The sequence below is a fragment of the Phascolarctos cinereus genome, unplaced genomic scaffold, assembly GCF_003287225.1.
Source record: "Phascolarctos cinereus isolate Bilbo 61053 unplaced genomic scaffold, phaCin_HiC Scaffold_9;HRSCAF=440, whole genome shotgun sequence".
Lineage (NCBI taxonomy): Eukaryota > Metazoa > Chordata > Mammalia > Diprotodontia > Phascolarctidae > Phascolarctos > Phascolarctos cinereus.
Genome location: NW_027556402.1, coordinates 34,746,624 through 35,900,056, shown reverse-complemented (window position 1 = coordinate 35,900,056; position 1,153,433 = coordinate 34,746,624). Strand labels below are relative to the sequence as shown.

The window sequence follows — 1,153,433 nt, the reverse complement described above, 5'->3', positions numbered from 1 at the left end:
CTCATTTTTGCTTCCTGGCTTCCTTCAAATCTCAGTGAAAACCCTATCTTCAATAAGAAGCTTTTTTTTCCCCTTCAGTCCCCCTGCATGCTAGTGCCCCCACCCCTTGCACCAAGATTACCTCTAATTGATCCTGTGTATATATGGGTTGGTACATTGGTATGTGCACGTTACATCCCCCATTAAACTGTGAGCTCCTTGACAGCAAGGAGTGTTTTGTGTAGCCTTTTTCTGTGTATCCCCAGCACTTAGCACATTACTAAGCATAGGCTTATAGCAGGTATTTAATAAATGCTTGTCACTTTGACTTCTCTGTGCAAGCCTTGCTCCCATTTCTCCTAATATAAGTAAGCTTGGTCATTGGCCTAATAGTTCTTGACAATGATGTCATGGTTCCTTACAAATTTCTGCTGGGAGTTTCCAAATTCCAGAAAAGTCTTCAGCTTTCCAAAATACTGTGGGTATAGCTAGATGGCAAACACTTCTATATTCTTAATATTGGTACACATTTCCTCCTGAGACACTTTGTAACTCATACACTTGGCATAGGCTTTGCAGAACTTAACTGACAGCTTCAGACCAGCCTCTTCCACTCTATGTAACACTTTCATAGATGTTTCCCATGTTCCTCCTCTTCCCCAAGGCAATGAAAGGATTCACAGATTTAGTTGTTTCAATTGTGTCTGACTCTTTATGACCCCATTTGTGGTTTTCTTGGCAAACATACTGGCATGGTTTGCCATTTCCTTCCGGATCATTTTACAGATGAGGCACTGAAGAAACAGAATTAAGTGACCTGCCCAGGATCATACAGCTAGTAAGTGTCTGAGGTGAAATTTGAACACAGGAAGATGAGTCTTCCTGACTCCAGGGCCAGCACTCTGTGTACTGCACCACAGTCACCCAAAAGATTTCTTGGGGGCAGATGTTTAACATGTCGTACTGGGGAGATGAGTCTCAAGCTTCAGATATGGAACTGGAATGAAGTTACAAACTGGTACACCATCTCATAGTTAACAAAAGGAGGTTTACTTATTAATTTAGTTGGGCACTTCTCTGACTCATTGTTGAACTGTTGCTCAGAAGGCTTAGGATGTAGCTGCTAGTGCAATGGCTTTTGTATTTAGGCCCCCAGGAAGCTTTGTAAATTGTTTGAGCCTTGGCTCTCTTGATGAATTCAGTCAAGAATGGTTTCAACAACTTTAAAGGAAAAACTTTACAGGAAAAAAAAAACCAGCCTACTCTTAGTATATTGATCCTACTACATGTCTGACTTCACAGGTCAATTACAGAGAACCAGCATCTACCTAGTTCAGGGTATTTTGAAATTATGTCACTGGATACTGATCTACTTTAGTTCTCTTGTTTCAAATACAATAGTCAATGTTTATTTAATAATCAGTCATGAAGGACATTGTTCCTATTCATCAAACTAAAAAAATTAAAATTTAATTTTAATTAACTGAACTAAATAATAATAATAATAAACGTTTATGTACTAATTAAAGGTTTGCAATATGAATATTACCTCATTTTATTCTCATAGCAACCCTGGGAGATAGTTACCTTTATTATCCCCATTTTAGAGATCAAGAAACTGAGGCAGACTGAAGTTAAGTGACTTGCCCAAAGTCATGTCACTAGTATTTGAACCTAGGTCTTACTGATTTCAGGACCTGCCTCGAGTTCTCCATCAACTGTGCCACCCAGCTGTCTAAAAATGCAATCATCAAAAATAAGAACTATCACTTTTCAGACATCAGAGAATACCTGGACCTCCTCAGCTAACCCTTTACCAATATTGATGATCATACTGTAATTGAATCGTTTGCTGCATCCAAGTTTCTTTTACCTCTTCTGGTCCAAGCAGGTACCTGTGTAGTTGCACGTGCTCATTAGCTATTAGGCTAGCACTTACTTGGATTCCTATAACAATTCTTGGTTTTGTTTTTGTTTTTTAATGTCACTGCTCTCTTGACTAGAAACCTGAATCATTTCTTTAACCTCAGTGGGAAATCAGAGGGACCTTACCCTTGGTGTTGGTAGGCTGTTGGCTGACACATTGAATAGAATACTGGATTGGAACCAGGAAAATCTGCATTCAAATCTTCCCTCAGGCGTTTATTACCTATGTGATCCTTAGGAAACCAATGAATCTCTCTCAGACTCAGTTTCTTCATCTGCAAAATGTAGATAATAATAGCATCTACTCACAGTGTTCCTATGAGGATCAAATGAATTAATATATGCAAACTCTCAACTGATATATAAACATTAGTAATTTTTTATAAGCTAAGTGAAAGTTCTCTATAGTGTCAAATTATTTCCTTTGCCTCTACATGATGCAAATACTGTGGTTTAAGGGTCTTCAGGTTTCAAACCACACACTGAATCAATAGCTAGTCCCTTGAAACTTCACAAATCTGCCCTGTTTCTCTGCTCCAGACATCTGCCACTCCTGTAATGGTGGCATGTCCTATATGGGACTTGAATTTTTCTTTTTCTCTTGGATGTGGAAGGTTTTTTTTGTTTGTTTGTTTGTTTTAAGAAGAGTAGTAACTTGCTATAGTGAATGCCATGTTTTGCTTTATACCCACATTTATCTGTCTCCAGGTATCAGGTTTGGTTTTGAGAGAAATGATTATTAATAATCAATGATTTGGGGATATCTGGAGTTCCCCTTTTTTCTATAGTTCCCATTTCAAAGTTCAGTCTCCTGAAGGACATTACCGATAATAAGGTTGAATTAACTCTCCTCAATCTTGGTCAGACCCCATTCAACCTTATAAGAAATTTAATCTAAGATGAATCTCCCAAGCCACTGTCTTCTGCTCAGGCTTGGGTGAGGGATATAGATTCTTTGTCTAGATATCCCAGAGGCTGGAAGTAATTTAGAAGTAAATGACATAATCAAAGTTAATAGGTCCACCTTTATTGCAATATTTATTCTTTCATTAATTGTTAACCAATCAGAGTTGATTGCCACCCTCAGGAACTCCCACTATTCCAAGGGAATATAAACTGTAAGCCTACTGCCATGAGGGGTCTTAAGCATTTGAGAGTGTCACTGACCTCTTTTATTAATGAAAAAATGCTAGCATTATTAATAAAATGACAAATTACACAGAAACTATGTCTCTCAAACTTTTTTAAATGTCACAGTTTTTCAGTTTAGATTTGTTTTGTTTTATTTTGTTTTTCTCATACATATATTACGTGGTGTCTTCAAACAATCCTCCCTTTTATAGGAGAGTCTTGAGTTTTATTTTTATCTCTTCTTCTTTGGTGATCTGATCTCTCTGGGGACACTAGAATATTGCAGGTAATTTACAGACTACCTACAGGGCTCTGTCTGTCTCCCTGTAACATTTAATGTGTACTTCACATCCCCCCAAATCATTCATTGCTTCATGCAAGGTTTCCTCAATAGCTTTGTCTTAGTACTATTAGGCATGCCTGCTATCAGAAATACTTCATGGGGATTCAATTCAAATGTTTCACTTCAGAACTCAGAAGATAAAAGTCCTGCTGCTCATGTTAGCTTAAATAATCCTCACACTACATACAGGACTGCAGCAGATAACAAAAGTCTATAGCAAATGATCATACTCCCCAAGGTGTTTGTCACCCCCTCATGGCTAAGCACGTGCATAGTTTCCTTAGACCTTTCCCACTTACTGGGATGGATACTTGATCTCACTGGTGGGTGACCTCCCTCTTTTCCCTTGACTTTTTCACACTTCTTTTTTTATCCAGTGTGATTATTGCCCATGTATTTCTAATAAATCCTCCAGGGATGCTCCACCTAACATACTGAAGGTCATTCTTTTAACACGTAATGCATTTCTAGTGAAACACTTGGGCTGTCTTATGATACCAATTATAGGTGTCACCAAATGTATGAGGGTGAATGATTTCTCACATACAAAACCATAGCTGTTAGAATGTTGCAGCCTATTCACACCCATCACTTGTCTCTCCATTGCTTTCTGTGGCACAGCAGAGGGAGGGATAGGCTTGGAGACGGGAAAATGGAGTTCAAATCCTGCTTTAGATACTTCCTGACTATGTTACCCTGGTCAAGTCACTTAGTCCCTTTTTAACATAAGCTTTCTCATATGCAAAATGAAGATGATAACAGCACCTAGCTCAGAGGTTTTTGGAGAGGATCACATATGATAACATATGCATAATGCATTGCAAACTTTAATGTGTTTAGAAATGACAACCAACACCATTCCCATCATAATCATCACCATTTTGATTCTTTTTAGATCATGCTTTACCCCTGTACTTACAAATATAACTTATACCCAAGAAAAACTGAAATACAGTAGCTCAAAATCCTAAGGATAGATACAGATTCAGAAATATGAATATTAGAAGCCAAGAGGAATTAATGCTCCAATTATTATAGTTAATCAATTGTGGATTTACTTAGGATGATACTTTTTTGTTTTGATGGGCCTCATCACGCATTCCATATGAAAATACAACTATCACCTAGAAATAAAACACACCTCATAAAGATTAGATATACTCAAATTGTTTATATTTTGCTTTGTTGATGCAGCTTCTCTCAGAGATAATGGGAACAGAACCATGAAAGAAAGCTTTGCAAACTGCTGGAAAATCAGCTTTCTTAACACTTGCAGATGTGGCATCATCACAGGGCCTAGTAGACAAAGCTATACTATCTGTAGCCAAAGGCAAACTACTACCAGCTTTGGCTGCAAACAGTTTCCTACAGCTCCCCTGCCACTAAGTCTGTTTATCTATAATTCACATTTGCACAATTTGGAAGAATTTAGCTTTGCTGACTTCTCTGAGCATTGGATTTGACTTTGAATAACTGCCAGTGAATATGTAGGCATTCATTGGTGGATGCTGGCACTTCAAAGCAAAGAGGAAGTATCTTTCTACACAGGGCTCCTCATCTTGCTTACTTACACATAGAGCCTTGGCAGAAATTTATCCCAAGCTAACTGGGGCTTGCAAAAAGCATTAACCAGATATAAACTCACTACCACAAAGATGTAAAAGTCTCTATAGAGACTTCAGGGGAAATCCATTCAATACTTGGTGAAATCATTTTATCTTTTACTTAAATCCTATAATAAAAAACTGAGAAGAAATCTTTCCAAGCTGATAGAAAAATCTCTCTGAGTTGAACTATATTGTTTACTCTAAAAAATGAAACACCAGTTTCATTTTACCAACACAACCAAATCTACACACACACACACACACACACACACACACACACACACACACACACACACTTTTACTCCAATGTCTCAGTATGCAGTGACCCTGAATTCTTTAAAATTTGGTATTAGAGTATAGACTTTGGCAGCTCCTACAAGCCAAAAAAGTCTTTGAGTATGGGTATAGACTAGTGGTGGACTATGTATTTCCAAACCTATCCTGCCTAAGTTCTGAGAATTTCACCCCCAGCTTGACTGCAAAGTGTTTAACTCATTTGTTTGTTCATTCAGGTATTCTGTCTTTTGTCCATTTATTTATTTGTTTTTGCTTGTTTGTTTGGTTTTTTGCCATATCATCACTTCTTTTTCTTTTCTTTTTTTTTTTGAAGGAAATCAGGGGTAAGTGACTTGCCTAGGGTTACACAGCTAGTAAGTGTCTGAGGCCAAATTTGAACTCAGGTCCTCCTGTCTCCAGGACTGGTGCTCTATCCACTGTGCCACCTAGCTCCCCTATAGCATCAACTCTTTTTTTGAGTAGTATTTTATTTTTTCCTTAGTTAAACATGTCAAGAAAAATTTTAGCATTCATTTTTACAAGATTTTGAGTTCCAAATTTTTCTCCCTACCTCTCTCCCTTCCCCTTTTCTGAAAATGGTAGGCAGTTTGATATAGTTTATACCTGTACTATGATGTAAAAATATTTCCGTATCAGTCACAGTTGTGAAAGAAGAAACATATCAAAAGGGAAAAACATGAAGAAGAATAAGGTAAGTGAAAAAAAGTATGCTTCAGTCCTCATTCAGAGGCCATTAGTTCTGCATCTGGATGTGGCTAGCATTTTCATTTGTGAGTCCTTTGTATTCATCTTGGATCATTACGTTGCTGGGAAAAGCTAAGTCATTCATAGTTGATCATAACACGATGTTGCTGATACTGTGTAACATGTTTTCCTGGTTCTGCTCATTTTACTTTGCATCAGTTCATACAAGTGTTTCCAGGGTTTTTTTCTGAAATCTGCCTGTTCATCATTTCTTTTTTTTTCTTTTTTCTTTTTAGGCAATTGGGGTTAAGTGACTTGCCCAGGGTCACACAGCTAGCAAGTGTCAAGTGTTTGGTCTGGGGCCGGATTTGAACTCAGGTCCTCCTGACTTCAGGGCCGGTGATCTATCCACTGCGCCACCTAGCTGCCCCAATCATTTCTTATTATACAATAGTATCACATTACATTTTTATACCACAGCTTATTCAGCCATTCCTCAACTGATGGATATCCCCTCTATTTCCAACATTTTGCTACCACAAAAAGGGCTGCTATAAATATTTCTGAATATGTGGGTTATTTTTTTTATGATCACTTTGGGAAACAGACATAGTAGTGGTATTGCTGGATCAAAGGGTATGCATAATTTGGTTGCCCTTTGGGCATAGTTCCAAATTGCTCTCCAGAAAGGTTGCATCAGTTCACAACTCCACCGACAGTGCATAGTGTCCCAATTTCCCCACATCCCCACATTTATCATTTTCCTTTTCTGTCATATTAGCCAATCTGAGAGTTGTGAGGTAGTATCTCAGAGCTGTTTTAATTTGCATTTTTCTAATCAAAAGTGATTTAGACTATTTTTTCATATGACTATAGATAGTTTTGATTTCTTCATCTGAAAACTGTCTGTTCATATCCTTTCACCATTTGTCAATTGGGGAGTGAAAACATCTTGGAAGGAGGTATAGTCAGTGAAAATGCCCTAGAGAGATCTATGAAGAAGATTAAGAATACCAGTGTCATTTGTATTCTTGTAAGTTTGACTCAGTTCTCTATATGTTTCAGAAATGAGGCCTTTATCCGAGAGACTTACTATAAATATTGTTTCCCATCTTTCTGTTTTCCTTCTTATCTTGGTTACATTGGTTTTGTTTGTGCAAAAGTTTTTTTTTTAATTTAATGTAATCAAATTATCTATTTTATATTTTGTAATGCTCCTATCTCTTGTTTGGTCATGATTTTTTCCCCTCCCCATAGATCTGACAGGTAGACTATACCTTGCTCTTCCAATTTGCTTATTATGTCACCCTTAATGTCTAAATCATGCCAAAGGTCTGTCATATCTAACTTTTCTAATATTCTATTTACCTCCTTAGTTTCTTTCTTGTTTATATTTTGTTTGGATGTATCTAGTTCCGAGAGGGGAAAGTTGAGGTCCTCTACTAGTATAGTTTTGCTGTCTATTTCTTCCTATAACTCACTTAACTTCTCCTTTAAGAATTTGGATGCTATCCCATTTGGTGAATATTATGTTTAGTATTGATATTGCTTCACTGTCTATGGTACCTTTTAGCAAGATGTAGTTTCCTTCCTTATCTCTTTTAATTAGGTCTATTTTTGCTTTTACTTTGTCTGAGATCAGGATTACTACTCCTGCATTTTTTCACTTCAGCTGAAGTATAATAGATTCTACTCCAGCCCCATACCTTTACTCTGTGTGTGCCTGCTTCAAGTGTACTTCTTGTAGGATTCTGTTTTTTGATCCACTTTGCTATTTGCTTCTGTTTTATGGGAGAGTTTATCCCATTCACATTCACAGTTATGATTACTAGCTGTGTATTTCCCTCCATACTATTCTTTCTCCTGTCTATCCTCTCTCTTCTTTCACTCTTTCCTTCCTCATCAGTGTTTTGCTTCTGTCTACCACCTCCCCTGATCTGCCCTCCCTTCTGTCAAAAAACCTGCATTTACCTGATCTCATCCCCTCCTAATTCCCTGTTTGGTAAGATAGATATTTATATTCAACTGATTGTGTCCCTCTTTGAGACAATACCGATGAGAGTAAAGTTCAAGTGATGTTCATTGCCCACCCTCCCATCTTCCCTTCCACTGCAATGGGTCTTCTGCACCTCTTCATGTGAAATCATTTACCCCACTCTTACTCTCCTTTCCTTCTTCATCCATCATACTTCTTTTTTCTCATCCCTTAATTTTTTTTGTCATTCCTTTAAATGTATATTATATTTATACCCTCTGTCTATGCATATTCCTCCTAGCTGTACTATTAGTGATATAATTTTTAAGAATTCCAAGTACCATCTTCCCATGTAGAGATGTAAATAGATCACCTTTATTGAATCTCTTATGTTTTCTTTTCCCTTTTTACCTGTTTATGCTTGTCTTGGGCCTTGATATTAGAGGTCAACTTTTTGGTTTAGTTCTGGTCTTCTCCTTACCAAAGTTTGAAATCCTTCTATTTCATTGAATGACCATTTTTTCTCTTGATGTATTATGCTTAATTATGGTGAGTAAGCGATTCTTGGTTGTAGTCCTAGCTTCTTTGTCTTCTGGAATATCATATTCCATGACCTCTGATTCTTTAATATCATGGTTGCCAAATCCTGTGTAATTCTGACTGTGGCTCCCCAGTATTAGAATTGTTTCTTTCTGGCCAGTTTTAGTGTTGTTTTTTTTCTTTGACCTGATAGTTCTGAAATTTGGCTATAATGTTCCTTGGAGTTTTTATTTTGAGATCCCTTTTTGTAGGTGATCAGTGGATTCTTTCAGTGTCTATTTTTGCCTTCAGTTTCTCATACATCAGGGCAGTTTTCCTTGATAATTTCTTGGAAAATGCTGTCCAGGTCCTCTTTTTGATTATGGCTTTCTGGTAGTCCAATGATTGTGCTGTTGTCTCTACTGGATCTATTTTCCAGGTCAGTTGTTTTTCTCGTGAGATATTTTACATTTTCTTCCATTTTTTCCATTTTTTGAATGTATATGATTGATTCTTGATGTTTCATAGAGTCATTAGCTTCCACTTGCCCCATTCTAGCTTTTAAGGTGTTTTTTTCCTCAGTTAGCTTCATACTTTCTTTTCCGTTTGGTTAATTGTAGTTTTTAGAAGTTATTTTCTTCAGTGAATTTTTATTTCTTCTTTTCCATTTGGCCAATTCTACTTTTTAAGCAGTTTTCCAAGCTATTTTAAATTTAAGCTCTGCCCCTGGGATGGAAGGGGCTCTTTCTCAGGCTTCTTGTGCCAGCGGCTACAGGCTCTGCTTGTTTACCTGGTGCTGTGCTGAGGGAGTGGGGTGGGATGGCTGGTGCTGCTGGAGGCTGTAGAGGTCTGGTAGTTTACCTGGTGCTGAGCTGGGATCCAGCATGTCTGGCATGTACTGAAGTCCAGTGACGTGTTTCTGCACTTCCTCAGGGCTACACTAAAGCACATGGAGGTCTGGCCACTGGAGGATTCCTTTTTGACTAGGGCTGTGCTGAAGAAAGTGGTGGAGGTCTGACCTACTTTCTTGTTATGCTGGAGAATGCCTGTTTGCCCAAGGCTATGTTGAAGCATGTGATGGTTCTCAAAACTGGAGTCTGCCAGTTCCCCTGGCTATGCTAAGGCGTGTGTGTGTGTGTGTGTGTGTGTGTGTGTGTGTGTGTGCGCTAAAAGATTGTTTCACCTCATCTTTTTGCTGGTTCTTCTGTTTCCAAATTTGTTTTGGGGTGCTATTATCTGGTTGTTATTTACTGCTTACTCCACTATCTTAACTCCTGAAAGTAGAATCCCCCATCAATTGTTAAAGACCATCTAACAAGTCATAGAAGGGTTATGATCTGTTTCATTTGAAAGAAAAAAATAAGTATACTAATGAAAACATGAAACCTCAGAGTATTAAACTATGAAACTTAAAAAATCAAAAACTCTGTCCAAAAGCTAGTACACAAGCTGGTCTTATAGCCAAATCAATTTTTTAAAAATTGCTGTGTTCTTCTTGGACATCCCTGACTATTAACTCCCCGCCTGTGCCCATGTTAAACTCCTTCTGTTCTTAAGTCCCAAGATGAGGTGTCGTCTCCTACATGAAATCTGTCTTTAATTGAAAATGGTTTTACATCCATATGTTATCTTAGAGCTTTTTTGTCTGTATTTGTCCTTCAGCCTGATCATATTCAACCCTGTAGCATATCTATTTTGTTCTCAAGTTTTGTTAGAATAGATTGCTAAATTTCTCAAGAGCAGAGAGTGGTTCCTTTTGGTTCTTTATATCTCCAATGTCTCGCACATAGTGAAAGCATGTTTGTTGTTGAAATTGTATTCTAGAGATAAGGTTCCTAACCTTTTTGTGTGTCATGGAACCCCTTGTGACCCTTGACTATCATCTGGTTAAACCTCTGAACTCCTAAGATTAAAAAAAAAATTGGAGGAAATGCTAAATTTTAATTGGTGATTGATGAAAGTGAAGTTGTATTTTTGCAATCTAAATTCACATAGTCCCTGAAATCTATCCATAAAGGACTCATTGTGGGCTTGTGGAACAAAGGTTAAGAGCTTCTTGTTATAGCAAATTTCACTAAATCAAGAAGAAAGTGCCACAAATAGTGCCAGAAGTAAATAAAATTATGAAGCAACTGAAGTTCATTTGAGTGAAAAAGGAAAGCCTTTTCCCTCTGTAAACAGGGGTCCAGGATCCCCCAACTTGTAGATTCACATAAACTGACCTTATCTCTATGGGATATCCCAAAAGATCATAATCTCATTGACTCATTACACCCTCACACAGAGTAACCTCTAGAAAATCTCTGAATACAGCTTGTGTAAGTTTCCATAGATGTGCATAACAGGGTCAGTCCCTAATTCCTGCACAAGTATTCAAGCTAAGAAATACATTTATTAGGTACAGAATAGTGTTTATTTCACTCCACAGATGTAGTCTAAGTATGGGGATTCCTTTTCTCTCAGTCCATGGGGAACTAAATGTTTCATAAACTGCAACACGATTTTACTCACAGAAATAATTTTCACAGAAAGACTAGAATACAGTTCACCATCATTTCTTGTTGGGGTCCTACAAGTCCAGATGGGATGCACTCATAAGCAACTCATGATGTGGTAAGCCTATCTACTTTGGAGAACTAGAGTGACCTCTGTTTCTGGCTCACTTGATCCTAATATCCCTGCTAGCTAACGTGTGTTTTTCTCTTTCCTGCCTTTCATTGTTAACCTCCTTGAGAAAGCTGCCTACAATTACTACCTTCATTTTCTTTCTTCTCACTCTCAACTCTCAGCAATCTGGCTTTGGACCTCATCATTCAACTGAATCTGTCCTATCCAATGTGGCTAATGATCTCTTGATTGCCAAATCCAATGGCCTTTTCTCAGTCCTCATTCTTGTTGATTTCTCTGTATCTTTTGACGCCACTGATTACCTTCTACTGCTTGATAATCTCTTCTAAGTTTCCATGTCTCTACTCCCTCTGGCCTTCCTCTTACCTGCCTGACCACTAATGTTCAGTATCCTTTGCTGGATCTTCATCCAGATGATATCTGTTAACTCAGAGCATCCTCCAAGGCTCCATCCTGCACCATCTTCTCCCTCTGTTATTTTGTTTGGTAACAAATCTATACAAGCTTTTCAGCTACTGTAGGTTTAATTGTTTCCCATATGGCTGCTTTCCTGGACTCCAATATCTCTAGAAACTCATCATTCTGCAAGATGAAATCAATTCTGAAACTCTCACCTCTGCCCCGGGGTTCCTCCCTTCCTCCCTCTGGTTGTACCACTGACCCCTTTCTCTCTTTACAGTTTAAGTGACACTGGTATCCTTGACTTTCTTCATAGATCTCTCTAAGGCATTTTCACTGACTATACCTTCTTCTGAAATGTTTTCTCTCCTCATCTCCTTTCCTGGTTTCCCTGGATTCTTTTAAGCCGCTTCTTAAATTCTCAAAGTGTTTGCTCAATTTCCCTTGGTGCTAATGCCTTCCCACTGAGATTACTTCAATTTTCCCTGGATATACCTTGTATATACATAATTGTTTTCATATTGTCTGCCCCATTAGAGTGTGAGCCCCTTGAGGTCTGAGACTGGTTTTGCCTTTCTTTGTACAACCAACACTTACCACATAGGGAATGTTTAATTAATTGGTCCCATGTCCTTATATCCTTTCAGGAGTAGTGACTCTGCCCCTTGCGCAATCCCCGGGAAAATTTGAAATGGAGTCTGAGTAATATTGGAAAATATTTCACTTGGTCTCAGTGGTCCACATCTGGGAAGATATCTCACTGAGGACCCTGAGAAATTGTTTTTGGTTCTGAAGCGTATTTTCCCTTCTCTTTTTGCCAGATTGATTGCACCACTTCAGAGTAAGGAGAAAGCAATAGGTGTTGTCCCTTTCTCTTATACAGTCAAAGCTGCATCAACAGTAAGACAACTCATATATTCTCCTGGAGAATTTGAGCTGATCTGCCATGGATCATGTGTACTGTAGACACTGCACCCTTGATCATAATCTCTGTAACAATTTTTTTTTTTCTGATCTTAACAGAGAGTCTTGCTAGCAGGGGTTAAGAACAGTATATAGTCATCATCAGTAATTTCTTTATGACAAACTATCTAATACTCTCAGGCATTCAAATACTGTGGTCACAGAGAACTGCATTTTTAATGTAAGTACATATAATACACAGATCCCCTGAGGTTCTCCAACAATCATACATACATTTATTCACCACATTTCTGCGCCATCTTTGTATCAAACCATTGTTTTGTTCTAGCCTGAACTCAAAAGGATTTTGAGGGGGAAAGCAATACAGAAATACAGTTTGTACAGAAGTACAAACATTTCACCCCCAAAAATCCTGGGGTCACACTCTTCCTCATACCACCTCAGTCCCTGGGGAGAGTGTGCTTAGACATAACACAGTTTCTACATATCATCTGACTCACCAAGTTCACTTTCAAATGCAGCAGAGCATTGGTTGAATAAATCAGTATTTGGTCTGCTGAGTATTAACTCAGAAAAGAGCTGTGGTTTTTCATATTAAATTCCCTGCATTACCCCCACTGTCAGTAAGAGACACAGGCTCAGTATCATGCCCAAGGAAATGTGGAAACATATCACCATTTAGATAGATGAAACCTTTATTAAGCAATTACTGTGTTCCAGCCACTGTGCCAAGTGCCTGAGACCCAAATATAAGCAAACGAGCCCTTGAGGAGCGTACATTCTAATGGGGGGAAGAGAAAAATTGTGGAAGGGGATACGTTCAGTGGAAGTGAATGAGCCTGTTGTGGTATGAGCCCCAGAAAGATAAAGCAAAAAACCAAAGCTTGCCTTTCACATCTGAAGGACTCAGAAGCAGAGTACAGGGTACTAGTGGCGAGGATTTAGAGCTGACGATGTGGTACTAGCTGAGGAGACATGGAAAGAGTGGGTCAGAAAGCGATCTGTCCTCTCTTTTATAGGTCATCAGAAAGAGGTTTCTTTTATAAGATTCCAGCCTCTAAAGAGTCACACAAGCAATTCATCTTTGGCACAGCCTCCATTAATGAAATCCATCCTCTAGACAAAATTTTCCTAGTTGTGGGCAGGACTGTGCATGGAGGGGGAGAGTGAGACCCTATCATTTGGCATGTTGCAATGACTGGCTGATTGTATAGATTTTATACAACCTCTGCAAAACAGCTAATTTTGTCAATGAAAATAAATTTATGCATATGTAGAGTCTATATTAAATTACATACCCTCTTGGGGTGGGGGGAAGGGAAGAATGGGGAGAAAATTTGGAACTCAAAATTTTATGAAAGTGAATATTGAAAACTAAAAATAAATTAAAAATAAAAAAAACAGTAGGAAAGAACTAATCTCAAAAAAAAGAAGAGAAATTTTAAATCAAAGTCAATAAGTGAGAAAAAGATAGTGAATTCACTCAAGTTGACAGCGAGTGCAGCACAGCAATTATCCTATATGGTGTGCCCAAACTGGGCAAAATTTAAGCTAAATGTCACCATAACTCACCACTCTCACTTTCAGTCAGCATAAACTGAGTCAAATAGGTTGTGTCATCTTTCTGCTTGCTGTATTTGAACACAAATCATGTAAATTCAAAGCTAAACAATCTCTGTGAACAAGTTAAAAGTACCATATTATGTTCTATTGAGAAATAGATAATAAATTGGTTTCTCCCCAATAGACAATAAAAAGTTGAAATAACTTAAGAATCATAGATAGTCACTTAGAATTGTCAATAATTAAATGTAAATTTAACTCTCTTAATTTGTTTCATTTTAATGAAATAATATCCTATAATAATTGATTTGAAGAGAAAAAATGTTAAAAATCAGTTGAAAATACTACAAATATAATAGAAACAATTTACTTGGGAGGAACTATATAATATAAAACAAAAGGCTTAAGTCTAGAAAAGTTGATCTACTTTATTTGTCATTGAGATCAAAAGTTCTTTTGGGATGGAGAGAAAAGACCACAATGTTTGCTTTGTATGAAGGCTTTAGCTCCAGATAACAGAATACCTCATAGATTAAAATATCTTAAAATCACAATATGTTGGCATGATAAAAAAAATTTTAAGCAAAACAAGCAGAACCAAGACAATATTGTATACAATAACAGCAGTATTGTTTTAAGAATGACTTTGAGCGAATGAGTTATTTTGACTCTTATAAATGCCCAAATTAATTATAAAGGACATATGAAGAAAGACACTATCTGCATCTAATAAACGGATATATGTATAGAATAATTTTACATATGTATACCTATTTGTGTCTAACGGTAGCTATCTCTATGGTGGGGGGGAGGAAAAAAAAGAAATTTATGTGATAATTTTGTTGTATATTTGAAAGGAATAGCAAGTTGTGCATGGTAGATTTGTAGTTTCATATGAAATCATCTTTTTATGATACTATGTTGTGAAAATGCTTATTTTTTCCATAAATTAAAATAAAATTTAAAAAGAGAAAAATAAATTATTTTAATAAACAAAAAATAAATCTTTACAAAATCTATATCTGTAGCATGAAATTATTTGTTTACATCACATGAGGTCGATTGTGTATTTATCAGCTATGGGAATCTTTATTCCATAAGGGAAAAAAAGGTACTACATCTGACCACTGATGCAGTAAAAATGATGCTTAGTGAATTATGTGCAAAGCAGCCTAAATCGTTTTACTTGCAGATAATATGTTGGAAAAGCTAAGTGACCATATGTTTGTGGATCTGTGCCATCAAATAATTGAGAAACAAAAATTTTCGTGTTTTGCATTATAAATAGATGAAGTAACAGCTGTAGTTAAACATGATCATTTAGTTGTATATGTATGCTATGTTGATGAAATTAATGTTAATTGAGATGTGTTTCTTTGCCAACCTATTGATAATGAGAATTTTTTCCACATAATTGACAGATTTTTAAATTAAAATGACATGTGAAACAGCGTCAGTAAAGCAGCATGATATACAGTAAACTTTCCAAAATCAACTATAATACAGCAATAACAAAACCTAGGAGGAATTAATAGAAAAGGATGTTTCATTCAAAATAATTACAAAATACAAAAAAAAAAATCCAGAAGTAGTGAGGCAGCATAGCATAGCAGATAGAGAGCCAGCCTCCAAGCATGAAAGAGCCAAGTTCAAGATTGATCTCCAATGTATATTCATTATGTGAGCCTAGGTAGGTCACTTAACTTCTTAGTGCTCTAGACAATTCTCTAAATCTATAAATTGAAGTGAAGGTGCCAATTTATATTAGCAGATAGTTTCCTCATTCAAGAATAACTTATACCAATGAAAAATTATAAATCTAATTGTAATCCCTAAGCCTATTCCTATTGTTATCTAGAAGCCAATCTACCAAAGCATACTGAAGACCAGATACTTACAAATACAATGCAAAATACACTAAATACACAAAATTCACTAGAAAAACTGTTATCGGTGTATGAGAATTCTACTAAACTCTAGTGATGGAGCTCTACTAATATAAAAATACAATGGGGGTCTATAATCACTTAAAATTATGGTGTCTCTGGGTATGGTAATCCCACAGTACATATATGTAATCTTTACTATTGAGGAGACTGATGGAGTATTCAGAGTTGCCGAAGGGCTATAGATGATTAAGTGTTTACATTAAGTCTAGCACCAATATGGCAAGCCCCTGGAAGAAGGGGCCCCCAAGCGGCCTAAGGATAGGCAAGTTACCAACTGAAGAAAAGAGCAGGTCAAAGTTAAATTGCTGGAGAACAGTGGGACTAGACCCACAGATGGTGGCTAAATGTCCTGCCTGAGCAAGATAGAGACCCAGTCACCAGAGATAGACAGATAGACAGACAGATAGACAGATAAATAGATGACATATAAAAAGTCTGAGACATAGTTTCTGAGTAACTAGTCATTTTATTAATAATGCTAGCATATTAATAAAAGGATGGTCATTTCGCTATCTCTCTTAGACCTAAGACCCCTCATGGAAGCTGTTCAACGCTTACATGCCTTTGGGAGAGCGGGTGTTCCCGAGGGTGAAAATCAACTTTGATTGGTTAACAAGAAATGTGAAGAATGAGTATCATAATTAGAGGTGGACTTATTCTAATGAGGGGCTGGGGGACATGACTGGGATCACTCAGTTTTGGTCAAATAGCATTATCTGTACCCATACTGACTCTCAGACAAAAGGGAGAATCTACATTTATCCAGGCCTGAGTAAAACACAATGGGCCAGAATCCATCAATGTACCTAACTTTTTTTTTTTTTAACAGATGTGAGTAACCTGCATAGCCTTATTTCTGAATGCATAAGTAGAAAAGGGGAAAAACCTTGGTCCTAATTAAATAACTAGTTATTAAACACAAGAGATAAATAATCATTTCACTCAGATAGAATATAACTGATAACTAGAAAGATTAAAATAAACAACCATTAAAATATGGTCTTATACAACTTGGATACATTATTTGCTTCCCAGTCACTTGTACTGAGAAATCTGAATGAGGCACTATATACAGTTTTTCAAGTTATTACAAAAATAATGAAACTTATAGGATGTAGTTAATTTAGTTTCAAAGCTACATCTTTGGGGGGGGGGAATGTGTGACCATTTGAAGAGAGAGACTAGGGTATTGCTGTTCATTCCTTATATAGGATCACCTCTTTAGACTGATGTCAAAATTCTGCTGATCAACCTTCCTGACATATCCTTTCATGATTCTTGCCCTGAACTAACTAAATCCTCTGATTTTAAATCCTCTGAATTTCAATTTCTCAAATAGCTTTTAGCAAAGTCACTTCAGTTAATAAACAAGCATGCATTAAGCACCAGCTTATATACCAGCATTGTACCCAGAGGTGAGGAGGCAAATACTAAAGTGAAACATTTCTTGCCCTCAAGGATCTAATGTTTTACTAAGGGGATGAAATACGTGCATAGATAAGGAAAAATTTGACATATGCAAAATATATCCAGTAATTGGGTGTTGAGGAGAATCTAACAAGAGTAGAAATAAGAGTTGTTAAAGGAATTAAGACTTGGACTGAACCTTGAGGGAAGTTAGGGATTTCAAGAGGTTCTAGTAAAGAGGGAGGTAACACAGGCAAATAAAAAGTCAGATCCCTAAAGCTGTGCCTCTCATTTGGTATCTTACTTCCCCACCATCCAACATATTATTCTTGTAGACACAATATGAAGACCAACTTAGAAATGTCAGCCCAAAAGATTGACTTCCTGCTTTTTATGTCTTGGCTACAGGAAAGTGTATTCCTTTATAAGGGTTATTGCTAGAAGATATAGCATTCCTGAACCCACAGACCAAATTTATAAAGTGATTATTTGCCAATGGTAGAATTCCATAACTGCTAAATGTTCTTATAGTAAGACATTCTTAATCCAAGGGTGTACTGGGGCCAGCTCACGCTGAGAAAGAGAGCCATCGTTAAATTTTCAGCATGAGCACTTACATCTCAGAAATGGGCAAACACTACAAATCTTGGCATGATCTGTTGTTCTTTATTGTCTAGATTTAATAGAGTGTCAACAATGCAGATTGTGTGCTTAAAAGTTATGCTGTATATACACATACATACACATATATACATATATACATGCATAGTACATATATATTTTTTTTCTGTAATAATTGTTAAACGTTTACCAGCAAATCTTTGTCTTTATGTTATTGGAATATTCACAGGCTTTGCTCCATGATTGCGAAGCTCTCCCTTCTCACCGCACCCTCTCAAAAACGCTAGTTCCCTACAAGGCCGAAGTCTCTTTTGCTACAAACTGAAGGATCTTTTTCTCTTATTTAAACTTTTCTATCCATTCATTCTTATTCTTGTTCTACTATTTCCAGTTCTACCTACCTTGGATGCATCTCAGACCTAAAGAAAAGTTTCTGGAGCTATTTGTAAAAAGGAACATGTAATGGAATATGTTTTCACAAAAATGTAATAATTTTAAACTAATATCATTGACTGAAAAAAGCTGAAGTCCTGGGACTTTGGCTGGCCACTTCTTAGAATCATTACTTCCATTTTTAAAAATAACCTCAAAAGTGTGATTGATTGCTGAGAAAGAAGTAGATTGGCAGGAAATGAAAGCATTATTTCTTTCATTATAGCCTGTTGGTTATACCTTCATTTTATACCATGCAATAAGAGTTTAGATTAGAACTTAATCAGTCAAAAAACTGATTTTAAAAGTCAATGCAATCTTTTCTAATCTGTAAGAGTTGACTTTTAGTTAGATCTTTCATCACCTGAATCAATTAGTTTTATTGTAATACATTAGCCAACTCTACATTCAAATGACTTGTGACCAAATATATTTTTGGTCAACAGAATATAGATAGAAATCAATCAAAAGCATATACTAATAAAAGTCAATTAAAACCACGAATCAACCAAGAAAAAATAAGGAAGGAAGGAAAGAAGAAAGGAAGCGAAGCAAAATGAAAACAATGATGTGATTAGTGATACTGAAGAAGAGACAGGCAAATTGGTAGGAAGGGTTACTTGGGAACCCAAATTTTAATGATATAAAACTATGCTTATTGTGGCAAATGTGAATTTTAATCATTCCTTTCAATAACTTTCAGAAAGTTTTAGAAATATGTATTAGCAGTCTAAATTATTAATTTTAATGAGACTAGTATTTTTTGATATTTGCCTCTGGAAAGAAGAGAAAATGATTTTTTTTTTTAATATTACCAGTCAACCAACAAGTGTTTATGAAATTTTTATTATATACATGCATTGTGCTAGATTCTGGGGATACAACTGAAGAGATCAAACAACTGAAGAGATCAAACAGCTTGCATTCTATTGCAGGGAGGAATGAATATATAAATAATTATATGGAAATAAGAAAAAATATTTTTTGGGAAAGGGCAATATGAAAGGTTTAGTGCAGAAGTTATCACATGAGTAGAGTTTCAGTGAATTCTCAGAGACAGAGGTAAGATGGAAGAGCATTTCAGATATGAAGGACAGCCAACGTAATGGGGAGAAAATAAGAGATTAAGGAAGAGCTAGGTTAGCCTGGCTAAATTGTAGAATGTAGAAGTAATGTATAATATGTTGGTTAAAAAAATAAAGAAGGGAAGGGAAGGAAAGAAATGGAATAATCATTAGATAGCATCTATTATGTGCAGACACTTTACAAATATTATCTCGCTGGGGGAGGGGAAGAGGAGTTTATATTTAAATATTATACAATTGGAGTCATTGCACAGTTTTTTTTTTTTTATACATTGATTTTGCAAGCATACCTTGATAGTCACAAATGTAACATTGCTATTTACCAGCCCAGCCCAATTCCACAAATGTCAGGGATTCAGGTGCCTGGCATCTGAATTCATGGATATGTTGACGTCATAAGTGGGTTTCCATGGTGATATGACTACCAGACTCAGATGGACAGTGGAAGCTCCTGTCTCTTTCTCTTGAGGAAACACTGAGTGATACAACATATCTCACATCTAATCCTCTACCTCATAATAGCCAAATCCCCAATAGAGAGGTACAGAAACACATATAAAGATTGGGGGAAACTTGAACTTTCCCCAAAACCTAGGCTACTTCCAAGTATCAGAAGGGATCTCTCTTCTCTGTCTTGATTATACTCAATTCGTTAAAATCTATACTCAGCTACAGCTGAATGGCAGAGGGCTGGTTGGCATCCCACACCGTCTTCTGCTGCCAAGAGCTCTGTTGTACACCCTGCTTAAAAAAATTCATCCATCTTGGGTAGAATTACCTTCCGGGCACTTCCAGCTATCAAATTCTTCATACTAATACCCCCATCCCCTCTGTTGCCCTGACCAGTCAACCCATTTCCCCAATTGCAAGGCTGCTAACAAAACAGCTATAGCAGGGGAATTGCTGATACTTCAGCAAAAATGACTCCCATGTTTTTTTTTTTACTTCTTGTCTGCAAAATGACTTTGAAAACAATAATAAATATTGTGTATGTCTATTAGAGTGTAACAAGAAAGCTAGAATTATCTGCCATTTCAATTTCAAAAAAGGAAGATTTTTATTTTATTAGCAGGTAAATCCTGGTAATGGAATATATTCAGTCATCTAAACACGCCGGCATATTTAGTTCCATTTACAGAGTGCAATAAGAGTTAATGAGAAAACATAATTATCTGACTACAAGTTTTATCCCTTCCTTTTGCTTTCATTTTTAGCTCCTCTCTTTTTGATTATCCAGAATTGTGAATTATTTGGCCTAACTGTTCTATTTTATTATAGCCCAACTATGCCATAAATAACATGATGGGCAAGCAGGATAGCTGTTAATTCTCTTCTTGGACTCGCTCAGTTTGCCACAGTGACAGACTAGAGTCAAACTAAATGGGTGTTCGCAAAAAGCATGAATTCATCAGACAAAACACATGCTAAAGCTTGGTCTTAATAATAAAATGGAACTGTATTACCACTTTGGTCATTAAACCTGCTTAATTAAATTTAATTGAGTTTCTACCACATTATAGCAATTGCATACCAACCATATCATCTTCCTCCTTTCCCTGTAACTGATACGAAAACCCTATTCCAATCTAGTCAAAGGCTTAAACAATCCTTTGACCTAGAGATGAATGAGATCCTATCTCAATACTGAATATAGAAATAGGCAAAGTAATATTTTGTTTTAATAATGCTAGCCAAATGGTTAGTGGCAAGTTTCAGGGATTCTAGTAATCCAGTACAAAATGTTTACAAAACATGTAAACACTGTTGAGCTTTGAACTATCCTTTCATAGAGTGATAGGGGCCTCAGACACATTATCTGGGGTCCAACTGGAAGAAACATAGTTTCAGTTATAGGACATACAAAATCCTAGGAAGACAAACATTAGGTCAAATATTCAAAGGGAGAGGATATGGCTGGGTGGGGCTCCCTAACTTGCTTTCATTTACTATAATAATACTCTGACCCTGATGTCTGGGAGATTGGGCACTGATTACATGAGGTATGGTCAATAATCAAAAGAGATGTTTACAGTGAAAGTCTTTGTCCTAGGGTCACAGATTTACAGCTAGTTCAGGCCCTGGAGGTCATCTTTCATGTAGAGCCATTAGGGACCGTGAGGGCCATAACTCATTTTATATCCAGCTTAATGGCTTACCAGGCATTGTTTGACTGAGCTTACAAGGTCTGGTAATCTATAGCCATCACTGTCTTTTCCTGCTGTCTTGGTTTGTCCAGGTTTATCTCAGGAAGCTTGACATCTTCTCTGAAGACTGGTCTCCCCATATTCTCAGATCAGGCCCCAATCTTGGCTACTCCAGGGAAATTTTCTATTTGTAGAGTTAATATTCATAGAAATGGATTACAGATTCAAAGTCTAAAGGATCTTTCACCACCTCAACTCCACTCTCGAAAGGGAATTAAAGGAAGCACCCAACATATAACATAAATGAATTATGTCAAAGGCTGGCTCATTCTCAGACAGAAAAAGTCATGTCAAAAAACAAAGATTTTTAGAATGATTAGATTACAATAACTTTTCACTACTAGTACAAATCAGTTGAGAGGCTAATATTTTAGCCTCAGGATATTTGCAAACAGATTGTATTTTATTTAGCCATTTTAATAATAATGATAATAGCAATTATATAGCATTTTTAGGTTCACGAAGAACTTTACAGATATCTTATTTTGCCCCCCGAACAACTCTGGGAGTTGGTGCTATTATTACCTCAGTTTACAGAAACTGAGACTGATTATTATTGCCAATTTACAGATAAAGGAATTGACATTGACCTTCTGAGGGTCACATAGCTAGTGAGTCTCCAAGGCCAAATTTGAACTCAGAACTTCTGGACTCCAAGACTATCAACGTACCACCTAACTACACGTAGAAATAAAGGATAAAGGGGAATGAATGCATTAGGTATCCTCAGATACATATGGGGTTTTCACACTAGAGAATGGTTTGCTTTTCTTTTTTAACTTGTCCCTAAAGAGTAGAACTAGGAACCATTTATGGAAGTTACATGGGAGATGATTTGGGCTTCAGAGGAATGTAAGCTCCTTGAGGACAAGAGCTGTTTGTGGCTTTTGGCTTTCATTTTGTTTTCATTTTTTGCATTCTTAATGTGTAGACAATTTTCCTTATAATTGGCATTTAATTGCTTATTGATTTGCATCAGTTGGAAGGAAAAGAACCCTAACAATTAGAACTGCACAAAAAAATTGAATAGACTTCATTGTAGAGAGTGGTATGATTTTCTTATCTTTGGAGGTGATCTGTGAGGGAAGAAGTGATAACTTGTTAATGGTATTTTATAGGGGGGGATTGCTACTCAGGTGTGGTTGGAATACATGACCTCTGGTTCTCTTTCAATGCTGAGATTCTGTGAGTTGAAATGTAGGGATGTAGCTAGGTCAAAGGACAGAGTGAACTAACAAGTTGAACAGTACAGAAATCTCATCTACATCTGATTCAGACAAGAATTTAGTATAGCAATCTACATTAAAGTATTACTTCTAAGGGGAAAGATGCATACTTTCAATCTTGGCATTTAAAGTCCTTTCCATCCTAGCTCTAATACTCCCCTTCAGATAATCTTCATTCTAGCCAAACAGCCTATTCTCTGAAATAGTCATTCCATTTCCTGCTTTGCACAATCTTCCCCTACATTCCCTTCTCACTTACCTCTTAGAATCCTTACCGTTTTTTTTTTTAGCTAATCTCAGGTGATTTATTTAGGACCCCTTTTCAATCCCTGTAGTTGTTAGCACCATTTCCTTTTTCAAATTATATTGTATTTCATTACCTGTTCACCCAGGGTTCTCCTAGTAGAATTCGAGCTTCCTGAGGGCAAGGATTATTATGGTGTTTTATTGTAGATGTTATTGTTGTTGTTTTGTCTTTTCTTTTCTTTTCCTTTACCTAGCACATAAGTAGATGTAGTAGACCAGGTCTGACTCAGATGGGTCTCATAGTTCAGGTTGGATACTCGAAAAAAATCAGACACAAAGATTTTTTCTAACAGCTAACAAAATGTTAACTTAGCCACAGCAGTGTAAGGATATTAAGCAAGGATACAGGAATAATTTGGGTAGCCAAGGTCCACTTTGTCTCTATTTAGAAACACATTTGGTCAGTAAGGTATGGGTAACTGATGTAAAGATTCCCACATCAGTGGAACATTCACCAAGCCCAAGGGTTTCTGGGCCAATTTCTTTTAAGCCCAAAGGTACCTAGAAGGCCTCCTAAACACATCAAGCCTTACTCCCTAGATCAGGGGTGGGGAACCTGAAGCCTTGAGGCCACATGTGGCCTTCTAGGTCCTTGGGTGCAGCCTTTTGACTGAGTCCAACATTTACAGAACAAATCCTTTTATTAAGAGGATTTGTTCTGTGAAGTTTGGATTCAGTCAAAGGGCTGCACTTGAGGACCTAGAGGGCCACGAATGGCCTCAAGGCCACAGGTTTCCTAACCCCTGCTCTAGACCAATTAAATCTCCAGGACAATTTCAATATTTTAAGAAGGAAATGGCAACAACAAAACCTAATTCAGCCTGAGTAGGGTAAGGCCCCAGGAAAGTCTAACCCCGCCCGTATGCCAGGACCCTAGGAAATTGTGCTCCTAACACAGTAGGTGATAAGTAAATATTTGTAGAATTGAATTCAATTCTAGAACCGAGAAGAGCCTGACAGTGATTCCTGCTGTAAAGACTCCCAGTTGTCCAGGCTGAGGAAGCACAAGACTTATATGACATTAGTGCTTGGGAATTCTGACATAGCCAGGGCTGTATTTATAGGCAGCACCTTGCAATGTGACAAGACATTTAGCCCTTGGCCTCGAAGACAATGAGCTTGAGGTACTGCCTTCTCTGTGAAAATTACTGCCACCGCATTTATATAGGAGGTTCAAATACCACAATAGCTTCCTTTTTAAAGTACTGATTAATTAATAGGTTAGTGCAGAAAATAGGTCAAAAGCTACACGAATGTTGGGACTTTCTTTTCTATTTTTACTGTATTCCATATATTGACAATGTATCAGTTTGTATGAAAAACAATACATCTTTGTCAACCATGTGGATTATGCACAACACACATTTGTTGATAACAGGTCCTTTTATAAAAAAAAGTAATTTTGGTTTTGTTTTGTTTTGTTTTTTAAATTTCAGTGTCTCAAACAACTTACTTTAAAGAAATTGATTTAAATATGAAAAGTTACAGATATTCCCAATTAGGAATTCAGGACCTGGTGTTATTATATGTCACCCATTTCATTTCGAGATGGAGTTAGTCATAATTGACATCTAGCCTGAGGAGGAATAAAACTTCCCAAATATTGTGAGATTCAATTTAGTGGTTCATATATTACAATAGTGAAAATAATAAATGGAAATTATTCTATTCCATTTGGGTGCTTTATTATGCTCCTCCAATTTAATTATAAAATATGAAATTGATATACTCTATTAGTCCTCATTAAAAGTGTTTTAAGCAGGTTGTTTAATAACATTTTGCTTCCAGGAGTATTTAGAGATAGAGGTATTGTGCAGAGACCCTTCATTTATGAATGACTGGCCTACGAGCCTTAAGACATCGTGTGTTCTGAATTGTTTTGTTTTTTTATTTTAGTAGTGGTCCCAATAGAAATTTTATCTCATGTCAGTCTAAGAACTAGGAATTAAGATCACGGATTTATGGTCAGAAAATGATGGAATCCCAAAGTTAGAAGAGTCCTTAGTCCAGCCCATCGTTGAATAGGTATGTGATCTACAACATTTCCAACAAGACATCTGCCAACTAGGATACCTGTAATGAAGAGGAACAACCTTCCAAACCAATCCTTTCATTTTGAGATAGCTCTTAATATTAGGAAGTTTTCCCTTCATTCAAAATGAAGATGTAACCCCATGATTTCCAGCAGTTGCTCCTACTCAGCTCAATCGGACAAGTCTAGCCCTCTCCCATACGAAAGATCTTCAAATCCTTGAAAGCCATTATCTTGTCCTAAATCTTTCCTTTTCCTAAACTTAAGCAGTCCCCAGTGCCTTCAACCAGTCTTCACTTGGCATAACCTCTAATCCCTTCACTATGCTAATCATTTTCCTCTAGGTACCCTCTGGTTTGTCCAAATCCTTTTTAAGACATGATGTCTAGTGGCTAAACAAACTGTAACACAATGATACAGTGGAGTATTACTATGCCATAAGAAATAAGAATACCAAGAAAAGGAATGCAAGGAAGGACATATGAACTGATGCCAAGTGAAGTAAGTAGAAGCAAGAAAATAATGATTACAGCAACAATAACTGAAAGTTACTGACTGTAGAAGGATAAAAGTTAATATTATTTCTTATTTCTATTGTATTGATTTTTTACAATATAATTATTTTTGTTTGCTTTTTTTAAAACAATTGTTAGCATCTGCCTGAACTCACCTTGGTCAAAATTCAGTCTTTCCTGGTTCCAATTGGTTTAAAGGAGTGGTAGAAAGGGAATGTTGTTATCACTCATGCAACTAGACCCTGGGATAGCTGAATGCTGCTGTAAGCCTCAACCAGCTTAACCTTGCATATCTCTTTGTTGTATTTGAAAATTCCAACTAGTTTACCCTTATGCCAACCACACCCCTTACCCCAAAAGATAATTCTTCTGTCCTTGTCTCTTCTTATGCAGTTGGGGAATGTGCACTTTTTCCTTGGTGGAAATCAAACTAGTAGGTCCTGGTCTCCTAGCCAATATTACCAGAGTCAAATAACTCCCATAAAGTAATTAACATTCTTTAATTGTCAGAAAGGGATATGATCAGCCACACCTGAATGACAACCCACTTTCCTCAGTTGGAGCCAATTATAAGGTTCCCAAATTACCCAGATGCTCTCCTTCTGTGTGGCAATAAAAAGGTTTTTCCCATATTAATGGGGGTGACTGGCCTTACTGAGGTGGACAGTTTGACCTGCTTTGATGTCAGGTATATGCATCACTGTTAATAAACTGATTTTGGTTGCAGAATGTACTTCAGTTTACCTTTATTGCATTTTACTCACCACATGAAAAAAAAAAGCAAAATAAACTGAACTCTACAGTTATAATGACCAATCTTGACCCTCAAAATGAGTTGAAAAAAATACACATCTCGCTCCCTTAATTGAAAAAATGAAGAGTCGACTATGGGTATTGAATATTCCATATCCAGTCAGACACAGATGATACGTTAGTTGGTTCTAATAAATTACCTTTTTCACTCTTTCTTTTCTACTGTTTTGACAAGGAATGTCTCAATGGAAAGTAAAAGGCTAAAACATTCACAAATTAAGATGATAAAAACAAAAGACAGCAATAAACAGAAGATATAAACAGGTAACTGAAACTGAATGCAATAATCCAGCTTAGTCTGAACAGGATACGTATAGTAGACTAATCACGTCCCTCCTTCTAAACCTTATGTGTCTCCCAAAGCAGGTTAAGATTGCGTTTACTTTCTTGGGTAACCTGCCACTCAGTTCTCTAATATCCTTCTTAAACAGTTTTAGGGGCAGCTGGATAGAGCACTAGCCCTAGAGTCAAGAGGACCTGAGTTCAAATCTGGGCTCAAACACTTGACACTTACTACCTGTGTGACCCTGGGCAAGTCACTTAACTCCATTACCTAGCCAAAAAATATATATATTTTATCTAGCCATGTCTCCTTATCCTTTATTTATGTACCCTAGGTCAGTACTTTACATTTATCCCTCTTTCCTTTAATTTTGTTAGATTTCTCCCAAATTTCTAACACATTGAAATACTTTTGGCTGATTTTGAAATCACCTTGGTGTCTAATGTTAATTATCTCTCCCTATCAGCTTTGTGTTATCTATAAATTAGATTAGATTATTCAAAGTGTGGTTAAAGGGACACAATGAACAAGTTGTGATTGAACATGTATCACACATTAAGCAGATGTTTAACACTGTGAGGCAGCCTTTTCCATATGGACATATTTCACATAGTTTCTTTTTGTTAGCAGTGTCTCATCTACCCACAAGGCTTTACAGTGATGCTGATCTCTCTAGAAACCCATACACACACAAAAACACACCTGGGTCCTGATTCCATAGGCACAAATACGGGGCTCACCAGGAGACCCATAGTAATCCAGTTTGCCACTAGTATATGTTGTGGGAGATAAGTCTAGATAGGTTGGTTGGGGTCAACTTATAATCTAGACTTTATTTCAAAAGCAATGGGTATGTTTTATAACAACATTAGAGATATTAGTTTTCTGTGTTACAAAATACATATTTCTGCATTTCTCAAGAGGAAGTCAGATCCCCCTCCTACTAGATCTTCAAACATAGACTGAACAGCTAAGTGTCAAATGTGATGTATGGTAAGGATTCATTTCATATAAGAATTGGACTCACTGTCTATTTTTTTGGACAGTGTCACTTGGACAGCCCCAAGTACTAGAATGGCCCTTCCAGCTATCATATTCTCTGATTCTTATTTATAAAACCAGAAAAAAAGTCAGTATCTGAAAGATCTGAAAATGTTTGTATCCTTCTACCCAAAATCATCTATAAACTGAAAAATCAGAAATTTTGTTATTCTCTAGCTTCCTTTCTCATTTAAACTCTCAGGCAAAGAAGTTCTCAGGGAAGTTGATTATAACAGAAAACTGCTATAGTATGCACACACATACATATGTATGTATGCATGTATGTGTATGTGTGTCTGTGTGTCTGTGTGATGTATGTGTATATATATGTGTGTGTGTTTGTATGCATATGTGTACATATGTTGTTGGACAGGTAAACACACTGACTACACCATTTGTTGGGCAGAAGAGCACAGGAGGGCTTCTAGCACCTCTCTCACTAGCAGGTTCACTTTTAATCTGGTCAGACAGGAAGACAGGAATGAAATCATAATAAGCTTGCCATATTTTAGTCTAGTCTTCTCAAAGGAGGTGATGATAATGGGAGCAACAACTCCTACATCACTCCCTAACAACCCTTCCCACAGGGGCCGGCATTAAGCGGGAGGAGGGGAAGGGGGCAATAACCCCTCCTCGATGGGGTCAATCAAGACAAGTACAACTTGTGCACTCTCCTATATCCCCTCAACCCCAATGGGGGCCAATTGAGGCTAACACACAGATTCCCGCTCTCAAGCCTTGATGGGAGCTGATCAAGGCACACACAGCATTCCAGCTGGTGCACTCACCCCTAGAGGGGTCCCTACTCACTGACCAGTGCCCACCTCCTTTATAGGGCAACAGACAAAGAGGCAGCTTGCCAATAATAGCCTCACTATTTTACATTACCTCATGTTACATCTCACTGCAGTCACAGTGGATATGTACAATTTAAGCACAGATGTTTATATTATTTATCATTATATAACACTGCACAAGTATGGTAGAGATGTTGGGAACCATGATCATAAGAACTCATATCTAATACTTTGGGACTAGAGATTGTTATAGCTATGGATCCTAGGAGAAACCTTAAGAAAGAATAACAAAAATCCACCTTACACACACTAAAATTAACCTTACTTACATACATATATACAAATATATATATATATATATATGTGTGTGTGTGTGTGTGTATGTATATATATACAATATAGCTATATACATACATATATATGCAAACACATTATATATTATATATACATATATATTATATATATATATATAGAGAGAGAAAGTGTGTGTGTGTGTGGGCGCGTGTGTGTGCATGGTGTATGTGTGTGTGTGTGTGTGTGTGTGTGTGTGTGTGTGTGTGTGTAAAACTCCTGCATGGATTTGCAGTTTGGAAAAATCAACAAATTATTTTTGCAAATGAATTATATATTCCATTCCATTACAGACTAATTAAAGATGTCCAGCTTAGTCTATAATCCATTAAGATTTTAAATGGTATAATGTCCAGATTACCTATGACTCACTCTGGTTTTTAATGCAGAGGGTATGGCTTTGGGCAAAATGCCAGGTAGTGGAAGTCAAGGGCTAGGGACTGGATCTGTGATTTCACTGAATGAGGAAAACTCCACTTTACAATGCAAGCTGGCACCTTCTCAGTAATGTATAATCTTAGAGAACTGTCTCAAACACTGAGGGGTAAAGTGATTTTCCCAAGGTCACACAGCAAGTGGGTGATGGAAAGAAGACCTGAAGCCATGTCTTCTTGGATTTGAAGCCAATTCTCCTTCCACTATGCAACACGGCTTCTCAGAGAACAAGATAGGATCTGATACCATTGAGAGTACCGTAAATATGAAGATCTCCTCTACTACCATGAATAGGGAACATGACAGTTCTGGGAAAGGTTGGAGTCAGGGTGGAGCAGTGCAAAGGGTTCAAATCTCAATTGTACTTGTGTGACCCTAGGCAAGTCTCAATGTCTCTGGGTTTCTAGTTCCTCATCTGTAAAATGAAGTGATTAGACCGTAGGAGTCTGAGGTCTCTTCCAGCTCTATATTTATGATCCTATAAAAATGGATTTCAGGATCATGAATGATAGTGATGGTAGTGGGGACTGAAGGGCAATCATTTCGGCATGGAGGTTTGTTTGTTTTGACTGCTTGCTAGAGATGAGCATTACTGCAAATGGTAGCTAGTGGTATGGTTATTATGGGGCAACGTGGTGGTGTTGTGGGTAAAGTGCAAGGCCTGCAGTCAGCAAGACCTTGGTTCAAATCCAGCCTCAGACACTTACTAGCTCTGTGACCCTGAGCAACTCACTTAACCCTGTTTACCTCAGTTTCCTCATCTGTAAAATGACCTGGAAAAGGAATGGCCAACCGCTGTAGTATCTTTGCCAAGAAAACCCCAAATGGAGTTACAAACAGTCAGACACAACCGAAAAAAAGGACTAAATAATAATCATGGTCATTAAAAATGTCAGTCTGGTAGAAGCCTGCTAAAGAACTCAGACACAGACTGTTTAATGAAAAAGAAGATGAATGCACACTTATGAAGTACAAATCCTTAAAGTTTAATGGATCATAACTTTAGAGCAAGAAGGAATGTTAGAGGTTTCCTAGTTATTTACACTTGAAACTGAGGTCCAGATCAGTTAAGTGAATTGCGAAGGTTCAAGTCACACAGCATGGATTTCAAACCTGGGTTATCTAACTTCAAACCCAGTGTCCTTTCCACTACAAAATCCTGGACAACATGGGAAGTTTTGTCAGGGAGACACATCATACCATGGCTATGATTAGGATTCTCGTGCTTTAGGATAAAGTCCCAAATCTCAATGCTATGCAGGCCAAAATTTCATCGTGATGAGACAGTGGATTTAGGCTTGTAGATCTCACCATAAGAGAGGGGGCATGGTCGAATGGATAGAGGACAGGACTCAGGGAGATCTAGGGTCAAGATCATACAGGCTATGTGACCCTGGGCAAGTCACTTAACTTCTTCGTGTCCCAAACAACTCTATAAGCCTATCAATTGTAGAGAAGTTGCTCATCTGAGTTGGTGGAAGGAGTTTCCTCTCTGGAAGCGCCCTGTATCAATGGAATGCAGCTAAGTGGCACGATGGAGAAAGGTAATGGGCCTGGAGTTGGGAAAGGATGTGAGCTTGAGTCTTGCCTTAGAGACTTGCTAGAAATGTGACCCAGGGCAAGTCACTTCTGTTTTCCTCAGTTTTCTCATCCACCATAAGGGGTGCTGTTATCATCACCTACCTCCCAGACTTGCTGTGGGATAACAAGATATTTGTAACATGTTTGCAAATCCTAAAGTACTATTTAAATGCTAGTAATACTGATAATTATTATTATTATATTATGTATTTGGCAAAAAGACATTAAAATCTAACTTTACAGTTACCAGGTAAATACTATGTTTTACACACAAATATTAAGAAATATTTGGGGCCCTGAATTTAATCACATCATGTTACCAATGTGAATAGCAGGTAAAATGGTATTGGTTCTGGAAACTAACCAACATATAATATGTTATTCCTAAAAGTGTTCTTATCACATGTTGCCAACTCACCTCCCAAATTATCCTTGAACTCCTATAGAAAATATTTCTCTCTCTTTTTTTGTCTTTTAAAAAATATTCATTTTAAGTTTTAATACAAAAAGACCAAAAGAAAAAAAGGAACATTTCTATGAATACAGCACAACACAGAGGATTCAATATAAAAGCATGAATTTCCATTAAACATTGTTTGTTTCTTTTAAACTATGTATTAAATACTACACATTGTTTTCAAAGCCACTCTGCTTTTCTGTGTTTCCTTCTAAATTTTCTTTTGTTCTCTGCCGGGTGCTTTTTTTTTTCTCCCTTCTTCCCCACCTCACCCTAAAGAAGCCTAAATTGTGTGTGTATGTGTGTGTGTGTGTGTGTAAAACCATATTATACATACTTCTATTTATCATTTCTTTCTCCAGAGGTAGAAAGTACATTTCTCATACATTCATCAGACAAGAGGGAATTTCTACTAGTCTTCCTTTCTTGTCCTTGAATATGCCTTGCCACTTAAGAAGGTATAATTGGCAAAGTTGAACTATCCAAAAGTTAAAGACTGATACAAAATAAAGCGATATGTGTGTGTACGAATGTGTATATGCATATACACACATACACCCATGTACAAATGTGTATATATATATATATACACACATCTATATGTGTATATACACATATTCACATGCCTATATACACATATGTGTATATATATTATGAATGCAGGTGAACATCTCTACATACATGCACATTTACATAGGTTTATTCATATATGTATGTGTGTACATATACATATGTGTGCATGCATGTCTGTATATATATATACATACATACATACATACACATATATATATATATATATATATATTCACTTCAGCATCTCCAGTTTCTATAAAACTTTGAAGATTAGTAATAGAATTGCAATGTTCAAAAGCAATTAGCCATTAGGACAATTTTAAAGTGGAAGAAAATCACTGTTAGAGCATACTATTTCTCTGTAAAAAGGTTCCTTGGTTGGAAGGGGGAGGGGGAGAGGAGGGAATTATTTATTGGTCAGTAAGAAACATTATAAGAAACATGATACAACTTGCAAATAGAAAATATACCTACATAATGAAAATAGTGTGACTGAAAGCTTTACTGCCCTTTTTTCCTGAGTGGGATGATGATGTTTAATGTAGTAAATCAGATTTAGAGTAAAATTGGAATGCAGGTTTTGTCTCAAAGCTACACTGGTTCTTTTAACTCTTCTGATGGGTTTTGACCTGGGGTGGAGGGAGGGGGAAACTAAGTCAACATTTGAGATATTGGTGGAAAGATGTAGTTTCCACTTTTTGTGTTATAAATATCTTCTAAATATCCAGATGCAACGACACCATTTATAGGAGCCACGTACTTGACTGAAATCAATTTCATTCTTCCTAGCTCAACACTAAATGGTGAACCATTTCAGGCCACTAACCACACACTCACTTGGAGTAGTCCACTTGCTATTCAGAGCAGCCTTTCAAACTCTTTCAAAGCTGCAATAGCAGAAGACCCTGTCTCCCCATTTGCCAGTAAGTCTCCCCACCCCCATTTAAAAAATACACGTTACAATAGAAAGTAAATGGAGCAGCATCTTGGAATCTGAGCTTGGGATCAATTTATATTGTGAACCAAATGTCTGCTCTATAAATATTTATAGGAGAGGATTTCAGGTTATATGTTCAGCATTGAATGGGACATATTATTCTTATTAATGTTTCATAAACATTTGTACCAAAAACAATATGCTTTACTTTGCTTCTAAGTATTAAGTAGAATTATTGCAGCATCTGCTTCCACTGGTTGAGTGCACAAGCAATCGAGGCCTTGTCATAAATTCTGTGATGCATTAAGATGTCATTAAATGTACCTTCTGTGGTTGTCTCCTAATTTACATACCTTGTAAATCATCAGGTAAAGCCAAGGGAACTGAGGAGACATCTTCTCTACTCTTCCCTTATGCTACAAACCCAAGTACCATCCATGGCTCTCTCTATTACAGAGCCATGTCACTTATGCACCCCCCCAAGAAGGCTAAATGTCAAATCAGTTGAAAATATGGTCAATGGATCTAATGATTTATGGTGGGGTTTTTTATGGTGCAATTTTATTATCGAATTATTTTTTGAAAATTATCTGAAAATTATTGATCAGGTTAAATTGGCCTGGTTGAATGGAAATTTTGAAGGTACAATTGTTTGTTCAGGGTGCTGAGAGGTACAGAGAAATGGGAAGACAACAATACAAGCGGTGTGTTCCTTACCTAACCTATTTCTAGTGCCATAGGATCTTCTGTTCACCTTTCCATGGATTTCCATTTACAACTTTCCTGCTCTGTCATTATTCCCCTTCACACACTCTGTAATCTGGTCAAACTGGCTTTCAATGAGTCTTTTTCCAGGTCTCTCTCTATATATAATCTGATGACCTTGCTCTTCATACACCATCTTCCATTTTCCATCATTAGGCTGTGCATAGAATATGCTACCCTACTCAGCCATCCCCACCTAAAATGTACTCCCTCCTCTTCTCTGCCTCTTAGAATTTCTAGCTTTCTTCAAAGCTCAGCTCAAGAACCCCCTCCCACATAAGACTTTTCCCTCTCTCCTTATCTGCCAGAACCTCCAATCCCTGAAATTACCTTATGTTATTTTTTGTGTATACTTACATGTGTACACATCATTATCCCGATAGAACATAAGCTCTTTGAGGGCAGGGGCTGTTTTGTTTTTGTCTTTGTACTCTCTGCCCTGATCTATGTCTGGCCACTGGACCCAGATGGCTCTGGAGGAGAAAGTGAGGCTGGTGATTCTGCACAGCTCTCTCTCCCTCAAATCCAGTTCAATCGTAAGTCATGTCATCATCTTCCTCATGTCATGGTCCTCTTTGAGGACAACGGGTAAATCACAGCCACAATAACCACAACCTCATGCAGTGCCTAGCCTGTAGTAAGCACATCACAAATATTTATTGATTGATTATTGAATCGCAGACTGAGAGATTGGAAGGTCATCCAGAGAGAATCTAGTCTGACTTTTTTCACCAAATAAGGAAGCGTTCAACAATATTCCTCACCCTTCAGGTGATGATCTAGGACTACTTTGTGAGACGTCTAGCTCCATTCTTTTTATGGGTTTCTTTGTTCCCATGCTTCAGAAGCAAGCAAAAGCTTAATTGACTTTGATATACCATGCATTGCCTGACGCCTACTCCCTAAACAACTCTTCCTCCGTGCTCAGGTTCAGACATTAGACTTGTCATGGATTTCCCTGTCAATTCTGCTTCTTGTTTTCACTGATTAGCCAGAGCGCTTTGTGAAGAGTACATTATAATGGTGAATCAGAGAGGCCATGTAGCGAGACTATCGAACTAGGCTTGCCAGTCTCCAGAGTTTAGCAACATAAGCCTACACCTTGGTAACAAAGCTGGACTAGCATCAAACTGGCTGGGTGATTAACTCTTTAAGGAGAGACAGAATAGAGCCAAGGAACAAGAGAAACATAACTAGAATATTCGTTTTATCTGTTGCTGCCTGAGAAGGTAACCCGTTATGTGGCTTTCTTTTTAGAACTTTGCCCTTTGAATGTAATCGGATAAGATTCACAACTCAAGGAATCTTAGCATAATAGATTTGTTCTGTGGAGTGTACTTGAAAGTAGAAAAGTTCAAGTAAGTTTCATGATTGAGATTCAGGGAGAATGGAGGACGAAAAGCAGAAAAGTAATAAATAAAATTGTACCTAACATGAGTCACAAAGGTGCCAGATGAAGTTACCTGTTTATTTCATTCTGAATTTGTCTAAGGAGGAGGGAAAAGGAGAGGAGGAAGAGGAAACAAAGGAGGGACAAGAGGAGGGAAGCGGAGGGAGGGAGCAAAGTGGAAGGGAGAAGAAAAGAGAAGAAGAAACTATTCGACAGAATAACCTTTCATTTCAGGGTCATATTTGCCACTGTGGTTTATGACTTTCATGTTGTGACAATGCAAACTTTTCTAAGCTAGAGAGAAAGAACTAAGAAATCAGCCTCATGTTTTCTTCCATTAAAAGAGGGAAAAATACCAAATAATAAGAAGTTTCTAAAATATTGTGATTTTTTTTACAAGAAATCTTAGTTTTTAAATATTATTTTCATTTTTGCTCCAAATACTTAAATCAACCTCGGTAACGGTAGGTCCTTAAAATACTCTTGAAAGGGGAACAGTGAGAAATAGGAATTTCCTACAGTATCTAAGTTTTATTAACACCGATATGTATTTCCTTCCTTTACTGCCCTGGGGAAATAACCCCAGTATTTTGGGAGTGGGATGGGGGAGGAAAAGTTAGGGGTGAAAATCAGGGAAAGTTGTTTCCATTTTTAATTGTATTAAAATGTAAAATATTATTATATATCACCTTGCCATTGTCACTTTTTTTCTGTCTCTGGATGCTATGCCAAGAAGCTGCTTGCAATAGAAAAGTGAAGGTATCAGATTTCAATTCATGTGTTATAGATTGTTTCTGTCCATATATGTTAGTGGTAATCTCAGAAACTGAATTGCCATTACTGTCTGTATGGTTTTGATGAGCATATGAGAACTTGGAAACTAATTTAAAATGTCAAGCTCATCAAAAACACAATCATGTTTTCAATCAAATAAAAAAGCCTATCCAATCTCAATAATAAGACATATACAAGATGAAACCTGCATTAAGATAGCTGTTTAGATAACATTGGGAATCTGATATCTTAGATAACAATAATATCCTTCCACATGTTATGACCCATGAACTGAATTTCATTTTTCCTTGAATACTTGAAAACTATTTGACACTTCCTAAAATATATCTACGTAGAAAACTTGATACTAGAAAGTTAATGCAAAGAAATTTAAAATGGTTGTTGACATTTTATAGAAGTTTAAGATTTACAAGGCATTTTACAACCTGATTTCATTTGAGCCTCAAAGTAAACCTATGGACAGATATTCTTACCACCATTTTGTAGATGAGTAAATTAAGCCTTCAAGAGGACAAGTGATTTCCTCATGGTCACCCTTAAAATTAAGGTCACATACATTGGATGTATGAATCTCTGATTGTTTTAAGCTCTCTTAAGGCATAGATGGTTTTAAGTCTTGCCTTTCACATAAACTGACTATGTGACCCTGGGCAAGTCATTAGCCTCTCAGTCCAAACCTGCGAAGAGGAAGGAGGAAGGGAAAGAGAGATAGGGAAACAGACAGAGACAAAGAGAGAGAGAGAGAGAAAGAGACAGATAAGGAGAGAGAAACTGATTCAGAGAAACAGAGTATAAGTTGGAGAATTGTTGTTGATCTGCTTTAGTAAGGACAAGTTCACCGTTAGTAACTCCTTATACTGATGAAATCACCAGTCTGGAAATTCATGTGTGTGTACATTATACATGCACACATATTTAGGTACATTGCCATGTATGTGGTCAAAAATAAAATAGCTTCTAGTCAGAAAGATAAGTAGTGTAGGGAAATGGGGCTAGCCCTGCCCTCTTCCTTTCCCAAGCAGCATTCTCCTGATTTCATATTGAATCTATGGTTTCTATCCCACTATAGACACGCAAGCACACACACACACACAAACACACACACAAGCAGACATACAAGAGTGAAGTATTTGAGAGCCTTTCCTAAATGGAACCTTATCTCCCAACATCTGAAATATTTTTCTCAAAATCCTTCACCACTCTTGCTCAGATGAGTTTGTCTTTAACATTGTGATGTTAAGGCACGTGTATGCTTGTCCCAGGCGTCAGAATCACCAGCTGTTGCTCTGCTCCCAGTCCAGTGCTTTCCCCACTGTTTTGCAATGGATCTTGCTCTGGGGGAATTAACAGCTTTGGAACCATTCCATCCTGGAGCTGAATTGCCCTGATTGGTGAGTGATTTCTTGGTTGGGTGTTGTCCTTCGGTCTTGAAGAGGACGAAAATGATGTCACTATGATAGAGTCAAGTTTCAGTGTGTCTCCCTGTGGCTGATCAGACCACTATGAGCTTGGGATGTTCTATCACAGGTTCGGCACAGATAGTCCATATGAACAGTTGGGGTGGATTCTCTAAATCTGTGCATTTTGCATTTCTTTTGAGCTACTTCAATTCTGCTTTCCTCATAGAGCACAAAACCTCCTCTGATGAGGGCACACCATGCGGGATGGTCCTATGCCATGTAACACGATGAATTCCAGAGTTCTTAAGAGAGACCTTGAGAGTGTCCTTGTATTGCTTTTTCTGACCACTATATATATGAGTGCTTGCCAAACAAATCTCACATGCCAAACTTGTAATTTAGTTACTAGACTTTATTGATTAAACCTCTCTCTCTCTCTTATTCTAGCTTTCTGTCTCTGTCCGTCTTTTTCCCTCCCTCCCCCTCTCCATCTCTCCTCTCACTCTCTCTCATTCTACCTGTCTGTCTCTGTCACTATCTCTGTCATTGATTGTCTCTCTGTCTCTGTCTCTCTCCCTCTCTCTTCTGTCTATGCTTCACTTCCCTTCTCATACCTGACTTCTTCCAGAAAGCCTCCTCTAAAATCTCCAGCCTATGAAGACTTTTGCCTTCCCTGAATTATTACCGTCAAAATCAGTATCACATACTTTAGGATGTAACCATGCTCTGATTGTTTGCCTCTTGCATGAGGCAAGCCTTCTCAACCATGTTCCTTCAGGGCTGGTGGTACCTTGCCTTGCATTACTTTTATATCCCCCATAGCACCTAGCACACACTGTGTTGCTTAATTGAAATGCCTATGATTACCCTGGATAGAAGAACAAAGCACATCTAAAGCTAACCCCACCCCTTCAAATACTTCTTCCCCCCACCCCACGCCAATGGAAACTTCCCTTAGGATTACTCAGACTCCACTGCTACTAAGTCTCACTTACCAAAGTAAGCTGAATGGATTTTTCTATCTTCTTTCTCTACAATCCTGCCTTTATACTTACTGGCAATATAACCCTGGGCAAGTCATTTACCCTCTCTATCCAACACTACATTTGCAGAAAACCTTTCACCCTATACAAAAATTCTGGTTTATAATTACAAGATGGCGGAGACAAGGTTAAACAGCAATAGCACTGAAAAAGATCCTAGGGTTTAGTGGATTGTTACCTCAGTACAAGTTAAAATTGTGATGAACACCAAAAAAAAAAACACAATGTGATCTTGGGTTTAATAAAGGAAGGAACATGAAGGTTAGAGTCCCACTGCTCCCCCATCCTCTGCCCTTGTCAAACCATATAATGGAGAACATCGATAAGAGAGTTTCCAGAAGATGCTAAAGGGTCTTGAGTACATACCATCATCTATGGATCAGTTGAAGACATCGTGCATGTTCAGCCTCAAGAAGAGAGAAGTTAAAGATGGCTAACATTTCTCTTCAAGTATTTGGAGAGCTCTTAAAGAGGAAAGGACTTTTTCTATTGGGCCCCAGGGATCAGAACCGAAAACAACAGGTGGAAATGCAAAAAAAGGTAAATTTAGGGCAAACTACCTAACAATTAGAGCTACTCCAAAGTACAATGGTTTCTACTTTTGATGGTTTGCTTAGAGATGTGCCAAACTCCCCCTCTTTTGAAGTCTTCAAACAGAGGCTGAATAACCATTTGTGGTATATGGAAAAGTGTTGATTATTTTACATATGAATTGGAAAATATGAGGTTCCTTCTAGCTCTCCCATTGTTTTTCTGTGGTTTTCTTAACCAAAACCTATTCTGAATCTGTACCTACATGTATGAATAGAATGGACTGAATTCACTAAAATATAAAGGTTTTCTGGGGAATCTGACATGAAACAACCATTCTGCCTACATTTCTCACTTCATAACCAGTTGGTCTAGTATTAAGTAGGTGATGGAATACTGTGTACTTGTCCACTGTAACATGTTGCATAGGATAGTCAAAGCTGGCTTGAGAAGAGGGGGAAAATCTATCACAAACTATGTTTTCTCAATTATAAAACTCGAATATAATCAATTTTAACAAAATTGTTTGACAAAATAAGCTAATAAATTAATAGGCTTTTAAAAATAACTTGTAGCAATGGAGCTGGACTTTGAAAGTCTACTTCATCCACGTTGATTTGGTCAGAAAGCAAATTTGCCCCTGAGCCATTTAGTGTTAGAGAATAATTCAAATGTGTCAGGTTCCAGGGAGATTAATGACATAATTTTTGAGCTCTGAAGAGCTTTTCATGAGTCATGAAGAAAATAATTAGGTCTGGTTCAGTGGTTGCCATTACCAAGTTGACATTGGATTATGGTCAATCATTCAATGATATCTCATGAAAGAAAAGTTAATGTTGTTTGCTACAATAAATTAAATGCTTTTTACAAGATACTAACATGTTGACTTCTTGATAGAAAATGACAGCTATTAAATGGCAAATTCTTTTCATGAATGAAATCCAAAGTTGCAAGGTTGAAGGTTTCTACCGTAAATGTTAAATCATAGCCAAGAGCCATGCATTTGTGACTGATTGATAAACCATGTGGAACCATTTTCTACTGACTTATCTGTTGCCACATTAAAAACTGGGAAGCAATACTAATGGAATTTTTTTTTCATCCCTCTGTCCCTTAGGGTTCATCCTGTCATTGGACACTGTTCATCAGGATAAGCAGTTGGGTAACTGGTTGACTATATTTTTTGATTTTTTTTTAAAAATCTGCATTCATTTGTCACCATCTAGACACAGGCCATAGTGACACTTCACCCTAACCTTGAAAAGCTGTTATCTCCTTAAAAGACATTTAAAAACTTCCCACTTCTGTCTTTGATATGAAATGTTATTAAAGCTTCAACATCTCATATTTGTGCAGTTGAGTGTTTTTAACCAAGTAAAATGCTGCATTTATTTTTGAGGGCAGAGACTTCCCCCTGCCCCCTTTTATCTCCTGCACTTAGCAAGCATAGCACCTAGAAGATAGCAGGTATTTAACAAATGTTGGTTGGTTGATACTAGACCCCATCTCCACCATCCCCAATTTAAAAGAAACATAGAGGGTAAATCAACTCTCATACTCTCTAAAATTCAAATTCATTTTGGAGTCAATAATACCATCGAGGCCATCAGTTGCCTCCAAGATGTCATCACAAATGCCTTATCCACGCAGACAGGGTAGTTTGTTACTGTTGTGGTTGTTGCTATTGTATTATTTGGATCAGCTCTCTACACTGATCAACTTAGCAGAATTATGAGTCATTCTTTTCTTCTAATGAACGGAGCAAGAAGCATGCTATGACTAAAGTTAGAAGACCCCCTAAGTTTAAATCCTACCTTAGATACTTATTGTCTCTGTGATCCTGATAAGTCATTTAACATCTCAGAGTTCCATTTTTACTCAAATGTAAAATAAAGATAATACCATTTTTCATACATTGAAGTGATATATAAACATAAGTTATTATTATACCTACTTACTAAATCAATACAGCTTAAGGGCTAAGAATTTCTCCATACCAATAGGTCTGGGGAATATTTAAATATAAATGTCGATCTAGACTAAAGAATCTGCCCTCAGCATGACTGTGATAAAGGTAAAGTTCATCTTGAGTGATTTCTACTTTGCTCTTAGATGTTAGGTGAAAAGTATTTGATTAAACAAAGGCATAATAAGGTGTTAAGAAATAGGAGAATGTTGTGCTATGCCTTTGAGAATTTAATTTTTTTAACTGGAGTTTATAAACTTATAGAAATTCATCTTTTTTAATGGATGGTGGGAGAAAAGTTCCTAGTTGTCTTCAAATGACAGAATGAAGGAAAGTGCCTTTGAGGCAACCCAAACATACCTACTAAGATGCTCTAGATTTGGCCCTAAATTATTTTTTTTGTTACCTGACATTGCCTCAGTATCCAAATTTTAACACAGATTTAGTCTTAAATATGACTCAGAGACAGTGTTAATTTGACAAAAAGCATTCTCATGTGGAAAAATGACTATCCCAGGTATTTCTCTTTCAGACCAAATACAAATCACAACTCAAGTTTCATTGGGATTTGCTCTTCACGTATTTGAAATGCTTCACTGTAGAACATTGTTTTGTTGCAAACATAGTGTTCTGCCTTGCCTCCAGATATGCTGAAAATGCCTTTCAAGTAAGATGCACAAGAATACAAAGAAGAGACTTCTAATAAAGTTCTACCCTCATGCTTCATTGTGACATGATACTCTCGGTTTAAATCATGTCATTCTCACCTGATCAAGGATGTTCAATAGCTCTCTTTTGCTTCTTGATTAAAATACATACTCTTCACCCTGGCATTTGAACACCTTCACAACCTGGATGCAGGCTGTCTTTGCAGATTTTTTTGTACATTACTTCCTTCTTTTCACTCTATCTTCAAGTCAAACTGAACCCTGGAATTATAGTCCCATCTATTACCTCCACATCTTGATAAAGTTTCTCTCCCATGGCTGTAACCTCTCCTTCTCACATCTGTGTCTTAGCATCTCTAGCTTCCCTCAAGGAACAGCACACAACATCCCCTATGGGAAGCTTTTCCTGATTCCCATAGTTACTCATGTTCTCTCTCCTCCTGTAGTTATCATGCTATATACTCATATTTTTACATTTTATCATCCTTTCCCCCTGCCATTCAATAAGTTTTGAAGATTAGGATATACTTTCCCTTTGGTTGTTTTATCCCAATCCCTAACCTAGGGCCTTGCACATAAGAGATAATAAGTATTTATAGGATTGGATTAGATTGCATTGATTTAGGCTGGATTGGAGAAGCACCAGCTCTTTCAGGAAGTACGAGACCAAAAAGTGTTTAAATACAAACCCGGAAAGCACTATATATCTGTCATTCAAGAATTAACCTAGATAAGAAATTCAACAAAAGAGGGCAGGAAACCAGGTAACAAATTTTTGGCCAGAGTAACTCCTAGAAATGTCAAGTAAGGCAAAGAAAGGTAGTGATTTCCATCACTGGGGGGGTGAAAGTAGGAAGCGCCCACATCAATAAAATCAAAGACACTTAACATTTCTTGCCCTTTCACATGTCACATTCCAATCTTTACTTTGATTTCTTATATCCAGCATATAACAACATGTTAGGTTACTTCTGTTTGAAATTTCTGGAGGTTTTGTTTGTTTTTGCTACTTGTAAAATTTGCCCTGTGATGTCATTTGAAAATTTAACTAAGATGAATGTTAATGAATCAAACTTTTCTTTGATGTCCTGTGGATACACTGGTACTTTGTCACCTGCTGGGCAATAATATTTCTGGGCAACTTTTCAGTATGATCACTAAAGGAAGTTAAAGTCTGAGTAATTAAGGGGGAAAAAAGCCTGATGAGACTAAAGGATGGATAATGGAACATATTTCCCATCCTCATTACAGAGAGAGACTACAAGGCTTCAATATTTGTGCACATTGTCAGATGCAATCACTGCATAAGCTGTTATTACTCAATTAAAGTGCTGAGTTCAGACTGGTGAGTTGAAGTAACTGATATTAAGTGCAAGTAACTGATATTAAGAAAAAACACATTAACATTTGTATCTACAAGTATACATCTCTCTCATACATGCTATATAAATATAGCATGTAACATGTATATATAAATACATATGTACATATATGTAGTCATTCTATTTGTAAATCATTTAACATCAAATGGCATAGAGCTATTGTTGGGCTAGCCACCAAATTGGGCACATAAAAAGAACCTTCAGTACCAGGGTTTTGTGGCTAACATGTATTTCTCTATGTTATCTATGGAAAAAATCTTTTTTTAAATTTTTTTTAAATGGGAGAAAAGAAGTATTTGAGAAATATTTCAACTATCTTTGTCACCTAAATCTTTTCTTTTGCCAATACCATTTTCACATTGTTAGATTTCCCTTTCAAATATTTGTGTGCTATCTGCTAGACATAGGTATAATAGATCTTCAATAAGTAAACCAGTTATATATATAATTAAAAATGCATGTGTGCATGTGTACTCCACTGCTTCCTAATTACTTATTACTCTTGTCTTAATTATTGATATTCCAGGGTATGACTCTGTTGTTCTTGAGATTTTCAAATCAGTACTGACTGTCTTTATACAGCCTGTCAATATTTATACAGGAACTTGTTTTCCCATTCACATAAGATATGAAATCCATTTTCCTCCTTTCCTTCAGCACAGCATTTTAGACTGGCAAGATCATCCGAAGTTCTTCTTCTTAGCCAATGTGTTTGCTCTCTTTCCCAACTTTATGTCATTATCACATTTGATAAGTATGGCATCTAGTCTTATATCAAGGTCATTAATAAAAATATTAAATAGTACAAATCTCTGGGGCACTCCGGTAGAGACCTCCTTTGAAGCTGACATCAAAACTTATCTTTTTTTTTTTAAATATAAGACCTGTGATTTTATCAGTGTAGGGACCATCCTTGAAAGAAATTGCTTTATTAGTACCTATCAGCATTGACTGCATTTATAGTTACCTGGGGTACAGAGAGGTTAAGTGACTTGCCCAGAATCACACAGTCAGTATATGTCAGAGATGGGACATTAAGCCAGGTTATCCTGAATCTGAGGCCAGCCCCTCCTGGCATTCATCCATTACTGACACCTCTTTGAGTCCAGCTGTTCAGCCAGCTCTCATTCCACTTACACTAACAGATGGTAAGATGTGGGCTGGACATCTCGCCATCTGTTGTACAAGAACAGCTTGCAGTCTTTATCAAATGCTGTGCTATATATTATTTAAAACCTTACCCAAAATGGAAATAAGGTTAATTTAGAATGACTACTGTAATTCTTGATGAAGCTATGTTATCTCATTCTGAACACCATTTTTTTAGTTGCTCACTAACCATCCATTTAATAATAGTTTCTAGAATTTTGACAAGAATGAGCTAAGCTCACTGGCTTATACTTTCATCATTTTTCACCTTTGTGGGAAAAAATTCATGAGAACATTTACCTTTTCCCAATCATTTGGCATCTCTCCTACTCTCCATAGTCTTTCAAAAATCACTCACCAATAACAAATATCTTTTGTTATTGCTATTGTTATTATTGTTTTATTTGTGTATGTGTGTTTTTAGAATCTGTGAATGTTGGATTCTAATTTTTAATCCATTCTGCTATCCATTTGACCCAGAAATACCATTCTTTCCAAAGATGATTAGAGAAAAAGGAAAAGGACCTATATGTACTAAAATACACTACTTTGTAGTGGCAAAGAATAGGAAATTGCAGGGATACTCATCAATTGGGGAATGGCTGAACAAGTTGTGGTATATGATTGTGATGGCATACTATTGTGCTATAAGAAATGACGAGCTAGATGACGTTAGAAAAACATGGATAGAATTGCAAGAAATAATGAAGAGCCAAATAAGCAGAACCAAGAGAACATTGTATACGGTAACAGCAATAATGTCTTTATGTGACTAAGTCATTTTGACTATTATGAATACTCAAATTAACTACAAAGGAGCTATGAAGGAAGACACTGTATCCATAGAAAGAACTGCATGTGTATGTGTGTGTGCGTGTGTGTGTGTGTGTGTGTGTGATTAATGGTGGAATGGTAGCCATCACTATAGCCGGGGAAGAAAAAATAAGGGAAAAAAATTTACCTGACAACTTTATTATATATTTAAAAGAAATAGCAAGTTGTACATAATAAATTTGCAGTTCCATACGTATTTATCTTTTTTATTATACTATGCTGTGGAAATGCTTGTTTTATTTCCTAAATTAAAATAAAAAAAAAAAAAGAGAACCTGAGAATGTACCCCATCTGCGTCTGGTGACTTGAACTCTATAATAGGCAGCTACTTGCTCTGTTACCATATCCTTTCTTTTCTTGTCTATCAACTCCCTGTTATCCATTTTGTTCTATCTATAGATCATTCAGTATGCAGATCATTGAGAACACCTAGGAAACAACATTTATCCTGGAGTCAAGAATAAGTAAGTCCAAATCCAACCTAGCAATGTAATCCTGGCCAAGTCACTTAATCTCTATTTGCCACAGTTTCCTCATCTGTAGAATGGGGATCATAATAGCACCTATGTCCCAGAGTTCTTGTGAGGATCAAATGAAATAATATTTGTAAAGTACTTAGCACATTTTAAGCACTATATACGTGCTATTGCTTTTGTTATCATCATCATCATCATCATTCTCTCTGGCAGATAGAACAAAAGCAATGTAAAATCCAGCAGTGCTGTCTTATTCAAGTGATCAGTTGCCATCACCCTTTCCTCCCCAAGTGGCTTTTCTTTACCTAAACTCTATGGCCCAATAGGGCTTCAAAAAGAAATACCTACATTTTAATTATCCTTAGCATTCCTTACCAGCTTCATCTTACTCTGAACTTCAGCAACACTGACATTATAAAAAATAAAAGTCTCTCCTCCTTCCTCCTCTTTTTCAAGGAAAAGGCATCTAAGTCTATACCACCAGAGGAATACACACTAGGACTTAAATTGAGGATTAATTTTTTTTTCCCCTTCTACTCCCTGTTCAAGTGAAAGAGTATCAACTAAGGCCAATCACTGGAGAAGAGAACTTTGGTGTCCATGGGGAAGGGAAAGATACAAATCTAAACCCCTAACATGAGGAATGGAAAAGTCTGGCCTAAAGAAAGACCTCCTGGGCAAAGGAAAGGTCCTTCCGTTGGTTTGATCCCCAGAGTAGGGAGAGACCTGGAATTCAACTCATGGGGCCTCAGCAACAAAAAATGAATAAGTACACAAACAAACAAAAAGCAAAAACATAAAAGGGACCTTTTTTTACACCAAGGATGACCAAGATACAAATCCTGTACTACAATAACTCAAAAACAACTAGAAGCAAATCTTCGGGGGGGGGGAGGAGCTTACCCACAAGAACAATCGAAATTCTTCCCAAAAAAAAGTGTGCAAGAGTATAAAAATACCACAAAAGAAATGTCTGAAAGAGAAACTTGGGTAAAAGATTAACAGCTTAACAGATGGCACGTATAAAATGTTACTGTAGTAACTCCCTAAAAATTAGAGCAGAAAAAATAGAAATTAATGACATTAGTTGTTAATATAAGAACAAGAATTCTTAAAACAAATTTAAAAGGATGAGAAAACAGAAGAAAATATGATCTCTCATATCAAAAAAAAAAACTGACCCAAAACATAGATCTAAGAAAATAAGAATCATAAGATATCCTGAAATCAATGACCTAAACAGGACCCAGATATAATATATTTTTTTAAATCACAAAAGTATGCTGCTCAGACATAGTAAATCATATATCAAAGGGCTTTGTGGAAATAGAAATAATCTACCTCTCATCTCTTGAAAGAAACCCCTAGATGAATGCTTCCAGGAATGTCATTGCCAAAATCCAAAGATTCCAGAAAGAAAATGATAAAATGTTGGAAGTAATCAAAAAGAAAGAATTCAAATATGGAGGAACTATGCTTGAGATGGCAGATTATTTAATTGTTTCCTTTTGTATTTATTAGCTTTTACTTGCTCCCTTACTTCTATCTTCCATCTTTGAAATCTTAGTTGGTTAGTGAGTTCCCTATATTTGCAAATTTGTTTCCTTAGCCAAGTTCATTTCTCTTTTTCCTCATTGGAATTCCTTTTCTCTCTACCTTCAGCATATCATTCGTGAGAGTTTCCCATCCATTCCTAAATTAAGTTGGCTTGTAGGAATGTAATCTCTGTGGTCTTCCCCCTCTTTTTTCTGAACCCCTTTATTTCTCTCCATGCCCTTTGATCGCTATCAAGTGCTCTTTCCTCTGTACCCATATCTAGATTTGTTTGAATCAAAAGATTGAAGAAAAATCTAGTGAACTTAAGGCCAAGGGGGAAAAAAAAACAGTAAATAATTATTCCTGCAAACTTTTCCCTCAACCACAGATTTCTTCACTATAATCACATTATTTTGAGAGCTATCTAATAGTATACGCTCATAGTTATTGAAAACCAAAAGTAGCTAGAGATTTGAACCAATCCTCTTTCCAAAATAAGAAACAAACCTAAACAGATCTTACAACCAAACAATTGTCTGCTCATATACATAAGAACCCTAAGGCCATCAAAACATACACAAAGACTTTTGGATGCAGAAACTGATTTAACTAATCAGGCATTTGGGGATATGAAAAATTAAATCAGCTGACTGTTTGAAAATGAAACTGTATATCTAGCAGAGACTGTAGAGATTTTCTACTCTATTCTGACCTTTTCATTTTACAAATGAAAACACCGTAGCATAGAGGGGCTCAGTCATTTGACCACAATTACCCAACTAATTAGTAGAAGAACATGAATAAGAACAAGAAGTTTAATCAACCAAGCTTCTGGTTGTTGGTAATATTAATGATTATTTCAATGTAATTGATTTGCTTTCCACTGAGTTTGTGTGTTTAGACATGACTAAAATTTTTGGTAATAGATGCTAAAGAATTTGAATCTATAAAATAAACTAGATTTGAGATAACTGAAGAACTCCATATTTAGGCCATGGCCAATATACTATAACCATATAAACTTTGGTTCTGGCAGTCAATCTACCCCAATGGTCTTAACAATTTACATAGTTATTTTTCTTACCATAATCTCTGAAATGTTAATACAATTCAGTGATAGAAGTGCTTATCCAAAAGTATATCTTTCAAAACGGAGAGGTTTTTAATGAGTGGTTTTTATCTATTTAAATTAGTTAGTGCACCCTACTAGGAAATCCATGCTAATGGGTTCAATGCAGGTGCAAAAACATAATCATTTTTCTAGTCTGTGGACAGTGCTTGCACTTGAAAATTCAACCAACCATCATTCAAAAGCATGCTGCTTATCACAGTGGGAATGATGCAACAAAGTATACATGGATTAGTTTAAATCTAGCAACTCAAAAAGAGTGTTTTGCTAAAAGACATTCAGCAACAAACCAATTAGCAGACTAATACTTCAAGAAATCCCTGATTTCAACAATATCACCGACAGAGGAAAAACCACATGCATTTTCGATCTATCAATAAACAATTATTAAGCTTCTATTCTGTTCCAGATACACACAAGTTAGACAACCCTGGACAAGTCATTCAGACTCTGTCTGCCTCAGTTTCCTCATCTGCATAATGTATAATAACAACGCCTTCCTTCCAGTGTGGTTGTAAGGATAAAATGAGATATTTGTAAAGCATCGTGCAAACTTTGTTGTTCTTCATCCTTCATTTTCAGAGAGGACCAGGGACATCATGATGTGAAAGATGTTGCCTTAATTTGCTTAAGAATTGGATTTAAGTGAGGCAGAATTGCACAGCCATCAGCCTCACTCACTCTTCCAGAGCCATCGAAGTCAAAGTCAAGATGATTGCTGATGGCCCATGGTGGCAGTGAATGACCTTGTCATTTTCAATGTCTGACCAAGCTCTAAGGGCTCCACAGTGCCTGCTTCAACTGCCATCATAGCCTTTGGAACAAATTGTTCTCATCTGTCCATTCCATTGGTGGAAATCTTTATATGCTTAGGGCAGACATACCCCTAACTTACTGACTGTAAAGACAATTTTATCTTTAAGATTGTGTTGTCTTTTTATACCTTAAAGCAATATATAATATCTAGCTATTATTAGCAAAATTTGTTATTGTTATTGTTCAATCATTTAGTCATGTCCAACTCTTCATGACCCTGTAGATCATAACATGCCAATATTGCCCCTGTGGTTTTCTTGGCAACAGTTCTGCAGTGATTTGCCATTCCCTTCTCCAGTGGCTTAAGGAAAACAGAGTTTAAGTGATTTGACCAGGGTGGCACAGCTAGTGAGTATCTGAGGCCAGATTTGAACTTACTAGCTCCAGGCCCAGGGGTCTAACCAGAGAGCCACAAAGGCCCATTTCCCCATGTTTTTTTTGGGGGGATACTATCTTTTCAAAAACGAATTCAATTACAGTGATGGTTTGAGTTGACTTTGGCTGAGGTCTTTCTAAAAGTTAAGGAGTAGGAAATAATTACTTTTCTTCATCATTGTTGATTTTATTGTTAATAATTATATATTTAGTAACTTTATTGTTTATAAAATTCTATGAGATTGGGGGGGTTGGTATATACAGAGGAATGAGTAATTATAAGAACCAAGGTTTTTCTGGTTTATTAAAAACATAATATTTAAGCTTAGTTAATTGAGAGATAAATTGAGAGATAATAATTAAAGAGCAAATATGCCCCTGGATTATCTTAGGACTTGGGATGTTGCCATTAAATATGGGAATGAGCCAAAAAGCAGACTGTGGGTGAGTCTGTGTAACAGTTGCCTATTTCAGGTATTGTTCCCTGCTACAGAAATAATCTTAGGTCATCTCTAAACTGAGGCATCAAAACATCCAAATAAAATATGGGAAATTCTTTCCATCTTTTTTTCCTACTTTTTGGAGATTTAGGTTGAAACTTCAGTATGCTGGAAATACGTAATTTGAAATAGGCTATTTAGTATCAAGTAGAAAAAATCTGCATAATGGATTGGTTTTTATTCACTGCTTATTTGAGTATTCTGATGTCAGGTAAACAAAGCCCTATTCTACGTACAGTACAGGTAATAACCTTCCTTGGGATTGTTACTGAATTGCAACCTCTGTCTCTCTTCCCATTACAGAAGTAATTATCCTTCCTTTCATTTCTTTGAATTTTCAGAACATTTGGCATCAATTCTATAAACATTTATTGTATAACACACACTTAAAACATTAAATGTAGCCAACTCCTGTATCAGAATCATTGTTTAGCTGAGTGCATTTTCAGAGTGTATATTTATTTCCATTCAAAGGATCCTACTGACAACTATGTTTCTTTTCAATTTAGCTCCCCTTGACTCTCTCCAAAACTCAAAACAACTTGGTAGAATGAAAAACAAAATAAAACAAAAAACCCAATGAGTTGAAGAACATAAAAGTTCTAACAATGACAGTTCAAATTACTTTCAAAAATAAGCTCAGTGTGCTATTTTAATGGCACATGATGGACAGTTTATGTCTCTCATTCCACATCTCTCTCAAATGCAGTTTAATATTTGCCACTTGTGCAAATCAGCTGAATATATTAAACTCATCTTGCTCATCTTATTGGAAAGATATAGCTTGACCTAAATCAGTGGAAGTAAGTCGGACGCATGATTTAGAGGCACTAATGTAATAGTTAATGGCTCTGCTGGCGTGGTCCATTTTATATCCCCAACGGACATTTCCTGTTTCCCTTTAATTGGCCATCTTTTTTTAGGGAAGGTCCTTTCCATCCAACTTGACTGTCACTTGCTAGTTAATTACTGTTCACGGCCACTGAAGAGGTTCATTGACAAAGATGATGGAAGGAATCTATAAAGTCATTTGGTTCTTCTCTAAGAAAACAAGACTATCGCTCCCTAAAGGATATTTGTAGCATTTTATCTATTCCAGTTTTAAATGTCTCCAGAGATGTGACTTCTACCACTTGTCCTAAAGATTATTGAACCCATTATTGGTCTAATGGACATTATAAATAATTTCTTTTTCTTTTTTATACACAAAACTTAGATTGCATTTTCTTAATTTCATCCCATTTTCTCTAGCTATGTCATTTAACTGCATTAAAAATCTCTCTCCTTTTTCTATCATAAAAAGCAGTATTGTAATAGCATTCTAATGTAATCAATTCAACCTTATCACATATTGTAGACATGACATAAAAGACTAATCTTATTTAAGTGGATTATATGATTTAAGCTGTCGTTTTTGTGAAATTACAAATACCCAGTGCTTTACTTTGAGAAAACACTTTTCTGTAGATTTAACATAGCATACTTTCAGAAAAATTTAGGAGTATACTCTTAAGTTGAAATTCTTCCAAATTTTACACCATCCCCATGCCTGTCCTTGGGGTAGTTAGGTTGTGCTATGCTAGTGCTAGTGCTGTATCACTAGCCCTAGAGTCAAGAAGACTGGAGTTGAAATCTGGCCTCAGATACTTCCTAGCTGTGTGACTCTGGGCAAGTCACTTAACTCTCTTTGCCTCAGTTTCCTCATCTGTAAAATGATCTAGAGAAGGAAATGTCAAACCACTCCAGTATCTTCGCCAAGAAAACCTAAAAAGAGGGCTCATGAAGAGTCAGACACAACCGAAATGACTCAACAACATCACATTTGTCCCAGTGTGTCTATATTGCCTGTGTATTGGGCCAGGTTTACCGGCATCAATAAACTCACTAAAGTAGTGGTTTTTCACAATAATGCATTATTTAAACTTGACTTCATGTGAACTAGTTGTGGAAGTCAAATAATCTATAGATATATTTACAAAGGAATCTTCATATCAGGGCAGTTCCTATCATCACACTCTAGACACAGACTCAAACTATTTGGTCATTCAGGCCAGGAGCCAATTTTCATAGGGCCTCTCCAGTTACAGGCCTTTCCTGATTGGTCACTGCAATTTTTTAGTTTGTTTGTTTAGAGTCAACTCAATTTCCATCTAAGATGCTAAAAGTATAGATTCTAGCACCAAGCCACAGAATTTCCACACAGTTTATGTTATCTGATTAGCGGGCACATCCTTTCCCCTCCTCTACCCCTTCTAGATCTGGGAGACTTGAGCATACATAGCACAAAAAAAATAGGCTCAGAGCAAAAGAGTAATGAAAAAAATAAAAGAGCAGTGATGAAGAGACATGTATTTAAACTGGAAGCAGCAAGGGGCCAGTGTAACGTGGCAAAAAGAACTGGCATCATAGGACCTCAGTCTGATGTTCAACTCTACCATCTTTGTGACTTTGGACAACTCCCTTGACCTCTTCAAATCTCAGTTTCCTTATCTGTAAAATCAGGAGGTTGGACTAGATAACTATAATATCCTATAATACCAAATATAAATAATTTTCACAGTAAATATAAGAAAATGTTCTGTTGAAGCTTTTCATCATGTCTTTTTTTTTTCTTTCAAGGAGATCTCATTTTAGGAGTGTGGCCTCAGATGATAGGGATAGAGACTGAACTCCTGATTTCACTGGATTAGGGAACCTATTGAATAAGGAAACTCCTTCCATCCATACAAGTCAGCACCTTGTCTGCCACCTGTACTCTTACAGTTACCTAGAACACTAGGAGGTTAAGTTAAGCCCAGATAGTCTGGGCCCAGAGGACAGCTATCTACCCACTATAACTGTATTCAAAGCCTCTCTGGGAACTAGAATTCTTTCTTTCTAAGGGGGTGGTATGAAATATTGAATAGAGGGGCTGCTTCATGATGCTGGGCAACTCAGGTACTATAAGACTAGAATTTAAAAAGAAGTTGTCACCCTGACTTTGTAGGGGATTTTTCTGCTTAAGGTGTTCTCATCTTTGATGAAAATGCAGTTCTATTCCCCCAAAAGTTACTTTTCTATACTAGTCTACATCTACTGATTTGCTACAAACACCAACCATCTTCATAATTTTAATGAAATCCACTAATTTAAAGTTGTTATACATTTTCAATGAGACAGTTTTAAATTATCCTGTATTTTTACCCCATAAATGGCTAAGTATTGATATCTTCATGCTTTCCTTAGGATAGCATATAATAATGATGATAATGATAATAACAGGGACAGAAAATTTTAAGGTTTGCAAAATATTTTAAGTTATTATTTCATATTATCCATTAACTCACCATTCCTAACCCAAAATGGACTCTGTACATGGCACACACTTGGACTGTGCTGAGTCTTTATAATTGCCTCTTATCAGGCACTATATACCTCACTTGAAGCTTCTCCAACTTCAACAACAATAAATCACCCTTTATAGTACCCTAATTTGGCCAAAGGACTTTCCTCACAATAATCTTACAAGTAGTGCAAATATATTTATTGATATTTCACAGAAGAAACTATCCATCAGTGATTTTCCTCAAAGTCAGATGCAGGATCTGCACTCAAGTCTTCTAAGTCTAAGACCAGTTTTACTAACACGTATGTCTTGCCACTGATCAACCCCTTCTGTCAAGTAGGATTTCCCTCTTCAACCTAGCTCTCACTCATTTTAGCAAGTCCTGTAGCCCTGAAACCAAGAATTTGACTTTCAGCTAACTGGCCTCGCCCATTAACATAGATTCATTTTGGCCAAAAGTGGACCTTTCATTAGCTCAAAAAGATGCTGAGCTGAAGGGTCCAGTTTATTTCTACTATAAATCAGAAGTTTGACCATGCAATTATTGTGAGCCATTAACAAGTCCAGTTGGAGAGGGAACAGATCTGTACATATAAAGTAAGGTGAGTAGATTGAATTAGAACTGTCTGGTTGCCCATGAATATATATTATATATATATATATATATATATATATATATAATATATATAATATATATATATATATATATCTTGAAAAGAGAACTGAGAGGGGAAGAGAGAGAGAGAGTATCTTGTGCTCATACTCAGGGGCCAGATCTGACACTCAGGAAGAAAGAGTTTGCTCCGAAATGGAATAAAACACAGTTTTAATATGTATATTCAATGATAAGCAGATGATCCAACAGAATACTCTAAATGATTTTCTCACCTTTCTTTAATTCTCATTTTAAGGTATGTATCACACGGGTTAAATTGACTTATAAATCATTTTGTGCTTCCCAGTGAATATTCATCCACATATTGCAAAATCTGTCATTTGCTTCACTCCATTCCAGACTTATCTAAGTTTTAACCAGTTACCTCACACTAGAATGGGCCACAAAAATTGATCACTTTAAGCTCCGAATGGCTTTATGGATAAAACGTAATTAACTAATAACAATAAAGATCAATGCTTAATTAATGAAAAGTTTTGCAATCTGGTTGTTATAAATTTTTATTGAGGGATTCTATTTCCCTTCCAAAAGACCTTACTCATGAAAATATATAGAGGAGGACACTTTGGTTTGGCTACAACCATAAAGAATTCACTGTATTTGCAATGTGAGGATCTGGTCTTAAACCCTAATTCTGCTACATGTTACCTGGTAAATAACAGCTAGTAACAGATAAGACAAGTCCCTTAAACTGTTTGGACCTTAGTATTCCCATCTTCAAAATGAAGGGATTGGACTAGATGAGCATATGTTTAACTATTTTTGGTTTTGTGTCAGGACCAGGGGCTTAGGTGGCAGGAGGAACAGACAAATTCACCAAGCTGGGGCGGACAACTGGGAAAGTGAACAGGAGAAAGTGCTCAGAAGTGGATGGAGTGTGATAAGTGACCGGCAGCAGGAAACATATGATGGATGACACTAAGAAGAACAGAACTAAGAGGAATTTATAAGATAACTTGATTATATATTTAAAAGGAATATCGAGTTGCACATAATATATTTGCAGTTTCTTGTGCAATCACCTTTTTTATTATATTATGTTATGGAAATGCTTGTTTTATTCCATAAATTAAAAATAAAATAAACATGAAGAAAAAAAAGAGTAACAGCTTCAGGGAGATCTCATAGAAAGCTGGAGGTTTTGTATCAGGGGACTTTAGGGGTAGAAGATAAGTAGTGATCCAAGCAGAGAATCTCTCTCTGTAAGTAGGGTACTTGGGTAGCAGGGAAAAGATATAAAACCTTATCATTGTCAGAGGCATGATTCTTCTGTCTTTGGGTGGTTGTAGTTCATATTTTACAGGCATGTAAGGGTACTGGTAGAATAGTAACATTAAATACATGGGCTTTTGTCCCTGTAGAACTTGAGGGTCATTAAAAGACTTCTGTAATTTCCTGAAGACAGCTTAGTCGTACTCTCCCTCTCCTGTTGAATTCTGAATTCAAGTGGGTGTCTATTCACAGTTTTTGTCACAAAAATCTATACTGATGGACAAACTTCAGAAGCTATCCATCTTACTGTATGTAATTATCTGGGCAATAGACATTGTGCATCCATTTCATTTTTCCTGTGTGGAAGTTTAGGCAAATGTTGTGTCATTATTTGAGTCATTCCTGGAGGTGCTGCAGTGTTTTAGGGCTTGATACCACTAGCATGATGTCACCTATACAGAGAAACATCTAAAAGACATCACCATTCACCAAAAAAAAAAAAATCTTTCTTCAATAAAGATTCTCTGCTGGATCCTTGAACAAAATGACCACTGTGGTATCTCCCAAAGAATCTTGAATAACTATCGTACGATAATATGCATTACATAACCTAATTCTGAAGAGAGAAGTGGCAGAATGGAGGAACAGAACTATAATTGCTTTCATTAATCATATTTCAAGTATTCTTACTGAGCTGCAAAGAAGAGGAATACAAGCAAAGTTATCATAAACACTTTATCCCCTAAAGGACATTTGTAGCTACTTCAAACATAACTACATATTTATGCTTCTCTAAATTTCTGAACCTTTATTAAAGAAAGAGCTGTGTTTTCCTTCTTTGGGGTGTGGGAAACATAGATTTCATTTAATCACAGAAGAAAGGATACATATTAATCACCAACCACAACAAACATTTATTTAGCCCACTCTATATGTTTCGTATTGAGTTTGAAAACGGAGCCCCAGAATGGACATTAAGGAAACCAGACCTGCATAAACTCGTTCTCTAAAAGATCCTGCTATTTTTCCATTTAGAATCATGCTTGCTCTCTGAGTCAGAAACCTCTGACCCCTGAACTCTTTAATAAGCTCAGTGATCTCCCAGAAACACTTGCCAGAAAGCAAACCAGAAGATGTTAGGTTTCCAAGTGATTCAAAAACAGCTTTTTACTACAAAGTGCCTTTTCAATTAGGATGCTGGATCTCAGATGGTACTGGGATGTAAGGTAATGAGGGCAGTTGTGATATACTGGCAGCCTAGGGCTCCTTGGGATTTTCTTTCAGTGTTTGATTCAGATCCTTGAAGAGAGCTGGGGTGCCTTGGATACTGAATACTTGCATTTCTCTGCCACATCTGAGGTTTCAGTGGCTTTGTGTATTTTGTCATTCCTTCAAGTCTATTGTGAAGTGCCTACTAATTTGGCCAGGCTTCTGTTTCTGAGAACTAAGCATTTTCCTTTCCAACAACAGGAAAATAGAAGCACTAAATGGTACAAGCCTAAGCCTGTTTCTAATCATGGGCAGATTAAATGAGGGTATCATTTGACAGTCTTTGTATGTTGGAAACATCAACTAATGACCTTTATTACTAATGACCTAGGCCCTCAGGCAATGAACCTAGACAACACTGATTAAGAGAGAAGCCCGCTGGTTTTTTACAATCATATAAAATAAAAGAAGTCTTCGTGTTAATTGAGAATGGGTAGGGCAAAGAAAGGAATGTAAAAGGGAACCAGCTATAAAAAGAAATAATTTCCCCCTCTGTACTAGATATTAGAAAATTAATTTGCCAATATGAAAGCTCAAAAGTAATTCTGGGGGAAAAAAAGTGTATCTAAATCCCAAGAGGAGACAAGACAGAGCTTGAAAGAGCAAGAATTTTCATCAAATCTTGGGTCACTTGTCAACCCAGTCGCTTTGCCCTCTCCAAGGGATATCACTGCCAACACACTACATCACCAGTCAAAAAGTTGGCTTTTTCTGGCCCAACACAATGCCTTAAGGGCAGTCCTAACTCTTTCCATGAGTATAATGAGAGTTCCTCTAGGGTTTTCTGTTGCTGGTAGGGTATTTTTTTTTAAGAGTATTCTGCAAGATTGCCACCTTGTGCTGGAAAAGCCTCCTTTAAGCTCTCTGTTGATCCATTTTTAACTACTGATAGTCCATGGCCTGTCATCCTATAGGCTAAATTGGACCCAGCAGTCTCTCTTTTGGTTCTAGAAATATTTTGAAGTATCCAATTCAAGTTGATCTCTGCCTAGCCCAGTTTAGTCTTTTTTTATTGATATCTTTTAACTTTGTAATACCAAAACTTCTAAGAAGAAAGGACAGTATGTAGAATGACAGAAAATGAATAAAGGGAAAGAAGAAAGGAAGGAAGAAAAGGAAGGAAGGAAAGAAAGAAGGAAGGAAGGGAGGAAAGGCAGGAGAGAGAAAGGAAGAAAGGGAGAGAGGGAGTAAAGAAGGGAAGAAGGAAGAAAGGGAGGGAAGGAGGAAAGGAGGAAGGAAAGAAGGAAGGATTTACTACACACCTACTATGTGTCAAGGACTGCAGTAAGTGCTTTACAAATATTATCTCATTGGATCCTCAGAACAATCCTGGGAGATAGATGCTATTATTCTCCTCATTTTATAGCTGTGGAAACTGATGCAGACAGAGATTAAATGACTTGCCTAGGGTCACGCAACAAAGAAGTATCTGAGGCTAGATTTGAACTCAGGTCTTCCTGACTCCAACCTCACTGTGCAGCACTTAGCTGTCTCCTAGGGATCTGGGAGGGTATTTAATCTAACCCCCTAATTTTAAAGTGATTACATAGATAGATAGATAGATAGATAGATAGATAGATAGATAGATAGATAGATAGACAGACAGATGTGTGTTAGATATATTATTATATTAATGTTATTATATTATTAGAATGTAGTAATATATATTCTATTTAAACTGACCAAAAGTTCTTATTTGCCTAAGATAAACATAAACAGTGAGTAGCAAAAGTAGGATTTGAACCCAAGTCCTCGACTACAATTTTATCCCATACCTACTGTAATACCTAATACAAGGTCTCATTACAATAATTTCTTTACTGGTCTTTTCATAATTGCTCACTCCCTTCTCCAATATAACCTGCTGCCATATTAAGTGTTCCTTATGTTTGGATCTCATTATCAGGCTTCTCTACTCAAATATTTTCTGTGGTTCCCTACTGTCTACTCAATAAATTTCAATTTTATTTGCCTGGAATGTCAGATCCTGTGCAATCTGAATTCATTGTACTTTTTCAGCTTTATCTTACATCATTTCCATGCATATATTTTATGTTATAACCATTCTGGACTACTCTCCATCTCCTGGACTTCTTGAGCTTTTCTTTCTCAATGCCTTTGCTCATTCCATTCCCTATGTCTTTTTTAAAATTTATTTATTTTTGTTTTTCAACATTCGCTTTTATAAAATTTTGAGTTCTAAATTTCTCCCCTCCCAAGATGGCATTCAGTATGATGTAGGCTATACATGTATAATCATATTAAACATATTTCACATTGGTCATTCTGTGAAAGAAAAATTAGAACAAAAGGGAAAAACCATGAGAAAGAAAAAAAACATGAAAATAGCATGCTTCAATTTGTATTGAGACTCCATAGCTCTTTCTCTGCATGTGGATTGCATTTTTTATGAGACTTTTGGAATTGTCTTGGATCACTGCATTGCTCAGAAGAGCTAAGTTTATCAAAGTTGACCATTACACAATGTTGTTGCTACTAGGCACAATGTTTTGCCCACTTCACTCAGCATCAGTTCGTGTAAGTCTTTGTAAGTCATTCACTATATCCTGATGCATTCATTTCAAACAACTGTTGAACTTCTACCTAACATTTTTTTTATTTTTTATTTTTTCAATTAACAAGCATTTCTTTTCCCCTCCTCTCCATTTGAAAAACACAATCTAAATCTTTATAACAAATCAGCAAAATCATTGTACATGTCCAGAAATGTGTGCTTCATTCTACATGTTAAGTCTGTCACTTCTCTGTTAGGAGATAGGTAGAACCAGAACTCTGGAGTCACGGTTGGTCATTGCATTGAACATAGTTCTTGAATCATTCCAATGTGTTTACAATGTAGCTGTTATTTCATAAATTGCTGTCCTGGTTCTACTCACTTTACTTTGCATCAGTTCATACAAATCTCCCTGGGTTTCTCTGAAACCACCCCTTTTGCCATTTTTTTAATGGCACAACAGTCAAGTCACAAAGCATTTGACAAGTGATTACTATATTATAAGATAAGAATACAAAGGAAGGCAAAAAAAATAGTGCTTGATTTTTGAGTCTAATGGAGGAAAGAATATGCAAGCTACTCTGTTTGAACAAGTTTTAGACAGAATAACTTAGAGGTAATCTTAGATGGAAGGCATTAATGGGAATCCGAAAAGGATTTTTGTAGATTATGTGGCTTTAGCTGAGGAAGTCAGGGAAGCCAGGAGACATAGATGAGGAGGAGAACATTCTGTACTTAGGGGACAGCCAGAGAAAAAAGAAGAGAGTTAGGAGATGGTGTTCTACATTGTTATATTAATACCACATACCATAATTTGTTCACTCATTCTCCAATAAATAGGAGCTCTATTAGTTTCTATTTCTTTTTTACCACAAAAAGGTGCCATAATTTTTTTGTTTTTGTTGCTCATGTGGGTACACGCATCTTTTAAAACCAACTCAAATACCACCACTTCTAGGAACCCTTACCTGAGTCTTCCCAATTGGTAATGAATGAACTTTCACCAGACCAGATCTCATAAAATATCTTTTCTTGTATTTCTCATCTATGGGTATTACTTTGTATGACTGCATTTTATTTTTTTTCTATTTTTGTGAAAAGTAGACTATCCCTTCATTTTTCTAGTTTAAATCAAATAGAGTAATAACAACATTCTCTATTTCATTAAGTTAAATTTTTATCAATATCTTTGTTTTAAAATAACCCATATTTCTTCATCATAGGCAGCTTGGTTGCACAGTGGATAGACCCCAGGGCCTTTAGTCAGGAAGATCTGAGTTCCAATCCAGCCTCAGACACTTTCTTGCTGAATGACCCTGGGTAAGTCACGTAATCGCTGACTGCCTCAGTTTCCTCAACTGTAAAATGGGTACATTAATAGCACCTGCTCCCCCCGGGTTGTTGTGAGGATCAAATGAAATAATAAATATAAAACCCTCAGCATAGTATCTGTTATGTACTGAGTGCTCAGTAAATGTTTCTTTCCTTCCTTCCCTGTGTCCCTGTCTCTGTCTATACCAAGAGAGTCACACCATAAAAGAAGGTATAAGAAGCGCTTTTTCTACTATACAAACATTGCACCCTTTATATTGTGGGCTAAATATTTCAAGACTAAAAGTGCTAGTGGTAAGTGATTCACAATGAGTTGTTTTCCCTACCTGGACAAACCTTGGAAAAACATTGATGGGCTCCCACCATTATTTCGTATCTAGAGAAGTCTACATTTTGCATTCATTTTTAAAATTCTGTTTCTCAAGGGAGAAGTGGAGAACAGGAAAACAGAGAGAGAAAGAGGGGGGCCTGAGGAGGGAGAGAGAAAAATAGGAAAGAGATAGACACAGAAGTATTCCAGAGCTTGGTTAGTACTGATTACGTGCTGTGTCATTACAGAAATCTATTCATTTCCAGCTTCACAAAGGATAGCACACTAAGGGATTCTTAAACTAGAGTCCATGGCTTTGTTGTTATTGCTGTTTTTTTTAAAAATTTTGATAACTTTATGTCAGTATCATTTTTTTCTTTGTAATTGCATAGATTTTTATTTCTGCATTTCCAGACTGCCAGAGGGCCCATGACATAAAGCAGGACCTTTGCACGGTAATATGCAAAACTGCACCAGAATAAGTGTTTTCTGCATTCATATATTTGACAGCATTTTCATTTAAAAATAGGCAATTACATTAAGATACCATAATACAAAGTAGAATATGACATGGGCAAATTCTCAGGCTGAAGTCATAAAATTACCAAGCACATTGATCCCTTTATTAAAGGCATTTATTATTATTAGCCTGTGGGGAAAAGAGGGAGAATAATGGGTTTAGAAATCTTGTCACCAGTTTTCTACAAAATAATCACTGATAAGGGAAATTGCCAAGTTTGGCAGCTAATAGGCCTGGCTGTGGAATAAAAGGTGTGACCAATCATATGAGCAGTATAGGATCTACTCTGCTACTTATAACCTTAAATATTGCCTAGGGGCATTGAGGGGTGGTGAATTACCCAGAGTCTCACAACTATTATATGTCAGCGGTGAGATCTGAACCTAGGTCTTTCATAAAGAGGCTAGTTTTCTTGCCAATCTGTCAATCTGTTTCTCTTTAATATAGAACATTTAAGATATATACAGTGCACCATTTATAATAATAGGTACTACCAGATTTCAATGATATACTCTAATCATTTCATATGAGAAGCCTTTATATCATTAGAAGGAATACAATTAGAAAGGGCAAAAATGTTAGATTTATCAACATTAACAAGGCGTACAGTTATATTTTCAGTATTTTCATGTATATTTAAGTGACACTTCTCCATCTCTGTGCAGAAATTACTTTCCCTCTCATCTCCCGCCTCCACCACGCCATCTGAGATAGGACACTAACCTTACATTTTATAAATCACTGTTTCCTTCTATTCCTAACTCACTTTTTATTCCAATTTGATTTAGTCGGAGGTTGTGATATGTCTAATGTTCACAAAACTACCACTGGGAAAAGGACTCACATATAAAAAAAGTGTTTATAGCAGCTCTTTTTGTGGTGGCAAAGAATTGGAAATTAAGGCGATGTCCATCAATTGGTATACGAATGTAACAGAATGATATTGTTCCATAAGAAATGATGAAAAAAAATACAAAAAATAAAAATTACAAAAAAAAAAAAGAAATGATGAACAGAAAGATTTCAGAAAAACCTAGAAAGACTTACATGAACTGATGCTGAGTGAAGTGAGCAGAACCAGGAGAACATTGTACACAGTAACAGCCACATTGTACGATGACCAACTTTGGTACACTTAGCTCTTCTCAGTAATGCAATGATGTAAGAGAATTCCAACAGACTTATGACAAAAAAAAAATGCTATCCACATACAGAGAAAGAACTATGGAGTCTGAATGCAGATTGAAGCATTTTCTCTATCTTTTTTCTTTCTTGTGGTTTTTCCCTTGTGTTCTGATTCTTCTTTCTCGACACAACTAACGTGAAAATATGTTTAATTTGATTGTACATGTATGGCTTATATCTGATTGCATGCCATTTTAGGGAGTGGGGAGGGGAAGTGGGGGAAAATCTAGAACACAAAATCTTATAAAAGTGAATGTTGAAAACTATAAATAAACAAACTAATAGTGTTTTAAAAAAGAAAGAAAGAAACCATCCCTTAAACTCTTTTATGTTATGGATGTTTCTTTGTTTTGTTTTGTTTTGTTTGCCTTTCCTCTGCTTTCTTGGTCAATCTTTCACTCCATTGACTGAATCAAAGTAGCCCTAGACATCACACTGAAAAGGTTTCAACCTACTGATTTCGCCATACCTACTTAACAGACATGATCAGAAAAACTCTATGAATTGCTGGATTGGGGCACATCCCCTTAAGCTGGGCATGAACTTTGGTCTCTTTCTGTTAGACATATTCTGACCCCTTGCTGAAGGATACACATCTTATCGAGATGTCACATTCACTCTAAATTAGTGACTATTGCTCACCCCCTACAACCTGATTCCTTATTCCCATCCCCCTCAATCCTCCCACCCCAAAGATTCATCTCAACTCCAGTCACAGGATTACACAAGAGATGGCTGGTGACTGGGTCAAGAGGAGTTGCCATAAGAAGAGGAGAAAAAACAGTTTTAGTCCTTTTTTGAGGTGCCTTCACTCTAAGGCCTGTTGTAATGCTTCATCCTCTCTTAAGGAGAGAGGGGGTTTTCTCTCTCTCTTGCATGGGATCATTTTTGAGTCAGATACTGGCTGCCTACCAGGAGGCAACTGCTGTGATAGTATTGCTTCTTGCAAGAGAAACATTTCTTCCAAGGGGGGAACATTATATCCAGGAGTAAGAAAATTCATACCATACCCTGCCTGGTTAGGAGCTCTGTATCTTGTGAGCTGCTAAGATAGTAAGGGTCTAAAATGAAAGTGAAAGATTTATTTCAGCACTCCTACATTTTTCTTTCACCTTCTGAGAGAGTAAATTGTGTATGACGGGTTGTCTCATTTTTTTCTATATCCATTAAAGTCTGTATTATTAGTCTTTTATGTTTTGTGTATTTTCAAAGATGGAGCAAATTGATACTCTTGTTATGCACCCAGTACCTTTCTTAAGAGAGACTCTATTACTCACTTGTGAGAAATAGTCTAGATATTAACTACACTTAAACTTTGTTTTAGAGACATTCTTGGAGTTATTCCAGGATAGGACAATGAACCAGAGACACAGAAGGAGAAGGCTGATCCCTTTCTTTTAGAGTGTTGCCCTTCCTCAGGATGATCAGGATGATCATCTTGGAAGATCAATGCCAGAATCACAAGTGGCCCATAGGGTTCCCCTACCACAATATCTTTTGTGACAACAAAAAGCTTTTTTTTTTTGTCCTCCTCCTAATTGTCTAACTGTTACTGCTTATTCTCTACCATTACATCACCAACCTTCTCTCACCCACTATGTACACATCCTCCAAGCTGCATCACTGGTCATTATTCTCTCAAACATCAATTATTTGAAATGAGGACTAAGATAATATAATTAAACTCCATTTTACAAATGAAGAAACTGAGACCTAGAGAGGTTGTGATTTCCTCAAGGTCATGTAGATAATAAATAACAGAGCCAGCATTTAAATCTAAATTTAAATCTCTAATGCCAGACATGGAGCTCTTATGATTTATGGTGGTTATCTCTCTCAGACAGAAAAAAAGCCTACTTAGCAAGGATGGACTTAATTCATTGACCTCTGGGTTATAGACCCAACATGTGTCCTGGATACCACTTTGCTAAAATTTGTATCACGGAGCCAGTTACGTGATGAAAAGGGGAAAATAATGTCCTGATGTCCTGATTCTCAGCCCAAGGCTCTTGCTATGAAAGCTTTGGCTCTCCACATTAGTGCTATCAGAGATTCATATGATTTCACATTTGGAAAGGAAGTTTCCATTGATCTAGTACAACTTATACCTGAAAATTAATCCCTACATGGTCATATTTGATGAATTTTGAGTTAGCCTCTGCCTAAGGACCCCCAATGAAACAAGAACTACTGCTCCCTAAGGCCACCCAATCCACTTTGTGATAGCTATAAGTTGTGGGGAAATTGTCTTTTTCCCTTTGGCTGTTTTTACTTAGTTTCATTTTTATTGTATTAGTTTATTTTATTTTTATTGGTTTATATTTGCTTCTGTTGTTGTTGTATGCCTGAATTTGTCTCTTTGCAACTTGTAACTCTACTCTCTGGAACCAAACAAAAGAAATTTAATCCTTCTTCCATATCATGGCCTTTCAGGCATTTAAAGAGAGACAAAATGTACTGTCTGAACCTTCTCTTCTCCAAACTCAATATCCTACATTCCTTCAATTTATGACATGGACTTCAGGTGATTCACCATTGTGGTTGCTCTCCTGTAGATGATCTCTAGCTTAACAGTGTCCTTTCTTTACATAGCACCTGCAATGGTGCTCCAGAGGGAATCTAATAGGGGGAGAGTGAGAGATAAAAATCATTCTTAATTACTGGAAGCTATGCCTCTCTTAAGATTGACTAACACCGAATTTTATCTTAGGGGGCTATCAAATAGTACATATATACTTACGGATATATTCATGTGCATGTATGTATACATGAGTGTATGCTTTGAACATTATTAGTTTGCACAGTTTATACACGTATACATGGAAATACATATACATCTATATATATGTATATCTTACTCTATATACATACATATATATGTAGATATAGATACAGATATAGTGAGAGAGAGAGAGAGAGAGAGAGAGAGAGAGAGAGAGAGAGAGAGAGAGAGAGAGAGATAACATAGATGATAGGTGGCTGGATGGATAGATGGATGAGAGAGAGCAAAAGAGGATATCCCAAAAGTCTTAGTGTAGTTTTAAACTATTAAAACTTAAGCTATTACAATTTAAAACTATGCAAAGACTTTGAGGATAATACATACTATATATACATACACACATACACACATTTATCCATATACGTATATATACAAGTGCATATAGTGCATGACATATATACATATTTATATACATACATATATACATGTATATACATACAATATTTATATTGTTTTATTTTGTTTTGTTTTTTCAGAACAACTACTCTCTAACTATGCCTCCACTCCCTTTTATAATTGGTAAGTTAATTTCTTGAACTCAGCATAAGACTTTACATTTGTCCCTTCCAGCATGACTGCTAGGGGCCAAGCTGGGCATCTTCCACCTCTGTAGGGAGATTATTACTTACTGCTGCTGCCTCCTCAGCCGAGAAGACTTCAGAGCATGTCTGTGATTGAGCTTATGTCCTGAGCCTTCCATCTCCTACTGGGTGCAGCGTCTTCTCAGAGGAAAGTCTCCTTGTGGCCAGGCTGGACATTCTTGATCTGCCCCAAAGCAGCCACTTTTATATGTACCAGCACAAGGCATCTGCCACCTCCTGCTTTCACCCAATTTCCCAAATGGGATATGGAGAACCTCTAGTGCAAAGAAGAGCAATAGTCCCTTCAACTTCAGGCCTCTCATCTCCTACGGCACTTGTCCTTTGAGGAGTGATGCTATCCACTCAATAATGAACATTCTCACTCTTGGTCACACTTGTCACATCCCAGTGAACTCCTGTAGATCTTCACTCTAACCCCATCTCTCATCCCTAACACCTGATTCCTCATTCCCATCCCTCTCAATCCTCTGACCGCAAAGTTCCATTGTAACTCTATCCAACCCTTCAACTGTGCCTCCTGGAATGTTGATTCCATGAGCAACAACCTCCCCTTCATCTTAAATCTATTCCCCTTCCACTCCTTCCATCTATCGGCTTTTATTGAAAACTGGCTTTGCTGTGATGACACAACCTCTCTGGACACTCTTTTCATTACTGGCTGCACCTTTCTTTACTCAGTCTCCTCAGCTCACTAGCTGAGGCAGGCGATTTGGAATACTTCTTGTTCCAGATTGCAAGTTCTGGGTTTTCTCCTTCCTCCATCACTTAGTAACTTCTCTTCCTTTGAGGTTCATGTTATTCATATCTACCATCCAATCAAAATCTTGGTAGCTATTATCTACAAACCCCCAGGTCATTCTTCTTCCTTCTTCAATGAGTTTGATACTTGGCTTATAATTTGTTTCTCTTCCCCAACTCTTGCCTTCAGGAGACTTCAACATACATTTGATTCTCCCTCTAATACCCAAACCCTTCAGTTCTTCAACCTACTCACCTTCCATGAGCTACTCCTTTGCCCCACCTCAGTAACATATAAAAATAGGAACACCCTTGATTTTGTCACCACCCACAAATGTACTACCTCCATGTTCAAGAATTCTGAAATCCCCTTACACAATCATAATCTATTGACTTTTCATTTCTCTCTCCATCTTCTCTTACAAACCCTGCTCTTCATTCACACCATGATTTCCAATCCTCTGACCCATCAATTCTTTCCTAGATCATGTCCCCTGCACTAGTCACTCTCTCCTCTTCTCCTCATTTTAATTCCTTAGTGAACCAAGTCAACTCAATATTATCTTCCTCTCTTGAATCCCTAGCTCCCTTATCATATTGCCAATCATTTCTAGCCAAGACTCAGCCTTGGATCACTCTCACTATCCATTGCCTTTACTCTTACATTCTGCTAAATGAAAGTGAAGAAAATCACGCAACTGTTCTGACTGTACCCACTACATTTACATGTTACATAACTTCAACTGGGCCCTCACTTCTGCTAGACAATCCTACTTTACCTCCTTATCAACTCTCCACTCTTCACAATGGTCCTTCTAAACCATTTCATCTCTCCTCAAACTCCTCATGGCTCCTCCTATTTCTCTCTTCTATGCTGAGAGTCTTGCTTCATATTTTACAGAAAAGATTGAGGCTATTCATCATGTACTCACTTTTCTCCCTTCTTACTTGTCTCTTATTACTCTCTGTCACTCTCTCCTTTTTCACTTTTGATGAAGTGATAGTGATGTCTTTATGAAGCCTTAGCCTTACCAAAACTAAACCTCTACTTGTTCAAGTTATCCCATTCTATCCCATCTCCTCCAAAATATTGCTCCGTCACCCCCATTTTTTCACTTCATTTCCTATTGCTTACAAACATGCCAGTGTCTCCCCTATCCATAAAAGACCCTCACTTGACCTTTTTGTCTCAACTATCATTCTATATCTCTTCTGCCCATGAAGATAAATATCTCTACTTTTTCTCCTCTTATTGTTTTCTTAAACCCTTACAATCTACATCCAACCTTATTTCCCTAATGGAATCTCTAACTCCATTAGGAATCTCTTAGTTGCCAAATCCAATGGTCTTTTTTCAGTCCTCATTTTCTTTGACCTCTCTGTAGCCTTTGACACTGTTGATCATTCTCCTCGATTCTCTCTTATCTCTAGGTTTTTGGGACACCACTCTCTCTGGTTTTTCTCCTACCTATTTCACCTATCGTTTTCTATCTCCTTTTTCTGGATCCTCCTCTACTTCATACCCTCTAACTATGGGTGTCCCTCAGGGTTCTGTCCTGGGCCCTCTTTTTTTTCTCCCTATATACTACTTCACTTAGTAATCTAATTAGCCACTATGGATTTAATTATCATCTCTTCCATGATGATTCTCAAATCTCTTTCCTTCCCCAGTCTCTCTGCTGATCTCTAATCCAGCATCTCCAACAGCCTTTCAAATGTCCACTAGACATCTAAAACTCAATATGACCAAAACTGAACTTATTTTTCTTCTTAAGCTCTCCCTCTAACTTCTTTATTACTGAAGAAGGCAATACTATCCTCCCAGTCCCTCAAGCTCACAACCTAAGAGTCATCGAGGAGTCCTTACTAATTTTCACCCCTCCAGTACCCAAGCTGTTGCCAAGGCCTTTTGATTTCACTTTTGTAACATCTCTCAAATACTCCCTCTTCTCTCCTCTGATGCCGCCACCAATCTAGTGCAGGCCCTCATGACCTCATGCCTTGATTATTGCAACAATCTGCTGGTGGGCCTGCCTGTCTCCAGTCTCTTCCCACTCCAAACCATCTTCCATTCTGTCACTAAAGTGATTTTCCTAGAATGCAGGTCCAATCATATAATCCCCCTACTCAGCAAACTCTAGTGGCTTCCTATTGCCTCTAGAAGCAAATACAAAATGTTGGTTGACCCTCAAACCCTCCATAGCCTACCCCCATTCTACTTTTCCATTCTTCTTATCCCTTACTCCCTGACACATACTATTTGATCCAGTGATATTGGCCTTCTAGCTGTTCTACAAATAAGACACTCCCTCTCTCAGCTCTGGGTATTCTCTCTGGCTGTCCCCTGTGCCTGGAATGTTGAACCTCCTCTTTTCTGACCTCCCTAGCTTCTTTTAAGTCCTAACTCAAAAGCCACCTTTTACAGGCAGCCTTCCTTCACTCCTCTTTATTCTAGTGCCTTCCCTCTATTAAATTTCCTATTTATTCTATATACAACTTGTTTTGTATATGTTTGTTCACATGTTGTCTCCCCCATTAGATTGTCAGTTTCTTGCCTCTTTTTGCATCTCCAGTACTTAGCACAGTGTCTGGCAAATAGTAGGCACTTAATAGATGTTTATTAATTGATTCACCAATTGTCCCATTGATTCATCTTCTTAGAGTCAGGCCAATGTTGTAGCCTTTCAAAGTCTTATTGTTTCTGATTCTATTCTCCAGTGTGTTAGGCGTTCCTCAGTGCTTTGGGCATCTGCAAACTTGATGATTGTGCTATTTGTGCCTTTACCCAAGTAACTGATATAAAAATATTAAAAAGAAGAAGATTAAACAGATCCCATGGCCTACTCCAACAGAAACTAAATTCCATGGTGACATAGAAATAACACTTTGAGTCTAGATCTAGGACTATTGTTGAATTCTTATATTTGTAATGTCATCTATCCTTAATTGTTACATCTTTTATGTAAGAAAAGCATGACACCTCACTCAATACTCTCTCCCTTGGTGGCGTCATCAGCCCAAATTGGCTTAATTTTAATTTTTCCATAGATGACTCCCAAGTCTACAGATCCAGCCCAATTCTCTCACCTACATTCCATTTGAATTCTATTAACTTACTGCTGAGAATATCTTGTTGGATGTTTTGTAGACACCTCAAATTTAACACGTCCAAAGTAGAACTCGTTTTATTTTCCTCCTCTAAACGTCACCATTTCTCCTTTTCCTTACTTCACAACTACTCTATGATTAATCAATCGGTTAACAGTAGCTATGTGCCAAGAACTAAATTGAGAATTGGGGATACAAAGAAGAGATGCAAAATCGTCCCTTTCCTTGAGGAACTTACATTCTAACAGGGAAGACAACATACGTAAATCAGAATAAGGAAGATAAGTACAAATAGAGGAGTGATAACTTTAGAGCGGATGATATTAACAGTTTGGGGAAACAGGAATGGCCTCCTGGAGAAGCTGGCATTTGAGTTTCATCTTAAAGGAAGCCAAATATTCTGAGTAAAAGTTTAGGAGGGAAAGCATTCCAAGCATAGGATATCGATAGCATATGCAAAGAAAGGCCCAGAGACGGGTGAAGGAGATGACATGTGGAGGAACAGCCAGGAAGCCAGTGTGGCTGGGTGATAAAGTGCAAGGAAGATCATATAAGACTGAAAGGGTGGACCATCCATCACTTTCACTGCAACTTCCAGTTATAGAGAGTTACTTAGAGCACTAACAGGTAAGGTGACTTACCTTGTGTTATACAGCCAATGTGCCAAAGATGGGCCTTAGACCTAGGTCTTCTGGGTTCCAAAGCCAAATACCTATCCTCTATGCCATGCTTCCATGTTGCCCTACACATTTAAGTCCTTAATAAATTTCTGTGGAATTGGACTGAAATAAAACTCAGCAAGATGCTTTTTCAAGATATTAAATCAAGATTGAGTTTTTATTCTATTATAAAAGGTTATACACATATAATCAAAAACACATTTTGGGAAGAAATTAACCAATGTCTATGCCTAAGGGTGTTATTAATGAGAGAATAACTTAAATAAAAGTGAATGAATCAATGAATTGATGCAATTGAATTTCTTTGAGGACAAGAAGGTTTCAAGTAAGGTCCTATACCTCCTTAAGGCTTCTATAAATATTTGTTACAGGAACAGGGAACCTTTAGCCTGGAGAAGAGACTGTCCTCCTCTGGGAGGATATTACAGCTGTATTCAGGGACTTGAAAGGCTTTCATAGCAGTGAATTTATTCCTCTTGGCCCAAAAGAAAAGCATTAGGAATTCTTGGTGCATGATGTAAAGTGACAAACTTATATGTGATGTCAGGCAAAATTTCCTGCAGTCAGAGCTGTCGCATTAATTTAATTAAGTTGATAACATAATACATATTAACAATACAGGCAGAATGGACTGATTCAGGGGCAGTCATCTTTAGGGTGTTGGGTTTGTATCAGTTATGTTGTAGAAGTGGACGTGTTTTCAGGTGTAGGTGGAATACTTGGCTCCTAAAGTTCCTTCTGATTCTGAAAGAATATTATTAGTTTGTTGAGAGTTATGTATCACATTGGAAAATGCATTACTAGATCCTTCATAAAATGTGCTACTTTAAACCTACTTGAGAGATGAGATGTTTTTCATTTGTTTTGTTTCATTTCCTGTGAGTCTGGGTTATGAACTCTTAGAGACTGCCATACTCTCAGGTAAGCTACTGTATTCTTCACCAGCTGTACCCTCTGCATGGCTTTCTGCTCTAGTTCCAGAAAAACACATTGAAAAAGATACATGTGAACATGATAAATGGCTAGATCACTGGAGCACAGTCTTTGCTCGGTAGGAAAAGAGGCTGGCATCCGATTGGATGAAGAATTTAATAAGCCATTCTGGCCATCCAGGCAATCTGAAATCCATCAAAAGTGATAAATCTAGTAATACTCCCAGGTCATGTCCCAGCTTCACAGTTTGAACATAACCAAGGTTCAATTTGTGATCAGATTTTTTTCTTTTACGAGACACTGTCCAAGTACTACGTCTCCATTTGACATTACTTCATTCTTACTGAAGTTTCACCAACCCCTGCTGATACTAAACTTCAAATTTCAGCAATTCTTCTATGATTTATTCCAAGGAAAGTTATTTGCCCCTCCATTATGTAAAGTACAAATATTCACTATTACCTTGCAGTATACATATTTAATGTTTATCATTAAGTTGTCTTCATGAATCAAACAAAAAACATTTATGAAGGATCTACCAAGTACCACTGTTCTAGGTAGACATACAAAGTTAAAAAAGGAAGCAATCCCTGCCCTCAGTAACTTAGCATTCATTTATAGAAAGGCGCTAGCTTCTGAGGAGACTGGGGAAGGCTTCATGCAGAAGGCAGTGCATGAGTGAACATTAAGGGAAACTAAGTATTCTAGGAGGCAGAGGTGAGGAATAAATGAAATGCTATGTCTAAAAGATTTTTAACGTCAGTAAAAAAAATTGTTGGGTGGAACTGTATGCTTTTTGTGTGACAGTGGCAGCAGAGAGAACAGTATAATTACAAACGCAATCATGCTTAGACAGTTGGTCTATGGATTGCAGAGAAAAATAGGCCTAGAAAAGGGATGTCATGGTGATGGCCCCCTGGGTGTGGTAGCTTCCTCACAGTGGTAGATGCCACGACAAAGGGGCTCCAAAGTGAGATAAAGCGACAGTGGTCACACCAGAAAAGAATTATTTCCCCTCCATCCCAGATGTCCAAATACAATTTGGTCTGTATTAGAGCTCTGCATATAGATTACACTATAATCCAATGATCTTTCTTTGTGGCCCTATACAGACTTGGAGGAGAAAGGGTGGCAGGTTTATGCATTGGCTTTCCGTGGCCAAGGAAGTGAGGGCAAGTCAGGATGCATATAGGATAACTCTCCAGGCTGTGGTGGTTGGTACTCTCCAGAAAGGAAAGAACTAGGGGGGTTTGTTTGTTTGTTTTTGTTTTCCATGTAACATTTTTTATATCTAGGACAAGGGGTGGTTGGTAAATGACCTTACACTGATTATAAAGATGTGCTGTGGCAATCATCCTGAGTTAGTTTTGAAGTCACATCAAAAACACATCTAGACAGAAGTTCAGTAGGGAAATGGTCAAATAAGCCCTGATACATGTTGGCTTTGTACCAACAACAGGTCTTCTGTGCCAAGATCAATTGTTAGATTCTGGAGAAAGTAAAAAGTTCGTTTGGTTATTAACAGTAGCATTTCAGTAGTGCAAATATATCAAAAGAAGGCACACTTTCAATGGAATGACAAATGAGTTATCTTACAAAACCTTCATAATTGTGATTAATTTAGACCCAGCCTTAGGATAGAATACCTCCTGCAAGCTCCAATTTCACTAATATTTTGTAGGTACTTGCTGGTAATTATCAAAGTGGGCTGCATCTGGGTTTGGTTTTCTTCTCAAGAGAGGAAATGCCAAAGGCTTAAGGAATATAAACTGATTTAACCTTCACAAGCTCAAAACAGTCTCAGTTCCATAAAAGTAAATATATTTTTTAATATCCCCTCTTTTAGTAGACCCCTCAAAGGGGTCTCAGAGGCTGAAAGAGGAACACCTTTTCTCTACATGAGATCTTGTACAGACTATTGGTGCATAGCTAAGACCAATTAAGCTTTGCAGTAGCCAGAGGTAACTTGTTTAAAGTGGACACACTGGAACTAGCGAGGCACCAGAGGTAAGCACGTACTGGAGCCATAACAGCTGCCCCCATGCTCTGGGCCAGAGGCAACTGCAATTACCCCTTAACTCCCACACCAACAATCAGGGATATTGGGAGCTAAGACACTGTGAAACCGAATGTGAAAGTTTGAGTTAATTTTGCCCCCCAAGTAGATTGGCCTGAAACCCCAGTTGTGGGGCCTTTGGCCAAGAGTATATAAGAATTACTCTGTGTGTTGAATGGAAACTTCTGAGTGCACTCCCCTTACACCAAGGGGGGAAACCATGCCCTGCTAGGTGACTCAGTGGATGAGTGCTGGGCCTGGCGCTAGGAAAACTTGGATTCTAATCCAGCCTCAGATACTAGCTGTGTGACCCTGGACAAGTCACCTAACCTCTGCCTCAGTTTGTTCATCTATAAAATGGGGATAATAATAGCACCTACCTCACAGGTTGTTGTCAGGATAAAATGAGATATTTGTAAAGTGCCTAACAAATAGTAGGTGCTTAATAAATCCTTATTCCCTCACTTGGGCTGCTTTTACCAGAGAGTCACTGGAAATGTTTTTAAGTAATTGTTTCTCTGAGCCCTCAGGCTTCAAATGGCCCATTGTATCATATATGGAAACTTCTCCTAGGACATCATATACAATCAGAAAATCAGAGTCAAAGAATACCTCAATATATGCTCACATTCATGTCTCACATGGAATGAATGACTGAATGAGCAACTTTGTAGAGGTAGTTCTGCCTACAGATCAAGTCTCCAAGTACTGATTGCATTAATCTCTGAAATTTGTAATCCATTGTCTCAAAGATGCATCACGGTTCCTCTGAATGGTAGAGAGAAGGAACTATCCAACTTCTTCAATGACTAGAGGGGATTTTGTTACCCCAGCTAAGGGGTAGATTGCTGAGAAGTGGCTCAGAGCATCAGCTTTTCTGCCCTGACCACCATCATTTCCAGAAGTCCAGGAGGTTGTAAAATTTGACTCAGCAATGAAGGAATGAATAAATGAACATTTGTTAATGCCTACTATGTGTCTAATACTCTGCTAGGCTGTGAAAATACAAATGCAAAAGCAAGACAATATCTACTCTTAAGGACCTTAAGCGGACACAGTACAAACGGGGAGAGGAATGACATTGTAAAACATTGTGAGTGAAGTCATAAGACAATCAGCTTACACCCCGTTCAGCAATAATGCTAGAAATGGTTTGAGGATATGGAAAAAGATACATATAGTTAGATAGACAGATAGATAGATAGATAGATAGATAGATAGATAGATAGATAGATAGATAGATAGATGGACGGATGGACAGACAGATAGATGTAGATGTAGATGTAGATAGATATAGATATAGATATAGATATAGATATAGATATAGATATAGATATAGATATAGATATAGATATAGATATAGATATAGATATAGATATAGGTATAGGTATAGGTATAGGTATAGGTATAGGTATAGGTATAGGTATAGGTATAGAGATAGAGATAGGTATAGAGATAGAGATAGAGATAGAGATAGAGATAGAGATAGAGATAGAGATAGAGATATAGATTTGTGCGTGTATGCACAATTATGTAAGTTTTTACTCACTCATTCAATAACAGATCAGGATACCTCAGTACCAGGACAGAGCACCAATCTGAGAGGACCACTTAGTGAGGAGAAGTTAAAGATAGGTGTGGTCTCTGGAGGTCCTGGTATGGAAGGTCACTGTTTCTGGTAGGGAGAAAGAAAGACATATGGCAAGATGCTTACTGTTGGTGTGCTGGTGGATGGCTGAGTAGGATGTGTAAAGAACCATGTGAGGCATGGGAAAGAAAGGGAAGTCATCTTCCAGAACCTTATCAAAACAAAATAAAATGTTTTTAAATAGTGTTATAAGACTTAGGGGTTGTTGATGAGTATAGGGCCCCTACACAAGCCCCCACTCATAGGTTAAGTTTTAAATAGTTCACCAGAGTACACAATTAGTTCAAAACAAAGGCATTTAACAAAATAGCACTGTAAGATAAGCAACAAAAAAAATGTTTTCCATATAATCTATCATCATTCTTCCACAAATAAAAACAGTATCAATGGGAAGAATGAACACACAGTAGAAAACAGAAGTGTAGAGTGACACACATAGGTATTATGTTTAGTCAGGCTACACATATAGGGACACGTGTGACCAGGGCACATATGTGAGAGGAGGGTATATGTGGGAAACACATGTGGATGGGCAACTCAGGCTGCCAAAGCTTCAGGTCCACTGGTGTCTTTTAGTGATGTCATCCCTCTGCTCCTGTTGACACTAGTCTCATAGTCTTTGCCATATTCAGCACTTCTGGTGTTCAGATGCTGCTCTGCTAGATGCTCCTAGATGCTGCTCTGCTGGACCACTGTCAGCCAGTGCTCTGTCTGACATAGATTATCTCTGGGTATTTCTTGGCATTCCAACACTTCCAGCTTTTGACTTAGTTGAAATCCTTAGTTAAGGGGCTACCATACTGTTTTTTTTCAGCCACCTCTTTTATACAAGTCTTTTGCCCTAGGACTAGCAGAAAGCTCCCTGTGTTTTATTGAATCAGAATCTCTGTGCTGGTACCTCTTCTCTTCCTAATAAGACATTCTCAGAGCTAGGCATGAAGCTTTTTAGAACAAAGAGCAGTGCTATGCCAGCGAGGCAGTGCCCGTACTCTTAGGTTGTTTTCACTTTGCTTCCTCAATGCTAAGTTCCTTATATCAGAGACTTCAACCTAATTCATCATGAATCTTCGATCAATTTCCTAAATATTAATATCTGAAAGCCGTAAACGAGGGAATGAATATTTGCCTAACAATTGCTAAACAGCTTAAGAGGTTTCAGGTTTCCTGATTTTTAAATCATAAGTCTTTTATGTTAGCCAATGGAGATGAGTAGAAATAAATGTATAGATATATGCCATAACCAAATACTAAGGTGTCGCCTACCTGATGAACCACAATCGTGATATATGTGCATATGGCATATCTACATCTGAAAAGGACTTTGCTCCACACCCTTATATAAGTAGAATCATAGTTTATAGTTTATGGAAAATGTGGCTAAACCTTTCCTATTCTCATTGTGTATTTGCATATATATGTAAGTGAGCAAGGTAGCAATCTGTCATTTTCCATTCTTCCTCATTTCTAAGGAAGTTCTTTGGGTGACTCACTATGTATGAAAATAATAACATTTCAGTGTCTTTTTGCAGCTTGATAGCTTTGCTGGCTTTTGTAGAGTAAAGAAACCAAGTGGGAATGCATAGAGTGGTATGAGGGAGTAAATAATAAGAAATTAATACAGTACAGTAACTGGAGGCAGGGAGAGCTTAGAAACTCAGGCACTGAGGTTACCATCAGAAAGATGAAGAGTATTATTTGGCTAGTGGTAGGGAAAGATGATTCTAGGGAAGGGAGGTGGACTTAAAGGAACAGCCAGAACATTGTGGGAATGAGGACCAATTGGAATTCCCAAGAGATCCATCATGAAATGTACATTTCTCTAAGGGAATGGGAGTAATTCAGAGGATTTTTTTCCTTTCTCTCTACCACTCATTCTCTGTAGTATTGAATAGGATGGAGGCTTTGACCAAAGATAAGGAGGTAACATCATAGCTAAAGTTCCATCACTAGGGCGTTCAGTGCTTGAATTCTCCTTCCAGGCCCATTTCCAGGAATCAGGCAACTAACACAGCCACAACAATGTTGGCATTCCATACCAGTGTTTTGTGTAAGGTGGGGAAACTAAAATGGCCCAAATATAGTTAACATTAATCAGCCTCTGCAATGGCGCATCTATCCCTCCTCTCCATTTTCTGTTCCCTTCCCTTTCTCTTCTCTTTCTTTTCCCTTCCCTTCCTTTCCCTTTCTGAAGGGAAGAGCAATGCTTCCATGCCAGCAGGCTTAGCCATCATCTGGGGAAGCAACCCTTTGTGGATGCAGACTGGTAAATGCTCCTACAGATATAAGAGCCACAGCTGCTAAAGACTCTGGAAAGAAAGTCCTTGTCACTAAAATCCTTGGCACTGTCACATGGTTTAGTATCAGAAATTGGTATGCCTTCATCGTGGAAATGACATTTAAAAAAGGTATTATTATCTGCTTTGGAGCTGCACCATGAGAACTTTCATCTAACTTGGAGATGAAACCTCCTACATGTGTTGTCTCGCCCATCAGAATGGGAGCCCCTTGAGAGAAGTGATTGTTGTACATTTCTATTTACACCCTCAGCTCTTAGTGCAGTGACTTGCACATAATAAGAACTTAATAAAAGTGCCTTTTTCATTTGTCAGTTCACTCATCTATACATCTATTGATTCATTCATTCCTGAACTTTTGACTTGGTATGTTTGCAAATGCTACTGGTTTGCTCCTTTCTGAATATTTCTCAACCAAGCTCTTTTAACCCATCATGATTTCCTAGCACATACTTGGACTGAGAATGCTGCACCACCCACTAACTTAAAGAGAAACACATACTTCAAACCATTTAAATAGCAGGCCAGCTGTGGCATAGTTCAATAATATTGGACATACATCTTCCATTGCCCAACAGTTTTGTGTCAGCAGCCTACCCGATAAAAGCCATGATGGTAGGGAACTGAACATTAAGTGAAATATCATATTGGGCCTATAAACATTATAATATCACCTCTTCTCTATGAATTAAAGATTTCATAGTTATACTTAAAAAAACTTCATCAAATTCCACAGTTTGTGCTGGGTACCATTCAAAACCTTCAATGACACAAATCATTATATAACCCATTCCTAGAGTTGTAGGACTCAGCTCCATATAGTAGATTTAGAGTTGAAAAGGATGTCCAATCCAACCCCTTTATTTTACGGAGAGGTTCAGAATGTTTAAGTGACTACCTGTTCTGATAGATGGTCAGAACCAGGATTCAAAAACGAATCTCTGACCACAAATCCAGCATGTTTTCCACTGTACCAGCCTGACCCTAAAATGGAACAAATAAAGTGATTTGCCCAAGAACATAGAGATAGTAAGTTACAGCAGGGATTTGAACCCAGACAGTCTGAATCCCCATCTCCTACTATACCGTACGAACACTCCAATTTAGTGAAACTCAAAAACTGAAAGGAAAAGTTTTGTTTGTTTTTTGTTTTTGTTGTTTTTTTTACTTTCAATTCCATTTGATAAATATTTTGTTAAATATCTACTACATATTAAATACTCTGCTAGACACTGAAGACCCTAGATGCAAAAACTGAAATTGCTCCTCCCCTTGAGAAGCTTACAATCTATTCAACAATATCTGACATCTTTCTGGAAGTTCTGTTTTGTCTTCTTTGAGTTTTTGTGACACTGCTCTCTCGTGAGACTACCATTTTGTGCACTTTTCCTCGTTCTTCTTTGAAGGATCTAATGATCCTTCAAATGAACCTTTGACTGTGGGATCCCCCAAAGCTCTCCTAGGCCTTCTATTTATTTTCTCTTTTGATTATCTCACCAGCTCCCATAACTTTAATTATCATCTCTATGCATAATACCTCTAAATCTGCAGTACAATTCTTACCCTGGCTCTCTCCTGAGCTCAGTTGGGTATCTCTAACTGCCTAGTGGACATTTCCCATTAGATGGGAAGGCATCTCAAAGGTATCTCTTATTCACCTTGTCTTTCCTACCTCTGGGTACAACACTTCTTCCACAATGCCATGATGCTTTTCTTAAATGCATCTTTCTAATCTTCTAGCAGAAACAAGAGCTGGGAAAGAACAATGACAAAAAGTCACTTGAAGAGTGAACTAGGTTTTCAAGCATATTGTGAAACATTTTTTCAAATGAACTTTATGAGGAATTACAGAGAAAAATTGTAACTTTCAAAATCAACTATATATTCAGAACCACAGACTCACAAAACCCATAATCCTACTCCAATAACCCTATGTGTTTTCCCATGCAATAAACCATCCCTGTTCTTTCAGATTAAAATAAATCCAAAAGGATTGATTGCTTTCCACAGTGTTTTCAATGGGATGCTACTCCTCTCACTTGTAAATGTTTGCTCTCCCCCCTATAATTGATTATTTCTGTTATCATCAGGTTCCAATCATTCCTATTTGGTAATATAATCAAAGGACCTGGTACTTCTCAATCCAAGGTGCAGCCTAAAGACACTGCACCATCTCCTCAGTTCCCCTGGGTGATTCTCCCCTAATCATTACACCAAGGCAGCATAAGAGCGTGAATCACTAACCTGCTGAAAAATAATGAGGAATGGTAAGGGAACATAATAGCTATTTCATGCTACAGATTTAACAAAAATATGTCATAATGCATGGCATTAACAGCAGTGTTACAGTTAAAAGTTCACATTCTGCAGTCTCCTGGAAATTTCTTCCATTTGACTTTCATGTAATTTTCACAAGTCTTGCATATAGCACAGCACTGCCATACATTAAACATTAAAATGTTAATTCTGTGTTTTAAAAAACATTACTCTTCTGAGGGAAACGTTAAGCTAGAGACGAGAATGAAATCCATTGCCTGCAAAGAAAGAGTGAAATGCTCTAAAATGGATGGAAAAGACCACCTGTGCTCTGTTCTACATCAACAAATCAACAATGATATATTAAGCACCTACTATGTGCCAGGCATTGTGCTAGTCACTGGGAATATAAATATAAAAATGAAATAGTCTTTACTACATACGATAAGAACCTTTATACGTGTTTATATAATTAGTTACTCTTAAGTCTCAGAGTACAAGACATGGAGACAAGAAGACTTGAGTTCAAATCATGCCTAAGACACTTATTAGCTGTGTGGCTCCCAAAAAGTCACTTGACCTTTGTCTGCCTCAGTTTCCTCAACTATAAAATGAGGATAATAATAGTACCTTTTTCCCAAGATTGTTGTGAATATTAAAAGACATAATATTTGTAGTGAGCTTTTGAAACCTTAAAGTGCTATATAAATGCACCTTTAAGTTTCTCTACTGTCCAGCAAAAGATCATGTATAAACCAGGAAAACTATATCCATTTATTACAAACAGTGTCAATGTAAAGAACAAAAATTTTAAAAATCAACAAAAACTGAACACAAAATAATTACAGTGATCAAGCTTAGTCCTGAAGAAGAGATATAAGAATCTACCATTCCGGGGATGAAACACTGCATTTTTTTTTTGTTTTGGGTCAATATATTGGTTAGTTTTGTTGAAATGCCTTAAAATCTCTCTTTTATAGTGGTATGAAGGATGGCATACAAGGGAAGGAACATATTTGGAAATTAAGGTGATATAAAAACAAATAATAAAATAATTTTTTTATAAGAAAGATGAGATATACTTAGCAAAGCAAAAAGAAGTGTGGGAGTATGTTGAAGTAGAGGCAACATGTCACAGTTGGCTAAGAGAAGACGAAACTACAGATAATGTCCTATATCTCCCATTGATTAGATGTGCAACTTTAGGCAAATTACTTAATCTATTGGGTCCATCTTTAAAATGAAGAGGTTGCACTAGGTAACTTTTTTCTCTCCCTTAAATATTCGCAAGTCATGTGGGTATGCAATTTTTGTTCACTCTCTTGGTAAAAGTCTACATATACTTTTCAATTGCCACCTTTTACATAAGTTCTACAATATAGGTAAATAAAACAATGGAAGTGATCTTAAGACTAGAATTTGTGTGAAGGCTAAAATGTCCTTGTGTCTCTACAATCTATACAGAAAAGTCTAACCTCATCATGACTGACCGTCAAACTTTAGCTAATGTGCTGCTTTAACTACTGCAACACAAATTTTCCTTATTAGTTTGGTCATATAAGAACAAACGATCCATTTATCATTTTCTAACACCTTTCCTCCAACTGCTTAAACATTCCAATGGAAATATGTTTCTGGCTCAGAGGCTCCCACCATTAGAATGAATAATTTAAATCCTCAGAAAGTTCAGAAGTTTGGTTTCCATATTTTTTCTAAATGTGAACTTTTGCAAATAACAACTATGTTATAAATAATACAAAAATGGCAGACAAGTATCAGACAAATAAGCCATGAGTATATTTCTAGCAAATTAAGATTCCACAAAATCCCTTAAAGTCATTGGTCTCCAAACGTTTCTCTTTGGTGATTAAGATGAATTTTATAGCAATTGAAGCCAAAGGAGGCATTCATATGTGTGTGTTCACCAAGTTCTATGGAAATCTGAAATTGATATAGTTTCTCACTGAATTTTGTTTCCATTATGAAATGCCCCAAGCACTGTAGAAATTTTCCCTCTGGGCTGAATAAATTGGCTTATGTAAGTTCTAATTATTGTTGCTGAGCTTTGCTTCAGTATTTTCTCTTGGGATATTCTAATAAGGTAGGCACTGGTATGTCTCGATATCCACTGTCCAAGCATGTAAGAATCCAGTGTGCCAAATCCCAGTATTTTTATGCATCATTTTATTCCACTGACTTTAAATAAGAAAAACACAAAATGGTAACTTCAGTCTGTCCCAACCTGGGCAAATAATTGCTTCAGGGGAGAAAGAATAAACTATCATATGTGGGTGGAGACTGGCTTGTCAAAGGTGAAGTTGGCCCATGATCCAGAAAAGCAGTTGGTCTGAACAACTGTAATTCATTCTTTATAATATAATAAATCCATGTCAGCAGCAGCATGGCCCTGGCTGCAGAAGAAACAGAAGGAACTGGCCACAGAGTTGGGAAGATTTGGGTCCAAGTCTGGTGCCAGGGACTAATTGTGTCAAGACATTTAACCTCTAAAAACCCCAGGCAATGATCTGATCTTAATTGTGAAGTATGTCTAAGATCTGCATTGATAGAGACTTTCTCACTAAAATGTATTTATCTAGAAGGCAGAGAGAAGCCAGTAAGTTGTCTGAACCCCACCAGTTTCCCTCAGAAACAAAGTTAAATCAGGCCTCTAAAGGGATTCTGGAGTGACAGAACCTACAAAAACTCTGAGTGAAACAATTTTCCAGCTTAAGATAACTTGGAAGGACTTGAGGAAAGGTCTGTCTCACTTAGGTTTAGGAGAGTGCAGCCCAGTGCAGACAGCACCCAGGCAAACCAGCAGGAGGCTTTTAACTACAGCACAGATCAACAACCAAAGCCCCTTAGTCCTGGCTCAGCAGCCCATTGGCACAGCAGGCTACCTGTGACCCCCTTGGCCCCCAGTGCAAGAAACTTGAGATGGTGCCCTCTGCACCCAAGGAGAAGAGCTCGATGTTAAAAATCATTAAATAGGGGAAAAAATAGTTTAAAAAACAAAACAAAACAGAAAAGAGCCTTGACCGTACAAAGCTACAATGGTGACAGGGAAGATCAAAATGCAAACTCAGAAGAGGACAGCAATGTTATAATGTCTACATGCAAAACCTCAAAAAGGAATATGAATTCATCTCAAGTCCAAAAAGCTTTCTTGGAAGAGCTCAAAAAGGATTTTAAAAATCAAATAAGAGAGACAGAAGAAAAATTGGGAAAAGAAACAAGACTTATACAACAGTTTTGAAAAAGTACAAAAATTGACTGAAGAAAATAATTCTTTAAAAAATACAATTGGCGGGGGGCAGCTAGGTGGCGCAGTGGATAGAGCACCGGCCCTGAAGTCCGCAGGACCTGAGTTCAAATCCAGCCTCTGACCCAACACTTGACACTTACTAGCTGTGTGACCTTGGGCAAGTTACTTAACCCCAATTCCCTAAAAGAAAAAAACAATACAATTGGCTAAATGAAAAAAAAAATGTACTGAAGAAGACAACTCCTTTAAAAGTAGAATTGGCCAAATGGAAAAGAAAGTATAAAAGCCAACTGAAGAAAATAATTGCTTCAAAATTAGAATTGGGCAAGTGAAAGCTAATGACTCTATGAGATATCAAGAATCAGTCCAACAAAACCAAAAGAATAAAAAAGTAGAAGAAAATGTAAAATAACTCATTGGAAAAACAACTGACTGGAAAATGAATCCAGGAGAGATAATTTAAGAATTATTGGACTACCTAAAATCCATGACAAAAAAAAAAAATCCTGGACATTTGAAGCAGAGAGATATACACAGAGTGAAGGTAAAAAGCTGGAGCAGAATATATTATGCTTCAGTTGAAGTAAAAAAAAAAAACAGGGACAGCAATCCTGATCTCAGACAAAGCAAAAGCAAACACAGTTCTAATTAAGAGAGACAATGAAGGAAACTACATTTTGCTAAAAAGGTACCATAGACAACGAGGTAATATCATTACTAAACATATATGCACCAAGTGGCACAGCATCCAAATTCTTAGAGGAAAAATTAAGTAAATTATAGGAAGAAATAGACAGTAAAACTATACTACTGGGGGACCTCAAACTCTCCCTCTCAGAACTAGATAAGTCTAACCACAAAATAAATGAGAAAGATGTTAAGGAGGTGAATAGAATTTTAGAAAAGTTAGATATGATAGACCTTTGGAGAAAACTGAATGAGGATAGAAAGGAATACATCTTTTTTCCTGTGGTACATACCACCTACACGAAGATTGACCAGGTATGAAGGCATAAAAACATAATCAAATGCAGAAAGACAGAAATACTAAATGCATCCTTTTCATATCATGAAGAAATAAAAATTTTGTGTAATAAAGGGTCATATAAGGAGGGACTAATAATTAATTAGAAACTAAATACTCTAATCCTAAAGAATGAATGAGTCAAACAACAAATCACAGAAACAATCAATAATTTCATAAAAGAAAATGACAATGATGAGACAACATACCAAAATTTATATGATTCAGCCAAAACAGTTCTTAGGGAAATTTTATATTTTTAAATGCTTATATGAATAAAATAGAGAAAGTGCAGGTCAATGCATTGGACATGTAAGTAAAAAAAATCTAAAAAATGAACAAATCAAATACCCAATTAAATACCAAATTAGAAATTCTGAAAATCAAACAAGAGATTAATAAAGCTGAAAGTAAGAAAACTATTGAACTAACAAATAAAACTAAGAGGTAGTTTCATGAGGGAAAAAAACCAAACAATTAAATAGATAAATATTTGGTTAATTTAATTTTTTAAAAAAGAAGAAAACCAAATTACCAGCATCAAAAATGAAAAGGGAGAACTCACCACCAGTAAAGAGGAAATTAAAGCAATCATTAGGTGCTATTTTGCACAAATACATGCCAATAAATCTGACAATCTAAGTGAAATGGATGAATATTTATGAAAATATAAATTGCCCAAATTAACAGAAGAGGAAATAAAATATTTAATAACCCCATTTCAGAAAAGGAAATTAAATAAGGCATCAATGAACACCCTAAGAAAAAAATATCCAGGACTAGATGGATTTATAAGTGAATTCTACCAAACATTTAAAGAATAATTAATTCAAATACTATAAATGCTATTTGGAAAAATAGGTGAAGAAATCCTACCAAATTCCTTTTATGACACAAATATGGCACTGATACCTACACTAGGAAGAGCCAAAACAGAAAAGAAAATTAGAGAACAATTTCCATAATAAATATTGATGCAGAAATTTTAAATAAAATATTAGCAAAGAGATTACAGCAATTTATCAATAGGACAATATACTATGACCTGGTGGGATTTATATCCGAAATGCAGGGCTGCTTCAATATTAGGAAAACTTTCAGCATAAATGAACATATTAATAACAAAACTAACAGAAATCATATGTTTATTTCAGTAGATGCAGAAAAAGGCTTTTGACAAAATACAGCACCCATTCCCATTAAAAACACTAGAAAGCATAGGAATAAGTGGAGTTTTCCTTAAAATTATATGTCGTATCTATCTAAAACCATCAGCAAGCATTTTATGTAATGGAGATAAGCTAGAAGCTTTCCCAATAAGAACAGGGGTGAAACAAAGATTCCTATTTAAACGTATTATTCATTATTGTACTTGAAATGTTAGCCTTATCAAGAAGAGAAGAAAAAGAAATTGAAGGAACTAGACTAGAAAACAAAGAAATAAATCTATTACTCTTTACAGATGATATGATGGTATACTTAGAGAATCCTAGAGAATCAACTAAAAAACTTGAAACAATGAACAACTTTAGCAAAGTTGCAGGGTATAAAATATAGTTTGAGTTTTTTTGTCCCCCACTATTTGCTCATTTTTGCAGCCAATTACTTGACATTTTAACTTTTTGTTCAGGTGAGCTCTGCTTCCAGTGTAGAGGACATACTATCCCAAGCTTCAGGGCTTTGTGCAGCTGTTTTCAGAGATACTTCTAGGGATCTATAAGTTTTCAGTTCTTCCAAGGTGCTATGATTGGAGGAGAGGTGTTTGCTATTCTCTTGGCCTGTGCTTTAGTCTGTGAGTGACCACAAACACTCTTTTCTGCCCTGGAACTGCTGCCACAACCTCTGCTATGCCAGTGCTCCTCCTTGCCCCAGGACTACGACCCAGATCCAAGTGTGGGCAAAGCAACAGAATCCTACCTCAGTGCTAGCAAAGAGATCCCTCTAATCTCCTTACCATCTACGGCTGAGAACTCTGGAGACAGTCACCACTGACTCCTCCCCAGGGTTATGCTGGGGCCAGGCTGAACCGTACTCCTCTCTCACCCAGGTCCAACAATCTTTCCCACTGACCTAAGGTTTCTTTAGTGTTAGGGTTGATAAGTCCAAAAACCACCACAGCTACCACTTATTCAGTCCCCTCAGGCCTGCTCTGGGTTTGGTAGGGCCCGTCTGTGCAGGAGCCACCTGTGTGAGAATGTGCTCCTCTCCCAGCCCACACAACCAGCCTTTCCCGTTGACCATCCAGATTTTCTCAGATGGACATTTGTTTTACTTTATCTTTTTGTGGGTTCTTCTGCTCAAGAATTTGTTTAGAATCATTTTACAGATGTTTGGAGGGGTTTGGGGGAGAGCTTAATTGAATTCCTGCTTTTACTCTGCCATCTTCTGCAGGATATAAAATAAACCCACATAAATCATCAGCATTGTTGGTGGGATGGCTAGAGTGTTCAACCTGGAATCAAGAAGGCCTCAGCTCAAAGTTCCTACTTCTTGGGTGTCGGACTCTGAGCTAGTTGCTTAACTTCTCCCAGCCTCAGTTTCCATATCTGTAAGACGGGGTTGATAATAGCATCTGCCTCACAGTTTGATTTTAAGAATCAAGAGATAGAATATAAGTGCTTTTCAAACCTTAAAGCACTAACTCAATGATAAAATGTTATTGAGAAATACCACTTGCCAAGTATGATAGAGAAAGGATTTTTTATTCATTAGAGGTTGGGCCACTAAGTATTTCTTCCAACTCTCAGCTTCTGATTCTATGAATTACGACTATAGTCCTATGAGGTAACTGCAACTTGTGATGTGAACATATATCTATGGACTAGAAGTTTGGAGAGAACTGATTATCAATCTATAACAATTATATCACTTTTCATTTAAGGAAACTGGGGTCCAAGGAGGTTAAGTGACTGCCAAAGGTCACAAAGGTCATAGGTAGGATTTGAGTGAAAATCCTGTCACCCTAGAATATTATTCCAAGGCACTGCTTCCACTTTTGGGAAGTTCCAACAATTCTCCCACACTACAAGTCAATTTTTACCTTTTTTTTTTTAGTTAATAAGCCTTTATTTTCTCTCCCTTTTAGCAGACATGATTAGTGAAGCAAAACAAAGTAACCTGGGAAGAACTGTATGAACTGATGCAGAAGTGAGCACCATAGCAATTTATACTATAACAAAAAGACTGGTAAATCAAACAACTTAAGAACTCTAATTAATGAAATGACCAAACATGATGGGAGGTGGGATTGGGGAGAAGGAACAAGCATTTATTAAGTGGCTATTATGCGCAAGGTACTATGCCAAACACTTTAAAAATATTAGCTCCTTTGTCCCTCACAACAAGTCTGAGTGGTAGGTGCTTTTATTATCCCCATTTTGTACATAAGGAAACTGAGGCAGACAGAGGTGAAATAACTTGCCCAGTCAGACAATTAATAAGTGTCTAAAGCTGGATTTGAACTGAAGTCTTCCTAACTCCAAGTCCAGTGCTACATCGTATACTACAAACCAATGATGAAGAATGTTGTCACCACTCTCTCAGAGATAGACTAAATATGTAGAATGAGACTCACATTTTCAGGCATTGTCAACTCTACTTCTTAGGAAAAACTCAATTTGCCTATTTGCAACTTTCAGACTCTGAGGCCAAACAGAACAAGTCTAAACCCTCTTCTAAATGATTGTTCTAGCAAGGTGGTGCAGTGGATAGAGTACCAGCACCATCGGGAGGACCTGAGTTCACATCCAGCCTCAGACACTTACTAGCTATGTGACCCTGGAAAACTCACTTAACCCCATTGCCTCTCAGAACAAACTAACTAAATGATGGATTTACAAATACTTGAAGATATATATCTTCCCTCCTTTCCCCTCTCCCACAACCTTTTGTCTATTCTAAGCATTTCTTGTTCCTGGAATTGGTCTTAATTTATCTTCATTTGGCAAGTGGAATAGTGAGTTGAGTGCTATATGTAGAGTAGGAAGACCAGCATTCAAATCCTACCACTAACACAATCTCCATATCTTCCTGCACAAGCCCTCTAGCAGCCTCAGTTTCTTCATATGTAAAATGGAGGTGATAATAGTACCTACCTCAGATTTATTGCAAGGGTCAAATAGAAAGCTTTAGTGAGTTCTCTGTCTATAAAGCCCCTCCACAAATCTTGAAGTACTATTTAAATGCCAATTACTATCATGGCCATCCATGGCTTCTTCCCCAGATGTCCTTTAGCTTATCAATGTCTTTCCTAAATTAGAATATCCAGATCTAACCACAACACTAAAATGAGGCATGAACAGGACAGATCAATTATCACCTCTTTATTCCTGAAAGCTACATCTTTTTTTTCTTTTTTTTCTCTTTTGGTTAGGGATGGGGTTAAGTGACCTGCCCAGCTTCACACAACTGGTTAAGTGTTATGTGTCTGAGGCCAGATTTGAACTCAGGTCCTCTTGAATTCAGGGCTGATGCTCTGTCCATTGCACCACCTAGCTGCCCTCAAGCTGCATCTTTTTTAATGAAGTAAAAGATCTCCTTAGTATTTTCTGACTACCCTTTCACACCAAAAATTCATACTGATTTTTAAGTTTCCTAATAGTCCCAACTCTTTTTCAGACAAATGATTGCTGAGTATCCATGGATACATGCATATTGTCTTTTTGAAATTAGTTACTGAAATCAAGTGTAAGATAATTTATTTATCCTTATTCTGTGTCATTTTAATAGATCCAGTTCAGCATTCAAGCCTATCCAAGACACTTTTATTTCAGCTTTGTCATATTACTTAGCTACCTCTTCCAGCTTTCTGTCTCCTGTACATCTGACAAAAATTCCGTCTATGTCTGTAGCCAAGCCATGGCTACAAATATTCAAGAGTGAAAGAGTGGCAGAGCCAAGATGGCAGAGTGAAAGCGGTAACTTGCTTGAACTCTCCATGAAACCCCTCCAAATATATGTAAAAAATGGCTCTAAACAAGTTCTAGAGCAGCAGAACCCACAAAAAAGACAGAGTGAAATAAATTTCCAGGCCAAGACAACCTAGATAGTTGATTGGAAAGGTCTGTTGCACCAAGCTGGGAGAGGAGAGGAGTTTAGCATAGGCTACACAAACAAAGACTAGGCCTCAGTGAACCTGGAACTGGCCTCTGGGAATGAATCCAGGAGAACTGCAGTGGTTTCCAGACTTCTCAACCCACAAATGCCAAAGATATCTTAGAAAGTCAATAGGAAAGGTCTATCAGACCATGGTTAGAGAGGAGCTTGGTCTGGCCCCAGTCCTGGCACAGCCCCAGGCCAGTGACTACTTCTGAAGCTCTCAGCCCACAGACAGAGGGGAGATCGAGCAGCTGATTAGAGGGGAATTGCAGGGATCTATTTGATGGTGCTGAGACAAGATTCTCTTGCTTTGCCTGTGCTTGGATCTGGGTCACAGTGCTAGGTGGCAGTCCTGGGGTGAGGAAGAGCACTGGTTTAGTGGAGCTTGTAGGGTCTGTGGAAAGAGAATCCTCCTCACAGTTCCAAGGGAGAAAAGAGTGCTTGTGATCACCCATAGGCCAGAGCATAGGCCAGGAAAGGAGTAACACCTCGCCTTTGATCATACTACCTTGGAAGAACTGAAAATTTATAGGTCCCTAGAAGTATCTCTGAAAACAACTGTACAAAACCCCCAAAGCTTGGGACAGTACATTCTCCACACTGGAAGCAGACCCCTACCTTAACAAAGACTTTAAAACTCAAGTAATTGGCTGGGAACATGAGCAAGCTGCACAAAAAAATACCTCAGACCATAGAATCTTTCTTTGGTGACAAAGAAGATCAAAACATACAACCAGAAGACAACAAAGTCAAAGCTCCTACATCCAAAGCCTCTAAGAAAAATATGAATTGGCCCCAGGCCATAGAAGAGCTCAAAAAGGATTTTGAGAAGCAAGTAAGAGAAGTAGAGGAAAAACTGGGAAGAGAAATGAGAGTGATGCAAGAAAATCATGAAAAACAAGTCAACAGCTTGCTAAAGGAGACCCAAACAGGTACTGAAGAAAATAACACATGAAAAATAGACTAACCCAAATGGCAAAAGAGGTCCAAAAAGCCAATGAGGAGAATAAAGCCTTAAGAAGTAGAATTGGCCAAATGGAAAAGGTAGTCCACAAGCTCACTGAAGAAAATAAGTCCTTATCCAAAAAAAAAAAAGTCCTTAAAAATTAGAATAGAGTAAATGGAAGCTAATGACTTTATGAGGAATCAGGACATTATAAAACAAAACCAAAAGAATGAAAAAATAGAAGAGAATGTGAAATATTTCATTGGAAAAACAACTGACCTGGAAAATAAATCCAGGAGACATAACTTAAAATTACTGGACTACCCGAAAGCCATGATCAAAAAAAGAGCCTAGACGTCATCTTTCAAAAAATTATCAAGGAAAACTGCCCTATGTTAGAACCAGAGGGTAAAATAGAAATGGAAAGAATCCACTGATCACCTCCTGAAAGAGATCCCAAAAGGAAAACTCCTAGGAATATTATAGCCAAATTCCAGAGTTCCCAGGAGAAAATATTGCAAGCAGCCAGAAAGAAACAATTCAAGTATTGTGGAACCACAATCAGGATAACACAAGATTTAGCAGCTTCTACATTAAGGGATTGGAGGGCTTGGAATATGACATTCCCGAAGTCAAAGGAACTAAGATTACAAATAAGAATCACCTACCTAGCAAAACTGAGTGTAATTCTTCTGTGGGGAAAATGGACATTCATTGAAATAGAAGACTTTCAAGCATTCTTAATGAAAAGACCAGAGCTGAATAGAAATTTTGATTTTCAAATATAAAACTCAAGAGAAGTATGAAAAGGTAAACAGGAAAGAGAAATCATAAGGGACTTACTAAAGTTGAACTCTTTACGTTCCTATGTGGAAAGATGATATTTGTAACTCATGAGACCTTTCTCAGTATGAGGGTAGTACGAGGGAATACATACATACATACATACATACATATGTATGTGTGTGTGTGTGTGTGTGTGTGTGTGTGTGTGTGTATACAGAGGGCACAGGGTGAGTTGGATATAAAGGGATGATATCTAAAAACAAAATTAAGGGGTGAGGGAGGATTGTACAGAGAAAGGGAAAGGTAGAATAGGGTAAATTATCTCACATAAAAGAAGCAAGAAGGAGCTTTTCATGGCGGGGGTGGCGGGGGAAGGTGAGAGGGAATGAATGAATCTTACTCTCATTGGATTTGGCTGAAGGAGGGAATAACATACACACTCAATTTCCCTACAGGAAAATAGGAGGGAAGGGGATGATAGAAGGGAGGGCAGATTGGGGGAAGGAGTAATCAGGAGTAAACACTTTTGAGAAGGGACAGGGTCAAAGGAGAGAATAGAATAAATGGGGGGGTGGGATAGGATGAAGGGAAATATAATTAGTTTTTCACAACATGACTATTATGGAAGTATTTTGCATGACTACACATGTATAACCTGTATCAAGTTGCTTGCTTTCTCAATGAGGGTGTGTGGGCAGGAGTAAGGGAGAAAATTTTTAATCCAAAGTTTTAAAAACAAATGTTAAAAATTGTTTTTACATGCAACTGGGAAATAAGATATACAGGCAATGGGGTATAGAAATTGATCCTTCCCTACAGAAAATAGAAGGGGGAGGGGATAAGAGAAGGCAGGGAGGGGATAGAAGGCAGGGCAGATTAAGGGAAGGGGTATTCAGAATGCACTCCATCTTAGGGTGGGGGAAGAAGAAAGATGGGGAGAAAATTTGGAACTCAAGATCTTATGGAAGTGAATGTTGAAAACTAAAAATAAATAAATATTTTAAAAGGGGAAAAAATTTAAAAAATAAATATTCAAATGCAAAGGGCCAAGCATTGTTCCCTGGGGCACTGCACTGGAATCATCCAGCAGAATTGACATTGCAACATTAAGGATCACTTTTTAAACTGGCAAGTTCTGAAACCATCTACTTTTCCTACAGCTGCTAATTATAATGACCTCCCATTGATACTATGCCTGCATTTGTAGTAACTGCTACAAGGTAAACAGTGATGCCTACCCATGGATGCATGCAACAGTCAATTAGCTTTTCTCCAGGTATAGAGAGCTGATTCTAGGAAATAAAATACATAATTTTGCTTTGTATAATAAAATATAAATTTATTAAAAATAACCACTATAATTATATACCAATTAGTAATTTTGAATATTTGTGTACCTCTACTGAAAAATGCATGTAAAAGTGGCCACAACAAATATCATCCTCTGCTAATAATGGATAATTCCTCCATGGCTTTGAGATGACATATCTGAAAAAAAATGAGTCCTCTATTTTTTTTTCTCTTCAGCAAGACTGTTCTGAGTAATAGTCAAACTGAGAATATTTAACCATTGAAAAATTTCTTCTTCTTTATATTGTACGAAATATGTCATTGATAGTTGAAACCATTTTCTCCTTCTAAAACTCTTACAAAGCAGACCATAATTGCATAATTTTCAGGCTATTATATTTTTTTGATTTTTTTCTATTTTGTGTTAAATAATGGAATTGAATTTTTTTGGTCTGGTAAAGGGACAGTTTTGACTTAAAATTTTACATTGCATATTTGGATTGGGTAGAATTAGGAAGGAGGGAAAGAAGGAAAGAAGGAAGGAAGGAAGGAAGGAAGGAAGGAAGGAAGGAAGGAAGGAAGGAAGGAAGGAAGGAAGGAAGGAAGGAAGGAAGGAAGGAAGGAAGGAAGGAAGGAAGGAAGGAAGGAAGGAAGGAAAAAGAAGCAAAGATGCAAAAATGCAAACACACACATGCCAAAGTTTAGGCAACAAATGAGGAACTAGAGACGAAAATTTTCACACAAGAAGGTCTTATTTGCTCTCATCGTTCTTACTGAAATTTGTTGGTTTGAAATCTTTGTCTGGAATAGGGTTTTGGATAGGTTTAACTTATTCAAAACAAATAGGATAGGCAAGGGGTGGGAGGCATTTTTTTTTATTAATTTATTTTGATTTATCAGCAATCACTTCCATAAGCTTTTGAGTTTTAAATTTTTCTCCCCCACCCCAAGACAGCACGCAATCTGATATAGGCTATACGTACACATTCCTATTAAACATATTTTCACATTAGTCATGTTGTAAGGAAGAATTAGAACCAATAGAAGGAAACATCAGAAAGAGAAAACAAACCAAAACAGGAAAGGAGAGCAAATAATATGCTTCGATCTGCATTCAAACTCAATTGTTCTTTATTTGGATGTGGATAGCATTTTCCATCTTGACACTTTTGGAAATGTCTTAGATCCTTGCATTTCTGAGGTCTAAGTTTATCAAAGTTAGTCATCTCCCAACATAGCTGTTACTGTCTACAATGTTCTCTTGATTCTGCTCACTTCACTCAGCATCAGTTCATACAAGTCTTCCCAGGTTTTTCTAAAGTCTGTCTGCTCATCATTTCTTATAGCACAATAGTATGCCATTACATTCATATACCACAACTTGTTTAGCCATTCCCCAGTTCATGGGCATCCCCTCAATTTCCAATTCTTTGGGGAGGCATTTTATTTTAAGAAGGTATACTATATTGAAAATCTATGAACCAGAGAAGGGAATCATCATGAAAAGTATTTAGGTCAAGGTCAATGAAGGAAACTATAAAACTCATTTTGTCATTGGAATCTACTACCAATCACCTAGACCAGCACTTCTTAAACTGTGGGTTGCGACCTCATATAGGGTCGCAAAAAGTTGGCAACAGTAAATGATTTCTGAACAGGCAACAACCAAAAATTAATTTTAAAATGTGTAATGAATCCAAGGTGTTTCTGGCAGTGCTCACCTGTGTTGCATCCTGTAACTTCACTGCAACCTTGGTTCTGAACACAAAGCATGCTCACTTTGCATTGCACATGCCCTCAGGCCACACAAAGCCAATGAACACTGCTGAAATGTGAAAAGGGGTTTGGGAGTGGAAAAAAGTTTAAGAAGCCCTGAGAGAAGGAAGGAAATAGGAATTTGGAAAACAAACCTAGCTCAAAGGCATGCTACAAAAGAGATGGGGAATTTCCATTAAGAAGGCATGTGTTGATGAAAATCACTATGCAAAAAAAAAAAGCCACTAAAAACTTTTAGCATAATGGCAATTTCATCCTTCAAAAGATGGAGAAAATAATAAGGGGAAATTCTATTCTGGAGCTAATTCTCACTAATAAGAGGAACTAAATTACTGACATAGAAATTATAGGAAACCTCAGAGGAAGTGACTTCCTAATATTTGAAAGAGATGAAGAAGAAATGTGGGCATGTTTAGATGGGAACATAGATTTTGTGAAAACAGATCAAAGGGGTGAGATTCCACGAATAAAAAGTCTACAGTGAAAATCAACCCATGAGGAATAAACGATGTTTAAAATGAAATTCTGAAAATTCAAAAGAAAACAATTTCAATGAAGAGGAAAATGTAGGATTCATCTGAAGAGACAAATCTGGATTCACGTGGACCTTACTAGCCAACTTAGATTATTTAAAAGAACTGTACAAAAGATGAAATAGAAGAAAGATAATAATGGATAAACATAAGAACAGATTAAAATAGCACCAGAATTGTTATTATGAGAGAAGACAAGAACCAAAAAAGAATAATTTCTCCCCCCTATATGGATAAGGAAGGATAAAAGAAGGAACAGGGGTGAGACTCTTCCAATGCTAAAGTTCTATGACTTTATGATTTAAGGTTTTGGGGTGTTTGTCTCTTCAGCTTTGTCACTCTTCAAACTAGATGGATAGATAGATAGATAGATAGATAGATAGATAGATAGATAGATAGATGCATACATACACGTATATGTATGTACATGTGTATATATACATATATACACATATATACATACATATATACATATAGATATGGGTGTATACATATATTTTTCCCCTGACATCTCATGATTTTAAAGCAATCATATAGATGCTTATTTGCATTTCTAAGTATTTCATTATCCTATGGCATTTTATGTGACTTTTACCTTATGTGATGTTTCTGTTTCCTTACCCTATGGATATGGCTATGTGGCAAATTGGAATTGGTAGCCATGTTGGATTTGAAGTCAGAGAACCCTGGTTTATATATCCCACTTAATACCAGTATGATCTTGGGCAACCTCCTGATTCCTTAAACGTAATGGGAGGAGTTTATACTAAATGACCTTGAAGGTTCATTTTAACTATAATAATATTCTACGATCTTTGATTTATTCAGAGATTTTTTAAAGTTATTACATTTGAGGAATATGTGGACCACTACTCTTCCATTTTGTTCATCATATGGCTCCCCACCTCTACCCCTTCTCCCAAATATGTTGTATACTTGTGGTCCAGCACAGACTTATTTATCTTGAGTAGTTTACTAGATTCCAGTAAAGCAAAATGGGTAGGGAATGAGAGGCATTGGGAAGAGACTTAAGTGGTACTAGGGGTGGAACTGAGTTAGGGCTTATACATTTAGAAATAGACACATTGAAAATTGCACACAGGTTTAGCATTTGCCATCTAAATTTTGAATTAGATCAAAACTAAGGAGCAAAAGCCACTTGTAAAAACAGATTTAATAATGCAAGCAGAGGCAATATAATAGCGTGAGTACCATCATTATAATGTGCCCTCCTTTCTTATTCCTATTTAGGAAAATGTCAAATTGCTTTCTGACTTCCAAAGGATAATGGGGGAATCAGGTGGCCACAGGACATGGCATTCATTACTGGATTTGAACACATTATGATAAAATTGCATGCAGCTTAATAGCTCCCAAAGTAACCTATGTTATAATATTTTAAATGAAACATTAGTTGTAAAGCATTGTTCTGCCAAAATCTTTTGTAGTTAAAATGGGTTTTTTAAATTTTTAACTATCCAGTATTTAAAGAAATATTAGGAGGAAGGCTGTGGGAGCTTTTTTTCAGGTACCTACTTTCAAGACTCACAGAATAATTATTTTCTGAGAACCAGAGTACCTTTGGACAAATGAGAGCTGACTACAGTCATTGAGTGCTATACAGCAAAGAGATTTTGGAACATACAAACTCGGTGTTACCTGAGCATAAGCCAGCTATGCAGTCTTCCAGCCATGGGCAGAGATGATAGCTGTAATTCATGTCATTTTATGACATTTCATGGAACATTTGGTCATTATGACATTTATGATGCAATGAAATGGGCCATAAAGTGTTGTAAATTGTTGGGAACAAAAGACATATTCATATTTGTGATGGGCACTTTAGTTTCAATCAAGATGCTGATATGTTAAATCAAAACTCCATTCATAGCTTAAAGTTTTAGGGGCATTGAGGAAATTTTCTCCTCTTTTGCACAAATGAATTGGAGCTAAAAGAGAGAATACAAGCTAAAATTGGGTATTAGTGGATTTATTCTTTCTTTAGTACTTCCAAATAATGCCCTAATTATTATGCTTAGCAAACCTAGAACTAAGAAAAAAGAATGTTGATCTGATAGCTCAGACATGTTTATGTTGTTGGTATTCACTTGTTTTTCAGTCAAGTTTGACTCTGTGACCCTGTTTGGGGTTCTCTTGACAAAGAAACTGGAGTGGTTTGTCATTTCCTTCTCTAGCTCATTTGATAAGTAAGGAAACTGAAGCAAACAGGGCTAAGTGACTTTCTCAGGGTCACCCAGCCAGTAAGTATCTGAGGTCAGATTTGAACTCAAGAAGAAGAGTCTTACTGACTCCAGACTCAGCACTGCATCCTCTCCACCACCTAGCTGCCCCTAAACATGTCATAAGTCTGGTCAAATACAAGTTTTCCAGATTATTCCAGGGGCAAATGATTTCTTTGGCCATTTCCCAGATGATTCTTTAGGGCCCATCCTCTATCAAAGAATCAGGTATACAAAGGCGATATTTTTCTCTAGATTTTTAAAAACTCTACTCACTCACAGATTCAAGAAGCAAACAACAACCACAAGAGAGACAGAGTATCATAGTGGATAGAAAACTGGCCTCTACGCCTGGAAGATCTGGGTTCAAATTCTACCTTTGACAAATATGGGCTTTGTGATCCTAGCCAAGTCCTTTAGAACTTTGCACTGCTCTCGATAATTCTCTAAAACGGTAAGGAATAGAAATGGTGTTGACCTGCATCATTAAAGGGACTTTCTTCCTTCAAGAGTTCCCTATACTAATTCAATGAAACACCCTCTATTTACCCTTAAAAACAATGATTTATGTTTGATGCTATGAACTTCACATGTATGACCCTGGTCTTCACAACAAGCTTGAGAGATGGTGAGGGGGGAAGCTGTGTTTGCTCTGTGCAAAGCATTGTGCTAAGTACTTTACAATTATCATCTCATCTGATCCCCACAACCATCCTGCAAGGTAGATGCTGTTATTATCCCCATTTTAGAGTTGAGTAAGTTGAGGCAAATAGAGGTTAAGTGACTTACCAGCATCTTTCAGCTAGTAAGTATCTGAGGCTGAATTTGAGCTCAGGTCTTCCTCACTCCAGGCCTATTCACTGCACTATGTAGAAGGACTTTCCTCAACTAGGAGTTCCCTATACCAATTTTACAAATTCAATTAAAAAATTACAATTCCCTTAAAAACAACATTTGAAGTTTCTGTATTTTACATTTCCTTTATGTTCATAATCTCATTTATTCCTCACAATAAGATTGGGAAGTAGCATGAATATACACATAGCTTGGTCATTGCCTGTGATGGAACTGGTATACTGAGGAAATGCTCTCTGCCAATGGAGAAAGCCAAGTAGATATATTTGAATACCATTGTCCCAGTTTTTTCAGATGAAGAAACAAAGATGTAAGTTTAGTGATTTATTTCTCCATGGTAAGAAAGCTAGTGAATGATGGAATCAGAATTTGAACTCAGCTCATCTAACTTCTTGTCAAATGTTCATTCCAGGATGCCCCAAAACAGTGTTAGAAAGCTTTAGCAGATGTCCAGCACACTGCACAGGGACTTATTTCTGGGAGAATCTCTCTCTCTCTCTCTCTCTCACACACACACACACACACACACACACATGCATGTACGCATGTATAGATGCATATAAACATATATGTACATTATATTCATTCATATTTTCTCTTAATGGTCAGCTAGGTGGTACAGTGGATTGAGTGCTGGGCTTGGAGTCAGGAAGACCTGAGCTCAAATCTGGCTCATACACCTATTAGCTGTGTGGCCCTGAGCAAGTCACTTAATCTTGTTTTCAAAATGATCTGGAGAAGGAAATAAACTAATCCAGTACCTTTGTCAAGAAAACCCCAAATGGGGCCAAGAAGAGTCGAGCATGACTGCATGACTGAACAAGAACAAATGTATGTATGTGTGCATGTATGCACATACATACATGTATGCTATATTCATTCATCCTTCCTTGTAGAGTATTACATTTTAATAGGATTTAATGACTTGAATAAGTTAAATTTTGTATAATTTTATATAAAATTATGTATAGAATGTAAGTGGAGGGAAGGGGGCAGATGAGAGAGACATTGAGGAGGCAGCACTGACAAGATTTGCAACTGATGATATATTGAGGAAGGAGAAGAGGGAAGAATTTAAAACATTTCCTTCATTGTGAACCAGGATTAAGAGTCATGCTATGGGGCTCTTCACTAGAGGGGAGAGGAGGCAGGGAAGGAAGTTAGGAAGTAGGATCACTTTAGGCAGAAAGTTTATGAGCTTTGTTTTGACAACATTGAATATGAGATGTTGAACTAGAGTTCAGAAGACATTTGAGAACTGGTTGTGTAGATCTGGAAATACTCTTATGGAGACACGATATACAATCTTAGTCTCCAAGGGGAAGAATACATGAGAGGTAACGAAATGACCAACAGAGACTATTAAAAAAGAGGGTGGGGGGAGACCGTAGATAAAGCCCTGGGATATATATAATTTAATATGTGTTTATGAGTATGTATATATTCAAAATACATATATGATTATAACATACTAAATTGAGTATTATTTAATCACAAAACCAAACCTTTTCAGAAGAATGCCAAGGAGGAAAAGCTATTTAATATATTGTGTTGCAAGTTTATCAGCCAGGTCCATGAGGGTGATGTTTATGATAATAGTGACATCACCTCCCCTGATGGCCAGGCCTGATCCAGCATGTCTATGGCCTGGGACCCTGACCAACTTTCTTAAAGGTTCTGAAGATTCTGAATTGAAATAAACTGGAATTGGTGAGTTAGATCCTAATGGTGACTATGTGCTCTGAGATGACCAAGGTGTTCTTCAGATATATTAGTTTCTTCAAGATATGCTTGGACTCCTCTAATGACAGAAAATAACTCTGGCTCTTTTAATCCCTCAAGGAGAAAAAACAAACATGAGATGCCTTGTACTGGGGTCTCAAAGTCTCCTTTTTTGAGGTTTGGATTTTTCTTCCAATGCTCAGTTCTTCATGAGATACTACGGAGCAGAGATACAAGACCTTATTTTTCTCCTGTAAGTGGCAGAGAGTTATTTTGGACATGTGGAGAGATAATGACTAGAACAATATCAATGCGTTCAACCTAGATCTCGGCCCCTGGTTCCATGACTAGAATTTCCCCTGACCAAGAAGAAGTGTAACCCTGAAGTCTTCAGGATAAAAGAATCATTAGTCACCTTCCACTCCTCCTGGCACCTGCTTGAGCTGGGAACAGAGAAAGATTCTTAGGTCCTGGCAAGGCTTCTCCCACAGTTCCCTTTCTGGCAGTCTCTGCTGCTTTTATAAATTTGGCTTCAAAACACTGGAAACTTCAAGAAGTATATGATTAGATAACTGTTACCTAAAGGGAAACCCAAGATTCAGCTTTTATCCTACTTTGGGAAATTTGATAGATAGATAGATAGATAGATAGATAGATAGATAGATAGAACAAATTATATATGTATATATATGTATATATATATATTATATGTTACATATGCATATATGTACATTATATAATATGTATGTGTTTTGTGTATATTATGTTATTATATAATATATTATATATAGTATACAAAATATAGATATATCAGAGTTTATTATACATAAAGATATTATATATTTATATTATATATGTATATATTTTATATATTATATGTGTATATATATACATATGTTTGTATATATATATATGTATACATATGTATATATATATATATGTTTATACATATATATATATACATATGTTTGTATATATATATATATATATATATATGTTTATACATATCAACAGGTCAATAAGATTCTCTCTTATACAGCTCAGGAGTCCCTTACTGAAATAAAATCTCAATAATTCACATAAAGAGTCCATGCTTTCCACCTCTTTTTATTTTCATTTGTACACATTGCTGTCACTGTCTCTCTTCCATGGCATTTTATTTACAAATAAATGAAGTACACAAACCAGAGAAGTCAAATAAGTAAACAAAACAAAATTCAGAAACGTACCTTTAGAGAAGAGGAGAACATATAGACTATACACACACACACACACACACACACACACACACACACACATATATATATATATAAAATATACATATACACACACACACATACATATAGACATATAGAACATATAGAGAAAAGGTTTAACAAATGTTCTCCTGGACAGTGGGGGTCAGAAAGGGGACCCATATATTTCCATTTCTGGTACCTATTACCCTGAATAGAATATCAGCAGCAACTAGCAACTGGTAGTTCAGACACCCTATTCTTGGTACCTCAAACTGTTCTACATGACCAGTAAAAGTAGAGGAGGCTGGAGTGCACTGACCTCTGGTATCCAGGTCACAATATCCTTGTAAGCTTGACTGCTCCCAGTCTCTAGCCTCCCTTCAAATTTCACTTTCTACAGGTTGAGTAAAAAATGAATGAATAACTTTTCACTTTTAAACTTATATAGTCCATCTCAATATTCCCCTCCAAACAACTTTAAGATAATGTGTCTAATAGAATTCTGGAGCAACAAATACAACAAAAGATCAGGTTGAAACATTGTTTTCCATCACAAGACAAGTTAGGAGGATGGCAGGAGAGGTCTGTGACAGTGGGGTGGGAAATCACCTGGGGCACACACAGAGGTAGCATCAGGGATAGGCCTTGGAGGTGACTGCAACAGAAGTAGTAGCAACTTCTGAAGCTCTCAGCCCAGAGACAGTAAAGGGATTGGGCAAGAGATCAGAAAGAGATTACAAAGGATTCTGAGATGATACTGGGTGCAAGAACCACTTGCACTGAATATTTGCAGTCTCAGGTCACAGTTCCAGAGCAGAGAGGAGCACTAGAGCTTGGAACTGCAGGGGATCATGGGGTCTGGTCACAGTTTCAGGGTTGAGAAGAATGCTAGCATTTACAGCTGTAGAGGACCAGGGGCCCTTCCAGGGTAAAATCCAGAGTACACACCAGGAGAGAAGTGACTACACTTCTGCTTGGATTGTACTAATTTGGAAACAGTGAAAAAAAAAAATTAGACTCCCATAACTAATTCTGAAAACAGCAACTGAAAAGAAAATGCTCTACTCCAGGAATGGAGCCAACCTTTGCCATCAAGTTAAAAGTCAAGAAATAGATTGGGAAAATGAGCATTCAGCAAAAAAAAAAAAGGGCCTGATCATAGAAATTTACTATGGTGACAGGAAAGATTAAGAAACAAACTTAAAAGAAGATTATAATATAAAACCAACTACAAGCAAAGCCTCAAAGGAAAAAAAAATGCAAATTGGACACAAGTCCAATAAGAATTCCTAGAAAAGGTAATGAAAGAGATTAGAGTGGTAGAGGAAAATTGGAAAAAGAAATGAGAGTGATGCAAGAAAATTGTGAAAAGAGAATTAAGATCCTGGTAAAAGAGGGACACAAACACACTGAAGAAAATAACACTTTAAAAAACAGCATTGGCCAAATAGCAAAAAAGGCACAAAAATTCACTGAAGAAAAGAACTCCTTAAAAAGCTGACTAGGCCAAATGGAAAAAATAAAGAGACACAAAAGCTCACTGAAGAAAATACTTCTTTAAAAATTAAAATTTGTCAAGTGGAAGATAATGCCATCATGAGACATCAAGAAACAATGAAATAACATCAAAAGAATTTAAAAAATAGAAATAAATGTGAACCATCCCATGGGAATAAAAAACAACTGCCTTAGGAAATATATCAAGAACAGATCATTTAAGAATTGTTAGACTACCTGAAAGCCGTAAGGAAAATAAAGCATAGCCTAACCAGTAGGTAAAATAGAATTTGTTTGTTTGTTTGTTTGTTTTTAGGCAACTGGGGTTAAGCGACTTGCCCAGGGTCACACAGCAAGTAAGTATCAAGTGTTTGGTCTGAGGCCAAATTTGAACTCAGGTCCTCCTGACTTCAGGGCCTGTGCTCTATCCACTGTGCCACCTAGATGCCCCAGTAAAATAGAATTTGAAAGAATCCACCAGTCAATCCTGAAAGAGATTCTAAAATGAGTATTCCAGGTCAAGAAGAAAATACTGCAAGCAGCCAAAAAGGAATCATAAAGATACAGTAGTGCAACAGTCAGGATCATGCAAGATTTAGCAGCTTCCAATTCAAAGGAGCAGAGGGCTTGGAATATGATATTCTGAAAAGCAAAGGAACTAAGATTACAACCAAGAATAATCTACCCAGCAAAACTGAGGATAATTCTTTGGAGGAAAAAATGACTATTTAATGAAGTAGAGGACTTTCAAATATTCCTGATAAAAAGACCAGAGCTGAAAAGAAAATTTGACATTCAAATATACAACTCAAAAAAGTCATGGAAAGGTAAACATGAAAGGAAATCATAAGCAACTTAATGAAATTACATTGTTTACATTCCTATATGGGAAGATGATACATTTAACTCCAAAAAACTTTATCATGATTAGGGCAGTTAGAGGAGGACACAGGTATGATTCAATTATTTTGAGATGATCTAAAAAATTGATGGAGTAGGAAAGAGGTATGCACCGAGAGAAGGGAGAAGGGAGACAAAGAATGAGGATAATTACCTTACATAAAAGAGTTGTGAAAATAAAAGCTTTTAAAGTGGAGGGGAAAATAAGAGGGAGATGGCAGGCAACGCTTGAACCCTACTCTCATCAGAATTGATTCAAAGAGGGAAGAATATTCATATATACATTCACATGGATATAGAAATCTGTCTTGCCCAACAGAGAAATAGATGTGGAAGGGGAGATGAGAAGGAGGAGAGAGATCATAAAAGGGAGAGTAGATTAAGGGAGGCAGTGGTCAGAAGGAAAATAGACTTTTCAGGAGGCAGGGTAAAAAGAAAGAAGGATAAATAGAAAAAAAAATAATAAGATGGAGGGAAATACACAGTTAGTAATCATTCATTACTGTGAATGTAAATGGGTTAAACTCACACATAAAATGGAAGTAGTTAGAAGAATGGATGAGAAACCAGAATTGAACAATATATTCTTCACAAGAAACATCCTTGAAACAGAAACACAGAGTTAATATAAGGTGCTGTGGCAAAGTCTATTATGCTTTCGCTGAGGTTAAAAAAAAAACAGTGGTAACAATAATGATCTCAGACAAGACAAAGACAAAAATATACCTAATTAAAAGAGATAATCAAGGAAACTACATTATGCTAAAATGTATCATAGACAATAAAGTAATATCAGTACAAAAATTATGTGCACCCAGTGTCATAGCATCCAAATTCTTGAAATAAATGTTAAATCAATTACAGGAGGAAATAGACAGTAAAACTATATTAATAGGGTACCTCAACTTTCCCCTTTAAGAACTAGATGAATCTAACCATAAAAAAAAATAAGAAAGAAATTAAGATCATAGAATCTTAGAAAAGTTGGATATGCTAGACCTCTGGATAAAAATTGAATGGGAATAGAAAGGTAGCTATACATGGCACCTTCAAAAAAAAATCTGAACTTCTATTAGGACATAAAAACCCCATAAACTAATGAAGAAAAGCAAAAATACTAAACTGACCCTTTTCAGACCATTTCACAATAAAAATTACATTCAATACAGAGCCTTAGAAGCATAGGTTAAAATTAATTGGAAACTAAATTATCTAATCCTAAAGAATGAGTCAGTCAAAAACAAATTAGAGAAAGAATAATTTCCTCAAAGAGAATTACAACAATGAGATAACATACCAAAATTGAGGGGATGCAGTCAATGTAGTACTTAGGAGAAATTTTATATCTCTAAATGCTTATATCAATAATAAAGAAAAAGAGCAGATCAATGAATTGGGCATACAATTTAAAAAAAAAACTAGAAAAAGAACAACTGAAAAATCCTCAATTAAAGACCATATTAGAAATCTTAAAAATAAAAGAAAGATTTAGAAAGTTTAAAAAAAAAGAGCTGATAAATACAACTAGGAGATGGCTTTATAAAGCAACCTATAAAATAGATAAACAAATGGTTAATTTGATTTTTAAAGGAAAGATGAAAATCAAATTAACACCATCAAAATGAAAGAGGGGAAGACACCACCAATGAAGAGGAAATTAAATCAGTTATTTGAAGCTATTTTGCCCAATTATATACCAATAAATCTGACAATCTAAGTGAAAGGGATGAATATTTACCAAAAAAAAAAAATTGCCAAGATTAGCAGAAGATGAAATAGAATACTTAAATAACTCTTTCTTAGAAAAAGAAATTAAACAAGCTATAAATGAGCTCCCTAAGAAAAAAAAATCCCCAGGATCAGATGGATTTACAGGAGAATCCCATCACACATTTAAAGAACAATTAATTTCAATACTATATAAAGTATTTGGAAAAGTAGGCAAAGCAGGAGTACTGCCAAATTCCTTTAATGACACAAATATGATTCTGATGCCTACAATGGCAATACTGCTACTAGGTCTGTACCCCCAAAGAGATCAAAGGAAAGGGAAAACGACTCACATGTATGAAAATATTTATAATAGCTCTTTTTGTGGTGGCAAAGAATTGCAAATTGAGGAGATGCCCACCAATGGAGAAAGGGCTGAAAAGGCTATACTGCACAATTGTAATGGAATACTATCAAGTTATAAGGAATAATGAGAAGGTAGTTTCAGAAAACCTTCAAAGGCTTATATGAATTGATACAAAGTGAAGTGAGTGGAACCAAAAGTACATGGTACACAGTAATGACAATATTATAATGATGCTCAATGGTGAAGGATTTAACTACTCTGATCAAGACAGTGATCCAAGACAACTGACAAGGACTCACGATGAAAAATTCTATCCACCTCGAGAGAGAACTGATGAAGTCTGAAAGCAGATTGGAGCATATTTTTTCACTTTATTTTTCTTGCTTTTCTTTTTGCAACATGACTAATGCTTCTCAAAGGGTCAGGTTGGGGTGAGAGGCAGGTAGAGATTTTGGAACTAATTTTTTTAAATGAATGTTAAAAAATAAATAAGAATTTAAAAAAAAAATATTGGCCTAGATAAATCTGCCCACGTGCACTCAGTTTCTGTTGCTCATATTTCATGGTCATTTATTCAAAACACAAAAATATTAGAGGGGATATCGATTCAAACACAAGAAACAAATTGGTTTCTTTAACTTATCAAATTTTTGCCTGTTCAGTGAAATTCAAGTCAGAAGATGAAAGGATCACACACAATTTGTACTATGACTTAGAGGTCACTTGGCTCAGTCTTTGGCCATCACAGAGAAAAAGAGAATTGTAGAGATAAGAGCTCTTCTCAGGAAATATTCTCTCTTTCCTCTAAATTTTGAAACTCATGCCTGTAAGTGTTTTATGACATGTTATGCTTATAAATGAAGCTCTATACTTGAAATTGCATTTTTAAGTGAGGAAGCTGCCAGGGCTCACTCTGGGGACCAGGCATGCAGGGCTCTGAATAACTTACATTCTCAAGTGGACTTACTGTTCTTTGTCATCTTCAACTTAAGGCTTCTCTGGAGGCAAGTTACAGCAAATCACCTCAAAAGTCTCAAAGGCATCATGTCACTGTGGCAGAGCTGGCCAAGAAGGAGGCATGTGTTCAAACAGAGCCAGATGACATCTGTCAGCATGTTGGAGTTGTACTATTCCAGCTCCTGCCCCAGCAGCAAATGAGGAAGATACAGAGACGAAAAGCAGTGGCTGAATAACCAATATTCTCTTCTCTACTCGTTGTCACCACCTTAACAGACATATAACTATTTTTGCCAAGATGAAGGAGTAAGTCTGGCTACTGTTTACACTAGAGCCCTAGTTACCATTTCAAATCATGAGGTCATATATTTGGAGATGAAAGGTTATATAGAGGCATCTAGCTAAATATTCTCAAAAACTGAGCCTAAGAGAAGTTACATTTTTTTAAAAGTTAAGGTCAAATAAAGAAGAAGGGCCACGGCCAATATTCAAACTCAGATCTTCTGACTCCAATGTCAGTGCTGTTTCAAATAGATAGCACTACCCACCCAGCTGAGGGCCACATACCTACATAGAGTAACAAGGTTAAGTAGAATAATAAGTAGAAGGTTTAGCAAGGAGAAAGTGACTGACTTGGTTAGGTGCAGAGAGGGCTTAAACAACAGATGCGTTAAAGCATATAGTGAGAGCATGCACAGTCCACAAAGTCTGAAAGAAATGGTTGTGTAGATGGCCACCCCCTCAAGTTGCAGAAATGGGCCACAAATACATGACCACAAATGTGGAAACCTAGATTATCCATATAAGAACCATGGAGTCTTATTCTCAGTTGCATTTCTATTGCTTTCACATTAAACCTCAATTATCTTCAATTCTACCAAGTTTCATTATTATAAAATGGAATTGATCTCAATGACTTTAACACTGACATTATGTCATATGAACATTATAGGAATTCACAGAAACTTATTTTGCAGATAATCCCACTTTACAGATGAAGAAACTGCATGGCAAAGAAGTTAAGCAAATTGCCCATGGTCATTCAGCTAGCAAATATTAAAGGTGAGATTCCAACCCAGGTCTTGCCTGACTGCCAGTTGTAAGCTTCACACAGCCTACCTATGGTTTTCCATAAATAGCCTACATTAGTTGCAACAGTTTTTTTTTCTTTAATACCACCTTTATCTTTCCTTTTACTGGATAAATCGAAGTGGATATCAATGTCATTTTGTTTTTTAGTCATTTTTCTTTTGTGTCTAACTCTTCATAACCTCATTTGGGGTTTTCTTGGCAAGGGTACTGAAGTGGTTTGCCATTTTCTTCTACAGCTCATTTTACAGATGAGGAAACTGAAGCAAACAAGGTTAAGGGACTTACCCCAGGTCACATAGCAAGTAAGTAAGATTTGAATTTGGGAAAATGAGTCTTCCTGGTTTCAGACCAAGCACTCTATCCACTGTTCCACCTAGCTGCCCTTATCAAGTAGCATGGAAATGACCAAGAATGAAAATACAGAATATGTACAGGGTAGGCAATATGGTGTCATGGAGAGAACTTTGGATTAGGAAGCAGGAGACCCTACTTTCTATCCTGGCTGTGCCACTTAGGAGCCACATTAATGAAGTCACATCTCTTAGACTCCCTTCATTTGTCCACATGTTAAATAGGAACAAAATGCTTGTGTGACCTATAGTATCTCAGAGGGTTGTTGTGAAGAAAGCATTTTGTAAACTGAAAAGTGCTATGAGTTAATATTATTATTTTATAAAAATAAATAATTACTACAGTGACTATGCAGCCCCCAGTAAGTCACGTGATTTCTTAGTGTTCCAGGTAACTCTCTAGAGCTCTAAGCTGTAGCAAATGTGGTCATCTGTTTTGTAGAAGGTATGTGCCATGCCAATAAAAACAAAGGACACATCCCTATCTCTATCCTAACAAAGAAATATCCATTCTCTGTCAGAGCAAGCTCATAGTAGCATAGTGACAAAACATTAAGAAATAAGGTGAAGGTTGGGGGGAGAAAGGAGGGGAGGTGTGAAACAGCTAACCCACCAAACTACAAATAGACACCACTGATAGGCAACTAAATGTCTCAGGAGACAGAGAAATGGGCAAGGAGTCAGAAAGACCTGAGGTCAAATCTTGCCCCAAACATTTACTAGCTATATGACTTTACAGAAGTCATTTTATCTATGCCTCAGTTTTCCCAGCTTTAAAATGAGGGTAATAGTAGCAACTACCTCCCAGGATCATGGGAAGGATCAAACGAAATAGTATTTATAAAGCACTTAGCACAATACCTGGCATATGATAAATGCTTGTTTCTTTCCTTTCCTTCTGAGTAATGGCAAGCTCTCCAAATTCTCACTAGCCATCTTGATTTTTCTGAGCCTCTATCTTTGTTTGGGCCACAGTTTGGATATCATTTCTGGAACTTTATTTCTGCCTTCATTTTTTTTCTCATTGCTGTTAGCTTTCCTTAGGATAGAAACTCTACTAACTTTTCTAAATTTCTAAATCGTAGATGACATCTGTCAGCAGTAGTACAAATATAAGATCCCAACTCTAAACTCTAAATCCTGGAATCTCAGAGCTCAGAGTTCTTAATGAATATCTAGGATATCAACTCAGCCTCAGAACAGGAATCCCCCTGTTAGTACAATGGACAAAGGTCCCATGGTTTCATTTTACAGCACTGTTGGTGCCAGCTGGTGTTTATTAGCCCTGAATGAGCAAGGTGGCTTTGAAAAGATGGTGACTTTCAGTTATCCTTGAACAAACAGGTATCTTCTGGACTGCTCCTGGACTACAAAATTCTCTTCCACTTTATTGTATCCCACAGTACTTACAACATAATTTACCTCGTCAATGAATTGATACCCCTTTTGAAATTATCTTAGCAAACTATATCTGTTTTTCCTGTCTAGCACTCTCAAGACCACAAATTCTTAACCTGGGGTTCATGAATCCCCAAGGGGTCCAAAACACAGGAGTCCATGACGCAAAAAATTTAAGAACCCCTGGTCTAGGCTGAAGACCAGTAAAAGTTTCTGACTTAGCCTTGATAATTCCCTTGTTCTGTTTCTTTCTTGGTACTTTTCAACTTGTGATTTTTCCATCCTATCACCACTACAGGGTGAAGTTCTTGACCAAAAAATGGCTAATACTCAAGAATCCCCATAACACCTCCAATCCATGGCACTGGACAGACTGGGAGACAGCCAAGGACAAGGAGGGTCTCGATTTTTATTTTTAAGTAGCTGTTACAAAATCAGATGACAGCATACAAAAATTTATGGGATGTATCTGAAATACTACTCAAAATGAAACCTCTGAATGCATTATTTGGTAGATTGAGTGGAGTTCCTACACCTATAATTTCATCAGTGTTAGGTACTATCAGTATGAAAACTGTTTTCACTCACATAGAATTAGAGAGTCGCCTAGAGCGATAAAAAATTTTAAAAATGATGTATTGATGGTAGCACAACTACTGTGTTCAGAAGGCAGGACTTTCTGACTTTGAGACTGAGTTTCTATACATTAGACTAGAGATGTCAAATATACTGCCTGAGGGCCACAATATACCCATTGTGGTCTGACCAAGATTAAAATGTAATAGGGAAATATTTAACAAAATAAATTAAAATATGATAGAACAAAGATAATGTTAATAGATGGTTTTTTAAGTCAGTATGCTGCCCCAAGGGATCCATACATATGGTTTAGTGGCCTATATCTATTTGAGTTTGAGACCTCTTCTCTACACCAGGAATCTCTAGAAAAATATGCATCAATGACATAGAAAAATAGAAGAACCTGAGAACCACTTTTAAAGATCCTGCCCCCAAAAAATAATCAATAAGTAAACAAAGAAGCAAAAACAAAATCTTTACAAATCAGAGAAATGCATAAATGTGAAAAATATTTAAATAAAAAGATATTAGATGGCTAACTTTTTTCAATCAGAAAAATCAATAAGCCATTAACTAATGACAAAAGCAGACTAATGAGAAAGGAAAATTAATTGGGGAAATGAAAACATGTACAAAGTGAACTCATAATGAATAGAAAATAAATAAAAGATTATCAGAAACTATTATATAAAATTATCACAATTTAGAGGGAGTACATGGTGATTTATAAAAATGTCAAATATACAAAACAAGCAGTAGAGATCTTGTATGATCCAGTCTCAAAGACAAATTGAAAAGGCCATAGGCAAACTTTAAGGAGAAAATAACTGGTCCATGTGAATATATGTATTAATTCAAAAAAGATTTCAAAAGCAATTGATATCTATGCTACAAAAATTGTTCTCAATACTACTGAAAAAGCTATTACCAAACTCCTTTTATGAGGCAAACAGTCTCCTGATACCCAAAAAACAAATAGACAAAGCAGAGAAAGATAACTATGACCAACATCACTAATGAATATGTAAAGGTGATTTTGTCAGCACAAGAAACTCCTGGAACAGAAATGATCCCACAGCACAAATTATAGTATGTCTATAACCTAGTCTATAAATTTGAAAAATCACAAAATTGAAATTTAAAAGACATATTAGTAAATTACTGGCCATGTAGCCCTACATGTCTGAAAGGAATGCCCACAGATTCTAACATACTGGACAGATGGTCATCTAGACTCTGTTGGAAGATCTACTTTAGGGGGAACCTACCCTTTGAAATGGTGTCCATTACTTTTTTTGAACAGCTTTAGTTGGTATGAAATTTTTCTGGACATAAAATTTAAATTTGTTTTTTTTTCACTTCCCAGCAGTCACTAGGAAACCTGATGATGGTTTCTGGAGACAACCCAAACGTAATCTCATCCCTTTTCTGCATGACAGTCCTTCTAATACTTGAACACAGCTATCATATAATCCCTGATTCTTTACTTCTCTAGAGTAAGTATTCCCAGTTACTTTCACCAGTTCTCATAGTCCTCACTCATGCTCTCCTCTGGATGCCCTTCAGATTATCAATCAATCCATCATTCAACAAGCATTTCTTAATCTCTTTCTCTGTGCCAGCCACTGTACTAAGGGATGGGGGCTACAAAAAAAATAAAACTCTCTAAGAACTTACATTCTTTTGAGGAGATATGTGTGAGTGTGTGTGTGTGTGTGTGTGTGCGTATTTATACACACATCTATATATATATGCATACAAACATTTATATACATATACACACACATATATATTCATATATATATACATATATATATATATATATATATATATACACACACACACACACACATTCATGCATATATACATATGTACCAAGAAAAATGAATACAAAATAGTTATGAGAAGGAATATAACAGCTACTAGGGCTACTGGGGGAAAGTCTTTATGTAGAAAGATTTATTTTTTAGCTGAGTCTTGAAGGAAGGTAGGCATTCCACGCACAGGCAAGGATAAAGTACATTCTAGACACGAGGAATAGCCAGTGGAAAGTTACAGAGAAAGACGTGTCATGTTGTGGAATAGCAAGTAAGTCAATGTGGCTGGATCTCAGAGTGTTTGTGGAAAATAATGTGTAAGAATACTGGAAAAGTAGGAAGAATCCTAGGTTGGGTTAGGTTGAAGATGCTATTTTAAACATACAGGTAATAGGAAGCCATTGGAAGTTATTGAGTAGAGGAGAGGTGATATGATCAGAACTACACTTTAGTAAAATGGCCTGGTAGCTATATGGTGAATAGGTTGGTGTGGGGAGAAGCTTGAAGCCAAAAGACCAAATATAAGGCTATTGCAATAATAGTCCAAGAGTGATGTGATGTATGTCTGAATTAGTTGTATGAGTGAAGATAAGGGGATGCATGCAAGACATAATGTAGAGATAAAAATGAAAAGATTGGCCAAATGACGGAATATTTGGGACTGAATAAGAGTGAGGAGTCAAAGATGATAATAACATTATTATGAGTTGTGAGACAGAAAATGGTACTCTCAGTAGGAAGGGTATCTGTAAAGAAAAACAATTCTTTTTGGATATGTTGAGTCTGAGATGCCTAGAGGTCATTCAGATTAAAATATCTGACAGGCAGCTCAAGAGAGAAACTAGGGTTAAATATATAGATCTATAAGTCATCTGCATAGAGAATCCATAGGAACTGATGATGGAATCAAGGGATAATGTAGAGAGAAAAAGAAAAAAGGGCCCAAGAGAGAGTCGATTTCCTGGCTTCCAAGATCATGGCGCCCACAACTGAACACAACACTCCAGATGTGGTCTGACTAGGGATGAGTACAGAGAGACTATTTCTATATCCTTTGATCATTTAACCCAAAATCACATTAGTCTTTTAAGGCGCATTGTCACACTGCTGACATATTGAGATTAGCTCAACTAAAGACACCAGATTCTGTTTTTAGGCAAACTGTCATCTGACTATGCCTCCTCCACTCAAAACTTGGGAAGTTGAGTTTTTTTAAACCAAGTATAAGATTTTACATTTATTCCTATTGCTTTTCATCTTATTAGATTCAAACCAAAGCTCAAGCCTGGAAAACTATTCCTGGATGCTAATTCCAATATTACATGTAGTAGCTATTCCTCTCAATTTGGCATTATCTGCACATTTCATGAATATGTCATCTATGCTTTTATCCAAGCCATTGCTAAAAATGTTAAGCAACATAGGACGAAACATGGACCCTGAAAGCAATCAACTGGAAACGTCTTGCCAAGTTAATATTGAACCACTAATGACCACTTCTTCAGTCTGTCCATTCAAATGATTCCAAATCAATCTAATCACATTATCCACATCTTTCCATTTTTTCCCAAAAGAAGTGGGTGAGATAGTTTATCATTTTTTAATCTAAGCAAATTATCTCTATAATGTACTATCTCTATAATTCATCATCTATTAATTTGGTAACCCTGTCAAATAAAATTAGCCAGGTTTCCCCCTGACTTTATAAAGCCATGTTGGCTCTTTGTAAGCAAGGTTTCCATGTGTGTGTGGGTGTGGGTGTGGGGGGGGTGTGGGGGGGTGTAGGCTTGTGGGGTTAAGTGACTCGCTCAGGCTCACACAGCTAATAAGTGTCTGAGGATGGATTTGAATTCAAGTCCTCCTGACTCCAGGGCCAGTGCTCTCTATCCACTGTACCACCTAGCAGTCTTCCCCCCTTTTTGGGGGGCATTGTTTCCTTTTCTATATGTTCAATAATGACTTATTTAATGATCTCCTCTGGAATTTCCCCAGGAATCAAAGTAAAGTTCATTGCCCTATAATTACCAGATTCGATTTTCTTTCCTCTTTTGAAAATTAGACATCATTTGCCCATCTCCAGTCCTGTAATATTTTCCCATCACTCAGCAACAACCCTAGCCTTGAGGAGAATCCTCATTTGTTTCCTAGGTTCAAGTGTTAAGTCCTTTTTTCTCTTCCTAGCCTGTGTGACTTTCTTCCACCTTGCAACTTTCTACCACAGGTCCAGAATTTTTTCTTCTTTATCTCATTATTGGATTATTTTTCTTCTGCTTTAAAAGCAAAAAAGAAAAGGCAAATGTACTTTATGATATGCAGAAAGTTGAGACATACAGACTCTACCTTCTCTTCTAAGAGGAAAACCTCTATCTCCTCTAAGCATAGAAAGAAATCACTTGGGTATGGTAAAAATGCAAACATTGCATAGTGAGATCCTTAGTGCTTATATTTCTTGCTAGACATATTATTCCCCAGGAGAATTTTTGTTTTTATTCTCCTCACTACATTGACTGCTTATTAACACTGATTATTACATCTAATTCTTTTCATTTCTTTTATTGCCCTCATATTCTTTTACTCACTTTTCTTACTGACATTGTCTTACCTTCACAGTTTTTTTTATCTTTTCTTCTTCTTCTTCCTTCTCAACTAGAATTGCTTTCTTCTCTTCCTTCCAAATAGCTTCCTTCCTTCCATTGAGCCCAGAAGTAAACCATAAGGGCATAGGAAATAGAGATGGAAAAAACCTTGAAAATTCCTTCCAGAATATGGAGGGAAAGATACATGGAAATTTTCTGATGAAATCATCAGCTTTTGCAACAATTAAGAGAAATCGTGGCATCTAAAACAACACACAAACAAAAAAAAATGTGGGATTATCTGTTTCATTTTGTTACTTCATTCCACTTGACCTATCAATGCTGAGACTCAACTGGACTTTGTTGCAACAATATTTCCCAGCACTTAATATTAATTGCACAGAAAGATAAAACCCTCCTGGTATTTTCTTTCCCCAAGCAGTCGTAGATCAAGAAAAGAAGAATGAATAAATATAAAATCTGGAATATTACAAACATCATTTTGTCGTTGTCAGTAGGTGAAATAGGTTGGGTTTTGCTGTCTCCAAATTAATAAAGAAAACATGTTTTGAGAGATGAAGTTTTTAGGTTAGTCTTACTCATCTTCTATTTATAATTTTAAATATGATTATAATCAAGCCCTGACATGGAGTTTAAGACAATACCTTACTATATTTTATACCACATAAAAGAGTTCTCATTCTGTCAAGACAGCCCTTTATGAAGATTCTTTAATCCTATTGCTGTTGGAATTCAGCCTCAGGAACTCCTTAAATTTACTGCGCTTCAATTCTAAATACAAAAGCAGAGGTATAATTCACAGCAAAGACTTCTGTCCACATACCTGAGTAGAGCTCCTCTTTCTGCCCAATTCTACTTCATCACCTCAAACAGGAAGAATTATCCCCTACCACAAAAGTAAAAGAACAAAATCAAACAACAAAGATGGGAAAGGAAAGAATTCATCATCACAAAGACAACTTGATAGATAAAACATCAGAGAAACTGGAAAATTCAATATAGCTTAACAAGTCCTCAATAAAATGAATAAATATTATGGAGTAAGATAAGACAATGACATGAGAACAGAAAATAGGGATGACACTGTAATAATATATAACTAGATTTCCATAAAGAATAATGAAACAACTATAGACTATAGAGAATCACTTAGAAGCTCATGAAGGGGGAACAGGATTGAGGCCAGAGTTTAAAAGGAATGTGGAATGAGAAGTAAGTAAGAGTGTGGTAAGGTGGGATGGGATTTATGAAATAACCTGCTTAATTCACCATTTTGAAGATGCTTCCAATTGAATCCTATCGAGTTACTTGCTAGCACCACCACCTGGTAGTTAAAGGAAACCACAGAATGTGTTCTTATTCTACGTGATGTGAATCATTACAATATGATATCCAAAAAAATAGATTGTTTATAATGCTTATTGAAGACATTTTATGCTGAGAAAGATGAGGGATACAAAAGTATTATATGATAAATTCAAATAATTCAGTTTTAGCTGAAGAGACAAGGCATATTTACATGACATGATATAGTGTAAGCCATATAAGTGTTCGAAGCCTTGTCTCTGACACATACTATAACTATGTGACCACGGACAAATTATTTAGCATCTCTGAGCCCTGGGCAACTTTCTAAGACAATAAGTTATACTTAAATTGTTGGTCTGAATTTATAGAGGGAGTTTCCACAACAGAATATATCCTGTACACATTCAATCATAGTTTTTAAGGAAAAAAGAAAAATCTATTTTGGGGCAGCTAGGTGGTGCAGTGGATAGAGTACCAGCTCTGAAGTCAGGAAGACCTGAGTTCAAATACAGCCTCAGACCAAACACTTGATACTTACTAGCTGTGTGACCCTGGGCAAGTCACTTAACCCCAATTGCCTAAAAACAAACAAATAAATAAATAAATCTATTTTTAACATTTTGTTCTTGTTATTCAGTTGTTTTTCAGTCATGTGCAAATATTCATGACTCCATTTGGAGTTTTCTTGGCAGAGATTCTAGACTGGTTTGCCATTTCCTTCTCCAGCTCATTTTACAGATGAGGAAACTAGAGCAAACAAAGTCAAGGGACTCGCTCATCCTACATATAGCCAAATGCCAACAATTAGTTGCCTATTGGTTTAGGCTACATAATCTTTGCTTTTCCTTCTTTTCCTTTTCACCCCGAGCCAGAAGGAATAGATAGATAGATAGATAAATAGATAGATAGATAGATAGATAGATAGATAGATAGATAGACAGATAAATATAGATATAGATATAGATAGATATAGATATAGATATAGATATAGATATAGATATAGATATAGATATAGATATAGATATAGATATAGATATAGATATAGATATAGATATAGATATAGATATAGATATAGATATAGATATAGATATATACAGACATATATAGATATATGTACATAGACACAGACATATATGTGTGTATATACATATGCACACCCATATATATATATATACATAAACTACAACTGCAAGTGCACATTTATTTTGCTACTGCAATTACCCACATGAGAGATATTGTAGAGCCAGCTTCTGGGATAGACATGATGACTTTTTAAATAGTCTAATTCACCTGCTTCCTTCAATGGATCTCTCTCTAGCCACAAATACTCTGCCTTGACTCATTCCTCTTTGATTTGCTTATTCCTCATCCAAGTAATTCTGAAATCTATTCCTCTTCTACCCTTCCACCTGATATCAAGATACAAAATCCATTCCCCATATATCAATACTTGCATTCTTATACCATTCTTCATATTGCCCTAAGGAGTCACAATTCAAATTTAATGTGTTAAAACGAAATCTTTTTCTTAGGTTCTTAGAATGAAAAAGTATAAAATTTCAATTGTGTGAAGTAGATATTGTCCTTCTTCAATATCCAATGATCAATCAACAAATATTTATTAAGCATCTATTATAGTTCACCATTGTGATGGGCACTGGAGATATAAAGACAAAAATTAAATGGGCCCTTCCCTCCATAAAGTTACACTCTATTGTGGGGAGAAAAATATGTACATAAGTACACATGTATAAATATATATATATATATATATGTATATATATATATATATAAAATAAATGCAAGATAAACTTAAGCAATAACAGCTTAATGATCATTTATTGAGCACCTACTATATTTTTAATAATATAAAGCCCTATGATAGACACTGGGAGGGAAATGAAGGATAATTACCTTACCTCTGATCTCATTGAGATTACAATGTAGTATTAAGGCTAAGGGAAGAAGGATTATGAGGATATTCCCAAATTTTAGAGATGAAATTTTCAGGAAAGCTTTATTAATGAAAAGATTTCCAAAACACAAGCTGTGGTACAGATATTAAAACTAGGCTTAATGTAAATATAGTTTTACAAACTGAATAATTAAACTAAAAAATGATTATTTCCAACGGGTGGCCGTATCCATCCTTTTTTTTTTCAGTGAATGTATTTAATTATTGACTTAAACCCCTATTTAATGTAAAATTCCTTCTTTGTGGAAGGACCTTGAATCATTAAGCATTATCTATTTTATTAAGAGATCTCTAAGGTCCCTTCAAGATGTAAAAGTACAAGAGTATATGAGAAGTCGGGAGATTAAATTTTGAACATTTGTTTGAAAATGGTAATATCTGTAGTAGGTTGTTTTAATTGGCTGAGAGGCAGAAGATGAGGCTAAAATGCCTTGTCTTTCAGAATACCAAGAAACATCTTACCTAATGCCAAAAAATTATGGTTCCTCAATGCTTAGAAGAGGCCATAATAACTTCATAAATGTGTCCCTTAGGACTGTTGTTTCATCTTCTTTCAGGTACAGAGAAATCAAACAGATGTTGACAATGAATACCCACTCCTGAGTGGAAATCCCCCATAATTCTCCTTTTTGACATTGAGAGAGTTTGTCCTGAGCCTGGACTGTCACATTTGACTAACAAGCTAGCCACTCCAAAACTAAGTAGTACATGGGGGCAGGTGGCTTCTGAGAGCATAGCAGCCAGACCAAGGGCTGGTTCAGGGCAAACTCTGAGGACAAAAGAAAGGAATACAACAAAACCTTCCATTAGGTTTTCATCTCTAGCATCCTGTTATACTCACAAATAAACAAGCAAATTAACAAATGAATTAAGTATAAATAAATAAATAATAAATAGGTTAGTTTCTAATGTCACAACTACTGTTTCTAAAACTGCTGCTCTAAGACAGGACACTGAAATATGATTTTTTTGTTGTTTTTATAGTAGATAACTTGAGCATAAAGCCATATATATGGATGTTAGCTCTTTAGAAACAGAATTTTTTGTAGTAGACTAAATTAAAGACTAAGTGAAATGCAAAAAGGACTATGTAGTAAGCTAATGATTGTAAGATACTTTATATTTCCCTTTAATAACTTGACAAATATATCAAAAGGATAAGCAAGAAAGCATAGACTTAAAGACAATGTTGGAAATTAGTTTTTATAGACCTAAGAAGACAAATTTAATGGGCATCTTTGAGACTATACTTATTTTTCAGGCTAATATAGGATTATTTTTTATAAATTGTGCTAGCTCACAAAGTTCTTAGTAAATGTAGAAAGGGAGAAATCTTAAACACATTCTTACAAATGATAATAAAATTACAACAAATGAAGAAAATATGAACAAAAGATACAGGACTAAATTGTCGCTAAATCACTATTACAACAAAAAGGCTGATAAGTGAGACAGCTTGGCAATATTTATGAAACAAAACAGAAGTCGTCCAGAGAGGAAAATTTATATCCTTGAACACTTGTTGATCAGTTTTGTCTATAGATATCAATATGGCTCGTATGCAAAGACACTTCATAGTCATTGAACTTCTATATATAGTAACATTCCTAATCCCAAGTCTATATGATCTAAAAGGGGCAGGGGCACTCTCAAGGAAATACTTGTGAATGAAGTCAATTCAAGTCAACAAGCATTTTTAAGCATTTGCTCTATGCCTGACTTTATGCTAGGCAATTTGATATTATATGAATAAAAGTGGAAATTTCATGCAGAAGCTAAGACAGAATATATGTTATGGAAAACCTGCCCCTAAATTTTCAGACCTTCTTTGGAAAATGGCTATTGGCAGTATGCAAGTCCTGAAGAGAAGAAACAGATGGAACTGATTGCCAGCTCAGTGTGAAGCAAGAAATATATTTGCAGACATTCGAGCCTGGTATGGAGCAGTCATCATAGCTGCAACAACAGCCTGCACTTATCAGGACGGGAGAAAGACTAGTGAACAAAAGGCAAAAAGTTCAAGCAAAAGAAACCGAAATCAGCCTAGCAATTATTTGATTACAGAAAAGAAAATATTGCTCATGGGAGTGGGGGGAGTGCTGTTTTCAGTGAACTGAAAAAGAGAGACATACTGGACTCAGTAGGATTCAATTAAAATGTTGTAAGATTTGCTTTGCTGCACTGAGAGATAGATGCCCAGTGGAAATAAGTTGGGAAGCTCCACTATAGCTAGGAGCTCTTCATCTAATTCATGTTCTGATATTTCAAGACCCCCTAAGTCTCCCAAGAAAAATATACCAATTTAATGGCAAATTAGTATCAAATATCCATTCTGTCCATGGTAGGAAAAGGATCCTTTTAAGTATTTCCTAATGCCTCAGAAATGCTCTTTAGGAATGCACTCTGGTTTATGGATGAGATCAATCCAAGAACAAGTTATACTTTATTAAAATGGTGGATAGCTGGAAGCTAATCAACATCTAAGAATGGAGTGGAGACTAACCTGCTAGAACAGATATATAAGAAATGCCTACTCATGAGTCTAAATAGTTAGGAAAGTGGGTGGTATGCATGTTATTATGAATGGGATAAACAAACAAAACTATAGTTTGGGTTGAAAATGTCCAATGTGACGTTCCATGAAAAAGACAGGAAGAAGTAGACAAGGTGTTCCTACAAGCCACTGTTGTTATTCTATTTTTATTCAGCAAATTGGGTCACGTTGTATTACAAGAAGATAATCTGTCCTATAATATGCCTGATATTGCAGTGCTCATTTCTAAAACATGCTATTCCTTTTGCACCTGGCATGCAATCTCAGCATAATGCCATGCTGGAGCTAGTCAGCAGACCCTTTCTTGCAATGAGCCGAAATTTGCCACAAGGCACTTTTGTGTACATTCAGCTGTACTCTTTGGAAACAAAAAACATCTGCAAAGAGTGTGGAATGCTATAGGAAATAACCTAATGATGTTTGATAAGTAACAGTGCTTATATTTCTCCTAGAGATCTTGGCATTGCATATCACCTAAGGGTGTGATCTTACTAGAGCTCATTAGATGAGAGAGACAGCACCTGGTAGCAACTGGAAATGTTAATGGTGACTCAGCAGGCAACATTCTTTGGGGAATTAGACAGATTCCAAGTTATCACATCTTCTACACTATGTACTCTGAAAGTGCACAAAATTACCATTTATCATTGCCATTGTTATTATTGCTTCCCAGATCAAATATAAAGTCCCTTATTTGGCATTTAAAACTCTTCACAACTTGGATCCTTCTTCCCTTTCCAATCATCTTCTATTCTGGTCTCCTTCCCCCATTTTAACATCCAGCCATAGTGACCCATTTGGTGTTCTTTATGCAGAACACTTTATCTTCCATCTCTGTACCTTTCCACTGGCTGGTCCCCAAGACTAGAATGTTGTCCCTCCCATTCTCTAACTCTTAGAACCCCTAGCTTTCTTTATGATTCAGCTCAAACACCAATCCCTCGCAGGGGCCTTTTTGGGTCACGTGCAGCAGGTGCCAAATCTTTGAAGGTTACTTTCTATCTAATGACTCTAACTTGTGTTCTGAATTATGCGTATAAAAACATGGATCCACTCTGTCCCCATTCTCTGAGAGCTAAGTGTTCCATTTCTACTCCTCCCAGAGTTTTCCATTCTTGTGAGTGGGTTGGGTAGTTGTGAGGAGGTCTCTCATCTCTGACATTGGCTGGAACCATTATCAATTATGTTTCTCCAACTTGGGGTTCCACGCACCCCAGTTCCCTTTAACTACTTTAATCAAGTTAGTTTTACAAAGGGATATTTGCTTCAAACACGTGACATGAATGAATATGAAAATCTTTCCCCAAATACGTGGAGGACATTAACTCCTACTTTGTGAAAACTCCATCTCTGGGGAGGGAGATTAGTCTCAAGGCACAACTCCATCCTAGATGGCCTTAATCTCATTAAATGCCAGTCCAAAATCCCTTTTGGGCTCGTGTCCAAGAACTTTTGTTTCTTAGCATTTAATAAGCTGACTGATCTACCCTGGGATCGTAGATTCCAAGATCCCTATGGCTCAAGCTCCCAATCTACTCATTGCATTCATGTTCAGTTATTCAGTTGTGTCCAACTCTTCATGACCCCATGCACAGACCATAGCATTCCAGGCCCTTCTATCCTCCGCTATCTCTCAAAGTCTGTCTGAGTCCATGTTTATTATTTCCATGATTCTATTTATCCATCCTATCCTCTACCATCTCCTTTTCCTTTTGCATTCAATCTTTCCTATTATCAGGGTCTTTGTCAATGAATCCTGTCCTTTCATTGTGTGGAAAAAGTATTTAAGCTTCAGTTTCACTATTCAACCTAATCTAGTGAATAGCTTGAAGTAATTTCTTTAAATATTGACTGATTTGACCTCTTTGCTGTTCAAGGGATTCTCAAAAGTCTACTCTAGCACCACAATTCGAAAGCATTAATTATACACCACTCAGCTTTCCTTATATTCCAACTCTCAGAGCCATATATTGCTCCTGGAAAAACTATAGTTTGACTACACACATCTTTTTTTTCAGCAAGATAATGTCTCTGCTTTTTGATATACTGCACAGATTTGCCATAGCTTTCCTTCCAAAGAGAAAGCATCTTTCAATTTCATGGTAGCAGTTACCATCTGCACTATCTTTGGATCCAAAAACATAAAATCTAACACTGTTTCCATTTCTTCTCCCTCTATGTGTCAGGAAGTTGTCAAGATCTTATTTTTTATGTTAATCTTCAAATCAGCTTTTACACTCTCCTTTTTAACCCTCATTAAGAGACATCTTAATTCCTTTTTACTCTCTTCCATAAGAGTAGTATAATTTGCATATCTGAGATTGTTTATATTTCTCCCAGAAACCTTAATTTTGGCTTTTGATTCATTCAGCCTGGCATTTTGCATGATGTATATAAGTTAAATAAATAAGGGGACTTATACAGCCTTGTCATACTCCTTTTCCAGTCTTAAACCAATCAGTTATTCCATGCTTGGTTCTTGGTCCGCATACAGGTTCCTCAGGAGACAAATCAGATGATCTGGTACTTCATCTCCCTGAGGACTTTCCACATTTTGTTGTGATCCACACAGTCAAAGCCTTTAGAGTAGTCAATGAAGCAGAAATAGATTTTTTTTTCCTGGAACTCCCTTGCTTTCTCCCAAATTCAACAAATGTTGGCAATTTGGTCTCTGGTTCTTCTTCCTCTTCAAAATGAGCCTGCTCTTCTGGTAATTTTTGGTTAACATATTGCTGAAGCCTAGCTGGCAGAATCTTAATCATAACCTTGCTGGTGTGTGAAATGAGTACAATTGTTGAGTAATTTGAACATTCTCTGGCTTTGCAATTCTGTAGGATTGGAACAAAAACTGATCTTTTTCAATCCAGTGGGCACTGCTGCGTTTTCCAAATTTGCTAGCATATTGAACACTTTAACAGCATCATCTTTTAGGGTTTTAAATAGCTCAGCCAGAATTTCATCACCTCCATTAGCTTTATTGTTAGCAATTTTTCCTAAGACCCACTTGATTTCATTCTCCAGGTTGTCAGACAGATCAGTAATTACACCATCATGGTTATCATTGATGTTAAGAACTTTCTTGTATAGTTCTTTTACATATTCTTGCCACCTCTTCTTAATCTCTTTAGCTTGTGTTAAATCCCTAACATTTTTATCATTTGGCATGCCCATTTTTGCATGAAATTTTCCATAGACATCTCTAATTTACTTGAAGAGATCTCATCTTTTTCATTTAATGTTTTCTTCTATTTCTTCACATTGCTCATTTAAGAAACCTTATCTCTCTTTGTTATTCTTTGGAATTTTGCTTTCAGTTATGTATGACTTTCCTTTTCTCCTTTCCCTTGCCTTCTTTCCTCAGCTATTTATAAAGCTTCATCAGACAGCATTTTGCCTTCTTGCTCTTCTTTCTCTTTGGAATGTTTTTTTTTTTTTCGTTACCACCTCCTATACAATATTTTAAATCTCTGTTCATAGTTCTTCAGGCACTCTATTTACCATATCTAATCCCTTAACTCTATTCATCACCTCTATTTAATATTCATAAGAATGTTATTTAGGTCATACCCATATGGTCTGATGGTTTTCCCTACTTTGTTCAATTCAGATCTTGTTTTAGCTGACTTCATAGAACTTCTCCACCTCTGGCTGCAAACTATATAATCAATCTGATTTCGATGTTGACCATTTCGTGCTGTCTATGTGAAGAGTTGCCTTTTGGATTGTTGAAAAAGAGTATTGTTATGAACAGTGAGTTATCTTGACAAAACTCTATTAGTCTTTGCCTGCTTCATTTTGTACTCCAAGGCCAAACTTGCCTGTCATTCCAATTATCTTTTGTTTTCCTACTTTAGAATTCCAATCCTCTATGATGAATATGACATCTTTTTTTGTATTATTTCTAGATGATATTGTAGGTCTTCATAGAATTGATCAACTTTGGCCTCTTTAGCATCAGTGATTGGGGCATAGACTTGAATTACTGTGATGTCAAATGGTTTGCTTTGTAGTCAAACAGATATCATTCGGTCATTTTTGAGATTATACCCCAGTGCTGCTTTTCTTATCTTTTTATTGATTGTGGCAGCTACTCCATTTCTTCTAAGGAATTCTTGCCCACAATAGTATATGTAGTTATTATCTGAATTAATTCCCCATTCCCATCCATTTAAGTTTACTGACACCCAAGATGTCAACGTTCAATCTTTCCATCCCCTGTTTAATCACATCCAGCTTACCTGAGTTCACAGATCTTACATTCTAAGCTCCTAGGCAATACAGATCTTTACAGCATTAGACTTCCCTTTCATCACCACATACATCTGAAGCTGAGTTTCCTTTTGGCTTTAGCCCAGCTGCTTCATTAGTGCTGGAGCTACTTGTAGTTGTCCTCCTCTCTTCCCCAGAAGCATATTGGACACCTTTGGACCTGAGGGGTCTCATCTTCTGGTGTCATCTCTTTTATAATTTTAGTATTGTCCATGGGGTTTTTTGGCAAAGATACTGGAGTGGCTTACCATTTCCTTCTCCAGCAGATCATCTTTTGTCAGAAATCTCTACTATGACCTGTCCATCTTAGGTAACCCTGCATGGCATAGCTCATCATTTCATTGAGCTATGCAAGCCCCTTTGCCACGATAAGGAAGTGATCCAGAGGGCCCACCTCTGCACTAGAATTAAAAAGGGCACACAAGTCATGTCATGTCAGTTTAAAGACTCAGACAATCTTTTCCATGCAGCAGATAGAAAGAGGCTACTCCCAATCATGCGTTGAGACAAAGCAGAATGCCCACACTTTAGCCAATCCTCCTGTCTCCCACAAGCAGGTCCCTAGTGTCTCCCATGTGAATGTCCCCATCTTAGGTGATCTGGACATGTACCAATAACTGTATTACATAGGTAACAAGTCCCTTGGGTGGTACCCCCAAAACATACAGCATGTAGTACAATGTTGTCTTTTGTTGGCACTGCCCAAAGTGGAGACACTGAGAGTAAGTTCTTTGAGGTCAAAGAATATTTTTACTCTTTCTTTGTATCCCCAGCACTTAGCAGAGATGCCGGCATAAAATAAGCACTTCCTACATGCATGTTCAGTGATTGATCATATGGGCAGGATAATGACTACTTAAATTTCAGGGTATTTTGGTCCTACTCATACTCTACTATATCTACTATATTACTCTACTATAATATCCCCTCTTCCTTTCAGCCTTAAAAATGTTAATATCTGACCACATGTCTCTGAAAGTACAGTTCTGAGTATGTCACCCCACTACTTAGCAAACTCGTGACTCCCTATCACCTGCAAGATAAAATATAAAATCCTTGGCATTGAAAGCCCTTCACAACCTCACACCCTTATACCTTTCCAGTCTTCTTATGCCTTACTCTTGGTGACACTGGTCTCCTGGCTTTTTTTTTTTTAAAACAAAACACTCTACCTATCCAATCTGGGCATTTTCTCTGGTTGTCCCTCATACCTGGGATGTTTTGTTTCCTCAATTATACCCATTGACTTTCTTGGCTTCCTTTAAGTGCCAACTAAAATCCCATTTTCTACAGGAAGACTTTCCCAGCCAGTCCCAATTGTAGTGCTTTTGTTAATTATTTCCTATTTATCTTGTATATAGCTTATGTGTATATATTTCTTTGCTGTTTCCACTGTTAGATTATAATCTCCTCAAGGTTAGGGATTGTCTTTTGCCTCTTTTTGTATCCTCGGGCTTAGCACAGTTCCTGGCACACAGCAGGCTATTAATATATGTTTATTGATTGATTGATGAATACATCTGATTCCTAGGAAATATTTCCCTCTAAAGAAAGTTGGAAAGGAAACCTGAAATGGAAGCTCAAAGACTCTCACCCTTTTTTCCTTGTTCTGGACATTGTTGTAATAGTTGGTACAAAAATAATTGAGGGGTGAACCACAGCCAAGGGAAAGAATAGAAATAATTTAGATTGAAAAGATGCTGCAGAGCAAAAAATCAGCAAAGTGGGCTGCAGATTGAAGATTTATAGTGACAAATGTCCAGGGGATCCATGGCAAGACAAAGATCATTTTAAATATTTACTAATGTCTTAAAAGATCTCAACAGAACTCTTCCCCTGGTTTACTTGGTATTTGGGGAAAATAAAGAAACTAGGGGAAAATACATGTGTGCATGTATGTGCATACATACATACATACATACACACCTAAATAATCTATACGCGTATCTACACACATGTGCATATGTGAGTACACATATGCATGTATGTGCATGTGTATCAGATCTTGGTGAATAAATTTATTGTTCTGGCCATTCTAGACAACGGCTAAGAATGAGTAGAAAGAAGGAAGAGACAAAAAATATTTTCAAGGCAGGATCAGGAAGACTGATGTTGGATTAGATTTGATAGATCACATCTTAATAATGAGGGACAGCCACTCTATAGGGGATAGAAAATCAATCCCAGAGTCAGTCAGTAAGACCTAAGGCTGGCTGTGTGACCACAGGGAAGTCACTTAACCGTGCAGTGCTATCTAGCACTTCTCAAACACTATAATTTGCAGACCAGCAATGGTAGAAGTGGTTTCTTCACTGGGAGCTCTTTTTACCAACAAATGACATATGCAGCACAAGCATCTTGATAGCACTTGAAGGCTGACGATAGACTCATTCTACTACAACCCTGTGAGGAAGGTGACATAGTTCTTGTGATTAAAGAGACAGCATAGAACAGTGTAGAGAGGAAAGAGCTTGGTATCAGAAGAAATCTGGGGTCAAAGTCTGCCTCTGACACCAGCTGTGTGAACCTGGGAAAGTCACTTGAACTATGTGCCCCTTGGTTTCCTCATTTGATGAAGATTGTAGGGGGTATCTAATAGCATTGTCATAAGTATGAAACAAGGTAATGTATTTAAAGTGTTTTTAAAATTTAAATAATCAACTAAATATCCCCATTTTACAGATGGGAAAACTGAGGCCAGAAAGTTAAGTGACGTGACCAAAGAGTCACAGGGACTAAGTAAAACAGTAAAATTTAGTCTTTCAGAAAAGCCATGAATAAGAAGATGAAGTCACATATTTCTGTGAGTGTTCATAAATTACATTTATTGCATTATTTTGAATTAATCTATGTGAGTTTCCCCCCCAGTCCAATCAATTCCAATTGAAATATTTTGGGGGGCATGAAGATATAGTTCCTACACTTTATTTACTATTTTTCTGAGTGTCTCAAGACCAGTAGAAAATTGAAGACATTATCTTCTTATTATTTGCTTTTTTATCACTGATGCCCATTTCATCCAAATGATTATTAATTTATATTAGTTCTTATAATGCCAATTTTCTCTCAAACTTTAGTTTTAGCATCCTGTCCATGCTACGTCTGTTCCATTCTATAAGCAGTGTGGGCATGATGACACAGTGAGCTTAGCTGTGGACTTCTCTGACTGTCTCAGTCTCATAAAATGTGTCTCTACTTGTCACTACCACCTGCTCATAAGCCAGATTTTTTAATGCAATGCAAGATTTCCCCGTAAATAACTGGCTAACTTGATGTTCATGTCTAAGACGTAGCAGCATATCCAAAAGCCTTCATAAAGTGTAAATGAGCGATTTCGTTGTTTTATCATCAGCTCCCAGCCTAAGGAATTTAATTGGCTTCGTTAAGCCTTACACTTTTCTTCCCCTTATCAATCCAGAGTGACTTCTTTTGACTGCTCTATATCTGCAAAAAAATATTTTCATATTTTATCCATAATTTATTGCTCTAATGAATGGCAGAATTATGTAGAAGAGAGAGCATTAACTTTGTAGGCAGGAAAACTTGGCTACCCTTGGTAAGCCACTTAACCTGTAAAATGAAAGGAATAAATAGTAGTCAGTCACATTGGTGGCAAACATTCCCAATCCAGAAGTTCTTGACACTGATGAAATCACAGGTGTTCTCTCTCTCTCTCTCTCTCTCTCTCTCTCTCTCTCTCTCTCTCTCTCTCTCTCTGTGTCACTGTTGCTGTCTCTTCATTTCTCTGTCTCTGTCTTTCTTTGTCTCTCTGTCTCTGTCTGTATCTCTCTGTCTCTTTTCTTCTATCTCTGATGTTGTCTGTCTTTGTCTCTGTCTTTTCCTCTCTTTGTTTCTCTCTCACTCTGTCCCTTCATCTCTTCATTTCTCTCTCCCTCTCTTCTCTTTCTCTCTCTTTCCCTCGCTCCTTCTCTCTTTCTCTCTCAGTTGCTGAGGTGACTCCTCTGGGTCAACTGCTAGATAAAACTGCCACCAGACTGGACCAGGCACATTGCTCTGTCATAGAGCTGCTGCTATTGCACTTGGCCAGGCCGATCATTCAACTACTGAGCTCTTCACAGGACTTGGTTTCTCATTGAGTGTGTCAATCCAATGGATTCCCAGGTTCACTTTCTGATGGGCAGCTGAAGTTTTCAACTCATAGCCTATAGCTTGGCTGGGTGTTAACAGTGCTCTTTTCAGCTAACGTGTTATAGTTTCTTATCACTAAGGGCAATGATTCTTGGCCTAGGATTGGCAGACCCCTATCCTCTTTGAGTCCCTGTCTCTGAGGTTTGTCACCTCTAGGCAGGTAGTAGAAGAAACTTCTCCTTTTAGTGGTTTCTACCTTTACTTAGGGTACTCAGTGACATTCCCTTCTCATATACTCAACTCCTTTTGGTTCTTACGAAGATTGGTGGCTAAGGACAAAAGCATCGAAGTGGTCATATCTCAGGTCAAGGTATAGAATGTTTCCTTTGCATTTTAAATATATTCTCATTTCTGTTTAAATGCCTGTTTTTGTCCCTTCCAAAATTTAGCTCTGATTAGTCTTAACAAGCAGACTATTACTATATGTGCTCATGCAATATATACATGTACCCACGTGTATGAATACATATGTGTGTGCATATACACACATACATGTATACCTTGATCTGGTAATATATTCAACCAATCAGATATTACTAAGCACTTGCTCTTTGCTAGGCACTGTGTTAGGCACTGAGGATACAATCTCAAAAAATGAAACAAGCCTTACTCACAATTTTATATTTTAAAGGACAAAAAAATATAAAGTAAACCTATATAAATATATGTAGATATTTGCATATACACAAATATATTACAGAATGTGGTTAAATAAAATATAGTTTGGGTGGGAATTATTCTCAGTTTGGAGGGAATCAAGAAAAGCTTTGTGAGGAAGATGGTGCCTGATCTGTACCTTAAAGAGAGAAGGAGGAAAGGAGGCAGTGTATTCCAGCCATGGGGAAATGCAAGGAACAGAGAGAATGCCACTTTGGTTGGATCACAGAGTACAGGAAGGGGAGCACTGTTGAAAAAGGCTAGAAATCTTTGTCTGGGTAGGGCTTTAAAATCCAAATAGAAAAGTTTATATTTTATCCTAGAGGTTATAAAATTCCACTGAAATTGGTTGAATAAGGAGTTATATGATTTTAGAGGTATGCAAGATGGACCAGAGTGATAAGAAACTTGATCAAAAGAGAATAAATAAGGGGCTGGTATCATAATGGGGCAAGAAGAAATGAGGACATGAACTAAGACAGTAGCTCTGTAAGTAGAGAGAAGAGTGCAAATGAAAGATATGTTGCAAAAGTAAAAGATGGCAAGATTTGGCAAATGCCTAAATATGTGAGGTGAAGAGTCTAAGGTAATGCAAATGTTAGATACTAGAAGACAAAATAGGAAACATATAGGAAAATAGGAAATTAGGAAATTGGGGGAAAGATAGAGTTCAGTTTTAGACCTGTTAATTTTGAGATTTTGGTATATCCATTTTGAAATATCTAACAGATAATGTGAGACTGAACCTCAGGGGAGAGATGATGGTTGGATATATAGATCTGGGAGTCATCTGCTTAGAGGTGATAATTAAACCTATAGGATCTGATTAAGTTAAGAACAGTAAAGAGCCTCAGACAGAAGCTCAGGAAATACCCACATGTGATGTGGATACTAAACCAGCAAAAGGATCAGACAGGAGGAGACTGAGGAGTGAGAAAAATTATTATTAATAACCAATGATTTGGGAAGACCCAGAGTTGCCCTCTTTTCTATAGTCCTTATTTCAAAGTTCAGTTTCTTGAAAGACATTCCTGATAAGGAGATTGAATTAACTCTCTTCAACCTTGGCCATATCTCACCCAACCTGACAAAAAACTTAATCTCAGGTGGGGAAGCCCTTCAGATTTGGGTGGAGATAAATTCTTTGATTAGATTGCCCAAAGTTGGTGATAGTCTCTTTGTCTAAGAGTGACATGATGTCACTCTCTCAACCCCTCATTGGAAGAGCTCACTTCTCATTTCAATATTTGTTCTTTCACTAATTTTTAACCAATCAGAATTGATTTCCATCCTCTGGAATACCAACTTTTCCAAGGGCACAAGCCCTAAGTCCACCACCGTGATAGTCTTTGGTATTTGAGAGTGCCACTGACCTTTTGTATTAAAATGCTAGCATTATTAATAAAATGGCTGGTTACTAAGAAATCATGTGTCTCAATGTGATTCAAATTTTTAAACGTCATAGGAGAAGAAGACAGAGGGAGAGAAAGAGGGAAAGGGAGACAGGGAGGGAGAGGGAGGAGAGGGAGAGAGAGAGAGAGAGAGAGAGAGAGAGAGAGAGAGAGAGAGAGAGAGAGAGAGAGAGAGAGAGAGAATATGAATCCAGGAGACAGTGGTCAACAGTTATCAAATGCCACCAATAGGGTAAGAATGATTAGGACTGACAAAAGAAATAGTCTTTAAACTAGTTTTAAACATACTTTCTCCTTTCTTGGTTTTGCATCTCCATTACCATTACTCAAAAAAACGATGTCAGACACCCATCAATATTTTTAATAACCATGATAGCCGATGATAACCTTGCTCAGTCTTCATCATAATGATTACAAATCTCAAATGGATAGGATCTAAATGAATAAGACTTTATGACAAATAGTATACATGAAATTATTTCCTGGCACTCCTTTTATCCAATTTCTCCCATTGCTCAGGCAACAAGGGAAGTCTGAGATTCTATTCACTCCATGTTAGTGCCCACCAGCAAGAGGAAGCTTGATTTGATGTGTAGATTCCACTTGAACTGAAACCTCATTTCAACAGCTGCTATTTGGAGAAAATATACCAAAAGAACCAATTTAAGAGAAAAGGGGGAGGGGAGTAACTTCCAGGAATATATTAACGTAGTTACTTTAAACACTAAAATTAAAGTTTCTAAGCACTATAATTTTTATAAGATTTTCAATTTAACTCAGTGGATAGGCCTGGCAAACTAAATAGAATATAACATTAATCCCAGATCCATGACATTATGATGTGATCAAATGTTGAAATACTGTATTAAGCTTTCTATCTGGTGTGAATTATATCTGTAAAATGATATCTTGGTAGTTTAGTGCTATCAAGTTGTTCCAAATAGGATATGGTAAGTAGGGAAAGGCTTTTGCAATGGGCAATTTTGAATGAGAAGACATAAATTCATAATACATTACCTCTTTCTTGATTGTCAGGAAATCAGTGAAGAACAGAGCTGTCACTTACTCAGGAGTGCATTGTAATATTATTAATGCCTAGCTGGAATAGTAAATGTTCCTTTTTTGCTTCATTAGTCATGAATGGGCAGTCAACACAGACTGAATTCCTGCCACATGTAGATCAGGTCAGGTGGGGTTTTTTTGTTCTTATTTTTGTTTGTTCTCTTTTAGCATTGTGCTAATACCATTTTCTAAATGTGAGTGACAATGTGGTACACTGGAAAGCTGTTAACTAAAGTTGAACTCTATGGTAGAAACAATATCCTAACTCCTTCTCCCATGCAAGTTAGGCTTGCTTTTCCTTAAAAGGTATTCAAACTAGATGTAGCTAGGATAGAGTCCTGGGCCTGAAGTCAGGAAAAAATGATCAAATCTTGCTTAGTTGTGTGACCCATGGTGAGGCACTTCACCTCTATCTGCCTCAGTTTCCTCAACTATAACATGGGGATACTAACAGCACTTACCAGTAGCATTGTTGTGAGAATCAAATAAGATAGTTTGTACTTGTTTTTTTTTTTAAGGTGCTTGGAATGGTATATAAAACATAGCAGATGCTATGTAAATACTTATTCCCTCCTTTTCCTGTGATGTTTGAGAATTAGTTGGCTTAGGAGACTAAAGGCTCGAACAGTTGACCTCACTTCATAGTCACCCTAGGAGCTCCAGAAGCTCTCTTGGCTGGTAGAAAATGATGGGAAACTCAGCCTTCGTTCCTTATTTAACATCTTTTTCCTGCTATGACTAAGTAAAATCTCTTTCTGTTAACTGATGAATAATCTACAGGTATCTTATTATTTTCCAATATTTACCCTGGACTACCAGGGGGCTTGCCTGAGTCTGGCTTAGTCCAGAACAATTGGCAGTGTCATACAGGTTTGGAACATCACAGTCTTGTTAAAATGGAGAATGGGCAGTGCAAAGGTAAGCATGGATTGGCCTTTGTGGTACTTTTGGTCATGTTCCTAGAGATGATGATTGGTTATTGAGAGTTTCCTCCCACCTACGTGAGATTAGAGACAGCAAGAAAAGAAGGAAATCCAGCAATTCATCAATCAGTGGGTATTAAAGAACTGAACTATACCTTGAGGATTATGTTGATAAAGTGTAAAGTGTCTCTTAGTTCCATCAGCTATGTTGTCTCTGATAATTTGAGCTTCTTCCAAGATAGAATAGGATATCTGCTCAGAACTCAGTTCATCTTTAAAACACTTGAAGGGATTGAAGGAAATTCATTCCCTCCTTCCTCTCCAATCTTCCTACAATGCGCTTCAAAAGGTCAGATGGCCAAAAACTGACTTGTGCTTTGCCCTACTGTACCCCATTGCATTGCTAATGGTCTTCGTCACCCAATTGCCTTGGGGAAAGGCTACAAAAAGAAGGCCCCACCCAGTTTTATAAGACTCATATTCATATGTTAGTGGATAATGCACTGCTTGAGTTGGAGTGGATTTTGAGGAAATGACCACGCAGCAGAACAAGGAGTGCTCAGTTCTCTCTGATTGTGTATGAGATAGCTAAGTGGTTGAGCTGCTGTATGAAGAACTCTATCAAGAAAGAATATTCTCTTGACTCTACTTGTTTCCTTCTACATTATGTTGTTCATTTATGTATTTTTCATGCTTTTTTTCTGATTTCTTTGTGTATATCGTTTCCTACAGTAAAATAATATTCCATTACATTTATGTACCATAATATTTTTTCCAGCAATTCATCAATCAGTGGGCAACCACATTATCTCTACTTTTGTTTTACCACTATAAAAAACACATTATAAATATTTCTAGGTGTTTAAAACCTAGGGTTACTCTTGGGTGGTGATCCATGAATTCTAATATTTTCACTCCTCCTAATTTTTTTTTATTAACTTTGACTTCATTAGGCATGTGCCTAGTAATTTAATATGACCAGTAGACTGACATTTCTCACATAATTCAAATTATTTTCTAGAATGATTTGACCAAATCACAGTTCTACCAGAACATTTTAGTGTATCTGTCTCTCCATATCCCACCAATGTTTACTAATTTTGCTATTTCTTATCCTTTCTAGCTTATTGAACAGTGAAACTTCAGAATTATTTTATTTTCCAGTTTTCCTATTAATAGTAATTCAGAGTAATTTTTCATGTGATTATTGATGATTTGCATTTTTTTTGCAATCTACATATACATACACATAAATACATATAGTGACATATATACATTACTTATATATGTACATACTTACATTTATATAAACATCAATACACAGATACACATTTATGTATTGGGGAATAATTTTTATTTTAAATTATTTAGTTAATTTCCTGTATATTACAGATTTCAAACTTCTATGAGAAATATTTGGTAAAGTGATTTTCCCAATTGACATTCTTTTCTTATCCTTGCGGTGATCATTTTCTTCGTGCAAAATCATATCAATTTTATGTGTCCAATTTTTTTTTACTTTCCATGACCTCTCTTATACTATGTTTTGTTAAGTATTCTTCACATCCCATGATATAATAATTTTGTTTTTTTTTTTTTTTGTTCTTTTTATTTTGCTGTAATATTTCCCCTTGTTTTAACAAATTTTTTAATTTTCTTTTCTGTGCTATCTGCTAAATACATAAATCCCTTTTCTAAGCTGATTACCCTCATTTTCTATTTTTCATAAAGAGCTCTAATTCCATTCCTTAATCATTCTCAAGGTACTTTTGACCACTGAAGTCTCTTTTCTTATATTTTATCTGTAATTAATATGGAATTATTCTTTTATTCTAGAGTTCTATACTTGAATTCCCTTAACCATGGTATTCCTTCATTGAATTGAGAGTTGAGAGTTTTTACTTCTTGCATATTTCCTCAGTGCCTTTCTTATTTTTTTTTCCCTTCCTGAGGCATTCTCAGTTTGATACTTTCCTACTTTGAGGATTAAAGGATTGTAGTTGAATAACTGGTAAATGACTATTCTACTAGGAAAAACCAGCAAAAGTCCATCCCCCTAGCTATTACTTTCAAATTTCTCTTGGTTATGTAACTTTTAGAGATGTTGTTGAATGGAACCATCATCATAGAGTCCTCAGTGGAGGTGGCAAGGTAGGACACATTTCCAAACTGATAAGGTTTTGAATATCTGATGCTTTTAGTGGGTAGAAAACAACAATTAAAAGCAGTTAGTTAGTTATGGCCATGTTTAAGACGACAACTTCTAAAATATATATAAAGATGAATATTTCAAATATTCCTTAATATCTCTAAGGAGATATTTTAAATCATTTCAACTATTTTTTTTCATTTATATTGCTTGTTTAGTCATTTTTAAGTCATGTCTGACTCTTTATGACCTCATTTGGGGTTTTCTAGGCAAAGATACTAGAGTGTTTTGCCATTTCCTTCTTCAGAAGTTCATTTTATAGATGAGAAAACTGTGGAAAACAGGATTAAGCAACTGATCCAGGGTTACATAGCTAGTAAGTGTCTGAGGCCAGATTTGAACTCAGGAAGATGAGTCTTCCTGACTCCAGACACAGCACTCTTTCCATTATGGTGCCCTGTTTCCATTTATGCAGCTTATCTACTCTTGGTAAATAGCTGAAGGCATTTTTTTCTGCTCTTGTTGCTTTTCCATATATCACAGGTCTTTTTTTTTTTCTAAGTCAGTTTCCAATCCATTATCATGGTTTTTAACACAATGAGTGGGGATAGCAGCTGTTGCCACACAGTTATGAACTTTATCCCAGGATTGAGGGGCTGGGACAATGAGCAGAGAGCTGAAATCCAGCACATGGAATCCTAGCCAATTGTATGTTGGAAAAAGCTCAAACCAGTTGCAAAGAGCCAATTATTAAATTTTCAGAGCGAGCATTTGCACCTCAGAAATTAGTAAAGCTGTAAATCAGGACTGATTCAGTATTTTGTTGATTGTCTAAACTTATGAAAGAGATGGAAAATGATAATAAAGCAGATTAAACTTAAAAGTGTACTTCAAAAAAAAAAAGATGTTTGCTAAACATTGTCTAGCACAACCTGGTCCGAGGACTCATCCAGAAGCCCTTAGCCCTCAGCTTGTAGCTTAAAGTGGGAGGGTAGAAGAGGGAGAAGATAGTAAGCTTTCAGAGCCTCCAATCCTTAGCACAGAGTCCTCAGCATGTAGCAGGTACCCTTAAATGCTGAGCTTTCAGGTTTCATTATGAGACCTATGTGAAGGACATGATCATAGAAGTGAGAGCAGTCACTTGGAAACCTCAGGCACAGATTTGGGACCTAGAGAGAAGGCAGGAGCTGGAGTCATCTGTCAACACATAATACCGCCCTTTGGTATTTTGTTTTGTTTTCTTTTTTCCTTTCTTAGAGTTACCTTTAGGGATTTCTTCTCATTCTCATTCAATTGATTTTGTGTGTTTGTTGATACGTTTATTTATTTTTTTTTGAGGTGCTGATAGAGCAATCTGGATCTGACTGGAAACATTCATTTTACAATCTTATCACAAATCCCTGACAGCTTTTTGTACTTTTCTTTGTTACAAGGGAGGATTCAGTTGGGGAGGAGGGAGGAGTATATAATGGCTTAGTTGATGCCTCCAAATCAAAAACTTATCAGTATAACTTTTGAAAGAGAAAATGAACAGACGCAGTTAAGGGAAAGAGAAAATAAAAACAGTGATCTCACTGCAGAGGAGAAGGGGGAAGAAGGGAGATAGAGATGCTTCGTTGTCCAATAGTCTCAGCAATGGAACACTAATAATAATATTTATAGAATGCTTACTGTGTGCTAAGCACTATGTTAAGTGGATTTTAATGATTATCTCATTTGGTCCTCACAGTAACCCTGGGAGCCTGGAAGATGGGTGTTTTTATCAACCCCATTTTACAAATGAGGAAATTGAGGCAAAGAGAGACATTAAGTGACTTGCTCAGAATCACACAGCTAGTAAGTGTATAAGGCTAGATTTGAACTCAGGTCTTCTTGACTCCAGGCCCAGCACTCTATCCACTGAGGCACCTGAATCAGAGAGTACCTGAGAAAATAGAAAAACTCTCGGACAAAACCTCCTAGAGAGTGAAGGAGAAATTTCTAAAACAGCTTTTCTAAACAGAGAGTGGAAGTTCCTGGACAACACTATGGAGAAGGTCCAGGACCAAGCAGGAGCTAGAGCTGAGAAACTACATGAGGAAGAATCACAACATGGAAGAAACCAACCTAGACCTGGTCATTCATTAGTACTGTGAGTTATGCAAACCAAACAGCTCCAAGGCAAAGAGGTCAACTTTCTCATGACATCATATGCTTTTCCATTGAAGGGCTTCAGGTCCCTGCGGAAGGCTGGGCTTATGAGGAATGAAGGAGAATCTTCGGAGAATCTTCGTGATTGCTAATGGGTTCCCATTTAAGTCTTTTGTATTTTGAATTTACTATTACATTTATTCTGTTTTCTACATTTTCTAATATATCTATTAATTTTCTATTTTGATTATTATTAATGCCTTATCTTCATCTTACATATTGTTAATCTGAATTCTTAATGAGACAATGTATCTTTTATTTTTATGATAGAGTCCTACATACAAGCTAGCTTCAGTATTTCCATGAGAGACCCTCGTGGATAGGCATTAAATAAGCCAAATTTTTATGTTTCCAGGGAAATCCTTGCTATAAAATGACTTGTGTGGTGTCCTATGATCAGAGCCAAGCTGTGTAAATGCATAGCTGGGGTTCTAAGTCATGCATAACAATTTGTACTTAATTATAATATAGGATCTTAGGATAATTAGAATGGGTGAAAATACTTAAAGGGAGAAGAAAATAAGTCTTGTTAGATCTTCAGTCCTCCTCAGGAGACAGCCAACAAAGACAACAGAGTATGATTCTATTCTAGGGCCTCCCATTTTGAGACGGGAAAATGTTCCTCCTCAGCTGGTAGAAAGTGGAAGAGGAGGTAGTAGTGCTGGGAAGAGTGTGAGAGCCTTCAAATTTGAATTCTTACACTCTTCCCAGTACTAGTAGGACATGATTCTTTCTATTACGCACCACTAGAACTTGTGATCAAGAACTTTTGTGGTTTCTAGTAAATTTTACTTGGGAATTCTTGGTAGGGAAAGAACTGAACAGAGATTGGAGAAGTTTAAGGATGATCTGAATATCAGTAATAATGTAAGAAGAGATGGGAAGAGAATTATTTTTTTTTCCCTAGGCAGTTGGTAGATTTAAATTATTGAGATTAGAGGAGTAGAAGGTAGAAATTCTTCTTGATGTAGACAAAGACAGTACCAACTAGGAGGAGCTACTAGGATAAATATGACCCAAGGTTCTATTTGGAATGGTGAGGGTGATGGAATATCCCCTAGATGGAGTCAAATCAGAATATGGCTGAAATTTACAGTAGCCAGGCAGCCCTTGGGGGTCAAACATAAGGGAGAACTTCATGTTCTTTCTTTCTAACAATTAAAGCTTCCAAACAATGGAAAAGTGTGCTTTTAGATAATGGGCTCCTCACCACTGAAGATTGTTAGCAGTCATTAAGTAAACTTTTGTCATGAATACTCTAGATGAATTGGGTAAGAGATTTGATTAGATGATAACTGAATTTTGCTTTTTGTTATCTTAAAATTCTAAAGTGGTTTGCAATTGTAGTGACATGTGGATTTGTGAAGCATTCCATATTTTCCTTTTTTTAAATTTTATATTTTTCCTCAATTATATATAAAAAACAATTTTTGACATTTGGTTTTTTTTCTAATTTTGAGTTCCACATTCTCTACCTCCTTCCCACTAGCCACCCTCCCTGAGCAAGTAAGCAATTTGATATAGATTATCCACATGCAGTTACACAAAACATTTCTATATGAGCCATGTTGCAAAAGAAAACTTAGATCAAAAAAATTAAAGTGAAAAGAAAGTATGCTTTAATCTTCATTCATACTCCATCAGATCTTTCTCTGAAAGTGGATAACATGTTTCATCATAAGTCCTTTGGAAGTATCTTGGATCATTGTGTTTCTGAGAACAGCTAAATCATTCACAGTTGATCACTATACAATATTATGGTATATACAATTTTGTAGTCTTTTGGGCATAGTTCCAAATTGTCCTTCAAAATGGTTGGATCAATTCACAACACCCAACAGTGAATTAATGTCACAATTTTCCAAAATCCCCTCCAACATTTGTCATTTCCTTTCCTGTCATATTAGCCAATCTGGTGTAAGGTGCTACCGCAGAGTTGTTTTAATTTGCATTTCTCTAATCAATAGCAATTTAGAGCATCTTTTCACATGAAATTTAAAGCATCTTTTCATATTACTATAGATAGCTTTGTTTTCTTCTTCTGAAAACTTTCTGTTCCTATTCTTTGACCACGTATCAACTGGGGAATGACTTGTATCCTTATAAATTTGATTCAGTTCTCTATACATTTGAGAAACAAGGCCTTTACCAGAGAAAGTTGTTATAAAAATTTTCTCCCAATTTCTGGCTTTCTTGGCTGCATTGATTTTGTTTGTGCAAAAACTTTTTAATTTGATTTATTCAAAATTATCTATTTTATATCCCATAATGCTGTCTCATTTGCTCACAATTTCTTCCCTTATCCATAAATCTGACTAGTAAAATATTGCATACTCTTCTAATTTGCTTATCATATTACTCTTTTTGTGTAAACCATATACCCATTTTGACCTTATCTTAATGTAAAGTATGAGATGTTGGTCTATCCCTAGTTTCTGCCAAATTACTTTCCAGTTTTCCCAGCAATTTTTGTCAAACAGTGTTTTCTTGTCCCAAAATCTTGGATCTTTGGGTTTATCAAACCCTAAATTACTGTAGTTGCTTACTACTATGTATTGTATTCTTAAACTATTCCACTGATCTATCACTCTATTTCCTAGCCAATACTAGATTGTTTTGAGGATTACTGCTTTGTCACAATTTGAGATCTGGTACTGCTAAGCCATCTTCTTTCACAATTTTTATTCCAGTAATTCTCTTGATATTCTTGATCTTTTGTTCTTCCAGATGAATTTTGTTATTTTTTCTACCTCTGCAAAAGGTTTTTTTTTTTTGGCACTTTAACTGATATGGCAGTGAATAAGTAAATTTTCATTTTTATTATATTGGCTCAGCCTGCACATGAACAATTAATATTTCTCCAACATTCTATATTTTTACCATCCTCTCAGCCCTCAAGGTTCTCAACTTAGGCATCATACTCAACTCATTTTTCTTTCTCACCCCTTATTTCTAAACAGTTGTCAAATCTTGTCATTTCTACCTTTCTAAATAATGTCTCAAATATTTGCCCTTTTTCTCTCCTCTGATATTGCCACCAACCTGGTGTGAGTCCATATCACCTTCTGCCTAAACTAGATTTCTACTTGATCTTCCTGCCTCAAGCCTTTTGCCAGTCTATCCTCCACTCAGATGTAAAAGTGATCTTCCTAAAGTGCAGGTCTGATCATTTCCACTTCCTGCCCTCCCCATTCAGTCAATTCTATTGGCTCCCTATCACCCCTAAGATCATAGATAAAATTGTATATTTGGCTTTTAAACTCTTTTATAACTTGTCCCCCTCCTACTTTTCTGCTCTTTTGATACCTCCCCTCCATTCCACCTACATACCATCTATGCTGTTCTTTGCACAAGACAGTCCATCTCATGCCCATGTGGACATCCATTTCCACTTGCACTTACTCCCTCCTCATCTCTATCTCCAGGCTTCCCTAACTTCTTTCAAGGCTCAACTAAAGGCCTTCCTTCTACAAGAAGGCTTTCTCAATTCCCTTTAGTCCTAGTGACTCCCTTTTGTTAATTATCTCCAATTTATCACATTTATATGTAGTTGTTTGCATGATGTCTTTCATCAGATTGTAAACTCTTGAGAGCTGGTATTTTTTTTTGTCTTTCTTTATCTGCCCACAACTTAACACAGTGCCAGGTATATAGTAGGTGCTTAATAAATGCTTGTTGACTGACTAAATAGTTAACTGGTGAAATGCAAAGAATGATGATTTTGTATTCAAAGTATCTCAATTCAAATCCTGCATTGAACACTTACTTCTTCCGTGACCTTGGGCAAATCTCATAACCCTTCTGAACCTCATTTTTCTCAACTGTAAAAACAAGGTGTTTCAACTAGATAATCTTAAAAGCCTTTCCCACTTCTTAATTTATGACCTTATCACAAAATAGGTTGCTTACTAATTCTTTTTTTCTTTTTAATCTAAAATGATAAAAATTGTTTAGAGTCGAAAGCATTTTGTCCTTAGAGCTGGGATTCTTAAATTGGGATTCATGCATCTCCAAAAATAATTAGTAAGTTTAGCATCATAAACTTATTTCAAATACTTCTCCCAAACATCACTGGAAATGGCATAGATGGTTTTCTACAGTATTTAAAGAGTAGTTCATTGTACTTCAGCCTACTTGTACAATCTTAACTAGAAGATCCATTAGATCAGCCATTTTTAACAGTCTGTCCATAAATATGCATTTCATGTCATATTCATAAATCAGTGTTTTACTATCTTGTGAATAATATTTTAACATGAAAATACAACACCATAATCAGGGTAGCATTTCTAGAATTTTAGAAAACTTAGGCTGAAATAGACAAGAATTGAGCACAATGATCATGTGTTTGTGAACTGCATTGACCGGAGTCAATGAGATCACAGATTCAGTAAGAATATGAGGCCTCCACAAGAATAGGAACAATAAAGCTTAGTACCTAGAAAGCAAGAGCAGTTCATTGAAATAGGAAGCTACCAGATAGAATGAGTTCCTACTCTAACCCCACTGGTCTCCCTAACCATCTCTCCTTCACAAGAAAATGCCTCAGTCCCTACTTCTGCTAAAACACTTCATGCTTCTTCAACTAGAACCTAGTTTATGATACTTGCCCCAGGGCACAGAATTCCTAGTTATAGATCTATACAAATACTTGATTCATTGGCTCTGTCAATCAGTCTACAATCAACAAGCATGCCTTAAGTATTTGCTATGTGCTCTGACACAATGGTAGGCCCTGGGAATAAAAAAAGGGGGGGTAACCTTCTACAGTCCCTGCTTTCAAGGACTGTATGTCAAAAGTTTCCTATAGAAGGTGGGATTTGAGCCGAGTCCTGAGGGAAGCCAGGAAAATTCAAAAGAGGAAATTATGGGGGTTAAAGCATTCTAGTCATGGATTACAGCCAGTGTAAAAACAGAGACAAAAATAGGGAGGGGAATATAAAGGAAAGAGAATAGGAAAGAAGGGAAGGAAGGGAGGGAGGAAAGAAAAAATGAAGGAAGGGAAGGAAGGAGGAAAGAAGGAAGAAAGGGAAGAAGGAGGAAGGGGAAATGGAAGAGAGGGAGGGGAGAGGCCCATTCATTCTTAATAATCATATATATATATATATATATATATATATATATATATATATATATATATATGTATATATACACACACAGACATATATGCATGTATGTATATATGTGCATGCATATGTGTGTATATGGATACACATATGTATATATGTATATACATATGTATATATGTATATGTGTGCACACCTATATGTCTATATGTATATACATGTGTGTATACACATGTAGACATATAGGTGTGTACATATATACATATAGGTATGTACACACACAGCCTAGATCCCTCTTGTTGTGATTTTTTCTTATTATAACCTAAATGGGAGATGAAGGACTGGTCATCAATCTTTGTATGATAGCCATTAATGTCCTTGAAGGCAATTATTAAGTTGTCCTCAGTCACCCAGTCAGCCATCTTTCTCTTCTGGAGGCTAAATTACTTCTCTTCCTACTTGTCTATCAATCCAGAATTTACCAAGAAAAGGAAAGCAAAAGCCCCTGAGAATAGCTTAAGCCCAGTACTTTTTTTTTCTGTAATATAGTAGTAACGACAAAATTATGCTGGGGGTGGGGAGGTAAGCATGTACAAGTAATAGAAAATTTAACAGAAAATGATGAAAACAGTTTAAGAATTTAAAATTTTTAATTTTCTATATCACAGAGCACAAAATGTGATCAATGTGAGAAGAGGAAAAAGATGTTTTCTCCTTAGTTTCAGGGTTCTATGTCTCCACTGGAATTACTCTCCACATTTCCTCAGAAGGCTGAAATCAGCTTCTCTTCACATTCTAACTTGGTTCTTTTTGTCAAGTGTCAAATGCCTGGAGTCTTCTCAGTACTTGTAGCTTCTTCTTAGGAAGAACTGAGAAAAGAAAAATGGCTCATAAATTCCTAATGACCTCAGAGCAAAAAAAAAAAAATCTCTTGAATTCCATTCAGGAATGTTAACTACAAAGATTTTAGGTTATTTATCATTTCAGGACTTATGTTACAAAGAGAGAGTTTTTTGCTCTGAAAAAAAAAGTTGATTCTAAAATTGTATCCAGCTTCCAAGACCCTTATAAATTAACCAAAAAAGTCAAGTGGCCATTTTAGAATTATGATGTTCTAGCTTTGAGAGGGGATATAATTTGCTTGTATGCAGGGGAAGATTGAATGTAAACTGTTGTTTATTGAGAACTGATCTTGAACTGAGATGGGCATGTTGGACAGATGTGACTTATAAAGAATATAGATTTTGAGCTAGAAAGTTTCAGTGACTTGCCCAGCATCATACAGATAGTACATGGCAAAACCAAGCTTTGAACCTTCAAAGTCAGCATTATCACTACTTCACCATGGTCTCTGCTTTGCTGTCCTCACACTAAAGCTTGCCTTATTTTTATGATGTATTGGCATTGATACATTAGAAGAATGATACGCAATTTTCATAATAGTAAAAAGCCATCATTCCATGAAGGAATCCACTGGCTTCCTGAAGGTACTCAGGGATTTATTTGTGTGTATGGGACAAAGTGCATGCACACATGGGTATTTAGTTTTCTCCAGACAGCTAGATTATACAATTGCAGAAAATTAAGGTCAGATAACAGAGCTGGACATATTAATGTGTTAGTAAAGTCCAAAGCCATTCTTTCATGAAGTGTGAAGGAGTTCTCTAAATTGAAAGAACAGCTAACCATTGGCTAGAAAAAGGCTGATCACTCCCCTGAAATGCTTTAAAATACTAAGACATCCAAGTTCTCAACAAATTTGAGGATCCGAGGCTTTCAAATTTGAGAGTAGCTTTCTGAAATGTGTCCCCTGCACCAGGAGACAGTGTGGGAGGGAATATGGGAAAGGATTTGCTCTCTCCCTTTCCCCTCACCTAGCCCATGGGTCATACCATCTTGTCTTAGATCTATTCACACAGTAAGGGACACTGTATCCAGCAGGGAGAAGTTATGAGAATCAAACATTCCAAGGCAAGGCGACACACAATCTCCAGACAAATGCATAAAAAGCCAGGCAGCTTTCTAAGCACCTCCAAGAAAAAAATAAATAAAAAACTAGTGACAGGCATTTCAAGATAGGAGTTTGGATGGCTTAAAGCCAAGCTGGGGAGAAGATCAAGTCCAGGGAATCCAGCTAAAGAAACTGCCCAACAGGACTCTGTACCCCAGCACATGAGAAAACACAGAACACTAGGACTATATGGTGACAGAAGCATAAGTTGTCTTAGCTATATCTGTTACCTAAATATGTGCCTCAGAATTATTGTGTTCTAAGTCTGTGCCCATTCTTCCCAAAGGCACTGTATATATTTGATATACTTGTGGAAGAGTACTTTAGGTTAATGATGGGAAGGCTTTGCAGCTACTCTTCTTCTTATGCCATCTTCATAAATACCTTCCATTAGAGCTAATTATGTCAACTACCTGATTGTCAGGAGCAAACTCACCAGTGGGGGCTCAAGAGCAATAGTTTAGGAGTAAGTATTCATAGGAAGGTACCTTATATGTGTGAGCTTTGAATTCTAGAGATAGTCACTCCTCTGAGGACCAGACTTATAAATATGTGGAGTTGGAGAATTAGCCCAGAGGAGGAGATAAAAAGACTTTCATTTAAAAAAAAATTATTTTATTTAGTCTAAAAAGACTTTTATTCAAATCAATGGGAAAGGCACAGGAGTTCAGGCATTCATCTAGAGCTGTAAGGCACCTTAGATGCCACCTATTTGAGTACTCTCATTTTCCAAAGGAGGATATTGAGGTCCACCCAGGAAGTAGTAAGCACCAGAAAGGAGATTTGAATTTTGGTTCTCTACCTCTGGAACCAAAGCCCTCCCAAGTGCATAGAAGATGGGTGTTTTATAAATCGGGATGCCCATTCAGGAGGCATTAAGCAAAATTTTGAACGTAGGAAAGAACACTGGATTTGCAGTCAGATTTAGATTTGAGTATACTCTGTTAACAACTTACTATCTTCTTGATAATGTCACTTAATCATTTGGGGCCTTAATTTCCTCACCTGTAAAATGAGAGATCTGATTAGATGTCCTTTGAGGTTGCGTCCAGTTTTAAAATACATGTTTTCATACAAGGAAAATAATTCTCTAGATCAGACAGCCATACATTATTCCATGTACCCCAAACTTGTGTTTCTGTCTTAGAGTTTTAATTGAATGCCTTAATTAAGTGCTGCAGTAAAGATTCAGGCTTATATAGGGGTTAAAGGAAAGGTGTTCAAATTTTGCAAAGCTATTACTGGCAAGAGATGGAATTGGTAAATGATATTCTACAAAACATGTTTTCCCCAGGGAATGTGCTCACTCAGGTTATCAACTGGCAAACAAGACACCCAGGGTTATCTCTTTACCACCCTATTGCCCCATCAATAATGTACATGCCATCATTAAGGAGTCGTTTCTCCCTTCTGGGCTAAATTTTGAGAGGTGCATCATGAGGAGAAAAAATAGGAGTTATGATGAGGAGACTGTGGGTCACACTGTAATCTCAGTTACACGCTGTGCTCGACCACAGACCGTACATCACAACAGTTCCAGGCATGCGCTTCTGCTTCCTATAATATATAGACCAAGAGCAGCAGAATCATTCCATTAGGGTCTTTCAAGGTTAACATTATAATCATGCTTCAGGGCATAAACCAGCTGGGCTCAGGAAGATGTTTTCCTTCTGCAGGATGATTTTTCACAGTGGGTCATGAGCATTACAAGTACTTTTTACCTTTAGCAAATATTTTGTTGGCCAATAACAAAATGTCTTCCCAGTTATTCTCCTGGAAGCTTGCAAATGGGAGCCTCCCCAAGCCAGGGAATGCTGATTTTAATCAATTTCATTTGGAGATTTTCCTTTTTGGCTTCTGAAATTTCAAAGAAATATTCTGTTTTTAGAGTTGTTACTGAGCAATCAGATTACATAATGGTGTTCTTGGACAGAAAGCATTGTTATTCCCATCGGATTTGCCCAGAGACACCAGAATTCAATTGTTAACAAGACTAAAGAACTTAGGGTTCAGTTCCTTTCTCAGACCCTTGACCCTGGGAGTCAAACTTGTTGATTCTTCAGGTTTTTTTTTTCCTACATGCCAATTTGTCAGGCCAAAAGTCATGGAGGAAATGTGGGCCAACAGAAAAAACACAGGGTTTGGAGTTGGAGATCCTGGGTTCAAACTTCAGCTCTGTCACTTCCTAACTTTGTGACCTAGGATAAGATATTTAACCTCTAAGGGCCTCAGTTTCCTTCTCTGTAAAATGAGTTGGACTAGAGGGACTCTAAGGTCCTTTTGAGTTCTAGATCTATGAGCCCATGAACCTGCTGGGTCCCATTTGCTGTCATCATGAGAGAAAACACACACACACACACACACACACACACACACACACACACACACACACCCCAAAATTCTTTCTGGAAAGTATACTCCAATCTCAGTGATTGGCTTTCAGATAAAGATTCTGTTTATGAACTTTGTTTAATACTTTGTGACACTGGGGAAGTGTAAGCATATTTTTCCTGTGTGGAAAACTTAGTTTACTAAAAGCTGTGTGATCTGTATGATCTTGTTTTCCCTTGGCTTCAATTTCCCCATCTATAAAATGAGAGGTTTAGACCAGAAGGATTCTGAGGTCCCTTCTAAACTCTCAAACTACAGTATAATCCCATGGTTTCTATGGACAATGGTGATGGAATATAGATAGGGGAGATAGGAGATGAATGAAGCTGGTTAGGGTTCAATCTTTAATCACCAATCATTTGACCATCTAAGGACATCACCTAATTTCTTCCTACTACTCACAGACAAAAAGGGACAAATAGGTCCCCTTAAAGGAGCTCACACTCCCAAGAAACACAGCTCTTAGGGCCCTGCATTTGAAAATAATAATCTGCTGACCATTTAATCCCCAAAGCATTTATTAGGGACCTGAAAAGTTGTGTGTGTAGGTCTGTCCATAGGTATGTGTATTGAGGCAGCTGTGGGGGGGGGAGGGTGGGGTCTAGATGAGAGAGCCTAAGATGTAGACTAAAGAAGGCTTAAGTTTGAATCCTGTCTCAGGTGCTCTGAGACAAACATGGGCAAAGTCACTTGTGATGTATTGTCACAGGAGTCACAGAAGCTGTCGAAATGCTGACTTTGCCACTTTACTTCATGTGTGACCTTGGGAAAGCCACATGCCCTCTCTAGGCCTTAGTTTCCTCATTTGGATCACTTTCTTATAGGGTTGCAAGGATATTAGACAACAGAGGCAAGTGCTTTCCAAATCTTAAAATGCTATACAAATGCTTTTGTTGTTCAATTGCTTCAGTCATGTCCAACTATCTGTGACCCCATTTGGAGTTTTCTTGGCAAAGATAGTGGAATTATTTATGATATTCCTCTCCAGATCATTTTACAGATGAGGAAACTGAGGCAAATAGGGTTAAAGTGACTTGCCCAGTGTCTGAGGTTAGATTTGAACTCAGGAAGATGAGAATTTCTGACTTCAGGCCTGACACTCTCTCTACCACACTATCCAGCTTCCCCATACAAATGCTGTCTATTATTAAGATTATTATTTATTTTTATCACTTGACTCCTCATTCCACAATGAAGTAAGAAAAAGTAGGAACAGATATTCCCAGAAAGCATAATATGGAAGGGGGAAGGGTGGGAAGAATAATGCATCTTCCTTCAACAAGATTTTTCCATGCACCTCCTACTTTGTCCTTCACATATCTATAGAAGACAGCTGCCAAACCCAACTACATCACCTCTTAATCAACCCTCTGTGGCAAAGCAGCAGCTTAGTAACCCTGCCTAATGCCTGTAAGCTGTGGCTTCTGAGCCAGGGGGATGAAGCCAATCAAAATCAACATTCTTCTTTTTCTTCTTCCTCAGCTCCCCACCTTCTGCACTACCCTACCCCACCCTTAGACAATTGCACATCCTTGTGTTATTGGCCGGTTTGCAAACTATGATCCATTAATCCCCAGTGCTCTAGAATTTGAAGTTACCACATTTACCTTGGAAAGGAAAAGAGCTGTCCAAATATGTCATCCCCAGCACATGCTTTCTTAAACATACATCTAGGGGAGATGTTGACTTGTGCCAATGTCATTTTGCTAGAGGCCTCACATATAGGAGAGAAATGGTATGATTGACTGGCAGCCACCAGGCTCAGCACTGTCACTATCCAATCTAGAATGGCAGGTTCTTACTTCAGATCCCGAGGAAGTGCCCTATTTACCTAACCTAGCTACTTCAATGGTAAGGTGGCAAGAGTCTTTGCTCCATGTCTGTTCACCACGTGGCTTAACAAACTGGCTCTCCCTTAGCAATTACTATTTGTCTTTTCTTGTGTAAATGAGAGATCATAATAATTGCTCCTTTCTTAGCTTATATTATTCTTTTGAGAAACAAATCCTCTTTATAAAGTACTTTATTACTCTGCCACATCTGCTGTATTCAATATATGACACATTTTTTTTATTTTTTCATGGTCATGGGAATCTTAAATCATAAATTTTACTCTGGAAGGTCTTGGGATGAAGGGGCAGAATTTGAAAGTCCTCTGACATTGAATCCATTGCTCTTTCCATGATGTAGATTTTATCTACACTTATCTACATCATTTTTAAAATCTGTTGTAGATTTCAGGAGTGCTAATCAGGGACCCCAAAGAGAGGTTTGCTTATGGTTATGATACAGCAAGAGGAGATTGGGATTCAGTCTTCTAAAATTTCCACACAAAGGAATTTGGATCATTGTCAATTGCTTATCTCTAGCATGACTTCAGAATTGTTGCCAACACACCATACTCTTTTTTCGTAACTTGGGCTTCCTTATAAATGATGGGTATATATGTGCTTCACTACCATGCAGAAGTATTGTTTTTTGCAAAAATTGGATAAAATTTTATAAGGACAGGACAAAGTGATGAGGATAAGGACATGTTTCTTTTGGTTTGTTTGTTTGTTTTTTATACAAATGTGTAAGAATTTCTCCTGCTGGGCCCAGACCAAGCACAGAACTTACTGTGGTCCAGAATGTGTTTAAAGTTCTACTGGTTTTTATAATGATGGGAGGGTGTCAGTTCCATCATGTTGTAACTACTAGTGTGGAAACTGACATCTGCCAACTAGTAATGGTGGTCATACCTCACTGCTACCCCAACTGCTCACAGTCCGGTTCAGCCTGCCACCCTGAGCTGCAACCAGCTGTCAGCACTGTCACAGCTGCCATCTTATTTACTGCCATAAGCCTCCTTGGCATTGTGGTCCAGCATACTGCTGAGACAAAGCCTGTCATTGGCTGCAAAAGGCACCAGGAAGGAAGAGACTTAGGAACCCTGGGAAGATGCAACATGTTCAAACCACCTGACAATGGAATCGCTCTGTGCTCAGGTCTCTGAGATTGCTCTCTTTTGACTGATAAGATTGGACAAGGCACAGTAGGCTCTCCAGAACTCCTATTCAGAATTGTTTTAATTGAATGTGTCACTGAAAAGGGATGGTGATTTGGACCACAGCATCTACTCCAAATGAAACAATTGTTTTAAAGTAATTGGTCTGACAAGAAGGCTGTCAGCCATTGAGAACAAGCTAAAGAGGAGAAAAACACACACACACACACACACACACACACACACACACACACACACACACACGTCCCGTAATTGCCAAGGCTAAGCTTTTAAACTTTCTCTATCACTTCTCATATGGAACAAGCCCTTTTCAAAGCTCTTATTTGAATAAACACCGAACGATTCTGGGGGTACAACTGCAGTCTCACTCTTTTGCTTCTCATACAAAAGGCTGTCTTTCACAGCTTGTTTAAATTATCCAGTCACAACAATTTGCCGGGAATTTAATAGAGGAGAAGTGAAGAGGGTTAGCTTGTCTCTGAACTCCTTGGCAGATTTGACTGCTTAGCAAATCCGGATACAAGGCCTGCAATTATGCCACGTAAGACAGCAGGTCAATTGCATCTGTGTGTTAGCACTTATTGAGCTGGGGTGTGTGTGTGTGTGTGTGTGTGTGTGTGTGTGTGTGTGTGTGTGTCCTCTGAATAAGTGGCTCCTTGGGAGTAGACTTTGGGAGGGTCTAGCTACAAGAGACAAATACATCTGAACACATAAGAGCCCTATCACCTATGCACAAAATACAAGACAACTGAGCAAAACAGAGTGCTAGTCTCCCTTTCTGAATGTCTCCATAACACGTACCTAGTTCATTCTCACTCTGGTATACCATGACTTTCCTTATTTATATTTGACTTTATTTTCCCCCAGGATTTTCTTAGATTAACATTTTTTCCTGACCCCAAAGCTACTTACAGATGTTGCTACTGCAGTTTTTTAGAAACAAGATCTAACAAAAATGAAAACTATGAAAGCATGATAAAAATTCAAATTTCTGTGGTTCTCCCTATGTAGTAATTATGTAAGGCTGATTGATGAATAGTAGATTCCATAGAGGCAAGACATGCTGATTTAATGACTCCTTTTCCAAGGAGTGTTGTCCATTCTCCTGTAAACTGCAATTATATTCCGGTAGCCCCTTGACAATATACAGTTGTGAATCAGGCAAGATGAGTACATCTGGAACATTGTATTAAAAGTAACTATGGAAATACCACTGGGTTTTTGGTTTTGTTTTTGCTTGCCTTCTTCTGTTGCTATGCATGGACACTTTGCTCCCTAAACAACTTTATTTCTCACTTCTACCCAACATCAGTCCACTGCTCCTTGCTATACTCTGAGGATATCAAGTCACTTCCTGTCTCTGTATCTTTGTTCATTCTGTTCTTCCTTCTGGATTGAACTGAACCTGCATTTTGAGGCTTACTTTGCATTAGTCCCTTTTACTTACTCTGTGGTCCTTTCATATTACCTTCCTTACTCTTCCTCATGTTTGACATTCCATCTCCTTACACGAGCTTTCCTCCGTTCCCAGAATGTGGTCTTTCTTCTCCTCTGCTTTTTACAAGCCCTGATTCACTGAGCTCAAGAGCTACTGCCTTCATGAGGGCTTCCTTGATGCTCCTAGTTGCTTGGACCTTCCTCTCCTAAAATTATTCTGTAACTGGACCTATTATATATAAACACACATACACATATGCATGTATATATGAGTGTGTGTGTATATCCATGTATATGTGCATATAAGTACACATGTGAATATATGTATTTGCATGTATAAATATTATGCATAATATTTTTCTTATTGTTATTCAATTCATTTGTGTCCAACCCCATTTGAGGTTTTCTTGATAAAGATACTGGAGTGGATTTACATATAATATGTAACATTACACATGTGCATATATACATATACATGTGTGTATGTGTGTGTGTGTGTGTGTGTGTGTGTGTGTGTGTGTGTGTGTGTGTAGCTGGGTCACACAGTGGATAGAGCATCAGGTTTGGGGTCAGAAAGACTAATCCAGAGTAGTCTTCTACTGGAAGTTTAAATGAACTTCCAGTTGAGTTCAAATCTGGTCTCAGACACTTATTAGCTGTGTGACCCTGGGCAGGTCACTTAACTCTGTTTGCCTTAGTTTCCTCATCTGTAAAATGATCTGGAGAAGGAAATGGCAAGCCACTCCAGGATCTTAGCCAAGAAAACTACCATGGGGTCATGACACAATTGAAATGACTGAACAACAACACTGAACAACTGTTTTCTCCCCTATAGAATGCAAGGGGAGGGCAAGGACTTTTTCAGTTTTGTCTTTATATCCCAAGCATTTAGAATACCTTCTGGCACATAGTAGATAACACTTCCTACTCCCCTCTGCAGTCCAAATATTATCCACCTACTCATTTACCTTTTTTGAAACTACCCTCCCCCAGCTTCAATACCTCAGCCAAAAGAGACTCTTCTTTCTCTTAACTTTTATGGCACTTATTGTCCACACAATTAATTTCCACAATCAGTTATGTGTTCTTAAATTATTAATTATCTAACTAATTCATGTGCCTCCTTTTTCCAACTCAATTATAAGTGTCTCTGGGGAGAATGGCTATATTATTCATTTTATCTTGATCTTCCAAAGGACCATTTATGATGTTCAAAAACACTGAATTGAAGAGAATAACTTATTAGAACCACAAGTCAAAGGCATGATTACAAACAAAAATGCCTTAAATTGTCAGATATAAGATATTTTTTGGATGCCAAGAGAAATAGCAAACGACAACTTCCCCTCTCTGACTATACCCAGAAAAAAAAAAAAAAAAAATATTAAGTAACTGGCAAAAACAGTTGACCTGGAGTCAGAAAGTTCAAATGTGCCTCATTTTCCTCAACTGTAAAATGAGGCAGTTGGCCTTACCTCACTTAACCTCTTCCTTTTTGTGGGAAAGGGGAAAAACATCATTCCTTCTGGAGCCTGTCTCCTCAGCTGGCCTCTTCCTGCCTGCAAGGTCAGGGGAGAAACACCGTTCCTCAATTGATCCATTTGCCTGAGTTGTATAATGCCACAGAAGGACCCTACCATGAGACCAGATCCTTAGGGATGTTGATAAACTACTTGAACTCATTCCTAAGGGACCGGCAAATCCCTAATCCATCGTGCCCTTCCCATCCCAATGATTCTTAACCCCTAGCTGTCATTATTCATGCTTCATTCACTATTGTCCAGTATCTCACTGAAGCCACCAAGACCTTCCACTATCCTCTCTGGAACACCAGCTCAGTAAACAACACGCTAGCCTTCATCTTAAATATTTTCCTTTCTCACTACTCTGTCTTCTGGTTCTCATTGAGACCTGGCTTTCAGTCCTGATGACAGAGTTTCCCTGGCCACCATCTCTGGTACTACGTGTACTTTCACTATCTCCCCACTTCCCACTCACTAGTCAAGGTGGAGGAGTTGGAATACTTTATTTCCCATTGCTGGCTCCAAGCTATCCTTCTATATCACTTATATACAAACTTCTTCTCTGAGGTTCAGTCAATCCATATCTACCATTCAACTTGAATTCTCATAGCTGTTGTCTACTGACTTCCAGAACGATCTCATTATTTTATAAAGGAGATCATTGCCTCGCTCATGGTCTTTACCTTCTCAATTCTTATTCTCATGTTGGAGAACTTCAAAACACATATTGATATTCCCTCAAACACACTGTCTCCCATGACCTATTCTACCCCATCTCAGACGTCACAATGTGATTGTCATACTCTTGATATTGCAACAGATATCACACTTCCACATTCAAGAATTCGAAATTCACTTATCTGATGACAATCTGTTGTCATTCCACCTTTGCCTCTGCCTTGTAACCCCAAACGCTGTTTTTCATTCTCACCCTGACCTCCAATTCCTCTACTCCTTAGTTATTTCCCAGACCATATCCCCTACACTGGCTACACTTTTCTCCCTTCCCCATATTTCCCGTTGGTGAACCACTTCAACTCTACACTGTCCTCTTCCATCAAGTCTGTTTCCTCTTTAGTGAATCATTGATCTTGCCCTGCCAAGACTCAGTCTTAGCTTGCTCGCCAAATCTGGTGCCCCTGCTTTTACATACATACTACCGAGCAAAGCTATTGTGTTCTTTTTCATTCATGTCCAACTCTTTGTGATGCCATTTGGGGTTTTCCTGGTAGAGACACTGGAGTAGTTTGCCATTTCCTTCTCCATCTCATTTTATAGATGAGGAACTGAGGCAAACAGTGTTAAGTGACTTCCCCAGGCTCACACAGCTAGTAGGTGTCTAATCGTGAAGATGAGTCTTCCTGACTCCGGGGCTAGCACTCTATCCACTGTGCCACCTAGCTGTCTGAACAAAGCTGTAGAATATTACAAAACTTGATACACTACAAATTAAGTTGCATAATGTCAACTGTGGCAAGACAATTCTTCTCTGTGTCCCTAATTGACCCCCTATACCACTCACTACAGTGGCTTTTCCAAACCTTCATTCTTCCTCGATCTTCCTCAGTCTACCCTCTCTTCACTCTCTCAGCTAAGAACCCCACAGTCCACCAAACAACAACAACAACAACAACAATATGAGTCTATTTTCTTTTCCCCTCTTCCTCAGCTTACATCTCTCAGACGCCATCTTTCACTCTCTCTTCCTTCACCTGTGACTCTTATGAAGAGTCGGCTCTTCTTTCCAAGGCAAACCCTTCTACATGCATAACTTATCCTATTTTCTGTAGCTGTCACCCAGACTTGGGTTAATTAACACAGAGAAATGCCATCTTTCTGTCAGCTCGGGAAAAGGAAAAATAACCCATGAACAAAGATCCCCAAGTGATGTTCTGAGCCACTTGTGTACATATGCTCCTCATAGAGTTACACTGAAGGTAAAATGAAATAACGTACAAAAGTATCTTGTAAACTTTAACATGCTCTATAGAACTGTCAGCTATTAGGATTCCTAATTGCCTAGTGAAGGAAAGAATTATTTTTAAAATTTTTTTAACTTTAATAATTTATTTTAAATTATCAACAATCACTTCCATAAGCTTTTCAGTTTTAAATTTTCCTCTCCCTCCCTCCCCACTTTCCTCTTCAAGATGGTGCACAATCTGATATAAGATATACATATACATTCATACACATTGGTGATGTTGTAAGAAAACCAATAGGAGGATCCACCAGAAAGAGGAAACAAAACACAACAGAAGAAAAAATAGCAAATAGTATGCTTCAATCTGCATTCAAACTCCATAGTTCTTTCTTTGGATGTAGATAGCATTTTCCATCATGAGGCCTTTGGAGATGTCTTGGATCCTTGCATTGCTGAGAAGGGCTGTTACTGTGTACAACATTCTCCTGGATCTGCTCACTTCCCTCAGCATCAGACCATACAAGTCTTTTCAGGTTTTTCTGGAAAGTCTGCCTGCTCATCATTTCTTACAGCACGATAGTATTCCATTACACTCACATACCACAACTTATTCAGCCATTCCCCAACTTATGGGCACCTTTCAATTTCCAATTCTTGGCCACCACAGAAAGAGCTGCTATGAATATTTTTGTACATGTGGGTCCTTTTCTCATTTCTATGATCTCTTTGGGATATAGCCCTGGAAGTGCTATAGCTGGGTCAAAGGGTATGCACATGTTTTGGGCATAGTAAGGAAATAATTTTTTTTTAAAAAGTTCTCACTTTTTTCTCAGTAAACTTCACAAGGATCAAATAAAAGGTTCAGGTTACTAAATGCACCTAATTTTCAGAATATCAGGAAGGGAGATGCTAAGCAGTCCATGATGTCACTCAGTTATTATGCTTAGTCTTTAGTCTATGCTGTCTCTTTGGTAAGAATTACTTTCATATACCTGCCAAGATGGGAGAAAAAGAAGCACGGTGACCCAGCTCTCCTTCCATCCAACACTCCACCTGCTTCTACAGCAAAGATCTAGGGAGAACAACAGACTGAATATTGATGGGAAACTCAATGAGAAAACACACGGAGGCATTTTTCTAAATCAGGGAGTAGGAACAAGGGCCAAACACTAACTGGATCATTCTGACCACAGAGGTGGGTTATGGATCCAGCTTGGACTAAGGGGGAGAGCTACAGGGAGACTCTTGGTTGGCAAGCCACTAGGTTCAAAAAAAATAGTGAATCGATTACTTTCCAGGTAAAGGAAACTTAATAAGATTCCTTACATGCCCCTAACAGAAGAAGAAGAAGAAGAAGAAGAAGAAGAAGAAGAAGAAGAAGAAGAAGAAGAAGAAGAAGAAGAAGAAGAAGAAGAAGAAGAAGAAGAAGAAGAAGAAGAAGAAGAAGAAGAAGAAGAAGAAGAAGAAGGAGGAGGAGGAGGAGGAGGAAATAGAGAGAAACACCAAGGAAAATGAAAACAGTTAAAAGCCACACAAAATTGAAACTTTAAAATGAGCAAAGGATAAAGTAATAATTTTTAAAGGCACTAGAGAGCAATTGATGCAACTAACCTTTTTTTGTTGTTTTTCAGTCATTAAAAGCATGTGACTCTTCATGACCCCATTTGGGATTTTCTTGGCAAAGATACCAGAGTGTTTTGCCATTTCCTTCTCCAGCTCATTTTACAAATGAGGAACTGAGACAAAGAAAATTAAGTGACTTGCCCAAGGTCACCCAGCTATAGGTGTCTGAGGCTGACTTTGGACTCAGGAAGATGAGTCTTCCTAACTCCAGGGCCAAGACTTTATCATCTGCATCACCTAGCTGCCTGCAACTAACCTACGAGAAGCAGCAGACATGCATTAATTAGAAACTGTGCAAGACATCACAAAAGATATCTTCAAATGGTTAAATGATACATTAAACAACAAAACCTGGAGTGAACATTAGTAACAAAATCACAAAGCTATATCAAAAAAGACCTTAAAGAAATAGTAAATTGATGGAAGAAAATTAAGCTAGAATTAAAAGACACTAAAATATATTTAGTAAATAATGAAGAAAGTAACCAATATTGAGGCTACCAGAGAAAATTTAGGAAACAATGAAAACTCACTACAGTGTACAACAGAATTAGTCGACACATAGTAGAGAAAATATAGGTGCATAAAATCATTGGATCATTTAAAGATTTGGAAAACATGCTAAATCAAATAGCGGACATGGAAGAAAGATCACAATGTAGCTATCTTAGCATTGCTAACAACCCAGAAGCTCACAATTTGAGCATGACATCCTAGGAAACTGGGGGCATAAAGAGAGGAGAACTTTCCCACGACTGGTGGAAACCATCTATGATATACATTTAGAAGAGTATTTAACAACATACCAATATAATAAAGGTAAGAAAATACTTCAAGTTTTCAAGAAGTATCTACAAACCTACATCAATCAAAATCATCACATACTTCATTTGAAGGAGAGCAAGGGACAATCAGAAAAGCTGGCATTAAATGTATCTAAAATTAAGAAAATTGGCCATAAGCACCAAATTAACTATGCACAAAATTCAGTTTTCAGTTTCTTTCAATCCAATCCAAGAAGAATTTGTTGAGGACCTTAATGTGTGTGTGGGGGGGGGGGAACTGTACTAGCAAGTCAGGGATATTTGAAAAGCAATCAAACTTTGAAAGTTTCAGAAAAATATATTGACTGCAAAGAATTATTTGAACAGCTATGCCTCCCAGTTCAAAAGATAAGTAATTAAAACAACTTGCGTTTCTCATTTCAGTTACAGAAGTACTTTAAAACCAGCATAAATTAGGGGCAAGTAATGTGAAAATAATCAAAGTATCACATTGGCCACATCATTCAATATTTTAGAAGGATGTTTTAGATGTATGGCAGGGAGAAAAGAAGAAGGTGCAAGAATGTGAGGAAGAAGGAAAAGGAAAAAGAAAATGTCATGGATTAAAATGATCCCACAGTATAGCTCCTTTCTATGACTAACTGAAAGTTGAAGTTAAAGGTTCCTTTATTGATATTACATAGTTATTAATATAAGATAGAAGAATTTAATGAGAACAGTTTTCCTAGATGTGAGGCAATGAAGAATAACAAGAATCAGACAATCTGCATTCCCTTCAAATAGAATAAGAAAGAAAATACAAACCTAATAATTATTTTTAAAATGAAAATGGGATAAATTATTTAAAAAACAAATAAAAACATTTTTTCTGAACCATGAAAAGAAGACTGTCATCAATCAGGTAAATATTTCTAAATACTCAAATGGCTTCATGATTATATCAATGTGATCTCCAAGGCTCCCTCAGTCCTTCAATGATCATTTATTAAGCACCTACTGTGTGCCAGACACAGTGCTCAGCACTAGGGATACGCAAAAGGGCAAATGACAGACTCTGCATTATTTAATCTATAAAGAACTGAAACATATCTGTAGGGCTATCCATGCTTCCCACTAAGCATTATTCAAACAATCTGAATAGACAATTTATGAGGGAACTCATTTTTGTTAATAAAGTAATAATTTATTTGTTAATAAAGTAATAATTTTTAAAGGCACTAGAGAGCAATTGATGCAACTAATCTTTTTTTGTTGTTTTTCAGTCATTAATAGCGTGTGACTCTTCATGACCCCATTTGGGATTTTCTTGGCAAAGATACCAGAGTGTTTTACCATTTCCTTCTCCAGCTCATTTTACTTATTAGTATTATTATTATTTACTCATTATTAAAATTATTAACAAATAAAAGAGCCACCTGCTCTTTTGTTAATAGATCTGCGATTTCATTGACATGGATACTCACTTCAGTGATGTAGACTGAAACCCAGCCATGCCTTTTCAAACAGAAAAGTGCGGAATAACAGAATCTGAGAGGTGGAAGAAACCTAGCAGCCATCTAGTCAAACCCATAAATGAAACCATATAGTTCTCACTTTAACAAATCCTTCACTTGCAAGAAGGGTGAAATTATCATTTCTGAAGTACCATAGCAATCCACTAAAACAAATATCAAAAAAAAAAAAAGCAACAACTGCCATCTATGCAAGTCTACCCTCATCTTTTATTTGTGAAGTCTGTTTTTCAGACCCCAGTGAAAGAATCACATGTACCCTTACTGAATTTCATCTTCTTGAATTCAGCCCACTTCTCTACACTATCAAGACCTTTTTTTTCCCCCATTCGACTCATCTAATGTATTATCTTTCCCTCACAGCTTTGTGCCATCTGAAAATTTGCTTAGCAGGCCATCTATGACTTTAACCAAGTCACTGAGAAAAAAAAAAACGTGAAACAACAGCACAGAACCATGCACAGATTTCAAGGGTAGTCTGCAGGTGACCTCCTGACACACTGGCATCGCCCATTGACAGTGGCTATTTGAGTTTATCTATCCAATCCATTCTGAATCCATCTAATAATATTAACATCTAGGTCACAGCTCTCTGTCATCTCCAGTAGCAGAATGTCACATATATTATCAAATGCTTTTGTAAAATGTGGGGAAACTGTATCAAGAGAATTCCCCATATCTACCACTTTAGTGAGTCTATTTTTTCTTCTTTTTTTTGTCTTTACATTACTTTAATTTCCAAATATTTTTCATACATATGGCCATTCTTTCCTCACTTCCTTCTTTTTTATTTTTTTAATTTCGAATTCAAATTCTCTTTGTCCCTCCTTTCTCTCACCCTCCTTGAGAAGGCAAGCGAGTTGCTATAGATTATACATTTGCAGTAGTGCAAAACATTTCCATGTTAGCTATGTTGCAATAGAAAATGCAGACAAAAATATAGAAAGTACATGTGTGTGTGTGCGTGCTTTAATTTGCACAGTTTTTCTCTGAGGGTGGATAGCATTTTTCATCATAAAAGTCCTTCAGAATTTTCTTGGATCATTGTACTTTTGAGAATAGTTTAGCAAACTTTACTCACAGTCTATCATCTTACAATATTTCTGTTATAGTACACAATGTTTCTCCTGGTTCTGCTCATTTCACTTTGCATCAGTTCATATAATTCTTCTCAGATTTTTCTGAAAGCATTGTGCTCATCATTTCTTGTAACACAATATTATTCTATCACATGGAATGTGGCTCAGTGGATAAAGTGCTGGGCCTGGAGTCAGGAAGACTGTCTTCATGACTTTAAATCTGGCCTCAGTCACTTACTAGATGTGTGATATATTGGCAAATAACTCTGGTCTCTACTCAAATGGAGTGTCTCAAGCTTCAGGCCTTGTTTGCTGCTGTTTTCAGAGCCAGCTCTGGGAATCTGTAGGTTTGTGGTGCTTCCAGGGTGGGATGATCTAAGTGTAGGTGTGGTCACTGTCTCTTGGTCTTTGCTCTGGTCTTTTCTCCGGAAGGAGAAAAGCCACCTGCACTAGCACTTTTCCTGGCCCTGGGACAGTGACCAGGTCCCCTGATCTCCTGCAGCCACAATTGCTAATGGTCCCCCCATTTTAGAATTGAGACCAGGGTTCCTACTCTCCCATGAGTGACCACAAGCACTCCTCTCCACCATGGAACCATGACCAGGGACCCCACTCCCCTACTTCCACAAGTGCTATTTCTCCTTTTGGCCTTGGGACTGCTAACTGAGACTATGTATGGACAATTCAACAATTCGGAACCCAGCATGAGCAAAGGGTCCCCTGCAAACTGCTGACCAGTTGCCCAATCCCACCACAGTCTATGGGCTGAGAGCTCCTGAAGTTGCTGCTTCAGTGTAACCATAATAAAGAACCATAATAACCATATTATTTAAAAAAAAAAAAAGCAATGCCAATGCAGCCACCTCCAAGGCTTGCTGTTACACCTGTGCTGATGTCTGTGCTTCATCCCTGACCATTACCCATGTGAGAAAACCTTTCCTGCCAACCTCCTAAACTGTCTTGGGCTAGAAAATTGTTTCACCTGACCTTTTGTTGGTTCTGCCTCTCCAGAATTTCATTTGAGGTGTTATTTTAAAGTTGTTTGGAGGGAAAATTGGGTGAGCTTAGCTGCCTGCTTCTCTACCTCGAGAAGTAGAAGGCCTCTTCGCTCCACCTCTCTGATGAACCTGTTTTAAAAAAGGAAATGAAAGTTACTGACATGACTTCTTGATCAAAGTATACTGGGTCTCTAATGTGGCTTCCCTTTCTAAATGTTCACCAGCCATCTTTTTAATATGGCTATAACATTAAATTCTAGAATTTTCTGAGCAATGTGATGGTAGCCAGTGATAGAACATGCTTTTAAGGCAAAAGCCTCAGGACTCTCGCGAATGAGACCATATGGGCTCAAGAAACATTTATTCTTTTCCATTCTAGATACCAGGAATGGACTCTTTGACCTTGAGTTTCAAAGGTTAGGGAATAAGCCCTAGGAATCCAGGATGTATTATCCCCAGGCTGAGTATCACAACCAGCTCAGCATCGAGGCCTCAAAGATCAGAGAGTGAGCATCAAGAGTGGTCTTCAGGAATACAGCCTAGAAGAAGCTAGCATACTTTGGGAAGTGAATTTGGTTAAGACTCATGCTATTGTAAACCAAAAACAATATCACAAGTCCACAAGACACGGACTTGCAACTGGATTTATTACAAAGAAAGGTACATACGTGTGGGAACTCCTTATACCAACGATCCAGTGGAGCAGGGAAGGACTTGGTATTTAATTTATAGAGAAAAGCGGAAGTCATAGAGGAGAGGAAAAAGACTAATTCCTTCCCTGAGGGGAGGAGAAATTATGAATAAATAAACTGGAAAAAGCAGCATTCTTTTCCCTCGGGAACTGCTAGACTAGGAAGACATGATGGTCTGCTTATCTCCAAGGGTCCCAGCTGCAGAACCAGTTTCTCAGTCTGGCACTTGACTTGATTCCCCAGGACACACAAGGAGTTGGATGTGGGATGCAAACAGCAAATTATATCAGTTATTTTTTTTTGGGGGGGGCCTCATCCATGACACATTCAAGGTCTCCTGCATGCTCCAGGTCCAGTGTTTCTGGAAAATATCACAACTCAAAAAGGCAAGTTCAGGAGACCCTTTAACACTACAAAGGAATTGAATTAAACTGTGAACCTAATCTTTTCCTTACCCTGCCCCAGGAGGCACCAAGCTAGTCTAGGGGAATGATACTCCCAAAGTGTTTGAGAAAATGTTTGCATGTTTATTCTTAGAACTTCTCTGAAGTAAATGTCTCTTTGTAAAAGTAACCCAGTGTTAAGTGGTTAAATGGAACTGGAGTATTGGTTATTGTCTCCCGAAATAGGAAGAACACAACTTGTGAGGATTTGGGTCAATGAAAGTAGAGAAAAAGATACTCCCATCCCCCCAGGATACCTGAGAAGGATAAGTAGCCACTGGCCTGTGAGGGTAGGGGCAGAGCCAGGGCCCCTTCCATGTTATACAAGGAATCAAATTCAAGTTTACTGGCCTATAGTTAGCAGACTGCTTGCTTCCTTGTTTTGAAAACTGAGAAAGTTTTCTTTCTCTAATATTGTTCTACCTCTCCCATTTTCTGTGAACTTTCAGATATTTCTGACAAAGTCTCTGTGATCACAGCTACCAGTTCTTTCAATTACCTACATTTGTAGCGCATATGATACAAGTGACTTGAATTCATCAATGGCAACTAGGTGCTCTCTTACTATCTCTTTACCCATCTGGAGTATCCACTTCTAGTCAGACATTTTTGCTGTGTCATTTCCTTTCCAGAAAAGAGAAGCATAAAAGCAATTAGTAGTTTGACCTTCTCTCTATCGTCAGTTATGACTATTCTTTCCACCTGTAAGTAGATGTCTTGCATCTACTTTGATCCTTTTTTGTTTCTCCAATGGAGTTAAAATTACAACTGCAAAAGCCTTTGCATTATCTTTAGTTTCCCTTACTACTCAGCTTATTTTGAGCCTTCATATTTCTGATACTTTTTAAAAGCCCGTGATACATTCATTCCCTGCTTCCTGCCCTGGTATATACTTTTTAAAAAATCTAAGTTTGTTGGTAAGATCACGTTGTATAGGTATTGGTCTCTTCAGGCCAAACTCACTTTTTCTTTCTCACTGGCATCATGTCCTTTTGTGTTCACATAATTTCTTCTTTAGCACCTCCCATCCAACCTGAGATAACTTCTCCTTTAGAATTCAGTGGGCCATTTAAACATTTTTTTTCCGTTTAGACATAAACACTCTAATGGAGATCTCCCAGATCTCTTTACATTGCAAGGATATTAATGGAGCATATAAATTATTAATCTTGTATTAGAATATATGATTATTAGTAGTATTACTAGTTCAAAAGACATGAACTGTTGTGTATGAATATTACCATGGAATTCAAAATTTGCTTCCAGACTGTTTGGAACAATCAACAGATCCATTAACAGTTATTCTTAGCATTGTAAAATCTCTTAGTCATAGAATCTTAGCCATCTATGGTTTCTATATAACACAGTTAATATACCAGTCAAGATTCAAGTCAGAACTTCTTGACTTTGAGGCCACTTTGCTATCCACTACGTCAGGTTGCCTCTAAAAATCTTATCATATAGGACATATATAGAGTATATAAGATAAATATATGAGATAGTAAGGTATCTTTTCTCATATGTCGTATAAAATCTTTAAAGATATAACAATAGAGGTAAACCATAGCTATCTACCTATCTCTATCTCTACATTCCAAGCCAAGTGGTTACCCCACTGGTGATGTGATTATTCTGTGATTAATTAGGCCTTTTCTCAGAAAACAGACTCAGGACATCCTCAAAGCCTTTCTGTCACAGCAGAATCTGCCAGGGCTTCTGCTCCACTGGAAGAACCCTCTAGGGACCCAGGGTCCCTTCCTTGGCACAATAAAGCAGAGAAGATCATGTGGTGAGTGTTCCAGTGTTACCTTCATGTTAATGGTAGAAGGTACAGAAGTTCTCCAACAGGTTTAGTGGATCCTGTATGTGAAATGTAGGGACGTTATGGTTGAAAATCATACATTCAAGATGTGTAAGTATTGATGGGTTGCAATTTGGTTCATCAGAGAGAATTCTCAAGTTGATGTGATCATGAGTCCATTTGAAAATCAAAGGATCATAGATACAGAGTCAGAGTTCATCTCTTTTAGCTTCTTCATTTTACACATGAAGAAACTATGCCCTAGATGGGCTAAATGACCTGCTTCAGATCAAAAAGATAGCAAGTAGCGCAGCCTGAATTTGAACTTAGGTCTTCTGATCCCAAACCGAGCATTCTTCTCACTATACCAAGATGTCGCCTTCTCAATACATTCAACGCTTCCTGTTCAAATCTGCATCCATGAAAGATCTTGTCATCCATCTTTGTGAGCCCAAATATATCCTAATAAACAGATTCTATGGTAGAGGTCAACATTTAGCAGAAATCTCTTTCCTAGTTAGACTCTGACTTGGACAGCATTCATAACACTGGTATCCACCTTTTGTGAGCTCACATCTGTCTGTTGAATCTTTATCTGATTACTAGTCAGAGGGTAGTAGAACAAAGTTACCTCTGCTGTTATTTCTTTAAAGGTTTCATATGTTCTATGATCTTGACATATGCACAGATGTCACTTTACTATTGTTTATGTGTCTTATATACATTATATATACCCTATAAGATAAGACTTTGAGAAGCAACATGACAAAGTGGATAGCAAACTAGACCTGCTTCAACTCCTGATTGACATATTACCTAAGTGAACCTGGGTGAGTCTTTTAAAGTCTCTGTGTGTCCTGGGAAAGTCTTTAAGACCAACTTACAGAAGAGGTGTTGACATATTACCTAAGTGAACCTGGATGAGTCTTTTAAAGTCTCTGTGTGTCCTGGGAAAGTCTTTAAGACCGACTTACAGAGGAGGTGTTGACATATTACCTAGGTGAACCTGGGTGAGTCTTTTAAAATCTCTGTGTGTCCTAGGAAGTCTTTAAGACTGACTTACAGAGGAGGTGTTGACATACTAGTAGAGGAAGTTTTCTTTTGTCTGGGCATTCTCTATACCAATGAAATCATAGGTCAAGTCCTTATTTCTATGATAGAGCTTTAGACTGGTATTTTTTTCTTCCCAAAGCGAAAGCTTTATCATAATCAACAAACAAGTAGGACTTTTTTTCTATGCCTCAATTAAAGATGTGATCTACTATAGAATATTATTTCCAAAAGCTGCTTGTTCCCTTTCTATACTTTCATCAAGAATGTCTTCTACATACATGTAAAATATTTTCATAATTATGTTTATAAAGATGGAATTGTAGACACAATGGTTAGTCATTGCTATTTCTTTCCTACTTTTTGGGAAATAAAAATAAGAAAATAAGATGACCAGTTTACTACTAATAAGAAAAATGCAAATCAAGAAAACCTTGAGTCTCATCACAAACAAGAAAACAACAATGAAATGTAGCATTTCTATGGCTGCAAAGACTGGGGCATTCTGCTTTATTGTTGGTAGAATAGTATATTGATGTGAACAATTTGGAAAATAACTTGGTAATAATAATAATAAATTATAGAATATAGTATATAAAATATAGAATAGTACTGATAAAAATAATAAGAATCCTAAAACCAATCATGACTTTTGACCAAATGATTCCTGTACAAGGACTTTAATCCCAAAAACACAATAAAATATGGAAAAGGGACCTAAGGGACAAAACTGCTTATAGTCACACAATCTTTTTATTCTCTGTTTTTGTTTGTTATTACCAGAAATAACCTATTATAAATCATGGTATATTATGGTAAATCTATAATATCATTTTTAATGAGAAATATTAATAAAGGAAAATATGGAAAGGCCTATGGGAATTTAAGCACAGTGAGATTAGCAGAATGAGAATTGCATATTCATTGACTGCAATATTCATTAAAAAAGAAATCAAAGTCAAAGGTAATTGAGTCTCAAGTCAACTTAGAAGAAAGGAATGTAGAAGCAGAATATTTCTTGTTTGTTTTCTGTTATGAAAGGGAAGAGGGTAGGCTCATTCTATGTTGTTAAATGATTTTTTTAAGGAAAGATTCTCTTACTATATATTTATCTAAGTTCATTGCTATTTAGTTTATAATAATGAAAACATTTAGCAAAAGACTGACTGTAAGAATGTAATTATTGCACAAAAACTAGTGAGTTTTTCCTCTAGTCACGTGATATCCCAGCCCTTCTGCAGGTTCCTCATTAGAACAGTATAAGGACCCATCCTCTATGTCCTCTCTGCTGAAGAATTTTTTTAATGAGTTCCTGGGACAAAGGGCATTTTAAACAAATTAAACTGCTCCTAGTGACCTTAGAAGATGTATAATAATCCTTACTCTTTCTCTTCATATTATTTTTCCCAGGATTATTATTGACAACTGGTCAGCCTGTTATGACAGAGTCCAATTAAAATTATATATCATTGCAAGTTTTCCTTTCTCTGATGTCAATATTCCCTCTGGATGAGAGATACGTCAAATAGCTTTTTTATATCCACCCCTGGGTGTTTTAATTTCCTGACAAATCTATCATGTGCAATTTGCCATCAGGAGCAATACATCTCACAGCAATGATAAAAAGGCACAGAGCCTGGTTCTTTCCCTTGCTTTAAAATAGGAAATGCACACCAATGTCATTGTGTTTAGAAGCACTTTTAGCCTAAACTATCTCTGTAGCCCTGGATTGCTAGAATAAAATCTAGCAATATAGTTAATGATGATGATCAAGTAAATTGTAATTGAAGAACCATTTTGTTTGTTTTCTGTAATTGTTTTTTGGACCAATGATTCCTGAGCATTGGTTTAACAACTTCTCAAAGTATTTCTAGGAGGTATAGTGAAATTTCAAATTCTCACATTGTGAAAATTTTCACAATAAAATTTTAATTCATTTTTATTGTAAAAATGCTTGTGCCATAGAATATTTTTAGGAAAGACGGGAAGTTTGGAAATTAAAAATCCACCATGGTGTCACAAATGCATTGTCAAATCAAATGAGATAATGTATGTAAAGCACTTTGTAAAACTTAAAGCTTTATATAAATGCCAGTTATAATAGGTATCATCATCATTGCTTCTTTTGTATAAATGTGTTACCTTCAGTTCAACAAAATCTATTAAGTGTTTAATATGTGCAGGCACTGTTCTAATTCTTCAGGTTACAAAGAAAGGCAAAAAAAAAAATTCCTGTCCTCAAGGAGCTCACATTCGAATGGATATCAAAGGTACAGAAATGGGAGATATGTTGGGAGATACATAGGAATTAGAGGAAAAGTTGGCATTGTTATACTCCAATTTTTAAATTGCTGTTGTACAAAACAAATCAGGTGGAGATGTCAACTAAACAGGAAATGTAATTACTATAGACAACTATGAGAGTCAGCATGTTATACTGGGTGCATTGGTTGTAGAGTCAGGAAGACATTGATTCCATCAGTACGTACAAAATACATGTAGAGTAGCTGGAGGGTAGTCTGAGAGGGGCTGGGATTAGCAGCTGGATGAAACTGGAAAAGCTTCCTAGCAACCCTATATCTACCAGTTCATTCTCCTCCTTGTGTCCCTTTCCCATTTGTCAACTGTTCATATAGTTGTTGTTCATCCTTCATTCTCAGAAAGGACCAATTATATCAAGAGAGTGATGTCTTGACTTGCAAGTGAACCGGACTTAAGTCAGCCTCACTATCTCTCATCTGAGTCCAGTGGAAACACAAGGGTCAAGATAACTGGCAATGGCCCTGGTGCAGTAGGAGACCTTAGCCTTTTTAAGCTAAGTTCTTTCCTAGGTCTCAGTTTTTCTGCAGTAACACCCTTTCATTAATTAAAGGCTGGGTAAGAATGGAAGCAAAAGATGGTTGAGTTTGCCTTCAAAAACAAATCAATCTGGGAGGGGAAGATGCTCAGAATTTCTGGCCAGAATAGAAACAATTGCTATTTACACTGACTCTGAGACATTGAAAAATGAAACAATGAGTAAGTGAGGCTTTGCAGAGGCCTATTATTGGCCAGTCAGTAAGAGCTAGAGTGATTTGGGTTTAAAGGCATAGTTAAGTAGTAGCATTTGAATCCCAATGGGCTTTATCAAAGCTTGGTTTTCCAGAGCTGTATTTCAGGAAATCGTAAATGAAAACTACATGAAACAAAAGAGTTAATTGTCACAAGTTTGTTTGTTTGTTTTTGAATGAGATGAGAGAATAAATAAGTAGGGAAGAAACCCCCAGATATCTTGCAAAGCGTAGGCTATCAAAATGTATATTCCTTTGGACAGAGAGCCCACATGTAAGGGTATGACTTCTTATGTGGATATAGGGAGAAGAGGAGGAGGAAGAATAAGAGGAGGAAGAAGAGCATTCTTCATATACTTCTCCTGCACCTACCTTGTCCAATTAACACATCATCCCACCCTACAGTTTTGTTCAACAAAGTATATTCATTCTCTTTGGGGAGTCATGTGGAGTTTACATCATAGGACTTCAATTCCATAACTTTCACGTTTACTTCCTTTCATTTTTAAAAATTCTACTTTCATGCTTATCCCCATGTTTATTTTTTATCGCTTGATATTGACTTGTTTTTTAATCATACAAACTGCTGTTTTTCTTTCTTTTAAAAAATAAAAACCTCCATGGGGCAGCTAGGTGGCACAGTGGATAGAGCACCAGGCCCTGGAGTCAGGAGGACCTGAGTTCAAATGCGGCATCATACACGTATACATACACACACTAGCTGTGTGACTCTGGGCAAGTCACTTAACCCCAATTGCCTCACCAAAAAAAAAACAAAAACAAAAAACCTCCAGAAATGCTGTCATTTCTTTTTTATTCATTCTTGCATTAGAAGTTACACGTATTTTTTTTATTTCTTATATCTGAGGTGTTTACAAGTCAAATGTCTTTCTCCTAGCCATTTGTTGCTTGTCACTGGATTTGTTCAATTTAAATACTGTATGTCTCAAATTCTGAGTACATAAGAGGGAAATTAACAAAGAATCCTTATGGAGACTTAGAGAGAATGAATGAAACGTTGAGATGACATTTTACGAATTAATTTTATTTACTAAAATAAAAATAGTTGCAAAGCAGGATCAATTGCTACTCAATATTATCTGCAACACATACTTAAAGTATTTGAATTTAGAGCAAAATTCTCCCTTGACAACGTTCCAACAATCTATAATTAAGAAACAAATTGACCCATATTGACAAAGCATTTGGCAACAGTTATATTTATACAATGTAAACAAGCCAATTTAAAAGAAGTTCAATAACTGTTAAACTGTTATTTAAAATAGTATTTATTCAATTTGGAATAAAATAATAATAAATAATTTAATAGTACAAGGGCCAGAAACATTCACAGGTGAATTAAAATAATGTAATCCTTCTACTATGAAAACAGTTTTAAAAAATAGAGAACTATAACTATCCTCCTTATTTTTTTCCTATGAAACATACATGTTTCTAATCTCCAAATCTAGGAAAAACTAGTCAGAAAAAGAAAAGTATAGGCCAATATAACTAATAAATATTACCATTTATAGCAGAATGAAGCAATAGCCTTAAAATCATGAAGAAATAAGATTATACCATAACTGTAAAAATGTTTCAATATTTGGACAATATTCAGCATAATAAATCACATTAAAAGAGCAGTATTGTTAATTATATTAATTCTATTATGATTATATTAATAGATGCAAAGAAGTTATTTGATGAAATAAAAATTTAAGTATTTATGCCTAAAATGACTAATGATAATTATTTATAGCTAAGAGCTACATTAATGTAATGGAGAAATATTAGACACTTTCCCACTAACAACAGGGGCAAAGTAAGTCTTTTCACTCTTGGCATTATTATTTCAAATAGTTGAAGAAATACCAAGTACGCTAATAAAAGAAGAGGAAAAAAAAACAAACAAAAGGTGCAAAAATCTGTTTCTGATAGTCTAATGCAACCCAAAAAGGGACTTTTATACCCAAAGCACAGGAATTTAAAAGGGGTAAATTATAGTTAGTCCCTGGTGTCAAGGACTTAACATTATACTAAGGGAACACAACATGTAAATATAAACAGCTAAGCATATAGCGGTGGGGGGGGGGATCAGGAAGATTTTTCTGTAGAAGGTGGAGTTTGAGCTAACCATCGAATCAATCTAAGGATCATAAGATTGAGGAAGAATAAATTTTAGGCATGTAACAACGAAAGAGGTAGAAGATTAAATGCCAAGCATGAGGAGCATTAAGCTTTCAAGTTTGACTGGAAGTTAGAATACATTGAGGAGAGCAATACAAAATATATCTGGAAAGATAGACTGCAGTCAGATATAGAAATGCCGTAGATGCCAGTTGAGGATTTTGTCATTCAATCAAGAGGGAGTTAGTAAAGGATACTGAATAGGACAGAGACATGATTCTGTTTTCAAAATATTATTTGAGGAGTTGTGGCAGATAGATTGGAGGGAAGAGATAAGAACTCAGGAATCCAATTAGGAAGATGTTGCAATAAGCTAAATGGGAGGTGAAGAGCACCCGAATTATGTTAGTAACCACGTACATATAGTGAAGGGAATAGAAATGGAAGATATTGCGGAGATAGAATCAACATGACTTAGCCACTTAGGAGTAATCAACAGGGAATTATCAAGGATGACTCCAAAGTTGTGAACCTAAACTACACGAAGGGTAGTGGAGTCCCATCATAAATAGGGACATTTGGAAGAAAGGGTATTTAAAAGTCTTGTGGTGTTGAGGGGGAGGGGAGAAGAGTAGATAGATGGTAAGCTTCATTTTGGATGGGTTGAGTTTGATATGTAAGACTCTCATTTGGACGTGTCCAGCAGGCAATTGGAGATTGGAGCTCAGACGACAAAGAAGTGATTATACACACACACACACACACACACATGCCTATACACACAATTACATATATGTATACACACATATATATATACACATATGTATATATATATATACAAAAAGGTGTTAAAGAGGTTATCTGCATAAAGATGATACTTGAATTCATGTGAGCTGTTGAGATCACAAAATGTGAAGATAAATAATGAGAAAAGAAGCCCACAAGAGATTTTTAGGGTACATACGCTTAGGGGATAGGGCATAGATGATAATCCATAAATAGAGATTGAGAAATCAATCAATTAGCATTTATTAAGTACTTATTACCTGCCAGGCACTATGCAAAGTGCTGGTACCACAAAGAAAGGCAAAAATATCATTCATTTTCTCAAGAATCACATTATAATAAGAAGGTTTAGTTTTTAAAAATAGAATCAGAAGGTTATATTTATAAATAGTGACATTTGTATTATTAAATACTATTATATATTTAGAAAGCCCAAAAGAATTAACAACAAATTTAAAAATCAAGACAAATAAATAGTTTCAATAAAATAGGAGCATGCAGTCCCCCATGAGGAAGAGGCATGAAAGGCATGATGACTTTTAATAAAAATTCTATTCTCTGATTTGGAGCATGCATAGATATTGTATAACTGGTTCTGATTGGTTAGCTATATAACAAGGAAATTGGCTATTTATTGGCTGCTGATCCAGAACTGGGATGTGTTTGAAAAGAACTCTTGGTCTAAGCGTTTTCTGTTTGAGTGAATTTTAATGACAGAAACAATACTGTAAGCCTCAGATCTTCCTCATCCTAAATTGACTTCTGATACATTAATACAGACCTCTATACCCTGAACCATTAAAAATGTTTATTCCTGTTTTAGGTGAATAAGAGGGAAGTAGCTATGATCTTGTGATCCTTGAAAGGTCAAGAGAGCAGCCATCCAAAGTCTGAGAACTAAAGTCCATGCTAGGATTTGCCAGAGCTAGACAGTGAGGAACAAAGTCCCCAGTGACCTGCCTGACCCAGTCCAACAGTATCAGAGATGCATGCTCACCCATCCATCAGCTATGACATATTTGGAATTGAATCTGGTGGTGCGAAGCTATGTAGAACCTGTTATGTTAGGGACCATTCTGCCCAGAGACTGAGATGGTAATACACTAAGCAAAGTGTATATATTTGTAACTTCTGTTCTTTCTATATCTTCACATTAATATTATTATAAAATTAATTGATGCTAATTGCTTCAATGAAACCAAGGTCCTAACTATTGGCACTTAGTAATGGGGGAAATGCAAAAGAATGGGGGCTTAAGTTGATAGTATTTGAGATAAATCACTCCACCTTTCAGGAATGACCCCTGAAAGATGAGGTAGCTGGCCTTGCTCTGGGAGAGCGAGTCCACCATATTGCCACATTTCCTTAAAAGTTGTGCCTTGGACAGACTGTGAACTAATTTCTGCCAAAAATAAACAAAAAACATAATACCTTCTTAAGGTCCCAATTCAGCAGCAGTTACTGATTTTTTGTAGTTTATTATTTTGGAAGTTATATTGATTAAAATGACCATCAAATAAGGGTCACAATTCCAAGATATATCTGCAACTCAATCAAATTTATAAAAATAATTATCCAATTATGAAATGACAAAAAGTATGTGAGCAGATACTTTTCTAAAGAAATCCAACTCTAAATCACTTTAGAGGACCACTTTAAAGCAGCTCTGAACTTCCCTCCCAAACCTAACAGATTGGCAAAGTTGGCCAAAAAATATGAAAATGTTGGAGAGGATGTTGGAAAATAAGTACATTAAATGCACCAATATTGGTAGAGCTTTGAAATGGTACAGCCATTTTGGAAAGCAATTCAGAAATATGCCTTTATAAAGGGGTGACCAAGTGATATCACTACTAGGCCTCTACTCCAAAAAAGATCAAAGGAAAAAGAAAAGGACTGGTATATGGACAAAAATATTAATAGCAGCTCTTTTCTATGGTGGTGGAGGCCAGAAAGTACCTTCACAAAATGGGAGCCATTTTCCTCCCCTAGAAAGCAGCACACAGAGGGCTTAAAATGAAAGCCATGCCACAAAACAAAAGTTGTCATTGAAGCCTACATATCTCACCCCCCACCACCTCAGCCATGCCAATAGTGGGAAGGAATTTCCCTTACCTATCCAGACAGTCACCTGGCTCAACAGTAATTGGTAGCTCAATCTACCTTTCTCAGCAGCATCAATGACAGCATTATTAATACCAATATCAATACCTGTTCATATATTTATGTACATATATATGCATATATACAAATTATATATAAACATTGAAAGTCTAATATTTTAGTGTGGCTAGAAAACAGGAGTCAGGAGGGACCTAAGTTTTACTCATATGTTCTGAAACACTGACTACAGATACAGTTAATTGTGTGAGCTCCATCCTCTTAAAACTCTACTTCTCAGTTTACCAAGCTTTAAAAAAATGTAACAGAATTATAGGTATATGCAATGATAATGACTTGAATCTGTAGGGAGAAAGAACTTTTACCTAAGTATTATTATAAATTGTTAATATCTTATAGCCAGTAAAGACAAATTCTATTTGGAATATTTCTGGTGTCTGAGAAAATGAAAACATTTCAATTAAAAAATTAGTAAAAGGAAAAGACCACAAGTTAATACAAAATATTTGAAAGAAATATGATGGATACTTCACAAATAAGTCTGTCTACTGACTAGGAAAGTAAGCCCATTACTAAATGAATATCTTAGCTTTCCTCTTCCCAACATTTTCCTTCTCCACTCAGCTCTAATCCCCAGAATGTATAAATTTTCCCATAAGAAGAATCACCATTTGCTCATATTATAATTGATTGGTTTTTTGATTAGCTGGAATTTAAAAACACACACACACACACACACACACACACACAACTTTTTAAGGTTCTCATAATCCATAACCAGCTGGGCCTGTAATTCTCTTGTCACCTCTGGACACCAAAGGGGTACTCTAGCTAGCTCAGTAGTACAGCATGCTAATACTTCCTGCTTTTCTGCTTTGCTGTTCCTGAAGAGCGCTCTCTTTCTCATTTTGCCCTCTTCCCTCCAGCAAAGAGAATGGCACCCCCTACAGAGTTCATGCTGTGCTTTAGGATCCTAATGTTTTCCAAACCTAATGCTGCTGTGGTCATTCTTGGAAATGCTAGAATTGAGACACAAAGAGCAGCTATTGTAACTGAGGTCCCCCAGCTGCTGCTGACTTAAGGAACAAGCTTAGTTAAGGCAGGAAACATATGGAAGCTTATGGTTTGCACCCAGTTCATCTACTCACAGCAGGCTACCCTTGTGCAGATAAGACCTCTGATGAGAAGCACTGGAGTGAAGGGGGACTTGAAGGGAGGGAAGAAAGTTGGGGGAAAATTGTATGGAAATGGAAATGAAGGGAAGATAATGACTACTATTTCTAAGCTCTGTTGCTTTCAAAAGCATGAGCGCTTTCAAGAAGATGAATTTCCAGGACAAGAGAAATACAGCATAGATACAAGCCAATCGACAGGGCTGTGATGTGCAACTGATTCTATTACTTTCAATTGGCCAAATCAGTGAATCCATTCAAACATAGTCATACTTTAAAGGATGAATAATAATAACAATAATAAAGAAGACATATAGAGAGCTAAAACTTCACAGCCTTTCCAGCTTTCTTCTGTCTCTTCCTTTCCCTTTCTCCTTTTTTCTTTCTTTTACTCTCTCTTCCTTTCATTTCCCTCTTCCATTCCTCTTCCATCTCTTTTCCTCTCTCTTCCTCTATTCTCCTTCCTCAGCCTTCAGTTTTTCTCACTATCTCTGCTGCTCCCTCCTCTCCATGTGTCTGTTTCTGTGTGTCTGTATCTGTGTCTGTGCTCTCTCTCTCTCTCTCTCTCTCTCTCTCTCTCTCTCTCTCTCTCTCTCTCTCTCTCTCTCTCTCTCTCTCTCTCTCTCTCACACACACACACACACACACACACACACACACACACACCTAGGCAGCTGAAACTTTAGAATGGTCATAATTTAAAGCTGATAAAGTATTAGCCATGCCAAGCTAACTCTCATAATTAACTTCTCCAGCTGTAAGAGATAAACTAGGGAATCCAAGTTTTCTTAATACTATAATCACCTCACAGAGAAAGTACAGCATTTTCCAGATGAACTAGACATTTCATATAAGTCAGTTGCTGTCAAATAGTCAGAAGTCAGAATACAGTGTACCCTCCCTTCTTATACCTATAAGAGTGAAAATCCTCTCAATCTGTATCACGTGAGATTACCCTTAGTGTTACCACAGCAATTTATACATGTGGGTTTTTTCTTGAACCGTTCACCAAAGCAAAAAGAGATATTTCCTTTCAGTATAAAACCAACCTACAAAGTTTAACATGTTTCTCAGTTTCAAGTCAGAATGAGAACCATGGACAAGTAGATTTTTCAGAAGATAACGTTATTAAAACTACAAATGTCCTTTTTGTTTCTTTTTACATATACAGAAAGAAGTGTAGTGGAGATTTAAATTTCATTCAATCCACAAGGATTTATTCAGCATCTACTATATAACAGGCAATTTATTTAGTGCTGAGGATATAAATTAACCAATTCTTGCTCTCACTTTTGACTCCTATCACTACAAAAGAGCAGCCATTTAGACTGTCTGTGCTACAGTTCCAGTATCTAAAATGGAGAGATATAACTAGACCTACCAAGTTTGCTGGGAGATTGTGAAATTCTTTGAGATTCTTGCCAACAGTATGTCTTTGTGAAACAAATCGCAAGTTACAAGCTATCTCCAAGTTACAATTAGTCAAATAGCACAGGGCTTCATACAGATACAGTCATTTGAAATATGAGAACAATAGTACTGCTCACTAACTTTTTATGTCATGAACTTTGGTTTCTTGTGCATCCATATGTGGTGTTTAGCTCAAAGGAAGGGACCACATTTCCCTTCAGACGCTATATTCAATGTTTGACATCGACAATTTCATCATAACAGTGACATTGAGCCAGAATTGATTCATGTAAAGATCTAGACTAGTAGAAATTGGAGGATATTATTTTTACAGGATTTATTATAAGAATTCAAGAGTGCTAGTCACACTCTCTTAAATCCTTTTTTTTTTCTGTAGTGAAAACAGAGTTTATCCTGCTAACTCAAATCTAAATCTTTTATTTCTAAGTGAGGGGCCTCACATCAAGAGGCTAGGGTACGTGTTTCCAGAAAGGCATGGTGATGAGTAATGGAAGTGCCATTGTCCCCAATTTTGAGGATGCACTGACATTATATAACTGGTCCTTGTCAGCCAACCATGAGATAAAGAGATGAGCAATTTATTGATTTTTGAGCAAGAACTGGGGTGCATTTAAAAGACATGAGTCCTCTAATTAAGGATCTCTATCGTTCTTTCCCTCCCTGGTGGCACTTGAGGAGAGAAGCCTGCTATAAGCCTCTTGATTGGAAGAAGACTCAGGCACTCCTCATCTGAGGGCAACATGTGCTTCATGAATACAGCTTCTGTTCTCTCTCTCTTTTTGCTGACGTTCTTTCCTGTTGCAGATAAAGGGGACTGGGGATGGCTTGTGACTTTTGAAAGATTTAGGAAAGTGAGCCAGCAAAAGTCTAGGAGAAGAATTCACATGGGGTTTGCCAGAAGGCAAAAGATGAGAAGTGAACTCCCAAGTCACCTGTTTGAACCAGGCTGGTTTTAAGAGAGATGTGCTCTCATCTATCCATCAACCGTGATGCATTTGGAAGTGAATTTGGCAAGGGATATGTACAAATTGTGTTCTTTCAGTCCCTTTTCCATAAGGACTAAGGTGTTGTGGAGAGATGTTTAAATCTTCAATTCTTACTGTATATTTCCAGTAGACATTCCTTTAAAAATTAATGTTAATTGGTTATATAGACCTGGGGGGAGGGGACTAATTATCAGTGATTAACATTGGGGAAAGCATCAAAATAGAAATCTGAACCAACAGCCTTAGAGAAAAGATGTCTGACCTTTCAGAGACACTACAAAACCCTGATCAGGCTATGTAGCTGGCTTTTCTCTGACAGGGTGAATCTAAAGGCATCACTACACATGCAAAACTTTCTGTGGTAGAGGAAAATAATTGTCCTACATTGTGTGGGAAGTAGTTCCTTTTTGCTACCTGTGTAGTTAGTAATAAGTCTAGAATTTGTAATCATGTTGATGTTACTTGAATTACTATGGCAGAATACTAAAATATTAACATAAGGGAAATAAAAGGCTTTTTATTTGCCTCCTTCCATCATTTGCCCCTATAGGATATATCCAAAGGCTTGCTATATTAGATAGGGTATTTGATTAGATAGATGATTTAAAATCAGTGGCTAAAATCCTGGCCCTGTATGACCCTGGACAAATTATTTCCCCTTTCTAAGCCTCAGTTCTATCATCTGCAAAATGAAGGAGTTGGACTAAATGATATTTAAACTTCCTTCCAGCACTAAATTCTATGAACCTAAAAAGAAAGACCTAAGTGAACATTTTACATTTTATCAAGTAATTGAAAAGATGTTTGGTGCTTAAATGAAGTACCTAAATAAGCAGTTATTACAATGCTTACCATATAAAACACTATAGACATATTGTTAAAAAAAAAAAGGAAAAAAGAAAACATCTAATTCTGAATATTTAAATGCTTTTCATTTTCATCCATTTCTATGCTTTCATAATCATCTGTTCTTTTTCACTGAGCACATACTTTGGGAGAAAACATATTTTAACACCTCACTGTCTCTTCAGTAAAAGTAGGCTTATTGAAATAATAAAGCAACTTCTAACCTGTTGGGCACTTTTAGATGATATTCAATGGCGATGTGAAGAAAGGGAATCAAGAGTTGCTTAACATTGACAAATTTGAAGCAATAAATAATTATACACTCCTCCCATATATATGTTATAGGCAGATAGATAAGAGAAATTGGGCTATAGTCCATTATGAGTAAGAATACAATAATGCCAGGCTATTATTCTCTTTGTATTCCATTATTAATCTGTTCTAAGCCATCACATTTAGCAGAGAGAATGTAGGTGAATGAAGTGAGGTTAGGAACAATAAGCAGGAGTAAAGTAATGGTCCAAAATCGCTTACAGCCCCCTGGGGAGCTGTCCACCAACAAGAAGTGCTTATCACTGGCATGAGAGAGAAGCAAAATAAAATCCCTCTATTTATGCAAGTATCCTTCATCTGGAAAGGAAAGCAAAAAGGGAAAATGGGAGGAGGGGATAAAAAAAAAGCATCAGAATAACAAATAACCACAGACAGTCACTTTGGACCTATTCGGAAACAACAGAATACACTTTAAAAAGCCGTAAAAACAATAAAAATCCAGTCATGGTGAAAAAGGAGAGTCTTCCCCGCAATAAAGCCAGTCAATAAAGAGGCTCTCTCATTTAAACATCAAATGCACATTGTTTTGCAACACCTGTTATTCAGCCATAATAGCTTTCTTAACCTGTCAAAGTGTTTAAGCTGAGGAAAAGAAATGGGCCTCCAGCTGTGCGGTTCTGTGGAGAAAGCCTGTGAGAAGCGATATTAGTTTAATGAAATGTGTACAGATTGTAATTGTGGTAATAAGAGGGCAATTCCCGGAGGCGCGCTAGGAAGGCGGGGGAGGGTAGCCAAGCGGAAAGGCGGGGCTAGCGGATTGAAGGGGGCGACTGAGCAAAGGCACACTCCAGAGAAGGAGGGACGGAGTAGGGAGCAGCAGGGAGGAAGATGAACCACCCTGCTAATGTGCTCTCCTCGGCAGATTCGCACACAGTCACAAAAGCAGCAGGCAGACTCCAAAGCTTCTTCTCCCACAACTGCGACCCTTAGCAAAATGGAAGCCTTCAAGTGTCGAGCAGGCTCACTGCTTCGGCTAGCTTTTCCTATCACTAAATAACAGCAACAGAAATCTAGCTTTGGTTTGGGAAAATCTAGACAGACAGACAGACAGACAGACACACGCACACACCTTTATATGTAAGGTAAAAAAAAAACACTGATTAATTAAAATGAAGTAAGGGAGAGAGCCAGGGCCAGGGGAAATCAAAATCAACTGGAGTCTGAAACAGGCTTTGGGTGGGTTATCTGATTTCATCAGAAAAATTCATATCAGACTTATTCATAGGATCAGAGATGTAGAGTGGAAAGGGACCTTAGAGGCTCACCTACTCCAATCTTCTCATTTTACAGGTGAAGAAACTTAACCCCCTCCTTTTATAGGTAAGGAAACCGAGGTCCAGAAAAGTTAAGTGATTTGCCCAATCAAATAAGAAATGGCTGGTGATAAATGGTCAAGCAGAGTTGAGCACAGACCCTCTGATTCCCAATCTTGTCATCTTTCCAAAATACCTGTCCTCTGAGAAAATGGGCTAGGTAACTACTTACAGAGTAAAGAGCATTGCAGATTTCTATTATAACTTTGGGAAGCTATAAGGAATCAGGGAGGAAGATGTATACTAAATAGTTCAAAATCTGAGAATTCCTTTTTGGGGGATCTTTTTTGTTTAATAAGTATTTGTGGGGAACTAATTAAGCTTATCACATGGCAGGAACTGTGAAAACACTGTTACAGGACAGCCTAAACTCTGCATCACCTGTTTAGCTTTATTTCAATCTCTTCAACTAAGGCTTCTTTTATATGATGTCATTAAGTCGACAAGGCATGCCACTTGCTTTTTATTTGCGGTTTTAAAGGCCCTGCACCAGCACCTGTACTGCAGGAAGTCAAATATCTAACTACTCAGTCTATACCCCTCCAGCTGAGTTATGGCATTTTCGCAATTTGAAAAAACATACTGAATCTGACCAATGATGGATTCAGCCAAGGATTCCTTCTAATAGAAGCATCACACTATACTTGTTGGGAAACCATTAAAAAAAAAAAAGTCAGGGAAATACTCTGAACGTTTCTAATGTCTTATGAATAAAATGCAATGGGCCTATCATAAGTGAATTTCAGTAAGACCTTCCCAAACCTATATAGTTAGTTGTTTAAGGAAGGGGGCTCTGTAGCAAGATCTTTGTTAATAGCTGAGAACATCTAGGTATTTGAACCCATTCAGTGGCACCAAATTTGGTTGAACTTTTCGGGGGGATCAAGATGTCTTTGATATGATTTGCCTGTATCCTATATCTGAAGCATCTAAAGACATTACAAGTGCTGGCCTCCAGTTGTGCCATGAAATGAGCACTTGAAACAGTTTTGTAATTCTTGTTACTTTTATTCATTTATTCATTTGTCTGTTCATTAATTCTTTCATTTCTTTTTCTTTCTCTCTCTCTTTATTTTGGCATCTAGGTAGTAGTGTGACTAGAACACCGGACTCAGAGTCAGGATACATCTGAATTCAAATATTCCTCAGATGCTTACTAGCTATGTGACCTGGACAAGTCACTTAACTTTTCTCAGCCTCAGTTTCCTCATCTGTAAAATTGGAAAAATAATAGAACCTATCTCAAAGGATTATTGTGAGAATAAAATGAGATAGCATGTGAAGCACTTTGCATACCTTAAAAAGCATTATCTAAGGGTTATTATTCTTTCTTTCCTTTCTCCTTTCCTTCCTCCTTTCTTTCCTACTTTCCTTTCTTCTTTGACTTTCTTTCTATGACTGCATAGGTATAAAGAGTTCAACAACAAACTCTTTATGGCAAGTCAAATGGGCAGACATTTTGCAACTTAATCAAGCATTTCATGGAGGCAGTGAGAGGCTCAGTGACTTATCCAAAGTCACACAGCCAGTATTTGTGAGAGGCAGAATTCAAACCCAGATATTCTTTACTCTGAGGCATAGTTCTGTAGCCACTATAATATAGGAAGTAATTGAGAAAGATTCTGTTAACTGGGAAGGGGGATTACCTATTATAATGTCTTACATATGGATAAACTTAGTGGTTTCCTGCTTTGGTTAATTCTTGACACCTAGGTACTAACCTTAGTTGTTTCTACACTGAGGAAGGAGTAACTGTTTCAAATTCTTACCCCTGCTCTAATTGCCTCTCTGCTTTAAGGCCAGTCAGGGTGAAGACAGGCCTGGGAAGGTCACAGCTGGACTAGTCTCCGATATAGGGAATCAGCTGAAGCATCTCTCCTAGCAGTTGGAAACTGCTTCTGGGACTCTTTTTGGCTTAAATGCCCCAACTACTATCTTTGCGCAATTCTTAGTTGACAAAGGCCTTCCTATATCTAGTTAACTTTAGAAAAATCTCAGCATGACAGAGACATAAAGCACCATCCAGAAAGCTATTTACTGGCCCCAAATCCCTGAAGTGTGCAGTGAAGAGTACTAGAATAGGAGCCATTTGATTGGGGCTGTTTTCCTGGCTCTGACACTGATGTGATCTTGGCTGTCTTAACTAATAGCTTTACCTCTTAACTTCTCCAAGCTTCCATTTCTTAATTTCCTGCAAGAATCAAATGTGATAATGACTCTGAAAGCACATTGAAAAGGATAAATCATTAAGCAAATGTAAGGTGTTATTATTGTTGCTGCTGTTGTTAAAATTGGGTTGGCATAGTGGGAAAAGAACCAGCTTCAGTGTTAAGAAGACCTGGGTTCAAGCCTGCCCATCTATGTATATATATAGTCTGTGTGACCATAACTTAACCCCTCCCTGTTCTGGGTTTTTTAAGAATGTGGGGGATCATCTCCAGTCATGACCCATATCTTGCCACTGATGACTAAGGAGAAAAAAGTGAGGCGGGGACTTTGCACAGCCCTGCCTCACTTAAATCCAATTCAATTGCAAGTCATGGCATCACCTCCCTGATGTCATAGTCCTCTTCAAGAAAGAAGGACAAAGAACAAGAAGACTAATTTGCAGAGTAATTGACAACCTGCAATGTTAGTAGGAGTTTTTTCACTGGGCGTTCCTTTTGCCAATGAAATCATTGCTATATCCTTGACTTTCCACTCTCCTTACCCTACATATCTAATCATTTCCCAAATCTCGTACTTTCTACTTCCACAATATCCCTTGAATTCAGCCCCTTGCCTCTACTGAAATAGACAGCACCTAAGTTTAGGTCCTCATTAACTTTTACCTCACCACACTAATACATCCCCTACATACCTACCTACCAAAGCAATTCACCTACAGTGCTACACTTAATATGCCACTTCTCTACTAAGTAAACTCTATTGTCTCTCTATTACCCCTAGAATAAATTATAAACCCCTCTACTTGGCATTTAAAGTCTTCAACAACATGATCCCTTCTTTCCCACCTTTCCAGTTTTCTTACACTTTCTTCCCCTCCCCATATTCTATGGTCCAACTATATTAATCTTCTTTGTTTCTCACACATAGTACTTCATCTCGTATCTCTAGTCCTTGACCACTAGCCATCCCTCGTCCCTGAATACCCTCTCTTGTAACCTCAACTTCAAAATTCAGTTCAAGTGTTACTGTCTACATGAAGTCTTCTTGATTTTATTTTTCTCCCATTTATTTCTATATTTAATATATATGAATATATATTATAATCTATTTTCTATATTTTCCATATGTGCCTATTATATAGACATATATACAAATGTATATATGCACATACAGATAAACATATATGTACATATGTACATGTGTGCATATATGTGTGTGCAAGTGTGAGTATGTTAGTCCTACTCAATAGACTATGTGTTCCTTGAGAACAGGGATTGCTTCATATATTTTTAATACCCAGAATCTAGAAGAATGTCTGACCCATGCTAGTGCTTCAAAAATGCTATTTAATTCACTGAAATCACAAGCCCAGTACAAAAGTATCATTGTGATTTATTATAATAACTGTGGTTATTTTTATCATCCCATTTTTAATCATGTTTTTATCAACTTAAGGGGTATCTAGGTTTGATGTGTTTTGCTTTGGTTTTCTGAACGTGCATTTCTGATTATGAAGCCAGTGACACAAAATGATCACCTGTAATTAATCCAGACAGTTCAGAGAACATAGGTGACACATTTCTAACATTGAAACTACAAGCACAATCAGTAGAGAACAGTATCTGCCCCCAAATAACCATCGTTGTCTGGCCCCGACTGTAGTTTTTGGTTCATTTACATGCTCTCTGAACTTTGTGGAGGAGAAGTCTCGACTAAATTTAATTTGAGGAGCATAGCTCCCAGGCCTTTTCATCTCCAATCTGTGTCCTTTTTAATGATGGTTTGAGTGTGGTTTCTGATGCTACCCAGCTGAGGCCTCATATTGTGAGATGATACCGTTGACTTTCATCATCTACATCCTGCTCTGATCCATGATGTCATGGAGGGCAACATGACTGATAGAGTCTGACATGTCATGTCCCAGTGCTAGATGCACCAGCTGGGAGACCAGCTAAACGACAAGCTTGAGCAAAGAGCAGAGCTGAGGCCAAAAAGTATTTATTTTCTTAACATTCAATTTTCAGAAAAAAATATTCATAGGCACATATACAATGCCACTCCCAGGTCTACCCCAACATTAGATGGTATTTTTATTGAGAATTAAATCAATGGACCCCTTTGAGAAGTCCAAGATAATTAGCTCCCCTTTCTTTAAAATTATCCTTCAATATCTACAATATAAAATAATAGTCATCATAACAATAATTTCACCATTTATACTAGTTCCTTGAAATCAAAGTTTAGAAAAGCAATATGTAAATTGGGCTTTCTCTTGGGGAGGTGAGTTGAAATGCATGCATAGCTATCACTATTTTGAAACTGAATTTGAAGAAATTGACCCCATTAAATTGGAGATAATATGGAACAGAAGAAAGAACATTGGCCTTATATCTTCTTATATGTATAAATAATAATATTGTCAACAACAACAACAACAATAATAATGACTAAGAGGGGTAGCTAGGTGGCGCAGTGGATAGAGCACCGGCCCTGAAGTCTGGAGGACCTGAGTTCAAATCTGACCTCAGATCAAACACTTGACACTTACTAGCTGTGTGACCCTGGGGAAGTCACTTAACCCCAATTGCCTAAAAAGGAAAAAAATAATAATAATGACTAAGGTATATATAGCACTTCAAAGTTTGCAAACTCCTTTTGCATGTATTAGCTCATCTGATTATCAAAGCAATTCTTTGAGGCAGATAATATTATTATCCCCATTTTACACATAAGAAAATTGAGCTTCAGGGCAGCAAGGTGGTACAGTGAATGGAGCACCAGCCCTGGAGTCAGGTGGACCTGAGTTCAAATCCAGCCTCAGACACATAACACTTACTAGCTGTGTGACCCTGGGCAAGTCACTTAATCCCATTGCCCAGACCAAAATAAAACCCCAAAACAAAACAAAACAAAACTGAGGCTGAAAATGTGCTTGAGTAGGGTCACACATCTAAAGAATCTGAGGCAGTATTTGAACACAGATCTTCCTGATTCCGAGTCTAGCTCTCTGGACATGCCACCAAATTGCACGTACATATGCATCTCGATAGAATATAATATCTTCGAGACCAAGGGCGATTTAATTTTTCTCTAAGCAACATTTGCCAGATAGAATGGACTTAATAAACTCCAGGGAGTTTAAAGAGAGCTGGGCTCCAATGCAAAATTATTTTGTGACTTTAGGCAAATCATTTAACCTCTTCTACCAGCCTGAGTTTCCAAATCTTTCAAGAGTGAGTAATATTTGTTCTTTCTACCTCATAGAGCTGCGCTAACCAATGCACTTTGAACACTTTAAAGTCCTGTATAAAGGTGGGCTATTGATATTAAACTCCTTAAGTGCTACATAAATATGAATTATTATTGTTGTTAATGTAAATAAATACAGACCATTAGCAGTAGCACTTAGCTAGGTGATTCTAATATAGGTTCAATGAATACAGAAGGGAAATAGGTGTTTGCCTAGTGAACCATTAAGTAACTGAAAGTGTTCTTAGGTCCTGTAGAGGTCATCCAATTTCAAATATGGAGACTGCTATGTTGATGTCATCCTTATTAGAATTTGAATTCAACCCTCTGTCTCTAAGGGCAAACCTCAATGGGATAGCATTGAATTAGGGGGAAAAAATAGTAGAACTAGGCTTGATTTTTAAATTCTTCCACTACCTTATTTAGTCTATAAGGAGGCCATAAGTAGCTGCATAAGATCTCAAGTGTAAATATCAGCACCTTCTTGATTTTGCTGATTTAAAATAAATGGAATGAATTTTCCTACGTGGGTCATCTCCTCCCTATATGTTTTAAAGTTTAACTTCCAATTTCCAGAAAGGGATTTATCAATTTTTAAAGTAACCTAAGATATCATTGAAGAAGTGGAAGGAATGAATGGAGGGAGGGAAGGCTGAGTATCTCTAACCGACCCCTCTTTGAGAGTCCCTCATGGAGAGTTAAATAGCGAGGGCTCTATGCATCAATCACAAAATGCGCGCACGCGCGCACACACACACACACACATTTCTATGCTGTAGTTATGGGTTGTTGTTGTTGTTGTTTTTAAGGCCTAATTTGGTCTACTTTGCCAGAGAACTTTGTGAAATACATCCCTTTGACTTTTCTAAATTTTTTGAAAGTTAAAAGGTTCAGAATGTACATTCCTGTTCAGTCTCAGCAGACATATTAAGTCAGAATGTAAGGCTTCTGTCTGAAGTATATTAAACTCAAAATACCTTTAAAAATAGGGTCTTTGCCTTCCCTTTTGTAACTCCTGGAGGACTCAAAGGACAGGAGAAGTCTGATATGAGTAGCCAGAGACTAAGCTGTGAAACTGATGTAGTCACAGCTTTAAAGAGAAAGATCAGTCTGCATCAGACGTCTGTCTAATTTCTAGCCATTCTTCCCTCCCACCTTCCCAGAAATAAAGTCAGAACAGATTTTTGAAAATTTGTTTTTCCTTCTCCTGGGGCAGTTGGATCTACTGTTTTTTCCCCCATCACTTTACGGCCAGTTTCAAGGTTGAAAACCATAGGATCACAACTGTGCTTTTGACCTCTCTGATGGATAGATTTCTCTCAGACACTGAGCCTACCACAGGGATTTTATCTGCAGTGCTGGTCACAGCCTCACTGATGAATTTGAAGCTGGTTTGGTTGTTGCTGCCCCCTATTGAGTGAGGGGTCCATCAGTACCCCGGATATATGATCATGTCAGTACGCTACCGGACCACTGTACGTCAGCTCCCTTCGAGCACAGTCCACACAGCCAAGCAGAATAGCAGCTTCATCCAAGCAGATTATAAGCATGTACATGAAAAAATAAAAAATGGGAGATAAAAGGGTAAAATCTCTCAGACGCAGGGAAGCTTTCATTCTGACTCTACCTTAGGCTGTCTTCAGCACAAGGAAGGACATGGGCTGATTTATTACTGCACCTACTGGTGGATCCATTTTACAAGCTTGTTAGTTGGACTATTTTTTTTTTTGCATTAGTGCTAATGTCAGACTGCCTACCATTTTCCCTGATCCTTCCCTAGAGAGGAGAGCATATGAACAGAAAGAAATGTATACCCCTGGTAGGTCTGTATAGTTCTGAACAAGAAAGAGAACGTTCTTAAATTTTATTTTTGAAAATTTTCATAGAATTATAGATTCAGAGCTGGAAAGGACTTTAAAGGTCATTGAGTTGAGTCCCCATATTGTGTGTGTGTGTGTGTGTGTGTGTGTGTGTGTGTGTGTGTGTGTGTGTCAATCAGGGTTAAGTGACTTGCCTGGATCTAGTAAGCTAGTAAGTATCTGAGGTTGGATTTGAATTCAGGTCCTTCTGACTCCAGGGCCAGTGTTCTATCCACTGAACCACCTAGTTACTCCACTGTACATATTTTAAAGAAGAAGAAATTGTAGCCCAGAGATTAAGTGACTTCCCACAAACATGCGCGTACACACACATACATACATATACATACATACACACACACACACACACACCGCGCACACACACACACACACACACACACACACACACACACACACACACGCAGAGCTGGGAGGCATCTGAAGCAGGTTTCAAACACAGGCTGTCTTTCCTGCCTCCCAGTCCAGTGTTCTATCTACTATGCCACTTTTGCTCATCCAATAAATTTTGGTAAATACAAAATAACCTGAGGAAGGTCAGAGTGCAAGTTCACTCCTATTTGAATTGCCTTCTCTTTGTTTAATTGTATATGTATCATGTTCCTCAGTAGAATGTAAGGTCAGGAACTGATTTTTTTTTCTTTTCATACCCAGCAAGTGACTGCTTAATAAGTGTTTGTTGAATTGAATGGGGAAAAAACCAAACAATACATTCTTAACTCCTATCAAGAGTATGAAGAATTAAATTTCCTATGTCAACAGAGTCAGAGAATTATTGTGAGCTCCTTAAGAGCAGATACTATTTTTTTTCTGCCTTTCTTACAATGGCAAGAGAAAATCCCACCCAGCTTGCTGGGTGGACCTCTTCTGACAAACTTATAGGAGGATATGAAAAAGGTAAAAACCGTACCTGTGGATGTAAAATATAGAGCCAAAGATTTAAAAAAGCTAACACTGAATGAGTGGGAGGAAAAAGAGAGGCTACTTGAAGCATTCTTTTCCTGAAATTAAATGTAATGACATTTAGAATGAGAGACCAAAAAAAAAAAAACCCCAGCAACATTAACAAAAAATAACCCGCAAACCAATTGAGACTGAATGTTGCAAAATTATAAAGATTATATAAATTATATAAAGAACGAATTTGGCCCTAAAGAAGAGGTGTGAGACAACACTAACTCCCACTCATTTGCAGAGTCTGGGATCCATGGGTGTGGAACATTGCATATAATCAAATTTATTTGATGTATTCACCAGTTTTGCCAACTTTTTTCTCTTCTTCCCAGCCCTGACCTTTCCCTCCTCCTTTTAAAAGCCTGTTAAAAGAGGTGGCTTTCTGAATTGGTGAAGGGGAGAGGTAAAGCAGGAAACAATGGCAAAGGAGAAACATATCAATAAAAACCTTTTATTTTAAAAGAATGTGAGTTACAGTAAGAAGACAAACTTAACTAGATGAGTGAAAAGGAGAGAGAGAGAGAGATAGTCTATTTGTCTCACCATGGTAGTCTCACTGTGGTAGACCTTAGCTTTAGTCATACTTTTTTTCCTTCTGGATGGTTCAATCATTGATACCTAGGCTTACAGATACTGGCTGCATAATGTTCCTATGAAAGTGAGGTGTGCCAAACTAGGGGAATTCACAATCTTAATTCAGTTCACTTACCACATAGAGACATATCCCAGAACTGGTTGATGGCAAGGTCTGTGAAGTTCTCTAATTGATGAACTGTATTCACTACATTATACTGATTCATTCACTTATTTATTTTTGACAGCCTAATTAATTACAACAGTCCCATTGGCTGTTCTTCACTTTGAGGTCATTTGCTAAGGAGCAAAAATAAATATGACCCCAGGGGGATGAGTGTTTGCCAAAATACCTCTGCCTTCTTTACATTCCCCATCAGCGAGGCATTCACACCTCTCCTTTTCCATTCTGTCGTGTTGTGGTTCTACTTCCCCTTTTCCTTTTGGAAACAGTTTTCTGTGATTCTCATTTTCCTCTGTTCTCCCCACCTCCATACTTTCTTCTTTTCCCCTCTTCTCTCCCACCAGCAAAACCGACATAGCAGGCAGACTCATTCATCTCTAGGACCTTATCTGGTGGAACACATGCTTTTTTCTTTGAGATCAGATTAACCATTCCTCACACAGAGCACAGAGGAGAAATACATGCTGGCAGCAAGTTGTGCTACACTTAGCCATCACTTAGGCCCACTATTTTAAGCCAATTTAACATGTTTAAACATGCCTTTTGTCATCAACAACAAAAGCAGAAAGCCAGCTGAACTCGAGTTAATTAAATCATTTTCTGGAGGCAGAATCTGCTTGAGAACCATAATGCCAAGGCCTTAACGTAGCTCTCTTTCCATGGACTGAGCAGACACAAACAAATAGAAAGGGCTTATTTCTCCCCATGGCTTATAATTAAAAAGTCTAATTAAAACAGGAAGAATTTTAAAAGGACATCACCTGTTCATGTGAAATGCATGAGTTTAGAAAGAGCCTTAAGAGTCGACTTAATGACACCACATACCACCATTCCGTGGAATGTAAAGTAGCTGGGCTGTGCAGTGGAAAGAGTAATGGGCCTGAAGTCAAGAAACTGGATCCAAATCTGGCCTCAGATATTTACTAGCTGCGTGACCCTGGGCAAGTCACTTAACCTCTATTTGCCTCAGTTTCTTCATCTTAAAAGTGGGGATGACAACAGCACCTACCTCTCTCAGGGTCGTTACGAGGATAAAATGAGATAGTATAGCACAATATATATACACAGTTAATGTAGCAGGTGTCATAAAATGTTAGTTATTGTTATCATTGTTAATAATGACAAACATTTAATATCTAAACAATTAGGTTAATTTAATATTAATAATAATAAACAAAAAAATTAAAATAAAGGAAAAAATTACAGGGACTTTTTAGGCCAAAGGTCTAGCATTCTAGAAGATGGCTATTCATATACCCTCCTCCTACCAAAAATTAAACACTCCGTGTTTGAATTCTCATTTTTAAAAATCTGCTCATAATAAATGATCAGATCTACAACTAAAAACACAACCATAGCTGAGTGAAGTTCAAATTAAAAAGGTAACAAAAAATAGAGATAAACTTCCATTTCTTGATGACTTCTCTCGACATTATCCAACTGAACAAATCCATGTAAATAATCACAAAAGGTATGCCCATTACCAAAGTGGAAACAAGAGGTTCACACTACTTATTCTCAAAATATTTCATGTATTTTTTATTTTTAAAATATTTTATTCTGAGCTTCTTAATCATTAACAAACATGAACAGAGCAAAAGAAAAAGAGGATTGTATATGAAACCAAGAATCTATTTCCTGCAGGTTAATCTTTTTAAAACATATATTAAACTTAACAAGGTAGTTCCAACACTACCTTGACTGTGTGTGTACCCTTCTGAACTTCTTTCTGAGTATTAATGTGTATTCTTGAAATGTTTCATTTATGTTACTTCCTCTTCTTCTTTATTTTTGTGTCACTATCACTACATTTCTCTTTTTAATGATTTGGAGAATATTTTCATATAGTTGTTGATAGCTAAATTTTCATCTTTTGCCAACTGTGTAATCAAATCCTTTGGCCATTTTTTTTAATTGAGGAAAATGCTGCTCATATATTTGTATCTGTTTCACACACATATACATATATGCATATCTACATGTAGCAGAGAAATTTCCTGCAAAAAAAAGTGTTTCTCAGTTAATTATTTTCCTTCTAACTCTAACTATTGATTTTTCCTTCAGAAATGATATAATTTTATAATGCTCAAAATTGTCCATTTTTGCTACTGTGATTCTCTGAGGTCCTAATTTGGCCAAGAACTCCTCCTCTAGCCATAGTTGTTAGAAGTATCTATTTCCCTGCTCCTCTAATCTTATTTTGATATGACCTTTTTATATTTAGGTCATGCATCCCTTTGGAGGTTGTGGTATGTAGTGTGAAGTACTAGACTCAACTTTATTTTTGCCAGATTACGTTCTAGCTTTCGCATCAATTTCTTTCTCTTAATCATGTGTCCTGTTGGAATCTTATGGATCATAAAATATTATGACATGGTGTCTGATTTTTTTCTGAGTCTTGTGTACCTGCTGGACTGGTTAACAGATTTTTTTTATTTAATATTTAATTTTTTCCCAGTTACATGCAATAATAATTTTCAACATTCATTTTTAAAGTTGAATTCCAAATTTCCTCCCTCCCTCCTTTCCCCTGTCATTGAAAAGGAAAGCAATTTGATATAGGTTATACATGTGTAATCAGGCAAAATATATTTCCATATTAGTCATGTTGTAAAGGAAAACACAGACTAAAATAAAAACCCAATAAAAATAAAGTCAAAAAAATATGCTTAAATCTGTAGTCAGACTCTACCAGTTGTTTCCCTAGGGATGGGTAGCATTTTTTTTTTCATGATAAGTTCTTCAGAGTTGTCTTGGATCATTGTATTGCTGAAAATAGCTAAGTCATTCACAGTTGACTATCTAACAATATTGCTGTTACTGCATACAATGTTCTCCTGGTCCCACTAATTTCATTTGCATCAGTTCATGTAAGTCTCTCCAAGGATTTTTTTTTCTGAGAGCATCTAGCTCATCATTTCTTATATTAGTATACCATCACAATCATATACCACAAATTGATCACCCATTCCCCAATTCCCTCAATTTCCAATTCTTTGCCACCAGAAAAGAGCTACTATAAATATTTGGGCATAGTTCCAAATTGCTCTACATAATGGTTGAATCATTTCACAACTCCACCAACAGTGCATTACTCTCTCAATTTTCCTACATCTCCTCCAACACTTACATTCTCCTTTTCTGTCCTACTAGCCAATCTAATAGGTGTGAGGTAGTACCTCACCATTGTTTTAATTTGCACTTCTCCACCTAATAGTGATTTAGAGGACTTTTTCATATGGCTATAGGTAGTTTTGATCACTTCATCATAAAACTAACCATTCACATTTTCGATCACTTGTCAATTGGGGAATGGACCTTATTTTTATAAATTTGACTCATTTCTCTATATATTTGAGGGATGTAGCCTTTATCAGAGAAACTTGCTTCAAAAAGTTTGTCACAGTTATGATTTCTAACTGTATTCCCCTCCATCCTATTCCCCCCATTTATTCTATTCTCTCTCTCCTTTCACTCTGTCCTTCCTCAAACGTATTTTGCTTCTGACTATGGCCTCCTCCAATCCACCCTCCCTTCAACGAACACCCACCTTCTCTTATTCCCTTCCCTTCCTACTTTCCCATAGGATAAGATAGATTTCTATACCCAATTGAGTGCGTATGTTATTCCCTCTTTCTGCTAATTATGATGAGAGTAAGGTTCAAGCATTAGCTACCATCATCCTCATCTTCCCCTCCATTGTAATAGCTCCTTCTTTCCTGTTTTAGGTGAGATAATTTACATTATTCTCTCTCCCTTTCTCTTTCTTCCAGTGCATTCCTCTTTCTCACCCCTTAATTTTATTTTTAAAGATATTATCCCATCATATTCAACTCAAACCTGTGACCTCTGTCTATATATACTCCTTCTAACTCCCCTAATAAAGAGAAAGCTCCTGTGCATTATAAGTATCATCTTCCCATGTGGAAATGTAAATAGTTTAACCTTATCAAATCCCTTATGATTTTTTTTCCTGTTTACCTTTTATGCTTCTCATAAGTCTTGCATATGGAAGTCACCATTTCTCTATTCAGCTCTCCTCTTTTTGTCAGGAGCTCTTGAAAGTCTTCTGTTTTGAAAAGGATTCTGGGAAGATGACTCAGTAGGTCAGAAAATTCCAAGCTCTCAAGATTTTCCTCCACAAAAGAGATAAAATGGCACCGTAGGGCAAACAAAATACAGGGAAAAATAAATAAGAATAGGGGCACAATAGGGGTCCTCCTGGACAAACTGAAATCAGAAGAAAAACCCAGGTTTGGTCCCAGTGAAGAGTAAAAACCTCCAGGCGAGGGTCCCCTTTAACAAGCGGTAAACTCTGGGATTAGCTGGTTTAGCAGGCTGCCCCAGCCCCAACCACAGGGACTTTTAGCCCTGGGACAATGAGGGGAGTTGGGCTCTGAACCCGGGAGGATCAAGGGAACCTCTACTGACAAGGAACGCCAGACCCAGCCGGGCTGCAGAGAGCAGTGTGGGCGAGAAGAAACCAGCACATGCTCAGTGAGTACAGAAGCAGTGGAGGGAATGCCCCTGGCTGTAGGCAATTATAAGAGGCTGGAGGTTTGGCTTTGGTTCCAGCATACAAGGGAGAACTGAAGATTCGGGCAACAGGCACCATCCCCCATGCCCCAGGGCTACAGGTGATTACAAAAATTAAGCTATTAATACCAAAAAAAAAAATGCACAAGCAAAGGAGAAAGAATACAACCACAGAAAGTTATTACGGTAATAAAGAAGACTGGGTTTCATCTTCAGAGAGGATACTGAAGCAAAGAAACCCTCTTCTACCTCAAAGAGTAATGTCAAATGGTCACCTGCCCAAAAAGAATTCATAGAAGAACTTAAAAATAGACTTTGCAAATCAAATGAGAGAGGAGGAAAAACCAATAAATAAATAAATAAATAAACAATCCAAGAAAAACAAGAAGATTATGAAAAGAAAGTCAACCAATTAGCAAAGAAGATCCAGAACCATAAGGAAGAAAATGACACCTTGAAAATTAGAATTGGGCAAGGCAAAGCCAGCAAATTTATAAGAGATCAGGAAATAATTTAACAAAATGTGAAGAATGAAAAAAATAGAAGAGAAAGTGAAACATAAGAAAACAACTGATTGGAGAACAAATCAAGAAGAGAAAACATAAGAATAACTGAAGTACCTGAAAGCTATGATCAAAAAAAAAATCTTGATGTAATAATTCAAGAAATAATTAAAGAAAATTGTCCTGAAGCATTAAAACAAGGGGGGAAAGTAGAAATAGAAAAAAAAAAAACCATCGATCACAACTTGAAAGAGATCCTAAGAGGAAAATTCATAGGAATATTATGGTCAAATTCTAAAACTCAAGAATAAAATATTAAAAGCAACAAGAAAAAAAAACAATTTAAATATGATGGTGTCATAATTAGAATCACACAAGACCTAGCAGTGGAGACACTAAAGGACTGCTGGTCTTGGAACACTATATATTGAAGAACAAAAGAACTGGGGCTCCTGCTGAAAATATCATACCCAGAAGAGTTAAGCGTAATGCTGAATGGAAAAAAAAATGGATATTTGATCAACTGTCAGACTTCCAAGACTTTGTTAAAAAAAAAACTGAATTCAATAGAAGATTGACATACAAGAGCCAAGAAAAACATAAGGTACATACCAAAGACTGATTACAAGGGAGATATATGTATGTATGTATGTGTGTGTATACACATATATGTATGTATGTATATGTGTATGTATATATGTATATGTATATATAATATGTATATATGTATATATACACATATATCTATGTATGTATAAAACTCTTCTAAATTCAGCAGAAATAAAATGGTAAGGGGATAGGGAGGGAATCACTAAAGGGGAGGGAGAGGGTATAGGTTAAAAGGGTGTATAGAAGGGTATTTACATCAATGGGAATGGGAGGATAAGAGAGGGATCTCTACAAGGAAGGGTGAGGGTGCTGTAAAAGGATGTTTAGATTTATGGAAATGGGAAGATAGGTGAGGGATTGTTGCAGGAGAGTAGGCTAAGTAATAGGCGGGCAAGGTAGTGGGTAGAAGTAAAGTAGAGGAGTCAGGAGGGATAGGAAACACGAGATATGCATGAACATAAAAACAAAGATCATGAGTAGAATTTGTTAAGGAAAGTATATATCTATACATGTGTATATATATATATATGTATATGTGTATGTATATATCTAAATCTATCTACCTATAGATATATCTCTATATATAAATATATCTGCAGTTAATTCTAGCCTTGGGGGTGGGGGGTGGGGGTGGAAGGGCAAAGAAAGAACAAAGTAAAAAGTGCACAGCAGAGAACAAAAGAAAACTTACAAAGAAGCAAAGAAAAAATGGATACAACATGTAGTATTTATCATACAGGCTTTCTTGAAATGAAAATTTATCATTACATATTTTGAATCCTCTCTTATGTTTTGCTATGCACATGACATGCTTTTTCCCCCTTTTCTTACTTTGTATTTCAGTTCCAATAATAAGTTATGTTATATATATATATATATATATATATATATTATATATGTATGTATATTTCTTTTCTCTATTATGTATTTGTGTTTTGGTGTTTGAGTTTAAAATAAAATTTAAAAAAGAAAAAAAAGTCTTCTATTTCAGTGAATATTCATTTTTTCCTCTGAAAGATTATACTCAGCTTTCTTGGGTAGGTGATTCTTGGTTATAATCCTAGCTACTTTGCTTTCCTGAATATCATATCTAAAGTCCTACAATTTTTTTAAATATAGAAGCTGCTAAATCATGTGTTAGCCTGACTGTGGTTCCATGATACTTGTATTGTTTCTGTCTGGCTGCTTGCAATATTTTCTCCTTAATCTGGGAGTTCTGGAATTTGGCTATAATATTCCTGAGAGTTTTAATTTGGGGATCTCTTTCAGGAGGTGATTGGTGGATTCTTTCAATTTCTATTTTATCCTCTTGTTCTAGAATATCAGGGCAGGGCAGTTTTCCTTGATAATTTCTTAAAAGATGATGTCTAGGTTCTTTTTTTTTTTATCATGGCTTTCAGGAAGTCCAATATTGTTTTTAAATTTTCTCTCCTACATCTATTTTCCAGGCCAGTTGTGTTTCTAATAAGGTATTTCACATTGTCTTCTATTTCTTTCATTCTTTTGGGTTTAGTTGTTTCTTAATGTCTCATAGAGTCATTAGCTTCCACTTGCTCAACTCTAATTTTCGAGGAATTATTCTCTTCAGTGAGGTTTCGTACTTCCTTTTCCATTTGGCCAATTCTATTTTTTTTTTAATGAGTTCTTTTCTTAAGTGAATTTTTGTGCCTCTTTTTTCCATTTGGACAATTCTGCTTTTCAAGATATTCTTCTCTTCATTAGATTTTGGACCTTTTTCTACCATTTGGCCTAGTCTTTTTAAAGGTATTTATTTTCTTCAGTATTTTTTGTGCCTCCTTTACCAAGCTGTTGACTCTTTTTTTGTGTGTGTGATTTTCTTGCATTACTCTCATTTCTCTTCCCAATTTTTCCTTTATGTCTCGCACGTGATTTTTAAAATTCTTTTTGAGCTCTTCCAAATCATATATTTCTTGGAGGCTCTGGATGCAGAAATTTTGACTTTGCTGTCTTCTTTGTGTGTTTTGATCTTCCTTGTAACCGTAGTAACTTTCTATGGTCATAATTTTTTTCTATTCTTTGCTCACTTTCCCAGCCTATTTCTTGACTTTTAACTCTTTGCTAAAGTGGGGCTCTGCTTCCAGGGTGGAGGGCACACTATCCCAAGCTTCAGAGGTTTTGTGCAGCTATTTTCAGAGATACTTCTAGGGATCTATATGTTTTCAGTTCTTCCAAGATGGTGTGATCTAAGGAGAGGTATATTTACTACTCTCCTGGACTATATCTGGTCTAAGTGACCACAAGAACTCTTTTTTTGCACCTGAACTCTGACAAGAGTCCCTGCTCCACTGCTGCTGAAAGCTCTGATGTGTTAGTGCTCCTCCTCACCATGCCAACCACCTCCTGCCACAGAAGACACTTTTGGACATAGCCAGTGTGGGAATTTGTATTGCTAGACCTTGGTATATGTTATAAGGTTGTTATTTTTTGATTGTTCAATTGGGTGGGGCATTGAGAGGGAGAGACAATAAATGTTCACATAAATAATTTTTTTAAAAGAATCCTTTTTCGTGTTCTGCTCTATGTATGGAAATGCTCTTTTTCTTTGGTGTTTAAGTTCAGAATATCTTTTAAGAGTCAGTGTGACACATAGATGTTTACTGGTGCAGTTTACCATACTGAGGATTGGCTTTGGAAGAACTGTATTTGAAGCCTGCTTCTACTACCAAACGTCCATGTGACTTTGAGGAAGTCATTTACTTTCTTTCAGTCCTAGCTTCCTCATTTGCATAATTAGGAAAATCACACCTGCACTAATCTCCTCAAGGATCGTTATGAGAGAAAGTACTTTGTAAAACATGATAAATATGTGAATTATTGCTGTTATGGAGAAATAGAAGTATGAAGTAACTTTTTTCAGTATCACACTGTAATCCAGTAAGGGAACAAGACATCATCATCTGTTTTATTCCGTGTCATTTTTCAAACCCTTATAATACAAGGTGTCTTCAAACAGGGAAACCATTTTAAAGACTAGACACAAAGAAACTATTCTTAAGACTGGCTTGGTCTCCTTAATTTTTTTTTGCTGTGATAGTCATTACAATCTTAAAACTAGGATGAAAAAATTATGACTATGGCTTACTTGGATCTATTAATAATGATACCTAAGCTGAAACATATATTATGTTTTCATTCTTTCCATTATTTGCCCAAATCATACATAGGTAAAATATTTGAAATATTTCTTGATGGAATTTTCAGAAATAAGAAAGAAATGGTGAAAACCAAATACACAAGGTTTCCTTCTTTACTTCCTCTGGGAACACAAGTAAGCACTGATTTTTTTAAGGGCAAAGTCATTTCATAAACAGCCAACACCACGCTATTTCATTAATGTATCTCTTCTCATCCTTCTAATTGTTTCATTTGCTTTATCAGGAAGGAGGATATAGAGTCCGGCTTTCTGAGTATCATCTTACTGTCCCTCTGGAGAATGCACCATTATTACAGCAGAGTGCTGTGGGAGGAGTTACTTTTGACAGACAGTTGTTTTTTCTGGCTTCCCGGGATAGGGCAAAACAGCAGTTCAGAACTAACACAGACTACTTAGGGATGATGAATTCAGAAATCTTCCCTCTTTCTAAAGCAAGTTTCTCACTATTGTTTTGGAAGCAAGTGACAAGAAGACTCTTATTTGTGGAGGTCTATGTGTGAGTGGGAGAGTATACCTGCAAAGCATTTATTGCTCACAATTAGTGGCATGATATCTATAGACCATTAAATATTTCATAATTATGCATCATGCAACATAAGGCTAACCAGAGTGTCTGCCCAACTCTGCCCAGATATGATCCCCAGCTGTTTTCACCCCCGCACTGCTCCAACACTGTACTGAGTTCCATTCTGACCAAGGCAAATCTGTCATCTTGATGGCCCATTCACAAAATTTACAAAGAAATTCATTCAACTAGATTCAAACAGAGAGCACTGATGGGCAAAGTGGGACTTCACTGGATATTAAGCACAGCTTAGGTCTTCTTTAAAAAAATGTTTCAGTCCTCATGGATAGATACACAGAGGAAACACACTGAGCAAAAACGGAAGTCTTGTGGCAACAGTAATCCATAGCTCATTAAGTTCTGGCCTGTGGAGTTCAGAGGGATCATGCCACTATCATTATCCAATAAAAAATGATAATCGCCATTTCATCCTCAGGTCCCCTGCTTCATATGCTATTTCAGACATAGCCATATGTGGTAGAGCACAATGACATCACATGGGGAAGCAAACAGCTATGAAAGACCTTTTAAAGCAGTGAAGAACTAGATGACCCCTTACCTGCTTTGGGGCCATGTGTGTTGCATGTATGTATGCGGGTGTATATGCAGGGTGTTCCACAAGTGTGTGTTTGTATACATAAATACGTGTAACATATAAATTGATCACAAATGCATATAATATATAACATATGAACATATGCATAGATTCATGGTAGATCAATCAACGTGGGCAAAATGGAAGTATGAATAAAACACATACAGATAATTTATTGATGACTTTCTGCCTTTACATGACAGTCCTTTCTGGGCAGAGCCACTCTCTCCTCTCCATATTGAATACTACCTTGGCACAAGGAGGAAAAAAAGCAAAAAAGACACTCAACAGTGACCATCCTTGACAATATATGCAACAGTCTGCCCTTGGAGCCCTCCGCCATTCTGCCTGTAAATGGAAGGTCTGCATCATTATTTGTTTTTCAGGAACAATGTATGTTTGTTTTGTTTTATTTTTATTAAACTTTTTATTGATACATATTATTGTTACCTTATAGTCTTTTCACACATAACCCAAATCCAGGGCTAACCTTCTCTTATGAAAACACAAAACAAATTTTAAAAAAACCCTCTAAGTTATTGCATATACAAAGTACTATCTCCTCCTTCAGTTCCCAGGGCATCACTGGGGCGGAGATTAGGCGAAGGCGCATTGTTTCATTAAGTTCTTTGGAATCTTAGTTAGTTTTTCAGTTATTTAGAGATCAAGTTATTTTAAGTGATCTTTTTTTTTTCTTACAATGATCTAGTCATCATGCATATTGTTCTCTTTTTTGTTGTTCAGTCGTTTTTCAGTCATGTCCAACTCTGCAATGTCATTTGAAGTTTTCTTTTTTTCTTTCTTTCTTTATTTATTGCCTCTTTGGTGAAGCATTCCAGGTTAAGTGACTTGCCCAGAGTCACACTGCTAGTAAGTGTCATGTGTGTGAGGCCAAATTTGAACTCAGATCTTCTTGACTCCAAGGCCAGAGCTTATCCACTGTGCCACCTAGCTGCCCCACATTTGGAGTTTTCTTGGCAAAGACACTGAAGTCATTTGCCATCTTCTTCTCTAGCTCATTTTACAGATAAGGAACTAAGGCAAATAAGGTTAGGTGACTTACCTGGGGCCACACAGATAGTAAATGTCTGAGGCCAGATTTGAACACAGGAAAAGAAATGGACTCTATCTACTGTGCCACCTAGCTGCCCATAGTTTTTTTTTTCAAATCCTTTCAAAGAAATGAGAATATTGACATTTCTCTATTGGTAAAGTCTCTATTAAACTTTAAAAATGTTAATAGTGTTTTATATTACCTGTATTTTCTTCACTGCTCCTCCCAAAGAGCTATGTCATATAAAGAAGTTTTTTAAAGAGAAAAAAAAAAGTTCAGTGAAATGAAACACTTTAAACAAGTCTAATATATGTAGTGTTCTATACCCATAGTTCCCTGTCTCTTAAAAAAAAAGGAAAAGGAGATATTTCCTCATATCTTTTCTTTGAGGCCAAGCTTAGTTATTATAATTTCACATCATTTAGTTTCGATTACTTGTTGCTCTTTCTATTCATATTGTTTTAAGATCTCTTTGTATCTCTCTGTCTCTGTCTCCCTCTGTCATATTAACACAGTGTCTGACACATAATAGGTGCCTAATAAATGCTTGTTGAGTTGATTTTCCAGTTCTTTGCTACCAAAAAGTGTGTGCTATGAATATAACGGGATATATCAAAACTTTGGAATATATCAAACCTTTTCATTTGACATCATTGGTGTTTATGGCCAATAATGGGATCAATGGGTCAAAGGTAGTTCAGCATGTTTTTCTTACAAATTTCCTAGTTGTTATGAAGAATAGTTATACCAATTCACAGCTCCACAAACAGTATATCAGTGTGCCTATTTCCCCACAGCATCTCCAAAATTATCATTTTGGGGGTCATCAAAGTTGTTTTAATTTGTATTTCTCTTACTATAAATGATGTGGAGCACATTTTTGAAATGTTGTCATCTTGTCATTTATAGGTTGCATCTCTTGAAAAATATCTGTGGATCTGCTTTGACCTTTTATATACATGGGAGTGGATTTTATATATCTGTAGCAATTGTTTTCAATAGCGGTGTCAAAAAAATGGCCCACAGGCTTCATGAGGTCAACAATATTCCCAAGTGTGGTCTAAATCAGATTAAAATGTAATTGGGAAATATTTAACAAAATAAATAAAAGTAAAACAGAGATGACAATGTATATTAAAACAGAGTCAATATGTGGCTTTGTGTAAGATTCCACATGTTTCTATTTGATTTTGATACCACTCATCTTGAGCATCAGATTTTTATTGACACTATTTCTTGCAAAGAAGTTTCCCATTTGCCCCATTTAATTTATTTTGTATTAATTTGTGTTAATTCTTCAAAATGATTTCACATTTTAAATAATCAGAATTTTCTATTATTTTTTACAACTCCTATCTCTTTTTTGGATAAAAACTCTAAGTATTTCCTCCCATTTTCTTCTTTATTTTTATGATGAGACTTCTTATATTAAGATCATTTGTCCCTTTGGAACTTATAGTGGCAGATGGCATATAATATTATTTCTGCCTAAGTGGTTTCCATTTGCCTCATTTTCTTTTTTTTTAAACTGACATCAAATAGTTTTGATGATAACTAGATTATATTTCTGAGTTCATGTAGTGCCATTACCCATGAATTCACATATTTATCATTATTTACCTTAATATTCTAGACCATTTTTCTCTAAATCAATTTTATTGTTGTGGTTTTTTTCCAGTTTTATATGCTATGCCCTTGGCTATATGGTTGGTTAAGCACTAAATCTGTAAATTAATTTAAATATTAGCAGAATTTTTATAGTGGCATGGCCCAGCCATGAGCACTGAATAGCTCTTCAATCATTCATCTTTTGTTTCCATAAAGTCTTTTATTGTTGTATTTATATCAGCTTTGCATGTTTTTGGTAGGCAAACTCCCAGATATTTTATCCATTTTTTAGTCATTTTGAATTTAATTTGTCTTTATGTTTTTATTAGTGTTGTATCAAAATTCTAATGATTTTTGTGGATTTATTTCATATCCTTTCTCGTGAAACTATTCAGCATGTTTATTGATTCTTGGGATTTTCTAAGTACACTATCATGTTATCTATAAGTAGAGATAGGTGTATATTCTCTTGGCCAGTGCTTATGCCTTTAATTTTGTTCTCTTGTCACATTCTTATAGCTAACGTTTCCAAAACTATGTCAAATAATATTGAAGAAAGGCTTTTTCCACTCCCTAGAGGAAATTATTACAGAAACCCAAGACCCTGTCTCAGAGAAGCTAATCTCCTGAAGTATCTAAACCCTTCCAGCAGAGTTAATTAATTGACTTCTTTCTCCTTTTTTCCTCCTGATTTATCCTCCATTCATAGCCGTGTCTATCGCTAACTGGAGAAACATTTCATTTATTTGTCTTGCATATATAGCCCCTGGTTCACCAGTCTGAGACTGTTGCCAGGGAGATTCAGGTCTCCCGAAGTATCTATAGCAACCAAGCTGACTTTTACCCAAAGTTCACAAGGACTCATGATGTTTGAATGTAGAATTTGGAGAGTACTCTGGGGAAAGGTGCAGGGACGATTAATCTTGGTTAGCCTTGAAGAGAGAGTGATGTTGAGGGACAGACTATATTCAGTGTTGTTCCTGATGTTCTGGGTTTTCTGTCCATCTTCTCCCCACTCAAGCTGTGCAAGTTGATACTGGGGATGATGGTAGGTAGAGAATGACAATTAAAAGGATGATCCAGAGGATTCTGAAGGCTGAAAGAAGAAACTGGAAAAGATTTGGACTGTGTTGAGCTACCTGAACTATGCATCTTCTCTTTGTCAATTCAAAGCCTTTATCTTCATCTGAACTAATTCTTATTTTCCTTCTGTCAAAGGGCCTTCCCTTAGTACTTGGTACTTACTAATGAGAGGAACAGAAAGAAACCATTTAACCCTCCCATAGTTACAGTGTAAGCTAATACTATCCACTCTTTGTTACTTCAGTAACAAACCCCTTTGGATTCTGAAACCTTTTCATTTGTTTGAAATATAAGTGGTGGCATCAAACTCCATAAGAGTCAATGTGCTTGAATTTCTGGCTCGTGGTAATATTAGGAGAGAGAAGATGTTTTAACCCTTAAAGAGATGGGAAACAATCTTTCAATTTAGCAGGAAATGAAGAGGGATGGAGAACAGAAGAGAGGAAAAGAGTGCCATCAAGTACGACATGAAATTTTCCAAAGAAAAAACTAAACCAAAATTAGAAATCCAAATGAAGTGAGGGTTAGGAACTTGACATTGAATCTCCTGAGGCTTTCTATTGCTAATTTCAAATTTGCTCATGACCCTGGAAAAATTTCTGGAACCAAATACCCAGCACCCCATGAGACTTTGCAAGGGAGGATCTACATATGTATCTTATATTACATGTAGAGATATATGTAGAGAATGAATTTGCACTATTATAATTATTATTATTATAGCTGAGACCATTAATATTACACATGAGCAAAAACCTATGGGAAACCCTTAACATGTGGGAGTTCAATTCTATATATCTATTTAGGTAGTACTACCCCTATATCTACTTTATTCATGGTAACCCTACATATTCTACATATGGAAGCACAATATTAAAGCTTCCATATTAAATAATAAAATATCCACATTTACATATGGATACTCATTGATATATTACATATTGTTTTCTAAAATCATTTAATTTCCTATTATTTGGTCAGTTTGCCTGCTAGATGGATTCACCTCTGAACTTTCTTGAACAAAGAACACAAATACCTCTCTCCCTTCCTGAACATCAACAAACAGCCTCATAAGATGTTATTCTGGAGGGTGCTAACCAATCCTTTGCTATTCAGAAAGCCATAATCCAATTTTTCCTTCGAGTTCTTGTAAGTGAGCAATAATGCTTTCTTGGCTTAGTCTCACAGGAATAATAGTCTTCTTTCTTACCCCTTAGCAAGATACTGAGTTCTAAAAACAGTACCCCAAACTGTGGCTTCTCTAGGCTGGAAGAGCCACGGGATATAAATTGTTGTGCAGTGGGTTGGAGAGCATTTGGGGTGATACGTTGGTGAGCTATTCTTCATTTTTTTCTCTAAGAATTATTTTGTGGCCAATTCTTCCAATTTTCCTCTTCCTGTCATTGCTGGATTTGCTTCATTTCTACCACTGCTCTTATTTATTTGTGGTAGTCAGGAGGGAGAATGAAATAAGGAGAGGACATGCCCTGGGTTACTTCTTATTCCACCATTTTCCCAGGATTCTTCTCTTACCTGTGTTACTATGACAAAAATAAAAAATAAAATAAAATAAAATAAAATAAAATAAAATAAAATAAAATAAAATGAAATAAATAAAATAAAATAAAATAAAATATGATAAAATAAAAATCAGTCATACTTCAGAACCTAGTAGAGCATGATTAATGATTCCCTAGATACCAATAATTAGACATAAATATCCCTAGATGGATATATTTTCATCCCAAAATGAATTCTGGAGAAGGAAAAAAGAATAGCCCCCAAGTGAGTAACCTGAATAAACTTTCAGCATGAACATTCAAAATGAACTGGCTTCTCACAGTTTTTTGGCTTAAAGTCTGAATTTCAGCATCAACAATTAATCACCATTACTGATCATGGTCAATTGGCTTCCCACCCCAAAGGCCCTGATAAGGGCAGTATGTTTCCTTATAGCCAGTATGCCAGTTTCACTGTGGAGCAGATGGCAAGCCAATTGGGTTTAGGCGGGTAGTCTAGATAATGCCATACCAAGTGCCACCTTCCTGCAGGAAGTCAATTTTCTGTGACTTTGATGCCACCTTGACATACCATACGTCTATTACTTCCCATGAAACCTGTTTCCATAGACATTGGAAAGGAGAATATTAAGTGGTATGCTCCTGCAAACTTATGACATCCCCCCCTCTCAAGAACACAGTTGCCAGGTGGAGTTCTGCCCTTCAGGACCTTCCTAGACAAGGAAGCTTGGATTATAATCCCTATCCTGAAAGAATCTGTTATTTAAAAATCATCCTATAAACAATATCCTATCTTGTCCAAAAACATATAATAATATTCTGTTATATTTACCCACATCAATATGACATATTATAATAATTAAGGACCAGTCTTTTCCTGGTAAATGGAGAATTATTTTTCTACACTGCTTGCTAGCTAAGTACATTTTACCCAATCCGTCAAGTGCAAATAATAGCAGAATTGACATATTGTAAGACTCCACCATCTTTAAACCCTGCCTGAAATCAGCATACATCTACAAAGTTGCACCATTTTTTGTAGCAGGAGTGACATCTCTAGAGCCTTACTAGTGCTGTGACTTTTCTTGGGCGTTAGTGACATTCTTCCATCTTCAGAGCAGAACGTTAATCCCTCTTGGCACACTATTTCTATAAATTGAATTAAGGTTTCCAACAGCTGGCAAACGCCTTTACCTGTCTCACAGCTTGCACATTCATTGCAGAGTCAACATCTCTGCCAGTGTTCTCTAAACACTTTCCCTGTAATGGTTTGCTACTGTGTCCGTGTGTACAGAGATGAATCTTTATGTGTGTAAGTTATACAGCAGCAAGAGATTAAGTCACAATGATCACTAAGATTTGGGGATCTGGTGTATTTGGAGAGATAAATACATGTAGGTGATTTATTTTTTGAATCTTTTTTTTTTAGCCAGATTATGCTCAGTGTTTAAAGTACTTACATAAACTTGGGAGAAACAGAATGATGATTCCTTTCTGTAATCTTTATAATTATTGCAAATCCATTTTTGGTTTATCAATTTTGAAGGATCTTGGCAAGAATATTTTTTGCTTACTCTGCTTAATTTGAAGTGCCATCATTTATTTTTTTAAACAGTTATGCCCTTTCCTCTCGGCACAACAGTAACTGGACACATAGCATACATCACTAACATTTTCAAGGGAAAAGGGACCAAGCACTTGCCTAAGGCAATTTGTCTTTGATTTAGTTTAAAATCTATCTTGCATATATCTTCCTGCTTTTCTGCTGAGGGAAGCAGCCAATGTACTTTGTTCAACATCTAATCCAAAGAATGTAGTCTAGTGGCTAGAGATGGAAACCAGAAGTGAAAGGGTAAGATTTCTCTGGATTAATATGTGATCTTGGGTAAAACATCTATCCTTGTGGTTTGGTAACTTTCAAACCAGCTTTTTCCTTTGCACTCCCAATCACACGGCAATGAAGGCAGAAAGGAGGGGAAATGCCTCACCTATTTTCTCTGATTCTCTGTTCAAGTGAGGTTGCTTATTTCTTAAGACATGTTTGAGTGGAATTGCTCATGTGTTAGTTAATGGCCTCCAAAGCTGCTAATACCATCATTCTCTAAGAAATCTTAAAATCTGCTGAGGATTTGTTTTCCTTAACAGTATACCCACAGCAGCATCAACAACAGAAAATGAATACTGGTGAACTTTCTGTTGTGGGAAGGGTATCATGCATTACCATACTTACCTACATCCTCCCTTATTGTGTTGTTGTTCAGTCATTTTTCAGTTGTATCCAACCCTTTGTGACCCCATTTGGGGTTTTCTTGGCAGAGATATTAGAGTGGTTTTCCATTTCCTTCTTATTTTACAGATGAGGAAACTGAGGAAAGCAGGGTTAAGTGACTTGCCCAGGGTCACATAGCTAGCAAGTGTCTGATGCCAGATTTGAACTCAGGAAGATAAGTCTTCCTGACTCCAGGCCTGGCACTCTATCTACTGCACCTGCCCTATACTCTCTTATAGAAGTACACAAAAAGGCCCTAAGGAAACAAATAGGATAAGCCTTTCATTCTCAACTAGTATCACCTCATACTTCTGGTGAATCAGCACAACAGTGCATCGGGACAAGCATCTTCTCCAGTGGCCTGGGACCATCAGAAGTCTTTCCTCCAGAAGTTTCATAGGGTGGGGCTTGCTAATCTCTTACTCACCAAGCAGGGAAAATAAAGTTTGCTATTTCTTAGCTTAGTAATTGTTATTTCCAAGTGATGTGATAACACCTGTCTGTTGGTAAAATCTCTGTAAGGTCAAGAAGATGAAAATTGATGGACTAAATTCACCCTTCAAAAGATACCTGACAAGAAATTCCATTTCCATATTGAGAAACTGTGACCTCATGTTAGCATGAAAAGGTCACTTACCAATTGGAACAGATCTTTGATGCATTCCATCTTCCAGCTTGTAGATCCTTGGAAGCTATTTCCTTCTTTTGATCTTTGCCACATGTACAAAAGAAGGGAAGAGAAGCATTTATATAGCACTTACTATATTCTATGCACTGTGCTAAGCACTTTCCAAATATTATCCCATTTGATCCTCACAACGACCTCGGAGGTAGGTGCTATTATTATCTCCATTTTGCAGTTGAGGAAATTAAGGCAGGCAAAGGTTAAATGACTTGGCCAAGGTCACATACAGCCATTAAGTGTCTGAAGCCAGATTTGAACTCAGGCTGCCCCCCAATCATCTTCATTTAGAACAACATGCTTAGAAAAAGAATAAAAAAGAAAAACTTCCATAAAATGCTCTTTTGCCAACAGATCAAGCAAAGAAGCATCACAGGGATATAAATCACCAACACCAAATACTCTATATTTCTCTTTTTAATTTCAAGAAAGGCCACAAACCTTAAAAAATGTTTTCCACATTCTTTGCCTAAATGGGGTCAGACCCTTACAAATCTGATCCCAGATGCACTGGTCCCACACAATTTTTAGGTTCATACCAACATGCACATTTAGAGACAGCTCCCCTCCTCCCAGCCCAGGGAAGTGATTCCTATAGTAAATAATCAATTATATGCTTGCTAACTGGCTGAATATTGACTGACTGAAATTTTAAATATTGTACAACTATATACCCTTCGTCCTGGATCTAAAACCAGTGATGATGATGATGATGATGATGATGATGGTGGTGATGACGATGATGATGATGATGATATGATGGTGGTGGTGGTGGTAGTGGTGGTAGAAGGTGATCAAATCACATGAGCTTCTTTATTTCAAATGAATATTCCAGTATATTTCTCCTCCCTTCCTTCTAATGCCTTCCTTCAACCTTAAATCTTCATTACACCTCACAACCAAGTTAATAACACTGCATGTTTTTGCAATCTTATACTCTTGACTTAAATAGTCCAGGGATATATATATATATATATATATCTCAATTTCAAAGTGAAAGGATATAGTGAAGTACTCATTTATGCAAAAATAGTGTAGCATCCACAGTCATTCCTAATAACCAAAATGGTTTGGGTGTCAACTTTATTTCTCCATGCACAGAAAACTACAGAATTCAGATCATCAGGCTGATCATCTCCACCACTCCCTTCTTTGGAGGAACGTATTGCAGAGTCAACTTGACAATTTAGGACATTTACACTCTTCCTGGGGGCTGATAGATTTTCTAAGCTCTTATGAAGAATATCTTAGGCATACATTTTGCAAATAATATTTTATAGCTTGTGAATGCATTATGACTGGTAATAAAGCCCAAGATGTGCTTCAACAAGCAAGTGCTTATTATTCCATACAAAGAAGTGAAAAAAAAACTGCTATAAAAATATCCCTAGAGGAATAGGTTACATCAGAGGTCACAGAGGTGATGGGTTAAAGAATGGGAAAAGGCTACAGTCGTATGCATTCACCAACCAGTGTAAGAGAATAGGGGTGACAAAATGAAGGAAGAAGTATCTAGCAGATGTAAAAACTGGTTATACAAGTATATCTTCTTAGAAAGCATGACTTACCCCAAATATAAAGACTAGCAAAGAGTACAGTTTTGAGGATTTGGGCCTTGAAATCTGTCAGACAGTCAGGACAGATATTTTACTGGAAAAATACTCAAAGTTAGAGCTATAGAAAAGCATTCTGACCCTTGAACCATTTACAAACTGCTCCCATCAACTCTTTCCCAGATCCTATATCCTTATTCTCCCTTTCGGCAGTAAGAAAAATTATATAAGAAGTAAATTGAGAAGGTACTAAAAGTGGAAATGAATTTAACATGTAAAATAGTCAAGAAGACTTGAAATGACTTAAGATAGCATTGAAATCTCTCAGGAACAGGAAAGATCATAAAGTGATTTTTTTGTAGAGCAATTGGCATCATCACTTTTGTAAAGACCTACAAAGAATGCTCTTGGTGCTGTTTCAATGGATACGGTAAAAAACCCTCCTTAATTTTGATTCCACTAATCAGAATTTATCATCCAGTAATTTAAGTGCAGTGGTTCAAATGTATGAGAGAATTGTTTGCAAGTATTTTAAAATGGCAATTTGCATACAAATGCCTGATAAGCTAATTTTCAAACATTTTATTAATATTGTAAATAAATAAATCAGTAAGTAAATTCAGTTTTCCAAGCCAAATTGCTTTAGCTCAATTTGTTACTATATGTCCTTGAAAACAATAAACCATTTCTTTTTAAAAATAATTTGCAATTCAGATTTTTAAAAACAATGAAGACTGACTTATTCCCACTTATTGCAGATCATCATCATTTTTATAACTCATTCAAAATTATCAATTATTTATTTGATTCAATAAATACATTTATTCAGTACCAACTGGGTGTCAAACACTACACTACATTCTGGGAGAGGGAAGGAAAGAGAGAGAGGGAGAGAAAAAGACAAAGAGAGAGAGAGAAAGAGAGAGAGCGAGAGCATTGTCCTACTGGGGAAAACAACATGCGTGTAGGAAATTAGATGCAAAACACAAAGTAATTTCAGGGAAATGCTGTTAGCAACTAGATATCAGGACTGACTTCCTGGAGGAGTCGGCATTTGTAGGAACTTTCTACTGTGTGGAAGGCATTATGCTGGAACCTAGATGTGCTAAGACAAAAGGGCATGACCTCATGGAGCATAATATGGGTTAGAAGAATTCTGGACTTGAATTGGGAAGTCTTGATTTCATACCTTATGTTTAACACCTCATGGTTGTGTGACCTTGGAATCATTCAACCTTTCTGAATCTCAACTTCTTCAGATAAAAAGGGGCATAACAGTAGCTGTAGTACCTCTACACATGGTTATTGCAATGCTGAAATAAGATCATGCATACAAAATGCTTTTTAAACTTTAGCACCATGTTAATGGCAGTTATTATTACTGAAGGGATACAGCCGATGCAAAATCATAGATGCATGTCGAGTTTCAGAGTCAATTAGTAAACTCTTTTGGCTGGAATGTAGACTATATGTATAGTGTTAGAAGGCTAGGCAGCACAGTTGATGGATAGAGCACTTGACATGAAGTCAAGAAGACCAGAACTCACATATGACTTCAGATATTTCTATACGATGCCAGCCAAGAAGTCAGTCACATAACCTCTGTCTACCTCATTTTCCTCTCCTGCAAAATGGCAAGACTCTTGACTCCTAAGCCTGTTTTAATGATACAATGAGTTAATGTGTAAAACACTTTGCAAATCTTAGAATGCTATATAAATGTTAGTTATTACTATATTTATTGTTATTGATGATATGAAATGTCTGGAAAGATAAGCAAAAACCAGACTGTATGGGAAAGAAAGATCAGCTGAGATGTTTGTACTTCATGCTCCAGGAAAAAGACTGCTGAGCAAGGGAGTACCATGATTGACCTGTGTGTTAGTTGGTAACTTTGCTTATATTTGAAAAGTAAGGGATGGTTTACAAAGTGCTTTCCACAGGCTACCTCATTTGACCCTCCCAACAACCTCATGAGATAGTAGCAATAAACTACAAAAAAAGAAAACTGCTTCAGACACTGAAAAGGAGAGAGAAATCAATCTAGCAAACTTCTTTCATTACAAAAACATGATCTTAATACTTATTGTGGAGAATAATCCAGAGGAATGGAATGATAGACCAATATCTATCCCATATGTGCTGCCTGATTCAGCTCCACAAGACAAGATGTCCCCAAAAGATTAAGCTCATCACCTCTTTTCTCATCACCATGCTGCTAACTGGAGTCTTGACTGCTACCACCTCCTCATCCTCCTCTCTGCTTTGATTGGTGGTCTGAAGGGTAGAGTACCAAATTCCTAGTAATGCCTTCCTCTTTGGAGGAAGACCAGAAAAATTGTCTTTTCAACTCTCTCCATCCTGCATCTGCTGCTCTGCCTGGTTCCAACTCCCCAGTACAGGATGCCCCAAACGGGATATGCCTTGGTCTCCCTCCACACCCTTTGTTGCCTTTTGTGTGTGCTGTCTCCTCCCATTTGATTGTAAGCTCTGTGAGGGCAAGAACTATCTTGCTTATTAATTATATTCCTAGTACTTAGCACAGTGGCTGGCACACAGCAGGTGCTTAATAAATGTTCATTGGATTGGATTGGATATCCCTTATGAAAGCTGTTTGAGCATCTGCAGACCCCATCATCTTGCTCAGATGGCATTTCTCCCACTCTCCACCTTTTTCTCTCCAAAGAATTTTCTCAAATCTCATTCTCCCTATACCAGAAGTTCTGTGCTCCAGGGCTGAATCTTTTCTTTTTAGCTTGGAGGAAAAATAACTCCCAGGGTCGTTAGTGATGTAGACATCCTCAGAGCAATAAGAAAGAAATTCTGGCCTTTCTTTTGGAGATGTGGGATATTCTTGCCATGCAATATTTTATATGCTATCAGATAGGGTCGGTATGCTGGTTGGTTTTGCATATTTTTTCCTTTGTTACAAAGTCAAGCACACTATTAGGTGATAGAGGTAAGAATGCTTTCAGAAATGACCATGATTTCTAAAAACAAGTGACATCCATGAAATTTTGAATTTTTTTTAAAAAAGAACAGTAAGAAGGAATTCAAAAAAAAGAGTAGTTTCTCCATGGAGATTTTTTTTAAAGGAAAACAGACAAAAACCTTCTACGATCATAGAATTTAGAGTTGGGATGGACCTTAGTGAGTGCAATTCTTTAATTTTGTAGATGAAGAAACTAATGCCCAGAGAATCTAAAGCAATAAATAGTAAAGTTGTATTGGAAACCAGAAGCTTTTACTCTGGATGTCTTTGCACTACACCAAGTGGAGAAGACATGATGGGACTTTGATCTGCATCACTGAAAGGAACTCTCACATTAATTCAATAAACATTCATCAAAGCAAGCATTCTTTCACCCTCAGGACAGTTCTTTCTACTAAACACTTAATAAATGGTTTATTGAATTGAATTACAATTACAAATTTGCCAAAGTCACACCTGTGGACATTCTTGAGCAAGCCTTATTACTTTATACCAAAGCAAAACTATCTTCTAAACAAATTTGGAAAATTTTACTGAATAATTTCCTCAAATATTTCTTAACCTAGAAGACAGATAAAGCTGGGGAGGTACACGTCTACCATTTAATTCTTGCAGAATCCACTGGAAAATGCTGTGCAAAATGGGGTGGGGGGAAGATGACAAAAAGTGACATAAGGGCTAATTGTTTATTATTTATTACCAGAAGAAGGTTTAGAATTGAAGAGATTCTAGCTCTACATCAGTGAGTATTTTTGTCTCTCTCCCTAAAGAACTGCTAACATTTATAAAGCTAAGCTTTAGGAATAACCTTTAAAATCCTGCTTACAAAGATGTCACCAGGGATACACTGAAGACAAGCAGGCAAAAAAGTTTTCATTTTCTAACAGCAGGAGCAAGAGAGACGCAAGGACTAAAGAAACCAAGAGGGAGAAGAGGGAAGGAGGGGGAGGAGGAGGAGAGGACAAGAGAGGGATTTTAACAGGGCCTCCTGGAGATAATGTAGTTGCCTAACAGTGAGAATTTCAGGGAATGCAGCAGTTTGGGAGAGATGTTTTCCAGGATAAGTGGCTCTTTCAGTGTCCTTCAATTAATATCACTAAGAAAGCTAGCTACCCTGCAGAGGTAGAGGGTCTGCCCTACCAGATTTAATCCTCAGAAATAATCCTTAGATTATGTTAAGCAGCAATGTCTTGCAATAGATTTAACTTCTTTCTTGAGAAATTCTCCTCTAAAGGGTGCTTTGAGAACTCGATGAGCAAATAACATCACCTTGATTATTGAACTACCATGGTGAGTTTTGACTTATCAATAGTGCTTATTTGTGATCCTTTTCCAATCTAATTCTTTCTGATCTAATTCTTTTTTTAAAAAAATAATTTATTTTTAGTTTTCAACATTCACTTCCATAAGCTTTTGAGTTTTAAATTTTGTCCCCCTCTTTCTCCATCTCCCTCCCCAAGATGGCATGCAATTCAATATAAGCTATATATATACATTCCTATCAAACATATTTTCACATTAGTCACATTGTAAAGAAGAATTATAACCAATAGGAGGAACCATAAAAAAGAAGAAACAAAAGAGAAGAGAAAAAAGAGCAAATAGTATGCTTCGATCTGCATTTCAACACCATAGTTCTTTCTCTGGATGTGGATAGCATTTTCATTATGAGACTTTTAGAGATGTCTTAGATTCATGCATTGCTGAGAAGAGCTAGGTCTATCAAAGTTAGCCACCTCACAACGTGGCTGTTACTGTGTACAACATTCTCCTGGTTCTGCTCACTTCACTCGGCATCAGTCCATACAAGTCTTTCCAGTTTTTTTGGAAGTCCCCTTGTTCATCATTTCTTATAGCACAATAGTATTCCATTACATTCACATACTACAACTTGTTCAGCCATTCCCCAGTTGATGGGCATCCCCTCAATTTCCAATTCTTTGCCACCACAGAAAGAGCTGCTATAAATATTTTTGTTCATGTGGGTCATTTTCCCATTTTTATGATCTCTTTGGGATACAGCCCTATAAGTGCTGTTGCTGGGTCAGAGGGTATGCGTAGTTTTATAGTCCTTTGGGCATAGTTTCAAATTGCTCTCCAAAATGGTTAAATCAGTTCACAACTTCACCAACAATGCATTAATGTTCCAATTTTCCCACATCTTCTCCAACTTTCATCATTTTCCTGCTTGGTCATGTTAGTCAATCTGATAGGTGTGATGTAGCCTCAGAGTTGTTTTGATTTGCCTGATCCAATTCTTATAAAGGATCAGAAAATTAAGCATTTCCCAAGTCAGATGGTCCTCTTTTCTGTGATGTGGAATATGCTTGTACTAAAATCAATTTAGTTTTCTTCTTATTACCTACATGTCCCAACCATTCTCTTCATACTCCCATATTCCACTTCCTATTCTTCTACCACCACATCCCCAAAAACAGTTGAAGGATTTGCTTTTAGAGTTAACATTGTGGTAAAAAGGCAAATTATGGTGAAGCTGGATCAATTATCACAACTATACTTCTGACCAAAAGACTAAGAAGGAGACAGGATGGGAACATGCCACTTGTAATCCCAGTTAGTTACCCACTAACTGTAGATGACAGATTAGTTCCTGGGTTGTAATTATATATTGAATTGATTCAGACAAGTTCTGGCGTTTCCAAAGATGGACTATGGCTACTCTTGTGTACACGGAGGGCTTGGCTATTTCTTTAGCTTCCTGTCATGGCAAAGTGAACCTTAGCACACAAGCTTCAAGTCAGATTGCATTCAATCAGAAACACCTAGACTCTTTTCTGTGATTCTTTTCATCTGCCTCAAATTGGAAAACAAAATGCAACCTGAATTGAGAACTCAGAGTGAGTCAAACTAAAGCAAAATTCGGGACAAAGGGCACCGATTTACTGAACACCCAAACAAGCACACATTCAGCTAAAACAAGCTAAAGGTTCTAATACCTCCGCCCCACCCAAAATCCTGCTGAACTGGCTGGAAACAAACTCCCACCTCATTTTTAAATATTTTATTTAATAGGTATTATCACAATTTTTTCACAAACTCACTCAACATTTGGGGGGGGTTTGCCACCACTAAAAGATCTGCTATAAATATAAAAATATATACACACAATACACATAAAAGACCTCTTCCTCTTTCTTGATCAAAGAAAAAAATTAGTTGTTTCTTTTGTAATATACTTAACAAGATTTGTTTATTGACAAACCTCTTTAATTTTATGTAATAAAATTTATCCATTTTATCTTTTGTGATCCTCTCCATTGCTTGATCATGAACTTTCTCATATTCATAGATCTGATAGATAATTTTTCCATGTTTCTCTAATTTCTTTATGAAGTGACTTTTTATATCTTGGTCACATACTCATATCTAGATCACATAGTTGTTTTGGGGGGATTTTGGGGAGTACAGAAATGGTATAACTGGGTCAAAAGCCAAGTAGCCTTTTATAACATCTGACTCCAAATTGTTTTCTACAATGCTTGTATCCATTCGGAGGTCCATCGACAATGCATCAATCTATTTTCCCACAGCTCTTCCACCATGTATCATCTTTTTTTTTTGGTCATTTTTGCCATTCTGATGTATATGAGGTGGAATCTCAGAAATGCTTTAATTCACATTTCTCTAATTAGAAGTGATTTGGAGCATTTTTTTTTCATATGACCTGGGTTTCTTCCCTTGAAATCTTTTTATTCATATCCTTAGACCATTTATCAATCAGGGAATGGCTATTTTTTTCTTATAAATTTTAATCAGTACCTTATATATTTTGGAAATGAGACATCAGAAAACAGAAAAAAAAAAATTGCTGCAAAGATTTTTCCCCAGTTAATTGTTTCCCCCTTAATATTAGTTTTGTTAAATTTTTGTTCAAGAATTTTTAAATTTTATGTAATAAAACTATTCATTTTACCTTATATGATCCTCTCTATTCCTTGTTTGGTCAATAATTTTTCTCTTATCCATAGATCTAATAGGAAATTTATTGCATGTTTCTCAAATTTATTTATATTGCAACCTTTTATATTTAGCTCACAAACTCATTTGGAGCTTATCTTTGTATAAAGTATGAGATGCTGGTCTAAATTGAATTTCTCCCACATTGTTGCCCAAATTTTTCTGCAGTTTTTTGTCAAAGAGAAAGTCTTTTATCCTAGGAACTGGAGTCTTCATATTTATTGAATACTAGGATATTATATACATTTGCTTCTGTATGTCGTGTACTCGATCTGTTCTACTGATCAATCTCTATTTTTTTTTTACCAATATCAAATGGTGATGACTATTGCTTTGTAGAATAGTTTGAGATCTGACACTACAGGCCCCCTTCATTCCTATTTCTTTTCTTTATATTTAGACATTTTTGACTCTATTCTCCTTAAGGGATGGTCATTAATTGAGGAATGACTAAAGTGCGGATTATGAATGTAATGGTATACTAGTGTGATGAAAGAAATAAAGAAATCGATGATTTCAAAAACATAGGGAAAGACATGAACTGAGAAAGAGTAAAGTGAGAAGAGACAGAAGAACATTCATACTATAGAGTAACTATTATAAAAATGAACATTTTGATGACTTTTATATACTTAGGAGGAATGAAACAAGAACTAGTAGAACAATTTATATAATAACAACTTTGTAAAACAAACAACTTTGAAACCTATAAGACCTATGGTAAATGCAATTACCACTTATGATAGTAGAGGACTAATAATAAAACATGCTATCCATTTCTGAGGGCATGGAATTTATATACATATACATATATATATATATATATATACATATACATAAATATGCATGCTACATATGTGTGTATATGTATATATGTATGTGTGTGTGTGTGTGTGTGTGTGTGTGTGTGTGTGTGTATTATACAAAGATTGAGGGGATTTGCTTTTCTTGGTTAAACATGTGTGTTACTTAAAAAAAGTTTTTCTTCCCCCTGCCCCCAGTGAAGTAGAGGGTGAGAAGGAAAGAAAATAGATCTCTATTAATTTAAAAAAATGAGTGGAGCGTGCCACAGATGAGAAATATCAGAGGCACTTTCAGATGAGGTCATTATATTGTCACTTTTACTTAATTGTTTTACCCATTTACAAGAGAGCTCTCATGAAGAGGGAGTAACCTATAAATTTTGCAATGTAAAAACAAAACATATCAATAAAACTTTAAACAAAACAACCTACATTGTCAATAGTTCATTAAGTTTGATTTCATGATGCGTTATTCTATAAATAGTAGTCTGGGAAAAAGCACATTGGAAATATTATGACTGAACCCAGTATTTACTTCCCATTGGTCTATAAGATTCAATTATTCTATACACAGTCTGAGACAGAGCATTCCCCCCCATATTTATAGTAAGCATTGTATTACAGGTTACACATGGCTTGTAAAAGCCTTAGGCAGAAGCAAATCACCTTATCAGGTTTTCAGTAGTCAGAGACTACTCTAGTAGCTAGACTGTATTCAGTACCAGATACTTTTCAAATTACTCTCCATTTATGCACCTCATATGCTCTCATTTATTTCTCATCTAGCCACATTACAGACTTACAAAGGAGAAAAGAGAGGAAGGAAGGAGGGAAGGAAGGAAGGAAGGAAGGAAGGAAGGAAGGAAGGAAGGAGGAAAGGGAGGAAGGATGGAAGGAGGGAAGGGAGGGAGGATGGAAGGAGGGAAGGGAGGGAGGAAGGAAAGAAAAGAGAGAGAGAGAGAGGGGAGGAGGGAGGATGAAAGGAAGGAAGAGAAGAAGGAAGGGAGGAAAGAAGGAAAAGAGGAAAGAAGAGAGAAAGGAAGAAAGGGAGGGAGGGAGGAAAAAAGAAGCACCCCTGAAGACCTCCAGGTTTATGTTTAACTCTAATTCAGGTCATCCTGCATGTAGAACAGGAACTCCTAATGCCATATTTTCTTCACTGTTCTATTGCTCTCTGTAATGGGCTTTCAGGAAAGGGGCATGCAAATCCCAGTGATTGATTGGCCTCTTTTACTATGCTCTTTCATGTGTGCTCATCTTGAATGGATCTATTTCACAGCTTTTTGAAGCCCACACACAGAAAATTCATGCATGATCTGAAGCCAGCTTGAGAGTATCAGGCTAACAGCACAGATGTCCTTGTCCTAGACATGGGGAGCAGCAGCTAGAAAGCAGGATGTTTGTGTTGCTTGAATGGCCCAACGGGCAGCATTCCAATTTCAAAGCTCTTCTAAAGCAGGTTGGTTCAAAGAGAAGCAATACTTTCCAAATGAACATTCTGGAGAAGGTCTGTTGCAGTCAGACCCTATATTTGAGGATTAGGCGATAATTAAATGTCAGCATTTTTAAGATACTCATCTGTAAACAGCACCTAGACAGAACAGCAGATACAGAGACTGAGCAAGGGCAGAGTCAAGTTAAATTTAGCAATGGGGATGAATATAAAAGCATTCTTTCAGCAATTTGGGGAATAAATCTGTCTAGAGGTCAAAAATCCACCCACTAAGGGGTTTTTTGTTTTATTTTTCTAATGCAGGTGTACCAAATGGATACCTGTCACTTAGGTTGTGTAGAGAAAAGTCAAGGTGCAAACCTAGCAGAATCTCAGGGGAGTACAATAGTTTTGATTTTTTTTAAGTTTAAGCACTTGTCTTATTTAATAGTAAACCTAGAGAGAAGGAGGCAGCTTGCATGAGTCACCCTAAGAACTAGAGACATAATTAAGTGGACTTCAGGATTCTGCTTCAGTTCTGACACCTTACCCTAGCACTGTAGAGCTGACCAAAAAAAAAAAAAAGATACTAAAGCCATCAAGCACATTTTCCCCCTTAACTGAGAAGAAGCATTCAATTGTAAACTCTTTAAAGACCAAGGCTATTATTTTTAATCTTCATATCCAGTGACTAAGACAAGCAGAGAGGAGGTGCCTGGCAAATGTTGATTTGTGGCTGAACTGAAAGTAAGCAGTTTAGGTGCATGGATTTAGAGGAACAGTGCCATCGTTCTGTACAATTTAAATTTCATGGTTTTTCATTTGTTCGTGTACCATACAGACTACCTACCAAGGAATTACTTGGTAAAAATACAGATATTACAACAGTACTATAATTTTCACATGTATGAGGTATGACATTCATGCATTTTTTGACCTGGACTTTGATTTATTTGGTTTAGTTTATTAGAAACTTCCAGATGAGGAAAACCCTCTACAGATGCAGATCAACACTGAGAGCTTCCTGGGACATTGAGAAGTTAAGTGACCTGCCTAAGGTCACAAAAACAGTATGTCTCATAACAGGGATTTGATCCCCAAGCCCTCCTCACTTTCCATCCACTACTGTGGTACATCAATACTACTGCTGCTGGTGATGGTGGTGATGGTGAAGGTGGTGCTGCTGCAGCTGTTGCTGCTCAGGAAGATCTGAGTTCAAATCCTGTCTCAGACACTTACTAGCTATGTGATCCTGAGCAAGGCTTCTAATTTTCCCTTTACTTTCTTTAGTTTTCTCATCTGTAAAATCTGCAAAACCTACCTTCTAGGGTAGTTGTGAGGATCAAATGAGATAATGTATGTAAAGTGCTTTGCAAACCTTCGAACGCTGTTTAAGTTCTATTATAAATTATTATATAATAATATATCATGTATTATAATAAGTGACATTTGTTTGGCATGTTTGATTTATAACGCATTAGATCATAAGCGCCTTGAAGGCAGGGACTGTCTTTCTGTATCTCCGGCTGTTAGCACAGTGCCTGACATACAGTAAGTAAACGGATTTTACTTCATAAATTATCATCGTTGATATTGTTTTGCAAAGCTCTTTACAAATATAATTTTATTTTATCTCCATAAGAACCCTTAGTCTTAAAGTGCTACAGCTATTATTATTAATCTCTGACACTACAGCAACGGGGACAGAGCACGTTAAGTGACTTGCTCAGGGTCACATAACTAATAAATGAATGTCTAAGTTTGAAATTCAGATCCAGGTCATACTAAAACTATATGTAGCATTCTATATGTTTTCTTTCTTCTTTTTTTTTGGGGGAGTTGGTTAGGCAATGGGGTTAAGTGACTTGACCAGGGTCACACAGCTAGTAAGTGTTATGCATCTGAGGCCAGATTTGAACTCAGGTCCTCCTGAATCCAGGGCCAGTGCTCTATCTACTGTGCCACCTAGCTGCCCCTGTATATGTTTTATTCAATAAAGTTATCCCAAGTGGGAATTGCCTACTGGTTCCATCAAGGTTAGACATTCGGACGATGACCTGATAACCCAATATAACATACCCTTATTTTTCCAGCATGAATAAATTCCGGCTACCCAGAATTCCTTCCCCTGTCTTTCCCTACCTAGAGTTTTGTCCCACAGGACAACAACCGCTATCACTTTATCCCTAGAAGCACCACCTAGTGATCTGATATCATGAAAATTTCTCCTGCCTGTTGGGCTTAGACATTCCACACCCTCTTTGTTTGATCCTGCCCAGGCTAGGAGTACAGAGGCTACTCACAGGCCAACCCCAATACTGACCTCTATGAAAGCTAGAACATTCTCCAGGTTACAAGCTGGTCTGATTTTCCTTCCTTAGACATGTGGCCCTCTACTCCAGGGAGCTCCCATACTGCTGCCATATTTAGTGTACACACCCTATCTCCTTTCATCTTACTGTAGCTCAGAACTCTCAAACTCAAGGGATTCAACAGCTTACATCCCACAGGAAGCAGAGACCACAGGTGTTTATTGCCTTTTGAATGCCCTACTCACTCCATTATTGTTTTCAGCAAATGATACCTGTTTAAGCAATGGCAAAGGTATTTACAAAAAATTAAATAATGAGCACATACACATGACTAGCCTTAACAAAGACCTAGAAAAGATGTAGCATCTACTTAGAATCACATCTCAATTATAAATTCAGAAATCTAGAGCTGGAAGAGTCTAATGCAATCATCTCATTTTACAACTGAAGAAACTGAAGCCTAGAGAACTTCAATGTCTTGCTCAAGGTCATGCTGGTTAAAAGAAGCAGTAGTAGTAGTTGAACCCTCAACTTCTCACTCCAGGGCCAGTGTTCTTTCCCCTGTACAACACTCCTTGCTGTCTTAGACATTACAATGAAATATTTTAGAAAAAGATATTGTTTCAGATGTGCATTCTATGTTTGCAATTTTTGCTGAATTAAATATAGAACTACACAGCATATATTTTTAAGTATATCTAATTGAAGTTTCTTGACTGCAGCCTTATGTGATTACAGCTAAATATTAATATGGCCTTCCAACATGAACAGTTTCCATACCCCTGGTCTAGATGAAGCAAAGGTCAGGAGCTTCATGTCTATCAGAAAGGCCACAGAATCATGATCCCTCATCTCCTGAGCCCTTCCCATTTCCCATTCTCCACCAGTTGAAGCTGGGCAGGTATGAAATCAGTCACAATAACAGGAGATGAGTGAGTGCTTGGCCCTTTTATTTCTCTCCTTTCTCAATGGCTCATTGGAAGCCAGGAATGTGGTTTTCAAACCTAAAGGGACTTTATTGAAGTCAAAATGCAAGAAAACTTGACCTCTGTGATGACTTAAGCCACTAGGTTCACACCTGACAGCCCAGTAAGAAAACAGGCTGCCATAACTAATTCTTCAAGTGTCAGGAGGAAAACCCCAGCACATAATCATGGCGACACATGATATGGCTGGACAGGAATAGGAAGGAGAACATGAACATCAGAAAAGCATTTCAACATCCGCTAACCTTGTTAATGTCATTACTTCCTTTGAAACAATCGCTTGAGAAAGCAGAGCTGGGCTTTGAATCTGTTCAGGAGACTGTCAATGTCTTGGCCTAATAATCACTTCAGATATTGGAAAGGGCAGTCACAAAAACAGAGCTTTATACTAATACAGGTCAGGTCACACCGCCAGGATTGCTTCCTACACACAACTCCAGTCAGGACTTGGGGTTGTCTTACTCGTACTAACAAGACCGTCAGATGAGGCTACCAGTTTTAGAGTGTTTCATGCAGCTTCATCCTTACGTTTTATCCATCACAACTACTACTTGCTTAATGAATTTTAATTACTGTCATATTTTATTAGACTTGAGCCCTGAGGCTGGTTAAGCAAAGGGTACTACTTTAGAAATTCAGTAAATCACCAGGGAAGTCTCCTGCAAAGGCATCTGGGATATAGAATATAAGAAGTTAACATAAAAATACGGATATCACCAAAACTAATCACTCAGATATAAGTCCTCTATAAGGATTCTCTGCTCCAGCCAGACTGGTTTATACCTTCATCACATAAATATAGATATGGATATAGATACAAACATAGATCATCCCTCCTGCTACTTACTTATCAAAATACTATCTATTCTTCAACTTTAAACAAGCTACTTTCCCTGTTTGGGTCTCAGTTTCCCCATCAGTAAAACAAGAGGTTTGGATTAAATTACCTTCTAGGCATCTTTCACCTCTAAAATCTTATAAAGTGCTGGAACTGGTATTAGGAAAATCTGGGTTCAAATCCCCACTCTGATTCTTACTAGCTGTGTGACTATAAGCAAATCACCAAATCCCTCTAAGGCTCAGTTTCTTCTAGTCCATCTCCATTCAGGCCATTATCTTTCCCACTGGATAAGCAGACACTCCCCCTGAATCACCCTGGGCTTTGAGAGACAAGTTCTAGTCTTATCTTGTCTTGATCCAGGCAGCCTAAGCTCCTTTCTATGGGTTGTCTTCTCCCATTAGAATGTAGGCTCCTCCTCAGAATGTCATCCTAGCATTTGTATCTCCAGTGTTTAGCACAGAGTCTGGAACATTGTAAGCATTTATTAAATGATCTATCTATCTATCTATCTATCTATCTATCTATCTATCTATCTATCATCTATTTGCCTATCTATTTACCTACCTATCAATCTAGCTAGCTAGCTAGCTATCCATCCAGCTATTTACCTATCTACCTACCTATCTATTTACTTCTACCTATCTATATATTAATTTATCTATATTTATTATTTGCCTCATAGGATTGTTAAAAAAAACTCAAACTATATATGATTTTATATAAGGCACTGTACAGATCTTAAAATCGCATATATTTTTTAAAAAACAGACCCGTAATTTCATGTGAAGGACTGCCTCTAATAATATATCCAGCTAAGCACCTGATCTGCAGTTTGTACTTTTAGAATGGCAGCATGGTGCAGTAGATAGACAGCCAGCCTTTGGAATTTACAAGACCTGGGTTCAAGTCCTGCCAACAATACATATTATTCATGTGGTCCTGAGCAAATAACTTAACATTTGAATGCCTCCAATTATCTAAGACTCTTGGTCACAGAGAAGGTGTAGGTCTTCTTTCGTAGGGGAAGTTCCTCAATGGGAGATCTCTTCTACATCAATGAAATGGAAGTAGGTTTGTTTGGTTTTATAAGGATGTAAATATCAATGCTTAACAATTACAGCTCCTACCTCATCATCTCTGATCAGTCCAGCCCAAAGTTATCTGAAATTATACAATCTGAATTGGAAGAGATTAACAGAAATCACCTAGCCTGACTTACCCAAAGGATGAACTCACCATTGACCACTAGTTTGTATGTAAGTGTTAGTAAGGCAAAGATGATCTGTCAACATCCAGGACAGGGAGAGCCAGGTGTTTGACTATAAAATCAAAGGCTCTCTATGGCACCTGCAACAAAACATGCTTAGTAATCACACAGCCTAATATTTAGAGCTGGAAGGGACCTCAGAGCCTATCTAATCCATATCCCACATTTTACATGAGGAAATGCATGAATAAGGAAAGTGAACCTCACAGACTCTAAGTGACTTGCCCAAGCTTGCTCAAAGCCAATATTCCTCTCTTTTCATAGTACTTTCCCCTCTATACCATTCATCCTCTCCTTGTGATCAACCAATAAATAATCAATCAGTCAGACAATTAAACATTTATAAAGCACCTACTATGTGCCAGGCACCATACTAAACACTAGAGATACAAGTAAAGAGAATGGAACAATTCCTCCTCACAAAAAGCTTACATTTCAATGGGGGACATATCTAAATATATATAATATAAATACAGTGAATAAATACAAACACATGCAAAGCAGTGAAGTGCCAGGTAGTTTGGGATGAAGGACATTAGCCTTGGGAAGGATTAGGAAAATCTTCATACCCAAGATCTGCATCTTAAAAGACGAGAGGGAATCCAAAGTAGAGGTTAAAAAAGTAAGCATTCCAGGAATGAGAGATGGCCAGAAGGAAGGCACGTAGATAAGAGATAAAATGTGGTATGTAAGGAAGGCAGACTGGAGGAGATAGAGAATGCGTCCAAAAGTATAAATTGAGGTTGGGCTGTTTAGGAATTTAAAGCTAAATAAAGGGCTTTACATTTTATCCTAAAGACAGTAAGAAGCCAAGAGAGTTGATTGAGTGAGGGAGTCACACAGTCAGATTTGTACTTCAGGAAAATTACTTTGTGTAGAGAGGATGGACTGGACCAGGGAGAGTCTGAGGCAGGGAGATCAATTAAGAGGATGTTGCAACTATCTAACTGAGTGGTGCTGAGAGTCTGAACTCAGGTGGTAGCTATGTGAGTAGACAGTAAGGGAGGATGTAAGAAATGTTGGACAGCAGAAACAGCAAAATTTGGTGACTGGTTAAATATAAGGGGTGAAGAATAGTGACGAATCCAAGACAATTCCAAAGTTATAAACATGGAAGACCAGAAATATGGTGGTATTCAATAAGTTCCATTTTGGATATCTTGAGTTGCAGATTCTCCTTGAATAAATATCTAATAAAAATTACATGATATAAAAAAATGGTAATATAGGACTGAAACTCAAGAGACAGATTAGGGCTGGATAGATAGAGTCATCTACATGGAAATAATACATCTAATACAAAGACAAAATTCTCAACATAGGATCTCATCAGCATAAGGAATTCCTGGTGAGGAAACACCCTCCAACAACGTAGATGAGCACCTGCTCTAAGACCAAAAGTTTAACTGACTTTCCCAGGGTCACATAACCATTATGTAAGAGGAGAAATTTGAACCTAGATCTTACTGATTTTAATCTGACTTTATTGACCATATCTACTCATTATACCATGGCTGCCTCCCATAACTAATTATCATTAATTATTATTATCATTATTAGCAAGAAAGTGATGGGAAAGGAATAAGATGCTTTTAAAAATGCTGTTAGAGTAAGTTCGAGCAGTACGCATAGCTTTCTTTGCATAAGTTCTTTCCAGATTTATTGTCACTGGAGTTAGGAAGATGAGTGGTGAGGACCTCCAGGTCTCAACTTGGAACTGGCATGAAGCTGACAGCACATGACCCTAATGTTGCTTCTTTTTTCTGTTGTGTACATTCTTTCCTAGTTCTCTGTGAAGCATTTTGGGTATGGTTATGATCAACCTTGTAACCTCCAGAAAGATGAGAGATTGATCAACCAGGAGGTTAAGCCCAGGCTGGAGTTTACAGCCAGCCAGTCAATGATCAAAGTCCTAAGGAATGATCTGGATCACAACCTAGATGTGAACTCAGTAATACCAATGCTATGTAGAAGTGGAATTAAGTCTTAGCCCACTCTCCCCAGGACCGAAATAATATAGAGGAGAGCATGCCCCACTCAAGGTATTGTTCTTGCTATCTTTGGAGGAAGTATCTTTTTACAAAGTTAAAAGCAAAAGAAGAAGAAGAAGAAGAAGAAGAAGAAGAAGAAGAAGAAGAAGAAGAAGAAGAAGAAGAGAAGAAGAAGAGGAAGAAGAAGAGGAAGAAGAAGAAGAAGAAGAAGAAGAAGAAGAAGAAGAAGAAGAAGAAGAAGAAGAAGAAGAAGAAGAAGAAGAAGAAGAAGAAGAAGAAATAGGTGCAGTAGACATATAGTTTTTAAAGCTGGTGGTGGGGAACCTGGGAAATGGTTCACATTTTGAAATACAAAAAAAAAAAATCTGATCTACTCCCACAGTGATACCACCTCCCCAAGGATCTCAATTAGCAATGGGTAAACTAATAACTCCATCAAGGACAACCAAGCATATGATCCATATGGGCCCTCATTGCTGGTGACACACAGCTAGGCTACATGGCACCAAACAAATTTGTCTAGCTCCCTTGGAGGGAAGTCACAGCCACTTGTAAGCAACTGTTATCAATAATCCGCTTTAACTCTTTGCAAGTATGAATTGGATGAAGGGGAGAAGGGAGCGAACAATTTATTTACCTCTCCTCATGCCCTGATTGTCCCATCTCTCACCCTCTTTGTCAACCTCTTTGATTCCTCTGTAATATTGGGAGTTGTTATTGTTGTTTGAGTCCTGTTTAACTCTTCATGACCCCCATCTAGGGTTTTCTTGGCAAAGATACTATAGAGGTTTGCCATTTCCTTCCCTAGCTCATTTTCCAGATGAGGAAACTGATGTAAACAGGGGTAAGTGACTTACTTAGGATCATATAGCTAAGTGTCTGAGGCCCCATTTGAACTCAGGTCTTCTTGACTCCAGGCTAGGCACACTATCCCCAGTGCTACCTAACTGCCCTAATGTCAGAGGAGTCACATTAAAAGCATATAGGGTAGTTTAGGTGCCAAACTGCTTTAGTTAGCTGGTGGGATGCTTTACTTAATTCCCTGCTGTTATTTGGTGGCTAAATTGAATATTTGTAATACAGTATTTAGGACAGCACAAAACCATGGATTATAATTCTTGGAACAGGAAAGCATCATCATTTGAAATTCAGGGAAAAAGAGAGCCATCATAATCCCCCAACCAGAAAAATGGGCACTGGTGTTCTACCACTGACAGGTCTGTCATTACCCACTAAGCCATTCTCAGGTCTAATTTTGATTTTTCAACAAGGAAAATTTTCACATTTAAAAATATGTTTTATAACTCATATCTGGCCACTGGTAACCTTGGGTTTGGTCTCATCAGGTTCCAGATTCTTCAGTTACCAAAGTTTCATTAGACAACAGAGCATTGTTGTTGTTGCAAAATCGATTAATGAGTAAGACTTGGAAGGGCACAGGAAGATCTGAAAATTGGTTAAACATTAAGTTCCCAAGGCTGGACTGCTTCCTTTTGTTTTGATTGGACAACACTGCTAGGCTCCCTGGAGAGGTTATACCTTGGGCATTATCTTGATCAGGTCACAATGTATTAAAGTAAATTGCTATCAGATGCAGTGACGCAGTGGCATTGCCAGCTCAAATATCACCCAACGACAAAATGGTTCTGGGCAGCCCCCATCTCTCACCAGGGGCCTTCCATAACATTAATGACATCTGGATTTCTTTCAAACCAGTGGATTTTGGATAGCACTGAAGGTTTTTTCCTTGAACAGTTCATAGCTCCAATTAGGAACAAAATTAGCCACTATCACGGGATGTGATTCTTTTCACAGAAGGCTTCTTCTGAATCCATTTGCATTGCAAATGTCAAAACCCCTAAAGAAATAAAAGGGAAAAAATAAAGAGTGTATTTCTACCCAAGCAGCAATAATTCATTATCCAGCAATTATCTTGATAATAAACTTCCATTTCTCTATTTGGGAGGTTTTCTTCAATATTGGAAATATCACAAAGGTTAGAGGCAAAGTACAATACTCAAATGCTAGCCCTCAACAGTTTGTCTTTAAGGACAGACAAGAGAGTCTAATTAGTTAGTATTTCAGAGAAAGTCTCAGTATTTGCAAGACAATTCTCATTTGTTTGTCTTTACAGCCCAACACTGGGCTACCAAAGAAAAAAATAGGATTTTGGGTTCCAGGTAATTCACTTCCATACCATTTCTTTCTTAGTCTCTAATAAAAGACTCTTGAAGTCTTCATTACCAAGGGAAATTTGTCAAGACGAAGAAAAAATATTCAGAAGACAGTCAAAAGTCCTTCCCCCAGCATTCTCCTTTTTCCATTCCACAGTAACAACTTTGAAATAACAAATGATTGACCAATGTGTGCAAAGGGTTAGAAAGGCTTATTGAAACAAAGCAAGACAGCCACCAGACAGAGCAAGGTCAGAGGAAGAAAGAAAAGTAATATAGCAATAAAGAACACTGCAGAGGGATTCTCTGAAATCCACAATCTTTCAGCAAAAAGGGCATCTTTTTAAGGAGAAAGGATAAAAAATGGAAAGTGAAGATGAGCCAAAAAAAATAGAATGTGTTCTAAAATACATCATCAAAGAATTGCTAATTAACTGGGCTTCATCATCTGCTTCATACAGAAGGCAAAGGAGGCTCAGGCATCAAACCACTGTGTTTGCATTCATCTCTGAGATGATTAAATATTAGTCCCCTGCCCATTTCTACCACTGCATTTGGCTCAGCAGAGAGGCTTGCATATTTAATATCTATTCCAAGAGATCTCAAACAGTAATTCCAGCATGGTATTTCATAGGCCCTTGATAAATCTCTTAACAGTATGCCATTAAGTGTCTAAGATTTCTCTGAGTCCTTTGCACCATTAAGACACTAACAGACTGGGATTATTGATTTTCCTTTGTTAAGTCTCATCTGTCCAGGGTGTACAGTTTCTCTCCAGTGTCCTCCTAGATCCACTTAAGAGCTGAGGATCATCTTTCTAATAGGGCCACATTTTTAGGTTCTGGCTTAGCAACTTTTTGGCCTACCCACTTGTAACAATTTTCAGATTGCTTAGAAAAGCCCCTGAAAAGGAGCAGCTTGCTGTATGGTCTGAAGAATAAAAGAAGAAAATACAAGAGAATAGAAAATATTTTAAAAGTAGCTATTTCAGAGAAGTTACGAAGTTATTACTCCCTTACTAATTTGGATCCTGAGTCATAGAATTGGGGGGGGGGAGACTAACAATGATCTACCCACCCCACCCCAATCCCCGACTTCTACAGTTAAGGAAAAAAAATCCCAGAAAAGTTGACTGCACAGGTGGCATTTATATTCACTGACTGAAAATTTATTACTCCAAGGTCAGAACTTTCTCCACTGCACTACCCTACCCTACTCCAGATTGTACTCCTTTCATTGATGTAGAATCCAATGGGTAGGAGATAAGGAGTTTGGGCTACCACTTTTTAGTGATACTGGCTTTATGGTGCCCTCAGTCACCCTGGAAAATTGAAAAAAAAAAAGATAAAATAAAATACAGAAGTATTGGCCTTTTGTTTCTAGTAAGTTTGCTCTCCAGAGACAATTGAATCTCCTGATCATATGAGCATTTTCTTTTCTAATGAAAGCAGTCCAGGCTTTCTGGAGCAAATGCCTTTTGGTTTATAAGGACCATAAGTTTTGGAGCATGCTTAACAATAAAACTCTCAGGCTGGTACTCTATCTCCCCCCAAGCTTTTCCTATTGAACATCAGAATTGGCGTTGTGTCTAGTTCTTAAAAACAGAAACAAAAGGTCCTTAAATTCCTCTGTGAAGACTCAAGCTAAGAAATGTAGATTTGAGGAAAGAGTTTATTTCACCCAACCAACCAAAATCAAAGAAGTCAGATTTGAGCCCATAGTCATGGCAATTTTCATTACATTTCCCTGAGCCCTTCAAACCTAACTGAGCTATTTTGATTGATGTACACCCCCCCCCAATAAGAGAGGCTACGAATCTATACGGAATGGAGCCCTCTCCCTCCAAGGCAATCAATGCATCTTCAAATGAATTTGAAGACTTCAAGTCCTGGTCTAGCTACAGCCTCCCAGAAAGGGAAAAGAACTTGAGATTGGTCGAGACACCAAGACATCCAACAGACTCAAGATGACAAAAAAGGACAAAGTCCACGTTTACTGCTTCACATCACTGTCCCTTCCTTCTCCTGGATCTGGATCTGCCTGGTCCAGGGACTCAGAAAGTTCCAGGAATGGAGAGTGGCAGTTAGTAAGTCACCTTGATAAAGCCCTACTCATAGTCAGAAAGAACTTAGTTCAAATCTCACCTCACATACTTCATAGCTGGGGGTCTCTCAGCAAGTCATTTACCCTCTGTGGCTCAGTTTCTCCATCTATAAAATTTGAGGATTTGAATCAATGGTCTTTAAGGCCTTCTAACCTTTCATGGGATGATATTATGCTCCCGATAGGTGAGCTTCTGCTTTACGTTGTAGGAGCTTCCACGTTACTTCCCTCCCTGATTCTACATTGCTACAATCTCCACCTCCTTCCAACTCCTCTTTATTTGCTTTCTTTTCCAACCGAGATGTAAGCTCCTTTGAGGTGAGAGACCACCTTCCTTGTACTTGCACCCCCAGAGCTTAGCACAATACCTGGCATGCTGGTGTAAACATTCTCTCTGTCTCTGTCTGTCCATCTGTCTGTCTTTCTGTCTCCGTCTCTGTCTCTCTGTCTCTCTGTCCATCTGTCTCTGTCTCTGTCTTTCTCTCTCTCTCTCTCCTAGGGCCCCTTGCCACTGACATACTGAGGCTACTATCTCTGGGGCTTGAGGTTCCCTGGAGGATTTCATGGATGTTCAGGGTTCAGTTCTCAAGGCCTTGACTTTCTCCTCTGTGCTCTCTGCATCAGATCTTCTGACTTTGGGTCCTCTGTCTTTTTTTGTTGTTTTGTCTTGTTTTGTTTTGTTTTTGTGAGGGTTAAGTGACTTGCCCAGAGTCACACAGCTAGTGAGTATTATATGTCAGAAGCTAAATTTGAACCCAGGTCCTCCTGACTCCAGGGCTGGTGCTCTATCCACTGTGCCACCTAGCTGCCCCCCTCCCTCTTATTTGAAGGACCATTCTAAGGGTATAGATTAGGTGTTAATTTAACAGACAATGTCATATGAACTGGGCGTTAATTACCTATGACCTTCTTCATCTGTAACAGATGGAGTTAACCCAATACTACTTAGAAAATGAAAAGTTCACACTCTTGAAGAATTAAGCTCAAAGAAATTTCTTAGTTTATTCAAAAGAACGACATCAAATCCAGGACAGAGGCCATTTTTATGTTAATCTAGTTTTTTTTTTTTAAAGTTACCTTTGTCAAGAGAATCTCAAAGGAATACCAATTCAAATGCACTCTATTTTTTCAGTCTTTGACTGAAAGGTTGACTATCAATATCAAACACTGTTGGCCACCCTCTCCTTTAGGATATCTTTTCCCCTGAGCTTCAGAGCTAATACTCTTTGTTGGTTCTCTTGCTTTGGTCTTGTTTCCTGAACTAATTCTTAATTAAATTAAAACCCCATAAAGTAGATGGCATACTTGTCCCTCTTTTCCTCTCTTATATATATATATATCTTATCAATCTCATTCATTTTCCATGACTTCCACCTACCTCGTTTACATAGATAACTCTCAAATCTACATTTTCATCTCTGACCTGTCTTCCAAGTTTCTAAACCAAATATCCACTTGCCTAAAGAACATCTCCCCCCATGTCCTCCCAACACGCCAAACATTGTATCCAAAACCAAGCTTATCAACCAGGGCAAACTGGACTACCCCCTAGTCTCATTTCCCTAGATATGAGCCAATTCAGTCTTTTGCTTCTATCTTTAGATGCCCCAACCTCCTTCTCTATCTTATTTCACTGTACCTCACAGTGGAATGGTCACTCACTCAGTCACCCATCTTAGAAGCTTTGGTGTGGTCTTTGTCTGTTTCCTCTCCTCTACCAGCCTTCTGTCAGGTGCCAAGTTCTATTGTTTCCACCTTTCATATCCATTTCTTCCTTTTTATTTTCATGACCATCTTCTCCCAATAAGAGCTCTCTTTGTTAACTCCTTAGATTATCATTGCATTAACCTTCTGTCTCCTACAATTCCTACTCCCAACAAGCCATCCTTCTGTCAAAATTACCTTGCTCATGCACAGACTTTGCCAAGCTATTTGTCCTTTCAAAATCCTGCATTGGCACCTAATGTACCATTGAGCAAAATTCAGTTCCTTAAGCCAGCATTGCAGCTGCTCCAGAATTTTGTGTTATACTGCTTTTCTAGCCTTATTTCACAGTGGGATGCTGAATGAGTGTGTAATGTAGTATCTTTGGATCATAGCTACAAAGGGACTTTAAAGATTATTTAGTCCAAACTCCTCATTTGTAGATAAGGAAACCGAGACCCAGAGAGGCTAGTGACTAACCTAAGGTCATACAGTTAGTAAATAACAAGCTGGGATTCAATTTCAGGTCTTGAAATACCAAATTCAGTCATACACGTTCAGCACCCTTTCCAATACACCAAACTCCCCCTAGGTGTGTTTTTCATTTCATTTTTATTAAACCTGAAATTCATGCCTTCCCTAATTTCAATTATTTGCCCATCTTTATACAAATGAAAGGGATTTTTAGAGACATTCAGACTTGCTGTGGGAAAAAATTTTGAACTACAATTGAAATCTTTAGGTGAGAAAATGGGATCTATCTCACAGCATCACCTTCTACATTATATGAATTTACTAGCTTAAATCTAACCAAAGGTTGTGTTATAAACTGAGAGCAAGCACCCACCTTTTTGAAGAATCTTACTAAAACCCTAAAAACAAAACCCCTGAGATCTGAGATCACATAGATAGGAAAACCTGACCCATTTTTAGGAAGTTAAAGTAATACACCAGCACCATCTATCAGGAGAATAGTGATTTTTTTCCAGATGGAAGATAGAATTTTAGGAGAGGACTGGTGTGCCTTGAAATATTTAGAAGACTGCTTAAATTAGATCATTACTTCTTTTTAAAGAACTGGAATGTACCACTGCTAATCAGATCTCTGTTCTGAATATATCCTAGCTACACAGCCAAATCATTATGGATTACCATTCAGATAAAGCCCAGAAATAAGAAAGTAATCATGAAGACCCAGCTGCTACTAAATAACTAAATCAAGACATATTTGATGGGAAACGCTGATGATCTGGCAATCTTGTCATAGGGTTTTAGCTCTAAGGACAGCCTTCATTTCCTTCCTATTAATGGAATGGTGCTCCTGCTTAACAAAGAGCAGAACTTCACAGCAATATACCACAAGGATCTCCTAGCACAGATAAATGGATGAGTCAACTATTTCACTCCCAGTAATGGAATGCCAAGATTGTGTCGGTCTGCTCCTCCTTCCAGGGGCAAGGGATTTCATGCAGACCTCAGGTCCATGGCAATGTTGGCAATGTGGTAAGTGTGAGAACCCTGAAATGAAACTAATGCTATCCAATACCACTGCTATGTCTTCCTATAACTTCCCAATAGAATGAAGTTCCTTGAGGAGAGGAATTATATTGGTTCTGTCTTCATATCCAGAACACAGAATTGTGACTTACACTTAGTAAGCACTTGTCAAATACTTATTCAAGTTAACTGAACTGAGCTCTGTTGGATCTTATGCCTTCAATATAAGATGATATATATCATGCATCATATTATATGGTTAATATTAAAGCTAACAAAACTACATGTCACAACTACTAAGGGATCTGCCTTATTAACTTTATCTGATTTGTCTTTTCCTTGTGGGTCCAGGTCCAAAGACTGAAGTATTTTATTTGGCAATTTTCTACAGAGCTGTCACATAGCAAGACTTGTATGATTGGAAGGTGATGGACAGATGAGTGTTTGAACTGTTTGGCTGATAAGACAAAAGAGTTATGGAATGAAACAGCTGATAAAAACCAACTTGAAAGAAAAATGGCCAATGTCGACAGAGTTAGGAGAACAACAGGAAGCAGTTTTCCTTCCCTTTCCTGTCATGGGAGTGCTCTTTGCCTTGCATTTGGAAACCGTAGGCTCAACATCTGCAATTCATCTGAAATCACAAAGTCAAGAGCACCCACAGCAATTGCAAATGTTCTAGTAGATTCAGCCTTCAGCTGTTTCGGGGTTTTACATTCTCAGACATGGTTAACAAAAAGAGAGACTCAGCAAAATTAGCAAAAACTAAGAAATAAAAGCCATTTCTAAAACTTAGGGTCAGGTAAACCCAGAGTTTATATTTAGAAATAAAATTCAGCAGGACTTGACCTATACAAAATAACAGCCAAGACTCCACCTGTTTTACACAAGCCCTTCTGGCCTACCACAGTCTCCTTCTAATGCCTTACTCTAATTTTCCATTTATAGCTACTTTTCCATGATATTATTAGAGAGTTTGGCAGAAACTAGGAGTGTCTAGAACAGAAATTCTAAATTTATTATGAATTATCATTGGCCTTCACCGCACCAACATGTCAAGTATCTATGATTTCACTCCACTGGCAAAAATGTCAATAGCTCCAAATGTCATGGCCATGAAGATGTATCACCTGGTGATCAATTATTAAAAATAATAATAACTAAAAAGACCTTTCTCTGTACCATTTTTACATAAAATATTTGTTTCTCCTTACCAAAACCCTGTGAGGTAAACATTATTTTATCTACAATGGGTGTCTATAGGTATCTCAAACTCAACACGTTCGAAATGGAATTCATCATATCTCTTCCATCCATCCTGCTTCTACTCCAAATTTTCTTATCTCTGTTTAATTTACTACTTACCTCCCAGACACCTATGACCATTATAAAGAGTAATGGAGACAATGGCTATTAATGGTTGGCAAGCACCTAATTAAATCCCTTCTTTACTTCATGGCAGATATTAATGCATGTTTGTATTCTCCTACCATCTGAGATAAAAGAGTGACATGTACTACAAAGTCAGAGATATTTGTCAATGAGTATATAAGGAGGGTCTCTATTCATAGGGCACTTGTAACACAAACATTAATGGAAAAACATGGTTCGGTCTCAGCACATCTTATGGAACATTTACTCAAAAGAACTTTAGTAGGGCTTAGAAGCAGGTAATCAACAACGTTCCTTCAGTGATGCATGCAATATATCACTAGGCATAAAGAAAAAGGATTCCATAACCAGACCTATGGTCTACTTTTAGAGAATCTTCTATATGAGGGTCTTTCCTCCTAATATGTCTTCGACTTTTATTTTCCTATTTGTAAATATTAGCAATGAGTGAGTAATGTGTTTAATCATCATCTGTGAAATAAGCTAAATTCTAATGGTGTTTGATTATATCTAGTCACAAAAATGCCAAGTGCATTATCATTTAGAGTGCTTTGCTTAAACAGCCATGCAAATGGAACACCCGGAAATCAGCATACATCAGGAGGTACCCGAGTTTCTTTATGGCACAGTCTTATTTTATTCCACTCTCTTACTCTTTAAAATAATGCATTTTCCAGAACATCATTTCCCTAAATGATGATGATCCATCACCACTGGAGACTGACTCATGAGGCCCATTAATAAAGGTGAATATTCTCAGCAGATTTGCTCTTTGGGAAGGTACATTGGTCATGAATATATTATTCTTTGGCTTTTGCCAAGAAGCCACCCCATATGCTTTTGCAAACTCTATTTTCCCTACTTAGGCACTTCTCCAGATAATAAATAACATCCACCCCTTCTTGATTAAATAACTATTCATTTTACAGTGTATCAAAGTGAAGTGGGGGAGGGGAAGATATTTTTTTTCTCTCTTCTGAGCACCTGGAACTTAACGACTATAATAGAGACTACCCTGGACAATCAATTCTAGATTCAGAACATGATAGTTTTCAAGCAAGAAGGAATATTTGAGGCCTAGTCTAATTCTTTCCTTTTATAGATAAGGGAACCAAACCCCAGAGATTTATTCAAGGCCATAAAGGTCATTATTGACAGAGGTGCTATTTGAACCCAGGTTCTTTTACTCCATATCTATTGCTTTTTCTGCCATACTGGACTGTCTGTAAGTACAACTGTACTGACAGGCTTCAAATTAGCTATCACCAATTTCAAAAATCTAATAACTAGATGAATTTCAAATTCATACTAAAAAGCTTTCTAATCTAAGCAACTATGGATCACTTAGAATCTTTAAACCTGCATTTATTCAGCAATATTTTTTTAAATTTAACATTGACTACACGTAAGGCACTATTCTAGAAATGAAGGAAAACACAAAGATAAATAGAGCGTGTCCCTGACTACAATGAGCGTATAGACAAAGGTTTTTAATCTGAGGTTCATGAGGAGGTTTTTTGGGGAAGAGGGACAATGGAATATTTTCTTAACTATTTTATAATATTTCAATGTAATTGGTTTTTATTCATAATCCTACATATTTTATTTTCTGCATTTAAACACATTCTGAGCGTCTATAAGCTTCATCAGATTGCCAAGTGGGTCCATGAGAGAAAAAAATCTTTAAAATTACTGTTCTTAATAAAGTAATAGTGGAATTTATGATCCATAACATCAACATGAAAGAATGGTTTTTGTTATGAGACCTTGGATCATTTCAGTTAGCTGGTCACATACTTCATCACATGCTCCATCAATCTCACTAACTCACCGCTTCTCTATTTTCAAATCTTAGAAGTTAGTTCAACTATGATAGCTTAGCTCTTCTATGTGATATAGCACTGATTCTGGGTTCTTAAATTCTACATCATGGGAACCTCAAGGTCTAGAAGATAACGTGATGACGCAGAAATGTGGACATTAGAAAACTAGGGTGATGGACTCCATATCTGCTATTCAAGTGGAGAGGCTGATCACAGAAAGGTTGGCCATCTGACTTATTCATCCACAGAAATTCAGGACTATCATATACTACAGTGTGGCGGGATTGTGACCTGCACCAATGGAACCACTCATTCATGCTGGTGAAATCATGTATTAATGATGGAACAATTTACTCTCCAAATGCCATTCAAATATTTTAGAAGCAGTTGTCTCTTGCTGGAGAGTTTTTCACCTTGACCCAGAAGCAATATCCAATGGAATCATCATAACTTCCTTGAACTTCCAGATTTTCAAAACAAAAAGCTTTCCCATCTTCCCCTGCTTCTTCTCCCAAACCATTTCTCTTTGATGCTCTTTTAAATGTAGTTTGGACTTCTTTTGGATCTGAAATAGCATTTAATTTAAATATTAAGTGAACACTAAGCCTAATCCTTAATCTGAACACAGAATTTGAAATGACTCTGAGGATGAATTCTTTGGGCAGAGCTTTTAGCTTCAGGAAAACACAAAAGAAACAATACCCCCTACAATTTGACTAGACTGAAAATTTTCTTAGTGTAAGTAAGTTCCTCCTTGAATATATATCAGCATGGCTTGACAAATTATGGTCTTAGCTGTCTGTTGTACAGAGATGATGTGACTTGCTCTGGGTCACACAGCAATATGTGCCAGCAGTGGAATTTGAACCCCACCCCTTATGCACTACCTAATACAAACTGTCTTTAAAGATTCATCTTTTCTTCAGAATAGTTACTTCCTCCACTGAAAAAGATCACAAATCCTCTACCACAGGCAATCTTCATATTCATCTTGAAGGCTAACCCTCTGGGAGTTGTTAAGTCCTTGTCTTGGACCTTGGGCAAGAGACAGGCAGTCCATTGGCACAGCTTTCCAAATTGATGTGGTCTCGTAGAGGCAGCTAGTGTTATGTTGGTTAGGGCATTGAACCTGGAATCAGGAAGATCTGAATTTAAATCCAGCCTCAGACATTCACTACTCATATGACCCTGGTCAAGTCACTTAACCTCTGTCTGCCTCAGTTTCCTTAGCTGTAAAATGGGAATAATAATAATAGCACCTACTTTCAAGGGTAGAAGTGAGGATAAAATGAAATACTATTTGTTAACAGCTTTGCAAGCTTTAAAGTACTATATAAATGGTAGGTATTATCATCATGTTTTTTTTTGTTTTGGGGGGGTTTTTTAGGCAATTGGGGTTAAGTGACTTGCCTAGGGTCACACAGCTAGTAAGTGTCAAGTGTTTGGTCTGAGGCCAGATTTGAACTCAGGTCCTCTGGGACTTCAGGATAAGTGCTCTACCCACTGTGCCACCTAGCTGCCCCAATCATTAGTTTTTGTTTTAACCAAGGGTTTCTGAACCTTTTTTTTTAATTAATATTTTGATAGCTGTATTTCAATATAGTTGTAATTCCATGTATTTTATCCTATGTACTTTTTCCTACACACACACACACACACACACACACACACACACAAAGCTAAGAACCCACTTCTTAAATTTTGTGATACTCTGGTATAGCTTTCCATAAAAAAGTCATAAGGATGGTGAAAGTCAAAATGTATTAAATTTTTAAAGAGAAAGACATGGGGAACTTCAAAAGCCCACCCAGGCCAGCTGGGATCACATTTTAAATGTTCTAGCTGTTATACAGGGGTTGGGAACCTGTGGCCTGGAGGCCACATGTGGTCCTCTTGGTCCTCCAGTGCAGCCCTTTGACTGAACCCAAACTTGGCAGAACAAATCCCTCAAGACCACAGGTTTTCCAGCCCTGAGGGCATTCAATCAATGAAAAGTGATGGCAAATATTTCTGATTAATCAGATTAAGTTATTTTGACTGGTAATACAGGTGTTAGCAACCTCTTTGGCCTTGAATTACTTGAACTATGTTTTATAAAATTTGGCATTTATAAGAGCCATGTTGCAAAAGCAACTGGTATAATAAAGGTGTCACAGCTCACCAAATAAGAATTTAAAATATAAGAAAATACAATGTGAGATGGGAAGGGGAAAGGGCAGACTGAATTTAGAGATGAATCCTTTCTGGAAGATTTAAAATGAAACACCCTTATAGGAACACCAGCTTAGAGAATGAAATACTAAATTTAAATCAGTTGATAAAGACAATGCAAATATTCAAAAAAAATGGTATCCCCAAAAGGAAAAAAAATAAAGAAAGAAGAAAGATAGAGAAAAGATTGGGTAATAGTACAAAACAGATCAAATGAATTTGCTTGCTGATTTTGGTCTAAGTATTGCCTATTAAAAGATTAATGCTAAGATCGTTAGAGAGAAAAAAAGAAAAAGAAGACAGACAGAGCTCTGCTATGAGTTACAAAGTTGTTCCCGAGGGTAGGAGTTCAAACTGATAATAATAATTTTTAAAGTTTAAAAAAGGCCAATCAATTAAATGAAATCTCTTGAGGCCTACAAGCTGCCTTAGTCTAGCAAACCTACAGGTTACACCGGGACTGGGAGATAATTAGTTAGCTCATTGGATAGGCCTACCTACAAGAGCACAAGGAAGTGATTAAGGGTTCAGACAGGACATAGAGCTGTTCTTTCATGGTTCATTCTCTTTTATAATGAACTACAATATTGTAAGCTGATAGTAAGGGATACTGGATCCCCTTTGACATTCATATGTCTTCTAACCTTTCTGTAATACTCCTACCTATTACCTGCTCACCACATCTTTCCATCTCCTCCTGCCAGCTAATTAGTTGCAGGGTTTTTCACAGCTCCAAGTTAATACACAAGCTGCAGTTGGGAGGGAAGACAGCATGCCAAAATGGAAGGAGTATTGGTCAAGCTGTGAATTTGTAAAGCCTTTCTGGAAAGCCATCTGGAACTATGCTCCAAAAGTCACCAAGCTTTGGCTCAACAACTATACCACTAATAGCCCAGTAGAAAGAAATCAAAGGAAAAAGGAAAAGATATATATGTACGAAATTATTTATACCCACACTTTCCATGGCAGCCAAAAATTAGAAACTAAGGGACTGTCTTCATATTAGGGAATGATTAAACAAATTATGGTATATGAATGTAATGTAACATTGTTGAGCTATAAGAAATGATGAAATAGTTTCAGAGGAAACTGAGAAGACCTTTATGAACTGATGCAAAGTGAAGTGAGAATAATTTATACAATGAAAACAATATTCTAGAGAAAAAAATAACTTTGTAAGCCTGATTAGAGCAGTGATAAATCATGTTTTCTCAAAGCTAAAAATGAAACACACCACTTATCTCCTGGCAGAGGAGATGGGATTAAAATGTAGAGGGACACATACCTTTTGGGGTATGACCAATGTGGGAATTTGTTTTTATTGGACTGTGCCTGTTTGTTATGAGAGATTTCTGTTTCTTTCCTTTCTTTTCCTTTCTTTTTGTTTAATAGGGATTGGGGAACAGTAGTATGGAACAGATTACAAATGCAAGTATATGTTAATTAATTTTTTTTAAAGTAGAAAGAATGCTATGTTGGTAGTTAGAGGTCCTTAGTTCAAATGTTCCCTGTACACTTACTACTCATGGAATCTTGGAGACTCAGTTCCCTCATTAGTAAAATGACAGATTTGAACCACTAACTTCTAAGATCCCTTTCAGCTCTAAATCTATGGTCCACATTTAGTATTCTAATGAATCACAAATGCTAATACTATTAGAGAGAAAGCGGAGACAGAAAAACAGAGGCAGAGAGAGACCCATGTCAGAAATGGAACAAGTCAAAGCCTTCCATGATGATAGGTAGTGGGATCAGGACTGAGAATGGCTGGGCTTCTGGTCTGGGTGAAGGAGTGAAGGGGGTATGAAAACAGAGAAATAGAGGAGTAAGAAAAGGAGGAGGAGAAGGAGAAGGAGGAAGAGGAGTGATGATGAAGAAGAAGAGAGGAGAAGGAGGAGGAGGAAAAGAGGAAGGGGGAAGAGGAAGAGGGAGGAACAAGAGGAAGGAGAGAAGGAAGGAGAGGAGGAGGGAAAGGAAAAGAGGAGAAGGGGAAGGAAAAGAGGAGCAGGGGAGGAAGAAGAAAAGGGAAGGAGGAGGAGCGACAAGAGAAAGGGGAGAGGAAGAGAGGGAGGAAGGGGAAGAGAAGGTGAAGAAGAAATTACCTTTAACCTCTTCATAATGAAGCGACACTTCTGCACACACCCTTTTTCTTCCTAGGCAATTGTCAGAAATAGTATCTAAGGTTCTGAATAAGCAGATAAAGAACACTGCTAGTCAGAAGTTCAAAGAGAAGAAACTGAGACAGGGAAATTAAGCGACTTTCCTAATGTATTAATAGCATTTGGATTAAATTAATACCACCAAAGTTTTATCCTTATGACTTTTTATGGAAAGCTATGCCAGAGTATCACAAAATCTATTATTTAGATTGAGCAGATTCCTAGAGAGATGCCTCTTGTTTTAGAATACAGTGGTCACAATAACACATCCAAAAGTAATGTACTGGTCATAACTATATGGAACATCATGGTGATTCAGGAAGAAAGCCAAAAACATCATCCAAGTGGTGAAAAGAGATGTCATAAGGCCTAAGCACCAACACTCATGTACTTTACTCTTAAGAGAGCAGCTCAAGAGCATGTTCAGAGCCAATTTCTTCTTATTTCAAAGACAATTTTAACAAATTTAGCTACCTGATTTTCTGATACAGAGTAGATTAGAAGGTCATCCAGACGGTCAAGCAGGGCATACTAAAAACAGAATGCAATGACTATCAACAGCATGACAGTAAAGGAAGAGATGGGGAAAAAACTGTGCGTATGTATACATATATATGTATGTGTGTTTGTATCTACGTATGTATATGAGAAGAAATCACTCAAAAAGTGCCATGGTCTCAAAGAACTTAATGGAAAAGCAAACTCTTCCAAACCATCATGGACCCTGAGAGTATCATTGTAGTAAAATAAAGTAGAACAATAAATATTCACAATAATGCCTATGAGCCATGAAGGGGAGAAAATTTTAAATGGAGTTCAGAGCACTCTGTTTAAGGAGGAGACAGAGACTCTAATACACTTTTTGGAAAGATTCCAATCGTAAATCATTGATTTAAGAGCTGGAAAGGATTGCAGAGGCTACCCAGTCCAACCCATTCATTTTAATAATGATAAAATTGAGGCTTAGAGAGTTTAGTTAAGGTCACATAAGTAGTGAGGATCAGAGCTGGGTTCAAACCAAGGTCCTCTGAATCTAAATCTAATTCTAAATTCAGTATTATTTCCATTATACCACTCCATCTAAAAGCTTTGGTACTTGGTTGATCAAGCTTTGGTTTTGTGGAAAATTCACTTACATAGAATACCATAGTCTTATATACCAGATAAGTGCTATTAAATTTGGTTACATGGCAAAGTCTTTTCCCCAGTGAGAAGAGTTTTGTGATCTGAGGTAGATTAGCTTTGTGCAATGTGTAATCCAATCCCCATCATCTCACCAGAGGCAGTTGTTAACCAGTTCATGCTAAAGGCTTCTTCTTCCATGGGTCATTTCCTCTCCTAATTTCCATATGAGGAAGCATCCACTCTAGCCTTGACCACATCAAACCCAAACTAGCCACGACTTTCCCCGCCTTTCATCGTCCTCTTTTCAGTTCCCTTTTCTGTGTTGTCTTCCTCAACTAGAATGTAAGCTCCTTGAGGTCAAAGACTATTTTACTCACTTGGACTTACTTCCCAGAGTTTAGCACTTTTCCTGGCATGTAGTAAGTACTTGATAAACGCTCTATCTATCTATCTATCTATCTATCTATCTATCTATCTATCTTCTCTTTCTCTATCATTTATTTTCTTACCTATCTTACATATTTTATTTTACAAATTTAAAAACATCATTCTGAGGAGTCCATAGGCTTCACCAACCTACCAGAGGAACCCATGAAATAAAAACATTTAAGAACCCTTGCTCTAGTGTGTTTTCTGTTCTCATGTCCTTTTATGCATCGGACTCATTTAATTTTGTTGAAAATTTTGGTTGTGATTATACATTTATAATTCCTAAATCTTATACAAAGAAGGAGTTATTCCCTCCACTAGTGCAGCTCTCAAATCTTCAATGTCTCGTAGATGAACTTTATAGCTTGCAATGACCAACATAAATAAATAAACAAACAAATAAATAAATAAACCATCGCTGGATGGCCATTCTTCTGGTGAGAAACCTATCCAAGCTTAATCATGCTGGTTCTCATCTGGCTTCCCATGGACCTGAAGATCTTCCAGTTTGAGAGCACCTGACCAAGTTTGTATTCTGCTTACAGAGGTAGAGTAGTATGTACAGCTGGGTCCCTATGTCCTCTCAGAAAGTGTTACACCATGTGATCCAACAGGTACAGAGATCCCAACTGGTCAAACAAACAGTCTAAAACATACAATTCAGAGATATTTCCCTCTTATGCCAAACTGAATAACAACACCCACCCTCAGAACACTCCATTTCCCTTCTCCCCCAGTTATTGATTGGATCTCCCTGTTACCTATTGCCGTTGCTCCTCCTAACCCTAGTTCCAGATTCCATTTAGCTGGGTTTCCTCTATTCCTACAATGTCTTTATTTACTTAGCTATTCCTCCCAGAAAACTCTGTATGAGGGTATTTATGCCAAGTTTTCATCTCCTAGGTGTCCAGATCAAGACAAAAAGATGAGAGATGGATAGTTGGATGGATGAATGGATGGATGGATGGAGAGATACACAGATAAACAGAAAAACAGGTAGGTAGGTAGATAGAAGTTACTAATAAGTGCCAGGCACTGTGCTAAGCAAAATGTGACTAGTGATAGGGCAAAGAAGCTTCAAATTCAATGGTAGAGAATAGATTTCCATTTGAACTGGTAAACCAGAAGATCAAGGCTATGAAGAAAAGAGAGTAAAACCAGAACAGGGTTTATGAACTGAGGGAAAAGACATGGGTAGATGTATTAGAGATCACAGGGAGGTGGAGGCAGGAGTATCTTTCTTCCCAGAATGATGGGATCATGGTCAGTGAGAGAAATTTCAGAGTCAAGATCATACAAATAGTAGAGGTATAGGTGATGAAGATATATCTATCATTATGCATGGCTGAGGTAGAGAGAAAATGTAGGTCATGAGAATCAAAGAGTTGATGATCTTGGAGATTCTTTATTTGGAAATCATAAAATCACAGATCTATAGCTGGGAAGGACATTAGAGCTCATCTAGTCCAAACCTCTCACTTTATGGATGATGAAACTGAGAGTTTACACGACTTAACCAAAGTCACACAGCATATATGCTAGGTGCTGTTGAAATCCAGATACTCTGTTTTCAAATCAGCACTTTCAACTTATACTGCTTCCCAATATATTCACATATGAACTGAATGGCAAGTATGAGGGCAGAGGGTGGACTGGGAGGAAGACTCTAAGCTACATACTGAATTCTTTTTTTAATAATGTAGGTAAATAGGCCTAAAGACCAAGAGATAACTATGACAAGGATCTGGATTGAGCAATAGAGCTAAAGAGAGTGAATCTCACAGAAAAGATTCTTGAGCTTCAGTACTGGGTCAGAAGCAAGAAGGATCAAAGTTTCTGAGTGCCTCCTCTTCCTTCTGGCTGAGCATTTTTAGGGGGTGGAGGAGCATTAGAGGAGAACCAAGAATTAGGATGGCCATGGATTCAATGTCTTCACTAGATAGTTAGGTTTCCATTACTGCAAAGTGGTTAGGGAGATATTTTTGCCACTCTCCAAATCTCATCATTTATGTGTCTCATCATTTACTCCCCTGGATTTGATCTGCCTTTGAGAGTGAAATCAAATATTTTTGTAGTTGACAACTTGGAGTTAGTCTCTTAAACTTCTCTAAGTTTGACATCCTTGACTGTGGGATGTGAAGAATATACTAGCTGGCCTGAATTGTCTATTTCAAGCAAGAAAAATCTATATAGTTATTTATTAAGTACCTACCATATGTTTGGTATCATACTAAGCCCTGTTAGGAATACAAAAGGGGTAAAAAACATTTTCAGCCTTTGAGGACCTAAAAATGTTTTTATAAATGTGTTAAAATCTTTTGCTAAAAACAGAACCTGGAGTAGCATTTGTTCAATGATGTGAATTTGCTATATTCCCTAAATTCCTCTGTCCTCAATAGTTGAACAAATGAAAACAATCCATCATTTTCAGTTACCTTACACCAAAAAGACAAAGACCCCACAGCATCAGGTACTACATAGTAATATTAATGATAATAGCTTATATTTATATAGTACTTTATGATTCACAAAGCTCTTTCTCCTATAGGGCAAATGTTACTATCACTATTATTTTGTGGATGAAGAAAGAGGCTCAGAAAGGTTAGATGATGGGGCAGCTAGGTGGCACAGTGGATAGAGCACCGGCCCTGAAGTCAGGAGGACCTGAGTTCAAATCCGGCCTCAGACCAAACACTTGACACTAGCTGTGTGACCCTGGGCAAGTCACTGAATCCCAATTGCCTAAAAACAACAACAAAAACAAACAAACAAACAAAAAAACAAAAAAGAAAGGTTAGGTGATTTGCCCAAGGTGACACAGGCAGTTAGTGTCAGAGTCTGCCACTCAAATGAAAGTCTTCTGATATCAAGCTCAATGCTCTCTCTACAACATCATGCCATCAATTCTATCAATTTTCATTAAACTGTTCAGGGGATGATAGGTATGCAACCACTTCCTCACTCTTAAGAAAAGGATGTTGTCTCTGTATGTGCATGGAAAAGACACAACACAAGGAAACTGCAATCACTGGACCCAAGCCTATTACTATTTCTGCTGAGCAAGAAAGGCTTTTGGAAAAGATACTGTATACTCAGTGTTGTGGGGCTTGCCCTCATTCCATGAGCCAACTAAAAATGAGCACAGATAATGAGAACATTTGATAACAGAAGTTGTGGATAACATATGCTTGGTTTCACAATTCTCTAAGATCAGCCTAAGGAATTTTTCTGGGACCATGTTTCATGAAACTCGTCTGCTTGTATGCAGTTAGCTCAAGCAAATACAAATGCGACCTTTTACTTCTAAGGCCCAGGCGACAATGATTCAGATTTGCCATATTCCAAATATAACTCACAGATAATTATGTTCCCTATTTGTAAGGAACCAAGTACATAAATCCTTAAATGGAGCCGTTTAACCAACTTTAAAAGAATGAGCAGCTGGATGGAATTGTAATGATATAATATAGAAGCATAAAAATTGAAGCAGTAGTCACCTAGTAAATTTTCTCAATTTCATATTTATGTTCTCTCCTCTATTTATTATGTCATATATCAAAATGAAACGATTCTGCTTCCTTAAAACTCCAGTGGTATTTGCCGTTAGGAGTAAGCACCATGGACAGAGATACAGTACCTTTGGCTTTGAAACTTACAAATGCATGGACCCCTGTATATTCAGAATGGCCTTGTCTTTTTTTCCCCTAACAGTTATCAAAAATGTTTTATGATGACATTTAAAAGTGAACCCCACATTTCACGGTCTTGTGATACGTCATTGTTAGATGTTCAAGTTTATATCAGAAACAACTATTCTTGGATTCTCAGATAACTCTTGGCAGTTATCTTGGGAGAAAGGAATACAATACAGTAAAAGAGGAAAAAAGCAGTGCGTACACACACACACATACACACACACACAAAAAAAAACTGTAGGAAATTCCTAGTTAGGTAACTCCCTCTATACATGAAGATTGCAAACTTCACTGCAACTTTAGAGTTTTAGTTACCTGGACAGCAAACTGTTAGGTCATCTATGGAGGTTCACACTAACAGTATGTGCTAAGGTATAGGAGTGTTCAGGGAAGATTAGTACTATTGCAATGAGGCCTGCCAAGCCCTTTTCAGAGATGATTTCCACCTTTGATGCACCCAACTCAATCTGTGGCTTCAAGAAGCTGTATGTAGCATGTGCAGCAGCCATACCTCAGTAAACTGTTTTGGCAGATAGGCTAAACTAGGTTGAAGGTAACTGAGGAATCTTAAAGCCATTAGTGAATTAGGGGGATGTCTACACCAAATATATGAAGACTTTCCCCGGTGGAATGAGTGGATGAGAACAATTTGTTCAAACAACCATAAAGGCAGCTGACACAGTCACTGTGAAGCACTTAGAGCTTCGTTGGGCACCAAAGACACCAAAGTCATCCACTGAATCCTGAGCCATCACCAGTAATCTTGACTTTTGTCTTGCCACTGGACTTTAATGACTCTGGAAGAGAGAGTGAGGCTGACAACTTCACAAAACTCTTCCTCACTTCAATCTACACAAGATTCAAAAGACATCATTTGTACCATTTTACCACTTTTACAGTGCAGATACACTGGAAGCTGTAGTCACAACCCTAAATATAGGTGGCCCAGACCATAAGGTCATCTTCTCTGGATGCAGCAGTGGGATTCAGCAGACCCCAGGCGTCTGAGCAGCCTTTTCAAAGGACTGCACTGCTCACCCTCTGACATGAAGAAGCAGATGGAAAAATTGCCCTAAAAGTTATCTGCTTCATGCAGCCCTGGCCTGCAGTCACACACACACACACACACACACACACACACACACACTCATAAATGTACAAAAACTTTTGCGAAGATGATTTCACTCGCAGTACATGGAATGTGTGCAGGCTTATGGACAACAGGAAAACCAGTAGACCTAAAAGACGTACAGCACTTGTTGTGAGAGAACTGAGAAGATATTGAATCCAAATAGAAGTCCTGAGTGAAACAAGACTGGAAAATGAAGGCCAGATTACAGAAGCTGGAACTGGATACATGTTTTTCTGGAGTGGCCACAGTGATGGGGAGTGCCAGGAAACTGGCATAGGTTTTGCAAATCAAAATTAATCTATTCAACAAGCTTGTATACCTCCCAAAAGGAGTTAACAACAGGCTTATGATAATGCAATTGCCACTTGCAGGAAAGCATCATGTCACCATCATCAATGTGTATGTGCCTTGCTTGATAAACCCTGATAATATCAAAGAAAAAGTTTATGAAGACCTGGAGACCCTCATAATCAATGTGTTGAAAGAGGACAAGCTTATAATTCTGGGTGACTTTAATGCCAGAACAAGCATAGATTATCAACATGGCAGGATGTCCTTGGGAGCAATGGAGTCAGAAACAGCAACATTTAAAGGGAGAGAGGGTAGAGTTCAGCAAAACTAACCGACATAGTGGAAAGAACGAAAGAAAGGAAGGAAGGAAGAAATTATCATTATATGCAGTGCTCCAGCCTACAGTTTCCAACCTCTGCAAAGAAGCAAGGTCAGAACCTTCTCATATCTCTTATTTGAGGCTAGGCTTGATCATTATAATTTCAAATATTCTGTTTCAAATGTTTTGTATTATTTTTCCAGTTACATTGCTGTCATCCTTGGGTATACTTCAGATTACTTCACTTTGCATCAGTTCATATTATTCTTCCCATGCTTCTCTGCATTCGTCATAGCCATTGTTTCTTATAGCACACACACATTCCATTAATGTTCCACAATTTGTTTACCCATTTCCCAATTGATGAGAAACTACTTTATTTCCAGGTCTTTGCAACTACAGAAAAAAATGCTTCTGTAAAAATTTTGGTGTCAATTAATCAATGAGCATTTATTAAGTGCTTACCATATGTCAGGCACTGTGATAAGTTTTTGTGGGGTCTTTATTTTTGTCATTGACATCCTTGGGCATTATACCTAGAAACTAAATGCTAGCATTCAAAGGACACCCAAAATTTAGTCACTCTATTCATATGATTTCAGACTTTTTCAGAATGGTTGGATATATTTACATTCTAGAAACAAAGAGTTAGAGCAGACAGCCCAGCCCCTCAGATATACCCTACAAACATGAATGGGGAAGATATTACCAGCCAGGACAAGGAGGAATTGAGATAAAGACTCCCAGGATCTTTATAAAGTCTGCATATATAAAATGGATTGTAAATTTTGAAATCCTAAATAATTATGGACTATTATTATTATTATTATTATTGTTACTGTTAACCTTTAAAAATGGATTTCTATTTAAGAAGGTGAGGAAAGAGAAGAGAATTGCATTTCAATTTATTTGAATATTGAAGCATTTCAAACATTTCCCAAATTTGAGAATTTTAGGATATACTATAGATTTATAATATATATACATATAGTATATATATACATATACACACACTATAGACATATATATATATACATATATATACACACATACACACACACATAGGATATACTATAGATTTATAGATCAGATTGGTCTATGCTATGACCATAATTTTTAAAATGCACATCACTAAGGTTAAAATCTCACAAACTGAACAAAAAAAGCCAACAGTATTTCTCTTTGATGCATTTTTATTCTGGAAGAAGTAAGGAACAGTCTCCTCAGTCATTGTCATTCAGTGTTGAATATGAAATGTTTGAGGTGGGATTTGAGGAAGCATCAAGGAAAAAATAACAACAGTGTTTTATTTTCCCTTGTTGCTCTGGGATTTCTTGGGTGCCCTTTAAGAAATATCTAAATGTCTCCAGGGATGTCAAGAAGAAGATCTGAGCCACTTTGGTTCTATGTGGGTTAATTTCAGAGGCAGAAGATCTACAGAGTATGTGAAGGGATGAATCAATTGACCTCTTCCTTAAAAGGAAATAGCTGTGAATAAAAATGAAAGTTTTCCTTTGATTGTTGCTATATTGTGGTTTGGGGTTAGACAAGGAATGCAGGACATACTGGAAAACATTGCTGCTGTCTTGATTTACTATTGTTTTGTTCAACTAAATTGTAAAACTTAAACTGGGGACAAGAGTGTGCTACAAACATCTTAAAAAGGAGAGTATTAGTGCCTCCAAGGAGTTCTCTAGGGTGTAATTGTGTGATCTTTGTATAGGCTTGATCTAGTGGTCCAGAGGGGGCTCCATGTAACTCTTACTTAATTGAGAAACTAAAGATTTCAAAGCAAAATAGCATTAAGCCTCTCTCTCTCTCTCTCTCTCTCTCTCTCTCTCTCTCTCTCTCTCTCTCTCTCACACACACACACACACACACACACACACACACACATATTTTCTCTCCCTTTTCTTCTTTCTCTCTGTCTGTCTCTGTGTCTCTGTTTCTCTCTGTGTCTATGTCTCCGCCTGTGTCTCTGTGTCTGTCCATCTGTTTGTCCCACTCGAGAAACACTGAGAATTGAGATGTCCTCAGTTAAATTTTAATATTCTTTTAGTCTCTACTAAAATCCAGACTATTTCCTTCCTTGAAATATAGCACAATCCACCTCTGACTCTCATAAAAGTTAACTTTTGCCTTCCCTTATCTTTTTTTACTATCAATAATAATTAATGGATTGTTTTTTTCATTCTTATCCCTTCATTTTTTTAACATCCTTGCCTTCCTGGATTGTTTCTTAGAATCAAAATAGCTACCTATGCCTATCAGTACTAACTGGAAGGTTTTTTTGTTTGTTTTTTGCAGAACTACCTGTTTTGCTTTCATTTATTCTTTAAAAAAACAAAACAAAACATATGCATTTTTATTTTTTTTATTTTTTCTTCTTAAATTCTGAGCTCCAAATTATCTTTCTCCCCCCAACTCCCTCCAGCACCTACTGAGAAAGAAAGCAACATAAAATCATACAAATCACATTTCCATATTAGACATATTGCAAAAACAATAGTAAAGCAAGAAAACTACACATCACTTTGCTCACAGAGCTCATTAGTTCTCTCTCTGAAAATAGAATTTTTTTTTTTGTGAGTCCTTTGGAATTGTCTTGAATCGTCGTATTGATCAGAGTAGCAGAGTCTTTCACAATGGTTCATCATTATAACATTTCTGTTACTGTGCATAATGATCTTCTAGTTCTTCCCATTTCACTCTGCATCAGTTCATGAAGGTCTTACCATTTTTTTACAGGGATCATCCCCCTCATAATTTCTTACAGTACAATAGTACTCCATCAAAATCACATGCCAGAATTTGTTCAGCCATTCCCCAACTGATGAGCAACCCTTCAATTTCCAATTCTTCAACACCACAAAAAAAGAGCTGCTATAAACATTTCTGTATATATAGGTTTTTCTCCTTCTCATTTGATCTCTTTGGGAAACAGACCCAATAATAGCCCATAGTTAACCTGCTCTGGCATCCACAAGCACTAGCTCTCCTCTCTGCCTTAGAACCAGGAAAAGCACCCCTGCTCCCTTGTGACTGACCACAAACACTCCTCTCCACCCTGTAACTGCCACCACAAACTGCTTATGGGTACCAATCAGCACTAGCTGTACCCAGTGCCAGCAAAGGATGCTCTGCAATCTCTTTCCGACCTGTTGTCCAATCCCCTTAGCATCTCTGGGCTGAGAGTCCCCGAAGCTACCGCTGCTGATGCTACTGCCTGTATCACAGTTGCCTCCAAGGCCCACCCACCAGTACTGGTCACATGCACTTTGAGCTGGCTCCCACCCTGCTATCACAGACCTCTCCTATAGACCTCCTAAATTGTCTTAGGCTGAAAAAATGTCTCACTCTGACCTTTTGTTGTCTCTGCTGCTCCAAAATTTGATTTGAGGAGTTATTTTTAAATTGTTTGGAGGGTAATGTTGGGAGAGCTCAGCCAGGTTGCTGCCTCTAATTCACCATCTTGTCTCCATCCCTGCTTTCATTTATTCTTAAGATCTGAGGGCTTCAGACCAAGTATAAAGAAGAATAAAACACTGCTAGTTGCTTTTTAGTGACAATTTGGCCTGACACAGGCAAATTCTTGCCAAGTTCAGTCCTTTTGCAAATGGAGATCTATAAAAAGTAATAGTTCATGTTTATTCAGCATGTTGGGGTTTAAAAAGTACATTCCTGGGGCAATCTTGTGGGACTGAAAGAAGTGAGAAGTAACCTAGAGAAAGCAAACCTAAAACCCTACCCCCATCTCAAAGAAATGAGCAAAGAGTCATTAAACACAACAAAATCAATGACGACAGGAAAGAGAAACTGAAGAATTGGTCACAAAGTAATTCTTACAGAACTGATGAGCAACATCTAGGTCCCCACAACCTCCATCTGCCTAGGGTGGGCCTGTATCCCTCCTAACTGATGCAGTTTTAGACACTGAATTTTGAAGTTAATCCCTCGACAGTACCCAGGGGAGAACTCCTTTCTCAGGGCAGTCTAAGGTTGATGAATCAGACCAGCCAAAGGCATGAGAGGAAGCAAAGAGGTGAATTATGGAAGAATGGGGGAAGAGACAGAGAGAGAGAGAGAGAGAGAGAGAGAGAGAGAGAAGATTAGGTAGGAGTGAGGGAATCAGCAGTGGAGAACTAAATTATCTCGACTTATGATTTAATTATTATCAGGAACTAGCAGTGAGGAGGCTCTATGGGGGCAGACCCAAAATTTTATGTAGTTTGTAGCCTTATAGCCTTAGAATGCTGGGCCTACAGGTCAGAACTTAAACCCAGGTCTTCCTGTCTTTGAAGCTAGCTCTTTAGCCACTGACACTCACAAAGGTGGTTAAAGCTGTTTAATGCAGAGCCAAAGGAAATAGTCAGTAAAAGGAGGGCTAGAAAGGTAGAGAACAGGCCGAGCTGTGTGTAGAGGGCAGACACAGTTTAGGGGGTGCTGACACAGTTTAGGGATGCTGGGAAACCTAAAAGGTCAGGGTACAGGGTGACGTTGCCTAGAATGAATTCATACACTCAAAGAGTCCTCCAGTCATGTGGCAAAGTTTATTCTGATGCCAATAGAAGCGGGGAAGGGAACGCGCAAGCTGATAGGAGTGATATTAGAGCTTATATGGAAAAGAGACAGTGAAAGGATGCCAAGCATGCTAATTAAGTAATTTGGGGTGGGACTAGGAAGTGGTCAGCACTTGCAAGTAGTCTGTGTGCTGGGCTGCTGGATTGTATGGGAAAACTCAGGAAGTCAACAGAGATAACTGTCGAGGGGACAAGATAGGCTGCCAGAGCCTGGTCTTTGGGCAGGCACCAGAGAAAGAGTCCTTGGGGCAGGCAACCCTGAGGTAGCTTTTACCTGAGGAAGTACAGGGTTAACTCTGTGTTTGTAACAAGCAGATAATTTTCTCATAGGGTGGGGGGGGTGGCTTTCTGGGATTCTGGGTTGCTTCCAGAGGCCTGGCCTTTGCCTTTTGGGGTCCAGGTCCCACCACCCCATCAGCTGGAGAGTTCTTCTCTACTGTCATTGGCTTGAGCTTTATTTTGGTAATGTTCTCCTCAGTGTTAGCCACCTATGGCTATTGCCTCAGTTCCATTTAATCACTTAAGATTAATTAGCATTTATAAAGGCATATTTAATTCAAAAAGCAGTAAAAACAGAAGTAGAAACATTTCTCCCTAAAACTTTGATATATTTTCACCTATTCTACCTTGGGTTTCAGGAGAGAGAAGGCTCTCAGACTTAGCACAATTTCTACACAGTACTGGATCTATCAAGTTGACATCCAAATGGGCCATCACGGCTAAATGAGCCCTTGTCTCAGGTTCCACTGGGCTAGGTCCTGAAGGGCTAAGGTCAGTCCTTGATCCTCAGGGTAGAGATGCTGGACTGGCTACAAAAGCTATAATGGACTCAACGAACTCCACATCACTCTCTTAAGCTTTTGACATTCAGGAGATCATAACCTCCAACGTCCCTCCCTTAAAATAAAATAACATGGATTGAGAGAGACAAAGAACCAAAACTCATGTCCATGGAGCTGCGTGTTGGCCAGGGATGTGAAGAAAATCTAAGGTCTCTTTTCTTATGGAATTGTGTCTCCTGTACACTGTCAACCAAGAAGACATCAGCTGTGAGAGAGAGAAGAAAAAGAAGAAGAAGAAGAAAGGGAAGGAGAAGGAGGAGGACAAAGAGGAGGACAAGGAGGAGGAGGGAGTGAGAGAGAGAAAGAGAGAGAGGAGAGAGCGAGCAATGCCTTGTGAAGGCTTTGCTAGTTCTGGTTCTAAAACTGTAGCCATTTAGCATGTGATTAGTAGTCTGCAGTAAATTACAGAATGTTTATGTATGCTCCAAAATCTCTCCAAGGCATCTGTTATATATCATCACAAGACTGCAGGAAGTAGGCTTCCCAATCTCATCCATGAAAGAAATTGCTTCAGCCACATTCTGCACATCCTTATAGAAATGGCATTCACTGTCCAGTCCCCTAATTACATACAAATCTAGGTAGGAATGGAGATGAAGACACAGACATCTACTCTGTTTCATTATATTAGACTGACTCAATGTGGCTTTCCTAAATTCCTCTGAGAAAACACAGATATCAAGTAATCTAAAGCATTCTACTCAAATAAGTCTACTCAAAACACCTACTCAAATAAGAAAAATTGCTATATAGATAAGATGGTGAAATAGAAAAAGCATTGGACTCAGAGTCAAAAAACTTGGGGTGGTGGGGGTGATGGAGGAGTGTTAAGTCCCACTTCCACCACTAAATAGCTCAGGCTCTCAAGCTGCTTTGAGTTTTACCACTACCATCCTAGTAAAGGCCCTCATCTCCTTACAACTGGACTATTACAGTAGCCTGCTGGTTGAGTGGCCTGCCACAAGTATCTCTCCACTCCAATCAACCCTCCACTCACTGTTAAAGTGAGCTTCCTAATACAAGTCTGATCACTCAATAAACTCTAGTGGCTCTCTATTACCTGCAGGATCAAATATAAAAACCTGCTTGGCATTCCAAGCCTTCCTAATGTCTCCCCTACCACCACCTTCCAAAACTTACCAGGCTTCATTCTTCTCAAAGTAATCAATAATCTAGTGATGTTGGCCTCCTTGTTCCTCAGAGGAGACACTACCATCTCTGGGCATGTTCTTTGGCTATCTCTCTTGCCTGGTTTCCTTGGCTTTCTTCAAGTCCCATCTAAAAATGCATCTTCTAAAAAATAAATATACAAAAAAAATTTTTAAATAAAAATGCATCTTCTCTATAGGAAGCCTTTCCTGATCACCCTTAAATCTAGTGCCTTCTCTCTTTTGTGTATTTCCAATTTAATCTCTCTATATATTGCTTGTGCCTAGCCATTTGCATGTTGTTTGCCCTAGACTATGAACTTCTTGAGAGGAGGGACTGTATTTGACCTTTCTCTATACTCCTAGCATGTAGCACAGTGCCTGGCACATAGTAGGGTCTTAATCCATCTTTAAAGTGACAGCATTAAACTGAACGACCTCTAAGGGCAATCAATCAACACGCATTTGTAAGTGCCTGCTGTGAAGACGCAGTGTGGAACAGTGTACATGGTTTTGAAACTAGAGTCAGGACATTCTGGATCTCAGTCATTGACTGCTGGGCTAATCACTTAATTCCTCTGGGCCTCCTTTACAAAATGAAAGGGTTGGATGCAGTAGCCACTAGAGTCCCTTCCAGTTCCTAAAGCTATGATCTTTTTTGTCCCTTTTGACTATGAAATTCTATAACTTTAGTCTCAAAGGAAAGCCAAGCCCAGAAGAGTAGGCAAGTGCCCAAGTGATGAATTTTGAAAAGCGACAGGACCATCTCCCCATTGTTGAAATTTCACAATTGGAAATGCAAATGTTGGGGAATTAAAGCACAGATTTAAGGAGGGGTACCCATTAACAATGCAAAGGCCTGTTTGGGACCACGTGTAACTTGTGACCCATTTTATCAATCATCTCCAGGAACAATGACATGAGATTAAGGAACTAAAGGAAGTGGGAATCTTGGTGACATAAGAACAGTGGCAGTAAGACCTAGGCGAAGGTCGACTCAGGGAAGGGCACTCAGTTGCACAATAACAGTTGGAGTGAAATGCTTGGCAAGGAAAGCAAAGTGTTAGACAGGAAGTGGGAGGCCACCCAAAACAACTTTACCTACTTGACAATGTTGCTCAGTCCTAGCAAAGTAGTCTGTATTAGAGCACAGCTTCCTGCAATTTCTTTTGAAATAATCCTCCACCTAAAGGACCTTTGTTAACTGATCAAATATTCATAGCACTAATAACCCGCCTTATTACTTATTGAATGAAAAATAATTGGGTGGAAATTATGAAGGGGACAATTGAGGCTTGATGTGAGGGTAAAACTTCCTAACAATTGGAGTTGATTAGAAGTGAAATGAGTTGCCTTCAAAAGTTCTTCCACATCAGAGATCTTCCAGCAGAGTCTGAGTGACCAGGTATAGGGTATGCTGTATTAGAGAACTGGGGAAGAATGGAACTTGTTGACCTCTGTGGTACCTTCAGCTAGGGAACTGAGTGATTTCATGATTCTGTGAATGTCTTCTGGGGTCAACTAGGGTGCTAACTACCATGGCCATTCAAAAGCAATGCAACATGGACCCTATCTTACATTCTGAATGAAAAAGCAAAACAAGACCGGGTGAAAAGCAAAGGGGACAATCCTCTCAGCCACTTTTGGTTTTGATAATTTTTTATTCATTTTAAACTTAAATACAAGGTGAGAAAAGAAAAGAAAAGAACATTGCCATGTACACAGTAGAATATAGGAGAGGATTCAATTCTCCATTTCAAGAAAATGTATATAATAAATACTACACATTGTTTTCAAAGCTGCCTGGCTTTTCTTTGCTTCCTTCTAGGTTTTCTTTTGTTTTCTGCTGGCATGGTTTACTTTATTTTTTTTCCCCTCTCTCCACTCCCCCCAAAAAGGCTACAATTAAACATGGAGATATAGATAGATAGATAGATAGATAGATAGATAGATAGATAGATAGATATAGATATATGTATATATGTATGTATGTATATACACACATATTATATATCTATATTTATAAATATGTATATATGTGTGTGTGCATATATATACATAGATATACATACACATATATATATATGTGTACATATACACATATACACTCATATGCATATATGTAAAGCTATACTATGCATATTTCCACATCTTATCTCCTTCTCTGGAGGCAGACAGTATCTTCATATGTCCAAGTCTTTCCACGTTTTCCTAAATCAACCAGCTCATCATTTCCTAAACACAGCAGTATTCCAACATAATTACATCCTGTCTGAGAGATTGTCTATGAAAGTTTCTTCCCAATTTTCTATATTCCTTCAATTCTTGATTACATTGGTTTTATTTATACAGGAAATTTTTAATTTAAAATAACTGAAATTATCCATTTTACACTTCAACAATACTCTCAGCTTACAATGAAGTTTAAGGTCTGATACTGCTGAATCTCCTTCCATCAGCCACTTTTTAAGAATTTAAGTTACAGACAAGTTGCCAATCAATATTGGTAATGTGAGTTTCTTCACCAAGAGTTCCCTGCACTGATGACATCCAAAAGGTCGAGACTTCTGTATTATCTAGCGATCTACCTGTCTATTTATCTATCTCCTATTTATCATCTACCTCCATTTTTCTATTTATTTCTGAATAAGTGAATGAGTGAAAAATAACAAACACATTTGATTTTTCAAGCACTGGATATAAATTTTAAGCAGTTTATATTCTGAAAAGAGGAGACAACCCTTATGGGGTAGTTGTGATCAAGGATTTGGTAAGTCACAAGAATGGTGGCTGGAGCTGCATGGAGAATTGACATACATACTGGCACGCCTTTTCCAGTAGCAATGGCAGAGCACTAATTAGATTACAATTCCAGAACTAGAAAGTAGGGTGGTCACAGAGGGTGACGGTGAAAGCAAGACTAGATGGCAATTTCCTGTGATGTAAAGTGTATAGCAGTAGGCAGGGCATATAGGAAGAATCAGTATGTTTGATATAGACTTCTACTGTACTGTGTGTTATACACGACAGGAACGGTGTGAGGTCTGGGCAGGAAGAAGGAAGCTCATTATCTTTATTAACATGGCATGCCAAGCAGTGAGTGTGACATGAGGTAGTCATGTGATGTAAGTTTGACCACTTGAATGGGAAGTAAAGTCCACCACTTTTGGAAGCTGGAGGTCTTTCTGTGACATCAGACTGGTTCAACAACCCACAGAAGAAGTATTTTTATATTATGATTACTTTTGGAGGTGGTAGTTTTATCTTACAGATTTTTAATGAATGACTGAGAATCAAAAGAAGAGCAAAGGAAAGATCCTTTCCTAGGGTCTATATGGCCTCATAATGTCAAACCCAGGTTTCAGGAAATAATTTTGTGAAAGTACTCGGTTTGCTCAGCTGAGCAGAATAAATGATCAGATAAGAGGGCCAAAGGATATTCATAACCTTATTGAAGTAAAATAGTGCCAGATATTTGGAATGGAGTACACATTCATAGTGATGCATATCACATAAAAAGAAAATATGATTTATTATGGCATTTAAAATATGGAACACAGTATATCAAGCAATAGAATAATGCATTCTTATAATGAGACTGCCTACTCTTTTCATCCTTTTACTGAAATAAAAACTAGTACCATCAGTTCAGCACAACATAAATTATATGACAAATAGGACAAGACATTCTTAAATAAGTATAAACATGTATATGTATATGTATACACACACACATATATATAAGCAAAGTATCTACTATGTGCTAGATATTGTGCTAAATGCTTGGGATACGAAAAGAGGCAAAAGACAGCCCATGTCCTTAAGAAGCTTACAATCTAATAGGGGAGAATAGATTGCAAACTGTTCTATACAAAGCACCTGTATTCAGAACGACTAGGAAATAATTAATAGAGGGAAGGCACTGGAATTAAGAGGGCTTGGGGAAGGTTTCCTGTAAAAGGTAGGATTTTAGTTGAGATTAAAGGAAGCCAGGGAGATCAGTAGTTGGAGCAGAGGAAGGAGAGTATTCCAGGAGCGGGAGACAGCCAAACAAAATGCCCAGAGCTGGAAGACAGAGAATCTTGTTCATGGAACAGTCAGGAGGCCACTGTCACTTGATGAAGAGTACACGTCAAGGGGTAAGGCTTAAAAAGACTGGAAAGATAGAAGGGGAATAAGTTATGAAGAGTTTTGAATGCCAAACAGCATTTTATATTTGCTCCTGGAAGCAATAGGAAACCTCCATATTGAATAGGGATGTGGCACGATCAGACTTGTGCGTTAGGAAAATCACTTTAGTGGCTGAATGGAGGCTGGACTGGAGTGGGGACAGACTTGAGGCAGGCAGACCCACCGAAATACTATAGCAACAATCCAGACATGAAGTGATGAGAGCCTGCATTACAGTGGTATCGATGTCAGAGGAAAAAAAGGGGACATATTTGAAAAATGTTGCAAAGGTAAAATTGACAGCAGCTTGGTTACGGTAGGTGAGAGATAGTGCAGAATCCAGGGTGACTCCTAGGTTGAGAACCTGAGGGACTGTGAAGATGGTAATAGCCTCTGCAGTAATAGGGAAGGTAGAAGGTGAGGGAGGGGAAAGATAATGAGTTCTGTTTGGGGAATACTGAATTTAATACGTCCATTGTCCATCCAATTCAAGATGTCTGAAAGGCAGTTAGAGATGTGAGATTGGAAGTCAGTAGAGGGATTGGAGCAGGATAGGTACATTTGGGAATCATCAGCACAGAGAGAGTAATTAAATATACTGGTGCTTCATCAAGTGAAGTAGTATGGAGAGGAGAGTAGAGGGCCTAGGATAGAACCCCGAGTGACACTACTATGTACGTAGGTATGTATGCTCCCCAATTGAATCCAAAGCTCCTCTTATTTTCTCAGAGGAGTGATTTGGAGTTATCTAGTGAATGGGAACTGGAGTTAAAGAACTAGGTTTACCATTCCATTTCAAGAATTCAACAACTTTTGACAAGTCAACTTAATTTCTTCATCTTTAAAAGAGGAGTAACACCTGCCCTGACTGCTGCATAAGAATCATGTGAAACAATTTATGTGAAAGCATTTTATAAACTGTAAAACAATAAGGAAATGTGTGGTTTCATAGAATGAGCACTGAAGAGGGAGCTTAATTCTTGTCCTTGACTTTGCCACTGATTGACTATGCTAGCCAACTCAATGAGGAGAAAGCTTTGGGCAAGTATATGCAAACCCCCATGTCCTTCTTCCACAGTGACTGTTAGGACTACTCTTGACACCAGCAGCCTATTAGTTCAGATTTTATGATGGGAAGAAGTTAGGTACATCAGTAGGCCAATGAAACATTAATAATAAGTGTCTTACTCCTAACATAAGAGGGATATGCAACAAGGATATAGTAGCACATAGCTTCTATAGATATGCCATTGTACCCACATGGAAAAGCATCTGGTCAGCAAGGCCTGGGGTAGAGACTGGCTTGGTCTTTAAACAACCACTGATTTGGAAGAGCCCTGACTCCCATGTGGGTGTGACCTTTATGGCCCTCCGTCAATGTGGTCTGAGGCCACCAAGATGCTGTAAGAGATACTGATAGGAACTTTCCCCACTCCTGGGAGAATAAAGTCCTGGCTTTATTGTCTTTCCTTAATCCATATTAAGGAACCCTAATAGATATTCCAATTATTTTATATTTATCTTCTTGCATATTATTTTCTTCTTGTAGAAGGTTTTTCTCTCTTCCCCTTTCCCAAAAGCATAATGTCTGGAACATAAGATCTTAAAAATTCACTGAATTGTATTGAATCCTGAAAGCATTTAGAGATCAAAATAGAAGGGCAACAAATAGATATGAAGTAGAGCAGTTTTGCCAACATATCTATAACAATCTGCCTCCATAATCAAAGACAAGGTGACTCCCACATTGGAATGTTATCATCTCAGTATCTAATGTGTCAAGTGAGAAGAGGCAATGGAAAACGCTCTTAAAAAGATCGAGTTTGGAAGATTTGGCAAAATATATATGCTTGCCTGGCTAGACTTTAAACAAATTCATACAGGAACGAGCTGTGCTGTAGGTAACAATTTAAAACCACTTGTGGGGTTGATTTCCTCACTATCTCAAAAGAGAAAGATTAACAAAAATTGGGAGAAAAAATCATGGACAACATTTCTTAAAAGGTGCAACAAAGAAGACTTGAGCTGACACCTACCTTCTCAACTATAACAAATCTCATGAGAATAGCCTATGCATATGTCTAGAGGTATCCAGCATAAAAATATAAGAAAATACAAAGATAATCTTCCATAGCAGACCCCATCTTCTCAGTAACATGGTTGAACAAGAAGTGTCGTTTGCATACAAAGCCCTGTTATATTTACTAATAAGCTTATTTCAAAATAGAACTTGAAGGGGCAGCGAGGTGGTGCAGTGGATAGAGCACCGGCCCTGAATTCAGGAGGACCTGAGTTCAAATCCAGCCTCAGACACATAACACTTACTAGCTGTGTGACCCTGGGCAAGTCACTTAACCCCATTGCCTAGCCCCCCCAAAAAAAAAAAAGAACTTGATTTGGAATAGTAGCAAAGGCTCTCCTTTAATGTCTACATAGATCATGTTCTGGTAGATAATGGAGTCAAGTCATTAAACAATTATTAAGTGCCTAAAGATCTAAGTGTTGACGGCAAAAAGAAAGACAAAAAACAAACACAAATGAGTCCCTTTTCTCGAGGAGCCCATGGTCTAATATGGAAAAATTTGTTCAGTGATCTTCCACATAAATGGGGCATAAAATAGAAGAAATAGATGGCCACTAAATACATTTGCCAGCATAAGTAATCACATCCTGCATAAAGACCACATTTTTTATGTCAGTAGTCTATTGGGAAATGCCTTAAGATTATGAAGCAGCATCAAAATTGCAGGAAACCCAAGGGGAAATGGAAACACTAAAAGTGATGGGATCACAGGAGGACAGGCTGTGTCCTGGACTATCCTCCTTTTTCTATATATATCACGCAGGTACACAGTGCAGGTGGTATAGCTTTAGTCCTAGAGTTAGGAAGATCTGAAGTCAAATCTTGACTCAGATATTTATAAACTATGGGACTCTGGGCACATCACTTATGAAATGACTCTCTCTGCCTCAATTTTGTCCTCTGAAAATTGGAAATAATAACAATTCCTGTCTCCCAGGGCTGTTGTGAGGATAAAACAAGATGACTTTATAAAGTACTTTACTTCAGTCTTACAACTTCTTTGCATTGTGTATCCCTTTGATAGCCTGGTGAAGACTATGGACGCTTCAGAACAATGTCTTAAATGCATAAAATATGTCGTGGTTGAGGTTTATCCTTTGTTCTCAAAGACGACCATGACATTAGGGAGATGATGACATGACTTGCAATTGACTTTGATTTAAGTGAGGCAGGGCTGTGCAAAGTCACCAGCCTCACTTTCTCCTCCAGAGCCATCTGGGTCCAGTGGCCAGATACGCATCAGGACGAATGGAGGTGGCCCCATAAAATATGTAGTATTACCAAGTAAACCAATCATATTGAAGTATAGTTATCAAATTAAAAAAAAAACAGACTCCAGGTTAAGAACTCCTGTTATCTATATACACACTATGTGGCGATCTCATCAGCTCCCATGTGACCAATTATAATTTCTCTGCAGATGGTCCCCAGATCTATCTATCCAGCCTTAGTCTCTCTTTTGAGGTTTCATTCTCTATTACCACTTGCATTTTGGACAGCTTGTTTTCATGTTCTCTAGACATCTAAAACTCTGCATGTCCAAAACAGAACTCACTATTCCTGTATCTCTTTTTCTAAACTTTTATATTAACTTTATTTCTATTTTTCTATTTTATCATTATATTTTATTTAACTTTGTTTTAGCATTAACTTTCATATTTTTGCATCAAGAACAACATTATCCTCCCAGTCACTAATGTTAGCCACTTCACCTCCTCATTCATTCCACATATGTAATTTGTCATTTCTACTTTCAAGGCATCTCTCAGATAAGTCTCCTTCCCTTTACTGCCACTCAACAATGTGCCCTCATCACCTTTTGCCTGAACCATTACAACAGCCTTCTCATTTGTCATACTGCTTCAAGTCCCTTCTCTTCATAACCAGGTCCCTTCTTACCCTTCCAGTCTTATATGTGCTTCCCCTCTACACCCTCTTGGATTCTTGCTGTTCTTCACACACAACACTCCATCTCCGGATTCTTTAAATTTGCATTGTCTGTCTGTCCCTCATTCCTGGAATACGCTCCCTGTCTTTGCTCCCTTCAGGACTTGGTTCGGATCCCACCTTCTGCAGAAGGCTTTTCTCTGGTCCCATACCTCACAACCCCTGCTGATTGCCTTTCTTCTATGATTCCCTTCTACCTACCCTGTACATATCTAGAATGTATGTAGTTATTGACATGTCTTCCCCATGGCGTATGAGCTCCTTCTGGGCTCCTGTGGTGAGGATGTGTTTGCCTTCCTTTGTATCCCAAGTGCTTAGCATAAGACCTGGCTCATATTAAACCCTTACCAAGTGCTTTTTGACTGAATGAATGCCAGAGTTGGAAGAAATCCCGGTGGCCATCTAGCACAGCTCATACCTAAACAAATATTTCCTCTACAATACATCTAACAAGAAGCCATCCAGCCTTTACCTGAAGACATCCAGTAAAGGAGCTTCTATCCTCTCCCCACTCCATGAGTGGCTAGCTCTAATTGTTAAAGAAATGTTTCCTTACGTAGCAAACAACAGATCTACGGAGGTTAGAGGTTAGAGTACTTTCTACCAATAAGATGGGGCCCCATCTTGTGGTTTCTGAATCTTTATGCCCTTCACTCAACCTCTCCCTTCTTTACACAAACACAGAGACCAGGATTAGAGCTTAGATTTGGCTCATGTCTCCAAATAAGGCAGTAACATGCTTTATTTTTTGAGAAAGAAGCCCAGTATACAAAGTAGATCAGGTACAAGACAGCTATTATTTTCCTGTAACACATTCAAAAAGACAAAAAATTCATAAGTGCACACTGACAATGAGCTAAAACATGAAATAGCAACCCATAACTCCTATTGTACCATCCCAGGAAGTAACTAGTAGATAGAATACTGGATCTTGAGACGAAATCCTGCCTTGGACATTTCCAAACTGTGTGACCCTGGGCAAGTCACTTAACCTCTATCTGCCTCAGTTTCCTCATCTGTAAAATGGATATTATAATAGCACCTGCCTGGGCAAGTTCACTTAATTTCCTCAATGTTATTTGTTTGACTATATATACAACGAACCTAAAACATAAAAGATTAAGTGAGAATATATTTTAAAGCACTTGCAAACTTTGAGGTGATAATGCATACTAAATTATACTTAAACCATGAAACATTTTGTGGGGCTGCCAAAGAGACATTTTGCCTTCACCTCTGTCTAATCAATTTCCTCTACATCCATATCTTCTGGCAAGCCAGAGTGTGGCTTGTGTTCAACCTTATGTTCTTGTTCTCTTTAATGAAACATTGTAGTGCATTCAGAAGTCATGCAGCAAGAATGAAAGATGAATACTTCCAAATTCCACCAAGGTATCCATGAAATCTTAAGAATCTTAAAAGAAGAATACCAGCATATTTTGTAGATCCTCTATGCATAAAGTATGGAGAGAAAGCAAGTTGAACTGATGATCCTAATGAGACATTTTTCTTTGTAAGTGAGAATGATAGGGGGCGACTATGACCCATGATGTGGGTCTGGAAATTTATAACATTTAAAGAATCAGGGTAGGTAAATGATGGAGGGAAGTATCATTGTATCTTAAGAAGATATTTGAAGAAAATTGAAGCAGGCTGCCTCCAGCAGTTAGTGGGCAGCCTGATGTTAGATACCTGCCAAGTAAGTCATAGTCACATTCCTTTTAAGGATATGGCTTATGCAAGATGATCCCTAAAGTTCCAAATCTGAAATTCCATGACTCTGTGATTCCTTTTCTTCACCATCTCTCTGTGTTGAATCCAAGATTTAATTCAATTTTAAATATGTTATTGAGCATCTGGTATGTGCAAGGCATCATGCATATGAAGCAGTACAAGTTTCCCTGTGGTTTAAAGGAATATCAGAATATGAAATTCACACAAATTGAATAACAATGTATTTGTATGTGAGCACATTATGTGAAAATGAGCAAGGGGTTAACATGAAAAATATGTCTATGACAAAGATAGTTGTCATCAGAACACACACACACACACACACATAAAATCCTGATTCCCCCAATAGGTGTGTAAGTACTGATTATGATGGAATTTAGATGAGCCGGTCAAGTATTTTACACTTTTCTGCAAAGCTGAGCTAAGCAAAAGGCTGTAAAAGCTACAAATGTCATCTAGCACATGTGTATTAAGTTACCTACATAGATAGGAGAGATTCTACTTTCAAGAAGATTGTAATCAAGTAACCCGAATAGGTGCACACACAGAATGGATACTCCAGGCTTAGTATGAGAAGTGCAATGAAGAAATCCTGGCAAGGTGCTATGGGGAATGAGGTCATGATGATGATTCTTGTACTCAGGGGAGCACAGGAAGCCTATATGGAGAAAGTGGTACCTCAGGTGGTACCCTATTACAGAGCAGAGGGATAAAAAGAGGCAGATGAGTACCCAGCAAAGATGCATTATATTTTAGTGATGAGACTAGTTTTTCTGACATCTGCTGAAGCTGTTTCTGCCAAAAGTAAATCACCCAGTAAATCCTTGACTTGCCCGTGGGACAGCAACAGCCTTTGTGCTCTCTCCCTTCCCCACAAGCACAGACTTCCTTTCACTTTCTCCTTTCAGCCTCTCACTATCTCCTCCTATTGTCCCTGTGCTGCCAATTTCTAATTCTTTCTGACTCAGCTCATCAAATCCTAGGCAAGGCAGGGATGGTGTCTCCCACTGCCGCTCCTGCCCAGCTCTTTAAGTCCACCACCCCTTCCTCCAAATTTGTGTGTCATCGAGTGTGTGTGTGTGTGTGTGTGTCCCTCTAGAAAACTCCAGGTGTGATCCCAGGCTGCCTTCTGGCTCAGACATTGGTGCTAGTCCCAAATTACATCGGAGCAGAGCTGGAATATTCACCCCTTTGGATAATAATACCCAGGATTCTAGTCACTTCTCAAACATCAATTACAATATTAATTAAGTTGTTTAGGAATATTTAGAAAAGGAAGCAGTCACCTTGGAGAACCAGCATGACTTCACCAATATTGAAGTAACTTGAAGTAATTGAAGGTCATAGTGAAGTAACCTCATTTCTTTTCTGACAAGTCTATTAGACTATAAGATTATTGGACTGCTGTACATACAGCTTCCCTGGATTTGAACAAAGCATTTGACAAAAGTTTTCACACTGTTTTTGTGGAAAAGAGAGAGATGTTGGCTAGATATAGTACAGTTAGGTGTAATTAAAACTGGTTGAATGGTAGAACTCAAAGAATATTCATTAATATTGTTCATTGTCAACCTAAAAGTAAGTCTTCAGTGGAGTGTCCCAGGGATCTGTGTTTGGCCCTCTGCTACCTAACATACACATACATACATACATACACAGAATGTGTGTGTGTGTGTGTGTGTATGTATGTATGTATATATACAAAATCAATTGCTTACAGAAAACCATAGGTTTATTATTAAAATCAACAATGTAGGTAACACATTTTAGGAATAATATAGATAAGTTAGAGAATGTAACGTAGCCTGGATGGTGAGGAAACTCACGATAATTTGAAAAATAGATAATTCTTTGATTGACAGACTCTGGATCTCAACAGACTAGATCATTGAGCTGAATATAATACAATGAAATTTAATAAGGATAACTTAATAGTCTTATACTTTTGTTTCCCTTCCCCACCAGAATGAAAAACTCAAATCAACATTTGAACTAAGTAGGGCCAGAGATTCACTGTGGCCTATTAGACAGAGTCCTAGATTTGGCATCATTGAGACATAGGTTCAAATCTCAGCTCAGACATTATAGCTACTTTTGAGACCCAGGGCAAGTCACTTAATTTCTCTCAGCCTAAATTTCCTTATTTGTAAAACAGAAATTATAAGATCATTAATAATTCATTAAAATACTTTGTAAATTTTGAAGCTATAATAATGAGTTATTATTATCATTATTATACTTAAAATGATCATCATTACTTTTGCTTAGTGGAACAGGGTGTGACAAAGTGCTCTCTCATGGTGAAGAAATTTTCTTCTCCTTCTTTCTCAATGAATCCCTGTAATCCAGAGCCTTCTCCCCTACACCCAACTATAATAAAAAATATCCATTTTCCTATTATATTGTTACAAGTTTGGGGTTTTCGCATTGTTTTTGCTTTGGATTGCTCCTGAATCTATGTCCTAGTTCATTCATATCAGCATTTTTTTTCATTTTCAGGCCCGATTATTATGTGGCTGAACTATTGTGTATCACACAGTGGAACTGGCACTTTTTTGTGTTTAAACGAATGCAATAAAAATGGAATCTGCCACAAAGCATGCGTGGTCTCCCATAGGCCTTCATTAACATTTAGGGAAGTGCTACCCGTAACAATAAAATTGTTCAAGAAGTTACAATGAACACAGGACCCATCTAATTAAAACTCTCCCTAGGTGGCGATGTCAGATTAAAGCATTTAGCTAGGCTCCAGGTAGTATCTAGTCCATCCTTTCTCTAGTTCCATATATCTTCCTTTGGGCAAAGAAAGAAATGGGATGTTTATTTGTGAAAGCTTTGAAGAAAAATTTGAAAAAAGTCCCCTGGGGAAATGAGATACAGGCTCCAGTATTTTGCAAAGAAATGTGCATGGCCTGAACAACATCTGTAGCAGGTTCTCAAATTCTTTAAGAACAAGGCTGAAAAGAAGCAAAATCTTACTTGTAGATTATTTCTACTATCAAGACAGACCTCAGGGAAAACACGCAATTGGAAAAAGCACCAAAGAAGAGCCTTTAGAAACACTGGTGAAATAGTGACATACGTCTGCTACACAGGGGAATACCTGTAAATGACTGACCGTATCATGCCATATATGATCGTGGTAGAATACTACTGTGCTACAAGAAATGATGAGCCCATTGATTTCAGAATAAACATGGATAGAGTTGCATGAAATAATGAAGAGTAAAATAAGTAGAACCAAGAGAACATTATACATATTAAAGTACTGTTTTGTATTTTAAGAACAACTTTGAATGACTGAGTCATTTTAAGTATTATAAATACCCAGGACATATGAAAGAAGATGCTGTGTGCATCCAGAGAAAGAGCTGATAAATGGAAGTATGTATAGAATGATTTTACATATATACATACATATATATATACACATATACACACAGATATCCATACATATATGTATATATACACATTATGTGTGTATACATATATACATATATACACATACATACATATACATACATACATATATATGTATATGTGTATGTGTGTGTGATATATATATATATATATATATATATATATATATTTGCGTCTAATGGTAGCCATCTCTAGGGTGGGCCAGGGAGGGAAAAAAGAAAAAAAAAGAAATTTACATGATAACTTTATTATATATTTAAAAGGAATAGAGAGTTGTACACAATAGACTTACAGTTTCATGCACAATCATCTTTTTTATTCCATTATGTCATAGAAATGCTTGCTTCATTTCATAAATTAAAAGTAAAATAAATAAAAATGCAAAAAGATATAACTAATATGTGATATTCTTTATTTTGCTAGATATAATAAATATAGAAAGGTATAATAACTATATAAATATAATAAAATCCATATAATATATAATATTCATAATAAATTTAGATATAATAATTATGTAGTGGTATAGTAGACATAGAAGACATAATCATTTACAAAGATATAATCAATGAATAATTAATATCTATTAAGATCCATGCCCCAAAGCCCTGTGGTTATAAGATGTCAGAGTAGGATTTTTCTCAGCCTTAGCCTCTAGGACACAGTGCAAAGACTACCAAATTTGAAGAACCTGGGTTTGAATCTTGATTCTGTCATTTACTACCCCTGTATGAACTTGGGTAAGTTATTTATCCTCCTCTCTGGGCTGTGGTTTCTTCATCTGTAGAACAGAGGGGCTGTGTAGCCCAAGCTCCAAAGTTCCTTCTAGCCCCTAATCTAACATCCCATAATCTTCTCTCCCAACAACCTCAAAACAAGAACAAATCTATCCAGACCACAGTAATTCACTCTGCATCAATAAGAGATGAGAAACTTCCAAGAAAACCCAATTACCCAGTACCTCCAATCTCTCTGACCTTCCCTAGTGCCACCAATAAAAACAATCTGACAGGCTTGGGCTGCCAACATTGCTTGTAGCAAGCAATCCCTCCCAGATCCCCTCATACAAGTGACTCAGTTATGAGAGGGAAAATACTAACCTATCACAGTCATGCAGAAAGACGTTACAACTTTTGAGATGGTGGGAGGGAAGGCAGCAATGAGAACCTGAATATAGAGGAAGTAGCACCTGTGCCAAAGGGTTAAGAGTCTGGAAATCCAGCAGGGATCACTTCAGCCTTGGTGGATTTCAAAAACATCTAATGACGGGCTGAGTCCTCACATCCCCTAAGGGAATGCTTTAGGGACTGTGCATTGCAATTGTCTTCCCTCTGAGATTACTACTCATTTACTTCGTAATTTTTATTGTGAAATAATATTCTATTACACTTGTAATGGTTGTTCAATGCATGGCTGAATAACCTAAGATGGCTTCATCCACATGGATGATGCTGGGGACCTTCTAAGAGATTGGAGGACAGGAACACGCAGTCTTTCTCCAGTGACTGCAATAGCTAGAAATCAGTTTCAGCCTGTCTTTGCACCTGTGATGGCTTTTGCTGCAATCAGATTGGAAGGTGAAGGGCTCTGTGGTTACTCAACTTCGTAGAGAGGGAGGTCCCGAGGGCTGCCACAGCCATCCACCCACCCCCTTTGGCCTAATGCCCTCAAAATAAGTATGAGTCTTCATTCTTTTCCTTTCTAGGTTCGGGAAGAGAAGTCTCAGATCAAGCCATGAAGATCTGGGATCTTGGAATCCAGGAGTGGCCCATATTACAGCCAGATCCTGAAGAGAAAGGGTCCAGGGACCTAGCAGCCTAGCAGGACTTTGGACTTCAATTTGGTGAGACTAATGCTATATAGGAATTGAGCTAAGCTGTAAGACTAATCTGCCCCACCCCGCTCCCTAGAGACAAGATGGCATAAAGGGGGTCACCCCCACAAGAGTTATTGGGGGAAATGTCTGAATGCTGTTCTTGCTATAAACTGGGTAAATGAAATGGGTACGAATCACTGGGCAACATACTCAGTGGGGGCTTGAGCAAATGGCAGAAAATTAAACTCGTCCAGGTCCTCAGGGTACCAGAGTACACTGGGGTCCATAGTGGTGGAGCTGGAAAATTTAAGAATGAGGCCAGAAGCAAACCATGTTACACATTCATAGACTGCAGTGTCCTTTCTCAGCACTAAGGCTTCATGCTATTATCCCAATGATACTGTGCTAAATGTTTTACAATTATTATCTGATCTGGTCCTTACAACAACCCTGGGAGGTAGATCTATTATTATCCCAATTTTACAGATGAGGAAAACAAAGGTGAAGTAATTTGCTCACATAACTAGTGAGTGTCTGAAGCTGGATTTGAACTCAGTTCTTCTTGACTTCTGGCCCCACTCTATCCACTGCTCCACCTAGCTGCCCCATAAAGTAAAACATAATGTAAGAAGATTGATTTTCTTCTTGGGCTCCTGAACTAGCTTTAAAGCAGTTCTAAAAGAGGAGTTCCCAAAATAACTGGAACAATAGAGGAATGCACCCAGCACCCAGCACCAGGAGAGGTCACGTTAGAACAAGAACGCTCATTAAGATACACAGAAGATACATTTGTTTCCAACCCTGCCCGGGTAATTTATGCTTGGACTTCCTACCTAAAAATGCAAAACGAATGGAAACCACATCCAAGTGCATTCATAAATGTGCACATTCAATTTGTTCACAGGTTAATTTCAGGCAATAAACTGCTTTTTGTGTGATCACACACCTATTTTGGTTGCATTCAGATTTTGGAAGATCCCACTTAGGGAGCTTATCCCAGAGTAGCATATGTTCTTTGAAATACTCCACAAAGACTCTCACGCTAGATTCTGAAGCAGTTCTGTACTCTGTGAGAAAGGGAAAAAAAATCAGACTGAAGGGCGGAGCAGATGCTGAGTATGTCAATGTCGTAGGCATCACTCATCAAGGGGTCTTCTGTAAGTTGTAGCTAATGCTTGTGAAAACACATACTTACATATAGACGTGCACATACATGTATATACATATAGATAGATATAGATAGATATAGATGTGCATATAGATACATGTGCATACACATATATGTATATGTGCATATGCATACACATATATACATATACATACATGCATACATCAATACATACATACATACACATGACTTAGTCAAACCTTCGCATCTGTCTCCTTTAAGTCAGCAAAGCAGGGTAGGTCTCCTGGAAAGTTTCAAAGCAATCATGAGGCAAGAGGTGCCATCTATAGGCACTCTCAGGATCTTGCTACTGAACAAATGAAGTCATCAGCTGTGTATAGATAATGCCGACCTCCATTTTTCTTTCAGTGTTCTTTCCCGACAGCACCCAAAGCACAAGAAGCACAAACTTTTCTCCCACAAATAGACCCGAATTTCAGCTTTCAGGTACCAAGAAAGAAAAGGTGACCCAGATTGGATTTGACTACACAATTCTCAGTATGGCACAGGTTGGCATGTCCAGAGCTCTAGCCACTTTGGGGGCAAAGAGAATCAGGCAAAAGGACAGGTGGCATTCATGTAATCCTGTAAGCTCCATCAGGTAGAAAAATATAGATGGCCTCAGAAAATGAAAATAAAAATGCAGATATATATCTATATATAAAATACTTGCCTACAGAAGGCCCTGGAAGGAACTATAGATTTATGATAATTTCTACACATTCAGGAAGAATGTTGGCATGCCACAGAAGACAGGATTCAAACGTGGGCTTCAATTAAGTATATCAAATAGCAATGAGGGAACAAGTATACAGAACTGGGAAGGTAATTAAAACTTGCTCTTAACATTCCTTAATTGCCGGGCCTTTATCGGTACCAGATGGTACTTGAGCAGGAATTATTTGGGAATGACCACCTTTCTGACATTATCTCTAATTAAGAAACCTTTCTCGGCTATCAGGCATAACTCTGGAATTATTTCATCTTTCCCAGGCCAATATTAAGTCACAGGGTGGAATCAAGTCTGTTCCCCTTCTGTCTGTCATTTGCTGGAGCTCCCTCCATCTGTTGTAATGTGAAGAGATCAATGTTGTGGTGATCTTAGCTCAGGGTCACTGTTCGAGGCTCCTCTCTGAGACCTCCAGGGGCTTATCTGTGTTTCCTTCTACTTCATAAGGTGAGAGCTGTCTCACAGGTGCCAAATGTGGACAACAATCCAGGTTTCAGGCACATGTCATACTGTTAGACTGCCCCATGCCATTCTAATAGAACTGGTTTTATACCAATACAGCCCCATTTTTCAGCTGCACTCAGCAACTCAGGCTTTAATAGGGATCAATTCAACCAAAGCACTGATTGTGCACCACGATGTATAGAGCACTGTGCTTTGTCTCAGAGGAGAGCTTTAGATAAAACTTTAGATAAAACATAGTGCCTGCCCTCAGGGAGTTTACAGTTTGGTAGAGTGATATGCCATAAAAGATAACAACAGCAGTATATATTAACAATCATTAACAAAATATTAACAATAGTATACATAATAACAACAAGAGTAATATATAAATAAGTATAATAATGTGATATACAGTCTAAAAGGGGGTAAAGTAGCTAATAACTGAGTAAATCAGGGAAGACTTCATGGAGGAGGTGGCATTCAAATTGGGCATTAAAAGATGCACAGGCATTCAACAAATGAAAAGGGCAGGAGGACATAAGACATGGAGGCAGGGAGATGTAGTGTATTCAAAGAACTGGCTAGACTATAAACTGCCTACAACTTTAGCAAACGGAAAATGAGCTTAGCACTTAGCAAGAAGTGTTAAATTGGACTTCCAGGTCACATAAGCAACAAGATGGAAGAATAGATATTTTCTCCAACCGCTACAATTTTTCAAACCTTTCCAAAATAGAGAAGTAACTTCAGTTAACTCCATGGCCTAGGACGTTTAGAATCCAAAAGAAGGCTTAAAAAAAAAAAAAGGAACCCAAGAATTGACACTCACTGAACCTGAGCTCACTCAGCACCCCTCCTCCACCTCCCACACTAATGGCAGTGAGGCTGCATTAGCAGAACCAAGGACCCCATAAAAGCATGCAAAAAAGCACCCCTATACATCATGGGGTCCCACCTCTCTCTTTCTTGTGCAGTGAAGACCTGGCTCCAGGTAGTGGAAGTTTACTTGGGCCTCAACAGTCAGCATAAGTGTAGCCCTTCAAGAGTAAAAGTCTGCAGAGGACTACAACCTCGTACATCAATCCTACAAAATTTTAAACTGCCAATACCAAGGAAAATGATGCTGCAAAGCTCTGAACCAGTAATTCTGGAGGGAATAACCCTGTAGCACCAGTGCTGAATTTATCTGAGCAACCAGAGCTAAGAGAACTGAGGAGCAAAAGAAGAAGAAGTCACAAGAATAAGACCCCATGTATATGTGAGAGGATGGGGAGGATTTTTGGGGGGGAGGGTACAGCACTCCACTAAGCCTGAAAGAGCTTATCATTCAGCTGGGGCCAGTTCTGACCATCCAAAAGTCATCTGGGACAAAGATCTAGGCTGGTTAATCAGGAATTGCCCAGCATGGGAGGTGACTGAGATGCTTTGGGATCCAGCCTCCAGGGAAACCACCATCAGAGGGGAAAAGTAAGAAAGTTGTACATAAAAGAATGCTCTAAATCACTAATAATAAGAGAAGTGGAAATCAAAATAACCCTGAGGTTTGACCTTATATGCTGAAAATTGGCAAAAAAAAAATGTCAATAGTCCATGTTGGAAGAGTTATAGAAAGAGAGGCACACTAATACATTATTGGTGGAGTTGTGAACTGCTACAACCAATTTGGAAAGCAATTTGGAATTATGCAAATAAAGTGAATAAAATGCCTATACCCTTTGAACTAGAGACTTCATTACTGGGCTTTTACCCCAAGAAAGCCATTGATAAGAAGAAAGCCCTCATAAACTATAAAAAGTTGATATAGCAGCACTTTTTATAATAGCTAAGAACTGGAAATAAAAGTAAATGTCCTTCACTTGGGGAATGGCTAAATAAATTGTGGTACATTAATTTAATTGGAATACTACTACTAAGCTGTAAGAAATGATATGTGTGAAAAATACATAGAATCATGGAAAGATCTACATGAGCAAATTCAGACTGAAGTAAGCAGACTGAAGAAAACAATATACACAGTGACTATGACAACGAAAGTAGAACTACACACAGAAAATCAAAAGTAAATGTAACAAAATTATAAAGATCTAGTAGCACTCAAATGAAGAGATATAAGAGGACAACCCCAATCTCCCCCCCCCCTTGTGGATATGGGAGTTCTAAAGGGATTAAACATTGTAGGTCCTTTTCTATGTTTGACACCATCCTGGGGTCTCCATCTCCTCCTCTTCCACTGACAAGGATCCTAGGGTCTGTCTTTGGGGTTTTGTATCTGAGGTCTCTCCCCAGCCCATTAGACAATGTGACAGAATTTGTCTTAGAAAGCTAATTTAAAGGAATATTTCTTGCTACTATACTTGTACCAGATGGTCAGAATCATAACTAGAATCACCAGGCAAATTCAGGGGAACAGTGAGAAAGGAGACATTTAAGTTTTGACCACTCCAGGGCATAGCAATATTGAGTACAAAGGTCATAACACTTTAGAGAGTCAAGTAACCTGGGGGCCAGGGTATTTGAAATGGGGACAGATGAGGGCAAACGCAAAGACTGGAAGCCAGGCACTGAACTTATTAGAGAGAAGTCAGTATGTCATGGAAATCCATAAATGAAAACAACAAGGATTTGGACAGGATACGATGAACTCTGAAGGAGAAGAGGTAACAGCTGAATGATGGTGACAGAGAAAGGCTCTGAAAGTGACAGTCAGTGGGTACAAGGGTTACACCAGCTTTTTCTCCTGGTCTTGGTTGTCAGGGCATGGGAGGGAAGGAACTGCTGGGTTTGTAGAGGCAGCCAAGAGAAAGTCAGGTTTCAGAGAGGAACAGAAATAAGGATGGAAAGAACTTGAAAGGAAAAGAATTTGGGGACAGTTACAATGGGAGCAATAGACAGGGAGAAGAGAGAAGAAGGACTGGGGAAGATTAGAGCTGGAGGAGGAGAAGGTGGCTTAAGAGATAGGGCAGAGCTACAGGACCTCTGATCTCGTTAGTTATTTCTGCAGATCTGTGTAATGATCCTTACAGTTCTTTATATATGGGGTGCCTGGGTCAGGTTGCTTATCCAGTGCAGAGTCCCAGGCAGTCCCTGGGTCAAGTGCAGATTTTTCTGGTATGAAGCCATGGCTCAGTAAAGCGATGTGATGGTCACAGGACCCTGGAGATGGCAGCTGATGGACCAGACGAGGGAACATGCTCTTTGAATTCCTGGATGGAGGAATCTTTTGCTGGCCATCATGTGCTGGGTATGACTCTGACTCTTCAATGCATTTAAAATTGTGCCGCCTCTATCATAGATATCCTTTGTGTATATTTGGTCTAATCTAGTTGTTCTTCCCAATTTCATTATTCTAAATCCACTTCTACTTCTTATGGCATAATGAGGACTGAAATGTTAGGTTCCCAATATAGCAGTGTCTCCTTTTATCACAGATATTGAAATAGGTCATCATAAAAACATTGATATTTTTCCCATTGCCATCCTGCCATTTTCATTTATGATAACATGTGTCAGACAGATAGACCTATTTTCACTTTCACTGCTTTTCTCTGTTTCGTGAGGCAATAAGATGCTTAATCTTCCCTAATGCTTCTCTATAGTGTTTTGCAAATCAATTTATATGTTGGTTCCCTTGGCTGTCATATTCCTTTACTTAGAAAGAAGATCAAATGTCCACTGCCTGAAGCAGTTTTTAAATTATTTTGCCTCTTTCTTGTGGCAAATCATACATACGCACATATGTGTATGTGTATATGTATATTATATATTACATATTATCATCATTATTCTGTAGAAAATAGTACTAATCGATGTTACTATTGATTCCTTTTCTATATTTCCCTATTTTTGAAGTGATAACTTTTTAAAAACAGATTCACTGGAAGAAACTGCAATATTTTTTTTTCATTTTTCTAATTTGATGTTGATTTCTGAGCTTTGCCTTAGATCAGGGGTCCTGAACTTTTTTTTTTTTAAGCCATAGGTCCCTTTGGCAGCCTGGGAAAATCTTCTCAGATAAAAGCTTTTACATGTATAAAACAAGATACATAGGATTATAAAACAAACCTCTTATTTTATAATAGATTGGTTTTTTTGTTTGTTTATTTTAAGTTCACAGACTCCTAGGTTAAGAATCCCTGCCTAACTAACTTGGTCTGACTGCATACAGACAGCTGACTCTAATAACCTTCCCATATTCAGAAACCTTTCATTCTCTGAAGTTGAGTCAATTTCTGTTTGTGTGTTTGAGTGTATTTGTGTGATATCATTTAGTTGTTTGCCATATCCAGACCCCTCAATTTTCCTCTAGAAATTATTCTGTGATATGTAGGTGTGAGATTTCTGAGCCACCTACAAAGCCTTTGTCTCTCTTTCATTTTTGAAACCTCAGATGTATTTTCCGACTTTTACACACCCTCCCTTATGTCCACCTTCACTATCTCTTCTGTTTATGATGCTGTCTCTGATGACCCCCAAAATGGCAATCAATTATTGTTAGTCTTTTTGCTTATGCTAATTATTAGCTCTTCAAAATCAAATGATCGGTTGTTCTATGGAAAGTTCTTTGTGCTTTCAGGTGCCCATACACACACACACCACACACACACACATACACACACACACACACACACACTAACTCCAACTCCTCAAGCTCTTTTCCTTAGATGCAAATGCCCTTTGTCATCCTGCTTAATTTAAAAAAAAAACAACAATATTGATGTTAATTTAGTTTTTCCAGTAGTTTTTAAAATTCCTGGTCATTATATAAAGATTTAATATTCAGAGACTCTATGGTTCAGTTAATATTTACAGGTGATCTAAAAGCCTATGCCATTTTTATCCTTCTCTGAGTACTTTTCTTGCATTTCAACACCACAGCAGAAGAAAGCCATTCAGGACTGAGAGCCATTTTGTATTTTTCTTTATATTACAATATAAGCTCCATATAAGCACCCCCATTAGAATGTAAACTCTGTGAGAGTCAAAGACTTTTTGGTTTGGTTTGGTTTGGTTTGCTTGGGGGAGGGAGACAGCTTGCATTTTCTTTATATCCAGACCTTAGCACAGTGTCTGACTTACAGTAAGCACTTCATAAATGTTTCTTGATTGGTGGATGGATTGTCATATTACTTAATGCCAAGATAATGCTGGTGTGTCTTCATACTTATTGACATTGGTCTATATCTGGTACCATATTTTAAACATTTTCAGGCTGAACCTGTCAGATTTCATACTGTGCCAACAAACCTATCTAGAGTGCAATTCAAGTAAATTCAATAAGCCTTTATTAAGTGCCTACAAAGTACATTTGCTAGGTGATGAGAATATAAAAACAAAAACTAGTCCCTGGCCTCGAGGAGCTTACATTCTACTAGGGAGACAACATGTACATGATCAAGTAAATATAATATGTGCAGAAAGTAAATTGAAAGGGTTTTTTTTCAGTTCTGGAAAGAGTATAAAAAATGGGACATCAGGAAAATCGAGTCAAGAATCAGTTAGAAAGCATCTATTGTGTCATAGGCATGGAGCTAAGCATCATGGACACAAAGAAAGGTAAAAGATAGTCCTTCCTTGCCAGGAGCTCATAGTCTAATGGGGTAGTTGGTGGAATTGTGAAAGGATCCAACCATTTTGGAGAGCAATTTGGAATTATGCCCAAAGGCCTATAAAATTGTGCATACCCTTTGACCTGGCAATGGCACTTCTAGGGCTGAATCCCAAAGAGATCATAAAAATAGGAAAAGACCCACTTGTACCAAAATATTTATAGCAGCTTTTTTTTTGTGGTGGCAAAGAATTGGAAATTGAGGGGATGCCCATCAATTGGGGAATGGCTGAACAAGTTGTGGTACATGAATGTAATGGAATACTGTTGTTCCACAAGAAATGATGGCAGACAGTCTTCAGAAAAACCTGGAAAGACTCACATGAGCCGATGCTGAGTAAAGTGAGCAGAGCCAGGAGAACATTGCACACAGTACCAGTGACATTGCGCAATGATTAACTTTGATAGACTTAGCTCTTCTCGGTAATGCAAGGATCTAAGACAACTCCAAAAGACTCATTATGGAAAATGCTATACATCCAGAGAAAGAACTGTGGAGTCTGAATGCAGATTGAAGCATACTCTTTGCTTTCTTTTTTTTTGTTTGTTTGTTTCTTCTTTTTTGTAGTTCCTCCCATTGCTTTTAAACCTTCTTTACAACATAACTAATGTGAAAATATGTTTAATATGATGGTAAAAGTATAGCCTATATCAGATTGCATGCTATTCTAGGGAGGGGGTAGGGCAAAGGGGGGGGGAAATTTGGAACTCAAAATCTTATATAAGTGAGTACAGAAAACTAAAAAGAAAGAAAAATATTTTTTACAAAAGAAAAAAAATGGACCTTATAAAAGTAAAGCAGGAAACTGTAAACCAGGCTTTAGTTTCCAGTTCTGCAAATTGTAAATTCTTGTAAAAAAAAAACAACTAAAAAGTTCTATTTCTAAAAAAGAAATGCCCAAAGTTTAGAAATGGAGTTGTATTGCTTTCTTGTGTGAGGAACAGCAAGGAGGTCAGTGGCACTAAATTTGTGGGGGGGGGGATGAGGGATGGGCAGGAAGACGTGAGGTGTAAGGCAATTGGAAAGGTATGAGGGGACCAAGCTGTAAAGAGTTTTGAACACCAAACATCAGCCTAGAGGTGAGAGAAAGCCAATGACCTTGATTGAATAGGGGAAGGAGGTAATATGTGGTCAGACTTGAATTTTAGGAAGATCAATTTGACAGTTCAATGGAGGATGGACTGGAGTGCAGAGAAATTTGAAGCAAGGAGACCAACCAGCTGTTATTATAATAATCTAAGCAGGAGGTGATAGGGCCTGCACCAGGTTGGGGGCAGTGTCAGCGGAAAGAAGAGGGTGTATTTGAGGGATGGTATGAAGGCAGAAATCTCCAGACTTGGCAACTAAGTGGATGTGGAAGTGAGAAGTCCAAGATGACTTTAGGTGACTGACCATTGGCAGTAATAGGGAAGTTAAAAAGAGAGAAGGGTTTGGGGAGAAAAATAATGAGTTCAGTTTTGGATATGTTGAGTTCAAGATGTCTTTATCAGTTAGATATGTCTCGAAGGCAACTGCAGATGGAAGATGGGAGATAGGGAGAGAGGTTAGGGCTGGACAAGCAGATCTGAGAGTCATCTACATAGCCACAAAAACTGAAGATGTGAACACAGTACCAATAACTCAATAAACATGTATTAATTGTCTGTCATCATATTATCCTTGATGACAGTAATATAAAGGCAAAAATCAAATAGTCCTTGCCCGCTGACAGTTTACATGCTATTGGAACTTGGTGCTCAATCATTCATTTATTCATTGCCCACTATGCATCAGATGTGTCAGATATTGTACTAGGCATGTGTAATACAAAACCAAAACAGCCCCTGCCCCTAGAAGAGCGTAAGTCCAGAGAAGATGACCATGAACCAAAGTGATGGAGTCAAGGAGGCAGGAATTCAGGCTCTATCTTATATCTCCATTTGCACCTCAGTACTCTGTGGTCTGACAGCAGGTCCTGATTGAAAACCTCTTTTCTCTCCCCCAGCAACCCATTTCCCATCCTTATTACCCCTTGTGATCCTTGTCACCTGTTAGTTTGTATAAATCAATTCATCATGGCCTGACCAAGGGCACACTAAATGACCAGCCAACCAACCACCAAACATTTTCCACCCTGAAACGCCAAGAAGAGACGGTGGAGTAGAAGTGGGATTTCCACAGCCTGCTATTCTCCAGGCTGGGAGTACTGTTCGACTTTTTATAAATCCTTTTGCTTCCTGAAGCACAGGATTTGGAAAAATCATGCAAAGACCTTTGCCATGTGATGCCACTGTGAAACAATGGAATGGAGCCTGGTTGTGGAACATAACAACAGCTTTAATGAAGATTTATTCACTGGTGACATTTGATCAGATCTTTGGGGTGTATTCTTAGATTTCATTAGTTAAGGACATAAAGGAGTCTGTCTGATTAAAGAGAGAAAAAACAGTGGGGAGCTCTCATAAATTACTACAGCTCAATTAGGGACAGACAGTTTAGTGGGTGCTTATTACCAGTGGAAAAAAAAGGTTTCCAATTAGATTAAAAGGTTTTGAAAACCACAGTTATAGACGCAGTGATTTAGAAGACAGCATTGTGAGATGCAGCATTGATTAAAAGTAAACTGATCGGTGATTTGCAGGGCTCGGTTGTTTATCAATGGGAGCCTTGCTACCTAGGCGCAGTACACCTCACAAGATAGATGGAGGGATCTGGCTAATTTTTTTTCTTGCACCCGAGATCTATAAGAATATAAAGGGCAACTAAATAACAGATGAAAATACCAGCATGATTTATTCAGGGTAATCGTCAAGGAAAAAAGTGGGGTGAGGGCAGGGGGGTGGCATCAATCATCAGGGATGTCTCTCTGCCCCTAGGAGCTTCTGTCAGTGTCACAACTGGGCAAAAGAGGAGTCAGAAACAGCATAAAAATAGAATTGTGTGTTCAAGAGAGACTTTGATCAAGTTGAGGTATGTCAAGTTTCAGAAGCATCTTTGACTTTTCTCAAAATTGCCAATCAGAATTTCTGCCCAAGAATGAAGAGATTGTACTCCTAGTCTAAACTCTGAAATCCAAGATCCAGACTCTTGTCTTACTCCCCCACCCCCACCCTGCTCTCCTTTTCAGGGCTCAACTGGACTTCAAGGAGTATGAGTGAACTAGGATTGAGAATGTCTTGGTGTTGCAGCACTGACAGATGTACTCCTTGCATAGGCTACCATTTGCTATATGTGTTTTTCTAATTTAGGCTTCCCTCTTTATAATTATTAAATGCTGTCAGGCACAGTTTCCCAATACTTATGGGGTCCAAGGATGCAAAGGGGTCCAAGCTTATCCCCATAGGCCATTTTATATTTATTTTCCTCAAGGGTAGTTTTCAGCAATTATAATTTTGTTTCAGTCTTTTAAATACAATTTCTCCTTGCATTGCCAGAAATATAGATTCTCATACCGGCCAAAGCTTTTACTTTGTTATTGCTGCCTGTAGTTGGTTGCTATTTGTCTAGTGGTCAACACTTAACATTTTTTGTTAATTACTGGCCTTCAAATGACTCCTACTATTATACTAAGTGCATTTAATTATGATTTATTGGTGCAGAGCACACAAACATACATTTTTGCTTCATTAAACTCATTATGACTGCACTTCACTACACATAAGAACAAAACCCAACCAGAACAGAGAAGTTACTTCTACGGCATTAAAAGTGGAGTTTATGAACAAGATGGAATGGGGATCCAACCTTTTTTTCCTTCCTTAATTTGTCTTTCTTTCTTAACTTCCCGTCTCTCTCTTTTGCTCCCTCTTTTTGCATGTCACTCTAACTCCCTCCATCTCTTCCTCTTCCTCTTCTTCTTCCTCTTCCTCCCAGGAATCACTTGTTTGGCCATCACTGATTTTTCCACCTTTAAGGACATCCTTGACTTTTCATTCTTACTCATTACTCTCCATATGACTCTACTGCTCAGTCTTGTGGATTCCACCTTCTCAACATCTCTCACCTGGAATAGCGCAACAGTTTCCTAATTAGGTCTTTCCACTTGCAGTTGCTTTCCCCTTCAATCCATCCCCCATACAGGTGACAGAAGAGCAGACCTGACTCCCTCAGCTCAACAAGCCTCAGTTATCCATCATTACCTCTAAGATCAAATAGAAACTCTTCAATTTGATATTTCAAGTCCTTAACAATCTGATTCCAGATTGGCTTTACAGGCTGATTATTCCTTCACTCAGACATGGTGATGTAGCTCCTTCTCTGGAGCCCTGGACTTCTCATTGTTGAGGACTGACCATATGTAGCCCATCCCCAAACCCCCACTACACACACAAACATACACACATGTATTTATAGCTCTATGAAGAATAAATTCGAACACTGCTTTCATTGTCTTCCTCCCCTGCTTTTATTGCTAGCCTTCAAAAGTTTCCCCCCATTGCATGTAGAATAAAACTCAGACACACTAGCCTGACATTGAAGGTCTCAGACTTATTTTCTACCTGCTTCTGAAAGATTCTCAACTAAAAACAACTGGTGAGCACAGATTATATGCAAGGCAGTATGCAGGCTACAAAGATATACAAAGCAGTCTTTGACTTCAATCAACGTTCGACCTCCTTAGAGGGACCAAAGGTTGACATAAGAAAAATGAACAATATAAGGCATTCAAGAAACACCAAATATGACAATGATGTTGACAGTAATACTAAGCATGTATGGAGAGATGCAGAGTCGCACCTACGTTATTTCATTTGCAGAGCAGAGTGGTGTAGGGATCTAGAGTTTAGAGTTGTCAGAGACCTTATAGATCATCTAGTCCACCCTCTCTCTGCAATAATGAACAAACAGCCCCAGAAATGTAAAGTGACTTTTTCATGGTCACATTAGGTTGACATAGGAGGCTTGTTCCCAAATAAGAGTGACGGAGCAAAAAAAATATTCTCTATACTCACACCCCAACAATTTCATAGCATAATGGAATGAACAGGAATTAAGTTATTCCTCGTCTACTATTTTTAGGTCAGCCTCCATGAAATGGGGGAATAGGAGATGAGTTAAATTCTCTCAATACTAAATAAATCTTTGGATGGCTTCACTATCTGGCTGCATGCCATGTCAGTCTTCAATCTATAGTAACAATTTGGGGATGTTATTGAAGCCTGTGATAAAACTTTCCCAAGACGCCCATCATGTGAATGCAACTGGAAAGCATTCCTGCATTTCATGATCCAACTAGCTCACTTTGTCAAGAGAAGCAAATATCACTGACCTGACTTTCAAAATAGCTTAAATCTCTTACTGTTCTCTGCTCAACACAGAAGAGTTGTCCAAAAGTGTTATCTATAATCTCATCTCCCACAGCAGACACTGAGGTAACAGTGAGACCATCAACAAAGCAGTGGATTCATTTGTGGACTCTCCACTACCCTTTTGCCATTCCTAGTTGGCATTATCAATGAATTTCACTGTAATCTATGTGCATGAAAAAAAAAATTATTCACATGCAATTCCATGCTTATATTCCCCGATTTGTCAGTCCATGACATAGCAATAAAAACATATACTCTTTTCCTATCCATCTGTTACTGATAATCAGTTTTAAATTCCAGATAGTAAAAAGATCCAGTTAGAATTATAACAAAGTCCACTTTCCTTTCCCTTAGTATTTACAATCCCATACATCTTAATTTAGTCAAAATATAATGATTTTTATTAATAAAATTTAGTACAAAATTTAGGAAACATTTAAATTTAGGAAAAAAATAGGAAAATATTACCCCCACCTTCAATGTAGGATTTAGATATCCTTTTGTTCAATTTATGAGAAGAAATTTTTGACTTTGACAAATTCATCCTAATCCATAAGTTTATCAAGTTCATCCGGCACTGTACCACAATTAAGTTAGGAGCTGAAACTTTTCCTACCCTAGCTAGGCATAAGAATCCATATGGTATGGTGGATCAATGAAATAGATTAGGTATACAATAAATTGTAGCAAATGACCACAGTAGTTTAGTTTTTCATAAACCCAAAGATCCAAACTTTGGGGACAAAAACTTATTATTTCACAAAAAACTTCTTGGAAAACTAGAAAACAATATGGCAGAACCTAAGTAAAGAACAAATCTCATACAATATGCCAAGATAAGGTCAAAATGGGTATTGAATTAGACATAAAGGGTGATACTATAAGCAAATTGGGAAAGCAATGAATAGTTTACCTGTCAGATTTATGGTTAAGGGAGGAATTTAGGATCAAACAAGATATAGAGAGCATTGTGAAATGTAAAATGGATAAGTTTTATTATATCAAATTAAAACCAATGCAACAAGAATTAGAAGGGAAGCAGAAAACTGGAGTGGGAGGGAATTCACAGCAAGTTATCTCTGATAAAAGCTTCATTTCCTAAATATATAGAGAACTGAGTCAATTTTTTTAAGACTACAAATCATTCCCTGATTGATAAATGGTCAAAGAATATTAATAAGCAGTTTACAGACAAAGAAATCAAAGTTATCTATAGTCATGTGAAAAAATGCTCTGAACAATTGATTAGAGAAATACAAATGAAAATAACTCTGAGGCAATACTTCACACCCATCAGATTGACTAATATGACAAAGAAGGAAAATGTTAAATGTTTGAGATGTGGGAAAACTGAGACACAAATGCACTATTGAAGGAGTTGTTAACTGATCCAACCATTCTGAAGAGCAATTTGGAAGTATGCCCAAAGGGCATTAAAACTGAGTATACCCTTTGATCCAGAAATGCCACTACTAAGTCTATATCCCAAAGAGATCAAATAAAAGAGAAAATAACCTTTGTGCTCAAAAATATTCATAGCAGTCTTTTTGTGGTGGTTAAGAACTGGTAATTGATGAGATACCCACTGATTGGGGAACAACTGAACACTATGTGGTATATCATTGTAATGGAATGTTACTGTGCTATAAGAAATGCTGAGCAAGATGATTTCAGAAAAACCTGGAAAGAGTTATGTGAACTAATGTAGAGTGAAGGGAGCAGAACCAGAAAAACACTGTACACAGGAACAGCAATATTATCTGATGAACAACTGTGAATGACTTAGCTATTCTCAATAATACGATTCATTACATTCCCAAAGAACTTATAATGAAAAATGCTATCTGCCTTTAGAGTACAAACTAAAGCATACTATTTTTCATTTTCTTTCTTTTTTTTATTTTATTCTTCAACCAAATGACTAATATGGATTTTTTTAAAATATTTTAATATGTATAACCTATATCAAATTGCTTACCATTTCAGGAATGGGAGAGGGGAAGAAAGGAGGAATAGAATTTGGAACTCTAAAATGTTTTTAAATGAATATTTAAAATTGGTTTTATTTGCATTGGGAAAAAAAAAAAATATCATTTAAAAAAAGAATCCAAAAGGTGTCACCTAAATTATCAAATTCAGGGGACCAATGAATTCAAAATTAAAGTTTAACATTGTTATTTAACTGGTCAAATAATCATTTCTTTTTTTCCACTATAGTCCTGTTGGAATTTCATAAAGCCTTCATCCCTATCCCTCCACACACACGCGCACACACACACACACACACACACACACACACACACATACACACACACACACAGTGTCACTGTCGTCATCATCACCATCATCATCATCAACATCATCTTATTCATTCATATTCACACAAAGACCTGATATGATCTCCAGATCCCACTTTTAAATTGTTAGAGAAAGATATAATATCAAATTAATCCTTGGCACATAAGGTACACATATTTAAAAATAAAAGAACAATAACCTCCCCTACTCTGTCATCATGGAAGACCAGATTTCATTATCTGTCTTCTGGGATCTTCACTGTTTTGTTTTGTTTGGTTTTATTACTGAGAGTTTGACTTTATATTAGCAATATTTTCATTCATTTAGTTATAGTCATGAGAACTTTTATCTTGATTTTGCTCATTTCCCTCTGTTTCATTCAGTTCATACAAATCTTCCTAGATTTTTCTGAACTACTCTTATGTGTAATTTCTTAATATACAGTATTATACTATATTTGTGTATCATAGGTTTTTTTTTTCAGCCATTCCGCAATCAATGGGTACTCACCTTGTTTCCTAATCTCTGTTATTACAAAGTACTGCTATAAATGTTTTGGCATTTTTGGACTTATGTCTATATTTGACTTGTTTGGGATATATTCTTAGTATTAGGATCATTGATCAAAAAAAGTACTGACAGTTACTCTTCTTGTGTTATTCCAAATTAAATTTCAGGGTGGCCTAGCCACTATACAGCTCCAACGTTAGTATATCAGTATGTTTGCCTTCTCATAATCCCTACAATATGAATGACTGAATGATTGAATGAATTAAAATATTGATTTCTATTATGCCAAGCACTATGCCAAGTGTTAGGAATACAAATAGAAAAGTAAAAGCAGCCTTAATTAAGGGGCCAACATTCTTACTGGGAAGATATTTTACAAGATGGAGTAATGACCAAGGAAGAGCACTTTGGCCCAAAAGGTTATGGGGATGGTAAGTGGGACAGATTATAGGGATGGTCAGTGTGTTGAGGATGGGATCCGGACCCCAAAAAAGGAAAAACCCTGGACTTTCCCACATGGCCAAATCTCTGGCATTCCCTGAGGCTATAATCCTATCAACTGCTCTTTCATTATCACCTACACCCAATCTACCTCCAGAAGGCCTTGCCCACTTCCCACCCTTAATCCTATCTAGACTCCATTCTCCCTTGGCCATGTGGTCCAGGTCCCAGGTGTTCTGTTCACCCCAGCTTACTGGCCACTCCCATCCAGATCTTCCTTAGACCCCTCCTCCAGTTACCCCAAACTACTTGGCCACTCCTAGATCCCTCCCACAGTTTTTCTGTATATAAAGTCCATCTTGTCTCCATTAAGGGGCTCAGATTCTTAAAATCTGCCCTGCTTGCATTAGCAATACAAATGCTTAGATTCCTTAAGACTGTGCCCAATATGACAGATGTTCTAATAAACCTTGTCTTTGGCTGAAAGAAGGCTTGAATCAAATTCATTCGGCCAGGACCTGCTTGTTGTGATTTTGGGGTCCAAGAGCCCCTAAACCCCTAAACTCCAACAAATGGACCATAAGGGAATAAATTGACACATCCCAATTAGAAATAATGGTATAGATGAGGCTAAGGCTATGACTTTCCCCATCATTTGTCTCCTTAAATAACATTGTCATCAATTTATTCAGGCTCGGAGCTAAAACATCAGAGTTGTTTTACTTCATAGTTCTCTTATTATTAGTGATTCGAACCATTTTCATGAGTTCATTTATACATTGAAGTTTTTTTTTTTAATATTATATAGCTTTAATTTATTTAGATACTGGTTAAGGACCCATTAGAAAGCTTTTTAGGAGAGGGTTTTTTGTTTGTTTTTGAAGAAAAGAATTCTTTGTTGTGTTGTCTTTTTTGGAAGGTATAAATAAGTTCATCTAGTCATTGTAAACAAATCCTCAACAGAATAACTAGTAAAATTCAGAAGCAAAAAAACCCAACAACAACAAAAACTGATCTCATTCAAAGTCCTTTGTGCTCCCTGTATTAATCTGAACAACTTGTTCCATCTTTGGGGCTGGGTACCAACCCAGAAAACAGTAAAGTTTGATCATATACTTTGAAAACACTACTAGAGAGCCCTCCCCCAACCAGCTTCCCATCTCACCAAGTAGTAGCATGAATTCACCTGAAGGAGCTATTCAATTGTTTCCTCACTTATCTGGGCTGGAGTGGATCACCAAAGCACACTGTTTAGTAATTCCATTTTAGGAGTGTTTGATAACTTGTGTCTTTAGGTATCCAAGAGAAGTATTATTCCTAGAGGTTTCCTTATTTCTGACTTCCTGGATTAGCCCAGCATTTCCTCCTTGCTCAGCTAGCCTTACAGAAATACTGTCCACAACATGAGTTATTATCCATTCCATCTTTGATACTAACTTATGATAAAGATGAACTACCCTTGATGCATTACGGATTAGCATTAACATAGCGCTTAAGAAAAAGTATGTGAAGTACCTAACATATGTTATCTCATTGGAGCTTCACAAAAACTCCATGAAGTAGGTAGTGCTCACATTATTAGCCACATTTTACAGGTAAGTAAACGGAGATCCAGAGAAATTAAGTGGCTGGTCCATAATCATATAGATAGTGTCAGAGGGTCAGATTTGAATCGAGTTTTTCCTAACTTCTCTAACCAGGACTCTGATATGTTTCATAGAATTAAATCCTCTCCAGTTCTCTGGACTTTCTCTACCATGAAACCTCCAGTAATGTCCTCATCCTGGAAACTCCCTCTCATATCTCACTTTGAAAGTCACATACTAGTATATTCTACCCCTGTAGTCTCTACCTTTGACTTCTCCTAGAACTACCATTTAAGAACAATGCCTAGGCTAGCCAGGTTTCATTATTTTATAGGTTTCTCTGTCACTGTCTGTCTGTCTCTCTGTCTGTCTGTCTGTCTTTCTCACACACACACACACATACACACACAAAATAATGGAATACCACTGTGCAAAATAAGAAATGATGAGCAGGCATATTTCAGAAAAAACCTGGAAAGACTTGTACAAACTGATGCAAAGTTAAACAAGCAGAACCAGGAAAATATTGTACAAAGTATCAGCAACATTGTGTGATGATCAGCTATGAATGACTTAGCTCCTCTCAGCAACACAATGATCCAAGACAAGTACAAAGGACTCATGACTGAAAATGCCATCCACATCCAGATAAGAACTGATGGGCTCTTGAACGAAGACCAAAGCTTTTTTCACTTTATTTTTTTAGTGGTCTTTCCTTTTGATCTATTTCTTCTTTCACAAGTGTGACTAACATTGAAATATATTTTACGTAATTGCACATATATGGCCTATATCAAATTACCTACCATTTTAGGAAGAGGGGAGGGAAGGGAGGGAGAAAATTTAGAACTCAAAATCTTGTAAAAATGAATGCCAAAAATTGTCTTGACATATAATTGGGAAAAAATAAAAATACTATTAAAAAAAGAAATAAGCTCCTTGAGGATTTATCTATCTTTCTGCTTGCATTTGTATTCCCACCAATTAGCACAGCCTTTGGCACACAGAAGATACTTCATGAATGTTTGACTGATGGACAGCATTCACTTTGTTGAGTGTTTACTAGCACTTATAATCTTGTAATATCTGTTCTCAATTGAGTAAACTTTTGCTCTTTTTCCCTTTGCTCTTCTTCCTTGTCTGCATTCTTTACCACCTTGCTTTAAAATTGTATTTCCTTGCTTGAGGTGACACACTGCTCTCTGTGAACTACACATCTCTTCACTCCATTCTCCTTTTCTATTCAGAACCATTCATTCCCCTCTCTCAATTTTCTACAAATATGGAAGAATTCCATATTATGTTTTAAAGTCAATGCATAAAGTGAAAAATCTCCTTTGGTCAAATGTATCTTTAAAGTGCCTTAATTTGCCCATAAATTACAGTATAGTTCTTACCATATCATAAGAAGCAGTTGCAGCTAGAAAAGGGCTCCAGTCCCTGTAGGGGGCCCATATCAGAGAACAGTTAGATCTGATATAGTTGCTGTGGAAAAATTGGGTGAGTTCTTTGACATACGAACATTTTTGCATATTCAAGCTATCTACTGGCATTCATTTTTACTTTTGTAAATAATTAAAACATCATGATTAAAAAGCAATTAAGATTGATTCTATGTTTACCTAGAGAAAGATAGCTTTAAAGTGCTATTGAAAACAGCAAATGAACAGCTTAAAAGAGGCAGATAATTTAGAGTTTAAACATCTTTCACAAGGAAGGAGAAGGGAAAAAAGTCATTTTGTCAAGTCATTAAAATTCTCAAGGAAGTATATTTCTGAGGGATTCTGAGTTCTGTCATGTTGTCTCTTAACAGGATTCTTCCAATGAGCACAGGAACAAGAGAAGGCTTCAGCCTCTCAAGATAGTAAAACATAAATAACATTACAGATTACATATACAGAATACAGCTTAGTGGACTCTTGTTTCTATTTGGATTTGACACGACTGATCTTGGCAACTAGGTGGCGCCATAGTGCACAGAGTGCTGGGCTGAAGTCAGTGGCCTCAGACACTAGCTGTGTGAACTCAAGCAAGTCACTTAAACCTGTAGCTTCTGATCTGTAAAATGACCTGGAGAAGGAAATGGCCAACCACTCTAGTATCTTTGAGTTCATGAAGAACTGGAAAGAACTCAACAACAACAAAACCACTGCTCTAAGAGACAGACTGGAGTCAGTCAAGCTATTTCATTGACCAACAAGAACCATATGAATAATGAGAAAAGATATCATTAGAATGGGCCCCTTTTTAATAGTGTTGACTCCTATACTTGGTACCTACCATCCTGCTGGCAAAGATTATTTGGAAAGCTTTTAAGGTTCAGTGATAAATCTTTGGGTGTATGTTTCTAGACACCAGTATGATTCTATAGTTAAAAAGCATGTACACCAGTATGTCAAGGGTTAATTTAGTTGGGGAGAAACGGGGTCTCTCTCTTTAGCAGTGCAATGAATTTGAGATTTAGAAACCAGGTCAACCCCTGACCACGTGTATGAAGAAAAAGCTGACGCTTTCAATAAATAGGAAAAAAAAATTCTTTCTGAAACTGCAGCAAAGATGGACTGAGAAAAGAAATTACTGTATTTTTGAATTGGAAACTTTGTTGCCTTTAGTGATCAGGAAATTAGTTTTTGGATTATAAAGTTTCAGCTGACTCATATTATTATGCCCATACTGTATACGATGATAAGCTTTAGCCTCTAGAATTGTGCAGGTATACAAGAATTTGGTAAATTTGTGCTCAAGCTTATAAGTTCCTCTTCATGAATAATTTCACTTTAAAAAAGAAAACTAAAGGATAGCTGAGTATCCTTTTCAGAACTCAGAAAAGAATACCTTATAAAGATTTTTTTTAATTTGTTTTACATTTGGGGGTTTATGCATTTTAATTATTAGCAGGTATAATTTGGTAGATTCCAAATTATAATGGGATGTTTAGGCTTTTATTTAATTCTAGCTATATTTGATCAGTTAGGCATTAAGCTGATTGTTAGTGGCACAGTGAATGAATATTACTGATGAGGAAATGGGGTAGCCTCTGGACGAGGGAGGTACACATCAAATTTGATTCTAAGAGAGACACGTAGATCTCTCAATGTCATTCTTTTGTCCTGTATCTTGAAGTGGATTTCAATCACTCTGGCCCAATATAAGGCAAGACAACAGGTTTCCAAGATTTCCTTCATATCTGAAGAATTCCTCTCTTCCCCCAACATTTAGTCTTCTCAGATTGTGCAGCTCATAATACAAAGTTGTCCTAATCTATGGAACAATCACACTCCTCCTACAAAGTTCTTATTTATTTTCCTGTTTTACCTGCTGCTAAAATTTTTCATTCTCTTCTGAAATCACCATGAGTCCCAAAACTTATTGATATGTGAGCACAAGCAATTGCCCTCTCATAACCTCATACTAATGTTTATGCCCTCAGAGAGCCAAGATGCATCAGCCAAAAAAAAACCAGTTTTCCCACCATGATCTGTAAATGACTCTTTTCCTCTTATCTCTGGAATTACTTTTGGGAAATTCAGACCAACACTGCCCATTCTCTGAGATCTTCCAATACAGATTCTGGCCCTTAAAGGCATCTTCAATCTAAAGATATTTTCCCATTAAACTTCCCAGATATTGGCATGTATCAAACACTGTGGGGTGATGAAGTCCACTTTTCAATACTATAGCCTTTGGTGAAGCTCTAATCTCATGACCCAGAGATCACCTAATTTGCATAAATATTTCATTGTTATTCAGTCATGTCCAACTTTTTGTTGGACCCATCTGGGGTTTTCTTGGCAAAGATACTGAAGTGGTTTGCCATTTCCTCCTCCAGCTCATTTTACAGATGAGGAAACTGAGGCAAACAAGGTTGGTCACACAACTAGTGTCTGAGGTCACATTTGAACTTGGGGGTTTCTGACTACAGGCCTGGCACTCTATCAGCTATGCCACCTACTTGCCTGGATGAATACTCACAAAAATATAAATTATGAAGTTTAACAGAACAATAAATAGAACACTTAAGCCAACTGCAGAAAAAAATAAATTGAACAAGGAATTAATGAAACCAATACCCAAAGATCTAGTATTAAGAAGCAAATAATGTGTGGTCCAAGTTTGTTATTGGGATAAAGTAGAGAGAAAATTTGAGACCAATCTTCCTCATGAATATTGTACCAAAATATTGAATAAAATATTAGGGAACATGTTATGGCAACATATTAAAAAAGATTATTCACTCTGTCCAAGTTGAATTTACATGAAGACTATAATATAGGTTGAGCTTTAGAAAATTATAAATGTGGTAGACCATTTCAATAACAAAAACGGTATAAAAATTACATGATCTATCAACTGGCATAGAAAAAGGTTTTGAAAAAATATAATATTTATTTCTGTTAAATACTAAAAAGCTTAGGAATAAATGAACTAGTTTTTAATATGGAAAACGTTGGTAAATAAAATGAAGGGCTAGAATCATCTGTAAGGGAAAAACACTAAAGGAGTTTCCAATAAACTGATGGCTAAATCTGTGTTACTAATTCTCACTTGTTAGAAATAATAAAAATAGAAATAACATCCTAAAAATACTCCAACTAAGCAACAAACTAGAAATTCTAAAAAATAAAAAAATGAAAATCAAAAGATCACTGAATTAATAAATGAAACCATGAATTTTTTTTCTTAACATAAATTGATAAAAGCTCATTTGTTTTATGAAAAAGAAAGCCAAATTGTATCAAAAACAAAAACAATTGAAGGGGAAATAAAGGCAATGATCAAAACCTATTTTACCCCATTATACCAATTCTGTCATTTATGTTTTAAATAAATTTACTTTGCCTCCTTACTTACAGTTCCTGAAAAGCATTTTCATTAGGATGTAGAACAGATGATCATGTGGGGCAGCAGCAATAATATCTTGAAAATATCTTGCTTGGGGTCTAGAAGCAGTTTCTTTCACTCTTTGACTTCCCTAAGGTCAGCAGCTGTGATGGAGCTCTAATTGGCTGGGGAAATCTTTCATTGTGAGCATTTACACCTCAGCAATGATACAGATCAGGACTTGATTTATTGTTCTGTTAAATATCTAGACCAGGGGTGGGGAAATCTTCACCTCTAAGCCACCCATGGCCTTCTAGGTCCTTGGGTGTGGCCTTTTGACTGAGTTGAAGTTTTACATAACAAATCTTTTTGTTAAGGGGATTTGTTCTGTGAAGTGCAGATTCAGTCAAAGGGCTTCACTTGAGGAACGAGAGGGCCACAGGTGGTCTCCAGGACAAAGGTTCCCCACCCCTGGTCTAGACTTAAGAAAGTGTTAATAATACAGATTAAGCTTAAAAGTCTGTATGCATATAACTTTTTTTTTCTGGATAACTCAGGTCTTAATCCTTTCCCAGCAAACCCCTGTATGGCTTTATAAGCAGGAGTGAAGGCTTGGGGAATGAAGTCTTCACCAGCCTGGAGACAATAATGAATAATAATGATAATAACAGCAATAATAATAATGATGATGATAGTGGTGGTGGTAGTGATGATGATATCTGACATTTATACAGCGTTTTAATGTCTGCAAACTGCTTTAAATGTATGACCCTCGCACCACCCCTGGGCATATGCCTAACAGTGTTATCCCTTTGTTAAAGAAGTGTGTGTGTGTGTGTGTGTGTGTGTGTGTGTGTGTACATATGCATGTATGTTTATGTGTGCATGTGTATGTATATGAGTGTGTGTATTCATTTTAGTTACCAGGATTGAGAATATGTTAACCCTTCAGCATTAGAGACATATGCAAACCATGCAGAACTAATTACAGATTTAAATCCACACACTTCCCAATACAAATGTGTGGATTGAAGGTAGGCACTCTTTTCTTTTGTGGCACTCTCCTAGGCCACCGTGGACAATCGCATCATACATGAAGGCATTTTATAAAACATTTAAGTGAAACACAGAGAACACGTATCCCATTATGATAATGGGATTTCTTCACATAACTCCTATACCTTATAGTCATTAGAAAATCCACTTCTACCTCCTTTTCCTGTTAATCATGAGGTTAAATGGTGGCTTGACAGTTATTCTAATGAGCCCACTTTACATGTCATCCCAGCTTGCTTGCTCAGCAACGGCCTTTGCTCTCTGGGGACCCCAGATAAGTTCGTGGGGATTACCTTTAAGCTAATCAGGAGACTTGGTGGGGGGAAGATGAATTGGGGCAGTAGGGACGGGTGAGAGAAGCATGCATAAGAAGCTATAATCCTCAGTCTTGTGATCTGGTCAAATTTTCAAAACGGAAGGCTAAGAAAGAGCCCTTTGGGGAGGTGGGCCGTGGGCAGGATTCAGCATTACTAAGAATCTCGTAAGTCTGACTTCAAGGTTAAGCTGGCTGCATTTTCAGATTCCAAGTTGAGTATCAGATGGCCATATGCTTGTACCAAGCTAAGGCTCAGGGATGTATCAGCTGCCAGAGCTGATGCAGTTCGATGTAATTTAAGATTTGCTTGTGTTTTATAAAACCCTAAGAGCTCTTTGTCGGCTGCCAGTACTACATGCTGTGACATCTTAAAGTTTCATTGATTTTGAATGGCAATGATTACAGCAGTTGCTCAGAGACCACTTGGGCATTCCCAAGGTGAGCTTCGTACTAACGGCAACTCTGCTGGGTGGACTGGACCAGGTGTGACCAGAATGAAACAGCACAAGACTCGTACAGATCTATCCACTTTAAATGGTGCTCTTCATCTTGGCTTCTCGGGACTGTTTCAACTACAGATGGGCACCACAAAGTGGGGTTTTGCTTTCCTGCAAAAGCAAGAAAGGCAATGTGGCATGATATGGAGAGGGCACAATGAATTTAGAGTCAAAGGATTTAGGTTCAAATCTTGCCTCTACTGCTTCCTGCCTGTTTGACCTTGGACAAGTCACAAGTTCTTTGAGCGTCAGGCTCTTCATTTAAGAAATGAAGGAGTTGGATCAGATTAACAATTCTTATCCTAGGACTCCATCTAGCTTCTAAGCCTAGTGGATGTTATCATATTTTTGATGACACTGAGACTCAAAATATTTAATTTTAGTTAATCTTTTAAAATTAAACTTGAATTTGGAAAATATATAGCTGGAATATTTTTCTCTAATGAAACTGTAGAAGTCTTGCCAGCTTGGAGAAGGCAGGGACTGTTTAATTTTCATCTTTATGTCACCAGTGCTAACAGCACCTAGCACACAGTAGGCATATAACACATTTAAAGATTGATTACTTTTGTTCCAGTCAGTACCAAGTTACCTCTTCCTAGTAAAGTTAGCCAAAGACTAATTTCTTGCTAGCATCATGTAGGTTAGTTACTACTATGTGATCTTTCAGTGCCAGAAAGGATACAATGTAATAGAGATATTTAAGTTTTAAAATGAACTATTGTTATATCTTATAGTTAATTTTCATCACATTTTATGTGATAGCAATAAGTCTTCTCGAAATAAATGGAAAGTTGGCATCATTCCCTAAGGTCTATAGAATAATTATTATTCCCTTACTGGAATTTTAAGAAAATCCTATCTCCCTCAAAATACTAGGAATCCCCATGACAATGCAGCAGACAAGATGTTGTCCAGCTTCTGCATAAAGACTTCTCATGAGGTTTTCCTGTCCTAGGCAACCCATTCTACTTTCAGGGAGCATATGTATTAGTGTAGCACATGTACATATGTACGTATGATACCTCTTTCTTATCTCTCTGGGCTGAAGTGGGCTCATCCACCCAAGATCTACTCATACTGGCTAACTGAGGTTCTCAGAGGGGCAACCACAACAGCACACATCACTCTAAGGGCCCTGCACGCAACCGCGGTGGATGAAATACACTCCTGCCATTCATAACTGTAGCTTCCAAGCTCCCACCAGCGTACTTTCCTTCTAACAAATTAGCTAAGATAACAGCATTAAGTTTTTCAAAACACAATTTATTGATATCTTTTAATTTTATACCACCTAAATTTTCTCCCTTCACCTCCTTGAGAGCTATATGCCATACCATATGTCCTTTTTAAACAAAAAAAAAGATGAAAATTATAAAAAATAATCAATACTTTGAAAAAAATCTGAAAAGACATTCAGTGTTTCACACCTATGGGACTTACTCCCTCTGCAAAGGAATAGGGTGAGGATATCTTCTCATAGCTCTTGTTTAGGGTCATATTTATTCTTTTTTGTTACCTTTCAAGTTCTGAACTGTATCCCTCCCCCCTCTGGACCCCACACTAGAGAAGGCCACCATTTGACACAGATGTTAGATATTTGTGTACATACATAGATTTATCTACATATGTATATATGTGCATGCATACATATATACACAAACGTGTGCATACATGTATATGCGTGTCTATATATGCATATATGAAAACCATACAATGCATACTCCTATTTTATCTTTTCTTTCTCTGGAGGTGGATAGCATCTTCTTTCACAGGGCCTTTGTAGTTGATCCGAGTATTTCTAGTACTCAGAATAACTTAGTCGCTCACAGTTATTCTTCAAACAATGCTTATTTTTTATTTATTGTTTTCTTAGCTCCACTTACTTCACTCTGTTTCAGCTCAGGTATGTTTTTCCAAGCTTCTCTGCATTGATCATGGTCTTTATTATTTACAACTCAGTGATATGCCATTACATGAACTTAGCTGAATTTGTTTATTCATTTCCCAGTTTGCAGGCATCTGCTTTGTTTCTAGTTTTTTGGGGGTTTGGGGTTTTTTTTGCTACCACAAGAGTGAATTAACTCTTAATAAGATATCTACTAAACGGAAGGCAAAGCAAGAATAACTAAAACATAGTATTCCACCCACAAATTTGGGACACACCCTCCAACCAACATACACACTGACCATGGGGAAGTCGTCAAATTAGATTGTAGGAAGAAAAGAACGCCTTGACCATCTTTACTCTGAAATCAGTCAGTCAATTAAATTTATCAAGCACTTCATGTTCTAGGTGCTATGCTAAGTGCTGGGGATAAAAAGAAAGGTAAAACATAGTCCCTGGCCTTGAGGATCCTACAATCTAATAGACAAAAGATCAGCTTTTCTTTGATGAGCCAATTTCTCAGTGTTCTCTTCACATAATTATCTTTGTTCCTGCCTCTTTCAATCAATAAAAGTGTCTCAATCAGAAAGAGAGACAACCTTACATCGGGTAACTTCTCATTATATTCAACTTACATTGGTTTCATTAAAACTTCTGTTAATTGTTTGCACTTGGGGGCCAAAACAGAAAAATTCTAATTTCCTTTCTACATCACAGGATTTGACACACTTGAACACACCTATCCTGTAACCCTGGGGTCTTCTTCAGATTAAATATCCCTAGTTTCTTTAAATAATACTGATATATATGGCTTGGATTCAAAACTCTTCACCATCCTAGCTGACTTCTCCTGGATACCTTCCAGCTTATTAATGTCCTTCCTAGGCTGTGGCAGCCAGAAATGAGCAGACTATGCCAGCTGAGATCTACTGAGGTCAGCTGAGGACAGGGACCAGTGTCACCTCCTTGTTCTTGGTAGCTGCGCCTTCATTTAGCACGAGATCTCATTAGCTTTTTGGGCTGCCAAAATCAAACTGTTGACTCATATTGTTTTCACTCCAGCAAAACGTTCAAATATTTTTCCAAAATTGTTTTTCAGACTGTTTCATTTTTTACTTTACATCTCTAATATCTAGTTCAGGGATAAGTGCTTACTAAATGCTTATGGTTGGTTGAATAACAAATATCTATTTAACCATATCTGTTCACTCTGTATTTGTGAAACAGATTTATTGAACCCAAAGATAAGACTTTACATTTAACCCCACTGAATTTCAGCTTGAGTCAGCTTAATATCTATCAGGTGTGGGAAGCCTGCAGCCTCGAGGCCACATATGGCCTTCCTTCTAGGTCCTTGGGTACGGCCTTTTGACTGAATCCAAATTTTACAGAACTAATCCTTTTATTAAGGGGATTTGTTCTGTGAAGTGTGGACTCAGTCAAAGAGCTGCACTTGAGGACCTAGAGGGCCGCACGTGGCCTTGAGGCTGCAGGTTCCCTACCCCTGTCCTAGACTGTCCAGATCTTTTTGAATTTTGTCATCTATTGTGTTAGCTATCCCTCCTATTGTTGCATATTTTGTAAATTTTATAAATATTAAATCTATGCCTTTCATCAGGTCAATGATAAAACTGTTAAACAGGACAAGGCTCAGCATAGATCCCTGGGGCAACTTCAATGGAGCTGTCCTTGTTGTTCGTTATTGTTCAAATATTGAACACATTGTTCAAAGAGGACCAATGGCATCAGGAAGGTGATGTCTTGACTTGCAAGTGAAGTGGATAAGTGAGGCAGGGCTGTGCAAAGTCACCAGCCTCACTCTCCCCTCTAGAGTCACCTGAGTCCAATGGCAAGACATAAGCCAAGACAACTGGCGATGGTCCAGCACGCATCCTTCTAAGTTGACACCAAACACTTGAGGACTACTCTCTGACTTCAGACATTCAACCATTTCTAATTTTACTATCATCATCTAGCCCACATTTCTCCATCTTTTTCACAAGCCAGAGATGCTTTAGCAAATGCTTTGCTACAATCTAGCCAAACTATATATACAAAATCCCCCTGATCTAACATTAAGCAAAAAGGGAATAATTTATCCCAAATACTTTCCTTTATCTTATCCCTCCTTTATATTAGTTCAATAATGCAAATCACTGGTAAAATGTGGTAGTCTACTTACGTCTATGTATTTTTCATTAGTATTTTTTTTTGTTATTTGAGTTACAATTATTTTTTCTTCTTAGATCATGATATTCATTTAGATATTATGGTGTAGAAAATGAAATTTCAAAATAAAATACTAGTTTTAGAGGGACATGTGTGAGTTACTATAAATTCCTTACACTTCAAAGAACTGAATATAACTAGGAAAGAAACTTTTCTAGCATTCAACATACCCAATAGCTCACATTTATAAATGTGTCTTGCATCCCCCTGTAATGGATACTGAAATTCTGTAAATTTTTACTATTAATTTCATTGAGAATCACTCTGTAACGAAATGGATCTAATAGCTTTTACTTCCTTTATTAGTCTATGATTTAAAAATATATATATCAATGATTAAAATAAGTTTAAGGCCTTTTATTTTCAAATAAAAAGTGATATATTACAGACTGTTTTTTAATTGGTAGTCAGTTTGCACCATTTTGCTAAGACCAGCAGTTTACATTTATTTGACACCCATGAAAAATTAGTCGTGATTATTAATTTCATGGCTTGCATGAGAACAACTGCTTTAAGCAGGGGACTAGGAACATGAGTCTGACAATTTCCACTGAAAACCACAAGCAATGCCTGACCTGTCTTATATAAAACAATGGAATGGATAATAGAGTACAGTATTGGCTTTCCTGATTTATACACAGAAGTACTATGCACTTTAGGGAGATTTCCCCAAGTCTATAAGAAGATATGCTCCAAAACACATATATAATCTCGATAATCTCTATAGTTGACACAAAAATCCAATGTACTTAAGGGAGGAAGTCACAAGATTAAGAATTATAGCCATCTAAAGATAAATTCTGATCGCTTTTATAGACGGTCTTTCTTTTTCTACAAGCCCCTTTGCTTCAGCATACCAAACTTTAAGCTTATGCAACAAAAGCTGATGATATTTTTTTTTAAACAGATGACTCTCTTCACTATAGACATATTCCTATTATGATATGACTGGGAAAGATGCAATATTTACCTTAAATAAATTCTTTACATTTTCCTTTTTTGACAAAGAGCTGTCCAGAAAATTCTCTCAGATGGGTACATGCATATAATCCAAACTATTATTTACTATAGCACAATTATTTACTTTATTTATTAAACTGCTTATTTGTCATTTAGTTGTTTCAGTAAAATAAACATTTGTTAGTCGATAAACATTTGTTAAGTGCTTACCATGTGCCAGGCATTGTGCTATGTGCCATTACTTATTTACTTTATTTAAATACTACAATTACTTGTTTACTACAATAAAACTTTGAGTCATTCCAGAGAGGTTTTCCAGTTTGCTGGACATTACTCCTTTAAAATACTACTCCTTTATTATTTTATGGTGAAACTTTTTAAAGGAATATTCAAATGGCACTCTGGTCTCAGAAACCTAGATGTCCCTTCCAGTGATGCAGTTCCAAGACTGTCTATCCATACTTGTTGTCCATCCTATATGACTTGTGCTTTTACTTTCCCATAAGTTCATCACAGTTGGTCCACTGCAGGCCTTCCTCTCTTCGTAAAATTTATTGCATTCATTCCTGTCTTACAGAGTATATAGAACACAATTTCACCTTTGCTCAATGATTGAGGGTCACCATTTTGAACACCAGTTTCTGTGATACATTGTGTCATTCTGCAGGCATAGATGTAGTCACATATAGATGGATTCTACTGCACTCTCCTTATGCTTGCAATTTTTTATCCCCTTCACCACTATTAACTGCCGCCATTACCTTAGCTGTAGCTACTGATTTCCGTCACTCTCAGTGTGCTGCAATTGATTGTTCTTTACCAGTGAGGAAAGGAAAGCTCTTCCTGATGATGATGTCTATAATAAGCCAGTGCTTCATTTGAAGGCAGAAAAGCACATATAAAACAATAGAATCTGTAGACCATCAGAGCTGAAATGACCTTAGAGATAATTTAGTCCTTTTTACAGAAGAAACTAAGGCCTAGGGAGATGCAACAGCTTATTTGGTCAAGGTTATAAAGGTAATGACTGGAGTCAGAGCTTCCTGATTCCCAGTCCAAAAATCTCTCCACTACAAAGAAAAGGAAAAGGAAAAATTGGAGAAGATGAAGGAAGAGAGTGGCACTTAATGATCTAGCAGAATGCAAACTCCTTGAGAGCTGCTATTTCTCCTTTTATCCAGTGCCTTTTACCTAGTGGACATCTGGTAAATGTTTATAGATGCATTGAACTATTGAATCACTATAGTCTTTTCCATAGGGTCCTATGATACTTTTTCTCCCATGATTCTTGGCATTCAAAAAAATCTTCCAATCAAGCTACTTTTTTTCCAATCAATTCTCAGTCTAGAGGAAATGCATAAGAGGTCATCAGGACTGGTTCATCACGAGGAAGACTCCTCTTTGTGAGTTCAAATCTGGACTCAGGCAATTACTAGCCATGTGACCCTGGGCAAGTCACTTCAACCAGTTTGCCTCAGTTCTTCATTTATAAAATGAGCTGAGAAGTGGAAAATCACTCCAGTACCTTTGCCAAGAAGACCCCAAATGGGGTCAGAAAGAGTTGTATACAACTGAAAGGAATTAATGAGCAACAAAAACAAAAAAGTGAGACCTATTCCCATACCTCCTACCTCTAGACAGACACATATAATTTCACAGGGCATAGAAGAGTCAGTTGCAAATGTCATTATGACTATGGTTTATAGTCAAGTTGACCAGTTTCCTGCAGATGCTATGTTTCTTTGTCAGTTTAATTCAATAAAATATGAACTGATGGATCATTTACTATATGCTGGGAAGTGTTTTGTCATTATTGCCAGCTTATATCAAATTTCCCCACTGTTCTACATGAAGCCCTTCCTGATAGCAACTGCCAGTACCCTTCTCCTCAATCTGCAACTTATTTAACTACCTTTAATGTATTTTTTATATTTATTCTGTATAATAAATATTAAATAAATATATTACATTCTCATTCTACCGGTTTTGTTCTAAATTCTCCTATAATTGTTAGGCTTTACTGCCCCCCCCAACTCTTATAATCATGGCAACATGGGCATTTTGTGTAAACATTTGCTACAGCTGTATTGACATTGAGAGAGTAGGTCAGCCTACGCTCCAAACACCAAACCCAATTTTAGTTCATATTTGCAAGAACCTGTGACATTGAACAAAACCAGTAAGTGCATAAAGTGTGTTTAGTTATCTCTATGTTGAAGACTACGTTTCAAGTCCCAGTCTCTTCCTTGACCTTCAGCTCCAAATTATCAATTACCTATTGGACATTGCAAACCAGTTGCCCCAGAGATATCACCAACTCAACACAACCAAAAGAGAATTTACTACTTCTTCCCCATCAAACCCACCTCTCTTCCAAATGTCCCTATTTCTGTTGAAGACATCACCATTCTTCTAGTCTCGCATGTTTGTAAACTTGATGTTATCCTTGACCTCTCTCTTCTTCACCCTTCACACCCAATCACTTGTCAAATCCAGCCACTTCCTCCTCTCTAGGATATGACTCTGATATTCTATTCACATAGAAACCAACTTCGTTAAAGCCCTCATCAATCATCCCACTATGGCTATTCCAAAGACCTCCTAACTTGGTCTCCTCTCACTTCAATCTGCTCTCTATACTGCTACCAAATTGATTTTCCTTAAGTGTAGATTGGACCATGACACTTTTCCACTGATCAATTCCAATTATTCTTGGATAAAACAGTTCTTCTGCTCAACTTTTAAAATCCTCCCTAAATTTTCCCCATCCTACCTTTTGAGCTGCCTTACCCATTCTTCTGTGCTCCACTATCCAGCTAAACTCACCTTCTCTTTGTTCTTCAAACAGGACTCTTCATTTCCCATCTCTGCACCTTTACTGGTTGCCCCTCATACTTGACATATAGTCTTTCCTTACCACTGCCTCAGAGAATCCCTCTCTCCCTTTAAGATGCAACTCCAAGCACCATGTTCTACATGAAGCCCTTCTTGATACCAGCTGCTAGTACTCTCCTCAAACTGCCTTTTATTTAACTACTTTGAATGTATTTTTATACTTATGTACATATAGATATATTACATAAATAGGTACACATGTATATGTACATATGTACATATTTATTGCATATTTGTCATCTCTTCTGAATTTATTTTATTTCAATGTTGTGTGTATATACATATATTGCATAACTTTGTATACATATAGGTACATGTATGTGTACATACATTCATGTATCTGTATACACTTGCTGCCATCTCTCCTGTTAGAGTATAAACTCCTTGAGAGTGGAGATCGTTTCATTCATTATATGTCTAACCCTAGCACCGAGCACAGTGCCCGGAACATAGGAGGTACTTGGTAAATGTGTGTTGATTCACACACTTTCATCTCCATCATTTCTTATCATCATTCCTATCCCTTTCGGTCTTTTTCAGCACTGGCCAGAACCAGTTCTCTGCACTGGTGTCATGAGGGATGCAGTCTCTTAGCTAACTGGGGCATACTCATTATCTATGTTATGCTGCAGAATTCTGAGTAGCCTGAATACATTTGTATTCATAGCAGCCTAGGACAACAGGAAGAGTAGTAGCTTTGGAGTCAGAGAGCTAGGTTCAAATCCTGACTTTGATGTTTACTACCTGTGTGAGCTGTACCTAACCTTTCTGTACCTCAGTTTCCTCATCCATAAAACAAGAAAGATGCCTTCTATGGTCTCCTCCAGATCTGAATCTGTTGTCCTAAATTAATTTTTATCTACTGCCTTTATTTAACATACTTTTAACTGACAATCTCACCCCACTCCCATTTCTCAGAATTTACAATCCTAACACTCATCTTAATAATAAAACCCTCTATAGGCCTAATGTGTACTTTTTTTTTTTTAACTAAAATTCATGTCTACTTGCTATGGGAGCTCCTTGAAAGAATACAGTCCTCACTCCCCCACATTCCCCACCCTCAAAAAGCAGTCCAAAGGTCCTTAATTTATTTAGACTTCACCATGCTTGAAGCCACATTGGGGAGAATATTGCCCATTTAAAAATCACCATCCTTCCCAAGTCACATTTTTACTGAATTCTTTATATAAATATGCTTACATATGTTTATTTTACTTCTATTGTCCGCTTTTATTTTTCTGAGAAATGAAAAGGAAAAGAATGAATCAAAATGGCAACAAAGACAGAAGGTAACATGATTTAGTGAGTTTACCTAGCTCCTGGCATATGAGAGTTAATTGTATTCTGTGATTAATATGATGAAACACTAGGGGAAAAAACTTTCCATCAAATATTTTTATTCAGTGTTAAATGTGAGAAGGAAGCATCAATGATATATGTTAAAACAGACAGAAATAGATATCTATGCTACTTCTCTAATAGGAAAAATTTAGAGAAAGGAAAGAATTAGATCTTTTGAAAGAACAGGTTTTCTATATCAAGGTTAGAAGAGCAATTATGTTTCTTTGAGCAGCTGATAGAGAACATCAAAATTAAAAGACTTCTTTGTAAAAAGAAAAGAACTTTCAAGTTGCTTCTAGTAATAGATGGGACAAGCTTGGAACATGTCTGTGGAAAGAATAAAAGAAAACCAAGTGAGTATGGGGTCAACTGTATTCCAGAATATGTGCAGAAACTTTTCACCAGCTTATACATTTATTTTCTGTTTTTACAAAATACTCTAAATTCTATGAAATTAATATTTCAACATTAAAGAGTTTGCCTTAATAACTGAAGATCCTAGTCATTTGTGCTTTTGGTATATTGTCCTAATTCTGCATCTTTTAACTGGAGGCTCTGAAAGTCAGTAAAATACATAGTCTTGCAATCATTATTTAAATGAACAACTATCTTGGATTTAGGGACAGAAGGGACCTTGAAGATAACCTAGACTAACCCTCTCATGTTACAGAGGAGAAAATGATGGGCCAGAGAAGGTGGCTTGCTCAAGGCCACAAGGACACAGTGGCATATCCAGGATTCACACTCAGGTCCTCTGACTTCAAATCCATCATTCTTTCTACTACACAATGAGGGGTTGCATTGCTCAAGTAAAAATTCCTGCTAGGGAAAAAAAATGAAAAACAAACAAAAAACATGGGCATGAACTGGGCTGATCTCTGACCCCATATTATTAGGGAGAGGTTCCAATATTGGGAAGTCCTGAAGGAAGGCAGGCAGGCTCCCTAAGAAATACTTAGAGAAGCACTGATTTAAATCTGCACATTAGTGGCCCCCAGTAAGAAAACCCTTGATTTGCTGTTGTGTTAGTCTCTCTCTTTCTCTCTCTGTCTCTCGGTTTCTCTCTTCTCTCTTCTCTTCTCTTCTCTTCTCTTCTCTTCTCTTCTCTTCTCTTCTCTTCTCTTCTCTTCTCTTCTCTTCTCTTCTCTTCTCTTCTCTTCTCTTCTCTTCTCTTCTCTTCTCTTCTCTTCTCTTCTCGTCTCTTCTCTTTTCTCTCTCTCACTCTCCCTCTGTCCATCTCTCTCTCTCTGTTTCTCTGTCCATCTGTCTTTCTCTGCTCTCTCTCTCTCTCGCTCTCTCTCTCTCTCTCTCTCTCTCTCTCTCTCTCTCTCTCTCTCACACACACACACACACACACACACACACACACACACACACACACACACACACGCCTACTACAGGTAGCCTCAGATTTTTTTTTATGGGGGATTCTTCTTTCCACCTGGAATCACAGGAACATACTCAAGGCTTCCAGTTATTCATGGCATTCCGGTTGTTCATGACATTCCTCTTGTGCAGTCCCCCAAAGTGCAATGAAAATTGAATTAACTAACACTTTGCATACATGATCACACCTTCTGTGCCCCAAAAGCCTGAGAATTAGCTGGTATCATAGTCCCACTTGAGGGACAAAGGTGGGAGGTTACTTGCCCATGGTCTCACCATGGCAGAGAAAGTTCAGTTGTCTTTCCAGGATGTCCTACTGAATTAAGTCAGAGGCTTGCCCATCTGCATTTATCAATAATATTTCCCTTCAGTATGGATTTGTCATAACCAATAAATTAAATTTCCTACATGTATCATAGGGAATCTTTTCTAGAGTGAATTCTCTAGTACCTTGTGGTCCAGAAGAAAGATTCCCCACATTTATTGTATTGATAGGATTTCTTTCCTATATGAATGAACTGACATTCACTAGGCAATGTGTTATGCCTAAAGCTTTCCTAAATGTTTCTTTCCTTCTTTTTATTATTTTGACACAACAAATATTCTCAATGTCCCTCACTCTAAACACAGGCATAACTGCACACCACATTTTCCTAAAACAATTAAGTGAAACAATATAATAATATAATCTTGAGCATACATTATTGAGGTGGGGCAGAGCCAAGATAGCAGAGGAAAGGCAGTAACTCACCTAAGCATTCCCAAATTCCCCTCCAAACAACTTTAAAATAATACTTCAAAACAAATTTTGGAGTAGCAGAAAAAGATAAAAAGACAGGGAAAAACAATTTCCAGCCTAAGACAACTTAGAAGGTTGTTAGGAATGTTCTGTCTTGTTGGGGTGAGCATGGAGTGCAGTTCAGTGCAGGCTGCACCCTGCAAATCCAGCATAGACCTCAGGGGTGCCTGAATTAGCTTCTAGAGCTTTCAGCCCACAGATGGTAAAGGGGTAGGGCAGCTGAACAGGAGATTACATACAGGAGACTCTTTGGTGGCTGTGGATGCCGACTCTGTTGCATTGCCCATGCTCCGTTCTGGGTCATAGTCCCAGAATGAGGAGAAGAACAAGCACCCAAGAGTGGGCAGCTGGGACCCTGGTCCCAGTTCCAGGGAAGAAAGGTTGCCTGTGGTTGCTTACAGACCAGAGCCCAGGCCAGGACAGCAATGACCATACCTCTTCTTAGAACATATCATCTTAAAAAAAACTGAAAACATACAGACCCCCCTCCCCGAACTAGCTCTAAAAACAGCAGAATGAAAAACTTAAAGCTTGGGACACTGTCCTTTCCACAACAGGAATAGAGACCAATTGTAACATAAAGTTAAAAGTTAAAAAAAAACAGGCTGATAAATAAGTAAACAACAACAAAAAGAACCCGACCAGAGAAAGTTATTATGATGACAAGGGAAAAATAATCAGAGGAAGATACCAAAGACATAAAGAAAATTGTGAATTGGTCTTAGGCCCAAAAATAATTCCTGGAAGAGCTCAAAAAAGCATTTTAAAGATCAAGTAAAAGAGGTAGAGGAAAAATTGGGAAAAGAAATGAGAGTGATGAAAGAAAATTATGAAAAAAGAGTCAACAGCTTGGTAAATTAGGCACAAAAAATACTGAAGAAAATAACAACCTTAAAAAAACAGAATAAGACCACTGGTAAAAAACAAAAAAGCACATAAATCCACTGAAGAGAAGAACTATTTAAGACACAGAACTGGCCAAATAGAAAAGGAGGTAATCAATGAAGAAAATAATTTCTTAAAAACTGGAATAGGCAAATGGAAGCTAATGGTTCCATTAGACAAAGGTAAAAGAATGAAAAAATGGAAGAAAATGTGAATTATCTCAAAAAACAAATGACCCAGAAAATACATTGAGAAGAGATAATTTAAGAATTATTGGACTACCTGGAAGCCATGATAAAAAAAAAAAAGAATCTAGACTTCATCTGTCAAGAAATTATAAAGAAAAACTACCATATCCTAGAATACCTAGAGGGTAAAATAGAAATAGAAAGAATCCACTGACCACCTCCTGAAAGAGATCCCCAAATGAAAACTCCCAGGAATATTACAGCCAAATTCCAGAGCTCCCAGGTCAAGAAGAAAATATTGCCAGAAGCCTGAGAGAAACAATCCAAATATTGTGGATCTATAGTCAGGATAACACAATATTTAGCAGCTTCTACATTAAAGGATCAGAAGACTTGGAATAAGATATTCTAGGGGGGCAAGAGCAGCTAGAATTATAACTAAGAATCACCTACTCAGGAAAATAAAAGACCAGAGGTGAATAGAAAATTTGACTATCAAACATAAAAATCAAGAGAATCATAAAAAGGTAAACAGTAAAGAGAAATCATAAGGGATTCAATAAGGTTAAACTGTTTATATTCCTTCATGAGAAGATTATGCTTGTAACTCCTATGAACTTTACCATTATTAGGGCAGCTGAAGCATACACAGAGAGCATAGACACAGGAAGTTGAATATGATGGTATGATATCTAAAATACTGAAATTAAGGGGTGAAAAAGAGGGATGTACTGGGAGAAAAGGGAAAGGAGAGGTAGATATGGGGTATATTACCTCATATAAAAGAGGCATGAAAAAACCTTTACAGTAGAGGGGAATATTAGAGGCATGGCAAACAACACTTGAACCTTATTCTCATCAAAATTGGTTAAAAGAGGGAATAGTAGACACAATCAGTTGGCTTTAGAAATCTATCTTACCCTACCAGGGAAGTAGGAGGGAAAGAGGATAGAAAAGGGTGGGGGGCTGATAGAAGAGAGGACATATTGGTGGTCAGAAGCAAAGCACTTTTGAGAAGGACCAGGGACAAATGAGAGAGATAAACGGGGGACAATAGGATAGCAGGAAATGCAAAGTAATCATAACTGTGAAAATTTTTTACAAGTTTTTCTGGTAAAGACCTCATTTCTCAAATATATAGAGAACTGAGTCAAACTTTTAAGAATACAAGTAATTCCACAATTGATAAATGGTCAAAGGATATGAACATGCAGTTTTCAGATGAAGAAATTAAAGCTATTTATAGTCATATATAAAAATGGTCTAAATCACTATTGATTAGAGAAATGCAAATTAAAACAACTCTGAGGTACCATGTTACACCTATCAGATTGGCTAACATGACAAAACAGGAAAATAATAAATGTTGGAGAAGATGTGGAAAAAACTGGAACATTAATGCATTGTTGGTGGAGTTGTGAACTGATCCAACCATTCTAGAGAGCAATTTGGAACTATGTCCAAAGGGCTACAAAACCATGCATACCTTTTGACACAGCAATACCCCTGCTAGGTCTATATCCCAAAGAGATTAAAAAAAAAAACATGGAAAAGGATCTATATGTAGAAAAATATTTATAGCAGCTCCTTTCGTAGCGGCAAAGAATTGGAAACTGATGGGATGTCCATTAATTAGGGAATGGTTAAATAAGTTGTGGTATATGATTGTGACAGAATACTATTGTGCTATATGAAATGATGAGCAGAATGCTTTCAGAAAAACTTAGACTTACCTGAACAGATGCAAAGTGAAGTGAGCAGAACCAGGAGAATATTGTACCTAGTAACAGCAATACTGTATCATCATCAAATGTGAATGACTTTGCTATTCTCAGCAATACAATAATCCAAGACAATTCCAAAGGACTTATGATTAAAAAAAATCTATCCATCACCAGTGGAAAAAACCGATAGAAGTTGAAGGCAGGTCAAAGCATACATTTTGTAAAAACTTTCTTTTTCTTTTTTTTTTGTCTTTAACAACATGATTAATATGGAAATACATTTTCTACCAAATTGCTTGCCTTCTCAATGAGGGGAGAGAAACGGGAAGCAGGGAAAGAATTTCGAATTCAATTTTTAAAAAAAAAATGAAGGTTAAAATTGCTTTTATTTGTAATTAAAAAATTAAAAAAATTTAAAAGTATACACATACACAACATTTTCCACTTTTAAGTTTACTGATTGTGAAAAGAAAGGAAAGCATATGCCTATGGTTTGGTACCAATATAAACCTTGTATTTATTCTGAACTGTGTTGACCTTAAGTACTATATTTATTTATAAATTGCTTTATCTTGTGATTCTTCTCCTTGTATCACTGCATGCAAATTTCATGTTTCTCTGAATTCTTGATGTGTAGTAATATTCAATAATGAATTGAATGAATTGAAATATATAGTCATTTCCCAGACATTAGGTACATTTGTTTTATTTTATCACTAATAATGCTTCTTTTAATATTCTTGTGCATTCATGTTTTCTATGTAAATATTGGTTATTGAATTTAATTTCCTCTTCTTGTTAATTATGTCTCTTTGAATTACAAACCCAGCAGTGAGAGGTCGTGGTCAAAATTCATGAATAATTTTAAATTTTTTTTCTCATTATTCCAAATTATTTTGTGGAAAATTTACACTAAATCATAGCTCTACCAGTACTGAATGATCTTTCCATAGGCCAGTTTTTCTTCTACTTGTCTTACTTGCTTCTCAAAATCCTTTTTGAACTCTTCCATGGCCTGGAACTCATTCATATTTTTCTTGGAGGCCTTTGGATGTAGGAGCTTTCACTTTGTTGTCTTCTTCTGGTTGTATGTTTTGATCTTCTTTGTCACCAAAGTAAGATTCTATGGTCTGACTTTTTATTGTGCTGTTTGCTCATGTTCCCAGTCAATTACTTGACTTACACTCTTTGTTAAGGTAGGGGTCTGCTTCCAGTGTGGAGAATGTACTGTCCCAAGCTTTGAGGGTTTTGTGCTGATGTTTTCAGAGATACTTCTAGAGAACTGTAAATTTTCAGTTCTTCCAAGGTGGTACCATCAAGGGTGAGGTGTTCACTCCTTTCCTGGCCTGTGCTCTGGTCTATGAGTGACCACAAGCACCCTTTTCTGCCTTGGAACTGTGAGGAGGATTCTCTCTTCATCCCCACCACAAGCTCTACCACACCAGTGCTCCTCCTCGCCCCAGGACCACCACCCAGAACTGTGACCCAAATTCAAGCATGGGCAAAGCAAGAGAATTGTACCTCAGCACCAGCAAGGAGATTCTGGCAATCCCCCTCTGATCAGCCACTCAATTCCCCCTCCATCTGTGGGCCAAGAGCTCTGAAGGCAGCTGTTTCCCCAGGGCTACACAGCCACTGGGGCCAGACTGAGTTCCTTTCTTACTGTGGTCCAACAAACTTTTACTACTGACCTTCTAAGCTGTCTTTGGTGTTTGTGGGTTGAGAAGTCTTAAAACCACCACATCTCCCCTTGATTCAGTCCCCCGAGGACTGCTCCAGGGTTGGTGGTCTTTGCCTGCGGATCCTACACTGAACTACGCTCATCCCCAAGCCCAGAGCAATAGACCTTTCCAATCAACCATCCAGGTTGTCTTGGGCTGGAAATTTATTTCACTCTGTCTTTTTGTGGGTTCTGCTGCTCTAGAATTTGTTTAGAGCCATTTTTACAGGTATTTGGAGGGGTTTGGGGGAGAGCTCAAGCAGGTCACTGCTTTTACTCCACCATCTTGGCTCTGCCCCCAGGAACAATTTTTAAAAGCCTAGAAACATAGATGGAAGCCATCTTGTAAAGGGATTTAAATACCTCTTGGAGGATTTTACATTTTATTCCATAGGAAATAAGTAGTCACTGAAGATGTTTTAGTCATGGAGTGATATGGTCAGCTATGTGTTTTGAGAACATCAATTTGGCTAAGTGAAGCCAAAACCACAATTAGCAGGTTATTTCAATAGTCAACACAAAATGGTGATGAGGGCCTGCACTAGGGCAGAGGCTGTAGGAGGTGAGTGGAGATGCGGCACATGAGGGAAGTTGTAGAGGTGGAATTGACAAGACATGGCAACTGATGGGGCAGGGGGCCCTCGGGAACACAAGAAGTCAAGACTGACACCAAACTTACTAAACTAGGTTAGGGTGATATTGCCCTTATCAAAAGGAGAGAAGTTGAGAGGAGGGATTTTTTTTGGCGGGGTGTATCATTATTTTTCTTTTATATATGTTTAGAACTATTTAGCAGGACTGGGGTTCAGGAGATATGATATGATATGATATGATATGATATGATATGATATGATATGATATGATATGATAAGACATGACATGACATGACATGAGATGTGTGTGTATATATATATATATATACATATATATGGAGAGAGAGAGAGAATGAATATGAGAGATATAGATACAAGAGTTACATGCATTAGAAAAGAGACTTGAACTCAGGAAAGCTGATGAGATCACTGAGAGAAGTCAGTAAGTAGACAGAGGAGAGGGCCCAGGACAGTGCATTGAAGGATACCTGCATTTCATATGGTGATTCAGTGGAACAATCAGAAAGGAATGAAAGAATTAACTGTTACAGAGCTAATGTCTGTGAAGAGTAAATGGTCAACAGTGACAAAGCTGCACAGTGTCAAGATGAATGAGGGTAGCATTATTGAATTTAGAAGATAAAATGTGTTTGCTTTTCTTGGCTAAACCTATATGTTATAAGACAGATAGTTACATGTCTACAGAAGATTAGAGTTGATGGGTAGTGATAGTGATACCAAGAGAAAGTAATATCAATGAAATATTAAAAAATAACACGAAAAAAGCAGAGGATTATCACAGGGGACAAAGACGAGCAGAACAGTTTTTGTTAACTGCCATATTAAGTGTAATACATTCTTAAAATTATATTAACAAGTTCACAGTTTCATGTACAACACTTTTCTGTTCTTTGGATATTGAAATGTTTCTGTTTATTGAGTCCCTAATTAAAAAAAAATGCTTCCCAATTGAAAAAAAAAAAAAGAGCTGATAAGAAACCCTTAGTCAATTTAGATACAGCTGCAATTTAGCAGTGGAGTAGGAAGGAAAAGATGAAGGAAAAAAAAAGATCAATTTAGGTCTAGATTCTGACCTTCTTGAGAAAGGGAAAAAGAAGGTCCAAGAGGTTAAACAGTCACTGTGATAAGATTTAGAGCTTGCTAGATGTTAGTGGAATGAACCTCAATGAATTTGCTAAGTGACAGTGAGAAAGGGAAAGACTGGGAATAAGAGTACTTCTCCTAGTTTATAATGTGCATTTGGCATCTGAGAAGGAGTGCCTTTGAGACAGAGGCCAGAGATTTGGTGTTTTCTGGTTTGAATCAGGTTTCCATTGGCCAAAGAGTATAAAGAGATTGAAGACAAAGGCCAGTTGTTTAACAGAAGTGTAGGGTCATAGGATGACTAAATATGAAGTGAATACAGGCTCTGACTGCTTCTGAATCCCAGGGCTTCAGGATTTCTTATAGTTCTAAGACCCTGGTAATCAAACAGGAATAAAGTGATGATTAGGTCCTTGGAGGCTGGGTTATATTTATATATAACATCTGCATAGACCTTTATGGTGGTGATGTGGGAGAGGAGGGGATGGATGAGGTACACCCAGGACATGTCTGCATATGGCATAGGAACTCAGCTCCTAATATCTAAGTTGCTAAAAATAAAGTTCTCTTTGATACCTCTGGTGTGCTTGGGATCTCTGATAACTTGGAGTCTCTACTGAAACAAGACCTGAGCACCTACTGCTCCCAGGACCCAGAGGCTGAGACTTGAGACAGAATGAGATTCCACTTGAGAGATGCCCATCTAGGAGTCTGGGGGCTCAGGCCTGCAGTGAATGTAAGATCCCTCTATCTGGCTCCTGCTTACCTGTATAAGCTTATTTCACATTAATTCATTTCACACTCTATTTCTAAGAAACTGACCTTCTTGAAGTTTCCTAGACTCCACACTCATTCCATCTCCCCCTGACATGCTTATGAAGTTTCTTCCTGATTCCATTAGTTGATAGTACCCTCTCTTTTCTTAAATTACCATTATAAGTGTGTATGTGTGTGTGTGTGTGTGTGTGTGTGTATAGCTAGCTAACTAGCTATCAGTGTATGTATCTGTTTATATGTGGTTTCTTCATAGTAGAACATAAGCTTCTGAATAAAGGGTTTGTTTTTGTTATATTTTTGAATTCCCAAAGGACACAAAAGAGGCAGCTAGGCTGTACAATGGGCAGGGAATCAGGAAAAGTGGAGTTCAAATCAGCCTAGCTATCCTGCACAGGTCACTAAATTTTAATCTTTGTTTGCCTCCATTTCCTTAATTATAAAATGGGGATAATAATAGAATCAAATACCCAGGGTTGTTGTGAAGATGGAATGAGACATTCATAATGCACAGTGCCTGGCACAAAATAGGTACTCAGTAAATGTTTGTTTCTTCCTTTCCTAGAAGACTAAATACAGAAGGTGCTTAATAGATGCTTAGTGGGTTGAATTAGATTAGAAGCTACCCAATGACAAGAAGGGAGAGCTATTTCTCCTCCAAGTGCTGGTGACCCAGAGTTTCTGTCTGCCTCCACCCAACCCCTAACAAAAGGTAACTTTCGTCATTGAAAAAAAAAATTCATAGCATAACTCTGGATATGAAACAATTTTCAAAAGAAGGAATATAAATGATCAATAATCATATGGGGAAATGTTCCAAATCACTAATAATAAAGTAAATTCAAATACTTCCTACTCAACAAATTGGCAGAGGTGATATAAAATGGAACACTGGAGAAGATACGGAAAGAGAGGCTCACATACACTGCTTCAGAAGAGACGATTTGGTCTAACCATCCTGGTCAACAATTCAGAATGGTGAGAGAAAAGTGAGATCAAGTTCATACCCTGTGACTTGCGTCAGCAAAGTCAAAAATAACAAGACGGGGTTAGTAGAATCCACATCGATAAAAGTATAAAGTTTCTCAATTATAACTTAGTAGCTTTGGAGAGAGGTCCTTCGATTGAACGATGTGGCCTAAAGCCATTTACAAAAGGTAGAGAAGTGAGCATAAGGAGAAGTGAAGGTGCAGGGCACATGTGTTCAGATTTTCCCAAGGTGAGGTGCTAGCGCCTTATGACAATAGCACATAGTATTCCTGCATAACACAGTCAGAAAATGAACAGAGTTCACGGGTCCTCTGGTATGATCCTGCTGGGGGGTGGGAGTGAAAGGGCAGCCACTACTGGGGCCAGGCTGTGTTGCCTCCATTCTTCCCCATTCCTCTTGCATCCAGGTACCTAGCTCTTCTCTACCATCCTAGGCCAGGTACTTAGGAGGTACCCAGAGGATCAATGACATTCAAGGGGCCTGAGTGAAAAGTGATGAAGGGAATATGAGTGGGAGTGGACATGACTTTCTTAGCCCAGATGGGGCCTGGAAAGGATGCAGTCCTACCCCTCTCCCCTCATGTTACTTCTTGAGTTTGAAGGCAGTGGCTTCTCCAACAACTCCAGGGTAAATCGAGCACCCTCTACTTTGGGTCCCTTCTGGGGAAGAGCCCTACACACCCGGCCCTATGATGCTTCTGGGTCTATTTGTCCACTTATTCTGCCTCACTTTAGAAGGCAACTTTCATCTTCTTTCAAGAATGACCAGTTTCCAAAGTACCTAAAGTCATTAGGCAACATCTTCTAAAAATGAATCAAGCAAGGGCTGTTTTAATGCTAAACCAGTAGGGGAAAAATGTTTTATTCCACCCACATATAAGTGAAAAGTATTTTTTTTAAAGAAATATTTTTAAAATTTAATACTTCATTTCATTTTAGGGAGATAGGTGGAAAGAAGAAAGGGAGTCAGAGAAAAAACAAAGAAAGAGGGAGAAATAGGAAAGGAGGAAAAGAAAGAGACAGTGAGAGAAAAAGAGATGAAGATGATGGGAGAGATGGAGCTAAAGCAGAAATACAGAAACTGTACAGAGGCAAGATGAGGGAAGAAAAAGAAAAGACGAAGCTTAGCATCAATCAGTAGGACTCTCTGGATTCCTGAGAGGCCTTCCCCAGGGCAGAACATTCTTTTAGGTGTTGAGAAGTTGCTAAGTGATTTCACTTTTATATTTAAATATATATATTTAAAATAAAGGTTTGATTTTCCTATGTGATTATGATAAAGGAATAATTTAAAGCTTTAAAAATTTACTCTAGAACATCAGAGGTATTGATTAGCTATATATACCTAGTAAAACTACATTCAAAACTTTTCTGATTATCTTTGTTCTTTTATATGAAGCAGCTTCAGTTAAGATTGTTGTGTTCAATTAAAGTAAATTGAACAATAAACATTTATGAAGTGCCTAGTATGTGCAAGGCATACAGGACATAAAGATAGAATGGAAAAATATTTATTACCTAGAAGAAAAGAAAGAAGGAAGGAAAGAAGAAAGGAAGGAAGAAGGAAGGAAGGAAGGAAGGAAGGAAGGAAGGAAGGAAGAAGGAAGGAAGGAAGGAAGGAAGGAAGGAAGGAAGGAAGGAAGGAAGGAAGGGAAGGAGGTGGGAAATCAATATTTATTGTCTATTATGTTCCAGATGTTATGCCGGGGTGGGAACCTGCAGACTCAAGGTCGCATGTGGCCCTGAATTCAATCAAAGGGCCGCACTTGAGGACCTAGAGGGCCACATATGGCCTTGAGGCCACAGTTCCCCACTCCTGTACTATGCTGAGTGCTTTATAAATACTATCTTATTTAATCTTCACAACAGTCTGAGAAGTAGGGGCTATTACCATCCCTACTTTATAGCTGAGGAAATAGACAGTCAAGTTAAGTGACCCAGCTAGTAAGCAGATCTGACCTCAGGTCTTCCTGCCTCCAGGCCTGATGTTTTACCCTCTCTGGCACCAGCTGTCTTATATTACATAGAACCTAGTGGACACATTTGGTGCTAGCTTCCATTTCACTGTGTTCTACTATTTCCTTCCATTGAGTAAATCAGTCTTTTCCCTAGTCCTTCTACAATCAAATCCATTTGAGATCTATTTAGAAACTTGGGGTGTAGAGTAAGAGTTAGGGGAAAGGGAAATCTTGTTTATTCTTGCTTCAATGGACTGCAAATATGAACATCTGTTTCTATTTCAAGTCTGGGGGATTGTGGTTGAAGAAAGTGATTAGTTAGCAAGAGAAAATGTATTTCATTTGAAAACCACAAGTATATGCTGACGAATACTATGACAATTAAAAGATGATGAAGAATTCTGGCAATGTTAGTTGGGAGCTTCTATCCCACTTACTAACATAAACCGAAAAGAACACTTGTCAAAGTAAGACTAACACAGAGACATTCTTCCATAGACAATGTGTCCACGGAACTCCAGGGTTCCAGACAAGCAATGAAGCTAAGACTTTCACAATAGAAAAATGTGAAGGTGCTTCTTGGAATTTCCTTTGTAGTTTCACTAAGTAGGTCAACCATTTACATGGGCTATTGATCTTTGCTTTTATTACCCAAAGGAAAAAAAAAAGGGGTAAATAAATTTCTCTTCAGAACTCTGGTGCCTTTTAATTGATGCAAACTCAGTTAGTGCCCTAACCATAAAGGCATTTAATGAGGTGAGTACTGAATGGAAGAGGAATTTCTCCCTGGGATACCACAGGCCAGAGCACATTCCTGTCCTGATGAAACCCCAGGCCTCGACCACTGTCTCAGACGTTGCATGGATGCTGGTGCTCTGGCTCTCTCCTCTTTTCCATCAGACAAGGGCATTTCTTTCTGACTTAATGACAATCCTTTCGAAATACAATCTCACTTTTTGTATAATTATTTCCAAAAAGACTAGGATGTTGCAAGGCCAAGGGCTTCCGTGGGAACTGACTAAAACAAAGCAGCAGGGAGAGGATGGATGTCTTTGTATTGGGCAAGAAGGGCTAGCCAAAAGAAAGTCTGCCAAAACCATTTTATTAAAGATGGTTTCCAAGTGACTGATACTATGAATCATGCAATTTATGGACTACGGAAAATGAAACAAACGGATCTGAGGCTGCTAATGCAGCTACGGAGGAAGTCAGCAAGACTCACCATTTTAACATCACACGTTTACTTCCCAGACAGGACTGTGTTTCGGTTTCTGAGCCATAGAGACATTTTCCACCTCATACAATAAAGGATTCCGTAGGGTAGCATTAAAGGTTCCTTTCAGCACAGTGTCTCTGAAAATTGGACTTAGCTGTTGAGAATCAAACAAAAGAATAGCTTATGTTAAACATATGTTGCTCAGATTTTGGCAGCTGATGTATAACGTACAGGAAAATACAGCAGAGTAATTATTTTAAAGTTTCATTGATGCCCTTTGTCATTATATCACATTAATTTGGGGGATCCTTCTCGTTCTCCAGATTGAATCTTTTCTTGTAAGAAGTAGATCTGGAAAACTATCTTTACATGTAATTAAAAAAAAATAAAATACTGTTACATGGGGGAAAAACAAATAACAACAAAAAATCCAAGTATATCTGGCCATGTGTATAATATTCCTCCCTAGTTGTCCTCTATGTCACTTCTCTGAGAAGGCTGGAACACTTCATTATCTACTTTCCTGGAACATCACTGAGCTGTCCAATACTCATAGATCAAATTATTTTAGTGATGTTTTATTTTACATTGTTGCAGTCATATAAAATTTGGTTCTGTTCATTTGATGCGATATCAATTCTTACAAATCTTCCCACATTTCTCTGAATTTATCATGTTTCATTTCTTATTGTATAATAATGTCCTATTACATTGACATCCCACATCTTTTCCAGTCATTCTCCAACTGATTGACACCTGCTTTGTTTATAATTACTTGGTACCACAGAGAGTGTTGCAATGAAGGTTTTAGGTTATGTTGGACCTTTGTTATTGGTTTTAATATTTTTGAGATTTTCTTATCTAGAATACCTTTTGGTTTTAGGCACATTAGGTTTTGTCAGAGTACGAAGAGTTTGGTTACGTTACTGTTGTTTCTAAGCCTATTTTCTGTCAAACTGTTTTCTAGTGTTCTCAGCAATCCTTGTATAAAATGAATTCTTTCCCCAATTAATTTACATTTTTGGGATCATCAAACACTGAGCTATTGTTATTCCTTTTTACTTCAAAGTTCTGCTTATCTAGTCAAGTCAACTAATTTTTTGATGTTTGTTCTGTTTTTTTTTTTCAAATCAGACTAAATAATTGGTGATTCTTGTTTAATAATATAGTTGAAATCTGGCAATGCTATAGCCATTCACTTATACTTTTACTGTTTTTTTTTCTCTTTAGATTCTAGGCCACTTCCACCAAATGATGTTGTTGTTTTTTGTCTAGTTCAATAAAATATCCCCTTATTCACTGAATTTGTATTGCACTAAATCTATAAATTGATTAGGTAATATTGTCCTTTGGGTTATATTGGAATGATCCAATCATAGGAAACACCATTTTTCTGGTTATTTAAATCATTATTTCTGTAAGCAGTATTTTATAGTTGTATTTAAGTGTATTGGTAAGCTAACTCCCAGATATAGCTAAGCACATTAGAGAATTACAAATCAATATATTGTTTAATACAAAGATCAAGGTCCTTGACAGTTAGGCAGAATGGGAAAGGCTTTGAGGAGGATGTGATATATTTTGTGGAACTTTAAATAATGGATTATAATTCAGCAAGTAAAGAGGAAGAGGAATGGCATCATTTCAGGCATAGAGAACAGCACGAGGAAAGTCCAGGATGTGTGAGAATACAGGCTGTATCCAGGGTACAAAGCATGACCAGTTTGACTGGGGTATGGATAAAACAATATGAGATGAGTATATAAAGGGAGGATGGTACCAAATTAAGGAGGGTCTTAAATCTAGGCAAGGAACTTTGAATTGTATTCAGAATGCTGTATGGAGTCATAAAAACTTTTTGACCAGAGTAGTGACATGACCAGTTAGCAGTATGAAGGATGGTTTTCGGGTGAAGAGAGTGTGAGAAAGGAACACTTCAATGGAAAACACTGCAATATTCTAGGCAAGTAACAATAAGGACCTGTACTCAGGCAAGTGACAGTGAGAAAAGAGAAACATAGAGAAACGTAAAAGATGTAGGCAGTGGCAAAATTACCACTGGCTATAAGGAATGAAGGAGAAAAAGGTCAAAGATAACTATAAGGTTTCAATTGTGCGTGAATGGGATCAAAGGTGGTGCCAAAAATTAAAATAATTCAAAAAGAAGCACAGATTTGGGGTAGGAGGAGATAATAAGCTTTGTTTTACACATGTTGTATTTGGCTTCCAGGAGCCAAGACGGTGGAGTAAAAAGTAAGTCACTCTCACCTCCCTGATTGGCCTCTGAAAGCCTACAAAATATTGCCCAGGAAAAACTCTGAAACAGCTGAAGCAGCAGAAAGATAGGATGCAGTAGTCTTGTAGCCCAGGAAACTTGGGGGATTAACAGGAAAGGCCCCTCTCACTCTGGGGGAGGAGGAGAAGTACAGAATGAGAGGCATCCCAGCAAGCTAGGGGAAAGCCCCACATTAGCATACCAGGAGAAGACCTGAACCCCAGGGTGATGGAGCAGGCAGGTACTAACACCAGGACACACGAGTGCCTCAATAGAGGCAGGGGAACCAGTGGAAACCAGCTCAGAAAACCACCACATGACATGGTGTTCTCCAGCAGCCATGTCTCCCAGTGCTTCAGCAAAATTCTGGGAAGTATAACTCCAAGAGGTAAAGCTGCAGGCTGAGAGATATCCTGTAGCAGCAAAAAAAAAAATCCCTGTGCAAGGCCCAGGTGAGCAGGAACCAAAGAAAGAAGTATAAGGCCTGGGTGAGGAGGAGGCATCCTCCAGGGGCCAGACTCCCCACCCCTACCCCTAGAGTTCCAGTATTGCTGATTCCAGCCCAACACCAGGAAAACTGCCAAAAGCCTACAGCCTCCAACTGCCAGCACCTGAGGCCCCAGAGCACAAAGCCCGTAACCAGGCCCTGGGCTCCCAGCACAAGAAACTTGGGTCAGTGCCCCCTGCTCTCCAGTAGATGAGCTCAACTTTTTTTTAAAGTCGGGAAATAAGCAAATACCATGAACAAAAAGAAATGTGTGATGCCCATAGATTCTTATTAAGGGGACAGGGAAGATCAAGGCAGAAATCCAGAAGAGGACAACATTGTCAATACACTAACATCCAAAACCTCGAAAGGGACTATACACTGGTCTGAAGCCCAAAAAGCCTTCTTGAAAGAGCTCAAGAAGGATTTTAAAAGTCAAATAAGAGAGGTAGAAGAAAAATTGGGAAAAGAAATGAGAGGTATGCAAGAGAGAGTCAATGGCTTGGAAAAGGAAGGACAAAAATTAACAAGAAGTTATCATCCACTTCCTATATATGGGACAATGGGTTAGGGGCCAGGAATATACAGACAAAAGCATGCGCCTTCAAGGAACTTACATTCAACTGGACAGAGAGAACATTTAAGTAAATAAGTAATTGGAGGGAGAGTGGACAAATAATTCAGAAAATATGGGAAATGGCACCTGGGTTGAGCCTTGAAGGAAGCTAATGAACGTAAAGGGCAAGAGTGAAGAGGGAGTACATCACAGATATGTAGAAGAACCTGCTCAGCAGCATGGACGTAGGGGATGGAGCATCACCTATGAAAAAGAGCAACGGGTCAGATTTAGCTGGAATGTGGTATGTGACCACAACTTATGCCATTTTATGGGAAATGCAGACTGGAGTTAGACCATAAAGGGTTTTTACACGCCAAACAGAAGAAATTGCTTTTTATCGTACACAATGGGAAGAAAATAGAGATACCTTGTAGGCAGCTAAAGATGTGGGGTGGAGCTCAGGAGAAAAGCCAGGATTGGAGATAAAGATTTCAGATTCATCTGTAAAGGAGGTGTAGCTGAAGCTATGGGAATGAATGATATTGCCAAGAAGAAGACAGCCAGGAACTCTATAAGATAGGTGCTATTACCATCCCTGTTTATAGATGGGGAAACTGAGACTAAGAGAAAGTAAATGACTTGCCCAGAATCACACTAATAAATGTTTGAGGCCAAATGGAACTCAGGTCTTCCTGATGACAAATCTATCCACTTGCCTATCTAAACCATTGTGCCTCCTAGCTGCTGTTTCATATTTCAAGTATTTTTGAGTGTACGCCCATAAGTCTTTTGTATTTTAAGCATTTCTTTTGCAGTGCAAGAATTACTTGTCCTATATCTGGTACATCATACCTTTTCCAGAAGTGAACCCTTTAGGGGAGATTCTAGAAATGAAACATATCTAAGCTTTTTTTTAAGAGATTTTTCCAGGGCAGGAGCAGGTTGCAGAAAGTTTAGGAAAACCCTGATTCCCCTACTTCAGAGTCAGGCTCTCCCAAGACCATACTGAAGTCCACTTAGGCCCAAAGCTGGAGCTCTTTATGGAGGGGGCACCCTGTGATCTATGATATAACTTTAATTCAAAGTCATTGAAGAGATAGGTAGAAGAAGTACATTTTACTAGCTGTCTGACCCCTCTGCTAAAAGGTACTTTTGTCTCACCTTTTATTTTCACTGAACAAACTGAAACATTCTTAAAATAGAACCATACCAAACCAAAAGAAAGCATGGCTACCAGATAAAAGTATTCTCTCTTCCATTCAAATCCAATCCAGCAACCATTTATTAAAGTATCAGAGGATATGTATGAGGAATTGTGTAGATAAGTTTAATTAGAGCAGAGAGTATGCATGATGGTACAGTGAGAAATATATGGATTCATTCCTTAAAAAATTCACTAATAAACATATATTATGCTATATGTGGATATCAATGGCTAAATGGACCAATGGATAAATCAATGGCTAAATGACCTAAGGCCAGGTTATGGAGGGGCCTCAAAAACTATTCAAAGAAGTTTAGATTTATTATGGGATTAAAGAATGCAAAGCATCATGAGATCACAGGATTTGGATCTTATCTTTAAGACTACCCAATGCAGCAGTCCTCTTTTACAGAGGAAGAAACTAAGACCTAAAAAGGGTGACTTGCCCAAGAACACAAAAATTATAATTATCAGGACTGGCATTCAATCTTAGACTCTTTACTTCAAATCATGTATCTTTACCAATACAATGCCAAAAAAGTCCTTGAACAAGAGAATGAGATAATGAAAGTAATATTTTAGTAATATGTACCAGGGTATACATTATCATCATCATCATCATCATCATCATCATCATCATGTATTGAGGAGCTATCCTCCACTTACAGCATGGGGTATCATTGTATGGCTCAAAGAGAAGCAGAATAGACATCTCCAGACTCTTCTCCTCTCCCACCTTCTCCAAAGGAAATTTTATTTCCTCCCAGGAAGGGAAGCAAGAAGTTGGGACCAGAAGCTTGGCTGCTCTGTTCTACTGAGAGAAAGGGAATACCTAGTTTAGAATTATATTTATCTGCTCCCTTAAATATTATTAGTCTAGGGGATGTGATTTTTAGCTTCACACTAGCTTCTGATCACTATTTAATTAACAGTAAAATCAGGACTCCACCCTTTATATCCAAGATTTGACCCCTTTCCCACAAAAGATGTTACACGATGAACACAAATAATAAGTAACTAAGAAACACATGTATCCAAGTCCATAGTAAACAGCAAACAGAGAAAATATATATAGTAGAATATAAACCAAACAATGCAGAGTGAAGAGGCTAATCTCATTGCGAGCAATGTAACTCAGCTCATCTGAGAGAGAGAGACAGAGACAGAGAAGGAGGAAGAGAGAGACAGAGAGGAAGGGAGGGAGAGACACAGAGAGAGAGACTCTTAGCTCTCACTCAAGGGACAGTTCTCCAAAGTCTCTAGCATAGCAAACTGGGGATAGGGACATGATGGAGACTGGCAGCTCCTTCCATTTCTTCCCATAGTCCTTCCCTTAAGTAACCTGAAGCAAGGTTAGCATTGTCCATCTTCACTCTCAAAACTGAAAGCCAGAAGAGTCCTGAAGAGACTCTCAGGCTGAGAAAAACTGAAGAAATTCCCTTCTGTCCCATTCTTACTAACTCTGCCTCATCTCTCATGAGGGCACAGCACACTGATCTCCACAAAGGAGAGAGTACCATACTAATTGGCTTTAGGACTAGAGTTATAATAATAAGAAATACTAAAAACAAAAATAATAATTAGCATCAACATAACACTTTAAGGTTTGCAATGCTCTTTACAAATTTCATCCCATTTTATCCTCATGACAACATGGGGAGGTAGGTGCTAATTATGTATTGATCCCATCTTACAGTTGAGAATACAGAGAGAGTTGTTAAGTAACACTAATTGATAACAAGTCTTTCTTTGGCGTGTGTATTTGTGTCTCTAGCTGCTTAGTCTAGTACTTGGCACAAACTAAGAACTCAATAAACGTTTGTTGGGGCAGCTAGGTGGCGCAGTAGATAGAGCACTAGCCCTGGATTCAGGAGAAACTGAGTTCAAATCCAGCCTTAGACACGTAACGCTTACTAGCTGTGTGACCCTCAGCAAGTCACTTAACCCCACTGCCTAGCCAAAAATAAATAAATAAATAAAAAGTGTTTGTTGACTGACACTAAATGGCCTGAGGTCAGTGCTAGTTCGATCAAAACCAATATTGGAACCAAAAACTCAGACACGCTGGCTAGATTGCTAAGGTGGCCAAGTGGGACAGTAGGCTAGTGTTAATTAACCAATGTTTCCCCAATCCGTGTCTCCCGCAATGGTATAAACCTAAAAGTAAAGCAAAGTACATTTTACACACGGCACTAAAGGGCCTTATGTATAAATAAGACTCTCTCTCTCACATGTGTTTGTGTACATATGTATGTATATCTACATACAATTATGTGTTATGCATACTTAAGTATGCATAACATAAAATGTTAAAATATAAAGATATTTAAATATATGTACATATATAATGTAATATATATTCAGAAAATATAGTATATATTAAAAAAGAGAATTTATATAATTTATACAGCCCACTACGTGCTGAGCACTAAGCTAAATAGTAGATAAGATGCTGTTGTTGAAAAGATGCCATTTTAGGGGGCAGCTAGGTAGCTCAGTGGATGGAGCTCTGGCCTTGGAGTCAGAAGGACCTGAGTTCAAATCCAGCCTCAGACACTTAACACTTACTGGCTGTGTGACCCTGGGCAAGTCACTTAACCCCATCGCCTCACCAAAAACAAACAAACAAAAAAAAAAAAAGATGTCATTTTTCAGTCATATCCAACTTTTTGTGACCCCATTTGGGGTTTTATTGGCAAAGGTACTGGAGTGGTTTGCCATTTACTTCTCCAGATCATTTTAGGATGAGGAAACTGAGGCAAATAGGGGTAAGTGACTTGTCCAGGGTCACACAGCTAGTAAGTGTCTGAGGCCAAATTTGATGGTTTCTTCCTGACTCCAAGACTCACGCTCTATCCACTATGCCAGCTAACTGCCCTTGCAGCTAGAGAAGACACAAGATAAATAATCATGGTGCTTGTCTTCACAAACATTACATAAATATAATCTAGATGATAATGTATATGGCAATGTGACCAGATGGGTAGCCTTCTAATAAGGAAGGCAGATTGAAGCCCTTCCCCTGGCATAGATGAGGCATACAATCACACACAAACCACTTCACCTCTCAGCTTTAAGCAATTCTCCAACACACTGCTCTAGATGAAAGGAGGGAAGGCATTCTAGGTGCAGGATGACCCTGCCCAGAGTGATGAGAAGAACAAAGCAGCACATAGTAGCTGTAGACAGTTTCATGGGAGCACAGAGAAGAGGGACATAGAGGAGTGTGCAATGTGTATAAAGGAAGAGGAGGTTGGCAGTGGGCTATGGAGAGCCTTGAATGCCCGTCTAAGGAGTATGGACTCTCTCTAGAAGGCATCGGGGATCCGCCACGGGAATTCTGAGCAGAAGAGGGATATGATCTGCTCTGTATATGATGCAGCCCCATTGTCAGCAGTGCTAAAGGTGTGTGAGGGGCAGCAGAATACCAGCTGGGCAGCTAGGTAAAAATTATCTGGATAGTGATGGTGAGGCATTGTCCTAAGGCTGAGGCAGCAGGAAGAGGAAATGGGAGAAGAGTGTGAGATTGAGGGAAAAGGGTCAGGAGGGATTCAGAGGGAAGTGTAAAAGAGAACAGAAACTTGAGCCATGGATATGTTAATGAAGACGTGATTACATGTCTGATACTACCAAGAATTCTCTTAGAAGATCCCCATTCTGTGACAAGTCCAACATCAATGAATCATAGTTTTCAGGGAATTCAAATAATATCAATCATTTTGGGGACTGATCAGGAGTCCTCTCTCCTGATACAGATGAGCAGCTTCTCTGTAACTGAGTCTGAGAGAGTGGTCTGTGTCCCTAGAAGGCAAGAGACTTGCTCAGGGTCACATATCAATGTGCGTCAGCAGAGGGACTTGAACCCAAATCCTCTTCACTCTAATGCCAGCTTTGTAGTTACTGTCATAGGCTGCCTCTTAATATAAGTATGATCCACGAAAAAGCAAGAAGAAAGAGCTATTTAAAATGAACATAAGTCATTATTCTATAATAAGAAATTACTTTTTTCTCTTTCTTTTGAAACAAAGAGACTAGAGATTATTTTATGCTTTATATCCAGGCCACATGTGGAAGAACACAGTAAGAATGAAAGTTTTTTTAATGGCATTTGAAATAGACTTTACAGCACCCAAACTGGTACAGCTATTCCATGAAACACAAAAATGGTTAACATTTTAGTGACATTTTTTAAAAGTTCACAGCATTCGAAAGAAATACTAGGCCTAAAGAATTGAAAATGAATAACTCAATAGCTATTCATTGCTTACGTTCCTTTTTCCTCCAGATTATCAAACTTAAGTTAGCCCAGACTTTGAGAAAAAATTTTGGAATCTATAATGTATTGACAATAGTGGAGACAACATATCATAGACAAGTACAATTCACATTGCATGCTACATTTATGTTTTTGCCACAGTATTTTAATCTGTCATGGGATCTGCCATAGGGGCTATTCCTTGGACCATGTGTAGATAGGTATTCCTGGCCTGCTTCCAGTGGGCTGTGTAGACAATTTGGAGGAGCCTGCCTCTACTCCGGTGGCTCATGCTGAAAAGACTTGATGATTTCATATGACATGAGAGACCGTGAGTGGACCATTGGTCTGCTGGCTTGTATCTGTTAAAGAAAGAGGTCATTTCTAGCTGGCACTCTATGGACTGTGACTCTTCAGGTGGCACGATGTGTTTCTGGGAAGGAGTGGCAAAGAATAGTACTTCTTTACCTTGATTTTGTGGGATCCATTGTTACTGCCCATGCAGAGCTTGGATGTTCCAAGGCGGGCTGCTCCAGGGGACCTGTGGCTACTTTGATCCTTTTATGTTTAGTCTTTCCTGATGTTCAGTGAAAATACCCCCAAGAAGGACACATCCTGAGGAGTCTGTCATCTTGGGAGGTCTGGAGTCCTGTCTTTACTTGGAGCTGAACGGTGGTAGTTAATGCGATAGTAAGCCCAGAGCCACAGTGGTTGATGACAAGGAGAGGCTTCTGCATTTAAGAAAGAGGCAACAAGAAAGAGAACTGGCCAGGCTGGCCTTTTCAACAGTAAATGGGTATCAGGACTTAGCTAAGCCAAAGTAAAATTTAAAATGGTTAATCAAGTCAAGTCAACAAGCATTTAAGTCACTAAGTATTTATTAACCACCAGGCACTGTGATAAGTATTGGGGATGCAGAGAAAAGCAAACATAGTCCCTCCCAGGAGCTCACAATTACCAGCCTTTCAAATATAATTTTTTATGGGCCTAACTAGCAGTTTTAACGATGTGAAGAGAATGAGAAAAGCGACCCTAATCCCTCTAATTTGAAGTCAGGCTCTCCTAGCAATGTACCCATCAATGATTCTCCTAGCAATGGTCCACAAACACATGGTTCAACATATGTTAAAGCAAGTATCCCAGCCCCTGTGTTCCTAGCAATGTTTCCTTTAAGTTAGATATTCTTAACATTTTCTTTTTCATTTTGCCCCATCACAAGAATTTTTTTCACTTAAGAACATGAGTAGCATTTTTAATAGCTGTCACTATACCAAATACTCATAACCTCCAGGTTGTTGGAATGAAAATCTTTCCAAATAGAGAGATTTAGCAGAGATGATAAAGATTACAAGGGGACAGGATGAGGTATAAGGATGATATCCATATTGTCCTGTTTGCCAAAGATGCTTTTAGCAAGCCTACAGGAGGGTGAGCTTACATACCAATACTTTTATTCTGCTTCAAAAAGCAGTAATTTCAACTCTGTGTCCATAGAATATTAAATAAGGAGAAAAAAAGCAAAACAAAACACAGAAAAGTGACTTGTCCCAAGACCATTTCTAACTGAATCCAGTTGAAAGAAATGAGAATGAGATGACCAAAATAATAGCTAGCATTTAAGTAGCACTTTAGAATTGGCAAAGCACTTTACAGACATTGTCTGATTTGATCTTCAAAGTAGTCCTGTGAGGCTAATTCAAGTTATTTAGATAAAAGGATGATAAAAAGGCACAGAGCCAAGAAATACTATCTAAGATTTTTGGTGCTACATACACTTACATCTAATCACTTTGCCTTATTCAGTTGGAAAGTGCCCCATGTAACTGGAGGAGAATGGCTAAGAAGTAGGAAAAGGATGCTTCTTTCGCAGTTTTATTTGCTTGAAGAGCAGGTAATCTGGGGGAGAAGGTTCCCTTTTCAGAAGAAGTTGCTGAGGTCCTTTCTGATATTTATATGGTCTTTTTTCTAGGTACATCCCCAAATGTATTCACAGTGTAATTGATTTGGAAAAGCTATTAAAAATGAGACCAAAGTATTAACAGATTACACTAAAAATAGAAGCAGATAGAAGAAATGAGAAAATACAACCAGGTTAAAAAAAAGTTGAGGCTGGTTAGGTGACTGGGTCAGGAGATAAATGTAAGTTCAGAGGAGACAAATGCAAAATAATTAGATTGGGAGCCAGAAACCCTGCTAGGGAACCTATGCTAAATGAAAACCATCAAACATTTTGAAGGGGAAAAAAAGACTGTGAGCTTTGGCTTGCAAAGTTATAAAAACCATTATTTCAGATTTGGTTTGGTTTTAAAAGTAATAATAGCAAGTTATATAGGCTAGGAGCCTGCATATGTAAAACACTGATATTTTACTGGAACAACGTGCAGAAGATGTGTATAGTATCAGCTCTGAAACGAACAAACAAAAAAGACAAAATATAAGAGAAGATAAGAATACAGGAAGGACTTACTACCTCTTATTAGCTCTGCAACCCCATGACTATTCAACTTGAGCCCACTTTTCTATTCTGTAAAATTAGAATGCATTTAGGGTTCCTAGAGCAGCTAAGTAGTGCAGTGGATACAGTGCTGAGCCTGGAGTCAGGAAGACTCATCTTCCTGAGTTCAAATCCGGCCTCAAACATTCTAGCTGTGTGACCCTAAGCAAGTCACTCAACCCTGTTTGTCTCAGTTTCCTCATCTATAAAATGAGCTGGAGAAGGAAATGGCAAACCATTCCTGTATCTTTACCAAGAAAACCCCAACTGAAGTCACAAAGAATCAGATGTAACTGAAAATGACTAAACAGGAGTTTCTTACAACTCCGATAGGCTGGCCACATTGTTTTGTTACCAGACACATGCCTGCCTAAAAGACTGTTTTATGCAAAACTCACACAAGGCAAATGCTCACATGGTAGTCAGAAAAAAAGCAACATAGGTCTCTTTCAAGAACTTCAGAATCAATTGTGTGACGTGGGAAAGAATGGCACAGGACCACCTAACATGGTGTGCCCTCATCAGAGGAGGTGCTGTGCTCTATGAGCAAAGCAGAGTTGAAGTACCTCAAAAGAAATGCAAGATGAACAAATTTAGAGAATCCACCTCAAATGTTCACATGGGCCATTTGTGCCTGACCTGGGGTAGAGCATTCCAAGCTCGTATTGGTCTGATCAGCCCCAATCAGACATACTGTAATTTGACTCTAACATAGTGGCGTCATTTTGGTCCTCTTTGAGAATGGATAACCACAACAACAAACCTATCATCCTATGAAATCCTATGATCCTTCTAACACAAAGAAGAATGTGTTCCATCTAGGTAAAACTAGATAAATTTTCTGAAGTCATTAGGATTCTTATCTTTCTACATTATCGCAACTGAAAAGTTCTACAGAAAGTCAAGGGTGGCAAACGTATTGAAGGTAATTTATTGTTCAAAGAGATACTGAGCAGGTCCTGCACAAAGACTGACAGACAGATGTCCAGGCTTAACTTCTAGGGCTCCATGTGACCCATAACGACCAACTAAGGGTCTGAAAATCAAGTGGACTGAATCAATGTTTTCATCGTTTGCACCAAAGGAAGGCAACACTGAGACAGAGCTTACTGAATCCAGTGTTTGGCCTGTGTATCCTGGTGTGTCATCCTAAAATATGTACAAAAATGAATGAAAAATTATTGAAATTTGGCAGGTATGTAATGTGTTCTTTTCAAAATGTTTTATGGTATATTTATTTTAATAATTTGATTGGAACAACTTTTGTATTTTTATTGATTTTTAGGTCTAAATTTAGGTGAAGTGCTCTAATTTTCAATCATTTATTTTAAACCACTGAGGGACTGAGTCACTAAGGATCTGAAGGAGGGGAAGATACCAATGACTTTTTTAATACCAAATGAAGGTGAGCAAGGAGAACATTGACAATTCCCAGTCTCTATGTGAACTTCCTCATTTACATAAAAATGTCATCAGGATGAAATACACATTTCAAGGCCAGCTTGGCCTTGAATACACAGGAACAGGCCAGCTTTCACAAATGACTGTCAGTTGTAGACCACATCTTTACCAATGTATAATTGACTGGAAAATGTAGAAAATATAAGATCCCACTGTACATATTGTTTACAATATGTTAAGCACATTGGTACAAGCTAAAAATGCGTATTATTTATTGACTATAAAAAAGTACATAATCTGGTAATGCCTGGCACATAGTAGGTGCCTTATATGTAATAAATTCTTATTGACTGACTAAACAAGTTGTTTCCAATACATACATGAAAATTACGTACAATTCTTTGGAAGATAGAATAAAAGTGACGACCTTATCAAGAAGCCTCTGATGCTAAAGAATTGAAAATGAATAACTCAATAGCTATTCATTGCTTATGTCCCTTTTTCCTCCAGATTATCAAACTCAAGTTAGTCCAGACTTTGAGAAAAAATTTTGGAATCTATAATGTATTGACAATAGTGGAGACAACATATCATAGACAAGTACAATTCATATTGTATGATAAACAAAGGTGTTTGTCCCTGTCAGGGAGAAGATCCAGAGCAGAGTCCAAGTTGAAGAGGAAATAATATAGATGGTGAAACCCTGTTTGTGGTTGTATTGAATTCCAGAACATAAGACAGCCTCCTGGAGGAGATCCACCAGCACTCAAAGACTGGTGAAGAGATGGCCTACCCAAACACATGGGGAAAAAATGAAGTGAATGAAGAATTCCAATTGCTCAGATTATGACATGCAGTTAAAAGGGCCGTCAGGGCACATCCTTCAGTACATATTAAACATACTTGCAGACATACAACAAGGCAGCTAGAATACTGGTATTTCAAAAATCAGTTTGGAGGGTTTTTTTAAAGGACCTCTACAATTTCTTTTTGTTGTTATTGCTGTTTATTTTGTTCTTTTTGTGTAAATAATATTTCATTTTTTCTAATTACATGGAAGATAGTTTTCAACATTCATTTTTATAAGGTTTTGAGTTCTGAATTTTTCTCCCTCTCTCCCTTCCTTTTTCCCTCCCCAAGACAGCAAGCAATCTGATATAGGTTATACACGTGCAATCATGGAAACATATTTCTACATTAGTCATATTGTGAAAGGAGAAACAGAACAAAAAAGAAAAAGACACAAAATCAAATTAAAAAAAAAAGCAAAAATAGTATGCTTCGATCTGCATTCAGACTCCATAGTTCTTTCTCTGCATATAGATGGCATTTTCCATCACGAGTCTTTTGGAATTGCCTTGGGTCATTATGTTGCTGAGAAGGACTAAGTCAATCACAGTTGATCATCACACAGTATTAGTGATACTGTGTACAATGTTCTCCTGGTTCTTCTCACTTCACTCAGCATCAATTCACATAAGTATTTTCAGGTTTTTCTGAAATCCATCTGGAGCACTGCAATTTCAAAAAGGCACATTCTCTTGCTCTCTCCCTTATTCTTCCTTCTTCCTTCCCTCCCTCCCACTCCCTGTCTCTCTGTCTCTCTCTTTCTCTCTCATATATATATAAAACCTAATATATTCATATACATATATATATATATACATATGCATATATATAAACATATGTATGCAGAGAGAGAAAGAGAGATAATTCCAATTGCCCAGATTTTGACATGCAGTTAGATGGACTACCTAGAGATTTCATTCTTCACTATTCCCTATACATAACTGCAGCCATACAATAAGACAGCTAAAATGAAAAAGACAGGCAAGGTATACCCCAGAGTCTTGGTGGAGTCTTAATCCAACTGGGAGAGACAACATAAAAATGAAAGTTTCACTACGGGGCTAATGATAAGGTCCAGGGATGATTAGGTGGCATCAGTAGGTCCGATGAGAGGGGCTAGGGATGTAAAAGGTATAAAGGCCAACCATGATAGCTTCCTCTCTCAGATATGACATTAGCTGTATTTTTTTTAACTTTTTTGAAACTCAGTTTTCTTATTTTTAAAATGGGGGAATAATGCTTGTGTTAACTTGAGTTGTTTTAAAGATCAAAGGTCAGTGATTTATAAAACTATTATTGTCATCATAATGGCATTCTTATATACACATATAATGCTCTGTCAGATATACTTGAGATAAGAAGAGTTAAAGTTTGTATCAGCTTTGTCTGTATGTTCCTTTGTCCACTGACTAAATATCCCTCCCAGAAAGTAGGGAATTTTACCCTTCTGGAGAGCCTAGCTAACCACTTAAAATTTTTTTCTTTCGAATCAGAGGATAATATGTGGCATGAGACACTTCCACATGGCTTATTCACAACCTTTTTTGTGATTATTCCCACACTGTTTGGGGTACAGTTTAAAGAAATTGAATTTGGTGTCAGAAGACCCAAGTTAGAATCCTGATGCATGCTGGGCAAGTTAGTTAACTTCTCTACACCTTAGTTTTGTCATCTATAAAATTAGATCACCATCTCTGAGGATTCAAATTTGTGGATCACTGCAAGGGCAGTGGAGCAAATAGGCCACGGCATACTCACAATGATGGATTGCATGTAAAATAATAGCATAAAACATGTCATCAGAGATACGCATGACTCAAAAAGGAGGCAGGAGGGATGGATGGCTAGAGTGATGTATTGGTACCCATTTATCACTTAGAGGAAGGCTTCCAGGATGGTGAGTGGATGCTAGTCACAGTCAGACATGGATAATGGCTGCACAGGATGAAAAGAGATGGATGGGCTGTAATCTGTACCACTGGAGGGAGCACCCCTCTCTGTGAGGTCATAGCTCCACTTAACTATGAAAGTATAAGTGATATGAGAGTACCGGTGCTTGATAGGTAATTCTGTCTCCTACTAATTGAGCCTATATCTTTGCTTTTACTGTGAATTTACTCTCATACATACCATTCATTCTGTATAACCTTCCCTGGGAAGGTCACTCCCAGACAGAATCTTCACCACTTTCTTTTTTGGAGGCTGTTCCTAAGTGTTTTGCCGTTAATGTTGTAATAACTTTTATACAAGTACTGCACGCACATATGTGAAATGTTCAATAAAGATGTAACTTGTTGCCCACCATCTGCGTCTTTGGGCTCCTTCAAATCTACTGGGCTTCCCCATAAATCACACCTTTTGCCTCTGCAGCTTATAGTTTAAACATGGCTTATATCTACATCTACAATGATGTGAATAAAATGATCTTCAGCTTCGATTCAAGCAATCAAGGTCACTATATATATGTACATATATATGTATATATATGTATGTATATATATGTATATATGTATGTATATATATGCACACACACATGTGTGTATATGTATGTATACTTACCTCAATTGCTTGAATCAAAACATATACATATATGTATATGTATATATATACATATATATACATATACATATATGATATATCAGCATAAAGGACATTCTTTAATTCACTCCCACAGAAAATGCAGAAAACAGATAAAAGACATGCAGTTCAAGCAGTCTAATTCTTCTCCATCTTTCCCTGCAATATCTTAAACCAGAGGTGGGGAATCCATGGCTTCAGACCACATATGGCCCTCTAGGTCCTCAAGTGTGGTCCTTTGACTGAATCCAAAAAAAAAAATTGTTCTGTGAAGTTTGGATTCAGTCAAAGGGACTCATTGAGGATCTAGAGGGCCACATAGGTTTCCCCACCCCTTCTTTACATAGTCCTTAAGACTTACAGCACTACTCAGGTTTGGCCTCCTCTCAGAAAAGAACTGAACTTAGGTTTCTAGAGAGGTAGCCCCCAGTGCCTTTTACCTGATGACCTCTAGGTTTATGGTTTTACCCTAATGCCTTGGATGCCCCCTCAAAAGTACTCTATTCGCAACATTTGAGTGGTGTCACTCAAATAGAAATGCAAGCTACTAAACCATTTACAAGGATTCTTGTGAGTTGCACACTGACGTAGAAAACCAAAAATTAATATTATCTATATTTTATTGTAGAGGCAGCTAGGTGGCTCAGTGGGTAGAGCACTAAGCTTGGAATCGGGAAGACTTCTCTTTATGAGTTCAAATCTGGCCTCAGACACTTACTAGCTGTGACCCTGGGAAAGTCACCTAACCCTATTTGCCTCAATTTCTCACTTAACCCTACTTGCCTCAGTTTCTTCACACGTAAAATGAGCTGGAGAAGGAAATGGCAAACCACACTAGTATATTTGACAAGAAAATCTCAAATGGGGTCATGAAGAGTCAGACATGACTGAACCACAAAAAAATAGAAAGAAATGCTTTATTGTATTTTATTTATTTTGTTAAATATTTCCTAATTACATTTTAATCTGGTTCAGGACTGCACTGGGTGGTGTTGCCAGCAAATAGGGTAGTTAGATCTGGTATTTGACACCTCAGGACTATATCATGCTATTTCCCTTAATTCAATAAATACTGTCAAACTGATATTAAACAGATCCTCAATGACATAAATGTGTGGTGCAGTTAGTAGTTTTGAAAATTTACCTTTCTGTCAGGTAAATATAGGGTTTTCCTGTTCCAGTAACAGTTCTATAATTTCCACTGAATAATTTTAAAACAATGTTCACACTTCTTTATTCCAACAATTGAAGGCATTAAGATCTTCTTAATTACCTTTGTATCTGCCCCAGTACCTGGTAAAATGCTCTGAACATAAAGGATAATTAGAAAATGGTTGCTACGTGAAAATAAAGAATAATTTCACTGGAAAGAATAAGGATCTGGAATCACTGTGGCCATTTTAACTTCCTTTAGAATGAATTAAACTCAATTCCAAAATAAATAATATTAGGAATGAATAGAGTCCTTGAACCAAAATAGTAAAATTGGCAATATATGTTGGGATAGATAAGAAAAATGTAAATGTTTGGATTGGGGGTTGGGTGGGAAGCTGTGGGTTTAGTTTGGGTCTGGGTTTTTTTTTCTTTTTACTCACTTAGGAGGAAACTCTGAAATTGTGTGAACTGGATAAGAACATAAATTAAATATGATTTGATGGTACAAACAAATCTATAGGTGCATATTAGAATGTTTCAATAACAAATAAATTACTTCTACTCCTAAAAGTTAAGGAAGTATTTAGAATCTTTATTTTAGGACTGAATTAATTTCATCCCAAGAAGAAATGATCAAAGCAATCCTAGATTCTAAGGCTTTCAACTGAAATTACTTTTTCATCCAGCTATCATTCAATTAACGTTTGGGTTCTAGATAAATATCGTGAAGTATTTTAACATAAAGCATTTTGTTGTTGTTCAGTGGTTATATCTGACTCTTGATGACCCCATTTGGGGTTTTCTTGGCAAAGATACTGGAGTGGTTTTGCCATTTTCTTCCCTAGCTCATTTTACAGATGAGGAAATTGAGGCAAACCGGGTTAAGTGGTTTGCCCAGGGTCACACAGCTTGTAAGTATTTGAGGCCAGGTTTGAACTCATGAAGAAGAGTGTTCCTGACTTCAGTCCTGGCACTCTACCCATTCTCTTCCTAGTTGCCCTCTTTTGCCTATTACCTTCATTTTAATTTTCAGGCTCATTTTGTATGAACCAATACTGAATGCTGAAATTACACAAAGGGGATTAACTTCTCCTCTGAGCCAGGAAAGCATTTCAAAGTGCATGCCCACATCCTGAGCAATCTTTTCAAATCTTCCCTAAAACCTATTTTGAAAGTGATAGGATCACAGTTTCAGGTGAAAAAGAATGAGCTCATTAAATAAAACTATCCAAGAGCTTAAAAATATTATAAGCTTGATTTGTAAAATTACAATTGGGTGTCTGGAAACCTCTGAAATATGCAGAATTTCACTAATAAGAAAAAAGAAACATGACAGAACTGATGAAACTTGAGACACTACATATTGCCAAGTAAAATTTCCACAGATAATCATGAGTTATCTTCCTCTAACCTAAATACAATTCCCATTTCTCCCTCAATGCCAAGGAAAAATACATATATGCATATAAACATATATATATATATATATAGTTTTACGTATGTATTTGTACACATATATAGTTTTACATATGTATTTGTACATATATATAGTTTTACATATGTATTTGTACATATAAATATATAGTTTTACATATGTGTTTGTGTTTATATACATAGCTGTATCTATATCTACACATATAGATACAGCCATACATAATTATATTATACTTAATAATCAAGATAAACTGTTAGAGCTTCAAAGGACCTTAGAGAATATTCAGTGTAAACCTCTCACTTTACAAACAAGGACCAAGAGGTATAAGTATAACTAGCAATTTTTGCGTTTCAGGCCAAGCATCACAAAGTAGCCCCCAGGGGAGACACTAAGTGTCAATGGGAAGTGGTGGTTGTTTGCCCTTCCTTCTAGAAGAGGTGGGTGTGGGGGTAATGGTCAGGCACAATCTGGGCCAGGCTGAAGAGTTCACCTAGGCTGTAGCTGCCAAAGAAGGAAGCACAAGGGAATGAGTGGCCATCTGGTAGCTTCCTCCTTCAACTAATTACTTTCCCTTCCTAGGTGCTAAGCTGTGTTTTGTTTTGTTGTTGTTGTTTTTTTCTCTAAGCTGCAGGAGGGCTGCACATGTAGTCTTTGAGTTCAGTAAGTCAGTTCAGACCTGGTCATTCTGCCCTGGTTTTGACTCTATATTCTCTCTGGACTAGGTACGACTTAAAGCCAGTCCCTTGGTATTTTAGGTTCAATATCAGAACAAAATGAGATACTTGAAGGTAATTCAACACTTAACAAAAAGAACTTTAGTTAGCCATAGTTGGAGGATATTAAACAAGGATAGGCCCCCTAAATTCCTTGAGTTCATGGAACTGAGCCAGCCTCCCTCATCTGTCTGGATGAGAACCTGGCTTTCCTGGGTGATCAGTAAGTGACTTCAACAATCTGAACTTCTGGTCTCCAGGCCAACCAAATCCCTAGGAATGTCACAATACCTTCTATGGGAAACAACAGGAACCAACTAGACTAACTTGAATGGCAGGGTAGGAATTATGATACTGCTTCCACCATACTTTAACAAGAGGGGAAAGGAATAAAGGACCATTTACCTTTCCACATTAGTTCCGTATATAACCCATGGCTCAAAATTCATCTCCACAAGACTTTCCTCATTGGTGGAGACTGATTACTCAGTTCTCCCAGTTTGGAGGAGGAAGGAAATTGGTGAAAACTTGAAAATAGAGCCTTCTGTTTTCCAGCTTTGGGACAGAAGACCCACAGGTCCTTGAAGGGAGAGAAAGACGCTAAGAGTCTTTGTAGTTAGAAAGCTGGGAAGAAGTCAGCGTGTAGAAGAGCTGGTACCTTGATCATGTCTCTACCCCCAGCTTCAGAGAATTCCTCCTTGTGGATTATCTGAAACTCTCTGATTTCTGTTTTGGTATAAATGAGTGTATTTGATATGTAGTATGTGTGTTCATTGTAAAACCGGCATTTGGTGGGAAGCGAATCAAGCTTTGGGGCACCTCTTCCTTGTTAAGGAATTGAGACCTCAGCTTGAACTTAAAAATTATTTTCCCTACATTAGCAATGTTTAAGAGAGCAAAATTAAAAGACAGAGTGGCCAGTCTCTGGCCCTAACCTCCAGCCTTCCCTCCTGGCAGGAAACTAAGCCTGCCTTGGAGAATGTTGAAAAAGGAGATTCTAAAAACATCTATGCTTACCTCCCTATAAGCCACATCTAGACAGACCCAACGACACACATGTGACCTACATGCGCAAAAAATACAGCACACACAACTTACATAGACATTCTGCTAAAGGCTCTTTAAAAGAATACAGATTATTAAAGTCATTCATCTTACAACAAGATCACACAGCTAGTTAGTGAGACGTTGGATTAAGACAAAGGTTTCCTAACATATCACACAAGTTAGACTTTAATATTATTATTAGTAGATGCTACATAATATTAGCTATTGTTACTATTAAAATATTAAGGTATAATTAGCATTATCAAATGTTTAATATATATCAGCATATTAACATACGGCAAAGCTCCCTAGTGAATGACCAGAGGTTCTGACAAACAATAACTACTAAATGGCTGCTACGTGTAAAATCTTTTGCAAGAAGGAACAGGAGATGTCAAGAAACATAAGCACAGTGCCTGGGACATAGTAGGTACTTATTGGTTGAATGATAGAAAGAAAACATTTGACTGAAAAATATCCTCAGTGCTCATGGTAACGAAACATTGGTCAATTTATGAATCACTGCCAATTATAATAAAGCATTTCTGTGTACACTCATGTTTGTTAAATGTCTTAGCAGACTATTTTCATTTTGCGAGAGACAGAAACGCAGTCAAACTCAAGACAAGCACTCCGCATCAGAAAAGTGTGCCTGTTCTCAGAGGAGCTGCCATCGCGGGATGAGTGAGGAGCAGGGGATAATGGAGAGGATGCGATTAAGGCAGAATGACTGATGGATCCTTTTACTGAATCCAGGGTGGTTTTGTGCATCGCCAGCAGGTTCTGCTCCGGGACAAATGGATTTTTCTTCGTTTTCGACTGCGCCATTCAATTCAATTTAGTTAGATTCAACAGGCACTTATTTATGAGCACCTACTGTGTGCCACGTTAGGCATTGGGGATACAACACAAAGGTGAAACAGTCCCTTTCCTTAAGAAGATTACATTCAACTGGTAGAACTAACACTTTCACACGAAGAATCAGAACAAAGGATGAGGCAGAGCAGTGACATGGATAGGGACTCCTTAGCCTTGGAGTTATGAAACCCTGGCTCACACGGATATACTTGATGACCCTGAGTAACCAACCAACCAATCAACAGGCATTTATTAGGCACCTACTGTGTGCCAAGGGCAGCGAGGTGGCTCCAAGGGTCAGAGAGCTGGGCCTAGGGTCAGGAAGACCTGAGTTCAAATCTGACCTCAGAAACTTTACTAGCTGTGTAACCCTGGGCAAGTCACTTAATCCCGTTTGCCTCAGTTTCTTCATCTGTAAAATGAGCTGGAGAAAAAAAAATGGCAAACCGCTCCATTATTTTTTACCAAATAAGGTCACCAAGAGTCAGACATGACTGAAAAACGACTAAACAATGACATCTTCTCTAGTACTTAGCACAGTGCTCAGCTCATTGCTGGAGGGAGCTTTCTCATTCAGAATTCACAACAATGAAATCTGGTCCTCCAAAATGCAAAGGAATTGGGGCGGGGCAGATGGCCACCAACAATGGGGCAATCAGGAAAGGCCTCTTGGAGGAGGCAGACTAGATCTGAGCCTTAAAGGGAGCTAGGGGCTCTAAGTGACAGGAATGGGAAGGTAGAACAATCAAAGCATTGGGCTCCTTCAGCCTGTACAAGGGCATAGAAAAGGGTGTTGGAAGCTCACATGCAGAGAGGAGCAAGTAGGCTCTCTGGGTTATAACATGGAGGCTAAGAAGGAAAGTAATGAATAATTAGCCTGGAAAAATCAGGTGGTATCGGATTGCAAAGGGCTTTAAATCCAAACGGGTCAGGATTCATTCTATTCTAGAGGCAATAAGAAAGTAATCTGAAGCAACTTTAAAAAACAATAGAATTTTTAATGATTTAATTTTGTTTTTATATCACCTAGCTTTCTTCTGTATCCCTATTCCTCCCTACCCAGAGAGCCATCACTTATAGTACAGAATTTTTTAAAAAGGAAAAAGAAAAACATCAGAGAAAAAAATTTAGCAAAATCAATAAATACTTTAAAACATCTGATCTCCCATCGCTTAACACCTGCGATGATCTTCTTCCCCATCCCAAACTTCTGTGAAGGAGCAGGGGGAGGTGTCTTCTCATGACTCTGTTACAGGCAGTTTATTCTTAATAGTTTTTAATATTCATTTTCAATTATTTTGTGGCTATTGTTCTTTCCGTTTACATTGTGGTAGTCATTATGTATATCGTTTGCCGGACTCTGTTTACTTTACATCAATGCATGTAAATCTTTCCATGCTTTTTTGAATCTGTGCTTGTAATTTCTCATAGCACAATAATATTACATTACATTCATGTAACATAATTGGTTTAGCCTTTTCCCAATCTATGGTGACGCTCCCCCACCCCTCCCCTTTACTCAATAAACTCCAGTTTCCTATGACCTCAGGGATGAAATCTAAAACCCTCTCTTTAGCATCACAAACTGGCCCCCTTGTACCTTTCCAGTGTTCTCATACCTTACTCTACCGAGCACACTTGGATCCAGGGATACTGGACAAGACCTTGCATCTCCAGAGTCTGAGAAACCCTGTTGTTTTTTGGAAGGATTTTTTGGTGTTGTGGGTTTTTTTTTTTTGCCTTTGGTTGTCCTGCATTCCTGGAATTTTCCCCAGCCCTCATCTCTACAACCTGGCGTCCCTGGCTTGCTTCAAGTACCAGCTAAAAGCCTGTTCTCTAAGAGAAGCCTTTCCTTATCCCTCTTAATGGTAGTACCTTCCCTCTACTGATCATCTCCAATTTCTCATGTGTATAATGTGTTTATACATACTTGTTTGCATTTTGTTTCCCCCATTAGACTTGAGCTCCTTGAGTGCAAGGTCTATATTCACCTTTCTTTTTATCCCCAGGACTTAATACAATGCCTGGCAAATAGCAGGCACTTAGTAAATGCTTATTAATTGACTTAGGTTTTACTTCTTGGCTAATGCAGAAAGTGGCACCATAAATACTGTGGCATGCACGGAACTTTTTTTGGTTGTTTTTTGTTTTGTTTTATTTTGTCAGTGGACGTCTTGAGGTGTGTATGCCTAGCAATAGAATATGAAGGTCAAAGAGTGTGGACATTCTAGGCACTTTATTTGCATAATTCCAAATTCCTTTCCAGAACGACAGTACTTCATTTTGCACAGCTTCACTAACAAAGCATTCATGTGCTCGTCTCTCTATAATCCAGCACCATCTCCATTTTTTTTGGTCATTTTTACGAATTTGATAGTGAAACCTCAGAGTTGTTCTGCATTGTTCTCAGCGTCAGTGATTTTTTTCCATACGGTTGTTAATAGTTTGCAATTCATTTTTAAGAACTGTTTGCTCATATCTTTTGAAAGCAACTATTGCAAAACGACTTTTGATCTTGCATAATTCTTCCTAGTTGTCTATATGTATTGATCCTTATCTGAGATATTTGATCCATTTGAGGGTTTCCCTTCTTGTGCTAGATATACTAATATTGCTTGTACAATAGCCCTTTGTTTTAAATAATCAAAATTATCTATTTTACCCTTTGTGACTGCCTCTATGTCTTAGATGGTTAAGAATTTATTGCCTACTCATAGTTCTAAAAGGGACACAATCTGTTTCTCTTCCATTTTTCATGGTATAATCTTTAATATTGTATCCATTTTGTATTTATTATGGAAATGATAAATTAAATATTAATCTAGGCCCAACTTCTGCCAAACTACTTTCTAATTTTCCCACTCGTTATCAAATAGGGAGTTCTTTCCTAAGTCATTTCTACTTTGGCATTTATTGAACATTGGGTTATTGAGTTCCATGATTTGTGATTTTCCTTATTCCTTTCTATTCCATTGATCTACTTCTGTCTCTTTAAACCAACACCAGATGGCTTTGACGACTGTCGCTTTATCACTCATACAGAGAAGAGGAAGCAAGCCAATTTGGTTGTAATGGAGAGTGTGAGAGGCAAGGAATGAACAATTAGCCAAGAAAGATAGGTTGGAACCAGATCATGAAGAGCTTCAAATATAAACAAAATAGTCTGAATTTTATGTTAGAGGAAATAGAGTGGGGAAATGACATGGTTTTTCAGACTATCAGTTTAGCAGCTGTATGGAGGATACATTGGGAAGGGGAGGGGCTGCTTGCAGGGATGCCAATTAAGAGGCTGTTGCAAAAGTCCAGGTAAAAGTAGGGTGGTGGTCATGTGAGTGAAGAGAAGGGGATGAAGGATTTTAGAAATGACTGTATATCACGGGGTGAGAATGGATTCAAGGATTATTCCTAGATTGTGAATATGGGTAACTGAAAAAACGGTGCTGCTCTTGATAGAAATGAGAAGATTAGGGGGGGAAACAGAAGGATTCTATTATAGATACATGTGCTCTATGGGATATCCAGAAGGAATTGCCCAGTAGATAGTTAAAAGATGCGGGGCTCCAGAGAGAAATGAGGCTGGATATGTAGACTTCAGATTTTATAAGTGTTGAACCAATAGAAAGCCGATCAAGAAAAATAACATAAAGAAGGAAGAGAGAAGGATCCAGGATGGAGCCCTGGAATAAATGGGGGACATAACATGGATTCCTCAAAAGAATATCAATCAGACAGGCAGGAAAAGGATCAGGGAAAAGCAATGTCTCATTAAAAATTTCAATAAACATTCTTTAATATTTACAATATGAAAAATTAGCAATTTAATTATTTTGTGAGACAGCAAGTATTTTAGTAGGTTGATACCTACGACCTGAAAATATAGCATGCTATGCTTTTTCTTTAACATATCATACTATATTTTCAGTGCGATATCAAATGCACACATTCTAAAAGCCTTGTATTGTAGCATAAAACTACCCCCTTTATGGAATTGTTATACTCCATCATATTGCAAAAACTAGCAATACATAATTTAAGGGTTTGGTCTACTTTACCAGAGTAAATGACACCTATCCACAATTACTTGTTTAGAACAATAGCTACAGAGTATTAAAATATTATATTATTTTAGTTATTTTGATATCATATGCAACTGTTTTTCCAAATGTTCTATAGAATAACGTAATTTTTTGAAATCATTCATTCTCAGTGCATACGGCACACATTTTGACCACAGTAAAATGTTAAGAGGAAACTTTTTGCCCTTAAGAATTTTTCTCACCTAGGAAGAAAGTATGAATATATCTTAATTATTACTATAATATTTGAAAAATATGTTAAATTTTGAAGTTTGTCAGAGTAATGTTAAGACACTTCTAACACAAAACTGAACTCTCTATAAGTCAGTTTTATTAGTTATTCAGAGTTTTAGTGATGCCTTTTTCATGAAACAATAATTTTCTTATACAGCATGGCCCAAAATTCTTAGCACAGTTTTAAACTATTAAAGTTTAGACTAAGATTTTTAGAACTCCCTATATAGTTCCTAGCTAAATAATCCATGCCCTCAGACTTAAATCTAACTTAGAAATCTACTTCCTGATCATTGGGCTTGGTTCTTTCCACAGAGGGCTGAGTCTAGATTACTATTCCCTATATATCCCTATTTGTGTTCAATGGCTAAACTACATTTAGGCATCACCCAAGCAAAGACTATTCTCACAACAAACGTGGAAGGACTTTGGGGTCTGGGGTCCCTTACTTTCTCAAGTCTAAACTCCTGCTAGAATCCCTCTGCTTTCACTGCAAATGAGTGAGTGGGAACTAAAATAGAAATTAAAAGGCTAAGGCCCTTTAATACCTAATACAGAGGTTCTTCACCTTCGTTATGTCGTGATCCACTTTGGCAACTGGATGAAAACTATAGACCCCCATCTCAGATTTATGTTCGTTGCTTGCATTCGTAATTGAAGGAAATGCTAAATTTCAGTTAAATGTTAATGAAAATAAAGACGTATTCTTTTTTCTATTCAAGTTCACAGACCCCCTGAAATCGATTCAGAGACTGTGTGTATGCATATATGTGTTTACAACATATATGTCTGCAATATGTACATATATAATATATATAAATAATATACATAAATATGTATATTTGTGTATACACATGTGTGTGTTAAATGTAGGGAATCCAGAAGTGTTGGGGTAGTTTTAAACTTTTTTGGGGGGAACCTCTGAATGAATAGACATGACTTCACTGGAATAGTGCAATGTTGATGAGAAACTCCCTCTACCTGTAAAAACTGGCACCTCCTCTGCCACATGCAACCTCACAGCATTGCCTGGGACGCTGAGAGATGACTTGACTTACCTAGAATCACAATAAGCGGTGTGTGTGTGTGTGTGTGTGTGTGTGTGTGTGTGTGTGTGTCTGTGTGTGTGTCTGTGTCTGTGTGTGTGTGCATGCACATGTGTATGTAAAAAGTGGGATAAACCAACATCTTCCTCGTTCTGAGGCTAGCTTTCTGCCTCTTTAGCCATGCCACTTCTCTAAAGTCAGGGTTGGCTCGGCTAGGGAACTGCCTCAAGTGTATGGGATCACTCAGTTGAAGGCTGGGAAGATGGAACACATTCTGCCCTTCCTCTAAAGGCCAAGCATGAGGCTTGTCTCCAACACAAGGACAATCACACTTATCCTTCGCCCATCATCTCTGAAAATTGCTTTTCTCTGCCCGTGTCTGCAAGAGCTCCTAACAGACACCCTTCTCTACTAGGTGTTGGTCCTGAGAGTAATTACAATCTCATCATCACCTAGGCAGCCACAGCAGCAGCTTTGTAGGTGCCATTGGGAAAATTCCCCCTTCCTTTCCAGGACACTAGTTCTTTGCCCTCTCCATTAAGTTCACCTCTTTAGGGGCAGCAGACACCTCTGAGAAGGTGAGCTTTTTGCTCCAGGGCAGTGACTCCCACCCCCTTACACATCCCTTTTTTGTGTGAGGCAATTTGGGTTAAGCGACTTGTCCAGGGTCACATAGCTAATGAGTGTTATGTGTCTGAGGCTGGATTTGAACTCAGGTCCTCCTGACTTCAGGGCCGGTGCTCTACCTACTGCGCCACCTAGCTACTCCTACACATCCCTTTTTGTATGGTATTTTATATTGAATGGGACAAAGTGAGCTGAACAGAATGAGCAGGCACATATAGATTGCAATATGTTTTGTAAATTTCATTACCTTATCTTTCTCTCCAACTTTACTCCTTGTCTGGACTTCTTTATTTCTGTTGAAGGAACCACCATACTTGTATCCACTCACCACCTAACTCCTCACTCTGACTCTTAATATATATGCTAGTCATTGCCAATCTATTACTACTGTGTCTCTCACATAATCTCCTCCTCTCTTATTCATGTAGCCACCATCCTCTTTCAGCCATGTACTCTTGTTGTGGCCTCCTAATTAGTCTTCCAACCTCAACTACCTCTCTGCTACACTCTATCTTCCACACACCTGCCAAACTGGTTTTCCAAAAAGCAGTTAGAAGGAACATGTCACACTCTCCCCTGCCACTCCCACTATTCAAGGAATGTCAGTGGCACCTTATTGGCTTTAGGACAAAATTAAGAAAAAAAAAACCACTCCTTGTGATATTACAATCTTCACAGTCTGGCCTTAAACACTTCTCATTCATACCCTCATCTTGCACTCTCTGATTCTGCTTCTTGCTCTTTCTATGCTCATTCAAAAAGCCAATTAAAATATTCAAATGTGAATGGGAAATTAAGATATGATACCATGCATTAAACAGAACTACATAATGAAAACTTTCTGCTGAAATGAAATCACAGATACATACATCACTTTTTTTTTTGCATGGTATATGGTGAATTTCTACACACAGAAATATTACTCGTGCTGCAAAGCTATTATATTCACTATTATGGACTATCATTTGATTGTTGCATGCTCTTCAATAAAAAGTATCTAAAAATGAAATAAATCTGCATTTGTTTGGCTAGACATATAGATAAAAATTAACTGAATATTTAATTGCTAACAAAAATATTAATTACGACTCTGACCTATTCCACCAGGGCATGTATAAGTATTTCTTTTAAAGTAATGATGCACAATGCATAATCTTATGAAATTAATAAGTTGACATGAGGAACTCCCAATGAGAAAACTCCTCCCAATGCAAACTGGCGTTTCCTCTGCAGATTGTAATCTCAGAGAGCTGCCAGAAAGTTTAATAAATAAAATCAAGATTCAGCTTAATAAATAAAAATTAAAACATCATCATCTCTGTTATCCCTTTTAATTTCTTTGTGTTGATGTTTTATATTTTAATATGCTAATGCAATAGTACATATATGTGTGCGTGTGTATATAGATATAGATATAGATATAAAATTTATAAATTAGTAAATTTGGTGAGGGTATAGGCTACCTCCTTTTCTTCTTTTTCTTGCCTACAAGAGCATATGCTGAAAAAAGTTTAGTGTCTCTCACTCTCTATACACAAACACATGTACACATACTCATGTGGCCTGCCAACCTATGAGCCTCCCTTGTGTATGATTTGTTTTCTTTTTCCTATGGTCTTAAAACCAAATCAAATCAGCAGAAAGTAGATGTCAGTTATGTAATTTTATAATATATAAATATCGTATTTGGCATCTTTATATATGACTTGACTATACAGTACTTTCAAATTAATTCTACAAAGTATATGAAGAGTAAGCAAACTTAACTTCACAAACAGTATTCTTAGGAATCATAGATGACCACAGATGTGGAGGTGGAAGGGACTTGAGAGCCATCGAGACCGATCTCCTGTTTTTACAGGTGAGGAAATTGAGGCCCATAAAAGTTAAATGACTTGGTCAAGGTGATACAGGCAGTAAGTAGCAGCAGTAGGATTTCAATATATCTCTTCTAATTCCTAATCAATATTTTCCCCATTGGCTAAAATTCTCTATTTTTTTGAAAATTAAGTATCGTGAGAAACCTGCAAAACAACTATGTTTAGAAACTGTTGTGTTCTGTTATGCTCAAACCAGGTGAAGAAGCAAAGGAGGACTTCTCATGGAGATTGTGGAGTAAATAATTCTGGTCAAATCCAGCTCTGTCTGACTATACATCAACAACAGTAAGAAATGTACCGAACGAAGCATAACATTGACAACCTAAAAAGGAAAAATGAAGAAACTCCCACAATGTAAATTCCATGAGAAAAAGAAAGACTCAAAAATAGCAGATGATAACACCATCACTTCTCTTCTCTCACTGGCTGCTGCTCCTGCCATATCTCCCTTTTTTAAAGATCAAAGGACTCTTGGCTTATGGCTGAGCTCTGATGACTAGCAGCTCTACAAAGGTCCAGATGCTACAAGGAGAAGCTCTCCCCACTTCTACATTCTCCTCCTCAGACGACTGCCCCCCGGATGTTGTTCCCATCTCCACTTCCCAGGAAGATTCCTTCCCTTCTGGTCACAGAGAGGGGAGAGTGCACTACATACAGGCTGGACCCATTCTCCAAGGAGGACTCTATCAGAAGGGTTAGTTATTTGGGATGATTAGCTGTTGGTTTAGTTGCTTAGAACTCGTGGAACAAGTACAACCGGAACAAAGTGAACTCAATGTCAGGCAGCTACCTTTAAAATCCTTGTTGGTGATCACAATGAAGACCAAGTAAAAGCTTATGAACAACGAATCCCAAAGTCTGTCCTAGCTCTAAGATGTTGGACACAAAGCCATCAGTACTCAAAAAACAACATAAAGCATATTTCTTAATGAGAATGAGCTGGCTGTACCTTCTTCATCCACAAACGATAGCACATGAAGTCACATTCCTAAATAGAAAAACACTATTAGTAATCATTATGGTTGTTATTTTACACCTACCAAATACAGGAATTTCAAATGCATGCTTTCTACCACAACTATAATTCATCTCAAAGCATAATTGCAGTATTTAGCATTTCTTCTACTGATATCATTTTATTGCTTTAATATAAAGCACTCAGCACATACTGAATGCAGCAAAATAAACTACTGTGAGTTTTTAAAGTTCCATAAATTAACAAACATAACATCTCAACCACAATGTTTCATTAGCATAGCTTTTTGTTTAATTTCCTTGGGGACTATTTGAAAGGAAGAGAGAAAACACATAAGTGGTAAAGAAAAGTATAGTATTAATGAGTATAACTAAATCATGAAAGCTTGAGGACAGAAGGCACCTTGAACAGCTATTTAGACCATCTTCTCATTTTCACATTAAAATTCTCTTAGAAGAATAAGAATAGACTTTTTTTACAGACTTCCAAAAAGGTGGATTCTGAAATTTTCTTGACAGCCTATTTCACTGTTTAACAATAATATTATTTTAGGACTCTCCTATGTTTATTACAGTTTTGGAAAGGATTATGGGTCAGCAAATTTCCAAAACTCATGCAATCACAAGCTGTCAAAGCCATCGCTGAAGGTTACCCAAAAAGCAAAGGAGAGACACATGGTGGGCATAATTAGGTTGTAGCATATCATCGTTGATGACATGCATGAAAAAATGCATACAAAATATCTAGGAAGTACGTGATCAGGAAAGGTATATAGCCCAAATGTAATAGAAAAAAAAGGGACAGATGAACCAAGCACTGTGCTGACACAGGTTAAATAGTAAAAATCCTAATAAAAGACCTCCAGAATGTTGAAGGAATAATCTATGGAGGATGCATTGAAAGGCCTTGGAAAGAATCACAAAGGAATAGAAGGCATGGATGGTTTGAGATTGAAACTGTCGAAGAGAGTACCCACATCAGTGATGTAATTGAAGTGTTTAACTGGATAACTTTAGTCATTTTGATGTCTCTACTACTATTTCATGTTTATAAAAGAATTTTATGGTAAAGTCTTTCTGCTAATTTTTTAAAAAATCATAATCTATGCCCAGATTGCAAGGTATATTTAAGACATTCTTATGAATTAAAACATGATGCTTATTCTCTCAATTTAGGGATAGGGATTGGATTTACTTGAGATTTCATTGATACAAGGAACTCCCAGTTAAGGAAACTCCCTCCACCAATGCAGGGCAATTCTGTGAACTTAAGAGACATTCCTAGTGCACTGAGTGATCAAATAGGTTGCCCGGGGTTAAGCAGCCAGTACATATAAGAGGTAATCAATCAGTGAGAAAAGAATTTATTAAATGAGTACTATATGAAGCCCTGGGAATGAAAATACAAGCAGATAGACAGTGTCTGACTCAAGAAGCTTCCAGGGAAGCTGAAAGGAGACAGGGTGAGATGAAAATTCTCACTGCTGGGGCACGGTAAACTGTGGAGCAGGAACAAAGAATGAGCAAAGTCTGGAGAAGAATGACACATGGCTGGCCTCGGTGCCATCCCTAAATGGAAATTCTGGTAAGAGCCATCCAATCACCAGAAGGGGCCAAAGAAATGGAGTGTATTTTCAATGAGTACATTCCAGGACTCTAGAGGAAGCTTCAACATGTGGAGGTTTCAGGAGCATGGTATAGAAAAGTCCAGAGTGGGGTGGAATGAGAGGCAGGATTTGAACCCAGATCTTTATGGCTCCAAGGCCACACTACCTTATCCTCTCTAATTATAACTCAAAATATTAAAATGTGGTTTTTGTTTGTTTGTTTTTATCTTAAAGGTAGTGTTATTCAAGAATTATAGGGGATACTTCACTAAAGTAGCAGAAATTATACCTCCACATCCCAACGGTAAAATAAGTGAATACATATTCCATAGGAATATTCTGGCTTTTTTCTTTCTTTCTTTTTCTCTCTTCCAAATATCAAAGCTTTTAATTAGGATACAATAGCATAGTAAAGAAAAAGATGCCATCCCTCTCCCCAACTTGGTACTTAGGTTGGGGTGAGTAAATTTCTTTCAATTCCCATTAGGCCTAAGGCAGTTGGTGCTAGGGCCAAGCAAACTATTCTCTTTAAGGAGATCATCAGAACAGGAATCATCATCCTCTTTTCTTATAGTTATACCTAGGCTGTTGTCCTTATGTAATTTCTAGTCTCTTTATCCATACCAGTTCTCCTAATCCACACTTTTTTTAAAATATAAATTTATTTATATTTAGTTTTCAACATTTACTTCCACAAGATTTTGAGTTCCAAATTTTCACCCCATCTCGTCCCTCCCCCCACCCCAAGATGGCATGCATTCTGAATATGACTTCCCCTAGTTTGGCCTCTCTTCTATCTCTCCCCCCTTCTCTTATCCCCTTACCCTTCTATTTTCCTGTAGGGCAGGATAGACTTCTGTACCCCATTTCCTGTATTTCTTCTTTCCCAGCAGCATGTGAAAACATTTTTTTAGATATATGTTTTTAAAACTTTAGGTTTCAAATTTTTTCCCTTCCTCCCTCCCCACCTACCCTCATCGAAAAGGCAAGCAACTCAATATAGGTTGTACATGTGCAGTTATGCAAAACACTTCCATAGTAGACATGTTGTGAAAAACTAACTCTATTTCCCTTAATCCTATCCTGCCCTCCCATTTATTCTATTCTTTCTTTTGACCCTGTCCCTCCTCAGAAGTATTTGCTTCTGATTACCCCTTTCCCAATCTGCCCTCCTCTCTATCATCCCCCTGCTCTCTTGTCCCCTTCTCCCCCATTTTCCTGTAGGGTAAGACAGATTTCCATACCCAATTGAATGTGTATGTTATTCCCTCCTTAAGCCAAATCCTATGAGAATAAGATTCACTCATTCCCTCTCACCTTCCCCTTTCCCCTCCACTGTAAGAGACTTTTCTGTTTTTTGTGAGATAATTTACCCCATTCTACCTCTCCCTTTCTTCTTCTCAGTATAATCCTCTCTCATCCCTTAATTTTATTCTCCAGATATGACCCCTTAATCTTCAACTCACCCTGTGCCCTATCTATCTATCTATCTATCTATCTATCTATCTACTATCTATATACATATAATTTTTTCCTCCAACTACCCTAATACTGACAAAGGTCTCATGAGTTATAAATATCATCTTTCCATGCAGGAATGTAAACAGTTCAACTTAATAAGTCTCTTATGATTTCTCTTTCCTGTTTACCTCTTCATGTTCCACTTGAGTCTATTTGAAAGTCAAATTTTCTATTCAGCTCTGGTCTTTTCATCAAGAATGCTTGAAAGTCCTCTATTTCACTGAATGACCATTTTTTCCCCTGAAGGATTATACTCAGTTTTGCTGGGTAGGTGATTCTTGGTTGTAATCCTATCTCCTTTGCCCTCTGGAATATTATATTCCATGCCCTGCGTCCTTTAATGTAGAAGCTGCTAAATCTTGTGTTATCCTGATTGTGTTTCCACAGTACTTGAATTGTTTCTTCTGGCAGCTTGTAATATTTTCTCCTTGACCTGGGAACTCTGGAATTTGGCTATAATATTCCTAGGAGTTTTCCTTTGGGGATCTCTTTCAGGAGGAGATTGTGGATTCTTTCAATTTCTATTTTGCCCTTCTAATATATCAGGGCAGTTTTCCTTGATAATTTCTTGAAAGATGATGTCTAGGCTCTTTTTTTGATCATGGCTTTCAGATAGTCCAATAATTTTTAAATTCTCTCTCCTGGATCTATTTTCCAGGTCAGTTGTTTTTCCAATGAGATATTTCACATTGTTTTCTAATTTTTCATTCTTTTGGATTTGTTTTCCAGTGTCTTGATTTCTCATAAAGTCACTAGCTTCCAATTGCTCTATTCTAATTTTTAAGGAAGTATTTTCTTCAGTAATCTTTTGGACTTCCTTTTCCATTTGGCCAATTTTTCTTTTTAGGGCATTTTTCTCCTCATTGGCTTTTTGGACCTCTTTTGCCATTTGGGTTAGGCTATTTTTTAAGGTGTTATTTTCTTCAGTATTTTTTTGGGTCCCCTTTAGCAAGCTGTTGACTTGTTTTTCATGATTTTCTTGCATCACTCTCATTTCTCTTCCCAGTTTTTCCTCCTTCTCTTACTTGCTTCTCAAAATCCCTTTTGAGCTCTTCCAAGGCCTGGGACTGATTCATATTTTTCTTGGAGGCTTTGGATGTAGGAGCTTTGACTTTGTTGTCTTCTTCTGGTTGTATATTTTGATCTTCTTTGTCACCAAAATAAGATAATATAGTCTGACTCTTTTTATGCTGCTTGCTCATGATCTCAGCCAATTACTTGAGTTTTAAACTCTTTGTTAAGGTAAGAGTCTGCTTCCAATGTGGAGAATGTACTGTCCCACACTTCAGGTAGTTTGTACAGCTGTTTTCAGAGATACTTGTAGAGACCTGTAAATTTTCGGTTCTTCCAAGGTGGTATATGATAAGGGGTGAGGTGTTTATTCCTTTCTTGGCCTGTGCTCTGGTCTATGAGTGACCACAAGCACTCCTTTCTGTCCTGGAACTGTGAGGAAGGTTTCCTGCCACAGCCACTATAAGCTGCACCACGCCAGTACTCCTTCTTGCCCCAGGACCCCTGCCTAGAGCTGTGACCCAGATCCAAGCATGGGCAAAGCAAGAGATTCCTGCCTCAGCACTGGCAAAGAGATCCCTGAAATCCCTCTCTGATCAGCCACTCGATTCCACCTCAGTCTGTGGGCTGGAAACTCAGGAGGCAGCTGCCACCCCTGGGAACTGGAGCTGAGACCCTGAGCTCCACTCTCAGCATTGCAGAAACAGACATTTCCCACTGACCTTCTCAGTTGTCTTTGGCATTTGTGGGTTGAGCGGTCTGGAAACCGCCACTGCTGCCTGAGATTCAATCCTCTGAGGCCTGGCTCCAGGTTCGCTGTGGCCTGTGCGCCTATGCCGCACTGTGCTCTGCTCCCAGCCCGGTGTGATATACATTTCTGATCAATCATCCAGGTTATATTGGACTAGAAATTTGCTTCACTCTGTCTTTTTATAGGTTCTGCTGCTTTAGAATTTGTTTAGAGACATTTTTTACAGGTATTTGGAGGGGTTTGGGGGAGAGCTCAAGAAAGTCACTGCTTTCACTCTGCCATTTGCTTAGAATTTTTTAGATCACAATACTATTCCAACACAATTATATGTTACAACTTGTTCAGCCATTCCCCAATTGCTGAGCATCTCTGTGATTTCTCCTTCTGTGCTGCCACAAAAAGAGCTGCTATAGATATTTTTTGTACAAATAAGTCCTTTTCCTTTTCCTTTGATCTTTGGGATACAGAACTAGGAATTCAAGGGTATGTTCAGTTTTATAGCTCTTTAGGCATAGTTACAAATTGTTCTCCAGAATGGTTGGACTAGTTCATAACTCCACCAATAGTACATTAGTGTCCCAACTAATGTACAACTGAGTGACTAAGATGTCCATACCATTTGACCTAGATATTCCACTATTAGACTTATACTCCACAGAGGTCAATGATAAAAAGAAAGTCTCATTCTGGAAAGAAATTTGGACTTATGTGGCCAGAGTTATTTAAATGTGCATACCCTTTACCCAGTGACACAACTGTGGGGACTATAGTCCAACGAGTTCAAAGAAGGAGGAAAAGGACTCACACGTACATATTTATAATCATTTATAATCATTCTTATTGTAGTAGTTGTAGTAGTAAAGAATAGTAGTAAAGAACTGAAAACTTGGAGTGGGAGATACTCATCAATTGAGAATGACCGAAAAATTGTAGTGTATAAATGTAATGAATTATTAGGGTGGTATAGAAAAATGTGGCATAAGAATTTTTTTTTAAAAAAGGATGGCCTCAGAGAAACCAGGAAAAAAAAACCCACATGAACTAATGCAGAGTGAAATTCTCTGGGAGAATTTCTACAATAACAACACTGTAAAAACAACTTTGAAGGAATTTGGAACAAAGACCAATCAGGATTCCAGTGGACTACTGATGAAGCATTCTAGCACCTCCTGACAGAAAACTGATGATCTCAAAATGAAGAATGATACATACACATTTGGCACATGGTCAAGGGGAGGATTTGTTTTGCTTGATTGTACCTATTTGTAGCAAGGTTTTGACTTTTGTGGTGTATGTTTGTGTGTGTATATGTGTTTTTACATGGAGGTGGTAGGAAAGAAAATAAATGCCTTTCAACTGAAAAAATACAATAAAAAAACAAACAAAAAGAAAGGCTCCATGTCATAAAATATGGATAGCAGTACATTTAGTTATAGCAAAGAAATAGAAATAAAGTGAATACTCAACATTTGGTAATGGCTAAGCAATGTGGTTCATGAATGTAATGGAATGTTTTTGTGCTATAAGAAATGAACATGATTACAAAGAAACATCGAAAAACTTTCACATGACATGATGCAGAGTGAAGTAATCATGGTCAAGAAAACAAAACACACAATGATTACAACAATGAAAAGTAAAAGAACAACAACCTGCAAAAGAATAAAAAAATGAATATTGAAAAATTATAAAGAATAAGCTTGCTCAGACACATAACACTTACTAGCTGTGTGACCCTGGGCAAGTGACTTAACCCCATTGCCTAGCCAAAAAAAAAAAAAAGAATAATCTTGGTCTTACTTGAGAGAAAAGAGAATACCTTTTCATGCTTTTTGACAGAAGTAGGTATTCCACAGGTATGGAACACTGCATATGTAATGCTAAATTTTTTTAAATATATATTGAATATATTCTCAAATTTTTTCTCTCCTCTTTTGCTTTGAAAACAATTATTTGTTGTAAATGGATGACTCTAGAAATAGAAGTGGAAGAGATGTGAGGGCAATCTTGATGAAGTAAAAATAAAAGACATCAATAAAAATCTATTTTTGAAAAAAAAATCATGTCATTTTTTTTCCATGTCTGAGAACGTCTTTGGATTCACAGTGTCCAGAAAGCTCCACTGAATCACTATCAGTCTTTCTTCCTTAATCTATTAAGATTAAAATAAAATAAGTACCACCTCAAAGAAATTTCTGGCTTACTTAATTTCTTATTTGTTTTTAATTTACAAGCTTTCTGAGCTTCACTATTCTCCTCACTCAGATTATATTTTTTACAAATGCTTTCATTCTCATAAGAACTGCACCAAAGTGTCTGTACCAAAGAGCCACAGAGGGGATCTTTTCAAGCATCTAGTATTTTGCTATTCAGCATTTTATTCCTGAGTTCCTACAACATAGAAACGATGAGGAATCTGTGATCTCGTCAATTTGGATATACCCTACAAAGCTTCAGATCACACAACTTCTCATCAGTGGAGATTCCTGCACCTGCCAGTGTAGGCGAGGAGGCTCCAGGTATCCTTACCTCTGCTATGTTAACTATTACATCATGCTCCATCTGATAATTCCACCTCCACCAACTGCCTCTCTTGAGCCTGTCCCCATTCAAGTGCTTTCCTCTTCCCTTACTTTCCAGCTACAGATCCTTGCCTGAAACCGCAGAAAGACTTCACCCAGAGGTTAAACCCCTAGGAATGATGCTAATATGTCAGAATTCATTCCTCAATTATTAACTCTCATCTCATCATACCCTCCCCATCACAGTGATTATGAATCTCTAGCTATCGCTGGTCAAACCCCATTTTCTGTCCTCACTGCTGTATCCTTTATCTCTATCCCCTTCAGTACACCCTCCCCATCCAATACCTGTTTCTAAAGCTAACTACATCTTCCAATGTGCTCTTTGGAACACCTTTTCCATAGCAAACTTGTTTTAATCTGTCCAATGAACTCCAGAAAACTGATGAGAAATTGTTACCCACTTCCTAGAAGAGAAGTAATGGACCCAAGGAGCAGAGAGAAACATTTATTTTCAGATATGGCTAATGTGTGGGTTTGTCCTGCTTAACTACACATATTCAATGTGAAAGTTTGTTTTTGTTTTTGCTTTTTTCAATAGGGAATGAACAGGGAAAATGGGGGAGTGGGATAGTATTAATTTTCTCAAAATAAAATAAAAAGAAAACAGGGTCATTAAAACATTTAACAAAAAATGCACAGAAAAAAACAGAAGAAAGTTCAGAAGAAAAATCAGGTAAGCCATACAGCTTTGAAAGTATCAGATTGAACTCATTATATGCTTTTGCATATATAATAGAGATATTCAGTTTCAAATACAATATTCTCTTTCTGTTCTACTTTATATGTGAAAATGCTCATGGGAAAGGGGGTCCGTTAAGTGCAGAATAATGCAATAATTTGGGTGTGTGTGTATGGGTAATGTTAGCATATTCACTATGTCCTGACTCTCTTCTTAGAGAAAATATTTTAGAAAATAGGAATGATGCTTCTAAACAGTCTGCAAGCATCATGCCTCTACCATTCATTACTCTTGATCTGTGTTTTGCATTATATTTTTCACCTTCTTCCCCTTTGCTCAACTTTGAACTGAAGTAATTGAGTATTAAAGTATGTATTGATTTAATCGGAAGGATCTTATTGAAGTCTTTATAGAATTTCTCTCCCTTCTCAACATCTAGTTTTAATTTTTCCTCTAATGACTTCATTTTCAGCATTCTCTTTATTAAAATTGAATATTAATGTGACAGATTTCTTAGGTTTCCCTTTAGTTTTGAGGATATTAAACTTGATGATTCTATGATTGATATTACTTAGTGGCTTACCTCAGTAACTTCCAGGGCTATGTGAACTCTATTTCCCTATCTTTTATATTCTAAGAAATATTTCTTAAGTTGATCTAAAAACTTCAATTCTTCATTTTTTTCTATTAAAAAACTGAGAAAGTAAAATCCTTTATCTTGCCTGATTATGTATCTTCCTCAATACTATTTAACATTTCTATCTCAATTTTATCATCCTGGTCAAGTGATTTCTAGTAAATTCCTTTTCTTCCTTTTTAATAATGTAAGTATGGAATATATACCCAAAGAATTTCTACCGCATATATTATTTGTTGTTATTTTAATTCTATTTCTATTTATGGACTGTATCATAAAATGAAAATTTCATCCACTCAGTATCTTTCCTGCCATTTTTGTGGCCTGTGATCAATATATCTTATTCTATCTTCCTACCACCAAACCTCTGGGATGCTAGTCAGGGACTTCACTACAGCTAAGTATTCAAATTTATTCATTTTGTTGTTTAGGCTTTTAGTTCTGCTATTAAACATTTGTATTATCTGACTTCACATTTTTATCCCTTTTCATACAGATTTCTGGTTTGGTGGATCAATTTCTTAAAGACAAAGATATTTTTTTATTTCCTTTCTCATTCTTTATAGACCGAGTATCATACTGCCGTGAAGAATCACACTTTGAAGTTAGGAGGGCACTTGAGATAACATTGAAGCCAACTTTCACATTTTACAAATGCAGAAACTAAAACTCAGCACTGAGAACAGTGTTTGGCACACAGGAGATGTTTAGTAAGTGAACTGCTCAATAGAATTACAAATTTAGAGCTGGATGGGACACGTAAAGCTATCTAGTTCAAATGCTTAATTTTTATATGAGAAAAATGAGGACCAGAGATGTTCAGTTCCTTGTCTGAGGTCACACAAGTAGTAAGTAATAGATGTGGGATTTGAATCCATATCCTCTGACTCAAAATCCAGTGTTGTTGTTCCCCACCCAACCCCCACACCATGCTATCTCCAATAAGTGTTCTTGATCAATTAAAGCCAAAAAAGAGGGCCAGATTGGGAGTTAGGAAGATGTGGAGTTAAGTCCCTTTTTTCTGATACATATCGTTGTTCAGGGATAAGCTTTCTTACTCCAACAGCTATTTCCAGTGCAAGCCTGAAATTTGAGAATTGTAAATGGAGACTAGAAGAATACAGCAAAACTGTGCTTGGCATTTTGAATTCTTTATATTCTTGCACCAATCTACCCTTCCAGCCCTCTTCACACTCTATGATCCAGCCAAATCAGCCTTCACAACGTTACTTTATGATATCACTACATCTCCTATACCCATGCCTTTGCATAGGCTACTGCTAGTTTCCCTGTCTCTGTCAAGAAAACAACTGTCCTTGAAGTCAACCTAGGTCTTGACCTCCCACTCCCATCCAATCAACTGTCAAGTTCTATTGGTGCTAAGTCCACAGACCAATCATTGCCTATCAATGCCTCTATCTGGCATTTGAACTTGTTCACAATCTGGCTCCAATATATATTTCCAGATTAAATGCTTATTGCTCCCCCAGACACACTTTTGAGTTCTGGCCACACTGGCCCAATTGATGTTTCCCATGCACAGCATTCCATCTTTTACCTCTGGACCTTCTCACAGGCTTGGCCCCCATGCCTAGATTATTTTTTCCTCTCTCTCTGTCTCTCTATCTCTGTTTTTCTCTGTCTTTCTGTCTCTCTTTCCCCTCCTTGACTTTGCCTCACAACTTCTCTCAAAGTACAGTCTAACTCACACTTCCTATCAAAGGCCATTCAGATTTCCCCTTATTATTTATCCCTCAGTAGAATGTAAACTTCTTGAGAACTGGGGGTATTTCTCAAATGTCTGATATAAAAACAGGTTAGATCTAATGAATATTTTCAAACATATATGGCAGTTCATCACTGCAGGCTTTTTGTTTTCAATGCTATTTTTCTGCTGATCTTTAATACTTCTCTTTTTACACAATTTGGGGTTTGTTAATTTGTCGACTTTTCTAAGTTATTATCATATGGTTAACTTACTAATTCCATTTTTCTATTTTGCTCATAAATATTTTCATAGTTAGCATTTTTCCTCTGGGAAGTGCAATAATTTAGTGTCTCGTTTTCATTCTGTTTTTAATTGTTGCTATCATTTGGTCTTTCACCCATTTAGGGAATTGTTACTTCAGCTAAAATTAGGTCAAAAATATTTCCTGTGTTCTCTGTGCTGTTTACTAGTTTTGTTTTACTATGCTTTATAAAAGGTATATTTATTGTTTCTGCCTTTTCTTATTTTGTATGATTAATTTCTGCCCTGACTCTATGACTTGTGTTTTGATTATCTTTTTGTTAGATCCACTTAACTGTGAAAGAGGATATCAAAATCTCACACAATTGTTGTATTGCTACCTATGTCCTTTTTACAATTTAGTCAGTATTTCTTTTATGAATGCAGACATCTGGTACATAGATATTTAATAATGATGCTGCTTCATTGTCTATAGCGTCTATAATGTACTTTTCTTTTTAATGTCGTCAATTATTATTGTTTCCTTGCGTGAGGTCATCATAAAATTCTGCCTTTTTAAAATTTTATTATGCCACCTTAAATTGGCTCGCTACGGGTTGTAGGAGCGCAGGCTGGATCTAGAGCTAAAAGGCCATCTAATCTAATGCCTTCATTTTATAGAGTAGGAAATTGATACCTAGGGACGCTAAGTAACTTGCTGATGGTAACACAGGTATGAAGCCAGAGGTGGAATTTGAGTCCAGGTCCTCTGACTCAAGAGTCAATGCTTTTTTGACTATACCAGACCATTGCCATAGATGACATCCAGTGTAGAGACTAACTTGAAGAGGTAGCACAGACAATGGACAATGAGTTTCTCTGGCTTGTGGGAGAACTGTGATCATTGTATTGAGCCCCGGGGTACTACAGGGACATCTAAATAAAATTCACAACCACTCAAGAATCCACACAGGAACAATCAAGCGGACCAAGAATGCCTGTGTTCAGTCACTGCATGCTGCTGAATGGACAACCCATCACGTTGGTTCATCAGGACCAATACCTTGGGCAACTGGATAACAGAAGCATAGCCTAGAATAAAAATTGGATGTAAGGGAAATAACAAATCGTATTGCCCTGGGGGGGTGGTTATAAAGTACTTTCGATGACTCTATGTTATTCTCTGAAAACAAGTTGTCTCCAGAGAGACAACTTGGCATAATGGATAGGGACCCTAAGTTGGCACCAGGAAGACATGGATTCAAGTCTCACCGCTCACACATACTGGCTGTGAGAACCTGAGTAATTCACTACAAGCTGCAGCCAGCTCTCTAAGACTACATGTTGATGACTTACTTTGGTAGAAGGAGACTGCTCATCCTGGAAAGTTCTAATGATCATTTTGTTACATTTTGTTTGTTTTTCTTTTTTAAGTGTTCCCCTTTTATTTATATCTTTACTTGCTATTTCCTTTCTTTTTTTCACTTTAATGGTATATTTTGTTGCATTTTCCTTCCTAATTTATTTCACATTACTCTATATTTTTAAAAAATCATGCTTTTCCTGAGTTAAGGGAAAAACAAATAGCCAAAATCCCAACCCCTTTCATTTCACCTAAATAAAAGTTTAAAAAAAAAGCTCTTAGATCTAACATACTAATTTATTTTTGACAATAAAAAAAATGAAAACTTTGCAATCAGCATATATTGTCAGGAGAACAACAAAAATGATTTGCATTTTTCATTTGATTTTCACAATTATAAGTTCCAGGGTATATCAGAACTGTGTTTTAACAGTTGAACAGAATATCTTTTGTATCTCTAGGCAGACAAAATAGAGCTGCCTCAGGAAAAGAATTTATTAAACATTCCCCCCTAGACACACACTGCACTCAGAACCACACAGCACATCCAGGCTCAAAAAGATCGTGATTTGCCTCTCAGTCATATACATCCTGCTGTTAGGGAAAAAAAAAATTGAAGTTTTGTTTCATGAAACTCTTGAACCTGAGAATTATAGTACTGCCACAGTTACAAGGCCAGATATACAACGTACTCAGGGGGAGGCAAAAAGAAACATTTGGATTAGAAGAAAAATTACTCTTGTATTGGAATTTTATAAACATGACCTCTGCATTTATGTAGGTATCTATAAAGCTAAAATATAATCTCTCAGAAGCATGCTAACTCTGAATTAACTTACCCATGGTGCAGTAGATGTGGTCCAGAAGACTGTGAAATATTATTCTTTTCTAATAAAGTATATTTTATACAAATAAGCTTTTGATTGTCCTTTGACTTTTTCTAAAAAGGTGAAACTCACCATGGGGCATTCATTTGCCTGACAAATAAATGTTCCTGATGAAATATTCATGAGGAAATTACTTTTCTACTTTCATACTTTAAAGCAACACTTTAAAAGAAAAGATAATGTATTTATATATTAAACTAATGAGAAATGCCATTGCATAAATTCCTTAGAGTTTAGTTTTGCAAAGAAAAAACAAAACAAAAAACCCTTCTAAACAAGATGCTTCCTATACAGTATTACTAATCATCAGAAATACATAGGTTAGCTTGTAATTTTATTTTATTTAACTCTTCTTCAAAACTCAAATAGGAACATAAAAAAAAAGAGCAAAGCGTATGTTCAGTTAGTTTCATAAGCGATGTCTGCTAATAAATAGGTTCTTAGAAGCCAAGACAACTCCAATTATTAGCCAGCAGGTCCTGTAGATCTAACATATGAGTCAAGGTCAATTATCTAGTAGTATTTCCCACATAACTCATTCATTGAATAATGTTAATTCAACATAATTGCATCAAACGATGATCTTGGGATTCCATAACGTGCCTTGCAAGAAGTTAAATATTTCATTTCCTTATTGTTCTTTGTCTAGAAGGTGCATGTTTTCTTGCAGACCATCTGCCCAAGTGTAGGTCTTTCAGGCAATAGAAAAGAAGTAGATATTCTCTTTTCTTCCTCAGTAAAAAGGTGTCTACCATCCCATCCAATTCTGACAGTTTCCTTCAATTAACTTAAACTTATTTTACTTAATTATAAAAAAATCCATATTATAAATCTCTTACTCTGTATAGATGACAGCTTTACAATAAAATCTCAACATACAACATCATAAAGTTATGGCCACCTCAAACTACAGTTTCAAAATTTTTTATCCACATTACCATTATGAACGTAAGACTAAGAATCTTGCTTACAGGAAGTATGTAGAGCACAGACAATTTTGCAGTGATCTGGACAAAGTATGTGATGTTGGTCTTATAGGTATGGCCAATTAATTATTATCTATGCCCAAAATACAGTCTTGTCTACTTCCTGTTAGAGAAGATAAAGGGATTCTAGCAATACCTCCCCATTCTCCAGGTAATCAGAGAAGATACAATGCGTGTGTGTGTGTGTGTGTGTGTGTGTGTGTGTTTAAGGAAGTCTACAATATGAAATTGAAGGTGGAAATATAAGTGAAGTAAAAACAATGATATCGACAGACAACTGTTTTTAAAAGTGTTTGGGCAAGAGACTAAAAACCATAGGACTTCACTAACTACTGCTAATGAAAGGGTAAGGGATTCAGAGGAGAAAGGATGGTTTGGGAAGGAAATGATGGTTAATAGCTATGGAAACTTTGGAGCCCTGGATTTCAGGCTGAGTATTGCTGCAGCCCAGCAGGGAAGCGCTGAGAAGCCAGAGTCCTGGGATACAAAGCGGAGGGAGTATTCCATGTAGGAACTGAGTTAAACCATGAATCTAATATTCCTCTCCAGAAACTAGGGTGGCATAGGGTGGATTATACTCACAAGGTGTAGGGGAGAACGTTCATATTTTGCTTTTGTTATACATTTGTAAAGACAAATCTATTAAATGGTTAAATAGATCTGAGCCGCCCGGACTCCTACTGGGAGAAGATAATCAGTAGGGGCTTGAACCATAGGCAGAAATGAGAGACTGCCAGCCTCCTAACGGTATAGGTGACCCCAGGGGGTAGAATAAAATGTAACATACCTGGTCCTCAGGCAGCAGGGGTTTGGAGGAGGAGGCTAGAGTAGTCACAGTTACATTTGGTTAAGGTTTTTATTGTTTTTTTTTTTTTAAAGAAGGGTATGAGAGATGGAATTGGGAAGGGGAGGTTAGTGATATCAATTCAAAATTGAAAAGAAAAGAAAAGCATTAATGAATCATCTTTTTAATTCACACAACAGAACAGAAAGATGTTCAGAGGGAAACAGAAGCCTCCCTCTGAACAGGACATCTTTAGAACTAATATTCTGAATTTAGTATATGCTTTAAAAAATGCACATATAAATTCACCTTTCTGCGGTAGAGCTCAATGTTACCTGTTCCTCCTGTCCTAAGAGGGGCCTGTTTCTTATAATCCTTAAACTACACTTCCTATCAGTACTCACTGCCAATATTGGGCTATGTTCTTATACAGAAATATTTATGAATTAATTTTTACACATTGTCAAATTCAGAACAATCAAAAATGAATATTATTTTTTCAATGTAACTAGAAATTTGTTTAGTTGAAAAGGGAAATTCTAGTAGCAGGGTAACTTTGACAGTCTAAACCTCTTTTTATGTAGAAATTCTTGTGTAATAAGATAGAATTTGGCTTTTAAAAAAAAGGAAAAATCAAATCAATGGTTTTCCCAGCTCCTGAAGTATTGAAAATTCCATCAAAGCATTTCAAGCTGAAAAGGAAGGGAGAGGGGTAAAAGTGTCTATATATTCACAAAGCTATATACCGCAGAGAGGAGCTAAAAGAAAATAGAATAACAGTACCAGAAACTGATAAAAAGACAAAGTCATGGAAAGGATCCAGCAATAAAACCAGTGTCTTCAGATGTCTATACACAAATACTAAGAGTATGAGTAGCAAGCAATCCGGAATAGAGATCTTAGTGAAAGGAGGCAAATTTGACCTCATATCTATTCAAATTCTTTTGAATGGGCATGGATATATAAGTGATGAGAGTGATATGGAAGTATTATATAGTAGCATATCCTTATGTGTAGAAATTCAAGTCATAGAAGGGACTAAGCATTGTGTAAAACATTTTGGTAAAGATCAACACATGCAGAAACAAAAAGCAATATGGTTATTGGTGAATATTATAGACCTGCAGTTCTCAAGGTGTGGTCCTCAGACTGCAGGTGGTCAAAAAACCCTTTCAAGGTGTCAGAAAGTTCAGAACTATTTTCATAATAATGCAAAGACACTACTTGCAGAAAATACTCCTTTCTCTTCCAACTATATACGTATGTGAGGTCAGACTTTCTTCACATACTTTAGTTGAAACAACATATTACAACAGACAACAAAGGATATATGAAAATAAAGTTTTCTTCTACTGTGCCAGATAGTAAAGAGAAATTTGCAAAAAATGTAAAACAATGACTCTCTTCCCCATAAGTTTATTTGTTGTGAAAAAAGTTATTTTTCATAAAAATATATTAACATGCAATAGGTAATTTTAAAATGAATTAAATACATATTTTTTAATTTTGGCAATTTTAATGTCTAATATAGCGTATAGAGATAGATACACAAAAGCAATTTGGGATCCTCAATAATTTTTAAGAATATAGAGGCATACAAAGGCAAAAAAGTTTGAGAACCACTCCTACAGACCACCTTGACAGAAAGAAGAAATGAATGAAGAGTTTGGGGGAACAATCCCAAGGACATTATTCTGGTTCTTGGTAACAAGGAAAGTAATGCAGACATACAATCTTCCAGTCCAAACATAGAATCTATTAATAGTACACTAACCATGGATGGCACACCACTCACAAAAAAAATCAAAGGAAGCATCTCTGTTACTTCATTTCCCGTCCTGGATCAAAGTCCAGTTTTGGTCCTCGGATATTAAATTGCATATGGAACTGAAACTACGAAAAGCCACTCTGTTCAGAGCAATCTAGGCTAAGCCAGCCTGCCCCACGGTGGTTAGGGCCAAAGGTGGGCAAGCTCCCACAACTCTCTGCCATGGTCAGAATGTCAACTGTATGGTTGCTTCATTCTGGAGGCCACATTTTAGAAAGAATGTTGAAAAGCCAAAGAACCTCCAGAGAGTGGTGAGCAGTGCCTCCAATCAGTCTACCCAAGGATTGACTGAAGGAACTGGAGGTGGCTTAGTATCAAAAAGAGAATAGCTGCTTTCAGGTATGTATGGGGCTATCTGTAAAGGATAGGGGGAGGAGACAGTTTGGACCTGTCCCCAGAGGGAAGAAAAAAGAAATGAGTACAAGTTATAGAGATGTAAAACTGTGATGTAATTTCATATCTAGAGCTAACCCAAAGTGGCATGACACCTTACCTCATAAGGTAGTTGATTTCCTTTCCACTGAAGGTCTTTAAAACACAATAGCTAGATGACCATTTTAGGTCACATGTAGTTACAGATTTACACACACACATACACATACACACATATTATCATTTAACTTTTGCTTTTTTGTCTCTAATGTCTACTAGCAGTGTCTGGCAAATATTAGGTACCTAATAAATGTTTATTGATAGAGTGATCTAACATCTCAGCTATGATGTCCTAAGGCAGCACATAATTAATTGTCAAATATGGTCAGTACAGAAATAATAATTAATAGAATAGTTCATTATAGGGAAAATCATTTCAGATTAAGGTAGAGAAAGCCTAATAAAAGAAATAATATATGAGCTGAGTATTTAAGAATGTATAAAATCTAGAGGGTTGGGAAAAAGCAGACAGCATTTTAAGCAGGTAGAAGAGTACAAATAGAAGCAGAGATACTTGAAAGTATACAGTGTTTTCAGAAGAGAAAATAAAGGGATGTGTATGGAGTGGAAGGTTGCTTAGGGGCAGATATTTGCAAATGCAAGCAGTGATAAAGATTAACTGCATTATGATTTCAAAAAATGATTTTCTTTTTGCAGTAAGATACCTCACTCCTTCTAATCTGCTTACCTGTCAATTAAAATGATTTCTGTAGGCTGTATTGCAAAGAATGTCTTTTATGCATTTTTTGTAAATTTATGAACAAAACAATTGCAAATTTAATGCAGAATGAAACATATCTATAATAAATTTAGCAGGAGGGTTGCATTAATTTATTCCTCTAGGAAATCTGCCATTTATGATATAATTTTTTTCCAAATGACTGAAACTTTACCTACTAACATAGTATTAAAAATCTCCTTTCTCTCTTGACAGTTCTCACCAATTTTGCTGGTGTTCTGTGCGAAGTTATCATTGTTCTTTTCATGTTCAATCCATTTTACTCCCTTTCCTTCATTTATAGGGATTTTCAAGCGGCAGATACTGAATGTGGGTATGGCCAAACAGTGAAGCATATGAAATCTAATGGAAAGATTAGAACTCTATTTCCAATGCATTTTAGGATACAATTACATTTCAAATAAATTTCTCTTCTTTTACAACCTCATCATGTTATCTGAGAAGAATAAAATCCTAAAATGATTTCATACCTAAACACCCCATGTCTATTGACAAAAGGACACATTTACCTTATCTGCTCTTACAGCAAGTATCTCTGATAAAGACCCCATTTCCCAAATATAAAGAAAACTGAGTCAAATTTATAAGAATACACATCATTCCCCAATTGATAAATGGCCAAAGGGTATGAATAGGCAGTTTTTAGACAAAGAAAACAAAACTATCTATAGTCACAGGAATAAAATGCTCTAAATCACTACTGATTAGAGAAATGCAAATTAAAACAACTCTAAGGTACCACCTCACACCTATCAGATTGGCTAATACGACATAAAAGGAAAATAACAAATGTGGGGGGGGGTGGAAAAATTGGGACACTACTGTACTGTTGTTAGAACCCTGAACTGATCCCACCATTCTGGAAGCCAATTTGGAACTATACCCAAAAGTCTATCAAACTGTGTATACCCTTTGATCCAGCAATACCTCTCCTAGATCTATATCCCAAACAGATTTTTGAAAGTGGGGAAATGATCTACTTGTACAAAAATTATTTATGGCAGCTTTTTTATTGTGACAAAAGATTAGAAATTGAGGGGATAGCCCATTAATTGTGGAATGGTTGAACAACTTGTGATATATGATTTTGAGGCAACACTATGTGCATACAAACAAAGGATAAGCAGGATGCTCTCAGGAAAAAATCCTGAAAGACTTACCTGAATTGATACAAAGTGAAGTGAGCAGGACCAGGAGAACATTGTAGACAGTAGCAGCAACACAGCACGATGATCACCTGTGAATGACTTAGCTATTCTTAGCCATTGATCCAAGACAATTTCAAAGGACTCATGATGAATTCTTTCCACAACCAGAGAAAGAATTGATGCAGTCTGAATGAAGATCAAAGAACACTATTTTTCACTTACTGGATTTTTGTGTGTGTTCCTTTTTTCCTTTCGGTCTCTGTCTTCCTTCACAACATAACTAATACAGTAATATGTTTTTCATGATTGAACATGTGTAACCTATCAAACTGTATACGGTCTCAGGGAGTGGGGAGGCGAGGGAGAGAGAAAATTTGGATCTCAAAAATTTTATAAAATGAACGTTAAAATTGTCTTTACATGTAACTGGGGAAAATAAAATGTTATTTTAAAAAGAAAAAAGTATATGCTCCAATTATTAGCAAAATTGAAAATTTGTTATTTTAGATGAAGATCTATAGACAGATACATGCTATCTAAATTAATCAATTGTTTTTCTCACCAAGATAACAAAACCATTATGTATGGCATTGAGGTAAAATGGCATAATTTTTATTCTTTAATTTTTAGGGTATACTGCAGTGATTTCTAGGAAAAGATTTGTCCTAAGTAGTTTCTTTTAGAATTAAAATAAAACATATTGATATAGGAGGCCTATTCATCTCTAACCTGCTTTACACATACCAACACAAGGGAAAAATATTAAGACAAATCAAACACTAAGCAGGGGCAAGAAGATGGCACTAGAATTGAACAGGAGGAAGAAAGAAAGTTGGATTGTTTTAGGGACTTAAATGATGCCAAGCTTCTACCCGAAAAGAAGACTCACCATTTAAATAGCATTATATTGGTAATGTTATATGGATATGAGTTATAGAATACCACTGTTTCTGAGAAATAAAGATACCCAAATGGAAGAAGAGAGATGTACGATGGGTTTGAGTGGCCTTAACACATCGCCAATCAGAAATGGCACAAGATAGGTGACATAAAGGATGTCATTAGAGGGATATATGATTGGAAAAGAAATCACAAAATCACAAAAGCAAGTGATAATGGATGAATACTCCATGGTATCTATTGGTATCCACATAAATATAACAAGGGATACAGGGGACGGCTGCCAAAATGTGGCAGATTTATGAGAAGAGTCACAGAATAAAAGAATATGAAGAAGTGATCTGTATCATTAGAGGAAATACCCATATCTATGAAATCACAGCTCCACTGAAGTAATAACGTATTAATTACTGATATTGGTTTATAAATATGTACATAAATACATATATACATACCTGTATACACAAATATATATACGTATATTTCTTCTGCTTCATCTTTCATTGGTTTGAGTATCAGGGTTATATTTATTTCATGAAAGGAGTTTCATAAGGCATTCTTTCTTTTTTATTTATGTGTAAGTAATTTATGAAACGGGAACTCTTTTTAAACATTTGATAACATTTACTTGTTAATCCATGTGCATGCATAACTCCCATGTCTACTTAGACCCACTGTATAAGTAGAAATAATTGTAACTCGGAGGGAGGTGGTATTCTATCTAAGGTATTCTATCTTAGAATACATGATAGAGATAAGAAGATTAAATGTAATCTATGTACCCTAGACTGGGACGGGGGGGGGGGATGCAATTCAGAGAAATAATAGGTAGGATCTCATAACCTAAAATTTTACAAGAGACATCAGCCAAGGAAGGATGGGAAGCACTGAAATAAAGAAATCCTGAAGAAACAAAGAGGACTTATTTTGAAAAGAAAAAAATGGTCTAGATAAACTAATATGGATGCACAGAGAATCAACTGAAAATCATAGACTAAATAAAAGACATGGAGAGAAAACGAAAGTAAGTGTAGGTAATGGAGGAAAAAATTGTATCTAAGAATAAGCTGAGGCTTGTAATGACTGCTTAGGTGAACAAAAAAGAGCTTTTTCATCTTCGTTGGTACTACAGAACCAGTGCAGGGTAGGCTAGTTTATAATAGCTAATAATATCAGCTAACATTTATAGTGTTTTGTAAACATTATCTCCTTTTACCCTCACAAAAACCCTGGTGTTGCCATGGGTTTTTGTTTCTTTGTTTGTTTTGTTTTCCTGAAACTACCTTCCTTGTCATTTCTTATAGCACCATAGCATTCCATCACAATCATATTCCACAACTTGTTCAGCCATTCTATAATTGTTTAGCATCCTCTTGATTTCCAATTCTTTGCCAGCACAAAATAAAGTTACATATGTATATGGTTTTTTGTGTATATCGGTCCTTTTCCTTTGCTCTCTCATCTTTTGGGGGTAACAGACCTAGTGGTAGTATTGCTAAGTCAAAAAGGCCCGCACAATTTTATAGCCCTTTAGGCATAGTTCCAAATTGTCCTGCAGAATGATGGGAGGATTTCACAACTCCACCAACATTTATTGATCTACCTATTTTCCCTCATCTACTCCAGCTTTGGCATTTCTGATAGGTGTGAGGTGGTACTTCTCAGTTGTTTTAATTTGCATTTCTTTAATCTACTGATTTAGAACATTTTATATAACTGTAGATAACTTTGATTTCTTCTTCTAAAAACTGCCTGTTCATATTTTTAACCATTTATCAATTGGGAAATAGTTTTATTTTTTATAAATTTAGCTCACTTCCACATATACTTGAGAAATTAGACCTCTTTCAGAGAAATTTGCCCTTAAAAATTTAAACATTACTTCATTGTCTAGGGCACATTTTAGGAAAATGTGCTTTCCTTGTCTTTTAATTAGGTCTTTTTTTGCTTTTGCTTTTTCTGAGATAATGATTGCTACTCCTGCCTTTTTTATTTCAGTTGAAGCAAAATAGATTCTGCTCTAGCCCTTTAACTTTGTGTGTGTGTTTCTGTTTCAAATGTGTCTCTTGTAAAACAAATAAACAAAAACACGTTGTTGGATTCTAATCCATTGTTCCATCTACTTCCGTCTACTTAGACCCACTGTATAAGTAGAAATAATTGTAACTTGGAGGGAGGTGGTATTCTATCTAAGGTATTCTATCTTAGAATACATGATAGAGATAAGAAGGGAGAGGTGTGGTCACTGCTCTCCTGGCCTGTTCTCTGGTCTATGAGTTCATCCCATTCACATTCAGTTATGGTTACTGTGCATTTCTCTGCATACTATTTTCTTCTGTTTTTAGCCTGTCTTTCTCGCTTTCCGTTCTGTCTCTCATCAAAAGTTTGTTTTGCCCCTTATCCCCTTCTCCTACTCATCTGTTGGGTAAGATACATCACTGTATCCAACTGAGTGTGTGTATTGTTCCCTCTGAGCCAATTCTGATGAGAGTGAGGTTCAAGTGTTGCCCAACAACCCCCAGGCCCCATCTTCCCCTCCACTGTAAAAGCTCTTCCTTGAACACATCTTTAATGTAAGATAAGTTTCACCATTCTTCCTCTTCTTTCTGTTTCTCTCAAGTCATCCCTCCTCATCCCTTAATTTTCTTTTTCTGAGATCATCCCAGCACAGTCAACTCCCATGTTCACTATCAGTGCTCCTTCTAACTGCCCCAGTAATGACAAAGTTCTTGAGGATTACAAGTATCATCTTCCCATATAGCAATGTAAATAATTCAACCTTACTGAATCTCTTATAATTTCTCTTTCTTGTTTACCTTTTTAAAACTCCAGTTTTGTATCTGAAAGTCAGATTTTCTATTCAGCTCTAGTCTTTTCATCAGGAATGCTCGAAAGTCCTCTATTTAATTAGATATCCATTTCCCCACCTAAGAATTATACTCGGTTTTGCTGGGCAGGTGATTCTTGGTTGTAATCATACTTTCTTTGCCTTCCAAAATATCATATTCCAAACCCTCTACTCCTTTAATGTGTAAGCTGCTAAATCCTGTATGATCCTGACTGCAGCTCCACAACATTTGAATTTTTCTTTCTGGCTGCTTGAAGTATTTTTTTTTAACCTAGGAGCTCTAGAAGTTTTTTTATAATTTTCCTGGAAGCTTTCATTTTGGGATCTCTTTCAGGAGGTGATTGATGGATTTTTTTCAATTTTGATTTTACTCTCTGTATCTAAAATACTGGGGCAGATTTCCTTGATAGTTTCTTGAAAGATGATGTCTAGGCTCTTTCTTTAATGATGACTTTCAGGTAGTCTAATGATTCTTAAATTATCTGTCCTGTATCTATTTTCCAGATCAGGTGTTTTTCCAACAGGATATTTCACATTTTCTTCTATTTTTTTCATTCTTTTGACTTTGTTTTGTTGTTTCTTGATATCTCATGGTCATTAGCTTTTATTTGCCAATTCTAATTTTTAAGGAATTATTTTCTTCAGTGAGCTTTTGTACATCTTTTTCTATTTAGCCAACTCTGTTTTTCAAAGACTTCTTTGTTTTGACAAATTTTTGTGCCTCTATTAGGCCAATTCTGTTTTTCAAGGTATTATTTTCTTTAGTATTTTTGTAACTGTTCATAATCTATTAATTCTCTTTTCATAATTTTCTTGCATCACTCTCATTTCTTTTCCTAATTTTCCCTCTATTACTCACCTCCTTCTTTAATTCTTCTAGGAATTAGTTTTGGGCTTGGGTTCAATTAATATTTTTCTTTGAGGCTTTTCTTGTAGCTATTTTCACATTGACTTCTTCTTAGTTTATGTCTTAGTCTTCCCTGCCACTGTAGTAGCTTTCTATGGTAAAGTTCTTTTTTTTATCATTTGCTCATTTTTCCAGCCTATTTATTGACCATGAATGTTATATTGAAGTTGGCACTGTTCCAAGCTACAAGCTTTTTTTGTGCTGCTACTTTTAGAACTAGTTCTAGGGAATCTGCATATTTTTGGTGCTTCCAAGGTGGTGTGATTCAGGGAGAGGCGTGGTCACTGCTCTCCTGGCCTGTTCTCTGGTCTTTATCCTGCTCTCCTGCATCCATGAGTGTTAGCACTCCTCTTGGCACTGGAACTGTGACCAGGTCCCCTGCTCCCTTGTGACCAACTACTAGCACTCCTCTCCACCCCAGAACCGCGACCCAGAACCGCTTGTGGGCAATAGAGCTGATGATTGTTAGCTCTAGTTGCACACGGTGCCCAGCAAAGAGCTCCCTGTAATCTGTTTCTGACCAGTCATCTGACCCCCTTACTATCTCTGGCCTGAGAGCTCCCACAGCTGCTGCTGTGGCCACCACTGTCACAGCAGCCTCGAAGGCACCTGGTTGGTGTTGCTGCCACGATCTGGGCTGACTCCCAGTCGGTGTGACAGACCTCTCCTATGGACCTCCTAAACTGTCTTTGGCTGGAATAATAGCTCACTCTGGCCTTTTGTTGGTTCTGCTGGTCCAAAGTTTGATTGGAGAAAACATTTTAAACTTGTTTGAAGAGGAATGTTGGGAGAGTTCACCATCTTGGCTCCCCCACCCCATTCCCATATTGCTTTCTAATAAATAGGGAGAGGTAAAGCTGTCTAACAAGTCTCTCGTAGAATAGGGAAGTTCCTCAGCAAAATTGTCTTCAATGGGCAAAGATTTGGTGCCTTCTCCCTGGCCCACACTGCTCCCAGGGGAGGGAAGGTTCTGGCTAGCAGGCTGGGGAACACTTAGTGGCCGATTGGTACAAGGGAATTCTACACATCAACCCTAGTGCTGGGAAAGGTCAGAATCTGCTGGTTTGTATAGGAGCTGATATTATATATCTATGTCTATATATCTGATATAACATACTATTTTCATATATATGTATGTATATATACATATATATATATATATACATACATACATATATATAGATAGATAGATAGATGTAGATGTAGATGTAGATAGCCATAGTTCTAAATGTGTGTGTGTGTGTGTGTGTGTGTGTGTGTGTGTGTGTGTGTGTGTGTGTGTGTAGAATGGAAACGGAAATAAAATCACCTGTCCAAAGTTCAGTCATGTCTTTTTGGAAACTGTCAGAATAGAATCTTTAGTAGTCACCAAATAATTCTCCCTTTTGAGGACTGAAAGTATTAAAGATGTCTCTATCAAATGACACATTAGAAAGTCCTAGAAAATCCAGGATTTATAGTTGCTTTATTCATATCACTACAAGAAAACCACTATCAAGAAAATATACTAACAAGTCTCTGCAAAAAGAATATCCCTTGTTAGACCATCTGTCCCTATTTTAGGTTCAGAAATTCTGATCACCATAATCCGTGTGTGTGTGTGTGTGTGTGTGTGTGTGTGCGTGTGTGTGTGTGTGTGTGTGTATGGATATCATGATTTATTATCATGAATATGAAATTTTGAAAAGTAGCTACTATAGAAAACTCCAATAGGAATGTTACCAAATTTAAAATGGTCTAAACAAAGAAATAAAAATACAAAAGGAGGCAGGATTTTCTCATTTCTCTTTTTCTATTTCTAGTTGTCCTTCTAAACAAAAATGAATATAATAAATTATGACCAAAAACAAAAAATGTAAAATATAAAACTAATAACCATTACCCAGTGTTTAGTCTGATCAACACAGTATAGAGAAGACAGCACAAGGATTGAGTTTGAAGTTGTGGGTTCAAGTCTGAACTCTTGGCCTCTCCAGCTCTGCATCTCTGAATAACTCCCTACAACCCTCTACTTCAGTGTCTTCATTTCTAACACAGGCTTTGGTACTACCATCACTCCAGGGCTGTTGCAAAGTTCAAATCAGCAAACGTTAAACACCTCCTATGTGGCGGGATACAAGCAGAATCTGACTTCCGTGTCCCCTGCCATCTTAACCTGCATGTGGGCACCTCCTTGGCCCCAGTGAGAAGTGGCTTCCAGCTTTCCTGAACTAGACCCAACCTTTCTGTCAATAGCCTCTGTCTCTTTTCCTCTACAGGCTGGACACTGAACCCCTATTCATGCCTCCCTCCCTTTTTACCTGTAAGCATCATCTTTTGAGACTGTAAATTACTCAATTAATCAAGAAGCATTTACCAAACAGTTATTACATGCCAGCTCTGTGTGATCTGGGGCATACAAATGTGGAAGAAATGTGGTCACAGCTATCAGAGAACTTATAGGATTGAAATGCCTTAAAATTCCTTCCAGCAGGAATTATAGTACCAAGAGTATTTGGGCTTGAAACTGTATTTGGAGTCGGGGAGGAGCAGTCTGTAGTACCTGTGACTTCATCAGTCTAGGGAGATCCTGTGGATTAAAATGATTCTACAATTTATAGTCTTAGAGGGTCGCCTATCATGACTAAGTGCAGGTGTGTTAGCACGCTGAACCTTCCATCTCCGGCTGGGGCCAGCGTGTCCCCTGAGGCAAGGAGCCAGGCTGGGCATTTTCCATCTGTCCCCAAGCAACGACTTCCATCTGTATCAGCACAAGGCATCTTCCACCTCCTGCTGCCAGCCCAGTCTCCCAACTGGGATGTGGAGAATGACATGCAAAGAACGACCCTCCCTTCAACTTCAGGCCTACAAGAGGGAAACCCTCCATTCAATGAACGTTCTCATACCTGGTCACACTTATCCCATCCAATGCCTCTAAACTCCTATAGATCATCACCCAAACCTGATTTCTCTCTTCCTACCACCCAATTCCTAATTCCCATGCCCCTCAACCCTTCCACCCCACTCCACTCATTCTGTCTCACTCTTTCCATCCATTAGCTCTTACTGAAACCTAGATTCCCCATGATGACAAAGCCTCCCTAACCACCCTTTTTCATAATGGCTGGACATTCACTCATTCCCTTCAGCTCACTGGTTGAGGCAGGGGAGTTGGAATTCTCCTTCCTCCACATCACTACTTTCAGGTTTTCCCTATACTTCCAACCCTCAGTAAACTCTCCTCCTTTGAGGTTCTTGCTATTCATAACACCCACCCAATCAAAATGCTAGTAGCTATTGTCTACAGACCCCCAGGTCACTTCTCCCCTTCCTTCCTCAATGATTTTGGTACCTGGCTTATATTTTTTTCTCTCCTTCCCAATTCCTGCCTCACACTTCCACATGCATATTGATTCTCTCTCAAATAGCCTAAGCATTCAATTCTTCAACCTACTCACCTCCCATGAGCTCCTCCTCCACCACCACTCGCCTCCAGACACAAAGATGGTCATACCCTTGATCTTGTCGTCACCCACAAATGTACCACCTGCGTGTTCAGGCATTCTGAATTCCCTGATCCAGCCATCGCCTATTGACTTTTCATCTCTCTCTCTCTCTCTCTCTCTCTCTCTCTCTCTCTCTCTCTCTCTCTCTCTCTCTCTCTCTCTCTCTCTCTCTCTCTCTGTCTCTCTCTCTCTGCCTTCCTTTACAAAAACCTGCTCCTTATCCACACCATGACCTCCAAACACTTGACCTCCCAGGCCATCTCCCCTGCACTAGCCAGTCTCTCCTCTTCTCCAGATTTTGACTCCTTGGTGAGCCAATTCAACTCCCCCCTCTCCTCCTCTCTTGAATCCCTAGCCCTCTTACCAAACCACCAATCTCACCATGCCATTCCTCAGTCTTGGACCACTCCCACCATTCATCACTATCATGCCTACATATGTGCTGCTGAACAAAGATGGAAAAAAATCATGCTACTTTTCTGACTGGGTCCACTACAATTTTATGTTGCACAACCTCACCTAGGCCCTCACTGCTGCTAGGCAATTCTACTATGCCTCCCTTATCAATTCACTCTCCCATTCTCCACAATGACTTTTCCAAACCTTTTCATCCCTCCTCAAACTTCCCATAGCTCCTTTCTCCCCTCTCTCAGCTGAGAACCTTATTTCATATTTTACAGGAAAAAAAAATTGAGGCTATTGGCCATGAACTCTCTCTTCTCCCTTCTTCCTTGTCACCTAACACTCAGGTGCCACCTGCCACTTTCTCTTCCTTTGCCCCTATCTCATGAGGAAGTGGCCTTACTCCTTACCAAGCCTAACCCTGTACGAGTGATCCCATTCCATTCTGTCTCCTCCAACATATTGTCCCCTTTGTCACCCCAACTCTCACTTATTTTCAATCTCTCTCTCTCTACTATCTCATTAACTACTACCTACAAAAATGTTCATGTCTCCCCTATCCTAAAAAAACCCTCACTTGAGCATTCCATCCCTGGTCAGTATCATCTTGTATCTCTTCTTTCCTTGAAGAGGCTATCTACAATAGAGGCCTCAACTCTCTCCTCTCACTCTCTTCTTGACACCTTACAGTCTGACTCTTGACCTTACATTCCATTGAAATTGTTCTCTCCAAAGCAACTAATGATCTTTGGCCTTTTCTCAGTCCTCATTCTCCTTGACACTCTCTTCTCTCCTCGTTTTCCTCTTATCGGTCTCACCACTCCTTCTCTGTCTCCTTTGTTGGATTCTCCTCCAAATCATGCTCTCTAACTATGGGTGTTCCTCAGGGTTCTGTCCTAGGCCCTCTTCTCCTCTCTACTACCTCTATATATCACTTCAGGTGATGATCTTATTGGCTCCCATGGACTTACTTACCATTTCTAAGCTGCAGATTCCCAAATCTACCTTTCCAGCCCTAATCTCTCTGCTGACCACCAGTCTCACCTTTCCAACTGCCTTTCAGACATCTTGAACTGGATATCCAGTAGACATCTTAAACTCAAGATGTCCAAAACAGAACTCATTATCTTTCCTCCAACCCCTCCCCCACTCCTACCTTCACATTGCTGTAGAGGACAACATCAGCCCCCCAGTCCCTCAGGCTTGCAAACTAGGAGTCATACTGGATTCCTCACTATCTCTCATCCTTCATATTCAATCTACTGCCAAGGCCTGTTGACTTCACCTTTGCAACATCTCTTGAATTCCTCCCCTTCTCTTCTCTGACACTGCCACCACTCTAGCGCAGGCCCTAATCCCCTCACCTCTTGACTACTGTAATAGCCAAGTCTCTCCTCATTCCAATCCATTCTCCATTTAGCCATGAAAGTGATTTCACTAAAATACAGGTCTAATACTCTCACACACACACATACCCACTCAGTAAACTGACTCCAGTGTTGCCTCCAGGAGCAAATACAAAATGCTCTGTTTAGTATTCAAAACTCTTCCTAACCTACCTTTCCAGTTTTCTTATGCCTTACTACCCTAAATACACTCAGATCCAGTGACAACAACCTCCTGGCTGTTCCATAACAAGACATTCCATCTCTCAATTCTGGGTATCTCTCTGGCTGTCCCCCCTGCCTGGAACATTCTCCTTCCTCTGCTCCCACCACTGACCTCTCTGGCTTCCTTTAAGTCCTTACTAAAATTCTACCTGATACAGGAAGCCTTCCCCAATTCCTCTTAATTCCAGTGCCTTCTTTCTGTTAATTGTTTCTATTTATCCTCTACATTGCTTTCTTTGTATATATGTGTTTGCACACAGGCTCTCCCATTAGATTGTAAGCTCCTTCAGTTCAGGACTGTCTTCTGCCTTTTTTTTTTTTGTATCTCCAGTGTTTAGCATAATGCTTGGCACAGAGCAGGCATTTAATAAATGTTTACTGATTGATTGTGGAATGTGATGGAATATAGTGCACTATATGGACCATATGGAATATGGTTCCTCAAACCAGTATAAAAGACACTTTCAGAAATCATATGCTTGAAATACTTTGGCTAAAATGTAAACTATTATGCCAATGTTAATTATGCTATTGCTTTATCTACATGCAAGAAGAAAACAATTTATGATACTGTTTGAAGAAGTAAAAATTTATTAGATTTCCTCACTTGCTACGGAATTGATTTCCAATTTATTTAAAGTGAGGTGCTATTTTTAACAAAATTTTGCTTACCTGAAAATATAAAATGCGTGTGGGGAGAAGGAAGCATGCAGGTAAGCATCAGGAGTTATATCAGGATTAACTTTAAAAGCCAGTTGCTATAGAAATTGTACAGAATATGTTTCCATTTATTTTTAACATTTAGCTCTGCTATATTCATCAATACTTTTTTTAAAACTTCCCAAAGTATTACAAAGTTTGAGATTTAGATTGATAAAATTCCCTTCTGCAAGAAAAAGAGATAAAATCCTGTCAAGGTTTATTTTGATAATAGGAAATAAGCAGTTAAAAAATAACCGCTGGATATTCTCTTGCAAAACAGAATTACTCAAAGAAGCTTCAGATGCAAATTTATACCAAAGTAGTAAGTTTCAAAATCTGTATTTTTGCCTCATAAAAAGTTCATTCTTCTTCAAAAGCTTTTGACATGCAAACCATTAAAATGACTAGGATTGAAGTACTCATTTTAATTGGGTTGTGAAAAATCTTGAAAGACGCTGTAATACTGTCTTTGCTTAAAATAAACAGTGAACTAAAGAGAAATTTCATTAGCACGCTGTTCAAGGAATCACAGTTTCCAAAAGGGAAAGAAAAGTGTGATAATAAAAGCATCTTAATGAGGTTTTGTGTGAAAAAAGATTCTAATACAAAAGGTGATTTATTTGATATTACAAACCATGTAACTCACAGCGTTGTGATTCTAAATCAGGGTGGGGAACCTGCAGCCTCAAGGCCACATGTGGCCTCTGGGTCCTCAAGTGGGGCCCTTTGACAGAATCCAAACTTCACAGAACAAACCCCCTTAATAAAAGGATTTGTTTTGTAAAACTTGGACTCAGACAAAAGGCCACATCCAAGGACCTAGAAGGACACAAGTGGCCTCAAGGCCACAGGCTCCCCACTCATGTTCTAAATCAAGACAAACCCCAATTTTTTGCACTAAGTTACAGAAGGGCAGTTTGACCACACCAGTGACTCCATCCTTTTTCTTACTTTTGTCAGATTTTATTAGAAAAAAATGGGGGGAGGGGGGAAAAGGGAGAGGAGTTAAATAATTAAATAACTGGCTTTGTTGTAAAGATTCTCCAAATTGTTATTGACCCATCAGAGATATGGCAATTCAGCTTCCAGCTGGGTACAACGCACTTTTGTAGTGACAGAGGAGGGGACCCCTATATTTTCCTTTTTTTCTTGAATATAACTCCCTTTCAGGATGTCTTCATTTTGGGGGTAACAGGGTAGCCACATCTAATACCTAGGGTTTGCCTTTCTTTACCCCAGTTCTTATGCAAGGCCAACCATGATTAAATATTTCCTTTCTTGCCCTCTGAAACCAATAACCGACTAGAAGATTAGGATGTAATGGACCACTTTTGTGAAATACAACAAACTTCCTTCAAGGCCTGTGGTTGCATGGTAGTGAATCCAGCATCATTACATTTTTGTATATTATAAGGCCCTGTGGAGAGTGGCTTCTACTCAAGGCTCATTTGTCCCCTTGGAGATATTCCTCTTTGAGTGCCAACTGAATTCTTCTCCTTACTTTGGTTTATAACAACATACAGAAAAAAAGCCTTTCACTGACTTGTATTCTAAATTGTAATAAAGTGGATTTTATTTCCAGTACACCTTTTAGGGGTCAAAATATTATTTAAATCTTGTGTTCATTCTTAACAATAAGGTTTTAAAAAAACTTTAAATCATAACAAGTTATACATCTATTATATTCACAGAATTGTGCTAGGTAGTATAAGGCGATCCAAGGAAATCTACGACATGGTCTCCGTCTTCAGAAACTTTAAAATATTGTTGGGAATAGAAAACATATTCATTTATACAACAACATAAGAGTGAAATAAAAATTCATGACAACAACATGTGAGCTGTCAAAGTGTAACATATGACCATGTTTCAAGTAATGTTAAGCTGCAGAGTGCAATTACCATGAGTTCAGAGGAAGAGAAAGATCATTCTTAGAAGACTTTAGTTTTCTTCTCTGTAAAATGGGAATGACAGCACATGGATATTGTGGAGACATCACAGAAGCCCAGAATACTGCAGAACCTTCTTAAAAGATTTCACAATCCTCTAAGACAGTAGTTCAGACATCACTCTAAGGAACAGGTGCATACAGAATGTGCATGGCCCCCAGACTGGAAATCAGGTGAGTTAACCCATCTGAAAATAACTATCTTGAACAGGTACTAGAGCTGAGCAATGATCTTAGCCCAGAATTGAATAAGAGATTAAGAATTCATAAGAATAAATTGAATAAGAGAAGAAGAATGGGCTGGCTTATATTTGGAAAGCTTTTTCAGTGATCCCAGACTATATATCTATATCCATATCTATATCTATATCTATATCTATATCTATATCTATATCTATATCTATATCTATATCTATATCTATATCTATACACAGACATATACACACATATACATACACACACACACACACACACACATATATATATATAGTCACTACTAGCGATATGCTAGTGATCCTACATGGCTGTGAGTCATGAAACATCACAAGTCAAGAAGCATTTATTAAGCAGCTACTATGCATAGGCACTGTACTAAATGATAGGAATGTAAAGAAAGACCGAAATGATCCCTCTCCTCAAGGAATTCATAGCTAATGGGGGAAAGAGAGGGGGAAGGAGGGGTGACATCATGCCAAAAACTACATATATGTGTGTGTATATGTATGTATATATGTATATAAACATATATGAGATAAATTAGAGATAATCTCAGAGGGAAGGCACTAGCATAAAGGTGGATCAGGAAAGACTTCTTACAGAAGAACACACAATCTTAGAATCCAAATTGCAGGTGACCAAAAGGAGAATGGAAAGATACATGACTGGTATAAGAAGGAGGCAACAGATTACAAACAACGATGGGCATATAAGATAGAGATAGGGACAAGTCCTTTTTTTGGTGTTTAATGGGTATCAAGAACTCCCCTGTGAGGAAATATCCTCTACCAATGCAGATTGAGTCCTCTGAAACTGAAGTCTTAAGACTGAAGACTCAATACTAGGCAAGTTTAAGTTGCCTAGAGCACTGAGAGGTTTGATGTCACTGCCCAGGATCACATGGCCATTTTTGTCAGAGAGGACTTGAATCTGGCTCTTCCTGGCTTTAAAGCCAGTTCTTTATCCACTGCACCATAAAGAACAAATATGAGCAGAAGAGGGGCTAAATTGGTGGCATAGTGAGACTGATGGAAAATAGATTCACAGCCTCAATTTTGCACTGGTTTCCACAAATTGCTGGATGCACTGGAGAAAGGTGTCTCTCTAGCACACTGGGTAGATGTTTTTTGAGGATTAATGACAACACAGGTGAGAGGAATGACAAAACTGCACAGAATGAGAAGGCATGGATGAGTCATGATGAATTACTCACTGTAATGAGATCATAGATCCACTGAAGAAAAGAACTACGCAGAATTATTGTGAGCATCACATAAGAAAATAAGTGGTCCATAAACGTAAGCTCATCATCATCATCATTGTGGGCTGATGTAGCCAGGAAAGAGTTCCAGGAAATGGTGGAATTAGAATTAAGCCTGGAGGTTTAAGTAGATTGAGAGAAAGAGATGGGGTGTCTCTGGCAAGCTGAAGGTAAGCAAAGACACAGGGGAATGAACAATGAGTAGCTCATCCTTCCTGAGAGGGAAGAGTCAAGGCATTGGTCTACAATAGTTATGTAATGATCTAATTCTAATGAACATCCAATCTAACTCTTCTGTTTTATAGATGAAAAACTGAGGCTCCAGAGTTCAAGGTTTTATCTATAGCTCATTACAGTCAGGGCTTGGGAATGGAACACAGATCCTCTGGCTTCTGAGCTAGAATCACGTGCGCACACACACATACACACACAGAGACTGTTAAGGGGGTCAAATTATTGATAGTTAAGGAAGTTACTAGCAAGCCATTCTCTGTTTCAGTTTTTCAGATTTAAGTTTCTACCTTTATAAATATATCTCTAGCTAGGATGCAGATTTCTAGAAAATTAGTAGGAAGTAAAATTTTAGAATTATTTAAATCAGGCCTGCTTTAATAACCTGTGGCCCACCAAAGGATTTTGGGCGGGTGCCCGCGGGCCATTTACAGCTCACAAGCCACAGGTTGTGCAGGCCTGATTTAAATACAGCTTGACTGTAAAAATTATATATCAAAGAAATGTAAAAAAATTATGTATGGGTGGAAAGAGAGGAAGAAAAAAGTAAATAAGGATCATCTGAAAGATATTCACACACACACACACACACACACACACACACACATGCGCACGCACACACACACGCACACACACACACACACACACCCCTGAAGTTCAAGGACCAGTTTAAAGAAGAAAAATGTGTTAGAATGTGTAAAGTTAAAGGATTTTTAAAGAAAATTTTTAAAAGTAACATTTTAGGTTCAGATTTATTTTCACACCCACCCCTAAGTAAAGGAAGAAAAAAAATGGGGAATGCAAAAATGAGCATTTAATTTAAAAATCCAAGCTTTTGTTTTCTATGTTTTAGAAATTTATTCTGATTTTATGTACACCTAAATCTAGCCTTACTGCTATATGTGCACTGTGATATATTATATTAGCATCTATAATATTTTTTGCCCTAGCTAAGTAAAAGGTTATGTTTAAGATCTAAAAGCATCATTATTATGAGTGTATTGCACACACCTAAGTGAGATGTGCGTAATGCTGTTGGGGTGTCTATAACTCTTTTTCTGTGGGTCCCACCATGTGTCATTTGCCACATTACATTGTGGGGGCTCATGTAAATGGAAAACCCATTGAATGCTTGATGAGATCTCACATTTTGTGATGCTACATAGGCAAGCCGGATCATGTGTCTGTCCAGTATAGGAGAGGAAGGCTCATTTACTTTTATCTGAACAGCTATTTGGAACACTCATGGCACTGATTACATACTGACCCTTTTATAGGGCAGATTTTAATGCATACATACTCACTCTCCTACTTGTGAATTTTTTTATAATGAGAATGTTATCTTTTTAAACATCACATTCATCACTATATTTTGTTTGAACACTAGCTATTTTCCCAAGGAGCACCCAGATAAATCCCTTCCCAAGTACACTCCCTGAGCAAACATATTCATGGCCAGTCATTAACAGAAAGAAAGAATGTGACCCTAACTCTGCCCATATAGTACTAATGTTGTATTTGACCAGTGTTTCTCTGCCTTTCCATGTTAGTATTATTTACATTATTTTACTCATTGTGGAGAGTGTTCCTTTCATTCTGTTGTCCTTGCTCTGTGTCACTTCGTATAAATGTTCCCATATTTCTATAATTATTTTTGTATTCATCATTCCTAACAGTACAGTAACATTCCTATGGTTCAGGTATACTGCATCCATAAACCAAGCTGTGTTCAGCCCTTTCCCATTTGTTGGCTATAAACAAATCTTTCTATTTTGTCTCATTATAAATAACATTGCTAAACACATTTGTGCTTTTTTTTAACCTTCCTATCCATAACTTCTTCCCACCTTGGGATATCATCCCAATAGTGGGATCCCTAAGTTAAATGGTAAAAACATCTTATAATTTTAAAATGTCCTCCAGAATGGACAGAGCAATTCATAACTCCCCCCTGCTGGGAACCAACATGTCAATACTATAGGAAACTCATCTAATTCATCTTTAATAAAATTGTACAGTATTATTGTCATAAGAATGCCTTATATTTCTCTGTACAAAGCTTAAGATGAAAGCACTTTTCAAACCATAAAGCACTATATAAATGTAAGTAATTTTATTATAATCTCTTGGAGTGCCTCTTGCATACCTGACATGTAATAAGAGCTCAATTAATATCTGTTGGATGAATAATGAATCAATATGGCCATGAAAAATAAATCTACCAACATTTGAGAGGAAGCTTGTACCATTTAATTTTAACCTTTAAAGGCATGTTGAACCTTAAAACCTAACGACATCTTGATTCCTTATTTTATCTTCATTTTTAATCTCCATTTTCATTTTTCTTTTATTCTTAACCAATGTCTTTTATGTAGTATATCCATCACATCATCTTTTACCTTTAATTTCTAGTTAACTCCTTTTTGTGAGGCAATTGGAATTAAGTGACTTGCTCAGAGTCACACACCTAGTGTTATATGTCTTAGACCGGATTAGAATTTAGGGCCTCCTGACTCCAGGGCTAGTGGTCTATCCACTGGGTCACCTCGCTGACCCTTAGTTAATTCACTTTCAAACTAGATATCATTTTTTCAAACAATATTACCTTGGCTTTATCTTATACATATTCAGTTTTCCCAGATTGAATGAATGCATGAGTTAAAAGGCATTTATTAAATAATTACAATGTGCCAGGAACTGTGCCAAGCTCTCCAGATACAAATTCAAAAAGCAATATATTCTGTATCCTCAAGGAGCTCTTATTCTAATAATGGAAGATACCTAAAGACAAGAAGGATGGTTTCAGAAAAACCTGGGAAGACTTGTGTGAACTGATGCAAAGTGAAGTGAGCAGAACCAGAACATTGTACACAATAAGAGCAATATTGTAAGGAAGAACAACTGAAAGAGAGTGCAGATTGAAGCACACTTTTAAACTTTATTTTTCTTGCTTTCTGTGCATGTGTATGTGTTTTCTTTTGCAACATAGCTAATAATGAAATAATTTTTTTCATGGAATAAAAAGAAGATACGTAGAGGGGAGTGGTAGCCAGGGAGGAGTGTTTTTTTTTTCTTCTGCAAAGTAACAGGGATGGTGGTGGAACCAAAAAGCAATTGATTGACATGTCCTTTCTAGACTTTGTAGCATTGATTTCAATACTATTTCTAGAATTAGAAATATCAGGTGGGGGAAGAAAGGGCATCACTTGGTTTGGCATGGCATGAAGATGGCCAGAAAAACAAATGGCCAGGGGCAGCAAGGTGGTGCAGTGGATAAAGCACTGGCCCTGAAGTCAGGAGGACCTGTGTTCAAACCTCAAGTTTGACCTCAGACCAAACACTTGACACGTACTACCTGTGTGACCTTGGACAAGTCACTTAACCCCGATTGCCTCACCAAAAAAAAACAACCAACCAAAATAAAAAACCAAATGGTAGCTCTGGATCATACTAGGGATGGAGAACTCTCTTTAGGAAGGAGCCTATGGCCCCTGGGATGGATTGGTATGAGAGGGTACAGGACTAGGGCGAGGATGCATGGCAGATATGTAAGCTCCTTGAGGGTACATACTGTTTTATTTTGGACTTCCTAACCTCAGCACCTAGCACAGTGCTGAGCCTATAATAGATGTTCTGGAAACGCTACTTTGATTGACTGAACATCATACTCTCTTCCTCCTCAATACTTCTTAGCCTTAAAGGACATTTATATGGTGACCCTTGTTGTCTTATGTATGCCTATAAACCACAAAGTAGTAACTGCATGAGCTGTAAGTCCTGGGTAAAGTGTCATTTTCAGACAGCTACTCAATTGACGTGTTTTCACTCTTCTGTCACCTCCCTAACTTCCCTCTCTGTTACTTCTATCCTGTTCCCTCTATGGCTGCTCCCAAGGATACAGCAGTAGCCCTGCTGTCTTTATATATCCACATACTTATTCAAATCACTATTACTCATCTCCTAAAAATAAGGTGAATAATAGAATGAGGCTTTGTGAAGCCATACATCAAGAAGAAGGTTTTATAGTTTTAGTGTTGCTTACAAATCAATTCCTTTGAGTTGGTCTGCCATTAGCAGCTTTTAAGACTGCCTCAAGCTATGTCATTCACGGCTGTTTTGACACATTAATGCACTAATGGCATGTACCAGCTGACATAACTTCTCTTAAGCACGATTACAATAATTATTAAGCCTCTTGGACGAGACATACAAAGTTACAAAAGGTGACAAAGGTATGTAAATACTCAAATATTCCTCAAGTACCCACTTAAAATTGTCAGTGAATAATTAAGACACTACAAAAATACTGGGATGAGAATTGTCTGCTGAGAACCCCCAAGAAAACACTCTGAGTTGAGAGAGACAGGAGCTCAGGGCTGATAGCAGAGGCACTCAAGTACTCAATTTCTTGTTATAAAACAAGGTTAAAAGTCGCAAGGCGATGAAACATCATCCATCGAGTCTGCGGGTTACTGGCAGCTTTAAATTAAAATGAGCACACATTTGAGAGAAGCATAATGGAATGGCTTGTTTTTTAAATCATTCACCTTTTTTGTGGGGGTGAGGGGAATAGACATGTGAAGTTTCTTTTTATATGACAAAGACACATTAAGGCAAATGTGTTGACGTGATCTGACCTTGGTAAGACCAAGTGATTTTAATTTCCCCAAATTAATGTACTGTAACAGGTTCCTAGCTAATCTCCCTGCCACTGCCTCTCCCCTGATCACACAAACACCTGAAAGACTGATTGTCCTCAAACATCATTTTCATCATGTCCCTACACTTTGAAAGCATAAAATGGCTTTTTTTTTTGCCTTAGACATGAAATCCAAGCTTCTCTGACTGGCTTTGAATATTATCTGCCAACCTCTGCTAGGACCCCTTCAGCCAATGAATATCAACAATTCCATACCTCTCACCTACTTGGTGGTAGCTACATTTCCCCACATTGCCTCTACTGGCTTCATTACTTCCAACTGAAATGAAGCTACTTCGTAAGCTCATTCCATCATAGATTTAGATCTGGAAGTCAACAAATCCAACCCTTTTCATTTTACAGAGGAGGAAACTGAAGACCTGAGAGGTTAGGTGACTTGACTTAGAGGCAGTTAGGTGCTGCAGTGGCTACCAGCCACTGAAGATCTGAAGTTAGGAAGATCTGAGTTCAAATCCAACCTCAGACACTTAGTAGCTATATGACCCTGAGTAAGTCATTTAACTTCTTTTTGTCTCCATTTCTTTAACTATAAAATGATTAAGAATAGTATTTACCTCCCAGGGTTGTTGTAAGGATTAAATGAAATATGATTTATAAAGTGGTTAGTATCGTACCTGGCACATAATTTGTATTAATAAATGTTGCAGGTTCCTCCCCTTTCCCCCTCCCTTCCGCCTAGGATCACACACCTAGTAAGTGTCTGAAGCAGGGTTTGAATTCTTGATCAAGTGTCCTCTAACACTTGATGAAGGGCATTTCTCAATCAACTTGAGCTTGGAGAGTAGTGAGACATTAGTACTTTGATGGCCCCTATAAACAGGTCCCTTTGTTCCTCATAGAAGATGGGTGGATCATATTGATTTGCGATGAATAGTTTGGCTTGGTTTGTTGTGGGGGAAATAAACCTCTCCTTTTTTTCTCAACCTATAAAAGTAATGGATTAATTGCAAACTAAAACTTCCCTCTCCCCTCATCCCATTTCAGGGGGCAGCAGAGCTAAGACCCAATTTGGGTCATAGTTTTCCACCTAATCTGGACACATATATTTTGAAAGTTTCTATGTTATTTAATATAATAAGTTGCAATCTAATATCCATCTTTTCATTGCCCTTTGGGTCACCTGCAGCTTTCCAAAAGTGATATAGGTGATAAGTAACAAATTTAGTATTTGAACCCAGGTCCTCTGCCTCTAGATTCAAGGCTCTTTGCATTCCATCACACAGTTTCCCATTGGCTTTAGAGTTACCCATTAGTAAAGTAGCTGATAAAGTCATTTATCTTGACAAAAAATTTCATTCTTTCCACTTTGGACCTGGTTCTGACCAATAAAGAAGAACTAGGTGCTGAACTAGAAGGGATGGGAATATGGGGAATAAGCAGCTATTACTCAATCTTACTGTTCCCACCAGAGAAGGAAAAGAAAGACAGGCATGGGGTCTGATGACTCTGGAAGAATATCTTTCAAAGACGGCAAAATGAAAGGTTCCAGCTCAGTTCAATTCCCTCCAGAACCATAGAAAATAGCACCAAGTTAACAGTGGAATGACAAATAGAACAGATAAATCAAGGGAAGCATCAGTCAGATAACCCCCATACCATTCCCAAAATAAAATTGTAAAGACATAACAGGAAAGGGAAATGTACTTTAAGCTTCATATCTGAGACAGTGCCAAGATCCAGATTCCCTTCTCATCTTTTCATGTCTCATCAAAGAGATCTTTATCCTTGGCTTCTCTAATGAACATAAGCCTTTGGGAGTAGTTAGGGCCAACTTCGGCCATACCATGGGGAGCAGAGAAAGACTCATTTGGGACTTGGGCGGTAGGCAAAACCCTGAGACTACCAGGGCCCCAGCTCAGTCAAATCACTCAAGATTATAAGAGGGAGCAAGCAATAGGGAGTGGGATCCTTACCTCAGTATTCACAAGCAGTTGTATGGGGCAGGACTTCAACCTGGATAGGCATCCTAGTTCAACACTCTGGCAAAGAAAACCATGATCCCAACTTATCTACCACACCCAGTACTGCAGGAAGGTGCACAGCAGAGACTGGGATTCCAAGCCCATCCGCTCTGTCCAGGACAAGAATCACCATTTTGGTGTCCCACACCAAGACTGAGAGAGCAGGAAGGACTAAGAAGCTACAATCCACAAAGTTGGTTGGCTGCCCAACTCCCAACAAGGATTCAGATCTCACTGTGGCTACTGGAAACCTTCAACCCTATCCTGGACCCTACCAGTAGACTGAGCTGACAATAATTCCAAGAAATCTTAAGTCAACAAAAATTAAAAATGAGGGCGTCCTTTGCCAACCATTCCTAGTGGAGAGACTAAATAAATAGGGTGACAAAAGAAAATCCCAAATGCAATGAAGTATCAGAGGTTAAGGAAGCTGATGGTAAAATTCTAATATATAGAGAACTCACTGAACAATCTGGACTTTAAAAGGATAAAATATGAAGGAGAAACACATGGCCAATGTATGAATTTGCTTTCTTTGACTACTATGTATGTTACAAAGGTTTTATTTTTCTTTCTTTTAGTGGGTGACAGAGTTGAGTAAATGGGAGGGAGAGAAAATAAATGACTGTTTATTGAAATATATATATAATAAAATAAATAAAACACAGGTACAGATGCTGGAAGCAATTGGAAGGTCAATGTCATTAATGGATCAATATTGAGGGAAGTCTCTGGTGGAATGTTCCAGAGGCTGTCCTTGATACTCTTCTATTAATCATATTTATCAATAATTTGGACAAAGGTATAAACAACTAACATTCTATATATAGATTACACAAGATTGGAAAGAAATGCTTACACATGAATGATATAGTCAGTGTTCAAAAAGATTTTTTTTTTTTGCTTTTTGGTGAGGCAATCGGGGTTAAGTGACTTGCCCAGGGTCACATAGCTAGTAAGTACCAAGTGTCTGAGGCCACATTTGAGCTCAGGTCCTCCTGACTCTAAGGCTGGAGCTCTATCCAATGAGTCACGTAGCTGCCCCTCAAAAAGATTTTAATAGAGAATGGCCCCAAACTAATAGCATAAAACTTGAGGCTGTGTGAAAGGTCTGGTGAAGCTCCAATATCAATAACGTTAATAGCAACAAGGAAAACCAAGCAATTGTGGGCCTCATAAATCAGAAGCAAGGTTTCTAGAACGAGGAAGAAAATCATCCTTATGTGACTGCCTTGGTCAGACCACACCTAGCTATTCAAGACCCAGTTTGACCAGCAAGGGAAGAAACCTGCAGCTCATGCCACATACTACGTGGTTGAAGATCCCGGAGATGTTTAGACGACCCTAGAGAAAAGACTTGCAAGGGACATGAAAACTGTCTCCAAAGGCGTTGAGGTCTCCAAGGGCTGCCATAAGGAAGTTTCAATTTGTGCTCAGCCCAAACGGGCAGAGCTAGGGGCAACTGGCGAAAGCTTCAGAGTGGCAGATTTGGCTTTGGAGTCTGGAGTCAGGAAGATACGAGTACAAATCTAACCTCAGACATTTACTAGCCGGGTGATCCCAGTCAGGTTATTTAACCTCTATCTGCTTTAATCCGCTGTCTCCCAAACGGTAAACCACTCCAGTATCTTTGCCAAGAAAACTCCATGGGCAGCATGGTCCACGGGGTCATGAAGAATTGGACAAGTCTGAGAACAACAAAAACATACGGTCTCATTTGATCCTCACAACAACCCTGTAAGGTAAGTGTTATTATCCCTATTTTAAATTTGGGGAAACTGAGGCTGGGAAAGATTAAGTGACCTGACCTTGGTTCCAGAGCTAGTTAAATGACTGAGGCAGAATTCAAATTCAGATCTTTCTGACTTCAAGTTTAGTCCTCTATTAGCCGATTGTTGTGTTGCTGCTTCCCGAAAGACATTCATTCATTCATTTATTGAAACAGTTACTAAGCATCATGAAGAGCACTGTTCTAGGCACTGAGGAACACCATAACTTTAGACAGCACTGAGTCCTGACAGTGTCAAGGAGTAACACGCCAGAAGATCCCAGGTAACTAGAACACCCAGTGTTAAGTGCTCTCACACATTAGAGAGTTGATGGGTAATTCCATGGACAAACAGGAGGACGGATAACGTTCAGGGCAGCCCAGTTCTAGTGAGCGTGGATACAGAGGACCTGTAGGCGTTAGGGTCTGTGTTCCAATTTCAGCTATGCCACTTACTCCCTTGTGAAATGCGTACAAGCCATTTATCCACTCTAGGCATTATTTTCCTAATTTATAAAATAAGTGGGGGCCATACTAGATGTTTTCCAAACCCCTTCCAGGTTGAAATTCTATGACCCTATGTTAAGAAGAGGTCCCTGCTCTTATAGGGGGGAGAGAATATATCCATATTCAATCAATGAATGTACATTTATTAAATACCTACTATGTGAAAGGCATTATGCCAAGCACCATGATAAATCATAAACAGTGAAGTCAGAATAGACTAACCGCTAAATGAATGGTACAGATTGCAAATATTCAGGAAAAGTGACTACTGAGAGCTGGCACAGACAATGAAGGTGAGGACTTAGACAAACTGGGAGAAATGACAGAAGACATTCCAGGAAAGGGGAGTATAAAACCAAACTAAACCAAGATTTTTCAAGATATAGACCAAAAGTAGGCTTGTTTGGACAGAACAAGGATGCAGACAACAGAAGTGAGAGAAACCTGGAGAGGGACAAGAAGGGGCCAGAATGAGGAAAGCCTTAAATTCCAGGATAAGGACTTTTTGCTACAGGGATTATTACTGTTTTAAAGGCATAATATCTAGCACGTAGCAAACACTCAGCTAAAATTTGTTGGATGAATGAAAATGTGGGCAACAAAGAACCATTGGTGATTTAGCCTAGGAGGTATATGGGGCAGATTCGAGGCAGGGGAGGAGAGAAGCCAGCTAGAAGATTTTGATAATTTTCTAGGCATGAAAAGACAGATCCTTATGGCCTCGTTTTCTTTCCGTAAAGCAAAGGCTAAGGAGTCATAGCCTCCAGTGAAGGCAGTAAGAATGGAAAAAGCATACCCAAGTTGTACGTAAGGAAAAAATAAAATCTTGGTAATTTGATATCAGAGGACACTGCGATTATTACCGTGATGACAGAAAAGAATGAGAGTCTCTCATGCTTCTTTTAGAAGGATCAATAGCCTTCAGTGACAAGTTACAAAGCACAGCTTGTTCTTCACCAAGTAGAAATCACATACATTGTTATTCCTTCTTTAGACCTTTCCTTCTTAACTTCAGATGTTCATGAAAGACAGAAAGCTAAAATCCTAACCACCTGTGGAACTTTTACAAGAATAACAGAAGGTATTGAGGTATTACCCTCAGAATTCATCTTATGTAATTAAGTCAGGCTCTTGTAAATTTCCCCTGTGTATCACTGGTTACAGAATTTTTCTCCACTTACTGGCCTAGAATAATATAAAAAGCTATTGGGCTCCACTAGATAGTTTTAGCTTCACACTCTAGAGAGGACAGTATTTCAGCAAAGTGATTACAGTGTTTCTGCCTCACAGATCTATTATGAAATTTAATTAATCTTTAGTGGCACAATGATATCTGTAGGTGAAAACTGTTATAAAAACAAAGATTTCCTATCCTGGGAACTCTCCTACACAGACATTAGGTAGCTAACAGTAAATCCATTGCACTTAATGTTGTTTTTAAAAAAAGTAATGGGAGGCATGCAATCAATCTTCTTTGGGACCTAGGCCAGTTTTGATCAAGAGAAAATGAAAAGCAGTTAAGAGTACTTTCTGAATATCCAGGACAAATAGCAAGAGCATTCAAATAATAAACCACAATAGCCAATTAACAATATTAATAACAGTAACAACAACAATTAATAACTAACAGCTAACAACCAGGACTTTTAAGATTTACAAAGTGCTTTCTACATAAAGATCCTACTAGGCAGGTACAAGTATCATTTACCCCCATTTTACAGATGGAAGAGCTAAGGCTTCAAAGGATGCAGTAACCTGCCAAGGTCACAGAGCCCCTCAAAGTAGGAGCTATCCTAAGAGCAGCAACACTTGTTGTGACAGTGCTTTGTCTGGTTAAATACAGGCGAGGCAGGACAAGAGCTGTGATTTAATAAAGAAACTAAAAAATGAGAGTAAATCTACATGGGCAATCTTTCAATAAAACCTGGCATTATATAATGCTTTAAGATTTGCAAAAACATTTAATAAATCTAATCACATTTGATTCTCACAACCCCAGTGTTAGGTGGTATTTTCATCCCCATTTCACAGATGAAAAAAAAATAAGGCTAACTTACCCAGGATCACAGAGTGTCTAAGGTAAGATTTGGACTCAGGTTTTCCTGACTCACAGTCCAAAACTTCTGCCCACTGGGTCACAAAGGTGCCTCTTTGCAACACTGATCTTCCCCTATTGGTAAAATTGCATGGGGCTTGGGGACACCAGAACCAAATTCACCTTGTGTATATAGTATCTTGTTAACCAGATGCATGGCTATGGATTCTTGAATTTGCATTAGTCCAGCTACTCTCTGACTTTCAGTCTTACACCCACTAGCAGCATCTTCTCATTTCCAAATAACTCTCTACACGTGCTATGGTTTTCTCTCTCTCTCTCTCTCTCTCTCTCTCTCTCTCTCTCTCTCTCTCTCTCTCTCTCTCTCTCTCCATGAAGTGAAGCAGTCACCAGCGTTACCTTTCAGTGTTCCTTCAATGGTCTTCATGCTGCTCTCTCAACCTCAACATACCAAGTAGGAGCCCTAGGGCCACCTTCTGACATTTTTAAATAGGTCAGGAGAAGGCAGGCAGGTGCACTCTTAGGCAAACAGATGCTTTACTATAACCATTACATCCTAGCTATCTTCAACATGTGCCTATGTAAACGCTGGAATGGATTTGGGCCAGACCTGAATGGAAATAACTTGTAAACTAAAACAATTTCTGCAAGTTTTCTCTAGTCCTAATAGGTTTTCATCTTTAAGTTAAATTCATCTTTGTGTATTTTTCACCAGGATGTTAACTAACATAAAAAATATAACTGTGCAGGGAGTTCTCACTTTCACCTCAATTTCTAGAAACTATAATGTAAGAATAGTAAAAGTATAGGAAATACAGGAAAAGTATAATGATGAAAAAATGAATTTTTTCTATTCATTGTTCAACAGGTGACTCATCTACAATTAGTCATTCCATGGAGCTCCTGCATTGGCAATGAGGAATGCTAACTGAATACAGTGGGGCATATGAAACTAAGAATTAGCATTATCATTATTACTCTGTCCAAGAAGACAGTCAACATGCACTGGGAACATCACAAAAATAAATTGCACTCACTGGGGTATCCACAACTGATTGCTTCCTGTAATACAGAGAGAGAGAGACAGAGAGAGAGAGAGAGACAGAGAGAGAGAGAGACAGAGAGAGAGAGAGACAGAGAGAGAGAGAGAGAGAGAGAGAGAGAGAGAGAGAGAGAGAGAGAGAGAGAGAGAGAGAGACAGAGAGAGAGAGAGGGAAAAGAGAGGGGAAGGGAGGGGAGGGGAGGAGAGAAGAGAAGAGGAGAGGAGACAGAGAAGACAAGAGAAGAGAAGAGAAGAAATGGAATATGTCTTACAACATAGGAAAAAATCAGCTGTGGATACAGCAGTCAATAAATACACAAACAGCTAATTCTGAAGCCAGATTGTGAACTATTTAGAGAAAAGGTCAAAGTTTAGACCAAAAGGGAATAGAGGAAGATAAGAAGCCACTGCTTATCATCACTGTAGCTCCAACCACAATTTTTAAAAATAAGTTGTCAACTCCAAAAACATAGGGAACAGTCAAAAGTTAAAATAACTGACTTTCATTGACTATCTATGAAAAAACACATTTATTTGATTAAAAAAAAAAAACTACCAACACAGCAAGGAGTGTGAAAGAGATGAGAAACTGCTTTGTCCAGCTGACACATAACCCCTTTTCACATGAAGACATTATGGGGCAGTTAGTGGGTAGAGCATGGAGTCATGAAGCGTTAAGTTCAAATCCAGCTGCAGATACTTGCTAGCTGTGTGACCATGGGCAACTTCTGTTTGCCTCAGTTTCCTCAACTGTAAAATCTGAATATAATTGTACCTACCTCCCAGGGTTGTTTTCAGCATCAAATGAAATAGTAATTGCAAAGTGCCTGGCACATCGTAAGTGTTACATAATTGTTAGTTATTATTATGAAGAGCAATACTGGTTCAGTTAGAAGGGAGGAAGATGAAAGATGGCGAACATTATCTCAGAAAATATTTTAAAAACCAAATGAGGAGAAAGCAAACATCAGGCCCTCTGCATGAGGTCAAACTAGACTAGTTCATCCCAAGAATATTCATAGAAAAAATTAGGAGATAACACAAAGCGCAAAAAGCTCTCATTAGTGTCAAAAGTGAAATAGCCACACGAGGATGAGAGCACATCAATACCTGCTGTTCTGTCGGAGGAATCGGGGAGGACATTTAAGGAGAAGGTTTCTGGACTTGACTGAATGTACATGCTAGAGGAGATATGATTTCAAATTCTGAAGATAAATGGCATTTTTATCCTCCCTCCCCAAAAGTTACCTGATAAAATAACCAATCAAGAAGGATATATGAAGTTCTTACAACATGCCAAGGATACAATAAAACAGTTTTGTTCATGAATTAATGAAAACAATTAGAAGTCACATTTAAGTCCACAAAACCAATGGTACCAACCAGAACAGTCCTCCCTCAGAGATGTGTCCTATTTCAGTGAGTAACAATGCTGTGCCTAAGATAGAGTAAACACTTAATAAATATAATGTCATCATATATGCATACATATAATATCATTTTATATAAACAATAAATATAAAATCATTCCCCTTGGGGACAGGGTAGCATATCCTCTAGTTCCTAGTTCATCTTACTGGGGACAACAAACCAGAAGAGGGAGAACTCTCCGAAGTGTACCTGGCCTGTCATGTTAGTGGGGAGCCTCTGATATGTTGTTAGTGTGAAATGATGCTCCCTTAAAGTGTTGGATAATAGAGTTGGATGTGGCTTCAGAGTTCCCTTGGTCTGAATCACATATAAAGAATAATCACTTTTGGGATATTCCCACAGGGAGTCCTCTCACCCCTTCCTGAAAACTTCTAATAATGGGAAACTTAATAATCCCAAGACAGTCCCTTCCATTTTTATAGCACCAAAATAGAAAGTGTTTTTTCTTCATATCGAGGAGAAATCTACTCCTCTGTATACCTCGCTCTTCATTTTGCCCTCTGGGCCCAAACAACAACTCTAATTCACAATCTGTATAATAATCCTTCAAATACTTAAAGGCAGCCATCAGATCTCTCCACCACGCATTCTTTGCTTTGGGCTATAAACATTCTCAATTTCTTCAATTCATCCTCATATGATATTTCATCTTCTCCCTTTCCTGATCCCCATCCTATGGCTGTACTCCAGTTTACAAGTATTATTCCTAAAACATAGCCCCAGAACTGAACAGAATACTCTAGATGTAGCTTGATTAAGGCAGAGAACAATGGTTGAGTATAGTTCTACTTATGACAAGATTTGAATAATTCAATGGAACCACGCTCTCCTCTTGGGAATAAGAGCATTGATTCTGGGGTCAAAAGAACCTGGGTTAAAATCCCTCCTGTGATGTTTAAGCAAGTCTGTTTACCTTGGGTAAGTCACAACCTCCCTGGCCCTTCATTTCCTCATCATAATGTAGAGTTTTGCAGGAGATGACCTCAAAGGTCCCTTCTAATTCTAGATCACTGATTCTCTAATGCTGTATGTTCATAGGCCATCCACTTCATCCACTCTTGTTTGACTCTGGTTTACCCTCTCCTATATATATATGCTCCACAAAAATTCCATTGATATCATAAGATAGTTTACCTTCATGTACAAAATGGGGCAGCTAGGTGGCACAGTGGATAGAATACTGGGCCTCGAGGTAAGAAGACATCTTTCTGAGTTCAAATCTCACTTCTGACACTTAGGAGTTGTGTGACCCTGAGGAAGTTACTTAACCCTGTTTGCTTCAGTTTCCTCATCTGTAAAATGAGCTAGAGAAGTAAATGGCAAATCACTCCAGTATCTTTGTCAAGAAAACCACAAATGGGGTCACAAAGAGGTGGACATGACTAAAAATCAATTGAACCACAATAAAACAAAATCAAAATGACTAACAGTAAGCTAAAAAACATCAGTATCAGAAAGTTGGCATTTTTCCTTTGTGCATATGCTTTTAAAAGTCTTGCTGAATATTGTTTATTTCATTATATCAAATAGCCAAATTTTTTTCCATCAGAGCTCATTTCTACTGTTGCTTCTATTGATTCCTGTTATAGTCAATGAAAAAAAATTTCACTTTACAGGACTGCATTTTCCGTTAAATAAGAGAAAACTAAAATGATCCCAAGTTGTTCCCCATTGTTCAACACAAATGTCCTCCCAGTGATGCTCTGTAGCTGGGAACCTTACAACATCACAATCCCTGAGAAATCAAAGTTATGGATGACACAAAGGTCAATGGAGAGGTGAATACAAGCAGCAGGAGGATATTTTCATCGATGATCTACAATCAAGCAGAAGTGTAAGAGGCATCTCCCAGGAAATGTATGATTGGAAAGGGAGATATGAGTGAGAAAGAGCCAGTGAACAGCTTGGATACTCCTCCAAAACACTAGTTACATAAAAAGACTGAGGGAAATCTTTCGGCAAGGTGGGTGGATTGTCCTCACCTGAGGATAATCTGTGCAAAAGTATGGACCAGAATCACTGAGAATGAGAAAACTTGCATGTGTTTTGTGATCTGAACCAATGGAAAGAACATTTATATCATTGAGATCAAAGATACACTGAATTTTTAAAATAACAAATTATTGAAATAGTCATTCTTTCCTGCCAGCTTTTCCCCACCTGCTGCCAAAGTATAAATTTAGATATAATTTTATAAAAACAAATAAATAAAAACAAAAAATACTTATATTCAGTCTTTATTCATAGAAATAACAAATAGGTATTTCCCAATGATAGCATTTATATAGTATTTTAAAGTTTGAAAAAACACTTCAAAATAATATCTCATTTTTATTCTCACAACAACCCTGAGTGTTTTTATCTCCAATCTACAGATCAGGAAACTGAGGCAAACAGAGGTCAAGTGACTTGCCCAGGATTACAGAGCTAGTACACATCTGAGCTAGATTTGAACATAGGTCTTCCTGATTCCAGACCCAGAGCTCTATCCACTATCCACTGTCCACTATATAGAGATCTCAGTTGTAAGCTGCCATTGTTGTCAGTCAACATATATATATATATATTATCGTCCTCAGCTAGTTTTAAGAGGTTTTTTTTTTAATGTTAAAAATATTTAAAACTAGTTAAGGATCAAAACAGGTATAGCAAAGTGAAAAAAGAATTAGCTTCAAAGTCAAGAAAACCTGGGTGAAAGTCCCATCTCTGATACAGTAGTCGTGTGACACTGACTATGTCATCTAACTTCTCACTGCTTTGGCCAGTCCTCTGTGAACGTAATGTAGCTAGCTGGCAAGAGCGGATAGAGTGCGAGCCCTGGAATATGGAAGTTCTGACTTCAAATTTTGACTTAGATGCGTATTAGCTGTGTAACCGCAGACAAGTCACTTAACTGCCTTCATTTCTTCATCTATAAACTGGGGTTAACAATAGTGATATAGTTAATAATAGGATAAAATAACAAGTTAAGGAGTTTTGCAAACCTTCAAGCACTCTGTAAATGCTTTTATCACCATCAACATTATTATTACCAGTGGATGGAGTTTCCTCTGGGAGTTCCCTACACTAAAAAACTGGTCTAATTATTTCTTTTTCTTTTAAGTCGGTTGTAGAATTAAAACTGGAAGGGACCTCAGAGGTTATCTGATCCAAACTCTAATGTACAGATAAGAGAAGATTGGATTTACCCTGGTTCACTCAGGTAGGAATCATCAGAAAGTAAATTTAATCACATCTTCTAACAGCACTCTGTGGTGCTACACTGATGGTGCAAACATAGGTGAAATGTGCTTCATTCGACTAATTTTCTTACATAATTTTCATAGCTTACCTAAGAAAAGACTAAGAAATGACTCACCATTTTAAGTGACTGGGGCATTTTTGTCAGGATGCTAGTGCATATTGCATATACTTGCATAGCACATAGATGGGTTACAAAGCTTAAATTAAAACAGGACAGACTTTGTTTGGATATAAGATGAAACATTAGTGACCAGAACAATATGATGCCACATTGGCTGGCAAAGGGAACTTCTAGGCCTATTTCTGGTAATCTTCAAGAAGGCAATAGACAACCCTCTCTTAGATGGCTTAGGTCAGTAGGGTCAAACTCATACAGAAATGGGAGCCATCAAACTATACATAAGGATCCCTGTAGGCCACTTATAAAACCAATATACTAACATTATCTTTATTTTATTATATGCTTATTTAGTTAGTTAAATATTCCTTTCTGTATATATTTTAATTGTTGTTCAAGCAGCATGTTTGACACCTCTGGTTTCCAGAGTGACTCTCCCTAAGACAAGGTATGGACCAAATGATCTCTAGAGATGGCTCACGGTTCTATGAATCTGTGATTGCACAATACCTTTTAACATTTTCTGCTCTTGCCACTGTTTGTCCCATTCAAAATGAAGAATAAAACCTCTCCCCTACTGCTTGTGGAAGTATCAGCCAACCAACCACTTTGAAATTCCATGATGCTTTAATTAAAATATACCGTTTTAATGTACTGAGAAGCACTCGAGCTCCTGTTTAAAACCCACATAAATACATTTTTCCCCACAGTTTCATGGCTTAGACGCTTATAGCTTGGTCAGGTCTGTGCCTGCGCAGAAAGCCAGCATGGGAGTCTTGAGAGGCAGTGATGGCACCAACATTCCAGTAGCCAATCTGGCTCCATGGGCTTCCCCTGGCTTTGGAGTCAATGTCCTGAGGAAGAAAAGGTTCCACAGACCCTGGTCCTACGTGAAGACATATACTAGTTCCTGTACTTGGAAAATTATGCCGTAGATGTTAGAGGAGGGTTATGCCATTGGGAAAAGAAGCCGGTACATTTGACTTAGAAGCCCTGTTTGAATAAACCCAAAGAACGGCTGTAGAAAGAAGGTGAAAAGTTTTGAAAGCTGGAGAGAAAGAGGAAGAATTAAGAGGGCAACATGAAGATAATGGATCAAGTCCTTTGGGCTCAAGTTTGACCAAACATCCTGCTATATCAGCCTCCAGTGACACAGTGGAAATGAAGATAGTTCTGGTGAAGAATTAATTGGGCCTCCTTTGGCATAATGAATCACCCAAATACAATGTGAAGGTGCAGATGAACTCATAGGTTCACTCTCACATGGATACCTGGATAGTGATGACAATATTGTTGAAATACAAGATGAAATTAATCCTGTCAAAAACTTCCTGATTCTCATGAAATCATTCTGTAACATGGCACTAAAACAGTTTCTGCCTTGGGTCTGGACCCTTCAGATCCTGATTTGGCCACAGGAGGATTTAATTATGACGTTAAATTTTATGATTTTGCAGGGATGGATGCTTCCCTTCAAGCTTTCTGATTTCTTCAACCCTGTGATTGTCATCAAATTAAATCACTACAGTACAGCAGCACAGGAGACATGATTCTTGTGGTGTCTGGAACTCTCAGGCCAAAGTGCTTGACAGAGATGACTTCCCAGTGATGGAATGTGTGAAAGGATACTAGTATATTGCCAGACATGACCAACACCAAGGGTCATACAGCAATGCTTAATACTGGCTGCTGACATTCCAAAACGAAGGAAGAATTTTTGACTTGTTCAAATGATGTGACTGTGCAGACCTAGGAAGTGGACAGTGATAAGAAGCACAAAAGTGTTTAAACCAAAAACAGTTCAGGGGAAAAAAAAGTAATTCCAACCACTCGTACACACAGTAAAGACAGAAAGCTCATTGCAGCTGGCTGCCAGGATGGAAACATACAGATCTGGGACAGAAATATGAGTGTAAGTGAAGGGCATTTAAACTTCCTTTAAAAAAAAAAAAGACTACATCTTTAATAAGACAAACATCATTTATGACGGTGAATTTTCTGAGTTTAGTTTAAATTTAACTGTGTTAACTTGATTGAACATTGTACCTTTTGTAGCAAACAGCATTTCAGCAAACTTTCCAACCCACTATCTATAAACAATAAGCATGTGGATTTTTGATCTAGATATAAAAAGTCCCAAATAAGTTAGAAGAGTAAGGAAGAAATTACCTTTTGGATCTATTAGAGAAAAACAGTTCGTGACCAAACAATAACACAGAAGATCACAGAAGATAAAGTGTAAAGCTTAAATTTAAAGTGTTTTTGCCCAAAGAAAACCAACGCAACTGAGAAAACAGTAATATGGGAGAAAAGAATCTTTGTAGCCGATTACTCTGATAAGTGTCTTATTTCTAAGATTTATAAAGAACAGATTAAAATGTATAGAAATAAAAGTTATTTCTCAATTGATAAATGGTCAAAGGACATGAACAGGCAGTTCTCAAGGGAAAAAAGTCCAAGCTATTTAAAACCATGTGAAAAGATAACCCCAAAGCACTAATAATTATTGAAATGCAAATTAAAGCAACTCTGAGATTCTTTCTCACACACACCAGACTGGCAAAGTTAACAACAAAAGAAAATGACAAATTTTGGAGGGACTATGGGAAAACAGGCTCATTGAGACACTGTTGGTGGAGTTGTGAATTGGTCTGACCATTCTGTAAAACAATTTGAAATTCTGCCCCAAAGTTTGCTAAACTACATATAACCTTTGGCAGAGTGATACCACTAGGACTCCTATAACCCCAAAAAGATCGAAGAAAGAAAAGAGCCTATATGTAGAAAGATGTTCATAGCAGTTCTTTTTTTTTTCTTTTTTTGTGGTGGTAAAGAACAAAAAATACTAAGGGGTTCTTATCAATTGGTGACTGGTTAAACAAATTATGGGGGGTGTGTGTGTGTGTGTGTGTGTGTGTGTGTGTGTGTGTGTGTGTGTAATGGAATACTTCTGTTTATGAAATGGTGAAAGGGATGATTTCAGAGAAATCTGCAGAGAGTTGAATGAACTGATGCAGAGTGAAGTGAGCACAGCAAAAACAATTTCTACTCTAACAACATTGTGAAAATATTGAAATACCCCCAAACAGTGATGAATCTAATGACCATTCATGATTCCAAAGGACCGATGGTTAATGCCCAATTAATTAATTAATTAATGCCCAATACCCAATGGAGAAGTGATGAACAAATTATGCAAATGAAATATTTTTACATATGGAAAATGCATTAATTTGTTTTGTTTGACTATGCATATTTGTTTCAAGGATTTTGTTCTTGTTTTTTATGGTTTTCAGTGTGTATGGTAAGGTGAGAAAAAGAAAAGAAATGCTTGTTCATTAAAAAAAATCTAACTTTAAAAGAATGTCAATATCAGAAGTCTATACATTATACATTAAGCAATAGAGGGCTGAAGGCTTCTGAGTAGGAGAGTGGAACCATCCTGATGGAATATTAGAGCAATGACTCAGTAGTATGGATGATGAAATGGAGAAGAGAGAATACAGGCCAGAAAATGAATTAGGTGAGATAAGGGCCTACACTAGAAAAAAATGTCATTATAGTAGAAAGGGTGGTTAGGTGGGAGTGATATTCCAGAAGCAGAAATAGTAATTGATATTTATATATACATATATAATATTTAATATATTAAATTATATTATATAATATATACATATATTTATATCACATATAAGTATAATATATAAAATATATAGCATAATATATAAAATAATGTGATATAATAACAATAATATATTATATTATATAGTATATACATATAGTAAGTTATCAGCAACTGATAAGATACGTTGGATAAGGTATGCTGCTGTTCATTCCTTTCAGTCACATCCAACTCTTTCTGACCCCATTTGGGGTTTTCTTGGCAAAGATACTGGAGTGGTTTGCCATTTCCTTCTCCAGGTCACTTTACAGGTGAGGAAACTGAGCAAATAAGATTAAGTGACTTACCACAGAGTTACATAGCTAATAAGTGTTTAAGGCCAGTTTTGAACTCAGGAAGAACAGGAAAACAAACCTTAGTCCAGAGACCTGGTGTTCTACCCATTGTGCTACCTCATTGGATGGGGTACAAGGAAGAGTCAAAGATGACTCCAAGGTTGAAAGCCTTAATTATGAGTAGGGTTGTAGTACAGAAATAGAGGATTTGGGTAGGTTGAGATTTAAGAGTAAAGAATTGTCAAATGTTAACATGTTTATGTTGATAAGCCCTAAAGATAACTAGGTAGAGATATCCAACAGGCAGCTGGAACTATAGGACTATAGTTATGGGGACATTTAATGATGGAGGGCATGAAAGTAAATATAGATTTGGGGGCAATTTGCATAGAGGTAAGTGGAAATTACAGAGGCAAATGGAAGCCACAGGAATCAAAGAAATCATCAAGTAAAAGAGTACTGAGAGAACATGAGAGCCTAGAACAGACATGTGGACTACAGCTGTGTTTAGAATGTGGGGAGGAGGATGAGGAGCCAGAAAAAGGAACAAAGAAGAACTCAAACATGGCATATAAATAATAAGAAAATTCAGTGTCGTGTAAGGCAACAAAAGAGAGGATATTGAGAAGAAGGGAATGATATATAATGCCTCAAGGAGGAGGAAGATGGGGGAAAAGTCATTGGGTTTCAAAATAATGAGGTCATTGGTAAGGAATTCTTTTAACAGAGTGATGGGAATGGAAGCAAGATCACAAGCTGGAGAATGAATGGAAAATGAAAAATGGTGTAGAAAGTTTCTCTAAGCCCTGGTTATAGTACTACTTTTAACAAATAAATAAAATAATTTCAGAGAGACATTTCATTCAGTAGGGAAATTCAGTACCACATCCCAAGGAAACACAACTTTTAATTTAAGAATATGAATAAAATATACTCATCGCATACTAGAAAATGCTCTCATTAAGCTGGATCTTTCCAAATAATTCCTGAATTTCAGTAGTCCAATGCCCCATTGTCTCTACCAAACCTAAAATTACCTGTTTTAGTAGTATAGGTAGACACATTCCACAGAACCTGACCTCATTAAGACACATTTTAGTGAAACAAACAATCTTCACAAACCTTTTAATGTACACTCCATTTTCCTCCTGAGCTGTAATGAGTATAATTAATCTGTATTAGATTTCAGCATGTCTTTCAAGAAGCACTCTACTTCATTTCATTTTCTTGATTTGAAGAAAAGCACACTTGCTCTTCTGGGTGTGGTGACAGAAAAGTCAATTTTATTTTCTTTTGTAAGCTGGTTTCTGTCATCCAGAGGCTGAACTTCATATCTGCTTTTTTCCTCATGGAATGTGAGCATGGTATAAAAAGAGCCAAGGTAAAGCAATCAGCCAAAAATAAGGATGAGGACAACACCGATCTTGTGGATAAGATACTGAGTCACATGAAATTCTTTACTTTGAATTTCTTTATATTTTACTTTCCATGAATTAAAAAGAATGGAAACATACATGCCACAAACTTAATGGATTAGAATGTGCTTGAAAATAGACTAAACTCACTATAGGCATTATATATATAATTCTAAAAGTTATGATAACTCTCCTCTGGTCACTGGATTAAAAAAACCTTTGAAAAACCCTATTCATCTATAACAGAACTTCTATGCAAAGGAGAATTAAAAATAGTCAATCTGAACTTAGTTATTCAATTTTTGTAATAATTTATAAAACCTTAATTTTTTATTGTTTGAAGTAAACTATTTGTTACACTCAGGAGAAAAGGAATAGCATTTACTTTTATAAATTAAATTTCTCCAGAATCATATTCTTTACATAAAGATCAAGTTCATATTAGTATGCAATACGTATAAAAGCAACTAACTCCCTAACTCCCTTTGGTGACGAGCATACAAAGTCAGAGAAACAGGTAGAGGAAGGTTTTTGGTTTTGGTTTTTTTTTGGGGGGGTTGAATAGGACTGGTTCCTCATGAGTCTTATTAGAGGAAAAAGCAGGTGTTTATGAACATGGTGTCAAGTGTACTCTACCTATGACATTTACTGCAACTTTGGAAGTGCTAAACAAACTCCACACTTTGGAGTTAGAGCTTCTGGTTCATCCACCTCATTTTAGAAATGAGGAAACTGAGGCCCAGAGAAGTTGTATTGTCCTCACCCTAGCTTACAGGCACCTTATCCCTGTCTGCTTTCCAAGTCCATCACTCTTGCTTTGACCTGACTCACCCACGTTAGGGTATCAACCCTTCCGCTAAACAATTCACTTGTACACAAGCTTCTATCACGAGTCCTTCACTCACTTGTTTTATTGCTGCTCATGTCTTGCCAAACCCCAACCCTGATTTACCCTCTCCATCTGCTTTTTCTCCTCCTACTCAAAGCTATAGAACGCAAAGGAAAGAAATCATAGAACCATGCAGATCCGATCCATCAACATTTAGACAAAATAATAGACGTAAATCGCAGATCAACTTCATCACTCTCCTGCTTACAAACATTTAATGGTTTTTTTAGTGCTCCTCGGATAAAATACAAATGGCTAAGAGGACATCTTTAATTAGTTCCAGTCATTAAAGATGTGCATATACACCTTCGAGTATTGAAAGAACTGGTGGGTACAACTACTGAGTTACTGTTATTGATCTTTGAAATATCAGATTGGGAGAAACGCTATAAGATTATATAATAATACCTAGCATTTTATGTAACACTTTAAAATCTTGAAAAAAACCTTTACATATATTAACTCATTTGATCCTCACAACAACCCTGTGAGATAGTTGCTATGATTATCCCCATTTACAGATGAGTAAACTGAGATCGAGAAGCAAAATAATTTGCTTAGGGTCAAGCTTTAGTAAGGAACAATTTGAATTCAGGTCTTCATGATGCCAAATCCTGCACCTCTTAGCTGCCTCCTTAGAAAAGGACAACCATTGACAAGTATATTACTCTGGTCGATCAGAGGACCAAGAGAAGTATAACATTTACCTAGATTTCAGCAAAGCATTGGCCATTATCGTGTACAAGATGGAGAGATATGGGCTAGATGATAATAGCTAATTGGATTCTTAATTAATTGGATTCATAGTTGCACAATTGACCCAAAGATCAGTAATTAATGGGATTGATGTCAACCTGAAAGGAGGTTTCTAGTGAAAGTACCCTGGACTCTGCACCTGGCCCTGTGCTGATTAACATTTTCATAAATATTTTCATCAATATGCTCCCAAGTGACTTGCTTATCAAATTTTCAGATGACACAAAGCTCCAAGGGCTAGCCAGTGCATCAGGTAACAGAATCAGGATCCAACAGAATCTTGATTGGGCAGAACATTGAGCCAAAACTGTAAGATGACATTTCACAGGGATAAAAAATAAAGTCCTACCCTCAGCTTTAACATATGAACTTTACAAGTATAATACAGAGAAAGCATTCATCTGAAAACGCTCTCAGAGGTTGCAGTGGGCTACAAGGTAAATATGAGCTACTTGGGTGAGATGGCGCCAAAATGCTCATGCCATTTAAGCTTCCATATGAGACAATTCCAAGTAAGCCTTGGAGTTGGCTGGATGGCTAGGGAAAGGTGTTGAATGTTTATGCCCACGTTTATATAGTAGAAGGTCAGGGGAAGCAACAGTTCAGTGCTTTATGTCCCTTCTAAAAACAAAAGTTTTCTCTTCTAAGACAGATATTCTTCCCAAACAAAGAGTGACTGAGAATTTCCAGAGTAGTCACTGCCATTTCCATTAACTTTTACTTCCTTATCAATACTGTAAAGAAGGAATAAAAGGCCTAAGAATCCCTAAGATGACAAATCAGATCAAATCCTACATTTCCTTGGGCAAAGGAAATTGTATAGAGTACCAGTGCAATGATTCTTTGGTCTTCACAAATCTTAACGAGAATTTTTGTTCTTTTAATTGGAATCCTAAGCCAAGAAAGTTTTATTAGGTCTCTAGTTTCTGCTCTGATAGAAAATATAACATTCTCAGATGGCTCAAAATATCTATTTTTAGAGGATATAAACAGAAATTTCAAGTACTTGTATAAAAATTCATTTCCCTTTAAAATGAACAGGTAAAAATTGAGTTTTCCCACTAAAGGCTAAAAAAGTAACTAGTTAGCGCCCTTCTCTAGAGAAACTTGATACAAAGCTAAAGATGTTCTATTATATTTGACTTTGAGAGCATTTTGATGCCAACACAGCAGGTCTATGGGTTTTTTAAAATAATATGTATAAGGTTCCTTTGGTGAAGAAAAAAATTAAACTATGGTTTCAAATGGTCTCTTGCAATTTAGAATTGAAAGTTTATACTTTTTTCCCAACAGGCTACTCCAACTTTATTAGGAATTAGAGGTTTATTTTTATTAGTTATTTCAGAATCATTTCAAACAATGAATTTCATTGTGGAAACATGATTAGTTGCTTATGATCAGAGTAAAGCAAATAATAATGCAGCTATTTTGTACAACAAGAAATAGGATGCTGGGAGCCTCTTTTGCTCTCCCCCCCCACTCTCTTTCCTCTCTCCTCTCTCCTTCCTTCTCTCTCTCCTTCTCCTCTCTCTTGTTTGGCTGTAGAGGCACATGATATGGAGAGAGGAACACCAAGGTAGATGGGACAGCTGTGGCCAGAATGTGGGAAGTATTTGATCATTAGTGAATTTTGCCCTGGTCAAGCATCTCAACGTCCAAACAAGCCACTTCCCCCCTTTTCTCTTCCCTTTCTGTCCAAGAGTCCAGATTCTTCTTGGATAGCAGAATGCAGAGCTTTCTGTTTTTAGAGTTATTTACTGTTTTAATTAGGACTTTTAAAAGGCAACTCCTTATAGATTGAATGTGACCTATGTAAACTGCTTCTGATTGCTCAATGTCTTTAATGGTAATTAAGAACTACATGTAAGAGAACCATTTTTTTTTTTTGGTTTTAGAATTCCGAAATACAGAGTAAACTTTGTAAGAAAATGACTGGCCTCAGGTGGATGTCCAGTCACATTTCCTGATTCTCTGGCAGTCTAATCTCTAAGCATGTTGTAGCGGCAGTCTGCAGTGCGACCATTCAAATGCAGCAAATGGGATTCAGTGGTCATTGCCTCTCCTCAATGGAACCAGGCACACAACCTAATGCTGCTGGTTGTAACTAAACTTTGAAGAACTCACGAAAAGCTGAAAAAATTTCCACTCCACCATCACTCCAGACTTATTTTATGCAGCAGGTACTTTTTATATGATTTTTTCTTGCTATTTTTAAGATATGTGTATTCTTTGATTTTTATTTCACATAAAAACTCCCAGGGATCAATCATAACTGTTTTATGCTGCATGGATATATGGTAATTCCATGCTAGGAAGGACAAAATGAAGCATACTGGTGACTAACTAGAAATACAAAGAATTGTTCAAAACCTTAGAGTTTTCTCCCCTTAACTCTGTGAGCTACATGTGTGTGAGGATTTATAGTAATGACTTTTATTAATAACTTTCATTTCTAAGATCTTAGAAATAGCAGAGAGCCATGCAGATTGGGATCGATTTATCTGGGAGGCACGAGAGTTAAACACTGCATTGAAGCCAAAAGCCTTAGACTACGGGTGCATCAGCAAATCCCCCATCTCCAAAAGAAGGCCAGGGTAGAAGTGAGACCAAAAGAAAGTTATACTCCTAGGACACCCACTGGGAAGGAAAGTGAAGAACCAGCTTCTTACTTTTTTCCTTGGCGGGAGAGTCAAAAAGAAGCACCCTACCAAATCTTGCTCCACAGCAACACTAGCTGATTACAACATATATTTCAAAGATCAGAGTTGGAAAGGATTCAAGAGATCATTTTGTCCAAATACCCAGCAAGATCAAATTCAAATTCATATGGCTAATCACAGGTAGAACCAGGTTTAAAATCTAGACCTCCCAACTACAGGACTAGCACCTTTTATAGTATGAATATTTTTTGTACGTTTATTTCCATAAAGGTAGGTTAGCAAATGAAAAAAAAATACATAGAAAAGATTTAAGGTTTTTTCCCCCTTTTAAAAATACCATATGCCACTATTTTTACAGATGAGAAAATTTAAGTAAGGCAGTTAACATAAAATGTATTTAGTTTATCAGGTTGAATCAATTTAGAGCAATGGGTTGTTGTTTTTTTTTCATTTTTCATGTTTCCTGAAATATGGATTAGGGGCATAGCTCAAAGAAATCTTCCTGGCTTCCTCAGATGATGATCTTCTTAGGAGATGAACTGTAGCGAGGCCGTGTGGTGCAATGGAAAATGGGCCAGCTCTGCAGTCAGATGACCTTGTTTAAATTCTGTTTCAGCCACTTATTATCGGGAAATTACCTAAACTCTTGAGACCTCAGTTTCCTCAGTAATAAAATGAGGCCCTTAGCCTAGATGCCTTCTAAGAACCATCCATAATATCCTTATTCTCAAAGATTTTCAAGCTAGAAATCTATACTTTTCTTAGAATATATGTCTGATATTTTGAATGTACCTTTTTTGGCTTTAAAATACCCTATTCAAGGTTTTCCATGAATACTTAGATATTACAGAAGATCACTATACCTTTTGTCTATTAAACCTCTTCATCTTTTAATTTAAATGGGTAATGTACTGTTTCCATTACTAGGAAACAGCCTTTAGGATCAGGTAAATTAGAATACCCAATTGGCCTTTTTGTTATTAGCCATTATTTTATATTCTGCTATTCTGTTATTAATTTTCTTCTTTCTCAACTAAATGCCCATTCACCCTTTTCTTGTAGAGAAAATTCCTCGTTATTGTAAATACAATGGTTATCCTCTTCATTTTTCTGATGCAGCCTTTTTAAAAAATTTTTTGTAGCTTTTTAAATACAGGATAATTAAAATGACTACTATAGTTAAGAGAAGACTACATTGTTGAATTATGAATTGAAATTTAATAATACTTTCTTAACTAAGTATGTACTTTTTAATATGGTCAAATACTTTATTCCTTTCTTAAATTACCTAAGCGTTTTAAGAAAATATACCCAATGAACAAGACAAAAGGGATACATGCTATATTCTTGAGAAAATCATACCTAATTCGTAACTAATTAGATGCATGTAAGTAATCTGAATTTATTTTTCAATGGAATATTTGCTTTGTTGTGTATTTAAAATAAATTTTGTGATCCTTGGGGTTTTTTTAAATTAACTAATACTATTAGGTGCTTTTGGCACTTTCCCATTGTCTCTAAGTTAAACAAAATCAAAATTATTTTCTGTCAGCAAATTTACTATTCAACACCTTTTCCAGATCATTAACAGAAATACTGGAGACTAGTCATAATTCTGATTCATAGAATAACCCTATCAATTAACCTTTTTCTTTCTTAAGAAATGGAAGCATATTCCATTCAATTTCTCCTTATTGACCTATTTGTAATCTTAGGGGTCTGTTCAGGGACATTCCTAATGAGGGGCTTTGGGGTTGCAGGGAGGGATAAGAAGAGCCAAGAGCAATTCCTCTAGTATGGGGTTGTCATACCATAACTGTTTTCCTTCATGGGAAAAAAAAAATGTATCAGTTCTCACTCTACTATGAAATGTAACAATCCTGATTAAATGGATAAATAGGACTGACAGAAGAAAATACTGTTATAAAGTCTTGATTAAATTACCATCAAGGGTGAAATCAAAGAGGCAGGTAAACAGAGATGTGATAAAGGTGACTTACAGCCAAAAGGATATATATGGGACAGCCAGGAGGTCATTGGTCCCAATATTAATCCTACAATATATGAATAAAAAAAACAGTAGTTTATTAGAGACACAGGTTGATAAACATCTAAATACAGAAATCAAGGGATCTGTATCATTTAACATATTTATGAATGACTTGGATAAAAGCATTTGCGGCATATTTATTATTTCTGCAGGTGACGCAAAGCTATGAGAGATAGTTAACACACAAGAAGACAGAGTCAGGGTCCAAAAAGATCCTGAAAAGCTTGAACACTGGACTAAATATTCAATGAAATGGAACAGGAATTCATGTAATATATTGAGCATGTTGTAGTGAGGATTCCCTTCTGTGTATGGCCAGAAAAGATGGTCACTGAGGTAATTTCTAACTATGAGGTTCTGCAATGGCTTTTGTTCTCTCTGCCACCTGTGCATCGCTAACCTATAGTAGTCATTTGGGCCCCAGAGTAGTACCCCTAAACTGAAGATACTGGAAATTACTCCCATTTTCCCAATTCTAGAGGTGGTCCAGATTGGATTTTTCTCCTATGTTATGTTTATTAAGTTCCCTTAATGTAGTAGAATAGATTAAGCAGTACGTTGGAAATGGCCTTGCCCGGAGTTCAAGTTCTGCCTGTGACACACACTATCTGTGTGATCACCAATGAGTCAAAACCTCTCAGTAACCCCAGGCAACTCCCACAAACTGCTTCTTAAACCTCACCCAGGCATTTGTCTTAACTGCTTTTGGCCACATGAAACAATGAGTGAGTGTGTGCTGAGATGAATACTAATCCATTACCACTACTGGTTGCGACCCTTTCATGGTTTTCACATCAATCATTCAAGATATAAATACATACACATACCTATGTCTAGTGTACATGTGTGTACATATGCATATACATGTGCAGATATATGCATTTATCTACATAGTGTACACGTGTGTACATGTGCATATATTTGTGTAAATACATACACATGTTTATATTTGTTGTTGTTTAGTCATGTTTCAGTCATGTCCAACTCTCCATGATCCCATTTGGGGTTTTCTTGGCAAAGGTAATGGAATGAGTTGATATTTCCTTCTCCAGTCCATTTTATAGATGAGGAAAATAAGGCAAACAGGGTTAAGTGACTGGCCCAGGGTCACACAGGTAGTAAGTGTCTGAGGCCAGATTTGAACTCAGGTCTTTCTGACTCCAGCCCTAGCACTCTATCCACTGTACCACCCAGCTACCCTATCTATCTATCTATCTATCTATCTATCTATCTATCTATCTATCTGCATTTATATATGTATATATTTGTGTATGTATATGTTAAATATAGACGGCTCATTTATTCAAAGAAACACAAAGTATAATTCCTGGCTTTGAGGAGTATTTTTGTAGATCTTTGATTTACAAAACAGTAACTTCAAAACAACCCTATCTATCCTGGGGCTCCCTTCAGTAGTCTACTTCTCTCAGGCATATGTAAGTCCACGGTACCGAATTGTCAGTTACCTATTCACATTCAGAACTCTGAGACCCTACAGACGTACTTCTAGACCAAACCAAGCCAGATGACACATGATTGCCACTTAGAATCTCCAATTTCTTATTTTCAGCTTCTGGGAGCCAAGATAGCAGAGTAAGAAGTAAGTTGTTCTCACTGTCCCTTATTAACCTCTGAAAGCCCAGAAAATACCACCCCAGAAAAAACCCTGTAACATCTGAACCAGCAGAAAGATGGGGTGCAGCACTCCTATAGCCAAGGATGCTTGAGGAATTAATGTGAAAGGCCCTTCTTGTCCTGAGAGAGGGGGAGCAGTACAGAACAGGAGCCATCCCAGCAAGCTAGTGGAAAGCCCCACCTCAGCATACCAGGAGGAGATCCTGAAACCCAGATGGTGGAGTAGGCAAGCACTAACACCAGGACCTCTGAGTACCTCAGTTCAGGCAAGACAATCAGTGGAAACCAGCTTGGAAAACCACCACATGCCCTGGCATTCTCTGGCAGCCAAATCTCCCAGTGCCTCAGCCAAACTCTGGGAAGTACAGCTCCAAGGGAGAAAGCCCTGGGCAGAGAGACATCATGCAACAGTGAAACACCCATCTTCAAGGAGCAGAAAAAAGTGAAAGGCTCAGGTGAGGAGGCAACCTCCAGTGGCCAGACTACCCACTGCTACCCCTAGAGCTCCAGTGTTGCTGATTCCAATCCAACACCAGGTAAGCTGCCAGAACCCTACAGCCTGCAACTGCCAGCATCTGAGGCCCCAACACACAAAGTCAGTGACCAGGCCCCGGGCTCCCAGCACAAGAAGCTTGGGTCAGTGCCCCCTGCTCTCCAGTAGGAGAGCTCAATCTCTTTAAAGGCCAGGAACAAGAAAGATTTTAAAAGTCAAATAAGAGAGGTAGAAAAAAAAATTGGGAAAAGAAATGAGAGGTATGCAAGAGAGAGTCAATAGCTTGGAAAAGGAAGGACAAAAATTAACTGTGGAAAACGAATCTTTAGAATCTCCAATTCCTTTCAGGGCTTAGCTCAGGCCCTCTCCCCCTTCATTGTTAATGCTTGTTCCATCCTCAAAATGCTTCTATTATGTTGTCTGCGTGTTTATTGCATATGAGAATGTACACTTCTTGAGGTCAGTAGTTATTTCCTTTCTGTCTTTGTGTGTCCAGCATCTTTGTTTCTTGTACACAGGAGACACTGAAATGTTTGCTGAATGGAACAGAGAATGATACTCGGCTCTCTCTTTATCAATCTCGTTCAGTCTCATGGCTGCATCCATTATCAATACATAAATTATAGACTGCATCTCTCAACCCAACTGTTTTTGTGAACTCCAGACCAGCATTTCCTATTGACTCCCTTTAACGGGATGTGACATTGGCATGTCAAACATAAAACTCCGCAACACCTTTTCATAATAATCTGTTCTTCCTCTAGACTTTTCTATTTCTGTGCTTTAATCACTTTCCTCTCAGCCCCCCTAGGCTAGAAATCAAATAGACATCTTCAACAAAGGAAGGATTTACAGAAGCAGCAATAGGAGAAAAACCAAGAGAAGGCATTGCCATGGTAGCCAAAGTAGGAGAGAGTTTCAAGAATAGAGAGTAATTAAAAGTTAAAATCTAGTTTTTAGCATTATTCATGGAATAGTTCGACCATTTCCCAGTTCAGGAGTCAAGCATGTAAACTAGTATAGAGTGGCAAAGAATAATAAACACTAAGAAAAAAGCATTAGATTTGTTGAACAGAGGAAGGAAGAAAGCAAATATTTATTAAGCTCTCACTCTGTACCAGACAACATGCTAGGCATTGGTGATATAAACACAAGCAAAAAGAAAGACAGTCTTTAACTTCAAGGACACCACATACTAATGGGAGAAGTCAATACACAAAAAAGAGCTAAAAAGTGTGTAGGGGAGCACAGAATTAGGGTACACAACTCTGGAAATCAGGAATAGGGTGAAGGGAAGAATGAAGGCTGGCTTGTGTACCTCCACAAAACAGAGACCCCAAGAGAAACTCATCAGTGGCAGAAATGGTCAAGACATATAGGATATTCCAAGTTGAGAAAGTCAAATGAATACTTGGATGTTCCATGGCAATGAAGGAAGTCCCAGGATGAAACAGCATCAGAAGGCTGTTTTTGAAGCCCAGAAGTCAGGAAGGGGTCTAGGAGAGGAATGAAAGTTGGCATAGGCCCTCCCACAAAATGGGAGCCTCAGGAGAGGCTCAGCAATGGAAGAAGTGGGTGGGTCTTGTGGAGACAGCAATTTCAGTAAATTCAAGACAACAATTTCTGTAAAATGGTAGAGATAGATCTAGAAAGATGGATTGCCAAAGGACAATACATAAATGGCAATTAAAGAGAATGGGATAGCAGCTTAAGGGCAGAAAATGGTCTAAAAAACTTTTATCAATAATAATTCAGTGAAAGCATTTTTATTCCTTATTTTACTGATGTATGGAAGTGGGGAATGGTCAAGCTATTCTATGAATAATGCTAAAAAATGAAATAGACTTTTAACGTTTAATGGCTCTCTATTAGTATAATAGCTTGTGATAACAAGATTTTTGCCTATGGAGCTCTTTCCTGTATAATCTGGGTCCATTAGAGAAGTGGTTGGCAATGATATGCAGGTGTGTGCTCTTCTTTATAATATAATTTCTAAACTCCTCCATTATATAAATAGGTAATGACTCAAATGTGTTCCTAGAACATCTTGTTAACAGTTATAGTCTATGCGTTTCATTGTGAAAAGAGTATCCTTTGCTGGAAAAATTTTAATTCTGTCTGAAAACATTTTTTTCTGTTATCAGTTGTCTTATTGTTCAATCACAGCCACTCAATTTGGGTTACCAAATGGTATGGTGATAAAATGCTACAGCGAAGAGGATTGCTTTAGACTACTAAGGCACAGCTAAGAAACTCTAGGCCTGAAGTTAGAAAGACTCATCTTCATGAGTTTAAATCTGGCCTCAGACACTTACTAGCTGAGTGACCCTGGGCAAGTCACTTAACTCTGTTTGCCTCAGTTTCTTCCTCTGTAAAATTAACTGGAAAAGGAATACTCCAGTATCTTCTCCAAGAAAACCCTTAACAGAGTCCCAAAGAGTCAGACGACTGAAATGACCAAACAGAAACAACTAAGGGCATTATTCCATCAATAGGAATTTCATCACCACCATAAGAAAGCATTAGCAAGGGGTTATATTCACCTTAAATCCAATCTAATCCAATAAACACTTATAAAGTGCTTACTATGTGCCAGGGACAGGACATAAGACGTGACCTGGTGTGGGGCCTCTTATTCTGTGCAGTTGAAGCCAGACAAGGCAGCAGATGCAAAAAGGAGTGATCTGAAAGTCCAGTTTCTGCCTTTTCTAAAGGACGACATTGGGAGCTCCTCCCAGATCCTCCATTATTTCAGGATGGTGGCCAGGGAATTCTCTTCATCATGTCCTAATCATCTCCAAAAACTCATCATTCTACAAAATGAAATCAACTTGGAATCTAATTTCCCACCCCATCTCCATGACTTCAGCAGGTCCCCATGCCACCAGATAACCCCTCCCTTCCCCATCAGCTTCTTTTTTATGTTTTGTATCTCCCATTAGATCGTTAGGTCCTTGCGGGCAAGGGCTATCTTATGCCTTTCTTTGTATACCCGTCAATTAGCACATAGTAGGTACTTAATAAATATTTATTTGACTGTGATTCTGACTCTAATGGATTCAAGATCTAAAATGAGTCATATATTTGGGGGGTACAGCCAATATGGGAATTTATTTTGCTTAATTATGCATATTTGTTACATGGAAGATTATAGGAAAATTTGGATTGCCCGAAGAAGTTCACCAGAATTGCACAACAGTTCCATGACAGCATGCTTGCATGGATTCTAAATAAAGGATGATGTTCTCCTGCTTTCCCAATGAACTGAAGCACAGCATGATGTTTTCAGCAATGTTTTCAGAAGCCTTCAATGAGGACAAAAATATCATCAAAGTCAGCTACCACACTGACAGTAAATTATTTAACTTGAAAAGGCTAAAAGCCAAGATTAAGTAGAGGGAGAACTGGTACATGACTTTTTTTGTTTGCAGATGATTGTGCATTCAATGCAACCTCTGAGGCTGAGATGTAACAGAGTATGGATGGATTCTCTGCCGCTTGTGCTAATTTTGGCCTGGTGATTAACACAGGTTCTCCACCAGACAGCACTGCACATGTGGAGCCATAGGTTATAGCAAATAGAGAAATTTTTAATGCTGTGGATAAGTTCATGTAACTTGGCAGTATACTTTGGAGGGATGTCCATACAGTTGATGGGGTTAATGCACACATTGCCAGAAGTAGCTCAGTGTTTGGGATTTTCTGAAGGAAAGCATGGGAGAGAAGAGGTATTAGGTTGCCTACCAAACTGAAGGTCTACAGAACCATTGTGCTGATCTCACTGTTGTATACCTGTGAAATTTAATGGGAGATACAACCCATAAAAAAGAAGCTGATGGGGAAGGGAGGGGTTATCTGGTGGCATGGGGACCTGCTGAAGTCATGGAGATGGGGTGGGAAATGAGATTCCAAGTCGATTTCATTTTGTAGAATGATGAGTTTTTGGAGATGATTAGGACAAATCTTGGGGCTAGTGACCCTTCTTCTACAGGATCATAGGTTCATGATGATTCCATATAACAAATAAATGTAGTGCAGAAAGAACAAACATACAATTTTGTAGCATAATTAATAAAAATATTTCAGCACTAGAGTTCAGAAGGATATAAAATTGTATGTGAAGTTAGAGGGAAAAAAGATTAGTTCCAACTAGATCAATCAAAAAAATTTCTTGGAAAAAAGTGACTTTGAGATGAGATTCGAAGAACAGATAAGACCTTTGAGAGTGAGTATGGAAAAGAAGGGCCTTCCAAGTACAAGAAATATTGTATTTTAAAGTGTAGAAGCAGGAAAGTTTCAAAAATAAACAATGGTCAGGGAGCAGTCCAGTTTAGCTGGAAGTGAATGAATGTAGAGGGGAGCAGTGTGAAATAAGATGGAAATGTAGAGAGACAGTGCCAGGTTAGAAGAGCCTGTAACAATGGCTAAGGAGTTTGGATTTATTCAGTAAGCAATGGTGAGCCATTGAAACGTTTGAGAAAATGAATGACATGGTCCTGTGAGTGAATAGGAAAGGTTAATCTGGCCTGGGTATGAAAGATGGATTGTAGTGAAGAGAAAATGGATACAGAAAGACCAGGCTTTTGCAAAAGTGCAGGAGCTAAGCTGGTAGCAGTGGCAGTAGGAAGTTGACTTGAAAAATAGAGCGTACAGAGGGCAAAAGCAACATCAACAAGCATTTATTAAGTGCCTGCTATGGGCAAATCACTGTGCTGGTTATCAGGTGCCCTTGCCCTCACTGAGCTAACAATTTAGTAGAGGGTCAAAATACATACACAAATGGATATAATCCAAAATGAGACACCGTAAGTGCATGTGATAGGCACACACACCTCTGGCTATGAGGGCCAGAATGAGAAAGGAAGGAATGTTACTGACCTGGGGGAATCAGAGATGGCAACACTATTAAGTGAAAAGATGACATTTTAGTTATATGTAATGTATAACAGTTATACATCACAGGAATTTCAGACAGATTTGGTAACTGACTGGATGCAAACGTGACCATGATGGAAAATCTAAGGAAACAGGGGTTCATTCAATGGCTCAAACACACAAGGAGTAACAGATACAAAATGTGAACCCAAATCCTTTGATTCTGAATACAGTAAGTGATAATATCAAGGTTTCCAGCATAGATAAATGACAGTGCTAGAGACTGAGGATTCTAGGAAAAAGAGGATAGTTCTGAGAGCCTAAAAGGACATCTGCTCCTCAGGGCTAGTGATGGGCATTTATGGTTAGAAACTGCCTAAATGTAGTGAAGGACGAAGTGCGGCTGGAGCTTAGATGTCAGAGTGACTAAGTCAGTGTGTAGAGAAGTCAGTAGTAAGAGTCAAATGAAAGGGGCCCAATAAATGCATAATGCTGAGCAACAAGGCCATGGCTAGGACAGTCTGGGAAGTGTTCCTGGCACCTAGTAAATGCTTGATAAAATGCTCATTGATTGATTGAATGATGAGAGGCTTAGGGAATATGTGAGAATAGAGTGGCTATATAGAGAAGGAAGGTGCGTATGGACATGGCGTGTAAGGAGAACTACAGAGACGGCCAGTTGAGGCTGTGCTTTGAAATCTAGACTGGACAAATCTTGGGGCTAGTGACCCTTCTTCTACAGGATCATAGGTTCATGAATTTAGACTTTAAGGGACATTAAAGTTTCTAAATACCTCATTTTACAGATGAGGAAACTGAGGGCTAAGGAACTTAAGAGACTTGTCCAAGTTCACATAGGTAAAACCTAGTTAGGGCTCAGGTCTTCTGTCTCCAAATAAAGTAAGTGATAAAACCAAGGTTTCAAGCATAGATAAATGATACTGCTAGAGACTGAGGATTCTAGGAAAGAAAGGATAGCTCCCTCCACTAAATCGTGATCAATGGATCCATGGTACATCAATATGGGGACTGTCTCCATCAAAGGGAGTTGTCCATCAATGGGAATGCCTTCCCATTCTCTGCTGCTCTTGTCCATGTCCTGCCATAATACTCCACAGGCCGCATCCACTGAATAACATAATACATTTGTCTTTATCATGACCAAATAAAGCTCAAAACTATTATTTTAATGGGGTCTTTGTCTCACTTTTTGTTATGGTTTCATTTTTCAAAACCACTAAGTGAATTGGAATTGCTATTATGATTCTGAGAAAACAGACATTCGAGCAATAAAAAAAAAAAGCACTACCATTTTTGGATGATGTCAGTAATAACCCATAAATCCTCTTCCAGGGGGTAGAAATGATGTGCATGGTGGTTATTACATGGCTATTAAACAGATGAAGAATCCTTCATCTATTAATAGATAAGTAAGAAAGTGGCTATTAGAGCAAATGGAGAAGTTACTTCAGTGTATATCGGTAATGCATGGAATTAACCATATTTAATGCTACTGGAGAAGAATAACCCAGCTCTCTAATCATTATCTTCTCCATCCAATTCTATTCCTCAGATACTCTAATTCACCTAGCTTACAAAGAAATGTGTTAAACAAGGGCACTTCACAATATTAGTGCAATTTACATCAAATGCACTAGAGAAAAATTACCTAATACAATTTTCTAAACCATTTAGTATCATGAACTTGGCACTAAAAGGAGAAAATTGCATTTTATGATTTGTAGGCAGTTGAAACCATCTTACACCTGAACTCACACAATCTGTACATTATCATGCTGGTTCCTTAAAATTCTTAAGGCTTTAAGAAGCCAGGCAGAATCTTGGAGGGTTTGTTTTGTTTTGTTTTTAACTGTAATCTATTGAAATAGGAAGATGACATTTTTAGCCTCATTGTTGGAGAAAGGACCTACAACTAAGTCAATGCTACCACTTCTCCCCAGTTTTTGGAATGAAAGCTCTCAGGTATTGCTTTGTCTTTATCATATCTTTTTTTTCAAGATTAACAGAGAGCGAGAGGAATTACAACTGAAATAGGGAATTTGAAAGGGGGTTGTTTATTTTATTCATTTTAATCACCTTTAGAATAAATGGTTACTGGATTAAAAGACTTAAGAGAGTGAAATACAATATACAAAATAAAAATTGCTAATTTTACTCATACCAAAATCATCTCATTTAATTAATAGTGCCTAGTGGTACAAAAGACATACTGAACTGCATTTGAAAGTATCCCCAGATGGTGGATGTAGCAATTGGATTGAGTCAGAAAACCTGGGTCTAAGTTTTAGTTGTGTGACTGGCTAAGCATGTTCTGAGTTTCAATTTTCCCATCTTCTATTGTACTGCCTAGCTAAGTATAAGGCAGGCGTTCTCATGTCTAAGCTCTCAGACCTACCTGGGAGGGACTGTGGCAGGCAATTTGGGAGGTAGGGGGTGGAGAAGGGAAGAATATTTTAGATAAATCATTTAGTAACTAATATGTCTATTGTAAACACATAAGAAATAAGGGGACACTCGCAAACAACTAAAAATTAAATAATGAGGTCTCTAATATTGGACACCAGTTCACCTATGCTAAGTGGAAAGGAAGAAGCTGACCTCCAGGAAAGGCAATAAGGCCTTGTTTAATGTACCCTTGTACCAGGCTCAATAGTCTTTGTGCACTAAGGCTTCTAGCTGTCATCTTTTGGTACTCCATGTAGGCTAGGAAATCAAGAAAAAGAAATTTCACCATCAGTCAATATATGAGAGCTAACTAATATTTAGTCATATCCTACAATAAACAGTTCCTAATCATAAAAAGTACTGTAGGTTAAAAAAAAAAACAACTGCCTAGCTCTTCTGTCTCTTCCAGGCAGGAATGGGGAGTGACAACAGATTTCACACTTTCCCCATAGCTATCTACTCTTTGCACCTAGGGGGAAAACAATGCTAAAATTAGCAAACACTAAATAAAGAGTTTCTGCCCTAAGGTAAAGCTTCCTTTGCCTTTCTGCTATCATTGCTTTCAGTAATTTGAAGTTTCAGACTCCTAACACACTCTCTGATTCCTGTTCTGCTAAATGATTCTCCAGTGTCTTTGGCTTTTGCTGCCCACATAGGGAAAGTGTAGGAGAGGCAGTGTGACTCAGTGAATAGAAAGGCCTGAGTTCAAGTCCCATCTCTGACTCATACTGGCTGTGTGGACCAATTCACTTACCCTTCAAAGAGCTGCAGAGCAGTTGCTGATTTGTACCCATAAAAGCGGTTTCCTCACCCAGGAGCTTCTCAGAACAATGAAATCACAGGTCCAGAGTCCCCATGTCTGTCTTGACAGGGAAATACAGCCTCCTGACCTTGATGCTGAATCCTTGGTTTCTAGGCTCCTAACTGATAACAGAAACCTTAATCCTCAATTTGATTGCTGCTCTATGCTACAATAATGCTGCCACTTTCATCCAGGAATGATAGATTGCGTTAAATAGGTGATTAGAGAAACCCAGACACTACCTGAGTGAGGGGCAGGAGGGGAGGAGGAGGGAGTCTATGGCCAGATCAACACGCTACCAAAGCAAAAAGAGAACAGGCTGGATCCCTGCAACTATGCCGCTTCCAAGCCATGCCTGTACTTTCTCTCCCCAGTTCTTCCATTAAACGCACAGTATCATTGTCAGTGTCCTTACAGTGGGGGTGGGGAGGTGCTCTTTGCTTTACATTGGCATTAAGAGATTTGCTACAAGATATGATCAATGGTGAGTGTGTGTTCCAGGGAGGTAAGCCACATGATGGCACTACAGCCCTGGACCGACAGCTCATGAAACTACAAACCTTGGTTCTATCAGGGCCTGGGAGCAAGCAGGACTTAGGGCCATGAAAATTCCAAGTCCCTGGGCATCCATACTTTTGGGAGCTGCCAGGCTTTCCTTTGAGTGCCTTAGACTAGATTTCTGTCTAGGGAGAATCATCATCATCACCAATGGTTCACAGTCTATAAGGTCTGTAACAACATAATATACTAAATGATATTATATTATAAATTTTAGTATTATAATATTATGATACATGTTTATAATGTTTTATAGAGCAATTCAAAGTTTGCTAAGTACTTTAAATATCTTATCATTTGATCATTGCAACAATTCTGTGATGTTGGTGTTATTACTGTCCTTTTTCAGATAAAGGATTGAGACATATAGAAGTTAACTGACTTGGCCAAGGTCACACCCTGAGAACAGAAACCTTAATCCTCAATTTGCTAGCTGCTTTACGCTACAGCAATGCTGCCACTTTCATCCAGGGATGATAGATTGCACTAAATAGATGATTAGAGAAACACAGATACCACCTGAGTGAGGGGCAGGAGGGGGAGGAGGAGGAGGGAGTCTATGGCCAGATTAACATGCTACCAGAACAAAAAGAGGACAGTGAGATTTAAACTAAGGCTACCTCGGGATAATCAACGTTATGCATAATTATAAAAACTCCTCAATCTGTCAAGGCTCAGTCCCCATCCAGCTGGAAATTCTAGTCTTTTCCAATTTTTTGGGACCCCCAAATTCCAGAGATGGTCTCCAATGTAAACCTGGAAATTTCCTCTCAGCAGCCATCTGAAACCAGCCAAGATATGCTGAGGATAGTGTAGGTGTGGTGGTGTTGCCGTGGGTAATGAGGTCTCGTGCCTTCACCAATATGAGAAACTCTTGATTCCAATCCCAGTTCAGCTCCTCACCAGCTAAGGACACGTGGGCAAGTTACTTGACCCTTCGAGTTCTCAGTTTCCTCATCTATTAAATGAACAAGCAGAACAAGATGGCCTTTCTTTTGTCTCCCAGAGCTCATATTAAGCACTGTCCACTCACAGTTAAATCCTGAGAGGGCAAAGGGCAAAATGAATTAATTTTCAATTAAGTCTATTTTTTTTTGTAACTTACATCTGTTATTCATCACCTAAACCCCAAAATGCCAGATGACTGACTATTTTACTATTTTGCTTCCTGAGGATAATTGTCAGGAAGTTCTACTTAAATGTCAGGGGTTTTGTTTTGTTTCATTTTTTAATTATTTTTATTCTGCTGAGGGAAAAAAGTAAAATAGGAACGTGAAATTTGTCCTATCCTAGATAAAATAATACCAGAAAAGATTTATAAGGATTATATGAAAACATAGAAACTATAGATAATATAGATTTGTCTAGGCTTGGAAACTATTGCCTAACTGAACTCTTTGGCATAAACACATTTTTCTGTTTGCCTAATATTTTGGATCAGGTAAATTGATAAAAATACAAATGTACAGACATATTTATGTCATAGAGATACAAATCTGCCTGATTACTGATGACCACAACTCTGATTTGAGCTAAACAAAATAAGCAAACTCCTTTTCAAGAGTCTTTCATAGTCATGCCTCCCAAATACCTTCAGTAATCTACCTTCAGTCATGGCGGCTGGAAACCACAGTATGGTCCTTAACTCCTCATTCTCACTCACCTTGCATGTCCAGTCCAGCACCATCTCTTGCCTTTTCTCCTTTCACAATGTCTCTGGTATGTCTCCTTTTCTCCACTCCCCCCTACACACACACCACTAGTTTAGACCCTCATCTCCTCTTACATCGAGAACCACGATAGCTTCTAAATGGTATTTCTGTCTTAGTTTCTCCTCACTCCATCCTCTATTCAGCTGCCAAGATAATTTTTCCAAAGTGTAAGTCTAACCACATGACGCCTCTCCCTCTGATCCTTTAATGGATCAAATAAACTCCTCTTTCTGTCAGTAAAAACTCTTCATAACCTGGCTGCTCCCCACCTTCTCAGCCTCTTGACTCCTTTGTACCTGCTAAGTGCTCTATGATTCAGATGCACTGGCCTACTTGCAGCTCCCCCAAAGTGACACTCCATCACCTGTCTCCTAAGCCTCTGCACTGGCTGTCCCTCCATGTCCGGAACAATCTGCCCCTTCATTTCTGCCTCTTAGTTTCCCCAGATTCCTTCAAAGCTCAGCTCATACCCACCATCTACAGCCTTCTCTGGTCCTCCTAGATACTAACGCCTTCCCTTTTCTTAACGATTTCACCTACTCAGTATATATCTTATAGTTATTTACTTGTATCCTCAATTAGAATTCCTGGAGGGCAGAAACTACTCTGTTGTTGTTGTTGTTTTGGGGGTTTTTTGTTCTGTTTTTGTTTTACCTTTCTTTTTTCTCTTTGTACCTAATAGCATAGTAAGCAATTAATAAATGCATACTGACCAAATGGTTGCTCTTCAGCATCAATTAGGATTTATATTATAATCAGTCCTTTTCCAAATTATGCTTCCATTTAGGTTGGTTTTGAATAAGCCTAAAGGATCCTCTAAAATTCTGTACATGCCTGGACTTGGAGTCAGAAGACATGGGTTCTAAAGTGCTGAGGCTGCTGTTTTTCAGTTGTTTCCATCACGCCCAACTCTTCCTGGCCCTATTTGGGGTTTTCTTGACAAAGATACTCGAGTGGTTTGCCATTTCTTTCTCCCATATTTTAAAGTAATAAACATCAAGACTATTTTTTGCAAAAATAGAAGAATAATAACTGAAACAGACATGAGAAACAAGATAAAGCAAATGAACTAAGGAGCCAAGCCTCTGTTTGTCTCTCTGAAGTTTGGAGGGAGAGTGTTTATCCTCAGATAATCACACCACACCTGGGATTAAAATACTGTCTAGGGCAAAGGTTTTTAAATTTTTTATGTGTGTCATAGACTCCTTTAGTAGTCTGGTAAAACCTGTAGATACTGTCTCAGAAAAAAAAGTATTTAGATGGCTAAAATAAAATATACGGAATTACAAACAAAATTAATTAAATTGAAATGCATTTTAAAAACATTTTTAAATATCTCAATACTCCTTGTTAAGAATTCCTGGTCTAGGGCAAAAAGAAAGCCAGACTCAATTTTAAGGTCTTATGCCTGTTGTGAGATTAATTAGGTTATTGTTGGATTGAGATAGTGATAGGGAGTAAATTTTTAATGGCATCTTCTGCACCCCCCCCACTCCCAGGCAGTTTCTAATCCCCCATCTTGATTTTGAGGGTACCAGCTATTTTTGTCCTATGAGCAAAACAAAAGCACACCGACTTCTTTTAAGATGCATTTATTAAGTACCTACTATGTGCCAAGCACTGTGGTAAGAGTTGGGGATGCAAAGAAAATCAAAAGACAGTGCCTCCTGTTAAGAAGCTCCCAGTCTGATGATGGAGACAGCATGAAGCAACTTTGTACACACGAGATCTAGGGAGGATCAATTAGAGACAAACTCAAGGGAAAGACAGCCCTGGGAAAAGCTTCTTGAAGAAAGTGGGACTTTATCTGAGACCTGAAGGAAGCCAGGGATGCCAGGCAGCAGAGATGAGGAGGGAGAGGGTTCCAGGAGTGGAGGACAGAGAGTGAAAATCCATACGGCTGGGAAAGAGAGGACAGTAAGGAGGTCAGTGTCACTAGGCTGTGGAATGAGATGGGGAGGAAGGAGAATAAGGTGTATGAAACCTGGAATAGAGGCAGTCTCCAGAAATCAAAGGATAACAAACCTTTTATCTAAAGGATTTAGGTTTTAAAAAAAAAAACATCAGGACAGTGAAAGTTCAAGATAAAGGGATCAGGAAGTTTGTGGGCTAAATCTCCTTTTGAAAGGATGGAGAGGTATGGTGATAAAAAGAAGAAAGTAGAACCAGGATGGGGCTTGAGCTACACCCACCAACTGGTCTTTGCATCTGGGGAACTCTATTCTTCAGTCCTTTGGCTGGTATCTCAGTCTGGTTATGTTGTATGTTCTGTGTTTGCCTTTATAAAGGCAAATATTGTTGTTGTTATTGTACAAATAGTTCTCCTGTTTTGCTCACTTCAATCTATATCAGTTCATACAAATCTTCCTAGGGTTAACTGAAACCATCCCCCTCATCACTTTTTAGAACACAGTAGTATTTTATCATAGTAATAAACCGTGACTTTTTTCGGTCATTCCCCAAAAGGTGCGACTCCTTTAGTTTCTTACTTTGAAAAGAACTGCTATAAATATGTTTGTTATGTCTAGGTCTTTTTCCTCTTTTTTAAATCCCTTTGTCACCCTTACTTCTTAATATGAATCATCAGGTTAAAAAGATACGGTGATCTTAGGATGCACTAATAAATACATAGTGTTCTGAATGAATTAGATCTACTATACTCTGCCCTGGGCAGGCTGCACTCACAGAATGTGATTAGCTCTGGGAATCCCATTTTAAGAGGCACAGTGTATTTACAAACTGGCACATGACCAGAGCAGGGTGAAACTTGAAATTATGCCATATGGGCAGCAGTGGAAAGAATTGGAAATGCTTAGTCTACAAAAGAAAAGACCCACAGGAGCGTGGTAATAACCTAGTAGTTATCACATAATAATTCATATCATGGCAAAATATATCTGTCTTATATAACAACACAAATACACACGTATTCTATAGCAAATTAAAATGGCTATGGTCTCTTCTCAGCCATTGTTTTATTTTCATAGCCACTCTGTGGAGTTAAGTTTAGTAATTTGTGTAAGATCACACAGCAAGCCAGTCAAGCAGTATGACAGACAGAGTGCTGAACTTGTAGTCAAGAAAGTCTAAGCACAGCATCACCAAAATTTGGATTATGGGAACATCCCTTAGGCTCATGTGAGGACATCTGTTTACCATCCATTTGACACTTTGTAAAGCACTTTTCATTTCTCAACTGTTTGTGAAGCAGATATAGACAAGTAAGTTCCTAGCTTGATGAAAGCCCAATGATGATGAGAATGACGATGAGACAAACTAGTCCTAAGATATTCATGAAGAGTACTGGAAACCCAAATAATGTACTCATGTTAAAAAAAAAAATCATAGTTCATCCACACAAATGATACAGCATTCACCTCACAAGAAAGACATAGTGAAGGTTGAAAAGATCCTGAATAGATACAGATGAAAATGGTAAACTCTTCAGTCTGGTATAAAAATCAGGCCCCTAGAAACTCCAGAAGAATGAGGTTTTACATTAAATGAACAGCCGTGTGATTCTTTACATGGTGAATCACAGTAGCACCACATTTGGGGAAGGCTATTGATAAGCTGAGAGCACCGAGCTTCACCAGGATGGTGAAGAATAACAAGATCATTGCTTGTGATTCTTAGTCTAAAGAGGGTAAGATCTAACTCTAAGTATTTGAAGGCAGTTGTCCTGTGGAGGGGACAGATAACAGGGGGGTGAGGTCGAGTTGGGGGAGATATTTGCCTGTTCTGGGGAAAACTAGAGCAAGGGATGAAAGTTGTGAAAAAGTCCAATTTTTGCTTGCTATAAGGGAAACCCTCCTAATGTTTATAATTGTTTTAAAAATGGGATTGACTATATCAGAAGATAGTGAATTTTCCCTTACTAGGTGTAGGTTTAGAAGCAAAGGCTGAATGGGGGAACTTGACAGGAGAGCTTTGTTCAAGAACAGTTTAGGAGGAATGGCTTTGTAGGGCACTTTAGCTATGAAATTTTGTGAATGATAAATGTGTCAGGTAAGACAGAGTAAAAACATAAGTAGGTTATCAAAAGTGCTTAATGTTGAATGGTCTATTTTGAAGGAAACAGGTATATTTGAGGTACTTTCCTAACCTCATGCATTTTTTCTCAAAGCACCTACCATAGTTTCATAAGATATGACCCCTGGTGTCAATGTCAGGGACAGGATGCTTGACTGGATGAAAGACTCTGAGATCCAGTGAAACTGACCTTCTCTCTGTTCTTTATTCACGACATCCCATCTCACAACTTTCAATTTCCCATCCCCCAGTCTTTGTACTGGCCATCTCCCATCCCTGTAATGCCCTCTTTCTTTCCATCTTCCTCAGGGAGTCTATCTTATTCTTTAAGATGTATATCAAGAAGGATCTTATGCATGAAGCCTTTCCTGATCCCCCCTGAAGTACTCCCTTCCAAACTACCTCGTATTTAATGACTTTATACATATTAAATTTCTATTTATGCTATATACATTTTCATGTGCTTTTGTCCTCCTATAGAGATTGTTTCTTTCTTGTATCTTGTACTCTAGTTGGAGAAAACAACATGCAAAAGGAAATGATAGTCACGAGGAGTGATTTGTTCAGCGAGGTCCCAGGAAAGATGGGTGGAATCTTAGCTGAGCTGATTGCTACGTCCTTTCAGAAATGGTATTCTTGATTTGATTACTGTTTCCAGAAATAGAGGCGGAAAAGGGTGGGAGGTGGGGTTGGTTTTGGTGGCAGTGCCTCAGCATAGTAGGTACTTAATAAATACCAGTTGATTGATTGATGAAAGTTTACAAGGCTGACCCAAAAGAATAGTCAGCAGCTTCATAGAGCTTGCAAGATCAACATCAGGATGGGAAGGGAGATCTTACATCCCAGTTTCACAGGATGTTGTTTGCTCTACCTGTCCAGGATAAGGTGGAAAATGAGTACATTTTCCTGAACGTGCTCCTGAATATCACAATCTACGGAGGGAAACAGAATTGCTCACCAATGAACAACAATGCCTTTATCCAGCCAAGATGGGTACTCTAAAAGCAGAGGCTATTCTTTCCCTTCATTTCTTCCTTTGTCTCTTCTTAGCCTCTCTATACACATCTTCATACCACACTCCTGGCACTTTAGCCTTCATCTCCTATCAGTCACTTCACCTCTTGCCCTGCAGCCCTGGATTTCTGATTGGTGAAAGTTCCCCACGTTTAGCTCTACCCAGATGCGCCACAATGCTCTTAGGACATCTTAATGCCATGTCGCCAAATCCACATCCTCTTCCCACCCCTTTCCACCTGTATTTCTGGAAATAATGATCAAATCAATAATACCATTCTTGAAATGACAACAATCAACTCAGCTTTGACTCCACTCATCCCCTCTGTTACCTCCCTCACCAAATCACTCTTCCCTGGCCAGAATTCCCTTTTATATGTTGTTTTCTTCAACTAGAATGCAAGTTCTTTGAAGTCAGGGACTGTGTATTTTTCATATTTCTTTCCTCAGAACTTAGCACAAAACCTGGCACATTACAAGTACTTAAGAAATGTGGCTTTTTTCATTCCTTCCCTCATTTACATATCATTCAGTCTCTCATCTCTTTCCTTCTCTAGCTGCTTACTTCTGAATCTTACCCACACATCTTGAACCTTTACTGCTTTTATATCTTCTTTATATGTTTTCCCAAGGGCAGAATTAGGACTAATGGCTGGAAACTGCGGGAAGGGAAATTACTTCTCAGATAAGGAGAAGGGGGCCACTTGAACTCTCAAAAACATAAACTGGGTTACTCAAGAGGTTCCCGGTCCCTGGAAGTCCTCAAGTAGAATTTGGATGGTCACCCATTGGAGATGTTGCAAAGGAGGATCACTATATCATATGTGAGGTCTTTTCTAACTCTAAGAGTCTATGGCTTTATAACATCAAGCACAATTATAGTTTACCAAGAAACTAAGGTAGTAAAAATATTCTGTTTTACTGTTTTACTAAGGGTAAAAAAGGAATTGCAAAATATCCAAACTCTCTACACAATTCATTATTTGAAGTATGAATTTTTAAAATACAGCTTCCAAAATAAAACCAGAAACCTCAAAAACACATTCTCTGAAGCTAAACCAAATTACAATATTAAATTCCCAATGCTGCCTATATATGTTAGAAGTGACAATCATATTCAGGGGGTGGGGGAAGGAAGAAAAAAATCAAGGATAGAAAACTTGTTTGAGATGTATGTTAACCACCAAGAAAAGAGTTATAATTGGCAAAACACTTATCCCTCACACCTCTAAAAGTCTTTTCATTTTTTATTCCCATGGTTGAAATACCCTCTCTGGAGCTTAAAAAAATACTTTAATATCATTGTCAACTTTTTTTTGATAGGTTTTGTTGTTACTAAATTTATGGCTTCACTTTGCAAAACATATTTGCAATTCATCTGTCTACTCCAAGCAAAAAGAAACCACGAATTTAGAGTCAAAGAACCTGGGTTCAAATCATAACTCTGCCAAATACTTCCTAGGTGGCATTGGGTAAGTCATTTAAACTCTCCTGGGCCTCAGTTCTGTCACCTGTAAAAAGAGGGGCTGGGACTGGATGACCCCTTCCGGCTCCACGTCTGTAAACTTAGGATCCAAAAGAAGCTGTAAATTCAAGAGGAAATAATAATGCAGAGCTGCTTGCGCTGTGATAACTTTATGAGCCTTTTTTTCTTCCTAAGTCAATTTGAGACTTAACTGATTCCACCCTTTTGGAAAGGAGGAAACTTTGGATTTATTCTGATTAATTTACCTTTACAAATCATTATTCATTTATGCTGTCAAGTGCATCATACCAAAGAGATCTATAAGCATTAAACTCTTGCCTTATTCTTGGATAATGAAGTCTCGATTCTCTCTCATTTAGGCAGACTTGGGTTGTTTTGCAAACTAATTGGTAAACAAACTAATTAGAAAACCAATTATTTCTTATTACTGGCTATATTCTTTCAGTGAAAAAGCTACTGTCCATAAGTTATTTGGTACATGTCCCACGGGCTCCACAAAATCCGCCTGGCCCAATGGAAAGCACGTCACACCCAGAGTCAGGAGGACCTGATTCTAAGTCCTACTTGGGGCACTCCCTAGCCAGATTCTCATGGGACTCTCAGTATGTAAAGTGGAAACAATAATACCTCAAATCCTGAGGTTGTGATCAAAAGAGATGCTGTATATAAAATGATCTTTGCAAAATAAAGGGCTATATGAAATGCAGATAATAATAATGATGATGATAACAGCAGCATTTGATAAGACTTAAACTTTGCAAAGCAATTTACAAATAATATCCCATTTTATTCTCACAACTACCCTGGGAAGCAAATGTTATTATCCTCTCCACTTTGCAGATGAGTAAACTGGGCAGAGAGAGTTTATATGACTTGCTCAGGGTCATACAGCTTGTAAGTGTCTAAGGCAAGACTGGAACAGAGGAACTGGCAAAATAATATGTGTTAAGACCAATTTTGCAGGAGATTTTTTTTAACAGCAAAGAGGATCTCTTCAAGTGACCTGAGTCTAAGAAGACAGTTAGCTGGAAACTGCTCTGAGACCATATCCAGACCAGAGAGCTGTATCAGATGGTGTCATGAGAATCAGACAGCTGTATGATATGAGACTTCTGAGCCTCAAACAGACAATTGTTTTTTACCGTTTACTTTTTTCCCTTTGCACCTTTTATTTATAAAGTCTACTTACTAAAGAGGACTGCCCCCTTTGGTTTTGTTAACACATCAGTCAATTTTTCCCCTTTTTTTCCCTCACATTGTTACCCATCATAAGCCTCATAACTAAGAACCCTTGATGAAATGTTTGTAATATCAGTTAGTGATTCATTAAGGAGACTTCATCTCTCAATTAGAATCAAATGGGGGAATATGAGAAATGAATATTTCTTTCCTATATTTAATAACTAATTATTGCATTAGGAGCGAGGCTTTTCCCCTTTTCTACTTCTTCATCCAGAAATCAACCAGTGTGGGAAATCTCTCTTGGAGATTTATCCAGGCCAACACTTAATCAGACAGTAAAAGAAATTCTAAGTTTAGGCTAATGGGTGTATTCCTGCTTATTGTGTTTACTCAGACAGGTCTGGGGAAGTGTTGATTCTCCCTATTATCAAGATAGGTGATATGAAAATTGATGTCTCTTTGACTAAGATTGGAGTGATGTCCTATGTCACGTACGCATGTACTCCAACATAGCCCACCTCTCATTTAATTAACCAATCAGAGTTGAGTAGGAACCCCTGGTGACCCCACCACTATTAGGGGTCTTTGGTCTAAGAGAGATGGCCAAATGACCATTGTTATTAATAAAATGATTAAATTACCCAGGAAAAAAAAAAAGATTGGAACTTAGGTCCTCCAGACTCCATATCTTGCATTCTATCTACTGGATCATCTAGATACCTCACCAGAGACTATCCACAGACAAATTATACCTTCAGGGATTGTTTTTATACTGTGCTTCTAGGGAATTGTGACTGAGAGTGTAGCACAGAGATATCATCAAGTCAACTGTTTTCTAGTAATAATGTCTTTTTCTTTGTATCAAGACAGTTTTTGACATCAGATTGGTCACAGAGTATGTAGTATACAGATTTAGTAAAACACACACAGAATACACACTCTCACACACATATATTAGATTAATTATATATTCATGGATTTTTAAAATTCTTTCAGAGTATTGCTTAATATGCTAAAATGTCATATACTGCTAATTTACAGTGATGAGTGTTAACTGGTTTTCTCAGGACCCTTCCTATGGAGCCATGGAAAGACCAAAGGAGTTGTGATCTGAGGACCTGATTTCAAATCCTGCTCCATCACAATGATGTAGGAAAACCTTCCAAGCCACATGCCTTCCTTTGAGTAAATAATGAAATTTAAAATCTATAATGATAAACTGTTTTAAGTGGAAACTATACAACAATCCTTGAATGAAATTTAAAACCCATCTCTTCTTATTTATACTTTGTGTTTCAAAGCAGATCAATGGCAAATGGCAACTTATCATCTAAATAATTAGAGGCTACCCTCAGACATTGGGGTAGCTAGGTAGCTCAGTGGATAGCATGCCAGGCCTGAAGTCAAGAAGACTCATCTTCACGAATTCAAATCTGGCTTCAGGCACTTGTTATGTGACCCTGGGCAAGTCATTTACCTGTTTGCCTCAGTTCCTCATTTGTAAAATGAGCAGGAGAAACAAATGAGAAACTAAAATAGTATCTTTACCAAGAAAACCCTAAATGAGGTCATGAAGAGGCAGACACAACTGAAATGCCTTCACAACAATAATCCTCAAAGCTTACTACATGACATAGTAAAAGCCAATAGATTTGGGGTCTGACAACCCCACTGGAGAAGGAAATGGCAAAACACTCCAGTATCTTTGCCGAGAAAACACCATGGACAGTATTGGCATGCTATGGTCTGTGGGGTAATGAAGCTGGACACAATTGAACACCAATGCCAACATGACCTAGTGGATAGGAAACTGGACTTGGAGTCAAGAAGATGTGGGTTTAAATCTAGCCTCAGACAATTAATTATTATTCTACCCTGGATAAGTTACTTAGCTACTCTGTACATCAGTGTCTATAACTAGTAAATGAGGAGACTGGATTTGATGACCCCTTAAGTCCTTTTTAGCTCTAAATTTCTGACACTACGAAGTTTCAGCCCGCCCCTTATGTCAGGAGACAGTCTGGTACAATGTAAGTATGCTGGATTGGGACTCAGGACTTAGGCTCAAATAATAGTATGTATGAGCTTAGCTAAAGGCATTAAACATTTATGGGTCTGGAGAATGAGTAGTTGTTGTACAAGATGATGTCTAAGATCCCTTCCAGTCCTGTATGTAAGTGCTTAGAGATGGGGCAAAATTGGACAGTTTGGTATTTATCTTTACACAGAAATAAAGATCTATTAATATTAAAATTCAAAAATTTACTTAAAATTACCACCTCTACAAATTTTCTACCTTTCTATATTTCATACCTCAGGTACTTTGATACTGCAATGGATTCATGATTTCATCAATGTAAATACTTCCTATACTGAGACTTAAATTAAAACTCATTTATGCATGCCACCTTATCCTGACTTTTAGGCATGTTCCCACATGAATCCTAAATGTAACACTCTTTTGGGGTTACTTCTCCCAATTTGTACTTGTATTCATATTCACAAGCTGGGGTCACCAGATAGTGGCTATTAATTCTCTCAAGGTTCTAGAGGCAATCCTGAAAGAATGTGTTTCTAATACTGTTGCTTCTAACCACCACCACCCCACAGTGTGTTCTCCATTAACAATAAGATAGCCACCAATTAGCTTTTAGAAAAGGTATTTGTTGGGGCAGCTAGGTGGCACAGTGGATAGAGCCCCCTCCCTGGAGTCAGGAGGACCTGAGTTCAAATCTGGCCTCGGACCAGACACTTGACACTTACTAGCTGTGTGACCCTGGGTGTGTTACTTAATCCCAACTGCCTAAAAAAAAAAGTATTTGTTAATTAGGTAAAATAAGAACAGTTGGTGCAACACCCCAACCCTTCTCTGCCCCAACAATAACAAACTGGGTCAAAATCTCCCACAAATGCATACAATTTCATAATGAAAAATGAGTGAAAAGTACAAGTGTGGCATAATAGGACATGTGCGGTCAAGCAGAAACTAACAAGGAGTAAACTCCTCCACTAGAAGTCCTTTTCTCCATTCATGGAATCCTCATTAAGTTTTCATTAAGAATAGTTCTCTTGCTCCCAGGATCCATGCCTTTCTTAAGTCACCTTCTCTGAATAGTGATCCACCATCACTAAAAGGAGTTCAGACTCAGTATTCATATAAGACAAACAAAGTGGCAGAAGAATGGTTGAGTGGGATCTAAAATACACATTGGGATAGAAAATCCACACAACTTAATATGTAAATGAATATAATTTGTACAAATACAGATACTGTGTATGAATAATGGACCAGGACTAGAATTGATTATAAAGAGAGATGGTAGTCTTGCTTTCAAGAATACAGACCACTTTCAGCCTTGGATTTTTGTATGGAGGTGATCTGTGAATTCACTCAATTGATATTTCATCTTCTATTTTTAGAAGTTCTAGGAAGTTCTATTATTCCCTTCATCATGGTGTTCAGGTTTTTTTGTCCTGTCATGGTATGTCAGAATTATTTTAATTTGCATTTCTCTAATTAATAGTGATCTAGAGCATTTTATATGACTATATGTAGCTTTGATTTATTTGTCTAAAAACTGCCTATTCATATCTTTTGACTATGTATCAATTAAGGAATGACTTGTATTCTTATAAATTTGACTTAGTTCTCTATACATTTGAGAAATGAGGTCCTTATCAGGGAAACTTACTGTAAAAATGTTTTCAGTTATGATTACTTTGTATTTCCATCAATCCTATTTTCTCCTTCTCTCTCTCTCTCTCTCTCTCTCTCTCTCTCTCTCTCTCTCTCTCTCTCTCTCTCTCTCTCTCTCTTCCTCTTTCTCTCTCTCCTTCCACCTTGTTTCTCCTTGAAACTGTTTTGCTTCTGACAACTGCTTCCCCCAATGTGTCCTCCCTTCTATCAGTCCCATCTCCCTTTTTTATCCCCTTCTACTTCTCCTTGCCTATAGGGTAAGACAGATTTTATACCAAAATGAGCGTGTATGTTATTCCCTTCTTGAGCCAATTCTGATGAGTAAGGTTCAAGAGTTGTCTGTCACCCTCCCTCCATCTCTGCCTCCACTGTAAAAGCTCTTTTCCACATCTCTTTCATATGAGATAATTTATCCCATTCTAGCTGTTACTTCCTGCTTCTTCTAGTGCATCACTCTTTCCTTTTAATTTTATTTTTTTTCAGATATTATTCCATCACAATCAACTCATATCTGAGCCCTTTGTCTGTGTATATTCCTTCTAACTGCTCTAAAAATGATAAGGTTCTTAGGACTTACCAGTATCATCTTCCCATGCAAACATTTTAACCTCTTTGAATCTCCTATGATTTCTCTTTCCTGTTTACCTTTGTGTGCTTCCCTGGAATCTTGTGTTTGAGAGTCATTCTATTCAGCTCTAGTCTTTTCATCATAAATACTTGAAAGTTCTCTATTTCACTGAATGTTCAATCTCCCCCTCGCTCCAAAGGATTATACTCAATTTTGGGTAGGTGATTCTTGGTTGTAATCTAAGTTCCTTTGCCCTCTAGAATATCATATTCCAAGCCTGCCTTTAACATAGAAGCTGCTAAATCTTGTGTTATCCTGTCTGTAGCTACATGATATTTGAATTGTTTCTTTCTGACTACTTGCGATATTTTCTCCTTGACAAGGTAGCTCTGGAGTTCGGCTATAATATTCCTGAGTTTCATTTTGGGACCTCTTTCAGGAAGTAATCAGCAGATTCTTTCAATTTCTATTTTACCCTCTGGTTCTAGAATACCAGGGCAATTATCTTTGATAATTTCTTAAAAAGATGTTATTTTTTATTGATCACAGCTTTCTGGTAGTCAAATAATTCTTAAATGATCTCTCTTCAATCTGTTTTACGGGTTAGTTATTGTTTTTTCAAAGAGATATTTCACATTTTCTTCTATTTTTTCATTCTTTTGATTTTGTTTTATTTTGTCTTGATGTCTCATGGAGTCATTAGCTTCCAGTTGCCCGATTATTCTTTTTAAGGAATTTCTCTCTTCAGTGGAATTTTGTGCCCTGATGTTAGGAAAGACTGAAGACAAAAGGAGAAGGGGATGGCTGAGGATGAGATAGTGTCATGGAAGCAATATGCATGAGACTGAACTCTGAGAGACAGTGGAGGGTAGAAGAGCCTGGCGTGCTATGATCTATCGGCTCACCACGAGTCAGACATGACCAAACGACAGAACAGCAACAACAACAACAACAACAATGACAACAATTGGATGGTTGAACTGATTCTTATGACTATTTGCCTCTCTGGAACTTGCTGTCCTTTCTGCTAGACCTGCATAACCCATCCTTATTGCACAAATCTACTCTCAGATGGCCCACAACTTGGCTGCAATGTTAGGCATGAAGAAAGTACCTGTAGACTAGAAAAAAAGGCCAAAATAGGAAGCACTTGGAAGCAGTTTAATGCATCAAACTTTTGTCAAGCCAACTGTACAATCACAATCCCTTTCCAAATTTTATAAACCTGTCCAGTCCCTCACTGTGCAGCTTGCAAATAAAGAGAGTAATCAGCTCTGATGACTCCCGTCTAAAAAGATTCCATTCCATGACTGAACATTTATGTTTTCAAGACTTTGACATTTTGTTTCAGCTGGTGATAAGTAGTCATGGAAAGCTAAGACTCGGTGCCAATTGAAATAAAATGTCATGTTAAAACGATTCCAAAATGACTTACTTGTATTAGAAATTAACTCATATCTCTTTTTGACCTAACAGCAACCCATCCAGTTACCCATCACCTCCCCCACTCTTATGTTATAAAGAGTGTAGGAGAGAAATCTGAGCCAGACAAGGGAATTAAGGCTCAAAAATGGATATGAGATGGTATGTGTAAGCAAAGTTGTGGTACAAGATGGGAAACACCAAACACAGATTTGTAACTTCAATCCCATTTAAGAAGGTAAATTGCAATACCATCTAAAACATCACTTTCATATGCAAAAAGATAATCCATTTGCATATTTAATTGAATATACATTCATTCAGGTGAGGAAAAAAAGCAACCTACAGATTCAATCTTTCTCTGCCAATGAAAGCACAGAAAACTTTATCAGTGTAAGAAGTAAACACACTCTGAAATGCAGTGGTTGTTACTCAAAGACTGATCACCACACAAAGACAACTTGCCACCAACATTCCCCAGGGAGATATATGATGGGAAAACCCTCCTCACAGTCAGAAACAGAATAGAAATAGCACCGGTGGCACTTTTCACATGTGATTATTTATTGGCCTTTGATGGAAATCCAGACATGAAAAGTCCTAGAAATAGTCTTCAGCCTGGCGCAGTGAAGAGTCCTAGTGTAGAAGTCAGCAGAGATTTGGATTTGAATCCTACCCTCCACTGTCTCTCAGAGTTCAATCTCATGCTTATTGCTTCCATGACACTATCTCATCCTCAGCCAGCCCCTTCTCCTTTTGTCTTCAGTCTTTCCTAACATCAGGGCACAAAATTCCACTGAAGAGAGAAATTCCTTAAAAAGAATAATCGGGCAACTGGAAGCTAATGACTCCATGAGACATTTACTGGCTTGTGTAATCCTGGACATGATACTAATTCTCTATGATCTTCAATTTATTTAACTACAAAATGAGAATAATAATATTTCCACTGCCTATCTAGAAGAGCTATTTTGAAAGAGGTACTTGTGTTCAAGAGATAAGATGATTAATTTTCAGTTAAAAAGTAGGCATGACAATATTTAAAAGCAAAAAAAGAAAGCTTCAGTTTAAAATTCAAGGGTGGCAAGTACAAGATGCTCTGGTGAACTGCCAGGCACCCAGTGGTTTCCAGAAGTTGAAGCTATCTTTAAGTGTACTATACTGAAATGTATGCAATCCTCCCTGAGGGACTAGAAACCAATTGTGCAATCCAAGACCTTCTACTATGGGACCATGTGGTTGGTTGGTGGTTGCTGTCCTTTGTTCCTGAAGAGAACCATGATGATATCATTATGCTAGAGTCAAGTTTCAGTGTGTCCAACTGTGGCTGACCGAATCAATACAAGCTCGGAATGTTCTATCACAGGTCGGGCACAAACAGTCTTGGTGAACATTTGGGGTGGCTACTTTAAATTTGTGCATCTTGCATTTCTTTTGAGCTATTTCAATTCTGCTTTGCTCATAGAGCGCAGCACCTCCTCTGAGGGCACACCACGCTGGGAGGTCCTGTGCTAGGTCCTATGTCACACGATCAATTCCAAAGTTCTTAAGAGAGACCTTGAGAGTGTCCTTGTATGGCTTCTTCTGACCACCATGTGAATGCTTGCCCTGTGTAAGTTCTCCATAAAATAGTCTTTTTGACAAGTGTATGCATTTGAACAATGTGGCTAGCTCAGAGTTGTGCTCTCTGAAGTAGAGTTTGAATGCTTGGCAGTTTAGTTCAAGAAAGGACCTCAGTGTCTGGTACCTTATCCTGTCAGGTGATCTTCAGAATCTTCCTAAGACAACTCAAATGGAAGTGATTAAATTTCTTGGCATGGTGCTGGTATATCGCCCAGGTTTCTCAAGCATACAGCAATGAAGTCAGCACGATGGCTCTGTAGACCTTCAGTTTGGTAGTTAATCTAATACCTCTTATCTCCCATACTTTCCTTCAGAGCCTTCCAAACACTGAGCTAGCTCTGGCAGTGCATGCATCAGCCTCATTATCAATGTGAACATCCTGGCAAGTACACTATCAAGGTAAGTAAACATGATCCACAGTATTAAAAACTCCATTTGCTGTAACCAATGGTTCCACATACAGATGGTGTGGTGGTGGCTGATAGAGTTCCTGTGTTTTCTTGGTGTTGTTAGGCCAAAATTGGCACAAGCATACTTTGTTGCATTTCAGCTTCAAAGGCTGCACTGAGTGCACGATTATCTGCAAACATAAAATCATGAACCAAAACTTCCTCCACTTTGGTCTTGGCTTGTAGCCTTTTCAAGTTAAAGAATTTACCATCAGTGTGGTAGCTGATCCTCATTGAAAGCCTTTGACCACATGGCTGAAAACATCATGCTAAAAGCATGGCAGCAAGCACACAGCCTTGTTTCGCTCCATTGGTGATTGGGAAAGCAGGAGAGCACTGTCCATTATTCAGAACCCAGGCAAGCATGCTGTCATGAAATTGACATACAATGTTGATGAACTTCTACAGGCAACCAAATTTTGATATAATTTTCTTTTTGTTTTAGAATAATTATTGTACACATTTAATAGATAAGGAAAGTGAGGGTGAGTTGGGGGTTAGATATCTTTTTTTCATTATTTATTTTTTAAAATTAATTTATTTTTAGTTTCCAACAATCACTTCCATAAACTTTTGAATTTTAAATTTTCTCCCTCTCCCTCCCCATGATGGCATACAATCTGATATACGCTCTACATATACAACCCTATTAAACATCTTTTCACATTAGTCATTTTGTAAAGAAGTAGAACCAACAGAAGGAACCACAAGAATGAAGAAACAAAACAAAACAGAAGAAATAAAAGAGCAAATAATATGCTTCCATCTGCATTCAAACTCCATAGTTCTTTCTCTGGATGTGGATAGCATTTTCCATCATGAGACTTTTGGAGATGTCTTAGATCCTTGCATTACTGAGAAGAGCTAAGCCTATCAAAGTTAGACATCATATAACGTTGACTGTTACTATGTACAACGTTCTCCTGGTTCTGTTCACTTCACTCAGCATCAGTCCATACAAGTCTTTCCAGGTTTTTCTGAAGTCTGCCTGCTCATCATTTCTTATAGCACAATAGTATTCCTTTACATTCATATACTACAACTTGTTCAGTCATTCCCCAATTTATATGGGCATTGGCCACCATAGAAAGAGCTGCTATAAATATTTTTGTACATGTTATGTGTATGTGTCTATCTGTATGATCTCTTTGGGATACAGCTCTAGAAGTGTTATTGTTGAGTCAAAGGGTATGTACATTTTTATAGCCTTTTGGGCATAGTTCCAAATTGCTTTCCAAAATGGTTGGATCATTTCACAACTTTACCAACAATGCACTTGTGTTTCAATTTTCCCCCATTTTCTCCAACATTTGTCATTTTCCTGTTTTGTCACATTAGCCAGTCTGATAGGTGTGATGTGGTACCTCAGAGTCATTTTGATTTGCATTTCTCTAATCAACAGTGATTTAGAGCATTTTTTTCATATGATTATAGATAGCTTTAATTTCTTCATCTGAAAACTTCCTGTTCATATCATTTGACCATTTATCAATTGGGTAATAATATAATTTTCCATAAGCCCTCATGACTGATAGTATCAAAGGCCTTGGTCAGATCTACAAACATTGTGTACAGACCTCTGTTCTGCTCCTGGCATTTCTCCTAGAGTTGCCAGGCAGCAAATACCATATTGACCACTCTTCATCCCTTTCTGAAGCCATACTGGCTCTCTGGTAGATGACCATCTTCCAGGTGAAGGATCAGCCTTTTAAGGAGCAGTCTGGCATGTGACCACATAAGCACTAGATGATGACTTTGGTCACGAGAGCTAAGGAATGACTTTGGAGCTCGCACCAAACAAAACAAAAAACAAAATCACCTACTACTATTGGCCCAAGATGGTAAAAGCTGTCTATCAGAAGAATGAGACTTGTGCTCATTGACCCCTAAGATACCTTCAAGATACCACCTACTAGATATGTGTGTGTGAAAGCCCACTGTTCAAGCCTATCCAATACAATGCAATTTGTTTAAGTGCATGTTTGATGGCACAGCCTTCAAAAATCCCAGATTACATCTACAGAAAATTAGTAAGAGGGAAACTGGTGCAAGCATGAACTTTATTGCTATATGATATACCAAGCACACAGACAAAACATACACATACACATACACACGCACTATGTGGCAAGACTGACAGCGATTCAGCTACGTAGGGTCAGTCACTCACATGAGGGAGATGTACACAGTGGTAAACCCAATAGGAGTTCACACTCAGAGTGAGATCTAAGTATGGAAGTTTTATACCTTAAAGACTGGCTTGTTTGAGAACAGTAATTAATGCCAAATATGGAAGGGAGTATTCCTAAACAGACTCAGATGTGGCCTAAGCAGGAGCAGAAATTGCATGAGGGTCTGAATCTATAAATGGGGATCCCAGAAATGGTTACTGGTGTACAGTCAGCTGAAGCCTTGTCCAAACAGCAGCCACAATCATTTATAATTGACACTGGGACCAAATGAATCAGGACAGTAGAAAAGGACAGGCTGTCTGTCATTTCTTATATGTTTATGGGTATTAGGACCACTTGGCCTAAGTGACTCTATTAGACTGCTATCACTTGTACTACAACATCAAACAGCAAATCTCCAAAAATCACAGTTATCACAGACCATTACTTCTCTAGACCCAGATATCATTCCTTTCTTACTGTAATCAAAGATGACATGAATTTGTGACTACTCTGTGTGGTCTCATGTTACAGTCCACCAAGACTCCCAGATCATCTGCAGATGAATTGTTGCCTGGTCATACCTCACCCATGTTACACTTCAGTACTTGATTTTTTTGAACCCAATCAATGAACAAGAACAAGAACAAAATGCATACTCTGTGTCAGGCAACTTATGAGGTGTTCCTTACACAAAGAAAAGGATCAAAACAGTCTCTGTCTTCAAGGAGTCTGCATACTAAGGGAATAACATGTTGTTGGTCAGTCATTCGCTCATGTCTGGCTCTCGATGACCCTATGGACCACAGCATGTCAGGCCCTTCCATCCACCACCATGTCCCAAAGTCTGTCCAAGCTCTTGTTCATTGCTTCCATGACACTATCTGTCCATCTCATCCTCTACCATCTCCTTTTTCCTTTTGCCTTCAGTCTTTCCCAACATCAAGGTCTTTTCTGGTGAATCCTGTCTTCTCACTGTGTGGCCAAAGTATTTAAGTTTCAGCTGCAGTATTGGACCTTCCAATGAACAGCCTGAATTGATTTCTTTAAGTATGGACTGCTCTGACCTCCTTGCTGTCCAGTGGACTCTCAAAAGTTTTCTGCAGCACCACAACTTAAAAACATCAATTCTGCAGCACTCAGTTTTCCTTCTAGTATGCACACATATAGATATTTGTATAGGTATATGCAAAACACATTTGAAATAGTTAAAGAGTAACCTTGATAAGGAAATCACTAGCAACTGATGAGTAGCCCGGAAAAGACCTCATGCAGAAGGTTTTGTCTGATTCTGAAGGAAACCAGCATTTCCAAGAGGTGAAAGTGGGGGATGGAGCACACTATTGGCATGGAGGGGTAGCCAGCACAAAAGCATAGAGATGACAGAAAAAGTATCATGTATGAGAAGCAGTAAGAAGACCGATGTAGGAGAACTGCAGAGTGTGTGATGGGGAGTAGCATGTGTTAAGGACAGACAAGTTGGAAGGAGCTTGGTTATAAGAAGCTTTAAATGTCAAAATGGGAAATTTATATTTGATGCATATTTGAGCCAGTTTTAGTGGGCTACAAGCTCAACGAGTAAGCAGTTTTATGCAGTAGTCAAAATAGATAATACAGTTTTAGGCCAAAGTAAGAGAGGTATCACTCCCAGAAACAGAGAGGTGACTGTCCCATTGTAAAATTCTGGGCACAAAAATTCAAGAATAAGCTGGAGAGTTACCAAAGGAGAGCAAGGAGGGTGGTTTCAGGTCTTAAGTCTGTTATATGAGAATCAGCTGGGAACACGTAGCCTGGAAAAGAGAACACCCAAATGGTACATATGATAACTGTGTTCAGTATTTGAAAGACTGTCCATGGAGAAGAAACTCTGCTTGTTCTGTCTAGTTCTAGAGATCAAAACCAGGAGTAACAGGTGGGAGTTGCAAAGAGGTGGATTTAAGTTTTATGTCAGGAAAAACGTCACAATTAGGGCAGGGAAAAAGAAACTAATAAGAATGGATGAATTCCTTTTCCTTGGAGGTCTTCAGGAAGAGTCTGGATTGACCACTTGTTGGGTATGTTACAGTAGGGATCCATTTCATGTACAGGTAAGACTACATGGCTGCTTAGGCCCCCTTCCAACCCTCAAAATCTGAGGTTGTTAGCCTAAAGAAAAGAGGGAACCCCTGGAACTTACTATGTTATGGGTGTGGGACGGCCAACCATGTGTTTTACGAAAATCATTTTGCCAGCCACATGGAAAATGGATTAGAGTCAGGGAGAGACTTGAGGCAGGGAAATCAAACAGGATTTTATTGCAACAGTCCAGAAAAAATATGTGATGAAGGCTTGAGCTAGGGTTATGGCTGTGTGAGTAAAGAGAAGAGAATAGACACAAAACACATCGAGAAGGTCAAAATGACAAGATTTGACAACTGATTAGATATATTAGGCAAATGAAAGTGAGGAGTGAAGGACAACAAAGAGGTTGCAAGATTGAATGACATGGAATGATGTTGGTAGCATCAACGAAAATAGGAAAATTTGGAAGAGGAGTGAACTAAGGGCAAAAGTGAAGACCGAAGTGAAAGATTTTACACTTATCCCTATTAAATTTAATCTTGTTAAATTCAGCCCAATGTTCGAGTCTCTTTCAAGATCTTGAAATTCTCTACTAAGGTACTAATTTGACACCTCATCATGACACAATGGTGTGTTGGTGAAATCATAGATGTTTTAGACAGCTAAAATAAGTATATACATACCCATAGACATGCACAATGATAAAGAATCCACATTACACCACCTAAGATATTTTTCTAGGTTCCAGCATGAAATTTTTCAGATCATTAAGTAATATGAAGTCCCCACTTAAAGCCAGAACCCAAAAAAATATCTTAGCTGGTATAATATAATAAATGCCAGTGTTATCCCTGATTACCCACTTTCATGTGCCCAATATACCTAACCAGTTGTCAAATCTTGTTATTTCTACCTTCTGAACACCTCTTGTACATATTCCCTTCTTTTACTCACACAGCCACAAGCCTTTGTCATATATTTTCTGGACTGTTGCAATAGTATCCTATTTAATCTCCTTGCTTACACATTAAGAACAAGATTGAAAAAAAGAGACCTGATAGAGCTTTGAAAAATTTAGGGAAAATACTGAAAAACAAATTAAATTCTCTTCAAATTTATACCAAAATATAGAAGCAAAATAGGCTGCTGCTATTTTGGGATAAGTACAAGGACATCACTTCTCAAAGTAAAATTCATCACTGTACAATTATATTGAGTTTGCACCTGGAATAGCTGATTTATGTACCTCAATATCAGAAAAATACCAAAATCTGTCAGTTGTTCCTACAATAACAACAACAAATGATTCACAAAAATAAACTTTCACTTTTTGAGGTGAGAAATATTCATCTAAGAAACAACATTATCTCAATTTGCAAATATCTGAAGGGTATAGGGCTAAAGAAGAAATAATTATTTATCAGGAAATAAAAGTATTACTGAATTAAAAGTAGACAGCATTTTAGGTGGAATTTTTTGGATTAACTTCCAATCTTATTTCTTGGGAATTCAAATTAGACCACTCAAGATACTATAATGCATAATGCAAGGGATGGAAGCAAAGAATATATCAGCCCAAAATATGTTTTACTCTAATTTCTATAACATTAATTGGTTCATACTATGATAAATACTTACTGGTGCATAGATTTTTGTATATTCTGACTGCCTGAGTTTTTCTAAAGAGAATTATCATATATAATGAGCAGATAGTAGTAAAAATTCAAAAAATACAAATGTAGTCCACAATTTTGACAGCTTAAATCTTCCACAGATCATCACACTTGAAGATGAGAAAGTGATGCACAGTGATGATAAGAGGGATAAAAATTTGAACAATATGGTTATCATTTCTTTCAAGTACATGTTGTACCCTAGTCTGACATGGTCCAATGCAATCAAATTGGTTTTCTCATCCAGCATAAATGTCCAAAGACTGATATTGGTAGAAGGGATGGACTAACTTTCCCATCATTTCTGTGAATGTCAATGGTCAGGATGTCAGTAGCCAACCCTTTTTTGCCTTTCACAAGATGTACTTTGGGCATTTTTAAGAATCTCTCACAAGTTATCACACAAATACCATGAAAACATTTGTCACTCTAGTAGATCATATTTGTTCTTTTTGATTATTCTCTAAGTTATGACTGTCTTGATGCAAAGAACATTGAACCAATCAATCAACCAAAAACTATTAAGTGCCTACTACATGCCAAGCAATATTGTAGATGCTGGAGATAAAAGGACAAAAACACATGAAACAATTTCTACTCCCAAAGATAATATGTCATATTGTGAGAGCAACATGTATATGTATGTGTGTGTATGGCAATAACAGATTAAAGTACATGTAAAATAAAACCAAAATAAATACAACATAATAAAGGGGTTACTAGTCTTGGGGGGAGGGCAGTTCAGAAGAGACAGAACACAGAATATGTTACTTGGGCTGCATTTTGAAGGAAGAGGTAAATTCTGTGAGGCATAGTGAAGAGGGAGGGAGCACATTTCAAGCATGGTGGATGGCCAATGCAAAGGCATGAGGATGGGAGGGAAGAGTGTTTTGTGTGATAAACAAAGAGAAGACCAATGTGGCTGGACTGTAGCATGTGGGAAAGGGAGGAGTATATCAACAAAACATAAAAATAGGTGGAGGCCAAGTTGTGAAAAGCTTTAAAAGCCAAATAGAAGCTTATACACAATCTTTGGGAGTCATTGGCATTTACTGAGTCAAACAGTGGCATATGTTGAGATCTGCATTCAAGGAAAACCACTTTGGCAATCATGTGGATAGACTGGAATGAGAAAAGACTCGAGTAGGGGGGAATAAATCAGGGAGATATTATGACATTTTAGGTAAGAGGTTAGGATGGGCATATATAGTGGTTGTGTGAAGAAAGAGATGGGGTCAGATGTAAAAGACATTGTGGAGACAAATGGCAAGATTTGGTGAATAATCAGATATGCAGAGTGAGGGAATGTGATGAATCAAGGATAACCCAAGTTTATGAAAGTGGGACTCTAGAAGAATGATGCTGTCCTCAATAGAAACTGAAAGTCTGGTAGAAAAGGCGGGGGTGGGGGAGAGGAAGAGGTTGGAAATAATAAGTTTTGTTTTGGACAATTCTGAATTGCCTCTAGGACATCTAATTTGAAGCATGTAATAGAGAGCTGTTGGTTTCAGCCTGGAGCTTCTGGGAGGTATCTGAGCTAAATATCTGTGAGCCCAATTGCATGGAGGTGATAATTAAACTCTGAGCATTGAAGAGCTCACTAAGAGAGAGAATGTGAATATAAAGAGACAAGGGGCTTTGGTGTGTATCCAAAGAGTACATAAGAGTAGTTGGAAAGGTAGAAGAATCAAGAGAGAAGTGTCACAGAAACCTGGAGAAGAGGGATTAGAAGCAGAAATTAGTCAATGGTGTCAAATGCAGTACATGGGTCAAGAAGGATGAAAAAAATCATCATTTGGCAATTAAGAGATTACTGGTAACTTTAGAGAGAACAATTTTAGCTTAGAGATGAGATTGGAAGTCAGATTGCAAAAAGTTTAGGAGTAGATGAGAGAAGATGGAATAATAGCTGTGAATGCAATCAGTCAACCTGTTCAAGGAGTGTAGCTGAGAAAGGGAAGAGAAGTATAGATATATTGCTTAAGGCGATGCTAGGGTCTAGTAAAAGTTTTTGTTTTTGTTTTGTTTTAGAATGACAGAGAGTTTAGCATATTTAAAGACAGCGTGGAAGGAACTGGCAATTAAGAAATTGAAGATTAGAGAGAAAGTGGAGATGATGAATTCAATCTGTTGAAGAAGGAGGGGGATGTGATCGAGCATTGGCTTTGGCGAAGAGAAGCACCACCTCATCAGACTTTGGAAGAATCGGGGAGGGACTCAGGAAATGGCCTCACTGTTCTTAATTAAGCAAGAGAGGAAGTTCTCACTTGAGAGGGTGGGGGAGGGGAGATGTAGGAGGCTTGAGGAGAAAGGAGGTTTAGAACAACTCCAGTAGGAGCTATAATAGGGTAGGGAGTCAGCAAGGAAGGAGGAAAAGGATTGCCTTGCTGCACAAAGGGGAGCAATGGAGATGAGATGATATTAATTTGTAGCCTGGCAAGTGATGAACAGTGACATAACAAGGAAGGAAACATTGCACAAAGTATTTTTGTGATAAAATGCAACATTGGAATGTCAAGATAAAGTCACATGCACAGAGCACCACTGATGCACCTTTCTTCATGGAGAAGGTGGTGAGCCTACTTCCAAGACAGTTGTGCAGACATATAATGGATGTGTTTTGGCAAGACTTTGGAGCACGTGTAGACACTGTGTTACTGGTTCTGGTCAGATAACCATGTGGAGAATAGGGGGCTCTTTGACAGGCTGTGAAGGCACTCAAGAGGACTTCTAATCCTCTCTTTCTTTGTGGACCTCTATCTTCTCTTGGTTTGACTCTTTGGATGATGGCATCCAGTGAGAGACAATACTGTAAGGCAAGAGGCCTCAGGTCCTCTCTATCTATAGATGATATGTTCCCTGCCTCAGCATTGTTTTTTTCTTTGTTTTGTTTTGTTTTAGGTGGACAAATTAGAGAATCTTATCTTGTAAATTGTAAAACATCAGGAAAGTAAAACATCTAGGCAGGTATTCAAGTGTCTGGGGGTTAAGGCCATGCCATGCTTTGAAGCCAGCCCAGCACAAGTGCCCCAAGGCATGACGGTCTCATGGACTTGATTTTGGTGGACCAATGTTATATAGAGACTGTGCTAAGTCTGGGTCCACTCTCAACAGAATGTATGGTGGTATATGCCTCTGAATATGCCCATGAAGTGTTGTGGGAAGACAGAATGAAATGTTTGCACTTTTGTTTTTGCTATATGTTCTAAGTAAAATCCCTCTGGAAAAATTGATTGATGTTAATTCATTAAATGGAAGTGAGCTGTTAGTCACTAGCGTCTACCACAGGAAGAACACAACTGCTAAGTGTTTGAACTGATGGCATTAGAGAAAAGACATCCCAAAACCTTAGGAGCACCCCTAGAATACTGAGGAAGAAATGGAACTTCCTGGCTATGGGACAGTGGGCCAGTTTGTGCTTGCCACATACATGCATGTACACACCAAGAATTTTAGAAGTTAATATGGTCGAGGTGGAGCCAAGATAGTGGAGTAAAGGCAGGGACTCGCCTGAGCTCTGCCCCAAACCCCTCAAAATACCTTTAAATGATGACTCTAAACAAATCCTAGAGTAGCAGAATCCACAAAAAGATGGAGTAAAACAATTTTTGAACATAGGACAACCTGGAAGATCAACAGGAAAGGTCTGCTGCACGAGGGTGAGAGAGGAGCGAAGTCCGTTTGGGCCAGCTAGAGCAGACTGGGCCCCAGCAAATTAGGAGCAGGTCTCAGGGAGACTGAATCAGTAGCAGCAGTGATGGTTCCAGACCTCTCAGCCCACAAATGGTAAGGGGGTCAAAAACTGGTGAAAAGGTCCAGAAGGACCAGGATTACAGGGATCTCTTTGCTAGTACTGGGGGCAGGACTCTAGTGCTTTGCCCATACTCAGATCTGGGTTGCAGTCCTGGGTGGCAGCCCAAGGTGAAGAGGGGCATGAGCACACCAGAGCTGCAGCTACAGAGGAGGTGGGGGACCCTCATCACAGTTCCAAGGCAGAAAAGAGTGCTTGTGGTCACTCAGAACAGAGCACAGGCCAGAAGAGTAGTAAGCACACCTCTCCTTAGGTCATACCACCTTGGAAGAACTGAAAATGTATAGGTCACTGGAAGTATATCTAAAAATAGCTGCACAAAACCCCCAAAGCTTGAGACAGTGTACCCTCCACCCTGGAAGCAGAGCCCTACTTTAACAAAGAGTTAAAAATCAAGTAATAGGCTGGGGAAATTAGCAAACAACAGAAAAAAATCTCTGACTATAGAAAGTTACTATGGTGACAAGGAAGCTCAAAACACATACTCAGAAGAAAATAACAACGTCAAAGCCCCTACGTCCAAACCCTCCAAGAAAAATATGATTTGGTCTCAGACCATGGAAGAGTTCAAAAAGGATTTTGAAAATCAAGTAAGAGAAGTAGAGGAAAAATTGGGAAGAGAATTATGAGAGTGAGGCAAAAATATCATGAAAAACAAGTTAACAGCTTGGTAAAGGAGACGCAAAAAATACTGCAGAAAATAACACCTTAAAAAACAGACTCAGTCAAATGGTAAAAGAGGTCCAGAAAGCCAATGAGAAGAACAATGCCTTAAAAAGTAAAACAAGCCAAATGGAAAAAGAGGCACAAAAATTCACTGAAGAAAAAAATTCCTTAAAGAGTAGAATTGGCCAAATGAAAAAGGAGGTACAAAAACTCACTCAAGAAAATAATTTCTGAAAAATTAGAATGGAGCAAATGGAAGCTAATGACTTCATGAGAAATTAAGAAACAATAAAACAAAACCAAAAGAATTTTAAAAAATAGAAAACAACATGAAATATCTCATTGGAAAAACAACTAACCTGGAAAATAAATCCAGGAGAGATAATTGGAAAATTATTGGACTATCCGAAAACCACAATCAAACAAACAAGAAAAAAACCCCAAGAACCTAGATATCTTTCAAGAAATTATCAAGGAAAACTACCCTGGTATTCTAGAACCAGGTTGTAAAATAGAAATTGAAAGAATCCACTTATTACCCCCTGAAAGAGATCCCAAAATGAAAACTCCCAGGAAAATTATAGCCAAATTCCAGAGCTCTCAGGTCAAGAAGAAAATATTGCAAGCAGCCAGAAAGAAACAATTCAAATATCATGAAGTCACAGTCAAGATAACACAAGATTAGCAGCTTCTATCTTAAAGGATCTGAGGGCTTGGAATGTGATTTTCAGGAGGTCAAAGGAGTTAGAATTACAACCAAGAATCATCTACCAAGCAAAACTGAGTACAATCCTTCAGGGGAAAAACATGGGCATTCCTCATTCTTGACGAAAGCTCCAAGCATTCTTGACAAAAAGACCAGAGTTGAATAGAAAATTTGACTTACAAATACAAGACTCAAGAGAAGCATAAAAAGGTAAAGAGAAAAGAGAAATCACAAGGGACTTAATAAGGCTAAACTGCTTACATTCCTACATGGGAAAATGATACTTATAACTCATAAAAACTTTCTCATTATTAGGGCACTTAGAAGGAGCATACATAGAGGGCACAGGTGTGAGTTGAATAGGAGGAAATGCTTTCTAAAAAATAAAATTAAGGGGGTAAGAGAGGACTGTGCTGGGAGAAGGAGAAAGGGAGAGGTAGAATGGAGTAAATTATCTCACATAAAAGAGCCAACAAAAAGCTTTTAGAGTTGACAGGAAGAGGGGGAAGGTAAGGGGAAATGAGTGAACCTGCTCTCATCAGAAATGGCTCAAAGAGAGGAAAACATACACACTCAATTGGGTATAGAAATCTGTCTTATCTTCCAGAAAGTAGGAGGAGAAATGGATAATAGAAATGGGGGAGGGTGAGTGATAGAATGCAGGGTAGATTGGAGGAGGGGAAGTCAGAAGCAAAACACTTTTGAGGAAGGCCAGGATGAAAGGAGAGAGAGACAGAGAACAGAATAAACGGGATAAATGTAAAACCCAAAGGTTTAAAAATGAATAGTAAATATTATGTTTGCATGCAACTTTGGAAAAATAAAATACCAAATAAAAAAAAAAGTTAGTATGTTCAATATGGAAAAAAACTCTTGAAAACTTGCCAATCTTGTTTCCCATGTGACAACTTAATCAATTATTTTTTTACATCTGAAATGTTACCATGATACTTTGGTTTGATGATGAAAAACACAATCAGTAGAACCAGAATTAAAACCATTTTAAGAGAGTATTTTTATTCATTTTAGATAATAGCAAATACCAACAAATAACAAAACAAATACCTAAAAGTATTGATTAAAAGTTTGCTTTCGAGAAGCAAGTATTAAAGAAAAAAAAATCTATTAATTCAGGGGGGGAAACATACATAAAATCCAACCCAAGCATTTAATTACATGATCAAAGTAAAAGAAAACTAAAAGTCTAAAATCAATTATTCAAAATAGAAATGGATATACAGAGCAATCAGTATGTGAGCCTAGAATCTTGGGAATGCCTTCTTATAGGATTCTAACAGAAATAACAGAAATCAAAGTCATAAGTTAAAATGGAGTTAGAAAAACACAATCTGAAGCAAGTCTTTTTAATATCCCTACTGAAACAAACAAATATGGCTAAAGTAAGGCTGATTATTACAAGAAAAACTGAGAAGGAATAAGATTCCATGAGGTCCTGAGGTAGATTGTGTGTGAAATAGCAGTCAAATTAAAAACCTACAACTTTCCTTAGACCCCCCAGGATCTCCAGACAGAGCAGAAAGGGCACCAATGGACCCAATGCCCAAAACAATAATAACAAATTAATAAAAAGAGTTAAATTTTAAAAAAGAACAAACCAATGCTCCCTTCTTATGCTGTGCTCATCTACAGACTGGAACTCTATTCTAGTCAAGGCAGCAAGGAGTAAGGGGAGAGAACTTTAAAGTAACTTCACCCTGGTAAATCCTTGATCCCTTTCAAAGAGTTCCACTTAAGGTATGATAGTGGAGTTGGCATCATTTATTGGCCTAGTTAACATCATCAAAATATGTTAGTTTCTAGCCAGACAGCAGTGGTTTTCTTCTCTGTGATTATCAAATAACAGAAACTTCTACCTTCCTGGAATCTTAAGTAAAAACTTAATTTGCAAACAACTAGAAAACAGTATATTTCTATATCCAGATGTATGTATGTATATATACACACACATACACACACGCACACACATATGTACATATACATATAAGTGTATATGTTATATACAGGCATAGATATGTATTGCATACATAGAGTGTGTGTGCGTACCACAGGAATAGTTTGGACACATTATGCCTTAGACTTGCCCCTGGAGTAGAAAAGGAAGAAAAACCACATTTGAGACAAAAGGCTGCATTGCAACTTCAGACAACCTAAAAGAAGCAAAAAGCATTTCAGTGGTATGAGACCAATTAAAAGAACCCATATTTGAGGGGAACCTCATACCTCAGGAAGCAGAAACAATCTTACATGCATTCTAACTGCATTCTTAGCAGAGAAAGTTAAAAAAAATTTCACTGCATAGACATAGATCTTTTTAATATAGACCCAAAGTGAGTCTATTGCTTGGAAACATTTAAAATCAGCCATGTGGTTTGCTCCTATTTTTAACACAGGAGAATGATGAGAAGTGATGCTACCTGATTATTAAAGAGCTTCCAAGAGTAAGAGCTCTCTCTACTCTTAAGTGTATGTGAGTGACTTGCATACCAAAACTTCCAAGAGCTCCCGTACAAATTTCTGCCCCGAATATTGGAAAGTATAAAGTGGCAAAAATGCCATAAAAGTGTGACTATAATACATATGAATCCTTTTATGTGAGTACTAGTTATAGGCACTACATAAAAATTGCTGGAGCAGCAGATAGTTTGAATAGCAAGGCTTGGTGTTCTGTGCTTAATAATAGGTGTTACTACACATAAGGGACAAAAGAACAAAACAGACAAGCAAAAGGGCAAATGGAAAGAAAGGCCAACTTTTCAGAAACTCATACATTCTCCAGAAGAAAGCATGGAGGTCAGGCTGACTTAGGGATACCCATCTTTTCTCGAGGTTCCCTGCATAAAATTAATAACAATAGCACTTATAGAATGCTTTAAGGTTTGCAAAGTGCTTTACATTTGTTAGCTCATGTGATCCTCACAACAATCCTGCAAAGTAGATGCTATTATTATTCTCATTTTATAGATAAAGAAACTGAGGCAGAAGAGGTTAAGCAACTTGCCTAGGTCACACAGCTAGTAAGTGATTAAGGTAGGATTTGAAATTGAACTTTCTGACTCCAGATCCAATATTCTTCCCATTCTTCCTCATGTAGAAAAACTAACCATTGGAGTAGAAAAGAGGGAAGTGGAGTGACACTCCCATTCTTTTGGGTGGTTTTACTGTAATTTTTAATTTTTTTACTGTACTTTACTATAATTCCACTTTTGAGTGAGTGAATTTTTTTTTTAAATATTCCTATGATAACCCTAAATCTCTTCTCTTTTCCTTCTCTCTTTCTTCTCTCTTGCTCTCCCTTTCCCTAAGGCTGAAAGTAATGCCTCAGTAGTCTTTGTACTTTCTTCTCTCTTGATTGGGCCTGTCTTGCAGTGGCAAGGACTGTCTAGAGAATCCCAGGCACACGGACAATTTTTGCAGCCTGTTCCATCCACTACCCCAAACCCCATAGCTATCAAAACTGTGTTAGGAGATTTTTCTTGGAGCAGGTAGCAAGCAATTTTTTCAGTGATAATACTGGGACAGAATGTGACACAGCCTAGAGGAGGGGTTAAGAGGAAGAGAAGCATCCCAGTTACTTTTTTGTCCCTCCACACATATGAACAGACCCCTAGATAGTCAATAACATGTATTGAACTCTTTGTATACAAAGAGTGTTGCTTCATAATATTGCACAGAGACGTCTTGCTGTTCTTATGCCATGGCCTAAGGATTCCAGATAGTTACACACTAGACTAGATCATTACACAGCAATCTTCACTCCCAACAAGTGGCCCAAACCTGGACTAATGAGCCATTAGGGTTCTTTGGTCCACAGAATCACAGCTCTTTAGCTGGAAAGAATATCTTGCCCATACCCCTCATTTTACAGATGAAGAAACTAAATCCTAGAGGAGATATGTGACTTGCCCACGATCATACGAGTAATAAATATCAAAAGTAGGACCTGACCCTATGCCCTCTAGCCCCAGAGCTAGCACGCCCTCCACTGCTGTTTGGAAGTCTGGAAAACAACAAATTCTGAGCCTAGGTTAACTTTCCATTCTTTGGAGCCTTGATTAGCCTAGGGCTCGTAAAGTCCTGTAATAGAGCTCTGGAGACTGAACTACAGAATGGTATCCAGATACTCAGAAACTTCAGAAATCAAGGACAATCCATCCCTCCACCAACATCTGGAGCCAATGCAAGGTGCCTTGGCTCTACCTCAGATGCAAGTACCAGCATGGGGGGAGGGGGTCAGGCCTTTGGGAGGCACACTTTCTGCCCCAGCACTGCCTTGTCTTATTTCCTGCCTCATTCTATGGCTACCCCCTGGCCTGCCGCCCCTTTGCCCCTATGCCTTCCCATAGGGAGGACTAACCATTGTACCCATAAGCATGGGAACTTATGATATACACTGGGTCTGAGATCAGTGACAAGAGGAACGCACAGTTTCTACTGGTCACCGCTGCCCTCTTCCTCATCCCACTTACTAAAGTTAGAGGTAGTCTTTTCCAATCCCTATCAATCATTTCCATCAGGCTACCTTGATCCCTTCTCTGTCGTATGTTGCACTGGAAATTTTGCTGGATTTTGAGATGGATAATGTTGAATTTGAATCCTGGCATAGAACATATTCTGAAAATGTGCTCCAACCTTCACTGGAAATGACAATTTAAGTCCCTACCCTAGGGCTGCTACATCAACATTAATAGGTCTTGTTGTATTCTTGAGGGGTTGAAGATGTTTTTCTAATGCTATAGTTATTGAACCTCTCTCTATCTGTGTGTCCTCCACCATGATTATCTGTTGATGCTAGACTTATTAAGGTTCACTTTGGTGATTTTTCCCTTAGATACACTAAGGGTGACTTTCTTCACTGTGTCTAGTTTGTTCTCATTTTCTGATACAGACGCTGAGTCGGCTGTTCTGGAGACATTAGACTAGGAAGTAGATGAGAAGTCCAAAATCCTCCAACCCTCCAAAGTTCACAAGGTTAAACTTCTCCTCTAGATCAGGGCTGGTTGAGGAAGTAATCTGAGACCATGATGGAGCCCAGGCTCAAGAATCTTCTCCCTATTCCACCCTCTCCCCACAAACACATAGGAGTAATTTCTTCTCATGGGTTTGACACTTTGTCTCCCTTCCACAGCCAGACACTCAAATTTCTGATTCTAAATTACCTTGATAGCTTTATACATACCCCTACAGGGAGTGACCAACTCCCCAACTAATCTGGACAGAATCCCTACCATATCTAGTTGACATGATGTTGATTAATTGATTTAATGGCAATAGCCTCACCTGAATAATGTATCTGGGCTAAGTGGGGTGAAGTAACTGATTGGTTGAATCAACTGATCTGTACCCAAACACTGGATAAATCACTTCATTTGTGATCTTAGGAAAGTCACTTGACATCTCTAGATTATCAGTTCCTTCATGAATAAAACAAGGAAGTTAAACTACATGCATTCTAAGATCCTTTTCAGGTTCACATCTATGAACCTATAAAAACAATTAAAAAAATGTTTATTAAACATCTATTAAGTGCCAGGCACTGGGTCGGGTAGTGAATCCCATGATATCTTAATCTCTATTCCTTCCATTTTCTGGTGCTCACTAACATCTGACTTTCCCCTAAAAACATTTTAGCACCCTCTCTATGGCTGTCTCTGCTCCTTTTCTCAAAACCCTGAAATAAGGGTGGGTGGAAGAAATGGTATATTCTTTGCCCTCAAAGCCTCTGCCTGCCAACATCACCTAGCAACGACCTTTAATGTTCACTCCAGCTTATAAACAGGTATCTTTTAAAGGAAAAAAATCTAATCTATCAATAGCCATATGAAAAATTACCTAAATCATTAATAATTAGAAAAATGAATATTAAAGCAACTCTGAGGTTCCATCTCATACCCATCAGATTGGCAAAGTTAACGCCCCCAAAATAACAAGAATTAAAGGACCTGCTGAAAAACATGCACATGAATGCACTGTTGGGGAGCTGTGAAAATGGTCTAAACATTCTGGAAAACAATTTGTAACTATGCCCCAAAAGTTACTAATACTACATACTACAGTTTGACCCAGAGTCACTACTAGGACCAAACAGTCAAAAAGATTAAAGAAAGAAGAAAAACATCCATACATACAAAAATATTTTAATTTGTAGCAGCTCTTCTTTGCAATATCAAAGAAGCAGAAATTAAAGTAATGTCTACCAATTGAAGAATGACTGAACAAATCATGGCATATGAATGTGAGCTAATATTATCATGCCATAAGAAATAACAAGAGGAATGATTTCAGAGCAACCTAGGAAGGCTTGCCTGTTCAGATGCAGAATAAAGTGAGCACAACCAAGAAAACAATTTATACAATTAAAACAACATTGTAAAGGCATAATTCTTTGAAAGATGTGAGAACTCTGATCAATGCAAAGAACAACTATGATTCTATAGAACTGATGACGATGCATGCTACCACCCTCTGGCAGAGAAGTGATAAACTTACATTTTTGTACATGTACAATATTGAGAATTTGCTTGCTGTGGCTATGCCTATTTGTTATAGCATCTTGTTTTTCTTTTCTTTTTTTTTCCAATAAGGAAGAGGAGAAAAATCTTGTTAATTTTTTTAATGACATTCTTAATTTTGAAAAAAGTTGACTCCATCCTGTCTAGATCCTTTATCTTGCCATCATCTAGGGACCTCTGTGTCTCTTTCTCCTCCACAGTAAGTTCAATACCTGGTTCAGTCTTTTTTTCTGCCACAGTCCTCATCCCCTTCAAACACACTGGCCTTCTAATTCCTCCAACCTACTCAACTTTGATGATCTCCGTTCCCAGCCTAACTCAAAAACACACAGTGTTGGTCAAGCCTTCTTATCCCCACCACCATCCTTTCAACTGAATTAGTCCCAGGGACCAGAGTTCTTAGCTACCGAGAGGTTGCTAGTACTTCAAAGTGCAGAATGGGAGTTGATGCCTTGGGGCAACTTTGGGCTGAAGCAGGCCTCCATGGTTCACACTTCTCTACTGGGATAATATCACAGTCCCTTAAAACTGCACTACCATTTTGAAATACAGATAAGGAGAACCCTGCCTGTCATAGTAAACTACCACATGCCGCAACAATCCATAACTTCCAAGAACACAGGCTAATTAGTCAGAGGTTTCAGTGCCTCACTGGTTAGTAGATTAATATGGAAACTCTACATGGTGCTACGTAAAATGCTGTGCACCAGCAACTCACAGAGGCAGAGGGTTTGCTTCTGAGAACTGCATGTAGAGAGTGAAGATATTTTAACTCAGTTCCATTCCCCACTTCCATGCTTGAAGTGCTACCTTCCACACAGTATCTTTCCCAATCTTTTCAGATGCTAGTTTTTCTCCCTCCCGTCTCCAAATTATGTTGCATTTATTTTGATGTAGCAGATGAATCAGGGACAACCTTTCATCATTTTGATGAGTCTCCCTAATCAATCTAATGGGTTTATAGGGAATTCACCTCTGTTAGAAGGGGCACCTGTCATAGAGATAACCATGTACCCAACACTATAGTAGGACAATACATAAAAAAATGCCTAGTTATTAAGGTTGCTTCAAAGATGATTCAACACTGAGTGTGTGTGTGTGTGTGTGTGTGTGTGTGTGTGTGTGTGTGTGTGTATTCTTTGAGGAACTGAAATACATGATGTTCTTTATTCCTTTTAGAAACATTCCCTTCCCCTATGTTTTTCTCCTTAACTTGGAACAGAAGTACACAACAATGGGAGACACATAATTGCTATATGAGCCACACTCAGGGGTGGGGAGCCTAGTTTGGATTCAGTCAAGGGGCTGTACTTGAGGACCTAGAAGGCCACATTTGGCCTCAAGGCTGCAGGTTCCCCAGCCCTGGGTAGGGTCTGTTGAAGTCCAACTCCTGGCTGCTTTCTTCTCTCTTTCCGTTTTCTTTGGTGACCTCAGGTTGTCAAGTACCAAACCTGAGGATGGGTCATTTCCAGACTTGGGAGTTACTCCCCAGTTCCAAAAATGCCGAGTTGCTGTGCCCATCAATGGCAACAATGAGAGGGATGATTTTCTTAACAACAAGCTTCTGGAGAAGCGGGCCACCAAAAGGAGGCTTGTCTGCAGCTGGAGAATTAAAGCCACAGCCTGGAGAGGAGATCTAGATCTTGCCAACCCTCCATGACAAGGTCTAGGGATTGCTCTAATGGTGCAGGTCTGAGGCCAACATTCAATAAGTTCCACAAAGCTTTTTTTGTTTGTTTTCTCAAACCTTCATATGGAGTCTAATGAATGAGAAGGAATGATTTTGAGCATTTTATGCTGCTTGAACTTGTTTATGTACATCTTTGAGTCTTTCATACATTATGTATTTTCTGTAAAGAAGGAAATAAAAGCAACCCCATGCCTGATGCTCATATTGTATATGGAGTAATCTGTGGGGAAAAGGGAGGAGGAGACCCTAGCCGTACCTTTGTTTTAGAGATTTTCCCAGGGTTTTATTTTGTCTTAATTTACTGTTTTATTTTTCCCCAATTACACGTAAAAACAATTTTAACTTTTTTTTTTCAAATTTTGAATTCTAAATCCTCTCCCTCCTTCCCTCCCTCCTTCATTGAGAAGGCAAACAATTTGATATATGTTATACATGTGTAGTCACATAAAACACATTTCCATGTAAGTCATGCTGTGAAGGAAAACAACACACACACACACACACAAAACCCCACCAAAAAAACAGGGTTTTATTTTGGAACGATGCCAAGGTCAGAGAGAGGCCCTTACTCCATGTCATTCCACTACTCAATAAATTGCTGTGGATCCCTTCTGGATCAAATGTAAAATCCTGTTGGGCTTCTCAAACCCTTCGCAGTCTGACTCCCTCCTGCCTCTCCGTTCTTACACTTTACACCCCGTCACATTATCTACAATCCAGTGTCACTGGCCTCCTCACTGTTCCTCACACAAGACACCCAGCTCCCAAGTGTGAGTCTCTTCACTGGCTGTTCCTATGCCCGGGCCTCTCTCAATCCCCATCTCTGCTTCCTAGTGCAGTTAACTGCCGTCAAGTCTCAGCTAATACCCACCTTCTGCAAGAGGCATTTCAACATCCTCCTTAATCTTAGCACCTTCTCTCTGAGCCTGCCCCTAATTTATTCTCTATTTTGCTCGTTTGCACATTTTTTGGGGTTTTTTGGGGTTTTTTTATTTTGCTTTGTTTTTTGCATGTTGTCTCCTCCTCAGACTCTGAGCATCTTGAGAGCAGGAATTTTTTTTTTTTTGCCTTTCTTTGTATTGCTAATGCTTAGCACAGTGCCTGACACACAGCAGGCATTTAACAAATGCTAGCTGACAGAGCGACTGAGGCTTTCCCTGAATGTCTCATTATGCTGGAATGTGCTGGCAAATTTTAACAAACAGCTCTTTGAAGAAAAAAAAAGCATACACAACACACTTTTTAAGTTTAATCTGCATTATTAACATTTTCTATATTCCATTCTTAAGTCCAGACAATGAACAAAACAATAAATCAATTCCTGACTTGTAGCATTTGCTGATTTCTGAGGTATAAATGCTCACACTGTACATTTAATAATCAGCTCCAGTGAGCCCTTATGAGCTGGCTCCAGGAAACCTCAACATTCACACGTCACTATTTCAGTTTAGGAGACTACCATACTTCTAGTACAGTGCTTTGTAAACTCAGAGCCATTTTGATTTCCTTCTTCACCTCCTATATCAAATCATTTACTAAGTTTAATCAATTCTACTTCCATACCACCACTCATATCCATCTCTTCCCGCCGCACCGTCAGGCTTCAAATACATTAGTTACTCCCATTCCCCTTTTTCTGATATGATTTGATCAGCCTGAGAAGCTCCCTTAAGCCAAAACCTGTTTTAAGTTCAGGGCTTATAAGCACTGACAGATAGAGTTCTGACATTCTGTTTGTAATTTTGCTGCATGGTCCATTGGCTAGCTCTTGGTCAAGACAGATCTAAGCAATTACTTCAGAGTAGTAATGTTCCTAAAATGACCTTGAATACCAAGAAGACAATTACTTATAAATATAACCATTGTAGCTCAATTTCATGTTAGTTTTGTTTTAAATCTAAAACTTAGCAGAATATAGATATAACCAATAAGCACTTAGGGGACCATAGCCTACTCACTTTGGGCTATAAACTTTCTACAAATCCCATAAGGGAACGTTATCTAGCAGCAAGCAGGATGGCGCTAAAGATGTAAAGTAAGAATATTTTCCTGATACAGGAAAGGCAAACATAAACACAGGTCAGATCTAGAGCAGCAACCCCTCTGGTTACTTTGTTTTATGGCAGCCCTTAAACAAGGCACATAATAAAAAGTAAGATACGCTTGAATCATGCACTGACTGGTTTTATTTCTCACATAACAAACCCATCAAACTTTGTGAAGACTATTCTTTAAGTTGCAATGTGGCAAAATCCACAGATATAAAAGTCATAATTTGTATATACAACACTGGGTGATTCAGCAGCAAAGCTCTCCCTTGCTTAGCTACTTTCTAACACAATTTACGTTAGTGTAAAAGTCTTTTTAAGTGATCATGCCCTTCACTTCTGAAAACACATGCATGTCTTAGCTGCACTGACAGAGGCTACTATTTCCTCTCTCCCTGGAAATGCAAAGGGTCAGAAGGCATAATACTTTAAGACTAGGAAAGGTGGCTGAAAATTATTGTTCTAAGAAAATTTAAAAAAAAATTACGGATGTCCTCTAAACTTATTTTATGACGTCTAAGCACTAATCAATATGGCATTTAAGGTTATAGAATTATTACTGTCTATTCTATCACTATAAGATGATATCTTAACAGAGTACTACTCTAATAGAGCAGAAGATCTGTGTTCTGTTCCTGGCATTAATAAAAATATTTGACAATTATAAATAAAATACTAAATTTAATATGCTCCTTTAAAAAGTTGTTAAAAATCACTATTAATTGTTAGCATCTGATAGTCAATTGAGTCTTCTAAAAATAAGGGATGATATTTTTAAACTTAACAAAAGAAACCACTTAGATAATCTACAGTTTGGATAGAAGGGGGGAAAAGGAATACATACACATCTGATCTGAGGCAGCAAGGTGTCATTGATTCAGGGAGACCTGAGTTGCATCTCACTTATACTGGCAACATCGACTTTTCAGAGGGAGGGAGTGCTGGGTGTCAGGAGATAGCAGCCCTACTGGTGTGATGAATGTGATGAGAGACCCAGAAGCAGTCCTAATGCCACCTCAATCCCAGGTCAGAGCATGGGACAGAAAACAATGAGAAAGACTCTCAGACGGGCAAGAAATCTTGGAGGGCTAGAGGGTTAGATATACACAGAGGGCAAACTGACAAGCTACTCTTTCTGCTTTTCAGAGAAGTAGGGGTTCTGGGAACTACCAACTCTGGAAATTCTTCCAGTGATCCCCGTCATCTAGTTTCATGGGAATTTGCTAATCTTGCCTGATGAAGTTTGTCTACCACTGCCCACGGTAATATAATTTTTCAATGGCCTAGGCAATTCCCTAAGATAAAATTTGGAGAAGGTGCTTTTCCAAATTGTTTGAGGGAGTTCCTCACATGAAAGACTTTACACTAATGAAATCACTGGTCTGGGCAAAATACGTGTGTCTGTGTCACAGCAAGTAAACAAATATTTATTAAGGACCTACCACATGCCAATCACTGAACACACACAAAAACAGGGGAAAAAATAATTCCTGCTTTCAAAGGCTATGATAGAGGCAGCATATTTACAACTATATACAAGCAAGATATAAACAAAATAAATTGAAGACAATCTTGGAGGACAAGCTCAAATATTAAAGAGAACTGGGAAAGGCTACTTATAGAAGATCAGAATTTAGCTGAGATTTGAAGGGAACCAGGGAAGTCAAGAGGCAGAAATGAGGAGGGAAAGTGTTCCAAGCATGGGGAGCAGCCAGTAAAAATACCTAGTGTTGGAAGGGGAGTGTTATGTGTAAAGATCAACAAAGAAGTCAAGGTCACTAGATCTTAGAGTATATTGAGAGGATTAAGGTGTAAGAAGATAGTAAAACATAAAATTTTATATTTGATCCTGGAGTTAATAGGGAACCACTGGAGTAGAAGGAATAGGGGAGTGACATGATTGGCCTTGTGCTTTGGGAAGACTAATTTGACAGATGGAGGATGGACTGCAGTGTGGAGAACCATGAGGCAGAGAGTCCAACTAGCAGGCTATTGCAATAGTCTAGGAGTGAAGTGATAAGGGCCTGCATGAAGGTGCTGGAAGTTTCAGAGGAGAGAAGGGGCATATTGGAGAGAGATTATGAAAGCAGAAATGACAATACTTGGTAACTGATTACATATGGGAGGTTAGAGAGGAACAGCACTTAGGTTGTGAGTCTGGGTAACTGGTTGGATGGTGAGACCTTCAACAGTAATCAAGAATTTGGGAACACGGAGGGAAGGCTGCAGAAAAATATGATGAGTTCAGTTTAAGAGATGTTAAGTTTAAGATGTCTATGGGACATCCAGTTACAGATATGCAACAGGCAGTTGGAGATATATAGAGGAAAGGGAGAAGTTAGGGCTGGACAGATAGATCTAAGAGTCATCTAGAGATGATAATTAGATGAATGGGACCCAATTACTTCAGCAAATGAACTTGTCTAGAAGGAGAAAAATAGAAGGCTCAGGACAGAGCCTTAGAAGATACCACAGAGAGCGGGCACAACCTGGATGAAGATCCAGCAAAAGAGATTGAGAAGGAGCTGTCAGGTAAGTAGGAAGAGCACTAGGGAATATCAGAGAAGAGACAGTATCAAGGAGAAGAAGTGATCAGCAGTGCTAAAGGCTATATAGAGAGATCAAGAAGGATAAAGGTTGAGAAAAGGAGATTAATTAGATCTGGCCATTAAAAGATCACTAATAACTTTGGAAAGAGTAGTTTCAGTTGAATAATGACATCAGAAGAAGGCCTACAAAGAGTTAAAAATAGTGAGAGGAAAAAAGTTGGCAGCAGCAGTCATAAATGGCCTTCCCAAGAAGTTTAGTCACAAAAAGGAGAGATATTGGAATACAGCTAGTGAAAAGACAGTGAAGACAGGTTAAACGAGGTGGTTTTTTGAGGATGGGGGAGACATGAGCATGTTTGTAAGCAATAGGGAAGTAGCCAGTAGACAAGATGAAATTGAAAATAAGTGAGACAGTGGGAATGATAGAGGGCTAATCTGCTGGAGAAAATGAGATAGAATGGGATCATTTGTGCACATAGATTTGCCTTGGCAAGGATAAAGACCACTTGTTGATGCAAGATAGGAGTGAAGGAGATAGTAGGAGGAGAGGTGAGAGCTCTTGCAAATGACCTCAATTTTTTCAGTGAGTGAAATATGTGTTTGCATGTAGACAAACATAAAGTGCCATCATTTATTTAACTTCTTAAAATATTTGTAATCTCTAGGATTAAACACACTGAAAGCACTGAAAGCCCTTTGTAGCCAGGTTGCAAACCACCTTTATACTTCTTACTCCCCTCTGGGCACTCCTTACTCTAAGAAAGTGACCCTCCTTGCTATTAGTAGTACACAACACTCTATCACTGCTCTCTGTGCTTCTGCATAGGCTGGGCCATGCCTGGAATATCTCCCCCCCCCAATATCTCTGCCTCCTAGATCCACAGCATCCGTCAGAGGGTAGCCTGAGCATCACTTCCTACATGGAGCCCTTCCCAATCCCTCCCGTGGCTCAGACTGTTCCTGAAAATTATTTGTATTTGCTTCTAAAATGTAGGCTCACATCTAATGCAGTGTAGGGAAGATGTAGACACTTAATAAATGTTTGCTGATTGACTGAGTAGTTGGTTCACTGGGGAGATGTCAGTGGGTGTCAGAAGAGTGACGTGGGCTCCCATAATGGCCATAATGTGCATGACATGCTGATGTGTCAGGGACAGGCCACAAGGAATTACCAATCCCTGAATCTGATTAAAGAGCTCAGCAAATGGGATAACTGCTAATTAGAGAGCATTCTATGAAAATGTATTTTTTGTTAAATCAAGGGTACAAAATGCATTACTATGGAAAGTGCAAGTCCAAAAAGCAGTATAATAAAAGAATCCATAGCATAAATGTGTTCAACCTGATACTACAGCAAGCCTGGATGAAGAAGCTCTATAAAGAGTCAAGAGCTTATTTTTTAAGAGGTATATAAAATCTTTTCAGGGCACCAGGAAACCATTAAGTAAATGAGCTGTTCCAGGGCACTAAATAGAACACCACATGCAGAAAATGTTCATTTATCCAACCTGAATGAGCTGAATATAAACATACCATTATAGTACTCACCATGATTTCCAACAGAAAAAGGTTAAATGGTGTAGAAGATGCCTCCACAATCACTGTAAGGCAACCTCAGAGCAGGGAAGTTGGTGACTTAGACTGAGGGCCCCCATTTTATGTCATTCTGATGTTTTCTCACGCGTGTGCTGCCTACCCTCAAACTCTTACCTGCTACCTGTGCAAAATATTTCTAATGTTGAACCATTTACATTACGACCTTTATCTTTATTTTAAAATTGATTTTATTTATATCTTCTGATTTGACCCTTACTACTTAAAGATATCACTTTACCTTTATTTACTACCCACATCTCTTAGTCTAATACCATGTAGTATTCTAGGCTATCAGTTATAAGATGGTTCAGTATTATTATCATTCCATTGATGAGGAAGCAGTTGTACATTAAATTAGGGCTCAGAAATTACCAAGCAAAAAGAAGCATATGACTGGTAGAGTATTCCAACCAGGCTACCATCTGCTCTCACTTCTTCCCCATCTCCTCCAGCAAGCACAGATGCTGCCTTTCCCACCTTCCTTGACTTTGCTCAACTATCCACTTTGTCTTGGACTTTCTGGAGAGAGGGAGTGCTGGGTGTCAGGAGATAGAGGCCTTCCTGCAATGATGAGCATGATAAGAGACCCAGAAACAGTCCCAATGCCACCTCAATCCTGGGTCAGAGCATGGGACAGAAAAGTGTGTAAAAGGCTCTCAGAGAGGCAAGAAATCTTGGAGGTTTGGATATGAACAGAGGGCAAAACCACAACCTCCTCTTTCTGTTCTTCAGAGAAGTAGGGATTTTGGGACCTATCGACTTTGGAAATCTTCCCAGTGATTCCAGTGATTTCGTCTCATGGGGATTTGCTGATCTCGCCCTATGAAGTTTGTCTGCCACTGCCCGTGATAATATAAATGTACAAATTTCCATAAACATATACCACCAGCTAACAATTATGTAAAGGTTTGCAAAGCAGCTTTACATATATAATCTCATGTACACACCACAACCATACTGTGAGTAGGTAACTAGAGGAGGCATTGTCCTCACTGCACAGATTAGAAAATAGGTTCAGAAAAGTTAAGTGAATTGATCATAGTGACGCACCTAAAAACGTAGGAAACAGGATTTGAACCCAGATCTCACTCGATGGCGAGTATAATTTCTCAGGTACCATGCTGCTTCTCATGATGCCATGTATGATAAAACAATGCAAAAGAAGAATGGGAAATGAGGAAAAAAACAGAGAATAAAAGGACAAAGAAGGCTCACTTGCTTACTTGCACATACTCTCTAAATTGCAAGATGAAGAATATAAATAAGATATTAGAATATAAATAAGAATTATTTGATTCTGAGGTAACAGAAACTTTCTCCGCTCTGCATACATTGCTGGGATATTTAACACGGATTCATAAGACGAATAAAAGATTTTGAGAAAATATTTTCCATGAAATTTTTTAATTGCCCAAGCAGAAATTATCAGTCATTGAATAAGTGGCTAGTGAGGCTCACCTTTGTATACACATTGTAGTGGTTATGAGGAATCAAAATTAATTATAATGAATTTTTAAAAGACAATTAATTATAATTAAGTAAAAAGAAGGCACAATTCTTGTCCTAAGAGAGTTTACAATCTAAGTGAAGAGATAAAAGAAACACAATTCAATAACTACGTAATGGTGGCCAATTCTGTGTTCAGAATTGTGCATGAAACTGACTAAATGTACTAAGAATTCAGAAATTCAGAAAAAGGAGGGAATAGAGTGAGTGGTTTTACTAAGAGAAAGATTCATGAAGAAAGTGGGACTTGGATGGTCCTGGAAGGATGAAAAGGGTTTAGATACAAAGGAAGGAATGGGGGAATAGAATGAGTAATGCTCTGAAGGCAAGAATAGCATGGCATGTGCAGGTGACAATGAACAGAACTGTCAAATTAGATTAGAAAATGCTTGTTGGAAAATCATGGAAAATTAGGTTAGCTATGCAAGGCAGAGATAGGTCATAGATCACTTTCAAAGATAGGTAGATTAAATGTATTAGACAATAGGGAGTCATTCTAGGTACTTGAGCACATTTTGAAATGAAGAAAATAATGTTTAGGAAGATGATTCTGGTAGTGATATACAGCATGAGCTGCACTGGAAAAAAAAGTATATCTGTATTCCTAAGCGAATACAAAAGCCAAAGATAATTCTGAATATGGGGAAATGAATGGATTAATACATTTTTAAACCCCACAATCTGATATTGTAAGAAAACCTTCTTATAAAAAATTGGGGAGAGGGATTAAGCTATAACAGAAATTATTTTCCCCCTACAAGAAAGATGGACATGGCTAAAATCAGTATTCACTTATTTGGCTTCTCAAAAAAAAAAAAAACAAGCAAAAAGTATTGATTATTCATATCTAAACTTTCAAATGGGATGATCAATATTCTGGATAAAATCTTTAATATTTAAATAAAGAGGAAAATTAATCTAAAATCTGCAGAGTTAGCTCTTTTTATTTTATACATGAACAATCTGGAGAGTAATATTATTACATCTGGTATAAAATTGGGAATGCCATTAATGGCATCTTTGAGGGTTGTAACAAGTTTTCCTCTAAAAGTTCTAGGGGCTATTACTTTGAAAATGTGGGAAATAAAAAATTTATGTCTCCTGTAAATTATTTCAAGAGATTTTCCCATTTTTTCCTGAAAACAGCAAACTAGATTAGAAAAATTAAAATTACTCAAATAGAATTAGCTTCATTTAATTTAAATTTAGCAGAATAGAGGTTTTCTTATGGAACCTATAAGGTAGTTATGGTAAGTTGCTTTTATTGATTTTCATTTGCTAATCTAACATTTCACTGCTTGCTTACAGGCAACAAATGACGCCTGAGTGCTCTGAGGCATTGCAATTAAATATATGCAAAAAGCTAGCAAAGAGTACACAATGGAAGCAGAAACTGTACAGAGAAATCCTCACAGTTTTGTTAACTTGTGATAAACAAAAATTAACTAGAAATTTTACATAAACTCAAGAAAATTTTAAAAAATAAAGTCAAATTATGGTTATGACCTGGAGAAATCAAATGCTAAATAATATCCATTGAGTTCATTATAATAGCACTGTGGTGTTTGTGCCTGGGTGTGGGGAGGAGGGATGGGGGGGGTGGTCAAGACTGCCCGCTAACTGGGTCTTAGCAAGGTTGGCTGGTATAGGATAAAGAGCATTAGACTAGGTGTCATAAGATCTGGGTGCTTACCTGGGCTCCTCTACTTGTTCACTGTGTGACCTTGGGAAAGTAACTTCATCTCTCCACTCCTCAGTTTCACAGGTTGCAAAGTAAGCAGAATATTCCCTGCCTGGGTTACCTTACAAAATTATGGAGTTGCATACAAGAGATCATGCAAGTCAACATGTATCTACTGTGTGCCAGGTGCTATGCTAATAGCTGGGGAGAAAAAGACAAAAGCAAAAGTCTCTGCCCTCAAGAAGCTTATATTCTTATTGGAGAAAACAGAACATGAGACTTGGAGTCAGGAAGATCTGAGTTCAAATCAAGCCTCAGAAACTTACTAGCTGTATGACCCTTAAATCTGTCTGCCTCAGTTTCCTCATCTGTAAAATGAGATAATCATAGCAACTTTATCACAGGAATGCTGTAAGGATCAAATCAAATAACATATATAAAGCATTTTATGAACCTTAAAGTTTTATATAAAAGCTACATAATTATTATTATTATTATTTACATCTAAACTATATACAGAGCAAGATATAAGGTAATGAGGGGACGGAGATAGAGGAAATAAGGCACTAACAGCTGGAGGGTTCAGGATAAGCTTCATCTTGAAAGTGAACTTTTTCCACTGTCTTGAAAGAAATCAGATTTAAAGAGGTAGAGTTGAAAAGGGGGCACATTCTAGACACAGAGGGCAGCCAAAGGGAGGTACAAGAGCATGGAAGGGTAGGATGAAGCCAGGCCACGAGGAGCTTCACAAGCCAAACAGAGGAGTGTCTGTTTGATACTCGAGGCAACAGGAAGTCCCTGGAGTTCATTGGGCAGGACAGACCCTGTGCTTCAAGAGTAGTATTCTGGCAGCTATGTGGAAGATAGTTTGGAATGGAGGGAGACTGCGTGAATGGATGCCAAACAGGAAGACGTGAAGGAAGGGACTGAACTCTCTGCTACATGGAGGGCGTGACTCAGGAGGAGTCATGAAGGAAGAAATGACAAGAATTAGGAACTGAGTGGACACATCGGTGAGGAAGAGTAGAGAACGAAGGGTAACATGGAAGTTGCAAGTCCTGGTGAATACAAGGATAGAGGTGTCCTTCATAGAGACAGAGAAATTCACAAGATGGTTATTTTCTCCTCATAGAAGTTGGGAAGTTCAGAAGGGAGATGTGTTGGGGTTTTGTTTTTTGTTTTTTGTTTTGTATTGGAGGGGGAAATAACGAGTTCCATTTTGGACATGTTACAGTCTGAAAATTAGAAACCATCATGCAAATATCAGGTACTCTGTTCGGCTTCTACTAGAAAGAGATCATAATAATAACATGAAGACAATTATGAAGTAGTCAAGAGTTAGTCTTTGAATCAGAAGACAGTATTAAGGTCCTGATCTGATGCAGACTGGCTTTGTCATCCTGGAAAGTCATGGAAACTTTCAATACACCAGGCAACTTTCAGCAGCTATACATTGTAGAGCCAGGGTTAATATGCATTGGTAGAGATGCTTTTTTCACTATGGAATTCTCTAGAATGACAAAATTAAAGGTCTAGACCAAAAGAAAAAAAAATCCATAAACATTTTCTACAATAATTCTAAAGATCCATGTTTTCATTCTATGGGTATTTCTTCTACCAATTGAGTTCCTATATCCTCAGTGCTTTACAAATTAGTCTTCATGACTTACCATAGTACCCCAAAATAATTACTACCTGATGGCCAATCTTCTTACCACCAGTTTCTCTGTACTTGACTAAGCTTTCATTTGAAAAACAGTGATACAGCCTATCTTAGACTAATGTTCAAAGCTTTCTCATCTTGGTGGGATCTAACCCAGAATATATTCTACCCTTCCCACCCCTCAAAAATAATAGCTAACATTTATATAATGCCTGAAGGTTTGCAAAGTACTCTATAAATATTATCTTATTTCATCTTTACAATAACCTTGGGAAGTGGGGGCTACTATTATTCCCATTTTATAGTAAAGAAATGGGAGGGAGGCAAAAGTTAAGGAACTTTTCCAGGGTCAGTAGCTACTAAGTATCTTCAGTTCAAATTTGAACTCAGGTCTTCTTGATTCCACGACCACTGTGCCATAAAAGCGCCTTACATTTATTCTGTACATTTTTGTATATATTTATGTACATTTGTCTAGATAGACAGACAGATAGATAGACAGACAGACAGACAGACAGACAGACAGACAGATAGATAGAGATAGATAGATAGATAGATAGATAGATAAATAGACAGACAGACAGATAGATAGATAGACAGATAGATAGAATGCAAGCTCCTTGAGGGCAGGGACTATTTCATTTCTGTCTTTGTATTCCTAGAGCCTAGCATTGTGCCTGGCACATAGTAGGCATCTAATAAATACTTGCTGATTGATTGCCGTAGCCTCCAAGGATCAAGGATTTCTACACCATGAGGAGGCCTGGGAATAGGATTTTAGTAGAGGGATCCATAAATAGGTAAATTAAAATGCCATTTTAAAAGAAGTATAAAAAATGACTAATTATTTAGTGTAAATTATCTTTTAAAGAATAGCAAGACCTTCAATATTAAGCCAACTCTTTAGTAGTGGACAGCAGTTGAATGATCACTGAATCATTTTAAAAGGTCTAAATCCTGTATTAACTCCATCTACCTCATATATGATAGATATGAACCCATACGCTTTAAGCTAAGTTTTTTTGCTTATGTTTCTATTGCATAAGAAATCAGATCACTCATTCCTGTCTTAACTTGTCCTCTAGGAATAGGGAAGGCATGTTCCACTTGCCCTTAACTCATGCCTCTCTGCTTTCTGCAGATATCTTGGGCAGACCCAGATAGGGAGGATTTTATCTTGAAAGAGTAACAAAGGTGCAAAGCCAGGATCATAATTTCAGCTGTACAATTCTGTCTTGTGGAAACTAATATTAGTAAAAACAATAACAAAACAAAACAAAAATCACCTCACCTCAGTCAGTAGGTTTTTGCTGATCCTTGAGGGGTATAAAAACGTCTCCCTTGAGAAAGGGCCCCTGGAGTTGGCCTATTCTGCTTGCTTTCATCACTCAGTAATCAGCAGTCTGAGATCCTATGTGACACACAGCTGGTTGAGTTGCCAGCAGATCTCCGCTCCGGGGTTCAGGGTGTCTGTTACTACTCACGGGGGCCCCTATTTTTATCTGAAATAAGCCTCCGTCCAGTCCATAAATGTGAACCTGAGCATTACCTGGCTTGTCCATCAAGCTAATACATTCCCCGCCCCTCAAAAGAAAACAAAACAAAACAAAGTCATATTCCTCTCTGCTGAATTCCTGGCCAAGAACAAGTTCTCTTAACAGTGATCTGTTAAAATTAGGGCAGTCTACCAACTGCCACTTAGGCCCTATTGAAGCAGAAATTATATAGAAATTTGGTTATGTAATTTATTGGGCAAAAGAGGGCATGATAAAAAAAACAAATCACTGAGATAAGCCACAACTTAAATTTTATTCTGAGATTTCACAGTCCACTAAGTGATAGAAACATTTTGCTAATATATGAAAATATATGCAAAGTGAAAATCATGCATAATTGGAACCATTTCTTGATTTTGAACACAACATAAATAATATGGGATAAAAGAAAGAGGGACAGAAATGAGGATAATTTAGATTCAGACCCCATAAGCAGTTCAATCTGAGGTGCACAGTGGAAGGTATGGCCTCCTAGTGTACAGCAAGGTATAAGAAAGTGATACAGGTTCAAGGATAAATGAAATCAGCTGGTTCTAAGTCAGATAAAGATAACAATAAAACACATATATCATAAGATGCACATTGCCTAAGTAGTCATTAGAAGCAGCCCACTTTATTGAATTAGAGCTGAGGCAGGGAAAATGAAGAATGTCAGAAGACACAGGAAGGTCTACCTAGGAAAACCTTAGGCTGAACTTCCAAAGTAAGTGATTCTGTGCTGCTTTACAATCCAAAAACACAATGATGGCATGGAAAGTTAATACATGAGAAGAAAAAGGCAGAGAGCATCATATTGGATTTTCAGAAGAAATCCCTGTTTAGTAAGTTCATACTAAAGATCTGAAAGATATCCCTTAAATTATTGATTTGCTACAACTCAATGAATATTAATTTCTCTGTGCAAAGACTTCCATAAGAATTCAATTACCTCTCCAATTAGAATATATGCTGCTTGAGGGCAAGAACTGTTTTTTGGGGGAGAGAGGGGCTTTTTTTGTTTGAGGATTTTTCGTCTTTCTTTATGTCTGCACGTAGTGTTTGATGACTACATGTTAACTAACAGATTGACTTGTAATGATCCTTCACAACACTGAAATGACTCTAGGTATAGTAATGTAGTAGAAAGAGTGGTAAACGTGGAGTCAACAGAGAAATTGGGACCCAAATGGCCCCTGCCACTTGCTAGCTATGTGACCTTGGAAAAAGCCACTTTGTTTCTCCAATCTTTGGTTTCCTCATCTGCAAAACGGGGATAACATACAAGCATTGACCTCACAAGTTTGTTGTGAGAATCAAATGAGATAATTAATAGAAAATAGTTAACACACTTTAAAGAACTAAATATCAGTTATTGTTTTTATGATTATTCTCATTCTTCTCATCTTGTATTCTACTATTAAAATGAGAATTAATAAACAGCAATACCAACTGACATTTATTCCCCTAATTTGTCTTTGTCTCTCTGTCTTCCCCTCCACTGCATGGCGTGCACGATGGATTGGGCTTTGAGGGGGTTTTTTATTATTACCTTTTTTCTCCTATTCCTTCTCATTAATATTTATTGTGTGTGTCATTTATGGGTCAAAATGAAATTTTTAAAAATTGAAAGAAAATATTAGAGAAAAAAATTGGGTTGGAAATCAGAGTATCCGGAGCAGAAATAACTAAGGCAAACAGCAGAGCAGACAGTTTAATCCTGATCTTCTGTAACAGGCTACTGACATGGCCCTTGTTATTGGCAAGGAGAAATGTTCAGAGTCTGGCTGCTTCTGATTGAGGGCTGAAAGACTTGTTACTATCATTGTTATTATCATCATGATCAATCCTCAGATACCATTTCATGCTGGGAGGGGAGGAGGGGGAGGAGAAGTGGGTGAGGGCAGTGAAGGGATGGCAACACACTTTCCGTCCCTTTCAAACCTTTCTTACAGAACACTTCCTGTATGATCCAGGAGGAGCTCTGTATCCAGTGCCATGGGCAGTGCATAGCCTGAGGGTTCAGTTAAGCAATTATTTTCATAAAAACATACTCAGTAACTAACAGGTAAAAGCAGCCCTCAAGCAGATTTTGTCAGACCTCAAAAATCTACTTACTCAGTATATAAAATGGTTTCTATATGTTCCTTGCCCAACAGTTTAGAATACACACACGTGTGTACACACACACACACACATATCATATGTGTGTGTGTATATGTATATATATACATCCACATCTACCAACCTCCAGATCATCTTCCTTCTGTCTCAATGAGGTCAGTACCTAGCTCACCATCTTCTTCTCCTCCCCATATTAGGGGACTTCACTATCAATGCAAATGTTCCCCTAAACACACTGACCTATTTCCTCAATCTCCTGAATGACCTACTCCTTCAATCTATCTCTGCCACACAGAAAGACAGTCATTGATAAGTGTTCAGCTTCCCTAATGATAGACATTTATGGTCAGATAGGGGAATGTCAGAGTTTCTACCAATGGTGGGGAACCTCTTAATATCATTTCCCATCCCTCATTCTTTCCCCCCATCAGTGGTAAAAAGATGGCACTTCTCCTGGTCCAGGCTAACCCCTTTGCTTGGGCACTTCATTCCATCACCTCCTATTTTCTCCAAAATATTGTATTCTTAACAACGCTCCCTTTTTTGAATCTTTAACATCTTTCTACCATGAAATTCCTTCCCTAATGGCTTCAAGCATGCCTAAGTCTTTCCCCACCTGAAAAACCTTCACTAGACCTTACCACCTCCTCAAGGTATCATCCTATATATCTCTTCCCTTTCTCAGTGAAACTCCTTCAAAAATGCTGTCTACATTCACTGGTTCCCACATCCTCTCTTGTCCCTCACTTTTCAACCCTTTTCAATCTGGCTTTCTACTTCATCACCCAATTGAAACTTCTGTCTCTGAAATTACCAATAATCTCTTAATTACCAAAGTTGGCAATCTTTTCTCAGCTCTAATCTTCTTGTTTGGGGATTTGTTCTATGAAGTTTGGACTCAGTTAAAGGGCTGCACTTGAGGACCTAGAGGCCCACATGCGACCTCAAGGCTGCAGGTTCCCCACCCGTGGCTGTATTTTCTATATTTAACCACCCTTTCCTCCTGTAGATATTTTTTTTCCTTTCTGAGTTTTCATGGTACTGCCATCTCCAGGTTCACCTGTCTGACTGCTCCTCAGTTTCTTTTGCTGGCTCAGCATGTACATCATGCCCTTACCTGTGAGTATTCAGTCCTAGGTCCTCTTTTCTTTTCTCTCTATCCTCATTCTCTCTCTCTCTCTCTTTCTCTTTCTCTCTCTCTCTCTCTCTCTCTCTCTCTCTCTCTCTCTCTTCTCTCTCTCACCTCATCAGCTCCCATGGGTTTAACTATCGCTCTATTTAGGTGACTCCCAGAGCTATATATCTAGCCTTAGTATATTACTTACATTTTATTCCAGCATCACCAATTGTCTATTAGATAATTCAACATCCTAGAGATGAATTAAACTCAGTATGAGTAAAATGCAATTTATTATCTTTCCCCCCAAAACCAAAACCCACTCGCTTTCCAACTTCCCTGTTTCTGTCAAAGGCACCATCAACCTCCCATTGTCTCAGGCTCATAACCTTGGCCTGGTTCTGAACGTCACCCTCATCCCACATATCCAGTTGCCAGATCTTAGTTTCTACCTTCAGAGCCTCTCTCATCTCTGACCACTTCTTTGCACTTGCCCAGCTAGCACCTTTGTTCAGGCCCTTGTCACCTCTCTACAGTCTCCTAATCGACCTTCCTGCCTCAAGCAGCCTACCGTTCCAGTCCATCTGACACACTGCTGCCAAAGTAATTTTCCTTGAACACAGATGTGACCATGTGACTCACCTATTCGAACAACCCTAGGGGCTTCCTATTGCTTCTACAATCAAATATGTCTCCCCCTGTTTAGCTATTAAAGTTCTACCCAACTTTTCTTGGTGGCCTTATCTGACCTGACTCTCCTCCTTCAACTCTGTAATCCAGCCAAACTAGATTTTTCTTAACATCACTCATGACATCTCCCGTATTCATGCTTTTGCAATAGCCAGCCTCACATCTGGAATATGTGTCCTCCTTAATTGCATCCCATATTATCTCCTTCTTCATTTACAATGGTCAGACACCATATTCCGCATGAAGCCTTTGCTGCTAGTGTCCTCCCTACCAATAAAAGAACATTGAACCACTTTGACTACATATATATATTCATACAAATATGTACCATATATTTGTATTTATATACATATGTGTACATGTGTGGTTTTAGTCCCACCCTTACATTTATACTTACACTATATATAAAGGATGTCCCAAAAGTCTTAGTGCAGTTTTAAGCTTTGATTTTTGCCACACCCTGTGTTTTTACATATACTTGTCTCCTTCATTATAATGTAAGTTCCTTCCAAGCAGAGATTGTTTTAATCTTCATGCTTGTGTTTCCAGTGCCTTGGACAATAATGACACATAGTAGGTACCAAATACACACTCTACAGCTGGGGTAAAATTAACTCAAACTTCCCCATAGCCTCCAGCCTCATAACAGTGTATAACTTGAGAGATGAGAAAAGGAGCCAACTCAAGCCACCTCAGGTCTACTTCAAACATATTAGTCCATAGGACTGTATAAACTATAAATGTGGTTGACTTAAATATATGTGGTTACACCATTTAGTAGCTCTCTGTTGCCTTCTGAGTAAAGTTCGATCTCTTTCATCTGGCCTGTAAAATCTACCACAACCTGGCACCACAGCATCTTTCTAGGCTATTTCATATGAGACAAATAAGATAGGTCCCTGGGGAAATGGTGGAGAATGAGGGGAAAGAAAGTCTGAGATCAGGGCTGTGTGGAGGCCTGAGATGAGACCTGGCACTATGGAGTCTGTCTGAGTGGAAGAAAAGGATGGACAGAAAACAAGCCAGTTTAATAGGGCAGAAAAAAAATTTTGGTTTTCCCTGGAGTGGTCAGCATCATCATTCATTGCAGAAGCACAGCAAACGAGTGGCATTGCCTTTCTCTTCACTTTTTATTCCCTCTCTCCACGTAGGTAGAACTGGAAAAAGTCTACTTTATCCTATTTTCTTTTATACTATTGTTGATGAGGATTTTTTTTGTAATTCTGATTCTTTTTAAAAATAAATAAGTTCATACTGTCTACATGGATAGATGACCCCCAGGAGCTTGGTATTCCTCAAAATATTTAAGCAGGGAACCTGAAATTCTGGCATGAAAGGTCAAAAAAATCTCATATAAGCTCATCTATTTCAGTTTTATGAATAATCCTATGACTCCCAAGCAGAACTATAAAACTTAAATTCAGGATTCACCTAGACTTCCCTTTGAAGTATGGATCATTGCATCAAAGGGGCCACTGAGTATGGCAGTGGAGCCTAAACTCTGTCCCTTTTACCCAAAAGAGAGGAAAGAAGGTAAGACAATATAAAAAAAGTGTCACCTGTAAGCCAGTGAAACAGATGTGTGATACATGATAATTTCAGCTCTCTTTCTGATCCATCACACTCCACAATACTGCTTGCTAAATGTTGTATATATTACTCACTAGTCTAATCAAAATGAATTATTCTATGTCCCCATAATACACAATGCCCTTTTAGCCTCCATGTTCTTGTTTATGCTGTTCCCTATGCCTGGAATATCCACCATTCCTCCCTGCTTCACCTGTTCAATTACAACTTATTCCTTTTTAAAAATTTAATGATATTTTATTTTTTTCCAATTAATTTAAAGACAATTTTCAACACTCATTTTTTGAAAGATTTTGAGTTCCAAATTTCTCTCTTGCCCTCCATCCCCCTTGCCCTTCCCACCTTCTTGAGACAGCAAGTAACCTGATATAAGTTACATGTGTGCAATCATGTAAAACATATTTCCACATTAGTCATTTTGAAAAAGAAGAAACAAAGCATGAGTCAGCGAGGTGGCACAGTGGATAGAGCACCAGCCCCAGAGTCAGGAGGAACTAAGTTCAAATCCGGCCTCAGACCCATAATATTCCCTAGCTCTGTGACTCTGGGTAACTCACTTAACCCCAAACGCCTCACAAAAAAAAGAAGAAGAAGAAGAAGAAGAAGAAGAAGAAGAAGAAGAAGAAGAAGAAGAAGAAGAAGAAGAAGAAGAAGAAGAAGAAGAAGAAGAACAAGAAGAAGAAGAAGAAGAAGAAGAAGAACAAGAACAAGAACAAGAACAAACAAGAACAAGAACAAGAACAAGAACAAGAACAAGAACAAGAAACAAAACGAAAGGGAAAAAAACACAAAAATGAATGAAAACAGAATGCTTCAACCTGAATTCAGAATCCATCAGTTCTTTCTCTGGATGTGGATAGCATTTTCCATTGTAAGTCTCTTGGAATTGCCTTGGATCATTGTATTGCTGAGAAGAGCTAACTCAATCATAGCTGATCATCCCATATTATTATAGTTACTGTGTACAATGTTCTCCTGGTTCTGCTCACTTCACTCAGAATCAGTTCATGTAAGTCTTTCCAGGTTTTTCTGAAGTCTACCTGCTCATCATTTCTTACAGCACAATAATATTCCATTACATTCATATACCACAGCTTGTGAAGCCATTCCCCAATTGGTGGACATCTTCGCAATTTCCAATTCTTTGCCACCATAAAAAGAGCTACTCTAAATATTTTTGTACATGTAAGTCCTTTTTTTCCTTTTTTCATGATCTCTTTGGGATACAGACCTAGTAGTGGTATAGATTAATCAAAGGTTATACACAGTTTTATTGCCTTTGGGCATAGCTCCAAATTGCTCTCCAGAATGGTTAGATCAGTTCACAACTCCACCAATAATGCATTAGTGTCCCAATTTTCCCACATCTTCTCCAACATTTATTATTTTCCTGCTTTGGCATGTTAGCCAATCTGATAGATGCGATGTTGTACCTCAGAGTCATTTTGATTTGCGTTTCTCTAATCAATAGTGATTTACATTACTTTTTCATATGACTATAGATAGCTTTGATTTTTTCATCTAAACACTGCCTATTCATATCCTTTGACCACTTACCAATTAGGGAATGATTGACATTCTTATAAATTTGATTCAGTTCCCTATATATTTGAGAAATGAGGCCATCATCAGAGACATTTGCTGTAAAAATTACAAGTTATTCTTTAAGCCCAACTCAAATGTCACATACTCCCCAGTCATTGCCCTGATTCTGTATTTTGGTAACAACCTTCTTCCTTTGCCCTCTGACCTTATGTGGCACTTTGGGTTTTTGCCTCTCTAATGCATGTATTAGTTAAATATCATGGTGCTTAGCACATAGTAGACACTTAACAAATATGTTTTGACTCAACTTACAGGTTTCTTTATATTTTTTATCCATTATCAGTCTATAAACACCATGAGCAATGACCATATCTTACAAAATCATGCTCTTCCTCCAGCATCTTACAGTATATACAAAATGTTCATAATATTAAAATAAGTATATACACTAAACATGTGTTAATCATTTAACTTGAAATTACAAGAATATATGATATACTTACATGTGTATACATAAGAGAAAGCATTTCAATGTAGGTTTATAAAAAATGACCTTGTGCTAAGGTATTAAAAGGTCAGATACAAATAGAGAAAGACAGGAATAGTAAATATATCCCATAGAGACTATAATGAAATAATAATAATAAAAAAACCAAAAAGCAATAAATTGTATTTAGAGAATCACAGAAATCAGATTTTGTAGGAACCTCAGTGGCCATCTAGTTAAGCCCATACATAAAGAAATCTCTGCTGTTTCAGACTTGGCGAGTGGCCATCCAGCTTCTCTTGAAATCCTCCAATGTGGGAACTAATCACCCCAGGAAACCCACTCACTTTGGGAAAGATGTACCTACTAGCAAGTCTTTCTTGACATGATACTAAAAGGTATGTCTTTGTAACCCACCACTGAACAAAAGACTCAATCTTAAATGGGAGATAATATAATCCAAATCATATCATAATTATATGAAAATTAAAAACAGGAAAGCAATATACTGAAACATATGGGATACAACCAATGCAATCCTTTGGGGATTTTTTATCATTCTAAATACATCAACTAGAGAGAAAAAGAAGTTTCATAAATTGAATGTGCAGCTAAAAAAAAACCTAGAAAAACAACAAACCCCTAAATCAATAAAAAGGAAAAATGCTAAAAATCAAAGGAGATAAAACTGAAAAAAAAATCTACTGAAATTAAAAATAATAGCTCTTTTAAGTGAATGATAGAGACAAAGCTTTAGCTAATTTCATAAGAGGAGAGAAAGGAGTGACAGAGAAATGAAATCACCAAAAAATAAAATTTGAATTTGCAGAACGTTCAAAATAAAGGAAACTATCAAAAACCAATGCCCAACTGTTAACAAGTTAAAACTTCAGTAAAACATATAAATATTTGCAAAAACATAAAATGCTAAAATTTGTAGAATAAAAAATAGAAAACTTAAGAGAATCAATCTTAGAAACAAACTGAACATATCATAAATGCCTTCCCTAAGAAAAAACCCAGATGGTGCCCAGATGGACTCAAAAGAAAATTCTAAAATATCAGATATTAAAAGAACAATTAACTCCCATTCCCTACCAATTGTTTACAAAAACAGAGACAGAAAGTTTACAAATTCCTTCTGAGACAAGTATGGTTCTGATACAGAAACCAGGGAGAGTCAAAACAGAGAAAGAAAACTACAAACCACTATTCACTAACAAGTATTGATACATGAATATAGAGTATGTTAGCAAGGAAGTTATAATGATATATTCAACAAATTGTTCACTAAGCATATATTGGATTTATACCAAGAATACAGATATGGATCAATGTTAAGAAAACTAGAAACACAAAGATAATATTAATAATAAAACCAATAAAATTCATGATTATATGAACATATGAAGAAAAAGCATCAAATATAGCACTTTGTAATTTTAAAAACATGACAAAAGAAAGGAATGGACTTTCCTTAATAAGACAGTATCTAACTAAAACCAAAAATAACCTTTTGTTTTTAATGGAACAACAAAAGTATAACAGACAGCTTAGAAAAGAAAGTAGAAAACTTAGCAAGGCAGTGATTGCCTTGACAACAAAAATAAAGGAAGTAAAAATAAAAATTTCAATGACACAATAAGAAATATCATAACAAAGGTAAAAGAGAGCAAAACTGGAAGAAGACATGCAATCTCCACTAAGAAACACTACCAACTTGGAAAGTAAGCCATGTAAAGATAATCTAAGTAAAATAATGTTTACATAAAAGCATGAAAAATATAAAACCATATTTCAAGAAAACATAAAAGAACATTTCTTAGATATGTTAGAACCAGTGATCAAAGTACTGATTTGCAAAATCCACAAGTCATCACCAGAGAGGAATCTGAGATATAAAACTGCAAGAAATTTGATTGCCAAGATAAAGAGCTGGCAAGTAAAAGAAAAATTATTGTAAGGAGCCAGGAAGAGATTAATCAAATAACAGAGAACTCCATTTGGAATTTCATAATTCTACACATCAACTAAGAGTAAAGAATAAAAAGTTGGAATGTAATATATCAAAAAGAAAAGGACAAGGCTTCCTTCCAAAAATAATTTATCCTTTAACATAAAGCAAGATCCTCTAGGAAAAACAATAGACTTTTAACAGAATAAATACCTTCTAAGCATTCACTTTGAGAGAATTAGAGTCATACAGAGTCCCTGAAAGGCAAGCATCACAGACTATATAAACTTAAGAAAAGACAAATTTGAACAAATAAAAAAGACCAAGTAATGATCATAGCTTAAATACTGAAAAGAAATGAGACTACTATCCCTTCACAGTATCAACATCGCTAAATGTCAATCACAGAACAAGGAAGGAGAAAGTATGGGCTTTGAGTATATAAAACAATACAAGATAACAACACCTGAATAAATAGCCTTATAGGAGGTGAATAGAAGAGAAGGGAGGAAGTAATGATTTCTTGAATTTAGGATGCTATAGAAAAATATATTTCAAAGATAAAATGTGGATTTGGGAGAGTGATGATCTTATGAACCTGATTCTTATCTGGGCAGAAGAGGCAAGACTTTTTTTTTTAAATTAAAAATCAAATAAAAATACTCAACTGAGTAGAAATACAGTACAGTAAGCAATAAACTAGTTTGAGACAAGGAAGGGAAGGAGGGGAGTTTTTTGATGTGGAAGGAAAAGAAAGGATAGAAGAGCCTAAGGCAAAACAAATTTTTTTTAAAAAAGGAACAAGACCCAGTGATTTAGTTCTAGGCACAGAGAAAGTGGAGATTAAACAATACTATAGGTACTACAATTTAGGACAGATACTTAAAAAAACAAATAAAGGATGGATCGCAGATTATACCTTGAGACTAATAATAGTAAGAAGTACAAGGTACCACGCTTTACAAATGTTAACTCATTTGATCCTCACAACAACTCTGGGAGGTCAGTACTATTATTATCATCCTGATTTAGAGATGAAGAAACTGAGGCAAACAGAATTAAATGATTTGTCCTGGGTCATACAGCTAGTGTCTATGGCTAGATTTAAATAAATACAAGTCTTTCTGACTCTAGGTCCAGCACTCTATCCACTGTGCAAAAAAAAAAAAAAACCTTTACCCATTGTAATATCTACTGCAACGGTCATGATTATTAATAACAATTATATATTCTTATATATTTCAAATCTCTAAAACAATGGAGTTTTTGATGTACAAAATGAAAATTGTTCCATTTTAATAAATCAAGATGTTAAGAACAATTGATATAAAACATAGCATTTTTTAGGGAAATAAACAGTAAGTTACGGTTCTGCTAAGGTTAAAATATGTTACCTCTTAAACAGAACTGAAAATAGCTTCTGAATTTTAAAAGGAGTCAAAAACTAAAATATACTATTAATTACATGATGACATAAAAATATATGGGTTCACCAAAAGCATACATTAAACAGCTCTTTCATCTTTTAAAATATTTCTCTAAGAAAATCAAAATGTCATTTGAAATGGATAAGTGTAAATTTTTTAACTTAATCCAAAGGAATATAGAGATTGAAGTCTTTGAACAAGAATCCAGAGGTAGCATCAAGCCAATAGATAAAAGTAAAATCTACAAATTACCTTAGTCTCCCCCAGAAAAGACCTGTGAGGCATAAAGATATCAAGGAGAACACTGCAGCTACAGGTTAAGACCTATAGGCATCCTTGAATCCAAGCTAATGGGAATAACAGGTTTTAAACAATCCCTGTATAATAACAGGCTTAATATACAGTTTTGAACTACAAAATGGAATCTAACAGATTTGGAAAATATTCTAACAAAAATCTCTACAATATTGACAAAACACAAGATCCATCTCCTAAAAACAGCTATAAAAGAGGAATAGTTCCCTAAGAAAAAGGACAAAAAGGATTGCTAGGCATTAGTATTTATAATAAACAGCTCAAAAACATAGAAAAATACCTTAAATAAGCCTATGTTACTTTGCCAAGTAAAAGGAGAAGCTGATAACAAGAACACATCATTGGATTTGTCAAATGAAGCCAAAAGGGTGAATCTCCAGATGGAACCTATAAAAACCACTGACATCAAAGAATGCCCTCCATTGGCAACATCTGCATGACATGACAATAGTTTGTGTAAACACAGGGGTCTGTGATGACAATTCAGTACCAGGCTATGTCACCAGAAATGGCAGGAGAGTTTTCCCTAAGGATCCCAGACACTGTGATCAATGTAGACGATGCAAGGAAATAGGAGAAACTGTGAAGCATAGTCCTGCAGACTATAAAAATTTAACCTGACAACCTAGCAATACATAATCTGGTGGTTACAATTGTTCAACAGAAGTTTGCTTCATAAGTAGACTTAAAGGCAATAAATCCCCATACTACAAATACAGAACTCAAGATATCCTTGTTAATCCAGTGAACAAATGGAACCAAATCAAACTGTTGCCAACTATTACCTGAACATAACACTGATCCTAAGAAAGAGAGACAGAGACGGAGAAAGAAACTTAAGGACAATGTTTTTAAGAGATTTTCCGTATACCAAATATGCATAATCTCCAAGCTGTATTTGAAAACCCTTCAAAACGTAGAGTTAGCAGAGGAGATAAAAATCACATGAGAACAGAAGAAGGAATATATCATTTTTATCTATTTGTTATTGGACAATGTGAGAATGGGTACTTTTTAATGAATCAAAACATGAATGTACTTGCTAATGTTTTTATACAATTACAAAAAAGTTTTTTTAATTAATGTGCTTGTAGAGAAATAATTACTTCAGATATAATAAATATATTATAATATAATAATTTTTGTTGATTACTACTTCACTAATTGAAAAACTTTTTCTCAGAAAATGAGTTTTCTCCCTTTTAGTGCCCTCTTTTCCCCCTGCACCTTTCCCTCGTACTCATCCTTCATAATGGTCAAGTGCCACCTCTTCCATGGCACACACTCTGACGATTCTATATTTAATTTATTTCTCTCCTCTATAAATCCCTAGAGCACTAATATTCAATGCTGTGCAATTTGGAATTTTGGAAAATAAACTTGTCTTGGATTCAGAAAACTCCCTATCTCTAATGTGTATTCTCAGATACTATGTATCTGACATCAGTCAACTATGTCCATCTTAATACGTTATTGTTCATTTGTAAATGTGTACATTACTATTTGTACTGCCTGTCTCAATAGTTTGTGAGGGTCACATGAAGCAAAATATCTGTAAACCATTTTGTAGTTATATAATGTTAGAAAGATATTGCTAGTTTTCACTTGACCTGTGATTTCATTATTGTCAGGAGTTCCCAGTGAGGGAACTTCCTCTACCAATTCAGGTCAGCATTTATCTGTGCAACTCATATTCTTCTAGCCCTAACGGCATACTACTACGTAGATATTGAGGTCTGCCTAACCCAAGGGTAGTTCACTATTATCTACACCATAAGGCCTCTCTAAGGTTATTATTATTTAAGAAAAGTCCATTATTTTTATTCTGTTACTCCTTTCTCTACAATGAGATAGGTGACTCTGTAGAGGCAAGGACCATATCTTGGGCTTCTAAACTCTTTACAATGCCTCAGGGAATTAGGCTGCATGCACAACAGACATGCAATAGACACTTAATTTAATATTTTATTCAATTCAAATGAAAACTAATTTTAGGGGGTGAAAAAAGAATTATTTTGTGACATAAGTACATATGTTTCTTAGAATTCAGGAATTCATATCTAAAGATGGTAAGATACAAAGTAAGAATGATGTACAATTCTAACCCAATAATCACATGGCCAGAATTAAAGAGAGGACTCAATTGAATCCAACAAACATATATTAAGTATCTAAAATCTGCAGACCCTGTGCCAGGAGCTGGGGTAGATAAACATACATTAATAAAACATACATAAATGACTACAATACAAAATAAAATACAATACACATAGAAGAATTATTGTATCTGTCGAGCTTTTGCAAGAAAAGATATTGTATATGATTCAAACAAAATTATCAGAAGGAACCCTATGTGCATGAATAAGACATTTTAAAATTCCCTTTTTAACACTACTTAAGCTTCCTTAACAACAAGTAGGTATGATCCTAAACAGCTTTAAATGCGTAATCTAGCTTAGGTTAAAAATGCCTGGTCTCTCCTAAACACTCTCAACGGGCATCTTTTTTATAAGAATTACAAGAGGAAAAACACATGTAGTGCTTGAAGCAGGGGAAACAATGCCCTGATTCAGATCAGTTTCTAAGCTCTTTGTAACTCGAAAACTTAACTTCAGGGTTGGCATACTCTTTTATTCTGGGGAGGAGATCTCAGGAGGGCATCAACCTTATCAAATAAAACAAGCCTGTCAAAAAATGTGATACAAAGTGGACATTCTATTAATGTATATGACTGCAATCCCAACGATAATGGCATGAATTTTTTTAGATCTATGCAGGTCAGTTACTTAATCAGGGTCCCCAAAGTATGTGTATAAATATGTTAAAATTTCTAAGTTTCCTATACCTTTAAATAAGTTAAAGGTAAAATAAAAGAAGGAAAAATAAAACAAAAACTTGGATATTGGAAACCAATTGAGGGCTATGAGTCATCCAAGGAAAGATCTTGACTTTTTACTACAGACAATAGCATTGAACTTGCTGCTTCAGGAATTGCCTTTGAAACCTCTATATATCAATGATTCAACCTATCTTTTCTTCATAACTATTTCAAAGGTACTTCTAAATACTAAGCCTATATTACAGGGGTCATTAAACTAATGGATCAGTCATTCAATCAATAAATTGATTTTATTAAATAAATGTAATAAGCACCTACCATATATAATATAGTACTATATATATACATACATACATATATGTGTGTATATATACATACATACATATATATATACATATATATGTATATATACATACATACATATATATATACATATATATATATACATATATATATATATACATATATATATATATATATATGTATGTATGTATGTATGTATTAGCAGGTACTTTTAACTTCTGAGGATACAAAGAAAGGTAAAAGACAGTCCTTGCTCTTCAGGAGTCCACAATGTAATGGGGAGTACAACAGGTAGATAACTACGTACAAATGAGCTGCATACAGGATAAACTGGAAATAACTAGAGGAAAGGTACTTTAATTAAGAGGGATTGGGAAAGGCTTCCTATAGAAGGTGGGATTTTAACTAGGACTTGAAGGAAAGGACAAGACAATGAAACTGCCCAGAGTCAGGAGATAAAGGATCATGTTTGAGGAACAGTAAGGGGGAGTGTCACTAGATCAAAGAGTACATGGGGTAAAGAGTATGTGGTGGAAAAGATTGGAAAGGTATGTAGGAGCACATTACAAAGGGCTCTGAAAGCCAAATGATAGATTTCATTTTTGATCGTGAAGGTGATAAGGAGTCACTGCAGCCACCTGGAGTTTACTGAGGAGGGGGTGATACAGTGAGACCTTGTTTTAGGAAGATCACCTTTTACAGTGGAGTGGAGAATGGACTAGAATGGGGAGAGATTTGTGGCAGGCGTGCCAGTCATCAGACTATTGCCATAATCAGACTGAGGTGATGAGGGCTTGTACCAGGGAGGTGGCAGTATATAAGGAGAGAAGGGAACATATTTGAACCATGTTAAAAAGGTAAAAACGGACAGGCCTTGGCAACAGTGTGTATATGAGGAATGAGAAAGTGAGCAGATCAAGGATCACATTTAGATTTTGAGCCTAGGAAACCGAAAGGATGGTGGTATCCTCAACAGTGATAAAAAAGTTTGGAAAAGGGTAGAGCTGGAGGAAAAGAGCCATACTACATATAGCTATCTTCAGAAGCTGTTGTGGAATGTTGAGAGTATGACCACAGCTACAGAGGGAAAGAAGAAGAGTTTAAAATATTTGTGTTTATATATATATATATGTATGTATGTATGTATGTATGTATGTATTCTTTATGTTCAAAATGTCTCTTTGCTTTGACCATGGGAATGCAGACTGATCAGGAAAAATGCATTAAAAGCCCTTGTTGACATAGAACCTTAATTCAGTAAGTGATCTTTTTTTTATTTTAATTCCTACTTACTCGTGACTTTTCCCCTAAATATTTTTACTCCTTGATTTATCTTTTTTTTTAATAATATATTCACTGTTTGCTGACTTCCCATTCACTTTAGAAGAATATTATCCATTAATTCAATTCAATAAATATGTATTAAGTGCCTACTATGTGCCAGGCACTGGGCTAAACATTTGGCAAGCATCTTCAGATGTGTCAGGCATTGTGCATGTAAGGACAAAGGTAAAAACCGTTCCTGCCCCTTAGGAGACTACATTCAAATAAGAGAGCTGATATGCACATACACATGAACAGATGAAACACATACAAAGAAGATACGAGGTAACCTTGGAGGGGAAAGTACTGGTATTTGGAGAACTGAAAAAGGACTCAAAAAGAAAGTAGTGTTGAGTCTTGAAGGAAACCATGGATTCTAAGAGATAGAGATGAGGACAAAGAGATGAAGCCAACACAAAGTCATGGAGACAGAAGAGGGACAGTCATTTGTGATGAACGGCAAGAGGGACTGGACATATAGAGGAGAGATGGGTAATGTGATGAAGATGGAAAGGTGATGGAGGCCAGGATGTGAAATGTTAAACGTTTGTGCTGATCTAAAGGTAACAAGAAGCTATATTGGAGGAGGGATAGGATTTGTGAGAAAGACAAACTAGTGATGTCCCACCACAAACTAGGGTGGTGGGTGAGGAAGAGCCACAATTTGGTAATTGATTGAATAAAGCAGCTAAGCAGCATAGTAGATAGAGTGCTGGAATCAGAAAGATGTGAGTTTCAATCCTGCCCCCAAACACTTATCAGTTATGTGAGCCAAAGCATGTCACCTAACCTCTTTGTTTCTTATCTTTTTGATCTGCAAAACAAAGAGATTAGTCTTGAAAGCCTCCAATTTCCCTTCTAACTTTAAATTCATGATCCTATGATTTTACGAATGAAAATGAGGAGATGACAATGGTGCTAAGGCATCATCAACTTCGTTGAACACAAGTCATATCTTCAAGGAGAAATAGAGTTCAGAAAATGAGTGGGTTTAGTTAGAAAGAGACTAGATTCTATTTCATACATGTCCAGTCTGAGGTGTCTATGAAATATTCTCTTTTAAACGTCCAATAGACAGTGAATCAGGACGACAGCTCAAAATAGAGACTTGTGCTACATATGTAGATCTAAAAGTCATCTGCATTGTGATTATTATTAAACATCAAGTCCACAAGTACAAATTTGAAGTTCTAAGCATAGACCAGGGATTTGAGTTACTCATAAGCATCAAATGCAATTTCTCATCCTATACAATGGTTCCCTAGTCACATAATTTGCAGATTTTCTCTCTGCCAAGATCCTACAAGTCTTTATAAGAAATTATATTATCTTAATTAAATTATCTTAATTAAATAATTCCTACAGCTACAGAAAATCACATCAGTTCTGGGTCCAGTGACTCTAAATGTCATCAAATGGTCCAAAAAAGTCATCTAATATGTTACATGAAAATGTGCATATAGGGTAAGGAGGAGAGAGACAAAGAATGAATATGAAAAAAAAAGGTTAAGAGATAGCTAGGTAGATCAGGTGAGTAGCTTGCTGGACCTGGAGTTAGAAAGACCTTAGTTCAAATCTGCTCTCAGACCCCTATTAGATGTATGAAAGTGACCAAGTCTTTAACATCTGTCTGCCTCATTTTTCCTCATCTGTAGAAGAAATTATAGTAGCATCTATCTCCTAGGGTTGTTATTAGGATCAAATTAGATATTTGTAAAGTGTTTTGCAAACCTTAAAACACTATATAAATGCTGACTACTATCATTATTTTTATTGTTGGTAGTAGTAGTAGTAGTAGTAGTAGTAATAGCAGTAGTAGTAGTAGTAGTAGTAGTATAGTAGTAGTAGTAGTAGTAGTAGTAGTAGTAGTAGTAGTAGTAAACACAAGCACCAGAAGTGGCAAATAGCCAGAAGAGAAGATACTGGGCAATGAAAATTGATGGAGCAAACATAATTGTGTAGGTATGCCAGTTTTGGAAAACTATAAAGGACAAAGATACACACACACACACACACACACACACACACACACACACACACTGTTGTTCTTTAGGCATTTCTGTATATCCAACTCTTCATGACCTTATTTGGGGTTTTCTTAGCAAAGATACTGGAGCAGTTTGTCATTTCCTTCTCCAGCTCATTTTACAAGTAAGGCTGAAGAAAACAAGGTTAAGTGACTTGCCCAGGGTCACACAGGCTGAATTTGAATTCAGGTCTTCCTAACTCCAGGCCTGGCACTCTATGCACTGTACCACCTGGTTGCTTATATTAACACACAGCCATTGCCAAACTGCTATCCAGACAATATGTTAGTCTTGTCTGACACAAACTGCATTGTTTTGAGATGAATTCAGAATTACCCACATGTTAAGTATGAGTTGTTGAGTCTGTAATCTATTAATACGCAAACATTAGTAAGATAAATATGATTCCATCTACAAATGCACAATACTAAAATCAGACTTTGCAGCTTCTTTCAAAAACATATCAAGAATTTGCAGGAGAATATGCTAATTCTGTAACAGAGCTACATAGCAATGCCTGTCTTTGTAGGAAATGTAACAAGCCAAAGGGCCTATTTCATTTGATTTATTAATCTCTTAGAGCTACTATTAATGATGAAATAAAATAAGTGTGGTTATTATTACCACCCGCCAATCTGCTGCAAATTATACCTGAAGCTACTTGAGCTCTTGTCATAAAATTTCCATGATGTTAAAATATTGTTGGCTACAATATAGCAAAGGAAAAGCAGTTCCATCTTTCAAAAACAACATGAATTATTTTAAAATATGTTGGAAAAACTGATTTCCCCTCTAAGTCTAATACTATATTCTCCTAATTTTTCATCATTAATTATAAGAAATAAACTTCCATTGAATAGGTTTGTTTGAATAATATATGTTTATGTTTACACCACAATTGGGTCTGGTTTACTCATCTTATTAGAACATCAATCTGAAATTCAAATAAAACAGAAATAACATACATTTGTCTTTCAACAAAGTAAATATTGGCTCTTCCTAAAAATCTCATAGATTGAAGGATGAAACATCTAAAATAATTTAATCAAGTACTATTGCTGATGATATACTCCCATCATGAAATTCCTACTCCACATCACTGACAATTTATCATTTTAACCTTAAGAATCTGACCCAGAACGGGAATATAATGGCAATTTAAGACTGATCTGACAACTCCAGTTCCTCTTAAAAAAAAAAAGGGATTCGTTAGTTAGACAAAGAAAAATATGCAAATGTCCATAAACCTGAATGTAATGAGACACTGAATGTGAAAAAAGATATACAGCTCAAGTTTTAGAATAAGAACCCAAGCTTCTGTGGGCTAAATTCTTAAATTTCTTAAAGGCATAGGAAGAAAAGGGAGATTCTGGAGAGATGACAAGCTCTCTTAGCAGCTGCTTCTGAAATAAAAATATTGCTTGCTATTTTGGAATGGATTTTCTGTTAGGAATTTTTTTTAATATGTCTAGGAAATTGAGATCAGAGAAGAAAAGCATTGCAGAGTCTCTTTTTAATATGATTACAATCTTGAAAAAGATAGGAAAATCAGAACAAAGGGTTTTAGGAATATTTAAGTGTCATAACTTGTTTTAATTCCTATCAACAGTGCTAAGAAATATCCCTCCAAGACACCCACATTCATTTACCAGCTGACCTAGACAATACTTATTACACATCACATCAGTCTTGAAGTTAAAATTAGGTTGCTTTTCATCATTTATTGGCTTCCTTAGCTCTAATAAATAATTAAGCTAACATAATAGAAAAGTCTGAAAATTAAAAATATATTCTGTCATTTTTCATAAGGTCTCAGATGGTAAGGTTTTAAATATCCTATAATTTATATATCTAAAACTGTGAGTTAGTTAAAAATAAGCCTCTACAAATTCCTACTTTACGTTATGTCCTGAATTTTAAAAACAAAAACAAAAGCTCTTCACTTAGTGGAAAATAAAGAAGAAACAAATCAAAAAGTTTTATACAAAGTGATTATACAGTAAATGCCACCAAAGCCACCATATTAAGAGAACAAAGGCCAGCAATGTCACCTGGTCTTGGAAAGATGTTGTTATATTGTACTAGGTTGGGTAAGTTGTCAGAATAAGATAAATGGAGCTGAGTTGTACTATTAACCTGTGACATTTTTGACAGTACAAAGCTATATACTGTGAGAAAAGTAGAGCATCTGTTTTTGACTTGGCTTTCCTTAGTTTATAACAGGAACCAGTAAAGATAGAGGGAATGTCCTCATAAAAGACAGAAGCAGATCTTGAAGGGCTATTTTCCATTACTTGCAAAAGCCCAACCCAAGTAAGATATATAAAGTATCCTGATTTACATGGCCTAGGACCACAGCTAAAATTATGGTATTTATTTGTCACAAATATCTACTCATTTATGCATAAGATAATCTAACTTTGATTACTCATAACTTCATTTATACTCGTCAGGAAAGCTTAAGTTAGCAGACACAAAAAGACAAAACATTATTAAATGATAACCATAAGAGTGTCCCTATTAAAGTCATTGTTATATTTAGAAAGACCCACTGAAGTTTTTCAAGAACATTTTTGGTAATTTCATTTCCTTTTATGAAAAAAGTTGTATAGAGAAATAATACACATTGTCAGTATCATCATATTTAAAATGAACAAATCAGGGATACAACCTGAAGACTGTTTCTCCATAAAGTATAAACACTAGTAAATTATGAGGCATTAGGATTTTCATTTTACTTTTATTTTGAAGTATGCTTAAATAAAACTTTGAACTTTAAATATACATACATATATGGATACATATACATATATATGATATGTGTATACATATACATATATGAATTTTTTCCTAAATTTCAGTATTACATTGTAAAAGGCACAAAATAAGAACTTTACAGTGGATTTTGAATTTTCAGTTACTTATATGTTTAATGGTGTTAATAAAAGCTAAGCTTCAGACTTAAAACAAATAATTAAATTTGAAATCAGAAAAATAAAAGCCTCTAATTCAAGAATTTGATAATTATCTCTCTTGTTGTGGATATTAATTTGCATTTTGCATTTTATAGATCCTTGTTAATTACTAAATCACAGATTCTTGAAGTATTTCTGGTTATATTATACAAATATACATATTTTATGCAAACACAATTCTTTTTTTCATTTTATTAATTTATTTTGATTTATCAACAATCACTTCCATATGCTTTTGAGTTGAAAATTTTTCCCTCCCTTCCTCCCCCCCACCCTCCCCAAGACGGCACACAATCTGATATAGGCTTTACATTTACATACCCATTAAACATATTTTCTCATTAGTGAAGTTGTAAGTAAAAATTAAAACCAATAGGAGGAACCATCAGAAAGAGGAAACAAAATTCGACAGAAGGTAAAAATAAGTGATAGCGATTGGATTTCCATAGTTCTTTCTTTGGATGTGGACAGCATTTTCCATCCCGAGGCCTCTGGAGATGTCTTAGATCCTCGTAATGCTGAGAAGGGTTCCGTTTAACATTCTTAGTCATTGCATAACGTGGCTGCTATTGTATACAAAGTCCTCTTGGTTCTGCTCACTTCACTCAGCATCAGACCATATAAGTCTTTCCAGGTTTTTCTGAAGTCAGCCTGTTCATCATTTCTTATAGCACAATAGTATTCCATTACATTCATACACCACAACTTACTCAGCCATTCCCCAATTGATGGGCATCCTCTTAATTTCCAATTCTTTGCCACCACAAAAAGAGCTGCTATGAAGATTTTTGTACATGTGGGTCCTTTTCCCATTTGTTTGATCTTTTTGGGATATAGCCCTAGAACTGCCATTGCTGGATCAAAGGGCATGCACATTTTTGTAGCCCTTTGGCCATAGTTCCAAATTGTTCTCCAAAATGGCTGGATCATTTCACAACTCCACCAACAACGTATTAGTGTTCCAATGTTCCCACATCTTCTCCAACATTTATCATTTTCCTGTTTTGTCATGTTGGCCAATCTGATAGGTGTGATGTGGTACCTCAGAGTTGTTTTGATTTGCATTTCTCTCATCAATAACGATTTAGAGCATTTTTTCATATGACTATAGATGGCTTTAATTTCCTCATCTGAGAACTGTCTGTTCATATCCTTTGACCATTTATCAATTGGGGAATGGCTTGTGTTCTTATAAATTTGTCTTATTTCTCTATATATTTTAGAAATGAGGCCTTTATCAGAGAGACTGGTTGTAAAAATTCTTTCCCAATTTTCTACCTTCCTTCTAATCTTAGTTGCATTGTCTTTGTTTGTGCAAAAGCTTTTCAATTTAATGTAATCAAAATTCTCCATTTTGCTTTTCATAATGTTCTCTATCTCCTGTTTGGTCATGAATTCTTCTGTTCTCCATAGATCTGATAGGTAAACTATTCCTTGTCCTCCCAGTTTACTTATGGTATCAGCCTTTGTATCTAAGTCATGAACCCATTTTGACTTTATGCAAACATATAATTCCTATAAAAGCATAAACTCGTAATATAAGAAACAGATCCAATAGCATGTAGGACCCATCAAATCAGGAACTGTTTTGCTTTTTCCTTTGTATTTTTAACACCTATCAGAGTGCTTTGCACATAGTAGGTAATTTAATATACTGGATTATATGCGTGCACACGTTTATGTATGTTTTGATGTTTATATATGTCTAAACAAACATATTATGTAAAGTAAGGAAATTCTAAATTATGCTTTATTAATGATTACTTTAGAAAAGCATAAAATATTTATTTTAAAATTTACTATTTAAATAATGAACAAAGTATAAAAAGTTGTTAAACATTGTGCTGAGTTAGGGACACAAATGTATAAGTGAGACAGTCTTCGCTCACAAGAAACTTATATTCTAATTGGGAGAGATTAAACACATAACAGAATGGTGACTGAGGGAAATGTTTTGGTTCAGGAAGTCACAGGGATGATGAGTGGAGTAATAAGAGAATTGACTGACATGCCATTCTCGTATGGATCTGATTGTGGTGCCACAGCTGGAAAGTGTGACATATAAAAAGTTTGAGAGACAAAATTTCTGGGTAATTAATCATTTTATTAATCACGCTAGCAGTAATTAATAAAAGGGGTGAATGACACTCTCAAATGCCAAAGATCCCTCATGGAACCCACTTGAAGCTTATATGCTCTTGGAAGAGTAGGTGTTCCTAGGGGTGGCAATCAATTCTAATTGGTTAACAAGTAATGAGAAGAATGAATATTACAATGACAGGTAGATCTATTCTAATGAGGGCATGGGGGGAGACGACACGACGTTGATCTTGTCATTTACTTCCAAATCACCCTCAGTCCTGGACAATTTAATCCAAGAATTTATTCCCACCAAAACCTGAGTAGAACACAATAAGCTTCCCCACCTGTGAGGGGTATGAACAAGATTGAGGAGAAAGTTATTTCAATCTCATTATCAGCAATGGCCTTTAGATGCTTGCTTGTTCTAATAATGTTTAAGAAAGGAAAATATCTTGTGTCTCCCCAATATTAACAATTAGTTATTTAATAAACATTTCTCTCAAAAAAAAAAAGATGTGGGAGGGGTACACTTGCAGAAAGTTGTGAGAGGATGGCTAGTGTGGGATATGAAGCATCTCTGCGCCTGGCTAGATATAGTGGACCATGTGATATACTTGTCAATCTGGATGGAGGTCTGGAGGCAGGGGTGTCCTAAGGCCAGAGTGCTCAAGATAAGTGGGGCAAGTAACCCATTGTTTGGTCTTCGGTCTAGAGGACTCAGCTGCAGTCAAGAGTAGATGGCAATAACTGTGTGCAGAGTAGAGATTATATATAGTAATTTCTATAATATTGAATTTTAGAACCAGGAGAATGTTGTACATAGTAACAGCAATATTGTACAATGAAGAACTGTGAATGACTTGGCTGTTCTCAGTAATACAATGATCCAAGACAATCCCAAAAACTCACGCTGAAGCATGCTATCTGCCTCCAAAAACTAATATTGTCTGAATACAGACTGAAGTATACTATTTTCCACTTTCTTTCTTTCTTTTATTTTGTTTGAGTCTTCTTATACAAAAATGATTAATATAGAAATGTTTTATATGATTGCACATGTATAACCTATATCAAATAACTTACCGCCTCAGGAAGGAGAGAGGTAAGGGAGAAGTAGAGGAAAGGATTGAATTTGGAACTCAAAACTTTAAAAAAAAATAAAACACTCAAATGTTTAAAAAAAATAGTATATAATTGGGAGAAAATAAAATATTATTTAAAAAATAAACAGCTTTGAAAGACTTAGGAATTCTGATCAACAGAATTATCAGCCACAATTCCAGAGGATTCAGGATGAAACATGTTACGCCTCTTGATAGAGAGATGATAAATTCAGGGTAGTGATCGAGACCCATGTATATGTTTATATATACATGCATAGAAACATATATATTGGACATATGAGCCAATGTGACAATTTATTTGGTTTGATGTTTGTAAAAGGGGTTTTGTTTTTCTTGCTAGGGATAGGAGTGGATAGCAGGGAGGGAATGCAGAGGTGAAAATAAATTTAATTAGAAAATTTTAAAAATATATTGAATTCTCCTGAAATGTCCGTATTTCCCCAAAAATGCTATACTTTATATTTTGTTAGGATTTATAAAATAGAGTTTATTCCATATGTTGGTGGATTTGCTCTGAATCCATAACATGAAGTTAAAAATCTTTCATTTGAAACTGCATAACTGATAGAGAAAATATGAAAGCCATACACATTACTCCTCTATAATTTTCTCTATAATTTTAGAGGGTTGCATTCAACAGATTTATTCTTGTGTGCCTTCCCTCAATATCTTCTCAGCTGTTCCACCAATAGTTTTCACAAAAATAGAATTTTTAAATAGTTGAACTCAATGTGTTCAATTAAGATTTTCCCTTTTAAATAGTTAATTAAGCCTTAGAAAAATAACTTGTATTGTTGAAATATTAGAACTTCAGAAGCTTCCAAATTAGAAAGTATCCCTTGTGAGCAGGGCAATGGTCAGGACCTGTGATTTCCAAGTTCAGATGTACTTTTGGCTGACAGGCGACTTCTGCAAATTACAGTCCAGAGAAGTTCTTAAACTTTTTGTCTCAAGCCTCCTTTAAACTCTTAAAATTATTGAAGACTCCCCCTTCCAAAACTCTTATTTCTAAAAAGGAAAAAGACTCCTAAAAAAATTACGTCTACCAATATTTATCATGTTAGAGATTTAAAATGATAATTTTAGAAATATACATGTGTTAATTCATTTAAAAATAACAATAACAAGTCCATTGCAGGTTAACAAAACATTTTATGAAAGACAACTATACTTTTCAATCAAAGTAATAAGTGAAAAGAGTGGCACTGTTTTAGATATTTATGCAAATCTCTTAATATCTTACTTAATAGAAGACAGTTGGATTCTCATAACTTCTTCATTCAATCTGGTAGAATATGTTGTTTTGGTTGAAGTATATACAGTTACATAGTTGGAAAAGAGAGCCGAATTTGAATAGTCAAATGACATCTTAGTATATTATTAAAAAGTAGTTTTGACTTCATGGACCCCCTGAAAGGGAGTTGAGTACCCCCATAGGAATCCACAGACCACATTTTGAGAACCTATGGTTTAAAGAGTTGCCTGGGGCACTGAAAGGTTAAGTGATTTGATGATGGTTAACACAATTAATATGTGTCAGAGAGAAGTCAGGTTTTCTTAACTCTGGTATACCATTAAACTATCATGTATAAACAGAAAACAATATTGAACATAATTTATTTTTAATTACATCATTTTCACACTGGGAATTTATATAAGGTGTGGGAAAAGTGTCAGCATAAAAATGTTTTATGTGAATACCCTTCAAATTTAATCAATAGACATGAAGTTCCCTTTTTTTTTTTGGAGGCAATTGGGGTTAAGTGACTTGCCCAGGGTCACAGACTGGTATGTTTCTGAGGCCACACTTGAACTCAAGTCCTCCTGACTCCAGGATTCTCTCTACTGGGCCACCTAGCTGCCTTTAGACATGAAGATTTTAAAAGAAAAACAATTTCATTAAGGTTCACCATAAAGAATCACTATAGCCAATTGCAAAGATATCCATAGAGAACTTTTCAGCCTTCTGAAAATGTTATACTGCTGTATTGCAAGGTAAATGATATTCACAAAGCATACACAAGCAGTATGCAAACATAAACATATCAGTAAACATATATTTTTGCTACCTATAATCTATATTCTTCTTGTATCAGGAAAGGAGGGTTGGGAGGGAAGGAAGCAATTGTTTAAATAAATAACTTTTCCAAGAAGTTGGTTCCAAGGGTGAAAAAAAAAACCTACCACCTCAGATATCAGTGGCAAATTATCCAATTTAATAAGTAACTATTGGTTAATGATAACAAATTAAACAAGAGCATTGAAAATAATTCATTGTGCTATTCATTTCCAAGTGGGAACCAAAATTTAGCCAAGAGCCTCTATAATGGTACTGTTAGCTCAATGTATATTGGCCAGGGATCAGATAAGAGCCATTGTTTGAACTCTGTAGAAATCACTTTAACTCCAAAGCAGTGTGTTCATAGCAGTTACTCATTAAGAAAAAAGTTTACTGCTATAATTTCAGTCATTTTATTTATTTTAAGAAATCACTACAAAAGTAATTGTAGAAATGTTGACTCTAATCAGTCATGACCAATAGTGACTCCTACATAAAAATGAACAACACAGCAAAAGAATGGGAAAAACATGAAGATCCTGGCTGTAAACGGTATATTCATGTAGATCTTGTGCCAGAGTTTCACTAACCAGCCAAGCCACAGCTGACAGTAACAAGGAGAGAGGGTAGGTTGACATTACCTTCATGAAGCATAAAGATTGACTAGTTCTGAATGTTTCTGATACGATTTTAAATTAAAAAACTATGCATCTGCTAGAAATACAAACAAAAACAATAATACCATGCTTCGATTCATTTGCTGGAGGAAAGAGAAAGCATGTTTTATTATTTATGTTATTAGAAGTACAATCGTGATGCTTGTTTTGCTTACATGCTATGTCCTCTCATAACATGTAAAGACCTGGATGGCAGGAACTTTTTTTTTATTTTGTCTTTGCATGATCAGTCCTCTGCACATAGTGGCCATCTAATTAATAAGTATGTGATAGCTAACATAACACTTTGAGTTTTGCAAAGCACTTTGTATATATTATCAATCAATAAACATTTAATAAGTACCTACTTATGTGCCAGGCACTGTGCTAAACTACAGATGCAAAAAGGCAAAAGTCCCTGCCCTCAAGTGGTTTTCAATCTAAAGGACTAACTCGTTTGATCTTCGCAGCCCTGTGATCTAGGTGATATGATTACCTCCACTTTACTGATGAGGAAATGGAGGTTGAGCAAGGTTATACGACTTTCTCAGGGTAAGACAACTATGAAGTATCTGTAGCCCAGTTTGAATTCAGGTCTTCCTGACTTCAAGTCCAGCACTCTATTACTGTACCACCTACTTGTCTTGCCAGTAGCATAAGGTAAAAATGTACTCAATTATATTTTTCAAATATGAAGAGTCCTCATTCTCTATTGTGTGAATTCAGTAAAATAAACTTATGGTAAGCACCTATAGGTTTGCTATATTTTTCTAAGTTTGCAGAATTAGACAAAATAATAACACAATTCATCTGTATGAAGACCAGAATTTCAAGGGAAAATGGAAAAATCAGGAAAGAGAGGTTACAGTGTTAGTATATTAAAACTATTAGGACACAATAGTCATCAATTAGTGAGTTGAAAAGCATTTAAGTGCATATTCTGTGGCAGGTATAGTAAGCTAGAGAAGCAAGACCCAGAAGTAGATTAATAAAGTAGTTCAATGTTTGATAAACCCCAAAACACAAACTAATTGGCATAAATTTGGATCTGACCAGCAGTTTAAATCAAATAATGCTAAGCTCCAAAAAGAGAGATGACCTAAATACAAATGGATCATTTCTTTAAGAGAGAGAGAGAGAGAGAGAGAGAGAGAGAGAGAGAGAGAGAGAGAGAGAGAGAGGAGCATAAAAGAAGGCCCATCAGTTTAGGTCACTGGGAGAATTCTTAAGTAAACAGGGAGGTAGAGAGAACAACGAAAGATAAAACAAATAATTTGATTTTAAAAAGAAAAATAAGTTTTTGCATAAAGAAAATCACTGTAGCAAGAATAAGAAAAAATTGCTGATGAAAACTTTTGTATCTCTGATAGAAGTTTGATATTGAATACACAGAATGAATTACACACAGGAGCAAGAATTATTAGTCAAGAGATAATGTTCAAAGAATATCAATATTAAAAAAAGAAAACTATGAACAATATGAAAAAATGTCTCCAATCACTAATAATAAAAGAAATGCAAATTAACAAAAAAAAAATCCTCAGGTTTCATCCCACGCCCTTCAAATGGGCAAAAGATAATAAAAATGGAAAAAAGTCAATATGGTGGGCTATGAAGTATAGTTCCAGTGGGTTTTTATCGAGGTAAATTAACAGGATTAAGATTTTACCAATGATATTTTTCTAAAACATATGAATTTAGTAAGATTCTAAGTTTCATGTACAATAAGTAATGTGTGTACATACTACCCAGGATCCCATCAAAAACAATTCCCACTGGACCATTCACCAATTAGTAGAAAATAATTTTCTCCTTCCTTGAAATATTTTCAAATCTGAATTACTATTGTTCAAGTTTACTCCAATAGCCCTTAGAGATATAGCACAGTATTCAAATCTCTAATCAGCATTGTCCAATGATTCGTTTAAAAAATGCATTCTGCTGTATCGCCTTTGAAACTCAGGGTTAATTCCCTACCATAATAAGTCAGAATCAGCCTCAAAGTTGGAAGAAAACAGTTCAGAGGCAAATCCCCAACAAAAGGCCAATTCATTGAACAGGCACTCACCACTTCCCAATAAAGCCTATCCCTTTTTGGAAAACTCTAATTCACAGAAAGTTTCATCAAGTAGAAACCTGGGTGCTCTACCGTCTCATTTCATGGTTTCTAGTTCTCCCTTATGAGGTCAAGCAGAAAGCCAACCCTTCTTCCACTGGACAGCCATTCATATATTCTAAAACAGCTGGCAGTTCATCCAATTGTATTCTCTTTACAAAGATAAACATCTTCAGTCCTTTTAGCTGATCCTTGTATCAGTAGTAGCTGTAGCTGTAATGGTAGTATTGATTACGAGGAAGAGAAGGATAAACATGATAATGATATCCTTTGTTTTGGAGGGGGTAAGATAAACTAATAGATCAAAACTAATTTTTAATTGCTGTAATTGCATAATAAAGTATATGAAATAAAAGGAGCCCCTGGAATGCTCACTTATTCTCCTAATCCTCTATCCCCTCATGGTCAATATGAATAATTGCACATATGATATTTAGGCTTTTACAAATGTGAGAGGAAATATGAACATTGTGTCAACAAAAGTACATGTAAACACACTTTAATAAGAGAGAGCACAATAAAGTAGAATTAACTTTTATATAGCGCAGAGAACATGGTGAAATAAAATGGTTTTCAATGCCCCATTTCTGAAGTATATAAATGGCCCTTCTCCAGCTCCTTACTAGATGCATAATGAGTGTTTGCATGCATGTGCATTATCTATGCTATATTGTTTTTAGCTCTTTCCTTAGGATTATTTATCTAGTTACAATATGTTGTACTCATGTAAAGTAAAAAGACAAGGGCACTTTTTGTAATTTTCTAGTTCATTATGCCTTTGACTATTTGACCTTTTATGTTTTGTCTTATAGGCGATCAGGAAAAAAGGCAGCAAAGCAGAGCTTGCAAAGAAATTAAGTACATATTCTCAAGATAACATTGTGTATTCCTGTTTCGGAACCCCCATCACCATCACCTCAAATGACCATGCACACATGATAAAAAGATGTGTCCCAAAGGGTCATTGGGTGAAGCTGCTCAAACCTAACGTTAAATTGTTTTCTTCCTTCCATCTCTCTCCCTTTATTTTTTTTCTGAAGAAAAGATATACCTCTCCTCTTTATCCCTTTATTTCCTGCTTGACTTTCATCAATATGTAGCTGCTAATGCTGTAGGAAAATTACAAGCTGATTCTCTTTGGAAAAAGCATGATTAAGTTGATGAGGTGATATGTCTTTTCTTACCCCTTATAGATTTATTTGGTGATATTTTCTTTAGCTTGGTTAGGCTTTAGCCAATGAATCATGAGTTGTTTCTTTTCCCCTACAACATCATTTCCATTAACAATGATGACTAATGAAAGTGGGCATCTTTAAGTTTATATAGATTTGAAGAGGCCCAGGACAACCAAATTGGCAACTAATTATTAAATTTTTTAAGGTTATTCAAACTAATTGGTACAGAACCAAGACAATCAATTTCATAACCATAAATCAATCATTTTCCTCTCTGCTACATGAAATAATTAGAGAAGTGCCAGTGAGATACAAACAGAAGCATCCATGCAAAAACATGTAAAGGCTTAAATCAATTCAGAATTTTTTTTCAAAGCGTCCAGTGTTCTGTGCAGTTACTGACTGAAAAGCAGAAAAGTTCTGGAGTTCTGGTGATACCTGTATAGCGCTTAGAAAAAAAAATTAGTGAAGTTTGACTTAGTCTCTTTCATTTTAGCATATACCACTGTCTGTGGGCTGAGAGATGGAAGGTAGCAGGATAATCACAAGAAGATAAGTAAGTGATATACTACATTTTCTAGGCACTCGAGATTAAACATCAGTTGTAATAAATATGCATTTTCAATTGTTAATACATCTTTTCCATGAAAATGTCTTTTGAAATCAAAGTGCTATTAAAATTATATCCTTCCTTCTGCAAAATTCAAAGGACAGAGTAATGATAGAAAGATCATAGATTCAAGGAATATTAGTTCTTATAATATTTGTGACAAAACTCCATTTAAATGAAAATAAGCATCCACTTCACAATAAGCCATTCCCCAATTTACTCAAAAGCAATTCCTCTAGCCCTTTGGAAGTCTGTCATCCAATTCATCTTCCTGAAGTCTCCATCTTGGTTAACAGTGGCTCAGGACTAGAATTTCTCACTAATGTAATTTAACATAATGATTGACTCTAAGTATTGTTTTGAAATTCCCAATTGACTTTCCTCTAGATTACTTATCCAAAAAGAGTGTTTTCTCAAAATGGCAGAAGTGAAAACAGGAATTAAAAAAAAAACTACGTAAAACTAAATTTGGCTGAAAAGTGAAAAACAGAATAGCAAATTGAAATGAAGTCCCACATGATCCTCTAAACAGGTTGTTTAATTAAATGAACCAATCATTTGACCAAATTCAACTTTTTAAAGTTTTAATTCAGTCAAACTTATGGCACATTTAGACAAAATCTTGTGTATCTATATATAAACTTCTGTCTGTATTTATTTATATTGTGTATACATAAACATTTACCATTGTTCTTATTATTGTTATTGCTTTTAAGAGGACAGGGGATGTCCTAGAGCAAAATTTAAAAGTATAAATTTTTTTTTAAAAATATGTTATTTTTCTTATCTTTAGGAATAAATGGAGATGATGAAATGTGAATGGAGGAAAATGTTCGAGTTCTAGACACAGTGTAGTCAGTTGGCAAAAATCGTTAACTCCACTCATCCTGTGATTCTTACATGCTTAGGAGGGAAAATTTTCAAAATACAAGATATTGATTTTTTTGGTACGTCCAAAATCTTTCACATATAAATGTTGATTCATTGCAATTCAGATTTTAATTTTAATCAGAGCATATTTATTCATTCCTGTACCAGAAAAGGCCCAACGGAAACGTCTCAGGTGTCTATGTGAAAGAAAGCATTACCTCTCCCTTGCTTGACTGCTTTTGACAAATGAATGACCTGTTGTTAGTCCCTAGCCAAGCAAGTCCTATAAAGAGAACAAATGAATGTTCCATAAATGGGTCATTTTCTATGACAAACTGTCTGAACCTTCTGCTAAAGAAATCTGTATTACTTGGTCCCCCAACTTGTCAACTTGCATCACTTTTCAATAGCAGATTGAGAGCATCAGAGGAGAGGCTTACATAGCATGTCTCTAATTGTTCTTGGGACCTTCTGGAGTCAATCTGGCACTCACTGGTTTTGGCAACCTATAGATAATGAGATCAATTTTTCAATTAAACAAGTTTTATTGAGCAGAGACAGGAGATGTGAGATTCTCCCATTGAGCTTTTTACCTTTATAGCTGCCAGTGTGATTTAGTGAAAACAAAATTAGCTGTGGTCAGAAAGGCCCTGGGTTTTGCAGAAAGATAAACACAGACCAATTTCTTCAAAATGTCTTTGGCTTTTTGTCCAGAGCACACGTAATTTTTTTTTAATTTATACTCTGTATGGTTTTAGGTAAGATTTAAGCAACAACAGCAGATTTGTAGTTGTGTTGTCATCTCTAGCTCACATGTTTTACATTGGTAATATATCTATATATGTATGGAAACATATATAGGCATGCATAAGAACATATAGACACACTCGTGCCTATTTGAGTGTGTGTGTATCTATATCCATCTCTAGCTCAGAAGGAACACAGATGGGCTGCACTGGCTGCATCGAGAGTCTTTCACACACTAAATGTCCATTTGCATTATCTCCCTGTTAACTTACAAAAAACAACCTTCATTAAATATTATTTATAGTCCAAATACTGGGACTACATATAAACTGTTGCCCCTTTAAACCATTTGAAAGGGATATAAAAGACAGATGGGAACTGAATGAGATCCATTGTTTTATACTGCTCTTTTTTTTTTCCAAAGAGAGCAACAGAAAGCTTCCTGCATAGCAGCTGTTAAGAAGGGTGGGGCAAAAAGCTTCATGCCAGAAGGATAAATGAATGAGCTGAACAATATGTGAAGAGCCCAGCTATGTGGGCTTCATCAGATGGAAAACTGTTGGCTTGAAGTTGTGGTTTTAATGAGAAAATCCATAAAAATAAAACTCAGAAGTCTTATTAGAGTGCCACTGATCTCCAAGTAAATATAAGCATCAGAGTTGCAAACATACTTTGTATCCTTTGCACCCTACCCCAGCTGTACCTTAACCTTTGCCATGTGGCATATGAATGGAGCTGATTTTGTTAATCTGTACAGTATAATTAATAGGCATTGTCAGCTACTCTTATCTATAACTATGGGGGCTTTGGCAGCCTTCTTATTTCCTTGATTCCAGGCCTGAGAAGTTGGCCAGCTGGTGTATCTTCCTACAAACTGAGACCTGGAAGTCAGCCTTTCCAGAACAGGAAAGCCAACTTCATTACTCATACAAAAAACAGTTGTCCTATTCTGTCCTAGATACTTACACTGTTCCTATGTTTCCCTTCAAAATGCAATGAGATACAAAGTAAGAGACATAGGATTGGAAAAGTGGCCCTATGTACTAAAAATAGTGGCAATGAATTCAATTTTCTTTTCACTGTGGCTTGCCCAACTGCCTCACTTTACAAGAAAAGTGAGGTCCAGAGAGCCTGAAACACTCTCTGAAAGTCATATCAAGAGAAAGTCGAAGAGCTAGGATTCAGACCCAGCTCCTTTTTATCCAGTCTACCACACTGATTCATGATTTTCCACATATACCCAAATGGAACAAGACCCCATTTGTAACAGACTTTAATATCAAACTAACTTTTGTGGAGGAAGGTGCTAGGATAGAACTGGTATCTTTAAGACAAGGGCAAAAATGTCGTGAATTGATACCTACTGTATACACAGGTTATCAAAAGGAAATGACCTTTGAAAAGGATGCATGACTAAGGTATGGACAGCTGTTGTCATATATTTAAATTCAAACCAAAGTTGTGTGCCTTGAAGGCTTCACAGAGCAGTACATTCCTCAGGTTTAACTGTTAATATTGGAGGGATAACAATTATTGGTGAATTACACCATTAGCTCCATGAGGGCAAAGACAGTATTTTATCTAAACTTCTTACCTCTCCTAGCACCTGGCACAGGGCTCTATGCATGGCAGACCTTAGTATGATTGACCTGGATTGAATTACGGTCTATATGCTTGTGCTGCCCTGCCCTGGAGTCCCCAAGCAATGCTGAACAGCAATCACAGGAGCTCAGATAAGCCTCATAAGGTCTGGTGAGAGCCTTGACTCAGAGACTCCTTGACCACAGGACAAAGAGGAGTGGAGAAGCAGCTGCTGGCTGCTCATGCTGGCCCTGTAAGAATGAGGAAGTGCACTCACAGAGGCAGGCTCTTTAACAACACTGGACTTGTGGTTTGCCTGCCCGAAAAGGTAGACTGAATTCATTTGTGTTGCCTTGGGGTTCTCTTACTGATTCTGGATTTCTATCTGCCAGTTTTGTCTTGTCCTCCTACTCCAAACTTCAAATCAGCTCCTACTTCTCTGTTAATTGGTTCTTAATCAACATAAAAGAGCTGTAGCTCTCCCTGAATTTCAGAACCTGCTTCTGCTTTTCTCATGGACTTTTTCCTCTTTGTTAAAGAAACAACTGTTTGCCCCATCCTTCTGAATGTTTTCAAACACCACTGAAACTTTTTGAGGCTCCTTGCAAATACATTTGTACAATGCTTTCCTCACATCATTCTACTTTGAATATAAAATAACATGCTACTGTTATGGTATCCTCCAAAATGTTGAAGTAAGAAAAATCAGCATGGCCTATTCAACAGAAAGAAGAAGGCTTTCAAAATTAATAAGCTGTAGACCTTCATACTACATCGTGATAACATACTGCATAAACCACAACTACAAGAGCCTGTATCCTTAGCTATGTAGGGTATTCAAAGACAACCTTTTCCCTCATTAAACAAAGAGCAGAATTTGGAAGTTTACTATAAGTGCTGTGGTTAGAAATAAAAATAAAAGACACTATAAAATATCTAGAATAGAGACTATGGGTACCTGTTCAGCTGAGTTCTCAGGTCTGGTGACCTAACGAGGTTCAGTTCTGAGACAGCCTGATCTCTAATTAAAGGGATTAGGTTCCCCATTTTCACATTCTTTGGCTCATCATCCCCAACTTGGCTACACTAGGGACAATTCTATTTTTGCTCTACTCTAGAGTGCCCTCAAAAAGAGGTAACCAATGTACACTTATGAATTGAGTATAAGACAGGTGATTTATTCTTACTTGAAGAAAGCCACAACAAACACAAAACAAATATAGCACACATTATATAATGATCAGAGCAGAATTCAGTAGCTCATTTATTTCTACTAGCAAATTCCACTAGGAGGAGCAAAGTCTACTACTATTTAAGCCCTAATGGGACATGGAATAGGTCGCTAATCAGCCACTTCCCATTTTACCTCTGCAATGTACAATGTCTTGATCAAACATACCAGGCTGATGTTTTTGGTGGCCCCTCTCCAAAGCTAACACTTTGCTTGATGCCAATCTGATCTACTACTGCTGCACCTGTAATTGCTCCCTAATAGATGCTGTCCTTGTCACCCTACAACTTTGGCCCCCACTGAAACCAAAGACCTACTAAAAGAAAGACAAAGATAGTCACAAAGGCAGCCAGAGGCCCCGGCGCAGGCTCATCTGGGATTGTCCCCTGGCACTAGATATCAAACGGATTAGATCACCATAATCTGATGACAGGGAGGGATCTTGTCACCCTGTTCCTTCTTCCCGGCATCACATCTTGTCATCTTGAGAGATGTAGCCAGGAAGAGCTCAGCCAGAAACTGCCTTCTCTTTAAAAAAAAAAATCTACTGAGTTGAGCTTCAATGGAAGACTTGGAATTCAACAAATAAAGAGGGTGAGGAAAACATTTCGAGCAGAAGGTACAACCTGAGCAAATGAATACGGGATGTGTGGCATATTTTGGGGACAAGAGTGTTCCCATTTGGCTGAAGCACAAAATGGTTCTTTTTAAGAGCAGATTATACGTTCTGTAAAATGATACATGGGCCTCAATTTTAGGGTGTAGATGTGAAAATGTAGATACGATTGTGAATGGAACTTCTAGATAAGAATCATAAGCTCACAACCTTCTACTTTATGTTGGCAGAAATGGAGAGTCAAGGACAAAAGGTAGAGAAGGACTATCAAAAAATAAAGTGGAAGAAATGAGAAGTAGGTTGCAGGGAGAACTTGGTGACGGAATATCTGGAAACCAAGAAACGTTGATTGCATTAGAACAAAGCAAAGAATGAAGGAACAGGAAGGAACTTTACACAATGGGAATTTATTTCTATTATTTGAAATAACAATAGTTCACATGGCATAATAGATAGAGCACTGGCCTGCAGTCAGAAAGAACTGAATTTACATCCCACCTCAGACATTTATCAGTTATGAAAGCCTAGGTCAGTCACTTAACTACTCTGTACTTCAGCTTCCTCATCTATGAAAGCTGGACTTTCAGGTCCCTTGCAGTTCCAAATCTGTGATCCTATAATATAGCATTCTATAGTTTACAGTGATTAAACCTGATTTCCATATAGCATATTTGAGGTTTCTTCAACTCAAAAATTCAAGCTTGAATTTTTATTTGATGGGAGGTCTTTGCCATATAAGGACACTTATACTTTCTTGTGAATATATCTATGCTAAATATATCTTGAGGGAAATAACATGCTCTAATGGTTGTCTTAACAATTTTCAGCTCATTATTTATGCCTATTATCTAAGGGGCTTAAAAGTACACATTTTAAAAGAAGCTCCAATGACACCTATGTCAGTTATTTTGTTCAAGTTTTATAAATGATGAAAGTGAGGTGCCAAAAAAAGATGTGTATTGCTATGCTACTCCAATATTACTTATCAATGTAATTTTTAAATTGGATAGTATTATATTGCATTTAAATAATATAAATGAATTGTTAATTAGATATATACTAGAATATAAAATAATATGACAAGTTATAAACATATTGAAATTAGTGGTTTTTTAACCATAAACTATACTGAGACCTGCCACCTTCTAATATTTTGGCATCTGAAGGACTTGGTGAGAATTGACATAGACAGAAAGTGATGTTATAAAGTTCTGCTCTTTCTCCCAAGGAGGAAAGGGCACATTTTTGTCATGTGGCTGAAGCTGAAAGCATTATATGGAAAGGCAACATAATGATGCATGATGAAATGAAATAAAGCATCTGTTTCTAATGGTCTATAGTTCTTTATTCCCATTCTTTTTGCATTATTCCCTTATGCACTGAATACAGTTGAGGATGAATAATGAAGCTCAGGAGTCACTAGGTGGGGCTGGTGAGCAGTTCCTGCCTCACCAGAACTTGCTAATACCTGAAGTTCTATTTATGAAAGACAGCTCCCACAGTGGAAAACAAGATTTAAAATACAAATACACATTTGAAAGATCACAGAAATGGGAGACCGTGGAGGCCACAGACTGCTTAACAAATCTCCATAGGGCTAACGTTTTGTTTTTCAGTCATGTTCACTACATTGACCCTTTTGGGGTTTTCTTGGCAAAGATACTGAAATGGTTTGCCATTTCTCATGAAGAAGAGTCTTCCTGATTCCAAGCCCTGTGCTCTACCCACTACACCACCTAGCCAGCTTGTGGTGTAGTGGATAAAGTGCCAAGCCAGGAGTCAGGAAGTCCTGAGTTCAAATCTGACCTCAGACACTTACTAGTTGTGTGACCCTGAGCAAGTCATTTATCCCTGTTTGCCTCAGTCTTATCATCTGAAAAATGATCTGAAGAAGGAAATGTCAAACAATTCTAGTATCTTTGCCAAGAAAACCCCAAAATGGGGTCATGGAGAGTTGGACATGGCTGAAGAACAACAACCCTTATTACCACTTACTACAAAATAATCCACTACTAAAGAATGATGCAAATACCCTAAAACAAATATATGCATATATGCATACATATATATATATATATATATGTATATATAGTTAAACACTCATTTCAATTTATTTCAACAAAGATTTCTTAAGTGCCTGCTAGTACAAGGCACTATACTAGGTATAGAGATGCAAAGACAAAAAAGAATCAATCCAAGACTTTAATAAGCTTCCAATTTAGGAGAAATTGGGATACAGTCTGTACATAGCTGAATGAACAGAAGGTAATCTGAGGAGACGTAGAACACTAACTGAGGAAGGATGGGATTCAAAGAAGTTTTCACACGATGGGTGGCACCTGAGCTGAACAGTTACAGACCCGGCTTTAATTCCGGGGTGTGAGGCTTGGCTAGAACAACAGCACATGACAAGAACGTCCAGGATGGTACACAACGAGGTGTGTAATATGACACAACGTGCCTGTTTACTACATGACGCTGCCACGTGGACGCATTTCAGATTCTGTGGTCCCCATACATAATAGAGGGAAAAAGCTGGTAGGGATTTCTGACACAAGATACCTAAGCTCTTTAGTAAACTGAAGGGCTCCTTCTGTAGACTCAAACACTTATATGGCACTCGCCACGAACTAACTCTCCTAATCCACACAGGTAGCAGCAGGTCACATCATCAAAAGGGAGGCCGTAATGGCTTCTAGTAATAACCCTACAGGTGGATATCCTCTAAACATGAACCCCCACTGGTGCGCTTCCCTTTCAAAATCAATCTAATAGCTAGTTTTCAGCAAAGGTGTTTACTCGCATGGTATACCAAGAACAGTACTCAGGAAGCTTTTACCCCCAAATATGGGGCACACTTTCCAACAAATACATAGTGTCCGTGGGAGGAGGTGTGGACATAAACTCACCAGAGTGTGGTAGGGAAGCACATGGCCAAGGCGTGTCTCAACTCGGGAACTGAGTATCAATCTATTTTCTTTGTCTGGAGGATCTTCACAGCATTTGCTGCGGAGCATGACATCAATACTGGACTTTTTCAGGGCAGGGCATCTTGATGGATACACAAATCCATGGCTAGGCTGGGTACAGCAGGCTACAGGGCTGTGGAACTGGCTCCTCACCAGGGTGCTAGGCTGGATCAGATAAAGGCTGCAGGTGTTGGGCTGGGAAGGGACCTCAGACACTGACCTGATGCTGCCAGAGTGGGCTAAGTAGCACCCTTGGCCACTGGGCAGCCACTGCTGGATCAGGCAGGGCAGATTACTCAGCTGCTGAGCTCTTCACGGGCTGTGGTATCTTTCTGGATGGGTTGATTTTTTGATGGGCCTTCCCCATTGCTAGCCTCCAGCTTGACTGCACTCTCTTCAGCCAGAGCACTACAGAATTCTTTTCAGCAAGGGCTATGACCCTGGAATTGTCAGAAGCCTCTTTGTAGCCTCTTTGACTCTGAGGTCTGTCCCCTCTAGGAAGAGGCAGAAGAGGTCTAAGTATTCTTGTTCAACAATTCTCCTGGTTCAGGGAAACTTCCTTCCGTGAATTAATCTACTTTTATTTATGATGATGAACCAGTTATACTTCCCAGCCTCCTATTGGGATCTAATACAGATGAGTGACTCAAGGCAAAGGTATGGAATTGATCTGTGCCCCAGGGCAAGTTCCTGTTCTTTGCTGTTGCTGTTGTGATTGTGGTTGTCATTGCTGTTGTTTCATATGCACTTGACCTATTCAAGCTTCAGGCCCTTTCTAAAGTGTGTAATCCTTTCTTTTACACTTGACACAGTTCCTCCCCTCTCCTTCACTTTCTTTTTCTCTCTCCCTCTCCTTCCAACCTTTAGCTTTGCTAAGTCTAAAGGGACATGCCCTTACACTCCAATGGATCTACGATATCATTGAATTGTAAGTGCCCTCCACTCATGCAGATCAGAACCCAGCAAGGTGTGCCCATCCTATGTGATGCTTGTCCATGACTTCCCAAAAATTTACCACAGAGGGATCACTCCTTCTGCTAGAAGACTTTCTTTTTCCTGATACTTTGAGGGTACTTATGGACTTGTCACCCCTCACTCTCACCATGTAATCAGTCCATCTTCTCATCCTATCATACATTTCCTAGATAACATCTTCTATCTCCATTCTTTGGAATTCTTCATTGACTATGTTTGGTTGCTTTTTAATGCCCACCATATCTCTCCAGTGTTTTCTATGGGAAACGTATTTGTAATTCTCTGAATACTATTATTTCCCATGATGTACTGTAATAAAGGCATGAATTTATAGCTACAACTATTGAAATCCGAATGGCTATTTCTCCCCTTTATTTCTCTCCTTCTTTCTTCCTTTCTATTCTCCATCAATTTGCTGGATGCTATTAGACTGAAGTATAAATTCTGTTAGGTTAGTTCCTTGATTCCCATTAGTGTTAATTGCTTAAATTAATACTTTGGATGCTATACAGAAAATAAAACTCCAGGAGAAGTCAAGATTTGTACTTTTCTTCTGTCAAGATAAAAAATTTATATCTCCCACTAAAAGTAGATATCAGTAGTGCCTAGGGCACAAAATAAAATGCTTTTGTAGTCTCTGAACACAAAGAAACAGCTGGCATATTTTCTGCCCTGATTCTTTTAAATTTTTTTTGATGTCTTGTTTTTACATCATGTTTATTTCTGACTATATGCCTCCCTATCCCACCCAGTAAGTCATTCCTGTAATAAAACTTTAAAAATTTAGAGAATTCATAAAAATGAAACACATTGACAAGGAATAAGTGTACGTAATATTTCACACACATAGTCACCCACCTATGTCATAAAGGATGACAGGTGAATTTTCCCAATTATTCTCAAAAGCCAAAATTGGTCATTTCAATTGCAAGGCATCAGTTTCATTTTGTTGTTGGATATTTTTTCAGGAATGCTTGAAAATCCTCTATTTCATTAAAGTTCAACTTTCCCTCACAGGACTGCACTTAATTTTGTTGGCCAGACTATTTTTGATTATATGACATTATCTTTTGCTTGGGGACTATTATTCCAAGCTCAACTTTCTTTATGGTGGCAGCTGCCGGCTTCTATGTGGTCCTTACTGTAGTTCCTTGGCTTCCGAACTCTTTCTTTTGGGTTGCTTGTATTACTTTTTCTGTGAAAACTCTTATTGTTACTTTGATATTGCTAGGAGTTCTCCTTCGGAGTTTTCTTTCAGTAGGTAACCAGCGAATTCTTTCTATTTTCATTTTGTCCTCTCGCTGTATGAATTCTAGGCAGTTTTAATACATAATTTCTTTTTTAAAATTTATTATTTTATTTTCCCCCCAATTCTATCTAAAAACAATCTTTAACATGGTTTTTTTTTAATTTTGAGTTCCAAATTTTCTCCCTCTCTCCCTTAGCTTTTCATTAATAAGGCAAGCAATTTGATATAGGTTATATATGTGCAGTCATACAAAACATATTTCCATATTGTGAAAGAAAACAAGCACAAAAAAAAAGAAAAAAAGTATAACAAAGAATGCTTCAATCTGCATTTAGATTCCATTAGTTAGTTCTCTGGAGATACATGGCTTCTTTAATCATAAGCCCTTTAGAACTGTAGATCACTGTATTGCTGAGAACAGCCAAGTAATTCACAGTTGATCACCATACAATGTACAATGTTCTTCTGGTTCTGTTCATGCCACTTTGCATCAGTTTGTGTAAGTCTTTCCAAGTTTTTTTGTTTTCTGAAACCTCCTGCTCATCATTTCTTATAGCACAATAGTAATCTATCACAATCATATACCACAATTTTTTCAGTTCTTCCCCAATTGATGGGCTACCCTCCATTTCCAATGCTTTGCCACTACTAAAACAGCTGCTATAAATTTTTTTGTACATATAGGATTTTTTTCTTTTTGTTTTTTATCTCTTTGGGACACAGACATAATAGTGGCACTGTGGGTCAAAGGGTATGCATGATTTTATAGCTCTCTGGGCATAGTTCCAAACTGCTCTCCAATTTGATCTCCAAATTCCAAACTGGATCAGTTCACAGTTCAACAGTGAACTAGTGTCTCAATTTTCCCACATCCCCTCTGACATTTGTAATTTTCCTTTTTCTATCACATTAGTTAATCTGATAGGATGCAGTGGTAACTCAGAACTGTTTCAATTTATATTTCTCTAATCAGCAGTGATTTAAAACATTTTTTCATATAACTATTGATAGCTTTCATTATTTTGTCTGAAAAGTGCCTGTTCATATCCTTTGACCATTTTATCAATTGGAAAATGGCTTTTATTTGTATAAATTTGACTGTTCTCTATATAGTTGAGAATGAGGCCTTTATTAAAGAAATTTCCTATAAAATTTTTTTCACAGTTATGATTATTATGATTTTCCTTCATCCTATTTTTCACATTTATCCTCAAAAGTATTTAGCTTCTGACAACTGCCTCTCCCAATCTGCCCTACTTTCTCTCTTTATTAATTCATTTTGATTTATCAACAATCGCATCCATAAGCTTTTAAGTTTAAAATTTTTCTCCCCCTCCCTCCCCAAGATAGCACTCAATCTCATGTAGGCTATACATATACATTCCTGTTAAATATATTTTCACATTAGTGATGTTGTAGTAAGAACTAGAACCAACAGGAGGAACCACCAGAAACAGGAAACAAAACAAAAGAGAAGAAAAAAATAGCAAAGAGTATGCTTCAATCTGTATTCAAACTCCATAGTGCTTTCTTTGGATATGGATAGCATTTTCTATCATGAGACCTTTAGAGATGTTTTACATCTTTGTATCGCTGAGAAGGGCTAAGTCTATCCACATTAGTCATCACACAACATGGTTGTTACTGTATACAATGTTCTCCTGGTTCTGCTTACTTCATGCAGCATCAATCTATACAAGTCTTTCCAGGTTTTTCTGAAATCTACCTACTCATCATTTCTTATAGTACAATAGTATTCCATTACATTCATATACCACAACTTGTTCAGCCATTCCTGAATTGATAAGCATTCCCTCAATTTCCAATTCTTTGCCACCATAAAAATGTGCCCTACTTTTTTTTAAAATTTATTTATTTTCAGTTTTCAATATTTACTTCCACAAGATTTTGAGTTCCAAATTTTCATCTCATCTCACCCCTCCCCCACCCCAAGATAGCATGCATTCTGAATATCCCTTCCCCTAGTCTGCCCTCCCTTCTATCTCTTGCCCCCTTCTCTTATCCCCTTCCCCTTCTATTTTCCTGTAGGGCAGGACATACTTCTGTACCCCATTTCCTGTATTTTTATTTCCCAATAGCAGATGAAAATATTTTTTTTAAAGATATGTTTTTAAACCTGTAGGTTTCAGATCTTCTCCCTTCCTCCCTTCCCACCCACCCTCATTGAAAAGGCAAGCAACTCAATATAGGTTATACATGTGCAGTTACGCAAAATACTTCCATAGTAGACATGTTCTGAAAAACTAACTCTATTTCCCTTAATCCTATCCTGCCCTTCCATTTATTCTATTCTTTCTTTTGACCCTGTCCCTCTTCAGAAGCATTTGCTTCTGATTGCCCCGTTTCCCAATCTGCCCTCCTCTCTATCATCCCCCTGTTCTCTTGTCCCCTTCTCCCCCTATTTTCCCATAGGGTAAGACAGATTTCCTTACCCAATTGAATGTGTATGTTATTCCTCCCTTAAGCCAAATCCTATGAGAATAAGATTCACTCATTCCCTCTCACCTTCCCCCATTTTCCCTCCATTGTAAGAGCATTTTCTTTTCTGTTTGGTTTTTTTTTTTTTGGTGAGATAATTTACCCCATTCTACCTCTCCCTTTCTTCTTCTACAAATATAATCCTCTCTCATCCCTTAATTTTATTCTCCAGATATGACCTCTTAATCTTCAACTGACCCTGTGCCCTATATCTATCTCTCTATCTATCTATATAGATAGAGAGATAGATGTAGATAGATATATAGATATAGATATAGATATAGATATAGATATAAATATAGATATAGATATAGATATAGATATAGATATAGATATAGATATAGATATAGATATAGATATAGATATAGATATAGATATAGATATCTACCTAAACATACATATAATTTTTTTCCTCCAACTACCCTAATACTGACAAAGGTCTCATGACTTATAAATATCATGTTTCCATGCAGGAATGTAAACAGTTCAACCTTAATAAGTCTCTGATGATTTCTCTTTCCTGTTTACCTCTTCATGTTCCACTTGAGTCTTGTATTTGAAAGTCAAATTTTCTATTCAGCTCTGGTCTTTTCATCAAGAATGCTTGAAAGTCCTCTATTTCACTGAATAACCATTTTTTCCCCTGAAGGATTATACTCAGTTTTGCTGGGTAGGTGATTCTTGGTTGTAATCCTATCTCCTTTGCCCTCCAGAATATTATATTCCATGCCCTGCGGTCCTTTAATGTAGAAGCTGCTAAATCTTGTGTTATCCTGATTGTGTTTCCACAGTACTTGAATTGTTTCTTTCTGGCAGCTTGTAATATTTTCTCCTTGACCTGGGAACTCTGGAATTTGGCTACAATATTCCTAGGAGTTTTCCTTTGGGGATCTCTTTCAGGAGGAGATTGTGGATTCTTTCAATTTCTATTTTGCCCTCTGGTTCTACTTATATCAGGGCAGTTTTCCTTGATAATTTCTTGAAAGATGATGTCTAGGCTCTTTTTTTGATCATGGCTTTCAGATAGTCCAATAATTTTTAAATTCTCTCTCCTGGATCTATTTTCCAGGTCAGTTGTTTTTCCAATGAGATATTTCACATTGTCTTCTATTTTTTCATTCTTTTGGATTTGTTTTACAGTGTCTTGATTTCTCATAAAGTCACTAGTCTCCAATTGCTCTATTCTAATTTTTAAGGAAGTATTTTCTTCAGTAATCTTTTGGACTTCCTTTTCCATTTGGCCAATTTTGCTTTTTAGGGCATTCTTCTCCTCATTGGCTTTTTGGACCTCTTTTGCCATTTGGGTTAGGCTATTTTTTAAGGTGTTATTTTCTTCAGTATTTTTTTGGGTCTCCTTTAGCAAGCTGTTGACTTGTTTTTTGATTTTCTTGCATCACTCTCATTTCTCTTTCCAGTTTTTCCTCTACTTCTCTTACTTGCTTCTCAAAATCCCTTTTGAGCTCTTCCAAGGCCTGGGACTGATTCATATTTTTCTTGGAGGCTTTGGATGTAGGAGCTTGACTTTGTTGTCTTCTGGTTGTATATTTTGATCTTCTTTGTCACCAAAGTAAGATAATATAGTCTGACTCTTTTTGTGCTGCTTGCTCATGATCCCAGGCCAATTACTTGAGTTTTAAACTCTTTGTTAAGGTAAGAGTCTGCTTCCAATGTGGAGAATGTACTGTCCCAAGCTTCAGGGGTTTGTGTAGCTGTTTTCAGAGATACTTGTAGGGACCTGTAAATTTTCAGTTCTTGCAAGGTGGTATGACAAGGAGCAAGGTGATTACTCCTTTCCTGGCCTGTGCTGTGGTCTATTGGTGAGCACAAGCACTCCTTTCTGCCCTGGAACTGTGAGGAAGGTTTCCTGTCCACAGCCACTACAAGCTCCACTGTGCCAGCGCTCCTCCTCACCCCAGGACTGCCGTCCAGAACTGTGACCCAGATCCAAGCACGGGCAAAGCAAGAGATTCCTGCCTCAGCACTGGCATAGAGATCCCTGCAATCCCTCTCTGATCAGCCACTGGATTCCCCCTCAGTCTGTGGGCCAGAAGCCCAGGAAGCAGCTGCCCTCCCCAGGGCCACACTTTTGGGGAATGGAGCTGAAACCCCGCCTTCCTGTCTCAGCACTGCAGAAACAGACTTTCCCACTGACCTTCTAAGTTGTCTTTGGTATTTGTGGATTGAAGAGTCTGGAAACTGCCACAGCTGCCCGCAAATCAGTCCTCTGAGGCCTGCTCCAGGTTTGCTGTGGCCTGCGTGCCCATGCGCGCTGCGCTCCGCTACCAGCATGGCGAGATATCCTTTTCTGATTAATTATCCAGGTTGTCTTGGGCTGGAAATTTGTTTCACTCTGTCTTTTGTGGGTTAAGCTGCCTTAGAATTTGTTTAGAGCCATTTTTATAGGTTTTTGGAGGGGTTTGGGGACAGCTTAAGCAAGTTGCTGCTTTTACTCAACCATCTTGGCTCCACCCCCTGCCCTACTTTCTATCATCCCCCACAACTCCCTTCTACTTTCTCTTCTACCTTCCTGTAGAGTAGAATATATTTTTATACCCAAATGAGTGTGTATGTTATGTTATTCCCACCTTGAGCCAATTCTTATAATAAGGTTCATACACTCCACCCTCCCCCATCTTCCCCTCCACTGTAAAAGATCTTTTGCACCTCTTTTATATAATTTACCCCATTCTATCTCTTCTAACTACCTATTCCCAGTGCATTCCTCTTTTTCATCCCTTAATTTTGTTGTTTTAGATAGTTATCCTATTATATTCACCTCACACTCACACCCTTTGTCTATGTATATTCCTTCTAGCTGATCTAATAATGAGAAAGTTCTTATAAGTATCATCTTCCCACAAAGAATGTAAATAGTTTAAACTTACTTAATTCCTTATGATTTTTCTTTCTTGTTTACTTTTTTAAAAGAGATGTCATAAAGTCTTGTAATTGAAAGTCAAATTTTCTACTCAGCTCTGGTCTTTTCATCAAGAGTGCTTGAAAGTCCTTTATTTCATTAAATATTTATTTTTTCCCCTGAAGGATTATACTCAGTTTTACTGGGTAGGTAATTCCTAGCCCCTTTATCTTCAAAATTTCATATTCCAAGCACTCTAATCCTTTAATATAGAAGTGCTAAATCTTGTGTTATCCTGACTATGGCTCCATGATACTTGAGGTATTTCTTTCTGGCTGCCTGAAATATTTTCTCCTTAATCTGGGAGCTCTAGAATTTGATTATAATATTACTGGGAGTTTTCCTTTTGGGATCTCTTTCAGGAGCTGATTGGTGGGTTCTTTCAATTTCTATTTTATCCTCTGGTTCTAGAATATCAGGGTAGTTTTCTCTGATAAGTTTCTTGAACGATGATGGCTAGGCTCTTTTTTTGATCATGGCTTTCAGGAAGTCCAATAATTTTAAAATTATCTCTCCTCAATCTGTTTTCAAGTCAGTTGTTTTTCTAATAAAATATTTCACAGTCTTCTATTTTTTTTCCCACTCTTTTGATTTGTTATATTGTTTCTTGATGTTTCATAGGGTCATTAGCTTCCAGTGGTTCAATTCTAATTTTTAAGGAATTATTGTCTTCAGTGAGGTTTTGTATATCCTTTTCCATTTGGCCAATTCTATTTTTTAATGAGTTCTTTTCTTCAGTGAATTTTTGTGCCTCTTTTTTTTTCAATTTTGTCAATTCTGGTTTTTAACAAGTTCTATTTAGTGAATTTTTGTATGTCTTCTTTTCTATTTGGCCAATTCTGCATTTCAAGGCATTCTTCTACTTTTTTAACTGTTTCGCCTATTCTGTTTTTTATGGTATTATTTTCTTCAGTATTTTTTGTGCCTCCTCTACTAAGCTGTTGTCTCTTTTTTCATGATTTTCTTGCATCACTCTCATTTCTCTTCCCAATTTTCCTTTATTTACCTCTCTTACGTGATTTTCAAAATCATTTTTGAGCTCTTCCATGGCCTGAGACCAATTCATATTTTTCTTGGAGACTTTGAATGTAGAAGCTTTGACTTTGTTATCTTCTTTTTGTTTTGATCTTCCTTGTCACCATAGTAACTTTGCCCAGCTTATTGTTTCTATCACCAAAATATCTCTTACATATGTACTCTTCTCTCCATTCCCACAGTCACCACCCCAGTTAGGGCAAATATCATCTCTCACCTAAACTAGTGTAATAGGCTTCTCAATGATCTCCCTGACTCAATTAATAAATAAAAAAGCATCTATTAAAGACTAGCCATCTCCAGCACTGTGCTAAGTGTCAAGGATGCAAACACAAGTCTCTTTCCACTCTAATCCCTCCTTCACACAATTACCAAAGTGATTTCCCCAAAACATAGATCTAACCACGCCACTTCCCTACTCAATAAACTCTAGTCACTCCCTAGTAAAACTCTAGGACAAAATATATACTCATCTGTTTGGCATTTAAAGCCTATCACAACCTAGCTCCAAACTATATTTCTAGCCTTATTTATAGACCAACCAATTACTTACTACTTTCTTCTTACTACTTTTCATATGTGATACTCTGTCTCCCATCTCCATACACGGAAAGCATTCCTTCCTCACCTCAGCCTCTTTAGCATCCCTAGTTTCCTTCAAGACTCATCTTTCACTAACATGCCCCCACACTATGACTTGCCTACTGCCCCCACATGCTTGTGTTTCCCATGAAAAACTTCCTCTTTTCTCTTTTGAATACACCTATATATGTATTTGTTCTTTTCTTACTTGAATATAAATTCCTTGAGGGTAGGAATTGCTTTACATTTGCCTTTGTATCCCAGTGCATAGCAAAGGACTTGGAACGTAGTAAGGGCTTATTAAATTCTGATTGAACTATTGAGGTAAATCAGGACAAAAAATTTAGAGATCAATAAGACTATTTTAATAAGCTAAAATACAACACTGATCTATCCTTGATTTTATTTAAAAGTTATAAACAATTTTCTGTCATTTCAAAGAAGAAATTTGCTTTTAAGATATGTTATTTAGATATTACCTATAGTCAGTCAATCAGTCATCAAGTATTTATTAGGCACTTCTTATATGCTAAACCATTATTGTGCTAAGCCTTGGGGATACAAAGAAAAGCAAAAACACCCTGCCTTCTAAGAGCTCACACACAAATAAAGTAGTCAGCCTTCAGATAACTATGTATACACAAGATATATACAGAGTAAATGGAAGGTAATCTCAGAGGGGAAGGTTCTACCAGGTGAGAGGATGGAGGTAGAGGGTGCAGAGGGGAATGAAGGGGATAGGGAAAGATTCCTTCTGAAAAGGTAGCATTTGACTTGAGTCTTGAAGGAAACTAAGAAGTAGAAGGGAGGAGCGGAAGCATCACAGGCTTTGTTAGAGGATAAAATATTTCAGAAGAAAAATATCTGAGTCATTTCTAAATAGACCAAAGATATTCTTCTCACTGTTGTAGAAGATTTGGAATTTTCTAAACAAATAAAAAAAGCAACTGGAAAAAGACATTCCTTTCAGCTTATGATGTTCACCCCTTTGTGAGTCAGATTCAGATTCAGGGCATCTCTTTTTCTGTGCACATTCCTTTGTATTGTTTATGCTCTAAGGCATAGAAAAAGAAATAAAAAGTACACTAGAAAGTAGTTCATAGAAAGAAACCTAGACTATCTACCCATAGGCAGTTTACATATCTCACTGTATTGGAGATGGCAGGAGAACCCCATTTTCTGGGATGTGTTGTGGGACACATGCCATAGAGCTATGGAACATAAGCTGAAGGACATGTGCTGAGTCTTTCTGAGATGACAGGACCACTTCTTATTGGTAATTCTTAATAGTTTTTTGTCAAATCAAGCCAATTAGAGTCTCCCATTGGGTAGGCTACAAGAGAAGCCAAGGAAGAACTGATTGACCTTAGCAGTTGGAATCCCTGATTGGGCACTTCTTCTGCCTTTCTCTTTCTTTCTCTGAGCACAGACTGATGAGCAGTAATTTTGAGAGATGGAACTTTCCAGGTTTTGTGGCAACTTGGTAAGTTATCAGATTCGGGGATTATGCATTTGGGTGCCATCTAACCAGCACCCACAACACAATGCTTCTCAGAAAAGAGCATGACAATGGACAACATTTTCATGAACCTTGAAGGAGTTAACAGATTTCCCTGGGTTAGACAGAACATCTGGCTCTTGTGAGTTGCCTGGGCAGTGCAGATGCCAAGGAATGGTGAAGATAAGCCCCGTGAAGTTGGGGTTTTTTGTTGGTTGGTTTGTTTGTTTTCTTATCCTCCTGGGAGTCTATAACAAGTGTAGCAGGTTATTGTTCTATGGTTTTGGTTGTTGTTGGGTTTTTTGTATATGTTAATGCATACATGTGAATCTCTTGGAATCTTTTTTCTACTCCACGTGTGCTTGTATGTAGCCATTTATTTTTATCTCCCACACTAGAAAGTGAACTCCTCAAGAGAATAAACTGTTTTTGCTCTCTCTTTCTTTCTGTCTCTAGCACTTAGTACAGTGTCTAGCACATAGTAAACACTAGATAAATGCTTGTTAATTGATTGGTTGAAGGTTGAAATTATAGATCTAGAGTAGACCAACAAAACAAATCAAGGCAAAAAATATTAGTCATGGTTTTACAAGTTAACTACAAATAAAAAGGGAACAGTTCCATCCAATCCAAGGTCCTGACTATAACCTGAGAGGGCAACAAATTTGGACAGGGAGGTAAAATCCATAATAAAGGAGAAAGGTCAACACCTACTGAAACTTTTTTTAGTAATCAACATAGAGGGAATAAATTTAAACCAATGTATACCTGCCAAACGATAAAAAGAATGGAGCTGAAGTCATATTATCTCTCAAAATAATAGTTTTTGCTAACTTTGTTTTTTTATGAAATATGTGCTTTAGGGATCACGTAGTATATTGATCGAGTTACACATGAAAAGTATCTTGATTGAATTCTAAAAAAATATTGATTTAGATTCTCAGCTACAAATTGTTCCTTAAATTTTAGTCAAATAGACATAATCTGAAATTACCTGTAAATAATAACTAAAACAAAATATTGAGAAAAGTATACATGTTTGGTTGAGTGTGTGTTCAATTTTTTAAAATAAGTCTATTTAAGAGGTCTATAAATAGAAATTCTACCAAGATTTATTTTTATACTTTATGCCAAATATGTTTAGCATGTATACAGTGGAAGGAAAAAAGATATTCTACCCTGATATAAATAGCCAAATTACAGGAGAATAAATACCACAACAAAATTTGACTCTGCATAATTCTCCTACCCTGGTAGATTAAGACCTCTCACTACTAATACATGAAAAATGAAAAACATAGCAATAAATTATACACATTCAAAAACCACTTGCCCCTATCACTTAGGCATATTGACTTATTTACTCAATAAAGGGGAAGACAGTACCATTTTAGGCAACAGTTACTATATCCTCATTGGTGCTTATGGGCTAGGAGAGTAGGGAAAACAAAAGTTTAGCTTTTGCATTTCTTTGCTAGTCAGAAGTGGGGAAAGCTGTAAATCACTTTTGTAGAATGAATGGTTGATGAGGTATAACACAAGAGGAAAGGAGAGAAAGGGAGCCCAAGTACATATTAGTGAGCACTTTTTCCTTTAACTGCCTTTTTCCATCTAATAACCTTAAGGAATATAAGTACTGGTCCTAAGAAAAGATATTCTATGTACAGCTTCATCTCAAAATAATTTTTATAACTAGGTTTTAAACTTCTGAAGTCAATTTCCAGTGAAATTGCTTAAAAGACCTTTAACTCTAGTGCTGTTAGTGAATGCCACTAAAATACACAGAACTTCCTGTCAGTGCCAGAGTCAGCCCTTTACTACTGGTGCTGTTCTGAAAGCCAGTTATTATATCTGGACCATGACTCTTCCCACTAGTGAGCCTGCTGGTTTCTGGTACATATCAAGCTTGACAGAATCATTTTACATATTCCAAATGGCATAAGATAATAGCAAAACAGCAAGGGAATGTTCTCAATCTACTGAATGCTTACTGTCAAAAGTTCCCATTATTTTGGGGGAAAGAGAGAGAGACAGAATTATGAAAATTCCACTATATTGATACTTTTTTTAAGCCAACTTAATATTTCTGCATAATTTCTCCAACAGGATTCTATTACAGCTGTTGAGCTGTTTGTCGTTGTTGTTGGCTTTGCAATCCAACCCATCCGAAGCTCACTGAACATGCAGGCTGACTGCAGTCTGGGGAGGGGGCTAGACAGGAATCCACCCACAGGACCATCGGCCTGCAGGCAAGATCACTCACCTCACAATGATATGTAAAAAGCCTTTGTGGACAACATTCCTTTTGTATCTTATTCTATCCTTGTATTGATAGTCTTTCAACAGAACATTATTGGTATCAAAACTGCCTATTTTTAGATCCCTAATAAGAGCCTTTAGAATTTGAAGGTGAGTCCACATGTTGTTTTCTTTTTTTCTTCTATTCTTTCATTTATTTTTTTAAAATTAGTTGTTCTTCATTATAATTTACTCCTACTACTACTACTACCCTTCCTCATCCCCAACTACAGAACAAAACAATCATAAGCAAAATCATAATAAATATGCATAATCCAACAAACAAATTCCCGTATTGGCTTTGCCCAAAAGTGTATATATCTCTTTACAGTTTAAATTAATCACCTCTTTGGCAGGAGTTGAGTGGTACCTCTCATTGTCAGTCCTCTGGATTTATGATAATTACACTGACCAAAGTTCTAAAGTCCCCAAGAGGGGATCTACAAAATGGTTGTTACTGTATACATTGCTCTCCTGTCTACTTTTCTTTGTATAAGTTCATTGAGATCTTCCCAGTTTCTGCCCAAACTGTCCATGTTGCCACTTCTTATGGCAGAAAAAAATATTCAATTGCATCCATATGCCATAATTTGTTTAGCTATTCACTTACAGAAGAGTCCCTTAATTTTAAAATTTTAGCTACTATGAAAATAGCTGAAAATGAAAATGTGTTTTCTTCCTCTCTCGCTGGAGTATAGGCCTAATAGTGGTGTGTAGCTAGGTCAAAGGTTTGCATACTTTATCATTCCAATTTGCTTTGCAGAATGGGCCATTTAAAACAATTCATACCTGCCAAAAAGTACATTTTCACATGTTTTCATAGCACTCCTCCAATAGTTATCATTTTCCTCTTTGATCATCCTTGCTAGTCTGCTGGGTATGAAGTGAAACCTTAAAGTTACTTTAATTTGCATTTCTCTAACTATCAGTGAAACGTATCATTTTTTATTATTATTTCTAGTAGCTTGGATTTCTTCCTTTGAAAACTGCTTTTTTATATCCTTTGACCATTGATCTCCTGGGGAATGGCTTAGTTTTATAAACTTGTATCAGTTCCTTATGTATCTTGGACATAAGAATTTTAGCAGAGAAACTTGCTGCAAATATTTTTCCCAATTTACCTGTTTACTTTCTGCTTAACTACATTAGACTTGCTTATGCAATAATTTTTAAATTTTATATGATCAAAATTGTTCATTGTACCTTCTGCGAAATTCTCTATCACTTGTTTAGTCATGAAATCTTCTGCCTCCTTTCTCACGTGCCACACCTCTCTGAGTTCTGACACCTCTGACTTCTCCACTCATTCTTGGGTACCTTCCTCTGCACCCTGGAGCATGAGCGCCAGCTTTTCAGCTTCCTTTTGTGTATCATCTCCTACCATTAGGTTGTAAGCTTCCTATAACTCCCTATCCCTAGCACTTAGCAGAGTACCTGGGTAGAGTGGGTGCTTAATAAATGTTCATTGATATTGACTTCTCAATCTCTTTTATTCATCGTCCTAACTGAGGGAATGGCCTTCTCTATTGTCTCTTTATCTCTTGATCATCTTCTCAGCTCTCAATGATACAATTATCATTGCACTGAAGATGATTCCAATATCTATCTAATCCTAGTGTCTCCTCAGCTCTAGCTTTGCATCTCTAAGCATCTCAAAATCAACATGCTCAAATAAACCTCATTCTTTACCCTGAAACTCCCCTTTCTCTGAACTGGCCTATCTCTCAAGGATATCATCATTCTTCCTAATACCCAGGTTTGTAACCTTGTAAATCTCACTCCCCCACATAGCCGATCAACTGCCAAATCTCGTTTCTATCTCCTTAATACCTCTCACATACATTCCCTTATATCCAGCTTTCATCACCTCTCATCTGGACTGTGCAATAGCTTCCTATATGGTCTCACACCTCGAGGCTCTCCCCATTCCAATCTATCTTCCACATATCTCCAAAGCATTTTCCCTAAAGTTCTTTTCTGTCACTCTCAATAAATCCCAGTGTTTCCCACTACCACTAAGATTAAATATAAATTCCTCTGTTTAACATTTAAATCTCTTTACAACTTGGCCCCTTCATATCTTTCTATTTGCTTACTTATTACTTTGATCCACACATGCTGTCATCTAGCTGTACTAGCCAATTTGCTGCTCTGCAAACATGATGCTCCATCTCCTGTCACCACAGCTTTAACTCTATTTTCTCCCCTAGTCAATCTCTTGGAATGCCTCATTCCTCCAAGACTCAGCTCAAAAACAACTCTACGCAGGAAGCCTTTCCTGATCCCCCGAATGCTCACTCCCCAAAGTAGCTTATATTCATTTTATATACATTATGTAGATACTTACACACGTGTGTGTTGTCCTCTCCCTTAGAATTTAGGCTTTTTGAAGGCACTTTTTTATTTATATCCCCAGAGCTTAGGTCAGTGCCTGGCACATGATAGAATCTTAATAAATCTATAATAAATGACTGATTAATAGAGCATTTTATCTGTCAAAATGGGCTCACAGATTTTCCAAACTTTCCTTTTTAAATTTACTACCTTTATAAAGCCACATGGTCATTCAAGCAGAACATGCCAGTTTTGATACTTTGGTACTCCATAAAAACTATTTTAAGTGAAGCAGTCTGAAAATTTGTGCTAGAAGTTCTCTCACAACCATATCATGATCCTCTTCAACTACATAAACATCCATTCAAACTCACTGCAGGTGGAATTTAGCAAAGAAAGATGTGGCATAATCAAAGTTCTAAGGTTCATTTTCAAAAAGAATATGCATTCAAAAGAATTAATTAAGCAAGAAAACCATCCTACCATTAGGATCTTATTCTACTCAATTAAACAATAAGCATGTATTAAACGGCCACTCTGTGACAAGCCTTGTGCTAGATGCTCGGGACACAAGTTCAAATTATCTATATTTGTAAGGAAATTATTTTAAATAAAGTAAAAATTAACTCAATGTGTATCCTTAACTTTTATAGACGAGTGAAATGAAAGCAATGGACTCTTGTTCTGTTATTATTACATTATCACCATATAACTAAAAAAAGATGAAATTAATAAAGAACTCTTCAGAAAGATTATCTAGAGAGATTAGGCTCAGGTAGGCAGCCATGTAAGATAATAAATGATGTTCTAGATGATTTTTGTTTTGACCAGCAAACCACTTTTTTTTCCACAAAAATCTTACAACTTTACTATGACATTTGCTCTCAAGTGGATTGCAACAGTTTTCATCAGAAAGTCATTATAATGGTAATGATGTTAGATTCATTAAAAAATTATTGTTGTTTGTCCTTGGTTTTCAAATAATACTAATGACATCACAGTGTAATGCTGTAACTTGTGCATGAGTTGGATTTAAGTGAAGCAGATTTGCAATCATCAGCCTCCCCACTCTTCCAGATTCATCGAAGTCCAGTGACAGGACAAAAGTCAAAAGAACTGGTGATGGCCCAGGATGCAGTGGACGACCTTGGTGTCTCAATGTCTCACCAAGCTCTAAGTGCTTCACAGTGCCTCCTGCTTCAGCCACCTTCATGGCTTTGGAACAAATTGTTCTCAACTGCCTATTCTGCCAGGGGAAGTTTTCATATGCTTGGGGAAGGCATTCCCCAACTCACCAACAGGTTTGAGGCCCCATTAGTTATCCTTAATCTGATTGTAGCCCATCTACCTAGACAGTTTACCAGGGTGTGGCTGCTGTGCATGCTACAGCTTTTGGAGCCACAGGTGAAAGCTGTGTGGACCCCAAAGGTGGATGAGTAGCCCTCCCTGAACACACAATATACCCCTTAAAGAATGAATAAAAACACAATGTGTAATGGCCAAAATTCAGACATTAAAAATTTGGCCTATTCCCCAAAGCATGGCTTTCTCATTAAAGACTAATAATGAGATTTTTTTTTATTTTTGCTCATCTCTTGAAAAGTGGGAAAGACTAAAAAGATACTTTCTAAACTATAAGTAATTGCTTCCAATTAAATTTTTTGACTAAATGTTGATGATTTTTTTTATTGCTGACTAATAAACTCCCAAGTCAGAGTTAAGATCTCAAATTCCAACAGATTTTTAACAATAACAGCACATATGGGCTAATCCTATAATTTGTCAAAATTATTCTCTCAACAAATTCCCAGATGTGCCATATTCATGATCTGATGAATAATTAGAAAATAAAGATTAAAATATAATTAAGTGAAATATTTCCCAACAGTTCCTGAAACTCAATATTTTTCAAATAATTATTAGAATGGAAGCAAAAAAGTCCTCATCTGCATTTTCAGTTATGGCTACACTCTAGAGGATGTAATTGTTTAAAACATGTAGATGATCTACAGTCTTTGGTACTATTTGAAACAATAACCTATAAAGTGCATCTGGGAGAAACATTTAAGTAGAATAAGTTTCAGAATAAAAGTACATTTCTGTAGTAGGCTGATAGCTTAAATTATGCCATTTCTTCTTGCTCTGATAAATATATTCTTGACCTTCCCATTATTACATAGAAGACTACTGCTGAGAATTGCAGTTAACATATCTATCACACTTTAATGTCATCTCTTTTATGTTACCAGTGGTGTGATTTTCTGTCATTATCAAGACGGCAAGGATTGAGATAGGAAGACAAATGCGTTGATATGTTACATAACCATATACTGTTTAAAGGACACAAAGGTAGCTTCAAAGGGGAAGAAAGAAGCTTCACTTCAGGTCCTCTTTCATGTCATCAATTACAGGGCTGTCATACTAATGACTAAGAAAAAATAGGGGAACAGCAACAATGGGCCCATTCATCTTGCTCTTCTCTGGAGAAGGTACACCTGTATCCCACTTCCTTCAGTCTCTTGCTACCAGACCCCTCCCCAGCTTTAGCTCTCCATGACAGTTGAGCTGAGAAATGTTCCCTATCTATCATCCTTTCTTACTGAAAGGCACCTTGACTGCAGTTAATGACTATAACAAGATCAAACAAGAGACTCCCCTCCCTTTGTATTCTGTTCCTTTGTTATTAGGCTCAAGCTATATTGAGGGGGGAAAAACATAATCAACTGATTGTATGGAAAATCAAGGACAATCTTTTAGGTTTTTTATTATTATTTAGTGATTTTGTTTTCGAGTTCATAAACATGAATTCATACTTCCATATGTATGCCTATTCAAATATGTGACATCTCAATTTAAAGAATTAGAAATGATTATCCTTTCTATCTTTTGTAGAAGCATAAATTGTCTTGTCTTCAAAAAAGGGAACAGAATAATAGTCTACAAACTCTAGCCAGTGAGCTTGATTTTTAATTCCTGGGAACATTCTAGAATAGATCATTCAAAAGATAGTGGGCATTTCAAAAAGGAAATTGTGTCTGCAAAGAGCCAGAATGGCTTCATCAAGAAAAAACAAAGTTGCTCCACATCAAACATATTGCTTTTTTTTCTTTTAACAAGATTTGTAAAGATCAGATAAGCACTTGATAGGTCTATTCTACTCAGATTTTAGCAAAGCAGTTGATAATATTAGTCACACTATTTTTGTGGAAAAGATGAGAAGATCGTGGCAGAGCAGATACTTGACCTGAAGGCAGGGAAATGAGTTTGATCCCTGGCTCGGACACTAAGCAGATGTACAATCCTCAGCAAGTCACCTGAGAAATGGCTAATATAATATAAAATTTAATTCTTGATAGAGGGCTCAGTGGTCATTTAGTCCAATGCATACCCATAAAGGAATCCTAACTATAGCATACCCAACAAGGTTTAGAAGTAGTATCATTCTTGTCTTGTATCTCTAATGCCTAGTAGAGTGTCTGACACATAAAAAGCACTTAATAAGAGCTTGTTGATTATCAATTGATCCAGCCTTAGTTTCCTCACTTGTAAAAATGAGGTGGTTTGCCTGAAAGACTTCTAAGGCCCCTTCGGGTTTTAAATCTATGATCCAATACAGGTCGGATGAAAGTAGATTAAGGTGTATGTGGATAGCCAACTGGGTACCATAGTTTAAAAAGGATATTAATAATCTGGAAAATGTCCATAGAAGGACAATCAGAGTACTAAAAACTATTGAGTACATGTCATATGAGGTTTGGTCAAAAGAAGTCAAGCCTGGAGAGGCTCAGAGGTAACACGATAGCTATCTTCAAGTATTTGGAAAACTAACATATGGAATAAGGATTAGACTTTTCTTCTTTGTACCACAGGGAAAATCTGGTACCAATTGTTGAAGCTGCAAAGTAGCTAATTTAGGTTTGATGTCAGGAAAAGTCTCCTGATGATTCAGATGTATCTCAAAGTGGAATGGATTGCCACTCAGGAAGTAATGGCTTACTCATTAGAGGTCTTCAAGAAGAAGCTGGATCAATTGATAATCAACAAGCTCTTATTAAGTGCTTTTTATGTGTCAGACACTCTACTAGGCATTAGAGATACAAGACAAGAATGATACTACTTCTAAACCTTGTTGGGTATGCTATAGTTAGGATTCCTTTATGGGTATGCATTGGACTAAATGACCACTGAGCCCTCTATCAAGAATTAAATTTTACATTATATTAGCCATTTCTCAGCATTAGTTTTTTAGATGTATGGATGGAGTAAAAATAAAATCTCCCTTGAAAGTTAAACTATTGAAGCATTTCATTAACAATGTCCAGAAGCAATATTCTCAATGGACAAGCAGTATGGCCTTAGGTATTTGTGTGGAAGATACAAAATTCTTTGCAATTGAAAACGATCTCTTCCAAATAAAATGACTTGAAGGAGCCTTAAAATGGTTCAATGTATTAAATTGTTGGACAGTATGACAAGACATTTACTGTTTTTTAATAACTCGGCCATTTTCTTAGCAGATGATGCAGAACCAATTATAGCTATTAGACCAATTTAATCATGAAAAACAAATGACTACTAGATTATAATAGCTTGGCCAATTTCCTGGGTGTTTTCCCCTCAAAGCCAGTCTTATTTTAATTGTTTTTCTTGAATGTTTTCAAGTCCTCTGGATAGGCTTAATCGTACTTCAAATAGGAAGTTTAAATGATTAGAAAATGAGCTCATTTCTAAAAAAACCTGAAATTTAAAACAATTCTTAGTCTCATGACAAAGTACTGTTTCTTGTAATTCTAACTGTCATTTAATAGTTTACATTGGTAGTTTTTTTTATTAAAGAAATGATACATTTTGAAATTTTAAATAAGTATCAGAACTTTTAGGCAACTTGTTTGGGGAAGGCCACAGAACTGAAATTAAGGATAAATGTGAGAGGAAATTTTCATCAGATGTGAAGCATATTACACTTATCATTCTTAAATTATTATTTCTAATCCCAACCACTTTAAATCCATGCCAGCAATGGCCAAGTGACACAGCAACTAATTTTACACTCAAATAATAAGAAGCTCTTCATTAACTTGTCATAGGAGTTTGAAAAAAGAATAGTATTGCACACACTCTTAATTTGATCTATAAGAGATCCCTCAGTGATTAATAAATGTAGCTAACTGAAAATTAAAAAAAACACTCAACAATAAGCTAATTGCATTTAAAGTAATAATATGCCCATGGCTCTTCATGTTCTATCTATTAGGCCATTTAACATACATAATAGTAGTTTAGTTAATTCTCCTCTTTGTTGTCTATTACGATTTTCACTACACACTCCAAGGAACAATTCCTCCTTCTTCTTTTTGTCCTGGACTTAATTAAACCATTATTTTTTTAAAATTGTACTTAGTACTCTGTTTTAATTCATTTTTTAGCATTTTCTACTTTTCGGTCTATGTCTTTATTTTGTATTTGTCCTTGGATATTCTATATCCGTTTCCATCTTTTTTGACACATCCTAAGATCATAAGAGATGTGATTTATTAGTCATTTGGCCCCTCCCTTTCATTTTACAGAATAGTACACTGAGGCCCACAGATGTCAAATGGCTTGCCCAAGACTACATTATAGCTAGTAAACGGCAAGAGCTGAATTTGAACTGAAGCCTTCTGTCTTCAACTACAGTACATTCTTTTGCTGCTGAAAAGTGATTGTGGCATCTCCTGTGAGTGCCACAGAAAACCAAAATTAGGCTGGCATTTCACTCCCATTATATTGTCTCAAATACACAAATACATGAGTCCTGTGAGACACAATTCAATCAGACTGAACCTGTGCTTTTCTTGGTATGAGAAAATCCTAATAACAAAATTTCTTCAACCAATGCAGATTGACACACACTCTGCAACTGATAGTCTTAGAATAATGCCTGGGCCCTGAGAGGTTAAGTAACTTACTCAGGACCATAGGAACAATAGGCAGAGCCTGAACCCAAGTTAGCTGGTACTCTATCCAATACATGTCCACCTTCTCATGAATCCAAGATAAGGGAAATAAAGAGATCAAGAGAACTTATTAGGAAGAAGAGAGCCCAACAAAATAAGAAGGAGGAAGAGTAGAAGAGGAGACGTGGGTCTGCCAGAGGAAATAAAGGAAACAGTCATTAAGAAAAAAGAAAAACCTTGGTTTCCTCAGTCAGTGGGATGGTTTCACATTAAGTATGTCTGTATCATATATTAGTGCATTTTCAGAAAGTGGTGCTTCAGGGTACATATCATATTACCACGATATTTCTACTCTATCTCTAGATCACTATATGTACTTGCTTAAAATGCCTTATATTTTCATGGATTAAGATCAAATTAAACTGAGCAAAACTATATTAGTACATTAATTAGTACATCAGTACTAATTAGTACATCAGTGCTAATTAGTACATTAGTACATTAATACAGTCATATGTATGTTTTTTCTCTCTAAGGAGTTCAGAAAGCTTTCTTGAATACCAATTGCTACATCTATGCAATAAAATAACAAAATAGAAAAGAATGGCAACATACAGATTTCTGTTTTGAAAGCACAGTCCAACATCTGAGACCTGGGGTATGACTAAATGCTCAAATTTAGGGCTCTGAATCTTCCTTTGTTATGCACACTTTAACATAACATAAAAACTCACCTCAAATCAAATGACCATTTTTTGGTAGTGAAATAACAAGTGAAATAACTTGTTCTCAGAACAAAAACACACACAATCATTTTTTGATGATTAATTCTATATACTTTGCTTAAACTATAAAAACTTGAGTAATATGATTTGCAAATAGACTTAATGAATTGGATAACATACACAGACCCTTCTTGCTTGTTTCCTTCAGGTTAGGAAAATTACCATGTTCTACTTAGTAATAAACCATAGGGGGAAAAAAGAGATTCACGTTTGTTGTTATATTTCAGAAATATCCTTTCATTTGTGCAGTCTTCCAGCATTGTATTATCTAGTGGTATTCTATTGCAATAGAGATTATTATTTCATGGATTTAAATATATAAGAGCAAAATTATATTTTCCCAAAGATAAATACAGTGATACTTCAACAAAAATAAGGCTCTCTCTAAGCCTCTAGCAACAAAGCTTCTTGTAACAAAGTCAACGTAGGTGATCTCTCATCATAATCACCTGAAGGAATTTCAATGCCACAGCTGCAACAGCAGCTGAACTATTTCAACACCACAACCATGACCAGGTCTTTGTAACTGTCATCATCAACATTTTCATCATAGCTTTGGGGGTACAGAAGATAAGGCAACCTTTGTCCATACTCAGACCCTACTGAATCCAGCCTGGGACCCAGGTGGGGGCCATGGAACTCCTGCTTTCCTTGCCTTTGACTTCTGCCAGCCCTGAGGAAGGCTCCTAAAATAGAAGTGTTAATTCCCAACACAAATTAATATACTAAAGTGCATTTGATTCTGATGGTCAAAGTGAATTTTATATTGGTGCCTGTGGATGCCCTGTGTCCTGAATGGGGACACTGTCAATTTTTCTGGTACCGTTCCAAAACCCAGGACTCCAACTTGAGGTGCATTATTATGAGGTTACTGCCTCCAACTCAATTGTATACTTTTCTCTGTTCCACATCTGTTTTTCTCTTTGTAAAGAGAAAAGAAAACTATCCAGCAATAAAGTGATCTGCTAAGCCAAGTGGTAATAGAAGTTAAGGAGAACAGAAAATGGCATTTCCTCAGGCACAGTCAAAGCAAGGGCAGAGAACAATTAAGGGGAAATCACACCCCGAGACCTACACAGCCTAGTCACCGAAGCACAAAGTTACATGTAAGCTGGGCTATAATCCAGAGCCATCACTAGGAGTTCTGGTGCACAGGGCAAATTCAGTTGGAGAAGTACAGACCTTCAGAATGTCATGGGTAGTTTGTACTAGAAGGGATGAAGTCTTACTGGGAAAGTGCTAAGTCCCCCCAGCAGAGAATCCACTAAGACCTCTTTCCAACTATCCAACAACCAAGAGAAGAAGGAATGAGGCATGTAGGTGGGAGAGGGTGGCAGTGGCATGGGGGATGATACTCCCATGATAATGGAAATCTGTACATGGCAACCGAGGACCACTGAGAGAGTGAGATTGACTAAGTGATACAAGGACAATTAAGAACTCTGAAAAATTTTGGCAAACTGGTCAAAATAGTGGGATGGGTTGAAGAGAGAGATAGCTTTCAAGAGGGCTAAAGGCTGATTAGGAAGGAATATAGAAGGAACAAGAATGTAATCCTCAGTGTGGATTAACTTCCTATTGACCCTTGGCAAGATATGCTCCTATGGATGGTTCCTGAATTCTGTGGGGAGAACTCCCACAAGGAAGAAATCTGCCCACCCATTGCCAAATACCAGTGTTAAAAGGAAGATCATTGATTACTTTACCCTCATTAGTATTCTGTGTGGCCCTTCTCACCTCTGAGGCACTGGGAAGAAGGCCACCTCAGAGCCAGGGAACCAGTCTGACTCACCAGCAAAGTAAGCAGGGTTTCATCCAAGATAAAACTGGGAGAAAACCTATATTCCAGCATATGCCTCCTGTATTCTGGCACCCTTCACCTTCTGTCCCAGGAAGCTGCTCACTTCCTCTGCCCTCAACCCATCTCCGTTCTTGTTGATCTGCCATAACCAGGCCCCATTTGCCAGACCATTCAGGCTGGCCCTTTATAGTCAGAGCTTTTCCACCTACCTACATCCCCATGGTCCTCATTACCTGGCCTCTCCCATTCCAGACTAATTTTCTCTCTAGTCTGAACTTGTATTCCTTTTTGACTCCACCCTAAATACCCACTCACTGACCAGTATAAATAACAACTATGGAATATGGCAAATGGATATTAATACCTCTCTTTACTTTGTCCAATAGAAATTATGTTCCTACCTCAGAGTTATCATTGGTCCAGACTTGGCCTCCTCCCTACTTGGAATGGATTCTGAAAGACCACCTTTATGTTTTGCTATCTACAAATGAAAACTGCAGAGCTATATGGCAATGATGATACATGCCAACTCAACTTTCTCTTCTTGATAGTTAACTGTAGATAGAATCCTATCAACACAACTTGTGTTTTGTCTAGGAAATCAATAAACATATGCTTCCATTTTCAGAGGTTGGAGGAAAAAAAACAATGTTAGCAATTCTATGTATTTTTATTCTAAAGGAATACCACAAATAAAAAATAATTTCAAGGTGGGTACCTTTGAGTAGGAAATTACTGCTGGCCTCATTGAGTAGCCTACTAATGCAGCTAACCCACCCTATATCTGTCACATATACTTCTTTCACAAGGCCTGGCCTGATTCTCCTCTGTGTTAGTTCTATTTCCTACTTTGCATTTATATTTTATGTGTCCTATATCTACTTATCTGAGTTCATGCATCCTCCCCAAGTAAAAGGTACGCTCCTTGAGGACAGGAACTGTCTCATTTTCGTCACCGGGTGCCCAGGACCTAGCACAGTACATGGCCCTTATTGTAAATGCCTGCTGATTAATCAATTGTTTTGATTCTAAATCCAAAAGTCCCTCCATTTTCTATTTAGCTTTTGAGGAACACGATTCTAGAATGACAGAAAGCCATTTATGTATATGTACACAAAGATAATCTTATTAAAAACCAGCTTTGTGAATAATAGAGACAGGTTGTGCTGTAAACCACCAAGTGCTTTATGAGATGGGCTTTGTTTAAAGGCTTCTCTTTGTTACAGGGTAGAATAGTTCAGTGCTGAAGAGGGGATAGGAGATATCTGGTTAAACGTGGTATAAAACTAAAAAGCAATAATAATATTATAAAAAGCCTGAATAATATCATCCTCATTCCAAAGAATTTGGCACAATAGATTTGAAACATGTGCCATGTGTAAGTTTTGGAATATACCCTTTTCGAAACGTGTGAGCTACAGACCATATTTACCTTTCAATTATGTAGGTTATATATTTCAAAAAGATGAGTGAAAAAAGGCTAAGTTGGCTTTCCATTTAAGAATTGGAAATAATTTTTCTAAAAATTTTCCCAGATCAGAAAAAGGTTCTGAGTTCTCTTGTTTAGAACTGATTTTACATTTTGAAAAGATTTAAACCAATAGTGCAGTTACTAATGTCATATATCTTTACCTAAACTAGCCCTTTCTCATCATGGCTCCTCCATAGTCAGGGACACAAATGCTCTACTTCTCTTTCACAAGGTGAATGCCATCGTTACTTGTTATCCAAGTAAATTAGACTTATATTTTACAAACAGCCACTCAGAGCACCTTGTAAATCCAGGCAATACAGCCACTCCATAACTAAGAACCACAAAGAATATCAGAGTCAATTATTAGATAAGGACTTTTTTTCAGAAGACAAAATGAAATATTTTTCTTAACAAGATTAGCAAAAAATATTAAAGAGAAAATTTGAAATTTTAAAAAGGATAAACTATCATGCTAAATGAATGTTTAAAAGTCGGTGATTATCTCACAAATTTCCCTGAATAAAGAATAATTCATTATTAATCAATTAATTTTTAATTAACCTGAATTCTTACCTACCCATAAATCAGATGATCTAAGCTAGATTTTGCAAACATCACAACATAAAAATAAAAAGAATAATCCATTTTCTGATAAGTTTCATAGAATGTCAATAAATTAACATGGTGGAGGAGCTAGAGTATTAGTACTAGTTAGGAAGATCTCCAACACTTAGCAGCAGTGTGATTCTTCTTGATCACTTCCCTCTGAGCCTCAGTTTTCTCATCTGCAAAATGGTGATAATGATAGCACCAACCTTATAGAGTTGTGAGGATCAAGAGATAAAATCTCTATAAATGCTTTGCAAATCTTAATGCACTAAACAAATGTCAGTTACTACTATATTATTTATAAGTAGTTATCTTTGATGGTGAAGTATTGTTCATAATAATTTAATTCCTTTTCAAATACTGAAATTGCAAAATAATAAGGTATACGATATTTTAGAATAACTATATTTCCACGCCCTAGAAAAATAGAGAAAAGAATGCATGGTCTTTCCCCAGCCTCCCAGCTCTCCAGTCATTAATGAATGACTCTGGGAAAGTTGCTTCTTCCTCTCATCTATGTGACAATGACACCCAGCCTTACATGGAAACCACTCTGCAGTTATATGGCCTGTTCTAGAAGATCTCCAAGGAAAGATTCTGTAGTCAACCTCAATTTTTCAATTTCAGAATATACTGACAAAGAACTGGGAAGGCAGTGGGGTGGTTATATATAACAGCATCATTGTTTATGAAAAATGGAGCTAGTGGAGCTTGGCCCTCTTCCTGGTGCCACTCCCAAATCTTAGGGTGCCTCTGTGACCCTCTGGGCTAATTCTGAGCGATGGGAGCCTATGGTAGACTGGGGGAACTGTTCACATATGGACCCATTAGTCTCATTCAGTCTAAGAAGTTCCTCTAGGAACCCAGTCCAGTCAATGGTGATCAGATCATAGGAAGATACAACTCTGATTAGTACTTACCCCAAACACATAAAAATCAATGAGAACTGTGGCCAATAGCTCCCCTCACCATGCCCTAGGACTTAGTGGATTTCCTAGGTAAGATACATGCCAGGTTCCTCAAAACCTTCAGGAGTTCTAGGGCATTCCAAAGATTTTGGAGGTCTTACCCTACTTGAAGTTTCAAAGGGGTGATGCAGAGGCAGGCCTAAACTGAACATATGAGGCAGACTCTTGGAAGTAGCAAACTGTCCACTGTGTTCTGCCTTTGGCAGAGTAAGAGTAGGCCGTTGAAGAGGCCACTTGGTATATAAATATAAAACCCATGATATAGTGGATAGGCACTTGGAGTCAGGTAGTCTTGGGTTTAAATCTTGCTTCTGACATGGGGAGAGTTTCTCTCAGTCTAGTCATTCTTGCCATGCTCTCAACTCCACAAAGACCTGCCAGCAAGGACAGTGAAAGGAAAGGTATCAGTCATGGAAGGGATAGTTTTCTCCTGAGTCCATGTACCAGAAGCAGAGAGAAGCCTCACAACCTTGCATCCAAAGGAGCTACCCATGACAGGAGCTGACAGCCACTCTGAGTTCAGCAAAGTAATTCTGAAAAGATGGCCTGAGGAAACAGCAGAGAGGAGCGCCAAGCACACATGATGGGTTATGAATGTAAGACCAAAGGGGAACAGGCCTGGCTGAGCTAAGCAATGACATCTCCAGGAAAGACAAGCTTCCCTGCAGCCTGGAAGCTACAAGCTGCCTTTCCATGCTTGTGTCCTGACTTCATATGTTGTTTCTATGTGTCTCTTCCTCCACATGTATGCTTGGCCGCACACAATCTCTGCATGTGCACCCCAATCATCGATGATACTTATTTGTAGGCCTCTCCAAACAGATGTATTCCAAGCACATCTATTCTTCCCACTAGAAGGGATGGTGTTACCCTTAAAAGAAATAAAAACTTAAAATTCAGCAATTCAAAAACATTTATGAAGCAACTACTATGTACAAAGAAATCTATGTTTGGAAGATAAAAGGAAAATGAATCACATGCAAACACTTTCATAATCACCCATTTCTTTTTCCTCACCAGAAAAAAATCCTCTTTTCATTTAATATTTTGTGCCTTCTATATAACTTTATTTAATATATAATTGAGTAAGTCACTTAATTCCATGTTCCTCATATGCAAAAATGCAATGATTGGACTAGGTGATCTAGCTCTTAATACATGACACATGACCTGTAAATGTACCTTTTAATTCTCATAGCTCAAAATATTGATATTCTGCTGATCATAATTAAACTACATTTAGTAATTACCTCTTTAAAATATCTAATTCTAAGGTTTTTTTCAAACAAAGATATTCTCCTAAAATTAATGTGACAAAATTTTTTTATCTTCTTTAATTTACTTTTTGATAAAAGCTTTTTTTTGGTGAAACAATGCATTTAGGATTTTCTGAGATGCTGAAAAGACAATAGCAAAAACATCTCCTCTCTGATTATCCTCCATTGACTTCTTATAATTTTATCCAGTCAGAGACAATTCTCATTCTAAAAGATCAGCTAAAAACTTGGATTCAACACTATCCAATTTTCTGCAAATTCCGAGGGGCAGAGGGTCTGGACCATGTTCAAGGCACTAATAAATACAAAGATTTCTTACTTTTTTTTGTGAGGAGATTGGGGTTAAGTGACTTGCCCAGGGTCACACAGCTAGTAAGTATTAAGTGTCTGAGGCTGGATCTGAACTCAGGTCCTCCTGACTCCAAGGCCAGAGCTCTATTCACTGTGCCACCTAGCTGCCCCTTCTTACTTTCAAAAAGTGTAAGAACAAATAAATATAAATTAAATGTAGAATGATTAAGTAAATAGGACATGTCAAAGAGAGTGGGAAATTTTTTGAGGAGGAAATCACCACTTCAAGTTGGAGAGATCAGAGAAAGTATTTAAACTGAGCCTTAAATGAGAAAAAGATTTCAGTTGGTGAAGTGTTGGGAGAAAACCATTCAAGGCATTGATGATGGCATCTGAGATGCAGCATATGAGCCTAATGAGTGGAGACAGAAGGTAAGATGAGATTGGGAAATACTAGCTAATACAATTTTTCTGAAACAAAGCACAGGAAGAGATAGCAAGGGAGCTGGACAGGAAATTAGAAATGATCCAGTTTAACTCCAGTTTAACCAGATAAGGAGAAGTAAAAACAAGGTAATCAAGAAATTGAGGAGCACAGCTTGGATTTGAACCCAGGTCTGACAAGGAACACAGTCTTTTTTCCAGTGCTCTACACACTCACATGACTAGCATGAATTAAGTCTTGAAAACTGTATCCAGATTATGAAGAGCCTTAAAATAAAGCCTATGGAATTTGAATTTTAGTCAGGGTTATCCCAGATAGGCTACATCAGTAAGTAACTATGTGTCTAACCACATAATTTATACTTTTTAAAGATACAGTCATTTGAAATCATTGAAAATTCATTAACAACTATAAAAACACATGTAACTCAATACTCATACACCAAGTGATATTCATAACATTTTTGCAGGCTCATTTTTCCTTGTCAGTTCAAAAAAAAACATTTAATCACTTGATTTATCATGATATACAATTACTTTATTTAGGACAATGAACTGCATCATTAAAGCTGTATTTCTCAAAACCTTACCTTTGGCACAGGGAAGGAAAAGTTATTGAGCACATAAGGTTTAATATGAGAAGCTACTATGAATTATAGTAAAATTTCTATAAATCAGTCTGTTATAATTAATCCTGCAAGGGAGAGGTAGTTATTTAATCACACAGAACTGATTCTTGAAAGAGCTTCTTATAGGCACAATAATAATGTTTCACCATCATAAAATTAACCAGGCAAAGAAAAAAATGAACTATTTCACACACACACCCATGTAAGTTAACAAGAAGGAAAAAAAAGACTATTATGAATCACATTTCTAAAATCCTACAGACTTGTTTTAGTTTCTTTTTGATTATCAAAAAGTCCAGAGGCATAAAAGCAGTCTTTGTTGATCAAGATTCTCGATTAAAGTAGCAAAGTTCACAAAAAATAAGCAGCATTCCATTAACTGACTAAATCATGACTTCCTTTGAATCCATGCATCATTTCAACAAAAAACTTACATGAAAGATATCAAAGTATTAATCCCAAAAACAGCTAACCCTCCTGCATAAATATTCACACACACAAAAATACCATGATACATCCGAATAATTCTTATAAAATTTCAGATTAGTGAATTATAAGGCCTCCCTATCCCTGCTCCAGTTTTGACAGTTAGCAAACACAAAATCAAAGCATAGGAAATCATACATTTCTGGCAAGTACTCCAAAAATAAATCATAGCTGAAAATAAAGCATCACTGACAAACCTTATAAGTTCCAGGACCAGGAGTTATATTCTTAGGTTCTACAAAGCGCTTTTCTTTCTTAAGAAATAAAGACAGTTTAGGAGATGTCTTAAAAATTGGATTGTATGAAGCAGGTCCTAAAGAGAAATAAAGGAAGAACTTGGTAAGTAAAGGATGATTTTTAAATCACCTAAAAATTGATCTTAAATTCATATACTTCATTATTTTTTCTTATTAAACAATGAATATCAGTATAACAATGCTTAATAACTATTTACATTTAAAGTAATTTATTTCAATGTATAAAGTTTTTTTTCAGTAACAACCCCTAAATTCTCATCAGGACTCTTTGCTTCTTTGTTCTCATTGCCTTTTTCTCCTATAGCTATAGCACCTCCAGACTCCACTCTTTTGCTTCTAGTTTTTTTCATTTTACATTATTTCATAAAGACTTGCCCAGAATTCTTTGTATACCTCATATTTATCCAATTTAATTACATCATAATACTCCATTGTATTGTTCCACAATGTATTTAACCATTCCCTTGCTATTGGACATTCATGTCGCTTCCAATGATTTGTGTGTGTGTGTGTGTGTGTGTGTGTGTGTGTGTGTGTGTGTGTGTGTTGCAGGTGGTTGTAATTACAATGCTACTCTGAAAATCTTTATGAAAAAAGCTCTAACATAGTTTGTTTTTTGATTACACTTGCAGGATGTATTCCCAACAATGGAATTACTAGGTCAAAGAAAATGATGACTTCTGTAACTTTTCCGAAGCACTGCAATACCACTGCTCCCCACATTTGACAACTTGCAATTCCACCACCAATGAGAAATGGATCCATAAATCTTGTCATCTTTCAGTTTCATCATGTTTTTTTAAAAAAAAAATTCTATTCATGGTACGTGAACATTAATTTCTTTACCCTTTTGAAAACTGTTTGTTCATAGACTTAGGAGCTCTAACGAACGCAGTGACCAGTCAGAACTCTAGAAGACTGATGATGTAGCATGTGTCTTACTTCTGGGCAGGTGTGCTAGGTATAGAGTGTAATACAAAGTTTAAGGCAAGACCAATGCGTGATTTTGTTTTGCTTGACACAGTTATTGGTTATGAGGGGAGTTCTCTTATTTTGGGAGAAAGTTTTAGGAGGGAATATAGAAGGAAAAGTGGTAGAGATACATACACTAACAGAGAAAATGTCAATAAAACATATAAATACGCACAGAAGAGAGAAGGAAGTTCAGGCAAGGAAAACAAAAAAGAAGGGCACTTTAGTTACTATTGTGTTAAATGTAATATATACTTTCTTTATAAAAAAAAGGAACAATCTATATGTAATGGACTCATAGTTTCATATACTATCCTCTATTTTTCTTCTTATTTGTATATGGAAATGTGCATGTTCATGGATATTTGCCAAACTCATAATAAAATGGGGGATAAAAGAATGTATGCTCATAAAAACTAAATAGGACCATTAAGACAATATGCACAAAGAAAACAACAACACAAAACTGAACTCTGTGGACAGAAAACAACCAAGCTTGACCAAGATGAAAAAGATGAGAGGATCACTGTTCCTCCTTTCTTTACAGAGGTGGGGGATGGAGGGTGTGGAAATTTCATATATTGTTAGATTTCGTTACCTGTTGGTTAATTTTGCTGATTTTTTTCCCTTTTTTTGTTTTTGGTAACAAGGGTTAGATAGATCTTTGGGTAGGGAAAGAAGTGGTATATATTTAGAAGTTCAGGTAATATGAAAGCACAACATATCAAAAAGAAAAGAATAAGAAAAGAACATTTTCTCTCCATATCTTTTGACATGCTATCCACTATGGACTAGGAATTACCCCATGGGACTTTTCAAGAGTTCCTCATATGTATCAGATGTCAAGTTTTTATGTGTCATATTTTCCATATATTTTCCCAGTCTGTTTTTCTTTTCTTTTAATTCCATAGGTTTTGGCATATAGAATTGTTTTTATTTTCATGTAGTCAAGGACATCTATATTGTCCCTAATAATTCCTCGTGTATTTAATTGAAAAAAATTAACCTACCTTCTACAATTGGATTAAATATTCTACTCCATTTTCCATCTTCTTTATAGTTTAAAAAACAAAACTAAGTCCCACAGCAGAAAATAAGTTATATGACATAAGATGTGAGTTTCAATTCCTCTCCTTTGAGATTGCCAAATAATTTCCCCCAATACATTTGCTAAATAATGAAGCCTTTCCCCAGTTTTTATCTTCTGTGGTCTCCATAAGTATTAATCTTTTGCACAAATGATTCACTCACGTGTGTTTACCATTAAATTGAGCATCCTGAGACCCTCTTTTTTGGCCTTTAAAATTAATTGCTTTGAAATATTATAAACTACAGCAGTGATTACTTTTTATTTACACAATAAGACTTGTATGGCAAGATCCAAGTCAACATTTATTTTCTCCATCTAAAATAACTTCTGTCCACTTAAACACTTTTTCAGAATAGAATTATGGCATGTACCTCAGAGCTCATCTAACCAACTCATGCTGGACACAGAAATCTCCTCTACAATGTTCCTCATATTTGGTCAACCTGGATCCACTCAAAGACTTCCAGTAACATGGGATTCACTCCCTCCAGAAACATCCAATTCCACTCTTGGACGGTTCAAATTAAGAAGTTTTTTTTTCTTTTCTTTATATTACATTGAAATTGTCATTTTTAAAACTTTTATCCGCTGTTCCTAATGCTCTCCTCTGTAGCTAAGCAGAATAAGTCTAATCCTTTGTCAAATTGAGGCCTTTCAAATTTTTGAAGATAGCTACCACATGCCCCCTACATCCTCTCTAGCCTAAGCTAATTATCTACACTTACCTTTGCAGATTCCATGAGCTATAGTTTCAAGTTTCCTCACCAAAAGAGTTGAACTCTTCTAAATACTCTCTATGTTGCCAATGTCATTTCTAAAGTGTTATGCCCAAGATCTGGTAAGATATATTCTGTCCAGGAAAAGTATATTGGGATTATTATCTCCCTTGTTTCTGGAAACAATATCCCTTAAATTATCATTTACCTTTTCAGAAATGCTTTTAATGTTCCAAGTAAAATGTAATTTCCTTAAAGACACAGACCATATCTAATATTGCTTTGCATCTTCTGTAATATTTTTGTGCACAATGTAAATTCTCAGTGGGTAATGACAGCATGAAGAAATGAAACATTAAAAAGAAGTCTGTGATCTTAAGCATTTTTTACCATAATATGTCTTTCACATGAGAGATGAAGAAATTTCTACTCAACACCTGTATATATCCCTCTTCTATACTTAGCAAGTAGTATTTTGTGTTACAGTCATTTGTTTTTGAGCTCCATGAGGCAAGTGACTTTTTCTTATTTAATTGGTCTTCCCTATCCTCATTTCTACACCCACCCTCCAATGCCTGGTAAAGTTCAAATTAAGTATTAAATAAATGTTTGCTCAATCTGAAGGAGGAAATAGACCTTAGGTCATATTTCTAAGGAACAAAAAGTAGAAAAGACAGGAGAGAGAGAGAGAGAGAGAGAGAGAGAGAGAGAGAGAGAGAGAGAGAGAGAGAGAAACAGCCAGAATGGTAAGACTAGTGAACTGAAATGGAAGCCAGATGAGAATTGAATTTCAGAAGGTCAGGGTGTCAGGAATGTAAAGTGAAATGAAGCTGCTGGAGATAGCCACTGGAAAGTGGTTATGCACTTTCAGTAGAGTAGTAAAGATAGAAAGTGGGTTACAGGGAATTATGGAGTGAATGAGTAACAGTAACACTAGACACAGAATGCTTTAAAAGTTTGTCAGTGAAAGAAAGGAAAGGAATATTATGTTACATAGGCAAAAGTAAGGTCAAGAAAGTGCTCTGTGTTATCTTGTGTCTTCTAGAATAGGTACAAATTACATATGTTTGAAGGCTGAGGGAAAGCCCGTAGAGAGAAAAGTTGAAGACACTAAAAAAGGGAGGCTGGGTGAGAGAAGAGGGCTATAACTGAACTGTTAAGCTCCCAGAGAAGGCAGGCAACAAAGAGGTTAACTGTGAAAAGGAAGGATACTTCTTTCTCTGAGAGAGGATGGGGGAAATGGGCTTAGGGGACAGATAACATGAAACAGAGACAAGAGAAGATTGAAGAGTTCATACCAGATGGCCTTAATTTTCCCTGAAAGGTCATTAAGACAGCTCTGAGGTTGAAGCTATGAGAATGATATCTTTGGGGTTTCTGAGGAAAGGAGAAAGGTTTGGAACAGTTGTCATAAGGAGTGATTAGGGGAATCAAAGAAGATGAATCAAAAAATTGCTAAGGTGCAGTGAGAACTGAGGTTAAATAGCATGAAATTGTAGTGGGTCAGTTTTACATGGTTTTGTACCTTTTTCCAGTAATAGTTTCCTGTGTCTGGGGAGCACAAGAGTAGAAAAAGTAGACTCAATGTTGGGTCAAGACTGATTCAAGTTTGAAGACTTTTACAATGAGCATTGCAAATACACTGATTTAGGAAATGTAAAGGGTAGCTAGGAGGCACAGTGGATAGAGTGCCTGATCTGGAGACTGGAAGACCTGAGTTCAAATCTGGACTCAGACACTTACTTGCCTTGTGACTGTGGGCAAGTCACAGAAGCCTACTTGCCTCAGTTTCCTCAGCTGCAAAATGATCTGAAGAAGGAAATGGCAAATGATAAGATAAAAAGGAATTAAAAATTAAAAAAAAGATAAAAGGAATTAGAATTTTTTTTTTTAAAAAAGGAAAGAATGAGCAGGGGAACAAATATTATTGACTTCAGCATCTCTCAAAATCAGCCTTACCATCTCCTCACCATACTGCCTATATTCTGACAATCATCTGCAAGTTCACTACACTCCCCTTGCCATTCCACTCCCAACATTAGCCTCCATCCCTGGGTCACCCAGGTCTAGTAGTTAGCTTTTTGCTTAATCATGTCAGGAAAGCAGACTTATATAATACTTCTTGGCCACCTTCACAACACAATGCCTGGAGTCCAGCATGGTTAAACTATCTTCCCATCCCTACCTCTTCTAACTTCCTTTTTGTGTGTTGTCTTCTTTCACAAGTGTGTAATCTCCTTGGGGACAGGCACTATCTCTATTACTTATATTAACATCCCCAGTGCCTAGCAAAGGCCCTTACCCACAATAACGACTCAATAAATGCTTGTTCATTCTCTCTGTTCATTGTCTCTGTTATCTATCCATCTATCTACCCTTCTGTCCATCTATCTGTCTACCCATCTATTTAAATATCAGCACCTCTAACATCTATGTTGATGGTTCATAGTTTTCCATCCTCCTCTACTTACCTTTATTTACATTTCATATCAGAACATTTCCCCAGAACTGCCTACCCTCAGCTTCACTATCACACTGCACTAGTCCACTTTCAGGATCTCATATCCAGGTCTCATATTTTTTTCCTTTTCTTCAAGATCCTGTATTTTTCTTCTATAACTGTCCTACCCCCATATCCATGAATGGCAGATCCCAATTCATGGTGCTCCTCCCCATATGCTGGGTACAAATATCTTTCTGTATAGATCGTATTTAATGATCACTTCTGTTCAGCCAACCATTACTGAATTCTTGTTATGGGCTATGTGCTGTACTAGGTGGTACAGGGAATGCAGAAATCATTAAGGCAGGCCCCTACCTTCAAATAAAGTGTACTAGAGGAAACTGTACCTGTACAAGAACCTCACAAATGCCTTAAATTTCCTGGTTGTTTTATTGTTGTTGGTGGCGTTGTTCAGTCATGTCTGATTCTTCATGATCCCATTTGGTTTTTTGTTTGTTTGTTTGTTTTGGGGGGCTTTTTTGGCAAAGATACTACAGTGGTTGGCCATTTCTTTCTCCAGCTCATTTTACAGATGAGGAACTGAAGCAAATAGGATTAAGTGACTTGCCAAGGGTCACACTGCTAGTAAGTGTCTGAGGCCAGGTTTGAACTCAGGAAGATGAGCCTTCCTGATTCCAAGTCCAATGCTCCATCTAGTGCACATCTAGCTGCTCTTTACATTGGAGCAGAAGCAATATATTGAATATGGTTTGCCTAGATAAATTATTGAGTGATACTAATCCTTGGTCTATGAAATTCAGTTCAAGTCTATCTCAATACCAAGAAGATGTGAAAGGCAAATGTGTGTGTGTGTGTGTGTGTGTGTGTGTGTGTGTGTAATTATGGTAAACTCATAAAAAATCCATTAGAAGGAGGATCCCACAATTGGAATTCACCTGGGAGATGGGATTTTTAAGTGTTCTATTACATCTATATTTTATTTAAAATGGAGAGGTGGATTTATTCCACAAGCTTCTGCTAACGTGGTATGTTCCATGCTGGCAAATCACAAACTCCTCCTCACCTAATTTCTGTAATTCTGCTAAACTCAATCCATATTCTGACGCCTATCTAGATCACCCAGTGAATGTCTAGAGATGGATTTCTTAGGAATGGAGGAGACTGAGAAACTGAGAGGTCAGTCACACCTCAGTTACGCCTACCTGAAATGCTTTCACATTCAGGATAAGGAATGATGAGATTACCTTTTTTTAATTAAAAAATGTCCCTTCTACTGGATCTACCATTTCATTTCTCCTGCTATTCAACCTAATGATGACTTCCACTCTGCTAGTACCTCCTTACTTTCCAAGTCTCTTGCTCAGTCCTACGGTGGCTTAATTTCCTTCCCTTTATATTCTTAACTCTATTGTCAGCCATTTCAGTCCCTAACTACTTTGCTCCCCTGACCTTCTGCAGCTTTGCTAATTCTCAACTTTGTGTAATATCCAGCTTCCATCTTTTCTCTTCTAATTCCCAAGTCATCAAGCACTGTTGAAGGAAGACATAAAAACATGCTAAGTCAATGACCAATTCATGTCAGGTAATTTCAATTGATCCTTCACTACTATACAAAAATCCTAGTTATTTTTGTTTGCTTTCCAAACTTTTCCAAAGCTTCTCTTCTTTCTTAGGCTACCAAATATATCTGCAAATCTACCACACAACAGATGAGACCATCTATCCTATATTTTCCTATATGTCCTCCTCCATTGCTCAAACTCTGTGTCTTTCTGTCTCTTCCTTTTCTTAATCAAATCCCATCCTCTAGGACAGTCATTCTCAAACTTTTTGGTCACAAGTCCCCATTACATTGTTAAGAATTGTTGAGAGGGGCAACTAGGTGGTGCAGTGGATAGAGCACCGGCCCTGAAGTCAGGTGGACCTCAGTTCAAATCTGACCTCAGACCAAATACTTGACACTTACTAGCTGTGTGACCCTGGGCAAATCATTTAATCCCAACTGCCTAAAAATAAAAAAAAAAAAGAATTGTTGAGGACTCCCCCAAGAGCTTTTGTTTATGTGGGTTATATCTCTCAATATTTGTGCAGTGGATAGAGTACCCTGAAGTCAGGAGGACCTGAGTTCAAATCCAGCCTCAGACCAAACACTTGACACTAGTTGTGTGACCCTGGGCAAGTCACTTAACCCCAATTGCCAAAAAAAAAATTAAAATTTTTTAAAATCTCTCAATATTTAACATATTAAAAATTAAAACACCTTAGAAATTATGAAAATAGTTTTGACTTCTTGGAGCCCTTGGAAGCACCTCAGACACCCCTGGTAGTCCCCAGACCATACTTTGAGAACCACTGCTCTAGCTTTGCTCTATTGATCATTTCTTCTCTCTCATTTTCAACGGTTTCCTATCTACTGAATCCTTCCTCTCTAACCTGCATACATTCCTAGGTTTATCCTAAATAAATCTTGCTTTCATTCTGGCATTATCTTTCCTCCCCTATACTGATAAAATTCTAGAACTTCTCTGCTGCTTCTCTTTACCATTCATGTACAACTTGATACCCTACAGTCTGACTTCCCCACCAATCCATTAAAACATCTTAACTATCAAATTCAATTTTTTCCCAGTTTTTCAGTTCTCTTCCTCTTTGACTCATCTGCAACACTGAACACTTTTGATCACTCTCTGTGCTACACACACACACACACACACACACACACACACACACACTTTTCTTTTTACTTTTTTGACCTCCATAATACTGCTGTCTTTAGTTTCTCTTCCTACCTATTAATCTTTTTCACCGGTTTATCTTTGTCTTCTCAGACACTGTGCAAGTGTTCCCAGAGGTTCTGTCACTGGTCTTCATCTCTTTTCTCTTATACTCTCTTATTTATCTATTCTTACCACTATGCAGATGCCTCTGAAATATATGTATATAATATACATATATACATACATACACATACTCAGAAATATAGTATACATTATAAAATTCCCATTTTCCACATATTCTCCAGCCCAGATCTTGTCTTTAAATTCCAATTTGTTGAGGTGCAACTTTTCCCCCTCTATCCCCTGTTCCAGCTTCCAGTCAGTTGGAATCCTAGAGTGGTTAGGGAGAACCTTGTGCTACGCTGCCATCCGTATCTGGGAATTGAATTGTTGTATCTGACAACTATTAGCCATAATAATCATTTTTCCCTATAGTGTTCTTTTGCTATCTTCATGCTGACTCCCTGCAATGTGTTTCTGCCATCTTCCTCTTGACTCTTTTTTTCTCTTGTCTATCTTAACTAATGATGGCTCAGATGGGAAACTTGGCATCACTGCAATCAAAAAGATAAATGGAAGCCGGCACTGTCACTCTCCTGTTCTCTACAGCATAGAGATCCTGACCCCATATACAGAAAATATTGGTGAGAGAAAGTACAGTTTGGGAGCTTATAAAATGAAAAAAAAAAACTTATGAATAGCTATTCTGATATTTGAGATTCACCATATTTCTAAATTTGTCAAGAAAGAACATATCCTACATTAAAATTTCACTTTCATAATTTATAAGAACAATATTATTATACTGGTATTACTAGAAAGCGTAATTATGCCTTTAAATCTCCTTAGTAATAGTCATGTCTGAAAGGGGCTTCTTGAAATCTTTAAAGTCCAGGATTTAAGCTTAAGATTAGAATGGATGCTCAAAGAGGAAGAGACACATAGTTAATGACAGAAATTTTTTTTAAAGGTTTCATTTAAAACTTTAAAATAGAAGGCTATGCCTAGACACTGGCATGATTATTCTAACCCAGTACAAGTAGATTCTGACATACAATCACAGTTCTACAGTTGTAGTGGAAATGCATATTTTATTCTGTTCTCTCAGTTGACATGTAAAGTCATAGAACAAAGGCCATCTAACTGTGAAACAATATAGAGAATAAGAATTTGAGATACTATGTACCTTTATATAAAATGAAATTACATATGTATGTGTGTGTGTGTGTGTGTGTGTGTGTGTGTGTATAATGTGGCAATTAAATTGATCATTTCTCTTATAAACCAAAATATGGACTTTAAATGGTTCTGCTTAATATAACTTCACAGACTATCGTGAACACAAACTATTATTAATGACTGTGAATATTTCATAAGGAGTTAATTGAAAATTGCAACTTCAGCTATCAAGATTTATGAAGGTTAATGCAACAGGTAAGGCAATTATGCAAACACTTCTGTAATGGTAAGTTTCACTTTCAATTATTAAAAAATATAGTCTGTCCTCTGGCCTTACTATGCTACTGAAATGGATAAATATTTACATTTTGAATCACAACTCATCAAGACAGAGGAAATTATTTAAAGGATTTTTGGTAAATTTGCTTTTCTTTAAATCTCTTCCAGGGGCAAAAGGTGAAATAAAACTTCACTTAAGAGACAGCTTGCTCCATTTCTGCATTAGATGCTTTAGATATACTTTAGGTGCTTTAGATTTAAAACTTTAAAAAAAGGTTTGGCTTATTGAGCTAAAGAGCTTCATTTTAAACTACATTCCTCATTCCATATGCTGTTGCCACTGCTGCACTATGTGATGCAGGTCAGGGACTTCCCTTGTTTCACAGCACTGGTTCAAAGGTGGATTATGCACAAGCGAGCATTCATTTATTTACCAAAATGCCACATTTTAATCACAGGTCACAGAAGAATAAAACTTCTCATTCCAAATGGAACACCTACAAAAAGTCTGTCTGAACCATGATGAGTATATAATGGAAAAAATAAAGAGCAGGGGATTCTTATAATTATATATTTTCCGGCTCTATGCCAGCTCATTCTCTATGAAATGTCAACCAATGCTACAGGGCAAAAGTGGAAGAGAACAGAACCAATGAGTAATTTAAAGGGAGAATCTATGCTGCCGGTCTCTCAATGGGACCATTACAGTGCATTAGGAAAGAACAGGCCATAACTGTTTTTATAAATTAAAGCTTTAAAATATTATATAGCAAAAAGGATGAATTCTTTTTTAATGAGTTAAAAGTATATGATTTATGTATTAGCAACTTATTTTGAATAGGAGGTATTACTTTCCACATGAGAAGTGAAATTGAATCTCAATGTGCAAATGTCACAAGATAAAGGGGCATTTAGGAAATTGTTCACAGAAACCAATGAGGTGCCTTTAAACAGGACCATTTAGGCAGCTGAGGTTTTTATGGAACACATTTTCTCACACTTTGATTCTATTCTCAAATTCTTACAAACCAGTCGTAAGCAAAGACAAAAGATGAGCTCACGGGGAAGGAAGTTTTCTCATCAGTGTCTTTGCCACTTTTAGGTTTAATGGTCTCTGGGTGCTTCTGAGACTCAATCGCACTTGGATTCAAATGGTCCTTCAGATGACGACCAGAGAACTGCATGGCCCATTAAATGGGGCAGATTGGGGTGGGGGAGAAAAAAAACTCATGGTTACAAAGACATAATGTTACATGAACTTTCACTGAAACGTTATCATATTTAAAAACTACCACTGCATGATCATCCTTATATAGAAACAAAGAGCCACACATGGCAGCAAAAGTTCTAAGTGGGAAGAGGAGCCATGTTCTAGAAGTTTCTTCATGGTAGTTAATTTGCCGTGATCACCAAGAAAGTGGTTATCATACAGCTTTCTCGTACGGCACTTTATGGCTTATAAAGCACTGCACCTTTTCATCTGGCCCTCAGCACAACCTTGCGATGGATGGTGCAGGTTTCGTTGCCATTACAGACAGGGAAACAGAGGTGCAGACAGGATGGATAGTGTGCCGAGGTTACAACTAGTAAGGGGGAGAGCAAGGAACTGAAACCAAGACTTGGGGTTCTAAATCCGGTGCTTTTCCCCTTACATCACAGCCAGGAGGCACAACAACGTACAGAGCACTGGATCTGGAGTCAGGGAGATCTGATTTCAAATCCATCCTCTGACACTTACTAAATGCGGACCCTCAGCAAGGCATTTAATCTCTCTGTGCCTCAGTTTCCTGAACTCTAAAACAGAGATAATAAGAGTGCCTACTTTCCAGGACTGTTGGAGGATAAAATGACAATAATTGTAAAGCACCTAGCATCTGGCACACAGAAGGTGCTTAATACATGCTTATTCCCTGCCTTCTCTTTCTACATTACTACTTAAATAAGAAATCATCAGGCACCCACCTGGAATCTGTATTTTTTTTTGGCGGGGGTGGGGGAGGATGATTCAGAGGGAAGATTCTCAAGGACCAATGCATAAAAACACAATCACACACATTTAACTTGGTTGGAGATTTCCACTCTTTCCCTTCACTAGGGTAAGCATCTCTAGTTCTCTCCACTGATTCTCCTTTTTAATTCAATTGACAATTTTTTAAGTGGCTACTATATGCCAGGCATTGTGCTAGATATTGGGGGTAAAAAGATAAACAAAACAGTCCATGCTTTCAAGCAGCTTACATTCTACTAGGTATGGAAAAGCAACATGTAAATAAAATATGAAATCAGTCAACATAATTTGAGAGGTGTTGGAGAGGTAAGGGAGGAGCAATATCTACTGTTACTCTGGTTGGGACTTCCACTAAGAGTGGAAGGTTCTTAACACATGGGCTAGTTTTTCCCTAAAGTGGAAAAGAAATCATCCATGGGACTTAATTAATCTAGACCTAGGGACATAAGGTCAAATTATTGATGGCATTATCTATGGCATAAAAAGCCAAGGCCTGAGTAATCAGCATCCCTCTACTGATATCAATATACCCTTCTCACTGAGCAGCCATGCCTGAGTAAATCAATCCTACATTTTTGCTAAATATCCTTTCCAAGCTATTGCTACTTAAACTCCTTTTCTTAAAATGCTATATCATATTCAAGTGTCTCATTTCAATCCAGTCCTGAACCTTAACCACCAACAATCTGAATCAGGCTGACCCAGAATAGGGAGAGTGCTAAGAAAAGGGAGGACCCAAAAAGGTTTTTGCAGGAGACAAGCTAAGCCTTGAATGGAGGTAGGGATTGGAAGGGGAGATGAGGAAGGAGAACATTCTTAGGAATGGAGGACAGACTGTACAAAGGCAATAAGGAAAAATTGGAATGTCTCATACAGGAAACAGGAAGCCAGTTTAGCTAGAATACACAATGTATAAGGGAGAAGGATGGAAAACCAGTCTGGAAAGATAGTTTGAAATCAGATTGTAGCTTTAAATGCCAAACAGATGAATTTGCAATATGGAGCCACTGAGACATCTTGAATCCTGAGACTTCTTGAGCAGAATGATCTCTTCAGGCTCAGGACTAAACTTAAAAAATAGCACTCTGGCATCAATGTGGAATATGAATGTGAGTGTGCAAGAAATAAAGTCAAGAAGAACAATAGAGAGGATATCATATAATCCAATTCCAAAGGACCTAGTATGAAAAATACTATCTACCTCCAGAGAGAGAACTGATGAAACTCTAAATGCAGATTGAAGCAATTTTTTAAACTTTATTTTTCTTGGGTTTTTTTTCTGTTTTCTTTTGCAACATGGCTAATATGGAAATATGTTTTGCATGACTTCACTTGTATAATCAAAATGTTGTTTGCCTTCTCAAGGACTGGGAAAGGTACAGGGGAGAGAGGGAGGGAGAACGAGAGAGAGAGAGAGAGAGAGAGAGAGAGAGAGAGAGAGAGAGAGAGAGAGAGAGAGAGAGAGAGAGAGAGAGAGAGAGAGAGAGAGAGAGATGGAATTTGGAACTCAAATTTTTTAAAAATAAATATTAAATTTTTACATATAATTGGGAAATACTTCAGGAAATAAATACAAATGTGTATTTTTAAAAGAGGCTATTGTAGTCCTCCATGTGAAATCTGATGAGGGTCTAAACTAGGGTGGTGGCCATGTGAGTAGAGAGAAAAGGATAAGCTAGATGTTATGGAGCTAGATTGAACAAGACTGACAACTGGTTGCCATTGTTGTGAATCTGGGTGATTACAAGGATGGTGGTGCCCTTGATGGAACTAGGGAAATTAAGAAAAGGAATAGGAATGGGTTAGGAAAAAAAAAAGTTAAGAGGTAAAGAAGATGATGGGTTCTGTTTTGGACATGCTGAGTTTGAAATGCCTATGGGATATTCATATACAGTACTATATGGGTAAAATGTGACTGGAGATCAAGAAGGGTACTTCTACCCTTCTGATGGATACAGAGATCTTATAGTCACCAAAATAGAAATAACCGAATCCATGAAAGTTAATATGATCATTGAGGTTCAGTGCGTAAAGACAAGACAGGATTTTGTGGTATGTCCACTTCTAGGAGTGGGACGTGGAAAATGACCCAGCAAACACAACTATTCAGGAAAGTGCAGATAAGAACATCACATGTTGTAAAGAAATCAAGATGGAGGTGGACTAAGAGAAAGTCATTGAATTCAGCAATTAATGAGAGCACTTTGTGAGAGCACTTTCAGAAAAGCAGTTAGGATCAGGAGCCACATCACATTTAAGAAGTTAAGAAATAAATAGTGGGTGAGAAACTGAACATAGTAACAGACATTTTCTAGGAGTCTGACTATGGGGAGATAAGCAGGATGATAGCATGCAGAGACGACATTTAAGTGAAGGGTTTTTAATTTTATTTCATTTTAAAGATAGGAAGCATCTGGGAATTTTTGTCAGTAGCAGGAAAAAAGGCAATGAATAAAAATAGATTGAAAACTAAAGAAAATGAATGATCACACAATGATGAGCCAGGTAATAAATTCTTTCAGAAAGAAAGAATGGCATAAAATAGTGTATGTCATGGACTTGAACACCACAATCACCACCACTATTCTGACCACCCTCTACTAAACACCTTTCAGCTTCTTAATTAATGTCCTTCCTAAAAACACAGTACATGGAGCTAAATATAATATTCCAAATGAAGTCTAACTATTGAATACTTCTGTGTTCAGTAAATTAGTGAGGGATCTCACCAAAGTGGAGAAAATGGAGATGAAGTGGTGATACTACCTGATGAATCCAAGGAACATCTAGGAAATGTTTAGTCAAGGGTCTCTCACTGTAGTAAAGCCTCCATCATACAATATATATATATATATATATATATAATATATATATATATATATATATATATATTATATATATATATATATATATATATATTATATATATATATTAATATATATAGATATTATATAGAGAGAGAGAGAGAGAGAGAGAGAGAGAGAGAGAGAGAGAGAGAGAGAGACTCCTTATCAGCCTATAATATGACCCAGTAACTATCTCCTTGGCAAATCAGCACTTCCACCATTTGGTAAATAAGTGGTGTTGACATAGAAACTAACACTAAGAGCAATTCAATATACTAAATATGACCCTTAGAGTAAATTAAAATGTTATAAAATTTAACAACCTGCCCATTTCCTTTGACTCAGTGATACCACTACTCGACTTATAGCCCCAAAGGATCAAAGAAAGAGGAAAAATATTTATAGAAGTTATTTTTGTTGCTGTATAGAACTAGAAACTATGGAGATGTCCATTATGTGAGGAATATCTGAACAAATTATGGTATATAAATGTAATGGAATACTGTATCATAAGAAATAAGGAAAGGGATGGTTTCAAGGAAAACTAGAAGACTGATGATTAGTGAAGCATGGAAGAATAGGGAGAAAAAAATTATAAAATCATGCTATAAAAACAACTTTGAAAGATTTTCAAATCTAATCAACACAATGACCAACCATGATTCCACAGGACCAATGATGAAAATCCCTGACAGATAGGTGATGGACCCAAGGTGTATAATGAGATATTCATTTTGGGACATGGACAATTTTGGATTTTGTTTTTGTTTTATTATCCACATTTGACATAAGAGCTTTGTTTTTTTCTTCTGTCTCAATAAGGCAGGAACAGAGGAGAGAAAATAACACCTGTCAATATAAAAAAATGAAATGAACCATCAATCCCTAGCCCAGGAGGTCTTTAAAGACCAAATTCATGCTTCATTTAAAAAAGCGAAACCCTGCAAGAATATTGTATAATTCAAATGGAAAAACTCTGAAATTCCTTTATCCAATCAAAATCTTTTATCATTCCATCTCTTCTTATATCTTACCACTCCTCAGAATAGTTAATTATCTTATGGTGACCTCCAGTCCCTCTGCCTTCACAGGTTACATCTAGTCCAGCCTCATCACTTAATAAATGAGGACCCTGAGGGCCAAAGAGGTCATGTGATTTTCTCAATGTTATATAGATAGTAAATGATGGAGCCCAGATTTGAACCAAGGTCTTCTAACCGCTAATCTAGAGTCCTTTCCATAGCACCACAATAAGGTGTCTTGGCAGGGTGTGACGTTCTCTTATGTGAGGTAATATGTCTCACAGAACCAGAGATGCTGATCTTCTCCATCCCTGGCTCATGATGAGTTGTACAATTCATTCCATGGAAGGCTCTATATTAGTTGCTAGGGATACAAAAACAAAACAGACCCTGCCTTCAAGGAGCTTACAAGTGTCAGGGGAAACGACACATGTACATAAAAGTACACATAAAATATGTTTTGGGATTTCCAGGGTTGGAGGATTAGACTAGCAGCTGTGGAGGATTAGGAAAGAGCTCATATAGGAGGTGATATTTAACTTGAGTTCTGAAAGGGCTCATGGGGAGATTTCTCATTTCACTGGTTTCTTAGAGATTAACAATTCAATTTACAAGGATCATCCCTCCTAATATTTGAAGATTCATACACCTAGCTTCCCCAATTACAAATATGAGATTATGACCCAAATTTTTTTAATTTCAAATACAAGAAAGTTCAATGTCGCTATGGTCCCCAGAAAGAAGAATTCTAAGATTTGAAACTTCTTCTGAGCCAGTTTCAAACTAAGTTACCACCAAACTACAAATAGACTTTGGCAAAATATAAATGCTCTTCGCATACCTGTCTATGACGAACAAACATAATTGTGTTCAGTGTGTGTTAAACAAAATAAATATGCATAATTAGGAAGGGGAAAGGTTCCTGTTGAATGAAATTATTGAGAAAGAATTCATGAAATTGACGGGAGTCAGTGTGGATTTTACAGGATAAGTTATATCATGGCAGAACAATGGAGGAGGGGATTTCAAGCAAAAGTGCAAAGGTGAGAACAAACATGGCATGTTTAGGGTCTTGAGGACTTAGAGTGACTGCAAAGAGCAATTGTTTTCTGTTCTGGCCAGAAACTCCGAAGGTCTTCCCCTCCCAGATGCTAAAGTAGGACATCTTTTGTCTCAATTCTTACCTAGCCTTAGTCACCGAATGGAGATTACCTCAGACAAATTGAGACCTTGGAAAGACCTTAATTTAAAAAGGCCAAAGTCACCTACTGTATCCTGAGTCATCTCTAGCCATATACACTCTTGTCTGGACTCCAATGACTCTGAAGGACAGAATGAGGCTGATGGCTTTCTGCAGCCCTGCCTCACTTAAATCCAATTTGCTTGCAAATCAAGATATCACCCTCATGATGTCATTGTTCCTCTTCGAAAAGGAAGGCTGAACAACATGAAGAACACCAGACTGGCATTTAAAGCTCTTCATGACTTGAATTGTTCCTACCTTCTCAGGCTTCTCACACTTTAATCTCTTTCATATCCTGTGATCTAGTAATAATATCTAGTGACACCAGCCTAACTGCTCTTTCTTGAAAACAACACTCTCCCATCTTTATGCCACTGAACTGGTTGATCTCAATGTCTGAAATGTTCTTCTTCTTCATCTCTTCCTCTTGACATCCTTGGCGTCCTTCAAGACTCAGCTCAAGGGCCAGCTAGATGGCACAATGGATAGAGCACTGGCCCTGGATTCAGGAGGACTTGAGTTCAAATCTAGCCTCCGACATATAATACTTACTAGCTCTGTGACCCTGGGCAAGTTGCTTAACCCCACTGCCTAGCTCAAAAAGAAAAAAAAAGATATTTTGGGGCAGCTAGGTGGCTCAGTGGATAGAGCACCAGCCCTGAAGTCAGGAGGACCTGAGTTCAAATCTGGCCTCAGACCAAACACTTGACACTTACTAGGTGTTTGACCCTGGGCAAGTCACTTAACCCGAATTGCCTAAAAGAAAAAAAAAGACTCAGCTCAAACACCACCTTCTGCATTAAACCTTCCCAGTCTCCCCTGACATTTGAACTTCCCCCTAAGGCTATATTCTTTCTGCCCAGAGCGGAACACGTATGTGCCTATTTATTTACAGGTAGTTTCTTTCATCAGTATGTAAGTTCCTTGAAGGCAGGGACCCTCTCTATATTCTGAACTTTCTTTTTTTCTCCCCAGAGTTTAGCACAATGACTGGTACACAGCAAGCATTTATTCAATGTTTTTCAAGTATACATGTATGCATTCTGTATCTGTATTTTTAAAATCTGAATTGGTGAAGGACATTCAGAATAGGATAAATAGGAGCGAAGGACAATCTGGAAGAAGAGAAGCAAAAAGTGATAATAATAAAAGAACTCATGATTTCTATAATAAAGAAAATATATTAATCTCAAATGCAGGGTGCCTAGAAACAACTTAAGTATCACATGTTTCCCATGAGAACAGGACAAGTAAAAAAATCTGAATATCATAATGCATGAAATAATAATAATAACAATGATAACTTATCTAAACATCTGGATAAAGAAAATAAAGTACTAATCAAAAGAATCTACAGTCCAGCTCAAGAAGAAAAAAAAGCGCCCCCCCAAGCTATCATCTGCAAATGGCTAGACTTTAACAATTTCAATGATAAGAAATTCTGTAAGAATCTCAACATCTTAAGACTCATATCTAAATCAAATTAAACTTAATACATATTTTTGAACATAGTTTAGCAGTACGTGTTTTTCTGAGAAAGGAAGTATAAACTGTCCACTTTTTGAAAGTACATTATCACATGCAAGATTTTAAAAACTCATTTAGCAAGTTATCTTTCATAATGTTAAGGATATCTTTTGGTTATTATGTTTTAGAAAGGGGAATTCTCTTCTACTTCCCACAGATCAAGTGATTCACAAGTGAAAAGCCATCTTCTCTTTAAAACATACCTCTAGACTTCATAGAATTGTAGGTTCTTTTCAAATAATCTCATTTAAATTGCTTTTAAATTCTCTCTCTCTCTCTCTCTCTCTCTCTCTCTCTCTCTCTCTCTCTCTCTCTCTCTCTCTCTCTCTCTCTCTCTCTCTCTCTCTTTTTTAGGCAATTAGGGTTAAGTGACTTGCCCAGAGTCACACAGCTAGTAAGTGGCAAGTGTTTGGTCTGAGGCCAGATCTGAACCCAGCGCCACCTAGCTGCCCCTAAATTTTCTCATTTTCAGATAATTTTTAAATTTTTACAATAACCAAATCAATATACTAAGAGAGAGAAAAATCAATCTTTCATTTCTTATGATATTATTCTGTTGTGCTTTAGAAAGCCATTTCCAGGGCTCTTAAATCACGAAATGATATAAAACTATTTCTTAACCATAGTTTTCTCCATAGAATATATTTTCCAGTGGTCAGTCCTAAATATTTAGTGATATTTTTGCCATGTGGGCAGATTTTAAAAGCCACAGTTATCCAGCATCCTTGGCATCCATTCATTCATTCAATGATGAACACCCTTCGTTCACACAACTATTCATACAACAATTTATTAATCATCTGTTTTGAGCTAGGCACTGCACTTGCTACTTGGGACACGAAGACAAAATCATCAAACAGTCTTTGCTTTTAAGAAGTTAACATATTCTCTTTGGGGGAAGGGCTTTCTAGTAGTGTCTCCCTATGAATAAATGTTGAGGAGCCTCCTTCTGGCTGTCGACACAGTTGTGACGAGGTGGCATGATGAGCCTTGGAGAAGCTGTTGATCACGGGCATGCATTCTGTGAACGGTTCCTGTTCACCTTGCTGTGGGGTAAAGAGGCTCTCCTATTGGCTGCAGAGGCAGTTACAAAGGACTCTCAGTTTTAACCACCTCATCACTCTCGGAAGAGCTTAGTCACTTGGCTGCTCATGACAAACAGTGGAAATACTGACGCCTACGATATTGTGAGTTTGGAAGTCCAGAGGGCACTGTGGCATCCCAGATTTCCACAGTACATGTTGACGGCTAGCACAGCACCAGTACTCCTGAGGGCTGAAAGGGGTGGAGCCTCCCTCAGCACCCCAGTTCCCCAGACACCAGGTTTGTAGCCAGAGCAGCACTGATGCTGCAAGGAGCAAAGAGTGACCTTCGGGACTCCAGGCCAGCAGTAGCTGAAACAAAGCATCACCTGGCAGGGATTCCACCTTGGATATGGACTTACTTGGTCTCTATAACTGAACTAAGTTAAACCTATTCTCCCCGAAGACCAAGGCTGCACAGGAGGTGTGGTTCGGAGGTACTGAAGGCAAGGTCTGTCCTTTGTTCTTGCTTTATCTTCGAAGTAAATAAAGACAATTGATAGTCAGTGGTTAAATGGAACTGGGCCTCTAGTCAGTGGAACCTAACAATGAGAGGAAGGCAGCCAGTGGGGGCCCAAACTTATGGCAGGAGGGAGAAGACAATTCCAAACCTCTGGGTAATCTAGAACTCTAAAACCATTCTAGAATACTCAGCAAGTGAAGTAGTTCTCCTGGCTTTGGGAGAGAGAATAAGAGCATATTGGCTGCACTAGAAATACCTTCATCTGCATGTGGTAACAGAACTTATTTTCCCTTTAAATGTATCTTTTTTTTTTTTTTTCTTAAAATTCTTCCCTTCCAACCTAATCCAGCATTAGGTCAGATACCCCAAAATAGGTCTGACACTTTCTCCTAGGGCATGATGCTTAGTATTAAGTCAGTGACTGGTAAAAATGAATGAATGAAAAAAATGGGTGGAATACCATTTATTAAGAGCTTACAATATGCTAACTGTGCGTACCATAGCATATGTTGCTAGGCATTGGGGGTACAAATACAAAGAAAATGACAGCATTCCACTCAAAGACTTTGGTTCTTACGGCGGAGACAACATTCCCTCTAATGAAGGAGTGGTGGCCAGGGGTTTAGAAAAAAACACTTTAGTTTAGAAAGTTACAGTCATGATGAATTGAACCATAGGTGGAAATGTATTTACACATAAGCCCCATTCAGGAACAATGACAGAGTTGATCTGATTATGGTTCTACAACTGGAGTGAGGGGCAGGGGTTAGTCTGTGAAGAAGATAGTGGTAAAGTAGGGAAGGAAGGGAAGCTTTTCCAGAAACTGTGTCTGGGAGAATCAGTCACACCAATCAGGAAGCAGATCCCCAGAGAGGAAGTTCCTCCACAGTCTCTAGTGTGGTCTTTAATGTGGGCAGCAAGGCCGTGGGAGACCAATGTTTTACGCTTCATGAGACAGCAAACTTTCAAAGACATTGTGTTGCCATCTGATTATAAAACAATAAACTATAACAAACAGCAGTCACAAGACATTTTGAGATTCCTTTTTTAATCTAGTCCCCTGAAACATAGGTCTCACTTTGATCTATGCCTGCTAAGTTATCACAATTTACGTGGTGAATGAATATGTAACTGTCCCCTAAAGACTGCCAGCTACGGGCAGCCAGGTAATGCAGTGCATAGAGTGCTGGGCCTGGAGTCAGAAAGACTCATCTTCCTAAATTCAAATCTGGACACAGGACACTAGCTGTGTGATTCTGGGCAAGCCACTTAACCCTGTTTGCCTCAGTTTCCTCATCTGTAAAATGAGCTGGAGAAGGAAACAGCCAACCATTCCAGTATCTTTGCCAAGAAAACCCCAAACGGGGACACAAAGCTTCAGACATGAGTCAATAACAACCACCAAAGACTGCCGAATCTGGTAGATGAATTTCAGAGAATTCAGAGCATTTTAGAGAAGAAACTTGCTCAAGTTCATGTGTGAATAGTTACCCTCTGAGATTTCTGTGGAAATGGGATTTTCCTGATTAGTTTTGTTAAAGGACCCCACTGCCTAACCCTGGGAACGTGTGGTGAGCTACACCAGACTATTATGTTTCTGGACAAGCAGATATAATTGCATGCTATTACAAAATATAACCAAAATGAACAAAAGAAGTCCGTTATAGTGTGGGCTTGTGTTTACTTTTGTTAAGCAAATTCTTGCCATTTTATATAATGGCATTTTACATAATTATACAATTCTTACCATCTTTGCATAAGAAAGTTATGACTCAGTCTTCTCCATCTGATTATTCGTAATTTTTAGACGTTGTCTGCTTATTAATTATTGAGCCCAGAGGAATTTGGAAATGTTTACATTTCGTCTGTTGTAAAGAAAAAAGACCTCAAAAGGAAGTAAAGAAATTCTTAGCCCTGGATGGTATGAGTAATCCTATTTATTGCAGCAGTGTGGCCAGAGGCTAATCTAGTTTGGTTTCAAAACTTAATAAAGTGGGATAAGAATAATATTGAAATGGCCTAGCTCAGTGGAGAGACAGCGAGCTAACTCTGGAGTCAGAAAGACCTGGCCTCAAGTCCTGCCTCTCACACACAGACCATGGGCAAATCGCTTTATCTCCCTATTGTAGCCCAAGTAACCTGGACACAATAAATAACAGATACATAGCAAATAACTGTATCTGAGACAATACATAACAGATATATTGATCTTAAGTGAACCAAGAACATTTCAATATCAGGAGTTCCCCAGTCTGATGAAATTATTAGATCATCATGTCACAGTACCATGGATTTGGAGCTAAAAGAGAATTTAAAGGTCAGCTAGTCTAACCCTTCTTTTTACAAATAAAGATTTGAATCCAGGTCCCTTCACGGAAACTCCTTCCTTGGCATGCTGGACTACATTAGACAAATGTAGATCAGTTTTCTACTTTGTGCTAGGCACTGGATGCAAAGAGAAACTTAATTCTCCTGCTAGTGACTTTTCTTTATTGATTATCTCCAGTTTACCATATATATATATATATATATATATATAGTAAATTGGAAATATGTGTATATATATATATATATATGCATGTTTGTACATATGTATGTATATGTATATTTGGTAAGTATATATATGTATATAAAATATCTATTTCTATCTCTATCTATCTTATTTGTACATTGTTGTTTGCATGTTGTCTCCTCCATTTGACTACTAGTTTTCTGAATCAGGGACTATTTACTGCCTTTGTTTTTGTTTTTCTTCTTTGTTTTTTTTTTGGGGGGGGTTCTACACATCTCTAAGTATTAGGACAATGCCTAACACAAAGTAGGCACTTAATAAATGTTTACTGACTGACTGACTATTTCAGTGGCTGATGGCTAAGGGACTTCTATTCAAAAAAGAAAGAGGTTACTGACTTATTTTTTTTTAACAGTTTCCCAGAGCAAAGAAAATATTTTCACTAAGGTTTCTCTAGGCATCAAAATGAGTCAGTTAAGGAGGGGAGAGATGAATCGAGTGAGTTTGGCAATAATTAATACCTTGGCTATCCCACCTATCATTTTAAAGGAAACCATAATCCGAAAAGGCTAAAGGAGTAGCTAGAGAGACCTAAGAAAGGAAGGTGGTGGGGAATAAAGTGACTGATAGATATGCCTTCCTGTTCAACAGCCCAGGAAGCAACATTACACTTATAATTTTATCAAAATGAGGTTAATGTTTAAGCATAGTATCTCATTTAAAAACTCATTAATTCTTTTTTTCTAATTATAATATTATATTGCATTCATTTTAAGTAAGTTGATTTCATTATAAAACGAGTTTCTAAAGGCCAAAATTTATCTAAACTTTTTTTTTTTACTAGCTAAGATACAGCATATGAAGATTTAACCTACAGATACTATTTCTTTAAAATATCAAAATTTCTGAGGGGATCATTTCTTATATAACAGTACTATCTCCAACTCCCTGAATTCCATGACTATATAGCTATGAAATATAGATATTTTTAAAGCTGTATTTTTTATTTTCTCTCTCTCTCTCTCTCTCAACAGGCAGAGATACAGAGATATATCTCTATATCTCTATGTATCCATATCTATCTATCACATTAGAGGCATCTTTAGCAACATGGTCTGGGAAGAAAGTACTTGGGGAAAAAGCTGTTTAGTATTTCCACTTCATTTTTCTCACACTACCCCAGGCCCCTTAAAAGTGCCCCAAGATACTTAAGAAGGACTAAAAGCACCTACAAAAGGGGGGAAAGTACAGTAAACAATTTTATGGCTGCATTGCTCTTTTTTTTTACAACTTCTTGTATACATTTTATGCAAGGTCTCTCGGCTACACTATGGCTCTAGAAAAGACACCCCAAACAAAACATACATGGGGAAAAAGATTGTCTGCTAACTCAGTGCTCTATAAAACTGAGAGAAAGCCAATGGTTTCTAGTAAGAAAAAATGGAATACGAACTACTAATGGACTAAACGAAAGACCTAAATTCAGGCCTTCCACTCAGACCGCGTCTTTTCGCTACATCAAGCGACTCTAAAGTCAGAGCACTAAAGTCCACTGGTGACTCACCTACTATCCACCTTTCTGACTAGAGTTACTGTCTTAACTCAGATTCTTCCTTGCTCCCTCCCCATATATTAACTCTTACCTATGCAAGAAATATATCTTTATCCTGAAAATGTGTAAATATTATTGCAAAAACTATTAAAAGGCTATTAAAAACTGTTAAAATAACGAGGAAATTGTTATTTTATTATATGTATTTATATTTTGTTATATTATTGTAGAGGCGGCCTAGGTGATGCGGTGGATAGGGCTCTGGGCCTCAAGTCAAGAAGACCTGAGCTCAAATCCAGTCTCAAGACACTTACTAGCTGTGTGACCCTGGCCAAGTCATTTAACCTCAGTTTGCCTCAGTTTCCTCAACTGTAAAATCATGGTAATGACAGCACCTACATTCCAAAGTTGTTGTGATGATCAAATAAGATAATATTTATCAGCACTTAGTACAGTGCCTGGAACATAGTAGGTACTTAATACTTTTTTTTTCCTTTATGCTTTCCTATTTTAAGCCAATGCTCACTTAAAAAAAAAAACTCTGACATAATAAAAATAATCTTAAAGGCAGCATCACTTCACTTAAACTTAGCTAATTAACATGCTGAAACATATATAGGAAATGTTTTATTTTCCCCATAAATTTTATAAAAATTCAATCAAACTTTAAATATAATTAATCAATAAACAGCTATTGCTATGAACATTCAGAGCCTTGTTCTATTCTCTGAATACGACTGCCTCCCAAATTCAGCACTGCACACAGCAGCTTTGTGTATACGTCTCCTTATACATAGACTATTATAATTATCTGGCTCTAAAGGTGACTTCCCAAGAATCCAAATCAGCTCAGCTTCCTATCCTCTGGTGAAGGCTGCCTCTCTGTGGCAGAAGATCATGTATCACATTGCTAAGGATCTAAACCTCTCTGTGTTATTGTACAATTTAAGGAGGATTCAGCAGAACGCTTTAAATCTTGATGCTAATGCAATGAACATTTTCTTATAGGAAATCAACATCAAACTGAATATTTGGAAAGGACTTTGGACAATGAGTAATAACAGAACTCACCTTGTCAAGAGGCCAAAGGAAAAGGAAAGGGCCATTTCTACAAGTCAAAGAAACCAAGAAGACAATTGCTCAGAGAGTAGTCATGTTTATTGTTTCCCTTAAAAGCTCTAGTCATTATTTACTTTACTCTGAGTGACCTCTACTGGTAAGAAAGATACACATGTTAATGGGTATCTCACCTACCGTAAAGCAGCTGTTATCTTAATTTCCTTAAGGAATTACTTGTAAATACTGAATATGTTATTCAGTGATATCTCTTTTTTTATATACTTCCTTTACAAGGACAAAATAATATAACCTATCCTGTGTCAAACGCTATGAGTCTAGGGGAAAACAATCTTAAGTTAAACTCTAAACTCCATCCATCAAATGTGCTTTCTGCATTAATGATCATTGTCAGCTCAAATGAATCTTGAAGGAAATAGCATTTTGATTTATGCTAGGAAGGGAAACAGTCACCATTCTGCAATCAACAAATTCTTATGATTTTGATACAGGAAACAGAATACTGGTAGAGTATATAGTCTATTTGACACAGGGATATATTGTTATAATATTATTATATTGGTATATTGTTAAATGGGTAAATTGTTAATAACAAGGATCGATTCTCCTGGTCATCAGAATGTAAGGTTTGTTCTTCAAAATTAATGATTTTTTTAATTAAGTAATATACTCACTGAGACTGTGACATTTGCATTGTAGAAAACTTAACATGCTACTTGATCAAAAACTGAAACAACTAATTAAGAGAAGAAAACCCAGAGGCCCATATCCAACATATCCAACATAAAATATTTTTGACTCGGGGCTATTAAAAAACTATATATAGACCTGTAAACAGGTTTTTTTTCTATAATATTTTTATTTAATAGACATTTAACTCTTTATCTTAAAGTATAAATGTTGTTTCATACTAAAGAATTTTGGCCAAAAAAATCATTATAATTTGTGAGAGATGATTATTGAAATATCCCCTCTTATTTAACAATGTCCAAGAAAAAAAGGGAAACATATTAGACCTCTACTTCAGCAAATACTCAAATCTATTTATATGCAAATAAGCTATCCATTATTAGCAGGGGAAGCATCTTAGGCATAAAGGGAGAAATAAATTATCACTGGAAAGCATTAATGAAATCTATTTCAAAACATAACATTTTACAAGAGCCCTCAACTCATGTAATATTTGTTCAAGCCTAGAGGGGACCTGGTGAGTTCTACACTTAGATGAGATCTGATACTGCATTATTTCCCATGCCAATTTATTTTATAAAATGCATTTACCCTTTCCTCAGAAACATCTTGATAATTATAACTCCACTAATTCTGCATAGAGAAAGAATTTCATCTTCTTTCTAAGGAGTGTATCAATCATGTTATTACCAAGTGTTTTTTACAACAAAAATAATCTCAGATCTTTATGACTAAAAAGAAAATATTATGTAATCTGAAAAGCATGTGGGAGTTTCAGAAAGTATACTAGATTTGCAGTAAAATCCAGGTTCAAATTCCAGCTCTGCAATTTATTATGGTTTGATTTTGGATAAGTTACTTAACTTCTGGAGCTACAATTTCCTCATCTTCGAAACAAAGGGGTTATATTAGATGATGACTAAGGTCTTTTCCAGATATTATTCTTATGATATAAAATCAAGATATTCAGTAAAAATCAGATTTCACATATATTTTAAAAATCTTTAAAAAGTAATCATATTAGTTCTATAAATATTTGCTAATAAAAATGAAAAATAAGTAATAATCCAATAGAATTTTGCATAACATGAGGGCGAGTTACATCATAATAATATTTTAGGGAATACAGGTTGTTATAATAGATAATTATTTTCAGAATGTGTTATTGAGGACCATAGACATTCTCTCCCTCTACCAAATCCTGGATAACTAGTAGCCGATCTCCCAGAGTTGCTGTTGCTGAAAAACCCTCCCTGTTCAGCCAATCTGGCTATGAGCCTCGGATCTTAGCTGGCCTGGTCCTTGAAGGACAGAAATACACTTACTCCCTGAGCCCATAGCTGAAGTCTTTCCCACATGGTGGAAATTTTCTGAACTTGTGTTTCCCTGGCACAGCCTTCAAGAGGCCAAGATCACTGCCATACAACAGTGAGGAACTGGCATGATGGAGGCTACAATTCGAAATCATTCATTTTTAAGAGAATAATGTAGAAATAAATTGTTAAACAAAAAATAAGGACAAAGGACAGGCCAATAGAATAGTAAAATTATGTAATGCTTTCACCAAGAAGGAAATGGATAATGAATTCCGAAACAGTTCATACACTACGTATAAAAATATTGTTCAGTAGTGGTGGTCACTGTTGGGTGGGGAGTGAGGGATCTTCTCTTATGTTGCTATAAAGAAATCTGTGATTCCCTTGTAGGACCACTTTCTTCAATACAAAGCACAGTGGCACAGAGTATATACCCAGGGTGCTATTACCAAGCAAGCCAGAAGATGACACCCTGAGCCTTGAATTCTTAGCTGGACTAACTGATCATGCATCAGCTAGACTTAGGTGTGATCAATCTGTTTTAGTCCTCCACATAAGTGGTTAGCACCTGCCTGATCTCTCAAGGGTTTTTTTTTAATCTAGTTCTTCCCTGACCTCTTTTCCAAAGATATGATTTAAATGCATCATAATTTTTAATTCATTCCTCAATATCAATCAGTTCCCTTTTTCTATTCCCTACTCAGAAATCCCACAAGAACTGCTTGAACAACATTTCAGTTAAATACAATATTTATTATAGTGAAAATCAGATTGACAATATAGGCTCTAAAGCACCCTAGTAAGATCTAAAACATCAACTTCCCATGCCACTTCTGTCCCTATTTTTTTTCCAAAATTACACCCAAATTATTTTTTAAGGAAACATTCTCAGCATCCCTGTTTCAAGGTCACAAAGTGTGAAAAGGGTAAAAATGTGTTCCCTCTCAGTTTACCATATTCGACTCCCATATCTGCTACTATAAAGCTTTCCTACTTAAACTCCTGATTGGCCTCATTCTTCCTATACTTTCCATGTTCTTGCTAGACTTCAGAACATCAGAACAACATTGGTGGCTCATAGGCAACTAATAGTGCCTTGAAATCTTAGGAAAATAACCTTCCACTAATTTCCTACAGGTTTTATTTAAAAATGCAAAGCTATAAAGAACTGTGAAAAGGTTTATTTACCACAATGGAAAAAGATTGCACATTCATGCTAATTTAGAGGTGCAGTTGTCCTGAATTCTCAAGCATAGCACTAAATTCAGGGATGTTGAACATGAAGGAATACATATCTGACTAAAAACCAGAACTGACAATGCCACCACAGTGACTATCTAAAATATTTACAAAGAAAACTTATCTTTTCCACATAAAACCGTGAATTTATATTTTATTGAAGGTAAAAGAATATAATATGCAATATTGAGTGGGATCATATATTAATTTCTCAGTTCAATTCAACAAGTACTTATTAAATACCTACAGTATAAAGGGCAGAATTCTAGACACCGGGAAGCAAAGAAAAATGAAACAATCTATAACCTCAAGATGTTTACATTCTACTGGGGGGATACAGAATGTGATTAAATACAAAGTTTACTATCAAATGCTCAGTTGGATCTAGGATCAGTGATTTGATTAGCTTCCAATGAGGCAAATTTCTACTTATCTGTGCCTGCCCATCCCATGCAACTCTTGCCCATGGCATCCTATAAGTTTATTACAAGTATGTATACCAAATCTCTTGGTTGTTTTCCTTGCTTTTTCCTTCCTGGCATTTTGGAAGTACCGTAAAGCATGCAGGCCATCTGCCTGTTTCTGTTTTCTCTCACCAGGTGACCAGTCCTTTTTCAACCCTACATTTCCCTAAGATAGACTTTATTCCAGCTCTTCCCCATGGCGTAGTCTGCTCACACTCACTGTGCCCCTCACTGCTGCCCTTTTAATGAATTCTCCAAGGACTATAGTAAGCTATGAAACCTAGTCATATAACATTGCTAAGGAAATAGGGATATAAAAAGATAGGTCTTTGTTTCTGGGAGAAGTTTAGGTCATTATAGGAGCTTTGCAATATCCTGAAGGCAATCCAGTTGGATTATCTTCTCTTATGTAATTCAACTTGTCATCCATTTGTACTTTTTGTGTCAGATATATGCTCTATAGGTTGCCTAGATAACTTAATATCATAATTTAGGCAACAGCTATCCTCCATCCACCTAGTCTTTCCAGTGAATGGCTAGGTTAAATTCTTCTGAGTGGTTATAAATCTCTTCCAGGCAACTTTGAAACTCTGGGGTTTGATACAATGTGCACGTTGTCATTCACAAACAGGATCATCTAGAGGCTTTAGCATTCACAGCGAATCTTTTTCTAAACTTGGACTTATAGATTACTTCCATGACTGTGGGGAAGAGCTTTGGCAATCTTATTCTATGTCTCACTTCATATTTATGATCAGTTGTATGAAGTTCTCTCCATTGTTAAATCTTTCAGGTAATCTTGGATAATTCTGGTGTATAGAGGAGGACATCTTGTTGGAAGAGAGCCTTTAAGGCAGTGTATTTTCTAACAGGAGGCAGCTAGGTGACCCTAGAGTCAGGAAGACCTGAGTTCAAATCCGGCCTCAAACATGTACTAGCTGTGTGACCCTAGGCAAATCGCTTAATCTCGGTTTGCCTCAGTTTCCTCATTTGTAAAATGAGCTGGAGAAGGAAATGGCAAACCATGAAGACTAGGAAACAACTGAAAAACAACAACAAATTTCTTTAATGAATCTAATGTTTTGTTTTGTTTTCCTAGATAAGACATCTTAAATAAGAAATTGTTTTAAATAAATAAACAACCTTGGGTTAATTGTGTGGTAATAAAGTATGGCTTATTCAGAGTATCAATTGTGAAATTCTACCTGCTCTCTGCTAATACTGTTTTGAGAAAGCCCTCAGTGTGCGTCTAAATTAGATGCATCAAACACACTTCAATACTCCCAAACACAGTGATCTAGATTAAAATGTAATTGTAAAATATTTAACAAAAATAAATAAAATAAAATCTAGATAATGTTAATATGTGGTTTTCTAAGACAATCTGCAGCCCACAGAGATCCTTATCTATGGCTTAGTGGCCCCTATTTCTAAACCCACTGGTCTAGAAGACTTTTTAAAAATGTTATTGTGGTAAGAAAAAAAGTAGATAAATAGGCTGGTAGTTGCTAATATTCTCTTGTTCACTCTATTTCACAAGTATTAATAAGCTCCAAGATTTTTCCATGCCTTTAGTATCTTTTTTTCCTCCAGATACAGTTGAATTGAGCTTTCAGTCCCTAACAATTGTGCCCCTTTGATGCAGATTTCAGTTATGTATACACGGTCTAATCTAGCTATTTAGGTAGATGCGGAGCTAAAACAGAACAAAGTCATACAATTTACATTTGCAGTTGCCACAACTTTGCTATTTCTTACTAGGAGGCTGTTGAAAAGTCCTTGGGCCAAAAATTTCATCAAACAACAGTCAATTAGCTGATAAGCCTCTCTCATTTTAGCTTCTTGGGCACATGATTGGTACTTAGTATTTGCTGAAAGAATGGATGAATTTCTTCAGAAGATTATGGTGTTATATGAGTTTTAAAACAACATAAATGGCCTTTGGGGAAAATCATGTTATCTCAAAGTTAAAAGAGTCAACTTTAATATAAATTCTTTATCAATCACGATGAGGTAATAATTACTATGACTTATGATGTACACAATGCTTTTTGGACACACTGCTTCACATTGCTTCTATAGTTTCTGTATCTCTATAGTTCCTAGGTATTTGAGATTCTTCTTACCAAACAGGAAATCTTTATTCCCAAATTCTCCATTCCTGGTTTTGATTACTTGTTGTGGCCAACCCCATTCTCACACTTGGTCATTCTTATAAGAGGAAGAACTTGTATAGATTTGCACGTGGTGGGAGAGAGGAAGATGAGTGTCACTCCTTTCCAACCTATTTGTGAAATGGGGTAGACTCTCCAAGATAACAAAACTCCCTTTACAAATGTAGGCATTCTTCTTTCTGGAATAGCCAAGGAGTACCAGAAGGCACCTCAGCACAAAATGTCTTAGAGTCAAATTTCCAAGGCACACTCAAGACTTGGACAATGTAATAATGGACTGGAGCAGTGATTTCATTGGAAACTCCCAACAAGGAAACTCCCTCTACTGATGACTGGAGACACTTGAGTTGCTAAATGACTTGAACAGTCACAGAGCCAGTAGAAATAAGAGGACGGACTTAAATCTGTGTCTCCCTGACTCTGAGGCCAGCAATGGCTGCTGGGGACAGCATGGGACACACTACTTCTCACAAATAAAGTAAAAAATTCTCTTTACAAAAACAAAGGAAGGCTTAATTAATCAGAGAAGTTATTCAATGATCATTGTTAAGCTGTGTAATAAAGATACCAACAGGGATTTCTATGGTATAGGGAACTCCCAGAAAAGGTAACTCCCTCTGCCATGCAGGTTGTAACCTGCTTTCTCACATGTAGCCTTAGAAAGCTGTCAATAATATGTTATATTAATGAATAATAGCGCTATTTGTGTTCTATGTTGAATACTGTGATATAATGAATACCTCTATTATTGAAATTAATTTAAAGATTTAGTTCTAGTCAAATAAACTACCACAATGGCTGCTATGTAGAACTAGACAAAATAACAACACAATTCATTTGAATAAGTCTAGACTCTCAAGGGAAGTAATTTAAAATTATCAAGACTATTTTATACTAATCAAAAAGCAAGCTTACTAGAGCAGATAAGATAAATAGAAACTAGAAACAATTAAACAGAATAACCCAGTGTTTTATAAGCTAAATAACAGAAACTACTTGGGAAAGGACTGCCTACTTTATAAGAACTATTGAGAAAACTATGGAAAGCAGTTTGGCTAAATAAATAGTAGTTTATACCATATACCACAATAAGTTTCAGGCAGGCATGATAGAAATATGAAATGTCAAATCAGTAAAAACATATTAGAAATGATAAAGAGGTACCTCTCACAACTATAAAAGTAATTTGATGACAAAATTTAAAAGAATAAAATAAATATATCTAATGTAAGAAGATAAATTAGGAATTGGGAAAACATCTTTGCATCAAAAAATCTGGAGTAAAATACTAATACCCAAGATATATAGTGAGATAACACAAATATATGTCATCGTTTTTGTTAGATCATTTCAGTCATATCTAACTCTTCTTGACTCAGTTTTGGTCTTCTTGCAAAGATAATGGAGTGGTTTGCCATTTCCTTCTCCAGCTCATTTTACAGGTGAAAAACTGAGGCAAACTGAGTTAAGTGACTTGTCCAAAGTCACATAGCTAGTAAGTGTGAGAGGACATATTTTAACTCAGGAAGGTAAGTCTTCCTGACTTCAGGCCCAGCACTTTTATCCACTGCACCACCTAGCTGCCCCTAAATACATAAGACCAAGAGAGATTCCCCAGTAGATAAATGGTCAAAATATATGACTTCTCAAAAAAACTGTAAATCATCAACAACTATAGGAAAGACTGCTTCAAATTACTATTAATAAAATTTCACCCCATATCCATCAAATTGGCAAATATGCCTAAAAACATCATTGCTAAAGGGTCTGAAGGAAGATTGGTACAATGACACAGTTCTGGTGGAGCTATAAAGTAATCTAACCATTCTGGGTACCAACTGGAATTATGTAAGAAAAATGACTAAATCGTTCATACCCTCTGAACCAGTGATCACATGACTGTGCACATATCCCACAGAAATCCAAGCAAGAAATAAGGTTTCAGCCAGGAGCATGCATACAGGGTGTGCACACCTTGATATTTTAGGATGGAAACAGCAGCTCTGCATTTTAATTTGATTGCATAATATGCTCTTCTGGTTTTAAAATGTGCATTTTTGCATTATGTCATAAGCACCAAATTGCAAATATAGACATGTCTCGTTAATAACTGGTGACCCTAATAACATAGCTAGCAGCCGCTCAGCCTAGAGGGGCCCAAGGTGTAGGGGTGGGGTATCTGGGAGCCTGGTACATATGGATATTTGAAGCCCAGGGTTATACGGGGATGCTCTTCTCAGTTCCCACCCCTGTTTCTCATTTCTTAGTCTCTGTATTACTCAGTCTTCTCCACATTTGTGTGTCCCCTCGTATCTCATCCTCTCTGAACACTTTCTTTCTCTTATCTCTGTCCCTACTTGTTCTCCTCTATATGTGTCTTCAACTCTCTGTGTATCTCTCAATCTCTGTCTTTTGGCTCCTTGGGTGTTCCTGTGTGTGAGAAATACTAATACTAAAAAGGTAGGTTTCCACAGGATGTTGCAGTTTCAGGGTAACTAAGATAGCAAGCACATTGACCAATCAGCTTTTGGAAGGAGAAGCTTGGGCTGAAACTGGCTCAAACTGGTCAGGTTTAAGGGATGTTCACTGACTTTTTGCTAGCAGGCAGGCTTAATGAGCCTCATACATATTACCAACACAACCCAGGGAGGGATTTTTATTTATTTACATAACATGGGATGCATGACAATGTATGACAAGGGTAGAGGAAACATGTCAAGGAGAGAACATATCAAGAAGGGACATGAAGTGGTCAGGACAGGAAGATTGTAACCCAAAAGAGTTTGGACCAACCTGAGCTCTGAAGAAGGGACTTGAACAGAATAACAGTATAAAGCTTGCTCTCACCCCTGTATCTGGACGCTCTTCTCATTAAAGAGAATGTGCTCATCTCTTGCAAGAAATGTAATTAAACAATTCTTCTTTCACTCTGGACAATATTTTCGTTATTGGCTGGGAACTAAGCCTTCTTAGTTTGTGGGAGGGGGTTTGGTGGGCCTATTTAAAATGTGTGAACCCTTGGCTCTCTCCCTTTCTATGTCTTTGCCACCTTTCTCTGGGTCTACGACAGTCTTCTCTCATCTCTGCTTTCTCTTTACTTTCTCTATGTCCCTGTCTCTCATTATCACATATTTAAACAGTTCAAAAATTACCTTAAAGACCATTCAGTCAGTACCTGAAAGGGATCCCCTCTGGCCATAGTCCCTCTGCTTCTCCAGAGAAAAAATGGATTTCCCTTTTAGAAAGCCATAATTGTTAGGAAATTTCTCCTGACTTCAAGCCTAAATTTGCCCCAAAGTATTTTCAATATGTTTTCAAAATGTGTAAAAATGGGTATAGAAAATACTAGTTAAGAAGAGAAAAATGCCCACTCATATTGTTGACACATTTTAGTCTCAATTTTAACACAAATGAGAAACAAGAGAAAGTAACTTATTTTACCCACTCCTTGAATCAATATTTACAATATTGACAATAAATTTGAATATCAGACCAATACATTTTTGGTTAAAATGGCAAAGCCAAGCTTAGATGTTGGTGTGGGTGACATAAAAATGGTTGTCAACAAATTTAAACTTGGAATCAGAACTGAAAGCTGAAATCAGACTGCTTTGGGGTTATTGTGACTATATTCCTAAATGTAACTTGGAAAGCAAATACAGAAAATCCACCATTAACTGGCCTCTTCCTTACTTTCCATCTTTTACCCTTTACTCCCCTCTATGTAAATCAGTCTATTAATAAACTAACAATTATTAGGCACCTACTATGTTCTAAGAGGCAGCAAGATGATGCAGAGGATAAAGTGGAGTCAGAAATTTTCATCTTCCTAAGCTAAAATTTTTCCTCAGACACTTACTAATTGTGTGACCCTGGGCAAGTCACTTAACCCTGTTTGCCTCAGTTCCTCATCTGCAAAATGAGCTAGAGAAGATAATGGCAAACCACTCTAGTATCTTTGCCAAAAAAAAAAAAAAAAAAAAACAATAACCCAAATGGGGTCACAAAGAGTCGGATACAACTAAGAATGACTCGACAACAACAAATGTTCTAGGCACTGTGTTAAACACCAGGAGATGAAGGAAAAACCAATCCCTCCTCTCAAGGAAGTCACTCTATCCAATGATACTGACCTCCTTAATATTCCTTGAACACTATACTTCACCTCCAAATTCTGGAGATTTTCATTGGCTTTACCATTTCATTGGCAAACCCATTTTTGGAAGCCTCTCCCTTCTCTTCTCCATCTCCTGGCTTCTCTAGAAATCTTAGAGTCCTAGCTAAAATCCCGTCTTATGGAAGAAGTCTGTTCCAATCACCCTTAATGTCAGTACTATCTCTAGCAAATTATCTTTCCAATTCAACCTATCTCTATCTTTGTGCACAGTTGTTAGCGTGTTGTTTTCCTATTAGACCATGAGCTCCTTGAAAGTAAGGACTGGTTTTTTGTCTTTCCTTGTATCCTGGTCTGTTCATAAGCGTATGCTTGGAATAAAATAGATACAACAAATACGTGTTTACTTGTCCTGTTGACCAGACTTGATTGGCTAGAGGAAACTAATCTATTCAATTCTTTGTAGTCTTGCCTGTTACCAATTGTTCATGTAAAACAGTCTTATTTGAAAGTGGCACATTTTTAAAAAAAAATCTAAGACCCCAGTTACTGAGGAATTACTGTTTGAAAAAGACTGTTGAGAAAACTTGACAGAAGTCTAATAGAAATTAGTTTTAGACCAATGCCTCACCCCATATTCTAAGAAAGCTCAAAGTAGATAAATATTAGATAAAAAGTCATATCATGAATAAAGTAGAGAAGTAAGAAAGAAATTACCTTTGGGATTTAGTGAAAGGGAAAGAGTTCATGACTAAACATGTAATATACAGGATCATACAAAGTAATGGAAAAATCTGATTATATAAAATTTTTAAAAATTTGCACAAATAAATCCAATGTAGTAAAAATTAGAAGGGAAACAGGTAACTAGAAAATTTCACTACAAGTTTCTCTGATAAAGGACTCATTTTCAAGCTATAACTGATTCTAATTTACGAAACTAATAGCCACTCTCTAATAAATCACCAATGGTGATGAATAGACACTTTCTAAAGAAAGAAATCCAAGTTATCAACAAACATATGGAAAAACGTCTCTAAATCTGTAACAATTAGAAAAATACAAGTTAAATCAATTCTGAGCTTCCACCTTGTACCAATTATCTTAATAAAAATTACAAAACAGGAAAATGCCACATGTTAGAAGGACTGTCAAGTCAAGCCTTAAGTATTTTATTAAGCTCCTACTATGTTTCAGGCACTGAGAATACTAAAAAAAAAAAAGGCAAAAAAGGGGGAGGGTTGTACAAAATAGTCCCTGTTTCTCAAGGAACTTATGCTACTAAGAGAGACAACATGACAACAACCAAGCCCAAACAGGATATAGATAGGATAAAGTGGAGTTAATCAATAAAGGGAAGACCAGGGAGACCAGGAGAGGCTTCTTTTAGGATGCTAGCTGGGACATGGGAGAATCCAGGGAATCCAGGAAATGTTAATGAGGGAGAAGAAAATGTCAGGCATGGGCAACAATCAGTGAAAATGTAGAGTTAGGAGATGGAGTGTAGTGCACAAGGGGAAATCAACGTCAGTAGATTGTAGAGAACATAGAGGTAATGAGGTAAGAAAACTGAGAAAAAACAGGAAAGAGCCAGATTTCAAGGAGCTCTAAGTCAACAAGAGGAGTTTTCATCTGATTCTAGAGGTAACAGAGAGCTAATAGAGCCTACTGAATAGGAGTAGAGGAGTGGCCCGGTCAGATTTACACTTTAGGAAGATCAACTTGATAGCTGAGAGGAAGACGGACTGGAGAGAGGAGAAACTCCTGGCAGACACAACACCCAGCAATAAATATCTCTGAAACAAATTATTTATTTTTAATGTTCCCCTTAGCTGTTATCCCATTGCTCTGTATTCTTGCATATAGCTCCAATCTGTGATAGCCATGTAGACCAATGACAATTGTGTGGTCTCTGGTAAATGGTGGTTTCCAATCACAATAAACAAACAAGTGAATGAATGAATGAATATTGATATTTTTGTTTCTACTTCACAGTGTAAAAATAATTTCACAATACGTCTCTCTCAAGTCCATTTAACTTTTTTTCTTGTGTCACACAGTAGTCCAGGCATGAGGTGATGAGGGCTTATACCGGGGTGTGGCAGTGCCAGAGGAGAAAAAGGGGTAGATACAAGAGAAGTTATGAAGATAAAATCTACAGGCCTTTGTGGGTTTGAGATATTTTGAGAAATTGATGATGAGAGCTAGGTTGCAAGACTGGGTAACTCAGAAGATGATGGTGTCCTCCACAGCAATAGGAAAGTCAGGAAGAGGAGAGGGCTTGGGGAGACAGGGATTGGGGGAATAATGAGTTCAGTTTTGAACACGTAGAGCTGAAGATATCTATGGGACATAGGTCAAGGTGTCCAGTAGTCAGCTGGACATAAGAAACTGGAGGTCAGGAGAGACATTAGAGTTACTACATAAGCAGAGCTGAGAATCATCTGCTTGATGATACTTGACGCTACTTAAGCCCGTGGCCCTCCTCTGAATTTCTCCATCACGGCCCAGGAATCTCTTCATCCTGCAAAATCACTTCAGTCCTGGATCTCACACCTCTGTCCCCAAGACCCCTCTCTCTCACTGGAAAGAGAGAGATCCTCCCAGAACCTCCATCGAAGGGAAGGTGCCAAGGCCGCTCATCTCCTCATTTCCTCTATGGCTACATTCCCCTGGATTTCTCCATCATGCCCCACAATGGGAACCTTCTCCCTTCCCCTACTACCACTTTTCAGCTTCCTGTATATCGTCTTCCCCCTTTAGGTTGTAATATCCTTGAGGATAGGGGCTGTCTTTCTTTTTCTGGCACATAGTTGGTGCTAAATAAGTGTTTATTGACTGACTGATGAATTACGAAAAAAAAAAATAATATAGAGGGAGGAAAAAAAGGCCTGAGACAGATTCTTAAGTGAGAGGTCAAGAGGATGAGGAATGAGGATCTGGCAACTAAGAGTTCATTGGTACCTTTAGAGAGAACAGATTTCTATTGAATGAAGGAAGCTGGAAGCCAGATTGTATAAAATTCAGAAGACAGTAAGAGGAAAGGAAGTGGAAGCATTGATTGTAGAAGGCCTTCTCAAAAAGGGACAAGATATGTGAGATGACAGCTGGGGGGGGTGCAGAACAGAGTAGACAGATCAAGTGAGGATTTTTTAGGATGGGGAGATATGGGCATAATTGTAGGCATAAGGAAAGCAGCCTGCAGCCAGCCTATAGAAAGCAACAAGAACACTAATGCATTGTTAGTGAGGCTGTGAATTGGTCCAGCCATTCTGGAAAGCAATTTGGAATTATTCCCAGAAAATTATAGAATTGTCTATAACCCTCTGACATAGCTATACTATTAGGCCTAGAAAGAGGAAAAGGAAAAATTAGGCAAAGAAAGAGGAAAATTATCTACATGTATAAAAATATTTATACCAGCCCTTTTCATGGTAGTCAAAATTTTAAACTAAGGGAATTTTGAGCAATTATTTGTCTTTGTTACAAAGGAAAGTTCATGTGGTGGGTGGACAGGGCTATATATTTTTAGATGATGGATGTAAAAATAAAAAGTATCAACTAACATAAGTAAACATAAGATAGGATGAGGTTATGGACTGTCCCACAATAATATTCAATTTTCAGTTAGGAATAGCAACTAGCATACAATTATCTATCAGACTGAAAACTCTTTATGGAGAGATACATGCCATTTTTTAGCTTTAGACTTGCATTTGGTAGGTGCTTATTAACTAGGTGATCATTTCAATTCAATAACAGAAGATACAGTCAGAGTCATCCTTAAGAACACTGTCATACACACAAAAACACACACATACACATGTGTCAATATTTAGACGAGTCCAAAAAGGTTTAGTGCAGTTTTAACTTAATAAAGCTGAAAACTGCACGAAAACTTTTAAGACACTTTGTACATATACATATTCTAGTTACTACTTTTTTCATCTCTCTGTAAAAAACTACTCTAATTCCTTTTTCCTTTCTATAAATTTAAACAAATAATTATTTAATTTATCATACTCTATGGAATAATTTATAGGGGAGGCAACATGTTATAGTAAAAATATCACTACACTTAGAGTTAGAAGCCCTAGGATTCAAATCTTGACTCATTTAGTTACCTGTGGTTTTTTAGGTAAATCACTTAACCTCTGTGGGCCTCAATTTTCTCTTCCATAAATGAAGGTGTTAGACTAGATGATCTCTAAGGTTCTTTCCAACTCTGAAGCTATGATCCTATGATCCCAATTATTTTCCCTTGCTTCCCATCTGTTCTGCCCCTTATATAAAATAATGTGTTTTAAAAATAACTACTCCAATTACCAGAGTCTCTTGCTCTCCCTAATTATGCTGAGTTAACATTTCCAGAAATAGTTGTTTCTGAAATTGCCAATTCAGTCTATCTAAGAAGTGGAAACCGATGGCTTATGAAGGTATCTAAGAAATGTCCTTGTAGGATGGCATAATTTATGAACTTAACATAAATGGGATTTAGGCCAACATAGCTTTCAATCAAACTGAAGCCATCTTCACCTCTACTTTTAGGGCCTGCTATACAAAAATAAAGAATGTATCATAAAGTATCTTAATTGATTCAATAAATCAAAATCACATGAGTAAAAAGCAATTACATTATGTTTAACTTTAAAACAATCTAAATCAATCTATAAAATAGTGTGTTAATTTTAGTCCAAAGGAGATATATATGCATTAAAAACCTATGTAAGTATGTGTGTATATATATGTGTGTATACATATGTATATACACATAGATGATACAGATGTATAGACATATTGATAGATAGATAGATAGATAGATAGATAGATAGACAGATAGATAAACACACATCCCTTAAAGGTATTTTTTCTTCCTTCTTTATTTTCACATATTGTCAATTCATTAAACTCTCATACTTTCCTTTTGGAGTATGCTGTCATTTTGTGAGAAATAATAGTTCCATTATTATCATTAACAAAATTACTTCCATCCTACAATACTTTTAGATAAAATTCTCTATCATAGATAAAATGTCAGGGTGACTTCTAGGTTACCCACATGCCCTCTAAGATTGCATTCTGTCAGAAGATAACTGAAAGGCTGATGTGAATAAAAGAACTGTACACTTTTTTTAAGATGAAAGGATTTTTTTATTTAGGGATGTCATTGCTCAAAGAAACTTGACTATAAATGCAGGAAAGTGAACCCGCAGGAAGCCAGTGAATAGAAAAAACAAATTTACAAAAGAAAAACTATTTTAAGGGGGTTTTTTTCTATTTATCAAAATATTGCTTTCATTTTGAAAGTTACCTGTTGGATTCATTATTCATGTAGTGAATATGCTCTGGCCCAGAGCCAGGAGTCAGTTTGCAAATATCCTGTTACACATACTTAAAAGGAAAAGCAAGTTGGATATAATAGAAATTTGCAGCTTTAATCCTTTACTTACCAAATACAACTTTGTACTTGTCCTCTACCCTTGAGTCTCTTTTCGTTAGAGCAAAACAAAACAAAACAGAATAAAAAGTTCCCACCCATTTCTTCCCAGATTCCAGGTCTGGATTGCTCATACCATCTGTCTGCCCTGTTCCTTCTTGTCTGGTGCTGAATGCTGCTAGAGAGGACACAGGGCTGGGACAACTGAATCTCCTACTGCTCCCTGTTGTCTAATCTCACCTAGACCCTCACATCCCAGTCCTTTTACTCTTTGAGAATTGACTCTTGGCTTAATTCCCCACACAACTTATTCTGAACTTTCTTTTGTTTATACTACTTATAACACCATCTGTCCCTTCCCTCACAAGATGGTTTTGCTTCATATGTCATGAAAGAAAAAAACTGAAACTATCTGCTGTAAGCTTCACCTTCTCAATCTCACACTTCTGATTCTTTGAGTATCTTCCCTTATCCACTCCTTTTTGCTCTAGTCTCGAAGGAAGAGGCTACCTTTCTCCCAGCCACGGCAAACCAATATGTGTCTGACCTAATACCCTCCTGTCTCCCCTAGGGACTTGCCCCTTTGATGAGGTTCTTGATCTCTAATTTTCAGCATCTTCTTATCCTCTGTTTAGTACCAGTCACATAAAAACATACACTGCTGTCTCTCATCCTGAAAAATCTTTCATCAGACCCCATCATCTATTCACTTCATCATATCTCTCCACCTTTTTTGAAGTTGAATTCCTGAAAAGTTATCTATACTCATTGCCTCCAATTTCTCACATCCTACTCCCTCTTCAATCTCTTGCAATCCAACTTCCAGATCTACCACTTAATTTGAACTATTCTGTCCAAGGACACCGATGTTTTGTTTATTACTACCTTCATCAATGCCTAATATGATGTTCTGTGCATAGTAGGTGAGAATTTGTTGAATGAATGAGATGATGAATTTATCAACTACTCACTCTGTGCCCAGCACTGTGCTATGATCTCCCTGCCCTCAAGGAATTTCTTTTTAATGAAGGAAAATAGCCCTGGGGGGTGGGAGGAAAGTAAGGTGGGGGTGGGAATAGCATAGCAATGGGGTTTGAAAATGGTCTAGAAGTGAAGTGATGGTTGGGTTTCAGGCAAAATAATGTGAAAGTTCACCTATCAGAGTCTAGGGTCCCAGTGGCAGAATCCAAAGTTCATGAGAATGACAAGGATGGTGAGAGTGCAGGCAGTATACCTTGGCAAATGGCCAGGAAATGATTCAGAATGGAGCCTCATTAAGTTATGAGATCTAGGAAGTCCAAGCTATAGGTAAGACATACTTTGATTAGTTAACTACAAGTTCCAAGGTGAAGGGCTCTCTTGTCAATACATAGTGGCTAACTGTCTTTCTGAAGTCTACAGGATTGAGAAATTGAAAGTCTTAGGGTATAATTCATTTATTCATTGACAAGCTCAACATATATTTATTGAATATTTACTATTTTAAAGGCAGTGGGAGAGAAATCAGTTTAAGGAGTGGTGTTTAGTGATGGGGTGAGAAATCATAAATCTTAGGAGTGAAGTAATGCCTTATGTGCAGTTGTGTCGCAGAATGGCTGGTGGATAACGGAGATGGAGATCAGCAGAGTCAAGGAGGAAGAAGAATGATCAAACCTTAACTAAAACCCAGAAGTCAAGTCCTCCAGATGGGAAAGAAATGTGGTATGAAGGAAAGGTATTTCAGAATAGTGGAAAGATCACTAGATTTGGAGTCCAAGAGCCTGGGCTGAAAAGATAGCTCTGTTACTTATTACCTAATGTGACATCTGTAAGTCATTTAAGAACTCTAGCCCTAAGGTTCGTTATCCATAAAGCGCTATCTCTAAGGCCATTTCTAGTTCTAAATCCAATGGTGATCATGCAGCACTCTAGAAAAATGGTCTACCTTCCATCAGACCCATGGCCACTTCAGGTGATAATCTGAAATTTAACATTAGTCTCTAAATATGATGGTGGTGTTGGTGTTGGAGGTGATGGTGATGGTGACGATGATGATGGTAATGGTGATGATATTACAAGATGTGCTAACATTAATATTCATCTACATCTTTTCTAGAATGAAATATAAAAAAAATTTTTTAGCTACAGCAAATACTGCTTTAAGTATATATCTAATCTTGTCTTCTGGTAATTTACTGATCACTTGAATTTGAGACTTTTATGAAAAAATCTGATAAATGCCTACTTGGTTTATGGAAAAATATAAATTAGAAAAGTGGGGCTTATAGTGACACATTTCAAGAGAGTCATCTGCTTCTATTTTTTTTTAAATTTCAATACTTTTTTTTCTGCAGCTGGACCGCCTTTAATTTTTCTGGCAAAATAATTCCTTCATATACAACACTGCATTTTTTCTAGTGCCACAAATTATGTCTTTTCTTTATTAAAAAGAAATAGTGGATTTATTTGTATTTTCCTTATTGCTATTTATATTTATTGGTGATTGATAAGTGTACCATTTAAAGGATAAACTACAAGTAAATGAATACCTAAATTTGACCACAAAGTGGTCAAATATGTTACTTTCTAAAATAAATAAGCGTATCATCCTACATTCAGTTATGTTAATTTTGCACTCTGACTACATTATGGATTAGGTAGAAGCTGTCCCTCTATAAGCTTATATCATAGGACAAAATGATATAGATGAGAAATGCAAGTTGCACTGGCTCTTTCATGATTTTCTTCCTTTTTTCTGCTTAATAAAGGTTTTATCTTCCTTATATTTCCTGATAGAGAGTATGTCCCAGCTTTCTTGGCCAGCATCATTATTTGTTAAAGGACTAACCAATATCCCCAAATGATGATGAATTAAATCCCCCATGTCTTAACATTTTGAGTATATCAGGCTGTGACCCTTTCTGGCCATTAGCAGAAAAAAAAAATTAAAACAAAATAAAAAGGATCACATAAAAATGTAAACTCTATTTTTCACAAGTTGTTTTTAAAAAGAGCTCTACATTTTTTAACCAAATTAAGAAAAGCTAACTAAATAGGCCTTCTGGCCTGGCTGCATTCCACTGAGAGAACCAAGGTAGAAAGGAAGAGGTCTCGGGTTCTCCCCATCCAAGGTCAACATGAATACAAGCCTCTGTTCTTTTCCTCTTTGCCTTGGTTCTTTCCTGGTTAAAGTGAAGGAGATCAGAGATGGCTGTGACCTTTGAGACTTTAAAGGCTCAAAAGGAACAAGCCAGTAGTAGGTCAAGGAGCAAAGTCCATGTTGGCTTTTACAACCAACCAGTCCAGACTCAAGGCCTCAAGGCTTCAAGCCCAGAAGCTTGAGTAACTGAGAGTCAAATCCTTTCAGCAGCTATACTACATTTGATGAAAACAGTGCTGTGTATAAACCTCATCAAGTCTGAGCCCAACCCTCCCAGACACCAGGACAAACTAGGAGAGAATGTGCCCTAGGTGCTGAGAGGGAAAATGTGTACTTCTGGACAAACTCCTGAAGGGCAGAAGCTGTCTTCTGCCTCTTTTTTAGCACAATTGTACTGAGACAAAAATGAACCAATCTCTGCTTTCAAAGAGTTTACATTCTACAGGGAAATTTAAGGAAGTTGAGGTTGGATATAATGCTGTTGAAGTAAGATCCATGCTATAATGTGGTTAAACATTTGGTCATCTGTATCAACTTTATCTGTGAAACATAACTGAATCACCAGGTTGCCGTTATATAGAGAAAAGTCTCCAGACAGGAGAAAAACTGAGGATGAACAGTAAATGAACGCACTCGTTTCCTCTTTCCCCACTAAAGAATGTATGACGGCAAAACCCCTTCGTGCCCCATGGGTTATTGTTTGTCTCTTCCTGTTTCATGCTTAGCTTTTATTCCTTTGATTTTCTAAAATTTATTAACTAAATAATACTCTTAAATAATTTGTTAGTTCTAGCATACACATACCAATGCAATCACGTCTCAGAATCACAGCTCTAGGTTCAAATTCACAATTTGGTCTTAGAAGACTAATAAGATTCAAAGCTAAAAGGGATGGTAGAGGTCATTTACCCTTACCCTCCTAGATAAGGAAATTGAGCCCTACACAAAAGGGAGCTGAAAATCTTGAGGGGCAGATACTCTGCTGAGGAATAGCATTGAAATCTGAAAATCAGAAGAGTAGCCAGAAGAAGAATGAAAGTTGGCTAACCTGGGCTCCTCCCCAAAATAGAGGCCAGAAGAAGTGCTCCCCAATGGGAGAAGAATACCAGCATGATGGAAGGATGTTCTAGAGTGAGGAAGCCCAAATATCGTGGGCAGCTGAGAGAGGGGGTGAAGTCCTGAAAGCCAAAAGCACAACCAGGAGGGGAATGAAGGTTGGCCAGTCTGAGTTCCTCTTCAAAATGGAGGGCCTGAGGAGAAGTCACCAACCTGAGAAGGAGCCCAGCCTGGTAGATGAATGATCCAGGGAGAGAAAGCTGCAAGAAAAGACGTATGTTCTGTGGAGAGGTCAATTTGATGAGATGAAGGAGAAATCTACTCTTGAAAGCAGTCTTGCTATGCTGGTTATCATTTATTTCTGCATATGTTCTCATCAAACATAATGTTAACCAGACAAGGAAGTAGAATCTGGTATTCCCTAGAGCAGGGGTTCTTAGCTTCTACACTTGTTTTTTAAAACATTACTCTGAGATGTCTATAAGCTTTACCAGTCTGCTAAAGCAATCCACCACACACACACACACACACACACACACACACACACATACACACATACACATATATGCCCACACATACATTTGGGGGACTTTGCTCCTGTTCTTTTGTTATCTTGAGGATGCTGATGTACCTCTTACGCTCTTCGTGTGTCATCTTTTATTCTTGCTACATAAGTGGACGATTTTCTTTTCTGCTCATATACTTCCTTGATAATTCCTTTTATGTTATTTCTATAGTTTTATTAATTATTGGTAACATACTCCAGACTGCTTAAACCCACAAGGTATTTTAACAAAAATAAGCAAACATTAAGCAGTCTGGAGGAACGAGGGGGAGAAATTTGTCAGGATAGTGAACTTGGGATTTAGAAAAGTAAATAAGTCATTATATTTTTTTAATGCTTAGCTGAAGACTAAAAAAAAAATTAAATCAGTTTTTAGTCCAGCTATTTCTTAAGAACATTCTGACAGCGAACATTCTTTTTTTTTAACAGAAATATGTTTCTACTGATCTTTTCCCCCACAGAAACAAAATGAAAAAACACTTCAACCTTCACATTTTTTTCTCTCAAATTAATCTTTCCTCTTCTTAAAAGCATAGGATCAAACCACTTTTCTTTAAAGATAAGGGACAGTCTATGTTGTTCCCTAGTGACCAATATTTAAGGGAATAATAACTTCAGTCCTGTTTTCTCCATTTTAACTAGTAGCAGATAAGAGAAAGGATGGGAGAATGAAAGATCATTGTTCTAACTCTAATGGGGAGCTTTCTTCTTCTGAAAAGAGTCATTGTGGATACTACTAATGCACACATTCTTCAATTAAAAGGAACAAGAGGACCACATGGTCAAGGTCTCTTAGAAAAAATAAAGGGGGACTGGGAAGGGGCTGAGGAATGGAAAATAATCTTAGAAAAGAAATGGAAAAGATGACCAAAAATATTCTTTCTACTCCCATTAGAAAAATTTTACATTCAATCTCAAACATAAATAACTAGCCGAATTTATTTCAGAATAAAAAATTAAATACAGCAAGACAAAAGTTGAAATGAATATAAAAACTCTTCAGTGTTTTATATAGTATTTTAATTTCTTAGCCTTCAATAAATGATTTTTTAAAATCCCTTTCTAAAAATATGCAACTTGTTTTATTCTAAAGGAAAACAATGTACTTTCTTTCTAGCAAAAATGGAGCATAACATATTGTTTTTTCTTACTCTGATTCTCTTGCCTGATCATTTCAGATGTCCTCCCAGTTGTGACCAACAGAATACCAAACAGTAAGCAGAATTATCTTTTGTTCCATTGATCTAAAGAATTACTAGCTATGATGTTTAACAGTAGAAAAAGTAAACAAATATTTAATAAGTGCCTTTAATGTACAAAGCACTATGCCATACTTTAAAGCAGGATACCAAGGAAAAGAAGTTATTAATCTTGCTCTTAATGAGTTTACAATCTAGTAGGGGAAATGAGACATACACAAACTAAGTAGAGTATGTGTGGTAAATCCATTAGATAGATGCAAATTTCAGAGGAAGAAGAGACCTTTCTGATTGATGGAGAGGAAATCAATCAATCAATCAATATTTGCTAATTAAGCACCTTATTTTTCCAAATATTGTGCTAGGTGTTAAGGATATGAATACAAAAAGGAAATAGTACCTGACCTCATGGGGTTTACGTTTTCTCCTTTGAGATTTCAGGAGAATATATAGCTTGCGCAAAGGTAAAGTGAAAAAAGAGTACTGTGTGCACATAAGATCAAGAAGGCCAGTTTGGCTTAACTATGGAGTACATGAAGGTAAGTAATACATAATAAGGTTAAAAAAGGTAGGTTAAGGCCAGGTTGTAAAGGGCTATGACAAATAAAAGAGTTCGTGTACAGAAGTAACATGGTCAGAATCGAACTTTAGAAAAATCACTGTAACTCTTTATGGAGAATGAGAAGTGATGAGGGTTTGAATTGGGCTGTGGTCTTACCAGTGCAGAGAAGGGGAAGGACATAAGAGATGATGCAGGAGGAAAAACAACAATACTTGCACTGGAGTTGAGATGGCTTCTAAGAAGAAACCTGTCAAGCAGTCACAGAGAATTGTTAGACCCAGATGACCCATATAAAGAGGATTAAATGAAGAAAGAATTGTACCTTCCTGAGGACTGGGCAAGTCATAAATGTACCCAGCCTAAGGTTTAATACAAAAGAAAGGAAAAATAAGATAAAGAAATAAGGCTGTTCTTGAAAAAGCATCATAAGGAACAACAATTTTCCATGGGCAACTGTGGTGGGATTTGAAAAAAAATTATTAAAAAAACTCAAAAAACAAAAAGAAAACACTCACAAAACAATTTTGTGTTTTGAAGTAATTAAATTTCACTCTTTAAGAATCGATGCTAACCATTACATATATTTTCAGGCTTTTTCAATGTGTCAATCAGTTGTGCTGATTTTCTTTTTCCTCTTTAAAAAATACTATATAGGACGACTCTCTAGAAGTGAGAGAGGAAAGGATACCTGGCATAACTATGATGATATAAGAAACAGAAGATATCAACAAAAACTTATTTATAAAAAAAACAAAATTAAAAAAAGAAATGGCATTAACCTTACAGGTTATACTATCCTTACAGATTAGCAGAAAATATGATATAATGAGACCACTAGAGTCAAAAGATTTTAAAGAAAACAATGCAAACATAAGTCAATTCTAATGAAAACTAAATTCTGTTCTATTAACAACAATAACAAGTTATGCTTAAGAAACAAACATACCACCACCATCACATTCACCACCACCACTCCCAACCCTACACAATCAACACACAGCCACCTGATTGATATTCCTAAAACATATCTTGGCCATCCATAATCAATGTCTTCACTTCTCCTCTCACTCCCTTTTTAATTCTCTACAATCTGGCTTTCTGACCTCATTATTCAGCCAAAACTACTCACTCTGAAGTTACTGATGATCTCTTACCAGCCAAATCCATTGGCTTTTTCCCAATCCTCATTTCTCTTGACCTCTCTGTAGCCTTTGATGCTGTCAATCACATTCTTCTCCTGATACTCTCTTCTCTCTTGGCTTTCTGACATTATTCTCTCCTAGGAGAAGAGATTTCTACCTGTTAGATTGCTTTTTCTCAGTGTCCTTTGCGGGATTTTCATCTAGGTCACTCCTATTAACCATGGGTGGCCCACAAGGCTCTGTCTGGGCCCTTTTCTCTTCTCCCTTTATACCATTTCATTTGGAGATTCCATCAGCTTCAATGGATTCAATTATCATTTCTATACTGATGATTCTCAGATCGAATTATTTAACTCTAACCTCTCAAACATGACTCTCATCTCCTGCCTATTAGACATTTCAGACTGTATATTCCCTAAACATTTAAAAGTCAACATGTTCAAAACTGAATTCATTATCTCCAAAAAAAAAACCTCTCCCCACTTTCAAATTTCCCTATTACTGTCAAGGATATCACCATCCTCCCAGTCACCTAGGCTTAGGTATAATCTTCAACTACTCCCTCTCACCCCTCATATTAAATCCATTGCCAAAGCCTGTCAATTTTACCTTTGTAATATGTCTTACATATTCTCTCACATTCTCTCCTCTAACACTGCTACCTCCCTGGTGCAGGGTTCAGGGCTACCTCCCAAGCCCAGGCCTGAACTATCATAATAGCCTATCAATTGTTCTTCCTGCCTCAGGTCTTTCTCCATTTAAGTTCATCCTCCACTCAGCTGTCAAACTGATCTTCCTAAAGCAATGACCTGACCCTAGCACACCTCACCCCATCTCAATTTAATAAACTTCACTGGCTATCACTTCAGGATCAAAAGCCTTTATTTGGAATTCAAAGCCCTCACATTTTTCCAGTCTTCTTATGTGTCATCTCCATCCCCCATCCCTAACAGAGTCTGTGATTCAGGGACACCAGCTTCTTTGTAGTTTATTGCACAAAACACTCCATATTTTGGCTTTGGGCATTTTCACAGTCTATCCCTTGTGCCTGGAACACTCATCCTCCTAATCTCTACCATCTGGCTTCCCTAATTTCCTCCAAGTCCTAGATAAAATCCTACCTTCTCTGAGAATCCTTTCCTCACTCCACTTAATGTTAGTGCCTTCTTCTATTGATTATCCCCAATTTAGCCTGTATATAGCTTGACAGAACATTGTTGTTTGCATACTGGCTCCTCCCTTAGACTGTAAATTCCATGAAAACAGAGACTGTCTTTTGCCCTACATTGTGTTCACAGTGTTTGGCACTGTGTCTGGCATATAGGAGTTTAATAACTGCTTACTGACTGATAAGCTGTTCAACAACTGGATCAAGTCTAAGCTTCAGACTTTGATATATAAAAACCTTCCAAAATCTGACTTGAGTTGTGCAACCTGACTTCCTGCAATTGCCTGACACTGAACCATTACTCTAACCAGGCCAAAATTTTCTTTGCTGTTGTTGCTAAGTCATTTCAATCGTATCTGACTCTTCATGACCCCATTTGGGATTTTCTTGGCAAAAATAGGGGAGTGGTTTGTCATTTCCTTCTTCATCTCATTTTACAGATGAGAAAACCAAGGCAAACAGTATTAAGTGGCTTGCCCAGGGTCGCAAAGCTAGTGAGAGTCTGAGGCCAGATTTGTACTCAAGAAGATGAGTCTTCCTGACTCACAAGCCTTTGAACCACCCAGCTGCCCCAAATCCTTACCATCCCCTAAACATGTCATATTCATTTTCAACTTTGTGCTTTTGTTTGGAATCCACCTCCTCCATTGCTCTGCTATGACACTTATCCTGTAAAACCATTCCAACTTCAATCAGTTCCATGAATTCTCTCCCAATTTTTAACATGAACCTTCCCTCCTCCTGATTATGCATATTTATTTTGTTTAACATGTGTTTGATAGAATTATATTAACACCTCATTTTTAATCACCTCATATTGCTCCCTATTAGAGTCATACCTAATTAATTCATGTTTTTAAGTTGCCTCTCCATAAAACATGTAAATATTTTGAGCATAAGGACCATTGCAATTGACAATACATGATAAGTACTTAATAAATCCACAGAAAACTGAAATGAAGCTTAAGGAAGCCATTAAGATCCTTCTTAAAAAATCAGTTAATTTCATGGTGGTGGTTTTTTAATCAGGATATACATAGGCATGCATAGAACATAGGCCAGATATACGGCATACCAGGGGGGAGCATGTCCAAAAAACTTTCTCCTCCCCCAATGGCGTATCCCACTGTACCACATCTTTCCCTCAGAACCAAAGCCTATGGGATCAGCATAGCTGGAGGAGGCTTTCTGCATACCTATGAGCACATATAAAATATTTATTCCCAAAGTATGATTCACTGTAATTTTCATATCCTCCCATGAAAGTTCATGTGTGCCAGTAAAGCATCATTGTGCCAGCAGAGCACAATCACTAGCAAATTCTCTTAATGTACAAAAGCTTCAAGTATGGGCTCAGTGACGGACTATATAGCTGTTACCAGCTTAACCAACTCCTGAGAGGTCTATTATTAGGATGACTATGGGAAAATGTATTTTTCAGCCACAGGAATCTCAAAGTCTAGAGAGCTTACTATCAATAACATGGGTAGAATATCCTCACCCCATGACATCAAAAGGTTGAAGTATTGAAGAAGTTTATATATACACTAAATCTTGCCTGTTATGCCATCAGTCTCAGAAAAAAAATCAGCTGTACAAGTAAAGGATGGATGAGGTCTAGCTAAAAAACAATGGTTCATGTTGAAAAAACAACAACAAGCCTGGGGCTTAAAATGGATTGCAAGCTCAAAATGAATCAAGTCACATTCAGCTACCAAAAAGGCTAACTTAATCTTAGTTGAGAGTGATGATAGCGTAACTGTACTCTGAGGCGGCCAGACTACATCTGAAGAATTATGTTAAGCTCTGGGTGCCATTTTGTAGAAAAAATGTTCATTAGCTGGAATGCATACAGAAATGGAAACCCGAAGGTTGGCGGGGCATTCCTTATGCCTCCCTATTTTAATCTCCAATGGCTATCAGTTTCTACATTACAGGCTGCCCTCTCAAACAAATATCAGGGCTCTCAGGGGTCTTCCAGTTTCTTAATCCCCAAACCCATCTACTCTTTCAAGATAGAGGAAAAATGGCAATGCACGGAGACAAAACCAAAACTTGGGGATGATTAGTCCCTTCTTCCACCTACCTACATTCTTACCATGATTATGTAAGGGGTAGCCAGTAAAAGCTTTTCAGATATCATACTACCTTACATATTTAATTTTAAAATAATTGAATTTTAGATTATAAAAAAGCTCTGTTACTATAATATGACTTCAGGGTTCTAAATACTGTACTGCTCAAAAAATTATTTTAAAAAGGCCTTATTAATGAGCATTCTTAATATTTTCAAAATAATTGTCAATTTTCTATATGGAGATTATAATTGCTATAGGACACTTTACTTTTGAAAGTACATGGTATTTTAATACATTAGGAAGACAACTGCCAAAAATTTCAAAAATTTCTGGAAAATGTAAAACAATAAATACTTGTGATTTTCAATCTGCACCCTAAGCACTTGATTCAATAAGTATTTATGAAGCACCTGTCATGAAAAAGACACTATCCTATGTGGTGGAAGTATAAATTTATTGGGGAGTGGAGTTGTGAAGGTGGATTGAGGCCCACTCTGCTTCATGGGATGGCTCCTGCAGTAGGATGGTTTGAATTTTTGTGTCCTCCCCCCAAATAGTTAAGACAAAACAAAACAGCTCTTGCCCACAAAGATCTGACCTAATACTGGGCAGCGAAATGTGCACAAATGAGTATAATGCAGGGTTAAGAGCGAAGAGCTGAAAGAATAAATCAAAATATACTAGAAATTTCTGAGAAGGGAGAAAGCACCAACAGCAGGTAAAATCAGGAATGGCTTCATGGAGAAGGCAAACACCTGAGCTGGGCCTTGCAAGGATTGTAACTGCTTACTTTGAATAATAAACAGGTGTGGTTCCTCATAAATACCAAAGAATTTCATAAATTATATGTTATTGCAATAGAGTGAACACACAGTACAGTCTACTCTGACTTCTAGTAGGGCATGTTTGGCACGGGTGAAAAATCATACCTTTTCAGGAAGTAATGAGATAATCTGGTTTCAGTTCCAGGTAGTTTAGGAGTAGATGAAAGTGTAATAGAGAAAGAATGTATAGTAGATTAAAAAGCTGGCCTTGGAGCTAGGGAAATTTGGACTTAAATCTTGTCTCTAACACATTTGGCTTTGTGACCCTGGGAAAGTCAATCTCTCAGTGGTCTAGACCATTGCTATCAAATTTAAAGAGAAACAAGGGCACCAACCTTTCCACAAGGATCCCTGCAGGCCACAGACTGGTTTAGAAAACCACAAATGTCCATACATTTCCTTTTTATTAAGACATCAACACATTAAAATGAGACAGGAACTACATTTTAATCTGGTGTGTGCTGCACTTGGGAGTCTTGTGGGCTCATGTGGGACACAAGTAGCCTTAGCCTTGCCATCATGTTTTACACGTCTGTTTTAGACAACTCACTACAGTCCATCTGTTGCAGAGAAGGTGTCTACCTGAATTAGTAGGAGTTTTCTCACCTGGGGGTTCTGTTTATCAGGGAAATCCCAAGTCCAAGCCCAATTCCTGTGCATATCCCCCTCAAATTTCTAGACTCAGTGCTTTTGTAACTCCATGGGGAAAGGGCATGTCAACTGTTGATAAATTTGAGGAAACTGACTTCATGGCTTCTATTTCATTACTCATTATTCCTATTTTTTTTTCTCCACTAGAATGCTGGTCTTGTAGAAGTACCCAATACAAAAGATTCTATTTATCACTCCTTCCACTGAGCAGTGATAACAAACCATAAAAGCAGTGAAGCAACTGGAGCAATGCAAACTTGGTTTTACTTTCCCTCATTTTAATTAATTTCTTATGAAAAGATTATGCTCTTCCTCCTCAATAAACAGGCATCTAATTTGGTAGGAAATAATTATCTCAGTAGAAAGTAAGGAGGGAAAGGGGTTCTATGGAATATTCTATGTAATTTTTTTTAAACAGTGGTGTAGTTTAATAATAAAATACAACGCTTATTGTTGCTTAAATATTGTATTATTCTCTATTTCTTATTGCAAATGAATATAAATATTACATAATTTATATTTTCTTGTAGCTCATTATTCATCTTCCATCTTTATAAAAGTATAATTGTGGAAGCAATTTTCCATAAAATTGCTTATCTTGTTATCTCAGAAATTAAAGATAACTTTACATAACGATCACTCAGCCATATTATAACACTAAAAACATTTGCTTAATGTAGAATGAGAATATTAATACAGAGTCCACAAGGGTCCCCATACACCTACAATAGGCCCTTTTTAAAAATCATAATGTAGTTGAATCTGCATCTGGTTTAAATATTTAGGGAAAATATAATATTTAGTGAAAACCTCTTACAAAGAATCTGTAGATCATTAAAGCAATTTCTTAGTTTGAACATTCTTTTTCCTTGTGTCAATCTTATATTTCTTGAAGTCTTGGTAAGTTCATCAGAACCTATAATTGGTCATAATCATTATGGTTAAGAGGAATAGAGAAGTAAAGAAGGAAAACATGAATGTGTGAGGAAGAATATTCTAATTACTTTCATTCTTTTTTAGTCCTTATGGAAAAAATAGGGAGGGAGTTCAGTAAAATCTCATTGTAAGCACAAGTAGTACTCTATTTCCACATTTGAGCTGTTTACAACAAGTTCTGCAAGAAGTCATCCTGCACAACAAAGGACTTCTTTGCTCCTATTCTCTCTGTCACTCCATAAGGAGAGAACCTGGTGTGTGCTATTTGTGCAAAGGAAGACTGAGCTCTTTCCTATTTTCCCTCTCTGCCCTATGATTATCTTTCTTGCCTCTGCACTCCAATGACTCTACTTCTTCCACCCTGACTCCCCTAAAAACATTTATCTTAAGTCACAAACAATGCACCAAGGAGAAGGAAAACAGCACAAAAAGATGGAGGAGTTTAGAAGTAGAAAGTGCTGTGCTGAGGCCAGAGGAAGAGCGCCACTTTCATCCAGGTGAGTCAGAGGCATTATTTTTATTGGCTAATTCACTACGTTGTTGGCATCAATGAGTAGGTTTGATTCAAGCTTTAAAAGACAAGGAATAATTTCTGGCAAGATAATCAATTATAACAAATACATTTTTAGGATTCAATTCGGCCTTTGACAAGCAGTCTATCATTACTGCATTAATAAGGTTAAGAATTGAGAACATCTATGAGCCAAATCCAGGTAAAAGAAAAATACCTTTAAATTTGTCAGTGCACACATATGGAACAGAAATGTAGATGGCCAGTGAACCAGGCCCAGAATTTAAGGAGAAGAGAAAAGGCTGTATTACATCTGGAAAATTACAGGATGCTTTCAATAATCCTAAGCTGCTCCGTACACCAGTATTGTCCCCAGGTAAATCATTGGACTCCATGATCTTGGAGCATCAAAAGTACAAATGGTCTAAAGGAAGACAGAAAGATGAATATCGCACATCGTAGCAATGATGACATAAGAGAAATGATGTAAAAGGCATCATACAGGATGTCCATCAAAAAGAAGAGCCAGCCATTCAGGGAGAGCAATGGATAACACATCAATAGCTCACATGTTGCAGTAGTACATATGAAATATGAAAAGATCTAGAAGAAGACCTCCAGAGCACTGGACTGTTCCTTTATGGAGGATTTAGGGAATAACCTGGGAAGGAATCCTGGAGTAAAAAAGCAAGCATGCACAATTAGAGGCAGAGCCAAACCTGATGGGCTCTTGGATATACTGTAGCTGTATCTTTGTTACAAAAAGCTATGCCCTACAGCAATTACAGACCTTAGTGAATTTAAGTTGCCTTAATAGAAGACAATTTAAAATAATACGAGTGTTTTGCCTGCTGTTGGTTAATAGACTTCAAAAGGATAAACATAGCGAAAAACAAGTTCTCTCTCATTGGCTCGTCTCTCTTAGGAGAGTTTTGTAGACACATCTGCATGTACATTTGCACTGGGTTTATGTTCACTCTTGATTTTGTAAATTTCCAAGAAATGTTTCAGAACAAAAAAAAGGGAGGGCAGGATGCAATGTAACTGCTTAAAATTATTAATGGCCACAGCTCACAGTGTCACTCTGCCACTAGGCAACGGCTGCCTTACAGGACCATATGGGCCACTTTGCGGCTGTACAGTGCTAAGAGACAATGGATGCTAAATAGGGCCAAGTAGTCTATGCTGCTACTGGGCAAAAGCTACTGGATGCCAGGCAAATGCTTGCCCACTGGGCTTTTCTAAGGGTGTGGCAACTCTCCTGGAGCGGTACATCTAGTGCTTGGTCCCCTAAGTTCACTCTACAATGGATAACTATAGGCCTTTTCTACCTTCTGCCCCTGGCTGGGCTGAAGGGTACTGTGCTTCTTTCAGCAGCCATGTTAGCTATGATTGTTTCAGTTAGAGTACTATAAAAGCTCTTCCAGCTAGAGAAACAAACTGAACTTGGGATCTGAGGAAGTTTCTTCCCTTTGCCTCCCTCAGGGCCTCAACTCTGAGGTAGTTCACCATCTCCAGGAAGGAGATGGGAGAAGACCTGGCTCTCGTTTGGACAAATTTTCCCTCCTTCAAAAGTCACTCCAAGTGCCTTAGGGTGATTCATTTCAGTTCGTTCATTTTCAGCTCCCAGACATCTTATGTCAAGATTATGGCAATCTTATGTTAAATGGCCTTCATAATCTTGCTGATCTTTTCACATGCAATTAAAGTATTCAAGCTTCTACTTTTCCTAGGATAGAGAATATCTATTTGGTACAAGAAGGCTTTCCCCTTTAACTATGAATGTTTCTGTCTTTTAGCCTCTGAAGATCATCTCTTGCTGAAGATTCACTGTGATTCTCCCCTCCTATTAAGAACTAAGTTAATGTACATACAGTTGAATTTTGGAAAGAATATAGACCAGGAGACTTCTGTGTATTATATTTGTATTTTGTTGAACATTTCCCAATTGTGTTTAAATCTGGTTGAACTCATTTGGAAGGTTTGCAGGCTCCTTGGAGAAAGTGAGAGGTCTCTAATGTAGAGGATAACACTCAGGAAACATATCTTTGGATAAGGAAATGACTGGAAAATAGAGTTATCTTTGTCATGTGTTATCTTTGTCATGTTAAAATACCAAGAAGTAGTCCTTCCCCCAGGAGGTAGTTCTTCCATCAAAGATCTGGGTAGGAATGGACAAGAACTATCCAGGATAAGGTGGGATAAAACAGTTGTAATATTTCACTATCTGAGGGAGAACCTACATCAATAGATCACAGATCTCTTGACATTGGCATTAACTTAAGCTGTGTTTGTGACTTTTATTGGCTGGTTTTGTGTATTTTTCCTTTAAGTGTTTCCTTGGTGCTTTTACCAGTAAAATTCAGCTGGAGGAAGAGAACTCTCTGTCATCGTGAGGTAATGGTTTTTAAGAGATTACAGACTTTAAAATTTTAGTTTGGGTCACATTTAATCATCACTAAAAACAATTTACATTTCTATAATGCTTAGAGGTTACAAAGTCCTTTCTGAACCTTAACCCAGCGGTATCGTGAATATAGGTAGTGTTGATCTGAAGAGGGCTTGAGGCAGAAACAATCGTCTATTGGCACCAGAAATATTGAGGTTCAGGGGTACTTCAAAATGTTGGGGTGCAAGGTTGTCTGGAAAGAATTCACTCAGACTGTGTCCAAATCAAATAAAGGCATTTATTGTGGGTAACATGACACACCAAGCAGGCTCCTCCACCCCTTAAAGGAGATGCAACTTAAGAGACCCCAGCTTACAGAGGGGTGGCAGCCCCCTAAAGGAGGCAACTCACCCAGGAAGAGGGCCCCCTCAAGGGAGAGGGCCACTTCAGGGAGATGGCTTATTAAAGGGGATACCTACTTACGGTGGATACCCCGAACAGGAGACTTCTTGAACTCACATACAGTCTTTTATATCATTGACCAATTGATGGAATGAATACAAATCAACAATGTGATATAAGATACAATAAAGATGATACAGTAAATGAGCTAATCAACCAATAAACTTTCATTATTAAGCACTTATTATGTGTCAGGCATTATGCTAGGCAGTGGGAATACAATGACAAGAATGAAATAGTCCTGGTCAGCAAAGAACTGAAACTCTCTCAAGGTAGACAACATGTATATACATAACATAAAAAGATACATATAGGAAGGTCCTAGCAGCTGAGGAGCTGAGGAAAGATTGAATGGAGTCTAGAGGGAATTCAGGGATTCTGAAGCAGAGATGAGCAGGGAGAACATTGCAGGGAGAGGGGAAAGACAACACAAACGCACAGAGACAGGAGCTGGGGTGCTCAATGTGGGGTACAGTGGGAGGCCGGCAGAGCTAAACTGTAGAGTGCATGGAAGGGAGTAAAGTGTAATGTGGAGTGACTAAGTTGAGAAATTTTTGAAATGATGTAGGAGTTTATAATTGATCCTAGAAGTAATAGGAATCCATCAGAGTCTACTGAGTAGGATGACATGGAGAAATATGCTCTTTAGGAAAAATCACTATAAAACAGTGATACTAATACCTCCCAGGATTGCTATAAAGGTCAAAGGAGATAATGTTTCTGAAGCACTTAGCACACTACTTCACACAGGAGGCATTTAATAAATGCTTATTTCCTTCCTATATGTTTTATATTTGGTGACTTCAGTGCAAAGATGGACAGAGGATAGAATGTCAATGTTTATGTTGAAAAATGTGGTCGAATTCAGAAAACAAAAGAGGCCAATTTGTATACTCCACCAAAGTCTCATGTCAATGTATCATTAATGTTTTCTTCAAGAAGAGACATGGAATGTGCTGGACACAATAAAGCTAATAATTATTATTATAATTTGACCATATGTTAACAGACTGGAAACAAATGCTTAATAATAAAAAAAATTTAAATCTTATCAAAAGCAGCTGTTTATGTGGCCTCAAATCATCAACTTGTTAGAGAAAAGACAAAAATCAACTACAAATTAGAAGAAAGGGTGAGAATAATAAGATACTACGTACAAATGCTGGAAAAGGAAATAGTAAATCACTCCAATATCTTTGCCAAGAAAACCCCATGAATGGGGTTGGATGGAATGATCCATGGGGTTACAAAGAGTCAAACACAACTGAACAACAATATGCACAAATGCAACAGCTTCAACATGACTTATCCAATGAGCTTTGATACTGAAAAATGGGAAGTGGAAAAGGACAAAGATATTGATGATTAATATTTCCTTCAAGAGCTTAACTAATATATAGCAGTAAGGAGCCAAAGGGTAGGACATGAGCCCAGAAATTGTCTTGGCCAGGAAATAATTAAACCACCAAGTGAAGACAAACTTTTCTTCCAGCTCACCTTGACCTCCAATCCTCCCACCACTTAGTCCTTTCCAAGGTTATTGCCCCCACACTGATTACATTCTCCTTTCTTCCCAGTCCCCACCATTTGGTGAACCAATTTTACTCTATACTATCTATTTCTCTCTTAATTACTTTATCCCATTGTACTGTAGCTGACAACACAAATCCTGGATTATTCCTCCCATCCTCCTTCAATGTGTAGAATGAAGCCAGAAGTCTTGAAATAGTCCTAAGTGAATCCACTATAAATTGATGTTACATAATCTCAACTATGCCCCCCTACAACAAAACAAAATGTCTACTTCTTGCTAATCAATTCTCTATCCCACTCCCTACAAGAGCTATTCTAAATTTCTCCTGAAGCCTCCTGCCACGCCACTGTCCCTATGCTCTCAGCTAACACTTCCCCTCATATTTCACACACAAAAAAAACCATGAGGATAGTCACTAAGATCTCTCTCTTCCCCCTATTTCCTCATATTATATACCTTTAATAGCCTCTTCTCCTACCTCTTCCATCATTCTAATCTCAGATGAACAGGTGGCAAGTCTCTTTGCCTCTATAAGTATCTTTGATCCCACTCCTTGTTTTCTCCAATGGACTGCCCTCACTATCATCCTTGCGCTCCCTCTAAACCTTCAATCCTTCCATCTCCATATGTTGTCTATGTTACAACAATGTCTATTCTTGGCTCTCTACAAATAAGCCCATGTCTCACTTGTCCTTAAAAAAGTCACTTGATCAAACCATGTGTGATAACTATTGTCTTATATCTCTTCTCTCTTTATTGGCTACACTCCTTAAAAAAGCGGTCCACATTCAGTGCAATTTACTCTCCTCTCCTCTAAAATCCTCTGCAATTGGCTCCTGATCTCGTCACTCGACTGAAATATTGATCAACAGTATCTGGCATTGGACACTGTCTCTTCTCTAGGTTTCCAAATCACTTCTTTCTCTTGATTCTCCTCCCACCCTTCCTACTGCTCCTTCTCCATCTCCTTTACCATATCTTTATCCTTGTCATGCTCACTAACTGTGCCTGTCCTCTGAGGCTCTGTGTTCTTCTCTCTTCTCTCTGTGCTCTCAGCTCCAATGGCTTCAATTGTTATCTCTGTGAAGATGACTCTAAGATTTACACATTCACCTCTATCCTCTCTTCTGAGCTCCACTCTTGCATCACTATCAGCCTTCTCAACATCAAAAAGTGTATGTCCCATAGGCCTCTCAAATGCAACATGTCCAAAACAGAACTCATTATCTTTTCCCCAAAACCTTCTCCTCTTACTAACTTCTCTGTTATCATCAAAGATACCAGCATCTCCTCCCACTCCCCAGTACTCATGTTCACAACCTTTGGTGTTGTCTTGGACTCCACATTCTTTCTTATCTCACATAACCAATAAGTTGTCAAGTTTTGTTTCTATCCTCACAACGTCTGTTTCATTGTCGTCTTCTCTTTCACAAGCCCACCTCCCTAGTCCAGGCTTTCATTACATCTTACCTGGAGAACCACAATATCCTTCAATTGATCTCTAACTCGTGTCTACTCACTCCAGTCTATCCTCCACTCAGCTGCCAAAGTGATTTTCCTAAAGTGTAGGTCAGAGTGTGTCACAACCCCCTCCTCCGCTCAATTAACTCCTGTGACTCCCTATTACCAAAAGCTGCCCAAATGGTAATTTAATACAAAATGGAATCACTTCTGTTAGGTGTTACAGTGGATAGAGTGCCAGCCAGGCCTGTAGCCAAGACGACGCATCTTCCTGAGTTTAAATCTGGCCTCAGGCACTAACTATCTGTGTGACCTCAGCCAAGTCACTTAACCCTCTTTGCCTTAGTTTCCTCATCTATGAAATGACCTTGAGAAGGTAATGGCAAACCACTCCAGTAAGTATCTTTGCCAAGAAAAGAGCTGGACACGATTGAACAACAACAAAATGTCAAGGCGACAAACTTATTCTCACTACATCCATTAACTCTGACCTAAATACCCAACATATTGAATTTCTGATTTAACAGTTCATCAGCTACAGTCTTCACTAAGCTAAAGAGTTTGTGAATAAAATGTTTGTCTTTTTGGTCTACTACATGCCTATTTAAACCAATGAAGAGCCTATCCTATAATTATTTCTATAGATCTAATCCTAATAATTTGTATATCCCTAAGTCATCTTATAACATGTGAAATAATCTTAGAAGTTTTAAGAATAAAGCTGAAGTAATGTATAACGAATATTTTTGTTTCAGCAATTTACTGAGTAACTGTTTTTCCAATATAAGAAATAAATGTTTTCTTAATATATTTGTAATTGAACTTTACAAGACGCTTCAGAAAACAACTATGACAGCCTAATGCAATGATGGTATTTCTAAAACCCCAAAGATCAGCAGGAGAGAAAAAGTGCACATTCTTTTCTACTATTTTATGTGCTCAGTTACAAGAATTACTAAAAAAAAAAAAGAAAATAGCTTAAAGATGCAGAAAAAATCTTAATGCTCATTATTGTAAATAATAGCACTAAACAAAAACCTAAAGGATGCAATGGAAGTTACATATCTGTAATTTTTTAGGAAATTAATTCTAATTTAGTCTTTTCATTTTCTTCAGAAAGGACAATCACTTTAAAATGTTTTAAGAGACCTCTGAGATAGTACTGAGCTTTCTGATCTGAGATTATATGTGTATGTATACACATAAATATTTGCCCAAGGAAAAATGAATGAACTGCAAAGTTCTGATGGTGTGCTATAACTTGCCCAGAAAAGAATAATCATAAATTTCTTTTGGAGGACATGTAGCACCATTTTATTAGGCTGTAACATAGTTTATTATGATGATAACAAATCACATACCCTTTTTTTAGTGAAAGATGAAATTCAGGGAAAATCTTAATGGTTAAGAAGCCAAATCTTGGCACAGACTTTTTCAGCCAGATTGTTCCAGTAAGTAAAGAATGCTCTAGGAATAAGTTATTAGAAGCAGTGACAATTCCTTCAGGCCACTGGAGTGATACAAGGCAACTGGGTGAGCCACATATATGAACCGAAAGGCACAAATGCAGCTGGGCCCTGGGAAGAATGATAACCTTGGCCTCTGGGTTTAGCTTTTATTAGATTCATTTGTACAGCGGATACATGCAGAGCAGGTGGGGAGGAGGGTGCTGAAAAGATTATACTGGGTAAAAGCTGCACAACTCTGAGCTTCTTTGCTACAGCCCCCTGAAATGGGTTTCAGAGAACACACTATTCCACAGAAATGGTTGTCCTTTTAACTTGTCTCTTAAAATCTCTAGCTTCCTTCAAGACTCAATTCAAACACCATCTTTAACATAAGTCTCATCCTGATTTCCCCAAGTTGCTTGCTAGTGCCACCCCCCCCATTACTTATATTACTTTGTCTATATTTTGTCTTTATTCTTTTCTCATTACTTATCATCCCTTGCCCTGCTCCCCTCCTTTATTAGAGGGAAGGTCTGTCTTTATGTCTGTGGTACTAACATAGTTCCTATTATATAATGAGTGCTTAATAAAGACTTGCCAAATAATGAATGAAATTCCTGATAAGGAATTAATCAAGAACTTACATAATATTTCCAACCCAAAGACAGAAAGAGATCACTGATAGAGAAGCTCCTTAGTAAATAAGAAACACATGTTACAAAATGAAGGCAAATTAAAATAATTCTAATATTTCTCCCTGCCAGCAAACTGGCTATTGGAATAGTCCATCCCAGAGAGGATGTGGAAGGATGCTGCTGGCTGAGCAGTTATACAACTTCAATTTGGAATTATGCAAGGAAAGTGACTAAACTGTTCAAGTCCTTTGACTTGGTGATTCCACTCCTGAGCATATACCCCTGAGGAAGTCAAACAGAAGCAAAGGTCCCTGGTATAGTGAAATAGTCATAATATCACTCTAGGCGGTAGCTTCCTCTCCTATCCAGCCATAACAGCCCAACTATACTGGCAGCTGCTCTAGGGATAACCCATTTCTCCCCACCTGAAATAAGATTCTATGAAGTATGGGGGTCAAGAGATTCAGCTTTGGAAGCCCTGCCCTAGGACAGTGCTGAGTAGATTGATGGGTTAGTGAGAACAAACTCATCTGGGCCATCATTTGTAGCTAGCCCTCTAGACCAAACAAGTATTCTTATCCTTCCCAATGCATCTTGAAAGATATTCGCAAAGACTACAACAATGTAAACAAAAAGATCATTAAAAATTAGTCAAGCTCTTAGTAACCTAAAAGCCAATGTAGGCCCTGAAGAATATTTAATGAAATTGGCACGCCCCTTAGAACATATAGGTGGAAGATTATTAAAATAGACCATTGTATCCACAGTATCATGTTTTTGTTCATTTTTTTGGCACAAGGGAAAAGTTAATCCTAAATTGGGGTGAGTTGAAATGATCATGATATAAACACCAAAAATATCAATAGTGTTTTTGAAAATAAGGAATGAGAATATCCAAAGACCTGTAGACTACAAAAGAAGCCTCTTCCATTAACAATTTATTTGAAAAAAAACCCGAAGGTACCAGACAGTGGAAGCACTAAATAACATCACAAATAATAAATTGATTAGTTTAAGAGTCAGAAAACAATTCATTATTGATGTGAAAGCCATCCCTGAAATGACCTGTTTTTATACAGTCCAACTGATAGCTTAAATTATCAATGATCAGAATTAGTATAACACTGAAGAATGAAAAAAAGTGAGAAAAAGATATGATCAGCATTTAAAACAACTTTGAAATGACTTCTTTAAGCTAACTTTTGACTCTGAAAAATGTAGTATGGTTAGAAGAAATTACTTAGACACCAAATAATTTCACACAAACATTCAACTGAGGTAAGGCAATTACTATACAACTAAAACTCAGCAAACACTTGACTTACTTTCCAAGCTGAATGATACAGCAGGCAACCACGGCACTGATTTAGAATGTGTACTTTTCTGTAAAATCATATGGAGAAAGATAAACAGTATCACCTTATAAAAGACATCAGCAGTAGATAGGAGAAATAGAGGATGGGTAGCCATGGATGAGGTATGATTTGCATAACTAAAGAGAAAGTTTGCATTGAAGAGATTACACATCTATTTGACTATTTGAATGAAGTCCTATTCTACTTCTTCCACCAAATCTACTCCTTTTTTTCCCCACACAATATCTCAGTTTATTGATTTGTCTTTAAATACATCAGGAAAAACTTTTATCCAGACAGTCCTAAATGCCCAACAGGTGGGCCCTCCTTTATGAAAATCCCATCTAAAAAATTCAACATTCAAAACTTTTCAGGAAACATTTGTTTGTTTGTTTTTAATTTATGGAATAAAACAAGCATTTTCATAACATAGTATAATAAAAAGATGATTGCACATGAAACTGCAAATCTATTACATACAACTTGCTATTCCTTTTAAACATATAATACAGTAATTGTGTACATTTTCTTTTTTTTTCTTTTTCTCTTCTCCCCCCTGCCCCCACCCTACTAGAGATGTCGACCATTAGATACAGATATACACACACACACACACACACAACACACACACACACACACACACATATGTATAAATTATCCTATGCTTACTTCTATTTATTAGTTCTTTCTCTGGATGGAGATGGCATCTTTCTTCATACATTGTTTATAATTAATCTGGGTGTTTATAATAGTCAAACATTTATTAAGCACTCAAAGCTATGTGCAACACACTGGGGATGCTCAGCCAAAAAAATAGAAATGTCTGCCCTCTAGGAGCTTACATTCTACTGGGAGGTGCAGAAACATGACATGAAACTGTATATACCCTAATACCCAATAATCCTGTGACTGGGGACATTTCATGTTACATGAGGATAGGTTGAAGGAATTGCAGATATTTGACTTGTAGAAGAGAAGACTTAGGAATATATGATATCTGTCTTCAAGCACTGATGGGCTGTCACATGGAAAAGCAAATGAACTTACTCTTGTTGGCCTCATGGGGCAAAACTAGAAGCAATGGGTGAAGGTTCGAGGGACTAGAAAAACCTCCTAGGGATGGAAGCTGCCTGAGGAGGGAGCAACTTCTTTATCAGAGGTCTTCAAGTAAAGACTTTACACCCATTTGTTTGGGATATGTTAATTGTTAATGGGGCTCCTTGGTTAGGAGATTTCCATTCAGCTCATCCTACCTGGGGGAAACTGGCCTCAGATCCCTTTCAACTTTTTTTTATATATAAATACATTTATTTTCAGTTTTCAATATTTACTTCCACAAGATTTTGAGTTCCAAATTTTCACCCCATCTCACCCCTCCCCACCCCAAGATGGCATGCATTCTGAATACCCCTTCCCTTAGTCTGCTCTCTCTTCTATCTCTTCTCCCCTTCTCAAATCCCCTTCCCCTTCTATTTTCCTGTAGGGCAAGACAGACATTTCCTGTATTTCTTATTTCCCAGGGGCATGTGAAAACATTTTTTTTAAACATATGTTTTTAAAACTTTAGGTTTCAAATCTTCTCCCTTCCTCCCTCCCCACCCACTCTCATTGAAAAGACAAGCAACTCAATATAGGTTATACATGTGCAGTTATGCAAAACGCTTTCATAGTGGACATGTTGTGAAAAACTAACTCTATTTCCCTTAATCCTATCCTGCCCTCTCATTTATTCTATTCTTTCTTTTGACCCTGTCCCTCTCAGAAGTATTTGCTTCTGATTACCCCTTTCCCAATCTGCCCTCCTCTCTATCATCCCCCTGCTCTCTTGTCCCCTTCTCCCATTTTCCTGTAGGGTAAGACAGATTTCCATACCACAATTGAATGTGTATGTTATTCCCTCCTTAAGCCAAATCCTATGAGAATAAGATTCACTCATTCCCTCTCACCTTCCCCCGTTTCCCCTCCACTGTAAGAGCATTTTCTTTTCTGTTTTTTTTTGTGTGTGAGATAATTTACCCCATTCTACCTCTCCCTTTCTTCTTCTCCAGTATAATCCTCTCTCATCCCTTAATTTTATTCTCCAGATATGACCCCTTAATCTTCAACTCACCCTGTGCCCTCTATCTCTATCTATCTATCTATCTATCTATCTATACTAACATACATTAATTTTTTCCTCCAACTACCCTAATACTGACAAAGGTCTCATGAGTTATAAATATCATCTTTCCATGCAGGAATGTAAACAGTTCAACTTAATAAATCTCTGATGATTTCTCTTTCCTGTTTACCTCTTCATGTTCCACTTGAGTCTTCCATTTGAAAGTCAAATTTTCTATTCAGCTCTGGTCTTTTCATCAAGAATGCTTGAAAGTCCTCTATTTCACTTGAATTTTTTCCCCTGAAGGATTATACTCAGTTTTGCTGGGTAGGTGATTCTTGGTTGTAATCCTATCTCCTTTGCCCTCCAGAATATTATATTCCATGCCCTGCGTCCTTTAATGTAGAAGCTGCTAAATCTTGTGTTATCCTGATTGTGTTTCTACAGTACTTGAATTGTTTCCTTCTGGCAGCTTGTAATATTTTCTCCTTGACCTGGGAACTCTGGAATTTGGCTACAATATTCCTAGGAGTTTTCCTTTGGGGATCTCTTTCAGGAGGAGATCTGTGGATTCTTTCAATTTCTATTTTGCCCTCTGGTTCTACTATATCGAGGCAGTTTTCCTTGATAATTTCTTGAAAGATGATGTCTAGGCTCTTTTTTTGATCATGGCTTTCAGATACTCCCATAATTTTTAAATTCTCTCTCCTGGATCTATTTTCCAGGTCAGTTGTTTTTCCAATGAGATATTTCACATTGTCTTCTATTTTTTCATTATTTTGCATTTGTATAAAGTCACTAGCTTCCAATTGCTCTATTCTAATTTTTAAGGAAGTATTATCTTCAGTAATCTTTTGGACTTCCTTTTCCATTTGGCCAATTTTGCTTTTTAGGGCATTCTTCTCCTCATTGGCTTTTTGGACCTCTTTTGCCATTTGGGTTAGGCTATTTTTTAAGGTGTTATTTTCTTCAGTATTTTTTTGGGTCTCCTTTAGCAAGCTGTTGACTTGTTTTTCATGATTTTCTTGCATCACTCTCATTTCTCTTCCCAGTTTTTCCTCTACTTCTCTTACTTGCTTCTCAAAATCCCTTTTGAGCTCTTCCAAGGCCTGGGACTGATTCATATTTTTCTTGGAGGCTTTGGATGTAGGAGCTCTGACTTTGTTGTCTTCTGGTTGTATATTTTAATCTTCTTTGTCACCAAAGTAAGATAATATAGTCTGACTCTTTTTGTGCTGCTTGCTCATGATCCCAGCCAATTACTTGAGTTTTAAACTCTTTGTTAAGGTAAGAGTCTGCTTCCAATGTGCAGAATGTACTTTCCTAAGCTTCGGGGTTTATATAGCTGTTTTCAGAGATACTTGTAGGGACCTGTAAATTTTCAGTTCTTGCAAGGTGGTATGATAAGGGGCGAGGTGTTTACTCCTTTCCTGGCCTGTGCTGTGGTCTATTAGTGACCACAAGCACTCCTTTCTGCCCTGGAACTGTGAGGAAGGTTTCCTGTCCACAGCCACTACAAGCTCTACCGTGCCAGTGCTCCTCCTCACCCCAGGACCTCCGTCCAGAACTGTGACCCAGATCCAAGCACAGGCAAAGCAAGAGATTCCCGCCTCAGTACCTGCAAAGAGATCCCTGCAATCCTCCTCTGATCAGCCAACTGATTCCCCCTCAGTCTGTGGGCTGGAAACTCGGGAAGCTGCTGCCCACCCCAGGGCAATGCTCTTGGGGAATGGAGCTGAAACCCTGCCTTCCTCTCTCAGCACCACAGAAACAGACTTTTCCCACTGACCTTCTAAGTTGTCTTTGGCATTCGTGGATTGAGGAGTCTGGAAACCGCCACAGCTGCCCACAGTTCAGTCCTCTGAGGCCTGCTCCAGGTTTGCTGCGGCCTGCGCGCCCATGCTGCACTGCACTCTGCTCCCAGCCCCAAGAGATATACCTTTCTGATCAATCATCCAGGTTGTCTTGGGCTGGAAATTTGTTTCACCCTATCTTTTTGTGGGTTCTGCTGCTTTAGAATTTGTTTAGAGCCATTTTTATAGGTATTTGGAGGGGTCTGGGGGAGAGCTCAAGCAAGTTGCTGTTTTCACTCTGCCATCTTGGCTCTGCCCCCAAATCTATTCCTTTTGAATAAAGCATTCTTTCCTTAGCCATGCTCCAGTCACCAGACACACCTCAACTAAATCTGAGCTACACCTATCATGGAAAATATACAACGGCATTAAAATGTCTAGCTCAGCTTGTTCTTTACTCTTACTTTGTACACTTACATATAAAAATGCCTTCTTCTTGCATATCAGCTCTTATGAATTACTGACCCCACTGAAATTCTTCCTATGTCATATTTGTATTCTCTGTGTTCTCTGGCTTGGGAATTATTTGTAGGCAATTTTCAATTTCCTCCTCCATTTTCAAGTTTCAGTTTAAAATCCTTGCCTCTGGGATCATATTCACAATTCTCCAGGTAACTACAATATTTATCGCCCCTCATTGGTTCATTCTAGATGTGTTTTTGTTTGTTTGTTTAAATTTCAAAATTCCCCAAGCAAAACATGATTACCAACTTTATCCTTTCTCCCCACACATCAGCAGAGATCAAACTGATGTGTGTCAGTCATGATTAATCTTCAAAAAATAAATCAAAGGGGGCAGCTAGGTGGCTCAGTGGATAGAGCACCAGCTTTAGAGTCAGGAGGACCTGAGTTCAAATCCGACACTTACTAGCTGTATGACCCTGGGAAAGTCACTTAACCCCAATTGCCTTAAAAAAATTAAATCAAAGTAATTCTCATAGTAACATTGGGCAGTTTCCAGGGTAAGTCGCTGCTTCTTTCTCTTCCCTCCCTCTCTCCTGTTCCACAATATCATTATGCCCTTCTCCTTTAAAAAAAAAAAAAAGACAGACATAAAGCATAAAGGGCAAAGAACACATGGAAGGTCACTGGGAAAAATGCCTCAAGAAATATTCAGAAATTGGTTTCTTTGATCTTGACAGAACATGCATGAATGTAACCATTGTCTGAACTGGGTATGGACAAAGCTGCTGGCTTAAACTGTCTGAGCTCAACTCTTTAGTGCCCTGGAGATGATGAAGCCTGCTACTTTTTTTCCCCTATGTGATTATTCAATGCTCAAAGACTCCCGTGCTTTGAAATGACACAACATATCTTTATTGGCCACTGAGAAGGAAGAGGTCTTTGAAAGTGGAATGATTCTGCCTCTGGCAGAATTTCTTCTTTCAAATCCCTCATGGTGGCAAGCAGACATCTTTCACTAGACTTTCCATGATGAGGAGGGAGAGGGACAGCACTCTACCCTGACCCTGCACAGAAATGGTGAATTGCCCAGTACATGGCAGCCCAATCACATGTCCTCCCTAGATGAGCCCAAGACTGTATCTGAGAGCCCTCACTACCTTTGCTGTCCTGTCTCTTACTTCAGTATGGTGATTATCATCTTCAAAAGAGTGACTAACCTTGTGAATTCACAAGGTCCAGCAAATGGAGTTGATCCTGAAAACTTTCCTGATGTCAAGGAAAGTTTCTGCACTAGAAAAGATGATCAACATGAGGAGAAACCTAAATCTGGGCCCGGTTGACCAGTGAATATGGGCTTTGAGGATACTGAGGAGCCAAAGTGAAACTGCATTATGTTCTGATGAGCTTTGAGTGTCAGCCTCCCAGGATAATGACAGTTACAGATTAAGTTACTGATTTATTTTTTAAGTCTTTCAGTATATACTTATGATTGTCATGTGCACCACATTTCTTTTTTTTTAATTCTAAACTTAAGAAAAGAGCATTTTCACATACACAGTGGAACACAAAAAGTAGACTGCACACAGCTTCTTTCAAAAGGTATACAGTAAACTCCAAGTTACTTTCAAAACTGTCCTCCCCAGCCATTCCTCTAAACTTCTATCTGTTGCCATCTATACATTTTTTTCAAATATGCCACCTCTCCCTCCCCACTACCACCAATCAAAAATGAGAAGGGGAAAAAAACACACTTTTAACAGATAAGTATACACAAGAATATGATTCCATACAGTGAACAGGCCCAAAACCACGTCTTTGTTTGCCATGAGTACGTCACCTCTCTGTCATGAGGTGATCTATAATGCTAGGTCCTCTGGAAACACAGTTGGTTATTGTATTTGTATAGACTGTTCTCTCGATTCTGCACATTTCCCTGTACATCAGTTCATACTACCCAAGATCCTCTGTAGTTGTCTCTGTCATATTTATGGCACTATAATATTCTAATACATGCCCATACCATGATTTGTTTGTAATTCCTTAACTGAAAAGCACTCTCTGGAAATTCTAGCTCTTTTTTTTCACTCTTAAGTGTCCTTCAAGATTATGAAGTTTCTCACTTAACCCCTGATTGCCTCACCAAAAAAAAAGAAATTACGAAGTTTGTTTTGCTTGTGATTATCCATCCCTGCTATTATGCTCTCCCTTAACCATCCCCACTCTTGCTCACGTCCCTATTGAGTTTATTTCTACAATAGAATGTGTGTGTTCATATGCTTGTATGAGTATGTTTAATCCTCCTTTGTTCATCTCAGAAAAGAATGAGATTCATCAAATGCTCCCTTACCTCATTTTCTTCCATGCTGGTATGTTCTTCTCATTCACTCTGATCATAGACAGAGCAAATTCCTCTTCCTTCTTCCTGCTCTCTACATCCTTCCCTCTCCCCACATCAAATTCTCAAAATAGAATTAATCCATTCCCAGGTCCACTGTTTTTGTTATTCTCCTTCAATGCCCTTGGAAGATATTATGGAATGGAAAGACCATTTGTTTCTTGTCCTCTGTTAAATATCAGAACTACATCATCAAGCAGCCCTTTTCAAATGCTCAAATAAATTTAAATTTATATGATTCTCTGAACTCAAGCTTTTATTTTCTACTTAGTTTATCTTCATCAAAAATGCTTTAAGGTCCTCTTTTTCATTAAAGATCCATTTCCCCCTATGTGAGTATATATTACCAAGCTTTGCAAACTAGGTACCAAGTTGGAGGAAAGTGAGGCAAGGGAACATTATCTGATGATCTCATTCTTTTCTGATATGGACAAAGGAGAGTTGAACATACTCATCTTTTATTGCAAGCCTATTTTTTTGTTTATTGGCTCAGGCCTGTCCAACCTTTTGTGACCCCATTTAGGGTTTTCTTGGAAGAGATATTGGAGTGGTTTATCATTTCCTTCTCCAGTTCACTTTACAGATGGGAAAACTGAGGCAAACAGGGGTAAGTGACTTGGCCAGGGTCACACAGCTAGTAAGTGTCAGAGACTGAATTTGAACTCAGATCTTCCTGACTCCAGCCCAGACACTCTATCCACTGTGCCACCTAGCTGCCCCTTGTAAGCCTATACATTTTGCCTTTTGGAATATTGTATTCCAAGATCATCCTTTGTTTATATAAGAATTTGCTAAGTGTTTTGCCATCCTAACTATGGAGCCTTGGTGCTTGAACTGCTTCTTTCTGGACATTTGCAGTATTTTTTTTTCCTTTGATACAGAAGCTCTGAATTTTGACTATGACATTTCTGAGACTTTTCTTTTAGGATTCCTTTCAGGAGATAAGGAATGGATTCTTTCTATCTTTGCACTGATCTCTAGTTCTAAGAGATACAGACAGTTTTCATTTATCATTTATTGAAATAATGTCCATTTTTAAAATCATGGTTTTAAGTGAATCCAATCATTCTTAAATTATTTTTCCTTTACCTGTTTTCCAGGTCAGCTTTATTTTATATCAGATATCTTACATTTTTTTTCTATTTTTCTATACCATCTATTATATTTTAATATTATCTGTTGTCTTATGGTTTTCAGGGAATTTAGGAATTTGAATAAGATTTACCACTTTATCTTCTATGCTGTTTATTTTCCTTTTGATTCTTTCTTCCAGAGCTTTCATTTCATTTTTATCTCTTGTTTCATTTTATTTCTTCTAAATATCTATGTAAATCTTATGGAAAACCTTTTTATTTCCTCTGAGTTTCTACTTATATTTGCTGTGGAGGGAGGTAGGGAGGGAGGGAGGGATAGAAGTAGAAGGAAAGAAAAGAAGGGAGGGAGGAAACCCTTGATAAAAAATATATGTATAATTAATCAACAAATTCCCACACTGCCCATGTCCAAAAAGCATTTATCTCATTCTACACCAACTGTCAGGAGGTGAGAACCATGCTTCATCATCAGTCCTCTGCAATTATGATTGGTCCCACGATAGATCAAAGTTTTTAAGCCTTTCAAAGTTGCTTACTGAGAGTCCTCCACTCTTGACACAGTGCTGTGAAGGCCTCACCCCAAGTTCTTCTCCAGCCAAGACTGGAAGATATGTAAGCTTCTTCACACACACACCCCCCCCACCTTTTCATGCTCCACAGTTGGGACAGATGCCCTATCAGGAAGCGCATGCAAAATTCTGTCAATTCTCTCTTGGCATTAGGGAATTGGGGAAAACTGCAGTTGCTTTTTGGTTCCTTGAGGCTTACTTACTCCCTTCCCTCTATAACCCTGAATTTTCCTTCATGGAGGTTATGGGGGAAACTTAGAACAGCTAAAAATATCTTGGCAGATTCTGGAGGCTTTGTGATTGATAATTAAGGAGTTTTGAAACACCTCCTTACAACCCTTGTCATTCCTTTCCCTTGAGTCAAGAGGGTATCTATTAACCCCTCACAGGAGAAGAGAGTTTCACCCTTTCCCCCTCACCTTTGATTTCACTCTCCCCCACCTGCGGAAAAGAAGGAGGGGCAACAGCTACAGCATGGGCCCCAAGGGCAATGGCCTTGGGTCCTGGGGCAACCTTTGCCTAGAAGCATCACCCAGGTTCAGCACATCCTGCTCAACGTAAAGAAGTTAGCCTCTGAACTTGGGTAAGCATGCTCTTTTAAAGTTGTAGTTTTAACTGTTAATGATGAGACGTTGATTCTCTGTGTAAAGTACTTTGGAGATGCATTTAACAAAGCTGAAGTCACCTTATTGGTAATGGGTTTGTTTCAAGTTTCAAATTAGTGAACTTTTTGTATCACTTATGTCAAGCAACTTTTCATAATTTGGTTACCTCCAAAATAATCTGGCTATTGTTGGTTATTGTTTTAATGTGTAAACTTGCCAAAAAGCTTGTTTGGGTTTTGTCTCGCTGAGAATTTGCAAATATATAGAAATGATCTCTAATGATTGGCTTTTTTACACCAGGACAAATTTAAATTTGAGGTATAAATCCTGGAAAAGGTTTTCCTAAGCTGTGATTAGTGAAACTTGCTGTTTGAGGTAAAAAAGCACAGGGGGTTTTGTTTTGAGTTGTCTGATGGATCATAATAATCCATTGATAATAAATAATCCACCATCTGAGAGAAATGCCACAAGCTACTCAGAGAAAATGTGATACTGGTGGGAAGTCAGCATCTGGAAAAGCTGAGAGGATAATTTTAGCTTCAGTCTAAGATGGGATCCTCCTGGCTCAGTTTCCCCATTATGTTCCTTTGAAAAGGAGTGTTACCCACCTGGCTATTCCTGAGTCTGCCTACGAGGTGGATTTGATGCTACATGGTTAGAAAACTGAATTATCTGAATCCAAACAGATCTAAGGATGTTTATCCTGTCATATGTGGGCCATGCAGTCTTTTCTATCAGATTTGTGTCTTCCAGACTACAGGCCACGTCTTACAGACATATGAGCTACAGTTGATAGCAAATAGTGGGTGTCAGCCAATGTCCCCTCATCATTCCCTGGACGAAGCCTGTGCTTGGTTCCAGTCAACCTCCTCTTGGAGACCCCCTTGATGCAGGGACAGCTCTACCTCCCTTGCCAGCAGAAAGCAGTTTCAGAAGCCAAAACCTTCTTCCCTTACCCCAAAAGAATTTGAGTCCCATTTGATTGAGGGGGGCATGATGGGGTTGGGATCTGGACCCCAGAAAGGAAAAACCCTGGACTTTCCCACATGGCCAAAACTCTGGCATTCGCCTAAGGCTATAATCCCATGAACTGGCCTTTTGTTATACTTTATGCCCAATCTCCCAATTCTCCGTTACCCTTAACCTAGCCTAGCCCTCCATTGCCTTACCTCCCTATGCCCCTTGGCCACTTCCCACCTTTAATGCTAGCTAGGCTCCATTCTCCCTTGACCACATGGTGCAGGTCCTTGGTATTCTATTACCTCACTGTCCCTGCAAACTACTTGGCCACTCCTAGATCCCTCTCATGGTATTTCTGTATATAAGGTCCATCTTGTCTTCATTAAGATGCTCAGATTCTTAAAATCTAGCCACTGCTCAGATTCTTGTAATCTAGTCAATAGCTCACTAATGTTCAGATTCCTTAAGAGTCTGCTCAATATGATGGATGTTCTAATAAACCTTGTCTTTGGCTGGAAAAAAAAAAGATTTTGAGAAGCAAGTAAGAGAAGTAGAGGGAAAACTGGATAGAGAAATAAGAGTGATGCAAGAAAACATGAAAAATAAGTCAACAGCTTGCTAAAGGAGACCCAAAAAAATACTGACGAAAATAACACCTTAAAAAATAGACTAACCCAAATGGCAAAAGAGGTCAAAAAAGCCAATGAGGAGAAGAATACCTTAAAAGCAGAATTGGCCAGAGAGAAATAATTCAAGTATTGTGGAAACACAATCAGGATAACACAAGATTTAGCAGCTTCTACATTAGGGGATCAGAAGGCTTGGAATATGACATTCCAGGTCAAAGGAACTAGGATTACAATCAAGAATCACCTAGCCAACAAAACTGAGTATAATCTTTCAGGAGAAAAAAATGGACATTCAATGAGATGGAGGTCTTTCAAGCATTCTTGATGAAAAGAACAGAGCTGAACAGAAAATCTGACTTTCACATACAAGACTCAAGAGAAGCTTGAAAAGGTAAACAGGAAAGAGAAATCATAAGGGACTGGTTAAAGTCAAACTGTTTACATTCCTACATCCAAAGATGATATCTGTAACTCCTGAGACCTTTCTCAGTATTATGGTAGTAGGAGGAAATATATATAGACAGAGGGCACAGGATGAGTTGAATATGAAGGGAAAATATCTAAAAAATAAAATTAAGGAGAGGTAGAATGGGGTAAATTATATCATATAAAACACGGAAGAAAAAGCTTTTACTGTGGAGGGGAAGAGGAGGGAGGTGAGGGGGAATGAATGAATCTTACTCTCATTGGATTTGGCTTAAGGAAGGAATAACATACACACTCAATTGGATATGGAAATCTGTCTTACCCTACAGGAAAATAGGGGGAAGGGGATAAGAGAGGAGGAATGATAGATGGGAGGGCAAATTGGGGAAAGTGGTAATCAGAAGCAAGCCCTTTTGAGGTGTGACAGGGCAAAGAAGAGAACAGAATGAATGGGGGGATGGGATAGAACGAAGGGAAATATAGTTAGTTCCTTCACAACATGGCTATCATAGAAGTGTTTTGCATGACTACATACGTATAACCTGTACCAAGTTGCTTGCCTTCTCAATGAGGGTGGGTGGGCACAAAAGATTGGAGAGAATTTGGAACCCAAAGTTTTAAAAACAAATGTGAAAATTGTTTTCACATGCAACTGGGAAATAAGATATACAGGCAATGGGGTATAGAAATCTATCCTGCCCTACGGGAAAATAGAAGGGGGAGGGATAAGAGAAGGGGGTTGATAGGAGCAAGGGCAGATTGGGGAAGAGGCATTCAGAATGCACAACGTCTTGGGGTGAGGGGAGAGGAGAGATGGGGAGAAAATTTGGAACTCAAGATCTTGTGGAAGTAAATGTTGAAAACTAAAAATAAATTTAAAAAAAAGTTGGGTTCTGGGGTGGGAAATGTAATGAGCCAAAACTACATAAGAAAGGAAATGTTATCCTTTCTCATTAGAGATCAAGCTCTACCAGGACTGAACTCAGTCCAGAGGGGATGGACACCTCGATGGAAAAGCATTAGGTCCAGTAGCCCAGCCCTTAGGCCTTAAAGCAGTTCTTATATTAGAGGAAAAAGCAAGAACCCCCATGATATGAAGACAAACCCTCCTTCCTACTCTACATAAAGGTAGTATCTATCTATGCCACCTCCAAGCCACATACTTATGTGTCTGTATTCAAAAAGTACTGCACCTATATCTTTCACGTAACAGGCCATCTACAGAAAGATTTTTTCATGCTAATAATTCCTGGTCATTTCTTCTGCCAAAAGAAAAAAATCTTTTCTTTTTTATTTTAAAAGCTATGTTTCTAAGGTTATGCTATATTTCCCATTGTCTTTTTATAAAATATGGTAATTAAGTAGCAATTTCAACAAATAACCATAGTTCTCAAATCTGAAGTGGTCATATACTCAGCTTTTCACCTATGATTGACCTATCAGAGTAAATTGTTAATACTGTAAGACCCATTATTAATTAGCTTTTGTTTGTTTGTCTAACTTTCTGGCTTCACCTTTTAAATCTGAATAGGTTTTACCTAAAGCTGGCGGTTTAAGTGAGGTTTTTTTGACTAAATTTTTGTTGATATATTTTGTTTTTACATTGGCTAACTGTTTCCCCTATAATACTCCCTCTATCTCCCAGAAAGCTATCCTACATAACAAAGGGTACTCATAAAACAAAAAGCATAAAAAGGAAGAGAAAAAAAATAATCCACAAAACTGAACAACATATTGAAAAAGATCTGAAAATATATTCACTACTGTATGTGAGGATATCTCCCACCTCTGCAAAAGAGTAGAGAGAGGGATCTCTTCCTAGCTCTTCTCTGTGTGTTCTTTATAATTTTATAGCATTCATTTCTGATTGTCTTGTGGTTTTTCTTTCTATTTATATTTGTTGTAGGTATTGTGTATTTTTTCTTTGCTCTTCTTACTTCACTCTTCATCAGCTCACGTTAGTCTTTCCAAGTATTTCTGTATTCATCATATTCTTCATTTCTTATAGGATAGTAATAGTCCATTATATTAATGTAACCATAATTTCTCAATCAACAGATAATTAATTTCCAGTTCTTTGATATAATAAAAACTGCTGCTAGAAATATTATGGATTGTGTGGGGACCTTTTAGCAATACATAATGTCAATATATGTATCCAGCATAGATATGTATATGTCTATATATACACATATACACATGTTTTGTATATGTATATGTATATGTACATGTACATGTACATGTACATGTATGTTGTGTGTGTGTGTGTGTGTGTGCATGCCTTGGGGTATATACCTAGCAGTGGAATGTCTATCAAAGGGCACAGACATTTTAGCCACTTTATCTTCATAATTCCTGAAATTCAGAAATTGCTTTCCAAAATGGTTGTATTGTAGCACCATCAAAAATGTACTATCTTCCCCTGTCCAACAATTACCATATTTTTAGATACCAATCCTTATGTAACGACACAAAATTTTTTCTCTTTCTATTACTTCTCTTCTTATCCTAGATGCATTAATTTTATTTGCATAGAAGAATATCGATTCCATGTAATCAAAATAATTTATTTTATCTTTGAAATTGTCTCTATCCCTTGTTTGGTTAACAATGCATCTACTACTCAAGGCAGTGAAAGGCATATCATCTGCTTTTCTAATTTTTTTTGATAGTATGATCTTTAATATTAAGATCACTTACCTATTTTGTTGTTGAGGACTAATTTCTACCAGATTGTTTTCTAATTATCTCAGCAATTCTTATCAAATAAGAAATTCTTTCTGAGGTATTTATGTTTGAGGGTTTATTGAATGCTGTGTTATTGAGTTCCAATACTTCTGACTCCCTTTTGTCTGGTCTGTTCCATTGGTCTATTTCTCTATTTTTTAAACCAATATTAAATGCTATTGATGACAGCTATTTTAAAGTTATTACTGTAGGCTGTAAATATTGTGTTTATGTAGATAGTTTTCAGTTTAACTTTTAGGCCCTCCTCACTTTTTAAATATGAATAGGTTTTGCCTCAGGCTACCTGTTTGAGTAACAGGTAAATTTTTTTTTAAATAAGTGATTTTGAAGGCAAATTTTTCCTCTTGGATTTTTTTTTAAACTGACTAATAAAAACTTTTCCTTGGTGAAGGCATTTGGTTTAGGTTTTCAGTGCACCTTTTTTTCCAGTTTCAATAGGTATGTCACTAATTCCTAGAACTCACTTGTCCAAGAGCATAATTCTAATTCTTTCAGTGTCTTCTTTGTCCTTCATAGTTTTAAATATTTTCCATTAGTTATTTTGCCTCAGATGGATAGGGCTTATCTTCCCATTCTGGATCTCTCATTCTGTTTTGCATTTTCTTTCCCTCATACTGGGCAGATTTTCTTTTGATGCACAGATAAATTTTTTTGGCTGTATTTAGGCATTGTTTCTCAGGGAATACTTTAGGGAAGTCCTGGTTATTTTTAATATGTATATATTTTCTAAAACACATACACTAGATTTATATTTTAAAATGACACACTGGAGTGTCATCACCAACTGGAACTAATTCATGCCTTTCCCAAATTTTAGCAGAAACTGTAAGCAACAAACTGAGACTCAATGCTTATATATTCTAACCATCCATGTAAACTTCGCAAAAAAAACTTAAAAAAAGAGGATTCAGAAAAAAGATTCCAATGAACATAATGGGGGCCCTGACTTTTCCAGCTCTGTACTAGATTGTAAGGTATTTGATTTTGAGGGAGTCTGTATTCCAAATAAGTAGAATTTCTGCATGGGTTAAGAGTAAAATGCAGCAAGAGTACATACTGCATATGAGTGGGACACTGGATGTGTTCAAGTTGTAACTCACAGACTACGAATCACTGACCATTCAGACAAAGATGTAGGAGGATTCCTGGTCTATGATGAAAGAGCTCAGAAACCATTTCAGAGAAATTCTGGTTAATGGTATCATGACAGACTAGCAGCTTTTGTTAATCACCTACAATGGCAATACCCCAAAGGAATGGAAAGAAACAGATGTGTCTACATCATCAGACGTTGGACAGAAGAAGCTGAATAGACCAGTATACTATGTGACATGTCAAAGATGCCCTGGATTGTCTGCTAGTTAATCAGAAGATATTCCATGTTGTCTGCTAGGCAGATAGTGGTTTCCAGTCTTGGATAGGCTAAACCATTGAATTACCTCTTTGATACATATGTGATTGAAGAGATTAAGAATCAAAAAGGCAGGAAAAGTTGAAATTGTCTTCAAACCGACAAAGCCTTTTAGACAGAGATGGACAGACAAATGTGAAAATGGTTTCAGGGACTTAATTAGCTGCTTTACCCATGAACCAGTATTAGCATACAGAGATGCAAGTAAATCTTTTGGTTTCCACACTGATGCTAGCCTGGAAGATTTGGGAGATACTTTATACCAAAAGAGCCCCTAGTCACCAGAGGCCAGAGGTCACGAGAGGCCAATGCATCAACAAGTGCTTGACTAAGTGAATCTTGTTACCTTTTACTCAAGCTTGAGTTCTTGGCTTCAAAATGGGCTATCATTTAGAAGTTCAAAGCTTATGTAAACGTAGCAAGACTCCAAGTATGAACTGACAACAATTCATTGACATATTTTGCCCACCCCTTCCCCCAGCTAGGCTAGAAGGTACAACCTTCCTTCTACTGTCTGCAAAAATGGAACAGAGCTCAGATTATATCCATCTATACTTTCTGTGAGCTGTGTAGTTATATATTTAGACAGCCACTCATTCCTATATCTTACACTATTAACAACTGGAATATGTAACCAACTTCAATTTGAAACTCCAAAAAAAAATTTTTTTAACTGACCTGCAACTCAAATTTGGACTGAATAAGAAGACAAGGTAATAAGGTTTAGCAATATATTGCTGAATTAAGCATATACTAAATAACAATATACATAATTTATTTTATTTTTTCCCTATTTTCCTAAGTCATATAAAGATACCATGAAGGGAACATTTTAAGACTACAGGCAAGGTATCAGTCTGCATGGAAGCCAGAAGTTTCTACACCTAGTAATTCCTCATATTGATGGTCCCTCCCAACCCTCCTGTGTGTGCATATGTATTTATACACATACATATCCATATACAAGCATATATATATATGAATTTGTGCTTTACACATGTGTGTGCATATTTATACATATACACATACACATATATGTTTGTTTGTATGTATGTATACATATGCACACATATACATAAAGTCTGAACCTGTGAGTTCTTCAGTGGGGGGAGTGAAGGACTTGTGGTGCAGAAATTTCTTTTCACAATGAAGACCAGAAATTTATCTTGAATAATAACAATAAATTTGCCTATCCATCCTTAATCAACCATACACTTTAATGTGTTTCCAAAGGGATAGTAGTGGCTTTATCTTGTGCTTCCTATCCTCTATAAAGCAGTCTCCTTTGTGATAAATAGTCTATATTTAAGAGAGGGCTATATGGGATTAGAGGTACAGTCTGGGTCTTTATGTGACTTAATATTTTCTTTCCTTCTGGGTAAAACAAATTACCCTTTTCAAGAATCTAATCCATGTTCAATTCCCAAGGTCATTACTATATAAATTGAAAATGGTATTTTAAAATAATTTTTCTAACATGAAGTGAATCTTTAATGTTCAAAGGCTGACCAATATATTATAGCATAGCATGATATATATATGGAGAGACAGACAGACAGACAGAGAGAGACAGAGAGAGAGGGTATATGTGACAATATACCCTTATATAGTAACACAGTAGACAAAGAGTTGTTGATGATTCATAATTATGATAATTCATAATTACGTAGCCTTGGAAGCAGTGACATTTTGTTGAAATTCAGAGAGGAAAGCCAATATTCCACTCCAATTTCTCTAGTATAATGAAATATAGCCCTCACTTTCCTCTTGTTTAGAAATAAGAAACACTTCTGAACCTCAATGACTGATGGAGATTCATCACTATACATTCATAGGACTTTAAATATGCTCAGTCCTCAAATCCCACCCACCTTCTGTTCTTCTCTGAGTAATCATCATGTTGTAGCGCACACACACACACACACACACACACACACACCCCCTTACTTGAAAAGAGCAAAGCAAGCCTTTCAGTATGTTCTTGTAATTCCACAATGACATAGGTTCACTTCAATTGGTATTTAATAAAACTTTACAGGTGAGGTATGGGAACTGTTCTGAAAAGGTGCAATGAGGTGGAAAACTGTCTTTTGAACTTTTTCTTACACAGTATGAAAAAGTCCTGGCATATTTCAAACAGATAGGAACTGTTAAAATCTCAGAATGCATGTACTCTGCAATGAATTTAATTTAATCCTTATAAAATAACTTGACTGGAAACCACAGTTCACGGGGCTATGCTGTACAATGAATTTCATTTACAATGAAATAAAACGACTAACAGTACAACTATAATCTCTGCCTCATACACCACTGTGATGTTATGATTTTATGTTGTACCATTTTCTGCCCTGGATGCAATTTTAAAGTTGTCAAAAATACTTTAGATTGACTGAAAAGACATATAATCTCTTGGAAAACATTTTATATTATATTAAAGTTTCAAACTGATAGTCTCCTTCAACACAGCTTTTTGGTTGCTGTTGTTTTTCTTTTTCACAAGCAGAGTTGTTTTGGTTTTTTAATAGAACTTTCAATGGCATTTAACAGGTAACAATAATGATGATGATAATAACTAACATTTATATAGTGCTTTACAAATAATATTTATTTTATCCTCTCAATAAAACCCTGGGAGGTAGGTGTTGTTATTATCCCTATTTTACAGATATGGAAAATGAGGCAAAGGTTAAGTGACATGCCCAGTGTCATAGAGTTAGTAAGTGTCTGAGGTCAGATTTGAACTCATCTTCTTTTGAACTGCATGCACTCTATCCACTACATCACCAGCTACCTCTAACAGCTAATACTCTGTTCCTTTATTAAGCAAAATGTGAATTTTTATAAGAGTTACAAGCCATATATGTTGAAATGATTGTAGTTATATGAGACTGAATTCTTATCCAAGGTCATTCTTTCCAGGTGATCTAAATATTTTCACCTGATATGTTCAGTAGGTATTACTTGAGTCCAAACAGACAACATGATGTAGTAGAAAGAGGATAAGAAATAAGAAGTCTTGGATGGTACTCCTGAATTGGTGACTCACTAGTCATGTGACCTGGAGCCAATATCACTTCATGCCTCAGAGACTCAGTTTCCTCATCTGTAAAATGAGTGGGCTGATTCAATTACCTTTTCAGTTTTTTACAATTCCAATCAATCAACAAACATTTACTAAGATACCTGCTATGAGCCACACTCCATGTAAAGAGAAATGTATAGAAAAGTGATATAAAAGCAAAACAGTCACAGTCCTGGAGGGACTTCTGCTTTACTGGAAGGAGACAGCATTTTCACAGATAAGTAAAGGCATGGTATACAATCAGAAGAGAGCTTTGCAGCCTGGCTGAATGCTAATTAAGCTTATGGAAACAGACCATTTAAGAGAAAGGCTAATTTTGAAAGGCATAGAGTAAAAGGCATTAGAACATATTGGTCCTTGTCTGTGTTTATAACTGTGTTGCATGTTATACATGGTAAGCCTTCAACTATGTCAGTTTAGTCTTTTTTTTTTTTAATAATTGTCAGTCATCTATTTGGATTGTAATGAAATTAATTTTAGCTGCACTGGACCCAGCAAAAACTGGGAGATTGGCCCAATTAAGCCAAGGGTCCCAGGGAGAGAGACACTTTCCTTACTCTCTCCACTATGAAGGAGACCAGATCTGGGGTGAGACTAGCAGCTTGGTCCATAAACAAGAGTTTAATTTCTTTCCCGTACCCCAACTCTGGGAATTCCACAACAAACACACAGCTTTCTATCCAAGTACTTTCCACTGGCTAAAAATGGCAGGTTGAGTAATTTCTCTATTTCTTGTTGTTGCTTTAATACCTATAAATACCTTCTATATTTAGACATATAGAGGCCAAAAGGATGACTGATCTTAAAATAGGAGATCCTCCACAATAAAGAGGTTTCTCACCACAAGATCACAAAGGTCCTGCCCAGTATCAAGAGATTTTCCTGGTCATGTGGAATGCTTGAGCAAAATTGGTCAAGAGGCCCTCCTGTTTGAGAGTAGATGGGAGGAGAATACAAAGTCTGCTCTGTGACAGGTACTGTGCCAGGCACTTTTCATATATTATCTCATTTGATCCTAAACAACCCTGTGAGGTAGGCACTGGTTTATCTTCATTTTATGGTTGAGGAAACAGAGGCAAACAGTTAGCTATAGAGTAGCTGACCTCAAGATCAGCAGGTCCTCAGAAATGGAAAATCAATCCAGAGATGCCTTAGTTCCAATGGTTGTGAGGTTCAAGTGAGTTAAATGATAGTAAGAACTTCACAACCTTAAAATGCTATGTAAATGCCAATTATTATCCTTACGTACCTATAGTCACCAAGCCTCCAAAGTAATGATGACTTCATTCCCTAACCTTTCTTCTATACTCCTACTGAGCTCACAGAACGTTTAGAGAGCAATACATCAGTGTGCTGGTAAATATTTAATAACCAGGATGTTGGCCTGGGGGAGAAGGTATCTATACACATACACTTTCAAGTTTAATCTGCATTATCAACACTTTCTTATGTCTAGATAACCATCAAAACAATAAATTAAGCCTTGATTTGAAGATTGCTCATTTCTGAGGCTCACAATGAAATTTAATAATGGGCCTATTAGAACAGGGCTAGCACATAAATTCCAATTCCATCCCCACACCCAGAGAAAAGATAATTCTCTGTTATAAGAATAGCACTAGAGGGAGCTTTGAGAACAGCGGGTTCAATACCCAGTGTACAACTTAGCAAAAGTTGGGGGAGCCTCTAAATAAAAAACAAAGTGTATAAAAATGTCTGCCACAGGAAAATCTGATATTGGTATCTCACCCACTAGAGTAAGGAAATATGCAAATTCTTAGACAAAATTACATGTCTAAAGTTTTGGGGTTTGCATGCATATGTGCATATGTTAAGGATCCTTTATTCTAAATTAAGAATACATTCAGTGGAGTGTGTTGTTGCTTGTTTTGGGGGGTTTTTTTGGAGGGGGTGGACGATTGAGTAAACGAATGGTTGGTAGTAATGGAATGGAATGGAATGTTTTTGTCTTTTTTGCATTTATGTATGTTCTAGTAAAAAGGTGCTCAGTCCTTAATAGAACTGACCAATTTAAGTCAGTCAGTCAAGAAAACTTTATTAAGTACCTACTATGTGCCGGGTAATGTACCAAGTTATTTTTCTTCACCAGGGATTTTCTTTAAAAAGCCTTTAAAGTCATTTGGCAGTTTTGTATTTCTAGCTGCTCATCTATATCTAGTGCTTCAGAACTATATCCTAAAGGAATCGTGCTCTTAATTTTCTTTTCTCTCCCATATGGAGGAAAGAATGCTTTATGATAGAACCAACACTGCATTTACAATATCATCTGTCCTCTGTTTTTTAAGAGGACCAAGGACAGCACAGGGTGATATCTTGACTTATGTATGAATTGGATTTAAGAGAGGCAGAGTTGCACAAACTCGTCAGCCTCTCTCTTTGGGCCATCAAAGTCCAGTGGCAGGACAAGTTAGAACGACCTGCGATGACCTGGGGTGCAGTGAATGATCTTGGCATCCTCAAAGCTCCAAGCACTCCACAGTGCCTACTTCAGCTGCCTTCATGGCCCTTGGAACAAACTGTTCTCATCTGCCTATTACCCCAGGGGGAATCTTCACATGCTTCAAGTAGACATCCCCCTAACTCACCAATGGGTTTGAGGCCTGTTGCTTACCCTAAACCTGGTTTACCAGTCTGCTCAGATGGTTTACTGGAGTGTGGCCATGCACATGCTACAGCTTTTTAGAGCCACAGGTGAGAGTTGAGTGCCAGGTAGACACCAAAGATGTGTGAGCAGCCCTGAAAAGGGCTCAGCAAACCCTCACACCAGAGGGGCTAGTCCTCCCTGAACATAATACAGAATGTACATAAAAGCCTAAAAAGGGACCACAAAGTGGTACAATTAGAAAATCCACTGTCTTTATGGGAGGAGCCTGTTGAATCAGCCCCGAGGAGGTCTGGGAGAGCTCCACATCATATATGTACCAGGTCATCATATGAGAACTCTGCTCATTAATGAGTGATATTGTCTAAGAGGCTAAGACTCCAATGGGGCAGCCTTAACATTCAGCAGGGGGATGGACATACACGTTGACCCCATTCATCAGTGTTCACCTGATAGCACAAAGAATGAAGAACCTCACCTGACCTGTGGCCGTAGAATTTTGCCAAGAGGTTCACAGGTTAGGAATGCAGCCATACACAATGCACTGGTATATATCTCGCTTATACATTGTTGTTTACAGGCTGCTTCCACCATTAGACTCTGAGCTCTCTGAGGGCAGGGGCTGTTCTTAACCTTTCTTTGTATCCCCAGCACTTAGTACAGTGCCTGGCATATGGGAAGGGCTTAATAAATCCTTATTGAATGACTGACTGATTTTCTGTGTCTTAAGCCTCGTTAAGATGGCACGGATCCTGATTCAGGAAGCCTGGGAACTAACTACGTGGGCCTGAAGTGGGAGATCAAGCCCTGAAAAAGTCAGCGCTAATTACAAGTCCTTCTGAAATAACCCCAGATAATTGGTATAGAATAGGAGGTTAGTGGACTTTTTCACTCACAGGATTCATATTTGCGATGAGAATGTAATTGTAACACATGATAGCATTTGTTGGACTGAACAATGAACACACACTCTTTCCAGATGAGAGTTATAGCTATAGGAGAAGAATTAGGACATAGAATCAGAATGTTAATTCAGTAATAGCTACTCTTAAAAGAATCAGACTATCTATTAGCCAGCTGACTGGACAAAATAATGTTACTTTTAAGTTCCAATTGCCTTTAAATTGTGCTACCTTGTTTCCGGATGGATCTGTCATAGGCAGAGCTTTCTGTCTGCTAGTCAGGGCAATAAAGGGCTGGCTGGAGACTCAAGTGTGTCTGAATCCACTCACTTGCATTACTTTACGAATCACAATTCAGGATACTTCCCTCTACCTTACTATGCCACTTGGCATACTGTTGTAGCATCTAGAATAATTCTTACGATCTCATTGTTATGCTGCATTCATAAAAGTAAAACATAGAGTATTTTAACAGAGTAATCTATTTTCTTACTGATCAGCAAGTACAAAAAAAGAGATGCTAGGACTAATAAATATAAGAGACTTTGCTTCAAATAACTGTACAGAGCACAAGAGAAGAAATATAAAAGCATATTTTAAACCTGCTTTTTAAAATCAACTGAAAATAATAAGAAATAAACATTTCTGAAGACTAAAGCCCTGTTCCAAAGTTTAGGAAAGTTTGTAGATGGTCAAGAGAACCAACTGAAGCCTCAGGAAGACAAAGTAAGGGTGATCATGAAACAGCACAAAAGCACCTCTCATCTACTGCCTTTCCCTTTCTGAAGATTTTATGGATACTGATCCCGGAGGAACTTCGTAGTTATCAAGAAAATACTTCCTATTTGATGGAGTGGAAATACGACCTGAATGCTATTCGAACACATCATGACCTTTTCCTCGCTGAATATTCCTATAAACGTAGCCTCAAACTGTCTTTAGGGGAGAACTCCGTCAGTTCGGACATTTTTCTCTCTAAGGTAGAAATTGTTTCATTTAGAAAAATGCTAAATTAATAAAAATTATCTCTGGCAGACTTGTGTCTGAAAACGATACAATGTTGTTATTACTACATAGTATGCGGAGTACAAAAAGCCACAAAGAGCTCCACCTGGTGTTTAACTAGAGAAATGCTATGGGCAACACAGGCGGGTAGCATCTTGCTGAATATATTTGTTGAGAATCCTTCTCCTATTACAGCAAGCAAATCTCCTTTCCTCAACTGTTAGGTCTTCTACAACTGCTTCAGTTCATTCTAATATCAAACCTAAGCTACCAGGGCACCAGCCTAAGTCAGACTGGTCTACAATAGCGCATTTGTCTAGAATATTGAAAAAATGGGGAAAGAAACATGCAATTGGTCTAGAAAGATAGACTGGACCACAACTGGGAAGGGCTTCAATGCTAAACAGCAGATTTTGCACTTTAGTCAAGAGGCAAGAGGAACCACAGAAGCTTCATGAGCAGGGTAATGACACAATCAGCACAATATTTTAGCAGTATTAATCAGGCAGTTGTGTGGAGGAGAGACTGGATATAGGTAGATGACTTAGTTACCTGTTGAAATTGTCCAGGGAAGAGTTGATGATAGAATGGAAGATGGTGCTTATAGTATGAGTGGGGGAATGGGATGAATTTAGAGATGCTGAGGAGGCAGAAACAGAAACACTTGCCAACTCACTGGAGACAGGTATTGAGTACGAGTGAAGGGTCAAGGACAAAGTCTAAATTTGAAGAATTGTGCTTTCACGGAAGTAGGAAAGTTAGGAGGAGGGAAAAAGAGTGAGTTTAAGAGGAATTATAGGGAATTCTATTTGGGTGGGCACAGCTAAGTGACGCAGTGGATAGCACACTGGACTTGGAATCAGGAAGACTCATCCTCATGAGTTCAAATCCAGCCACAGACACTTGCTCGCCTAGGCAAGTCTAAGCCTGTTTGCCTCAGTGATACAGCTATAAGATGAGCTGGAGAAGGAAACAGCAAACCACTCTAGTATCTCTCCAAGAAAATTGGTCACGAACAGTCAGACACAATTGAAACAACTAAACAACATTAACAACTGTTTGGGTAAGCTTGAGCTGCCTAGTGACTCAAAAGTGGAGATATCTAGTAGGCAATGACAGAGATTGGAGAGAGGAGAAGAATGAATAAGTAGCTTTGAGAGTCATGCACAGAGGTGACAGCTGAATCAATGAAATCTGATGAGATTATAAAAGAAAATTTGTAGAAATGAAAAAGAAGAAGGCCCAGAGGAGAGCCCTGGCATACACTTACCTTTTTTTTTTTTTTGGTTGGGCAATGGGGGTTAAGTGACTTGACCAGGATCACACAGCTAGTAAGTGTTATGTGCCTCAGGCCGGATTTGAACTCAGGTCTTTCTAAATCCAGGGCCAGTGCTCTATCCACTGTGCCACCTAGCTGCCCCTTTATGCCTACCTTTAGAGAATAGGATATGGATGTTGGTGTTGCAAAGGAAAATAAAATGGAACAATGTGAAAGGAAAGAGAACCAGGAAAAAGCAGTGTTGCTAAAACCTAGGTAGAATAGAATATCACAGAACAAGTCTCCTTAAAACTTAGACTCAGTCAATAGGCTACATGCAAGGACCCAGAAGGCCACACGGGGCCTCCAGGCTGCACGAGGGGTGGGGAGAAGAGGTTGGTGTCTATCAATGGAGGCATAATCAAAAATTATTCTATCATAGACCACCTGTACAAAAACAGGAAATAGTTAAGTAGTTTGGGAAACAGTACAAACCTGCCATAGAGGACAATATGATTGTGATGGCAGACTTCAATTAACCCAGCTGGAGTTTTTTTTCCATCAAAGGAGAGCAACTGGGGGCAGCTAGGTGGCACAGTGGATAGAACTCCAGCCTTGGAGTCAGGAGGACCTGAGTTCAAATCTGACCTCAGACACATAATAGTTACTAGCTGTGTGACCCTGGGCAAGTCACTTAACCCCATTGCCTAGCCAAAAAAACAAATAAAAAGAGCAACGAATAATCTCTTAACTTGCTTTGATGATAATTTAATTCTTCAAAAATACAGAGGAATCAATCACACATGGTTGCCAAGATGACAGAATATAGTAATCTCTTCTACATCACTTTCCCCAACACAATTTCAGGTTAGCATAAAAATTAAATGGGAAATTGGGGGGGGGAGTTTTGCAGAAGCCATAGATGACATACCAAGGCCAGCAGACAACACAGAAAAAGTTTAGAAACTCAGAAATGTGGAAATTATATGTATAGTATTGTATAATATCAACCCCAATTTTACAACCCATAAAAGAAAGAGAAAAATTCAGACTACTTCTCTGGTATGCGGGAAAGGCTAAAAAGTTTTATGTGGATTGGAGGCACTGGGCCTCTAATCCCTGCAATATGGAAGAGATAACTGTAGCTTGTTCTCAATATATTCAAGACAGAAAAAAAACAACAACTTCATAACAATTCTACCTATCCTAGAGAGGACTGCCCCAAAGAGTAGCAGGCACCCTTAACTGGAAGACTTCAAATAATGGCTGAACAACTTGTTAGGTTCCTTGTGTAGGTAATACTTATTCTGGTACAAGTTGGGCCAAATGTCTTCTAAAGTTGCTTCCGGGTCTGAAATTTGGGGCTTTTAGGGACCCAAAGAAAGGATTCATCCTGGTTAAGGTCAACTTTGTTCCAGAAATTTTTTATTTTATTTTAGACTTATCCCTAAATTAACAAGCTTTCTAAACTCTTTAGTCTATCTATCTATCTATCTATCTATCTATCTATCTATCTATCTATCTATCTATCTATCAGCATTTATTAACTTCCTATTATGTGTCAAGCACTGTGCTAGGTATTGGGGACACAAACACATACACACATACACATACACACACATAAGTCTCTGTCCTTAGGAAGTCTAAATTCTATTAGAGAAGATAAGATGCACATAAATAAGTATATTCTGCATATACACAAAATAATTAGAAGGTAATTTGGGGAGTAATTAAGAAATGGAACTTAAAAAGGCTTTATATAGTAGGTGATGCTTGAGATAAGTGTTGATGGAAACAAGGAATTCTTAGATACAGAGGTGAAGAGAGGTGCATTCTAGGCACAGAAGAAAGACAATCAGTGCAAAATCACAGAGATAGGAGAAAGCCAGTTTGGGTGAATTGAAGACTGAGAGAAGGGTAGTAATACAAGACTGGAAAGATAGGTTGGTCCACGTTGCAAAGGTCTTTATGTGCCAGAGAGAGGAGTTTTGTTTTTTGGGGTTTTTTTTCTTAGAGTCAGGAGGTACTAGCATTTATCATGTAGGAGACACCTGATGCGACTGGATTCATTTCTTTATTCCTAAAAATTATGCCTCTTGATGCAGTCTAGGTTTGCATTACTTTTTTTTTTTTGGCTGCCATATAAACTCTGTGGACTCATACTGATCTTAGAGTCTATGAAAAGCTTGTGATCTTTTTCAGATGACCTGCTATCTAGCCCTGATTTCTCCACCTTGTACTTGTGTAGATGTGGTCAGACCTGCATTTTAGTAGATAATTTTGGAAGCTGTGAGAAAGATGGAATGGATAGAGGAGAGGCTTGAGACAGGCTGATGCAATGGTATGTAGGCAAGTGGTGATGAGGGTCTAAATAAGGGTGGTGGTTATGAGAGTGGAGAGAAAGGGTTGAATGTGAGAAAGACCCAGTTAAGAAACCAAAAACTTTGAGGTATTCACAGATACATTCAGGTAATAAGTACATTTTTCTTCATTTCATCTATGCAGTCTTTTGAGACTTTATGTTCATCTATTAATAGAAATATTCAACCTTCTTTTATGTTTATCCCTCACAGGTAAAAGAACAAAAGATCTCAGAAATAAATAATTTCCTTTACAGTTAAATATTTATTTTCACAGTTTCCACACATAATAATATATGACAGAAGATCTATTTAACTATGTACATTTTTCAATGTCAAAAGAAATCTACCAGAATGGGGGGGAAAAGCATAGTAAAGTGGTTGTTTCTTCAACACTCACTATATTGAATCTAACAGCTTTTTGGATCCATAAAGTAACTTTTCTAGCGTATCTATGAGAGATAGCCTTTACACTACATATCAAAGTCCTGTCATTCTTTTTGTTCTAAAGACAAATATTAAAAATAAATAGCAACAAGGATACATGCTATTTATGGTGTTTTGCCTGGAAAGACTTGCATCAACTGATGCTGAGTGGAGTGAGCAGAAGCAGAACATTGTACACAGTAACAGCAACACTGTGCAATGACCAATTTTGATGGACTTAGCTCTTCTCAGCAATACAATGCTCTAAGACAATTTCAAAAGACTCATGATGGAAAATGCTATCCACATCCAGAGAAAGAACTATGAGTTTGAATGCAGATCAAAGTATACTATTTTCTTTTTTTGTTTGTTTTTCCTTTCACTTGGTTTTTGTTTTGTTCTGATTATTCTTTCACAAAATGACTAAGGTGGAAACATGTTTAATATCATTGTACATTTATAGCCTATATCAGATTGCATGCCATCTTGGGGAGGGGCTGAGGAGGGAAAAGGAAATAATTTGGAACTCAAAACCTTATAAAAGTGAGTGCTGAAAGCTAAAAATAAATTTTAAAAATGAAAAAAAGAAAAAAAGTGTTTTAAACAAAGCCTATCCCATACTGAGATTCCTCACCCAGTTTATCCAAAGCAAAAGTTATATGGGTAAAAGCTGATTACTTTTGTTGCTCAGTTATGTCTGACTCTTGGAGACCCCCTTTGGGGTTATCCTGGCAAGATACTGGAATGGTTTGCCATTTCCTTCTCCAACTCTTTTTACACATGACAAAACTGAGGTAAACAGGGTTAAAGTGACTTGGCCCAAGGCCACACAACTAATAAATGTCTGAGGCTAGATTTGAACTCACTAAGATGAGTCTTCCTGACTTCAGGCCTGGCATTCTATTCACTGTGCCACCTAGCTGCCCAATAAAAGTTGATTATAGAAAGTAACTAAAGAAAGGAGACAGGAAAAAGCATTGGGCAGTGAAAAATGAGGGGAAAAGGTATCCTTTCCTTTTATAAGCTTCTAAACTGTCTCTATTGCTTGAGTGGACAAGTTATACAACTGCATGGTGAATTATGTGCTGAATAATTTTTAAAAAGCTGATGTGGTTTAAATACATAAGAACAGAAAATGAAAGATGAAGTAGCTAGCCTTAAAGAAAGAGAAAAGAATAATCCAAAATTCACTTCACTGAAATAGTACAGCACTACTCTAAAAATATTTTCATTAAGGAACTACATTCACTTTTCTTATTGTAAATATCAGACTGAACAGACAACATGCAATTCAAGTTTAGAAACTGAAGTCATATCTGTTTAGCAGCTAGTTGAATATTTATAGAACCATGTTATGCCTGAAGGCCTGAAGATTCTAAATCAAATATTATTATTTTTATAGATGACTGTTTTACATGGAAATTTTAGTTAGGTATATTTAAGATTATTTAGAATTTGCTGTTTTGAATTAGCACTCATTAAAAATCTCTGATGTATTGCCTCAGAAATATGTTTTAAAATTTTGTTTAGTCTCATCAGCTTAAGGCAAATAAAAGTACCTCTTTGCCATGGTATAATCTAATTTAAAGTATTATAGCTGCAAAGGTTCTACTGTATAGAAACCACATAGGACTGTATATGTGCACCCCCTCTAAGGCTACTTCTCCAAATCCCCCTTAATATGGGTAGGCCAGGTCTCCAGAGAGTGTCTGGATACTAAGCATTTTAGAGGCAACTCTAAGAAGCTGAGGTTTCTGCTTCTGTCCTAATGAGTTCCCACTAGTGTGCTCACAATTCATTATCACTGAGAATGGATTAGCTTTTCAAAAAGATATTTCCTAAGCAGATACAGCAAGAAAAATTGTCATAAAAGTATTCCCCCAGACCAGGGGAACATGCTACCCTTGTACATGCAAGCTCCTTGGAGAGAGTGGTCTCAGGCTCAGAGAACATGTTTAACATGAGGGTAGATGAACACTCCTGGTTTCTGGGAGTCTTCTTTCTCTCCATTGAGTCCTCTTGAATTTTCCCTTTGACATCACTCTCTGCTGCGCTATAAGGCTTGGCACCCTCGTAGAACTCTGCCTTCCTTTACTGTAGGTTCCAGTGAGTTTGTCTTAGGTCTGTCTATCAATTCTAGATTCAGACACTGTCATGGGCCATGGCCACTCTGGGGACATTGCTATTCCACCACAGTGGATGCTGCCACCAACGCCAATGGGATCACTAGATGTTCTGACCTTTCAAAGTTCACAAAGTTATCACTTGGGCAACGAGGAGAGGTGTAGTGAGGAATATGAATGTCCTCTCCTCTCGGTAACTACCTCTTAGGAGTCCTTTATGTAGGTTTCTATATTATAGATAGGGAACATATGTATATATCAGATATGGAATATATGGTTTTCAACTGGCCTTCTATGATAGAAAGAGTCGTGTCTGGTTCTTTTAGTCAACAATATGACATCTTCCATGGGGCTTTATCTATTTTTATCCAGCAATCAAAGCACTGCCCTCTTGCCAAACTGCCTACCTCCAGGCATTTATTTTCACTGGCAATCCCCCGTACTTAAAACTCTCTCCCTTCCATACTTTGCCTCTTGGCTCCCTAGTTTTCTTCAAGTCTCATCTAAAGAGTTAGCTAAAGTCTTATCTTCTAGAAGAAGCCCTTCCCAGTGCTTTTGAATCTTAATGGAGTTCCTTTGAGATTACCTCCAGTTTATCTTGTACGCATCATGTTTGTAGATAGTTGTTTGCGTGCTGTGTCCTTCATTAGACTATGAGCTCCTTCATAGTCTTTCTCTGTGTCCCCCCATGCTTTGCCCAGTGCCTGACACATAGTAAGCATTTAACACATTCTTGTTAACTTGAAATAAGTTAAGAACAACATATACATTAACCATTGGGGTGGGGAACCTGCAGCCTCAAGGCCAGATGCGGCCCTCGAGGTCCTCAAGTGCTGCACTTTGACTCAATCCAAACTTCACAGAACAAATCCCCTTAATAAAAGAATTTGTTCTGTAAAACTTGGACTCAGTCAAAAGGCCATACCCAAGGACCTAGAAGGCCACATGCAGCCTGGAGGCCATAGGTTCCCCACTCCTGGACCATTTCAATCATTTCCTTTTGGGAAGGAAAGGAAAGAAGAACATGCAGTGTCTGAAGGGAAATAAGATTATAGTAAGCCCAGAAAGACAGGTTTGGAGACAATGTTGTAAATGGCTTTAAATGCCAAAAGAATGAAATTCTACTTTATCCTGGGGGCAATAGGGAGTCCCTGGAACTCCTTGAGCTGAATAGCACCACGGTGATACGTATGCTTTAAAATATTAATTTGCCAGTTCCGTGGAAGATGGGTTGGAGAAAAGAAAGATTTTAGACAGGGTGATCAATTAGGAGGCTAATACAATAGCCTAGGCAAAAGGTGATGTTTTGTGTGGCAAATCTGACAAATTCCAATTCTGGATATAAATCCCCAGAGACAATGCTGCACAGTGGCCAGAGTATCCGGTTAAATTCCTTGCTCTCTAAGCAAGTCATTTAATCCTTCATAGCCTCCATTTCTTTATCCATAAAATGAGGTTGATAATAATGATGATGATGATGATGATGAATATACACATATAATATATATACACAATACATATATATATATATATATGTTAAAATCAGGAAATATTTAATATTACAAATAATTTTTTTAGTTTTTAAAAAAGAAAGTGGAGTGTGGACTTACTATATACATTAGGAAGATTATGAATTGCACAAGAATAAAGAAAATTAGTCTTTCCAAAATGTTTTCTTTATTGCCAACTGCAATGAATTGTACATACCTATACATTGTACTTATAACAACTCCTCTTCAATCAATAAACAATAAATTTATTGTGTGTAAATGGCTCAAATAACTAATAGTTCCTTCTTATCCTTTCCAGAGCCAGGGGCATCTCCTGAGCTCACATCCATCTGTTCAAGCTACACTTTTTGGTTATCAGTAGAGAAGAAAAACAGCTGGAGAGAGAAAGTCTCTTTCAACCTCCAAATGAAAATACTTTGTACATGGTGCTTAATATTCACATATTTAAAGAATTTGTTAATTCTCTGTAGTCAACTAACATCCACTTAGTTAGACCATCAGGCCTCCCTCTCTGTATTCTACTCCTACAAAGGTTTCAGTTTCTAGCTTTCTAGTATGTGCACAAAAAGTAAATATGAGTTTCAGATGCAATATAGTTTGTGTTATGTTATTTCTGCAACATGTTAAAGAAAGAAAATTTTTAAATTTCTGGAACTAGAGCATCATTTCAATAGCTGCTATGCAACATCACATTTAATTTGATCAAAAAATACTTTTTAAAAATGATAAACATATCAAACTGCTCTCCAACAACACTGAAACCTATTAAAAATAGGCAGCAAAGAAAGTTCTTTCTGATTTAGAAATATATATGTAAACAAAAGTAGAATGTGACCTTTAGGTTAAATTCTAAATAATTTTCATTTCTCATAAAAGTCACAAACTTGAAATTCTAACAAAGACTGATGTCCAACTTTCCTTATAGGCTTAAATAAAGACCACTAAGGTCCCTTCCAACTCAAAAATTCTATGATCCTATAACATCGCTGCTTAGAGCTGGAGAGAACTTTGGAGATGATCTAATTCAACCCATAATTTGAGATGAAAAACTGAGGTGCAGAGCAATGAAGTGACTTATCCAACATCTTATACCTAGATAAAGTTTGAAGAAAAACAAAACTTTTATAGATCCAGTCTTCTGACTAAACTTATATTTCAGTATGTCTTAGACCGAAGATTTCATTTATACAAGTACTTCCTCCATCAAAGCAGAATGAAATTCCTCTCTATGTCTTCCTGAGTTTCACTATGTATACAAAAAATTAATTATCCTGCAGCAATATAATTTTTTGGTATAAAAACATAAATAGTATGTTTTCTAACATCCTCTTCTGATGTCTCTTGGTAGCATGAAGGCAACCCCTCAAAGGTTGTGTCAGCAAAGCAAAAACTCCAACAGTTTCCATATCACTCAAAAGACTTCAAGTATGATCCCACCAATGCCCAATACCCAATTCATCATTAGTAAGCTGACCGCTCACTTATGAATTATTTTGCCATGACAACATGAATTAAAAAAACTACAAAATGTCCCTCAGTCTTTCTGATTCTTCAATGACAGAAGCAGAGTGATGGCTAAGAGGGCAGGGGATACTAAGAATCACACTGGTTTTAGATTGTCGATAAGCATGAGCTAGCTGCTGGCACTCTGAATATGAAATCTGTGTCCAAAGATAAATAAGAGGACTGACGACTGGAGGAACTGAATTATATCCTTCTTGAAATTCTCACTACAATAAAATAAGAAGTCAATAAAATTGCAGCTAAATGGAATGATTGTTCATGGGTTCTCCTTGGAGTAGAATAGAGACAGAACAATTCAGTCTATCAAGTTCATAAGTAATAAGAATTATTATTTCATTAAATATTTTGTCCTCCTCACAACAAATACTTGTAAAGAAGACTCCTCTGAGAATTACAGCTGGTTATGGCGCCAACATAAATAGCAGAGGTTGAAGTGGTGGAAATATTCCATGAAAAAGCACAAAAAAGTCTTCATGTGGAAGGTAGGACTTTGGCTGAGCAAGGAAAGCTAGAAGGCAGAGACTGGAAGGCAGAAAGTCCAAGGCATAGGGGAAGCCATAACCTACTGCGTATTAACATGCAAAATATACTCACCAAACAATACATAGAATGAGATTTTACATTTTCTCCCTCTTTCAGTCAACTATAATATAGTAAAGATATGGTCCATTGTTGAAGCTTGCTTATTCCCTAATGCCCTAATGAAGGATTCCCTTAATTCATATACAGATGACTCAAATAAAAATTTTGTAGCAGTGGCAGAGTAGTCATAGAGATCAGTAGTTTATTTATTTTTTGTATCAATTGTTCATGATTTTTTCCCACACTTTTGTTATCTTAACCTCCATTAGATACTTTGATCTCTTAGTGTTCTCATATTTGTTTCTCTTCTAGTATAGACCTCTTTTATGAATACTTGGTCTCATGCCACTGCTTTTATTTGTTTTCCTCAGTGTGATTTCTATGTCCCCTATAAATATATTCAGGGCTGTGATATTAGGATCTAAGTGTAATGATTACACTATCCTTGAACTGAAAGCAGTTCAGTAATCCTTAAAAATTAGCTTTCCCATTTTTCTTCTATTTGTCACCTTCTTTCATTTTCAGCCTTAAATACCCTTAGGATTACTTTAATATTTCAATTAGTTCTTTTGCCGAAATTTCTTTAAACTGGTTTTTACTCTTCACTGTTTCTCTATGCATTAAGAGATGATATTATTTATAATCATCTATAGTACTTCATAAGATTTTACAACAAGTTTATATTCTAGTGCTGCCTTTGGCTACCATTTCTCTCTACTTGCCAAGTAAGTAAAATGTTTGCTGAATAAGGTGCCTTCCAAGCTCTTTTGGTCATCTTATTGTGGCAATAAATTAAAGAGATTAAACTTCTGCATAAAGTAATTATAATTAGTGTCTGTTATCTCTAATGTCTATTTCTCATTTCTCACTGCCAATGAGTAGGTTAAATCATTCTGTATTGATTGTTTTAATTGTACATGTAACAGAGGTAATCCAGGGGTTGCCTGGCATGATGGACCCATTGCCCCTTCTGCTCAGCCATGAAGAAGCCATTTTGAAATGTGCAATAACTTCAATTGCATATGCCATGTCTTTTTCTCACAATTATTTATTCCTTCTACTTATGATCTTTGCCTTGATGAGACAATGATCTGACTGTTTAGACACAGCTGATTCAGGGATAACTCCTATATCAATAACAAGTTTTTTCTTGTCTATTAAAATACAATCTATTTCTTTTTTGTGACATCATTTGTTACTCACTATAACTAGTTCCTGCCAATTTATTTTCTGAAGAAAGCAATCATAATATAAAAGTGTGAAGTTTCTTTAATATACATGTAGCAATGTTCAGTAAAAAGACATGAGTCATGCCATATCACCATCTCACTACTCCCATTCCCCCATGGGAAAGGAAAAGAAAAGAAAGAAAAAGAAAGCCTTTAAAACAAATATGCATAGTCAAGCAAAACAAACTGCCATATTGGCTATATCTAAAAATGTATATAAGAGGCATAAGAGACACCTAATAAAAATAATATCAACTCCCTCATTAATTAATGATTGAACAAAAATCCCCTTTTTATCATACCCAACAAGTGCTAAAAGCCCTCCAAGTAGAGGGAATACAGTACCTTCTAAAACACAGTTTTTTTAACATAGGGATTTTGAACTTTTAAAAAAATAAATACTTTACTGATAATTGTATTCAACATAATTGAATTCATTTATAATCCTACACATTTTACTTTATGCATTTAAAAACATTATTTTGAGAAGGGCTTCACCAGACTGCCAAAGAGGTCCACGGCACAAAAGAAGGTTAAAAACCCTCCTGGGACCCACTCTGCTCTGGGGTAGCTCTAACTGATCAGAAATTTTTCTTTATATCACATCTAATTTGAGCTCTTCATAATTTCCACCTATGGCTCCTAGTTCTACTTAATGGAAACAACAGAACAAATCTAATCCCCCCTACCTGTGTCATGGCCCTTCAAATATGTGATCACAGCTATGATGTCTTCATTGAGTTTTCTCATAATAATCCAAACATTCCCATTTCCTTTCCTTCAACAGATCCTCACATGGCATAAACTTAAGACCTTCCATCATCTTAGATAGGTTCTAAGGAAATTCTCCAACTTTCAAAGATTCTTAAAATAAAGACCTACAATTCTGAGGTCATCAATTTGCTGCACAGAACTTTACAATCCCATAATTTCAGAGGCCTTTCTCCATTTCCCCTTCTCTTCTAGCACTGCACCAAAGGCAGTTATAAAATCCAGGGAAAATCCCATTCAAAATAAGCAGAAAATGTATACATACATTGTAATCCATTTACAATGGCACTTAATATTTATATAAATATATATGTAAAATACTTGTTAGAGAAATAAAAAATGATAAGTGACATGACAATGCTCATTGTCATGGTTGAAGTGTCAATATAATAAAAATGACAATATCATTTAAATTAATTTAATTTACACACACACACACACACACATACACACACACATTAGGGGTTCACAACTATGGACAGGTCTAGAATTTTAACCAAAGTAAGAGAGTGTGGCAGAGGCATGGCAGGTGACTACCACTAGAAAACCACTCCAGCTTAGACTGTTGGAGGCAGGCTGTCTTCCCCCGGGGTTCTCCCTCACTCTTCCCTGTCTGCCATTAGCTGGTAATTGTGTGACTTCTGAGTCACTCTGTAGGAAAATGCTGTTTACTCTCCTGTTCCCTAGGAGGCTTCTCTCCTTTGGGCCTGCAGGACTGTCCAAATCACTAGCATGAATTAGTTAGTGCCATCCCACAGTAATGATGAAGGATACTACCCAGGTAAGCTAATGGTAAAGGGGCAAACACAAGATCAAGATCAACCAAGAAAGGGGGGCAGCTAGATGGCGCAGTGGATAGAGCACCGGCCCTAAAGTCAGGAGGACCTGAGTTCAAATCTGGCCTCAGACCAAACACTTGACACTTACTAGCTGTGTGACCCTGGGCAAGTCACTTAACCCCAACTGCCTTAAAAAAAAGACACCTATTGGGGCAACTAGGTGGCACAGTGGATCGAGTACCCACGCTGGAGTCAGGAGGACCTGAGTTCAAATCCGGCCTCAGATACACAACACTAGCTGTGTGACTTTGGGCAAGTCACTTAACCCCATTGCGTAACCAAAAAAAAAAAAATTAACCAAGAAAGGAAAATAAAATAGCCACAAATAGCAATAGAAATATGAAAATGAAATGAGTGCTCTGATTACATAGGAACAAGAAGAACAGGAAAGAGGAAATGAGGTAACAGCTTAGGTAGGCAGTTGCAAACCCAAAACTCCTAGATGTTTTAGTTTAATGTTACTCATTGATTTGTAATAACAGATAATAACTAGAATGTGTATAGTACTTTAAGGTTTGTAAAGCACATGGCAAATGTTATCTCATTTTATCTTCACAACTTCCCTGGGCAATAGATATTATTATTATCCCCATTTTATAGATGAGGAAATTGAGGTAGATAGAGGTTAAGTGATTTATCAGGGGTCACACAGCTATTAAGTATCTAAGGCAATATTTGTACTAATGGCTTCCTGAATTGAGGTCCAGTAGTCTGTGCACTGCATTCCTTAAAATCACAACATATTCACTTGAACTAAAGGACAAAGGGCTTAAAACATACCTTAGAGTGTGGGCAGGGGCTCCAAGCAGCCTGTGGTACCCCTGGTTTGAGACACCTGGTCTGGGTCAGTGATCTATAGCATTCACATCTTCCTGCCATGCTGTTCCCTGACTGGTTGCAAAGCCACTCCCAACTGCATTGTGAATAACAGCACCCTCCCTTGCCTGTGGCATCCCAACACCTTCCCAAACAGTCACCCTCATAGTCCATCTGTCTCCACCTGCACGTTCTCTCAAGAATCAAGTTCCCGCCATCCCTGCTGCTTACTTGGCACACTGCTCCCATCTACAACTATACTGCTGCTCTGCCCTTTCCCACAGAAATCAAATGTTTGGTACAATGTTGGTGCAATATTCAACATGGCAAAGATAGAAAAAGAAATTTTGGAGAACATACAGTAAGTTGAAGACTGCTGGTGGAGGAAGGGAACACTGAGGAAAGAATTATGGTTCTACTGTCTAGAGGTGGGAGCTACGGGTAGAATGGAAGGGACAGAGAAAATACCAAACCAGAAACTACACTAGAAGAAATTAAAATTAGACCATAGGAAAGATATCATCAGGTACTGAGAAGAGTAATGGATTGAGAAGAGATGTGAATTCTAGTTTGAATTTGACCAGTAGCCTGAAGTCACTTTCTTTGCCCTGCTTTTTTTTTCCTCATCTATTCAATGAGGGCTTTGGACCAAGTGATTTCTAAGGTCCATTCATATTTTACAGTGCTGTGAACCTTCTGGTGAATCAGAGTAGCCTTTTGCTTTGGTGACAGTAACTACCAATGATACTTGTGTCACACTATACAGGATTACATGAGAATTATGGGCAGCAATCCATTTGTCTAGGAAGATTTATGTCTACTTTTACCTGTGTACTTGCATGGAAGTGAATGCCAAACTGAAATGAATACCATATGCTAATATGACTTTAACAACATTTGCCAGTGCCGTTACTTTATCCTCTGCTATCCTGTATATAAAAAAGCACAATGAATTTCTCAAAAATTTATGACTGCTACTCAAGAAAACCCTATCATTAATTTTTAGCACACCAATATCCAATGCCTGACAGCAATAAATATTTCCTAGCAAAGGGTACAGATAAGTTCCAGAGCAAATACAGATATTCATTATGAACTAAGTCAAAGTGTATATTAACCAGAAACAGAAAACACCAAATTGAACAAAAGAATGACAAAGTACAGATACACTAAATTAAACCCACCAAAAGCCTGAGGGAATGGGGGGTGGGAGAGAAGCAGTAGAGAGAACACAAGTACATTTTTCCAGGCTGCAAGTGGTATAGATCACTAAAATTATCACAGTCAACAGGAAATAGAAACTTCACTAAGAAATAAAAAAGAAACAAAAGAAAGCAAAAGAAAATGTCATAGCAGCTAAGAGGAAAGATCCAGCATGTTTTTGTTTGTTATATCTTTAAGACAATATACTATCCCTGGGTGATACAGCTCCTCATTTGCCTGCCTACAAATAGCAAAGAGAGAAGGGCTATTTTAAAAACCAAACAAACCACAAAAGAAACAAACAAACAGAAACCCTCTCCATTTAAAAATGCAATTGGGATCCCTCACTAACCTGTTGGCTTCTAAAATACTTGGTCATACCTCAGGATTATGAACACCGTTCATTTCACATCTGTTAATGAAATTTTTAATTAAAGTTACTTTTAAAAAGAAATATGCTGCATACACCATATGTATTGCTATGAATAAGGGTTTTTTTCATATTATCTCTCTTGTGGAATTCAGTTCCTAAGAAAAACACAAAACTTTACATTTCAATTGTCCATTTGTATTTGGAAAACTATTCTAGCAGAACCACCCCACCCCATTTTCCCCAGGTCCATTTTCAAAGCTGCCATTCCAGGTTCTATTCAAACTCATAAAAGATTAGCGGGGTAGGGGGCTGTAGTAATGCTTCTAGTCAGGTAGACATTGCAAAGGGGCTTCTACTGTGAAATAAAGGAGAGCCCCTCCCAGCAAAACCGGCTGAGTCAGGGAACAGAACTGGGCAGGGCAGGGCAGGAAATGCCCCGACGCTTTTCTCTAGCCTCCACAGGAATGAAGAGACATGGCAAACAAAGCGCATGGTCTGTATAGGCAAGCCTGGGCCTGGGTTTGGGCTTTACCCTTTGTATTTCCTTTCCTGAGTTAGCGACAGAATTAGCGCCATGCCAAGAAACTGAATCGCTTCCATTTGAACTGTCTTGGGAAGATTCTGAAGATCACCTGGCAAGACAAGGTACTGGATCCTGAGGTCCTTTCTTGAGCTAAACTGTAGAGCATTGAAACTCTACTGCACAGAGGGCAACTCCAATGGACCAGCCACTCTGGTCAAATGCCAAACATACGTTTGCCCACAAGACTATTTTACATAGAACTCACACAAGACAAATGTTCACACAGAGGTCAGAAAAAAGGGATACAAGGACACTCTCAAGGTACCTCTGAAGAGACATGAGAGACACTGGCACAGGACCGCCCAGCATGGTGTGCCCTCATCAGAGGAGTGAAGCACATTTACAAGTGAAGCACAATGTCAACAGCTCAAAAGAAACAGGAGATGCACAAATTTAGAGACACTCCACTCCAAATATCCACGTGGACCACTTGTGCCCGACTTGTGGTAGAGCTTTCTGGGCTTTCACTGTTCTGACTGGCCAGTCAGACACAACGCATCTCGACTCCGACATAGTGATGTCATTCCAGCCTCTTCAAGAACACAGGATGACAACCAGCCAACCGACAGTGTCAACCTTGAGATGAACATGTCCAGACTTGGGGGTGACCTCGGGAATCTGAACTATTTGGAGATTTGTGGTTCACAGCAGCAGATACAGGGAGAATTGAGTCCCTGCTGTAGCAGCTGAGCACGAATTCAGTAAAGGTTCATGTTTGAAAAGGGGTGAAAGTAAAAGATCAGCTATAAAATGCCTAATTGGCAATCCCACAAACTACTTTATGTTCTGATTAAATTTAAGTATCATCCTCTCAGCAGATTGTACCAAGTTAAGTTACTGAACTCTGTTTTGCTAATGCCTACTTGTAAGGTGTTTTTTTTAATGTTCAGTCTTTTTGTGTGTGTGCAGAAATATATTGCCTGCCCTGTATTCAATTCAATAGTAACATGAATGCTATAATCTATGATTATGTCATCACAGTAAAAAATAAGTCTGAGAAATTCATCATCCAGGATAGCATAGTATACAGTAACAATTGTGGAAAATGTTAATAACATTACCATGTGGAATTGATTCACCAATTCTTCCTAGGTGTTTAATTTTGTAAATTGTAATTTAAAATATTTATAAGATATATAAGCACACAAATTAATTGATTTCTGAAGACATGGACGTAGAATACCTGCATGTAGAATTTTCCAAATGTATTTTTATCATCTTAACTTTTTGTAAAATTCTATATTTCAATAAACGTTCCCCAAATATAGGCTATCCCTATAACTTGATAAATTCAATATTAAAGACATGCAATTACAAAATACTGTGGCCTCCTAACATTTGAACCAAGAAAGATATTGTTAATTTACAGTTATCATAATATATTCCAATAACTAATGCTGACATAATATACATATTCCAAAAATCAAATTTTACTACTTTAAATCAATTGCAATCAGAGAAAAATGCCATGTTAATGATACACTAAGGGAATTCAAACTATTTTGGTAATAAGTACATTATGACAGGCCTAATTAATAAGAATAGTAAGCTTGTCTATTAATATTCATTCAACCAAACAACAAATATTTAAGGGATTACCAGGTACAAGGCAACCTATAGGATACAATAAAGAACAGGAGATGGTCCCTGACCTCATGAGTTTTGATAAGACCAATACATACACAATTAAGCAATGCTGACTATAAAAATTCAGTTAGCACAAAATCATAATATGCTTCAGTCAAGAGAAAAAGTACCTCTGCCTGCAAGACCAGGGAGGCTTCATGAAGTAATATCATTTGAATTAAGGCTTGAAGAATTATTAGGGAAAAGACCAGTGGAGCTTAGGAGGAAACACATTCTAGGTGAAGTTAACAGTGTGAACCAAGTACCAGTGTGGGAGAGTTGAGGATGTGCCAAAAAATGCTGGAGAAGAGGATAAGAAAAGATGAAGGATAGCAAGGAATTAAAAGTCAAGGTGACTAGGAAGATGATCCTTTTATAAATAGACATATGGAAAAAGAAAGGAGGAATAAGTTTTGAGAAGATAGTTAAATTTCCATGACATGCTACATGGAAATATCCAGGAGGCATTCCAAAATAGATGAATTCAGAAAAAAAGATTAAAGCTTGGTAGAGAAGTCTGATAGCAGTCAAATAAAGGCTTCAATTATCCAGCCATCCAATGGAGCTTTCTCTCTCACCACTGAAAGAACATCTAATAATTTCTTGTGTTACATTAATGAAAATTTCATTCATGAAGATACAGAGGAACAAACAAGAAGCAATTCAATTCTGGACTCAATTCCTACTAATAGGAACAATTTATTATTAGGATAGATTGGGGGATGTAGAGAGGGAAATGACCACTTACTCCATTGTGAATTTCAAGATAGAAGAGAGGAAAGCTAAGCAGAGTCTGACAGTTATCTCACAATTGAAGACAGTAGATTTCAAAGAATTCTGAGGAAGGAAAGGTAGGATGTCACTGAGTAAAATCTACAGGGGAAATCAGTACAGGAGCGGCAGGAAATTCTCAAAAATGAAATTCTGAAGACACAAGGACAAATTCTAATTAGGAAAAGGAAGAGTTTTCTTTAGAGACTGAAGGGATGATAATAATTGACAACAGAAAGAAGGCCAAGATGAGAGTGGCCTCAACTTTGTTTACTGGAAAAATTTTAGAATGGTTTATTAAAGAGATGCTTAGTGGACATCTAGAAAAGGAAACAGTAGCTACAAAGAGCCAACATGGCTTCATTTAAAAAAACAGAGTATATCAGACTCATTTCCTCTTTTGTCACAGTTAATAAATTTGATTCATTTATTCATTCAATAAAAATTTATTAAGTGCCTACTATACACCAAACATTGTGCTAGGTACTGGGGATACAAGAATAAAAATGAAACTAACAACAATACTAGAAGGGGAAGAGCTGGTGAGATCTTAGGCTGCATTGAGAGGCACAGATTCCATGAGTAAGGTGGTGATAATTTGGCTGTACTCTGTCCTGATCAGAACACATTTGGCATACTGTATTTAGTTTAGCACATATTACATTTTAATTTTTATTGTTGTATCTTTTATATCTTATTTTTTATTTTATACTTAACAAACACTGAATAAAATGAGCAAGTAGAACAGGAAAAAGGATATCATAAAGCCATAAACCTGTGTTATAACCTGCTTTTCCTTTTAAGTAGATAATAAATTCAAAGTGTAACCAACGATGTACTGCTTGCCTAAGTTTCCTGCTAGCCTTCCTTATGTTATTTTCTGTGCATTTTTAAATGTTTAAATGACCCTTTTTTTCCTTCTTTCTTTCTTCCTCTTTTGTGGGGAACAGCCTTGTTGCTGGTTTCCCCCCTCCCTTCATAACACATACCTCCATTTGTAAAAAAAAAAAAAACCCAAACCCTTGTAACAAATATCCATAGTCAAATAAAACAAATTCCCATACTGGCCGTGTCTTAAAACAGGTCTTATTCTTCACCTAGTGTCCACCCTTCTGTCAGTAGCAGGGTAGCATGCTTTATCATCAGTCTTCAGGAGTCGTGGCTCATCACTACAATGAACACAGTTCTTAAGTCTCTCTAGGTTGCTTTTCTTTACAATACTGTTATTGCATAAATTATCCTCTGATTTCTGCTCACTTTGCTCTTGGCTCAGTTTATACAAATTCTCGGGTTTCTCTGAATCCATCCCTAAATCATTTCTTATGGTATACATTCACTTACCACATCCGGCACCACATTTTAAATGATAATGTCAGGGGAGAGCAACCAGGATGGTGAAGAGTGTCAAGTTCATGCCATCTGAGGACCAACTGAAATACCTGTGGATGTTTAGCTGGGAAGAAAGAAATCTCGGGGATGATGTTATGCTTACATTCAAGTATTTGAAGGGGTCTCATGTAAAAGATGATTTAGACTTTTCCTTCTTGGACCCATGAAACAAAACTAAGAGCAATGGGTGGAACTTGAAAAGAGACAGATTTAGGTTTGCTGTCAGAACAAACTTTCTAAGCGCTAGTTACACAAAAGTGGAACAAGCATCCTAGGGAGGTGCTAGGTTCCCTTTATTGGAAATCTTCAAGCAGAAGCTAGATGAACACTTTTCAGGTATGTTGTAGAAAAGATTTTTGGGGGTATGAGTTGGACTAAATGACTTTTGATGTCCCTTTCAACTCTAAAATGATGAGAGTCGGCAAGACTGAGAAGTTGGAACTAGAAGTACAGTTCTGGGAGACCTCTACGTGGAATCTAAGTTGAAGCCATGGAAATGCATGAGATTACAAAGTGAGAAAAAGCAGAAAAAGAGTCCTGGGAATAGAATCTTGGAGAATTCCAACATTTAAGGAGTAGAAGGCAGAACAGAAATCATAAAAGAGATTCTCAAATAAAAACTATCATGCTATGAAATCAAAACTATCATTTTATCCTCAAATAGACTTGTGATCTCATTGATTTGGTTATTCTCCTTAATAGTGCAGATTAGAACCAATTCGTGCCTGCCCAACCTGTGTGGCTCTGGTCAATGTTCACCACACAGGTCCAACTCAATGTACTAAAAAGCCAGGAGAAATGAATGGGGCACTCTAGCTGTCTACCTGTCATATTTCCCCTGCATATACAAACATGTGACCACCCAAGTTTTCCTATGATCATACATTTCCTTAATGTATATTATATAATTATGTAATTTCACATGATTATGAATTTATAATGTTAATATTATCTGGATGTCCTTGAAACAAGTTTTGGCATATGATATAGGCATATGCTGATAACTCTTATCACATTTATCAGTTATTCAAGTTTGAAATGTTAGCCTGTTTCTATGTTCCAAGTCTTTAATTTCTAATTAAAATTTAATACAGTAGCTTTCCTAAAGAGTATCTGCTTTGCAAAATCAGTCCTGAGGCTTAAAGTTTCTTTTAAATAAGCGTAACATGTAATTACAACACTTAAAAAAAGGTATTTGGCTGAAACACTTCCATATATCACATGGAAAGTCAGAGTTAATATTAGAATTCATTGTAAGATAGTTATATTAGCATTCCTAAATGGGTGCTTTATATGACCAGGAAATTTCTGCCTATTCCTTATTTTCAAAAACAATAAAACCATTACAAATGTGCAACTTTCCTCAATGTACCAATCTCCTTCTACTCTAGCACTGCAATTCTACTTCTCATCTACTTATGATGTTTTATCTTCTGACTAGACTATCTCTCTTCCTTAGATGACTAAGCTTTCTTACATTTTAAACAGCTCCTAGAGTTCTATCTCCATTACCTCCAATATCCAACAAGCATTAATTTAGCATTTATTGTGTTTAACACTTATCCAGCTAGTGAAGGAAATACAAAATATTACATAAGACCTAATTCCCTGCTCTCTAGCAAATTAAAATTCCGGTTGGGGAAGCAATAGACACACACACACACACACACACACACACACACACACACACACACACACATTCATGTTTAAAAACCAATGCAAGATAGTATTTACTAAAATATCAAACAAGTGGCATGGAAATTAGACGCTATGGGAATACAAGGATGCAGGAAAGTATATTGGAAGAGAGTGATAAAGGACTAACAGGAAAGATGAAACAATCTAGATTCTGAAAGATGAGTAAAGTTTGGATAGGCAGAAGGGAGAGAGTAAAGGTAGCAATATATGAGTGTGATTGGCAAGTAAAAAATTGAAGAAAAGACTTGGGATGACCCAGTTTGCTTCAAGAAAAGAGAATGTCCTAGATGGAGTGGAGGATTTGTGGTAGTAGGTAAGAGGAAGTGATCTATCTGGTCTTGAACCATTCATTCAATTAAATCAATTTGATAAACATTTATTAAACAAACACTATGTAGTTTATTCAACTACAATGTTCGAGGCATATCACAAGCATCACAGGATATGAAGATAAAACAAAAGGATTTGTTCCTCAATTAGCTTACATTCTAAGGGAGCAAGCACTGACAACTGCAGGATTGTGTAGGAGGTGGTTAGTCTGGTTAGGTGGCAAGGCTACAAGACAGAGATTGGGGAGGAGTTCAGAAAGCACAGAGGTACAAGATGGAATGTCAAAGTAGAGAGAGCAGAGTGGCCTCTCTACCTCGAACAAAGAGTGTATAAAGGGAAACGTTATATATGAATACCACTGTGCTATAAGAAACGATGAATGTGAAGAATTCAGAGAAATATGGAAACACTTACATTAACTGAGGCAAAGTAAAATAAGCAGAACAAAAACAAAAGCAATATTCACAATGACTAGGCAATGCAAACAAAAAGAACAATAAAACAAAGCTGGATCAGGTCTGCATGACTCCAGATCCAAGAAGTCAAGCAGATACCACCTAGGGCTGCCACTCAAAGAGTGTGTCCACAATCTCAGACATGCAAACAATACCACTATGATGGAAGAAAGTGAAGAGGAATCAAGAAGCCTCTTAATGAGGCTGAAAGAGAAGAATGTAAAAGCTGGCTTGAAGCTAAAAAGAAAAAAAAAACTAAAATCATAGCAACTGGTCCCATCACTTCTTGGCAAATAGAGGGAGAAGAAATGGCAGCAGTGTCACATTTTATATTCTTGGGTTCAAAAATCACTGCAGAGGGTGACTATGGCCATGAAATTAAAAGACCCTTGCTCCTTGGAAGGAAAGCTATAGCAAATCTAGATGGCACACTGAAAAGCAGAAACATCACGCTGTTGACAAAAGTCCATATAGACAAAGCTATGTGGTTTTTTTTTTTTCCCAAGAGCAATGTATGGCTATGAGAGCTGGACTATAAGGAAAACAGTTCTGCAGAACTGACGCCTTCAAATCACGGTGCTGCAGAAGGCTTTCGAGAGACCTATGGACAGCAAGGAGATCAAATCAGTTAATACTGAAATAAATTAATTCAGTTTATTCACTGGAAGGTCAAATACTAAAGCTGAAGCTTAAATACTCTGGCCATATAATGAATGGGATTCATAGGAAAAGATCCTGATGTTAGGAAAGATTGAAGGCAAAAGGAAAAGGGGATGGAAGAGGATAAGATGGACAGATAGTGTCATGGAAACAACAATCATGAACTTGGACAGGCTTCGAGAGATAGTAAAGGACAGAAGTGCCTCAATGGTCCATGGGGTCATGAAGAGCTGGACATGACTGAATGGCTGAACAACAAAGTATATACACACATATATACATAAATACATATGTGTAAATTCATACATAAGTTCACAAAATTCAAAAGCACATTAGAGATTACTGAGAAATTTATTTACTACATTATGGCATGGTTTAAACCTATTTTTTCAGCTGCTGGCCTCATTGTTATAAAAGCTTGTGTTAGCTTATTCATTCATATATTGCTTTGCAAAAAATTATATGTCTAGGCTTAGAGGTCACTATGACCACATGTGAATTAATAAACTGGAAATAAATCAGAGATTCAAGAACAATGAATGTTAATCATGAATGTAATGTTACTATTCCAAAAAGTTAAAATGCAGTGCGAAAAGATGAGACGGAATAAGAAATTCTCTTTCTAAACACACGGCAACACCAGACGTTACGAATGTCATGAAAAATATTTAACTATCTTTTTCTTACTTTATTTATTTTTTACTTCATGATAAATTACCAGTATTTTGTTCTAATAGCCAGCAATTCTAAGAATTTTTGATGCAATGTTTATATCCTGAATCATTACTTCAAAATATTCCATATCAAACTGAACTTTCCTTGAACTATTTTGTAGGCAAACATGCAGATACATTCTGAGGACAGATATGCAAATTTTTAAATGCCTTGGAAATGGAACTCTTCCGTTAGTATGCCAGCATACTAGTAAGAGTAGAAGACTTTGGACCCAGAAGCCACGAGTTCCAGTTCAGCCATTGACATTTGTTAGATGTGGCTATGACTGTAGACAAATCATATAACCCTTAAGAGCTCAGTTCCTCCACCTTTGAAAGAGGAATGAAAATATTTACATGACCTGCCTCACAGAACTATTGCAAAGAAAACGTTAATATATTCAATACAATTCAACAAACATTTATTAAATACCTACTGTATACAAGATAGCATTTTGGTGTTTGGGATACAAAGAGAAAAATGAAGCTGTTTTCTGAAAGGTTCCATTCTACTGAATAAATACGAGCTAGGATAAGCAACAGGATGTTGTTGTGTGAATTGGAAAGTGAGGTAGGGGGTCAAGTAGGGAAATAAACTTTGTTCTCAGTGTTTCTAAATTCTAGATTTTCATGACTTTGATATACTGGAATAGAGTTTTAAAATAGAGTTCTTTGAGATTTCTTTCATCTTCCTATGAATTAAAATCTTCACTATTTCCATTTTCTAATATAAAACAATTTTAAAATAAGTTTTCATTGTTGCTGTTTATTCTGTATGCTGTTTATTTATGAAGCAAATTCAAAAAAGTAATTTATAACTTGTTTTAAAACTCCATTAACAAGAATGGGTAGCTTTTGTAAACAAAAGTCAAATGAACTATTCATCATTTGAGTATGGAAGAGAGAGGTGAAGGGATGGGAATAAGTACTTATGTATGTGCCTATTATGTTGCAGGCACTATGCTAAGCAGTTTTACAAATATTGTCTCATTTGATCCTTAAAACAACTCTGTGAGCACATTTTATAGATGAGGAAACTGACTTGCCCAGGGTCACACAGCTCAAAAATGTCTGAAGCCAGATGTGAACTCTAAGCCTAGCACTCCATCCACAATGCCACCTAGGTGCCTCTTTCTTAATGAGAGGTTAAATAACATTCTTCATTAAAATGAAGCCATTTCCATACTACTCTTTTTACATCAAGAGTTTTTAACTTGGAGGAGGGAGGGAAATTCAACATTTTTTTAAAAAAATTATTTTTGATAACTTATTTCAACATAATTGATGTGCTTTGTTTTGTATTTTATTTTATGCATTTAAAAAGATTACTCTGAGAAAACTAACAGGTCCATAAGCTTCACTGGACTGTCATAGGGTCCATGACTCAGAGAAGGTTAAGAGCGCTTGCTTTACATGAATGAGCACTGACCGTAAGCAATAGATGAATAATCCTAGGAAGTGAAACTGTAATTGAATTGATTAATTTGTGTGGTTTCCTAGAGGCAAATAACCTTTAAAAAAAATCCTCAGTTTTAAAAAGCACTGTGTGTGTATATTTCCACAGAAATGTTTTCCTTTCACTAAAGCATTTTTAAGAATTAATGGCACTAACACAATTTTAAAGGTTTAGAAAATGCGTGTTAAATAGTGGGTTTACCAAAGGCATTTAACCAGCTGCAGCACTGCACCAGGACTGCAGTCAGCATTGATGATCTTATTTTGAGCATCTCCTATTTCGTTAATTTCATATTCTGTCTGAATCTCTAGGTGCTATGATTCAAAAACAGCTAGACCAAAAAAAATTACCCTTGGGGAAAGGGAAGGTGACTCTGCGTTTTGCCTTCACTTAAAAGAAAAATGATAGAATAAAACAAAAAGATTTCAAAGAAAACAGTACAGCGCTAACCACAGGAATCTTTTTTTCCTCATTCCAACAAAACATTTCAGAATAATAAATATATCTTGACTTTGATAGATATCAATTACTTAAATCTTTTAAAATTTATTTCCTGAAATGTAAGCCTAGTGAACTAAAGTATTATTATTAAATGTACATTCTCTAAAATTTCTGAGAAAAAAATGGCTATTTTTTTTCTATTTGTGAAACATTCCAACTGAGACTGTGAAGAATGTCAGTTCAGGAAATTATGGACATAATTACATCTAAGAGTAGCTATGGTATTCTTTTGTACACACATACTTTCCTTTTAACTGTGACATCTCCAGAGTCTACCACTACCAGGGATACTATACTCCCTCTCTGCCTTCTGAGAGGAGGAGAGGGGAGGGAGTACCTATAAACAATAAGAGCTAACATTTATAGTATACCTACTACGTGCTCAGCACTGTGCTACATGCTTTACAATTATTATCTTATTTGATCCTCACAACAACCCTGGGAAGTAAGTGCTATTGTTATAGGTTAAATGATTTATCCAGGGTCACACAGCCAGTAAGTGTCTGAAGCTGTTTGAACTTAGGTCTTCCTGCCTCCAGGTCCTGCATTCCATCCACTGTGCCTTCTAGGCATCCCCTAAGGAGTCTAGACTCCTAAGGTTCAGCTACTTGACCAGACCTTCATATCCCATAAGGATTTATCTGGCCATGGTTTTGTTTCTAACCCTGCCCCTTAACAGCTGTGTGACTGTGGATAGAGCATTTAATCTCTTCAAACCTGTTTCATCACAAAAACACAGAGATAATCATAATGCGCTCTCCTTCCCACGACTGTTGTAAAGAAAGGAGTTTTAAAACTGTATATAAATGTGAACTGTTGGTAGTGGTGTTGTTATTGCTGAACAGATTAATAGGAAATAGTAAGACAAGAGAACTGTATTTTTAAAATTCTGAAGCATTTCTGAGAATATTATACCACAAGCCAACAAGCAAATAGAAGAAATAATTAGTTGTCACACTGCAGTGATTTTTATATCAAAGGTATTGCTTATGCTCATTCAAAAAGTAGAAAAAAACTACCTTCATGTGATATGTTCAATTAGCTTCAAAGATAAATTATATTTGTTACCTAAAATAATTTCCTGTGGGAATGTGCTCTGAAAGAACAATGATGTTAGTACAAATCCAACTATTTTTTCATGTAAAAAAATCACCTCAACTTCTGAAAGGCTATTCCATCTGTAAAGTAACAAATGTGCAATCTAGTCGTCTACAATATGTATGTACATTTAATGGTATGTTAGTGGTGATTATGATGAGCTCATGCCCCTATTTCTCCCATTGTTTTTTATCTTCTTCCTTTACTTTTTATTTGAATTCCATAGACATGTCAATAATAGTAGAAAATACAATTGCTTAAACATATTTTTTTTTCCATTTTATCAAAAGAGGTTCACTCACAAAACCACTTAGAAACCTATGAAGGAAAACTTGGCCCAATAAGAGGAGACTGTCTTATAATGTGATCCACATCATTTGAGAATTTCTCCATTAAATTAATTTTAATGCATCTCTTTATTGGATACAAGGCACTAAGCAGTCGTGTTCTATATACTGTGTACTGGTGATTATTATACCATTTGCTATTTTAATTGTGACTGATTGCAATGCCCTGTGATCTTTCAGAAATCTGGTGAAAACATGTCACCTAGTAGAGTGAATCAGTCATATCTGAGTAATACAAAACAATTTTTTCAATTCATTATAATAAAAGAAGGACCTACATTTTTCAAATGACAACAAATATCTCTTCTGGAATCTCAAATCTTCAAAAACATTTCCAAGAGGCAGGCTCTCTTGTGGGTGATGAAAGATTCTTCAAAGTCATCTTTAAAAAGAATATTTTTCTCTTGAACTCCTATCTCACAGGGAAAATATAACTCATACTCCAAATATTTTAATAACAAACATAGTGTATGTTTTCAATCCTCCATAGAGACTACTTGAATAATTCTTGTAAACAATGCAAGGTTAGGGGAGAATATGCTTGGTAGTAAAACATTATTTAACATAGTCACAGATATGTTCCATAATGGATAATGCTAATCCACATAAAATATTAAACTGAAATAGGGAAATAACATAGTATTTATAAAATCCTATAAATCTGTATGGTTAGCAGCTTAGAAAATCTATCTATTCCCTATAAACTATTAATATCTAAAATATATAGAAGAAACATTTTATATGTATCCCAGCCTCAATCCATCAGCTGGTAGGTGCCAAATTTTGGCTAGATGTTGCCTCCATACATATTTCTGACATCCATCTTATCACTCACATGGCCACATCCTCATTCCAGTCCTCACCATCTTTCTCCAGGACTCCAGCCATGGCCTCTTGATTGATGCCTCTCCCCACTCCATTCCATCCTCCATAGAGCTGACAAGTTTATATTCCTAAAACATAGGTCCATTCAAGAAACCTCAGTGACTCCACATAGTTTCTAACAGAAAATTTTGTTTTGTAAACCCCTTGGTTTAATATTTTCAGTCCTTCACACAAGCAAGATCCAACTTAGCTTTCCAAGTCAATCCTACATTACTCCTTTTCACAGCCTATGTTCTAGTCGAACTGGCCTCCCTGATCCTTCCTGTTTCTATTCTCCCAGCCACTCCCCCATGCCTGCTATGCATCTCAACCCCAATGGAATCTTCAGTGATTCCTCTTAACAAGGGGTCAAGAGGTCTTTCCTAATTCCCCTAGGTGTTAATAGTTCCTCTCTAAATACATACATACATACACACACACACATACACACACACACACACACACACACACATGTACATACATATATAGAGAAAGATACACTTCTAATATTTACTTTGTATATGTACTCTTTATATACGTATATATGTATATACTTTATATGCATTTTGTTTATACTCAAAAGGATCTGTGAACATTGATTCAAAACATTCCTTTAATGATATAGAATACAACCCCTCCGTGCCGGCCCATCTTTTGTGACTATTGTCAATACTGTCCCAAAAGCTCATCTGGGATGGGGGGGTAGGTCAAGGGCGCTATTAGAATAAAGTCTATTTTTATTCTTCATGGTATCATTTGGTGTCTGAGACCCCAATGGTCAGCACCTACTAATTCTTTTTTAAAAGAAATTGTTAATGATATAAAGCCTTGTGACTACTGTGTCTAGCTAGGTCCTGATTAGCATAAATAATGAATCCAATGAAGTTGTCACAAACATTCAAATTCACACTATTCAAAGTTATAATTCTGTAAAATATGATTATTGGCTCCACCCCAATGGAAATATGTGGTGTGAATTCAAATAATGGATCCACTTAATGAGATTCAGTGTTCACACTAATTGGGACTTTAACTATACTCTACCAGTCTTTGGCCTCTCTCATTTCTTTTTTGATGAATCACACTTTTCCGTATATTACCTCTCCATCCTCACATTTTCCCACTATACTTGAAGTTTCCAAGTATTAGAATGTATCCTGATTTCATTCAGAGGCTCTCCTCAAGTTCTTCATAGAACGTCTCTACCACTTCATTCTCAGCAATCGATATTGTCTCACAAGCTACAATTATTTTCATGAGGGTTATTTTGTAAGCACTTATCATTAGTACTGCAATATGTGATGATCAAATGTACCATGTCTCTTGCAACTTCTGATCCACACCCACCTGCCCAGCTCCTTTCTTTATGTTTAAGTTGTGAGATATTCTACAATTTTTACAGCAACTCCTTTCTTCTTGTTTTCATGACAGCATGGCTGTGACAATGGACACAATTTAGCTCCTCCAGCAATATGTTCACTTCTAGAATAAAATAATTTGAGGGTAACAAGGGGCCTCACTAGTCATACAGTCCAAATCATATGTGAAAGGAATCCCTACTATAACGTGCCTGATGAGGAATCATCCAACCTCCTGTGAAGACCTCAGAGGAGAAGGATGAGGAGAAACTCACCCCCTGTAGAGGTAGCACATTCTGCTTTCACACAGCTCTCCTTGTAAGAAACTCTTCCTGGTGTCAGCCTAACCTGGACTGCACACAGCTTCAACTCATTGTTCCTGACTCTTCTCTCTGGTAGCAAACAGAAAAGGTTTCGTCCATATTCCACATGATAGCTCTTCAGACACTCAAATATAGTTAAAGTCCCCTTCCTTAACCCACCAAATTCTCTTCTCTAGGCAAAATGTGCCTGGTTCCTTCACACATTCCTTATATTATTATATAAGCTAAAGGTCCTTCATCAGCCTAGTTGCCCTTCTCTGGACACTCTCCTACTTATCAATGCTTTTCTTTTTTTTTTCTCCCAAAAAGCTTCTATGTTGTTTCCCTGAAATCTTCCAGATTTATGAAATTATAACATATTTTAAAGATGAAGACTTTTGCTTTCATGGTCAAGTACCAGCAAAATCATGCACTGGGTCATTTTGTTTGAAAAATACCCTTACAAGATACATTCCTCTATCAATACTCACTTTCTAAATGATTCATTCCCCCTACTCTACTTTTTTAAAAAGTCCAGTTAAATACATTTGCACACTTAGCTCCTTCCAATATCCCAGTACCAGCTTGTCAGAACATTAATTTAACACATGGTTTAATTCCTAAATTCAATTCTAAAGGTACTTTTCCCCTTTTCTGTCTGTAAGGCATATGAGGCCTAAACTTCTTTCCTGGTCGGTATGGCAAAGGACATTCACGGGATAAATTAGACTGTAACCAAAGAAGCAGTCTTGGATGAAGTCAACTTTGGGCTTCAAGGGCCTGAGAAGAACTATACCTTCCAATTATTTACATGGTTTTACTGAGCCTTGAATATATAAATCAATAAAGGTAATAAATAATGAGTTTTGTTTTTCAAGGCAACTGCCTTGACCTGCCCAGGGTCACACAGCTATAAAGAATGAGTTTTAAAACCCTCTAAGTACAAACACTTTAATGGATTTAGAGTCCTTTTAGCATTTTTTTGTGTGTAGGAAATACATACTTGTCCCACACCTGATTCATACTATACATTAAATACTTTTCTACTCCCCACTTTGGTTAAGTTCTAGGCATGAACCATTTTTATTTACCCAACTTGGATAAAGGCATAGATGTATGGGGGCTGATACTTATACCTCATTAGAAGATCCAACAATGTGTGGGGCTGTTGAATAGGCATTCACATTCACATTGACTCTGCACTTTCCAAACAACTCCTGATCCATGTCTTTTGCCAGTATAAGCCTGACCTCCCTCCTACTGGTAGTCATTCTCCCGATGTCACCAGTCAGCTCTATCCAACACACTATAGAACTCCAGATCTCTCAAATTCACAAGGTCACTTCTAAGTCTAGACAAGTCCATCTTAATAACTACAATTCAATCACTCAATCAAGAAGGAAACATAAAGAGGAAAAAGCACAAGATGCACAGGTGAAAGCTCCCCTAGTTGAGTCCCCCCAGCTCTAGCCGCCATGTAAGAGAGGTCACTGTGCAAGGTTATATAATGTGACCTGGAGGGTCAAGGGAAGAGAATAAGGGAAAGCTATTTCTCTTATTAAGTGACCCTATGCTACCGTCATGGGCAAGGAATGATCAAGGGACAACCTAAAGTTTAACAAATAACAGGTCCTTAATTGGTAAGCACATATTTCCCCAGAAGTGGCCAAGACAACTCAGTACTTTCTGCAAAGAATGGTTCGCATAGGCCCATTCTACACATGCTCCTAGAGAGTGTCTACCAATTCAATTAAAAACGTCCAGTTCTACATTCTATAGCAGGGGAGTTGGTAGAAGTAGGAAAAAATATCCCTGGCCAATACCTCATACCTCCTAGCCTGTTCGGATCAGAGGTGAGAAACCAATAAGGCACATCGCCGAAAGGTACACTGACACCTTCCTGTAAAACTCATGGGATTCAAGGTGCTTGGCTGCTGTCTTCAAACACTCCATAACATGAAAGTTTAGAAGAGACCTGAGGAGGGATGCCCAGTCTCTCATTTTATCTAGGAGGAAACTGGGATCTAAGGATGAGAAGAGTCTTGCACAAGGTCGTAGAAATGAAAAGTGCCAGAAGATGGTCGGCATCTACAAATACACAAATTTCAGCTTAGCAGAAAGAAAAAATTTCCAAACAATTAGAATTCTCCAAAAGTAGGATAGGCTGCTTCGGGTGGTAAAGTTCTCCTCTCTAGAGATCATCACTTATTGGTGGGGTGTATATAGAAGGGTTTTCTGCTTCAAATATGAGCTGGACAGAATTACTTCTGAGGGTCATAACCACTCTGAGATGGTAATTTTATGCCTTTCAGCTGGGTATACCTAAATCTTAAAAAAATGGCTATGTGCAAATAGTAAAGATCTTAAAGTAAAATGGACCATAATGCTAAGAAATGAACAATATAATACAACTTTTAAAGAAAAAGTAACTATGAAATAGATGCTTAAATAACTTTAATTATGATATACTCAAATGGATCTAGTATCATTGTTCAAGGAGTTTGTTCAACTGATGCAAATAACCAGCTAAATATGCCTGCCTATTTTGTGTGATTTTTGGGCCATGTCCTCCTGTAAGTTCATGACAGAAGGTGTAATTCAACATCCCTGGTTTCTCCTGACACTGTGAGAGTACCAGGGAAGCATTCTGGCTGTGCACCTGTGACATCATTCTCACCACTTGAGCAGCCAATTTCATCTTCTTATCAAATACTTCCTTGATAACCCTGCTCATTGGTTAGATGGTGCATCCTGCTCACACTCACTATATGTGATCTTCATTTTTAATTCTTCAGAGCCTGTTGAATTCAATGCCTTGCAGCCATACAGCAACCATGGTAGAACTGGTCTTAAAAATTTGGATCTTTGTTTCTGGAAATAATTGGAATCATCAAAAGAACTCTAGAATTTCCTAAAGGAAATTCAACTGGTTCTCTATCTCCCATTCAAGTCTGAGTCCAAATCACTATCCACCTGAACTGTCTGTGTGTGTATGTATGTATGTATGTATGTATGTATGTATGTATGTATGTATGTATATATAATTATTTCATAATCTACACATATACATACGTATGTGTGTGTACATCTATCTATATATATACATATATACACTAATGGATGGATTCCATAGAATGTTCGTCAAAAAGTATGTTATAACAAGGAAAAAAAGCATCATTCTTCATTCATTTCGTCTTGTCTGTGTCGATGGCCAGGACAAACTGGAGCGCTTATCATTTCATTCAGGAGGCTCATTACACTGCATGACACAATCGGCACAGTCATCTGCAAACAAGATTATCTGGAAGACTTCACCATCCACAACAACTCCTCTTCCACTTTTACTCTAAACTGAAACTCCCCCATCACCACGGTGCACACCTTTGGCCAGCACACATTTCCCTGTTTTGTACTTTGTCAGATGGCAATGATCCTCCAGGATTACTGAACAGGGTTATTTCTGTTGTGTTTTTCAAGGCATCTTTAATCATTTTTATTCAGGTGGAAGATATCTTACTCTGGGAAAGAGTTTTTCGTCAGCATTTTGCTCTAGTGAATTAACTGCTTTTTCATAATAGGCACAATGGCATCACATATTCTCTACAACTTTCAGTCAATTATGAAATGGTAAAACCAAAGTGGTCCCCTGTTGAATATCACTTGCAAAAGCCTCCTTATTAATAACGGCCTCGTCAAAGATGTGTACAGCTGACTACCATCTACACTTTGTATTGGTGAGAAAGTAGGTATACAGTTTAGTAGAGGTTAATGTTTTCTGGGCCACGTTTTTTGTTATTTAAATACACTTGGGATGAATATTTGCTTAGTTGGATCTCCTGCCTTTTCTTTCACTCTCCACTGCTTCTCTCTGCTTCTGGTACTGTTTTCCTCATCCATAATCCTCTGTGAGATTTCATGAAACAGTTTCTATTCCAAACCAGTATTGGTGGTCATTTCTCTGCAATTTTGCAAGTAAGTCAAATACTCGCTAACTGAGGTGCTTTCTGAGATATTTTGGTCTTATTGTGGAAAGAGATTTACATCAGTTGAATAACAAAAATTACAATTGCTGTTAGTGTCATTTCTGTGGTCTATTTTCTATTTTTACTGCTAATTTGTTTAAGTTCAAAATTGAGTTGTTTCAATTGTATTCTATAATTTTTCATTAACATCTTTTTTCTTACTCTTTTATATTAATTCTCAACTTTGTTCTGACAAGTCAGTGGTATGACTATATAGACACAAATATCTGAGGGACAACCATCATATCAGTAATAAGACTTTTCCTATCTATTAAGATATAAATTATTTCACTTTTACAATACGGTATTTTATAGCATTTGCCATATTCAGTGCTTACAAATTATCTTCTCAAAGAAATGGCTCATGCTATAAAAATGTGAGCCTTCTCTCATTCTTTTTTATCAAATCACGTATTTCTCATCTTTCTTACCGTTTCTTGGCTTTGCTCCAAAATTAATGAATTTCAGCCAGTCTATGGACTTAATTTTATAGACAACCTTGAATTCTTTACAGATTTTCACTGCAGCTACAATTATTTTCAAGGTGACTTTCATAAATACTTATATTCATGCTGAACAAATGGACTAGAACTCATTTATTAAATCAGAAATCATTAAATTAGTAATCATTCATTAAATCTTCACTCTGTGCCAAATTGTGGGGATTCAAATAGAAAAGCCACAAGAGTCTCTGTCCTCAAGGAGTTTACACTCTCTTATTAGATTAAGAACCAATACCCAAAGGGGCCTGGTTCTGAGTGGCAGACAGCCAACCAAAGGGTCAGCAGTGAAGCTCTGTAAGAGATGATGAAATATTTGGTTCTATGATAAAACCATCTCCATCAACTCGTTTGTCTCTCCAAGAGCATATGCAGTCTGTTCTTCCCCTGAGCCTCGACTTCTCTTCTCTGGTTCCTTTTAGAACGGGAGTGTCAATACTGAGACGACTCTGCTCCTCTAGAAGCACACTGCAGCATTGTTGTCGTTCAGTCATTTTTAGTTGTGTCTGACACCTCAAGATCCCATTTGTTTTGTTTTATTTTGTTTTGTTTTTTGGGTATTTTTTTTTGGCAAAGATACTGGAACAGTTTGCCATTTCCTCTTCCAGATCGTTTTACAGATAAGGAAACTGAGGCAAACAGGGTTAAGTGACTTGCCTAGTGTCACAGAGCTAGTAAGTGTCTGAGTACAGTTTTGAACTCAGGACGATGAGTCTTCCTGACTCCAGGCCCAGTGCTCTATCCACTGCGCCACCGAGCTACCCACATTACAGCATATATACTCTAACATGTACCCTCTGTATTCTATACTGTCTACTGGGCGCTACAATAAAGCAATTACCAACTAACACATAATATGTATGTATCTATATGTGTAATATTTACATATGCTATGGTGGGGAAAATAGAATTCAAAATTTCAGAAATGTCCTTCATGGAATGGATATACAATTGGGGTATATTTGAGTCAAAGGAAAGTCTAAGGGTAAATTTAATAACAATTTTCACACGTTATAAAAGAAGCAACTGTGAGGTTTCCTGTGAAGAAGGGACTGGAAACAATCAACTTAAACTAGAGCAGGAAAGATATAGACAATGGAAATGGGTTCCTAAGAAAAACAATTAAGACTCCTGGTTACAAGTTGATGTAAATCTTCTTTGAAGATTTCAAGTAAGTTGGGATTCAAAATGCTTATAGCATATAGCTCTGAGATAATGAAAATTAAATGTTTTCATTATCTTCAGACAAGAAGTACCTACAAAGAATCATCTACACCATTTCCCCCTTTTCAGGAAGAACTTTGCTGTAAAAAAAAAAACACAGGAAGATAACTGTCTAAACTTTGCAAATTTCTGGGGGTTTAATTGAGCATTAATATAAAAGCATTATGCTCTTATTTTCAATATCATGTCCAGAACTAAAAACTGTGAATGAAAAATAAATGTAAGGGCATTACTTAATTACTCAAAAAAGTTTTAAAGGTTTCTCAAAAATGACAAAAGTCATTTACAATTCATTATTTCATTTTGTTAGCAAGCTGTTGTCAGAAATGTAAATGTTTTTCAAATTTACAAAATGAACAAAATATGTAATTTGAATGACAGAATAATTTTTGCCCCAAAGTCCTAGGGATAGAAATGTGTTTCCCATGAGTGTCTTCTACAATCAAGTCAAACCAAAATCAAACTTCCTAATTCTGAAATAAAGAAGGAAACACAATTCCTGATTAACAATTCATATCTAAGAACATGAAATGAGACTGGTATGCATCATTTATATTACAAATATAAGAATAAAATAGACCAAATATACCTATTATTCCTGTATATTTTATTTATGTAGCATTGATTTTTAAAGAGCACAAAGCACTTACCTGGTCAGGTTTCATTAAGAATACAAAATAGAAATGTCAGAATAAAGATCTCTTTTCATTGCTATACACAAAGATGTCAATAGACCACATATGATATTTAAAAGGAGCAAGAAAGGCTTGTAAGATTTATCAACCAGAAAACTTAACTTAAAAATCAATAAAAATGATAAATGATCCAATTAGAAAGATACTAATATGACACTTGAGTATAGACAACTTGATATACCAAACTTAACACAGTTTCAAAATGAAGGTCCATTTTAATTACCAATTAAAACATGTATTAAGTGAATCATCCCTGCTCATCTAGCTAATCTTTGGTATAGTCAGATTGAGCAACATGTCTTAAGAGATTCGGGAGTTTTAAAAATCCCTGAAACAGTTTTATAGCAAAGGAAGATACTTACATATAGCCCAAAAGAAATAAAACATTACATATCATAGCATCAGTTAATAACATTAGGGAATTAAATAAGTTACAATGTTGATAAATATATATGATCTTTCTATTCTAATTCACTTTAAGAATTAGAATGACAAATAGAATAGACTGCAGATATTAATAAATATTATAAATATCCCTTTCCCATAGTATGTTCACTATTCTATAGCTGTTCTGAGTAATCAATAAAGGTACATGTAAAATGAAAGAAAAAAATCATTTAGTTATTTGCTTTCTAAAAAGGAGATACTATAACCCAATTTGCACTTAACTTTGAAACACTGTCTGTAAATCCAGAAAAACAAATCACTAATCTTTTAACTTTCATTTCCTTCCCCTCCCAGAATTTTCTCAAAGCCCATGTTGGCATGACATCTAACTTAGGTCATATTTCAGATTACAGCAAGACTATATAATTCTGCCCAGTTTCAGAGTTCTAAAAGTAATGTAGTACTATTGTCTCATCAGTCTTCACAACCCACATGACAGATTAAGGATATAACAAATATGATTCAAAATTTGCAAACAAAATGTTGATAAACAGAGCTGTTCGGGTACTTGCCTAAGGTAACATGATAAGTTGATGAATAATCTGTTGGCAGAACAAAGCTATTGAGTCAGCTTCTTGCTGAACCACCTAGGTCACTTTGTATATAAATAAATTGCTGTGACTTCTGGTGCCAGGATGGAGGAGTGAAGAAAGCACTCCCTGGAGCCTTGCCAAATTCCCCTCCAAACCACCTTGAAAACTGCTTCTGAACCATTTTAGGAGAGTGGAAGCAATTACCAACCCAGCAGAAAAGGTCTGTCTCACTGCAGTGTAAGGGGAGACCAATAGATGGTCAGCAGTCCACCTTCGAGGCAAGCCAGCAATCCCAGCCCAGCAGCCCAGCAAAGCCCCCAGCGCAGGCCACCAGCAAGGCCCTGCTCCAACTGCTGATCAGACCCCGACCCCAGTTTTGGCGAACAAAGGGGCCCTACCTCTGTAGTAAGCCAGCAGCAAGGCCCCATTCCTGGGCAGGCCAGCAGCAAGGCCCCACACCCAGGGGAGAGCAACAGGGGGGCCTTGCCCCCAATATAAGGCAACAGGGTGGGTCTCCTCCAGTGCAAGCCAACAGCTAGGCCCGGAGGCCCAGCGCAAGCCTGCAAGGCCCTGGGTCCTGGAACAAGAAGCTGGGACAGTGCAAGAGCACAGCCCAACTCTCACATAAAAGTACAAAGTCACAAAGCTGGGAGAAAAAATGAGCAAAAAAGAAAAAAAAAACCTTGACTATAGAAAGTTACTATGGTGACACGAAGGATCAAGGCACAAACTAGGAAGAGGGCAACATATAAATCCTAACTCAAAATGTGACTCAGTCCCAGGCCCAAAAAGAACTCCTGGGAGAGCATAAAAGGGATTTTCAAAAGCAAATCAGGAAAGAGTTTAAACAGCAAAGGAAAACTATAGACCAATTTCCCCAACGAATACTAATGCAAAAAAAAATTTCAGTAAAATACTAGCAAGTAGATTCCAGCAATATACCACAAGGATCACATGCTATGACCAGGTAGGATTTACACCAGGAATGCAGGACTAGTTCAATATTAGGAAAACTATCAGTTTCACTAACACTATAAAAAAAAATGGAAACCATACAATTATCTCAATAGATGCAGAAAAATCCTTTGACAAAATACAACACTCATTCCTCTTAAAAATACCAGAGACCTTAGGAATAAATGGAGCTTGCCTTAAAATGATAAGTAATATTTATCTAAAACCATGAGCAAGCATTATCTATAATGGGGATAAACTAGAAGCCTACCCAATTCAATCAGGCATGAAGCAAGGATGCCCATTATCACCATTAAAATTTGATACCGGACTAGAAATGCTAGCTATAGCAATAAGAGAAGAAAAAGAAATTGAAGGAATTATAATAGGCAATGAGGAAATAAAATTATCACTCTTCGCAGATGATATGATGGTATACTTAGGGAACCCCAGAGAATCAACTAAAACAATAGCTGAAATAATTAAAACCTTTAGCAAAGTTGTAGGATACAAAATAAACCCACATAAATCATTAGTGTATGTGTGTGTGTATGTATGTATGTGTGTATATATATATATACATACATACACACACACATACATGTATATATATATATAATATAATTATTCAGTACCATACCAAACTACCAAAAATTATTTTATATAGCTAGAAAAATTATTTTAAAAGAACAAAAGGACAAGAATATCCAGAGAATCAATGAGAGAAAAAAAGTGAAGAAAAGTGGCCTAGCTATACCAGATCTCAAACTGTATTTTAAACCAATCATTTTCAAAACAATGTGGTACTGGCTAAAAACTAGAGTGGTGGATCAGTGGAATGGATTACGTACATAGTACATTGTAGTAAATTGCCATGGTAATCTAGTGTATGATAAACTCAGAGGTCTGAGCTTTTGGGACAAAAAACTCATTATTTGAAAAAACTGCTGGGAAAACTAGAAAACAGTATGGCAGAAACTAGGTATAGATAAACATTTCACAATGTATACCAAGATGAGTTCAAAATAGGCACGTGATATTTACACATAAGGGGTGAAACCATAAGTATATTAGGAGAACATGGAATAGACTGCCTACCAGATCTATGGAAAAGGGAAGAATTTAGGACCAACCAAGATACAGAGAGTATTATAAAATGTAAAATAGGTAATTTTGACTATATTAAATTAAAAAGATTTTGCACAAACAAAACCAATGCAACCAAAATTAGAAAGAAAGAAGAAAATTAGTGGGAAATTTTTACAGCAGGTATCTATGATAAAGAACTCATTTCTTAGCTATATAGAGAACTGAGTCAAATTAATAAGAATACAAGTCATTCCCCAATTGATAAATGGTCAAATAATACAAACAAGAAGTTTTTAGACAAAGAAATCAAAGTTATCCATAGTCGTATGATAAAATGCTCTAAGTCACTATTGATTAGAGAAAGCAAATTTAAACAACTCTTCGAGGTACTACCTCACACCTATCAAACTGGCTAATGTGACAAGAAAGGAAAGTGATAAATGTTGGTGGGGATGTGGGAAACCTAGGACACTAATGTACTGCTGGTGAGCTGTGAACCATTCTGAAGAACTATTTGAAACTATGACAAAAGGGCTATAAAACTGTGCATACCTGCGCTGATCCAACAATATCACCACTAGGTCTATATACCAAAGAGATAAAGAATAGGGAAAAAGAATCTACTTGTACAAAAATATTTATAGCTGCTCTTCTTGGTAGCTAAGAATTGAAAATCAAGGTGATACACATTAATTAGAGAATGGCTGAAAAAGTTGTGGCATATGAATGAAATGGAATATTATCTGTGCTATAAGAAATGACAGCAGGATGATTTCAGCAAAACCTTGAAAGACTTATGTGAACTGCTACAAAGTGAAGTGAGCAGAACCAGGGCAACATTGTTTATAGTAACAATATGTTGTATGATGAAGAACTTTGAATGACTTAGTTTAACTCAGCAATACAGTGATCCAAGACAATCCCAAGGGACTCATGATGAAAAATGCTATGTGCCTCCAGAGAAAGAACTGATGTTCTTTGACTACAGACTGAAGCCAACTATTTTTCTCTTTCTTTTCTTCTTTCTTTGTCTTTCTTTCTTTCATTTTTCTTCTTGCACAAAATGATTAATATGTAAATGTTTTACATGATTACAAATGTATAACCTATATTAGACTCCTTATCATCTCATGGAGGGGACTGGGGAGTGAGGGAGGGAGTTTAGAATCCAAAACTTTTTTTTAAAAATGTCAAAAATTATTTTTATATGTAATCGATGAAAAAAATAAAATATCATTTTTAAAAAGATAAGTCAGGGCACATGAATGCTCAGAATCTTTCACTCATCACATTAGTTTGGATGCTATCAATAAGTCTTATAATTTATGGGTGAATGAATGAATAAATACTGCAGGAAATCTTAAGGTCATGTGAAGCTCATGATAGCCCACTGAGGAAACACTGTTCATGGATTTGTGTTGCTGGAGCTGTCTTAAAGGTGAACACCACTTGTGGTGAGAAGAGATGAGGGAAAGGGGGCAGGAGAGGGGGTTGTTAATTCATAAGGGAGTTTAGGCACCAGATCCCAGGAAAATTGAATCCAAGCATAATAAGGATAAGTAGCAACAGCTGGACCAGAGGGAGGTCAGGGAGGAGAAGGTGACAAGGGTTAAATTAATTTCAACTAAAAATGGGCCTCCTTGTTGGCAGTATGGCTACCACTCCTGCAAGACAGGGAAAAATAAACCCAGTGTCCGAGAATCAGTGTCTTTGCAGGTAATCTTACTTTCTTGGCAGGAAACAAATGTGTACATATGCATGTAATTTAAAACTGATGGAGAAAGGGAGTTTCTATTTCATTCCTTTTCTTCAAAATCTCATGAAGGACCTAGAGTAATGATTTAGCTGTACAGTGACAACACAATAGTCGATCACTTTGCAAAGTCACTTTTTTTAATTTACAATTCAATGTTTTCCTTTTGAAGTACAAACAACTGAATTACAGTGCTGTTAGTAGTATTGGGGGAGACACGTTTTGGGGTTCCTCCCTATGACAAGGGCACAATGATTATGAGATCATTATAACTCCCTAGAAAATTTGATTTTATTTTAAAGTTTCTTTAAAATTATTTTCAAGACCTTTACTAGGAAGCACATCTCTCTTTCTACAGAGTCCTAAGATCATTATGCAGCTGAGGAGGCTGGGGCCCAGAGAAGTTAACTCATTTTCTCTAGGTTATAGAAGTCAAAAGTAGCAGGGTCAAGATCACTCATCTATAGCTTGAAAACAGCCCAGAAAAATAACCTTTTAAGGCTGGCATGATAACTATGGAAGACTTTGTTTTAGATGCCATAATTAATGACAGGCAAACCTTTAAACAAATCCAAGTCTTTGCCACTGAACTTTTTTTACCTCCTGCATTTCCAAGAGGAAATCCCTCCTTGACTTTTATTTCAATACTTCAATATATTTACAATAACACTGTAAGACTTAAAAATTGAATTACACATTTTTTTCTATCAGCTTTGGCAGTTGGATTTTCCTCTGATAACATAAAAAAGGTAAAACATCCTCAGGCAGATTCATACTTTTAGGACTGAATAATAATTTTAAAATCTGGGATCAACTCTCCTGAAGAAGTAATTTCTATCTATCTAAAAAAAGACTGACACATTTCTTGTTGATAGTTATTTCCTTCTAATGTAAAAAAAATGTATATTCTTAAACATTTGCAAAGTATCATAGGAAGCTACTATGATAAGCAGGATGGTTTCAAAAAAATCTGGAAAGACTTTTATCAACTTGATGTAAAGTGAATTGAACAGAACCATGAGAACACTGTCCACAGTAACAGCAATATTGTACAACGATCAATTGTGAACGACTCAGCTATTCGCAGTAATACAATGATCTAAGATTATTCCTGAAGGAGTTATGAAAGTCAAGAGAAAGAATTGATAGAGTCTGAATGCAGATTGAAGCATATTTTTTCTACTTTACTTTTCTTTGGGTTTTTGGTCTGTTTTCTCTTGCAACATGGCTAATATAAAAATATGTTTTTCTTGACCACAGATTTTTAATCTATATCAAATTGATTGCTTTCTCAAGGAGGGGGGAAGGATGGAAATGAGGAAGAAAATTTGAAAATAAAAATAAAAAATAATGTTAAATTGTTTTTACATGTAATTAGAAAAATATTTAAAAAGAAAAACTAATTACTTGAATAATGAACTTATGAAAATATGTAAAAACAAAGAAGAGAAAGAAAAGAATAATTTATAGAACTTCCAATTACAGTTTTATTTTAAAACATATGTAATGATCTTACCTGGCCCATCTTTCTTTATTCTAAACTCCTAGGAGTTGAACTGAGGAAAGAGTTATGCTTTTTTCTGGCCATACAAGTGCGAGGTGGCATGTATTTAGGCTTGCCATATGATTTCTCAAAAGATTTTTGAACATCATAGTGGCCTGGTGGTGGAGCATCCTGAAAAATGAAATTTGGAATGACATACATAAACATTTTATAACATATAGCAAGGTTTTTCACTAGCTACAGGATCTGATGTCCACAGATATATGTGATAAAAAGTAAGAATGAAGACTAGTGAGGTAGAAAAACAATCTCTTATTCTCTGCTTACCTTTTGTTCTGTTTCAAATTTATATTCATGTTGAACCAAAGAGGATGTGGGGAATTTCTAATCCTAAGTCAGATGGTTATCTGGGATAAAGGACTATGATCTCTGCCTCACACAAATTAATTGAGAAGAAAAGACTTAACCTTATCTGCCACTTGGGGCATTCTGTGATACTTTAGTGACTTAAAATGGCTGTCAGTCTGAAGTAGGAGGCCTCTAGTCATTATACTACAGTAAACTAGGGCTGGGAAGGCTAGCTGGTGGCCCTAAAAAGATGAATCCCTGAAGCTAGAACTAAGTACCATTGATTAGCAGAGATTACGAGATGATTAGAGTGACATGCTGAGCCGAGAACAGAGAACTCCATAAAAGGGTGAGAGGCAGTGAACAGTAAGGATATAGAAGAAACGTAATAACCTGGAGTGAAACAACTGTGATACTCTGGAATCTCTGTCCCAGGTCCTCTTTTCTATCTCACTTGTGATCTCCCTGGCCCCCAGGGATTTAATTAGCATCTTCATACAGACGATTCTTTGGTCTGTACAGCCAGTTCTAGACTCTACCAAGGGACATCACACATCACTAGCTGCTACTTGAACATCTGGAACTGGACATTCTGTAGGCATCACAAACTCAATATAACCAAAACAGAGCTCATTATCTTTCTTTACTTTTTTTTTTTTTTTTCTTTTTTATTAATTTATTTTGATTTATCAACAATCACTTCCATATGCTTTTGAATTTAAAATTTTTCTCCCCCTTCTTCCTCACCACCCTCCCCAAAACAGCGCACAATCTGCTATGGGCTATATTTTCACATTACTGATGTTCTGAGTAAGAATTAGAACCAATAGGAGGAACCACCAGAAAGAGGAAACTATAAATATTTTAAATTAATCTATCTCACTGTCCTGCACTTAAAAATAAATCTCCAAAATAAAGCTCTCAGTACATAGCTGCTCAGTCCAACAAAATAAATTCCCACATTAGCCTTTTCTGAAAATGTACGTCTCAGCATTTTGTCTTCAATCTTTTGGACTCACAGCTGATTGCTGCAGCAATCAGAGTTCTAAAGTCTTTCAAAGTTGCTTTTCTCAATATTGTTATTATAATTGCTAATAAAGTATTCTCCTATTTCTGCTCACTTCACTCTGCACGAAGAATGCATTTTCATTCCCCCCAAAATTCTCTTCTTTCCAACGTTCTCATTACTGTCAAGGATACCACCACCTTGCCAGTCACCAGGCGTCATGCTCACAAACTCAATGCCATCTATTAGTCCTCACTCTCACACACCCCACACAGCAAATACGCTGTCAAGTTTTATGATTTCTACCTTCACATTTCTCATATATATTTCCATCCCTCCACACACATGGCCACAATTCTAGCTTAGGCCTTCATTACCTTTCAACTGGACTAGTGCAAGAGTCTCCTAAACTGATCTCCCTGCCTAAACTTGCTCACCATCCCAATCTGTTTTTCACTCACTGCCAAGGGGATTTTTCTAGGATACATCTGAACACTTGCTCGGTGGTCTCCTGTGGCTACCTACTGCTTCCAGAATCGAACATAAATTCCTCTGTTTGACACAACCCCATCATCCTAACCCAGCTCCTTCCTAGCTTCCCAGGCTCATGCTTTGTTCCGCTCCATGCACTCTATGATTCAGCTACACTGGCCTGCTTAGAGTTCCTCAGACAAGACCTTTCCCATCTCCCTGCCTTTGCAGGGGCTGTCCCCTATGTAAAAACACTTATTTCCATTTTCCATTTATCGTCAATGTCATAAGGATATTCAGGTTATGCACGTATATGAATGTGAGCTGTGATTGCCCTAACCAGCAATTTTAATACATCCATTTCTGCTTCATGAGTTTGTGAACATATTTTATTTATTCTGCAAAATGAACCCATTTATTTCATGTTTAATAGTTTCCAATTAAGCTAAAAAGCTTACCCTTCCATCTGTTATAACTCCTTAATGCCCTACTGTTGTATTAAAATTTTAATCAACATCAGACCAACATGGATATTAATAATTGCAATAATAATTCTCAACTAAATATCAAATACCATATATATATTACAATCATGTATAATTTAATCCTTTAAAAGATCATGACCTCAATGAAAATCTTTTAAATGTTTTATTTAGATTAGATTCTCTGTATACACTTCATACAGAAATTTTTATATTTTCTGCAAATTTATGTTAAAAAGATATTTTACTGAAAATATTATCTGTACTATTAAAATCCATTTATTTCTGTCTTTCAGAAAGACCTAATCTTTTGGATCATAATTATTTCAACAAGAAGCAATTTTGATATCAAAGAACATGCATTAGAGCTTAAAGTATTAGGAAAAAGTCCAAGAAAAAATAAATATTTTACAACAAAGGAAACTAATTTGCATTCAGTGATTGCACTAGCTCCCATGAACTCCAAAATGGACATTCACTGTAGAAGTTGTAGAATGTAACATATCTTTTGATATTCAGGACAATATATCAACAAAACTGCCTCACATTGAAAGGATTATTATATACGCTAATAACTTCATAGAAACTAACATACATGTTCATAAAATCCATTGGTCAAAAATTGGAGTGCAATTATTGCTGCTGTTCAATCATTTCAATCATGTTCCGCTCTTTGTGACTTCATTTGGGATTTTCTTGGCAAAGATACTGAAGTGGTTTGCCATTTCCTTCTCCAGACCACTTTAAAGATGAAGAAACTGAGGCAAATATGATTGAGTGACTGCCCAGGGTCATACAACTAGTAAGTGTCTGAGGCCAGATCTGAATTCATGAAGATGAGTCTTCCTGACTCCAGGTCCAGCACTCTATCCACTGTAAATAGATGGAGGCAAATTAATATGTATAACATACATGGATACATGTGTACGGATAGACAGATATACTGGGGGTCCAGGTTTGGGCCTATAGCCTTGATATTCCTGGTGCTGCTTTTGCTCAAGGCCATTTCTTTTATTAGGAGATCTACTGTGAACTGGGAAGGTCTGAAATCACCCATCACATATACCAGATCATTTAGATGCAGAAGTCCATTCTTCTAGGAGTGAGGGGAGAGGCTAGAAAGGAGATTTCTGGACTTTCTTCCTCATTCCTTCAGGAGGACATCATATGGCTTGTTTCATTATGTTTTTCCCTTTTCTTTATGTTCTAAGTTTTCTTTCTAGTGCTGCCCATGCCAGGCTTCTTGTGTCTCTAAGATTAGATTTGCCAATAAACAGCCCAACCCTTTAAGTGATGATGGTCCTCTGGAAAATGTTTTGAACTTTGCCATTAAGGAGTAGCATCTGGTAGAAGGAATATCTATCTGAGTCCTTTACATTTGGGCTGTACTAGTTTTTATCCTTAAAAGGTATCAGAACCAACCATCAGAGGATAAAAGGCTTGGGTCACTGACGCAGCTTCCTAGTAGTCTGAGTATCAAAAAGGCCACAGGGAGCTCCAGTTGCCCTAAGAGACTTGACTGTGAGCCATGGTGGACAACTCAGAGGCAAGGGAGGCTTGCTCAACTGAATCAATGCTGCGTGTCCTTGCTTAATAGACTTTCCTTGCTCTAAATAGTCTTCCCCTATTTTGGTTAAACAAACTTCCTTTTTTTTCTTTTTCTTTTTTCACATATAGACTACAAGTGCCGCTTTTTTTCCTTCTAATCTTGAAAGTGAGGTACCAGCCAGGTCTGGGTCAGGTCCCACCCACTGCAGCTGCCCAACAATAAAAAATATGGCAAAAATAACATAGGTATCTTGAGCAATTTTGAAGAAGAGACAGGTATACTTAGACCAGAACCTTGACAAAAACCTTTTTTAGTTTTGCTGCATTAATCCATCAAACAGACTGATTTTTTCTTGAGGGAGCTATTGAAAATCTACAAAAAGATATTGGAAGGTTACTGATGTCTAGCCAGTATAGGCAGTATAAAACTTGAACAATACCTAGGCCAATGAAAAGCCAGGAAACAAAAGTATATCAGGTTTTGTCGATGCCTTTGATCTTTTCCATATCTAAGCTCTACGGTGACCCATTTTTCCTCTTATTCTGACAATGTCTTACCTAATATCCTAATAATTCAGGGTCCCAGAACCTGGAGGACAAAGACTGTGCCTTGAACATTGTTTCTTCCACAGAAATCAGCCCAGTACTCAGAACATAGTAGGTGCTATCAAATATTCATTTCATAGACTAAAGAATAAGTTTGCATTTCTGCAAATTTCTGTTTCTGATGAAAGTAATACCTTTTCCACATCTCACTGATGTTGTGGAAATGGAGCTGGGAACACACACAATTAACAAGGATGGATTTCTCTGAAACTACTACCCTAGCTATTCGAAATCTGCAAAGTTTTTTATGTGAAATACCTTTTTCTTTCTTGTTTAGCTTTTACTTTGTGTCCACTTTTGACAATACCATGATGAGAAAATGCGTGACTCAGCAGACTAAAGCAGGATCACCAGGAGAGAAACGTCCCATGAAACCTTGGTCTTTTGGTAGACGCTGATGATTGGAGGCAGAGAATCCCTTCAGAGGGAAAACAAAAACAAAAACAAAAAAGTATCGCTGACCCTGACGTGTTAGCTCTTCTTTACAGAATCCTAGGAGGCAGGTAGGTGGCCCAGCGTATGGATCACTGGACCTCGAGTGTAGAAGACCTAAGTTCAAATCTGGCCTCAGACGCTTACTAGTTGACCTTGGGCAAGTCATTTAACTTTTATTTGGCTTAATCCATGGAGAAGAAAATGGCAAACCACTCCAGTATCTTTACCATGACAACCTCAGGGCCGGTACTGGCATGTTCTGGTCCACAGGGTCACAAAGAGTCTGATACAACAACAACAGAGCCCTGACACTCCAAAACGAATCCAAGAAAATAATTTATATCTATGTTAAATATACAAATTGTGGATAATTATGTCTGAGATATTTTGTTGTCCCTTGAATTTTTTGTTGTTTCAAATAATTCTCCACTTGTAGATGAACTATATACGGTCCATGGGAAATATGTCTCCCATAAAAGCTGTACACTCTTAATGTCAGACATATTAAGATATACCATTAGCCCATATAGTTTTGGAAATGTGTTTTAAATGACTAAATGCGTAAAGACTGACATGAAATTGTAACTTGATTATGAGCTAGATATGTTATTTTACAAATATCATTATTAGACATGAAAAGATTGGGGGAGGTATCTTATAAAGGCCTCGTTCAATCATTAACGTCACAGGAAATGTCATGCTAAAAATTTACCTTAAACTTTTTTACATAGTATTCAATTAAACTGTCCTTTGCATCTTTTACCAGACAATTTTAAAATGTCCCTAACATAACCATTATGAATCATAATACAGCAAAATAAATGAAACTTTTTTATCAGTGTACTGGGAAGTAGTGTAGCGTCATGTAGTGTAAAAGGGCATGGACTTGGAGTCCAAAGGGACCCAGGCTCAGAACCTGATTCTGAGAGATATCAGCTCTTGACTTTAGGTAAACTGCTTACCCTGAGTCTCAATTTCCCCAATTGTAAAACGAGGATAATAAAACTACAGCAGCTAGCTCACAGGGTTACTATGAGGATCAAATGAGACAATATATTTAAAATATTCTGTTCTATATAAATATCGTTTGTTATTATTATCATTATTAATATAACTTTATAATTAGAAGAACATGGCTATTATCAACAATAATAAAAACAGCATTTACATATGACACTACCATTTGCAAAGCACTTTACGTACAGCATCTCATTTGATTTTCAGAGCAGTTTCCTGAGAAAGCCATTATTATTGTACTCATTTTAAGGATGAAAAAACTAACGCACAGGTAAACTAAGTGACTTACCAGGGTGTCTTAGACAGGATTCAAATCCACGTTTTCCTTTTAGTCTAGCATTCATCTATGACACCATGCAGCCTTAAACTATACTGCTATTGGCAATTTAAAATATTTTAAATGTGTTGTTTGGGAAATTTTTTTTATAAAGCAGATGTCATATTAATGTCAACAAAAAAAATTATTTCTGTTTTTTCCTGAGCTTCAATATAGGGGAAGGAAGGAAGAGAACATTCTTGAGTAATTGTAGGATCATATATTTAGAGTTAGAAAGGCCTTTGGAAGAAATAAAATCTAACCCCCCATTACAATTGAGGAAATTGAGGCACAGAGAAGTTAAATGATTATTAGTCTAATTAACTTGATTCCCAAGGTCAGATAAAGAATCAAGAAGAGGGCTTTACAGGAAGAGCTGGAAAGAGAATGAGTAGAAGATCAAAAGCAATGCAAAGAAATAATTTCCTAATTTACTTATACAAAACATTAAAGTTCTTCTCATTAGAGCTACATCTCAGAACTCTCGGCTGTCATGGAAATGAAGGAAGCAGATTAAAATTACAGGCAATCCCCAAAAGTACTATTAAACATTAATCTTAATATATTCTCTAGCATTTGCCATAACTGTACTCTCTTAAGTGAATTATCAGAACCAAAGATTTAGAATTTTCCTGCTCCTTACTGAATTGAAGGTCCATAGAAAGGAAAAGATTACTTGACAGGTGCTGGATAAGCTTTAAGATACTTCTCTGCAAGTTTTCTTTTGTGAAGGGAACTATATCTCTGACTATGGATCTGTCTGAGTTCTTTCAGCCATGAGAGAACTACAGGACGAAAAACAGGATGGGTGAGAAATGGACTGCCTACTTCCTAATAATTAGGAATTGATTACATCTCTATCTCAGAAAAGCTTTCCTTTTCTTTCTGGCAATATACCTACACTGGAACTAAGCATATGAAAGCTTTTACAAGAAGGGATAATAGCACATGCAGAGGCATAGGGACAGCAGTAATAAGCTTGCCTATATTTAAAACACACAGTCAAATGCCTGACTGGAGTAGAGAGAAAGTCTAAATTGGAAAGCAAAGAGGATGGGGGAAGGAGGTGAAGGGAGATACTTGGTTAAGCAAGGAGGATACAGTTAATGTAGGACCTTGTATAACAGACTAAAGTTTGGGCCTACTCCCATAGGCAAAGTGGAGCTATTGTAAGTTCCTAGGCAGACAATAAAATGCAGAACGTAATATTTTAGCCTCATTTAATTGGCAATGATAGTTAAAACAGATTAACATGAAAAACGACCAGAGGCAAAAAGCCCTGCTAGGAGGCTACTTCCAGGATTTCAGGGATCAGGTAATGAAAGGTCTAATGAGGGTATGAAATTAACATGGACAGCACTAATTTAAGTGTTACTGTTGTATCACATGGAAGCTACACTGGAATTCTTCTAGAATTTAACTATATATCATTTATAATTCAAGCAGTTAAAAATATCTGTTTCTAATAGTACTAACTAAAATTTTAATTGAACTAAGCTGTTTTTCTTACACAAACTTTTTAAAAATAACAAATCATTTATGGTAGAGAAGGGAACAAACATGTGATCCTCACATCCTTACCTGGAAGGTAAGTGCTATTATTACCCCTATTTTACAGCTGAAGAAACTGAGGCAGACAGAGGGTAAGTGACTTGCCTACAGTCACTCATTAGTTACACTAATAAGTGTCTGTGGGAAAATTTGATTTTAGGTATTCATCACTCTTAAAAAGGCAGCTAGATGGCTCCTGGGCCTAGAGTCAAGAAGACCTGAGTTCAAATCTGACTTCAGACACTCACTAGGTATGCAACCCTGGGCAAATCACTTACCTCCGTTTGTCTTAATCCACTGGACAAGGACATGGCAAACCATTCCAGTATCTTTGCCAAGAAAATCCTATATGGGGTCATGAAGAGTCGGACACAATTGAACAACAACAACAATTCATGACTCCAGGACCAACGCTCTATCCACCAAGCTACTTTGCTGCCCTGCTAGGAGTCGTGAAAAACCTGTGGTGAGACAAATGATCAAAAACATATCAGCTCAAGAATGCGTTGTTATAACTTTCCATTTAGATTGCAGTTTTCCTATCAATGAAATTGGCATGCAGATCACATTGTGATGCCTTATTTCCTAAATACTTGCCACTATTTTTTTTCTCTTATTAGACAACTCAGTGCCTAAAATTTCAACAGATATAAAATGAACAGAGGACATGTATTTGAGACTCTTCTGATAATACTGTAATGCTATAAATCTTCAAAACAAAGCTTAAATGTATTCTAGTATAAAATGAGTCTCCTAGGAGAAAGATATATTATTATTTGTATTTTTTTTAATATTTTCTTATTCTTGCAAGTGTTACACTGAAAATTCTAAAGGTGCCATGTATTAAGAAACAAAGTCATTTAGGGGTTTTCTGTAAAAGAGTAATCAGTATTGTGAAACAGCCTGGTCATTTATTTGTGAAAGATTAATTTGGTCCCATAAAAATATAATTTTCACATCAAAATATTTGTCTCAATGTCTGTGGATCATTATATTTCATATGCATTAGGATATTGAACAAAATAGTGCCAAGATTAGTTTTGTTTTCAGTAGTCCTATAATTTAGTGTGTAAAATTTCAGGTTAACAAGACAAACATTTTTCCCTAACAAGTGAAAAGTTATCGCCGAATCGCTCAATGTTTTCCCCCTATCTTTTCTCATTTCTTATTGAAACTTAATGAAAAGATATCTTTTGACATTTTTCTCTTCGGTAAAAATGAAATGGAACATAACAAAATGTATTTTTTGCTAAAAGGCTTGTAAGTCATGCATTTTTATTCATTTGGTATTTCTAGAAATGAGATTAGTTGGTAGCAAGTTAAATAATATTAATTACTGTTCAATTTTATTATCCACCATTAAAATTTATACAATACAAATGAAAAGGTGATGTATAATATCACTTGATATGGCAATAATAAAGCAATCTCAAAATATACCATTCTTACACAACCTATTTTGTTGCTAGAAAACTAACAGGAAAATGTTCTAAATTGATATATGTAAGCTACATTTTGTTTTGTGAAATTACATAAAGTATTTTTCAAAATATAATTATGTTCCATTTTTAAAAGGATTATTAAATATGGAAACATTCCTACTACTTGGATTTCCTCAGAACAATAACATAAATAACAAAGACATTTATTTCTCAGTACCTGAAGTTCATTATCATTTCTGCATTCTCAGCACTCATCTAGTTCAAATGATGGTCATCCCAGTTAATCAAATGTCATTATATAACAATGTTCCCAGGCTTTAGAAAACACATAAGATCTCTTTGCATTGATGAGACAAATGTTTAAAGTAAATGACATCTTGGATAAGCACAAAACAATAAAACCGGAATTAGAATCAAGTGACATACCAAATCATATATAAATCCTGTCCTCTTCCTTATTATTTAGATGTAAACCTAATTGCCAGAAGGCATCCAAAATCAGTCAAACATTTGTCAATAGGGAAGAAAAATGAGAACAGTCTTGTATCTCACCCCATGGGCTATAACTCAAAGACTATTTTCAAGGTAAGAACAATCATTTTAAATCAACATTTACAGCATTTAATGTTCACAAGATATATAGTACTAACAGCAAAAACAATTATCTATGTAATAATATTCTTCAAAGCATGCAATTTAAGGACTTAGACCTTTAAAGCCTTCACAACCTGGCCCCTTTCTACCTTTCAGCCTTCTCAGTGCCTTCCTCCCCTCCTCATACTCTACAATACAGCTTCACTGGCCAATCTGCTGCTGCTCCCAAGTACCACTCTGTCCCTGGCATGCTCTTCTTCCTCACCTCTATCCCCTGGCTTCCCTGGTCTCTCTAAGACTCAGCTCCAATCCCACCTTCTGCAAAAGGCCTCTGCCTGGGGCAGCTAGGTGGTACAGTGGATAGAGCACCGGCCCTGGATTCAGGAGGACCTGAGTTCAAATGTGGCCTCAGACACATAACACTTACTAGCTGTGTGACCCTGGGCAAGTCTTAACCCCATTGCCTAGCTCCCAAAAAAATTTTTTTTTAAAAAAAAGAGGCCTCTCCCCGACTCCCCTCCCCTCCATTACAGCCTTCACGCCAGCACCTTCTCCCTGTTATCACTTTCTATTTGCAGCGGATACACCTAGTTATTTACATATTGCCTTCCCCAGTGGAACGGGGGCTGGGGATCCTGTTTGGGCTGTCTTCGTATTCCCTGGGCTTCTCACGCTGCCCAGCACATGGTAAGCCCTTATTGCATGCTTGCTGATTGAATCATTTCTGCATCATACCCACACTTACCCCAAAACTAAATCTTCCTTTGTAACAAAGACAAGCTTTTAAGTGAAAACAACCAATGCAGTGATCCCACCTGACCGTTCTGCACAGAAGGAGGGAGGGATGCTTCAACAGCAGCTCTCTAGGACCATTATTGGTTTTTCAATTACTTAAGAGTTTAACTTGCATTTCAGGTTCTTTTCAGTTACATTGAAAACGCATATTTCACAGAAATATTCTCTTTGGAAAGGTCCATTCTGAATAGACAAGCAAGACCAGTTAGCACACAAACGCTATATCCCAGGTTAAATAAACTAAAGACCATACACTAAACTCCCTCCTCTACATTTATTAAATGCCTACTACATACCAGGCACTTGGGATAATAAAGACAAAAACAAAATATGCCTCTCTACCATCATCAGGGCAAAAGTAAAAAAAAGGACAACCAGAGAACTGAGAGTCATTATGTATAACTGCCTACTTCTCAGGTCTCTATGTCCCCAAAATTCCTCAGCTGATAGCTAATCTTTTAATGATCAGTCTTTTACCCTTATTTCGGCTATTCCTTGGCCAGCAGTCAGTCAACAAGAACCTATTAAGCACTTATTATATGCCAAGCCCTGTATTAAACACCAAGAATACAAATGTCAGCAAAAAGAAAGACAGCTCCTGCCTCTGAAGCACCTACATCCTAATGGAGAAAAAGACATAGAAAAAGGAAGCCGAAAATCGAGTGAGGAGAGAGAAAGTGCATCACGGGGAAAGGAGTCCAGAAGGTCCAAAATGGAGTCTCGAAAACAACAAAAGCGTGACCATGGCTGTAAAGAGGCTCTGAGAGGAACCAACAAAATCAGAAGATGGGGCTCTGGGAACACAGTGATCTGCTAGGGTGAGAAGTCTGGAGGAGAAGAGCCAAGCTGCAGAGTGATGCGGCTGCTGGGGCACAGTAAAGAAAGAAATAGGGAGGGTCAGAAGCAGAGAGCAGAGAGGAATCATCTAGTACTGGACCCACAATCAGGACTCAGCTTATCAACTCTAATGGCTCCCTGTCGGCTCTAAGATGAATCCAAGCTCTTCCTTTTGGCTTTCAGACCGCTTCACAATCTGCCCAAATACGAACTTTCCAAACTCCCTTCCCCATACTCTGTGGTCGAGCCTAATTTGCCTTCTGGTTGTTCTTCTCACGTGATACTACATCTATCTTGGGCAAATCACTAAACCTCCCTGGACCTCGGGTTTCTCAACTATAAAATAAGGAAATTGGACTAGATGGCTTCTGAGCTCCTCTGGCCTATGAACTCATGGTCTATGAACTGTGCTATCAGTGCCTGTGCACTGGCTGTCCCCCATACCTGGAATGTACCCCCTCCTTCCAAATTCTGTTCCAGAACTGCCTTTGTAGATTCCCCCAGCTGCTGTGCCTTCGTCCCCCACCCCTCACAAAAAATCACCCTTTATTCACTTTACATATTGTCACAGCCACCTCCAATTTATGTTCCACACGGCTTGTTAGTACATGGTTACTTATTTCTGGGCTCTCCACATTTGGTTGTGAGCTCCTCCAAGCCAAACAATTTCTTCTTCCACTCTTTATGTCCCTACTGTTCAGCACAGTGCTTCGTTAACAGTAGGCACCAATAAATATTTACTGACTGACTAACTTCATAGGGATGGGAGATATATTTGGAAATGACTATGGTGTAAAAAACAAAAAGCATCAACACCTTTTTTAAAGAAAATATACAGAGACCAAAAGCTACTATAAATTAGTGGGCATTTTAAATGATTTTTTTTTACTTTGTTAATCACAATGGCACCTACACACATTTGACAAATAGTCAATCACATATGTAAGACATATTTATACTGTCTAGAGTAAGTATTTGATTATTTATTATACTAAATTATGCTACATACTTTGTGGGAGCTCAGTAAAGATGAAAAAGAACAAAAAGGGAAAAACAATGATTGCAGATCATTATCTGAGAAACATGCTAGTAAAAGAAGGGAAGTTAATAGGGTAGTTTATTAATATTCCATGGATAGTCCAAACATGAACAAAGGTCAGAGTAAGTCAGTCTATCAACAAAAGTCCAAGCTGGAAATCTGAGATCACACAACTAGGGTAGAGTATCAGGAAGCACAGCTTAGCTCCCCAACACAACTCCCTCATAAATTCTAGCAAATGTACCCAGCTGAACTCTGACAGGGAAATCCAGGAAAAAGTCACAGTGAGTCCTATCCCCAAATCAGGGCAGCTCAACACGAAAGAAAGAGAAGTCTGCTGACAATGGGGCGGATCTGGCCAGGAGTACATCACATATGGAGTTTTACAGCGCCCAGGGACTGTAAGAGAGCCAAGACTGGGCATTAGGCAACAAGAACCTGGGCAGAACGAAATGCCAAAGAGTCCCTGAACTAGCCCAGGGTGCAGGAATGGGACCCATCCAGCAGTTCTGTGGCCTACTACCCAGCTCCAGTTCATGTTGAGGGGAAATAGGCACGCGGGGGAGTAGAGAAAAGGGGCAATGGGTCCTACTTATGGAAAGAGCAAGAAACAAGTTCAGAGGTGGGCAGCAGCTACATGGCTCTGAGGCCAGGCGCAGAGTGGAGAACCCAGGGTGGAAGCCTGCAGCGGAATGCAAGCCTAAGGGCAGCCTTCGGCTTAGTCACTGAAATTACAGAGCAGAGGTGTCAAACTCCCAAAAGAAAACTGCCAGGAACATGATGGTCAAAATCCAGAGCTTACAGGTCAAAGAAGAAATACTGTAAACAGTCAGAAAACAAGAATTTAAGCATCAAAGGGCAGTAGTCAGCATCACATAAATTTAGAAGTCGACACCAAAAAGGAGTGGAAAGTTTAGAATGATATTCCAGAAGGCAAAAGATGTACGCTTACAACCAAGACTAACTTACCTAACAACACTGCGTATAATCTTACCAGGGGAGAAAAGGGACCTTTAATGAAACTGGGAATGTCCTAGTATTCCTAATGTAACATACTAAACACAGGACTTAAGAAAAGCATAAAAAGGTAAAGGTTTACTTTTAGTCTAAAGATACAGGCAGAAGAATTCTCAGTGATTGAAAATGACCAGGATGTAAGCAGACGGAAATTATTATGCACTAAATGGTCATCAGAAAAAAAAAAAATTATGGGCTATCACACTAATTCACTTTAAAATAGGATATGCTGAATGCAAATTGAAGCATACTATTTTTACTTTGTTTTTGTTTTTCATGGATTTTCCTTTTTGTTCTCTTTTTTCTTTCATAACATGACTAATATGGAAATATGTTTATGATTACACATGTATAAACTATATCAGATTGCTTGCTGTCTTGGGGAGGGGGGATGGGAGGAAGAGATAAAAATTTAGAACTGAAAAGCTTATAAAAATGAATTTGAAAACTATCTTTACGTGTAATTGGAAAAGATAAAACACGAAAGAAAGACAGACAGACAGACAGACAGACAGAAAGAAAGAAAGAAAGGAAGGAAGGAAGGAAGGAAGGAAGGAAGGAAGGAAGGAAGGAAGGAAGGAAGGAAGGAAGGAAGGAAGGAAAGAATAAAAGCCCTGGGGAGTACATGAGAATGATTCACTGGTGGACCTTAACAATCCAACTTTCTTTCAAGGGACCCAAAGGGTGCTTCAGTGGATCAAAGAGAATGATTTTTTACTTGCCTGATAGGAAACTTTGGAACTGAAATATAAAATAAAATTTTTTCAAAGCCAAAGAAAAAACAGGATATGAAGGAAACTTATAGGAAAAGATTTCGTGGATAAAGCTCTGGCCTTGGAGTCAAGAGGACCTAAGTTCAAATCCGGCCTCAGTCACTTGACACTTACTAGCTGTGTGACCCTGGGCCAGTCACTTAACCCTGATTGCCTCACCAAAAAAAAAAAGAAAAGAAAAGAAAAAGAAAAGATTTCCTAAATTGTCATCCATGGAATCATGCTACTCCACATGATGTTAAAAAGAAATTCACAAAGAAATTTCATGCTTCTAATATTTTACTTAAATATATAAAAATAAAATTTAAAATAATTGCTACTTTCTATAACTTTCATTTTTTATTATGGAAACAATTTCCTCCAAAATTTCATTGGTCACCTTTTATCTTGGAAAACAATCTATATTCCTACTTCCTGAGGACCATAATTTTTAAGTTCTGTCCATACAGTTCAAGCTCAAAATTCTTCTGTATCTTTTTTTTAGTAATGTTCTTCAAAGAAATTAAAATTTGCTAGAAGAGATAAAGAGATTTAACACTGTTATCAGGACTTAGAAAAATCATTATCAATGAATTTTCAAATTTGAATTTCAGCAAGAAAGAAAGCAGAACAACAGGTTATGGTAAAGTGAGAGCACAAGTGAAACCATGTAGGAGAGGTTATCTGGCGCTCCCCTCATTATGAAGTGAAGGCAAGAACTGCTTCAGCTGAGCAAATGCTGGTAGGTAGGAGATGTGGAAGCAGGAACCCTGTGATGGCACCATAGGGAGAGGTCTAGAACCGACCCTAGAACTCCCAAACGCTTTCCCTTTTGTCTCGGCAGAAATTGATGTCACTGACCACAGATAACGTAGGGAAAGGGAACGTGAGGATTTTTTTTTCAGTCCAAATTCAGTTTAGAGCTACACATGATTGTGCTGGTGGAATTCTCTTTATTCCTGAAAGATGTTCTGGAATGGTGACAGTAAGATGAAACACTCAGAAACAATTATATCAGAGGATGGGAATTAGGATTTACACATACACAGTTAGAGCCCAGGGAGAAAAGTGTCTTCGGTCATCATTTAGTAGCCTCACAATTTTCTTCTATTTGTTTCCTAAGAGTTTTTACCATAATGTTACTTTTACTCTTTTTCTTTTTGATCATAGTTCTCACAGCCTTGTAAATGTGGGACTAAAAAGAAAAGTTTTTTCAAAGGTACAAGCAGAAATTTAAGAGAATAAAAGTAAATAAATCAATAAAAATGAAGACAACCAAACAATAAAAATGGCAATATATTCAGGTTGTATATCACCTAGAAAAGCAATTTGGAAAACAGTTTTAAATACAACGTAAAAAGAAAAATTCTGTGTGACTTAAAGTACATTAAACTTACCATACACACACAGTTCATCTACCACACTGTAACAAACTATCAAAAATAATTATAATACTGTGCCTGCACTCTAATCACATGCACATGCTAAGAAGTCTATCTTCCCATGAACACATTATTGGAACTTAACTAATTAAATCATCTGAACATCAGTGGCTAAATGCCCCTTAAGTGTGTTCAGTGAAATTAAATATGAAGAAACAGATGCAATCACACATTGACACTGCATGTTTGTGAGCTGCTGACAAATGTTTAGGCTGTGAAATTTTTATATGCAGCCAATCAAAGGTCGATGAAAGGCCTTAAACCCTAGTGAATTATTCAAATGTGAAAGTTTATAATTTTTTTTAATCCTTTAATGTTAATTTTGTAATTAAGCAGCAATAGTAAGTGTATTCCTAAATTAGGGTATGGGTCCATTACAATGAATAAACTAATTTCCTAAAAATAAAAACCATATTCTAAAGTAATTAGAAAGTTCTTAAAGATATTTGTCATTAGAATTGCAATCTGTTTCTTCTGTGTCCTGGTGGTTAGAGGATTGTTTTACTTTTCTTTGAAGATTTTTTTTCTCCATTATCCATCAAGTTTATCAAAATGACAAGCATATTTTGTATTTCTCTGAGTCTCTCTTATCTATCTCTGACTTATACTAGCAAGTGGTAGAAGTAAACAATTTTAAGAAAATTTTTCGCCTTAAAAGCTAGTTTTGTTGTCATTCCCCAATTGATAAATGGTCAAAGGATATGAACAGGCAGTTTTCAGAGGAAGAAATTAAAGCTATCTATAGTCATATGAAAAAATGCTCTAAATCACTATTGACTAGAGAAATGCAAATCAAAAACGACACCACACCAATCAGATTGGCTAACGTGACAAAACAGAACAATGATAAACGTTGGAGAAGATGTGGGAAAATTGGAATGCATTGTTGGTAGAGTTGTGAACTGATCCAACCATTCTGGAGAGCAATTTGGAGCTCTGCCCAAAGGGCTATAAAATGTGCATGCCCTTTCACCTAACAATACCACTTTTAGGTCTAGATCTCAAAGAGATCATAAAAATGGGAAAAGGACCCACATGTACAAAAATATTTATAGTAGCTCTTATTGTTATGGCAAAGATTTGGAAATTGAGGGGATGCCCATCAATTGAGGAATGGCTAAACAAACTGTTGTATATGAATGCAATGGAATACTATTGTGCTATAAGAAATGATGAACAGGCGGACTTCAGAAAAACCTGGAAAGACTTATATGAACTGATGCTGAGTGAATTGAGCAGAACCAGGAGAACACTGTACACAGTAACAGCCACACTGTGTGATGACTGACTTTGATAGACTTAGCTCTTCTGGGCAATACAAGGACCTAAGACAACTCCAAAATGCTATCATGGTGAAAAATGCTATCCACATCCAGAGAAAGAACTATGGAGTCTGAAAGAACTATGGAGGGGGAGAAAATTTAAAACTCAAAATCTTATGGAAGTGAATGTTGAAAACTAAAAATTAATTAATTGATTAATTTTTTTAAAAAAGATAGCTTTGTTTTGACTTTCAATGCCCAGGGAAATTTAGGATTCTCTTTAGTGATCAGGATGTACTAGACAAGTTGGCTATGCCAGGAATGAAGGAAATTCTTTAGATTTCTTATTTTGATCTACTTAACAAAATATATGCTCTAATATACTGCCTTGAATCCAAAGAAGTCTTGAGTTTCCTGTATCTCTACTTTTGGCCATTTTAGAAATACATTAAACTTGATCATAAGTGTGAACAGCAAAGCTAGCTTTGAGGCTCTGGGCTGGTTATATCTGCATACAAATAGGCAAGAAAATGTTTTGTTGCTACATTTTTTACTATGTCATTTCAATAAATGTCTGTTGAATCAAGTGTGTTCTCTGGCTAACTATTAAAGAGAAACATATTGGTGGGAGCTTGTAAGTTATGGTTTTAGGGGAGCAGACCCATAGGATACGTTGTCCATGGAATAACTGTCTTCTAGAAAAAGAGAGATAATGTAGTATTTATCTAGTTTTAGAAAAATCAAAAGAAAGATAACATGGTATGTGATAGTAAATTATTTGTTTCAAGAAAAGATAACTACAATTAAACAAAGTAGGAGTCCACTACTGTCTTTTTGGCCTAAAATACTTTCCTTTTTAACATACATAGAATAAAAGTAATATTAGACTTTCACTGGAACATTTTTTTCTTTTTAGTTTCAATTTTAAGATTTCAAAGTATTTAGCAATCATCCAAAGGAATCTACAAAGAGATTCTTAGATTCTACCAGCATGCCAATTTATCAGCCAGCCTTCACAGTAATTTCACATAGTTAAATAGCTCCATGCCCTCCATGTTCCACCAATATCTACACATTTTTTTTAACTCACTCCACTTCTTCTATATAGTCCCTGCCTATCTCAATCAAATACAATCTTAGCCAGATAAGGCCTCATGTATTCCAATAAAAGCGGGATATACCCCAGCTGTATGCACCTCAACTGAGTATCCCAATGATATCCCCACTTCTGATGATCAATACAGAAATTTTCCTTTGGATTCACATGTGATATTGAAGGACGCCTGCCACACATCTTTCATGTATAAACACTACACCTATCCCAGGCACGCATGCTTACACACAGAGGTGCTGGAGACAGTTCCAACTTGAGAGACTTGATTGTCAAATTTTCAGTATGAGTATTTACACCTAGAAGATCAACAACCACAACACAGCAGGGCTGGATTTGTTTTATTGATTTTCTGAACTAAATAAAGTGTTAATAATGCAGACTAAACTTGAAAGAGTGTGCACATATTTTTTTTTTCCTGGAGAGCACATATCCCTGTATTACTCAATAAACACTGCTTGACCTCAGCTGGAGTCCAGGAAACAGCCCAGGGAATGATGTCTTCACTAGACTGGAGGCTCCTCAGGATATTCACAATAACCATGATCTTAATAATTGGCATTTAAATGTCATTTGAAGGTTTGCAAGATGCTTTACATCCATTATCTCCTTGAAGCCTCACACATCTCTTAGTCCCCTCTTCTGTCACATCAGCCTTTCTCCTCTCTCTCCTCACTCTCACCTGTCCTCTCTCTGCCTCAGGCTGCAAATGACTGTTGGAAAATATAGTAAGTGCAGCTGACCACTTGCCCCCTCACCCTGCTGCCTTCAGCCTCCATTTAACCCTATGTGCCACAACATCTTGTTCCACCCCCACCCCGATCCTAAACTCTTGAATTTATTTTCACAAAATCTGCTTCTTAGTTTTATTATTATAGTAATCTGATTAACTGCATTATTTTCAGAGAAAAATAACTAAATTAAAATAATGGCAGATATCTTTATTCTCTTCTCCTAATTACAGGGAACAGAAGCTAGGAATGTAAAGAAGGGCAACTCTGGAAAATGTAAGTGAAATTTTTCAACCAAAATTCTTAATACCCCAATTACCACTGTTACTGCAGGGATTGATGGAGGGTAACAATATCCCACATTGACCTAGCAATGCTAAGGCTGAGAAACAATTTTCCTAAAAGCAGCCTGATGAAGCAATAGTGAAAATACTATTTCCACATTCTAGATGTGGAAACTGAGGCTCAGAAAGTTAAAGTCACTCAACATTACACAGAAAGTAAAGGCAGGAACCAGGACACAAATGCAGGAGTCCTGATTCCAACTCCTGGCCCAGAGTGCTCCCCAGGACATTTCCCTCTGGCATGATGGAAGCAGCCCCTCAGGTCTTGTTTCTCACGCTGCTCACTACAGAAAGTTTTGCCTACAGAGGAATCTGTCCTCCCACCTTAAGTACAAGTGATATCTCTAGGCACTTCCAGTGAGAAAAGAAAGAGGGAAAAGAGAGAGACAGAGACAGACAGAGACAGACAGAGAATGAGAACTTTGTATGCTGAAAAAGGTCCTTTCCTGTTTTTTCTTTTCCACTTTGGGCCTGAAGTGGTTTATTCTTTCACCGCAAACCAATGACTTTAACTCCAACGAAGTGCACAGGGTTGTTGAGGAAAGTCTTGAAGCTCTGTACAATGTGAGTTGAGGATCAAAGCACCAAGGGAATAACTAGTTGCCACAGTGGACAGGGCACTGGGCCTGCAGTCAGAATGAGGTGAGCTCAGATCTGCCCTCAGACACTTGTTATTTTTGTTCACCTTCCTTCTTGAAGAGGACCAGTGACATCCTTGACTTGCACATGGCTTGGATTTCAGCGAGGCAGAGCTGCACAAAGTCATCAGCCTCCCTCTTTCTCCCAGAGTCATCAACTCCAGTGGCAGGACAAAAGTCAGGATGCCTGACGATGGTCTGGGATGCGTGGATAACCTCGGCATCTTTTATATCTGGCCAAGCTCTAAGTGCTTCACAGAGCCTGGCTCTGCCGCCTTCGTGGCCATTGGAACCCACTGTTCTCACCTGCCCATTCCACTGGGGAAGTCTTCACATGCTTGGGGTAGACATCCCCCTAACTCGCCAAGGGGTTTGAGGCCTGTCAGTTACCCTCAACCTAATTTAGACAGTCTGCTGAGGGTGTGGCCGCTGTGCATGTTACAGCTTCTTGGAGCCACAGGTGAGTTGGGTGATAGGTAGATACCAAGGTGGATGAGCAGCCCTGAAAAGGGCTCAGCATGCCCTCCCACCAGAGGGGCTAGTCCTCCCTGAACACACCTCTGACACTTAATAGCTGTGTGACCCCTCGGTAAGTCACTTAACCTCTTAACTTAGCCTGTTTCCTCAGCTGCAAAATGTGGATAATAATAGCACCTACCTCCCAGGGTTGTTTGTGAGGATAAAATGAAACAAAATTTATACAGTGTTCTGAAAACCTTGAAGTGCTACATAAATGGTAGCTATCATTATTATTATTATTCACATGTTTAGAGCTAAAAAGGAATCTAGTTCAAAGCTTTTATTTTAAAAATAAAGAAAACAAAGCCCAGAGAGAGGAAGCAACTTGGTCAAGGTCATATGAAGTAAATTGTAGAACTGGGATTTGAAACCCTCTAGTCTGATCAAAAGTCCAAATATTTATCCATTGTAAAAAACACAGATCCTCGGAGCTAGAAGGGACCCACAGACATCAAAATATTTAAAGCAGCACTTAAAAAAAAGATCTGAAAAGGATGTAAGATGCCCATCAAAAGAGGAATGGCCAAACGAATTGTGGTACATAAATTTAATGGAATTTTACTGTCCCATAAGACACGCTAAATATGCAGAATACAGAAAAGTATGAGGACACTTATGTGAACTGAGGAACAGCTAAAAGTAGAACAAGGAAAAGTATATACAGAATGAATACAACTTTTTTAAATGAGCAGGGAAAAAATGAAACTAAATGGTATGTAACTATAATGGTCAAGCTTGGCCCTGAAAAAAATCACATTTCCTGTTCTTTGCTGAAGTGGGAGTTGAGGGTAGGAGGGAGATAGTGAAACATTGCATATCAGACTAGGATGATATATTGGTTAATTCTTACTGATTGTATTTTTTTCTTCTTACAAAGGATGATTCTCTAAGAAGAAGAGGAGAGAAATACTTGGAAATGAAATGGATGTAAACAAATTAACGTATCTTTTTTAAGATTGGAAGAGACCTCAGAGGAAACAGGAATTTCCTTGACATATCTCTTAAGAAGTATTAGTCCTTCAGCTCTGAAAGTAGGTGTCTTGCACAATACCTTATGGAGGATAAGCACCAGAAACAGAATTCCCTGGCAGGTGTTCTACCTCCAAATCCAATTCTCTACCCACTCTACCATACTGCCTCCTTCAGTAGTGGGGACAACCCCTGAAAATATATTTGTCTGCTTTGAGGAAGGAAGACATGGAGATGAATTTCTGGTGTGCCTATGGACATGTCCATCTGGTTCCTCATTACATTTTTAAATTGCTTTCCCCTGGGTTTCTTCCCACCAGAGTCCAAAATATTAGACAAGTGGAAAAGATGCGATCATCACTGAAAATAAAATCACTTCAGTTTTTCTGAAAATCTAACCCCAAGTGTTTAAAACAGGGGCAAGATCCTCTTGGTTTGGGAGCGGGTGGCTTTCTAGCATTCATAGAATTCAATTCCTCCAGAGAGATTTGATATATAAGTAAATCATCTCACCAGAGCTATAAATAAGGAGTCAACTAACAAGGAAGAGGAGTAGAAAGAGGAGCGCACTGCAACTCCAACTTCACTGACCACCTTTTCAAGATTCCTACCATTATCATTAAATACATCACAAACAAAAACAAACCAAAAAACAAGACTAATGAACAAAGGATTCGAGGGCTCTTAAATAAGAAAGAATTCAAGCACATCAAGGTATTTAGAATGTCCGGATGAGCATTCCTAATCACATTCAAATACTTCCCTGCAAGATGAGATATCTCTAAGAAATCTTTCCATTCTAAATCCTACAATCCTGGGAACACCTCCTAAATTGGAGATGGAATGTTGTAAAAAAAATATTTTCGTCTTATCTTAAGAGACTAGAAAATGTGAATGATGTGGGGAAAAAACTCAGAATCTACAACAAATTTTATATTGCTCAGGTTAAAAGAAAAACCTCTTTTACTAAACCAGTACTTTAAAATATTTTATCTTTTGTTAAGGACTATAAGGTTAATTTTTTTCAGCCAAAAGATTATCCAGACAATCTGTCACCATCCCTCAAAAAGATGCCCGGAAAGATGTTAAGCAACCCTCTCCAGTGATGGAGGACTGAGCTTGATCATAAAGGATCAGATTCATGGCTCTAAGGCCAAATCAGGATCAACAGATCACATCATCACAACTCTGGTCCCCTCTGTACCAAGCAGCACAGAGTACCTGAGACCACTATAGAAACAGAGATGCCACATGAACTCTTGACTGACCTAAAGACACAGCAGCCAAGGCTACAAGCAACACCAGCAGAGAAGAAAGGAAGAGAGAACAGGGTCTGCTCTGGCTGAACCACAGACAGCTTAGAACCTTATCCACAGCCCCCCAAACCTAAACACTCTCCCTTCCCAGCTCCTCCCCACTAGAGTACCTGGATCTCCATATTTCTTGCTAGCATCATAATAATCAACTCTGATATAGAGCTCTTCCATCTGAGAGTATGCTGCTAAGAGTCCACTTTAGTGTCTCCTATGGGAGAAAATCCTGGGTTTTTATAGTAATATGTTGCTATTTCATTATTCTGATTATACAGTCTTTTATGAGAGCACCAGAAATTTTATCCTTTTAGGCTCAGGTCTCCTTAAAATTTTCTTAGAAGATTCTATCTTCTTAGCAAACTTAGTAAACCTTTCCAAAAGCATGTCAGAGTGCTTCTCTCTGTGTTACTGTTAACTCCGCATGTTTCCTGTCAAAGGTCTGAATGGTACGCAGACTAGGTCTATCATGCCTGCTATGACCAGAACCGAGAGAGAGTAATTAACACGCGGGAGCATCTCAAAGATCCAACAAGTACTTGAGAACTGCAGGACAACACAACATACGCTACGTCAGATTCTGAAAGTTTGGCTTTTCCAAGGATTAAGAAGTGCGCTGTGAGACAGACTTTGCTGCTGTTGCTCAGACCTGCGATCTCGCTGGTCTACAGAATTCCCGACGAGTAAACTCTCTGCCCAATGCAGATCTAAGCAACCCCCGAGCCTTAGAGAGCTGCCAGGATCACTAAGAGTTCGTGAAGCAGCTTTCGCAGTGTGCCGGGGCAGGATTTGATCCCAGGTCTTCTTGACTCCTACACCAGCTCTCTACCACACCATGTTGATTCTCAATAAACACAATATCGAATAAATTCCCTAATGACCTAAGTCCTGCCAAACACTAAGAGACACAATGAGGCTCAATCTGAAGCCAGCTGTGCCACTTACTACTTTGTGACTTTGCAGAGACTACCTCTCTTAGCCTCAGTTTCATCATCTGCAAAATAGGGAGGACTAGACCATCTCCAAGGTGGCTTTTAGTTCTGAAAAGGTAATCCTATTAATCTAGTCCTTTGGTTAGATTATTTGATTTTTAAAATAATCAAGGAATTCCAAAGGGGGAGTAAATGGCATTACTTCTAAAGGAAATTTCTTATGGCATAGTTACAATTAAAAAACAAATCATTCTTATGCTTACAATATTATGACATATTATTCATCTTTATGAAGATCAAAAAATCATGGCATTGATGTAAGCATATGCTATTTTTGTGTTAGCAAAAAAAAAATTGGAGGGATCCTTTTGAATTAATAAATTTTCACAGTAGGCTGCAAATCAAATCCTTACTTCCTGCCTGAATGCCCCAAAGAAGCTGAATACTGACATCCATAATGAGCCAGGAAGAAGGGTAGAAAACCACTACTTAGCAATCCTTGTTCCAAGGCACTACAGTGGTGAACAAGAAAAACAGGGGCCACCTTCAGAGGAGGAGGGAGTGTTGGTAAAGACTTGGGTCACTTTTTGCCTCAGACAAAGAACATGGAATCATCAACATGAGTTTATGAGATGCTATTCTCATCTCTCTCACCATGAAACACATGAAGAGTCCAATACCAGCAGCTACAATATCATGCTGATTTTCATTAAATCCGCTGAAAGGAAACTCAGCATGGAATTATTAAACCACTTTCAAAAGCTGATGACTAAAAAGGTTCTTCTATTTATAGCCATCAAACTCAATCTACTTTTTTTTAAAAACAGAGACACCAGTTAGAGTCATAATAGCTAAAAAGCTGTCACTGATTCTACATAAGTACATTTTACAAATTTCCAAATTCCAGAAATAAACCCTTTAACTGACATTAGATAAACAAGGTATGATCTTAGAAGTACTTTTTCTCATCTTATTTTGATAAAAAGTAATCAGAGTACTATAACTGTGTATAAATATATATATATATATATATATATATGTGTGTATATATATATATAATAAATTTCTATTTAAGGACTAACTACATAAAAGGTAAAACAATGGTTTGTGCAAATTAATAACTCAAGAATAGGAATCACATGATCAGCAAGATGGTGAACTCATTTTGTATATCTCTTCAACCTCAAAATCATAAAAAAGGGAAACATGTATCAAAGAGTAGAGTAACTAAAGCTGAATCTACAAGATAAGAAGACAAAAATATTGGACAACAGAAATATTTAAATGTTCAACTCGCTGTCCTATTACATGTTGAACACCACGTACAGCCAGCATATACAACCTGGCAGATTGTGTTCAAGAGTCTATGTATGGGGGCCCATGCTCATGCTCTGGCAATGACTCTCCCTGCAAATGCTCCACCAACCCCAACAAAGACATTGATTTTGCACAAACAAAAGAAGAGAATGAAACCAGCATTATGGGTGTAGGAGACATTGAATCACATATAGAACTGGAACTACCTGAGATCAGGCCTATTCCACTGGAGTTTACTCAGGGCATGGATATAGCTGGGTTTCCAGGATCCCAGGGACTGAATATACCTAAACTTGCTAGTCTGTGCAGCAGACTACTAAATCCAAAAAGTGATGATGAAAATGATATAGTCTACTGGGAATACAATCAAAAGATTAAAAGATAAAATAGTACAAAGGAGAGAGGTTAATAGGACTAGAATCCAAGGAGATAGAACCTAAAATGAGTCTGATAAAGACAGAGGGAAAATGAGTAAAACTTCAAAAAAAAAAAAAAGGATAACCTTTTTTTGAACAAGTACTACATAATGAAATAAAGGATAAGATAGGAAGGATAAGAACAGAATATGTGATTTTATTAAAATAGGAAGCTCCTCAATGAAGAAACTGTCTCTACCAATACACTTTCTCTGCTATTTACAGTTACAGAAAGTTGTCTAGAACACTGACAGATTAAATGAATTGCTTCCTCACCCAGCCAACATATCATTGGTAGGACTCAAACACAGGTCTTGCTGACTTCTAAGCCAGCTCTCTAATTAGTAGACCACACTTAGAGAAAATGAACCAAAAATCCCTACTCAAAAAGGGAATTCTGCATACACCCCAGAGATTATACAACAAAAAGAATGACATAAAAGAAATGGAAACTGGATCAGAAATCAAAGCTTTCAAATTAGAATTAATGAAGACAAACAAGGTGGGTAACTTGGAATGATGAATAGACAATCTCTCTCCAAAGAGGCAGACTCTCTGAGAAACAAATGACAGATTTGGAATTAAAAATACATAAGTGGAAGAAAATGTGATTTAAAAAAGCAAAGGGCAATGACTTTGAACAAATGTATGTATTCTAAACAAACCAAAGTGACTGACACTGAAAAAGTACACAGAGAAATCATTTAAGGATCAGAGACATCCCAGAACAACATGACAATCTTTTTTTTTCAATCCAAACACCATAATATAAAAAGTAACAGAAGAAAATCCCAGAGAACTATTAACAATCCACAACAAAGTACTGCGTAGTAAAATCCATACATCAAATCTAAGGAAAACCCTGCATGAAATGGGTTAAATTACACAAATTCATGTCAAACACTTTTACAAAGAATCAGGGACAAAAAACCCCTCACATATGACAGAAAAATCAGCCTGAATAACCCAGAATCACATCTACGATCACCAAAAAAAAAAAAAAGACTGCAACAAGGAAAGGGGATCAAATGCCATTTTAAAAAATTTATGTTCACACCTGAGTCTAATAATATAAGCAAAAACAAGAATCTTCAACACAAGAGAGGCAATTAAGGTGTTCCTATTAAACAAAAACAAAACAGGTAAATAGGACATTCAACTTGCAAACATTCCATACCAGAAAAACACAAGGATATGTAATTATAAAGAAAAGACTAAAGAAACTGCTCTTTAAAAAAAATATAGTGTTGCAAAAAGAAAGGATCATAATAAAGATCAAAAGGATTTAAAAGGTTAAAGATTCAAAGTGTTATTAAAGAACCAGGTAAAAGAAAGACAACCAAGCTAGATTAATATTCTGCAGAACATATATATTTCACTAGAAGTAAATCGTTAAATATTCTGATGGGGATCACAGTGGAAAGTTGCCTAATTAGGGGATAGAGGAACTGGGAATGCACCTCCACTTCGTCTGGAGGTGAATAGAGAAGAGATAGCAAATTCCTTAATCCCTCAACAATGAAGGGGTGAAGAGTTGATGAAGATGGGAGAACAAGATAAAAGCAGTGAAGAGGAGGGCCTGGGTTTAGGGAAATGGAAAGTGAGCTCTAGAAATCAACATGAAGGGGTGCCACTAAAAACTGTACGTGCATATGTATGTATGCTGTATGTTTATGTGTCTGTGTGTTAAGATTGGTTTGTTTAGGGAGAATGGGCACTAGAGGAAATCTTCTTCTCTGAATAAGGGCTGTGTTTCCCAAACTGCAATCTACTTTAGAAGACAGGATCTATGGAGTTCCCGAGGCAAGCATTAAACAGAGTGGTAGAAAGAGAAATAGAAACAGAGGAAAGCTGGCTATAGGAATGGTACTTGATCATAGTAAAGACAAGGGTCATATCAGGATTTCATGACTCTCATCACATGATACTGCTTCTTTATTGAGTTGTTATTTCTCAGAAGGAGGCATGGCAGGGAGAAAAAGCTAACAAATAAATTTAAGCTTAATATAAAATAAACAATTGTAAAACAAATACATAATGAGAAGGAAGGTCATGATGAAATCTACAAATACAATGATAAAATAAAAACCTCTGTGAACTGCTAAAACAGAAGAAACCCCAAATGGAAAAGGGGGGCCTGGAATGAGCTATCATCCAATTATAGTTCAAAAAGATGATAACAGCACTTATATTTATATTTATATTTATAGTCAATGCTTTCAAGCAGGAGCAGAGAGACAAAGTTCTCAGCTGCTCAAACCTCAGAAAAGGTCAAAGCTACTCAAAAGCAGGGAAAGAGTGGGGTATTTGTACATATTTGGGGTATTCACGACTATTTGAGGTATTCATGGCTAAGGAGGGGAAGTTTTAAGGGAGAAACACAATAGACTGAGAAGTCAGGGGAGTGGGGTCTAGGGAGAAGACATCTGCAAACACAAGAAATCAGAAAGCTGGATGTTTGCTTCTCTGTAGATAAGTCAGAAACCAAGATGTTTGCTGCTCTCTCTCAGCTGGTCAAGACTGGTTTCAGCAGTTGCAGGCAGCTCCAAATTCAACTAATGTTTACTCAAAAAGGACCACTAGTATATCAAGCAGCCCTGGGCTTCAGAAGTCTTCCTGATTGGCTAATTGTGGTGATACTCCATTGTCTGGTGCCCCTGCGAAAAAGGGAAGCTCCAGCAACCTTTATGTTGTGTGAGTGGCATAGAAAGAATAAAGAAGGGTAGGAAGGGTATAATGCATGCACAGGAAAACAGAGTTCTCCATAGTTCAATACACAGTTAAGAAAAGGCTGCTTACTTAGCTCTAAAATAGGAAGGTTATTCAACAGGGACACACTAGCATGTAACTTTACCACATGGTTCCTCCTCTCTATATGGAAACATGTTTTATAAGCAGGACAGAATATCATTATGTTATTATATCATCAATGTCTTCACCATAATATGGCATTATGAGGGCTAATTCAGGAAGCCCTGGGAAAAAGCAGTGAGAATATACTGGACATCTTTCCAGGTGAAAGCAAACTAGTCAGAACACTAGTCTCAGCCACAGGAATAAAGAAACAAAAGTTTTCTTTCTCTAGTATATTCAGGCAATGAGCCTTAATTAAAGTATTCTTTTACTCTTCATTTCCCACCAGCTGTATTCTTTGGATTCTACTGCACCATCACCAAACCCTTCCCACCAATTCTGGAAAAGCTCAACAGGAAATTCATCACCCCAAAACATATTCCACTTTGGTACCCAGGCAACTTCTGCTTCACTAACTGGAGGGCGGGGGGGGGGGGGCGCAGAGCAAAGCTTTCCTCAAACTTCCATGGAAAGAGGGCTCAGAAACTCAGTGAACTTTTTAATTTCCACCAGCTGCACTCTTTGTAATCTCCTCCACTATCATAATGCCCTTCCAATACTTCCTGTCCCCTTCCAAACTCTCTGTTTTTCAGTTTCCTTTGTAAGTTGTCTTGCCCATTTGATTGCAAGTTCCTTGAGGGCAGGGTCTCTCCTCTTATTTGTATACCCAATGCTAATCACAGTGCCTGGCCTTAAGAAAAGATTTCTGTTCTTTAAATGGCACTGAAATAGATACTCTATGATCTATAGTCTAGTTAATTTTGCCACTGATTGCTGTGTAATGCTGGGCAAATCACAGCATATTAGCAAATTCATTCATTTAGATATTTACTGAGCATCAATAATGTGATAGTTCTTGAGGGGTACAGAAATTGGAATTCACAGTCAGAACCTTAAGGAATTTACAATCTAACAAGTGTAAGTGAGAACCTCAAGGGAAGATTACCAAAGAAAGCAGAGGATTAGTATCCAAGTATTTTTCATAATCCTCTCAAATACACTTAGATGAAAATATTAAGAGAAGAAAAAAAGAGAAAAAAATATAGTATCTGTTTTCCAATTTTTTTTAAATTTGTCAAGCAAATTAATAGTAAAGTCAAAGGAAGCATTACACTAACTAAGTAGAGGTTTATAACAGCAGGATTTATGGTCAAATAATGAATATGAGAGGCAACGAGGTGGCACTGTGGATAAAACACCAGCCCCGGAGTCAGGGAGATCAGAGTTCAAATCCAGCCACAGACATTAACTAGCTCTGTGACCCCAGGAAAGTCACTTAACCCTGTTTGCCTCAGTCTCCTCATTTGCAAAATGAGATGGTGAAAGAAACGGTAAATCACTCTAGTTAGTATCTTTGTCAAGCAAACCCCAAATGGGGTCACAAAGAGTCAGACGCAACTGAACAAATGAATATGATAATTACAAATTATCCTTAATTATTTATAAAAGCACTTGTAAGATTCTTAGATATGGGCTCACGTTACATATCAGAATTGTTAGCACCTATACTGAAAATTACATATTCATTCAATGATCCATCCATCCTTTCAAGTAAGTCTGTGGAAATAAAGGGTATTTCTTGGCAAAATGTTTTCTTACTCAGACATTTTACTATCAGCTCCACTAAAGTGAATTAACAAGATTTTATTGTATTTGTATTTGCATTAATGTAGAGCAGCAGCATCCTAGATTCACAAAATTTCAGAATCAGAAAGGACTTTTCGGGTGCCAGCTAAAAATTCAAGTCTAGTCTAAGCAAGATTTGGCTGTGTTTAGTGCACAGAAAGAAGAGTCTAAATGAGTTGATTGAAGCCACACTTCAAGGTCACAAATTTCAGATTCACGACTCCCTGACTGGTACTTGGTCCACTGGGCTGTTGTCTATCTGCTTCCTTAATTCTATGGACTGGAATAATGTGATAGCCCTCAGGATGCCTTTAGAACCTACTGAGTAAATAAAGCTGTTAAAAGCTCTAATTGCCTATGTATAACTCCTATGAGAATCATTCTTTGGAGTAGCAATGCTATGGCACTATGCTACCATGAAAGATTTTTGTTGCTTTTTATTATTGCCCTCATAAAGAAAAGGAATTAGACTAATCAGAAAAAAAGAGCTCAGTTTAGTCTGGTATCTAGCTAAAAATGAAAACATTCCCAGTAAAAGTGAAAACACAAGATAACACTGAATCATGAGTTCATCTTATTATGCATGGATATTGCAGTATGTGTAATGTGGTATGTATAACAAGATGATAGAAGAACCTATAAAAAATATAAGATATCACTTCTCTACTACAGAGAGAATTGTGTAGCACAATTAGATTTCAAACCAGAGAGTCTATATTATACTTTATTTGGGTTGTTTAGTTTTGCTGGGTTTTTTGAGGTATATATTTACAATGAAAAAACATGAGCAAGTTGGCTAAATGAGAGGTTACATCTAATCCTAGCTATCCTTACCACCTCAAAATATAAATGAACTAAAAAATATAACAATAACTTTAACAACAAAAAGGGACAGCAAACAAATCTCCACAGTGAAACTCTTACAGGGGGTAAAAATGTCAGATTACCAGTTCGTTATTACTACATGCACCCAATATGCCCTTACTACTTGTCATCACCTCTCTGAATCTCTCTTCAGCAGTGATCCACTTAAAAACAGAACCATCATCCCAACTCTTGGTAGGTACATATTCACCTGATTTATCCAGCCCAAATGGTCTGCATAGAAGAGAGTTTTGATTATGATAACAGAGAGGTACAGCAGAGAGAATAGAGAATACATTATCCTTACATTAAAAATTGATGAGTGATTGATAAAAGAAAAATAAGCAAATAATCAAAATAGTTCCTATCTATAATTAAATACTATAATGAAAATATTCAACAAAAATATCTGATGAAAAAGAAAGTATAACAGTCACTACCATGATGTGCCCTGAAATATTTTCCAGAATGGATAAGAAGAGCAATAAAATAACTAAAATATTAAAGAAAATAAGTATAAAAATTCATGCATAAATCAAAGCTATTAAAAAACACAAAAAGACAAACAAGACACTAGAATATCTGGGCAAATTATCTTCAAAAGAGCACAGTATCTAAAACACAGGGCGGGAGATTTGGTACTCAATAATGCTAGAACATTGGAAGAAAAATAACTGAACAAAATCAAAAGACAAATGATGTGAAGAATATGTGAGCTCGGGGGCAGCTAGGTGGCGCAGTGGATAGAGCACTGGCCCTGGATTCGAGAGGACCTGAGTTCAAACCCGACCTCAGATATATAACACTTACTAGGTGTGTGACCCTGGGCAAGTCACTTAACCCCACTGCCTAGCCAAACCAAAAAAAAAAAATACATGAGCTCTCCAAATCAATGAAATGGAACTTGAAGAGGAAGCAAAAAGACAATCTAAGGATTATGAATTCTCCCCCCAAAAGAATTACGAAATAAAAAGCCCAAATACCATTTCTATAAAATCTTATGGTGGATTAAAAAACAGAATCCTACAATATGTTCAACATGTTTAAGAAACATATTTGAAGCAGAGAGACACACAAAGTAAACATAAAGGGTTGGAAAAAATATATTACGCTTCAACTGAAGTAAAAAAAAATGCAGAAGTACCAATCATGATCTGAGACAAAGAAAAGCAAAATCAGATCTAATTAAAAGAGATAACAAAGTAAACTGCATCTTACTAAAAGTTACAACAGACAATGAAGTAATATCAATACTGAACATACCAGCACCAAATGGTAAAGCAGCCAAATTTTAAAGGAGCAGTTAGATGTGTTACAGTAGGAAATAGGCAACAAAACTCTACTAGTAGAGGACCTCAACTGTCCCCTCTCAGAACTACATAAATCTAAACACAAAATAAACAAGAAAGAAGTTAAGGAGGTGGATAGAACTTTAGAAAAATTAAATATGATAGACTTCTGGATAAAAATGAATGAGAAAGAAAGGAATGTAACTTTTTTTCTCAGTGGTACATGGCACCTACACAAAAATTGGTTGTGTAATAGGGTAGAAAAGCCTCATAATCAAATGCCAAAAGTCAGAAATATCAAACGTGGCCTTTTCAGATCATGATGCTATAAAAATTATATTTAACAAAGTCTCATGGAAAGATAGATTAAAATTTAAGACTAAATAAACTAATTATAAAGAATGAGCAGGTCAAAGAACAAATCATAGAAACAATCAATAATGTAATGGAAGAAAATTAGAATAATGAGACAACATACCAAAATTTATGGGATACAGCAAAAGCAGTACTTAGGGAAATTTTTGTATCTCTAACCTCTTACATTAATAAAATAGTGAAAGAGCAGATCAACGAATTCGACATGCTACTAAAAAAACTAGAAAAAGAACAAATTTAAAATTCCCAATTAAACACCACATTTTAAAAATCCTGAAAATCAAAGAGATTAATAAAATTGGAAGTAATAAAAGCAGCTGGTTTCATGGAAAAACCAATAAAATATATAAAGAATTGGCTAACTTGATTTTTAAAAAGAAAGAAAAAAGTCAGATTACCAGTATCAAAAATGAAAAGGGTGAATTCATCATCAATGAAGAGGAATTTAAAGCAATAATTAGGATTGACCAACCATATGTCAATAAATCTGACAACCTAAATGAAATGGATGAATATTTACAAAAATATAAATTGCCCAGGTTAATAGAAAAGCCAATCATAGAAAAAGTAATAGAAGAAGCTATCAGTGAATTCCCTAAGAAAAAATGCCCAGGGCCAGATGGATTTGCAAGTGAATCCTACCAAATATTTTAAAAGCAGTTAATTTTAATACTCCATAAAATATTTGGGGAAAATAGGCAGAGTCCTATGAAATTCCTTTTACAACAAAAATATGGTGCTGATACCTAAACCAGGAAGAGCAAAGAGAGAGAAAATACAGACCAATTAATTTCACTAAGGAATATTGATGAAAAAGTTTAAATAGAATATCAGCAAGAAGGTTACAGCAATATATCACAAGGATCATATACTATGACTAGGTGAGATTCATCCCAGAAAGGCAGGGCTTGTTCAATTTTAGGAAAACCTTCAGCATAATTGAACATAGCAATAACAAAACCAACAGAAATCACATGATTATATCAATAGATTAAGAAAAGGCTTTTTGACAAATTACAGCTCCCATTCCTATTAAAAAACACGAGGAAGCATAGGAGTAAATGGAGCTTTTCTTAAAATGATAAGTAATACCTATCTAAAACCATCAACAAGCATTGTCTTGTAATGAGGATAAGCTAGAAACCTTCCCAATAAGATCAGGGGTAAAGCAAGGATGCCCATTATCACCTCTATTTTTCAATATTGTACCAGAAATATTAGCTATAGCAATAAGAAAAGAAAAAGGAATTGAAGCAATTAGAACAGATAATAAGGAAACAAAATGATCACTCTATGCAAATGATATAATGATATACTTAGAGAATCCTAGAAAATCAACTAAAAAATAGTTGAAATAATTAACAACTTTAGCAAAGTTACAAGATATGAATAAACCCACATAAATCATCAACATTTCTATATATTACCAGCAAAGTCCAGCAGCAAGAAATAGAAAGAGAAATTATATTTAAAATAATTGTAGATAATATATTTAGGAGTCTACTTTCCAAGACAAACCCAGGAACTATATGCACCCAATTACAAAACATTTTTCACACAAATAAACTTAGATCTAAATAATTGGAAAAATATCAATTGCTTATGGAAAGGCTGAGACAATAAAATAAAAATGACAATTTAAACTAACTTAATTTACTTATTCAATGCCATACTGATGGAGTCTGAATGCAGATCAAACCAAACTTTTTTTTTAACTTTCTTTATTTTTCTTGTTTGTATGTTTTGGTGTGTGTTTTCTTTCACAACATGACTAATATGGAAATATGTTTTGTATGACATCATATGTATAACCTTTATCAAATCGCTTGCCTTTTCAATGGGAGAGGGAAGGGAGGGGAAGAGAATCTAGAACTCAAAAATGCTTTAAATTAAATTAAAAATAATTTTATGTATAATTGGGGGCGGGGAAACAATTTTACAAAAGAAAAAAAAAAGGATGGTGTTGAGTAAATCACTCAACCTTGCCAGGCCTCAGTAACTTCTTCTGTAAAATGAGAGGCTAGACAGCCTCTAATCCCTTTGTACTCTAAAATTATAGTCCTCTATACAGAAGTCATGCCACTTAGATCATAGAGTAGACTCTTATTCATGGTGGTCTAGGTTTGAAAGCTTTAGAGTACCTTTTCCACTACCAGACTTTGTTACTCTGTGATTCCAAACCCCCTAAAAGAGAATAAGCTTCTGTCAAGCAGTGACCAATTTAAATCCTGCAGCACCTACCATAGTATTCTGTACACAATTAGCTCCAAATCTGGGTCAGTTTGTTGGCTGGTCTATGTTCTTCAGGTTGATTTGTATTTACCTGGGGCTTTGATGCCCTCTGATCTTGGCAATCTTTGATTCTTTGGTGACCAGAGTGGTGGACCAGAGTTCCTTCCCTTCTTTCTTTGTGAGGACAAAAGTATTGGAAGTAGAGAGCTTGAGGCCAGTGGAGAAGTGACTGAGAAGGCTGAAAAGGAAGGCTGATGAAGCAGTGAGGTCCCTGGTCACAAGTGCAGAGTTTCTAGTCAGGAGATATAAATGCCTCTTCCTTTAAGACTGAGTGAGAAAGAAAGTATAGGTATAAAAAAAGATTCAATGAGGGATACACATAACTACTGTACAGTAGGGAGGGACCATGTGAAATGGGACAGTATGAATTGACAGTGGACCAGATCTATGTGACTCCACATTTTCCTCCAACAGTCTGGGAAAAAACACACACAAAAATTAACACTAGGGATGATTCAGGAGTGGGAATTGGAACTCAAAAAAAAAAGCTGAAAAATTATAAGTCTAAAATGGTGCTAAGGTGGCATTTAAGTAATTGGCCATATAGTCCAGGCAGTTTAATCAGGTTGGGTTAATATATTATTTAGTACATTAATTTAAAGGGACTTAAAGGGACAAAGACATGAATAAGATGAAGAACAAACTCCACAAGGGACAGTGGATGTGAGTAGCAGAGGGAAGCAATAAGGGAAACTACGGAAAGGATAGAGGTAAGTTGTACAAGGGGAAGTGGTTTAGGCAAAGGATGTCGGATGAGGGAAAACAAAATAAGTGAGGTAATAGTCTCTATGGTAAATTGAAGGGCACATGGTAGTATTGAGAAACAACACTCCATAGGTAGGACTTTTTTCTTAAGGAAAGTTAAGAGATGAACCAGGAAAATCTGAAGGAGTAGCATAGTGTGTAGGAAGGTAGAAAACAGATATAGGCACACACATACTCTCATTGAGTTGATGCTCAAGTTACAAATTAAACTTGGTTTTGTCACTTCTGATCTCCTAAAATTTTCTTCCTCAATATTTATGCTGATGAACTAAATACATAGTTTCCAGAATGTCAGAGGACAGATAGATGGGAAATCAATCAACCAAAAAGCATTTACTATGTGCTATGAACTGTGCTGGGTGATAATGATACAGAGAAAAAGCAAAAACAGTCCCTCCTCTAAAGGAGTTTACATTCTAATGAAGGGAAAAAGATATTTAAATCAGTACATGAAAGATTAAAAATCAAGCAGATGGAAAAGGAAGTTTAGAGGGGATGTCACTAATGCTAGAGGAACCAGGAAAGGTCTCCTAGTGGAAATCAGAAGCCAAAATGTGTTTCAACTATCTCTGAAGACAAGCAATATCCAGTTCTTCATATAAAATAAATTAAATGGAAGTTAAAATGAACACTCTAACATAATTAAGACACATCTAGTGCAACTCAGTGTAAAAAAATCATGCTACATGTAGGTCATCCCACAACAAGACAACAGATTTGGATTTCAAGTTATTCACAAGAAAAGTACAAGATTTCATGGTTGTTTCGTGTACAACTCAACCCAACTTTCCCAACCCAACCCCTTTCAAACTCCACAAAGATAAGATACATTAAAAGCCTGGACTAGGGTGGTAGCAGTGGGGTTGGAAAGGAAGGGACAGAGATGCAAACGATATTTCAAAGGTACACTCAATAGAACTTGGTAATGTCTGGACTGGGGAATTGAACATGTCAGGGTTCAAAAGTATCTATTAATGTTGTAACCAAAAGACATATGAAAACAGAAAATAAAAACTTTCTTTTTGCTTTATTTTCATGCTTTTTCAGCATCACAAAGCATATTTTCATAAATGGATAGGCTGCTGACTTGAAAAATCTAGATAATTCTCATTTCTAAATATGAAACTATATTTTATAAAGCGAGGAGAATTAATTGCATTGAGAGGATAAGTTCAGCTTATATGAATCAGAAATACCATAAGCCATACATTTAAATGTATATATGATGGAATTAATAGCAACCAACTACTGGGTTTGAATTGATTACTCAGTCATATTTTGTGATAGTTTCAAACTTATCTGCATAAGAACATAAGTCCTACAAAAGAAATAAATTGACTTCTTAAACAGAAAGATGTGAGGAACTCAAGCAGCTTGAAGTTAGAAACATGCCAAATTCTCATTGCTATAAATGTTATGGTATATTTTTGTAAAAAGACAGGCAGCTTAAGAACAAAGATTTTTCTCATTTTCTGTTCACATAAGTAATTCAGATCAAAGGTACATTTTTTAAGAAGAGAAAAGGAAAACATATTTGCTAAGGAATCCACTTAAAGCCCACGTTTTCTCAGAGAATCTAGAAAGACTCAGGGGTGGGACCTCTGGAAGCCTGGCCAGGAGGCAGCTGCTGCTACCCATTTGATGGGGAAGACAGCCAATCCTTCCTGTATGCCACAAAGGCTGACTGCTTATTTTCAGTATGAACACAGAATCAAAGGATTTGTGAGCTGAAAGGGACCTCACCAGCCTAAAATGCAACACACACCTAAAAAGAATTGTTGCTGAAATACATTGGACAAGTATTTTGAAATAAGCAATCAGGCTGCCAAGAGGAAGATTAAACAGAAAGGAGAAAGTGGGTCTAGCTGCAGAGGCTTCTGGGAATTTCCTCTCAGCCTTTGTTTAAAGATCTCATGAGAGGAAACCCATCATCTCCTGAGACCAACTATTCCACTTTTATATAGCTCTAATAGTTGGGAAGATACAGTAGTTATAGAGATGACTTGGAGTCGAGAAAACCTGAGTTCAAATTCAGACTCAGATGCTTACTGGAAGCAGTGTTATTCCAAAGGCTCTTGGGTTCAGGTCTCCAACAGACCTTATATAATTGGACATAGTCTCTAGCTTTTACAATTCCTACCTTTCTGAGGTTCACTCCATTCACCACAGTACCCAGCTTTCTTTTATTCCCAGGCTGGCCCTTGGGCTAGTTAGATTCATAGATGGAAACAGAATATGATGGGGTATGGTTCCTTGGGACATTATCGAGAGGAAACTACCAGAAGCCTCTATACCTAGGTCTATTGTTCCCTTTTTGTTTGATCTTCATATTGGCCACTCCTACCCTCATATACTGAACTAAATGATATAATGAACTATATTTGGGCTCCTCTCCAAATATAAGATTTCTTTTATACCAACCCCACAGGATTAGTTCAATGAAGAGCCCTCAACCCAACGAATAATCAGGGATCTATTTCTAAGACAACTCTAAAATCTGATGGCTAACAAAGCAGCAACCAGGAAGAATGCAGAACCCAAGAAAATTCAAGCCACTTGGGAAAAATAAGGACTATGAACCAATAAGAGAGTTTTTGTTATTTTTTCCCTATAATTTGTGGTTTCAAGATTTCCTGCATCTTTAGGTACAAGAAAGGAACAGAAACTTCAGGGTGGGAACTGAATTGCCTGGTAATTATAACGTAAAGACAGTAAACTTAAGGTTAATGTCATGCTTTAGCCAAGGCATTTAAAACAAAAGAAGCTGACTAATTAATAGTGATATTAGCATGCAGACACTCCACAAGGACTGCAACATACTAAATAAAAAAATCACTTATTAAGCTCTTACTATGAGCCAAGGACTGCACTAAGTTCTGGGAAACAAATACAAAAGGGAAAACAGTTCTTGCCTCCAAGAAGTCTGCATCCTAATGGGGAGCTAAAACATAAAGAGAAGTGGTACCCAGAATGAAATATTTTGGTTTGGAAATTTACAGAGATGATGATTGCAACCACAGTGTAGCAGACTTACATAAACCTTCCAATAGCAATGATCTGAATGCAAAAGGTAAAAGAATGGGAAGAGTGAATGAAGGGCATCATGAAAGGTGCAGAAAGTCAGGCAGCAAAAAGATGGTCAGATAGTAAAATAAAGAATGGCTGGAGTTTGCCTCACCTAATATGGTGGGTCACATGTGAGGTATATACCAGCCAAGAGAACGGGATCTTAGGTGGTAGTTAATGAAAGGGTTAAGGTTTAAGCCTTCCATGGCATGTGTTTTTGGCCCTTATGGCAAGGAAGCTGACGAGAGGGCTGGGGATTAAAGTGGAAGATGGCTATACCCAGCTATGCCCAACATAGTGAGGCACTCATCAACACAGATGATGAGCCTGCTGCATGAAGGAAGATGCTGCCTGTTAGACCCTACCCTCTCTCCTGAGCATCCATAAGTCATAAATGAAACCTCTGGAACTGCTAATGAGGGTGATATTTGTGTAAAGGAAGGTGCATCAGATGGAAACACTGGAAGCTCTGAATTGATGTAGCAGGCACAGTGCCACAGTGCTCAGAATGAAACAGTCAAGGCCCTTAGGGCCCTGAGGCACCTAACACTGCAAAAGGGTGCCCTGAAGATCCAGTACTCTGAACTTCAAAAATACAAGAGGCCTAATCCCAGGAACTAAAGTTGGGTAAATCAAAAAATACCTACCAATATAAAAAAAACTACTATAGATCTATATTCCCCCCCAAAAGAACTAGCAAGTAACTGCAATAACTCTGAGAAGAGACTTGGAAAAATTGCTTTTCCATCTAGAAAACCTAGAAGGAATGAAACAGAAAATAAAAATGAAATAAAAGCTCTGAAGGAAAAAAAATGGAAGGAGAATAAATATCTTATAAGAGAAAGTAATAAACTTTACCCAAGAAATGTACTCAATGCTAGAATATTGCAAACAGAAAATGATGACAACATGAAACAGCAAGAAATGTAGGGTAAAATCAGATTGAAAAAAATAGAAAACATAAGATAAATTATATATTTTTAAACTGACCTGAAAAAATATGTCAAGGACAAATAATTTAAAAATCACTGGACTCCTCGAAAACCATGATTTTTTAAAATGTCAAGGCACCTGAATTCTGAGAAATCAAAAGTGAAAAGTGCCCAAATCTATTAGAAGACAGAAAAATAAAGATAGAAAAAAATCAACCAATCACCTGCCAAAATGAAAACTCCTAGAAATGTCAGAGCCAACTCCTAAATTTCCACATCAAAGGAAAAAAAATACTCCAATCATCCAGAAAGACACAGTCCAAGTACCACAAACCACAGTTACTCAGAATGTGTCCAGGATGTTCAGAATGAAGTAGTCAAGGCCCTAGGGCCCAGAGGCATCTAACACTGCAAGAGGGTGCCCTGAGGATCCAATATTTCATAGATGTCTTCCCAGAAGACCTGGAAAAATGGTTTCAAAAAGCCACTGTGGAGGGTAGGCCAGTGAGTTGATAAGGGAGATCTAGTAGGATTTCCTAGCAGCAGCGAGGGCCCAACTGAAGTTGTGTAACATAAATTTGAAGTGGGCCCACTCAGAATGGTCGTGTTTTTTCCACTTTAATTCAGTAACCATGTGTGTAGGAGAGAAAGCCAGGGATGATGGGACCAATCCAAGACTGAGGTTTGGCAGGGTGAATCAGCAATAAGATAAGGGGTCAGGGACTCAGGAGAAGAGAACCGTGTAGAGATGAACTACTTCACAATGGGGTCAATATGGGGAAATGAGGAGAGACCGGGTAATGCAGGGATAACAGCCTGAGATAAAACTAAGACATTGAGGAACTGAAGGTCACAGCATATATGAATGTTGGGTTTGGCAAAGAAAGATGGAGGGAGAGGTGGAAAGCAAATAGATTATGATCAAATAAGGAGATTTCAGAATTCTTGAACATGGAGGCAGTGTATTTGTGAGTGAAGGAAAGATCAAGGAAATGATCATCTTTGTGTGTGGCTGAGGTGGGGTGGAAAAATAGGCCATGGAAAGGGAACTGAGTGGTAACACTGTTTGAAAGAAAATCAGCATGTATGTTGAAGTCTTCTAGTATGAGGGTAGGAGTCTGGGAGAAAAGAAAAATTGAGTCAGATATTAAACTCACTGAAGAAGGAAGACAGGTGGCCTAGAGGTCTGTAGACAACTACTAGTATTGACTGAGTGGTGGGATTGCATGAACCCTAATGAAAGAGAAGTTACTGCTTGATGAAGGTGGAAGGAGAATCTGGAAATAGTAATGAGGAACAAAAATTGTTCCAACTCTTCTGCCTCAACCAGTGAGCCCAGGAGACTGAGTGAAGCTGCAGCCAGCACTGGAAAGGACGGCCAGAGACTGTGTCATCACAGGGGGAGATGAGACCCTACAAGAATTAAGGAATGGGATGACTGGCTTAGAGAAGAGTAGTTTTAGAGTGGATATGATAGCTTTCATCAATAATATGGAGGACTGTCCTATGGAAGAATGATTAAGGTTTTTCTACTTAACACAGCAAAACTACATCATGGACCAGATGTCTCCTGAGTTCCCATCCATCTCTGAATCTAGGACCCAATGAAACTTCAGAAAAGTAAACTGGGCTTAACGGCAAAACTAATTGACATCTGAGCTACATAAAAGCAGACAAGATGGCTCAGGAATTAATGAGCTTTCTTCTTCTAAAGGTCATCCAAAATAGAGGCTTGGGTAAGAGCATTTGTCAGTGATTCCGTACAGGAGGTACAGAATAACCTAATTCAAGATAGGTTAGATATCTTCAACAAATGAGATATCAGAGAGGAAACACATTTGTAAAAGCTTGTGTTTAAAAGAACCAAAAAGCTCTACTAAAACCTGACAGTGCAATTTAAAACGTGTACAATTTAAATTTAATAAGCAAATTAAAATAAGCAGAATAAAATTTTTAACATTTACAATCATGTAGTTTTCAGGGTGTTCTCTGATTTTTAATGGCTATTTTAATCAAAAATAGTAAAAAAAAATTATAATTGCAAATCCTCAGAATTTTCAAGTACTATCAATTGTACTTCTAAACTGACATATAAACAAAAAGCAATATCCAAACCCTCCTATCTAATTCTAGCCATGTACAAACATTATTAAACCATTAAAATGTGCTTCAGACTATTCTAAAGGTCTTAACAGGTTTCCAAAAATGCTACATGGGTGCGAAAAGTAAGCCTACATAAGTAAGCTATTCAAAGCTCAGACATCTGAAGTATATATATGAAATATTTAGCATTAAAAGGAAGGGAAAATATCTCTTGAGTCTGTGTTTCCAGACATTAGCCACATTTTCATTGATAAATGAACAATGATAATTATATCTACAGAAGTATCTTGAAATACAAACTATAAATGTAGGTTGGTGGACAAATATTTATTTGTAAGCAACATAAAAATAGGAAGAACCAGGAAAGTACTCCTTCATCTATAATTATGACAGTTTAAGAATAAATACTTTGGAGAAGAGTTTGAATCTAATTAATATAATTAGGTAAGGAGCATATATCTGTGATTTCATTGACACTGAAACTAAATTTAGTGATGTCACTAATACATACTAGTTGTCTGTCCACTGGCAAGTTATTGCCCTAGACAGCTTTCTAAGAAAGGCTACAAGTTACAATTCAACTATTCATCAACATCTATATGAACTTTTTCTTTACCCAAACTTATGATTCATCAATGTAGAGAGCTCCTGGTGAGCCACTTCCTTTTTTTCAATACAGTATTTTATTTTTCCCAATGACATGTAAAGGTAATTTTTAACATTCGTTTTTCAAAAATCTTGAGTCCCAAATTTTCTCTTTCCCTCCCTCACCTTCACCCTTGCTAAGAAAGTAAGCAATTTCATACAGGTTATATATGTGTAATTATGTAAAAGACACTTCCATATTTGTCATGTTGTCAAAGAAGAAACAAACCAAAAGAAAAAAGAACACAAAAAAATGAAAAATAGTATGCTTCAATCGCATTTACACTGCATTAGTCCTTTCTCTGGATGTAGACAGCATTTTTCATTGTGAAATCTTTGGAATTGCCTTAGATAATTGTATTGCTGAGAATAAGTCATTCATAGTTGCTCATCATACAGTATCCTGGTTACGGTGTGCAATAGTCTCCTGGTTCTGGTCACTTCATTTTGCCTCAGTTCATGTAAGTCTTTCCACGTTTTTCTAAAACTGTCTCCACCATTTCTTACAGCACAATAGTATTCCATTACATTCATATACCACAACTTGTTCAGCCATTCCCCAATTGATGAGCATCCCCTCAATTTCCTATTCTTTGCCCAAAAAGAGCTGGCATAAATACTTTTGTACGTATAGGGTTTTTTCCCCTTTTTTATCTCTTTGGGATACAGAGCTAGTGATATTGCTGCATCAAAGGGTATACACAGTCTGATAGCCCTTTGGGCATAGTTCCAAATAGCTCTCCAGAATAGTCAGATCAGTTCACAACTCTACAATGCATTAGTATCCCAATTTTCCCATATCAACTCCAAAATTTATAATTTTCCTTTTGTATCATATTAGCCAATCTGACTGGCATAAAGTAGCATCTCAGAGTTGTTTTAATTTACATTTCTCTAATCAATAGTTGATTTAGAGCATTTTATCATATGACTATATGTAGCTTTGATTTCTTCATCTGAAAACTGCCTGTTCATACCCTTTGACTATTTATCAATTGGGGAGTGATTTGTATTTTCACAAACTTCATCAGATTCTTCATATACACATATATATGTATATATATATATATATATATATATATATATATATACATACATATATATACACATTATATATATATATATATATATATTTGAGAAATGAGACCTTTATCAGAGTGAAAATTATTTCCCAACTTTCTGCTTATCCTTCTATTCTTGGTTGCATTGCTTTTGTTTATGTAAAACTTTTTTCTTTTTTTTTTTTTGGCTAGGCAATGGGGTTAAGTGACTTGCCCAGGGTCACACATCTAGTAAGTATTATATGTCTGAGACCAGATTTGAACTCAGGTCCTCCTGAATCCACAGCCAGCAACTCTATTCACTGCACCACCTAGCTGCCCTATGTAAAACCTTTTTAATTTAATTAAAATTATCCATTTTACATCTCATAATACTCTCTATCTCTTGGGGTTTTTTTAATATAAATTTGTTTATTTTTACTTTTCAACATTCACTTCCACAAGTTTTTGAGTTCCAGATTTTCACCCCATCTCCCCCTCCCTTCACCCCAAGATGCCAATGCATTCTGAATATCCCTTCCCCTAGTCTGTCCTCTCTTCTATCTCTCTCCCCTTCTCTTATCCCCTTCCCCTTCTATTTTCCTGTAGGGCAGGACTGACTTCTGCACCCCATTTCCTATATTTCTTATTTCTCAGTAGCAAGTGAAAACATTTTTTTATTACAACACATGTTTTTGAAACTTTAGGTTTCAAATTTTCTTTCTTCCTCCCTCCCCACCCACCCTCATTGAAAAGGCAAGCAACTCAATATAGGTTGTACGTGTGCAGTTATGCAAAACACTTCCATAGTAGACATGTTGTGAAAAACTAACTCTATTTCCCTTAATCCTATCCTGCCCTCCCATTTATTCTATTCTTTCTTTTGACCCTGTCCCTCCTCAGAAGTATTTACTTCTGATTACCCCCTTTCCCAATCTGCCCTCCTCTCTATCATCCCCCTGTTCTCTTGTCCCCTTTTCCCCCTATTTTCCCATAGGGTAAGAAAGATTTCCATACCCAATTGAATGTGTATGCTATTACCTCCTTAAGCCAAATCCTATGAGAACAAGATTTATTCATTCCCTCTCACCTTCCCCCATTTCCCCTTCCACTGTAAGACACTTTTCTGTTTCTTTTTTTGTGAGATAATTTAGCCCATTCTACTTCTCCCTTTCTTCTTCTCCGAGTATAATCCTCTCTCATCCCTTAATTTTATTCTCCAGATATGACCCCTTAATCTTCAGCTCACCCTGTGCCCTCTATCTATCTATCTACATATACATACATATATTTTTTTTCCTCCAACTACCCTGATACTGACAAAGGTCTCATGAGTTATAAATATCATCTTTCCATGCAGGAATGTAAACAGTTCAATCTTAATAAGTTTCATGATTTCTCTTTCCTGTTTACCTCTTCATGTTCCACTGGAGTCTTGCATTTGAAAGTCAAATTTTCTATTCAGCTCTGGTCTTTTCATCAGGAATGCTTGAAAGTCCTCTATTTCATTGAATTTTTTTCCCCTGAAGGATTATACTCAGTTTTGCTGGGTAGGTGATTCTTGGTTGTAATCCTATCTCCTTTGCCCTCCGAAATATTATATTCCATGCCCTGCAGTCCTTTAATGTAGAAGCTGCTAAATCTTGTGTTATCCTGATTGTGTTTCCACAGTACTTGAACTGTTTCCTTCTGGCAGCTTGTAATATTTTCTCCTTGACCTGGGAACTCTGGAATTTGGCTATAATATTCCTAGGAGTTTTCCTTTGGGGATCTCTTTCAGGAGAAGATCTGTGGATTCTTTCAATTTCTATTTTGCCCTCTGGTTCTAATATCAGGGCAGTTTTCCTTGATAATTTCTTGAAAGATGATGTCTAGGCTCTTTTTTTGATCATGGCTTTCAGATAGTCCAATTATTTTTAAATTCTCTCTCCTGGATCTATTTTCCAGGTCAGTTGTTTTTCCAATGAGATATTTCACATTGTTTTCTAATTTTTCATTCTTTTGGATTTGTTTTACAGTGTCTTGATTTCTCATAAAGTCACTATCTTCCAATTGCTCTATTCTAATTTTTAAGGAAGTATTTTCTTCAGTAATCTTTTGGACTTCCTTTTCCATTTGGCCAATTTTTCTTTTTAGGGCATTTTCTCCTCATTGGCTTTTTGGACCTCTTTTGCCATTTGGGTTAGGCTATTTTTTAAGGTGTTATTTTTTTTTTTTTGGGTCTCCTTTAGCAAGCTGTTGACTTGTTTTTCATGATTTTCTTGCATCACTCTCATTTCTCTTCCCAGTTTTTCCTCTACTTCCCTTACTTGCTTCTCAAAATCCCTTTTGAGCTCTTCCAAGGCCTGGGACTGATTCATATTTTTCTTGGAGGCTTTGGATGTAGGAGCTTTGACTTTGTTGTCTTCTTCTGGTTGTATATTTTGATCTTCTTTTTCACCAAAGTAAGATTCTATGGTCTGACTCTTTTTGCGCTGCTTGCTCATGATCCCGGCCAATTACTTGAGTTTTAAACTCTTTGTTAAGGTACGAATCTGCTTCCAATGTGGAGAACGTACTGTCCCAAGCTTCAGGGGGTTTGTACAGCTGTTTTCAGAGATACTTGTAGGGACCTGCAAATTTTCAGTTCTTCCAAGGTGGTATGATAAAGGGCAAGATGTTTACTCCTTTCCTGGCCTGCGACTACAAGTACTCCTTTCTGTCCTGTAACTGTGAGGAGGGACTCCTCTCCACAATCACTACAAGCTCCACCACGCCAGCATTCCTTCTCACCCCAGCACCACCGCCCAGAACTGTGACCCAGATCCAAACACGGGCAAAGCAAGAGATTCCTGCCTCAGCACTGGCAAAGAGATCCCTGCAAGCCCTCTCTGATCAGCCACTGGATTCCCCCTCAGTCTGTGGGCCGGAAGCTCAGGAAGCAGCTGCCCCCCCCAGGGCCACCCTCTTGGGAAATGGAGCTGAAACCCTGCCTTCCTTTCTCAGCACAGACAGAAACAGACTTTTCCCACTGACCTTCTAAGTTGTCTTTGGCATTGGTGGATTGAGGAATCTGGAAACCTCCACAGCTGCCCGAGATTCAGTCCTCTGAGGCCTGCTCCAGGTTTGCTGCGGCCTGCGCGCCCACGCTGCGCTGCGCTCCCAGCCCTTCGTGATACACCTTTCTGATCAATCATCCAGGTTGTCCTGGGCTGGAAATTTGTTTCACTCTGTCTTTTTGTGGATTCTGCTGCTTCAGAATTTGTTTAGAGCCATTTTTTATGAGTATTTGCAGGGGTTTGGAAAAGAGCTCAAGCAAGTCACTGTTTTCACTCTGCCATCTTGGCTCCGCCTCCTATCTCTTGTTTAATGTTATGAATTCTTCCCTTCTCCTTAGGTCTGACAGGTAAAACTCTTCCTTGATTTCCTATTTTGATTATGGTATCACCTTTTATGTCTAAATCTTATACCCATTTTGGCCTTATATATGGTGTAAAAGAATAGTCTAAGTGCTAAGATTTTTATCACAAAAATAAATAGTAAAAAGTTGACAATATCAATAGAAACAAAAAAAAGAAAACTACATTGTCCTTAAAGAAATGATAGATGATGAACCAATATCAATAGTAAAATGATATGAACAAAATGGTATCACATCTAAATTCAACAGTCATTTATTAAGCACCTACTTATGTTCTAAACACTGCACTAGATGCTTGGGAAACCAAGACAAAAAAATGAAAACAACACTAAAGGACCTGTTTTATACTGCAAGAAATCTACCCACACTAGAATGCCATTTTTTTCTTGGATAATCTTTGATTAGTGTTTGGTGACCACAAACAGATGCCATGGCATCTGGGAAAAAAATATATCTTGCCTTCCGAATGTATTGAATGCTATAAGTATAACTGAGTCATTGCCTGAGTTGACAGATCTTTCAAACATTAAATCTAAAGTACCAATATAGAAATAGAAATACTATAGTTTTTTTAATGAAGTCATAATTCTCATTTAGTCTAAATAATTCAAAGACCACAAGGAAGTAAAGATATTTTCAAATCTCAGCCAAAATACCTTTTAATGTAATATATGTGATAATATAGTCATAGTATGGTAGGATCACAGATTGAGATCCGGAAAAGACATTAGAGGCCACTTAGTCTAACTCCCCCATTTTACAGATGAGGATACTATAGCTGAATTAAAGGCACATTCTGCTGTTGATCTCAGCTATTTTGAAATCTATTAATATTTTTAATATGATTGCATCATTGTCCATATTATTATATTTTAGTAGCCCAGAAATCAAGAAATAAGCAGAAAACTTTTTTTGCAAGTAGTCGTTCTATAAATATGATGTATTAGAGGTACTTTGATAGACATAAAAAGTAAATTTAATTAGGTAGTCTTCCTTAGAAGACACTATTAATGGTTATATGGCAGTGTATCAAGACCTTTTATTATTATAAAAAAATGCAATGAGTTAACTTCCAATTTTCATATTACTGAGTTTCAGAGGGATCAATTTATTTATTATACTTATTTTAACTTAAAAGGAATTTTTTTAAATGTTTAAAAGTTATTTTCTCATAAATACATTCCCTAAATTTTTTTTTCCATTCTCTCACTATGTGATAAAAGGTATCTGGAAATACTTGCTTTACTTACTACTTTCTATTTACTTCTTTATTTCTTTGGAATGTTCAGAAAACTCACTGGGAGATGTTTTTGATCTCTGGAAATAGATACTTTAAAAAAACAGGGGCATTTAAGTTGAAAGATGAAGAAAAAGTCTAACTTTCCTATGAAGTTTGAAAGCAAATTTTTTCTTCCAAAATATTAGAAAGATTGACTGAATCCCTGTTGTCTTTCATTATGTTCATTCTAGAGTTGTTCCATTCAAAAGATGCTACATGACAAATACATTAATATCCCTCCAAATAAATAAATAAGCCAAATATTCTCTCCCTTTTGGACAAAATACTGAGAGAAAATAAGCTACACAATGTAGGAGGAAAAGCACTTTTCTCTGCAATAAATCAGCTGCTGCTAGGCACAATTTATTTTAAGGAAGTCATATTTAAATGATGTTGTTTCTAGAGGAAAAGGTACGCACACTGTCAGAAATTGTTACATAGTCAGAAAAGTCCAAACGAATAAGTCAAATTAGAGTTTAAAGGGCAAACTAAGCAGCCATATATATTCATAATCATATAACTCAATCCATCCAGAAATTCGTAAGGCATCCTTCATAAATAACATTTAAAACTGGCTACAATACTTCTGAAAGAGAATCCCATAAATTGCATGGATAATTTTCTACAAATGATTTTTGTCTCCTATCACAGAATCACCAAACCTATGAGTTGCAAGGGACTTCAATGGCCATCTGGTACAGCCTAGAATTGAACAAGAATTCCCTCCATAACATACCAGACCAGGGGTCATTCCACCTAGAAAGCACGTCCACCACACCTAGACACACCTCATCCCAAAGGCACTATCAGCTCTAATTGTGATGAAGGTTTTGTTCTATTTGTTTCTAGTTCTTCCTTCTATTTAACTGGAACAGGCCTATTCTCTCTCCCATTAGATAGCCTTTCAAATACTTGTGACAGTCACTATATTCCCCTGAAGTTTTCTCTCCAGTATAAATATCCCCAGTTCCTTCAACTGCTATTTTTATAAACCGCTCTCTAGTCCATTTTCAATTTCTAATCACCTTCCTCTGATGGTGTCCAGCTTGCCAATGTACTTGCAAAAAGAGGTCACCAAAATAGAACACAAAACTCAAGATATGGTTTTACCAGGTGTGGCAGGATCAATATCTACTAAAATCTGATCACATAATCTGAGTTAGTTTCTCCTAAGGTTCTGCCATATAGAAAAGGCTGGACTATTTTTTTTTCCTGAAAGGTAGGCCTGAGACTTAATTGGTCTTAATTAATCCAGACAGTTAAGGCTGAAGCTTCCCAGTTATCTTGGGTATAAACAGCACCAGTCCCCCAAGGAGCCAGTGTGTGCCTCAGACTTCTGAGTCACTATAGCCAGGACCAGATGTACTTTCATATGTAGACAAGGGAGGGGGGAGGGAATGTGAGAAGAGAGTCCAGGACCTGAAGCACCAGATTGGCCTCTTACCAAGGTGGCTGCCCAGGTCTGATGAGGCTTCACTCAGGCTTGGTCTCAAACAGAATCTCAAAGTGCTCCCAAGTTTTTCATCTACTCATACACAGGTCCCCAAAGAAAGCATGGCTTCTCCAGGGCACTTACAAAGATATTCAGCATTTGCCTGATATGGACTCAGATCAACTGTGAAACTGCTCCCAAGTTTCAGCCACTCCCACACAAAACACCCCTTAAAGAAAATACTAGCTCTAACTGTGTTATTTTCTCCTTTTTGAAAAAAAAATAATCTTTTATTAGAAGGACCAGAAGCAACTCTTTCTATCTGTTGCTATGTTCTGAAGAACTCGGTGCTGTGGGAGGGAAGGGCCCTCCTTGGTCCTCAATAAACTAGGCCCCAGTAGGCTTTCTGGATTCCTTTCTGCATACTTCCATCATGCCTAGAAGCCAGTGTTTCTGCTGTGCCCATACAAACTCACAGACCAACAAGTGGGCACGCCTATATATACATGCCTTTCTTCTCTCTGCCCCTAAAAGATACGGAAATAGTAATACTGGATCAAAAGCAGAGGGAAGGCAATGTGGATATGTAAGATAGGGATATCGCACAGTCAATGTGGAATATCGGTGGCATTTGGAGAGAACTTAACCAACTGGCTGATAAATAAGGTGGACGTGGAGAATGAAGACAACAGGAGGCACATCCTATGGTTATTGTTAATGGTCCTAGAAAAAGTGCATTGCTATCATAAGGAAAATGAAACTAAACTGGTTCAGTACATCAGCTATAAGAAACCATGTTCTTAGTATTTTAAAGACTGCCCTGAAGAATCACTGGACTATCTAAATACAAATATTTTAAAAGAAAGCCTAGATATCAAAAAATCTTAAAGGTGGGCTTGAGACTTAATTGGTTCTAATGTATCCAGAGAATTAAGGCTGAAGCTTCCCGGTTGTCTAGGGTATAAACAGGATCATCCCAAAAGGAGCCAGATCTCTTAGAACTCAGAAGGTAAAGTAGGAATGTAAAGAATCCACGGGTCACCACCTGACAGAAACCCCAAAATGAAACTCCCAGGAATATCATAGCCAAAATCCAGAGCTTCCTTGGTCAAAGAAAAATGTTAGCTGCCAAAAAGAAAGAATTCCAGTCCTGAGGATCCATAGTCAAGATCACAAGCCATTTAGCAGCTGATACTATAAAGGAGCAAAGAAGTTAGAAGATGATTTTCCAGAAGTCAAAGGACATAGGCTTACAGTCATAGAAAACTACAAGGGGCAAAACTGAGCTTTAATGAAATAAGAGAATTCCCTAAGTACTCCTGATGAAAAGACCAGAGCTACATAGAAACTTTGAAGTTCAAACACAGGAGGGAAGAGAAATATAAAAAAGTAAACAGGAATGAATAATGATAGAAGATTAAATAAGAATAAACTGTTTACATTTAAATATAGGGAAATAATATATGTCCTCTATAAATCCTGCCATCATCGGTCGGGGTCGATACAGGGAGTCCAATTTGACAGAGCCTAGGAGTAATTCTGTCATATCTTCATGATCTTTTAAAAAAAGAAAGGAAAGGGAAGGGAAGAAGAGTAAACTGAGGGGAGAGGAAGGAAAGGAAAGTTAGGGGAAATTGTCTCATGTAATGAGAGCACACAAATGGACATCTATACAAACAAAGAAGAAGAGATGGTGGAGAGCGGTTCATGCTTGAACCTCACTCTCATCTAAACTGCTCAAAAGAAGAAAGAATATTTACACACACTGAGGAACAGAAACACATTTCATTCAACAGTGAAATGGAAGGGGGAAAAAGAAGCAGGGAGAAGGAATTAGAGAGAGAGTAGCTTAAGGGAGAGATTAGTCCTAAACAAAACAAACTCTTAGCAGGGGCAAAAATGTTGATATCTCTTTTTGAAGTGTCAAAGAATGGGAATCTGAGGAGGTACCCATAAACTGTTGTTGCTGTCCAGTCACTTCTGTTGTGTCTGATTCTTTGTGACCCCGTTTGGGGTTTTCTTGGCAAAGATACTGGAGTAGCTCGCCATTTCCTTCTGCAGCTCACTTTAGAGATGAGGAAACTGAGGCAAACAGGGTGAAGTGACTTGCCCAGAGTCAAACAGCTAGGAAGTGTCTGAGGCCACCTTTGAACTCGGGTCTTCCTGACTCCAGGCCCTGTGCTCTACGCACTGCACCACTCAGCTGCCCATAAATTAGGGAATGGATATACAAGTTATGATATGTAAAAATGATGGAGTATGATTGTAATGAACTCTTAATCAATCAGAATGCCAGAGGACTAATGAGGAAACAAGTTACTCAATTCCTGATAAGAGAGGTAAAGTACTTAGAGTATAGAAGATATATATATATATGTATATATATATTATATATATATATATATATATATATATATATATATATATATTTTAATATGGCCAATGTGGAAATTTCTTTTAATTGACTATACATGTTTATAATGGGTTTTGTTTTTCTTGTGTTCTTAATTAGAGGGAGGAGCTGGAGTGAGAAGGTAAGAAAGCAGATCTTGATCAAATAAAACAAATAACATATTTAAAAAATCACGGAGGATTAAAAAAAGAACATTATATAGGAACAAGGGCACAGACTGATATAACCTGCAGTGTATTTAGTCATCAGGGTTACATATGATTTGCTCCAAAAACATTCAGCAGCAAGTGGGAACATATAAAAAAGTGGTTGGTAGGAGGGGAGGAACTATTGCCTCAGAAGGTCATGAGAACCCCATCATTGGAGGTCTTTAAGGAAAAGCTAGACAGGCATATGTTGTTTATGTTGGGAAGGGGGTTCTTTTTTGAGATATGGGTTGGACTAAATACCCACTGGGATAACTTCCAATTGTGCAGGTCTGAAATAAATCTAGCACATACCTAAAATATAACCTAATTAAAATTCTAGAATTAAAATTGTGGTCAAAAGAGTTATACTGTATTTCTTTAATGCTGTTAATATTTCATATAATTTACCACTACTGTTGTTTCTAAAAATATAGGAAGGATTGTTAAAAACTTTAGGGAACAATAAAAAATTCTGAGGCTTGGAATTTTTTTGGAAAGATTATAAACAGAAAAGTTAATGGAATAATATATTTGACTACGAAGTTGCTATAAAAGGAGTCTTGGATTGTCAAGAACTGAACACAGTATTAAAACTTAAAACTCACAGTACTAAATCTAATCTGCATATTCGTTTAAAATAAATCTCAAGCTTTTAATTGCCAACAACTAGGTTTGAAAAGTGCTTTCAAAAGTAGATATCATTATAAAGCCATAATCATCAAAAATTATTTTTAAATAGTTTAAGTTAAAGAAAAGGAGACCAATGGAACAGACCAAATAAATAAGAAAAAGAAGAAAAAACAGAGCTATGTTTGATAAACACAAGAACATAAATTAATGAGGGAAATACTCTTCTTCAGCAAAACCTGGTCAGAAAACTGAAAAGCAGTTTGGCTAATTGTTTAGCTCAATACCTGATACCATCTTCTATCACTAGCTCAAAATATATGTGCAATATAAACCTGAAAAGTCATAGCACAAAAAAAATTAGAAGAGAATGAAATCAACTTTTCAAAATTATGGCTGAGATGAGAATTCCTAACCAAACAAGAAATGGAGAACATCATAAAAGAGAAAATAGACAAATTTGATTACATAAAATTTAAAAACCTGTTGCACAAATAAATTTAATTAATATAGAACTGGGAGATAAATGGTTGAATAAAAAAATTTTGGTTTCAAATATCACTGATGAAAGTCCAACATTCAAAATATATGGAATTCTCACAAATCTGTAATACCAAGAGTCTCTCAATAACAAACAAGTAGCCAAAGTAAACAAATGGTTTTCAAAATTATTTCAAATAAGGACTGCAAACTAAAACCACATAACACCATAACCACATCCAAACACATTCCAAATGATCAATGCTAAGAGAAATGCATATCAGATAATGCTGAGATTTCTTTTCAAATTATGTAAGTTGGCAAAAATGGAAAAAATATGAACAGTGATAGAGGAGCTGCAGGCAGACAGGCACACTGGTGCACTGTTTGCCAGAGCTGTGAAGGAATCAAATTCTTCTAGATATCAATTTGGAATTATGCAAGAAAAGTAACTAAACTATCCCTATCCTCTGTTTGGTCCCACAACAGGCCATATATCTCAAAGAAGTAAAAGCCAGAAATAATGGTTCAAAGATACTACAATGTTCATAGAAATACTTTTTGTGGTAACAAAGAACTGAAACAAAGTGGGAACTGACAGATGGGAAAATGGTGGAAAATTATGGCATATGAATGCAATGTAATATTATACCCTAAAAAATGACAAGTATGAGGAATTCAAGGAAAGATGGGAATATTCGTATGGACTCAGGCAGAGCAAAATAAGTGGAACAAGACAACAGCATATCTTGCTACAATAATGTAAATTTATATTGCTAAAAGGAAACTGAATTCTTACAAATGGGGGAGTGGGGAGTGGAGGGGAGAGAGCCAGAGAAGAAGCAAAGAAGCATGGTACAATGAAAAGAATGGTGAATATGTAGTCATATGACAGCTTGAGTTTGAATTCTGGATCTTCCACTTCTACCTGCGTTGTGACCTTGGGCAAATTTCTCATCACCTACAGGTATGTCTCCTCTTCTACAAAATAGAAAGGTTGGGCTAGACAGCTTCCAGAGAATATCGTACATATTGTTAGGCATAGGCCCCACTTTGGATGTTTTTGCTCAGTTGCTTTTATTTGTCACAAGGGAGGGTTCGATCTGTAGTGGGTGGCAAAAATGGCTTATTGAGACAAAAAGAATCAATAAAATATATCTTAAAAGGCACTCTATTCTAAGTTCCTCTGCTTTTAAACTTCTAGTTGGAAAAATGCTATACTTTAACTAGTCATCTTGCAAATTCATGGTGGTAGATATAGTTGAGATAGGGGAAAAGATCTGTGGGTGGATCAGACAAAATCCATCACCGCAATTAGGAAGACAATGTAAAAGGATTTACTATCTTAACAACAGATCTGAAGCATTTTTCAAAGGAAGAAATCCAAGTTATCAATAGCCATGTGAAAAAATGCTCCAAATCACTAATAACTACACAAACGCATATTAAAGGTTTCACTTCACACCTATCACATTAACAAAGTTGACCAAAAAATAAGAAAATAAAAAATGCTGGAGTTGCTGAGGAAAAACCAGCACATGGACATATTGCTGATAGAGTTACGAAATGGTCCAGCCATTGTGGAAAGTAATTTGGAACTTTGCCCAAAAAGTCCCTAAATCATGCATACTCTAACCCAGTGATACCACTAGTAGGTCTATTCCCCTCCAAAGAGCTCAAAGAAAGAGGAAAAAGACCCATATGTACAAAAATATTTATGGCAGCTCATGTAGAGGTGGCAAAGAATTGGAAACTGAGGAAGTAAAGTGCTCATCAATTGGAGAATGACTGAACAAGTTATGGCATATGAATGTAATGGAAAACTATTGTGGTATAAGAAATGATGAAAGATACAATTTCAGAGAAAACTGAAAAGGCCTAAATGAACTCATGCAGAGTCAACTGAGCAGAACCAGGAGAATAATCTACTTCAATAACAAATTATAGAGACAAATAATTTTGAAAGACTTCACAATACTAATCAATTCAATGACTAATCATGACTTCTCATGATGAAAAATGCTATCTACCTCCTAACAGAGGTGATTGACTGGTTCAGACATTTTTTGAAAATGGCAATAAGGCTGTTACTTTTGCTTGAATATGTGTATTTGTTATAAAGATTTTGCTTTTCTTTTTTCTCAGTGCAGGGAGGAGGAAGAAAAATAGATTTTTGTTAATTTTTTTAAAGAATCAATCTGTAGTATCACTATGATGCACAAAGAATATTGTCCTTCCCTACCAAATTTCTTAGCTAATAAAAATACACAGGAGAGGCAATATCATACAGTGGAAGGAAAGCTAGCTTTTAAACCAGGCAGAACTGTGTTCAAGTCCCGTCTCTGATATATACTGTTATATGACTCTCTGCAAGTCACTAAGTCTTCCAGTCTCTAAGCTACTTTCAAAGACTATAAACTGGGGGGAAAGTATGACCTACATCAGTGAATGGAGTTTCTTCAGCTCAAAGTTCTTCTCCCAGTGAAATCACTGCTCCTGTCCTTATCCCATAAAGCACTCTCCAACAACACACACATCATTTGTATGGCACCCAGAGCCACCTTAGGGGAAAATGCTAAGCACCTAAAATTTTGAAAGGTCTCTACCATCTGTCTTCTATACCCCTCAATTAGCTTCATGATTACTAAAGGAGTGATCTGTGAACACTTAGGAAGGGCAGTGATCATTATGAATCAGTTCAATTTCATTAAGAATAAGTTATCTATGCTGAGTGAAGTGAGCAGAACCAAGAGAATGTTGTACACAATAACAGCCACGTTGTGTGATGACTAATATTGATAAACTTAACCGTTCCCAGCAATACAAGTATCTAAGACATCTCCAGAGGCCTCATGATGGAAATGCTATCCACATCCAAAGAAAGAACTATGGAAGTTGAATTGCTATTTTGAGTTTTGTTTCCTCTTTCTGATGGTTCCTCCTATTGGTTTTAATTTTTATTTACATCATCACTAATGTGAAAATATGTTTAATAGGAATGTAAATGTATAGCCCATATCAGATTGTGTGCTATCTTGGGGAGGGTGGTGGGGAGGAAGGGGGTAGAAAAATTTTAAACTCAAAAGCATATGGAAGTGATTATTGACAAATCAAAATAAATTAATAAAATTTGTAAAAAATAAAATAAAATAAAAAAGAGTAAGTTATCTAGGAGCAGCTAGGTGGCGCAGTGGATAGAGGACCAGCCCTGGATTCAGGAGTTCAAATCCAGCCTCAGACACATAACACTTACTAGCTGTGTGAACCTGGGCAAGTCACTTAACCCCATTGCCCAGAAAAAAAAAAAAAAGAATATGTTATCTAATCTCAGTTCAGTATGGCATATTGAAAAGAACTGTGGGCTTAGATTCAGGCCTTGGTTTAAGTTCCTGCTCTGACACAGTTTTCTCAACTGGAAAATGGAGACAACAAAATTTTTATTACCTACCTCAAAGGCTGTTGAAAGGAAAATAACTTTATAATCCATTAAAAGGACTTTGTCTTTATAGGATTACTAACATTTGCAAATGAACAAATTGCCATAGGTAATATATCTACATTTCAACAAGATATTTTTAAAATTCATGACATTCTTAGGGAAAATATGGAAAAGATATTAACTGAATGTTCAAGTAGTTACGTTGTTTAGAATCTGGGTGGATAACTGTAATCAAATAGGGAGGGCCAAACTGCAGTAGCTCCTCTTGTGGAACACCTGGAACAGCACAGGACTCTGTCTGAGACTTTGTGACCTGGATGAAGACACAGATGTCAGGCTTTTAAAATACGCAGATGACACTTGACTAGCAAGTATACCTAAAACACCAGATGACAGGATCAAGCTCCAGAAATATCCTGACAAACTGGAAAGCAGAATTTAAATCTCATGGATTCAATGTAATAGGAATAAATAACAAGGCCTATGGTTGGATTAAAAGAAAATCAATGACATAGGTACAAGATAAGAGTGATGGAGGCAGAGGGACAGACAGATACATACAGATAACACGAAAAAGGCACAAGGGCTTTAGTGGCATATAAGCTCAATTTAAGTCAACAACATGGCTTTGCAAACAAAAAGCTAATGAACTGATAGAAACATAGTTTCTCAAACAAAGGAGGTACTGGTTTTACTGGATTCTGCCTTGATCAGACCATACCAGAAGTATAATGCCCAGTTCCGGGAACCATTTTAATAGGAGGAGTACTAAAAAGCCAGGGTGGGTCTTATGGAGGGTAAAAGTAAGATCAATAGGTAAAAGTCACTAAGAAGCAGATTTTAACTTAATATTAAAAAAGATTCACCTAATAATTGCAGTTGTTCAACAATGTTGCCTGGGGACCTACTGAGCTTCTTGTCACTTCAAAGTCTTCTAGTAGAGGCTGGCTAACCCTCAGGAGTGCTACAGAGATTAATGCTCTGACTGGGAATCAGGTCACAAATCTGAGAGGCCTTACAATTCTAGGATTCCATAATGCCCTGGACATGAGGCTATACTCTAATTACCTGCCCTCACTTTAAAATGCTTTAAGCTCCAAAATTATTCCTCCTTTACCACCCAATACAAGAAACTTCTCATTCTTACAAATGCATCTCAGTTCAGGTAGGGGTTAAAAAAGAAAGTGGTCAACAGGTACGTATGTACACACCTATAATCCCTGCTACTGGTCAAGCTGAGACTGGTCAATCTCTTGAGTTTGGAAGCTATGAGTCACAACAGAGTTAAAATCAATTGAATGTCCACATTAAGTCTGGCACCAATACGGTGAAGCCCCAGAATTGGGGGTGGAAGGAGGTGGGCCACTAGGCTGTCTAAGGAGGGGCAAATGGAGCCAAGGCAGAGGCAGAGCAGATCAAAGCTCCAAGCCACCCAGCAGTAGGATTGAGCCTATAAGTGGCCCCTACTCTTCCATCCTAGAAGAAAGGGAGATACAGTCTCATATAAACAGACAAATAAAATAACAAAATAAGATAAAATGAGATAAGGCAATCTCAGCTTTGCTGGAGGGAGAGATTATTGATACAGAACATCCTACTGTTAGACTGAGTTGATATGTTGGCTAGCCTTGATGAATTGCTCATTTTCTCTCTTTTTCCTTTTTTATCCTTTAGTTTAAAAATGGCTCTTTAGGAAGGGGAAGATGGTGGGATAAATTTAGAAAAGAAAGTGATATAAAAACAAAAGATCAATAAAATTTTTTAAAGAAAAAAAGGAAGGCAATATTTATGATCTGATTAAATTAATTCATTAAGATGAGAAAATAGATAAACATAATACACACTTATGTATGTGTACACACACACACACACACACACACACACACACACACACACACACACACTCATATGTATCTGACCATAAAAGAGAACTCACTGGGGGAAAAGCAGGGGTAGTTTCTTTTCCCATTCTGGATTCCTCAAGGCAAACACATAATACCTCATGTGCCCAGCAAACTGTTTTTGACACACTAGGCTGAAGAGCAGATTGGCGCCCTGTGCATTCATGCTCTCCTCCCAGGTCCTCATTATATTGGGAAGTCTCCCTAAGTTTCCTTTTGACTTGTCTAACTTCATTACCTCAGAAAATGAGTCTAACAAGTAAATGACAGCAGCGCGGCTGCCGGCTGCCATCTTCATCATGGCAGAGAAAGAAATGAGGAAGCAACCACTGAGCAAGACACGCAGAGACAAAGCCTGAGACCCAAAGCTCCTGCCCACCTGGGAACTCGCGCCCCTGAACGTTGGCACCAAGACAGCAGCGCTGCAGTTCCAACTTAATGGACTGAAACTGCAGCTCTCGCTATTTTAGTCACCCTACACAAATCTCAAATGTAAACAACAAACATGTGACAAACATTAGAAAAATGAGGGGCATGTGCATTTTTTACAATAGATCTGGTCTCAATTTAAAGGGATAATGCCCAGTGCTACAGCAGCCTAAATGAAGAGAACAGAGGCTCAGAACACGTATATAGATCTGCAATTGGCTACTGAATCTGAATTCAACCTGACTCTATCCTACAGTGTGGCTGTATCCCAACTTCAAGGCTACCATACGACCACCATACCCAAGGTATCCAAGAGAAAGGGAAAGATGCACACAGAATTATTTACTTTCCCGGCTGCCTTGCCAAAGGTTCAGCTCTTCAACAGAACGTATACAATCTAAACGGGGAAAACATCCAAGTTACCAAGACAATGTTAGCCGAAAGACGTCTTTCTTCCTCACTACTAGATTTTTCTGCAGCCTGTCCCACTCACACTGGCAAAGCCTGCTTTATTTCTGCTAATTAAATGCAATGGTTATAGGCAGCCTCCATGAAGAGGGTATCGCCAGGATGCTTTCAGTCATTTAAGCGGTCAGTAGGCACTTACTAAGTGCCTACTATACGCCAAGCACTGTGTGGTAAGAGCCAGGATACAAAGAAAGGTAAAAGATATTCCCTGTTCTTAAGGAACTCACAGTCTAATTGGGGAAATAATATGAAAATAATGTATGAATAAGATATTTACAGGATAAATTGGAAATAATAAAGGGAAGGCACTAACATCAAGGAAAATGAGGAAAGGTGTCTTGTAGAAGGTGAGATTTTGGCTGAAACTTGAAGGAAGTCAGGGAAGCCAGGAGTGAAAATGAGTAGGGAAAGTATTCCAAACCCTGGGCACAGCCACTGAAAACTCCTAGAGTCTGGATATGGAAAGTATTATACAAGGAATGGCAAGGAAGTCATTGTCACTAGATCACCGAGTACACAGAGCTGTAAAGGTAGAAGGCAGGAGGCTGTGAAGAGCTTTGAATGCCAAACAGAGGCTTTTATATTTCGATACTGCAGGTAATAAGGAGACACTAGAGTTTATTGAACAAGGAGGTGATACAGTCAGATCTAAATTCAAGAAGATCACTTTGACAGCTAAGTGGAGGATAGAGTAGAGTCAGCAGGGACGTGAGCCAAGGAAACGAACCAGCAAGCTACTAGAACAGTCCAGGCATGAGCTGATGAGGGTCTACATCAGAGTGCTGGCAATGTCAGAGGAGAAAAGATGTTATTAACAGTAAAACAGACAGAACATGGAAGCAGATGGGATATGGAAGGTGAGAAAGAGCTGAGGAGTCAAGGATGAAGACTAGGTTGTAAGAGATCATTGGAAACTTTAGAGAAAGCAGTTTCAATTAAATGATGAGGCTGGGAGCAAGACGGCAGAGAGTTAAAAAGACAGAGAAAAGGAAATGGAAGCATTATTTATAGATGGCATTCTCAAAGAGTTAAGCCATGAAAGGGAGGAGAGATATGGCAATCTGCCTGAGAAGGTGGGATAAAATGGGATAATGTGTGTGAAGCAGGTTGGCAAGGCAAAGTGCCACTTCTTCAGGTGAGACAGGGTTGAAGGAGCAAATAATGGAGGAGGGCATCTGAGTGATGTGAGAAGAAGAGAAGGGGAGAAGAGGGAGCCCTCCACAAATGGCCTCCATTTTGTCACTAAAACATGAGGCAAGGTTATTAGCTAAGAGGGTGAAGGAAAGGGGAGCCACGGGACGATTGTGTATTAGTGAAGGCAGCTAATATTGGGAATGATGCAAGGCTCAGGTCTAGCAGGATAATCACCAGAATGCTTTCCTGACACAAATTTTTCCACCTCCTTTGTCCCCTTTCCATCTAGCTTCCAATGTGGTGCATTCCACCACTCTAGCACTGAGGTGCTGACCTGGGAAAGTAGTCACATCTCCCTACACAACTGAATTACCTTCCTTTTGCTTGAATGAATAGTTAAAATCAGCATAAATAAAATTATATATGTATGTATACACATATGTGTATACACACATATAACCGTGCATATATACACACATGTACACAATGAAGTATGGATCAGCCTTAGATTTGCTTCCAAGTTTCATTTAACCAGAGGAATTTTAGGGCTGCTGTTAGATGAGTGGTGGTAACCCATTGCTGAAAAGATTTGGCATTTTAGTATGACATGGTATAACCTGAGTGATCCCTTAGTTTCCTCTCTCTCAACTCCCCATCCCACCCCCACCTCATGACAGAAGTAGAAAGGCAGTGATTTTGTCTACTAATAGAATGACAGCTTCTGACAGGGCCCTCTCAGCTTCAGCCCTCAGGTGGCATGAGGTGACTCCAACGAGGGCTGAGAAGAAAAGGATCCCTCTCTACCTTGTCCTATGGCAGCTGCAGCAGGAGGCCAACACCACAGAAAATGGCTCCTGAGTCACTGGCAGGCTTTACCTCTCTTGAGTTTCATTTATTGAGTAAATGACCTTGTCAGTGTGAAAGACCCAGAGATCTGTAAATATGGCATGGCAACCACATTTACAATCCATCAAAAGTTGATTGCAGATGCAGCAGCAACAGGAGTAGGCTGGTGCTTCTGTATCACAGGACAACCAGCAGAAAGAATGATCAAGGTCTGATTAGACAGAACTGTGTCTAGATAAAACATAAAACATGTTTAGCATTATTTCAAAATAGCTTTATTGTCCTAACGAGGCTTAAATGTTCACCTCCCAACCGAGTGAACCAGTAATTAAATGTTAATTTACTGAAATCTGTTCTAATCATTCTGGTTAGGTACACTACAATTCTATTATATTTACTATTCCTTTTTGTGACTAAGAATAAATGATCTGTCCCACAACTAATTCACAGTTCACACTGAATACCTTTGTGACTTTCTTCTCTTAGTTTGGAACCTCTGACTCATGTGACATATTTTTTACTATAATTAGTATCTTCCCTGGGCCACCAGAGTGGGAGAGATATAATGATCCAATGAATAAAAGAGAGTGTCCATCACCAACTAGGACAGGTGGCATGGAACTGCGCTTGGTTCAAATGACATGAAAGGGTATAGAACAAAAACAGATGGGTGAGTAGATGCTGTGGGCTTAGCCAAAACCTCCTCCCTCTGTGTTTTGTACACACACACACACACACACACACACACACACACACACACTCACACAGACACACACACATACTAACTCATTTTTGAAATTAAGCAACTTAAAATATGATACTCTCTTTTGTATCTAGTAGCTTTTGTTCAGCAGCTGATAAGGGGCATGTGGGGGTGAGGTAGAATGAAGGAAATGTGAGATGAAGGATACAGCACCTTTAATTTAATTTAATCATTAAAGCTCTAAGCTTCTCTGATATCAATGTCACTAAATACATCCCTTCTATGTTTAAATGTTGTTATAAATAATGCTAAAGTTGCTTTCTTGGTGATTTGCAAGTGAAACATGACTAGACAAATGGTGACATAAAATTACTAACCTCTGCACTTGAAATACTCAGAAATAAACTGTGCCTAGGTATTTTTTTTAAATATTTTAATAATTCATCTCTATTTTCAGAGGTATTTAAAAATGTTATACCCCTTTAAGATTTACAAAGCACTGTTCTCACAACTATTCTCTAAGGCAATGGGTGGAGTGGGAAAACCACTACATTTTGCAAATGGGTTCAAACTGCAGCTGGGTGAGCCCAGGCAAGGCACCTCTCTGGACACTGGCTTCCACATGCACAAAATGAGGGGATTGCACTAGATAGGTCTGTCAGGTCCCTTCTTGTTCCAAATTCTAAGATACGACTGCCTGCAAAATTATACCCATTTACAGAAATCTGTTGCCACCGGCACACATAATGCAGTCATCGATTTAACAAGACCAGAAGTCTAAATTTCTAAGCATATGGTCATCATTACATTCTAAAGTAAATAGTAAGGTCCTTCAGCTGGGAATGTTTAGGAGGAGAAAAAGTCATTATGACATTAGTGTCTGGGAAAGAAATATATTAGATCACATAACTTTTAAAAGGTAGCAACCCTTAGTAAAGTTCTTTTAGTACCACCTAAAATGAGCATATATATTGGTCACATATGTCAAAGGAAGACAGATAATATAAATAAGATTATACAAACAGGGTATGCATCATTCATATTTAAACTGGGGAAATTAAATAGAGAAAAGGGTAGAAAAAGGGAAAGATAGAGAGGGATAGAGAGAAAGGGAAAAAAGGCATAGACCAATATTGAGAAGACAATGGAGTGAAAGGTATCCTAGGGTAACTACAGCAGAAAAAATATAACTAAAGACAAACTTCCTATTACATAGTTCCTGGATTTCCCATCCCTGCAAAATATATATAATTGCTATAAAACTACTGCAAAAAGGTTTTACAGAGCATGTTGTTATTTATAATTCTTTCTATTAAACTTATGGTCTTCTAATCTTTGAATAAAACAAGACAAACGATTATTAATGATGGTTACCAATATTGTAACCATATTGGACTGTAAATTCAGATCATTCCTCAATAGTTCATTTAAAATTTTCTTTTTGTCTGCATTTAAATTATTTTTTGCCAAATTTGACTTCAATTACCATAAAGCAACTGTTGGTTTGTTTTCTGGTTTGTTTTTGAAGGCTTTTGGGTAGAGGGCACTAGAGGAGTGTTTTTGTTTTTTTGCAACAAACATTACTTTAACATTGGGCATTATGGTTAGACATTGAGTACCCTTCCTGGAAGGGAGCCAGCCAATACCTTTAGGGAAGACCCTAGACATAAGCTAAGCTAAAAAGCTCTGCCTTGGAGATTTTACCCAGGGTTCTATTGTGGGATGAGGGTGTAACTGCATAATAATGGCAACGCCAAAGTTCATTGTGGGAGAGGGGTCCCTTTGGCTGAAAGGCACATCTTGGAGGCTAGTCCAGGATGCTAGAGAATGACTAGAATAAACTCCAAGTGCTTAATTCCTTTTGGGGATGCCCACGCATCTTCAGGACTCATCAGACTTTGTTTTATTTCTTTCTGGGTTAGCCTGCTTGCTATACTGACAAGTGAGCCTCCATTCGAAACATCCCACAATTTTTCAGGATCCACTGTTCAGGGACCTACTGGAGAGATTATTTTTACCTGCAACTCCACTTGGACTGCCTTGTACTGTTAGGAATCCATTGGAGAAATGTTTTATCTACATGCTCAAAGCAATCATGGGAGAAATTTTCATGCAGGACAGTTTGGTTTCTGACCCAAAGATGAGGAGGTGACTTCCAGTAAGTCCCAAGTACCCAATCCCTATTGAGAAGCATGCATTCATCTCTCTCTATAGGAGTTAGATTCTGCCCCTGGCTAAAGGTCATGCTCAACATAGCAATCCCTGGTTGGTCCCTTAGTCTCCATGATTGTGATCAGTGACTGATCCAAGAAGACCACTCACTCTGTGGGACATAAAAAGAGCTAAAGAAAGGCTCTACCTTTCAATATAAGCACAAGACTTTGAGATTCTGCCAGCTCTGACTTGGATTTCCAGTATGAGAGGGAAGGGATTTCTGTCGACCCCTCCCCTCAGCAATGGTGGGCCACAGCTCAAGCACCAGACAGTGGGATCATGTGCCTGCCTCGTTAGCCTTGAGTCCCATGCTACCTTCCTCTTCCTTTGCGTTTCCTCCTTGAGCACAGGTCTGCAAGCAATGATCCTGCAGAACGAGTACTCTGAATCTTAGCAGCTACCTCATGAGCTCATGCGTTCCCATCTACCTGAATCAGGGCAATGCTGAGTGCCCATTGGAAGGTGATTCCTGCTTCAAAGAGAAGGAGCTGACCCCCAAGAGGAACCTGAAATGGCTAAAGAGATACACTAGGATGGTCAGAAATGTGAACCTTATGAATTGCTCAGGTATCACAAGTTTGAAGTGAAAGACAAATGTCTGGTTTAGCACAAAACACCTTTTAAGAAAGTATAATGCTAAGTAATTGTTTTGCTTCTATATTTATTAATATGTATATATTATATTTATTAATGTGTGTTTATGAGTCTGTTGTGTGAGGAGGAAATAAATAACAACCCCATGCCTGATGCCTGTCTGTATATTGAATGTCCTTCCTACAAGCGCCCTTCGTCTGATAACTCTGTTATCCTCTGTTCCTCCCATTTTCAGGGAGACCTTAGACACAAACTGTACCTAAACTTTGTTTCAGAGACTTTCCCCTAGAGTTTTAATCTGGAGTCAGGACAAAACTAGCTGGATGGAATAAGGGAACCTGATTGCCATCTCTTTGGGATCAGGTCATCCCAGGTTAAACCCCAGATACGGGTTTACAGCAGAAGTCACTTTAACAGGAAGAGCCTTCCCTGAGTCATGTTTTACAACAGTGACCTTATTTTATTTTTTACTGTTAAGTATAACTTATGTGCAGTGATAATTAAAACTCTCAGATGAATAGAGTATAAATCCAGTCTCAACAAAACATAGAAACACAACCACTATTTCATAAACCTTGAGTTATGTTTGAAGTTTATACCACATTGTACCACTGTCTCCCATCTCACAAAGCATAGTATGTACTAACATTATTGTTTCTATCTTTCCTGTTCTTAAAACAAATGGAATGGAAGAAAACCAAAATCATTACTATTCTTTTTTCATGCTTCATCCACTATAAATTACTCAATATTAGGTAGCTAGCTAAAAATGAATATTTATCTAGTTAAAAATGTTAACATCTTTTTTGTTAAGTTTCATATAAAAAAAGATATAAAAATACTGAGAACCACTGGAATTAGAGATACATATAAAAAGAAAATCAAAGAAATTCAATCTTAGGGGGTAATTTGAATTGAATTTTAAGTCTTTCCATTCTTATACTAGTTCAATCCTCCCTTTGTCCCAGGCATATCTGATTCCTTATCATGGAAAGAAGAGGAAATTCCCTTCTATCATGTACAATTCTCTCAGAGAGCATGTAATGAATTTATATTGGGCTTCAGGAGAATGGACAGTTCTTTACAAACTTAAAGAAATATGCAAATATCAAAGAAACCAGCAGATTCAAAGAAGGGTCTGTAGGTCCAAAATAATGCCCAGAAGTATGTATACCACCTTTTCTCAACCTCTTAGGTTACAAACAGATTTAATTTTCATAGAGTTATCTCACCGTAACTAACAATTTACTTCTTCTTTCTACTTTTGACAGGAAGGAAGCTGATTCCTTATTCATCTTCCATGAATCTTGAGGACTTTCTCTAATCTGTCAATGCCAAAGAATGCATTAAAATTAGTTCAAATGAATTGTTAAAAAATCGGTTTTAATTGGGAATACAAATGTTATATACTGTCACATGTTATCAATATTGTATTATTAATTAGAAAAATCTAAAAAATAAACACAAAGAAAATACAGAGATATTTCCTGGAGGAAAATGGCTCTGCCATAAGAGACCTTAAGAGACCTTAAACAACTTCATAAAACCACAACAGGTCTCAGTTTACTGAACTGTAAATGAGGGAGGAGAAGACATGATCTACAAGTTTCCTTAGAGTCTACATAACTAGAAACTTTAAAAATTATGGATATAATGGAAAGTCAAAATAAGTTTACCTTGACAAGCAGAATTATTTTGCATACATTGTTTAAAAGAATTAGAGATGTATTGTACTTTGGTATTAATTCAAAAGTTAGAATTTATATACATTAGGTATTTGTCTCAGGTACAAATAATCTTAACATAATTAGTTAATCCAATCAAGTCTTTATTTATAAAAACTAGCATAAGAAATAAACATGTGGTCATAATAATAATTTAGCTAGATTAAATGATCATCTGGGGTGACCTGATATGAACTTATCTATCTTAATTCCTTTTAAACAACAGGGTTTTAAACGACAGGGGCAATTTAATGTGTTAAGTAGTCTGTTGCTGCCTTATTGCACAGGACGCCTGAGACTTGAAGGTCACCAAAGGGTAACCTGGACCTAGCTGAGGAGTACAGACAACTGCTGGGTTAACAACTCCCAGATATAGGAGCCCCATAAAATGGGGCTCATAAGACACTACTGAACCTATGTCTACTGAGAGATAAAACTAACTCAAGTAGCATCAAACAGGTAGTAAGCAAGATCAAAGTCTCATTGCTGGTCCATTCATAGGGCTCCCAAGAGTTAGGTATTTGGAAAAGGGAGTGCCAGGAATGCCAAGGTCAAGAACCACATAGCAGACAGTTCAATGAATGAGCAACGGGTGAAACATACACAATCACTGAGCAGGAAAGGAAAAACAAGCAGTTAACTCTGAGATGAGTTAGGTTTTCCAGGCCCTACTACCCTTAGTCCCACCACTCCCTTTGTTGATATGGTCAGACACCTATGCAAGGCCTAATTTCATCCTCTGTCTTAAAAGATGTCTAAAGTATCAAAACATCACAGAATTTCAGAGCTAGGGGAAAAAAAACTTACTGACCAACTAGTTCAGACTATAACTCCCACCCCAGTCCCCGGAAAGGAACTCCACCATGACTCACCAAACAAGTGGTTATACGGCCTTTGTTTGGAGAACTCCAGTATAAGGAAAGCCACTACTGCCTAGGTCAGCTCATTCCACTTTTGTATGCTTTTTACGAGGAAAATTTTCTTTACATTAACCTTAAATTTGACCTCCAACCATGTCACCTAGGTCAAAATAGGACAAGTCAAGTCCATCTCTAAGATAAGAAGCAGTTCAGTGGGGCAGTACAAAAAGCGTTCAACTGAAAACTGAAAACCCCAGAGTCCGAATCCTGCCTCAGACACTTAAAGCTCTGTGAACCCCAGCAAGTCACTTAACCCCTCTCAGATGAGTTTCCTCATCTGTAAAAGGTTTGTTGTAAGAGTCAAATGGGATAATCCTTGTAAAGCACTTTGCAAACCTCAAACTGATTTATAAAGCTAGTTATTATTTAACATGACAGCTTTTTTAAATATTTGAAGACTTTTCTATCCCCTCAAGACTTCTATAGATTAACTATCTCTAGTTCCTCAAGCAATATCAATATGTCTTGAACTCAAGATCCTTCAACCTCCTCCTCTGAATATTCTCTGGCATATCAATGTCCTTCCTAAAAAAACAACATCTAGAACTGAACATAATACCCCACATGTAGTCTGACTAGGGTAGCACACAGCAGGACTATCAGCTGTTTATTCCTAGACATGGAATCTCCAGTAGTGTAGTCCAAGATCATGTTGGCTCTCTTGGCAGTCATACTATGTTATTGACTCATACTGAAATTGCAATCTACTACAACCCCCAGTATTTTTTTTCCATACAAACTGTAGCCTAATAATGTTTTCCCAAATCTAAGATTTTACATATATTCTTCTTAAACGTCATCTTTTTTAATTCAGTTCAGTGTCGTATCCCATCAAAAAGACTTTGTATCCTGTTTCTTTTATCCAGTTTGTTAGCTATTTCAATCAATCAATCAACTAGCATTTACTAAGCATTTACTATATGTTAAACACCATGCTCTGTGCAGAGATACTGATGAAAAACAAAAGTAGGGCCTTCCCTCAAGGACCTTTATATTCCAATAAGGGAGATGACATTTGTAATTCAGAACATAAAGGATTACCACAGAACAGAAGGAAGATAACCTAAGAAGGTAGCCACTAGCCACAGCCTTCTGGAGGCGCTTGACTTAAATGTTAAAGGAAGTCAGGAATTGTAAGATGGATGGATGAACGGATTGATAAATAAAGCAGTCATCAAGTGCTTACTATACACCAAGAACCGCATTAAGTGATGGGGATACAAAGATAAGCACACAAGAATAGTCTCTGCCCTCAAGGGGCTTACATTCTAACAGGAGAAGACAACTCACAGAGTGGAGATGGAAAAGGGCTTGGGGTGCTATGGGATAGTTTGGTACTAACGTTCATGGAACATTAATGGGGGCCTGGTTCTGGGTGATGTATAATGGCAAGGTCACCTATCAGAGCCTAGGGTAGTTCTGGGGGAAGAGTCCAAGATTAAGATGGGAAGGTGATGAGGATAACCAGGTCAGAGTAGCATTGGCATGGTTTGCAGCTAATGGGAGAAAAGCATCCCAGGGATAGGAAACAGTCAGTGAAAAGTCATGAAATCAGGAGATAGAGAATCAGTTTTCAGCAACATCGAGTGGTCCGATGCAACTGGATCAAAGAGTGCATGGAAGGGTGTAAAAAAGGGTCGTTACGAGGTATTTTGCATGCCAAAGGACTTTATATTTGGTCCTGGAGATAATGGGGAACCATTGGAGTTTAATGAATGTGGGAGTGATGTGGTCAGATCCAGACTTTAGGGAAATTGTTTTGGCAGCTGAGTGGAATATAAATTAGAGTGAGGAGAGGCTTGACATTAGGAAATTAAACAGAAGACTACTGCAACATACAGTTATGAGGTGAGAAGGGCCTGAAATATGGCGGTGGTTAAGTGAGAGGAGAGAAGGGGACATACATGAAAGATGTTACAGAAAAATAAATTACAAGATTAGGTAACTGATTGGATACATGGGGTGAGAACACAGGAAAATCAACTATGACACCAAGGTTTAATCCTGAGTCAATGGAAGGACAGTGATCCACTCAAAAGTAACAGGAAAATTCAAGAGAGAAAAGTGTGGGAGGAGGGATAATGAGCTTTGTTATGGAGGTGTCACGTGACTATGAGACACCCAGCTTGAGATGGGATTAGAACCTAGGGACTGTGACTCCAAATTCAACACTTTCCACTGCTCCACATTATAGTCTTTTGACTCCTTTTTCCAGACTATGAGATTTTATTTGTCTGGGATAGGTTTTCAGGAGGTACAAAGGGATGGAAAAGCTAGATCTAAAATAGGCTGAGAAAGCAAGGTCTCTATCACTATTCTGATAAGCATTGGTTTACGTAGTGAATTATCTCTCTGGAATCAGGATATGAAAGAATGGATACAGACACCAACCAACGTTTTAATTCTTCAAATGTCCCCTCAGCTATGGATAACCACAAGTAATTTTTCTTAAGCCCTCAGAAAAATGGGAGACAAATGGCACAAACCAGAAGAAATTCTTTAGAATTAGCCCTAAACATGGAGTGGAAGAGCACTTAGACTTTACAGAAGTAGATCCATACCCTCCATATGGAGACGGCATATCCCTGGAATTCAATTTGTCTTTGTTGAATTCCCATTTTTCAATTTTGGCAAATAGATGATGTTTCCAAAGTTGGAACAGGATTGTTCAAATTATTCTGATAATGAAGCTGATTCCCATTAATAAATGAAAATTTCACAAAAGTAGATGATTATCATTTTGCTTAATAATATGATTGTTATAGTATTGAAAAAAGGGTTCATAGACACTGGAAACATCATAGAGTCACTGCATAAACTAAACATTATCTCTGTGTTTTTGATGTAGCCATATCTATTCTCATCCTTTGCTTTAATTGAAAACAAGTAGTACACTGTCCCCAGACATCTAACTTAATGTTGACATACATGTGAAGGGATGGGGATAGCGGCCAGAAAATATCATTGCCTCAGTCTTGCCCTTCTATATCTGCCAGCGATTGGAAACCCAACACACCCTGGTAGTTGGAATCTATATTCTTGATTTAACTCATCTTGCATGATTTATCATATAATCTAGTCATAACTATTAACTGAATACTAAAAATGCATTATGCATGATTCAAATTTTTGTATAGCATGACTTCTGAGTAGATACGTTTCCTATACCTTTTCAAAAATTATCTCACCATTAGTATTCTCATTACTCACATTTCAGAATTCTTTATCTTCATCTTAAGTCTTGTGGATAATATATAATAAAAATGTAGTTACATCCCCCACCTCCATTCTGCTTTTAACAACCTACAGTAATTCACCTTTCAAATGGCTTACATTTAAAATTGCCTCTATTCAGACTATAAGCACCAAGAATGCTTTCATTGGTATTTTTATCCTAATATTCTTTATAACTGGTGATTCAAAAACAGAAAAAGTAATCTCTTCTGAAGCTTTTTTTATGTGAAAAACTACAAATCTAGACACTCTTAGCCAGAATAATTTGTATGGTGTTCAGTTAGAAGTTAGGGGTTAGCATGTATCTCTTGAAGTATCAAAATAATTTATCTTTGCAATATTGCTATTGACACTATTATTTTCATGCAGGTAATGTGGTCTGGGGGATTCGTGAAGAATCTTTAACTTTTAATGTGTTGATAGGACATCTTTCACTTTTATTTTGCAGTTTAGGAAATTTTCTGTAAATTGGCATACTGATAAAAGTTATAACCAGAGTTATACAGATATTAATCTTTAGTCATCATTATGTATATGTGGAAAATACAAGATATTTATAGTAAAGAATAATGCTTTTTATTTCCTATTCCTTCACATTTTAGTGAATCTTTTTTTTAGTTAGATGGCACATGAACCATTAACACATAATTGCTTTAAAGTGGGCAGGCACTTTGGGAATTACATTTCCCAGAGGAATCACAGTGAGATGCACCTATTCTCTCTGTTCTAAATGACTGAAACTAGAGGTCTGTAATGCAATGAAGACTAGTGAGTCTCAAGCAACATTTGAAATATAAATATACTTCTATGCCCCAGAATGGGCTTTCAAAGGTTAAAGAATCAGGCAAACCCTAAAAGTTATTTAAAAAGCAATCCAATTGGCGGAAGAAATGTTACTGGATGCTTATGGTAATTAGGATTTTTCTTCGTCATTTTAGCATCTTCATAATAAGTTAGTAGAGAAAGTAACAGTGGATAAATGAAATTTGCAGATGACAGAAAACAAGAGGGAAATATATCAGGTACACTAAAGAAGACAATGGAAATAAGAAAAGAGAATGTTCAGGGGGTTAAAAAAACATAGAATGGAACAAAAACAGATCTAAACAGAAAATATATTTCTTGGGAAATATTTTTTTAAATTTGTGGTAAGCAGAAATATCTAAAGAATATAAAAAGAAATAGCACAAATGACGGACGTTTTGCAATATGCAACCCCAAAGGATTATATGCTATGATAATCTATCTATGTGGAGACATACATTACAATTACCTTATTAATTACTGAGTCGCTAGCAATATTATATTTTGGTGCAAAGAATGTAGTGAGGTTTTTCAAGGGGGGGTTGTTTATTTTTTGTTTTTTTAGGAAAAGATAAAAAGAGAACAAGATAAGTCATCAGGGGCCCGAAGTTTTCATTTATTAAGTAGAAAGCCACTTTCATGTTTACTTTTTGAGACAGCTCCATACTGCTTGTTTCTAGGTATCCTGTCAGCAAAATAAACTCTCCAATACTCAAGTGAATCTCTGGTCTTGTCAAAGTGTTTGTTCTCTCAGATTATGAAGCTCTAAACACATCCATGCTTATCTGTCACGTGACATTCTTGTTCATGCTACTTTAAATTCCCCAAAGGACGTCTGCTTCTCTGGGGACTTTCTCTACTTTCTCCAGAGATCACAATGATATCAGTGGAACAAGCAGACGCTTTGTTCTTCTTACTTTCACCACATGAAGAACCCTTCTTTTTTTCCTGGTCATCCATTTCTTTCTCTTCTGTGTGATAAACCAAACATGCACTTCTTTATTACCCTTTATGTGACACTCATTTTTGCCTTGGAAAACCATACAGTTCCTTGATTTCCAGGACTATAACAACTCCAATAAAATAATGGCTTTCTTGCTGTTCCTTACATATGACACTTCATCTTTGAATCCATACTTCCTCCTCCCCTCAGGCTAATACAATCTCTTTCACCTGTTGAAGCTCAGCTCACTTCTACTTGGAGTTTTTCTGATCTCAGCTGCTACAGCCCTCCTTATCAAAATTACCTTGCATTTATTTTGTATTTTTTTCTAAAAATACTAGGGGGTGGGGGAGGGGGCCCATACCCCACCTTAATTAATCATATATGACCCATAATGTAGTCAGTATAAACTCCCTACCTCAATTTAGTATAGTCACTGAATCCATCACTCAACAGCCCCAGGATCTAAATACAAAGTATAAAATAGTTGATGAGGAATTTTCCTATAGCCACAAAATAATAAATATGTACATAAATTTTCAATCAGCTCCAGATGATTATGTATTTGGACATTGGGTGAAGGCTGGTGACACCACCACAGAATCAGTTGTACTTCTTGAGCCCGTGGATTTTATAGAAACAAGCAGCAGTTCACCAAACTAACAGTGGAAGAGTTCGAGTTTGGAGTTTATTCATTCAAGAGTTGGAGCCAAAAGTGAAGGAAGAAAACAGGCCCCTGAAGAGAAACCCTCTTGGGGGGCCAGGAGTGGGGTGGGGGGAGAATTTTCTCACCTCCCTGGCTCGCCCTCCATGGCAACATAATCACAGAGTCTGGACCAGTCAGCAACAATGAACATGGTGTGAAAGAGAGAAACAAAGGGAGGACAGATACAGATAAGAGGGTCAATTTCCACTTCGACCTTGGGGATCATGAAGGTTCATATAGAGAAGAGTGCTGGCAGTGGACTGAAGACACCCAGACCCCAGGAAAGCAACGGGCCCAGCCCAGGACTACCCCAAAGGGTGGCCTCTACAGAGGACTTCTAGTATCAGGAGCTAGGTGTCGGCTACGTGTGCGTCCTTCGTGTACGAACCACTACCACTCTGCTCTAAGTTTAGTTTGCTTTCCCCTCAGACGTGGTATCCGCTGGTGAGAAAGTAGACCCCAGGATTTGGGTGGGGGGTGAGTTTTACACCAACTGTTTTTACTATTCCATCCTGGCAACTGCTTTTGCTAGAAGCTAATTAAGCCTGATGGCAAAGGTAATTCAAATAAAGCACACAAGTAAGAGCTTGTGATAGTAGCAGCCACCCAAAGAGTTACTCTTAGAACACTGGCAGCAGATGCCTTTCTGGCCTTCAAACTTCTGAATATAAATTGGAAGAGCCTCAGAGGGGATGTTACAGCAGTACACGTAATATTGTCTCCCCTGGTGGAAATGCAGGCTCCTTGGGGACACAAACTGTTCTCTTTTTTCCTTCCTATCCCTAGCACCTACCTGGGCCTTGCACGTATTAGGCACTTTTAAATGCTTGATGACTGATTGATATAAAAAGTTAAGATGGGCTTTTAATTTTAGGAAAGTTTAGAGATGTGAAAGGAGTTTTGTAATTTCTTAAAGGCAATCTGGCCCATTCTCTACCTGATCAATTCTGGCCTCATTCATCCATTTACACTGTTTTTCCAAGACAGATTTGCTGATGTTGTTCAATCATTTCAGTCGCATCCAACTCCTCCTGACCCCATTTGGGGTTTTCTTGGCAAAGACACAGCAGTGGTTTGTCATTTCCTTCTCCAGCTCATATTACAGGTGAAGAAACTGAAGTAAACAGAGTTAAGTGACTTTGCTCATGGTCACACAGCTAGGCCAGATCTGAACTCAGGTCTTCCTATAAGACGAGCTAGAGAAGGAAATGGCAAGCCACTCCACTATCTTTGCCAAGAAACACTCAAATGGGATCATGAACAGTCAGACATGACTGAAACAACTGAGCACCAGTAACTTCTTGCCTCCAGGCCTAGGGCTCTATCCACTGCTTCACCTAGCTGCCCTGCCAAGACATAGCAATCCGTACATATGTGCACACACACATATACATGGCCGTATTATTTACATACATGTGGATATAGACATAGATATATACATATGTATCTGAATGAGTTCTAAATGAATTTTGTAATCTGGGAAACAGACACACTTCTTTAACTTGGTCTTTCCTGAGCAAATAATCAGGCCAAATTATACTCAGAGGACATGGATTTCCTCCAAGAGGTTCTGCAATGCTTTGCTTGATGCAAAAAGTAAGACGCTATGCACAAATTAGAACTGGAGAAAATCATCCACAAGGAGCTCCTCTTCACCTCCAACTCTGCTTTGGATCTTCTCCATGAGAGTTGTAAACATCTACACCGTGGTTTATGCCTTGTCTGCTGTTTACAGTTATGGGATACTTGAGTTAAGTTACCTTTGTGGTTAATAGCTTTCAAGAATCCTTAATCAATTTTGATGTATAGATGGGAAACACTTTACTGGAAAAAGAGCCCTTTATTTGGAAAAAGAACGATTGTTCCACTGAATCAAATACTTTTTTATTGGTGCCTTCTGTTTTTATATTACATTTATTTCTGTATATGCTCCTTCCTCACTCCTACTCCATGTGTCATGGTTATTTTCATGTCGATTATTCCATCAGAAGCACTGTATTATGAGATGACCAAATGTCCCCTTAAAATTATGCTTTTTGTATTCTTTGGATGCACAACAGACCAACTCTATCAGTTCCTTTATTTGCGTCTTCAGAAGAAACTTCTGAGCCGCCCTTCTAAGTAGCTGTAATTTCCTTTTGTGTTCTGATTCAGCAAAAGCAAGAATATCCAGACTTACCCAGTTTAGGTCCTCTGGTTGTGGGTTCACTCCCTGAGCATGGAACAAGGAACACCCATGATCATTTTGTCATCTTAAGCTATTTTCCATGTCCTACCACTCTTGCAAAAGGTGAATATTAACTCCTTTCAAAAGGCATAGAAGTACCACAAAAAAATTGCAACAGCCTAAAAAGCATCAACACTATCAAGGAGAAAGACACTCTAATGAAAATTGTGATAAATCACAAGAGAACTAACAAGCAATGAATGTGAAGACAATGCATAATTTAAATTAAGTACACAACTGTCATTACTATCATAACTGTATTTCTTAAAAATGCAATTTGGAGAATACGTTCACATTCTTCTTGGGGGTGGGGTGGCACTGTTGAAAACCCGAAAACCCAAAATTACAGCTATCTAAATTGATTCATTGTACTGTTATGTATTATATTACGTATTATATATTTTAAGAAATAAAAATTAAGTGGAAACAATTAAAGTATATCTTTAAAGAAAGTGCCAAACTGGTGAATCTCAAAACATACACTCCTCCAACTCCTTCAAATTCATAGACTGAGGCAATAGAGGGAGAGTACGGCCTTGAGGAGTTGTGGGAAATATTTACATTACTTTACTCTTCTCAAATCTTTGAAGTACAAAAACTCATTTATATTATGTAAATGTAATGTATGTTATGTAAAACTTTTTTACAAACTAATTTATATTAGGTGGTTAAATGGAATTGGGAGGAGGGGGCTAGTCACTAACACCAAAGAATGGGAGAACTCAGTTCTTGAGGGTTTAAGCTGATAGCAGAGAAGAGAAAGCCCAAACCCCTCAGGATACCCTAGGACCCTGGGTGGCACATGTAACACCCTGAAGGTGAGAGAGCCAGAGTATACTTGTTACATATTTACCAGACATAAAGTAATTACAGCTGATTCTAAAAGAAGACAGAACCACGCTACACAAGATTTTTAATATATACCAACACAAAAGAATTTTAATATTAAGAACTCTCATTCAAGGTTCCTACCTAAACCCAACAAATGGCACACACCTATGGCAGTCAGTATCATTAAACTCGCAGGCTTATGACTGAGGGCTCAGTTAGGTGGCAGTACGACACTGAGACTAGAGTCAGAAGACCCGAGTTCAAATGTAGCCTGACATTTGCTAGCTGTTATGACCCCGGGCAAGTTCTTTAACCTCTGTCTGCCTGGGTTTCCCAGGATGATAACAGCACTTGTCCCACAGGTTGTTGTGAGGATCAAATGAGATATCTATGCAGCGTTTTAAAATGAACACATGGCAGGCACTCAATAAATGGTCCTCCCTTTCCCTTTCTTTTTCCTTCCCATTCCCTATGGCAGTGACTCTGTCCGAACACCCCCTCCAAAACATGCAAGAAGTGGGAGGTTCTAACTGGAGCCGGTCACATGAAGTAAAAGAGGAAAAGGATCAGTGGAATCAGGTTGGGCTAAAAATATGGAACCAGCGGTGGGCTCAGAACCACAGACTAGAGGGAAACGATACACTGGTCCTGACAGAAACAGTAAACCCAGTTGAAGTACTCTTCCCCTCACCCTCCCCCCCGCCCTTCTCAGGGCTCGATCTGGCTTGATGGAACTTGAGACAAGGAGAATGATGCCTCCTTGCCTCATTCCAAAGGTGGTACCACCCCTGAAAGGCTGGACCTTGCAAGTCACTCCTCATGGCTGTGCTTCACATGAGCTTGGCTGCTAACGCACCTGATAAGGATTCCACCCTGGAATCTCACAGGGCTCATACCAAGGGAAAGAACAGGAGGCACACTGGCATGCTTTGAACCCACGTGCTCATGGGCTGACCTGGTGATGGTCAGGTAGGGGGTGATGATACCTTGTCTCACCCCCACTATTCCTCCATAGTTCAGAGAGTTGTCCTTTTGCCTTAAGCCAGCAGGAAGGAGAGATCGAGTGTTTTCTTTGAAGCCTGTTCCAGTTCAACAGTACCACCCCATCCCCAAAAAAGGCCCCTCCTTACTAAGTAGTGAGTGAAGAGAAAATAGCCACAGAACAAGTATGTATCTTGTGAAGCAGAGAGCAGGGCTCCTCCATTCCATTAGCCAGCTTCCACATCAGCACTGGAGTGCAGCCCTGCAGACTAGGCTCTCACTGGCTTAGTCTTATGGGAAAAGGCTGCTCATAAAAAATGCATCATTCGGTCAGTTGTTGGGGCTTCCTTGCCTCCGCTGGTCATGGCAATGCACCTTCCAAGTGTAGGTGAGGTCTACCACTTTTGGCTTCTTTATGCAGGCCACCAGAAAGCTCTACCAAAGACCCTAAGCCAATTTAGTATCAACAATTGGTTCAATACCTTTCGTGGAAAAACGAGTCTACTCTTGCCCAGGATCACACAGCTGGTAAGGCAGGATTCAAACTCAGATCTTTCTGATTCTGAGCAGACTGCTCTACCCATTCTGCCAGCTTGCTGGTCCTCTCTTTACATGCGGAGAATAACCGCCAACTGTCTCCACTATCACCTACCACCAAGACGTCCAGCACTCAGTCCTTCCAAGGTAGGGGAAAGCCTGAGATTACTCTACTTTTCATTTACTTCTAGTCAGTCATTCTGGTGGTGCATTCCTTCAGGGGATCATCACATTGTTTCTTTTTGGTTTGCGTTTTTGGTTTGTTTGTTTTTTCCCGTTTTTCTCACTTTTTCCTTTACCCAAAATAAGTTTTTCTATCAACATTGCTATGCCAGGCTTCTTCATCCTTGAGGTCAGAGCTGTCCAGTAATGGCCGTCAAGCCATAGAAGATCCTCTAGAGAATTCTTAGGACCTTTGCTACCACAGGGAAGACTATGGTAAAAGCAATATGTGCTAATTTCTCCTAAGATCCTATTAAAGAGAATGTGCAAGTTTTTGTTTATTTTTCCCAAAAAAGGCAGGGAAATTATCTGTAAGATTTGATTGTTTCAACAAGGACTGAAATTTGAACTTCCTGAGTTCAAATCTGGCCTCAGACACTTACTAGATGCTTGACCCTGGGTAAGTCATTTAAGCCTGTCTGACTCAGTTTCCTCATCTGTAAAATGAGCTGGAGAAGGAAATGACAAACCACTCTAGTACCTTTGCCAAGGTACTACCAAATGGGGTCACAAAGAGTTTGCCACAACTGAAAAATGACTGAACAACAAAAAGACCATAAATGGATCAATTCCAGTTTCAAGCCTGAACCACCAGACAAGCCTGACCTAAAATACCAATTGATATGCATTTGATTTATAATCATATTTCTAAAACATCTTTTCTATGCCCCAAGTAGTCTCAAAATTATACGTTACTAAAATAACAACTTGATGCACCAATGGATTGCCTTCTTTTAAACAACAGGAGGCTCAGATTACCTGATAATCAGCTGGCCCAGGAATTAGATAGCTGTCTTCTTTAGCAGAATGGAATGTTCGAGGAACAGAGGATCCAAATGCACTCCTCTTTGTTCTCTGCATATAATGATCTTTTAAAGGGTCAGATGAAGTAGTCTTCTTAAAAATATCATAATACCCAGGACCTAAAAAGACATTACAAATACTTAAGTCATAATACATTTCAACTGCTATTTTAGAAATGAATATTGACGTGAAGATTTTATTAGGTAGAAAGTCTGAAGATATGTTTAAATAAATGATAAGCAAATTTATTCAGTTAGAAATACTGCATAACTTTCAAACACGCACAGCTACACATGCTTTGTCAGTTACAGAAATCATTTCTGTGGGTTATTATCAGAGTCAGTCAGAAATCAACCGTTTTTGTGCTATTTCCTTGTAGTCCTGGAATATGTATTTCAGAAGTCCCCTGTGCCCACAAGGATTCTTCCTTCTAATCAGATGGTTCCTCCCAGATATTCCCCTTTGAGAAGGGCACTCAGGCCACTCTCCTTCGGGCTTCTCCCCATGGCTCAGAGAGTGGCTACCACTCAAAGCTAATGTTATCACAATGAAAATATGATGCCAATTACTCATCAAATTTAGGACAATTTGAGCAATCTAACCAGTAAATTCAATGCTTCCTCAAATGTAATGAATTGTGGCTAAGTCCCCCGTTTACCTTTTGCCACATAACCATGGCACAGCTTTTTAATTTGTCAAATAACGATGATGTTTTCTTTTGTACCTTGTTCCTGATTACGAAGAACTGGTTTTACTTAGGAAACTTGCTCAATTTAAAAGCTGCAATGCTACATTATTAAGGAAAATAGGGTTAAAAAGCCTTCATGATACATCACACCATTTATCTTTGAACTATGAGGCTCACTCATATTAGGAAAATAAGCATATGGTTCTTTATGTCATCCCTAAAACAAATCAGGAATGGTCTGGTGACATTTAAATAATGTTGTAAAATGGTAGTTCATAATTATATAACATTTAATAGTTTACAAAGCATTTTATGTACGTTTTCTCATTTGAACCTTACAACAGCCCTGTCAGGTAATGCAGATACCTGAGTCACTTATAAACTAAGAGATCTCTCTGAGGATCAGAGAGGTTAAGTCATTTTCCAAAGATCATAAGGCTAAAAAAATGGCAGCTATAATTTGGACTTGGGTCTTGACCCAAATACAATGTTTATTCCATTTTATCACACGGCCTCTTTTCATGCTTTCTTTTCCTTGTGTTCTGGGCTAAGAATCTATCCTTTGTATTCCAGGCCAGGTCTAAACTAGGCAGTTCTAGGGATTCAGGATGAAGAGTTAAAATGGCACTTGTGGAGTATAAAATACAATAAAAATCTAATCACAAGAAATTAAAAGGATACAACTTTTAGTTCAAAAGGATATAAAATGCTACTTCCCTCTGTCTCCTCCAGCACGTGAAAGATAAAATGACTGAGAACATAAAGTTTCAAGCTTCTGAGCATACTGATGTATTGAGCAATGCATGCCAATTGCATAACAAATTGAAATCAGACTTCCTCATCTTAGGGCTGGACCCCCAAATGCAAAGGGAGACAAATTAACCAGGGTACGGAATTAGGTAATCTGATTTCTAATTGGATGAGAGATTAGGGACTTCAAAAGTTTGGAGGATGAGAGGAAACAGGTACAATTCCCTGGAATCAAAAAAAGAGGTGTCCCATGGCCCACAAGTATCTGTACGCAATCAAAGGAACGTAGAAACAATAACTGATTGATCAGTATGGGGCCAGTTTTCAGATAAAACATATGGGTTGCTTGAGATGTATAATTGTGAGAAAACTCATCAACATTTCTATCTGACCAGGTTTCTGGTCAGCATAACCTAGGTCCTTAGCTAAGGGTAGGTAGCAGCAAGCAGAAATGGTCCAGCAATGCAGTGAAGTTTTCTCCCAGCTGCCACAGCTGAACCGAAATTGCACTAGAATCATAACTGAATAGAAAGGGAACTGAGCTAGCTCCAGAACTGAGTCACAAGATGGAGTGCATGTGGTTCGCCTGACTCCCAATACCACTTCTTGTTCTAATCCCCTCAATTCATTCACTCTAGTCACCATAGCAATCACTCATTCCAGGAGGAATGTGGGAAAGTATTCTCCAGTGGGAACTCAGATATAACCACAGATGCAATCCATCCCTCTGTCTCCCCACCCACCCACCCAACCCTGCCCTTACAGTTCAGAGAGCAAAGAAGTCAAATGACCCCTGTGCCCTTAAAAGGAGCAGCTCAATCTACCTGCTGCTGACGTCGTGGCCCAGTTCAGAATAAAGTGAACATAATCAAGAAAACAATTTATACAATCAACCCAGCACAGTAAAGGAAAATAACTGTGAAAGACTGAACAATGCAATGACCAATCATGAATTCAGAATGATGAAGAACATTTTTCCCCCGCCAACAGAGATATGACCCAAGATGCAGAACAAAACATACGTTTTCAGACACAGCCAGTGTGTGAATTTGTTCTGCATGACTAGATCTGTTATAAGGAAGAGGCTGAGGGTAGGGCAGCAATGGAGGAGGTAAGAGTGCTCACAATGCTAAGAAAATTGAGGAAAGAAATAAAATCAATGAAGTATTTAAAAATTACACAGAAGAGAGCAGAAGGAAGTTCAGAAAGCAACACAAGCAGGATAGTGTTGGAGCCACCAGGTTAAACTGAAAATACACTGTATATATAGGGGAAAGCTGTACGTAATAAAGACTCATAGTTTCACATGTCTGGTTTTCTCTTCTTTGTATAGAGAAATGTTGGTGTTTGTTGATGTTGGCTGATTTTGGAAAGCTGTCTCTATTTGTTGACTATTCTCTTCTCACACAGGCCTCGACCCTTTCCAATGTGGCTTCCCAGTCCGCTGCTGACCCTTCCGTCCTCTAGAACACTCTCTCTTTTCCAGGGTTTTCTAACACTGCCTTCTTCTGGTTCTCTTCCTGTCTAATCCTCCTCAGTCTCCTCTGCTGGCTCAACATCCATATCATGCCCCCAACTCTGAACAATCCCCACAGTTTTGTTCTAGGTCCCCTTTTCTCATTCCTCCACACATTTGATAACTTTGTTAAATCTCATGGTTTTATGCCGATGACTCACACACATGTGACTCATCTATATGGCTGGCTCATACACGTGTATATAGAAATATACATGTATATAGATATATCCTATATGTACCATAGTACATATATCTAACATAGTTGCACATACATGCATTTACATGTATCTAGAACACATGCACATACGCATATCTCTCCCAGGCTCGCCTCTGAGTTTCAGTCACATATCAACATCTGCCTATTGCACATCTTAAAAGATATATCCTGGGCACATCTCAAACTCGACATGTTCACAACTAAATTCGTTTTCCCCCAAACCCTCCCCTCTTACCAATCTCCCTCTCTACGTTGAAGGTACTGCCATTCTTCCAGTATCCCGGGTTCATAACCTTGGCATTAGTTCAAATTCTTCATGTTCCCTACAGTTTTGTCCCAGACTCTTTTCTCTTCTCCCTTTATGCATGAGCTCTGTGAATTTAACTACCATCTCTATGCAGTTTTATATATATATATATAGCATCAGTCTCAATACTGAACTTTAGTCCCACATCACTAACTACTTATTGGAGCACTACAAAACAAAATGGATGTTTTAGAAGCTTGTTCAAGTCAACATATCTAATACTTAACTCATCTTTCCCCTTAAACCACACCCTTTTCCAAACTTTCCTATTTCTGCCCAAAGTACCACCATTCTTCCAGTGTCTGCAGGTTGTAACCTAGGAGCTATCCTGGACCCCTTCCTTGCCCCACCTACATAATCAGTTGCCAAAACTTTCAGGCTATTTCTACTTCCTTAACATATTTCACATCTAACTTCTCTCCACTCACATAACTATCCCCTTAGTTCAAGCCTTCATCAGCTTTTATCAGACTTTGACAACAGCTTCCTAAACCAATCTTCCCTCCTTCAAGTCTTTCACCACAGCAGGACCTTTTATATAATTCTACCACAGCAATTTTCTTTAAGTGCAGCTCTAACCACTTGCCTCACCTGCTCAAACCAACAGTAGTAGCTTCTTATTGCATCTAGGATAAAATATAAATTTCTCTGCTTTGTTTTTAAAGTCCTTCATGACTGGCCCCAGTCTATCTCTCTAGCCTCACTCCACACTATTTCCCATCCCACTCACTGAGATCTAGCCAAACTGTCACACCCATGACACTCTATCCACCATCTCCTTCCCTGTGCTGTTCCCCATGCTTGGAATTTATTTCCTCCTTACCTCCATTGTTCACCATTTCTCTCTTCCTTGAAGATGTAGCTCAAGCGCCATCTTCTGCATAAAGTTTTTCCTGATCCTCCCCCCTGCTACCTCAACTACTAGTATCCTCCCTCCCAAACTACTTTCAATTTAGCTACTTGTATATATTTGTGTGTATTAGCTTTATATTTAAGGTGTATATGTTTTTCTATGTCCTCGTTCTCTCCCCCATTAGAACTTAGGCTTCTTGCAGAGCCCCCAGTGCCTAACACTGTGCCTGACACATAGGAGACAATTAAAAGATTCTTGTGGAATAACTTAAGATCGTCAAATTGATACTTAGAAAAAATATTTTTCATGGTAAAGGAGAAGGGAGACAGGAATAACCATTTATATAGCTCCTACTATGTGCAAGCACTGTGTTAAGCACTTTTTATAAGTGATTAGGACCATTGTTGAATATCACTTAGAAAAGTCTGCTCATTCTCTACTAACACCCTAGTCAAGGATGCCTTTAATTCTTATACGGATGACTTGTGGAAAGATTGTATACAGGTGGAAGACCAGGCATATCAATATATAGTCAAAGTGTTTGCCTTTTTGGTATTAACAGGATCTGAGATTTTTTTCAATGCCTTTTATATCCTTTTGCCCTACTCTGCATATCTCTTACACCCTCACAACTGTGTTTTCATCACTACAAGTCCTCTATACACACTCCATCCAATCTGGCTGCCCTCTTCCTTTGTTTTGTAAGTTCAATATTTGCTGACTGAAATGCTTTGCTACCTCCTTCGTTCTTGTTGTGGCACTAAACCTTCTGTAAGAAGTCTTATAATCTATGTTGATGATCATTCCTAATTACTTGTTTAAATAGTTCAGGATCAATTTGTTTCCATTACATTTCATTTTCTCATTATTTTTTCTTCTTTAGCTAAATTTAATCTTCACCCTGATAAGTCAGTGGACCCACTATACATAGACAATTGATTCAGGGAAAACAAATGTTAATCACCTGTTAAAACAAAATTTATTCCATTTGTGTGATATTATTTGTCTCTTATAGGTCAGCTTTCCCATTATCTTGCTAAACCAGGCCTCCACGCCACTTTTAGGCCATCTCCACTCAATGCTGCCACGTCCCCCACACCCTTCCGAGGTTCCCTGCATGTGTTGTCTTCCCCTCATTAGAACGTAATTTTCTTGAGAAGAACTATCATGCTTGCTCGTGTTTCTATCCCCAGAACTTAGAACAGTGCCCAGCAAATACTAAGGGATTAATAAATACTTTCTGCATCAATAAAATCTTTTCCTATATGCTAAAATGGGCAGCCACAACCTGCCCCCTTCCCTCTCTTCCAGTCTTTTTACTTGCTTACTCCCCTCTATTACCTTCACAATCCAGCCACACTGGCCTACTGGTGCCTCCTCACGCTCTACTCTCCATCTCCCGTGCTTTTTCACTGGCCGTGCCCCATGACTTTCCCTTCTCTTCTCTGCCTCCTGGGTTTTCTGGCCTCCTTCAAGACTCAGTTTAAAATATCACATTCTACAAGAGGCTTTTCTCAGTTACACTTTCCCCTCATGACTGCTATTGCCTTCCCTTTAAGATTATCAACCATTAACATTGTATATAAGTTGGATGAACATAATAATATATGTGTTGTCTCACTCATTAGAAAGGAAAGATCATGGGAGGTGGAGCCAAAATGGTGGAGTGAAAGCAGTGACTTGCTTGAGCTCTCCCCCAAACCCCTCCAAATACATATAAAAAAATGGCTCTAAACAAATTCTAAAGTAGCAGAACACACAAAAAGACAGAGAGAAGCAAATTTTCAGCCCAAGACAACCTGGTTGATCAGAAAGTTATATGATGCAGGGCTGGGAGAGGAGAGCAGTGCGGCGTGGCTGCGCAAACCACAGTGAACCTGGAGCAGGCCTCAGAGGACTGAATCATGGGCAGCTGTGGCAGTTTCCAGACCTCTCAACCCAGGAAAGCCAAAGACAACTTAGAAGGTCAGTGGGAAAAGTCTGTTTCTGCGGTGAGAGAGGAACTAGGTCGCAGAGCCAGTTCCAGGCAGAGCACAAAGCACAGGCCCTGGGCAGTGGTTGTGTGCTGAGCTTCTGGCCCACAGACTGAAGGGGAATTGAGTGGTTGATCAGAGGGGGACTGCAGGGATCTCTTTGCCAGTGCTGAGGCAGGAATCTCTTGCTTTGCCCATGACTGGATCTGGGTCACAGTTCTGGGAGGCAGTCCTGGGGCAAGGAAGAGTACTGGCATGGTAGAGCTTATAGTGGCTGTGAAGAGAAAACCCTCCTCACAGTTCCAGGACAGAAAGGAGTGCTTGTGGTCACTAATAGACTAGAGCACAGGCCAGGAAAGGAGTAAACATCTCGTCCCTTACTATACCACCTTGCAAGAACTGAAAATTTACAGGTCCCTACAAGTATCTCTGAAAACAGCTGTACAAACCCCCGAAGCTTGGGACAGTACATTCTCCATATTGTAAGCAGACTCTTACCTTAACAAAGAGTTTAAAACTCAAGTAATTGGCTGGGATCATGAGCAAGCAGCACAAAACAAGTCAGACTATATTATCTTACTTTGGTGACAAAGAAGATAAAAACATACAACCAGAAGAAGACAACAAAGCCAAAACTCCTATATCCAAAGCCTCCAAGAAAAATATGAATCAGTCCCAGGCCTTGGAAGAGCTCAAAAGGGATTTTGAGAAGCAAGTAAGAGAAGTAGAGGAAAAACTGGGAAGAGAAATGAGAGTGATGCAAGAAAATCATGAAAAACAAGTCAACAGCTTGCTAAAGGAGACCCAAAAAAATACTGAAGAAAATAACACCTTAAAAAATAGCCTAACCCAAATGGCAAAAGAGGTCCAAAAAGCCAATGAGGAGAAGAATGCCCTAAAAAGAAAAATTGGCCAAATGGAAAAGGAAGTCCAAAAGATTACTGAAGAAAATACTTCCTTAAAAATTAGAATAGAGCAATTGGAAGATAGTGACTTTATGAGAAATCAAGACACTGTAAAACAAATCCAAAAGAATGAAAAATTAGAAAACAATGTGAAATATCTCATTGGAAAAACAACTGACCTGGAAAATAGATCCAGGAGAGAGAATTTAAAAATTATTGGACTATCTGAAAGCCATGATCAAAAAAAGAGCCTAGACATCATCTTTCAAGAAATTATCAAGGAAAACTGCCCTGATATTTTAGAACCAGAGGGCAAAATAGAAATTGAAAGAATCCACCAATCTCCTCCTGAAAGAGATCCCCAAAGGAAAACTCCTAGGAATATTGTAGCCAAATTCCAGAGTTCCCAGGTCAAGGAGAAAATATTACAAGCTGCCAGAAAGAAACAATTCAAGTATTGTGGAAACACAATCAGGATAACACAAGATTTAGCAGCTTCTACATTAAAGGACCACAGGGCATGGAATATAATATTCCGGAGAGCAAAGGAGATAGGATTACAACCAAGAATCACCTACCCAGCAAAACTGAGTATAATCCTTCAGGGGAAAAAATGGTCATTCAGTGAAATAGAGGACTTTCAAGCATTCTTGATGAAAAGACCAGAGCTGAATAGAAAATTTGACTTTCAAATACAAGACTCAAGTGGAACATGAAGAGGTAAACAGGAAAGAGAAATCATAAGAGACTTATTAAGGTTGAACTGTTTACATTCCTGCATGGAAAGATGATATTTATAACTCATGAGACCTTTGTCAGTATTAGGGTAGTTGGAGGGGGAAAAATTATATGTATGTAGATAGACAGACAGATAGATAGATAGATAGATAGATAGATAGATAGATAGATAGATAGATAGACAGATAGATAGAGGCACAGGGTGAGTTGAAGATTAAGGGGTCATATCTGGAGAATAAAATTAAGGGATGAGAGAGGATTATACTCAGAGAAGAAGAAAGGGAGAGGTAGAATGGGGTAAATTATCTCACAAAAAAAAACAGAAAAGAAAAGGCTGTTACAGTGGAGTAGAAACAGGGGGAGATGAGAGGGAATGAGTGAATCTTATTCTCATAGGATTGGGCTTAAGGAGGGAATAACATACACATTCAATTGGGTATGGAAATCTGTCTTACCCTACAGGAAAATAGGGGGAGAAGGGGACAAGAGAGCAGGGATGATAGAGAGGAGGGCAGATTGGGAAAGAGGGTAATCAGAAGCAAATACTTCTGATGAGGGACAGGGTCAAAAGAAAGAATAGAATAAATGGGAGGGCAGGATAGGATTAGGGGAAATAGAGTTAGTTTTTCCAACATGTCTACTATGCAAGTGTTTTGCATAACTGCACATGTATAACCTATATTGAGTTGCTTGCCTTTTCAATGAGAGTGGGTGGGGAGGGAGGAAGGGAGAAAATCTGGAACCCAAATTTTAAAAACATATGTTTAAAAAAAGTTTTCACATGCAACTGGGAAATAAGAAATACAGGAAATGGGGTACAGAAGTCTATCCTGCCCTACAGGAAAATAGAATGGGAAGGGGATAAGAGAACGAGGGGAGAGATAGAAGAGAGAGCAGACTAGAGGAAGGGATATTCAGAATGCATGCCATTTTGGGGTGGGGGGAGGGGTGAGATGGGGTGAAAATTTGGAACTCAAAATATTGTGGAAGTAAATGTTGAAAACTAAAAATAAATTTATATTTAAAAAATAAACAAAAAGGGCTAGATCTTTTAAAATAAATGTTCCATGAATTAGAATACATATATTTGAAAACCACCTAGGTTAATTATACAGAACAGTGTCTGATTCTGTGATCTAAACTGTGATATGTACCACAGCCGAGCTTGGAAGCTTATCATCCAAACCATTTAATGAGTAATATCTCATCCAAGGGCAATTTAAGAAGAATTCCTTCAGTAGGTATAGAGTGAGCAAAACTGTACAAGGCTGTATTTAACTGAAAAGTTTGATATAAATATATAAAAAGAATATTTTTATTTTTTTAAAAAGTCTTAAAATGCTCACACTGTATGATATTGATTGCATGGTAACTTGCCACAAATATTCGCTTGGTGAGTGTTTGACATCGCCTTTTCCTTATTGCGTTCTGGTTATTATGTGCTGTATGAAGCTCTGATCAGATAGCTTCATGAGACCCTAAGCCTAGAGATGGAGGGGACTTCAGAGGCCACTGAGTCTAGCCCCCTCATTTGAGAGGTGAGGAGACTCCTCCAGGGGCACCCAGGTGAGAGCCTGTTCAACGTGAAGTTCTTTTTAGAAAACTATCTGCTTAACATGATTAATGTGGAGCAATGTTTAATATGATTATATAGCCTATATCAGACTGCATGCCGTCTTGGAGAGGAGGGAGGGAAGGGAGGGGGAAAATTTAGAACCCAAAATCTTATAAAAGTGAATGTTGAAAACTAAAAATAAATTAATTAATTAAAAGAAAAAAAAGAAAGGAAAGATCATGTTTTTCCTTTTCTTCCCATCATAATGACTAACACGCTGTAAGCATTTAATGAAAGCTTGCTGACTGACTGACAGGGTCACCTCTAAGAAGCGGAGATAAAGGCACTTCTCTGGGGACCTAACCTAGCAATACAAGTGCAATTACAGGTCAGGAAAGTAGTCCAGGGAAGGTGCTACATCAACAATTGCCACACTATTTTTACTTCAAATATCAAAGACCAACATGATGGTCTCAAGGACTTTTCAATTTGTTATTGTGTCTAATGAAAATATGCAACAGGTTTTCCACTCAACTCATGTTCGATGTGGGGGAAATATAGAACTCAATTTCCTTCAAGTGTAGTCTTCTCAGATAAGTAAGGTACCACCAGTATAATGCCCACATTTAACTGAAACATACTAGCAGGGACTTTTGGGGGCAGAGTCAAGATGGTCAAGTAGAGAAAGCACTTGCCTGAGCCCTCCCAACTTCTCCCTCCAAACAATTTTATTTACTTATTTTTAACATTTAATAGCATTTTGTTTATTCCAATTACATGTAAAGATGGTTTTCAACATTCATTTGTGTAAGATTTTGAGTTCCAAATTTTTCTCCCTCCCTCCCTCCCTTCCCTTTCCCCTTCCCAAGACAGCAAGCAATCTGACATAGGGTGATACATGTATAATCATGTTAAACATATTTCCACATTAGTTATGTCCAAACAACTTTAAAATGATGTCTCGATTCAAATTCTGGAGTGGCAGAACCAAGAAAAAGGTCAGAGTAGGATATTCTTCAATCCCAAAACAACCTAGGAGTTCAGAAAGAGAGATCTGTGACACGGGAGTGGAGGCTGGTGTGGAGCCCACATTGATGAAGCACCACTGGTGCCACTAGGTGGTGACAACAGAAACAGCAAGAGCTTCAGGAGCTCCCAAGCCAGCTTCCAAGCTCCCAATCACACCCCCTTGGAAGCACTGATAACCTCCAAAACCCCAGAACTAACTCTGAAAACAGTACTGCAAAAAAAGCCTGAAGACTGAGAGACTACCCATCTACTCCACACACAGGAAATAGAATCCAACATTCACATAAAGTTCTAAATCATGAAGCAGGGTAGAAAAAACAAGCAAACAACAAAAAAGAACCTGACCAGAGAAAGCTGTTATGGTGACAGGAAAGATCAAGACACAAACTCAAAAGGACACAATGAAGTCAAAACATGTACAAACAAAGCTTCAAAGAAAAGATGTAAGTTGACCATAAGCTCAACAAGAATTCCTAGAAGGGGTTAAAAAAAGGATTTTCAAATCAAATAAGAGTAATATAGGAAAGAGTAGACAAAGAAATAGAAGCAAAGAAATAAAAGTATGAAAAAACAATTACCAGCTTGATAAAAGAGGCATAAAAAATGCTAAAGAAAATGACACCTTAAAATTATCCAAATTTGTCCAGAATTCACCAAATGGAAACAGAGATACAAAAGTTCATTGAAGAATACAATTCCTTAAAAGTTAAAATTGAGCAAGTGGAGTGACTTGCTCAAGGACACATGAAGAAACAATAAAACAAAGTCAAAAGATTGAAAAACAGAAGAAAATGTGAAATATCTCATAGGAAAAACAACTGACCTGGAAAATAGATCCAGGAGGAATAGTTTAAGAATTATTAGAATTCCTGAAAGTCATGATCAAAATAAGAGCCTAGACATCATATTTCAAAAAATTATAAGGAAAACTGCCCAGATATCTTCAAACTAGAGGGTAAAATAGAAATTGAAAGGATCCATCAATATCCACCAGAAAGAGATACTAAAATGAAAACTTCCAGGAAGATTATAGCCAAATTCCAAAGCTTCCATGTCAGAGAAAAAGTTTCTAGCAGCTAGAAAGAAACCATTCAAATGTCATGTAGCCTTAGTCAGGATCACACAAAGGTTAGCAGCTACCACATTTTTAAAAATGGAGAATTTGGAATATGATATTCTGGAAGACAAAAGAGCTGGGATTACAGCCAAAAAATAATCTACTCAGCAAAACTGAATATAATCCGTTAAGGGAAAAAAATGATAGTTAATTAAATAAAGTATTTTCATGCATTCCTAATGAAAAGAACAGAGCTGAATAGGAAATCTGACTTTCAAATACAAGACTTCAGAGAAGCATGAAAAGGTAAATATGAAAGAGAAATCATAAGGGACTCAGTAAGATTAAATTAGTTACCTTTCTATATGGAAAGATGATACATGTATCTTCTAAGAACTTTATCATTATCTGGGCAGTTAAAAGGATTTTACGTAGAAAGGGTGTGTAGGAAGGAGTCTATTATGTTCGGATGATGTAAAAAAATGTATAGACAAAAAAGAGGGATCCCCAAGGATAAAGGGAAAAAGGAAGAATGGGGAAAATTCTCTCACATAAAACAGGTGTAAAAGGAAGAGCTTTCATAGTAGAGGCGGAAATGGGGTGTTGTGGGAAACACTTAAACCTCACATATAAATTGGTTCAAAGAGGGGAGAAAGTGTGTGTGTGTGTGTGTGTGTGTGTGTACACATACACTCAATTAACAATAAAAAATCTATTTTACAGGGCAGCTAGGCAGTGCAGTGGATAGAGCACCAGCCCTGAAGTCAGGAGGACCTGAGTTCAAATCTGCCCTCAGACAAATAACACTGACTAGCCATGTGATTCTGGGCAAGTCACTTAACCCCAATTGCCTCACAAAAAGAAAGAACTTTGTGTGGGGTAACAGAAATATCCCAAGGCCTTGCTCTGTGCAGATTAGGATAATTTTTAGTTAAAAGGCACTGAAAACTATCCTTGAGATATAATCAGATCATCAGACTAAGGCTTAGGCCACTGACATCACTTCCTGCTCTCCTGTGTACAAAAAATCCAGAGAAAAACTTCAGCTACTCCCAGATATTTGACTGGAAGACCATCATGTACATGTGCTCACATCAATTATTGTGGGATCCTCAACGAATATCTTTGTTAAATATCCTTTCCCTGCTAGGGCTACATAAATATCCTTTTGTTGACAGTCATATCTTCTACAAGCATTTCCAATACTGAATCTAAGGTATCACATTGGCCTGGTAAGCCTTAATCTGCAACAAAATCCAATTAATACATGTGTGCATATTTACAGAATCAGAAGGCTCCTACAGTAGAAGGCTGTATATATTGTCAGATGCGATCATTGTATTGAGTGTTTAATTGCTTGTTTCTTTGTTTGTTTGTTTGTCAAAAAGGAAAGTTCAAGTCAGAAATGGGACAAGGGAGCTTTTTTCTGTAAATGACTAGGATATAAAGACAAAAGCCACAAATAAAAAAAACCATTTTAAAAGATGTCTATGAAAGATGTCAACCTCAAAGCTTACTTCTGGTATACAAAGCCTTTACTTAAATGTACAAATGAGAAGACAAGTCAGAGAAAATATAAACATTTAGCTAAATGATAGAATGTCAATTCAGAAAAGATGAAGAATGAATGCCTTCACTTTCATCACATTTATATATCTGAATAAAAACTTCACAATTATTTGAAAACACTAAGATATCGAATTTTTAGGAGTTCCCATTTTTTTCACCCAGTGGGCACTTTAGGCAGGTAGGTGGCATCACGCTGGACCCAGAGTGATGAAGCACTAATTCAAATCTGATCTCAGACACTTCCTAGGCATGTGACTCTGGGCAAGTCATTTAACCTCTATACGCCTCAAGCTCCTCATAGGACAAATGGGGGTAATAACAGTACCTTCCTCCTGGGGTTGTTGTGAGGATAAAATGATATAATATTTGTAAAGTGTTTTGCAAACTTTAAAGCAGTAAATAAATGCTACCTATTATAATATGAAGGCCAGAGCTTTTGAACAATAAAATTCCCATAATTTTGCTGCATTTTTTAAAATTCCAACTTGTGGAGCTAACTTTCAAATTATGTGATATCCATATGTAATAATACGTTGTCATATAAAGCTGAATCAGTTGCTAACCTGGAGTGTCCTCTAGACTGCAGTACTGTGCGAAGCGAACAGTAGTTCGACCAAAAGGGGTGTTTTTTGGTCCTGGTAATTTTTTCAAGGTCTCAAGAGCTGTTCGATGGTCGGTATATGTGCCAGGAGCTGGAGTGATTGATTTCACAGGTACAAATCTCTGGTAAATCAGAAGAGAAAATATGCCAGTGACAGGTGGTAGTACATCTAGATAATTTATGGGTAAAACAGTGGCTTTTTAATATAACACCTGCAGTTTAATTTATCTCTCAAAGGAGTCAAGAAAACATAGAAATATTAATACCCTATATCTATTAATCAATAAGTAAACAGCTTTTGGTAGAATTATCTATCCTGTAATAGGAACATAATAAACAAATACAAAAATATACTATAAGAAAATTTAAAACGTTTCTGTGTGCTTCTAGATAATCACAACAATGATAATTACATTTTGAAAACCCTTTACAACATCAATTAATAAGCAGAAAAAGGTATACATATTCATTATCAAATCAGCTAACTTGGACATAAAACCATCCCAAATCTCTCACACAAAGGGCTTTGACAATTCATTGACTTCATGAATCACCTTTAGTAACAACCTGAATATTATACATATAAGTGAATTAATAGTAAACACCATGTCATTTGTAACCTTACTAGTATTCCACAATAAATAGAGGTCACTTTAACATGATGCACAATCATTCAGTATTTGGTATAAGGTGATTAAATCTTGAAACCTACCCTAAATGGTCTATTGGCCTCCTCATAACAATTTTACCTAAAATGTCACATTAAAATGCCTATATACTAATAAATAATAGTTAGTTATAAATAGATTATTAGATCCTTTAGATAAAATAATAACAAAATCCTTGAATTTCAATAAGAAGAACATAATATTCTTGGATTATCACGCAATGTTGTAACTAGCCCAGATAAACTAAGCCCTTATCTTACTATTAAAGTAGCAAATTTCTAACTATTTTGTTCTTTTTTATTTAAAGACATATTGATATATTTCATTTTTATATAACATTAATTTCCAAACATATCCTTCCCCTTCCATAAAGCCATCTTTTGCTACCCAAAAAAAAGTTAAAAAGAGAAAAAAACAGTTCAAAGAAACTAAACAACTGATAACCAAATCCAATGTTATATGCATTATTCTTCACCTATATCCTCCCAACTTTACAAAAAAGCAAATGTATATTTTTTATACTTCTTCTTTGGGAATAAGCCTCATTATTTTAATTTTACAATAATTCATTTCATTTTTTGTTACTGTTGTTTTTTCCATTCATACTATTTTATTCATTGTGCATACTTTTGCTGACTCTGGTTACTTCCCTTTAGGTCAGTTCACATACATCGTCCCATGCTTCTCTACATCCCTTCCAATGCAATAAAATTCCATTGCAGTCACATGTTGTATTTGTGTCGTCATTCATTTCCCAATTTCTACTTTATTTCTGGTTGTTTTTTTATTTTTGCTTTTTGCTATATAAATTTTAGTGTATATACCCTTCCTTTTTATCACTGACCTCTTTGGGATATTTGCCTAGTAGTGAGATCTCTGGATCAAAGGGCAAGGATATTTTAGTCACTTTCTTAGCATAATTCCAAACTATTTTGCAGAATGGTTGAATTGATATACAGTGTTACCAAGAGGGTATTGTTATACTAGTCTTTCCACTACCCCTCTAACATTTACTATTCCCTTCTTTTGTCGTCTTTGCCAATTTGGTAGTGTAAGGTGAACCCTTAGAATTGTCTTGAATCTGACCATCCATTAATAATACAAGGACGCATAATTTGAAATGTCTGCTCAATGGTAGGAACAAGTATCCTAGATCACTCAATGGGTTTGTGCAAACCCAGGTGGATTGCTATAACTAATTATGAACAAATGAATGAATGAATGAAAAAGAATTTTATTAAATTCAGTGCTATGCTAAGTGCTAGGAATACAAATATACAAATGAAGACAGTCCATGCCCTAAAGAGGTTTATATTCTAGTACAGAGAGACAATACACATAGGGACCAGAGAAGGTCACTTCAGCCCAGAAACATACAGAAATAGAGAGTGGGGTCATATGAAAATTTATATTGACCCATATCTTCTAGGAAAAATGGCAGAGTTGATTTGATCCTGGTTCAAAAACTGGAGGAAAGGAAGATTCCATGTATAGTGGTGAGGTAACTGGAACGCCTATTCAGAAGAAAGTCTGGGAATATGGAGTTAAATGAGGCATAGCTGGGACCCTCCTGAAGAAGTGAGTCAGTGGCAGCAGCTAGGTGGCACAGTGGATAGAGCTCCTGCCTTGGAGTAGGAGGACCTGAGTTCAAATCCGCCCTGAGACACTTGACACTTACTAACTGTGTGACCCTGGGCAAGTCACTTAACCCCAATTGCCTCACCAAAAAAGAAAAAGAAAGAAAAAGAAAAAGAAGTGAGCCAGGAGGAGCAATAACTAATAAGGCCCACATGGTCCCAGGGCAGAAGTTCCAGAGATGAAAGTGTTGAAAACCCATAAGGCATAGCTTCTGGTGTAAGCTCCTAGAAAGCTCTCAATGTTCCAGCTATATCACCTCACTCCAAGCCCATGCATGAAACACTAGTTTCTGCCAGCCTCAGGTTTTCCCAGATCTTTTTCTGGGAGTATGAATAACTAAAATTACCTTTCATAAATCTCTTATGGCTCAGATCTAATTTTAATGAAATTTTAATCTCTTTTCAACTTTGATAAATTATAATATGTTTATTAAAGAAGAACCAAAATTAAAATACAGATGTAGAGTTCTTGAATAGCAGAACCAGTCCTGGTCAAAGTCTTACATCTCTCCTCACCTCACCTCACCTCATCTCATCTCACCTCACTGTATTTTTGCACCTAGTTTTCCCTAGGCCATGACCCAAGCAAGCATTTGGTTCTCAAAAGCAAAGAGGTGAGGAAGGCTTCCACCTTAGCTCATTGCTTTTAATCTGGATACACCTATAATAATGCTACTCTATTCCTTTGTGGATTTTTCAATGTCCTTCTAGATTCTAGACAGACAAAGCCTTTACTAGATACCTCCTGGACCAGTCACTGGTAAGAACCATGTTCAGGTGCTGTCTTGGTATTGTCTCCAACATGCTTCCAGTATCTCTCCTCAGCATCTTCTTCAGGAAGCACAGCAACTCTCTTTTCAAAGATCCCCTCCATAGTAAGACATTATAATGACATTGTGCTCTCCATTTGTGGCACATGTCCTATAGGCAGCTCAATACTGCTTTTCTTCTTCATGTTACCCATGAGATTCAGGAAATTTTAGGAGGGGGAAACAATCATCTGAAGCAGAAGCTCCATCAGACAGACTTCCTTTCCCTGCCCTTCCTTTTACCTTGGCTCCAGGAAATGGCTGGGAGTGTTTGTTTCTGTTCAGTTTGTCCTTTTTAGTTTTAGAGGCCAATGATGATCCACACCAGCCCCAAGAATCTGAGCCATGGTGACCTTGGAGCCAGGGTTGCATATAGGATTGCAGTAAGCCAGCTTAGCAGGACAGCACCAAGAAGCCAGGGTACTTGAGAGTTGAGACTAAAGAGGGTCTTGTTCTTGGAATTTAGGGCTGTACTCTATAGGAACTGACCTAAGCTCTAAACCTAATCCCATCCTCCTCTCCCAAAAATGAAGTGGTACAAAGTAGAATTTTATTCTATGCGTTAGAGAGTACATTTGTATAACTGTTATTATGCCTTTGTATATTTGTTATTAAATCTTTGAAGTAACTATTCTTTTGCAAAAACTAATCCTACTGTTAGTGGCTACACTAATACAGGGCACTACCCCTACATTCACATTCACCCCAACATTCACCATCAGTAAAGGCTGGAATAATTTACAGAGAGCCTAGATACCCAAACCCTCTTAAGGGTACTAGAAGACCCTGGGGGAGTGGTGAAATGCAACCTATTTGACCTTCAGGCCATGGGGGCCAGGGTAGTCAATATTATATTTATAAAAGGCATCTAGTTCAGAGATCTCATGCCTTAGATGGAGAGATTTAAAATTTTCTAAATATGTGGCCTGTCTTTGTTAGCCATCACTACAAAAAACTGAAGTGGTCAACCAAGGGTAAATCACTTACATACAATTGCAATAGTCATCTGGGCTTTAATAGTACATAGAATGTGCTACATAAATCCTTAGATCTGGGTATGACTGGGCTAGGCCCCTGTCAAGTAGCAGAAGTATCCTAAATGACTTCAAGGATATTTGGGGCTCCTTATTAGGAATAGGGAAGTAATGACTACCAGATACCCTAGTCTTCCTTCAGTAGGCCTGTAAGTATTAAGAGGAGTTAATTAGCTTCCAAAGAACAGCTACTACATATTCTGAAGGATGCCCACCCTTTTCAGCTCCACATCACTGCCATGCACAAACAACAGGGGCCAACTTTACTCAGGCTCAACTATGTTGCTTTTTATACTGAAATGGACTCTTTTATATATCAGTTTTTGTACATAATTTCTGTTCTAGCTATTAATCTGCATATAATTTTAATGATATAAATGCTAAATGTTATACATACCAATCTTTTATACTTAGATTCCCTAGTATATGACTACAAATAGGCTCAGATTACTATAAATAATGAAACCCGTAAAGTACAGGTTCAAATTATTTGAAGTTATAATTATGTAAAATACAGTCATTGGTATCAGATGCCCAACGGAAATACACAATGTCAATTTCAATAATGTGACCCCTTCACAAGACTCCATTATTTAAACCAATCAGGATCTATCTACCTATATGTTTCTGTTTCCCCTTTTTTGTTTTTTCCCCACAAGTTAAAGTTCTAGTATGGTGCTTACTTATCATTATTGATCAGGTTGCTAGTTTTCCATTCAGCTTATTTGGATCTATATATAAAAATGATTGTGAAATACCTGGCATTGCGAAAGGAAAAGCAGGGTGTACTTCATTCATACTTGAGGTATCATCTTCTACCTTTCCAAACTGACTTTTAATGTCATAACTCCCAGGTCCTGGTACTCCCTGAAATACATAATGAAAAAAATACATTTGTTCATTAACAAAATATCTTGAGTTAGTAGTTAGGGGACTAGCTAGTTTTATCTGAACCAAGTTAATGAGATTTAAAAGAAAATCCCTGTATAAAATCACAGGAACAACTTATTAAAAAGGAAAACCAAAAGAAACTGCTTAGCAGACACCAAAAGACAAAGTACTCTTCAGATGAAGCTTCTGGGCTTCCAGAAACATACCTCTTGCAACTCTGCTGCCCTCTACTGACAGAGCGCAGAAAAAATTCTCAAGATATTAAGGTTGAGATAAAATTTAATAATAATTTTATAATTAAAAAATTAAAACTATCATAATTTTATTTTATAATTTTTTCTCTCTAAAAATGTTTTTACTTTCTTTTAGAATTTCAATTAATTAGCAGAGTTTTTTTTAATTCCATAATAAAACTTAGACAATGTTTCTTTTTTAACTAGACTCCTTACATAATTTAAGGTGGTGTTTAACTTTAACTTTACAGTAGATGAAAATTGTGATGGAATACTATTGTGCCATAACAAATTATGACAGGAATGGTTTCAGAAAAACCTGGGAAAACATAAATGAGCTAATGCAAAGTGAAGTAAGAATGAGGAAAACCCTTTACACAGTAACAGCAATATCGTAACAAGGATTGACTATGACAGATTTAGATACTTTGATCAATACAATGATCCAAGACAACTCCAGAGGAACCATGATTTTAAAATGTTATGCACCTCCAGGGAAAAAAATTGATGAATTGTGTGTACTTTTTTTACTTCTTTATTTTTCTTGCTTTTTTTGCAACATGGCTAATATGGAAATATGTTTTGCATGACTTCACATATATAATTGATATCATATTGCTTGCCTTCTTGGTGAGTCATAGAGGAGCAGGAGAGAGGGAATTTGGAATTCAAAATTTCAAAAAATAAATGTTAATAAATAAATAAAGCTTTAAGAAAAGGGAAAAAGTTTAATAATTAAAAGTGCCCAAGAGTTGAATGGGCTACTTCAGGACAGAGATCTTTCTTACTTGAAGTCTTCAAGCAAAGGATGGATTACCAAAAGGATAATAAAGATTCTTTTTTACGTATGAGTTGTATTAAACGGCCATTAAAATCACTTCTAGCTCTAAAATTCTATGATTCTACGAATCAAAATTACAGGTATTCCAAAGGACAAATACCAATAATGGCTTGCACAAAACAAGTGGCATAAAATACATTATTAAAGATATGTATGACCAGAAAAAGAGGTGAGATGATCATATGGCAAAAGCAAATGGACAGGGAAATCAGGAAGCTTCTAGTTAAGATGGCTACTTCTAAGGTACAATTCAGCCCAACTCTTACTCCAGTAATAATCAAAAGAACACCAGATAGGATGATGATGAAAAAATCCCAAAAGAAAGTTCAATAAGCTACTTCATATAGGCCAAGACTGAACAAAAAGATAACTAGAAACTGCAGGTGCTAGAAGAGGGGTTTTCACAAAGATGTCATTATGAATGCAGCTGATTGATTGATTGATTGATTGATTGGAAGCCCCTAGCCAGGTAGATCCTACTAGCATCACAACCAAGAAAACCTCAGGGAGGACAACAGACCAAGGCAAACCTCTAAGAAAATATCAAGGAAGGCAAACCACAAGCAAAGCCCATCAAGAAAGCCTGAGAAGGTAAAGGAGGAGGCGAGTAAACCCCTGCAATACCCTGACCAGGATAGTTTTAGGGATCAGAAACTAGGAAGCCTAATCAAGGAAGCCTGGAGGCAAGAAGACAGCAACCAACAACAAAGCTTTGATGTGAGTCAATGAAGTCTGTCCACATTCTGAGTGCTGACACACAAAATAAAATGGAAGGCAGCCCCAGGAATCCAGGAAGGTGAGGTCAATATCAAACAAGGCTTAACCACTTCATCCAAAAGGATGGAAGGAACCCGAGCCTGGTCCTGACACTAAATCCCAAATCAAAAAATTTGACTAGAAATATGAGTAAACAGAAGAAGACACTGAACATTATGAAGTGTTCAAATATTATTAATCAAGATTTGTTCAAGAGGATCGCCTAGGATACAAACTGACCTGGAAAACAGACTAAGGAGAAATCATCTAAAAATCATTAGACTTTTTGAAAACCATGACCAGAAGACAAGTTACCATATTTCAAGAAATCATCAATGAAAACTGCCCAGAATAATAGAGCCAGTCAGCAAAATAAAAATAGAAAGAATTCACTGGTCACAACCTAAAAGAAATCCCAAAATGAAAACTCCCAGGAATGTCACAGTCAAAAGCTAGAGCCTCTAGGTGAAAGAAAAAATGTTACAAGAAATCACAAAGAAGGAGCTCAAGCATCAAGCAACTAGTCAAAATCACAGAAGATCTGACAGCTGCCATCTAAAAAAGAGGCAATCTCGGAATTCTATTTTCTAAAAAGCAGAAGATAAAGGTTTGCAATATGGAAAACTGAGAATACTTCTATAGCAAAAAAATATGGATATTTAACGGACTAGAGGATTTGAAATTTCAAACATTCCTTATGAAATCACCAGAGCTGAGTATAAACTTTAAAATATGAACATGGAAGTCTAGAGAAAATTAGAAAAGGTAAATATGATAACTATCTAGAGATTGCTGAATGGGAAGAGAAAGAAGTATGCTCAGCTGTGCATGGGAACATTACAAAAATAGAAACTATATCAAGGCACTGAAAGCCTCACAAACAAATGCAGAAAAAATTATCAAACATATCTTTTACTGACCACAATGCAAATATATGTGTGTATGTATGTGTGTATATAAATATATATGTATATATATTCAATATAGAGCCTTTGAAGAAAGGATTTAAAAATCAGCTTGTGACTAAAAATTTAATACTAAAGAATTGGTGTATCAAAAAACAACTCATAGAAAAAAAAATTTTTTTCATCAAAAAGTGACACCAATAAGAAAAACATATTAAAAAACTTTTGGGATGCAGCGAAAGCAACTCCATAGAGGAAAACTTATATCTCTCTCTATTCTCATCAACAAAAGAGAAAAAAAATGATACATAAATTAAGCATGAAATTTTTTTATAAAAGAAAAGCAATAAATTAAAATTTTAAACATAAAATCAGGAACTCTGAAAAAATCAAAGAAAGTACTTTCAAAACTGAAAGCGAAAAAAAAATATTGAATTGATATGTAAAACTAGGAACTTTTTTTAATGTTTAGTCATTTATTGAATGAATTTACCTTCATTATCGAAGGTAAAGTGTTAGCTAGTCTGATTTTTAAAAGGAAAGGAAAAGCAAATAGGGAGTATCAAAAAGAGAAGAGAAAAAATTCACAATTGAAAGTCAAATATAGGTAACTTTCAGAAACTTTATTGCTGAATCATATTTCAATAAAACTGCTGATAGATGAATGGATGCATACTTATAAAATATAAAATACAGAGATTAACAGAATAAGATGGATAATTTAAATTCAATTTCAGAAACTAGGAATTGAACCTACTATAAATGAACTCTCAGTGGAAAAAAAAAACTGGAGACAAGAAAATTCTATTAAACATTCAAAATTCTACCTATCAACTCTCAAATACACCAAAATTTCTTCATTCTTAAAAAAAAAAAAAACTTTGTTAGATTCTACCACATTCTCAAAGTATCATCATACATTTCTCTTCACTGTACTACGCTGACTCCTTAAAAAAGTTGTCCACATTTGCTGCCTCCACTTCCTTTCCTTTCACTCACTCCTCAGCCCTATGTACTATCTTCTGGCCTCATTGCAAAATTAAATCTGTTCTCTCCAAAGTTATCAGTGATCTTTTAGTTGCCAAAATGATGGTCTTCTCGTCCATTTTCTTCCTGACTTATCTATCCAAACCCAAATCTAAATTCAAAAAGCAACAATATATTACTGGAGAAAGGATAAAGACCTCACAATAAGATCAGAGGTAAAGCAAAAATTGTCCATTTCTCACTACTATTACTCAATATTGTGCTAGAAATACTAGCTATAGTAATAACATAATAAAAAGAGATTTTTCCTGTGTGAAAATAAAAGGAATAAAGCACAGGAAGAGGGAACACAAAAGTATTACTTTTGCAGATGATATAATAGTCTTCTATTTAGAAAAGAGAAAAAAAATCAACTAAAATTAACAAAACCAGCAAATTGACCAAATTTGAAGGATATATATAATAAACCTACATAAATCATTAGGATTTTTATATTACCAACAAAATTCAGAAGGAAACAACAGACAGAAATTTTCCATTCAATATAACTACATGTAATGTAATAAATGTAGAATGTAATAAAATATTGGGGAATCTCCCCTCCAGGATACACATGGGAACTATGCCAACACAAATATAAAATATTCCTTATGGAAATAAAAATAGACTTAGTAATTGAAGATATTACTTGCTAATGCCAGCATAATAAAAATGCAAGTCAATCTAACAAAACAATATTTTTGGATCTACCAAAAAATTCATCCATAGGAACAAAAGATCCGGAAACTCAAGGAAAATAATCTCATAACATACTACAAAGCAATAATTATCAAAACTATTTGTGACTGGTTAAAAAAATATCATTTTAAAGTTTCTGTGCATCAAATTTATCAGATAAAGCTCTGATATCCAAGATGTAAAAGGAACTGATTCACATATTTAAAAGCAAGAGCCATTCCTCAATAAATATAATGAAAGGATATGAGTAGGCAGTTCTCAAAGGAAGAAATTCAAGTTAATAACAGCGATATAAAAAAAAAAAGCTCAAAAACCCTAATAATTAGAAAAATGTAATTTAAAACAATTCTGAGCTTCCACCTCATACCTTCAGATTGGCAAAGATGACTAAAAAGGAAAACAACAATTTAAGAAGCTATGAGAAAATAAGCACACTAATGCACCATTAGTAGAGCTGTGAATTGGTCCTGCCATTCTGGAAAATAATTTGGAACTATGTCAAAAAAGCTAATAAATTATGAATATTCTTTGATTTAGTGATACCATTCTTAACCCTATGTCCTAGAAAGATCAAAGAAGAAAAAGTATTTAAATGTAGAAATATGCCTATATGTAGAAGTATGTACAACTAGAATCTAAAAGATATCTTCAACAGGAGAATAGCTAACAAATAAACAGCTATCAATGTAGTCAAATATTATTGCACTGTAAGAAATTATGCAAACAATAGTATTGGCGAAACCTAGGAATACTTGCCTAATATAGGGGTGAAATAAATAGAACCAGGAAAGCAATATAACATTTTAAATAAAAACTGCTTTGAAAAACTTGAGAACTCTAATTAGTATAGTAACCAAACACAATTCCAGAGGATTTATTAGCATTGAACCAGGCATGCTACCCACTTCCTGATGGACAGGTGATGGAATCTGGTAGCAGAATGTGACATACATTTTAAGACACAGCCATTGTCAGGATTTATTTCATTGACCATAAATAAACAAACAAACAAACAAACAAACAAACAAACAAATAAATAAATAAATAAAATGAATGAATAATTAAATAAATAAGTGGATGCATGAATGAATAAATAAATAAGTAAATAAATGAATGAATGAATGAATGTGTGTGTATGTGTGTGTGTGTGTGTGTGTGTGTGTGTGTGTGTGTGTGTGTGTGTGTGTATAAGGGTTTTGCTTTTTTTCCAGTGGGGAAAGGGAGGAGGTTAATCCCAGGTAATGAAAAAAAATTTTTTAAAAGGAAGGAAAGAGGGAAGAAAGGAGAGAAGGAAGGAGAGAAGGAAGGAAGGAAGGAAGGAAGGAAGGAAGGAAGGAAGGAAGGAAGGAAGGAAGGAAGGAAGGAAGGAAGGAAGGAAGGAAGGAAGGAAGGAAGAAGGAAGGAAGAAGGAAGGAAGGAAGGAAGGAAGGAAGGAAGGAAGGGAGGGGGAGGAGGGAGGGAGGGAGAGGGAGGAAGGGAGGAAGGAAGGAAGGAAGGAAGGAAGGGAGGGAGGGAGGAGGAGGGAGGGAGGAAGGAGGAAGGAAGGGGAAGGGAGGAAGGAAGGGAGGAAGGAAGGAAGGAAGGAAGGAAGGAAGGAAGGAAGGAAGGAAGGAAGGAAGGAAGGAAGGAAGGAAGGAAGGAAGGGAGGGAGGAAGGGAGGAAGGAAGGAAGGAAGGAAGGAAGGAAGGAAGGGAGGGAGGAAGGGAGGAAGGAAGGAAGGAAGGGAGGGAGGAAGGAAGGAAGGAAGGAAGGAAGGAAGGAAGGAAGGAAGGAAGGAAGGAAGGGAGGGAGAAAAAAGTTACTGAAGGTTGTTTTTTGTCTGTTTATTTTTAATGCACAATATAGAACAGAAGGAAGACCCCTAAAAACCCCCACAAACAAATAGGGCTATTTTGAAAATTACATGTTCAATTTATTATGTACTTAAAAGGAAAAAGACATAGATTATATAGATTCCCAGTTTCTTGTATAATGATTTTCTTTTCTGTTCTATTTTTTCCTATAGAAGTGCTTGTTTTATTTGGTTCAAAATTTTTTAATTAAAAAAACATAACAACTTAAGGGATATGCCAAGTATTGTACTGATAGTCACAAATTTTTTTAATTTATTTTTTTAAATCAGAGTAAGACCCTAACATGTTGGATAGATCATCAATGGAGGATTTCTGAGAAGTCATGACAAAATATCATTCTCAGCATAGGATGAGGAGACATGGATGGACGTAGTATGATCTTGTGAGATCACAACTAAAAGTATGAAAGAATCAAGGATTTTTAAATTTGAGATTATGTACCTCTCGAATATATTATCTCTGAAATAGCATGAAGGAACTTTTTGTGAGAATGTACTTGATGACCCTATTTTAAAAGTTTAGGGTTAATCTGAATATCACAAATTTCCCTTTAAAAAAAAACATAGCACCAATAATTTATTTACACCTTAAGTGAACTATATGGACATATCATTTTTGTGATTACTACCTCAATATAATTATACTTTTCCAATTGGGTCAATGATAACAGATTTTGGTCTATAAAATATAATGTTTACTTCCTTTTCCAGTACTAAAATGATTATACTCTAATTTCTAAAAATATATAGTATTAAACAATTTAATAAGCCTCCTCAGAACAAATTTATATATGATTTTAAATGAATATGTTATAAAAATTTCTTCAATGTGATTCTTATCTGTTATAAATTATAATGCTTAGTGCCATCTGTTTAAAAAAAAGGAAATGTTGCTCTTCTCATTCAACATAGAATGTATTTAATGAAGGAAACACAGATGTAGGCAGTACTCTTAGCAACAAATTATTAATGGTTGATTGGCTATAGTTTAATGAACATCTTTAAATGCAGTATAGAAAAGATTTTATTTCTAACATACTCATTTACATAACTATAAAATAAAATTTAACCAATTCAGAAGGCATAATACATTGTAAGTTTTTAGTCACCAAAACAAACTTACTCTATGTATCTAAAAGATTAAATTCTGCAGTATTAAATCAAATAACAATTGTAAGGAAAACTGTACAAACACACCAAATGGAAAAGTAATTCAGGACCATATTTTAAAATGGTACTGGGTCTCACATGTTGCACTTATATCATAAGCAATTCAAACAGAAAATTAAATAGTGACACAAAGCACTTTGCTAGATTAATGTTACACCAATTGTCCTGCCATATGTTAACCAGAGAATTAGAAATAAAAACTATTTTAATTGTAAATATAAACAGTTAAGCCAAGATAAACAACATCTAAATACACAAATATTTAAATAGCAACATCTAAATAGGAGCTATGTAGAACTTCAAGGTTTGTAAAGCACTTGACATATATTATTTCACTGAATCTTTTCAACAATCCTGTAAAGTTATTATCATCCCTATTTTATATATGAGGAAACTGAAGCTGAGAGAAGCTAGGCAATTTGGTCAGGATCACACAGCTAGTGTAAAGTAAACATCTTTTATAAAAAACAACTGATTTTAAGTGGCTAAATAGAACTGGGGTGCCAGCTCATTTACTGGTAATAGACAGGGGAAGAGAACTATGCAGACTTAAGCCAAGAGTATTAGAAGAGAGATATCTCCAACCCTCGCACTGGGAGAATAAGGCCAGGGCACACTTGATACAAGACTGTGGTTTTGGTTAAATAGATCGAGTCTGCTAACAATGCTGTCTTGACAGCTGTTCTCTTTTAATCTTGGGCTGTCTGAGCTCACCTGCTGGACTGTATGTAACCAGGCATCAGCGTTATTACGAAGGTGAGAGATTCATCTCAAGAATCCATTACCACTGATGTTGTGGTATTGGCGTTGGAATTGTTTTATGGAGACTTCAGGGAAGAAGATGTCAGAAACGAGGCAAGCTGGATCAAGAGCTGTTGTTCAGGATTCATTCTCTATCATTGCATCAAGTGGACTTTTTCCAGTTGAGCATTTAAGGCAACCTCTGAATTTCATGTTCATCTTGTCTTCCTTACAAACATCTCATCCTACATATACATAGGGAATCTCTCCCTTTAATACATTTAAAATAGAACAGCTATTGGAGTAATTACTGTTAGAAAACTGGCTTAATCTTTTGATCTTAGTTCTTGGTAATTCTGGATTTATATGAGCATGCTAAATTTACTTAATGTGAGGACAAGACTATGCAACTATAGTTTGTCAGCTAGGGGAAGGGTGGATTTTTTTTTAATTTTTTTAATTTTTTTTTCATATGCTTTTGAGTTGAAAAATTTTTCTCCCTTTTTCTCCCCCCCACCCTCCCCAAGACGGCGCACAATCTGACATAGGCTTTACATTTACATACCCATTAAACATATTTTCACATTAGTGAAGTTGTAAGTAAAAATTAAAACCAATAGGAGGAACCATCAGAAAGATGAAACAAAACTCAACTTAAGGTAAAAATAAGTGAGAGCGATTCGACTTCCATAGTTCTTTCTTTGGATGTGGACAGCATTTTCCATCCCGAGGCCTCTGGAGATGTCTTAGATCCTCGTAATGCTGAGAAGGGTTCAGTTTAACATTCTTAGTCATTGCATAACGTGGCTGCTATTGTATACAAAGTCCTCTTGGTTCTGCTCACTTCACTCAGCATCAGACCATATAAGTCTTCCTAGGTTTTTCTGAAGTCAGCCTGTTCATCATTTCTTATAGCACAATAGTATTCCATTACATTCATATACCACAACTTGCTCAGCCATTCCCCAATTGATGGGCATCCTCTCAATTTCCAATTCTTTGCCACCACAAAAAGAGCTGCTATGAATATTTTTGTACATGTGGGTCCTTTTCCCATTTGTTTGATCTCTTTGGGATATAGCCCTAGAAGTGCTATTGCTGGATCAAAGGGTATGCACATTTTTGTAGCCCTTTGGGCATAGTTCCAAATTGTTCTCCAAAATGGTTGGATCATTTCACAACTCCACCAACAATGTATTAGCATTCCAATTTTCCCACATCCTCTCCAACATTTATCATTTTCCTGTTTTGTCATGTTGGCCAATCTGATAGGTGTGATGTGGTACCTCAGAGTTGTTTTGATTTGCATTTCTCTAATCAATAATGATTTAGAGCATTTTTTCATATGACTATAGATGGCTTTAATTTCTTCATCTGAGAACTGTCTGTTCATATCCTTTGACCATTTATCAATTGGGGAATGGCTTGTGTTCTTATAATTTGTCTTAATTCTCTATATATTTTAGAAATGAGGCCTTTATCAGAGAGACTGGTTGTAAAAATTCTTTCCCAATTTTCTACCTTCCTTCTAATCTTAGTTGCATTGGCTTTGTTTGTGCAAAAACTTTTCAATTTAATGTAATCAAAATTATCCATTTTGCTTTTCATAATGTTCTCTATCTCCTGTTTGGTCATGAATTCTTCTGTTCTCCATAGATCTGATAGGTAAACTATTCCTTGTTCTCCCAGTTTACTTATGGTATCAGCCTTTATATCTAAGTCATGAACCCATTTTGACTTTATTTTGGTATATGGTGTGAGATTTGGGTCTATGCCTAGTTTCTGCCATACTCTTTTCCAGTTTTCCCAGCAGTTTTTTTCAAAGAGTGGGTTCTTATCCCAGAAGCTGGGGTCTTTGGGTTTATCAAATAATAGATTACTATAGTCATTGACTACTGTGTCTTGCATATTTAACCTATTCCACTGATCCACTCCCTATTTCTTAGCCAGTACCAAGCAGTTGTGATGATTGCTGCTTTATAATACAATTTAAGATCTGGAATTGCTAGGTCACCTTCCCCTGCATTTCTTTTCATTAGTTCCTTTGATATTCTGGACCTTTTGTTTTTCCAAATGAATCTTGTTATTATTTTTTCTAACTCTATAAAATAATTTTTGGTAGTTTGATTGGTATGGCACTGAATAAGTAAATTAGCTTAGGTAGGATTGTCATTTTTATTATATTAGCTGGCCTACCCATGAGCAACTGATGTTTTTCCAATTATTTAGATCTGATTTTATTTGTGTGAAAAGTGTTTTGTAATTGTGTTCATAGAGTTCCTGGGTTTGTTTCGGGAGGTAGACTCCTAAATATTTTATAATGTCTACAGTAAGTTTAAATGGGATTTCTCTTTCTATCTCTTGCTGTTGGGCTTTGTTGGTAATATATAGAAATGCTGATGATTTATGTGGGTTTATTTTATAGCCTGCAACTTTGCTAAAGTTGTTTATTATTTCAAGTAGTTTTTTACTTGATTCTCTAGGATTCTCTAAGTATATCATCATGTCATCTGCAAAGAGTGATAGCTTTGTTTCTTCTTTGCCTATTCTAATGCCTTCAATTTCTTTTTCTTCTCTTATTGCTAAAGCTAATTTCCAGTACAATATTGAATAACAGTGGTGATAATGGACATCCTTGTTTCACCCCCGATCTTATTGGAAATGCTTCTAGTCTGTCCCCATTACATATAATGCTTGCTGAAGGTTTCAGATATATGCTATTTGTTATTTTAAGGAAGGCTCCATTTATACCTATGCTTTCTACTGTTTTTAATAGGAATGGGTGTTGTATGTTATCAAAAACTTTTTCTGCATCTATTGAGATGATCATGTGGTTTCTGTTGGTTTTGTTGTTGATATGCTCAATGATGCTGATAGTTTTCCTAATATTGAACCAACCCTGCATTCCTGGTATAAATCCTACCTGGTCGTAGTGTATTATTCTTGTGATAAGTTGCTGTAATCTACTTGCTAATATTTTGTTTAAAATTTTTGCATCTATATTCATTAGAGAAATTGGTCTATAATTTTCTTTCTCTATTTTGACTCTTCCTGGTTGGAAGGGTGGATTTTTTCTTTTACTATCATTATGTATATAAGGCTAACCCAACAAAGACAAAAGCCTACACCAAGGCTATGGCATTGTCAGAGGAGAGAAGGGCTATCTATATACAAGAGATACTGCAAAGGTAGAAAAGACATTGGATATGTGGGACAGGAGTGAAGACAGAATTAGTAAAGGAAGATAACTAGATTGTGAGCCTGGCTGACTGAGAGGATGGGGATACCCTCGAGTAATAGGGAAGTTCAGAAAAGGGGAGGCTTTGAAGGGGAAAGATAGTGAGTTATTGTGGACATGTTGAGTTAAGGATGTCTTATGAGACATCCAATTTGAGATGTCTAAAAGCCAATTTTAGATGAAAAACTGCAGGTTGAGAGGGAGAGAAAAGCAGAAAAGCCAGAAAAGCAGATGTGAGAATCATCTGCAGAGATATAATTGAAACCATGAAAGCTGATAAGACCACTAAGTGAAACAGTATAGACTGAGAAAGAAGAGGGCCCAGAACAGAGCCTTGGGGGACAATCGTGGTTAGCAGATGTGATGTGGATGAATAGTCATCAAAGGAGGCAGAGGAATGGTCAGACAGGTAGGAGGAGAACGAGGAGAGAGCAATGTCGTGACAACTAGATTAAAGAGAAAACTATATCAAGAAGCCAGTGATCAACAGTGTCATGGGCTGCTGGGGGGGGGGAAGAACATTTTATTTGGCAATTAATACATTGTTAGTAACTTTGGAAAGAGCAGTTTCAACTGAATGAGGAGGTTGAAAGCCAAACTGTAAAGATTTAAGAGAGTGAGAGAAAAAGAAATAAAAGCATCAATTGCAGATGGACTTTTAAAGAAGTTTAGCCATGAAAGAGAGGAGAGATACAGGTGATAGCTGGGGGGGGGCGGGGAGGGGGTGGATAATTTAAGATCTCTGGTCTTTTGTTAGTTTGGTCTTGCGTTAGTTTTGTATTTTTGAAAGTATGCTCCTATTTCTTTTGTGTTCAGTTTTGCTAGCATATAACTATACAGTAGAATCTGATAATTCTCTTTTTATTTTTATGGTTTCATCATTTCACCTTGATCATTTCCTATTTTATTGGTTTGATTTTGTGGCTTCTTTTTAATGAGGACAAGTTGTCACCTTAATTTTCATCCTCATACTCGGTAACTCAGCTTTGGACACAACTTCTCAGCTCCCATAAGGCGTTAAATACCTCCCAGAGTTTCCCTTTTTAGTGGGCTTGGATCTGAACCTTCCAGCTAACTCTCCACTTTCCACCAGCAACTCTGTTTGGTTTGGACTTCATGGACCATGATGCTCCCATATCAGGTACCTGTGAGCCCCCTTATCTAGCTTCCTTTTATGTGCTGTTTTCTTCTTGACACTGTAAACTCCTTGAAAGCAGAGACTGTCTTTTTCTTATTTGTTTCCTGCAGTGCTTAGCACAGTGCCTGGACAATAGCAGATGCTTAATAAATCTTTATTGAATTGAAAATCAGATTGGCTAAAAATGTATTGATTTTGTTAGTCTTTTCAAAGAACCAGTTTTCAGTTTTGTTTATCACTTCTGTAATCTTTTTGGTTTTCATTTTCATTAACATATAACTGTATAATAGGTTTTGACCATTCTTTTAATTTTGTCTGGTTTTGTGGTGTTTTCAGATTGATCATTTCCTATTTTGTTGATTTGCTTTTCTGTTTTTCTTCTTTTTAATCACATTGGCTTAACATTTATCAATTTTGTTAGTCTTTTCAAAAAAAGCAGCTTTTAGTGTTGTATAATATCATTCCTATAAAGGATTTTTTTTGTGGGGGGGAGGGCTTTAGCTGAATACCACAACTTTCGATATGCTGTTTTATTATTATCAATCACTTTCACATAATTATTTTTCTACGATTTGTACTTTAACCCACACATTACTTAGGATTTCACTTTAAATTTATTTTTGGTTCTGTGTCTTTTTTTTTTTTGGAGGCAATGGGGTTAAGTGACTTGCCCAGGGTCATACAGCCAGTAAGTATCTGAGGTTGGATTTGAACTCAGGTTCTCCTGACTTCAGATTCCACTGTGTCACCTAGTTGCCCCTAGTTCCACATCTTTTGTGTGTGCTCCCTGAACTGATCACTAATTTTATTTGTTATGGTCCATAAAGGATGTTTACTATTTCTGAATTACTTGCAATATTTCTGTGCCCTAATATATGATCAATTTTTGTAAAAACCTTACATGGTACAGAGAAATATGTGTATGTTTAGTTGTCCCATTTAGAAGACATGATACGCTTTTAGTTATAGTTTTTTCTAGCAATTTGTTGAATTTTACACATTTTTTCTTTTATTTATCTTTTGGTTTAAAATTGTCCCAAACTTAGAGAGGAACATTAAAGTTTCCTGATATTATTGTATTACCATTTTTAATAACAGAATTTTTTTATTTTAAACTTAAATACAAAAATGAGAAAAGAAAAAAACATTGTCGTGTAAATGGCAGAACATGAGATGATTCAATATAAAACAATAAATTTCCATTTCAAGAAAGCCTAGCTTTTCTTCCCTTCCTTGTAGGTTTTCTTCTGTTCTCTGCTGTGCCAATTTTTACTTTCTTTTCCCCTCTCCCTCCCCCACCCAATCCCAAAAAAAGGCTATAAGCTTCTTCCCGTTATTATCTGAGGTCTGTCCCAGGGCTCAACCTTGGGCTCTCCTCTCCACTCCTAAGCCATGGCTAGGGCCCCCAGCCACAGTGTCCTGCAAATGATCTTCCTCTCTGTGCTCCCTCTGATGCCTGCAAACTACAGCTGTCCTCTCTGCCCTGGAACTGAAACCAGAGACTCTGTTCTGCTAATGCCCACAGCCAATAGTGTCCCTGCCCCTCTGCTACTGCACTCCTCAGGTGTACACAAGTTCCTTCTCCCCCACAGCAGCAGCCTGGACAAATCTGGTCAGCACAGCTGTGCTTGGCGTTCTGTCGGTCCCTCCACTTCGGTAGCATTTGAAAGGTCCTTCAATCTTCTCCTACTCAGCCATCAGAGCCCCCATGCTGCCCATGAGATGAAAAAGCTAAGGCCGAGTCTGTTTCCCAACCCCAGCTGCCCCCAGGGTTTGTTGTTTATTTTTCTGCAGAGTTGGCCTGCAGGTGTCTGTATTTCATTCAGGCCTAACCTCTGCCCCTGGAGGTCCAGTCTTTCCTGGAATCTTCTCAAGCTGTCTTAGGAGAACAACCGCTTTACCCTGATTTTTGTTTATTTCTGCTGTTCTACTTTCCCTCTGAGGCAACGTTCTGTCTTTTTGTTGTGGAGGAAATTTGGAAAGCCAAAAGTCGTCTGACATAGTCTACCATCTTCCCAGAACCCTCTGTCTGTATTAACACCTATATCTCCTTAGGATTCAGTTAATTTTTCCTTTATAAACTTAGATGCTAAGACATTTGGAGCACACAGTTTTAACAGAGATACTGGTTTATTGTCTATGTTCCTTTTCAATATAATGTTTCATTATTTATCTTCATGCTGCGAATTTAAAGTTTTACTTAGTTTGATTGCATGCTTGAAACTCTGCGGTAGTCATCTACATGCATACTCACCAGTCAATTATAAAGTCCCCTTTTCCATACGTAGGAAGCAAAGAGGAAAGAGTCACACCTGCCCACTCTCTGAAATCCAAAACGGGGATTCTATCGAGTAGAACACACAATGCATGAAGACTAGTCTCTCACGGGCCAGTTCCTCATCATATTTTGTTCCAAATTCCTGTCTTCCACATATAAATGTGGCAAGCATTTAACTCTGAAAGTTCTGAGCAGATGTACACTTGTAAGTAATCAATCAACAACCACTGTTAGATTTTTATTCTGTGCCAGGAACTGTGATGAATGCTAGAAATACAAAGACAATACAAGAACAGATTCTGTCTTCAAAGAGCTTACGTTCCAATATGAAGAGACATATAAAATAGAAGGGAACTAACCTTATAAGGGAAGAAACCAGAAGCTGGAGAACCTGGGAGAGGCCTCCTGAAGAAAGTGGCATTTGAGCTATATTCCCTGAACTAGTTTTCTTCATCTTTTGATGCCATCTTTCACATTATAAAATACAATTTGATAGAGTATTAGATTCCTAATTAATTTTCTTTATGAATATTTATTTTACTTAATTCAAATAACATTTTAGTATGAATAGCCTATGTACAAACCACTATGTAATTATAGTTTAAGAATGGTTTTATTGGGTTCAAAATATGTTTTAGAGTTTTCTTAGAAAAGAGTTTGGGTTTTTTTAATAATGAGATTATCAGAGTTGGTTTGCCAATAGGGTAGAGTTTGAGAAAAAACTTGAATGGCAGTGAAGTATTGATGAACAATCATCAAAGGAAGGTATATAATATATAAGTTGCTAAGGAGAGTGTTTTCCTACTTGAGAATGTCACAGGATTTTATATTCTCTTGGGGAATGTTTATGGGTGCCATTTTTTACATACTGTTATGAATCTAGATAGAAAATAACAGAAAAATCACAAGAAGCTATCAGGACTTAGTGGTTCCTGAGGTAGAATCCCAGAAAAGGGTTTGGGTACTTAGAAGCAGCAGTAACATAATGAAGGTGCTCTGGAAACTGAAATGGGTCAGAGAAAGGAGAAGCCACATATAATCATATAATCACCCAAAGCATAAGTCGGAGAAAATAAAAGACTTTTTAAGAGAGAAAAATGGGGAAAAATAAGTTATAAAATGATGGATTTGGTAGGAAAAGATTGTCTTACTTGCAACAAGAGCATTGGATGCTTTTTTTTATATTCTCCATATATAGTAGCATTTCTATATCAATGTTTGTACTACTGTCTTGATAAAAAGAAATATTTAAAATAAATGTAGTACCACCTTCTGAGCTACTCTCCCAACTTCCATTTACATTCAAGATTGGGTCCTCAAAGAAGAGCTGCTATCTCAGGTTCTAAGAATAGCCCTGAGGGATGTATTCCCAAAATTATAGCTCAAGAGCCCCTTCCATGCTTATCATTTACAGTCAGTCAACAGACACAATTAACTCTTAGCAAAGGAATTTATCAGCATGGCATAGTAAAACACAGCAGCTAGAAAACATTTCTCTCCATAAACCTGGGGTGCATTCTTCCACAAATACAAACATCATATAGGGAAAGAATGGGCACATACTCAGAGTGCTGTGGTAGTAAGGAACACATGTAAGATATGTGTAGACAAAGTCAACTCAGAACCTCTGGTACTGTAGAGCCTGAAAGATTTTTCTCTTCAGAGAGTCCTCCTGAAATTCCCCTGAAGTGCTAAGTTCTCTGCTTGGTTGGTGGCTCAGCTGGGTTCCCAATGTCTGTTTCTTTCCAAGATTTCCAGGGCTAGGTCTCTCTTGAGTCTATAGACACTTCTCTGCTGCCAAAGGTCCTATTTCTCAAAGCTTCTTCCTCCATCGAGTGACTGGTTTCTGCATCCATTTCCATCTAGAGTGTGAATCTCTGCTCCCTGAACAGTGCTTCAAATTTCCTCAAACTGATCTATTCTTGAGAGGCTGGATCGAGGTGTTTTCCTCTGTGAAAGTCACTGACAGACCCCCATGGCAGGCAGGAGTAGGGATGAAAAAAGAGAAATTCCCTTCCTTCTCACTCTAAGGGTTTGCTCCCCAAGGCACTTCTGAGGCTGAGCTTCCATCTTGAACTTCTCCCAGGAATTACCTATTTAAAACCTTGCAAAGATATATCTTAATTCTGTCTGTCCAAAGATGTTGTTCTCTTTAATTCTATCCTCCCCGCTAAAAATGTGGGGAGTTTATACTTCATAAAGACAATTACCAGGTTTGGTCCCAATTTTGCAATTAGTTTAACACCCTGTTACCATATTAAAACTTTATCATCTGTGACTAAATTCTGCATGTTATCAACAGATTTGGAGGGTGAAGTTATATCCCCTTTTTCCTTTATGGAAATATACAAGATTTTTTTTAGAAAAAGAAAAATTTACAGGTCTGTGCTGTTCCTGCATCTCTCAGTAATCCATGCCTAAGCAAAACCTGGTAGGCTTATATCATAAAAATATACTACTTATGAGTAGCAAACCCTGTGAGGTATACAGCACAAATAGATTTTATAACTCAGGCTCTGAAGCATGTAGTAACTTCCATGATCAGAAAGCTAATAAATTTGAGGCAAGAATCATACTGAAGTCTCTACACTCTTAAGTCTAGATCTCTATCCAGAACTTCCTGCTAGCTCTTGAAGGCTGTGCAGGAAATACAAATGTGCAACAACAAAAAAAATCACTGGACCTAAATCTTATGATGCAAAGAAAAAAGTAGTACCTGTCTTATAATATATTTATAATCATTTGATTCCACTTCTTTCTCTCAACAGCCCCAGAAAACCAGATAATCTACTTGTTTCACAAGGCCTAAATAAACTGTTAGGAAATGCAATCATGAGAAATACTGATTTCACTATTTGGCAATATTTTTTGAGAGTAGATCCCTTCATTCCATCTGAAGATATAGTATATGCAAAACAAGTCCTCTTACTTGTTTTAATAAAGCAAGCAAGGTCAATGAAATAATATCTGATTTTTAAATAATTTCATTTCATTTATAAGGCTGCTAAAGACTTAGGAGTTGATCTCCAGTTTTTTTCAGGTTTTCTATTTTTAGTTTTTCTCCTGATTTATATGTGAGGACTGGCCAATAACAGTCCAAACACCAAGGCATGCCTGGATGCAGCCTTCTTGGTGGATTATATACAGCAGGCACAGATAGTAATTGCCTAGTTCCAATCCAATATGTGGAACTTCAGGAGGCCTATTTCCAGCCATCCATGACTGAATGCCAGTCTCTTGATCCTCATCCTTCCATGAGGCAGAACTTCTGTGAGCTTCTGGGCAAGGGGCAGAGTTACCTTACCTCCTACTCAGTCACAAAGGCACATCTTACCTATTTCTTTTGGTCCAATCTTTCTAAATTTTAGGTGAATGAGTATACAAAAGAGGGAGCATACAGATTAAAGCCATCAAAAGTCAAACTAGCACTTAAGTCAATAACAGAGTCTGGCCAATACTGATTGTGCCTGAGAAAAGAGGAAAAGCCTGCAGACAGTCATTCAAAGATGGCAGAAACTTCAAAGGTCATAACTGCTTATGATGGAGAAAAATCCTGGCTATGAAATTTTCGAAAGGCACCAAACCTCAGAGTCCAACAGAAATGGGGAAACTTGTGAAGGTTATACAGAAAGAGAAAAGGACTTTCAGGGTCCATCTTTGGGAAGTGTAGCTAGTCTACACTTTCCCTACACATATGAATCATTATCATTATAAAGTCTGAGCCTATTCTGCTCAGGTACTTTGTACATGCACGATCTTCCCTATTACTGCCAAGGGTGCCATCATTCTCTATGTCACCTGACTCAAAACCTAGTTATCCTCAACTCCTTACTTACATTCACCCAATATATACAATTTGTTAATACGTCTTGGCATTTTACCTTCACATCATTTCTTCTGTATGTCTCCTCTCCCCTCACACAGCTGCCACTCCAGTACAGGCCCTCATTAGCTCATGCCTGGACTACTGTAATAGCCTACTGGTCCATAGCTTCACCTTGAATTTCTCCTCACCCCAAAGCATCCTCCACTCAGGTTTCAAAGTTATCATTTGGAAAGCACAGGTCTGAGCACATCATATCCTTTCCCCTAATTAAATAAATTCTAGTGGCTCCCTATTGCTTCCAATATCAAATATAATTTTTTTGCTTGCTTTTTTAAAGCCCTTCACAAACTGGCCCCTTCCTACATTTCCAGCCTTTTTATACTTTACCCCCTTCCACACACTCTACAATCTGGCAACACTGGTTTTCTTGGTATGCCTTCCATGTGATGCTCCATCCTACAAATCCATGCCTTCTCCTTGCCTTTCCTCCACCACAGCTCCTCAGGTTTGCTCTTCGAATGCTAAGGGAGTTACTTCTTCTCATAGTCAGTGGGATTTGAGGAAAGAGTCCAGAAGAGGTGCTGTATGCATTTGAGAGGTAAACTGGTATAAAAACAGAAAGTTGACCCAGGAGGAAGACCTGGGCTATGTGACCTAACCTCTCAGTGACCTAGAATACTTTCTAAGCCTATAAATTGCAGAAAAGGTGCCCAGTTACATTGTTTTAGAGCATTACCTCATCTGAGAATTCCCATACCAGTGAAATCATGGGTCTAGTACTTATCTCTATCCTATTAATTTATATATACTAGGTTTGGTAGTTACTTATTTCTCTCTAGATTTCAAATAAATTTGTCAATTTTTCCCCTAAAATTTCTCTTATTATGGTTGGGGAAAGGGTTATATCTAAGTCCCATCTGAGATCTGGGTTCCATATCTTGGAGCAACCCTCCACTGATGAAATCTCTAAGGTTAGGCATGCCCATGAAGCCAAGTACGATAAAGAGAGGGCTAAGGGCAGAAATGAGATGAGAAAAGGGAATGATAGCCATATCTGTATAGCAGTACCCTCAACAGAATTTGGCTAAAGCCATAAAAGCATTTATCTATGCCAGAAGCTGTTCTTGAATCCAATTACGCCATTTTATAATCTATGAGCCAGATGTAGTGAGATGTAGCTAGCATTCTGAAGCAGTATCACCCTTGGGATCTGCTAAGTACCAAACAGTCCCTACATTAGCTCAGACCAGAACTGCAAAAGAATCAGTGGCTGAGAACAGAGTGATATTAGCTGCACTGAGGTTTGCTAGATCCTGCATTGGGGAATTTTTGCTGATTCTCCAGTTGTGACAGAGACTAAACTAGTCATCTTAGCTATGCTGTAAAATTCCTGGGTTCAGAAAATAACTGTATACTGGGGCTGAGTTTAAGAGAAAAAAACTATAAGTAGATGTTCTATTATGAATTGTTGTATTCATTGTATTTATTTTACATAAAGACTAAAAAAATATGCATTTAAGTATATCTGTTTGCATATGTGACTGACCCCATCGAGGCAAGGTCATGTGACTAGGATTCCATGAAATATAGGAGATCCAGAAAGGATTTTGGATTTTCCAGTAAGTGGTACCTCAGAGCTACTCCGCTGGGGCAAATACACACTAATCACATCCCTTAAGCCAGTAAGACAAGTTCAGTGCCTTCGGAAGGGATTGAGCTAGGGTGAGGTCACCTCATTCTGTGGCACTTCCCAAGCATTCCCTGTGGACTAACGGCTACGTAAAAGCAAAGGGAGGAACAAGTGCTTCCTGCACCCTGGTTCTTTTGGAGAAGAGAATCAGTTCAGTGGCAAATAACACCACCAGAGAGTTAAGTAATCAACTTCTAATATGTTTACAAAAGGCAGGTTCGCAAACATTTAGTTATGAAAACACAAGTTTACTGGAATCACACTCCAACATTCAAGATCCTAAATTCACAATTTCACTGCAATAACCACAATCTCAGATGACTGCACCTCACCCACTCTCTCAATTCCTACCAAACCTCATTCATATCATCATAATGAACTCTAGGCCTTTGAACCCTAATTCATATTTTACTTACATTCTTACCCAACACAGATACTCTAGTCAAACACTTCAACACATGCAACAGTCTATAATGTACAATTTTAATTTTGGAAAGTTGAGTTTTAATATATATTTAGACTATCTATAGACTTATGCTTGATCAAGAAATGATTAGTAAGCTTTTGTTAGGAATAATAGATGGCATATTTGTTCTTTCTCTGCTTCCCATCTCATAGCAATAGCTGATTTCTACACAATTTGGTACAAATCTTGGTTAGCAATTAGTTTTTATAGGCAATTATACATACACATATATTTATATGTGATTGTAAATCTGTATCTAAAAAAGGCATTGTGGTATAGTGGACAGAGATCTGGTGTCAAAACCAGGCATACCTAGGTCCAATTCTTGCCTCTGACACATTCTAGCTGCGTGACCCCAAGTAAGTTATTTAGTCTCTCAGTGCTCTGGGCAAATCTTCAAAACTCTAAGTTGCATAGAAGGCATTATTCTACATTGATGGAGGGAGTTTCCTCATCTGGGAATTCCCTATAACAAAAAATGACAGATCTAGTCCCTATTCCTACCCCCAACTTGTATTTAGTTAGGTACTCGATATGTAGTTGCCTTCTAAACTCTATTATATCTTTATAGAAACATATCCTATTACTTTGTACAACATAATAAATTACACAGGCCCATCTGGTTGAACACAACAAAGAGGGGAACAATATTTCCTTTCCTATTGATTGAGATTATTGAATGCCCTAGACATAGACTTTATATGGAATGAGCAGAAAGATCGCAATTTAGGACTGGTATGGGGAGGGATGTGAGGGCTCTGTGGAAAGAGTCAAACTATGGCTGAAAAAAGTACAGGTGCTCTTGTCTGTCATGCAACTTTTCCTTCAAGAGGGCACATGGCCTTTGGCTCACAAATTTGCTATATTTCCCAGTTAGTTGGATAAGCCTACTATATGCCCAAGAGTTAAAGATCCTAGGTAAATGAATGTCTATTCTGGTCCTAGAATCTCTAGCAAATGATTCAATTCTTGTGGTGAGTGGGCCAAATAATTCGTTTCTCCAAACTCCAAAATCAGTTAGTGCCATGGACTGAAACTGAAACAATAAACTTCTCACTACCAAGTCATTCAACAAAAATGTATGATATGAGTACTAAGAGATGAGCTTTGGGTTTTTTGTTTGTTTGTTTAGATTTCTGGTCATATGTGTTGGTAGTGGAAAAAAAACCAAAGGATAAAGAAAGACAAGAGAAAAAGAGAAAATGATGAAGGGGGCCAGTTCCCTGAGGAGGGAAGGGATGGGATGAAGACTACGAGTGGAGGGCTTGGCCTTGGCAGAATCAAAGGACCATTTCTTCCAAATCTGTACATGGAAGAAGAGAATCTTCAATCCTTTCCTCACTGGTATTCCTCTCTCAGTAATTCCCTCCATTTACTATCTCCACCTCCTGACTTCTGAGCTGCTGGAGAAAATCATAAAACCACATTAAATGGACCCACCATAAATTCATACCATTTAATCTGAATTGATCCCTTGCTACTGCTTAGAAATTCTTTTATTCGACTTATATTGACTCCTTAGGACACTCCTTACAGCAGCTGTTCCAAATCTTTTCAATTTTCTTTAAAATCCACAATACCATCCTTATGCTCTCAAGCAGAAAACATTTCCTTTTATTTTACTGACATCGTGCATTGTCTCTATCTTGACAAAATGCTGAAATTTTGGGGAAGGCAGGATGAGTCAGATAAATCACCAGCTTTGAGGCAACTGGTGATATAGTGGATATCATACAAGACATGAAGTTAGGAAGACCTAACTTGGAATTCAGCCTAGAAATTTACCGACTATGTGACCCCGGGCAAGGAACTCTGTTTGTCTCTGTTTCTCCCATTATAAAATGGGGACAATAACACCTACTTCACAGGGTTGTTGTGAGGATCAAATGAAGTACTATTTATAAAAAAGCACTTAGCATAATGCTGGCACATAATAGGTACTATATACATGCTTATTTCCTACCCTTGCAAACTCTACCTATATACATTTCAACTGAACCAGGCCCTTCTTCTCCCCAGGGTAGGTAAGGTAAAAATCACTGCTGCCCTACCTCCCCCCAGAATATTGACTTAACTACTAGCATGGGTCTCTTCTCCCTGAGGGGATTTACACACATATACTTCCCTCATGCACTAGTCATACACTTACGAATACATCTTGATCCCCTCATTAGACTTTACGTTCTTTGATGAGAAGGACCCTTTTCATTCTGCTATCCCTCTCAACACCTAAAAGTTTTTTACATATAAATGAAGACTGCATGTCAATACACCTGGAACTTCACTGATGTGGATACTCAATCTAGTGATGCAGCTCACAAACAAAGCTTTCTCATCCTATCAATCAAATGTAAGGATATGTGCTGTCCACATAAGATATATTTTTCTACATCAAGTGTCTAAATATATAGATAAGAAGCCTGAAGGGAGGCATGGATAGAGATAGGCTCGAATCTTCAAAGAGAGATTGTGATTCCTGGGACAACAAGGCTGACCACTATATTCTCATAGAAAGTGGACCACAGATTAAAATTATGTTTGCCCTCCTAAATATTGCTGATCTAGATACACGATTTTTAGGTTCAAATGACCTCCCTGACCCCTATCTCTTAAAGGAAGGGGGTACCTCAAGTTTACACTAGAAGATTTGAGTCCCCACCAAATGCTAGTTCTACAAAAGACCATCAGAAATAATTAATTGCAAATAACCCGATTTATACATGCAGATGGCAAACAGAAAAGAAAGAAGCTATTATACAAATTAGACTATATCAGAAATGGAATAGGGAAAGGATATAGTAAAAAATAATTAGGGGAAATCCTTTGGCAGCAATGTGTAGGGTGGATTTGAAGTGGGGAGAAAACTGAGGCAGGGGAGGCCCATAGGAGACCTCTGTGATAATCTAGGCAAGAGGTGATGAGGGCCTGAGCTAACACAGTGGCTTTGTGAGTACAGGTATGGGGCCAAATGGGAAAAATGTTACGAAGACAGAAATGATAAGATTTGGCAACTGATTAGAAGTGAGGGGCAGTGAAAGTAAAGGGTTGTTGTGCTGTCATTCACTCACGTCTGACTCTTCACGACTCCAAGCACCAAAGCACGCCAGGCCCTTCTATTCCCCTTTGAAGGCTCATCATCCATTTCATGCCTCCTAACTAGAGGTGTTCCCCTCTTCTTTAATCCCTCTATATTTTCTCTCTTGGCAACCACAATCTCTATGCAGAATCCTCTAAGATATAAAAACAGAAATATCCACCTGCAGGTTTTCCCCTCAACTTCAGTCCCATATCACCAACTACCCAATGGACATTTCAAAGTGGACATCCTGGAGACATCTTAAATTCAGCCTGTCTAAAACTGAACTTATTATTCCCCCCCCCACCAAATTCTCCCCTCTTTCAAACTCTCTGAGTTTTACTGAAGGCACCACCCTCCTTCTTGTCAGATTTGCAACCTGGAATTAATCTGAGTTCTCACTATTCCTCATCCCACATAACCAATTAGTTGCCAAATATTAATATTTCCAGAACATGATTAAGCACTACAGATAAAAAAAAAACAACACTAATGAAATAATTGCATACTGGAAAGCAGATTACATTCTGATGGACCATACAGCAGGAATCATAAATGTTGGCTGATGACACACCCGTATTCATCTTGTGATCTGGCCCTTTAATTTAACACCAACCCAGGGCTTGGGAAATTTTCAACTTGTTCAGAATTATTCACATTTTTTCACAAAAGCTAGAAAAACAAGGTCAAAATAAATACCTATGGTTTTATCTGCACATGTGTAATCCCGTACTACAGTTCATTTTGCAAATCATTTCACGATTTTGGTCTCTGTTACTACTAATAGGTTGATAACCACAATTCACACTAAATGCAGATTCAACCAATTAAATCAAAAAAGTAGATGAAGAATATTACATTTAATTGTATGTGTCTTACTATGTGATGATTGTCCTACTATGGAATTCACTTAATTTTCTGGTGCCCAATTTTCTTCAGTATAAAGTGGAAGTAAGGGGGGTAGATACATGAATATCTATCACCTTTGATGGATACTAGCTTCATCTGTCAAAAGCATGGTGCCTGTCATTTAATTTAAATATAAACCATCTAAATAATTTATTAGCCTTGGAGCCTGATAACTTCACAAGAAGACATGCTTGACAGGTAGAAAATGCAATTCAGCCTGACCCTCACAAATGGGAAATTCATTAGTGTGTACAATGAAGGGATATAAACACATATGAGTACAAATGTCACTCCTCAAAGTCTAGGAAGAAATAGAAGAAAGAAACATTTTAATATTTACTCAGTGCAGCAAAGAATTGACATTAGATCCCTTCACAATAGCCTAGCCCAAAAATATTTATCTTCATTTGTAGAAACTGTGATAAGAGACAGCAGAAATAGTAACAAATATGTTCACTCCTTTGACTAGACCAACTATTAACGATGACTTTCTGAAACTGAAAAGAAACACCAGCCATAAATCACCTTCACTATATTAAGTATGAAATACAGGTTTTATGAAAGACCTTTATTGCCAAATTTGTTCCCTGTATCAGTGACTGAACAATTGACTTCTTTATTTATTCACAACCATATTACTTGTGACAATCAACATCAGTTACAATGCTCTTTATTAAATGCACAAAATATATTCAGCAACAAGACATGATCCAATTCTTGTTAAGAGTTTAGCATTTATGGATGACAGAAGGCCAGATTCAAGCTTGACCTCACCAATTATCCAGCTATGCATTCAGGAACTCACCCCAGAGGAAATCATTCATTCTTCAGTAACCTAAAACAATCAGCCATGTTTTCCTAAGAGTCGCCACTGCTCCTTCATAGGATTGTTTGTCCTAACAGTGGCAAAAGTAATCTTCCTTTCCTGATTGTTAGCTGCACTAGCTGGGTGGGAACAGGATCCCTGCCTAGGGAGAGCATTTGGTGAAAGCAGCAGCACTGCAAGGCCTTCCCATGCAAACTCTAAAATAATTACTGAATGTGGTCCCACATTGTTAACAACTGTTCCAAAACCAATACCACCTCTACCACATCTACAATAGGAGGAACTAATCAGGCCATTTACCCCCAGAGTCTGAGCAGATGGAGGACCTGGTTGAACTTCACTTATTTGCCCCAAAGAGCTTTTATTTCTGGTAACATATGTGCATCAATATTAAGAAATGTTTTAAAATGGAGAAATAAATTATGATTTATAGAAATGCTAGGAACATAGTATAGTGGGTTAAGTACTTAACAGTAAAATTTGGTTTAAATATCAACTCTGCTGCTAATTAGACACATGACCACAATCAGGTCTGAGACTCAGTTTCTTCATCAGTAAAATGGAGATAATCATATCAACACTACCTTACCCCTAACATGACATTGTAAGGAAAGTGATATATTCACAAGCTTTTATTAGTCTCCATGCTTTTAAATATCAGATCCACATTAAATTTTACCTTTTCAGCAAGATCGACATGATGTAGTATATGTGATCTGGATACAGCAGAAATTTTATAAGCTAAAATAAAATAAAACTTTAAATAAAAGAAACCAAAATAACTGCAACCTTCAGGCTGCTCTAAAAGATTGATACAGTGGAGAAAAGCATTGGATCTGAGGTCAGGATCTGTATTCAAACCCTACCTGTCACTTACCAACTACATGACCTTATGAAAGTTATCTCACCTCTCAGAGACTCTGTCATCTGTAAAATGAAGAGGTTGGACTCCATGACCTCTAAATCTCCAAACCTGTAAACTGTTCCAATCCTTTGACCACGTCTCTATAGGGAACAGTTCTTATCCATATATCTGGATAAACTCTTTATCATCAGACCTTTATCAGAGAAACTCGCTCCCAGATTTTTCCCCGTGGTTAACTATTTATCTTTTAATTTTTAACTGCATTGGTTTTATTTGTGAATTAAAAAAAACATTTAATTTTGTGTAATCACAAATATCCAACTGCCTTCTGTGATCCCCTTTACCACTTGTTAGGTCATGAATTGTCCCCTATTCATAGTTGTGAAAAGTATTGACTTCTGCATTTGAGACTTGGCATGAAATGTCATCTAAACCAGGGGTTCTTATTAACCCGCAGTCTGCAAACCATTTTTAAAAATATTTTGAAAAATGCATTTCCATATAATTGGTTTCCTTTGTAATCTTATATATTTGACTTTATGTCATTTAAAACATCATCTTGAGGTAAGACCAAAGGCCTCACCAGGCTGTCAAAGGAATCTTGACAACTAAAAGAACCTCTGATCTAAAGCGAAATCCTGTCAAACTGCTCTGCAGTTTCTCTAGCAGTTTTTGTTGAATAGTGAGTCTCTTCAACAGTTGAGAATCTTTGGGTTTACTGAACACTGTACGGCTAAGTTCATATCTGTCTGTGGTTTGTTGGATTAGGTTTTTTTTTCCTTTTTACCTAATGTGGCCACTAACCGACTTTGCTATTTTTTAATCAGTAGTTTCAGTGATTATTGCTGTATAGCATAGTTTGAAATCTAGTACTACTAGCCCCTCCTTTCTAATTTTTATTATCATTTATTATATATTTATATATTATTATATTATATTTATATATAATATATATTATATATTTATATATTATAATATATTTATTTTTATTTATTTATTATTATTTCTCTCTCTTAACCTTTTGTTCTTCAAGATGAATTTAGTTGGTATTTCTCCCAGCTCTATTATATAATATTTGGATGATTTTATTGGTATGGTACAGAAGATGGTAAAGTGAAAATGCTGTCTCTAAATGCAAATTTCACTTAAAAATGGATTTTTAAAAAAGAACTAAAACATTCAATGATATAACAACAAATGTTGGAGTAAAGTCAAAAGACTACAGAATTGGAATAACATGTAATATTTGTTATAAAAAAAAAAGAACTGATCCAGAAAACAGGATGCAAAGAGATGTGAGAGATGAACTCTCAGAAGTGAAGCCTCCTCAAAGGGTCAATAATTCTTGATTATTACTTTCAAAATCCTCCCCCACTCAGACCCTATTTTTAAGCACTTAACAGAAAGAATAAGCCCTGCTGCGCCCCAACCTGAGCCCTTGGCTTCCCACCTCTTTCCTCGTCTTTGAATTTCTCACCTGGAATGTAAGCCCCACCTCCCAGTTAGAATGTAGGCCCACCCCCAGTTAAGGGGGTAAGGGATAGTGGTGGGTGGAGACTTGTTTGCGTGGTGGGCAGAGATTTGCTTTTATAAGGCTGCCCCTGTTACTGAAGGAGCAGACAGCCATCTCTCGAGATTGTAATAAAGGTAACCTTTGCTTTCCACCTTGAGAAGTCTCTGAGTTTAATTTGGGTTAGGGTCGCTGTCCCACACAAAGATAATCTGCAGGCCCTCTTGGCCTCATGCCTGGACTATTGTAATAGTTTGCTGGTTGGGTTCCCTGTCTCAAGTCTCTCCCTACTGCAATCCATCCTCTATTGATTTTCCTCAATCTCAGATCTGATCATATCACTTCCTATTCAATAAATTCTGGTAGTTCCTTATCATTTCCAGGATCAAATAGGCATTCAAAAGCCTTTATAACCCATCACCTTCTCACCTTTCTAGTGTTCTCACACCTTACTCCTCCTACATACTTTGCAATGCAGGCCTCCTTGCTGTTTCTCACACAAAAATACCACATCTCCAGAATCTCAGTCTTTTCTCTGGCTGTTCTCCTTACCCAGAACATTCTTTCTCCTCATCTCTGCCTCCTGACTTCACTGACTTTTTCAAGTCCTAGTTAAAATCTTATTTTCTGCAAGAAACTTTTCCTGATTCCCCTTAATACAACAACGATAAACATTCCCTCTCTTGATTACCTCCCATTTATCTTGTATACATCATGTTTGTACATAATTATTTTCACGTTGTCTCCTGATTAGACTTTGAGCTCCTTGATAACAAGAATCATCTTTTGCCTCTCTTTGTGTCCCCAGGGCTTAACACATATTGTGGGAGCTAAATAAATGCTTAATACCTGATTCAGAAGAATACAATTAAACAAAAATGTTATATACCATACTACATTATAAAAGAAAAGTGTTCATTTGAATCAAAAGGCAATAATAATAAATAAAAAATAAAATGCATACTTTTACCACCAGAGAGAAATAACACATCCAAACACTGGATGAGAAAACTCCAGAGCCCTCAGGTCAAAAAAGAGAATATCTCAAGTGGCTAAAAAGAGAGAGATCATACATCGAAGAAACTGCCATACCCATGCAGGACTATATATCAAAAATGAGAAAACAAAGTATTGAAATGATATGCTAAAACACACACATACACACACACACACACACACACACACACACACACACACAGAGTGCAGTGGTACATACCTATAATTCCCTGCTACAGGAAAAGCTGAAGCTGGGGATCTCTTGAGCTTGGAAGTTCTGAATTACAAGTAGGGCTTAAGCCAATTGAGTACCCCACCTAAGTCTAAAACCAATATGTTGAGCCCCAGAAAAAATGAAACATGTTAAAGCTTCCATTTTTCCATGAGCATTGGGATTAGGTCCGTGAGTGGTCATTGCAGTTTCAGCCTGGGTGAGATAAGGAGACCTACTCTTTAACAACAATTAAAACAATAATAACAACAACAATAACTAAGGAAATGATTTGCACACACCAAAAAGAACATCCTGCAGAGTATAATCCCACAAGAAAAGAATGGGCTTTTACCAGAATCAACAACATCCAAGTATTCCTTTTGAGAAAACCAGAACAAGGAAGAGTTTTCAAAGGCAAGCACAGCAGACAAAAGAAACTTAAGAAAGGTAAACCTTTCTGAATAGCTCAAAAGCACAAAGTGATAATACAGTACTTATATTCTAGAGGGGAGAAAAACAAATGGTTTTCCCTTCACCCACCTTCTTTAGAGGTTGATAAGGAAACAAAGAGCATTAGCTTAATTATTTTAATTTTTTTAAAAAGAAATATTTAAGTACTTAAAGAAAAAAGTAACTAAACCTGCCTTTGCATTTACCTTTTTCTTCTGTTTTAATTTTGTTTATCTCTTTGATTTTTTAGGTTTCTCCTTTAGTACTTTTTGTGAGATTACTCAGACTTATTTTCATTTGTATATTATTTGTTTGTTTATTAGAATACATGTTAGTTTAATTGAAAGCATAAGGGATTTCAATATGCCTCTTCCAGACTTAAATATGGCTAACAAATGATAGGCAGGAAATAAATTAAGCATCTGATCAAAATATTAGAAAAATAGTTATGATAGAATTTAGGCAATTAATCTGTGGGAATCTTAAGGAATATTCCTATTTTTATCATTGATATAATACCCTACAAAAATTGATCATGTCATATTGCATAAATTACCATTTAGAAACGCAGAAATATTAAACACATCCTAAAACAGACTACAATCCAATAAAAATTTTAATCATTAAGAAAAGTCTAGACCAAAACCTTAGACTTCAGTGCTGACCAAATATTATACTAAAGAAAGACTAGATAAAGGAATAATTCATAGAAACACTATTCACATGGAATGAAATGATAAGATTGAGACAATATAACAAAGCATATGGAATATAGCTAAATCATTCCTTAGAGGAAATTTTTTATTTTAATATGACAATAAATAAATTGAACATACACCTAAAAATTAGAAAATAAACAAATGAATAATCTTGAAAAAAATGTACTAAAGGAGAAATCATGAAAACCAAAAAAATAAATTGAGAAAAGAAAAGGTAAATGAAAAGGCAATACAAAATAGCTTGAAATACTAACAACTCTAAAAGTCAGGAAATTTTTGACAGGGAACAGCCTGAAAATTAATAGTAGTAGTAATAATAACAGGTAGGATTTATATAGCACTTTAAGGTTTGCAAAGTGCTTTACACATGTTATCTTATTTAATCCTCACAACAATCCTCTAAATTAAACTGAGAGAGGGTTTCTTGAAGACACCAATCAAATAGATAAAATATAAGCTAATTTGATGACAGAGGTGTAGATACAGGGAAAACAAATGAACAAAATCCAGAATTATAAAGGAAAAGTCATTATCAACAATAGGAAATAATGAAAATTATCACAATTATACCTAGTTATATGCCCAAAAAAGTTAAAAACAAGTTAAATGGAATTACAAAAGTATAAAATACCTAGGTTAATAAAGCAGAAAACAGAGAATCCAAACAACCCAAATTCTAAAAGAAAAATTGGGTCAACCACAAAATAACTTGCAAAGAAAAAACTGCCTGGTTAAAAAAGCTGGCAAGTGAATTTTATCAAACCTTTAAAGAACAAATAATCCCTGGCTGCATAAATTGTATGCAAAAATGGGAAATAAGGCACATTACCAAACTCCATGTTCTTGATACCCAAGCAAGGGGCACATTAGGCTGCAAAACTACAGACCAAACATCATCAACCCCAATGTCAAGGACCTATGATTTTGTTTACATTTAGATGAGTCTATGAACTCCTGCATACCCACTCCCTCCACTGGCCAAAATACACCTAAAAGGTATAGTCTTTGAGAATTCTCTGAGGCTTAAAGAGGTTAGGAAATTTATCCATGGTCACACAGATAATGTTAGAGCCAAAATTTGAACTCAGGCTTTCAGACTCCAGGTCCAACACTCTATTCATCATGACAATGCTGCTCCTCTATCTACCAAAATCATTAATGAATTCTGCTACAAACATGCTAAATAAAAAATAAATATACCCCTGTAATACATTAAAAAAAAATTACCAAGACCAAGAGAAATTCATACCAGAAAACGAAAGAATTAGTTCAACCTTATGAAAAATATAAATATTCTTCTGCTTTGATACTTCAATGAATCTATATTTCATTGATACAGGCCCTCCCTCCAAAGCTATAAATCTCAACTTATCTAAATCCTCTTGTCCTGCCCCACTCTTGGTCATGTCTTCCCATAAACCTTTCACAGCCGGTTACCCAACTGTCCTAGCACTATTAACACTGTGTAGATGTTGCTATTGTTCAGTCATTTCAGTCATATCCAGCTCTTCATGATCTCATTTGGGGTTTTTACCATGTCTACCATGAAACTTTCCATTTCTCTTTAGAAGACCATTATTCTTCAAAGACTGTGGTATTCTATTTTATTCCAGCAGCATTGGAAAAATACTAGGGTTAAAAGGATATCCTCTATATTTATTTAAGCTTGTTGGTGTTACTGCTAGAAAACATTATGCAAAATGCAATCATTCAACAAGCATTTATTAAGCACCTACTATGTGCCAAGAACTCTGGCATATGCTACAAACACAGATACGGAAAATGAAATAATCCCTATTCTCCCACAATAATCCAGATATGATCTGACCTGCCAAAGCATGTGCTCTTTTGTAATGGCGCTCAGGACTTCTAGGTCAGTGGTGTTAAACTCCAATAGAAATTGAGACCACTAAACTGTTTATAAGGATCTCTGCAGGCCACCTACGACTTGGAAAAACACATGTTAATATTATTTATATTCCACTGTATTTTTACTTATTTTGTTAAATATTTCCCAATTACATTTTAATCTGGTTCAGGCAGCACTCAGGAGTATTGTGGGATGCATGTAGCCCATGGGCCATATATTTGGCAACTCTGTTCTAGGTCATCTCTGCACTCTGGCTAGGCATAAAAGTGGGGTTTTGTCAAGATTAATGGCTAATATCTTAATGTAACAACTCAGCCAGATAATAACATGTGCACGTCAATACACATTTCAATGACAGCCCACAGGTATGACTCTAATGGCAGAATTTCAGATAATATGGGAATTATCATTTTTGGTCCAGGGTATCTATCATATCATCCCACATAAGTGCCTGCCAATGACATAGGTAAGGTTTACCTACTTCATAAGACTATTGTAATTGAAATCCTTTATAAGATAATATAATCTTACATAAATTTGCTATTATTATTCTTATTATTGTCCTTCCTGTGGTAAAGGTTCAATATTTAAAGGTTTAAGATGGAAATAAGAAGTAAATGTTTTTCAAAGTGGACTAGAAACACCGAGAAAAATATTGAGATTGGTCATGTGTGATTTTTACATTATTAGCAGTTGTATTTCAAACTTTATGTCTTTTCCTAAGACTGCCATTTCAAACTAGTCAATTCTTACGTTCTCTGCTGACAGAATAATGTTGAAAGTCATTTAGTATAAGAGTTGGAAATACCAGCACCAACTCTAAAGGTCATGAAAACTTTAGCAGGTATAGTAGAAACGCTATTCCATGTTACAGTTTCTCTGGACACTACAAAAAACACATCTACTTTCTTTTTTTAACTGAACAAGTAATTTTCCTAAAACATGCATATACATGTAAAACCATGCAGTTTTATTCTATCTGGAACTATATTCTTTTCTACTGACATTAATATTTACCACAGATTCACTGGACTAGGAATAAAACAATACTTTCCGTATTTTGGAAAATGAAAATATGGGGGCTAGATGTGCTGTTGTTTTTCTAAAATAATTTTTGAATAGTTTTATATGTTCAAAAAATAAGGCAGGTAGTCAAGCATGTACCAAAAAGTGAGAGATAAAATACTCTGCCAGAGTAATCCACTGGTGAAACTAACATAAAGGAGGACCTCTACCCCTGCTGAGCATCTTTACTGTAGAGGATCTATAGGAAAATATGAACAAGTTCACAGGATGAAAAGACATGGACAGGCTGCACTCTGTACCAAAAAGAGGAAGTAACCATATCAATGAGATTATAGGCCCACTTTGTACGAAAAAGGCAAAAACAAAAACAAAAACCCTATAATAAGAAGAAGAATACCTTAGTACCTCCATGAATAGAGGTCATTTTTTTACCCCAGTAGAGATCACAACTCATCTACATCCAGTTATTATGTGAAATTTTGTCCAAGTCTTCACAAACTCTTCCTGAAGGATTTAGCCAAGGTTCTACATATTTTCTTTTAGGTCTTCAATATTTTATGGAAATCAATGTAACACTTGAACTATCCACCTGTTTCCCATCCCTCTTTTCAACGCAGACTATTTCCTTTTCTCTTCATCTTTCTTCTTTGATCATTTCTTTTGTCACGTCCAGAATACAAATTATGTTAATACTCTGAAGTCCACTTATAGTCACCATTTTTCCATTGTCATTTCCCAATATATTCTATGATTCATAGCCAAACATCATTCTTCAAGGATATTGTTTGCTGCTTTAAATTGGATTTTACAATAGAGAGCAGTTTGGGATTATTAAAAGTACTGCATAATTTCCTTAATGAAAGCCATCCCTTCTTCTTTCTATTTAATTCCGGGGCCAGATCAAGACACATTTTCAGTACCTGTCCAACATATATGTACTGACATATTAATTCAATTGCTTCCCATCCAAATGAAAGCCATGATTTGGTCAGTACATATTTTTTTTATCCAATTGTTTCTTCTTTGGTGCACTGCTAAGCTTTCATGGTTACTGATCTCAGTGAGGAGGCTCTCTGCAAGTACCACAATGTCACATGCAAACAAGAATTTCCAGAGAATGTCACTACCCATCAAAAATCCCCCTTCCATTTGGACTTTGCACAGGATGCCCTCAATATGTAACTGTAAGCAACTGTGGCAAATCCATGTCTGTTTAATTCCTTGCTTGACAGTGGTAATCAGAAAATTGTTGAACAAAGGGTTGTTTTGCTTTTGGCTTTGGTTTTCCTATGGTGGCATCATTCAGTAAGCTTTTATTAAATGCTTATAATGTGCCACACATGTACTAAGTGCTGGGAACACCAAGACAGGTAGAAAACAGTCCCTACTCTCAAATATACATTCTAATAAGGAAGACAACATATAAATAGGTATAAACAAGATATATACAAAGTAAATGAAGGTAATCTGAAAGAGAAAAGCCATCAAAACCAAGAGAGATCACAAAAGGTCTCCTATAGAAGGTGGAATTTTAGATGAGTCTTGAAGCCAGAGACACTAAAGGGTTGAGATGAGGGACCATTTGCATTCCAGGAATTCAGGATAGCCAGTTTAAAGGCAAAGCAATGAGAGATAAAAGTACTATGTTTGAGGAACAGCAAAAAAGGCCAATGTAGCTGAAGTATACAGCATGTAGGAGTAATCTATTAAAAAAAAATTATAAAGTTAAGGAAGGGACATATTATAAAGAACTTCAAATGCCAAACAGAAGATTTCATATTTGATTCTGAAGGTAGTAGGGAGCTATTGGAGATCATTCAACATAGGGATGTTCACGACCTATGCTTCAGAAAAATTAACTTCGTAGCTGCAGAGTAGATGTATTGCAATGAAGAGAGGACTGAGGCAAGGAAAGCAACCGAAAGGTTATTGCTATAGTCCAGATAAGAGGTGATGAGAGCCTGAGCTGAGGATGTGACAGTATAATTGGAGAAAAGGGGACATACACAAGAGATGACATAAAAGGTAAAAATGACAAGATTTGGCGATGGATTGGATATAGGGGATGAGAATGAGAAGTAGAGGATGACCCCACGGTTGTAGGCATTGGTGATTAGCAGGCTAGTAGTGCCCTAAGTAGTAATGAGGAAGTCTGGGATAGGGAGGATTTAGGAAAAACTTAGCAAGCAATCTTAAAAGATCTTAATATAGTACACTGAAATCAGCTTTTCAAGGGAGAGACTTTAAAACTATACTTGACTGTGGATTCAAATGATTTTTGTAATCAAGGTGGAATCAAGTACTCTGTAACTAAGCTAATTGTGATAATTGAATGTAGTCTCCAGTTTCATCTACAAATGCTAGTTCTCTTTAATGTTAGTGCTTTTAAGTTTTATTAAAGTCATTAATGAAGAAATATGAAGAGAAAAGAGAATAGTCTATGTTGCAAAAAGGATGGTAACAGGTAGAGAGTCCAAGTGTTACACTGATAACCATAAAATATTGACATCTATAAGATTATCTGTGTAGGTCTACCTATTTCTGGCCCATGTTTTCATCAAGGATATCATAGGTAGATAAAAAGAACATTCTAACAAAGATTTTTGAAATATGAGAAAGCAGGCATAGGAGTTGATAATTATTTGAAAATATGCAGTAGAGGAAAACAAGAGCAAAACATGTATGTAGTGATATTTTATTTTACAAAACATTACAACAACCCCATAAGGTTAAAAAAAAAAACTTAGGAGTGGGCAGCCATCTATATACAGAGTTGTATAAAAGGTTTCCAGTTTCACCTACAGATATTGGTCCTCCTTCATGTTTGTGCTTTTCCTGTATTGATTATGCCGAATTTATCTTGTATATATCTTGTTTGTACATTGTTGTTTCCATGTTGTTTCTCTCATTAGATTGTAAGCTCCTTGAGAGCAGAGACTGTCTTTTGTCGTTTGGTTGGGGGTTTTTTTTGTATCCCCAAAGCTTGGCATGGTACCTGGCACAAAGTAAGTGCTTAATAAACATTTATAGATTGACTCCTTCATTAAGCAAATCCTTAACTAAACATTTTTTGTATGGAAGGCATTACGTTTGAGCAGCTGAGATATAACAGGAAAAATCAAACAGTCCCTACCCTGAAAGATTATAATCTACATCACTAGAGAGAAAAACCACATCAGTAAGACCAGAAGGCTGTTTAAGTACAGTCAAAACTCAACATTCACACATTAAACTTTTGTAACTTCAAGCACCTACGTGATGGTATTAGTAATCTCATTTTCACTTTTGTATTGACAACCACACACATTATGCACAGTAGAGAAAAAAACAAAAGGTACGATGCACTCCAGTTTGTGGAGCTGCTGGCATCCTTCTAGGCCCTTCACTGGTCTTGTTCACCCGACCATCACAAATTATTCCCCATGCATTTGCTGCATATTTTCATTGTTTTTCTTCAAAACTCAAATTCTGTGTTAGAATTATGCCCCCAAAGCGTAGTGCAAATCCTTTGGGCTTTAAGCCCGAGTATGCAAAGTCAGTGATACGGCTTAGTAAGAAAAAGGTGTTAGATAAACTTCATACCAAAATGTCTACAGCCACTGCTGGCTTTGAGTTTGATGTTAACAAATAAAAGATTTCTTATGGTTGCAAAAAGGAGGAAAGTATTTATGCTACTATAGATTTCATGTGTTATGAAAAGTGAATATTGTCTAAAATTGATGTTTTTAAAATTGAAATGTTAGCACAAAAGGGCAGAGAGTTCTAGGGAATTACTAACAAGAAAAAAAATGATTTACATGTTAATTTTATTTTGCATACTGCATTTTATGGGTTACTGTGTTAGGAAAAGTATGTACTATCAGAATTAATGTTTTGTTATAAAGATTTGCATGCAAAAATTGTATTATAGTTTCAGCAACCTATAGTAAAAGATTACAGTTTTTAGAGATTGTGGAAACTGAACCCCCTATTTCTCACAGATTCAGTATATCAACATTTGCAGTTTTTAATTTTTTCTTCTTGGAACATTACCCTCTTTCATTCCATGAATGTATGGCATTTCTGCATGTTTTTAATACGTACTTTTGTCATCCTCAACTATTTTATTAAAAATCACAGCAATGTAAGCAACAGGACTCTTCAAGCACTTCGCTAATTCTTTTCTATTAAAGTTTCCCCTCAATACCTTGAATTTCAGTGTTAAAATAATAGAATTTTAGAGTCACAAGAGATCTAAAAATATGTCAGATGGTTTTACATTCAAAATTAAATTTTCTTATATTTACGACTTATACTAAATGTACACTTAGAAATCTCTTCTCTCCCAAAAAGTTAATGTGTATTTTATAAAGAGATTTTGTATTCACTCTTCTGTGTTCATTTTGTTTTGTCCCCAGTAGAAGATAAGATGTTCAGGGGCCAAAATTATTTCAGCCTTGTCTTTGTATCCTCAGAACCTAGCACAAGGCCTGGCAAATAGTACATTCTAAATACATGCTCGTTGAATTCATGACCAGTTCACCCTTCTTAAAGGAGGTAAAAGTAACTATTAACAGTTTAGCTAAAAGACAGTACACTGCTCTCTGAAAGGATGGCAATTGGTGAACTCTTATTTTAGTTATGCTCTCTTCTGGGCAAAAGAACACCTTCCCTCACCAACACGGTAAAAGAATCTGGTATAGTCATAAGTATCAGCATCATCACCCTTCATAAAAGACCCACCTACTTCGATGTGAAGGTAACCTTGAGTTTTTAAAGGGTCAATTTAGAGCCAAAGCTCTGGCACAATCTACAGCAGGTTAGAAAGAGTTCAAACACAACCTCATAAATGGGCTCTTGTCTTTCATCTGCAGACCAGCCTAGGTAATTGAGTAAAGTCTTACCACCAGATAGTTGGCCCCAAAACGAGGATATTTTTCAGTCACAGCAAGTCTCCTTAGCGGTCCATTGAGGCAGTAAGGGTCGCAATGTGTGTCAGTGAAAGGAATGCCCACACTAATTACATAATGGCCTTTGAAGTAAAAAGTATCATAACCTTCATCATCATCACCATCATGGTCTCCAACAGAAGCTCTTCTATATACCTTGGAAGAGGCTAAAATTACCTCAAAACCCTCTTCAATAGGTCATCTGTAACTTAGATACTCAAAACAAAGAGAAAAGGAAATAGTTCACTTTTCTAAGTATGTTTCTATATCACCCACAATCCTGTAGCAAAAAGTCTGAGCTTGAAAATCTAATGGTGCCAAGGTGTGTTACAACAGCTAACAGCCTTTTGAGAAATCTTACTTTCATATTCTAAACACATCCAGAGAGATTCTTCTTACCATGATTTTGAAAGCTAACAGACAATAGCAGGTATGGTAAAGAAAGTAGAGAATCCACTGTGAAAAGTCTGATGTATACAATATCATTCCAACATTTGAAGCTTGGTGACAAAAGTAATACAGTAAATCAAATCTTGTAATAATTCTATCATTACTTTTTTTGGCTAGGCAATGGGGTTAAGTGACTTGCCCAGGGTCACACAGCTAATAAGTGATATGTGTCTGAGTCCAGATTTGAAATCAGGTTCCCCTGAAGCCAGGGCCGGGGCTCTACCCACTGCGCCACCTAGCTTCCCCTAATTCTATCATTATTAAGAAAACACAGTCTTTGAAATAGGTAGTCATATACCATTTCTAGATTGTCTAAGAATACAAAGAAAGGGCCTAGTGACACACTATCAAGAACATTTCACAGAAATTGCACTCCAATTGCTCGTTTGTTTTTATTTTCTACTAATACAGACTCTAGAGGTCGTTAAAAATACAACAGATGCTGACGTGTCCATTGTCTCGGATAAATGGATGTGCTCTTACTTTGAATCCCTCGGATAATGTGGCCTTTTGAAGTCCCTTGAAGTCTCTAAGTTTATATAGTGTGTTTTGTGTTCTGTAAGTAAAGACTGCCAAGTGCATCGTGCATTATATTTCTAGCAAAGCTCACCATACAAATGGATACAAATTAAGCATAAATTGTATAATTAATATATTTTAGCGGTTTGCCATTAAATTATTTGTTGTATACTTTAACGTAAGATACATTTATTGTAAACAGATCTACATACAAAGAAATTTCTCACCCGCACTATTCCTAAAAGCTTCTTTTGCACCAGTTCCTCATGAATTTCAACCCACAAACATAAAGCTGATAGTCTAAAATGCCTTAATATATCACTACCATTCCAAATATTTTGTTCACTCTCTGGTAGGTAAATGTGCATGTATGTCCTTTATAGTATGACTTTGCATGTCCTCCAGGTAGGCCCAGAGGGCAGCGTAGGCAATAACGACCCATCTGTTCACTACTGGCAACAAGAAAACTTCTAATGAAGACAGATGTGGCTCACCCAACACCAGCAGGCTGCAGGGTGTTAATGAATCCACCTAATGGTCACTCCCTGCCACTTCTGACTGATTGATGACATGAAAGGCTGAGCCTGAAAAGCAAAGAGGCATATTTCAGGTACTCATCAGTCTTACTAGGACATCTCTTTCACTTCCTCTTCTCTTTTCACTTCACTCTCTTTGTCTCTTTCAGTTCCTGAAAAATGTTCCTATTATTTATTGGACTTAGTCATCTAAAATAACCTTCCTAGAGTTTTACAGAAATTAATTCTTCTTAAATTTCTCTGCTGGCTGACTACATAAGATATTAACTATATAGGATAATCTTTTAAAAACACACTACATTTTCATATTTTCTTAAATTGTTTACAATAGGAAATATAATCTAAATTATAAAACTTCTCACCTATACTTAAGAGTGTCACATGGAGCTTTATAGTACCTTTTCCTCTCCCAAACTTTGGATTTGTACACAAGAACAAGAAACTCTAAACTAATACAGAACTAGTACACAGGGAAGGTTATTCCATGTCTGGAGAAAAGAAAACTCCTCATACCAACACTCAACAGTTCTGGAGCTTTTTTCAATTTTTTTGATAGATTTTGTTTTACTTCAACATATACTTTCCCCAAAAAATAACCTTTATAAAATATGTTCCCTGAAAAAAAAGTTAGATTATCAATCATTAACAGAAAGGAAGAATGAATCCTTTGACTCTGACAGATGATACTAACACTGCACACAATACCCTGAGGACCTGGCTTCACGATATCAGGTATCACGATACCCTGATGAGCTGTGGCACTTTAGGCAAGTTACTTAATCTCCCTGGCCTCATTTTCCTCATCCGTAAAAAAAGCAAGTTGGAAGAGAAGATCTTTGAGGTCCCTTTGGGCTCTCTATTTTGATCCTATTATAATCAATAACAGGAAGGAGGAAAGACTACTTTAACCTTAACAATATATGACTAACATTGAATACATATAGAGAAAAGAGCACTGACGTGAAAGTCCAAAGATTTGATTTCAAATTCAGACACTGATGACCTTGGAAAAGTCACTTTTTTCTTCATCCTTCATGTTTCCCTGTTGCCTCCTTAGCCATATGAATTCCTTAGCCTAGTCCTCAAAGCCCTTGGCTTCCTACCTTTCTTGTCATATCTCACACCACTCAATTTGCACTGTCCTACACAGACAAACTATATTAACTTTTTATCCTTCACGTGCATTCGGCACTAATCTTTGCTAGTATGATTACTCATGCCTGAAAAGCCCTTCCCCACCCTTCCCCTCCAATCCTCTCCACAATCCTCTGACCCCTCCAGTTCCCCCACACATGGGCTGAATAGAGAGGGATTAAGAATGAAGGTCATGAGGATGTTAAGAACTGGTCCGGAAGGTTTGTAATGGTAGACTTGGGAATATAAGAAATTGGCCAGACAGATATTTCAGAAGACAATAATATCTTAGTAGCTTTATTATGTTTTAATTGCTTTTGGGTTTTTTCCATATGATATGAACATATGTTGTGTTTATTAATAACATAGATGGACCTTAACCTAAGATAGATGAATAAATAAAAGTTTTATACTTACTTGTCCTTTCCTTCTTTACCAGCTATTGCTGGCTTTCTCTGTGAATCTTATTAACATAGTAAAAGAAACAGGGAAAAGTGGTATCCCTTCAAATATAACTTTTAAGTTGACTTTTGTCCAGTGAGCTGTTTTTAATGTGTGAATCAGCAGATACACTATTTCCAAAATTATCACTATTTTTATATTAGCTTTTCATTTTTGTAGCTCACATATGGCCCATCCTTTTATTTACAGAGTAAATAGAAAAGTCTCTACATGATTCTGTGACATTTTATACAACTCTCATATATTCCACTGTTTTTTGGTAGACAAGAAAGTAGAGTTGATGAAATGTAATCCAACATCAATATGTATAAATTAAGCATTAAGTTGGTTTTAATTTTTTTAAATGCCATTACAATAATTAAAAATACAGTTAACATGTATTTACCTAATATCTTAGTGAAATGGATGGCTTCACATACATACATTTTCAGGTTAACAAAAGTTTATAGTTGTTTAAAGCGTTAAGACATTTTGTATGTCTAGCAAGGTCCTATGCAACTAAGGCCATAAGGATGGCTGATCTTCACTCTTCTCTGTTCTTTACCTCCCCTTCTAGTCTGACCAGGTTCTAATCAGGAGGCCTGAGCCCTCAAGGAAAGTAAGTTCCCCATTCTTACAGTTATTGGCTCTTGTTCCCATGCTGGCTACTCTTGGGACAATTTTATTTTGGCCTCTAGCCTAAGGGTTCTCTCCAGCCAAGAGAGAAAGTAAGAAAGGGACCCAGAGTATAAATATGAATCAGGTATAAAAAAGGTAATTTTGCCCACACAGAAAAGGGATGCTAAGCAATAAAAAAAAATCAATAGAATAATTAAAACAAAATCGAGCAACTACTGGTATAATCAGCTGAGAGTCTAATATTCAAGCCCCTTCTGAACAGTTACAGTTTATTTGAGAGGAATGTTAATTAACCATTTTCCATTTCATCTCCATTGAACACAGTTTGAAAAAGTACCTAATGGATTCTTTCTTTCTAGTGGTGAGGGAAAGCGCCAGCCGCCTTTTGTGATCACCAAAGCAAAGAAGGCACAAATGGGAGGCAGCCCTATCCCCACACACACACACACACACACACACACACACACACACACACACAGCCTTAACTAGAAAGATGTGAGCTTATTTCTTGAGGTCCAGCTGGGGAAAGTGCACTGCCACTGACTCTCTAGTCAGCTTAGATGCTCAAACTACAATCTGAAAAACTCTCCTTCCCCTTCTTGAAAATCAGTGCATTCGTCTGTCTCTAGTCATGTAAGAATTTTCGCCTTCTCCAAAACTTTTCCAAGATCACTAGGGCAGCTCAACAATCACATGCATACCTTCTTTTGGCACCCTTGCCTCCTCCTTTCTCTACAAGGACCCCCAATCATTTTTTTAATCTAGAAAAAAATACATTTTTATGCTAGAGGAAAATAAGCTAGGTTTCTGCATATAATGATTATTATAATCTCTAGTCAATGTTTGAAGAAAATATCCTATTGAATATGTTCCCAAACACTGTTAAGTTTTTATTTTGCATGTGTCAACATTAAGCCGCCATGCCTTACTAAACAACTTCTGGACAACCTTCTCGAGTGGCTGAATATCAAGCACACAGTGGGCAGCTGACAGAAATTTTGGATAAGAATGTATAAATTATGCATCAGAAATAATCGCCTACCCAGAAACTATGACTCATAATAACAAAATAATCACTAATTCAGAATTTCATAAGCTTATGAATTATTTTTCAGTTAAGTTGGCACTTACAACTTTTCAAGCTTTTTAAATTTTATTGATTAAAATTTTCTATTGAGTTTTCTGCCTAATATCAAATATAATTAAAATTGTATTATTTTAATAAAGTCATATTCTAGAGGCAAAGGAGACACCTAGATGTGAAAAGTGTATTAATGGGATAACTCAGTCAGACAACAAGCACTTATTAAATGTATTATGTGCCGGGCACTATACCCTAAGCCCTGGGAATAAAAATGCAAAAATATGGTTCCCACTCTCAAGGAGATCACATTCTAAAGGGGAGGAGGCGGAACAGACAACTCTGTACATGTGAGATATACATGGTATAAATGGAAACTAATCTCATCATAAAAAGACTGGTGAGTCGGTGGGGGGAGATCAGGAAAGACGTCTTACAAAAGAGGAGATCTGACCTGAGTCTTGAAAGAAACTGGGAAAGCAGAGAGGCATAGATAAGCATTTCAGGGAGACAGCCAATGCAAGCGCATGGAGCCAGGTGATGGGAGTGTCTTGCACAATGAAAACAATGTAAGATCATGAAGTATGTGAAGGGCAGTAAATTATAAGCAATGACTAGAAAGGTAGGAAGGGACCGGGTTTAAAGGGATTTAATTTATTTTGGATCCTGGAGGTAAAAATGAGCCACTGGAGTTTTCTGAATAGGAGAATGACACGGTCAGACCTGCACTTTAGGTCAGATCTGCACTAAAGTGCAGATAAGTGGAGGAGAGATTGGAGTAGGGAGAAATGAGATAGGGAGAGCAATCAGAAGAGGATTGTAATAATGTAAGCAAGAGGTAGAGAGGTTTTGACAAGGATCTGTGAGCAGGGGAAAGGTTGATGGTGTTGTTCGTCCTTCTTTCTAGAAGAAGACCAATGACACGATGTCCTGACTTTCGGGTGAACTGGATTTAAGTGAGGCAGAGTTCCATAAAGTGGCTGGCCTTCTGGCAAGAGAAAGACCTTTAGAAAGGCCAAGGTCATCCACTGCATTCAGGGCCATGACCAGGGAAAAGGTTGATATAAAAGAGATGTTGTAAAGGTAAAAAGACAAGATATTACAAAAGCTTGGATATGAAGGATGAATCAGAAGAGCCAAGGACAAGACAGACATGGCGGCTGGATCTACAAACTCAGTGGCTTAGGGATCTCCCTGCTGAGGAAGCTCCCTCTCTCTTCTGCAACTTGTAGTCTAAGACAGTTGCCTAAAACACAAGGAGTTAAATAACTGACTCCAGTTCATACAGCCAGGGTGTGTTCGAGGTGGGACCTGCACCTGCACCTGTACCTGTACCATCTTGACTCTGAGGTCGGCTCTCGATCCTCTACTTCACAATGCTTCTCTTGTGTGTATCAGTAAAATATGTTAAAAATATATAAGTATTATCTCTTATTATCAAATGAAAGGATCTACAACCAGAAAAGATCCACAAACCTTAACAAAATGTTTAAACAATCCCAAGCACTGTCCATTAATCAACTGCTCCAAATACTTAAGCAATTTACAAGTCAAACTATCACAACTTCCCTCATTTAAAACCACTGGTTCTAACAAACATAAGAGAATAAATGAACAAAGCAGTACCTCTTACAATAGTAACCCAAAGTACTGGTGCCATCTAGTGAAATCTTCCTATAGCACTCAGTGGCATTCTTAGGAAGCTACCGTTTTCTATGATCAAGGCACTCTGATACAAAATGTTTAAAATACACTACAGAGATATGAGAGTATTAATGAAGATAGCTGATTTCATTAAAATTAAAAGCATCTTCTGGCATATTTTCACTATCAAACACAGAGTCAGACAACTTGGAGTCATGTCTTGGATCTCACACTTAATAATAATGCTTATTCAGTGGTGTCTGACTCTTCCTGACCCCAGGGACCACATAACACAGCAGTGCTGTCCATGGGGTTTTCTTAGCAAAGATATTGGAGTGGTTTGCCATTTCCTTCTCCAATGGATTGAAGCAGAAGTTTAGTGACTTGCCCAGAGTCACACATCCAGTATGAGTCTGAGGCCAGATCTGAACTCAGGTCATCCTGACTCTATCCACTCTTTCTGAGCCACCTAGCTATCTCCAATGGTGGACATTTATAAAGCACTTTCCAGTTTGTAAAATGCTTTGGATACATTTTCTCATTGGAGTTTCATCACTAACTTATGTGGTTAGTATTCCAAGTATTATAATTCCCATTTTAGAGATAACGAAACTGAGGCTCAAAGAAGGTGAGTAACTTTTCCATGCTGAAATACTAAAGCATCCTGTTCTAGGCCTTGGTATTCAAAGCCCTCCATGCTCTAACCTTCACATACCTCTGATTACTCCCCTATACATAACTTTACATTCCAATATAACTGGGATGGTAACTTTTCTATTAACATGCTCTGAGTTTTCCTACCTCCAAAGTCCTTGCTTTTGCTATTCTTTCCATTTAGAACATCCTCCTACCACCTTTATCTATCAAAATCCTTCCCGTCACTCAAAACTCACTTTAAATAGCCTCTTTCAATTTAACAAGCATTTATTATTTGCACCTGTTAACTGGAAGGCACTGTTCAAGGACCAGAGACAAAGACAAAATAAAAAAATAGTATCTGCCTTCAAAGACTTACTACTTAGTACTCTCCTCTACCTGGAGGTGGGGGTGGAAATACAGTTAAATTGATAAATGATTATTTGAGAAGGGAAAGAATATTAACTAGAGAAATTAGAAAAGGCTTTCTACAGAGGTTATAGCACATAAGTTGAACCTTGGAAAGAAGTCAGGGATTCTCATAAGCAGAGGTGAGAATACATTCCAAGCATGGGAAACAGAAGTAATACCTATAGTTCAGGAAATAGCAAGTAAAAAGAGTGCATCAATCAATCAATCACTAAGCATTTATTCAGTAGCTACCATGTACCAGGTACTAGGTTTAGGACTGCGATTATAAAGACTAAAGTGAGACAGGATTGCCTGTAATAGAGACAAAGCCAGAGACAGAGAGAAGAGAGCACGTCTATACATAAACACACACACACACACACACACACACACACACACACACACACACACACACACACAAAATGAATACAAGATAGCTTTGGAAGGGAGAGTACTAGCAACAGGTGGATCAGGAAAGGGTTCATGTAGAAAATGGCACTTGAGGGGGGCGGAGCCAAGATGGTGGAGTGAAAGCAGTCACTTGCTTGAGCTCTCCCCCAAACCCCTCCAAATACCTATAAAAAAATGGCTCCAAACAAATTCTAAAATAGCAGAACCCACAAAAAGAGAGAGTGAAGCAAATTTCCAGCCCAAGACAACCTGGATGGTTGATCAGAAAGGTATACCACGCCAGGCGAGTAAAGAGCACAGTTCAGCGTGGGCGCACAGGCCACAGCAAACCTGAAGCAGGCCTCAGAAGACTGAATCGCAGGCAGCTGTGGTGGTTTCCACACTTCTTATCCCACTAACACCAAAGACAACTTAGAAGGTCAGTGGGGAAAGTCTGTTTCTGTGGTGAGAAAGAGAGAAGCTAGATCCCAGCTGCAAGTCCTGAGCATGGCCCCGAGGCAGCGGCTGCCTCCTGAGCTTCCAGCCCACAGACTGAAGGGAAATCAGGTGGCTGATCAGAAGGAATCTCTTTGCCAGTGCTGGGGAAGGAATCTCTTGCTTTGCCCGTGCTTGGATCCAGGTCACAGTTCTGGGTGGAGTTCCTGGGGCAAGGAGGAGTGCTGGCGTGGTGGAGCTTGTAGTGGCTGAGAAAGAAAATTCTCCTCACAGTTCCAAGGCAGAAAGGAGTACTTGTGGCCAAGCATACACCAGAGCACAGGCCAGGAAAAGAGTAAACACCTCACCCCTTATCATACCACCTTGGAAGAACTGAAAATTTACAGGTTCCCTAGAAGTATCTCTGAAAATGGCACTTGAGTTGAGTAATGAAAGAAACCAGTGATTCCAAGAGGCAAAGGTGAAGAAGGAGAGAATTCTAGGCATAAGGATAAGCATCATAAAGGCCTAGAAATGGAAAATGCAATATTTTTTGAGGAGCAGCAGGCAGGCCATTCTGGCCTGAGAGTTTGTGGAGATGAATAATGTGTAAGAATGCTGGAAAGTTAGGAAAGAACCTAAGGAGTTTTGAATGCCATACAGAGATGTTTATATTGAATCTAAATGGAACGTGGTAAGTAGAAGAGTGACATGGTTTGACTTATGCTTTGGGAATATTATTTTAGTGACTGTGTTAAGGATAGATTGGAATGGAAACCAGGAAACCAATCAGGGGCTATTGTAACAGCTGAGGTATGAAGTAAAGATACTAGAATGTTATTCATCTAAGTGGAAAGGTAATGGAGAGGGAATATTATGATAGGTCCATAAGCATTGATTAAATGCTCACAAAGGAAAGTAATCCTTACCCTCAAAAAGTTCACATTCTAATAAGGGAGACAACATGTAAATAACTATGTAGATACAAGATACATATAGGGGCACTAGGAAAAGCCTCTTTCAGAAAGTGGAATTTGAGACTTGAAGGAAGCCAGAGACAAAGCACTCCTAATTAGTTAGAATCAGCAAGACTTGTTAATTGATCTACACAAGGAAGGGAAACAGAAGAGCTGAGGATAACATGAAAGTCAAAAACCAAAAACCCAAAAAACCCTAGACTAGCCTGTATTAAGTGAAACATAGTACCGCTGTGTCCAAAATAAGATATTCCACTCAGGTCAAACCACATATTGAGTAATGCGATGACAAGCCATAAAAAGGAAGAAGGGTTTATAAGGGGTTTATAAGAGCTGAAGAAACCAGCAAAAAGAAATATTAAGGGGGAAACATTACATTGGTTTTGAAATAATTAAAGGGTTATTTAAAGAAGGATTAGACGCATGCTGCTGAACTCCAGCAGGCAGAAAAGGAACAAAAGGTGGAAGTTAAACATGAGATAGTAGATTCCAGCTTGCTATAAGGAAGACTTTCCTAATTAATCGGAAGTATTAAAAATGGATAATTTGATGAGTTTTCCCATCAACAGTAGTCCTTAAGGGAAGCGAGGCATCCACCTGTCTAGACTGTGTAGAGAGGACTCATAGATCACATAGAGATTTAAACCAAAAGATCACACAGGGGTTGAAACCAATGGTTTCAACTATTAATACCCTACGATTCTGTGAAATCAAGTGTGCTTCGAAGGAGCAAATGCCTCTTTGATCTCCAGCTTGTACTTCTTGCACGAAAAGAGCTCCCAATCAGGCAGCCAGGGTCTTCAGAAGTTTGCCCCTATCTTACCCCAGCCCCACACATGTCAGAATATTTAGCCACTTATCTCCTGATTCTTTTTTCCAGGTTTTCCACATGTAGAAAGTAACAAGTTGATTAGGATCATGTGGATGGACCGCACTGTGCTGGGTAGTTTTACCATATTTGCTTCTAAAGGACAGCGAAAAAGAGAAAGGCTTCAGGAGCACTCAGCCAAATCAGGCATCAGATCCAGAGAGAATGTCATGGGTGAGGCTCCTGACAGAGAACTAATAAGGGTTAAGTACATCATATAAATTAATGATTTTCCATACACCATAAAAAATACACATTTCAGCTTTAAATTTTCAAACTATGAGATGTTGGTTATGATACAAAAATAATCAATGAGGAATTTTAATTTTTGCCTTTTAGTTCTTAAGTGAATATGAAGGAAAATGTACTAACAATATATAGAACTGTACCTATTGTACAAAATTGTACCTAATTATCAATTGCAATTCTCTTCCTCGAAATTCACTGGTCTTCAAATTAGAAGCCAATCAGCAATTATAAAGCATGCAATCATTACCTACTATAATCATCCTAAGAGTAATACAAACGATATAATAGTATAGACAGCATAATAATTACCTTAAAAGGACCAACTATATTTCCTGCAGTCCTACCTTTTCCTCTTGTTCTTCCCACTATTACTACTACCACCCAGACAGTTTTTTTTTTTGAGTTTTACATTAAAATTTCTAAGGAGAAAAAAGTATCTAACAAAAACTAAAAGGAGGAACTTTTACTTCATTGTTTTCTACTCAGTTGAATTTGAAAAGGAGATCAAATATAAAGTAAATTCTATTAGTGTATAATGACAGTTTTTCATTTTGGGATGGGTTTTTTTAACATAAGCCTATTCAGTAAATTACACTGGTACTAAGAATTTAGTAACTGTTTATCTCTTTTGAGGCTGGCCATACTATTTTATAAATAGCATTTGAATCATATTTTCCTAATATTTCTCTTAACAAAAACTAAAAGCTCATCTTTTTGTAATGAAACAATCTGCTGTAATCTAATTTGTGGGAAGATGAAGCAATTTCAATATAAGAGAAAATTCTCAATGTATATGTAGTTAGGCTTTGTTTTTTAATTCACAAAAGTTTTTTCCCTGTCTTAATTTTAAATAGAACCAGTTTTCTCTATTTTGTGCCCACAATCTCCAAACACCTGTGTTTTAACCCTATGATGAATTATCTTAAAATACTAGCAAACGGCTCATGTTTTCAGCTTACCTTTTTCTCTTCCTGTAGTACTATCACTTCATGATAACGTGGCAGAAAAGGACAACTCTTTAGTTTATCTTCTTTCTTGATATTAACATTCTCATAATGCAGTGTACTTTCCCTTGAGAGTTTAAAGAGAGATCCATGAGATTTTAATTTAAACATATGAACATCTAAATAACTGGAGTATCTTCTAAACATAATGTGTTGCCAACAACTATGTAATAATGAGAGAATCAAGAAATGGTAGGCTGTTACACTATAAATTTGTAGAACTCATTTTGTCCCTTGTTACAATTCTAATTTGTTGGGGGAATTTCCTCAATTCAGAACTCTGGATACATTGTTAGAATTTTTTTCTAATTATCTCAACATTAGAAGATTGGCCCCAGATTTTTTTTTCTTCTAGACATCATAACTCAAAAAGACAATTAAAATAGGAAGACAGCAATGTGCAGGTTCTTAAAGTATTCTAATGATCACTCTAAAAAGAAAAGAAAAGGAATCATTGGGCCACTAGACGAAATTTTATGTCCTGTATGAAATTAAAAGCCTATGAGAAATACAGCTTATTTATTTTACTTTCCTGTATGTAGCTTAAAACTGTACTAAGACTTTATAACACCCCAGATTTAAAACTCCAAAGCTAGCCACTAAGGTCTAAAGCAATCACATATTTCTTTTCTTTTCTTTTTGTTTTACCAAAGAGACTAATTATTTACCCACTGTCCCAGATTCCTAGAATTACTAGACCTAGTCCTACATCAGGTCTTCTAGACTTACAGTATTTCAACAATTGCTAGATCTATGTGGGATAACAACCTTCATAAAATTTAAATTTGAAAAGAAAAAGGAAAAGATTTAAGAGAAACTCTTAGAAATAATATGAAAACAAAAAAAAGTGACTGACCTATTTCCATTAGCTTTTTGATCCACTCTTATAAATGGCCTATTCTAATAAATAAAATAGGTGGGAATTATTTAAATAGCAGGATTAACATTCGAGAGGCTATATATTAGTAATAAAACTCATCTTTACCATCATGTAATCATTCCTTAAGCACTAGGACTTTCTTTTTTTTTCAATTTTATTAATTTATTGATTTATCAACAATCACTTCCATATGCTTTTGAGTTGAAAATTTTTCTACACCTTCCTCCCCCAACCCTCCCCAAGATGGCGCACAATCTGATATAGGCTTTACATTTACATTCCTATTAAACATATTTTCACATTAGTAAAGTTGTAAGTAAAAATTAAAACCAATAGAAGGAACCATCAGAAAGAGGAAACAAAACTCAACAGAAGGTAAAAATAAGTGATAGCGATTCGACTTCCATAGTTCTTTGTTTGGGTGTGGACAGCATTTTCCATCCCGAGGCCTCTGGAGATGTCTTAGATCCTTGTATTGCTGAGAAGGGTGCAGTTTAACAATATTAGTCATCGCATAACGTGGCTGTTACTATATACAAAGTCCTCTTGGTTCTGCTCACTTCACTCAGCATCAGACCATATAAGTCTTTTCAGGTTTTTCTGAAGTCAGCCTGTTCATCATTTCTTATAGCACAATAGTATTCCATTACATTCATATACCACAACTTGCTCAGCCATTCCCCAATTGATGGGCATCCTCTCAATTTCCAATTCTTTGCCACCACAAAAAGAGCTGCTATGAATATTTTGTACATGTGGGTCCTTTTCCCATTTGTTTGATCTCTTTGGGATATAGCCCTAGAAGTGCTATTGCTGGATCAAAGGGTATGCACATTTTTGTAGCCCTTTGGGCATAGTTCCAAATTGTTCTCCAAAATGGTTGGATCATTTCACAACTCCACCAACAATGTATTAGTGTTCCAATTTTCCCACATCTCTCCAACATTTATCATTTTCCTGTTTTGTCATGTTGGCCAATCTGATAGGTGTGATGTGGTACCTCAGAGTTGTTTTGATTTGCATTTCTCTATTCAATAATGATTTAGAGCATTTTTTCATATGACTATAGATGGCTTTAATTTCTTCATCTGAGAATGGTCTGTTCATATCCTTTGACCATTTATCAATTGGGGAATGGCTTGTGTTCTTATAAATTTGTCTTAATTCTCTATATATTTTAGAAATGAGGCCTTTATCAGAGAGACTGGTTGTAAAAATTCTTTCCCAATTTTCTACCTTCCTTCTAATCTTAGTTGCATTGGCTTTGTTTGTGCAAAAACTTTTCAATTTAATGTAATCAAAATTATCCATTTTGCTTTTCATAATGTTCTCTATCTCCTGTTTGGTCATGAATTCTTCTGTTCTCCATAGATCTGATAGGTAAACTATTCCTTGTTCTCCCAGTTTACTTATGGTATCAGCCTTTATATCTAAGTCATGAACCCATTTTGACTTTATTTTGGTATATGGTGTGAGATTTGGGTCTATGCCTAGTTTCTGCCATACTCTTTTCCAGTTTTCCCAGCAGTTTTTTTCAAAGAGTGGGTTCTTATCCCAGAAGCTGGGGTCTTTGGGTTTATCAAATAATAAGATTACTATAGTCATTGACTACTGTGTCTTGCATATTTAACCTATTCCACTGATCCACCTCCCTATTTCTTAGCCAGTACCAAGCAGTTTTGATGATTGCTGCTTTATAATACAATTTAAGATCTGGAATGGCTAGGCCACCTTGCCCTGCATTTCTTTTCATTAGTTCCTTTGATATTCTGGACCTTTTGTTTTTCCAAATGAATCTTGTTATTATTTTTTCTAACTCTATAAAATAATTTTTGGTAGTTTGATTGGTATGGCACTGAATAAGTAAATTAGCTTAGGTAGGATTGTCATTTTTATTATATTAGCTTGGCCTACCCATGAGCAACTGATGTTTTTCCAATTATTTAGATCTGATTTTATTTGTGTGAAAAGTGTTTTGTAATTGTGTTCATAGAAGCACTAGGACTTTCAAAGACTATACTATATCCATAGGATCACAGACTGGGAGTTAGAACAGCCCTCAAAGGCCACTTAGTTCATCCCTCTCATTTTTAGGAGGAAACTGAGGCCCACAGAGCATAAATGACCTTACTCAACACAACAAACCACCCCTGAAAACAAGGCAAGTTGTAAATGTATCACTGTACGTTTTTATCGTTATAATTCTAGAAGTCGGCATTATTTCGACAGGTCTTTAATACTACACCTAGCTGGTTTTCACTTTACTTCCTACAGACAGATACTTAGTTCTCAAGGTTACCCTACGTCATTTTGTCTCTGAGAGCCTGAGACTTCTCCCTTCTGCTCCACAGTGCCAAACCGCAGGTCTGAGCCTGTACTGTGTTTTCTAGGCTCAATTCCTGAGACAAGAAGTACCAAAAAGTAGAGAGATAAGAGATGACACACTCAAGGAAGCCACCTGAGGCAGACGCAAGGCTGACCACAGCAGGGTGGCAGAAGCAGACCTGGACGCCCAGGTCTGGAAGAGAAGCTGGAAGCCAAAGCAATGAAGACAATTACAGACGAAATATCACTAACACTCCCAGCAAGAAATGAGTGGGTAAGAAGCAAAGTACTGGGATACATCACTTGGGGAATGGCTGCACAAGCTGTGGCATATGATTGTGACTATGCTGTAAGACATTATGAAGGGGGAGGTTTCAGAAAAACCTGGTGAAACTTTTATGAACTGATGCAAAGTGAAATGAGCAGAACCAGAACTCTGTACATAGTAACAGCAATAGTGTAACAATGATCAATTGTGAATCAGTGACTCTGATCAATACAATGATCTATGTCAATTCCAAAGGTCTCATGATAAAAAATGTTGTCCATCTCCAAAGAGAGAACTGATGGACTCAAGAGTGCAGACTAAAACAAGTTTTTTCTAGCTTTTTTTTTAGAATATGCCTAATATGGAAATACATTTAGCATAACCTTGTATGTATAATAGCTATTGTAGTTCTTGCCTTCTCAACGGGTGGGAGAGAGGGCTGAGGAAGGAAAGAATTTGGAACTGAAAATTAAAATTACATTTTAAAGTGTCAGGATAAATGCAAATCCAATTTCCAGAGTGATACTGACTGGGCACAGGCTGGATAGCTAAGCAAAAAAGATCATAAATATTTCACCCTCAGAATTAAGGGCATAGTACAGGTATAGGAAATAGGCGTGGACATTTTTGTTGTTGTTCAGTCATTCAATCATGTATGACTCTAAAAGATCTCTGAAAAAAAAGCCTGACCCTGTTTCCATTTCTTCTCCCTCTATTGGCCAGGAAGTGATGGGACCAGTTGCCAAGAACTTTGTTTTTGGGATGCTAAGCCTCAAGCCAGCTTTTACACACTCTTCTTTCACCCTTCTAATTCCTCTTCACTTTCTGCCCTCAGAGTGATATCATCTACATATCTGACATTGCTGATCTTTCTCCCAGTGGTCTTAATTCTGGCTTTGGATTCACCCAAGCCTGGCATCTCTGCATATAGGTTAAATATATATGGCCTTGTTGTTCCCCAGGTGTTCCCTGTTCAATTCTAACTGTTGCTTCTTGGCCCATATACAGGCTCTTCAGGGGACAAGTCAGATGATCTGGTACTTTCATCTCTTTGAGGACTTGTCTCATTTTGTTGTGATCCACAAAGTCCAAGGCTTTAGTGTAGTCAGTAAAGCAGAAGTAGATGTTGTCCTGGAACTCCCTTGTTTTCTCCATAATACAGCAAATGTTGGCAATTTGGTCTCTAGTTCCCCTGCCTCTCTGAAAACCAGCCTGCACTTCTAGTAATTCTCAGTTTGCACACTGCTGCAGCCAAGCTTGCAGAATCTTAGGCATAGCCTTGCTGAAATGAATGCAGTTGTTTGGTAATTTAAACATTCCTTGGCATTACCCTTCTTCAGGATTGGGATATAAACTGATCTTTTCCAATCCAGTGGCCACTGGTGTGGCAAATGTTACAAATTTGCTGGTATATTGAGTGTAGCACTTTAATAGCATCTTCTTTTATTGTTAGCAATGCTTCCTAAGGCCCACTTGACTTCATTCTCCAAGATGTCTGGCTCTAGTTCAATAAACACACCATAGTGGTCATCAATGATGTTAAGATCATTCTTGTACAGTTCTATATATTCTTGCCACCCCTTCTTAATCTCTTCTATCTCTGTTAAGATCCCTACATTTTTGTCTTTTTTCATACCATTTTTGCATGAAACTTTCCCTTAATATTTCAAATTTTCTTGAAAAGAAAATTTCTTGTCTTTCCCATTCTCGTTTCGTTCTGTTTCTTTGCATTGGTCATTTAAGAAAACCTTTTTCTCTCCTTGCTTTCTCTGGAATTCTGCATTCATTTGAGGATATCTTTCCCATTCTCCTTTCCCTTTTGCTTCCCTTCTTTCCTCAGCTATTTGCAAAGCCTCATCAGACCACCATTTTGCTTTCTTACTCTTCTTTTCTTTGGAATGTTTTTTGGTGGTCGTGTTCTTGCTGCCTTCTGCACAATGTTGTGAACCTCTGTCCATAGCTCTTCAGGCACTCCACTACCAGATCTAGTCCCTTAAATCTTTTCATTATCTCCATTTCATATTCATAAGGGATGTTATTTAAATATGGAAATTATTGTAGCCAACATTTATACTTCAAGGCCTTTCCACTAATTTTCTCACTTTCTCAGGATCTTCCTTTTCCTATACCTAGTCCCAAGTAATCCAGAAATCTTCAATGAACCATAATCTGGTTACTTTACTACAATGACATATAAACTCCTGCCTGAAAACAAAAGGCTTTTGACTGAAAAATTTAGAGGAGAATGCAAAAGCAAAAAATGTCAAATATGAACATTTCTATGCAAATATTTGCCCATAAAAGTAAACATTTGTTCTGCCACGACTAAAACAGGATAGAATTTCATTATTAAACAGCTTGTTATAACTACATTTTAACATATCATTATGCCATGTCCCTGAAACATAAATACAGTTAAAACATTAAAAGATGTAACTCCTCTCCACTAACAAGCATATCAAAATGTACTAATATATTTCTATCCAAGCTATGTTATTTATTACTTGTGTGATCTTGGGCAAGTCACTTAACCCCAGTAGGTCTCAGTGCTTCATGTGTAAAATGAGGCAGTTAGACCAGGTGACATTTAAATTTACCTCTAAATCTATGCTTCTATGCTCCTACTGATGACATGCTAGAAAAATAAACAAATGTTTTGATTTTGCTTTCAAAATCTTGTTGTTATTCAGTCATTTCAGTCGTGTCCAACTCTTTGTGATCTTATTTTGGTTTTCTTGGCAAAGATAATGGAGTGGTTTTCCATTGCTTTCTGCAGTATGTCCCCATTTCATAGATGAGGAACTGAAGCAAATGCAGTTAAGTGACTTGCCCAGGGTCACATGGCTACTAAGTGTCTGAGGCTGGATTTGAACTCAGTCCTTCCTGACTCCACACCCAATGCTTTATCCACTGCAGTACCTAGCTGCCCCTTTCAAAATCTACAGCTGGACTACCAAGACATCAAAGAAAAAGACTAAGTAATGCATAGAATTAACAAAATTCATATGAGAGTTGATATAGAAAATAAATTGTTAATAAAAACTGAGAACTCACCAAATAATTTTCTTCTTCAAATAATTATTTTTGTAATATTCTGCAACATTTTTTCGAACATCCAGTAATGCTGAGGGGCAGTACAGCGTTGTGGATAAACATTTGGACTTAGGGCCAGGAATACCCAAGATCAAGGCCTGCCTCTAACACAATTAGCTATATGACCCTGGACGAGTCACTGGACTCTCATAGTCAAAGCCAGTTGTGTCAGACTCAAATAGAACCAAGGCTATGACACCAGGCAGGAGGATCCCTGCAGGCCAGATATTGACTTAGAAAACCACCTATCATCATCATATGAGTTCTAGTATACATTCACTTATTTTGTTAAATATTTCCCAATTAAATTTTATTCTGGTTGAGTAGCACTCCAAAGTGTTGTAGGCCATACGTCTACAGGCCCTACGTGTGACATCTCTGCTTCAGGCAATTTCCAAGACAATAATTTACATAGAAAGTACCGACCTCCATTCTCAAATAAACTTTTCCTCATCCAACAGTTCCCTGCACCACCAAAATCACTGTCCAATTCCTATCCTAAATATTATTATTTATTTAACAAAATAATCTGAATGGGATTTTTTGCCCCAACAAGTGGTTATACATGCATACACACACAATCCTGTAATGCTTTATAATTAATGTTCAATAATAAGTAGAATGCTCATAAAACATCACCTCATTTAACTGGTATATCCACTTGGCCAAGATAATTAATTCTAATTTATGATACATGGCACTTTTCTCAAATACAATCGTTAAATAATAATAATAATAACTGAATTAGTTCATAGATACTTAACTCAGTACTTAAAGTATCCATTATTTCTTTTATCCAGTGCAAATCACAATGTCCCTATACTGTAGTAGACAAGTTTTTTGTGAATTTCTGTGGCCAAAAAAAAAAAAAAGTCATCACCTAATAGCCAACCACAATGGCCTTTGGATAACAGATAAAATGTCAGGGATGTGTGGGAACCAGGACTCACAGCCTTAGGAAAGCTGATTGTTAAATTTTCATTATGAGCATTTACACCATGAAAATCAACAAACACTACAATCAGGGTTTACTTTATTGTTTTGTTGTTTGTTTAGACTTAAGAAATTATGGAAAAAATGTTGACAATGCAAGTTAAATTTAAAAGTGTGTCATCAGTAGAGGGGTTTTTGTCTTTTTTCTTTGACAGCTTATTGTTAAGCACATCCCTTGGTAACAAAATGGAAATGACTATGGGAGAAGTAAGCTACACTAACACCTAAACTTCCCCTCCATCCCTAGTGAAACTGGTCTTCTCTCTCACTGTGATGGCTGGTCCTTGATTCTTCATGATTCTCCCAGGACATCATTTACCTTCTGATTTTACACATTTCTGCCCTGTAAGTAAAAGTGGACCATTTCAACATTGGCCTCTCTTACACCCTAAATTAATAATAAGCCCTATGAATATAGTTCTTTAAAGTTTATTAAGTTTAACCAAACAACTCTGAGGCAAATAGGGTACATAATTAGTTCAATTTTACAGAAGAGAAGATGGAGGCTTAAGAAAGTGAAGTGAGTTGCCCATGATCACAAACAATATTAAGTCCATGACCCAAACCCGGGTTTCCCAGTAAACCTTTCACCACAACACACTATGATTCAATTCCTGCCCTCTCACTCCCAGCCTATAGAACAGCTAGGTGGCGCAGTGGATAGAGCATCAATCCTGTATTCAGGAGGACCTGGGTTCAAATCTGGCCTCAGACACAAAACACTTACTATCTGTTTAACTCTGGGCAAGTCACTTAACCCCAACTGCCTCACCCAAAAAAAAAAAAATGCTAAACAAATTCTAGAGAAGCAGAATCCAAAAAAGACAGAGTATATCAAATTTCCAAACCAAGACTACTTGGAAGGTCGGCAGGAAAGGTCTATTGCACCAGGGTGAAAGAGGAGTGCACAGGCCACACCAGCACAGCCCAAGCCCCAGCAAACCTGGAGGAGGCCTTGAGGCAACTGAATCACTGGCAGCAGTGGCAGTTTCCAGACCTCTCAGCCCACAGACACCAAAGACAACTTAGAAAGTCAGCAGAAAAGGGCTGTTGCACGAGTGTGAGTGGCACACAGTCTGGTGCAGGCCTAGCCCCAATAAATGAAGAGCAGGCTGAGAGAGTGACTGAATCAGCAGTGAAGGCAGCAGCAGCTGCCTCTGGAGCTCTCAGCCAGTAACGGGGTCAAACAACTGGTCAGAAGAAGATTACTGGGGTCTTTCTGCCAGCTCTGAGGCAGGACTCTATCGCAGTCCTGAGTGGCAGGCCCAGGGCAAGAAGGAGCACTAGCATAGCAGAGCTGCAGCAGCAATGGAGGGGGGACCTTCTTCAAAGTTCCAGGGCAGAAAAGAGTGTTTGTGGTTGCTCACAGACCAGAACATGGGCCACTAGAGCAGTAAACATCTGTCCTTAGATCATACCACCTTGAAGAACTGAAAACTTACAGGTCCCCAGAAGTATCTCTGAAAACAGCTGCATTTGAAGCTTGGGATAATTTGCCCTCCACACTAGAAGCAGAGCCCTACCTTAACAAAGAATTAAAAAGTAAAGTAATAGGCTGGGAAAATGAGCAAATGGGAAAAAAAAACCAAACCTCTGACTACAGAAACTTACTTTAGTGACAACAAAGCCAAAGCTCCTACATCCAAAGCCTCCAAGAAAAATATGAATTGGTCTCGACCATGGAAGAGCTCAAAAAGGATTCTGGAAATCAAGTAAGAGAGGTAGAGGAAAAATTGGGAAGAGAAATAAGAGTGATGCAAGACATCATGAAAAACGAGTCAACAGCATGGTAAAGGTGACACAAAATTCTAAGTATCAAATTTCTGTGATAAGGATTTGCTATTTAAATACATAAACAATAAATACACAGAACACAAATAACTATTCTCCATAAATAAATGATGAAGGAATGTTAATAAACAGTTCTCAGAAGACGTGCAAAGGATTCACAACCATGTGAAAAAATGCTCCAAATTACTAAAAATAAGAGAAATGCACATTAAAACAACCCTCAGGTTTCACCTCACACTCTATAAATAGGCAAAAAATGACAAAAAAATGATAACATTGTTAGTGAAGTTGTGAAATAAAACAACCATTTTGGAAAACAGTTTGGAACTCTGCAAATACGGTGACTAAAATGCCCATATGTTTTGAACCAGAGACTCCATGACTGGATTTATACCCAAGGTAGCCATCTTTAAGGAAAAAAAAAATCCCCATATACTCCAAAATATTTACAGCAGCACTTTTTGTGACAGCTAAGAATTGAAAGTTATAGTCTTAGAAAACCCCCTAAAGCACTAAGTGACTAAATGACTTGCCCAGGGTCAGTCAGTATCAGAGGCAGGATTGGAACACCGATCTTCAGGCTTCAGAGCTGCCTGCCTACATATAATCTTTCACCCTTCTTCTTTGCTTCACAAATTAACTTACATCCTAAAGCTCTGCTGCTCTTGGCTTCCATGTCTCCAGCTAGGCGGCACAGTGGACAGAGCACTGGGTCTGGAGTCCGGAAGACCTAAATTCCATTCCAGCCTCAGACACTTAGTGGTTGTGTCACCCCGGGCAAGTCACTTAATTCCTGTTTGTCTCGGTTTCCTGAGTGGTAAAATGGGGACTATAATAGCACCTGCCTCCCAGAGTTGTAGTGAGGCTCAAATGAGATATGTGGAAAGCACCTAACACAGCGGGCACTGAATAAATGCATGTTCCTTTGCTCTTCCACTCTCCCCAAGACAACGGATTCAAATACCTGCTTACTGAGATGGCTACTGGGCTCTTTTGCTCCTACTGTTTTTTCAACTACTTTACACCAGTAAAATTCTTCTAAGAAATATAATCACCAGAGCTGATGCTTTTAATTTTACCCATTTCCCATGTCCCCAAGTCAACAGCTTTTTTTAACAGGCCAGGTTAGAACTGTTATAATACATACAGTATAAATATCTTATTTTTACCTTTATTCTTAACTTATTCTTGATTGTGACCTTTGTTTTAACTAAGGCTTGCTCTGCCACAATCAACTGTACAACCTAGGACAAGTCTGTCTGACAAAAGGAGAGTAGCTAATAAATTGAATTCCTCCAAAAGATGATGTCATCCATTTCTAACATGGAAGTAAATGAATGACTGCAGGAAAGTAAAGATTCTATGCAACTTTTCAGCAAGCCCAAGGTCCAAGTACTCTTTTAATTCCTTTAATGTGTTATGTCCCAGAATATCCAATTTAACACCACTCAATCTCATGCATTCCACAACCAAATGTAATTAAAATTTTTTTAATTCCCATTTCTAATGTTCTTCTAATGATCAAAAATAGATCTTTTAAGTTCTCTCATTTTATGCTTAAAAGGGCTCTATTTACCCTTCATGAATCATTTGACTTCCATGATGTGTTTCATAACTGAACAACCAAGGAGCTGGATTACTGGCATTCTATAATAAAAAGCTAAGCTGAAATGACTGCTCTAGTTTACTTACTGAAGTATATCATACTCCCCCAGGCCCAGGCCCTTCTAGGACTGGTAAATCTTGTCTTCCTGACTGGTTGCCAAAATGTATTCCTTTGTATTTCAAAGTTGAATCAGAAGCATCCTAAAACATAAAATAAAGACTGTTTGTTCATATATAGGCAAAGCCTTTCTTTCACCTCAATCAGCAGAAAATTAAAATATTAAATATGAATAAGTATCAATTCTTTGAAATTCAAAATTATTTTACATTTCAACTAGAGGTTTATATTCCTAATACCTAGCACACAGTCAGCACTTAAGAAATATTTGTTTTCTAACTAACTGCATATGTACTCAGGAGATCTTTCTTAATTTTAATATGCTTAATTTTCTATGCTGTTTGATTAAGCATCTTTTGCTCTGAATTAATGTGTGATCTGGTTGGTTTAGTAAAAGTTAACATTGGTAATGGCTTACGAGCTCTGCTTTTGAGCTGAATACTGATCACCAAGCTATTTTGAAACTGCTAACTTTCCTTTTTGTTTACATAACTTACTTCAAGAAATATTTTTAGCTCAATTTTTTTCAAGTATCAAGCATTTATTTTTTTCTCTCTTCTACCTCCCTTCCCCCCACCAAAAGGAGAAGAAAAAATAAAACCCTTATAACAAATATTCACAGTCAAGCAAAACAAATTCCTAGGCTGGCCAGATCCAAAAATATGTGTCTTATTCTGCATATTTTTCTAACATATCTGTCAGGAGGTGGCCGGTATTCTTTATTATCCGGCCTCTGGAATCACGTTTGATCATTGCTCTTACAAAGTCTTTCAAAATTGTTTGGTTTTGCAGTGTTGTCACCCTATAAATTTTTCTCCTTATATTCACTTTATTCTTTATGAATGCATACGAGTCTTTCCAGGATTCTCTGAAACCTTCTCTTTAATAATCTCTTAACAGCACGAAGGTATCCCATTACATTCATATACTATTAGCCATTTACATTTCTCTAATTGATGGGCACCTCCTTGGTTTCCAGTATTTTTGCCCCCACAAAAAGGACTGCTATGAATATTCCATATACATAGGACCTTCTCCCATTTCCTTAATCTCTTTGGGGCATCAGTTAGTATTTTGGGGTCAAAGGAGATGCATAATGTAGTAATTTGGGGAGTATAATTTCAAATTGCTTTTCAGAATGACTGAACCAATTCACAGCTCCATCAAAAGTAGAGTACTTCTTTTCCCAAAACCCTCTGCAACATTTGTCATTTTCCCCTTTTGACATCTTTGGCAGTGTGATAAGTGTGAGGTAGAACTTCAGAGTGGCTTTCACATTTTACATTTCTCTAATTATTAGTGATTTGGAAGATTTTTTTTTGACTAAAGACATCTTCGACTTCGTCCCTAAAGAACTGCTTATTTATATCACTTGACCATTTATCAGTTGGAGAATGGCTCTTCTCATACATTTGAATCAGTTCCGTATACATCTTTGAAATAAAACCTTTATCAAAGTAACTTGCTATGAAGGTTTTTTTTAGCCAGGGGAAACTTTCAAGGAGCCAATGTGCCAGAAGCCTCCATATGCAACAAAGAAAGACAGAAGGAAGCCAAATTATATGTCTGCTTTCTTGATGGTGAGATCAAGATTTTAAGAATCTTAATAATTTTCAAGCCCAATACACGTACACAAAACAATTCTTCTTTTTAAACAATTTTCAAACATAATGAATTAAAAACAAAATAAATTTACTCTTGCTTAACTCATTAGCCCATATTTTTCAAAAGTAAAATATCCTATCTATAATGACATTAAGGCCTTTTAAAAATCCTAACATAAAATGAAAAATAAATTGATGCATTCTTAATAACTCTAAATCACCAATCTCTTTATGTCAAGAAATGTTGCCAATATCAGCTTCAAGGTCACTGTCAACTTGGTAAGTCATTAGCAAATAAAGTGATTTAATAAAAGCAAACTCATCAAGGGTTTACATTATTTTAAGTGAACAATTAATATAATTTGAAGAATTACTAATAGCTATCCCTGTTGACAATAAAATGAATGAAGAAGGTTCTGTGGAACCTTTTTTTCCTATAGTATGGATAATTAGGCTTGGAAACAGATTTTATGTGAAGAATTCAAAGTCCCAGAGTAAATTAATTCAGGAACTAAAGGACTGCTTTTCAGTGTGGCAACATATACTTAATTCTTTAAATGTTATCTCTGGCAAATATTTCAGTATCAGCATTCTGATGGCATTCCAAACTTTAAACTCATCCAATGAAATGCAGATTTGGGATATTTCTCTAAGCTGATACAAACAAACAAAAAAAAAAAAGCTCAAAGTTTTAAATAAAAGTTCCTTATATGACAATAAATGTTAATGTATAGCATTTATTTACAAATTTAACTAAATGAAAATTTAACATCTGATTCATTAGATGCTCTTGTACTTATCCTCTGATCTAAGACTGCTTCTACCACATAAATACGTTCAGCAGATACATTTTAAAGTTCAATATCTAGCACGATGCCTGGTACATGATAGGCTTTCAAGATATGTTTGCTAAACCACACTGAATTGAATTCTAATATTTAAACTGAAGCTGCCACATTTGTAGATTATTCCTATCATGCTTCTCCTCTGCTCCTACTCCCGTGCTGCTGAATGATATTAAAAGAGCTTATGTGGCCCCCCCGACAGGATTCACTACAAACTGGGTCCTCACTATAGCAAGGCACTCCATTTATTCCTCTCTAATTGATTCTCTGTTGTACGCCCTATAAGATATTCCCAAGTCTCACATCCCACCTCTGCCACCTACCTTTTCAGGAAAAGACTTCAAGTTTACCAATAAGGGCCATTCACTAGGAACTCCCTCTTCTCCCCTACTTTACATCCCTTTTTAATTGTTTTTTATACAGCCTATTTCTTAGCAATACAATGATTGTAAAAATGTAAATGCTATCCACTTTAAATAATGTGCAGCTGGCACATTATTTTAATACTTTTTAAAATATTCAATATTTCCCGTTCACTACTGATAACAGCAATATCAATAGTTGATTTAAACAATGCACTGAAATACTTATCATTTAGTAGCACAATAGAATGGATTTTTTTCATCATTGCTCTTTGGCAATGTGAGCCAGTGCCTGAGTTTTAATTAAGAGCAATACCACTGCACAGCAATAAATTGTATTGAAATAAGTGTGGTATAACATAGGAATTTTTTTTAAAATAATTTCTCTCACCCTCCTCTTTGAGCAATTTTAATAGATGAATGAATGAAAACTTCTAATAGATTGCTGCATAAGTCCCACAAAATAAACTCCTACATTGGTCACATGTGAAAATATATGTTTCTCTCTCCATCTTAAGTTCATAATTTCTTAGTCAATAAATGGGTAGTGTCTTCCATCTTAATTCTTTTGAACTCATAGTTTATCATTGCATTGATTAGAGTTCTAAAGTCGTTCAAAGTTGCTTTTCTCTATAATGTTGTATAAATTGTTTTCCTGGTTGTGCTCTCTCCACTCTGCATCACTTAGTTCATATAAGTTTTACCAGTTGCCTCTGAAATTGTCCATTTCATCTTGTTTTATGGCATAAAATATTCCATTACATTTTGTTGAGCCATTCCTTAATGTAATTTTCTGGGCATAGTTGTCTTTCCAAAATGGCTGGATCAATTCACAGTTCAACCAACATAGTATTCAGTACCCGTATTCACACAGCCCATACAATATGTCATATTTCTCTTTTGTCATCTTTGCAGTTTCATAGGAGGCAAAATCTCAAAGTTACTTTAATTCAAATTTCTCTTAATTATTAGTGACATTGAGCATTGTTTCATATGCATGTTGAAAGCTCAAATTTTTTCCTTTGGAAACCCCCTATTAATACCTTTGACCATTTCTCCATTGGAGAATGGCTTTTAATCTTATAAATTTAAATCAGTTCTTTTCATATCCAAGATATGGAATGTGTTCAAATATTTTTCCATGTTACTTCTTTCCATTCTCATTTTTAGTACATGAAGTTTATGCAAAAAAATTTTAATTTTATTAAATCAAAATTGTCAATTTTATCTTTTATGATCATCTCTATTACTTATAGAGTCATAAACTCTTCCTCTCTCCATATACTGAAAAGTAATTTCTGCATTGGTACTCTAATTTGTTTATGATGTCACTTTGTGTACATATAGATCATGTATCCATTTGGAACTTATCTTGCTCTGCAGTACAAAATGTTGGCCTAAGCTAAGTTCTTCCAGATTAATACTAATTTTCCCAGCAGTTTATGTCAAATAATGACTCCTTACTCCAGCAACTGGGTTTTTTGAGTTTGCTGAATGCTATGCTTGTTTTGTGTGTTATAAACATAATCTGATCCACTGACTGACTTTTTTTTCCAAACTAGAATCAACTCGTTTTATTGATTACTTCTTTGAAGTAGTTTGAGATCTGTTACTGAAAGACTTCCCACTTTTTTTTATACCCTTGAAATTCTTAACCTTTCATTCCTCTATGTGAATTTCATTTTTTCTAACACTATATTATTTGGGAGTTTGAAGGGTACAGTATGTTAATCATAAATTTAGATAGCACAGTCATTTTTATTATATTGGTTCAACTTAACCATGAACAATTAATGTTTCTCCAATTATTTGGTTATGTCTTTATTTCTGCAAAGTTTTTTATAGTTGGATTTATATATACTCCTTAGGTGAATCTTAGCATATATTCTAACAAGTATTTTATAGCTTTTGTAGTTATCTTGAATGGAATTTATTTTTTCTACCACATTCTATATCTCAAAAATCCCTTGATATCAATCCCTATTTTCTTTCTTCTTTACTCTCAGTCTCTGATTTGCCAAAACCAAGTCATCTACCTGTAACCTTGATCCCATTCTCCCAATATACTCTGGCAGATTGCTCCCACAATTATCTTTCTTTCTCTCTCTCTCTCTCTCTCTCTCTCTCTCTCTCTCTCTCTCTCTCTCTCTCTCTCTCTCTCTCTCTCTCTCTCTTCTCTCTCTCTCTATATATATAATATATATATGTATGTATGTATAACATTCAATCTCTGCTGCCAACAAACATTCTCTATCCTAAAAAAAAACCAACACATTCTTATTTAACCCTACCATTTCCTGTTTGCCCCCTCCCCTTCATAGCTAAACTTCTAGTCCAAACTTTTTGCCTCTTATTCATCCTCTCCTCTTAATCATTTTGTAATGTGGCTTCCAACTTCATCATTCAACTGAAACTCCAAGACCTTTCTTCAGTTGTCAGCTTTTTAACTTCTCTGCAATAATGACCAGAGTTGACTAAAGTGTCCTCCTGAATACTTGCTCTACTCCATGAGTTTTCATGATACCCCTCTCTTTGAGATACCCTCTTACCTGTCTTGCCACTCCTCAGTCTCCTTTGCTAGATCATCAAAAATACTAAGCTTAGATCCTGGCTTTAGCATACCTTTTCTTCTCCTTTAATAAAAAAGCACTCGAACTGTATTTTTGCCAGAAGATAAGAGAGATAACTATCCCCTCATGAGAAGAAAGCTACAGAAATAATTTAACTACCCCCCTAAAACATGATTAGCCACTATCAGGCACTCATTTATAATTAATTTTTAACATGCTTTAGACTATTCTCTTACTCTTATTCTGTTTCCACTCACATAAAATTTATGGTTGACCATGAAAAGTGTATACTATCTATATGTTTGTACTTTGCTAGAATAGAGATGGAAAACACAACAGCTAATTGAAACTTTCTTTTTTTATTTTATTAATTTATTTTTAACACTCTTTTTTTAAATTTTGAGTTCCAGATTCTCTCCCTCCCTCCTAACATTTCCCACCCACTGAGAAGGCAAACGATATATCAATTATGCATGTAAAATCATGCAAAACATACATTTTTTTAAAAAATGAAGCAAAAAAAGTAAAGAAAGAAAATTATACTTTAATTTGCACTCAGAGTTCAACAGTACTCTCTCTGGAGTTAGACAGCATTTTTTTCGTCGTGATTCCTTTGGAATTGTCGTGGAACACTGTATTAATCAGAGTAGCCAAGCCTTTCACAGTTCACTGTCATTACAGCATGGCTGTAATGTGCACAATGATCTCTGGGTTCTTTTCACTTCACTTTGCATTAATTCACATACGTCTTCCCATGTTTTTCTGAAACTACCCCTTTCATCATTTTTTTATTTAACATTTTAATTTATTATTTATTTGTAGCATTTTTCTTCCTTTTTAAATTCTGAGTTGGAAGTTCTCTCCTTCCCTTGCACCCATCCCACAGGCACTCAGAAAGCAAACCCTCCCCATCATTTCTTATAATATAACAGTACTGCCTCACAATAATATGCCACAACTTATTTAGCCATTCCTCAACTGATAAGTTTCTCCTCAATTTCCAATTCTTTGCTACCACAAAAAAAAAACTGCTATATTTTTGTATGTATAGTCTTTTTCCTTTTTCTCTGATCTCTTTATGATACAGATCTAGTAGTGATATTGCTGGGTCAAAGGGTATATATGTGTGTGTATCTATATGTAAAATTATTCTACACATAATTCTATTTATCAGTTCTTTCTCTGGATGTAGATAGCATCTTTTTTCATACATTGCTCTTACTGTATACAATGTTCTCTTGGTTCTGCTAACTTCACTCTTTATTATTTCATTCAAGACTTTCTTTGTTTTTCTATAATCACTGACCTCATCATTTCTTATAGCATAGTAGTATTCCATCACAATCATATACCACAATTTGTTCAGTCATTCCCCAACTGATGGGCATCCCTGCAATTTCTAGTTCTTGCTATCACAAAGAGAGCTGCTATAAACTTTTAGAACAGATGGGTTCTTTTCCTTTTTCCCTAATTATCTTAAGAAATAGCCCAAGTAGTGGTGTTGCTGGATCAAAGGGTACACTGTAGGTAGTTTAATAACTCTTTGGGCATAATTCCAGATTGCCCTCCAAAATGGTTGGATCAGTTCACAATTCCACCAACAATGAAGAAGTGTCCCAATTTTTCCACATCCCCTCCAATTTGTCACATTCCCCTTCTTTCATTTTAGCCAATCTTATGGGTGTAAAATGATATCTCAAGGTTATTTTAATTTGCACTTCTCTAATCAATAATACTTTAGAACATTTTTTCTCATTACTATAAATTATGTTGATTTCTTCTTTGGAAAACTACCTGTCCATATCTTTTGACCATTTATCAATTGAGGAGTGACTCATGTTCTTATAAATTTGGTAAAGTTCTTTATATATTTTATATATGAGACCTTTATCTGATAAGCTATCTATAAATTTTTTTCCAATTTTCTGCTTTCCTTCTGATCTTGCTGCATTTATTTGTATAGAACCCTTTTAATTTAATGTAATCAAAATGATCCATTTCACACCTAACTTTGCTCTTTATCTCTTGTTTATTCATAAATTGTTCACCTATTCATAAGTCTGATAAGTAATATGTTCTGTGTTCTTCAATTTTCCTGTAAAATCTCTCTTTATATCTAGGTCATGTATCCATTTTTACCTTATCTTGGTAATTGCTATAAGATATTGGCCTATGCCCAGTTTCTGCCATACTGCTTTCCAATTTTCCCAACAATTTTTACTGATGAATTCTTATCCCAAATTCTTAAGTCTTTACATTTGTCAAACACAAGGTTATTATGTTTATTTGCTGCTATAAATTGTATGTCTACTCTATTCCATTGATTTACCTTTTTATTTCTTAGCCAATATCAGATAACTTTGATAATCATTGTCTTACAGCATAGTTTAAGATCTGATACTGCTAGAAATTCCTTCCTTTATATTTTTTCATTATTTTCTTTGATATGCTTGACTTTTTACTTTTCCAAATGAATTTTGTTATTATTTTTTTCTAATTCAGTAAAAATTTTGGTTAATTTAATTGGGATGGCATTGAATATATAAATTAGTTTGGGTAAAATTTTATTATATTGGCCCTGCCTACCCGTGAACAAATAATATTTCTATAATTATTTAAATCTGATTTTTATTTATATAAGAAGTTTTTTATATAATTTTGTTTATATAGTTTCTGGTTTTGTTTTGGCAAGTATACTCACAGGCATTTTATACTGCCAGAGATATTTTAAATGGGGCACTTTTTACTATCTCTTCTTGCAGAGTTTTGTTTGTGACACATAGGAATGTTGATAATCCATGTGGATTTACTTTATATCCTGCTACTTTGCTAAAAATTATTATTTCAACTAACTTTTTACTTGAGTCTTTGGGATTTTTCAAGTATGCCATTATATACTCTGCAAAAAGAGATAGTTTTATTATTACCTCATTCCCTATTCTGATTCCTTCTACTTCTTTTTCTTCTCTTATTGCTATTGTTAGAATTTCCAATACAACACTGAATAATATTGGTGACAGTGGGCATTCTTGTTTCATACCTCATCTTACTGGGAAAGGCTTCTAGTTTATCTCCATTACAAATAATGCTTGCTGATGGTTTTAGATAAATGTGTTTTATCAATTTAAGGAAAAACCCATTTCTACCAATACTTTCAAGTGTTTGTAATAAAAATGAGTGTTGAACTTTATCAACAACTTTTTCTGCATCTATTAATATAATCATGTTTTTTAAACTTTTATTATTGATATAATAAATTATGTTAATAGTTTTCCTTATGTTAAACCATCCCTGCATTCCTGGTGTAAATCCCATTTGATTATAATGTATAATCTTTGTGATATATTGTTGTAATCTTTTGAAGTATTTTATTTAGAATTTTTGCATCCATATTCATTAATGAAATTGTTCTATAATTTTCTTTTTCTGTTTTTACTCTTCCTGGTTTAGGTATCAGTATTATATTTCTTTCATAAAAGGAATTTGGTAGGATCCCTTTTTTACCTATTATTCCAAATAATTTAATATTGGATTTAGTTGATATTTACATTTTTAATTGCCTCTTGTAAACAACATACTGTTGAATTTTGATTTCTAATCTGTTCTGCTATTTCCTTCGATTTTATGGGTAAGCTCATCCCATTCACATTCACAGTTATGATTACTGTGTATTTCTTTCCATCCCATTTTCTTTTGTTCCTTTCTCTCTCTCTTTTTATCCTGTCTCTCCTAAAAAGTCTATTTTGCTTCTAACCACTGCTTCCATTAATCCACTTACCCTTTTAATACCCCCCATTACCCTTCCCCTCCTATTCTGCTATTTAAATAAGGTATATTTCTATAAACAACTATATGTGTGTATATATATTACATCTATGGAGCTATATTTATGTATACATATATATATACACATACACATATACACATATTCATCCTTCTTTGAACTAATTTTGATGAGTGAGGTTCAAGTGTTGCCTGTCACACCTCACCCCATTTTCCCTTCCACTATAAAAGTTCTTCCTGACCTGTCTGTTTTATGTGAGAAAAGTTTCCCCATTTTACTTCTCCCTCCTCCCAGTGCATCCTTTTTTCTCACACCTTCAGGTTTTTGAGAGATCATTCCAACATAATAAATTCACACTCATACCTCCATCTATGTAAACCCACTTTAACTATCATAATGATGATAAAGTTCTTAGGAGTTACCGGTACCATCTTTTCATAGAGGAAGTTTAACTTTCTTGTGTCCCTTATGATTACTGTTTCATGTTTACCTTTTTCTGCTTCTCTTGAATCTTGTGTTTGAATGTCACATTTTCTATTCAGCTCTGGTCTCTTGGTCTCATTTTCCCTTGAAGGATTACACTCAGTTTTGCTGGGTTTTGACTGTAATCATAGCTTCTTTGCCTTGTGGAAAATATACCAAGCCCTCCAATCCGTCAATGAGAACACCACTAAATCGTGTATGATCCTAAACTGTGGCTTGATAATATTTGAATTGTTTCTTTCTGGCTGCTTAAATTATTTTGCCTTTGACCTGATGCCTCCAGAATAATATTCCTGGGAGTTTTCATTTCAGAATCTTTTTGAGGAAGTGATCAATGGATTCTTTCATATTTCTATTTTACCATCTGGATCTAAGATATCAGGGGCAGTTATTCTTGATAATTTCTTGAAATATGATGTCTAGACTCTTTATGTGATCATGGCTATCAGGTAGTACAATAATTCTTAAATTATCTCTCCTTGATCTATTCTCCAGGTCAGTGATATTTTATTTTCTTCTATTTTTCATTCTCTTGACTTTGTCTTGTTGTTTCTTGATGTCTTGTGGGAATCATTAGCTTTGATCTGCCCAATTCTAATTTTTGAGGAACTTGTTTTTTACTTCAGCTGAAGTATAACAGAGTCTGCTCCAGCCCCTTACTTTTACTCTGTCTGTGTTTCTCAGCTTTAAGTGTGTTTCTTGTAAACAAAGTATTGTAGGATTCTGGTTTTTCATACACACTTCCATTTTATGAGAGAATTCATGCCATTCACATTCATTAACTATGATTACTATGATTACTGTGTATTTCTCTCCATCCTATTTTCCCTCCTATTTGTTTTCTCTTTTATCTCATCCTTTCCCTCCTCACCAGTGTTTTGCTTCTGTCTACTGCCTCCCCAAATCTGCCCTCCCTTCTGTCAGTCCTCTCCCCCTTTACTTAATCTCTTCCCCTGCTACTTCCCTGTAGGGTGAGACAGATCCCTTATAAATCTGAAGTGGAAGTGATGAATAGATTTAAGGAACTATACCTGGTAGATAGAGTGCCTGGAGAACTATGGCAATATTATACAGGAGGCAGGAACAAAAAAATAAATAATTTTTTTTAAAAAGAGCAAGAAAGAAAAATGGCTGTCTGATGAGGCTTTACAAATAGCTGAGGAAAGAAGGAAAGCAACAGGGAAAGAAGAAAGGGAAAGATATGCCCAAATGAAACCAGAATTCCAAATAATATTAAAGAGAGATAAGATTTTCTTAAATGAGCAATGCAAAGAAATAGCGTAAGACAACAGAATAGGAAATACAAGAGACCTCTTCAAGAAAAGTAGAGATATCAAGGGGACATTTCATTGAAAATAGGCATAATAAAAGACAACAATGGTAAGGATTTAACAGATGCAAAAGAGATTAAGAAGAGGTGGCAAGAATATACAGAAGAGCTATGCAAGAAAGATCTTAACATTACTGATAATCACAATGGTGTGGTTACTGATCTAGAGCCAGATATCCTGGAGAACAAAGTCAAATGGCCCTTAGGAAGCATTGCTGACAATAAGGCTAGTGAAGGTGATGGAATGACAGCTGAGCTATTTAAAATCCTAAAAGATGATGCTGTTAAAGTGCTGCACTCAATATGCCAGCAAATTTGAAAACTCAACAGTGGCCCCTGGATTGGAAAAGATCAGTTTATGTCCCAATCCTAAAGAAGGGCAATGCCCAAGGATGTTCAAATTACCAAAAAATTTACAATCATTTCACACATCAGCTTAAGATTCTATAAGCTAGGCTTCAGCAATATGTAAACTGAGAATTACAGAAGTACAGGTAAGTTTTCAAAGAGGCAGAGGAACTAGAGACCAAACTGGCAACATTCATTGGATTATGGAGAAAGCAAGAGAGTTTCAGGAAAAAAAAAAAACATCTACTTCTGCTTCTTTGACTACACTAAAGCCTTTGACTGTGTGGATCACAACAAAATATGGCAAGTCCTCGAACAGATGAGAGTACCAGAACAACTTACTTGTCTCCTGAGGAATCTGTATGCAGGCCAAGAATCAATAGTTAGAACCAACCATGGAACAATCAATTGGTTTAAGATTGTGAAAGGAGTATGACAAGACTGCATACGGTCACCTTATTTATTTAACTGACATGAGTTCGTACATTGTGCAAAATGCCAGGCTGGAAAAATCCGAAGTTGGAACTAAGAGTGCTGGGAGAAATATTAATAATCTCAGATATGCAGATGATACCACTCTGCCAGCAGAAAGTGAAGAAGAATTAAGAAGCCTTTTGATGACAGTGAAAGAAGAGAGTGTAAAAACTGGCTTAAAGTTTAGCATCCAAAAAACGAAGTTCATGGCAACTGATCTCCTCACTTCCTGGCAAACAGAGGGAAAAGAAATGGAAGCAAGTCTGATTTTAAATTCTTGGGCTCAAAGATCACTGCAGACAATGCCTGCAGCCATGAAATTAAAGGATACTTGCTCCTAGGAAAGAAAGCTATAACAAATCTTGCCAGCATACTAAAAATTAGAGATCTTGCTGACAAAGGTCCATATGATCAAAGCTATGGTTTTTCCAGCAGTAATGTATGGCTATGAGAGTTGGATTATATGGAAGGCTGAGTACCACACAATCAATGCTTTCAAACTGTAGTCCTGGAGAAGACTTTTGAGAATCCTTTGTATGAGACGGAGATTAAATCAGTCAATATTTTAAAAAATTAATTTAGACTACTCACTGGAAAGACAAATACTGAAGCTAAAGTTTAAATACTTGGCCCATATAATGAGAAGACAGGACTTCTTGGAAAAGACCCCAATGTTGGGAAAGATTGAAGGCAAAAGGAGAAGGGGATGGCAAAGGATGAAATGGATAGAGGATAGGATGTCATGGAAGCAACAAATATGAGACTGAACAGACTTCAGGAGATAGTGGAGAAGAGAAGGGACTGGTGTGCTATAGTCTATGAAAGTCTGACACTACTAAACAAATGAACAATAACAAATGCCTGAATCAGTAATTTAACCAAAAGTATAAGTTAGATCAGTATATAAACTCTCAATATTCACTAAGGTTACCTTATTAGCTTGTACACAATTAACTTTTCTGCATTATATATTAAATAAATCTATACATAATCTTCTGCAAAATACTTACAAACAATGGTTTATAGAATGCTGGACCCAGTGTTTTATCAACCACAGGGGGACTTTGTTTTAATACAGAGCCATCGTTTTGTATATAATAACCATGTGACTGTCCAGGGGAAGGAATGGAAGGTGTATCCACATTTCTGAAGACTTCAAATCTTTTTGGAGTTTTCTGCAAAAATGATATTACAATTAAAAAATCTTTGAGCATGTGAATAAATAAAATAAATGGCAGACAATATGGGGGATGAAGAACAAAAATCTACTGGAAGACCAAGAATTAACTTCAGAATTCAAAATTCATCATGAAAGAAGGATAAGATAACTGACGATAATGACCCCACTACCGCCTCAACTTTCCTTCAGTATTCTAAAATGTATTTTCTTCTGTACACTTCGCACTCATTCAAACTCCACTACTTCAAATATAAACTGTGATATTTTTATTTACAAGGGTTCACAAACTATCAGGTTCGGATGAGATCTCAGCAGTTATCAAGGCCAACTACTCCCTCTACAACATACCCAACGAGTGGTTTAGCTCCACCTGAAGTTCTCTAAGGACAAAAATTACATGACTTCTAGAAATGGCTCATTCTCTTTTTTGAAAACTCAAATTGTTCAGAAATTGTTTCCTTATATTAAGCCAAAATCCATTTCCCTCTGTAATTCTCACTCATTATTCTTAAGAATGGTCTCTAGAGGGGGCAGCTACGTGGTGCAGAGGATAGAGCACTGGCCCTGGATTCAGGAGGACCCGAGTTCAAATCCAGCCTCAGATAGATAACACTTACTAGCTGTGTGACCCTGGGCAAGTCACTTAATCCCACAGCCTAGCCAAAAATAAAATAACATAAAATAAAATATTTAAAAAAGAATGGTCTCTAGAGACAAGAAGAATGATCTTCCATGTGATGGCCCTTCAAATACTTGAAGATAGTCATCAGTTTCTTCTCTAAGTATTCTCTTCTCCTAGTTAAATATCCTCAGTTCCTTCAAATAGTTTTTATATAGCAAAGTCCAAACATTCCACCAGTCCTGAATTCATTTAACTACACCACCACAGAAGCCATATTTTTCCATCTTCTCCATATATAAAATGTGAATGACTTATAAAATAACTTTCTGAAATCTGGGTATTTTATGTCTATGGTATCCTCCTCAACTACTAATCTGAAACCCAGTCAAGAAAAGAAATTAGAATAGTCTGGCATGATTAATTATTGAAGTAACCATACTGACTCTCAGTTTCATCATTTCATTTTCTAAATTTTCAAAAACAAAATATTCTAATAATGCCTTCTAGAATTTTTCCAGGAATCAAAATAAAAATCACAGTTCTATGACTTGAAGACAACCACTCTTGTTCGTTTGTTTGTTTTTCGATCAGGACATGGGTCCATCTTCAGGCCCCTAACACTTCTCTCATTCTTCATGAGTTTTCAAAAACCACTGACAAAAACTTAGTAATCACATTCCGCTTCTTCCAGTACCCTGAGATGAAGTTCATCTGTGTCTATGACTTAATATCATAGAATTTAGAGCTGGAAGAGACTTAAGAGATCCTCTAGACAGAAATCCCTCACCTTACAGATAACTAAACTACAGTTCAGGAAAGTTAAATGATTTACCCAAAGCCAATACCAGTAGTATGTAACAGAGCTGGCACTCCAACCAAGATCCTCTAACTCTAAATCCAAGGAACTTTCAGTACAGCATGTTGCTTCTTAGGGTACTCAGGTGCTCCCCTATGCATCCTTAGTTATATCATATTTAATTCTCCATTAACTATTTTGTTCTGTCTTCGTGTGTTATCCTGATGAATGAACTAATCAAAGCTTAGGCTATAATCACAAGGTACTGGAAATGACTACAGGAGAGAGACTTAAAGGCTAGAAACATTCACTGAAGGATATACAGGATTAAGCAGAATTCAGCAGGTATGCAACCAATTTACATTAGCCTTGAAGTGACAGCCCTTATTCAGCATAGAAAGACCTGAGCTTTGCCTTCCTGGACAATGTAATATGCTGAAAGCTCCACTAATATCAAATGTGCATGACAACAACCACATTGTGCAGATTGACACAGCCTACCATGAGTGGTCATTATGAAGGAAGGAAGGAAAGAAAATCACTTCCATCAAGAGGTGAGTAGCATGCTTCACCATCAGACCTCTGGAATCATGGCTGGTCATTAGAGTGATCATCATTCTTAAGTCTACTTCAGATAAAACATACTAGGTTTCACTCTAGCCACTAATTTTAAGTTTGTGTACACCTTCATGTTTTAAACATACTTCTTATACACAACCTATTGTTGGATTCTGCTTTCTAATCCCAATTCTGTTACCACCTTTTGTTTTATAGGAGAGTTGATCCTATTCACATTCAGAGTGATTCTCTTTTTCCTGCCCCATCTTTTTAAAGAGAATGAAGTGTACTCAGCACCAATGCTCAAGATTTAGTGTAATTTGCTTCTGCTCCCCTGTCCCACCTAGGGCCCAAACAAAAGTTATCCATTCCTTTTCTTTTAAATCTCTCTTCATAATCCACCCTCCTTAGTTGTGTGGTTTTTTTTAAGGCAATTAAGATTAAGTGACTTGCTCAGAGTCACACAGCTAAGTGAGTGTTATGTGTCTGAGGCCTGACTTGACCTCAGGTTCTCCTGACTCCAGGGCTGGTGCTCTATCCACTGCACCACCTAGCTGCCCCCTAGTTCATTTTGTCTAAGGACTAATACCTCCCTTTCCTCTTGTCCCCTCCTCTCCCCCCGGCCCCCGCCTCTTTTTCTTCTCCCCTTTGTCTCCCATTCCACGCAGTTTTGTACTGGACTGTCTATATATATTCTTGATCAATTCAATGAGAGGTTTAAGTGTCACCTGCGCCCTGCACCTCTTCCTTCTTTTTTGTATAGCCTTCTACTTGAACATTCAGATTATATGAGATGATTCTCCTCATATTTCCTCTTTCTTTTTCCTCCTAGTAGTGTATTCCTTTTCCCCTCTCTTTCCATTCTTCTTTTAAGATCACGCAAATCTATATTAATACCACTTCTAGGCCCTCCATCTTACTGGACTCTTTATGACCCCTCACAAAGGCAGTTAGGTGGTACAGTGGATAGAGCACCAGGCCTGGAGTCAGGAAAATGTCCTGAGTTCAAATCAGACCTTACATACTTATGTATGACCTTGGGCAAGTCATTTAACCCTGTTTGCCTCAGTTTCCTCATCTATAAAATGAGCTGGAGAAGGAAATAGCAAGCCACTCAAGTATCTTTGCCAAGAGAACCCCAACTTGGATCACAAAGACTTGGACACAACTGAAAATAACTGAACAACAACATGACATGTGAAGTGACATGTCTCCCCATATAAGAACGTAAACAGTCTATCTCTGTTCAGTCTCTCACAACTGCTCACTCATGTTTACCTCTTGTGTTTGTCTTTCAAAGTTTCTACCAAGCTCTGCTCTTTTCATCAAGAATGCTTGTCATTGTTGTTGTTCAGTTGTTTCACTCATGTTTGATTTTTCATGAGCCTTTGGCAAGGGTACTGGAGTGGTTTGCCATTTATTTTTCCAGTTCATTTTACAGATGAGGAAACTGAGGGAAACAGGTTAAATTACTTTCCCAGGGTCACACATCTAGTAAGTTTCTGAGGTCAGATTTGAACTCATGAAGATAAGTCTTCCTGACTCCAGGCCCAGTATTCTACCCACTGTGCCACCTAGCTGCCCCCCAAAAAACCCTGGAAGTCATCTATTTCATTAAAGGTACATTTTCCACATGTAGGATTATATTTCGTTTTTCTGGGTAAGTTATTCTTGGTTGTAAGCCTATATCCTTTGTCTTGTGGGATAGCATATTCCTAGTTCTCCATTCCTTTACAGTGGTAACTGCTAAATCATGTGTGAGCCTGATTGTGGCTCCTTGAATTTTTCTGGCTTGCAGTATGTTTTCTTTGACCTGGGAACTCTGGATTTTGGCTGACATTCATGGGAGTTTTCATTTAAGGAGATAATTTATGGATTCTTTCTCTTTTCACTTTTACCTTTGGTTCTAAGACATTTAAATAGTTTTGTTTTATGATTTCTTGAACATTATGTATAGGCTCCTTTTTTGGTCATGGCTTTCAGATAGTCCAATAATTCTTAAATTCTCTTTCTTTGGAGCAGCTAGGTGGTGAAGTAGATAGAACACTACCAGCTCTGGAGTCAGGAGGATCTGAGTGCAAATCCAGTCTCAGACACTTACTAGCTGTTTGACCCTGGGCAAGTCATTTAGCCCTAACTGCCTCAAAAAAAATTCTCTGAGAAAGCTTCTTTGAATTTTAGGGAAAAACTAGACTAGCCTACATGGTAGGGAACCCTAGTATATATTGGTCCTACCACACCATCATTTCTTCTTCAGTATCAAATTTATAAGAATACAGGTCATTCTCCAATTCATAAATGGTCAAAGGATATGAACAGGCAGTTTTCAGATGAAGAAATTAAAGGCACCTATAGTCATATGAAAAATGCTCTAAATCACTACTGATTAGATAAATTCAAATCAAAACAACTCTGAAGTACCACATCCCACCTATTAGATTGACCAACATGACAAAACAGGAAAATGATAAATGTTGGAGAACTGGAAATACTGGAATTGGTGGAGTTGTGAAATGATCCATCCATCTTGGAGAACAATTTGGAACTATGCCCAAAGGACTATAAAAATGTGCATACCCTTTGACCCAGCAATAGCACTTCTAGGGCTGTATCCCAAAGAGCTCATACAAATGGGAAAAGGACCCACATATACAAAAATATTTATAGCAGCTCTTTCTATGGTGGCAAGAATTAGAAACTGAGGGGATGCCAATCAATTGGGGAATGGCTGAACAAGCTGTGGTATATGAATGTAATGGAATACTATTGTGCTATAAGAAATGATGAGCAATCAGACTTCAGAAAAACCTGGAAAGACTTATATGGACTGATGTTGAGTGAAACGAGCAGAACCAGGAGAACGGTGTACACAGTAACAGCCACGTTGTGCTATCACTAACTCTGATAAACTTAGCCCTTCTCAGCAATGCAAGGATCTAAGACATCTCCAAAAGTCTCATGATAGAAAATGCTATCCACATCTAGAGAAAGAACTAGGGAGTTTGAATGCAGATCGAAGCAGACTGACTGCTCTTTTTTTTTCCTTCTGTTTTGCTTTGTTTCCCCTTTCTTGTGGTTCCTCCTATTGGTTTTAATTCTTCCTTAAAACATCACTAATGTGAAAATATGTTGAATAGGAATGTATATGTAGAGCCTATATCAGAATGCATGCTGTCTTGGGGAGGGGGTGGGGAGAGAGGGGGAGAAAAATTGTAAACTCCAAAGCTTATGGAAGTGATTGCTGAAAGCTAAAAATAAATTAATAGAAAATGTTTTTAAAAAGAATGAGGAAGTTTGTCTAGATGACTTCTAAAGTCCTCCCAATTCTTAATGCTATGATAAGAAACCCAAATCCCATCATATTCATCCACCTTTGTCTTCAGAATCCACCAGTTTCAACTGGCATCAATGTTGACAACATCAGCTGCATTCTTACTGTTTTCAGTCTCTTGTCCAGGATTTATTCTTCTCTATTATTACTTCTTAAGTTCTTTCTGGTGGTATCATTTGTCCCTACCTGAATGACCAGACATTAGGTTTAACAAGTCTCAGGAGGCTCCCTGCCACAATCCACATACACATCCAAGGCAGACAGCATATCTGCCTGATTGTTCATGTCAGGGTGACATTTAGCTACCTTAGTACATGTCAACAACCATCCCAACTTTTCCTAATAACAAGTACCAGATAGCTTTTTTCAGGTGACCCAGTGGACCCTCATCATTATTCCTTGAAGTAGAAACTATTTCTGCCTCTGCAAGGTGCAGGTTTCTCCCAGAATAAGAGCCTCATACCTATAATATAATTTGTAATGTTAACTGGTCCTTTTCACCTTCTTTCTTTGTGTAGTAGAGGTTGCACTCCAGAGAACATTCATGGAGGTGGGCCTAGGAGGTCATCATAAGGAATATGAACCAGAATTCCCTTGGAAACTTCCAGGAATTCCTGGAACATAGTTCAGTCAATGCTAAAAGGCCTTAAACTTTACTGGTATCTGACAAGGTAAAGTCTCTGACTCAGTAGATCTGTAAAAAGGAGTGATCTGCCCTCTGCCTTTTCTTCCTGTCTGAAGATCATGTCTGGGGTGTTTGAGACATTCCCTGAAAGAGTATAGCTGTAAGCACATGGCAAACAAAGCATATGTTCTACACCCAAGCAAACCTAAGATTTAGATTTCAGAATCCTTGCTGCTCTTCTGTTTTATGTTTCTTTGCTTAATCATAAATATCTGAACATTGATCCTGAGATGAACGTTTCTAGCCCTTACGGCCACTTTGTAAGTGTAAAAGGCCCAGAGATCCTGGTCTTCAGTCAGTGTTTTAGAAGAGCATCTACATCCACCACAGTGCTTCTAGGAGATGATCACTAACAGAAGAATACAGAGGACATTACTTTCTCAGTTACTTCTGATGTACAACTAGCAGTTTCTTGCCAAAGCTCTAAAACAAATAGAAGTTGTCCTCCATCATGTCTTCAAAATTGTCTTATATAAAAATCCAACTTCCAGTCATTTCTCACCATTCCTTTCCTCTCTCAACTCCAGCCTCCATTCAAAATTTATACACTTCCTGCAGCTACCGGCTCCTAAGTAACATATAGGTGGGTGGGTGTGTATATGTATACCTGTGTTCACTTATACATACAGACATGCATAGGTATCTACATACATACATATATGTATTTATGCATCTGAGGGACTGAATAAAGAGAGACTAATCATTTTGATGAGTTACAATCCCATGAAGTCTATGGTCAGAACCCATGGTACATGCTGGAGGATGTATTTCACTTATGCTTGATGGACTGGTTGGCTTGGACTCATGAGGGGCCACCCCCACCTGCTGGCAGGTTAACAGAGCATCCTTTTGTCCTTTACCTTTCAGAAGAGCAATGAGCAGATTCGGAGGATGAAAAGGGATAGAAGGAATGGAAAGCCAATAATGGCTATCTTTGGGCAAGACACATGGCAGTCATAAAGAGATGGATTTCATGCCCATGTGTCCCAGAGATAGAAGCCTCTGGGGAAGAATGTCTGGGTCCAGATACTCTTCCCTCTTTGATGACTTTTTCTCAGGGTTTCTCAGTTCTTCAGATTCATAGCAATACTCTGTAGTTTGGATTCCACTTTGTAAAGGGAAAGGGGCAACCACTAGACATTCCAGTGAATCTTACTTTCACTCCGAAGACCCACACAAGTGTATAGAAATATTAGGATTCAAACTTCCTCACTTTTGCCCTGTGGAGAGTTCCACCTTTCGGAGACCCAAACAGGCATCAAATCTTGGTCCTGTATTGAAGGACTATACGCATCCAGAAGTGAAACACTATTGGGGTTACAAAGACAACCACTTTACTACTGGTGTGGTAAAGGATTCTTTATGGCACTGTCCAAATAACTCACAGTAACAGTAATGGGCAAATTCCAAATATTCTCCTCCCTCGTAGCATGTCTTAGGCTTCCCTGTTGCACCTCCAATTTGGGAGACAATGTGCATGACCTCATTTTCTCTTGAAGAGGCTGACACTTTCTAGGAACATCCTAACTCCCTAGAAGTCTGGATCCTCAACTCTGGAACTCAGGGATACGAACATTGTATTTGATTTCAGGCTTAAAAATTAAAAAGGAAAATAAACTGGCTTTTGTTCTCCTTTAATACTTTCCGTACATCTTAGGTATGAGAAGTGATTGCAGATTTCTTCAATACCTCAACTGAGCAGCGATCTCATCAATGTAAGTGCTACTTCCTCTGTAACTTATATTTACAGAGTTGACCAGAGCACTGAAAGGATAAGGGACTTATTGTGATCACAGAGTTAATAGGTATTGATCTTACATTTTCCTGGCCCCAAGGCTAGCCATGCTGTGTCTCGAAAAGTTTACAGAGATAAGAAAATAGGTGTATCCTGTTCTTCCCAAGTTCTAGCACTTTCTTCCTTTTGAAATTCCTTTGAAATACTACATCGACATTGTATTTACTTGTGTAGATACCATATTCCCTCAGAAGGATACAAGCTCCTTGAAAACAGGAATGGTTTCCTTTTTGGTTTTACCAGCACACTGCACAAGTCCTTAATCGTTTTTTTAATTGAATAGCTATTAATATTTTGTCAATTGTTTTTTTTCTTAAAATAATAAAGTCTGTAATATTTCTAAACATTAGATACTGTCTACTCTTTTTGACAGTTTGAGGATCAATCCATAGATACTCTCAAAATCATGTTGCCTACACTAGTGATTTCCTATAATTGGATTTTCTGTATTTGGTATAGATTAGCTGTTCTTCCTCTTCTCAACTGGTCTTCTTTGATGCCATTTCTCCTTCCTCAGTCAGCGCAGAAGGAACTACCACTATCAAAAAGTTTACTATAAAAGTCTGAATACACCTTTTCAGTTTTCCATCAGAGTGACCCTAACTCCACTTTCACCTTGAAATAATAAACCCAAAGACCCCAGCTTCTGGGATAAGAACTCACCATTTGACAAAAACTGCTGGGAAAACTGGAAAAGAGTATGGCAGAAACTAGGCATAGACCAAAATCTCACACCATATACCAAAATAAAGTCAAAATGGGTTCATGATTTAGATATAAAGGCTGACACTATAAGCAAACTGGGAGAGCAAGGAATAGTTTACCTATCAGATTTATGGAGAACAGAAGAATTCATAACCAAACAGGAGACAGAGAACATTACGAAATGCAAAATGGATAATTTTGATTACATTAAATTGAAAAGTTTTTGTACAAACAAAGCTAATGCAACCAAGATTAGAAGGAAAGTAGAAAGTTGGGAAAGAATTTAAGGGCCTAATTCCTAAAATATATAGAGAATTAAGTCAAATTTATAAGAATACAAGTCATTCCCCAACTGATAAATGGTCAAAGGATATGAACAGGCAGTTTTCAGATGAAGAAATTAAAACCATATATAGTCACATGAAAAAATGCTCTAAATCACTATTGATTGGAGAAATGCAAATCAAAACAATTCTGAGGTACCACATCACACCTATTAGATTGACCAACATGAAAAAACAGGAAAATGATAAATGTTGGAGAAGTGGGAAAATTGGAACACTAATGCATTGTTGGTGGAGTTGTGAAATGATCCAACAATTTTGGAGAGCAATTTGGAACTATGCCCAAAGGACTATAAAAATGTGCATACCCTTTGACCCAGCAATAGCACTTCTAGGGCTGTATCCCAAAGAGCTCATACAAATGGGAAAAGGACCCACATATACAAAAATATTTATAGCAGCTCTTTCTGTGGTGGCAAAGAATTGGAAATTGAGAGGATGCTCATCAACTGGGGAATGGCTGAACAAGCTGTGGTATATGAATGTAATGGAATACTATTGTGCTATAAGAAATGATGAGCAATCAGACTTCAGAAAAACCTGGAAAGACCTGTATGGACTGATGCTGAGTGAAGTGAGCAGAACCAGGAGAACATTGTACACATTAACAGCCACACTGTGCGATAACTAATGTTGACAGACTTAGCCCTTCTCAGCAATACAAGGATCTAAGACATCTCCAAAAATGTCATGATGAAAAATGCTATCTATATCCAAAGAAAGAACTATGGAGTTTGAATACAAATTGAAGCATACTATTTGTTATTTTTTTTCCTTCTCTTCTGTTTCATTTTCTCTTTCTTGCGGTTTGTCCTATTGGTTCTAATTCTTCCTTACAACATGACTAATGTGAAAATATGTTGAATAGGAATATATATGTATATAGGAATGTATAGTCTATATCAGATTGCATACCATCTTGGGGAGGGAGGCAGAGAAGGAGGGGGAGAAAAATTTTAAACTCAAAAGCTTATGGAAGTGATTGTTGATAAATCAAAATACATTAATTTAAAAAAAAAAGAATCTGTCTTAAGTCTCTTCCCAAGCTTCCAGAAAACCTTGTCAGTTTGTTTCTTCTCCCTGGCTACTTGTTGGTTCATGAGGTGAAGCTTTTCATAACCTACCATCTTCTTCCTCCACAAAAGCATACAAATGAACTTCTAATACAGTGTTGTCTTCAGCTGTCACATATGTCTACAGCAAGAAGATGAAGTAATCTCTTCACTTATTTGATCTCCTCATGGGGGCATGTGATTTACACTGGCTTTTAATTTCAAAACAGTGATAGTAAATATCAGCCCATTTTTTTCAACAGTTTTCTTTAATAGGTTAATTTGGAGCTTTGTTAGTCACATCTCATATCTTCTTTTTTCATCTTCAAATTATGTATTGATTTTGATACAAACTCTAACAAATTAGTGATCTGACTGCATAAAAACAGTTAATTCAGAAATTATGTCCACATCAATAACTAGTTATTTCTTTTCTATTAGAATATAAGCAATTTCAATGGCAGAAGGAGGCATTTGGCACTCAGTCATGTCTAATGAATTACAACTCTCTTCTTGAAGAAAGTATTCCTGAAACATGCATGAAGCTCCCATGCAGCATGGAGCCTTAGATTTTTTTTTCCTTCCTCCTGAGTCACACTTTCCAATGTATTTTTCATTGTGTATTGATTTAATTTGGAGGGTCTCACTGAGCCATCTGTACAATTTACCTACTTCATCTTCTGAAAAAGATGTTAGTACATCAGCTACAATTAATTTCATTGTGGGCTTTTTTGAATGCTCATTATGAGATTACAAGAGGAGATGACTTACTACATGTAATATTGAAAATAATTAGATACTATCAGACTCACATCTTAAAATAAAAGGCTTTTATCATTAAAAAGTAATGGTTACTATTTGAAACTGATTAAAAATAGAACAACAGAACAATGGGATGGGCTAGATAAAGAAAAATGTAAATGAATAGCCCATTTTTCAATACGCCCCAAAACAAAATTACCTAGTAACAACTCCCTACTTAACAAGAACTGTTGAGAAAAATATAAAGCAGTCTGGCAAAAATTAAGTTTAGACCAACATTTTACACTATATTCCTCAAACTAAATACGAGAACTGAATATTAAAAATTATACCATAAAAAGGGAGAATTAAATCATACAACTTTTACAAAAATGGCTGGGAGAGAATTCTTAACTAAATAAGCAACAGAAACAATTACAAAAGATAACACATAATCGTGATTACATGAAATTGGAAAGCTTTGGCATGAACAAAACTCATGCATCTAAAAAAAGTAGTAGTATACCATGGGTGTTGAACGCTACATATAGCAGATTTTTTTGATATGTGAATTTGTTTTACAGAACTTTTTTTCTTTCTTCCTCTTTTTTTATTTGTTATAATAAGTGGTGAACTTGGGGGGGTAGAAGTAAAAATAGTGTGGGAAATATAAGTGATATAAAAAGTTAACCAAAAGTTTAAAAATGAAAAGAATTGGATGGGACTTCAAAAATCACCTGACACAATTTCAAATGAAGCATATGTAGCAGGGTCACTGGAGACAATATGTGACAGCCCCAGAGAACCATTTGTCTATACCTGAAAAGAGAGAAGCCCTCTTCTATCATCCTAGAAAGAAGAGAAATGAGCAATGTGCATAGGGAGGACAAGTTACTACGTGAAAGAAAAGGGAGTGCCCAGGAGATCAGTGCAGCCACTCATGTCCCAGCCCTCACTGCCACCGTCAAGTGACTGAACTATGCGGAAGCCACACAGAGTTGATACGTAAAAGCCTGCAGCCATCTTTGTTCACTGAGAATGATATCAACATTTCTTCTCCCTTCTCCTCTCCTTCTCAGAGAATAGATGTGTTCCAAAGCTTATGCCTTTCTTTAAAATTTGTATTTTGCATTGCTATTCCCCTGGTCTCATTACAAGTCAGGACTAAGAAAAAAACTGTAGATACCTCAAATATAAAATTAATAAAGAGATGACAGACAGGTAGATAGATTGACAGACAGACAGAGGTTACAGATATTATATTTGTGTAGTGCTTTATCACTATACAAGTTACCTTTACCTCATGTTATATTTTAATTTTGTAAACAATTAACAATATGATCTCTAGTGAATCTGCACAATTTTATTCTGTTGCTTCAGAAACATAAATTATGTTATCAGGTTTGTCTTCTTAAAAAAAAAAAAAGAAGTATCTTGAGTATCATGGAATTAAAAAGGAACATACCAAATAACAGTCTTGTTTAGCATCCCTCAGCTTCCAGTTTATTATCCCCAGGGCTCCAATACAAGATTGATTATAGGTTCCAGGCCCTGGATTTTCTGAAACAAGCGTCTTAAAACGTGCTTCTCTGTTTCTTAGACTCAGGCCTCCCTTTATATTGTACTAAACAGGAAAGAAAATTATGAAATAAGGAAGAAATCAGCAATATATCCACACTGTTGTTATGATATTATGTGTCTATCTTCAGATGTACTGTGTAAAACCAAAAGAGAGAAAGTCTAGAATCAAAACTTTAAAATGGGCCACTACTCACTGCTCATTTGACCTTGAAAAGTTCCTCAGCCTCTCTGGGCTTCAGTTTGTACATCTGTAAAATGAGGGAACTAGACCAAGTAAACTCTCTGACCATCTGCAGTTCTCATTCTTATGAGCCTGCACTGCAGGGTTGGGAAAGAGAAAAGAAGGAAAGGAATTGGCACATTCTCAGAGCCCCTAAATCCTGTGTTAGAAAAAAATGGAATAAGGGTTCAGAATGTTATTCTGTTGGTCAGTTTTGCTTAACTGTTTTACTTTTTTATGAGGTTGGATGTTTTAGGAAATGACCATAGTATTAAAAAAAAAGAATGGCAACAATAATTTTTTTTTAAATCTTTATAAGATATCACTAGCAAAAATCACAAATTTACCTTTATCTTTCTAATGTTGTAGTGGGCTGGTCCTGGGGCATCATCCTCAGAGATAGCGGTAACAAGAGCACTTTCTCGGGCTGCCAAAGAAAGAAATGGAGCATAGCCATCTACAAAAGAAAAACAAAACTTCTGCCTGAAAAAAAAGAGTTTAAAAATCTAAGAGTCAAGCAAATCATTTTTCACTACTCTAAACTGTTTAATCTATATAACGTAGGCACCATATACTAGTAACATAAATAACATGTTTTGAAAAGGGTATATTATTTAAAGAAAAAGGTATCACATTTGTTCTAAGATAATCAGTACAAAGTCCCAAGTCTTATTTATCATTACACTTAATATCAATTAGTATATGAGATGTTGTAATGCATCAACCATACAACAGGTTGGTAAACATTTAAGCATTTGTTAAGTCCTTTCAATATGCTAGGCATTGTGCAAAGTGCTGAGAATACCAAAAAAGGCAAAGAAATGATCTCTGCTCTCAAGGAGCTTACATTTGAATGAGAGTGACAGTATATAAATAACTAGGAACATATAAAACATATATATGGAGTAGATGGAAGATAATCTGGAAGAAAAAGGCATTAAAATTGGGGGAGACCAGGAAGGCCTTCTACAGAAGCTGGGCTTTTGATCCTGGAGATAAAAGGGAACAACTTGAACTCACTGTGGGGGGAGTATACAGGGCAGACAGGAGAACCAGGAGATACTACTGTAGCAAAAACTTACAAAAGACAGTGACCAAAAGGAAAAGTTGATTGATAGCATCATAAGTCTTTCAAAATTGTCTTGGATCATTGTATTGCTTAGAAGAGCTAACTCACTTCCAGTTGATCATCATACAATACTGCTGTTGCTGTATACAATGTTCTCCTGGTTCTGCTCATTTCACTTTGCATCAGTTCATGTCTTTCCAGGCTTTTCTGAGAGCATCCTGCTCATCATTTCTTAAAGCACAACAGTATTCCATCATAATCATATACCACAGTATTTTCAGCCATTCCCCTATTGATTGGCATCCTCTCAATTTTTGACTTTTACAACCACAAAAAGAGCTGCTATTTATAGCATTATTTCTGTACACGTGGGTCCTTTGCCTTTTTTTTTTTTTACCTCTTTGGGATATAGACATAGTAGTGGCATTTGTGGGTCAAAGGGTACATACAACAGTTTTATAGTTCTTTGGGCATAGATCCAAATTGCTCCCCAGAATGGTTGGATCAGTTCAAAACTCCAACAGTCCATTACTGTCTCAATTTTCCCATACCTCCTCCAGCATTGACCATTTGCCTTTTCTGTCACAGTAGCCAATGTGATAGGTGTGGGGTGGTACCTCAGAGTGGTTTTAATTTGCATTTCTCTAACCAATAGTGAATTAGAGCATTTTTTTCATATGATTACACATAGCTTTGATTACTTCATCTGAAAACTGACTGTTCATATCCTTTGATCATTTATCAATTGGGGAATGACTTATATTCTTATAGATCTGACTCAGTTCTCCATAAATTTGAGAAATGCAGGCTTTATCAGAGAAACTTACTGTAAACATTTTTCAGTGATTATTGTGTTTCCCTCTATCCTATTTTCTCCCTGTTTAACCTTCTCTCTCTTTTCACCCTATCCATCCTCAAAAATTTTGCTTCTAACTACCACCTCCTCCAATCTGCTCTCCTTTCCATTAGCACCTCCCTTTTCTCATCCCCTTCTCTTCTAAGAAAATACCAAAGGATACGGTAAGATAGATCTCCCTACCCAACTGAGTGTGTATATTATTCTCTCAATGAGCCAATTCTGATGAGAGTTCAAACACTTACCTTTACTTTCCACATCTTCCACCCACTGTAAAAGTGCTTTCATGCCTCTTTTATGTCAGATAATTTACCCCATCCTACCTTTCCCTTTTCCCTTTTCCCAGTGCATTCCTCTTTCTCAGCCCTAAATTGTATTTTTTTAGATACTATCCCATCATATCATTTCACACCTGGGCTCTCTATGAATGCTCCTTCTAAAAAGTTCTTAGGAGTTACCCACATAGGAATGTAAACAGTTTAACCTTATCAAATCCCTTATGTTTTCCCTTTTCTGTTTATCTTTTTCTATTTCTTTTGAATCTTGTGTTTGAAAGTCAAATTTTCTATCCAGTTCTGGTCTTTTTCATTAGGAATGCCTGAAATTCCTCTATTGCATTATATATCCATTTTTCCCCTGGAAGATTGTACTCAGTTTTACTGGGCTGGTGATTCTTGATTGCAGTCCTAGCTCCTTTGCCTTCCACAATATCATTCCAAGCCCTCCAATCCTTTAATGTGGACACTGCTAAATTTTGTGTTATGCTGACTGTGGCTCCATGATGTTTGAATTGTTTCTTTCTGACTGCTTGTAGTATTTTCTCCTTGACCTAGGAGCTCTGCAATTTGGCTATAATATTCCTGGGAGTTTTCATTTTGGGATCTCTTTCAGGAGCTCATAGGTAGACTATTTTCACTTCTATTTTACCCTCTGGCTCTAGAATATCAGGACAGTTTTCATTCATAATTTCTTGAAATGTTATGTCATCTCTTTTTTTTTAATCATTGCTTTCAAGTAGTCCAATAATTTTTAAATTATCTCTCCTGGATTTGTTTTGCATGTCAGTTGTTTTTCCAGTGATATATTTAATATTTTCTTCTATTTTTTTCCCATTCTTTTGACTCTGTTTTATCGTTTCTTGGTGTCTCATGGAGTCATTAGCTTCCACTTTCCCAGTTCTAATTTTTAAGGAATTATTTTCTTCAGTGAGCTTAGAACCTCCTTTTCCATTTGGCCAACTCTACTTGTTAAGTTCATCTCTTTAGTCAATTTTTGCATATTTTTTCCTTTTGACCAATTCTGCTTTTTAAGGAGTTCTTCATTTCAGTGGACTTTTGCATTTCTTTTACCATCTGTCCTATTTTGTTTTTTAAGGTGTTATTTTTTTCAGTATTTTTTGTGCCTCCTTTACGATGCTATTTTTCATGATTTTCTTGCATCACTCATTTCTTTTCCCAATTTTTTCATGATTTTCTTGCATCACTCTCATTTCTTTTCCCAATTTCCCCTCTATCTCTCTTACTTGATTTCAAAAATCCTTTTTGAGCTGTTCTAGGAATTCTTTTGGAGCCTGAGACAAATTCACATTTTTCTTTGAGGCTTCGGATGTAGTAGTTTTGACTGTGTTGTCTTCTGAATTTGTGTTTTTGATCTTCCCTGTCACCATAGTAACTTTCTATGGTCAGATTCTTATTTTATTGTTTGCTTATTTTTCCAGTCTATTTCTTGACTTTTAACTTTATGTTAAAGTTGGGCTCTGATCCTGGGGCAGAGGCGTCACTGTCCTAAGCTTCAGGCTTTTTGTGTAGCCATTTTCACAGCTAATTCTGGGGGTCTGTAAATTTTCAGTCTTCAAGGTGATATGATCTAAGGAAAGAGATGTTTACTATTCTCCTGGCCTCTGCTCCAGGTCTGTAAGTGACCACAAGCACTCTTTTCTGCCCTGGAACTATGCCTAGGTCCCTTCTCCCCCACAGCTGCAAGATTTGGTGTGCTAATGCTTCTCCTCACCCTGGGATTGTGACCCAAGATTGTGACCTGGATGGATCCTCTTATGGGCAATGCAACAGAGTCCTGCACCCATTCAGCAAAGGGTTGAGAGGGCTGAGAGCTCTGGAAGCCAGTGCTGCTGGTTCTGTTGCCCTTATAATAACTACTATGCAGCTGAGATTTTGCCTGCTCTGAACTGTGCTCCACTCTCACCCTGGTGTGATAGATTTTTCCTGCCAACCTTCTAAGTCATCCTGGGCTGGAAAATTGCTTCACCCCATCCTTTTTTTGGTTCTGCTACTCTAGACTTCATTATGAGGCTTTATTTTAAAGCTGTTTAGAAACAAATTTGGAAGAGCTCAGATGAGTCCTTTCCTTTTCTTTCCCATCTTGGCTCCACCCAAACCTTGAAGGGGAACTCTGAAAAAAAAAATCACAGTAAGTAATTTGTGCAGCTCAGTTCAGCATAGGAAGAGGAACAGGGAGGTCTGCAAAGCAAAAGCACTGCAGCATTCAGGGAGAGGCTCTTCACCAATGCAAGAGGAGATCCCAGACCCATACCAGGACATTACTAGACCCATCCAGGGGCCCTTCAATGGAGACAGGTACAAACTGTCAGCTTTGTTGCTTTGTTGCCCACCATCCAGTTCTAAGACACAGATCCAATGTGGCCTAAAAAGAGGAGCTCCTCTCAGGGTAACATTCCCAGGTGGAGAGGCCCTAGGCAGTATACTAAGAAAAGAGGAAGTTGAGAAGCCAGCAGCAGCAGTAGTATGGGGCAGAGCACTGTCTCATTTCCACCATCTAGCCCAGCAGGAATAACCAGGGCAGGAATCCCAGACCAAAGAGAAACCTAACATTCTGATAATCTGAACCAGCAGAGCTTTCCAGCTAGCTGACAGGGGCTGAGATCAGCAGCTGTTTACTCTTGCTCAGACAAAAACCCAGGTCAGGAACTCACAGAGCTCAGACCAGGAGGTCAGCAGCTAGACTTTGCCTTGGAACATTTCACTTTGGGAACACTATCAGCCTGCAAATCACATGCCTGTCTCTGAGGTCCTAGAATAACACTCAATATCCCAAGAAAGCAGCAGTAAGACCAACTCAGACTTGCCCTCAAGAACTGCAATAAAGCCCAGCCCTTCACTCAACCCCAACTGCCTCACTTTTAAAAATATAAATAAATAAATAAATAAAGCCCAGCCCTAACAGCAAATCCAAAGTCAAGAAGTAGACTAGAAAGATCAAAGGAAAAAAAAAAAGAATCCTACCATAAAGAGCTATTACGTATCAGAGAAGTTTAGGAAGAGAATGACTCCAAAACTATAAGCAAAGCCTTAGAGAAAAACACAACATGAGCAAAAATTCAACTAGAATTCCTAGAAAAGATGAAGCAAGAATTTTTAAGGTTATTTTTGTTTTATTATAAATGATATGAGATGGGTTGAGGGAAAAATGGAAAAGAAATGATAGCAATGGAAGAAAGAATTGAAAAGGGAATAGACAGCTTGGCACAGGAGGGACAAAACCTTATCCAAGCAACAAACTCCCTAAAAATGAGAATCGATCAAATTGAAGCCAATGACTCCATGAGGCAATAAGGAATATTAAAACAAGGTCAAAAGACTGAAAATATAGAGGAAAATGTAAGGCACCTCATAACAAAAACAACTGTCTTGGAAAAAAGTTCAAGAGGTAAAAATTAAGAATCACTGGACCATGAAAGTCATAAGCAAAAAAAGAGCTCAGACATCATATTTCAATAAATCTTGAAAAGAAAACTGCTCAGATCTCTTAGAACCAAAGGGCAAAGTGAAACAAGAAAGGATCAACCAGTCACTTCCTGAAACCCCAAAATGACAGCTCACAGGAAAATCACAGCCAAAATCCAGAGCTTCCAGGTCAATGAAAAAATATTGCAAGTAGCCAGAAAGAAAAAAATCAAGTACTGAGGAGCCACAGTCAGGATCACATGACTCAGTGGATGGTGGTGGTTGTCCTTTGTGCTTGAAGAAGACCAAAATGACATCATTATGTTGGAGTCAGGGTACAGTGTGTTCAACTGTGGCTGATTAAACCAATATGGACTAGGAATGCTCTATCACAGGTTAGGCACAAACAGTCCACATGAATATTTGAAGTGGAGATATCTCTAAATTTATGCATTTCACGTTTCTCTTGAGCTACTTAATTTCTACTCTGTTCAGAAGCACAGTGCCTTCTTTGATGCAGGCATGGCATGCTGGGCAGTCCTGTGCCAGTGTCTCCCATGTCTCACAATTGATTCCAAAGTTCTTCAGAGAGGTCTTGAGAGAGTCCTTGTATTGCTTCTTCTGACCTCCATGTGAGTGTTTGCTTTGTGTGAGTTCCCTATAAAATAGTCTTTTAGGCAAGCCTATGTTTGACATTTGAACAACGTGGCCAGCCCATAAAAGTTGTGCTTTCTTGCAGCTGAGTTTAAATATTTGGCAGTTCAGCTTGAGAAACAACCTCAGTGTCCAGTACCTTATCTTGCCGGGTGATCTTCAGAATCTTCCTAAGACAATCCAAAGGGAAGCGATTCAATTTCCTGGCATGTCACTGGAATTTTGTCCAGGTTTCACAGGAATACAAATGAGGTCAGCACAATGGTTCTGTAGACCTTAGTTTGGCAGGCAGCCTAATACCTCTTCTCTCCCAAACTTCCCTTGGGAGCCTCTCAAACCTGAGCTAGCTCTGGCAATGCATGCATCAACCTCATTATCTATGTGTACATCCTTGGAAAGTATTCTATTAAGGTAAGTGACCTTATCCCCAGCATTCAAAATTTCTCCATTTGCTGTAATCGAGATGGTTCCATGTATGGAAGGTGCAGTGCAGGTTGGTAGAGAACCTCTGTTTTCTTGGTGTTAACTGCCAGGCCAAAATTAGCACAAGCAGCAGAGAATCAATTCATGCTCTGCTGCATCTCAGCCTAAGAGGCAAACAAAAAGTTACATACTAACCCTCCCTCCACTTTAATCTTGGTTTGCATCCTTTTCAAATTAAATAATTAGTCACTACAGTAGCTGACCTTGAGTCCATATCCCTCCTCCTTGACGGTGTATGATCCATCATGCTTTCAGTAAAAAATGAAACATGAATGAACGATAAAGGACTAAACAAGGATAAACTGCTTACATTCAAATATGGGGAGATGATACATGTGTTTGCTCTGGGCCCTATCATCAGGATCATAGAGGGAGTCCTATTAGATAAGGCCTGGGAGAGGTTCTGTTATGTCTTGATGATCTTGTGAAAAGAACTGGGAAAAGAATGGAAAGAGCTGGGAAAAGGAATACACCGAAGGGAGTAGAGAGAGGGAAAGGAAAGGAAGGTAGGGTGTGCAAGTAGACATCTATAACAACAGGGAAGAGGATGAAGGAGAGTGGCTGACACATGAACCTCATTCTCAACTGGTCAAAAAAAGGAATAACATATACAAACACATAGTTGGGTATAGAAATACATTTCACTCAACAAAGAATAGGAGAGAGGAGAGAAGGGAGTAGGAGAAATTAGAGGGAGGGTAGATTAAAAGAAGGATTAGTATTCAGCAAATAGTCTTAATGATTAAGGAAATTAGTATTCAGCAAAACAAATTTCAAGAATATACAAAAATATTCATGGCTCTTTTTGATGTGGAAAAGAATGAGAATCTGAAGGTGTGCCCATAAATTGGGGAATGGATACAAGTTATAGTACATAAATGTGATGGAATACTATTGTGCTGAACTCTTATCAGTATAATGACCAGGATATATGCTACTTACCTCCTGATAAAGAAGTGAAGGAGTCAATGCAGAATTAGATAAACACTTCTTTGGACATGGTCAATGTGAAAATTTGTTTTGATTGACTAAATGACTATGCATGTTTATAATGGATTTTCTTTTTACTGGGTCTCATTTGGCAAAGAGGAAAGCGGGAGATTTTAGCTCATTAAAACAAATAGAAAACAATAAATACAGGCAGACATAAATAGAAAATAGATAAATAGATAGCTGGATAGATGGACAGATGGATGGATGGATGTTGTTGTTGCTAGATAGACAGGTGAACAAAAGAGATCATTAGTAACTTTGCAAAGCTAGGTTTCACTTGCATGATAAGACGACAAGCCAGATTTCAGAGGGTTTAGAAAAGAGTGAGAGGAGAGGAATTGGAGGCATTGATTGTAGTATATAGCTTTCTCAAGGAACTTACAGAATGAGATGCCTGGCAAGGATAGTAGGATGATGTGACAGGTTTTTTTAAGGAGGGTGAAGACACATTTCTAAGATATATAGGGAACAGATTCAAACTTGTAAGAGCCATTCCCCAATGGATATATGGTCAAAGGAAAGTAAAGATTTTTTAGAGGAAGAAATTCAAACTATCAATAGCCATGTGAAAAAAAATGCTCTAAATTACTAACAGAGAAATGCAAGTTAAAACAACTCTGAGGCTCCAACACACACCCATCAGAAAAGCTAACAAGGCAAGAAAATGGCAAATGTTAGAGGAATTGTGGGGAAACAGGTACATTAATGTGTTGTTGGTGGAAGTGTGAATTGGTCCGGCCATTCTGAAAAGCAATTTGGAAAAATTCCCCATAAGTTAATCAACTGTGTATATTCTCCAACCCACTGAAACCAATATTAATTATACCCCAAATACATCAGAGAGAAAAAAGGGTCCATATGTACAAAATGACACCTCTTATTAGGTACAATTGGAATTGGAAACTGAAAGGGTGTCCATCAATTGGAGAATGGCTGAACAAGTTATGGTATATGAATGTGAGAGCATACTATTGTAGCATAAACGATAAAGGGAATGGTTTCAAAGAAACCTGGGGAGACTTGTATGAACTCTGCAGTATGCCAGAAGCACAATTTATAAAATACCATTATTGTTGTTTTCTGATTCTGATAATAATTCAGATAATTTTGAAATACTTTAGAGCTCTAATTGATGTAATGACCAACCATGATTCCAGAGGATTCATGATGAAGTATGCCATCCACCTCCTGACAGAGAGGGAGAAGGAGACTTTTTATTTTTTGACATGGCCAATGGGGGAACTTGTTTTGCTTGACCATGTTTGTAATGGGTTTTGTTTTTCTTTCTTTCTTAATAAGTGGAGGAGGGAGAAGGTGGGAGACAGAGAACACAGATTTTCACTGGTTAAAATTAGAAATCGAATTAAACTTCCAAAAAGGATAGGGAGACATGGACACATTTGTAGGCAGCACCAATAGATAGGAAAAGACTGAAGGTAAGAGGGTGGGATTGATTGGAGAAAAAGGGAGGATTTGCTAGAGACAACAGAAATGAAAAATCCTATGCCTCAAGAATAGTAACAACAATAATACCTCTTTTTAATAATGTTTTACAGTTTGGAAAGCATTTTCCTAAAGAGGGGAAAAAAATCTGTGAAAGAGCTCATGCAAATATTATTATCCCCACTGTACAAATGAGGAAACTGAGGCTCAAGAAGATTAAGCGACTTATCCGTGATCATAAAGATAGTGAATGGCAGAGTATGTAAAGATTATGCTATTAACTACCTCTTCAGCATCAGCTTTTTAAATCTATTCTTCCAAGGGTTGTAAAGTGTTTGTACTAATTCACCTATTCTTCACTTTACTCCCAGTTCACTCTTCTGTCTTTTCAACCTTCTCAACAGCTATCTTGCCTCCCCTAAGGATGAGTCAACCCTGAGGCCTGTTCAATGACTGGTAAGTCCCTACCTGAAAATGCCATATCTGAGGAGTGAACCAACTATCTACTAGTACCCTAAATAATAACATCAATACAATAATGTGGTACTTTAAGATTTGTGAAGCACTTTATATACATCATGTGTTCAATTTTGGACATTTCAAGTGTAAGATGTCTACCCGACATCCAGTCTGAGATGGGGCTTCCTGACTTAAGGCCCTGCACTCTATCCACAGTGACACCTGGCTGCCTCAAACATCAGCATTTTGTTGCTGGATTGAATTTATTGGAGCTGATAAGATCATCATGTTAAACAGTATAGAGAAAGAAGAGCTGAGGGCCCAGGACTGAACCCAGTTGGATACCCACAGTTAACAGGTCTAACCTGGATAAAGAGCTACTAAAGCAGACTAAGGAGCGGTCAGATAGGTAGGACAATAGGAAAAGTGGTGTCCCAAAAACCTAGCGGTAAGAAATTATCAAGGAGAGAAGGATGATCAGCACTGTCAAAGGCCGCTGCAAAGTCAAGAAGGACAAGGACTGAGAAAATGCTATTCGATTTGGCAATTAGTAACTTGGAGAGCTTTAAGGGAGCAAGTATTGGTATCTCATCAAGGAAAAGAGAAATGAGGATTAAGAAAAAGGCAAGAAGAACAAAGAAAGGCAGAGTGCCTAAAATATGGCAAAGTGAGTCAAAAAGCAACAGTTGGGCACAAGTACTATCGGCAGGTCAGGAAATCAAAATTCAGGACTGCTGCCTAATGTAGGAAATTTGGTCATCGTGTTTAAGACACATTGCATATTGCATTAAGGCAAAAGTTTTATTATTTTACTTTGCAATGATCTCATCTGCATTCTCTATGCCTTGTAGAACAGACAAGAGGGCAGTGCATGCACGGACGAGGTTTGGTCCCTGCAGGTATTCTTGTTAACTCAAAAGGCAGAGCACGTGCGCTCTGGGAGGGTAGGGGCGGTGTCACTCTGGGCCGAGAGGCGTGCTGCGGCCCCGCGGGGAGCCCTCCTCCGGCTCTTACCTGACGCCCCGTCCTTCTGCAAGGGCACCTGGTAGGAGCCGGGCCCCACGAGAACGTCGGTGCTGGTGGCGTTGGCCAGGGTTATCTCCCGAGGGGCTCGGTCGTACATACCGGCCCCCGGCGGCCCCTCCCCTGGGGAGGGCGGGGGCGGGGGAGGAGGGGAGAGGGCGGCGAACGCGGGCCTGAACCCGGGAGGAGGGTGGCCCTTGTCCCAGACCCCGGCCCGCCCCGCTCAGCCGGATGTGCACATTCCGCCCGAAGGCTTCCGCTTTCCACGGGGCGCACCAAAAGCCACCACCTCCCAATCCCAACAGCCCCGCGGGGGGCGAGCAGGGGAATCCCCGAAATCTCGTTTCCGGCCTCCCTCCCGACTTCCGGCCTTCGACGCTCCTCCCTACCCTCCTTCGGGCGGGAAGCGCGTGCCAGGAGATACCCGGAGGTTGAGGGGGAACGGAAAACGGGCGGGGTCAGGACCGGGCTCTTCCCCGCCAGCCCGCGCCCCCGGAAAGTGCGCATGCGTGCGAGCGCTCCCTCTGGCTCCCAGGAGGGTGCGCGCGTGCGCCAAGGCAGACGGTGCGCGCGCTGAGCTTCCCCGCGAGCACGCCCAACCGCCCTGCGCCAACAGGCGGCCGCCGCTCCCGCAGCTAGGCCAGGGCGTGCGGGGACATGAGAACCGCGACGGATCCCGCACCCTGAGCCTCCACCCAAAGGGGCGGGCTGGAGCAGCGACCAGGGGGCGGAAGGGCGGCCCCGAAGAGAGGGTCTCCCCAAGGGCACAGGAAGGGCCCAAGCCGAGGCCTCTTTCCTTTCCCTTCCCCCCCCCCACGTCGCCGCCACGAACGCGCTTGTGGCCCCTAAGGCCCTCGGATCACTCTCTCATGCCCTATCACCTCTGGCCCGAAGCGCCCCAGCGCCGGGAATGCCCACCTCCTCCTCTTACAATACCCCTATTATTTAAGGCCTCCCCCCACTTCCTGATCCTCTCAGCTGCTAAAAAGAATGCAAGCTTCCTGAGGGCAGGGACAGCCTCACTTTTGCATTTGCACGCCAGGTACATGGGGCGTAACTGGCAGTGTTTGCTGGTTGATCACCTCGTCAGAAGGGATCTGTTTGATGTGCCCTACGGTTTGTATCAGAACCCTGTCTTGCTGGGGATGCTGGTACTGCTGCGGCCTGGAGCATCAGGCCAGTTAGTAAAGACTCCCAGTGAAGGAGAAGCCACTGGCTTCCCCAGAAGCCCTTCTAATTTGGTTCTGTCACACCTAAATTTGCCACCGTACCTTCTACCCCTTTACTCCAAGTTTCTTCCCTTTCAGACTAGACTTGGTAAGTCATGCCTGATATAAATAAATGTAGAATATTTATTCTCCATCATCTCCCCAGCTGCCTTGCCAGAATAGTAATATACCAACTGCACCGATTCTCACTAGTGATTTCATATTAATATTGGACAATATCTAGCATATACACTGCACTTTAAAGTTTGGGAAACTCTTCGCATGTATTATCTCAGCTAATCCTTACAACTCTATGAAGAAATATTCTTATCCCCACTTTACAAATGAGGAAATTGAGGCGGAGAGAGATTATGTGATTTTCACATCACACCTAATGTCTGAGACAGATTTGGTCGCTGCTCTTCCCAACTCCAAGTTCCATTTTTCAGCCTTCATGTCACCTAGCTACCTCTGGTTAGACTTGAGTAGCTAGAATATTAGAAACCCAGTTTTATTGCTAAGATAGCTAACTAGCGGTCACATAGGTAACGTAGAAAAAATGTTGAGTAAAAGAACTACTGTCCAACTCACGTAGTTTTGTATTGCTCTCAAATTGTTGGGTAGATCTATTCCAGGTCAATGGAGTAATGATTTGGACTTGGAACCAAGATGTGGGAGTAGACAGTTATAAAATGACATTGCAAGAAGTTCCATGTATTCTTATTGAAGTCCGATTGAGACAAATAAGCAGAATACCAGATACTCTTCAAGAGAAGTCCTACAATATTATTCTCAAGAAGCTAAACAGCAAACTAGAAATTGCACATATAACTTGGGTAAGCACACATCCTCAAAAGATGAATGTCATTGTTCAAGTTTCTTCCTAATTTCAAGGCCACCCCTAAGTTATAAAAGAATGTTGCATCACATCCCATTCCAGGGTCCTGACTGATGTTGTGTTGATGCAGATAGTTAGAATGTGAAATCTGAAGAAACTCAATATTCTTTACCTGAAAAGCTAGCTAGCTAGCATGTAAATATTATGAATATAATAATCAGAATCCCCACAAGTTAACTCACATGGGTTTGTTTTGCTCTAAAACAATTTCTAAGCAATTCAGTGAAATGTTCATATCCAGAACCAAGATTCACATGTAGAACAGACAAGCGCTAGTGAGTCATTACTGGTGTTGAATGGATTCTAGTAGCTAGGAAATCTATCTGGATGGATATTAACTGAAAGAATATTTTGTCAAAGGAAATAATCTACCTCCAATTTGTTTTCTTTAGATGTAAATATCTAAATGCTCAAGGAAATTATGATCATAAAATAATATTACATTGAAAAGAAATAACTAGACTACTAGAAAAATACCTGGAGAAGCTCATTAATATTAGGAACCTAAGAGATTCCTGATCCAGTGGTTCTCTGGATGGAGGCAAATTGCCCAGATCTCTCCTATCAAAAACCTGAAATTTGCACCAGAAAGAATAATGATGAAGAAATCCAAGGAGAAACTACAGTAAGTGATTTCTTCCACCCTGGATAGCACAAAAAGTCAGCCAAAAGTTCACGGACAATAAAAGAGGGGAGTTCAAATAAAGCCAGTGCCAGCATAGGCAAACTAGCTAGTACCTTCCCAGCCTGATAAGAAATGAGCCAGAGACACAGGCAAATTGCAAGGCTTTGTGTTGTGGAAGGCAACAAGAGCAGAAGGTTCCTCTGAGAAAGCCCCAAGGTGGGCAGAATCCCCAAGGTGGTTGGAAACTCATAGCAGGAAAGCCACCAGGAGTGAGGGTGACCAACAAACACCTGGAAATACAGACTGGGAGAGTTGAGGAGCCCAGGGAGTCTTGAGAACCCTTGCAGTCATGACATAGGGCTCTGAAGATAGATGCTCTGAAAGTCAGCCAGACCACAGGAGGTGGAAATCAGCCTAAGAATCCAGTGACCTAGGGCTAAACCAATCCAGGCCAACTATACCACCCACAAGCACATCTGGGGATGGAACCTGGCCCCAGCAAAAGTCCCAATTGAAGTACTAAAGCTGGAGAAATAATAAACCAAAGAAGATACTGACCAGAATAAAAAATTACTGTAGATCTAGAGATGCCCAAAAATCTAGCCTAGAAGTCAGTAAACATTAATCATCTACTATCTGCTAAGCACTATTCTAAGTGCTAGAAATTTAAAAAAAATAGTGAGCTTACACTCTAATGGGGAAGACAAAAGGAAGGAGAAAGTAACTACATAACTGCATGCATGAGACTCAAAGAAAAAAAATGGAGTTTCCACAGACTACATAAGTATCTAGACAAAATGAAGCAGGAAATAAAAAGTAAAATCTCTGAAGGAAAGAATTGGAAGGAGAATAAATATCTTAGGGGAAAAAAATTGGCAAATCTTACACATGTAACAGACTCATTATAACCTACAATAGACCAAATAGAAATCCCTGAGATAGCAAGAAATATTAGAACCCAATCAAAATTTTTTTAAATGGGAGAACATAAGATATAATATCAAAAACAACCTAGAAAACAAGTCAAAACTCCATGAAAACCATAATTTTTTTGAAAAAGCCTGGATTCTATAGTTTAAGAAATTATCAATGAAAACTGACTAGATCTTTTAAAACCAGTGGGCAAAATACTTATAGAAAGATCCATAAATCATATCCTGAAAGAAACTCAAAAAAGAAAAAGTCCAAGAATATCATAGCCAGGGGGCAGCTAGGTGGTGCAGTAGACAGAGGTCCAGCCTTGGAGTCAGGAGGACCTGAGTGCAAATATAGCCTCTGACACTTGACACTTACTAGCTGTGTGACCCCGGCCAAGTTACTTAATCTTGACTGCCTCAACAAAAAGAAAAAACAAAATATCATAGCTAAAATCCAAAGCTTCCATATCAAAGGAAAATATTGCAAGCATCCAAAAACAAAGAATTTAAGCACTGAGTGCTTAAGACCTACAGCTTCTACTATGAATGAGAGGAAATCTTGGAATACAGTATTCCAAAAGATAAAAAGGCTTACAATCAAGAAAAACTTGTCTGCAAAGCTGAGTAATTATAATCCCACAGATGGGTACCATTGGTGGAATAGAGGACTTTAAAGCATTTCTGATTAAAAAATCAGAACAGTATGGATTTTGAAATACAGCATGTCAAAAAAAAGCCTTCATCAGTCTCCTAACTTTATTATTTAAATATTATTTAATAAATTTTATTATATTATTAAAACCTAACTCTCCCAACATAGTCTTTACCCTGATACCACCACCAATTTGTCTTTCAATTTTATAGCACTTCAAGTTTATTCTTTGTTTTCTTGACCTAGTTGTAAAAGTATAAATTGGTCACTTATACTTCAAAAACAAGGCTCTAAGATTTGCTTGAGTGTCCATGATTTCCCCCCTTTTCCAAAGTAATAAAAATGTCTTGACTAATCCAGGAAAACTGGGAGTATCAAATTAATTCTTAGAAACACAGACTTCACACTTGTCTCTTATTTGGTCTCTTTGCCTCTAGTCTCTTCCCTTTCTAATCTGTCATCTGCATGTGTGCCGAATTGGTACGTTGGTATTCCTAAAACAGAACTGTTCATGGCTCCACTTGTGTGTGTGTGTGTGTATTTATGTCTCCACTCAAATCTCTCTAAATATAGATAGAGATATATATGTGTATGTACATACATATATATGTATGTGTGTGTATATATACATATGCATATATATGTGTATGTATATGTATATATATATCCCTCTTGTCTAAAATGCAAACTGTCTTGCATGGAATTTAAAGCCTTCCACAATCTGGCTCCCATCTGCCTGTCCAGATTTGTTTCACATTATTCCTCTTTGTGTACCATCATATCCAATCAAATTGCCCTGCTGTATATGGTTACTGTTGCTTTACACAAATAGTTCTCTGTATTTGTAATACTTTTTCTCTTCACCTCCACCTTATGTAATCTCTGGCTTCTTTCAAAGAACAGCTCTAATATCAACTCTTAAACAAAACTTTTCCTGATCTTTTCAATTATTAGCATTTTTTGCCTGCCCAAAATTATTTTGTATTGCTTTCTATGTAATAAGCACTGGACTTGGAGTCAGTCAGAAAGACCAGAATTCTGAGCCTGCCTCAGACAGTTACTAGCTGTGTGAACCTTAGCAAGTAATTTAACCTCTCTGGCCTCAGTTTCCTCATCTGTAAAACTGGAATAGAAGAGCCTACCTCACAGGGTTATTGTGAAAAGCACATGAGATGATGGTATATAAAGCATTTTGCCACTCTTAAATACTCACTATTATATGTTTTATATTTACCTACTTGTGTCTGCCCTGTATTCTCCCTGCCTAGAAAAATGTAAGCTCCCTAAGGGCAGAGACTTAGAACAGTGCCTTGCACATAGTAGGTACTTAATAAATATTTGCTAAATCTAACTGAATTCCGTTCTTACAAGAAAGAATTCAATTTTTGATTTTTCCTAGTTCTCCAAATCATCAATTGACACTATTGTGATAATATTATTGTATTGGTTTGTTCAATTTGGCTAACTATAATACTGTGTTAGGATGATTAGGATGTTTACATTTCCTCTGTGTGTGTGTGTGTGTGTGTGTGTGTGTGTGTACCTAAGAACTGTTTTTAAAAATCTAATCAACAAAGGTGTTCATTTCAGCACAGGGCACTAGATGGCACAATTTCACCAGTTTTCTCACTTACAAAAGCAATCACTGTTACCATAAATGTATAATGTCAAGGGAAATTTATTGCTATTTGACATCTAAGAATTGCCAATGTCAAAAATTATCATTTGTGTAAGTTTAGGAAAATCATAGCTTATAATAATAGAGTCGAGGTCTTATATTTTATGCCTTCATTCATAGGCAATGATGGCATCCATACCAAAGAATTTTAAGGTTTATAGAAAGAATAGGTTAATTTTTTATTAACCATAGTTTTTTAAAAATACTATACAACCAGTACAAAAATATAGCATGACAAAGATTTTTTTACATGCTGAATTTTATAAATCAAACATTGCTCATACTATTAATTTGACTTTGATTTTCTTAAAGAATAATCAGGAAAGTAAACTCTTTATCATTCATATTCTTTCCCTTTATTTTTCTTTAAGCATTAAATTTCAGAACAATTTTAAGCACTTATGTCATCTACTAGCATGACACTATACAATTGTCTTACGAGCATAATCCTTAGAAACCTTTATTAGATCAAGAGGATTTGACGGGGAGGGGACATTGCAGTATAGGAGGGCAGCTAGGTGGAAACAGTGGATAGAGTGATGGGCCTAGAGTCAGAAAGACGAGTTCAAATCTAGCCTCAGATGTTAGTTATGATCCTGGATAGATCACTTAGCCCTGTTTGCCTCATTTTTTTCATTTGTAAAATGAGCAGGAGAAGGTAATAGCAAACCACTCCAGTATCTTTGCCAAGAAAACCCCAACTGAGATCACAAAGAGTAGGACACAATTGAAAAAATGACTCAAAAACAAAAACAGCATAGTGATAGGACACTGAACTTGGAGTTATTAAGATTTAGATTTGAATCCTATGTGAGACCTCGATAGCTATGTCATTCTGGAGTAATTATTTGACTTCTCCAAACCTCAGTCTCCTCATCTTTAAAGTGAAGGCAAGGGAGTCAGACCCATCTGAAGTCCCTTCCAGCTCAAGATCTATGGTCCTATAAACTTTAGATGATTTTCTCATTTCTCTTAGCTCATAAACCTATAAAAATATACTTGGCAACCAATCTCCTCTCACCCCACCCCAGATCAGTATACAAAAGCCAGCTCCCCATTCCCAAGGCTGTAGTTCACAATATTACAGAACACTTTATTAAATGATGGAGGAAAACAGAAGAGTCTTTTGAATGCCTAGCCATTAATTCCAAAAAAATACACAAATTCCAAGAGTCATTTGCAGTCCCAAACATGAAAACTCCTCTGAACAAGACCCTTACATAAATTTTTGTTCACCTGCTGATCAAAGTGGGATGGGCTGTAATGACTTGTTTATTTTCTTAATTGAAATTTTTTCAGTTAACAAAACTCTATTTTCTCTCCCTCCTAACCCCACTTGCTGAAAATGAAAAATAGAAAGAAATCCTCATACTAAATATGATTAGTTAAAACAAACTAAAAAGTAGAGGTAACATCCTCAGCCCCACCAAGGGCTAAACTGAAAAGAAGCAGCAAAAGAGGAGCAATGGATGGTCAGAAAGAGAAGGAAGAGATTTCATTCTGCCATAAGGTCCAAGCAGGTGCCTTGGAATAAAGAACACAGGCTAAAGCTGCTGGTTGTAATTGCCTTTTCAAGGACTAAAAGAAGTTCCATAAATCCACTCTTTCCTCAACATCCCCTCCTGTGTCTGTCTATACTCTTTTCTGGTTTCTTCTTATCTAGGCTGTTTCCCTTATCCTGATTCTGCTTCATATAAAAAAACCCATAATCATAAGGATTTTAGTGCATTTCTATAACTTTAATCCATTCCAGAAAAGGGGGAAAGGAAGAAGCCATGGGTTAGCTGGAAATATACAAAATTTAAATTACAGCAGAGAGCTAAAACCTTTGTCCAGGTTAGGAATTCTCCTAATTGGGAGTGGGGGGGTTGGGGAATGACTCAGAGGTATTATGGTTTATTAATAACTTCTTATATAATACCAACTTCATAAGAGAAAGGAATCACATGGCTCTGATGACCATTTCTTCTAGGTTAAAGTGAGCTAAACCTTATAAGGTACAGCTTATGACATCTCCAGCCGTGGGGGGTGTAGGTGAGCAGAGTGGAAAGGGAAGTGATGAAGGAAGTCACACCCTGAGCTAGCCCCTAGGAAGAAAATGGACATAGGCAAGGCCTGGGGGGAAGCAGGAGGACAGGGGATGGCGTCCTGCAATTCTCCCCTTTCCAGAAGGAAGGGGGAAGTAGAATGGAAAAAGGATGGGATATCCCATCTAACCTTCTCTGTGATACCTACAGGTTACACTGTCCAAGAAATAGGTGCTTGGGAAGAAATAGGAAAGTGATACATTGGGAAATTAAGATGAAGAAAAAATCAAAAAATAGAACTTTTTAACATAGATGTTTAATATGTCCCCATATGGCTCTTTTAATGAATTTTCCCATAGAAAGTCCAGAAAAGTGATAAGGCATAGCAGAAATAACACAGTGGGTAAGTCTGGGGCCTGCCTTATGTGAATGCTGGGTTTACAAGCTGGTCCTTGGGGCACAGTTATGCTTACTCTGAGGAAAGAATAACCAGGTCTCTCTGGTAGCAGTTGCACAGACTGCCAGAAGCAGCAGGAACATTTTCTTATTCAGCCAAATATAAATCGTGAAGAGAGAAAATGGAGAGGGGGTGAAAAGGGAACAGAGCCTCATATGTTCCTGTGCCCAGAAGGCTCCATTCTAGTGACTTCCTAAACTCAATGGGAATAATTAAATTAAATATTCCAGTTCTACTTCTAACTAGACAATATTGATATTGTACTCCTGATGTTAATAATAATCTAAGTACATTAATGTAGAACAATGTTTACGTTGTGGCCATGTAATTCATAAAGCATTAAACAAAAACAGATCAAGCATTTTGTATGGCATTGAGGAGAACAATATTTCATTGAATGATAATGAAAGTGTTTGTTTCCCAAAGGGAAAAAAAGTAAGATACAGAGCATCCAGTAGCTCATCTATATGTAAACCGCTAAACAAATGACCAAGTTCAAAAAGGTGTTAAAGTCAACATTGCTTTATGTTAGAGATGTGTTCTTTGAAAGTAGTATTTTCTGGGGCGCTAGGTGGTGCAGTGGATAGAGCACCGGCCCTGAAGTCAGAAGGCTCTGAGTTCAAATCCAGTCTCAGACCAAACACTTGACACTTACCAGCTGTGTGACCCTGGGCAAGTCACTTAACCCCAACTGCCTTAAAAAAGAAAAAAAGTAATTTCTAAAATTTGGGAAGGAAGCATTATGTATAGGTGTAAATGGGGTGGTTGGTCTCTGGACAATTGATTTCTCCTGTACACTACCCTCCAAGCTAGATGATATAGTTACAGAAAGTAGTAAGACAGATAAAGGGGATGTTAAACAAGAGTTTAACCCTTTATGAAGCGTGAAAAGGTTTTCTTTGATGGAATATGACAGGGCAAAGACTGACCTTTCCTTGATGTCCCTAAAAAGACAAGAGTTGTTTAAAGAAACTACATAGGAAAATTTTAAAAGCCATATATAGAAGATGAAGGAGGTAGCTAGGTGGCTCAGTAGATACAGCCCTAGACCTGGAGATAGGAAGACCTGAGTTCAAACCCAGCCTGGGACACTTAACTAGCTACGTGACTCTTAACCTCTGTTTGTCTTAATCCATTGGAGAAGGAAATGGCAAACCATTCCACACCAATCTTTGCCAAGAAAACCCTTGGATGGTAACAGTGTGCCATGGTCCACAGGGTCATGAATAGTTGGACATGACTGAATACCTGAATGACAATGGAAGATGGCAGGTAGGGAACAAAACAGGTTATAAGAATACTGTCAGAGTGCTTGAGCTTAGAATGAGCTAAGGCTAGAGAAGACAGCAATTGACAACAAAAAGGTTTTTTGTTTGGGGAAATGACTTAAGCTCTACTGGGGAAAAAGAGGGAGCACAAAGAAGAAATAGGAGCATTGCTCAGTTTGGGTAGGATTATGTTAACTGATGAAGGAAAAAGCTAGAGCCCTTCCATTCTTATGCTTCTGTTATCCCTGTTATCCCTGTTATCCCTTACAGAATGATCTTTGAACTATAAGGAACAGGCGGGGGTGGGGATGAGGGGTAGGGAGTAGGGGATGGCTAAAAGGCAATTTAATTCAACAATTTATTAATTTGTTAAGTTTATTTATTAATTGCCTACTATGTATAAGACACTGTGCTAGATGCTAGGGATAAAGAGACAAGAATAAAACAGTCCCTGACTCTGAGAAACTTACACTCTACTGAAGAGATACATGTGCTCATGTAAGTATACATGAAGTAGATGCAAATTAATATGATAGCATGTTCCATGGGAGGCAGAGGAGAGGGTTAGGTGAGGGAGAGAGAAGAGAAGGACCCCACTAAAAACATAAAGTAATTTCAAGAGTGTGAGTGTTAATTGCTTGAGGGTAGCAAAAAAATAACGGTTGATTCACAAGGGACAGTGATTCAAAAGACTTCAGAAGAGATACCAACTGCTGTTGGCTGGAGGGGGCTGACCTAGACTCCCAACCTTCTCCCTCCTCCCTGTCTTTGGTAAAGGAGCAACTGGGCAGAAGACTAGAAGCCCAGCAAGCAAGAAGAAGGGGGAAGGACATCATACTGAGCAGGAGATACGGGTGTTGGGCCATGCAGAACAGATGGGAGGTTGCAAGCAGCTTCAAGGAATCCTGAGCCAAAATGGTGAGTATAATTCAAGCGTCTATGTCTTGGTAAACTCCATAGTGTTGATACAATTCAGACTGGAAAGAGAGCCCTTCCTTCTACCTTCCCCTTTACTTCTCTCTGGAGAGGATAAAATGCATTATGGGTTATATATTTATTTTAAATACCCTGGTTCCCTCTGGCTTTGGAAAATATTAACCTCTAAAAGTTCACTTTGTTTCTTATGCTGGGAAATGTGATTAAGGCTCAACAAATCCAATGCTGTGTGTTGTATTTGAGTTCACGTTTATAGATATATGGTCAGAGGGAGAGAGAAGGAGGGCCAGTTCTTCTTTCCTGAGAAAACCAATATCTTACTTGAAATAGGCCTGGGACTTAGGAGTCATATTTTTAGAGGGGTTAGGAGAAAGTTAGATTGGAGTATGATGGGAACTTTTGTGAGCTGGTATGTGCACGGCCAACAGAGAGCAAAGCACAAGCCTTTCTCTTTTCCTTTGTCCCTAGAAACTGCCCTTCTTCAAACAAGGAGTTAAGAAGGAAACCACAACCCCCATCGAAGGAATGGGGAGTGAGTTGCTTAAGAAAGGAAAGCCATATCCCTGAAGGGGTTTAAGCTGCTAGAGAAACTCTGCCCACAAGAAAGGAGGGGGAAATCATGTGGTCTGGGTGTGCTCAAACAGGTCCTCTGGCTTAGGGAATGACTGATAGCACAATATGCCCAGCGCCTCTGGACCATCTGCTGCTTACATAAGGAGATAGTAAGAGAGAACCTCGATGCCCTTGATGAGGTCAAGTTACCTGCCCAAAAGGAGCTACATCCTTAAGTACTGATTGCTGAGTCACCGTCAGTCACCTTTGAAAGCTCACGAGAAATAGGATAAAAGCTTCAGGATGGGAAAAGGGCAAATGTCCCAATTTAAAACAAGAGAGAAGAAGAAGAAGAAGAAGAAGAAGAAGAAGAAGAAGAAGAAGAAGAAGAAGAAGAAGAGAAGAAGAAGAAGAAGAAGAGGAAGAGAAGAAGAGGAAGAAGAGGAAGAGGAAGAAGAAGACGAGAAGAGGAAGAAGAAGAAGAAGAGAAGAAGAAGAAGAAGAGGAAGAAGAGGAAGAAGAAGAAGAAGAAGAAGAGGAAGAAGAAGAAGAAGAAGAAGACGAGGAAGAAGAAGACAAAGAAGAAGAGGAAGAAGAAGAAGAAGACAGCAACAGAGTCTACATATAATCTAGTGAGCTTGACTATTATTTCTAGCAAAATTCTAAAACTATGACTGTTCAGTTTATATGGTCTGGAGGACTAACCAAGCCTCTTATGAGTCACCCCACCACAGCCTATCACTTGACTCATTGCTATATAATTAGTTTTATACTCTAAAGCTCTATAGTGATGTAGGAGTATGTTGTGATCATTTATTTCTCATTAATGGATTTGTAATCTCTATCTCATTAAATAATTAGCTTAAACTCCGACTCCACTTCTTAAATTATTTGATGAAGTAGAGAACCCTCCAGTCCCAATACTACCTATTTCTTTATCTATACTTAAATAAATAAAATTACTGTACATGTATATATAATTCACTAGTGAAATTGATAATAAATGAAGGCATATATGACTACAGTATTTTGGCAACAACCTATGTCACAACCACAATCACTTCAGGAAAGTTGACTCTTCTTCACTTGTCTGGAACTAAATCTCAAATCATCCAACTCATTCTAGATAGTAATTAAAATCACTTAAACACAATCTTCATATTTTTCTTAGAACTAGTCCTTTCTCTTTATTTTCTCTTTAAGACTCACAGGAAGCAATCTTTTAGCTTTTTTCAGACTCTTCGTACAGTTGTCTTTATAAACTTCTCTTTGTAACACCATTCTTAAAATAGTTCCAACAAGACAGAAATGTTTCCTTACCTCCTTCCTGTTTTCTCTGCAGAGTCTTCATAAATCTTCATATATCACTGATGAACCATACACCTTATCACTGACTCCATAGGGAAAAGTTACTCACTTTAAGTCTCTCTCTCTCTCTCTCTCTCTCTCTCTCTCTCTCTCTCTCTCTCTCTCTCTCTCTCTCTCTCACACACACACACACACACACACACACACACACACACAATCTCCCTAACTCTATGGAGAGCATCACTTCACATTAAAACTGTTTCTTGCTTTACTCTTTATAGATCCTCACAGATCACAAATAACACACACACTTTGCCTCTGACTTCCTAGGGAGAAGGACTTCACATGAAGACAGTTATTTTCAGTGGGTTTCATTAATAAGACATTTCTCAGGAAACTTAAAACTTCCAATACAAAACTTCTTTTTCTCCCAACATTCTATCAATTCTCAAAGTTACAATAACATCTGAGCTCTTATCTGACTCCTAGAGACTCAGTAACAGTCTCCATATAATCTCTATAAATAAACATTCAAAACAAGGATAACATATTATTAAATTGATGATTAAAGAGCACTTAGAAAAGGATATGATAATCACAAAAAGCCAGCATGTCTTCATGAAGAACAGATCATGCAAGAATAGGCCTATTTTTTTTTAAAACCAGGTTACTAAATTTGTAGATCAAGGGAATGCTGTTTCTCATGTTATTCATGGGCAAAGTTATTCTTCTCCACTCTGTATCTGCTGCTCTGCCAGGTTTCAACTCCATGGAACAAGATGCCAAAGCACTGGATACCCCTTGATGTCCCCTTCCACTCCCCCTCAACTTTCCTGCCTCCTTTTATGTGTTATCTCCCCCCCTCCCCTGCCCATTAGATTGCAAGCTTGTTCAAGGCAGGGACTGTCTTTCTTTCTATTAATTGTATGCCTAGCTTAGTATAGGGTCTGGCACTTAATAAATGTTTATTGGATTAGATTGTGCAAAAAAAAAACTGATGTTACCTATACAATAGTACAGTTAAATAGGCTCAGAATGGCTTATTCTAAGGCACTGACTGACATTGAAGTTTGAAATCTGCTTGGAATGGAGTCTACAATGGCAGGTCTTCTTGGTCTTCTGCTGCTTAACATTTTTTATCAATGATTCAATTAGAAGCATAGATCAGTTGTGTAAATGAAACACCTACTTCAAAGGCCTCTCCTACAGAAACTACTGATACTTTTACTGTAATTTTAAGAGCTAAATGGAGTTTCGTGAAGATGACAGTTCAGAGAGCTCTTTGGAGAAAAGCTGAAGAGATTTCCCCATAATTACTAGAGAGAATTTAGAGGGGACAGCGAGAAAGAAGATAGAGCTTTTTTCTTGATGAAAACTATTGCAATGTTTTTCTTATAGAAAGGATGAAGAAAATATTTGTGAAGAAACTTTATTTAGAATTCTGAATGAACTAAATGGTGTCCTTAGACTTACAGAGAATTCATCTGCAGTTACAGGAAGGGTTTTAGGTGACATTATCTGTGAGCTCTCTCACAGCTAAAAGACTATAAATAGGTCCTTGTTTTATTCATGATTTTGTTGTTAATAAATTGTATATTTGGTCATTTTAATACTTGTTTAATCATAGGGTATTAAGTGATTTGATAAGGAGATATGATTAAATATTATTAGAAAAAGAAGTTTCTCCAGTTTATTTAGTAAATAATTTTTTTGTGAATTGTAGTGGGGTCTCTGACTGTTGTTGATTAATTAAGAGAGATGTGAAAATTTAATTAATTAATAACTGCCTCTGGATTTCCCTAGATTTGGGATGATAAGATTAAATATACAAAGAAGTCAAGTATCAGGCTGAAGGATGAATTCAGTGAAATTGGTTATGCCTTGTTACATAAAGAAAGAAAAAGAGCAACAAAAGACTTCAGATATCTATCTGGTCAGTCCTGACTAGCCTTCCCTCTGTTTCCCACATAAAACATTCCGTCTTCTACTTGCACTCGTTGTGCTCAGGGCCAGGAGGGCATGTAGTCCCTACCCCTTTTTTCCTCCAAGATGCAGCTCAAGCATAAACTCCCGCGTGAAACCTTTCCTGATGCCCCTTCCCCCAAATACCACATCTTCCCATCCAGACTACTTGTTATTTAACTACTTTGTATTTATTCTCTTCATATTTTTTGTTTATGTTTATATATGTGGTTGTGTGGGACAGCGACTCTAAATCAATTAAACTCAGAGACTTCTCAGGGTGAAAGCAAAGATTCTTTTTATTACAGTCTCTCCAGAAGGGGCGTCTGTTCCCGTACACTTCCAGGAGGAGAGAGGCGAGACACAAAAAGCAAAATGAGATTATATGCCCTAGTACAAACAAACCTCCACCCACCACTATCCTTGACTCCCATTGGTTGGGAGGCGGGCTTACATTCTTAGCACGAAAAATCTTCCTATCCCATTATCGGGAGGTGGGCTTACATTCCAGGTGCAAAAATTCAAAGACAAAGAACAAGGAAACGGGGCATAACCAATCCAAACATACATGTCCTTATTTAGTAAACCTAATGCTGACGTGATAGTGGTGTGGCAGTCAGGAGCGGGTTTAGGGCCGAATTCCTATAGGTTTAGGTAATTTCTAGGAAGCTGAAACTTACTGCAATTTCCCCTCCCTCACCCCCTTCTCCTTATCCCAGAGACAAGAAAAGGCGAGAAGCTTTTCAAAAGGCAAGCAGTTCAGTTTCCGGGCAGGGCTATTCTTTCTGCTAAGCATTTCAAAACAGGGTCTGAGCGGGGAAGGGTTTTGAATAGCAACAGTCAAGAAATATTAACAAGAACCATTGATCCCCTGAGGAGGCTTCACTTCTGAGCGATCATCTCTCTCATGGTCATTGTCTCCTCCATTAGAACTTAATCCTTGAAGACAGCTTTTGCATTGTTATGCCCATTCCTTGTGCCTACCATAAATAATTGTTATTAAAGCAATCTTATCTCCTGAAGCAACTTATTATCCCCTAAAGGTTGAACTATAGGTGCAGAATGTGGCACATGTTTTCAGATATGAGCAATATGTTGATTGTTCTGTTTAATTATATATATCTGTGTGCTACAAAGGAGACTTACGGGAGAGTGTATGCATCATAAAAAAGTGATTTTGATATCAAAAAGAATATTACTAAAACATTTTAAGAAAAATGATTATTTTCTTATATTAATAACCAATTTTATATATGGTACCCAAAGATCCTCTTTTTTATTATTAATAATCAATTATTGTAGGTTACTTATGAGTAGGGTTTTTTTTTCTCTTTTTACCTCCTCATTCAAAGCCCAGTCCTTCTGAAGGACAGGGCTGACAATGAAACATTCTCCTCAATCTTTGGCAGGACCCCACCCAACAGGGAGATCTCATTTTTGATTAAAGGGTAAGGAGAATCTAATCTAGGTGAATTCTGTCCCTTGGTTCAAAAACTTGTAGAAATGGATTCCTTTATCCTGATAGCTAGAGGCCGAAGAGTCTCATCAAACCATGTCCTCAGCATTAAGTGCTGAAGACTTTTTGCCCTCCTCCTCATTAATATGTCCACCCCCTCATTAATTGTTAACCAATCAGAGTTGATTTTCATCTTCAGGGATACTCCCTTTCCCAAAGGTATTGAAACATTCAAAGACCTCCACTAGGGCTCTTTCAAGAGAGACTACTGATGTCAATTTATTGATTATTTGCTAGCCTAATCAATAAATAGATTATTAATTACCCAGAAACTCTGTCTCTTGGGCTTTTCATTCATCTCAATTTAAAATAAAGTCATAGATGACATGCTGATAAGTTTGGAGATGGCACCAAGCTGGGAGGGCTAGCCTAGTGGGTGACAGAGTCAAGATTCACAGAGATCTTGAAAGGAGAAAGCACTGGACCAAATAAAATGAAGCAATATTTAATATGGATAAATTTTAAATCTGACACTTGTGTTTATAAAAAATCAGCTTTACAAGATGGGGAAGAAATGGTTAGACAGCAGTTCATCTGAAAAGCATCTAGAGTTTTTAATGGACAGGCATGCATACTCAATGCGAGTCAGCAGGATGGTATGTTAGCCAAGAAAGTAAATGTAACCTTCAACTGTATTTAGAGTGTCCAAGAATAAGGAGATTCAGCTGTCTTTTGTCCAGGCCAGACCACATCTGAAGTATCACATTTTCTTCTGGACGTCCCATTTTAGCAAGGTCATTGATAGGCTGGAAAGTGTTTGGAGCAGACCAATCAGGTAAAGTTGATGTTTTGTGAAGATTGGTTGAAGGATCTTGTTTAGCCTGGAGAGATAAGATTCAGTGGGCACTTGCTGTCTTCAGATATTTGAAAAGCTGTAACATGGGAGAGAAATGAGACTTGTTCAATTTGGCCACAGAGAATAGAAGTTAGAACAGTACTGTTGGGATGGAAGAGAAATAGCCCATAAGAGCCAAGGCAGCTGTAGCAATAAATAGAGTCTTTTCCTGGGGACTAACCGTAAGTGTAAGAAGCTCTGATCTGCTTATAGAAGTGTAACAGAGCTCTGGTGCACGTGCAGAACACTTCTGATGGTGCTGCCCCTTGGCATGATGCTAGAAGCTTACTTATAAGAAGTCGTGGTAGTAGTAAAAGGGAATGCCATGGAGACACTGTGGAGAAAGTGTAGACATTCTGTAGTTGGTTACAGTCTGATAACTACATGGTTAGGAAAAGGCTTTTTTGGTTGACTGTGCAGTCAGAACTGGGGGCATCTTCACAAATGCCTGAATCAGCCTGCTAGACTCTTTAAGCCATTTTCTTGTCATCTTCACTCCATTGGTTCAAATCCACCGCTGATGGAGATATGCCATCGGGGGAGAGGCTATGAATCTTCTCCCCTCTGAGGTCATTTGGCCCTGAGAATACAGATCTGGACTCTTTACCTGCCTTGGTGTTTGTTCTATAACATTCTGGTATCCTAGCATCAAGGTTTTGTAGACAGAACACTATCAATGCCCCAAGGAGCAAAGAGTGATTTTCAGGCGTGACCTGCAGGACCCAGTAGTTGAGACAAAGTTACTCATGTTACAGCAATGCCACCTTTGGATGTGGACTTGGTAAAACCAATGCTTCATAGTATTTAAGTAAAGTTTGCTGAGTAGCCCCGGGCTAAAAGGTTACATATCCTTGATACAGAGGAAATGAAAGGAAAGTATATCTTTGTAGGGTTGGTAAATGTTTATACTTCTCCATTCTTTGAATTAAATTTCCCTTTGTAACAAAAAAGCTAATAAATATTAAATGGTTAACTGAAAAGGAGTGCTATTCATTGGTATTTTACCATGAGGGAGAGAATACAGCTACCAGGGACTCAAGCCAATGACAGGAGAAAACAGATAGCTTCAAATCCCTCAGGATACCTAGAAACCAGAAGGACAGATGTAAAGAGCTGGCTCTGGGAAAGGGAGCCAGTGTTCTTGCTCCAGAAGAATATGCTTGGAAAGAATCCTGACTGACTGTGCCTACCTCAAGTTGCTGCTGAGACTGGTGAATTTCTTCAATAGTTATTTTCCTCTCTACTTTGTCACTGCCTGGCAAACCACCATTGCTAGCTTTGAAACATTTCCCATTCTTTTAAATTTTGCTTACTTGCTGATTATAGTTAATTTTTTTTTCTTTAAATAAAGATAAGATAATTGTAATAATGTTCTGAGTGAGGGTCTGTGCTGTAGGGAGTGCGCATAGGTGAAACCCCTCATCCACCTAGCTATTTCATTACACAGAACTTCATTGGCTCTGGAATTTTGTTCTCAACCTGATGACAGTGATCTCCTGGGGTCTCAGAGCTTTTATTTTCTTTTACTAAAAATTCATAACCTTCCTAACAGCCAGAATTTAAAAGTGGACCTGGGGCTTTCTTTTTTTTTTTTCCTGGGCTAAACAAGTCATTATTCACAGTGAGACCATGTCTCTTTAAGTGTGGATGCTTGGGCCTAAGCAATTTCCACCAGAACTCAGAGGGAAGGCTCCACCCAAAGCTGAGCCCTGAGAACTGAAGACTTGGAGGGGGAGGGGGAATGAGAGGGGAGACAGGGAGGGTCAGTTCTTAGAGGGAAAGGAGGGGAAAAGAGCACCAACCACTCAACTTTTCGCCTCATGGCATTTATCACTACTGGTTTCTTTCTTTCTTTTTTTTTCTTTTTTTTTTTTTGGCTTGGCAATGGGGTTAAGTGATTTGCCCAAGGTTGCACAGCTAGTAAGTGTCAAGTGTCTGAGGTCGAATTTGAACTCAGGTCCTCCTGACTCCACAGCCGGTGCTCTATCCACTTCGCCACCTAGCTGCCCCTACCTACTAGTTTCAGTGTAATAGTTCACAATTTCATATGGAATTTTCTGTTCTTTGTATATTGAAATGTTCATTTTAAAATTTTTATTAAGTTCATGAAAAAGAGAAAAAAAAAGAACATCAAGTCTAATTCTCTCCCTTTGTAAATGAGGAAACTGAGACCCAGACAGGTTAAATTGCCTGACAAAGGTGAGATTTGAACCCAGGTTTCCAGACTCCAAATCCCATGCTTTTTCTATTATATCTCCTCAAACTTCAAGTGTGTCTGAGTGAACAACCCTCCTTCAAAGTTCCTGATCTTCAGTTTGTATCCTAGGGCCCACCAGGACCAAGGACCCAGCAGACTGAAAAGTTAAACCAGGAGAAAAGGAAGTCTACCAGAACTGTCACTGGCTGAGTTTTTCATGGGGTTACTTGGGACCCAAGTGGTCAGTTTGTAATGGTAGTTGAGTGCTTATTATATTGTCAGATAATGTGTTATTTTGTTTTGCTTAAATATAGTTCTAGCATAACATAAGATTTGATGAGGGGGAGAAGTAGTGGGAAATGATGATGATTTTTTTAAAAAATAAAACATTAGAAGCAAATTGGGTTTTTCTCCCTTTAATGTTTGTAGGATTCAACTGAACTCAAGGTAGTATTAAGGACATAAGGTCATCAATCTGTGGCTGGAAGAAACCGTTAAAGTGAATTGGTCTAACTCTTCCATTTTTAAAAATATAAGTTTTTATTTATGTCTTCTTACAGTCATCATCATTATCCCCAGGTTAAAAAAAACAAACAAACCAAGCCTATGCTCCAATTCCTGCTCCCAAGGTCAACTGTAGAAAGAAAGAAATGGTCTTTTCTTTTTTTTAAATTTTTTTTTATTTTGGTGAGGCAATGGGGTTAAGTGACTTGCCCAGGATCACATAGCTAGTAAATGTTATGTGTCTGAGGGAGGTTTGAACTCAGGTCCTCCTGAATCCAGGACCAGTGCTCTATCTACTGCGCCACCTAGCTGCCCCCAAAATAGTGTTTTTTAGAATACAAAGACTTGTGTTCTCTGTATTTTGGGGATGTCTCCATCTGAATTATCCCACAGGTACGTGTTTCTAAGTCAAGCTTCCTCTGACCTGGACCCTAAATTGTGACTGTGTTTCATGTTGCATCAAAAGAGTAATCCAGGCTCTGCCAATTACTACCAGTGTGAGCACAAGCAAGTCACTAACCTCACCAGGACTCAGTTTCCTCAACTGAAAAATTGGAACTACACAAAAATTCACTGTCCTATCCTCCCCATCCTCTTTTGTCTCTGGAGATGGAATCAACCATGCCATCACAATCATCAGCTCACTGTAAGTGTGGGATAATATTATGGCACCTCTGGTTCCCTCCCCTGCTACTTTAGGGTGTTTATAGTAAATGAAAAGTTGAGTATAATCTCAATCATTCAGAGCCTCCAAGAAGCAACATTCCTAGGATTTAGGCAGAGATTTGACTCTCAACTTTAATTTAAATTTCCATTTGTCTTTAGCTAACTCCTGGCTTCTTTGTGACTTAAGCAAAATTTAGGTTACCATAAACATTTGAGTAAAGACAAGGAAAGTGTGTTGCCCTGTCTGTTATAAGCACAAGGAGAGTAGAGGATTGGGGAAAGAAAAGCTTTTCTGAGAAATGCCCTGTCCTTGAACAGGTGGATACATCTGGGGGCTTCAGGCCAAGTCTTCTACTCCAAGATGCCTTTAGAGCTGCTTGTCCTCTTCCAGCTTTCCTTTCTCTGCCACAACTCAATCCTACTTTTTCTCTCTCCTTTTGTTTGTGCTGTGACCTTTTTTTTCTGGCTCAGCTCTTGGGATTCCCACTCTGTCGTATCCACTGCTATCCCCTGGACTTCTCCAATTCCAAACTAGGTCCTGGTTTTATACAACACCGTTAGGATATTACCAGTACTCTCAACCAATCAGAATAAACTTTTTATCATGTTGAGTTGAAATGCCCAGAGGCAGCTGATAGCAAAATAAATAGAGTTAGGCCTAGAGTCAGGAAGAATTGAGCTCAACTCCAGCTTCAGACAGGTACCAACTGTGTGATTCTGAGCAAGTCACTTAACCCTGTTTGCCTTAGACATTTACTAGCTGTGTGACCCCAGGCAAGTCACCTCAACTCTGTCTGCCTCAGTTTCCTTAACTATAAAGTGGGGATAACAATATCACTTACCTCACAAGGTTGTTGAGAGGATCAAATAATATAATAATTACAAAGTGCTTAGCATGGTGCCTGGCACATAGTAAGCACTATATAAATGTTAGCTATTATTATTATAGTACACTCTCTTCTCACCAGTATACTCTTAGAATCTTCAACTTCCTTCATTTCACAAGTCAGGTGCCATTTCCTGCTTGAAGCCTTTCTCGATTCCCATAATCATTAGTGCTCTCCTCTATTCTCAAATCGTCTTGTATGTAGAGTCATCTAGATAGTATAGTGGATTGAGCTCTGGGTCTGGAGTCAAGAAGATCTGAGTTCAAATCCTGCCTCAGATATTTACCACCTGTTTGACCTTAGACAAGTCATTTAACCTCTGTCTACTTCAGTTTTCCCTTCTGTAAAATGGGGATAATAATGAGATAATTTTTGTACCTGACTCATAGCAAGCATTATGTAAATATTTATTACCTCATTCACATGTCTTGATTACATAGAGATGTATTCTCATTTGATAAAAATATCAGAACTGAATAGGGTGGGGTGATTTTGATACCTCTTACCTCCTCTCCCTTACTGTGTTCTAAACTATAGGTTTCTCTTAATCTAGTGGGACAAGGCATCCGTAGGAAAGGAAGGTAAGGTAGATGGCCCTCAATTTGAAGACTTTATCAGGCTCGGATTGCTGGCTCATCTCAGAGAGGACCTATGCTCCTCCATCAATATAGCCACATTCCAGGTCTCAACTCACTCATCCAGTGCATAGACCTGTGCTTCAGACCAAGGAGACAAACTGCCATGATTCTGTGGAAACTGTTGTAGCTGCCGATACCAAATGGCCTTATTTGGTATTCAGTGATGTGTTTCTTGAATCTTCCCAGCATTCTTGAAATTTTGCACTAGATTTCCTGCCCAAACCGGAAAACAAAATAAAACAAAACAAAAATCCCAGATTCACCTGATGAGTGATAAATTTAGGAGGTTCAAGTTTTAGAAACAGACTGATCTAGGCCAGGAAGTTTTTTTCTGCAAGACATACTGAGATGATGAAGAGATGCCAAATGCATCCTAATTTCTCTGAGAGCCAGTGCATTTCATGTTGCAGTGCTACTACCTAGAGTCTTATGGGAGTCTTTGTAAAGAATTCTAGCTTTCAGAACATAATATTTTTAAGATTGGAAAGGACTTGAGAATCTAGCCTCATTATCTCATTTTATAGATGAGGAAACTGAGAGGGTTAGTGACCTACCCAAGAGCACCCAGGTAGTAAATGGAAAGCTGGTATGCTTGTATTAAAAGCATTCCTGCTAGGCCTCTGCCTCTGCCTACATTGGCATCAAGGAGACTCCCAATCCACTCCTATTTGTCCTTCCAGGACATTTTTTAAGAAGGTGTATGGTGGGATGGAAAAGATCAAGTGATATATATTTAGGGTGATGGGAACAAGGCATTATAACCTGGCCAAGGAAAGCAAAGTGGTGAGCATCAGGTTTGGTTCACAGGGGACTGAAGTTTGAAGCCAGGATGTTGTCTCCAAGGAGATAAATCTGGTAAAGTAGAAATTATGATGGGGATGGACTTTCCCCATCAGCACCCCTACTTTAGAGTAGGTACTCCACAGGGTTGTTGTGAAGACCAAATGAATACATAAAGGGCTTTATAAACATTAAATTACATTGTAGATGTGTTTTTTTGAGTCACTGTCAGTGATGTCTGAAAGTCCAATAAGCAAGGGAGAGGTACAACAGATTTGGAGAAAGGCAAATATTATCCTGATTTCCAAAAAAGGAATGGAAAAGAGTCTGTAACCTACAGGCTAGTAAACTTAAAAAAATTCTACACTGAATCATTAAAGAAGTGGTTAGTGAACTTCTAGGGGAAAAAAATGATAATTACAAAATAAGAGGAATGCTATGGTTATAGTTTACCTTGGTTTTAGCAAAGCATTTCATAAAGTATCTCACAGTAGTCTGGTGGAAAACAAAGACAAGGACCTGACAATATAGGTGGCCTTCACACTGGTTGAAATGCAAACTCAAAATGTGGTTGTTACTGGTTCAGTGTGATGTATGAGGTCTCCAGTGGAGAGCCCTCAGGGATCTGCACTTGGCCCTGTGCCGTTTCACATTGTCATGAGTTGGACATATGATTATGAGTCGAATAAAGGCACAAATGACATGGTTATCAAAAATGCAAATGTCACAAAGCTGACAGGGACAGCTAAGAGACAGCATTCAAAAAGATCTTGACAGGTTTCCAGAAGTGTTCAACATAAGGACCACAATATGCCCAGTGCTCCTGAACCAGATTAAAATGTAATTGGGAAATATTTGACAAAATAAGTAAAAATATAATAAAACATAGAGAATATTACATTTTAAAATTAAGTCAATATGGGCCCTCAGGGATCCTTATGTATGGTTTAGTGGCCTGCATTTCTATTTGAGTTTGACACCACTGGACTGGAGCACAAGGTGGAATTTAATAGGATGAAATGCAATGGAGATAAAGGGGAAATCTTATCTTTGAGTTCCAAAAATGGGTTCACAAGTACTAAATGGGGGAGGTAATGTTAAACAGCAGATGTCTGAAAAAGATCTGGAGGAATAAGTGGAGCCGTGGATGGAAGTTGCAAAGAGGTCGATTTAGGCTTCATGTTAGACAAAACTTCCTAATGATTGGAGCTACCCAAAGTGAAACAGTCTGCCTTAAGACAAGGTGGCTTCTCTTTCATTGGAAGTGTCCAGAGAATGGATGAACACGTATTCCATGTGATTGGGGATAGGGGTGAGGGCTATTGATTGGAGTAGATAACTGTTAAAATGCCTTCCAATTCTAAAATTTTGTCATTCTGTGATTAATTTGGACCAACATCCAACATAAAGAAGAGTCAGAGAAAGGAGAAAATAATTCAGAGGGAGAATTCACAATCATCCTTGCTCAGTGTTCTAATGTTTGTATACCCTGCTGTGGACAGTATTTCTGAAATGTCCCCCAGTTATTGCAACCTTGGGACCCACATGTGGCACAGTGAAAAGAATGCTAGACTTGGAATGAGAAAGACCTAAGTTCAAATCTGGCTTCAAACACTTACTATCTGTGCAATTCTGGGCAAACCACAGATATCCCTCCACTTCAGTCTAGTCATCTGCAGAGATAATAATAACACATCCCTCCCAGGGTTGTAGAGAGGATCAAAGGAGCTAGTATGTGTAAAATTCTTGGCAAACCTTGAAGTGTTATATAAATGCTACCATATTATCAAGATTTAATAAATAGGCTTGCTGTCTAAGGACTGAATAATTTTTAGCTCTTTTAATTCTTTGTATTTATATTTCTACTGAGGATAAATGTACAATGAGCTGATAAAATTATTTCAAACTAATTTTTAAAGTTTGATTCTAAAAAGGAAAATCTCTACATTTCAGTTTTTTCTAATGACAAGACTCATGCTAATAGAGCCTAATTAGATAGTTTCTGAATATTTGTGTCAATTTTTCAGAAACTAGGTTCTTACTTTTTATATAATTTATTAATTATGTCAATTCTTTAAGTCATTGACTGACTATAGTTGTCTAAACCAGCCCAGACAAAATTATTAAATGTCATGTTAACATAGAAATCTTTGAAAATTACTCTGGTTGGAAGAGGCAGTAAATCAACTGAGGATTCCAGCTGAAACCAGAATATAGAAACAGTAAGGCAATCTACACAAGCATTTATTAAGTGTTTTGCTCACACTATGCCAGGTATTTTACCAAGCACTGCAAGGAATACAAAGGAAGACAAAAACATTCCATCATCAGGAATCTCGTCATTTTGCAAGATGACATCAGCCTTGGTACTCACTCCTCATCAGTACCCTTAGTGTTCTTTGGAGGGCAAAGGGAAGAACTTCTCCCAAAACCTCCATTTAAAGAGGGTGTCCAAGCCAGCCTGTCATTTCCATCTGGCTGTACTACTTTGTAATTCTTTATCTCTCTCCGTTATCCCAATGTTCAGCCTCTTTTTCTGTGCTGTCTTCCCCCATTAGATGGTCAACTCCTTGAGGAGAGGAACTGTCTTTCCTTTTTGTATTTATATACTCAGTGTTTAGCACAGCACCTAGCACAGATACTTAATAAATATTTGACTGACCAGAAGCTGACATTTTACTTGGGAATACAACATGGAAACAACTATGTGCATACAAGTTATATACAACCTAGGTGGAAGGTAACCTCAGAAGTAAGATACTGAGATGGGATGGGGTAGGGAGCTGGGAAACGATTCCTAAAGATTGGGGGACTTGAGTGGAGTTTTGAAGGAAACCAGTGAAACTAACAGGTGGGAGTGAGGAGGGAGATCATTCCAGGCATGGGGGATAGCCAGTACCTAGGCACAGATATGAGAGAGAACATGCCATGCACCTACAATAAGCATACCAGTGCAGCTGGACCCAAGAAGGGAAGTCGAGAAAGGGAGTCAAGAGTCAAAGTTATGATGAGCTTTGAATGCCAAATAGAAAATTTCATTTTTCATCCTGGAGACAATAGGAAGCTCCTATAATTTGTTGAGTAGGGGAGTGATATGGTCAGATCTGCACTTTGAAAGCTGAGTAGAGAAAGAGTTGGAGCAGGCAGAGACTTCAAATGGAAACCAGTAAGAAGGATACTGCAGTCTCTCCATTAGAAGATGGTAGAGGCCTGAATCAGGGTGGAGAGTACAAAAGAGAAATGTATGAGAGATGCTGTTAAGATACAAATGGCAATATATGGCAATGTTGTATATGTGAGATGAGGGAGAGTGAAAAATCAAAGATGATACCAAAGTTGTCAACTAGGGTGACCACAAGGATGGTAGTGTCTTTGACAATAATTAGGACGTTTAGAAGAGGAGTAGGTTTTGAGGAAAGATTATGAATTCTGTTTTGTAGAGGTTGAGTTTGAGATACCTACAAGACATCCAATTCATCCAGGATGACAGATAGTAAACACCATCCCTAAACTCGGTCTTCTGCTATTTGGGAGAATTTATAGTTTCAGATCTATCAGTTCAAAATGAGATATTGCTACCCACAATGTCTTTCCCTACACACAGTAAGTACTGGCCCACCAAGTAAGGAGAAACCAGGATTTCTAAAATAATTCCTAAACTTGTAGATGTTCCCTAATTTTTCTTGGCATTGGGAACTCTCAATGAGACCATCCTTTCTACTAATGCAGACCAGCACCTTCTCTGTAACTTAGAGTTTTTGAAAGTTATCTGTGGCACTGAGAAGTTAATGACTTTCTCATCAGAAGTAGAATTTGAACCCAGGTCTTCCTGACTCTGAGGCCATTTCTTTAGCCACTGCAATACATAGCCTCTCATATAAAGGGTATATCAATATAAAATTATTGCTACTGCTCTAATTACAAAGGACTTAGTAATTACAACTCTAACTGAATTTTTAAAAACCATTGGAAAAGTTAAGTGCTGACATTTAAGGATGTAGATAAACCTTCTAGAACCATGATTAGAAGACCTGGGAGACAATTCAAATTTGACCGTGATATGTCCAAAGAGTTTACTAAATTTTAAAAAAAGGATGGTTTTGTATTTTATGAAAATATAATACCAATGCTATCTCCAATATTGACTTCCTGACATACCCACATGATTTTCCTATGTACTAAGAGATTCATCTATAGACATTTTCCATTCTAATGATGATTATCAGTATCTGCTCAGTCTGTGAGAATTAATGTGTTTAAAGAACCTTGTGGTAGTTCTTCAAGTCACACAACAGTTACTTTTTGTTTTGTTTTGTTTTGTGTTTAGAGATAGGCCTGATATGGGCACCTTTTTATTTCAGTCTTATTGTTGGGATTAAATGAGGTGTCATAGAACTTGAATAAGGATGTGAAACAAAGCTACTGTGGCACATAGGTTTAATAAACCTGGCCCCTTCATTTCCATATGCAAACTCATCTGTTCAGCAGGGCAGGATATGGTGAATCTCATGGTCTTTGGGTGTTACCAAGTCAGAAGGGCCCTGACTTCATGTGAATGGGGGCTTTTATTCCCATAGTTGAGCAAGAAATCACATCAGCTCTGTTCAGTTGACTCTTCGTGACCCCATGGACAATAGCATGCCAGGCCCTTCTGTCCTCCACTATCTCTGGAAGTCTGTTCAAGCTCATGTTCATTGCTTCCATGACACTATCTATCCATCTCTTATTCTTCCTTCCCCTTTTCCTTTTGCCTTCAATCTTTCTCAATATCATGGTCTTTTCCTATTAGTCCTGTCTTCTCATTATGTGGCCAAAGTATTTAAGTTTCAGTTTCAGTATTTAACTTTCCAGTAAATAATCTGAGTTAATTTCTTTAAGTGTAGACTGATTTGATCTCTTTTCTGTCCAAGGGACTCTCCAACAGTCTTCTCCAGAACCACAATTTGAAAGCATTGATTCAGCAGTGCTCAGATTTTCTTATAGTCCAACTCTCACAGCCATACATTGCTACTGGAAAAACCTGACCATATAATGAAATTTGTCAGCAAGCTGATGTCTCTAATTTTTAGGATGCTGTCAAAATTTGCCATAGCTTTCCTCCCAAGGAGCAAGCATCTTTTTTATTTCATGGCTGCAGTCATCATCTTCTTTGACCTTGGAACCCAAGAACATAAAAACTGACACTGCTTCCATTTCTTCTCCCTCTATTTGCCAGAAAGTGATAGGACTAGTTGCTATGACCTTAGTTTTGTTCATGTTAAGCTTCAAGCCAGCTTTTACACTCTCTTCTTTCATCCTCAGCAAGAGGCTTCTTAATTCTTCACTTTCTTCCATGAGAGTGATATTGCTTGCATATCTGAAATTGTTCATATATCTACCAGCAACCTTAATTCTGGCTTTGGATTCATCCAACCTGACATTTTGCATGATGTACTCTACATATAAGTTAAATAAATAAATTGACAATATACAGACTTGTTTGGCTCCTTTTCCAATCTTAAACCAATCAATTGTTCCATGTTTGGTTCTAACTATTGCTTCTTCACCCACGTACAGGTTTCTCAGGAAACAAGTAAGATGATCTGGCACTCACATCTCTTTGAGGACTTGCCATATTTTGTTGTAATCCACACAGTCAAAGGCTTTAGTGTAGTCAAAGAAGCAGAAGTAGATGCTTTTCTGGAACTGCCTTGCTTTTCTCAATAATCCAATGAATGTTGGCAATTTGGTCTCTAGTTCCTCTGCCTCTTCTGTAATTCTCAGTTCACATGTTGCTGAAGCCTAGCTTGTAGAATCTTAACCATAACCTTGATGCTATATGAAATGTATGCAGTTGTTCTGATATTTTTGAACATTCCTTGGCATTGCCCTTCTTTAGGATTGGGACATAAACCCAATCCAGCGGCCACGGTTCAGTTTTCAAATTTGCTGGTGAAGCACTTTAACAGCATCATCTTTTAGGATTTTAAATAACTCAAACAAATCTAAGGGGATTTGTTCTGTGAAGTTTGGATTCAGTTGAAGGGCCACACTTGAGGACCTAGAGGGCCACATGTGGCCTTGAGGCCACAGGTTCCCCACTCCTTGTCTAAGAGGTCTTGCTCTAGATCATCTACATCAACCACAACATCAGTGATATTAAACTTTCTTGTATAGTTCTTCTGTATATTATTCTTGATATTTCTTCTTAATTTCTTCTTCTTTTAAGTCCCTAACATTTTGTCTTTTATTGTTCCCATTTTTGCATGAAATGTTATCTTGATATCTCCAGTTTTCTTGAGGAGATCTCTTGTCTTTCCTATTCTATTATTTTCTTCTATTTCTTTGCATTGCTCATTTAAGAAAATCTTTTTATCTGTCCTTGCTATTCTCTAGAATTCTGCATTCAATTGGGTATATCTTTCCCTTTCTCCTTTACCTTTCAGTTTCCTTCTTTCCTCAGCTATTTGTAAAACCTCATCAAACAGCCCTTTTTCTTCTTTTTCTTTGGATTTTTATGTTATCACTGCTGCTTCCTGTATAATATTATGAACCTCTGTCCATAGTTCCTCAGGCACTCTATCTAATCCCTTAACTCTATTCATCATTTCCACTTCATATTCATGAGGGATATTATGTATGTCATACCTAAGTAGTCTGATGGTTTTCCTCACTTTCTTCTATTTAAGTCTGAATTTTGCGATGCGATAGTCATATTCTGAGCCACAGTCAGGTCCAGATCTCGTTTTAGCTGACTGTATAAAACTTCTCCAGACCTTTGGTTGCCAAGTATATGATCAATCTGATTTCAGTATTGACCATCTGGTGATATCCATATGTAGAGTCCCCTTTTGGGTTGTAAGAGTTTTTGCTATGACCAATGAGTTCTCTGACGAAACTCTATTACTCTCTGCCCTACTTCATTTTATACTCCAAGGACAAACTTACTTGTTATTCCAGTTATTTTTTGACTTCCTACTTTAGCATTCCAATCCCTTGTGATGTATGTGATATCTTTGTTGGGGGTGTTATTTCTAGAATATGTTGTAAGTCTTCATAGAACTGACCAACTTTGGCCTCTTTGGCATCAGTGGTTGGAGCATAGGCTTGTAATTATTGTGATGTTGAATAGTTTAACTTGGATTCCAAGAGATATCATTCTGTCACTTTTCTCACTTTTTTTTTCACTATGAGGGCCCCTCCATTTCTTCTAAGGGATTCTTTCCCGCAGTGGTATATGTAATGATCCCCTGAATTAACCTGAATTAATTTCACCCTTTTCTCTTCTATTTGAGTTCACTAACACCCAAGCTGTCAGTGTTTAATCTTTCCATCTCCTGTTTGACCACATTCAACTTACCTTGATTCATTGATCTTACATTCCAGATTCCAATGATAATAGAAATACAAAATTAAGACTTCTGAGGTTTCATCTCACACCCTGCAAATAGGTGAAAATTTTAAAAAAGATGGAAATAATTTATGTTGGAGAGGCTGTGAAAAGACAGGCATATTAATAGAGTATTGATGGAATTATGAATTAGTGCAACTGTTTTGGAAAAAAACTGTAATATGAAAAAAAGATAATCCTCAAATATTTGAATACACATCATTACCGCCATGGCTTCCTTCCTCTAGGTAATCACCACCAACTCTTTTAATTCTGGAAATCTTAACCTTTTTTGAGTCATGGGCCCCACTTTTAGCAGCTTAGTAAAGCCTGTGGACCCCTTCTCAGAATCAAGTTTTTAAATACATAGGATTACAAAAGAAACTGAAACTTAGTGAAAATGAAGATATAATATTTCCCTATCCAAGTTCGCTAATCCCCTAAAATCTATCCATGGACTCTTAGGGTTCTCTGGCCTACAAGTTAAGGACACCTGCTTTAAACAGTGCTCATACATCATGATTTTTGGTCCCCTCAACATTTTAACCACACTGACACACTCCAAACTGTCCATGTCTGTTCTAAAATGTGGCGTGTACCATGGCACTATGCACTCCTGGTATCTGACCACGGCAGATCAGAGCAGTAGTGCAGCCTCTCTTGTTTTGTATGGATATTTTCCCTGGCTGTCTCCCATACCTGGAACTGTCTTCTTCCTCAATTCCACCTCCTGGCTTCCTTCAAGTCCCAGCCATAATCCCACCTTCTACAGGAAGACTCTTCCAGTTCCTCTCACGGAGGGATTCTGGAGCCTTCTCTTTCCTATCTATCCTGTGGATAGCTTGTTAACACTTAGATGTTTGCATGTTGACTCCTTAATTAAACTGTGAGCTCCTTGACAGCTTGCACTGTCTTTTGCCATTCTTTGTATACCCGTATCTTAAGACAGAGTAGGTAATTAATGGTCATTGATTGACTACATGTCATTAATGCAGAATAAAAGTAGCTCTTTTTTTTTTAACTGCCATATCACAGTACTGACTTATATTGTGGTTGAGTCCAGTGAAACCCTCAGGTTGTTTTTTTTTAATTCTTTACCATTTGTCAAAGTTTTTAGTTATTCTGCACTTCCCCTTACTAACATTATTCTTACCAGTCTTGCTATTCTTTTATATTTATCCTTCACTAGCTACCCTTCCATTTCATGACATTTTCAAAGATGGCTGTCAGAGATTTTCATATGCATTCACATCACTTTCCGTAATCACTTTTGTCATTTCCTTCTCTAGGGAAGTGCACATTACTGCACAAGAATGTCATTCTTTAGGGCCTCCCATTTCTCTTGACTGACCTTCCCCTTCCAGATCAAGTCCATGGTACCCTATCTATTCTATTTCTGAATTTTTTGAGATGAGCTCTCCTAAAATCTAGAACATACACTAGACCACCCAGTGTTTCCCTTTATATCTATCATAAGCTCTCAGATGGTATAGCCACTGCCTACCAAGGTTCTTGTCATTTTTACTTTGAAAGTACCAACTCTTTAGAAGTGCATAAATGGTAAACCTTGATTTTAATTTCCCCTACCATACTAGGGAACCTTTGTACTCTGGGCATAAAAAGGAAAAGAAAAGAAACTGTTTCATACCTCCATTTTTCCATTTAATTGAATTTAGCAAAGACTTATGAAGTGCCTACTAAGATCAAAGCACGAGCAGAGCAAAGCAATGCATTGTTGTGGATAGATTACTGGGTTTGGAACCAGAACAAATTCAGTTGAATTCAATTCTTTCTGATTTTGTTAGATGACATAGAATTTACAAAGAAAACAAATTAACCCAGAGGCTGCAAACCTAGACTATACAAATGATTCTCATTTACACATATTTAGAAACTGACTCACTTTTGTTGCAAGGCTATCCAATTACATGGGATCAAGGCAAATTCCCAGTGTTTGGTTGGGCTTTGTGTTTCTAGAAAACTAGATGAAAGAAGGTAAATTTTGCCTCCAGGCTAACTTGACAATTCAATTAAGATTTATTGATAAAAGACTACACCAAGTTAAAATGTATTGTCCTTATTGAAGAATCAATAAGTAGTTTTCTGTGATTTTTAGGCATTGTAAATGAGATCCTTTAATGTATGCTCATGTGATGCCTAAGTCTGAAGGAAGCAAGGTGCCTAGGGCAATTTGAGACCAGAATATGATTTTTATTGTCATTGAAAATAGACGCCATTTATATTCTAATCATGACAGAGCTCCCACAAACTTTAGAGTAGCCATCTGCATGCTAGCTTCATATTTAAATGAAAAACAGATTCTAAATACACACAACTTTCTGATGGTGTGGAGGCAGAATTGTAAAAATAAATTCCTTCCCTAAAATTTGCACAATTAAAACTTAAGAAAGAGTAATTTCACAAACTTTATATAACCTTTCCTAGAAGGAGCAATAACGTTGACTACATATGCTCTAATATTTTGTTGTTTTTGTTCAGTTGTGTACAACTCTTTGTGATCCCATTTGGGGTTTTCTTTGCAAAGATACTGGAGTGGTTTGCCATTTCCTTCTCCAGTTTATCCTACAGATGAGGAAACTGAGACAACTCAGATTAAGGGACTTGCCCTGGGTATCTCAGCTAGTAAGTATCTGAGGCCGCATTTAAACTCAGGTCTTTCTGATTACAGGCCTGGTGTTCTATCTACAATGCCACCTAGCTGCCCCCATGTTCTAATATGCCACTGGGTATATGCTCTCATAGATGTCAGCATTCCCTCCAGCAGGGCATTCCTGCCCATCCTGTGAGATTCTCATTCGTACCTGCGCATAAGGTGAGAGAATTCCTTGAAAGCCTTTAGATGAAATGGCATCACATTACATAGGAGGTGTTTTGGGATTGGCTAAAGAAACTTGGTCACTGCCTGTGGGTTTTATGCATCTAATCAAATGAGATAATCAGTGTAAAGCAATTTAGCATAGTGCCTGGCACATAAAGCTATGTAAATGTTAATTATTATTACTATTATTTCAGCCAAGCCTAAGATATTTCCCAGGTAGCAACATCTGCTTTCATCCAATACTAGCAAAGCCCTATGCTCCTTTCAGATCAATGAAGATGTATTCACACATGGTTTGTTTTTGATTGGTTCGATCCAGATTTCTGCCACATTCTTTGATTATTTTAGTGTAGAAGTGGAAACCCCAACTTATACATTAAAAAAAATCACTTTTATAGGGAAAGTTGACACTTGTTCACATTTGTCAGACTCAGAATAACAAAAAAAAATTTAAGTTAAAAAAAGATACTCTGTAATTTCTTAGTTAATTTATAGTAGATTAGCTACATATAGAAGCTACTTACCAAACTGCTAAGGCTTTAGCCTGCCTAGCTATATTGCTGCACAGGAAATACCAGGAAAGTATTTTCAGGCTTCAAACCCACCCTACACTTCATATTGCAACCCCTCCATGTACTCACATACACCCAATAAAATGTAAGTTCTTTGAGGTCCACAACCTCTTTGTTTTTGTTTTTGTCTTTGCATGCATGGAGCACAAAGCCTTACCTGTACTAAGTGTTTTATAAATGTGGAATTGAACTGATTGAAATTTGATCCCTTGGTCAACAGGAACCATTGTAGATCTTTAAGTCAAGGACTGACTTAATAAAAATGACTGCAGAAAATTAAACTGGGAGCTGTGTTTAGGATAACCTAAAAGAAAATGGGACTAGATACAGGAGACAATTGAGGAGTCTAGGCATGGGGTCATGAAGGGTTGGACCAGGGTAGGTATTTCTTTAAGGAAATGGAAAGGAAAGATGTAATCTAAGGACTATCCTGAAAAGTGAACAGACCATCAACTGGAGAATGTTGGTTCATAATTGTAATGGAATATTACTAAAACATAAGAAATAATGAGTATGAAGGGGTCAGAGAAGCAAGGGATAACTTATATGAACTGTTGCAGAATGAAGTACGTTGACTGGGGAAAATAATATAGGCAAAAAAAATGCAACAATATAAACAGGAGCACTGAAACAAGTGAACAACAACAATGTACCTGGTTTAAATAGAAACACCAAGCTTGACTGAAAAGGAAAATTGAGAATCTGCTGGAGAGAGAGGGGATCATGAGTGTGGAATGTTACACATGCTGCCAGACCCAGTCTATGTGTCTAATGGTTTTGTTTGACTATTTTTTTCCCCTTATTTAATCTTCATTACAAGGGAGAGATTGCTGAGTTGAAGAGGCACATATTTGGAAATTAATGCTGTGTGAAAACAAAAGCTAACTAGATATGTGGAGAAACAAAGAGGAAAGAGCCAAAAATAACAGTATACAAACCAAGAGGACCAAAAGAGTGGTGGTGCCAAGGACAACACAGAGGGTTCAGAGAAGGGTATTCCCTTCACCATCAAGACACTGGGCATCTCTGTCCCCAAACTTTGAAACAGAGGTTGGTAATCATGTGAAAGTTTATACATTTTCAATTATTTATCTTGAGGGGAAGTTCAATATTTTTGTGACCTTGGGCAAGTCACTTAAGGGCCTCAGCCTCCTCACCAGTAAAAGTAAGGAGCTGAACTAAATGACTTCTAACAACCCTTCCAGCTCTAAAGAGATGACTTTATAACGTGTCAAGATATTGGTCTAATTTTTAGCTGACCTAAAATGCTACAGGATTATTAAATATCTGAAGGGATATAAGGCATGAGGTTTTTTACATTCATTTATAATTTAGTCATAATGAACTGTATGTCCTATTATAGGAATTACATTTCCTTCATCAACAATTCCATTTTCCCAACATTAGATTTGGGAGTATAGGAATGAGGTCAGAGCAAAAGAAGATTTTAGATCTACAGTGCCTCATCATTTTCCCATTCTTTTTATCTTTCACATTTATAGCTTTCACATGACACAAAGGTTACCCACGCTGTAGGATTTCTTTTCCCGAAAAAGTCAGAGTTGTTTTGACATCTAAATCAAACAAAAAAGCATGGAAGTTTCCATAAAATAGAATTCATTCTTCTGTAGGAGTTGCTAGCATTCTTGTATTTCTGATGTGAAATCTCTAACAATACCAACTTTGTCATCACTTATCTAACAAGGAGAAGGCAACATGCATTGATTAAGCACCTATTATGTGCCAGGCACTGTGCTAACTGCTTTACAAATAATATCTCATTTTGTCCTCACAGCAACCCTGTGAGGTAGATACTATTATTATTCCCACTTTATAGTTGTGAAAAATAAGGTAGATACAGGTTGAGCTATTTGCTCAGGATCACACAATTAGTAAGCAGCTGACATATTAGAACTTAGGTTTTCTCAACTCCAGGGCTAGCACTCTGTCCACTGTACCACCAAGCTCCTTCTAATCACAAGTAACTTTTGATCAAGTATAACCTGAGTCTCAAAGCTCATTTGTGTAGGAATCTCCTCATTGGTGGAGACTGATTGCTTAACATTTCCCACCTGCATGAGGGGTAGAGGAAAATTAGTGAAAGCTTGAGAAAGAGATATTATGGTCTTCTGGCTTCAAGCTTTGAGAGAGAAATCAGTGTTCCAGACTCTCTTCATGTCCCTGAAGGGAGAGAAACACTCTGAGAAGCTCACGTGAAAGGAGTCAAAAATCCTTGCTCCACTAGAGACGTCAGGGAATTTCCTCTTGGGTCAGGTCTGGGACTTTGTCCCAGTGGAACTGAATTTGTTTGCTCCCATTGGGAGAGCTCATTCATTCTGTGTATAGCCTAGTATGCATTCTCATATGTATGCTTTCTCTGATTTCTTTTTGCTATATGTTTGGATAAATGGACTTATTTCATATTTGCTACATGTGTTCACTGGGGAATTAACATTTGATGGAAAGGTAGTCAAGCCTTGAGTATATAGCTTGGGGCACCACTTTCCCATGAAGGGATGTGATCAGGAGCATAGCTTGAACCTAAAACTTATTTCCCCCGACTAACAATATTTAAGGGAGCAGATATAATTCTAGCCTGGAACTCCCTCTCTCTGAAGAGAACAGAATGGTCAGCCTCTGACCCCCACCTCCTAGCAGGAATCAAGATATGCCTTGGAGAATGGTTGCGGGAGGAGACTGTAGAGATACCTATTGTTTTCTCCAGCACTCACACAACCTATTATCAGAAATTTGGAGTATTTAAAAAATATTTCACATTTTAACGTAGCAGTCATTACTTTAAAACTTTCTGACATAATGTACCCCACGTTCAAACAATATTAACAGAAAAAAGCCATTTCTCAATCTGCCAATATCATTTTTTCCTATTAACAAATTACAAAAATGTATGTTCTGATTTTAAATCACACGTTAGGACAAAGAACGATGTCAGCATGCTAGGTGGGGAAAGTATCAAGCTTTCATATTTGTGTAGGCGTTTTAAAATTGGAATAAAGAGAGAGGTCCAGCTGACTCAGGGAGGCAGGGAGGAAAAGAGTCTTTCTTCTTAGCTCTCAAAGAGCTTTATATTCCTCCCTTTGAACTTTCACATTCTACATAACTACATAACACTGTAGTTATTTGTATACATACCTTATCTTTTTTTACTAGGCTGGAAACTCCTTGAGGGCAGGAGAACATGTCTTAGGCAGTTTATATCTCTGAAACTTATGCATGGTTATTTGTAAGTATCACACACAGGAGAAAGGACAATGGAGTAAAACATGGTAGGTAGCAATCAACAGGAACTCCTAAGAACAGGAGTAAAGGATGGTATCAGAGAAAGAGAAGGTGGGCTGGTCCTGAGGTGAGAAGGGGAGCAGCAAGAAAGACACAAGAGCTCAGGAAGATGGCCAATGGTTATTACAGGTTCATTCAGAGGATGGGACATAAATGTGGGGACCCAAGGCAGAAGAAAGAAAGGAGACAGAGAAAGAAGGAAGGATGAGAGGAAGAAGGAAAAGAGGACAAGAGAGAAAAAATGAACAGGGAGAAGGAAGAAATGAGGGAAGGGGGAGGAAGAAAGGGGAAGGAACAGAAGAAGAGGAGAGGAAAGGAAGGAGAGAGGTAAGGAATGAAAGAAGGGAAAGAGGGAAATGAAAGAAGGAAGAAAGGAGGGAAGAAGGAAGGAAAGAAAGAAAGGAGGGAAAAAGGAAGGAGGGAAGGAAGGGGGCAGGAAGGAAATATGACAGTTCAATAATAGAGTCAAAAATACCATTCCAGTTGGAGTCTTAATATAGCTGTTGTCAAAAAACTGAACATATCGGGATAGATTTATGAGAAGGCCGAGTTGCAGACCATGCATGCATATATGTTGTTGTCTGTTCACCATTCTACTTACCCTCCAATGGTTTCACTTCAGTTTGCTAATGACCTTTTAAAATTCCAAAACTAGACATAATATTCTAGTCATGGACTAAGGTAAAGTATGAAGGTACTATCAACTCCTACATTTTGTACACTGTCTTCTAAATTATAAATTATAAAGACACAAAGATAATAAAATGAAGTGTTTAGAGTAAGATACAGAGCCCTACACAATAGACATTTCTTGGTTGGTTGATTGACTGATGGCTTGACACTTTACTATCAGGCTTTCTACCATCCTGAACCTTATCTGTCACATTCAGATTCCTTAGAGGTTCATTTAATGTGCATTTATTTTTTAATATTAAATTTAATTCTTTCAATTAACAAAATTTTATTTTCTCTCCCTCTCATGTTCTCCTCATTTAAAAAAGAAAAGACAAGAGAAAACCCATTTAACAAATATGTATAGTCAAACAAAATAAATTCCTGAATGGGCCATATTAAAAAACCCATATGTCTCGTTGCCTCTCTGTCAGGAAATGTGTAACGTTCTTCTTCGTTGGTCATTGAAATGATCAGAGTTCTCAAGTCTTTCAAAGTTGTTTTTCTTTGCAGTGTTGTTATTCTACAAATTGTTCTTCAGGTCTTGCTCATTTCCCTCTGCATCATTTCTTACAAGTCTTTCAAGGTTTCTCTGGAACTACCCCTTTCATAATTTCCTATGCCATAGCACAATAGAATTCTACTTCACTCATATATTATAATTTATTCACCCATCCACTAATTGATAGGGACCACCTTAGTCTCCAGTTCTTTGCCACCATAAAAAGAATTGCTCTAAATATTTTTGTAAATATAGGTCCTTTTCCTTTGTCTTTGATCTCTTCATAGTAAAGGCCTAGTAGTGCCATCACTAGGTTGAAGAGGATGAACAGTTTAGTGACTTTTGGGACATAAATCCAAATTGCTTTCCAGAATGACTGGACCAAATAATATCCATCAACAGAGCATTAATGTACCTGTTTCCCCACAGGTCCTCCAACATTTGTCATCTTCTTTTTTTGGTAGACGTTGCCAATCTGGTGAATTTGAGATGGAACTTCAGATTTGCTTTAATTTACATTTCTCTAATCATTAATTATTTGGAGCATTTTTTTCAAGTCTCAATTGATAGCTTGGATTATTTCCCTCGAAAACTGCACGTGCATTTGCAACTATGCCTAACGGGGCATAAATCTGTGCATGCCTTTTACTCAGCAATACCACGATTAGGCCTATGTCCCAAAGGGATCAAAGGAAAAGAAAAAGGACCTATATGTACAAAAATAATTATATCAGTTCTTTTTGTGGTGGCGGACTTAGAAATTGAGGGGATAGCTACGAATTGGGGAATGGCTGAGTAAGTTGTGGTATGTGATTGCGATGGAATACTATTGTGCTATAAGAAATGATGAAAGAGATGGTTTCAGAAAAAGCTGGGAAGACATATTAATTGATGCAGAGTGAAATGAACAGAATCAGGAGAACGTTGTACGTAGTAACAGCGATATCGCAATGATGGCCATTTATGAAAGACTTAACAATTGATACAATGATCCCAGACAATTCCAAAAGATTGATGATGAAGTATGTTATCCACCTCCAAAGAGAGAACTGATAAACTCCAAGTGCAAACTGAAATGTAATTTTTCACTTTCTTAATTTTTTCTTGCTTTTTTTGGTAACATGGCTAATACGGAAATATATTTTTCATGGTTTCACATGTATAATTGATATCACTTTTGTTGTCTTCTCAATAGATGGGGGAAGGGTTTGAGAGAGGGAGAGAATTCAGAACTCAAATTTTTTGAATGAATAAATGTTAATAAATGAAATAAAATATACTACACCAATTTTTTGTTGTTAGTTGGGAAATGACCCTTATTCTTACAAATTGAATCCATTCTTTATACATCTTAGAAATGAGACCTTTATTAGAGACACTTGATGAAAATATCTTTTTCTGCCAGTTACCTGTTTTCCTTCTAATTTTGACTGCACTGGTTTTGCTTGTAAAAAACTTCAATTTTATGTAATCAAAATTGCCTGTTTTATCTTCTGTGATCCTTTCTATCCCTTGTTTGGTAATGAATTCTTCCCTTATCCACGGATCTGACAAGTAATTTCTTCCATACTCCACCAATTTGTTTGTGGTGTTACTCTTTATGTTTAAGTCATGTTCTAATCAGAAGCAGCTAGGTGGCTCAGTGGTAGAGCATTGGGCCTGGAGTCAGGAAGACGTGAGTTCAAATCTGGCCTCAGATACTTATTAGCTGTGTGACCCTGGGCAAGTATCTTAACCTCTGTTCATTTTGGAGAAGGAAATGGCAAACCACTCTAATATCTTTACCAAGAAAACTCCATGGACAGTACTGGCATGCTATGGTCCATGGGGTCCCAAAGAGTCGGACCTGACTAAACAATAACCCGTTGGAGCTTACTTTGGCATATGAGTTGTTGGTCTGTACCTAGTTTCTGCCAGACTGCTTTCTAGTTGCCTTGAAGTTTTCGTCAAATATTGAGTCCTTACTCTAGTAGCTGAGACCTTTGGGTTTATCAGATGCTAAACTACTATTTATTTGCTTCTATATATTGTGGGCCTGATCTCTTCCACTGATTGACCTCTCTACTTTGTACTCAGTACCAATTTGGAGGTGTTTTGCTTTTTAAAATTTTCTTTTTCATTTATGGAATAAAACAAGCATTTCTATAACATAATATAATTTAAAAGTATGATTGCACATGAAACTGCAAATCTATTATGTACAATTTACAGTTTTTAAAAAATATATAATAAAGTTATGTAAATTTCCCTTTTTCTCCTTTTTTTTCTTCCTTCCCCCCCAGACATGGCTACCATTAGACACAAATATATGTGTAAAATCATTCTATTCATCAGTTCTTTCTCTGGATGCAGATAGCATCTTCCTTCATTATGGCTTTGTAGTATATTTTGAGATTTACTTTGGCTTAAGCTTCCTTCCTTTCCAATTTTTGTCATTATTTCCTTTGAGATTCTTGACCTTTTGTTCCTCCAAACAAACTGGTCATTTTTTCTAGCTCTATAAAGTAATCTTTTGGTAGTTTGATTGGCATAGCACTGAATAAGTAAATTAATATAGATAGTACCATCATTTAGATAGTATCATAAAAGCCATGCCCTTGAGCTGATACCACTCAACTATGGGCAATTATTATCCTTCCCATTATTTAGGTCTGTATTTCCATAAAAAGTCTTTTGTACTTGTATTCATATAGTTGCCTATGTGTTTCTTGGTAGCTAGACTCTTAAGTATTTTATATATTCTGTAGCTATTTTCAATAGAATCTTTTAAGCACTGAATAAGTGCTTCTTAGGACCCATCTCATATAAGGCGTTGGACCTAGAGCAAGTCCTACTCATCCATCTCCCTGTTTTTTCTGCTTTATGCCTCATGGTAGCTGCAAACACTCTTACTGAAGGCAACGTTAATACCAGCACTCTTAGTTCGAGTTCAATTTTGGGTGCAGAATGAACCCAAGTCACTGAACAGTAAACAAAAGGAGGTTTACTCAGCCCTTATACAGCAAGAATATGCAAGGCTTATGAAAATTAACACTGGCCCTTTTCTGTGTTCTACAGCTCTGGCTCTCAGCCCAGCCTCAATAGGCAAAACTTATCCCTGCCTCTGAAAAAAAAAAAGGAATTTCCACTCTTCCATTTTATCAACATCTATGTGGGTTAGTAAAAATACAATGAACTGCTTGTGTTGTCATTAGCCAACAGGTTTTTAATCACATTTTAAAGGTTTGCAGGCAAAAGTGAACATTCAGGAAAAGAACAAAGCTTCCAAAGCCCTAGATGTTTTTTTTTCCAAATAGCTCAGCAGGCTAGATATATAAGCAACAGAAAGTGGAAGTGAATAAATAACAGAGACATTCAACCAGGGATGCCGTGCTAAATGCTTAACAATGGACTCTCCAAAACACATAACACACTTAAAAATTATCAGCATTATTAGTATTTTCTCTATCACTTTCATAAGTCTAAACAATCAATAAAACATTAAATTGAGCCCTGATTTATAGCATTTACCAATTTCTAAGGTGTAAATGCTCACAATGAAAATTTAACGATTGGGCTGAATTGGCTCTGCACACCCATGCGTTCAACCCAACCTGCCCACTTCTGCCTTCAGACAACAAGATAAGTGAGCCGCCATTTCCCCCACAGCAGTAAATTAATTATCAATACAGAATATGGCCAGTCTGTAATTCATTCCCAGAAAATCCCCATCCTCTGGACTTTCATTCCATTCATACCAGTCCAACCTCTGATAGACTTAGTGGCTTCTCCCAAAACTCACCCTGGTAACTCCTGCCATTCTTGTTCTCCCCACAAGCCCTTTTCCAGGTTGAGGTAAGCCATGGAGCCTAGAACTTGAGAATGATGAGTAACCTCTCCACCCCATAGATCGGTCCTCTTCCCCAAGTCTCCTTAGTCACTCTCTCCTCTCACCCTCAGAGCAGGATCAAGGACAGGTTACATTGGGATGAGTAAAGTGAAGCCTAGACAGTTTAATTGACTTGCCCAAGATTACACAGGTAGCAGGAAGCAGAACTGAGACTCTAATCCATGTCCTCTGACTTCACATATAGTATTTGTCAGGGTAATCTAAAGATAGGTCAGGCACCCACCCTTTGGAAGATAGTTTTTATGCCAGCAACCAGAATAATTCAAGTTTATAGCAACAGACTTTGTGAAATGATTAATCACAGAACCATATGTAATTTTTTTTTGTACAATGTAGGTCATAAGTAGTACGGTTAACACAAGGAAAAGAGGAAATACTGTGTTCCCTATCTCCTATTTCTGTACTTCAGTTTTAAATATTTTAGTAAATAATTCAGTACTACTTAATAACTCACATTTGAAAAATCTGTCCATGTGAATCAGTGAATTTTTCTAAATAAATCCAATACACAGTCATATCTTTTTAGCATAAATAAAGAGAAAATCAGATTAGCAAAATGTTCACAAAAATTTTACTTCTGTTTGAGCTATTGGAATTTGGTTATGAAAGTGTCAGTTTGTGGTGTCATATATCCTGGGATAAATATTATATTCCAGGTTTTATCGAATAGTAGCTTTAATACCTAGGAGTATCACACCTGGCCATATGGTTCAGTAAGAAAAGCTTTGGATTGGGGCGGGGTGGGGGGAGGCGTATGTTCTTGAACCTCTCTGGATCTCAGTTTCTTCATTTGTAAAATGCAGGGGAGGAGGGGTAGGTAGACCATCAAAAAGCATTTATTAAGAGCCTATGTGCCATGCACTGTAAGATGCTACCTCTAAGATGTTTCAGCTGTAGATCTATGCTATTATAAACAATACTTTCTTGCAGTTGGAAAATATTGCTGCAGCTGGAAAAGAAAAGCTGAATTCATCGTGCCTCTCGGCAGTCAGTGAGTATACCTGATTGCCCACTCTGGCAATGCATCTGGAAAGGGGAGATGGCTTTTGGAATCTGAGTTTAATTGCAGGGTTTTGCTTTCAGGAAAGAAAGTGACAATATTGGGTCAAATAATGCTAGTTGCATACTCCCTTTCTTGAGAGAGTTGCAGTTATTTTCTTCTTCGGCCTGCAGAGCTGAGAATGTTTGTGTAACATCTGTAAAGAAGTAATCATGGAACTCACTTCTTTTCACTGTGCAGATGTCTAATTAGGAAATGAGTGGAAGATGTGTAGTAACTTGCCCCAAGAATTTTTTAGAAGCAGCAGAAATATCATTTATGCAGAAAGAGATAAGCAGTCACTATTATACTATTTTAATTACAATTCCAAATAAGATGGAATAACAGGAGATCTGCCAATGTCTTCTTCACATCCTTTCCCTTTCATTTCTGAACAGGATGACCTTATGGAAAATATTTAACTAACTTGATCTAGTGTGGGAAATGAGCTTTGATGACTCATTTAAATCCCTGAGCACATTCCCTGTCATATGTAACTAGTTAAATGAGATTCTAATTGCTTGCTCCTATAAACCATGAGATTCTGTTGCAGAATGTACCTGTGCCCCTTTGTGGATGCCTCACGTGACAGCTGGGGGACCATAGTAGCTAAGCAGCTCCTAAGAAGACAGAGTGTCACTTTATCTTCAGTTAGTGGAGGGTATGTAGAATTTTCCCACCAGGAATAATCTACTCCAGCATTACCCAAGTGGGGCTGGAGGGGGAGCAGTTTGGGTTCTTACCAAAATCTCTCCAATTGCTCCATGCCTGGCACAAAGTAAAGGCTTGATAAATGCCTGTTAACTTGAATTCTTATACAAGAAATTTTCTCCACACCCAACCTGGAATTTAAAAATATCTAGGGAGAAAAATAAAATGTTGCTTTGAAAAATTAAAATTATAGAAATCTTGATCAGATCTTATTTCTATCCCATATCTAGGAAACTTCCTTTCACAAGTACTCCTTATGCAATCTACCTTCTGGCCAAATTATTCTATTTGCTATTCTCTGAACTTGGAATTTAGTTTTCTTCCTGTATCTATTACATGGCTTTCCACCATGACTGAAATGTTCTTCCCCCTCACTCTTACCTTTGGAATCTCCCTCAAAGGCTCAGTTCTACAGGTGCCACATCCCATATGAAGCCTCCCCTCACTTAATTCTCTTCTCTCTGTCATGAAATTATTTGATATATATTTTTTGTTTACTTACACATCTGCATGTTGTATCCTCCCCCAGTAGAATGTAAGCTTCTCGAGGGTAGGAACTTTTATTTCTTTGTATCTTCAATGTCTAGGATATTCATAGACGTAGACCCAGAAGGGACCTCCAAGGCCGTTTAGTCCAAGGTCTTCATTTTAGAGATTAAAAAGTAAGGCCCAGGTATGTATATGGACATGAGCACATTCACACAAGCAGAAAATCTTGGAGACAGGATTTAAATCTATGTCTACCAACACTAGGGTTCTTTCCATTCTACTAAGCTGTACTTGCTTGCATATCCATTGTAGATCTTTAATACATGAAATTTAAATTGAATTAAATCAACTGTATTCTAAGGAATGGATGAGTTGAAGGTTTTACCAATGGAAAGGTTAACCACATCTATGATATCATGAGTCCATAAAAGTATCTTGTTTTGTTCAGGCCCTCTGTTCATTATACTACTTTATGTTTCCAAAGACAGCCACTCATAATTGAACTGTTTGAAGGTTCCAGTGAGAGACATTTGCATTTTGGCCTTGGTCTAAAAAGACCAAGAACTAATACAATCCCTAATGAGCAATAGCAGAGCTGTTCAACTAACAGTTAATTGAAAATATTTACCTAAATTGTAACTGCTGAACCCTTTCCAAACCGTTATGATAAAATTCTCATTTACTACCAACACAAAATAAAACATTTTTAATTTTTAAAATTTAATTCAGATTCTAAAACTAATAGCAAGTTTTACCTGTGAGAGCCACTAATATCCATAACAAGGCTGCCTTCCATGCCAAAGCTAAAAATTGTCATTGTGGCCTTTGACTTTGTTTCTTAAATGTATCTCCTGAGAACCTGTTTCCCCTGAACCAGGCTATATGTATATATATATATATATATATATATATATATATATATATATATGAATCTACTAACCATATCAACAGTCAAAATGCCTACTTGGTCTTACATTACTAGGAAACAAATCTTCTCATGGGAGATTAACAAGACTGGAATTTCATTTTACTTAAAATATTAATTGAGTGAGGAAAACCTAAACCCATTTGGAAGTAGTGTTGCCATTGAAATCTGGGCAAAATAAAATAAAGTATGGACAAACAGTCAATTCTTGAATAGCAATGCTAATGAAGCAATGATATTGTAAGTGATCCCAAACAGCAAATAATTCAAAGTCCTTTTTATTACCTTCTTACTGTTATGTTCAAACATGGGTGCACCTAAAGTTATAAGCATTATTGATATTCTGAGAAAAATAATGAAGCTATCTCATAAAGCCATGGCTTAACAAGAACTATGAAATTATCCAGTATTTGTCCCAGTCCTGCTCCCATATATTCACATTCTCCAGATAAACAACATGGTTCAAGTTGAGCTTTTGCTTGGTAAATGTGTTCACTTGCCTATACTCACATGCCCTGGAGCAGGCAAAATATTTCTATTTACAAGGTATTTAGTGCCTTCTTTATTGAGTTTCCTTCTCTGACTAAATGGAAAGGTAATGATGTCAAGAAACTATTTAAATAGGTGATGGGCTCTAGAGACACAGCCTGGTATCAGGTGGGAGGGTCTGCAAACTGTAGCCTGCCAGCCAAACCAGAAACTCTGATTTGTCTTCCCCTCCCAGATTAATTTTTTTTTCTTGAGTAAGCAAACTAGGCCATCTTTTGCCTTCCCCTCCCAGACTGACTTTTTTTTTTCAGTAGGCAAACTAGGCCATCTTTTGCCTCATTTCTTACCTAGGCTTAAATCACTGAATGGGTGTTGCCTCTGACAAACTGAGACCTGGGAAAGACCTTGGCTTGAAAAGACCTGGGAAAGACCTTGGCTTGAAAAGGCCAAGGTCTCCCATTGCATCTGGGGCCATCTCCAATTGTCCTGACCTATGCCTTGCCTCTAGATTCAGATGACTCTGGAGGAGAGCGTGAGGTGGATGACTTTGCACAGCTCTGCCTCACTTAAATCCAATTCGCTTGCAAGTCAAGACTTCACCCTCCTGATGTCATTGGTCCCTTTGAGGATGAAGGACTAATAACAGCAGCCAAAACCACCTATTTTTATATGGCCCATGAGCTAAGAATGGTTGTTGGTTTTTTTTACCTTTTTAAATACAAAAAACCCCCTTTATTTTAAATACAAAAATCACTTTTTAGCTCTGAGGCTGTACAAAAACAGGCAGTTGATGGGATCTGGCCTTCAGGCAATGGATTCCCAACTGCCATTATAGTGGATAGAGAGTTGGCCAGAGAGACATGAAGATCTGGGGCTCTTCCACATGCTGGTTGTATGACCCTGAGTAAATTACTTAACCTCTCAGTGCAATTCCCTGAGACTATAAATTGCAGAGAAGATACTGACCTGAGCTGGTAGAAGAAGCATCTTCACCCAGGAAATCCCTACCAGTGAAATTACAGGTCTCATCCCTATTCTGGGCAGTAATAGCCTCAGATAAAGAATGATACAGAGGATGAGTGGAAGGGGAGGTGGAGGGAGAATCGATTTCTAGAAGAAGCAACACAATTGATTACAAAAGATTATAGGCAGTAGTGTGTTGGCAAGCAAGTAGCACCCTAAAAGTACCTCACTCTACACTATTTGGTTGTGGGCTTCCATGGTCGCCTTTCTCCATGTTTCCTATTAGACTTGTCCTGGTTCTGCTGACTATGAATCTTGGCTCAATCTCAGACAGCTTCATGCAACTTTCTCTCTCTTCTATCACTTTGGAACTATAAGCTTATTTCTTCAAATGAGGAAGAGCCCTGTGGTTGGCTGATTGTAGTGACCCAAAATAATAACACTAGAGTAAGACAGAAGACCCAGATCGTTCCTCTGATCTGTCCTTCCTTATACTGTTCTATTGAGAGAAATTACTTCAAAAATCATTAAGGGTCATGTAAATATGTGCTATTACTATGTCATGAGGCACTGAATTTATAAAATTACACCTTTTTTCTTTGTCCTTTGACTCTTAAGGTTTAAAATGACTTATTTCAAAAATTCCAATGGTGGTCCTTACAAGTCAAAACAGAAGGGGGACACAAATCTAGTGAGTCAAATCAAAGACTACCCTCCACTTGAGATGAAAATGCTTGGAGGGTGATTGCTGGGAAAACTGGACAGTGGTCTGGCAGAAACAAGGTACAGACCAATATCTTATACTATTTACCAAGATAAGGTCAAAGTGGATACATGACATAGCCATAAAGGGAGATATCACAAGTAAATTAGAAGAACATGGAATATATTACCTATCAGATTTATGGATAGGAAAAGAATTTATAAATAAACAAGAGATAGAGAGCATTATGAGATATAAAATGGATAACTTTGATTACATAAAATTAAAAGGTTTTGTACAAATAAAACCAATGTAGCCAAGATTGGAAGGAAAACAGAAAATTGGGAAGGGGGGGAGTGGAATTTTATAGACTGTTTCTCGAATAAAGGCCTTGTATCTCAAATATATAGAGAACTGAGTCATTCCCCAAATGAAAAATGGTCAAAGGATACGGACAGGCAGTTTTTTTCAGATGAATAAATCAAATCTATATCTAGTCATATGAAAAAATGCTCTAAATCATTATTGATAAAAGAAATGCAAATTAAAACAACATTGAGGTACCATCTCACAACTATCAGATTAGTTAAAACGATAGAAGGGGAAAATGACAAATGTTAGAGAAGATGTGGAAAAATTGGGACATGTACACTGTGTTGGTGGAACTGTGAACTGATCCAACCAATCTGGAGAGCAATCTAGAATTATACCCCAGAAGTTATAAAACTGCACATATCCTTTGACCTAGCAATACCACTATTAAGCTGTTTTCCCAAGGCGATCAGGGGAAAAGGAAAATAAACTATATGTTTTAAAACATTTAAAACAGCTCTTTTTTATTTTTATTTTTTGGGTCTAGGCAACTAGGTTAAGTGACTTGCCCAGGGTCACACGGCTAGTAAGTGTTATGTGTCTGAGGTCACATTTGAACGCAGGTGCTCCATCCACTGCACCGCCTAGCAGCTCTTTTTGTGGTGGGCAAAAAACTGGAAACTGAGGAAATGTCCATCAATTGGGGAATGACTAAATAGGTTGTAGAAAATGATTGTGATGGGATACTGTTGTGCCATAAGAAATGACGAACAAGGAGGCAGCTAGGTGGTGCAGTGGATAGAGCACTGGCCCTGGAGTCAGGTAGAGCTGAGTTCAAATCTGGCCTCAGACACTTGCTACTTAGTAGCTGTGTGACCCTGGGCAAGTCACTTAACCGCATTGCCTAGTAAAAATTAAAAAAAAAAAAGAAATGACAAGCAGGTTGACTTTAGAAAAACATGGAAAGACCCACATGAAATAATGCAGAGTAAAGTGAGCAGAACCAAGAGAACATTGTATATAGTAATAGCAATATTGTTTGAAGAATAACGGTGAATAACAAAGTTATTCTGAGTAATATGATCATTTAAATCCACTACTAAAGTCTTATGAAGGAAAATGCTATCCACTTGCAGAGAAAGAACTGATATATGGAAGTATGTATTGTATGGTTCCATATGTGTGTGTGCCTATGTGTGTATGGTTTGTGTGTGCAGTGTTGGCCTTCTCTAATGTGGGGTTGGGAGGGAAACAACTCAGACTCAAAATGTAACAAACAAATGAACAATTAAATGAACCAAAAAGCAAACAAGCAAATAAGAAGATGCTTAGAGGATGCTGTTATTTTTTGTGAGAAGATTAATGAAAGAATCAGGCACAGAAGAATGGGTTGCTGAGATTTCAGATCTTACTGAGCACTGCTACTAGGTTTAAAGTTGCTATTGTTCAATTCATTTCCTATTTAATAAAAAAAATTCCAGAGTTGAGATACCAGACCCTGACCAGGAGCAGCCCTGCTGCTCCAGACTTCTAACCTTAATTCTCTGATAATTTTGTTTTGCTTTGCTAAAATGCATTCAATCTATATATGAGTAAGTAATCCTTTTAGTCGACATAGAATTACAAAGGAGATTAGCATTTCAGTGGGATGGGGACAGATGAGCCGAATAAATTATGAGTTACTATTGCAAATGCATTCATATCCTTAGACTAGAACCAAACCATGTTGAAGTATTTAGTAGATGAAAAAGGTAGATCCCATACATGCACGTGCAGAGGGACTAATGGGGACTCAGGAACTAGACTTGTAAGATCCTGTCTGTGTTTGTGCAGGGGAAGGGAGCTTGGAGTCCTAGCACGTGGCTTGTGCAGAGATGGCACCCATAGGAGCTGTTCCAACACCTTCTTTTCTTCTCAGTATTAATGTAAGCAAAACAAATGTTCTTGTCCCTGCCTATTTATATAAAGAGTACAGCTAGAAACATGAAAGCATGAAACATCTCTTGAGTAATACATTTTCCAAGAAAAAATTTTTTAAAAATTAAAATGACCATGTATATGTACATATACATACACATATATATGTTGTATATATATATATATATATCATGGTATATAAAATTTAAAACCTTGATTTTTCTGTTCAATTTTGAAATGAAAATTTTATGATATTGAAATTCAGTCGACACTGTTTGCTTCCTGGAGTGCAGAAAAAATTAAATCACACAGAATTAAGTACCATCTCTACGCTGATGATTTCCAAATCTCTCTATCCTGCCCCCAAAATCTCTGATGACCTCTAGTCTCACATCTCCAATTGTCTTTCAGACATCTTAAACTGGGTGTCCAATAGATATCTTAAACTCATGTCCAAGACCAAACTCATTATCTTCTCCTAAATCCTCCTTCCTTATTATCAGAAGGCAACATCACCTCCCAGTCTCTCAGGTTCACATCCTAGTGTCATCATTTACTCCTCACTATTTCCCTCCCTCTGTTCCCATCTACTCTTTTGTGAAGGCCTGTTGACTTCACCTTTGCAACATCTCAAATACACTCCCTTCTCCCCTCTGACACTGCTACCACTCTAGTGTGGGCTGTCATCATCTTATGCTTAGACTATTGCAATAAACTGCTGGTGGGTCTGCTGGCCTCAAGTCTCTCCCTACTCCAATTCATCCTCCATTCAACCACCTAAATGATTTTCCTAAAGCCTAGGCTCCATTATTCAATGAACTCTAATGGCTCCCTATTGTTACCATGGCCAAATACAAAATCTTCTGTTTGGTATTCAAAGTTCTTCATAAACTAGCCTCCTCCTACCTTTCCAGTCTTCTTGATCATTAATATGTTATCTTCAATCCAGTGACAGTGGCCTCCTGGCTATTCCACAAACAAACTCTATCTCTCAGTTCTGAGCATTTTCTCAGACTGGAAACTGTGTCTGGAATGCTCACCACTTAATTTATTTCCTGGCTCCCTTTTAATCCCAAATAAAATTCCAACATCCACAATAGAGGTGTCAAATGAGCAGCCAGCCACAGCATGACCCCATGACATTCCCTAGCACAGCCTGAACCAGATTAAAATGTAATTGGAAAATATTTATTTAATTAATTAAGATTTTATTTCCCCAATTACATGTAAAAACAATTTTTAACATTTGATTTTTAAAATTTTTGAGTTCCAAATTCTCTCTCTTTTTCCTTCCCCTCTCCCCCACATTGATATGGCAAGCAATTTGATATGTTATACATGTACAGTCATGCAAAACATATTTCCATGTTAGTCATGTTGTGAAAGAAAACACAGACAAAAAAAAACAAGAAAAATTTAAAGAATTTTTAAGAAAGTTTAAAAAGTATGCTTCGATCTGCATTCAGAATCCACCAGTTCTTTCTCTGGAAATGGATAGCATTTGTCATCATAACTCCTTCAGAATTGTCTTGCATCATTGTATTGCTGAGAATAGCTAAGTTATAAACAATTGATCATCATATAGTATTGTTGTTACTGAATAAAATGTTCTCCTGGTCATGCTCATTTCACAAAAGTCTTTCTAGGTTTCTCTGAGAGCATCCTGCTTGTCATTTCTTATAGCACAAGAGAATTCCATTACAATCATATATAACAGCTTGTTCAGCCATTCCCCAATTGATGGACATCCCCTCAATTTCCAAATCTTTGCTACCAATAAAAGAGCTGCTATAAATATTTTTGTACATATAGGTCCTCCCCCCTTTTTTTTTTTATCTCTTCAGGATATAGACCTAGCAGTAGTATTGTTTTGTAAAAGGTATGCATGGTTTTATACCCCTTTGGGCATAGTTCCAAATTGTTCTATACGGTGGTTGAATCAGTACACAGCTTCACCAGCAGTGCATTCATGTCTCAGTCTTCCCACATCCACTCCAACATGAGGGTATAGATCAGAGTTGCTTTAATTTGCATTTATCTAATCAATAATGATTTGGAGCATTTTTTTCGTATGACTATAGACATTTTTTATTATTTTGTTGGAAAAATTGCCTGTTCATTTCCTTTGACCATTTTATCAATTGGGGAATGGCTTTTTTTCTATAAATTTGACTTAGTTCTCTACATATTTGAAAAATGAGGTTTTTATCAGAGAAACTTGCTGTTTTTTCAGTTATGATTGTCATGTATTTCCCTCCATCCTATTTTTCCCCTATTTATGCTACTCTCTTTCTTCATTCACCCTACCCATTGTCAAAAGTGTTTTGCTTCTGACTTTTACCTCCTCCAATCCACCCTTCCTTCTATCAGCCCTTCTCTTCCTTCTCTTATTCCCTTCCCCTCCTACTTTCCTCTAGGGTAAGGTAGGTTTCTGCACCCAACTGAGTGTTTAAATTATTCCCTCTTTGAGCCAATTCCTATGAGAGTGAGGTTCACACCATTGACCCTACCTCCATCTTCCCCTTCACTGTGAAAGCTGTTTCATGCCTCTTTTACTTCATCCTACTTCTCCCTTTCCACTTCTCCCAGTGCATTCATCTTTCAAACCCTTAATTTTGTTTTGTTTTTCTTTAGATAATCAAATTGGGAAATATTTAACAAAATAAATTAAGATGCACTGAAACATAGATAATGTTGATATGTGATTTTCTAAGTCAATATGCAATCAGCAAGGATCCTTAGGCATGGTTTAGTGGCTCCATTTTTATTTGAATTTGACAGGACTGTTTTAGAGGAAACCTTTCCCAACCCTTCTTCATTCTGTATATATTCTTTGTACATATTTGTTTGTGAGTTCCTTGAGGGCAGGGACTATCTTTTGTATCCCTGGCACTTAGCACAGTGCTTGGCACAAAGTATGTGCTTGATAAATATTTATTGACTGACTGAGAAAAAAGAGAAGCAGGCTATATCAGTACTTCCCCTCACCTCTACCTTCCCCCTTCCACCCTCCCAGATCTAAGACTTTAAAGCCAAGACTTCTTAGATTCTCACTCGCATGGTCTACAGAGACTTAGTGGCAATTTAATTTTAATATTTTGCTAATTTTTCAAGTGAAAATATTACTTTTAAATATTCTATTCATTGTTGTTGGCTGTGTGATCCTGGATAAGTTATTTTCTCTCAGATTTCCAGGCAATTCTCCAAGACACTGAATTGCTGGAAATGTCCTAATGTGCATTAGCCGGGAGTTTCTCTATGAAGATAGCATCACAGGTCCAGTAAAAAAAAAAAAGTGCACATGGCAATGCTTTTTTTTTCTTTTCTTATTTTATATTATTTAGTTTTAGTATTTAAGTTTGTTTCTTTTTTCTTTTCTTATTTTGTATTTCAGTTTAAAATTTTTAAAAATTACCAAAAAAAAAAAAGATTGTTGAAATGGAATGGACATTTCCTACTTCCTTTCCTCTGGCTGACAGATGCAAACTAAGACACTAATTTTAGTGTATTCCTAAGGATTTCTTTAAAGGAATGTTTTTAACCTTTGATTTTAGTTATGTGAATATTATATTTGGAAGGTTTCATAGTCATAGCCATAATATTAGAATTGGAAGGGACCTTAAAGTCCAACCCTTTCATTGTGCAGATGAGGAAAATAAGGCCCAGAAGAGTTAAGTAACTTGCCTGCAGTGAAATAAATAGAAAATAGCAAAACTAGAATTTGAACCTGGGTTCTTTCCACTATACCACACTGTAAGTAAAAAAGATCTAACCACATTAAAATCATAATAATGCCTATGTAGTCTGGACTAACCAGAATACATTTTCTCATGTAAATAATTTTTAGCATGGCAGCTGTGCTCCCAGGCCAACACAGCCTACAAAAGCCTATTTAACCTATGCCCAGTAGAAAGGAAAGAAGCCTGCAGTCAGAAATCTGTATTCAAGTCCTTACTCCAATACTTACTAGCTGCATGACTATGGTCAAGTATTTGGTAAACACTTGGATCTCAGTTTCATCATCTGTGAAATAGGGATCTAAGCACTGATACTACTTCTCTTTGTAAATGTATAAATTGTGCTTTATAAATTGTAAAACACTACAAATGTGAGCTTTTATATTGAACAGATGATGAAACTTTATCCTTCCCATTTATTTCAAAAACGAAACATAGCATAATCATATTAATTGGACTAAAAATTTTATTCTTGGTATTTAAATTATGGCAATTTTAGGGCAGCAAATAGGTAGATAGCAATAGATTCAGGAAGATTTGAATTTGAATCTTACCTCAGACGTTATTAGCTGTGTCAAACCACTCAAACTCTCTGTGCTTCATTTTCTTCATCCGTAAAATGGGAATAATGATAGCGTCAATTTCAGAGTTGTCCTGAAGATCAAATGAAATAACATGTGTAAAGCATTCTGAAAACCTTGAAGAACATATTATTATTAGGATTTGTTTCTTGAGTTGGAAACTTAAAAAAATTTAATTCCTAAAAATAAGTGTCATTATTCAGCTTTGGTTTTTTTGGGTTTTTTCCTACTAGATTTATCTCAGTAATGATAGGGCTCCATTGATTATCCCACCACACTTAAAAATAATTACCTCATTAGGTAAAAATGCTTCTTGATGGAATAAATCAATCAGAATTCAGCAGAACTGAACGTGTACACCTCCTCGAATCAATCAAAGCCATTCTATGAGAGACTTGTTCAGATCCTCAGGAGTTTGTACAGAAAGAAGGTGTTATGTTAGAAACAGATAGAGATTTTGATGGACATGGTAGTCGAAAGTGTAGGCCATATATAGAAAAGATTCAGCAGCCTAAGGAGCAACCAACAAAAAAGACAAAAAAAAGTAGAACTGAGCTATGGGAGAAGAGGGAGATGTCAAGGAGGGCCGTGAGTATTATAGACATTATGGAGAAGATTCATGCTGATGCCACCAGGGAACCCACCTACCCGAGGATTAAAGGAAATTCCAAGAAAAAAAGTCTTCTCTTTTCCCGGCTTCACTTCCTATTGCCTGTCTACATACACACATTGTGTATAGAGAGCTGAACCTCTGCCTAACTGTCAGAGGGCTTAGAGCAATTGTACTCTTCAATTTTATTCTAAAATAAGCTCCCTAAAGCTGCAGAGTAAGGAACCATGTGGACCTTAGGAGACATAATATTGCCCCTAGGCTTAATCAGGGGAAGGGGAAGGGCTGCACAAATTATTGTAAATTAATGTAATGGAATCTTATTAAGCTGTAATAACAAACATGAAAGTATAGAGAAGCAAGAAAAGATAGATATGAACTAATGTAAAGTGAACAAGCATAGTCAGGAAACACAATATTACACCTTCTACTTAAACTTTAATTTACTCAGATTTTGTCATATGTTCTGCATCTGCAATTATCTATGAGACCCCTCCATCAGAATGTTCTGTTGGCATCTCAAACTCAATATGTCCTAAAACAAACTCATCTTTTCCTCTAAACCCATAACCCACCTAATTTTTTTGTTTGTTTGTGGCACTACCATCCACCCAGGTTTCCAAATTCAAAATCTTGGGTTATCTTTGGCTCTTCCCTTTACCTCTTATTTCTAGTTACCAAGTGCTTCACCACCACTTCTTACATCTTTCCAGCCTAGTGATTATTCCCACACTCCCAAGTATCAAAATTGATTCCAAAGTTCTTCAGAGAGACCTTGAAAGTGTCCTTGTATTGCTTCTTTTAACCTCTGTGTGAGAACTTGCTTTGTGTCAATTCCCAATAGTCTCTTAGACAAATGCATGTTTGGCATTCAACCATTAGAGGCGCACCCTCTACAGGAGAGTTTGAATGCTTGGCAGTTCAACTCAAGAAAGGACCTCAGTGTCCAGTACCTTATCTTATCAGGTGATCTTCAGAATCTTCTAAGACAATTCAAATGGAAGTGATTCAGTTTCCTGGCATGTCTCTGGAATTTTGTCCAAGTTTCATAGGGATACAACAGTGAGGTCTGCACAATGGCTCTGTAGACCTTAGTTTGGCAGGCAGCCTAATAATACCCCTTCTTTCCCAGACTTCTCTTTGGAGCCTCCCAAAGATTGAGCTAGCTGTAGCACTGCATGCTATTATCTATGTATCATCTATGTGTACATCCCTGGAAAATATATTGCCAACATAAGAGACCTCATCCACCGAATTCAAAATTTCTCCACTTGCTGTAACTAATGGTTCCACATATGGATGGTTCAGTGCTGGCTGGTGGAGAACCTTTGTTTTCTTGGAGTTAAATATCAGGCTAAAATGAACACAAGGATATCCAAGAATCAACCCATACTTGGTTGCATCTCAACCTGAGAGCCTGCACTGAGTGCACAATTATCTGCAAACAAAAAGTCAAGTACCAACTGTCCCTCCATTTTAGTCTTGATTTATTACCTTTTCAATTTAAATCTTTTCCTTTCAGAGTGGTAGCTGGCTTTTTTCATCTTCATTGAAGGCATCCAACGACATTGGTGAAAGAATCATCCTAAAAAGCATGGGAGCAAGCACACAGTCCCCCTTTTTTCCACTGGTGACTGGGAAAGGATGACAGCATCGTCCATTATCCAGAGCCCGTGCAAGCGTGTCATGAAACACGTACAGTACTGACAGACTTCTCTGGGCAATCAAATTTTGCCATGATCTGACACAAACTCTCACAACTGATAGTATCAAAGGCTTTGATCAGCTCTGGGAACATTGTGTACAGACCTTTTTTCTGCTCCTGGAATTTCTCCTCGAGTTGTTGGGCAGCAAACACCACATCGACCATTCCGCAGTCCCTTCTAAAGTCACATTGGCTCTCAAGTAAATGACCAGCTTCCAGGTAAAGGACCAGCCTATTAAAGATGACCCTGGCAAGAATCTTGCCAACAGTGACTAAGAGAGAGACCCTCCTGTGATGGTCACAGGACAACCTGTTTTCTTTCCCTTTATAGAGATGGACAATGGAGACATCCTTGAACTTCTGAAGAATAGCCTGCTCTTGTCATATAACTCAGAAGATTTCAGTCAAACTGTTCAGGCACCCAGGGGCTGTTGAATCCCACTGCTGCTTCCGTCTGGTGAGAAGTTGATGCTATGGCTAGGTTGTCTGTGTGCAGGGTTGTGACTACAGCTCTCAATGTATCCTTACCTGCTGATTTGTCACTTGACTATCTCCACGGGTCTTTGAGGTAGGTAAAAATGTTAACATGGTATGCATGATATCTTTTGAATCCTGTATAAACTGAATTTAAGTGAGGCAGAGTTGCACAAAGTCATCAGACTCTCTCTTCCCGAGTCACTGAAGTCCAGTGACAAAAATCAAGACAACTGTTGATGGCTTATGATACAGTGGATGACTTTGGTGTCTTCCACGTCTAACTAAGCTCTAAGTGCTCCACAGCCCCTGCTTCAGCCTCCTCCATGACTCATTGGAACAAATTGCTCTCATCTGCCCATTCCTCCAGGGGAAGTCTATACATGTTGGGGGTAGACATTCCCCTAACTTACTATTGGTTACCCTTAAGCTGGTTCAGACCATCTACTGAGAGAGTTTACTGGGGTGGCTGCTGCACATGCTACAGCTTCTTGGAGCCACAGATGAGAGTTGGATGGCAGGTGGACAATAAAGGGGGAAAGCAGCCCTGAAAAGGGCTCAGCAGCCCTCACAACAGAGGTACTAGTCTTCCCTAAATACCCGTACTCCCTTAGGTGCTCACTATGGACCAGGTCAAAGTACTCCTCCCTATAAGCTGCCAAGGAATGGGAGAGACTGAGAGCTGGAAGGATCTCACCTTTTGCATGAACAATCCTGGACTCCTGGTTCATCAGTTTTTCCAGCTCCTCAACCAGTTAGAATTCTGATTTTTCATCGTCACGGTATTGACCCCTGAGTCACTTATGGCTATAAACCAGATCACCAAAGTTTCCACATGGTTGGAAAATGTCTTATACTAAAGCTCCTCAGAAAAGTCCACGAGCATAGGTTTTATACTATTCCAAACTTACATGGAGAAATTTCAGAAAGAAAACCTGATCCACAAAGATCTTCTAAGAACACGTGGGACTCTCTCCATAAGGGTTAAAAACCTGGGCCCTACCAGAAGTCACTCATCATCTCTCAGGTGAGAAATCAAGCCAAGCTGCCTTTAGGCTCATTTAGCAGCAATGACCTATTGGCAGTGAGAGTAGGAGGAGAAAGGGTTGTGAGGTATGATTTCCCTCTTTCTCTTCTGCTGAGGGACCATTGTTTCTAGATTCAGTCAGGTACCAAGGGCTTCAACAAATCAGTACTAGTTCCAGAGAAGGGACTGACCTTCTTTATCTTCTACTAAGGGCTTCCCCTTTCCTTCTACTCTGGACCACACTCATACACTGAGTTTAATTCTATAAAATTCCTCTGGGTCCCTGAAACAATGTAGGACACCTGAAATTTTTCCAGAGATAGTTGCAACACTAGGGAATCCAACTGGTTGTCTAGATGAGACATTTCCAGGTGTTCCACGATACAGACATACCTCAGAGATATTATGGGTTAGGTTCTAGACCACTACAACAAAATAAATGTGGCAATTAAGTCATGTGAATTTTTTTGATTTCCCAGTGTATATAAAAGTTATGTTTACACTATACTATATAGTATATTAAATGTGCAATAGTATTATATAGATGAAAAAAAACTATGTACCTTAATTGAAAACTACTTTATTGCTAAAAAAAAAACTAACCATCATCTGAGCCTTCAGTGAGTTGTAATTTTTTTGCTGGTAGAGGATCTTGCCTCAATGTTGATAGCTGCTGACTGATCAGGATGGTGGTTGCTGAAGGTTGGGTGACTGTGGCAATTTCTTAAAATGAGACAATGAAGTTTGCCACATTGACTTCTCTTTTCACTTGAACACGTAGAGGCTGTTGTAGGGTTAGTAATTGGCCAAATTTCAATATTGTTGTATCTCAGGAAATAGGGAGGCCTGAGGAGAGGGAGAGAGATGGGGAACTGGAGAGAAATGGGGGGTTGGTGGAAAAGTAAGAACACATACAATGTTTCTCTGTTAAGTTTACCATCTTATATGGGTGTAGTTTGTGGTGCCCCCAAACAATTATAATAGTAATATCAAAGTTCAATGGTAACCAAAACAGATATAATAACAATGAAAAAGTCTGAACTATTGCAAGATTACCAAAATGTGACACAGAGACATGATATGAGCACATGCTGTTAAAAGAAATGGTGCCAATAGACTGCTTAACATGAGGTTGACACAAACATTCAGTTTGTAAAAAATGAAATATCTGCAAAATTCAGTAAAACAAAGTATGCCTGTACCTAGGATATATCAAAATCCTCTGGGTCTCTAGAACTACAGGTCCAAAGTTTCTCAAGTAATCCTTGCAAAACTTAGGAAATTTCAGCTGGGAAGTCTGAACTCATCCCTCACTAGAACAAGTAGATGATTAACCTAAAACAACAGTGGAACCAACATAACAACAACAACTTAGAAAAGCCTCAAAGAGGTGACTCGCTTGTTTGGGTTGTCAGTCAGCTGCTCCTCTCTTGAACCAGTAAAAGAGGTTCAAGACTCAAAAAAAGATGGCAGAGTATAGAATGTCTTATTTAAACACTTTAAACTTCATCATACTCTTACACTGATTAATTGAGGTCCAAGAAGATGAAAACCCTTACCTTACACATACTTTTGATCATATTAAAAAGGGGTCTTCCCAGGCCCGTGGTTTTTAGGGTTTTTAACATAACAGACTGTCATTTTTGAAGGGTTTTTCTGAGTCTATTGATAAACCAAATGTTTCTTATTGGAACACCAGTTTTCTAGGCCTAGGGCATTTCTAGGCTACTGTGTATGTAGAAGACTCTTAATTTATGGAGAGGATACTTAACTCAATACTATGTGCCTGCATGAGGCCTGGAGTGGGTGCATGAGTTTTTTGGAATAGAAATATTCTACTAGACAGAGACAGAGAGAAAAAGAGAAAGAGTGAGGAGTGGGGGGCTAGAGGTACTTGGGAAGCTTTGGACATGTAGGGGAAGTTAACTTTTCAATATATGTCCTTGATTTTCAACTTGTCTCCTGAGAGACTTCAGAGAAAGACTTTTCTCTTGAGTGAGATCTGAGTCTATATTTATTTGTTTGTTTGTTTATTCATTCATTTATTTGTTCATTCCTTCATTTGTTTTTAAGCAGAGACTTTTTTTTATTCTTTTTTTAGTTCCAAACAAGAACAAATCATCTCTCAGTTGTTATTTTGTTCTTTTTTTAAACTCATAGATCTCTCTCTCTCTCTCTCTCTCTCTCTCTCTCTCTCTCTCTCCCCCCATTCTCTCTCTCTGTGTCTGTCTCTCACTCTCTATCCTTGGGTTGCAACTTGACCTCCTCCACTCTTTAAAACACATTGTTCCATTCCCTTCTGTAGTTTTTGGTGTTTGCAGAATAGTCTTCTATATTTCAGATTTCCTTTCATTTATATTTGAAAGTCTTTTTCCTGGTCATTTGCAGAATTTGGATTTTAAATTTAAGTAATCTGTGTCTTGGAGTTTACAGTATAATTTTGTTTTGTTTTGTTTCTCCTGGGGGCAATTTGTTAATTCTTTCATTTCTGACTTTGTTTTGTGTGTCCAGAAGTTCTTTGTCACTTAAGAGGCACAGTGGATAGCATTCTAGGTCTGGAGTTAGGAAAACCAGATTTCAAATCCACCTCAAACAGTTACTAACTGAAAGGCTGGGCAAGTCACTTAACCTATTTGCCTTAGTGTCCTTATCTGTAAAATGGGAATAACAATAGAACTTACCTCTTAGGGTGGTTGTGAGAATCAAGTGAGATAATAACTGTAAAGCACTTAGCCTGGTGCCTGGCTCATAGTAAGTACTATATAAATGCTAGCTATTATTACTAAGGTGCTTCCCCCCCCCCCACAGTTCTAATGTTCTTGAGTTGTCTCTACGTATCATGTTACTGGCATCAATATGTTTTGCTTATGTAGTTAGCATGTTTTCTTTTAATGTTATTGCTTTTTGTTTCTCTTCTTCCAGACTGTCCTTCACATTTGGTTATTTGTATTATCAATCAGTTGTTTTCTTTTCTCATTCTTTGTCAATTCAAGTTTTTCTATTCTCCCAACTATTTCTTCTGTATGGTTCATAAATTCTGCTTTCCTGATTCTTTAATCCATAGGGCTCTCTATTCATCAGGTGTTGTTTCAATGCCTTTGCCTTACAATATTTATTCAAAGATCTTTGGTCTTATTTGGATGACCTGGTGCCATTTCCCCTTCTGTATTAAAATATTTTCTATTGGTTTATCTGATTGTGACCAAGATTTTAATTAAGTTTCCTTTCTCCTTCTGTGCAGAAATCTTAAGGAACTTAAAGTGGCCATAAAAGTTCCTTATTGGAACTTTTGATAGCCCTTTGATGATAAAACCAGAAAAAAAACCCTCTTTAAAAAAACCTAAAACATATGAACTAGAGAATGGAGATGAATCTTACAGATAAGGAACTGCAGGAAATGATCCATGAAGATCAGGATAGAGATTCCTCTCTGGGCTCTGCCTCTTTTCTTTCTCCACCATCCCCCAGAAGCCTTTTGCCCTGGAAGGTCCCTCTACCCTCTAGCTGCTTCTTCTGGTCAGTTCTTCCCAAAGTCTCCATTTTAAAGAAGGGCCCAGGCCAGCCGGATTGTGTTGCAGTCTTCACTCTTGATTTTCTGGGCTTCTTTCTCCAACTGCCCCTCTTCCCATACCTTCTCCCACTCTCCAGCCTTCATTTTCAACTTCTTTTATGTACTGTCTTCCCTCATTAGAATGTAAACCCCTTGAGGGCAGGGACTGTCTTTCTTAGTATTTGTATTGGTATTCCCAGTGCTTAGCACAGTGCCTGGAACATAAGTAAGCATGTAATAAAAGCTCCTAAAGATCATGAGAAAGATGAATCAATGTCTATTAGAGACTGGTTTCTCTCCTTCTTTTGCATGCACAGAGAAATAGATTTGGTGGTTACAAAAGATCCTTTGTATTTCCATTTTGTGAATTAAGCCTATTTTTTTTAATCCTGTCTACATGATTATATTTGCAAACACCTGATTTGATTGTAGGATTTCTAAGTAATTATGAAAAAAAAACCCTAAATGGTTCTAGCTAAAATAACAACTTGTCAAGGGTTGTGAATTTCCAAATAGACTTAAAAATAATTCACATTTGAGACCCATATGTACAAAAATATTCATAGCAGCTCTTTTTGTGGTGGCAAAGAATTGGAAATTGAGAGGATGCCCTTCAATTGGGGAATGGCTGGGGCATGTTGTGGTATATGAATGTAATGGAATACTATTGTGCTATAAGAAATGATGAACAGGTTGACTTCAGAAAAACCTGGAAAGACTTATATGGTCTGATGCTGAGTGAAGTGAGCAGAACCAAGAGGACTTTGTACACAATAACAGCCACGTTATGCAATGACTAAGATTATTAAACTGAACCTTTCTCAGCATTATGAGGATCTAAGACATCTCCAGAGGCCTCGGGATGGAAAATGCTGTCCACATCCAAAGAAAGAATTATGGAAGTCGAATCGCTATCACTTATTTTTACCTTCTTTTGAGTTTTGTTTCATCTTTCTGATGGTTCCTCTTATTGGTTTTAATTTTTACTTACAACTTCACTAATGTGAAAATATGTTTAATGGGTATATAAATGTAAAGCCTATATCAGATTGTGCACTGTCTTGGGGAGGGTTGGGGGGAGGAAGGGGGAGAAAAATTTTCAACGCAAAAACATGTGGAAGTGATTGTTGATAAATCAAAATAAATTAATAAAATTAAAAAAAAAAACACCTCAGGTCTTCCTGACTCCAGGCCCAGAGCTCTATCCACTGCACCAACTTAGCTGCTTGGTGTTTGCTGAATTTTAGGACACTTAGTTTGCTTCTTATGACAGCTAGATCTGAGTTGAAATCTAGCCTCAGACACTTACTAGCTGTGGGAACCTGGTACAAGTCACTTAATCCTGTTTGCCTCAGTTTCCTCATCAGCAAAATGATCTGGAGAAGGAAGTGGCAAACCACTCCAGTATTTTCACCAAGAAGACCAGTCTTTTTTTCTCTGCCATTAACCTCTTCCAGGAATAATTCCAGTAGTGGGATCACAAGGTAAAAGGGTGTAGATACTTTCGTAACTTTTTTTTTACATAGTTCTATACTACTTTCAAAAAAGGTTGAACCAATTAATAGGCTTAGCAGCACTGTAATATTGTGCCTGCTTTGACCACAAATGTGCTAACAGAGACTTTGATAATCTTCTGTTATCTTTGCCAGTTTGATGGGGCATGAGGTGGAACCTCTAAGTTGTTTTGATTTGCATGTATCTGGTCATTTGGAATTGTGAATATTTCTTCATGAGTGTGTTAACAAGTTATATTCCTTTCAAGAATTGCTTGTTTGTGTCCTTTGACTATTTCCCTATTTATCTAAATGTAAAAGAATAGTCCTTGTTCTTAGAAATTTGCATCACTTCTTTATATATTTTGCATGTCAAGCATTTATTAGAAATGTCAGCTACAAATATTTTTCCACATTTGTTTTCCTTTTTATCTTGGATGCATATCATTTATTTAGTCTCATATGTTAATAATTTACCTCCTTGCCACAGTTGTGAAAGATATCCACTGAATTAATAAAAATAGAGTGTCCAGAAAAAAAACAACAACAACAACAAAATTTACATTTGAGGAAAAATATTTCCTAGCTTTTTGCCTTGGTCCTCTATTCTGCTTTTATCCATTAACATTATATCAAACCCTATAACATTTCCTCTTAAAACAGACGAGCAGTGTTATGGTCACTGAAGCAAAAACAAAAACTATTTCCTCAAGGCATTTTCCCACTCATAATGCCTTAGTTGCCATATCTCACTCTAAATAATACTCCACCCCACTTAAAAAAGTTGAAAGATATAGCAAGAAGACACCAATCTAGCCCAGTGACTTAATTCTCAGTTATTTGAAGAGATTAGATTGCTAATTAATCATTTTATTGTGCCTAGTGAAACTTATTCAGTGACTTAATTCTCAGTTATTTGAAGAGATTAGATTGCTAATTAATCATTTTATTGTGCCTAGTGAAACTTATTAATTATTAATTATAAACTTATTAATGTTTGTTTTCTGTAAGGCTTAGAATGTTCTGTGGCTTCCCCATGTCCAGTCAATTCTTGATTGTAATGGTGGTAGGGATGTGGCCAATGGACCCAGTTCTTATGAATATACACAGAGTGCAACTGATGCAGTTACATGCCGCAATAACATGTAACTTAAGTGACTTAAGATGCTTTGGAGCATGGGTATGACTTATAACTCATTCCAGTCTGTTAACCCTGCGGTGAGGAGAAGCCTTTTTGATCGACCGCGGGGTACACTCAAAAGTCCCTAGTCGGGCTCATGTCCCACTCTTGACTTGACTCCTTCGAGTGAGTTCTTCCCGCCTAACAGCATCTGGTGAAGGTAGAGAGATAATGCTGGGAAGTGGTGATGCCTTCTGTCTTCTCCATCCAAAGTTGACATGTGACGTACACTTTGCTTCTTTGCTTCAGCTAGTCCAGCACTGAGGCACTGAGTAACAAGGAGCAAAGGAATGAACTTTAGGTCCCAGTCCAGCAGAAGCTGAGATGAGAACTATTCAATAGCAATGCTGTATTTTGACATGAACTCTGCAGAACCAATGCTTTGCAGAAACTGTCTTAAGTCTGGGTCTTCCCTCTTGAAACCTAGGTGTTACAGGGAGAGTAGGAACCCAAGGAATGGAGAAATGTTTGGGCTTTTGTTCTTTCTATGTCTTTGAAGTAAATTTCCTTTTGTAAAAACTAATTTATGTTAACTGATTTCATGGAACTGGTGTGCTATTTACTGGTGGATAATGGTAGGGGAAACACTTTAAATGGGGTCTCAAGCATTAGACAAGAGAAACTCTAACCCCTCATGTTTACCCTTAGAACCCTGAGAAGGAAATGTAGATAGCCTCACTCTGGGAAAACCTGACCAGAGGCTACTACTAATCTCTCTGCAGATTATTAATTTTTTTATGTTATCTGTGGCAAATTCCTCATCTGGAGCTTATTTTCTCCTCCACCCAGTATGCACTCAGGCTATCAAATGTAAGCACAAAGCTTAACGTCAGCCTAAGAAAAAATATTATTAGCATAGATTGGTTTAATAATCTATTTTAAAAATAAATATTTTTTAATTATCAAGATTATAATTATCAAGGCTTAGTTGTATTGAAAATGTATGAGTACTTCAAGTACTTAGCAAAATGATTTCCCTTCTTCCTACATGGAAGGAAAGACTATCTACTTTTCTAGTTATCATTAGAAATCTTGAGAAGGGAACAGAGTCATTTCAAACAGATTGTATTCCATCTATTTTGTAAACGGTTTGTATATATCTAGTTGTTTACATGTTGTCTCCCCTATTAGAATGTGAGCTGCTTGAGGACAGACACTGTTTTTGCCTTTTTTGTGTGTATCCCCAAAGTTTGGTACAATGCCTAGCATATATTAAGTGTTTAATAAATGCTCAATTGACTATCAAGTTCCTGTTTACCAGTCTGTTCTAAGAACATATTGGCTCTTGGTCAATGACTTTTTTTTTTTTGCCCATGTGACTTGGTCATATGATTTATGGACAACAAAGAATACCCTATTGGGGTAGCTTAACATTCATTTTCTAAATCACATTAGTCTATTAATGTTGTTTCTTTCTGTGTTGTGCATAAAGCTTTTCTTCTTTTTTTAAAAGATTGTTAGGATTTATGCTGTATAATGGAAGAAAAGAAACCTGTAGTTTCCTCTGCCCCTAATTAGAGGATGCTTTGAATGCATAATAGCATGATGAATCCCTGCATATTATGACTCAAAATACTGGGCACACAGCAAGCTTTTAATTCTTGTCTTTTTATTCCTGTGATAGAATGGCAAAGCCAATTGAACCTAAAATAGATTAACGTTATTCTATAACTGACAGAAACTAGATACCAATTCAACTCTTAGGCTATGGAAAATGTTAGAGCCATGAAATGATGCATTATTATGGAAATCATGAGAATTTAAAATTTATACATGTAAAGTTTTTAGAAAGAGGAGAAAAAGACAATATTTTAAATTGAGAGAAATTTCATCATTTCAATATGAAAAAGAAACTTAACCTCTGAGGCCCTTCCCTTCATGTATAGGCCCTTATAAATGTTACCACAGGTTTGAGCCACAGTGTCAGTCAGTCAGTCAATAATCATTTATAAAGTGCCTACTATGTGTCAGGCACTGAGGATACAGATAGAGGCAAAAGATAGTATTGTCTATTATGGAAATGTTTTGCATGACTAACCTATATTGTGTATATTTGTATATTGTATATATATATGTATATATATGTATGTGTATATATATATATGCATATGTATATTTGCTTGTATAACCTATATCAAATTGCTTGCCTTCTCAATGGCAGGCAGAAAGGGAGAGAATACAGAAGTTTTAAGAACGAGTGCTAAATTTGTTTTTGCGTATAACTGGGGAAAAATTTTAAAAAATAGGAAAAAAGATAGTCACTATTCTCAAGGCTCTCACAGTCTAATAGGGGAGAAAACAAGCAAACAAATATATATAAATGAGTTATATAAAAAATAAATAGGAAATAATTAAGGGAGAAAGAACACTAGAATTAAGAGGTATTGGGAAACGCTTCCTGTAGAAGATGGGACTTTAGTTGGTTCTTAAAGGACTCCAGTAGGCAGAAATGGGGAGGGAAAGCATTCCAGGTATGGCGAATGGTCAGAGAAAATGCCCAGAGATGAGAGGTAGAGTGTCTCGTTCATGGAATAGTAAAGACGACAGTGTCACTAGATCAAAGAGTACTGGCAGGAGGAAGGTTGAAAGGTAGGAGAGAGCTGCGTTATGAAGGGCATTGAATGTCAAACACAGGATTTGTGTATGATCCTGAAGGCAATGGGGGACTACTGGAGTTTATTGAATAGGGGGGGTGATATGGTTGGACCTGAGCTTCAGGAAAATCACTTTGATGGCTGACTGGACGTTGGATTGGAGTGAAAGAGACTTGAAGTAGGCAGATGCATCAGCATACTGTTGTTAAAATCTGGGCATGAGGTGATTGAAGGCCTGCACTAGAGTGGTGGCAGTTTCAGAGGAGAGAAGGGGGCATATCTGAGAAATGTAAAGATAAAGTCAACATATTGGATATGGGAGGTGAGAGGGAGTGAGGAGTCAAGGATGTTACCTAGGTTTCCAGACTGAGGGAGTGGGAGGAGGGTGTTGCCCTTGACAGTAATAAGGAAGTTAGGAGTGGGGAAGGGAGGTATTTAGGGAGAAAGACAATGAGTTCAGCTTGGGGCATGTTGAGTTTAAGATGCTTACTGGACTTCCAGTTTGAGATATCTAAAAGGTAGTTGGAGAGAGATTGGAGGTGAACATAAAGACTGGTGTATGAAAGATAGATTTGAGAATCATCAGCATAGAGATGGTAATTAAATCCATGGGAGCTGATATAATCACCAAATGAAGTAGTATAGAGGGAAAAAGAAAAGGGCCCAAGACAGCATCCTAGGGGACACCTATGGTTAGAGGGCATGCTCTTGGTGAGGATCCAGTACAGGAGACTGAGAAGGACTAGGTAGGAGAACCAGGAAAGGGTGGGGTCTCAAAAAACAATTTTTTGGAAAAAAATTCTTTCTCACAATAATGGTTCATGAACCCCTCCCCCCTCACATACATAAGTCCTTTACCCACTAGCCAGAGGACACATTAGCTAAAAATAATACACATTTAATCAAACAGCATAGCAAATAAAGTGACTAAGAAAATATCTTCTTCCATCCATAAATGGGGTACACTTGGTGCTCACACCATCCGTGTGGAAAGGCAAAGAGATCAAGAATATATGTGATCAGAGAAGACATGTGAAGGGCACATATATATCAGGACCCCATTTCTCCAGGGCTCATGTGTTGTCATAGGATCCATATCTACCCCTATTCCCCCATAATGTGGGTTAGGATAGTTCTTTCCCTAAAAGTTAAAGAAGCTGTTCCCAAGACTTGACTGGTCCAGGGGACTAAGGCTTAAGTTGCCCAAGTATTGCTGCAGCTTCCTGGTGGCCTCAAGTTAGGGCAATGTAGCTTTCTGGGGGAGGCTAGCCCATATGGACTCAGATGTGCCAAGGCTGCACAAGTCAGCAGTTACTACACCCCACCCTTCTAGTTGTATGCAGATGGAGGGCAAGGTGGAGGAGGGAGTTCTAGTTTTCCCAAGCAAAGCCCTTGTGGAGTATCTTTCTTACTTAGGCCTAGGCAAATCTCTCTGTATTGACTGCTTAATGATCAACTGGTGGGGTTTTTTTGGTCATAATATCAGACCTAAACTATTAGAGCATCTGGATTCTGCCAACTCAGGCCTGCAATGTTGAAGAGCAACAGATGTTTTTCTGGTGATGTCAGTACCATCAGTGGTCTTTGCTGGATGTCTCCACTGATCTCATGGTCATCAATTTGCCATCTGTTTCCATGTAATAAAACACCACGGTTAGGAAGCCTCGTCCTGAAAAGGGCAGGCTGATTCCTTTAATACCCATCTATGTCCCTGGCCAGATAGCCATCAGAATTCTCTTAGGCTAAGATTAATTTGATTCTTTTAGCTGTAATCTCTTTCTTGGTTCAGATTTATAGCCCTTGGTGCCAGACAACTAGCTGACTTGAGGCTAGAAAAATTCTTTTGCCTCCTGTACATCCATGTTTGGATTCCTTTATCCTTAAAACTCATTTTTGGATTTCTACTAAAAACAAAATGAAAACAAAACTTTATAGGAGCTGTATGGGGACTGGGAAAAGAGTCTATTTCCATTCTAAAATTCTCTTTGATTGATATATAAATCAATTTAGAGTAGCATCTGTGTTGTATTCTTTCCACTATAATGAATATCTACCAGAAGGTGATTCCATTTTTGTTTAGCTCTACTAAGCACAGAAGTGCTATCTTTAGACAGATATGAATTCTAAATGTTTTTTCTGTTAATAAACTAGAACAAACTGTCTATTGACCTTCCAATTGTACACACCTATTTTCCTTTCATCTACACACATATCTCTTCCCTTTCTTCTTCATACACATATCAGGATATTGTTGCCATATCAATCTTCTTTAAATGTTGTTTTCATTACGTCTCTATCCCACTCAAAAACTTCTCAATGGCTCCCTATCTCTTACTACATCAAGCCTAAAAATAGTTATTGTAAGTAGCAGAAAATTTGACTTCATGACCTTGATTGAAAATATATATATATACATAACAGATGAAGGAAATCTGGCTATATTTGTCAGTTTATGGGGCATTAGGGCTGCTTAAGATGGTCTAATTTGTTAGCTTGGCATCCTCTTCATCTTTTGCCATTCCATGTTTGAACCTCCTGAAAAATCCCTGTTCCACTAAAGTGGTTACTTGTCCCCAATTGAAGAGCAGCCTTGGGTCAAGAGCATGTACAATCCAAGTCAATAAGCTTTTATTAAATGCCTACTGGGAACAAGGCACTGTGGTTGGCACTGGGGAAAGAAAGATAGATCTTGCCCTCAAAGAACCTTGAATCACAAAAGATTTCATATTTCAACTCAAGAGCAAAAGGTGCTAATAAAGGTAAGGTGTGTTATAACCCCTAGTTCTGCAGCTATTACTGTGGCATCAGAAGGGATGAATCCTAGAGGGATACATTTGGTACATTTTGCTATACTGTTTTTTCATTTTGTTATCAGTACTACCCTTGGAATTTTTGGTTTATTTTCCTTTTAAAAAATCACTTCCAAACAGGCCCCTATTTGATAATCCAACTGAAAAAGCAAGACATTGTACCAGGGGCACAAAACCAAAACAAACAGACAACAATAACAAAGACTCCCCACGACCAACCCCTATCTTCAAGTGTCTTACATTCTATTGGACAATTAATACAATAATTAGGGTTCAGCCTCATTAAAATTTTTTTAACTGTCTTTTGCTTTTATATTCCCTTCATTTCTGAATATATCCCTTTTCCTACCCAAGAAGCCATCCCTGGAAACAAAGATTCAAAAACAGAAAAGGAAAGCAGTTTGCAAAACCAACCAGTACATCAAATGAGTCTGATAATATATGCAATATTTCACACCCATATCACACTCTTATTTTTAAGGTCTGTGTTTGTAGGCCTATTTTTTTTTAGTAAGAATGAAAAATGGCCTTCACTGTAGGTTAAAGAAAAGAGCAAGCCACCCCTTACTCAAAACTTGAGAGAGAACAAGAACAAAATAAGGATGGAGGAATGAGAGCTGAGAAAAGAGAAAATCTGATTCAGCTATTTAGCATTTCCCCCACACTTCTGCCAAGGCTGCTCTGGCGTGCTGCTGACTCTGCATCCCGCCTCCTTTCCATTTTTACTAAGGAGGGCTCCTGGGCAGGCTGGCTGTCCCTAGAGAAGGGCCTGGCTCAGACTGACTCCCAAGCCGAATCACACAGGAGCTGGGGAAAGGTATGAAGAAGTCAGGAACACAGAGATCCTCTTTCCAGCCTCCTCCCCATTGTTACAGCAGCACCTGGGAGAGGTCCCAGAGTGGAAGGAAAGCTTTCTGCATAGGACCCCAAACCGTCCCCCTGCTTCATGAGCATGCTCAGTTAGACAGCCAGCCTCACACTAGATAGAGACACTTTTGGGTGGGGGGGTGGGAGTGGTGGGAGAGACTGGGAGAGAAGGAAATATCTCCTTTCCGGGTTTTCTTAGGAGCTGGGAGGGCAGGAAGGAAAGCAAATCCTGAAGCTGTCATCCCGCAGGAGCACAGGCAGGGACAGGATGAAGTGGGCGGAGCTACGGAGACGGTGGGAGGGGCAGTCGGGGAGTGGGCGTGGCTCTGTAGAAAAGGCTCTCTCCCGCATTGGTTATTCATTTGTTTCATGGTGGGATTCTGCTATTCAGATGTCTGGAGGTGGTCGCGGGGAAGTAGATCTGTGAGTCACAGTGGCCCTCAAACGCCCAGGAGTTGGGGCTCTTCTTGCCTGAACACCCACACTCCTTCCTAGGCAGTGGGTTGGCCTATCACCATCACGAGTGGGAAGGATGAAGCTCCCACCCTCCAAGGGCTTTAGCAAGGTGCCTGGCACACTGTGGGTGCTTAATCAATGCTTATTAACTTCCAGGCACTTCCAATCACTTTCTGTGTCTCACTGGGAAGCCCCCATGCTGCCCTGAAAACAAGGATCCCCAGGCTTCCCCGAGAGGCTCTGTCCTCTGCAGCAGCTTAGCTGAGGGCGCCCTCCCCCCTGCCCCCAGCCTCGGGGCTGTCCATCAATCTGTCAATTCAGCTCATGCCCGCCTCTTCCTGAAAAGAAGCCCTCCTCGGACGCAGCGGGGTGTGTGTGTGTGTGTGTGTGTGTGTACACACACACACACACACACACACACACATATATATATATCTATATATATATATCTATATATATATATATGTGACCTTAACTCTTCAGGCGCCTGCCGGGGGCAGGGAAGGATCAGGAGCGAGATTATCCAATGAATGGAGCGGACTCTTCTCTGAGACCCGCCCTCTCCCGCCCGGGCGTTTACCTTGTCCAATGGAAGGAGCGGATTCGTCTCTACGCCCCGCCCCCTTCCGCTTTGGCCTCTTCCCTCGTCTTCCTCCTTAGCCCAGTGGAGGGAGCGGGTTCTTTTTTACGCTCCGCCCTGGCTCCTCCCCCTACCTGGCCCCGCCCCCTTATGGCTCCGCCCCATCCCGGCTGCAGCTAAGCCCAGGAAGAAGGAAGCGCCCTGATTCCCAGCTCCGCTGCCTGCTGCTCTTCTCGCGCGGGCGCACACACACCGGACCGAAAACCCCAAACCCAAACCCCTCATCTCCCCCTGCCCCCCTTCTCGGGCATGCTCAGTGAGTAGGGCAGGGTGAGAGGGTTTTGGTGGGTTTCTTTCTTTCTTTCTTTTTTTTTTTTTTTTTGGTGGCAAGTGAGAAGCGGAGCGCTCCAGCCGCCGGCACAACTCCGCCTCCGGCTCCGCTCCTCGCCCTGCTCCGCACCGCCCGCTCGGCCGGCCGGGCCCCTGCCCGCCTGCCCGCACCAGCCCGGCGGCGGCGGAGCCTTCTCTTCGGGGATCTCTCCGGGCTGCGGGAGACGAGGAGCCCGCGGCAGGCAGCAGCGCGCCCGCGCCCCGAGCCGAGCCCTCCTCGGAGCCATGGGTGAGTCGTGCGGCCCCGAGCCCGGCCGGGGATGCTGGTGCCGGGCCGCCGCCCCGCCCTCGCCTCCCGCCGTCCGCGGCAGGCGCTGCCCCTGCCCCCTGCAGAGCCCCCGGAGTCCCCGTGCAGAGCCCCCGGGACCCTCCCCGCAGAGCCCCCGGGATCTCCCCAGCAGAACCGCCCGGGACTCCCCCCCGCAGAGCCCCTGGGACCCCCCCTGCAGATCCCCCAGGGCCCCCTTGCAGAGCCCCCGGGACCCCCCCCTTGCAGAGCCCCCGGGGCTCCCTCTGCAGAGCTCTCCGGGACCCCACCTGCAGAGCCCCCGGGACCCGACTGCCGAGCCCTCGGAGCCCCCCTGTAGAGCCCCCAGGAATCCCTGCAGAGCCCCCGGGGCCCCCCTGCAGAGCCCCCGGCTCTCTGCCCCCTCCTTCCCGGCTTCTCCTCCCCTGTCTTTGCTTCTCTTCTCCACCCCTGGCTTCTCTCCTCCCTTTGCTTCTCCTCTCCTTGCCTTCCCTTTCCTCCCCTAGACTTCCCTTCCCTCATTTATCTTTCCTCCTCTCCCCTTGCTTTGCTTTGCCTTTCCTCTGCCGTGCCTTCCTTCCCTTTCATTGCCTTCTCCTGCCTTTACTTCCTCTGCCTTTCCTTTCCTACCTCTGCTTTGCCTTTGCTTCCTCTTACTTACCTTATCTTCCCCTGTCTTTTTGCCTTGTCCTGCCTTGCTTTCCTTTCCTTCTTTTCTTTGCCTTTTCCTACCTTGCCTTCCTCATCCTTCCCTTTTCCTGCCTTCCCCTGCCTTGCCTTGCTTTCACTAGCCCTTGCTTCTCTCTGCTTCTGCTAGAAAGAAGTCTCCTTCCAACTTCCTATCCATGCCCTGCTCACTTCTAAGTGGGCACTGCCTTGGTCAGGTTTAGGAGGGCTGGGTAGATAGTTGATAACAGGGTTTACAGCTTGAGGCAGGGTACTCCCCTATGATTTTTAAAAGGAAGAGAGGGAATAGGAAAGAGAGAGCAGGCTCTCACAGGCTGAAATAGCTGCCTGAAGGAGGCCATGAGGGATGAGTAGGAAGAAAAGCAGAGCATCTGAACTGCTTTGGCATTGGCACAGGGCTGTGAGTGTGGGTACTTGCCAATGGACACTTGGCTAGGATGGATTTACTTTACGGGTTCCTTCCAAACTAGGAAATAGCAGACTAAATGCTGTCCCATCTTATTTCCGAATTTATCTGTGCTAGTTGTCTTTCCATAGCTTCCTCTTTCAAATCTGCAGAATATTTTTTCTTCGGTTTTTATGATACACAAATATACTACAAAGTTTCTTGTTCATGCTAATTTGAGGCATCATTTTAAATAATGTAAAGGCAATTACTTTTACATATACATATAGCTGTAATATTAAGTTAAAAGCAGTAAATATGAACATAGTTGGGCTATATGGTATAGCTCAAATGCCTGGTTGTTGTTTTTTGTTTTTTGCACACTAGGATCATAGATTGAGAGTTGTAAATGCTTTGGAAGGTACCATGTGTAATCCATTCATTTTACAGATGAAGGTGAGTCTCAGAGAGGGAAAATGACTTGTCAGAATGTCACATGGGTAGTCAATGGCAGAGGCAGAAGGTCCTCTGACTCCAAACCAGCATGCTTTTCCACTGTATCAAAGCACTGCACTAAAATGCTTGCTATAATCTACTTCTCCGTGTTCCTCAGTATGCTTCTAAGCGCTTGTCCAATACGATTTCCTTTCTTCTTTCCTGATCTGTTCTGTTGGCATCTGCCATAATACATCTCTAGAACTTGGCCTTCTCTTATCCACTCTGTGTAATTTACTTCTTGTTTGAGCATAGAGTAGTTTTTATAATCTGCAGTTACAGTTCTTTCTAGGTGAAGAGGTTAGCCATCTTAGCACAAAAATGAGAAGTCTCCACGGAAGTATTAAAATATGAATATAATGTTGATAGAGCTTACACTATTAAATAAAAGCTCTGACTTCTTAACCAAGCCAGGTTTGCCTCCTTCTTGAAGAAGGAAGTTATTTGAGAATAGGATGTAAATCTAGAGGCTTGTCTAATTCTTTACAAATTGTTAGGTGATTCCATTTTTAATGCAGGGACTGTGGTATGGTGGTTGGATTTCTATAAGAAAAGGAGGTCAGTTTGTTGATGAATAGAATATAGTATAGTATTTAAGAAATAATAAGGTAGAAAGATGATAATTTTGATGTCACATTTTGACCTCTCTCTTCCTACCTCAGAAATTTCAGAAATCCACCGTTTAGGAATATAACAAAAGTTTGTTTGAAGGTTGATTATTTGAAATTTAGAAAACCTTTTCGCGTAGATAGTGGTTGAATTCCCAAGCTAGCCTACAGAAGACTACCTAATTTGTAATGTGGTTGAAATTCTGTGCAGAGATTTAGAGCCAGAAGGGATTCAGAGGTAATCTGGTCCAAGTTCTTCATGGGGAGACTGAGGCACAGAGAGAGTTAGGTACCTTTGCCAAGGTCATACACGTAGCAATAGAGAACAAGTCGGTTATGGTATTATTCAACAAAAAAAAGAAAACATTTGCAAAAACTCATTTTTTAGTTTACCTTGAAAGCTAGGATTTGAAAAAAGGCAGGTTTAATTAAAGGAAATTACCGAGGTAGCTGGAGGCGTTTGAGATTCTGAAGGGCACTTCTCTGCAGTTTAAAGGGATGAGAGCCCTGTGGGTTTGTTTTTACTTAAGATACCTAATTTCAGTTAGCCAGCTTGTATTTATTAAGTGCCTACTGTGTGCCAAGTAGTATACTAAGCACTGGGCATACAAGAAAGGCAAAAAATAGTCTCTGTTTTCAAGAGCTCACTTCTAATTCATTTCAAAACCTGTGCTGCTTTTCTTGATACAAATGTATCGATAATGCTATTATATGTATCATTATATGTATCAATGATGATTAGAATTGTTGGAGCCACAGACAGAATGAAGAAAGGATTTGAAATGTTTCTCAATTAGATCCTAGTTGGAAGAGAAAGGGAAAGAAGGACGGAACTTAACAAGGATGTTTTTCATGAAAAATAATGTTTAAGATTAAATTAAGTTGTCAGTATTGAATGACACAGAAAAAGAGGGGAGCACAGCATCCATAGGATGGCCAACAGTGAACAAGGTGGTCAAAAAGCTGTTTGTTGGCTTGTTGCTTGTCACATGCCCCACCATATACCTTTAATTTGGAGCAAGAAGTCAGTTAGAAGGGGAAGAACTCACTTGGCTGAGATGTTTGTAAGTGGAATATTTGTAATGTTAGGAATTCCTTTAATGTCATCATTAATGTTTCGTTCTTTCTGGAGTCAAGAAGCATAGGTGTGAGACTCACGTCTGATTCTTACTAGTTTTATGACCTCGGGCAGCATCATCCTCTCTGGCCCCCAGTTTCTGTACGTGTATAGTGTGAGGGGGATTGGCTTTGATGAATTCCAAGCTCTCTTCCAGCTCCATATCTAGCACCTTCTGATCCTGAGTCACTGGGCTTCCGTTTCCTTTTCTGTAAAATGTTGGGGTTAGAATAAATGGCGTCTGAGGTCCCTTCTAGCTCAAGATTTGTGATCCCACGAAATAACATTGCTGCAGTATAAATTATAAATAGGCAGCATGGAGTAGTGGATACATATCATCCTCAGGGTAAGGACAACTTGAGTTCAAATCCTACCTCTGGCATATGTTGGATTTGTGGCCCTGGGCAAATTATAAAACCTCCCAATATGTCTCAGGCGTGAGACTGTAAGTTGCTAATCTGCATTGGTAGCATGAGTTTCCTTAGGTCTTTGATGCTGACCCCCCCCCCCCAAATCCCTCAACAGTGTGAATTATGTGTAGTAGTGGAGTAATGGTGCAATTTCATTCCAGCTGTAGCACATTTTGGTAACTTCTTTCTGAGGCTTCTTGGGTTAAAAAAAAAAGTGAAACCAATTAAGGCCACCTTATAGGTAGATTCAAAGGAATCCCACCCTTCAACATTTCTGTGAGTTTACCACATTTTCAGCACTTGGTATATGTCACATTTACCAGTGTCATAGAGATCATATGTTGAAATCAGGGAGTTATCAGTACCTTAAAGAGCTCCCCACTTCTAAGTCAAATCCTCTTAAAAAGATTCTTACTCTCTTAGATCCAGATTGTCATGACATGATTGTCAATTGTCATGACTAGTATAAGGCAGATTCATGTAATGAAGATTACATGCACATCCACAGCCGCCTCAGGCATTATAAATTATAGGAAGAATAAGTATCTAGGCACTTAGTAAATCTTCTGTTTTCAGGGAGCTCTCAGAGCTAAGGGATTGGATGGCCAGGCACGTAGATTGTTGAATATAATCGAATGACTTGGCACTTTTTAAACTTCTGTAGGGAAGCTTCTGAGATCTCTTGTAATTTGCTTGAAAGTTATTTATCTTTATTATCTAGTGTACTTTTTCTGGGAGGATAGGAGGGTTTGGGTATGGAGGGTGATCTCTGAACCACCCTTGAAGCAAATCTCAAGTTTGAGTTTTTACTTACTAAGTAGTATTTGATTTATCTGAGGATAAGAAAGACTATTATTAACAAAAATTATGAGGCAGTGAGATGGTGTGATGCAGAGGTGTCAGACTCAAATAGAAATAGATCCAGGCAACATAGTGACTTAGCAAACCACACATTAGCTTCATCTGCGTTGTGCTGTGTTTTTATTTATTTCATTCCACATTTTCCAATAACGTTTTAGTCTGGTTGGCTGCTCTGGGAAGTTGCTGGCTTCGAATTTGACACCTCTGGCGTAGTGGATCAAGCACTGGACATGGAGTCAGGAAGATTTGCTTCCAGGACTTACTGTGTGATGCTGGGCAAGTCATTTAACTACTTTCAGCTTCAATTTTCTGTTCTAGAAGATGGGGCTAATAATACTACCTACCTTGGAGAGTTGTTGAAATGATATATGTAAAGTGCCTATGTGAGCCTTAAAGCTAGCTATTAAAAATGAAGCTTAGCAGGCTTAAAGTTTGCAAGCGGTAGGTGAAGTGGTAGAGAGATTCTGCTAAGACATTAAGAGCTACCAAATCAAATCGATATACATCTAGATAGTTATTGACCTCAGTGCAAAGGTGGGAAAAGGTGAAGATGGGGAGAAATATATAAGGTAAGTATGGTTTAGGAGAAAGAAATGAAAGAGATCAAAAACTTTTAGATAGTACAGAAATTGCTCATCTCTTTGTCATGAACATTTTATTAACAACAAATTTGGTAGGCTCTGGATATGGCGAACACCAAATAATACTACAAAGAATGAAATTGACTGTATTTCAGCAGAAAGGAATAGACTTATTGTGGATGTGGAAGTTATCACTGAGACATTTATCAGTGCACAGTCAGACCATTGATCTATCAGAGCTGAGATGAGAATTTATAATAAATAAGAAACAATAGTAATGGAGAAAGTATAATTATGAAGATCTGATGCTGAATTATTTAAGCAAGCTATTGTAAATTAAAAATGGAAAGTGGACAACAGAAGTGACATCAACACTGACTCTCAGCAGTTTAATTCAGAAGGGAAACCAATGTAAATTAATTGCTACAAGAAGGAGACCCCCAAAACTCACAAAATGCCTTAGCAAACATTTGACTTGCCAGAAAGAGATAGCTGCCAACAGCAAAATGAGGTTACAAAACTTCGTCTGTAAAGTCTTAAAGAAGGATGTTGAGCAGTTATGAGCAGCAGCATCTCAGAAAGCAGGAAGAAGCAGGGGAGGGTAAAACCAGTCTAAAGAAAACTTGGCACTATATCCAGCTAAGTAAAGTTATCCCAAGAGCACCCAAGGATGAAAATGAAAAGAGAACAGCAAACAAAAGAAAAATGGAAAAGATTTGCAAAACCTGTTACAACAAACTCTTTTCTCTACTAAGTATTGTGGAACCAACACATGGGGACCTGATATTCTGAGAAAGGAGGTAGAAGTGGCATGAAGGAAAAGAAAGTCAGGAAAATCAGCCAAATTAGACCATGTTGTTGTTTGTCCTTCATTTTGGAAGGGATCAGTGACATCACAGTGTGATGTCTTGACTCGTGCTTGCATTGGAGTTAAGTGAGGCAGAGCTGCACAAAGTCGTCAGCCTACTCTCTTCCAGAGTCATTAAAGTCTAGTGGCAAAAAAAGGCAGGACTGTATCCAGGATACAGCGGATGACCTTGGTGCCTTCGATACCTGATCTAAGCACTCCACAGTGCTTGCTTTAGCTTCCTTCATGGCCACTGGAAGAGACCGTGCTCATTTCACCAAGGAAAGCTTTCACATACTTGGGTAGACATCCCCCTGACTCACTGACAGGTTTGAGACCCGTCAGTTACCCTCAGCCTGGTTTAGTTTGTCTGTCTAGAGGGTTTACTGGGGTATGACCGAAGGTGAGAGTTGAGTGCCAGGTAGACACCCAAGGTGGATGAGTAGCCCAGAAAAGGGCTTAGCAAGCCCTCACACCAGAGGGGCTAGTCCTCCCTGAACATCCCATACACCCAGTGTATACATAGATTGTGTATACATAGAGTAAAACAGTGCCGGAAGTGACATGATTGGGAGGGATCTATTTACAAGGTACCTGAAGGAGGGGAAGATACCAAAGGTTGTGGAAAAAATATCAGACTTTATTGATGCTAGAAAAGGTGATCAAGAAGACATGTACTGACCTACACACCTGTTGTTCATCTATACAAAAGCCATTATAAGGGTCATTTATATACAAATTGAAAGCATCTTTCACGAGGCTATTAGGAAATAAGCTGGTTTTCACAAACAATATTCAGCGATGAGCCAATCTTTACCATCTTATAATTAATTGAAGGATGCAGAGAATATAAGATCCAATGTGCTCATTATAGATTATAAAAAAAGCATTCAAATTAAATACTGTTTTACATGCTGTTTTACAACAAAGCATCTCCCATATATCAAGGTTTCTCAGAATTCTTCGAAAAGCATAATAACAGAAATAATCCTGTTTAATGTCGTTCTGATAATAAGCAGAATATGAGGCATAAAACAGAGAGATGTGTGCTCACCAAAAGTTTGTACTTCAGCATAGTGTCCAGAGATTTCCTGTGGATGTTGAGGCCTTCTGAACACTGTTTGCTGAAGATAACGTGTTGAATGTAGCTAGGCCCAAGACTACAGAGCCTCCTGGATTACTCAAAAGAGTTTGATCTGGCCATCTATTCAGGGAAGACTAAATGGTTGAAGAATGTCTGTTACCCATCTCACACCAAATCTCAAGATAAGCTCACAATGGGTAAATGAATTAAACTTAAAAAGTGATGTCATAGGTGAATTAGGGGAGTTTGGAAGAAATTACTCGTTAGAATTCATAACCACGGGTGTTAGAGAGATTCATGGGAGGTAAAATGGATAATTTTGATTATATTAAACTGGGTTTTTTTTTTTTTTTGCGCAAAGCCATTGCAGCCAAAAGTGAAAAACAAAACAAAACCAAGAAATTTGGAAAATTTTTTTTATAGCAAGTTTCTCTGATAAAGGTCTCATTTCTCAAATACATAGAGAACTGACCCAAATTTGTATTAAGAAAGAAAGTCATCCCCTAATTGATAAGTCAAAGGATATGAACAAGCATTTTTCAGAGGAAAAAAAATCAAATTTATCAATGTCATATAAAAATACTATAAATCACTTATAATTAGAGAGGTACGATGTCATATTCATCAGATTGTCTAAGATGATAGGAAAGGAAAATGACAAATATTGGAGGGGATGTGGGAAAATAGATATACTTACTGTACTGTTGGTGGAGCTGTGAACTAGCCCACAGTTTGGAACTATGAATAAAGGGCTATAAAGTCTTTGACCTGGCAATAATGCTACTAAGTACATACTTCAAGGAGATCAAAGAAAAAGGAAAGGGGCCCCCATGTACAAGATTTTATAGCAGGTGTTGGTGTGATGGCAAAGAATTGGAAACCAAAGAGATGCCCATGGATTGGGGAATGGCTGGACATGTTATGGTATATGATAGAATGATGAAGAAATGATGAAGGGGATGGTTTCTGAAAAAGCTGGAAAGACTTATATGAAGTAGTGCAAAGTGAAATGAGCAAAACCCAGAGAACAATTTACTCAGTAATAGTAATATTGTAATGATAATCAACTGTGAAAGACTTAGTAACTGTGATTAATGCAAGAGTCTACCATTGTGAAGGACTTAGTAACTGTGATTAATACGATAGTCTACCACAACTCCAAAGGACTAATGATGTAAATAAAGTGCTGTCCACCTCCAGATAGAGAACCTATGGACTCAAAATGCAAACTGAAGAATATTTTTTCCTTCTTAATTTTTCTTGCTTTTTTTTTTTACTTTTGTTACATGGCTAATACAGAAACATGTTTTGCATGACTTCATATATATAATGGGTATCATTTTTTTTGCCTTCTCAATGGTTGGGGGAGAGGGTGGAAGGAAGGAAAGAATTTGGAACTGAAAATAAAAATTAAATTTTAAAATAAAAAGGTATCAAAAATGAAGAAAAAACTAAAGAAAAATATTTTACCTAGCTTTCAGCATGTATCAGAGTGGACACCTTATAGGACATGTCCAGTAGGATAGATATCTAGGACAGGTAATTAAGATGAGCTGCACTCATAATTGAAAAGGGTGAGGAAAGTGGGCTGGATTGCTTTCTGAGGAACTGCCCCCAGGTTTCCCATAAAGAGAGTTGCTGTTGCAAGACTACTTCCCCTAAAGAACTGAAGATCATACATAGGACAAGGGAGAGACAGGTGGTGGGTGTGAGCAGGCTGCCAAGAGCAAGTGGAATACAAAATGTGACCAAAGAATTGTTATGACAACACGGAGCTGGATGGGTGATATGGTGAAGGCAGGCAGATGGCCAGAGTGCTACACTTGTAACTCTAAGATTTTGGAGAAAATTGAGGAAAACCATCATCAGACATAACACATACAAAGAGGATTCAAGGACATTGGTAGGTCCCCATCTCCACTGGACCCACACACAGTTGGTCCAAACTAGGTGGCCTGTAGCTGTTGGGAGTTGTGTGGCTTTGTATTGAGGTAGCTAATGTGAACTGGGGCCCTTTACATAAGTAGCACCCACAGTGAGCAGATCCCAGCCATCTGGGAGTACACCAGTCATGAGGAAGTCAGATAAGGGATTATTTGAATGGCTTAAGTGTCAGGGACTTTACTGTGGTCATTAATCAGTCACTCTATTTACATGTTCTACTTCTAGGGGGAATTAAGTGGCCTGGTCCAATCAACCTACTGATCTAGTAAGAAAAAGTAAGTTGGAACTAGATCATAAAGGGCCTAAGAGTGTTGGGCTATAGTGTTTGAATTGGGTGGAGGGTGGGTGGGTAGGCATGATCAGTGTTTAGTGACTGGAGGCTAGATTAAAGTGGGGATAGATTAGAGGCAGGGATTAAAATTAGAAGACTTTTCCAAAAGTCCAAGAGAGAGGTAGAGCCTGCCTAAACTGAGGTGGTATCAGTAGGAATTGGGTCAACTTTCTTTCATCTTAAACATCTTCATTTCTTATCCCTTCCATCTTCTGGCTCTCACTGAGCCCTGGCTCTCCCCTGAAGGCATCATTTTCCTTGCCACTCTTTCTAGTATGGATTGCATTTAAATATTGATGATGAGGGTGAGGCAGTTATGTGTGTATATATGTACATATAATATATACAAAGTATCTGCTTGTATATATATCACTTTAATATTTGCATAGTGTTATTTTATTCATTCTCCCTTTTATTGGTCACAGTTCTTTCATCATCACTATCATCACTCAGCAACTTCTCCTTTGAGATTCATGCTATTTAAATTTATCACCATTATCTGTCAATCCTTGGGATGTTCTCCTTCCTGCTCAATGGAATTCAGTGCCTGGCTTAGTCTTTTCTCTTTACTCCAGCTCACTGAGGCTTGAACATACTCATTTTTTAAACTATATTTTTGAATGGTTTTTTTTTCCAATTACATGTAAAGACAATTTTCAACATTCAATTTTATAAGATTTTTGAGTTCCAAATTTTTCTTCCTCCCTCCTGTCCCCCTTCCCCAAGATGGCAAACAATCTGATACAGGTTATACGTGTGCAATCACATAAAGTCATATTGTGAAAGAAGAAACAGAGCAAAAGGAAAAAGAAACAAAAAACAAAACAGAACATAAAAAAGTGAAACTACTATGCTTTGATATGCCTTCAGACTCCACCAGTTCTTGCTCTGGATGTGGATAGCATTTTCCCTCATGAGTCTTTTGATCTGAGACAATTGTTTTGGATCATTGCACTAAGAAGAGTTAAGTCAACCATAGTTGATCATCGCACGATTGAGCATACTTATTGATGTTCTCTTAAATATCGCAATTTCTCAGTTTCTCATTTCCTGTGATCTACTCTTCCACTCTACCTCAGATGATCATACCACTGATCTTGCCATCACCCATGCGTGTTCCACTTTAATGTTCATCAGCTCTGTAATCCCTTTATCTGATCACAATTGTTTGTCATTCCATCTTTCCTTATATCTATAATCCTTAATCATGTTCTTCATCTTCACTGAGACCCCTGTTCCCTATACCTCTCAGTTCTGTCTCAGGTCATTATCCTTGAATTGGTGAACAAATTCAGCTCCACAGTATGTGCTATTGTTGACAGCTTTGCTCTCTTATCCTAAATAATCACATCTTGCCAAACCCCAACCGTGGATTACTCATGCTGTTCACCCCCTTTGCTTCTATTCATTTGCTGCTGCTGAACTCACAAAACCATGCTTGATTGGGTCCACTGCAGATTTGTGTAATTTAATCTCAACAGGGTCCTTACTGCAGCAAGGCAGTCTTTCCACTATCATCTTTTATCTCACCCCTTTTTTTGTGGGTCAAAACCTTGAGAAGGTTCATAGAAATCTTCCCATGCTTCTTTGTATTATCATGTTCTGCATTTCTTACATTACAGTAATATGTAATATTCCATTCATGTACCACAGCTTGTTTAGCCATTCCTCGGTTGATGGGCATCTAAGTGTGATGCTACAAATATTTGGTGTATATAGGGCCTCAGATACTTAATGGCCGTAGACACTTAATAGCTGGGCAAGTCATTTAACCTCTATTTGCCCCAGTTTCTTAATTTCCCCCCCAGTAAAATAGAGATGATAATAATAGCACCTTCCTCCCATGGTGGTTGCGAGAATCAAATGAGATAATATTGTAAAGCACTTAGCGCAGTGCCTAGAACATAGGGCTATATAAATGTTACCTATTATTATTATTAATCATCATCAACTTTGATACTGGTTAAAAAATAGAAAATTAAATAAGGGATGCAGATTAGTCAAGGAACATAAGGAGATACCAAGAAAGCACCTAACTTTTCTTGATGAATTCATTGGAGAAAGGAAAATATTGTCTCAATTTATAAAAAAGGAAAGAGGACACTGCAAATTATAGGTCATTGATCTTGACTGTGATTCTTGGAAAAATTCTAGAATGGATCATTCTGGACTATGAACATCTAGAAAGGGAAGCTGTGATTACAAAGAGCCATCATTACTTCTCTTTGACAGGTCATGCCAGACTATCTTCATTTCCTTTTTTGTGAATGCTAATTTTTTTAGGTCACTAAATTAGTAGGTAAAAGGAATGCTGTAGATATAGCTTACCTAGATTTTAACAAAGCTTTTGATAAAAGTTATCTCACACTACTGTTGTGGAAAAGGTGGAGAAGATATGGTTTAGATGAGAATGCAATTAGGTGTGTTCAAAACTGGTTACATGGTTGGACTCAGAGTAGTTGTTAATAATTAAATATCACTGTGACAGAAGATCTCCAGTAGAGTACCCTAGGGTTTTATGTTTGGCTCTGTGCTGTTGGACATTTTTCTCAATGACTTGGATAAAGACATAGATGGCATGACATCAGGCTGGGAGGGATAGAAACACTAGGTGACAGGATTCAAGAGTTTCTTGAGGTTGATGCATTAGGTTGAATTTAATAAGATGAAATTTGGAATAAATGTAAAGTTGGGAGTAAATGTTGGGAATAAATGTAAAGTCTTACACTTGGATAAAAAAAAATCAACTGTGCAAGTGAAGCCTAAGGGGAAAGGCCTGATTAGACAGCTGTTGTTCTGGCTGAGGTCTGGACATTGTAGCTCCTTGAAAGTCCTACCTGAGTAAGCAGTGGAATGTAGTAGCCAAGAAAAACTAATTCATTCTTGGGCTGTATCACTTCTAGGAACAGGGAGATAGTACACCTAGGGACTGCACCCTATGTGTTCATTTCTGCCTGCCACAGTTTAAGATGAATGTGGATAATCTGTCAAGAAGAGAATGTTGAACCTTAAGTCCATGTCATCTGAGGATAACTTGAAGGGGCCTTCTGGCTTGGAGAAGAGATAATTCAGAGAGGACATCACTCTCTGCAAATATCTGAAAGGCTGTTGTGTGCAGAAGAAATCAGATTTGTGCTGTTTGCCTCCAGAAGGTGGAAGTAGGAGCAGTGGGTGGAAATTGCGAAGAGGCTTGGTGTCAAGAACAGCTTGCTAACAATGAGCTGTGACCAAGTGACCAACCCCCTCCATGGAGGTCTGCAAGCAGAGACTGGATAGTTACTTGTCAGCTATGGTAGAGTAGAGATTCCTATTCTGGCTGGCTGCTGAGATCCCTTCCAACTCTCCTGTGATTCTGTGAGTTGGAAATGGCTGAACTCAATAACCTAGTTCAATAACTTTGAAAACATAAATCACCTGAGCAAAAACACTGTTTGACAAGAAGTGCTAGGAAGACTGGAAAGCAATTTGGTAGAAATTAGTTTTAGATGTACAGCTTACACCACATACAGTAAATTCAGAATGGATATGTGACCTGAATAATCAAGGTCATACCATAAAAAAAGAACCGAGAGGCACCAGATCTGAAACCTTTCACAGCTATGGCTAGTTCTTAACCAAACACAGGCATAGAGGCAATAAGGAAAGATAAAATAGCTAACAATTGTATGTCACTTCCAGTTTTTCCAAATGCTTTACATACTCTTTCTCATTTAGTGCTTACAACAACCCTGTAACTTATGTGCTGTCATTATCTCCATTTTTTATAGATTGGGAAATTCAGGCAGAGAGAGGTTAAGTAACTTGTCCAGGATCACAAAGCTTTTAAAATGTCTGAAGCAGGATTCAAACTCAAGCCTTCCTGACTCCAGTCCAACCCAGGAAACTGAAAAGCTTTGGCATGAGCAAAATCAACTTAATTAAGGGTAGGAAAAGAAGAGGTTGAGTGGAAAAATGTCTTTGTATCAAGTTGCCCTGATAAAGTTCTGATATCAAAGATAAAAGGATGTCAAAAAAATCTCACTTTCATTTTAAAATATTAAAGCTTAAAATATGAAAGCTTTAAATTGCACTAGGACTTTTGGGACACTGTATAGGCAAGTAACAGAACTGTGTAAGTCTAAAAAAGCCATTTATTAATAGGTAAGTAGTCAAAGCATATGAAGGAACATTTTCCAAAAGAATTACAAGCTGTCATTGACCACATTAAGAATGCTTCAAATCATTAAAGATAGAAAAGCAAGTCAAAATAACTCCAAGGTTCTACTGCACACCAGACAAATTGACAAAAATGGGATTAGTCCATATTTGAGGGACTGTAGAAAGATAAGGACACTAATATACGGGTAGTGGGGCTGTGGATTGTTCTAACTGTCCTGGAAAGCAGTTTGGAATTATGTGAAGAAAGTGTCTAAAATGGCCATAACTTTTTATCCAGAGATTCCACTCCAGACATACAACCCCAAAGAAATCAATATGGATGTATTATAGAAGTAAGTTTTGTGGTCCCAAAGTACTAGAAACAAAGTAGAGGCCCATCTATTGATGGAGATGATGTAATAAAGAAGTGTGGAAAGACTTGTGAATGAACGGATGCATAATGAAGTGAGTAGTCAGGCTGCCTATGTATGCAAAAACCAATGTATGCAGTGAAAACAAAGTGGAGTAAGAACAACAGCCACAAAACCATATTAACTGAATGCTTTGAAATTATAATGACCAAAGTTGGCCCCAAAAAGGAATGTGAGAAGACACTTACTTGCCTTCCTTCTTTGAATTGAGAGGGGCTTTGAGCGTAGCAACATTCCTAGGTCATATTTTTTGATATATTGGTTAGTTTTATCTGATTCTATTCTTTGTTATAAAGAATTGTTGTTTGGGAATGGGTAAGAGGAAGGCTACATCGGGAAATGGATATGTGTAAAAACAAAAATGACCAATACAGCCTATTAAAAAAATCCGCAACTCTGAAAGAATGCTCCAATCACTAATAATAGGAGAAATAGAAATCAAAACCATTTTCAAGTTTCACCTCTTAACCAGCAAATTTACAAAGGTGACAATTAATGAATAAAGCATTTATTAAGTGTTTACTGTGTGCAAAGCATTGTGCTAAGTGCTAGTGATACAAATAGAAAAATAAGCTAGCCCCTGCTTTCACAGAGCTCAAATTCTAATGGAGGAAAGAACACAAATGCAAGGTTTCAGCTGCACGTCAGATGGAAAAGCCCCATGGTCCTTAGGGTGATGAGAACTTTCCTTTCTGAGTTTTCAGCAGTTGTGGCTGTAGCACCTGCAGGATCAGTTGCCAGGCTGCATTTCCGTAGGGACAGTTTCCCAGGATGATGGCTGTCAGCACTGGGTTGGAAGCTTTGCTATTCCCAAGGCTTTTGGGTTCAGCATTCTGGGTTGTTTCCATCAGGGTCTGAGGGGAGATGGTGGTGGTTTGACTTACCTGGCACGTGCTGCCTCATGTCTCTCCTTTCAGGTGCTGGGTTGTTTCAGCTGCAAGAATAGGACTAGTCAGTGCTAGAGAGGTTGTGAACGGACAGGTAGTTAGTATACTCTTGATAGAGTTGTGAATTGGTCTAATTGTAAGTCAAATTTTATGATTTAAATTATTGTCTTCCATGTTAGGGAGGCACCGCAGGCCTTTTGAGGAACGTTTTACTATCTCTTTTCTGTCTGGAGCTGGCTAATCTCATGCCATTTGTGTTGATTCTGATTAACATTCATTTCAGAGAGTGGTGTTTTCTAATGCCTTCTGATTCTGAGGCTGAGCCTTGTATTATTAAGTCAGCAGTACCCCAAGTTCTTACAACTAGCCTGTAGCCCAAAAGTGGAAATGGCAAATGTATATGGTCATTGCTTTTTAATTTGACATCAAAGAGATTCCAAGTCAGTAGATTTAGTGGTAAGCAAGAACGTTGCATACGGTGTTTCCTTAAACATTTTTGGAAATCTAGCAGTATATTATTTGGGATATAGTTTTGTTACCTCACCAGAAATCTTAATGTTTCAGAGGCGTTCCATCTTTTTGTCTTTGGTACTTGGTGCGGTAAATTCTTTTGGTTTGTTTTGTTTGAATCTTTCATGCAGATTGCATTCTAATGATTGCCAAAGTTCTGGATGGTATTTTGTGTGAAGGATGCTGTCTTAAGGATTATTTATCTAAAACTTTAAAAACTGTAAGGATTAATTTTATGGATTTCTGGATTTTCTCATTGCCAGTGGGCATACCTCCATCCACGTTTATAAATTACCTTAGACAGATCGGACCCTAGACATATAAGCAGCCCTCTCTCCGCTTTCCACCACCATGTTTTCATGGAAGTAAACACTTGCTTTTATCTGCTATCTAAAAATTTTGTGTAAGTTGAGGGTGTGGGAAAGAATTTTTGTAAGCTGGTTAAGAACAATTATGATGGTAATATGTAACATTCAAAAGATCTTAGGGAGTAGTTCTTGTAAAACTGAAATCAGTATTCACTAATAGTTTCTCCCCTATTGAAATGACACATATGGTTTGCATAAGTTAAAATTTTAGATGTTGGAAGCCTTTAGTAGGGTCCTGTCCCTTCTGCTGTAGTCCTTTTCTTTTAGGAGCAGGGTCAAGAAATAGCATATCACTTTCGTGGTTGGAAAATGTAAACCACAGTGACCTCATGTTTACAGGATTCTTGGCCAACACCATTCAGGAGTTCCTTGGGGAAACTTGCTGTAGCTGCTGTGTGGTGGGTCCCAGAAGGCTGCTTTGTTTATATGTCCTTGGGTCTGAAACTGCTTCAACACCCAACCCATCTCTTCCCTAACCCATCTACTGATGTCGTAGCTAACTGAAAATCCAGATTAACTGATGAATACACATGGAGGAGAATTATTTGTTTTATTTATAATACCTTTCTATCCTCTTAAGCCAGTAAATAGCACTGGCCCACTTTTGTAGACAGGAAAAATAAGTGGAGATTCAGTTGCCCAGAGATCTTGATTTGTGTTTGATAAATTGAATTTTTTTTGAAAAAATTGTTTATGGCATCATACTTATTTGAAAAGACAGATACAGGGTTTGAGCCAGAAGGCAACACTGGCCCTTCATGCTATAGAATAAAGTCAACAGATGGCTTTGAGGAGCCACTCTTTAAGCTGGCAGTGACATGGTAACAGGACTCGGGATGCAGGTGAATGTCTTCTATGTCCATCTCCTGTAGGCAGAGTAGACATCTTCCGCATGAAGAGCAAGCACACTAGCATTAGTTGCCTAGGATAGACATACATTAAAGCAGTTAACACTTGGCTTTTGCCTTAGACGGACATTCGTGAACCCTAAAGTCCAAAAATGATTTTTATTTCTGTTGGCTTTTTTGCTCATTGAATGGATTTCTACCTGAGGAGGCGACTGACCATATAGGTCCCTTAGTCTTTGGTGGTGAGGCAGAGACTGCGACAATTACTCCATTTGTGGAGGGCAAGATCCATATTGTACTTGATGAGAAACAAATTTCTGAAGCAAAGAATAAACTATCTCAGATCAAACAATGGTCCTTTATTTACTCTTGCATGAAAGGCAAAAAGGAAGCCAAGAGCCATGAATGGCAGTACCTTCCTAGGACAGTAGATCTTGTTTCAGTTTGCTTCTTTCTAGTGACAGAATCAGTTGACCATCATGCTTGGCTTCCTTTTATATGAACTACTTGAGGAAAAAGGGTTGTTATTTGGTTTAGTTCTGCTTTAAATTATAAGTACCATGGTCAGGTAACAGGCTTTTTGTCCCATACTTCTTTTCTACCACTGTTGTCCATTAACTTACATTTGAAATGCTTTATTTATAATGGGACTTGCAATAATGTATATTTCAATAATACCACCATTCCCAATTTCCATCCAAACACCAATAAAAAGTGGACCCTCTCTCCCCAGTATAGCAGCAGAATTTTCCAGCAAGCTGGCTGTAGTGGCTGCAGTGGAGTGTGATATCTGGAAAGGGGGAAATGAGAATCCTTGGATAATCCCACGTGAAAGAGGGGGTCAGACAGTGGAAAGGAGAGTAGGCGAATGGGACAAAAACCTGCTTGCTCTGCTGAGATTCTGCTGAGATAACCCTGAAAGGCCAGATTGACGAGGAGGGGTGGGGATGGGGACTGGCAGCAAGAACACAGAGGAGGAGTTCCTCTTATTGCTCTGTTCGATCCTTTTGTTTTTAGAGGAGCAGAACATGAAAGAGAACTTTATCAGCATCTGTTAAGTTGTTTTTCAGCTGTGTTAGACTCTTCTGGCAAAGAATGGGTTGCCATTTCCTTCTCCAGCTCATTTTACAGATGAAGAACTGAGGCAAACAGCAGTGAGTGACTTGCCCAAGGTCACACAGCTAGTAGTGTGTGAGGTCAGATTTGAGCTCAGGAAGATGCATCTTCCTGACTTCAGCCTGGCATTCGTATCCACTGTGCTACCCAGCTGCCCCTATCAGCAGCTGTGACCATCCCTAAACTGGTAAAGTGCTGTGTAGAGGAACAGGTAGTGCTCTAGGCCAGCATTAGCACTAGCACCAGTCCTGTGCACTAGGGAGCAGACAGGTTTGAGCCCAGGAAATTTGTGTGCCCTGTATCACTCCCCTAGGCCGTAGATCTCATTTTGAATGGAAATCGGTACAAAAATGAAGTTTAGCATTCTGGCTCTCTAAACAACTTTGCTATAATGTGTCTGCCCTTAATATACAGGGTTATTTGTTCACCTTCGGTGGTGGAGATCTTTGTGCATCTATGCGATCATTATATCAAGTCACTAATGACATAATAAAGCCCTTAGTTAAAACTATAATCTCTGTATTCTGAGCAACATGAAAAAAAATCAGAAGTTTGGAGAGTGTAGAATCAAAGCAAAGAAAATTGAATTTTCTTAAGTGAAATGTCCATCACACTGATGTAGTTTTGCTCAGTGGATTATAATTAATTACCAGGTACTTCTTTACCTAGCTTCTCTTGCAGCAGTGAGAGATATGGAGGGAACTTTTAAAAAATATATGTTTTTTGTTATGAACTTAATAACAAAGATGAACATTACAACTACAAAGAATGGAAAAGAGAATTGAATATGAAAGACAGGTACAGTTCATTTATAAAAAAGTATATATTAATTTTATAAAGTAGGAACAAAATTGGAGGGAATTTTCTCACATTGTAGACAGCATCACCTGTGTACCTTTCTCCTTCTCAGCCTCTGAATTCCTCCAGTCTCCCGGCAAGTGTTAAGGGAGAAGTGGGATTTATACATTGGGATGAAGAACAGTATAGTGAGAGCTGTAGTAGGTAGAAGAAAGTTAAAAATCAATGAGATTAGGATGAAAACCCCCACAAAAAGCTCCATAATGGAAGGAATAGGATCATTATGGAAGAACTGGGGTGTGTGGGTGGCTGTTGTGATAGAAAAATGCTTGAAAAGTAAGTATTAGAAAAGATGGAACAAGGTTAGGCTAAAGAAGATTTGTTTTAAAAGTACAGAATTAAGTAAAAAAATTAGGGAATGTGTGCCGTGTATATGCACGTATATATGGACCCAGAGAAGAATCTAAGATATGTCGATGTCTAGGCATCTGTACGTTTTGACATTTAGAGAGAAGGTAGGACTTTTTTTAAGAGTGGAAGATACAGGACCTCCATTTGAGAAGCCAGCAAAGGAGCTCCCAGACTGTTGATAGGTTGCTTCGGTTAGTGCTCACTAAGGGCTTCCCGATGCCAGTGACCCTTTGCTTAATGGATAAATTCACCTCCTTTCTACTTTAAAGAGCTTGTTTTTATATCACTTTCATTTGTGAATGCCTTCACCTTTGTTCTTTGTAACAAACAAAAAGATACAAGAAAAACAAGACGAAATAAAACAAAACCAGAAACCAAGCCAGACCTAGAGAGGAGTGAGGCGCGTTTCAACTCATTTGGGTAGGGGCCTTCCATTGGTCCTCTTTTCATTTACGTTATTGTAGTTCATATGTCGTTCTTTTAGTTCTGCTTATTTCACTCTGAATCAGCTAGTACAAGTCTTCCTGTGTTTTTCTGAATTCATCATGTTTGTCATTTCTTACTATACAATAATATTTTATTTTGTTTTTATGCCGCAATTTGTCTAGCTATTCTTGACTAATGCTTTATCCATTAAATCACTTAGCTTCCTCCAAGGGAAACTGAAATTAAGTGACTTTCCCAGGCTCACACAGCCAATAAGTCAGTTCACATTTGAACTCCAGTCTTCCTGACTCCAGGCCCAGCAATCTATTCACTGAGTCATTTCATGCTTCAGTCATGAGTACCTGAGTTCAACTCTGACTTCAGACACTTACTAGCGGTTTTACCTTGGGCAAGTCATTTAATCACAGTTTGCCTCAGTTTCTTCATCTGTAAAATGGGGATATTAATAGCATCTACTTGCCTGGTTCTTGTGAAGGTCAAATGAGATAATAATTGTAAAGCACTTAGCACAGTGTCTGGCACATATTAAGTGCTATATAAATCTTAGCTATTATTTTCTCTCTCATCTGTCACTTTCCCTTTACTCAGCACAGCCATCACTTTAGGCCTTCACCCTCTCTTGTTTGGACTATTAAAATAACCTCCTTTTTGATTTTCCTGTCTCCAGTTTCTCTCCATTCCAGCCCATCTCTCACACAGCTGCCAAAGTGCTTTTCTTCACGTATACGTCTGACCATGTCACTCCTCTCCTCAGTAATTTTCAGAGAGTCCTTCTTCCCTCCAGGATTGCTGTTGGCTAGGTCTCTCCATGCCAATTGAGCTAAGTTAGGAAGACTTGATTTCATATTCTTTCTGACAGGCACTAGCTGTGTGACCATAGACAAGTCACTGAACCACTCTGAGCCTCAGGCAACCCTCAAATAAGATTTACTTACCTACTTAGCATCTCTTGGTGGAGGAAACCATAGATCCTTGATAGGTATTTGAAAATGAATACAATACATCCATAAGTAAAATAATAAGAAAGCTATCAAATGGTCCATCTAATACTTAGGCAAAGGAAGTTTACTCAGTACAGCAGGGAAGCACATTCAGGGCAGAAGGGGGAGATTCATCCAGAATAAAGCCTTCATTCAAAGCCTATACAGGCAACAGCCTTGAGTGCAGCTCTCTGGTTCCATGGTTTGTCATGCTGCTAGTGTGTGGTCAGAGCCCCAGCCCTTACCTCTTGCTGTGATCGGAGAAGTGTCACTGATGGCTAGAGCCTGAGTCCCCTGAGCCAATTAAGTCTTAAGGACAGTATAAAAAACTTTTAAAGGAAGAAAACAACCCTAGCCTAACCTGCATGGGGTTGGTTCTTAATAACAACAACAACAATAATAACTAGCAGTTATAGAGTGCTTTAAGGTTTGCAAAATGCTTTACAGATATTGTCTCATTTTATCCTTATAACCACCTTGGGAGGCAGGTATAATTATTCTCCTTATTTTATACATGAGGAAACTCATTCAGCTGAGGTTACGTGATTTGTCCAGGGTCATTTGAACTTGTCTTCCCCGAACTCCAGGTCCAGCATTTTATCCGCTGTGCCGCTAAGTTGCTTCTGTTGTTACGATAGTCTTCCCAGCGATGATCAAGTATAATTTTTCCCTTTGGCCTTTAAAGCTCTCACAACCTGACCCCTTCTACAGTGCCAGAAAGATATTCTGGGTAAGGGGAACAGCATAGTAGGTCAAAGAGAACGAACATGATCTTCTTCAAGGGACAAGGACAAGACTGATTTGCCTGGACCATAATGGAACAGTGAGAAATAGCAGAGATTGAGAGGTATTGTGGCCTGGTGGATAGAGAACTGGCCTTGGAATCACAAAGACCTGGATTCAAGTCTGATTTCTGACACTTACTGGCATTATGACCCTGGGCAAGTCATTTGCCCTCCCCATTGTCTCCAGTCGGATCTCTAAAACAAGAGTTCTTAATCTGCAGTTGATGAACTTTAAAAAATGATAACTATACTTAAATGTAATCATATTTCTTTGTAACCCTTATATTTTTTAAAAAATGGACTTAAAATGTTATTCTGAGAAGGGTCCCATAGCCCATAGGTTTCACTGGATTATCAAAGGGGTTGATGATTCCAGAAAGGTGAGGAATCTCTGTTCTAAGATAAGGTACAGAGCAGGTACATTAGGAGAGGAGGTTCCCCCACATGAATGAGATCACAGAGGTGTTCTCCCCAAATGTCTTTCTTCATCTGTTAATTGATTGGTGCTCACATACATCTTTCATAATCTAGCAGTATGAAAGGATTTAAGGTACCAGGGATATTAGGACTGAAGAGGTAAGCGGGGCTAGATGTTTTCATACCTAGATGAAATATTTAAGTTATGTTTTTTAGCGTTGTATCTTGTCTTTATATAACAATATATCTTTTCACTTGTGTGTGCTGTAATAGCATCTTGCATGAGATTTCACATGTAAAAAAATCTCATATTAACTTTGATATTTTGAAAGCTCTTTAATGTTATGATTATGAGTACTTTTACTGTTACAAATAGCAATTCTTCATGTTTCATGAGTTGATGTGTCCAAAAATATTACAATCTCATGGCCAGCCTTCTGCTGATGAGCTTCTTTGCATTTGGCTATGTTGTTAGTTTCTCTCTCTCTCTCTCTCTCTCTCTCTCCTCTCCCTCTCCCTCCCTCTCTCCCTCTCCTACTCTCTCCCTTTCCCCCTCCCCCCTTCCCCGGGACCTTTCCAGCACTATAAAGTTTTCCAATTATTGTGATCTATCAGCACAGACAGAATCCTTAGAACTTAGTCATATGAATATCATTTCATTCAATATGCTATTGATGAACAAAATTTTAGAAGACTAAACTAAAACTGATGTTATGAAATCAATCAAAAATATTTATGAACGTCAAAAAGACTCCCAAGGTTCTTTCTAGCACTAAATTTATAGTATATGTGGTCAATTTGCCAATGTTTTCTAATTTAAAATTTCAGTGCATAATATAAGGCACATGTGTATAAGTGATTAAGACATGAGTTCAGACCTTTATGAAATCTTTGCTAGATGACAATCCTGCTATATTCTTGGCTTTATGCTCATCGTTATGAGATCATAAAGAAGTCCGAGATACGGTCTTGACTTTCAAGGAACTTAGTCTAGTTGAGGAGAAGTAGACAAACTAATAATTAGAGAAAAAATTAAATGCTGAATTATGTAGAGAGCTAGAACTGAACTCATAGTATCAGAGATTTTGAGCTTTAAGACCATCAAATCCAACCGCTGCTTTTGACAGATTAGGTAACTGTAAGAGAGAGGTTAAGCAAGTGTCCCAGGGACATACAGCCAGTAAGTGTCTGGGGTGGGCATTGGACACATACCTTATAGGTCAGGTGACCTATACATTACACCATGCTAACTTTTTTTTTGCCTTTTTTAGGCAGTTGGGGTTAAGTGACTTGCCCAGGGTCACACAGCTAGTAAGTGTCAAGTGTTTGGTCTGAGGCCGGATTTGAACTCAGGTCCTCCTGACTTCAGGGCCGGTGCTCTATCCACTGCACCACCTAGCTGCCCCCGATGCTACCTTTTAAAGTGCGTTTAGGGGAGTAAAATATAACAAGACTGAAAAGGCAGGACTGGGCCAGGTCATCAAGAGTATTAAATGCCAAAAAAGGGAGGAACTTCATATTTGATCCTGGAGGTAAAAGGAAGCCCTGGAGTTTATTGGGAGAGGGAGGAGAACAGAGGGCGATGACAAAGTCCCTTTTCAGTGTTAAAAATGTATTCTCTTTTACTAATTAAAAGTAAAGTCAATACTTCAATAATAAAATAAGATGAAGTTCTTATGATTTATTTATTTCAGAAATGATTTCTGGGTCCGTTTCAAAGAACGCCATGATATTATTCTCCCTCTAGACCTTCACCTCAAAGTGACTTGAAATTAAAGTTGACTTGACAAAGGGCACTTGATATTAAAACAGGTTTTTCATCCTTTTGGTCAATATCCTACAGCGGGTTTTTATTTTCCTTGGTGGAGAGAATATTTTGATCACTCAGTAGTAACAGCAACAACAAAAAATAACATAAGAAGGAAGGAATGGTAGCAGTTCAGAAATCCTCACATTTCAGAAATAGGATGGCTTAAAGTCTGAAATTTATTAAAAAAGAATATTAGAGTAGCAAAAAAGGAGCAGCTGAAGGATTATGAGATCACAGGTTTGGGATTGGAAAGGCTGTCAAATTTAATCTTTTGTTTTAGAGATGAGAAAACTGAGGCCCAAAGAGGTAAAAGTGACTTCCCCAGAATCACTCATGTAAGTGGCAGAGATGAGACTTTAAGTAGTCAACATTGTGAAAGACCTGCTATGTGCCAGATGCCGTGCTTAGTGCTTAGAACACAGCAAAAGGCAAAAGGCAGCTCCTGCCTTACAACGTGGTGAGGGAGACAACAAGCAAATAAATATGTAAAAACAAGCTACATTTAAGATAAATACTAACTAATTAACAGAGGGAAGGTACTGGAATTGATGGGTTGGACAAGGCTTCCTGTAGAAGGTGGGATTTTAGTTGGGACTTAAAGGAAGCCAGAGGGATCAGTAGTCAAAGTGGAGGAAGAGGAGCATTCCAGGCATGGGGGACAGCCAGAAAAAATGCCCAGAGTTGAGAGATGGAGTGTTTTGTTCATGGAACAACCAAGAGGCTGGTATCCCTGGATCAAAGGGTATGTGTGGAGGAATAAGGTCTAAGAAGTCTGGTAGGCTGGACTAAATGAGATTGAGGGTAACTGATAGGCCACAGACCAGTAGGTGAGTTAGAGGGATGTCCCCCTCAAGCATGTGAAGACTTCCTCCGGTGAAATAGGCAGATGAGAACAATTTGTTCCAATGGCCACAAAGGTGGCTGAAGCAGGCACTGTGGATCCATGAGAGCTTGGTTATACATTGGCCATCCATAGCATCCCAGGTCTTTGCCAATCCTCCTGACTTTTGTCTTGCCGCTGGACTGCTGTGATTCTGGAAGAGAAAGTGAGGCTGACTGGTGACTTACTTAAATGACCTCACTTAAATCCAATTCATGCCCGAGTCAATATATCACCCTGTGATGTCATTGGTCCTCTTCAAAAACGAAGGACAGACAAGAAGAAGAGAGGAGGGGGATGGGTTATGAAGGACTTTGAATGTCAAGCAGAGGATTTTCTGTTTGATTTTGAAGGTAATAGTGAGCCACTCAAATTTACTGAGTAGGGGTTGACATGGTTAGACCTGGATTTTAAGAAAATCGTGTCAGTGACTGAATGCAGGATTGATTGGAGTAGGGAGAGTCTTTTAAGGTAAGCAAAACCACCAGCTGCCTATTGCGAGGGCCTGCATAGAAGTGGTGGCATTGTTAGAGGAGAGAAGTGGGGAGGTATTCAAGAGATGTTGCTAAGGTGAAATCGGCAGGCCTTGGCAACAACTTAGATATGGGGGGTGGGGTTGAGAGATAGTAGGGGGTTGAGGATAATACATAGGTTGTGAGCCTGAGGGACAGGGAGGATTGTATTACTCTCAAATGTAATAGGAAAGTTAGGAGGGGAGGGCTTATGTTTGGTTGAGTTTTAGGTGTCTTCTGGGCATTCATGTAAGATGTCTGAAAGGCAGTTGGAGATGGGAGATTGGAGGTCAACAAAGAGATTAGGGAAGGATAGGTAGATTTGAGAGTCATTAGCATAGAGATAGATGAAATTCTACTCAGAATTTTCTCAGGTATCCTGTAAATGTAACCATTCCAATAAAATAGGAGCTCATGCCAGGTTTCAGGTGAGTGGCCTACCTAGGGTGCACAAGAGGAAAGCTGACTAATTCTTCTAAGTAAAACTCAGTATGCAGCATGATATGTGCATATATGTGACAGATTAATTTGAAGAACAGTTCTGGTACATTCTAGAGGATTAAAGGATTTTATATTTAGGTCCTCATTTAGGAGTCTGAATCAAGAGGTAAATTTCAGTAGGTAGATTCTGAAAGAGAAAACCGAATTTCCATTTGATAGTGGTTAAAATATGATGGTATCTCAAATCTGATAGACTTCTCTCCCTTCTCCAAAAAATCTTTCTGTTAGGCAATAGAGAAGTTAGCAAATGTAACAACTAACCAAACAAATTGTGGAGATAGGGGAAGGGAGAACTGGTATGTTCTTAACATACTTATGGTTTTTTTGTTGTTGTTCTATAAAACAGGACTGTTTTCTAGATGATGCAGTTATGGTTGATTACTAAGGAAAGGCTTATTAGATTATTTTTGAACAAATGTCCTGGTACATGTTGGAAATTGCTCATAGAATTCATAACATTATACTTGACACATTTTTAATAAAGACATTTTCTACCATAGCAACATTTGAAGAGCTTGTACTAAGTTCTAGAGGTTTGTAAAATTTCAACAAAAAGATAAAAGATAAAAATTGCAGAGTTTTGCAGTTATTTGCAAGAAATAATTTTTTAAAAATCTGCTTCATAAGTTAAAGATATTTTATAATTATGGAAAAGTAGAATTCTCCTTCAGCTTCCAACTGTTTCAGTGATCCCAAACTATTTCCCAGTGATCTAAGGTTTTTAAAAGGAGTTTGTGGATTCTTGTTAACAATCTCCTTTAAAAAAAATCTACTTTAGCTATCATGAATATTCCCCTTTGAAGATTTTTGAGAGAACTCCTACACAGAAAGAAATTGGTTCATCATCAAAAGGCAAGGCTTCTATTTGATTAATACTTTTATGATCTAATCAAATATAAATGTTGCATTTTTCCCTATAATTTCAGTACATAGTCAAATTCAGTGAGACAGTCTATTAAAAAATAAAACCCTGGCTAGATCTAATTTACTCTTAGTTTCAAGAAAATATTATTATTTAGTTCTTTAAAGGCTTTACTGCCTCTGGCATCAGATTTCTGGCTTTTACCTACTTCTCACGTGGTACTGCCAGGACGAAAATTTGCCTGGTATTTTCCAGTTTGCAATAAGACTAGTTTACTCCTTATTCAAGAAGTCAGTTCTCCAGTTAACTGTCAGATTCTTAAGGCCAGCTTGTTTCTAATAGTATTCGTTTCAACATGAGAATAAATATTTTAAAAAATTAGGGAGGCTAAATTCTTTACAACTGAGGGATAGATGAAACCCTGACCATTCTTTCTGCCTTAACTCCAGAGATCACTGAAAAGATCCCTTAACTCTTAAGAAATAATTTACCCTTGGTTATGGGAACGTGAGATCAAACAGGTACTTAAAGACCAACATCTCTTCCTCGAATACATTCCGGTCTCCAGAATAATAAAACAAAGAAGTATCTACTTGGCTTTTTGCTGTCCAGTTACTGAATTAAATTCATTGCAGAATACAGTGCTGAACTTGGAAATGGGGAACCCCTTGCATTTAATGCCAGTTACATCACCTGGAGGGTGTGTGACTTTTCGCGGAATATCTCTTTGAGCCTCAGTTTCCTCATTTGTAAAATGCTGGGGTTTGACTAGAAGACCTTAAGTGGCCTTTTTAGCTCTAGATCTATAACCTCCAGCGCCATAATGCAGACCAAGCTAATTGCCATAACCCCAGCCTCTGAGACTCCAAAGGTGTTGCCTTCTCTCTTCCTGTCTTTCTGGAAAATTTCATTAATAACTGCAATCTATAGCTATAGTGCTTTAAGGTTTGCAAAGCACTTTACATGCATTGTTTGTTTTGATCCTCAAAACAGCCCTGTGAGGTAGGTATTAGTATTGTATTATCACCATTTTCCAGATTAGGAAGCTGAGGCAGAGACACGTTAAGTGACGTGACCAACATCACATAGCTAGTAAGGGTCTAACACAGGAATTTAACCCAGATCTTCGTGACTCTAACAGCCTATCCACTATTTCACGCTGCCTTGTAAGTTAAATGTCAGATTGCTAAGCACAATGCCAAATTACTTTCTGGGGTAGTCTCTGGTTTCTAGAAGGTGGGAAAGGGTAGAATGGGTATTATAGCTGGTTTAAGGCTGCTCAAGGCTTCTACCTAAGAAGTTTTTCTTTGTTTTTTCTTTGTGTTTTGTTTTTTTGGTCTAGGCAGTAGGGTTAAGTGACTTGCCCAGGGTCACACAGCTAGTGAGTGTTTTGTGTCTGATGCCAGATTTGAACTCAGGTCCTCCTGACTCCAGGGCTGGTGCTCTATCCATTGCGTTACCTAGCTGCCCCAAGTTTTTCAATCAATCAGTAAATATTTATTAAATGCCTTTTATGTATCAGGCAGCTAGAGAGGGCCTAGAGTCAGAAAGACCTGAGGTCAAATCTGGCCTCAAACACTTATAAGCTGTGTGATCCTTCGCAGGTTAACCCTGTTTGCCTCAGTTTCCTCATCTGTAAAATGAACTGGAGAAGGAAATGGAAAACCACTCCAGTATCTTTGCCAAGAAAACTCCAACTGGGGTCACAAAGAGTCAGACATGACTGAAATGACTGAACAACAAATGTACAATGTACTATGTGAAGCACTGGAACTAGAGGCAAAAGATGGTCCCTGCCCTCGAGGACCTCCCAGTCTAGTGGGGGAGACAACAAGCAAACACATATGTACAGACAAGCTGTGTGCAGGATAAACAGCAGATGGTCAAGAGAGGGAAGGCAGTGGAATCGAGAGGGACTGGGGAAGGCTTCCTGTAGAAGATGGGGTTTTAGTTGGGCATTACAGAAAGCCTGGGAGGCCAGCGGTCAGAGCAGAGGAGGGAGAGTGCTGCAGGCATGAGGGACAGGCAGAGAAGATGCCAGGAGTTGAGATGGCATGTCTTGTTGGTGGGATAGTGAGGAATTCCGCCAGTGTCAGTGGATTGAAGAGTGTGTGTCGGGGAGGAGGGGTTAAGAAGACTGGAAAGGGAGGAGGGGGCACATTACAAAGGGCTTTGCCAAAAAGCATTTTGGATTTGATTGTGGAAGCAAGAAGAGCCACTGGAGGGAGAGAGAGAGAGAGAGAGAGAGAGAGAGAGAGAGAGAGAGAGAGAGAGAGAGAGAGAGAGAGAGAGAGAGAGAGAGAGAGAGAGAGGGAGAAGAGTGTGTGTGTGTGTGTGTGTGTGTGTGTGTGTGTGTGTGACATATTTTTTTTTATTAGCTTCAGCAGGGAACAAAACACTGACAATGAAGATGTAGAGATGTGCCTCCCAGAAGAGCAGCTGTGGGCAGAGAGAAGCTTTTGCATAACTCCTCTTAGTTCAGAATAGGTAAAGAAAGACTCAGAATAAGGGAATAGTTTGGCTTGTCCTAGGGGTAGAGTCTAAAGTAGATAAACACTGCCACTGATTAAGTAAAGGGGAAGAAGTGACTATGGGTAAGTAGATTTTAGAAAGAAGCCAAGGGAATTAATATGATTTAAAGATCATGATTTTACTTTTCATTTTTAAAAATTGAATTTCTCTTCTCTGAATCCCAAAATTCATAGTTCTATTCCTGCCTTATAGTTTATGGGGATAAAGAACAGAAAAAGAAAGAAGACAGAAAACCATGTGAATTTCTCAGTCCTAAGTTCCTGTGTTGTTTCATCTTTTTTTTTTGTTCTTTATGTTAAAGAAGCACCCATTCTTTGATTGGTTCATTAACTATCTGGTCTCAGGCATAAGACAAAAACCTCCCAAGAATATATTCACTATTCTCCCCCCCAAAAAAACCCAACAAAAAATAAAAACTCAAACAAACAAAACCAAAACCAATTTGTGAAATGTTTGACATTTTATTCATGGCTTAATTCATACAGGTTTTCAAGTTTTAGCATTAGTATTTTAAGAGACTAGCCTGTAAGTTTCCTATTAACCGAAAAAGGAACTAGACTGGGAATGGCTGCACAAGATGTGGGATATGATTGTAACGGAATGTTAGTGTGCTGTAAGAGGTGACGAGCAGGACGATTTCAGAAAAAACTTGGAAAGACTTACATCAACTGACGCAAAGTGAAGTGAGCAGAACCAGGAGAGCATTGTACATAGTAACAGCAATATAGTCATGATTATCGGCTGTGAGAGACTTGGTTACTCTGATCAAGACAATGATCCAAGACAATCCCAAAGGACGCATGATGAAAAATGCTGTCAGCCTCCAAAGAAGGAACTGAGATCTGAATATAGACTGAGACATACTGTTTTATTCCTTCCTTCCCAAAATGACTAGTATTGAAATGTTTTACATGATTGCACATATATAACCTATATCACGTGGCTTACTATCTCAGGGAGCAGGGGAGGCACTGAGGAAGGGAGGGACAGAATTTGAAAATCAAAACCTAAAAAAAACCCCAATAATGTTAAAATTGTTTTTATGTGTAATTGGGGGAAAATAAAATATTATTTAAAAAGAACTGTGCAAGATAATACAAAAGATTTTCTTATTCTCAGAGAATCAACACATATCCTAAAAATTAAGCGATCTGTTGTATTTTTATTCCTAAAAAACTCCCAGTGCATCTAGGTGGGTATAGGATGTTTCCTTGGGTTGTTAACTGATAAACCTCCTACCCTCAATTTGTCTTTCTTTTTAAAAAAAGTTTTATTTATTTTTAACATTCTTTTTTTTTTAAAACAATTTTGGGTTCCATATTCTCTCCCTCCCTCTTGCCCCTTTCCCACCCATTGAGAAGGTAAGTAATATGATATCAATCTTTCCATATTTGTCCACATCACAGAAAACCAAGAAAAATAAAGCGAGAAAACTATATACTTCAATTTGCACTCAGAGTTCATCAGTTCTTACTCTGGAGGTGCCTAACATTTTTTCTTCATTAGCCCTTTGTAATTGTCTTGGATCATTGTCTTGATCAGAGTAGCCAAATCTTTCACAGTTGATAATCATGACTATATTGCTGTTACCATGTACGATCTCCTGATTCTGTTCACTTTGCCTCAGTTCATATGGGTCCTCCCGTGTTTTTCTGAGACTATCCTGGACCTCATCATTTTTATAGCATAATAGTGTTCCATCTTATTCAGCCATTCCCTAATTAATGGACATTCTCTCAATTTCTTATTCTTTGCCACCACGAGAAAGAATTACTATAAATGTTTTTGTACATAGAGATCCTTTTCCTTTTCCTTTTTTCTCTTAGGGTACAGACCATGTAGTGGTATTGCTGAATCAAAGGGTAGGCAGTTTTATAGCCCTTTGGGCATAGTTCCAAATTGTTCTTCAGAATCATACCTTTAATTTTTCAACAGAAACTGGTGGTGAGTTTGGAAGGAGTGATCAGGTGGAGGGCATGGCTTTAAAAAAATATTCAGCTGAAAAGATATGAACAGGCTGTTCTCAAGAGAAGAAATCTAAGCTGCCTAAAGCCATATGTATATATGTATATATATATATATATATGTGTGTGTGTGTATGTATATATATATATGTATATATATATTATATATGTATGTATATATATATTATATATGTATGTATGCCGTGCTCACTAATGATCAGTGAAATGCAAGCAAATCTGAGGTTTCACCTCTCACCCATCAGATTGACAAAAAAGGAGAATTACAGATATTGGAGGAGCTGAGAGAAAACAGATAATAACATTGATGCACAGTTGATGGAACTGTAAACTGGCCTAAAACCATTCTGGAACACATTTTGGGACTATGCCCCCAAATTTACTAAACTGTGTACTCTTCGACCCAGCCATAGGCACTACTAGCCCTCTATCCCAAAGAGGTCAAAGAAAGACAAAAAGGTCTTATACTTACAAAAATATGGATATTAGGTCTTCTTATAGTAGCAAAATGCTGGAAATTTAAGTGGGTGTCCATCATGTGTAGAACAGCTAAAAAAGTTTGTTGTGTAGATATAATAGAGTACTGTTCTGCTGTAAGAAATGATGGAAGACACAGTTTCAGATAAACCTGGGATGATTTGTATGAACTAATGCAGAATGAAGTGAGTAGGACCAGGAGAACAATTTAACATGTAAAAACATAAAAAAGGAAAATTTTGGAAGACATAAGAATTCTGATCCACCACGATTCCAGAGGACTAGTGATAAATAACGTCAGCTACCTCCTGACAAAGAGTGATGGACTAATATGCGAAATGAGATACGTTTTTGAACGTGGCTAGTATGGGAATTTGTTTTGCTTAACTATGTATATTTGTTACAAGGGTTTTTGTTTTTCTTGTTTTTCATTAGACAGAAAGGATGTAGGAAGTAGAAAAAAAATAAATATTGGATAAGCAAAAAAAAAAGACAACCTAATTCAAACAATTAAAAAGAAAAAAAAATTTAAAATCAGCAAGTCAGCATTTCTTTTCCTTTCTCATTGCAATATGCCCTCTTCTCATTCCCCAGCTCTGGATCAGAATAGGCCATCCTATTAACATGCGTTGGTCCATAATACAGTAAATTTCAGTTGATTTGTAACCCAAACAGTCCAAACACAGTAACCAAATTGTTTTTCTGACTGTATTCTGTGTTCTGTTTTTCTCAGAAAAAGATTATAAGCAGACAGTAATGACTTTGAGGCTATATATAGATCATCATGTTTTCTTCCAAATGTGTCATATTAGAGTTACCGTTTCCTCTCCATCACCTCTGTTACCACGTCGGTTCAAGACTTTTTAAAGACTTTCGTACCCTAAACATGGGTTACTCTAAGAGGCTCCTAGTTGACCCATTTGACTCCAAGTTCTCCTGACCCTCTGGTCTCTCCTGCATACCAAGGCCAGTCAGTCAGTGATTGTAAGAAAGACAATAATGCTGGGCACTCGGCTAGAAATTAGGAATCTAAATACAAAAGTACAAAAGGGAAATAGTCCCTGTCCTCAAGAAACTTACATTCTGCTAGGGGCGTATAACATGTTCAAAAATAAGTACTTAAAGGATGTAAAGTACCTAAAGCACAATATCAGCAGTTAGGTGGCTAGTAGATAGGCTGCTGGACTCGGAATGAGGGAACTTGAGTGTAAGTCCTGCCTCAGACACTTACTAACTGTGTGACCCTGGGCAGGTTACTTAACACCTGTCTGCCTCAGTTTTATCACCTGGAAAATGGGGATAGTCATAACATCTACTTCCTAGTGTTGTGAGAATCAAATAAAATACACAAAACATTTTGCAAGCTTTAAAGTGCTATATAAATGCTAATATTAATATCATTATTACCAAATAAATATATGACAATTTTTTTTGCCTTATTTTTTTTGGTGAGGCGATTGGGGTTAGGTGACTTGCCGAGGGTCACACAACTAGCAAGTGTTAAGTGTTTGAGGCTGGATTTGAACTCAGGTCCTCCTGACTCCAAGGCCAGAGCTCTGTTCACTGTGCCACCTAGCTGCCCCCCCTTTTTTGTTTAATATATGGTAATTTGAGGGGGAGAAGACGCTAACAGCTGGGGTACGGAATCATGAAATACTTCTTGAGAGAGAGATGATACTTAAGCTGAGTCTTTAAGGGTTCTGAGAGACAAAAGAGGAGAGAGGGAAGAGGGGTACGACAGTCTCTGAAAATTCATGGAGGCAGGAGATAGAATATTGTATGTCAGATACAGCAAATAGGTTGACCTGGCTGAAGTATTGAGTGCATGATATCTAACCTAGAAAGACTGGGTACAGCCTGATCATGAAGGTCTTCAGCTGCCAGATGGAGCAGTCTTTACTTTTATCCTACAAGTGGTGGAAAACCACTAAAGCTTCTTGAGCAAAAGAGTGACATGGCCAGACCTGAGCTCTAAAATGATCATTGTGGCAGCTTTTGTAGAGGACGCAATAGAAAGAGGAGAGCCTGAATGAGGGAAGGGCATTCAGGATTCTATCACAAAAGTCCATGCAGGAGGTGATGAAGGTTTAGAGCCAAATGCTGGACTCCTTGAGAAAGGAAGAAGAAAAAACCTGGCACTTGGTAGGTAACTGCCATGAGATTCTGGATAGAGTGGCATTTCTAGATGAAACGAACCTCAGAAGAAAAGGCGGCTGAGTGAAGGTGATGGGAGATGAGCTTAGAAGTGTCAGTGACAAGGAAGTCTGCTCGCCTTCTGACCCAATTTGTTAGGATAGAGAGAAAGTGCTTGGGAGATTAGCCAGAATAATCTTTTTAAAAGTACTACTTCGGGCAGCTAGGTGGTGCAGTAGATAAAGCACCGGCCCTGAAGTCAGAAGGACCTGAGTTCAAATCCGGTCTCAGACCAAACACTTGACATTTACTAGCTGTGTGACCCGGGCAAGTCACTTAACCCCAATTGCCTAAACCCCCCCAAAAAAAATTTTATTAAAAAAAAAGTACTATCTCAAACACCTCAGTCTCTTGTCCCCTGCTCGAGACTTTACAATGACTCTTGATAACCTGTGACACCAGTTTCAAACTTGTCTGCTTGGTTTTCAAGGCCCTCCATAATTTGTTCTCATTCTACCTATCCAGTTTTATTTCCTACCATCCATTCTTATTGGTGTCCCTACTATTGTCCCATCATGACATACTCTTCTGCCTTGAATTTTTGATTGTAGTATTTCCCCAACCTGGAATACTTTTCTTTCCTCCCCACTGCCTATCCAAAGGCTTCCATCATTCAGGGTCCAATTCAAATCTTAGCATGTCCTTCAATCCTCTAATTACTCTTAGCAAGGCTTCTTAAACTTTTTCCACTGGTGACCCTTTCAGCACTTCTTAAACCACTGCCCACAGTTATAATAACAACAACTAACATTCACATAGTACCTAAGATTTGTAAAGCACTTCACAGATACTATTTCTGTTGATCTTCACAACCATCCTCTGAAGTTAATGCTATTATTACACCCATTTTACAGAAGAGGAAACAGGTTGAGAGAGATTGACTTGGACACACGACTGATAAGTATCTGAGAAAGGATTTGTACAATGTTTTAAGAAGTCTTTGGAATTCCAAACATCAGCTTAATCCTTTTTTTCTAATATGAGAGCAAAATTGCTTTTGAAGGATTAAAAAAAAATAGTTTTTGATGGGGGTGGTAGAGGGAGGGAAGAGAGAGAGAGAGTTAGGTTCTCAACCCTCAGCCTCTAAACCTTATACTTCTGAGAGAAAGGGAGAGCGTGAAATCAAGCAGTAATACTTCAGGTAGGGGTTGGATCCTATTGTGATTTTATGATGCGTTAATAGATTTAAATGTCTTTATTATGAGCTGTGTATCCTATGGCTAACTGGTTTAAAAAAAAAACATTGGCAGGGCCTCATAAGCTATGATTAGTAGAGTATTCTGGCCCACAGAATACCTAGAACTGGTGTTAGCTAATTGGTAGACTCCAAGAACAACATTTAGTATACTTTTTGTGTGTATGTTCTCCATTTATTCATAAAGTCATACTTTATTTACTTATTTTTAAAGTGATTGAATTGGTTGCCTTCAGAATGAAAGTTCAAGAAAGCATTTTCAGGGTCTTCCTATGATAAAAAATTTTTTAAAGGATACAGTTAATTCCTGATTAAATCTAGATACGCTGCATGTATTCCATTCAGGTTAATTAATGCTGGAAATAGCTATGGTTAATCATGGACCATGCTGCCCACTAGCTTTGGGGCTACATCTTGGCTAAGGACTTTATCCTCTTGGAAAAAAAAATCATCCTCTGTATTCCATTTCCCCACATATATTGTTCAGGAAATTCCATTTAAGCCAAATCAAAGAAAGGAAATCAATAGAATACCTTAAAGTTAACATTATGAAAAAGTTGGGCTGGGTAAAAATTATTCACAAAAATTCTGCCTAAAAGCATTTCTGCTGTTGTCTTATATGGAACTTGAATTACTTTAAAAAGGAATGAGAGAATCTGAGTTAGGAGACATCATAGGACAATACATTTTGAGTTGGGAGGGACTTAGAGGTCAACACCGCTATCATCTAGTGCACCCATCTGAACAGCATGTACCTATCGGGTCTGTTTGAACTCTGCATGTAATTCAGGTGGATGGCTCTACTGAAGGTAATCATCAGTCTCATATTTTAAAAAGTGAAGTAGAGAGAATTCCTTACAGATCACTAAATTACTTGTTTTTTTGCCATTTCCTTAGCTTGCTCTTTTATTTCCAACATAACTTTTCTCATCTTAATTCACTGAAAGCAGGGGTGGGGAACCTGTTCATGTTGGAAGGCCGAATTAATATTTAACTGTAGTCAAACAAGGCCACATTCAAGAAACTTCAATTAGATATACTTAAAATACATTATTTTATAAAAATATAATTATTATGTACTTAATAATGTCAAAAAAAGAAAACTGTTTATTAATTTTAAAGTTAACTAACCTTTTAATGACTTTGTTGTGTCTGCTTTTTGCTGGAAAGCATTTGAATATTTGGTTGCAGTGTGGAGGGCTGCAGTTTCAGTTGAACCACTAGATGGGTATCAGTCATTTGTGACCTTGAGGGCATTTTGATTTGGGTTAGGTAGGAGAATGCAGATTCCCAGCAATAAGTGGTTTAAAAGCAAGAAAGCAATTTTCCAGCATGTTGCTGAAGGCATAGGTATTCTACTACATTTTTCCATATTTCAATTAGATCTTAGCATTAGATTATGACTTTAAAATGTCATCTACTGACAGCTCAATCAATTCCAACTATAGTTCTTTAGGTGCCTTGGTATTGTCAACTTAGTGAGGCTGAAATGCTAATTCAAGTAGGATATCATGATTCTCAAACTCAGTGAACCTTTCATTGTATTTTCCAATTAATAGGTCTATAACAGCTGTGTATTCTTCAACTGATTCTCATATTATCATCCTGCTCATCAATGACCTTTGGTAACTGGGGAAAATGTTCATCTGAAATTTCCTTTTGAGGAAGTGTTTTGAAAAAAGATAGCTTTTTCCAAAATGCTTGGATTTTTTTTTTTGCCACATATCATATATAGACATAGTTTTACCTTGGCAAAGAAATATTCAGGTCGTTTTGATTTGTCATATGCAGCATTACTATAGAAATCTTCCTTCAATAATTCATATTGTTGATTCTGTTCTTCATTATATTTGGGCTAACACCTGTCCCTGTGATAGTCAATGCCCTTTAGAATGATAAGGCAAATCCATACTGAATACCTTATTGTTCAACTTTAACATGTTATCAACTGACAATGCCATGTTGCATTTGCATGAATATAGTTAACAATCCTTATAACTTGTAGCAAAATGTAACTTAAGATAGTAGCTTTAGCACAGAGATTTTGCTGATATAAGATACAGTGAAAAGAAATGAGAGCATCTGGATTAGTTAGTACTTTTTTTTAAAATCTGTGCAATAAACTATTCATGTTTCCCTGTCGTAGAAGGTGCAGAGTCTGTACATACACTCACTAAATTGACCAAATTCAGCCCGAGGTAAAAGATGTTGAAGATATCTACTTTGCGTGTTCTGTTTGCAAGGGTGCCCAAAGCAAGTAACTCTTTGTAGCAAAGAAAATCTGATTTGAATGAAGTATAAAATCTGTGCTGTTAGTAATATCAGTTGATTCATCCAAAGCAATTGAATAATATATAAGCTCCTTTTGAAGTAGTGCATGAAGTTGTCCTATTAAGTTGAAGGCTAATTCATCCTGCTGGTCAGTTATGGTTCTCTTTGAAGAGGTGGTCGTTTGTACTTTGAAATATTACCGGGGCCTAAGCGTCCTATCACTTCGACAATGCATTCTTTCACAGTTTCCACACCACTGAAATGGCTTCCATTTTCCCCCTAATATATAAGCTACTTTATAAGTTGCTTCAGTGACATTATTTCCAGGTCTTATTGCTGCTTAAAAGAATTATCTTTGCTTTTGCTTTTCATCTTTTAATTTCTGTAATACAATCTTTCACGATTTTCCCTCTAATTTAAAATATTTGTGGTCTTTATGAGTGTTATAATGCCGATGAGCACTGAATTTCTTTAATGTTCATATTGCAGTATCACAAAGCAAGAAAATCATCTTATCTTTAGAGGAAACAAGATAATATTCCTATTCCCAATCCTCATTAAAAAATGTGTTTTTTTTTCCTTCAGCATTTTCTTGGTCTTCTTTGACATGATTGATTGTTGAGTGGACAGAATTTAAAAAAATACCATTGAGCTATGCAACTATTCACAAATTCCACTTCAAATAGAAACACAGTGCACCATTGTCAAAAGCTGATAACAGACTGGTGTACTCAACCCCCACAAACTCTCGACAACCAGCCTTATGGGGTGGTGGCACTGGTCAGGTGGGAGAAGTTAGAACTAAATAATGAGCATAGCGGTTCTATTTAGCTCTTATGGCTTACTAATGTTCTAATTGTGCCAGTCAATCTGGGAGGATTATTTCCTTGAAACTTATTTTATTCTTTGGTATTTTAAATACATTCATTTAAAAAGTAAAATAAAAATATAAAAGATGAATTAAAAATGTATAAATAAAGATAAAAGGATTGTTCTGTAAAATTTGGATTCAGTCAAAAGGCCACATGAAGGCCATAGGTTCCCCACGCTTGTCTTAGAGTCATGATCACTATAAGGAAAAATCTGAAATTTCTAAATGTGGTAGAAAAAATGTTAATTATAAGCAAGTATTTTATTATGTCAAATACATGTTTGGAAAAATTCATTCTTATGATATGCTCAATATTAGTAGTAGGTTTGTGTTTTTACATTCCTATCATTACTGTGCTTATTAAGAGATACATAATTAAAAATAAAATATCATTTGTTTTCACACACTTTCATTTCTGAATGTATGGTTTCCCGTCCTCTACCCAGAATTATCTCTTGTATCAAAGAATTAAAAAAAGAAAGAAAGGGGGGGAAGTAGTTCAACAGAACTAATCAACATATTTCTGTTAATAATATTTACTATTCTGTTTATATATAGTATATATTAATATATATATAGTAATAATATAGTATAATATAGTAATATATATAGTATATATATAGTACTCTTCCCTCTGCAGAGAGACATATATTTTCTCAACTCTTAAGGGTGAAGCTCACATTATGATTACACAGTTTTCTGTTGTTATTCCTCCTATTTATATTGTAATTGTCTATGTTGTTTTTCTGGTCCTGCTTATTTCTTGCATCAGATCTTATAAATCTTCCTGTGCTTTTCTGAATTCTTCATATTCTTTCTTATGATAGGTTTACATATGTGTATATGTATAATATTGTGTATATTCTTATGCATATATGTACCATAATTAGTTATTCACTATTCAGTGAGCTTCTGCTTTGTTTTTTAGTTATTTGTTGCCACAAAAAGTGCTGTTATGAATTTTTTGACGTGTATGGGATCTTTCTTTCTGGATCAGAGAGTATGAACATTTTAATTACTTCCTTAGCATAATCCCAAATTTCTTTTTAGAGTGGTTGGACCCATTCACTACTGGATCAACAGTGCTTTAGTGTGACTTTCTTTTCAAAACACAGCAAACCTTTACATTCTTATCTTTTGTCAAGTTTGCCAATTTCCTTAGTATTGGGTGAAACCTCAGAGTTTTGATTTGCACATCTCATGATTTGTAGCAATCTTTCATATGCTGAATAATTTGCAATTATTATTTTGAGAACTGTTCATATCATTTGATCATTTTTCTTTGGCAAATGGCTCTGGTTATATATTTATATCAGTTCCCTTTACATCTTTGATATCAGACTTTATCAGATATATTTGATTAAAATGACCCTTCTCTATAAGCAGCTGATCCTAATTACATTGATTTTGTTTTTGCAGAAGCTTTTCAGTTTCATATAATGAAAATTATTTTTTGAGATTGCCACTATCTCCCATTTGTTTTATCCCTAGTCATATCTATGAAAAGTACCTGACTTGTTTCTCTTTTCATTTTTTTGTGGTACAATCTTTAATATTCAAATTGCATGTATATTTTTGAATTTATGGTGGCACATAGTGTAAATTATTTCCATCAAATTGTTTTACAGTTTTCCGAGCAGTTCTTCTCCATTAAGAAGACCTAACCTTTTCTTCTCTCTAGACTCTTTGCATTTCCCTCACTTTTTAAAAGTAAGTTTTTACTGCTATTTTCTGTTTCTTATGTCACCATAGTTGCCTCCTAGAGAGTCATCTCATATGCTAAAATCATCTTTTGGAGAGGAAAAAAAAAGTCAACACAACTGGTCAGTACACTGAAAATGCCAAAGACATGCAACATGTAACACTTATGGATCTCCCACCTCCATGAAGGGGGTAGTAGGTCTTCTTATATGCCTAAATTCAAGTCCTGCTTGATCTTTATAATTTTATTACATTTATTTTTAATTTTTTTAATATGTAATTGTTCTTTTCATTTACATTGTCGTAGTTACTGCACATATTTTCTTGACTCTTCTCACTTCACTCTCCATCAATTAATGGAAATCTTTCTGTGTTTCTCTTTACTCACCACAAAATCATTTCTATGTACCATAGTTTATTTAGCCATTCGCCAGTTGATGGACATCTACTGTGTTTTCAGTTCTTAGCTGTCACAAAAAATAGTGCTATAAATATTTTGGAGTATATGGTGACTTTTTTCTTATGAATGGTTTCCTTGGTGTATAAGCACAGTAATGGAGTCTCTGGTTCAAAGGGATTAAACATTTTAGTCACTTTGCATAAAATCACCCAGTATTTCCTGTGAAGTGTGGTACATTTCTTTATGAGAGGCAGATTGGCATAGCTACCCCTGGAGTTAGGAAGACCTCTATTCAAATCCTGCCTCTGGACATCTCCTGGATCTTTGATCCTCTCAGTTGTACTGAAGGTACTGACCTGCATAGGTGGAGGAAGTTTCCTTATCCAGGAGATTCCTATAGCCATGAAATCTCCTGTCCTGCATTTCAGTAGATCTACATGCATTTGCAAATACTGTTGTTATAGTAATGATCTTCTCTATAGTTATGTCACAAAGAGAGTATAAAAATATTTACATTCAAGTTCTCTGACCTTCTGTCTCCAAGTTTTAAAGAGCTGGAAACTTAAGTTAAAAAAAACACACCAATTCAATTTAGCAAATATTTATTAAATGTGTTACTGTGTTTAAGGTACTGTTAGGTCCTGGGAATCCAAAGACAAAAACAGAATTTTCCCTGCTTTCAAGAAACTTACAATTTATTTAGGAGATATAACATAAATATATGGTAAAGAGAAATTTAGAAGAGAGAAGATGCTAACATCTGGGTGGATCATGGAAGGCTCAGAGAAAAGTATCATCTTGTTAAGCCCTGAAGGAATGCAGAAAAAGACCTTTAGAGGGAGTGTCTTCCTGGCACGATTGTGTGAATTCTTGGAGGTTGAGAATGTAGTATTGAGTCTGGAAAATGGCAAACCCAATTTGACTAAAATATAAAGGACCTTCAGATTGCATTTTGTGTTTATTGATGTCCTATGCTGTGATTTAGAGATGTTCCCAGAGTCTTAAGAGCAGTTCAAAGCTATTATTAACTCCTCTAAAACTATATTAGCATGAACCTGAAAGCTAAAGTTTAGCAGTTTAGAATGAATATTGAATTCCCCCAACGAGAACTATCTATTGAAGAAAACTTTTACAGTATTTTCTTTTGTGCTTTAAATAAAGCTATTTCACACAACAGTTTGGAAGTTTATCTAGTGACTTAGGTTCCTTTGTGAATTTCTTATTTGTTTCCTACCTTGGCATTAGTTCCCTTGGGGTAAAATTGTTGTTGTTGACTAGCCTAGCTACCAGAAAAAAAAAATGTTTCAACTGAGCTTGGGTTTTACTCTAGCTTTATGCTAACCTAATTAGAAAATATATATCAGTATTTTGATAAAAAGTTGAAAAGTGTTTTTAATTTTGAGTGTAGTGAATAACAAAAAAAGAATATTTCCATATACAAAGTTGAACAGAATAGAGCATTGTATGTGAAAATTTAAATCTTTATTACATATAGCTTGTTTTTTTAAAAAAAAGTATAATAATTTCAGCATGTTAATTTCAAAGCTTATCTATGCTTCCATAAAAGTATACTTACTATTAAGTGAAGAAATAGATAGATGCTAATATTTATTAAATGTACTGGAAAGTTCTTCTTAGCTGCTCATTTTAGTAAGATAATAGAAATTATAATATTGATCTTCACTTGTCTTTTTTTCTGCCAAATTGTCTGTTGCCAGAAGAATCCCTAAAGATTTGCCATGAAAGGCGTAGCTGTCTTTCAAGATAGCAGTTTTTAAGATAAGTCTATCTCAGCTGATCTTAATAGCTGGTTTTGACTATGCTAGTTTGCCCAAACCCTTTTTGAATCCCACTTATATTTTCCAGCGATTTCTTTCAAATTCTTGTGATAATGGGCTCCATGTGTTTATTTCTTGCTGTATGTATGAAGAAATACTTTTTTAGTTGTGGTAAACTTACATTGATCACATCTTAAAGGCTATATCTTAGGATTTTGTGACTTGGTAAGCAATTTCATGTTTATCTTATTCAAGATGGTGTAGATTTTGATCTTACTCCCCCTTTACCTTTCCTAGATTAGAAAAAAAAATACTTTCTTCATTTAGCAGATCATTCTTCCTTTAGATAATTTTAATTTCCCTTTTCTGACTTTATCTAGTTCCATTATGCTATTCTTGGAGTATAATGATAAATATGAGGGAAGTAGATATGACTATCTCAGATTCTACAAAAATAAGCTGGATTTTTAGCGGCTTTAGATTCCTCACAAAGATATTTACGTTTTCCTTTAAAGGCATTGGGGAGAACCTGAAGCTTCTGGAACAGAGGAGTGTGAACAGATAAACACAGCTTCACCAAGCTTATGTGAAAACCAGGTTTATTTCAAGAGAAATGAATATACATGTAGAACCCAAAGAGTTCACAATCCATACAGAAGTTTGCATATTTACAACAGTAGGACAAAGGAAGGAGGAACAAACACAAATCCCCACCTAAAGAGGTGTGGCATGAGAGGGGGAAAGGTTCAGTAAAGGTGGGAAAAAGACAACACCCCTCTGGAAGGGTAGAAGCAAGGCAATAGCAAAAGCCATGTTCTTTTCCCTGCTAGATCACGAAGATGGGATGGTCTGCTTGTGTACAAGTGTCCCAGCTGCCCAAGCAATTTCTCAGCCTAGTGCAGACTGATTGGCTCCGGCGTTGACTCCCAAGGTTGCACACAGGGAGTCCAGCTTGGGATGTGAACAACAATTATGTCTGCTAAGCGGAGTGGGGGAAAGGGGGAGGGGAGGGATTTATCCTTGACACATTCAGGGCCTCCTGTATACCCTGGGTCCACTGTTTCTGGAAAATATGGCAACTCAAAAAAGACAAATTCAAGGGACCACTTAGTATTCCTCAAGAGGAGTGACATGATCAGACTGGCTTTAGATCTATGAATTTTTCAGCAATGTGGCAAATGTATTTGAGAGCGGATAGAGTTAAGGCATGAGGACCCAATAAGAAGGAGGGCATAGACATAGACGAGAAGGGAAATAGAATGGGATGATTCCACAGATGTTGAGGAGATGGAATTAACAAGACTTGGAAGTGACCAGATGAGGGAGAGTGAAAAGGAAACTAGAATTTACAGCCTTAGGTGACTTGGGAAAATAAGAATTTAGGAGGAAGGATTTTTTTTTGGGGGGGAAGGGTAATGAGTTCTGTTTTAAACATGTTGAGATACCTTTCAGATATTCAGGGAGGTATCCAGCAGGCAGGATAGACTGAGGAAACGTGGGATTGGAAGTCTGGAGTGGTATTGGGGCGGGATGTGCTATGTCCACTTGGGAATCACACCACGAAGAAATGAGAGTTGAGTCCTTTGGTAGCTATCAGGAAAGATCATCAAGAGAGCAAGATAATAAATAGAGGAGAGGACTCCGGATGATGCCCTAGCACAAGGGCGGGGAACTTGCAGTCCTGAGGGCACATGTGGCCCCTCCCAGGTCCTCAAGTGTAGCCCTCTGAATCCCAACTTCACAGAAGAAATCCCCTTAATAAAAGGAATTTGTTCTGTGACATTTGGATTCAGTCAAAGGGCCACGCTTGAGGACCTAGAGGGCTACGGGTGCCTTGAGGCTGCAGGTTCCCCACCCGTGTCTTCGCACGTGACGTTGATAATAATCCTGCAGAAGAGACCATGCAAGATTGCTCTACATCAAAAAAGAACAGATTAGTGTCCTGAAAATGTAGTGAAGGGAGAGTACCCAGAAAGAGGGGGTGTTGAACAATATCAAATACTAGGGAGTTTAAGAAAGATGATAACTAAATAAAGACCATTGGATTTAGCAATTAAGATTTAATTGGTAACTTTGGTGAGAGCCTTTTCTGTCCATTGGTGATGGAAGCCAGATTGCAAGGAATTGAAAAGTGAGTGGGAGGTGAGAAAGTGTGTAGACAAGTGTAGACAGTTTTGTCTAGGAGTTTGGCTGTGAAAGGGAGAAGAGAAATCTATTTTGTAGGGATGGTAGGGTCAAGTGAAGGGTTTTTTGTTGTTTTTACATGGGGAAAATGTGGGAAGGTTTGCAGGAAGCTAAAACTGAATTGAATTGGATTTCAGTTTTTAACATGCTTCTTTAAGTATGGTCTGTTACTTGAATTGTCCTTTAAAATAAACACATGAAAAAATAAATTAAGCACACTTGTTAAAAAAAACTCTTTTCTGTGCTTTCTAAAAGTAAATTGCCTAAGGTATCATTAAATAAATTTAGTATTGATACAAATTTAATTTAGCTTTTGCACTTTTGGAACTTGTTCTTTGAAGGTAGTTCTGAGAGTAGCCTATTTAATCTTTTTTTGCTTTTTATAGTTTTTTTTAACCTGCAACAGTTGAAAAGAGGACAGTGAATGACACATCTTAGGTCCTTTAAGCTCTCAATCTAGTGGTTTGGTTGTAGTTCTTTCTCTAGTTGGTACACAGTTTGTCACAAAAAGCAGTAACAATTAACACACAACTTATTTTGGCTTTCTATTTTCTTCACTTATAGGGAAAAAAAAAGCTATCTTTTTTTTTCTATTGATGGAGTCTTTTCCAAAGAAAGGGGTTGAGGGGATGGTGAGCAGGGCACAAAGGAATTTTTTTTTCTAACTCTATATTCAGATTTGACAGTCAACTTCATATAAGACAAGAACCACAAATAGTTCAGCATACATTTATTAAATGCCTACTAGTCAGACACTGTGCTAGGCTCCAGGAACACAAGACAAATGAAATAGTTTATGCCCTCCAGGAGCTTACAGTCTCCTGGAGGAATACAACACATCCTCAATTTAGTAAATGCAGAGCAATATAAAGTGATTTTTTAAAATTATTTTTTGTAACCGAACTTGACAAAAATCAACCAACAAACTTTTTTTTATACAAAGAACTGAAAGGAGGATTATATTTGAAACTGTTAAATCTGGCTTATTTTTTTAAAAAAACTTAACATTCCTGTTAGTTTCAAAGCTGTCCTGCTTTGTCTCCCTCTGAACCACCTTCTGTTCTCTCCTATGCATTCTTTTAACTGTTTCATTGATGATCTTTGCTACTTTTTTTGGTATCATTCCTTCCCCCCCAAAGCCCCTTTCTTTCTAATGAATAAACACAATTAAGCAAAACAGATCTACGTATTAGTGATGTCTGAAAATGGATGTTTCATTCTGTACCTCTAGTCATCTATCTCTATCACTACAAAGTAATTTCATGTGGGTGGGTGTGTTAATATCTGGGAGGAATCAGGAAAGGCTTCTGCGGCTTCTGCATATGGGAAGTGGCTCCTGAGTTGTGTTTTGAAGCAAGCTAGGGATTTTACGAAGTGACAGTGAGGAGAGAGTGCATTCTAGACACAGGGTAATATATATAGTATGTGGGAGGCAACTAACAGGGCGATTTGGCTAGAACAGAGTATGGAAGTTATATGAAAGAACACTATAAAGTTATTTGGGAACCATACTGTGGAGGATTTTAAGTGCAAGACTGAAAAGTCTGTATTTTATCCTAAAGGCATTTGGGATTTTTGAGTTCAGGTGTGCCATGCTCATAAGTGTACTTCAGAAATGGATTGGAAAGAGGAAGTACTGGAGAGAAGAAGACCATTTCAGTCAATCAGTCAGCAGGCCTGGCAGATGGCAATGTGACTGTGCTATCTAGGCTCTAGGGTCCTGATAGATGAGGTCAAGAGTGGGCTGGGAATGGGTAGCCAGTTAGAAATAAAAATGCCTTCCAGGGCAAGTTTTAAAGCTGAATGGATTACTGTAGTCCAGGTGAGAGGTGCTGAGGGCCTGAACTAGTAGGGCATCATCCTTGTAAGAATTTACAAAGGAGAAAATGGGGAATAAACTGGATTTCCCATTTTATGCTGTTGCTATTGCGCTCCCATTTATTAAAGATTTGGACCCTAATTGGTTTTAGTGTGGGGAAATTTATAAAAGACTTTAAATTTTTGTTCTATCAGAAACTCAGGGAAATTGGACCATGCTCAAAGAAAAAAGGCAAGTACCAGCAAATGAATAAAACCTGTGGTTGATGCAGTGCTCTCTTTCTTCAGTTAGCAGAAATGTGGAAGGTATTTTACCTCGTCATAGCTAGTCTGAGTCAGTCTTCCCTCTCCATCCAGAACCTTCTACCCATTATATTTCTGCTTATTTCTACTTGATTAGTCAAGGTTTAAAAATAGCTTCCATTTGATGAGAAGCTAAGCCTCTGAGCTAATGAAACTTAATCTTAAGAGACATTACTTCTTCCAGACCCCTAACCCCTGTAGCCCCAAATCAGTAACAGATGAATCTGATGTCCTTATCAGTACTGGTTGAATTCTAAGTGCTTGAAAAACTTAATTAGTTAAAGGCATAACATGATCTATTACTTTTATAACAGATGCTGTGTTGCTGCTATTAGAAACCTGTTTGCAGGCATTTCTATGAAAGTTCAGTTCTTACAGGAAGCTCTAATTATTTCTCACTTTTAATAAAATGTTGTTCTCAAGTGGCCGTAAATTTAGGAAAACTTGGAAAGCAAATCAAGGAGAAATGAAAAAGTCTCAAAATTTCTAGCTGCCCAGTTATCAGTTTTTACCCATGTCCTCTTTTTGTAACGAGCTTGTCTCAGTAACGGCAGCAGGTGTACAACAAGCAGAATGGAATGTCATGCGCTCTATATATATTGCCTTTTAAAAAATTTGTCACCTTGCAAATATAGCAGACATTTCTGGGTGATGCCTGCAAAGAATGGAGAAGGTAACTGACAAATGGTCTGGTGGAAAGAATTCTGGATTTGAAATCAGACGATCGTCATTAGAATCCTTGTACTTCCACTTGAGAAATGTGCTCTGTGCGCCCCAGGAAAAATCACTTATCCTTTCCTGGCCTCATTTTCCTCCATAGTCAAATTAAGGGGTTGACAAAAACGTCTCTAAAGTTAAAATAGAAAGGAGGGCAAATAACAGTCCCTACTCTCAAGGAGCTCGTTGCCTAATGGGGAAGACAACATTTAAACAACTATGGACAGACAAGAAATAGGCAGGATAAAAGTCCCTTCTGTCTGTTGATCTTTGATCCTATATACTGTCTATCTCATATGAAGGGAGTCTCTAAGACTTCATGAAGTTATTAGAATGAAGTTTTCTTTGTATTAAAGCTGGTCTTTTGGGAGACTTTTTTGATCTAAATTAGATATATTTGATGATGAAAACTAAGCAATTTTCTCAACCTCCATTTATTTAAATATAAAATTGCATGTCTGTTCTTGTCTCAGTCATTTTTTCCTGGGGTTGAGAGTGGTAAGAGGAAGGGAAAAATTGCTCAGGAGAGCTGCAGTACTGTCATTTTAGCGGCTTTCCATAACACTAAACGTTTATGTCCTAATTTTATATATGAGAGAAGATACAGCAAATAAGCGTGCCTAAAGGTTTTTTTGTAGTCTTAAGAAGAGAGCAAGAGGAAACATAAAATTTTAAAAGCCTTTTGAAACACTTTAAGACCATCAAGGCTTCTTCCCTTTTGTCTTCCACTTTCCCCCTCCTCTCAAATCTTTTAGTAATAGAACTTGAAGCAGCAATAGATAGGTGAGCAGCATAGATGGGGTAGTTGATATTAACACTTGTTTTCCTTCAACTTCTCCATAGAGGAGTAGCTAATTATATGAATATTATATCATTGGGTATATAATATACTATATATATAGGTATATATGAACATATATGCATGTGTAGGGAATGATCTCAACATGTGTGTGTGTTGATATACATATACAAACATAATACAGACTTATACACTTCCATAGTGGCGAGACCTGGTTTTGAGCCCTAATTTGGTCACTTATGAATTGTATGATTTGGGGCAATTAATTTCCTTCTCTCAGCCTCAGTTTCCTTATTTGTAAAATTGATATTAGTATTAACTCTTCCGTGCAGAAAATATATATACTGTTGGTGAGTCTGTGACTTGGTCCAACTGTTCTGAAAAACACTTTGAAATTATAGTGAGAAAGTAATACATCCCATTTTTGGCCTTAAAGAAGTAAAAGACCCCATATACACCAAAATTTTAACAGTAGCACTTTTGTGGTAGCAAATATCAAAGAAAAAATATGTATTCTATACTGTGAATTTTAGGCACAAGTGTTCAAAAAACAATTTTATTTAATTTCATATTAATTTAAATCCAAGTATTTCTCACTTAAGAAGAAAAATGACCAAACTGGTACAGTCCTTTCCATGACCCCAGACATCACCAATAAGATTTTAGGTAACATATACAGGAATCTTGAACAAGAGAAATGTCATAAAATGATAAAACACAGTTATGGGTTAACATTCTACTTCATCTAACAGAACAATAGTCATTCATTCTTTCTGAATGTCTCTGGAGAACTACCCTGTGTAAATCCACACATCCGTCTTTAACCACCCTCCTCAAGGTCCTCAGCTAGTCATAAGTGACCTGAAGTAGTCAAAGTCACCACCTCCCTCATATTAATACCTGAATTCCTTCAGGTGATGAGGAAAGAGGAGCCTGTCCAGTCACTTTAGAGGTTATAGGGAAGGCAGTGATCTCATCTAGATATGAGGTCCTTTTTGATTTCTACCCTTACTTCAGTTTCCCCAAGAATATCTTTTATTCTTGACCTTCTAACCCCTTTCATAAAGGAAAAAGTCTGGAAAAGATTTTAAACTACAGAAATATTTATTTCATAATGTTTTTGGTTGAACTAAAAGGGAAGTTTTACAAAGAAGATGCTTATTAATTAGGGAATGACTAAAAAAAAATCATGGTACATGAAAGTAATTGAATTGTTGCCATAAGAGAAACAATGAATAGGAAGAATGCAGGAAGACATGGGAACTGATGCAGAATGAAGTAAACAGAGCCAGAAAGACATTTTACACAATAACTGCAATAATGTGAATGGAAAGGACAAAACCCTCCAAACTGAATGCTATATAAAGTTATGATTCTTAAGCTTAGCCCTGAAGAGGAGATGAAATAATGTGCCTCTTCTCCCTTCTTTGCAGACTTGAGGGTCAACAGATTTGGAACATTTGATTTTTTTCAGACTTGGTTTGATTAATTTGACTCAACTGCTCCCCTCCCCCCCCCTGCTTTTTTATTCTTTGTTACAGGGGATGGCTCATTGGGTTGAGGAGGTGTGAGTAATATGTTTGGAAATGAGGTTAATAGATAAAAGATATCTGTAAGCATTTTTTAAACTAACCCTTCCTACATCACAGAGTTGTGTATAAATGTTATTTAAGTGGTAAAGCTTTATAAAGTGTCAGCTGTCATAATTAACTAGGTTGGTTTGTTTGTTTTTGTTAATTTCACTGACTTTTTTAACCCTCTTGCTCCTAAGGAGCTCACCACAGTATCTGGTCTTGTCAGTTTTAGTGTTTTGACTTTGCATCTAATTTTAAGTGTTATTATAACTACTATTATTTTGTGATTGATGTAGAGTCTTCTTTAGAAATACTTTTAAAATGTTTGTTGCATTAGTCTTTTACTTCACATGTGGTATCACTTATTGAGAAAGTGGTACCAGTGTATTCAGAGATGTGTTTGCTTTTATACAGTTATAACATATATGGTTTAAAATACAATATCTGTCACTGATAACTATCAGAAAAAATATATCTAATGAAATAAGTTAATCTTTTTAAAATTTATTGATGCCTTTAAAAAAAATCCCCTATATTCTCTCACTTCTTTACCACCCTCCCCTCACTAATTCTCCCTCCATGTAATGGAAATCAGTTAAGCTAAACTTTCTTCAAGGATTTTTGCCTATCACAATCCAATATTTGTTCTTAGATTTTAACTCTTATAGAAATAGGCTTCTGGGATTTGTAATTGATCATAATGGGATGGAATCTTCTTTTGTATCAGAAGCCCTTTTGTTCTTTTGTAATTTTAAGCCTCTGTAAAGTAGTGAAAAATCACTTAGGTCTCTTTAGGCAGGTGAATTTATCCACATTTAGTGTGGAGGTTCTGTTTAATTTGGAGGTTCTGTCATCTAGGAGTTTGTTTCTCTATGTCACATTCTTACTTAACATTGCTATTCATTTAACACATTCTATTTAGAACAGAAAAACCCCCCCACAGAAATATAGAAAAAAAATCCAAGACTTGAAGCAATTTTGCCCCATCTTTTACTTAACAGTTTTAATAGCTGGATTTTCTTAGCTGCTGTTCTGAGTTTTTATAGACATCATTCCTTTTCATTTTTGCTACTATGCATTTTCTGAATGCTAAAAGGGACTTTTTTAAAGCTCATGTTCACAAGTTCAGGCAGGTTGTAAGGCAGAGTCATCTGAAGGTAGTGTATTGGGAACTGAAAGGAGGGGGTGGATGCAAGGGAGATTTTTAAGATGAGACCAGTAGGATTCGGTATCTGATGAGATGGCAGTGGAGAGAGAGGGGAAGTGTAGTTGAAAATATAGTGGTTTCAGATGTGGTTGCAAAAGCGTGAATGCTTTTGCCACTGACAGTAATAGTGAAGTCAGACAGAGGAGGAAGTTTTGGGGGAAAGACAAGTTTGGCTTTGGGTGTGTTTAGTTTCAGATGGCAGGGGAACATGTGTGCTGAAGCTATATAGCTGTGTAGAGTTTACAAAGAGCTTCTGATCTTCACAAAAGCCCTGTGGGGCATGTACTGCGGATGCTCTTTTCAATTTACTGATGATGAAGTGAGGCAGTTGAGAGGCAGTTGCCAGCGTCATGCTGCTCGTACGTGAGGTTTTTAAAATCTGAGATGGGAGTCGTCCAACTTCAAGGCAGATTCTTTTTTCATAATTCCATGCTGATTTTCCAGAGATGTTTGGTAGGCAGTTGGACATGCAGATCAAACTCAGGAGACTGATCCTGTCTAGAGGTTTAGGGGTTGACTTCATAGCAGTGACATAGGGTTAATGTTTGACTGCTTGGAAGCCAGTGGGATTGTCGAGGAACTGAATATACAAAGTAGAAAAGAGGGCCCAAAGTGGACCTACTTGGAAGGATTATAAAGGAGATAGAGAAGGCACTGCTTGAGAGGTAGGAGGAAAATGAAGTGTCTCCAAAGTCGAGAGGTGAGAGGATATACTTCACATATGGCATTGATGTAAATAAGATTATGTATGTAAAGTACTTTGTAAACCTTAAAGCTATTGTTAATTTAGACATAGGAATAGAGCTTGCTTCAGTACTAAAAGTCCATTTAATTTTGTTGATTTGGATATCCCCTCCCCTGACAGAGATCACAGCTCCTGTATGAGCTGCTGTAGCAAAAAAAAAAAAAAAAACCAAAACACAAAACAACAAAATAAAAACATCATTACCTTGTTGCCAACCTGCTGAGAAATGAACTTCTCTGAATGAAATGAGGTTAATCTTTAGATAACAGATGTAAAGCCTCTCATCTGGCCTTTGTACTGGAATCCTTTCCAGATGTTTATGTGGGGAGAATATCTCAGCATTTACCTCCCTGGACACAGTTCCATCCAAACAGGCCATCTTCTTAATAGGACATTTCTGTGTCTCATCTCTGCTTTTGTAGTCCATTCTCTCTCTTTGGAACACCCTCTCTCCCTATCTCTTCCTTGTAAAATCTTGATTTTCCTTCAAAGTTTAGGTCAAACACCACTTTCTTTTGGAAGCTTTGTCTGATACCCTCAATTGTTAGTGCTTTCCCTTAAAGTTGCCTTTTATTCATTTAGACAGTAATGTCTTTGAGGACAGAGACCGTTTTGTTTTTATCTGTGTAGCCTCAGAACAACTTTGATTTTTGAACAGACTTGTGGTTTCACTGATATAAGGAAGTCCTGCTAAGGGAACTTATTCTATGAGTGTAGTTTGGCACGTGCACCTTGTAGGCTTAAAGTGTCCCCTGGGGCACCAAAGGGTGGAGTAACTTGGCCAGAGTCACATAGCCAGGATGCGTCAAAGGCAGGCTTGAATTGAGGATTTCTCAACCTTGAGTTAGCACCTGAATGGTAGTATCCATTATGCTAACTAATTATGTGTTCGTTAACACTATTTGTTATTCTTAATCATTATAATTCTCTTAAAATGTGTTGCTCTTATCACATAGACAGGGGAAACCAAAGAGAAAGCAAAATGTCATTGACCAAGCCCTTTTTCTTTTTTCAAGGAGACTTCACTTTTATGTAATTTTGGTTTTTGGAGTTGGTATTGAATATGTGAAAGAGCTTATGTTTCATGGATATTGAAACAGATGTTCTGGGACAGCTTACACAAAACTCCTTTTGAGCAGATTTCACATTTAAGGAAAATAGGCATAATTTTAATTTAAAAATTGTCTGTCTCTCACTCTGTTCTCACCTTGGAACATATGCAGAGTTAACCTCATTCTTTGCAATAGGGAGAGGTGATAGCTGTGCTTTTCATGTAAGCTGTGATTTTTACTCGATCCAGTTGTGAACATTGATTTATTTTTCTCCATGTAAACAGATAATCTCAGCGATGCCTTGAAGAAACTGAAGATCACAGCCATTGACATCTCTGAGGATAGTTTGGAAGGATGCTTGGACTGCCTGCTTCAAGCCCTGGCTCAGAACAGTAAGTCTGATTGCACTGCTCCATGTGGCTAGTGGAAATTCAGCTTGACAGTTACTCGGAATCTGTTGATGAAGTTTAACTTATCACTGAAATTCCTTTGAGTATTGCCCTCTGTCGCTGAAGTTTTAAACTATTAGGTTTCTAAAACATGTGAAAAAAAAACGATAATTATTCCAGGAGAGCAAAAACAAAGAAACTGTTTATCAGTGGTAGTGAAATTAATACCAATCCTAGAGGGAGGTCATTATCTAGTTATAAACGCAGACGCACATACAACATATGAGCCTCATAGTTATTTTCCTTTTAACAGCTGTGGTTTAAAAAAATGTTTGCAAGACATCTAAAGTATGTCTGTTATCTCAGACTTAGAAACTCTTCAGAAACCTACCCTCTCTTAGACCATCATCAGGGGCCATCTAATCCAATACCCTGCATTCAAAGAGGGTATATCTGACAAGTCTAAGGAGAAAGATGCAGTGTTTCCTTAAATAATTCTAGGGTAAGAAATTGAATGGCCCAATGTCTTGTTGAATATGCTAGCATGTTTCTCATTTCTTTAATGCTATAGTGGATAGTCAGGGAAGGACTGACTTTCACTTTGTATTTTAATTGCTGAAGTAGGTTATGTACTCATTTCATGGCTCTATTGTCTTATCTTAGAAATAATTATGGAGTCGAAAATCAACATATAGAAAAGAGGTTATGCATTTCGATTGCATGCTTTCAGGTGTGCAAGAGCTTGTCTGATTGGGTATATTGTTTGTTTTTCTCACTGATCAGCCAAAAGAAATTCTAAAATTTATTTAGACTTGATTACAAGTCTTTATTTTGACTTGATTACAAGTATTAAAATACTTCATTACAAAAGCATAATTTTAAGTTAGCTTCTCTTGCTTATGGATGCTGTTGCTCCCTGAGGCTATTATGGCTTTATCATCACAGTATTTAGGTTTTAGTCATCGTAACAAATTATAGACATTGCTGCATAGTAGATAGAAAGCTGGCTTCGAAATCAGGAAGACGTGTTCAAGATGCCCCTCTGACACACACCAGCCGCTTGCTTCTAATCATTTAACCCCTCAGGGAGCTCTCAGACTATTGAGTTGTTAAACGGTTTCTGATCCACTTTGGTAGGGAGTGTTCCCTCACTGCGGCTTCCCCACATCACTGAAATCACAAATTAGGACTGAGACAAATTAGGATTAGGACGGTGGTTCTGTGGAAGGACTCCTTGTTAAACAGCTCAGTATAGAGGAAGGGAGAGAGACAAGGAGAGAAGCAGTGGCTTTAGCCCTCTGCCCAGAGTCTATGCGGGCAGGTTTGCTTCCTCAAATCAGGCCACTAATGACTGTAGAAATGCAAAACAGCCTATGTGAAGTGGTCCACAGCCAAGGAGGAAAAGTCAGAATAGCAAAATACCAGCTGGCCGTGACGACAGTTGAGTCTCACGGGAGAGACTGGAAGGGAGCACAGAAGCCAGGGACGCACTGTCAGACAGCACGTGGCAGTCCTGTTTTGTTGGGTTTTTGTTGGTGGTTCCTAAAATCACCAACTAGTATTTGAAAAATATCTGTTGATGTTTGCCTAGAGAAGAGAATCATCTCTTATTTAGCGCCATTTTGATGGCGATGCACCTATTCCGTACATTGAGGTGGGACAATCAAATATTAAAGGAAAGGTGTGATGAATGAAAACCTCGAGACACAGAATTTCTGGATAATGAATCAAGTTATTTATTTATTTTTTAGGCAATTGGGGTTAAGTGACTTGCCCACGATCACATAGCTAGTAAGTGTCTGAGTCTAGATTTGCACTCAGGACCTTCTGATTCCAGGGCCGGTGCTCTATCCACTGTGCCACCTAACTGCCCCTAATAATCAAGGTATTAACTAAGATAGCCAGAAATCAATAAATTGATGGTCAGTAGTTTCTCTAGGTAACTGAAGACACAAAGGGAGACCCTGAAACACCTTAAATACCTCCTGAAAGGAAACTCCCCCGACAAGGGAATCTTAACCCTGATTGGTGGGCATTTAATGAGGAGGTGGGCTAAAAGGTAGGCTTTAGCTCCTCCTGCTGAGAACAGCTTGATTATGAGGTTCAGCAGCCTCAAGGCATCTGGGCAGGGGAAGCCATTCCCATCTGGACTCTCCAACTAGTTTCATGAGCTCGATTGCCCTAAACTCCAATGGAGGGGATCTATGACAGTGGGTTCTTTCCCCGGGCAAAGGCTCACCTAGACTGGATTCTATTTCTATTCTAAACAGAAATTAAGTCTAGTTGAGTGGAGTCTTGCCTACCTAGTTAGGGAGCTTGCGTCTTGAAGTTTAGGAGCAAATCTCGTCACTCAGCCGTGCCTTCAGTGATTGACTGGCCAACCTTTTCAGGAGTTGAGTTTTAACAGAAATGAAAGGAAGAGGGTGGATCACAAATTAATAATTAGTTATTCATATAATGGTATAGTATTAATTTCTCTCAAAGGTCAGTCATTGTTGCATCTTGGTTAAAGGGTGTTCTTACCCAGAATGAGGGTCATGTTTTTCATATATTTTAAGTCTAATAATAGTAGATGCACCTATCTCGTCAAATGAGTCCACTTGACTATCTGGACTGTTAAATTCCCGAGCAGCACTTTTATCTTCAACTCTCTTGTCTTTTCTCAGAATATTAAAATACGTCAGCAACATTCTGAAGAACCAGTTCTATAGTGTTTTAAAAATTGTGTTCTTCAACCAGTAAGTTGTGTCATGCTTTCTGAGAAAAGTCTTTTCATTGAAATTTATAAAAAGGACTCTTTTACTGTTGCAATATAAAGTGATGTGCACTTTTGAATGAAGGTTTGTGTGATTTTTAGGTGATTAGAAAGGGAAAACTTTACAGAACAAAACCTAAGAGAATGTTAATAAAATAGTAATCAAGTTTTCTTTTGAAAATGTCTGTAATAAGCTGCCAGTGGGCTGAATTATCTTTTCCAGAAGAAGACTTATACTTATCCAGAAGATCCTTCTCATGTATTTTTGGTACATTCCTGAAGAAATTTTCAATTTGCAAATTAGCTTAAATTTTCTGTTCAGGAATGATGAAATAACAAAATGTCTTTCCAATGAGAAACTGATTTCTACTTAGGGTCATCTTCCTAACTCTTATGTAAAACTAAGGCCTTATGGATTTGGTGGGGTTTGCTTTGTTTGTTTGATATAATATTGAGATCTGACAGTATTTGATATTCATTTATAAATAATTATAGAGTTTAGACACCAATGTTCATAAGAAGTTATTTTTATCCTGAGGTATTATATATTTTGTTTGTATCTTTGTCCAGAATGTGTGGTCAAAAGCAAACAAACTTTTCAGTGGTTCAGTAAAAATATCAAAATATAAGATGGCAAAGACCCAGTGATTCACAATCTTGTGAATTATTTTCTACCCTTATGTTGATCATATGGGCCGTGAGCTTAGGCTGTGGCTCCCTCTTTGAACACTATTCTCCAAACGTCTAGAATACCTGTCTGGGGAGTACAAGAAAGGAGAGAAAAGCAAATTGAGAGTTAGAAATGGAGGATCTGGAGTAATAGTGTACATGTAAAGCATCAAAGAAGATGAGGGTGGGGAAAATAGAATGATGTTTTCACATCTGTTCTCATTTTCCCCAAGAACCCTGTCAGGCAGGGCAACCAATGTTATCTCCATCTTACATATTGGAAAACAGGGTGATGTAGGGTCACCCTGCTTGCAAGTGGAGCCTCCAGGTCTAAATACAGGTCTTCTGATCCCTAATCCAATGTTCTTTCTATATAGTAAAGAGAGAGAGAAGAAGATGGAAAGATGGGAGAGAGAAAAAGAGAGTAAATTAATACTATTATTAGGTAGAGTATCTCAAAAAGTATTTGGACACATGATTTGGGAGTGAAAAATACATTTCATATATGGAATGGGTTGGTACACTGTCTTGATTAACTTAAAAGTGTAATAGCAGTAGAAACAGTTCTAGATTTCAAATCCTGGCACTTAAACTATGGTCTTAAGTCACTTAAGTTCTGAGCCTTAGTTTACCAGCTGTTAAATGTGGATAATAGTACTTGTACTATCTACTTCACTCAGTTATTCTGGGAAAAAACAACAACAACAACCCTTTGTCAACCTTAGAACCCAATATAAACATGAGCTGATTATTATTGTTGTTATATCTTATTCCAGAAAAGTAATATATATTCTGTATTGCTAATGAAAGCAATAAATTAACTCATTTTACTAATTATAATCAGGAAAAGAGAAAAAGAACAGAACATGTCCTATTAGCAGTCAGTAAGAGGATTTCATTTATGACCTTGTCTATAAGGCTACTGACACAAGAGGGCACGTAATAGAGAAAAAATACATTTTAATTAATATAAAGTAAGAAATCAGATCCTGTAAGCTGTACATTTTTTTTACTGAAGTTTTAAAATTTGAAGCTGTATTTCAGGAAACAATATTTTAATTCAATTCAGCCAACACTGATTAGATGCCTCTTTATTGCTTGGCACTGTATCCTAAAGACACAAATGAGACAGATAGTCTTGGCCCTCAGAGATCTTTGCTTTGGGGAAGATGGAAATAAAATATGTACATGAATAAGCAGAGTTGGTCCCTGAGCCTTTCTGAAGGAAGACCAGGATTCCGAGAGGTGGAGATGAGGAGGGTGTGAATTTCAGGTAATGGTACAGGCATCCTTTGTGCCTGTATGGAGGAATGAGTGTGTCATTTTTGGGGAATGGTAGTCCAGTTCGGTTGGAAGGGGTATAATATGAAATTAAGCTGAAAAAGTAGGTGGGCAGCTTGATTGCAGAGAACCTCGAATGCTTGGTTAAGTAAAGACTTTATATCTCATCTTTTAGGCAGTGCAGAATCTCTGAATGTTTTTGAACAGGGGGATAAAATGTAGCTCCAGAGTTGTAGGAGGAAGATTATTTGAATAGGTGGGTAGATGGAGGCTTGGTGAGAGGAGAGAATGTAAGCAGAGAGAGCAGTTAGGAAGCTATTAAAGTGGTCCAGGTAGGAGGCAAGAAGGGCCTAGACTAAAAGATGGTGATCGTGTGAGTAAAAGAAGAAAAGTACGCTTTTTTTCCTACACTTTGTAGAGGTAGGATCCACTAGATGTCATAATTGATTAGACATGGGCTGTGAGGGAGAGGTGAAGAATCAGGGATGATTCTGAAGCACCCAACGTGGGTGACTTGGAAGATGGTGGTACCCTTAAGAGAAACAGGGCGTATTGAGTAACCGCAGGCTTAGGTAGAAAGAGAATGAGTTCCAATTTGAATATGTTGAATTTAAGATATTTTTGGGACATCTGCCTGGAGATATCCAGGAGGCAGTTGACAGTATGTAACTTCAGTTCAAGAAATAAACTAAAGCTGAATATTTAGATTCGTAAATCACTTTCCTAGAAATGATGCTTGAACCTGTGAGAGAGTGTAGAAGGAGAAGAAGCACGAGCACTAGGGTACACAGTCCTAGGAGCGCTCATTCACAGGGTCGAGGAGTCAGATGACGATGAGCCAGTAAAGCTGGCTGAGAAAGAGTGATCAGACGTCAGACATGTAGGAGGAGATCCAGAGGAAAACAGTGTCTTGGGAGCCAGTGGAGGACAGTGTCTAGAAGTATCAAAAATGACTCCAAGATCACGATGAACAAAATGTTCCAAAAGTCCTTGGTGTAGCTGAGAGCTTAGAGCTGCACCAAGACTTTTGGGACATCCTCTACTGCACTGGAAGTTTTTATGCTCTCCCAAACTTTCATATTTTTCCTCTGTCTAGATGCTAACTTGTTACTTAAAATAGCCTTCCAGGGAAGCACTTACTTGAAGCAGGGGGTATAATTAATGAAGGAGTGGGTGAGTTGTGCTGAGATGTGTAATGCCTTCATTTCTTTAGAATTAGTCATCTCTGGAAACATTTGACAGGTACAACATAGCACTGACTCTTAAAGCCATGTCATGACTGAAAATCAGAAAAGGAATTTAAAGAAAATGTCGAGGCAGGGTTCCCAGTTTATTCAGTTTTTCAACCAAAGCTACAGTAATTGATTCATTGCTACTTGTATTAAAAATAAAATTGTGAAATATTTAGGTGAGGCAGTGCTTGCTTCCTGTGGGAAATGCTGCTATCCCCTGTGTCTTCTTGACCAGTGTCAGCTGTTTTAACTAAGAATATCACTGTGCAGCAGAAGCACCCCTAAGCGTAGCCGAATCAACGTGTCTCTGCATAAGTGTAAGCATATGACTCCCCGTCAAAGTTGAATTTTTGAAAGGAGAGGAATCAAGAAATTTGCATTTTCAACTTTTGTGAAAATCACTCTATTCATCCCCATCCATTAAGCACTTTGCTCCGATCTGTGATCCATAACATTAATAGAGAGGTCTACGTGAGTCTGTGATAGTAGTAGCAAATATTCTGTGTCACTTCAAGGTTTGCATGGTGCTTGACATACATTTGATCCTCACAGAGGTGTTATCCCTGGTTTACATTTGAGGAAACTGAGTTTTGAAGAGGTCAAGTGATTAGTGCAGGGACATACAACTGGTATGTTTGGAGGGCAGGATACGAACCCTGGTCTTTTTGACTCCAGTATTCTACACCGTGCCACCTGCCATGTATACTTTCCATAGGCAAGAGGGTGGGAAGAAGATGCTATTGCTACGTATTTCTGTTGTACATTTTGGTTATGATATCATCACTAAAAATATGGAAGGAGGCAGTCAAGAAATCAGCTGTTTGCAACTCCTCTCTTTAGTTAAGTAAAAGGCACCAAATAAACCCAGCTTTGGTAGTTTAGTTATTTCATATTCATTTTTGAAACTTAAGACAGTATGTAATCCCCTGCATCTATGTTAAACATCAAATGTTGGTCTCAGACCTATGGATGAGGGATTGCCATCTGTGGTGAGTAGAAGAAATATCTGTATAAATATAAGGCCCCAAGGACAGGAGCAGCTACAGTCTCATGTATAATAAAAATGTGTTCTAAGAGCAAAGGGACCCAGTTATTATGGTTGCTGTGGGAACCATAAAATCATGCTGGCAAGTTGGTAGGTCCAGCTGCAGTATAGCACTAAGCTCCTTTCCTCAGGAGTTATGTCCTTGGCTTTGCTCCTCAGTCTCCTTGGCCCTTTGAATCTTGACCTTAGGTGACTGCTTCTCTCATCATATTTAGTATTTATATAATAATTTCTAGACTGTTAATTTTTCATGCTTCAGAACTACCCTAGGAGGAAAGTATTTTTAGTTTTCATTTGAAAAAGAAGAGAGATTTTTATTAGAGTTTAACCCCAAGTTTCTAATCCCTGCTCATAAGTGGATCATGTTATCTCTGTGGCTTTATTCCCAATTGTTTGCTCTGATTCTTTGCCTTAAGACTTTGCTCTCTCCCAGCCTTGTTACACCAACCTATGTAGATAAGTTGCTGACCTTTGTTTCTTCACGAACCTTCTATAGCTGTCAGTCCCAGCTGTACATATACTCTGCCTTTTCTTTGGCTCCTCATGTTTCTTACTCAAAATGACTTCTCAGTAGCAAAAAGACTTCTGTGGAAGATCTCCTGGTATTGGGCATCCAGTCTGTTAATGCATTCTTTTTTTTTTTTTTGGAACGGTCACATTAGATAGGAAATTAGTTACTATGGAATTTTCTTCTTCCTGAAGAGAAGTTGAAAATTGGTATTTCATGTATATTTTCTCAACCTTCAGAGTTTATTTGTGGCTGTCATAAAAATGTCAGAAAACAGCATCTTTCTCAGTGATGTGCTATGTCGCCTTCACATCCATGATGAGTAGTCATCTCTTTTTTCTTTGAGTGCTTTCGTCTTTCTGGTTTTCTTTGAGTTAATGCCTACTATTGAAGTTCAAGGCTGTTGCCAGTAAAAAGCTATCAAAGCTCTGTTAGCTGTGGAGGCTAAGTAAAGAGGCAACATGTTGAAACCAGGAGGTGGAGATTTAGTGATAAATCAGAGGAAGTATTCTTATTTAGAAGATTTTTAAAAATATCCACAACTACAATGATGAAGTATAGATTTGCTTTTTTTTTTTTAAATAAAGGAAAGACTTGAATAAAGTGTTCCCTCCCTTACTGAGTGGTGAGAGAGCAAAGCTTAATTATTGCTTAAATGAAAATTCTGAATCTGGGACAAGTTTGAGTTCTACACTGATCTTATTCCTGAATTATCTTGAATGAACCATTAACTCCTCTGCTTTATTGGCATTACCTGAAAAATAGGGACAGTCTTTTGCATTACTGTAAGCTAATCATAACGATGATAATGATTTTTAAAACAACCTGAGTAAAAGCCCAAGTAAAACGGTAAATAACAGCAGTGTGTAGGGGTGTGATTTCTCTTTCCCTTTATACCATGTTATTCTTCTCTGTGCTGAGTTGCTTTTGGCATTAGTATGAGCCTCCATACCCCAGAAGAGATTTGGAATAGAAATCTGGCCCTCTGTTTCTGGGTTATCCTGTTTTGTTTTGTTTTTTCCCAACAGTGCTTGTGATGCATTGTCTGTAGGCAGCATCAGTTGTGAGTAAGAGGAGTTTGTTTCACTCCATTTATAAAACAGACTCTGGTTGGAACAAGTCATTGAAACATGCTGGTCTTCATTTGTAAAATAAATTGTATGATGGAATGTCAAGTTTGCCGTGCAGATTCTTTATCGGAGGACAGTGGCCAAAAATTAATCTTGGTGATGGAGAAAAGCAGACAGCTGTAAGTTCTGTACTTGGATTGCTGAATAACAAATACAGCAAGCAAGTTCCTTTGTCACAGACTTTCCCGTGCAGTGGTCCCTTGTTTCTGCTTGAGGATCTGTCTTCAGCACAGCTGCTTACTTTTGGGAATACATTTGGTCCCTGTATCAATAAGTCAATCAGCCAGCCTGATTGGGCTTACAATTACCTCATTTTGAAAGGGAAAACTACAATGCAATCTCATTATGTCTTCTTGTTATATGATTGAGATATGTCATAGGTCAGATCACATCCTCTAAAACCTATCAGTCACACCCAGTAAAATTTGATTTGCTAGCCTGTTAGACAGGAGGTCATATGAGTCTTGGCTTGGTTACTTACTGCCACCTCTGTGACCTTGGTCACAGAGAATTGCTTTACCTCTCTGGGCTCCATTGTCCTTCTGAGAGGGTTAGACTCAGTGACCTCCAAGGCCCCTCCCAGCTTTGAATCTCTGATCTTAGTGCTGTCAGCATTATGAAGAGGTTCTATTCGGTTGTTTGTGAACAGAATTAAACTGGCCAGGCATGAAAAGCTAAAGGCCTCTGTTTGTTGCATTTTAGCTCTCACAAGGCAAAGTTATGTCCCAGCCTGAGATATTCAACGGCTAGGGCCTGGAAGAGCTGACAGGAGCACCCAGAAAAAGAAATGAAGGCAGCACCCACTCCTGAATGGGGCAGCACTTCCAGAGGGGAGTTCTGAAGGGCAAACAAAGGATACAGTTAGGTTTTTGCCAGAGCTATGGACATAATGATGTTCAGGCTGTGGCAGGAGTAAGGACAGTCCTCTGAGAAGATGCCCCTGTCCTTGGCTCATCACAAGACCAAACTCTTACTGCCCCTGCCGGGTTGTGTAGGAGGCATTTCTGGATCCATTGTTCCTCCAAGTATCAGGGCAGATCAGGGATGCAGATGAGAACTGGTGGTTGTGTAGGGAGAGGCTATGATTTCATGTGATTGACTTGGAAGGTAGAATTCTGAAGGATTCTAGAAAAGCGAAGGGACACCCGGAAGGAGAAGGGACATACCTAGAGCAGAGACAGCCTGTCATAAGAAAGTCTAGCCCAGAAAACCAGATAGACTTTCTAGAATACCACAGTGAGATTAGTGTTTTGATACAGTATTGGTTCATTTATCTGCCAACATCAGGAAACGCATATCCTGAATAAGTAAAATTTTCATGTAAGTTAGGCTTTTAGTTGCTAATGTGTTTTATCTTAACCATTATTGGTAATCTTTCTTTGATGTATTCAGTACTTGCTTTATTACAGAGAAAAGAATATGTATGTGTGCACGTTTTATATACACAGAAGTGTGTGTGTGGCTGTGTGTATACACATTCGTATTTGTCTCTTTATGAAAATACCGCTTTCAAGAGACTACTAAGAGGCAGAGATGGTGTGGGACTTTTTGTTTGCAGCTATTTCTGGTTGCCAGGGTCAGAGGGAAAGGTCTTGACCTTAGGGGCATGCAGATGAGAGACATGGATAGGAGTGGTTCTTGATGGCTGTATAGTAAGAGTGAGCAGGGAGCCAGTCCTTTGACCTTGGAACGGAGAGCAGCGAAGAGCCAAAGATGTCGAGGATGGGAGTGTAGCCAACAAAAATATGGATGCTCACCCTGTACAATGACCAGTGGAGAGACAGTGGGTCTCTGTGGGTTAGAGACTTTATTCTCTTTAGCACAGTCTATATCCCTTATTCCAGTGGGTACACATCCCTGTTTGCTTGCCTATCCAACCAATTCCTGGCTGGACAGTTCTGGGAGGAAAGGGAATAAAGAGAAATCACATTTGTCCCTCTCAGTAGCTAAGCCACTAGTGTTTAGAAGTATTTGAAGTTTTGCCTTAATTCCTCTGCCATGTACAAGATGATACATAATGCAACATCTCATTTAATTAATGTAAACCACAGTTTGCATATCAGCACTTGGATATAGAGTTAAGGGGGCATTTGGGAAATCCCAGAAGGAATGGGATTTAAACTACTGTTTTGCCAGCACCCACAGGATGATATTAAAAGAGAGAGAATTTTTAAATTATTTTAATAATTTCCTAGAACAAAGAGAACACATTCAACCAATATGACCCTTAGGATTTTCTATAATTTAATTTTTATTCAATTAACAAAAACCTATTTTCTTTCTCTCCTATCCTCCTCCATTAAAACAAGAAAAAGAAAAACAAAATCCTTATGACAAATATGTATAGGTAAATAAAACAAATTCCACGTAATCCGTAGGATTAAAGCAAGTCAGTAATCACAGAGATGGCTAACAAGGGGGGGAAAGTAGGTAGTCATGATCCACTTTGCCAGGAGGCACATCATTAGAAGGAAGGGGCAGGGGGAGACAAAAAGAGTAGCAGGGGCGAAAATTTCTCTTCAAGGGAGAAATGAATCCTTGGAAAGCTCTGCCCACAGAAAGGCGAAGGGGAATTATGTGACTGACAGATCAGCCTACTCAGTATTCACTTGCTATACCATATGTACACATATAAGTTATATTATACAATATACTATATATGTGTACATACATATATTTTTGGTCCCGATTTGTGATTTAATTGGTATAGAGAAGTCTCCAGTGAGGGATTTACTCTCTACCAATGAAGACCTCTTACTGTTCTGCCATTTTCAGTCTTAGATAGTTGTATAGGGTACTGATGGGTCTAGTGACTTGCCCAGGGTCCCCCAGCCAGCATATGTTAATGTGGCAGAAGTGGGATTGGAACCCAGGCTTTCTTGAATTCTTTCTTCATCCAGACTGCCATACTGTCTCTCATGGAATATAGAGGCCATCCTTTAACCTTTCCTTTGTGATTTAATGATTACTATTATTGTACATTTAGGCTACCAGCAGTAGTTCAGGCACGAGGACCTGTTGGCTCATCTGCCACAGTGGCCTTATCCTTCAGTGCTTTTCTGGTTAGTGTTCTCTTATCTTCTTCCTCATCACCAACTTTCATTTTGGGGCCTTGTAGAGAGAGAGAAAATAAAGAATGAGAAAGGATTAATAACTCTTTTGTGAAAACTGGAGCACTGTTTACTTTCTAACACTTGATTTTATAAATAAAGATAAATGAATGGTAAGCTAGGAAACCTTGTTTGGTTTCACATGAGCTGTGTGGATTTGTATTTATCGTTATACTTACTTCATCATTTGTAACCAGGAGAAATATTGTAGGATCAGAAAAGGTTTCCAGCAAAGTGAGTAATTTAGAGTTGAGTTAAATTGCTTATTTGACTTGTCACTATTCCCTTATTTAAAAAAATTAATTTTGTAGTCTTAAGAATTAAAAAAATATTTATTGATATATTTTTGTACCATCTTCATTTATTAATATTTCCCTTTCCTTCCCTGTAAGCAAAGATTTTCTTTCAAAGAGAAGAAACAAGCAAAACCAAGAGATGTATTTTCTTAACTCTTTTTCTAGGTTCAGTCTTGGTCATTATAATTATACAGTGTTCAATTTTATTTTAAATTATTTTCATTTATATAATTTTTGTCCTTATACATATTGTTTTCCAGATTCTACTCATTTCACCTCTCATTAATTCAGTATATCTTCAGAGTCATTTCTGAATTCTTCACATTCATCGTGTCATTCAGTAATATTCCAATTATACCCACATACCATGAGTTGTGTAGCTATTCCCCATACTGATTTGATTCTACTTTGTTTCTAGTCCTTTGGTAACACAAAAAAAGACTGTTATGGATATTGTCGTGTATTTGGGACATTTTGTTTTGTCTTTGTTTGCCTTGGCTATAATATGTCTAGCAGTAGGAGCCATGTGTCAAAGAATATGGTCATCTTAATCACTTTTTAAGCATAAATTTCAAATTGCCAGATTAGTTGAATCAGTTCATAGTTCCACCAACAGTGCATTAGTGTGCTTGTCATTCGAATCTTCCAACATTGATTAGTTCATCTTTTGACATCTTTGACAGTTTTATAAGCATGATATTATGACTTAACTACAAAACTTCCCCTTCGGTCCTGTCTCCACCTTTGCCTCCGACCTCCAGATTACAATAGGAAATGAATAGAAGAGACTGAATGGGGAGGTAAAGACTAAATAGTAAAATTAAGTCACTAGAAGAGAAGACTAACCATGAAAAGGAAAAAAAGAACCACTGAAAACAAAACTTTGTAGAAATATTCAAATGTGTTTCCTACAGTAAAACTGAGCGCTAAATAAACAATATGTTAAAAGCTTATTAAATTAAATGTGATGTTGCATTATGTATCATCTTGTATATGGAGGGGAATTTTAATAATAAATACCACAGCAATTTTATTATCTGCCTTGTTATTTTTTAGTGCTTGTAGTTTATGGTTAGTTTTTAGTCTTACATATCAATAAATCATTTCAAATCAGGAGAAAAGAAAACATAAAAAAGAAGAACCAGCAATGTGAGCTTTTAGTTTAATTTTCTAGCAGGATATATACACACATATATGTGTATGTATATTTGTGTATCTGTATATATGTAGAGAGAAAGAGAGAGGGAGAGAAGAAGAAAGAGAAAGGGAAAGAGAAATGGCTTACCAATTCAGTGCTTCTTCAGAATTACAGACTTTTAGGCTTCAGTGGACAACTAGTACAAATTATATCTGAAAAGGACTCTGCTCTACGTCGTACACTGTTTACCTTCTATACGTGGGTCATACCTGAGCCCTTCTCTCCATTGATGCAGCCACTGCCATAGTTGAGGCCTTCATCATCTCTCCACCCATTGATACAAGCTCCTAATTGGTCTCCCTGCCTCGAGTCTCCCTCACCTCTTGACCATCCTACACAATGCTGTCAAAATAAATGCAGATCAACCATTTATCTCTTCTACTCAAGGGACACCAGTGGCTTCCTGTTGCCTCTAGGATAAAATTTGAACTCCTCTGGGTAGCTTTCAGAGCCCCCCCCCCCAAGCTGGCCCCATCTGTGTTTCCAGTGTCACTGGACACTTCTCCCTGTCCTGCATCCTGTGATCCAACCAGATCCTCCTGGACCTGGCAGTTTCTGTTCCTTTGTATTGGCCATCCCCCTTCTTCCTTCCCTCTCTGTCTCATAGAGTTCTCTCTTTCTAGTTCCTCTTCCCATCTTCTACCTCCCAGGGTTGTTGTGAGGATCAAATGAAAGAATATTTGTAAAGCACTGAGCACAGTGCCTAGCATGTAGTAGGTATTTAATAAATCCTGGTTCCTTCCCCTTTCTTCCTTTAAGAAGCATCTCAGGTAGTACCCTCTGCATGAAACTTTTCCTAGCCTCCCCCCTCTCAGCTGCTGGTATCCTCTCACATACTACTTATATTTAACTAATGTATGTATTTGTGTTTATTAACATTTTGATGCTGAAGCTATTTGCATTTGTACTTGTCCCCTATGCTAGAATATAAGCTCACTGTAAATGGGGATTTTTTTTCCCATTATTTTTCTTTGCATCCCTATTGCTTAATATTCAGTGACTGACCCATAGTAGGCACCTAAATACTTTTTGATTAATTGATAAGTGGTCATCCAGCTTTGCTTGAAGACCACTGGGAAGACAGGCAGTCCATTCCACCTGCACATGCTTCTAATAGTGAGGAAACTTCTCCTAAATCGCTCCCAAATTTGCCTCTTTACAGTTTACACCTGTTGGTCCTGGTTTTGCTCTCTGTGGCCAACCTGAACTAGACTCATCTGTCTTCTGCATGACAGCCTTTCAGATGCTCAAAGATAGCTCTCATCTTCACCGTGAGTTTCTGAACAATTGGGCTGAATATGAGTTTTTCTAGCTAGTTCTCATAGAAGAGGCAGAAGGTCTAGGGGGCACAGTACTAGACTTGGACCCAGGAAGAGCTAGGCTCCAGTTCCCCCAGATGCTGGCTGTGCATGTCATTGAAGGTGACTCTCTTATAATTGCTCTCAACTTGTCTCCTCCTTTGTAAATTTAGATAGTAATGATGGCACTACCTTACAGCATTATTATCTCATAGTCATACATCACAGGGTCATAGATCTAGAGTTAGAAGTGACCACAGAGTACATCTGGTCCAGCCCCTTTATTTTACAGCTGAAAAATTGAAGACCAGAGGGGATAAATGTTTGGTCTAAGGTTGCATAAATAGCCAACTTTCAGAGGTGGAATTTGAAACCAGAGTCAGTACTCCTGCTGCTGTATGGCACATTCTTACACTCCAGAGCCAGTGCTTTTTAAAAACTTTAGCTATGAGACACCCATTAGTCTCTTCGTCCTCATCATCATCACCATCATTATCATCATCATTGTTACATTTATTTTTAATTTTTTAATTAACGAGAATTTGTTTTCTCTTCTCCTGTACCTCTAATTAAAAAAGAAAAGAAAACCCTTGTTACAAATATGTATAATTAAGCAAAACACATTCCCACATTGGTTGTGTCAAAAATTGTATGTCTCTTTATGACCTTGAGTCCATCGCCTCTTTTTTATCATGAGTTGGTTAGCATGTATTAACGTTGGTCCCTTGGGATCATGATTGGTTAACTACGTTGATCAGATGTGTTTCAAATTGTTTGATTGATGCCTTGATCCAAGATTTTCAAAGATGTTTATTTTTACAATATAAACAATATAACATTATAAATTGACTAACTACAAAACCTCCCCTTCAGTCCTGTCTCCACCTTTGCCTCCGACCTCCAGATCACAATAGAAATTGAGTAGAATAGATTGAATGGGGAGTTAAAGACTTAATAGTAAAATTAAATCACTAGAAGAGAAGACTAACCATGAAAAGGAAAAAAAAAGATATAAATAATAATATAAATTGTTCTGCTGACTTCATTTTGCATCAGTTCATGTCTTCCGGGTTTCTCTGAACTTAGCCTTTTCATTCTTTCTAACAGTATGATAGTATTCCTTTACATTCATATACCATAATTTGTTTGTTCCCCAGTTGATGGGGACTACTACAAATTTTATTTTTTATATGTGGGATTAATCACTCTTTCTTTGATCTTTTTTTTGGGGTGTAACACTAGTAGTGCTTTTACTGATTCAAAGGATATGCACATTTTAAGAGTTTTTAGAGCATAGTTCTAAATTATTCCAGAAGGGCTGGACCAGTTCACAGCTCCACCAATAGTGAATTATTGTTCCTGTCCCTCTGTACCCCCTTCTCCACCCAGTCCCTCTCAAAAATTGTAATTTTGCTATTTTGTTTTCTTTGCCAATCATGGGTGTGAGGTAAAACCTCAGCTTTTCTTTAGTTTGCCTTTCATGTTAATTATTTGGAGTATTTTTTTTCCATATAACCATTGATAGCTTATATGTCTTCCTTTGGGGAATGGCTACTTTCTTATAAATTTGAATGTTTCTTTTATATCTTGGAATTGAAACCTTTATTAGAGAAACTTAACTGCAAAGATTTTTTCCCAATTAAGTTTCCCTTTTAATTCTATCCACATTGGTTTTGTTTGTGCAAAACCTTTTCAATTTTATGTTATCAAAATTGTCCATTTTGTCTTCTATGATCTCCTCTATCACTTGTTTAGACATGAACCTTTCTCTTATCTGTAAATATGAAAAGGAACATTTTTCCATGTATATATCAAACACGAGTTTTCATTATATTTGTATCTCTTTTATATATATATATATATATATATATATACACACACACACACATATATACACACACATATATATGTGTATATATATATATATACACACACACACACACACATATATATACACACACATATATGTGTGTATATATATGTGTGTATATATATATATATATAAAATGTGTATATGCAGTAGCTGAATAGGCCATGAGTATGGAATTGAGTCAAAAGTCTTTGTGATAATCAACAAAGACTGTATGTGTGTGGTGGTGCTTTAGGGCAGATCCTTTAATAATTACTTTATTAATAATTACTGAATTGATAATAAATTGCTCCTGACACAGCAGGAAGTTTTTGGCACACCCTTTTTGCTCCCTCGCCAGTATAATTTTTGTAAGTGCTTAAAGATGTGTCTGTGTGAGTGTGTGTGATTAGAAGCTCCAATGCTTTGTATAAAGTAAATAAACATAGCATTGACCCGAGTCCTCAGTGTTACCATTCTTTGGCAATAGATACATGATGCCTTCTGGTAAGAAAGGTGGGACTGGGCTTATTTCTGAGAAGAAGCCAATCATGTCCCTCACTGATAATTGATGCGCACACCATTAAGTGTTTGAGCCTATAACTGTGGCTCTGATCCAGGCCTGCTACTTTCCAGTTTTGCAGAGAGATCAGTGTTTGAGTCATTTCCTTTGAGATAACTCCTCTTCATTATGTTAATGGTGCACAAGTTTTCTGTTTTTCATTTGATCCAGTTGGCATTTTTGTTCTGTTGGTCTTCTTATGACCATAAACAAGCAGGGTGCAGTCTTATCCTTGAGTTATTTTTCAGGTTTCTGTTAAATTTTTTGTTGATGTTGACTGCTTATTTTGCTTTCTGTGTTTTAACTCCTGGTATTCATCTAAGTTTTTAAGTTTTACTTTTTTTTTTAAATTGGTGGTAAAACTTAGAATTTCTTTTACGCTTGTTTTCTGCCTTTCCACATTTTCTGATAGCTCTCCCTTTTCTCTTGTAGCTACTGATGCCACATATAGCATATATGCTGGTCCTTAAATATTTTTATATTTTTAGTCAAATATCTTGGGAGAATGTTCTTTCATGATGCATTATAGCAGATACCAGATTTTAAAAATTATTTTCTTGTGGGATAATTGGCCCACTAGTTGGATTCAAATTCAAAAGGAATTTTTTTTTTCTTCCCCAATTTATTTCAACTCTTATTTCATCTAATGTAGGCGTAGGGATGAAGTTATTTTTTATGATTGCTCTCAATTGGGAACCATCATGCTGTTTTGTGACTTGGAGCTGAGGGTACCATTGACAAAAAGCAGTATGAAATTTTAGTAATAATTAATGAAGTCTGTTTGCAGTTTTGTTAAGATTTATTGATGTAAAATTAAGCATTCATCTCTTCAGTCCTCTTTCATCCATATTTATGGTTTGCTTGCCTTAGTTGTCAGTGCAGCCAGTACAGAATCATTTTTGGCTACTAGGGTATTTTATTTTTGATTTGTTTCAGTGCACTTTGACCCTAGGGGTGGGGATGGGGCAGGGGCCTAATATAAAAGGAAAACCACTCTCTGCTCTCCTTTGTGAGTCTCATCATTGTTTTAAGTAGGGCAGCCTGTAACCCTTTGATTTCTTGTCTGTTTCTTAGATTTGTAGGATCAATTTCATCATGTTGGCTAGGGTGTTTTACCTAATCAATGAAATGATGTCATATGATTCTAGTTTGGCCTCTTCTCAGTGCTCTCTTTCTTATCAGGGTCTTTCCTAAGCTGTGGGTCCTAGAAGTACTCTAAATGATCGTCTTATGTGCAGCAAAACTACTGCCTTCGTATTACTAGAAACTGTGCCTTTCTTAATGCAACCCAAAGATCACATTCACTTTTTTGGCTGCCATATCACACTGTTGACTCATATTTCAGCTCACAGGCCATTAATTAACACCCCCGATTATTTTTTTTCCAGATGAACTGTCTCCTATTCATATTATCCAGTTTTGCAGTTGTGAAGTTGAGTTTTTGAACCCAAGTCTAACACTTTCAATTTGTCCTTGTTGAATTCCATTTTATCAGAGTCAGCCAGTTTTCTATCCTGCCAAGATTGTTTTGGAGCCTGCCTGCCATCCAGCATATGAGCTTTCTCTTCCAGCTTGGTACTGCCTGCACTCTTCATGAGCACATAATCTGTACCTTTACCCAAGTTATTCTGCCTGAAAGTTTTTATTAGCAAGTTCAGCAAGGCTGGCCAGCCAGCCAGACCTAGATTGTCATGAGGTGCTTTCACCTCCTGAAATAGTGGTAATTGTGGCACATTCCCTTACTACTGTGATGAACCAATGTGTTAGCAATTTATCAAGGTTAAATATATTCAGCTGAGGTGTTTTAAAATCCGTTCATTCAGCTTCCTTAGTTGTACAAAACTGTTATGGAAGCAGATCTGCCTGTATTCTGTTAACGTTATAAAAGAAGCATAGCATTCAGGTAGAGAGTAATAACAACCCCACTGTACTCTTTTCTTGTCAGACTGTATCTCAAGTTTTGTTTCAATTTCCAGATGACACATTTTAACCAGGCAGTGACAAACTGGAAGGTGACAAAGATTCAGACAATACTCAAAGCCATGTGCAACAGTTGAATGAACTGGTGATGCTTCAACTAGAAAAGACCTAATTTAGAAGAGGATTTGATAACCAATCTTCTGGCGTGCACCAGTTCCTCACTGCAAAAAGTGTTGCTGTGCTCTGAGCGAAAAAGGGCAGGGGACAGAAAGAACTCTTTATATGCCAACTATGTGTCAGGCATTTTACTAGGTGCTTTTTACAAATCTTTTTTCATTCAGTCCATACAACAATCTAGCAAAGATGGTACTGTTATTATCCCTATTTTAAAGATGATGAAACTAAGGTAAACAGAGGTTAAGTGACTTGCCCAGAGTCTCACAGCCTAGTAAGTGTCAGAGACTAGATTTGAACTCAGGTCTTCCTGACTCCAAAACTGGTGCTCTATCCACTTGTACCACCAGCTATCTAAAAAAAAGTTTAATAACAGTTGCTATAGTTCCCGTGGGGTTTTGTGAAGCTTAAATGAGTTGGTATATATAAAACATTTTGCCAACTACATATCAATGACTATTTTTTGTTATACCTGCAAAATTTAATTGACTCAAGTTAATCTTGAATGGGATAAGCATGCCTCTTGCCAATAGGTATGCATGCATTAGAATTTTTAGGGAATTTAGTTCATATGCAATAGTATTGAGGTGGAAAGAATGTTCCTTTCATATTATTTGGATTTTTTCTAGCTACCAGATTCAGAGTCTGGTTTTGCTTATGATTTGGAACTTTCTGTACAGGTGTTTAAAATACCAGTAAGTTGTGTAAATAGGGTGTGAATTTTTACAAAGTTCCTCTTATTTATTTCTGCCAGCATTTATTCAGCACCCGTTTTATGCCAGGTGCTCTGCTAGGCAGCAGAGGCACAAATACCAAGGATGCAACAGTCCTTATTCACAAAGAGCCTGCATTCTTCTGGAACCTCCGATCTCATCTAGTTCATAGAGTTAGCCTTAAAAGCCTATTGAATTAGCTTATAACTATCTGGGAAGGAAGTGATTCTTAAAGGAATGGATTTTGTCTTTGGAAATGCCTCCTCCTTTAGGATATATAACTTTGTCAGTGACAGCTGCTTCTTGAATGTGGAGAACATATATTTTGGGAAGATCATTTCTGTGTTGTGGGATGGACCATCATGATCCAGATTACTCTGAGGACATCCTTCTGGAGTACCTGACATTTAGGAAATCTGTTGCTGTTTGTTGTGAAAGAAAAAATGTGTATTTAAGAAAAAAATTCTATGTAATTTCTTTAATACTTTCCTATGTCTTTAGTCAATACCATAACCCTATCCTATTGTTCTTTTACTTGAACAACTTCCATGAATGTTAGATTTTAGGCAATTAAATTAAACATTTCCTTTGCATCAGTGGTGGAAGAGAGCTTTTTTCCGATTACATTTATGTTAAGCAGAATCATGTATCATGTTAATTTCAAAATTTTGAAAGTTGTTTAAAGACCAGAAGCATTTGGCAACCATCTCTTAGCTTATGAAATACAAAAGTACTATGAAAAATATGAAATCTTTTGTAGTTTCAAAGGATTAATATTCCAGATGAATCATATTCATCATAATTGGAATCTAGGAGCCATAAAAATTAGCATAGGTAAGTCAGAGCATGCTATGGGTAAGTCATGGGATTATAAATTTAGAGTGGGAAGGAATCCTAAAGATTATCTAGTTCAACTTCATAATCTTATTTTATTTTCAATTTTTTAGAAACTCTGAATTCAACAGATACAAAAAAAGAGAACATTTCCATATATAAAGCAGAACAGAAAAAGAGGATTACATGTGAAACTGTGAAGCTTTATTAATTATAGCTTGCTTTTTGAAAAGTTTATAATAAATTCCTCATGTTAATTTCCTTCTAAAATAAATTTTTATTAAAATATTTTGTTTTTATATTGCCTAAATTTCCCACTGTCTCCCAAACCTCCCTCTCTGAGAGCCATCCCATGCAACAAATTTTTTTTTTTTGCAATGAAAAATGGAATAGAGTCAAGATGGCAGGTAAGAGGGAGCACTATAGCCTAGCTTTCCACTTAACCCCCTCCACTATTATCTTGAAAATGTACCACACTGAATTCTTATTGAGAAATCCAAGAAAAAGACAGTGAATAATTTTTCAAACCCCAGGTGGCTTAGGGAGATAGAAAGGTCTGTGGACTTTGGGTACAGAGTCTGGCCGCAATTATGTGTGGTGCTAAGCATTCCATTACCCAGGGACAGGCACCAGAGTAGGAAACAGCAGAGCAGAAAGAGACTATAGGGGATCTCTGAACTAATGCTGGGTGCGGAAATGGGTACCATCTGGAAGCTCTGTCAACTACTACCCAGATCCAGGACAGAGAAGGGTAATTGTGATATGGACCCTAGGTGTGTACTGAGCAAGGAACATGTTCTAGATGCAAAACATAACCATGTGACTCAGATTTCAGGAACAAAGCATCGACTCCATTTTAGCCTCCAGACTAGCATGGAAATCTGCAATGAAATAACCAAAACAGGAGGCCTAGACCCAAAGGGAGTCAGCAGTTCACTGTCTCTGAACTTGCTGGTTGACTGAAACTGAAATTCCCAACCAGGGACCATCTGACAGACTCAGACCTGGTGCAGAAATTTGCAGAGAACAGAACAAGAGGTTAAGGAGCACTATTTTATGAGCACTAAAAGCTTGCAGGACCCCAGCCTGACTTGTGAAAGCAGAGGGATATAAGATATCTTCCTCTCTTCCCTCTTTCCCCCAACAAAGTACACTGAGCCCTGCACTAACGTAAAGCCCAAAGTCAAGAAGGAGGCTGGAAGAATGAAGAAATAAAAAAAAGAATCCCACCATAAAAGGGTTTTTGGCAAGAGAATAACTTGAAAATATTTACGAGCAAAGCTCAAAGAAAAATTTGTCTTATCAGAAAAACCTGGGAAAGCTTGTATGAACTGATGCAAAGTGAGGTGAGCAGAACCAGAACGTTGTACACAGTAAAAGCAATATTATAATAGTGTCCAACTGTTATAGTCTTAGCTTCTCTGATCAATGCAGTGATCCAATATAATTCCAAAAGATTGATGATGAAATATGCTATCCATATCCAGAGAGAGAACTGATGAACTCTGTGTGTAGATTGATGCATACTTTAAAAAAAAAACTTTATTTTCGTGTCTTTAATTTTTTTTTTTTTGCAACATGGCTAATGTGGAAATAAGTTTTACATGACTTCCCATGTATAATTAATATCATTTTCAGAGAGAAAGGGGCTGGAAAAAGAGAGAAAATTTGAACCCAAAATTTTTGAAAATGAATGGAATGTTAAAATAAATAAATGAAAAAAATATATATGTATACATACATACACACATATGTATATGTATACATACATATGAGATATATACATATTTTGCTGTGGGGATACAAAGATTAAAAAAAAGTGTCCCTGTTTTTGAGAGGAAGGGAGCAAATAATCAAAATGGTAATATGATTGAGCTAACCCCCAAAATGTCAAAGTAATATGAGGTTAAGCAGAAGAAGCCTTTAGTTCACTTTCAAAACTTGATTTGCTATTTGACAGTGTAATCAAAGAAAATAAATATTTAACAAAAAAAATGGGTATTGGACATACAACCAAAAGGATTCCAAGAAGAATTAAAGTAAGAGTTTTTTCTTTAAAGCTAAAAATTATTTAAAAAACAAAATGAGAATGGTAGAGGAAAAAATGGGAAAAGTAGTGAGAGCTGGGGAAGAAAGATAGGAAAGGATAATTAACAGCTTGGAAAAAAGAAGTATAAAATCTTACTGAAGAAAGTAACTCCTTGAAAATTGGAACTGGTCAAATGGAAGATAATGACTCTATTATGTATCAAGAAGCAACAAAACAAAGTCAGAAAACTGGAAAAAAATAAAGAAAATGCAAAATATCTCATAAGAAAAACAACTGACCTGAAAAACAGATCAAGAGAGATAATTTAAGAATCATTTGACTATCTCAAAGTTGTGAGCAAAACAAAAACAAAAAAAGAGCCTAGTTACCTTATTTCAAGAAATCATAAAACTAGCCAGCTGTATTAGAACTGAAAAACAAAGTAGACATTAAAATAATCTACTACCCACCTCCTGAAAGGCCCCCCAAATGAAAAGTCCCCAGAATATTATACCCCAAATCCAGAGCTTCTAGGCAAAGGAAAAAATAGTAAGTACCAAGTGGCCACAGTCAGAATCATATAAGATTCAACAGTCACACCACAAAGGAACAAAGAGCTCGGAATATAATATTGTAGAAGACAAAGGACCTAGGTAAGAATAACCTACCTAGAAAAACTAAATATAATCGATACAGAGGGAAGATGGACCTCTAACAAACTTCAATGAAATAAGAGTACTCCAAGATATTCCTTATGAAAAGACTAGAATTGAGTAGAAAATTTGATAAAGAAATGCAGGAGGTAAGAGAAACATAAATGAGCAATTATAAGGGACTAAACAAGATTAAACTCTTTACATTCTCCTATGGGGGATGATCTGTGTAACCCCTCAAAACGTTATTATCAGGGATCATAAAGGGAGTCTGATTAGACAGAGAGCCCAGAAGTTATTCTCTTTCATTTTATTGACCTCAAAAGAAGAATGGAAAGAGTAGGGAAGAGGAACATACTTGGAGAGAGAGAAGGGAGAAAAATGGAGGGGGTGGGCAATGAGGAATTTATGTAACAAGGAGGGGATAGTTAGGAGGAGAGTAGACAATACCTGAATCTCACTTTCATCTCAGCTGTTCAAGGAGGAAGAATACACTTATCCACAGAGTTAGGTACATGAATACACATTACCCAATAGGGAAATAGGACAGAAAGGGGTCAAAGGAAGGGGGTGGAGAATAAGAGGAAAAGTAGATTAAGGGAGGCATTGATCAGAAGCAAAACAAACTCAAACTCAAAACAAACAAAGATGTAGAGGGAAGAGAAGGAAAAGTAGAATAGGATAGAGGGCAGTATACAGTTATCAGTTAATGTGAATGTAATGAACTCACCCATAAAATGAAGGACGGTAGAATGAATTTCCAACAACGTGTTGTTTATAAGAAACATATTTAAAACAGAAAGATAAACAATAAGGGGCTGTAGCAGAATCTATTATTAAAAAGGCAGAAGTAGCAATCATAATCTCAGTCAAAGCAAAAATAGAACTATTTAAAAGAGATAAATTACACTTTGCTAAAAGATACCATAGACAGTAAGTGAATATTGATATTAAATACAAATGTACATATATATGTATGTGTGTGTATACCAAATGACATAGCATCTACATTTTTAAAGGAAAAATTAAATGAGTTATGTAACTGCCTCACAAATGCAGAAATACATAACTTTTACCAACCGTAATGCAAAATATATATTATATATGCACAGTAAAAGATCTTTGAAGCAAAGACTAAAAATTATTTGGAAGCCAAATAGCTTAATCTTAAAGAATGAGTGGGTGAAAGAACCAATCAGAGAAATCAGTGTAAATTCCTTGAAGGTAGAGGCTCTCATTTCTGTATTTGTCTCCCTAGCCCTTAACTCAAGTTTAATGTGTAATGACTTAATAAAAATACTTTTAATTCATTCATTGATTCATTCAGATAAGCAGAGAAAAAGTGGACCTGAGAAAAAATCATTGAATTTGACAATTAAGAGATCACTAGTAACTTTAAATAGGGCAGCGTTTGAATGATGTGATCAAAAGCCAGATTGCAAAGGTTTGAGGAGTGAAGAAGGAGTGTAGACAACTTTTTTGAAGTTTAGGGAAGAGAGATAAAGGACAATAGCTTGGGTGAATGATAGGGCTAGTAAAGGGTTTTTTTTATTTTTTAGGATGGGAGAGGTTGAAGATTTAAGAAACGAGGGAATGATATGAATTCAGCAACAATAACAACAACAGTCTGCTGGAGAAAATGAATAGGCGTAGGATTAAGTGCACATATAGAAATGTTCTTGGCAAGGTGAAGGGCCACCACTATTCATTAGGGGAAAGGGGAAAAGAGTGGGAGAGGTTTTCACTACAAGACGCAAAATCTTCAGCTGAGGAGGAAGAGGGGCAGGGGAATAGCTAGTGGTGAGCAGGATTAGAGAGGAATAAAAGGACTACCTTGACACAGTGAGGACCCCTGTTAGGGTTGGGTAACATGGATCTGTAATATAATGGTCTTAGGCTAACCCTTTAAAATTATTTGCAGTGTTATGTCTTAGGAAGCACATTTTTGAGATATTTTTCTTCTGAGAAGAAGGCATTATATAGTGCAGTGGTGTCAAACTCAAATCGAAATAGATCTGTATATATTGCCTTAGAAAACCACAAGTTAACATTATCTGTGTTGTATTACATTTTTATCTATTTTGTTAAATATTTCCCAATTCCATATTCATCTGATTCAGGCTGCCTTGAGCTCAATACCACTGATATAGTAGGTTGAGTGCTGGATTTGAATTTGGAAGACTTGTGCTAGGGTTCTTAATGGCTCTGATACTGGTTGTGTAACCTTGGGCAAATCTCTTAATGTTTCTTAGAATTAATTTCCTCATCTGCAAAATGGGATTAATAATATTTGTTCTGCCTAACTCATAGGGTTGTTATCAAGATAAACATTATATATATATGTGTGTGTGTGTGTGTGTGTGTGTGTGTATGTGTATATATGTATATATATTACTATATATGTGTGTATATATATGTGTGTATATATAATATGTATATATGTATATATATATATATTACTTTGAAATCTCAAATAATTTCCAACTATTACTATTTTTCTAAAATGAGAAGAGAGTTTTGGGTGAGGAAACCAATCATGTAACTAAGAATGGGTTAAGAATGTGGTTAGTTTGGGATTTGTTCATCAGCAGACAATATTTTGAGTTTTTAAAATGTCTTTTACCTCTATTAGGTATTGTCTTCCACTGAAATTTTGGGTAAATATGATAAATAAATGTCAAAATGACATCTAGTGCCTCGTTGCTAGCAGCTTTGTGCGTAAATCCCAGCAGCTTCCTAAGATTGATAAGAAGTAATTTTGTTTTAATTTATTATTGTGAGTCTCAGTTAAATAAGTAATTTACATTCAGGGATCTTGAATTCATTAAAATGAGTAAAATTTTGCATTTATGCAAGAAATACTTTCTTTAATACTGGCATTAAAACCATCTTTTAGGTGTCCCGCTGCCCACATTTCACTTAAAGTGGTTGGTCATGGTCCATTTCCCCCCCCCCCTTTTGTGTTGCTCTACCTAAGTTGGGGAGATGTCTTCAGTTGCAAAAGGTTCTCCTCTTCAAAGGAGTGAGGACAAGAAATTACTAACTTTATAGTGGAAAGAACATTGAATCTGGAGACACTGGATCCTGTTTCAAATTCTTGACCTTTTACGAAACCCTGTGACCTTGGGCTCTCGGGATCTCATTCTCCTCATATGTAAAATGGGAACATTGTTTTTTTCAGAAGGAAAATCCTGTAATTCTATGCTTCTTTTCCCCTTTGCATGATTTTTAAAAAAAAATTATTGATGATTTTTGTTTACCACAGAGCTTTTCCAGTATTTCTTTCCTAACCTGAAAAAGAAATCCATAGAATTCTCCCTTATCACAAAGAAAAAGTTAAACAAAATCTTGAGACGTAGTGACCACATCTGCATGTGAGACATCGATACCTGTAGGTCCCTCACTTCTCAAATGAAAAGGGGAAGTATATTTTACCATCTGTTCCATGGAACCAATGTTAGTCATATAACCTTTAATCTGAATTTCAGCTGTCTTTTAGTGGAATTTTCAATTATATATTGTAGGCATTATTTATAGTAGTTGATGGAAATCACAAGGGTCAGAATAGCAGGAAAATCATGATCTTCAGGGAATATGTTGCTAAGCAGATTTTAGTTGCTGTGCATCAATTCCCTCTTGGGTCTCATAAGTTTTCCCATGTTTCTCTGAATTCCTCGTATTTGTCATTTTGTGCCATTGAGAGAAGCTACAGGAAGCTTGGAGTATAGGGCTGAGAGTGGCAAATGCAATGTACAATTAGTTATCTGTAGGAATTACCCAGTGGAGATTTTGCTTTCTCCCTCCTCCTTTTAATTTTAATCTTTTTAATTTTGTTTTTGGCCAAATAGTTGCTATTACTGTTTGAAGTGGTGAGGAGGGGCTGAGATTTAGCTACTCACGGAGTCATCTCTCACTCTCTAGTGTAAGAGTTCTGATTCTATTTTTTGTTTCATTGACCCAAGAATACAATGGTAAAATAAATAGTTTGGGGGGGGGTATATGCATGGTAAACTTTTAAGTTTAATTTGCATTAATAACATTTTTTCCATCTCTTTCATAAATCTAGACCATCAACAGAACAACAAATCAAGCACTGATTTGTAGTGTTGGCTGATTTCTGAGATATGATTGCTGACACTGAAAATTTAACAGCCGATTTAGGTTCCAGCACATCGTTGCATAGACCCTCTTGCATCCTAATGATGCCTTTAAACCCCTTCTCAGAAAGTTTTAAAATATATAGAATAGAATTACAAAGAAAACCAATTATATCAAAACACAATTTTCAAAATATTTTTAAAACCAAATTCACAGATCAAGGTTAAGAACCCCTGCTCTAGTGTATTTTAGACACATTTTCATCCAAAAGTGAAGTGGTTTCAGTGCTGAAAGAGTGATAAGAGTCAGTTATTCGGGAAATTTCATCCCTTGTTCCCTAAGCAGCCAGAGCAGATTTGTGCCTTCCACCTGGTATCTGTCGTTAGCCTGATAAAGGAATAGTGGCTGTATCGTGCATACTTATTGTCTAATGTGTTCATATATCCATGGGCAAATTATTAAAGCATAGGTAGCTATCTAACATCGACAAAAATAGGCTTCCGTAACCCTGAGATCCATGAGTCTGCACCCGAATTTTCATTCCTTCTGCATAATGCTTTTGACTTAAGACTCTGTGATTATGGAGACAACAGGTGTTAGGATAGCATGAGAATCATGTTCTTCAGGGAGTTAGTTGCTAAGCAGGGGCAAGTGTGATGAGCTGGAATGAGTCAGATGGTTTGTGGAGAGAGGAGAAAAGCAAGGAACGAAGGATGGGGAAATGTGGAAGCAGACTTGAGGAGTTTTGCTAGGTTAATTCTCATGCTTCTCCGCATCCTCATACATCTGCCTGGTGGTAGGTGCTTGCTTTATAGCCCTTGAGTAATCTCTTTCTGAATTAATGTTTAGGACTAGACAAAGATGAGTTTCTAGCTGCTACCGTAGAACCCTTGAAACAAGAAGGTGGTTTTTAAAAAGATTGGCTTTCATTGTTTACATGCCTAACCTTTGATTATCTTATTCTCCACTACTTTGCACCTATAGCAAAGACAGATTTTTTTTTTCCCTCTTCAGTGGTTTTAGTTTCCCATGGCAGTCATGGTGGAATCATAACAAGCAATTGTACCCGTGATGAACTGCACAGAGCCTGTCTTCAAATCAGCTATGTAATTCATGATGTGAAGAGAGAGATAAGAACCATTTAAGACAAATTCTGTTGAACAGGAAGGGAGACCTCAAGAAGGAGGGAAGACCCTGCGGTAGCCAGAGACCCTGAGACACCACAAAGCTGTTGCCCAGCATGAGGGAGCAGAGTGGGCCTCGGCTGTGGAGGCCTTCACATGGGATGCAGCTGGGAATGGGGGTGGTGAAAGATGCCTGGCATCTTTCGCTGCCTACTTCAATCAAGTACTCTTGCTACCAAGATGCTAGGTCAGTGCCTGAAACTGTCTTCCTCCTCCACTCTGACTCAGCTTAAATCTCACATTCTATGGAAGCCTTTCCTCTGTTAATTATTTCCTATTTATCCTCTGCATATATTTATATTTGTATTTTGTTTCCCTCTGTAGATTGTAAGCTCCTTGAGGGCAGGGACTGTTTTTTGCCTCATTTTGTACCCCCAACTTAGTACAGTGTTTGGCACTTAATAAATTATTGATTGATTGAATTATTTCTATACCATTAAAGGAGTGCAAATGCTAAATATAACAAAATTTAAAATTTTATTTAAATTTGTTTTAAAATGTCTTAAAAATCATTATTTAAAATATTTTCACCTTCTAAGTTTCAGTGCCTTGTGATAAAGTACCTGCCACTCCACTCTGGTTATCTCTTGGAGTCCAGATTGAACATTAGAAAACTTACAGAATCTAACCTGGAAGGGACCAGAGAAGTCATTTAATCCAGACCATACCTAGACAGTATTACTTTCTATAATTAACTCATTCTACATTTGTGTGGCTCTGATTGTTAGGAATATTTCCTTATATTGAGCCCATGTATGTTTCTCTCTAACTTTTGCCTGTTTCTGATTTTCCCACCTGAAGCCAAGTAGAACAACTCTGATCCATCTCTGTATAACAGATAACTCTGTCAGCTGCACGTCCAGTTCCCACTTTCCACTACTCTCCTCCAGGCCAAACATTCTGATTGTTTCAACCGATCCTTATATGACAAAGACTTGGTCTCTTTGAGTAGCTAGGTGGTGCAGTGGATAGAGCACTAGATCTGAATTCAAATCTCGCCTCAGACACTAGCTGTGTGACTTGAGGCAAGTCAGTTAACCTTGTTTGCCAAAGTTTCCTCATCAGTAAAATGAGCTGGAAAAGGAAATGGCAAACCATTTCAGTATCTTTGCCAAGAAAACCCCAAATGGGATAATGAAGAGTCAGACATGACTGAAAAATGACAAACAAGTGCCTTCACATCCTGAATGTCCTGCACTGGGTGTACTTTACTTTGTCATGATTCAACGTAATATTCCAGGTTCATGAGTAATAATAATTGCTGACATTTATATAGTTATTCAAAGTTTGCAAAGTACTTTAAAAACATTTTATCCTCATAACAATACTAAGAGAATAGGTCATGCTAATTTTACAGATGAGGAAATAGAGCCTTAAATATATTAAATGACTTCATTAAATGACCACAGTCACACCACTATTAAGTGTAAGAGATGCATTTAGAACTCGTCTTATTGACTCCCAAATCCAGCACTCTGTCCTCTATACCACACTGTTTTCATGCATCCCCTTTATGTCCATCCTTGTTCTGTTTTATAGAAGGCAAATTACAAATCTGCCATGTTTAACACTTGAAGGATGAACAAATCAATAAATACAGTTATCATTAGTCTTCAGTTATTTACATTAATGGTTAAGTGCAGAAGCATAGATAATCCCTAATGTCAGATGATCTAGAAGTCATTTGTGTTTGTCTTTGGTGTGTTCTGGTATTTTCATCTGAATTTTATTGTGTTTGATGTTCTGGGACTTTAATCAACATAATGTAACCAAATATAACAATGTCATCTCCTACTGTATCTTCCAAAAGCTTCCTTTTGATCAGCCTTTTTGTGTTTTTCAACTTCAGTCTCTGCAGAAACTGTCTTCTTCCCTGATGCCTATAAATATTCACAAGTCTTGCCCATTCTTTAAATTAAAAACAGCAACAACTTAACCTTTCTACTTCATCAAGCTACTTTCCATTACTTACTCTTTAATAGCCAGACTCCTAGAAAAACCCTTCTTTATGGCTTCCATTCACTTAGTCCTTTGCAGTCTAGCTACCAGCAATCTCTTAATTTTTAAATCTCATGACTTTTCTCAAGTCTTCATACTTAATGACTTCTCTGTGGGTTGTTTTTGTTTTTGTTTTTGTTTTGTTTTGTTTTGACAATCTCTCCTCTCCTCCACAATTCCCTTTATATTGTCTTTTTTGTTTTTTGGGGTTGTTTTTGTGACACTCCCCTTTCTGGTCCTCATGTTTTTCTTACCTATAAGTCTGCTCCCTAATTGTAGGTATCTTCTCCCAGACTATTTTCTCTTGCTATATCACCTCTGAGTGATCTCATTAACTCCTGTTACTAAAATATTGTTTCTATGCAAGTGACTTTCAAATCTGTTTATCCAGCCTACATTTCTTTTATGTGATCCATTCCTACACTACCAAGTACCTATTAGACATCGCCACCTGGATTTCTTTCTTTTTTAAAAAATATATTATTTATTTCATTAAATATCTCTCAATTATATTTTTTTAAAATTTAACATTTGTTTTTAAAAAATTGTGAGTTCCAAATTCTCTGTCACTCTCCCCCACCCATTGAGAAGGCAAGCAAGATGATATCGATGATATACATGAAGTCATGCAAAACAATTTCCATATTTGCCATGTTGCAAAAGAAAACATACGCACACACATGAAAAATAAAGTGAAAAAAGTGTACTTCATTATGTACTCAGAGTTCATCAGTTCTCTCTCTGCAGGTGGATAGCATTTTTTATTATGAGTCCTTTGGAATTATCTTGGATCATTGTAGCTGAGTCTTTCACAGCTGATCATCATTGCAATATTGCTGTTACTATGTACAATGTTCCCCTGGTTCTGCTCACTTCACTTTGCATCAGTTCACATAAGAGTTCCCAGGTTTTTCTGAAGCTCTGCTATTTATCTTTTCTTATAACTAGTAATATTCCATCACAATCATATATCACAACTTGTTCAGCCATTCTCCAGCTAACAAGCATCCCCTCAATTTCCAGTTCTTTGCCATCACAAAAAGAGCTGCTATAAATATTTTTGCACATATAGGCCCTTTTCCCTTTTCTTTGATCTCTTTGGGACATACAACTAGTAGTGGTATGGTTGGACTAGTTCACAACTCCACCAACAGTATACATTAGTGTTCTAATTTTTCCCATCTACTCCAGCTTTTGTCATTTTTGTTTTCTGTCATGTTAGCCACTCAGATAGGTGTGAATCACCTGGATTTCTTGAAACACATTTCAAACAGATGTCCAAAGCAGAATTCATTTTCTTCTCTTTTTAATCTGTCCTTCCTCCAAACTAATTCCAGCATCCTTCTAGTGGCCCAGTTTCGCATCCTCAGTCATTCTCAGCTCTCCACTTCCCCTTACCATTCTTATCCATTTGATCATTTCCTAAGTCCTATCTCCATGTTTTTCATCCCTTTCCTCTTCTCTCTATTCACACAGCCCCTGAGCTAATTCAGATCACTGTTACTTCTCACTTGGACTACTTAAAAAATCCTTATTGATGTCTCTGCTTCCAGTGCCTCTCCTTGCCAATCCATCCTCTATAAAGCTGGTAGAATGTTCTTCCTAGAACATGGGTCTGACTCCCCTGCTCAGAAAGTTTCTGGAGTTCTTCATAGCTTCTGGGATAAAATGCAGACTCCTCAGCTTGCAGTTAAAACTTCACCCTCTGTGCCTAAACTACTTTGTAAACTGATTTGCATTAATCCCCTTCATTTTTGTACTCCAGCCAACCTGACCTGGTCACTGTTCTCTGAACTTGGCTCTTCATCTCCTGGTTCTGTGCATTTTCACAGGCCTCCCAAGGCCACAATTCACTCCCCTCTCATTACTGACTCCTAGAATCCTTAGGGTCCTTCTTCAAGGCTCAGCTGAGTTGTCACCTCCTGTGAGAAGCCTTCCTTTATTGCCGCAGTGGTTAATGTAGAATGTAAGCTCCTGAAAGGCCGATTTGTGTGTTTTTGGTCTGTATATTGCCAGGTCCTAGCACAGAGTAGGTACTTAAGTGTAGGTATTTAGTGCATCTTATTGAATTTAATGAACTCTGATTCTGAGTGGACTGTACTGTTTTCACATATTGCCTCCCAGATCCTCTCTCTTCTAGGCTAACCGAAAGTTTACTTTCTCTCCTGCCTTCCCTGAAGCTGAGGTTTAGATGGCAGACAATAGTAATGTAAAAAGTAAGACTTGCCCTAAGTGAATCCTCTTAGGGACTATCTACTTGCAGATTATTGAAGTTTGATAATACCCTGAGGAGAAGTAAATAACCTAAAGGACTACTTTAACTCTCTCTTCCAGAAGCGTTGTTTTGTACCTTTCCAGATGGTTGCCCAGTTTTTTCTTAAAGATGTTCAGGGATAAATATTCTGTGACATTATTTAAGAATTTAATCCTCATTTAAGCTAGAAATTCCTTCTTTTGCACTGTGGAGAATGATGGATCAGTATCCTTCTCATAATGTATTCATTTACTTGAGAACAGTTAAATTACCACCTTTTTCAGCGGTTTAGATCCTTCAAGTTTTTCACTTTTTTTTTTTCATTAGTTTAAGGACACTTTGGATCCTGGTGTTGTTCCAAGGTGTTGGAAACCCTGCCTCCTTTGATATCATCTATGAACTTAATAAATGTAGTTGATTTTCAGCTATCCATTTTTTTGAATAAAGCATTGGATGGTGCCTAATGATGATAATGTGCTGCTCTTTGAATATCAAAGTGCTTTTGTTATCCCCAAGGTTACCAGAGAACATGCTAATTAACTGTATACAAATCTTCTCATTCCTTGTACCAGTTTATTAGAGTCTGTGGCTGTGGAAGAGCAAAGTGAAGTAACTGATGTAGGGACTGGATCAGTGGCCATCGTCTCGTTAGGTGAGACAGCGGGGTGGCACACACACCAGGTGGATAGAGTGTTGGACTCGGAATCTAGATGACCTGAATTATAATACTGGCTCGGACACTTAAGAGCTGTGTGATCTGGGTAAATCACTTAATCTCCCTTAAACTTATTATGCTCCTTATCTGTAAAAAGTGGATAATACTCATAAACTTGTTAGAGCAAATGAGATCATGTACGTAAGTGTTTTGCAAACATTTGCTCTGTGCTTTTGGGAGTGCTTTGTGGGGAGGCTGAGTTATAGCTATCCAGATGGTGCTATGTATGCCATCATCGTGATTCTGAGGATTTAGTCTTCCTAACAGTGTAATGGTCCTAATAGGTCCAGTATTATGTTTCTTAACAGATTGATCAGAATGTTCCAGAGGGTGGAACCAAAAGCTTCAGGGAGGTCCAGCAAGAATTTCATCTCTCTGTCACTCTGTCTCTAACATTGCCACAGGATATTTACAGATTGCATGGGACATTTGTTTATCAGGGTCATAAGCACTTTGCTTTTTCTTTGAAGAGCAATATAAGTAATAAGATTAAGGTAAGGCCTGGCCTATCCTTGGGAGCTTCCATTCTAAGACAACCAACATCAACTTAGACATACGAAGGAAAAATATATCGCGAGTATGAAACTGTAGAGATGTGAGGCCTGTGGCATGGGATGCCTCTCAAGTATCCTCAGACAACCACAGCAACTCTCCTTCTAAATGCCTCATCCCTCTGTCTCCACCAAAAAGCAGTCTAGTGTGTATGCCCTGAAATACTCTCCAAAATTACCGATATTGCCTGAACCCTCTCTAATTGTCTTGGACTCCACCCAGAGTCAACCTGGGAAATGTTGCCTGCTTTCTCTCTCTGAATTTATAGGCTTAGATAAAATCACCCCCTGTTAATGGCCTCTTCGTTTAATAAAGGTTTCAAATAACAAAGAAATGCAGACAGACATTTCAATACAATATGAAGGCTGATGCTGAAGTGCGGCCCCGAGGTCCTCCTCTCTTACTTTCTCTCTCCCTTACCTCCTCCCGGCTGCTAAGAAAGGTTGCTAAAGAAAAGGTATTGAGACTGAAATCCCAGGTGGGCTTTCCCACCCTGTGTTGTGGGAAGGAGGAAAAGGAGCTGGTGACTTGGCTTCTCTCCCTCCAGCTGCCACAGCTGCACTTTCAACACTGTCTCAGCTTAAGTTAGCTCTGCAGTCATTTTTCCTTTCTGGCTCTTGCGGCCACTCATTTACTCCCACCTCACTCTGGCCTCTCTTAATGGCACACTCAAACTTGGGAAGAAGTGCCTTCCTCAAGGCTGCTGCAGCTTCCAAATAAACCTAATGCCTGGAGATGGTTTACTTCAAGAACTCCTGATCCTTCTGGCAGCATCTTCCAAAGTCATTATGATCCTCGAGCTACATTAGAAAAGAACTTATATCAACTTGACAGCAAGAACAATTTGGGTTCCAGGCAAGAGAAGGCCGATGTCAGTTTTCCTAGGTGTTTTCCATATGTCCTTACAGATATTGAGATGGGAGGGAAAGGATTGGGGCGGGAGGATGGAGAGAAATTACAATGGGAAGGAAAGAGAAGATAGGTAATGATAAAGGAAGAAATCATAATAGAAAGTAAAAAGAAAGTGATAACCTTGAGAGCCAAAACTGTGTCTTACTACTCATTTGAAGGTATGTGTATAAGTCTGATGCTTTTAATACACATTTTCAGTCCTTTGTCACTTGTGGGTCAGGGATTTTAATTTTATTAAAAAATTATAGAATTTTAGAGTTGAGCAGGGCCTTACATGTACTGATCAAGTGCAACTCAGTTCAGGTGGGCTAGTAGGGCAAAAGTTGGCAATGCTTTGCCCATATAACTGAATAACTTGTGTAAGCTTTTGTGTGAGAGGGACCTGTGGGCAGTGAGGTGGCGCAGTGGAGCTGGACCTAGAGTCAGGAAGACTCTTCTTTCTGAATTCAAATCTGGCCTCAGACACTTACTAGCAGTGTGACCCTGGGTAAGTCACTTAACCCTGCTCTCAGTTTCCTCATGTGTAAACACGAGCTGAGAAGGCAATGGCAAACTACTCTAGTATCTTTGCCAAGAAAACCCCAAATGAGGTCATGGAGAGTCAGACACAACTGAAAAACGACTAGAGAACAACAGACTTATTGAAGAACATAGTGTTCAGTGTGGTGAATGCATTTGGTAGGTACATGCACTTATCTCTCAATGTGGTTAGAATTTTTTATTGTAGACAGTGAGTCTTTTTTCCCTTTTGTTTTACTAAAGGAGCAAATAGAATGTTTTCTATCATATTTCATTTAGCTCATAATAACTTATTTATGGATTGGTCTTTTTTTCCCCCTTTCTTATAAGTGTATGTGGGAGGAATATTCTTCAGCCAAGGTATTTTTCTAAAATAGTTTCTGAAAGTTTTAGATAACGTTTTTTCATACATTTGCTTTTTCGATAAAAAAAAAAAATCAGATACTTGGTTAGTGTAATGCTAAGTGAAATATTGAATCTCTATGAGCTATTGATGAATAATTTTACAATGTACTTCCTACTTCTGTCCATAAATTTAAAAAATTATATTAGTTTCATTGAAGCTTACTCTTAAATTGATTTGGAATTAAAATTAAATAATAATGCCTTACATTTATATAGTATAGTTTATTCAAGCTTATTCTTATCTCTTCTCTATTAAATTTAAAATGATAATAATGATATTTTATACTTGTGTAATGATTTGTTGTTTTACTTTGAGAAGCACCTTGATACAGTAGAAAGAGTATTAGATTTGGAATCAGAATAGCTGGATGTAAATTCTGGCCCTGCCATTTGCTAATTGTAAAGCCTTGGGCATCTCACTGGGTCTTGGTTTCCTCATGTTTTAAAGTGAGTAGGTTCAACATGCTGACTTTTTTTAAAGGTCCTTTCCAATTCCAAATCTGCCATCTGGTAAGCCAATATTTCATTTGATTCTCATAACCATTCTGTTACATTGGCAGAGGAATTAGTCTATGTTATGCCCAGTTGAACTCAGAGAAGACATGGCCCCTGGTAAGTAAGGATGAGGAATTAGAACACAGGCTTTTTGGGGTTCACACCATATTTCTAACTCCACACCATTAAAAAAAATAGCCTCCTATTTTAAAACATGCTTACTGGTCTGATGCATTGTGAATAACCTATAGTCTGCAAGTTGAATTCATCCCCACCCCCCTCCTTCATTGACAGTAATGGCTACTGTCTCTTCTTCCGTCAGGTTCAATCTTTAAATAAGCCAACATATCTTGTGCCCCACATGTATTATTCCGCTATATCTGTACCATTCTAAGTCCGAACTGGAAACTCTGGCACAAGGGAAATGGAACCAGATTTCAACATGAAATCAGACACAGAAGATAGGCATTAAATGGGCTGCCCCAACTACCTTAAGATGCTCTGTCTTGCTATTTCTCAGCTGTGTTAAGAATTAGAGCCTGGCCCTGAGCTGCAGTGAGGACACATCCAGCCATCCCTGCGCTCTGAGAACTAGGTTGGCACATGGACAAGAAATTCCTCTTCTTTATAGGACTCAAAGCAGGGATTCCTTAACCTGGAGTTTGTGGACCCATAAGAGGTCTTTGGCTTTATTTGTGGGGGAGGATGCAAACTTAAATGAGAGAGATATATCTTTATTCCGTCGTAACTGATTTCCTTTGTTGCTGTTGTTCAGTTGTTTTGGTTGTGTCCAGCTCTTCATGACCCCATTCAGGGTTTTCTTGGCAGAGATACTGGAGTGGTTTGCTGTTGCCTTCTCCAGCTCATTTTATGGATGAGGAAACTGTGGCAAACAGGGTTAATGGACTCTATCCACTGAGCCACCTAGCTGCCCCCTGCATATTATTTTATAAATTTAAAAACATTATCCTGAAAAGGCATCTGTAGGTTTCACCAGATAGCCAAAGGGGTCCATGATACAAGAAAAGCTTAAGAATGACTCATGTAGCTTCAAAGAATTACTATTCAAGAGAGCAGGAGTGAGGACTGTAAGTATTGTTGTGCTGGTTCAGATCCATTAGATCATAGACACAGAGCTGGAAGGGACTTCAGAGATTATTTGTTCCATTCCTTTCATTTTATAGATGAGGAAACTGAGGCCCAGAGATTAAGTAACATCCATTCATTTTCTTTCTGACAGTGATAGCTCAGAAGTTTTAATGGGATAGACTGGTTGAAAATAACTATGACTTTAACATAAAAAAGGTTAAGAATGTTAATTCTATTAACAAATTTACCATTTTACCAAACAAATATCCTTAGAATTAATGCTTTTTTTTTTTTTGCTTTTAGGCAATTGGGGTTAAGTGACTTGCCCAAGGTCACACAGCTAGTAAGTGTCAAGTGTTGGGTCTGAGGCCGGATTTGAACTCAGGTCTTCCTGACTTCAGGGCCGGTGCTCTATCCACTGTACCACCTAGCTGCCCCAGAATTAATGCTTTTTTAAAAATCCTATTTATATTTCATTTCTTCAAGCATTTGTACTGTGCTAGTTAGAATAAGAAATGTAATCATGTAAGTAAGATAGTCTTTGCTTTTTAATATATTTGGGATGAGAAAGTATATACCCATATTAAATTAGTTAATAGAACACAATAAAAGAGAGATCCTTTTTCAGTGGGTTTATATTCTTGAGATCCCCCAAGGATATAAAAATCCTCTGCTTTTGTAATATATTGTAGTAGATGGCAAAGAGCTAACAACACAAGTCTGTGGTTTTGCAACTTTGAATTCAAGTTTTTGCCTGAAATGGTAGGATTTACCACATATTTGAAGCTGTGAATCAGGATGATTTCCTGCATGTAACAAATGTGAAGACATTGAGTGGTGTTAGGAAGGGAGAGAAGAGCTAAAGAAATCAGTGTAGACTGAGATAGTCAGGGCATTTCCAAAATGAGTGGCGTGAGAAAGACAGGAAATGAAGACAGGAAATTCCGCATCGGGGCAGTGGATAGACCAATCTGGCCAAAATCGGGAAGTTTGTATAACATAATAATGGGAGGCCGAGCTTGCTTCTGTCCTTCCTTAAATCTCTTCTGTACATAATTACCAGATTGATTTTCATAGCTCAGTTCTGATTATGTAATTACCTTCATTTTAAAAATAAAAATCAGTGGTTGCCCCATCACCACCACCAACAGTGAAAACAAGTGGCATTTATTAAACTTTTACTGCATGCTAGCCAGAAAGTCCAGACTCCTAGGTTGGTAATCAAAATTTTTGATAATCTTTTCCCAAACTATGTTTCTAGCCTTATCTCTCATTATTCCCCAGTTTGTTACCTTATATTCTCATGGCTCCCCTTTTCCTACCCTCTCAGCTGAGAATCTTGCCATATGTTTCACTAAAAAAAATTAAGGCCATTCACCAAGAACTCTCTTCTCCTCTCCTCCTCATCTCACGTCACTCAGGTGCCATTTATCACTATTTCTTCCTTCATTCCTGTCTCACATGAAGGGTGGCCCTTCTTGCTGAGGCAAACCCCTCTACATGCACAAGTGAGCCCATCCTATTCCATTTTCTTTAACAGATTTCTTGGTCATACCCACTTCATTACTTATCTATAATCTCTGTCTCTTGGCTGCTTCTCCATTTCCTATAAGCATGCCAAAGTCTGCCCTGTCCTTAAAAAATCTTCCCTTGGTCCATCCATCCCCACTGTCTATGATCCCATATCTCTCCATCCTTTTGTCACTAAACATCTTGACGGCTGTAATTGATGCCACCACTTCCTTTCCTCTCACTATTCTTACATCTCTGTAGTCTGGATACCAGCCTCATCATTTGCCTGAAACCTCTCTCCTAAGTTACCAGTGATCTCTTAATTGCCAGTCTAGTGTGGCACACCCCACTTCTGCAAGAAGGCTTTCCCAGTCCTCCTTAATGCTAGTGCCCTCCTTCTGAGAATAGTTCCAATTTAGCTGTTATGTATCCTGTTGGTGTCTAATGGTTTGTATGTTTCTCCCCCAGTTAGTTTGAACTTCTTGCAAGCAGGGACTAGGTTTTTGCCTTTCTTTGTATCCTTAGAACTTAGCACATTGCCTAACACATTGTCATTTGTTCTTCATTTTCAAAGAGGACCAGTGACATTACAGGGTGATGTCTTGATGACTCATGCATGAATTAGATTTAAGCGAGGCAGAGTTGCACAAAGTTGTCAGCCTTCACTCTCTTTTCCGGAGTCATCAAAGTCCAGTGACAGGACAAGAGTCAGGAAGCTTGGTGATGGCCTGGAACGCAGTGGACTTGGCATCTTCAATGCCTGACCAAGCCCTTTAAGTGCTCCATAACGCCTGCGTCAGCAGCCTTCATGGCCGTTGGAACAAATAGTTCTCATCCACCCATCTACAGGAAGAAGTCTTCAAATGCTGAGGGCACATACCCCCCTAAGTCACCGACAAGCTTGAGGCATGTCAGTTACCCTCAGCCTGGTCTAGCCCATCTCCCGAGATGGTTTTACTGGTGTCTGGGTGATGTGCGTGCTACAGCTTCTTGGTGAGAACTGAATGCCAGATAGAGACCTAAGGTGGGTGAGCAACCCTAGAAAGGGCTCAGCAAGCCCTCCCACCAGAGGTGCTAGTCCTACTTAAATACTCCATATACCGCAACCCGCTTAGCACATTGCCCAGCACATAGTAGGTCCTTACAAAATGCTTGTTGACGTATTGACTTTATAAAACCTTTCCCACTTTGCTATAAAAAAATGGAACACTTCATTCTCTGACAGTACTGGTTTAATAAGGTGGTACTACAAGTAACTTTATTTACCTGTAATTATTATTGCATCACTCACTATCATGTTAGACATTTGTCCTTACTCCCTTGTGACGTGATCTGAGAGTCAGTGTAATATAGGAGAAGAGCACTGGATTGTACTGGGAGTTAGGAAATCCACATTCTAACCCACATTTGGCACTGTGGGGGGGGGAGGATGCGCGCACGTGTGCGCGCACACATAAGTCACTCATCTAGAACTCAGTCTCTTCTTTCGTAGAAAAAGGATGTTGGACTAAATTATTTCTGATGATTTATTAGAGATATTGGCCTTTTTAACTATCTTAAGATAGTTAAACATCAACATTTATTCTCCAAAAGTTTGTGATTTCATCAGGAAGTTGGAAAGAGGGTAGTCACAGAAATAATTTCTCAAACAAAATTACCCAAAGCCACAGCAGCTGGGGAGCATAGCACAGAGATATTTCAGTGTGAGGAACTGAAGTCTTAGGGAAAATGTAAGGGAAGGACTTTGGACTCCCAAAACAAGAATGCAGGATAAGTTACACCAGTGTGTTCTATCTAAATCTGAGGATAAGATTAGGCTAGGTTATTTTGTGATCAGTCAAGTTAAGTATTAGTGAGAAAGGTATAAAATGATACCTAAATTTTTTTTAAGTATACTTAATATATATCACCTTTAAGCTTAGCGTTTGAATTTAACTATTTTAAGAAAACTTTTGAACTTTGGTAAAAGGAGGAAGCTGGATAGAAATGCATGTTAATCTCGATCTCATTTCATAGTATCTGGTTTAAACCTTTGATGTACAAGTCTTGAGACTGCTCGTTCTGACCATATGACTAAGGCTCTATTGCCCCCTTGTGCCAATATATACTCTGCAGATTTGGTTGTTTTGAGTGGTAAATAAATGTTTGTAAATTGAATTTACAAATGTAAATATATAAAATCATGATAGTAATGAGATTTCCTCTTTTAGAGTATGTATTCATCAAGGGAAAGGACCAGATTTTCCTTGGTTCCTCATTTAGTACTCTGTTCTCAAATTCATTGTTCTATAAAAAGTCACTGACCTACTGACAGCTTTGAATTTTCATATGGACTTTAGTGTTATTATAACAATAATATTACCAACTATTAGAATCAATGTGTATACTGTCTCTTCTTAACATATCATTACTGGCCTAAAATCCATGTTCTCTTTTCAGGAATTTATGGGGATAGTTTTATTTTTAATTTGTTTTTATCCAAAGTATATAAAAGAAGACAGTACAGAAATCTTGCTTTGTTCTTTTGACCATTCCCCATCCCCTCCCAATCTGTCCTTTACTGTTGGAAAACTAAATGCTTTTCTATTTAAAATTCTTCTAACTCTCACTAACTTGGATGGTAGCCAGTATTCCTGATTGTTTTAAATGCAAAAAGTCATCCCCCCCCATTCCGAAGCTTTTCTTGCCTGACCATTTTTTTTCCTTTCTGGCATTTATCATAATTTCTTCAGATTAGTTTTAACAATCTTATCTTCCTTTCTTTTATTGCCCAAGTCTGGTACTTTATGCATCATTCTGCCTGTCACATAGTAAAAACATTCCTATAAAAAATGTTAGTCTACAACTCTTGGAATACAACATATATATAATATACTCACTTGCAATAAGTTAGAATTGCTGCCAAAGTCTAACTTAAAATTTGTGAATTCTTTAAAAATATCAATGATGGAATTTGTCTTTTTGAAATACCATCCCTTTTTCTCAAGAACTCTATTTTTTTTCTTGTCTTTCAAAAATTTATTTTGCTTTCTAAATCCTGTGATTCTTTTTCTCTCAGTAACATTTTAGGGTTAACCCTTAAGTTGTTTCATCTCTAACATCTTTCATCTATGACCTATAATTAAGAGGAATATGTTTGCAGATTATTTTGTGATTCTGTCCTTGAACTTTTCTTGCATCTTATCCTCTGCATATCTTCAGCAGCCATGCGTAAATTCTGAGTAAATGGTTCTGGGTAGATGATATGTTTTAGCTTTAGTCCTTGACAAAGTTGACTTCCATTTATCTTCCCTAGTGTAAATGATTCTTATGGAGGAACTTAACTGACTTCTTCCTTAAATGGTTCTTTGTTCTCCGCTCTTGACTTCCTTGCCTCCTCCAGTCCCACATAGATTCTCTTTACTTCTGATCTTCTTTTCCTTCTCTCAGAATCTCAAGGAAATATATGGATACCACCCCAAGACGAGGATTAATTTTCATCTTTAATTTTTCTACTCTGTGTGGTTTCATTGTCCTTCCTTTTTCTTTTTTCAGACATGAATTTCAGCAGTCTTGGAACCCTCATCATATTGTTCCTACACCTTACTCCAGTCTTTCTCATGCTGCTCTTCTTCTTCAGAGCCCTCATTACCTAATCTCATTCTACCTTTTTTTTTCTTTTGGTTCAAGTCACTTCAGAGGCCTTTCCAGTACACTGCTATCCTTTCTCGTGGAGCCATTGGCTTGAGGCTTTACTCCTACAAGATATTCTAAATTTAAGAAGATAAAATCATCCGTAGGTATTATTGAATGGCCATGGTGATAAGTAGAAAAAGCACTTAATTTGGAGTCAAAGGCCTGAGTCCTGGATCCAGCTTCACCACCTACCAGCCATGTCACATTGGACTGATGGTTCACCTGAGTCTCAGCTTTCATATCTATGAAATGGATATAATAATAATTGCCTATGTAGCATCGTATTGTTTGAAGATCCATTAAGGTGATACATCTGAAAGTTCTTTAAAGATTGTGTTCTAGAGGTATGATACTATTCATAGTAGGCAGAAATCAGTGGCATGAAATTCAGGAACTATGAGGCGGGCTGGCTCTGCCTAACGCCCCTGCACTCTGCTTCCTGCTCTCATCATCTCCCCCTACTCACATTTGACCACACTTTCTGGTGGCAGAAAAGTTGTGCTAAGGTTGGAAGGGCAAGTAATTAAGTTCTCTGTAGTGATCCCGTTCCTCTGCATGTCCTCCTAAGAGACCAAATACGGAAGCAAAGACCCAGTAAATAGCAGTCTGTTCATAGCAGCATTCTTTGTGGTCCCAAGGAATTAAAACCATAGAGACAGCCCATTGATTAGGGGAATGGCTGAAAAATCAACTACGGTATGAGAATGTGATGGAATATCATTGCTTCATGAGAAATGGCAAGCATGTGAAGTTCAGAGAAACATGGAAAAATGTGTTTGAACTAAGACACTGACCTAACGAGAAGCAAACACACACACACACACACACACACACACCCCAGAGCAGACACAGGAGTATAAATAAAAGGCCACTAAAGGTAGAAGCAGAATGATGAGTAATTGGACAAATAATTCAATAAGCATTTATTAAGCATTTACTGTATTCTAGGCACTGTGACCAATGTTTGGGATACGAAGAAAGGCAAAAAATCAAAACCAGTCCCTGCCCTCAGGGAGCTTGCACACTAATACAAGAGACAACGTGGAAAGAAAAAGGTACATATAGAACAGATGCTGAGTAAAATGAAGGTAACACAGTAAAAGGCTCAAGAGACTGAGGCAACCAGGAAGGCCTCCTGTAGAAAATGATATTTGAGTTGAGTCTTGATATCAGAAGACAGAGATGAGAAGGAAGAGCATTCCAAGCATAGGGAACAGCCAATGCAAAGGTAAGGAGCCAGGAAATGAAGGGAGGTGTGCAAAGAAGAGTAGAACATGTGGAGGGGGAATGAGATGAGACAGTACTGGAAGGAGGAACCTTAAATGTCACACAGAGGACTTAATGTTTGATCCTGGAAGCAATAGCAAACCCCTGGAGGTTATTGAATTGGAGGGTGGTCAGATCTACATATTGGGAAAATCATTTTGTCAGCTCTATAGAGGATGAATTGGAATTGGGAGAATTGAAGCAGAGAGCCCAACTAGAAAGCTAATGGAATGGTGCAGTCATGAGGGGAAGAGATCTTTTACCAAAGTGGCAGCTGTGTCAATGAAACAAGATATTTAAGTCATGTTGTGAAGATAGAAGTGATAATATTTGGTGATGGATTAGATGAAAATGAGTAATCGAGGACACCAAGGTGAAAAACCAACAGCATAGTGGTGTCTTAACACATTTTGATAGAGAAGTTGGGAACAGGGATGAATTTGAGATGAAAGAAAATAATTTATTTTGGATATGTTGTGTTTGAGGCATCTATGGAACATCCTGTTTAAAATATCCAATTAGCAATTGAAGATGTGGGATGGGAGCTTCAGAAGAGAGACTAGGACTAGGTATTGAAATCTCGAATCATCTGTTCAGAGGTGATAACTGAACCATGGGTGCTGCTCAGATCACCAAGTGGAACAGTAGAGAAAGAAACAAGGAGTGTCCAAGAAGAAAGAGTGGGGGTGTCTCCCTGCACCTAGGAGGCAGGACAGGAATGAAGAATTCAGCATAGGAGCCAGAAAAGGAGGAGCAAACATGTGGGATGAGAACTAAGAGAGAAAAGTTTCATAAAAACCTAGAAAGAAGAGAGTATATCTAGTAGGCAAAAGTAATTACAGTGTCAAATGCTGCAGAGCTCGAGACAGAAGAGGATAAAAAAAAAAAGCTGTTAGATTTGGCAATTAATATGTAATTTTGAAGAGAGCAGTTTCAGTTACAATGGGGTCAGAAGCCAGATGAAAAAACCAAGGAAGGTCTTAGAGAATAGATCATGAAGCATACCTCCCTCCTCCTGGCATAAAAAAAAAAATGGGGTAGTACTAGTATAGAATAATGTATGCTGTACATTGTTAGATGTGGTCCGTGTAACAAATGTTTTTGCTTAATTGTTTTGTTTTTCTTTGTCACAAAGGAAGTTTCAGTCTGGAGGGGCAGGGAGTATTTTTATTCCCAGAAATTACTGTGATGTAAAGACAAAAGGCATCAATAATTTTTTTTTAATGAAAAGGAATACAATCCTAAGCCCCTCCTCTAACTATCAATCTGTAGTGGCCAAACTTATATCATATTTCGAAGAGAAGAAAGAAGAGACTTGGGTTCATGCCCATGTGAATGTGGAGGAGCTAAGCAGCATAGGAAGGAAGCATGAATGTGAAATTGGGAAGTGTGTCTGTGTGTGCGCCTACATTTATGGAGACTTAAAGTCCACATTTCCATGTATACTGACATTCACTCACTGTGTGCCCATCAGAGTGGCCTGCACCATTCCATTTCCCTTCAGATTCCATACTTTGCACAAACCCACCTAACTCCACCTGTTACTCCTCCATTTTAGAAGTTACTTTGTACATTTTTTATCTTTTCTTTTCCATATATGTGTTATTTCACTTTTGTGTCCTCAGTGCTTAGCGCATAATAGGTACTCAGATATTTGTTGAAAGAGGCCTTTTGTAGGAAATTAACTACAGTACCTCGAAGGCCCCCACACAAACCAACTTTTTTTTATCATCTAACACTCTGTTTAGATTATGATGCAGAAGTGCTAGAGTCACAAAGAGACCAAAAAGTCTATTTTTAACGTAAAATTAGTGATTGCTTCTTAGAAGGTGAGGCTTGAAAATTTTATGTAAATGTGCAAAGAAAAAATCAAGACTGTTGTTTCCTTCCTCTGCTGCTTAGCTGCTGACACAAAGGGTTGGGAAAACAAGGGAACCTGTCAGAGGAAGTTTGATGGGCTTGATAGATTTAAAAGGAAAAATTGTTTAAAAAGAAAGACTGGAAGAAAAAGTAATTGTGTGGGTTGGTCTCTGTGTGAGTTTGGGTTAGAGATAGCCAGCCCTGGCCACAATTTGTATAGTGATTTATCCTCGAACTTAAATTTGGGGAGTCTAGTCATCTGACCCTGGGAGACATGCATTTATTTGTCCTCAGCTATGGGGTGGAGTGTGGGTGTGTGGGTGTGTGTGGTTTTAACACATCTCTGATTTTGTTGGTAAAGGGAACTCCCAATGAGAAAATGCCCTCCATCAGTGCATATCAGCACCCGGTCTGTAGCTTTGTCAAAGACGGTTTCCTGGAACCTTCAGAGGTTAAGTGATTTGCCCAGGCTCACATAGTCAGTTACAGGTGAGACTTGAACCCAAGTCGCCCTGACTGTCACTACTATACCATGCTACCTTTCCGTCTGTATTCAGGGTTTAGTGTTTTCTATGCTCTACATCTGCTATGTCTTGTATATTGACTTCAAAATTAAAGTAAGTGTTATGTAATGTTTTATCTTACTTGGTTGAAATTCATATTAATCTTATAGGTTTACCTAAATAATTTGGAAATTGACAGGCTCTCATCTCTGCTTCCCTCCAGCCTACTCCCCTCACTCTTATGACACTGTTTCTGTGGGAAAATGCATTGTAAGTTCCAAACAAATGAGTCTCTGTACCATGAGGCTTAGAGTTCCCCTTCCAGCTGGTCCTGACTTTCTCTAGACTTCAAAACTATGCCCTCCCACCTAGTACCTTTATTTCCCTTTCAGGAACCTAGTGCCTTTATTTTCCTTCATTAGAACATAAGTTCCTTGAGGGAAGTTGTCTTTCCTTTCCTGCTTGTATTTTTGTCTCCAGCACTTAACACAGTGCCAAACACAGTAAATCTCTAAATCTTTCCTTCTTTCCTTCCTTCCCTACCTTCTTCTTTCCTTCCTTCTTTCCCTTTCTCTCCCTCCCTTTCTCCTTCCCTTTCCCTTTCTGTTCTCTGCTCTTTCCCTCTCCCTCTTCTTCTTCTTCCTCTCCCTTCCCTGAACAGTCCTCTGTTCTTATTCAAAAAGGACCCTTTGGGAAATCAGAGGAGAAGCAATAGCTGCCTGATTTCACGATGTTTGCTTGCTGTGGTCCCCAGCTGATTTGCCAAATTAGAACACATTTCAAATTAAAAGTATGTGGTTTGGGAGCAGAGCAGGGAGACCTCAGTTTGAATGACTAGACTGAAAGTAAAGGCTTATTTCTTTGCCTAAATTGTATTTCTGTTTCAACCCCACAAATTATCTGGGCACAAAATAGCATTTTAAGGGGACATCTGTGAGGAATGTTCGCATATTCTAGATCCCACTGCATAGTTGTGGCATAAACTTTGACTGTTATCCACTCTCCCTATTAAGCCAGGCAAGGTAAATAACATTCTAAGTACTTGTTCAGATACCCATTGTTAGGGGTTTTATTTCTAAATCTGCAATATCATCTTTTTCAAAATTGCTTTCTCTGGTTTTCATAGAATTTGAGTTGTTTTAAGGTGGTCAGGATTCTTAAAGCATTGACTTGCCTTTAGAGTTAATTCTTCAAAAGTGGATGGCCTAGTGCTTAGAGTTGGAGATCTATGGAGTTAGAAATTTGAGTGGGTGGAAAAGGCAGAAGAAAGGAAAGCTGAAGAGGCAGAGAAAAGCTTTATCCATCTGCAAATATAGCAAAGGCTATTCTTTGGAAGATGTTTTATAATAAAGACGGGGTGAGTATGGACATACACTGCAGCTCTTAACGCTAGGTAAAACTAGTGAAAGCCAGGAGAGTTATTGGGAGGGAGCACAGAGCTGTAGAAAGAACCCGGACATTCAATAAAAAGGCATGTTGTTTTAATCCAACTTGACCACTTGGCATTGTGACCTTGGGCAAGGTACCTAGCCTATCTGAGCCTGAGCTTCCCCTGCTGTAAAACGGGATGATTAATTTATACTACATACTTGACAAAGTTTTGTTTGTTTTAGAAGATGCAATGAAAGTGGTTTATGTGCATGTATGAAAGTACTTTATAACTACAAAGTGATCTGAAAATATAAATTTATAATTATTGTCACCCTATTAGTAATAAGTCCACAATAGAAACATCTGCTGATTTGCATATACATGAATTGATATAAAGCAGCTGTGGACAGCCCCTACCCATGTAGTGAATACTATGGTTTAGTAGAGTCATCATAATTGGAAGGCCCTTAGAGGTCATCTAATGCACATACTGGGTCTCAGAGTCAATAGCCTCATTTTATACCTGTACTTAGAAAAATTGAGGAGAATGTTAAGTCTTTAGCAGCATTTATCATGGGATCATAGATATTCAGAGCTGGAAGGGACCTTAGAAGCAGGTCATCAAGTCCAACACCCTCATGTTACAAATGGGGAAACTGAGGCACAATGAGGTTAGGCGACTCATCTACCAGTGTTTGAGGCAGGATTTGAACTCAGAGCTTCCTGACCCCGAGCCTAGCATTCCGTCCACTTGGCTGCTTCAAAGAGGCCTTTAAGACAGTTACTTCCTAGAAGTCCCCCCCTGTTAGCATTAGTTTATCTATCTTTTTTCTGTGTGTGTGCCTGGGTATGTTTGTATCTCTTTGAGTGTCTGTCCCTCTTCTCTGCTTCCAGATACATCTGTTTCTCTTTATCTACCTTTGACCTTGTCTCTGTCACTCTCTGATCTTATCTTTGTCTCTTTTATTTACCTTCTCTTCCTTATCCCTTCTCTTGCTATACTTTAACTGCTTTTAATTACTGATTTGTTTAAAGGAGTTTTATATTCTCTTTTCATGATTTGAAAGTTGACCCTTGCATTTTTTATATTTACATTCCTGCACATGAATACAAGCCACTACCCTGCTAAAAATCTTCAATGGCAGCCATGTAGAACCAACAGGCTGAGTTGTAGGCAGCAGTGCAGTGAACTGCCCTCCACAAAATAAATCCCTCTAAAAAAAATCTAGAAGCTTCACCAGACTGAATCCCGATGGGGAGATCCAGAAAAAGTCACAGTGAGTCATTTGTCCAGCCCAGCTCAGCATAGGGAAACAGAGAGGTCTTTGGACACTGGGAATGGGTTGGGCCAGGCACACCCCATTCCAAGTACTCCAAGCACAGGAGAGGCTATACACCAGGGCAAGAAGAGATCCTGGTCCCATACTGGGACACCACCAGACCTATACCAGGACCATGTGATGGGGATAGCTGCATACTGGCAATTTTGTTAGCTACTACCCAGTTTCAGGGCACAGATCCAGGAAAGGATGAGAACTGTGGCTTCCCTTAGTAGGGAGACCCTGAGTAGTGTACTAAGAAAGGAGGAAATTCAGAAGCCAGTAGCAGGAGTGGTGTGGTGCGGACCTCAGGTGGAGAGCAGGTGTAGGGTAGAGGTGTGGACCTCATCTCCAGCATCTAGCTCAGCCTGCAGAAGGATAACCAGGGCAGGAATCCCAGACCAAAGAGGGGCCTACAATTCTGATGCTCTGAGCCAACAGAGCTTTCCAACTGGCTGATGGGTTGAGTCCAGCAGCAGTCTGATCTTGCTCAAACAAGAACTTGTAGAACTCAGACCAGGGGGACAGCAGTCAGACTTTGCTCTTTGTGAGCACTGAAAGCTTGCTGATCTCCAGCCCGTCCCTGAGACTCTGGAATAATCCAGCACTCAGTACCCCAAGGAAGCAGCAATGTGACCAGGACTTTCTCTCCAAAAGTGCTGCAGAACCCAGCTCTAATATCTTCTGAGGACAGGAAGTGGGCTGGAAAAATGAGCAAACAACAGCAACAGAAATCCCACCATAAAGCTATATTATGGTACCTGGGAAGCTCAAGGCACAAACCCAGAATAGAATAACTCCAAAGCAAGTGAAGACTTGGAAAAGAAACACAGCTTGGGCAAAAATCTAACTAGAAATTCTGGAAGAGATAAAAACCAGATTTTTAAAAAAAGAGATCAAAATGTTTTTATAAATGAAATGAGAGTGCTTGAGGAAAAAATTGGAAGGAAATGGAAACTATGGAAGAAGAATCAGAAAGAAAATTAACAGCTTGGCATAAGAGGCACAAAACCTTGCCAGAGCAACAAAGGGCTGTATACGTGCTAGCTATTATTATGATTTTCACTATTATTTTTTGTGTTGTTGTTGACACTTTTTCATCTTCCACAATTTTTAATGTGTGGAAAATCTCTTCAGTTACCAGGCTAAATAATTCTTGCTTCTTTCTTTTCAAATACATACACTGCCCATGAAATCCCACTTTTATTTTTGACCTGTTTTTTAGTTACCATCAAAATAAGATGTGCATGGGTGCCTTTTCAGTAAACTGCTCCCCTTCACACATACTCCATCGTCCCAGCTTCATCTCTGATCCCTTGTACTGGTGCTACCTGCCTTCCCGTTGTTAATAGGTATCATGAACCAGGCTTTCAGGATCCCACCTCATCTTGTGGTGAGGATCAGACAACGGAAGTCTTTTCTACAAGCAAATGAGGTTAATTCTGTTCTGCTTCCTGCCAGCAAACATGAATTCCTAGATCTTAGGTGTTATGTTCCCAGAGAAAGAATGAAATAAAAAAAGTTGGAGCATCTTTGTTGAAGGCATATGCTCAGGTGAGTCTGTGCACAGTGATGTGAGCCACAGCAGAACAGTCTATGCAGTAACAACCACACTGTAAAGAGAACTCTGAAAGACTTAGGGACAGTGACCAGCCAGATTTGAGAGTGCCGAGACTGAAGCATACGACCCCACTCCTGACAGAAGGGTGATGTACTCAGAATCAGAATCAGAACTGTGGTTTTGGGACGTAGCCAATTTGGTTATTTGTTTTACTTGACTGTGTGTATTTGTTGCAAGGGTTTTGATTTTTTTTCCCCACAATGAGAAGAGGCAGATGAAGAAAATAGATTTTTGTTCATTGGGAAAAAAAAAAACCCTTTTCTTTAATAAGAGAAAACTACTGACGAAGCTTAGGGAAATACTATTCAGGTCATGCTACCCAGTCAGTGTGTGATTTCATAACGAAGAATTAAAGAATCTGTGTCAAAATCTTATGAACATGATGCTAAATCATGTAAAACAAGTTGTTGCCATAGAAGGAGAACATATTGTGAATTAAAGCTTTGTAAAGATGCCTAAGGTCTATTGTACAATTAAGAAATTTAATTAATTTTTTAAAAGCTTATGCTTTCTCATTTCCCAACAAAAGTGATCAAAGGCTGTGAACAGGCAGTTCACAAAAGAAGAAAAGGAAGCTATCAATGTCTAGGTGAAAAAAATTCTTCAGGTCACTAATAACAAGTGAAATGCAAATTTAAACAACTCTGATGCTCTATCTCACAACATTTCAACTAGCAAAGATGACAGACAAGGAGAGTGATAGCCGTTGGAGGGACTGTGAGATGACTGGTGCCCCTGGGCCCTGTTGGTGGGGCTGTGGATTCCATCTGTCTGTTCTGGAAAGCCCCTTGAGACTCTGCCCCAAAGGACACTAGACTGGGCATCACAGTGTTTAACCAGCAATCCTGCTCTAGTCCTGTACCCCAAAGAGATTAGTTAACATAAGAAGGAAAGGACCTGTATGTACAAAAGTATTTATAGCACTTTTTTTTAAGCAACAAAGAATTGGAAACAAAAAGAGTATCCAACAATAGGGGTGGGGACAGGTTATAAGACAGAGTTGATGAAGAGGGATATTAATGCCAAGAAAAAAAGAGACCATCGATGAAGCATTTTTTAAAATATGCTGAATAGAGTAGAAGGATGTTTAGAAAGAGACAGAGGAGTAGGGCGGTTTTGAAACTACTGCATTAAAAAATCAAGTAGTTTGTAACAGAGATTCCTGGTTCATATAGAGTTCACTGTTTTCTTTGTTACAGAAATGGTCATGTTTGTTGTCAAGTTCATAACAAAAAAATATTAAGTATGTACTCTTTTTAATGTATATACAAAAGGCATCTTTGTGTGCAGTCCCTTGAGCTTAAATGGGCAACTGATTCATAGTTGATTCGCACCAAGTCTGGGAGCCATGTAAATAGATTTGCTGATTTTAGCATTTACAGCTTCAGAAATCCCATAGGGATAATAGATTTAGGGCAGGATCCAGCCCTCTAGCCTAGCTTTCTCATTTTACAGATGACAAAACAGACTCAAAAAGGTTGGGTGATTTACTCAATTTCAAATAGGTCATGAGTTGACAAAGCCCAATGACTCCAAAGTTATCACTTTTTCCCCTTTACCACACTGCCTAACTTCACATATGTGGAAAAGGAACTGAATTAAGGAAATAGTTTAGGTTTTATTAATGCCTTTCATTTTACATCACACTAACTTCTGGACAGTCAGTGGGATGTAATGTGTAGAAAACTTCCCTTGAAGATAGAAAGACCCAGGCTTGAAGTCCTGTCTCTGACCCATGCTGGCCCTGGGACTCAGGACAAATCACTTCATATCTTGTTGCCCAAGTCTGTTCTCTAAGGCTGTAAATTGCAGAGCAAGCAGAGACTGTCATTGTTAGAGAGAAGTTACCTAAATCAATTTATCACTTAAGGTATGTACCATATCAGTTAAGTCTGACATCCCAAAATTCTGTCTCCTTTTCACACTATCAACAACTGGGCGCCTTTTCTTATATCAAAGGAAAAAAGTTAAGCAACACCTCTCCAGGAAAAGGGAGTGAGTGCAGAAATTAGAAATGTTACTAAGCATATGAAGGTAAAATATAAGGGTGTTTCCATGAATGGATTATTCATGCTAGGGAGGTAAAGACGTTATCTCAGCTTTGTCATACTGAGAAACTGTTTTGTTTTGTTTCTTAATTTTATGGCACTTCCAAGAAGTAGCTTTCATTTAAAAGTAACAGATACGAAATCCTTGGAATTGATGAAAGATAGCTATTAATATAATTTCCTAATACTCAGATAAATAGCAGCAAGCAGAGTTTATGTAGTCATTACCTCTCTGTAGACAGGATTGATGAAATAATCAATTTCGGCTTTAGAGCATCTAATGCCTGAGCTTAGACCTTGACTGTTGCCTAAGCTGTTGGTCATTTCCCCTACCATTTCTCTGGGATTCACTTTCTTTCCTTTTAATTGATCATAATCCACTATCTAAACACCAGTTCTCTAACTAACGATCTCTGTGTCATAAAATCAATTGGCATACTTATCTGAAGCAACTAAAAAATATAATCACATAGTATAATTTGAGGTGCATTTTAAAGGAATCTTGTGTAAATATCTGCCTCATTTCCTTATTTGTCCTGGAAATGTCAACATTAAGTTTCGATTCTGTCATTCTCCTTTGTTTTCATGGCATGGTAGAAAGAGTACTCAATTTCAAGCCAGAGAAGCTAGTTGTAGATCTCAGCTTTTCTTCTTACCTCCTGTGTGGCTTTTAGACAAGTCACTTAAGTGAGCTTCAGTTTCCTCCTCTTTCAAAGGAATGGGTTGGACTAGATCAGAGGTCACTAGCCTGGGGTCTGGAAACTTGTGTTTTTAATATTTTTGTGTTTCCATATAACTGACTTGCTTTGTAATCCTACCTGTTTTATTTTTTGCCTTTAAAGACATTGTTTTGAGAAGGGGTGCCTAGTTTTTTACCAGACAGTCAAAGGGGTTCTGTGACACAGAGTAAGTGCTCCTAGACTAGATAATCACCAAAGTTTCTCCCAACTCTGAATCTGTGGTCATCTATAGTTTGCTTTGCACTTCACATGTTTCCCACAGTTCTATTCAATGAGTACTCCAATTACCAATTTGTTAAGAAAGGAAGGTGAGGAGGTGGCATGGACAGAATTTAACTGAGGGAAGGGAGTAAAATAAAACAAATGTTACATTAATCAAACTGACATTTATCTTATTGCAGTCCTGAGCAAGACAGGGTTTCAAGATGAATATAGCCAGTATTTACATTTGTATCCATATGTGTACATATGTATTGTGTGTATATATATGTGTGTGTGTGTACACACACACACATGTATAGCTTAAGATTTGCAAAGCACTTGACAAATATTGCATTTTCTCCTCCTAACAGCCATAGGAGGCAGGTGCTGTTATTATCCCTGTTTTACAGATGAGAAAGCTAAGCAGCTAGTAAGTACTGTCTGAGGCCAGATTTGAACTCAGGTCTTCCTAATTCCAAGTCTAGCTCTCTGTCTACTCTGCCATCACTTAGTTGGCCAAATGACATTTGCGTTCAGTGTTGTTGATATGTGTAATTTGCTGATGGACTAATAATATTGATTCACGATGCCATTCACTGCTTTTACCTCTTATCTCACTGCCTTTAACTGGAAGGAATCATAGAGATCACAGGATCATGGATTTTGAATTGAAAGAGACTTTAGAAGTCACCTAGTCCAACCACCTCTTGACAAGTATTTATCCTAAATGTGGGACATAAACCTTTTCATTCCCTTAATTCCCAGCTGTGGTGTTAAAACACCAGGTGCTTCTCCCTTGGATGACCTGTCAGTTCGCAAGCATTTGTTGGTTTGTTTTTTAATTTATTTTTAGTTTTCAGCAATCACTTCCATAAGCTTTTGAGTTTTAAATTTTCTCCCCCTTGCTCCCTACCTCCTTCCTCAAGACAGCATACAATCTGATATAGACTCTTCATATACATTCCTATTAAACATATTTTCATATTCGTCATGTTGTAAAGAAGAATTAGAACCAATAGGAGGAACCACAAGAAAGAAGAAACAAAACAAACAGAAGGAAAAAAAGAGCAAATAGTATGCTTCAATCTGTATTCAAACTCCATAGTTCTTTCCCTGGATGTGGATAGCATTTTCCATCATGAGTCTTTTGGAGATGTCTTAGATCCTTGCATTGCTGAGAAGGACTAAGTCTATCAAAGTTAGTCATCACACAACATGGTCGTTACTGTCTATAACGTTCTCCTGGTTCTGCTCACTTCACTCAGCATCAGTCCATACAAGTCTTTCCAGGTTTTTCTGAAGTCCACCTGCTTCTCATTTCTTATAGCACAATAGTATACCATTACATTCATATATCACAACTTGTTCAGCCATTCCGCAATTGATGGGCATCCCCTCAATTTCCAGTTCTTTGCCACCACAGAAAGAGCTGCTTTAAATATTTTTGTATATGTGGATCCATTTCCCATTTGTATGATCGCTTTGGGTTACAGCCCTGGAAGTGGTATTGCTGGGTCAAAGAGTATGTACATTTTTATAGCCCTTTGGGCATAGTTCCAAATTGTTCTCCACGATGGTTGGATCATTTCACAGCTCCACCAATAATGCATTAGTGTTCCAATTTTCCCACATCTTCTCCAGCATTTGTCATTTTCCTATTTTGTCATGTTGGCCAATCTGATAGGTGGGATGTGGTACCTCAGAGTTGTTTTGATTTGCATTTCTCTAATCAATAGTGATTTAGTGTACTTTTTCTTATGTCTATAGATAGCATAAATTTCTTCATCTGAAAATTGCCTGTTCATATCCTTTGACCACTTATCAATTGGGGAATGACTTGTATTCTTATAAATTTGACTTAATTCTCTATATATTTTAGAAATGAGGCCCTTATCAGAGACACTGATTGTAAAAATTCTTTCCCAGTTTTCTGCTTCCCTTCTGATCTTGGTTGTATTGGCTTTGTTTGTGCAAAAACTTTTCAATTTAATGTAGTCAGATTATCCATTTTGCATTTCATAATGTTCTCTGCTCTTGTTTGGTCATAAATTCTTCTATTCTCCACAAATTTGATAGGTAAATCATTCCTCCACAAGTATTTGTTAAGCTCTATGTGCTAAGCACTATGCTAAGTACCAGGGATACAAAGAAAGAGAAAAACACAGTCCCTGCTCTCAGGGAGCTCATACTGTAAGGGGAAGCTGTTATGCAAAAAGAGAAAAAAGAATGAGAAAGGAAGAAGGGAAGAGATGTGAAAGTGTGTGAGTGTGTGTGTGTGTGTGTGTGTGTGTGTTCCCAAACGATTAGAAGTAGGGTGTTCTGCTGCTTGCCACTTCACCACCTCCTTTGTGGTTTTGAGTGCATTGTACATGTGTCCTCACAGTTATATTTGGTCATGGTCTCATCAGATAACACTCATTCCTATAAAGTGAGACTCTTACTCATAATTGCCGTTTGTTTCCTGAGAGGTTGCCACTGAATTATAGGGGAGCAGAGTTACCCAAAGTGGGGCACACCGTTATAGTTGTAAGCATGCCAGGAAAACACTCAGCTATGAGTGAAAAAAGGCTGGAGTTACACTGGAAAGTAAGTTTGGCTTAGGAGTGATGCATTCATCAAGAATGCTTTGATTTCTTTCTACAAATACTCAAAATGATTTCTTATTCATCTTTTGGTGCACGTGTCACAACTGTTATCCCTCAGTGTGATTGGGTGTAAACATACAAATCAGGAGACACACGGAATATGTTTCTCTTTTATAACAAGACAGAGGATTGGTTTTGAACTTGGCCCAGGCTGTTTTGGAGAATCTTCATGTTCTATTCATCTCAGTAAACATTTATGAAACACCTGCTATGTGCCAGGCATTGTGCTAAGCGCGGAGGATACAAGGAAGAAAGTCACGTGGTTTATATTTTCTATATTTATATTTTTCTACACATTCTCTTTTTAATGACAGTTACAAAAGTTGACATTGTAGGTTATTGCCATTGAAACTCGTTGTCTGGTGTGTTTTTCAGATATGGAGACAAGTGAAAAACTCCAAGGAAGTGGGATCCTGCAGTTGTTTGCTAGCCTGTTGACGCCACACTCACCCTGCACAGCCAAAGTAGCACACATCATAGCAGAAGTAGCCAAAAACGGTGAGGTTTCCTTCAAGAACTTTTCTGCAGGACCATCTTCAGTTTTGCACCTCACTTGTCAGTACGCTTTATTTGTTTTATTTTTTATAGAGTAGACAGTTTTTTCCATCTGTCACTCACTCTATCTCCTTATCCGTCTCTCTGTTGCTTCTTTTTTTCTTCATACAGTTGTTTAGAATGGCTCTACTTATATAGTCATTCCATTCATATATTTCTCATTCACTCATTCATTTCCATGAAGCATTATTTGAGAGAGTTTTGTCACTTTTTGATGAATTGCTGTGACTTTTTAAAAAAAATATCTTTTACCAAAGGATCATTTGAATTCTTCACTGAAATACTCTTCCAAACAAAGACTTACTTCTCAAATCAGATTCTAGATTGCTCAGCAACTAAGTAAATTCCCTGTTTTCCCAGTTTGGTTTATTCTGCTGATCCTGTAACTCTTCTTTATGTAACTGAGATATACATCCTGCCTCTCTGTTCCTGCCAACTATAGAAAACACTGGTTTAATACAGGTCTAAAGACTACCCCAGAGAAATAATTTAATGCTTAATCTAGCCCATGCTTATGGGTTGGACCTGTAACAGGACTCTTTTTTGGAATGGTCATATTGAGGCAGAATGATTGACCTACACTATTTATTTAATCAAGTTGACTGGTTTTCATGGTCAGCATGCAGAATTCATTAATGGAATAAAGCACAATGGAAGAATTGACATCAAGAATGTGATAGCTTTGATGAAGCTGAATGTGTCAGGGTCTATAATTACCTTCAGAAAACCTAACTTAATAAGTTGCGTTGAATAAAGCACTGTAAAACAAAGAGTAGACTTTGTGGCTTTATTTGACAGTCTTTTAACAAGCATTTAGCACCTACTGTGTGGTAGGCAACTTGCTAGTTCCTAGGGATACAAGAATAAAAATGAAACAGCCTCTTCCCTCAAGGAGCTTACATCCCATGGCAGATGACATGATAAAATAGTATGTGCATCCGTTATATTCTAATCTAATTGCATCAGTTCCCAATTGTGTTTTTATTATATCCCTAAATCTTTTCAGGATATTTATCAATAATTTTTCATACTTCCAAAGGTTCTGCCATAATAAGCCATAGTTTGTTTCATTACTAGTAGCTGAAAGTTGGCTAACCTCAGTGAATGTTAGTTTCAAGTTACATTATTTTGCTGGTATTATTTTAATATAGTGGTGAATGCCTCTTAATCCAGGTTGGTCCTAAAAGTTCATAAGACTGTTGGTGGGTTGAAAGTATTTGGGAGCCCCAAGAGGTGGTTTGAGCCGCTCTGGAGATATTTGGGATTACTTCAGAGCAGGGAAGATGCCCCTAGAACTGACCCAAGTCTAGAAAGGACACAACTAGAGGCTTCCTGGGCCTGCCTTGAATATTTTTTGCTGAATCTGCTGAACCATACTGAAGACCTTACTGATGTCCTCAAACCCTGAATATTTTTTAGCTCAAGTTGTAGCCATTTTATGAGGGCTTCATTTTGCACGTGAAGGAAGTGAAGCTACAAAGGTTATGATTTGCCCAAATAACAGTTTGTCATTAGCACTAGGGATTAGGACAGATGGTTCATGTGCTTACTGCTTAGTTTTTTATTCCTTCATGTCATATTTATGATTTAGACCTCCAGATAGCTAAGTGAGAGGCCAAAGAATATAAAATTGGTTTGTCCTTCTAGCTTTTGCAGTACATGTATTTCAGGAAAGAGCAATGAAACGGTAGACTTTTTTAAGGGAAGGTTTGGATTTTTGTCTAAGAAATGGCCGTTCTCCTATGTCCTCACTTAATCAAATGAAGGCTCTTTTATTTGATCTCAGGGCTAAAAACGTAACACATTTTCATCGTGTCTTTGGTGCTAGAGGCTTCTCTGCTGGAGCAGAGAACATTCATCTTTTGAAAACATTGAAGATTCTATCATGCATAGTCTTAATCAAACTGACCTCTACTGGAAGGACTAGAATAACTTCAAATATTTATTACTTTATCATTGAATTACTTGAAGACTGGTGTCTATTAGAAGCTAGTGATGACTTTCTAGACAGAGCAATCTTTAAGAACGATAATGACTCAATAGAGAATGTTGCTATTTATTTGTGATGACTATTCTGCCCTCTCCTGGTTCTCCTCCTAACTTGTCTGACTGTTCCTTCTCAGTCACCTTTGCCAGTTCTTCCTCCAGGTCACACTCACTAACCATCAGTGTCCCTCAAGACTGCCGATGGCCCTCTTCCCTTGATGATCTCACTAATTCCCTCGTGTTCGGTTCTCATCATCGTGAAGGTGATTCTCAGATCTCTTCTGAGCTCCAGCCTCACGTCACAGACTGCCTCCTTGATATCTCACATTAGATGCCCTGTAGGCATCTCAAACTCACCATATCCAAAATAGAACTCATTGTCTTCCCTGCCCCACTAACCCCTCCCCTTTCAAACTCTCTCCAGGGCACTACCCTACTCTCCGTCACCCATACTTTCAACATTGGTATCTTCCATTACTCCTCTCTTGTGCTCATTGCACACATGCAAACTCATGGTAAGTCTGATGATTTCTGCCTTCACAACATCTCTAGAATGCAATTCCATATTTCCACTCACAGAAATGCTGCCCTGATCTGGGCTCTGGTCGCCTCAAGCATGGACCAGTACTGTTACCTTCTGGTTGGTCTCCCTGCCTCAGAATGTAATGCATGTCCACTCAGGTGCCGGGGAGATCTTCCTAAAGCGCAGGTCTGACCATGTCACTCCCTGCTCAGTAAACTCCAGTGGCTCTTCCTTTCCTCTAGGACCAAATATAAACGCCTACATTTGTTTTTTTAAAGCCCTTCACAACCTTTTCCCCCTTCTTGTCTTTCCAGTCTTTTTATATTGTACTCCCCTCCGTGTACTCTGTGATCCAGCAGCAGCTGCCTTTTTGCCACTTCTTATATATATGACCCTCCATTTCCCAACTCTGTGCCTTTTCCCTGGCTGTCCCCCAAGTCTGGAATGCTCTGCCTCCTCCCCTCTGCCTCCTGGATTCCTTCAAAGCTCAGCTCAAATCCCAGTCATAGGAGACCTTTCTTGGTGCTCTATTCCCCCCTGACGTACGTACCTGCTCACACATACACACACATACACACTCTCTCTCTCTCTCTCTCTCTCTCTCTCTCTCTCTCTCTCTCTCTCTCTCTCTCTCTCTCTCTCTCTCTCTCTCTCTCTCTCTCCCTCTCTCTCTCCCTCTCTCTCTCCTCTCTCCCTCTCTCTCTCTCCTCTCTCTCTCTCTCTCTCTCTCTCTCTCTCTCTCTCTCTCTCCTAGTTCCTTCCTTCTGAAATTATCTTCCACCCACTCTGTGTACATTTTGTTTGTGCACAGTTTTTTCACATTGTTTACCCCTTTAGGCTTTAAGCTCCCTGAGGGCACTAACCATGTTTTCTTTTTTGCTTTTCTTTTAATCCCCAGCGCTTAACACAGTACCTGGCACATAGTAAGTGCTTAATAAATGCCTATTGACTGACTTCTACTAGAAAATTTTCAATTAAAGATTTGAGGTGACCAAGAAGGGCACTAAAGTATGAGTAAATCATTTCTTCATATCCAACTAAAGATGTAAGAGAATTGCAAGATGGCACTATAGCTATAATCAGTCTTGGCAGAACCCCCTCCAAAATGTAGACACTTAACGTGCAGCTAGCAGTGATTATGCTTTTTTGGACAACTACCAGAAGCACAGAGCAAGACCATTAATGAGTTTTATGTGGAAATGGGAGAGGAGATATGTTCATAAGTTGTAAGATTATGTATTTATGGTCATATAGCTAATTATAGAATTATTTATAATAACATGAATTTATATACAATGATAAAACATTATAAATTTTCCATTGTGTCATGGAAGTTACTCTGGGGTCTCCAAGTTTACACCAGTGAATGATGAGTTTTCCCAGACTGTTATTGTTGAGGACACTAGCCATTCAAGTTTTCAGCCTTGGTATCATCCTTGACTCTTCACCCTCACTCACTGCATGTATCCATTTGTAGCCAAATCTTGTCGTTTCTTTTTCTGTAGCATCCCACAGTTATATCCCCATCTTATTATGGTGCCACCACCCTAGTTCCGACTCTCATCACCTCCCACCTCGATTATTGCATTAGCTTTCTAATTGGTCTCCTTCTCTGCCCTCTTCAGTCTATACTCCATACAGCCAGCAGTGATTTTCCTCAAGCATAGATCTAATCATGTTATTCATTGACTCAGCAATTCCATTTATCTCTAGAATCAACTATCTGTCATTTAAGGAACATTCCAATCATCTTAGACCTTACATCTCTCCGCATGCTCTACATTCCAGCCATGTGGGCCTATTTTCTGTTCCACACATACAAAGCTCTCCCATCTCTGTGCCTTTGCCCTCACTATCCGCCATGCCTATGACACTTTCCATCCTCACCTCCACCTCCTGGGATCCCTGTTTCTTGCAAGACTTCTTCATGAAGCCTTTCCTAATCCTCTCTGCTATTAGTGCCCTCCCTCCCAAAATTACCTTGTATTAACTTGGTGTATGTTCTTCATATATTTATCACTTTCTTCACATCCCCATGCTTAGCACAATACCTGGCACATAATAGACACTGAATAAATGCTTATTGATTGATAGCAGTCATGGTGAGAATATGAAGAGGTTTAGGAAGAATGAGGCACAAGGAGAAATGGAAGAACAGGAAATTATGGGCAGAAAGAGGAAGTGGAGTTCTCAGTCCTGAGAGTAATCAAGAGTATGACTATCCCTAAATATGGTTGAATTATGGTAGAAAATGTAAGCTATGAGACTTGAAGAGCCCAGTGAGGTCCTCAAGGAAACATCATCATGTGTACTGAAGTCCTCAAATATAAGGGGATGGAATGGAGGGGAAGAGCGAGGAAAACCAAGTCAGGTGTTGTAAGTCCTTGGAGAAAGGAAAGAATGACCTCGGAGCCAGCAGAATCCAAATAGCATAATGTATCCATGTCTATCCCATCACTTTTCATGTGAGGAAACTGAGGCCCAGCAACAATGAGTGACTTTCCTAAGATCCAGCAGCTAATGATAAAGCTGAAACTCAAATCCACACCGAGTAACTCTTAGTCTAATGCCCTTTTCATATCATGCTATGTCTCAAACCACTGTTATAACTATGCATATACATACATATACTATATATACATACATACATATACATACATACACACACACACACACACACACACACACACACACACACACACACACATGAAAGAAGTTGATGGAGAGTGAGGATGAGATGGACCTGCTTTTTTTTTTAAAAAGCTAGGTGGATAGAAACCACAATGGACTCCAACCTCCTGTCCCTTGACTCCACACTTCTGTGTCATGATTTTGTACCTGTCCTAATAATTGATTACTAGAGTATTCCTTCCTCCCTTTTCCCCATCTTAGCCCCAAGAGCAGATGTTTAGGAGGACATGTTTGTTGTTAGAATGAAGCTGTCCACTCTGAAAAACTATAAAATGTTGAAGGTGGAAGTGTCATTTCTGTTAGCTGTTTGCCTGAGAGTTGAAGAATGATGTACTCTGGCTGTGCTAAAGGAAAGTATTTCAATAGCATAAAAAAGTTTGTTGGCTGGCCTTCTCCTACACTCATGTAATGTCCTAAATTTGAGAATGAAGATGGTAGATAGTATGTGAACTTTCATAGCAACATTCACAAAGAGTGGGGGCTAGGTAACAGTCCCCCATTATAAGTATCAAGTATAAGTATTAAGAAGTACTTTTAAAAAGTGATTTACTTTTTATTGACTTGTCATTTTGCTTTCTTAAGAGCACATGTATAATAAAGGAGACAGCTTGATGGCTTAGTGTACATCTGCAGTACTATTGAATAATTTGCAATTTGGTTAATGCCTTGAATTTTTATTTAATTTCCAAGGTCACAGAATGAACATTGCCAATTTTTCTCTCACTTATGCTGTAGATGTTGCTCCCAATGCATATTTAATCATTATTTGGGAATTTTAAATTAACTGCAGTGAAAAATCCATTAAGACCCCCTTGGTTCTGGTAAATGAGTCAGCAACAGAAAAACATGGCAATAGTCTTCATTATGTTATATTATAGGATGTTTGTTGGGGTGAGAAAGGGGTAATTTTTGTGTAGAAACAGAATCTTCAGTACTTTAATCACTGGAAGCCACACTTCCTAAGGGAGGTGACTTATGTGAATTAAAAATGCTCCCATTTTAATTCTTGCCCTCATTTGCAGAGTTTATGCGGCTCCCGTGTGTGGAGGCTGGCTTGATTCCCCCACTGGTACAGCTGCTGAACTGCAAAGACCAGGAAGTACTCCTTCAGACGGGCAGAGCCCTTGGAAACATATGCTACGATAGCCGTAAGTGTTGAGGTAGCCGCGGTGCTCTTGGAAAATCTGGGCTGAGTGTTGTGAATTCCTGTTTAATTTCATCTTTGGTGGTTGACTCATCGTGTCATTGATTTTTGTTTTAGGCTGACCGAGACACACTTGTATCAATATGAGCCATCTCAACTGCTTGTTAGTAATCAAATTGTAGGGGAAGTTTGACCATTTTCTTCTATGAGAAGTTACAGGAAACTTCTTTTTGCCTCATATGACTGTAGATGATATTTTCAGAGGATAGTGAATCTGTTTTTAGGGAATTTGCTGTGGAAAGGTTTTAATTATAAACTCACCCTCCTTATATCTTGGTTAGATTTTTACCCAAAGCATTTATGTATTCTTAGGAATGCTTACACAGTTTGTAAATCCATCAAAATATATTTAAAATAAAAATATTTTAAAACCATCATTATTAGAAAACTTTGATTTGACCCACAGTATTTACATGAATTGTAACCATATTTATTGAATTTTTTTTTCATTCCTCTCACCTCCTGTTCTCTTTGTTCCTAAGCTAAGAGAATAGACACATCCTTTCGTATTAATCATATTCCTACAACTAAATCTATGAAAACTTAATACAGAGAGAAAAGCACAATTACTCCATATTTGTTATAATAGATTTTTCCTAATTTTCTTTAGCTCCTGATTTCTTATGAACCTTCCGTATTAGCCCATTATGCAGCTGCCTTAAAGAGTTTCTTGGAAACTTAAAGAATTTCATGGAAATTTTAGTTCTGCTTACTTTATCAGGATAAACCCAGAGTGAAACTTTACCTATTAATGATAACGTGCATTGATGCAGTGTCCCAAAAGTCTTAGTGCAATTTTAAGCTTTAGCTCTCTATACTTGAAGACTTAAAATGTGATTTGCACACATTATCTCATAGGATCTGTACAAAAGCTCAGTGTGGTAGGTACTACAGGTGTTAGGTGAAGAATTTGTAATTTAGAGAGTTTGAGTTACTTGCCCATGGCCACACAACTCCTAAGTATCAGAGGTGGGGTTCACACCCTAACCTCTCCTCTTCTAAGTCCAACACTCCCTAGTTCTATTTTTCCCTGTTTGAGCACCTATCTCTAGTTTCTTCTCACATGGCATTTCAGCCCCAAAGAAGGCATACTTTTAGAAATCTGTAGTTACCCACAGAGAAAATGAGGTCACAGATATCTCTGTGGCATAAAATGTAAATAAAAAGTAGAATATTAGCTTCATGTGTTTGAAGCATTACTATTGAGAGCTAGCCACCAGAGTTCATCTTCTTGTTTACTGTAGTCTGAAACAATCTATTACCACTGATTATCTCAATATTTTAACTTGAAATTTTTATGTTATAGCTCCTACCTTTATTCCCTCCCCCCACCCCAATGGCTGTTTTTGGAATTTTGTGGCATCTATTTCTGCCCAAACATCCTCTTCACTCCCCTCTACCCTCCATCCCCCATTTATATACTCTCAGCTTCATTTAAAAGTATAGAATTTTGTTATTATAATTTCCTTCTTCTTTAGCAGTGTTTGTATAGTGTCCTCTTGTTACAGAATATCATTGACTAAGTGGGAGCTTCATGCCCGTTTTGTGAACTGAACTCATTCTCATTTTTATTTCACATAATTACTTTTCAAGGTAATATATTAAAACATATTCTCACCAGGGGAAAATACACTTTTCTAGTTAATGTGCAGAGAGTATTGAGCACATTGTCATCTAAATTCATTACACTCACGTCTGTGATCAGGAAATGAGGCTACAAAAAGGGATCCTTACATTTTGTTCTGTATAATTATTCTCACATTTTCTGTCTATTGAAAGACTTATTTGAGAAGGACTTTATGAGTTATGTGTGTTTTTTCTTCTGTGCTTAATAGACGTATATAAAATAGAAGATATACATACTCACTTGATCATCTATTGTCACATGTTGCTGTGATTTTGTCTCATTTCCTCCTAGGAATGTCATGAAATTAGGGCAATAAATGTCAAATTAATAAGATTAGCATTCTTGATTAAACTGGAATCCATTACTGCCACATTTATCACATCTGTGCTAAGCATTTTAGTGGTCATTTGTATTGTAGCTCTAAATGTAGACGCAGACTATAGTACTTGAGTTAAATTATTTTAATCTTTATAAACGTTTGCACTCAATTTATCACAATATTCAGAAAACAATCTTATGTAAATTTTATTGATGGCAAATTAATGAAACCTAGTGCATGTTGTATATACAAGGTGTCCCAAAGGTTTTGGTGCACTTTTAAGCTTAAATTTATACTATTTTCTTTTTTTTTTTTTATTTTAAGCGAACTTAAGAAGGCAGAAATAATAGCACTTTAGAAAAAAAAAAAGAACCAGTATTACAAAGCAGGGACACGCTATGGCAAAAAAAAAAAGACATGCAACTTATGTATGTAAGTCCTGTGATACTATATGCTCTATTTCCTTTCTTTTTTTCCTTTGAAATTGAATTTTGCTGTGATTGCTAGAAATATCTGCAGAATGATAACTGATTTGAGTTATAAGGAAAAGTTATAAAAGTCTGTAGAATAATGTTTGCTCATATTTAAATTTACCTGAGATAACTTCAGATTATTTCTAGTGGCAGAATATTTATAGCAGTGAAGATTTTTAATAGGAACTACTTCTATTCCCCATTGAATGGTTTTTAGAAAGAAAACTCTCATAATAAATACACATAATTCAGCAAAAAAAAAATTCCTGTATTGGCCATGTCCAGAAATGTATGCCTCCTTCTCTGCTTTAAATGTATCTCTGATAAGAGCTGATTGGAGCCATTTTTTCCTAAGACTTCTGGACTGGAGGTTTATCATCACATTGATCAGAGTTCTAAAGTCTTTCAAGAGTGATTTTCTCCATAATGTCTTTGTCATTGCTTAAATTGTTCACCTTGCTTTGCTCAAAACACTCTGCATCACTTCATAGAGGTCTTCCTGCTTTCCTCTGAAACTGTCCATTTGTCATTTCTTGTGGCATAGTAATATTCCATTATATTCATATACCATAATTTGTTAGCCATTCCAATAAGCGTACACCCCTTTAATTTTAATTTTAAGTTTTTGGGTACCACAAAAAGAGCTGCTATGAATATTTTTGCCCTGTGGGTCTTATTCCTCGTTTTTTGATCTGTTTGGGAGTATAAGCCTAATAGTGGTATAGCTGAAGTCAAAAAGTAACTTTGGGAGCATAGTTCCAGATTTGGTGTTTTAGTCTTTAAAGGCATATAGAAAAGCTTCAATTTTAGGGACTGGATGTGTAACTGAAAAATAATTTTTCCTAAGTGAAATTTTGAAAAAAATCATGTATTTGTGTATTCTCCTCCCCAACCCCCACCCCAGACTTATCTATGTTTTCTTAATCATTTGATCTGGTTTCCCATCTGCTCTTCATGTGGGCACATTTCCACTGTGGTATCCTAGGCTCACCATAAAGGAAGGATGGAAACAGAAGACACTGAGCAAGTCAGGGCTTGGGGATAGTCATTTATTTAAGAAATATACTTATCTGGTAAATTTTATGTAACAAACTAACATCTCTGCCAGTATATTTCAGTCAGCATGACGTATTTCAAGGGGGAAAATTATCAACTGCACAAAGAATTATACTCTCAAGAAAACCTGTAGGCATATGAGACTTTAGTGTTAATGACGTTGGCAGTGCCCAAACAAATCCTCTTACTAAGGAGAAGATATCTGTCTTACATAATTCTAACATTAGGGCACCGACTGATCTTATTGCTATATGTGGGATATAATGAATACTTGTTACTGATAAGCTTTTGCAGTTCCACCCCCCTCTCTTGCATATACAGTAAAGATGAAGAAAGGAATTACTGCTTAGGAGCATCTTTTATTTATTTATTTTTTAAATTTTAAAATTTTAAAATTTTTTTACTTTACTAATTTATTTTGATTTATCAACAATCACTTCCACATGCTTTTGAGTTTAAAATTTTTCTCCCCCTTCCTCCCCACCACCTTCCCCAAGATGGCGCACAATCTGATATAGGTTATACATTTACATTCCTATTAAACATATTTTCACATTAGTGATGTTGTAAGTAAAAATTAAAACCTATAGGAGGAATCATCAGAGGAAACAAACTCAACAGAGGAAAAAAAAAAAGATAGCAATTCAGCTTCCCTAGTTCTTTCTTTGGATGTGGACGGCATTTTCCATCCCGAAGCCTCTGGAGATGTCTTAGATCCTTGTATGGCTGAGAAGGGTTAAGTCTATCAATATTAGTCACCGTGCAACGTGGCTGTTATTGTGTACAACGTTCGCTTGGTTCTGCTCACTTCACTCAGCATCAGAGCATACAAGTCTTTCCAGGTTTTTCTAAAGTCAGCTGCTCATCATTTCTTATAGCACAATAGTATTCCATTACATTCATATACCACAACTTGTTCAACCATTCCCCAATTGATGGGCATCCTCTCAACTTCCAATTCTTTGCCACCAAAAAAGAGCTACTATGAAGATTTTTGTACATGTGGGTCCTTTTCCCATTTGTATGATCTCTTTGGGATATAGCCCTAGAAGGAGCATCTTTTATTTAAATATTTTTCTTCCAGAGAGTTTCCAAGGCTGTTTAGCATTGTGGAATTTTATGTGGAAGAGTCTGAACAGATTTCTTAAGTAGACATTATTTGCTGAATGGACTTTCTGCTGAAAAGTTTTTGCTTATTCTCTGAGCAAATGAGAAGGGAACGTATACTTAAAATACTTCAGGATGTTTTTAAAGTTTTGTAGTTTGAAAGAAAGGAAATCTCAGAATCAGATGAAGCCATTTGGCTTATTGATTATCACTCCTGTTCACAGATGATGGGAAGGAATCTGGGATTCCGTTCTGATTCATTTAAAGTCTTCCTTATGATGTTTCTTGCAGTGATTGGATGATTTGTTTATGAGTAGGGTTCATTTCAAACAGGTTACATCTACAGCCTTCATCCCTAAATGACTCTATCTAATAGACAGTTGGTTAAGGAAAAGGAAAATTTAATTCTCAGTAATCAGGAACTGGATTTCCCAAGTATATTGAGAAAAGTAAGAAAAATCACACCCCCAGTTAAGTCTCTCCAGTGTTCACATTTGGAGTGCTGATTCAAGAAAATGGAGGAGACACTAAATGAAAATGATTATGTGGTATTAAAATTCCCTATTCTTTTATCCCTTCTTCAGGGAAAGAGGAAATCAAATTAATAAATGTTACAAAGTAAACAAACAGACCTCTTCAGAGAAGATAAGTTCCCTTTTACTATGTTAGATATTACTATAATTAGTAATTGAAATTATATACATATATAATATCAAACATTTTATAGAGCTCACATAGAATAGTTACCCCCACTTAAAATGAAGTTGCATTTCTACTCAAGGGACGAGTTAATTCATTTTTAGCAATTTTAAGGTTAAATAACTTCAGTTCAATATTTGGGGCAGGAAAATGGTAAGACTTCCATATGCTGGTAATTGTTCCCCAAGATAGCTATTGATTTTATGTGTTAATGGAAAGGGTTCATGGAATTGTTTATAAACCAGGGAATCACCACTAGACTGCACTCCTAGAATAGCGAAGTCTGAAGAAGTCTACATATGCATCAGTATTTCTGAGATAAAATATTTACCTTGTAAACAATAGCCTAAATAGCTAAGCCACTTTAACATGAAAAGTGGCGAGGCGATTATGCATTAGTGAAATACATTCCAAAGTTATGTAAGTTACTTAAGAACCAAGATACTTTGCTTATATTTTTGTGCAGCAGTTGCATTCAGCAGGGAAGAATTTATGTCAGAAGTCTTAAAGAAATATTTCTTTTAGGGATATGAATTAGATAAAGTATTTTGTTCATCAGACTGTTAAAAGTTTCTACAAAGTTATATATTTACCAGTGATTCTCACAGTATTGATTAATTTTTAACACATTTTTGTTTTGATATAACAATTGCCTCCCAATTAACCTGATGCTCCATTGTATTTTCCCTTTAATAAATTAGCAAAAATGTTTAATCTAACAGTTGGAACATTTTATTTACTGTAAATCGTGTTTAAACAAGAGTCATCTAGAACCATTGTTGGCTATCTCATTTGACTTGAATTCTGTTGTCTTTTAGTGTTATCTTCATTTATGTTACTGTAGTCATTGTGGGTGTGTATTATTCTTCTGGTTACTTCTTTTTTCTTCTTCATCAATTTCTATGAGCCTTCCTTTGTCAAGTCAACGAGCCTTAGTCAGTTCCCAAGTATTTTATTGTATTGTGTAGTTGTTTTAAAATGAATTTTTATTTTTTTCCTCCTAGTTCTTGTTGGTAAGATAGAAATCTGATAATTTTTGTGGATTTATTTTGTGTGCTCCAACTTAATGAGGCTATTAATCATCTTAATTAGTTTCTTCATTGATTCTCTGGGGTTTTCTAAGTAAATCATCATATTATCTGCGTAGGATACTTTTGCCTCATCTTTACCAGTGTTTATTCTCTTAATTTCTTTCTTCTGTCTTAATTGCTTTAACTAGCATGCCATATCCATTTTTGGTAAATTTTATGGAAAGGCAGTGATTATTATATTTTGTAAAAAGCAACATCTGTATCTAGTGACATAATCATATTTTGGGTTTTTTTGTTTTTTTAGTTTTTTTTTTGGTTAGGCAATGGGGTTAAGCGACTTGCCCAGGGTCACACAGCTAGTAAGTGTTATGTGTCTGAGACCGGATTTGAACTCAGGTCCTCCTGAATCCAGGGCCGGTGCTCTATCCACTGAGCCACCTAGCTGCCCGGGGGGGGGGGGGTTTTATGTGATTAGCAATGTTAGTTGCTTTCCTAATGTTGAACCATCCTCGCATCTCTGATATAAATCCAAGTTGGCCATAATGATTTGGGAGCTGTATTGTTTTTTCTTTGCTAAAATTGTATTTGAATTTTTGCATCAGTATTCATTAGTGATATTAGTCACTAGTCTTCTTTTTCAGGTTGATTCCATTGGTTTGTTTGCTATGGCTGTATGTATGTATTGATAAAAGGAGTTTGGGAAGTTAGAAATGTTGCTCATAGGAGTTAACTTCTCTTTAAATATTACACAAGTCAATTTACATTTCTGAGATTAGATTGCTTAGGATCCTGGTTTCATGTTTTGTTAATTTAGGCGTTATTTATTTTTGTAGTTGTGCATTTTCTTTACATTCTGAGTTTTGCTAGGCGTGGTAGTGCATACCTCTGTTCCCAGCTACCAAGGAGACTAAGACCAGTAGATCTCTTTAGCTTGGGAGTTCTAAGGGGCAGTGGGCCATGATAATCAGGTGTCCACCCTAAATTCAGCACTTCATATGGTAAGTACTCCAGGAGTGTGGAATCACCAGATTGCCTGAAATGGGATTAGCTAGCTCAGATCAGCAATGGAATAGGTAAAAACTCTGGTGCCAGTCAGTACTGACATGTAGCCCATGAGTAGCCCCTCCATTTCCAACCTGCTCAAGATCAGAAGACTTAATCTGTATGAAGAAAAAGAAAAGAAGGAAAGTACTCTCAGTTTTGTTGACAAGTAATTGGACACAATAATTTATAATTCTTTTATTTATTTATCTATATTTATTCTGATTTAATCTTTTTTTTTATTTAGACAATCTAGTTTTCCTTTCACTCTTTTTTAAACTAGATTGGCTAATTGTTTATCAATTTTGTCTTTTTAAAAATAGTTCTTTACCGATTCAGTAATCTTTTTGTTTTTTCATTTTCCTTATTTCCCATTTAATTTTAAATACTTCTTTTGTGCTTTTTAAGGCTTATGGATTTGTTGATTTTTAAAATTTTAAACATTATGTTATTAATTTGTTGATAATCTTTTTTCTATTTTATTAGTATGTGTTTTCACAGATACAAATTTTCCGTTATTACTAGCTGCATCTCATAAATTTTGTTATGCTGTCTTGCTATTATAATTTTTAATGCAATCATTTATTGTATTATAGATTTGTTCTTTGACCCACTCATTATTTAGGATGCTATTAGTATTTTTTTAGGTGTGTATCTTTAGTTCATTTTTCCTTTATTGATCACAGCTCTTACTGTTTTATAGCATGTAAGAGAGATACTTGATATTTTTTCCTTTCTGTATTTACTAATGGATTTTTATGCATATAGTTTTAGTGCCACAAAATAAACATATTCTTTAATATTACCTTTCTCTACTTTTATTTGAGAGAGAACTCTGCAATTGTCACACCTGTCTTCACTCATATTGTAATATCTTTGTCACTTTTCTGATCTGCTCCCTTTCCCAACCAGCCATCTGGATGCCTCAGCTGTAGTTACTGGGGCTGCCTGCAAAGTTTGCATTTGGAGCTCTGGAGTGTTTACATATGCCAACTTAATGGGAGGAGGGGATTATAGAATGGTGTTACACAGTTAATTTCTCTTGCTCTCCATAAGTGATAAATCTACTCTCTTTTTCATGAAATCTGCTGTTTTAGATAGATTTTTCCATTATTATCTACTCTCTAGTCTTTTAACAGTCTTTTTTAGGAACGCTAAGTAACAGAAAGGGTGGTGGGTGGGCAGCAGTGAGCTCGTCTCAGATCCTCCACTTAAAAGGCTCCCAGGGAAGCTGTCTCATCATCTCCCGTGTGGCCACATTCTCCTAGACTTCATCATGTCCCCCACTGATTACCTTTCTTCCCTTTAGTGTTTCTTTGTTTCTTCCTTTTCTCTTTCTTTCGTTCTTTCTTTCTGTGTTGTCTTTCCCCCTGAGATTGTGAATTCTTCAAGGGCAGGGACTATCTTTTGTCTTTCTTTAAATGCCTAGTGCTTGATACAGGGCCTGGTAGTAGTAGGTGCTTAATAGACGTTTATTGACTGATCTAATGACAGTCTGGCAGACTGGAAGAATAATAGTGTCATAGACAATAATAAAGAACTTAAGAAGAAGGGAGGGTTTAGAAATATAATGAGTTCGTTTTTGTCCATGTTGAGTTAAAGACCTCACTGATTTGGTTGATAGGTCAACCATGGAATTGATAAGATTATCAGACAACAGCCTCAGTCTTATCAAAGTAGTAAGTTTATCTGCAGAGTGAAGAAAATGAAGTTGGCATGAGAGGGTGTTTGATTTTAAGAAGTGTCCAGAAATGCAGATTAGCTATGGTAGAAGATTCAGTATTAAATCCAGTGATGATAAGGAGGATTGTTAAGTAGTGGTAAGGGCTCAGCTGAGTTGAGTTAGCTTGAATTTGTAGGATACCCATTTGTTAATTCAATAATTATTTATTAAAGCCTACTATAAACTTAGCCTATAATAGGAGGTGCTGAAAGTAATGCAAAAGAAATCGTAAGCATTATTCCTAACCCTGAAGGAGCTTATGGTGTAGTTTCACTCTTCCGAAGTGTCCAACTCCAAATTGAATATTTAATAGATGATACTGTGGATGAATGATAATAGAATTGAATGATGCATGCTTTGAAAATTGGGCATATTACTTATGTCAGTCCATTAAATAACGATTTTGAGGGTATGTTTTCTGGATGAGGACTGAACCATCATATTAGACAAACTGCTCTGCCAACCAAAAAATAATAATTAAAAACAACAGCAGCATGTTTACACAGAATGAAAAGTATTTACCTCCCCATGCTATGAGAAGGGTCACAAGAACGTGCGCTACCATCCACCAAATTAAGTAAGTTATCACTGTCATCAAGCGAGATGTTTGTAAAGTGCTTATGTAAATGCTCATTCCATCCATCTATCCCAGTGTTATTGGATAACAGATTTTTTTCAAACTTTAACACATCTTTATATATTTTGTTAAATATTTCTCAATTACATGTAAAAAACCTTAACATTCATTTTTTAAAAAATTGAGTTCCCAATTCTCTCCTTCCTGGCAACCTCTCCCTCATTCCTTGAGAGGGCAAACAATATGATATCAGTTATACTTGTGAGGTCATACGAAACACATTTCCATATTAGCCATGTTGGCAAAAGAAACACACGCACACACACCAAGATAAATAAAGAAAAAAATTTAAAAGTATGCTTCAATCTGCAGTCAGATTTCATGAGTTCTCTCTCTGGAGGTGGGTAGCATTTGTCTGGATCATTAGATTTAGGGCTAGAAAAGACCTCCCCTATTTTACAGATAGAAAACTGAGACTCAGAGGTTAAGTGACTTGCCCAGGGCCACTAGTAATAAGTAGTAGTGTTGGTATCCAGTTCTCCTCCAACTTCACCAAAGAGGCCAGTGCTCTCTGTCCTGGGCCATAGGGTATTTGCCACATTGCATCAGTTTTAAATGAAGTAGATGTTTGCTTATTTTGGTGTGATTGTAGGGTTTAATAAGCTACCATTTTACCCAAAATAGCTTCAGCAGCCTGTCACGGTGCCTGGCATTTCTAATATCAGATTTACCCCTTTAGTTTAAAGGCCTTATTTATCTCTATAAGTGCTTGGTTGAAATGCCCATGTTTTACTTGGAAGTAACATATTCATTGTTACCAGCAATACTGGTTTTCACCTAACTGAACTCTTAGTGAATGGGACAGGTAAATGTTGAAGTCAGGTGAAGGTGGAATGCCCTTCCTAGAGATAGTGGCTGACTGATCTTGGATGGGGTAACAGTGAGGAGCCTGGCCATTTGGGGATCAAAGATAAGGATGCTCAAAAGGAAGTGGGAAGACACCAGAGACAAACTTCAGAATTATGCTTAGGGCCATGATCCTGTGATAGAATTACCAACTGCTTCCCACCCTAGATCCCGAGAAATACAGCCTTTTAAATAGACACCTTTTCTAATGCCTAGTGTCCTCCTGTATAATCTACTCTTGAGTGACAGGAAGCGTGTTATGGTGGGTGCTTGAATATAGTCTGCTTTTTCTCATTTCTATTTCCCTTTTTCCTTACACAAAATTTATTATTTAACCTTAATATGAGCGATGATATCGTAAATCCAGACTAAAAGGCATTTAGAGATGAAGAAGTTGGACATATTAAACATGAAGCTTTTATTCTCTTTAGAAACTCCTTTTATGTGATGTGACCCTATATTTGTTTTTAATATCATGCCATAATTTACCATTTTTGTTTTACATGTTTTCTTGCTTACAGTCAAGTTGAACTACTCAGGATTTTCACAGCTTCTGGCCAACTAAAGTGGCGTACCCTTTTGGAGTATGCTGGTTTATTTCTCTTGACTGTTAAATATAACCTAACTGTGCTCACAGTTCTGATCGGAAGTGGGAATGAGTACTACTTAAAGGCAAATAATCTGTGCACCTCCCACTGAGTGTGATAAATGCATAGACTCCATGGAAGAATAAGCAGTCATCATTAGCATTTGTACTGCAGTTCACATTAAATGCTAAATCATAGCAGTTGTTTAGCAAAATGAGTTTTCCTTTAAGGAAGGCATATTTTCTATCAGGAAACATCTTTAATGTTTAAGGACATATTTTGGATAAAAATTAAATTGGGCCTTGAGCACTTGTCACTTTATAGTTGTTTTTAAATTTAACATAAGGAACCATATTTTTAAAGACAATTTACCTTATTTGTCATCCAAGTGATGTTCCTTAATTTTTAGATGTTACTTGTAGAAATAGTTGAATTTAATAATTTATTTCCCAATTGAAACATGATCAGTCAGAAATATCTTGTGTTTTTGCTAATAGCCAAAAAACATTGATTAGACAAAGCATATGCTTCAGCACTATGGTAGATGCTGAAGATACAAAGAAAGTCCAAAAAATAAAAATTAAAAGACCCTGCACTAAAAGAGCTCATATTCTAATGGGAGAGACAATATGTAAGTAATTAGATACGTACAAGATATATGTACAGAGTAGCTAGGAGGTGATGTGAGTACAGGGCATGGCCTTCTGCAGAAATTAAGATATGAGCTGAAGGAAACGGGGAAACTCAGAAGCAAAAGTGAAGAGACAGCGGCATTTCAGATGCAGGGACAGCCAGTGATCAGACACTGAAATGGTGTGTCATGTTCAAGGGACAGCAGTATGCCAGTGTAGCTAAACTGGAAAGTACAGAGGAGGGTATTGGTAGGTAGGGGCTGGGTTATGAAAAGTTTTCAGTGCCAAACAGAGGAGTTTATGTTTGATATTAGGTTAAATGAAAAGCCACTGGAGTTTATTGAGTAGAGGTCTGGCATGGTCAGACCTGCACTTTAGGAAAATTACTTTGGAAGCTCTTGTGAAGGATTGATTGGAGGCAGGGGCCCAACCAGAAGCTGTTGTAGTGGTACAGGTTTCAGGTGAGGAGAGTGTGCAAGGGAAAAGATGGGACTGTTTATAAGAGATATTGCAGTAGTAGAGACAAAACTTGGCAGCAGATTGGACAGGTAGAGTGAGCGCCAGAGAGAAGTCAAGGATGACAGTAAGATTGGTGGTGCCCTAGACAGTAATAGGGAAGTTTGAAAAAGGGGAGCGCTTGGGAGGAAGGACAATATGTTGTGTTTTAAATATTGAGTTTGAGATACCTAGGCAACATCCAGTTTGAAATATTCAAGAAGCAGTGGGAGATTCAAGTCGAGAGCCCAGAAAACTTCATAGGCTGTGCATCTGTACATAGAAATGATAATTAAATGCACAGAGCTTCTAAGACCACAAAGTGAGGTAAGAAAGACAAGAGGAAAAGAGGGCAAACATTAGACGTGGAAGTAGACGTGACAAAGTAATCATCAAAAGAAACTTAAAAGGAGCAAACATGTGGAAAACAAGGGGAGAGCAATTTCACAAAAACTCAGAGGGGAGGGAGACCATCCAGAAGGACAGAGTGATCTACAGCTGTGGGGAGGTTAAAAAAGGATGAGGATCGAGAAAGGACGTTGGATTTGGCAATTAAAATAACCAGTAATTTGAAAGAGAACGATTTCCCTTGAATGGTAAGATTGGGGGCCAGACTGCAAACTTAGAGCAAGAGGACAGGAAGTGAAGCATCTGATGTAGGTGACAGTCTAAGGAAGGCAAGGGGACAATCGTAGCTGGAATGGTAGCATCAAAAGAGTCTTCTATTTAGGATTATGAAAGGCAGAGAAAGGAGAAATTGTAGTGATTTACATAGCAGATGTAACTTTTGGTTGTTTATGAATGATTTTTTATCATGGAAAGCAATTTATAGAATTGAAATGATCAGTATAGCAGTTTCGACTGAAGAAAAATCTGTTGACCAAATGAATTTAAAACTTTAACACCAGCAGTGCATTAAAAGGTATGTCCATCAAAAGCTGAGCCCTTTCCTAATTAAAACAACAACAACAAAACCCCTGTGAATCTTGTATTTTGAAGCATGTCGTTCAGTTGATTTTCAGTCACGTTGGACTCTTCTTGATCCCAGTGGGGGGTTTTCTTTGCAAAGACACTGGAGTGGTTTTCCATTTCATTCTCCAGCTTGTTTTACAGATGAGGAAACTGAGGCAAACGCTGACTTGCCCAGAGTCACACAACTAGTAAGTGTCTGAAGCCTGGTTTGAATTTGGGAAGATGAGTCTTCCTGACTCCAGCCAGACCTGGTGCTCTGTGCACTATGGCGCCACCTAGCTGCTACCATTTTGAAATATAAGGGATGTTGTCTCTTCTAGCCTTCCTCTGCCCATTGTGTATTGCAAATGCAAGTGTCCTGTCTGGTGGCACTATGCTAGTTAAAATCTGTAAAGAAGTCAGTGTGAGTTACCTAGACTAATGAAAAACTCACTCATCATTCTTTTCCTCAATTCTGTAAAACAGGCTGCCGCCTTCCCCTTTCTATTCCATCCTCCACACACTTAACACTGTAATTTTTCTGTAACAGGTCTACCCATGTTACTCCATACTCAGAATCCTTCAGTGGCCACCCATTTCCCATGACAATATCCTCAAAGTGGGAGCCATCTCCAGCACTAAGAGGTGTGAGATCAGCCAATCAATGTGTGGAAAGATGGTTATATCCCACCCTCACCCAAAGTAGCTGCTTGTGGGGCTGTCCTTATCCCACAACATGCCCCAACTCTACCCCTTCCTTTTATTGTGTAAGGTCCCATTTCCTCCTTCCTGTGCTAGGCATCAGCCTGGCTATCCACATCAGCAGCTGGGCAGTTGCCACTGGAAAAATTCCTTCCTTCTCCAACATATCCACATTCCCATTGATAAATAGCCCTACTTGAATAATAGGCCTCAGAACTGGGATTTTTAAGCTTCTTTTTCTTATTCAAATGTTTAATAATAATGGCAGTTTTTTCTTTGTGACTCATTTTTGTAATTTCACCAATGCAATATTTATAGCTTTTGCTTATTTTTGGTTTCCCATTGATTTTACCTGCACCTGGAGCATGAAGAAATTTGATTTTGTTCATCATAGGGAAAATGTTGACATGTTTTAATTTTTCATTTGAATGCCTGAAGGGAGGCATCCAGGGTGCATTATGGCAGGACCTGGGACAATTTTATGGCTAAAACAGGAGTGAGAAGCAGGAGCACAAGAGTTTAGTTTTTATTGTTGTTAGAGCTAGAAGAATTCACAAGGTGAATTTTTGTGAAGTGGTAGATAATTGTCTGGCTTCTTAGCTTAGACTGAAATGCTGAAAACTAGGCCAGGCAAAAACATAGTGAATTTAAAGGGCAGTAAATTTCAGACAAACAAGAAAGAAGGCTTTTTCATTTAAGTCTAGATAAAGAGAGGAACCATCTGCTTAGGGAAAAAAATGATCCTTTTGATTTAGGACACAATGCCCTTTAGTCAATTGTCATCTTCACAGTGTTTACTTTGTATTTAAATGTCTATGCGCACCACACAAATCAAAATAAAACAGGCATTGTCTCTACCCTACAGTAGCTAACATTCTTTTTTTTATATTTAAGAAATCATTTATATCAACCTTCTGTTGATAACCTTCTGTTAGACATACAGAAAAATAGTCATTAATGATTAGTCTTACATGTCAAAAATTGCTGAGAAACCTAGAAAACAATTTTGTAGAAAATAGCTTTCAGTCATCAACCAGCACCATGTGCATATACTCCTATAAGTTCTAAATGGATAAGCAATTTAAATATAAAAGGTTATATCATTTTAAAAGATTAAAGAAGAATAGAAGAAAAGAAGTTAGGAGGAATATTCAAAATCATGCAGAGGATAAAGGATAATAGAGGATTCTCTTTCTAGGGATAGTTTCTAGTTTTGTGATTTCATGGTTGTAGGGAACTCCTGGTGAGGAAAGATACAAAGAGTTTTTGAAAGAGTATATGCAAACAAGCCAAGATGGTGGAGTAAAAAGGTAGTTGCTCTCACCCTCCCCTATCAACCTCTGAAAACCCAGAAAATATCACCCCAGAAAAAAAAAACCCTGGAACAGCTGAACTAGAAGAAAGACAGGGAGAGCAGTGCAACAGCCCAGCAAACGGGTCTCCCAGTGCCTCAGCAAAAATAAGGGAAGCAGCATTACAAAGGACCCCAGGCAGATAAGCACCCTGCAGCATTCGTCTGAAAGGAGCTGAAGAAAGCAACCTAGAGTCTTCCTAAAGTCCCAGCCTTGCTGATTCCAACCTAACACCAGGGAAGCTGTCAGAATCCTACAGCCCCCAACTGCCAACCAGGAAGAGATCCTGAAGCCCAGGTGGTAGAGCAGGCAAACACCAACACCTGGACCTCCGAGTGCCTCAGTGAGGGCAGGAGAACCGGTGGAAACCAGCTCAGAAAACCACCAGATGCCTTGGCACCCTACCGCAAAGGAATCTCCCACAGCATTAGAAAAAATGAGGGAGGCAGCATTGCAAGGGCCCCAGGCAGATAAACACCCTGCAGCACCCATCTAAAAGGAGCTGAAGAAAGCTAAAGGAAAGGAAAAGCAGGCAACTTAGAATTGCCTGAAAGTTCCAGCCTTGCTGATTCCAGCCCAACATGAGGTAAGCTGCCAAAACCCTATAGCCTCCAATTGCCAACATAAGAGGCCCCAGCACACAAAGCCAGTGACCAAGACCTAGGCTCCCAACACAAGAAGCTTGGGTCAGTGCCCTCTGTTCCCCAGCAGGAGATCTTAATCTCTTTAAAGGCCAAGGAATAAAGAAGCCATGAGTAAAAAGAAATGTACCATAGATTCATATTATAAGAAGAGTGAAGATCAAGACAGAAATTCTGAAGAGGACAACATTGTCAACAAACCCACATCTGCAACATCAAAAGGGAATATGAACTGGTCTGAAGCCCAAAAAGCCTCAAGAAGCATTTTAAAAGTCTAATGAGAGAGGTGGAAGAGTCCTTAAAAAATACAATCGGCCAATTGGACAAAAAGTACACTGAAGAAAACCAATCCCTTAAAAATACAATTGGCCAATTGAAGAAGGAAGTACAAAAACTAACAGAAGAAAGCAATCTGTTAAAAACTAGAATTGGACATATCTGCAACAACAAAAGGGAATATGAACTGGTCTGAAGCCCAAAAAGCTTTCTTAGAAGAGCTCAAGAAGGATTTTAAAAGTCTAATGAGAGAGGTAGAAGAGTCCTTAAAAAATACAGTTGGCCAATTGCAAGAAAAGTACACTGGAGCAGCTAAGTGGCGCAGTGGATAGAGCACTGGCCCTGGATTCAGGAGGACCCGAGTTCAAATCTGGCCTCAGACACATAACACTTACTAGCTGTGTGACCCTGGGCAAGTCACTTAACCCCATTGCCTAGCAAAAAAAAAAAAAGTACACTGAAGAAAACAGGTCCCTAAAAACACAATTGACAAACTAGAAAAAAAGTACACTGAAGAAAACCAATCCCTTAAAAATACAATTGGCCAATTGAAGAAGGAAGTACAAAAACTAACAGAAGAAAGCAATCTGTTAAAAACTAGAATTGGACAAATGGAAACTAATGACTCTATGAGAGAGCAAGAATCAGTAAAACAGAAACAAAAAAATGAAAAAATAGATGAAAACATAAAATACCTCATCGGTAAAACAGCCGACCTGGAAAATCAATCCAGGAGGGATAATTTAAAAATCACTGGACTACCTGAAAATCATGATGAAAAAAAGAGCCTGGACAGAATCTTTCAGGAAATCATGAAGGAAAACTGCCTGGAAGTCCTAGAACCAGAGGGTAATAACCATAGAAAGAATACACCACTCACCACCTGAAAGAGGTCTCAAATTGACAACGCCAAGGAATATAATAGGAAAATCCCCAAATTACCAGATGAAAGAGAAGGTACTGCAAGCAGCCAGAAAGAAACAATTTAAATATCATGGAACCACAGTCAGGATCACACAGGACCTTGCAACTTCTACATTAAAAGACTGCAGGGCATCAAACATGATATTCTGTAAGGCAAAGGAGCTTGCATTGCAGCTAAGGATCAACTACCCTGCAAAAATGAGCAGGATTTTTCAAGGGAGGAGATGGATATTCAACAAAATAGGGGACTTCCAAACCTTCCTCATAAAAAGACTAGAGCTCAAAAAAAAATTTGATCTTCAAGTACAAGATTTAAGAAAGACATAAAAAGGTAAATGGGACAGAAAGATACAAAATGTTGTTAATAAGGGCAGACTGTTTACATCCCTACAAGGGAAGATGATATTTGCAACTCTTGAGAACTGTATTGTTATTACACCATGTTAAAGGAGTATACAGAAGGGGGTGGATATTAGTTGACTTTGATGTAATGATTGAAAAAAATCTAATCAACTGGGTTAAATGGATCCAAGTAAATGGATTAGTCTGATCTTAGAAAATGTACTGAGAAAGGAGGAGGCAGACAAGGGTAAATTACATTACAGAAAATCCTATTGCAGCAGAGGGAAAGAAGGGGAGGTAAGCATTGTTTGAACCTTACTCTCATCAGATTTGGCTCAAGAAGGAAATAAACATAATCAGTTGGGTATAGAAATCTAACTTGCCCTATGGGCAGTGGGAGGGAAGGGGGGAAGGAAAAGGGAGGGGGATAGAAGGGAGGGAAGAAGCAGTAAGGGCAAAGGGGAAGAAAAGGGAAAGGGATAATAGAAGGGAGGAGAGACTGAAGGAGGCAGTGGTCAAGAGCAAAATACTAGTGAGGAGGGAAAAGGAGAAAGGAGAAAGAAAAGCATAAACAGGGAAGAAAGGATGGAGAAAAAGACACAGATAGTAATCATAACTGTGAAAGTTGAATTGCTGTCTTTTTATTTCCACTTCTGTTGAGTTTTGTTTCCTCTTTCTGATGGTTCCTCCTATTGGTTTTAAGTTTTACTTACAACTTCACTAATGTGAAAATATGTTTAATAGGAATGTAAACGTAAAGCCTATATCAGATTGTGCGCCATCTTGGGGAGGGTGGTGGGGAGGAAGGGGGAGAAAAATTTTAAACTCAAAAGCATATGGAAGTGATCAAAATAAATTAATAAAAAAAGAAAAGTTAATAAAATAAAAAGAAAAAAAAGAGTATATGCAAACTACCTCCAATTGTAAGGGAAAAAATCCTCCAAATTATGACTAACAGAAGTGCAAATTTAAACAGCAGTGAGAAACTACTTCATTGACATTAAATTGGCAAAGACTGTAAATATGTAAATACTCCTTGTCAGAGGGGTTATTGGTAGACTGTGACTTTTTTAAATACTTCTAGAAATGAGAAATGCCATTAAATTATTCATACCCTTTGACCTGTTTAGCCTACTGCCGGGATTCCCTATGAGATCAAAACAGCAAAAAAAAAAATACAAACCAAAGTATCCACAGTGGCACTTTTTGTAGTATAGTAGCAAAAATCTGGAAACAAAGTATGTACCCATTGATTTGGAACAAATTTGGATATATAAGACTGTAATGGAATATTATGTGATAAGGAACAATGAATGTGAGTAGTGCACAGATACATAGTAAAACTTGAATGAACTGATGCAAAGAAAACAGAACCAGAACAACAATATATACATTTGCTACAATAATGGAAATTAAGTCAACGCTAATAAGCACCAGAATTTCTGGTATTAGAATTTTGGACTGAGGACAACATCCTCATCCTTGTCGTTGTCATCATTGTCCTCCTCCTCCTCATCCTCATCATCGTCATCATCATCATTGTCGTCATCATCATCATCGTCGTCATCATCATCGTCGTCATCATCATCATCGCTAACATACAGCGCCCACTACGTGCCAAACTTGTACTGAGCACTTTATTATTATCTCATTTGATCTTTGTAGCAACCATAGGAGGTAGGCAGTATTATTTCTCCCATTTTACAGATGAAGGAACTGGTGTAAACAGGTTAAATGGCTTGCCCAGAGTCCCAGCTCCTAAGTGTCTGAGGCCAGATTTGAACTCAGGTCTTCCTCAGTCCAGGCCTGGCGCTCTGTACGCTGCACCCTCAGCTGCTTAAGACATGAAACGAGAATCAGGAAGACAAGTGAGAAAGAGACTGCCTAGAACCATGATCAGTTTTTGCTGAAAAATGTACTTATAAGGGTAGGGGGAAAAGGATTAATTATATTGGAAGTATGTGAAGGAAAATGCAGGAGAACATGAAAACAGAAGGACAATTTAGAAGATCAGTCATAGGCTATATAGAGTATATAAATTGGTAGTTAAATGTAGAGTGACCAGATTTCCCATTTTGTCCCCAGATCCTAAGAAATATTTTAGATTTTTTTCTCTATATAAAAAAATACTTTTCCAAAATGATTTCTTTAAATACTTTAATATATACCCAAATATATATTTGTGTGTTCTGTATAGCCTTTATTTAGATTGTAAATCTTTAAGGGCAGGAGCAAGGTTTATACAGCTTACAACTGCTCTGTCTTTTGGTTTTCATGCTTGAGTTACTGCGAATATTTTAAAATTTAACTCTGTGCCTAGCTGCCTCAGGCTGTGTGGCAGCTAGGTGGTGCCATAGTTCACAGAGCTCTGGACCTGGTGTGAGGAAGACTCATCTTCCTAGCTCAAATCTGGCCTCAGACACTTACCAGCTGTGTGACCTGGGCAAGTCACTTAACCCTGTTTTGCCTTAGTTTCCTTATGTGTAAAAATGAGCTGGAGAAGGAAATAGCTAACCGCTCTAGTATCTTTGCCAATAAAACTCCAGTTGGGGTCACCAAGAGTCGGACATGATTCAAGTGACTAAACAACAGAAAAAGGGAAAGTACACCCAAATGAGAGGTCTAGTGGAAAGAGGTCTGGCTTTGGAGTCAGGTGTCCCTGCCTCAGAAACTATGTTGTTTTCTTCCCAAAATGAGCTACTTGGACTCCATTGCCTTTGAAGTTCCTTCTAGCTCTTTATCCATCTTCTTATGAATTTTAGCGGGTTTCTTAATTAGCAAGTTAAAAGACAAGTAGATAGAGTCTTCTGAGGAAACCAGGAAGGCTTGGGTTCAGATTCTGCTTCTTACATAGATATTGGCTATGTAATTGCGGGCAAGTTACTTAATCCATTGGTGCCCTAAGCAACACTCTAAGATTATAAGTTGCAGAGAAGGTGCTGAGTTGCATTGGTAAAGAGTTCCCTACACTAATGAAATCGCAGTTCCTGTCCAGCAAAATAGCAAGTTAGTTTGGCTGAAGATAGGTTTGATAAGGCTGTGGGCATCATTCCTCTTTATAGAGAGTTTGGGGATTCGGGCCTAAGAGCATTAGATAAACCAATCAGTGTAGCTTCTCTGTGTGCCTTGTGCTTGGGTTCTGTACAAGCCGTGGTGGAGGGGATGTTGGAGAGTGATAGGGTTGTTAAAAAACAAACCAAACTGAAAACCGGAATTGTAACATTTGTTAAAGTTAAGGGCAGCAAGTCAAATTGTTCTTCTGTGAAATCCTACCAGCCTTTCCCCTCTTTGGAAAGAAGGGATATTCTAGGGTGAGCAATCCACAAGGGTGGTTCCATCTTCCAGGAGGAGGAGGCCTCAGGTACTGAGGAAAGTTCCAGGATGCATAAAACAGCTATAACAGCAACATTGTGTGATGATCAACTATGATAGACTTAGCTCTTCTCAGCATTACGATGATGCACGACAGTTCCGAGAGACTCATGATGGAAAATGCTATCCACATCCAGAGAAAGAACTGTGGAGTCTGAAGGCAGATTGAAGCATAGTATTTTCACTTTTTTTTCTCTTTCCTGTAGTTTTTCCCTTTTGTTCTGATTCTTCTTTTGCAGTATGACTAATGTGTAAATATACTTAACATGATTGTACATGTGTATCCTATATCAGATTACTTGCTGTACTGGGGAGGGAAGAGAGTGGAAGGAGAAAAATTTAGAACTCAGAATCTTACAAAAATGTATGTTGCAGACTATCTGTACATATAATTGGAAAAAAAATAAAATGCTGTTAAGATTAAAAAAGGAAAGAAAATGTGAAAATAAATTAATTAATTTTAAAAAGAAAAAGAAAAAAAAACAGCTGAAGTATGCTTCTGAAGTCTGGAAGACCACAGCACGTCATGAAAGCTAATGTTCACCCGAGCCATGTGAAAAGGAGTCTGGCATCCAGAGTGAGCAGATTCCTGCAATGTGCTAACCTAGTCAGCTCGAATGACAAGTTTCATTCTGGGCTCCACGTCTTTAAAGAAGGTACAAGATGAACATCGAACAAAGAGCAGAATGGTGCAGGGCTTTTAACCTTGCCATAAGAGGGTTGATTGAAGGACTGGGGAAAATTTAGCCTAGAAAAGGGAAGACTTTGGGGAAACATAGTAGTTGTCTTTGAATTAGAAAGATGGGTTATCTTTGTCTAACTTGACCTCAGAGATCAGGACTAGAAGCAATAGGTGGAAAGCAGAGAGGAAGGTTTTAGCTTGATGAGGGGAAAATTTCCTGATAGAGCTAGCTCAAAGTGTTATTGACTGCCCTTGGAGATGGAGTTCACGGACCAGAGGTAGAATCACTGATTGTAAGAGATTTTATGGGTGCGATGGAGTGGTTCCCTGCTCAATATGATTTGGAAGAGGCTAAAATAATGACTTTTACATTGTTTCTAACTGGTGACTTACAGAGATTGTTCCCAACAGCAGCATTTCATCTGACTTTTACCTCTGGAATTTTTTTTAAAAAGTTTTTTTTTTAATTTGGGAAATGACATTTTATGATGTAAAATCAGAATTCTGTTTTACTTTAAAAAGTTATGATTCTGACTGGTTTTATAGAAAAGGTTGGTATGCTTAATAAGCGTCTGAACTGATTCCTCAGAGTAATGTAGCCTATATAATTGAATTGCTTCATTCACTTAAGGGTATATAAAAATATACTGAGTACATCATTTATGTGGTATAAATTAGTTAATACTAAATCAATGCTTTTTAACTGGTATCATTACATATAGTTCCTGTTATTTCCCATGCCTTGATTAGAAGGCCAGAGCAATGGGCAATTGACTTCTTAAAATCTGCATTTTATTTTCTCGGAGTGTAGGCTAGAACATCTCAGAAAGTCTTAAATAAAGTCTTCATTTAGCATTTCTAAATATCTTACATATAAAACTTAAACTTGTTTGCCTGAAAGATATTAACAGTGACTTGGTCTCTAGTTTTGAGCCTTGTGTAGTATCTTTTTAGTGCAGTAAATCCAGCTATACAAGTAGCAAAAGAAACCCTTATCTCAGAGGCCCGGCCACTGCAAGTCAGTGTCCACCTGGAATCAAAAGGAGTAAGGAAGGCATCACATTATGTAGCTGACTACCAGTGAGCTTTTTTCCCATGAGATCCAGTCTCCCAGTAGTCTGCTTTCAGAATCTTTTTATTTATTTCTCTCAGATACTGTAAGAATAAAACATTTTTCACACCATCATCATCTGTACTTTAAAATTTATTTTCAGAAGAAAATGCCTTTATGAGACTGAGGTACAGCATACCTTTCCAGCTGCATTACACATTGTTCTCCTTCATGCACTCTGCAGCCTCTCCTGACAGGCTTTGTTGCTGTCCTCGCACATGACACCCCATCTCGTGTCCCTCTGCCTTTGCACTGTCACTTCCCTATGTCTAGAATACCCTTCTTCATCTCTACCTCTTGGAATCCTTACTAATTTTTTTCAAAGTTCAGCTCGTGGGCCAATAAGTTTATGAGGCATTTCTTTGTCTTTCACAAAAGAATGTAAGCTCCATGAGGGCAGGGACTGTTCTGACTGTTGTTATGGTGATGTGGGTTTTTGTTTGTCTTTTGTCTAGCACAGTGACTGGTATTTGGTAGGCGCTAAATAAGTTTTTTTCAGTTGATTGAAGGAAAAATGAAGTCTTTGTAGTGTTACCAGGTTGTTTCTCAACATGAAAGATAATCAAGTTTTCAGTAGGGTTAAGTGACTTGCCCACGGTCACACAGCTAGTAAGTGTCTGAAGCTGGATTTGAACTCAGGTCCTCCTGACTCCTGTGCTGTGTCCACTGTGTCACCTTGCTGCCACAGAGTAAATATATGTGTGTGTGTGTGTGTGTGTGTGTGTGTGTGTGTGTGTGTGTGTATGCACACATTTTATTTTTGGTTAGGTAATGGGGTTAAGCCCAGGGTCACACAGCTAGTAAGTGTTTGAAGCTGGATTTGAACTCAGATCCTCTTGACTCCTGTGCTCTATCCACTGTGTCACCTAGCTGCCCCATAGTAAATGTATGTGTGTGTGTGTGTGTGTGTGTGTGTGTGTGTGTATAATTTTTTTTTTTTGGCTAGGCAATGTGGTTAAGCCCAGGGTCACACAGCTAGTAAGTGTTTTATATCTGAGGCCGGATTTGAACTCAGGTCCTCCGGACTCCAGAGCTGGTGCTTTATCCACTGTGCCACCTAGCTGCCCTCCCCCATATTATATTCTTGAATATGATGGTTGTTATCTCATTTAATCCTTACAACTCTTCTATGAAGTAGAGGGGAAGAATAATCTCTGTACTATGTTGTAGGTAAGAAAAATGAACAATGGTAAAGTGAGGCACCTTGGCTAAGACCATACCACTAGTGAATGTCAGAGGTGAGATTTGAACCCATGTCCTCTGGCTAATTCCAACATTCTTTCCTTTCTACTATAGCTATATCCATTATATGGACTAATTAAAACTCCATAATTTCTGAATTGACAGTTTCCAGTCCAGCACATATTTGATAGATGTTTGCCCCTTGGTAATTATTAGTGAGAAATCTCATTGTCACTTATTAGTAAAGTGTACTTTTTATGATTACTCAAAACTTGGAATATAGTTCATGACATAAAAGGCCAAGTATAAATGTCAGACACTGACATTTCTTTCACAAATCGTGAATCAGACAAATGTTTTACTTCCCACATTGCTTGTAGAGAACAGGAATGATTTTTCCCTTATAAAAGCATTCACATTCATATCAATAATGTCATCTTGTGCAGATAAAGATGTTAGACTGTTCATCTGGAAAGACTAAGCCGAGTCCCATGAGTGAATCTTTATAAATTTCAGTGTTTTTGAAAGAAAGTTTAGAATTTTTTCTTAAATATGTTGTATAAATTATAGACAATTTTTGATATAAGAATTTAGATTAAAACTGTTAGAAGTAATACTATGTGAAATTTTTTCCTGCTACTGTTAGGATAGACCTATTTCAGCAGGTGTTACTGAACAAAGAGAAATTCTTTATTTTACCTGTGCCATGTTTAACAACAACAGCAACAATAATAACACTTATATCTAGTGCTTTAAGGTAAGATAAGAAAACAGAAGTAGACAGAGGTTAAGTAACTTGCCCAGAGTCACACAGCTAGTATATATCTGAGACTGGATTTGAACTCAGGGCTTCGTGAGTCCAGGTCCAGTGCTCCACCCACTTGAAAACCACAAGCATTTTGTGCTGTTAGCAGTACATGTTAGTGGGAACTCAGAAATCTAGCATGGCAAAATAATGTAGGTACCCATTAAGTTCACATTGCTAATTAGATGGGGTTCGGGGAGGGAGTTGACTATATTAGCACTTTCCACTTACCTTTATAACCTTCACAATATTGATTTTCTTGCCAAGTGAGTCCTGTGGCCTAAGAGTACTGATCACCCCCTTGCAACTTGACCTTGAGGATATTAGGACAAGATCCTCTGTTTCTTTTTTCTTTATGTAAAAGATGACTAATTCTGTTGGTCCAAAGTTTTTAATTCATCACCTACAGTGTGTCGTATAAGTCGTAAGAGGTACAGAGGGAAAAGTGCCAGATTCACATTCAGGGGGCCTTGATGCAGTTCCTGGCTCTCAACAAGTTACAATGAGGGAGTTAAATTAGCTGGCCTCTAAGAAGTTCTCTTCCATCTCTAAATCTGTAATCCTATTATCCTAATGAACATAAAATTAGTTTCTCAGAGCCCAATAATGATGGAATCTAAAAGTATCATCAATTGACTGGTGTGTTCTTTTAAAAATTATACCCATGAATACTTTCATTGTAACTGTTTTGACTTTTAAAGCATTTTCTAAATCACTTCTCTGTTCTTTAGAACAAAGTACTTCAAAGCCAATTTTGAACATTACAGTGCTTCGTAATTCAGCAGACACAGTTTCAGAAATCAGTTTCCAGCATAGCTTTAAAAAAAAGATATTTCTAATTTATTTGCCACAAGTATGTCAGATTTTTTTTCCACCAAGATTCCTTTAAAAGGAAATAAATTAAGTAAATCCAAAGTTTTAGGGTTACTGAAATACTGATAAGGATCATTCACTCTTGATTTTAAAAAAAGTTATTCTCTGGTTATATGCATGGTAATATACTAAGTATCAGAGGATTATGACTTAGAATAGAGAGAATCATTCTGTCAAATTTCCCTCACTTTGTAAGTGAAGAAATTGAGGCCCAAAGTGGTTTGGTGATTTGCCTGCCTTTGGTCACACAACCAAATTATTGCAGAGTCAGCAACACAACGCGGGCCTCCCTGCTCTCGGTCTTATGAGCTAGTTGGAAAAGGGGTGTATGGCTGCATGAAACACAGAAGATATTGGCAAGTATGTGATGATATAGGGAGAATTGAATACCATGATATTAAAGAAACACAAAATATAGAGTGGTTAGTGGCTGATTGGTTATGGAAGGCTTCTTGAAGGAGATCAGTTGAGTCTTAACGTGTACCTTGAAGGAACTGGTGGGTGTGAAACAGGGAAGATTAAGAGGGTATTTCAGCATGAGCAAAGTCACAGAGCTAAGAAGGGGCAAGATGCGTTTGAGGAAAAGTGAGGAAACCAATCTAGTAAAGTAGGATCTTATAACTGAAAAAGAAATTAAAGAAATATAGTTGACCTGTGGTTAATAATAATAGCTAGCATTCATGTAGTACTTTATAGGCATTTATATATAGACAGTAGGTGGCGTAGGGGCTAGAGCATTGGGTCTGTCATCAGGAAGACCTGAGTTCAAATTCAGCCTCAAACACTAACTAGCTGTGTGACCCTGGGCAAATCACTTAACCTCTCTTTGCCTTAATCCACTGGAGATGGAAATGGCAAACCACTCTTTGCCAGGAACACCCCCCGAACAGCACGGGCGTGCTGGGGTCCACAAGGTCATGAAGTCAGACACAACTGAATGACTGAACACTAACAATATAGTTCTTTGCAAATATTGTATCATTTTATTCTCGCAACAACCTTGGGAGGTAGATACTATTGTTATCCACATCTTATGGAAAAAGAGACTGAGACAGACTAAGATTGAATGACTTACCCAGAATCACAGTTAGTGTTAGAGGCTGAATTTGAACTTGGGCCTTCTGACTCTAGCTGCCTATATACACTATGTTCTGAATACAGTTGTTTGAAGGTCTTAAATGCTTTCCTAAGGAAGTCGTATCTCTGGCATCCCATGATAGACTAATTTTCATTATCAAGTCACATTTCCAGTGTATTGATTTCAGTTGTACTAAAGCCTGTTCTTTCCTACAGTTTACAAGTCTAATTTCCTTAGAGTTGCTGCAGCAGGATTTGTGCATGTGTGTTTATGTATGTATGTATGTATGTATGTATGTATGTATGTATGTATCAGAAAATACAGGCATGTCCTACCTAACTTTGTTCATTGGTTTTGAGAAAATATGAAATAGTAGCACATTCCTGCATGGCCAAAATATGGACTGTATGACCTAAAAAGAAGCCTAAACAGAAAACTAAGACTTTCTTTGTAATGGTAATATTGACTCTGCCCCTTTTACTCCCATAATTCCCTTTTTCCTATGCTTTGCAGACCTGGGATTTTTTCCCCTGGCCAAGGTGACATTGAGGGGCAGCTGCAGCCACATTTATCCCATTATGCAGGTGGCAGGCTGATAGAGCAGAGGCACCATTGGTGCTGCACCACAGCTTTGGCTCCTCTCCCCACAGCTTCCTGTCTTTTCCTGTCTCTACCTCCTCAGCCGCTCTTGCTAATAAATGTGAAGACACTATAGATAAGCAAGCATATGATACTGGGTAGGGAAAAAAGTTAAGTGAGTGGATACAGGAGTGCCAACAGGGTGGAAGACAAATGGGAGAGTGGTCAGAGCAGTCAGTCGAAGGGTCTGAGTTTCCATGATTTTAGAAGCAACTCAGTTTTGCAGACTTTCACCGATGTGATAGGAGTAGGGGGAGGGTTAGATCCGTGATTTCATCGGTATGAGGAATTCCCAGTGTAGAAGCTCCTTCCACCAAGGTAGATCAGTTATTCACCTGCAATGTATAGTCTTACAAGAGTTGCCTGGGGAACTGAGATGTTGATAAAGGCATTTTTCTCCTTGGTTCCAAAACGAGCATGTGTCAGAGGCAAGGCTTGAACCCAGATCTTCCTAACTGCCAGGTTCCACTGCAGGTCAGTGTATGTTTCTTTTTGTTTGTTTTGGTCAGTATAGTATGGCAGGCTGCCCTCTGTGCTACTCTTGGGAGTAGCTCTAATTGTAACCTGAAATATAGCTTCAGACCATCCCCTTGGGTATTTTATGTTTATATTATTATTTTATATTATATACCTTGGTTATTAAGAAGGTTTTCAGTCCATGTGTTTGTGCTCTCATCCAGGCCAATCTGAGAGACAGTCATGGGGAGAAGTATCATGATCATAGTCATTTTATGTTTGAATCTCAGATAAGGTATTTTGTTGTTTTTAACTTCCTTAGCTATGTGTGCTTACATTTAAAAGAAAGTTGTCGAGTTTACCAGAGGGAAATGTAATTCTTTGAAAAACGTCTGCCTTCCCAGCAATACCTAGATGTGTATAAGGTCAAAGACCTGACTTCAGAAGGAAATTTTATAATCCCATGAGACTGTGCAGATTTTCTTGTCACTGGCTTCTAAATATTCATTATTTAAAGGACACCATTGGTTACTTGTTAATCATGGGGCTTTCAAATTCTTCCATCAGTGTTGGCATTGTCACTAATGAAGTTGATCCATGGCCCTCGAGAGGAGTCACATCTGGATACCATAATCTTGCAAGGTTGTTTTGCCATTTTGAAACCTAAGCCGTTTCTCAGTAATGGATATTGTGCCAGTTGGCTCATAGCTGCTGAATGCTAAGTGGGATTTCTGTTAAAGTGCATGGCTGACAGGTTTTAAAGCCAGCTTTATTATGTTTTTCTTCCTGTTTTCACTGTCATCACTTCACGGCCACACTGGGGGAGATTTGCCGGGGGAAATGGAGAAAATGTTTCTCAGAACTGGATCTTTGTCACATGTTCACAATTTAAGTTAGACAGGTGCAACCATTAGAAAAAATTTTCATCGTGACAGAAGTCTTTGAGTGTGCCTGTTCTGAAGTCATCCAGTGAAGCAGCTTTGGATTTAGAGATAGATCTCAGACTTCCCAAATTCAAGTACAGTACTCATTCTATCAAACCATTCTGGTTTCTTCAACCACGAAAATATGTTGAAATAGAAAAGATAATTTTTTCCGTTAAACTTGTCGATTAGCTCTGGCAATACAAAGATTAGCTCTTTGGAAAGCCAGTGTATTTGCAATATTTGTAGTTACTCAGGGCCTTGACCCTAGTGGTCAAGCTATAAAAACTGGCTTGTTTGTTCTGTGTCAAATACGCTCACACCCATGACGCCGCCGTGAGCGCAGTAGAAGGTGCATGAATGTTAACTGATGATATCTGGAATGACTTTTCAGACTACATTCACCCTTAGGGTAGCTTCCTTTTTGTGCAAGATGCTTATGTAACCCCTGGGCCCTTCCTCCTTTATACATAGTGCCCCCCAAAAGCCATGAGCTCAAAACCACAGCTTATGAATCTCCACTGATGTGTTTTTACACCAGCCAGCCAGAAGACACATTAGTTCAAAATAAGAAACAAGTCATCAAACAGCATAACAGATAAAGGGGCAAGAAAAGATCCCCATGTGCCCATATTGGTGTACTCTCCCACAGGTGGCTGTGTCCAGGAAATACATGTGGCAAACCCAGTCAGGAATCTCCATGGCCAGGCTGCTTGTGGCCAGGGCACATTGCTGACCAGTGTGTCTCCCTGCGTCATGCCGCAGAACATGCTGCCGATGTCCATGGGTGCTCTGGAGCATCATATGTTCTTGCCCCCAGTTTGCAGGGTACTCACTGTCTTTCCGCTCTGTCCTGGGCATCTCTGCATGTCTTGTGTTTGCAGGGCTGTCCTCTGCAGCAGTTGGCGTGACTTCAGCACCATCTGCTGAGCTGTCTGCCCTTATTACTGTGCAGGCCACTCCTTGACAAAGAAAAGCCACGCTCTTCTAGTGCATAGCCATGGAGATGTGAACCAACCCACTTGGGGCAGGGGCAGGGAGGGGATAGAGGGAATGGAAAGACACCCAAAAGGAGAGAATTCAGAAAGGGATGGAAAGCATCTCCGCCAGGGGTGACAGCATCGCAAAAGCACTCAGGCATACGATAAAATGCCATGTTGTTGTTTTTGTTCAGTCATTTCAGCCATGTCTGCCTCTTTGTGACCCCATTTGGGGTTTCCTTGGCAAAGATACTGGAGTAGTTTGCCATTTCCTTCTCCAGCTCAATTTACAGATGAAGAAACTGAGGCAAACAGGGTTAAGTGATTTGCCGAGAATCATACAGCTGGTAAGTTTCCGAGGCCAGATTTGAACTCAGGAAGATGAGTCTTCTTGACTCCACACCCGGCACTGTACCACCTAGCTGCCTGAATGTCATGTGGACAACAAGAAATAGTCCATTCTGGGTGGAGTGTCAAGTGTGGGAACTGGTGATAATATGTAGTAAGTCTGGAAAGAAGCTAGAGCCATATAATGAAGTACTTTAAATGCCAAATAGAGTTTGTATTTTATCCTGAAAATAATAGAGGAGCAACCGAAGCTTCTTGAGCAGGGGAGTGTCAAGGTTAGCCTTGTGCTTTAGCAATATCAGTTTGGCAGCTATACAAGGGATGAATTGGAGAGGACGATGACTGGATGAAGGGAGACCAATTAAGAAGGCTATGGGAGCAGGAGATCAGATGAGAGGCATTGAGGGTCTGGACTATAGGATGTTTGTAGTGTGAGTTGAGAGAAAGGGATTGATGCAAGCAGAGGAATGCTGGAGGCCATTCGTACCAGCTCTCGAGCCGATTGTTAAATGTTCAGTGTAAGCATTTATACCTTAGGAATTGGCAGATGCTACACATCAAGGCTTGATTTATTGTTTTATGGACTGTCTAGACTTAAGAAAGTAATAGAGAAAATGTTAATGTTACATATTAAAATGTGTCGTGCATAGGGGTTTTTTTGAGAGTTTTACACTTATCAGCATACTACTAGATGCAAGATATGTTGAGGAAGTGAAATGGACAAGATTTATCAACTGATGTGATAAGGAGGATGAGTGAGAACGTTAAAAGTCAAGCATGGCTTCTAAGCTGCTAACATGAGGATTAAAAGAATACCCCTGAGAAAAACTGGGAAGTTATGAGTAGTGGTTTAAGGGAATACATGGGTTGTCTTTGTTTGAGGTGGACCTGTCCAGCTGGAATTTGGGAATGTAGGACTGAAGCTCTGGAGAGAGATGAGGACTAGATGTGTATATTTTAGAGTCATCTGTATAGAAATGATAGATGAAAGTTGAAAATATCATAAAAAGAGAGTGAGGAAGAGAACATAGGGAAGAGCACCATAATGGTCAGGACACAGATGTTGATCCTGCAAAGAATACTTAAGAAATATTAATTTTACTGGTACAAAGAGACTCTTAGACCAGAGTCACAAAAACCCAGAAAGTAGATAGAAGGAAAAGAGTAGTCAACACTTCAGAGAATTCAACAGGGATGAGAACTAAAAATAGGCTGTTGTATGTAGCAATAAAGAAATTGTGACCTTGGAAACATCAGGTGATGGTACAGGCAGAAGCCAGATTCTAAGAAGTTGAGAAGTGAGTAGGCATTGAGAAAGTGGAGGCAAGGAATGTAGACAGCTTTTTCTGGGAGTGTGACTGTCGGGAGGAGGGGGGGAATAGAGACATAAGATGATTGTTTGAAGAAATATAGGGTCAAGTGAAGATTTTTAAAGTATGGTAGAGACCTGGGCATTTTTGAAGGCAGGAGGGGAGAACCCAGTCTAGATAAGAAGACATTAAAACTTTGGGAGATAGATGAGATGCTACTGTATAGTAAGCTACTGGAGGGATGTCGGGGAGGGCAAGTTTGACATTAGCAAAGAGAAGGACCATTTCTTCCTTGGAGACTAGACAACCTGAGATATAATGCAAAGGTAATTTGAAATGTGGAATTGGGGATTAGAGTCATTGGCCTCTTTGTTTTTTTCAGTGAGTATGAAGAACAGTCCTATGAGAGGGGAGAAAGGAGAGAAGTAGTAGTATAAGGTATTTGAAAGAAAAGAATTTAACCCAAGATTGGCCCATAACCTCTGTCTCTTCTGCTATGTTTTAGTGTGGTTTTCATTTACATTATGTTATCAATTCTGTAAATTCTCTGGGTTCTTCTCATTTCATTCTGTCTGTTCATACAAATCTTCCCATCTCCTTGTTTCTCAGGATAAATGGTTGGACCTAGTCATAGCTCCACCAACAGTGAAATAGTCCATTGCTCCTCTAACATTGTCTATCTCAGTGTTTCATCATCTTTGCCAGTTTGATGGATGTGAAGTAAAATCTCAGGAGTTGTTTTAATTTTCATTTCTCTAGTGATATATACTACTTTTTCATATGGTTGTTGATAGTTTACATTCTTCTGACAACTACTCTTTTCTTTTGACCACCTATTTTATGGAGAATGTCTCTTGGTCTTTTATTTTCATCAGTTATACATACATCCATATAATAGGGGATGGGGATAGGGACAGGGCTTATAATTCCATTGACATAGTGATCTCCAGGTAGAAGAAACTACCTCTACAAATGAAAGTAGGCACCTTCTGTGCAACTTTTAGCCTTAGAGAATTTCCTAGCCCATGGAGAGATTAAGTGATTTGCCCAGGATGTGTCTGAAGCAAGACTTGAACTGAGGCCTTCTTGACTCTAAATCCAGCCCTAGTTATGTACATGCTGTCTCTCCCCCATACCCCTTTCTCCTTCTACTAAGTCATGGTACTTCACAGGCTTTTATCACAGATTTTGGATGATTTTTCCCATTTTGTCTTTGTAGTCTAGCTGCGTTGATTATATTTTCACAGAGCTTTACAGTTTTGTGCTGTATAATTGAATTCATCTATTTTATCTTTTGTGATCCCTTTTATTACTTGTTTGGTTAAGAATTCTCCTTTTAACCATGTATCTGGAAAGTCTTTCCTTCTCTCCCACCTCCACTTTTGTACATTTAGATGGCAATTCTGTTTGGAGCCCTTTGTATTATAGCATGGAAGATGTTGGCCTAAATCAACTATTTTCCAGCTTTCACAGGATTCTTATTGAATTAGAGATTTGTTGTTCATCCAGTAGTTTGTGCTCTTGGGTTTATTAAACATGGAGCTACTGTGCTTAATTGCTTCTTCTTCTTCTTTTTTGCTTCTCTACTCTGTTCTGTTTCTTCATTATTCCTTGATATTAACTGCTAATAATCACTAATGCGACATGAGTGATCAGCATATGCCGCCTATTTCCTACATGTTATGATATTGTTCTGTGTGTCACCTCATAATCATTGCTCCCGTAACCATTTCTCTTGTCACGAAGGATTATGGCTTCTGGTGGGAAATAACCAACTGGAGTAGAAGAGTACATAACCAGAATGCAGATACAAGCTTCTATAATTGAGCAAATAATAAAAGATTGGAAGGAAAATTAACATTATGTATAAGTAGGGATAATTTGTTTAAAATGCTTTTTTGAATTTTATATTTGGAACTTGTGGGTTTTCTGAGGAGACATTTTTAAAAAGGTAATAGTTAAACCACAAAAACTGAGTAAAAAGCATTTAGAAATGAAAGCTATTTCTAGAAATGATCTCAAAAAAACCCTTTCTCTTCTCACACCCAGGATCAGTTTGGGAATGAGTCAGCTTGCTATGGGTTAGGCATTGTGGTAAGTGCTTGGGATACAAAGAAAGGCCAAAAAGAAGAAAAGGTTCCTGCCATCAAGAAGCTAGTAGTCTAATTAAAGAGACAACTAGAGCTAGGCCTTGAAAGAAACAAAGGAAATGAAGTGGAAGTGAGAAGGGGAAGCATTACAGACATGGGGACTGGAAAGTGTGAGTCAGTGGTGAAGATGATGCATGACCACCCCCTACTTTTTGTAAATTCCTTGAAGGCAGTTACTCTGTCTCAAACCTCTCAGTCTCCCAATACCATAAGCATTAAATAAGTACTCAGTAAATGGATGTTTCTTCTCAAACAAGTAATCTGCCCCCTCCTGCAGTTCCTACCAAAAAAGCACTCCAGTTAACCAACTAGGCTAATTACCAAGTAAAGGTCACTATCAGAGTCATATCTATAGAGGCCCACCATTCTAATGAGTACCTTGACTTGTTGACTGTACTACTTAATATTCCTCTGCATTATCAAATCCCACCTCTTTTTCCTTTAATCTATTCACTTTGCAGGTTTTGCTTAGGCAAAAATATCTTTTCCCAGTTACCCATACGTCTCAGCTGTGGCCATGCTTAATCATCTATGGACCTCCAGTCATTCTTCTTCTTCCCCAATAAATTCATCACCTGGCTTGTAGTAGTTCTCAACCTCTTCAGTTTCCATTAGTAATCTACCTTTACCATACACAGACATGGCCATACCTTGGAACTGTATTCCAAACCACACTCTCTCCATTAAGCTGTATTTGCTGCAGATCGTGGGATTCCTGATTGTGGTTGTGAGACCTGCTTTAATTTTATTTGTAGAGAAACAAGTAAAAATAACTGTAATTGAGACTTTGATATCCAGATCCTTGATCCTTCTCAAAGGTTCTATGATGATTTCTGTTTATAGAAGGCTAATAATAATAGAAATGGTAAGATTGGAGCAAGTTGGGGGAAAAAACATGCTTTTAAATATATTTTATTGGGAACTTTTATTAATAAGGCTTTTTCCAAAGTATATAATTCAAATTTCTACTCAGTTCAATATATCAGGTACTCTATACAGAATAGTGCTAGGCATTAGAGAATATATAAAGCATCATTTGCTACTTTCATAGAATGTACAGTTTAGTTTGAGGATATGACACGTGTACATAAATAGAATGTAAAGTAATTCCTAGCAGTGTATGAGGTACAAACCAGATTATTTTATCTAAGTGTTACTACTGTGTAGGTTTACTATTCAGTCTCCATCAGCTATTTGGCCCACTTTAAATTCCTTCTGAAAAACCCCCAACTATCCTTTACTCCCATATCCTCCAAACAATCCTTCTGGCAACATGAGTAAATAGAAGATTTGGATAATGGACAAACATGGTGATGGAAATAGCTGCATCAACAGATGCATTCTCTTGACGTCTTCAAAAGCTGGGTGTGGGGGAGAAGGGATTCTTTTTTTGGGGTGCAGATTAGATTAGAGGGACTCTCAGGTCCCTTCCAATGCTCACATTCTATGACTGTGACTTAATGCACCTGGATTTCAGCCCAGCCTATGACACCCTCTCAGACTATCTTTGTGTCCTGACAGTACAGCTGGGTGGATCCAGGTTGAATGACTAGACCTATTAGGGAATTTAGAACTAGAGACTGGAAGGCCTGGCAGTGTTTGAGTCAACGTTGTTTTATCAGTCTATGTACATGAAGACTTAGGTGGCAATTTTTAAAAAATCAGTTTTGCAGATGGCATGAAAATATTGACAGGCTAAAATTACGACCAAATATCATAAGATGAAATTTAATTTGGTTAGTTGTAACATCCTATACCTGGGTGCAAAAGTTTGTTGTTTTTTTTTCACAAGTACAAAATGGGAAAGGTGTAGCAAATGTATCTCACATGAGAAAGATCTAAGGTTTTAATGGGTCACAAACTCAATAAAATCGGTAGTGAGAAAACAGCCAGAAAAGGCTAATCTAATAAGTGACTTCATTGAATGGGATGATTTTTAAAGATAGGGAGGTGATACTCTCATGATATTTTTGCAAGGGTAAAATGCACTCAGAATATTCATTTATGACAAACTGACCAAAGGTCCCAAAGTTATTATTTGACTGTAATTCATCCATCATGCTTAGTGTGTAGCTTGTGCGTGACAGAATGGAGCTCTGCAGCTGGAGCTATCCCTGTGTTACCTATGATCATAAGGATTTTGTTTCTCCTCCTTGTTTTATGTTATGGGAGATCTAATAACCATGCTATTCACAATTTTGTTTCATTTGCTACGGGGATGCTGAACAGTGATGGAAGTATTGGATTCTCACTAGATTTAAAGCCCTGGAGTTAATTTTGCTGATGGAAAGGGATGAATATGTGAAGAGGCCCAGCTGCTCTGTACAGTACATTAGGATTAAAGAACACAGGAATTGGGGTAGGGGGGATAGTATAGATATAATGGGAAAGCAATTATACTCTGTTTCCTGGTGAAGTGTTATGTTACTATAACAAAATAGTGAAGACTTAGTTTCCAGATGTAACAACTCAGAATGTCTCTTGAACATTCAGTTTTATTGTGGTGATGGGTATTAAAATCACATACAGAAGTGCAGAAATTGTTCATCACAGCCTGTAGAATTGTGCCTGAAGTATACAGTCACTTAGGAGTCTCATGAAAATCTTTTAAAAATAAACAATCACAGTCAAAATACTATGTAAATCTCCTACTAGCTAACCAGAAAGCTGTCTTAAATATTTGGTAACTGTAAGATTCATGCAATTACAATTGGTACAATTTGTATTCAAAATGAGACACCGTAAAGTGTGTTTATTGGACTTGTAAGACTTGAAGTATTTGATTTGCAATGCCGTACAGGTTCTTACTGTCATTGATTTTTATAGGTACAGAAGAAGAAGAAGAACACATTTTCATTTGAAGTCCCCATATTTAAAAAATATGTATGTTATTGATCCCTTTTCTTTTCCAATGTGAAGTTAGGGAAAGAAACGGCAAATACTCCTATGAGTTTTTTGTTTGTTTCATTGTTTTATTGTAAATCTCAGCATCTATCTTTTTAACAACTTTTCTTTACAGATTTTCTTTCATTTGGTGGCACACAATTTTTGAACAGAGATTTAAACTTACAATAAATAGTCTGTAGCTTACTCCTGATTACCCATGATATTACAGTAGAACTAAGTTGTCAGAGAGTCCAGAATAGCAGATAATCAAAAGGAGGGAGGGAGGGAGGAAAGGAGGGAGAGAGAGAGAAAATTTGAGACAGAATCTAAATTATATTTTGTGTGTGTGTGTTTAATTTTGATTTTTTTGGAGTATATTTGCTTTCTTGAAAAGCAAATGTCTGTCTTCCTTTCTTGTGAACATTTAAAGGTTAGAAAGTTGGAGGAACTGTTAAATGAGGTAATATGTATACCAAATGCTTTTGAAGTAAAAGCAGTGGAAATTCAATGGAAGCATTTGGAAGTTCTTAAAAATTTGGGCCTTGTTGTGGTAGTGAAGAAGAAAACGTTGAAGTGAGCATTTAACTGTACTCTCTAGAATGAAAGGAGATAGAGAAAAATGTAAAAGAAGTAAATTTTGAAGATAGTTTTGGACTACTTTTTGTAGTGACAGCAGGCATGTTCAAACTTCAGGACGGCCCTGTGGTGACCTAGGTCATCTCACTAGATCTTAAACTGTTTTTTGGTTTGGTTGGTTTGGGGTTTTTTGGAGAGTTGGCTACTCTACAATTTATATTTGAAAGTTGTTGACAGATTAGTATATTGTTTGGTCGCCAATCTGAGAAAAATGAAGACTGCCAATAAAAATTCACTTTCTTCCTCTGTATGAAAGTTTTGGATAATGATGACGATGATTGATATTGGTGAAGAGAAAACCCCAATTACAATAGAACAATAATCTCCTTCATCTAACAAGTGAAAATTATCTTTTTTTTCCTCCAAGAGAAATGGTTGCATTTGTTCTCTTACTCCATTTCAACTAAGTTTGTCTAAAACCACTCATTCATTCAAACAAGTTTGATGTCCAGTTCAGGACTGTTTTTCTCTTACTGTTTAAAGATTGTGTTGATGTATTACTGTTGTATTTTGTGTTTGGAATTGTAAGGTTCTTTTTTTGCTTTTTATTTTTAATTTAACTCTTTGTTTTACAGATGAGGGCAGGAGTGCAGTTGAGCATGCAGGTGGTGCCCAAATTGTAGTTGGCCATCTCAGGTCACTGGGCAGTAGCACAGACCCCGCCAGTGAGAAGCTCTTGACTGTCTTTTGTGGCATGCTGATGAACTATAGCAATGAGAATGGTAAACAAAACTCCTGAAAACTTGCTTTATCTCTGGGGGAAAAGAAGATTAAAAATCATCCTCATTCAAATGAAAAATCCAAACAAAATGATTGCAATATGCAATCAAGAATTCATAGGCTGTATTATAAAATTACAGGATTTCTATTTGAGATAAAATAATACTTCCAAAATGCAAAAATAGACTTACATTAATTATAGACTGGGTTTTTTAAAGGTTGCTTCATAGCACTAGTCAATGATCTTGATCTTTCTTATATACAAGTTTACAAAAGCAGTAATAAAGTTTCGTCATCTAAGTTATAGAATCCATTCAGTCTTATAGTTGGAAAGGACATGAAAGATTATGGAATTACTACATTTAAAAAGTTGTTTTCTTAATTTAGTGTATTGCTTTGGTAAACACCTTTTAGATACATATATTCTATAGCTGGATATAATGATTGGTCTTAGAGAATGATTCCATTTAGAAATATGACCATTAGGTGATAAATTTTTCTGGTCATAGCACCTCATAAAGAGCCAATTCACTAGTACTGTTAAAATCATGAATTACATGACTAGAGGTCATGGAAAAGATGACCATTTCAATGAAATCATAGATTTTAATTGGGTATCAGAGTAGGAAAGAGGTAAAAATTTCAATTTTAGAATACAAGTAAACCTTATAAAATTTATATTTAAAAAATCTGAAGTATCTTATATTTACTATATATCTGTTTCCAACTTTCATTCTTAAAAAAAAATTTGAAAAATCCATCCTTCATAATGTTGCTAAAGTGATTTTCTCAAAGCGCAGGTCTGATCATGTCCCTTCATAAACTAAATCTACTCCAGTGCTCCTTATTACCTCTAGGATCAAAAATACATTCCTTTTGCAGATAAAACTCATCGTAGCCTGGCCCAGCCTCCTTCCACATCACTCATCTACATACCCTACATTCTAGCCATCCTGGCGTACTCACTTCATTTTCAAGCTCCACATCTTTGTGCTGGCTTGCTGTCTCCCAGCCCTTTCCCTTCACCTCTGCTTCTAGGTGTCTGGGGCTTCCTTTAAGACTCACGTCAGGTGCCACCTTCCACAGTAGGCCTTTCTGGGTTGCCCAAGCTGCTGGCGATTTTCCTGTCCAAGGTCACTTTGTATCTGCTTCATATGTTTTATCTCTGTATCTACCTGTCTGATCTATGTCTCTGTATGTCTATTTAACTATCTGTCTGTTTATCTGTATTCATATCTATCCTAGCTATATCTATAAATGTTATAATTATTTACATTATAATTGTATAATTATTTACATGCATGTTATTTTCCCCAGTGGAACATAAGCTTCATTAAGGGCTCATTTCACTTTTGTTTTTGTATCCCCAGCACTTAGCACACTACGTGACACATAGATAATAGGAAAGTTGTCAGTTAAATTGTTTTCTCTGTTTTCTGATTAGTTAGCTTCAAATAGCAATAATAACTTTCCCCACTCTAAAAGTACATGATTTCTAGGCTATTGAAGTACTTTTATACTCAGTGCCTTTAAATTTTGAATTTCATGAAATGTACACATGGTAACATAAAGATGAAAATTCATAGGTAATCCACAAAGATTATCTCCCTCCTTTCAAGTCTGACATGATAAAAATTAGCGGCTTTAACTGACATACCTTCCTTTGTTTCCTTCTACCTTCTCAGCTGATGTTGAGCAAGGAGGAGCAAAAATCTAGATTATCCACAAAATGGACAATTGGCCCATGAATAATTGAAAGCTGACCACAAAATATATGGACCTGAGATACAAATAAGAAACTGGCAGTCAATTATTCATGCTATTTCCATTTCCTTTGAACTCCATTTGGATTTGTGCATGTGGAGAAATAAGCCAAGAGTTAATTGTCAAAACAAGAGAAAAAGGCAAAAAACCAAAAAATCATCATGGTAACTAATGCAATACTGGGAGAAAATAGGCTTCCTTATTCTACACGAAAGATGGTTCTTTGTGGCTGAGTAACCTGTTTAGAAAACATACAGTAGCTCATTTGCTCAACATTTTAAAATGGAGATGAGCTCCCCAAAGCCATTTCGCACACTTTCCCAGAGGTGCTAATGAGAACATGATGTAGAGATGTGCGCAAATGGTAGCATGCCAACAAGACAAGTCGATGACTTCTAGGGGCCATTTTACCCATGAAATAAAGATGGTGCTCCAATAGCAATGTGCTGAGCACTAAGTAGAGAATCAGTGAGTTCATAATCTGCTTTAATAGCATATCCTTAAACCAGCTTTTTTCCAATATGGAAGATACTCTATTGAAATAATTTTAAGCTTATTTGGAAAGTTATGTTTTACCTTTTTGGATCACATTTAAATTCAAATCTAATGCAGATTCCAAGTTAAGCTTTCAGAGTTTTGAAAGGACGATTTAGAAAGAGTTTAATATTAAATTTATTATTACAAAAAGCAAGTACTCCAGTCCTGATTCCCCTTGTCTCTCTTCCGTTTTTTTGTTATCATATGCTTTTTTGTATTTAGTTAGCAGTTTGTGAGATCATTTGTTGTCTCTTTACACTGCTTTTTGATGTATTTTTTTTTATGTTCTACACTGTTCATATTGAAAGTTTTGCTCTAGTGTCTACCATTTTACCTAAAGGATTTGAAGTAAAGTGATTTTCCAAATCAAATATCTAGTCTTCCTTACCAGTTATTAAACTATTCTGTGTACCTGGAAGAGACTTCTCTACCAATGGAACTCTCAGAAATTAAGTACCTGATATTTATTAGCTCTCCTCCAGCAAGTTTCTCTTTAAATACACTTATTACTGCCTTCCAGTGCAAAAGAGAGAGAGAGAGAGAGAGAGAGAGAGAGAAGAGAGAGAGAGAGAGAGAGAGAGAGAGAGAAAGAAAAATGGGGCACTTTAGTAAGTGCTTATTATATGACAGGCACTGTGGATACAAATGTAAATAAGAAAACAATACATAAAGTGGAGGTGTCCAGAATGTGGAGAAGTCAGAAGGATGAGAAAGGAGTAAAGTTGCCATTCCAGTAGAAGAGAGAGGCCTCAGGAGGAAGAGAATGTAGCTGATGAGGTGGAGAACCTGAATAACATGTCCAGCTTGTCCTAGTTTAAGTAAAGAATATTTGCATGACAGTTGCTTGTTCTAACATAGAAAGTTAATTTTGCCACAGACGTATCGGGAGTCTTATTTGTAGCTAAGAAACTGTCATTTCCTGTTGTTCTCTGTGGAACCAGGCAAATGCTTATGACAATGAAAGTATTAAAATTGGCTGGAAGAGTCATCAATATAGCTTTTCTAAAGAAAACACTTCTACACTCTGGCTATTTGTCCCCTTAATGGATAAGGCCCAGATAATAATTTAGGTCGAGGTTCTAGTCTGGGCATTGGTTGACTTAAAATGACTTGGGCAAGTCCGATTTCTGAATCTATCAAATGAAACTTTGTTTATATAAGTCCTCCCTGCTTGAGAAGTAGGTTGTGAAAATGATAATATATAGTATAGGTGCTTTGAGCCCTTTGGATCCTCCAAAAGTCTAAGTCTTGGAGCAGCTAGGTGGTGCAGCAGATAAAGCACTGGCCCTGGAATCAGGAGGACCTAAGTTCAAATCCAATCTCAGACCAGACACTTGGCACTTACTAGCTGTGTGACCCTGGGCAAGTTGCTTAACCCCAATTGCCTCGCCAAAAAAAAAGAAAAGAAAAGTCTACGTCTAAAGTAGTAATCGTAGTGTTATGATGTCTAGTTTCCAACAGACTCAAGACTCTTCCCAAATATTTAAGCAATTGAATGAGTAATGTGTTCTAGTGACACCACATACTATCTGCTATTTTACAACTTATGCAGAAGCAATAGATGTGGTCCTAGAAATGCAGTGTTATTCAGCAGATATTGAAGTGAATACTATGTGTGTAAATTATATTTTGGTGAATTAAATCCTAATAAAATGCAATTAGATAGCTATTTAAAAGAACCTTGTAGTGAATCCTCTCAAGTAAATAATCATCTCTAATTTCTCTTCAGCGTTTCTTCAAGGTTGAAGCACTGTGCTCGGTTCTAGGGCAGATATGATGGTAAATTAGGCAGAGCCCTGGCCCTCAAGGAGTTTATAATTTGGTAGAAATGATAAGGTATGTATTGTAGGTAATAAATACACATATGATGAATAGAATATTATAGGCCGTAGGAGAAGTACGTGGTCCTCTAAGTTCAGATGAGTTAGGGTTTTCTTGTGTAGTTGGTACAGTGGATAGGGCACTGGGTTTGGAGTCTGCAAGACCCATGTTCAAATCTTGCCTCAGACACTGCATAACCCTGGGCAAGTCACTTAACTGCAATTAACCTCTTAGCCTCAGTTCCTCCTCTGGAAAATAAGGGCATTGGACTCGATGACCTCTAAGGTCCCATCCAGTTTTAAATCTGTGAATCAAATCAACAAGTATTAAATGCCTACTATGTGCCAGGCACAGTGCTTGTGGAAACCAAGAAAGGCAAAAACAGCCCCTGACCTCAAGGAGCTGTCAGTCTAACGGGGTGGGGGGGGAACATCATGCAAAGGATATGTAAGAACAAGATACCTACAAGATAAATTGGAGCTAATGTCAAAAGGAACGGCATGGAGTGTTCTTAAAGTAAGACATCTTTCTATTTCATTTTGAAAAAAAAATTATTGGTGCTCATTAAGTTCACAATAAAAAACCAAAATCTTTTAAAAGAACCAACTAACTGAAAAGAGGAAAAAGTTCTATGCAACCTTCAAAGGGACTTCAGAATTCCATTGAGGAAAAAGAGGGAGAGAGAGAGAGAGAGACAGAGAGAGAGAGAGAGACAGAGAGAGAGAGAGAGAGAGAGAGAGAGAGAGAGAGAGAGAGAGAGAGAGAGAGAGAGAGAGAGAGAAAGGGAGAGAGAGAGGGAGAGAGAGACAGAGAGAAAGGGAGAGAGACAGAGAGAGAGAGAAAGGGTGAGAGACAGAGAGAGAGAGAGAGAGACAGAGAGAAAGGGAGAGAGAGAGAGGGAGAGAGAGAGAGGAGAGAGAGAGAGGAGAGAGAGAGAGAGAGAGGAGAGAGGAGAGAGAGAGAGAGAGAGAGAGAGAGGAAGGGAGGGAGGAGAGAGACAGAGAGAGAGAGAGAGACAGAGAGAGAGAGACAGAGAGAGAGAGGGACCCTGTCTTGAAGGAGCTTACATTCTATTGAGGAATGTAATTGTATTTTCCTTACAACCTGTAAGGAAATACAAAGTAATTTTGGGATGGCATAGGTAGGGCAAGTGCTATCACCTTGGTGGGGAGACATTTATCATTTTGCCATGCAACTGAAGAGAGTATCTCTGGTGCTTGTTATCCTGCTTGAGACAGGCTTCATTCAGTTTATTCATTAAGAGACTTATTTTGGCTCCCCAATGAAGCAGTGCCTAAAACCTGCCTTATGGTCACTTTCGCCCCCATCACTTCCTCCGTCATTTTATGCTAAACTTTATGTATTTGTTCCAAAATGTCACAACAAAATGAAAAATTCAGTCATCACTGGGATGTCCAAAGGGCTAGCAGTGCTTTGTGGCCCTAGACCAATCACTAAACTCCTGTGTTCCCGAGTATCATCACTTGTAACAGAAAGGGGTTGAAGAGTTGATGCTCTAAGAGTTCCACCATTTCTAAATTGTGAGCCTATAATCCATTTTTAAATATGATTCTGTCTTACACAGAGTTGGCACTCCAAATCATTTGTTGATTGATATTTTTATGTTTGTCTTCTGTACCTTCACATCACAAATGTCCTTCATGCTAAGCAATATGTCTTCTCTAGTAAGTTTTCTTTTTTAACTCCCTCCTTTTCTTTTCGTAGATAGAAATGCTTTCCAGTTGTACTCCTCTTTTCAAACATAGCTTGTTGCAATTGAATATACTAAGTTGTGTGTTCATTGCTGTCTGTCTGTTAGAACTTGAAAGCCTTTTGTTTTGGGGGGTAAATCCAATTGTGAATTTGTTTTTTGGTGTGTGTTTTTTTAAACAGGAAGAGTGTCCTGTTTACAAAGTATCGTCTTGGTAAATTCTGGATTTTTCTCATGTGCATGAAACAGAAACTTTATGGTTAATAATTAAAACAATATTTCTTAGATCAAAAATGTAGCCTACATGGAGATTTGTCACAAATGATTTTGAAAACAAACACTTTACTATGGAAAGAGCCTATGTTCTTGTGTTTTCTGCTCCATCTAATAAATCGGACAGATTAGACTAATTTAGTTATAGGTATGGCTGTATTGATGGTGATGATAATATTTGTACAGATGGAGAATTTGATGTCTGGGCCATTTTAGAAAGCCATATCATAAGAGAAGCTGTGAACAGAATAATGATCTTGAGTAGGCGAACCTTTGTGAATACTGCTTACTACATCTGCCTACAACGTATCAACTTTAAGGGACTGCCCAGGTTGCTTACCAAAATTTTTTCATGTTAAATATTGTTTAAAATAAGTAGGACAATGGCTAGAACTTGGACTTTCTTATTTGTTATACAGATGCTTCCTGCTTTGAATTAGTACATTCTTAAGAAGTTTGTGAAATTCAGAATTTGTAAATCGAATTATTTAAAACAGGGAGACTGGTAACATTAAGTGGCCGCCATAGTGTAAATGCATTTATAAAGCAAAGAATAATTCCCGCACATGAATTTTTGTAAGTCTCAATTTTACATGGGATTTGCCTTAGAATATGTTAATCTGACATATAGGTGGTTGTCTTCTTCTTTTTCTTTTTCTTTCTTCTTCTTCTTCTTCTTCTTCTTCTTCTTCTTCTTCTTCTTCTTCTTCTTCATCTCTTCTCCTCCCTCTCTCTCTCTCCCTCTCTCTCTCTCTCTCTCTCTCTCTCTCTTCTCTCTCTCTCTCTCTCTCTCTCTCTCTCTCTCTCTCTCTCTCTCTCTCTTCTCTCTCTGTCTCTCTCTCTCCCCTTCCCTCTCATGACTTCCCTCCCCATCTGCACCTTTCTCTCTCTCTCTCATTCTCCCCTTTCTCCAACATTGCCCATTTATCTCTATTCTATTAAAAGGATAAGATGAATTTAGTCATTTATAAAATGTTTTCCAAATCTACAGAGAAGCCTTGTATTTTTTTTTCCTATGAATTGTTAACTTAGAGAATAGTAATTACTTGTGGGCTTCAAGTATACCCATGGATTAATATAATTTTTTAACTTAGCTTCATAGATAGGTCTTTTCGGTGCTTAACAGTATTAAAGCTTATTAATTGTGGAATTTTTTTCTTTGTACCATTGAAATAAAATGTGTGCTACTTATCGGTGTAAATCAGTGGCATAATTTAGCATACAAAACACATGTAATATGTATGTGTACGTTTTATGGAAAGGGCTTCAAGATAATTTATTTTAAATTAATTTTCAAAGTCTGTGTAAATGAGCTTCCTATACAAAATTCTATGCATGGGTGAAGAATGACAGTTAAAGGTAACAGCTAATGAGAAGGGCACTTAGGTGCCTACCTACCTGTTTATAATCATTGTCCATTTTATTGTCAATCTCTATTTCATCTTGAGCTTCTCAAAGTTTTTCCTCTCTCTTATTATCTTAGTTAATGTATGAGCTGAATCTTTCTTAAACTTTCAAACTCTGTATGATTAGAATTCTTTGAGTTGATTAATAATTTCTTTTTTACATGTCTTTTGGGAGACTTAAAGTATGCCATCTATCAGGAGAAATGTTCTGCAGGCCTTATTATGACCAAGTAATCACCTTAGCAGTTCTTATTAAGTTCTTATTAAGATGCCCCCTCACTAAGACTTCTCTTTCCCAATTTTCACTTCTGTGGTTGCATCACAGGTGAATTTTATGTTCATTTTCTTTCATAAATATAATTAAATATATCCTAGAGTTAATATCCTATCTGCCTTTTAATTTTGATATACAATAAAAAATAGCCAAGAATTTTTAATACCAGATTTGAATAGAAACCTGTATTAAAATTAGTTGAGGCAGTTTTATGAGTACATCCTAGTTAATAACATGTTAATAATTTAAATATATCATTGCCTATTAATAACCTTTACTTGGGTGGGTGAGATAGACATATATTTTGGCATTTCCAAACCATCTGTTCTTTTTTTGTAGCTGACCAGCATAACATCAAGTGTGCTGTGAAATACCTCTAAATCTTTACCTGAAACTATGCTCTAGTCTAAATTAGCGTGTTAAACTTAGAACTTACTTAAAAAAAAAGGGTTCTTCAATTTGGGATCTTCTCTCCAGATCCCCATTCTCTGGAGTTTCCATGAGTGTCACCTGAAGAACATGGAACCATTGAAATTCAAATGTAGGTAGGTAAGTGTTCACACCAGCGCATGTGTTGATTGCCTTCTATCTCCCTGTATATGCATCTGTATTGCACCCCCTCAGTGCCTCCCCCCTTCTTCCTCCCCATAGATCATGTAGGGCCTGCGCCATCTGGACATCACATAATTCTGTAATACTGTATTTTTGTCAGTATTTGTCTGTGGTGTGTGTCAGGAGCAAGAATGAGTCTTAAGACTTTAATGGCATTGTGCTGTCTGTCTAGAGACTGTCTTTCACATACATAATAAGTGTTTGCTATGTATGGGCCTGGGTCGCATTTTGTGAAGTATTGTGTTTGTTGAGCTCCAGAACACATCCACCTTGAGTTCTCTGGCCAGCCCTCACTGGCCCAAGAGCCAAAGTGTTGCTATGATTTTATTGGCTCATTCAGTTGTGTTGAGGACAATATGAACTCTTTCTGCTTCTAAAAATATTCTCCTTATCATTAGCAAGGAAAGAGAGAAAGGAGAACCTTCTTATCAGATATTACAAGAAAAATACACACACACACACACACACACACACACACACATATAAGATAGGTTGAGGTAATGAGTTTTTGTTCAGAGATGATCCTTACAAAATAAATCATAGTGCCATGGGTAACAGCTGTTCCCCATTTGACTTCCGTTAATGTGTTTTCTTTGGACATCAGGAGAAAATATTAAAGATTTATTTTTCTTATTGAATTATAAGAGTATCTTTCTTGCATATGGATATGCACAGCAATCATTCTGATAAACAGCTTATTGGCAATAGTACTAAATTGTAGTTCAGAATAAAGACCTTAGAGTAGAAACTTTTCTTAGATGTGAATGGAGTCCTGACTCAAATAAGCAAATTGAGATTTCCGGGTAAAGGATGTTAAAGTAATGTGTACACCATTGCCATCTCCCCTGAAAATGTTGAGCACCAACACCTGTGACCCCAATTTGCACTGACTTCATTTTATTGTTCACTGCTACATCTGCCAGAAAGCTAACAAAACTTCAGGATTTCTTTCCTCTGATGTGCTTAAGTCCTCCAAAAGAATTAGGTAATCTTTAGGATGCCTGGTATTAACCCATATCATAGAAAATCCTGTGTTCTTTTGCCCCCTGGACCTTCAGTATTTGAGGACAAAGTCGTCCTCTCTGTAGAAGTGGGTTGATTTAGGTGGACAGAAATGACAGAATAAAGCTGGTCTGAAACGAGTCTGTCCAATTGGATGATTGCCCGTTTTTCTTTTTATTTGTGTGTGGTATGTTTGTTGTATGTGAGTATATAACTAATCTGGTCCCTAGGAGGCTTCAAAGCACATTATTTTCTGGAAGCTAATTGATTTCTATAGATTGCAGCCATTTATACCATTTGTCAGGTGGTTGTGCTAATTTTTTCCCCTGCCACAACCATAAGCATTGCTGCTGGAACCCGTATGCGGCGTTTTTGTTTTTCCTAATCCATTAGCCCTTGTTTTCCCTGGGAACAAATCTAATCTTAATAGAGCAAGAATTTATGTTGGCAGTAAATACCAAGATAAGGTAAACAATGAACCATTGATACATGACATTCTCTTTCTGGACTGGCTCCCCCAAAGAACTTGTTCTCCTTGATTTTTCTGGAGCATTGAATTTTTAGAGTTGGTGCCAACAGAACTGAGGGGGTATGCAATGCTCTTACACACACATACATACAATACACACACACACACACACACACACACACACACACAGAGTGGAGTTTGACTGACACTCAATGCATGCGCTAGTGCTCACGCTTACGTACTTGAAATTTAATGATTCAACAGCTCTGCGATATTTGAGGTGGTGCTCCCCCCCAAAATCTAAAACAAACCAAAAAAAACCCCGCATATATATATATATATTGCTAAAGATCAAGGATCTGCAGAGATGACCCAATAGAAAAGAACTCTAGTGACTGGTAAGTAACTGAATTTTTTCCAATGTGCAAAGCAGCAGAGTGCATGATTTCTATAAATGCTGAACCCCATCCAACTGTTCTGTCTATGTAGCTGAATTCAATCATTTACCAATTTTGTGTTAACTTTTGTAGTATTTGTTTAACTTAGGCTTGTGGTTGAGTTGGAAAAGGAGACTCTCTCTACCAAGACAGACCTGCAGCAGCTCTCTGATTCATTGTCTGGAAGTGCAGTGACTTGCCCACAGTCAGATAGCCAGTGCCAGTGGTAAAACTGAACCCAGGTCTTCATGCCTTCAAGGCTAGCTCACTATCCGCGCACTGCTTCCCAGTTTTTATGTTAAGGAAGACCGTGCCAAACGCGAAGGATATCACTCTTTTCATTTCCCCTCCTGCCTCCTGAACAATTTACTTCCACTTATGTTATGGTCTTTTTCTTCTGGGACCCCTTTTTAAAGGTGATCAGATTCCTGATCCTGTCTTAGAATTTGAGCCTGTGTTAAGCCTGGAGTGAATCCTCATCTGTAGTCTTCTTCTTTTAGATCTATAATCCTTTATGTGAAGGGCCCCTTCTTAATGAAGTTACCCTCTTCCTTCACACTGACCTCCTAATAAAGTTAACATTTTTCACAGAAACCCAATAGAGAAAATAAATCCCTCTGATAAGTAGTCTACTGGGTTGTTTTCAGAAGCAATAGGCTGCTCTTCTTCTCCCTATAACCTGTGCCGGAAGTCTAAAAAAGAAAAAAGAGGCCACCAGAAAGATCCTAGGATCATATATTTAGGAATGAAAGGGAATAACACCCTCATAAGCAAACTGAGACCTAGAAAGACGAAGTGACTTGCTTGAGGTCACGCGTGCATTCAAAGACAGAGCTTGGATTGGAACCCATGTCCTCTGACTCCAAATCTAGTGCTCTTTCCTCCATACCGAGAGCTGTTCCCCAGTGACCAATTCCTCTTCACAGTCGTCCATCCCTGCTTCCCAGTCCACTCCTTTTCCACAAATGCAGATCGACCTTGATGCTATCTGAGGCATACATGCTGTGAAGACAAATTGTCTTGATGAAAAAACATAGATTTTTATCTTTGGTTAACCAAGAGGTAATTTAAAGAAAAAAACTTGGAGGAAGTAACTTTAAAATGCCATACTATTTTAAAAAATTATTTGAAAAATAATATTGTAGCCAGTAATAAAGGAAAGCATATTGTGTAAACTTGAATATGTGATCCTCCTTCCACTTAACATTTTTTCCTAGGGAAGGAGGAGTTGGATTTTTTGTTGTTGGGGGTTTTTTTTTCCCTTTTGCTTTACTCTAGGTGCTTTATTCTCATTGTCCAATGAAGAGCCATTGTGGAAATGTGAGCCACCTTTTGGGATGTTAAACCAGTTAGTAGCAAAGGAAAAGATGACTGCTGATAAATGTACAAAGTCCCTGTTGACTCTTAACTCTTCTCACTTATAAAACCAATGTTTTTCTCCCTGTTGTTGAGATGTGTCATTTTAAGGGGATAAAATGGACAATAGGAAAACACTTGTAAATAACCCACTTGTTTTCTTTTTCAAAATTATGCTTCTTCCTAACAATCCTGAAAGAAAGTTCTACTTGCAGACACCCAGAACAAACAACTTGATCCTTTTTCTTATACCATTTTCATTACTCATTATAAAATACTGCCTTGGAGGATTCTGAGAGCTTTTCTCTTTTTCTCTTTTTCTTTTTTTTTTCTGGCCTTTATTAAACTTGCTTTTTCCTCTAAGCTTTTCATATTCTTCGTGATTTCCTGCAATTTCATTTACATACCAAATGGCAACATTATACACCATGCTTCTTAAAAGAGCCTGATGAAACTAGTGTGGTGATTGGATCTATTATATAAATCCTTTTTGATTTTAAATTTCCATTTGTTATTGGCAAGAGTCAGGGCTTGATACTTTTGAGCCAGTGACCTTCATGCTCTGAAGAAAAAGCCATATAGATACAGATGCTTATCTTTATCTATATCTATATGCTTCAGTTTATTATTTCAAATTAAGTAGCATTGGGTTCTCAATAGGAAAAATAGGAGACTGTCTATTTTTGCACATCTTACAGATTGTCCATTTGTACTATTTGATCAGTTCCCAGCTTTATTAACGTGTTGTTTAATAACTTGCCCTGATTTTTGTTGTGTTTTCTTTTTTGTAGATTCCCTGCAAGCTCAACTTATCAATATGGGTGTTATTCCTACATTAGTGAAATTATTAGGCATCCATTGCCAAAATTCAGCTCTTACAGAGATGTGCCTTGTTGCATTTGGCAATTTAGCAGAACTCGGTAAGTCCTTAGTCACAAGTCAAAGCATGTCTTCCGTTTAGTAATGTGTTGGTGAATCGAAGATGTATGTATTAGATTAAACAAATGTGATTTTGTGCAAATATCCCTTTTTATGATGTTAGTACATTTTAAACACTGTGTAGTTGACTGTCTTGCCCTTTGAACTTAAAGACTGACTATGAGGTAGATTTTACATTCTAAATGACATTAAATTTTAAATGATTTCTACTGTACCTTAGCATTCCTACATAAGATTGAGCCCATAATCAACAATTGTGTTCTCAGACGATTAGAGGAAGATGTAACTGATAAGCCTCTATCTGAATTGTCAGCTAAGAATATTACATCAGGGGCCATCTCCAGTCATCCTGTTCTATATCTCACCACTGGACCCAGATGGCTCCAGAGGAGAAAGTGAGGCTGGTGACTTTGCACAGCCCTCCCTCACTTAAATCCAATTCTCTTGCAAGTCGTGGCATCACCTTCCTGATGTCATGGTCCTCTTCAAGAACAAAGGACACACAGCAGCAGCTAAGAATTTGAGGCTTTAAAACGGTGGAGGAAAGAAGTGTTTTATTCATAATAAAGGAGAGAGAAGTGAGCTGACAAAAAGTGGCGGCTTGAAACTAGAAGTTTGTGATACAACTTCTTGCAGAATACGTTCTGACCTTTCTTACCCTATTCTTAAAAAGTATGACTCGACTTGGCCTTCAGTATATGGTCAAAGCCATACAAGTTAGGAGCTGTGTGTTTGTACTCTCTCTCTTCTGCCAACTCTTAGTTCCTTACTTCAGATTTAGAGGATTAAGAAGTTATCTTTAACCACTAGAGAACGAGGTTCTAGCTCTACATACTGGCCTACTGGATGCTTCACATACTTGACATTACATCTCCCACCTGAATGCATTTGCCCAGGCTGATTCCCGTTCCTGGAATCCCTTCCACTTCCTAGAAGCCCCAGCCTCCTTCAGGGCTGCTGAATCCCCCTCCCTGCTCAGTGCTTTCCTCCTCCTTTACTAACTTCCTGTGTACTTTATACTTACGTGTGTGTGTGTGTGTGTGTGTGTGTGTGTGTGTGTGTGTGTGTGTGTCGTGGTGCACCCCTCCCCATACACACACATACACAGAAGTCAGCTTTCTGAGGGCGGTAACTGTTTCATATTTGTTGTCCTCTCCCTAGGGCTTAGCACGATGTCTTATACAAAGGAGACCCTAAATAAGTGCTCACTGAATTGAAATGAATGGGATGGAATTGAAGAGTTGGAGGATTTTTATAGACCCAAGGTGGAAACTCAGTCTTCCTCTCTCTAACTGGCTCCATCGGTCCTACTCTGTTCCTTTAAGGATGCGCTTGGTTTTTTTAAATAAGCAACTCAAAACTCTACCTCTGTCTGCTGTTGTAACAACAGCTAGCTAATTATGGGGAGCAGCCAAAGGCAAATCATTGCTATAATCTTAGCTAGATATTTAAGATGTTTGTCCTTTGCATAATGTTGTTAAGTAGGCAAAAAAATCTGCACACCCAAATAGACAATAACCTTTAAAAAAAAAACTGGATTCCTTTGAAAAAGAAAAAAATACTTTTCTTTTGTCTCAGAGTGCTCGAACTAGAGATTGTTTATTCTTGGCACTTTATCAAGTTTAAATCATTCTTAGATTGCTTAAGGGTAGACATCCTGATATAGCAAGATGCTTACCTATGGGACCTTTCTTCCTCTGCCCCATCTCATCTCCACTTGCCATCCCTGGTCCATCCCCATGCTCTTTTCCAACTTCCATCATTTCAGTGAAACAGAGCTTTCACTCTTCAATATTAGACTAGGAAGGGGGACTTTGTATCCCAGTGTAGTCAATTAGAATGAAGTAGAAATGAAGCTAAGTTCCCACACCAAGGCTTGAGTCTTTGTAAGAAAAACAAGGCTGACATGTTCCAGCCCCTCTGTTCAGCCACCTCCCTCTGCCTCTGTCACCAACCCACAAAGCAGGAACCATGTCCCTTTTATTCGGCAAGATGGCTTTTTTTTTTCAAAATTATAGGACAGAACAGAATAATAAGTTGCTCTCACTTCACCTTAAAAAAATAAGCTGTAAGAAGGGAAATAACAATAATCCCTTGGAAAAGCAGTGATGCCTAAGAGCTTATGTCTCCAGCTGCACACTGAGCTTTCTTTTCACCACGTGTGATGCAGAAACTCCAAGTTCAAAAGCTGCTCCTGGCACTTGGTGACATCTCCTCCCCCACCTCACTCCAGTCTAGCTGCAGGTGCATCTCATCCCAGTTCACACTTGTTTAGAATGCAGGGAAAAGAACCAGTGGTATGCATTAAAGTAAGGAGGACCTCATCCAAAACCAGTGCAAAAAGGAATTTGGGCCCAAGGGGGTTTGACTGGAGGGACCCATCCCCCTTCATAGAAAGGTCCCAGGTCTTCTAGAAGCTCCTTTTTCCTTGATTAGAACCTTCTAGTCCTTCATGGCTAGTCCAAAGCTGTAATCAGTGAGGCAAAGCCATACATATGGCAACTGGATTCCCAACTAAAAATTATCTGACACACAGTTTGACAAGACATTTTTTGCAGAAACTCATTAAAAGCAGACTTCATTTTACATCTGAAACATGTGGTTGCTAAAGCAGATGAGCTGCTTCTTCGGAGAGAAGTTTGAGAAGAGAGTTAACTATTTCTAGTAACTAGAATATCCACTGAATTAATAGATGATCTGGACTGATAATGAATTAAACTGGTCTCATTTATTGATAGCCCTGAAATCAGTCAAATCAATTGATTCATTGAGCAATTACTACAGGATTATAAAAATATGTGAATTATTAATTCACATAGCTGATATATCATAGGACTTGTCCACTCTGTGGAAAATAATTTCAAATTCAATTCAGTCACCTTATAGATGAAATGCAAAATGTTAGGTGCTAGTGTTACAAACATGAAACAAGACATACCTCTCCTCTCATGGAACCAACCATCCAGTTTGGGGGAGGGAGGATGAATAAAGGAAATATATACACAGAACGCAACTAATGATAAGTACATTAGAGAGATTGGAACAGTGATATTAAAGTTTTGAGATGGGAAAAGTCAGTTCTACCAGGGGAAATCAGGGAAGAAACTATAGGTTGAGAGGCTTATTAGAACACTGGTTTAATGGTCCAGGTTTGGGATAATGAGATAAGGAGAGCCTAACCCAGTGTTGTAGCAGTGAGAGAGAGGGTAATTAACTGGATATGAAGAATGGGAGAATGGGGCTGGAAAGCCAAAGTTTCAAGCCAGCATCTGGGGAAATTACAGAAAATTCTCAGTATATTATGAGTTTATTATCTTTTTTTAAACATAGATATTTTCCCCACGTATCTAAATAAGAGATCCTTAATGATATTGGTTTTTTTTACTTGTTTATGTGATTGTATTCTTATTCACTATATAGAGAGAGTACCTCTCTGTTGTGAGTACAACTAAAATTTAGAACCAAGTATTTTTGTCTTCACCACTGACTTAAAAGAATGCAGCACTTAAAAATTCTATTAGAGGTGGCAAGGAGTTTCATTAATTCACAGATAGTATTTGACTACTTAGACTATTGAGTCTGACTTTGCCTAGAAGATAGCCCTGTAATAGAAGAGGCCACACCCAATCAGAGCTTTGTGACTTGAGCTTTATGGTGTTTGTAATGCATTCTGGGATAGCCTACAAAACACAAAAACAAGACTTCTTCAAGTATTCACTGACTACTGCAGAGTTGCCCAAACAGTGGGTTGGAAGTGGAAAGAATGATGTGGGACTGCAGGCTGATTCTATGTATTTTATTCCCTGGCACATTGTAGGGAGAGTAGAGGGCATTTAAGAATCATTTAGGTGTTGGTGTTGGGTTTGTTTTTTTTTTTTTTGGCTAGGTAATGGGGTTAAGTGACTTGCCCAGGGTCACACAGCTAGTTAAGTGTTATGTGTCTGAGGCTGGATTTGAACTCAAGTCCTCCTGACTTCAGGGCCAGTGCTCTATCCACTGCACCACCTAGCTGCCCCTAGTATCATTTAGTTTAAAAAACTTCCTTTAAATGCAAACACCACTCCCACTTACCCTTAACCTAGAGAGTGGTGGTGGTCTCTAAAATCCTGTGTCTCTTTGTGATGACCCTAAGTTCTTGAAGGGTAAACCAACAGTCTACATTAGTATTCCCACCATTTAATCAAGGATCTTTCAAGTACTATTATCATGATGATAATTAATATTTGTACATTTGGATAGGGCTTTATGGTAATGAAGAACTTTACCGGCATTATCATATGTCTCACTTGATCCTAACAATATTCCCCTTGAGAAAGTATTCTTATTCTACAAATGAAGAAACTGTGAATGAGAGGTTGTATGATTTGCCTGAGGTCACACAGATAATAAGTGGCAGACTGTTTTCTGATTCCCAAATGCAATGTTCTTTATATTGTATTACCCTCTAATAGATTAAGCCTGTTGGTCAGTTCTGCTTTTTCTTTTTTATAATTTATTTATTTTTAGCATTCTTTTTTTTTTAATTTTGAGTTCTGAATTCTTTCCCTCTCTCAAACCACTTCCTCACCCATTGAGAAGGCAAGAAATGTGGTATCCGTTATACATGTGAAATCATGTAAAACATATTTCCATATTAGCCATGTTGCCACCGCCTCCCCCCCAAAAAGGCTAGAAAAGTAAAGTTAAAAAATTATGCTTCAATCTGCATTCAGACACCATAAGTTCTTTCTCTGGAAGTAGACAGCTTTTTTCATCATAAATCCTTCAAAAATGTCTTGGATCATTATATTGCTGAGAAGAGCTAAGTCTTTCACAGCTGCTATTACTGTGTGCATTGTTCTCCTGGTTCTACTCATTTCATTTTGCATGAGTTTATGTAAGTCTTTCCAGGTTTTTTCTGAAACCATTCTGCTCATAGCACAATAATGTTCCATCACATTCATGTACCACAATTTGTTCAGCCATTCCCCAATTGATGGGCATTACCCAATTTCCAATTCTTTGCCACCAGTAAAAGAGCTGCTATAAATATTTTTGTACATATAGGTCCTTTTCCTTTTTCTTTGATCTCTTTGGGAGACCTAGTAGTGGTATTGCTGGATCAGAGGGTATGCAGTTTCATAGCCCTTTGGGCATAGTTCCAAATTGTTCTCCAGAATGGCTGGATCAGTTCACAACTCCACCAACAGTGCATTAGTGTCCCAGTTTTCCCACATCCTCTTCAACATTTGCCATTTTCTTTTTCTGTCATGGTAGCCAATCTGATAGGTACAAGGTAGTACCTCAGAGTTATTTTAATTTGCATTTTCATAATCAGTAATGATTTAGAGCATTTTTTCATATGACTATAGATAGCTTTGGTTTCCTCCTGAAAACTGCCTGTTCATATCCTTTGATCAATCACAACTTTTTATGAACTATTTTCCATGTTTTTTTTAACTTTTGGTTCATTATTTCTTTTTTAAATCCCTCAAACAATACCTTAAACAAAGGCAGTCAGTAAGTCATTAAGTAAATGAATGGATGGTCAGGTAGGTAAATTAGATCAAAAGAACTAAATAATACAAAGGATAATTTGGAGGGTAACTCAGCATAAGATGAATGACTAGCCGGAAAGCAGTATGAGGATACTGGGTACTTGGGAGCAGGGAGAAGGAAATAGGAGAATACTATAAATAAACTTTGGCTACTTTGCAGTTTCATCCGGGGCCTTAATGGTAGCTGCTGTGCTAATGGAAATCATCTCCTATGCTCCCGTTAGGTGTTGCCTGAGTTGATCCATCAGCATTCATTTGGAAGGCAGAAATCTAACACTCCTCAATTCAGCCCAGGTGTTCCAGGCTGGTAGTTTATTGGAACAAAATGAGACACTCATAGGTCATTCATCAGTTAACGAAGGGGAGATTTACTTAGCCCTAGCAATGGGATGCCAATTGGATAAACACTGAGGTGATTCAGCTAAGCAAAGCTCCCTTGCCTGAGTTGCTCTCTGTGGTCTGTTAGCCACACCTCAAATAGATTATGGAAACCAAGAATTGATATCAGCAGCCTGAGCCAGTCAGGTTTCCCCAGAGAGCTTCATTACCTTTTAAGCCTCCCTTGTATGGGAGCAGGGGCTAGGATATTGCTTACACACTATGCCTTCTTAAGGTCTTCTAGGGCAAAGGTGTCCAACTGGGCCCCAAAACTATCATAACCAAACCAGATTAAAATGTAATTGGAAAATGTTTTGCGAAATATATAAAAATAGGATACAATGTAGAGAATGTTAACTTGTGGTTTTCTAAGTCAAAATGCAGCCGAGGACCTTGAGTTTGACACCAGCGTACTAGAGCACCTTCTGTCACTTAAATAACTTCAGGACTGTTACTAGTCAGCCCTGACCACAAGTGTTCACAAGGTCCAATACAGGCAGTGTTGAAGGAGGGAAAGAAAGGCTATAATAGGAACACAGTAAAAACATTTACTGGCTTTCTGAGGAGCGACTGAATATGGAAGAACAAAGACTAGAAATCCCGGTCTTTATACCTCAACTCCTTTTGTCCCCCTGGAACAAGGCCTGGGTCTTAATGGGGTGATGTCAGGTTTTTGTATTAGTATATCCTATCATTGCAAAGGGGGGACCATGGGCAGCATCGAGAACAGCAGGGCTGCAGCAGAGATGATAAATTTTTGCTGTACCTGTCCTCAGCAGAGGGCTGAGAGCACTGCCCTTTTCCACCACCCACTCCCTGGCTTTCCAGCCAGGACCCTCTCAGGCAGAGAGAGGATGGGGGATACAAAATGTCTACCCCACAAAGGGTCTCTAAGGATCCACCCTCCCTTCTTGTTGCAAAAAAGCACTGCTACCTCCCAACAGCCTCACCCTCTGGTGCTCAAAGCCCTCCGTGGGGAGGAGTTGTTCGGGAGCCTAGATTATAATAAGCCGTGGCCCTGCCTTTGCCATTCCTCATCCTGGTACCCGCTCTTCTACCTCTAGCCACCCCCAGTCTGCTGCCACTATGGCCCGTACCACGCCCTACCCTGCTACCCACCTTTGCCAGGATCTTGGGTGCTGTCTGGGGTGCTGATGTTGGCTCTGTCTGCCAGCGCAGGACAGCTGCCATTCCTGGTGCTTGAGCTCTCCTCTCCTATCTGTGCTAGCTACAGCATTACTTCCCTGTTGTTGGGGTTTGACTCCCCTCCTCTCTGCTAAGACGGAGTATCATCTTAAGCCTGAACTCTGTTGCATTGCTTGGGCCCAATTCTTCCACTGTATGCCCATGCCCAAATCTTTCTCTTCTGGGCAAGGAATTGCTGTCAGCCTGCCTCACTGTCCTCCTGTGTTTGGCAGGAGCCCTGCAGGTGATGCTACTTCTGGGTCCTAACTCTGCCATCCTCTGCTGGGCCTGGCTATCCAGACTGTCCCTGCCCCTGCCTGGTCCTCCATAGTTGGTGATGTTAGAAACTGCCACTCTGGACAAATTTGGCAATTCTGGCCAATCATACCAGGGCCTCAGTTCCCCTTCCTGTTAGTGGTAATCCTCGTGCTGCCAGTTGGCTCAGAGGACCCTAGAACTTCTGCCATTCTGATCTCACAAGGCCTGCCGCTGAGACTTTGAATGTCCAGTTCAGGATTGGTCATGTAGGGTCAGGGAAAGACATAAAACCAGTCCTCTAGGCCAATCCATGTATTCTGTCTGCCATGTACAAGCAGTAGCTATTTCCACCAGGGGCAGAAAAGGACACCACATGTCTGTGGTTTGCAGGGGTCTCATTGGAAGGTCTAGACAAGAGTGAAAGTGAAAATGAGGAAATTGAGGTGCAGAGGAGTCAGGTGACTAGACCAGAAAGTCTAATGCTGAGACCTGCAGCTCAGACCAGTGACTCCTCAATTCTCACCCTTCCCTTCCTGGGGAAGGGGAGCCTGGGTCAGGGTGATAAAAAGGGAGGAAGTACATAAACCGTGCACATGTACTTCCCCTCCTCTAGACACGCATACACCTTTTTTTTTCTTAATTATTGGTATTCAAGGATTTCCCCATCCCTAAATTAGGACCACCTATTTGTAGCAATTTCAATGAAGGTGATTTTCAGTGAGTTTTAGGCATTTTAAAATGAAAAGACTCAGGCTGTCAGTTTTTCTTGCCCACTTCAAGTCCTACATTTGATGGCAAAGACCTCTGTAAGTGAATTTTTTTTATGGTAAATCAAGGTCTGTAGGGGGAAGAAAAAAAAATACACTCATACGCATGTGATTTTAGAGTCCAAATGAGATTTTTAAAAAAGGATATTCTACGCACCCAGCCATTCCAGGCCTCTGGAGACCTGGTGATGGGGGGAGGAGGGGATGCTGTGATCCTCTAGAAGTGTCCAAATTACAATAGTAGCGTGGCAGCCCCTAACATGACTTCCTACCTTTTCCCTTTTACACAGGGAAAGTCCTATCTCCAATGTGTATTAGGGATCCTTCTTCACTTTTCCAGGTCTCTGGGGGAGGGGGATAGTGATTGATGGGGAAGCAAGGCATTATCTGTTACCATCATTTCCAGATCTACCATTTGGATTTTTGAGCACTACAGTTGGTTAATGATTGGGTAAAAAGAGAAAGAAGGGGCCATGGGGAGAGTTTCACTCATCCCAGGCCTGACTTTGAACCTATCCTCAGAGGGAATGAGCCTGTTTTTCATGGCTTTGCCTGGGTTTTTGAGAAGCCCTCCCCAGCGCCAGTAGTCATGAGCTCATGGAAAGAATAAAGGTATCCGAGTGCATGGCCTGAACTTTGGATTTAACCTGAAACACACTCAGAGCCTTTTATTTAGTACTTCCTACATTAGAGTGTCTTGCATCCATGATGTGGGCCATTGAGCAAATGCCTGGGCCGGGCCCTAACACAATCCCCCAGGACCTCTAGAACTTAGACTCCAAAGAGGATTGGAGGTCTGCTCTACTTATCTAATAGATGGGGTGGTCCTCAATTAGCTGGAGTACCTACTTTCTTTTTAACAAACTCCTTTCATCCTAGATCTTTTCATCACCTGTTCTTTCCCTTACTCACAAAAATCTGGCTCTTTCTGAAAGACACAGCATCCCTGGATACCTTCTTTTTTTTTTTTTTGAAACAAATGTTTCCAGTTTATTTTTTTTTAATTTTATTAATTTTTTTTGATTTATCAACAATCACTTCCATATGCTTTTGAGTTGAAAATTTTTCTCCCCCTTCCTCCCCACCACCCTCCCGAAGATGGCGCACAATCTGATATAGGCTTTACATTTACATTCCCATTAAACATATTTGCACATTAGTGAAGTTGTAAGTAAAAATTAAAACCAATAGGAGGATCAGAAAGATGAAACAAAACTCAACAGAAGGTAAAAATAAGTGATAGCGATTCAACTTCCACAGTTCTCTCTTTGGATGTGGACAGCATTTTCCATCCCGAGGACTCTGGAGATGTCTTAGATCCTCGTAATGCTGAGAAGGCTTCAGTTTAACAATATTAGTCATCGCATAATGTGGCTGTTGTTGTGTACAAAGTCCTCTTGGTTCTGCTCACTTCACTCAACATCAGACCATACAAGTCTTCCCTGATAGCTTCTAGAGTGTGAGCTGCTCCTTCTCATGTTCCCAGACATGCTAGGCCAGGAAAAATCAGCCTGTTCCCTGCTGCTTCCACCTAATAGAATGGCTTCTGGTTACTCAAGGACTTTTTGAACAAGCTTATTCCTAGGTTGTTTTCTCCACCTGCTCTTCCTCTCTTGGGCACACACACAGGGACTTCAAATATGTGTTCATGAACACTTGGCCTCCTAACTCACCAGTCTCCCTGAATCCTGTGACTTAAATCTTCATCATTCTACCTCATATACCCACAGGGGCCCTCATGCCTTAGATCTATATAGATTTATATAGTTCTTTAAGGTTTGCAAAGTTCTTTACAAATATTATCTCATTTTATCCTCATAACAACTCTGGGAGAGGTAGCAGCTGTTATTATCCCCATTTTACAGATGAGTAAAATGAGGCATATAGAGGCCAAGTGACAGCTAGTAAATGTGTGAAGCAAGATTTAAACACATCTTCCTGGCTCCAGGCCTGCCGCTTTGTGTACCATGCCATCTGACTACCATTATCCATAGCTATGCTACAGCAATGATAGAAGCTCTAAAGTTCCCCCTTATTAAAATCTCATGTTTCTCCATTTCTGTCTCTGCCTTACTCTTTCTGATTCTGTTCTTGTCATCACCATGACCTCCAGCCCCTCCATCCCTCTCTGTTCCCACAAATCTCTCACTTTTCCTCAGGCCTCACAGAACCTCTCTTCAGTCTTGCGCCTTCTCAGAAAAAGGTCACCCACAGAGAGATCTCTCAGCTTACCTGACTGCATCCTCTAAAACCCCTATACATCTTCACCTAGCCTCTATTCCTCTGCTCCTGTCTTTGAGGAAGAGGCAGCCCTTGTCAATGTTATGGCTAACCTCCTTAATTGTACCTTTGATCACATCTTCTGCAGCATCTTGCTACCTTGGTCATTTCTTCTCTCATCTTCAGTCTCTCCTAGCCACTGACTCCTTCTTTACTGCCTATAAATATGCCAAATCTGACTCGTCCTTAAAAAAAAAAACCTTCAGTGAGGACCCCAAATCCTCAAGCCATTATATCCTGTGTCTCCCCTCAAACTGCCAAGGAAAAGTTCTCTATTCCTCCTGCCTCCACTTTCTTAATCCTTATTGATTAATCAGACTTCTGACCCCACAACTCTCCTGAGACTGCTCTAAGGATCCAGGTATCTGTTGTCATCCTTCTGTCAGAACAAATCATTGAAGTTACCAATTGTCTCTTGTTAGTTGCTGTGAGCTTTTCTTAGTCCTCATGCTTCTTGAGCCTTCTGAAGTAACTCATCCTGTTAGCCATCTCTTCCTGAATGCTCTCTTATCATTTAGCTTCCATAACATCACCTTCACCTCCTTCTCCTCCTGCCCATCTGACTATTCCTGTTCCTTGTCCTTTGCTGGTTTATCCTCCATCTCCTGCTCCCCTCGAGACTCTCTGTTCTTTCTACTCTCTATTGGTGATCTTATCTGGTCTCATTTGTGGTCTCTATGCAAAGTACTCCCAAATCTCTGTCCCTAGCTGTGACCTTCTCTAAACTTCAGAAGAGCTGAACTCCACATCTACAGCTACATCTGCAGAATAGCTTTCCACAACCTCTCAAACTCACCATGTCCAAAATGGAACCCATCATTGTCCTTCCTCAACTGACCCTGTTCCAAACATCCCTGTTTTTGTTGAGGGCATGGTTGTCCTCTAGTCACCCATTTTCATAACCTTGGAATCATTCTTTATCCTTCCAACTCTTTCAACCCAATATCCAATGAGATCTGTTCAACCTCTCTAGCATCAGTACCTTTTTATCTACTCATTTGGCATTTGGTGTCCCTACTTCCTTTCTCTTCCTTCTCTAATTCATTATACACACAACGGCTAAAATAATCTTCCTAAGTCTTGATGATGTCACTTTCTTGTTTAAGACCCTTCAATGGTAGGGCAGCTAGGTGGCAACACTTACTAGCTGTGTGACCCTGGGCAAGTCATTTAACCCCAATTGCCTCACCAAAATAAAAAATAATAATAAAAAAAAAAGAACCTTCAATGGCTCTGTATTGCCTTAGAATAAAATTTGAATACCTCATCCTGGCATCTTAGGACCTCCACTCTCTGGCCTTGACCTGCCTTTCCAACATTTTCTCACATTACTTGCACATATACATTTCACATTCCAGCTGAATTGGGTGAACTGCTAGTTGTTTCTAGAACTTCATTTCAAGCTCCTGTTTGTACCAGCTGTCCCGTCCCCGTCCCCCCCCCCCATGCTTAGAATGTACTCTTGTCTCATCTGTCTTCGGAATATTTTGGTTTCTTCCAGAGCAAGGTCAGACATTACTTCGTTTGTGCTTTCTTCTGATTCCTTAGTTATTAATTCTCTCTCTATCCTTAAATTCATTTGTATTTACTCATCTCTTTACATAGTTTGTATTTCCCTTAATAGATTAAAGGCTCCTTTGGAGAAGGAGCTGTCTTCTTTCTCCTTCCTGCCCCTGGTCCAGTGCGCAGCACCAAGATTTGTTGAATTAAAATGGGGGAATAAAGTGAGAGAGATCTCTTTGTAGAAAGTCATTCTGATTTGACCTGGAGCATAGGGTACTTGAGGGAAGCAGTAAGATAGGGCTGGAAAAGGAAGAATGAAGACAGACTATGTAGGACCTTGATTTTTAACCAAGAAGTTTGCATTGTATTCATCAGAGAATGGGGGACCTATTTAAGGTCTTTGACTTAGTAGTGATATAATTGCAGATGTTCACGAGAAAGGTTAATGAAAGCTGTGGAGTATGAAATGGGTTAGAGAATACAGGAGGCTAGAGTCAAGGAGACCAGTTATTGTGATGATCAGAATTGGTGGAGGCTCCAGAAAGAGAGTGCAGTCACAGTAGGTACACTTGCCAGGGCTTGGGGGTAACAGTTGTTTGTGTGAGGACAGGGTATAGGGAAAACTCCTAATCTGAGCGTGGAGAATTGTGCTGCCATTTACAGAAAAAGGAATTCAGGAGGAGGAATAGATTTTGGAGATGGAGAGATAGTGGATTCAGTGTCTGTTGAGTTTGAGGTGCTGATGAGACATCCAGATGGAGGAGATATCCCAAAGGCCTTTGGAAAAACAGAGAAGGAGCTCACTGGAGAAAAGGCTGGCCATATAGGGTTGGGAGTCATTCCCATAGAGGTAGGGGTTGAAACCTTGGGAGTCCATGATGGGTATAGGCAGCCTCAAGGCCACATGTGGCCTTGTAGGAACTTGGGTGTGGCCTTTTGACTGAGTCCAAGTTTTACAGAACAAATCCTTTTACTAAGAAGACTTGTTCTGTGAAGTTTGGATTCAGTCAAAAGGCCGCACCTGAGGACCTAGAGGGCCACGTGTGGTTCAAGGCCACAGGTTCCCCACCCCTGGAGGCTAACAATTGGGAAATGCTCACCTTATGATGATGAGAAAAGAAAGAGCAGCCAGAGATAGAGGAACCCAGGTGCATACCCTAGGAGGCAGCAGGGTAGAGTAGAAGCATTGGCTCTTAAGTTAGAGGACCTGAATTCAGATCCTCTCGCTGAGGTTTGTTACCTGTGTTATTAGCCCTGGGTTTCAGTTTCCTCATCTCTAAAAGGAAGATGTCCAGCTCCAAATCTATAATCTGTGGCACAGTAGGCAAGGAAAGAGTATTGAGAATGAGGGGCAGCTGCTCTAAGGAAGAATTAAAGTCATTTACTCACTCTGAGGAGTAACTGAGGTAACGAGCTGGAGGAAAAGCTGTGGCGTGTGGCAGTGAGGAGGCTGGGGGTGGCCCTCTGAATGGAAGCCGAATTAGAGGGTGCTGAGGGGTGAGTGAGACGAAGCCGCAGAGCCATTCTTTCCGGAAACGGGGGAGAGAGGTTGAATCAAAGGGTTTTATGAACTCTAGACCTTGAAAGAACCCCAGAGGTCGTTCCTTTGTATATGGAAACCAGGGACCAGAGGGTTAAGTGATTTGCCTGAACTGCACAGATAGTAAGTGTCAGGACCAGGATTCAAACCCAGGGCCGGTGACTCTTCAGTTCATTTCCGTTTACACTGCACTGCAGAGATGATAAGTCACTCAAGGGGAAGGCAGATTGTAGTAGAACTAGAACTTGAAACAAGCTGTATCAGCAAGCTCTTTATTTATTGAGTCATATCCCTTTTCAGTCTGAATGTGTGTCTGTCCATACATGCTTCACTGGTGCTTCTGCTGCCTCTCTTCTAAGTGCAAAGGAGTCTGTGTTGTGGTGTCATCTCAGATGATTTATATTTTATATAAGTTTATATAATTTTGTATTTATGTATTATATGTTATATAATGTATTACATATAAATACATGTTGCAAAATAAGTTTTTAATTATAATATTTTAAGGCTAAGAAATGATTATTTGAAGAAAATACAATGTTGTACAGTCCTAGAAACTTTTTTTTTCTTGCCAAGGCTTAGTCTCCCTAAAAACGCTTTATTTTAAATTCAACCCTCAAATCGTATTAGAAATGAAGCTTCTTGCTGAAGGGCTGGTGAAAATCTAGTGACATTTTATTCAGATGTCAGCGTGTCCTGACTGTGTTCCATGCTGGTCATATCACTCTGCCCACCTGAGTTTCCCCTGAAGGATCAGTTGGAGATGAAACCCTTTAACTCCCATATTAAATAACAGTACATTGTGGCTCCGTGCTGTCAGACACAAGCTAAGTGCAATCCCTGGGGCAATTGTGAAGTTTTTGTGTTGGTTTCAGTTTGATAAATGTTTTGGGCACTGGGATAGGGATTGGAAAAGTAAGAATGCAAGGATGTTAATGCTGTGTTTTGATAGAGAAATGAAAGCCCATAACTGGATACAGGACTACTTCAGCCATGTCAGAATTGATTTCATGCTTTTGAAATTAATTTTATTTCAGCAGTTGCCAGGAACAGAGTGACAGTAGACACTACGTAGGCTTCACATCATCCTCATCTGGGCAAACTGTCTCCTTTGGGGGAATCATGGTTCTTGCAGAGCTTCTACCCGGGGGATCGGGGGAATTTATTGAAAAGCCGCCCCCCTTCACCCTTGTCCCTCCCCCACTTTGTGAAAGTAAGAGGAATCCTACACACACACACACACACACACACACACACACACACACACACACACGCACGCACGCGCGCGCGCGCACACACTGTGGAGCTAGTTTTCATCCGTAGGCACCCTTCTGCCAAATACCTCAGCTTACTAAAAGCAGTGGAGCAGTGATTAGACAGTCAGTTTTTGCTGTCGTTCCTCGCACCCGGAGAGCACTCCTCTTTGGCCTCCACCTCTTAAAAATTCGTGGCTTCCTTTGAGACTCAGTTCAAAGACCCCTTGTGCTGGAGGCTTTTCTTGGTCCCTTCTCTGTATCCCCACTCCCCTGTCCCTCCCAAGGTTACCTTGGGTGTATTTTTTGTGTATGTCGTGTGTGTGTGTGTGTGTGTGTGTGTGTGTGTGTGTGTATTTTAGCATGTCTCCCCATTAGATTGTAAAGCTCCTTGAGAGCAAGGATTTCTTTTGTTCATTCTTTGTATCCACAGTACCTGGTACATAGTAAGCACTTAATGAATGCTGGCTGATTGGTTGATTCCTATTTCTAGCAGCACTTTTTAACATGCAGTAGAGCTGTATCTTCTTTCCCTGGACCTTCTGTCGTGGAGGAATGGGTTCCCAGAAGGGAAGGGGTCAGAATCCATGTGAGTGTGCCTCGGCAGGTCTGCCTGTGGTAATGACACCAGAGACAAGGGTGTTAGCCTTGTATCTTAGCAGGGCAAAATGAAGTCAGGTGTGGCTTATTTTTTCCTCTTTGATGGAAAGCCTTGAAAGTTTGAATTTATAACTTTATAATTTCACTGTTGCTATGACGACCCATACATTATTCAACTGTAGAGATTTAAAGCCTTGAGGATGATAATCCGGGTCAGTACATTTTTCTTTGAAGCCTCAGATATCTTCCCTTTCACTCAGACAGCATTAAGTTTTGACTGAATTGTTCCTGTCTTTTAAAGAACATATGCATCTAGTGACTCATAGTACAGAATGACCCTGGGATGAATGAATGAATGAATGAAGTAGAAAACAATTTCAGAACTTTGCTTATTAACTGTATTTTTCAATTCTCTTCTTATTTTGCAGAGTCCAGTAAAGAACAGTTTGCATATACAAACATTGCGGAAGAGTTGGTAAAACTCTTCAAGAAGCAGATAGAGCATGATAAAAAGGAGATGATTTTTGAAGTTTTGGCTCCTTTGGCAGAAAACGGTGAGGAAATAGACGGACCTTCTTTGGTGATCTTGCCGGGTTGGGGAACCTTCAGCCTCGGGGCCACGTTTGGCTTTGGACTAAATCCAAACCTCACAGAGCAAATCCTTTTCTTAAGGGGATTGGGTCTGTGAGGTTTGGTTTCAGTCAGAGGGCCGCACTTGAGGACCTAGACGGCCACATGTGACCTCGAGGCCTCAGGTTCCCCACCCCTGAGTCTTTTTCAGCCTCTGCTAAGTCCTGATTGAGTTGCCAGCCTTTTTTTAAAGCAGTACCTGAAGACCTTTTTAAGGCCTTCTGTGCGCACCTACCATATTATCATCAATTTAGAATTGGAAGTGATAATGGGCATATTTGGGTCATTTTTTAGATCAGACTGCTGGGGATTGCAAAGGTTAAGCTATTTGTTCGAGGTCAAACTTGCAAAGCAGCAGAGCTAGGATTTGAACCCAAGTCCTCTGGCACCAAAGGCAAGGCCTTTTCTATTCTGTATACATCTTGCCCTCTACCTCTAGAGTGCTCTGTTATTAGCTGTTCTGGAGCTCTGTGTACACTGAATGAACAGAGCAGACAATTTAGACCTTTTTCACCAGCCTTATGTCCCATGTATCTTAGAATCCATGGCGCACAAATCTGTACTTTTCATGGTCACATTGTAAATGCTTAATGCTGAAGAGAGTAAAAAGAATTTACAAGGTCATCCAGAGCTAGGAGAGATCTTGGATTTAATCTGATCAAACTCCCTCATTTTACAGATGAGGAGACTCAGGCCCAGAAAGACTGAACATGATGACGTAATGCTTGATGGTTCAGCAGACCATCGGGTTAATCATTTTTAGTTTATCCATAACAGTTCATTCTCTAGTAGAATATATGCTTCTTAAGGGCAGGTACTGTTTCTTTTTTGCTTTTATCTTCCAGCACGTTGCACAGCGTCATGCACATAGTAGGCAAATAGCAACTATTCAATGAATTAAACTTGTGACAAGGGCCTCAGAACTTCCTTGTGATTCTTTTCTAATTCTGTCTGTCGCGAGTGCTCTGTTCTTTTCTGTGATTATTCCCATTCACAAGAAGTTTGCTTTGTTAGTATAGAATGGATTAGGGACCCTTCAGCCCCAGAAACAACTCTGTTGTCATTTCAAGTGAAAATTAGTTTCTCTATTGGGTTTGCCCTATGAAAGGAGAGCACAAGAAAAGAACACTTGCAAAGAAATGCTCTTTCCTCAAAAAAAAAAGACCTGAAATCTTGATTAGGACTAAAATTCTTGGGCAAGATGAAGAAGGATAATTTTCACTTTAACATCTACACCATCACAATCCCTTACTAATCCCATCACTCATAACCAAACCAAGTTTTTCTATATTACATATGTGCTTTAAAAAAAAAAAGAAATGTGATTGATATTTTTTAATTGCATGACAGTTCTTTTTTTCTTGTTAGACTTCTTGCTAAGTGGTAATGATGGCCTTATGATACATAACTTATTTTTTTCCTGGATTTGAATTTTTTTTTTAAATTTTGGGCAATTGGGGTTAAGTGGCTTGCCCAGAGTCACACAGTTAGTAAGTGTCAAATGTTTGGTCTAAGGTCGGATTTGAACTCGGGTCCTCTTGACATCAGGGCCGGTGCTCTATCCACTGCGCCACCTAGCTGCTCCTTGGATTTGAATTTCATGTACAAGTACTACGTCTGATGTTTCCTAGAATATTTCAGAATTGTGACATTTTCACCTCTTTGTCGTCATCTTCCTCTGGCCTATTTTACAGCTTTGCAATGAGCTATAGCCTTTGTTAGCACATTAGGGATGCTGCCTACATATTTAGGCACCTATAACACGTTATTCCTTGTGTTACAGCCAGCTCTACCTGCAGTCCTTCAGTGTCTAAGTATGGTAGAAGATGGTGTGACCACCATTCTAAATAATAATGTGTTCAACCTGTGTATTCTGGATTTTATTCCAGAAAGACCTCTTCCATCACGATTTTTAATTTGAGTCAGAGCACATTTACAGTCCAGTGTTCTGTAACCAAGGAAACGCCCTACTTTCAGTGTTCCTCAGTGCAAATGCACCTATTTAAAAATTATCCTGGTTGAACATTCTCTGCATTCTTACGTGAACTTTGTGGGGTCAGTGATTTAGGGGCAGGGGAAAAAAAAGAAATTTTGCACCAGCAACGAACCAGGTAGGTGACTGTGAAAAGCGTTAATAATTGTTCATGATTTCCTTAGTCATGGTCATTATGCTAGGGAAGAGGATGCTGAGGAGAGAGATCAGAATTGCACAGAGCTATGAATTAGCCATATTCTTCCCTTCTAAAGACCTGCCTGCCCAACTAATTCCAGTTACTTGAGGAACTCTTAGCAAAATCCATAGAAATACTGGTGTTTCTTTTGAAGGGATGTGACAGAGGTGATCTGTAGGTTGAATTGAGTATCATGAGTGAATGATTAATTCACTTACAGAAGACAAATACAGACATTGTAGGATTAATAGCTTTCAATTCAACAAATGTTTATTAAGGGCTGACTTTATGCAGGAGCAAAGGATTTAAAGATTGAAAAGGACAAACCGTCTCTGATCCCAGTGCTTACTGCCTTATTGGGGTTGGGGGAAAGCATTCAGCAAGTTTAATTCAGTCATTATTTATTAAATCACCCATCTTGTGCAAGGCGGAAATGGAGAGCACTTCATATCCTCAAGGAAGTTACAGTCTGCTGAGAGGATGCCACATGTAAATAGATGAGTGCAAGAGAGAGAGAGAGAGAGAAGGGAGGGAGAGAGAGAGGAAAAGGAAGAGAGAGGAAGGACAGAAAAGACCTGTTCTAAAATCCTGAATGTTGAAATTCTCCTTTCTGACCATAATTTTCCACAGTTTCCTTCTTCCCTTCCTTCCAGTCCCACTTAAAACTAGTTCTGGCCAACTCAATGTCAGAAGACCTGCAGTTATGGGGGCAAGCTTTACGCCTTGCCTTCCCCCTGTTCTCTTCCCCCTGGCCCATCCTCCCAGAATAATCCTGAGAAGCCAGCAGGCATCCTTCCCTACTTCTCCTTTTGCTCACCTCTTCCTCTGGCCAAGGACCACCTAGGACCCATTCAGGTTCATGCAGTCTGCTTTTTGCCTTGAGTGTGACCTTTGGTCCCTTGATTCCAACTGTCCCTGTCTTGTTCCCACTTTGCTTCTTTTCCTGCCCAGTCTTTATCCTGTTCTCAGCACTGAAAATAATGCTCTCTCTTCTGTACTGGGATTCCTTTCCCCTATATTTACTGAGTCCTAAGCGTAAGTAATTCCTGTCAAACACCTTCTTCATCCCTGTTCCTGAGTAGCTGAATAAGACTGAAAGAAATTAGGAACATTATTGACTTGATACACTGAAAATGTGTGCTGTTGAACACCTACTGAGTGTTCCCCACTGCACAGTCAGCCTTTTGTCTCTGTCTTACACCTGCATTCCCCAGAATAGCTATTCCTGACTCTCCTCTTTCTTCTTCTTCCTTCTCTGATGGTAACAGGCCAGAGCTGACCAGGTCAGGCTCATTCTTGAGGCTCAATCTTATAAGAAAAGAGACACTTGGAGTCCATATCACAATTAATGAAAAGGAGGCCTACTTAGCCATTGGAAAGAAAGGCCTTTCATGTATGTAGTCTAGGACTGGCTGAGCAGAGGCTTCCCTGCCTGCCCACTGGTCTGCATTCAAGCCTCAGGGCCCAGCTGGGACTCCCCATGGCTTTTTGTACTCAGGTGACAGGCCCAAGTCCCCTAAGCCTGTTCAATCTGGAAGAGAGTTTCAGTGTCTTTTCAAAAAAAAAAAAAGTGGCCCATCCCCCATCTCCAGGGGGCTGCGACAGATGTCCTATCACCACACCAATCCATCTTCCATTGCTCTAGTAATCATCCTGAGGGCACGTCTCTGACGATGTCATTCTTCTTTTTAGGAAGCTTCAGGGATTTTATTTTGTCTCTAGAGTAAAATTCAAACTCCACTTGAAGCCCTTTACAATCTGGTTCTAACTTTTCTAGGCTGATGACGTCTTGTCCTCCCGCATGCACCCTCTGATCCGTACGCAGCATTCCCTCTCCTGCCTTCATACCTTTGTCCCTGCTGGTCCACCATGTCTAAAACACTCTTCCTCCTCACCTCTGACTCTTGGGACTCTTCCAACTTTCAAAGCTCAGCTTAAGATGCCTTCTCTGATTGCCACAGTGGTAAATGCCTACCCTGAAGTCGCTTCGAATTTGTTATGTATCTTGTATTTACTTACCTGTGAATGTGTTGTGTGTCTCATCCTCCCCAGTCCAATGTCAGTCAGTAAACATTCATTAAGCCCCATCCTATGTGCCAGGCATCGTGTTAAGCATTAGGGATATAAAGAAAGGTGAAAGACAAGTGTAGCCTCTCAGAGAGCTCACTGTCTAATGGAGGAGACAATATACCCACAGCTATGTGCGAACAAACCACAGACAGGATAAACTGGAGGGAAGGCCCTCCTATGTCTGTGGACCGTGTGGCTTGTATATTTACATACCTGTGGCCTAGTAGAGGCCTGGCACACATGAGGTGCTACGTGAATGTTTGTTGGGATTGTGTGGGTTGTTCTAAGTTGAATTTTACAGATAGCTATTTCCCTTTCATAGTTTCTTTAAAACATATGAAAAAGTGCAAAATTGTGTTCGGTAGCTACTTTAATGTGTGTTCTTTGTTATTCTACTCTGCGTAAAATGATTTTAAGGAATTAAATTATCCTTTTGAAAACCATGAGTGTTTTCAACCTGTGTCATAATCTCTGAATAATAGAGGTAAATCATTACATGTATACGACCCTGGAAAAAAAAGATTGATTAGGGATGTTGAGTCACATTGAGGTGAGATAGGAATATACCCACGTTTTTTAAAGGGAAACATGTTCAGGAGTTTTGCTGTTATTTCCTGATCTTCTTGGAGTTCTTTAACTCTATTAAGTAGGCTCATCATCAAAGACATAATTGCTAGACTTTCCTTTTTCTTCCTAAGGCAGCTAGGTGGCACAGTGGATAGAGCTCTGGGCCTGGAGTCAGGAAGACCCGAGTTCAAATCCAGCCTCAGACACATATCAGCTGTGCAACCCTGGGCAAGTCACTCTAACCTCTGTCTGCCTCAATTTCCTCATCTGTAAAATGAGGATGATAATAATAGCACCTGCCACCTAGGATTGTTGTGAGGATAAAATGAGATAATATGTGTAAAACAAACCTTAAGGTGCCATATAAATGCCAGCTATTATTTTTAAATGATTGCTCACGTTAGGGCTCTTACTTCATCTCGACCTCAGACGTGCAGCCCTCCCCCCCTTCACCTTTGAAGTCTCTGGTCTCCTTCAGACTTGGCTCACACCCTCTTCCATGCAAGGCCTCTGCTCTTCCCCACCATCTTCGGGTGGCTCCCCCCAACCCACTTGCCAAGGCTACCTGGTGTTGGATTTGTGTATTTCTAATATCTACCCACATAAGTCCATGTTCACTTCCCCATTAGAGTGGAAGCTTCTTGAAGGTACGGACTGTTGCACCTTTAGCTTCACATCCCCAACCCCTTGCACAGTACCTGTCATGTAAGACCTAGCATGCATGCAGCACTCGGAGTGTTGCAAATCATTTTATATGTTACCTCATTTGAGCCTTCCCACAGCCCTTTGAGGAAGGTGCTGTTATTAGCCCCATCTCACAAATGAGGAAACCAAGGAACAGAGAGGCTAAGTGCCCTGCCCAGGATCACACAGCTAGTTAGTGTCTGAGACAGAATTTGAACTCGGGTCTTCCTGACTCAAAGTCCAGCACTCTATCCACTGCACTCCTTCACTAGCTGGCTGCCATAGGCCCTTTGTGGGTGTTTATGGACTAACTGATGGACTCATCATGTTCCTCAGATGCTATTAAGTTGCAGCTGGTCGAAGCAGGCCTGGTAGAATGCCTCCTTGAGATTGTTCAACAGACCGTGGACAGTGAGAGAGAAGAGGATATTGCTGAGCTCAAGACGGCCTCTGATCTGATGGTTCTGCTCCTTCTCGGAGGTGAGTGGCAAGACGCGCTTTCCATGCCCTCTGGAGAAGACGCGTTCTTCTGATAGCTGTACTTGCTTTTCCTTCAATGGTATTTATTAAACATACCTCCGCTCATTCTGGTCTCTGCAGAAATTTTGATAGTCTCTGAGATATCCATTAAAACTAACTGCTTTCCGCTTGTTGAATTGTATGTACGCAGATGAGTCCATGCAGAAATTGTTTGAAGGAGGAAAAGGCAGCGTATTCCAAAGGGTCCTGTCTTGGGTTCCTTCCAATAACCATCAGTTACAGCTTGCGGGAGCTTTGGCTATTGCGAATTTTGCCAGGAATGGTGAGTTGATCGATTCTTTTTTTTTTTTTTAAACTCCCACTTGTCGACATGAAATTTGACACTCTTCAGGAAAGACTCAACATTTCTATGCGCTGTTTGAAAATCCCTGACTTTCCCTGGGGAGCCAGGATATTAAGCAGACTTCTCCATATCCCGAGGCCACACTAGATAGATGGTTTGCCTTTTTCACTGTAAAAGACTGTCTGATTTAGGGGAAATACTCCTTTGGCTTATGCTTTTCATTCAGATTTGGGAGCCCCAATACTCAGAGTGGAATCATCTTTCAGATGTTAAACGCTAAGATTTGCAAATCGCCTGAATCCAAGTATTGTGTTCAATGTATATAACTCGGTTCCTTTTCTTGGACCTATCCAGCCAGTTCTCTGACTTGGGTACTATTTAGCAATAGCTTAGAGGTACCAGATATTTATGCTTATTTCTAAGATTAATAATAATAATAGCTAACATTTATATAGTGCTTTAAGGATTGCAAAGCACTTGAAAATGCTACCTTATTTTATCCTCACAACCACCCTGGGAAGTAGGTGCTATTGTTATGCTCATTTTTTTTTTTCAGCCAAAGACAAGGTTTATTAAAGATCCGCCATATTGGCCAGACTCTTAAGGAATCTGAACACCTGTGAACTATTGGCTGGATTGTAAAAATCTGAGCAGTGGCTAGATTTTAAGAATCCAAGCAGTGGCTAGATTTTAAGAATCTAAGCCTATTATACTCATTTTACAGATGAGGTAGCTGAGGTAGATAGGTTAAATAACTTGCCCAGGACCACACTTCTCCTAAGTATCCAAGGCAGCTTTGAACTCGGTCTTCCTGACTCCAGGTCTAGCACCCTGTTGACTGCATCAGCTAGCTGCCCAAGGACCTGTTAGACTTGTCACAAGTCTGGTTTTTTTATGCTATATATAGGAAATTCAGGGGGAGCGGGGAGGTTCACTGCTGGTTTTATTCCAGGTAAGTGGTATGATAAGTGGTAGGTGATATATTCCATTTTTACTTCCCTACTTTTAGGGGAAACTTTGATTATAAATGTGTTCTTAATAGTAGGTTATATGAACTTCACTGAGATAGGAAACAGTATAACCCTTTCATTTTCTTCAGATGGAAATTGCATCCACATGGTAGAGAATGGAATTGTGCAAAAACTTATGGACTTGTTAGACAGGCATGTGGAAGACGGAAATGTCACTGTTCAGCATGCAGCCCTGAGTGCCCTCCGAAACCTGGCAATACCAGGTAGGCATCAGGTTTGAGAATATCTTTGCAAAGAAATTGCTGTTTGTGGTTGATTGACCCACCTACCTAGAGAACATGCTTATTGCTATCCTTACTATGTGCATGAGGAACTTGGGGTATTAATGTCAAGGGACTTCCCTCAGACCACAGAACACAAGGAAGGGTGCTGGCCAGGCTTCTGTTGCAAGCCCCATACCTCCTCCCAGGGAATCTGTCCTTCCAAAGACCTCAGTCCGCCATCTTGGGTTATTGTTGACTCTTCTGCCTCATTCACTGTTCCCACCCCACACAATCAGATGTCCAGTGTTGTGTTGGTTCTAGCTCCACGGCATCCCTTCTGTCCACTTACATGACCACCTTCCTCCTCACCTCCTAATTGTCTCCCTACTTCCTGTTTCTCTTCTTTTCGGTCTCTCCTCCACATTGCTCCCAAAATAATCTTCCTAGAGCAGAGTTCTGACTGTGTTACTCATCTGCTCAGTCTTTAGTGGCCCCCTGTCCTACAGGATAAAGTGGAATCTCTTATTTAAAGCCCTTCACAGTCTACTCCTCACCTACCTTTTCAGCTATATTTTATAATACTTAAAATAATAAATATTTTCTAATACTTTATACTATAATACTTTGAATCAATACTTTATAATATAATGTAAACATATTTTATAATACTTATAATAATATTTTCTAATACTTTATACTATAATACTTTGAATCAATATTTTTTAATATAATAATATTTTATAATACTCCCTTTCTCACACCCTACATGCTAGCTAAACATGCTTCCTGTAGCTAGCGCCTCGAATCAGCCTTCTACCCCCCACACTCATGCCTACCCACAAGTTGTCTGCCAAGATGCCCCCTTCACCTCAGACTCCTTGGGATTTTTCATTTCCTTCAAGGCACAGGCCAAGTGCCAATGAGAGACCTCATGATTCACCCCAGTTATTAATACTTCTTCCCTCTTCAGATCACCTTGCATTTACTTCTCTGTGTACATGCCATCTCTGTCCCAGGAAGATGTGAGCTCCTTCAGGGCATGGCCTGTTTTGTTTTTCTCTTTGTACCCACTTGATAAATGTGTATTGAGTTGAATTATACAAATGCTTTACCCTGATATTGTGCTTTTGTTGTAAGCTAGGGTAGCATCACACAGAGACAGGAACCAGGGGAAGGCTATATTTGTTTCCTGCAGGATTTATTCTTTGATAGTATCCTTAGCTGAAGAAAAATAGAAGAAAATTGGCACCCAGCCTTTGAAAATCTCCATGAGTCCTTGAGAGCAATCAGGCTTTCAGGGCCATCGGGCCACCAAAGCAGGGGCAAACTGGCTCAAGGAGGATGATAATGGGTGACGTGAAGCTCATGTGTTCATCATTGGAGGGTAGCCTCTGTCCTTCCAACCTGGACTAGATAGGAAGATCTAATCTCAAGAAAAGAAACAAGAAATCAAGGAGAAAAAAAAATCACTGCAGAGCTGTCCTTTGGAATTAAAGGATTTCTAGCTACCAAGTTTGAGTTTTAAACTTATTTGCTTTTAAATTTCTGCATGAATTAATCTGGATGTGAATGAGTCCACATGAACTTGCAGTTCTGTGACTTTAGTTTGTACAAGGTTTTTTGGTGTGGGTGTGGGTATGTATACACATGTGGTTGATTTCATTGGTGCCTCCTGGTGAGGAAACTCCCTCCATCAATGCAAATTGGCAACTATTGTTTTTTTAAAACTTTACATTTCATTGTTATTGTGAACTTAATCATCAACAAATAGAAACATTCCAAAAAAAAACAAAGAACCAAAAAAAGAGGATTATGTACAAACCCATGAGCTTCTGTTAGGTGCATTTTTTAAAAAAAGTATATATTAAATCAAACAGTAACAAAACTGCCCAGTTAGTGTCTCCTTCTGAACTTTTCTTCTATGTATTTTCTAGTGTTACATTGAGGCTTTCTTTCTCTGCTTCTCTGATCATTATCCACTAAGTCATTCCCCGTCAGCTAGAAGCCTTCCCCTGTAACAAATAACTGTAGTCCAGCAAACAATATTCTCCCTCTCTGAAAAGGTAGGTCTTGATTTGCCTTTCTAGTCTGTCATCTCTCTGCCAAGAAGCAAAAAGCATGTTTCCTCCTTGGTAACAGCAGCAACTTTTCTACAGACAGTTTATAGTCGTGGAGAGTTTCTTGGGGGACTGAGAGGGGAAGTGATTTGCCCAAAATAGTTGTTTTTTTTTAAAGTGTGCTTCATTATTTTAAATCCTGGAAAAGCACCCAGACTATCTCTGGAAGTGAAAGTATGATAATGTATTAGTCATGTAGAATCCAAATTCCATTTTTATTAAAAGGCATTTTTTAAAAAATTTTTATTTTGTTTTTTCTCTTTCTAGTTGTAAATAAAGCTAAGATGTTGTCAGCTGGTGTTGCAGAAGCAGTACTGAAATTCCTCAAATCTGAGATGCCTCCTGTGCAGTTCAAACTCCTGGGAACATTAAGAATGTTAATAGATGCACAAGGTAAAAATAATTTTCAACCTAAATAGCTCTTTGTGGCCTAATGATCTCTTACTATGGCTTCTAATTGAAAAATGAATTTTATTCTGTATTCACACTTATAAAAAGAATTGAGGTAAATGTACCAAATGAAATATTAAAGACAGCTGTCTTAAATCAACTCCACATGCTTGAATATAAGTTGCTTTGCCTTGGACATTCCCAACAATTGTAGTGAGCTGTTAAAATCAAGCTCTATTCAGTATTTACTTAATTCTTTTATGTAGCCGTTAATCCATCAGATATTCATTATAAGCAAGTCAGGAAAATGCCCATCTTTTTTATTCTTTTCCACGTCATTTTTTACTCTGTTTTCCTTTCTACCTCCATTAAATAGTCTAAGACTTGATAAACTTCCTAAACTGTTATTGAAAACACAATAAACAGCTTTCTTTTTGCAAAGGCCAACCTTGGTGCACCCCTTAGTGATGTACATTGCCTGTAATACTTTGAAATGTAGAATTAAATTAATAAAACATTTCCTTAATAGAGTCCTTTTTGCCTCCCTCAATACTAAAGGTACTAAAGGGCCACGAGTTTTACCCAGAAGAGGTTGGAGGTGTCAGCTGTTAATCATTTGCATTATAGGGTACAATATTTTGGAGGAGATCAAATAACCCAGTTGGTTTAAGTGTTCTGAGGTCTCATTTTCATGGACTGTTTTTGCATTGTAAGTCTGTGCTTTCTTCCAGCCTCATGATATTTGCAGATTGTTTCAGCTGAATCCCTGACGCTCTTCTGCCCTTTGTACTCTGCCTTTTTTCCCTGTAGTAGAAGCTGCTGAACAGTTGGGGAAAAATGTAAAATTAGTCCAGCGTTTGGTGGAATGGTGTGAAGCCAAAGATCATGCTGGCGTCATGGGGGAGTCAAACAGACTCCTCTCTGCCCTCATCCGACACAGCAAATCAAAAGTAAGTTTTAAGGGAGGGGCTGTGAAGACTTTGGGGGAGTCTAGTACCTGCCAGACCAGCCTGTTCCCACACAGGCAGTGTCAGAGAAGGCAGAATTCAGTTCCTGACATTTGTCAAATGCCTAAGGTTTAAATGGTCATCCATAACTACTTCTGCTCCAGACAAAAAGATGAAAGAATGAGGCTCTTTCTGATCATTCTGTGACAGAATGGCTTCGGTATTTCATCTGTCAGGTGTCTAATGCTGTCATCCCAATACCTTTCTTTAGGGCTCGGTTTAAAAAAAAAATGGCAGCTGGTAAGGCACTGCCCATATTACCTTACATGTCATCATTGTATGCTGTGACTTATTATAATTTCCCTCACACTAACCAAAAAGCAGTGTTAAGGGGGGGGGGACTGGCAAACATTTGTTCATCGTAGACACATTTGGAAATGGCAAAATGCAGGCAAAAGAGGATGGGCCATTCCATGTGGGTTTCTTAGCTCTTTCTTTTTTGTTTCACACGCTTTCTAAATCTTCCTTTTTTTGGTTCTTTCCTTGCTGTTAGCACTTTCTAGAATAAAGGCAAGGGAAGAAAGATAGTCTCAACTCAAATCCACCAAGTGTTGTTACTTGTCAGCAGCTCTAGGAAAAGAGTCAGCAAAGGATGTTGAAACTAAAGACTGATTTGAGGTTTGGGGCACATCAGTGAATGTTATCTTTCATTCTGTCAATCAGCCATGTACTTACTAATGTGCTGTGGTGCATGGGAGATGCAAGAAATACCACGTGATCTCTTCCAGGCAGCCCCATTGAGGGATAAAGGAACTGCAGGAAGCATCTAGAAAAAAGCCCGTGAAAATGAGTTATTGGGACTTTGCTGTCGCTTGGTAGCATTAAGTTTGAAAGATGCAACATCCAAGCTGGTCTTCACCCGTCTCTGTGTGTGTGCGTGTGTGTGTGCGTGTGTGTGTGTGCGTGCGTGTGTGTGTGCGTGTGTGTGTGCATGTGTGTGTGCATGCGTGTGTGTGTGGGGGGGTACCTTTCTCACTCACCCTTGTTATTGATCATAGCTTGCCAATAGTATTTGTTTTCCTCCTAGACTTACACTTAACTGTTCCTTTCTACCACATTTTGAATCCTGTCTTGAAGCCAGACTCGAGTTCACCAGGTTTCAAGATTGTTTGATATCATTGTCTCCATCTGTTATGGTTTCTCTCTGTCTCGGCCACACAGACGGCTTATACGCTGTACTTAAGCTATTAGAATAAATTAAAGGGACAGCCTTAATTTGCCTTTCTAGTGTGGCTAATTAGTTAGGAAATTCAGTTCTGTCTCTGCCTCATTCAGTGGAGAACAGAGAAAGTAACTACATAGGCTATACCTTACCAAGAGTGTAATAAGCCTGATGACCACTCTGTCCTCCTTCTACCTTTCCTTGCCAAATAAAGTAGTCTAGATCTGATGATAATGATCATCAGTCCAAAAACACTTGATCGTTTATGTGATGCCACCACTTTTGTATCTCTTGTCTAACTCCAGCACTGTTTTTTTTTGATCCCCACTCTTTTACAAAAACACTTTTTAAAATATTTTTATTTTTTTCCTTAATTACATGTAAAAGTAATTTTAACCTTTGTTTTTTAAGTTTTAAGTTCCAAATTCTATCTGTCCCTCCTTCTCTCTCCTGCTCCATGAGATGGTAAGCAATCTAATATAGGTTATACATGTGCAATCATGTAAAACATATTTCCATATTAGTCATTTTGTGGAATAAAACTCAAGCCAAAAAAAAGAAAGAAAGAAAGAGAGAAAGAGAGAAAGAAAGAAAGAAAGAAAGAAAGATAGAAAGATAGTATGCTTTGGTCTGTATTCAGACTCCATCAGTTCTTTCTCTGGAGGTGGATAGCATTTTCATCATGATCCTTTCAGAATTGTCTTGGATCATTGTATTGCTGAGAATAGCTAAGTCGTTCACAGCTGTTCATCATACAATGTTGATGTTACTGTGTACAATGTTCTCCTGGTTCTGCTCACTTCACTGTATGTCAGTTCGTTATCAGTCTTTCTAGGTTTTTCTGAAATCATTCTGCTCATCATTTCTTATAGCACAATAGTGGTATTCCATTATAATCATATACCGCAACTTGTCGGCCATTCCCCAATTGAAGGCCATCCTCTTATCTTCCATTTCTTAGCTACCACAGAAAGAGCTGTTATGAATATTTACAAAAACAGCTCTCGGGCTTCATCATCCCTAGCCCTTTGACCAACCCCCTCTTCCTTGGTGTTCTCTTCTCTCCTGGCTTCCATGGCAACATATTCTCCTGATTCCTGTTACCTCTGTCTTCCCTGAGGTTCTTTCTTCAGTCCTGTATTCTCTCTGTACTCTGTCCCTTAACCATCTGATCCTTTTCCATAGCTTCAATGATTGTGTGTGTTTGTGTGTATACACCTTAGAACTCTGGATGAGGAGTCAAATCAGGAGGACATGGAGTGACCTCCCCATCCATATGGGCCAAGAATGAGTGTGCTCAGTTCTACAGCTCTACACTCTGTGTACCTGGATGTATTAGCTTAGTGACCCCAGGCTGCACAAGGTCATTTTCTAAGATTATAAGCTAGAAAGAAGGTGCCGCTCTTCTTTGGACAAAAAAGTTCATAACCATAATTATTTACAATATTTTAGCTGTGAAAAAGATAACCGCTAGAGTCAATTCTAACCATCACTTCTTCTCTTGACTTCTCACTTCTTAAAGTCTCAGCCTTCATTTCACTCAGGATCCCAATTCTAGTCTCTTCTCAAGGATTCTCTGCTCATGTGTTAACTAGATAAAAGGTTAAACTGAGTTTCCTCAGGAAATGAGGTCTTCCCCTCAGTCCTCTTGCAATCTCCCTCCAGCCATGACAGAAAGACAGTCTCTTCACAGATGACAGTTAAGACTCCTTACAAAGACTCCTTACTGCTCCTACAAAGAGCAGTAAAAAGCTTGGCTTTCCATAGGCTCCTCATTGATCAAGATTAAAACTCACACATCCTCACCAGCTCCTCAGGAAATGCATTTAAACTGAGGATGCATGGCTAGGCGGCGATCTTTATTGCAGATCTTATATATACCGACTCATCTCCCAGACTTCCCTCTTACTGTCGAGAGTGCCACCATCCTTTCTCCCAGCCCCGGTGGGTTCTTACATCCTCACTCTCCTTCACCGCACATATGCCATCTGTTGCCAAAACCTTGTCATTTCTATCTCCACATCTCTATCCCTCTCTCTCTACTCCCACTGACACTTAGGCTCTCATCACTTCTTCCTTTCAAAGCAGTAAACACTTATTAAGTGCTTACTTTGTGCACTGCTCTGTGCTAAGCACTGGGGATATAATTAAGAAAAAGGGACAGTCCCTCCCCTCAAGGAGCTTACAATCTAATACACACAAAAGGAAGCTGGAAAACCCCAGGGGCACAGAGGGGGTGGTGTTCCATGGAGTGGAAGCCAAGCAGAGCTGCTGATGGAGAATGGAGTTACCAGCGAGGAGGTGAGCCCTCTATAAAAGAAGGCTTTGGGAGGAATTTAGTGCTTTGCCTTCCAGTTGGAGAGAAAAGGAAGCTGAGGGTGAATGAGGAAACTCGGACCTGAGGCCATCTTCATGGTGATAGGGAGAAGGGGGGATGTTGTTCCATGGTGTGGAAGCCAAGCGCAGTTGCCGAGGAGGAACCCCTCTTTCCTCTCCAGTCTATCCTCTGTACAGCTGCCAAAGTGACTTCCTTAAATGTGGGTTTCATCATGTCACTCCCCTATTTAAAAACTAGGGTGGCTCCATATTGACTCTGAGATCAAATATTATTTCATCTTTTTTCTAATTACCACTTTTGAATGTGCTTTATAGTATACATAATTATTAGCAGAGTAGTACATGTATATAATTTATAAATAAGCAAATATATACATATAACAAGTACATGCTAAGACATTTTTTGCTGTTAGGGATATGTGATCAAAAAAGTTTGGAGACTATTGGTGTGTGGAGTCATGCTTGATGTAAGATGTGAACTAGATTGAATTCAACAAACTCAGCTTAATTTAACCCCTGTTATAAGCTTACTAGGTGCTGGGTATACAAATATGAAATAAGATGTAATAAATACCTGACCTCAAGGACCTTACTTCCTGCAGGTGGGGAAGTGGTAGATCAGATGTATATATAAATGACTGGTGGAAGAATCATAACATCATAGATTTAGAGCTGAAAGGCAATTGAGTCCAGCTCCCCCATCTTACAGATGAGACATCCAAAGCAAAGAGAGATGGAGTGACTTGACCTCAGCTCTTCCTGACGCCAGGTCCAGGGGTCTGTCCATGATATCTCCTAGGTGCCTTTAGAAGAGTATCCTAAGTGCAAAGGAGAATTTCAGAATACAGTGAGGAATTTGAGAAGGGAGGGGTTGCTTTCAACGGGGGTTTCAAGGAAGGCTTAACAGAGGAGGCAGCACCAGGGTCAGCCCTTGAAGGATTTCAGGAAGATGGAGTGGGTGAAAGGAAGGATGATAGGCTTGTCTGGGGTTAGTGGGGAGAGGAGACGTGAACAAAGGTGCACAGATGGGAGAAGGCAGGCTGAGAACTGAAGATGGAAGCAGGCCAGCTTTGCTAGAACCTAGACTAACTTAGACTATGTGCTATATTATGCTGGAAAGGAAAGTTAGAGCCAGGCTGTGGAGGTCTTTGCCAAGGAAAAGTTTTTAACCACACTTGGTAGGCCGTAGAAAGCCCATGGAAGTGTAGCAGATTACAAGTGTTATTTGGAAAGAAGCTTGAAGGACAGACCAGAGGGAGGGAGACCATTGAAGGAGATGTTAGGACAATAGGGGAGGCAGGACATAGGTAATGAGGTAGGTAGGTGAGGGCAATAGTGCTTGGGGTGGAAAAAGGGATGAATATGAGAAATATGGGGATAGAATTGATAGGTCTTCATAACTGATTGGATATAGAGCGTGAGGGAGAGGAGTCAAAGATGACTCCAGTGCCATGAATCTTCATGACTGAGAAGATGGTGGTGCTATTCACAGAAATGGAGAAAAGTTAAGGGGGAGGAAGGTTTGGTGGGGAAAACAACCTGCAATTGAAAATGAAACTACCAGTATGGAAAATTCTGAATTGCCCAGGCACTGAGACCCAGGGTCACAATCCAGCATGTATCAGAGGCAGGGCCCAAACCCAGCTCCTCTTCATGCCACCCACAGCCAGACCTCTGCCTACTGTGCTGCACTGACTCTCATTATCATCAATGCCAATCATTAAAGAAGGAAATGTTTGCACTTCTCTCTAAGTGAGCCTGTATATGTAACTCAGTTGATGAACACTGTCTCCCCTTCATTTTCCTACAATGATACAACTGACAGTGAAGTGGAAATAACTGAGCACTTTCCAGACCTGGCCAAAGGAAGTCAACATGTACCTGGCCCCTTTCCTCATTTAGGTAACTCACCCAGTTCCTCCTGTAGGTTAGTACCCTCCTCCCCATGGAATACGTGCTCCTGAATGATCACCACGCCTTAGAAAGGTCCATTTTCTCATTTGCTTTAAGCAGGGTTCCACAGTAATAAAGGAATATGATTCAATAAAATAGGTCTGACGCCACAAAACCAAAAAATGATGACTCGTTTTCAAATTCCTGTTTCTAATTAAATTCAAAATGTTTTTTGGCCTACAAAGTCCCTATTCAGCTGCAAGGTGTCAGTGAGGCTTCATTTTCATTCAGTTGTGTGTACCAGCAAGTGTGTGGTTATCCAGGAAGGTTTTAGGGTTCCAGAATCAGTCAGGATATATTAGGTTTTCTTCCTCTGCACATGGTATACTACTTAATACCATTGCTGAGCTTTTGAAGATTGGTTGTCCTGAACTTTTATCTCTTCTAATGAGTTATGATCTGTATTAAGAACAGAAATGCTTTCCCCTTCATCTTTATTTGTCTCTGGCTGTCATGGCACCATATTTTACTGAAAAGACATGAGAAGCAGAAATCAAACTCTCAAGCTTTAATACTCAAGCTCTGTTAAATTATGTACATCCCAAGAACTAGTGAATTGTATATATGTGCAGTCAGCCAGCTTTCCATTATCTGCATACCGATCACCTACATTTGGGCTGATTTACAGCAATTCTTGCTTTCAATTTCTTGTTTATCTAATCACATTTACTGTAGCCCAGCAAGAAAGATGTTTTGGTCTAGCAAGTGGCTGTTGGCCTGCACCAGAGGAAAGGTACCCTTGTGTGTGTGCTGAGCTCTCCTGCTAAGGTGTGGGGATGGTCAGGCCCTCCCATTTCCAAAGATTGTATGGCAGTGAAAAAATTGTGCCCCCTTTGCAGGGAAATAAAGTAACACACACTGCAGCATCTTCGGTTCTGCTGTTATTTAGTGATAATCACAAGGATACATGGCCATTACTCTAAGATGAGATAGGGGTCCTCCTCATCCCCCAGTTTGTGTCTTTAAATTTTATTGATGTTTTGTTTTTCCATTACAAATATTTACAGATTATTCTCACTTTGTGAGAGACCTCTTGTAACAAAGTAAAACGATTAATATAATGACCTCATCTGATCATACTGGCAACATTTTACACCTGTAGCACTGCCCCCACCTCTTTTTTAAAAAAAAAAAATCAGAAGTCTATTTTCTCTCCCCATATGTAGTGCTGTATGCTGTTGAGAAGAAAAAAAGAAAGAAATTTCTCATAAGAAATATGCATAGTCAAACAAAAAAAAATCCCTCAATGGCTTTGTGCAAAAATATGTATCTCATTCCACCCCCTAAATCCATCACCTCCCAGAAGTGGATTGCCTGTTTATTTCATCATCAGTCCTCTGGAATCTTGGTCGTTGTACTGATCATCATTCTTAAAGCTTTCAGAGTTGTTTGTTTTTAAGATGATATTGTATAAATTGTTCTCCTGGTTTTTCTCCCTTCACTGTGCATCGGTTCATATAAGTCTTTCCACATCTTTTTTTTTTTTTTGCTTTTAGGCAATTGGGGTTAAGTGACTTGCCCAGGGTCACACAGCTAGTAAGTGTCAAGTGTTTGGTCTGAGGCCGGAATTGAACTCAGGTCCTCCTGACTTCAGGGCCGGTGCTCTATCCACTGTGCCACCTAGCTGCCCCCACATCTTTTTTAAATCATCTATCTCCTCCTTTTTTATAGCACAGTTCTACTATATCACATTCATATACCACAGCTTATTCAGCCATTCCTCCATTGAAGGACATTCCATTAGTTTCCAATATTTTGTCGCCATAAAAGGAGCTGCTAGAAATATTTTTGTACAGAAAGGACCTTCTCTTTTCTTTGATTCCTTTGGGGTATATAGGCTTCACAGTGGTATAGCTGGGTCAAAGGACAAACATAGTTTAGTCACTTTCTGTGTATAATTCCAAATTGCTTTCCAGAATGGTTGATTGTACATATCCACACGTCCACCATCAGTACATCAATGTGCCTGTTTTCCCGTAGTAGTTAAGTCCTCATAATAGCTAAGCTCTATTAAATTATGTACATCCCAAGAACTAGTGAATTGTTTATATGTGCAGCCAGCCAGCTTTCCCTTATCTGCATGCAGACAGATCACCTACATTTGGGCTGATTTACAGCAATTCTTGCTTTCAATTTCTTATTTATCTAATCACATTTACTATAGCCTTCAGCACTTTCCATGTTCGGTTTTTTGTTGTTTTTTCCACTCTGGTGAGTGTGTCGTAGAATCTCAGAATGGCTTTAATTTGCATTTCTCTGATTAATAGTGACTTGTTTGACTTTTGCAGGGGGCATGTCTCCCAGCTCTGTGTCAGGCAATGCTGAGTATACTGCAGAGACTGACTTGGTCTCTGAGTGGCTCTGAGGTATTATCTTCATTACCTTGCTTTCAAGATCTTAGCCTTAAAACTGTGGGCATCGTTAATTAAGTGAAAAAGTGAAAAGGGAGCTGACTCAGCTTGTGATTAGTCTTGCAAGCTATCATAGTGAGGAAATCATGGAGGGAGATAACTTCTACATAATTTTGCCGGTATTATACGTATGCTATGGCTCTGTAGGCAGGAGACAGAGAAAACCCCTTACACAGTTTACTTTGTCAGTGTATGTGCTATTTAATGCAAAAGTTTTTAGTTTTCTTTGGGGCTGCCTGTCTATACAGGGCTAGACTCTTGCAGCTGTATTGCACATAGGATGAAAATTCACAGCAGACTTAACAATAACACATTTGGTTTGTGGTTTACCTTCCTTACCCTATGGTACAATGTAAAACTCTACAGGATTGTAAGCTCTCTGAGGGCAAATCTTCTATGTCTTTGTGTGCATCTTAGCACACTGGACAGCGCCACACACCGTAAGTACTTGCTAATGAAATTGTAGGGGAATGAGAAAAGAAAAGGGAGGGAAGGCTTTTACTATGCAGATTTGTTATAAGGGCTTTGTTTTTCTTCCCCCCCCCCCCACTCCAGGACAAGATAGGAAGTGGGAAGGAAAGACCAGGAATGAATATTAAGATTTTTTTAATGAAAATTTTAAAGGTTAATTTTTTAAAAATACTAACAACACATACAAATTACCTTCTCCAGTCCAAAGGGAGGAGTCAGGAAACTAATCTTGCTTGGGTGTGTGTTTTCCAATAATCTCAAAATGCAGTACTGTCCGTTTCCAAACCTATAAGGCTCCTTTGTAGATTCTTTCTCCTTTCCCCTGCTCCAAAGACAATACAGGACGTACCACAGATCTTGGAATATGAGACGTGGGCCCAAGAATCTTCCATAGATAATTTGCAGGTAGAGCTTCTCAGAGTTGTCTTTGTCTTGATTTTCTTTTTCACTGACTTCCTTTATAATTCCCATGCTTTACTTACAAATTTAAAGATTTCAGTATCATGGTTTCAACTAAATGAACTTGTCATTGGTGATGCAGTACCTTGGGATACTTCCTTTTCATCAGAAATTAACATTTTCTCAGCTTACCAAAGAGACTGACAAGGGAAAAGACTTAATGTGGAAGAATTATTTCAATACTGGGATTTTTCAGGCTTAGCCAAGGCATTTTTATGGCTTGTGTGCACAAGGGGGAAATCGGATCGTGGGTGTGCCAGAAGGTTTTACAGTCGTGTTATTCTTCCCCTGTAGTCCCCCCAAATAGTATATAGCTGGACACTTCATAGTCTTACCTCTGGACTGAGAAGACCAAGGATAAATTCAGAGTGATGCAGAGTCAAACAATGACTAGGCGGTGATATAATGCTGGGAGAGGGAAGTACAGAGTTAGGAAGTGGATGAAGGTATTATGACACAGAGGATCTAAATGTGATTAGAATATTCTGTGACCCAGCATTGCAAGCAGGGAAGGTGCTTTTGATTGGCTTCCCCAGGGACATCATTCTTTCCCATAGGAACATATTTCCCTGTGGTTTCTTCATGGCGGCAATGCCCAGTCTAGGCATTTACAATAATGTCAGTCTCTCTAGAAACATGACTAAGATAGGCCTTGGCTTGTGCTTCCACCCTTAGGTCTTAGAATAGAACTGCAACGGAACCTCTTGAATGTGGACTCTCCCAATTTGGAAGTTGGGATCTTTTGCCATGCATGCACGTTGGAGTGGAGTTTATTTTTTATTTAGGAAGAGCAGATTTGCTCATTAAGTAGTGTAAACAAAATGGAGATGTATTTAAATGACCAAAGAACAAACAGTTTTTAGAACATTAGTACAGATGAGGGAAAGTAGCAAGATGCTGCAATAGAAAGATTGTTGGGTTTGGAATCAGAGGATGTGGGTTCAGAGCCCATCTTTATCATTTGTTAACTATGTGACCTTGGCCAGATCACTTCACAGCCCTCAGCCTCAGTTTTCTTATCTGTAAAATGAGGGGTTTCGCCTCCATGACCTCTTAGACCGCTTCTACCTCCAAAGCTGTGATCTTGTGAGTCTTTTTGTTATAAACTATAAGTCTTATCATTAAATAAGCCTATTGGAAGGTACTCATAATTATTTTAATTAATGAAAAATATTTGAAAGTAATACTTCATATCTTTCAATTTATTCCATAATTTAGACTTTTTTATTGAGTCGCATTTACTTCCAATTGGTAGTTTTTTCTCTAGTAAACAAATAAAACCCTGAAAAATCTCTCTGAGTTGAGGGTAAAATAATGAGTAGTAGAAGAAACAAATATGGCCCCTCTGTAATGCTGTGTTGTGGGTTTCATATATTTGTAGCCCCGGGAGAAGTAGAAAAGTTGGATATGTTTTAGTTCAAGTACACAGTTATATTTCAGATACACATGATATACTTTATGACAAAAGTCACTAAATAAGAGACCATTTACCCAGAATCACTTGAAATAAAGCTAGGTGGACCCACTGACTTTTGTTCCGCAGTTCATTCCATGGTTGATCAAAAGGAAAATTAAAGTTTGGACCAGCAGCCATATTTATTTATTGGCTTGGTATTTTGGATATGTCCATTGCTTAAAATGAATGCTTGACATAAGTGCTTCTTGAAGTAAGATTTTACTTTTCCATTTAAGTAATTTAAGTTGTCATATCTGATAAATTTATTTATAGCTTAAAAAGCCTTTTCCTTTCCCCCAGTAATTTTTTTTAAATGGTTAAATGTAATGATTCATACTGGACCCTGTCAAAGAACCATTCAACTAAACAATAAATTGACTGATTATAATGTAATTTATTTCTTCTTGATGTAAATCTTTTTAATATTGCTGTGGCTTTTTTTTTAATTTTAGGATGTAATTAAAACCATTGTGCAGAATGGTGGCATAAAGCATCTAGTAACCATGGCAACTAGTGAACATGTAATAATGCAGAATGAAGCCCTTGTTGCGTTGGCGCTAATAGCAGCTTTAGAATTAGGTAAGTACGCCAGTGACAAATTCTTTTCCTTCCATCGGTTTCTCAAATCAAGGGTGGACTAAAGGTGGGACCTTTGCTGACATGTCTGAACCAAGATGTCTGTGTTTAAGAAAAATTATTTTACGTGGGTTGACCTTGAGGCATTAACGAATACTTTGTAAGGACAGTCATCCCTCCAGTCCCAAGCTCTTCCATTTCCCCATCTTCTTTGTTAGAAGGTGTAAAAGATGTTGTCAGATGGCTGTGTCTCCATCACTGCTTTGATCTCTCTGCCTTCTAACCCTGTCCAAAAAAAGGAGATAGAAGTGATCTGGCACGATCAGGGCTCCCAACTACCTGTCTACGCCAAAGAGCTTTCTTATTGTTCTGTACACGATATATACAACTTTATTAAAACCATTAACAATCTGTGCAACAAAGATGAACTCAAGCAAATGAATCGTCTTTGTTTTTGAAAGAGGGAGAGGGATTCAGAGACCTCCAGCAGATAGCTGCCTCGATTGCTTTACTTTCTTCTCCATGGCAAGTAGTCCATGTAGACATTTGAAATCTATAAACGAAATGCTTTCCCCCCCAAAGACAAGCATTGAGGCATAAGCGAATTGGCTGATACTACTTTCTCACCCACATCCCCCACCTTCACTCCCAAGGCATACATGGCAGACCAGCTGTGTTCTGAGAAGACCACAGGCTGGCAATGGCAAGGAACCCCTAGAGCTCCTGGGGGAGAGAAGTGATGCCTACATCACTTCTGTGCTTTGAGAATGTCAGTCTGGGCCTTCTGTGGAGGAGAGATGAGGAAAAGCTTTGGAGCTTTTGGAGGAGGTATTTTCACCCAGAGAAGAGATTCAAGTGTTTAAAGCCCTGTCACATGGGACCAGACTTACTCTGCATGTGCACAGAGTACAGAAATGGGAGCAAGGGTGAAAGATACAAAGAGGCAGATTTAGTTGAGGGGGAGGGGAAAGGAAGGGGGCGGAGGTACACGTGCATGCATACACACACACACACGCACACACACACACACACACACAAACATTTCTTTCCTACCCGTTTCAAGTTTGAAGCTCTCTTAATCAGATTCATAACTGATAGTTAGACAAAAAAAAATTCATTTGAAGGATCAAAATAATAATAGCTAATAATATTTATACAGCGTATTGAGGCTTGCAAAAGCATTGTCTCTATATCGTCTCATTTGATCATTGCAACAACCTTCTGAGGTTCCCATTTTATAGATGAGGAAAACTGAGTCTGAGAAAGGTTGAATGGCTTTCCCTGAATCACAGAACTAGTAAATGTCTGAGACAGGATTCAAACTCAAGTCTTCCTAAATCCAGGTGCAGCATTTTATCTATCTAGCTGCCAAGAGGTCTAAAATCTCAAGGAAAATGATTGTTTTTAAGTGAGTGAAGGATTTAAACAGCATTTTCTGACCTCCAGCTATATTATAAAGCAAATTATCAAAACTGCTTAGTACTGGCTAAAATAGATTAGTGCAATAGACTAGCTAAGCAAGAATCAGCAAGCAGTTTGTCTAGGTACTCTGTCTTGTGATAAGCTCAAGAATGTGAAACTGGAGAAAAAATCCCTTTTCAAGAAGTTCTGGGAAAACTGGAAAGGAATGGCATAAGATAAGTTATGACCAACAGCTTGTACCATATACCATAATCTGTTCCAAATGAATATGTGACCTAAATATAAAAGGCCAAATCATTTTTAAAAAAAAATTAGAAGACAGTGTAAGAATCTACCTTCCCTAACTATGGTTGGAAGGAGAATTCCTAACTAAATAAGGAAAAGAAGAAATCTCTTTTTTCTTTAAGTTTCAAATATATAAAATTTTAAAGCTTTTGAATAATAAAACTGCTGCAGGAATGATAAGAATTGATAAGCTGTCAATTGGGGGAAAAGTCTTTGCATCACATCATTCTGATGAAAGTTTTACATCTATGATATACATGCGATTAACACAAATAGATAAGACCATTCGTCATCATCATCATTCATATAGAACCTACTACATACCAGATATGGTGTTAAGCACTTACAAATATCTCACTTGATTTCTCAGTAACCTTGGGAGGTAGGTGTTGTTATAATCCCCATTTTACAGTAGAGGAAACTAAGGCAAACAGAGGTTAAGTGACATAGCTAGTAAGCATCTGAAGCAAATTGGAATTCAGGTCTTCCTGACTCAAGCCTGGTTGCTCGGTGCACTGTGGCACCCTCTGTTGTTCAGTTGTGTCCAACTCTTCATGATCCCATGGACCATAGTGTCCCTGGGGTTTTCTGGGCAAAGATACTGCAGTGGTTTTCCATTTGCCACTGGAGACAATGGATTAAGGTGTGACTTGCCCAGGGTCACACAGCTAGTAAGTTGTCTGCGGCTGGATTTGAATTCAGGTCTTCCTGACTCAAGCCTGGTTGCTCGGTGCACTGTGGCACCCTCTATTGTTCAGTTGTGTCCAACTCTTCATGATCCCATGGACCATAGTGTCCCTGGGGTTTTCTGGGCAAAGATGCTGCAGTGGTTTTCCATTTGCCACTGGAGACAATGGATTAAGGTGTGACTTGCCCAGGGTCACACAACTAGTAAGTTGTCTGCGGCTGGATTTGAATTCAGGTCTTCCTGACTCCAGGCCCAGATCCATCCACTGAGCTACCTGTCTCTAACAAACCATTCCCTAATAAAAGCTCACAGCATGTGGCAACTATCCATCGCCACATGAAAGATCGTTTCATGTCACAAATAATAAAAAGAGAAATGCAAAGTAAAAGAACGCCGAGGTGACAAGTGACGGAAACCAGGAAGGCCAGAAAGGCTGTGGGTAGGCTGACCGTGCTGCGGGTGACACTGTCTGGTCCAAACCTCTTGAAAACAATGAAAAATTATGTCGGAAAAGTCACTCAGCTTTGTTACTGTATCTTTGACCCATGCTGGCAGAATGGTCCCGTGCATTTAAAAAAAAAAGCAACAATCTGGAAACAAAGACGAAACAACCAAAACAACTTAAAATCTGTGTGTTGACCATCTTTTCCACTTTCTCTTTTTTTCATTATAATTGTTTCCATTTGCATCTTCAGAATTTTATTCTTGAAATAAAATCCCTTCCATCTCTTCTTCCTCTCCTTAGTTCCCTATAGAATTTGAGGCCACAGGGGCCTCTATCCCTTCTCCCTGAATCCTTGGAAGCTGCTCTCCAGAAACCCAAGGTGCATTCAGACTTTATCCATCTTCTTCTTTACAACAAATTCTAAAAGGAAAATATTCCCTTTCCCCCAAGGCTCTCATCAGTTTTCTGTCATTGATGAAAATTAGGACCAGAATGGCAGGCCCTCTCATTAGCTCTTCCTCCTTTTGAAGGATTTCCCATTGAGTCCAGCTAGAGATTTGTTAGTTACCCTGCACTGGAAAGAGAGAAAGCGGTAGGAGATGGCTGAGTACTTGAAGCCTCCTCATTCCTCCTAGATCGTTCTGCCGTCTCTGCTTTGTGATGTTTTCTGAACTCTTCAGTTGATGGTCTGTCACATATTCAGTCAACATTACTTTCATTTCTTCCCCCTTTGATCTTCAGGCAACTACTCTTCATACTGTTTCTCCCCTCTGGTTCTTAAATAAGTCTTTTCAATATATAGTACCACTTCTGTTCTAGCCCTGACTTTATTCTGTTCCTTTTGAATAACCTCTGCCCCTGCAAATTTGTATTCTGGCTGAGTCCCATTCTACCTAGTCTCAGCAATAGCCAAGGGATCGCATTTGCCTTCTTGTATTAGGATCTGTAGTTTGCCTTGCTTATTCCTCGTATCACACATCTGTATATAAACATCTAAAGCCATGAATTTTATTGCTGGCTTTTTTCTTGGATTTTTTTCTCCTATAAATTATTGAGCATCTCTGTGGTTATGATTCTTGCCGTGTTATAATGGCCACCCCTTGAGGGTAGCCTACCAGGGTTGAATATAGCTAAGCAATTGTCTTGCCTCTCCCTCCCCATTTAATTTACCATCCTCTAGATCAGATTCATAAGAATCCAGTGAAATGCATCTTTACTAAGCCCTTATTAGGCATTCTCTCCCATGCTTTTATTTTAATCTCTAGTCTAGAAATTCAAATTCCAATTTCAGATACCATCTTTTTGGTCCACATAAAAGTTGATAGACTCTTAACCCTGTGAAATAAGTACTATAAGTATTACCACCCCATTTTTTAGACAAGAAAACAGGCTCAGAGATGTTAAATTATTTGATCATAATCACACAAGTGATAGTGTTAGAACTCATGTTCAAACTCAGGTCTCCTGACTTCAAGTCCAGTGTTCATTGTACCATACTCCTTGCTCCTCTGTGTCATGGAGCCCTTTGGCAATCTGGTAAAGACTTCTAACCTTCCTTTTAAATTTTTTTTTTCAATTAACAAAAATCTATTTTCTCTCTTTCCTTCTCCCCCTTTGGAAGAAAAAAAAAGAAAACAAACCCTTCCTAAGAAATGTGAATAGGCGCCTGTTCAAGCAAAAGAAATTCCCACATTAGCCACATCCAATAAGTATCTCATTCTCAGAATATTTTTAAATGCAAAAAACAAAGTACATAGGATTATAACTAGCTAGCATTTATATAGTACTGTAGGGTTTACAAAGTCTTACAGTTACTATAGAAATATGATTTTATTTATACAAATCTTATTTTATCCTCACAGCAACCCTGGAAGGTATTGTTATCCCCACTTTACAGATGGGGAAATCCAGACAAACAGAGGCTAAATGACTAGTAAGTGTCTGAGACTGGATTTGAACTTGGGTCTTCTTGACTCCTGGATCAGTGCTCTGTCTACTGTGCCATGACCAAATCCTTAACCCTCTCTGAGTCTCAGTTTCCTCATCTAAAAAATGGAGATAATGGTGTTTGCAATACCTGTCTCCAAGACTTATTAGTGACCAACAAATTGAACATTTACCCAGAGCTTGAGGGACTTTATTTTTATGATTCAGTGTTTGGACCTACGTCATGTTTTTCCGTACAGAAAAATTCCAGGGATCCTAAAACCAGGCTAAATTTGGGGCCATTCTTTCTTCTTTATTCATATGTTTAAATTTAAAACTCCTTTTTTAATTTTTAAAATGTCCAAATTCATCATCAAGAAAGCCTTTTTCCTCATAAGATGGTTGTCTTCCACTTGACCTCTATTTTCAAATGGAATTGATGATCTTAACCAAGGAGATACTTTGTCTTCCAAAGTAATATTTCACGTAAAGGAGCATTTTGTCTTCAGATTGTGCTGCTTTGATGCTGAACCCTAAAACTAAGCTCCTGAGGTACCTGCTGAAGCCAGTCCTCCTCTGTTCACTGAGTCTGAGATAAGTTCCATACTGTCCATCGCCTTACTATCCATCATATCGCCTTGGGAGGTTTTGTAAAGCCACTTTCTAAAAGAGGAAGAAAAATGCTTAGCGAGGTTGGGCAAAAGACATTTAAAGGCTGTGACTTAACACATAAATTGTCTTCTATTCTAGTCACTGCTGAGAAGGATCTAGAAAATGCAAAGCTTTTGCAGATTCTACACCGACTGTTAGCAGATGAGAGAAGTGCTCCTGAAATAAAATATAACTCCATGGTCTTGATCTGTGCTCTCATGGGATCTGGTAAGTGTTTTCTCTACCATTGGATTTGTGGTAACAATTAAGAATAAAATACAGAAGAGTGAGCAGTGACTTTGGGTTTAAAAATCCATTAGACAGAGGTTTGAGCATGACATGGGATAACTTTTGTCATGGTAATGTCCTCCAAACACTTTTAATGTGATTTTTGAAGGCTGTAAAATCAGTGCTAAGTAAAGATAATGAGCAGCCTTTTCTCTAACACAGCCTAGCTCCTGTATGTGTTTCTTTGATTTAATAACAATGTTCAGTGCTTGCCCAAAGTACCATTATCCAGGGAGAATACTGTACTGGAAATCACAATTGGCATTTCTTCATTTACTGTCATTTGCAGTCACTGTTGCCCAGAGCTTCCCTCTAAGGACATTTGGCCTACTTACACAGGGCCAAATGGGTACACAGGCTTCCATCCAGGGAGATGCCAGCAGGGCCAGGATTAGAATTTACAGCCACTGAGTTCTCTTTTTAGTACCTTGACTCCCACAGTGCTTCCCACATCCTTCGCCTCTTCCAGATCATGGATGTGGATATCTCCCTCCATGTAGGTGGTTGGTTCCTGGCAGCTAATAAATGTAGCTCTTGGAAACACCAGATGTGAGCCCAAGCTCTAGTGCCACTTCCTCTGTGAAGTCTTCCTAGCTCTGTCCCTTCTTGAACTTCTTACCATTCTGTTTAGACTTCTTCTTCCCATGTATTTTATACTTGTGTTACAGTTAGTTGTGTATTTGTGTTCTGCTCTGTACTAAATTGGCACCCATGTAAGGGCAGAGACCGTGCCTCATTTCCTCTCCACATCCTCAGTGCCTCACATAGCACAATGAACAGAGTAGACACTTAGGAAAAGCTCAGTGAATTTCATGGGAAGGGGAAAAAACCCAAGTTGTGGAAAACTGTGGCATGTCCCCTGTGTGGATTTCTCCCGTTGATGCAGATGAGTATCACACTTAACTCCTGTGATGAGTGGCTGTCATCTAACCTGTCCTGTGCATAGGAGGCCAGTAACTACTTGATGCATCAGCTTTCAGAATCTAGGTTGTCAAATGATAAGATTTAGAACTGAAAGGGATTCTAGGGATAGCAGGTCCAGTCACTTTATCTTACAAATGAGAAGGGCAGTGAGCCCAGACCTGGAAAGTCATATAGTCAGTGAGTAGCAAAAAGGGATAAAAACCCAGGTTTCCTGAGTTCTGACCCCTGCTCACTTTACTCTGTTCCATTGCCCTAAGATATAATAGACCTAGGATCCACAGCTTCATTGTTTTTGTTTATATATCGTGAGAGTTAAACAAAACAGAAAAACTGGAAAAAGGGAGTAAGAAACCTAGAAGGGAAATCATTGTCACCAAAAAATGTAGTAATAAAATGAAATAGAAACATTTAGTTATTATGTAGTTAATTTGAAACAGACTCAGATTTCTTCTGGCTAATCCCCATTACAAATAATGCTTGCTGATGGTTTTGGAGAAATACTTTTTATCAATTTAAGGAAAAATCTGTTTATACCAATACTTTCTAGTGTTTTAATAGAAATACATTTTGTACATTATCAAAAGCTTTTTCTGCACCTATTGATATAATAATATTTTTTTAACTTTTATTATTGATGTAATCAATTGTGTTAATAGTTTTCCTTATGTTACACCATCCCTGAATTCTTTTTTTTAATAGTATTTTTTTTTTCTAATTACATGTCAAGACAATTTTTAGCAGTCATTTTTACAAGATTTGAGTTCCAAATTTTTCTTCCTCCCTCTCTCCTTTCCCCTCTTCTTAAAATGGTTAGGCAATTTGATATAGGTTATACATCTGCTATCATGTAAAACATTTCCATATTGGTAACAGTTGTGAAAGAAGAAACAGATCAAAAGGAAAAAACCACAAAAAAAGAATGAAGTAAATGAAAAAAGTATGCTCGGATCTGCACTCAGAGTCTATCAGTTCTTTATCTGGGTGCGGATAGCGTTTTCCTTTGTGAGTCCTTTGTACTTGTCTTGAATCATTGTGTTGCTGAGAAGAGCTGAGTCATTTATAGTTGGTCATCAGCACAATGTTGCTGATACTCTGTACAGTGTTTTCCTCGTTCTGCTCATTTCACTTTGCATCAGTTCATACAAGTCTTTCCAGGGTTTTCTGAAATCTGACTGTTCATCATTTCTTATTGCACAATAGTATTCCATTACATTCAGTATATCACAGTTTATTCAGCCATTCACCAATCGATGAGCATCCCCTCAGTTTCCAATATTTTACCACCATGAATAGGGCTTCTATAAATATTTTTGCACATGTAGGTCCTTTTCCCTTTTTGTGATCTCTTTGCCACCCCTGCATCATGATAATACAATCTTGAAATCTACCAGACTCTCCATTTTTGCCTGAGATAAGTGAGATCTAACTGAAGCTTGTAATATTGTGTCATGTCTCTGCCATCTCCTCTGGGTTGGCTCTTCCCCTGTGGACTCACATCCCAACATCTCATTCTCAGCCTCTAACAATCCCATCCATGTCGTCCCACAAGTCTTCCATAGAGGATCTGCTACAGAAAGCCATCTGTGGAAGCCTGCTTGTTCCTCCTCATGTTTTCATGAAGGATATCCTCAAAATCATCTAAGTTTTATACTCGCTACTCCAGTGGGTCTGTGATTTCATTGATTTTGGAGCTACCTCCAAAAATGCAGATCTCAGCCTATTCATTCCTGCCTATCCTGTGCGATTCTCATTCATATCCCCCCCAAGTTCACTATGTGGGGTCCACCTCTACTAGAGGCCTTTCTTACTTCCTTACAATATCTCCTGCCAATGGGGCATTCTAGCTATCCACCTGGCATCTCTTGCGCTTGTCACATGACCAACCCATCTTCTCTGTCATCCCCATCTTTACTCCTGTACTTCTGAGGAGTTCCTTTTTTAATACATTGCAGTCTGCTCCTTTCCACCTTCCATCGCCTTCTGTACAATGCTCGTCTTTAGTTCTTCAGAGTCGGTGGTGCTCCAGGTCTCACTGCCATACAATTCTACTAAAATGTTTGTATAAGTTGGGCCTTTGCTATTATGGGAAACTTGGGAACAGTAAGTGTTTTGCAATTTCTGAAAAGCAGCCAGCCAGCCCTCTCTTCGTCCTCAATTCAGAGGCGTTATATTGTTGGTCTCAGGCATCCATACTCTTGGACAAGCTCTACTGGAGGTACATCCAAATGCATGTTGAAACCAGGTAATAGACATCCTTCATCCACTTTGTCTTTCATGTATGAATGGATAGGCTAAACTCTTGAGTGATTACAGATCTCAATCATGAGGGTCTGCCATGTCTTTGTACTTGATGCTACCAATGTTATGTACGGACTGGAGGACTTCACGGTCTCGGCCCGGCCTTTGTGCTAGATGCCCTCCAGAACAGAGGCAAATTCTTTTGACAATATATACATCTCCATGGTTTGTGCCTCTCCTAACGTGTATTATCACACAGTTATTAAGAAGGTTATTTCTGTTGTTACATCTTCCAAGGAATCTTGAATGATCTTGATATATTGGTTGGTAGGTACTTTGTTTTGAAAGAGCCTGAAGACAGAATTTTGTTCTACTAAGTCAAATGCTTTTTCATACTCAGTCAACAATAAGTACAGTGCTAACTGATATGTTCTGCATCTCTTAGTCAGTTATGAGATGGTGCACGCGTGCTCCGTTATTGAATATCACTTGCAAGATCATACTTGCGGGGCAGTTAGGTGGTACAGTAGATAGAGCACCAGCCCTGGATTCAGGAGGACTTGAGTTCAAAACCGGCCTCAGAAACATAGCACTTATTAGCTGTGTGACCCTGGGCAAGTCACTTAACCCCGTTGCCTAGCCCCCCCCCAAAAGAAATCCTACTTGCTCTCTCCTGATAACCTCATTGATGTTGCCATCAATCCTCGCGAATATGACCTTTATGAACATTCTGAATAGGTGAGAAAATAGGCATATAGATCAGTAATGGCTGGTATTTTCTCAGTCACTTTTTCTTGGAAATAACAAGGTTTGAGACCTTCAGATACCTTGTATATCAGTCCCTTAGTGCCCTCATAGCTGTATTGCTTCCAGCACGTTATCTCCTCTGTTTATACTTGATCCAGTCTGGCTGGTTTCCCCATCTTTGTTCTCTTTGGTACCATTCCTACCTCCTCTACCTCAGGGACTGTGAAATTGGGGTCCAAGTGGTGATTCCACTATCCTTGATAGAAAAGGAAATTTATTGAAAAGATTTTTGCAAGTCTCTTTCAGTTTTCTTCTGTTTTAATTCCTTTTTTTCTTTTTCATCTTGGAGATGCTCTTGAGATCACATTGCATATTGCATTATCTTGCTAAGCTTTCTTTAATCTGCTTTTTTGATTTATGAGACAAGATTGCTTATAATCTTCCGTCATCCTTCTTTGTAAGATTTGGTAGAGGAATTTGCATTCCTGTATTCCCTTTGACAGCCCATCTTTCTCCATTTGGCAAGTAAGTTAAATGTTTGCTGACTGTTTGCTTTCTGGGGTCTTTGGGTCTCTTTATTGTAGCTACTAATTCACAGTCACCGACCTGATTACAGACAGTTAATTCTGAAGTGTCTTCCATGTTAGCAATCCCCTGTTTCCTATTTTTTCTCATTACTATTGTTTCTACTTGTCTATTATAAATTTATTCTTAGCAGGGATGAGTTGATGGGTTAACTGTGCAGACAGCTGACCTAGTGATAACTCCCATATCCATAAGAATGTTAAAGTATATTCATTTTCATTCTTTGTGATGTTACTGATTACTCTGTCCGCTTCTCTCTTTTCTTTCTTTCTTTTTTTTTTCTAAATGCTTATGCTGTAGCAGTATGAGGCTTTTGTATGATCAACAAGTCCTTGGTTTCTCTCATTTTTTTCATCTGAACCATAACTTACCCGTATATTTCTCTCCATTGCTTTGCATTGAAGTCAGCAAGTATCATGGTGCATATTGATTTGTTTTGGAAAGTCTTACCAAGTTCTTTGTGGAATTTCTCTATCCATTCATCCACAGCAATTTGTATATATGTGGCAATTATTTACATGATGTCTTTTTACAAATGCTTATCATTGGTAATACACTATATGATGACTAAATAAATCAAGAAATATTTCTTATAGCTTTGGGGCATACAATAAAGTCCTCTCTGCCACTCCTTCCTTCGCTTCTCTCAGAAATACCTATAAGTAATCTTTCCCTTTACCTGTAGCTTCCTTCTTCTGGTTTTATTTATAGCAAGAATGTCAAGATTGATAAGATTCAGCTCCTCCAGCAATATGTCTACTCATTGGTATTTGAAGTACCAAAAGTCAAATTAAAGCTCGCTGATGATCTAAAAACAGTGTGATCCTTAATACCCTCTGCCCCTCTCCCTGTAGCTATCATCCCGGTAACAGAAGGGGGTCGCACAGTACTGAGGGCCATTTTTAAATTTTTCTTTGTTTCACGATTTGCCATGGTCAAGATTTTATAAAGATTTTTAAAATGCAGATATGTATCTGTCACCTATCTAGAGATAATAAGACCATCTTTTCCATCCTTTTGAATCTTTCTCCTCTTTAAGACAGTTTGAAAATTGTTCTTTGAATATTTTTAATATGGTGTCTTTTCCAACAGCTGTCTCTTTCACGTGTACTAGGTTAGCTCTAGATCAAGCTTCATCTTTTTAAGCCCGGATCTACTTGCGCGTGTACTACATCAGGGATTAAGGTGCTAGAGTAGAATCCGAATGTAATGTCTCCTTCATCACTAGTAAATGACTATACACTGTGATAACACTGACAGATCTGTTTTAGTTAGGTTTGTTTTCCCTGTTTTGTATTGTTTTGGGAAGTAATACTGCTCTTAACTCTGTCATTTTCATCCCTAATATTTTTTACAAATTAGGTTCTAAACTGATGTTGCTGTAGACGACCTTGTCTCTCCACTTGTTAAGGTGGTAATTGTTTGTCACCTTTTAAAGTAGTGTCTGTGTTCTTGAGGCCTCCTTACCCTGATGACTGTTTTGCAGTAGTTAGGGTCTCTAAAAAGGGGTGACTGCGGGTCTCTGTACTTTCATCTGTTTCCCATTTTCCAGAGTTAATAACTTAAATAGATTGGGCTTGGTGCTGCTATAAATACAGTGTCTTTTTTGGTCTTTGTTTTGTATTTGGTGTTCATGTTGACTTTTGCTTTAACCAGTCACCGATCTGATTACAGACAGTTAATTCTGAAGTGACTTCCATGTTAGTAACCCCTGTTTCCTATCTGATATAATAAACTCATTTTCAGATTTGTTTTGTAATTTCTGTTCCTTGTCACATCCAGTGCCTTCTAACATTTTTCTTGAAGAAAGGCTACTGCATGAAATGGAGGGTTTTGGGGTGGTTGTGTTTGGGTGCATAGTGAAACCTTGATATTTCTGAGGAGAACTTGTGAGCTCTCTATTTCCATCCAACTGAAGTTTCTTTCTGTCTTTGCATTCCATTTATAGAAATAATATTTCTTTGGCTATGGTTTGCTGCCTCCACTAGCATATCAGCTGTTGATGTCATTAGACAAAGTGCTTACCTTTAGACAACCCACAATTTGGTTTTTGTATGTGGCCTAAAATCTGTGTGATTCTCTTTTCAAAGAAAAAGAGAAAAAAACTCACTAAACTGATCACTACATCCAAAAGGTCTGAAAATACAGGCAACGTGCCACATGCCATCCGTGGACCCTTGAGGTCTGCGAAGGAGCGGAGGTAGAGGTGCCTTCTCATGTTGTTTCTTTGTGTCTTCAAAAGTCACTTTTGATTGTTCTGTAGCTTTTTAAATTTACATTGTTGTAGTCCCGGTACGTATTGATTTCTTGGCTTGATTCACTGTGCACCACAATGTTCTGATCTTTGCATGTTTCTCTCTATTCATCTTTTCTTACAACTCCGTATATTCCATTATATTAATATGCCACAATTTGTTTAGCCATTCCCCAATCAGTGGTCATCTACTTTGTTTCCAATTCTTTGTTACCACAACAGTGCTGCTATAAATATTTTGGTTATCTTTGGGGGACTTCCTTATCAGCAGCCTCCTTGAGGTATATGCCTACTGGTGGAATCAAACATGTATGCCTTTTAACAGCTCCCATTCCTTTTCGTACCTCTATACCCCATCACTGCAGAAGTGGAAGGTGGCCAGCCAGGAATGATCGCCATTTTGCATTTGTGTCTGTTTGACGTGTTGCTGTAGCCAAAGAATTCAACTCCTGGCAGCCAAGCTGCTGGAGAATCTCTTTCTTGAGGCTGGGCCTCAAACATCCAACACATTAGCCAACCTCATACTCAGCCATCTTGACTTCATTCTGCCAGCATAACCTTCAAGACTGCAGGGCCACCTCCTCTGCTCACACTTTACCAGGCCAGGAGCCCCTTCACAACACACACGTTGTGGCTTCCGCTTAGCCTCAGCTATCTAACAATGATTGGGGATGTGATGACCAGGGGCGCTTCTGGGCCTTTTACTCATTCACTGTGCAGTGTGTAATAGTGATTTGGAGTCAGAGAATCTGGGTGCACGTCCAGGCGTCCACTTAGGAGATGTGTGACCTTGGACGTGTCCTGCGTCTAAACTGCAAAACAGGCCTGGTAATATAAACACTATATCACGCAGGATTGTGATGAGGGTTGACTGAAGTAACCCATGTCGTCTCAGTTTCACTTTACAGATGTTGTGTCATCTGATCTTTACAACATCCCTGTGAAGTAGGCGTTATCCTTTTCCAGATGGGGAAACTGAGGCAGGCAGAATTTAAGTGAGTTGTCCAGGGCCACGCAGCAAAAGTCTTAGGCAGGAATTGAATGCAGGTGTTCCTGACTCCAGTCCAGGGCTCTATCCACTGTACCAAGTAGCTGCCTTTATCAATATCTGCTTTTATCCCTAAAAGGGTGTGTGACCAGATCAGAGGGTTTTAATCGACGGTCCATAAACTTGGATGAAGGGGAAAAAGCGTATCTTTATTTTCACTAGCCTTGAACTGGAAGTTAACATTTATTCAGAGATTTAAAATTTTTTTTTTCTGAGGAGACCTTCACCAGACTGCAGAAAAGGTCCACAAGGCAATAAATGTTAAGAACCCTAGAGGGGCAGCTAGGTGGCACAGTGGATAGAGCACCGGCCCTGAATTCAGGAGGACCCGAGTTCAAATCTGGCCTCAGACACATAACACTTACTAGCTGTGTGACCCTGGGCGAGTCACTTAACCCCATTGCCTAGACAAAAAAAAATTTCTTAAAAATTAAAAAAAAAAAAAAGAACCCTAGAGACCCTCTGCCCTGTGATCCTAGGTTTTGGACACCAGCCACTATTATGGCAGATCCCTCTATCGACTCACAGTAGTGTGAGGTGGCCCTGAATTTTCAGCACCAGCCCAGTGGAGCACAGCTTCAGCTAGGGCCCACCAAGCTGGAAAGCTGGGCCCAACAAAGGGCTCTCTGTCACTTGAAACCCAACCTAGCCCATCAGTCAGCTCCTGCCATGTGCCAGGCACTGTGCTAAGCTCTGAGGATACAGAGCCAGTCCTTCTCTCAAGGCCTTCACAGTCTGAGGGGTGGCGGGAGAGGGGCAAGCCCTGTTCAGGATCAAGTGGAGAGACTCATCACTAGAGGGAAGGCACTAGAATGAAAGGGGAATGGCAAAGGCTTCCTGGAGAAGGTGGGTTTTTTGCTGGGACAGAAGAAATCTCATCACCAGAGGAGTAGACATCAGGTGCGGATTGTTTTGACTGCAGAAACTCACAAAATGATCGACTGCATAAGGCATGGAGTGAGCTGTGATCAGCACCAGTGGGAAGAAGGCCCACAGATCATCCTTCCAAAGAAAGGTATAGGACGCCGTCCTGGGCTACTCTCAGGCTGGCCTCCTTCATGACTATCACCTTTGAGCCCTGAAAGGGCGCAGTCTTCACCAAAGCCATGTGTATACTGGGGGTAGATGATGCCTATTGATCCCAACAGCCAATGGAGAGGCATTTCTAAGCCATCTTACTTCTCTCTTCTAGAAACTCTTCACAAGGAGATGCAGAGCTTGGCCTTTCTAGAAGTTGTTTCAAAACTCCGCAGCCATGAGAACAAGACGGTGGCCCAGCAGGCCTCCCTCACAGAGCAGAGGCTCGCCGTGGACAGCTGAGAACAGTCCCCGCCCACCGCCCGGCATCCCATCCTTCACCTTCGTCCTCCGTCCAGCTGCAGCTCCTGCCACGTCCTCCACTGTATCACTTGTGCATGCGTGTAATGTTCCCACACCAATGGAAGAACTGCTATAGGTACCTTCCCCATAAGGTTTCTCAGCCCATAGTTGGTGTGAACGTGAACCCGTCCAGACCAGTCTCTGCCCATAACCGTTCCACTCATATTCTTGTGGCTTGAGTCCCATCAGTAGAATGTGCATGTTGTAATCCTCTGATGATATAAATGTGGTACTACATGACAGCCCCCTGGCCCCCCATAAACGGCATAATAACTTACTGATAAATTAGAAACAATCCAGTATACAGCAAGATCTGTCTAGTGTGTGGAAGATAGGATGAAACAGTAAAAATAATAATAATAATAAAATAGCTCCATTTTTGGTGCTTTGAAAGCACAATGACACAAGAAATGTGTTGCTGCTCATTCACTGGTCTTGCCTATTAATGTCAAAGTCATGGTACCTAGAACTAACAAATAAAATTCCAGTGCTCTGCACTTGACCCTGTGGCTTGTGTTCTTAACTGCGCAGAATCCCCGAATAGCACAGACTTAGCAAGGCTCCCTGCTGGATTCAGGCTGCACTGACTGATCACGTCAGCAGTGGCCTGATGCTTGACACCTGGGTGGCTTTCAGACTGACGTGAAGAGGGGCTCTTCTTTTCACATGAGGAAACTGTGAGAGCAGAGTTTTTGATGTAGGACAACACCCTAAGCTAATCTTTATCACTTAGCTATTCATAAATTCGTAGAATCTCAAATCCTCTCTCCTGCAGTGCCTTCTGTATACCCTTGTAACAGAACTTGATAGGATTAAGAGTAAAGGCTGAGAAAGGGGAGGCTTGGGGAAGAGTGAGGACAGTGTTCAGGTGTGAGAAAGATATAACGATAAAAAAAAGTAACCAGCTGGCAGTTCATTTTGTAAGTGCAGCAACCTGCTTCCTCAGCTCTTCTTTCTTTGAGCCCTGCAATAAAAAGGTAATGCACGTGCAATGCAGACCTGCACCCTTAGTAATTTCTTTCCTTCTGTTCACTCTGTACTCCTGTCACCAACAGATGACTTTGGGACCCTTGCCAGTCACTCAAACACACCCTGGTGATTCTCTTTTTCCCTCCCGATTCTAACTGGCTCCTTCTTCCCCAAAGCCTGCCTATAGGTTGGAAAATACAAAGGTCAAACCTAAGGATTAGCTTTTCCTAAAGCGGTTGTAAAGCCCCAGAAGGGGCTGTCAAGGGAGGTAAGAGAGCACACAGTGAGCATAGAACACACTCTTCCTGGGAGGACTTAGGGGCAGTCCTTGGCTTCTGACTCTAAAACAAACATAATTCAAAGAAGTTAAGTCCTGCTCTATTTGGAGGAGCCCCTTGGCTTTTCACAGACATTTTTGATGTCAACAGAAGTGGCTTCTGGGGGAAGTTGGTTCATTTCCTTCCCTTGTGTTGGACGACAACATCAGCATTTATTGTCATTTTGGGAAGGTATTAATAATGTTGGTGTACAGCAGCGGGTCCTTAATCTTTTTGCTTTCATGGATCCCTTTGGTCCTTCTCAGAGTAACATTTTTAAATGCATAAAGTAAAATATAAAGGATTAAAAAGGAAACCAGTCCTATTTAAATAGTTATCAAAGTATTTTTAAAAACAAGTTCACAGACCCCTGGTTAACAATTCCTGCGTTAGGGGGCAGTGAGGTGGATAGAACTCCAGCCTTGGAGTCAGGAGGACCCGAGTTCAAATGCAGTCTCAGACCAGACCCTTGACACTTACTAACTGTGTGACCCTAGGCAAGTCACTTAACACCAATTGCCTCACCAAAAAAAAAAAAATTCCTGCTTTGAAGGCTGATCATAGCAATATATGAAGATTATATTGATAATAATCAATATTCTACTGATGTCATCTGGATTAGCATAACGTGAGACACTCATCCAGGAAACTGACCCTCCCTGCCCTATTCATTGCCTATCCACTTATATAAGCTATTCATATATCTTACTAATAAGCTACTTATATCTTTTACTATTTCATTGAGTCATAGAATCAAATTATGCAGAACCTTGAAGGACTTATGAGAAGTCATTAAATGGTTTGGTGGTACAAGTAAATAAAACTCTGGACTTGGAATCAGGAAGACCCGAGATCAAATGTGACCTCAGACACTTCCTAGTTGTGTGACCCTGGTCGCTTAGCTTTTGTCTGCCTCGGTTTCCTCAGCTGCAAAATGGGGATGCTAACACCTGCTAGGGTGGTTGTGAGGATCAAGAGAGATAATACTCGTAAAGTGCTTAACACAGTGGTTGGCACACGGTAGTCACTTAATAAGTGCTTGTTTCCTTCTTTCTGAAGGAAAACAAGCTTAAAGAGAAATCGTTAGCCCAGGTTCACATGGTGACTAAGGGACAAGCTATGACTCGCACCCAGGCTTTGTAACTTCCAGGGCTTGCTGCTACGTCATGCCACCTTTACAGACTATGGTGATTGATTGGTTGATTGAATCACATACTTCAGGGGGCAGCTAGGTGGTGCAGTGGATAGAGCACTGGCTCTGGAGTCAGGAGGACCTGAGTTCAGATCCAACCTCAGACACTTGACACTTACTAGCTGTGTGACTTTGGGCAAGTCACTTAACCCCAACTGCCTAAAAAAAGAAAAGGAATCACATACTTCAGGACACTTCAAGAAAATATGTTTCTTTTTGTTACCTAACTAATCCTGGTGAAAGGCGTTGTAGTTAAAGCCCTACAACACAGCCCTCTGAAACCAGAGGGAAATATTGTACAGAAATCGCACCTTGTACCCACTCCCTAACACAGAATTTTCGTTGGAAGGACCTCAGAAGCTGTGTAGTCCAGCGAATACTCTGCTACAGCAGCCCTTGAAAGGGGCTATGCACCCTTTGCCTTGAATCGCAGAATCGCAAATTGGAAAGGACCTCAGAGGAAATCTCCCCATTACCTTGTCCCCATTACCTTGTAATCCTCAATGAACAGTTCTCTTAAGTCCCAGAAATTACAAAGCAGTCTGAATCAATGACCATTTTGCAAAAACCTATGTAGCCTGTCATCAGGCCTAAAAGAGACCTCTCCTTAATAAGGTGAGTGGGCTACTCATATGGCAGTGAGTGGAGCCAAGTAGCTATCGATAAGCCGTATTCCCAACCTAGTTTTTGTTTAAAGACAGTTAGCCAGCTGATGTGGGAATGTTAGGACCAGAAAATTCTTAGGAAAAATTAAAAATTAATTTTTAAGTTAAATTTTACATTAAAATTAAAAATTCTTGAGAAAATCCAGAAATTTCTTAAGATTTTGCTTTTGATATACCTTGAGAAAACTGAATGGTGGAACAGAGCTTCCAGAAGTAAGAAGCCAACTGCAGTTACAATGATGGTTTCAGGTAACTGGTTGTGATCATTCTAACAGCTAAAAAAATAGAAATAATTATCTGCCTTTTATTATCAATTTCATTATTAGTAAATAGGATATTCAGAAACTTTAATAGTTGTTTATTTATTTATTGGTGAGGCAGTTGGGGTTAAGTGACTTGCCCAGAATCACACAGGTAGTGTCATGTGTCTGAGGCCGGATTTGAACTCAGGTCCTCCTGACTCCAGGGGCCGGTGCTAAGTCTATTGCGCCACCTAGCTGCCCCTTTAATGTTTATTTAAATTATTTAAATTATCTTCCATTTATTTATTTATTTATTTTGCTTTTAGGCAATTGGGGTTCAGTGACTTGCCCAGGGTCACACAGCTAGTAAGTGTCAAGTGTTTGGTCTGAGGCCAGATTTGAACTCAGGTTCCTCCTGACTTCAGTTCCAGTGCTCTATCCACTGTGCCACCTAGCTGCCCCTAAGGGATTTTGTATAGAGAGATGAGCAACTATTATTGAAAATCGAGACTTCTCCAGTTTATTAAACACTATTTGGTGAACTGGGGAGGGGAGTTAAATTTAAATGATTGATATGTTGAAATTTCATAAATTAATGAGGAAATAAATATAGCCCTGGATTACCCAAATATTTGGGGGTGGTAAGGTTAAATACGAGAACAGTCAAGCAGCAGGCTGAGGAATATCGTATAAGTGAGGTTGGTTAACCCATGTAACTCTTTTCATGGGAAACATCTCCCAAACCTGGCCATATAAAGAAAGAGATTTCCTTCCCACCCTTGGCCCCACTACAGTTTTATGAAGTTGAGGCACCTTTGAGGTTATCTAGCCTATCACCATTATTTTTCAGATGAGGAAATTGATGCCCAAAAAGGTCAACATGTTATGGAGGCACCTGGCACCACCTTCTGGTCCAGCTTCTCAAATAGAATGGACTCCCCAGTCAAATTGTATATAAGTGATTTCCTGATCTCTCCATGGGAGTGGAAACACAATTCTAAAGCTGGACAGGATTCCTGAAAAGCTGGATTCTCCTATGACTGCTTCTCAAATTTAATCTTTTCAATTCAGTCAATAAGCCTTTATTAAGTACATACTATCTGCCAGGCACTGTGATGTCAAGAAAGGCAAAAGACAATGAATCCTGCCGTTGAGGAGCTCGTGATTTAATGGGGGAGCAAGCAAACAACTACATACACATAAGGTATTAACAAAATGAGTAGAAAGTAATTGACAGAGGGAAGACACTAGAATCAAAAGGGAGTGGGAAAGGCTTCCTTTAGAATGTGGAATTTCAGGGAATCCCCCAGGAAGCCTGGGAAATGAGGATGAGGAGGGACAGCATTTCAGGTATGGAGGACAGCCAGAAAGAATGCCCAGAGTCTGACGGTGGAGCGCCTTATTCAGGGAACAGCCAGGAGGCCAGTGCCACTGAATCTGAGAGAGCATGGTGGAGACAGAAGTTCAGGGGTAAAAGAAAAGTGGAGGAGAGGGAATGGGTTAGGAAGAGTTTTGAATGCCAGAGGAGTTTGTATTTCAATAGTCTTACCAACACTGTTTCCCTTGATTTACAAAGGACTATTTTTGCATCTTACTCAGCAGCTCTGTCTGAAAATTTTACCATTATCTGAGTATTTCTTGCTATTAAAGAAAAAGAAGTCCCACCTCCAGGTGAGTACTGTACACATTCCTATTCACATCATCTTCTTAATATATCCAGAGAACAGATCCAAATAGAAGCCTGTGATGCCACACTCAAAAGTCATAGAACATCGAAGGCATTTTGTTCCATTTAAATCTGAGGGTTAATTCTGGAGCCATCTTCCCCCACCTACCCAACTTTACATGAAAATCATACCTTGGATTTATTCCCCTCATAAGGCACTTAAAGCCCGACTTCACACACATACCCCAACAGCACTTTAGATGAGCAAGTGGGAGATCTCATTATCCTCTTTGAGTCGGAGCCAATTGAGACAAAAAGAGTCCATAGGATCATAGATACTTTGTTTTGGTTTTTTTGTGAGGCAGTTGGGGTTAAGTGACTTGCCCAGGGTCACACAGCTAGTAAGTGTCAGGTGTCTGAGGTCGGATTTGAACTCAGGTCCTCCTGACTCTAGGGCAGTGCTCTATCCACTGCACCACCTAGCTGCCCTAGGGTCACAGATTTAAAACTACATGGTACCTGTAAGGTTGTCTATCTAGTTCAGCGAGCCCTCTTATTTTACGGTTAAGGAATCAGAGACTGAGGGAGGGTTAAATGGCTTGTCCATGGTCACAAAGTTAATCAATGTCAGAGGTGAGGCCTTCTCAACTTGAGTCCATCACTGTATCCATTACATTAGATACCTTACCCGATTCCCCTGATTTGAGCCAAAAAAGGAACTCAAATTCTACTAGGTTCTTTTCATTAGACTCTGCTGTCTTGAAAGCACCAGCAAATGTTGAAGGAGCCCTCTCTATGCTGTAAACATTGGCTTACAGCACACACACACACATATACATATACACATACTATAGTAAAAGGTTCCTAGCTGTGTTATGTGCCCTCTCATTCCCTGGTTGCTAGGCTCTACTCTAAGCTAAAACTACCACTAGGATGCTGCCCACCATTCTGAGAAATTCAAAGTTCATCTTTTTAAGGTGTTAATAAGCTAAAATTGTATCTATCATCCCAAGAAATGAGCAACATTTGCAAATTAAACAGTATGGTAGACTGAAAATTAAAACCCATCCTTCAAAAGGACCGCTGTTCTTTGTGGGAATCGCTGATATTGTCTTGGGTATTCTGGCTTAGACTCTACCGTCATAGACCTTGGGCTTCATGAAGGGCATCTCAGAGGTCATCTAGTTCAATACCTTCATTGTACAAATAAAACAAAAGATGTTGGGGTGTCTCATAGGTACTGAAGTGGGTTGACCTTGTAATTGCGAAAAAAAAATTTGCTTTCACTCAAGAAACTAGACACAGATTTAAAGTAAACATTCCTACCCACCCTCACTTATGACAACTGGATTTCTATAGTATTCCA

At 37.7% G+C, this 1,153,433-nt stretch overlaps 2 protein-coding genes, 1 long non-coding RNA gene and 1 pseudogene across 12 annotated transcripts; 3 read left to right on the top strand and 1 right to left on the bottom strand.

Moving 5' to 3' along the window:
• Positions 1-313,989: 313,989 nt before the first annotated feature.
• STPG2 (sperm tail PG-rich repeat containing 2) lies at positions 313,990-857,650 on the bottom strand. The gene is given in 16 exon segments (XM_021008393.2): positions 313,990-314,131; positions 534,847-534,962; positions 662,975-662,995; positions 662,998-663,133; positions 728,839-728,931; positions 741,495-741,658; positions 755,263-755,422; positions 760,207-760,224; positions 760,226-760,315; positions 809,957-810,068; positions 821,044-821,063; positions 821,065-821,157; positions 833,885-834,049; positions 846,149-846,307; positions 846,832-846,941; positions 857,157-857,650. Coding segments are annotated over 16 exon segments (1,704 nt in total). The 5' UTR covers positions 857,266-857,650; the 3' UTR covers positions 313,990-313,993.
• On the top strand, positions 370,305-453,405 carry LOC144455310 (WD repeat-containing protein 70-like; annotated as a pseudogene).
• On the top strand, positions 857,045-868,770 carry LOC144455121 (uncharacterized). Its single transcript, XR_013483791.1, has 3 exons — positions 857,045-857,187; positions 867,673-867,813; positions 868,300-868,770. It is a non-coding gene; the product is annotated as an uncharacterized LOC144455121 (long non-coding RNA).
• A 59,425-nt stretch (positions 868,771-928,195) lies between these two features.
• RAP1GDS1 (Rap1 GTPase-GDP dissociation stimulator 1) lies at positions 928,196-1,147,513 on the top strand. Of its 10 annotated transcripts, none has more exons than XM_078148758.1 (16): positions 928,196-928,347; positions 980,802-980,909; positions 1,024,519-1,024,625; positions 1,037,520-1,037,642; positions 1,043,922-1,044,047; positions 1,081,571-1,081,717; positions 1,094,169-1,094,297; positions 1,110,046-1,110,171; positions 1,116,076-1,116,219; positions 1,116,410-1,116,541; positions 1,117,662-1,117,796; positions 1,120,181-1,120,306; positions 1,121,114-1,121,253; positions 1,132,012-1,132,138; positions 1,137,652-1,137,780; positions 1,146,829-1,147,513. In XM_078148758.1, the coding sequence occupies exons 2-16, from the start codon at positions 980,872-980,874 to the stop codon at positions 1,146,954-1,146,956; spliced, it is 1,857 nt and encodes a 618-aa protein (XP_078004884.1). In that variant the 5' UTR covers positions 928,196-928,347; positions 980,802-980,871; the 3' UTR covers positions 1,146,957-1,147,513. The 10 variants fall into 10 exon arrangements, with proteins under 10 accessions (XP_078004884.1, XP_078004883.1, XP_078004888.1 ...); XM_078148757.1 differs by having other exon boundaries at positions 928,196-928,650; XM_078148761.1 differs by lacking the exon at positions 928,196-928,347 and adding an exon at positions 979,059-979,079.
• Positions 1,147,514-1,153,433: the final 5,920 nt, after the last annotated feature.

Excerpts from the sequence above, each read along its gene's own strand:
- RAP1GDS1 (XM_078148756.1), top strand. The coding sequence starts at position 979,001 with ATGTACTGCGGATGCTCTTTTCAATTTACTGATGATGAAGTGAGGCAG. Across the intron at positions 979,080-980,801 it reads TTGCCAGCGTCATGCTGCTC|ATAATCTCAGCGATGCCTTG; the intron begins GTACGTGAGGTT and ends CCATGTAAACAG. Across the intron at positions 1,120,307-1,121,113 it reads AATGTTAATAGATGCACAAG|TAGAAGCTGCTGAACAGTTG; the intron begins GTAAAAATAATT and ends TTTTCCCTGTAG.